The following is a 990,926-nucleotide window of genomic DNA, read 5'->3' on the forward strand; positions in this document are numbered from 1 at the left end:
ATACTGATGAGGACGCTGAAAAAGAAGACAGAAACCTACTAGATGGTAAGAGCCCAGCTGGTCTGAACCCAAAGCCTACACAAGGTAATAAACCATAAGACAGCATCGGTGGGGGTGTCAGAGCCTGCCTACTTTGAGTAATGCCTGAAAAAGAAAGACACCAAGATGCATTTGGTACAGGATAGGTAACAAGCTAAGAGGTCTATAACTTGACAGAAAAGGTCACGTTGTGATGGCTTGTAGTGGAAGAGGCGACTCCTTGAGACCATCTGCTCAGTACTGTAAGTATAAAAATGGTAAAGTAAGTTGGTAGGGATCAGAGCCTCCGTGGAGAACACTTCTTACAGATACGGAGGAAGAGAATGTTCGACAGTATGCTGTCACTCATTCTCTTCTGCCATACCGCCTTTCCTCCCAACCTTTACTCTTTAAAAAGTTTTATTAAAATATGTTATCATAATATGCATTAAGTATGCAAAAGGTACTGAGAAGAACAGAACATGCATGTACCCATCGTTCAATTCCTAAATTCTAACATTTTGCCCTACTGGGGCTACTGTTTGGGGTTTTTTAAAATTCTGTGATAGAGTTTAAATAATAGAACATACCTGTATGGCTTAAAGAATAATAAAACACAGACGGAGATACTCTCCAGCAAACTTGAAAAATAAAGCATTACTCCTACCGTAACAGCCTCTCTGTGTTTGCCTCTCTAACGCTGATAGTTTGACAGAATATAGAATTCGAAGTTGAAATAACTTGACGGCAGAATTTTGCAGGCACTGTTCCATTGCTGTCTGGCGTCCAGGATTGCTGTTCAGACACCTGAAGCCATTCTGCTTCTCTAGCCTTTGCGTGTTAACCTGCTTTTCACCCTCTATGGAAGCTCGTGCCCCTGGTGTTTCAAAATTTTACAATGATGTGTCTTGTTGTGGGTTTATTTTTATCCATGTGTTGAGCACTCTGTGAGCCTTTTCAATCTGGAAATTCCTGAACTTCTGCTCTATGAAACACCATTGTATTACTTTTTCACTGTTTGTCTACATTCCCTACTCTTACTTGAATTTGGGATATGATGGGCTGGTGTCTTACCTTTCTTTTGCTTTCTCTGATTCTTTATCTCTTTGCCTTTTTGCTCTACTTTCTGGAAGATTTTCTTAATTCTACCTTTAAGTCCTTCTAATTTCTATTATGTTTATACTTTTTAGTGGCTCCTGTGAGATTACGTATTAGTCCCTGCCCCTGGTTCCTGGCACAGCACTGTTTAGGAAACTGGTAAGAGCACCAGGAGCATCTTCTGTTCGAATGAGGTGACCCTACGGGGGCTGCTGGATGGGGGCTGCTGGATGGGGGCTGGTTGCCACAAAGACCAAACCATGATTAGCAGCTTGGAATTTTCAGCCCCACCCCCACTTTCCTAGAGATGGGAAGGAAGCTGGAAATGGAGTTAATAATTGATCATGTCTACATGAGGAAGTCTCCATAAAATCCCAATAATATGGGGGTTCAGAGCACTTCCAGGCTGGTGAATACACCCACACCAGGAGGGGGACATGCCCCAAAATTACACAGGGACAGAAGCTCTTGCCCTCAAAACCCTCCCAGAATTCCTCCTATGTATCTCTTCACCTATATCCTTTATCATATCCTTTAAAAAAACTGGTAAACGTGTTTCCCTGAGTTCCGGAAGCTGCTCTAGCAAATTAATCAAACTTGGGGGGAGGTAATGGGAACCTCTGATTTGTAGCCAAATCTGACTAAAATGTGGGTAACTTGCGGCCCCACTACTTGGGATTAGCATCTGAAGCGGGGGGTCAGTCTTGTGGGACTGAGCCTGTGACCTGTTGGATCTGATACTATCTCCAGGTAGACAGGGTCATAATGGAGTCAAATTGCAGAACACCCAACTGGTGTCACGGGGAATCGACCGGAAGTATGAGAAGTGACACAGAGAAGTGCTCTGGGTGAGCAGTAAAGGAGAAAGGCTCAGGAGGGAAAACCGGGTGGTCGTTCTTACACAGCTCCTTTTTCCTGTCCTTTTAATAAAGCATCTTATTCTTTCACGGCTGCACTATATTATTTATCTCTCTGAATATATAAAATAACCTAAAAATATTTTTTCTCTTGCTCATTTGGTCTGTCTTCTTAATGCTTTTTTCTGTTTGTTTTAGGTCTCTTTGTGAAATTCCTCAATACCTCACAGTGATCCCCGGCTGCTAGCTCTCATTTAAAAACAGGGCGTTACAGGGCGCCTGGGTGGAGCAGTCATTAAGCGTCTGCCTCTGGCTCGGGGCATGATCCTAGCGTTCTGGGATCGAGCCCCGCATCAGGCTCCTCCACTGGGAGCCTGCTTCTTCCTCTCCCACGCCCCCTGCTTGTGTTCCCTCTCTCGCTGTCTCTCTCTGTGTCAAATAAATAAATAAAATCTTTAAAAAAATAAAAATAAAAATAAAAACGGGGCGTTAAAAAGACGTTTGGAGTTCCACGTCCATGCATGGGGCTTACTGCCCACAAGCTTATGTCAAGGTGTTTTGATTAAACTATTTCATTGGGGAATAGCTGATATGTGTGCCTATAGGTGCTGGTGAGAAACTGGAAGATTCCCCAGGAGAGATTCTTCCTTTCTACTTCCTTGCCAGTAAAACCTGGTTGCTCAGGTTTCAGAGCCAGGAGGCTGGTGGAGGAATGGGGGTATCTCCATAGCCAGTATGTAAACATTTCATTTAATTGGTTCGGTTTTCATTGTGGCAGCCAGCGCTGCCCTCAGCGATGCCCTGACACCTCTAACCTTCTGTCCCCTCTGGCGATACACCTGCAGTCTCTGCTGAAGGAGAAAAATGGCAGTCTCCTGGCTATACAAGTTATAAGGCTTTGGGTATCTAATTCTTCAACGTTAAGTCAATCCTCCTTTTTTAGGCCCCACTTTATCCCCACTTCCAAAATTATCAGATACTGCCGCTGCTGAGCTGTTTGTGGGTTTTGAGGGACATACTGCGTTGCTTTTTCTACTTTCTCTGTCATTCTAGAGTAGGAAGCTTCTTGAGTTCTGCTAAGTCCACCTAGCTTCAGATTCCTAGTCAGAGTTCTCATTCTTTTTTATCTTGTTAGCAAACCGTTATTTTTGTTCTTGGTGTTCTGCAGTTGAACTATGACAAGTTTAGGGATGGATTTCACCTAGCGTGCTAGGAGTTCCTTATGTACCTGAATGTGAAGATTTGTATCTTTTACAGCACTAGCATACTTTCAGCTACACTTAAATATAAATACTTGTATCTTCTACTAACAGTTTTACTGTACATATCACTGTGTGGAATTCTGGAAAATTTCTTTAATCATCTAGCCTACTTATTCACTCTTCAGCTGTGTCTATAAACTGCTTTTAAGTTATATGTAGAGATTCTAATTTTAATTATTATATATCTTATTTCTAGAATTCCTATTTAGTTCTTTAAAAATAATTTCTTTAAGCATATTAAACATACTTATTATCATGTACTCCATAGCCTATAATTTCAATATCTATGGCCTTTCATTTTTTTTAAGATTTTATTTTATTTATTTATATGACAGAGATAGAGACAGCCAGTGAGAGATGGAACACAAGCAGGGGGAGTGGGAGAGGAAGAAGCAGGCTCCTAGCGGAGGAGCCTGATGTGGGGCTCGATCCCATAACGCCAGGATCAAGCCCTGAGCCGAAGGCAGACGCTTAACCGCTGTGCCACCGAGGCGCCCCGGCCTTTCATTTTTGTTGTGGGATGATACTCCATTTTCTTGTTTTGTTTCTCCTCCTCGTGGTGGCTTGTTTTGTACTTTTTCATTCTATACTCCTGTTTCTTGGAAATGTATTTGTGAGAACTCTTTAAGACCTGGATTTAAAGAGTCTGCATTTTTCTATCCATTCTATCCAGGAACACTGCCAACCCAGGACCACATTAAGGTAAATTTTTAATTTGGGCATTTTGAGCCACATACAGAGTATCAATTCTGACCCTAAACTCAGGCTGACAGCTACCCTGAGGTTAAATATCATCAAGACTTCCTACCCTAATCCAGAGTTAATGCAAAGGGAGCCACATTTCTTTACTATTTCCTTTTTTCTTAGTTATGCCATTGAGAGATTTTTGCTGTTGTTGAGGAAGGGTCTTATGCAAGAATTTCTATACCGAATGGGTCCTCAAATCTATCTTTTATCACTTATATTAAGCCATTAAATCTGAAACTACGGGCCCTCTAGAATTAGATCATAGTCTGCCATGCACCTCCCCCAAGAGTGGAGGAAATTAACCAACGCCTTGTTCTGCAACATCGCCCTCTTCCGTAGTTCACATTATCGTGAATCAGATCACATGAGTTGTAAGCAAACCAGAGATGACCTCTAACCTTAATAAGCTTCATCTCAAAAAGACATAAGACATCTAAATACCCACAAAAATACACAAAAAGTTACATTTAAATTTAAATGTATGAATAGCTATTAAGCATAAAGGAGCAAAAGATGGAGCTGACTGGTGGGAAAGGAAGCCTATGGCATGAGGTGAACCTACCCAGGCAACTCTGGCAGCGTACCAAGCCTGGCTGTCCTCATTCACCCCTCAGCTGCACGCTGACGAAACATTCACTCCCCATTTGGCAGCTGGAACATTTTTAGCAGCCGTGGAGTCCAGATATGCACACATTTAGCTCCTCAATACTGCTCCTGATTGACAGTCCCCAAAATGGAAATCTCTAGAAATGTGGTCATTTAGAGTCTAAAGCAAAGTGTATTGTTCCTTTTTCCAGTCAATGTTATTCAACTGCATTCCTCTTCCATACAGCCTTAAAACAGCCTGGTGCTAAGCATGGATTTTTCCACTAAATGAGGAAATCCTAACTCTAGTGTTAGTCTCTTTCTCAATGACCCCAAGTGGTAGGGAACAGGATCACCATCTTTGGAGACATAGTACTTTAGTTAGTTGCTACAGAAAACAACCTTACAGAGGCGTTGAACTTTGGGGGGGGGGGGGCATCAATTTTTTTTTGTTTCTCTTCCCTTTGCCTGATACAACTTAGCAGAAAAACACAAATTTGTAGGTGTGGATATCTTGGCCACTGCGCTTGACACATACCCCACAAAATCACCCAAACTCTTCCTATTTGCTTTCTCTAGCATGCTTTTCCACCTCCCATTCCAAGTCTATGTGTTTGTGTATACAGCTTGATAAGGTGAGTCTATCATTTACATGAAAATGCAAAGGGCCACTGTAAGACACAGATGGTGAGAAGGTAAGAGTTCTACTAGAAATCAAATATAATGTAAGAAGTGGGAACCTTCAAAACATCAACATTTATGAAGAAGATAAAAAGAGAAGAACATTCAATGAGCATTTCATATTATACCCTAAATTTGGGGGAAGGCTCTAGAAAATATATGCGGTTTTCCAGCAAGTGCCTACAAAATGCTTTGGATTTATAGTGTAAAAAAAAAACAAACAAACTGCATTTCAGTTCTAACTTCAGTTTCAAGCTTTCTTTCTTTCTTTTTTTTTTTTTTTTTAAGATTTTATTTATTTATTTGACAGAGATAGAGACAGCCAGCGAGAGAGGGAACACAAGCAGGGGGAGTGGGAGAGGAAGAAGCAGGCTCATAGCGGAGGAGCCTGATGTGGGGCCCGATCCCATAACGCCAGGATCACGCCCTGAGCCAAAGGCAGACGCTTTAACCGCTGTGCCACCCAGGCGCCCCTCAAGCTTTCTTTTTTTCCCTGTGTAAAATGGGGATAATTCTAATAATCTTAGAATCACTAGAGTAAACATCTTTAAAATGAAAAGTATTATTATTACTATTAAGCTCAGATCCTTTGAGATAAGACCAGTAAGACTTTTTTTTTTTTTTTAAGATTTTTATTTATTTATTTGACAGAGAGATAGCCAGCCAGCAAAAGAGGGAACGCAAGCAGGGGGAGTGGGAGAGGAAGAAGCAGGCCCCCAGTGGAGGAGCCTGATGTGGGGCTCGATCCCGTAACACCAGGATGACGCCCCGAGCCGAAGGCAGACACTTAATGACTGAGCCACCCAGGCGCCCCAAGACCAGTAAGACTTTTATTTTATTTTTTTTTTTTTTAAAGATTTTATTTATTTATTTGACAGAGATAGAGACAGCCAGCGAGAGAGGGAACACAAGCAGGGGGAGCGGGAGAGGAAGAAGCAGGCTCATAGCTGAAGAGCCTGATGTGGGGCTCGATCCCATAACGCCGGGATCACGCCCTGAGCCGAAGGCAGACGCTTAACCGCTGTGCCACCCAGGCGCCCCTCAAGCTTTCTTTTTTTCCCTGTGTAAAATGGGGATAATTCTAATAATCTTAGAATCACTAGAGTAAACATCTTTAAAATGAAAAGTATTATTATTACTATTAAGCTCAGATCCTTTGAGATAAGACCAGTAAGACTTTTTTTTTTTTTTTTAAGATTTTTATTTATTTATTTGACAGAGAGATAGCCAGCCAGCGAAAGAGGGAACGCAAGCAGGGGGAGTGGGAGAGGAAGAAGCAGGCCCCCAGTGGAGGAGCCTGATGTGGGGCTCGATCCCGTAACACCAGGATGACGCCCCGAGCCGAAGGCAGACACTTAATGACTGAGCCACCCAGGCGCCCCAAGACCAGTAAGACTTTTAAACTAGTGACTTTGATGAAAAATTCTGGCTCATCTGTGAGAAAAATCATCTAAAAATTTGGGGGGTGACAGCCAATATAATTAAAAGAAGAGCTTTTTTCCATTTTTCAGATAATTTTACAGATGTACAGATGAAAATAATTAAATATATTAGTGCCTGTCTAAAAATGTGATGGAACACTACAGATACTGGGTTTTGGTCTACCTCCGATTCATAATTCAAGTTATTAATAGTTGAAATGAAAACATCTTGTATATTTCTGATAAGTGTGATAATTGCTTAACAAATGTTTTCTGAATAGTTTCTTCACCGCCGGCTCGGCATATGCAACATTCCGTACGTGTTGCTGTTTGCATGCTGCTATCGGTGATGCTTACTCAAAGGCCACAGTCAAGCATTTCTTCTCTCCTAGGCACGTACAAGGGCTACAATCTGAAGGTCATGCATATCTGTGCAATGACAAAAAATTGTGTGATTTCATGTGTAACTTACAAGCATGAAATGGAACTTTAATATATTATGTAATATTTTGGAAGTTTAAAATGTTGCTATTTCTGTTAACACTTGTTACTGGGGATTTTGTTTTAAATTTCAAAATAGCTCAGTTTGAGTTATCTTCAAGACAAACACACTTTGTCCTTCAACAATGAAAACAACCCAATGTCATTATAATTAAATATTGCTATGTTTATAATACTTTTTAAGTTAATCATGTGCTGGCCAGCTGATAGTCAACTGGCTAGTGGATCCGTGCAGGGATGCCAAGAACAAAATTTCATAAAGCCTTTACCTCTCAATGAAAAATAATAGTTTTTTTTTTAATCAATCAAGAATGGATGGGAGACTAGAATTTAAACATCAGGAATTTGTAATTCAAATAAATCTTTAGTGCTTTCCTTTGAGGTGTAAAATTATCATTAATAATCATTACTCTTGATACTTAGGAAGACTGCATCTTGGCAGTTGTCTTGCTTATAAACTAGATTTCAGATTCACGTATCTTATGTCCAATATTCCCAACTACAACCCGAAAAGCTGCCTGAAACAGTTAAACAAGAGTTTTAACAGGTCAAATGCTATGTGTCTTCCAGTGGATACAGAGGTGTGTGTTGTCAGTGGATACCAGAGCTGGCACAACCTGATTCACGAGAACCAACCATGAGCGTGTCTTTGTAACTCCACTTTCAATGATGTCATAGTGATAGTTCAAAATCAGCCATGCTAGGAGTACTTACGCCACAGAAATGGGAATACACAGTAGTCAGGTCTTTTTACCCTGAAGACCCAGCCATTAAACTTTACCAGCATATCACTACTTAGGGCGGTGGGGGGTGAGGGGAGGAAAGGAAACACAGATTGTAGGAAGGCAATGGAATTTGGAAGTGGAGTTCCGGGTTTGCTAGTCAGATTTAGAACTGGAAAATATTATTCAAAATGTCATGTATTTGAAGAGTATTTTCATCTTTTGTGAGAAAAATTAGTTTTGGGAATTTAGGAAGCAGCCTACTAGGAATTTAAAGTTACGGGAAGTCATGAGGAATCTAGTGTATTTATAAAAGGGATATGTAATATAATCAAATGAGTATCTCATCAAGTACCTTGGTTCTAGTCTGCTCCAGGTTATCCTAATTTGAAACAAGATGACACTTCCCTAGAACCTCAGCCAAACTTGATACGAAGGGTCAAAAGACCTTCAAATGTAGGACGTGAGTTGGAAAGTCAATGCATATACACAGGCAAGGACCAGGTTATTATATTCTCTACTTTGTAGAGCCAATTTAAGCCAGTTTCCACTTCAGAGCAACGGAAACAAAGTTCTAAGAAGTCATAATTTGAACCAGTTGAGTTCCACAGTGGAACTTTACAAAGAAAAACTCATTATTATTATAGCTCATCTTCAATATGTAATTTGATTGATGATATACAAAATATAGAACCAGTTATTCTGAATATTATATGAACCTATAGGGCTTCCTACCCATTATAATTACTTGCAAGTAATAAACAGATGTATATTCTAATATGTGAAGTCATTATGATATCCAAATGATAAGGGGGCCTATTCTTACAACTACCATTTTGTTTTTAATCAGTATGCCATGTAGCACCTTCCTCGGCTGATTTTTACTCCATATGTCACACTACGTATTTTTCTCACTGCTCTGATACTATGCGTATCAATCCACAGCGATGTGCAGGCCTATGAAAGCAGAGGCCTTCTCTGTTCATGACTTTATCTCCACTGCTACGTCCTATCTCTGACTGGCACATGATAGGTAAGAATATCTGCTGAATAAATGAATGAACTGATTGGTAGAGAAAGTCCAATGACTGAAAGTTTTCAGGATTCTACTCAAGATTTCACAGCAATCACTAAAATCAGAAACAAGGACGATGTACATACAAACCTGGTATAAAAAAAAAGCTGCACCTCATTTAATAAGCATTAAAAGTGTGTTTCAGGTATGTTGTAACTTAGCATAAATAACTAAGAAGCTATCTTGCTAGCAGTTTAGCTAATAAGAAATGGTAACTTCCCTCAGAGTCAAATGAGGTTGCCATTAGTGAACCTGACTGTAAGGAGTAAACTCAGTCATCCCTAAAAGTCCCAGAGAAGACACTTCCCAACAGTGCAATGAACTATGATGGTTTTCCTTGCCTATTTTGGAAATCCACATTCTTATTGAGAATTTCTTTTAAAATATTTAGAAGTGGTCACAGGGAATTTATATTCCCATATAGGTGTACTTTTATTTTCAACAACTTTTCATGTTTGTTTATTTTTATGGTTACTGTATCATAAAAGGAATGTGAGAAATCATTTTATTTTTATTTATTTATTTTAAAGATTTATTTATTTATTTGAGAGGGAGAGCGCAAGCTGGGGGACAGGCAGAGGGGGAGAGAGACTTGCAAGCAGACTCCCTGCTGAGCACAAAGCCTGACGTTGGGCTTGATCCCAGGACCCTGAGATCATGACCTGAGCTAAAAATCAAGACTCTGCTACCCAACTGACTGAGCCACCCAGGTGCCCCAAGAAATCATTTTACATCCACTGAAGAAACAACTTAAGAGAAAATTGGTACCTGTTTAGCAGATATGGGCTGGACAGTAGGAAGACAGCCAACTCAGATGAATTCAATAATCCAGATTTACAGTATACGGTATTAAAAGCCATTAGAAAATAGCCTGGGTTTTCTCATTTGGCTTTGATTATATAAAGACAGTAGTAAATAAAGCTTTAATGATCTATTAAACGTTGAGTTACCTTGGGGGGCATGGTAGATTGCTGACTTATTAACAAAAAGTCTCTTTCTGATAGTCTGATAGTGAGTTCCTTGGAGGGCAATGGCTTTGTCATCCATAACATCAAGCATGAATCTGAGCTCATAATCAGTTCTCAATAAATATTTATGGAATGAACATTGCACAACTGATTTAATAATGAAACATCTTTGCAACTAAGGCTATAAGCTTTGAATTCAGAGCTAGACTAGATATTTTGGTCCCTAAAATTCATTTTCTTCATTGATCTCCCTTTATTCTTTGTTAGCTCTGAGAGAAATTCAGTATCTGGAGCCAACAAAGGAAAGAGAAATGTACAAAATAGTATTTTTAATACATGAGTCCACGTGACCTTTAAGAAGAGTCCAAGCTCAATTGGCTGAAAAGTTTTCTGTGGGCAAAGCATTTTCCCAAGGTCAGAAGAGTTCAAAGAACACAGCAAACTTTAAGGAACATGCCAGTGAATTTTGTGAAAGTTGTTTTTGTGTGTGTGCAAAGACACAAGGTTTGGCTGGTCATTCTGGTCTCCAGATGGTCACAGGATGCAGCCAGTAATGACCATGGAACACCCTGAAACAGATCGTTAGTTTAATCAAGCAACATAGTCTCATCTGTCCGCTAGTTAGAGAGAACTGGTCAAAAACGTTGTGTTCCCATCATTCCTACTACCATCCCAGGCTAAGTGACTATTGTTTTTCATCTGAATTACTGTAAAGACTTTCTAACTAGTTGCCTCTTTAATAATCTTGCTTCCCTAAAATCTATTTACGCTGCAGCCTTACGCATCACTTTAAAACCTAATTTGGATCTTGCCACTTCCAGCCTTAGAGAAATTCTTGGCTTCCCACAATAGTTAGGATACAATGCAAAAAATTTTACCCTAGCCCTCAAGGCCTTGCCTGATTAAGACTTTACCTTCTTCAATTGTTTTTTATGCCACTGTCCCTATGACTTAATGCTCCACTACACTGGGCCCTCATGGTCCCTCAAAGGCCCATGTTCCTTCTTATGTTAGGGTTTTCTTCCCCTGTGTTCCTCCCTCTCCCTACAACATGCTTCTTGACAATTCAGTAGTACACGTACTATTCTCGACACCTCTTTAAGTGTTAGGAGGCAGCTGTCAGTCATTATGTTTTCTAGGCCAGGCTGGTAATGCTTCATGACAGAGGCAATTCTCAAATTTGAAGATGGGTAAGTATCCCTAGGCAGACAAGTATGACAAAAGTGTAACCTCAGAAGAGGGAAGAGAATAGATACAAATATAGAGGCAAGAAACCATTTGGCATAGAAAGAGCAGTGGCATTTGTTAAAGTAAGGAAAAAGAGACTGGGGATGAAGTTTTGAGAGACGCGATCTCCGCTTAGGACATATTGAGCTCGACTGATCTGGGGCTGCAGAAGGAGACAAAGCGTGAAGACGGAACTGGCCGTGTGGCCACAGGGTACATACAGAAAAGGCAGGGAAGGATATACAGGTCTAGGGGTTATGCACACGTACTCTTTCCTAGAGAAATATTGTGGAGTAATAAAAAAAAAAGCAATGCCAGCATGTAAATAGCAGGCACCCATCAAGAAGAATAAAGGAGTGGTCAGAGAAATTTTCTGTCAACAAGGGAGGGAAGAGGGAAGAAGGAAGTGTCCACGGCAGAAGCACAACAGATAATTTAAGGTGAGAACTAAAAAGAGCAAAGGATTCGGAAATAGATAAGTCTTTGATAAGTTTTACCAGAGAAGTGTAAGAAACCAAGCTAAAAGGAAAGAAGTTAGAAACTGAAGAGAAAATGGGATATAAGGAAAAGCATAACCAGACTGAAGCCCATTTCTTCGTGGCGCTCAGCTATGAACAAGAGAGCAGGGGTAGAGAAACAGGGCAGCCAGGTAGGAAGGGAGTGTGGAATTGAGGGAAAGTACTTTATTTATATTTTTTCATAGTAGTGAGATAAAATGTGCTTTATAGGGGGAAGAAGGGTGATTCTGAAATATAGCTTTTTAAGGAAACAATCCATGACACAAAATATTACAAGAGAGAACAGGGGACCCACTTTTGAACCAAAGAAAACAACTTCCAGTGAAGGGGCAAACTCTTGAGATAAGAAAAATGAACCATGAGCTGGTTAAACACCTATTTACTGCGATTCTCTGTGAGGGAGGAGACACGGTCACTGCTAAGAGGCCAGAGGATGTGAAAAGTAGCAACTTAATCTCAGTCACTTTACTGATATGCCTGATGGCGCAAAACCATAGTGGTTTTCTATGTCAAGGGTTCCAAGTTAGGAGGACTTGCTCCACACATAAAATACTCAGGGCTGTGACATTTCTGCAGTTTAATGCACATGGCCTGGCCTAGTCTCTCCTGGACCAGAAATAGGGCTGCAAGACAAGAGGAGGAGGTTTGAAAGTCAAGGATCTGAAAGGAGCTGGGACAGCAGATGAGATCGTCTCTGAGGTGACAGGCCCTCATAGTGATGGGTTCTTTTCTGATGTAGGCCTTGACACTGCCTTCTTTTTGCCATTAGAGTGCATTTTAGGAATCACTAGAATTCTAGGCACTACCTGGGAATGCTTCACTGTACCTCACATTTGAACTTCTAAGCATTTTCCAATAATTGTTTAATTTCGAAAAGATGAGAACTTTTAGGGGAGGGGTGATATAGAATTTAATATCATTAAACAGCCATGCCATCCCTATAGTTCTCACTGAGAAATAACAGTTACAAGTTTTAAAAATATATTTACCCAGTGTATTCAGCATGCATTTGATAGACACATTTGGTTTAAATCAATAGATTATAGCTGTACACAATTCCTTACCTCGCATATCTCTACACCTACGCTTATCTCCTACTTTTAATGGTACGCAAACTTTCTTCAATGTAACAAAATTTCTTAAACCTCGCTTTTTGTTATTTTGCCCTTTTCCCCCCCTTGCCTCTAACTTTCTGCCTTTGCGTGTGTTATCCTGCTGAGTTAACAGTGTTCTGGACACAAAATCAGCACTAAATACGTGCTGATTGACTGACCCAAATCCCAAAGCAAGATGCTTCAGTCATGGGGTCAAATCAGGAAAATGACGCTGCCAATTTAAACCTGTCTTCCTGGTTGCCTGAAGCCACCCACTCTTGGCTGAACTGTGTGTGTGAGCAAAATGCCTCGCAGCTCACAGCAGCTGTGCTGTCGCTCGGAGGGCTGTAGGAGGGAGAATTTACCAAAATCCAGAAATCTCTAGCTGGGGTTTGCTTTGTCTCCAGCTGCTAATCTTAATGACACCGTCAACCTAAAGGCATCATAGGTGCACACCATTTCTTTTCTTTACAATTGCTTCAGTACAGAAACAAAAATCTCTGGGACAAGCCCAAAGGGTGAAAGCTCATGACAGGATCAGTTGGCCAAGGCAACTACATTTAAACATCTATTTTTTATAGTCCGTTAAGAAGAGTTTTTTAGGTGTTTCTATCATAAATAGTAAGCTGAGGGCTTCCCCTTTCTATGTATTTCTGGCAGTCATGCTACGTCATTACTCAGCGGTGTTGTATTTTTAGCAAACCGTCTGACTTTAAATGTTATCGATTTTTCCTAGAAAGTTATTATTTCATTTAGTATATAGTTTTTAAAACTCTGCCTGTTGTTTCAGGCGCAAAATTTTTTTTTTAACTATATATGGCTTTTTTAAAACAACGTTTGGGGGGGGGGGTACCTGGATGGTTCAGTCGGTTAAGCATCTGTCTTTGGCTTAGGTCATGATCCCAGGGTCCTGGGACCAAGTCCCACATGGAAGGGGGGGGGTCCCCTGCTCAGTGGGGAGCCTGCTTTTCCCTCTCCCTCTGCCCCTCCCCCCCGCTCCTGCTCTCTCTTGCTTACTCTCTCCCTGAAATAAAATCTGAAAGAAAAAAAAAAAGTTTGGAAGACTAGCATTTTCAATAAGAACGTGTCTGGAACACAATGGTACACAAGACAGACTATATTCTTGCCCACATGGAGTTCATCTATCAGTGGGGAAGGTTTTTTTTTTGGTTTTGGTTTTGGTTTTATTTATTTATTTATTTGCCACAGGCGGACAGAGAGAAGCGGAGAGAGCAAGCACAAGCAGGGGGAGCGGCAGAGGGAGAGGGAGAAGAGGCTCCCGCTGAGCAGGGAGCCCAATGCGGGGCTCAATCCCCACCCTGGAATGATGACTTGAGCCGAAGGCAGGCGCTTAACTGACTGACCCACTCAGGCGCTCTGGGGGAAGGTATTTTAGAAAAACAGTAAAATGACAAATAAGGAATTTTAGGTGGGGATCAGCATTATGAAGAAAGCTGTGTGAGGATAATGTGATGGGGCATGAGCGGGAGGTGCGGAGAGGGCGTTAGCGATCAGGATGAAGCAAGGGGCTGAGGCGTGAGGCCTAGGCAAGCGGACTCAAGCAGAGGGAAAGCAAGTGCACAGCCCTTGAAATGGGAAGAACTGTGACAGTGTTTACGGAACAGCAAGAGAGCCAGGGTACCTGGTGCCATGTGAATGCGGGAGAAGCTGGTGGCACGCACGGTAGGATAATGCTGGGCTTTTTAAGTAATGGTGAGAACTCTGGATTGGTTCCACATGTCTAAGTGGGGAGCTGTCTTAGTCAGCCCAGGCTCCCCTAACAAAATACTACAGACCGCGTGGCTTCAACAACAGAAATTTAGTTTCTCACAGTTCTGAAGGTTGGCAGCTCCAAGTCAGGGTGTCAGCGTGGCCATCTTCTGGGGAGGACTCCCTTCCTGGCTTGCAGACGGCCACCTTCTCACTATGTCATACAGAGCTTTTCATCAGTTTGCGCTCGCAAAGGGGAAAGAGCCAGAGAGCAAGCAAGGGACCTCATGCAAGTGCAAGCAAGTGCTGGTATTTTTTTTTTTTCCAGCTTTGAGAATATAACTGACGTATGATACTGTGAGTTTAAGGTATACAACATGATGATTTGATATACTTACATACTGCGAAATTATTACCAAAATAGGGTTAATTAACACCTCTGTTACTTCACATAATTACCACGTGTGTGTGTGTGTGTGTGTGTGTGTGTGTGTGTGTGTGTGTGGTGAGATCATTTAAGATCTACTCCTGTAGTAATGTTCAAATATATAATACCGTGTTGTCAGCTACAGTCTCTATGCTGTACATTAGATCCCCAGAACGTATTCATCTTCTAAGAAGTAGTTTGTACCCTTTGACTGACATCTTCCCATTTTTCACACGCCCCAGCTCCTGGCAACTACCATTCTACTCTGTTTCTATGCATTCAGCTTTTTTAGATTCCACATATAAATGAGATCACACAGTACACTTTCTCTGCCTGGCTTATCTCACTTAGCATAATGCCCACAAGATCCACCCATGTTGTCACAAACGCAGAATTTCCTTCCTTCCTGCGGCTGAATAATATTTCATAGTGCATGTGTCTGCGTCTGTGTCAGTGTGTGTGCACACACGTGTGCGTGCACATCCATACCACATCTTCGTCCAATCATCCATAGACAGACACTTAGGTTGTTCCTACATCCTGGCTAATGTCAATAATGCTGCAATGAACATGGGGATGCAGATAGCTCTTTGAGATCCTATTTTCATTTCCACTGGATATATATACCCAGAAGGGGAATTACTGGATCACATGATAGTTCTACTTTTAATCTTTTGAGGAACCTCCATACTGTTTTCCAGCAGCTGTAACAATTTACATTCCCACCAACAGTGTATAAGGGTTCCTTTTTCTCCACAACCTCACCAACACTTGTTATTTCTTGTCTTTTTAACAATAGCCATCCTAAAGGTGTGAGGCAATATCTCATTGTGGTTTTTATTTGCATTTCCCTGATTATCGGTGATGTTTAACACCTCTTCATACACCTCCTGGTCATTTATATGTCTTCTTTAGAAAAACATCTATTCAGATCCTCTATTCAATTTGGATTGTTTTTTTTGTTTTTTTGGTGGTTTTTTTTTTTTTTTTTGCTGTTGCATTATATGAGTTCCTTATACACTTTGGATATTGACCCCTTAACAAATTTATGATTTACAAATATTTTCTCTCATTCTATAGGTTACCTTTTCACTTCATGATTTCTTCTGCTGTGCAGATTTTTAGTTTGATGTAGTCCCACTTGTTGATTTTTGCTTCTGTTGCTTATGCTTTTGGTATCATATCCAAAAAATCATTGTCAAGACAAATGTAAAGAAGCCTTTTCCCAGGGCGCCTGGGTGGCTCAGTTGGTTCAGCGTCTGCCTTCAACTCAGGTCGTGATCCCAAGGTCCTGGGACCAAGCCCTGCAGCTGGCTCCCTGCTCAGTGGGGTGCTTCTCCTTCTCCCTCTGCCCGTCCCCCCTGCTTGTGCTCTCCCGCTCTCTCTCGCTTGCTCTCAAATAAATAAATGAAATCTTAAGAGAAAAAAAAAAAGAAGCAGCTTTTTCCCTGTTTTATTTTATGAGTTTTCAGCTTCAGGTCTTATAGTTAAGTCTTTAATGCATTTTAAGGTAATTTTTGTGACTGGTGTAACATGAGGTTGAATTTCATTCTTTCATGTCATTATCCAGTTTTCCAAACACCATTTATTGAAGAGACTAACTTCTCCCCATTGAGTATTCTTGGTTCCCTTGTAAAATACTTATTGACTACATATGCAAGGGTTTATTTCTGGGTTCCTGACCCTGTTACATTGGCCTATGTATCTATTTTTATGACAGTACCATATTGTTTTGATTACTATAGCTTCCTAATATTCTTTGGAATCAGGAAGTATGATGCCTCCAGCTTTGTTCTTTCACAGGATTGCTTTGGCTATTTGGGGTCTTTTGTGGTTCCATATGGATTTTAGTATTTTCTATTTCTGTGAAAAATGCCACTGGAATTTCTATAGGGACTGTTTTAAATCTATAGATGGCTTTAGGTAGTATGGACATTTTAACAATATTGTTTCAATCCATGAACACAGGACAGCTTTCCATTTGTTTATGTCCTCTTCAATTTCTTTCATTAAAATCTTATGAGTTTTAGTGTACAGATCTTTCACCCCCTAGGTTAAAATTTTTCCTAATTATTTTATTTTTGATGCTATTTTAAATGGAATTGTGTTATTTCTTTTTCAGGTTGTTGTTAATGGTATCTCTTTTTATAAAAATACTAATCACATCAGATCATGGCCCCATTCTTAGGACTTCATTTAAACTTAATTACTCCTCAGCACCCATCTTCAGATATAGCCATATGGGATTTTAGAACTTTAACATACGAATTTTGGGATGTGTGTGTGTGGTGGGGGGAGGACACAAACATTCAGTCCATAACAGGAATGATATGGTCTGACTTAAATTTTTTAAACATCACTTTGGCTGCTGTGTACTGAACAGACCATATGGGGAAAGAATGAAAAGAGAGAAACTAGTTGCAGGTCTAGGGCAATGGTCCAGGTAAGAGATGATGAAGGCTCTGATGAGGTAGAAATTGGGGTGATATGTGGATTCAGATCAAATTCTGAAAGCAAAGCTGAAGGACTTGCTAGATGTGGGTCTATAATGATGAGAGAAAGTAAGGTTTTGGGTCTGAGCAACGGGGAGCATGGTGGCATCATAAACAAAGATAGGACTTAGGGAGGAATAGCAGAAAAAGCATGAGTTATATTTTGGACATGTTAAGAGTCAGACGCCTATCAGACAGCTATTTGGTGCTTTGGAGTAAGCAATCAGATGAATGTTCAATTTGTGGAATGTTGATTCATAAACACCTTTCATAAAAGCATCTATTTCGAGGTTACTTATTACTTAGTTATAAGCACTTAAAATAATGCTAATTGAATTAGACAGGACAGTAGCATATAGAGTAGGTCACGGAATCACTGGGAGAGCTGAAGAATCAGCATTCAGCTTAAATGACCAAGGAAATCTTCCCAAAAGACCCAAACCAGAACTGGCTCTGAGAAACAAAACAGAACAGAACAGAACAAAACAAACACTAAATACCTTTTAGTATGATACTGCCTCCCCCCGCCCCCCACCCCCCAACCCCAGGCTTGAACCAGCAACATTTAAGTTTCCATACTGTCTGGAGACCAGCTAGCCTCCTGGTGGCTGTTGATTATATTGGACTCCTTCTATAATGGAGAGTGCAATTATTTGGGGATAATGATGATTAATAATTATCAGATGATTATTCTGTATTTGTGTCTGCCCACCATGTTTCTGCCAGAATTACCATTCAAAGATCAAATATATTCTCTATATGAAGTATGACACAATGTAACTTTTTTTGAAGATTTATTTACTTATTTGAGGGAAAGGGCAAGCAGGGTGGGGGAAGAAGGAGAGCGAGAGTCTCAAGCAGACTCTGTGCTGAGCGCAGAGCCTGAGGCAGGGCTCAATCTCACAATTCTGAGATCGTGACCTGAGCCAAAACCAGGGGTCAGACACTTAACTGACTACACCACCCAGGTGCCCCGACACAACACAACTTCTGTTCGAGAAACTTTTTTATGGTGAAGAAGAAAATGGATTAATGTTTATGGAATCACTGGCTTTACCATATATTCCCATTATCCAGAAGCAGTTGACCTTAGCAAAATTTTGGAATGTCAGTTTGAAGACAACACTCCATGAAGCTGGGGCACTACTCTAAGATACGGTGTGTGCTCTGAACCACCACAGTTCCGTAACCATTTCTGGGACTGACAATTCCACAGCCAGAATGTGTGAATCTGGTAAGCAAGGGGCAGAAATGGGAGGGATACCTCAAACAAATTCAACTGATGCCTCACAGAAATTCTGCATCCTACTCCAGTCATTTCAGGCTTCACTGGTGTGGGGGCTCTTACTGGGCAAGGGAGGGTTACTTCCACAGGGCATTGAGTAAAGACTGGTTTAATTGAAAGTTGAGATTGCTACTTCTTCATTTACGATTCTGAAGCCACAGATCAGCAGTGAAAAAGGATTATGGTACGACAAGAAGGACTGATGCTAGCTAGCTGTAAGGGGGAAAGAGTGTTGCTATTATACAATGAGAGTAAAAAAATGTTACTGGAAGTTTTCTGAGGTACTCTTACTACTGCCATTTCCAGTGATAAAAGTTAAAGGAAATCCACAACCACACAGTACAGGAAATATGGGCAAGGGGCCAGCTTTCTCAGGGATGAAGTTATAGGTAAACCTTGGGTGAGGGCAAAAGAAAGGTGAAACTGACGGAGGAAGCAAGTCAAAACACAAATAGAGCACAAAGATGAATTGCAAAAATACGAACTGTAGCATCTATCTGTATTTTCTTTCACATGTGTATTTGTATTTTCTATCACGTTTTCCTGTATTTTCCTCCATTACTCCACTGATTTATGTAGGGTATTTTAGTGGTGGTTAACTTTTAAATATTAGTGCATAGTTCATAGGATATTGAGACAAGACCATGGAACAGCTCCAGGAGAACTGGACATCTTCCAGAAAGCTTGGACTGCAATCTGGAAAAGACTTCAGCTCATTCCCTTTATATGGGGAAGAAAAGTTACTTTAGGTTAAGAGCAAGCATTGTTTTTCTGGAACTTTAAGTATGAAGAGAAGCTTGTAGCTGATGTTGATCTGCCAAAGGCTGGGCTTACAGTGGACATCGGTGATTTATTCTGGCTGCACAGCAACAAGCCCCTTTCTATATTTGGGAAACTCTCCACTTAGAAGTCTTGATGTGGGGCAGAGAGCCTATTGTTACAGAGACTGAGAACACTAGGTACTTAGCAGCTTCCCTTGAAGACAGAACAATTTCATCAGACTTAGGTTCAGAGCTAGACTTTTGACCAAGGAGTTAGTGATGCAAGAAACCAAGAACAGAAGGTGTGTGTGTGTGTGTGTGTGTGAGAGAGAGAGAGAGAGAGAGAGAGGAGACAGACCAACTGCCCATGACAGTGACAACAATTAGTTCCTTGTGAAAACCAAAGCTAAGAGTTCGGAGCTTTTCCTTTGGATTCTTAGCCTGAAACTGGGCTCTCCAGCCCTCCCAGTGTGTCTGTAACCTATCTAATATCCTTTTAATAAACTCCTTTTCTGTTTAACTCTAGCTAGCGCTGATGGAAATCAAGAATCCTACCTAATACAGCATCTCTCAAGCTAGCTCCTGATATTTTGCCAATGTTGTGAATTCTTTTTTTTAAAATACTTTTCAGGGGGCGCCTGGGTGGCGCAGTCGATAAGCGCCTGCCTTCAGCTCAGGGCGTGATCCCAGCGTTCTGGGATAGAGCCCCACATCAGGCTCCTCTGCTGGGAGCCTGCTTCTTCCTCTCCCACTCCCCCTGCTTGGGTTCCCTCTCTCGCTGGCTGTCTGTCAAATAAATAAATAAAATCTCTAAATAAATAAATAAATAAATAAATAAATAAATAAATAAATAAATAAAATACTTTTCAAACAATCCCTTCATTAAAAATCTATTTTTAAAAGCCGGTCATGGACCTCAGGTAAAGTTATACTATTCCTAAAATTTAAAACACTGAAAATAATATGTGCTTTTATCAATCCTTTCAGGAGCTCCAGGTTGAGGATCACCAAGTTGAGATAAACTACACACTATGGAACAAAACCTCCGAATTCATTAAAAGGTCCAACAAAGGGAATACGGTCAATGTTACTGTAATAGTGTTGCATGGTGACAGATGGTAGCCACGCTTGTGGTGAGCACAGGGTAAAGTACAGACTTGTCAAATCACTGTGTTGTACACCTGAAACGAATGTAACATTGTGTGTCAACTACACTTCAATTTAAAAAGCTTCAACAATTCAAATGAAATAGGAAAAACTGTCTAAATCAATGTAAAATATAATTTTTAAAGCAATGAGGTTTTATCATTTCCAAGAACGTATAGTACGTAACTATATCTAAACCAACAAACTACTACTAGAAATGCTAGGAACTACCAGAAATTAGTAGAAATTTGCCAAGCTACATTTATGGAGTACATGATCATGCACTCGAGTTTTGCTGGAACAGATCTACATCATTCAGGATTCTTTCTGTTTCAAATAATAGAAACTCAATTCAACTGGCTTAACTTTTAAAAAGGGAATGTACTGGCACACAGAATTGAAAAATCCAGTTAGTCTGGCTCTAGGTATTGCTAGATGTAGGGGCCCAAAAAGCACCTGGACCCAATCTTCCCTTCTCCATTCTTGGCTATACTTTCCCCAGCACTGGTTCCATTCTCAGGCAAGCCTTCCCCTTACTGCTAGCAAGATGGCTGCCACAAGTTCTGGGCCCACATCTTATCCTTCAGCAATCCTGTCAAGAAAAGAATTGTTCCCAACAGTTTCTAAAGAACTACTAGGACTGGGGGTGCCTAAATGGCTCAGTCAGTTAAGCATCCGACTCTTGATCTCAGTTCAGGTCTTGATCTCAGCTCAGGTCTTGATCTCAGGGTTGTAAGTTCAACCCCAGCGTTGGGCTCCAATGCTGGGTGTGGAGCCTACTTTAAAAAACAAACCCGAGGGGCGTCTGGGTGGCGCAGTCGTTAAGCGTCTGCCTTCGGCTCAGGGCATGATCCCAGCGTTATGGGATTGAGCCCCACATCAGGCTCCTCCGCTGGGAGACTGCTTCTTCCTCTCCCACTCCCCCTGCTTGTGTTCCCTCTCTCACTGGCTGTCTCTCTGTCAAATAAATAAATAAAATCTTAAAAAAAAAAACAAAACAAGCAAACAAACAAAAACGCTATTAGGACTGATTCAGATTTGCCTAGTATGACCCATGTGCCCTCCTTGGCTAAGAAACATGCAAGACACTGAATGTCTATATCAGAACTACATTCTCCTTGCCGGAGCCTGAGGACGACGTTGGCTCTATCCAACTTCAAACCTCAGAGAGGTGGAAAAGAAGCAGTTCCACAAAGAACACAGGCAGGCTGTTACCAAAATGAGGAATGGAAGCTGGCCAGGCAGAAATAACGGCCACTTCACCGGAGGACGTTGCATTCCCAGCACCATGAGAAGCATCAAGCATCAAGTCCCCTCCGACCCCACCCACCTGCTCAACTTGACGTGCACGCTGCTCGTGTCACTGTTTTCTTTCTCATTGGGCAATCTGTTCTCTGCCAGTAAGTGTTCAAATTCTTCCTCGTATTAAAATGTGCTTCCTTGGATTTTAAAAAACATGAATCTGTCTATGCTCTGCTCTCTGCAGTACGGCATTTGCCCCTTCCTGCTTAAAAATGATGCTCTTTCAAGTATTTGAGGTCGGATATCATGCAAATCATGCTTCCCATCCAGTGTTCTGGTTTCCTCAGCCATTTGTCAAACACATTATCCACGACCTTCACTGTCCTGGATGCTTCCTTAAGACATTTTCTCACTCATCTTTGTTTTTTGTTTTTCTTTTACTTAGCATGTCATAAAAATATGCTTCTATAAAAGAACGTTGGGGGGAGTAAATAAAACAAGGAAACACGATTATACCATGTAATACAGCCTATCACTTTGTCAACTATGACACATCTTTAAAAAAAAAAAAGATTTACTCATTTGAGAGAGAGAGAGACAGAGAGAGAGCACGCAAGTGGGGGTAGCGGCAGAGAGAGAGAGGGAGAGGAGATTCCCCACTGGGCAGGGGTCCCAACACAGGGTTTGATCCCACCACCCCTAGTTCACAACTCAAGCTGAAACCAAGAGTCAGACGCTTAAGTGACTGAGCCACCCAGGTGCCCCAATCATGGCCCTTCTTTCTATAAGCAGCCCAGTTTGATTAGAATACCAATCCTTGGATAGAGAGGTAATTGGATGCAATAGGCGACCTTATATTTTGTCCTGAATAGAGTGACCGCAGACTGCACTGCCTAGGATAGTCCCAAATTATATGCCTTTTATGCTAGTGTAATTATTAATGGTGCCCCTTTTCACTTCACAAATCTCATTTGGTCATCCTAGTCTTGAACCACTTACCTGTGGTACAGGCGTACTAACCTGTGAACTACTTGAGAGACTATGTTTTATTTGACTTTGTAGTCTGAGAACTTAACTCAGTTCCAGGTAAGCGGTGGATATTTAATACACACTTACTGAATAAGGGGATGAATAAATCCAATCACTGTTTTAAGCTTAAACACAAAACTCTGCATATGTCATTAGAAAGTACACCTATAACTGGCAGATGCATGCTTTCAAACAAGTGATGTGTTAAGTGCTTAAAATAGCTCTCTATGGGGCGCCTGGGCGGCTCAATCGGTTAAACGTCAGACTCTTGACTTATTTCAGGTCATGATCTCAGGGTCTCGATATCAAGCCCCCCGTCGGGATCTGTACTGGGCATGGAGCCTGCTTGAGATTCTCTCTCTCCCTCTCCCTCTCCCTCTTCTCCCCTCCCCCTCTCTTAATAAAAAATACATATATTAAAATAGCTCTCTATGTATTTTCTAAGATAGCCCTAATATTTCATAGACAATGCCACAAACAGTGAATAGCCAAATAAACAAAGTTTAACTGTAAAACTTCAACAGAGCATCCACATGGAAACACAGTTTTATAGATGGTAAATATTAAATAAATACTGGTAGAATGAAGACTGTCTTAAAAATATTTAATTATCAATATAGAGATTATGATGATAAAGCACATACTGAATAAATAAACTCTACAGATTTGGTCTTAGGTATTAATGAGCTTAGCTTAGCGCAGACAGTGCAATTATATAATCAGCAAACTGTTGGTTAAATAAAATGCTTAGAGAGAGTAACAAGCTAAAATCACAGACCTGCCCCTCAAAAGGATGACGGAGATGACTTAGCTCAATCCACTCCTTGTTTGCAAAGGAGAAAACTTGGATCAGGATAGACTTTGTTCAAGGCTGCACGGTTAGTTACTAGCAGAAAGAGCTACCAACACGGGTCTTAAAGCAGAAAGTGCAGTGACTTTTAACAGGATTTTCTGTGTTAATGGAGTTCATCAGAAAAACACGTTAGCAATCTTTGTTATTTTGCTTTTATAGAAGAAAGGCCGATCTGCTGATTTGGTATCTCAGTTGACTTTATTTTCCTAAACAGCTATAGGAGGGCTCTGAATATGAAGGGATCCCATTCCAACCATGAGTTTCCCTGTAGTCGTTTAGAGGGAGCTCTATGTAGGGTGGCCAGATGATTTCTCACCCAACCTGAAACATTTTTGAGAAAGAGGGTTCTATTAGTAATTATGCTGGAACAACAGGACAAAACCAGGATTGTCCCGGGCAAACCAGGATTTACTGTCACCCTAGACAACTGTGTACTTGTTCTGTAGATTAATTGTCTTCTATTAGGAAACTGCGGACGAGCATCCTGATAAGGAAGGTGAGGGCAGGGGCTTGGTTGTATTTGCTGTATTCAGGATGTACCTTAAATAATAAGTGAGCTACAGGATTTGGGTTTGGGCCAAACAAACTGCACGTTTAGAATTAACACATCCAAAGATTATACATCTGCTATATGATTCGGGGGCATCAGGGTTAGTAACTGCAACATGAATGAGGTCTCAAAATAGGCTGGGAAAAATACAAGTTGTTTTGAGACACCTCAAAACCTCTCCAATCCCATTACTAATCATGAAAGCAATGCAAATGTTTTTGTTTTCTTCTTGACTGGGGTCACATTCCATTGTAGGATGATGTAAGAGTTTTAATCAAGCATAGAATAGTAATGAGCAATTTGGGAGATCCAGTTCTAAAACCTTCCCTTTGGTCACACATAACTGGCACTCAGAATCTAAGGGCATAGAACCATTTGATTTGCAAAGTTAATTGTACACCTGTTTACTTTTGGCATATTTTCTAAGAGGTTAAACTGGAAAAGCAAAGAGTAGGTTATGGTCCACTTGTCCAAGAAAAAGTCTAGAGGCCAAGAGTCTTCTAGTATTTTTCCTATTACATTGCAATATGGAAGCTTGGCCACCACAGCTGTCCCCTGCAAACAGCTGGTGCCTCTTGACCTTTGCTTGTAGCCAGTATTGTTCAGCTGGGCAACACATCAGAATTACTTGGAAGGTCTTCTAGAAATCCTGATGCACAGGCCATACCTCAAATCAATTAAATTATCAATCTCTGGTGGTGGAACCCAGGCATCAGTATATTTAACACTTGAAAAGATAATTCCAACGTGTAGGCGACGTTGAGAACCACTAATATAGACTCGACTCTATCCCTGGCTCTAGAATCATCTATGGGCTGACAAGAAGAGTTCTAGTCCAATGCTCCAAGGAGTCAAAATCAAGTTACAAAGCTAGAATGACTTACTAGTTCAAGTAACTGAACTTCCAGACTTGAGGACCAAAGTAAGAAGAGGAAGAATTAGTTTTGGACTTAGGTAGGGTTTGTTTTGTTTTAAGTAGGCGCCATACTCAGTGTGGAGCCCCACACGGGGCTTGAACTCACAACTCCAAGATCAAGACCTGAGCTGAGATCAACAGTCTACTGCTTAAGTGACCGAGCCACCCAGGCAGCCCAGGTAGGGTTTATTTTTATACCAGGATCGGTACTTACATTAGCTGTATGACGTTGGGCATTTTCTTCTCACTAAGCCTCATCTTGCTCATCTGCAGGATGGACCAACAACACGGGTTGCTCAGCGGCTACTCCTGCTTGCTTTGTTAATGAAACCAAACCTTCTCTCCCACATACCCTAGCTTTGGAAGCTCCTATTTTTAGAAATATCTAAAGTCCTATCTTGATAACCTTATATTTTACAGCGTGGCCTCTGCCTTGTTCATGTGGATGCTTTCTCAATGATGACAATCTTTCCTTGACACCTGCCCAGCGTTGGTGTTCTGCTACCTGATGATAGACTGTCCTGGTCTGATTTGTCTCTGTACATACACTGTATGCTGCCCCTTCTACATTTCTTGCTTCTCAGCCTCTGCCACCAGACTGCTGGCACATTCCAGAACTTCTTCCTGCACATCAGTGACAGCTGTCACCTCTATGTACAGGTACTGGGCACCAAGTTCCATAGACCTGACTAGACTTCCTCTTAGTACCTCTAATTGGACTATTACCCCAAATTCCGTCTCAAGCCTAGGGAATGTACTGGGTTTGTTCATTAAACCAATACTTATGGGGCATTTACCAAATTCAAGCACTCTGACTCTGCACTCACAGGCTTTTTAAAGAATAGTGGGGGAAGAGTGAAAACAAAAGGTATTAGAAAAGGGACAATTTCAGGCCTTGACCATCCCTATATCCTCTTTTCTCATCAGAGCCTAACACTTATATATTTATTTTTATCACAAAACAGGGTCACTGTTAAAATTTTTTTATTTGGGGGAAGGGGATGGCAAGGAAAATGGTTATTGGCTCTTTAAGTTATGTTGGATCCTCATGTTTTGTTCTACATATTGGATTTGGATTATTGTTTTCCTAATTTTTCAAAGTTCATTTCCTACGCCTTGGCACAGTGCACGCACACACTCAGTTCTGGTTTGGGAGCACGTCTGTGAATCTAAAGCGAACTCCACTTAGAAACAATTGAGTATGCTGTATGGATAAGGTAGCCTCTGACTCCCTAAAAAGGAATCTGGCTTCATCTGTCATTTTCTAGGAAGACCTTGCACGTATGTAAGCAAACAAGTCTCAAAGAGAGAAGAAATTTGGTGGCCTTTCTAGCAACCCACATTATGGAGCCATCGGTGAGGATGTTCTCTAAAACTGCCCTGGTGACTGCTCACCAGTCCCGATTCCCCTCTGTGCCTTCCTAACGATCTGTATGTTTTCTGTGGCTGCCAGCAACTTCCTGTTACCTCCAAGAGGAATGAAAATGACTGATTCTACCGGAGGCAAGTGAGAAGTTACATACGGCCCATCGGAGTGGTGATAAGATGGTGGTGATGATGGTAGTGGTGATGATGATGGTGATGATGAAGAGGGCTGTTGCTGTTTTAGCACTTTATAGAATCCAGAAGTAATTTGCTGCCTCCTGACCAGTCTACTTATGAGCAGTTAACCTTGAAGTTGTCTGATCTGCTTTGTGGCGATCAGGGCTACTTTAGAAAAATTAGAAGGGAGAAAAAGGTTCGGTTTAGTAAATCTGTCTCCACTATTACGTATCCAGTCTCCTTGTGCTGGTTTCCTAGGGTGCCCTCTGCTGGGCTCCAACCAGGTCTGCTGATTCTGGGCAATAGCCCATGAAACCCATGCCTCAATTCTCATTAAAAATTTACCATTTTTTGCCGTATGTCAACAGAATCCCAGTACTTGTTTTCCAAGCTGACAATTAATCCAGGTAAATTAACCTCCATCAATGAGTAAATGCATATTATTGTATAAATGGGGGGGAAATGCCCCACCCAGATCACTTAAGTGTACATTTTCACAGTGACTTTACAGACGTAACTGTCCTACTTAGTGTCTAATTCATTGGTGACAAATGGTGGGAATGGAGGCCAGACACACAGGGAAGGCTATGTTCTGAGAAATCAAAGGGGAAAATATTTTCCAACAGTCAGAACCTTATGGCTTCCCTCAAATTAAACTGTGTGGGCAGCTGTCTCCTCTAGCTATCTATATGATCAACCCCACAGAGGTAATTTTCATTCTGCCAGCAGGAAAAGAATGAACAACATTGTTTACTTTTAAGTTTTTATGAAGAATGCCTTGTGCTCTCTGGAGGGTATTATCTAAATCCTGATAACAAGTACGTGGCATTGTTTAGTGAATTAGTCTCTTCATAAAGATGTGTATAGGGTATATATTCACTGGCATGACCTCTATTGCCCTATGCACTTTCTTGTCTACTGAAATCAGTTGGGCAATCCCCTGTCTGTAAGCGCATTTCCCAAGAACTGGTTCGAGCCAGTCTTTGTAAGAGGAACCTATTATGAAACCAGCTCCAGAGGATATTTACTTTGTTCAAGTTCTACTGATACACTTACTTGAAACTGAAAATGCTTTCTTTTGGCTCCCACCTACCCCCTTGAAATCCTGAGACCCTTAGGGCTCAGTAAGAATTAGACAGAGAAGGGAGATGACAGCTGGGACAGACCTGCATTTTTCTGTAAGCTTTCTCATTGTTTAAGCTGGTGTTGAATGTATGTGTTTCAAGACCAGCTAAATTAATAAAATACTATCAAGGTAAACATGTACCCCAAATTGGGAACTTGGGGACTACAGCACAAATTTTTTGAAGGCTCACCTTTGTTTTTAAAATGTAATGTGACATATCCATGTTCAAGATAAAAATAGCATTTTAGGTTGCTTTCCAGTCAAGTTATTAAATCTTCAGTTAAATAAATGTTTCAGTAAGAAACATTACCTTTATCTTATGGCTCCTGATCTAAAATGTTGTTATCTCCAGGGATGTATGTATACAAATTTGAAAAACACAAGCTCACAGGAACAGGGAGGGAGAGGATCTAGTCTAAGAAGAATGTGTATTAATGATCAGCCCGTAAGAGAGATTTGTCGTGGATGACTTTCCCGGGGAACAGTGGCATCTGATGATTAGACCTAGCGCGTAGCTGTAATGAGATAGGGATGTTGAGAAGAAAATAAACTCAAAATACAGAGTCATCAAGATGGATGTGGAAGAGGCAGAAATGTGATTGAGCTAATGCAGATTTGCTGGGTTCCTTAAAGACCTACTGTTATCGCAGATGCACTTAGTAAACAGTATGGCAAATAAAGAAGAAAATTCTGCATATTAATTTTTGCATGATAGTATCTTCTCCTTCCTTTTTGAAATTTTAAAGTGAATAACCTTTAAATGTTCAAAGTGGTATATATTCTTATCACTAGTGGTTTACATTTATTATTCGCAGTATATTTACCCCAGAAGTTAATGTGTCTACGTATTATTTGAAATACACAGCATGTTTTCTAAGAGAAAGCGTCTTATTAGCAGTGAATTTTTCCTGACCACTTCCAAAGTATATCTGACACACAAGATATCTGGAATGGGTAAGGGATAAGGGATAAGCATTTTTTTTGGTTAACACGCTTGATGCGAATGATCTAAACAACACTGTGAGAAATTCTATTGTAAGAAGCTGAAGACCCTTTTGATTAGAGCAAGAGACTGAGGACACCGGCTGAAAGCTCAGGACCAGGTTGCAAGGGGGTATATATGAAAGTTAAGCCAGCTGTCTAGCCCACAATTCTCCCTCTCTACCAACTGGTAGCTCATCACACAGCCAACAAGAGTAGTTACCTTGGCAATTACGCCCAAACTGATGGAACCATGGAAGGACACCTGACCTAAGCTAGGCCAACAAGATACTTTAACTTGGGAGTTTGCAAGTAGGGACAGAGGGGATTATTTGAAATGAAGAGATTTCCAGGGGCTCCGGAGAACCAGTCATGTCAAGAGAACGTGCAAAACAGAGGGCCCGCATGCACAGAAAAAGAATGAAGAACACATGGAGAAGAGATGAGGAACTATGTGCTGGGGGTAGGGAGGGAGAGCCAGGAAAAGTAAAAGAGGGAGGGAGAAGGAGCAAAACAAGAAAACCAGAGGAGAGAATTTTCCCTGGAGCTTGTCAATATGCTACTGTAGATGCTGGTCCTTCCTATGATCTCAACTGTTTTGTTATCAGGTATTTTTTGTGTCCTTCCAATAAATTCCTGTTTTCCACTTAAGCTAATTCGAATGTGTTTCTAAGTGAGAAGACAACCAAGATTTGGGGAAAAGACAAGACATACTGAGATGTATCTTATTCTCTCTGCCTCCTGACCCATTCCCCCCTTCCTCCTTCTCCAACTCCTTGATCCTTCAGATGCTTTTCCTTTCCTATTTTTAATATACTTTGTCTTCCCTTCTAAAGAGGAAAAGGAATGTTTCCTTTTCCCACCTCTGTTCCTGTCCAGGTCTTGATATCTGCCCTAAATAGAGATGGCCGGGCAGGACGCCGAGGCACAGAGCAAAGGGCATTCCTTGGGCACAGACAGAAAAGTAACTACTGATACTAAATACAATATGTGGAGTATATTTCCTTAAAATGGCCCATTTGTGAAGCACACTAAATTCCAAGCAGCAGCTTCAAGCTGGCTGGACAGTATTCACATGTAACATAAAAATGCTTATTACTCTTTGAAATTTAACCTTATGTAATGTTTGACTTGATGAAACATTTCCGTGGTTCGATCAGCTTCAGTTGTCCTATAACTTGACCTTGAAAAATTAGATGCTCTTCACTAGCTGAGAAAGCACTGCAGATGAAGAATAAAGGTCTAGATTTGTTATGAACTTACAACAGACCATACATAAGGGTTACAACTTTCTATCATCGAACTCCTCACTAGGCTATGAGGGCTGAGTGAAAAATGCTCCAACTTAGGTTGGGGTTATTTTTATGAAGCCATGGGCTGAGTCGCTGTAAGCTCACCTGACCAAGGCAGACAACGTATTTGCCTTGAAAGGAAGTTGGCCGGTTTCCCCTCCCTGCCACTGTAGAACAGGAGAGATGTAGCCTACTAGGAACTGACATAGAAAACAACTTCCATCTACCTGGGCTCTGCTGCTCGCCGGCTAGCTAGAGGAATCGAGCAGTCACCCTTTCCCCAGGTCTAAATGTTCTCCCATTTACAAAATGTGAAATCCTTTCTTCAATCAAAGCCGTAAAAAGGAGAAGACTTTTAAGTAGACTTGTGGCCTAAGTGCTTGAAAAACAAAAACCGCCAAAAAATGTAATAAATCTCCTTTAGAATCCACAGCCCACTTCACAGGAAAGTAAGAGAAATGTCCAGGATTCAGAAGGAACCTATGAGTCCATCCACTGTTTTCTACAGCCCCTGCGTGCCCGTGTCAAGCCTCCACCATCGTTCACTGCGGGTCAGTGTAAAAGGGCTTGTCTCCCCAGCAGCTTGCCCCTCCAACCCACTCTCTCAGATGCAGCGAGAGAGGGCAAAGATTTTAAAATACACCATCAATTAACTTTCCTGTTTAAATCCCTTCTCTGATCAGCCATTGCTATTAGGATAAAGTCCAAAATCTTATCATTCACCCTGCCTACCTCTCATAGCCTGTTTCCAGCTATAAACGGTTTTATCTGGGTCTCTGAACAAAGCAATTTCTCTGCTGGACACATACCTTACTCTGCTCCCCACCTGCCCAGCCCCAGCTTTCTCTTAGCTAATTCCAACTCATCCTTCAGAGCTCTCTGCTCAATGGCACTTCACTGAAAGATGTTCCCTGATGCCCCCCAACCGAGACAGTCTCCCTTGACTGCACTCTATCAGTTTTCGTACTTCTGCCTAGCATTTGTCACAATTCCAACGACACAAGGATTCCGTAGTTTCATATAGGTCTCTCCTGCTACAATTTAAGCTCCGTGAAGGGAGGGACTGTTATCTATCTAGTTCTCTATGATACGAACAACATTCTATAAATATCCTGTATTATAGACAATATAACATAATAAAATCCCCGTACCAAGCATAGTACCTTCCATAGGTGATTGAAAATATATTGAGTAATGATCTATGCATACATGAGGCGAGAATGGATATTAATTTCTCTCCACCCCACCCCTTACATTCTGTCCACTACTTTATTACAAGGTAAGAATGTCCTTAGAGTAAACATTTTAAGAGTAACATTAGCCTGTTAAAAGATTTCTTTTTAAGAACCTTTCTTATGATAACATATGTAAAGAAGTTTTACACCATACTCCCTGGCAAACTTTTATCACTCTTCCGCAATTTGAAGTAAATATCCACGGCACTATCCTTCCCATACTTCTAATTGTTGCAAAGGACCTACTATTTTAAACTCTTTTTGTAAAACATTATGACTATCAGTTGAAATATATGAGTAAATTTAATTATTTAGGTTTTTCTCTGGCCAGTAGTTGTGGTCGATAAAATTGACTTTCCCTTATACCTGAAGTATTTCGTTATAATTGAAATAATTTTTGCATTATTAGCAAATCACATGTGTGTGAACAGCTCCCCAATCTAACACAGCCTGATTTACTACGGATTTTCCTTGCCTATAATCCTCTTATTTTATCAATTCAGATATAAGATTTGAGATCTTTAAAATTGGGGACAATTAAAGAAACAACTGTATACTAACAGAAGAAATTTCTGAATGTGTGTAAAGTTAGCTTAGGACAAAATAAGCTATTCTCATGTTTAGCAATTCTAATTAATGCAAAATATATTATTCAACATATAAATAACCCATTGTTTCAATATAAGTTTTATCTTTTCTTTATGAAAGTCGAATCAAGTAACCGGTGTTGTGTCAAGTATGTATGCTATGCCATGTTCCTGAGTGTTCAAAAGTTCAGTATTCATGGGGATTATTTGTTCATTGATAAATTATTTGCCCACAAATCAGCATTGGCAACTAGATGAATACAGAATTTTTTTAATGCAAATATGATCATCTTAGGTGTATAAAACAGTCAACAAGGGCCAGGTCCTGGCTAAAAGCTTTGTTATCAATTATCTCATCTTATTCTCAAACTAACCATGTGCAACGCAACGGGTCATTTCATTGTATTATCCTCATTTCCGAAAGCTTAGAGAGATCAAGTAGCTTTCCCAAAACCACACATTCAGTATGTTAGCGTCACAAAACAAACTCAAGTTCATCTGACTCCACAGCCCCACTTTTAGTCACTCTGTTCTAGAGCTCAGTTTAAAATCCCTGAATGGCCTCGTCTTCGGGTACACAGGATTTATAACCGCGATACTTTCAGTATTGAGTTTTACATTGTTAGGATGACATTGCTTGTGCCGGGACTGGGAGGACCCAGGTGTCCTGATTCCCATCCCAATGTTCTTCCCAGTATCCATGCTATGCTACTTCCAATTACACGGCTGATTCACATACCTTTTACTTGTGACGCAAACTAAAGCCGTATTACTGGGCTCTATGTTTAAAGAAGGAAGTACATACCAGAAATTTCAAAACGTAATTTGAGTTAAAGCTCAAGGTCTTTCTCTTGCATATTTAATTGTCGTTAACATGGTTAACATGAGGCTGATTTTCTAACGTGCTTCTTTCTAAAACCCTGACCATCATCTTAAAAAGGACATTTTCTGGGACTAAAACCTCCTCCTCAGAATCTTAGACCAACCAAGATATCAAGCACTCTATTCATTTTTTGCCCTCCAACTCTAGCCTGGGAGAGAACTGTGAGCGAGAATCACATAGAAATTCTACCCTAGTCATTATGCCAAACTTCTCTTTTTTTTTTTTTTTCACACAGTAAAAGTAAAAAGTAATCATTATGTAGCATTATGAGGGTGTTTCTATTTCAGATTTTATTTTTCAATCTGAAAAGTTAACTTTTTTCCTACCATTAAAACAAAATAAAGATAAATATCTCCCCACCTGGCACTTCCAAAGATCCACAGATAAGGTGTTTCTTAATTTACATATCATGGGGCACCTGGGTGGCACAGCTGGCTAAGCATCCGACTCTTCGTTTCAGCTCAAGTCGCGATCTCAGGTTGTGAGATTGAGCCCCACATCGGGCTCCAGGCCCTGCACTCAGCGCAGTCTGCTTAGGACCCTCTCTCTCTCCCCCTCTCCCTCTGTCTCTGCCCCGCCTCAAATAAATAAAATCTTTTTAAAAAACAGATTTACATATCATGAATAAGTGATGTTACTTTAGCAATATCATTGGGCAAATGCCATACAACCCACAAATTTTTTAAAAAATCACTGTCGGTACTGTCTCTTGTTAGGAACTCTAGTTATACCCCCCAAAACCCTTTACCAACCAACCAACCAAGCTTGGTGGTGGAATAAGCATAATATCTGAAGTACTTTCACGAGACTCTGATAACTTATGGAAGTATGACGAATTTTTTTCTTAGGCTCTTTTGTTTCATGAAGAACAATCCCAAACTTTCCACTGTTCCACAGAGACCTCACTTCCAATTCCTTAAGAATCTCCTGTAGTCCTTCTCTGAATCTCTGCAGATTCGCTAGGGGCTGTTTTATGGATTATTGGAACAGTCTGCTCAGTGCTGAGAATTTTAAGATCTATTATCTTTCATTTACTCACTCAACAACTACAGGTCAGGACTATGATCGGCAAGGGGGATAGGTAAAAAGCAGTGTCCAGCTCTAGCAGAGACTAGATGACTGCTCACTATTTTCCCAGCCTCTCTACTTAGGTGTGGCATGTGTCTGAACCCAATGGCTTACGGGCATTAAGTCGTGTGTGACGGTAGCAGGCCAGGCCCACAATACTTCCTTCCCCTTTTTCAAAGTAAACATGTATTGAAACTGGCTGAGCCACCGGATAGAACTTGGGACCCCAACTCGTGCTCAGGGTAGAGTCACCTGACAAGTAGAAACATCTCTTTTGGACTTCTTTGGGGCCAGAAATAAACCCCCACTGCATTTAGCTACTTAGGTGGAGCCCTAATGAATACCTTGCAGTAAAAATCAAATAGAAACTATATTTAATATTTTTTTTGTGGGGGTGGGTGGTGTGAGTGGAAGCAGATCCAGAAAAGGGGTTCAGGGGAGGTAGGAGGAGGGGACTGGAAGGCCTCAGAGTCCTAAGGGTTCACAGATGTCTCTGAGGAACTCCGATGTCCCCCTAGAACAGCGTGACCCTGGCCTCCATCCAGCTGCCACCCAGTCTGTTCTTGTCCCTTCCGGCTGCCCTGGCTCCCCCTATCCCCCCAGACTGCACTCTGCAACTCCAAAATGCTCGCCTCTCCCACAGCCACGGAAACGCCTCCCGCCCTGGAGCCGCTGGGCCTGGCAAGAGGCATAGTGTGGCCACCCGGTCATGTTTGCAGGAGCCAGAAAGGGACTGAACTCCCTGTGCTGCCCTGGAGCCTCCCAAGTGTCTGTCCTGTTCCCCTTTGACCTACCCTTCCCTCACCCACGGCACCCCCTAAAACCTTGGGGGAGGTGGCCAAGGAGAGTGGCCGCTCACCATTTCCAAGGAAGATAAGGGACAGAGACATCCTGTCAAGGAGGGGAATGCTGGAGAAAAGGCTCTGGAAGACACTGGAATTTATATTCCAGATATGTCGAATTTCAAAAGGGTTACAAACACACACCCCCAGTCCTCTCTTCACATTCCTCTCCCTCAGTATTACCTTCTACCTTCCTTTCCCCAACTCCAGCCCCAGAGTCCAGTCTTTTGGGGTAGTTATTGCCACCACTCATTTGGAACTTAGAATGGGCCGCTTCTCAGTGCTTTGATAATGGTAAAACACGCTATCGCCCAAGCTCAGACACAGCTTGGCAGTCAGCCAGAGGAGGCGGCATAAGAACTGAATTCTGAGGACTAAGTGCCAGGCACACTAAGCAGGGAAAGGCAGAATTCCATGATCAGAAAAGTGGGGACAAACTACGGAGCATCATCAGTGTATAGGGGCCCCAGGAGAAGCCTGAATGAAACCAACAGAGAAGGGGGCGCCTGGGTGGCTCAGTCGGTTAAGCGTCTGCCTTCAGCTCAGGTCACGATCCCAGGGTCCTGGGATAGAGCCCCACATCGGGCTCCTTGCTCAGCAGGGAGCCTGCTTCTCCCTTTGCCTGCTGCTCCTCGATTGTGCTCTGACAAATAAATAAATAAAATCTTAAAAAAAAAAAAAGAATTACATGTACAAAAGCCAACAAGCAGGAAAGAGTAATTTCAAAGGATTAGAAGAAGTTTGGGAAGGGCTCACTTTAAAGAGAATGTTGAAGCCATAAGCTTTGACAGGTAGAGCGGAGTGAATTAACGAGGAGGAATAGACATCCGACAAGCAAACAGGTGGGCAGAAGGCATTCTGGGCTGGAAAACAGAATGGGCGAAGCACAGAGTTATTAAAGAGTATAGTGATCTCTGGAACTTAAACACAAATTAGCAGAAAAATAAGATAGGTGGGAAGATGAGAAAGAAGTAGAAGATAAGACCCTTGAGTATGAAGATAATATAGCACTAAGGAGTCTTAAGCAGGGAAGTAATGGAACATATTTTCTTTTTTTTTTTTTTAAGATTTTTTTTAAATTTATTTAGTTGACAAGAGATAGAGACAGCCAGCGAGAGAGGGAACACAAGCAGGGGGGTGGGAGAGGAAGAAGCAGGCTCCTAGCAGAGGAGCCTGATGTGGGGCTCGATCCCATAACACCGGGATCACTCCCTGAGCCAAAGGCAGACGCTTAACGACTGCGCCACCCAGGCACCCCTGGAACATATTTTCACTTTACAAATATTCCTCTGGCCAGAAATCATGTGGAAAACAGATTAGGTTTTATGTAGTTCTTTTAATTTTTACTTTTTTATTTAAATTCAATTAATTAACATACAATGTGTTAGCTTCAGAGGCAGAGGTCTGTGATTCATCAGTCTTATATAACCCAGTGCTCATTATATCACGTGCCCTCCTTATTGTCCATCACCCAGTTACCCCATCCTCCCACCCTCTGCTCAGTTTTATGTACTTTTTTTTTTTTAAGATTTTATTTATTTATTTGACAGAGAGAGCAAGAGAGCAAAAGCAGGGGGAAGAGCAGAGGGAGAGGGAGAAGCAGGCTCCCCGGTGAACAAGGAGCCCGACGCAGGGCTCGATCCCAGGACCCTGGGATCATGACCTGAGCCGAAGGCAGACCTTTAACCATCTGAGCCACCCAGGCACCCCTTACGTAGTCTTTTAACCTAACAGTACTGGGGGGGGGGGGGTTCCTACCAAAAATGTTATTGCGATGAGTTTTCCCATTGAATTCTACCTTAACATTTGATGAAAGATAATAGTTTTAATGCTTATGGATCATAAGGACTGGAAGCATGGGGACACGTTAGGAGGCCCTCAGTTGTCCAGGACACCGACGGTGAGAGTCTGAACTAGAGTGGAGTGAGAGGAGAGAAAGAAGAGGGCAAGAGTTTGAGAAACAGATTAAATAACTTAAAGAGGGCCTTAGGTAGGAACAAACATCAGACATGATCTGGGTTATCTTGGGTGAACAGGGAAATGGTAACGCTAGTCACCCAAGAGGGACAAAACATAGAAGAAAAATTGGGAGGAAGGGAAGATTTGGTTTTGGGAATGCTGAGCCTCAGTTAACCAGGGCACATCCAAATGGAAATGGTGAGCCTCCACGTGGAAAGAAACACAGGTTCTGGCTGGCCAAGATCAGAAAAGTGGGGACAAACTACGGAGCGTCATCAGTGTATAGGGGCCCCAGGAGAAGCCTGAATGAAACCAACAGAGAAGGGGGCACCAGGGTGGTGCAGTCAGTTAAGCGTCTGACTCTTGATTTCGGCTCCTGTCATGATCTCAGGGTCGTGGGATTGAGCCCCTCGTCTGGCTCTAAGATTGGCACAGAGTCTGCTTATCCCTCTCCCTCTGATTCCCCTTCCCTAGCTCGTGCATGTGCTCGCGCACGCTCTCTCTCTCTCTCTCTCTCTCTCTCGCAAATAAATAAATAGTTGTTTTAAAAAGGAAAGTAACAGGCTGTGCAGGGTGAACAGAGAGGAGGGCTAGGTATGGAAGCTTAGGGGCCACTTACATTTCAGCACCCAACCAACTAAAAAAAGAGACTGAAGGGGGTGCCTGGGTGGCGCAGTCGGTTGAGCATCCAACTCTTGGTTTCGGCTCAGGTCATGATCTCAAGGTCTCGAGATCGAGCCCCGCATCGGGCTCTGAGATCAGTACAGAGTCTACTTGAAGTCTCTCTCCCTCTTCCTCTGTCCCTCCTCACCATGCTCTCACTCTCTCTCTAAAATAAATAAAAACTTTTAAAATAAAAATAAAAATTTAAAAAAGGGACTTCAGAAGTAGGAGGAAAGCACTTATGAACAAGGCCCCAAGTCCAGAACGGTACAATCATAGCATGCAACCAAGCATGTTAAATGCTGCAGAAGTGAGGCCTAGAGGCTTCCGTATTTGCTGATATACAAGTCTTTGGAGACCTCTTGAGGAAAAGTTTAGTGGAATGGAGGCAAGAATGAAAGCCAGATTATGGTGAAGAGGAGGAAGGCATAGATGCGAAACCAATCAAATGTCATTTTCCTTTTTAGAATTTTTGCAAAATGGCTGGAGACTGAAAGAAATGTAGGAAAAAGCAAAGATTCTCTTAGGATGAAGATCTGAAAATGTCCATAAGGATTGGGGATGGTTCCAATGAAGGGAAAGGCACTAAAGATGAAAAAGCCTAGGGAGAATGATGGTAACTACGCTGGTGGTGAGCGCGGCGTGGCCCAGAGACTCCTCAAATCACTATGTTGTATGCCTGAAACTCACGGAACACCATGTATCAACTATACTTCAAAACTCAATCCTGGGCAGGAGGGTGCCTGGGGATAAGGGGCAAACTCTTACAGGAGCAATAAGGTACATGTAAGGCCTCTTTTTCCATCGTTCGGAATCACTGTGGCAGCTTCTAGCACTCTGGCTTTGAAAGGAAACCTTTTTTTTTTTTTTTGAAATGAAACCATTTCTAACTTAGGGTTCCACAAAGAAAAGTCCCTTCTGCACTAACTTCTGTGATCTTCGGAACCAACAGGATCACTAGTATAAAAAGAGGGGAAACACCAGAAAGAGAGACGTAAACACAACAGAGGTATTGAGCATTGATTTACTGGGTACGTATGACTCATCTGAAAACTAACACAATTTTAGACCATCTATGGATACACGTTGTTTTGGTCCTACTTCCCCATCAGTTCTCTTAAGAACTTCATTGTAATTCATTATTTAAATGAAATATTTTGTATTTCAATGCCACTAGCTTTGTGTCATTTCAGTCAGGTCAATAAAAAAATTTTTTTTCTATCTTGTCTCTACTTGTTTATGTTTAAAAGAGGTTTTCTGCTACTTATCTGCTTCACTCAAGCAGACCTTTAATAGGACTGCGTTGTTCTAGTTGTGAGCGTTTCCTAAACAAGAGGTGACAAGGGATTCAGAGTCAGAGAATACTAGCTAGAGTCCCAGCTTTATCTTACAGTAAACCTAGAGAGGTTCACTACTTGCATCACAGGAATAATCCTAACTGGACTACTGTGAGATATCTGTGGAAAAAGTTCTCTACAAATACAGACTTCCACAGTTCTAAAGAAAAGTAATGTGATAATACCCTTAATGAAAGAATCTCATTTCTAGCGATAATAAATACTTCATTCGGTAAACCACAAAAATCAACCAGCAAAGTTAAGTGAGTTTCAAAAAAACCTTCCTCGAAGTTCTCTAAGGGCATTACCGATTTCTAAGAACATATAAGGAAAGTATGATTCGGACAATTAGCTTCTATCTATCACAGTGAAATACTAACAATAAGGACTTAAAGCATAAAGATTAAAAAATGGATACATTAATCCAAAGAAATTAAGCATCTCTGTGGCTTGTTTTTTTTTTTTTACATAAAGAAAAATTTAATTTCCAGATTGCCTTTACTCCTCATTTTAGTACCCATATAAACCCGATACTTGACTCTATAACATCCTCTGCCCTAGAGCTCATTTAAGCTTTGATCTTTAAACAGTGTATATGCTTATAATCTCATTTATTGTCTCATTATCTGTTTCTTCTTTCACTGCCTGGAATCTGCTTTTATTTTCTCATACGGCAAGGCAACATCTGTGTCATAAGTAGTTTCATATGTATTATAGAGGCTTTACAAACACCTTTTGATCAATTTTATTTGCTCTGTTAGAAATGTTCACATTTATGACTCAAATAAATGATTCTGGTTATTATAATATAAAATTAGAAGAGTACATAGGGCATCTCTCCAGGTTCTCCAGGTTTCTATGTTTAGGGACAATCTTTTCTTAAAGATAAATGAGCTCATACTAGCACACACTTCCAAAATCAGGCTTTCCTAAACTTCTAGGATGTATTTCTTTTTTTCTTCTTTTTTTTTTAACATAGATCTTTACCTATTCCAAAAATTTGCTCAAGTTTCCCAGGAAAATATCTGATTTTTACTGAAGCAATAATTAGTGTACATAATCTTTTCTAATCCACATTACACATTACAGTCATATTCTTCATCTTGAATTGGCCTCTTATCTTTTCCAAAAGGGTTTCTCATATGGTGATTTTTTTTTCCAATTTACTGTTAATATTTTGCTCTTTTTGATTTGCCCTTGTTACATGCTATGTGCTGTTTGTATACCATTATCTTTGAGAAGTTGTGGCATATAGATTTTTTTAATTAAATTTATTTTTAGTACTCTTCATACCCAATGTGGGGCTCAAACTCACAACCCTGAGGTCAAGAATTCATACTCTTCCAACTAAACTAGCCAGGAGCCCCTAAAGTAAGGATTTTTGATGAGAGGGCAGGCTCTTGATTTTTAAAAGAATTATAATCCATTCTAAGGCCTGAGGCTATATAGAGAGAGTGAGCCCTATGTTTATCAGCCTTGAAGTGTTAGCACCCTACATGAGCAGATTCCAAGAGAAAAATCTTTAGAATCACTTAACCATTTACTGTGTTTGTTTTGTTCTTTTAGTCAGGGCGATGCCTTTGACTACACGTAAAGATTCTTCAGGGAAGTCCAACCCACACTAGTCTTCCTATATTGTGAATTTCTTTGTAAGAACCACTGTTATTTAACTGTTTCATCTATTAACCGTTTACCCTTGACTCTCATTTAATCCCCTTTAAATGTCACTTATATTTTTTTAATGTTTCCCACAATTTTCAGCCCACTGCTTTATTTGCATAGTCAATAAAACCTAATGCATTTAACGGCAAGCATTTAATTGAGTTTTCCTGCCCATTAGTCCCAGCTTGAACATTACTAGTACTGGAAAATACTCAGACTACTACTTGATCAGTCTGGCCCAACGCCAAGGTACAAAGCCTGAATACCAATTCAGGAGGCAGCAAGAAGGCGGTCTACAGTAGTCAGGATTACCAATGCTGCCAGGTACATCCCACAGACTCCAAAAATCTCAGTGGTTTAATGTAACAAAGACACATATTTCTCCCTTACATTCTGGTCTGATACTTGGTAGTGTCTACCATCTTGTCCTTAGACACTTGTATGGGCCTCCAACAAGGAAGGCAGGGGAGAGCTGGAAAGGTGGGGTATCTTAAGGAGCCAGGCCTGGAAGCGACCAAGCTCCTCTGCCCTCACCCTGTGTGCGGAGCTAATCACATGGCCCAGATTTGTCGGGGAGGCTGGGAAATATGCAAAGTATATAGTCATTTGTTAAGCACTATCATCTCTGGTCATCTAGTCTAAATCTCATCTTTTTTTTTTTAAACTATAATTAAGAAAACCTTTAGCGCCTTTCTCACTGTCATTCCCTTAAGGCCGAGCAGCACTCATAAGGTTCACTTGCCATCTCAGTGGGTTCCCTGAGCAAACAGTGTGGGAAGGAACAGAGACACAATAACACGGGGGTACAATCGTGAGTTCACGACAGTGTAGACTGCAACCGGGGCCCTGCAGCTTACGGCTCCTTCAGGTTTTGTGGAGATTTCACTAGGAAAGCAAAGGCTGGGGTAGAATCCTGTATTTGGGGCTGCTTGTTAGCTTCTCAGCTACCCCCAATCACGATCCCTAGGTACAGATACGATGAATGTATGCTGGAGGTTTGATAATCTCTCACTCTCCAGGTCAAAAGGGCTGCTCTGACTCAGCCCTGGGAAAGTAATTAGAAACTGGTTGTGATTCACTTAATATGGCTGGGATAGGGCACTTTTCTCCAGTGATCCAGGGTGAGAAATAAAACCAGACGGTTCAAACATCCAACAAAAAAAGAGGTTTTTTTGTTTGTTTGTTTTTGTTTTTGTTGTTGTTTTTTAGGCCTCTGCATTCCTTGGAAGGAAAAAGAGACACTGAGCACACTACTGTGAAACAGGTGTCCTCGGAATAGTCTGGAATAGTAACCTATCCATGCCTCATCATAGCCTCCCTGCAGCCTATTCCCCAAAGTATACGTGGTCAGAAAACTCAACAGGACAAATCAGGCTACTTGCAGTTTTGCTTTATTGGGACATTTAAATAATTTAAAGTTAACTGATTTGATTTTCAGTTTGATTTAGACCCACTGTGTTACACAGTCCAGCACAGGAACAGGCAGCCGGCACCTATCTGTGGGATCGATCCCTCTCCGGAAAGTAATAATTGTTACAGTGTTACCTTTCACTCACAGCAGGTATCTCCCAGGTGCTCCAGCACCAGAATTCTGATTGACGGGTAGAAACATGGCCCTTTAATGCGCTCAATGCAGTGAGAAACAATTGCAACATAACCCTGATGATGGGTGACCACTTCAGGACACTGCGCTATGGCTGCAATGGTGTATCGTTGGCTACCACTCATCAACAGATTTTTCTGGCTTGGAGTGTTTTGTTTTGGGTTTTTTTTTTTTTAAAGATTTTATTTATTTGCCAGAGAGATAAAGAGAGCACAGGCTCTCAAGCACACGCTGGTGGGGGGTGGGGGGGAACGGCAAGCAGAGGGAGAAGCGGCTCCCCACTCGGCCGATGCGGGGCTCCATCCCAGGATCCTGAGATCATGACCTGAGCTGAAGGCAGATGCTTAACCGACTGCGCCGCCCAGGCGCCCCTCGGAGCGATCTAATACATAGTGGCAGGTGGAGTTGGGAGTGTCCTTGGAGAACTGACCGATCCTACAACCTGAGGAAGTGCTCTCTTCACATGGATGGCTTGGCCTTTGCTGGAGACAGAAAATGAGTACGATAAGGAAAGCGGCAGAAGGGAAACAAGCTGCCAGAATTCAGAAGCTGTTCTCCTGTCTGCACTGCTCCAGAGCTGAATCTTAGTCAAAGCCGTAGGAATTCCTCGATCTTGCCAGGCAAACTCACTCCCTTTGTTCACACTGGAAATCACAACCCTGCCCAGACTGGCCAGCTCAGCAAGGGACCAGCCCTACCAGCCTCCGCAGATCCTTTTTTGCTTTCTGACTCTCTGAGACTGCTCAGGTTGCCACAACAAACACCACAGACTAGTCGGCGTAGAGAGCATGAATTTATTTTTCTCGAAGTTCTAGCGGCTGGAAGTCTGAGATCAGACTGCCACTGTGACAGCTTTTTGTCGAGGACCCTGCTCCTGGCTTGCAGATGGCTGTGTGCAGGCTGTGTCTTCACAGAGAGAGAGACAGAGCAAGCTCCCTGGTGTTGTTTCACGTAAGGGCACTCAATCCTCATTCTTTTACGTGCCCCACCCTCATGACCTCATCTGAGCCCAATCCACAAACTCCCATCTCCAAAGCGCCATCACACTGGGGGCTAGGGCTGGGGAATTTGGGGTAGGCCACAATTCAGCCCATAGCACTGAAATATTAATAGGAGGATTCTAGTAGTTTTTTGATTGATCTCTGTTCCTCACGAGATCCTATGACCTATTCTCAACAGAATCAGAAGACAGAAATCAGATAACGAACGTCCTTCCCAGTTCAAAATCCTCTGATGATGACCTCCCATCACACTTAGAGAAACTATCCCAGGGACTCTATGGTTCTATAGGATTCAGACCCTAGTTCCTTCTTTGACTTCACTCCTGCAATACCACGTTTCTCACTGTTCCTCAGGCATATCACACTCCCTTCTCCTTCAGGGACTTTGCAGTTGCCGTCTCCTTGGCTGGGAGCACACTCTTCCAGATCTTTGAATGGCTTGTTCTCAGTCTTCATTTTCACCTCCTTAACTGTCACCTTCTTGGGGCACTCCACTTCCTCCAACTCTCTCGAACTGTTTGTTCTGGTTAATGTAAGTACTGTACCTTCTTCAAAGGACTTCATGTATGAAACTTCACCTTGTTTTGCTTTATAGTCTCAGTGACTAGAGCAGTGCCTGGCATATTGGAGGCAGTAAATTAGCACTTATCAAAACGATAATTACGACACACGAGCCAACAACTTCCACATATATAGTCATCCTAATCAACCCTTTTGATTTCCAGCCCTGTACACCTAACCTGCCACCTTGACAATTTCATAGACATCTCCAATTAAAAGTTTTCAAAATTGATTACTCTATCCCTTGAAACCTACGGCGTCTACCATGTTCCTCTTCGCACAGTGATTCCAGCAAAAGTTGGGAGTCATCTTTAATTTGTCCCTCCTCTTCTCCTTATATCCAGTCAATAACCGATCCTATTATTCTATCTCTAAAACACATCACGACTCTTGTCCTCTTTGCTCCATCTCTACCACTGCCGCTCTTGTCCAAAACGCTACCGCCTCTTGCTGCGGGCACAGCATCTTCCAAAGGGTCTCCCCACTTTCATTCTTGGCAGCCCTCTCCCCCTGTCTGTTTTCTGAGCAGCAGCAAGAGTGATGCTGGGTATTTATTTTAATAGCACCAGTTAGCAGCGCCTGCGTAGCTCAGTCGGTTGAGCATCCAACTCGATTTTGGTTCAGGTCATGATCTCAGGGTTGTGGGATGGAGCCCCCCACGCTACACATGAAGCCTGCTTGGGATTCTCTGTCTCCCTCTGCCCACCAACCCCACTCAAGACTCTCTCTCTCAAGAAGAAAACAAAAACAAAAAACAAAAAAAAACAATAGCAACAGTTAACAGGCTACTCTCAAAAAAAAAAAAAAAAAAGAAAAAGAAAACAAAAAAAAAAACAATAGCAACAGTTAATATGCTACTCTCAAAAAAAAAAAAAATAATGAAAAACAAAAAACAAAAAAAAACAATAGCAACAGTTAATATGCTACTCTGTGCTCTTCTGTTGGTATTTGAAGACAAAACAAACCCAAACACCAGTTTTGGCCCCCCTAAAGATTAAAAAATGCAAATCTGTTCTCATAACTACTCTATATAAAAACCTTAAAAATCTGTTCTCATTAGCCTCAGAATAAAAGCCAGCGGCCTCGCCCGACCACGTGTACCCGTGTGATCTGGCCCCACCTACTTCTCTGCCCCGAGCTTGCGCAGCTTTTCTCCTACTTCTCTCAGTTCTGGCTGTAGGGGCCTCACTGCCCTCTGAAGCTGCCCCCTGCTTTTCCCCTTCACAGTTTTCACACACAATCCTCCCCGCTTGGGAAACTGTCTCCCCGACTCTTATCCTGAGTAACCTCTGCTTCTCCCAGGCCTCAACTGAAATGTCCCCCCTCGATGATGCCTCCAGTGAAACACTGAATCAAAATGGAGTCCCTCCTGTTAAACTCTCTCCACGGCAGTTACATTTGGTTGTAACATAGTTGGTAATTACAGACTGATCTGTAACTGCCCAACAGCTGCTTCTGCCACTAGACTGGGAACTCCAGGAGTTCAGAAGTCACGGTCTAATTTTTGAACTGTCACATCTTCAAAGCTTGAGCTTAGGACCAGGTACACAGTGAGCATTTGTCTTTATTGCTGTAGCCAAAATAAATGGAACACTCTCCCCCACCCAAGAAGTACCCAATGACCTTTTATCTCTGGCCCCTTGAGTGGCCTAAAATAAAGTGCACCAACAGGTTACTACACCGTCTGATATGCCAAGTAACTGAGAAAAGGAAGTTGTGTCTTAACCGTGGCTTTCATTGCAACTATTTAGTTTTCTGTTCAAGACCAAAGTTTTCTGTAAATAGTATGAAAGAATCATGTTTTCTGGTAACTTACTTACATTTGGTAATTATTTGTCTTCAATTGTTTATTTGTAAGGCATACCTTTAAATCTATTATTCATGATCAACTGCCAATTTACACATCAAAGTGTTGGGATTTCATTATCCAAGTGCAATTCTGCTACACAAAAAAGTGTGAAAACACGTGTTCTCTCCAGGGATTCAGTTATTCTTAGCTAAAATTACTTTGCCTTATTTAACATAGAACTTGACATGGACTTTTTTCCCCTCAAGTTTTATTTAAGTAAACTCTACACCTCACATGAGGTTCTAACCCACGGCCCCAAGATCAAGAATCACATGCTCTTGTGAGTGGCCCAGCCAGAGGCCTCACTGACCTAGATTTTTAAAGCCCCAAATACTACCTTGTTTTCACAACAACGATGATTATTATTATTATTAACAACCACAAAAGCACTCCTCTCTAAATCCAGGTGTTTTTAATGAAAATACAGAGGATGAAGTAGCCACTCATAACAGGAGACTATTTTGGGACCAAGACCAAAGCAATTGATTGTAACTGATGAAATCAGGTTGAGGGTCAAAACCAAGGTATCTCAGTCAAGGCTGGCAATCTATCAGCGCCCACGGACTAAGAATGATTTTATTTATTTATTTTTTTAAAGATTTTATTTATTTATTTGACAGAGATAGAGAAAGCCAGCGAGAGAGGGAACACAAGCAGGGAGAGTGGGAGAGGAAGAAGCAGGCTCACAGCGGAGGAGCCCGATGTGGGGCTTGATCCCATAACACCGGGATCGCGCCCTGAGCCGAAGGCAGACACTTAACCACTGTGCCACCCAGGCACCCCTGATTTTATGTATTTAAATGGTTCAAAAGTAACCAGCAGAAAACATTTCATGACGTCTAAAAATTGAATTAAACACAATGTTCACACAAGCAGGCTTACTCGCTTACACTGCGTCTGGCTAGGTCTACTTTCGCATCGTGATGGCAGAGTTCAGTGGTTGCAACAGAGACGTCTCAGGTTTTTTGACTGTCGTCTCAGTAATATATTTCACATCGAGAGCTGTGTATCTACACAGATACAGAGCCGAAAAGTTTCACAAAACAATATTCACACGATGACAATGTGCTCTACTGTGTTCTGCTCAATTCTATTTTATTTAAACCATATTTATAATCTTACTTCCGATTCTGACCCACTAATAATTGCTACTCACAGTTTGAAAAAATTAATTTGGATGGGTTTTCTCAATCCTCGTTACATAACAAATCACTTAGGAAGCTCTTGAAAAAACACTAGGCTCCACTCCAGACCAGTCCAATCAAAATCTCTGGGCACCTGGGTATTACTCTTCGAAAACAGCAAAGCAAACAAAGGGCCACTGCAGTTGATCCTACTGAGGAGCGTGGGCCGAGAACTAGTCCCCTTGCTGTTTAAAGCAGGGGTCTTCAGAGCAGCAGCAACACTTGGGCATTTGCTGGACATGTACAATATCAAGTGCCAACCCAGACCCATCGAATCGGATTCCGCTATTTCACAAGACTCCTGGGTAATCGACGTGCCTGTTAAAGCACAAGAAGCACGATCCAAACCAAGAAAACAGTTTGATTCAGCACCGCAGCCCTGGGTTATGCTCTCCTCTTTGGGAAAGGAAAATTAACATATTTGCCTCCAGTTAGCATTGAATTTGGACCTACAATTTGGGCAAAATGTGAAATGGCAAAAATAAAGCACATCCAAAGAGAAAAGCTATTTCCTGTGTGGTAGTTTCTACCTGTAGGAGGTATCCCACTCCAAAAAAGGGGAGTGGAGCTGGAATCCAAGACCATAACATGAGTGACTTTAATGTGCCAAACCCAACTAGACATGTGAGCAGGGTCCAAGCCGATTGCAACCCCACCCTCCCCTTCTCCGGTGGCTGCAGTCAGACCCACTACACAGCTTTCTCTCACCCAGTCTCTGCACCTAGGCCACCACCAGACTGGCTTCTAGGAATCGGAGCAGAGGTTCTGCTACTGTCCATTTGATCAGAAACATCCGTGTTTCAGAAACCAAAGCTCTCTGGTGCATTTCATCCCAGTGAGATCAAAGGCGGAGTTTCCGAGTTTCCCCAGGCTGCTGAATCCGAGGCTTCCCAGGGACACAGTGAGTCACAGAGAAGCCACGGAGGGGTGAGGTCTCCAGCAACCTACACAAACTCCTTGGCAACTGGAACCTTGGACGGAAAAGTTTTCCCTCTGTAATTTCCTCAGGCCTCTTCTACAGTTTAAACTATTTGTGTTCTCACAGCATTTCCAAATGCTGGTTTTACCCTTCACTGACCTGAGCAACTCTATTTGGCACTGTTAACTTTGTAAGTGCTGGTAAGAGACCGCAACGTTTAGTTTAGACTTTGCTCTGTTCTGGTTTTGGTGGAGAGGACGTAAAGCGGCGGTACTAGATTTAGAAGCGTGTATCGATAGAAATTTAATCAAGTAACACGAGTCTAAGACATGAGTATCAGAAGCCGTCTTTCTTCACAGCTCCCTTCCAAAGCAAATACAAACAGTATGAAAACAAACCAAAAACGGACCTCATTTAAGTTGACCACATGTTCACCTCTCTAGAGATGCTTTCCCAACTCCTCTTGGATGTTATTGCTCTGAGTCCCCCTGATGAGAGAGAATCTTCCTAGGGCAGTGGTTCTCAAAGTGTGGCACCAGGAGAATCCACTTCACCCGGGAACTGGACAGAAATGCATATTCTTGGGCCTCACCCCCAACCAAACCTAGTGAATCAGAAGCTCTGGGTCTGGGCTAGCGCCCAGCCCTCCATGTGGTTCTGAAGCATGCTAAAATTTGAGGACCTCTGTTCTAGGGAATAACTAAATTCACACCAGCTATAATTTACACTGGTCTCAAAGACATGTTGACCATGTTTCAGAAAACAGCTAGTTCTAACCCACACTTACTTTTTAAAAAAAGGTGAGTTTATGAAATAGGATTCTGAACCCAGACAGATTAAGATGGACTTTTTATGGCCACCATAGCACCAAAGCACTTTTCCAGTAGGTGCTTACAACGCTGTATAAACATTGCCAAGCCTCGTCAGTCCTGTTACCCTATGGGTGGGTCATCTTTTGTTGACGATGTACTCCGATGGACGTGAATCTGTCCGGAGGAACAGAACACACTGCTCTCATTTTGCCACTGAGTCAGAACATCCAGTCAATAAACTAGATAAATTAACGTCTACACGGGAAGAATTAAAATGCCTCCCGACAAGGCAAAGTTGAGTTATCGTGATTCTCTTAGCAAGAACAAACCTCTGTTCCCACAACTAGGTGCTTTAAAAGCTAAAAGGTAAGTTAACACGCATACAAATACAAAGACACACGCAGTGTCTAAGATGTTTGCCCAATGAACCATAAACTATGGTTTACCAGGGATTTCTGAACAAAGTGCAGACTGGAAGTCGCTGCCCAATCCTTTCGGACAGCTGTAGTTAGAAATGTACGTATCATGCACTTATTCATTTGTTTGTCTGTTACTTGGTCTTCCTTCTCTCCTCTTCACACTTGGAGCTCTCTTTGCATAAAGGATCGAAAATCATCATTGGTGAGGAGTATTCTGACTTATAATTACTGATCACCAAGGAAACACAGAAGTTTTGGTTATTTACAAACCATGTGATCTTGAGCAAATTATTTAAGTTCTCAAGAGCCTGTTATCATTTCTGCAACAAAATTATACTTTTTATACAGTTCTTGATAGGTCACCAATCTATATGCCTATACATTCTACTAATAGGATTTTCTCTTAATAAGGGGGAACGTAGTGGAGGAACACAGCAAACATTAATTTGGGTATTTTATTTTGCTTTGTGAACTAAGTATCAACATGCCAAATTTGTTTATCTTCGATGTCCTTCAAAATGTCCAAAGAGAAATTATTCCCCCAGCCAGCAAAGCCTCTCCTTTTTAAATCAGTGTTTACCAGCCGTACTATTACTATTAATCAAGCTAATCACATCTATTACCTTCTTCATAATCTAACAAATCCAAAGAACATCACAGAACTTCTGTTTCTTCCTTTGTAACATCTCCCTTACCTCCCTTCTCCCTTGCCTCATCCTCTTGTGTCTGGACTATTACAATGATCTGTTACATAGTTTTCCGGCTTTTAGTGTCTTTTTCTAGTCAGTCCTAAGAGTGTGGTGGGTGATTAGACACCGCTCAGTACGATACGGCATGGGTTTGACTCCAAGCTCCATCCTTTCGTAGTTACATGAATTCAGGCAACTTATTTCAACACAAATAGCTCCTGTTTTTTCACCTGGAGAATGGAGATCATAAAATTATCTTACTTTTTTTAAAATTAAGTGATACAATCAATATAAAATGCAGTACTCCGCTCAGGGTAAGCACTATATAAATGTTAGCTTATTCTTTTATTCCTTGACCAATTAATCTTACTAAATCAGACTTGATCATGTCCTTGCCCACTCAGAAAAAATCCACCTTCCCAATGCTAGTAGGTTAGATGTCTAGGAGCGCCTGCCAAGGTCAGTACAACACGTCTTGGGGTTCTAAGTTCAAGCTCCATGTCGGGTGTAGGGACTACTTAAAAATGAAATCTTAAAAAAAAAAAGATACTAGAGCAGGATACTCATAAATGACTGATAATTTTATTGGAGAACAAGTATTCTACAGACTCCTTCAAGTAATGCCCTTACCTCAAGGAACCATGTCAATTAAACAGGAAAGAAAGCTAATATTTGGAAGCTAATAAAGGGGAGGAAAATAGGTAAATCATACCTACTGATATACTTATTTCATCGGTAAAACCTCATAATCCAACTTGGAGGACCCACGTGCAAAGCAGGGGCCCCATTCTGGATAGCTGCTGCGTCACCTTTCCCCCAGTCCTCTACTGCTTCAACTTCTGCATGTCCCAATTCTAAACACCCTAGTTTCTTCCCCCATCACAACCTTATGGGTGGCTGGTTGTACTTCACCTAGTTCCAAAGAATCTGAGAACACTTAGAAAAATGTTTACAGGGAAAAAAAAAAAAAAGTGTTTACAGTAAGAGAAAAAATACGTAATACCCTGTTAAATAAAACTGAAATTTTAAAATGTAGTCAAATGACCTCTCTTAAGATCTGGAGTATTCAAACCAATTTTCCCCATAGTGTTTGAGTTAGGCCCCGTACAATGCATCTATCTACCTAACTATACAAACACACACACACACACACACACACACACACACACACACACACACACACGTCTCTTTATTTCTACATCTATTTATCTGTAAATTAGGCAGGCAACAGACGTTGGGTGGAGTTTAGTTTATGACATCTGATAACGAACAGTAAATTGATGATGTATTCAGGTACTCAAAGTTCTTCTAAACGGGGAGTCCACTGCACTACTAAAAATTGGAGAACTGGGTGGGAAAGCCGACACTTTACCTGCAAAATAAACTTTGAGGTTATTCAAAATAAAACTAAATATCTTTGAATAAATGGTGAAATAGTGGGAAAGACTGCAGCTATTTTAAAATAATCTCGGAGAGGGGGGGGGGACCTTCAGAGAAATGCCCGTATGTGGAAAAGCCACTTCTCAGTTTCACAGAAATAAAATACAACATGAGCCGCAAAATACATTAGCGAAGACTCAGAATGCAGGATTATTTTTCCAAAAAGTTGAACAAATTTACTTCTCAGTGTAGAAAAGAAAGTGAACAATATCCTTGCCACACTCTGATGTAATAAAAATATTATGAGGAAAAGAGAAAAGCTGGTTCCAATGTTCGCTTACAGGGCACTGACCACGTGTCCTGTTTTGCCCTAGGCAGTCAGGTTTATTATCTGTTGCCCTAGTGTGACTGTCGGTAGCACCCCCATTAGATCTTAAAAGTGTCTTGGTTTAGATAAGCTTTAGGTTCACCCTATATATGTAAAATCAGATGAACATTTTACATGTTGACTGATTAAAATGCTTATTTGCTTGATTTACAAAAGTAGAGCTCTAACTCCAACTACCTGCTTCAGAAGGAAACAAACCAATATAACTTTTTTTTTTTTAAGATTTTATTTATTTATTTGACAGAGATAGACACAGCCAGCGAGAGAGGGAACACAAGCAGGGGGAGTGGGAGAGGAAGAAGCAGGCTCATAGCGGAGGAGCCTGATGTGGGGCTCGATCCCATAACGCCGGGATCACGCCCTGAGCCGAAGGCAGACGCTTAACCGCTGTGCCACCCAGGAGCCCCCAATATAACTTTCTAAACAGGCGTTGCTTCTAGGATGTGAGGGCTTCCCAATTTCATTTTACATATTATGGCAATAATTCTTGTGTGGATATGTAAACTCCAGTGTCTGGGAGGAATTACCATCTAGTTCTTTCTATTTGATAAACCACCTGTTCAAGGCCACTGGGAAGGGCACGGACAGCTGTGAACATGAGGCTAGACAGAAGTCCCCTTGAGGTAGGGATCAAAGGGAGTGTATTAATCTCATACACTTTATACCTTTATAGTCTCATACCTTTATAAATCCTAGAAAGAGCAATATATTCATAGGTCGCATGACAAGTGTAAAGATTAATTAAACTCTCAGGTTAATTTTCCTGATCTAATTCCCCCAATTTTCCATAAAAATGTCTTTCTCAGTCTTTGTAACTTTAAGAATCTTTCCCATTCATGAAATGTCTAGAAAAGCAGAAGATACTTCCAGGTTACAGGGAGAGGTCTTACAGGGAGCCAGAAGAGTCTAATATTTCATTGGAATATTGCTGGCTTGCAAAAACTGAAGGAACCTACCCATGGCTCTTTAGACAGTTGTCTTCAGAGAGAGCTCTAGTTTGTGCCAAGTCCTTTCTGTTTCATGAAATCCCATTAGAAAACTATTAAAATGGACAATAAAGATAGGATTTTTTTTAAACCATGGTCTTAAGCTAATTTAGGGACACACCATCCTCACTTTCTCTCAAACTTCACATACTCTTTAATGAATAATGTACTTGATTACAGGAGATGACATGTGAGAACATTCCTTGTAAAGAGGTTGTACAAATGGAAGGCATTACAATGGTGAAAATTTCACATGTATGAATCCTCCAGATTTCTTAGGGTGCTTGGCCCCACAAGTGTACAGTGCTGAGTGCTGAATTGAAACTAAATCAGTAGATGTGATGTTTACCATCCTGTTCCCCTTGTAAGTGGGTAGGAGGTGTGGCAAATGCTGTTGCAAGGCTAGTGTGTTTACTTCTCCCTCTTCAAACTTGTTTTGGCAGTCGGGTGAGCTAGCCAACTTCTTCTGAAGAGGGTACGGTGGGGGAAGGGTTTGGTTAGGAGTAAATACTTGTCCGATTGACCTGGCTTTTTCCCCTCTTTGCACAGCAATTTCACACTGACTAGGGGTCTACTTGTCTTTTCTTATTGAGCTCAACATTTATGCTTCAAAGATTCTGAAATTCTTGCTTTGAAGTCCAGAGAGGCAAATGAAAGGGAAATCAAAAAGAGAAAAAACAGAGAAATGAAGGTGGAGCAGAAAGAAAGCTAGAAAAGAGAATAGAGAGGAAGAGATTGAGGTAAAGACCCTCTTTGTTCTAGGTTTATTTCTTCTTCTGTAACAAAAGGATAATCAAGTAAATAAATTTTAGGTAAGTTGGGAGCATTCTATAAGATAAAGTATATAAAGGACATGAAGCAGTGGCTGGCATACTGCTGCCAACCAAAAATTATTGTGTTAGGATAACAAGAGATTGGTAGTGTAAGGAGTAATTCGTAGAAGTCACATTTGCATCAATCCATCTTTAGCCAAAGACAATCACTTTTTTTTTCTTTCTTTCTTTTTTTTTTTTTTTGAGAAACCATAATTCCTACCCTTCCTGAAATGTAAGGTAGAGGTGATCTGATCCTTGCCTCTGGTCACCATTCTTGGTGCCCATGACCCAAGTACGCAGGGACTATGTACAGATCTGCTTCCTCCGGACCTTTATTATGAACCTTTGATTCTTGTGCGTGTGGCCATAAAAGAACTAACACCCTTGGTTTACGTTTCAATAAAAATGACATGATTCATCAAATAACTCAGGGCCTTTTGCAATGGAAATAATTAGAAAGTAGTCAGAGATGCCTCACGGGTTGCGCCTGACTGAAGAGTCATGCCCTGAGTCCCAAAGGTTATTTGTGCCAAGCCTCAACAGCAGCCACCTGGGTTCTGGAGTCAGCTGGTTTGACTTCAGATGGTGTAAGAGGCAATAGAAAGAGATAGATCATAAAAGGCCTTCAGAAACCCTTTTCAATTATAGGTGTGCTGTTTTCAAAATTACCCTGTTTTCAGTGAGCTCAGCTCCGCCCAGAGGAGAGAAGTCTGTATGTAGCCAGCCAAAGAGAAATGACTTTGTTAAAGCTCTGCATAGAAAAATACAGAAGGCAAGCGGGGAAGGAAGCTGAGGCCTCTACCTTCACTCTCCGGTGTAGTGTTTACACGAAGGAGGAAATCATCCTGTTATAAGCTCAGGCAGCGAACTCCAAGAAAGGTATCTAAGGATACCAGGTCCTGCCTTACAGCGAATCTCTGAGACATCTTCTGTGGTCTCTTGAATCCCTGCTCTGGCCCCGGCTGAGAGAAATTCTATGCCTCATTCAGTTCTAATCTTAGTCATAATCTGGCAACTGAAATAGATTCAAGTGGTATTCAGGGCATTCTGTCAAAGAAAAGGACTAGCAAATGAGAATATAATTTTCATACAACCAAATACCTAAAAACACACTATGCGCCAGGAGGTAGAGAAACACCTATTATCTTTTTTTGTACTGCCTTTTGGAAGTACTTGGGTACTCTACAGATCCGTTCTTGCCCAGGTCTTGCATGAGGGAACAGCTGTGATGCCACAAGACTATTAGAGAAGAGAATAAATCGTAGAAAGTTGGAACTAAAAAAGACATCCAGAATTATCTAGTTCACTGGCTCTTGCTGCTAGCTGTATATTAGAATCACCTGTGGAATTATTCGCCCTCCCGATACCAAGCCCTACTCGCCAAGAAATTCTGACTTCATTGTCCTGGACTGAGATCTAGGCTTAAACAATCTGGTTATCAAAGAAAAGGATAAATTTATGACTAAATGCATAATTAATTAAAACACTGAATGCACTAATAAGTAATAAACATAAATTAAACACTTTTCTAGAAAAGCTGGAAGCAAAAGCAAGTATTTGGAGATATGACCTGGATTTGCTCCTTTTGGCATTCCCAGCACCCAATTTCCAACGTGCTGGGGGGGGGGCGTTCTCCACACCACCAATTATCTGGGTACACCCAGCTGGGTGTCTCACAATTCAACTCGGTTCTGACACCGTACCCACAAGTAGGGTGAGGCTGCACAAATCAAGGATTCAGTTCCACAGGCCCAGGTCCCTCTCCCACCCCACTTCCAACAGCAGTAGGAAGCCCAGGTAGTTACCTGTGCTTCTGACGGACCAGCTATAAAGCAGAGGCTCCCACAACCCCCTCCTTCCTTGGGTTCAATTCATTGGTTAGAGCGGCTCACCGAACTCAGAGAAATGGTTTACTTACTGTAACAGATACATCTCAGGAACAGCCAGATAGAAGAGACGCAGAGCACGGCAGGAGGAAACAGCGGCGGCTCCCATGCCCCCTCCAGGGCTGCTACTCTCCCCGACTCTCCACCTGTTCACCGACCCAGAAAGCTCTCTGAACCCCGTCCTTTCTCTACAGGAACTTCACTACGCTGATAGGACGGACTAAAATACAGGCCTCCAGCCACTCCCTCAACCCCCAGACCCTCTCTCTTCCGGGGAGGTTCAGGGGTGGGACTGACAATTCCGACCCTCGGGTCACGTGATTCCTTCTCCTAGCAACCAGCCCCCATCTTTAGGTGTGGTCAAAAAGCCACCTTATTAACCTAACAAGAGATACCTTTGTTGCTTTTATCACTTAGGAAATTCCAAGGGTTTTAGGAGCTCAGTTCCAGAAACCCGAAGACCAAATGTAAATTTCTGATTAAAGATCACGAGCATCACATTTCTATACCTCACTTTGGTGAATTGTGCAGGCAACAAAAAAATAAGTAAAAATTGAGTACTGGCTCAAAGGTAAACTGAAGATGCCATTAAAAAAAATTAATGGTGGTTTTAGGGGCGCCTGGGTGGCACAGAGGTTAAGCGTCAGCCTTCGGGTCAGGGCGTGATCCCGGGGTTATGGGATCAAGCCCCATGTCAGGCTCCTCCACTATGAGCCTGCTTCTTCCTCTCCCACTCATTCTGCTTCTGTTCCCTCTCTAGCTGGCTGTCTCTATCTCTGTCCAATAAATAAATAAAAACTTTAAAAAAAAATTAATGGTGGTTTTAAATATATATCCCTAGAGGGGCCTGGCGGGCTCAGTCAGTAGAGCATGCAACTCTTGATGTCGGGGTTGTAAATTCATGCCCCATGTTGGGTAAAGAGATTACTTAAAAATAAAACTTTTAAAAAAATAAATAAAAATTAAAATATGTTCCCCAATTTTTTTTTTATATTCTTACCTTCAAGAAGTAGGGATTTCTGCAGCGGCAGGATCACAGCCAATGAGGTGTATGCAAGACACGATTATTGCTAAATGAGGTAGAGCCTAATTTCCCTCCCCTTGTGTGTGGGCTGGATTTGTGACTTGCTTCCAACCAATAAAACGAAGCAGAAGTTGTTGTGTGACTGCAGACACTCCGTCGTAAGAAGGCACTGTTGCCCTTTGTCTCTCGTCACTTGCTCTAGAGAAAACAGCTGACGTACCAGGACTGGGGCAGCCCGGGGAAGCCCACAGCGTGGTGAACTGAGGCCTCCCGCCGCCAGCCATCTCCGCGAACCTTCTAGGGAGCGGATCCTCTAGACCCGGTCAAACCATCTGATAACTTCTCGTGAGGTGGCAGCCCTGGAGGACAGCTTGACGGCAACCTCCTGAGACCCCCTAATCTAGAAGCTCGGAGCTGAATTCCCGAACCTCAGAAATTGTGTGAGGCGGTGTGTGTTGCTTTAAGACGGGAAGCTTTTGTACACTGCGGCGATAGAGCGCTCGCGAAGTAACGAAGTAACGCGCGGTCCTTGGCTGCCGCAAGTGTGCGTCCCGCCGCAGGAGCAGGTTACGGCTCTGAAAACAACGCCCGATGAAAGGCCTTCGAGGTTCTAGCGCATGAAGAGGATTGCTGTGTAGTGGAACTCCAAAGGATGAGGTCCACATCATGGTCTTTATGAATTGAGCGCACTGAAGCCAAGCAATTCGCAGCCTGTACGGCAGTATAGACAGGTAGACAGGAATGGAACTAGGGAGATAGACGGACAGACAGATAGGTCGAGTATTATGCTTTGGAAATCCTCCTCAGAGTGGTGAGATGGCTGCAGAAGACAGTGATGGGACTAGTTCATCAACGTGGACCTTCAAGTAGCTTACCGACACTGCATGTCACATGTCACTAAAGCAGACAGTGAATCAGTCAGATTAATAAGAAAATTCCAAGTAAGGTAGTTCACTAGTCACTGTACAAGCTTACTTTCCGGGGTGTTAATTCTAACACTGTTCTTGCCCTTGTTGGTGGCTGTATCCTGTGTTTTTCTTCAACTACCAGCGTTGTGCCTTTAATCTCCATATCTATGAAACGACTCAGCTCCTGCCCAAGTTGGATTAGAGGCTGACAACCTGATTCAAACTGGAACCTGATATATATTTGCAGGAATTAAGAACTGAGACTTGGTTGAGGTACTCTCCTATATATGCAGGATATGTTGGTGTCCGCTGTCAACCCAGGAAGCACAGAAACCTAGTCTGGAGAGAGGGAAAGAGAAAGAAACAAATAGAGAAGACAGTTCTCTTGCATAAGCTGTAATTTTATAATAAATTATCAAATTCTCCTTATCACTGAAACTGGTTACAGGTGGAGCTTTCCTGCAACCAAAAGATTCCAGGCTCTCACACTAATCATATTTTACAGTTTAGACTGTTAACATTAAAAATGATTTGAACTTTGTCTATTGCATATTGTCATAAGGTCCCAATGGCAAGGCATCTATTCTTTTGCACTTTAAATGATTTTCTTTTTTCTAAATTGAAAAACTTCCCAGAGAAATGGTACAAGTAAAAGAATTTATAAACAACATCTGTCTAGCTCATGTTATTGGTTATTTGTGTAAAAATTTGTCTTATTACTCACACAAGTGTTTTTTTTTCCCTCCCCCCCCCTTTGGAAAAGAATAATCTATGATTTCCTGTAAGTAGAAGAGCCAAGGATTTTTTTGTAAATTCGGATCTAAGTTGTTTCTTCACTTTTAATTATAATACCTACTATTGCCCCATTCAGCCAAGAAAAATCTGACCTGGTATGAAGCTTTAGAATAATTCTGATTTTTTTTTTTTAAGTTTCAATAGCAACAATAGGTCAATTTAAGTCAAAAGGACCGTCATGGTCCCGTAACTCATTGAAGAGATAAAAGAAGAAAAAGATGTTTGAAAAACCATAACACGCCCTTAAAAAAAAAAAGTATCATTATTATCATAATTAAGTCAATAGGAACATCTTTATTTTACTATATATGATAAGTAGATGGACAACAAAGACTATGAAATGCTGCAATACCTCCCTCTATTTCTTTTTCCAACAGTGTTTGGATGATTTTGAATTCAGAGGAGCAGTGAGGTCTTTTCATCCTGAGCTTTTTTTCTTTTGTTTCTGGGGAAGAAAAATATCTGGTTTAGTAGTGACGTCGAGTGTAAGATTGTTTTTCAAAATATTTCAACTCTTCTTTGGGGCCTTGACCTCAGGTCTGAAAATTGCAAGATGTTTCCTCATGCAGCTTGTTCTTTGGAAGACTCTTTCATAACTCTGGTATCTACCCCTAGGCTATCTGTTCTGGCACAGAGGATTTATCTTTTTATCTCAGGGAATTTTTAAGGATTGTAAACATGTATGAGAGTATCAAAATTTCTGTATTAGTTTTCTGAAAAGCTCTAAGTTCTTATTTCAGCTTCTATCTTTTCCAGAATTCTCATGGTAGCCATTTTTACTGGTTCTTACACTTGGTATTGATGCTTCCTTATGGTAGCTGGTGTTGACTCTGCTCCCTTATTTCTCCCTCATTCTTTATTCCTTATATATGTCGAAGGGACCAACAAAATCTGAAGCAAGTGTATTAGCTTTGAAAGTGTTTGATTCCTACCTGGAACCTGAAGTAGAGTGTGGTAAGAGCTGACACTGGGATTGTGGGAGGAAAAGCTGTGGGTGAGTTAAAATGGTAATGCCGAAAAGGTAAGATAGAAAGGGCAACAGGGTGGCTGGGATGGGAAGAGCAGTGTGTGCATGAAAACATGCCCTAGGTAAGGGTTGGTCATCTGAGGTGGTGTGACTGTGGAACCACTCTCCATGTGGTAGAGGCTGTGGTGTCCTCCTGTATCTGCTCCTTCATGGCTCGACACATTTCCTAGATAGGGCCATCTGACATGAGTTCTGGCCAATGAACTTCTAGTTCTTTTTTTTTTCTTTTAATATTTTTTTATTATATTATGTTAGTCACCATACAGTACATCCCTGGTTTTTGATGTAAAGTTCGATGATTCATTAGTTGCGTATAACACCCAGTGCACCATGCAATACGTGCCCTCCTTACTACCCATCACCAGTCTATCCCATTCCCCCACCCCCCTCCCCTCTGAAGCCCTCAGTTTGTTTCTCAGAGTCCATAGTCTCTCATGCTTCATTCCCCCTTCTGATTACCCCCCCTTCTTTATCCCTTTCTTCTCCTAGTTCTAATCACGACGTGGTCCACGAAAGCTTCCGCTCTCTCTCTCCCAGGCCACCTGCTAAGAATGAAGGCTTCTGAGGCTCTAAAAGATAACGCTACCACAAGACAGGAGCCAGGACTCCTGAGTCATTGCTTGGAGGAGAGTTACAGTGGACTTTGCATCACAAGAAATAAAATTATGTTAAGGCACTGAAAACTGGTGTTTGTTACAGTAGCTAGTACTAATTATCCTTGTATAATATCTCTTTGGTTCTAATGTTGGGTTTGATATTGTCACAGTAAGAGAATAAAGAAAAGAACAAATAAGCAGGAAAATATTACTCAGAGAAGGATGTTGGGTTGGGGGGTGGTGAAGGGCAAGAGAAAACAGATGACATTGGGCATAAAGGGCCTCCTGAGATAGAAAACACTTCGTAGATGTACTGATCTAATTTTAGAACTGAGCAGGTCACCTCTAAATGGGCCTTCATTTGTGTAAAAGCAAACGGACACATTTTGACGACTATGTTTAAAAGAGTATATATATTATGCAACCGTAAATGAAGCACAATAAAGTTTCAAGTTTACTTGAAAATACTAAGTAGGAAAAATCAGAGATCAAGTATCAAGTTCTTAAATATAAAAAAAAAAAAAAGATTTTCAAAATGAGGTATGCTACATGTATTTCAAAATGCCGGGGGGAGAAATAGAGAGGCTGAAAGCCCTGAGCTTGCTGAGTGGAGGGTGCTGTGCGGAAGGGCGCTGTGCGTGGAGAATGTTGGGACCGTCTGCAATTAAATATGGAGCATGCTGGGCCTGGGAGTCAGAGAAAGTGGCAAGAGAGAATGAGTTTTTCCCTTTGCTTTTTAGTTCTTAAATATAGTAGCTTAAAAGTCAGTTTCTATGCAACAAAAGAAATATTTAGTGATCAGATCTGGAACAGTTATTTGAAAATTCCAAACATCTGAAGGGTAAAAATTTAAAGCCAAAATTTCTTTTAAAATATAGCATACTTTGGGGGCTTTTTCTGAAACATGGAATAAGTCCAAAAGTCTGAAATCACACCCCTAATGTTCATTCTTCAGTGAATAATTCATTTGTGTCCATCAAATATGTGTTATTATCTTTAAAATATGCTAACATTGTGGCACCGGTAGATCGGGATAAAAGCACTCCTTTGTTCCTTCTATAAACTGCCAGCGACAGGCCTTTCCTGGGACTTGGGGCTTCCTTTCTTCCCCCTTCTTTTCCAAGCCCAAATTAGAGACTTCCTTAGGCTGGCAGGGAAGCCTAAGAGTTGATGACTAGAGATCCCGCAGGCGCTAGCACCCACAGCTCCAGCGGTCCTGAGGCTCACGCTGGCCACTGTGAGTCACATCATCGTTGTCACCTAGTATCACCTGTGAGGCAGATTATAAAAGCGCATCAAAGAGCATCAGTCACTTCCACCAGAAAGAGAGAGCCTGAAGTTCTCAGACTGAGCATCTCCCCAGCCAGGGTTGGGGAAAAGGTAATCAGGCAGAGCACAGAGGATTTTTAGGCAGTGAACACATTCTGTATGATTTTATAATGTTGGATTATGTCATTATAGATTTGTCCAAACCCAGAGAATTTTCAACACCGAGAAGGAACCCTAAGGTACTTTGAACGGTGGGTTATTAGGAGGTGTCAATGTGGGTTCATCAATTGTAAAAAATATATCATTCTGGTGAGTGATGTTGATAATAGTGATGTTAATAATAATGTCGATAATAATAAGGCTATGTGTGTGTGGGAAATCTCTACCTTGCTCTGTTTTGTTGTAAACCTAAAACTGCTCTAAAAAAGGTTTGTAGGGGCGCCTGGGTGGCACAGCGGTTAAGCATCTGCCTTCGGCTCAGGGCGTGATCCCGGCGTTATGGGATCGAGCCCCACGTCAGGCTCCTCCACTGTGAGCCTGCTTCTTCCTCTCCCACTCCCCCTGCTTGCGTTCCCTCTCTCGCTGGCTGTCTCTATCTCTGTCAAATAAATAAATAAAATCTTTTAAAAAAAATAAAAAATAAAATAAAAAAGGTTTGTAAAAAAAATTCTCAACAGCTATAATTGTTTTACTAGAAGTTGACTGAGGAAAAAAAAAATAGGTGTCTTAAACACCACCTGGGCTAAATTCAGGGCTTAAATAATTTCCACCGAAGTGTATATTTTTCCTGATTTCAAAGATAACACATGTTCTTTGCAGAAAACTGGAAAAATACAGAAAAGCCAAAGAAGAAATTGAGAACCTCTGAACACTATTAATGACTTGTTATGTACATGTACGTGTGTGTGATGCATATTTGTGTGAAGATGAGTGTATAAATATTTATATAATAAATATAATTATAATGTACATGCTATATATTTATATACATACAGTATGCAAGTATATGCTTTTTGAATTTATATTACATATGTACGTATATATAAATATGTAGAATTTTATTATACATATTTTTGTTAGCTATAAACTTTGGATTATATTATAAAAGTTGTTTCAGGGCACCTGGGTGGCTCAGTTGGTTAAGCGTCTGCCTTCAGCTCAGGTCCTGGTCTCCAGGTCCTGGGATCAATCTGTGTTGGGCTCCCTGCTTGGAGGGGGCGGTCTGCCTCTCCCTCTGCCCCTCCCCCCATGTGCTCGTGTGCTTTCTCTCTCTTTACTCATTAATATTTTTTTAAGTAGGTTCCACACTCATCATAGGGCTTGCACTCACGACCCTGAGATCAAAAGTCACATGTTCTACTGACTGAGCCAGTCAGGCGCCCCTATTCATTAATATTTTTAACACACTCTAAAAATATTCTCTCTCAAATGACTTCACAAGAACTTTCTTCCTATATTCATTTCATTCTCCAAAAAATGCGTACCGCAGAAGAGCATGTATACTGTGTAAACTTCTGATCTTACCACTGTCACCTGGTTTTTTTTGAGTAGGTTCCACATCCAAACTGGGACTTGAACTCATGACCCCAGGATCAAGAGTCCCATACTGTACAACTGAGCTAGGTTTTTCTTAAAAACCCCCATGTTTTTCTTAAAAACAAATGTACTCTCATCTTTGAAATGAAGCTTTGGAGTTATCAGGTGGATCTGGGAACTACAACTCAACAGCATCATCAAAAGGGGGCGTATTCAATCTTTTATCCTGTGTATTTTTGCAGGTCATGAGCACATGTACCGTCATGCGGGGGTCATTGCAGAAGCCACGTTTTTAAAAGCCTACCTATTTAGTAACGAATTTAAGAGTTTGGGCCATCATCTATGATTCCTTTACAGTCAGAAAGGCTTAGTTACCGTAGCCTTAGGGGAATCAGTGGTCTCTCTTTTTTTCCCCACAATGAAAATGATAAACCATTTTAATGGTTTCCTATTTCATTGGAAACCTTGGCGCCCTCAAAATCTATTTATAAAGAAGGCTCTCATAAGTCACTTGTAAGTATGTGATGACATGCTGAGCTTAATTTTTACTTTGCCTTGAAGCAGGCAGAGTGTAAGCAAGTCCTCTCTCTGCTCTATGTTACAGTTTAGTCCTAAAACAGAAAGCAACTCTTGTTTATTCCAAGAGCCATACAGAGCCTTGGGTTCTGCTGATTATTCCACACGACAACCGAAATCAAGTTGATGAAATGCATGAAATTTATTACATTTCCAATTGGCACTTTCTACTCTGAAGGCCTAAGTCTTCAGCAGCCACGCTTAGAAGGTGTAGATGTAAAGAGAAGCACAAATCACTGAAGTTAAAAGCCTTGTCATCTTCACAGAGTTTCTAATTTGTGGCTGCGGTGTTATTTATTACAATCCAAATCCTGTGAAGAATGATTGTTCTCCAAGAAGAACAAAACTTTGCAAATAGTTTTAAATCAGGAAAGGGAAGGAATCTTATAATTCCAAATGGACACCCTTGTATTCTAGAGAGAGTGTTTGAGCAAAACTCAAAATCCACTGAACTTTTCCTATAGATTTCTATTGATTAGATGAGATAGAAACATATAATCTCAAGCCCAGTACCAATAAACCAAGAAAAGTATGTAGTTGCATGTGTTAATAGAAAATAAGAGCTACCCACCTGTGGCAATGAAGCAGCATTTGAGTTTACTTATACGGAATCATAGGATGCTAAATCTAATGGAGTTTTAGAAAATGTTGGATTTTTGCCAAGGAAGTTTTCCAGAGTGATCATTTAATGAATAATTCTGTTTCTTAATAAGATCAGCTTTAAGTAAAACAGGCCCGGACCCTAGATTTTATTTTTCCATTTTTCCAATCTCTTAGTGAATCTTTTGTGTTCTGAATTTCTCAAGTATTTTAAAGTGCTTGTGTCCTTCACTCCTTGACTTAGATATCTGTATTACGAAAGAAATCCAATTCGTCTGGGTTTTTTTGGGGGGCGGGTAGAGGGAGAGAGAATCTTAGGCTCCATGCCCAGCAGGAAGCCTCACCCAGGGCTCCATCTCACAACCCTGAGATCATGACCTGAGCCAAAATCGAGTCAGACGGTTCACAGACTGAGCCACCCAGGCCCCCCAATTCATCTGTTTCTGAGGCATATTCAATTCCTACTTTACTTCAAAAGAATTCCATCTACTTGTGACTCTTCAAAAATAATTACTCCACTTGACTAGAATTCATTCCTTTTTCCTTTTTTTTTTTTTTTTTTTTTTAAAGAGAGAGAGAAGTGCCAGGGATGGGCAGAGGAAAAGGGAGAGAGAATTTTAAGCAGGCTCCACGACCAGCCTGGAGCCTGATGTGGGGCTCAATCTCACAACCCTGAGGTCATGACCTGAGCCGAAATCAAAAGTCAGACACTTAACTGACTCAGCCACCCAGTCACCCGTAGAATTCATTCATTTTATTTGCTCTTAATATTAAGTCTATTATGAAAATCTGGTATATGTTCTATACATTTTTCTTTAGTTGTGGAACCAAGAATTGGTCATATTTATTTGTGTATGTTCCTTTGTTTTCTATCCAGGAAAGTAGTTTCCTGGATAGGGGTTCCTAGCTATCAGCAGGCAGAGTCTACCAGTCTGAATGTCAAAGGGAACTGATCACAGTGCAAATAAAATAAATTATCCTGGAACCTACCAGGGATAATTGTTTGACCTTGTTAAGTTGTTAACCCCTAACAATTGTTTCAGGCTCCTGACAGTTTTAAGGTTTTGTTTATTCCAAAGAGGGAGAGGGAGAGAGAATGAAACACAAAATCCTCCTGAGTTGAGGAGAGAGGAAAAAGGTTCATTCCATCTTGCTTCGGGCCCCTATCTTATCTCGGAATAATTCACCCACATACAGAACAAACTTTTCCCTGCTTTTGGCACAAATACAAACTGCATTGAGAAACTTGAGCGATGAGTGCCTTTCTGCCTCCTCCATGTGGAAATGTATTTACATTGTTGGTGAAAATCCTAGAAGGCAGAAAATACAGCTGCTCTCTACTTCCTCTGAAGGCATGAACAGAGCTGGTATTTATTCATCGATTCTCTGAAAGTCAAGTATTGCATATATAACCCCTATTTCAACACTTGGTGGGAGGAGAGAGGTGGGAAAACTGTCTAGTATTTTCAGCTACAAAGTGTAAAGAATGTGTGTAAAAACCACCTCTGTGAGGTGAGAAGAATACGCCGGCCTTCTTGGTGCTTTATTGAAGTTCCGACCAGGATCGGCACCCAAAAGCGGGCCTCCCCTGCTCCGGAGTGTCCCCCGCGCTGGACGCACCCCGGCAGGTGCAGCTGGGCGCGGGGCTGAGGCTGCACCAGAGAGGTTCTCGCTCCGCGCGAGATCTTCCCACAACCCGTTGGCTGGGGACGAGGACCTTACTCTTCGGGAATAATTTAGTGTGACTGAATACTCCAGCAACAGTGCCCTCACTCTGGTGGCTGTTCCAATCTCCGTGTCAACACCTCTGGGTTAAGGAGTAACTAAAACATATTAGAGCCGCTATCAATCTTAAACAAACTCTGGTAATAAGATAAAAACACAAAAAGGAACACATTTTTCATCGCTCCACTTGCCCATCTGGCTCTGTGTAGCCTCTGATCCATGCCTTCGCACGTCAGTCTACGCTTCCATCTCCAGCGGCTAAGTCATTATCAGGTGTTGACTTAGGTCCTGAGCAGAACTGACACCTATCTTTATTTTTTTTATGGTGCTTTTTTTCCCTTTTGATGAGCAGATAGATGCACTTCCTCTTATAAGCTAATCTTTTATAAGCATTCCTTATTTGTAATCAGATTTTCTCACAGAGTAAAAAAAGGTGATCTGCTTTCTTTAAACATGATTTTTATAATAATTTCTTATTATATTATGTTAGTCACCATACAGTACATCCCTAGTTTTTGATGTCAAGTTCCATGATTCAGTACTTGTGTATGACACCCAGTGCACCATGCAATACGTGCCCTCCTTACTACCCATCACCGGTCTATCCCAATCCCCCACCCCCCTCCCCTCTGAAGCCCTCAGTTTGTTTCTCAGAGTCCATAGTCTCTCATGGTTCATTCCCCCTTCTGTTTACCCCCCTTTCTTCTTCCCTTTCTTCTCCTACCGATCTTCCTACTTCTTATGTTCCATAAATGAGTGAAACCATATGATAATTGTCTTTCTCTGCTTGACTTATTTCGCTTAGCATTATCTCCTCCAGTCCCGTCCATGTTGCTGCAAATGTTGTGAAAACGTTTTTTGATGGCTGAGTAATATTCCATTGTATATATGGACCACATCTTCTTAGTCCAGTTATCTGTTGAAGGGCACCTTGGCTCCTTCCACAATTAAGCTATTGTGGACAATGCTGCTATGAACATTGGGGTGCATATGGCCCTTCTCTTCACTACGTCTGTATCTTTGGGGTAAATACCCAGTAGTGCAATGGCTGGATCATAGGGAAGCTCAATTTTTAACTTTTTAAGGGACCTCCACACTGTTTTCCAAACTGGCTGTACCAACTTGCATTCCCACCAACAGTATAAGAGGGATCCCCTTTCTCCACATCCTCTCCAACATTTGTGGTTTCCTGCCTTGTCAATTTTTGTCATTCTAACTGGCGTAAGCTGGTATCTCAATGTGGTTTTGATTTGAATTTCCCTGATGGCTGATTTTGAACATTTTTTCATGTGTCTGTTAGCCATTTGTATGTCTTCATTGGAAAAGTGTCTGTTCGTATCTTCTGCCCATTTTTTGATTTGATTATTTGTTTCCCATGTATTGAGTTTGAGAAGTTCTTTGTAGATCTTGGATACTAGTCTTTTATCTGTAGTGTCATTTGCAAAGATCTTCTCCCACTCCGTGGGCTGCCTCTTAGTTTTTTTGACTGTTTCCTTGGCTGTGCAGAAGCTTTTTATCATATGATTTTAATGTGATTTTAAAAGAAATTCTTTCTTATATAAAATCAACATGCGTTGTATGAGGAAAAGGGGAAAGGGTAAATAAGACAAAGGGTAAAGATCCAAAACATTCTGTATTATGTGAGCAGTCTTACATAGTAAGACAAAAAGAGATTTTGTAGGATTAAGCAAATATGTTTTTTTCTTTCAAAATATACTGTTCTAGTTTATAGCATTTTAAAATACCTGGACCAAACATAAAGTCAAATAAAATCTGTTCATCTTTTTGTTCATCTTCCATTCTAGCAATTCTGTCGTATATGCTATAGTGTGTACATTGGCAAATCGTGATGTGGAACAATTTATCAAAATTCTTTTTTTTTTCCTGACTTTATAATGTTTATCCCTTAAGAAGTGTTACTTTTTCAGACATATTTTTTTGTCCTTTACCAGAAAGTACGTCTGCTTTCCACAGTTCAATCTTTATCTTAGAAATTGGCAAGAAGCAATGACTTTTTTTTTTTTTAAGATTGTATTTTTATTTATTCGACAGAGGTAGAGATAGCCAGCGAGAGAGGGAACACAAGCAGGAGGAGTGGGAGAGGAAGAAGCAGGCTCAAAGTGGAAGAGCCTGACGTGGGGCTCGATCCCATAACGCCGGGATCACGCCCTGAGCCGAAGGCAGACGTTTAACCACTGTGCCACCCAGGCGCCCCAGAAGCAATGACTTTTGATTCACAAAAGTCATTGGGCTGTCTTGAGAAATCACATTGTGGCTGGATATGAAGTCTTGACTCTTATCAATAATTAGTTCCTAACAGCATGGAATAGAGGCGTTGCTCTGTTACAAAGATGATAGTGTGTTCTTTGGAATCTTGGACACTTACGGTTAATCTGGGAGACACTGATTTCTTAGCTTCCGAGTACAATTAGTTGTATTCTCTTGGCTCACTAAGATTAGAAATTACATGTTATCTATGTTTGAGTATTACAATGCAGACTGTTATTTCAAATGTATTTAGTACAGGCATAATGAATCAACCATGAATGACACAATACACACTTCTTTGACTTTCTACTGCGGAACCAGAAAAGTATGAGAGAGATTGCAGATTATAACCCTCTGGTTACAAAATATTCATGCATATCTAATTTTCCACACAAAATCCTTATGACTAACAGGTCATGGGTAATAATGAGATATGAAGAGTAAATATTGCCTCTTGTCTGTTTACTCTGTTTGGCCTCCTCTCTGACCCACCAAGGAATCAAAAAACTATCCTACTTCGAAGCTTATTATATAGGATACTGCCAAATGAAATTAAGTTTTCCAGAAGACTTCAGTGTTTTTCAAGACTCCTTGGATAACTGGGCAGCAGAATGAACTAGTTACAATTCAACAAATTATAGCTTTGAAAACGAAAGCTGTTTGGTAACAGGAAGATGATACAGCATCTAATTTGTTCAATAACTGCTATCCATTTGGATTTTTAAAGACAAAACATCTGTAACTAAATATATAAGAGATCCAGAAAAATTATGCTCTCATTTAGTTATTAGGATAAAAATGAATTTTTTTTTTAGTTTAACATGTATTTATTGGGCATCGATTTTGTTCCAGGCGTTGTGCTAGGTGCTTAAGACACCAAAATAAATAAGGTGGAGTTCCCACTCTTTGTGAGTTTACAATCACTGTGGGTTTCTCAGCTGGGCTTCTGCGGATGTCATTAGGGATTCTGGGAGAGGCTACTAAGAGTTACAGAAGGGATTAACAAACTTCTTAAAAATTATTTGAACTTCCTTCTCTATGCAGTGCCAGCACAGTGATTAAGCAGCCCTGTTAGCAAATGAAAAACAAAACAAAACAAAACACCTTTTATTTTATTGTGGTAAGAACCCTTAACAGATCTACCCCTTTTTTTTTTCCTAAAGATTTTATTTATTTATCTGACAGAGAGACAGCTAGTGAGAGAGGGAACACAAGCAGGGGGAGTGGGGGAGGAAGAAGCAGGCTCATAGCGGAGCAGGGAGCCCGATGCAGGGCTCGATCCCAGGACCCTGGGATCATGCCCTGAGCCAAAGGCAGATGCTTAATGACTGAGCCACCCAGGCGCCCCCAGATCTACCCTCTTAACAAAATTTTAAGTGTACCATAAAGTATTGTTGACTATAGGTAAAATATTTTACAGCAGATCTCTTGAGCTTATTCACCTTGCTTAATTAAACCTTATGTCCGTTAGTAACTCCCCATTTCGCTCTTCCCTCAGCCCCAGGAAACCACCATTCTATTCTTTATTCTATGAATTTGACTATTTTAGATGGCTTATATAAGTTGAATCATGCAGTAATTGTCTTTCTGTCATTGGCTTATTTCACTTATCAAAAGAGTGAAAAGGCAACCTACAGAATCAAAGAAAATATTTATAAACCATGTATTTGAGAAGATGTTAATCTCCAAAATATAAGGAACTCCTACAACGCAATAGCAAAAAAACTAATGATGCAATTAAGAAATGGGCAGAAATAGGCATTTCTCCAAAGAAGACATACAAACGGCCAACAGACTTATGAAAAAATGCTCAACGTCACTAGTCTCCAGAAAAACTGCAAATCAAAATCACAAGATACCACCTCACACCTGTCGGGATGGCTATATAAAACAATAATGACAACGAAAGACCAGTGTTGGTGAAGATGGGAAGATATTGGAACCTTTGCACACTGTTGGTGGGAATAGAAAACAGCACAGCCACAATGGCAAACAGTATGGAGGTTCCTCAAAAAAATTAAAAATAGAACTCTCATATGATCCGGCAATCTCACTTCTTGGTATTTATCCAAAAGAACCAAAGTCAGTATCTGGAAGATATTCCATGTTCATTGCTGTATTATTCACAATAGCCAAGATATGGAAACAATCCAAATGTCCGTGAACAGCTAAACACGTGGCATATACATACAATGGAATACTAGCCAGGCTTTTAAAAAAGAAGGAAATTCTGCAATATGTGACCATATGGATGAACCTAGAAGATAAAGATCATCTTTTTTTTTTAGAAGATTTTTTTTTTTTAAAGATTTTATTTATTTATTCGACGGAGATAGAGACAGCCAGCGAGAGAGAGAACACAAGCAGGGGGAGTGGGAGAGGAAGAAGCAGGCTCATAGCGGAGGAGCCTGATGTGGGGCTCGATCCCAGAACGCCGGGATCATGCCCCGAGCCGAAGGCAAACGCTCAACCGCTGTGCCACCCAGGCGCCCCTAGAAGATTTTTTTTTTTTAAAGAAGACATTTTTTAAAGATTTTATTTATTTATTAGAGAGAGGGTGAGAGAGAGCATAAGTAGGGGGAGGGGCAGAGGGAGAAGCAGGCTCTCCGCTAAGGAGGGAGTCTGAGCATGGGGCCTGATGCTGGACTCAATCCCAAGACCCTGAGATCATAACCTCAGCCAAAGGCAGACACTTAACCAACTGAGCCACCCAGGTGTCCCAGATCATCTTTTAAAAGAAGGAACAAATAATTTACTACATAATACCTGTGCATTATTTGATGGAATATTCCAGAAAGGAACCATAATGCTCATGATAGCTCTTGAGCACCTTTCTAATCTGTTTTAGTGTTCTCATCTACTCTTTCCAGTATTTTATTAAATGATTACTACTTCCAGGGCATCTCAGGTCATGATCTCAGGGTGGCAAGATCAAGTCCTGACATTGGGCTCTGTGCTGAGTGTGGAGTCTGCTTAAGATTCTCCCTCTCTGGGGGCGCCTGGGTGGCTCAGTTGGTAAGCATCTGCCTTAAGCTCAGGGCGTGATCCCGGAGTTCTGGGATCGAGCCCCACGCCAGGCTCTTCTGCTGGGAGCCTGCTTCTTTCTCTCCCACTCCCCCTGCTTGTGTTCCCTCTCTCGCTGGCTGTCTCTCTCTCTGTCAAATAAATAAAATAAAATCTTAAAAAAAAAAAAAAGATTCTCTCTCTCTGCCCCTCTCCCCTCCCTCCACCCCACCTCCGTTCACACACTCTCTCTCTAAAATAATAAATAAATACATACATACATAAAAATAAAATAAATGATTACAACTTCCCCTCTGTAATGTGGCAAAAGTCTCCAAAATGATTTTGATAGATGTACAGAGTAAGGATATATGCAATGGGGCAGGATTATGGACAGTTTCATACACTTCATTAATCAGCTTTTCAAAATCTTTTAAATCATGCCTTGTAAACTGTAATGGAAATTGTTATTATCATGATTTCCTTGCTTTTCTTGCTCTGATTTCCCAGAATTCTTTCTTTCTCTCTCACATGCACATATACATATATATATACCTTTACCTTTAAAATAACTATAATCATATTCATAATCAAATCCAAAATAAGTGATGTGAAATGATTTGCATTGTCTCTTCATTAATGTTATGAAACAAATGTTAGCTCATTCCTGTATTTTTTAAAAAGTCAAATTTGTGATTTTGTTCATACACTCTTAAAGGCAAAAAGTATGGTTTTACCCTGCTTAAGTTGGAATCTTTTAATTTTATTTATTTATTTGAGAGAGAGAGAGAGCGTGAGAGCATAAGAGGAAGAGAGGGAGAAGCAGGCTGCCCATTGAGCAGGCAACTCGACGTGGGGTTCGATCCCAGGACCCCGGGATCATGACGTGAGCTGAAGGCAGCCCTTAACTGACTGAGCCACCCAGGCGCCCCATTGTTAAATTCTTTTCTCTCCAGTGTAGTAAATTCTTAATTAAGGGGGCTGTCATACTTTTCAAAGTGATTGAATAGTTACAGACAGAAGCGAAAATGAATGTTTACGTTTTCCCCCTCAGGAATATTGTGCGTATGTTCATTGTATGTGCCAGTGAGCATGAATTATAATTTAATATAAAGCATCTGGAGTTTCCTAGATTTTTGTAAAGGTGAGTTTGGTTTCCTACTATAGTGTCGAAACTATTTTTATGAGATAAAAATGTGGGTAGCTGAGGGGCACCTGGCTGGCTCAGTCGGAAGAGCATGCAACCCTTGATCTCGGGGTCGTGAGCCTGAGCTTCTCATTGGGCGTGGAGATAACTTCAATAATAAATAAATAAACCTAAAAAATTTTTTGGTAGGTGAGATGTATTGGATAAGAATAACATCAGTGTACCAACTACATTTTAGCAGTAAAACTATCACTCATCTGTCTTACTTATTTTATTAGTTAGTCAAAAGGACTAGAAGAGATTCAAGAGAAGAGAAGAAAGTGCTCCTAGATTTAGTCACTTGGTTCATTCTTTAAATGCCATGTATGGACAGTGTGGTTCTTTCACTTACATCCTACCAGAGAAGCACTGGGGAGACTAGGTCCCTGCCGTCAGCCATTAGAAGGCCGTATGAAACAGACGAATGCCCCGTTGTTGTCTCTGTTCCTGCCAAGATCAGGCTCTCTGAGGAAATCCACTCTGGCATCCAGCTGCTCCGAGGTCAACACCACTTAACTTATCTGATGGAGACCTACCCTCAAACAGATCTATCCAGAGGCCTGAAGGCTAAACTCAAGGAGCATCTTAAGTGCTGGTAAACACAAGGTGAAATTGCTTGGGAACTATGTTCCTGAATAGCATTTTCTTTTTCCAGTCATACCCCAAATACGTGTTTCAGCTTCTCTGATCAGATTTGGGAGACACTGAAAGATTGATTAAACCCTAAGACACCACAGGGGCACCTGGCTGGCTCAGTCAGCAGAGCACGTGACTCCTGATCTTGAGGCAGTGAGTCTGAGACCCACGGTGGGTGTAGAGATGACTTAAAAAAAATAAAACCTTAAAAAAACCCAACAACAACCACCCTAAGACACTTCAAGAAATTGAACACCAACTCAAAGCTAAAGTCCCAGAGTGAGGGCGCCTGTGTGGCTTAGTTAGGCGTCTGCCTCTGGCTCAGGTCATGATCCCAGGGTCCTGGGGTCAAGCCCAACGTCAGGCTCCCTGCTCAGCGGGGAGTCCGCTTCTCCCTCTACCCCTCCCCCTTGCTTGTGAACTCTCCTTTCTCTCTGTGTCAAATAAATACATAACATCTTAAAAAAAGAAAAGAAAAAAACCTAAAACAAAAAGAAAAACAAATTTAAAAATCACAAAAATACAGAAGCACAGATACTTCCTAAGGAAATGTTAGCTGTCTCTTGATAGAGGACAGAAAATATTATGGCGATGAGAAATATAGAGTTTCTGTCTGGGGTGGTGAAAAAGGTTTTGAAAATAGAGGGAATGGGGGCGCCTGGGTGGCTCAGTCGTTAAGCGTCTGCCTTCGGCTCAGGGTGTGGTTCCACGGTCCTGGGATCAAGCCCCACATCAGGCTCCTCCGCTATGAGCCTGCTTCTTCCTCTCCCACTCCCCCTGCTTGTGTTCCCTCTCTCGCTGGCTGTCTCTATCTCTGTCAAATAAATAAAATCTTAAAAAAAAAAAAAAAGAAAAGAAAGAAAGAAAGTAGAGAGGATGGTTGCATGGTATTGTAAATGTAATTAAGGCCACCGAATATAAAAATCACATTTAAAAATGGTTAAAATGGCAAATTTTGTGTTACATAGTTAACAATGAAAAAACCCCAATAATCTAATACACCAAATACTACTGAATTGCACACTTAAGGGGGTGAGTTGTATGGAATGTGAATCATATCTTGATAAAGCTCCTTTAAAAATGTCATTAAGAAAAAGAGGATCAAAGCCCCTGAAAGAAAAAGACACAATGTGTAACCGTGCTAGCCTTTTAGTTCTCACTTGTAGGGATTTGATCTCGCTTGCTTCCTCCTACATAGTACTATACTTCCCTGGCAAGTGTCCCATTTTAATCCACATTGGGAGGAAACACGATGGCAAAATATTGCTGCTGTTGGAATATGAAGCTTATTTATTTTAGCACTGTGGCTTCTAGAAACCTTGTTTTTTCCTTCCAATATTTAAAAGAATCATGCTGAACACTAGCAGGTGGTCTTTTTGATTCCTTATCAAGATGACATTTTGGACAGCAATAGAAATCCAGTCACCTGAAGGAAAAAGAATGTCCCTGATTTGTCGTGTTTGGGGCCAAATTTTCCCCAATTCTGACAACATGGAAGTAGCTATTGGCCATTGCCTTTGTTAGAGAATTCCTCATTGGTGAAGTTATAGTCTTTTTAGGAACTTTAAAAATGGTGGTCATAAGACTGAATTTACCTTAGGTGACAAATAAGAATCTAATTATCTGGAGAAAATGTTACAGTGATTATGACTCGTGGATTCTACACATTGACATCTCACATTTCTATGATCATTACCTAAGCCCCCAACTCATTAAAATCTATTAACAATTTTAATATGTTTACCAATTTAAAAATTTTCCTCTTAAATTTTATATATTATAACCAATTTCATCAATTGCTTCTACCCTCTCATGAAACAGACTACATAGGGAGCAATGCTGTCAGGTGAGACAACTAACTTATTTGTCACTTAAGGTAAATGCAGCCTTACTAACCACCATTTCTAAAGTTCCTGAAAAGGATTAAAACGGCACCAAGCATGGAGCTTTGTTTGTTATGCTGTTTGACTTTGTTCTCCAGCTTTTGTTTTCTGCCTACAATGACAATCCACCCATGAACACTCAATTTTATAGGGAGGAGGCAGGAGTGGGGGAGGACTAACAGGAAGAGAAGAGTCATTTAATAATTTATCAAGATAAATAATGCTGCTCAGGTTTTATAAAGAATAAAGCCAGGCTTAGCAGTGAGTACAGGGCACTTGGATGTTTTAATTATGGCTCTAAAGGAAATTATTAACAGAGCAAAATTTTCTCTTAGATACTTACTTTTTATTTTAATGTTTTTCTTGAGATGTTACTGATTTTCTCAAAAATACTGAAGAATTCAAAAACAGAAGGTCACAAAGTCTTCCCTAGGACAAATGTGTTCTGTTCCTAATGATTCTTCTGGAACCATAGTCAATGAAATCATCCCGAACACAATAGTGTTTGTTCTGGGATAGACTTTCTGATTTCTCATTCTGAGACAAAGACAGACTGAAAAATCGAAACCAAGAAATATTTCTCCTAAACAAACTGCACTGTTCGAATGCTCCTCTTCTTAGCTGTGCTGAAGTGCTTGATGTAGTGGTTATTTTTAACTGGGAACAGAACATTTATTTTGGAAAATGTTCAGATCCCTAATTTCATGATGAGCAGAAATACATACTTTCGATGAAAGACTATGAAACTGCAGTAACCCCATCAACACGTAGGTGCAGAATCTTCAACAGACAATAAATTGTGAAGTCTTAAATCTGGATGACCTGTATCAATACAGGAAGAAACAAGGTGCTTGACCTCAACAAGATATAGCGTGTTTATTGGCTCATACACAACATTTCCTCATAAATAATGAGCTTGTGTGATATCAGATGGATTCTATTGTTTTTATTGATTGTTATTACTTTTATTAAACAATGTTAGCCATGTCAGATGATTAGAAAAACTAATATTCTTGGAACACGTGCATCCTATAGAACTGATATAAACGGACCCAGTCTTTCATCATAGCAGTGAATTGTCAGGTTGCACACAGATAAGTAGTTCATATTCCAAACACTACAATCACTTCCGGGTTAATCATCCAGCACAATTCATAGGTTCCTGTTATATAGCTGTGTGTATAAAACTTACAGAGTTTAGCACAAAGTCAATACAAACAGAAAAGTATCATTCTAATTGTTACTGAAGTGCTAGAGGTGAGTGTCCGCGATGGGTATCCTCCTGAGTTCTACGATCTGGGAGTCAGTCAAGGTGCCTCCCTCCTGGCTGCCTTGACCAGACTCGTTATCACTGACACTGAGACCAGCACCTGAAATAGAAAAAGAATAAACACAAAACCATTAGTGCAATGAACTAAGGGTCAAGTTACACCAAGCTGACACATGTTTATTTGTATTACATTGGTAAATAGTGAGCATACATTTTGAAAAAAAATATCATCATCATTATTATTTTAAGTAGGCTCCACACCCAAAGTGGGGCTTGAACTCCCATCCTGAGATCAGTAGTTGCATGCTTTGCCGACTGAGCCAGCCAGATGCCCCTTGACTAATTATTATTAATACCTAACAATTATAAGCCTGTATTTAAATTCCCTTTGGTAGTTTTTGTAAGTGAAAAGTAATTTCTAAAAACACAAGTTTGGGTTCTCAACCTTTTGTTTCCACATTGTCGACAGGTGTAACACACTCCCAAGAATTGCATTTCTCAATTGGGAGCTCATTAAAGTAAAAAACATTAGGCAGGTTATGAGAATTTTGCAGCAGGAGGGTAGGGTGTGTTGTTAGAAAACTGAATCTTCAACCCCACGTGTACTGAACCTAGTAGGTCCTTCAGCTGAGACTCAGTGTGGGCAGTGATCTGAGAAGAAAGCCAGGCATTGACAACGCATGCTGTCGTATCAGCGCCAGAAGACACTGGCTCTGAACAACTCAGATCTGATCCCAAGATAAAAATAATTGCGTAACACAGTACCAAAACAGATCCATACACAAATCCCACAAGGCTAGCTGTTAATTACAGAGAGCGCCCAGAACCTCTGTTTTGAGGAAGCTCCACTATTCACTACCCTTCTTACAGCTCAGAATAATTCAGAGAATTTAACACTGTGCCAGCGTAATCCCTTGTTCTCTCCTTCTCTAATACGCAGAGGACCACAAACTCTCTCTCTCACACACACACACATACACGTGCGCACACACACACGCGCAGAATGGGGATGTGGTCAGAGGGTGTGCTGCTGGCTTGAATCACCAGAGATTACGGCTCCCACTCCTCCCCCTCTGCTGGGTACTAGACTCTGCAAACAAGAAGGAAAACGAAAAACCAGTTGCTCGGCAGCTGAGACCTCCCTTTCTGCTTGAGAAAGGCAGATGGCGAATTAGGCTCTTCTTAACCTATTTGGGGATGGAAGCAGAAGCCCTAGTGGGGGCCTTCTTCCAGCCAGGCCCTCCCTCTTCTGGGTCTGTCTTTCCCAACCTCTCTGTGAAAGGCGGCTGTTGAAACCCCATCTCCGCCCTTTGCTTCTGGGACACTGCCCTTGCCCATCTCATCCTCTGACCTGCTGTCTTCTTCCAGGGCGCTCTTGGGCTTCCTCCTCAATCTCTTCCTCGTGGGGCACCACTGGAGGCCTTGTCTCAGCCCTGCTTCCAGGCCCACACCATCCGCCTGACCCCCGCTTGCTCTCTAGCCTGCCGTCTCACTACTATTTCCACCTCTGCCTGACATATTCATCTTACCCCCGCCTCCTTAATCTGGCTGCCTCCATTCTTCCTGTCAGTAGCACCTCAGCTGTCAACTCGGCTACCCATAGAAACACGATGATTCTCTTCCGAAATGTCTGACTCCCTCCTTGCATTATGTCCCTCATATTTTTTATCATCTAGCTCACAGGACAGTGCTCAGCACACTGTGGGTGTTTAGTAAATGTCTGCTGAGTGTATTAATAAACTATGCCCTGCATTCCAGTTCTTACCAATGTCTCTTCCAAGCCTTACTGCTTGTTCTGTTCCTCAGATCCATTCCGCATGCCATGCCCTCTCCTTCCCAAGAACAAACAGTTCCTATCGCCAACTGCATCAAGTCTGGAACCCTCGGACACTGATTAGGACACTTCCTAATCTGGCTCTACCCTACCAAATAGACACACTTCAACCTCGGCCTGTTGGAAAGCTTCCTCCAAGTGATCAGGTCTCTTGTCTGGCCCTGCATGTGCCACATGAATTCCAGCCTGTCTTGCTGCCTATCCATCGAGGCCCATTTCACACCCTTCTGCAGATGGTTCTTTCACCTTCCTTCGAATCAGGGAGGTGGGGGAATGCAGTATTCGAAAAGAAAAGTCCTAGTTTATACCTGAAAAACTTGTGAATCACATCCCCTTTATTCTCTCTTTTTTTTTTTTTAAAGATTTTTATTTATTTATTCGACAGAGATAGAGACAGCCAGTGAGAGAGGGAACACAAGCAGGGGGAGTGGGAGAGGAAGAAGCAGGCTCATAGCAGCGGAGCCTGATGTGGGGCTCGATCCCATAACGCTGGGATCACGCCCTGAGCCAAAGGCAGACGCTTAACCGCTGTGCCACCCAGGCGCCCCTCCCCTTTATTCTCTTAAACTGCCCTGGTTTGGATGATAAATTATATGATATCTCCCCAGATAACGTGTATGTGTCACAGAGCAAAATGTGTGACAAACACCCATTGACTCTTTCCTTAGGTGAAGAATTAGAATACTACCAATGACAGTATTTTTAAAAATTTAGTTAGTTGCCAAAGTTAGTACACTTAACATAAGAAAATCAGATTTTTGGTTTCTCTTGAAAAAGCAGAGGGCAACACTAGGCCTGCATTTTCTGGATTGCCCCCCCGCCCCCCAAAAAAGCAAAAAACATGGATCTGGCACTACCGTTTGCCCCTGTTTTCACCCAGCCCTCTTGAATCACTCATGGTATTTGCTTGGCCCCTGAAGGTAACATTTGAGTCTGCCGCTCTGCCTTAGAAGGACAAAAAGCCCATGCTTCTCTACCCCAGGAACAGGGGAACTGTCCCACTTGGAAGAATCTCAGCGGATCGGGAAGACACTGGCCACTCTGTAAGGAGAAGGTACCTGGGGCCCTGAGGCCTACAGCAGCTTAATCCAGGTGAGGAGGAACAAAAGGGCTACATAAGAAAGTTGCCCAACGTGGGATCGACTACAGAGAAGCAGAGAGGACGCCACGATTACCATGAGGGCAGACTGGGGCTTAACGAGTGCACTAGTATCAGCTCCCACTGACTTTGTGTCCGCCCGCTCCAGATCTCACTAGGGAGACAGAGTGTTTGCCACCATCTTGACTAAAGCATGCTAGAAAGAAGCTCCGCACTGGAAGCCTGCTGAGCCGACATCGAGGGCAGACAGAACTGGGCTGAAAGGTTTAAGATGGGGTGCAGCTTTACAAGTAATGGGTTTCACCGGCTTGTTTAGTAGCCTAGAGCCCCGTGAAATATCAGGAAGTTCTAGATACAGCCTCCCCTTGAATTACCCCATCTACATAACCAGCTCATCTTCCTTCTCAGTTTCTGCCCAGCTGAAATAAATGCATATTACTCAAATCTTAATCCCTCACTGTGACTCAGAAAGGGCCCATCTTACACATAGTAGTAACACAGCAGACTGGGAACACAGCCCCAGGCTTCTTGCTCGTTGTTTTTTTGTTTGTTTTGTTTGGGGTTTTTCTTTTATTGTTTGTTTTTGTTTTAAATATTTTATTTATTTGAGAGAGAGAGAGAGAGCACATGCACAAGAGAGCGCAAGTGGTGGAGAGGCAGAAGCAGGCTGCCCACTGAGCAGGGAAGCCCACCGTGGGGCTCGGTAACAGGACCCCGTGATCATGACCTGAGCCCAAGGCAGACACTTAACTGACTGAGCCACCCAGGCATCCCTCTAGTCTCTTTGTAATGCAGAAATGGTCTAGGAGGGTGTTTTGCAGTATCATGATTTTTTTGAAAGGTATTTTTTTATGCTTTAATTTTAAGCCAAAAATTCAAGAAAAATCCAGTAACTGTGGTAATAATTACTTTTCCCTATAACAGACAGAAAGGTAATAGCAAAGGCACTAGAAGTAACATTTTACATTCTTCTGGTGCCTCTCCTTTCTTCAACATTTTAACACACTTGAGTTAGGAAAGGGTTGACTATTAGTCTTGTTTTACAGATGCAGGGAGTGCCTGCGGATCAGAGGTGTTCACTGAGTCGCTAGGTCACACAGCAGGGAAGTCACAGAATGCAGATATCCAATGGTCTTATGACCCCAAACGTAAGGTGTTTTCTTCTATACCATATTGCCTCTTGTGGTTCTAATTGTGTTACTTCCTTGTCCCCTAGGCTTTGAGTATTCAACTTTGTCTACAGAATACGTTGCAAACCTTCTTGGCCCATATTCCAGCCTCTACACCTTTACCCCCATTCTTACCTCACTTACTAGTCATGGTGCAATGAACACCGGGTGTTTCAGAATACATTATGAACATTTAAAATAGTTTTTAAGTTGGGGCACCTGAGTGGCTCAGCTGTTAAGCATCTGCCTTCGGCTCAAGTCATGATCCCAGGGTCCTGGGATGGAGCCCCGCATTGGGCTCCCTGCTCAGTGGAGAGTCTGCTTCTCCCTCTACGCTTCCCCACTTCTTGTGATCTCTCGCTCTCTCACTCTCTCTCAAATAAATAAATCTTTTTTTTTTTAAAGATTTTTTATTTATTTATTTGACAGAGATAGAGACAGCCAGCGAGAGAGGGAACACAAGCAGGGGGAGTGGGAGAGGAAGAAGCAGGCTCATAGTGGAGGAGCCTGACGTGGGGCTCGATCCCGTAACGCCGGGATCACGCCCTGAGCCGAAGGCAGACGCTTAACCGCTGTGCCACCCAGGCGCCCCTCAAATAAATAAATCTTTTAAAAAAATAGTTTTTATGCATAACAGTAAGCTGGACCCAACAAATAATACATACAATGAGCTACTGAACTTCAACTCTGCCAGATACTAATAGATTCTTTATATTAACAATCTCTAAACTCCATGAACACTTACAAGCTAATTATAACTTTTTTTAAAAAGATTGTATTTATTTATTTGAGAGAGAGAGTGAGCGAGAGAGAGAGAGCGCAAGCTGGGGGCAGAGGGAGAGGCAGAGGGAGAAGCAGACTCCGCACTGAGCAGGGAGCCCGATGTGGGACTCGATGCCAGGACCCTGGGATTATGACCCAAGCTGAAGACAGACGCTTAGCCTACTGAGCCACCCAGGTGCCCCTAATTATAATAACTCTTATATGCTAAATGAGGAAACTGAAACCTTGAGTCCCTTGCTGAAAATCACACAGATAGTAGACTACAGAACTAGGATGCCAACACAGGGCTCTCTGATCCCAAGGCCCATTACTATTTTCTACAGATTTTTCAAATGTGATAAGTGATACAAAGATCATTCTCCTTCAATCTTTTTTTTTCAGAAGGAAAAAAAATCTTTCCGAATTTTGTTCTTCCACTTGATGCCCATTTAACCTTGTTTAGCACACTGGTCTGTAGAAGTTTTTGAAGTTAAATAAGTCATTGTGGTTTTATGTGATCTATCTGAAAGAGATATTTATTAATGAGTTCTTAGAGGAGTTTGAGTATTTAGGCCTTGATTCTGAATGTTTTCATTTCGATTCAAGGACTTGTCATTTATTTTCTTCTGACTGAAAAAGAAATCATTTGAAGTTTCCAATGAAGAAATGTTTACCATGACATTTGTGTCGTTGGCCTGAGGTAAAACCGGGAAGCTGAGGGACCAGGGATGATAGGGAATCAGATTAGTCTTTCTGGGAGAAGCCCTCTGTGAAGAAAATCCTGTTTCTAAGCCCAATATGCTCCAAGCTTGATATATTCTAGAACCTTGCCAGCTTTTGATAAACATAAAAATCTAGCCATGGAGCTGGCCATCCCACCTCATACTCTAATACTATACAATGCTCCAGGTCAGTGTCTCTGAACTCCTTCATAAAACATCTGAAGCAATGGATTCCTTTAACTTGTGGCACATGAAGGTTTTTCAAAGAGTCGAGGGTGGTGTGAGGACAGCTTAAGAAAATGGATTCATAGATTTTTAACTTCTGTGTGCACTTTTTTCCCCAAAGTTTATTTATTCATTCAAGTCATCTCTACACCCAACGTGGGTGTTGAACTCATGACCTCAAGATCCAGAGTTGCATGCTCCTCTGGCTGAGCCAGAAAAGTGCCCGCATGGGCACTCTTCTGATGCGTTTTTGATACTATCAGTTATTTATTAAAACATTTAAAATTTTATTTTATTATTTTTTAAAAGATTTATTTATTTAAGAGAGAGAGCATGCAAGAGTGCCTCACAGTGGGTGGGAAGAGAGACAGAGGGAAAGGGAGACAGAGAGAGAGAAAGAAAATCTCAAGCAGATTCCCCACCGAGTGTGGAGCCCCATGTGGGGCTTGATCTCATATCCTGACTAGAACTCAAGAGTCGGGTGCTCAACTGACTGAGCCACCCAGGCGCTCCTCAAAACATTTAATATTTTAAAAATCAATGTTGATTTATTCAATCATAGACTAATAATAATTATAATGATAACAGTAAAAAAAGAAACTTTTAACACTAATACTTTCTTATGACCACAGGAAAACTTTAAGTTTCAGTTTGTATACATGTTTTGTTAGAAGTTGTTTTGAGTGAGTGAAGATTAAATGAACTTCAAGCATAAAATATATTAGGATAAACTTCTGTGGTGGAGTGGAATGGAAATATAAGCTCAAGGAGAAAATACAGTGATGTAAAATTTCCAGTTGTCAGAGAAAAGCCTGCCCCATATGTATTTTAAAAAAATGAAATGAATATGGGGTGCCTGGGTGGCTCGGTTGGGCGTCTGACTCTTGATTTCTGCTCAGGTCATGGTCTCAAGGTCATGGGATCCAGCCCCGAGTTGGGCTCTGTGCTGAGCTTGGAGTCTGCTTGAGATTCCCTGCTCTCTCTTTCTCTTTTTCTCAAATAAATAAAATAAAATAAAAAAATGAAACGAATAATGATGGGTATCAAATTGCTATGATATTTACACTCCTTTAGTTTAAGAGAATAATGTAAAATTTTCATCTTTAAACACTAAAATTTATAATACAGTGGAAATTACATTATTTGATACTATTTCAACTTATGATGAAAATCTTTAGATGTTTATTAAATATATGCAAAGGGTTACCTAGCTTTTCAAAGTTGTTTAAGGGTTTAAATGAAAAGACTTGGAAGACCCACTGTTCCCAGTACCAGACTTGTAGAGGCCAATGGTTAAAGTGGACCTGTGATAGATCAAAGTTTGCAAACTTAAATGTCACTGAGGCCAGGTCGGCTAGCACAGACCAGTGAAACAGGTCTGGTGAGCACTGGACAAATCAAAGAGCTCATGCTCTGTCCAGAAAGATGGCCATTACTCAACTCCAATCAAGGAGATTTTAAGATTGTGCTATATTTTAAGCACTCTGTTGCTAGATTTTTTTTTTTAAAGAAATTCTGGGTTTTTATGGGATATCTCCAAAATTTTTTTAAGATTTTTTTTTTTTTTAAGTAATCTGGGGGCACCCACGGTTAAGCGTCTGCCTTCGGCTCAGGGCGTGATCCCGGCATTATGGGATCGAGCCCCACATCAGGCTCCTCCGCTATGAGCCTGCTTCTTCCTCTCCCACTCCCCCTGCTTGTGTTCCCTCTCTCGCTGGCTGTCTCTATCTCTGTCGAATAAATAAATAAAAATCTTTAAAAAAAATAAAAAATAAAAAATAAAGTAATCTGTACACCCAATGTGGGGCTCTAACTCACAAGCCTGAGATCAAGTGTCACATGCTCTGCTGCTGAGACTGTGAGGTGCCCTAGGATATCTCTGAAATTTGGGCTTAAAAAATGTTAAAATGCTATGAGAATCAAACAAAACCCTCTATTGGGCCAAATCTGGGCCTATGTGTCAACTGTAAATTCAGCTGCAGACGGAATGGCATGTGAACTGCTTCTCTGATTTGACCATATTCTATGATGAAGTGTCTTGAGGGTGGTGCTTGATTATTATAGTACCTTTTCTAAAAATAGAGGGAACCAATATTAGAGACTGTTGTTTCGGTCTTTTTAAGTATTTATTTCCTAATGAATTTAGTGAGCTCCAAGGAACGCTAAACTCATCCATAAGCAAGCAAGTCATTCCATACATTCCTGAACTGAATGCATTTAATACTTGTTATATATATAGGACCCACATCTAATTTAATTATGCTGCAAGAATTCATTTTATGTTTCCAGTGTCCCAACATCAACAACTGACCACTTTGTAGTGCTGGGGACATAATCTTCCCTGAGAATCATTAGTATTCTGAAAGCCCCTTTTTAGTCCTAACACTAGTGAACGTTTTAGGCAGTTGTTATTTCCTTCTCCATGAAACTTCTTCTCTCTTTATTCTTTTTCACCATGCTGTAGTTTCCTCCGTGGGACCCTCTTCTATTCACTCTTCTAAAATATTTATTTATTTATTTATTTTCCAGAGAGAGAGAGAGAGAGGGGGAGAGCGAGCAAGCATGGGGGAGAGGAAGGGGGAAGAGGGAGAGGGAGAGAGAAAATCTCAAGTAGACACTGTGCTGAGCACAGAGCCCAACACTGGGCTCAATCTCACAACCCTGAGATCATGACCTGAGCCGAAATCAAGAGTTGGGCACTCAACCAACTGAGCCACCCAGGCGCCCCTATTCACTCTTTAAAGGAGATATTATCCAGGATGCTCTTCTTGTTGCCCTTCCTCCATCTCCCCTCCCTTCCTCACCTCTTTCCTTTTCTTCTTCTTCTCTCTCTCCTTCACTCTACCGAGCTCAAACTCGTCCATCCCGGCAGCTTCGAATAGAGTCTCTGCACTGGTACAGGTCAAACCAATACCTCCAACCCTGAATCCTCAGCTAAGACCCTTCAGCCCTGAATATTTAAGAGCCCCAGGCCTACCAACCAATACTTCCAAATCTGAACTCATCAGTTTCCCCCGAAACACATGAATGAACAAATGCTCTTTACACAATTCCTCAGCCACCGAAGTGAGAAGCAGGCGCCTTTGCTGACTGTCCTGACTGTGCTCCCTCAGCTTTCTTCTGGTGTTCATCTTCTCTTTCTTATTTCTGCTCCCCGAATCCGAGGCCCGAACCTCATTCTCTTGGACAATTGTAATAATCTCCTAGCCTTTCTGGTTTTGCTTCTAAATTTATTTCTCATACTTTCGTAAGAGTTCTTTTGCCTCAAAACCCAGTGGGAACATGCCATTCCTCTCCTCAAAAACCTCCATGGCTCACTAGGTTCTATAAAAATCCCACTTCTTAGCATGGCTTCTGAATAGCATTTTAATGTTATGTAAAACACCAGCAAGTGTTCTGCTCCCACAAAATGAATCTATTACTAAATGTGTTCCGGAAACACCAGGTTAAATTAAGTGAAGTGGGTTTCTTTACTCTAGGACTTTTTAGAGCTGCTAAATGCTAATGTGAATTGTGAATCTTTGCAGTTTCCCAAATATACTCAGTCAGAGGGTCCTCCCATTGAGGATGACTATAAATATCTCAAGGAGTTTGTTCACTGAAACCTAGTTGGGGAACTACAGTAAATTATTAACAATGCAGGTAAATTACCTTGCAGGCCTTTCTCCTGCTGCCTGGCTCGCACTCCCCACCCGCCCCAGCCACAATGCAGTGCACCTTCTCCCCGAGTACCTGCAAGCCTTGCACCTGTAAGCCCAGGGCTTCGGCCGATTCTACTCCCTCAGTCTGCAATGCCTTTCCTCCACTCTTTACCTATTTAAAACCACATAGTTTTCAAGAATCAAGGCCGAGAGGGTTCAAAAAACTTTCCTCAATCTCTTCAATAATTAATAACTCTTTTCACTACTTACTTATTCTTCCTTATGTCATGTTTGCGTGAATGTCTGTTCCTCCAAGCAAACTCTAAGTTTCATTTTTCATTCATTCATTCATTCATTTTCTAACAATATCTACAAAAGTTTTACCAAGTGCCAAGCACTATTCTTAATATAGGGATATTTAGTAAAATGCATTTTGAATAATTATCTTAATAGGTTCATCTGAGTATGGATATATCTTCTTGCTTACTTGTACATCTAGAAATGAAAAATCACTGAACATTTTGTAACACTGGCAGTTTGAGATTTTTCTGAGGAAAAAAATAAAAGAAAAAAAACTGTAGGGGCGCCTGGCTGGCTCAGTTGGCAGAGCATGTGTCTTTTGATCTCAGTGCTGTAAGTTTGAGCCCCACATTGGGAGGTAGCGTTTACTTAACAAAAAAAAAAAATTAAGAGAAAAGAAAAGAAAAAAACCCCAGCATATTTGATTTGAAAACAACCATCCACTGGGGTCACAGGTTGAGTGTAGGAGGAGCCAGTGAAATACGACATATGATGGTGCTTGGAAAACAGTAGAACTACATGTGGCCCATTACATTGCCTTTGACATTTTTTTGCTTCAGAGACAGTCCAGTCTCTTTGGCAGGTCAGAGGCAAAACTCTCTGAGTGCGATCCCTACCACTGTCTTACAATACTGAACTTGTCTCAATGGTATCTTGGTGTTATATCAAGATTCCATGACAGAGATATTTACATTTACTTTGAGTATGCCTTTTTCTTAAGAGCAAATTGTAAATTATTTTTAGGTTGTGTTATATTTGGTGCCAAGAACAAAATATCCTAAAGTTTGGCTGGGATTAGGAATGGGTCATGAGAATCAGGATGTGCTAAGGGGGACTGACTGTTCTTCTTTTGTAACCTCATGGGAAGAAGATATAAGTTGTAGCATAGCAAGAGTGCCTACTTCTAATGTGGTTTGCGGGTTCATACATACCAGTTTTTAATGCAAATATCAAATCATCAAACTCCTGGGACTCTTCATCGGCTATTAGTGACCCCTGACCATATCCTCCGGAGGAAGGGAACGTGGCGCCATTCTGCGGACTTGGCTTCAAGTCAGGGCTGGCTTGACTGGCTTGTTGGAAGGATGCTCTCTCCCAGTCAGGTGGCACCTTTTTGGGGTAGGGTTGGGAGAAACGGAAACCATAATATCAATACATACATATTTACTCTGATATCTACTTTATCTTCATATTCTCATTATGGAGACCATGTGAAGGGACTGTTGAACTGTTTAGAATTAAGACCTTTAATTTTACCTTTGGTCCTTAGAGACAGCCAGGTCTGGTGATTCTAAGCAATTGCTCTATAAGAATTACTTGTAGATTTCTATGCTGTCATGTGTAGGGAAAAATTTATTTTTTTAACTCAAACAACATGTTTTATTTTTTTGGTAGTATGTATGGAAAGAAAACTGTTAAGAATTTAAGAACTGGAGGGGATGGAATTGGGGTGGTGGACGCAATAGGGGAGGGGGAGTAAAACTTCCAGTTATAAAATAAAGATTCATATAATCATTGGATTCAATGATTAAAAAGATAGTTCTAACCTGAAATAATTAAATATATTCACATCCCTCTTGGCCACTGATAACCAGTCCTTTAACCCTTCCTTTCCTCATGCCTTCCCTTCTCTGCAGGGCTTCCTAGAATGTCTCTGACAGTCCCTCATCCACAGACAACTGGATCAAGGCCAATTCCAAGCCTCTGAGGAATGCAGAGCACACTTAAGGGTACACCATCGTGCAACACCCCACATGAACATTCAAGTAGTGGTTCAGGCCCAGGAATTAAACTGTCACAGCTGCTCCCCCCCAAGAGAGACTGCAGGGATGCCTTGTATTGAGAAAAGTGACCTGAGGACTGTAGAGATCATTTGAGAGAAGATTTAGCCTTAAAATATTTCATTAAGAAGTTGGACATCTAGACCAGCCCTGCTCAACAGAGCTTTCTGTGATGACACAAATATTTTACACCCGTGTTCTCCATTATGGCACTTGAATGTGGCCAGGGTGAGTGATGAACTGAATTTTTAATGTTATTTAATTTTACTTAGTTTGACTTTAAATAACCACACCTGGCTAATCTAGAGAAATGCTAGATCGGGTAAACAATCAAAGAGACAAACAAAAATTTTTAAGATTCACTCCTGAATTGCTAGCTCTAAAAATTACCATTTCTATTGGAATCAACTATGATGTGAAAATAATTCCGTTTTAAGAACTTTGGGGATATAGAAACGGTATTAAATTTCTACACATTTAGGGATACTAAAATTCTTAAAAAATATTGTACTTGACTTGTGATCACTGACTTACCTTAATTTTAACCTGACATGAATAAAATTCCTTTCTACATTAACATGGAGGACAAAAAAGACCACTGAGCAGGTAGATTCTCTCTCTACCTACCTATTTACCTACTTGACTATCTACAAACCATTACCTTTTTAGACAGATGCACTTTGATCTCCTGCATTGTTCAGGATGCAAACACAAATACTGTTCCCCTTGGCTCAATTTATTTTTTTGTTTCTTAATTTTTTGGAAGGGGTGGAGAAGGGGCAGAGGGAGAGAAAGAATCTTAAGCAGGCTCCATGCTCAGCGGGGAGCCCTATGCAGGGCAGGATCTCACAACCCTGAGATCATGACCTGAGTGGAAAGCAGAAGTCAGAAGCTTAACCGACTGAGCCACCCAGGCACCCCTCCCCTTGGCCCGTCACTACAGAGAGGGCAATATGAGCTACGTAAGGAACGGTAAGCAAGCACAAGTCAGGCACTACAGAACTGATCAGGGACCTGCATACCACCTCTGCCTGGACCAATGTCTGCAGGTAGTTTTAAAAATCTGAGCAGTGGTCCCCGTGCTAGAGGTAGCATTACTGACAGGTTGGTGGCACTGTGATCTAGACACAGGAAAGCAAGACGAGGTGGACAGAATGCAGAGGACAGTGGGAGGTGGGTCTCACAAAGGACGTCCTAGATAGATTTTCTAGTAGTGCCGCTGAAGCCCTCTTCGAAGCTTCTGTCCTAAAATATTTTCGGGTATTTAAATTAAAAAGAATTTTAGCCTATTTTCTTTTCACTGAGTGTTTGTTGGGATTGAAGGAATGAGCTGGGATGGGTGAAGAAAGAGAGCTGAGGAAGTATTTTTAGGAAGAACACAGTATTTAAAAAAACCATTTCCGAAGCAGATTCCGTCACTGCCATGTTAAATTCGGAAGATTCTGAAGAAAGCGGTGACAAATTATGCACTGACTTCCCAGTACAAACTGCGGGTTAGTACAGCTCACAGGATAGGGAAGAAAAAGAATGAGATACAGGCCTGATACCACAGTAAGCCAAGCAAATACCATGGATCAGAGGCTGTTCTAGGAAAGGGATTTAACAGTCACATAGTACCTTTTAACTTTCACTCTTCGAGAGGGAGGTGGGGAAGGGAGGGAGGGGTGGGGGAGGGGAGGGTGGGGGAGAGCATGAGCAAGTGCAAGAGCAAGGGCAAGGGCAGGCACCTCCTCCATAGCACTGATAAGATTCTGCGTGGACTTGCTGATTTCCCCTCCAGCAGGAGGCATGCCACTCCCTGGTGTGAAGAAGGCTGTGCTGGGTCCTGGGTGTCCATTCATTTCCACCGTGTAGCTGGCCTTCATAGGGCAACACGTCTGGTTGTGTAGAATGAAATAAACCACAAAAACATAAAGTCCCTGCAAAAGAAAATAACACTAGCTTGTTAAAGGAAGTCCGGCTACCGCAGCTGAAAAATAAACGTGGTTGTAAGCACAGCCGATTTTCTACAAGCGGTCCCCAAATTCTACCCGAAGCAGGGAATTACAGAACATGTTACAAGTCTAGCAAGAGGCCACTGTAAATTTCTGAATGTCACAAAAAAGTTATTCAAGGTTATTTGGGAAAACTGCCCTCTCACTAAAAAAATCATTTCTTTTCTTTTCTTTTTTTTTTTTTTTTAAAGATTTTATTTATTTATTTGACAGAGATAGAGACAGCCAGCGAAGAGAGGGAACACAAGCAGGGGGAGTGGGAGAGGAAGAAGCAGGCTCATGGCGGAGGAGCCTGATGTGGGGCTCGATCCCATAACGCCGGGATCACGCCCTGAGCCGAAGGCAGACGCTTAACCGCTGTGCCACCCAGGCGCCCCCTCAATCATTTTTTTTCTTGATTAAAACCCAAGTGACTCTGAAATCTAGCCCTACTGATACATGAAAACGGAACTTCAGAAGTATATCTGATTAGCTGTGTAGCTTTTGCTTTAGAAAGCAAACCTCTTGCCTTCCAAAAAAACTACTCTTTTCCCATGGATCTCACTTTCTCTCATTTTTTTTTTTTCGTAGCAAAATGGTTGCAGTAATGCTCCAACCACCTTGCAGACTCCCAGAAGGGCAACCCTAATCGAGTCTTCTGATTTTGTTTATCTATAGCTCACCGACTATTTCATTTGAAAATACAGTCACTGGGTAGGGACTCAGAGGAATTCTGTGGATTGCTTAATATTTAGCGTGCCTGGCTCCTCAGTGAATGTTATGGAGACAACAAAGCTATGTTGTGCGTTCTTAAAGATCTGCTGGCCCTTTAAATTCTTTCGCAACCCAGTCAAACTCTTGACAATTGCTCGGCTTCTGTCACCGAGAGAGCAACTCGAATTTTGTATTTGTGTTCCAGACGTTGCCTACACTGGCTGTCCTTCACGATTTTTACAAGGGATCTACTGTATACTTCTAATGGTGCTTCTATAATGCCTGGTAATTTTGACCTTTACACTCAGCCAATAAAATATGTTAAATTGTGGCTTCTGCGTCTGTTAATCCTGGTGTTTAAGTTTTAGAAGCAAGTAAAAATCTCCTTAGTTATTAAAATTCTTAAGTTAATCCACAAAAATGAAAGCAAGATATTCAGCTTATTAAAGAAGAAAAGGAGTTAATGTTAACATTTTTCATAAGACATAGTATCTTCATTTGGTGACGTTTGCATTCTCCCACGGTTCGTGACATTTCTAGGAGTATGGAAGCAACAAAGCAAATAACATGCTCGTGGGCTTGAAACTTTTATCTGCTGGTATAAATAGCAAAAAATCTAGAAAATATTCAAGGCATAAGAATTACAACTAATTTTTAATGTAAAATGAAAGAACAGTCTGCAAGATGGGCATGCTAGTATGTGAGCTCTGTTGCCATTTCTAGAATACCTCCATAAATTAGGTCTTGTCCCCTTTCTCCTAGAATGACCCCTTCCAGAGTTGGCATCCAATCTACATAACCAACAAATACGTTTTAAAATCAGTGGTTTATCTGCTAAAAATATTTTTAAATATAATTACTCTAACCACAATATACAGTAAGTAATAGAAACATTTGTTTCCTTTTGATTAAGGGTTTTTTTTTTTACCCAACATTAATATTTTAAATTATGTAAGGTAAGTGAATTAGTTTCACATGCAAAGGATGATGTGAACGTTAGCAGAAACAAATCTTCCTGAAAACACACATGCACATCCAAAATTTTTCTTGTACAAGTAATTTTTCACATGGGTATGACCTAATTACATTGGCCCCAGCAATAGACAAAACAGGAAAAAAATTAAACTGTCAGCCTTAAAGCTGTGAGAATGTCACTGATTTATTTCAGGATCTCTCTAAGTGTTACAAAGTGATAGGGTAAAAGCTAGATCAGGAAACAAAAACCGAGCTTTAAAATCCATCTCCAAGGACCCATTTGTTAAAACAGCACATTCTCTCTTGTTTGTTTTTATATCTAGCCTTTTGTGCTGCAGGAAAGGAGCTGCCTGCTGAAAATAACTTGCATGTGAAAACTACATGTGGTTGTTTTTTTTTTTTTCTTAAAAGAATATTTACATATACAGTAAATACTTGGAATCTTTCAGATGTACTCCAGGAAACATAAACACTGTTAAAATGGAAAGAAAAGAATGTTTAAATGCAGATTATGTGACATTTGCCTGTGTCCAGCCCAGGCTGGGCAAATATAGAAAAGGGACCTTCATTATCCAAAGTGCTCAGCTGTGGAGATTTCTGACCTCAGAGTAAAAACAAGTTCCTTTTCCAAACACTGCATGTTAAATCTCAGGCTCTCCCCTGTATGCTGGTCTGTAAAATAATTTAAGAGATAATCTAACTCTCAAGTGTTCAATCCAATATGCTAACCACCCACTCTGTGCACGGCCAGGCGCTGAGATGCAGAGGAAACAGCTGATTCCTGCTCCCCAGCTGCTCACGAAGACAACTATCTCTTGTAAAATAAAGGGTTAACTCTTTTAGAATGAGGACCTATATAATCCACCTGTTATTCCTGTTCTTTACTTAGGGAAGGCTGACTAAAGGAAATTCTTTCTGTGCATTGCTGTTTTGATTATTTTGTTGGATCTCCTACTACAAAGATGAAAAATGCTTTCTAAGTCTTTAGTTAGATTATATCTGGATTGAACCATACCCACTATGGCCAATTTTTAATTTTTTTTTTTTTTGATTCAGGAACTTAAACTTGTTAGCAAACTTTCAGTGAGACATAAATGAGATCATAATGTCTAAAGGAGTTAATAAATGCTCTTAACATCATCAAAGAGCAAAAGAAGTATAGAAGATTTTGGCGGCTTATCTTAATAAATTTTTTACAAGGTTTATTTATTTATTAGAGAGAGCAAGTGCACTTGTGTGTGACCAGGAGGAGCAGAGGAAAGGACTCTCAAGCAGACTCCTTGCTGAGCTCGAGCAGAGGCGGGGCTTGATCTCAGGATGCTGAGGTTCGGACCTGAGCAGAAGTCACTAGTTGGTCACTTGAGGGACTGAGCCACCCAGGCACCCCTCAATAATTTCTATCATTTTCATGTGAGGTGGGAAACACTGCCATTTGACAGATTTGACAGAGAAGTGGCGACAGAGGGGAACTGGTAAACCAGGAAGTTGATTAAGGTGCCTGCCCCTGAAGGAAATGAAGTCTCGGGGCTTCACACTGATTTGGAGAACTCATCTTCACTCTGAGACTGTCTCCCTCTGAGGACCATGATACAGCCCTCAAACAGGAGCATTTAACCTTTGCAGGGCTTGTAAAAAGATCTCAGAAGAGGGCAGAATCTGGGTATTCAAACTATAACTGCACGCAAGCTGTTACAGTCAGCGATCTTCCTTGTCTCTGCCTCTCCCATCCCATAATTCTTTCAGGTTCAAAAAAGTGGTAAAAATATCAAATGCATTCAATGAACCCATTTAACAGCTGCGTAGGCCCATTCCTTTAATTTTAAATTGTCTCTAATTAAAGTGAAACATTAGCCCACTCCATTTTTTCCATGCTCTGAATGCTATCCTGAGCTCACGGTGAACTGGAGCCTACGACAGACTTCACACTGCATCCCCCACCAGTGAGCACGAGCACACCCATCCAACAAGAGCCCTCAGCAATCCCGAGCTAAACGTGTTGAGCAATCTGACATCCTGACTCCGCATGACCTCTATTTCTAATATTTATTTCAGTTTCCGGCAAAGAGTTTTGGCCAATTATACCTGATAAACATATGCAGGTGCCTAGCCTGCCATTAAAACACAAAGAATTAAATCCGTCTAGATACTAAAATGTAAAGTGTATAGTGGGGCCAGCACTGAAACATTTGAGGAATACAAAGCTAGAGTTCTATCGGCAATGAGGAATTGGTCTCGCGGACACTACACATCCCACTGTGTGCCACAAACGCTGAACCACGGTGCTGTCAGTAGTTGGAACTAACTGTGGAGGAGGCATATCATGATTCAGAGAATTCGAAAATAAGAGATTTCGCTAATATACAATTCCAGTGAATTCAGACAAAAAAGACAGAGATTAAAGGAATTAAAGAAGCTGACAGGAAAAAAAAAATACTCAAGAATTGTTCATCGCTACCCTCAAAATAAGGAATCCAATGAATGTCACCGAAGATGAATAAAAAACCATAATGTTAATGTAAAAACAGTTTCCTGAAAGAGAAAAAAACACAACTGAATCTGTAGCTTGAAAGTATACCATGTACTGGGGAAATTTTGATATAGATTCCTTAATACCAAATTGTAGCCTTACTCAGTTTTAAACTTTAAGATACTCAAGTAGGAAAAAAAGAGCCAATCTCTTAATAAGTGGTAAATTTTAGTCTGGCTTCAGACTTCTTTACACTGACTACTAGTGTTAAAAGACAATGGAATAATATCTATTAAGTTCTGAGGGAAAAAGTGGTCCAAGAATATCATACCCAGCCAATATAGCATTTGACATTATCAAACATTAAAAAAAATGCAGGCAATGCAGCGTCCATGTATCTTCTTGGGTGGGGGAAACTCAAACTACATGACAATAAAATATGACCAATAAAGGGATAACCTGCCCATACCAAGGAAAAAACAGAATTCAATATAAAGATGGCAAAAGAATCATGTACAAAGACCTGTATCGATGCATTTAGACACAAAACCATTATTGAAAAAAATTATGAGAATCACAGAGGGCCAAATGAAATAGTTACGTTTAGACACTTAAAAGGCATAATATTAACTAAAAAATTCCTAAGTTTGGGAGAGAGGAGATGGGAGATCTGAGTACTGATGGTTCTATCATCTTTATAGCATATAATCAGTCAATACTATAAAAATGAAATACTTAGGTAATAAAAAAAGGTGATTCTAATCCTTTAATGTACTTATAATATATCTTTTTTTTTTTTTTAAGTATGCTCTATACCCAACGTGGGGCTTGAACTCACAAACCCTAGATTAAAAGTCACATGCTCTTCCAACTGAGCCAGGCAGGTGCCCCCAGAATACCTTTTGTGGTGTAGAATAATTTTTTGCAATTCAACAATTAGTCCTCTTCCATTTTAGTTTTTCTTGTGATTAATTCAAGTAAATTGAAATTGGGTTTTCTACATTATAGGAACTCTCTATGGTCACATATTCAAAATTTATAACTAGACATCCAATATTTAGTTTGCCTAGAAAGGTGTCTAGAATGATGTTCACTTAATGTTACTTTTATTTTTATTTATTTAATTTTTTTAAAAGATTTTATTTATTTATTTGACAGACAGAGAGACAGCCAGCGAGAGAGAGAACACAGGCAGGGGAAGTGGGAGTGGAAAAGGCAGGCTCCCAGCGGAGGAACCTGACATGGGGCTCGATCCCAGAATGCCAGGATCACGCCCTGAGCCGAAGGCAGACGCTTAACGACTGAGCCACCCAGGCACCCCAGCCACCCAGGCACCCCTACTTTTATTTTTAAACAGGTAATGGTATTTAAAGAGACTTAATGATATATAATAGGAATGATTTTAAAAATGATCCTTTGTATTTAATGCCTTATTTGCTCTTTTTGGTGCTCTTGATTCGTTTCTATAGAAGTGGATTTTTTGGGCGCCTGGGTGGCTCAGACGCTTAAGCAGCTGTCTTCAGCTCAGGTCATGATCCCAGAGTCCTGGGATCCAGTCCCACATCAGGCTCCCTGCTCAGTGGGGAGTCTGCTTCTCCCGCTCCCCCTGCTTGTGCTCTCTCTCTCTCTCTCTCTCTCTGTCAAATAAATGGATAAAATCTTAAAAAAAAAAAAAAAGAAGTGAATTTTTCTCATATCACTTCCCTTTCCCTTCAGCCTGCAGAACTTCTTTTTACCATTTCTTGTAGTTCAGATTTGTTAGAAATAAAGTCTTTCTACTTTCATCTGCCTGAAAATGTCTTTATTCCATCTTCATTTTAGAAAGATATTTTCACCAGATACAGAATTCTAGGTTAACAGGTTTTCTGTTTGTTTGTTTGTTTGTCTGGGGACTTTAAAGATATTACATTGTCTTTTTTTTTTTTAAAGAGATTTTACTTTTAAGTAATCTCTACACACACATGGGTTGAACTCACAACACCGAGATCAAGAGTCACATGCTCTTCTGACTGAGGCAGCCAGGCGCCCCAAGACATCATTACATTGTCTTCTGGTTTCCAGAATTTCTGATGAGAATGGTGTTCATTTTTATCATTATTTTCTTGTATGCAATGTTCCCTTCACTTCCCCAAGGTGCCCCCATGATTTCCTATTCCGATTTTCAAGAGTCTGACTATGATATACATAGGTATAATTTCTTTGACGAGGGTTCTCTAAGCTTTTTGGATCTGTGGTTTTTGCTATTGAACTTGGAAAATTCTTGACCATCATTGTTTCCATTATGGTCACCTAATGTTAATGAGAATTATTTATGGGTGTAGTTTGAAGTGATTTTAAAAGTTTTTAACCTTGGAGTGCCTGGCTAGCTCAGTCAGAACATGTGACTCTTGAACTTGGGGTCATGAGTTCAAGCCCCATGTTGTGTGTAGAGATTATTTGTTAAAAAGTTTTTAATCTTCACACTTTTATTCCTTGCTTCAATTCTTTGTAATAAATATTTATCTTTTTTTCCAAGTAGTGATTTTTTTTAAACTACAAGCAAATTCGTCAGTGTATTAAATAATGATCAATTCTATATAATGGGAACATGGACATGTGGACCATTTATTGTTTTTCTTTTCCATATTTTTAAAACTTTGAAACAAAAAGATATTAAAATAATAGGGATATTATTTTTGGAGCCATAGGGAAAATGTACAATTTCAAAATCTCCAGATAAATATTAATTCTGTTATAAAAAGCAGTTAAGAAATAGTGGAGGGGCGCCTGGGTGACACAGCGGTTGAGCGTCTGCCTTCGGCTCAGGGCGTGATCCCGGCATTATGGGATCGAGCCCCACATCCGGCTCCTCTGCTATGAGTCTGCTTCTTCCTCTCCTACTCCCCCTGCTTGTGTTCCCTCTCTCGATGGCTGTCTCTATCTCTGTCAAATAAATAAATAAAATCTTAAAAAAAAAAAAATAGTGGAATCACACAAACGACCCAAACAAAATCACCTATCTTTTAGATAGTCTAAGAAAGTGCACAAAACAATGCAGGATGAGGAAAACAGAGAAATGAAGTCTTCGTTAAAATTCATTTCTTTTTCAGCTCAAAAAAATTCACAAAGTTGGGATTAAAAAAGGGTATCTTCCATTAAGCTTTACCGTCCTAGAAAGCAAGAGACCATGTCCAGGTCACCATTGTATTTTTAAATTTGTAGCGTGGACCCTGGCACACAAGAGGAGCATAAGAAATATTTGTGAAATAAAAGATTAGGGTTTTTACGTTTCAGCAGTGGGAGAGTAGGATGGGGGTTGGGGACAGATGTGGGTCTGAGGCAAGTGTTGCTTTTGGCCCTCTAATTCTCTCACCAGTTAGGTAGTCCGGTAGTCGCTCAATAAAATTTGTTCTGGTTTGGTCTTTCCATTTCACATGTTCCACTGCCAAGACTCTCTCGTGGGAGAACCAAGCATCCCCTTCTGGCTGGTCTCTGCTCTAGGCTGGTGCGCCTCTAGTGCTAGGCTTGCTCGGCGCTGGGGCCCCAGGTGACTTCCCTGCTGTCTCAGGCTGCTCGGCCGGGGCTGGGTTTGTATACATTGCTGCTGTTGCTTCTCGTGGCTACTTCTCAAAGAGCTTCACAGCTTTCTGCTTTTACTCTTCCCTTGACAGACAACCCTGAGGAGTGTCCGTGATCTCTCGTTTCTGGCTTTGCACGCTCTTGGGCTGCTGACCCACTGCTGTTTTTTATCACTAGTGACTTAGCAGCAAAGACAATGGATTTCATGCCAATCACAAAACTAAAAAGATAAATCCAGTATTTGTGCATTGGTACATTTTTTTCAGGTGTGAGATAAGTAGGAATTTCATCGTTCTTTGCTTCTTATTTAACTCTTCTTAACTTTCAGTTTTAGTCGCTTTTGTTGATGTTCTTATTTATAGTAAGAATCCCCAATCGAATGTGTGCATTAAATATACCAGAGAGAGGAAATGAGAGTTTATCTTGATGGCTGTTGGTTAGTCAGCACAACTAAAATACTTAGAAATCTATGGGAACGATTATTACCTGAATGTTTTTACAAAGTATTTGGATAGGAAAGGCAATTACCTACTGTTCACGATGGGTATGTCAAGTTCTTCCAAAATTTTTTACTATTTTAAGGGACACTATCTATTCAGAACTACTAGAGTCAACAGAATTTCAGTTGGTATAGTGTGCTGACTTCACACATCTCTAGGACTAAAATAAAGGGTTAAAGGCTTTTGCTTTCAAGGTTTGGGCTTAGAAAGATGTTTTTTCTAAATTTTGTAATCCCTAGGTATAACAATTTTGTGTTTTTTATCATATATATCTAGAGTATAGACAAGATTTTTTTTTCATACAAAGTTTCTAACTGCAATTTAAGGGTATATTTCCCTGCATGTCACTTAGAGAAACAAGAAACACTTGGTCAATCTTCTTTGTGATAAATATTCATGAAACAAAAGACAATTATTAGGTCGTGCGTCAGCAATCTCATCTCCGGATATGATCCCTGTTCCTTCAGCCTTTTCTCTTGAACATTCTGTAGAGGTCTACAGAAGAAGGTTCATCTCTGAGACACTCACTGTTCATCATGCTTCTGTTAAGTTTCGAAGCATGGAACACTAATCAGTCATGATATTACTTATCAGGAGCCAGACTATTTCTGCCAAGACAGAAGGAACTGAAAATTACATTGTGTGTGTGGTTTTTTTTTTAATGTTATAAGAACATAAATCCCTGACCAACCCTCTGCTTTGAGAGTCCCTAGATTAGAAAAATTTCAGAAGTATAAATGGAATTGGGTGGTAGGATTGAGGGACAGAGAAGACTGGAGGTGGCCTTAGTAGTGAGATGGAACTAAATAAGTAGAAGAGGTTTGGAACCCGAGAATAACTTTTTCTGGTTTTAATAAGAAGTGGTGAAGAGCACGGAGTTGGAATAAGCTTCGAATGTGAAACATATTTTTTTAATTAAAATTATAACAATACCAAACTGTACCATGATTATTTACTTAAATCTTGTTATATCTCTAAGTATTTCTTAAAAATATAATTTGAAACCATTTTTGGTATATGCTGAGAAACCTCTGCTACAAGCATGGAAATACCCAAAGTTTGTACACTGAAATAATATTCATAATAGTAATAACAACAACAGTAACAAAATGGTTAAATTGCCATCATGTTCTCTGGTTGGTTTTTCCATGCAGAAAAGATTATTCAAAAGTTTGCTTTTAGTCTTGTTTAACAGTAAAAAGTTTACACGGTGTCCAGCAAACTATGGCCATGAGTCAAATTGGCCCACTGCTGACATGGATACATATATCAAATCACCACGATATACATTCGAAATATCTCATAATTTGATCTGTCAATAACACCTCAATAAAGCTGGAAAAAACTGCATAACAACAAAAAGAACGAACTACTGATTAACAACATCAGTGAATCCTAAAATCAATATGCTGGATAAAAACACCAGACACAAAAAAGCACTTACACTATGAATCTATTGACACAAAATTCTAGAACATACAGATTTCAACACAGAAACAGAAAACAGACCAGTGGTTGCCTGGCTCTGGGAGTGGAGGGAGAGATGTTCTACAGGGGAGCCTGGGAATCTTTGGGGTGATGGAAATTATTGTGATTTCATGGATGTATAACCATCTTCGTTTTTTTTTTTAAATTTTATTTATTTATTTGAGAGAGACAGAGAGAGAGAGCATGAGTGGAGAGAGGAAGAAGCAGACTCCCTGCTGAGCAGGGAGCCCAATGTGATGCGGGGCTTGATCCCAGGACCCTGAGATCACGACCTGAGCTGAAGGCACTTAACCGACTGAGCCACCCAGGCGCCCCGACCATCTTGTTTTTAAAAAGGCTGGGGACAAACTAAAGAGTTTTGAATTTGTTGTTTTAACACATTGGACACCAATCTTTTAAACCAAGGGTCGGCAAACTTTTTCTGAAGAGTCACATAGTAAACATTTTAGTCTTAGCAGAACAATGGTCTTTGTTGAACTACCCTGAAATTTTAATTTCATACAATTTTCACATGTCACAAAATATTACTCTATTTCCCCCCAACATTTCATTTATAAATGCAAAAACCATTCTTAACTCTACTAGACTTTTAAACATAGTTTCTGTCAACATCCTTTAAAATGCCTTTTTGAAAACCACACCTTAACAATTTAGAATTCAGAGGTCTGTTAACCACTGTACGGATGAAGCTCAATTGTTCGGACAGTGGTAAGCGACCAAAGAACAGTGTTGATGAAAAGGGGAAAACTGGATGACCAAGTGCCAATAAAAACAGGAGAAGGAATCGCTTTGCTGTGGAAACTAAAGATCCTACATGCAGAAGTGAAAACACGTCAGATTATTTTGAGTACTAGACGAGACCAGGCGAGAAGGCAAGGTTAGAGGCTTGTGTGGAAATGGCCGTGCAGTGGTGAAAACAGAAGCCACATGCTTATATGATTATTTTAAGGAAGACACGATGAAGAGAAAAAGGCGGAGTGCTCAGGATTAAAAACAGCTGGAGGACAGGAACAGGAAGAGCAACCAGTGCAGTACACAGGGGACAACTGACCGGTCGGGCAGGTCAGAGAGGGGCACAGCCACACAAACTGTACCAAGGGAAGCCCAAAGAAGATTCCGTTCTAGGAGAATGAGGTAGTGCGCGTTGTCAAAAGCACAATGACAAAAGAGACAGTAGTGAGGATAGACTGAAATATATAATATATGGTGCTGTCCAGAAAAAGGTACCCTGAGGTGAGGGAATCACTTGATTCGTGAAATGAGATCCTCTAGTTCGATAACTGCGTGTTAACTCTGGATGGGAGTGTCTTCTTCCTTCCACCCCACCTACCTCATTCGTTATTATTCTTATTCAGAGCAAAGGACTAGCTAGCACAGAGTTCAATTCCTTTAAACTGCAAACTGAATCAGGTGTTCCCTGTGAAGATACTGAATGAATGTGGAATACTTTACATTTTCCACAGTGATGGATCAATGTGGGTGTGCCTTCCTGTCAATTTTACATCTTCCTTGACGCCAAGATCCCTTCTGGAGAGGCCCAATCTTTGTGTTCCTGACTTATTCCCGTCCCACAAGTTGCTGAGCGCAGACAGCCAGACATGTAACTGCTGGGCTTTTAAATCTTTTATATTGCCCTTTTTTTTTTGGCTACAAAAACCCTGTTTCCATTTGGTCCACAGCTTGGGCAAGGGTTCTGGGGTGTTTAAAAGCTGCCACTGGCTGCAGGGAGAGGCTAAGGCTGAAGCCCGGGCCTCAGGGGGTCCAGTGGGGCCCCTCAAAGGTTGCTGGGCTTCAGAGGGTCCTAGTTGTTGTACTGCTTTTAAAAGGAAAACAAAAAACAAAAACACCCTAGTAAACTTTTAAGAAATGCTTCATCACAACGTGGTTAATCAAACATCAAAGAGGATCTAAATGGCCTTATTTTAGAAACATTCTCAGGTGAGACAATTTCAAAATAATGACATAGTTTGTGTAGACTTTTATAGAAATGTGGAACTCAGCATTTTTGCTTTACTGAAACACACAGGTATAAATCATGCCCTGAGGAGGCAGGAATAGGTTTCTCATTATAATTGGCAAAACTGGCAAATTCTGGGCTATCTCACTAGCAGATAAAAATTCTTTGAGGTGTCACACTTCTGGAAATCTTCGCATTCATAGATTTAAGATATTACAGCATCTAAACAGAAATCAATAATAATTCCAGATATTAAGAACCAGAATATATATTGTCAAATTTTCTCTTATTATTTTCAAATACTCTTTCCTGCTGATTAATGAGCTACTTAGCAGGCACAAATCATTTAATATCTTTTTGTTACTTTCTTTTTTTTTTTTTTTAAACTAGGGTCCATGCCTAGCAGTGGAGCCGATGCGGGGCTTGAACTCACGACCCTGAGACCAAGACCTGAGGTGAGATCAAGAGTCAAAAGCTTAACCAACGGAGCCACCCAGGTGCCCCTCTGTTGTAATTTTCTAATCAGAGAAGCAAGGACACTAAAATTTCTCCGGGAATGCTCCATGGAATACTTGATTCACTCACAAAACTCTGAAAAAAGAAATCTAAGGACATTTTAATTTTAAAAGGCAAAAATATAAAGCAGCCCTCGTTCATTGTTAATATTTACTGCAGAGAAGAGAAAAAGAAAGAAAAAAAAAAATGGAAGCCAAAAAAACCTCCAAAATTTATACCAAATCTTAGAATTACACCAAATCTCAGAAATAACCACTTTATCTTGGATATGAACTTTCTTAAAACTACAGTTTCTAGAGAGGGTTTATTTTCTCCAACCCGTTAATTATGTAAGGACACGTTTTCATATGTAAGCACTTTTTTGGAAAAAGAGCTGAAGATTGGATTTATCGTTAGGCAATTGCTAGGGTAACCTCAGATCCTGGTTTGCTGGGACAATCCTGGTTTGCTTGGGATGCTTGGTTTAGCCTGTTGTCTCAGCATTTTTATTAACATCACCCTCTTTCACTCAAGCGTCAGTGACAGTGCATTACGAGGCAGTTTAGTAGGGTTCGCTAGCACTCAGCAAGTCCCAGCATCGTGAAAGCTCTCCTGTTGGACCCAGCAGAGCTATTGGGTATACCCTAACAAAAACCCAGATTCCAACCAGCCTTCTTGACACGAGGATGGTCTGCAATTTAAATTCTCTCTGGAACATCTTTGGTTCATTCACTGAGTCAATACGGACGAGCTGAGTGTCCACCTAGCAGTGCCCTAGGTTCCTAGTCCACACTAGTGTCCACCTAGTGGGTTCCTGTGCAGGCCGTGAATACAGAGGCTCAGTCCTCTCTCACGAGTACTTCCTGTCCACTCACGAGGTTCAATGTTCAGAGCTCCCCGAAGCTCAGATCACGGCCTCGAGGGGAAATAAGTCAAGTGGAAGATGGGTCCAGGGACTGGCCTTACTGAGCTGGGGATGCTCTTCCAAGTGTTTTCTCTTTCTTCAACAAAATAAAGTTGTATAGCATGCTTTTTGACTGTCCAATGCGTGGCGAATTCTGTGATTCTTATAAATAATGTAAAAGATATAGTACCTGCTTCAAAAACCTTACACTAGAGTTAAAATTCTGAGGTGTGTCCATAAAATTAAGTCCTGTGGCCTAAAATGCCTGTCACGATGGAGGTCCACACTCTCCAATCTCTCTCTCAACAGAATTTTTCAACTTTGCGATACTGGGTAAGTTTCATATGTGGGCGTGTATTCACTCTTGTGAGGAAACTCAAAGGGAAAAAAAGATTTCATTTCATGTATTTATCCCATAGCCAATTCTTCAGAGCACAAATTTTAGACATATTATACTAGCAACGAAAGATAAATTTTCTAGTAGTGCCTCCTCTAATGACCATGACCTCAAATCAATGAATTATTTTCCTTTTATTTTTTAAAAAAGAACATTTTAAATAGAGTATTTCTTTTCCTTAGATAGAAACAAACACAAAAATTAGCAAACAGGTATTATATTGTTTGCTATTTGGAGTCCCAAGGACATTATAGGTTATCTTCTACTCTTTAAGGAAGTAGAGTGTTCAATTTTTGTGACTGATAATTTAACAACAAAAAAAAAATCTAAACAAGGTTTTGGTATATTCTTAAATTTAATTTTCTTTATTGCTTATGACCAGTTTCTTGTAGGGATTTAGGAGGGCCTGGGTGGCTCAGCTGATTAAGCTTCTGACTTTTGATTTCGGCTCAGGTCATAATCTCAGGGTTGTGGGATGAGGCTCCGTGCTCAGGGGGAGTCTGCTTGAGATTCTCTCTCTCCCTCTCTCTCTACCTCTCCCCCCACTCATGTGCCCACGTGAGTGTGAACATTCTCTCTCTCTCAAATAAATAAATAAATAAATAAATAAATAAATAAATAAAATCTAAAAAAAAAGGGATTTAAAGTCACATATCTTGGGGTTGAATCTCTAATAAGTAGTATTAATACAATAAGTATAACTATATACTAATTAGTATAATGAGTAGCTGTGCTACTTGCTAAATACTGTTACAGTGAGCTATATTTTATTTATATGAACCTTAGTTTTTCATCTGTAAAATGGGACTATCAACATCAGTTACCTCAATGGATTATTATGAAGCTCAAATAAAATAAATATCAAAATGTATTTTTAAGCTGTAAATCTGCTTTATAAAGATAAGGTGATATTATTTTTATTGCCAAAAGGATTTTCCCAAAGTTAGTCTCACCCTTAACCTGGTTGATTTATTCCTTTGTATAGTACATTCCTACCATTTGAGGTGGCCCACCACACGGTTGTGTTCAGAGAAATAATGTAACATTGTAAGACCAGGCAGGATCTTCGTGGTTGAATATTTTCCATGGCTAAGAACCACTTCTTTCCCAGAGCTGGTAAAGAATACAAACCAAGGTGTTGTTCTGCCTTAAGTGTGATTATAAATACGATTCTTGACTATCTTTCTGAAGGCATGGGTATCAGTTTCTTCACTGTTATGGCTTATTTTTTACTGAGTCATTTCACAAAATGGGGGGGGGGTGCTAATGCTTCAGTGGTTCCCAAAACCTTCAGAGTAGAGCATACAATTTCATAACTTGGCAAACAAAGCCTTCTGTGTTTTGAGCCTTGCCTGTCACCACTCCCTGCCTGAGACTCCACACTCCAGGCACACTGAACCAACAGGCACTTTCAGTTCCAACAAATGTGCTGTGCTTTCTCTCAGGTTTACCCTGTTTTTCCCTCTGCTACTCTTCCTTCCCTAGCCTGGCTAGCGCTCCTTGTTAGTTAAGTACCGGCTTCCTCCAGGACACTGAGCTTCTTCTTTGGTCATCCCACCCACCCACTGGGTAACCCAACACTGTCCCTGCACCCTGTGCAACTGCTTTAAGACACTTGTTACACTCCATCCTGCTGGTTTTCTAGCTGGTTTCCTACATCACACTGTAGCCTGCAAACTTTCAAAAGCAAGATGATGGGATTTCTTTACTGCCATGAGCCCAGTACAGCACCCTACAAAGAGCAAGATTTTCATAAATATTCATTGAGCAGGTGAATGACTATATGAAGTCCAAAAAAACCTGGGGCCTAAAAAATAAGGACAAGAAAAATCAGGATACCTTTATGAACAGCTTTTACACCTTAGGGGCTTATTCTTATCTAAGATAGGAGTAAAATTGTACCATCTATGCCATTTCCTCAACACATCTTCCCAGAGATTCTGGAAGACTTAAATTGGGGTGCTCTCTTTGGCAGTTGCTCCATGACTCATCCCGCATAAGTAAGTGTATGAGGGAATGTAATCACAAATTTTTATACACTAAATTGGAACAACCACCACCTACAGGGGGATAGGATGAAAGGCATGTTATGGGAAAGACAATAATAAAAGCTGAACTCTGTGTGTGTTTAAAGCTTTTGGGAGTATATGCAAAAGCATGACACATTTTACTATTTTATTGGTTTAAAAATAGTTTTAATTCAAGTATATTAGTCAATAGCTACATCTAAAAAGAAAATTTGCTAAAAGTAAGGAACCAAACCTCAAACCCTAAATTTTGGTTCCCTTTATGTAGTTTTGCACATAGTGGTTTGTACTTCCCTTTAAATTTTAGCACCCTTATAAGAGAACGCACACTTTACAACATTATTCTAACCAAGGTTGTAATTTTTGTAACAAATAAAAATGTAGGATTTATAATCTCTGAAAAAAAAACCTTAAAAATATAAGGAAATATTAGAGATTTGTATGAGGAAAGGTTTGTATGGTAATAAAAACAATCTAGTAATATTAATTTACATGTTAATGGTGAAAAACAGTACATCTGTATATTCTACCACATTGCACGAGGATGACTGTGATCCTTTATATGATTTGTCAATAACTACAAAGTCTGGACCCAGAAACAGTGGGTCATTCCTTTAAGAGATATTCTGTAGGGTACGACAGTTTCCGTATGCTTGCCTACTTCTTTCTCTGAAGAATTATGGACACTCATCTCTCTGGTTTATATACTGACTCCTCTTTCCTACGTATTTTATGTCTATGTGTGAAATTAACAGGCTTGAGATATTGGTAGTTGGGTCTTCATTTTATTAAATCTTTAATATACAAAGTTGAAGTCAGTGGCATAGTGAGCATAACTTTCTTTTTTAATAGTTGCTACATTTTAGGAAAGGAGCACCCTCTCTGTCCTACAAGCAGAGTGATTGCCTGTGATATAGCGATTTATAATTAAAAATATAGATTTGGTTTTCCATCTAGTTTCTGACACAAAACTCCTAAAATTTGGAATTTCCTTTAGTGAGGAGAGCAATAAAGTTGTCTTTTGTTATGTTAATGAGATGATTTTGGGAAAGTACCTAAGGATGGGGGACCAGTTGCCAGTGGATTGAACATGTGATTACACAGTTGAACTTTCCATTTTAGAACTTTCAGTCTAACCCCTGACCTCTGGGGACTTGGGAGGGGCCAGAAGTTGAAGTGATCTCCAATAGCCAATGATTTAATCAATCACGCGTATGTAATAAAGCCTTCATAAAAACGCAAAAGGATGGGGTTTAGAGAGTTTCTAAGTTGCTGAACACATAGAGATTCGGGGAGAGTGGAGCGCCTGGAGAGAGCATGGAAGCTCTGTGTCCTCTCCCCTGCCTTGCCCAGTGCATCTCCTCTGTCTGGCTGTTCCTGAGTTATATCTTTTCGTAATAAACCAGTCATCTAGTAAGTAAAACGTTTCTCTGGGTTCTGTGAGCTGCTCTAGCAAATTAACTGAATCCAAGGAAGGGGTCTTAGGAATCTCTGATTTATAGCCAGTCAGTCACAAGTACAGGTAACCACCTGGGCTTATGACTGATATCTGAACTGGGGTTGGGGGGGCAGTCTTGTAGGACTGAACCTTTAACTTGTGGAATCTGATTTTATCTCCATCAGATAGTGCTAGAATTGAGTTCAATGGCAGGGCTCCCAGCTGGTGTCTTGAGAATTGCTTGTTGGTGGTATGGGGAATCCCCCCTACACACTGGAATCTGGCCTCAGAATACCATTTACTGCCGAACTGACAATAAGTACGTATCTTTTTTTTTTTTTTTAAGATTTTAGTTATTTATTTGAGAGAGACAGAGAGTGAGAGAGAGAGCACGAGAGAGGGGAGGGTGAGAGGGAGAAGCAGGCTCCTCACTGAGCAGGGAGCCCAACGCAGGACTTGATCCTGGGACTCCAGGATCATGACCTGGCCGAAGGCAGTCACTCATCCGACTGAGCCTCTCAGGTGCCCAGCATGTATCTTTAATAAGTTGTATGATGGGGTTAACCTCTGCACAAAAAGCTGATAAAATAAGTACTATATTAAAAACACACTCATTTTGGGGTGCCTGGCTGCCTCTGTTGGAAAAGCATGCAACTCTTGATTTTGGGGTCATGAGTTCAGCCCCTCTTGGGCATAGAGCTTGCTTAAAAAAAATAATAAACATACTCATTTATTGCAGTAGCAAATCAGACAAAGTTAGTGGGATTCACAGAAATAGAAAATGCAAAAATCAGCACACAAAAAGGAAAGGTAAATTTTTTTTTTAAGATTTATTTATTTATTCGTCAGAGAGAGAGAGCACAAACAGTGGGAGCGGCAGGCAGAGGGAGAAGCAGGTCACCCAGGCATCCCAAGACTTTTATTTTTTTAACTAATCTCTACACCCAATGTGGGACTTGAACTTATAACCCTGAGACCACAAGTTGCATGCTCTACCAACTGAGCCAGTCAGGCACCCGTGGATCATCTTTAGTTTCAACTTCCAACTACTCATCCCACTCCAAAATCAGGGAGGCAGCAGGGGTTGTGAGAAGTACATAGATCTCTATCTGGGAGTCTTGGATTCTAGTCTCAGCTCTGTCATTAAATAGCTGTGAAAATCCAGGGTCCCAATTTATCTGCAAAATCAAGGTTGCAGACTGGATTATAGAAGTTTTTCTAGAATTAAAGTTTGATTTTTTAAATAGTTGCAGATATTTTGTCTCCTCCAGGGGCTTATCAAAAAGAAGATTAAATTTATGAATTTACTGCGGCACTGGGTGGCTCAGTCGGTTAAGCGTCTGCCTTTGGCTGAAGTCATGATCTCAGGGTTCTGGGATGGAGCTCCGCGTCAGGCTGCCTGCTCAGCAGGGAGTCTTCTTCTCCCTCTGCCCCTCCCCCTGCTCATGCTCTGTCTCTGTCTCAAATAAATAAAAATCTTTTTAAAAATTTATAAATTTATTTTCTATAGACAACTAGTCCATTTCCCCAGCCACACACAAATCTCATTGTAAATTAATACGTCAAGAATACTTGAGTAGTGAATCAACTTTTGGAGCCTTGTCAAATTCAAGTTTTTGAGCCTGCAAAGTTAAGGATGCAACTTTGATCTAAGGTGTCCCCAAAGATAAAGGAAGCCTCTAAAATATACTTGAGAGAAAACAAACAATACCACATCCTCTACAACATTAAAATACCGATGAATCCAATCATGAGAAGTGATTATAGAATTCATAGGAAGGGAAAGATTCTACTTTCTTTATAAAGTGCTTTCTAAGTTAGCCTGGATCATGGCCTGGATGACTGAGTGGTAGCAGAGAAATTCAAAAAATAGATCTTTAATGGTGATTTTTTGCTCTTCTTGCTACACAGATCACAATTATATGTGGTAGGGAAGAAAGAGCGCCTCTAGTAAATGGCAACCATATTTGTTTATAAAGACAGGAAATGAGTTTCGGAGCTAGTTCTAACCCATAAATATGATAGCAAAACATTCTACATATATCTGTCTAAATAATTTTGATCTTAAAACACCCACAACAGTCTGCATCAATTTCTTAGTTCAGAGAAAATTAAATATTGAAACCCAGGCTTTTCCCATTTTAGGCTGATTACTGCTTTTTCTCATCTATACTATAGCTTTTGGTTTTAATTACAGAAGTCTTGTTTTATTTTTCCAACATGAAAGAATCTTTGCCTCACTGTTTTTATAATAATTCTCTAGGAACTTAAGGGAACATTTATTTCCCAGCGAATCCTGTCCTTTCAGATTTGCCTAGGACTGAACAATGGTGATGATTCAAATGCTATGTACTGGGAACCAGAATTCTATTCTGGAATTAGTGTGGTCATGATCAGTTTACTGCAAATACAGTAGAATGGGCCTTCACATCTTTACTATTTTTGCCCCAGTATGTGTGTATGTGGAGGGGGACAGTGGTGGTAAAGAGTCATTTAAATTCAAGATACAATAATATAAGTAAACATATATTATATGTACAATAAACCTTTCATTAATCTTGGCATTCGTTCAACTATTTATTCATTCATGGGTTCATTCATTCATTCAACATTTCTGAGCACTTCGGCATATGAATGCTGTGATAAGCAAAAAAAAAAAAAAATCATTTTGCAGGAGATTTGAGGAAATGCACGGAAAAGTGGTTGGGACCAAGCAGAGAAGACCCCGTGCAAGACTTGACTTTGAAGTGAGTTTTACAAAGACATATGAAACCAGACAGCAGGCAAGAGGAAGCAGGAAAGGGTCGTACATACAAGAAAGCTTTCAAGAAGACCAGACATGTCCCTGCTAGAGTAACCAGTGAAGAAGAGCAGTGAAGCTTCTGATAACAGACTGAATAAAATCTTCATGTAGCACGTTATTTTCAGTGTACAACTAAAGGGAATCACAGATGTTTACTTAAATGGGCCATATGGTTCCCAATGAGTACATTACAAACCCAAAATGAATCCTGTTGATTGTTCAAAATTATAATACTGAGAAGTGTGATTAGATTTTAAAGTATATTGTAGAGTGTTGCTTGAGGGGGCATGAGGAACTCTGAAGAACTGTAAAGCTGGTATACTTGTAGTGAGTTCTAGCATCAGAGTGACTTTATTTTATTTTTTAAGATTTTATTTATTTGAGAGAAAGAGCGAGAACGTGCACAAGTGGAGGGAGGAAGCAGACTTCCTGTTGAGCAGGGAGCCCAATGTAGGACTCCATCCCAGGACCCCGGGATCATGACCTGAGCCGAAGGCAGACGCTTAAATGACTGAGCCACCCAGGCGCTCCAGAGTGACTTTATTTAAAAAAGGGTTGAGGTTGTGAATCAATAGCATGACAGTCTGTTGATTTCAAAAGCAACCCTGATTTGTATTATGAAAACAGAAAAGACTTAAAATGGTTTGGGCTAAGTACTGGTGTCACCTATGAAGTTCCCTTCCTAATTTCTTACCCAGGATTATAGCTGTCATTAAGATCTTACTTTTGCTTTGTCTACTGTGTGATTACAGGACTATTTATCCAGCTGGAGAGATATTTTTCTATGACATGAACTCTACTTTTTTTTTTTTAGATTTTATTTATTTATTTATGAGAAAGAAAGAAAGAAAGAGTGTCCATGAGGGGGGAGGGGCAGAGAGCCAGAGAGACAGAGAGAGAGAAGCCCAAGCCAAATCTGTGCTGAGCATGGAGCCCCCACTTGGGGCTTGATCCCATGACCCATGAGATCATGACTTGAGCCAAAACCAACAGTCTGATGCTCGACCGACAGAGCCACCCAGGTACCCCGACACGAACTCTTTAGTAGTTCCTTTGGTAATAACTCAAATCTCTAATAAGATTACTATTAGTTGGGGCGCTTGGGTGGCTTAATCAGTTAAGTGACCGACTCTGCTTGGGACTCTTTCTCCCTCTCCCTCTCCCCCTCCCCTCCTGCTCTCTCTAAAATAAATAAATTTTATATTTTATTTATTTATTTTTAAAGATTTTATTTATTTGTCAGAGAGAGAGAGAGAACAAGCAGGGAGAGCGGCAGGCAGAGGGAGAAGCAGGCTCCCCACTAAGCAAGGAGCCCCATGTGGGACTCAATCCCAGACCCTGGGATCATGACCTGAGCCGAAGGCAGACACCCAATCAACTGAGCCACCCAGGTGTTCCTAAATAATCTTAAAAAAAAAAAAAGATTACTATTAGTTAACAAGCATAAATTCTCAAATGCTTTATAGGATGCCAGCAGAGTAAATTCAAGGGTTAATAACAGATAGCCCCAACTGGTGATAGGCTTCCCTATTATTAATGGCTAATTCATCTCTGACCGGAGGGAGTTTATACAAAGAGGCAAACCACAGCACCTACGGGAAAGCACAAAGGTGTTCTTTGTGCAGGTTATGGGCAAGTCCACTGAGGTGATCCTACGTACTACCTGGTTACTATGATTCTGGAAACAAGTGTCTATGATCTACAAGACGACACCCCTTGTTCTGCAAGGTTGGATGCCTGCCTTCAGATGTTAGAAAATCAAAAACTTTATGAGTATGTTGCTTGTTGGCATTCAAATGCCAGGCATTTCTCCTGCTGCTTCCACACACTCTCCCTACAGAAGTGGCCCATAAACGACAGAGCCAAGTCACAGAACAAATCCTGTTTCTAGTTCAATGCTGCAAACATAGATTAAGTCATATCTTGGAATTCTTCCACCGAGAAAACTTACAAGAAGCAAAGCAACTTTTCAAAGCATAGCAAAATAAACATTTACTCCATGACTTACTGAACTTGGCACATGGAAAATATGCACTTCCAGTAAAGTTAGTGAGTTAACTAAGACACCGACTTCACCTTCCTGGTTGCCTAAGGCCACCAGACTGCTCGGGGAGGCTAACCTTACTTGTATTGCTAATCCCACCACCGAATCTGTTATTAGAGCAAAGCATGTAACCTTTAGTGCATCGGCAGGACCATGCTGCTGGCTATCACCACACTTCTTAGGATACATATTTGATAATTAAATATATCCTTTTAATATAAACACTGTTTTGATAGTACACACTGGAAAACTATGAAGCATGTAAATAATTTGAAAATGTCAGTTTGGGATGAGGTGTGAAAACTTGTGAGTCATTTCGAGAGATTTCCCTAAATTGAGGAGATTTGTGGGAGTGGACTGCGGGCATTGGAAATTTCAAGCAAGAGATTTAATTCAACAAGAATTTACTGAGGACCTGGTGCCAGCCCTGTAATTAAGCCTTCCCAGCAGTACAAAAGGAGACCGAGAGTGGGTCTTCAGGGAAATGGTTGGGGAACAGCCCCAGGTGGCGTAGGATGTGCCAAATAAGTGAAAATACAGAAGACAATGCGGGGGCTGGCATCAGAAGAGATTATACTGAACTAGTGAGGCACAGAAGGGTTCCAGGAAGTGGTACATTTAAAGCTGGATCTTTAAGAAAGGTAAGATCTGGAAAAATTGTAAAAAGAACAGAATTACACATGAACGTGAGACCATGGTTTAAGGCGAGAAGATGGGAATGAAATAAAATCCTTCTGTATCGTGTATGACCGTAATCACAGTATTTGGACGTTGCAGCCAATATGCCCTAACAAAGTACGTGCCATGCTCTGTTGATCTGGTTACCACGAAAAGCTCTAGCACAAAATGCATTCATTCAACATAAATTTGGAGAATTATTTAAGGTCATGCAACTTTTCTTTGCCTCTCTTTCCCCCCCCCCTTTTTTTTCAAATAGTAAAACTACCCTTTACTGAGTACTTGCTTATATGCCAAGCACCGGGGCTACGCACTTTACGTGTGCTATTTCATTTACTGAGACCTGGGCATAGCACTTTACCTAGAATTCAAACTTAAGCCTGTCTGATTTCAGTTCCTTCACTCTGTGCTGTCATTTACCAAGACCTAGTTGTCTGGACTCTCTCTGGGCAATCTCTTTGGGGTTTCCAAAGCATTCTTATAGGTCCAATTATTAACCCTAATGAGTCTGGGATGGGATGTTTCAAATGACAGCTTTCATCATATCTTCTAACTGCATTCCGGATCTGGTCAGAGAAGCATCATTTGGGCAAATTATATTACATGGCCACTCAAAGTGAACAATTTATTTTTTTTTATTTTTATTTTTTTAAAGATTTTATTTATTTATTTGACAGAGATAGAGACAGCCAGCGAGAGAGGGAACACAGCAGGGGGAGTGGGAGAGGAAGAAGCAGGCTCATAGCGGAGGAGCCTGATGAGGGGCTCGATCCCATAATGCTGGGATCATACCCTGAGCCGAAGGCAGATGCTTAACCGCTGTGCCACCCAGGCGCCCCCAAAGTGAACAATTTAAAGATCAGTGTTTACATATCATGTCAGCAGCATGTAGTTTATAGGATTATCTCGACAAGTCTAGGGAGCATCAGTGGTTGTGACTTTCCTCTACTTTTGTAAATTTAGGAGAGGTAAGACCTGAGGGCTGACAACACTTGACATGGGAGAGGTAGAGCAAAAAGTAGCATGTGACCTCCCCTCTGTCCACTCTGTTGCTTTTATTCTAGATAGTTCTGTTGACTGGGACTGAGCCCAGCCTCTGTGAGGTCAGCACTGGCCACTGACAAAGCTGCTGAGACCCCGTGTTGGAGGGGCTGCTTCTAGTTCTCCCTCTTCCTCTGTCTCTCCCAAACGTAGACCATGCAGTTTTAGAGATTTTTAAACCTCAGTTTTAATATTAAAAAGTTAACATCGATCTTTAGAAATTAATTATAAAAACTCACACAAATCAAATATAAGAGAGCATTATGGGAAACTTTGGGGTCACATATTTTCAGGCGATTTTCTGAACTAAACCAATCAATCTGAAGTTTTCTTCCTGACTCTAACATGAAAACACTGAAGTCTGTTGTGAACAGATTTTTTAAAGAAAATTACATTTTACCATGATTGCTTTGTCCCACTTGTCATCTTTTCAATCCTTCATTACGTTAACTTCAGGGGTTTGCGCTAAGGCTAAAGTTTTCCCCAAGCCACGTTAAAGTCACCACTGCAATCTTCAATCTCCAGATCAAGTATTTTCGTCCTAGTTTTGCTCCCGTTACACCTGCTTTGGTAGGTGATGTTAAGCAAGTAAGTTTTAACTTCCTTTTGATGCCCTGATACTAGATGACCCTAAGTGAAAATGGAACCTTACATAATGAACCTAATACTAACCACACTTAACTGTGAGAGAAAAACAAGACAAACGCTTTTAAAAAATAGTTTTGAGGTGCTTTTGGGTAGATGAGTTCAAAATATACCGGAAATTAAATGCAATAGGAAATTTAAGGATAAAAGCCAAGAAACAGGACAAAAAACCTAGTTAATAGACATTCACTTTGTGAAACTAGTAACGTAATGGAACTCACTGGTGGCTACTCAGAAATAATATAAACAAAAAAGTCTATTCAGGAAAAAATTTCAAAATAAATATGTGAATCAGAGAAGCAACTGAAAATAAGACTCTCGGACCTTCCCGTGTAGTCTTTTTTTTTTTTTTTTTTTAGAGAGAGAGAGAGAAAGAGCACTTGAGTTGGGGGGGGCACAGAGAGAGTCTCAAGCAGGTTCTGAGCTCAGTGTGGAGCCCAACACGGGGCTGGATCTCATGACCCTGAGGCCATGACTTGAGCCGAAATCAAGAGTCACACGCCTAACCAATGGAGCCATCCAGGTGCTGAGATATTGGCATTTTTATTATTATTATTATTTTATAAAGATTTTATTTCCTTATTTGAGAGAGAGAGCACAATGGAGGGAGGAGCAGAGGGACAAGCAGACTCCCCGTTGAACAGGGAGCCCAATGCAGGACTTGATCCCAGGACCCCGAGATCATGACCTGAGCTGAAGGCAGATGTTTAACCCATTGAGCCACTCAGGTGCCCCCGATATGGCATTTTTAAAAGGGACTTCCATCAGTAGGTGGCCTCTTCATTTTGTGAATGGTGTCCTTCGACTGCATATTGTATAGAATTGTTGAATCACTATGTTGTACCCCCGAAATCAATATAACATTGTATGTCAACTATACTTCAAAAATAAAAAAATCTTAAATTTAAAAAAAGGGGGGGGAGAACTCCCAGACTCTCTCTTGTTTCTCCCACTCCTCGAGAGAAAGTAAACGTGGTAAAGCCCATTTGCCTTAGTAATCCACTTTCCAGGGTCAGGCTCAGGTCATGATCTCAGGGTCATGAGATCTGGTCCCGAGTTGGGCTCCAGGCTGAGTGCAGAGCCTGTTTGAGAGTCTCTGTCCGCCCCACCCCCCTACTCACTCTCACTGTCTCTCACTCGCACACTCACTCACACACCTGCTTGAGTGTGCTCTCTCTCTAAAAATAAATAACTCTTTAAAAAAAAGCGCCAATTTCATGGCAAGAGGCACACCTGAAACTAACCCTGTGGGACTGCCGGCGGGGGATTAATAGACAGTAAGCCACGCTCAGCAAAAGAGCACAGATTAGGGGTTAGTGGGAAGGAGGCAAGAGAAGGAAAAAGACATGGGAAGCTGAGTGGGGAGCTACAAAAGACCCACTTTTATGTTAACTACACTGGAATTTTTTTAAAAAGGATGAACTTTTGCATATTTTGAACATGTCGCTAGCATGTGAACGTTCTGTCAGTGACAGCAAAAATTTCCTGACCTGCACTTTGCCAGACAACTCTCAGCCTTTGCAACAGGATTAGAAGAAGCAGTTCAAGGGGCGCCTGGTTGGCTCAGTCGGTTAAGCATCTGCCTTTGGCTCAGGTCATGATCCCAGGGTCCTGGGATCCAGTCCCACACTGGGCTCCCTGTTTAGCAGGGAGTCGACTTCACCCTCTCCGTCTGCCTGCTGCTTGTGTGCGCTCTCTCTCTCTCAAATAAATCTTTTTTAAAAAAAGATGCAATTCAATAGAAGTTTATGGTTTGCACTGTTAAATAGTGCTGTTTCATCTTTACTTTTTTTCCCCCCCCCAAAAAAGGAGTATGAGGTAGTAGTGCCTTGTGACCAGATCAAATGGTGGTAATAGGTAAAAATGGTTATTTGGAAATAACCTAGAACAAAGAGTGTTTTCTCCTTTTCTAGCCATGTGTGTGTGTTTGTATGTGTGGTCGTTCATCATCGCTTTTAAAAAGGAGACAACTTCTCTGAGTAGCAAGTCCCTGTTTACCATTAGTAAATGCCACTCTAAAACGTATTTACCAAAAGAATTTTATTTCCCCAGCTATATTCTGTTCAAGAACATCAAAGGGCAGAAAGCATAAGGAAAAAATTATGACACCCCATCCATGCAACAGAAGATATATTCCACATATATGTATACACAGAGTAATCATAAATAACTTCTGCCGTCTAACCCATTTTCTCCTTTTCGTTTTTCACTGAAAGGCGCAGAAAGAACAGGAAAGTAACACAAAGTCATTAACTTTATAAAGCAATCTAGCCTTTCTTGTTTCAGAGCCACCACAACATTTTTAGATTTAATTTTACTGGTAAATAAAACACTTCTAAAGTTCAAAAACAAGTTAATGGTCCAAGTTTGGTTTTTTCCCCCTTTCTCTTTAAGCCATATTGACCTTTATAGAAGCAAAAGAACAACATTTGACATTTCGCGGAAAATAAAGAAACATAATTTAGCAATTTTTAACCAATCGCCACACGTTACAGCTTGAGAGTTACTCAACTCTTTCCAGACGCAAATGTCTCACAAGTATGCTTCATATTCTTTTAAAATCACAAGTAAATAAACAAAATTTTAATTAGATGAGCCTGTATCGCATATTTGGCTGACGTCATCCTCTCCTCTCTGGGAAAAAAAAATCCATTAAAACAAAAGACAGAAACACGAGACACAGATGACACTGGGCCTGAAAGCCTTGCTTTTGTTTCAGATCCTGTGCTGCATTTCTGAACCGCAGCTCGAGAAAGCCCGAACGGCAGGTCCTGACTTGGTGAGACAGATTTCTGGCCCAAATCTCACACCATGAGGAAGAAACACACCCAGCTTGGGGGCTGACATTTCTTTTGACTTGCCCTATGTTTTCATCTGCTTACGTGGCCTATTCCTCCACTTGGAATAAAAATAGTCTGTTGCCTCCAACCCAGCCATTGGCACCGCTTCTATTTTTGGCCAAGATTTCCAATAGCCGGGTGGATGGATGGGCACGTTCAAGCAGCAAGCCAGGAAGGAGCACTGAGCATTCCCATGGTCTGCTCCTTCAGCTCTTCCATGTCTGCTTTTGATGGCTGGTTCTTACTTACAGTTGAGGAACAGGGATAAATAGCCCCACACACCCCTTTCTATGCTTCCTTCGCCTCTTCTGTCTCCCATAGCATCTCATTCCCTTCAGCACAGACATACCACTGCTTGCCAAGCACAGTGGAGGAGTCTCTGGCCGATCTGACGCCCATCCTGTGCCTTTTCCCCACTACCGAGAATAACTGGGTTTGTGTCTGCTCTGGGGCTACAGAGCTTAGCCCGGGGGACTGCAGGGCGTTGCACTCACCCAGAGCAGGGGCAGAATGGCCAGCGTCTCCCTTTCCCTTTTCAGACCAGCCACGGACTGGAGGTCACTTGAGGGGATGGATCACCCTGAGGCCTCCCTGGAAGTTGGGGTCTGTTCCAGATTATGTACAGAAAAGGGGTCCAAGAATTCTTAAAACAACTCTGATTTTTAAAATATTCGGTATAAAGAATTTGTGAAAGACAGAGCCGGAAAAGTTTCTTTTCCCTGATCCACATGGACAATGAGGGAGGGCTCTAGCTCACGATGAACCTTTCGGGGGGTGCCTATGAGGTAAGCCAGGGGTCCAACACTGGCAGCCCAAAGGCTCCTGCCAACAGGTTTTGATTGGCCCACACAGTATTTAAAGGTTGTCTTTAAATAGTTGCCAACATTAACAAATTAGGAGCTTTTACATAAAAATCTGGTTTCTGGCTTCTCTAGAAAAATCAGAAGATCTGGCTGACACTCAATCGGCTTCTTGTCTAGAGAATGCTTAAGTGGAGCCAAGTAGCTGCTGCCCCTTTAGACAAGGCATTCTGGCCCTTGACCACGGGGCCCAGCCTGCTCTGCGTTCAGCCCCCTGGCGACACGGGACTGGACACCCTCTGATGTAAGCATACTAAGTACCCAAGTGAGAACCTGGTATCAGTAGTATGTTCTTTGCAGCAGATATTTGGCAGGGTTCGGGCTCATGTTCTTCTCTCACCGTTTTCCAACCCCTTTCTACTTGCCTCTGAGCTGCCCTAATGCTGCAGAGACGCGGATGGGCCAAGCGAAGGCAAAATGCCATCGCTCTCTGATGTCCTTGCATCTGGGACTTCAGTTGCTGCTTTGGCTGGAAAAGGCTTGTTAGTGAGGAAGAGATATAACTCACATCATTGAGCCAACTCTACGTCAATAAAAAGATATAGTTATGCCCAGCGAGAGAGTTCTAAGGGCCAAAGGAGGAGTGTGCACGATTTTATTTTATTTCTTAATGCGGGCCCAATATTGGGCTGCAAAGTTGATAAACAGAAGGCATGATGTCTGAAGTCAAGATAAGGAGAGCGCTGGAACATTTCTTTGTTTCAACCTGAAACTACGGAGCTTACGTTTAGACTCCACAGGCAGGACGGTTGCCAGCTCTCTGCTTATAAAACAGCAGAGGCTAGCTTTTGGTGACCCGCAGCAGGAAAAGTGCTGCGGGGCTAGGTGCTAAGTTGGTAACACAGAGGCAAAAGACAACCAGGGGCGGTTTTCAAAGTGCTTCTGGGCCTCCAGCCGCGAGGCGCCCGTTGCCTGCACAGCGGTGGTGCGGCTCCGGTGCTGTCTCTCACGCGGCTCTGAAAACACACGCGGTCACTCTTGGCTGGCTTCAGGACCCCAGCTGCCCATCTAGGACTCCTCCCAGCACCTGCCATTATTCACCGCTACGAGGAAGGGAACCGGCGTTCTGAAACAGCACAGATCTGGACGTTGCATTATTTCTTTTCACTCTTTCTGATCTGGGAAATTCACCACGTCTTCAAACACAGAAAAACCCCCTGCCAAGCACTACTAGGTGGGTTTTTTGGTTTTGTTTGTTGTTTTCAGTGCAGAGCTGGGTCCTGGTGTGGGGAAGGCTTACTCTCTCAGGATTATGATAAGCCAGAGCCAGTCATCTTTAGGATTACTGACAGAGCCCCGAATCTGTGAGAATGATCAAGAAAGACAAACAAAGAGAAGAACAACGGGAGACAACAGAAAACAGATGTTGAACGGGAAAGGAGGACGATAAGCCATTAACGCTGATGAAAGAGAGATGGTGATGGGAAGGGAAAGAAGGGATTTCGGAGGGGTCCACTGTTACAGTGATGGGTTCAGGGCTCCCTCCTAGGTACCTCCTCCAGGCCCTAAGGATTAGAAAAGCTTCTTCTGCTACAGCGTTCTAAACCTTGAATGCCCGGAATTAAACTCAGTACGTCGTCCATGCTGAAAGAGAGGTCAGGATCCGGGGCGTGTGGGAAGGTCATGTCGGGCCCCTGGTCTCAAGAAGAGTACACTCTGGATTACATTTTCATCAGTGCATTTATGTATTACGTATTCATGGTCAGTTCCTCCCCAGCTGGGCTGCTCGGGGCTCACAGTGTCAGCCAGTGACAGCAGGAGGGGCAGGGGCACCCAAGATTAGGTTTTTGTTCCAGCAAAAGAAACTCCCTGGTGGTTGGCTGTCTTTGAACTTGTCTTTATGGATGGAACACAAGAGGTCAGGAGCCAAATTTGCGATGGTTATGGTATCTACAACAAAATGATTTTTTTGAAGAAGTCTTTTAAAAAGTTCTTTCAATTGTTTTAATAGATCCCATAATAATGTGGCACAAAGGCTTTGCTCCTGTCACCGCTCCCCAGCCCCACCCTTACCCCAGGGCCTTTTCAGCTCTGTTTCCTTTGATTCTCCCACATAAACCTCATGCTAGCTAGACAGATAACTATGCTTCTCCCATCTTGTGCCTCTGCCCATCCTTTTATCTGAAGAACCTCAAAAGACATCCCTTGCCTCCAAACTCATCCAAATTTGGTATATTTTGCAGCACAGCTCTAGGACCACATCTTTTGCAAGGCCATCTCTGGCTTTTTAGACCTTTCTATGCACTTCTTCAATTATTATTATTATTGCTAAGAATTATTGCAAATAATACTAGACAGTAGCCACCACTGTCACAATAAGAGCAGCGAATATTTTCTGAGCATTTTTTCAGCTCCATACACTTGGCCATGCTTCACATATCTTATGTTACTCATTTTACTCAATCCTCCCAACAGTGCTAAGGTAGGTATTACTTTTATCCACATTTTTCAGAAAGAGAGAAACTGAGGCGTTAGAGAAATTAAGTAACTTCCCTAATGATATCCAGTAAGTGATAGGGAATTCTTGATAGTATCGTCAATTTATTTATTTATTTTTAAATATTTTATTTATTTATTTGAGAGAGAGAGGGAGAGAACAAGTGGGGGGAGGGGCAGAGGAAAAGGAGGAGGAAGACTCCCCACCAAGCTGGGAGCCAGACATGGGACTAAATCCCAGGACCGTGAGATCATGACCCGAGCTGAAGGCAGACGGTTAACCGACTGAGCCCCCCAGCCCCCCAGTATCATCAACATGGCATATAATTATGAAGTAATCATTTACATTCTTTGCTATTTATTGCACAGTTATTCGAATATTTTAAATGTATTGATTAGGAAAAGGGTTTTAGTAAATAGCAAAATTGGGGTTACAATTATTAAAAAATGTGCTCTACAGTTAATCCTGTGATTGATATTTCAGGGTCTGACAAACTCCTGAGATATCAGAGATGGAACAGAGAGAGGCTTGGAGTGCACCTATGAATGAAGAGGGAAGGGTGATGTCCCAGAAGACCATGGGGATATCACCTGGGACCAGTGGTTGTTGGCTGGAAATCCAGGTTTCGTTCCCTTAATGGCCTATTACTCTAGAGCTCATCCCACTCTTTCAGGCCAGCCTTTTCAATTTGAAACAAAAGAATAGCAGAATAGGACATGTGTACTGTTAAGCTACAGAAAGAATGAATGGCAAAAGCACTGTCTCTTAAAACTTTCTGGTTTCTCACATAGAGCCTTATTCAGTTTTATAAAGTTTTGTAACAGAATCATAAAGTTCTAGGGTTAGGCAAGATGCTGTCTGATTCCACTCATTTATAGATGAAGAAATTCCATCCTCATGATTTGGTCAAAGGCACACAATTATTTAGTGACATTTCTGTGCTTCCTAATTCCTAGTTCAAAGCTTTGCTTGTGGGTCATCAGGACCTATAAAGACAACTCATTTCACAGGCAAATCCATACATGTCTGTTTATATCTGGGCTATAGAGTCACCAACTTCTAGTTTATTTATTTATTTTTTGTGATGGTGTTCTTCAAGGACAGTCTTACCCCAAATGAAAAGAAAAAGGGAAAGCAGAAAAATTAGTCACTCGGCCAATCAACTGCTCCACCCTAGCCTCCTTCTCCGATAAGATGAAGTCGTTGATTCAAGGTTGCTAAGTCCAGTGAGAATGTGGTAATATGATAAACATACTTTCAGTGCCCACGAATTACCCAAGTCGTTGTAGTGAGAGGGGCAAAAAAGGTGATACGTGTCACAGAAGAGCAGGAAACAAAGAAGGTTCGGCAGGGGCTGGTGACTGTTGTAAATGGAAGAAGGGAATTATAAGGAGTATAATTGGGTACCAGTAGAGAGAAGTGCAGGATCTCTCAGAATTCTGGATGTAGAGAATGAGAGACCCTTTCCCTAGGTCTTCAGAAGAAGATATGTGTAAAAGGAAGAACAGAGTTGGAATGAATCCTATGGATGGGAGAGGTAGTAGTAGCAGCTAGGGAAGATTCTTGGAAAATTCAGAGGGATGAGCTTAGTAGTAAGTATGGAGTGACAGAATGAGCCTCTTTCTCCCAGGTCTGCAAAGGGAGAGAGAAGATAGCAACAGTGTAAGATAAGGGATATATATACATGATTTTGCTAATTCACACTGATTAATGAACCCATTTGGTGATTCAAACAGAGCTAGATTTCAACTACATTTTATATTTGGTTTCTATTCATTTTTGCATTAAAAATGTGTGCTCCGTGCCGGAAGAGAAGAGCACAGATGAAGTTAAATATCAAAGACTAGAGAAATGTGGTTTTGTTTGGTAGAGATGACCTTTCTGTTTCTCTGACTCTACTTTTCCTAATAAAACATTTGATTTACATGGTTTAGAGGCATTAAAAAAAAAAAAAAAACAGTGTGGACTCTGTCCAAAAAATAAAGTACTAAATTATAGTGTACTAAGAGAAACCTACCAGTTGCAAAACACTGTGGCTTTTATCATTTATATATAAATAACAACATATTGAAGCACTGGAAAAAAAGATAAAATGAGGATTTTATAAGCACATCTTGTAAAACACATAAAAATTTGGTGATAAATATAGCAAGTCCAGAAAATTTGCAGCAAGGAGGCACCCATTCTTCAAGATATCTCTGTACTTACAGATCACACCTACATTATGCTCTTCTAAAATTTTTCTCATTATTTATTCATTTGATAATGTATTTTTGAAGTGGAGCTCATGGGTAAAGAAGAGAATGGAGAAGGGGTTCTAGTAGAGAATCCACAGTCAACTATTGTAGTTCACAGGAACTTGTCAATGTTCATTGACTTGTAGCATATTACGGAAGACTGCATACACACAAAATCGTATTGGCACTTACGACAGACATCCAAGCACTTTATCTTAGCTCAGTATGTATTTGGAAATAAAACATAATTCTCAAAAGTATCTCACAGGAACACAGTACGATACTGAAAAACTTAAATGACTACTTAAATTTGTTTCAAGCATAAACATTTCTAAAAGATGCTGAGAAATGTAAGTGTATTATTGTTAAGATTACATAGTTTATTATGAATTAACTTATTACTAATGTAGTAACTGTTACAATAGACTAACAAAGGAGCAGATTCCTCCTGGGCTCAGAAATGCTGGACTAAATTTTCATACTTGGGATGAGTGCTGAAAAGGGAGATATCCCTGTACAACCTCCCTTTTATTTTTACAGCGATTCTTCATGAAAGTAGATAACTTAAGAACACATCATCTGTAATTCTGTAACATTTACAACTCTTATAAAATTTATTTAGTAAGACTACAGTCCCTCCAACTCTTTGTAATAGCTCTGGTTACCCCTTGAACTGTTATTCTCCCAGGCTTTGAAGAGGAAAAGTATTTGAGGACTTTTTGATGAAAAATCATAGGTATATTTAATTTTAATCTGCTTATGAGTCTTCATTTAAAAAAGAAAAAAATTCCTTTGAAAAACTTCCTTTTAGCTAATGACCAGGTCACTAACACAGCTGGAGTAATCAGATTTTATACGGTTCTAGCAAGCTTTTTTTCTGCACTATTCCACTGAAGATTCTCTAACTCTTGCTAGTGCTGAAGATGGAGGTGGATATTCAATGATAAAATAAGAACTCTTCAGTACGAAATGCTGTAATCACATCATCCAACAAGAGGCTGCATATACACTTGAAAAGGACAGAAAGCAGAGAAGCAAAAGGGAGACAATGATTTCTCAAGCACCGATGTCTTTACTTCATTTGAGGAGACGCCGGCATATTTGGGACAATTCCGGGACTGCACGTAGCCAATGAATCCAAAGTTCCTGTTCTCTTTTTTTGCAATTCCATCATTTCAGATGGCCTATCTAGCCCCAGTTAGTGCTAAGTTTGCTATGTTTTTGTTTTCACACAGGAACAATCGGTTAAGTGGAGAAAAATAAAGCTAGAGACTTCGAGTGTTTTCCTAGAAAAATGTCAAGTGTACTGTGCGTTTATTGCCATGTTTACACTCAGTTGATATTCCCTGAAAGGCAGTGTGTGTTACAGACTTCAGAGAAGAGTGCAGTTCATGGGTGAGAGTATTACCAGAGGTTTGGGTAACTCCCTCTGACTGGCCTGTTCAGCTCAATGCTTATGGCTTCTGGGTCTCCTGGAACGGGCATCCTCCTAGACGCTTACAGCATGGCCCATGCCATCCAGGGCTTAATTTCTTCCAGCCCTGTCTTGGTCTCTAAGTGTGTCTCCTACATAAGTTTTCTTCTGTCCAAAGAGTCTATACAATATTCAGAAAGGCAGGCTAGGCAACTGATCAAGCCGGAAGGCAGGTCAGCTGCAGCAGCAGTTCAAAGCCTGGGCTTTATGGAGTGGTGGCGACAGTGAGCGACAGGAAGAGAAGGCAAGGAGATGGATAGAAGGGAGCCACAGACACAACACCAACTCCACCTTTTGTTAGAGCTTTTCCTGCCTTTGGGGGTAGGAGTCAAGTTTTGTTGTTGTTTCCATTTCTGTTGTCTCAGTGCTTACAAATGTCCTCAGTAAGTAACAGGAACTTAACTTGCCAACTTGACTTGATGCTCAAAGTCACTTCTATTAAAACTGGCCTAATTAGAGCACTGAGGAAATGAAGGCTATAAGAACCTGTGGGGAGAATATTCACTGTGGAATCCTTGGTCTCATCTGGAGCCTGCTGGGTGATGCTGCCGCCCTCCACTCCCTCAATAAACATCTTCAACTAAGCCAAAGAGGGACTGTTTTCTGGGAGAGTGCAACTTTATAATGGCCCTCAATGCTAAAGTAGATGAACATTTACTGAAATGCCTTAATTTTTATAAGTGAAAGATAACCAAATAAGAATTCATGTTAATTACACTTATTTATGCATTTTAATTTATTTTGGTTTTTGACGCATTTTAATTTAGCAAAATTTTTAATTCAATAAGCATTCACTGAATAGGTACTATAAGACAGCCTTCAGCTAAGGTACTCTGGAATAAGTAAAAAATAAGAGGTTCTACGGTCTTCCAGCATTGCAAATCCCAGTAGGGGAACTGATCATAATATACAGAATCCCAGCTCATGAGTTACTGGGTCTGTGATCTCGCCTAAATCACTTAATTTCTCTAAGCCTCCATTTCTCAATATGTAAAATGGCAAGAATAATAGTCCTACTTTGCAGGATTGTTGTAAAAATTCAATGATATAAGTACAATTCCATATAAGAAGCACTTAATAAATACCAGTTGTTATTATTGTGATTTTTATTATAATATTTATTGAGCATAGAGGCATGGCGATGTGTGGTTTAATATATACACACATGAATACATTTTAGATACATGAATGCTCTTCAATGAATGAAGACAAGATTTCCAGTGTTACGATACTGGCTCAAACAATAAGGCTATGAAGACCTAGAGCTCGGGGTTTCTGTTTGTGGGAAAATAATCTTCAACTAAATGCATATACAATTATGGTGTCACATTAGGGACAGGATAAAAACAGCTAACGTCATTAAACACCTATTACGTGCCAGAAACTTAAAATATTTTTGGTTGGTTTCCACAGATGCCTTATAAAGTAAGTTGTAGTATCCCCATTTCAGAGAAATTAAAGAACTTGCCTAAAATCACAAAACTAAAAATTCATATTCCAAAGTATTTTAAACTATTTCATGTAATTTCTCAAGCTGAAGAGAATGCTATTTAAAACATGTGCAGAGGAAAACAGTGACACAGAATTGATTTATTCTGAAGGATAAAGAGAGAACTTCCTGGATCCATCTCTCTAAAAAGATCTTTTTTAAAATGTCAGTTTATATTTGAATTCACGCTATTTAAAACTTTTTCATTAGGATTCTAGTTGGCCTTTCTTAAATCCACATTTTGAGAAGGTAGACCTATTTCCTAGAGCAGTAACCTTTTGGAACATGCAACCTTTACTTGCTCTTTGGTGTGGATTATCTGTTTTCCTCATTAGTTTATTTCAGTTTTGTGAAATAGGTATGAAGATCTTACTTGGGGTGTGTGTGTGTGTGTGTGTGTGTGTGTGTGATATACATAAGGTGCACTTTTGCAGTTGACTTAAGAAGTTCCAGGCACAGGGCTCAGTTGGAAGAGCATGCAACTCTTGAGCTCAGCGTCCTGAAAACTAGCTCCACATTGGATACAGAGATTACTTAAAAAAAAAAAAAAAAAAAAAAAAAAAGAGCAAACTTAAAAAAAAAAGTTGCAGGTGCAGCCTTACTCATCAGTGTTCTCAGGAGCCCCGGAACGGCACGCATGTCTTCAGAGGTTATCCACTCCACACCTGATGACTTGTGGAAGCTCTAAATAGCTTCATTTATCAACATGCATTCAGATTGTGTTAAACATTTATTAGATATTTGTTGAAATAAATTTACTGAGACTTTTGCTCCTGGCTCTGATGGAATTTATATCAGATTAACCCTCACTGAGTGCAATTCTACAGGCAGGAGACACACATAGTCAATAAGAAAACACAAGCAGTAAGAAAATAGCAGATGAAAGCCATCCAAACAGCAGTACTTGAGGGACCAAGAACCTGTATAGAAGCAAAATCCATCCAGCAGGGAGCCCTATATTTACTACCTTTTTTCTCCCCCCTTTAGGGGATTTTCCAATTCAAAGGGAGATGCTTCGAGGCAGAGCAGAAAGTTGCAGCCCGGGAGTTGTAGCAATCAGGATAGGGACACACAAAAAAATATGGCTCAAATCTACTAAGGCAACCAGGACTTGAAGGGCCAAGACTCCGAAGCAAAAGAGAACTATAAAGGCATCTGCCACTTCCAAAGCTGCCTAAGTGTGGGATGAAAGGATACAAAGCTACTGGAATACACTGTCCTGGAGTCTGAAAAGCTGAGCAGAGAATGCAGGAGTGTCACAGGGGCGGAGGATAAAGAAACAGTGCAAAGACTCAGACACAGACGAGGAGTTCCAGTTAACTTGGGAGATTTTCAGTTGAGTCACTTGGGTCCCCCAAACAAACTTCTGCTTTTGCCTCAAGAGAGGGGGCAAACCATAAACAGACTGACTATCACAAAGCCTGAAAGCCAGGTCCTACTGTACCTGGGGGAATTTCCCCTGGAAAAGCTTTTGTTTGGCTCACACATTTGCTTTTTTTCATTTGCATGCTTTTAGGAGGGTCTGCACTCTCCGGTTTTACCGTCCCCACCAAACCCTTAGTGTCTCACAGTAAGCCTACATCACCCACAAAGTTACCTGCTTGAACCTGAAGGCATTTGCTACACACGTAAAAGCAGATGAGTGACAACAGCAGATCCACGCTGTAACATACACGTTGTGACGGTAGACACGGGGGGGAGCCATGGCACCCGCATGAAGGCAATACTAGCAGCGAGTGGATGAGACCATTCACGGGGACAATCAGTGGCTTAAGAGAGGATGTAAAGGGGCGCCTGGGTGGCACAGCGGTTAAGCGTCTGCCTTTGGCTCAGGGCGTGATCCCGGTGTTCTGGAATCCCCTCATCGGGCTCCCTGATCCGCTATGAGCCTGCTTCTTCCTCTCCCACTCCCCCTGCTTGTGTTCCCTCTCTCACTGCCCCTCTCTCTGTCAAATAAATAAATAAAATCTTAAAAAAAAAGAGAGAGAGGATGTAAAGGCTAAACTTACAAATCTCCTCTCTTCGGCCTCTCATTTGTCTATATAAAGACAGGATAACCATTTCTTTTCGTCCATTTATTCTTTTATAGTATTTTGTATTTATAAAACATTATGTAGTTTACAAATTTTATATACATTTTTTTTTCTTTTTGAGAGAGAGCGAGAGCACAAGCAGGGAGGGTCAGAGGAAGAGAGAGAGCGAGAGAAAGAGAATCTCAAGCAGGCTTCACGCAGGGCTGCATCTCAGGGCCTGGATCTCAGGACCCTGAGAGATCTTGACCTGAGCTGAAGTCAAGAGTTATACACTTAACTGACTGAGCCACCTGGGTCCCCCACAAATTACATCTTTATACATTCACTTTTACATAATCCTTAGGACAATAGGGCATTTTTGGATTTTGCTTTCCTTTGGAAAGTAGGTAACTAAAACTCAGAAGTATCAAGTCATTTGGCAGAATAGAGGTTTTGTGACATTTAACTGCATGCTTATTCCACCGCCTCTGGAAGCTCAACATTGAATTTTACCATAAAATATACATACAAAATGTATTTACAAAAAAAAGTATTGTTCCCACCCCAATATTTGAGTAATATAAGAGATAAGACTAAAATTTTAGACCCTGGAATTAACACTAAGCCAAAGAATCCGGGGCGTCTGGCTGGCTCAGCCAGTTAAGCGTTTGCCTTTGGCTCAGGTCATGATCTCAGGGTCTGGGATGGAGCTCGCATTGGGCTCCTGCTCTGTGGGGAGGCTGCTTCTCCCTCTCTCTCTGCCTGTCGCTCCTCCTGCTGGTGCTCCCTCTGTGTCAAATAAATAAATAAAATCTTAAAAAAAAAAAAAAAAGAAGAAGAATCCGAAAGACAAGGTGAAAAATGGGTCCAAATGTTAACTGTTTGCTTTGTTCTCCCAAAAGTGTTTTAACCAAAGGAGGTATATGGTTTGTTTACTCTAATTCTTGTACAACTGCTATTTCAAGGACCACAGTGTGCTTGATCTTTTCACTGGTAAGGTAAGGGGGTCCAGAGTCCAGGAAGGCATGCTACATGTTTGAAATGCAAAAAATGTGGTCATGGAGGGCACAGAGAAACTCTGAAATGGAAGCATTAGGGCAGGAGAAATGGAGGCACCTGTTGCTTTGCAAGGATAAAGCCAGGTGTCAAAAGTTAGGCTATCCAATCCCTGCCTTACCAAAGCTGTATTCATGGGAGACATCCACTGGCGGATCAGACCCTGACACTTGTATTTACAGAATCTAGTACAAACAAAAGTAAAAATCCTGCAGTGTGTCCAAACTGCCTGGCCAATCAACAGGGTAATGAGGAGGCAATGTTAGACACTGTCACTCATTGTCAAATAGAGTCAAGAAGTTTACTACAGGAAAACACGAAGCTGTTTCACAAGCCCAGATGTTACTGAACATTAGACAGTGGCATGACCTAATCAAGACAATTTAAATACACCTCCTTGTCTTAGCTTCTGTATATTTATTTGTAAAGTTATAGAAATGTTCTGGGATGTTTTGAAGAGCACACCAGACATTCATTAGTGTCTGCATCGCACGCTACAAAATGAGTGTAGCCATTTTTTTTTTTTCTCACTGAACTTGACATGGCTCTGGGACAAATCAATGAGAGTCCCAACCTCCCCTGGCTTCAACATGTTTATTCCAGGGTTTTCTGGGAAGATTGCTTTTCCACTCTTCATGAATAGTTCATGTGGAACTCCAATGGAAACAAAGTGACATTTCTTATTACTGTTGGCTGTTGGGAAGCAATTGCAAAGGGAGTGCCTTGAAACAATTAGTCCTCTGTAACTGATTATTTAACAATGTGTATTTCCCAAGAGCTGTTTATCCTCAAAAGGAAGCAGCCAAGACTAAATATGTACTGTATCTAAGCAGACACCTGCACTGAACCCCTCTGGATGCTAAATAGGAATTCTCACAGAAGAAAATTAAAGGATCATTAATTTTCTATTCCAGTTGCAATGAACTTTGTATGTTTTGTGAGCAAAGAAACATATTCCATTTCTTATGATAACTCAAGGACTATTTTCATTTGGGAAAATTTCTGCATTAAAGAAAGCTTTAGTTTTGGGGCGCCTGGGTGGCTCAGTCCATTAAGCGTCTGACTTGGGCTCAGGGCATGGTCTTAGGGTCTTGGGATCGAGCCCACATGGAGCTCTGCATTGGGTTCTACGCTCAGCATGGAATCTGCATGTCCCTCTTGCTCTCTCTCTGCCCCTCCCTCCACTCGTACTCTCTCTCTCAGATAAATAAATCAAATCTTTTTTAAAAAAGGCTTTAATTTTAAAACTAAAATTCAACATATAAAATGAGATACATGGAAAGCAAGGAAGGAAGAAAGAAAAGAAGGAAGAAAGAAGGAAAGAGGGAGGGAAAGAAAGGGGAAAGAAAAGAAATACTATTTTTCTGTATTAAAAGATGTGTTTTGTGTTCAAAGCACTCTAGTGGTCACCAAAAAGCAATAAAAATGTAGAAGAAACTGTTTCCACCTTTGAGTTACTTATTTCCCAGCCACTTGGCTGTTTGAAGACATGGGGCTAGGAATAAAAATGATTTTAACCAGCTGATCTTAAATTTGAACACAGCTATATATTTTTAGCTACAGATTCCATGTTGTGACTCCCTTCTCTGAAATAGCGAGTGGTTCAAAAACTGCCAGGGAACATCTCGGGAACATCTCGAGACCAGATGCTTGTATAAACGAACATGTAAAAGCCAGTTACAGAGAGACAGTCAAACAGGACTCCGAACAATGTGGTCTCATAACTCACATACTGAGAAGTGTCATATCCCAATACTATGTAAAGTTCTGCTCCCTTGCCAGCTTATGCATTCCAAGAATGCATTTCAGTTTTTGGAAAGGCTCTTCTATGTATATGAATCTTCTCCAAAAACTTGTTTTCCAGCATCTTTAAGAAGCTCATGCCTGATATTGCTGGCTACCCTTATTATCCTACATGGGATTCCCTACACATGTGAAAAAATTGTTAGTGAGAAAGCCCTAGAAGAAAATCTGCAATAAATGCTGTATTTAAGTCTGAATCTGACTTGTTCAGGTTAAAAATAGAAAATACTTTAGAATGTAATTAGGCTAGGCTTGATATGCAAAATGTTTAATGAGTGTGGCACAGACACTGACCAATCAAAATGGCTGCAGGTCTAGAGCTGGAGTTAGGTTCCTGGAGGCTGCCTGTCTGGCCAAGCATTAGTTTTTCAGCTGCTGGAAGTCTGGGGATGCTCCTAGCTTAAGTGGCTAGAAGCCGGACACATGCACAGAGTTAAAACACTAGCTATTTCAACACTTTAACAAGTGATAGAGTTGGAGCAGTGCCTACCAGCTGAGTATCAAGCCTGGTGATTACTCCCATTATCGTTACACACTTTGGATATACCTTGGACTAAACAGTCGAAGAAAGCTGTGATGTATAAACATTTGCACAAATCTTAGAAATAACAAACTCAATTCACTTAAAAAAAAATAAGGTTCTTGGATTAATGGATCAGGGAATTAGAAAAATATTAAACATACTAAACGTGATCCCTTATGAATTTCTTGTGGAGTATACAGAGACATTGGTTAGATAATAGAAACCAAGGATATGCATAATAAACTGAGGCTATACAGATGAAGTATCCCAGTGGTTTGACAAGAGCTGTCTTTGGCCTTGCCCAAACTTACGTGAAAGAACAAGAAAATTTAGAAAATATATACAACAGACATCGATTACATTTGCCTACATACCACTACTGCACCTCTTTTATTGATAAAAGCATCCTTTCCTCTGCTGGGAATTCCACTCTATGTGGTTTTTGTAAGATCAATTGGACCAATTCAACTCCTTCTACCAATGGAGTCTGCTCATGACCCAGGCCTGGCCAGAGTACCTGTCACCATGTGACTGGTTTCTGCATTGTCTGTGATCCGAGGTGAGGGTAATTAAAGTCCTACATAGGATTTTCTTATTGGGGAATAAGCTCCTTCAGTGCTAGAGCCAGACAGTTGGTAGGAGGTGAGTCTTGCACTGGTGGTGGCCACCATGGTCAATAAGAGTATTAAGCAATAAAAATAATAGCAGACATATTTAGAATGATAATTTTTCTAACCTCACTTTGCATTTGTATCCATCAAGTGTTATAAAGTACTACATATACATTTTTTAAAATGCTCAAATATATTAGAAGCTCCACTTTGAATCTTCAGAGAGTGATAAGAAATTCCTGATAATATTTCAAGTGATTAGGATACCCTTTTTTGAAGTAAAAATAAACTACTAGGACTACACACACACACACACACACACACACACACACACACATAAAGCTTTTGCATAGTGAAAGAAACTATCAACAAAATTAAAAAAAAAAACAATCTACTGAATGGGAGAAGATATTTGCAAATGATATACTGAATAAGGGGTGGAGGGATGGGGTAACCGGGTGATGGGTATTAAGGAGGGCACGTGATGCGATGAGCATGGGGTGTTATACACAACAAATGAATCACTGAACACTACATCAAAAACTAATGATGTACTGTATGTTGGCTTATTGAACTTAATACAAAAAAATGGGCAGAGGACTTGACTAGATATTTCTTCAAAGAAGACATACAGATGACCAATAGACACATGAGAAGATATGTAACATCACTACTCATCAGGAAAATGCAAATCAAAACCGCAATAAAATATCACCTTATACCTGTCAGAATGGCTGCAATCAAAAAGGAAAGAAATAACAACTGTTGGAGAAGATGTGTAGAAAAAGGAACCGTCATATGCTGTTGGTGGGAATGTAAATTGGTACAAACACTGTGGAAAACACTAAGGAGGTTCCTCAAAAAATTAAAAATAGAAATAACATATGACCCAACAAATCCACTTCGGGTATTTACCCAAAGAAAACAAAAACACTAATTTGAAAGCTAAATGCACCCCTATGTTTATTGCAGCATTACATACAATAGTCATGGCATGGAAGACCTACGTGCCCATTGATGGACAAATGGATAAAACAATGAGATACTATGCTGCCTTAAAAAAGGATGAAATTATGCCATCTGTGACAACATGGATAGACCTAGACAGTACTATGCAAAGTGAAATAAGGCAGACTATGAAAGATAAATGCCATATGATTCGACTTAAATGTGGAATCTAAAGAAACAAACGAATAAACAAACAAAAAGGAGAATCAGACCTATGAATATAGAGAACAAACTGATGGCTGCCAGAGGGGAGGGCAGTGGGAGGATGGGCAAAATGGGTTAAAGGGAGTGGGAGATACAGGCTTCCAGTTACAGAATGAGTAAGTCACAGCAATGAAAGGCGCAGCATAGAGAACACAGTCAATGATACTTTAGTCATGTTGTATAGTGACAGTAGCTACATTTGTGAGCATAGCATAACGTATAGAGATGCTGAATCACAATGTTGGACACCTGAAACTAAGGTGAAGACACGAGGCGGTTTATAAACCAAATGCTAGTGAAATCAGATTTTTAGGTGTTTTTTTCCTTTTAGGAATGATTCATTGAGCACTGATACCAGGAATGTACTAATGAGCCAGAGTGATACAGAAACTCATTGCTTCAATAGTGCCACAGAGATGGAATGAAGCTCATTACATGTGGGTTTGACCTGTTTTTAGTTTTTATACTTAGCTTTAAGTTCCTCTAAGAAATAGACCATAATTTCTTTTATATCTCCCCACGAAATACCATTTAATGCCCTTTTTTTTTTTTTTAAGATTTTATTTGTCAGAGAGAGAGAGCACAAGCAGGGGGAGCAGCAGGCAGAGGGAGAAGGAGAGCCCAACGCAGAACTTGATTCCAGAACCCTGGGATCATGACCTGCACAGAAGGGAGACACTTAACTGACTGAGCCACCCAGGCGTCCTGCAACAATTCTCTTTTACTAATAAACCTCCATAAGAGCTAACAGACTTTTTCTGTGTACGTGGTTGGATAGGTTACAGTGGCTACCATTTTAACCTTAAGGTTTACGTATCTTTAATTGCTGCTGAGTGGTTCAGTCACTGATTTCAGGTGTCTGACCTCCACTGAATCCCACGTGATTCCTCTCTAAGCAGTCCGTTTCTTGACCATCTTCCAACCCACCAAGTTTGCTACTTACTTTCTGCCTAGAAACTGCTCCATACTTTTTACTATTTTTAGCTCAAGCTTTCAACCCATTTTTCTCAGCAAATGTCCTTGCTTCCTGACTTTTAGAGAAAAGAGAGGGCATTAGATACAAATTCCAACTTTCCACACTTCTAGCTTTAAAATGGTTTTTCCATGTTTACTTTTTCTTCCCTTCTTCCCTAGCCTCAGAGAGCGAAACATCTCTCCTCCACCCTCTATCACTTCTGTTTTTCCTGCCCTGTCTGTGATCTGGCCACAGAAAAGTCTCTCCTCCACTTGTCAATTTCTCCTTCTTTGTTGATTCTTTTCACAAGTAAAGAAAACAAAACAAAAATCTCCTTTGAACCAACCAGTCAAAAGTCCTTCCTAAGATATTCCTTTCTCTCTATTCTCCATTAAACTTCATGAATAAAAGTATTCCTTATGTGTAAAGTACTGTACAATTGCTTTATATTTGTTATGCCACTTAATTAAATCACACCATAATCTTAAATAGTATTTATTCCCATTCCGCAGATGAAGAAAGTAGAAAGTAGAAAAGAATTTGTATCCATTACTCAGCTGAAGTCAACCAGATAAGATCGGTTGGTGGAGTCAGGATCACCCTCTACTACTAGACCAGCAGTTCTCAAACTGTTGTCCCGAGACTGGCTGAATCAGCATCCTCTGGGAACCTGTTAGAAAAGCAAACTCTCGGGTCTGCCCAGATCCACTGTGTCAGAAAGTCTATGTTTCAGCCAGCCGTCCACGTGATTCTGATGCAAACCACAGACGGGGAGCACTGCACTAGACCACACCGCCCTCAGTTCTCATCCTATTTATCTTTGCTACACTTGACACAGTTAGCAGTTGTTTCCGTTTGAAGCTTTCTTTTCTACCAGCAACTCTAAACTGTCCTAACCTGGTACCCTTTCATTAATAATCTCTTTCACTAGCCCTCTGCCAGTACCTACCTACTAAAATATCGGTAGCCTTTTTTAAAAAAAATATCTTTTCTTTTTTTTTTAAGATTTTATTTATTTGACAGAGAGGGAAAGCACAAGCAGGGGTAGTGGCAGGCAGAGGGAGAGGGGGAAGCAGGCTCCCCGCTGAGCAGGGAGCCTGATAAGGGACTCTGATTCCAGGATTCTGGGATCATGACCCAAGCTGAAGGCAGATGCTTAACCAACTGAGCCACCCAGGCACCCCTAAAATATTGGTAGCTTTACTAATATCTCCCACATCTTACCAACATACCAACCTTACTACATATTTCCTAGAACCCTGTGCTGGATGTGATCATGTTGACTAAAGGTGTTGCTGCCCAGTCATTTGCCTGAGCCAGGAGCTGGTTTGTTTGTTTCTTTTCTTTCCTTCTGATTTTATTTATTTATTTATTTACTTATTTGAGAGAAAGAGGGGGTAGAGAGAGAGTGCGTGAGCAGGGGTGGAATAGAGAGGGAGGGAGTGTCAAGGGGAAAAGAATCTCAAGCAGACTCTGAGCTCCCACAGAGCCCGATCCCACGACCCTGAGATCCTGACCCGGGCCAAAACCGACTGAGCCACCCAGGCGCCCATTTCTAAATGATGTTGTTCTTTCATACTCTACATTCCTACATTTTACCGGCAAGCCAAATTTCATTCATAGTTACCTTTACATTCTCAAACCTGTCACTACTCTTTACTCTCAGGTATGCTGTCAGAGCATTATAGGCTGGGATAGGATAGTAGCCCACCTAACTGGAGCTGTTCCACATTTCAATACCTTCCTGTTTCCAGCTATCCCTCTAAAAAGTAGTACGAACATGTCATTCCTAATCAAAATTTTAAAAACTTAAAAACTCACAAAATATAAAAAACAAAACAAAAAACCCCCAAAACTCCAACTCTGATGGCTTCCCACTGCTTAAAAGCTGAAGTTTAACATCCCATCCCAAACATGGTAACATGGCATGGAGGGAACCCACCCTTGTCTGCTTCTGCTCCCTGCATTACCTTCCTAACTGCAAAGCTTTTGCTTTTCTTCTTCCCACCCCCACACCAGCTCTTTGCTAAATCTCGGCAAGATGGATCACTTTCTCTTTGCACTGCCCAGGCCAATGCTGTTTTTCTGCCTGAAATACCCATCGCTAACCATACACTCTTCACTTAGTTAATCAACATTAAAGGTGTCACAAACTCATAGGCAGGTGAAATGAATGAATAAAGTCTACCACGTGTAATAAGGTCACATGCCCCATCTAAAGGGGGCAGCATCTACTTAGGGCTGGAGAATTGCTGCCAAGCAAGTCCTGCCATTAAAGAAAAGCCAAATATTCAAGTTTTTATGTGAATTTTCTCAATTTTAGAAGTTTGCAGCACATATTAAACAATTTAAAACACTGTTCTGTGTACTGCTGTGTGTCCACCAAATAAAATACATCTGCAGGCTGTCAGTGTGGACCTTGCTGCTAGTTCCACTAGGCCCTAGGGATTCAAAGGTGATCGGACAGGGCCTCTGACAGGAGTGGCTCACCTCTGGGGCTCATCTCCAATGCCGGCACAGGCAGGAGTAAACAGGTCCTTCACTCCGCTCTTACAACATTTTGTTTGCACGGCACCTGCCACAGTGTACTCTCACCAGTGACTGTTTACTCTCTTGAATCATCACATTCTCGAGAAGCAGTGCTGTCACCTTCATCCTGGTACTGGTAGCACTAACACAATGTGCTAGCAGTAGGCACTTGATCCTCACTGTGGCTATAAAGAGATGTCTGTGCATCTACTTGTATCAACCTGATGCCAAACTTTCAAGTTACTTTGTGTTTTTGCCCTTCCGAAATCCATATTATGATTTGATTAGGCACCTTGCTGGAAAATAAGGTGTCACTAAATAAATCATCTCCTTAAAATTAAACCGAAATATGCTTTGAGTCTTATTTTAGTTGTATGCTATCATCCTAATAGGTTTTTCTACACATGTTCCTTGCAAGATGGTGGTCAAAATAAGGACTGTTTAGAGATATCTTTGGTAAATTCAAGAAATTATTTTGGTCCAGGACAGACCTTTTCACTTTGGAAAATAAGGAAAATGAGTTCATTTGTTCCATTTGTTAATTTCAGGGTGCAACTTTTTTCCATTTTAACAAAAGCACTAAAAAAGTCAGCTTTAATTTTTGCTACAGTTATATAATTTCTAGTTATGCTATCCAAGCACGCTCACAAAACTAATTTAAGCTGGTCATTGCCAGACTTAGAGGCTGTCAATCATTTTTCAGTGAGCCAAAACACTCTCATTTCACTAAACACCAGACTTAAGACTGGACTATTAAACACTGGTGTCTACTTCACTCCTCAATTGGCCTAACTTCTAGATACAGCCACTGTCCAAATACATGCATAGGTCCTCTATGGCTACTGTCTGAAAAGTTTATAAACATCAATCCTGCTGAAAGAGAAATATGTTTTCCTAGTTAGACTTCTCTAAATAAAAGAGGATAAACATTTTATATCTTCCCTATCTGTATAATCAGCAAGTTAGAAGCCCAACCATATTTCACTTACCAAAGAGTAAGCCCCCCATCATTTTATTCGACAACTCTGCATGATGTGGTGTTTAAGAATTCATCTATGTGTTGACACTTGATTCCTTGACATTGAAACTCCATGCCCTGTGTTCACTAGGATACATGTGTGCCATTAATAACCAAATTGTAAGCTTACCTGTAGACTGTTGAAAATGACAAAGAGGACCAACATCCAGAAGTGTCTGTAAGCCATGTGCAGGCCTCCCCAAAGCCATGTCACAGATATCAGGCCAAAGAGATATAAAACCAGTGGAATTTCTACAAATAAAAAAAAAATTTTTTTTTGAGCTTTGGTATACTGCATAGTCACACACACAGATGCATATTGGCTCTTTTCTTATGATACTCTGTATGCCGAAGTACCCATTTTGAAGGAACAACCTTGGAAATCCCATTCTTAGGCCAGAGAAGAGAAGGCACATTGCTGAGTCTACATTCTTTCTGTTTTGCTGGTAGGCTGGGGGTGGGGGGGGTGGGGGTGGGGGAGAATGAGAACTGTTCCTCTCCTAGACTACCACCTGCTGGACTATTTAGGAAGTGCCATGAACAACTACATAGATGCAATCACATTTCAATCCCAGGTAAATTCCCTTGAAGAGCTTGCCACCAGAAAATGGGAGGCAGTGGCGTGCTCCTGAAATTAGTGTAGTCTAACCCAACATTTTATTTATTTATTTACTTACTTATTTGTTTGTTTATTTATTTTAAAGATTTTATTTATTTACTTGACAGAAAGAGAGAGGGAGCACAAGCAGGCAGAGTGGCAGGCAGAGAGGGAGAGGGAGAAGCAGGCTCCCTGCTGAGCAGAGAGCCTGATGCGGGGCTCAATGCCAGGACCCCAGGATCATGACCAGAGCTGAAGGCAGACACAGACGCTTAACCAACTGAGCCACCCCGGTGCCCCTAACCTGACATTTTAAAACAGAAATGATATAGTTTATGTATCATGTAAAAGCATATACTCATCTCTTTTTTTCTAAACAGAAAAGACACCAAACTTTACAGCTAACGTTAGAGCAAAGATGAAGTGATGGGTTTCCTATTGTCAACGCTAAGTTTACTCTCTCCATTTTTTCTCATGCAATTTATTTCAGTAGTTTTCAGGACAGATTTCTTCAGGGCCAAGGACTTCATTACCCTTTTCATTGGTCTTTGACATGTGTACTACAGAATAATAACCTTAAAAAGGGGATTTTTAACATTGAAATAACAAGCTATATAAGGTTTGGAAAGTGAATCAGATCACAGCAGCCGCAAATAAGCACATTCCAAGCTGTTGAAAGACATCAGGATGGACTGCATCACTCACAACACTTAGAACAGATCTCAAGGTCCATATATGCCCACCATTACCAATTACTGCCTGGCATCTACGTGCATTCTGGAAATCAGAACAATTAAATAACCCAACTTTAGCAATTAAAAAATTTTATTTTGAAACATTCTCAAACTTACAGAAGAGCTGCCAGTATAGTATGGCAACAAAGGTTTTTTTTCTTACTGAACCACTTAAAAGTTGCCAACTGAATCCTGCATCACCCTCTGAATACTATATTTTTTAATATATTTTTTAAAGTAACATTTTAAAAAATTATTATTTCTTTTTTTAGTAATCTCTATACCCAAGATGGGGCTTGAACTCGGAACCCCCAGATCAAGAGTTGCACGCTTTTCTGATTGAGCCAGCCAGGTGCCCCCATACTTTACTTCTTTTTTGTTTGGTTTTTCCTGTCCGAATACTTAAAAAAAAAAAAAAATTATTTGAGAGAGGGAGGGAGCGGCAAAGGGAGAGGAAGAGAAACAGAAACTCAAGCAGACTCTGCACTGAGCCTGAAGCCCAATATGGGGCTCGATCTCACGACACTGAGATCATGACTGGGGTGGAAACCAAGAGTCAGGTGCTTAACTGCCTGAGCCACCCAAGCGTCCCTCCTGTCTGAATACATTAATGTATATTTTCTACAAAGATATTCTCCTACATAAGCACAATGGGACCATCAAATCAGGAAATTAAAGCTGATCTATTCCTGCCATCCTCAGATCCCATTCAAGATTGGTCCATTGTTTCCATTAGCTCCTCTGTAGCAGAAAGGTCCAGCTGACGTTCTTCTGCAGTTTCCTTTAATCCCAAACACCGAATCTGTGTGTGCTTGGCTTTCAAGACTGACAACTTTTGAAGATTACCAGCCAGTTTTTCCTGTAAAGTGTCCTTAAATTGGAGTTCATCTGATGTTTGCCTGTGATTCAGATTATAAAGTTTGGCAGAAATCACAGAAGGGAGGCTGGGCTCCTTTTACAGCATTCGGTCAGGTAGCGCACAAATTCAATTTGTCCCACTACTTAGGCTGCTCATTCAGGTGACTTCATTAAGGTAGTGACTGCAGATGTTCTCCACTGTGAAGTTAGTCTGGTTTCCTTTGTGGTTACTATTTGTGTGGGATTACTTTAAAACTGGATAAATACCCTTTCCCTTATCAGATGTTTGATTTACTCATTTATCTATTTTTAAAATATGGAGTCAGAGATTCTCGATGTATTTAATGGGTTATTGTCCATTATTTTCATGCGAATGCCCCAAATTATCCCAAGTTTGACTTATTAGAGCCCCTGTGACTTTTGTTATGTCCTCATCATTCTGTAAGCACTTCCTTGATTTCTGGCCCAATAAGATGTTTCAAACTCATCTTGTGCTTTCCCTGATCCAGTTCTGGCTTCTTTTTGGAGAGAATGGCATTTAGAAACCAAGACTGGGTGCTAGGTATGCTCGCGATTACTGGGGTGTTTCTGCCCCGAAGCGCTCTCAGTAGGTAGAGCTAGAGAATGTATGAAGGTACACATGTGAGCACACATGCATTTACATCTAGGTCACTGGATTGATTTCTATGTAATGAACATCCTTAGGTCACACCAATACTTCTAATTTCAATCCAGCACCACAGGGTTCATTCTAATTTTCTTCCTTTTATTTTTGTAAATCTCTTCTCTGTTGTTAAGAAATCAATTTCTCGGGACGCCTGGGTGGCACAGCGGTTAAGCGTCTGCCTTCGGCTCAGGGCGTGATCCTGGCGTTGTGGGATCGAGCCCCACATCAGGCTCCTCCGCTATGAGCCTGCTTCTTCCTCTCCCACTCCCCCTGCTTGTGTTCCCTCTCTCGCTGGCTGTCTCTATCTCTGTCAAATAAATAAAATCTTAAAAAAAAAAAAAAAAGAAATCTATTTCTCATTATTCTTAATGTATTTACCTATTTGATCAACTGCCCTATTTGATTGTAACCAGTCTCCCGGGGCCGTCCTCCCTTCCTTTGCACACATGGGTTCTGACACCTTATGCGGGGCTGTACCCCACCCCTCACACAGATGCCTCCCTTACAATGAACAGGGTTCCCACATTCCATACTTTAACACCTTTCTGTGGATTGTAGCTGTGAGAATGGCTTTAGGATGGGAATCTTTGGAAAGGGAAGGGAAAGGAAAAACACTGGAAGAGAAAGGAAAGAAAGGGAATGGGGGAGGGGAGGAAGAATAGGGAACCTGAGCATTCCTTTTTTTGAGGAGCAAAAAGCCTTTAAAAGGGCACTATGCTGGTATCTTTCCAAATAGACCCTTCATAAAAATTTAAAATTGTCTGAGTTACTATTATAACTTCACAGAGAAATAATAATATAAGACACAGTTTGGGGTACCTGGGTGGCTCAGTCAGTGAAAGGTCTGCTTTCAGCTCAGGCCATGATCCCAGGGTCCTGGGATCGAGCCCTACTTCAGGCTCCCTGATCCGTGGGGAACCCGCTTCTCCCTCTCCCTCTGCCTGTCCCTCCTCCTGCTTGTGCTCGCTCTCCCTCTCTCTCTGTCAAATAAATAAATAAAATCTTAAAAAAAAAAGACAGTTTATACAGATGAATAATTCCTTTGTCATTAATGCCTTACAGCTGGACAGGAGAGAATATATTAAAATTTATTTCAACTTTATAAAAATTAATTTTTGTTCAATGAAATCATACAATTTGATAAAGGGCGAGAGGCTCATTTTTACTTATGACAAGATACCCTAATATTTAGGAAACCTCCTATACTATGCTCATTAAATTTTTTAAAGATTAGATATCAAGTCTGGCAATTGCGTTCTTTGTTCCCACTGTGTAAGTACAAAATTCTATTTATGGCTCTGTGCAGAGTACAAAAGGACATGCGTATTTTGCATGAACAACTAGGAACCCAATTTTCAAAATTTGGCCTGCATGTTCCTCTAAAGTGCCTAGAGCCAAACAAGTACTGTGTGCTGACAAAGCTCAGTGGGAGAGCCAAGAGAGCAAACTGGGACTGACTACAAACACCCATGGCCTAGGTTTCTCTGGAACTGCACAGAAAAGTGTGGTAGCTTGGCACCCCAGACCAGAAACTCTGCAAGGAAGAAAGCCAGTCATAAATAACTCAGCGTACTGCACAACAGACCCCAGGCTGGTTTTCCAGCAATCCAACAAGGATGAGCACACAATTTCAGATGGAAGATACATATCCAGAGGCACATCCAGATTTTGTGGGCCTGAAGTTTATAAAACTTGCAGAGGCTTCTTGAAAAAATAAGAATTGCCAAAGCAAAATTAGGTACTGAATCTTGGAAGGAAGGGACCCGTGCAAGGGAGAGACCCTAAAACTTTCACTTCATCAGCTTTATGGCCAATCCACCTCTGAGGGGGTACCTTCATCCTCTCTGGGGTGTAGAGTAACTGACCACAGGAAAAGGGCTGTCGGGAGTGAGTGGTGGTGATGAAGGGGGAGGGGCGTGTTGTTTAACAGCTACTGCGAATTCCATTTGGCAAACTGAAAATTAATGCTGCACTTAATGAAAATCATTTCAGTTTCCTATTTCACGAGCTGACATTTCACCTTTGGTGAACTACTAGTAACTTTTCTGTTGTCTATATAAGTCAATGCTTCCAGAAGCAGGCATCTATAACTGGCAACATTAGAAACTCACATTGAGGGGTGAATTAGTTAGAAAACGGAATTTCAGTGGTTCTACGTACTTTCACCATAAACATCTTTGCTGCAAGCATTTTTGGGGCAAACATTTTAGCCATGTAACTCCCTGCCCATTAAGCAATTTTGCCATAAAAAAATAAAAGAGATAACTGGTTGACGGTTTGGTTCATTTCTCCACTGACACAGTACTCCCAGTTTATACAAATCTTAGCCCTCTATACACTGGCACTGAGTTTTGAACCCACATTTCCCACAGAACTTTGGAATGTCTGTCAACGAACATGTGACAATCTGCCAAGAACAACCAACAGTGTAGAAGGCTTTCACAATGCACTTCAAAGCTCAGTTACAAACATGCATCCTAGTATTTGGAAAAACCAGTAACTAAACTCTGTTAATGAAGGAAGAGATTTTAGTGAAATAAGAAAAAGGGTGATGCTGAACAAGGAGATGAATCAACAAACAAACCAACAAAAGCATAATACTATGAATGAAAGACTTGGAAGACAAATGCTTAGGTGCAATCCACAAAATAAAACTAGTTATCTGTGCAGGGAGTCTACACATGTTTAAATGTATTCAGGGGTGCCTGTCTGGCTCATCAGTAGAACATGGAGCTCCTGATGTTAGGGTCGTGAGTTCAAGCCCCATGTTGGGCATGGAGCCTACTAAAAATAAATGAATGAATGATTGAACGAATAAATAAATAAATAAATAAATAAATAAATAAATAAAATGTATCCAAATATTTTGTGTTTCACAATAAAGTCTCTTTAATTTTGTTATTCATTTTTCATATTCCATTATGTTCTTTTTAATGAATCTCCTCTTTTATTTTTCTTGACTTTCTCTCTTAAGACCAAATTGCCTTATGGCCTATTAGTTATGTGGTGAAAATGTTTGCAGTGAAAATGCTTGTTATTGTATATACATATGATGGAATATTACTCAGCCTCAAAAAGGAATGAAATTCTGACATATGCTGCAACATGGATGAATGCTGAAAACATTATGTTAAATAATATAAGCCAGACACAAAAGGACAAATATTGTATGATTCCACTTTTATGAGGTGCCTCAAGTAGGTAAATTCATCCAGACAGAAAGTAGAAGAGAAGTCACCAGGGGCTAGGAGAAATCGGGAATAGGAAGTTTTGTTTATTGGGCACGGAGTTTACACTTGAATTGATGAAAAACTTCTGGCAAGGGACAGTGGTGATGGGTGCACAATATTGTGAATGTACTTTTTGCCACTGGATTGTAAGCTTGAAAATGGTTAAAATGGTAAATTTTGTGTTATGTACATTTTACTACAATTTTTTTTTTTTTTTAAAGGCCATGCTAAAAAAGGCAGGCTTGTGTTAAGATGAAGTTCTATGACAGGGAGAAAAAAAAAAATCCTCAAAGTACTTAATTTAAATACTTAAATTAGCAAGGAGTCATTAATGTGAAAAACAAAGTAGTTTGAAAAGGTTTTAGTGAAAGAAATTACTTGTGGAAAGGAAAAAAAATCAGCAAGTGGATGTGTCATTTAGTACTGCTATCATTAAGAAAGTCTACTTATGGGATTTTGTAGATTCCATTGAGAATACATAAAATCTCTTTAGTTTTTAGTGGAAAATATTATTTCAATGAATTTAATTGCCACTTTTAAAGAAAGTATGGTGCTGTATTATTTCTTCTCTTTGTAACTGCAGCCCCGGCTTTATTGCTATGCGCCAGTGACAACAATAATGGCTTTATTATGGAAATCACACCTCATTTACATGAGGCTGAAATTTATTCTGTGTTTACAATCTTCTAAAGTACTTGTTTTAATTTTACCTCACTGACCTTCTGATTCTAACAATTTGGACGTGCTACTAAAACAAACTCATCAACGTAAAACAAGGAGCACAGCTGTGAAATAATGTGTAGGTTTAAGATATTTATGGGCTATTTCCAACAACGGGCATGCATTATTTTTAAATGAGAAAAAAAAAAGGTAATTGAAAAAAAGGTTTCAAAAGGCCTTATTTTTAAATTATGGGCCTCTATTCTAAAATTAACAGATACTTGGGTGCAAAGAAGTCAGAGAATCTGCCCCGTTTCTTGGTGAGACTATATTAATTGTGTCCTTAAGCTTTCTTAGCAAGGGTTAACACTAACCCCACAATGCATAGTCACCTGCTAGTGTTCTCAGCAAATAAACCTACAGTCATAGAAGAACACAACAGGACACAGATTTCACAGAACTGCCAAATCAGCGTTAGGATACTATGGGTGGAAGAGAGAACAAATCTACAAACATCTACAAATGCATCTGGAGACAGGAGCCACAGGACTCAGATAGGTTCCCCGTTCTCCAGATGGGTTTTCGGAGCTCTCGAATATTTGCTGTAGCAGGCTAGATTTTGTATCTCTGCTCTCCACTATGTACCAGGTTCTTTATTTCACCATCCTTACTAAATTTATAATCTCCATAGTGACTTTCTTTCAATAAGCACTTTAGGGACAACAACTTCCAAATGTGCACCTCCATCTCTCCTGAGCTCTAGAACTCCAGGCCTGGAGCCCCCCAAAGCATCTCAGGCTCAGTTCATCCGAAGCCGAATTCACTATCTTTCCTCTTAAACTTTCTCTTCCTTCAGAGCCCTACTCGTACCCCCATTCCCATAGATTGACCCCATGCCTCCTTGCCCCCCGTATGCTGTACCACGTGGGGAATGTGGGGAGAAACCACACACAGAAAGCAGTCGGCACAGAGCCTGGCACAAAGCACATGTTCAATAAGCTTCACTACTATCATTCTTCTTCTCATGACCATCATGACTTTAGTCAAGCTCAGGAAATAGCGCGTGGCTATACACAGCGCCTTCTTGTATATCTGAGGAGCCCAAAAATCACGCAATAAAAAACCACGTTGAACTTTTTTTGTTCCTGAATTTCCCAAACCCATTTGGCTATAGGACCCTTCCGTTTACCTGACGGAGTCTGAAGATCACTCTTGGAGGAGGGTTGCTTTCAGACTGCAGACTGTAAATTCCACCACACCCAAACCATCACTGAAAGCTTCCTGACCAGCGTATTTAAAGTGGACCTCTCAGTGTCTTCTATCCGCCTCCCTCCCACCCCCACCTCCCTCCCCCCTCCCTTTTCTATTCTATTCTAACCCATCCCATCCCACTTAAAAATGCTGGCACTGAGTCTCCCCAATGCATTGTGACTCACAGCTGTAAACTTCTACTCTGGAAAGTAATTTAAGTAGCCCATAGGACATCAGAGACATAGAGTGGGTACAGTAAACATCACCGATAGTGGAGGGCTACCCCTATCACCTTCTGGCAAGGATTTACCCTGACCCTTACCGGGATCTGAAGGAAGTAGCCTAATTTGCAAGGACATGCACAGGTGAAAACTCAGATCTCCTGGCAAGAGAAGAGAGTCAACCAATATTGGCCTGCAGTGTATTTTCCGGGGGTAAAGAGGAGGAATGTGAGCAAATTTTCAGAGGAGTCTTAAGGTCTGACGAGGACCTAAACAGCGGCACTCCATCAACAGCTGACTTAGGGCTTTCCTGGATACAAAAGGACAGTCCAGTGTCAGGCCTACTTTGAGTGTGATTTATTGGGAATGAAAAAAAAAAAAACAGTACAAGCCTAGAATTATGGTCTCGCCTTGCAAAAGCTATATATAATTTTCAATTTGCAGACTATAATTTTGAATCTAAGGAGAATAATCAAGTTAGAGGAGACATACCCACATGGACCTTGCACAAACTGTTATTAGAGTAATTCCATTTGAACCATGTACTTCAAAGTTGCTAGATAATATCCTACTGAGGGGAGTCAAATAGGTCTGTGATACTTAAGGAAAAGGTTAAATGGTCTGGTTTCTTCTTGTGAGGAAAATGTCTTGGAACTATGGGAAGAATTATCATTTGGGTTCACAGCCAACATAGTAATTTTTAACACACTTCATAAATATTTCACAAAGTGACATTATGACAAAAGTTTTTAGGAGATCTTAAACAAGCATGAGGCCAGCCAGCTAACAATTGAGGACTGGCTTAACCTAGTTTTCTAACTATATTACCGGTTACTCAGCCGTTAAAGAGTTCAAAACACTCATCTCCAGGCATGCTCAGGCACCTAACAGCGATTTCCAACACACTTAGCTTTTATAATACTATGAAAATATACAATGCGTCTTTCAACCTGCCTACATCTATATTTTGAGTCTTACTATATGGCCTCATAATGTTTGGAAATTAGGTTACTATGTATTTGGCCATGAATAGCCAGTTATGTTTTATAGATGGTTTGATAGGACACCACATGGCAGTCATTAAGATTTAACAGGCTCAAATTCAACGCTGAAGTCTTGAGTCAATTCTGACACAATGTCTCATAAAAATTAATACTAAAGATGTGTTCAAGAAAATATTTTTACAGTGTGTTAAATATGTCAGTTCTAGAACTGTTTTCTGGTAGACCCTGAATCTGGATAAATGCCAGCTGACCTCACACTTATTTCCTTTAATTTGGTTCTCTGGCTATCATATTGCAAAACTGGAATACAAATTGAAGATTTTATTTTATTTTTATTTCTTTTGCCATGTCACTATTCTAAAAAGTCTACTTGAGTTAAATCCTTTGGATCTTCTCATCAACATGATTAATTGCTTCTTTTCTCCCTATAGCTGTAAGATTATCAGGGCATTGTCTGGTCTTACAAATAATGTAATATATTTCGCAAAAGCTTTGGGGATATTACTTACTCTGTTGTTAAATAGCTATAACTGTAAAACCAGAAAACTAACACCAAACCCATATACAGAGCTGTTTTCAGGAATACACAATAATAACAGACCATAAAGTAATGTGATTATCAGTGTTATACACAGGCTTATCATTGTTCATTTAAGCAATGGCACAGTACCCACAGGTGTGGCTGGGAGTTTTATCCATATGTAAGTAAACTAATATCTTATTGCTCATTCTTACTTAACAACCTTGGACCAAGACCTTACAGAGAAAAAAAGAGGAACTATTGTGTTAAGAAAGAAAGAAAGGCAATTCCCAGATTAAATGCCATGTGTATCATTTACAAAGAAGGAGGCTGTCCAAAAAAACAGTAACATCTATACTGACAATATTTATACATTAGTGATCAAAGTACTTTGCTCAAAGTGATTTGTATCCAATGATATACCATTAAAATCTTTGTATATTTGTCTGTCAATGTCATATGTAGACCTTAAAATTTGTGAGATCTGAACTGCAGCTTTTTCCCTCCTCTTTCATCTGGAATTCAAATTGTTAATGGTTAGACTGGTTCACAGGTGTCTGATATTAGTAGCAACTGTAAGTTAGATGCTACCACTGAATTTTGTCCCAGACTTAAAACTATACGTTTCCACTTCTTTTTCTAAGAGGTCACTGGATAAAGAAGATATGTAGTGTGTATATATACATGCACACATACATACACACAATGGAATATTACATAGTGATAAAAAGGTGGAGATCTTGCCATTTGCAACAACACAGATGGACCTAGAGGGTAGTATGCTAAGTGAAATAAGTCAGGCTGAGAAAGACATTTGATTTAATTTATACGTGGAATCTAAAAAACAAATCAAATGAATAAGCATACAAACAAAAGCAGAATCAGACCTATAAATACTGAGAACTGATGGTTGCCAGTATCTGGGGAGGGGGGTGGGAGGATGGGCAAAATGGGTGAAGAGAAGTGGAAGGTACAGGCTTCTAGTTATGGGATGTGAGTAACTCATGGGAATAAAAGGTACAGTGTAGAGAATATAGTCAATGATATCGTATAGCATTGTGTGGTGACAGATGGCAGATATGCTTGTGGTGAGCACAGCAGAATGCATAGAGATGCTGAAACCCTATGCTGCGCACCTGAAACTAATGTAATATTGTGTGTCAATTTTACTCAAATAAAAATTTAAAAAAAAATTAAATTTATCTTCCTCAGGGCAGAAAAAAAATGAGAGCATTGGAATTTTATTTAACTATAGGTACCACAATTTTGGCATTAGTAGATCAGACTAATGGGCAGCCATATAGTTTTTAGGTCACTGTGCTTCCCAAGCCCCCCAAAGAGCCATTTTTACTATTTGATTCTATCTTTTTTTTTAAATTTTTTTATTCCATCTTTAATAGGCTAGACAGAGCCTGCTACATTTTTTTATTTGTTTCTATCCATTTTTTTTTTTAAACCAGGTGGACTTTATCCTGTTACACTGTTTGTGAAACATATTTGTAAGAAACAATTTTATTTTCCTGGTTGGTAAAGTAGCTTTACTATAACCACAGATTGAGTGTTTATTTGCAAATACTCTGACTTTAGGAAGGAAGCTGATGAAGAGAGAGAAACCAACACACTTCTTAGAAATTGTATAATTAATTGAGTGTAAGGATCAAAAATTGTTCCTTTCTATTACTTGTTAATTTATAACCACACAGACTTACACTATCTTTACAGAACTGTACAACAGGGCTTTAAACTGCTCTTCAACACCCTTAGTCTTTCCTACAATTCAATTTCAACTTCTTTCTGGAGGTTGATGCACCCTAATTATAAATTACATCATTTGCTTTCCTGAAGGTTATTGATAATAAATTTTATAATTTGCTTCTGTCAAATTCAATTAAAAGAAAAAGGTCTGTTTTGAATATGGGCCGTTGGCAAGTTACATTTTTTAAAAAAGCACGCACGGAGGTTGACTGAGTGGGATTTATTCATACAGAAAAGGCAGAGTTGCAGCTCTGAGCGTGGACTCTGGAGTCCAAGTACTTGAAGGCCATTTACTAGCTGTGTGACCTTGGTAAGTTACTTCACTGCTCTGAAACACAGGCTCCTCATCTGTAAAATGACAGTAATATTAGTGCCTCCCAAATAAGGTTCTGTGTCTCCACTGAGGATCTACTGGTTGAAACGCAGAACACTTAGAATAGTTTTATGTAAATTTTGGTTATTGTTTGTTATTCAAGAATTATGTTTTAGCAAGTATCAAAAATGTATGAGATAAAATGTGAACAGGTAAGAGGATGAATTAGATATGGACATTCTTTCAAATACTACACACACACACACACACACACACACACACACACCCTATAATAAAAGGTAGAAGGTAAGTATTAGAAGAGAAATACAAAGTTAACTAAAAACCCAGGGAAAGCAGCAGTTACCCACCTTTGATAGTATCACCAAAGCCTTTGAGAGGGAGAAGGAATTTCAGCTGAGACTTGAAGCTGAGATCTATTTGAGCATGTAAATATTGAGATTAAGGTAGTGGGTATAGCCAAAAGAGAATCAAAAAAGGCAAATGCATAAATTAGTGTAAATTAGTCCTTTTGATTGGAATTAAAGGTCAATGACGGTGCTTAATGAAAAGAATGTCTGTAGCATTAGGTCATGAAGGCATCGTGTGGTTTAGGTTCAGCAAAACAGAGTTATTGTACAGGAAATGAAAGCCATTTAAAACTTCTGAGAAAGAGGTGTGGCCTTATCAACACCAAGCTTTGTCTCCTAGGAAAATAAAAAGACTGGCACAGAGAATGCTGCCAGCAAGGGCACCGGTTAGGCAACTACTGCTGTGGTCGAAGTGGGAGATAATGAGGGCCTGAGGCAAGGGAAGGGCAGACAAGGGGCCCCCACAAGGGAAAGAATGGAATGGACACAAAATATTACAACGTAGAATCTATGGTCTTATCAATCAGAAAACAATGAGAAACTTAAAAATTATACCACTATTAGGACTTGATCACTGAAGACTCTAATTCAGTAAGTCTGCAGGGAGACTCATTAAACCATAGTTTTTTAAAAAAGATTTATTTATGTAAGGGAGAGAGAAAGTGCAGGGGAGGAGAGGGAGGGCAGATGGAGAGAATCTCCAGCAGATTTCCCACTAGGCATGGAGCCTGATGTGGGGTTTGATCTCATGACTCTGAGATCATGACTTGAGTGGAAATTAGGGGTCAGATGCTTAACTGACTGAGCCACCCAGGTACCCCTTATTAAACCATAATTTTTGAAAGTCTGATTTTTTTTTTTTTTAAGTAGGCCTATACCCAACCTGGGGCTCGAACTCACAACCCCAAGCTCGAGTCACATGCTCTACTGACTGAGTCAGCCAGGCACCCCTCTGAATGTCTGATTTTGATGATCAGTCAGATTTGACAACTATTGATGTAAAAGTCTATGACTGTGGAGTTAAAGAAATTACACTGGCTTCAGATTAGGAAAATCAGAAAAGGACTAGAAGGAACAAGAAAAAGAAGGAGGAGAAAATAACAGAGATCAGAGGAGTTGGGGCAGGCAGAGGAGCAAAGCTGATGAAAATGTACTTCTTGAGGACAAGATTTTATTCTCAGGGAGAGGACAGGCAGGGAAGAAACTGAGAAGAGAAGTTGGGCTCAAGCTGATAGATTTGAAAATTACCACTATGATAATGAAAAAGGCAAAGGCAATCCCTGAAAAACATATATGCTCCAGAGTTCTGAGTCACAAGAAGAATGAAGCATGGCCTGGGATTTATCAGGAAAAAGAAAAAAAGAAAGTATCATAAAGACCAAAGGAGATGGCATTATTCAGTGAAGGGTAGTTATCAGTACTGATCTATGCAGAAGAGTGTAAGGATAAGGACATTAGAAGAGAGGTCAGTAAATTTGGTGTCCAAGGTTATAGGTGATGAATGAAAGAGAATAAGAAGATACTGTCGAGGCTTAGCAGTGAACAGAAGGTGAAGAGTACAGTGTACCCTTAAAGAAGTTGGCCGGTGGGGGCGCCTCGATGGCTCAGTGAGGTAAGCGTCTGACTCTTGATTTCAGCTCAGGTCACAGTCTCAGGGTTGTAGGATGGAGCCCTGTGTCTGCTCCACACTGGGCATCCAGGAGCCTGCTCAAGATTCCCTGCCCCTCCCCACCTCTAAAAAAAAAAAGAAGAAGAAGAAGAAGAAGAAGAAGAAGAAGAAGAAGAAGAAGAAGGAGAAGAAGAGGAAGAAGAGGAAGAAGAGGAAGAAGAAGAAGAAGAAGAAGAAGAGGAAGAAGAGGAAGAAGAGGAAGAAGAGGAAGAAGAGGAGGAAGAGGAAGAGGAAGAGGAAGAGGAAGAGGAAGAAGAAGAAGAAGAAGAAGAAGAAGAAGAAGAAGAAGAAGAAGAAGAAGAAGTTGTTGTTTGGTAAAGGAGAGAGGCAGAGAAGTTACCCGATAAGGCATTATGAGTAAGCTCTTTAAAGACAGTGAAAAGTCATGCTTGTTTTTGGATGAAGAGGAAAGACCCAGAGGAGAGAGAGAGATTTAAGGTGTAAGGCAATTGCGGAAAACTTAATGAAGCAAGTTCCCAGAAAAGGGAAAACAGATGAAAGCACAATTGGGAGGGTTGGCTTTGGTGAAAACGGGTTATTTACTGCCTTACCTAAAATGGCGGGAAAGTGGCAAAGAAGGGAGACAACGAAGATAAATCATCTGATAAAAATAAGGACAGGTGAGTGAGACATCATGTTGTTTTCATACTTTGAAGAGAAAGTGAGACTAGAAAGTAATAAGTGCAAAACTTAAGGGCAGTGAAATCTGTTTCAAAGATTACTTAAGAATTAATGAAAGATAATCCAAAGGATTTTTGAAAAGCAGAGATGACTCAATTAAAGTTACTTAAAATGCACTAGTATCCATCACAGCGTAGCGCTAATTAGTTAATAAAAGGAAGAGAAGTGTGTGGTACAGACCGGACTGGTGATTGGCAAAGTCACTTAGGGAGGGAGCCAAATTGGTGAAGAAATCAAAAGAGCTAGTGAAAATAGTCTTGGACTGTCCCATCCCAGGGTCAAGGGAAAGGAGGTCAGAGTGAAGAACTGGGAGAGAGAGACAGAGAGAGGTTGTGTTCAGAGAGAGATGTGGAGAGGGAAACTGATCTAGGAGGGAGGGTAGCCTGAGAAATGGTAACCACAGGAACACGAATAGGGAAAGTGTGGTCTAAGCGAGAAGCATAGATTTAATAAATAGGAAAAATCGTTACCCAGGGACATGGTAACCTTACGGAAGGGAGCACAGATATTTTTGACATCCTATTAATTGGAAGGAGTGGCCTCTTGGAACTGGTTGTAAGGAAAGTGATCTTTTATGGGGCAGGCCATTTCACTTATGATAAGGTAACTGAAAGGGTACTTTTGTGAAAGGATCAGACCAAGTTTGTTACTGCCTTCCGGCCCAATGAAACTCAAACTTCACTTTTGATATGGTGGTGGTATACTTTTCTTCTGAAAGGAAATAACTTACAAAGATGTCACTTTCAACTTCCTGAGTTTTATAATATGTAAACTATTAAGTGGCATTATGATCACAGACACTGTGTCAATTATACATTTTTAAAGAAATTTATGATGCAATTGCTAATTCCCCAGATTACCCATCCCCACTTCCTATTTCCTTACCAACTCTATTTTCTTTTATTTCTGGATCTTCTCTTTAATATTGAAGCAGTTGATTACTGTGTGATCAAGCAATTATTTTGTAACTACATATATTTTAAAGAACTGGGTAGGCATTGAATCATAAATTGGAACTCTCTCTAAATAATGAGAATGGCAATAAAAAGTACATGGAAAAGTTGCAAATTGAGAATGGAATACATACCGAAGAATTTGGGATTTGGCTGACTAGAGAGAGTCACGGTGTATTACAGGATCACCACAATGACACCAAATGAGGTGACTCATAAAGCATAATGTTTTCGATGCCATAAATATTCCAAGATAAAACAGCCTTGAAAAACTGATTTTTATACACTCTAATAGAGTTTTATTTATTTATTTACTTATTTATTTATTTTTAAAAAGATTTTATTTATTTATTTGACAGAGATAGAGACAGCCAGTGAGAGAGGGAACACAAGCAGGGGGAGTGGGAGAGGAAGAAGCAGGCTCATAGCGGAGGAGCCTGATGTGGGGCTCGATCCCATAACGCCGGGATCACGGCCTGAGCCGAAGGCAGACGCTTAACCGCTGTGCCACCCAGGCGCCCCTCTAATAGAGTTTTATATACATTCTTTGGCAACAGTCTGAATACAAATTTGAGAGAGACACATTAAAAAAAATCAGAAATTTTATTTTCATCAGCCAACTGTTGAATGGAAGACTTCAGTCATCCATTGAAAAAAGAAATGAATGTGCTCTTAGATCAAAGCAATAAACATGAATAACTGTTTTATGTAGCTTTCAAAGGGGAAGGAAGAAATGCCTCATTGGTAATTTTCCCAGGATATTAAATAAGGAAGGATCTGGGGGGAGGGGGAGGGAAGCCCTTTAAAAGAACGGAGAATGCCAGGAAAATTAAAATTTAAACTTTTTATTAATTTGCAGAAAAACTGCCAAGGAAATATATGGGAAATTCAGCCTATGTACAAAAATTATAAACAACTGGGAAAGTTTCATTGATTCTCTGGGTTCAACTGAAGCATGGCAATGGTATGCATATGTCAGTAGAAGATGCCAAGCACACTGAAGGTCAAAGAGCATGCAACACACCTAAGCAACGATGCCGCTGTGATGCTTTTAGACACTGACCATATGTATACCACACTGAACGTATCTTCCACTAACATCCAACTGAAACCTATTCAAGATGTGTATCAAGATGGAAGTTAATTTTAATTCCATTCCCTCTCCTCCCGGACAACCATAACTGATGACCTCAGCAAGTGAGAGTGAATTCAGTTGTGTTGTTTAAGTCCAGATTTACAGAAATCACCACGCTTTTAGGCAACAACATGAGTTCATTATGGCTGCAGTACCTAGAGAGTTTATGTGGGTTAAGTCCCGGCATTTTCCTTTTATCCTATAGTCTAGAGATTACTACTGAATGATTTTAATGATGTGATCAGTTTCACTTTTTGTATGGCTCAGTGTGGAATGGAGACAGACAAGACTTGAGAGTATCAGTCTCAAGAGAGTTCCAATTGTCTAGGTATAAGATGGAGGGGGATATAACCCAGGCATTATGGACTAAATTGTGTCCCTCCAAAAGTCGCATGCCGAAGCCCTAACCCTCAATATAATGGTATTTGGAGATGAGGACTTACAGGGTAATTAAGTGATGAGGGTGGAATCCTTGTGATGGGATTACTGTGCTTATAAAAGGAAACATACAGGGTGAAGGAGATACATATCTGATTGTTTTCCATATCAATTACATACTGAAAAGTTGTTATGCTAATAAAAACACCAACACATACTGAGTGCTTAGTATGTTTCAGAGAGTGTACTAAAGACTTTATATGAATTAACACTGAATCCTTCTAACAGCTCTATAAAGTTATTTATTATTATGTCTGCACTACATGAGAATAGTGAGGACAACTAGGTATGTTTTAGTACCAGACAGAGAGGGAGCAGTCTTTCTTGGAAATTAGAAATTGAAGGAATCATTTACCAGACCAGATCACTTCAGATTCTTTCTGGGAAATGGAGTCTAATAATTTCTTTTATGGAATTAGTGTTTTCTAGGTTTAATTTAATGTTTACATATTATTTTTCTCAATTTAACTTTTTTAAAAAGTAATCTCTAGGCTCAACTTCTGGCTGAAACCCACGACCTCAAGATCAAGAGTCACATGCTCTACCAACTGAGCCAGCCAGGTGCCCCGCAATGGAACTTTTTTTTTAAAGATTTTCTTTTTAGGTAGTCCCTACACTAGGCTTGCGGCTTAAATTTACAACCCTGAGATCAAGAGTTGCATGCTCTACTGGGGTGCCTGGGTGGCTCAGTTGTTAAGCGTCTGCCTTCGGCTGAGGTCATGATCCCAGAGTCCTGGGATGGAGACCCACATCGGGCTCCCTGCTCAGCAGGAAGCCTGCTCTCCCTCTCCCACTCCCCCTGCTTGTGTTCCCTCTCTTGCTGTGTCTCTGTCAAATAAATAAAATCTTTTAAATAAATAAATAAATAAATAAATAAATAAATAAATAAATAAATAGAGTTGCATGCTCTCCTGACTGAGCCAGCCAGGCGCCCCTCAATGAAATTTCTGATAACAAAATGGGAAGGGGGGAATGCTTGGGTGGCTCAGTCAGTTAAGTGTCTCCCTTCGGCTCAGGTCATGATCCCAGGGTCCTGGGATCGAGTTCCGCATCAGGCTCCTTGCTTGGAGGGGATCCTGCTTCTCCCTCTGCTTGCCCCCCTCCCCCGCTTGCACTCTTTCTCTCTCTCTGACAAATAAATAAATAAAATTAGAAAAAACAAAACAAAAACAAAATGGGAAGGGGTGAAGTACTGGTATTAGCAGTAATGGCAGCTCTGGAGAGCTTGAGACTCACCTATGGCTCTAATCACAGCTGCTCAATTTAACAGCTTTAAAACATGGACACTTTTCTAAGCCTCTCATTTCCATGATTTTCTTGTCTGATTATAGGAATAATGATACCTGCCTCAGAGGATTCTTGTAAAAACTGAGATAATATATACAAAATGCTTAGCTCAGTGGCTAGAGTATGGTGAGCCTTAATCGTCAGTGGTGTTGAGGATAATGACTATGACCGCCAGGTCATAGTTCACACCTGCTACTTATGTGTAGGTCAGCCCCCTACTCTTTCTTCCAACCGTATCTTATCCATACTCATTGCCCTCTGCCCACCTGGAAAATGTAAATTGAATTTAACAGTTTCATACCGAAATAGCCTCAATAGAGAACTACCCTTGTCCATCAGTATCCAGCAAAGACTAGGTAAAAGGAGGTTCAATGAGGTAAAGTTACTCAGCACACTTGAGTTGTAGAAAAACCCAGCTCTGCTATAAATGATCAGTCCCTTTTCTTCTTTGGTTACATGTGTAAAGCAGGAGTTGAGAGAAAGCTTAAATTTTTGTTTCAACTCTATTATTTTATTTTTTACTTTTATTTGGATGTCCTAAGGCTTAGGAAACTGACTCCTGATGTTATTGTTCTAAGAGTTTTTAAGATGCATTATCAAATGCTGCAGAAAGCAAACATTCAGGCACTACACATCATCTTTCGGTTCAAAGATTTCTAATTCGAATGTCTGAAGACAGAGGCCCTAGATATAAGTCTAAGCTGAGGATGAGCATCTGTAAAATTTCTTTAAGTGTTCTGGATTTTCTTTACCACCACTGGCAAAATGTGGGAGGACTGAATTGTGCTCACAAAGCTTTTTCAAGCTCAAGTGGAAGAGACTGTTCATTGTTTAGTGAGAAGTTCTGGGGTTTTCCTTAAGTCCCTAGGCATTGTTTTTTTATTTTCTTTTCAGCAATGGAATTGGGAGTAGACTGCAAACAAGTAGCTTACTGCCAAGGACATGTGAAACCTGTTATATTGGTCATTCTGGATCCTGTTCAAGCACATACTGTTACTAGGTAAGATTACTTTTACTTCACTTTAGTGGAAGTGTCGACTTTGCTTTAGGAAACAAAAATCCTATTTTTTTTCATTTTTATTTATAAACCACGTCTGTTTCTGCAAGCAATAAAATCTGAAGTGACAATGACATTCTTAGAATTTTGATGTGAGAATAATAAGGATTCTAGAACGAGAATGTCTCAGCTATTGATTGCTACATAATAAACCACTAAAAAACCTAGTGGCTTAAGATAATTTATGATTTCTCACAGTCCTATAGTCTGGGCTGGGCAGTTTTTCAGGCTGGAACCTACAAGAAGGCTTCTTCACTCACATGTCTGGAATCAGAGCTGGGATGCCTGAAACAACTTGCCAAGCATGTCTATTCACATGGCTACTCCACACGACTAGCTTGGGGTTCCTAACACCATGGTGGTCTCAGGGTAATTGGACTTCTGGTGGCTGACTTCCAAGAGAAAGGAAGCTGAAAGTGCCAGTCCTCTTAAAGGCTAGGCCCATTATGGGACGGCCTCACTCCAATCACGTCATACGAGTCTGAGCAAGTCCAAAGCCAGTCCAGATTTCAAGGGAGGGGAAAAAAAGATTCCACCGCTTTCTCTGAGGAGAAGCACACATGCAAAGGGCGAGGAACAACGGATGGTGGCCATCTCTGGAGAACACAGCGCAGAGTGTACTGCATTTGTCAGGAGCTCTTTCCTTTTCTTCTCTTTCCTTTGGATTTCACCAAGTTTTCTGAAACCCTTTTTTAAATTTTCAAAATGTCCAGAGAGTAAAAAGTCACTCAAATTTAGGGTGTAAGGGATTACATTATATATTCATTATAACAAGTTTTTCCAATGATTTTCATAATTTTGATGCAATCTTTATTTATTTTACTATTGCTGTTCACTCTACATATGAGGAAATGGAGCCTCAGAAAAAATGGAAGCATTCATCCTAGAATATGCTCCCAAGTAGAGAAGTGGTCATTATAGTACCAGAGACTCGACACATCTCAGATTTATGCTATCCACAGGTAGCTGGATCAAGCCACCATTACCTTTTTATATAACATACTGAAACATATGTGTGGGATTTTATAAGAAAAGGATTTATAATCAGCCATTTCCTCTTTTTATTCAAATTAATTTTCCTTCCCTGATCCATGAATCATTCCTCACATAGGAATTGGATGATGATTCAGAAAGAACCAGTAAATTCTAATGAGCCCAAAAGGAGAGACAAGCTTATCATTGCCAGAGATCAAAACCAAACCCTAAAATTATAGGCTTTGTTTAAAATGCTGTTTCAGACATTGAAATCTAGTTCAGGGAACATACCTTTTTCCTGACTCATTCTCACTGCACACTCACCGCACTGAAGGGAGGGGGCCGCCAGTGAATCTCATTAGGAGCACTGACCTTCGAAAATGTGGTTCATAGCAGTCTGGCAGCTAAAGGGCCACGAATGCCAAGCTGTAATCACTGCCCCAGACCACACTCAGAAAAGGAAGGGATTGACAGTGGCCATCTTTGGGAGACTACAGCACGAGAGTGTATTTTATTTACTGGCAGCTTCTTTTCTGTCTCTTTTCCTTAGATTTCATCGAGTGTATCTGAACTCTGAAATTAAAGGCTAGCAGGACCAAAAAAGTCACTCAAAATACAGAGGGTAAAGAGACTGGTACTTAGCAGTCATAACTAAACACAGCAGTGTTGATATAAAATTTCTCCTCTTGTCAGACACATCTAATCTGCATAAGAGTGATTTGTTTGGAGAACAGTTCTATAGAAATATGGAAGATTCTAGGCCTAACGAAATGATGGATGCAAGCTCTTTAGTTACTCAAAGAGGTCTGATGCTGGAGTTAACTAATCACATCCCTTTACCAAACCTAAAACTCGAAGATAAGTAATTAGTCACAATCATCCCAGTTACCTAAACACAAAAACCAGCTTGGCTATAAGAAAACTAGGAATTGACCTTTCCTTCTCATAATGCACCTAACTCATTGTTAAAATGATTTTAAAAAAACCCTTAGCAACATATGACCCCAAATACTCCAAATTTACACATCATTTGTAAAACTAGGAAACTGTGCTTTTATGAGAAAAGGAGATTTACTTTCAGCTCTTGATTCACTACTTGAGAATCTATTTCTCACGATACTATCTATCTAAAAACGCTCATCCAGTTACAAAAATGCAGGGCAAAACATAACTAAATTACAAACCATTTAAACTGCCTTCGGAAAAACAGGCTGCTTTTGTGTACGCCTGGAAACCGCAGAACCAAGTGGAATATGCTTGAGACTAATTAGAACCGCTTCCTTCTCAGGTATTAAGTGCATGGGGTGGAAAAAGGGCAGGTTTCTCAGAGGAAAGCGGAGAAGAGCCTGGGCCCCAGTCTGCGTGTTGCCTTTGAGGCCGAGTTCTGCGGAGAGGTTGCATCGAGGCATCTGAACTCCGGAGTGGGGCTGGTGCCACTTACAACAATATAGAATATTAGAAGCCAAGAAAAGGTGCTCATTCTCCAGTTTTTCAAAAATACAGACATAGGAACTTTCAAAATGTACTTTACACTTTGCTAATATACTGGACTCCTCAGCATCCTCTTTACCCCCCTTTTACAATAGAGATATTTATTTTATGTGTAATTGTATTATTTTTTTTTCAATCCTGAAAAATTCTCAACCATTACCTCTTCGAATCTTCGTTTTCTCCATTCCCTACGTTCTTTTCTTTTGGTCATCTGTTATCATAACTCCTAGCGTAGTTTTCATATTTTCTCTTTTTGTATGTTACCTTGGTGAATTCCTCAATCCTAGTGTTAGATTCTAATTCATTCCTTGTCTCTGCTTCTCACCTAGGGTTTATCTCAAATATTAAGATATTTCAAAATTTCAAAGAGTATATTTTTCAGTGCCAAGATTTCTGAAATTATTTCATTTTCCTATTTGCCTGTTTTTATATTGTTTACACCTATTTTTGTTTTTTATGTTTCAATTTTTTTAGTGGATAAATATTTCTTTATATCGGGGTCAGCTGTTAAACCTTTTCTGAGTAAATGGCCAGATATTAAATATGTTAGGTTTTGCAGGCCACATGGTCCCAGTTGCAACAACATAGACTTAACTCTGGCATTATGAGAGCAACCACAGAATATATGTAAACAAACGGGTGTGGCTCAGTTCCAAGAAAAATTTACTTACAAAAACAGGTCACTGCAGTCACTTGGGAAAACAGTGTGGCAGTGCCTCAAAATATTAAACACAAAGCTGCCATATGACCCGGCCATTCCACTGCTAGGTATATACCCAAAAGAAAGGAAAACCTATGTTAACACAAAAACTTGTATACGAATGTCCATAGCAGCATTTTTCATAATATCCAAAAGGTGGAGATGACCCAACTGTCCATCAACTGATGAATAGATGAGCAAAATGTAGTGTGTGCGTACAGTTGGATATTATTTGTCAGTTAAAACACCACCAACAATGAAGTGTTGGTACCTGCTATAATACACACGAACTTTGAAAACATTACGCTAAGGGAAGGAAGCCAGACGCAAAAGACCACATATTCTGGGGCGCCTGGGTGGCACAGCGGTTAAGCGTCTGCCTTCGGCTCAGGGCGTGATCCCGGCGTTATGGGATCGAGCCCCACATCAGGCTCCTCCGCTATGAGCCTGATTCTTCCTCTCCCACTCCCCCTGCTTGTGTTCCCTCTCTCGCTGGCTGTCTCTCTCTCTGTCAAATAAATAAATAAAATCTTTAAAAAAAAAAAAAGACCACATATTCTATGATCCAATTATAGGAAATGTCCAGAACAGACATATAGAGAGAGATAGAAAGTTGATTAATGGTTACCTGGGGCCTAAGATGGGGAGTGCCTGCTAATGGGGATGGGCTTTCTTTCTGAGGTCATGAAAATGTTCTCAATTAGCTTATGGTGATAGTCACACGATTATATAAATATAAAAAAAGACTGTGGCCTACACAATTTAAACAGAGGACCTCTGCATGTGAATAATATCTCAACGAAGCTTTTACCAAAGAGACGAAATGGGCAAACAGGTGAGTGGCCAGGAGGCCCATAGTCTGAGGATTCCTGCTCTATATTTTCAAGGATCCTAATATACTTATCAAAGTTATTCATAGTTTATTCTCTATTCAAAATTTTTTTTGGCTTAAATTCATCTTTTTGATTGCTGATTTTAAGGGCTATCTGTTGGTTTTCCTCCAATGTTGGAAACTTTTAAATGGCAGCTAATCTTGAGTAGAAAGCATTTGTCGCTTTGGTTGTTCTCTCTGTCTGCCTGCCTTTTTCTGTTTTATGTTTTATGGGTATCTTCACTCAGCTCTCCTGCTCCAAGAGAAGTAGTTTGATGTCTTGGGCTTCCTGTCCCCATGGTGACATGTGATATGCTAGCTATTCAGTCTGCAAACTCTAGAGAACTGGGCCCAGGCACTTGATGAGATGCTTCGTCTCCCTTCTCCTTGGACTTCCAAATTCCTATAAGCCAAAGCACAGGCTACTGTGGCAGGGCTTTTTCAGGCTTTTTTCATGCAGGTGCTATTGCCCCAGTCTACCTGCCTTGGGGAAAATTAGGTCCTGATTCACTCCCACAGCAGCTGAGCTACTCCTGCATCCACTGGCTTGTGGACCCAGAAAACACTGGATCCATGCTTTTGGTCCAGTTCATTACTTTGTGTTCCTGCTCTGTTTCTGAGCCACAGAGATATTTACTTTAAAAAATATTTTCTCTTGTTATATCCTGTCTTTAACTCCTATGGAGCAGGGCAGAGGGCCATATATGAATTTACAGTGCCATCTGACTAGACACTTTTTAATGCAATGGAATGTTAGCAAAAAGATTCAAAAAGAGTATCAAATGCTCCTTGGTAGAGATTTTTTTTTTTCTTCTAGAAATCTTAAATTTGAAATAAGTGGAGCATATTCAAATGGGGTTGTGTTACAGTAGGTTGCAAATAAAATATAAAAGATTAGGCCAGCAGTCAGAGCTGAACACATATTTTTGGGAATCACACAGAAGTCAAGAAAAAAATTATAGCCCCAATGATAATAACGTTCAAAGTGATACCCAACAAACAGATCAATGAGATAAATCCTCTAATTTTTGCTTTTGATGATATAACAGATTCCTCTTCTTTTTAATGCTATATTTAGCTTAAGGATCCAAACCTATAAGATTTTATGGTGCATTTATGATTATGAACTTATTGATTTATTATATTAACTATTAACAATAATTAATATTAACAAATATCAACTATGCTCCTGCTATCCACTGAGCACTCTACAAGGCCATGGTGATACAGAGATCAATAATAAATGGTCCTTGCCCTCCAAAAATTCCTAATTTATTAATGAAATCAACCACACACACACACACACACACACACACACACACACTGAAAGAAGTCACCGTTTCATTCTAAGATAAGTGCTGTAATGGCTGTAGGGACAAAGTGCCTCAAAGCCATAGATGAGGAAATGAGCAATCCTTACTTGGTGTGGTTCTGTGAAGAGGCAATTGCAAAGGCTTCAGGGAAGAGGTAGCATGTTGGGAATTTCTAGAACTTCTATAAAGGACTGAGTAGTACCTTGTTGGAAAGGGCTCTAGGGGAATTAACTTGTGCTTATCCAGCAAACCGTTTTTACTTAGATTATGGGTTTATTTTGGACAGCTGCGGAGAGTGAATGAGGATTATGGGAGGGTAATAAACTCCTTCCACCTCTCTCTCATCCACATTTCCCCACATTACTTACGAAACACATGGGTTTTATCAACTAATGATGAAGAGTTCAAAGTAGAGGTCTCCTTACATGAGCAAAGATGACAGGATCAGGTAATTTTAGGAAAGAGTAAATACGTGGCATGGTCAGAATGGAGGATAAACAGGAACTGACTTGGGGATGAAAAGATAGCCCAGGGGTGGGTGGACTGTAGGGACTCCTGTATTGTAGGCCAAAGAGACTGGACTTTTCTCAGGCCATGAGAGAGAACCTGAATGACTGTAATGCTGGAGTTGACGGAATCCACTTTACATTTGTGAAATACAGACATCTAAGAAAATGAGATGGAGAAGGAAAAGATTAGAACTAGGGACCACTCAGGAAAATACTGTAAGAGTCCAAGTGTGAATTAATGACTATTAGACCAAATTGTCATGGGAATAGGGGAATTAAAAATATAATTTTTTTTATTTGAAAAGCTACAATGGAACAATGCTCCTATTAATATTTCATGGCAAGAGGTTTCCCTAGTTGAGAAACAAGTGCTGAAGCTTTTAGCATTATGTTTAATGCTTGAGGGCTATGTTTTTCAGATAATTGGAGTATTATTATCTACTATATCTATGATGGAGCATATCCAAAAGGTGATTTAGCCATGAAGAAGAATGAACTCATTAGGTTAGGCCCTTATGTTATCACTTTTGCAAACATGCAAACACTGGCACTTTTACATCATATGGAAAACAGAAGAAATTTTATCATTTGGGGAAAGAAACAAACCTTCTGCTCAAAAAAGAATACGTATTTTAATAAAAGAATCCCAAGTTGAATAAAAGCACAGGTTCTGAGTAAATTCTACGTCCCATGAAAAAGTAGGATTTCTACATTATGAATATTGCTTCTTTTACTGAGGAATTTAAGATTAATTATAACCTTAAATAATATTTCTGCTCACACAATGATTGCATGCTTAAATGGGAAAGAAGAGAGAAGAGCTGGCTAGATACAGCTATCCTACAAACTACCCCACAAACTAATATCAAAAAGTCCCTTCTCTTTACATCGTGAGGAAAATCTTTGCACGTGTTCCTGATCCATTTCAGGAACTAGAAGGCTCTTCATACATTAGACGGTCTCCTTTCCTTATTCTGTGACAGTATCTACTCAGCTGCTGCTGATGTATTAGACACTATTCAAGGGACTTCATATATGGTATCTTGCTTAAACTTCAAAAAGCTCTTAAAATGTGAGAATTCTTCTCACACATTTGGTTTTCGATCTATAAAAACTTAGAAAAGAGGAGACTTCTTCATTGGCCCAAGAGGGATCCCCCAGCCCCAGTTCACAAGATTCTTTCTCATGTCCCCGTCACTCACACCATTTTAGAGGGAATTTTCTCTATGTAGGTGTGTGGCTATTGTTCCTAGTTAAGAAAAGTCCTAAGAGACTCTAATCTAACAACAACAACAGAAAAGAATCAGATCATAAAAACCTGCGTTAAGTATGATTCAAAGGGAAAAAATGAGCTGCAGTGAAAGCCAACTTGAGCTGGAAAGACTTGCACTCTTAAGTAACCAGACATGTGTAGCCAGTTACGAAGCTGTCCGATCACATATGTTTTTAAACATCTGTCAGCACAATCAGAACTCCACATGCAAACTGCGGCACTCACGAGTGTCAGGGAGGGATGTCTGTGATGAAGTCTCAGAAGCTGAGAGAAAGGAATAGATTTCACAGGCTGAACACAGGCGGTTACTGCTTGACTTGAAGAAAGCTTGGGAAAGCAGCTCCCAAGGCTGTGGGGCATTTAACTGAACATTAATATCTTATGGGCAAAACTGGAAGCAGCAGTAAAACCTACGGAGCCCTGAAGAAAGAGACACGTCAGGAAGGGCCAAGAAGCGGGAGAAACTAGGGAGTCATAGCTTAACGTATGGTTTCAGAGCTGGAAACTGAGCCTAACTTCCCTCCCTCCTTCTTCACTCCCTCCCTCCCTCTCTCCCTTTCTTTTTTGGTAAAAATTATTCAGTGACATTTTCCCATCTCCAAAGTGCAAATAGGGTTGCTTCCAAACCTGCAGCATTTGTTCTTCCTCTGAAGACATCGTCATATGCTCTCCACTGCGGCTTCACCTGGTAGGCGTGCATAAACACCACGAACACCACCACAAGGCACATTAAAGGAACAAGGGCCGCAGTGAACAGAGCCGCATAGATGTTTGGGATGAAACACCTGTAAGAGAAAAGAGGGGACGAGATAGCTCAGACAACTTCACTATAAACGTTCCTACATTTGGAATGTGTTACGTCATCACTTTATACTAGCTCTTTGTATCGAAATGTTGGCAAAAGCAAAGTTTTGGTTTGCCAGATTGGAGCTTTGTTTGAGTAAAGGCTACACGATTAAATCTAACCCACTGCTTCACAAAGTCGGTTCCATGGAGCACACACACCCCTGAGGTGCTCAGAACACTTTAACAGAGGTTATGGCAAAATAAATTTGAGAAGTGCACGTTCACTTTTCTAGCTCTATCTTATTGGCCTAATAGACCAAGGTCTCAGTGAGCACTCCATAAAAGGCAAATTGAGGATTCCTAGGCTCATTCTGTTATTTCCACAATCTTGTTTTTTGAGTGAAAGACAGTTTTGTCATTTCTAAGTTATACATTTTTTTCTTCTTTTTAAAAAAGATTTTATCTATTTGAGAGAGAGAGAGAAGGACCAGGGCGAAGGGGCAGAGGGAGAGGAAGAAGCAGACTCCCCGCTGAGCAGAGAGCCAGACTCCCCCCACCCCGGGGGGGGGTGGGGAGGGCTCCGTCCCAGGACTCTGGGATCATGACCCAAGCTGAAGGCAGATGCTCAACCGACTGAGCCACCCAGGCACCCCTACGTCATACATTTTCCCAAGAACCATTAATTCTCTTGGGAATGATGGTAACTTCCCACTTGGAAGTTCTACTACACAACTGTATGATTACTGGAATTTATTTAGATCAATGAGGTCCAAGGTAAACTCACATTATTTGTTTTGGTAACACTGAAATTCCATGGAAAATGGTTTCAGGAATGTTCCTGGAAATTTTTACTCATTGGCCATAAAATCCTCTTGTTCTTTACATAAGAAATGTCAAAAATGTCTAAAAAATGTCAAAATGGAGGACTGTTAAATAGGCTTTGAGTATCTAAAACTGTGCTTCTGAGGTATTATAAAGAACACACCTCCTACAACTTATAATACTCTAGTACTTTTAATTACAAGAAATCTTAAGAGTAGGGAGTGACTCCTTTCAAATATCTTTTCCTAACTTTTCCATTTTTATTATCTATAAACCTAGATTATAACAGAGCCAAAAATAATGGATTCTAAAGAAAACTTAAGGAAAAAGTATAAACTATTTAGAAGGAAACCTCAAAATCCAAAATATAGGTAATCAGGAGAAACAGACATTCCAGCAACTGGGAAAACAGTGCCTCAATTTCAGATTTAAAAAGAGATACATTATTAAAGACCCTTATTCAGGTATTATTTCTAATGAACATGATCTGGCAAATGTATTCCTCAAGTAAACAAGACACATTTCAAGAGATATTTCAATACACATTCTGCATCTGCAAAGAGATGTCAGAATGATGAACATCCTGGCTTTTAGAATTTAATTTGGACAGCACAAAGCCTGAATCATTCCCTGCACACTCATCTGTGTGTCAGAAGACCTGTATCTTGTAGGTAAAAGGCATAGGATTAAATAAAACGGGCAAACGTTAATGGCTTTGATCTTGAATATATTTCTGCACTAAAAATAGTAGTCACGTTGCTTACCTATTTTCTGCACACTGGCTTTAAACAATTGTTTTCATCTGAATTATGGATTCACTGCCAGAGACTGGCCGAAAGGTGCTTAGACCAACACGGATACTGACAAAGAAACTCATACAGGCTTCAGTACTTTATTTCTACCTTGAAAAATGTCATGACAATTCAACTTCAGCCTGTAAAATGGGGTTACTGAATCTACTGTTACCTGCTCAGGGAGTAGTAAACATTTCATACCAAGTGCTATGGCATAGGTTTGACCCTTCAACACCTACATTTCCCAGGGGCTGACCACATTTGGCTCTCATGTCTCCATTTGAAATGCTTTCCGAAAAACTTTTTTACTTTAGAAGACAACCTTTGAAAGTAGAACCCCAACAAATGGCACGCTATCCTGGTTAAAAAAAAATAAAAGAGGCAAAGTGAACCCCTAGGAAGTTAAAAGTGACCAGTGGCTCTTGGGAAGAGAAGAGACTCCTCTAAGTGTCACAGCTCTTAAAAATCTCCTTTGCAACTCTCCCTGCTTGTATGATGACTTGGTCATGCTGGCCCATTCTTTCAGAGAAGGTAAGGAAAATTATCTCATTCTGAAGTGACCCACTTTCTCCCATTTCTTCAGAGCGGCACAAGTCATGGCCTCTCACAAGCACTGGGCTGTTGAGAGCGCCCGAAGTTCGTCCTCCACCTTGATGAGGAGGGCTTTGGCACCACAGCGTGCCTGCTCCTGGTGGCATGCACTTCCTGCCTTCTTGGGCACCTCAGCACTGCTGTCCCGCATGGCCCTGCCTGCACCCACTTCTGTGTAGCAGTGACTCCGTGCCAGTCTTCCGCCAACCAAAAATGATCTGCCTTAGGGATGACCGTACTACCTCTCTTAGGGACTAGGGAGCCGGACAACTCTCCTGCAACACTATCAAATGAGACAGCTGCAAATGAGACAGGGCTAAAAGGGTAACCCACCAGTGCAGATAGCAGTCAAGGCCCCCACACTCCCATGACACCGCCATGGAAAGTAGGTGGAGCAGGCTATGTCATTCCACATCCTCAAATTATATTTCATACAGGAACACCTTCTTTTAAATTCTCCTCATTTAACTTTTCCTTTAAAGCTAAAAGGTATTACTAGAATTTTCTGACCAATATAGTCTGAATGGGATTTCTACTGGCATATAATAAAACTTCTGACATAGGTTTAAAAGTGCCCAAGATAAATGAAGTATATTCCACCCTTAAAAGAAAAAACAAAGAACAACAACTACGACGACAACAACAACAACAAAAACAAAGCCTTGCCAACCAGAATTTCTTTCAGTCCAATTGAATAAGATATATAGTATACCCAGGTAGTTTGAGGATTAGATCATATGAATGTGATGCGTGGAGTTAGGAAACTGTGAATATCACGTTAGAAATCATTTCTGAAAAAAAGGTTGGGAACAAATTCTTGGAAAAACTGAATGTAATGTAAGAACCGAGGAGACTGTTTGCTCTGCACACATAAGAGCTGTGGAAGCAGGAGACGAACGCTCTGGCAGCTATCGCTTCAAGAAGAGTTCTGGCAGTCACCAGAGAAATGAGACAAAGGCCATGTGGATTTGCTTGCTTAAAAAGGGTGAGGAAAATGTGTTCCTTAAAATTACCAGCTCACCCAGCTTCAAAGTATTCTGGTGACCCTTCTCTCTTTTGGTGTTGAATGCTCTTCTGGATTCTTGCAATCACATGACTAACTTTTGCTGTTTCCTTTTCAACTTTCATGGGTAAATTTCCTTTCTTATTATAACCCACAGACAATCTAATTTATTTCAAAATCTTGTCAGGACTTCATCCTTTTCTCTATTTTTGGCCAGATGATACAAGAAGATGCTCTTTCATTATCTTCTGTGTACCCCCTTCCAGTCTACTCTTAGAGCATTCACAATGCTTTATGTCACTTTCTAATTTCGTAAGATTATTACCTCGCCTAGGTAGCACTTTATATTTACCGAAGTGTTTTCACTTGCATTACCTAACTTGGTATAAAAAAAATATGTGGGTGGCATGGGGTATCTCAGTTTCTTTTTTCCTGTATGAAATCAGCATAAGAAGGAACTCAGAAGCAGAGGCGTCCAGGAGAGATATAAGCTCCACTTAAAACTGCTGAAAATACTGGGCAGGATGCTGGGAACTCCTTGTATGTGAGACTGTGATTTGAGTCCATTTAAATTATATTTTAAAGAACACGCTGACCCTGGTAGACTGGAGGACTTGAAATCCAGAGTAACCTCTGGATTACATAGGTAATGAAAAAAGAACTAGCTAATGAAAAAATAATACAGGTGACCCTTGAACAATGGCAGGGGTTAGAGGCGCTGACCCTCTGTTCCAGTCAAAAATCCACGCCTTGGGGCACCTGGCTGGCTCAGTCAGTAGTGCCTGTGACTCTTGATGTCAGGGTCATGAGTTGGGCATGGAGTCTGGGCGTGGAGTCTACTTAATAAAAAAAAAAAATTTTTTTTAAATCCATGTATAAATTTTGGCTCCCCCCAAAAATTAACTACTGAAAGCCTGCTGGTGACTGGAAGCCTTACTGATAAACATAAATGGTTGATTAACACATATTTTGTATGTGATATGTATTCTACACTCTACAGTTAGAATAAAGTAAGCTAGAGGAAAAAAATTACTAAGAAAATCATAAGGAAGAAAAACACATTTACAGCATGTACTGTTATTTATTAAGAAAAAAAAAAGCCGTGTATAAGGGGACCCGCACATTTCAAACCGTGCTGTTCAAGGGTCAACTCTAAATGTTTGTTTCCAAGGTCTTCTTTGTAACTACTTCTCTTCAGTAAGACAGTGATAACAGTCATGACTCCCAGGCCCATGTGCCAACCTCCCGCAAGGCAAGTCTACCTAAGATTTCTTGAACGATGGCACCTACATCTATAACTACATTTGTTGTTTCAACCAACTTTTTCTTTCTGGAAACTCCTCGTGATATGCTACTTTATCTGGGGATAAAGGAGATGGTCTGTCAGTTTTATTCTAGAAATTTACTTAATGTATGATGAATAAAAAACTGTTCATTTATTGCAAATTGGTTTCTACTTTGTGTGGAAAGTACAGGGGTGCCTGGGTGGCGCAGTCAGTTAAGTGTCCCGACTCTTGGCTTCTGCTCAGGTCATGAGAACGAGCCGGTGTCGGTATCGGGCTCCAAGCTTGGCATAGAGTCTGCTTGAGATTCTCTCTCTCCCTCCCCCTCTTCCCCTTCCCCTGCTCGCGCTCTCTCTCTCAAATAAATAAATCTTAAAAAAAGTACAATATATGTTTATTGGCCCTAATTGAAGAATGCAGATGTTATTCATTGTGCAGATGCTTATCGTTTATAAATAAAATCTAAGCCAATACTTTTTTTTTTTTAAGATTATATTTATTTATTTGACAGAGAGAGAGACAGCCAGTGAGAGAGGGAACACAAGCAGGGGGAGTGGGAGAGGAAGAAGCAGGCTTCCAGCGGAGGAGCCCGACATGGGGCTCGATCCCAGAACTCTGGGATCACGCCCTGAGCCGAAGGCAGACGCTTAACGACTGCACCACCCAGGCGCCCCCTAAGCCAATACTTGTGATTTCAATATTCCTTTCTGTGCATGTCCAGTTAACTTTCTTTCTGAAGATGATATCATTATTTAACACATATTTCTTATTCACCTGTGAATTTGTGTGTGTGTATATATATGTATATGTATATATATATATATATATATATATATATATGAATGTATTTGTTTCCATTGTGCACATATAGGAATGTATGTGTTTCCTGTCTCATCCAACATGATTACAGAGGTTTAGAGAAACACTTCAAGCACATTAATTTTTCCTGCTGAATAAATTCATGATGATATCAGAGAGAAGAGAAAAATAAGTTTGGATTTAACTAGCTGCAATGTAGGAAAATATGTTTACTTTTCTTTCTGTCCTTGTATTGTAGTGCATAGAGCAGTTTTCATATCAAGGGAAATCAACTGAATTAATTAATTCATTTACTCATTCATTCATTTATTTATAAGCCCAGTGTGGAACCCAATGCAGGGTTTGAACTCACAACCCTGAGATCAAGACCTGAGCTGAGATCAAGAGTCCAATGCTTAACTGACTGAGCCACCCAGGTGCCCCTTGACTGAATGCTTAAATTGCATGTTCCTTGAAGTTTAAACTTTAAACAAAAACAATATTAAGATTAAATTGCAGATAAGCCCTACAAAGTAAAACTGCACATTAGGGTAATGTATGGACTTAGAAAGGAAGGGGAGGAACAAAGTATTTTCCTTGAGTGAATTAGCTGGATGATGAAAACTATCTTCAATATTAGTGCTACTAGTCCCAATTCTACCACAACTACTGATAATACTGGCAGTGATCATTTATCATGTGTCAGGCATTTATTATATGCATTATCACACATAAACATCCCAACAATGTCACTAGCCTCATTGTGTATATGGAAAAATGACATCTCAATAACAGAAAGTCAAACTGCTAGCAGCATAAACAGACTCACTTATCCTCACTGCTATCCCTACAATTCTAAATTTGTTTCCACAATTCCAGTAAAGACATATTAGTTAGTGGTAAACATGCCAGTGTCCTCCTTGAGGAAGGAACTGTAATATTTTCTTTATTTTCCTCCTTAAGAAATGTTTATTGCATAATCAGACCCTTAAGAAATGTTTACTGATGTAACTGATTTTTAGCACTTTTTAAAAATCACTCAAAAAAAAAGAAAAGGCACAGAAAATCCTGCACTTCATGTGCGCCTAGTTCAATAATAACCCAAGTAACGTCTGAATATCTATCACATACTAGGTACAGTGTCGGATGTGGAAGAGCATATAAAGACGCCTGGGGATGGTGCTTCCCATTCAGAAGATTACATTTAAAAGTGCACAGCACTTCAGAATCTAGTCTTCTACTCAAAGTATCGCTCTTTTATCAGCATCGGCAGCAGCACGACCCAGGAGCTTGTTAAAAATGCAGAATCTCAACTCCCATGACAGAGCTCCTGAAACTGCATTTTAACCAGATCCCCAGGTGTTTCATGTGCACATTGAAAGTTTGAGAAGGACTCCTCTAGTGAGCTCGTGGGACATAAAGTAGCTTAACGTAATAAACAAATTAATCTTTACACCTCTTTGGCAGTGAAGCCAAGGGACTATGTAATCCCCAGGAGACTCAGACCCAGAGATTTCATAGCACACGGTGGTCACAGTAGCCTGAAGAACCAGACAAAAAGAAAAGTGGCAGGAAGCAAAAAAGAGGCCTGGGATTAGCAACCTGAGCTTTCTGATCATAGGACAGGAGAGAGTTAGCTAGTCACGTGAAAATGGATGCAGCAGGTCTGCAGACTGGTAGAGTGAAAGAAGAAGGGGAGTGCTGCGGCTGTGGTGAGTTTGGATGGGAGGTAAACATTTAGTCATGCTGCATCTGAAAAACCCACGAAGGAATAAGTTTCTGTGAGTACAACAGACATGCTCTGAGACTGCCCACACTACTTCAGGTTTCCAGAAAAGGTGATCCCATGCGCCATGTACCCCTACCCCCACACCCTTGCCACAGATGACTACCTTTGAATTGGGTACCTGACCCAAAGACAGCCGTTCTTCTGGCTTGCCCCTGACTGATAACTTGGTGCTTCTGCTCTAAAAGTGGGGCTGAGGCAATCAACTTTCTGCTCTTAAGCATCTGACATGGATAGTTGCCAGTTACTGGTGGGCACTAGAGCCGATGTACATTCAAGGCAAACATCCATACTGCAGTAAATACACAATGAATATACAGAAGAAACAGACAACGGAAGGAGAGAAGGAAGGGTTGGAGGACCATTCAGGTACTCATAGCCCGAAGTGAGAGACTCTGCGGTCCCTGAAAGATGAAGAGCGTGGTCTTGGCTTTTGGCATTCTAATTCCAGATTCTCTGAGGCCCAACTATACCTCATTACCAGCTTTTGAAATTCCATGAGAATGTCTGAGACTGTCTATAACTCCACTCTCTTTAAGTAACTTTAGTGGGTTTTTACGTGCAACTAATGGCCACAAACAAAACACAGCCAGCAAGTGAGTGAGTGATAAAGAGGGGGTGAATACACACTATTGTTTAAAGCAATGTTGCTCTTTTTTTTTTTAAAAAAAAAGATTTAATTTATTTATTTGACAGAGAGAGAGAGAGAGAGACTAAGAGACACAAGCAGGGGGAGCAGCAGGCAGAGGAAGAAGGAGAAGCAGGCTGCCCACTGATCAGAGAGCCCGATGTGGGGCTTGATCCCTGGACCCTGGGACCTGAGCCGAAGGCTGATGCTTAACCAACTGAGCCACGGGGGCCCCAAAGCACTGTTGCTCCTGTAGTTATAGTAGGAGATCTCTGCCATGTCTACCAGTTTTAGAGCTCGTGCTACACCGCAGTTAGTGTTGCTCTCTAACTTGATACATTGACTACCTTCTTTGAAGAACCAAGGGACCAAAGAATAAGAATCAGTCTCACCTTTTAGTGCTTAAAATGTATCTCTCTGCTTATATTACCTGAAAAGATTGAGCAAAGAACAACATGCACATCTTGGGGCAATACTGTTTCATACACTTCAAAGAGAGCAGATATTTAAATTCATCAAGTATTAAACTGTCTAAAATTTCTAGTCAGATATATACACCAAAAACAACCTTATTGTATATAATTAGCTCTTGCTGAAAGAGAAAGCTGCCCACATCCCTAGCTCATTAAAAAGGTAAAATATATTTACACATAAATTCCAAAGGTGAATAGTGGACTCAAAGTATTAACAAAGGTTAGAGATGGTTGATGAAAAACATTCTGAAAATCATGATTCCGCAAATGACCTTGTCTTTTTCTCTTTTCTTTTTCCGAGAAACTCAAGTCCGAGCAGTCTGTTCCCTGAACAACGTGGTGATACTGCTGAAATCAGCCTACTGGCCAGTGTAGTTCCAGTGAATCAAGCCCTTTCAGAATTTAATCAGAATAAGGTCAGGCTGACTTGTTATTTTTTGCATGTACTAATGCTCTGTTCTCATAAAACAAAATCGTTTGGTACTGGAAAATGTCATTGTCCTAGTGCATTCAAAGGTGTCCTGCCCTTACCTATTACTCACCAAGCATCTGAATGGATGGTTAAAAAGTTTTTTTCTGACTAATCATATCACCTTCTTGTATCTGAAGATAGTAAAATTATAAGGTTTTCTACATTTATAAAAAATAGATCTATAGAGGTGACCATGGGAATACAAGATTAATGTCCAAAAAATATTTGTGTTTTTGTGCCCCCCCAACCTCCATTTTACTTCATGCTTGCACCCCTGGACAGAGATCTTTAGAGCGTAAGCTTTAGCAGGAAAGCAGCTTCAGGTTAGGCTAATCTCTCATCACAGGCAGAAGGCAGTACTTTCCATCTTAGGTTAATATTGTAAATGTAGTTTTCATTTTTTTTTTTTTTTGCACTTTAAATCTGAGATTTCAATAAACTCGAAACAGTAATAGCTTAGAAGAGATTAGGGGCCGTGTGTCATGTTATCATAAATATTACTTCCTTCTCCTGATGAAGACTTTGTAGGCTTTCATATGTTCCTTCCCCAAACACTCTTACAGAACACTTGTATATGTTTCATCAGAGCCCATGAAAAATATGAGAAAGGTAGAAATGCAGGTCTATGCTGGCAAGAGTGTCACTGTAGCTACTCCAGAGACGATACAGATATTTTAAGGGTTAACAAATTCTCACAGCAATGGTGATGGTTTCTCCAAAGGCAAAAATCACTTGGTAGAAGGCTAATCCAACTTTTACTTTATTTTTAAAGAAGATTTTATTTATTTATTTTAGAGAAAGAGAGAGAGGGGGAGAGAGTGTGTGCGGGTGCAAGAGTATTGAGTCAGGGGGAACAGAGGGAGAGAGACAGGCAGACTCCCCGTTGAGTGCAGACCCTGAGATCATGACCTGAGCCCAAATCAAGAGTCGGATGCCCAACCGACTGAGCCACCCAGGCTACCCAATAATCCAACTTTTAGTCGACCACATTTTACTAATCAGTAGCCACATTACATTGTCCTGGAGATTAGGTCCACAGATTTCTCTGACTTTTATGTGAAAGTCACAAATTCTCCAAGAGAAAGTTTCTAGAGCATTCCCTGCAGAAGTGAGTGCTCAATCCTACCTATACCTTGTATTACCTATAGTCACATCAACATTTATAGCACACTGCAACAAGTGATGTTCCTAAATACTGACGTCAGATCATTAAGACACTGTTAAGGGAATTCAGTCATACTGCCTAAAATAGACTATATGCTTCCTTGTGCTATTAGTAAAATTTTAATCTTAAAATCCTGAAAACAACAGGAGTAACTTTTAACTATTGAGAAAACAAGGGAAATGTGACTAGTTGAGGTGATATGCTAAGCATTTTAAGGTCATTATCTCGGGTTGTACATAACAGAGTTATGTCTTATCTTCCACATGCAGCTCTCTTGCAGATCCCATTTCAATTGTGATATCCTGAATTTTTTACTGAACAAATATTTATGGATGTTGACCTTCAAAGTAATGGGTTAGCACATCAAAGAGTGCTTTAGATATCTAACCCTTAATATGTTCATACCAGGTGATTGCTAGAGCTGTCTCTGACATTACTATTAATTAGTATTTGTTGAGTGTTTTTATATATCCTGCAATGTGACAGTTGCAGCTGGAAACAGAAGAAGTATAAAGGGTATAACTCATTTCCCGAAGGATCTTAGAGCAAAAAAAAAAAAAAGAAAATGTAACAATAATTATTATAAAATCCCATAATGCACTACCAACATGTGAGGGATACCTAATAAATGTTTAAAAGGGTAAGAAATATGGGCCACGATACCTGGGGAAAATGATACAGAGTTCAGGGATTAACTTCAGAAAAGGAAAGTAAAACTGGAATAAGGGATATGGAGGCCAAAATTCCATCCACTCTACGGGAAATCCCCAGTTTTGATGGGGAGATGACACATTTCACTTTCCTTGAAGCTTTGCTATCTGAAGGGTTAGATTACACGTTGTAGAAGCAACACTGAAAAGTCCCGAGTCGGAAAGCCCTAAACTTGACACCAGGTAGATATAAAGTGATCTCCTTTATGATTTATGTAAAGAAGTCTTTTTCTCAAAAGACAATAAATGATGTTGCTATTGAAGGTCTAAGTGTGGGAGAAAGAAGAGAGTTGGTAGAAGCCTCTTATTGGATTAGGGTAATACTGCCTATGTACTTTTTTGGGGGCTCTGGAAAGCCCAAAAATAAGGCTCTGGAATCAGACTATTTGAGCCAATCCTGGGTATACCTTTTATTGACTCTGAGACTTGGGCCAATACTGAGCTGCTCCTTATTTCGGTTTCCTAACAAATAAAATGGAGAGAACAATAGCATCTCCCTCATAGGAGAGGAGCGAGAACTCAGTGAGTTAATACATGAAAAGACCTTGGATCAAAGCCTGGCATGCTGTAAGGTGCATAATAAAATATATTTTTCATTATCATCATCATTTATTACTAAGCCCCAAATCCTCATACATGCACACACACACACACGTATATACACACACACACAAGACTTAACCTGCACTTGAAGAAAAAGACAATTCCAAATAGTAGAGAGATAAGTGTAACATCTGTCACCTTTATGTGTCGGGGAAAAGTGCTGAACACTGCGAGTTCAATGTTAGGAAAGTCTTTTACTGGGCTAGTCAGGGAAGACATCATGGAGGAGGTGAAATCTGATATCAGTTTTTTCCCTTTCCAATTCCTTACCAATCAGCAGATATTTCGTGATTCAGTTATGCAAATAAGATGTGCTTGTGTCCACAACAGCTCTGCAAGAGGGGAAGGAGGAAAACATACCCTTTGCAGCTTTTCCCCATGACTCACGTGTGTTGCTGCAAGACCAGTTGTTGAAACTTGGTTCCAACTTGAAAATTCAAGGTAATTAAGGGTCATTCAAAAAGAGGCAAGTAACAGAGCACGCAGTCCCGCATAATGAGACGGCACCAGCACAGGCCGACAAGCCGGCCTGGCCCACAAGTGGCAGCAGCAGCAGACAGAGCTGCTGATTCAGGGTCTTCTCCATGCACTGGAACTGCGGCTCTCTCACTGTTGTACTCCTGTCCCTCAAAGCCTTCAAGGAAGGAAAAGGATGCAGGAGGGGAAAAGCCAATTCGTTGATGGTTTTCTAGAGAGGGAGAATTTCTAGCCTCTTGGAAGCCTGCATTTTGGATGGGGTGGCTGCTGGAGGATTCGCAGTATTAACTATTAGGAAGCACGCATTGTGAATGTCCCCATCAACCTGCACGGCTCACCAGCTGGATAACTGTACTTCCTCCTTTCATTTAAGAAAATGTGTCTTCACAGAATCCTTGAACTAGAAGGGATAGTAAAGGCCACCCATCCTCCCTCCAGCTTTATGAATGAAGAAACCAAGGTGCAAGAACTTCTGAGGCTTGCCCAGCACCTGACTGAACTCCTAAGTGCCTTATTATTATTTTTTAAAGATTTATTTTATTTATTTGAGAGAGACAGAAAGAGAGCGAGCGCATGTGAGAGAGTGCGGGTACAGTGGGAGGGGCAGAGGGAGAGAATCTCCAGCAGACTCCCCAGGGAGCATGGGCCTACACGCTTGTGCCTGATTTCATGACCGATGAGTTCATGACCTGAGCTGAAACCAAGAGTCGGATGTATAACCCACTGAGCCACCCAGGTGCCCCCTAAGTCAGTGCTTTAAATGAAGCATAGGTGGGACTCAGGAGAAAAATAGCCTAAAATGTTTACAAGGGTCACATTTTGCTAAAAATCTAAAAATCCCTTTCTTGGGAAGTGTCTTCAGTGCTTTCTTTTACTTTGCATATGAATTCCTAGGAGCTAGGAACTACTGAATAAATCATAGAATAAAATTATAAGCATGCATATTTCTGAATATATTACTCAATAGTTATCAGCCAGGCAACTTGGACAATACTTACTGCTCCTGTGAAAGTTGTTTTTTTTTTCCTTCCATGAAAGTTTTTAATGACACCACATATTAACATTTTTGCAAAATGTAGAAATTCATACAAAAGAATAAATCCCACTTAGTTGGAGATATAACAAGGGAAGGGCAATGAATCTAAAATGGTATTCTGTCATTCATAAGCTCCTCTCCCACTGAGGTCCCTCCATCCCCTACAAAAGCAAAAAACAAAAACAAAAAAACAAAAACCAGAACCCAAAACAAAACAAAACAAAAAAACAAACAAAACAAAACTAAACAAAAAAAAAACAAAAACCAAAACCCTGGCTTCAGTTGAACCAGTATTTTATCATAAGGAATTTATTTTTGACAACAGGATGTTCCTGTTATTTTCATGTCTTGCGATTTCAACAACAGGATTTCAGGGCAGTGAAATGAAATGTGAACCAGAGTGATACTAATTTCTGAGCATAATCATGAATGTGTGAGAAAAATTCAAATAGCCTAAAACCTGCCTTAAAAAAATGTAAGACTATCTCCTTCATGAGCTTTCTGAATTTCTTTTAATTAAAAAAAAGTCATGATTTAAATGCATTAAAGATTTTTGGCTGATTCTTAACTTTTTAATGGCAGCAAAACTTCTTAGTTGTAGAGCTGGGCCATACAAACTTCCTTTTATGATGGTTTGTTTATTCTTTATTTCTTTTTCTCTCTTCAGATAAAAGTTCCATGTGCCATGAAATGGGGACAATTTCTTATAAAGATTTTATTTATTTATTTGAGAGAAAGAGTGAGATAGCGTGTATGTGTGTGCGAGAGAGAGCACAAGGTGGGGAGGGGAGGGGAGAGGGGCAAAGGGAGAGGAAGAAACAGGCTCCCCGCAAAGCAAGGAGCCCAATGGGGGGCTCGATCCCAGGACCCTGGGATCATGACCTGGCTGAAGGCAGACGCTTAACCGACTGAGCCACCCAGGCACCCCTGGAAATAATTTTTAAAATATGCTTAAAATTCAAGAGTGAGATACACACACACACACACACACACACACACACACACACACACACAACCCATCTGGAATGGTATCATGTTTTTAAATGATAAAATCTTATCAAATGTCACGTCTGTTCTTCATAACTCATTTGGAAGCCTATTTCTCAGGTGTGCGGAAGGGAGTTAGGAGATACCACCACCTCTAAATCACTCACTTGAAGACTCTGCTGCCTGCTGTTGCCAAAAACAGAGACTAACCTAACTGGGTTTGATTATGAGTGAAAATGCATCAAAACCTACTACTGTCTGGGACATTCTAAATTGAAACAGGGAGAATAGGATAATTTCACAAAACAGAGACTGAGAGAGCCAAGTGCTTATCCATGTGGACTCTGAACAGATAGGTCGGGCTTTGAAACTTGGCACTGCTATTTAATAGCTGTGTGACTATGGGTGAGTGGAATTACCTCTCTGAGCCTCGGAATCAATCTTCACTTGTAAAATATGAATAAAATCTATTGTTTTTAAATGAATGCGCTGTGAGAATTAAATGAGATTAATTTGATTAAGGTGCTTAGCACAGTACTAGCATGTGGTAAGAGCTCAGTAAAGGTTAGCCCTTATTATTTACTTTAGCATGTGAACTGGTTTCATTCTTTACTGGAAGACTCTTATGCTTACTCATGTATAGAAATTATATGTGGCATTTAACTATATAATCCATTTCTTACAATACCCAAATATTTAGTTAATGTCACTGATTTCTTTTGCAAAAGCAAGTTTATCCACAAAATCATCAACACCTCTAACATAGCATCTGACACCATTTCTCAGGAGAGCAAGTACTTCCTTGAACACCCATGGCAATGACTGAAACGTGAGAGCCCTGGGTCAATGTTCAGTCATTCAAAAGCAAGTAAGACACACAATCTTTAAAATATGTGTTTAGATCTCCATTTGGTTCTGCCAAGATAACCAAAATTATGCATGAAAAATCCTAGATTTAAAACCACAGAAAGGTGAGGTGGGATTAAATCTTTATGTTGGGATGGAGATTACTTAACTACCCAGGCGATCTCTACAGTTGCTGTTTTGAAGGGTAAGGGAGCACACACCATCACAGTGGCCTCCCCTCCTTAGACTAAGCTGTTATTTTCACAGTGATGTTATTATACTTGGAAGATATTTTCTTTGGCAGTTGAGGCAGCTTTGTTAAATGTTCCTATCATGTAATTTCAAAATCTGAGTAACAGCAAAGAGCATCCTCATGATGTTTTTTTCCCCCTACATTCCCTCTCAGCAAAGAGGTACCGGACCTTCCTTATGCTTCTTTATTATTTCTATAAAATATTCAATTTTAGCTAATGTTCCTAAAAGCGTTTTATTTTTTTAAGGATTTACTTATTGGGGTGCCTGGGTGGCTCAGTTGGTTAAGTGTCTGCCTTTGGCTCAGGTCATGATCCTGGAGTCCCAGGATCGAGCCCCACATCCGGCTCCTTGCTCAGCGGGGCATCTCCCTGTCCCTCTCCCTCTGCCGCTCCCCCTGCTCGTGCTGTCTCCCTCAAACAAATAAATAAAATCTTTTAAACAATATTTATTTATTTGAGAGAGATAGAGAGCGAGCGTGCACACATTCGAGTGGAGGGGAAGGGCAGAGGGAGACAATCTTCAAGCAGATTCCCTACTGAGCACAGAGCCTGTGGGGAGGCTCGATCTCACAACCCTGAGATCAAGACCTGAGCCAAAACCAAGTCAGACACTTAACTGACTGAGCCACCCCAGTGCCCCCCTAAAAGGGTTTTAAGTAGCTTATAAAATATACTCTATATAAGCTAAAATAAAAATGAGAGAAATGCGGCAAATAAAAAATAAGCTAAGATTAAATCAGGAATGGGGTATCAAAGTGCCATTTACTGGGGCGCCTGGGTGGCACAGCGGTTGAGCGTCTGCCTTCGGCTCAGGGCGTGATCCCGGCGTTACGGGATCTAGCCCCACATCAGGCTCCTCCGCTGTGAGCCTGCTTCTTCCTCTCCCACTCCCCCTGCTTGTGTTCCCTCTCTCGCCGGCTGTCTCTATCTCTGTCGAATAAATAAATAAAATCTTTTAAAAAAAAAAAAGTGCCATTTACTATCAATCGGCTATACGTTCCTTCCAGTGTGCTCTCAAGTAGGTGTTTCAGAGTGCATGCACACACATGTGCACACACACGCACTAGCTCAAAAGAAGACAACTGTTCCCAATACGGAGGAACATGATTACTGTGTCTTATAATGGACAATGTTGTTGATCTTAAATTCAAGGAAAATCCAGTATTGACTTTTACATGATGGTTATTCATTCATTATTAAGCAACAGCTATGTGCATACTATTTGCTATGTTCTCTCTGTATAGTGATGACTAATACATACCTCCTGACCTGGAGAAGATCAGAGTCTAGCACGGAGGACAGGCTCATGCCAAATCTTAATGCAATGTGTTAAGTGTGATAGCACAGCCACCTGGAGCAGGGCAGGAGCTCAAAGGAAGGAGTGAGCTCTTGTGTACAGGGGAGTTGGATGGTGAAATCATATTTGCCAAGAAAGAAATGAGAATTGAGAAGGACATTTGGTACTTAAATGACCTGAGACGAAAATCATTTGGACAGTCTTGGGAAAGCCATACTTTCTTTTTCAGACAATGGCAAACAAAAGACAATGCTCAAAGATTTCTCAGCTTTGCTTCCTGTTGGTTCAGGAATCATCTGGGCTCTTAAAAAGGGAAGCATGGCTTGAGATTTTCAGGAAGATAACGTAATTATGATTAATCTTTGTTCCTCTGGGGCTATAAAACTTTCAAGGCTAAGGATTTGTGTACATACTCCAATTCAGGGGGGCAGGGACCTGAATGAAGAACCACATAAAATTAAAACACAGGCTCGACTGGTCCAAAGATACACAGACTATGTATTTTACTAATTTTAGAAAGAAGGCCTGAAGTGAGAGGGAGACACATCATTTCACAAACCCTCTAATACAGTCTGTGTAAAGGATAATTATGGAGGAAAGCTCAAGAGACCTGCCATGAAAGAATTTCAAAAGTGCCTCGAACAATCCAGAAATCACAGCTGCGTCAGGAAGGAAGCAGTTACTGAACCAAATGCTCTCTTCTCAGGACCCTTCAACGCAGGGAAAATGTCAAGGGATGCCCTGAAAGCTGAGTGGAGGGGCTTTAGAAGCTGAGTAGAGGTAGAATTCACCACCCCTTGAAAAATTCCACTTTCCTTTAGTGGCCTGAAACTAATCAGATCTTAGCAGCTGCAGAGAGTATTCATACCGGATAAAAGTAGCAAACTGATGAACACCGAAGCAGCAATATTTCTGAAGGGAGAAGAGGGCCCCTGATACTAATACTGCTTTTCTTTTTATCTTTTCAATGTAAATTTGTCCTTTACTGATAAATAAAAATTCTTCCTAAACTGTAGCTGGAATCTGACATAGACATCTTTCACCAGACTCAAGTTATTTAAAACAGTAGGTCTAAAGCTAGACTCTCCTAAGAGCCCACTAGCAGGATGCCTGTCAGCACGCAGATATCTTGCAAAGAAACACGGCAGAGCTGAACTTCTCCTGTATTTCAATGGTATCAAGAAAACAGAGTACAAAACACTACAATCCATCCCATAAATGCCATACTATGCAATTTTGGAAAGTTAGACCCTCAAAGGCATCTTTTTGAGGGAAAGTTCAAGAAAATAGAGAGGCTATCAGGCTACCCCACATGCTAAAATTAGATGTCTTATTCTCTGTAACTCCCTTTCTTTAATCTTCATTAAAAACTCACTGCAAGGACCCTGATGCTGACATTTGCATTTGCTTGGAGTTCCAAGTGGAACACTGTCTCTGGTCTTTCTTGAGATTTATTTAAAAAAAGAAAAGGAAAACCAGAAAGTTCATTTTATAGTTTAAGTATAGTTATTACCAAATAAACAGTACCAAGATACTGATCAAATAAAGTCACTGGCAGTTCTCAGTCTATGGTTAAGCAAAATGGTTAGGGTACTCTTCCATCTTTTATATGAAAGGTTGTATAAGCCAAACATAAGGCCCACTGTCGATGAAATCACGATGAAGTTGCTCATCATTGTAAAAAAAAAACAAACTCATTATGAAAATAAGGATGCTGAATATAATTGTCAAAAGTCAAATATATTTAAAACATGCATTTAATCAGTATCTCCCAGTTTATGAGTTGAAGTTCATACATTTAAAAGTCAGGTTTGGCATTTCTGGGTGCCATACGGGCACTTTTAGGGTTTCTGGATTCCACAGGCCACACTAGGTGTTATGCGAGGTACTTTTACACACAATCTTTGGTTTAATTCTCGTGACAAATCCGTAAGACAAGCACTGTTATCTCCATTCTTTCATTTACTGAAAATTCACTGAGCACTTATTAGACGCGTGTGACGGTCAAGGCTCCAGGGTTAGAGCAGTGACTAATCACCACAATAAAGAGTCCTTGCCCTTCTGGAGCTTACACTCTAGCGGACACTGCTTCTCCTCCTTTTTTTCTTTTTTTAAAAAGATTTTATTTATTTATTTGGAGAGACAGAGAGAGAGAGAGAGAGAGAATCTCAGGCATACTCCACGCTTAACATGGAGCCCAACACGGGGCTTGATCTCACAACCCTGAGATCATGACCTGAACTGAAACCAAGAGTCAGATGCTTAACCGACTGAGCCACCCAGGTGCCCTGATACTGCTTCTTAGTTCTTTTAAATCCAACCTTGTCCTGAGCTAAGTTATTAGAAAGAAATTTAAAAGTAAAAACTTTCCCTTAGAACACAGCTGGAATCTGACATAGATAACTGAGAGACAGAAAAATATGAAAAAAACCCACACACAATAAATACACTACATCTGATGTGATAAAGCCATGACAGAAGATGAAACAGGATAAGGTCACTATAAAGTGGCCTTCATTGGGGTGCCTGGGTGGCTCAGGCAGTCGAGCGTCTTCCTTTGGCTCAGGTCATGATCCCGGGGTTCTGCGTCTGAGTCCTACATCAGGCTCCTTGCTCAGCGGGGAGCCTGCTTCTCCTTCTCCCTCTGTCTCTGCTCGTGCACTCTCTCTCTCTTTCTTTCTCTCAAATAAATAAATACTTAAAAAAATAAAGTCACCTTTATTGCTGATTGGTATTATCAGCATGTTATTGTCCCAAATAAATTAATGCTAGTCTTGAAATGGTAGGATATCATCCAGTGACCACTTCGCTACATTGGGAAAAAGTCCTATCACCTTATTTCTGAAATATAAAATCCTCATTGTCACCATATGTATCCAAATAGTAAGGTTATTTTTCTAATTCTTTAGCAGCAGAATTTGGAGGAGGGCGTTGAGAATTTTATTTTTTACCAAAAAGACTCCTAGCTAAATATGAGTAGAAATATACTGCGTTTTTTTTTAAGAGTTAAATACTGTACTCTCTAACTTACTAAAACCCATGCCTCGTATTCATTGAAAAACTTAAATGCACAGGTGTAGGAATCCAGCTGGAGAGGGTGATAGTTACATTTATAAGATATTAATAAACCAGTAAAATATGTTCCGGCCATTGGATGATCCTGGATTCAAACAGTTTGCTCTGGCCTTAAAGCCATGTTAATTTGCTCATTCTTATCTTTGCTCAGGCTAGCCTGAAATTCACTCATGGAATGTTCTCCCCTCCTTCCAAACTACCTGGTAAAATGCTTTTCATCCTTTAATGCCTGGCTACAACATCACCCTCTCCTCAAGTTTTCTTTGATCATATCTACCCACAATGATCTTTCCTTCACCTGAATTTCCATATTACTAATGATTTACTCATCTGTACCAATCTCTTATTGTTTTTGTGTCTTATTGCTCCAAACAGACAATAAGCTTTTCAAAAACAGAGCTATGGTTTGCTTTCTGTATCCCGCTCAATGCTGAACATAATGGCACATGATAAAGGTTCGAGAAACAAAAAATATTTATTCTTCTACATTTATGGTACTGCCAGTCTGTACTTAAATAAGATTTCAAAAAGCCAAGTCAATTTATTTTTTATTTGAAAATACTGAAATAACAATATCAAAGCAAATGCAATTCTGGTGTGGGTTAGGAGGTCTTTCATTTTTCTGACATCTCCATTTTCACTTAACCTCACAAAGAGCCTTTGGCTATTTTACTCCGAGGTATGTTCCAAAGCAAAGCAGCCTTAACAACAATTCTTTGTTGACTAGTTCAAAATCGAAAATGAGAAAGTACTTCCAATAGTAACACTGATAAAAATGCATACTAAGTGATTAATAATCAAAAAACTCTCTTTACAAGGGATAGAGAGCATTGCTATCTTTGTGTGTGAGGAGATGTCTTAGATCTTTACGTTTGTACCATTTTATTTTTTTGTTTCAAATGTATGTTAAACTTCATATATCATGAAAACAAAACTGACTTTGGAGAAGTCAAACTAAAAGGTCAGGCTTCTGTTGTAAATCACTACAGATGCTCTTCAGTGTTGGGTATGAGCACAGTGTTAACACATAATTGTCATTTACTAAGTGCCAGGCACTCTTCTAGGGTAGGTAGAATGAGGGGAATAACTCAATTAAACCTCACAATAATTTTAAGAGGGAATTACTAGTATTATGATCTCCATTTTACAAACAGAGGAATCGAAGCACAAAGAGGTTATATACGTTGCTCAAGGCTGACCTCAAGGAGGAAGCACAACAACCAGATTCTGAACCCAAGCAATCAGTCTGGCTCCAGATTCCCTTCTCTAACCACTGTACCACACTGCCTCTCTAAACAAGGAGGCTCTTAGGACGGGGCATTGAGCAATGTCTCCTTACAAAACACGTAGCAAAATGGCTCAGTTGGTACAGCATGTGACTTGATCTCACAGTCATGAGTTCAAGCCCCACACTGAATGTGGAGCCTACTGAAAAAAAAAAAAAAGCTAGAAAAACCCACAAAACTTGTGGCAGAAACTTCTAGAGCTTTAAAGAGTACCTCCATCAAGACATTAAAAAAAAAAAAGATCAGTTTGAACAAATATATATAATTACATATATATATATAATATAGCGCATATATAGTATAATTATATATAATATATATAAAATAATACAAATGATATATATACTATGTATATAAGCAATATAAGACTAATAGGACTATATCTGGAATAGACATTTCTCTGGAAGGAAAATAAACACAGATGGATTTGTGTCCAGGCTATAGACAACTCTACTGTTCTAGAGCCAAGAACATGCCATAGGTTTCTTTCTCTGATTACATCTGAAATAATGAAGTAGAGATGGAACTCTGGTGCTTCCTCTCAAAAAAAAAAAAATGACACGTGCTTTTCTCAGCCGCTGAACAGAAGACTGCTGGTACACACCGGACTGTGCATAAAGCAGCCACACAAGGCTCAGGCCGTTGCTGAGCACACATTAATAAAAAATGCTTGGTGTTACTATTGGCTCAAACTATAGTTTGTTTGTTCTCTTGGGAAGGGGGAAAAAAGCCAGAAATCAGGTTTTGAGGATTTCAATAAAGAGTTGGAGCAAACAGTGAACCCTTTCAGTACTTGGAATCACATGTGACACCATCATGGAGACTGCTTCCTAGGGTACCTCCCATTCATGGGTTTACAAGCACATGTTTGTTAAAGCTCTGACATACATAACTTTAGAACTGCATAAAGGAAACAGGACCGAGATTGTCTGCTAATGTGTAGAGTATTATTTTTTTAAAGACTGCTGTATTTTCTAATACTGAAATTTTATACAGATTAAATTATCCTGATTTAGTATTTAAAGATGGCTCTCTGTGATGTGATTGGCTGAAACCCAAAATGTATGTTGCCGAAGTGCTGCAACATTTATTTTAATATCCAAGGAGGTAGACATGTCTTGTGAAGTCCAAATGGGCAGGTCTGGCCCAAATGTGAATGAAATAGAACAGCTTACTTTGTGGCTGTAAGAAATGTGTCTGTGTGTCTGTGTGTACAACAACTGTACTGTGGTACTTGTTATAATTCATTATCATTTATGGTGACTCCCAACAGTATGACTACTGGATTTTCTAATTATTCAAAAAAAAAAAAAAACACCTAGCAAAGCACAATTTCTTCATAATGCATTAATAACTCAACTGATTCCAGAGAAGTTTAGGCAGAGCTTGGAGAGCATCTCTGAGCTGAGTGAGCATGTCTTCCTGGGCCAGGGGTGCACGGACTAGAGTAATTAGATCTTAGGTAAATCAGTAGAACCAAACTATGAGCCTCAAGCTTCAAACCTCTGGGAAGCAGTTAAATAACTTCCAGATTTCTTCATCCTGAAAACTATTTCCTGATGGAGAGCTCATTTTAAACATACCACCTAAGTTCTCCTCAAATCGAAGGCATTCCTTATATATATATAAGGGGAAGGAAAACAAACATAATAAGCATGTATTTAGCTGCACATGTTAAATGTGTTTTCAGAGCATCATGAAAAACACTGCAAGTCAGTGAAGTCTCCCGATGGTATGAAGGTATTAAGAGATTATACTAGCCAACTGAAATTAAAATTTATATTAAGTTATGCCTCTGAAAACTTTCCTCTGACTTCAGGAAATTTCCGCCTTTGAAGTGGTTCTAGCACAGGCTCTACCCTAAAGAGGTTATTTGACTTCCGGGCAAGTCACTCAACTTAGCTGGGCCTCAATCTCATCATCACTTAAATAATGAGATGTCAACAGAAGGAGAGGTGAGGTAGAACATGGGCCTTCAGTTTCTTTATTAAACTTAAATTCTATCACTCAAATCCATTTTGACCTGGATTCAATACTGAATCTATTCATCAAGGTTCAATGACCATGTGCTTTTTATTCAGTATAACCCATGATGTTAATAAACTCCATCCTTCATAATTAGTGCTAAAATAAACTCTCAGTTGATGATAATAATAGATGGAGACAATGGACCAGGTGATCCAAAACTGCAGATAATTGGAAATTATGTCAGTATGACATTGTCATTAATCTTTTACTTGGATTAATACCAAATCTCACTTCTATTCACTGAAAACACAGTAGCTAGAAGTTGCCAGTTTAGGAGTCTGCTATGCATAATGACAACACCAGCATAACTATAATATTTGTTTTGGTAGATGCACAAAAACAGATTCCATATGCAGATAATTAAGAATTGAGTGTATATACAAATTAGCACCAACACACACGGACTCAGCAAATATTTTAGAGTCTATTATGCTCTTGCTCCTAAGATGCACATTTGGATGACATGTGATTCCTGCCCTCTTGAAGCCAATACTCCTCAAACTCTTGCTCTGACTCTGAGCAGCACTGGGCCTCCACCAATCGAACAGGTGAGAAGGGACCCTATTTTAAAAGATTCCAGAGAAGGCTCCTAATTCATACAAACACTTAATGACTCTCAGTTCAAAATGTCCCTGTCTCTAATCCAAATATTTTACGCTTCTGTTGAAACTTCTTTTATTCTGTTTTATCTTGACTACAGATGCAGAGAGAAAAATGGCCATTTTTTAAATGAATTGGAACATATATACAAAAGTATTACATTTTTCTTTTACTATGACAATAATTTCACATCTTTTACCCTCCTCAAAAGGCCTTATTTTGCATAGACAAAGCACTACACATCTACTTACTAGTTTTTAAATATCAATTTCTACCTAGTACTCACCCGTGTAGAACGCTTCTGAATCCTTTCCAGTTTGTTTTCAGTCTTTTTTTTTTTTTTAAGTTGAAGGGCTCCAGCTTAGAGATAAGCATCTGATTAAAGGGTGGTAAAATCATAAAATGAATCATTCCCCTACTCTGTACATAGTTTTTCATGTATCTTTCTATTTCTTTGCTTTCCAAACTTTGGCACCTCCTGATTCACAAGCAACACACTCTAAGTCTTCCCATCTTCTATTTGCATTAGTGCACCATTGCCTCTTCTTCATTCGCCTCTAGGCACCTTGTTTTCATCTTTCAGGGCGATTCTACATCTGCCCTTATTGAAATCATTCCGTGATGATTCAGCCCTTTCCCAGTTGCCCTAACTGAAATGGACATCTACGGTTTGTTTGTTTGTTAGTTTCTGCACCCTTCCATCAGCCTTTCCCTTGATCTGGGATCATATCCCCCTCTTCTTACAGAGAACAGATTACATATAGTTCTGGTTAAACTAGCCAAAGCAAACAGGTGACCCTAGTTGGACAGTCAGTGCTTTATCCTCTGGCCATACTGACTGGTTAAGAGATGGGAAATGACTCCAACAGACATCCCAGTTTTCATGGTGGAAAAGCGTATTGCTTTTCCAGAAGGATCACGTAGGCTAGGAGCTGCCATTGGCCTCTCTTCCTGCCTCATGGAGTAAATCTGTCAATAGTGAAAGTAACAAAGGAACCCGCAGGTGAGTCACGGAGTGAGACAACTCTGATGACAACTTCTGTATTCGGAGCTGCCTGAATCCTTACCCTGCTCTGAAGGTTTTTCTATACATGAGCGATGTGTTTTCTTAGAATAGTATGAGTTAGATTTTTGTCATATGCATTTTTAAATATTCCAAGAAGATGCTTTCAGGACTTCCTAAATCCCCCCCCAAAATAACTTATACATTGCGAACATCAGGTTCAATACATATTTGATATGGTTACGTATCTCCTATACATTCAGAATGTCTATGGGCAATAAGACAATATGAGAAAATGAACACACTGGGAATTTAGGAGAGTTATTGATGGCATTATACACTAAATGGTGCTATTTGGAAGGGATCATCCTGGCAGGAAAATTTGAGGTGTAATTTTTAAAAAAAATTTTTAACCAACTGATAACATAAGGGTATTCTTTCTTCAATGAATTCAAGCAAAACAGGGTTCTATATTGAGGTTACGGGGTATATGTGACATTTCAATCCCCTACATCTCGTCTTTCATCTGTGCCAAAGTTTTTTCTTAGAGCTTTGGAGAGAATCAGGTTCCTATCTAAAATGCTCGCTGTCAGTGAAATAGAAGTGGATTTATGAGATGAATCCCCAAGAGGCTAGTTAATTCTCTCTAGGCACTCTGCCTGTGCAGTTGCCCATACCAGAAATCTGAGAATTGTCCACGACTCCTCCTCCCTCTAAATCAAATCGATCACCCAGGACTGACAACTATATTTTATAAATATTTTGTAATCCATTCATTTCTTTTCATCTACAATGCCACTATCTATACACAGGTCACTACTATCACCTCTTGTCGTATGTAAATAGGCTTTCAATTCCACTGTCTGTATTCATTGATTTCCCTACATCCTCTTCCTCATCAACAATAATGGTGGTGGTGGGGGAGGCTTTTACAATGCAAATATAATAAGGGTGTGTTCTCTCTCTTAACCTTGCAGTGACTGCACTGTTATCAGGATCAAGTCCAAAATCCAGTCTGGCCTCTGCTTATTTTACCCTGATCTAATAATCCTGGCCTTTGAGTAGTTCCTCCAGTAATCCAAGCTTCCTTCCTCCAGTAGGATCTTTCTTCTACTCTTAACCTAACGTACTACTCTGACAGGCCTTGTTTTCAAATGTTATTTCTCAGGGAACCTCCTTTGACATCATCAACTAGATCAAATCCCCCCAACACACAATTTCATAAATCCATTTAATTTCCTCTGGTGGAATTTATCTAAATGGCAAGAACTTTTTTTTAAATTCAATTAGCCAACATATAGTAAGTACACCATTAATTTTTTATGTAAATGGCAATAACTTTTAAGGCATATTTGTTTAAACCCTGTAAGCTTCCCAAAGGCAATCACTATGTATACCTTGTCCCTTTCATACTCCTATTACTGTGAAGAGATCATTGATTATCGATCCATTCAAGTAACTTTACTCCCCCTCCCCCAACTAAAACATGACTATATCTTTCCCCCGACACGTGGTAGGACCCATGTTGGACACACTTCTCCAAGGGTCTGTTTCTGCATGACTTGCAAGCAGACGCACTGACAGCTCTTGTTCAGGACTATCTTTTCAAGAATGTTGCGATAGCCTTGGAAGATAGAGATGGTACTTTCCTCTGGAGCAGAGGGCAGACTTACTTGCTGTCTAGTATAGTAAAGATGTGTCCTTCTAGGGTAAAGATCAGACAGATTTGCTTGCAGCCCATGATCAAAAACTGGGGTTTCCTAAGCTTGAGAATCGTTAGGTGCGACCAAGTGTACTACGTGCACGGCAGCAGCCCAGACTGCCTTGCACTGCCCCCGGGTCTTGAAGGGGCAATGGGAGCTGACGTGAACACGAACTGTCTGCTTGCAGGGTCATGAACTGCTTTACCTCTGACCCAGAATTCTCATTTCTGGCAGTATTCATGCACTGTGGCAGGCTAACTGGTTAGCTAGCAAGGAGGGTAAAATTTCAGATGCATCAGAGTTCCTAAGTCCAAGTGGGTCATCTATATCTTGTAATTCTTAACATTAAAAACAGTTAAAAACCTTTTTTTTTGCATCTGATCTCCTACTAGAGACTTAAAAAAAAAGATTTATTTATTTACTTACTTACTTGAGAGAGAGAGAATGAGCAGGGGGATGGGCAGAGGGACAGGGAGAAGCAGGCTCCTTGCTGAGCAGGGAGTCCCATGAGGGGCTCAATCCTAGGACCCTGGGATCATGATCTGAGCCTAACCAACTGAGCCTCCAGGTGCCCCCCTACCAGAGACTCTTAAGCCATGAATTCTTAACCTGGGGTACAGGCATGGGCTTCATGGGAATTATGAGTCTAATATGTAAGCACTATTGTTTTAACACAGTTCTTGAAACAAGCAATTGCTTTATCAGATTTTCTAAGGAGCCAGAAAAAAATATTAAAAAAAAAAAATGTAAGGGTGAATGCCTTACCTCCTTATGAATATTTTAGATTTATTTGGCATATATTAGAATTAAGTTGAAAGATAGTGATTTCTTCATTGAGTATATTTTAAATGTCAGATATCTGTGACACTTAATCTAAAATCTCTAATCTGTCAGCCTCCTTCTTTATGACATACTTTTGTTCTCAAGTCCTTGAGATAATATATGTGGTGTGAGCGTGTAAATCTTAGCTAACAAGGTGCAGGCATTGTACTAAGAGCTTTGCATATATTAACTCAATTATTACTTATAACATCCATATGAAATAGGCATTATTATTATTATTAAATGTTACAGATGAGAAAATTGAAGAGCAGAAAGGTTAAATCACTTGTTCAAGGTCACACAGATAGTAAGTGATGGAAGAAGATTTGAAACTAGACAGGTAGATGTATGAATTTATCTATGATCTTGACGCCCAAGCTATACTGGCTTTTCACTTTGATTAAAAATCCAAGATCTTTTTGTTTTCCTTTTGCTATTATATATTGGTGTACATGTACTACTTGATTTGACCTCACTAAACTGGGCTAGTTAATAACATAAATACAAAATAATAACAGTTGGCTGACCACATTCCTGAAAATTACATTCTTAAAATTTTTTGTATTTAAGGAAATCAGAGTTAGTCAAAGCATTTCAGAAAATTTGGATTAAGCAAAAGTTGTAAAATGGATCTGAAACATGTTGGGGAAGAAAAATATATTATTTCAAAATCTAATAAACAGAATTCTTCTTAGAAGGGATGTAATATGGTTAGCAAAACTCCTTAACAAGCATTTGGAGGTAAATGCATGGGCCTCAAGAGAAAGGAGGTGCAATCAAGGAGAAGTTGACTTGCTCTTTGAAAAAAAGTGAGAAAAAATGGTTCCTTTCCAGGAGCAGTCCAAGAGGGAAGCAGTGAGAGCTGAGGACATAAAAGGGGGTGGAGGACAGAGAAGGTAGGACAGACTGCATGATGGAAGGACAGGGCTGGAATAAGAAATAGTCACGAGGAAGGCTCTAAGTTGCAGATGACAGGAGAATCTTTAAAAATAAGGATGGCAAGCAAAATGCTTACTATTCTGTTTTGTCTTCTTTTTATCCTCACTTGCACTTGTAGAATTTGGCAAGACACAAAAAAGCAAAAAGAATCTATGTTTCATGTCTGTGTTGATTACAGACAGAGAAGAAAACAGTAGAAGAGGCTAGATGCAGAAATCCAAAACACAAGTGTTCGCGGAGAAATGGGTGAAGACACTATACTCCTCACCTTTCCTGTGACAGGGAATCAGGTCAGTCTCTCAAAAACATTATATGGAAGGGTGACCCTGGGAAGACAGAGTACTTGATAAGCAAAAGTTCTAAAAGGATCCTTTTTCTAAAACAAAATAACTGATGTTAATAATCTACCATATCACGCCACCCTTCTTCAATCTCCTTTCAAATGTTTAGAAACCCTCGTCACAATGCTGTCACGACTGAGGCAGATTCTTCCATAAGTTTTCTGTTATGCAGACTTTAACCCGCTCAAGAAGTTGACAAACCAGATCTCAATGGATTAAAATATAATGTGTTTTGTATTTAGACTGACTGTTTTTCACAAGCCTCAGAAAAATGTTTGGGTAACCTCCTGGCCCACCCTGGACTTGGCTTCCAGCTTCCTTTGGAAGACTCAGAGAAAGAAATCACTGTATTTTCGCAGGACTACTAAACCAAATGTTAAAAAAAAAGTTTAAAAATTTCTTAGTTTTGGTATTCATATATAAAATAAAGTTTTCACAAAACCGCAGTTGGTTAAGAATTTTTACACATTAAACTTTATGCCTCTTATATAAAGGAATTGAAATATCTGGTGATCCCAAACAAGAAAAACTGGAATTTTAAATAAACACTGTCTTTGAATAAGGCAGCATCAGAAATATAAAACAATATAACTAATCTTTCGAATATTAGTTTAAGGTAAAAATGTGGAAGGGCGCCTGGGTGGCTCCGTCAGTTAAGCGTCTGCCTTTGGCTCAGGTCATGATCCCAGAGTCCTGGAATCAAGCCCCATGTCGGGTTCCTTGCTCAGTGGGGAGCCTGCTTCTGCTTCTCCCTCTCCCTCTGGCCCTCCCCACCACTGCTCATACACTCTCTCAAATAAATAAAATCTTTAAAAAAGAAAATAAAGTAAAAATGTGGAAAGTGGACTTCAAGTCAATCTGGTTGACCGTACTGACATGCAAGAACCTCCCTCCACTTCAAACAAATAAATTGCTTAAAAAATAAATAAGAGGGGCACTGGGCTGGCTCAGTTGGCAGAGCATGTGACTTTCGCTCTCACTGGACACAGAGCTCACTTCAAACAAACAAACAAAAAAAACCCCGCAAGAATAATAAAATATTTAAATATTGCCTAATTCAACAAATAAAACCACAAATCCTCATATGCCTAAATAAAATCACACATTTATCAATGTGGGCTACAGCCCTGTGGCTTGCAGAGCAAATCAGAACCAGGGAGGCCTGGGTTTAATGCCTGTGTGGAGGTGGCAGGACCCTGACTGCAAGAGTTAATGCGGAATTCTAGAGGCCATGAATGGCTGCTAAGGTCATGAATGGGGAACCAGAAAAGTCTTTGCTGACTGCCATGAGGAGGTGGAAAATAGTTGTTAGCCAGAGAACTGAACTCCAATTCCCGGCCCCATGTAGATATTGCATCCAAATTTACATCGTGCATATAGATTACGAACATCAGGCTGAGAAATTAAGATAAAACTGGTCCGGAACTTGTGAATTGTGCAGGATCCCATTAAAGGGCACATATATTCCCATACAAAATTACCCTTGTCTAGCTGGACTTTCTTTCTTTTTTTTTTTCCTTCAGATTTTATTTATTTATTTTGACACAGAGAGAAAGAGCACAAGCTGGGGGAGCAAGAGAGGGAGAAGCAGGCTCCCTGCTGAGTGGAGAGCCCAATGAAGAGGGGGGAGGGGGCATCCCAGGACCTGGGATAATGACCTGAGCCAAAGGCAGATGCTTAACCAACTGAGCCACCCAGGTGCCCCTAGCTGGACTTTCGATTAAAAAACTATAAACCTCACAAGGAAATACATGTCCTGCACCATTCAAGAAAATGTTAAAGGCATTAACTTTAAAATTTCTGCTAAGTATATAGATTTTAGTTTAAAAACCATATAAACTCAGATTCAGTAATAGCTGAATCACTGGTTTTTTCAATAGCTGTTCAAAATCTTAATAAATGTTTTGTTGCATGGTAAAAAAGAAACATATAAACTTCAGGATACAAAATCAATGCGTTGCATTTCTGTACACTAATGATGAAGTAGCAGAATGAGAAATTAAAGAAACAATCCTAGGGGCGCCTGGATGGCTCATCTGGTTAAACATCTGACTCCTGATTTCGGCTCAGGTCATGATCTCAAGGTCCTGAGATTGAGCCCCGCATCATGCTCTGTGCTAGGTGAGGATTCTTTCTCTACCTCTCCCTCTGCCCCTCTGCACCTCCTCCCTGCTCCCTCTCTTTCTCCCTCTCTCAAAAAAACCCAAAAAACAAAAACCAAACAATCTCATTTAGAGTTGTACCAAAACCAATAAAATACCTAGGAATAAACTTAAGAGGTGAAAGCCTGTCCTCTGAAAAGTATAAAACACTGATGACAGAAATTGAAGATGACACAAACAAATGGAAAAATATTCCATGTTCATGGATTGGGAGAACAAATATTGTTAAAATGTCCATACTACTCAAAGCAATCTACAGACTTAATACAATCCCTCTTAAAATACCAACACCATTTTTTACCAAACTAGAACAAATAATCCTAAATTTGTATGGAACCACAAAAGACCCCTAATAGCCAAAGCAATCTTGAAGATTTCTTCAAAGCTCAAAGCAATCCCAGATTTCAAGATAAACTACAAAGCTGTAGTAATCAAAACAATATGTACTGGCACAAAAATAGACAAGGGAATAGAATACAGAGCCCAGAAATAAACGCACAATTATATGGTCAATTAATCTACAACAAAGGAGGCAAGAATATACAATGGGAAAAAGATAGTCTCTTCAATAAATAGTGTTGAGAAAACTGGACAGCTACATGCAAAAGAATGAAACTGAACTACTTTTTTATATCATACACAAAAATAAACTCAAAAGGGATTGAAGACCTAAATATGAGATCTGAAACCATAAAATATCTAGAAGAAAACACAGGCAGTAATCCTTTGACATCAGCCTAGAAATGTTTTTCTAGTTATGACTCCTTTGGCAAGGGAAACAAAAGCAAAATTAAACTATTGAGACTACACCAAAGTAAAAAGCTTTGCACAGCAAAAGAAAGTATCAACAAAACAAAAAGACAACCCACCAGATAGGAGAAGATGTTTGCAAATGATGCATCGAATAAGGAGTTAATATCCAAAAAATACGAAGAATTTATACAACTCAATACCAAAACACTCCCAAATAATACAGTTAGAAAAGAGGCAGAAGACATGAATACACATTTTTCCTAAAGAAGACATACATATGGCCAACAGACATACGAAAATGTGCTCAATAATTCCAATTAGCGGGGAAATTCAAATCAAAACCACAATGAAATATCACCTTACACCTGTTGGAATGGGGTGAATATAAGCAGGTGCAGCCACTACGGAAAACAGTATGGAGGTTCCTCAAAATAATTAAAAATAGAATTACCATATGACCCAGTAATTCCACTACTGGAATTATCCAAAGAAAATGAAAACACTAATTCAAAAAGATACATGCCCCCGATGTTTATTGCAGCATTATTAACAATAGCCAAGTTATGGAAGCAACCCAAGTGTCCATCCAGAGAAGAATGGATAAAGAAGGGGTGTGTGTGTGTGTGCATGTGTATTGTATCACGTACAGCGGAATATTAGCCATAAAAAAGAATGAAATTTGCCATTTGCAACAACATGGACGGATCTAGATGGTATGATGCTAAGTGAAATAAGTCAGAGAAAGACAAATACATATGATTTCACTCATATGTGGAATTTAAAAAACAAAACAAACAAGGGTCACCCAGGTGGCTCAGTCAGTTAAGCGTCTGACTCTTGATTTCAGCTCAGGTCATGAGCTCCGGGTCGTGAGATCAAGCCCTGTGGCAGGCTCTGTACTCAGTGGAGAGTCTGCTTAAGATTCACTCAGTTTTCCTCTACCTCTGCCCCTCCCCCTGCTCTCTCTCAAATAAATAAAACAAATATTAAACAAAATAAAACAAAACAAATGAACTAAGAAAAAAAGAGGATATCCAAAAAAAAAAAAAAAAAAAACCCAGAGTTTTAAATATAGAGAACAAACTGGTAGTTGCCAGAGAGGAGGTGGATGGGGACATGGGTGAAATAGGTAAAGGGGATTAAGAGTCCACTTATCGTGATGAGCACCGAGTAATGTATAGAATTGTTGAATCATAGTGTACACCTGAAATAGACATAACACTGTATGTTACTTATACTTGAATAATAATAAAAAAAACTACACAAACTTATAAACAAAAAGTGGGTGGTTTAAGCAAACCAATGAAAGGCCAGCAAAAGAAATCTACCAAAAAGCTTGATTTATAGAAAATACAAAATGAGTTAGTAGAGATAACTCAAAGCTTACCAACAATTGCAATAAATAAAAATGTTTAAGCCCACTGGGTAATAGGGCTGTAGATTTGACTTACACAAATCCAGATATATGCCATACAAGATTTGCCTAAAAATAATGACCCACGGAGTTTAAAGTCAAGGGTTAGGAAATGCCACAGCAAAACAGAAAACTGGGATAGTAGCACTGATACGAAACCGAGTAGAAGGCAAGGCTTATAAGCATTCATAGAGACAAAAATATATTTTACTTAGCGATAAAAGAACAATTTCCCCTGGAAGATGTAATAATGTGGAACCTACATGTACCTCAAAATACATTAATACAAACCCCAATATAAGATAAAATCAACACGTTCACAATCATACTGCAAGATTTCATTTCTTTCAGAAACTGATGATGAAATTGACAAAAACAAAAAATGAGGAAAACAACAAAAGAATAAACCATATAATTAAGAGATCTGGACAAATACCACATTTAATTATAATTAATTGAACAAAACAGGTAAGAAAAGATGGTTAATCATCTAACTAAATAAAGAAACTGATGTAATACTGTATGTCAATTATGTTTCAATTAAAAAAAAAAGTAGAAGGAAGACAATAATAAAGATAAAAGCCATCACTGGTGAAATAGAAACAAACAAAAACAGCACATACAGATGATACCAGCATCACCTCTGCATCTCCAGTGCTACCACCGTGGGCCATGTGACCAGTATCTCTTGCTTCTACTACTGCAGTAGCCTCCTAACTTCTCTACCTTGCCTCCAGTTACATTTGAAACTGTAACTCGGATCCTATCACTCCTCCCATAGCCCTCTCAGTGTAAGCCCAGAGTGATAACACTCACCTATTTCCCTAGATTCTCCTTTCCTCTGACTCTCACTCACTCTACTTGGGCCATACTGGCCTCTTTGCCATCCTTGGACATCTCAGGCATGCTTCTGCCTTAGGACCTTTGCACTGGCTACTTCCTCTGCCAGAAATATTCCTTCCCAGATACCCACATGACTAACTTCCTTGCCTCCTTTAAATCTTTGCTCAAATATCATCTTCTCAATGACACCTTAAAAACCTCCTCAAAATTGTCCTCTCATACCCTATAGCACGTCTGATCCTGTTCACTCTGCCCCACTTTCCCATAGCATTTCTTATAGTATTCCATATAATTGATTACATTGTATGTTTTTTTCCTCTGCCTTGTAAACTCCACAAGAGCAGGGACCTAGATCTATTTATTTTTCACTGTTTTCTCCCCTCACCTCCATCACTTAGAGCAGAGTATGGCATACAACAGTTACTCAATGAAGTTTATTGATCACCTGAATGAAGTAATAGTTTAAAAAGCTACTTCTTTGAAAAGATACTGTCACTGGCATAATTTATCATTAAAAAGAAATAAGGCACAAAAACAATGTTAAGGATAAAAAGAGGGATATAACTTTAGATATAAGAAAATAATATGAAGCATTTTATGCAAAAAATTTTGAAATTTAGATGAAATAAATGTTTTCTAGAAAAAAATTCAAAAGTGACTCAACATAAAGAGAAAACATGAATAGACCAAAAACTAAGAAAGAAATTAGAATCAAAACTCACCCCATATCTCTAGGTAATAAGGTTTTACAGGTGAGTGTTAAATCTTTACACAAAAGATAACTTCATCTTATACAAATTGTATCATAAAATAGAAAGTTCTCAACCTCATTTTTTGATGATAACATAATTTGGATACCAAAAGACCAGAAATATGTGAAAAGAATCATTATAACGTAATCTTGCTTATGCATATGCATGGAAAGAAAATGAAATTAAGTATTAGTAATTTGAATTCAAGAGTTCACTAAAACAAAGTATGGTTTATCCAAGTATTTCTAAAAATGGCTTTACATAAGGACATCTATCAATAGAATCTCATCGTTAACAGATTAAAGGAGAAATATAGCAATTAAATGAGTATGGTCTTATGGAAAAGAAGAAAAAGACTATCCACATGTGAATGGGAATTTTAGTATATGACACATGGGTAGGGGAAGGATAAATTACTTGAAAGATTGTATTGAGACAACTGGTTATCGTTAAAAAAAAATCCCTATTTGACAATACATTTCAGATGAATAAAATATCTAAATGGAAAAAGTAAAACTTCAAATATTTTAGAAGACCATGTAAGAGATGATGATGTTGGGACAGATTTTTTTCGTCTCAAGCAAGGTACAAAAATGTAAGTGTTAGAGGAAAATATTGGTTAACATGACTACAGCAACTCGAACACTTCATTTGATACACAGAATTCAAAAGATGGGACAGACTGGAAGCTTATATTTGCAACATTTTTAATTAACAAATTGCTACATAAAACTCCGACGGGGCGCCTGAGTGGCTCAGTCAGTTAAACATCTGCCTTTGGCTCAGGTCATGATCCCAGAGTCCTGGGACTGAGCCCCACGTCGGGCTCTCTGCTTGACGGGGAGCCTGCTTCTCCCTTTCCCTCTGCCTGCTGCTCCCCCTGCTTGTGCTCTCTCTCTCTCTCTGCAAATAAATAATTAAAAAATTGAAAAAAAAAAACCTCTTACAAACCAGTGAGAAAAAGACAATCTATTAGAAACATGGGCAATAATCTGCAAGGACAAGGGATATGCTCCTACACAGCCTGGGGAGTATACATTGTTGCAACCACTTTCAAGAGCAGTTTGTCAATATCTACTGTTTAAGATATGCCTACATGAAGTCCAGCAATTTCACTTCCAGTTATATGTTCCAGAGAAATTTTTGTACACATGTGTATGCAAATACATTCACTGAACCATTGTTTATAACGAGAAGAATTAGGGAAAATCTACATGTCTATCCATTGATAGCTAATAAATTGGAGAAATAAACGATATTATTTTCATACCTGTGCATATAGAAGAACTGTTTAAATAAGTGAACTAAAGGGATGTGTATCATGTTGGAATAACCTTAAAAACATGTTGATTAAACAAGAAAATTACAGAAGGAAAAGTACATTTACAGAAATTAATAATGTATGTAGTCCACAAAGGGTATAAAAACATGGGTGGAAAGGATATGCACTAACCTTCATAATACGGAGGAATAGAAACGGCAGTTGTCTATGGTATACTTCTTTTAAAATAAAACTAAGGGAAAAAACGTCCAATGTTTTCACTTGTTGGACTTTGGCTCAGTCATGTTCGGTGACATGGTTTAAGTCTGGAATAGGTTGTGGTTAAAGAGGCTGGTCCTTGATGACAGAGAGGTCTTAACACTGGGGCAAGGGAAGGCATCTTCAGGCAATTAGGATCCATCTGATGTGTTAGATAAGTCTGGTCATGTATACAGAGGCCTTATTACTAGGAGGATAAGCTTAGGGTCAGAATGTGGACTGGGGCAGATGAACAAAGTGAAAAATAAAAGAATACCAAAACCAACTTTAAGGATATCAAAGTCAGCTTAAAATCTTTTGGAAATATAGCCACAAGTCAATAAGCAATCAATCAAGAAGGAATGGTGAAGCAGATCTCAGCAAATATAATTTTCTTGCACAACCAGGACTGTACGACAGGCCAGCCTTGGCTCTGCTTACAGCTCTAGGTTCTATGGGGTAGGTCCTTTATCTAAATTTATGTAGATAACTAGGTATGAGGGAGAGGAGGAATAGCGGAGTCGTTCATAGTTTCAAGGATTTGGGTAGGAATCCTTTCCCACACCAAGATGCAGACAGCCTCAAAACAGATTCCGAAGCAGGGATGTACAATTCTGTTCTTTACTCATAAATCTGTCTTTTTACTTCTTTTTACAAGAAACAAAAGCAGAGAAAAGTTGAAATGCAGCCATCCACTGGTTTAGAGAATTCAAAACAAAATAAAATAAAACAGAACAAAACACTGGACCTGAGCAGCACGTGGGTCTCTCGTGTCTTCCAGCACACAAAGACTGTCATTTAAGAAATCCTGATTGGTGGGGCACCTGGGTTGCCCAGTCGGTTAAGCATCTGACTCTTGGTTTCAGCTCGGATCCTGATCTTAGGGTCATGAGATTGGCCCTGTGTCGGGATCTGCGCTAGACATGGAGCCTGCTTAAAATTCTCTCTCCCTCTCCCTCTGCCCCTCCCCACCCCTCTAAAAAAAAAATATCCTGCTTTAGAAAACAAATTCCATTAATGACAAAAGAAAGTCTGTGGCCCTGGTTGAGCTTAGAAACCAGCAGCCTCTTTAAAAAGTTCATTGTAAGATTCAGTATTTACCATAGCAACGATATTGTCAATAAATTAGACTTACTATTGTACAACAGAGGAAAAAGCAGTGTTCCTTGTTTATCTTTGGCTGCTGTTTACTTTTAGCTCTGCTGTGGGAAAAAGAGCCCAAACAATGCTAAGCTTTTCCTTAATGAGATCCTGATTAGAGGGTCTGGACCAATGCATAATGCACAGTACAGTAGAACAGGAGAGCAAAATTAAAATCTTTGCGGCCCCCTCCCCTGCAAGTCACTCCATCCGTCCTCAGCACAGAGCAGAGCCTTCTCACTTCAATGACCTCCCGCTTTCCACCGAGTGTCTGTTCCAACTAACCCACTAACTTTCCTGACCCCCTTTCTCACGCTGGTCCCATATCTTTCCGTATTCTGGGCTGGCCTTGCCTTGCTCCCAAACAAGGAAATACACCCACCGTATCTCAACTTCCCAGAATTACAAATTAACAGAATCACCAAACGAGACATTGTAAAGAATGTGAGATTTAATCTATGTTTTTAACCTAGGTTCTATGATGAGGCTTAGGGGCTCAAGAACTTCACTGAATTTATGCCTGCACAGTTCTCAAGAGCGTGAGCTCTGAGCTTTTATTAGATTATCAAAAAGGTTAGCAACCATTACTTAGTCCATTAATTATTTTATGGATTGGAAAATGAAGAACTGAGAGACTGTTCCTTTCCTCTAGTTAGCTCATTGATGGGAGAGAGAGGAATAGTTTCTAGTCTGTGGACTTTTGGTACCACCCTTATACTAGAAGAGTTGTGGTTAACTTGTGTTTGTGAAAACATGTATTCTTACCAATAGATGGGGACGTTAACTGAGGCCTTCGGCGTTGCCACCCCCACCTGCCAGGCGTTTCTGGCATGCCCCGAAAATCCACTCACCGCACAGATGGCTGTGCTGCTTCTGAGTTCAGGAATGTTCATGTTCAACGAGCTATTAAACCTCCCTAAGAGCTTCAACACTAAACACGTTCCCTCTATTAACTGAAATCCAAGGAGGCACCAATCCAAAGCGTATACGTTATACTAACAGTGCATCCTGATCTCCTTCTACTCCTCAGTATCAAGCACAGAGATTTAATCTTGAATTTTCCATTTTCCAGGACTTGTGTTGGATTACAGGGAAAGGGAGTTGTACCAAGAGAGAAATCAAAATTATTTAGTAATTAAATTACAGGATTTAAAAATAGTAGTCTGGTTAATATTTACAAGGCACCCAAGTAGTCAAATGATTACTGCCTGCTTTATTTTTTAAAGGGCATTGTTTCATGCCCTGCTCCAATAAAATACACTACATTTCACTTGCTGGTATCGTACAGTCTGCTGTAAATCGTTCGCAAACATTCGACCTCGTTTTAAGGCACTTAAGTTTCCTGAAGGTTAACAGAACTGTAGGCCGTGGCTTAACACACTGGCCTTGAAGCAGGTGCCCATCCCAGCTGGGCCATCTGCTTGCCGGATGACTCATACAAGTTTTATGTAAGTACTTTGTGCCTCTATTTTCTCATTTCTAAAATGGGGATGATAATAGTACTGTGTACTTCACAGCAGTGCAGGTGATAGTAGTAGGCGGGTGATAATTATTATTATCAGATGGCATTTCTTTAGTTACCATCTCAACACACCGTGCCCAGTTCTTCAAGTTCGTCACCTCTGCCTTGTTGAGAATTGAGGTGCATTTGTGTGGAAGCTAGCCTGCCAAGCTTTTTTATGTCCTATGCCTTATTTTTTAACAGTATATCCAGAGTTCCTGTACCAATCGCAGTGGAACCACCACTAAAACAGTTTTTTTCAAGTCCCCACCTGGGTGATCAGTGGAGATAACTGTAATACAAGACCCATCATGGAAATGAGAATTTGGGGTTTATGCGGTTGCTGACTGGTGGGGGCTCTGGTTTGCAGGCTGCCATTCGGAATGCGTAGCCGAAAGGTGGGGGAAAGAGTGCACTACTGGCTTTCTTCTGCCCATGGCAGTCCGTTGAGACATAGGCTAAAACAAACCATCTTATTTGAGAGCCTGCCTTTCCTTGATGTCTCTCTCTCTCTCTTTTTTAAGATTTTATTTATTTATTCATGAAAGAGAGGGAGGCAGAGGCAGAGGGAGAAGCAGGTTCCCTGCAGAGCAGGGAGCATGATGTGGGACTCGATCCTAGGACCCTGGGATCATGACCTGAGCCTAAGGCAGATACTTAATTGATGGAGCCACCCAGGCACCCTCCTCGATGTCTCTTGCAACAGAAGAAAAATTGTACATATTCAAAAGTAATCATATCTGCTGTTCCAATTATATGTCCATAAAGGTCATACACTAAATCAATTATACTACATTTTTAATTCTAACTCAATCCCAAGTTTTTTTTATTTTTATTTATTTATTTTTAAAGATTTTATTTATTTATTTGACAGAGATAGAGACGGCCAGCGAGAGAGGGAACACAAGCAGGGGGAGTGGGAGAGGAAGAAGCAGGCTCATAGCGGAGGAGCCTGATGTGGGGCTCAATCCCATAATGCCGGGATCACGCCCTGAGTCGAAGGCAGACGCTCAACCGCTGTGCCACCCAGGCGCCCCCCAAGTTCTTTTTAAAGGTATTTATGTACTCCTTTTGATAACTGGTATTAAAATGTTTAATTATCAACTTACATAAGACATGGCCTCAAAATCTTCCTTGTGCCCTAGGCAACTTTGTTTTTGCAATATGCTGGCTCCTGATTTTGTCCCTGACTAACTGTGTGATTTTTAAGCAAGTTAGTTAAGGTCTGCATGGGGGAGGAGGTGAGGAACTGTGCACAGGAGAAGGAGCAAATGGAAAAACGGGACAGCAAGGGAATGCTAGAGAGAAGAGAGGGAGAATGCAGCAGAATAAAAGGGATACTGTTATTGAATGCGTAACAGGTCTTCTACTCTGACGGATCAGGAATGGTCTCAAGTTTGCCAGGGATGGTCAGAGAAGCTTGCTAGAGACAATCACCTTTCCTAGTCTCATAAGAACTCAAAAAGCTGCAGTTTATAATTCAGAAGCAGCAATGGAAACTTTAAAGCCATTTATCTTGGCACAATTCCCAGGGAAGTCGATGTGGAGACCCACAGGCTATGCACACCATTCTGTGCGATTTGATGCTTTTCATTTGGTAGAATTTTGTTGCCAAGGCTACTGCATCAAGTTTCTGAAATTTTAGTGGATGTAAATGGTCTCATCTGTCACTTAGCCTGGCAAGAAATTTAAAGGGCAAGCTTTCTATTGAAAAGAAACACTCGACCTCTTTAGCCCATTATGCAATAAGCAGCAATCTAAACACCACGGAAATGCTCACGCGGTAGTTCGTGTCTTTGAGAAGAAACTGATTTTTTTTTTTTTAACCAACAAGGATAGGTTTTAGTGGAACCTAGTTCCTCTCATTATGAAATATGTACACATTCAGAGGCATTTTCTAGGGATTATGAATTTATTTTCTTTTAGTCATTTTGCATAGTTGTTCAGTTTTTTAAAAAATTTGTATATAACTGAGCATTGCGTTTTGTTAAATCTCAGGAGGGAAACAAATCACTGCCTATTTATAAAGGAGGAAGGCAAAATAATGTTCTCAAACTCTAAGTGTTGGCATAGTAAGGAGAGTAGTTAATAGGGCATTAGCTTAAGGCTTGATAATCTCACTAAAATAATTGAGGGAATACAGAGATTGCTTCCCTTTCTAAAATAGGATATTATTAACATGAACTTCCTTTCTTCAACTAGACTGAAAATGCTCAAACCTTCAGTTTAATCGCCATTCTTCTGTCTCAAAATCATCACACACTAGACAAGGCTAATAGCACAATGGAAGAAATGGCTAAGATCACCAAGAGACTAAACAGCTAAGAGAAAGTGCTGCTACAGGCTTGTGTCTAGAGAAGAGGAATTCTCTGGCTGGACATTAGAATCAGCTGGGGAGTTTTTAGAACCTGCTTGTGCCTGGGCCCTCGGTCCTCGGTGCGGACACTGCTCTAGGATTGGGCCTATGCATCCGTACAGGAATTCACCCTTATCCCTGGGCAATATGGTCCAAGACTCCAGGGGGTGCCTGAAACCATGGACAGTACTGAACCCTATGCAGACCGTTTGCTCCTATACACATTTACAAATGTGGCACAGTGCAAGATTAACAATAAGAACAAAATAGAACAATTATAACAATATACTATAATAAAAGCTATGTGAATGTAATCTCTCTCTTTCTCAAAATCTCTCATTGTACTCTGCTCACCCTTCTCGAGATGATGGGCGGTGATGAAACGCCTACGTGCTGACATGGAGTGAGGTCGATGACGGAGGCACTGTGATCTAGGGCTAGCCTACTACTGATCTGATGATCTGTCAATAGGAGGATCATGTGATTCTGGACTGGGGTGGACCATGGTGGACTGAAACCATGGAAAGGGAAACTGTGGGGTGGGGGAGGGCAACTGTACTAGTTTTCAAAGCTTTCCATTAGTCTGTGTGCTGCCTGAGGAGCCAGTGGGGTGAAGTTACCCTCTGCAGGATTATGACTGAACGCCTCTCATTCAGAATCCTTCCCAGTCGGCCGGATACAGCAGCATAGCAAAGCCCTTGCCTGACCTCATAGAGTGGGTCCCCGACCGACCCCACCGTTGGAACAAGGGTCTGGTGTGGAGACACCCTTACCCCAGGAAACAGGACAGAGCTGGAAAGGGGGCTGCCCCCTTGCCCACAATACAAAGCAGTTTGTGGAGAACCTGGTGCTAAACCATTTGATGACCTACTTCTGGGTCGGGAATTTGTACCTAAAAACTAGCTCCCTCACTGCAATCTACTGAAAGTCAGTGCTCAACATATAGGGTTAAACAAAATAAAGTGAATAATAGAAAAATAAATATAAAAAGCTTCCCAGGAGATTCTAATGTGTAGTCAAGGCTGAGAGCTACTGGCCTATAACATCAAGGTATAAACTTTAATTTGCAAAGTTCTATTATGGGTAGGTACTAGCTTCTATATATTATTACATTTAGGTTCCAAAAATAAACAAAAATACTATTTTTAAAGCATTTTAGAAACATTCTCTATTTTTTTAATCCCATCCTCATCAGTATAAAAAACTTGCATTTTCAAAAAAGGAAATGTAGCTCTAATATTAGTCTTTTTCAGGGCTACAGGGGGAATCACTATTAGGACTCTGGGTCCCCTGCCCCCCAAACAACCCTTGGTGCTTGGGGGTGGCTCGGCAACCTTTTGGGATTGTGAGATAGAAATCATGGGTAGGAATATGATTTGTATTTCTAAGTCCGATGCCAGAAAGCATGTCCAAGGATCATTCACTTACTATTCTGGCAACTAAAGCTGAACCAGTCCAGAAATTTAACCCTAACTCAGAAAGATAAGGAGAGGAAACACATTTAAACACTGGCTTATTAACTGCAGAACTTTAACAAGTAAGTTGGCTTATAAATAAGGGTTTCTGCTTAAGCATCAATCCAATCCCCCTCTAAAATCACTAGGTCTTAAGTTTATCTGCAGGATCTTCAATAGGGAAAAAGAAATCATTTCTATTTTAACTCACACAGAAAGGAAGTAAGACCTGAGACAACAGGGAGTTTAAAAATTATAGAAATATCCACAGGATCCCAAATTTCCTTTCAAAAGTCCTAGGATTCCACACCTAAATTTAGTAATTTTTAGGTCTTTTGTCTCCTTTAAATTTAACACCTTAAAATAGCAACACAGAAAGCTGCATGCTAAAACTATAGCTTGTGAACCTGCTGGAACAAGTTCACTCCTCACATTAAGGGAAACTAAATTACTGTATTCATCTACCCCCAAAATTCTCCCCACAAGTAATCAAGCTTATCTGTGACCCCATTCTAGTTACTCATAAGTGGGGTGGGGTTCCATAAACCCACACAGTGGAAACACTTGAAGGATTTATGAGCCTATAAATGGATGTTAGCCATTTCAAGAAAACACAGGCCAAGCCAAACTCTTAGCTATCTGTATTTAGCCGTGATTATAGGGGTTACACAAATAAAAACCCAAATGTATCCAGGACTTAGAAAATGTTAGAGGCTTTCCTTTCCCTAAATGTGAAAGTACAGGGGTACTCATTGCAGAGTCTTTCCTAAATCAAATCTTTGGTCAAATTTTTTTTTCCTTCTCCTATTTTCATGGAAAAAGAGAGAGAAAGAAGAGAAAGAAAGTTCTTTGGAGCCATAGAAATTTTTTGTAGCTCAACTATTCCACTCTCCCAGATGGTAATTTTAGAATTCTTCCCACCTGGGCTCACTGGACATTATACAATAGCAGCTGAAAATACCTAAGCCTAAGTCTAGTTTTATAGAAATATTATGCTTAACTTGGCTATAAGTTCTACTCATAAACATCTGTAATTGGAGAGCGTAGAATGCATGATATATACAGTAGATAGCATCTGCCTTGGTTGAATCAGGCAGATAAGGTTAGAAGAAAGACGATTATGCCATTTTAACTAGTTCAAAATGGAATTGTTCTGAGGGTTGTGGTTACTGTATGAACCATACCATTTTTTTTTTTTTTGGCCAATTTCAAAATATTTTGAATTGCAAGCTGTATCAACTGCTTGCATGATTTTAGAACCCTTATCACTGTATTCATACCTTCAGCTGCCATCTTTGCTGACTGACGAGTACACTAATCATGGTGCTGACCTGCCCTAGTCTCACGAGCAGGCAATCATTTGAAAAATAATCCTCACTGGCTTTTCCCTGGATATACGGTACCTTTGATCCCATGAAGCATCTAGATCTGAATTCTCAGTGTTTGAGCTGCCCCAGGTGCAGAAAATAGCATGCCTGCTACCAAACACTACCCTTCTTTTAAATGTATATTCAAAACTGCCTTGGTTTTTTCCAAAATGCCAGGACAAAGGTGACCATGAATCCGTGCCACACAGATGGAAAGATCTGGGGGTGCAACCACACTGTATTTACTTGCTGCCATTCTTTGAGGAGAGTCATGTCATTTATGCTTTCCCCCGTTTTGCACTTCCTGCGTAAAAATTCACATGAAAGCTGATGAGGTAAGACTATTTCATATAGGACATGTGGAGGATAAGCAGTCTCTGCCCTGGTTCTCTTGTGAGCCTGATTAGGTCTCTGAATCTTTCCCAGGGACAGAAATTGTTAATCTTAGCTTTGATTTCCCCACCTAATATAAATAAGGCTGAGTTCATTAAACCATCTGATCTACTTCTAGACACTCAAATTGGATTTTATGTGCTTAACTTTGTAAATACAACAAAGGAAACTGAGAGCAAAATAATACCACCAAGAGAAAGACAGTAGGCTTCAGTTAGAATTCAAGTCATAACTTACGTACTGATGAATGAAACTGACATTTTGCATTATAGTCCTTCAAAAATATCGGTTGTGACAGTTGTAACTGACATTCTTAAAACAAGACAAAAATCACATTAGATGAAGTATTTTCCTTTTGCAATTCAAAGTCCCAACAACAATTAATGGACTTAAAATAATTGCCCTTAGGGATTCAAATCATTGATTCCTGTCTCCTTCTGCAGGGAAATATATGCTTTAAATTTACATTACAACTTTGAAAATATATAAAAAGCACTTAAATGATAAAGCAAATTCTCGTTTACATGCTAGTAAACTGAAGACAAATAAACTTGGAAAAATTCGAAGTTAAGTATTATGTATTCCAAATCAAGTGACATTTAATGAAAAGATTTCTTTCATTTGAACTGTGATACAGGTAGTACAAGAACTAACTTGTCCCCAGAGTCAGTAGCTCTTAAAGAATATCTCAGAGATTTAGATGTCAAGGCAATAGCATTCAGTAGGTTTAAGCGTCCTTTAAAATATCTCCTACTGGTTCATTCTTCTTCCCTGGTATCTTCTCAGCGTCTCAATTTCTGTCAAGACCCTATGCCTTCCAACTGAAATGCCTGCACATTCCTCAGCCCTGCAGCCTTCCTGAGTGACATGCACAGTGGCAATGGGTCTTTCACACATGCCTAGCTCTGTCTCACAGTCTGCAAATGCCAGAATGGGTTCCAGGCAATGGCATGATGGAAAGAACACAGACTCAGTCCAGAGTCAAAGCCCTGACTCTGTCATTTTCTAATTATGTAACTTGGCCCAAGTCACTAAAGGTCTTTAAGCTCTAGTCTTTACCTGAAAACTTGGAATACTGATACCTCATCTATTCGAGAATCAAGTGGGATAATGTACCCAAAAGTAGTTACCAAAATGGAAAGTCCTACACAAATGGAAGCTATCGAGCAAGTTCTTTTCTCTATGGCCAGCTGATTAGGTAATGCAAGCCAGTAAATATGTCAGTACTAAGAAAGTCACATAGTTTAGAGGGCTGAGAATGGAACTGGACACATGCTGGATTCCTAGTCCCACTCCTTGGGATCAAGGCCAGCTTACAAAAGCACACACCCATGGCAGCCTGACAAGAATGATTACTGGAACCTGCCCAGAAATAACATAACCAGCTAACATTACACAGATAGTAGCATCATATGCAATCCAAGGGAAGAAGTCAGCAATCCTGCCATAACTATAAGCCATAAAATAATTATAGTTAGAAACGTTAGCATATTTTCTCTCAAGTTTTCTTAAACGTGACCTATTTTGATCACCAGAGGCTTAGCCAGGCCCAATTATCTGAAGAGAATTTTAAAGTTCTACCTGCTCAAATGGTAATTATACAAGGAGAAAGGATCAGAAACCAGGGAGTGGGAGAAGGACAGAGAATAGGAAATGCCCAGAAAAATGAATGAGAAAATTCTGACAGAGAAGAATTAGATTTCTTTCCATACATATTTAAATAGTTATGCAAATCTGGGGAGATAAATGTGAAGAACTAAAAACATTTACCTTTTAGAGGCCATGTGCTTGGATGACAGCATTTTCACCATTTTATTTGGGTGACATCTATCACTGAAAATCCCAGGAGTTTTATAATTAAAAAAATAAAGCAGTTTCCTAATCATCAGATTCCTATGCAACAAGTGGGAACCTAATGGCGTCACTTCTAATCTCCCTCCAGAGAAAGAGAGTAGATTAATGGCACACCAATGCTCAAGCCTCCACATCTATTACCATTAGCCATGGGTGCAAAAGAGCAATTTTAAAGTTGGTTTCATTTTGCACTGAACTGTGACATATTTATCAAAGAGTTTAAGACAAGAAGAGATGATGAGAAGTGTTCTAGCTAAGAATGGTCATCTATACCAAAGTAGACAGCAATCATAAGGGTGGATGTTGAAAAGATCCCTACTACTTCCCTTACATTTCCTAACCCTAGGACTTCCATTCATGTAGATTTTTACATACTACTGATTATGATGAACCTATGTTAATAAAATAGATGCCAGTTGCCTGTCAAGCATTTATTCCTTCTTCTTCTGGTAACAGCACTTCAGAATTTCTTTTGAGATCCATGTGATCTGGCCATAGCTGACCTCGCTTCACTGCCCTAAGGATAGGCCCATGATCTGGGCAATCAATGCTACCTGCTCCATCCATACGGACAAGCTCAAGGCTGTCCCACTGACTCCATGAGGCCAATGAGACTCTCATTTAAGACTTTTTGGGGAACTCTTGAAAAGAGAAAATTGCTTTCATCTGGATTTCTAGGCTGAAAGGATAACAGCCTGACACCACGAGCTGTCATGTTACTACCCTGTAGGAAGCACCTTGCAGTGGTGCAATGATTAAAGACAATTGTTGTGACACTGGCTCCATCCCTAGATGGTGAAAGTCAGTGTGCTGTGACATCTTGAACCCCTGGATCCAGCAATGCCTGAAGCCTCCCATTCACAGACAATTAATCTTTAAGGCTTATGTCATAATAATCTTTAAGGCTTATGTCATGCCAGTAAGCACTGGGGTTCTGTCATTTGTAGCAGTATGAATTCTGAGTAGTATAATTTTGCTTCATAAAATGTGGGGATTTTTTACTGAATTGGTACCAATGTGCTTTAGGACACAGTTTTTGAAAGGAATCTCACTGTGACTATTTCATAAAACGCTTTAAAACTCACTTCTTAATTTATTTGTACGAATGTACAGTGCATCTTTTCTTTTAGATGACTTAAAGCAAATACAAGAGTGTCTGCTACTTTTTAGAAGGGCAATTCACACCTACAAACCCAAAGCAAACACTAGTTGAGGTCAAGATATTAAGTAACATAAATCTCAGCTTTTCTTTCAACACCTCTCTTGAAGAGACTCTGCCAAAAATGTCATCCTACTATGCTGATATGTAAATCTCCCATATCCAGTTTACTGATGGCACCTCCCATGGAATCTCTGTCCAGGTCCTGGGACAGCGAACGGAACAGTTCGAGAAACCCTGCTGGCTATCTCAGCTGTCTGGAGCTTCAATTAGCAAGTATTTAAGGACAAGAAGAGCTGGCAGAGTATGAAATTGCATCCCAGGAAGCCCACCTGGGACTTCCTGCAGGACATCAGGCTCTTAAAACAGACAAGATCAGAAGGCAAAGGAGACGGAGTCCTGCAGAAAAGGTTTTCCTTTCCTTTCAGGACCAGGTTCTTTACAAGGTTTCTGTATGTTCTTTCTTTTTCTAAGTAAATATGGAAAACCCAGGATGTATTTGGTAAAAACTGGATAGGGCTGACTACGAATATTTGAATAAAATAAATCTGTTTTACACTGTCGCTCAGTGTATGATATATATTTTGTACTTCTGAACATGTAATCATTATACTTTTATTTCTATTAACAATTTAGTTATATTGACTAATAGGAAGAGTTTCTTTTCCTTCTAAGCTCATAGCTTTCACACTTCAATTTACGTTAGATCCTCCAAGGACTTGCTCACAGCGCGGACCTTCATGGTCCACCCCAGACCTGAGGAGTCAGAATCTCCGTAGGCAGAGCCTAGGAATCAGAATTTCCAGGGGAAGCAAATCATCTGAGAACCACACACTTGAGAGACATTATCCTGGGGGTAAAGTCACACCCAAGGGCACACACTGATTTGTACCTTGTAAATCTAATTGCCAGCAATTCACAGCCATGCTGCCATGTCCACAACTTGATGCTTTTGTCATAAAATCTTATTATCAAGAGCCACAGAGTTAAAAGAAGTATGTAATATTGCTCTGACTGGTTACTTTGTCTGCGATCACCCCCTGTAGCCTTGCCACAGGAGGATAAAGTGTTCCTGACTCATTACTGAAGTAGCAGCACAATATAAACAGCTTCATCTTTCCTACAGGTGACAAAGCAAAGCTCACAGACCCCCTGGATCCCCTGACACATTTTAACTTTTTAACAGAGTTTTGGTGCTTATTTTCTACTCTAATTTTTACCACAGAATCACAGGAAGTGCCTGATGTATTACACTTTCTTCACACCAGAACACATTCTGCCAATTGTAGTCTAAATTTAGTTCACATGGTTTGGTAGCTGGTCAACATCCCATGAGAGAACAACATCTCTTACGAAAAACATATATATAGTCAAAATTGGAAGTTTGGCAACAGCATGTAGAAAAAGGGTCCTCGTGAGTCATAGATACCCATTTTGAAAGCCATCCTTATCATAAGTCATGCTTGAAATACATATTAATTCTTACGGACTGCTGGGTGGCACTGAATGTAATGGGAAAACAGTTTCATAAATGATTTCTCCCATTGGAACTCCTCAAATTATATCCTAGACACTCCTAGGTTTTCTTCTTTAAAAAAACAAAAGAAGATAAAAATATATCACAGTCTTGATTAACATCAAAGTCCTCTTCTCTGTTCTTCCCTCTTTATCCTTCCCTTTCCAACTCTGTAACTTCTCTCTTTTCACTGTCACTGGGAATAATATCACGGACTATTTTTATTACCGTACTTCCAACAACTCTTAAAGTGGTTTGGCACATAAAAGGTGCTTAATAAATACTTACTGAATGAATGAACAAACGAATGAATAAATGAATCAAACAGCTTTCTCTGCTTTGGTCACACTATCTTTCATTCCACTAAGCTTCACTCAGTCTGTCTACTCAAGCTGGAGTGGGTGAGAGTAATCTCTCATTCTCACCATTGGCCACAGGATATCTAAAGTTCATCAACCCGGCCCTTTGGCATGCTTATGGGATTAATGTCTGCTTCCTCAACTGATGATCCTAGAGAATAGAGAATGGTTTTTATAAAATAACTGGTCAGCATTTCCCCTCCCCACAAAGTCCGGAGGTTCTCTCTTCTTTAATCGATAATAGGCTTAAAGAGGGGTGCCTGGGTGGCTCAGTGAGTTAAGCGTCTGACTCTTCATTTTGGCTCAGGTCATGATCTCAGGGTCCTGGGATGGAGCCCCCCCTGTCAGGCTCTCTGCTCAGTGGGGAGTCTGCTTGTCTCCCTCTCTCTCTCTGCCCCTCCCTCTGTTCAAGTTCTTTCTAAAAAATAAATAAATCTTTAAAAAAAATAATATTAGGCAGGGCACCTGTGTGGCTCAGTTGGTTAAGCATCTGCCTCTGGCTCATGGTCATGATCCCAGGGTCCTGGGATCAAGCCCTGAGTCAGGCTCCCTGCTTCTCCCTCTCCCTATGCCACGCCACCCCACCCCTGCCCCCAGCTTGTGTTCTCTCTCTCACTCTGCACGCTCTCCCTCCAATAAATAAATAAAATCTTAATAATAATAATAATAATCGGCTTAAAGAAATTCAGATAGAAAAAGAGGCCAAGAAAGAGCCCTGGGTCACAAGTCTGGATCCATGTATGGGGGAATTTGTCTCTGCATTTGTGTTCACATGTGTGTGTGTGAAGTGTGCAGGGATGGTTCCTAGACTGGAACAAAGTGTGCAGGTGGTGGTAAGAGCGAGTACCCTCCAGGGTCTGGTCATTTCTCTTCTTTTTCTTTTTTTTTTTTTAAGATTTTATTTTTAAGTAATCTTTACACCCAACGTGGGGCTCAAACTTACAACCTTGAGATCAAGAGTCGTATGCTCTACCGACTGAGCCGGCCAGGCACCCCCAGGATCTGTAATTTCTGAAGAACTTCCCACCACTCAGTGTCCAGAACCAAGCAGAGGAGTCTCTCTTGAATGAATAAAAGGTCTTCTGTTGTTGTAAAGGCAAATTATGGGTCGAATCAGTCAATTAAAGATGGACTAGAAATTACAAAGAGATGTATATTTGAGCCATCTCAGTTTTAAATATTTATGAATATACTTTATCACTGATCCTGTCTCAGGCCTGAAACAACTGCTTCTTGTTTTCCCTTATTCCTTCAGCATCTGCTCACTACGTGGCACACAGTAGGTGAGCAAAGTAATAGGGGGAGAGAAAGCTACATAAGTGATACAAGGAAGTCTGTAAGTGCTGCAAGAGTGTTCAAATAAATAGAAAGCTATTCACAGGAGAGTGCGTCTATCATGAAAATGAAGCAAGGCTTCCAGACGGTCATGGAATTAAACCCCAAGGTGTACGTAAGATTTTAACAGACAGAGAGGCAGGAAAGGAAGACTGAAGGTGATTTATTAAAACAAATGGCATAAGCAAATGGGTAGAGAAAGGAAGGAATAAGTTGTTGGAAGGGGAATAATAGCAAGCATTCCAACTAGACTGGAACAAATGAAAAGTCTCACAGTTACAGACCAAGCCGAAAAGGTGTCCAGGGACAGCGAAAGCTAGGCTAAGGGAAATCACATTTTATTTAGGAATAAGTAGGAACCTGGTCAGCAGGAGAATAGCAACAGGGGAAGGCAGACCAACCTGTCCCAATTAGAGAAGAGCTGGGGAGCCAGCAAGGTATTGGACTGGCTTTTATTTCAATATTTCAGGTCACAGATTTAAGTGCTGGTAGTGGGAATGGAAAGAGAAGGTCAAATGTGAGATATACTTGAAAGCGAGAACCAAAAAGAAAGGGGCATTTTATTAGATGTGAAGAGTGGAGGGTGGGGAATAGAGTCAAAGTAAGTTCAGATACCTGGGAGAACTCTCAGAATTGAAGGAGATTATGGCTCATTTCCCAGAGAGTAAAGTGTTTTCGTTTGAATGGTTAGATCAGTTCGTTGCTATTACTATCAACGGAATAAGACTTGCAGCTAATAACGTAGCTTTATTAAGTGTGAAACCGTGTTGGAAGCACCACGTTTCAGTCCTTGCCTTACCAAATTTTGACAGAAAAAGGCTTTGTGAAAGGAAAACATAAGCCATGGCATAAAGAAAAACTGATAATAATGAGGATAGTGAGAACATTCATCATCTTCTAGTTAGATGGGAAATGCTGGATACATACACAGGGCACTAATATACTAATACACGTAAAGAGTCCACAAAGGTAAATATTCTGACCATAACAGTGTTTTAAAGGAACTAGGAAAAATGTGGAGTGAACTCTCCTAGGATCTGGGCAGCTGTGTTTTTTTTTGCCACTCATTCTGGCGCTCATGACTAACCAAGGAAACTATGGTAGAAAGGGAAGTGGACACAGAACTATGAAGAGAAGTCTAATTCAAGAAATCAGAAAAGAACCAGAAATGACATGATGTTGATTACAAAAATGTTCGAGTTTTTCTTCCTTTGAAAAAGGGGTAAATGTAACAAAATTTAGTGAAGACTTCAACAGACATGTAAGAAGGAGTTAGATAGTTGCCAAGTTTTCCCATCTATAAAGCTTTCCGGTGCCACATGTTTTTGGCCTTAAACATTTTTATTATTAGAGTAGTGAAGCAAGTTTGTGATAAACACAAACAGAAGAATCCAAAGCAGAAAGTAAAGGGCTTCTGATACCCCCTCCCCATCCCATTCCCTAGAGAAAACCACTGTTAGTGGTTTGATGTATATTGTTAAGGATTTGTTCTGTGTATATCAACATTGGTAATATAAATTGAATTTAATAGAATATGTTGCTATCTCTAAGAAATCATTCATTTACCAAATACTGAGTAATTTGGGTACTATGCTGAAAATCCAAAGTCAAATAATGCCTGGATTTTGTTATCAGGGAATTTGCAATCTAGTGGGAAAGAGAGAGAAGTATGTCAACTGTTATGATACAGAACTTAGTACTATAAGAATCATTACTTTGTTTAATACTTATTAAATATTTCAAAAATTTCAGAAAATATTCAGAAATCAAGATTAATATGCTTCAGTTGAATAAAAGATGATTTTTAGGATGCAAGTATAGACTGCTAGAAGATTTTTAGGTTTTAATGCAAGTAGTACAAGAGTTAGCCAGGAATTTTCAGAGGTCAGACAAAGTCTCTTTATATTATGGAGTGACCATCACTTAAAGTGTTCATTTTCCAGTGGTTTTAATATCTGAAAATAACTTTGACTAAAACATTTCATTTTGTTTTTGACCCATCAAAAATCTACCGAACGGCTGGATCAGTCGGTAGAGCATGTGACTCCTGATCTTGGGGTCATGAGTTCAAGCCCCACACTGGGCATACAGCTCATTAAAACAAAACAAAACTATCTGAACAAATGTGGACACTGATTTTTCTACTTCCAAATACTTTGCGATTCAGAGAAAAACTAAACTTGACTTACAATCTTTAACTATTTCCGGACAGGGCAAACAAGAGTCAATGAAAAGTACATCAAAGATCATCTGATCCGAGAACAAGGCTGGTGTCTTAACATAGCCTTTGTGTTCACTCAAGCATTTCCCCTTCTTTCAGAAGATGGACAGATGTGTGCTCATATTTAGGTGGTTCTTTTGATCTGCCCTAGGGACTGTGTATAAAAAAACTACTGCTTCTCAGAAATGCCAAGTGAGATCATTTTTCAATACTCATCCACATTCATTTTTGTTCCTCTACTAACATCTATTTCTTAACCCAGTTAGTTTTTAGTAACTCACATTTAAAGATTATTTTGTTTGTGACCCACCACAGACACATTTTTATGAATGAGATGTCAAGATGATGACAGTATTACTAGGGTGACCCTGATGTATTCAATCCCTTTGTTTCTGTAATACCTTAATGGAACTCAGACTATTAGGCAACTTGCATTGTTTTAGAAACACAGGGAATATATCTTTATAATTCATATAACTGCCCTTAATTTATTGAAACATATTTAAGTGTATGTCCTTAATTTTCTGATGCTTTTATTCTCTCTCCTTGAGTTCAAATCCCTACCAGATTGTGTAGCGTGATTTGAAATCACTTGATACACATGGTATATAGCTTTCTTTCATGACATGACTGACTTGCTTCTCTTTTGCCATTATAAAGCAGAAAAAGAAAACTTACATTGGATTCTTTTGTTAAAATCATATTCAGAAGCTACAGCTTTACCAAAAGAAAATTTCTAATTATTTCCCAATTTCGGGCTCTAATGGGAGCCCATTACAGATAGATATTTATTATATGACCAAACAAGTATAAGAGGGCTGAACATTTGGAATAAAAAATAAAATTCACTCTGAAATCTACCAGGAATACCATATTTAGGGGCGCCTGGGTGGCACAGCGATTAAGCGTCTGCCTTCGGCTCAGGGCGTGATCCCGGCGTTATGGGATCGAGCCCCACATCAGGCTCCTCCGCTATGAGCCTGCTTCTTCCTCTCCCACTTCCCCTGCTGTGTTCCCTCTCTCGCTGGCTGTCTCTATCTCTGTCGAATAAATAAATAAAATCTTTAAAAAAAAAAAAAAAAAAAAAAAAAGGAATACCGTATTTCATGTCAGGGGAAGTTGGCAGTAAGTCATTCTTGGGATGTGCCAGAACTTTATGATTCACCTTGTCTCATTTCAGCTGTCTCCAACGGGACCAGTATGTACGATCTGAGGACCTGTGGCCTGATGGCAATGATGGACTAGCAAAAATATCAGAGGAAGTCCTGACAGTTCTGGATACCATATTTACTCTCTTCATCATCTCCTTGATGAAAGATCACTTTGCAGAGATCCTAAGAGTGGAGGGTATTCTGTTTTCTTTCACCCTGTATCTGCCTGAGAGAAAAAGTCACACTTGGAGGGACCTTGGGAAAAATGGTCAATAGTCTTTGTGGTACCATGTGATTTGCCCCTATGGGCAACACATTTTGAAGATTCTTACGAACTGAAGTCACCCACAACTGCAATCGATTATCTGAAGATAACATCAGTATCAGCTTGAGGGGAGTATTTGTGTTCCTATTCTACTACCAGCACAAAGTTTTTTTTTTCTAGAATCCTTTGAAAATGATCGTTAGGATTTGTTAACATTTACTTCTAAGGAGCCACAAACTGTGCTGTGCTGGGCCTGCCTCGTATAAGCTCATGAGAAATGACTGTTAAATTTTTAAGAATTTTATGAACCAGTTGTTAAATACAGTCATTATTAAAAATGAAATTATATATACTTGTAATTAAGTTAATTCTATTAAAAGCGAAGTTAATACTTAACACTCACCACTTTCTTATTACTTGACTACATTTTATTATTACCCATCCATCCTTCGTACCTATGTGGTGGAAATGTTATAAAATGGTGTGCTATTATGCATCTCTTTCCACCTCTGTGTTTGGCGATGTCTCGCTTGAAAGTAGCTTGAAACCAGCCCTGGCAACTAACTAAAGCTACAAATCAGTTGTCTCCTGCCCCCATAAGCCACTTGTTAAACATTTACCAGCAGAAGACTGGCATGGTAGGCTCCAGGATTACAAAGAAGAATAAGACTTTGCCTTCGTAGGAATTATGACCTAATTGGGAGGTACGTAAATACTTAACTGTAAGACACCTTATCATTGATAATAGGGGTTAAAGGTATTACAGGAAAAGAAAGATGTAATTTTGTTTAAGGTGTTCTGAGAAGGTCTCATAAAATAAACAACCTTTGACTAGACCTTAAAAGTTGAGTAAAAATTCACATAGCAGAGAAGATGGGAAATTGTCTTCCAAAAAAGAAGAGTGAAGTATGAAAGGCCTTGGCATGTTCTAGAAAGGGCTAATAATTGAATATGTCCAGAACAGTGTTCCTTAGACTTTTCCACTTAGAACTGTTAATGACAAAGAATGAACAAGTCATTCTGGTGATCTTAAGTTGTAGCTTGAAAAGGCCCACTGGTAAGAGGAATTTAACTTTTATCTATTTCACTTTAAAAATTCATTGAGATTTTCCATTATCCCTCTTACATATTTTCACTTTGATAGGGTTCCATCTTCACCTTCCTTTTTTCATCTTAACCCTTCTACCAGGAGGGGAAGATCTGTGAGCACATCGAAATATTTAAAGGTATGAGGGGAAAATCAGTATCATGAAGGAAAACAGCAGTATTCCTCACATATGCTTTGCTCTGAGGATGTTAGGACCCACCAATAAGCTCCCAGGGTGGAGAGGAATGAGCAGAGATGCAGGAGCAGGATGGAGCAGGACCAAGGGGGTAGAAAAGGAACAGAGATTATGGGAAGGAACTTCTTGGAATGACTCTAATCACTGAAAGCCACACCATGGGCATATGTTTTCTACTATTCCCTAGGCTCCAAATATATTTAATGATTAGGTATCACTAGAATATGGTTGGTCTTTCTTATATTGAACTCGAGGAGGATATGCCATGAAGCCAACGAGGCTTAGGCCTCAGGGCTACTCATTTGCGCAGGCCCAGGGAATGGCCTTGGCAGTATATTCTCCTGGTCACGAGTTTCTGCAAAATTTACAAAACTTTCAAGGCCCAGGGAGTGGCCTTAGTAGTATATTCTCCTGGTCATGAGTTGCTGCAAAATTTACAAAACTGAGATGTTTTAATTGCAATTAGTTAAGACCACTGTCTTTTCAATTCCACCTTCCATCTCTCAACACTGCCTCTTGTATTGGGCAGTACTGGAATGACTGCGAATTTGGGATGTGGCTAAGGGGATGAACAAGGGGGACAAATTTTGCTAAAGTCACATCCATTTATCACAAAGCTATTGTTAGCCATCAACCATTGTACCACCTCCCTCGGTATCAGTGAAACGGACGAACAGGGTCAGAGGCTACAAAGAAATGTGAAAATACCTGGCTGAGTCTAGCCACAGAAGAACATGGAGGACAAATAAGGTTTAGAATGCATATAGTCAGAAGCTGGTCTGTGGAAAATGTTTCCAATTATTATTAGACCCTTATTTTCCTTCTGTCAGAAATATATGCAATGTATAAAATTATAAATGCTCCATGTCTTTATTTTTTACTAAGACTTTATATTTTTAGAGAAGTTTTAGGTTTGCAGCAAAGTTGAGGGGATGGTATAGAAGTCTCCGATATACTCCCCGACCCCACACATGCATAGCCTCCTGCATTTTCAACATGTCTCCATCAGAAGGGTACGTTTGTTATAATTGATGAACCTACACGGACACATCATAATCACCCAAAGTCCATTGTTTCCATTGCAGTTCAGGCTTGGTGCCGTGCGTTCTATACATACCTCTCATATACATACACATACATCTGATTTCACCTCTATGCTCCGCCTGTTCGTCCCTCCCTTCCCCCAATCCCTGGTAACCAGTTATGTTTTACTCTCTCTATAGTTTGCATGGAATCCAGATCTACCCCTATAAGGCCCTGTTCATGCATTCCCATTCAAATTCCAAAGGACATAATATTATGAGTCTAGTACAAAAATAATATTTTAACATATTTACCAGCTAAACCACCTTTATTTAAATAAAATTAAACTTGCAGGAAGGTAAACCATGTCTATCCTGAGGCTTTATGACTCTGGGGTACTTAGTAAGTACCTTAGTTTGAAACTTGGTACTTATTCTTTAAGTACCTTAGGTCCAGGGCTGAGCAGACATGAGCTGCTATGAAGGGCTGGAAGAATAGAGGTTGGGGCCAAAGCAAGGACATTGCCTGCTGCATATAGAAGTTTGGATTTTTTTTTTTTTTTTCCCAGAGAGTTGCTGAAGGGTTTTAAGCGATCTTGTTTTAAAATAAGCTTCAGTGATGGTACAGGGAAAGGATTAAAATGGAGAGTAAATAATATGTTTACTGACTTTGAGGCTATTGCAAAAGACTTGGTTCACTATCCCAAGGACTTGAATTAGGCCTATGAAACAGAAAAGGACAGGAGGGAACAGGTTTTAAGTGTTATCAAAAGGATCAATAGCCCTGTGACTATCATGGAAAGTGGAAATGCCAAAAATGACTCCAAAATTAATAGCTTGAGCACCTAGCTGATGATAAAGTTGGAGAATGCACATAAGCAGATTTTTCACAACATAAATTATAACTATTAGCTTAAATTTTTATGATAGAGTTTTAAAATATATTTCAAAATTCTGTTAAATTTCTTCTTGTGTGAATATCTTGGGATGTCTTTTTCCCTTAGGAGAAGTCAATTTTTGGGTTATCAGTTATATTCTAGGTGATGTTATATAGCAACAACAAGAATCTTAGAGTAAATTGGTCAACCAAATTTATTTATTGAATATTTATTGAGCATTTACTCTAAAAAATAAGCTATAAAGTTTAAAATGAATTCTAAAAAATTATACAAAACATGCTTCTTTAGTGTAGGACTGAATGTAGTATGCTATTTTTAAAGGCAATTTAAAAAATACACATTTATATAAGAGAATCAAATTATAAAACACTGAGGGGAAAGGAACTTTAGAGGTCATTTAATTAACTTCTAATCAATGCCTGATTCTCCCAGTTGACTCTTCCAGTCTCTGTTTTTGTTATCAGTTCTTCACACATTTGAAGAAAGCTGTGTTCTGCTCTGTGTTCTAGAGACAAGGCCCTGCTTCTACCCATGAACCTATGGATAGGTTCCATGAACCATCATGTGACATCCTCCTAAGTAATCATCATGGTCATTCTCCTCCTGACATGCCATTGTTTCCCAGGAATTTCTCTTTTTAGAATTCAAAATGAATTAGTAAATCAATCGATATTCTTTGGGTATACTTATTTAAGCAAGCATAAAACAACTCAACTATATCCAGTCTATAGTTTACCATTGTGTCATTAAGGAAACTATGGGAAAATATGCCATAGATTACAATGTTTATAGCATTCTCCTGATTTTACTGGTATGCCCCTTATAAAGGAAAGAGGTCCAACGCTACTCTTTTATTTTTTAAAAAGATTTTATCTATTTATCTGAGAGACAGAGAGCATGAGAAGGGGAGAAGGGCAGACAGAGAGGGAGAAGCAGACTCCCCACTGAGCAGGAAGCCCGATGTGGGGCTCCATCCCAGGACCCTGAGATCACAACCCCAGCTGAAGGCAGATGCCCAACCAAATGAGCCACCCAGGTGTCCCTACATGTTATCTTTTAATTTATCACCACTTTCTTTTTTTCTAAGGGTTCTTAAGGAATCAGTTTAATAAGATATTGGGAGGGGCGCCTGGGTGGCTCAGTCATTAAGCGTCTGCCTTCAGCTGAGGGCCTGATCCCAGGGTTCTGGGATCGAGCCCCACATCGGGCTGCTCTGCTGGGAGCCTGCTTCTTCCTCTCCCACTCCCCCTGCTTGTGTTCCCTCTCTCGCTGGCTGTCTCTCTCTCTGTCAAATAAATAAATAAAATCTTTAAAAAAAAAAAAAAAGAATATTGGGAGGTTTTTTTTCAGGACCAGGCAGACTGAGAATCCAATTTATGAAACTGGGGACAATATCTGATTATTTTTACATTTGTTTTCTATTACCAAACTGTCCTGCATTCCACATTCGTCAATGCTGGTTCACCAAATTCTCTCCTATTTGAATATTATCATTCATGCAGGAAGACAAATGCGAAGTGATTTAGAACACTTAGGTGCTCTCATAATCAGCTCACTTCTTTGAGAGTTCAAGTCTTTTACTGGTAGTGCTTTCTTTCCCCCTCTAGAGATTCTTTCTACCTGAAGGAGAAAATGAAAGCAAAATCTAACTTAATCATCTTTTCTTTCCTAATATTAAAAGAAGTTTTCTCCACTGTTGAGTGTATTTTTCCACTGTTGAGTGTATTTTTAATCTGAACAAAAACTTTCAATGGCCTCTCCTTTCCTCCAGCCGTCATTTTATCACTTTTAGTAAGTCTCAACTTCATTTAAGTTTCCTTTTCCTACATTACCTGTTCTTTCCTCCATGCTACGTTCATACTTTCTTTCATTATGCCTGCCCTTGATCATCTGAGCCTCCCCCCAGAACGAGAACACAGACACCCATACTGATTCTGATGACCGTCTTCCCGTTTTCCCCCCTCTTTAAAATTATTTTTAACCATTTGAATTCAAGTTCATTCTTAAAACTTTCATTCTTTTGCTACTTCCAGAGTCTCCAGTCACGAAAAATTCTCCAATTTTTATCTGTTTCAAAACTGATCTTCCTAAATTTTAGCATGCACACATAACTAATTACGTTCAGGATTTCCCCTCCTGTTTATCAAGAGCTCCATTTGGCAAGGACTGTTTTCTGCTGGATCTTACCATTTATTTCTAGAATTAAACAGAATTATGTCAAGCTGTTTGCCTTATTGCTTCCTCTACCTTCTGAATAACTGTCAGATATTCAAATAAAATCTATCGCTTACTCTGTTTCAAGCAGAATAGGATTCCCAGTATGTGTGTGCGCGAGCAGCCCTGGATTTACAGAGAAGTCAGACACACTGGGTTTACCTCTGGCTGCGCTACGTAATTGTTCTGATTTGCACCTCTTTGCACCTGAATTTCCCATGAAGAGATAAGTCACCTAATGGTTTACATGGTATTCATTCAGCTACAAAGGGCTAGGATCTCTATCAACTAGGAAGTTGGGCAGCTCATGGGAATTTCTTGGTGACACAGCCAGAGTTCCTTTCCTTCTGCCAGCACTGCCCCCCTCCCATTGGTATGAATGGTCTTTATCCATTATTTCCAAGGTTGCAGTTCACCAAATCCACAGGAGTAGTAGGAGTAAAGGGGACTGTGCGAGGCCAGGGCACTTTGAGAGGTATGGGAAAGATTTATTACAGAGGCAAAGAGACAGGAAAAACCTGGCAGCAATGTCTTTCGGGGACTCATGTTTTTCATGTATTCCATTGGGTTAAAGTGTCAGACAACTAGGCTATGTGGGTAGATGAAAACAGCCCTTCCATCCTATAGACCTACAGCAGATGCATGCTATTATTTACTGTGAACTGTGCTGTGTACATAGACCTTACTATGTGTGTTACTATGCACATGAACCTTAAATCAAACTTGGTATTTGAAGAGATTCCACCTAAGAACAAAAGTGAGCCAAACCAAAAATCAAAGTTTCGCATATCAAACAACACAAGGCTCTGTGGAGATCTCATTCTAGAATGAGTAAATGATTTTAAAAAATAATCAACATGGGATACATGAAAAGAAAAAGTGAAACCCCCAAATTTCAGAAAAAAGAGATGATGATTTTGAAAATGATTATGGGGACCAGAAAAATTTTAGAAAATGGCTTAGAATTCTAAATATAATACAAAAAGACTAAGTCTAAGGAAAGAAGCAAAATAAGGTAAGGCCCAGATGAAAGTAATCTGAGGGAGGTATCAAGGGGGTAAAAGGGACAGGGAAATACACAGTAACAACAAAAATCTGTATCGGAAGCAATGATAAGCAGCATGACAAAGCAAAAACCCGACTGACTGGGCAGACAAACCTGAGCAGCCGTGGCTGGACACATGGGAAGAAGCCAAAGACTTGAAAAATGATCACACACACACAGAAGTGTGATTATTATAATCATAGAAGACAAGGGATAGTGATAAGTACTCAAAATACTCTGGTATCTCTGATTTTAGAACAATGGGAAAATAGCAAATAAAATGTCTAAGACTGGAAAACTCAATTGAGCAGAATATAACGTGACTGTGAACTTAAGTACCGGACAAATTTAAAGAAAAAATAGCTACAACTAAATGTTCCAACCAAACTTTTACATTACAAAAATAAAATTTTAAAGATCTATAAGCATCCAAGAAGGTGAAGAATAAATTTACCTAAATGGAAAAATAATTTCCAGCTACTCTCTGAAAACAAAATGCCAGACCATAATAATATAATATTCCATGAACTCTGATGTGAAAAATAACATTAAGCACAAATAATAAATTATTTAAGAGCATAAGGAATAAAATAAATACTGCTTGCAACTGAATTAGCACAATGTAGGAAATGTTGGAGAGACAAAAACACAGAGGAGAGAAATTAGGGAGAATATAATACACATGCAAAAGATACAAAGATCCAATAAGTTAATTGATATTCAGGAAACAAAGAACTGCACAAAATGGAAAGGAATAAAGAGGCCTTTATTTTTTTTAAAAGATTTTATTTATTTGAGAGAGAGAGAATGAGAGAGAGAGAGTGAGCACAAGCAGGGGGAGGGTCAGAGGGAGAAGCAGGCTCCCTGCTCAGCGGGGAGCCCGATGCAGGACTCAATCCTGGGACTCCAGGATCATGACCTGAGCTGAAGTTAGTCACTTAACCAACTGAGCCACCCAGGCGCCCCATAAAGAGGCCTTTAAAGATGTAAATTGAAGAAAAACTTTCTGAGATTAAAACCAAAATAAAATCTTTATAGTGAAAGAACACAAGACTTTTGTAAGTATACAAATAATATGTAAGAAAAATGTAGCAAAAGATGGATAGATTTTACTACAGTTAAAAAATGTAAATCACAAATTGTGACAAATATTTAATCAACTACTACAAAGGAAGATATCTTAAATAGAAACAAAGTTCTTGGGGCGCCTGGGTGGCTCAGTCATTAAACATCTGCCTTTGGCTCAGGGCGTGATCCCAGAGTCCTGGGATCAAGCCCCACATCAGGCTCCTCCACTGGAAGCCTGCTTCTTCCTCTCCCACTCCCCCTGCCTGTATTCCCTTTCTCGCTGGCTGGCTCTCTCTCCATCAAATAAATAAATAAAATCTAAAAAAATATATAAATAAACAGAATTCTCATAAACCAATAACAAAAATATAAAAACAAGAATACAAACTATTTATTTATTTAAAAGATTGTATTTCTTTATTTGAGAGAGAGAGAGAGCACACAAGGGGGGAGAAAGGCAGAGGGAGAGGGAGAAGCAGGCTCCCCACTGAGCAAGGGGCCCGATGTGGGACTCAATCCCAGGACCCTGAGATCATGACTTGAGCTGAAGGCAAATGCTTAACAGACTGAGCCATCCAGGTGCCCCAGAATATGAATAATTTATAAGAGAGATACAAACAGCCAATAAACATACAAAAGTGTATTCAAACTCCCTGGTCTCATTAAAGAAATAGCAACAAAAACATATATGTCAACTTGATTGGGCCATGGGTTGCCCAGATATTTAGTCGAACATTATTCTGGATGTGTCTGTGAAGGTGCTTTTGGATGATGCTAACACTTACATCAGTAGATAACCTGAGTGAGTAAAGCATATTGCTCTCCTCAATGTGGGTGGACCTCACCCAATCAGCTGAAGTCCTGAATAGAACAAAAAAACGTGATGCCTGATGCTCCCCCTGAATAAAAGGGAATTCTCCCTGCCTGATGGTCTTTGAACTAGACACTGGCTTTTTTCCTGCCTCAGACACCAACCGAAACACTGGCTGTTCCTGGGTATCAAGCCTGCGGGCCTTGACTAGAACTATACTGTGGTAATTGCTGGCTTCCATAGTCTCAAAAACCAATCCCTTATAATAAATTTATATCTATCTATCTGTCTATCTACCCATCTATCTCTCATCTATCTACACCTTATCGGTTCTATTTCTCTGAAAAACCCTAATATGTCACATTTACCTACCAAAATCATAAAGCTCACAATCAACACTATCATTGGTGTGGGGAGACTGATACTCTCAAGAAATATCATTAAGACTGTATTTTCAACCTTTCTGGATGATGGTTTTATAATTGAAATATTTCTAAAAACTTCTCATCTTTAGTAATTTCATTTCAAGGAATCTGTGATGTGGAAATGTGATATAACACATTTGATGCAGATTTTTAATTAAAAATGGTGAAAGGAAAGAACTTAAGTGTCCAGTGCTGAGGAATGGTAAACACATTGTGATAAATTCTATCATGAGAAAGATATTCTGACACCAGTTAAAAAAATGTTGAGGTCCACTTAATGCTATGGGAAATTCTAATTATATAACACTAAGTGAAAGGGGGACATAAAACTGTGTAATCCCAATTTTGTATTATAAAAACAAAAATATATAAATCAGGACATAAACAGAAACTATCAACAATTAGAAGGGCTAACATTGGAAAGGTGGATATATATCTCATTTTTATTTTTAAAAATTATATTCCTAAATTTTCCATAATTTCTAAAACATTAATTTTATAATAAGAAAAGAAATTTATATTAAGGAAAAGAAATAGAAGGCAGATACCCTTCCTCTGAGAAGTTATGAAGTAAAAAATATAAGCCAAAAATCAACTGTCAGAAAATCCTTTTAAGCCAGGAACAGCTTTCTTAAGTTGTACAAAGTATCCTGTTTGACACACTGTTTATGTTTGTGGGCATTTCCTTTTTCATTAGATTTATCTTCAACAGAACTTCCTCTATAAATAACTGATTTGTTTCCTGAACTAATACACACTTGACCGTTTGTGGTTGTATAAGCTTTTTCAGTTTTTCAAATGAGAGTTTTTGAGATATTGCAAAATACCCTGTAATAAAGAACATCTGAAAATGAGGCTAACCAACTTTTGCATTTGATCCCTAAAATTTTTAAAGGAAATAAGCAAGATAAAATGCAATTTCACAAGCATCTCTATCAGTATTACTCCACCCCCTACAGTTTTACAATTACCTCCTTACTAATGCTTTATTTGACTTGATATTTCAAATGTCTAAGTTCTTAGTACCATGCATTAAAAAGTAATCATTAGTCTCCTGATTCTGCCTCTTGTTAATAAATTAAGATGAATACAGACTGAGGTTCTCGTGGCAACACATTTTCACCAATTTGACCCTGAGTAAATCACTTTAAATGTTCTCAACGTGTTAACTGTAGTATTATTGTTCTTGGAAAATTGGATTAGCACACAAAATACTTAAAATAATTCTCTGAAATGATCTGATATCACACAAAAGCCCATCTCATACATTAAAATGTAAAATTTCTTTAAAAATGGATAGAAGAATGATGTGTTAATAGAGAAATAAAAATTCAAGGGAGACAAAAGTAATAGTCCTAATATAGCCAACCTCACTTTTAAAAAAAGAAAAAGAGAAACAAACACTCTTTAAATTATTAGAAAACATGAACAATGAGAAAAATTAATGCGGGAAGATGAACAAGCAACAGACAAAAGAAAAATGCTAAATAAAGCTATGCAAAGATATATAAATGAGACCATGTACTTAGTATAATGTCTGGTACAGAATAAATGAAGCTATTAAAACATACTAATTATTAAAGAAATGAAAATTTAAAAAAATATTTTTTATAAAATCTCACATTGGCAAACACTGAAAAAAACCTTATGATGCCCAGAATTGGCAAGAATGTGGGACAACAGGTTCCGTCATAATTTGGGATTTGAATGCAAAGAGGTACATCCATTTTAGAAAACACTTTGGTAATATATTTTAAAGTAAAAAATTATAAACGTATCATTTAAATGAGCCATTTCTTTGTTCAAAATTCATCCTATGGAAAATATTAACACAAATATAACAAACATACCTTTTACAGGGATATTCATTACAACAGTGTTATTAAAAAAAAAAAAAAAAAAAAACTAGACATAGCCCAGCAGTCTGCCAATAGAGGGTTGGTGAAATAAACGTAATAGAACGTTATAGGACAGAATGGGATAATTATTTAGATTAATACAGAAAACTGTCACATAAATAAAAAGTAAATTGCAAAATAGTATATACAGTATCCTGCTTTTGTTGTGAATACATGTGTATATGTGTATGAGTGTATGCATATGCATAGAAAAAGGCAAAAAAAATATACCAAATTATCTTTGGGATGAAGTTATAGATGAAGCTGTACATTAAAATACCACTGTTATTACAATAAGTATTAAGAGACTTGGAAAGATCTATTATTGATACTAATGAAGTCATCATAAATAAAAATATTTATATGACATGACTCTGTGAGAATAATTTTAGAATAAACCTGATTGTTTCTGGATATAGAAGAATATAGTTGCTTACCTTTCAACAAAAATGAGACTAAAGTTCTACTTTTTTCACAACTCGTAGCCTTACCAAAAATGACTCCTTGGAACTAAATGGAGACTTAATCATTTACTTCAGATTATATTCACATTTAGATAAACTATAAAAATACCTGCCATGGAATGAATGTTCCGTCAGCCATAAAATTCACATGCTAAAACCCTAACCCCCATTGTGATGTATTTGGAGGTACAGACTTTGAGAAGGAATTATTGTAGATTAGGTCATGAGGGTGGGGCCTCATGATAGGATTAATGCTCTGATAAAAATAGGAAATGCAGGATCTCTCTTTCTGTGCATGCCCCCAGGAAGGCAACGCGAGGACATAACCAGTGAGAGGGCCCTCACTAAGAACCTGACCATGCTGGCACCCTGATCTTGACTTCCAGCTTCCAGAACTACGAAAAATAAATGTCTATTGTTTCAAGTCGCCCAGAGTATGGTGTTCTGTTACATCAGTCAAAACTAAATGAGATAGCATCATAAAAGATGGAAAGCGTTAGAGGTATTTTTTCCCTTATTTATCACAAAAACAAAAAACTTCAAAGTTAGGCTGATAAAAGCTTCTGGGTTTCAGAAATATTAAAGAGTGTATTGTTTGCAACCTTAATGTCAAAGAAAAGGACAGAAATAATTTAAATAATAGTATCAGAATACCTGGAGGTAATAAAATGATAAGCAATTCTTTAAGAATTTATAGGGTCAATAATATTTAGGCAGGCTTATCTGATAGGTCACACGTAATTACTACTTTGTGTGAGCCATACATTCCCAGAGCGGTAAATGAGGCTTTCACGAACTGACTGCTCCGGTGTGCCAGACACTGCACACGCACATGCTGTTTTGCACATGCATCATCTCAGTGCACACCACAGTTCTATGACACAGGTTTTATTATCCCTACTCCACAGATGGGAGGCTTCAAACTTTCGGAGGGTAACTTGTGCAGGGGCACAGAGTTAAGAATATGGCAGAGCCAGTATTTGACTCCTTGTCTATCTACTTCCAAATTTCCTGTTCTTAACACTGCACTCCAACCGAAGAAAATCTTTCAGCCACATCTCCAGACACATTTAGTAGAGTGAGTTTGCTAAACTATACTTTTCTTAGGTCCCTACATTTCAATACCTGGCTGTTCTAGAATCAAGCATATCTGCTTAATAGTTGAATGCTTGTGAACTAGAATTAAGACTCAAAAGCTGATTCTTAGTAAGAACAGCAAGCTTCAAGGCAGTTTAACATGTTCTAGTTTCATACCCTAGTCTCTAGTTTCTTGTAGCCTTGAAAAACAACAGCTTACATGCCCAGCACAATCAGGTAGTCACTAGGGAAGAAACCTGAGTGAGAAGAATGCAGCTGTAGTTCTCTCAAAGCTTCATTTCTAATGAAAGCCCTAACTTGTAAGGATCTCTGTATTTGACCTGTCTGAGTCTAGTCAGTGCAGAAATTCTGCTCCTTGTTCAGGCGGTAAGAATTAGAAGGTGCAGGGAGGGGATTGTTTATTAAAAACAATGTAAGGTGAGTGATTTCACTTCATGGCTGCCTGAGTTAGTGGATAACAAAAACCGGGGCAAGCAGACAAACCAAAAAGCTTATAAGAAAAGCTGGGGTGGCACAGTCAGCTGGGTGTTCGACTCTTGATTTTGGCTCAGGTCATGATCTCAGCATCATGGGATGAGGTCCTGTGTTGGGCTCCACGCTCAGTTTGGAGTCTGCTTGGGACTGTCTCTTTCTCTCCTTCTGCTCCTCCCCCAACATTCTCTCCCTCTGACAAATAAATAAATAAATAAATCTTGGGGGGGGGGAGAAAAAATAAAGAGAACCTGGGGTATGAGATGCCCACAGCGGTTTTGTAAAGCTCTAATAATGCTCCTGAGAATTTAGAAATCCACATGCATACCTAAGGCTGTGCTTACGCTCAGGAAAGACCTAAGAAGGCCCTAGGCTCTCCCATCACTTGTTGACCTTGAATGTCTGCATGAGCGGAAGTGAAGGCTAAGGGGCAGTTGTCAACTGCCTGGTGGAATGTTGAAGTCATGTTCTAACATGCACACAGAGCCCCTTGGCAAAAAGTGGGAGATTTCTCTGTTGTGGGCATTTAAGGACATATCTGTCAATCATTAACTAACCACTAAGCTAACAGAACATATATCAGTGGCCATATATAAAAAATAATATTTATAGAATTTAGTTTTATATAGTTATAGAATTAGCTCATAAAACACAATAAATGCACAAGTACTACTGTAATGAGCAGAAACAACAAACTCTGAGGAAAAGGGAGAATATAATTTTCAGATTTTCCACATTATAATATTTAGAATATCCAGTTTTAAATAAAAATTACAAGACATGCAAAGAAACAAGAAAGTATGGCCCATATACAGGAAAACAAAAGCAAGCAGTAGTTAATATCACTAAGGAAAACCAGATGTTAAACTTCCTGGATAAAGACTTTAAATCAGCTATTTAAGATATGTTCAAAATAATAAAGGAAACCATGTCTAAAGAGCTAAATGAATGTATAAGAATGATGTCTCACCAAAGAGAATGCCAATAAAGAGAAAGAAATTGCTAACAAAACAAAAAACAAAACAAAACAAAAAACCAACAGAAATTCTAGAGTTAAAAAGTATAATAACTAAAATAAAATTTTCACCACAAGGATTCAACAACAGTTTTGAGCAGGTAGCAGAAAGAATCAGTAAATAGAAGATAGGTCAGTTGAAATTATCAAGTTTGAAGAGCAGAAAGAAAAACAATGAAGAAGAATCAACAAAACCTTGAGCTCTTGGGACACCATCAAACTTATCAACAAATGCAATATTAAGGGTTCCAAAAGAGGAGAGAAGGAGGCAGAAAGAATATCTGGAGAAATAATGGCCAAAACCTTCCCAAATCTGATGAAAAGCATCAATCTACACATCCAAGAAGCTCAATAAACTCTAATTAGGATAAACCAGAGAGAACCATATCTAGTCATGTCATCATTAAACTGCTGAAACACAAAGACAAAGAATCTTGAAAGCAACAAGTTAAATCATATGGCCCAACAATTCCACTCTTAGGTATACATCCAAGAGAACTGAAAACATGTTGACACAAAAAAAACTTGTACTTTTATACTGTGTGCCATGTTTGCAAAAAATGCGTAACTTCTGTCTAATCATGGGAAAAGATTAAATAAAACCAAATTTGGAGACATTCTGTAAAATAACTGACCAGTACTCATCAAAAGTAAAAAACAAGGGAAGACAGAGGAACTATTAGATTGGAGGAGACAATGAGGCACCATCACTGAATGACATGTGGAATCCTGCACTGGATTTTGGAACAGAAAAAGGACACTGCAGAGACAATGGTGCAAATCTGAGCAAGGTCTGTCATTTAGTTAATAGTTCTTTATCACAGTTACTATCCTGCTTTTGATCATTGCACTATGGCTATGTAAGTATGTATGTGTGCACGCAGGGTGAAGCGTATATGTGAATGCTGACAACTTCTGCAAATTTCTGTTTAAAATTCTTTAAAAAATAAAATGTAAGAAGAAAAAAAAAGATTAATATCAATAGGATAAGTTTAGAGGAGAACTACTAAGATAGAAAAAAGATGCAAAAGCTTGCCATATGAGGATATATTTGAACAAATCAGAAATGTTTAGCTTGGGAAAAAAAAGAACTGTGACAAACTGAAGGCTTATCGAGTTGAAAATATGGGGTTACTTTTTGTTTCTTGTTTGTTTTTTGGTATGAACCCAGCAACTAAACATGGAGCCAGACTCTACAACATTTCTAATGTATGTGAAAAAGCCCTGAGAGGAAATAAATTTTTTTCTCACAGATGAGTTGATCCATAAAGTAAAGGAACATTTGTGTGCGATGATGTAAAGATTACTCAAGGAGTGCATGGGGACTGGCTTCAGGGCTTTATAAAGTTCTCCTTTTGTCCTGGTTCCGCCTTGCTTGAAAAGAGAAGGATCTAGGGACTGAGAAGTCATGAAGGATGTAACTCTACGCACCAGATAGAATTTTTCTCAGAGGGATAAAGCAGTAGTCACAAAAGCTAAGGTTGTTGCTAGGACAGATAAAGCTAACACAAGACAAGAGAACAAGATAAGATAACTGGAACGAGTTGTTAATCAGTACCCACTAAAAAGTCAAATAAACTGAATATTTGGAATAAGAAGTTCAAGATACTTTTGAATAGGGTTTGAATCACAATGTTTTTGAGGACTTTATTAAAGCAAGCTAGATATTTTCCAACACTTCAATACTGTTATTCTAAGACCTTGAAGGAAAGCATACTTCCAATACCTCTTTATTTTGGAGCTCCGAATGAATGGAAAATGCTAGTCTAAAGCTGCTATCTCTCTCTCTCTCTCTCTCTCTCTTTATATATATATCATATAGTGTGTGTGTGTACAACCATGTGTAATAATACACCCCACACCTGCACAAATCTGTGAAGAGATCTTGACAATAGTCCTTCTCCATAGATTTATGGCAATTTTCTCTAGTCCTCAGACAATAAGTAAACAGTCTCCCTATATTTATAAACATTTTTTCATGATTCTCTTTTTAATTTAATAAAAATAAACTCTTATATGATATCATACCTTCCTAGAGCACTATTACTTCTACTTAGTTCTAATTTAGAAAACATAGATTTGTCCTTTATATTAACAACATTTCCCCTAATAGAGCAAGCAAAATTAGACTGTTTTCAGAGGATTGAGTAATTTATAAAATAGGTAATTCAGTTCAGGATCAGGATAATCAGAAGAGGTTATAATTAAGATTTGTTAAAACTATCAAGAGTAAAACATGATGCTAAAATACTAAAACTGAAATACTACAAAATTTAAAAACTGTAATCAATATTAAAATTCAGTTATTCATTTTTTCATTATGAGTTAACAAAATCTTCACTTAAATAGAAGAGAATTCACTTAGGCCTTTGCCCATAATAGTTATTCTATAAGTAAAAGCTGATTTTTTTAAAAGTTTGCATTCATATGAATTAGCAAGAAAGGGAAAAAAGCAAGTATTTTATTCTATTTATTTATTTTTTTGTTAACATACAATGTATTATTAGTTTCAGAGGTACAGGTCTGCGATTCATCAGTCTTATATAATACCCAGTGCTCATTACATCACATGCCCTCCTTAATGTCCATCACCCAGTTACCCCCCCTCCGCTCCAGCAATCAAAAGCAAGTATTTTAGAAGTGCAAACCAATCTATCATCATTATTATGTCAGTTTTACTGTTACTGACATTAATTAATGTGTCAGGGTTTTGCAGCTGAAAGGTAGGAATATTGAGAGAAGTAAAGTCTTCCCTGTCCTCTCCTCTGTATGGCATGACTGACACTCATTCTCAATCACTCTATCTTTCCATAACCACAGAATTGTGGGCCCAAATTAATGGTTTTTCATCTCTTTAGGGACAATTCTCAGGGCTACATTCCCTTTGCTACCACCCTGACTCTTCACTCAGTTCTATATGCTTGTTCCTCTGCACTTTGCATGAGCAGACTAGAAATTTCTCTTTAGCTTGTTTCTTTTTCCTAAAGTAGCCAAGAAGCAAATTCAAGAAAAATAGATGAATAATTCCAAAGACACTCTATAAACGACTCAATAGAGACTACCCCTGGGTATTCTCAATAGAATTATTTCTGGCAACCAATGGAAATCAATCAAGGCCAGATTTCCCTTTACTTTGACTTTGTTTTAGCTAAGCACTGTTCAATTATAAGATAAAAAGAAAGCTGGAAGAATTTCTAGAACTAATTTCAAAAAGTGATGAAAATGTTATTAAGAACATATTGAAGGTATAGGAAGCCTTTTTTGTTAACTGTGAGTATAGTATGATTCCTCATAGAGTCATAAGACCATCTGGCTCAGTGACAACGAAGCAATAACAAGTCTATACTGGATTTTCTACTTTGCAGACAAAAGCAAATTTTAAATTTTATAATCTCTGTAGGACCTTTCTCCAGATCATGTTGTGTGACTTAAATCTAGATTAAAAAATCCATTAGTCAAGGTAAATTATAATTTGATCTTTTATGTATATATAAGAAAAAAATTTTTTCTTATGAGATATGACAGTCCTCATGCAGTATTTAAAGTGTTGAGATATTCAGTATTATTTGGTGACTTCCAAGTATTTTAGATACATTTTGATAATCATATTATCATATAAAATTTTAATATAAATATGTTACTGCATAGAGAAAGCATGAAAGTTATTGCTAATCCCTTATTTGCATATACTTTCTTGGGCTGTTAAGGCTTTCCTTTTTCCAGTTCAGATATTTATATTAAAGAGTAAATTAAGCTTTGCATCCTTCGAAAATTTAGTAACTTTTACCATATGTTACCAAGTTACTAATCACTGATCTCCAGTCTGAATTTCAATGAATATAGCTGATATAACCATCAAATATTCACAATATTTGTGAATTCACAATTATAGTATGATTGGTACAATCATAGGATTTATGAAAGGTTCTGAGTCTAATGAGGCTATGTATGAGGTAGTATTTAATCTGAAACTAGATACTCCATAGAGTTGATATTTAAGCTGATGTTTAGAGGGAAAAATAGGTATTTTCTAGGCAGACAAAAGGAAAGAAAACTATTTGAGACATAAAAGATATATTCAAAGGTATAGGCACAAGAGACCATGGGAAATATCAAATATTTCAGTTACAATGGTTAACTGGGGAGGATGGGTGTGAGGGATGCTAAAGGAAGCTGGTTCAAGAGGTTACTGTCAACTATGGATGACCTAACAATCCAGGATCTTGAAGGTAATGAAAAGAAACTGTTGGGTTTTAAGCATCAGAGCAATACAATCATTTCCATGTTTCAGAATTTAGTAGATGGATTGCAAAAGGAAGAAATTAGAGAGAGGAACACAAGTTAGGAGGCAACCCAACAGACCAGACAAAAATGACAGAAATGAACTTAAGAGACAATGATGAAGTAAGAGATGAAGATGAAAACGAAAGTGAATTAGGGAAGACATTTAGGAGTTAGGCTAGAAAATAACTTGTGATTAATAGCATGTGAAGTGTAAGAAAAAAGAAGCAGAAGTACTCTTAAGCTTACAGCGTGGGTACCTGGGTGGATGGTGGATCTTTCCTAGGAAATACAGGTAAAAGCACACATTTAGAAGATCAATTTTAAACAGGCTTAATATAAGATAGCTGTGTGTCATTCTAGTAAAGATGATTATTGGACTTCTGCATATATAAGTCCCTAAACAAACTCAACTTTTCCAAAACACATTATAATAAAACTGTGAAAAATCAAAGGCAAAGAGAATCATAAAAGCAGAGACAGAAAAGAAGCTTGTAACCTACAAGGGAAACCCCCTAATGCTATCAGTGGATTTCTCAGCTTAAACCTTGCAGGCCAGGAAAGAGTGGGATGATATATTCAAAGTGCTGAAAGGAAAAAAAAATTGCTAATCAAGAATACCCTACCAGGCAAAATTATTCTTCAAAAATGAAGGAGAAATAAATACTTCCCCACAAAAATAAAAGCGGAAGGACTTCATCACCACTAGACCTGCCTTATGAGAAAAGATGAGAGAAGTTCTTCAGGCTGAAATGAAAGGATGCTAATTGGTTACCTGAAAATACGTGAAAATATACAGTATACTGGTAAACATAACTTATATGGTCAAATTCAGAATTCCCCATACTGTATTATCATGGTATGTTAATCACATAACTCTAGCATAAAGGTTGAAGAAAAAAAGGATTGAAAATAACTACAGCCTCACAAATTTTTAAATGAATACTCAATGTAAAAAGAGGTAAGTTGTAAAAGGAGGGGTAAAGGGAAAGGGCAGAGTTTGTGAATGTGATTAAAGTTAAGTTGTTAGCATAAAATAGTTACATCTAGATGTTTTATGTAAGCCTCATGGTAACCACAAAACAAAAACCTGCAGTAGACACGCAAAAGACAAAAAGGAGGGAATCAAAGTATACCACTAAGGAAAACCATCAATTAATAAAAGAAGACAGCAAGGAAAGAAGAAAAGACTATGGGAACTATAAAACAGTCAGAGGACAATTAATAAGATGGCATTAGTAAGTTTTTACATGTCAGTATATACCCTAAATGTAAATGAACTCAGTTCTCCACTTAAAAGGCAGAATGGCTGAATGGATAAAACAACAACAACAACAATATCTACTTATATGCTGCCCACAAGAGAGTTACTTCAGCTTCCAGGGACATACATGGGCTCAAAGTAAAAAGATGACAAAGATATTCCATCAAGTGGAAACCAAAAGTTAGCGGGGGGGGGGGGGAGACTATATTTATATCAGACAAAATAAACTTCAACTCAAAAGGTGTAACAAGTGATAAAGAAAGCCATGATATAATAATGATAAAGGGTCAATTCATCAAGCAAGTATGTAACAATCATAAATACATCTGTCCCCAATGTCAGAGCACCCAAATATATTAAGGGACTACTAACAGATGTGAAGGGAGAAATAAACAATAATAGTAGGGAAATTCAATATTCCATTTTTAACAATGGATTCATCACCCAGTAAGAAAATCGATAAGGAAATGTTGGACTTGAACTATAGTTAGACTAAATGGACCTACAGATATATCCAGAACATTCAATCCAATAGTAGCAGCATATACATTCTACTAATGTGTGCACAGAACATTCTCCAGCATAGATCATATATTAGGCTACAAAACAAGTCTTAATAAATTTAAGAAGACTGAAATCATACCAAATGTCTTTTCCAACCACATGGTATGAAACTAGTAATCAGTAACAAGAAGAAAATTAAAAAAACTCACAAATACGTGGAAATTAAACAATATACTCCTGAACAACTAATGGGTAAAAGAAGAAATCAAAAGGGAAATAAAAAAGTATCTTGAAACAAATAAAAACGGAGACACAACATACCCAAACATGGGATGCAGAAAAAACAGTTCTAAGATGACATTTATAGCGATGAACGCTTACATCAGAAAAAACAAAGATGTCAAATTAACAACCTAACGACCTAACAAATTAACAGCATCTCAAGGAACTAGAAAAAAAGAACAAACTCAGCCCACAGTTAGCAGAAGAAAGGAAATAATAAAGATCACAGAATGTTGGCTAGAATGTAAACTGGCACAACCACTAGAAAAAACAGTATGGAGGTTCCTCAGAAAATTAAAAACAGAACTATCATATGATCCAGTGATCTCACCTCTGCATATATATCCAAAGGAAATGAAATCAGGATCTTTTGTTTTTTAAGATTTATTTAATTATTTGAGAAAGAAGGAGAGAGAGAGTGCGCGCGCTCATGCAAGCACACGAGAGCCCCACTCCAGAGAGTCAGACACGTAACCAACTGAGCCACCCAGACACCCCGAGCATGCAACTCTTAATCTTGGGGTCATGCGTTCAAGCCCCATGTTGGGCATACAGCTTACTTAAAAAAAAAAAAAAATACTAAGGAAGAAATAACACCAAACTTGAAAACCTTTGCAGCTAATACGAGAAGAAAGATCTCTTCCTATCTGTTTTCATGAAATTATCATAATCCTGGTTTCAAAATTCGACAAAAACATCTTTAAAAGAGCAACTTGTACATATTGATGCATTAGAGATCTATTTAGAGAAAATTCTAACTCAAAAGAAATTGTTTATTACTATGAAGTAACCACTGCACAACAAATGAGAGGCTATTTCACACAACCACAAATCCTATTACTATGAGAAAAAAGGTATGTTTTTAAACGATTTAGGTATACAAGATTTTACATAAATAATATAGTATCTGTATCCTTATATTGAGATTAAAGTGATAATAAAAATACAGAATTAAAAAATTTTTTAAAAATTTTTAAAAAACTATAGTAAATTTACATAGGGATGATTTAAGAATTCTCTGTGAATGGAAGACAAGTAACCTATAATACTTACAAAACACAGTCACTTTTGGTCTAATAATCCCTATCATATTAAAACTAGGTCGAAGTTAATGTATTTTGCATTTCACTTATTATAACTGAGCTGATAATAAAAAACTTTTTGCAAAAGCCTCAGAAGGCAAATATTTTAACAGTCGATTTGGACATTCTTGTATAAGAATGTCCCTCTTTAAAAATCCCCTTACAACCACCAAAAGAGTTCCTTTTAATTAATATCACTTTCATCGGGTCCCATTTATCAAGGCTGGGTGGGTACACATGAAATGCCAAAACTGCTGCCAAATAAGTCCTGTCTTGCCAGGAAGCTCATGAAAGGGATGGGCAGCTGGCCACCAGGGTTTGTCTCATGGTTACTTTGTATTTCACAAAGGATGATGTCAAACTTTCTGAAATTAATTCTGGCTGCCCAAGATTTAAATTAATGCCAGGGGTAACAAAATGTCATAACATAATTTTGAAAAGACACAATAATTCCCTTCTAGAAGATTAGGCTTTTAGAATTTTATATACCCAAAATACATTATAATGCAATAAAGTAATCAGTATGAGGGAATCTTAATGAATCTCAATAAAAAATTACTATATATGGCATCTCAGTGGGTGTGTGCATATTACATAGCTAGCTTCCTTGGTTGAACATAGTGTGGGATATGTGTGTGTGATTGTCCATTTGTGAAATACATTTGCATACAGCAGTAACATTTATTAAGTAATGACGGACAATTATAACTGATCAGAGGCAATAATGATATTGAAATGACTTCTGCTTATATAACACTTTCACTTTCAAAGATTTTTCACATAAATTAACTAATTTTTATCTTCACAATAACCTGTGAGATAATTAGGTGACATTGTTATCATAAGATTGTGAACAGGTTATTCTTTCTTACTTAGAAATGTTACTCCCCCCCCCCAATCCTCATTACACCAAGAGAGCTGATTAAACTTTATTATTATAAAGGTGTTTTTTTTCCTCCTGCACGTGGAGTCAATAAAAGGGGCTGAGTAGTGTTCAAAGCTGTAAGATACCAGATTCAGGATTACGGCATGTATATACGTGTATGTATAAAGATCTGTTACATTTTAAGATGATTAGTGTATTTTCGTAAGAACGTATAAGAAGGTTCCAGTTGACCCTGTCTCCTTGCTGTGTCCTTTTGCAGACACTCTTCATTCACTCTGATACAGTCCTTTGGTATTCAAGGATGTTATGGATGACAGTGACTGCCATCCTCCCCTTCCCATCCTCCCCCAAATCAGACTCCTTAGATAATATGCCACACTCCATATTTTTCACTGATTCTGTTCTTTATCAAAACTTTCATAGTTTCCAGATTTTACTGGGTATTTTTGTTTTAATCTAATAAACTAAATAAGCTAAGGTACAAATTACTGTGACTTGTCTAAATACATCAACTCACCTGAGAAAATTGAATCCATCAGAGGAACTAGAAAGGCAAAACTTTCTTACTTAAAGGGATAATTAGAGGAAGTAGAGATCCAGTCAGTCTGGTGGGAAAGCAGATTTCTGCCTGGTATTTCTTGTTCGGTCATACTGCTTAGTCAACTGCCTCATCATCTACTGATAAAGCTATCTGGGTACACGAAGGCTAAGAAAGCAATCAGTTCTGCCTGGATGTACTTACAGGTCACCATGGATGAGTCCGTAGATCTGTGGCATGCTCTGATGATAGATTCCTCTCAAAATAACTATGAGGAGAATCACCACAAAAGCTGGAAGTCCCCAACTCAGAAGGAAAAACAGCAAATATCGCCTCTCTGTGTGTTCATCGTTCATCACCAGCACATACCAGAAATTCACAGACTAAGGAAGGAAACAGAACATAAAATGAACAAGTTCTGGTCTAATGGCATAGGACACAAACTCACCTGGCTTGGGCATAAAGAGTTACAGACCAACAAAGGGTTAGCATTACTTAATAATTATTTATCTATCTATTTATTTTTTACTTATTTTTTAGTTAGTTCACATACTCATTCTTTCATACACTCAAGAAAGTCAGGATACCTCAAAAATCTTGAAACACTGAATAATATTTACTGTACTTTTTATTTTCCTTAGTTTGCTTTGATTTATTCTCAGCCATAGTCATCTGTGATTGTTCTGTGCACGTGTCTGAAGAAACATACATGGATATTCAAACTTACTTCCCACGTGAACAGCTTCATGATGATAATGAAGTGAACAGCCCTTTGTTCGACTTTTTGACAATTTTTAAAGCAATTTTTATTTATATATTTTAAAGAGCGAGAGCACATGGTGGGGAAGGGGCAGAGGGAGAGGGAGAGAGAGAATTCCAAGCAGACTCCCCAGTGAGCATGGAGCCTGACGTGAGGCTCAATGTCATGACTGAGATCATGACCTGAGCTGAAATCAAGAGTTGGTCGCTTAACTGACTGAGCCAGCCAGGCGCCCCTGACAATTTTTCTTAATGCCTTATCATATGACAGGGCTAGACAATTTTCCAGGGAATGGGTATATAATTGTGAAGATAGCCCCATGTCAGTTCCCAGCAGGAGACACAATGAGTAAACAGAAAATGACCTTGAAGAGACAAAAGTACTGTGATGGGGTAGGTTTTGTACCTGTTTTTCTTTCTCAGTTTATAAGCTCTTTTTTTTTCATTCATTTACCTGACAAATATGGAGTGCTTACTAAATTTCAAGGACCAGTCCAAGCAGGAGGGATATAGAAGTGAAAGAGACTGAGGAGGTATTTACTTTCCTTTATGTTAGCTTCCAAACAAGTGGGAAAGAAATCATTAAGGAATATATTTATTTTATATTTATAGCATATTTTATATCTGTTATTTCTTATTAAGATAAAAAATATAAAAAGGAGGGGCACCTGGGTGGCTCTGTCAGTTAAACATCTGCCTTAGGCTCAGGTCATGATCCCAGTGTCTTGGGATCGAGCCTCACGTTGGGCTCCCTGCTTGGAGGGGAGTCTGCTTCTCCCTCTCCCTCTGCCTGCCACTCTACCAACTTGTGCTCTCTCTCTCTCTCTCTCAAATAAATAAATAAAAATCTTTAAAAAATATAAAAAGGATAAGTATATAGAGAGGGAGATGAGTGGACACATTAGATAAGCAGAATAGGAAAATGAAATGTTCTTATTGGCCCCAAATCCCACACTTAGCTCCCACACCTAAGCCAAACCTAGAACTTATATATTCTGCCTTCTAGTGTTCTTTTTCCATTAGAGCACTTAATGCTTAGTTATCATTTAGTAATTAACAACGAATGTCATGTGTATTTCACACAATGTTATTTCTTCACTAGATTAATCCTCCTCAGTTTTTATGGTGGAAAAAGTGTGAGTACAGATAAATTACATACATACATATAAATGTATTCATATATACATCAGAGGGATAATCAGTAGCCAGCAACAACAATCCCATAGCTTCAGTTTCCTCATGTATACAATGAGGTTACTATAAAGATGAAATGAGGTATTATGTATCAAGTGCTGAGCACATAGTCACCTTTGGGAAATGTTGCCACCTCCCTTAAAGCTCCTATTAGGATGTCAGACAGTATGAAAGACAAAAGATAAATAGTTTAAGAGCAAAAGTAAGCTATGATACAACGGAAGCTCTTTCTATGTGATAAACATGCTTTATGTTCATGGGAAGGCTTTCAGGTACTGTTTATGGAGGCTTCTAAGTAAGACTCTCTCTGGACCAAATCAACCTTGAGGGATTAGTATTGATTGGGCTAAACAAGGAAAAAATAAAAATGTTTGGTTACTTAGAGATTTTTGTCTCTGAATTTTATTTCCTGTCAGTACTCCATATCTTTATGTACATCTGCATATATCTGTAATTATGAAGCATGTTTTGAGTTGTTGCTTATGTAAATTTGTTCTAACTTCTTTTTTAAATCATTAGATCGAACAGGGTTTTTCCCCTTCTTTCCATAATTAGTACAAGGATATGCACCCAAGTAAGTGGGATTGTATGAAGTGTCTGACCCTGAGGTGATCAAATGGCCTGTTAGAGAATGAAAATTCAGTCAAAGGAAGGATGATGAGTCCATCTCCAAAATAAAAATGCTAAGTATTTATTTTAAATAGATGTTTGTGTGTATCCATATAAGATGGTAACTCATGGGTGTCGTTGGTGGAAGAATCAGAAAGAAGAGCATGGTAAATGACTTCTAAATTGATTCATCATGATAGAGATTGGCATATTTCCAAAATGTCTGCTATTATGAAAATGGACATTAGTTCCATCAGTTAGAATCACCCAGCCTTTCAGAGAAGACTGAGACAAGTATACCTGTTTGTTAGATTTGTACAAGCATGGCTTCTGCTCCAAAGAGCTCAAGGCGTGGTATTGCTGAACAGTCAATTAAGCAAAACAAGTTCCTACAGTCACAAGCTTTTGTTGACTTAAAACAAAATCCCCTTTCTTCCCAAAAGAATCCAACCATTGAAGTGTGCCCTAAGGACAATACTTCCCATTGTGGTTTTTTTCTTCTTTTCCTTTTTGCTATAGAATTGAAATACTATGTAATTAAATGATGTTTAATTATTTTAGAAATACTATATGGCCCAAACTAAGATTTGTTTTGACTAGCTAACTTCAAGTTTTACTTGAATTTTAAGATATTTTAATATAGTATGGTAGGTACCTTTCGGGATATACCTAGGTCATGAGCTCTATTTCTTGTAACCCTATCTCATCCTACCCCAGCATATGCATAGCGGGTTCATGACCCTGCTCCTCTATCCATAGCTAATTTGATCTGGGCGAGAAGTTTGTCTCAGGCTGGGCCAATCACGAATCACTGAATTCCTTCAAATTCAGTGATAGTCTAAGCTGGTCAGCTGGAAAAAGAAGCCAAACGAACTTCAGTGGTGGGGACAGACAAAAGCACAGTGGAGAGAAAGTGTGTTTTTAGAGAAGAACAGACAAAGTTCTTATGGTTCTTGGATAAGTTATCCTATATGCTTATTATTCCTTTTATGATTTAAATGTTTGCTTAAATTAGCTCAATTTAGTTTTTCTTTGTTGTTAAAAGAAAAGAAGAAATTGAGGTATATATTGCTATTCAAAAGCGGTGGAATTAAAACCCCCAGTTACTACGATTCTCTAAACAGAGAAAACAGTGGAGTACTGACTATGTTCTTTTCCTTCTAATCATGGTTCCTCTTTTGTAATCTAAGTGTATTTAAAGACGATTATGTTTGTGTAGTAATTTTATGTTGACAAACACATAGCATATGTGATCTGTGTGCCTTGGTGTCTGTGTGATTATTCAGTGTTGAAACTAATGAAATTTTGAAAACTCAATACAAGTTAAAGGGTGTCACTCTCACCCAGACATGATTCAAGTGGACTGGGCATGGCTTACTATTCATTGCCCATATGATGTTTTTCCTGCTAAACGCTAACTGTGAAAAGAAAATTTTAATAGTTAGGTTTCTATTTACATTTCTATCTCTAAGCTTTCAAAATTTTGTTAGAACCGTCCTATGGGCCATCTCAAGACATCATCAATATGTAGTTATGTTACATTTTTAGCCAAAATATTATCCCTGGGTTGCCTGGGTGGCTCAGTCAGTTAAGCATCTGACTCTTGATTTCAGCTCAGGATGTGATCTCAGGGTTGTGGGATCCAGCCCTGTGCTGGGTTCCATGCTGGGCGTGGAGCCTGCTTAAGGTTCTCTCTGCCCCTCCCCACCCCATTCCTCCCTCCCTTTCTAAAATAAAACAACCCCCCCCCAAAAAAAAAGCTATCTCCCAAATTAACCAACTACATTAATCTGACTTGACTATACTTCATACACACAGCATACACATTCTTAGCATTAATGTCATGTAGGCTGAAGGCAAGCCCTAAAAGATTCAAAACTATTTTCAGGTTTAGTAACCAAATTAGACACTTCAAAAGAGACAACTGAATAAAATGCTTTGCAGTGTCTAAAACTTGGTGATATTACCACAGTCACATCTCTAATGTCACTTCTAAACGCTGGTCCATTTGAATTACCACCTTCTTATTTCTGTCAATGCTCACCAGTGAAGGATGATGTATTTGAATTTGCATACTTATCACAATTACCAGCATTTCAAGATTACCTAGGTGAAAAGAGGCAAAGGATCTGTACTCAGGAAAACTCTAGAACACTCATGAAAGAAATTGAGGAAGACACAAAGAAATGGAAAAACATTCCATGCTCATGGATTAGAATAAATATTGTAAAAACATCTACGCTACCTAGAGCAATCTATACATTCAATGCAATCCTATCAAAATACCATCAACTTTCTTACAGAGCTGGAACAAATAATCCTAAAATTTGTATGGAACCAGAAAAGACCCTGATTAGCCAAAGGAATGTTGAAAAAGAAAACCAAAGCTGGCGGCATCACAATCCCAGATTTCAAGCTCTATTACAAAGCTATAATCACCAAGACAGTATGGTACTGGCACAAAAACAGACACATGGATCAAGGGAACAGAATTGAGAACAAAGAAATGGATCCTCAACTCTATGGTCAACTAATCTTTGACAAAGCAGGAAAGAATATCCAATGGAAAAAAAGACAGTCTCTTCAACAAATGGTGTTTGGGAAATTGGACAGTCACATGCAGAAGAATGAAACTGGACCATTTCCTTACACCATAAATAAAAATAGATTCACAATGGATGAAAGACCTAAATGTGAGACAGGAATCCATCAAAATCCTAGAGGAGAACACAGGCAGCAACCTCTTTGACCTCAGCAGCAGCAACTTCTTGGTAGACATGTCTCCAAAGGCAAGAAAAACAAAGGCAAAAATGAACTATTGGGGCTTCATCAAGAGTAAAAGCTTTTGCACAGCAAAGGAAACAATCGACAAAACCAAAAGACAACCGACAGAATGGGAGAAGATATTGGCAAATGTCTTATCAGATAAAGGGCCAGTGTCCAAAATCTATAAAGATTCAACTCCCAAAGAACAAAAACACCCAAAAAACTCAACATCCAAAGAATAATCCAATCAAGACATGAACAGACATTTCTCCAAAGAAGGCATACAAAAGGCCAACAGACACATGAAAAAACGCTCAACACCACTTGGCATCAGGGAAATCAAAATCAAAATCACAATGAGATACCACTTCATGTTGGTCAGAATGGCTAAAATTAACAAGTCAGGAAATGACAGATATTGGAGAAGATGTGGAGAAAGGGGAACCCTCTTACACTATGGTGGGAATGCAAGCTGGTGCAGCCACTCTGGAAAACAGTATGGAGGTTCCTCAAAATGTTGAAAATAGAGTTACCCTACGACCCAGCAATTGCATAACTGGTGTTTACCCCAAAGATACATGTAGTGATCTGATTAACATTGCACCCCAATGTTAATAGCAGCAATGTCCACAATAGCCAAACTATGGAAAGAGCCCAGATGTCCATTGACAGATGAATGGATAAAGAAGACGTGGTATAGGGGCACCTGGGTGGCTCAGTTGCTTAAGCACCTGCCTTCAGCTCAGGTCATGATCCTAGGGTCTTGGGATCGAGCTCCACATCTGGTTCCCTATTCAGCAGAGAGTCTGTTTCTCCCTCTCCCTCTGCCCCCCCCCATGCTCTCTCACTCTCTCTCTCTCTCAAATAAATAAAACCTTAAAAGAAAAGATGTGGTATATATATATAATAGAATATATTAAAAAATGAAATCTTGCCATTTGCAATGATATGGATGGAACTAGAGGGTATTAATGCTAAGTGAAACAAGTCAATCAGAGAAAGACAATTATATGATCTCACTTATACATGGAGTTTAAGAAACAAAACAGAGGATCATAGGGGAAGAGAGGAAAAAATAAAATGACAAAATCAGAAAGGGAGACAAACCATAAAAGAGTCTTAATCATAGGAAACAAACTGAGGGTTGCAGGAGGGAAACAGGGTGGGGGAATGGGAAAACTGGGTGATGAACGTTAAGGAGCGCATGTGCTGTAAACGACACTGGGTATTAGATAAGACTGATGAATCACCGACCTCTACTTCTGAAACTAACAATTAATTGAATTTAAATTAAGAAAATGATGAAAAAGATTACCTAGGTGACTGTAACTTGAGAGAACCTAAAAGCCCATTTAAACAAATTTATTTATTTTATTTTTTACAGATTGATTTATTTATTTAAGAGAGAAAGAGAGAGTGAGAGAGCACATGCACGAGTAGGGGGAGGGGCAGAGGCAGAGGGAGAGAGGCTGAGCATGGAGCCCCAAGTGGGGCTTGATCCCAGGACCCAGAGATCATGACCTGAGCCAAAACCAACAGTTGGATGCTTAACCTATGGAGCCACCCTAGAGCTCTCCATTTTAACAAATTTAAAGAAAACTACTTAATGATATTTGTGAAAATTTCCTGGAATAAATGCAATCTGTAGAAATACAGGAAAGGAGACCTTGCACACGTACACACACTCTCAAAAGATAAGCTTCCAGGTAAATAACGAGTACTACAAATAATGATTTAAAAAAATTTTGAAAAGACATGGTGATTAGTGGCTTGATTTAGGTTTTGACATAGTTCTAAATGGATAAGCTGTATGTTTTTGGCCAATATTATTTGGTTCCTCTGGGTTTCAGTTTCTTCCTCTGGTAAAGGGACAGGTTAAACTATAAGTTATTAACAATTTCCTGACTCATAGTTTGTGACTGAATCATTGTAGAAATTACAATTCCTCAAATAAAAGCACTAATGTGTATGGATGCCCAGACCATGTAATACAGACCTTACAGATCATCTGACCACGTGTATACTCTCATTTAGAGATGAAGAAACAGATGCAGTCAGAGAAAAGCATAGTTTTTTTTTTTTTCATATTTTGCTTGGTTATAGAACTTGGGACAAAACACAAGTCCAAGACTGATTAAGATTTATTTTCACAGAGACTCATACAAATATTGAGAATATTATTCACACGAGACCTTTTCTTCCCTCTCGCATTCCCCCCCCCACACTTTATATGTCAGTGGAGATGCATTTTTTTTTATAAAAGTATGGAGATTATTCTTTCTCTTTTCCTCTCCATTTTTTTTGCTAACACTAAATGAGAATTCATAAAGGTTTATCAGAATATAAATCACTCAAACATGACTATGGCTTGTGGTAGATTAATTTTTGTAAACTTCATAGTACCCAGTAAAATGCTTTGCATAAACTATTTATTGAGAAATACCAAACAAATGAAGATTTATACAATTTGAGTTAATAATTTTTGTTGCATTTAACAACAATTTCATAATTTGGTTTAGTTAGTGAGTTTACTCAGTTATATACTCTCTTGCTAGAAAAGATTTTTGGGAGGCTCAACCATTTTAATTGATTTGATTGAACTCCTAGTGAAGAGGGTCAAAGTTAATTGGTGAAAATTTAATTTATTTTTATTTTTTTAAAGATTTTATTTATTTATTTGCCAGGGATAGAGCAAGCAAGCAAGAGCGAGACAGCACAAGCAGGGGAAGCAGCAGGCAGAGGTAGAAGCAGGCTCCCTGCTGGGCAAGGAGCCCCATGCAGGACTGGATCCCAGGACCCTGGGATCATGACCTGAACCGAAGGTGGACCTTTAACTGACTGAGCCCCCATGTGTCCCATTTGATGCATATTTTAAAATGTTAAATGGAATAGTTTATGAGAGGTAGAATGGAACCAATATTTACTAATTGGGTAATAAATGTAGACCCCATATTAAACTATATCTCATTTAATCAAGACCACTGTTCTCCTAACTTTCATCATAGATTTTTTATTTTTATTTATTTTTTTTTCCTTTACACACAGGAGAAAGCTGAGGATGGAAGAAGTGTATTTCCCAAAACTAGTAGCTTCAGTAACTGAAGCTGTTAGAATTTAAACTGATTCTGATTAAGATGCAAACCAACCAAAATACCCAGATACAATTTAGGTCAAATGCAGATTGGAATAAACTAAAAGACTGTGTGTTTGTAAACATGTTTACTTACATTCTTTTTTTTTTTTTTTATTTTATTTATTTCAGAGAGAGTGTGCACCAGCACAAGTCGGGGGAGGGGTAAAGGGAGAAGCAGACCCCACTGAGCTGGATCCCAGGACTGACCCAGATCATGACCGGAGCTGAAGACAAACGCTTAACCAACTGAGTCACCCGGGTGCCCCTACTTACATTCTTACATAGACATGTCTATTTATTTTTACCGTAACATTTTCAGTGACTACTGCTATTATTTTCCAATGTCCACATAGGAAAAATGAAGACTTACCTTGTTAATTAATTATCATAGGTCATAATTATGCTTTCATATGCTCCATAAACACAAATTCATTAGTTTACTCATATAATATATACTAATATAATGTATATTAGTATATTTGTAAAATATAAAGATGAAACACTTTTCTTTTTCTTTTTTTTTTTAAGTTAAAAAATAGGCTGCTTGAACCCCATACATTTTTATGCTGTGTGGGATAAGATTGGTATCTAGCCTGTTATTTAATATTTGGTTATTAATCGTGTCATCAGAAACCTTGGATTGATTTATAGTATCAAGTTTAGTCAGAGATCATGGATGCTATTAATTCTGTTATTATCATACGTTCTTAGTCATTCATTTCAGAGAAGAGTCTAAGAAATGTTACCACATGTCCTTGCTCCAGTTATCCTCTCTCTTTCTTAGCAATTTTTGCATGAAATAAATTGCAAGGCTTTTTGAGGACTGGAGAATTCTGTATTTCCTGGGTATGTCATTTTTATCTTGGTAATTACCAGTCTGTTGTCCTTAATGCCTTTGATGTCCTATCCTGCACCCTCCCCCACGCCTGCCCAATTAAATCAGTGATGAAGGAAAAACATGGCTAGTTTTAGCATTTCCCTTCTTGTTGCTATGCCCTGGCACTAAGTAGCCTTTCTGCCAAGCAATAAAATGTATATTTGCCTCTTCATAGCCTGATCTTACAGAAAAATTAAGGCACAAGATATTAATGGTCAAGTAGAATTGTAGAATAATTTCTAACTTTGTTCCACCATTTAAAAAATATGTCCTTCAAGTAAGCTTTCGTTACAAAATAAAACATTATACTGTTTCCCTAAGCATGAAATCAACAAACTGCAAGAGCAATCTAAGGTTTGGAGATTGTTCATAATTGAAGCAATTGCTATACAATTTAGTGACAGGAAATGATCATAAACTGGGCCAGATGAATATACAGAAAAATTAAGTTTGTATTTACCTATATTATATACTGATACCTCAAATAATTTACTTGTGATTTATTCCTTCATGGATTAACTCATGGTCCGGCAGTCCATCTCATAGTGTATTTCATGTAAATGTTAATAGTAAAGACATAAATTCTAGGAATTTATTCTAAGAATATTCCATAAGTAAATAAATATTCAGAATGCAAGGATGTTCAAGGCAACATTGTTTATAATAGCAAAAATAACTGGAAATAACTAGCATGTCATTAATAAGAGACTAGAAAAATAAACTATGGAATAACCATATTATAGAATGGAAAAAAAGTATATCTGTACTTGGGAAATGTATATATATACAAAAACTTATATGCACTATATATAAATAAGTAAATATATACACACACAGTATAGACACACACATAAGAACATATACATATGTGCTTTTTATATACTTATAAACATTTGTATATTTGTGGAATATTTCTGGAAAGAGACACAGGAAACCATTAACAGTGTTTACCTTTGGGAGTAGGGTTGAGGGTAAAGCAGAGAGTGGGGACTGTGTGAAATAGGGAGAAACAGATGTACTTTTCATTTTATATTTCTCTTCAGTGTTTGATTATGTTTTGTACCATTAGTATATGCTATTTCTAAGTTGAAAGCAAATCAAAACAGAAAAAGGAAATGAAAATAGAACAATAAAAACTAGGAAAATAGAGTAAACATATTACAAGAGTTTAAATTCTCACTGTCAATCTTTCTCAAAGTAGACAAGACCTGCTGTTTTAAGGAAGTGGGAAATTGTTTCAGTAATTTCACAGAATGATTTTACATGATGAGCAAACAGAAGGATAAGTCAAGTTCTATGCCCTCAAAGGGAATTTGAGAGCTATTTGCTTAAAAAAAAAATAAGCAAAATAATTTGTTACTATATTCCCATCATGCATGGTATAACTTCCCTGTCAAAAAAAAGGGGGAGGCCTCAAGAAACAGAGTGAAGGCCACTAGTTACAGATCCTGCAATGGGCCATGCATATACTTTAGTAAGAGGTTGGAGGCTATTTATATAGCTTGCTGAAGCTTCACAGCTAGTTGGGGTCTGCCTCACTCTAAGTCTCTCCCCACTATTATCAAGTAAATTCTCTTTTGGAAAAAAAGTATAAATTAAATTGGAAAAGCAGAGTTTTCAACATGTTTCAAAATCTATGAAATATTGGCCACACATATTTGTTTAGCCAATAATATTGGGTAAATATGTATGGAGTGTACAGTCTGTGCCAGGCATAATTCCAAGCTCTTTTCATGTACGAATTCATTTCATCTTTCCACAATCCTCAAAGACAGGTACTGTTATTATAAATCTGACTACTCAGATAAAAATCTAGGCTCAGAAAAGTTATGTAACTTGTTTCCCAATAAAATCTTTCTTTAGCTACTCTAAAATATAATCTAATTTTACTATAATGTATTAAAAATATACTATAGAGAAGTAAAAGTTCAAGATAAAGTTATTTAAGTGCATTTTTTCCTAAGATTGAAGATATGATGCAGATAAAAATAAACAGTAATTCTGTTTAATGCTAAACCCAATGATTAAAAGTTAATGGTTAACTTTTTGTCATAAGCTATATACACACATACATCTATCAAATTCTCTCCTATACTATTAAAAATATGAAGTAGAGGGGCACCCGGGTGACTCAGGTTGTGATCCTGGGGTCCTGGGATCAAGCCTCACATCTGGCTCTCTGCTCAGTGGGGAGTCCGCTTCTTCCTCTCCTCTGCAACCCCCTACCCCCCAGCTCGTGATCTCTTTCACCTCTCTGTCGAATACATAAATAAAATCTTTTAAAAAATATGAAGTAGAATCACTAAAATGTTAATTTTTTTCAAAAATGTTTAACCTTAATTGACTAGCAGGATTGGATTAACAGGAGTCTAATCTTTTACATAATGTTTTAAAAATGGATTCTAGTTTAAAAAAAAAAAGATTTAGTAGACAGTATTTTATAAATAGGAAAACACAGGTTGGTAAAAGGGACAACCTCTTCCCACAAAATAACTCATTAGAAGTAACCTACCTAGAATCAGAAGTTATTGAATTTTTCCCTTGCGGTCACACCACAAACCATGAAAAATGTGTGGTGTACCATCTGAAATACATTAAACTTCGCTGGTACTTTAAATAGTTTTCCTAACCATCAGCCATACAGAAATTTAATTAGGTTACTAAATGTTCATCAGCCACAATTTTATTTACTTAAGACTGGAAAAAAGAGATATAGAAAACATCAGTCTCTGTTAAGTTGGGTGAAATCTTATATGAGATACCATCTAATGCTCTCCCAAAGCAGAAAAACATTTTGAAAGTTGGTCATTTCCCCGTTTGAATACACTTCACTGACTGGATGCTTTCTGCTTGTAGGAACAGCCTCTTCAATTTTGACAGTTTTACTGGCTATCAAATATCTTTATTGATTCAAAATTTACTTCTCTAATTTTTGACCCATTTGTTCCATTCTTCCAAATAGACCTGCAGTCTGTTCGCTCTTTCCTGCAGCAGACTTTCCAGTGTTTGTGGACAGCCATCAACAACACTCTAAGTTCTTTGCAGGTTAGCTATCTCCAGCTGCCTCAAAGTTTCTTACAGGACTATTTCCAACTTCTCATTGGCTGGTTAATGCCCCTGGTAAAACATGATCCATGAAAGTGGTTACAGGGTCCCAAGCTTGTCTTGAACATTTGTAGATTACAATGTAACCATACGCCCTCACCTGCCTCTATGCTGTTATTAATGTAACCTAGGTCTGTGTTGTTTTTGTAGTTACTGTTTAAAGCAATCTGGTCACACATTTGATTGCTACTAAGTTTGTGTTAAATTAAATATTTCAAGTTGTTTACCTTAACCCCCAGCTGATTATGTCTCTTTCACTCTAGTTTTCAATTTGTTACAGCACTTTCTCTATATTGATTCTACCTGCATCCCTAACCCAGGCAGCTTGCTGTTTTAGCTGTCTTTTCAGCTCCATATCATCTGCATACCCAATAAGACAGTTTCCTGTGTCTTCATCCAAGTCATTCATCAAAAACTCAGTAGGTCAGGGACATGGACAAAGACCTTCCACACAACACTGGGGACATCAGTCCAAGCAGATAAATAACAACATACACATGGTGCACACAGAAAGTTCAGCTTTGATAAACTCCTAAAAAATTTTGCAATCGGAGAACCTAGCAAATATTATTTTAGTTTCAGCAAATATTAAGTTTTATGTTATATGCTTTAGATTTAGCTTTACTTTTTTATTTTGGGAAGGATTTTGAGAACACCATAAACTTTCCATAATTAGAACTGCTTAAGACCTATGGAGTAACAATTCTATGAGGAAGGAATTATTATCCTCATACGCAGACTTAGAAACAAAACTTGGGAAGAGTCAATAACTTGATTAAGGCTAAAAAGATAGTGGCAAAACCAGAATTCAAACCCAGATTCAGGGCTATTGCAACTAGTTCTTTTAACTAAATAATTCAGTTCAGTTCTCCGTATAACTTAATATTGTACCTGGGAAAATATCCCTTCCATGAGACTGTATGATATTCTCACATGCTTTCATTATTGCTCTACAGTGGAAGCCCCACACCCTTTCATTCAAGAAAAAAGAATACGCAAATGACTGAATGCATCTGTTTACACATAATAGTTCACAAGCATACTAAAAAAAAAAACAACATATGAAACTATTTCTATCAGACAAAAGATTTAACAATATTATTATGTAGAAAGCATTACCAAAGCCATTTAATTGATGACATTAGTACTACTGAATTGGATCCAACTTTCATATTTGCCTCTTTATCAAGCAAATCAGTGTAGGACAATAAAGGGAATTTGGGATTTTAGTCAGAAAAGGAAGAGTTCAAGTCTCTCCCCAACATTTACTAGTTCCTCAGAAGAGTACACAATAGGACTCTTCGGGTCTCACCCTGTACTTTCTCCCAAAGCAATCTCTTCCAAAGCAACAGATTCATTTTCTAACTATAAGTCAACAATTTTCTAAAGTATTTATATAGCATGGGCCTCTGTTCTGAGATTTATTTCGTCCTGTGTATCGCACTTCTCTCAAAGTCCCCACTGGAGAAACTCCACGTTCTGTATGTCTTAAAATTCTCATCAACCTTCCTGCAATTTCCAGGGATCATTATTTCAGTTCAAGACACCAACATCCATCCAGCCACTCACACCAGAAGCTTGGGAAACATCTTTCCATCCACCTTTTGCATTCTTTTTAACCAATAGCTACATTCTATTGTTTGGAAAGGAAAGGAAAGGAAAGGAAAGGAAAGGAAAGGAAAGGAAAGGAAAGGGAGGAAGGAAGGAAGGAAGGAAGGAAGGAAGGAAGGAAGGAAAAGAAAAGAAAGAAAGAAAGGGAGGGAAGAAGGGGAAAGAAAGTAAGAAAGGAAGGAAGGGGAAGGAAGGAAGGAAGGAAGGAAGGAAGGAAGGAAGGAAGGAAGGAAGGAAGGAGGAAAGAAAGGGAAAGAGGGAAAAAAAGGAAGGAAGGAAAGAAAAAAATCTCAAAAGTTGTCCTATTCCCCTGGCTTCTTCCATCACTCCCAGGTTCACACTGCCTTGTTCTCTCACCTGGATCAAGCTAACAGTACATAATTAGCGCCCATCTCAACTCTTCTGTCACCAATTCACTACAAACAGGGAGATATTTCTAAAATACAAATGTTACCGTGTCAGTTGTTTAATTCTATGACCTCCCCTAGAAAAAAGTTCAAATTTCTTACTGTGCTTTACAGGTCCCACATGACAAGCCTCATCTACCACACCCTAATTTCTCCCCTACTATGTTTCTTCTCATTTCCCCAAATTCACTATACCTTCTAATGTTGTACAGCTTATAAAGGTTTCTTTCCGTTGACCTCCTGGGAATGTGGTAATGGATATATGGAATCATTTCTATTTCAGCATAAAGAAAAGCAGATAGGAAGAACATACCACGCAGGTTTACTGGAGAGTAGAAGTGGGTGGGAGGAGGGAATGAGGTACCAACCTGAATGAGCATCCAGCTAAACTGGCAAAGATACAGATAATGTGTGACAGCAGCCACGGCTGAACAGCTCTCATCTGTGAGTTGGGGACTTGCATATGCAGACACCAGAAACACAACCTGTAAGAAACAATACCTGTATTTTTAAATCATGTTAAAATTCATTAAGAATATTAAGAAAACAAACTGTCTTCTCATTAGGATCTAGGATTCAATGACTCAAAGGGAAAACAAGTTGATCTGTTGCTCAAACTGAGATGACAGTCATTCTAAAAATGGCAATAGATTTTTATATTTATTCCATTTATTTATTTGAAGATAGTTGACACAAAGTTACATTAGTTTCAGGTGTACAACTTAGTGATTTGACAAGTTTATACACCAGGCTGTGCTCACTGAAGTGTAGCAACCATACGTCCCGTTACATCACTACCACAACAGCACCGGCTGTACTCCTTATGCTGTGCCTTTTCTGAATTTTTACATTTCTAGGAAACAATGAATAACATGAAATTATGCTACATATTGCTCTGGGCTGTCAAGAGGTGATTTTCAAAGTAAACCCTGTTCTTATCGTGAATGGACAAGAATCCCATGAAATACATTTATTTTGGCTAAGTAGAAAAGAGAAAATAGACATTCATTTAAGTCAAAGACAGTAAGAGGGAAAAGAAAGAAAAGCAAAAACTCTGATTTTACCATCATCTGCATCTTCTTATTGTGAAGTAACATATGTAACAAAACAGACTTCAATTTAAAATTTCAAATCCTGGGATTACCTTACTCATTCGATTTTTATTTCAACTGCCCCCAAGGCTTTGGTCAAGAGAGAGCTTCACAATGAGGCCTTTCCTGACCACACTGTTTAAAATTATACCTTCTTTTCTTTTCTCCTTCCCACATACGTGATATCCCTACCCTTATCTCTTTATTTATTTTTTAAACACTTATCACCTTCTAACATGCTCTGTAATTTGTTTATTTACTATGTTTCTTTATTATTTTTCATCTCATTTCCTAGAATGTCATCCTTATGAAGTCAGGATCATTGAATGTTTTAGTCACTGATGTATCCCACTCACACAGCCCAGTGTCTGGCACACAGTAGATATTCAATAAATACTTGTTGAATAAGTGAACAAATAAATGAAGTGAAACACTCTCGTGGGTTCTATCATTTTGTATTTTCTACAAAATATGATTACTGTGTTAAATTTTGTAATGACAAGTGCAGATGGCAAGGGAAAATTTGGAGCAATGATAGTATACCATAACTTCTCAAGGAATAACCTCCCTTTTTAGGACAGTGACCAAGTCTTTTTGATTTTACATTTTAATAAGTTACCACTATGTCTGGAATATACAAATGTTCAATAAATGGTTGTTTAAAGAAGGAATGATTGATTCCAACAAGACAGATGGGTGTTACAAGGAGAAAACTAGCTGACTCAAAACCCAACTTCTAAGAAGGAAACATAAATACTTTTAAATCTGTTTGAATTTTTAAAAATAAATAATGTGTTCAAAACCATATTAGAACAATGGGACAAAGTACTGCTTTTATTTTCAAATGAAATACGTGCCTCCCCAATCCTTTTGTCCTAAAAGTTATGTCCATTAAATCTCCTTGAAAATTTCTGCCCACTGGTGGTCCTATGGTGGCATCATGGGGGTGAATTTGTCAGGTCCTGGAGTGAGGCCTTACATGGTCCCAACATCTCCACTTTGCAGAGCAAGACTCACTGTAACCAGCCTACTTTGTCAATTAAAGGACTACCGAAATGCTAATTAACAAATTTACAGTAATATGTAAATCTCATGCCGTGCTGAAGTGACTCTTCCCTCTTGGAAATTATTTATTGAGTACTTCCTGTACCAAGTATAGAAGGAAAAAAAAGCCCCTTTTTCTTAAGCTATAGACACTAAACTCAGTTTACCCTTCTGGGACTAATTTCTTCATCAGTAGTAGGAAGAAGATGGAAAAGATAAATTCTAACGTCCCTTTCTACCCCACGATTCCAGGATTATTTTTTAAATGAGAAGAATTCCTGACTCAAATTTTTGTTTATTTAGTCCTGGATTTGGAGCATTTGTAACACACACTATTAAAAAAAAAAAAAAAGAGCAGATGCTAGAAATTTATGTCTCATTATTTCCTAACAGTCTGGTACAAAAGAGTTCCCCGAAAAAAAGAAGTCAACAAATTTGCCTTTCCAGAACATATCACAAATAGCTTTCCAATTATTAGAGCTTATTTTGAAAACATGTTTAGATTTTCGTAGATTTTATCTTCTAACTTCTGAATTGTAAAATATTATAGATCATAAGTTTAATCTTTCCAGATTTCACAAATATATTCATTGAACACTTTCACCAAAACACTAACAGTGAACATCAAGCACCAAAACTGCCTTAAAAGCTGCTGGACACGAAGACTGAGATTCAGCGAAAGAAAGAAAAGAAAGGAAAGGAGCGAAAAGGAGAGGAAAGAAAAGAAAGAGGAAAAGAGAGAGAGAGGGAAGGAAGGAAGGAAGGAAGGAAGGAAAGAAGGAAGGAAGGAAGGAAGGAAGGAGGGAGGGAGGGAGGGAGGGAGGGAGGGAGGGAGGAAGGAAGGGAGGGAGGAAGGAAGGAGGGAGAGAGGGAGGGAGGGAGGGGGAGGGAGGGGGCAGGAGGAAAAAGGGGAGGGAGGAAGGAAGAATTTTAACATTTTATATTCCTTCTTTTTACAAAGTGGCATCTATTTCCATAAAGATTTTATAAGCGTTACTAAAATAAATTTGAGCCTCTGTAATTCATATTCTATAATATGGATTGTGTTGAAGTTTATTTGGTAGTTTTGTTCTAATCAACTTGAACAGTTTGCTATGTAAAACAATGGTGTAATCCAAATTGTAATTGAATATGCTTTGTTTTAAGCATTCTATGAGATTATTTATAAATGGTATGCTAATTTGAGTAATTCTTATTCTCTTAAAAATTTCTTTTCTTTGAAACAAATTAGTACAGGTTATTGTTTAAACTGCACTTACTTTCAGAATACAGTTTTAACACCCAAAAGTCTCTTCTTAAGGTAGGACTTCTTCATATTTTCCTACGTTTTACTCTCCTGTTCTGTCATAAAAATACTAGTTACAAATCTACTTTTGCTTTAAATTACGAGAGATACTTTCATCTGTATGGGAGGAGATTAGTCAACAAGAGAAGGCTGACCTGTCACAATGCACACTGCTAAACAGGGAGGAACTAAGATACTTGGGAGAACTGGCTATTACATGTAACCAGGCTTATATAAAATTAAATTAAATTGAATTAAAATACAAATTAAATGGTAAAGTAAAATAAAATGCCATCTCCTAGCATATTCAGCACACATATCTTTAAGGCACATAATGTAAGAAGAAATGAACTTTTACCATTGTTCTTTTACTCAAACATACAGAGATGACCAGGAAAAAGATTATTTTCACAGTCAGTTCTCTGGATGCATTAAATACCATAACAGAAAAAAAAATGTTTTTCAAAGGTTCTCAGTCACTCATGTATTGCTTCATTCAGTGTATAAGTGAGTACTTACTACCTCCGAAGCATTATGCTGCCTATGTGGAATGGACAACATGGTGGCAAGGCAGCAAGGTGCGCCATGTCTTCCCTTGTTTTCCTGAGCAACTCACATATTGATGATCTGAAGTCATTACTGTTTTTATACCAACTTAATAAATGATGAAAGAGGATCTGATATGGGAATTAACTTTTTAGAGGTCATTTAACATGGGCTAAAGGTAAAGTGGGATTCAAATCTTGGCGTTCTGATTTTACAGTGTTCGTTGGAGAACCATGCTACAGCCTACGGAGCTAAATCCAGCACGAGTCCCACCTCAAAGTGCTGAAATTCTAGTTCACTCTTTCTCAACCCTTTTGTTTTTAAAGACTTTGTTTATATATTTATTTATTTTAGAAGGGGGGGAGGGAGAGAGATTGAGAGAGAGAATCTCAAGCAGCCTCCGTGTTGGGCACAGAGCCTGACACGGGGCTCCATTTTATGACCCTGAGATCATGACCTGAGCCAAAATCAAGAGTTGGACACTTAACTGACTGAGCCACTCAGGTCACCCCTCTCAATCCTTTTTAACCAATGGTTCATAACCCACCACGGGTTCATAATGACAATAGAATACAATGCCAATAGCGAATTTAATACTATTCTTAATTCTATATTTATGTAACATATATATCTTAACTAAAGAGAAAAGAAAAATAAATATATTTCTCCAAAGACAGTATCTGAGATATTCTGTTAGTAACTTCTAAAATTCTTTGCTTCTTCTGGTTGATGAGAGCTCTACTGTATCCATGTATTGTTTCCACGTGAAATATAGAGCATGTGTCTTTGTTTGCTTAGGCTAAATAATAACTAATAATAAAAACTGGTTTTCCTGTAAGCATCAATTCTCAGTATTACTTATATACCCCTCCCCATTTACTATGGACATTTTCACTCCGCTTTATGAGATGCCCTTCTCTCTACTCTCCATATCATCCAAAACCTACTCGGTTTTTCCAAGACCAGTTCAAATTCCACCTGCCTACTGAGATCATGATATGCTCCTAGACTTTTCCATTTTTTAAAGTGGGAGAGCACTTGTTATTGAGCATTTATAATGAGCCAAATGTCCTTTCTAATAGGAGAGTGTCTGCGGTAAAGCCACACACAAGATGCAATACAATGTGATGGGTGTCATCGTGGGGTATGGAGTCAAATACCAGGGAAACACAGTCACGATTGATTAGTTCCGCCTGTGGGAGTCAAAGAAATATTTAAAGAGGAAACAGAAATGTCTTGGTTTGGACTATAAGTCCCATCTGCCCCACTTCTCTTCCTAAACTTATCTTCCACAAGACCTTTCCAAACATTCTACTCTAACTGTATTGATAGCTATTCGCAAAATATGTTCCATCATCTCTCAACTCTTTGCCTTTGTTCTTCCTCTCCCTCCTACTTAGAACTTCTATTTCTCATCTTCATCTGCTGAAATCATGTCTATTTTTCAAGGCATGGTTGAAATGTCAACTCTATCATGAATATGTGGCTATTTCTTTCAACCACAAACAAACTTTTCCTCCTCTGAATTTTTAAAATAGGATTCTATTAACATAAGGGTTGGTTTTCCTATAAAGCTGAATTCTCTCAATTCTTAGATAAAATCAGCCTTAATCTCTCAGAAAACTGTCAACTCCTTAAAGGCAACAATTTGATCTTATTCTCTATTATAATTATCTTGAAATACATTTTTTAAAAAAGAAAACATAGCAAGTATTCATTATCCTGTACAGATCCTATCATGGATTTGAGCATATCATTTTTTAAAAACAGCTTTATTGAAGTATGATTGACAGACAACAAATGATACATGTTTAAAGTGTGTATGATTTAACAAGTTTTGACATATATACATCCGTGAAACCATTATCACAATCAAGGTAATTAACATATACATCCTTCCCAAACGTTTCCTCATTAACTTCATAGTACCTCTCTAGTAGTATTTTAATTATGTATACTTTCACCTATTGATGGATATTTGGGTTGTTTCCAGTTTTTGATTTTTACAAATAAAGCAGCTATGAATGTACAAGTCTTTGTATGGACATATGCTTTCTATTTATCTTGGATAAATATCTACAAAGAAAATAGCTGGATCATATGACAAGTGTGCATTTCATATTCTTAAAATTTGATACATAATTTTCCAAAGTGCTTGTAACATTTCCCACTCTCACCAGTAATGTATTAGTGCCCAGCTGCTTCACATTCTCACTAAACTTGTTCTGGTTAGTCAAAAAAAATTTTTTTGCTTTTCTTACATAATAGGTTACGTGTAGTTCGTCATTGTGGTTTAAATTTGCTTTTTCCCAATCAGTAATGACCTTGGTAATTTTTTAATGTGCCTAACTGCAATCCATATCTCTTCTTTGAAGAAATGCCTGTTTAGCTCTTTTGCCTACTTTTAAAATTGGGTTGTTTTCTTACTATTGAGTTTTATGAGTTCTTTTTATATTCGTGATACAAGTCTTCATCAGATATTTGATTTGCAAATATTTCCTTCTACTCTGCGGCTTATTTTCAAAAATTCTCTTAACAGTGTCATTGGAAGAACAAAGCTTTTAACATTGGAGATGTCCAATTATGGACTGAATCATACTTTTTTGGACCTTTTATAGATTATACTTCTGATGTCATATAAGAAAACTTTGCCTAGAGCAAATTCATGTAGGTTTTCCCATATATTTTTCTAGAAGTTTTATAGTTCTAGGTTTTAAAATTAGGTCTTTGATCAATTTTGAATTATTTTGAATATGATGGTCCAAAGCTTTTTGTTTTGCATGTGGATATCCAATTTTCCAGTCTAATTTTTTTTTTTCTTTGAAAGACTGTCCTTTCTTTACTGAATTACCTTTGCATTTTTGCCCATATATGTGAGAGTTCTGCTTCAGGAGTCTCCAATCTGTTCCACCAATTTGTCTATGTTTACACCAATACCACATCATCTTGATGGCTGTAGCTATAATTCTTGAAAACAGGCAGCGTTAGGCTCTAATTTGTTCATCTTTGTCAAAGTAATTTTGATTATTTCAAGTCATCTGCATTTCCATATGAGTTTTAGAACCAGAGAGTAGATTTTTACAGAAAATAAAAGCCTGCTGAGGTTTCGATTGGAAGTGTGTTGAATCGGAGGAGAACTGACGTATTAACAGTATCGGCTCTTCTGTCTCGTGAACACACGGGACCTTTCTCCATATTTAGGTCTTCTCTAATGTCTCTCAGGAGCGTTTTGTAATTGTCCATGTACAGGTCCACACATTTTTTAAAACTCATCTCTAAGTATTTTGTGTTTCTGCCGTTATCAGAATTGATATTCCATAAAATTTTAATTTCTGATATTCATTGCTAGGGTATAGAAATACAATTGATTTTTGTATATTGATCTTCCATCCTGCAAACTTACAGAACATATTTATCAGTTTGAATAGCTCTTTTGTAGAAAACACTGTATTTTCTACATAGAGGATTATGTCATCTCCGCATAAATGGAATTTTACCTACTTTCTAATCAGAATGGCCTTAATTTCTTTTTCTTGCCTAATTGTACTTGTTGGCAATAGACAAAAATATAGATATAAGTATGCACACACACACAATACTGAAAAGAGGTGGCAAAAATAAACACCCTTGTTCTGTTTCTGATGTTAGGATAAAAACATTGGGTTTTTCACCATTAAGTATTTCTATGCGCCGAATTGTGTTCCCCCAAATTCATACATTGACGGCCTAACCTCCAGTTACTCAGAACATAACTGTATATGAAAATAAGGTCACTAAAGAGGTAATTAAATTAAAATGGTGGGCCATTATCCAATACGACTGGTTTCCTTATAAGAAGAGGAAATTTTGGATACACACTAGCACATGTACAGAAGAAAAACCAGGTGTATATAAAGGGAGAAGACCGACATCTGTACAGAAAGGAGAGAGGACTCAGTACAAAATCCACCCTCTCACCACCTAGATCTCAGACTTCTAGCTTTTAGAACTCTGAGAAAATAAATGTCTTATTTAAGCCATCCAGCCTGTGGTATTTTGTTATGGCCACTCTGGCAATTTAATACAAGTATGAGGCTAGTTATATAATTATTTTTTGTAGAGGCCTTTATCAAGTTGAGAAATTTCCCCTCTATTCCTACTTAGTTGGGAGTTTTTACCAGGAATGGATATTGAATTTTGGCAAATGCTATTTCTTTATTGAGGTTACAAAAAAATTTTATTTCCGTTTTGTTTGCTAATATGATGCATTAATTTGATTGATATTTGAATATTAAACCGACTCTGCATTACTGGGATAGTTATCACTTTGTTGTGATGTATTGTCCTTCCCATTTGCTAAAACTATTTATTAAGAATATATGCATCAACGCTCATGAGGAACACTGGTTGGTAGTTTTTTTGTAATGTCTTTGTCTCATTTTGGTATCAGTGAGTTAGGAAATATTTCCTCTTTTTCAATTTTCTGGAAGAATTTGTATAGAATTCACATTTTTTCTTCCTTAAATGTTTGATAAAATTCATCAATAAAACCCATGTTAGGACTACAGTTTTCTTAGTGGCAAAATATTTAAATTAAATTCAATTTCTTTAATATATATAGAACTATTCAGATAACCTAATTCTCCCTGAATGAGTTTTGCTATTTTGTGTCTTTTTAAGGAATTTGTCTATTTAACCAAAATTGGAAAATCTGTTGGTATAAAGTTATATCTAATATTCCCTTATTCTCCTTTTAAGATCTTTAGAGTCTGTAGTGATGCCATTTCTCTTCCTTCTTTAATTTCTATTGGTGATTCAGATCTCCGCTTTTTTTTTTTTTTCTTGATCATCTGGCTCTTGGATTCACTGATTTTCTCTATTGTTTTACTGTTTTCTATTTCAGTGATTTCTGCTCTGTTCTTTGTTATTTATTTCTTCTATGTATTTTTAATTTAAAGAACTGTTTTTATGTGGTCATGCTTCTGAAACCTTACTTCTTTTTCTAATATAGGCATTTAGTTCTATAAACTTTCTCCTAATATTGCTTTATCAGGATCCCTCAAATTCTGATATATTGTTTAATTTTCATTCAGTTCAAAATACTTTGAAATTTCCCTACTGATTTCTTTTCTGACCTAGGGATTATTTATAAGTGTGCTAGTTAGTTTCCAAATATTTGAGGATATTCCAGTGATCCTTCCACTGATTTCTAAATTAATTCCACTGTGGTCAGAGGACATACTCTTTATGACTTTAATCATTTTGAATTTACCTGTCTATGTTCTGTGTGTACTTGATAAAAACATGTATTCTACTATTGTTAGTTTGAGTGTTTTATAAATGTCAATAGGTCTGGTTGGATGATAATTATTTTAAAATATTCTATATTCTAAAAAAAAAACACCCCCCCCCAAATATATGTTGTTATAGCTTTTCTGTTCTTTTTAAAATTTTCTATCAATTATTGAAAGAGAGGTCTTTAAATTTCTAATTAATAAATCCACAGCCTTTTTAAGGGAATGTTTAAATATTAGAAATATTCTGTCACTACCAAGTCTGAATTTTCACTATTACTAAAAACATTATACTTAACATTATAACTATTTTCACTGATTTCACACAGCTATTCCTTTTTTTCCACATTGACTAGAACACTAAATATTTTGGATGCCCTTCCTGTGGGCTTCATGTCACAGGACATAAAATCTATTATGCTCACATTCACAGCTAGCTTTCTCTCTTTTTTCTCCCTCACTCCCTCCCTTCTCACACAAATCCCAACTTTCTACATTTTATACTTAGTTATATAAAACATATGGAATCAAAGACCCTTGAATACAAAATTAAATATGCCTCTGAATGTCTTAGGTGTGTCAGGGAGGTGTTCTATGCAATGCAATAGTTTCTGGCAACTCCTGAATGTCAGAAACCAGTCTGAACAGGTTTTTATAATTATTACTTTTTTATAGTTGCCATAGTGAAAATACAGCACCAAAATCAATCAACATTTACAGTTTTCTAATGGCACGTTGTGTGTATGCCCTGTCTTTAGTATATCCTTGTGACTGCTGCTGTAAATAACAGGACTGGCAGAACATGAAGCATGGTGTTTTCTTATCACATCTAATAATTAAAATATACAAACACATAGCTTTGAGTAAGTCAGTAGCTATTACTCAGAGTCGGAAGCAGATGGAGATTGGGAGTGCCCACTTAGTCTGTATACGCACGTAGTCAGTAAGTTATTTGTTTTACTATATGACTTAAGTCAGTCAATCAAATGTTGGCAATTATCACGAAAAAAAGCCAAGCCTTATACCCATCACAATTTTCATCATAGCTCATTTTTGCTAAAGTAGACTGCTTGGGATATCTTCCCTCACAGATAAAGACATTTTTAAAAGGCCATTCTGCAAGAAACAATGGTAGAATTTGCCAAAAAACAAGCAAAACAAAACAAAACAAACACCCAAACCAGCCTCCATTTTAGAATTTTTTAGAGGTATTTTATTGTTTTTATTTCTTCTCTTTTCTTTAAAAAATAATTTTCTTTCTGAGAAAGAGATCTTTATGAGTCATGCATTACCACCAAGACTAGTCTTTTTCATCTGGGATAGATCCAAAAAAGCACTAACTTATTTATATCAGTAATAATAACAACAATAATTACCATTTAATGAATGGTTGTTATGTGCCAGGTACTATACTAAATACCCTACAAGACATTATTTCATCTTATCCCTAAATAACCCAAGCAATTTAGAGATCACTGCCTCCATTTTATAGAGGAGGAAACTGAAGCTTAATAAAAGTCAAAAAAAAAAAAAAAGAGAGAAAAGAAGTCCTATATTTTCCTTAAGGTTTTACACAATACATGGATATCTAAAATATTCCATTATCGTTAAAAATCAACTTCACCTTAACATTTAGTTACTTCAATATTTGTTTAAATATAAGAAGTACTTTTAATTATTATTGATAATTATTTGATCAGGGCACTGACATAGCTAAAATTAAATGAGCACAGCAGAAACTTGATTCACAATTAGACATACCAAACACATTTCTAGAGGCTTATAAACCATTTTATTTTTTAGATTTTATTTATTTATTTGTCTGTGTGAGAGAGTGAACAAGTAGGGAGAGAGAGCACATGCAGCAGGCAGAGGGAGAAGCAGGCTCCCCAGTGAGCAAGGAGCCCAATGCGGGACTTGATCCCAGGACACTGGGATCATGACCTGAGCTGAAGGCAGATGCTTAGCCAACTGAGACACCCAGGCGTCCCTCTAAAGGCCTTTAAAGAAAAAAGCTTTAATCTGTCATTTAGGTTTTTACGGAATAAAAAATGAAAATTTCCCAGAGCCATTACCACACTCGTTCTCTGTTACGTAATTCTTTGTACAATTTCTCCTTTTAGAATTATGCCACAAAATTACAATAATGACAAAAAAGGCACACATTATTTTCACGGTCAATTAGTTTTGATTCATATTTTTACTTCAAATTAAGTCAAATGGCTAAATTTTTGGTTTATGTTTTTAAAGACATTAATTAATTAATTAATTAATTAATTAATTATATGAGGCAGAGAGAGCACACAAGCAGGAGGAGCGGCAGACAGAAGGAGAGGGAGAAGCAGACTCCCCACTGAGCAGGGAGCCCAATGCAAGGCTCGATGCCAGGACTCTGGGTTCATGACTGGAGCCAAAGGTATATATTAGGTGCACAATATAATGATTCAACAATTTTATACAATACTCAGTGCTCACCACGATAAATGTACTCCTTAATCCCCATCACCTATTTCACCCATTCCCCCACCCATTTCCCCTCTGGCAACCAGCAGTTGTCCTTTTTGTGTCTTTTTTTTTTTCTTTTGTTCGTTTATTTTGTTTCTTATATTCCACAAAAAAGTGAAATCATATGGTGTTTGTCTTTCTCTGAGTCACTCAGATCCATCCATGTTGTTGCAAAGGGCAGGGCTCATGTCTTTTGTACTGAGGTATGCCTAACAGTACATCGGCTAAGATCTAGTGAGAGTCTAATAAATATTTGTTGAATATTAATTACTGAATTTAAAGAAATACCACTTATTATTTAAATTAATAATTTACTACTTATGAACAATATATTTATAAATATTATTTATTACTTAGTTTAAATAAATATTTTGAATTTATTACTTGCAGGATAACAACTCATCTGGAAAAGTTTACAGATCTGTGATTTAGAAACTAAATTTGAATTGTAGACTACTTCATTTTACTGCTTGTACCATTAAAAGTTATTTTTTTATAGTTACGTGTCAATTACAACCGTGGTTTCTAATAAAACAAATTACATTAACTTAAGCAAAATGCTCATTTTTATGAGTAAATAGTAGCAACAATAAAATTTGTTACTAGGCTCTATTTGAGATAAGTAATGATCAGATGGTATTAAATTTCAAACTTAAACAAGATTGATCACGATTATGTGAATTAATCAGAGATACATACTCAGGTAAAACCATTTCCTACAAGACTCTACATGGAAATTTGCTCCTCTCCACTGAAAGTACTTCCAGTGTTCTGTGTTCAGTAACCTATCCAGTTACTCAAGCCCTTGACTTCTTTTCTTTTTCATCGTGTGCAATTAGTTCTCAAATTCTATCAGCTATGCTTTTAAATACTTCTTGAATATGTCAATCCCTCCTCCCTTTCCACGATGATCTCTCACCTGGACTACTCCTCCACAGAGAACAGTATGGTGTAATTACCTCAGTACTCAGCAATACGCTACATTTTCCACTGAAGTGACTACCACCCTTCTATGAATATATTCTTCAACATTCATGTAGAAACATTCGATTGTTAAGATGCTGATAGGAATCGTGGACCAACCATTGTAGAAAGTTTGTGTTAACAATGTATTATTCTTTAAATGATTAATCAAACAGGAATAAAAGCATCTCTTCTTAGTCCACGAAACTTCACATCAGAGCACCATGTACTCTGTGGAGTCACTTCCAAATAGTCAATGGAGCACAATCCATTTTAAAATCAGAGGGTAGGGCTGGGTGAAAGCTAATGCACCTTACTATACTGCTCTAAAATACAATGATTTTTCAGCTTCCTTCTGACTTATCATTCAAAGTCATCTCAAAATACATGGGTGAGACTCTAAACCAAGTCCACCCTTATGTGCAAGGGTACCCTACTATGCAGAGAGCCTCTACAGTTTCCCAGTGACAGGGAAAGCCACGTCCCCTCTCTTTCCTACACCTGTGCTCATGACCTAAGTGCAGAGAGACTCTACAGATTCCCAGGGACAGGGAAAGCCACGTTCCCTCTCTTTTCTACACCCGTGCTCTTGACCAAAGCCCTCTTCTTGGTTGGGAAGATGGGAATTAAAAGGCACGGCTGACACTTGGCTCCTCTCCTGCCATCTTCTCGCTCATTGGGGGTTCAATTTTCCTCTCTTCCTACTACAGTGATTAGTTTAGAATACTAAAGAAAAAAAAAGAAAAAAGAAAAATTTGTCTTTGGAATAGGAGAAAATTCAGTTCATTGGCAGAAGTGCCTTGTACTATTTTGCTTTTTATCTTCAGCATATATACAAGGCTTGGATTAAAATGTATCTATTGAATTGAACTGAAGTCATCTGATTAATTTTTATTTTTGTAAGGTCTTATTTATTTATTTGAGAGAGAGAGAGAGAGAGAACGTGAGAGAGAGAACATGAGCAGGGCAGGAGAGAGACAGAGGGAGAGGGAGAAGCAGGCTCCCTGCTGAGCAGGGAGTCCAACTCAGAGCTCAATCCCAGGACCCTGGGATCATGAAGTCATCTGATTTTAAAAACAAGTTTTGACTTAAGTATAGTTGACATATGATTTTTAACCGACAGCAAAACTACGACTATTTTGATGACATTTCTAGCAAAATAAAAAATGCTTATGAATAGCTTTTATATTCACTAATAGCAACAGCCTAAAAATATTAATATAGTCCCAGTTATTTACCATTTTTATCACAGTGCTATGCTCCTTTTTAATTATAAGTGCCTAGGAATTTTAGAACAGCATTTTTTTTAGAATTGTATCTTTAGGGGCGCCTGGGTGGCTTAATCGTTAAGTGTCTGCCTTTGGCTCAGGGCGTGATCTCAGAGTCCTGGGATTGAGCCCCGCATCAGGCTCCTCCGCTGGGAGCCTGCTTCTTCCTCTCCCACTCCCCCTGCCTGTGTTCCCTCTCTCACTGGCTGTCTCTCTGTCTGTCAAATAAATAAGATCTTTAAAAACAAAACAAAACAAAAAAAGAATTGCATCTTTAAAAATAAACATTCTAAAATTTAATGCAAACAAAACTGTGCTTTAATTTTTTAAAAAGGCCCATTTTCTCAGTATTAGAATTGAATGGACTTTTTTCTTGATGGAATTTGAAGGTCCCAAAGAGTATGTTTCAGCAACACTGTAGTGTTATAAGTGTTAAGACTGATAACTAATTTCCAACTGTTTTCCAGTTAAATAATTTAAACTGATAAATTAACTTCCATGAGAAATAATCATCCCCTATCTTTTTAAATTAAAAAAGAAATGAGTTACATTATATTCCTATGAAAATAAAATTGTTTGTTTGAAGTTTAAAAAGGTCTTTTGTGGCATCGATCACTCTCAAGGTAAAAGTGAACACTGCTTGAAGTACATTTAGATTTTGGGTCTAGGTTTTATAATATCCAGTGTATTTAAAATATAACCCAGAATGAATGTTCCCTACACTTAAAACACAGAGTATCGAATTTGGTTATCCCTTTTATAATTATTTTTTTTTAAGATTTTATTTATTTATTTAACAGAGAGAGAGAGCGAGAGAGGGAACACAAGCAGGGGGAGTGAGAGAGGGAGAAAGCAGGCTTCCCGCTAAACAGGGAGCCCCACATGGGGCTCGATCCCAGCACCCTGAGATCATGACCTGAGCAAAAGGCAGATGCTTAACAAGTGAGCCACCCAGGCGCCCCTCCCTTTTATAATTCTTTAATATCAAGCAAACAATTTGTTATTTCAGCGTCATGTGTTTATTTTTTTTCCTTTCCCTTCAAGTAGAACCCTAAATAAAAGACATACTGCAATCATAATTTTTAAAAAAATCTTGTGTAAGCAAATGCCTGCTGCACTAATCTGCAGACCAAACTGGCATCACCCAGCATCTAGAGAAAGGCCAGAATCACATATCTGCACTGTGAAATACCTCAAGGACCAGCAGCTCCAACCCCATCTTTTTACCAATGAATAAAATTTGCCCCGAGGGGAAAAGGTTATTTAAGTCACTGAATAAATATTTATGATTCGCTTTTAGACATCAGTAACGGCCCAGGAACAAACAGTAGGTAGAAACAAATAAAACAGACTTGAAGCCTGCCCTTACAGCACTTCCATGTCAGGAAGATAAACCAACAAATGAACACGTAACTACAAATACAGTCAGTACAATGGAGGAGAGAGTCAAACAGGGGTCTTGTAATGGTTTGAATAGTGCCACCCCAAAATTCATGTCCACCTGGAACCTCAGAAGTTGACTTTATTTGGAAACAGGGTCTTTGCAGGTGTCATCAGTTTAGATGAGGTCACACCAGCTTAGGGTGGGCCCTGAATCCCATGATTGGTGTTCTTACTAGAACTGCACAAAGACTCAAACACACACACAAGTGAGGCGGCCATGGTGATGACAGAGGCAGAGACTGGAGTAATGGAGCTGACATCCAAGGAATGCCAAGGACTGCTGGCACCCACCAAAAACTATGAAGGAGCAAGAGAGGACTCTTCCCAAGAGCCTTTAGAGGGAGCACGGCTCCACCGACACCTTGATTTCAGACATCTAGTTTCTAGAACTGTGAGAATAAATTCCTGTTGTTTTAAGGGGTCCAGTTTGTGGCACTTTGTTATAGCAGTCATAGCTTCATTTAGAGGTCACGATCAGAGGAGGCCTCTCTGAAAAAGTGACATTTTAGGTATCATCTTAAGGACAAGGAAGTGACAGTAAGTAAACATGAGAAAAAAAAAGTTTTGCAGGCCAAAGGAACATAGCATGTGCCATGGCCCTAGAATGGCAAAAAGTTGCCAGGTTCAAGAAGCTGTATGAGTTGTCCAAGGTCCTAACGCCAGAAAGTAGCAGAACCTAGTAGATGGTTCTAGGTCTTCTAACTAGAAAACCTTTTTCAAGGCTTTCATACGACATCTAGATCTTGGGAGATCCTCACAACAACCAACCAACCAACTCACTCACCCTCCCTCCCTCACTGTTCTTGGTGATTAAAAGTGAAGCGTGGCTAGAGGCAGGCAGTGAAGATACTGCTGATAAAGGACATTTTTATGGGTGACAGGAGAAGGCCAGTTTTGAAGAGTTACTCTGTAATTTTCCCTCCTACCCAAAGTGCCCTAAAGAAGTACGTGAAGACCAGCTCAGTCAGTTTCCAAGTCTTGGGGACTATTATAGCTTTGGAGAAGGCGCAGAAAAGGCCTACTTGACGCTGTAGCTATTGCCCATTCAAAATCACCTATGGGCAACAACTGTGACAACCTTCCTAAAATATTCATCATAACTGTGGCCTGACGAAGAGGCTGCAAGGCTCTCTATTTTCCTATACAAATTGTGGCTATAGTGTCGCAGCCTCCAGATAGGTTTTGTTACGTCTGCTTACTGCCTTAAAAATCCAGATATGTCACACAATACTCCACATATTTGATTTTTCTTAAAAAGATGTCCTTGCCATAGGGAATGACTAGACAGAATTGGATAGTGGCTTCTACTTAGAAAGGATACACATCTAAGTTACCTGCCAGTCCCTCGAACCTCCCTTAAATAGCCTCTGTGGGCATTTGGGTTTGTGTGACTTGATCTATAAGGAATAACTTTACAATCTCTAACGCGACCCCACTTTATCTGTACACTTAAACCCTTCACTAGTCTCAAACTCAGAACCTACCATTAACTCTGAAAAATGCCTCAATCTTCTGTAAATATATCACGTTCATTTCCCCTCACCTCTTTTACTCAGTTCTACACTCCTCCAGCAAGCAACCCAAGCTACGGCCCTTTCTCCAAATATACCCGGCCCACTATTTTTCCAGACCTAACTCCTTATTGTGTTTGCTACTTAGACTTTTAACTGAATGCTGCCTCACCTTGTTAGTTAATTGTTGAGTACATATGTTTAGCCAAAGATTATAGTACTGTCAGGAACTTCTCTGCGACCATCTTACCACTTAGAGGTACAATACACAAGGTTGGCTTTCATAACTTGTTTCATAACATGGTAAGTGAACGGTGTCAATGAGTCATCACCAAAGAAAGGGTGGCTAGTTCATAATTCTAATTATTTTCTTTTGGATCAGCTTAGCTAACCTTTTTGCTGCACCCTGTTATTTCTAGACAGTTCCTTAGTCAATATCTACCAAAGAGGAGGAGAATAAAGAAGGGTATGGTTTTCTTGTAAGTTGCTCTGATATAAGGCTTTGTGAGAAGAAAGATTGAAATCAATGGCTAAAATAAGATTATTAGATTACCCAGGCTTTCTGTGATCACAATCACCATGGAAAATTTAAAATCAACCACATCATCATATTTTGACTTCCAAAATCATTAAATAATATTTAAGAGTTAAACCTAGATGGTTTCTATAAATGAAATGTCAAAATACAATATTAAGTTAGCTATGGGTTTTATTTCATATGCATTTGAATTTAGACTGTCTCTATTCTGTATGAGTCTGCTCTGAAGTTGAATTTTTAAATTCCTAAGGATACCTGTATGGTTGAGACTCTGGATGGGAGCGTTCTCCCAGTTCTGTCTCCAACCCTTGTATTTTCAGTTGGGGGACAGGGTTGGTAGTGACTCTTAGAGTGGAAACCATCTAGCAAGTTTTAAATGATTTTGGATTTCTGCTTAGTAGTAGTAAAACCCAAAATTAATGAGAGAGAACTGATTTGAGAATCAAGAGTTTGAAACATACCAGAAGCCCCACATCCACCCTCCTGTCCATTCAATTTAACTCATTCCTGAAAGTCATTCTTATTTTTTAATCACTATTGGCATTATGAATTTTCACAAGACTGATCATTTAATATTAACCAATTTCATTTCCTTTTACCTAAGAAAATCTTTAGTGACTTTAATCCTCACAAGGGTTATAAGTGATTTCCAGGCTCTGTTGATTTAGAGCAAATGTACGTCCCTAATGCATATTCTACAATATTGTAATTAGACATCACTTTGAAGTATAGTTTTATTTGCTTTTGATGGTGATATCTGCTTACAACATTTAAAAGAAGTGCTTTTATTTGGCATGAATTTATTAGGAATTTTCTAGAAACAGGTTTTGCTTATACTTTCATTTTTTTCTTAAAAGTTCAAAACGAAGAATGCTATTTTACCAGTATTCACATTCTTCTCTGAAAAGGAAGAAAAAAAGGCAAATCCCTGGAGAAAAATATGTAGAAAGCTCTGTTGTAGTATAAACAGCTATTTCTGTGTTTCTTTCACAGAAGAATAAGAAGTTTGTGAGAACATTATGCCCATAACCACGCATTCAAATGAGAGCCTCTAAACAGCCTTACAGTGAACCTCTGAAAGGAGGAATGGCTGAACGTAATTCCCCTTCTCAGCGCTCCTCCTCTCTGCTGGTCCCACCTCTCCTCTCCCTGTCAGTTCTAACAAGCGCCGGTTCAAACTGGCTGGCTCCAGTGTTTGCAGCATCCTTCCTCTCTTTCTCTAGGCTTTTGTTCCAGTTACAACAGAGCAAGGCTTTTTGCTTCCACGTAGCTTGTCCAATTAACCCACAGACTGAAAAACATCACGGCATATCATTCAATATCCTATTAATGATGTAATTGTCTGAAGAGATCCTATTAACCTGAAGCAAATACAATTGCATGTGTACTATTTATCATCATGTATATTTGTATTTTGCCTATTCTCCTGGTTCTGCTAGTTCAATAGCTTTTATCCATTGGCTAATCATAAGTCATTCTGTACAATTGTTCTGTTTGCTCTTTATGAAGTCCTACAGAAATATTTAAATAAAGAATTTGAAAAGAATCCAAGGTAAATTCATTCAAATATCCTAACTTTTTCTGTTTTCCCACTGGACAGACAGGAAGAGTAAACAGAAAGTCCTGAGTCACCCAACAAAGGGAAAACCGGAAAATGTCCCTGATGCAGTGGCATTATTTTAAGCAATGCACTGCTTCTAGAATCAATTATTTTAAGTACTAAATATGTCCCTTCTGTAACAGTACCTTTGGGAAGGAAAACTATTCCAAAGCAACTTTTGTTTTCGGAATAAGTATACGTCATTACTAAAATTCAAAGGAAATAAAAGCAACTGAAAGCATAGAAAATATTATATATTCTGATGAAATAAAAATTAACATTATTTAGTTACACCAAACAGCTACCATAGTCCACATTACATACTGTTTCCCTGCTTGGGTTGAGGACTAATATGCCAACCTGTGTTGAGTGGAGTGTTGGCCTGAGGCTCCCATATTTCCAGGCCTGTGCATGACCAAGTATGTGTGCGTGCAGGCATGTATGTGTGCTGTGGGGGGAATAAGAGGAACAGAGAAAAGATGAGGCCAATGGGATAGGATCAGTGACGCTTTGACTCTTTCACTCAAGGCTTTAGAACCCCCTTAGATGCTAACATACGCCTGACAAATCTAATGTGATCCAGCAGACTAGACCAGCCAAGAGAACTGAACTTGGCCTAACAGCAGGCGTCACACACTGGAAAGTGAACTTTTGTCTGCACATGTGTTTTCTTTGGCCAGTTCAGTGCTTTTAATAATTTGAATAAGAAAGCCCCCAGGCAGGGCATGTACTCCTTATGTCCCATCTGTCACCATTCCACATTGCTTTCTACTTGTTTTCATTCATACATTTATGGTGTGACTGGCCCCTGAAGGCCTTTGAGTTTGTGATGTAACCTCAGACGCCGAGTCCTAACACTTGACATCTCCACTGGCCACTTTCTAAAGCTTGCCTCCAAGCTCTTGTCACAGGTTTCCCTCTCTATCTTAGGAATTCTGACTCAGAAGCACATTCACTGTGGCAACAGAGTATACATATCCCAGTCCATCTGTCCCCAGAGTATATGTTTACAATTAAACAGAGCGCAGTACTAAAATTCAGCCAACTCACCTGTGTATCATCCCTTTGCCAGTAACGGACAAACTTGGAATAAGAAGGAACGTCATCAAAATCATGCATGACTCGTAAATTCAGAGTAAATGTCAAATACACTGTGCCTTTTGCATTTATTTTGGATTCTTAGAGAAAACTATAAAACAACACAGATGATGCATCTTCCTTTTGTGATGTATCAGGTACAGATACACAGACACACTGAGTGTGCTCCTAAAGCAACTCATATTTTGGAGAAGACAGAACCAAATTTACACCCAAGTCCTTAAAAGACAGTCAGTGGAGAGTGGAAGATTCTGATCCTATTCACAATGCTTCTGTGAAATAAATGCAGTTCTTTTGCTTCCCTGCTAGTCTGCAATAAATGCTAGGAGCTAGTTACAGGAGCAGTTCTTAAGGAGAAAAGAAGTCAACAATGTCATTTTGAGGCCTAAGGTAAATAAAAATACCCAGCTGTATGTTTGGGAAATACGTTATTTCCGACCTGCATGAAGAGGTGAAGTAAGGTAAGAATGAGAGCATCTCTTATCTGTCCGAGGAACTCTGCAACGGCATCAGTGTCAAACGGTAAGATAAGTATGCCCAATCTCTCTTAAGCTCTCTGAGAAAACAGGATTTTCTACTTTCCATGAAGCCACCCAGAAATGGTCTAACTTACTGGGCTTTTGGTAAAGAACACATGAGATTCCAACGAGAAAGTGCTTTAAAAACCTGGAAATCACTATTCGAATATTAGATATGATATTTTAAAACCAAGTGAAAGGAAATATTATTCTTCCACATGCAGAGCACAGGATCTAAATTTCCAACGAAAAGTTGCTCATCAATTCTAAGTATTATTACCAGGTGAACTAGAGATATTATTTTCCTCTAAATTATTATCATTTTTCTCCACATGTACTTTCACAGTACGTTATATCCTTGTCCTTTAGAGCATTTCATTCACAATAATATTAATCCACAATATCTCCACAAGGCAGGAAGAAATTCAAATTGCATGGAAAGTAAGCAGTGAGCCTAGAATGGAATTCACATTTCCTGACCTTCTATTTAGTGTTCCATTTATTAGGCCCTGGTATGCGAATAATGAACTCAAACTAACCTAATCATCATTGCTCAAAAATTCATTAATCAGAGCAGCAAATCAGAACAGAATGAGTAAGTCAATGAAAACTAATACCCTAAAACTGCTTTTAAGTGCCATTCCTCACACAGTCAGTAATTAATGAAACTCTGATCCACATCTTGTACATTAAAAATGGGCCTGTTATTTGACTACTGTGTTTTAAAACATAATTCCGAGGCTTACCTTCACAATATGTTTCTTATGTTGTCTTGATTTAATTTTGTATTCCAAGCTGGAAGATTTGAATTTGATTTTCTAAAAATGGCACATATGATTTGTAGACAAATAGAACAGAATATCAATCTTCTAGATTTATTTTAAATCCATAGCTATAGCATTAGAGTTACCCATAGTCTTCTACTAGTATAGATTTACTCACAAAAAATATAAAGACACACACAGAGAGAGATGGGGAGTGTTTCTTGTATCAGTGTCCCAGGTATGTGCCACGAAGAATAAAGGTGAGTTCCTTTAGATACAGTTTCTGAGTAGAAAGATATATTTTGAAAGAGAACCTTAGGATCATGAACTATACTTCTTCTACCAGAGGCACATAACTAATCTCAGAATTGTAACTTCACCCAGTGTTTAGTGATTAGTAAAAACCTTGCTTAATATAGCTATTATTAACAATAACTGGAATGTAGGCTCAAGGAAGGTAAGAAGTGTTAGATGACTTGTCTGCTGTTGTATACCCACATTTTGTGCACAGAACAGTGCCCGGCATATAACAGATGCTCAGTAAGGTATTTGTTGTGTGAAAGGGAATGGAGAATTAAGCAGAGGCTCTGCATGATGGAGTCCTATGATTCAGAGTAGACTGCAGAAAGCCCTAACAGAAACATTCAGTGGGGGAGCTTCTCATAAAATGATATCTCCTTTACACTCAAACATTATCAGCTTCACTGTTATCCTTTGTCTCCAAAAAGAATATTCCTCCATACTTATGGTACTGTGTCAAATCAGGCAACAAAAAGGCAAGTCACAACCAAGCAGTTCTAAGACTGAGGAAATATAGATAAGAGTAGCTTCAAGTTAATCAAAATGGATTTTTCAGAGCAATAAGTCCTACAACTGGAATAAAAACCAGTAAATAAAAAGTTGCTTTTGTCCTAACTGACATTAAAAATTACTGAATGACAACTCCCAAAAAAATATTTTTTATTTCTCCCTCTTTCTCAAACACGCTGTTTGGAACTTCCAGTTCAAGACACACAATGGCTTCATAAAAGGAAAGTCCATTTCAAATACAGACCAATGATGGAGTTAAAACAAAAGAAAGTGGAAGGAGTAAAATTTATAGTACAGACAGGGCTAAATACAACAAATATTTTTGTGATCCAGAAATGGAACAAAAGTAGTGACTTCGTTGGGCTCTGAGTTTGGAAGTATGCTGAGACAGCAGATATTTTGGCTCCTGCGGGGTAAAAAAAAAAAAAAAAAAAAAAAGAATGTTTCACAGGAAATGGGAAATTGCAGGTGGCATGTCATGTTTTGGTGCTCCCTTACCTAAACGTCCTGAAAAAAGACCAGTTCTTTCCCACATTAGTGTCTTATGGAGCTGTAGGACTGGGTAAAACACCAATATAGTCTCCTGATGAGAAAATGAATCATGCCATCATTTGGCTCCAAGACTAGGTTAACAATATATCCAGTATTACTTTGCTGTTGTAAGTCTGAATTCCAGAATGGGGGGCTCTAAGTTTTAGGTGGAAGCTACTGAAATACTACTAGACATGAAGAGGTGATGAAGAAAGGAAAGGAGAGGAGAAGAAGGGAGAAAGCAAAACAAAGTAAAACAAAAAATCTGCCACTAAAAAGTGAGTCTGCCAAGCAATGTTTCAGAACATATGAATAAATCCAATGCAAATAAAAGGTAATCAGTAAAATCAACAATTTGAACATAAATGCACTCCAGAGGAAATTCAATTCATAAAACAATATGACAAAGATCTTAAGAGTATGTTAAAATGACCAGAAATTAATGAAGACGAAGTTATCAATAAAAATAGCAAGAGGCTATAAAATATACACAGTAAGAAATGAAAGAAGAATAGGTAAATTCTTATACAAACCTTGAAATTTAAAAGAATAGCTATTGAAATTAAAATATGCAATAAATGTGATAACTTTAGAATGGAAACAAGAATGAGTTAAGGAAAGGGTAGTGAATACTGAAGAACCCACCCAGAATACAGCACAGAAAGACACGGCTAAACATTATGAAAGAAAAATTAAGGTATAGGAAAGTATCCCAACATATCCTCCAGAAGAAGAGAATAGAGGAAATGGTAAAGAAATATATGAGGCAACTGATTAAAAATTTTTCAGAATCAGGGCACCTGGGCAGCTCAGTCAGTTAAATGTCTGACTTTGGCTCAGGTCATCACCTCAGGGTCCTGGGATGGAGCCCGTTACTGGGCTCTGGGTTCAGCAGGGTGTCTGCTTCTTCCTCTCTATCTCCCTCTGCCCCACCCCCCTGTCCTGCTCTCTCTGTCTCTCTCTCAAATAAGTAAATAAAATCTTTAAAAAAATTTTTCAGAATTAAGAAAAACATTAGTTGAAGTGCACCCCAAGTAGTCTATTAAAGTATAAATCTAGACTTAAGTATATTATAATAAAACTGCAGAGCTTCAAAAACTACCAGAGGGGAGGAAATACAAATTATCTACATTAGAATGACAGGCTGACAATAAACTTCTTACTGGCTACAACAGATGACAAGAAAGAATGAAGTGATATTTTCAAGATGCCAAAGAAATACAGCTCTTAGCCTAGAGTTTTATGCTCAGCTAAACTATTATTCAAGACTGAGCGCAAAATAAAGATATTTAGACATGAAAAGACTAAGAAAATCGGTACCAATATACTTGCCAATAGACTCATTAAAGTCTTCTGGAAAAAGAAAATTAAATTCACCAGGAAAGTGTAATATACAAGAAATAACAGTACACACAGCAAGTAACTATTATATGCATCAAAACTTTTATCTATTTACTAAAAGAATGATAAAAGATAATAATTTTTGTTAAAAAATCTACAAACAACAAAAATTGACAAGATTCAGTTAAATATATATGTTAAAATTTATGAGTAAACAATACAATCCACAAATTCGAAATTATTAGAGAAACATAAAAGGCTAAAGAAAACATTATTGATTAAACAGATAATAGGGAAGGAGAAAAATGAAAGAAAGAAATGATAAACAGAAAACAAGAAATAATGTAGAATTCCATCCAATATATCAGTAATCACAATAAGCAGACATGGATTAAACTCACTTATTAAGAAAGACAGAATACCTGATTTAATTTTAAAAAAAAGATATTAAACTGCTTATAAGAAATTACATCTAAAATAAAAACACAGAAGAGGTTGAAAATAAAGTATGAAAAAAGATATACCATACAAATATACTAAAAACAAAAAGAAGATATCTTAGCACTAAGAAAATCAGACAAAATATGATTTAAAAGAAAAACACATTAAAGGATATAAAAGGATATCTATAATAGAAAATAAAACTGTCAAAAATATATGAAAACTATAATGTAACCCTAAAACATATCTGGCAAAATCTGACAGAATTAAAAGGAGATAGTGAGAAATATCCAATCAAAATAGAAGATTTATGGGGCACCTGGCTTGCTCAGTCAGAAGAGCATGCAACTTCTAATCTCAGGGTCTTGAGATTGAGCTGCTGGGTATAAAGATTGCTTAAATAAACACAGTTTTTTAAAAATAAAAGATTTAAAACACTTCTATCAGATACTGATAGATCACACAGATAAAAAATAGTACGGATAAACAAAAGTTTAAACAAACAAAAGGTAAGAGAAAATATTTACAGAAATTGACTAGGTACTAGATTCCCCCAGAATCTCAACAAAATTTAAAAAATGGTGTCATATATACTACATTTTGACCCAATATTATTAAATTAGAAATGAACAATAAAAAAACAATAGAAAAAATTTAAAAATAGTTTAAATGTGCTCCCAGATTAATTCAATAAATTAAAATAGAGATCACAAAACGTTTTGAAATGACAACAAATGTACCAAACTTTATTGGAAAGCAGCTACAGTAATACTTAAAGGTAATTTATAGATTTAATTTTATTTACTTACCAAACAAAACTAAAAAGTCATCTAATTCAAAAGCTAAGTAAAGAAAAAAAGTAACTTAGGTAGAAGAAAATAAATAATAAAGAAAGGGTAAACTGCTGGAAAAAATAGAGACTAAGCAAAACCATAAGCTTATTCTTTGAAATGTCAATAAAATAGATAAACCTTGAGAATTCAGGAAAGAGGCACAAGTAAACAACACTGGGTATGAAAAAAGGAAGATTTTTACAGGTACATCTGATGTTACTTTTAAAAAAGTCACAGAGGTACAAAATATTCATATTAATTAATTTGAAAGTTACAGAAGGAGGTATAGGTTTACATACAAATAGAATGGGTGCGTGCATGTGAGGAAGAACACCATGACTACTGCTAGAAATAAACAGAAAATAAAAAAATAATAATCCAGTAATAATTAACTAAATTTGATCCATAACCTAGACTATCTAAGCCCAGAAGAAATTGAAAAGGTTGTTTGGGAGAACATTGCAGAACGTGGTTGTTATCTTTTTCCACCACTTAGAGTGATGATTCACAAAGTCTAGGGTATAAAAGAATCATCTTGGAAATTATTAGAAATGCCAACTATCAAGCTTTATCATAGGAGATTCTAATGCAAAAATTTTAGAATAACTTATTATTTTTTAAAGATTTTATTTATTTGACAGAGAGATAGAGAGAGCCAGAGAGTACAAGCAGAGGGAATGCAGAGGCAGAGGGAGAAGTAGGTTCCCCACTGAGCAGGGAGCCTGATGTGGGGCTTGATCCCAGGACCCTGGGATCATGACCTGAGCCGAAAGCAGACGCTTAACCATCTGAGCCACCCAGGAGCCCCTAGAACAACTTATTTTTAACAAGCATTCCAGATAACTCTGATAGAGTTGGTTCTCAAGCCACATTCTCAGAAATACTGCTTCAAGACATAAGACATTTGAATATCTACTATAAAAGCTCAGTACATCTTCCTAACTGTGGTGAACACATACCCTGTGTGTGTGCAGGGGTAAAGGTACAGATTCTGTGGTACCCGCAGAGTTAATAGCTAAAGCCAACAATAAAAGAACTATTAGAAAATCACATGCCTTTTTTTCAGACTTTTTTTTTTCTATCGAACATATGGACTATGAATTTCCATAAGTTTCAAGAGCATAATCAATCTCTCCTCTCTATATTAGAAAGCAAAACTTGCCCAAATACGTTAGAGCTATTCTGTTCACTCTGTACCAGTCAGATCCCAAGGAGTACACACATTGGAGTGAGTATTGTAGGGAGGCACAAAGCCCTAGAACCCTGAGTAAAACTACTCACTCTCGGAGCAGACGTGAAGACCTTAGTCCCTACTCTGGAGCAGCGGATGGCAGACATCCCGGGGATGCCAGCCAGAGTGGAACTGCCAATGAATGATCACAGAGGACTAGACTGAGGATGCCCTTGTCTTTTTCTCTCAGATGGCTTACTATTATAAAAGTCTCCAAGAACCTAAGTACAGCCACAGGAAAAGGCCAAGGGAGCCCAGAATTACAGATTAAGTTTCCACCACCCAGCAGAATGAGGTCCAATTCAGCTAGGATCAAAAAGAGTTATATTCCTCAGGTATCTGTGTGGGTGGACTGAGATTCATACCCTTGACATCCCAGGCAGGAAACCTAAAAAAAGTGAAAGAGGATTGGAGAGCCGGGCATTTACAGGAAATGGCGAGCAGTCTGAAGTGGCATACAGCAGGTGAATGAAGCTCAATACTGAAGGCTTTCAAACACTAAATCTGGAAGTTCTGACTTTAAGCTAAGGTCACAGGGAACCATCACAGATTTGTGAATTGGGGTAGGGGTATATAGTCAAAGAAACATACTTGTGTTGAGAAATACAATTAATGTGAAAAATGTATTTGACGAAGAAGACAAAAGACTGGGAGAACACTAAGTAGACTGACTCTTGAAATAATCAGAGGTACGATTTTAATTGTGTGTGTGTGTGTGTGTGTAAAACTCTAAAGATGATCTTCTGAATGAATCAATTCCACAACCCTTGGCTAAATGGACCCAGGAGGTTCTATTATTTAATCCTCCAAACAAGTTGATACATAGGTCTCATTATCCCCTCATTAACATGAGGAAACAGCTTAAACAAAGTTAAGGAACGTCCTCAAGTTCATTGCAGACCCATCATTTCTTGCTTAGACAACTGCAAAATGACTTAGTGTTCCTCCTTTCATCCCAGCCCACCTCAAAAGTTAGTGACCCTCTGCAAAGTTAGTCAGGTGAGCCTACCCTTCTGCACAAATCCCGCCAGTGGCTTCCCGTGCCCTTTGGAAGAAGACTCTGGTAGGCTCTCTTGTATCTCCCTGACTTCTGTGACCACTCCCCCCCCATTCCAGACTCATGCTCTTAATTATTCCTTGTATAAACCTCAGCACAGCCCTGCTTTTTGCTTTTCCTTTCATCTGGAATGCTTTTCCCCAGTTACGTGCATGGCTTTCATCTTCATTTCCGTCAGATCTCTGCTCAGATGATACCTTCTCAGAGAGCCCCCTTCCTTGACCTCTGGATATAAACTGGCTCAGCTTCTATTACTCTCAGTCCTTTTGCAACCGCTTTACTTTTCATTTCACTTCATCCCAACCTGGCATGCACCCTTGCCCCCTGCCACCACTACCAACAAATATAAACACCACAAGTAAAGGAATTTTGTCATATGTTTATGGTTCTAAACAAAGTCAGGAACACGACCTGACAGAGTGTGCATTCAACAAATGAATGAACCAATGGAGCCAGGTCTCTAGTTCTGATATAACAAATTTGAAAAATCATGCTTTTTAAGTAAACCAACGATTTCAATAGGAAGTACATTTTAAATATTCACTTAGAATCCCTGGTAACAGAAATTTGAAACTACCTAAATACCTAAAAGCTGTATTAGTTACTACCTCTAAAATGCAAGGTGTGATTCTTTCTTTTTTTTTTTTTTAATGATTTTCTATTATATTATGTTAGTCACCATACAGTACATCCCAGGTTTCCGATGTAAAGCTCGATGATTCATTAGTTGTATATAACACCCAGTGCACCATGCAATACGTGCCCTCCTTACTACCCATCACCGGTCTATCCCATTCCCCCACCTCCCTCCCCTCTGAGGCCCTCAGTTTGTTTCTCAGAGTCCATAGTCTCTCATGTTTCATTCCCCCTTCTGATTACCCCCCCTTTCTTTATCCCTTTCTTCCCCTACCGATCATCCTAGTTCTTATGTTCCATAGATGAGAGAAATCATATGATAGTTGTCTTTCTCTGCTTGGCTTATTTCACTTAGCATTATCTCCTCCAGTGCCATCCATGTTGCAGCAAATGTTGAGAACTCGTTCTTTCTGATAGCTGAGTAAGGTGTGATTATTTCTGATATGACTAAAAACTCCCGTTTAATTTTATGTAGTCATTATCCCAACTGTATCAGTTGTGTAACCAGCTATGATGAGACTGACTTTCATGCGCCACTATGAAAATGTTCTCTATGGTCTCATCATTCTCATCTGTATGTATGTATATGTATATACACCACACACCAATCTTACAGTCTCTGATGATTTTTTTTTAATCTGAAAGCTCTTCCCGACACAAATCACTGTTTACTTTTTGTAACATTGCATTCCGTTGTGACTTAATATCCTCAACTCTTCATTACTAAGAGCAGTTAGGAATCTCTGTTTCTACCTAAAAGAAAAAACTATTGATGAGAGAATCACTATTTTAAAAGTATCATTAAAAGTTTTAAGAAATATTTGATATCTTAGAGATTGTGTTTTTCTAACAAATTGAATAGCTCTCTCTACAAAACAGTACCTAGAAAAATAGGTACCAATCAAAACATTTGGAAGCGCTCTTCTTTCTTTCTTTCTTTTTTTTAACAACCAAGAAAGCCCATCTCCACTAGCAAAAAGAGACTGAGTGCAAAAACCTTTAGCTTAGAAACAAAACCAGAAAAGATGAATAAATACCCAGAGTTTATTGGGGAAAAGTCTTCTGGGTGCTCTGAGAACGAGAGTTTGGAAAGAGTGCCTCCTAGTGGGTCGACATACTCATTGTAGGAGTGATGAGACGGAAAAGTACCTTTTACGTAAAAATGAAATGGGATATTTGGGAAATCATACCGCTAACGACAAAAAATTCACAGCCTTGCAAACTCATTTCCTAGCAAGTCACCACTTCCTTGAATTCTCTCACCTGCTAAAATGATTACATACAGATTTGTTCACGAGGAAAATAAACTAAACTGGCCGGCAATGCTTGAGAAATCCTTTCAAGCAAGTGGAAAATTTATATTAATTTACATGGGGAAGGAAAAGAAAACAAAGTGAGTAAAGTAAAAACATAAAGCCGAAGTTCATGGTTCGCCTTGCTGTTCCAAATTTGTCCCTTTATTCCTATGGATCACTTATTTTATGACCACTAAATATTCAATTAAATTTTAAGAAAGCAGGTGTCCAAATTTAGATTAGCAACAAATTGCCAATGATTTTCTCTGAGTCAATATATAATAGAGGATTTTCAAGCATAAACCTGTCCAAAAATAGTTATTTCATATCTGTCCATTAACTACAAAACATACCTAATTGTGAACTATCAAAGAAGTAGGAATGGACAATTAATATATTTCTCTTTAGAAATTGTGTTGTCAATGTAATTGCGTATCTGTTGAATCATCCTCTAATTTCTATACTTGAATTTAATCATTTATATAAAATTTAGCACAAAAGCATTTATAACAGCAAAAAGTCATTTTTTCTTACACTATGGGATTTTGAAAGACTTAGAAACTAGAATTGTATTACTCTTAAGAAAGCAAACATTTTGGGTCTAGTGAAATTTATCCATTGGGGCAGCAATAAAAGACTTGAACCAAGAAAAGAAATTTGTTTTATGGAAGCTACTTAAGTGAGCTGCATGCATTCTTGAATGAAGAACTAATCAATCCCTTTCATATCATTCTCTACTCTAAATCTTCACTATCTTCTCATCAAAGGTAAAATTACAAGCTTCTCTGATACCTGGCCTTTGATGATTAGCTCTTGCTCACCAGTCCAGCCTCATCTTGCTCTTCTGCCCTAGTTTGCGTTACAATTCAGTCACCCGAAACTGCTGCTTGATCCTTTCTCCATCAACACATGACACTCTGGCAGCATTACCTGTTTTTACCAACGCCACTCGCTCTCCCTGGACACATTCCAGGAAGTCTCCCTTCTACCCCTCCTCCTTTGCTTCATCTATCAGAAGTCTACTAATCTTTCAGTACTCACCTGGGATGTCAGCTACGAAGTAACCCTGCAATGAGCAAAGTGGCCTCTTCTTGGAACTCTCATAGTGCATGTTCATAAGTCTTACCTTAGCACTGACACCCTGTACTAAAATGATCTGTTTAAGTTTTTCCTTCTCTGGGCACCTGGGAGGCTCGGTCGGTTAAATGTCTGACTTCAGCTCAGGTCATGATCCCGGGGTCCCGGGATTGAGCCCCGTGTTGGGCTCCCTGCTCAGCAGAGAGTCTGCTTCTCCCTCTTCTCTCAGCTTCTCTCTCTCCTCCCAGCTTCTACTCTCCCTCTGTCTCTCAAATAAATAAAATCCTTAAAAAAAAAAGTTTCCCCTTCTCAAAGTCAAGCACTGTTCATCCCTAGTTCCCAGCTCCAAGCACCACCCACAATGGATACTCTGCAAGTGTTTACTGAGTTGAAGAGTCTACATTATATAGGTTCTTACATTGTGAGAGATATTTTCTTTGACACCTGGGTAAAATGAGTAGACCTGAAATCCCAGTATTTCCTCATTTTCATTAAATGGAGTAATTTATAAAACTGGAAGACCAAGTTGATTAGGGCAATAAAAAACTTATCATATAAGCAAAGAAGAATTATAGTTTCCACCCAGAAATGTGGATTCATTTAAATCTAGAAATAATTCTCTAATATTTAAAAAGTAAGAGTTTGGTTAACACCAACTTTTGGCCACTTTTCATTTGGTTAAAAAAACATAAACACTCAACAAAACAATATTATAACATTTACACAAACTCATACACTAAATACTGAGTTATAACAATGTATGCACAAAACCATCAGAACAATGAAAGGATATTACCATTTGGTCATTATAAATTTGGAAGATTGTGTAAAAATGTTCCTGGACAATGAAGTCCAAAATAAAAACATTTTTTTTATAAAGTTGGCCTTCTCATTCACTATATCTGTTTTTTATTCATAGTTTGCCAAAGGACCCATCACCTGCCTCTAGCAACATATTCATTTTGTTAGACCAACACTGAGAGTAAATATTGGCATCAATGTTTCTAATGAGAAAGTTGTACATCTGACCCTGTAGCTCAGGAAGCTGTTGCATCAAGAATCACACCATGATCTCTCCTTAAAATAGCACTGATAAGAAACATGTTTCTTTGCCAAAGATTTTTAGACAAACCATATTAAAGAGAAAAGCAAACAACAAAACATATATATACATACATATATATATATATGTATGTATATATATACATATGAGATTCTAAAGCCTGTGCACCAGCAGTATCCGATCGCATGGGAGCAAGTTACAAATGCAGATGCTGGTTCAGTAGGTCAGGCTGGGCCAGATACTCTGCATTTCTAACAAGTTCCTAAATGATACCAGTGCTATTGGTCTGAAGATCGTATTCTGAGTAGTGAAGGTTTAAATACTTGGCAACACAGGTAAAGGAGCAATGAACTCTGCTTCAGAAGAAGGTTATCTAGGAAAGCCACTGATAGGAGGTGACAATTGTGCAGAATAAAGGGACAAAGAGCTCTAGTCACAGGAAATTTCAAAAATAAAGATAATACAGCTATGAAAATACATAACACGATTAAGTTACAGTAAGCCAGCACAAGTGTTAAAAGTATGGAATATGTGGAAAGAGTGCCAAGAGACAAGGTCAGAGAAGTAACCTGAGGCCAGTTGTGACCGTTACATACATCTGTCAAGCATCATGAAGTTCATTCCACATGCACTGAAAAGACCCTGTAGGGATACTGGACTTTAAAAAAAAATTGTTTTAATTGAATATATTTGAATATTTTCAATATACATATGTATTTTGATATATAACACCATATAAATTTAAGGTGTACAGCATATTAATATGATACATTTATATATTATGATTACTATTGTAGAGATACTTAGCACTTTCACCATATCATATAATTATCCTTTCTTTTTAGTGATAGGGATAATTAAGTTTTAGTCTCTTAGCAAGTTTGATGATAGTGTTGTCTATACTCATAATATTATGCATTAGCTTTTGTTTTATTTTCCTGAAGAAAAACAATAGAATGCCAAAATTTTAAAAAAAGAATTTGACATTAGCATGGGGAATGGATTGGAAGAAATAAACAGGACCAGGCAAAAGGTTATTTGAAAAAGTTTAAGCAAAAGATGTTGAAGCTCTGGACTACAGCACTGGCATTTAAATGAAGTGAGAAAGGAAAGCCCCTGAAAGACATGTTATGAATCTATGTGTGACACAGATATGAGACGGTCCACCTCAATCCATTCTCCTATTTTCATGGTGTAGACTTATGGCCAGGGCGTGGCTGCCCACTTAAGAGAACAAGAGAACTCTTGTAGCCAGCAGAATGTGAATGGAAGTGATGTGAACTTAGGGCTTGCCTAAGAGTCATTGTTGACCCTAGTCTTCCTCTATCCCCTCTCCTACTAGCTACAGCGATAACCTTGGAGGTCATATGTTGATGACAGAAGAGCTGCTGTAGTCTCTGAAGGGTGACGTGGATGTGACCTGCCCATTGACTTGGGCACTCATCTCAGATTGTTGTATACGAAAAAACAAAATAAGGCAAGGTTCACTGGCTGAAGTCTTAGTTGTAATGTATATGTATTGTTACTCTGTGTCTTGTTCCAGCAGCTTAGTGTTTGCTTTTCACCTCTAGAAGATTTAGTGGTTTAAGTAGTGTGACGAGTAAAGAATACTAGGGGTTTCAGAATAGATAAATGTAACAGTACAAATCACAGAGTTGATGTGTCCTTATTCAAATTAAAGAAAAGCAGAAGAAATTGCAGGTCTAGGGAAAAAATAACGAACTCACTTTTTGAAAGATGAAAGTTACTGTACTTGCAGGATATCCTGCTGCAGATATCCAGCAGGTTTTTAGACAAACAGGCCTGGATCTCAGCAGAATACAAGAGCTTTGAAGAAGCCAAGTAAGGCGGGGAATGCACAGGTACAGCCTGTGCGGTAGAAGAGGAGGCTGTCGGTTGCAGGACCCTGGGAACAAAACTGATAAAGGAGTAGGGACCAACCAAAGCAGATGAGTAGTAGAGCAAATATGGGTGAGAGCCAATAGAAACTACTGTCACAGAATTTTCTTTTTAAGGACAAATCTCAAAAAACAATGTCAAGTGAAAAAATACAAAAACAAGTGCTAAAGAACACGCACAAACTACGATATCATTTTTATAAAGGTTAAAAACATAAAAATACAACGAGACACTGCCTAAGAGTACACACATGTATAGTAAAAGTATAAAAAACACAGGAGAATGTTCTATATCAAATTATGGATAATGTTACACTTCTGTTTGGGCAGGGAGGAAATTACAAGCAGGGAGGAACACAGGGAGGTTGAATTGTTGATAATGTTTTATTTATTACACTGGGAGGAAGCATATGAATGCTCACATTTTTAATAGTTTATATATGTTTCATAATAAAATTCTGAAACTAATTAAAATGTTAAAAAGAGTTGTACAGAGTAGGATGTGGTAAATAATATCAAAAGAAGATGAGCAATGGAAAACAACAATTGGATTTGCCAGGTGGCAGTTTGGTAATGACGTTTATTACAAGAGGGATTTTTGTAAGTACGGAGAAACTTGGGTTAGATTTTTTAAAACTTAAAGATGTAAAATTTCATGTTTACATTTTAAATATTAAGTACACCATTTCTGTTGAGTTATTCACTTTATAAGAAACTTATAACTGCTTCTAATTGTTTTATAATGAGAAAAAATAAATCGTTTTCACAATAATTAGAGGAAAAGATACTAATGAGATTATAACTTCCCTAATTCATCTAACAAAACATAAATTTCTTGATTAGCTTAGCTCAATATAGAAATAAACTATAAAATGTTAATCATTCTCCATTAGCATATTTAAATAAGCCATATCTGACAAAATTATGTAAATTCTAGGGGGCAGCTGAATTAAGAATAATGGAAAGTAAAAACGGATTTAAAAAAAAAGATTTATTTACTTATTTTAGAGAGAGAGGGAGAGAAGCAGACTCCCTGCTGAGTACAGAGCTCGACATGGGGCTTGATCTCACCAGCCTGAGATCATGACCTGAGCCGATATAAAAAATCCGAGGTTTACCCAACTGAGCCACCCAGGTGCCCTAAAAAGGATATATATTTTTTTAAGATTTTATTCATTTATTTGAGAGAAGGAGAGGGTGAGAGAGAGAGAGCACAAGCAGGGGGAAGGAGTAGAAGGGAAGCAGGATCCCCGTTGAGCAGAGAGCCCAATGCAGGACTCAATCCCAGGACCCTGGGATTGTGACTTGAGCGAAGTCAGACGCTTAACCAACTGAGCCACCGAGGTGCCCCTAAAAAGTATCTTTTTTATTCGAGAAGCCAATAAACTATTTCCAAAAGATATTGCAAAGTAATATTCTTTCAAAATATTTTTGCTATTTATTCTATCAATCTACAGTCTCTATTTCCTTTAAGGGGGCTATACTCAAAGCTTAAACTAAACCTCACCTGAATCACAGATAAATAGATTAAATATTTATAGTACATTTTAGCAAGGAAGAAGATTACTTTGAGGAAGAACTTTCACTTTTCAAACTCCAGTTGTTCCTAATTTAATCTTCATAACAATACTGCAAACTTGTTACTGTTATATACATTTTAAGGACCAAAACATCTAGGCACAAAGACATTAAGTAACTTAGCTGCCCAAAGTTAGAAAAATTGTAAGTAGGGGGGCTGGATTTCAAACTCAGATATAGCTACATTCAAAACAGACAGGCTTTCCACTAATCTTTGTACCTCCCTTTCAAATGAATTTAGTGACTCATGGACACATAAGATGCAAAAGATAGAATCACGGAAAGTAGCCCGAAGATGAAAACCTAGGGATGCAGATGTCAATAGCAGAGAATCTGCCTCTGGAAAAGAGATGTTTAGATTATTCTCTCTGGATCTTCATTCAGTCTAGTAGATGCCTCCCATGGTAAAATCACTACAGGCACCCTAAAAGTCAAGAAAGCCTTCTGGAGGATCATCAGAACCAGAGTTGATTCAAAACAAAAATTAGCACCTTCCAACGACCATGGGACTGGGCTAATCCAGTACCCAAACCAAGCATCTGTGAGAGCCAAATAATCTCGGAAAGTCCACTTAGATGTTTGATTGCAAAGGCTGGAAGGATAGACACTGGGATTTGCTCCACCTCAGTCAAATTTCAGCTTCTGCTATCCCTGGTTGCACCACCTTGAATTGACTGTTTTCTCCTCCCAGTTCAGCTTCCTCATCTGAAAAATGGAGCAGTAAAATACATCTCTCTAAGAGCTATGATAAAGATTAAATAGGCTATGATAAAGATTAAATAAGAAAAGAAAAAGATTAAATAAGAAAAGTTACTCAGCATAGTAACTACTTTACAAATGCTCCTTTTACAAAACGATGATGATGATAAAAATGATAGAGCATGAGGAAAAGGAAGACAAGGAGGAGTACAACTCAAAACTTGAGAGATATTCTTTGATTATCTGCGTTTCTAAGTAATTGTTAGCCAACAGCCTACTTTCAGTTTGAAAGCAAGCTTCCTATAGCCAAGGGGGTAATAAACAACATAACATGAGACTCTCTGGCTGATTTATTCTTCTAATGAAAGAAGTTTGTTCTCTTAATTACGGAGATTATCAGGTTTGAAATCTATTTCCTCAGCAGTGTGTCAGATTCGGTGCACGGTATGAACCTTAACTATGCGAAGCAGGTTACACCTGTTCATTCTGTTTGGATTCACCACAGTCTTGTTTACTTATTTTGAATATTCCAACTGCTAACACATGGTTGGCATAAGTCATGGTAGTTAATTTTTATTCATTCTTGGCAATTGTAGGCAACTGACATTTTACAAATTTTTGTCAATAATGATTTAGAAAGTCACTTTTAAACGTAAATAACCTACTGGTATCTATTTGATTACGGACACAGCACTATTTATAGCCCCCTACTTCCGGGGAATTACCCATGGCTTTATTTATAAATGTAGCTCTTCATGGTATTTCCCCTTCCCATTTCTGGAGCCCTGAAAATGATGGGGATTTAATAAAATGTGTTCAGTAAATGATAATTCCCAATTCCAGGAAAGTTGTGGTGAAACAAGCAGTCACTGCTGATAGTATTGTGATTGCCACATCCCTTATGAAAGCAATGTGGCAACAATGAACGGCAAAGTTTGTTCATTCTCTTTGATTTGGTCAGGAAACAATCCAGTAAAAACTAAATGATAATGCACCATTGTCTTCTCCTGACTTACAAATACAATGTTATAAGAATGATTCAAAAAATTATGATACACAAATATAAATTCTAATAAAAAATTTAAAGATTATGAAGGAGCACTGAAAGTATCTGATATAACATTAAGTAAAACAGACTGTATAAACAGAATATAAAATAACATATACACTGTGGTTGAAACTATATCAAACACTGGTTCTTCACCTGGGGTTCACACAAGGTTGTCTGCAGAGCTTCCCAAAAATTCAAATGCCCAGGCTCCACCACAAAGAGACCTAATCAATTTATCTTTTGGTGGTGGGATGGTGGAAAATTTATATTTCCTCTAGATTTTATTTAGTATAATGATGTTATCAATTTCAAAATACCTTCATTTTTTAAAAAGATTTATTTATTTGAGAGAGAGAGAGAGAGCTTGTAAGCGGGGGGAGGGGCAGTGGAAGAGGGAGAGAGAATCTCAAGCAGACTCCCCTCGGAGTGCAGAGCCCCAGGTGGGGCTCAATCCCATGACCCTGAGATCATGACCCAAGCCGAAACCGAGAGTGAGATGCTCAACCAACTAAGCCACCCAGGTGCCCTGAAAACACCTTCATATTTTTAATGTTATTAAATGATATAGTGACTGAAGTACCACTGCAAATGAAATGAAAAATTATTATATTAAGTTCATGTTTTTAAAAATTGTCATTGCCTTGTTAAATCACTACTTTCAATTAACTCACTGGAATGGGATTCTAGAAGAAATCCCATAAAAATGCAATAAAGTGGTTACACTGAATACTCATTGGGAGGCCAAAGGCGCAAACTACATCCAAACACCCCCTGCATATCTCCAACCCTCCAAGCCCTGGTGCTGGTCCATACCCTAAGAAAAAATCTTGGAAATGCTATGAAGAGGTCAAAAGTCTCTGCCCATACCCATCTAAACCACAACCTGTCATCCCTAATATAAGAGGATCAAAAATGTTTAAGGGCTTGAAAATATCAACAAATAATGCTAAGTAAAAGCCTTATCATTATAGTCTAAATGTTTACACATATGAATTTTGAAATCCTGAACTATTAGTTATGTGTATAATTATAAGTAAAATAAATGATCTGCTCTTTTTTGAAAGTTAATTTTGGTAATTTTTCTACAGATGAAGCACAACAATGTAGTACATTATATAAGGGCAAAGCCTGTGACCAGGAGGCTGGGATCCTCCTTCTCGGAGCATCCCAGTGGAGGCGGGGGAGAGCCAGGACAGCCAGCAGCCCCCCGTGGGCAGCGCATTGATAGCAGTGGCTAATTTTAGAACTCCATGTGTATTTTTTTACTTTGTTTCCACCCCCTTCTCTACCAATCTCACAGTCAATGTTAATTTTTGCAGAGTGCTTTTGCGTTCCTAATAGAGTTTAGCCTTCAGACACAATGGAAAAACAAACAAACAAGGTCATGGACCTCATCATGCTCAGTTCATGTGGTTCTTCCCCAGATTTCAGAGCAAAGGCCACAGAGATTAATATGTAATACTAAAGTCAGGGGAACTAAACAACCTCTGAATTCTTAAGCCAAACTCCATAGTCATTCAATACAACAAACTTCAAAGTAATTATTTTAACATCAAGGTGCTTTTAAATCAGAATACTGATTATTTTTAATTTTTATTTGTTTTAAAATGATAAATAATACCCTATAACAAATAATTAAAAATAAGTTACCTTAAATCTGAATATATGACCTTTTCTAAGATTAAGAGTGCTGTCTTGATAAGTTAGTATTTTCTAGGTAATAATCCACACAACTTATTAATAATGAGTATTAAAAAGAAAGTTTAATTATGTTTAAATTTCTCAAAGTTAAAGAAAAGAACAAAAATTACAAACATTACAACTTATCCAGTTTTGAGGAAAGCACACAGGCAGAGACCATAAAATCTCTTTGTTCACAAATATTCCAATAGTCACTTAGAGAATTCATCTCTTATGAGATCTTAAAGGTAATTAAAACATCGTAATCACGTGACTACTGTTAATTAGAAAATGTTTCTTGAAAAACAGGCTGTTTTTGTTTTTGTTATTGTTAATAAATAAACTTAGATGGTAGATTTAAAGGTCTTTTTAAAGATTATTAACCACTTGACCTATAAACTTAATGAAAAGGATCTGGTAGCTGCTGGTAAGTGAAAATCAATGAGAAAGAGGAGAAATACCTCTTTTATTAAAGGTTAATTATTAGATAAAGTAATCATATTTACAAAATTTTTACTTACATAATATTTAGTAATATACTTGTAATAGTTATGCTTCACTGAGCATAATATCCACATTCTTTAGTCCAGAATTAAGGTCAAGCAATTTATCACCACTTAATATGTGGTGACATTAGATAAGCTAAATAAACTCTCTGAGCCTCGGGTTTATCATTTTTAAAGCAGGGACAGTAAGAGGAGCTCACTCACAGATCTGTTGTGAGGATTAAATGAGACAGTCTTCATGAAGGGTTTAGCACAGTGGCTGGCACAAAGGAGAGCCTCATTCAAGGTAGTATTATCCAGCTAAATGTGGATCCATTAAAATAGTCCTGTCCTCTACTGCACATACTGAACAAGGGATTAGATTTTCACTGTTAAAGTAATCATGCTAAGAGGGTCTTATTAAAACTTCAAAATTCATGCCATAGTGACAAAACACTAGACCATGACATTCACCTGTAAAGATTTATGATGTTGAGGCATGACAAAAATATCATGTATCAATGAACCACTGATTTTAAGTATTTTCAGACAAAATAAACACATGTATCTGCAAGTGCCTTTTGGTTGGCTTGGTTTTTCCTGTGGACACTTACATGGAACTCATTTCAGAATGAGGTCTATGGAAAGGAAGCTCTCTCTTTGTGATTATATTTAGAAAACTCCTCTGCCATGGGAAGAGCTTCATGAATTGCAATAAATGCGGCTTAGAAGGCACAGAGGTCAACAACTCCGAGTGGAGGCTATCTAGGTTTCCTCATCAAATTTCAATTTCCTGCAATCGAGGAAAAATAAAATTTGAAGACACTTCTTAAAATTTTATTATATTCTTAATACTACTGAGGGCATTTTACAATTTCATATGTATACTAATCACTATCTCTAAAATTATTTTTATGCTACCACTTTCCAAAGTCAAACTTCTATTAGACGTAAGTACCTAGATAACTTCCACCAAATCATAAAAATAGGAATTCTAAGAAAACGGTAAATATTGCTATGACAGGATAATGTAGTAAAAAAGTCTACAAATTTAGGTTTATGATTTTGGGCTAGGAGTGAAATTCATAACAGCACTGATTCTCTGATTACTGGTGTAATTGCTGCTTCTGTGAGAGGGGACACTTCCATTCCAAAATTGAGTCTGAATAAATCCAGAGGTCACTTCCACCTTGCTTCAGTAATAACTGATTACTGAGAAGGCACTGGTCCCTGATTTCTGCAGCCTGTAATGCACATACCTTGTCTGGGGCCCAATAGCCTACATGAAAACACAAACTCCCGGTTAAGTGTGGCACGGCATTTTTACATTGAGCCTTTTAATCATCAGAAATACATGTGGAACACTGAATTAACATAGAATGGGGTTAAAAGAGTTGACAGGACACAAGTTTAGGCATGAGCTCTGGAGCAGAACTAGCTACTAACTGGTTTAATAGATGTTTGACCTCAGGAAAGTTACATTCTCGGTGCCTCAATGTCTTCCTCTGCAAAATGGCAATAACTACTTACTCAGAGGGTCATTGTGAGGATTAAACAAGTTAATGTATATATAATACTGAACAGTGCCTAATAAACTCTTAATATGTGCTTCTAACAATATATTTATGAATATTCCAACTCTCTTCACCAAATATAGGAATGGCCTTCTTTCAATGTTTTCTCATTTCATTCAATATAGAAAATAGTTTCTTCAAGGCTTACTGTATTTGTCTAGTCTTGTTTTTCATATAGTATAAACTTGAACAGTTATGGGGAATGAAAATATGTTTCAAATGGAAACATCAAAGTCCCAAATTTCTACTATACAAAAAAAAAAAAAAATGTGGACAATATAGGTCTGAGAACCGGACTCAATTAGTCTCGAGCAAAAGATAATGTTGGCAGAGCATCAAGAGAAATGCTGGGTACGGTTACTTAAAATCATAAAGGCCACTCAGGCCTCAAGTTGACTCAGATCCTCCTATTCAGCTGTTTCCCTTCTTCCTTTCCCCTCCCCCTTCCTTCAGTATAAGAGGACCTGGCATCAGCACTACATACAGCAGGCTTGCTGCTTTTTACCAGTAGTCTTGACAGGGTAATTCTCTCTTTAAAACATGGCTGTTACACAAGGTTCTCTCTTCTCCATAATCATAATGACAAAAAAACAGTTTTTATTTATGAAGTACTTGCCATGTTTCAGGCACCTCGGTAAGGCATTTATATACTTTTTTGCGTTTTATGCTCACAACAACTCCCTGAGATTGGCTCAGTACGTCCACTGCCGCCATCACACAGCTCAGAATTGGCAGAGCCAAGATCTGAAGCCAGGCAGATGTGAAGCACTGCAGACTGGGCACTCCGACCATGATGGGGTCGATCAACAGTACACTTTGAACTGTCCTCTTATGCGTAGGGGTTCTCAACCTAAGCTACTGGAAGACACTTTTTGGGGTGATTTGAAAAAGTTTCCATTTTAATTAACTTCCTGATGAGACAAGGGGAAAAAAGGTCTATAACACTGTTTCTGATTCCAAAAAATTTATACTCTTCTGGAGCCTCAGAAAGCTAAGAAGATGAAGGCCAAAATAAATACATAAATAAAGGGGGTAGGCATTATATATTTAGTGTGTAATATCAAAGTCACTAATAACACAAGACAAGTTTCAAAGTCAGCTTTTGAGTGATTCATTTTATATTGTTTATATTAATAAAAATTACCATAAGCTAAAGTAAACTTTATTCCCCTAGGTAAACCGTATGCAAAATGATATTGCTGACCATTTTTTTTAGTTTCTATGGAAATATTAAGAAAATGAATCCAAATCACACCTTTTAATAGATTTTGAGCAAACAAAAGTAGCTGATCATGGATTCAGCACATGAGTCCTGGATGGGAATGTTTGGATCAAGAGACAAACTGGTGCTTCCTAATGTTTACAGAATACGAAAGAGTTCAAAAGTTAAATGCCTAGCTGTCACTAAAAGAGTCACACCATTGTCAATATATGAAAGAACTGATGTAGGTTAAAAATAGAATTCTCATTATGCTACCTATCCCCTCTTTCTGAAGAACTTCACTTAAAAATAGAGCCACTCCAATTTTATAGAATTTTACTTTCCTTGGTAAACCCCCTGACTGTGTTTAAGATGTTACAGTTCTCTATCACAAATCCTTTACCAGTTTTATTTGTAGAATGGACAGAAAACACATTCGTTGGAACTTTATTTTTCAATATTAAATAATATAGGCCAGTACTCAGCAACCTCTCTGACCTTGGCCACAGCAACTTCTTGCTAGACATGTCTCTAAAGGCAAGGGAAACAAAAGCAAAAATGAACTATTGGGACTTCCTCAGGATAAAAAGCCTTTGCACAGCAAAGGAAACAATCAACAAAACTAAAAGACAACCTATGGAATGGGAGAAGATGTTAGCAAATGACATATCAGATAAAGGGCTGGTACCCAAAATCTATAAAGAACTTATCAAACTTAACGCCCAAAAACAAAAAATCTAGTCAAGAAATGGCAGAAAGACATGACCAGACATTTGTCCAAAGAAGATATACAAATGGCCAACAGACACATGAAAAAATGCTCAGTATCACTTGGCATCAGGGAAATCCAAATCAAAACCACAGTGAGATACAAGCTCACACTAGTCAGAATGGCAAAAATTAACAACTCAGGAAACAACAGATGTTGGTAAGGATGAAGAGAAAGGGGAACCTTCTTACATTGTTGGTGGGAAGGCAGGCTGGTACAGTCACTCTGGAAAACAGTATGGAGCCTCCTCAAAAAGTTAAAAATAGAACTACCCTATGATCCAGCAGTTGCACTAGTAGGTATTTATCCAAAGTATACAAAAATAGTGATTTGAAGTGGCACATGCACCCCAGTGTTTAAAGCAGCACTGTCTACAATAGCCAAACTATGGAAAGAGCCCAAATGTCCATTGACAAATGAATGGATAAAGATGTGGTGTATATATATATACACACAATGGAATATTACTCAGCCATCACAAAGAATGAAATTTTGCCACCTGTAATGACGTGAATGGAACGAGAGGGTATTATGCTAAGCGAAATAAGTCAGTCAGAGAAAGACAAATACCATGTGATTTCACTCACATGTGGAATTTAAGAAACAAAACAGGTGAACATCGGGGAAGAAAAGGAAAAATAAAATAAGATAAAAACAGAGACGGACGCAAACCATAAGAGACTCTTAACCACAGGAAACAAACTGAGGGTTATCGGAAGGGAGGTGGCTGGGGATGGAGTAACTGGGTGATGGGTATTAAGGAGAGCACTTGTTGTAATCAGCACTGGGTCTTATATACAACTGATGAATCACTAAATTCTACCCCAGAAACTAATAATACACTATATGTTAACAAAATTGAACTTAAATAAAATAATTTTTAAAGGTACTAGTACAAAGATAATCAATAGAATAAAGAGAGAACTCTCCCTCAATGCCCAAAGAAACAATAGTAAAGGCAATAGACCACATAGTGAAAAACGTGAACTGAATGTAGCATCAGATACACAGTAAATATATTAAGAACAAGCATAGAGTCAAATTAATAAAGGACTCAACTCATTTATTAAAAAAAAGTTCAAAAATGAGCAAAGGGAAAAAAAGAGAAGAAACCAAGAAAAGACTCTTTTTTTTTTTTTTTTAAAGTAGGCTCCACACCCAGTATGGAGCCCAACATGAGGCTTGAACTCATGACCCTGAGATCAGGACCTAAACTGAGATCAAGAATCAGACGCTTAACCAACTGAGCGACCTAGGTGTCCCAAGAAACAGACTCTTAACTACAGAGAACGAACCGATGGTTACCAGAGGGGAGGTGGGTAGGGCAATGGGTGAAGAAAGGTGATGGGGATTAAGGAGTGCACTTGTGATGAGCACAGGGTGTTGTATGGAAGTGCTGAATCACTATATTGTACACCTGAAATGAATATTAGACTGTATGTTAACCAACTGGAATTTAAATAAAAACTTTAAAGAAAGAAATGGCTAGTACTTAGTTAATATGAGGACCATCTCATACTAGGTTAATGTTATTCTATTTCTTACAAGTTGCAAAGTTCAAATACCTGACAAGAATTATAATAGGAATAGAAAGGAACACTGACAAAAGAACTTGACATCACTTTGCTATCAAAAGATATTTTCCCAGGGCACTTGGGTGGCTCAGTCCGTTAAGCATCTGACTCTTGATTTTGGCTCAGGTCATGATCACAGGGTTGTGAGGTGGAGCCCTGCACTGGGCTCTGTGGTGGGCATGGAGCCTGCTTGGGATTCTCAATCTCCCTCTCCCTCTGCCCCTCTCCTGCTCTCTCCCTCTCTCTAAAAAAAAAAAAAAAAAAAAAAAATATATATATATATATATATACACACACACACACACACACACACACACACACACACACACACGAGTTTCTCCTGCTATCCAAAAGTAGAGGATTTCTATTAAACCTTCCATAAGCTAAAATGGTGTAAAGCAAAGAGGCAGTTACCATTTTGGAAAAGCAAAATCCTTTTCAGATTTCTTTCAGTTAGTGCAAACAGCTACTAATGTAGGTCTTTTGTAAAAGCAAAGTGCCATAGAGTAAATTTTCAGATAGCAAGGAAAACATGCATACATACATCTTTAAAAAGATTCTTGCCAAGAACTTACAGATTGAAAGTACTCCTCATGATGCAATCACATGTCAAAGGTAATACTTATACTCTGAATACGAACTTTTTCTTAACTACATTTAGAGCAAAATTCAATGGTATATATATATGTGTGTGTGTGTGTCTGTGTGTCTGTGTGTATATACATATATATATCCTCTTCCTCAAAAATTAATTAGTTTATATACACCGATGTTGACTATTCAGGGAAATGGTACACAACTTAATTTCCCAACGGAAGTGAATTCTTTCCTAAAAATTTCTTTTGGGTTATGATTTCAAATGAGAACCTAATGATTTAATAAATTAAGTTAATAATAATAAAAAATTAGTATTCCACATTCAACCTCTTTAGAATAAACTCCAGAAAAGTCTACATTCATCTAGTCACTCCCAGATTGAAACCACCCCCCACTGGAAGTACCTGTGATCTCCAAACATTTTCAATCAGATGAGCACTGAGTTGACAACCCCAATCACCAAAAATTTTCCATCATGTACTCAAAATACGAACATTATTTATGTGTAAAATATATACATCTCAGAATTAAATATATATAACTAAACATTATGAGCAAAAGTAGAAATTTTAAAGGTTAAATATAAAAGTGAAATAAACACTATTTTTAAATGATAATACCATGCTCACTATGCTTATTATCTCAAAGTAGAATATACACATAGGGCAAGGTTCTTCATCAAAGATATTTGTAGGTATCCACCTGTGAAATAGTCTTTTTGGAAACTACCAATATTTGTTGGTGGAATTTCTGTTGTAACTGATCAAAATACCCTTCATTTTTGCTCTAAGCGTAGTTAAGGAAGAGCCTGTGTGAGGAGTATAGGCCTTGTGTTCCCAGCTCTCAGATGCATACGATCTGTACATGTGGTTGTATCATGTGCCATACCTTCAATCTGTAGGCTCTTGGCCAGAATCTTTTTTAAGGCACTTGATCATTTTTTGAGCACTATTCTGGTTAAAGCTAAAAACACATAAAAATGCAATTCCTCATATATGCTGAAAGTGAATAAACAGGTAAGGTCCCCACTGTCAACTCTTACAAGGTGTGGAGTTCAGACACCTCTTTCCAGAAACCTATTGCCACACTTGATAAGTGAGCATCCGGCATACAGAGTAACTTGGGTCAATCTATAATTTATTCGACAGAGATAGAGACAGCCAGCGAGAGAGGGAACACAAGCAGGAGGAGTGAGAGAGGAAGAAGCAGGCTCATAGCTGAGGAGCCTGACGTGGGGCTCGATCCCATAACGCCGGGATCACGCCCTGAGCCGAAGGCAGACGCTTAACCGCTGTGCCACCCAGGCGCCCCGGGTCAATCTATAATTTAAGTATTTGTGTCATTTATTTATTTTTATTTTAAATATTTATATTTTTCATTTCTTTTGTATTTTTAATAACTGTATTTCTTTTTAAAATTTAAGATAAAAACTAGTCATTATAATAATTTCTTTTCACACCCCAGTGGATCATCCTGTGTATTTTTGAAGTGCAAACCCCCCACTTCAAAAAATGCTAACACAGAGTGTGAAATAAAAACTTCAACCTATCTAGGAAATTCCTGCACAGATTTATCCTACTTTTTCAGCATTCCCATAAATGAATCACTCATGGCAAGTGAGCTGTTGTTACAACAGAACAAGATGCAGGGCAGGAAACTGAGACTACCATATTTTCTGGTTGGAAATGTAGTCTGTGCAAATAGAGAGTAAGCCAACTATACTAAAAACTAGAGGTCAGCAACTAGATGGTAAGCCAGCTACACCAGCAAGCAAAGGATCTGAGCGAGAAGAGCAAGTCAGGAACCTCAGCTAGGCAGAAATTAGAACATGGAGCTCACAGGAGCTCAGAGACCAAAAGTTAAAAAAAAAAAAAAAAAATCAAGCAAGCAGATGAGAACCCCAAGGCACAATGGCAAGGCTTCTGGAATGGTAACAAGGTCAAGAAGGCAGGAATCAGGAGATCCACTTTAACTAGCACAGGGGTTGGTGAAAGGACACGGAAACAGATGTGAGGCCCAAGCAACAAAGCAATCTAATACTGAAGCAATTTTCTGTTATGGCCAGGAAGTTTCTTGCATGTTTCCTACTGGATCCTTTCCCAGAACTTGGCTAGTGTGATCTTGTGCATAGCAGCAGGCAAACTGGAGTGTCTGGAGAAAAGGTAAAGTAGGGAAGGGGGATCAAGGAAATATTCTCCAGAGCCTGTACCTCTGTTTATGAAGTCCCTAACTTCCTGCAGCATTCTGCCCCCCATTTTCCCTTAAAATCACACTCATATGCTACCTCCTTCCTTAACCCTTCTTTATTCATCTCAACACATCACTCTGAATTTCTATAGCAGTTATTTTGTCCTCTGAGCATTTTAACGCAACTGTGTACTGCTCTGCATTTTTTCCCCTCATTTCATTTGTCAGCTTCCCCAAAGAGATTCCAAATACCCAAAGAGCTATGGATTCATGTTATACTTTGATTTTTAGTAGGATACTTCTTAAATGTTTCTGAGAACTCCTTGGATACTGTGATATCACTCTCTATCCAAACAAATGCACAGAAGGGCAAATGCAAATAATATTTAGTATTTAATTGTGTGAGATCAGGTAGCTTACCTAAGATAATCATAATAAAATTCTGCCACTAAATTTAAAGTAAAGGTAACCAAAGAAAAAAAAATGGTTTCTGTACCAAAATACAATAGGTCTAGATTTATTCATTTGTGTGAAATGTGAAGAACCAGAATAGAAAACACTGGATACCAGACATTAAAGCATTGATTAGTATCTACCCATGGATGGATTACTACAGCGTTCATTCATTAATTTACTGAAAAACTCCATAAACACTCTCAATATCCCTGTTATCAAATACTTAGCAGACAGTGGGGCAGGTACTAGATGAAGAGAGGGATACAGAAATGAAAAAGCATCATCTCAGCCTTAGAAAAACCCAGAGAATATAAAATATTTCAAAGCCACCTAGTCAAGCCCAGAAAGACTGTCCAGCCATTTGATGTTGGGCACGGACAATGACTAGGAATTCACCAGGCAAAGAAAGAGAAGAAGTTGCAGGTGGCAGCAGAATCCACCGTGGTAATGACCTGAGACCACTGGGTTATGGGTGAGGGGCTGGAGGGAGATTTAAGAAAGAGAAGAGACAGAAGGGGAGACGGAGCATGGATTGGTGTTGAAGCATACGCTGTGCTACGGAGTTTGGACATCATTTTGGAAGCACTGAGGAACCATGGCCAATTTTTCAGTAGTAAATTAGATTTTATCTGGTTTGGTGGAAAAAAGTTATATTTATTAATTTAGATGATTATTTAATTGCAGACTGATACTAAGATAATATGCAAATCCAACTTAACTGATCCATAACATTCAGGCTTATTCTTTTGTTTCTCAACTTAGCTAGTTTGGTTTTTTTTAAGCCAGCTGATTTTCAAACTATCTCTGAGAATAATTCCAAACACACAGACCATTAGGTTGAAAGAGAAATGTCCACAGTAGCCCCATTTAACATATTAAATAATGACATACCTAATAACTAATGTGCTGATTAACTGAATTGACACTATTTCCTTGTACATTTTCTAGATGGATCTTACTTAACTTTGAACAAATGAAGTCCTGGCTGGACACTGTGTGGGAATCACGGGCCCCCCAGCAGTAGTCACTTGGCTGAGGTTTGGCAGCTCCCCATGCACATCTCTATCCTCTCTGAGAATATGGACTGCCACTTTACTGAGTTATCCATGTCCCGATGGATCATTAGTCTACCAGTTCCATCTTTTTTATATTAAAAAACAGAAAGCCAAAAAAGAAAACAAACGCTGATCTGCTTCCCTCTCTGTTTAGAGTACATTCTAATTTCTTTGTAAAGTGTATCTGACAAATGACACATAGTCCACACTGTGTTCCAAACAAAATAGCACTATTCCAAAATTATAGTGCAAGTTACTCAAGTACAAGAAAATACTGCTATTATTTAAACTTGTAGAGAGCTAGTATGATTGTCTCATTTGAAAGAGATAAATATTGCTCAATATTTAAAAAAATAAACTTTGGTGTGTATTGTAAAATAAACATAAGAAATTTATCTTTATCTGAAATCACGCACGATATAATTTCATGGAAATATTCTGGGGGTAATGACTTTCAAATGGATACAGGAAGAATGTTATTAAAAAGAACAAAGATTAGGAAATATACTGTAGCACATAATCCTGCAGTGGGGAAGGGAACAGTCTCTTATGATCTAATAGGATTTTTCCATTCTTAACTTGGTTAATCTTAGACACAAAGCAAATAAATCATTCTTGGTTTCTAAAAGTCCATGGTGATACTCAAAGGAAATTAATTGCCGTTGCTAAACATGGTTCATAAAAACATATTATTAAAGTCAGCTCAATGAAAATTCTAGATTTATTACTGGTAAATGGGATGCCACTTTTCCCCTAAAATAAAGGATTTTCCCATCCCTTTCCAAAGAGTTTCTAACATAAAAGTAGCTTTCCAATATTGGGAAATAGATGTCACATGTGGTAGAATGGCAAAGGTATGATGTTGGCATATGGAGAGCTTGGTAAACTCAGTGTGGTTTACTGAGTTTTCAAAGGCCAGTCCTTGAAAACTGAAAGCAGAGTGCCGCCTTCAGAAAAATCCAGGTAACGCCACTACCTTAAAATGTGACCAAAAAAGAGCCTGATTACCAGGCAAAGTGTGATTAAAATTCTCACCAAATAAGCCACTAGCCACTACACTGGAACTGAAATGTTCTCATCACTTTAAAAATATTTATTTAGAACCGAACTGTATCCCTCTAAATGTTCAAAATCAAAGACAAGCACTTACATGGGTGCAAATATATTAAAACATGGAATTAAACATGCAGGGCAAATACATAAATGGAAAATGAGGCATTAGTATTTCTCAGTTAAAAGGCAGAATGCTGTAGCCAGGAGGCAACAAAAGTACCTGGGTTGAGGACAGAATAGCTATGGAAACTCTTCCTCCCAACTGAATAAACTATGTGGAAAGAGTGTGGTCTTTGGTCAATCAGAAGAGTTTGATGAAAGATCAAGGATTTCAAAATCTGTTAGAAAGTTCACAAAACAGGTATAGTCTGTAAGTTTCCAGAGATGGGTGGTGAGAGAATAGATGAGAAGCAACCGATGAATGGAGTAGGGCTCAAAGTTGATTTCTGAAAGGATGGAATGACTTGGATAACTGGTGTGTTGAAGGGAAGGAATCAACAAACACTGAGTGACTCAAACCAGAGGTCTTTCTAGACTCCTCTTTTTCTCTCACAGGCTACATCCAATCCAGCAGCAAATCCTACTGGCTTTACTTTCAAGATACAGTGCAAACCTGAATCCTCTTCTCCGCACTACTAATCCCCTAGCTTAAGCCATGACTATCTTTCCCCTGGCCTCTTGCAAAGGCGTCTTCACTGCTCTCTTTGTTTTCACTGTTCCCCACCATCTACTATTCACCACAGTCCCTCCTCCACCCAGCAGTCAAAACTTTATAATGATTTCTTATCACATTTAGAATGAAACAAAAACTGTTTATCATAAGCAACTGCACATTACATTATCTGGTCCCTACTTCTCCCTCGGTCCCCCTCCGTTTCCCAGTCTAGCTGTACTGAACTTCCTGCTGGTTTTCAAAGCAAAATCCCAGTGACCTGCTAATTCATGGGGCACTGAAATTGGGCCATGTACAGACACTGTTTAATCTTGTGTCTTCTCTTAGGGGAATTTGTTCTTAGAATTGAATCATAGAGATGTATATTTGGGAATAACAACGACAGTGATTTACCTGATTACAGACAAAGAAAAGAGTCTAACACAGGCATTTTCAAATTCATCTTTAAGATAAGAATAATAAGCATTTGCTACAGAAAGACAACCAGAAATGGCCTGTTGCTGTAAGTGAATACACTCCTTCTGAAGGAGAAGATATGTTCACCCATATCGCACTCGTGGTAACGAACAGAAGAGAAATGCAAAAAAAAGAGAGAAATAGGGAAAGAGATGGGTTGCAGGTACCAAAATGTTCCAACTATAGCTCATGGATCTGGGAAAAGTGGAGGAGACAGGGCTCTAGCCTGGGGTGCCAGATGTGGGCAACAAGAACACCAGAGTCTGCAGGAATCTATCAGCACAAACGACTGTCACATTCACCACACTCAGGGATTGTGGCTGAGTAAGAAAGTCGGAGTCCCAGCATCCTCGCATTCTTTCCCGATATGTGTATCACAGAGTGTATTTTCCCACAGAAACCATGCTACGACATGGTGAGGCTTCCCAAATAGACCACAGAATTCTATCTAATCCATGCTATTGCTGGGATAATGCATATTTTTAATAAGGAAGATACTGATATCAAAATTAAACATAATTACCAAAGTGTTGAGCTCTATACTTCATCTCATTGAAAATATATTTTATATCCTTATTATACATTTATTTGTATGTCACAGCCATACTATGGATTAAAGTATCTCTTGGGAGAAAGCAAAAGAGTCTAAATCCTAATTTAAAAAATGATTTGCATCTTAAATCCCCAAGTAGGGTCGAACAGCTAAAATGCACAGCAACCACAAATCGGAAGTTGATAATTATGTAAGTAGTCTGAGCAAAAGTCAAATGGATTCACACTCATTCCCAAGGGGAGAGCTCTTTGGTGCAAAGGTTTGAAGGCAGAGGAGGTGTGGCCAGAGATATCACACCACATGAGAAAGGCAGCTGGATTTCTCAACTTTAGTCTGGATGAATACTTGACTGTATTATTTACTTCTACTGGCCTAAAGCAGGCCAGAATCTGAAAAATATACCTTTCCCAACAGGTAAGGTCAGAACTAAGATGAATCTAACTGCCTTGAAATGTTCCACATTTATGAATACTCACAAATTAAAAGTACTTACAACTGTCAAGTGATTGACAACAATCACTTAAAAAGTACTTGCACAACTGTGAATTTGTCCTATTTAAACCACTATGAAATCAAATGACAACCGTGTTTTCTCCTTGGGCCTAGTGGCCAAAAAGAATCCTTAACCAGGAACCAGTAAAGTCTCCGATTTGAAGAAAGCCTAATGCCCTAGTCACAAAGTGACTAGACTTTGCAAACCTGAAATTATTACATCTTGTGAGGAAAAAGGCAGCAAAATCTTTAAGAATGGGGGAAGCTTGCTGAGGGAGAAATTAACTGCTTCACATCCTAATAAAATTCTACAGTGGGAAATCCCTGAAAGCAAATTTCCCAAAACTTAACAATGACTTATTCTGGGTGGTGGTAATACAAGACCGTTATTTTATTCTTCGTAATTGTTTGTATGTTGTAATTCTTCAAAAGAAAATGCTATGTGAAAATCTATGCCTTATTGTCTTTGGTTCGAACCAGTCTCTGCCTTTTAAGACAAGGATCACAAATGCAAATGACTGTAAGGCTCAACCGCTAATATAAGTGAGGGAGGCCGGCAGGACAGGAATTGTGTCAAGCCAACAAGCACATACCCGTGTCAAGAGGCAGCTGTTCCTTGGAACCGGCTCATAGCTGCTGCAAGTAGTGGTGCTGTCAGATTTAAAATTTTTTTGAACTAAAAATCTGGATTTCTGTTGAAATTTCCTGATTTTTAAATCTCTGCAAATGATTTAAATTCAAAAAAATTTTTTTTTCAGTTGAAGGGCCAAACAAAAGGGATTTATTTTCAAAGGTGATTTTGCCCATAAAGTTCAAGGTATGTTATTTGTCTGTTTGTTTTGTATGCAAACCCATATTAATGTTAATATCTGAGAAGCATGGTTTTAGATCAAAGAAAAGAATGGCAGTAGTCTGTATGCAGTAGTCTGGGCATCCAAGCAAAGCCTTTCAGAGAACTATTAAATCCTCATCTAAATGGACACATCCCTATTTAAGAGCAGATATTTCTAAAACATTACTTTCTGCTAGCAAAATTTATTCCATTTTATTTATCATTAAGTCTCTACCCCATGTTAATAGATTAAACAAGATTAGTGGAGTGACATCTAAAACGGGCTAGGTGATACAACCTTACTCAAATTGTAAGTAAAAGAAGTATTTGTGTTTTTCTCATATTGCCTATCTGACGTGAAATTTGTGGTGAGAAAAAGTGCAAGGAATAGTCAAAGGGAAAACAGAGGGATCAATCGGCACAGAGCCATACTCTCTTCCTTTTTTTTTTTTTTTAAGTAGGCTCCACACCCAATGTGGAGCCCAATGTGGGGCTCGAACTCATAACCCTGAGATCAAGATCTGAGCTGAGTTCAAGACCTGAGCTAAGATCAAGAGTTGGATGCTTAACCAATGGAGCCACCCAGGTACCCCAGCCATACTGTCTTTTAAAGAACTGAGGGCATCACCAACGGACTGACAGGTTGGTGAAGTCCATCAGATGATGGGGAAGGTTAGTGGCCAAAAGTCCAATAGGCTAAGATGCAAGAAGCTCACTCCTGAGACCAGACTGCTCAGTGAGGTACATAGGATTGGGGAAGTAGCAGGGGGAGTGGGAGGAATGGAGAACGAATGTCTGGAAGGCACAGGAGATAGGAACACCATGCCTGGAGAAACCTAAAAGTCCATTCAAAGAAAGGAGAAAAACCAAAAGTATCTGCAGTGTAAAGATTAGTAGTAGGGTGCAAAGAAAGAGGATGAAATGAGGCAGAGAGAGGAAAGTCCAAATTCTTATATTAGAGAGGTGCTGAGGTCAGTCAGCAGAGAACAGGGCCCGAAGTCAGACCTTGGGAAACAAGCAAGATCGTAGCTCTTGGTATGGGAAGAGGCAGACTAATCACAGGTTTCTAGATTCAGCCAAGTTTTCTCAACTTTGTTGTTTTTGGCCACGTAGGGGATGTTTACCTATTGAGGGCCAGATAGAGTAGAGGACATTAAATCAGATGGGTATGGAGAGTGATCTGTTCCCTAAGTAGACTCAAGGCCAGAAACAGTATCTCAAAGGTCTGGGGAATGACCTGGGACAGAGCAGTGTTATCTTCAACTGCAGGTGAAAAATACTGTGATTCACCTACGAGGTAAGTTTGCTACCTGATACACTTCTGCTAAAACCCATCATCCAGGAAGTTCAATTGTTTCATTTACTTTGCAAACAGGGTACGATCAGGAAACTACTTAAAGAGTTAAAAAACGTTTTGCAGAAGCTAAATACTTATTTTTTCTATGTCATGTGTGACCCTTGAACTTTATGTTTACATAAAAAAGACAGGCAGCCGCAGAGTCCACTCTAATCTTTAACCATAACTGATTTCCAAGAATCTGTGATACCAATCCCAGTTCCTTTGGTTTGGTTACTTTCAGCCAGTTACCAGCATTTAAACTTAGTCAAGCATGCTAAAAATCAGACACAATGAAAATGCTAACCTACATGAAGTTGTGAAACTTTTTATTCAGAGGAAACTATTTCAGCAAATCCCAAATCCCAATGATGACATCTGCTGTGAAGGTGAGAATACAGTAATGACTCAACACTGACTAAGGGAATTAAACTGTGGGACTTGCCTGTTTATTGGGCTTTAAAAACAAATTTCTAAGACCAACTTGAAAAGCAGGAAGTAAATTAAAATATGTTAAGTACATAAGGCAATGAAATGACCACTGAGGACCCAACAAAGGTGAATTGCTGAGATCCTCCAGTTCCTGGCCTAGGCACAGTGAGTAAAGTCATTGGAGACTCTTGAGCTCTGGTTCTAGACAGAACATGTTATCCATTCTCTCTGTCTGCAAAGGATCCTCAGCATCAAATAGTCACACATGGCAGAAGGAAATCAACTTGAAATTCACATGAACACTTTGAAGTGTTTTCAGGGATGAAGGCATATAAATGTACCTAGGTGACAATGGAACTGGAAGCACTTGCAAAAGTAATGCTGCACCCACTTACACAAGAGCGTTTCTTAGGGGACTTGCCAAGCAATTGTGTTCACCTGAAATTCTCTGTCTTATTTTTAAGATCCTGATGGGCCTGGAAGGAACTGAATAAAGGCAAAGGCAATCAACTCCAAGGAAGTCAGATTCAGATCAGCAGGGCCTGGATGGACAGGGCACGCCACCCTCTGACCTCATCCATACTACTGTTCTGGGCCTTAGTAAGTCACAGCAAGTCCCTGAAACTGCTGCCCTCTCCTGCGGCGTTAAGCTACGTGAGCACACCATCCCATCTGTACGTTCTCTAAAGGAAAGGAAAGGTGGAAAAATGTTTCTTACCCTCTTACTAAGCAAACACAAGCCAAGAAAGCCTCAGAGACAAAATAATAGCCCTCAAAGAAGGAATATCTGTATGTTCAGATGAATAATGCCAGTAAATGGAGAGGCGTATAAGTTCTTGTCATCTGGGATCCCCTAAAAAAGGAAAATAAATTTATTTCTCTCCTCGCCCCATTTCTTTTTCTTTTCCTGATTGCTAACTGCATATAGGTAAAAAGTTATTTTCGAGGTAACTCGGTCCTGATATAATATTAAGAGAGTAGAATGCAAAATGTCCAAGTACCTTTTGGGGGTACAACAAAGGGAAAACCTGGCTGTTAAGGAGAGATAATAATATACTGAGTGCTGATGTTCTTCGAGGCACTGTGTTAAGCCTGTAGTACTTCATGGACACATCATATAATGAACTTAATTCTAAATATGGTGAATTATATACACATATATGTACATCCACACTTTACTATTCCAAACACTTTACAGTATATTATTCAAATTTCATAGCTGGTGAAACAGGCACAAAATTAACAAATAACAAGTCAGGGTATAAAATCCAGATCTCTTGAATTCCACATCAACGTTGACAGTGAATCATATTTATATGCTGTCTTTCCTTCCATACGTTAATTTTCACTTGTCTGAACTAAATTAATTTACAAATTTAAATTTATATTATCAATGTTTATATTTATACAAAATCTATATTAAACGTGCTAAACTTCGTGCTAGCTCAGTGGCATTTAATACTATATCTCTAAGGGAAGACATTTTCCTCTATAAAACAAATGTACAAACAACAAAATGGGAGGGAGTCTTAATGAGAAGTAGCTATTTTGGAAGCAAATACATGTAAAAGAAACCATTCTGTAAAGCCGAGATGCAAATTTCATAATCTGCCCAAACTTTAGGTCTGTGCTTCCTGGGCCTTCGTAGTCTACACCCTGTGTTGGTCAGGTTGCTAACAAGATTGTACCGTAAGGGGCACTTCATCTAGCCCTGGCGGTCCCCTCCTTGCATAATCAACACTGTTTTGTGCTGGTGCAGTAACAAGAAGCCCATGACAAGGTTTGTATTTTAGTTTTTTTCTTGAGAAATCACAGTGCTTATTTTTTCACTCACATGGGATATTTATTTTACTATGTTAGTTTCACTTCTAATACATATATATTGAAACCATAAAGATAAAAACACATCAGTCAAGGACCAAATACATTGAGTGGTTGTCAGCTGTCTCAATTCTGAAGAATGAGCCCCCAATGCTTAGACATTGAGTAGCAAGTAATTCACTGTAACATCAGATTTATTTGTTTTTAAATTTGATCACTTTGGGCAAAAGTTGTAAGTCCTAGAAACACAAAGAGATAAATTTCTCTTTCCTTAGACTTTGAAATATCTCAGAAAGAAATGTCAGATCTACTGCATTTAAACTCATTTATGATAGTTTTAAAAAGTATATAGTCCTTGGGGTGCCTGGGTGGCTCAGTTGGTTGTGTCTGCCTTCGGCTCAGGTCATGATCCCAGGGGTCCTGGGATCCCGGTGAACCTGCTTCTCACTCTCCCTCTGCTCCTCCCCTCACTCATGCATGCCCTCTCTCTCTTACTCTCTCTCTCTCAAACACAAATAAAATCTTTAAAAAAAAAGTATACAGTCCAACAATTTACATTTTCAACCACAATAAATCTATCTGATAGTCAACCATATTAGAAGCTGGGGTTCAAGGACTTACCTGCACCCCTATTGGCATATCTCATTCTAGTGAGGGGCACAAATCTATAGACAAAACAACTTCCAATTCAACTATTTGCACAAAATTAATAGATGGATGCAGTATTCCATTAAGGCAAAGGGTGGATACGATCCTTCCTCTTGATATGCTAGTCCTGACTGCTTGCTTACAAATGTCGTATATGATTTTGGCTGTAAGCTCCATGTTACTTACACTACATCTCCCCAATTGGAGACATCATCAGCAAATTAAGTCGTTTCGGACATAAGTAGCCAAAAGAATGACATTCTCACCAGCTAGTCCTTTAACTTGAAATTTACTGTTACGAAGAGGTAGATGGTCTATGTATTTTACTAAACTGAGAAAAAAGAAAATAAAATTTAATTTTAAAGACATGCTATGTCGAGGCCCTGCCCACCTCTTGGCCCCATTTTCTAAGACTTTTTGTCTGTTCACTAAGTGATGGCTATCCTGTCCTTTCTGCTGCTCAAGGCTGTCCAGCTTGTTCTAGCCTCTGGGCCTTCCTTCATACTTGCCATCTTCTCTGCCTTGAACGTTCCTGCCTCAGTTTTTGCATTTCCTCTCAGTTCCCATGTCATCTCCACAGTGATGCCTTCTCCGACAGCATCTCCCTCCAACTGATTTTGACCATAACACTCAGCACTACCTGATGTGTGTCTATTTACGCCTTTATGTCAGTCTCAAATGCTAAGGTATTTATGCCCAGAGTAGAAACCTTGCCCTTTTTTATTCACCACTGTGAACATGGTTGCTTGGCCTTTATTAGAAACTCAATAAATACTGATTAATGTAATGAATGATTAAAATTAATCTAATGAAAGCATTCTGATTTAAGGACCAAATTTAGGAAACAAGACCTTAATACTGACATTCCTAATTTAATTAAAATTTATCTTGAAGAAATTCATAACATAATAAAAAGTTATTATTTAACGATAATAATAATAATAATGACAAATTAGGTTCCACATTCATTCTTGGGAGTAGAGATACCCAGAGCCCTGCGCCCTGTCATGTGCTGTGCCCGTGCATGTGTGCTATGCCAGTTACACTCAGGGAGCCCGATGGAGTCTGAGAAGCCAATGTGCCTTGCACCGTCAGTGACTGATGCACTCTTAACAAAGTCATGGAGTATCAGGAAAATAAAGAGTTATTTTGGAAATGGAACAGTCAAAGCTTATTAGTCTACTCAGTTTTGTCAGCCAGCTGACATACAGTGCCCCCCACTACCCTTCGTAAGTCTTCAACTCACTAAGCAAAGGCAAGCTAGTTCACCTACTCGCTTTATATCCTGCTGTTTTGGGATGCAGTTAAAATTACATCAAATTGTGCAGATATTCCTGAGGTTTTATAAAGCGATCAGCAAGAGGAGACAGGGCAGGCAGGGGTATGAAAAGAATAATGAAATTGAATACAGATTTGGGAGTTTGAAGGAGGTCTGAGAATGATGAGAACCTTTGCCAAACCTTAAGCCTTAGAACGTACTGCTTCTTCCTTGGGAACAGCATGTGCTATAGGGTGGGGCAAAGTGATTTCACTGCCAGATTTTTGATGCTGTGCTCAATTTAGTTTTCATTGTTTGCACTGGGGGCTTATTTTGAGTCACATACTCTATTACTGGTAATATAGGAGAACATCTATTAATATTTTGAGTCTTTATTAGAGTTTAAGTATAAGCTATCATTTAGCTTTAGATGATCTTTTAAAAGTATGCTGAATTTCTAAGTGGGATTTATTTTTACATTCGAATCATCCTCTTTATGTCTCCCCACACCAGTTTTCAAAGCAACACTGTAAAGAATTTTTAAAATGTAACTACACCTAAAATATTGGAAATGCATTGAAAAGTGTGAATAATCACAATCTTCATATGAACAACTTTTTGCTACAGTAGAACTTGTGAAAAATAAATATTGAATTAGTGAATCTTTCTTAATTTAATGCTTATTCTTTCCTTTTTTAGAGAGAACACACACATGTGCATGAACAATGGGGAGGGGCAGAGGGAGAGAGAGAATCTAAAGCAGGCTCCATGCCCAGCACAGAGCCCAAGTGGGATTCGGTCCCTGAGATCATGACCTGAGTTGAAATCAAGGGTCAGATGCCTAACCAACTGAGCCATCCAGGCACCCCTTATTATTAATTCTTGAGAATAATACTATATATAATGGATTCAGATTCTTTTATAACATGTTGAAGGTTTAACTGATACAGATGGTTCTCTTTTGTTCTGAAACTCTCATAAATACTTAAATATATATTAAAAATAACCAAAGAGGAATGAAATCTACCAGATTTAACAAAAAGTTTTTAAAATATAAAGGATATTTATTTATTTATTAAAGATCTTATTTTTAAGTAATCTTTACCCCCAACATGGAGCTCGAACCCACCACCCCAAGATTAAGAGTCACGTGCCTTACCGACTGAGTCAGCCAGGCACCCCAACACAGGACATTTAAAGGAAATGCAGTATTGTTACTTTCAAATGTTGGTAATAAATTGTTAAGTAAATATGTGCTTATAAAATTATTATTCAATAAATTGTAAGACTGTTATGTAATCAGCCCATAAATTACAGGCAAACAGATATGGCCAATGTGGGTTTATGGGCTGATTACATGAGTCTTAAAACTTGTTTAACAGTTTGATTTTAAATAGCCTAAACATATTGTGGCAGCTAGCCTTCAAGATGGCCTCAGTGACATCCAGCTCCTACAGTGATTCAGCTGTGTAGTCCCCTCCCATAGTGAACCACGGTTGTTCTGATGGTCAGGAGAATATGGGAGAAGAGACGGTATATGACTTCCAACATAATTCAACTTTCATTCTGGTCATGCTCATTCTCTATTTTGTAACATTCTTTCTGTAGGAAGCCCAACACTATGTTGAACAATCCTATAAAAGACCAAAATATGAGGGTCTGATGCCTTCTAACAGCAGGAGTAGGCCAGTGAGGAATTTGGCCTTTGGCCAATGGGCAGATGAGTAAGCCATCTTGGGAAGATAATTTCTAGTGAAGTCAAGCATTTGGATAACTGCAGCCCTCACCAACAGTGTGACTGCAACATCATGAAACAGCCTGGGCCAAAATCACCCAACAAAGCTACTCTTGGATTTCTGACCTTCAGAATTACATATCTGCCATTTGAACTGCTAAGTTTTGGTATAATTTGTTATGCAGCAATAGGTAACTAATACACACATCCTCTTGCAACCTATCTGCCCTCTTATCCCACCTTGGCCAAAAGCCAAAGTCAACTGGATAAGTTTTGATTGAAGATTATAGTTAGAAATAAGCTGTATTTTAGACCCTTCTTAAGGAATGAATGAGTACGTAAAAATTATTTAGACTTAGTATCTAATACTTTTATATCCTGGTTTGGAATTTACCTGAGCAGTATTTTTTCTTCAAAGATTTTATTTATTTATTTATTTATTTGAGAGAGAGAGAGAGAGAGTGAGAGCACAGGCAGGGGGAGTGGCAGAGGGAGAGGGAGAAGCAGACTCCCTGCTGAGCAGGGAGAACGATGCAGGGCTCAATCCCAGGACCCTGAGATCATGACCTGAGCTGAAGACAGACACTTAACCGACTGAGCCACCCAGGTGCCCCTTACCTGTGCAGTGTTAATGAATAGCGTTAATATGCAAAAAAATATATGTAATAGTCTAGAATATACAAACTCATCTTTTGTGACAGGAAATAGATCAGTGGTTGGTTGGAAATGAGGGAATGGGGTGAAGGATTACCAAGAGGTCAGAAGAAATTTTGGGGGGTGATGGGTATGTCATAATCTTGACTGTATTGATAATTTTATAGATATATATATAGATATATAGATATATATATAAAACTTACCAAATAGTATACTTTAAATGTGTATACTTTGTTTTTTAAAAATGTTTCAATATAGCTGTTTTTTTTTAATTTTTAAAATTTTTTAAAGATTTATTTATTAATGTAAGACAGAGATAGGGGAAGGGCAGAGGGAGAGAATCTTCAAGCAAACTCCCCAATGAGTGAGGATCCTGACATGGGGCTTGATCTCATGACCCATGAGATCATGACCTGAGCCGAAACCAACAGTCAGACAGTTAACCGATTGAGCCACCCAGGCGCCCTAATACAGCTGTTTTTAAATACCTGACTACTAAATCCACAATTTACCTAATTTTCAAATTGCCATGATTTTCAGATTGCCAGGTCTGAATGTTATTAGACTTTGTTACTTTGGGATCTAGAAAATTAAGAGACCAATAGTTTTATTATATATTATTCTATCCTTATACCACTGAAGCGTTGCATAAGCTATGATAGTCTGTGTTGGAAAATCTGATTCAGAGTACTAGTATAATCAAATCAAAAATCTTCCTAAAATAATAAAAATTTATTATGGGAAACACATTGAGAAATATGAAGGATAGGTGATTTCATGTTCCCATGTAGTCTCAAAGCACAGGAATTGAACAAATTTATAATGATTTTTTAAATCCACAAAAGATTACCTGGTACTTTCCTCAAAGACTCATTTAGAGTTCTAGTCATCACTGTCCAGGAAAATGGACCCTTTAGCCTTCAAATCCTAATGGGTAAAATTTAAGTTGCATTTTTTGCTCTGAACTCATAACTTTTCAACATAGGTAAGAAAACTATCTAGATGATGTTAATCAAATTAAGTAATTATTACAAAGAGCATTGCATGCCAAATTAAATATTACATATATTCATAGATAAACAATGATAGCAGACGCGTTTATGTCATTTGCCTCCTTACATTGGCAATAACAGCACATTTAACCCATTTTAATGATATCTAAAATAGAAATCATTCTGGGGCGCCTGGGTGGCTCAGTCGGTTGAGCGTTTGCTTTCGGCTTAGGTCATGATCCCGGGGTCCTGGAATAGGCCCCAAGTCGGACTCTCTGCTCAGCAGGGAGACTGCTTCTCCCTCTGCTTGCCCCTCTGCCTGCTTGTGCGCTCTCTCTGTGTCAAATAAATAAAATCTTAAAAAAAATAGAAATCATTCTAAGATTAAGAAAAATGGTACTTTTATACAATATCTAAGTAAAATTTAATGGACATAATTAATATTGGTAACATATTCAGTAAAACATTTAAAATACAATATTCTACAGGATACTTTATTATTTTATCATACTATAATCATCCTCTATTGTCAGGAAGTTGGAGAATTTTCTCTCCAAATATATTTTCCATATTTGTTTTAAATTTTTTTTATTAAAGATTTTTATTTATTTGAGAAAGAAAGAGAGAGAGAGAGCAAGCACAAGCAGGAGGAGGGGCAGAGGGAGAGGAAGAAGCAGACTCCTGCTGAGCAGGGAACCAGACACGGGGCTTGACCCCAGCACCCTGAGATCAAGACCTGAGCCTAAGGCAGATGCTTAACCAACTGATCCACCCAGGCGCCCCTATTTTCTATATTTTTAAAATAAATGGAATGCTATCATTATTTTAATTCTACTATTTACACTTTTAAGATTAAAATGTTACTGCCAGTAGTTGGTTTTCTTATAGTAACATGTATATTTAAAATTTCGCTATCACTTTTTAATTGCTGAATCCCAAACGTGATTCCCTGGCTTGATAACGAAACCTAAATTGATTTTTTTTAATTATGAAATATTGAAAACATTATGAAAATGACAATATAAAATACGACCAGGTCCTCATCACCCAGATAAAACAAATAAACATTTTCCAAATGTTCTGCAAATTTTGGTGTTTAAAGAAATAAAATGTTACAGGTCAGGGTATCTCCTGTGCCACCCAGGCGAGCGAGCTCTGAGCATCTCGCACTGCAGCCACTGCTCAGGGCCTGGAGTGGGGAAGTCAAGGAAGAGAAACTCTTAGACCTGAGGGCAGCCTCTTCCTGGCACCTGAACCACTATGACCCTCTTCAACAACGCCCTTATATACAGGCTCTCGGCAGAGGTCAAGAACAAGATCTCTTCCAAGCACGATCATCAAGCAGAAGAAGATCTTTGAAATTAGATAGAAGAGGTGACAGGCATGCACACCGGCACCAACTTTCTGCTGGGCTTAAAAGATGACGTCATCCTCTCCGGGCTCATAAACACGCTACAGTCAGGCTCAGTGAAGGTTAATGAGTCCTCGTTAAACTGGCCTGAGTTGGCGAATATTGGCAACTTTATTAAAGCCACATGACATATTTGAAGCAAATGATCTTTTTGAGAATGGAAACATGACCCAGGTTGAGACTATGCTGGTGGCTTCTGGCAGGTCTGGCTAAAACAAAAGGATTCCATACAACAACTGACATTGGCATTAAGTATGCTGAAAAACAAGACATTTTGATGAAGAAAAATTAAAAGCTGGCCAAAGTGTAATTGGTTTGCAGACGGGAACCAAAAAATGCACCAGCCAGGCAGGTATGACAGTATGGGTCTAGGAGGCATCTTTATGATCCCCAAATGCAAACTGACAAACCTTTTGACCAGACCACAATTAGTCTGCAGATGGGAACCAACAAAGGAGCCAGCCAGGTGGAGATGTTAGCACCAGGGACCAGAAGCTAACATTACAACCAGCAGACAACTCGACAATCTCTCTACAGATGGGAACCAACAAAGCTGCTTCCCAGGAAGGAATCAGTGTGTGTGGGCTTGGGCGGCAAGTATATGATCCCAAATACTGAGCCACTCCCACAGAACCTGTCATTCACAACGAAAGCCAAGGAACAGGAACAAATGGGTCTGAAATTAGTGAAAGCGATTGTCAGGCAGAATACTCAGATGAGTATCATGGACAGTACCAAGATGCCTTACTCCAGGGATTACCAATATGGCAACCAAGGCATTGATTAGTAGACTGATGCAGAGGAGCTCAGTATTTACCCCACTGTTTTTATTCAGTGAGAACCAAGCTAGCCTTGAGTAATTTTTATCTTGTCTTCCTATAATACTACGTTATTGTACCTAAAAGAAATACTGCCTTACATACATTCCCTTTTTCTGCCTCTTCCCTAAATAATTGCTTTTTAGTGCTATAGCAGTTCAATCCTACAGCAGAAGCAATAACTCCCATATGAAGTAAAAAGGAATACTGTGAAAGGGAAGTATTCTTGTACAGCCAATTCTCTTGTTAAAGATCTATGCATTTTTACAATCTACTTGATAAATCGGGATTTTCAAACAGTAGGAAGCTTTTTTTTTTACAGTCTAGTATCTCATTTCTATGCGGAGGACTAAACTCATGCTTATAGATAAACGTGGTCTTCACCAACTAAATTTAAGATGCAGCATTTTAGAAATTTACATATCAATATCTCTACAGTATTGTTCACTAGCGTTTAAATAAAATCCTGATCAGTGTGAAAAAAATAAAGAAATAAAATGTTACTGATCAGCTAAGTCCTATTCTTCTGCCCCTTCCTCCTGGAGGTAAAAAATGAGTTTCCTTATATTTTAACTTCATATGCTTGTATAAAGTATTGTATATTTTGTTTTAAGCAAAGAATATTAATGGCAATTCCCAGAAAGGCCAATTAGAAAAAATTTCCAACTTTACTCTTTATCAGGGAATGCAAATTAAAATAACAGAGCTAATCTGTAACCCGTCAGACTGAAAAAAAATTAGAAGTCTGACAATAGACTTGAAGTGGAGGATAAAAAAGGAACTTATGCACAACAGGGATAAGTTGGTACAATGTCTCTAGAGAACAATTTAACAATTTTTTAGTAAAAGTAAAGATATTCCATTGCTAGGGCCCAGAAATTACCCTTCTGGGTATCTACCCAAGAGAAAATGTCACACTTAAACACTTCAGGAGGTATGTAGAAGGACTGTGTTAATAGATGTAACAGCTAACACTTGTACCATACTTTCTATGTGTCAGGCACCGTTCCAAGTCCTTTCTGTGCTTTTGCTCTGTTATGCTCCTAACATACCTATCCCATAGAAAACGTACTGCATTTTACAGATGAGTAAACTGAGGCACAGCAGTTTATAACTTGCCACAGTTGCACAATGTGGTGGAACCACAAACACAAGCAATCTAGTTCTGAGTCTGTTAACCACTACGCCGTATGGGTCACAGAAGTACTGTATGGAAGAACAAAAGAGTGGAAATCATCCAAGAGACCACCAAGAAAGGAAGGAACAAACAGGCAACAATACATTCACGCAGAGCAAAACAGCACAGCCAGTAAGATGCATAAGCCAGACCTCACACAGGGGCTTCCATACATTTCAAAAACCTAGCATAGGGAGAACAGGCAAGGTGCAAGATGATTTGTACTGTATGACACCTAAAGCTATCTTTATGATTTATTTCCAATAGCTAAAATAGCTAAAGCAATCTTAGGGTATATTAATGAAATTAAAGAATCAAGAGCAAAAAATGGGCACTTTTTTCCCCTTGGGTTTAAGAATCTTGAATAATGCGCCAGTTCCAGGAATTGCAAGATTGATTGACTAGACTGAATTTTGAAGTAAGCAGCAAGAATGATGAAGGATTTTGGAGCAGTTTAGAGTATGCATGCAAAGTCTCTCAAATGAGGGAATATGTCTGCTTATGTGCAAGAAAGGACAATGTTCTCCATCTTCCCACTCTTTCCCCATAGGCTTCCCATCATATGTGTGGGTACACACTTATGATAGGGCTTATCTTTTTGACTTAGGACAATTATCTTCATACAAAAACATTAATAAATACTACAACAACTCCACTTAACTTTATATACGTTAGATAGGGTTTTCTCAAATACACAGAAGGATTTTAAATCCCAAGTTGTGCACAAAAAAAAGTCACAGAAAACTATATAATAGTAAAAAAATATGGCTACTTTTACACGAACAGAAAAGGTTAACAAATGATTTTAAAAAATACCTTTTAACTGTTTTTATATTGTAAAGTCTTAGAAGATAGGTCTACCAAGGAATTCCCCCTCCTACTGAAATGGACTATCAACAAAAAAGCACTCTCTTTAAGAATATACTTATTTAGTAGGAGAGTTCAGCACTGAAAGCTGTACAAGGTCAGAGCATTCAGCTCTTTTTCCTCACTACTCAAATGAGCCTTCTCTGCATAATGAACAATGGAGGCCTGTAAAGAGGCCACAATTTTGACATCAGTTCATCTAGACCATTGGCCTTCACAGAGCAGGATTACTCTTTATAGAAAAGCACTCAATCTAAAACAAAGATCTCTGCGGAGAAAAGACCATTCTAATAAAGACAAATCTTTGAAAGATAAAGAAGTTAAAATGAGTGCTGACACACATGGCTAAAATGTTAATTTTCATGGAAACTTAATGGACGTATAAGTGGGGGCATATTAAATGTTAATTACTCTTAATCTTAGCTGTTGAAAAAACTGCTTTAGGTTTGGGTGTGGCAACTCCTTTTGAAAAACTTGTTGGCACTCCAGTGTAGACCTTGCTATGATTTCTTTCCAACATTGGACACACCTTGTTCAAAAGACAAATGACTCATAAGAGGCCACAATCCAAAATGTGATATTCAGCATTTAACTTGCTAATGATACCCCAGAAGTAGCCACAGCTCCTGCTGTGAGAAAAACAGCAGACAGGGGATTAAAAATGAAGGCTTTTCTACTTCACTAGAATCAGTTGTGCAAGAATAGTAAAAATACAGTTTAAAGAGTGTCAGATAAGGTAATGAGGAGAAAGGCCACAGGCGGGTTGTGAAAGTGTGCCAACGTCAATACACGTTACTCAATATTTGCACCACTTAACAAAAATAAGCCACGCATAGAAGGTGAAAATGGCTAGATGAAAAAGGAGAAAACACCTGAAACGAGTGTAACATTGTATGTCAAATACACTTCAACTGAAAGAAAGAAAAGAAAAGAAAAGAAAAGAAAAGAAAAGAAAAGAAAAGAAAAAGAAAGAAAGAAAGAAAGAAAGAAAGAAAGAAAGAAAGAAAGAAAGAAAGAAAAAGAAAGAAAAGGAAAGAACGAACGGAGGGAGGGGAGGGGAGGGGAGGAAGGGAGGAAGGAAGGAAGGAAGGAAGGAGAAAACAAAGGACCGAATATAAGAGCTGACAAAGCAAATTTGTACTACAATGGCTAAAAACACCAAGTGTGACACCTGGTATCCAGTATCAAACACTTTATGCATTATCAATGAAAAAAGGCCACTTAGGTCTTATTTCTTCCTCCAAAGTCCATAAGCATAATTATGCATGTTTTAACATCATTTCATTGTTGTACAGAATTTTTTATTTTAAATACTGGCACCAGCCACAAAAAGTTGCTATTATATATTTGATTTACTTATTCATTCTTTCAATACAATTTTGTGAATTCTATGATGTGATGTCCTAATGATGGACTCCTTATTTGCTCTTATGAGCTCACAGCATAGTAATGGGCAGAAACCTACATAAATATTTGTTTAACAATAAAATTATGCTATCATAGAGTTATATGGGGATCAGTTTTCTCTTAAAGATCACTCTTACTCCTAGAAGAAGAAAATTATTTTATTGCTATACAGTTCTACTAGGATAAAAGTGACGCAATAGATCTCATGTACATTGAACTTTGATAATGACCTTTCATGTACCTATAATTTTAACAGAACCCCAAGGAGAAGACAAAATTCAAAATGGTGACATTTCAGGAACAACAATCAAGAGTTAATGAGTACCTGTTAGTTGTTTTTGCTTTTATAACCTCCCTCAAGTCAGAGTGTGTAGGCAAATGGCCATTTTACACCTGTATTTAAGGTCAACCTTGTGTTTGTTCTTATTCCATATAAATAAAAAAAATTACTACTTCTGGAATGCTGAATGTTTAAAAATTGTGGTACAAAATCTTACTGTGAATTACACAAGTAAAAGAAGTGTTGGCTAGTTAATGTCGTTAAATGTTTATGTTAAACTATATAAAAGGATGACAGATGAAATATGGGGTAGATTTGAATTATTACAACTCCATGTTAGGTTTTATTTTTTATTTTATTTTTTTATTTTTTATTTGTTTTAATGATTTTATTTATTTGACAGAGAGAGAACACAAGTAGGGGGAGCAGCAGGCAGGGGAGAGGGAGAAGCAGGCTTCCCGCTGAGCAGGGAGCCTGATGTGGGGCTCGATCCCAGGACTCTGGGATCATGACCTGAGCCAAAGGTAGACGCTTAATGACTGAGCCACCCAGGCGCCCCCATGTTAGGCTTTAGTTTGTAGGTTTCCACTTTCAATATGAAATCAGTTATTATTAAAAGTCTCACCCAAATCTATTCCCCATCTAACATTTATTGGCCCTATATTAAGGACAAACAAACAAAATCTAAACCTTAATTAACTCATTTAATAAATATGCATTGAGTGGTTTTTATTGGCTCAGCATGGTTCTAGGTGATGAGTGTACAGTAGTGATGAAAGCAGACATGGTTCTCACCCTCTCGTAGCATACAGTCTCACAAGGAAAACACCAGTGAATGAATAAATAACCACAACATGCCAAGTACTATAGAGGAAAGGAAAAATGAACTGGGAGAATACTGTGTGCTGAGGATGAGGAAGGCCTGAATAAACTGAATGATGAGGACGGTCTCCCTAAGAACATGACACTTAACCTAATCCCTGACCTGAGTGAAGGGATCTGCAATCTGAGGAGCCAAGGACCAGGGAAAAAAGCATTCCAGGAAGAGGCCACTGTACCCACAAATGTTTCAAGACAGGGGACCCTCAGGGAACCAAGGCAAAGTCATTGTGGCTGGAACACAGTGGGTGAGGGGCAGAGTGCTGGGGGCGGGGGCAGACTGGTGAGGTCCACCATACTGGCCAGGCACTGTTATAGAAGCCACACTAAGATGTATGAACTGAGGGGCGCCTGGGTAGCTCAATCGTTAAGTGTCTGCCTTTGGCTCAGGGCGTGATCCCAGAGTGCTGGGATCGAGCCCCATGTCAGGCTCCTCCGCTGGGAGCCTGCTTCTTCCTCTCCCACTCCCCCTGCCTGTGTTCCCTCTCTCGCTGGCTGTCTCTCTCTGTCAAATAAATAAAATCTTAAAAAAAAAAAAAAAGATGTATGAACTGAATTTAAAGAGGAGTGGGAAGCCATTTAAGGGTTTCAACAGAGGACGTACATGGCATGTTTAAAAGATGGCACTGGCTCCTAAACACAGAGAATAAGTTGGAAGCAAGCTAAAGGTGAAGCAGAGAGACCAATTAGAAGCCAATTTCAGTAGTCACATAAGGCACACGGTGGGCTAGAAAAAAGGTAGGGGATGAATGTGGAAAAAAAAAAAAAACATACGAAGCCATGGCATAATCTGGAGGTAGGATCAACAGAATTTGCTCAGAGGTTGGATACTGTGGGTAATATGCAGGAAGGAATGAATAATGCTGAAGAAACTTTGGGAAAGATGGCCCCAATTATTGAGATATGGAAAAATGTTGGAGGAACAGGTTCTGAGGGAATATTAAACATTTTGTTTGGACATGTTAAGTTGGAGATACCTATGAAACACCCAAGTGGAGAAATTAGGGGCAACAAAATATATGAGACTAGAGCTTCAAAGAGTGGTTTGTAGTGGAGATATAAATTTGCAAGTAATGAAGCAAACAAATGGTACTTAAAGCTATGGCTAATGATGAGATCACTGATGGGGACTGCGAAGTAGTGTATCAACAATTTCAGCATGTAGAAAAATTTCCTGGGGCAATTTTGATTCAGTAGGTTAGGGGTGGGTACTTCAAATCTGCATTTTTATTAAACTCTCTAGGTGGGTCTCATCCTAGTACCAGCCTATTAAATACTGCTATAGAAACAGAAAGTAAGTGAGCCCAGCAGCAAGCTAAGACACTCCAGCAATTGGTATCTGGCCAGAAGAGGAGCTTGAGGAACTGAAGCCATAGACCAACTAGGAGAGAGTGGTCCATGTCATCTATACCACCTTCAAAGGGAAACGGAAACGTATCTATCAGGTACTACTAGCAAGACTCTGGGCAGAGTTCCCTTGAGCAAGTTCCTATAAAACAGTGCCCAGAACAGTCCTCCACAACAACTGGTTGGCTCAGTGCTCAGGGAATTTGTGCTTTGTCATTGTACTAAGAAAACAGAGACAATATCAGCAACCGGATTGCTGATGCCTTCTAAGTATGACCACCGCTACCCTAAAATCAGAAGAGGGCCTCATGGGATTGGTACTGGCCATGCTGGAGTTAATGAGCCCTTGGTCAACCCACTTCAATATCACCAAGGGTAGGAAAGAAGTAACACCACTATCTTTTCTTCTTTTCTTCTCTGTAGCATGCAAATACCCTAAAGACCCTCGTATTTATTAACTCCTTAAAACAACAGGTTAAGACAAGTAGGCCCAGATAAATTATGAGGCAGATTCATTTCTTTTTCTCAATTGTATTCTGTTAGCCAATCCCTTCCTAGCATTCCACATCTCCATACTGCTCTGTTTGGAACTGTCACAACTGAGTCCTTACGTGTGTCACACAAACCAACTTCATAACTTTCCCTTTGGTCCCTTCTCAAAGCTCATCGCGTTTCATGTAGGCTTGTGTAATAATGAGTTGATCGCACAATTTTTATATGCTGATGAGTTTGCTATCACCCACAAACTTGCATTTTAACAGGAGATTTGTGGATACAAACTTTAATTTGAAGGAATTGAGCTAGTGTTGGAATATTCCTATATCATTATGGAGGAGATATACTAAGTATGGAAGAGATAATTTTAATAATCCTTAATCAACATCACACAGATTGCTATTTCACCTGTAAAATCTCCACAGTTTAAGAAGTCTTTGAGTTAATCGCCTGGGAGCAAGCAACCATCTAAAAGCAATGCCAAGAGATTGTAAATTACTTCATAAAGCTGATTTCATGTTATGGGATAGCTGGCAAAAATCTTTTCTTTTTTTTAAATAAGATTTTATTTATTTATTTATTTATTTATTTATTTATTTATTTATTTATTTATTTATACAGTGGCATGCAAGTGGTGGGGAGGTGCAGAGAGAGAGAGAGAATCTCCAGCAGACTCCACACTGAGCAGAGCCCGAGATCATGACCTGAGTTGAAATCAAGAGTCACACGCTCAACTGACTGAGCCATCCCGGTGCCCCTTGAAGGAGAACTTGAACAACAAATATATCTATGAGTTTGCCTTGTGAAAAATCTACATGAAACCAAAAAGAAAAAGAAAAACACAAAAAGTAAAAGATTTTCTTTACCAAATAATAAAGTGGGAAGCAGTTCTTAAATGAAGGGTTGCAAATCAAAGACCATCAGGTACAAGGCAACCAACACAAATGTGTAGAGGAACCAGATATAAAACAACACAGGGCCAGGAGGTCCATGGCAAACATTCAAACTCAGTTTTTGGAAAACACTGTGAGACCACGCATACCACACCTATGGGCCCACCTCATTCCCAGGACTTCAGTGTCCCTGCAATAAATTCCCCACTCCACTGTACAACAGAAATTAAAGTAGGGCTAAAATGCTCTGATTGCAAGGGAAGTAAAAGGAATAACAAGTAGGATTTTGAACCATCCTGGATTTCCCATAACTGAAGGGTTTACAAATATGCAGAACTTTCGGTGCTAATATCAGGACAGTCAAAAGGCTTGCTCTGTGCTTTGGAGCTATGAGAACAAAACAATGATAATGTAGGGTCTACTTTCCACAAGAAGTTGAAACTGGTTGCTTGGTTTGAAAAAAACTGTCAGGTAGCACATCGGAAGGAAGAGTAATCATCAAGATATTCTCCAAGAGTAGCTAGACTGATAAGGCAATCAGCTATCATAGGCATCCAGTATATGTGTCACGGACATTATCTTTTCACTACCTCACACAGAAATAACACTGTGAACGTGTATTAGCAGCTCTCAAAGAGACCATGATATGAAACAAAAAGAATCAGAGGCAACGAAATACCCAGTAGTGTCGAAATCAACATCCTGAAGTCCAATGAGATCATTGTTCTGTAATTTAAAAACAACAGGATAACTTCATAAAACATGTAGAAAGAAATGATGAAAGGAATTAGATGAGTTGCCTAGGGTAGTGGCCCTCCAATGGGGGTGATTCTGGCCCCCAGGAAGCATCTGATTACATCTGAAGACATTTTTCAATGTAACAGGTGGGGAAGTGGGTGCTACTGGCATTTAGTGAGTAGGGGCCAGGGATGGTGCTAAACATCCCACAATGCACAGAACAGTCTCTCACAACAAATTTTCTGCCCCAAAGTGTCAACTGTGTTAAGGTTGAGAAATCCTAGTTTAGGGCTGTAAAACTTTTAAAAAACAAACAACACTTGGTTAATGTCAATAAGGTTAAAGTGCATGAGAAGTACTTTTATTTTATGAGTTGACTCAGTTGATGAGGAACAAAAACCAGAAAGAAGGAGAAAAGCAATGAGGAATAAGTAATGCTAAGGGTGATGAATAAAATAGGAGCCACACAAGGAGAAGAAAGGGTCTCATGTACCACACCACAGCCATTCTGTTCATTGTGACACCCCCCCCCCCCGCAAATCAACACCAACAGAGCCTATCACTCGTTCCCCTCAAGAGTGTGCAGTGCTAGTTACTACAACTCACCTCTTCGTGTCACAGTTCTGTTAATAAAAGGATGAAGGGCATGTGGGCACACCTGACAGTCACCAAGTGCAGGGTAAGAATGATGGCCTTAAGGTGGGGAGTTAGGAAAAGGGGGTGTGAGAAGCTGAAATGCCAAAGAAGTAAAAAAAACTGGAGAAGTGGCAGTTAGAAAGAGGCATATTCTGCACATATGCAAATAAATTTCTGGCGGAGGGAGCAAGCTAGCATTGTAACAACACTGCTTCCAGTTAAATACGAAAGCTGTGACCGGGAACCATGTATCCCAAGAGTGACCAGTTCATAAGAAGATCATGATTTAAAATAAAAAGGTTCCAAGTACGAAGTAGGGATCTGAAGATCAGAACTTCAACATCAGATTCTATATCTATTGAAATAATAGCAAAAGAGAAAAAAACAGATAACTGTTTAGGAATGAATATATACTTGCCGCCTCTCCAGTAGAGCAACCTCTTCAAGGCCTGAAATGCCATGTAGCTATTCCAGAAGACAGAAGCGAGATATGGCCTTCCCTCTGGTTCCCAAAGATGAATGTGTAATTTTTAGTATAATATCTCTATCCCTGAAGATCTGTTTAAGGTTTATCTGAAAATATTTTAGAAAGAATGCCAATTCTTCACAATCGTATCTCTGGACAAACAAAATCATTTCAGAGATAACTGACGCTAGCAGTTTTAGACATAGACCCACTAAGATTATGTTCAAAGCCTGAGCTTTCAAGGTAGAGACAGAACTTTTTTTCTCTACTACACCGCCATTTTGTTGAAAATATCACTATCAAAAACATCTACCTTAATATAAAGATCCTGAGTTATTAATAGCATAATATATAATATGGTCACAATTTTTTAAAGTGAGGATTTTTAATTTAACATGATTTTGAGGACATTTATTGATATAATTTTTTAGAATTTTGAAAACACAATTTGATTCATGTTAAAAATCATTTATAAATATTTGATTATGTACTTACTCATTGATTAAAAACACCTCTGTATTTTTGGATACTATTGCTCATCTTCCATGAGAGATATGATTAGTATATATTATTGATCACCATATGACCCAGTAATTCCACTACTGGGTATTTACCCAAAGAAAACAAAAACACTAATTCAAAATGATACATGTACCTCTATGTTGACAGCAGCATTATTTACAATAGGCAAGATATGGAAGCAACCGAAGTATTCCTAGATAGATGAATGGATCAAGATGTGGCACGCACACACACACACACACACACACACACACACACACACACAGAGGAATATTACTCAGCCATAAACAAGAATGAGATCTTGCCATCTGCAGCAACATGAATAGACCTAGAGGGTATAATGCTCAGTGAAGCAAGTCAGACAGAGAAAGACAAATATCATGGGATTTCACTCAAGTGGAATTTCAGGAACAAAACAAACAAACAAAGAAAAAAGGAGACAAACAAACAAAAAGACTCTTAAATCCAGAGAACACATTTGGTGATTGCCAGAGGGGAGGTAGGGGCTGGATGAAACAGATAAAAAGGATTGAGAGCACACTTATCGTGATGAGCCCCGAGTGATGTAAAGAATTTTTGAAATCTTATATTGTAGACCTGAAGCTAATATAACACTGTATGTCAATTACACTTCAATAAGAGATTTTTTTTTAAGGCGTTCATTTTCTATACGTAAAATGCCAACACAGAGAGCAATTTATCATGTCTAAGCAGGTAACCAGTGAGTGCATCCAAAGGCCTGTCTGGGCACAGGTGGAGCTCCCATCCAGAACAAAGCTTTCTTGAAAATTTTAAATGGAAAGTATCACAGAGAGGAGTTTTTAAAAGCTTATCACGAAAAATATATATAGGTATATGTGTAGTTAAAAAAACCCTGCAATATAAGTTTTAAGGTGTAAGTTTTATTTACAACTTCATCAGTTACTAGGCAAGAGACCAGGGGTAAGTTTATTTGTCTCCATATCTGTAAAACAGAGATTTAAAAAAGGTACAATATGTGATTCTCAACAAAGTATTTGATAATATTATTTCCTATCCGCCCCTCTAAAATGAGTGAGAAAGACACACAAAGAATCACTGAATAGCTTTGTAAAACTGGTTTCAGAGATGAGAAAAATCTTTGTTTTAAAATAATTATACTTAAAATATCAAATTAAAATTTAAAAAAATTCAATTCAAATTTAAAATCTAGAAATAGCTTTCTATGTGGAGGCAAACATATTAATGGAAAAGGTCACCGCTTAAAACTTTGAGGAAATCTGTAATTTTCTCACATACATGAATTTTAAGAAGTTCTTCCAATGGCTTAACCCTTAGTAAAAATTAGCTTACATTCAAAAGTTAAATATGTTTGCCCCATATTTTATTCTTCATGCCTCTTTTTTTCCAATGTCTACAATTTTCCAGATTTGTTTTCCACAATTTGCAGCAATACCATAAGAACAGCAGAGAAATATTACAAATTCTGAGCATCACTCACACACTCAATCTTCATTCTTTATTGTGAACCACTGGCCAAAATCCACCTCTCTTCAATTACCCAATGAGATGAATTTTATGGAAAAATACAAGATTTAAAAAAAAAAAAAAAACCTTTCTAAGACTTTTAATGAAGGTTTGTGATCAGACAAGTCTATTAAATGGTAGCACATTTAATGAGTACTTAAATTATATTGTTAACAGCCCAATAATTAGACCCTTGGCCACACACACACACACACACACACACACACACACACACACACACGTACGTCAAAGTAACAGGCGATAACTTCCAGCAGCACTGGTTACAAGTGTTCTGGTCTTAGCTGTTTTTTGTTCTTTCCCATTAACTTGATTAAGCCAGAAATAATAAGCAAATGTGAACCTTTCCTGGAGTGCATCATTTAATTTCTTTTCAAAAATTGCACAGGTGGAATCCAGCAGTTTCTTGGCAATGTACTAAGTAGACTCCAAGAAATACAAAATATTCCATCAATTAGCAACTAAGGATGGGTGTATATTGAAGTACGTACATGTGATGTACATATGCATATGCACATTTATACATGTTTGTGGGTAGTTTTGTGGGTAAAAGATTGAGACACACACATGGGTTCCAATCTTAGTCCTGCTTCATAATTATGGTTTCTTGGGCAGATTTAATTATATTCTGTGAGTCTCAGATTACAGAGCTATAAAGTAAAGACAAATAATGGCCACTGATAGCACTACCGTGAAAATAAAACGAAGGAGCATATTTAAAGTCTCTGGATCACACCAGAAGCTCAAAGAGATTATTAATTAATTAACTAATTAATTAATTTTTTAGAGAGAAGTAGTGGGGGAGGGGAAGAGAGCATCTTAAGCAGAATCTAGACCCAGGGTAGAGCCCAATGTGGGGCTCGATCTCAAGACCCTGAGATCATGACCTGAGCTGAAGCCAAAGGATGCTCAACTGACTGAGCCACACCCAGGTGCTCCTAAAAGAGAGTACTGTTAACAGTACTACTACTCCTCTAAGAATTATATAAATAAAATGAAAAAAAAACCCCACCTGAAAATGGCTTCTTAAAATAATTTAGTTTAATTGAATTAAAACTTAAATATATGCCAGTTCCATTTGGGAAAATGAAGGGAAATTCAAATGAAAGAAGCACAATTAAAAAAAAAAACCTAAATTTCAAGAAACAAGGCTAAATCTTGTTTAGGAGTGGGAGAAAGACCATTCTTCCTTTGATGAGGGAAATCAGTGCTTCTATAATCAAAATAGCTATATGTCACCCATTTTTAAAGTAAAAAAAATTTTTTTTAACTCTAACAAAATATCTTAACTGTATTACTCTCATGTCATATCTCACTTTTTTTTCTAAATGAAATTGCTTTTTCTTTTCTTTTCAAATCTCCTTTTAGATTTATAGGTGATTTTGTTTACTGATACTTCTTTTGTTTTCAAAATGTGCACACAGGTTGCTCTTCAAATGCATATGTTAAGTGGGCTTACTTATGAATATAGGGGTCTATTTTTTCTGTGGATCTCAAAACAACTTTTAGAAAGACCAGTGGCGGTGGGACTCTTAGGTTCTACTCCTAGAAGTGAGGTTGGAGTCCTCACCCTGCTTTTGCTGGTGAATGCTCCCTTCCCTTCCTTCTACAAATCTGCTTGCAGACAGGGAGAACAGGAATAAAAGCCTTGTTTCAAACACGTCTGAGTCTGTGACCTTTGTTCTACAACACCTTCCCCAAGCCATCCTCCACTTAGAAGCTAAAGTGGACTTATCCTGGGGAAAGAATTACTCACATGCAGCTGGTCAATGGTTTCTTTCCCATTTGTTCCAGTTTGTCCACAGGAGATCTAACAAACAAATGTGGTTAGAGTCCTTACCCTCAAATAAATTATAATCTGTAAGTGGGAAAAAGTATAAATGTGCAACAAAAAATGGGTGAGAACTCTACCACATTTATGTAGCCAATTTCAAACTCTTGTTTTCTCTTGTTTCATATACCTATAAATATACCCAGCACTCCTTAGATTATAATCTTCTGGAGGACACAACTGTGACGACTTTGGGGTTTGTTGGTCAGATTATCTGTCTCATCTCACACAGAATTCATACATGACTGTAAACATAAGAGGTATTTACTAAAAGTAGGTCTTTGGCTTTTCATAATTACCCCCCAAAGAAGCAGTAAGAAGGAGCCCTTCAGAATGAGATCCTAATTAACATTTAGAACTAGATGTCCAGTAACGCTCGGAATCACTGTCTTTTAAATGTGTACAAAACAGCATTCCGATGGTGTTCTAAACCACTTACTTCAGTCTTCTAATTCCATGTTAAACTCAAGTGGTAAACAATCTTTTCCTCAAGTTGCTTCCTCTCTCATGGCCACCACTGACGCAGACATCAGCTGGAAGAGAGGCCTCCAAGGATTAGGCAGCCTGCCTTATACGTAACTTGGCAGCCACTTGTAAACTCCAAAGAGAGTAAACCAAATATCAGTGACCGACTGTGAAGCTGAATTACTTCCTCTTTTCTAGTTTCTCACAAAACTGTTTGAATTCAGCTTCCCCTCTCCCTAACAGCAGCCACTTCTGACGGAAGTCTATTCTCTCAGACTCGCTTCTATTTAGGAGAAATCGCTTATATTGTTGTTCTCAGGCCTATTAATAACTTAGAAAAGAGGTACGCATACTGAATTTTCAACAATGACACAAATATTTTCCTGTGGTATTTTCACTGTATTTCTCTATGTTCTGAATTTTATCTTTACCTTAAAAACATGAATTCAATAGTAGATTCATAAAAGGTAATATTATGGAAAATACACACAGGATATATTTCCTACAGCTAAACATTGGAGTTATCACAACTTCACTGTCGTGTTTTTCCGAAATTTGTCCTTGGGGCTGATGTAAAAGACACATAAAATATAGTGCTGTGTTAATATTTTTATACAAGTTTAAATCCTGTATAACTACATTAATTTATACTTGTATGGGCCTTTAACATGACCGCAGATTACATTTGAAGTAACGTTGAAAAACACACTTTACACCTGATTAGCTTTTTCCTGTTTCTTCACTTGAACTAATAACAAAGAGTCCAATGGAGGTGTTTTGAGGAATTATTCTTTAAAATATGAAATAGCTTTTTATCTTAATGTGTAATGAATGCTTCACTTTTAAAGAGGTATTACACCTTGTGCATTATTAAAAGATTTAAAAAAATCTGAAACCCTACAGAACCTGACACCTTATAGAACAGAGACTTCTGATTTTTTTAAAAAATCTGGATATAGTGGCCTTGTCAGATTAGACTATTTAACGCATTTCTAAGAAAAATGCTCATGAGACATGAAAATGCATCTGTGGTACCCAAATTCTTATCCTTGAAAAACCTATAAGAAATTCTCATTTCTAGGGTGCCTGGGTGGCTCAGGTAAGCATCTGCCTTCGGCTCAGGTCATGATCCCAGGGTCCCGGGATCGAGCCCCGAGTTGGGCTCCCCACTCAGTGGCAGCCTGCTTCTCCCTCTCCCTCTGCCTGCCACTCCCCCCTGCTTGTGCTCACTCTCTGTCTCTCGCTCTCTGTCAAATAAATACATAAAATCTTAAAAAAGAAAAAAAAAAAGAAATTCTCATTTCCTCAAATATCAGTCCTGCTCAGGTTGGAAATGACGCCCCATCTCTTCCAAATCTGCAATGGAAGTAATTCTCCCGTCCTCCCCAGCAGCCCTTAACCAGTTGAACCATCCCTGAAGCCTTGCAAAATAAACAGAATATAATCCAATATAGAGCAATCTCTTTTGCATCACTAATCCCGCCAGACACAGCCCATTCCTCTGCCCTTACTAATGCCTGTATTTTAATTATATGTAGATTTTACCTGGTAAAGATTTCTTATCTTTCAAGACAGCTTAAGCATTCTCATCTCTATAAAAGATTTTTTTTGACCCCACCCCTCACCCTGGATAGAATTAATAACTCCCCTTTTTCTTCTTTTTTTGTTCCCACTGTATGCTGTACAGGCTGCTGTCATAGGCCTATAACACTCTATTGCATTCATTTATTTATATCATTTATTCCCTTCCTAGTAGACTACACATTGCTTGAGGATATATCTTATTTATCTTTATGTCTGTAGTTGCTAGCAAAAAGCCTGAGATATTACATAGAACACTAAATATCTGAGGAATGGGAACAATGAATAGCTGTTATATACAAAGAGACAAATTTAAATTGGGCTTCTACAAAAATTCCAGAAAAGAGTCTCTTGTTTTTGTTACCTAGAGAATAAAAAGATTTTTCTGCTGCTCTGAGTAAGACTCAAACAGGAGGAGAGAGACAGACCTGCTTGCCCTCATCTGACTTTTCTATAGTCACACAAGAGTCTTTAATAATCAACCATAACAAACACTTTCAAAAGAACAGTCCCAAACTTAGAGTGAAAGATTGTTCAAGTGTGGACTGTTTGTATAATACAGGTCATTTTTTTTAATGTGGTCTCTCAAGAATGTAATGATTAAACAGCAATGATGACTATAACCTGAGTTAAAACAGTGGCAGTTCAGCTCTTCTGACTTCCTGAGGTTAATCTCTCAGATTCCTCTGGCCTTTGTACCTCTGTGGAGTGAAGAAACGGTGTAAGCAATACCTATATGCCTCTATTTATATAATTTAAAATGCTTATATTGCCCTACTAAAACAAATATTTATTGAACACTTCTCTACCGATTCAAGAGAGCAAAGAAAATTAGCTAACACTTTCACTTTTTATCTGACGTTTTCCAAGGTATAAAACCATATTCCTTAGTGCAAAACTTCCGTTTTTTAAAATATTTTTGGGGGAGGGAACAAGGTTTTATGATTATGATGTCTCATCAACTCATTTGTTTTCAAAATACCAAGGATTACAACAAATGCCTTCAGCTACTCATAGGTTAAAAGGCTTTGAGAGTGTGGTATCCGATAGAATAAACTCAGAAACGATCAGTAGTTTCGTCATAATTATAAACATGACGTAAACACGGCAGGATTGTTCATTATGTCTAGACATATTACAGTATGCCCGGATATTTCATCTCAGCCCTAATTCCAACATACTAACTATATGACAACCTTGTTACTTAGATCCTTATTTTAATAGCCCACATTATGTACTTTGGCACTACAGATAATTTATGAGCTAATTATTTATTAAAATTAGCTATTATAGTTAGTTATTATCTATCCTGAGTGTCTATACTCAATCTAACACAAAATATTATTCTTATGAAATACAGAGAGATCTTATTTAAGAAAACTCTTCCGTATACTCCAATGGTTGTTCTCTCAACTTTAACTCTGTTTCTCAATAAGAAGTTAAAAAAAAAGCTGCTTTAAGAGCTAAATCCCTGTCCTAGTACTATTGTCCACAAGATTCAGAAACCTTCACATATGCCATCCAAGTCACTTGCAGAAACCTCTCCCTGAACTCAGGAAGCAAGTTTCCAGAAGTCTGCCTCTCGCTTCTCGCTCCCTATCACCTGCCCTCATTCCCTCCCAACGCTGGGCCTCTGTGGTCTGTTTCAGTGGGCTTCTGAAGAAAGGACAGGCTGTCGCAGTAGCAAGGGTTTTCTTGAAGTTCCCAATCAGACATCAGAATGTGTTTTAACATGAAGAAAAATTGCGAAGTACAATTAGGATCCATAATAGCTGGATTAAGAGTTGAATAGGCTTGGGGGCGCCTGGGTGGCACAGTGGTTAAGCGTCTGCCTTCGGCTCAGGGCGTGATCCCAGCGTTCTGGGATCGAGCCCCACATCAGGCTCCTCCACTATGAGCCTGCTTCTTCCTCTCCCACTCCCCCTGCTGTGTTCCCTCTCTCGCTGGCTGTCTCTATCTCTGTTGAATAAATAAGTAAAATCTTAAAAAAAAAAAAGAGTTGAATAGGCTTGGGTGGCTGGCTTGGGATCTTAACTTCTCATTATAACTATTTTTCTGGAAAAACTAATTCTGAATTGAGTGAACTTAAATTATAAGCCAAGATTTATAATGTACTGTGTCTGTAAGTTGTAGACCCTACAAGATTACAATTCTTTAGTGATATGAATAATCTTTTTAATTCTGATTTTAAGGAATCGAGCTTATTTTCATGAGAAAATGGTGATGACTTAGTTTTAAATTGCTGAAGAATTTTTTTTTTTTTAAGGAGCAAGCCTACATTTCCTTGCACCTGATTGTTTTTCTCATTATTTTAACTACTTCTTACTGAAAATCTAGTATGCACCCAAAAGCTTTGTACGGGTGCTGGAAACATAGCAATGAAAAGGTAGGCAATTCCTGACTGAACGGAATTTCTATTCTATGAGGTGAGAAGTAGGAAGTGAGGAAAGGAACAGAAGATAATAAAATAAACAAGAGAATCCAGATACTGATTTCTGATATAAAGTAAACATAACAGAGATGTGATATTGTGGGGCAGGGTAGCTACTCAGGGAGGCTGTTCTAAGGTGACAAAAGTATGAGCTGAGTGTGAAGGATGGACAGACGAATACATTTATGAATAAGTAAACACTGGTGCAGAACTTTCCAGGCTTGGGGATTAACTGGAACTCAGAACCCAGGACAAGAAGGAGGTGGCATGTTTAAGGAACTGAAAAGTGTCCACTGTGGCTGGTGCTGGGTGAAGGGGTGGAGACGGTAGGAGGTGAGATCAGAGGAGGCAGGAACGATCCTCAGGGGTCTGCTGGACAAAAGTCAAAAGTTCCTCTTTTTATAGGAAGTGACTGAGGGATTTTAGGTGTGAGAATGACTTGGGTTAAGTGTTTGAAAGGACTACTCTGGCTCCCGAAAAGAGAACAGATGATAAAGACCAGGGCCAGAGTAAAACCACGGGGGAATAGTTTCAAGGCTGCTATAGAAGACAGATGGTTTACAGGAACATGACAACAATTGGAATAAACTCTGGAAGCACCAAGATAAAATATACTTAATTCCCAAATACAGTTAACTCTATGCATATTTTTTAAAAGGGAAATCCATACTGAAAAATTTTTTAAATATAAAAAAAAATTAAGGATATGAACTCAGAGTTTCAAACTTTCATTTAACTTTGATTTCTGCATTCCTAAAGGGGTGAAGGAATAAAATGAATTGGAGTGGGGCTTAGAGGTGATCTCTGGGGTTGCTATGACATATCCCCATTCCCACACCTAGCCCCATAAGATCACTTACACATGCCATCTTCTGCAGATGAAATTTGGCCCTGAAATGCACTTGGCTGTTGATATGTAACATGTAAATGTTTCAATTTGGCAATAGCATACACCCTTACAACAAAAACATAGTGCCTGAAACCAAGTTCCTCCCATCCCTGGCAGAACACAGAGTATGCGTACTTAGGAGATGGGACACAAAAAGGGGATTTGCTAGAAAGGTAGTTCTAGACTCCATACAACTAACAAGCCTACAGGAAAGGCTGCTTTACTTTTATAACTGTTGTCATTTTGGCCCTTTTGTTTATCAATTGGTATAGCCTATGATATTAAAAAAAAGAATAGTCTTTTTGCTCAGGACCTCGAAGCTTACCTAGGCAGATGGGCAACCAAATGTAAGACACTCTGTTGGTAGAGCACGCAGCCAAAGCTCCAAGACAGGACTTCCTTGGACTTAACAGATGTATTTGTACATTTAAGAACCAATTTGGTAAGGGCCATTCATTGAAAAGATTTACAAAAGGAAGCAAGATGTCAGAGAGCTAAAAACAAGACTTAAGAGAGCCCCACTAACATGATCAGCATAGTAGTAAATGTTAGCTATACCTCAATAAAGCTAGAAAAAATAAATAAAATTGATGGCGGTGATGGGTGCCTAACTCTGCGTGTATACTAAAAGTCGATGAATTGTACACTTTAAATGGGTGAACTGTACGGCCTATGAATTGTATTTCAACAAAGCTGTTTTAAAAAACGTCACCAAAAGACCATGCTGTTCCGTTCCATGGAAGGGGAGGAAAACCGCCACCGAATTCTCTGGTGTCATTTGCAGAGGGGTGGAGTGGGAGAGCAGGGCTTTGATGCTCACAGACCTAGGTGATGTGAGATGGCAGAGGGAGGCAAATAACATAACCTTTTGGGGTCTCCTATTTCTCATGTGCAATACAGAGGTAATAAAAATAATACTACCTCATAGTGTTGTAAGGATTACATGGAATTTATGCATATCAGTGTTTAAAGTAGGTAGTATTTAGCAGTACCAAGTGTTTCATCACATAGTATTTCTGTGTTTTTGAAATATAAGCCTATTTCAATATCCAAATGTATACACACACATGCATGTTGTGTTACACAACACACACACTGTATACATAAATATATATATGTATTTTGTTTTTCATATATAAAGACATACGTATTTTTAAAAGACATATATGCCTATTTAAATATATATAAAAAGACATACATATATATAAGAAAAACATGTGGAGATATATATATACATATATATATATATATCTGTCTCCAGTTCTTAAGGTTATATATATATATATATAAAATATATATAAATATATATATAAACATATATTAAAAAATATAAAATATATATAAAAAGACATAAATATATACAAGAAAAACATGTGGAGATATATATATATATGTATATATATCTGTCTCCAGTTCTTAAGGTTTCAACAACTCAACACAAGCAATAAAGACACAAGCACTTAGAAAACCGCTCAAGATTGGCGAGGGGAATCTCATTTTAAAAATATAAACAAAGCAAGGGTGCCTGGATGGCTCAGTCGGTTAAGCATTTGACTCTTGATTTCAACTCAGGTCATGATCTCAGGGTCATGGGATCAAGCCCCGCATGGAGCCCCAATTCCAGCTCTGTGCTCAGCAGGGAGTCTGCTTGAGATTCTCTCTCTCCCTCTTCTTCTGCCCCTCCCCCCCACTCACTTGCTTGCCCTCTCTCTAAAATAAACAAGTAAATCTTTAAAAAATATATATAAATAAAGCAAAATTAATACAGTGTCTACAGATAATGCAGACCAATAGAAAAGCCTTTCCAGGATAGTAGGACGAGAACGGTGGCAACAGGCAAGATAGAGTTGAGTGTTTTAAAAGGGTGGGGCTGAGCAGAACTGTCACCTCCCTTGCAGTTGATTTAAGAAAACCTCAAGAACACAAAACCAGGCTCGGTGCTCCAGAAGGCAGTAGGGAGTGTTCGACTCAGCAGAACCCAAAGGGCCCCTTCAATGCTATGTGGCAGCAGGAATCAACCTCGCTTTCCTCCTTTGCTCCCTTGTTCTCCAGGCCACGTGTTTCAAGATTGAACACCATCTATTACTCTTTAAACAACTCTGCAAGGCAGGCATTCTTATTTTCCAAAGACTTTTCTGATACGGCTCAGGGATATTACTCCGTTTGTCCTTTTAATTCCCAAACTGGGTCTCTTCCCCCTACACTCCATATTTGTTACTTAAAGTTCTTTAGAGCTATCATTAAATATTCGTAAAAATAATTTTTCTCAGATGCTGATTTTCCCTAGTTAGAGACATCAAAAGTAGTCTTTTAAAAGTCAAGGATAGTTTATGATTCTGAGGCTGTAATAGAAGATTCCAAACTGGTATTTTCTGGTAAAGCCTGGATTTGCCTCACAAATTTTCCTAGTAACAAAAGCCATGTTGCAAACATGATAATGTCACTGTAGCCTCATTCAGAATATTACTCACTCTTTCTGTTGCTTTGCTACTTCAGCACTTGGGAAAGTTTGAATTTCCCAGTAGTGTGACCATGATACTATTTTTGTATCTTCAGCGTCCACTTATTTTCAATTTAGTGAGAACAGTTTATGGTTGAGCTGAATTCTGAAAGCCTGTTGAAAAAAAGCTAGATTTCTTTATTGAAATATTTAAGAATGAAAAATTTGATATATAAGTAAAATGTGTACTCAAGAAGAAAGCTAAAATAAAATACATTATTTCTCCTGAAATTCAATACTTGGATTAATATTCAAGTTTCAGTCTATCTGAATACCAATATCATTTTAATCCCTCAAAGCACATACTTGTGAATAACATATTAATATTTTTGGTTGCAGAAAATACTATAAAATTATTAGATAATCACTAATTACAAATTTACTTCATAACTGCAGATTCACGTATAAAGTCATCCAAGAAATCTGGATTCAAGAAATGGGGGGAGGGGAGCTCAAACTATAGCTCTAATCTTCTACATGTAACATGATTAGACCAGGCACACTAGCAGGGTGTCACTTGCCTTTAGGCATAAAACATTTCCATGCAATCAAAAAGTATAAATAAAAACAGGGACCAAGGAGAAATGCACTAAATCTTATTACCCTTTCATCAATTTTCTATAAAAAGCTCTCTTTCAAAAGAGGAAAATACCAATGAGGGGGGGGGGGGAGGGGGAAACCTGCCCTTTTGGCTGCTGGTGGCTGGTAGTCCCAGCGTCCGCCTTCCCTTCAGCAAGCTTTTTATGATCAGAGGCACCTGAGTTGCTCCCCTTCCTGGGCCGACTCTCCGCTTCCTTTATTGCCAAACTTCTCTCAGGTGTGGCCTGATTCAGCCTTTCCCACGTCTTCCCTACCCCTTTCCTCCCTGACCTTTTATGTCTCATTTTCATCATTTCTCTCCAAGTTTCCAGTGACCTTGTTCTTGCCAAGTTTGGGACTAACCTCCCACTGATGCTCAGTCCTTCCATTTGAAACCTTTTTCCCTTCCTTGGCTTCAGAAACTTTAACTGTGCTTTAGTTATCTGCATCTAATGATCCTTCTCATTCCACATGGCACAGTGTTTTAAACACATGCGTTTTGGACCAGACTGCCTTGAGTTTGAATCTTTCTTCCAGCTGCCACATTCTACCAGTGAAGGTTAAGACAGGTAACAAAACTTAGTTCCATTTTTCCATCTGTCAAATAGGAAAGATGGCAGGTCCCGGCTCATCTGGTTGTTATAACAATAAGGCAATACATGTAAATCACTGAGTTCAGTGCCACAAAGGACATTAACTATGCGCATTCTATAATCACAGGTCCCCTACACAACCTGTTTCAAAAGAACCTATTTCACAGTGTCAAGACCTCCATGTTTATGTAGGTAACATCTAAACCACTAGCTTACATGTGCTATGGAAACTTTAAACCCCTAAGGCTGCAAACTGCACGTATCCTATCTATTAAAACTTTCTGCCTTTTCTATTTGAGTCAAATGAAACCACCGGTTTCACAGGCACCTTAAAATCATCTACCTCCTTTGGTGATAGAGTAAATCTCATGAATTCCTGATTTATGCGGCAGTATGCATAGTGGTTAAAGGCAAGGAATGGAGCCCGGCTGCTTGTGCACAATGATTGGTTCTGTCCCTACAACTGTGTGACCTCGGGCAAGGAACTTACATTCTTTGTGCCCTGACTGCCTCATCCGTAAAATATCAGTACCTATACCATACCTATATCATATCAGTACCTGTATCATAATCCTTACCTCAAACAATACTTAATAAGTATTACATTAGCATTTACTAAATAAAATGTGCAATGTGGTCTTTTTATTGGTTTGAAGAGAGAAGTGAAATTCCAAAGTTTTCATAAAGTAAAACAGGCGGTTTTTTATTAGTTCTTATTTATTCCTTTGGATTCTCATTACCCCTACCATTGTCCAAGCTCACAACCCAACCTAACCAGATAAGGGTAAAAGCTACCCTACCCAGCTTCTCTAAACCCATCTCCCTAAATTCCAGCCTCTCATCTACTTTAATCCATCTTTCATTTAATCCCTAATTGCCAGGTTAATCCTTAAAAACACCCATTTCATACTGCACCTTTTTGGACTGACTCCATCGGTGTCTCCCCACAGTTCTCAGGCAATATGGAACTGGCTCACCTGTGGTCGGCAGATCTATTTCTTCACGCACAGGGGCAGGCCTCACAGAAGTGGAATTCCCCAGATCCATTATAACCTCCGTGCCTTGATTCTTGCTGTTTTCCCTTCCTAGAATGTGCCACGTTCTAAGTCCTCACATCTTATACATCCTTCAACAACCAGGTCAATTCCATTTGCTCTGACTTTCCAGCAGAGTCTCGCCTCCCCCAAATTCACAGCTTATGGAGTACTATACAGTATATGAGAGAAGAAGAGATCTACGAACGTACTTGGTTCTTACAGTGATGTTACTGTTTTAGACTGTTATTTACATACTTCCTGTGTGCATATCTTGCCTGGAATTTCCCATTGCACAATCTCTAAACTGTGCATATGGTAGATGACTTCAAAGTGGTTGAGTTTATAGATGAATGAAAATCCTCACCTGGGATAAGCAGGGTTTGCTCAGATTTTTGTTATAATTTCACTACTGGAAAACTGAATGGGCACCCAGTCATGAATATGATATTACTTTGGCCATTAAGACTCAAATAGATTAATCAATTCAACTTAAATGTATATTCATATCTGTGTGCAGAATTGCTCGTCATTCATGTTCACCAAATTAATCTCTACGTGAAAAGGCACAATCAAATACAGAATTTTTTCTGTATGAGAAATAAAAATAGAAGCCTTACATACTTAATACCATTTGAGTGGGGGCATTTTCAAGCTCTTCAGAGGAAAGAAGGAATTGGGGAGGGGCTGGCTACACTTTCTTTCTAGTGGTTTATTTTATGTCCAAAAACAACACCGAGCTGTATGCCAAGTATGAAATGCTATGAGAAGGACCAAAATAAAAGCCTAGTCTCTACTCTGAGTCGTACATTAGTTTGCTTGTCTAAGTACCTTTCCTTTTCTTAGTAACCCAGGCAGGAGGGAGGATAAAACAAGAAAAAAGCAGCAGCAAATATAAGTAGTTTCAAAGGCAGTGACACTTTAAATGAAAGAAAAAATTTAATTAATGGCATTTCTTAAATAATTTTTCATAGTAAGGAAAATAGGTTGACGATGTGGGTTTAGTAATAATAACAGCAACAGCAGGAGTGGCAGCAACAGCAACAACCAGATGTCCTTGGGTCATAACACGGTTAACCTAACCTTCTAACAAGCCCCGTCCAGAAACCCGCCCCAGACTGACTGGTTCAGTACCCGAATTTTACTACGATGCCGACACAAAGTGTAAGAAACACTTTTCTAGCCTATTTACGTATACACTGACAAATAATCATAGATGTTCTACTGAATAATGACGCTTTGTGTGTCTCAAGTACCCAATAATCAAAGCAAGATCCAATTTTGATCCTTGTACTTAAATTCTTAAATACTGTCCTTTAGTAACGAAAGCAGAAACAACATAGGCTACCCTGGTTACCAAGTGACGATCCAAAACTTCCAACCAATGTTCTGATTAGCTGACACTTTACAATTTCTGTCTCACTCTGCTTCACTTGATAAAAATATACTTGTTAGATACATGTTTTCAGACTCTACACACACAATGACTTCCCCGAGCTGGTGGTCTCAACAAAACAGTGCCAAGCTGCAGGGAGAGAACCCGGGCCCTGCAGTAGCCAGAAGGAGCCTGTATTTGAGAGGTTACACATGGCTTCTGGCTTCATTCACATGTAGTCAATGATTCTCAGAGTCTCAAAGATGCTAGATATTCAAAGCTAAAATGACACAGCCTGTAGATTAAAGCAGGGCCTGCTGGCAGGAATATCTGAGCAGCATTCTACCTGGGAAACAAAATGACCCTGCAAAATGACATCCCAAATGTTGCAGAATGAGACTACCAGACAAACAATGATAGCCCAACTTCAGCTAAGTACCAGAGAACAATCCTGTGAATTTAAAGGCAATTCCCTTGCCCTTTATTGAGGAGAAAGTCTATGTAGTTAAAACTCCTGCACATCCAATGGCCACCAAAAACGTCAATTTAAGTATTTAAAATCCTCAGACATTTAGTGTCATCTGAATTCAGATAATGTATAGACTGGCTGGCAAATTGAATCATTTTCACATATATTTTTTTCTAGACAAACTTACTCGTCAGTTTCAAAATATGTGCTTAAGCCATATAAACAAACAAAAAACAGAGGGGAAAAGCCCCAAACATTTCCCTCTGTTAAGTTTACCAACCAGAGTAAATGCAGTTCTATCTTATCATCATGTTTTCTATGAGAAAACTTCTGTTCTTTTTTTAGATTTGGAGAATTGCTTTTCCTGACAGAACCCCCAGAACTAAGAACCCTGAACTGCAAACTTGTCCTTTGTCCCAGTTGTTTACCAGTCTTATCAGGGCACACATGGGTTGGCAATGTGATTCTAAGATAAAAATTCCAAAGATATATTTAGATGTTTCTCCGAGAAATATCACCCAATACCATGAAAATTTGTTTGCTGTTTTTCACTTCGTACTTGAAGTGAGTGGTCTCACAATTTCTTGCCACTTAGTAATTTTCTTTTAGGTAAATGAGAAATATTAACTTGGCACTGAAGAAAAATACATACTTTTTAAAATAAACAATACTGAAAATACAGATCTTATCTCAAAAACTTCTACCTGTGACATTTCAATGAACACATATTTCAGTATAAATAACACACTTATTAAAAGCTATCCACAGCAAAAATACAATGATGAAAACAATCTTATGCCCCTGAATTTAAATATAAGTGATAAAGGACAGGAAGTTATATTCTAAGTTAATGATGTACAAGATTTCTTATAACACCCTACACGTTTATTTAGTATAATTCTGAACAAAACAGATTTTAAAAAATGGTAAGAAGCCACAAATGTACATTTACTATGTTGCAGAGGAATACTCTCTAGCCCAGTCAAAGAAGTGCTGTAAAAACATTCTCAAGTCTCAAGTTTTCTACGGAACTCCATATTTGCGAGACTGAAAAAAACCATTGGGGGAAAAAAAATCTTCTACTGCCACCTGCTGGTCATTTATAGTCAATGATTCTCAAAGATGCTGGAATGACAAACTACAGATTAAAGCAGAATTTTTGACTTTTCAAACAGGAATAATCTTTGGATTCCTGTTTACCTCCTCCATTTATAGGTTATGTATAATACATATTATAATAAATTATGAATATATAACATAAGTATACATTTTTACATATGTTTCTAGTAGAGAAGGAGAGCCAGAGGCACATTTTCTTGACTCCTGACTGCCTTGCTCATTGATGGACCCCCAGTGCTCTGAAAGGAAGTCAGAGATTATCACATTTCCTTTCTTCCCTTTCCCACAAAGGCCATTCAACCTACTTAAGGTAAGCAATAAAGATTTAAAACTTAATGCTTCTGGCTGACCTGTGAGTATTTGCAACTCAAACGCTCCAGGCCAGCTAGAGAAGTTTCATTCTTGGAGCCAAAGAAGGACAAGCCAAAAGTCTATTTCTGAAGACTTCTCAAGAGGAAACTCACACTCTAAGGATGTCAACATAACGTTGATGGAGGATTTTAAATGAGAGATCCGAGGTTGGAACTGGAATACCCCCACTGGCAAGATTCCCTAATGAGATATAAACACGATTTTAAAATTCAGAAAGGGTGGGCCCAAGTTCCTGTAGTCAGCTTCATTTCTTTTTTTGGAGAGTCTGAGAATTTAAAAAAGCCTTTGCTACAAGATTTTCAGGGAAACAACTATTCTCTTTCATTTAGAGGGTATTTTAAAAAATCAAAGTAGATAGGTAAACCATTTTGAGGAAACAGTACTTTCTCTATCAACAGTATATCAATTCTTCATACCAAAATGAACTATGGAAATGATTTTTTTAGTGATTTCATGTTACAAGCCACACATTATAGAATACTTCACGCCACATGGCTTCATCTCTTCTAAAAATAAACCGAAAAACATGGATTTCACTAACCTTCTTCTCTAAAATTAATGTTAAGTACAACATGAATCAGAAGGCAATGTCCAAACATATAAATCCTGGGTCCTTCTTTCACATCCCTAGACATGAGCAAATTTGTCTGCGAGGACACTGAAGAGTTGTCTGTAATTCTACGGTGCTATAATTAAGACTTGTACAAATTCTGCTGCCAAAAAATCACCAGAGTGGGTGGTGAATGCAGCCAAGTAAACTCTAATTATGGAAGGCGGGTTTTCTAAGATCTTACATACAAGAAGCAAAGGCAAGATCAGACAGCTAAGATAGGTTACCAAGGCAATATAAATAGCTTTGTCAAATTCAATGCAAGCCCCCTTTTGGTAACAGCTGTCACCTCCCATAGCTCATAGGTACTTTAAAAATCTGGAATTCTTTGCTTGGAATCCGGCACTTAATTGTTCCCCCAAAAATAAAGCTATGAAATTTACACATGCCATCTTCACTCCTGGGACAAAAGAAGTCAACAGGAGTCCAGTATCTCAGATAATTTTCCATTTTATATTTCAGCTCCTCCACTAGTATTATTTTAAAAACTTCTGTTCAGAGTTCAATGAAATGCTTTTAGCACTCTGAAAGACAGTATGCAAATCCTAAGTGTACAGCACAATAAATTTACATAAATTGAACATATGCATATAACAAGAAACACCCAATCAAGAAATAGTATTTTTTTGAATTCCAGAAGGGCCCCAACTACCTAGAAAAGGGAAAATTTTACTTCATAAAACAAATGCAAAGTTCTCTCAATAATGTCATACAATGTTTTCTTACAGTTTGGACCTGTAATTACAGCCTTCAAGTAGAAGTGATTTTGCTTTTTCCCCTTTGCTTATACAAACATCTGTGCCCAACCTTCCCCTTATCAACAAACTGCATGAATTTCTCATTCAAGTCCCAGCTCAGACATCACCTCCTCTATGAAGATTCCTGGACCTTCACAGAAAAATAAAGTCATCATCTACATTCACAGAGCAGTTTGCAAATAGTCTATGTTCACAGTCATCATATCTGTCTATCTATTTATCTACTGTTTTAGACTGTGAGTACCTCATAGACAGAAAAGGCATCTAATTTCATCTTTTGATCTGTCCTCTGTGTTTACACTGTGCTTTAAACTTCATGCTAATGAATGACTACATGTTTCTCATGTTATTATCTTATGCAATTGACACCTGAGTAATTTTTCAGAAGAAAATGTTCTACCAAACTATATTCTTTAATAGTAAACAAAACAAAATACGGGTGACTTTGAACAACATGGGTTTGAATTGTGGAGGTCTACTTATATATGGATTTTTTTTTTCGATAACTACAGTATAATAATGTAAATGTCTTTTCCTTATGATTTTTAAAAAATGATTATGATTATTTAAAATAATACTTTTCTTTTCTCTAGCTTGCTTTACTGTAAGAATGCAGCATTTAAAACACATAACATACAAAATATATGCTAATCAACTCTTTATCTGACCTGTAAGGCTCAATAGTAGACTATTAGCAGTTAAGTTTTGAGGGAGTCAAAAGTTATATGCAGATTTTTTACTGTATGGGGAGTCAGTGCCCCAACTCCCATGTTCAAGGGTCAACTGCATATTATCCAGATATTTTAAATACATATCATCTTAATGCTCTCCATACAAAAGGATTTGTAACAGATCATATTTTATTCAGATTAAAAACTATGCTAATTTTAATACATATACACATTAGTCATATATTTAGCATATATAAGTTGAGAATATACTGCTTCGTGATAAGAAGCAGCTCTTTTCTTGTAAGGGATGATATGACGGTACTACTCTGAAGAAAAAATTCACAAAACACACTTTTTTAGGCCCTGAAACTCTCATTTCCTCTTACCGTGCTACAAAACTAAACAAGCTTACTTCAACTAAGTTGAAATCAAACTCTACTTATACATTCAGTTGAAGGATCATAGAAGAAGAAAATGAACATGTCATGAAAGGTAGAAATTCCCGAGCTCTCCTACCTGTGTACCTAAGCTGGCCACCATCATGTGAGTCAGAAGCTTAGCAGCAAACATGGAGTACCTGGCACAGAAGACATGGGAAAGAACAGCCAGGCAAAGACCTGTAGGAACAAAAAAGTCCACGTGTGGTTTTACAATCCATGAACAACAGTTGCATAGCAAAAATCTTCAGAAGGCCTGTCTGCCGATGCTGCATAGCACGGTATCTCTGGCAACGACGGTATTGCAATTATAATCTACTCCACTTTACATGACTTACAAAATCTGCACACTCCTCAACTAGGGCCAAAGGACAACTTTAATTTTCGAATAGCCACATGTTCACTGCCTTACTCAAGAGACTGCACAAATTAAGCAGATTAATAATTTTATTAAGCTTCTGGTTTTCTATGTTTCCATTAGACAAGTTCTACCGTTTGAGAAGGGAATCAAATTCCAATCTCATTTTCTAAGAACAGGTGGCTTGGCTAAATAAAGATATTTAGGGAGGTGAACAAGTTTTTTTTAGGCATAAAACTGTGAATGGTACGACCAAAACTCAGGCTCAGTAATTACCCCTTTTTATCTAGGAGGAATAGTTATGTAATTATGACAGTGGTAATTATGAATTTTAAGAGTTACCTTACGCTACTGGGTGCCAAAACCAGGAACAAAATGTGTTTTTCCTCCTGAGATTACTTTAACCTAAACATCCACATTTTTAAGTGGAGTAAAGAAAACTATTCTTATTTTCTTTAAATCTGCTTAAATTCATCTCTTTATAGTACTTCAAGGCGATGAATAGAAACTCAACACTAAGACACAAATCTTTTATCTTGCAATTTGTATGGATTTCTTTTAAGACCAAGTTTTAAGTACGGAGTGCATACATACATATTTTTTAAGATTTATTTATTTATTTGAGAGAGAGAGAAAGTACAAGAGGGAGAGAGAATCTCAAGTAGACTGCAGGGAGCACAGAGCCCAATGCGGGGATCGATCCCACCACCCCGAGATCATGACCTGAGCCAAAACCAAGAGTGGGCCGCTTAACTGACTGTGCCACCCAAGCACCCTGAGTATATACATATTTTTAAAGTATTTCCTGTTCTAAAATTTAAATGTGCTGCATATGGGAACCCATTTTTTCACGTAAGCCTTTTAATCCCTCTTGTCCTTAATAGAGTTATTTTGTCTAAGAATTATCAAAACAGCAATGGCAGCTATATGCTGCTTTGCCATGTATTTTGCATGTAGTACCCCATTTACCAATGCCTCCTTGACAAATAGGACAGACTGCATTTATTCAACATTTGCTTTCTCATTATCTTCCCTGAAGCTATGTACCCAACTGCATGTTGGCATACGTGGACTGGGCATCTGCAAAGTGCCCACATGGGGTCTATCACTAACTAATATTCCATACACCAATGCCTCCCATAACTCCCTTTGGGAAAGGCTTTCAGTGTGTTTAGCTTTTAATAAGTTAGACAAAGTTCCACAGTGGAAGTGAGTCTTTGCATTAGTCAAGGCTCTTAGCCTAGGAATATGGCCAAGAAATCTAAAGTAATCCATTTTAGGAAGGCTGCTCTAGGGTGATCTGGGACAGGTGTGCAGGTCTTGGGGCGGCCTCCAAAATCCACCCACACAGGTACACAGTATATCCAGAAACTGCAGAGTCATGCCTGACTTTGCACCTTTACTTAGGTAGTCTATAAACTTACTGAAGCTGATGCCTGAACTCAGCAAGGTACACTTTGAATTTCCTGTGATGATCAAAGCTAGTTTAAACTCAAGGTTTAGGGTGTGTGTGTGTGTAATATACTGATTCAAAAGCAAGGCCTTGCCAATTTTCATCAAATAGGCCACATGATCACAAATACGTGCTTTACTCTACATTTATTGTGGTAGATGGTAACAATGTGAGGCAAGGGGATTAGTGCTGGACAAAGGAGAAATATACATGAGTCAACCGGTTTTTTTTTTCCTAGTTCACAAGAAGAGCTTATTCACAGCCTTTTCCCTTAATGTGATAATTCTCCATTATACTCACATTTTATGAGATAAATGTAGTACAGCTAAACTTGACCAGCTCAGTAATATTTAATTAAGTATATAGGCTTCAATTAAAATGCTAGCATGACACCTGGTGGTGGTCCTGGATTCAAAGCCAGCGGCGGGAAAATGGGCTAGATTCTATTAGCCTTTAACTATAATGCATGATAGTGATCTGGATGCATTTTTTATTTATGGGAGAAGGTGCTGAAAAACCTCAAGCAGGCTGTTCCCTAGCCTCAGCTGGCCTTGGGAAAGATACTGAGTACCTTAGATTTAATAACTAAATACTTCGGTTTCCAAGTTCCTAAAGCATTATATACTAAGTACTTCCCTTTATTTTCTTACCTGATAACGAATAGCAGCACTTAGCATACATGATTTAAATCTACAAGTCCGTTTTCCCTAAGTTGTGATAATTTTTTGGTTTAAATTCCTTTAATATAAATATGTAAATCAAAGAGTATAAAATGTTATAACTATAAATAGCATGTTTTTTAAAAAAAAATAAAGTATAATAATTCTAAGTATTACTTAAAGGTGTACTCTAAAGTTTTTTAAAAATTGACTCCTTGACGATTATGTAGAAACAAAAAACAGCTGGGTGCCTGGGTAGCTCAGTCAGTTAAGCGTCTGCCTTTGGGTCAGGTCATGATCCCAGGATCCTCAGCAGGGAGCCTGCTTCGCCTCACCTGCTGCTCCCACTGCTTGTGCTCTCTCTCTCAAATAAGTAAAATCAAGAAAGAAAGAAAGAAAGAAAGAAAGAAAGAAAGAAAGAAAGAAAGAAAGAAAGAAAGAAAGAAAGAAAGAAAGAAAGGAAGGAAGGAAGGAAGGAAGGAAGGAAGGAAGGAAGGAAGGAAGGAAGGAAGGAAGGAAGGAAGGAAGGAAGGAAGGAAGGAAGAAAGAAAGAAAGAAAGAAAGAAAGAAAGAAAGAGAGAGAGAGAGAGGAAGGAAAAGGAAGAAAGAAAGAATGAACGAACAAGCAGCTAACTGAATAATTTTCCTCTCCTGTTTTTCTTTTTTTTTTAAAGTAGGTTCCACATCCAGCATGGAGCCCAATGCGAGGCCTAAACTCATCACCCTGAGATCAAGACCTGAGCCAAGATCAAGAGTCAGACGCTGACCTGACTGAGTCACTCAGGTGCCCCCCTTTATTTTTGTTCCTAGCACAATGTAGGTTACAGACTCAGTTGGAAAAGAACAATTAATAAGTTCACTAACACAAATGACTTTTCTCTATCATTAGAAAGTGAGGGTGAAGATAAACTACCCTTAACCAAACAACATTGATAATCTTTGATTTAGATAAGAAAAACTCTAAAGAACTGCTAGATTCTTTTGTTATCATCAAATTGGACCAAAGATCTTATCTATCCACACAATATTTAAATGTTTGTATGCATATAAACATAGGTAATGTTTGAATATGCATACCCAGCAAAACTATCTATCAGTATCCCTTAAAAATAGGATACACTTTCCAAACTACTGAGTTATCACTCCACTAGCCAAATGTTGATACTTTTTGCCATGAAATCTCTGAAAAATGTTCATAACTTTTGTATCTATCCATGTATCTGTCACTGTCTTCTCTACAGATAAATCTCAACAAAACCAAATGTTCACTACACATTATTAAATGTTATTATGTTGTCGGCTTCCTTTTTTTCTATTTTCCCACCTAATGCTAACTGCAACTGCTACTTTTTTTTTTTTATTTTTGTTGCTCATCTCTACTGCTTACCACATTTCTGTACCTCTCCTCTCAGTATGGTGCCTGCTGGTTACTGCTACTAAGAAGCTAAAGGCAGGAAAACAAAATTGTCAAGCCCAAAAAGTTTTCAATTTTCAACTGAACAAAAGTCAGTATGAATCACCTCACAGAACACAAGGTCTGTTTTGGGGGGAAAGGACTTCTTCCAGAAGGATGAGGTTGCCAGGAGACCAACCTCCAGAAAATCAGAGTGTTAACCCTGAGAGGTTCAAAAGCCACACGTGGCTATCTACATTTTGATTAATTAAAATTAAACAGAATGAAAAATTCAGTTCCTCACTTGTTCTAGTCCTATTGCTACCATACTGGACAGGGCAGAACATTCGATCATTGCAGCAAGATCTACTGGAGAGTGCTGTGTTAACCTATCTGAGTGAAAGCAAAAAAACAGTGTGCTGTATTTCAGGATAATTTTTATTAAAAAATTCTAAAACGAGAGTGTTTGGGAGCTCAAAGTTTGATGTTAACTTACATAGTCACAAGAACACCTAATTATTGGAGTATGTCAGATCAACAATGTATATTCATTTATTTATTAATTTAACTAGTTGCTGAGAAGCTACCATACATCAGTGGCTGTGCTGAACAATGGAGACACTAAGTTAAAAAAGGTAGTTACTTGCTGCTCTCCCTCTGCTGTGTCTATATTTCTAGCTGTATATTCCCCAGATGCAGACTGGTTTATGTGAGGTCAGAGGACATAATTCTGGGCAAAGAGATGTGCGGGAAAACATTCTGGGTGGTTTTCAGGAAAGTTTTCATTGTTCTTAAAACATGATCCAAATAAGTGCCTTTCCTTTGGCAAGCCTACATGTTGTGTGATGCTGAGAGCTGTGGCCAGCTCAAGACCATGTAGGGGCAAGACTGAGAAAACAAAACTTTGAGGAGAGCAAGACAGAAAAATGAGAAGGGGGTGGGCTCCTGAGGACACCAGTGAGGTACTGAATTAATCAACCTTGAGCTAAATTTGTTTATTTAAGAAATGTGAGCTGTCTTCTGTTACTTGCAGCCAACTTCATCCTAAATAATACACCCATATATGCAGAGAAACCCAACATCTTTATGCCATGTCAGAATTAAAACTAAGCTGACTTACTACCCGCAGTTCTCTCTTCAAAATGGTTTTTTAAAAAAATTCTTACACATTTTTTTCTGTTCATGTTAATAACTACTCTCCCATTTGATAGTTAGAATGAAGCTGTTTTGATATAGCTTCCCCCACAATCATTACGGCTATTTTAGGACAATGATTACAGTGAATATGGGGCGCCTGGGTGTCACAGTCGTTAAGCGTCTGCCTTCGGCTCAGGGCATGATCCCGGCGTTATGGGATCGAGCCCCACATCAGGCTCCTCCACTATGAGCCTGCTTCTTCCTCTCCCACTCCCCCTGCTTGTGTTCCCTCTCTCGCTGGCTTTCTCTATCTCTGTCAAATAAATAAATAAAATCTTTAAAAAAAATGATTACAGTGAATATGAACTTGATATTTTTGGAAGAATGTGACACAAAATTTTAGAAGAATCTCTTACTTTAAAAAAAAATTTGAAATGAATGGTGGCATCTGGTAAAAGTATTTTTTTTTCCTGAAAAAACTATCAGAATCTCAGCTTGTAAAACATAAAAGCCATAACTAGAATAGTCTTGCAGTTTAATAAACCTTGGACAAAAGAATAAGCACGCCTCAGAGAACTTTGGATTGTATTGGGTTTTTTTTATCCTGTAAGTCTTATTATTTCGTAATTTATGGACAATTAGTTTCTGTTACTTAACTGTAAAACTGATATTGTGTTGACATATACACTTAGTAATCTGTCACGTAAATAAAGCCATTAGCCATCTAAAAGGGAAAGCTTTAGTTTGACTAATGTGTTAAATGATTTTTCTACCTTAAGAGAACAAAAAAAGAACAAATGACATAAATGTGAGGTCTCTGGTCCATCTCTAATCTCAGCTTAAAAGCCCTCCAAACATAGGAGACTCAGCCACAAGCACATCACATAAGACCTAGCTCACGTATTGATATTCAAACTGAAATGGATTATGGAATGCCACATGGTCTTGTCAGATCACAAGGCGAAAGGAACTGTATTTAGAGTCAAAATCACAATGATTCCACACAACAGTCTGTCCTGGTACAACATCAACAGTTACAGGAAGCAAGGTCGGCTTCTTTGACATCATCCTCCAGATAGTCCCGTGCTCAGGTACTCAAACCATGCGCAGGTTCCTTAATAATTACATTATAAAATTATAACATTATGGCATTATGATGTAAAGTTATTTTAAGTTGTATTTCTTCCAAGTCACCTCTGAAAGTGAGTTTCATGTTGTTACACCAAGTGCACGGTTATGGTTCACTTATCCTCCCTTTCTATCTTTTTAGCTTCAAAACATAACCTTAGCTTAATGTCTTGGAATTTGGTAAACCAGTTTATAATTTTAAAAGCCAGAGGTATATACCCTCATCTTTCATCTTTCTAAGCTGAGAATTACTAAACTCTGTGGCCTGTGCGCCCATTTCCCACACTTTGATCATTTCAGCTGTTCTGCTCTAGTACACTAAGCAGACCTGCAAACTAGAACTGGAACAGACGTACACTGTGATCTGTCCTGATTGAAATAAAAAGGTTTATTTCCTGTCTAAGTATGTTGCCACGTTTCATGAAAAGAGCTGGTCAGATTGCTTCCAAGTTCAGATGGATATTTGGTATGGTCTGACATAAATTATGAAACGTGTATGTAAGGGGCGCCCGGCTGGCTCGGTCAGTAGAGCGTGCAGCTCTTGATCTCAGGGTTGTGAGCTCAAGCCCCACACTGAAATAAATAAATATATAAATAAATAAATAAAATGAAATGTGTACATAAGTTACATAAACTTCTCATCTCTAGGTCCTGGGGCCCATCGGAGGGATGGACAATCATCCTCCCATGACCGCAGAAACTGAGATAATAATAGAGGACTTTATGTCTCCTACTAAATCTATAGAACACACAATATACACTCCAGTGGGTCATGGACAGGGAGGAATAAGTCCAATAATTTCACATATGATTCTAAGTTAAAAAAATAAAAGCAGACACTGATATTTAGGTGTTGGTTTTGCAAGAAAAGCTATATTACTTAACAGTTCTTCCAGGAAATACGTTATAGTCCTCTAGTTTTCTATAGAATCAAGATAGCATTCTTTCCTTAGTTTTCCAAACTCTGTTTTGATGTTCAGTATTGAGAACAAGCCAGGAACTTTTGTGGGTCACAGCAGCACTTGGTTTTATGTCTCGATGGAAATATATAAAATTACATCTAGATTTTACTGCAGCATTTTACCTTTTGGCTTTATTTTATATCTATGAAATTTCCGTAAATATATGAGCATTGAAATAAAATAGGATGTCTCCATCTGATTTGGGAACTACGTGGGCCTAGAAGAATCGATCAAGCAAGAAATGTTATCCTTATAAAACATGTTATTAAGAATAAGATATTATTAACTTTTGCTATTGAATCTGTTAGGTTTAAAATTAAGATAAATTAAGGGAAATGTATAATCTTATAAAACGAAATTAGAAAGGAAAGATTTTAAGTAACCAGGACAAAGAATAATAATTAATTACCTGTGTCTACCTCCACAAAAGTTTCATAATAAAGACTATTAGAGGGATTGTTTGCACATCAAATAAAAAAGACACAAATGCAGTGATAATCACATTTACAGACAAAAATTATTAAACTAGGATATCGAAATGTCTGAGTTAGTACAATTTGAAATCATTTATTATGGGTGGAGAAACTGAGGTATAGAGAAACTAAGTAATTTGCCCCAGCCACTGGCAGAACGAGGATTTGCACCCAGGTAATCCGGCTCCAGAATTACCATATACACAGTTTTCTGGGTAGCGCATTGTTCACAGAAGCAGCATTGGGCTGTAACGGAGGACTTAGAGCATGGAATGAGTGAGCACAGGAAACACAAATAGAGTTGAAGGAATTCTCAGACTCTCACCTACATAATCAATACAGCAAATGAGAACACCCTATAGTTCTCAAAAATTAAGGTGTAGGTAAATAAGTTCACAGACGTTAATACAATTGAGGTTCCTATTCTTGCCAGAAATGGGGCCTAGATGTAGAAGATGAAAGACACTTTCTTAACACAGTGGTTGAGCGTATTTAAAGCTCCGAGGTTGTATATTTGGTTTTAAAATGAAAATACAAAATGCTTTGCATATATGATCTCAGACAATCCTGACATTCTGTTGGAGAACCTGCCTTCTACCCCACCACGCTAAAAACTCAATCCTTCCCTGTTATCTAGCTTCTGTCTCACACTATATTTTATATTCCTTATGAGTTAGATCGGTCTTGTTCTTTATTATACCTTATTATGGGATTATATTGCATCCTTGATTGTATCCTCGTGATTCGTTATATCAGTACACAGTTGGCCTTCTACAAACATCCGTTGTATGAAGTAATGAATAAGACAATGGTAAAATTTATTTTCTCCTAGTACGGATAAATTAGTATGTTTGCATCTTGCAAACATGGCAAGACGGACTTTCATTCTTATAAATATTCAAAATTATTGAGTCAAAAATACCACAACTAACCTGAGACACATATAAATCCAGAAGAGACAAAAGCTTCATTGTATGAAGACAAGCTGTCGGTCTGGGCGTAGACCGCATACGCGGACATGTACGAACAGGCACATTCCACGTAGTCTGCAGTGTCCTCGACCACTTTGCAGAACTGACTGTCAGACAACCAGCTAGGGCAAAAACACAATGGTCACCACCGTTCTTTTATCAACACTTACGGTATTTGAGATGGCTTTTCAAGTAAAAATAACTCAGTGAACTTAAGTGTTCTTTACTCAAGCATTAAGCAGACCAATTTTCGAGAAAAAACACTGGAGGGCACATCTTGTCCTAGACATGATACAACAGGTCCCACAGGACGCCTTAAGAAGAAACCTCAATACTCGCTAAGCCTGCAAAGGCATTCCTGATACCAGAGAAGCTGGTCCTCTCAGCAGAGCAGGACTCGTGCCTAACCTGAAGCACACACACACCCAGGCTTTCATCAGAAGGCATGCCTCGCTCGCACTGGAAAACACCAGAAGGTGGACAGAGCCAACTACAGGTGCACTCTTCACCCTTCCTCATTTCACAATTCCTTGTATTTCAAACCACAGAAGTTCCTTAAACGATTATCCACATTTCTTTCTTCATCTCTTTGGTTTTTTTTTTCTCCTTTCAAGGCAGTTATATTACCTAAATGCCTTCCAGGGTTTTTTCAAATGTTTCTACTATAAGATCTGACTTTTAACACAAAACTTTGTTGTGATTACAGCAAATGTAGTGTCCTGTGCCAAGCCTTGTGAGGGCTCCTCGGGGACCACTCACTTGGGCCTTCTCCCTTTAGTGCCTCTTGAATCCTTTACTTTTCTAAGGACATAAAACTTAACCCCAACTGCAGATTCAAGTTTGAAACATTCATTAGGAGTTATATATTAAGGATGGCACAGTACCTATGTATTAAGTTTAAGATCTGTCACCAGGCATTCAAAATTTCAACTGAAAATTACTTTTTTCACGAAGAAAAAGGCTAACCAGAATTTTGCTGTTTGCAAGACAGTTGGTTACCCAACAAAGCTGTTAAATGTATTTAGAATTTTAGTCTGTGCGCTGGAAGTCAGGAATAAACAGAACCAAGCGACCGATTTGGACCCTAAACCCTCTGGGCAGCAAAGCCTTACCCTCCGGCATTGATTGAGCTCCGGGTAATAGCACGGCTCAGAAACTTGAAGCTGGGTTAGGCCAAGGAGACTCTACAGAAGAATCATTCCCTTCTTCCCATTCCCGTGTATGGTTTAATTCCAAAATAAACTCCAAGTCATATGTAGACTAGAATTATAAATCCCTGCTAATCCCTTTAAACACAGAGCACCAGATCAAGAACCACAAGCCAGATGGAAGGGGCAAAGATAATTTCCCTTCCTGCCCAGTAAATGAAGCTAACCACAGAAAGGTCATGTGAAATGAGCAGAAGTCACAGTAGGTCCAATGGAAGCAGTAATAATAAAGAAGTGCTGAACATGTACTGAGGTTGCTAGGCTGCACTTGCTGCCTGCCCAATACTAGACCATTTCCTACGCTGCTTTCTCGTTTTTATGGCAGAGATTTTTCTCTACTCCAAAGTCTCACCTGAGGCCACTCTCCACATTCAGTACAGAAATTGGGCTCAACGGTAATAGAACGGGAAAGGACTGAATTTTAATTTTGAAGAATTAGTAAGTACCTTGCAGCAGCCTGATTCCAAAGGAGACACAGAGATGTCTGGGGAATAATCCTAGGTTCGGCAGCATAAATCCTGTAGAGAACCTCATTGTTGTCTGTCAGGGGTTGTGAACGCTGACCTTTCACACTCAAAGACAGTACCTGCAGCACCACAAAGAACAGAGAAATGGATGGTATTTTAAAATCAGTGTCATGAGTAAATTCTGAACTTTGATTCATTTTCCTAGTTACTCTAGTCACTTGCTTAATGCCCCTATTTAAATAATTAGCTGGCTTACGGATGCAGGGAATCTGACTGGCTTTTCACTGCCAACATTCTACCTCCATCTCAGTTCCCGAGCAGCCTCCGGCCGACACTGCTCACTTTAACCGTCTGACTGCATCATGAGTGGGGAATGTAACATGATATGATATTAGTGAAGGCTACATTTTTCACTTTCCCCCTGTATATATCTTACTCAATAAAACATGAAGGGAAATATTTCCAACTCTACTTGAGACTACACATTCTACAAATAGTTCATAAAGATGGGATGTGTTTCATAATTAGCTCACCACGTGTAGTCCTCACCACAAATTTGATCAAGCGCATGCATTCTGAGGCGTGTGTCTGCTCAGGAAAAATCTGATCCCAACCACACAATTCTTTAAATGATAGATTACCTTATTTTTCAGGGCATGAAGATTGTTTCCAGTTATAAACCACTGCTGGCTACTATACTCTGTAAACTGGACTAATTTACAGGTACTTTTTCCAGCCATTATTTCTGCCTCTGGAACTTCCAATAACCTCTCTGGAACTCGAATATAATCACCTTCTTTTCCTTCAAACTTGTGCCCATTGATTTGCTGAGGATACCAGTGAAGAGCCAGTATGGACAAATATGGGCAACTGTCAAGGATGGTTTTGCTTCTGTAACAGAAAAGCAAAGGCTCTGCTAAAATGGCATGCATTTATATACACATATCCACTTACACTTGCTAAAATGCGCTCCACGGGGGCTCTGTTCTGTATGCGTAACTATGACATTACCAGCCCAGAGGCTGTAAAGACAATACGCTTTCGGTTCTTTTGCGGTTAACCGTCATATTTTACACAGCACTTTCTGCATCCTTTTGCCTGATTCCCCCTTGTAATCTAAAACATGGGTTTTGGAAAGCTGTTTCGTGGATATCAGATACAATCTGTGGCTATAAAATGTACTTTTTTGTGTTAGTCACATCAGCGTTGGTGGAATAGGCTGAGGAAAGGATGCACCAGGAAACTGAAACCTCTGCTTTATTTAAGAATACCCTCTTATATACCGAGAGCATATTTTCATTAAGAGTTTTCCTCATCTCTTTCTACTCCATCAGAGCATTTCGAATCTAACCATGTGTTGGTAAGAGAAACAGCCTAGAGCTGGGATCGTCACCCTTTCGACAGCTCTGTTTTAAACACTGTAAGATCCTGTGCTCAGTGAGAGTTCTTCTAAGCCTCGGTGTGTGTTGAAATTACTTGGAAGTGTGTTTAAAAATACAGATTTCTAGGTCACACCCAGACTTACTAAATCAGAATCCTTGCCTGGAGAGGAGGCTAGGGGTTCTACAAGTCTTATTTTTTAACCAGTCCCCCAAAGAACCTGAAAAATCTTGTCTTGGACCCATCATGTTTAGGAACAATGAAGAGATACAAAGATAAATCAGATCTGAAACCTGCCTGAAAAAGTTTGGAGAATATTAATATGTTAGGATAAAAATTGTGCATTAAATGTTGAAAGTTATATGGGCCACAACATACAGAGAGTATCACAATTACATCATGAGTCTAAATGATACTTTGTCAAAATCCCTAACCTGGGAAATAGAACAGAGAATTTTAAATGGAAAATTTGAGGGAAAAAATGAAAGGGGAAGGGCTCTTTCTTCTAGTTAAATCCTCTTTTAAAAAAAAAATCTTGACTGGGTCCCCTGGGTGGCTCAGTTGGTTGAACTTCTGACTCTTGGTTTGGGCTCAGGTCATGATCTCAGGGTCCTGAGATGGAGCTCTGGGTCAGGCTCCTGCTTAGCATGGAGTCGACTTGAGATTCCTTCCCCACCCCCCCGTTCCTTCCCCCATTCACTCTCTCTCTCTCTCTCTAACAAATATATAAAATATTTTTTTAAAAAATCTTCCATAACTTTAACTACCACATTTGAATCGGTGCCTTCAAATATCTAACTTTAATCCAGTCATTCACCCAGGCTCTAGACCCCTGTTGTCCAAGACTCCTCCTAAAATACCTCAATCCATAGAAGCTACCCCTTCACAACAGCTCACCAAACTTATCTCTTAATCTCCCCATCCAGCCTCCCATATCTTCTCTGCTGACTCTAAGCTCAAAGCTGTCACTGCAGCACCCCCTGACCAGGTACACTTTGACTGAGACCAGTGAAGCTCAGCCACATGGCTGCGTACCCTTTCCACACTCTCCCTGGAATCTACTAAGACTTAGCCCATCAGTGCCACCCTGGATTCAGTACCTTGGCTTACTGAGACCGATCTAACAGGCAGTGACTCTACCCAGCCTTGACACCAGTGGGCCAAATCCTGGCCCCTGTCACTGGCAGGCAAATGACAACACTTTCCCTGATACTGTAACGTCCTATATCCATGCCCTTCTACCACACTCACTTTGATCAATCCCACAACGTGCTTTACATCCTGGCTGAAGAGAAGGAGAGACCCCCACATGAATATGTAGACTGGTACCACCACAGATCCGGTGACCAACCACGGCTGTGCCCTCAGCGCCACTCGACACTGGTTTCACTTGGCTTCCAAGTAATCGTTCCAGATGTCATCATCCTCCTCAACAACCCTGCTCAAGTCCCAAATCTTTCACTCTCAGCAACTGCCCCTGAATACTGCTTAAGATAATAAATAAATAACACATATCAGAATGGCCACCAACTCTAGAGTTTTCCAAGTTAAAAGAAAAAAAACTACTGTTGATCACTCTCTTATTTTCTGTTTGTCACCTATATGATAATTCTACTACTCAGCTGTTTTCAAGCTACCATCCTCCCCAAGTTCCTGCTTCAGTTTCAGCCCTCATGTCACCTGAACAATTATTCCCTGTATAGTCTCCCTATTTCTTGATTTATGCTATTCTTTAATCTGTAACACTGTTCTCAACACGATGTCTCCAGAACCCTGAGTCTGATTCTCTCACACACATACGAATCCTACCTGGCTTATTCTATGTTCAATCTTTAAAGGCTAATGATCTCCCCAAACACACCACACTATTCTTGTGACTCCCATTGCACATGCTGTTTCCTTTCCCTGGACAACTCAGAAGGAAAGGTAATTCAATGGAGAGGAAACACATGGCAGAAACATATTGATCCACTTATTTATTCTATTCAGTCATTATACTGTAACCACTGAGAATCTACCACTGAGAATCTGTACCAGATACCATTCCAGGCCTGGGAATACATTAGGCAACAAGGCAGAAAAGGTCTCACTATGGCTTTGAGGGCACAAATATGGAAACCAGCATTCACAGCAGGATAGCTGGTTCACATCTAAAACAATCTCAATATTCTAGTGACCTTGTACAAATATGGAAAAACAAAAGGAAAGGATTGGGACAATGGGGAATTACAAAGCTATGAATTATTTGACTTCATTGAACAACATAACCGAACACAGTTCAAGAGAGAAAAACAATAAAAGATATTTTTTAAACACACACACACACACACACACACACACACACACACACACACACACAGTGGTCTCATTGCAAACGTACTTGAAGTAAAGAAATGATCCATTTCAGAGGTTTCTGAAGACACTGGAGACAGCTATAAAAGGCACTGAGTAGCCCAACTGCTGGTCACTGGTCTCAGACAGACATTTAGGACCAGTGATGAGGGCTGGAGAAAGGGGCCTCCTAAAAGGGCATGTAGAGCTTTGCTGATGTACCCAATTGAGAAAACTTCAATCCTCAGGACTCATTAATCAGAGTTAAAAGAAGAATACAGTGTAAAAGGATGCTGGTTTTGTACCTTAACCTCAGCTCATGCCCGGGCACTAACCTGGGATGAAAGGCTAGGGGCACTTTATAACCACAGCGCTGGAACTGGAGATTTTGTTACAAAACAAGTGGTTACAGTCTCTTCTGACCACAAGGCATGGTGGTCAGCAGGGGATGTGGAGTCAGGCAGGTCTGGGACTGAAGTCTCACCACAACTAATCCTGTGACCCTTGACAAGTTATATCTTTATCTGCAAATGGGAATAATAAAAGCTCTAGCTCTACCTTTGAGCAGCTGCTTAAAATGATCTTTTATAAGAATTAAATACATATAATTTTTAGTAAGGGTTATGTTGAACCATATGAAATTTCCAGTATATTACATACTATTTTAGCTACAAAATAAGGCAACTTCATGTTGTTCAATCTAATACAATGTCAGGACTAGAGCAGAGGTACAGTTAATATCAGCTCTTATTTTGTTCCTTAATCTCTCTTATAAGTCTTTTATATCTAGAATGACTACATCTTTGAACTTTATGTATTTTGTGATCTAAGGACTAAAGTTAAAAGTTTTATATAGTCAACAGATATTTTAATTAACCTGTCAAAGTTCATAAAGGGCCCTAAATAAGTGACTTAAATTATTATACCAGATTTTTATTTTTTTATTTTTTTTTTACTTTTTTCCCTTATACCAGATTTTTATTTATTTTTTTTAAAGATTTTTATTTATTTATTTGACAGAAATAGAGACAGTCAGCGAGAGAGGGAACACAAGCAGGGGGAGTGGGAGAGGAAGAAGCAGGCTCCCAGCGGAGGAGCCCGATGTGGGGCTCTATCCCAGAACGCCGGGATCACACCCTGAGCCAAAGGCAGATGCTTAACGACTGAGCCACCAGATTTTTAAAACATAGTCTTCAAAATATCTCCGAATTTCAATTTGACTTAATAAATGCTGATGACAGCCTTCATCAGCAAATAAATAATAAATGCTATAAAGATTTATAAAACCACTTTTAATCAGACATGCCCCATTAAATAATAGTCATTATTTTTTTTAAAGACTTATTTACTTATTTGAGAGAGAGTGAGCATGTACACGTGGGGGTGGGAGGGGCAAAGGGAGAGAATCTCAAGCAGACACCCTGCTGAGCAAGGAGCCCTCCGTGGGGCTGAGGCAGGGCTCAGTGTTAGGACCCATGAGATCATGACCTGAGTCCAAACCAAGTCAGGTGCTTAAATGACTTTTTAAATAACCTATATTACTCTGTGAGAATTGGAAGGAAATCTCAATTTTTTTTTTTAAGATTTTATTTATTTATTTGACAGAGATAGAGACAGCCAGCGAGAGAGGGAACACAAGCAGGGGGAGTGGGAGAGGAAGAAGCAGGCTCATGGCGGAGGAGCCTGATGTGGGGCTTGATCCCAGAACGCCGGGATCACGCCCTGAGCCAAAGGCAGACGCTTAACGACTGCACCACCCAGGCGCCCCAGGAAATCTCAATTTCTAACCAATATCTATTATCAGCCATTTTTATGTTAACTGAAATAGAAATTAAAAATTTTTAGGTCTTTGTACTACAGTGATTTAATTTACCTTCTGAATGCAGTTTAAAACACCATGACTTCTAAAGAATATTAACATAGTTACAAAATTATTTATAGAGTTGATAATGAACATGAACCACATTTTATTTTTTCCTTTTCCTCTTGCTTGCTTTCTGCCACGAAACTCCAACCGTGAAACAACTACTCTGAAGTTCAACAACATCGGGAGGGCTGCTTCCAAATGGATGAAACTGAACCGTAACTCCACTGCAACAGCACGTCCAAACATATCTAAAAGTTGGAATCATCTTCCTTTTTTTCTATTCAGAATATATCTTCTAGTGTCAGAAGAGTAAGCAAAAACCTATTTTTTTTAATTCCTAAAAAACCCTTCAAAATAAGAGGAATGTATTGTTGACAGAATAATTTCATTTTTCTTGACATAGTTACTGTGTTTTCTTCAAATAACTTCATTTGCCCATTAGATACAATGCATTGGGGTGCGTAGGTGGCTCAGTCGGTTGGGCATCTCACTCTTGCTTTGGCTCAGGTCCTGATCTCAGGGTCTGCATGTGGACCAGAGTCTGCTCCTTCCCTCCTGCTCTGTCCCTCCCCACCCACATGAATGAATAAAATCTTTAGAAGAAAAAACACAATGCATTGACTATATAATCCTTAGTCACAACATCTAAATGTCAATTTGCATTGCATATTACTTTGTAAACTGTGAAGGAATACACATAAAGTATTATTATTATTAAAAAATACTTACTTTTCACCAGGAGAGCCACAAGTAACACCAGTCAGCAGAGAAAAGGCAAAATTCTCAGTCACTTCAGTAAAGTGACTGAATCCCCTAGTGTCTTTGCGCTTCGGGTTAGTAAGAGCACAGAGAATCTCATAAAAAAGACTTCGATTTTCAATACTGAATGCTCGGCTTTTTCCTTCAACCGTTATCTAGAAAAAAAATTCCAGTATGAGAAAATATCTTCAAAAATAAAAACGCTTTAATGATACATATGGTACAGTACATGTTCTTTATTAACAGTTATTAAAATTAGCAAAATAAGGAAGAGTCTATGAAGAATTTAAGAAAAATTGGTATCAAAAGTATATTTCAAATGCATTCGCACTTCAAAAAACCATAATCATTTATAAAGAAGAGTCACGATCGGCAAAAATATTTTTTATTTATAACTAGATAAAGCCCCAAATGGTTTCATGGATCACTTATTTTTAACTACAATAATTAACATCATGAATTAAAAGTAATCTCACTTTTCTGTCTACCCCAAGAATTCTTTTTCTTTTGTTCAACAACTGAGGAAATAAATATAAGCATATTTGCCAACATTAGAAGCAAGATTATTCTTGATTACCTGGCTTTTCATGAACAGAAGCCACAATCTACCACTAAATTTCTAAAACATCAAATGAAAAAATCCTTTTCTAACCAAGAGTAGTCAGCAGCTCCTGGCACTCTTGTCTTTATCTGAAAGTATGAGCCTTCCTACCTTAAAGAACTAGGTTATTTGTTGTTTGAGGGACACGGAAAGTAAGAGGAAAATCGTCTTCATGATTTATTTTGTTTTTCCTTGCTAGAATGACAGGGACCACATCTTTATTGTCTGACTAAGCACGGGTGCAAAGCCATTGATTTGTTATTCCACTATTCTTCTACACCTGAGAAGTCCCTATAAATCCTTCAAAATCCAAATTAGTCATCACTTTCTCTGTGATTTATACATTATGCCCCACTTGCCAATATACATAATCACTCTCTTTGTAACTTGCACATATCTTTATTAATGAATTTTTGACAACACTGAAATGATTTGTCTTTTGCTCCTACCAGTTGAGCTCATTGAGGAAGTTGCCTATGTTCCCCATATTATTTTTGAAGCTTTGCAATTTACACAGTGCCAAGCTGATAGCTGAACTCAAGACCTAAGTTTATAAGAATATCCATCTCAAAGATAGTAAGGAAGAATGGAGAATACTCCATAAAGAAAAGATGACAAAAGATACAAAGTAAACTTATTCACTTATCTGGCAATGAAACAAAGTAAAAATTTAGCAAAGTAAAAATTTAGCAAAAAAAAAAAAAATTACAATGAAGAAAGCAAACAGCCCACACTGACTCTTGAAACAATCGAACTGAATATGTTAAATGGAAAAAAAAGCTCAGGAAATGCTCCCAGAACTCACAGAAAATATAACAGATAAATAAAACAAACCTATAAGATACAACAAGTATATAAAAGGGCTGGTAGAAGCAAAGAGAGAGAGAGAGAGAAAGAGAGAAAGCCACAGTTCCTTGATAAGCTAAAGAAACAGTCATGTCTAAAAATGCAGAGCTTGCTTTATATCCGAAAAAAGAAACACCACCAGATGCATCTGGGTGATTTTTAAATATTATTTCAAGTGTTAAAAAAAATCCTACCAGAAACCAGATAGGAAAGAAAAATTACTAACGGAGAAACAAAAATTCAGTTTGACATCAGACTTTTTTGTAAATGAAATGCCAGAAGCCAACAGAGCGACACGTGTAGTTTTAAGAATTAAAGGTTGTCATCTAAGAATTCTAGAGCCACCCAACCTTCCATTCATATTCAAGGGAAACAGAAAGTTTCCTTTAGTAAAGCGCACAAAAAATAAAACAAAAAGGCCATTTATATAACCCCTGGTTTGTATGGGTGCTATTCTCAGCACGTTATCCTAACTTCTCTGGTGTTCACAACGATCCTATCAGAGAGGTGCTAGTGTGCCTTTGTTTTGTTTCCAGAAAAGGAAACTGAGGCAGAAAGAGGATGCCTAACTTGTCTGAGGGCATGAACATGATGAATGGTCAAGCCCAGGAGGCATGTGTGACAGCTGCCCTGCTCTGACTCAAAACACTCCCTCACTTGCTCGTCCTTAACTAAAAACACAGACTGATACAATTAGCGGTCAAGCCAGTAAAAATTATTGCAAGTATAAAATACAAAACCAGGGAAAAAAATTTGGAGCTAAGTGTCAATCACTGTTAGTATGATTATAAAATATAGCAAATGTAAAAAATTATTCTTGAAAAAAATGTACAATATTAAAAAATTCTGACTGTAAAGTCCATTTCACATAAATGACAATAAAAAAAACCCAAATTATCAAAGTTGATTTATAAAAAAAGTAGAAAACCTGAATGAACCATGGGGAAAGATTTTAAAACTGTCAGGAGAGAAAACAAAAAAAGGAAAACTTTGTTGGGGGAGGGAGGCTATCAAACTTTCACAGAACAAATTATTCCTGCGTTCTTTCAATTGTTCCAGAACACAAAATTAGAGACAACGCCCCCTGACTCATGTTTTACAAGTTTCAATAACCTGGAAGCCAAAACCCAAATAAATTTAAAATTTGCATATCAAACCAGCACTCTTAAAAGACTGATAATATTGTTAAAGCAACCAACAGAATTTTAAATGATTTTCATTGCACCATGCATAGAAAAATGAAGGGATAGAATATTAGGTAATAGCAAAAATTTGCCCAAAGTCACAGCTGGATTTTATCCAGAAAATCTTTATAGTGAATCATTTAAAGCTGTTGCTCTTTTTGGCACAGTATTTGTTTCTTCTGAACATAACAAGAGAATAATAACCATATCTAAGATTTGTTGATTCTTCATATAAAAAATGCATAGTAGAGAGCAGATTCTATTTTTAAGAAGTTAGAATCTGGGGGAAAATAAAATTTACAAATATGAAACAATTTCACGCAAAATACAAGACCTTATAGAATGAAGTGCAACCCAGGACTTGGAAGTCCTATTCTATACTCTTGAATTTGAGGATACCTCAGAGGTATCTATACATTAAGTACATATGGGATATATGAAGACTTGCCAGGTAAAGCACAGGTGACTCTATCTGAATATCAGATAAATGACCAATAATTGTTTGATACAAGTATATATCCCAATTATTTCGTGCAAATATTTATTTTGTCATTTGTGATATTGAAAAATGTATTGTTTACCTGAAATTCAAAGTTTAACATAACAGGGCATCCTGTGTTTTACATTGAAATTTCAACCTCAGTATATGTGATTATTTACATTTTCAGGGCTTGTTTCATTACTGTCTTATTTGCATTATCATAAATGTCTAAAACATAATTTCTCTCTTTCTTTCTTCTTTTTTTTTTGTATGTTAGGAATACACCAGGCCCCTCTTAATGACCATTATTTTTTTCCCCAACTTTTGTTACCATAAGTAATGTTGAAATAAACATTCTATTACACATGTATTTGCACAAATGTTTCCCACATCCATTAGTTATCTTTTTCTTACTCCCCCTCACCACTCAAGTTCTATTGAGATATAATTGACTAAAAACATTAGTTGTCTTTTGACTTTCCTTGTGGTATATGCAGAGAGAAATTTTGTTTAAACTTTATATAGTCAAGTTTGATAAATTCATTCCTTTATGGCTTCTGGGTTTTGTTTTATGCTTTAGAATGAACTTCCCCACATGAAACTTACATATTAAAAACAATTCATCTATGTTTTCTGCTAATACTTTTATGGTTTCATTTTACAATTTCTGATTTGTCTGAGATTTATTTTGGAATAGGGCTTAGGATACAGTTCCAGTTCTGTTTTCCTTTCAAATGATTAAATCAGTAACATTTACCAAATAAGAATTTTTGACCCATTAATCTGAAATATCACTTTTAACAGATATGAAATTTTCATATGTGCTGGCATTTATTTCTGCACTTTCTGTTTTATTTCATTCATGTCAATGTCTATGCCCATAGCAGCATCACCCTGTTTTAATCACTGTAAATTCATAATATATTTTTCATATTTGGTGAGGTCCCTACCATTTTTCTTCGTTTTCATAAAATGTCTGCCCATTTTATGTATATTCTTCCAGGTCAATAATGGCATCATTTTGTCCAGGTTAAAAAAAAAAATAACTTACTGCTACTTTGATAGGGATTATGTTGCATTTATAGGTTAATTTACAGAAAACTGTTGTCTTCATGACATTGAGTCTTCCTGTTGTGGGACAATGCATAGATTTCTATTTATTCAAGTGTTTCATGTTACTCAGCAGAATTTTTCAGTTTTTTTTAATATATTATTACATAGAACATTATCTAAAATATATTATAAAATGTATTAAATTACTGAATAAGTCAGTTACTCAAATCATCAGAATTCAGTAATGACACACATATAAAAATTGAATTTGAGAAGACAATATGCCACAACCTTAAAAAAGTTTTAGTAACAATAACGTGATTTGAAAATAATCATGTTTGCTAATGGTTACTCAAAAAAATTAATTACATTTTTCCATAGGAGTTTCTCTTATAAGTCAGTTTCATTATTCATGACAGATCCAACAAAAACCAATCAATATATACTACTTGACAACACTAGTTAAAGAAATGTTGATTCTAGACCAATAATATGCAGCTCTCTTATATAACTCATTGGGGGAGGGGGGGAAGGAGCGGAATGTCCTTATCTTCTCTAAATCATATGAAAAAAATTTTCTCCTTTCCAAAATGTAGCCACTGTGCATTCTTTCCCTCTTCTTGGCCACAACCAACTTGTTACTGTCCTATGCCATTTCATCATTAGAAAGTTAAAGTAACAATATTTCCCATAGTGAATTCTTGTCTCTAGAGCTTTCTCTGCATGAAATAGCAGTCGTTTCTCTTTGTTTTACTAGCTATTTGGCAGGGCTTCCTCTTCTTGCCTGTGTACTTTGTAATTTTCTTTTCTACCCTTCAGGCGTCACATTTTAAGAGACAGCATGAGAAGTAAAATAGGCATGATAATCTAAAACTCGATTGCTAGCATTTTAAGTATTTAAAGGGTCACCATGTAAAAATACAGTATTTATAAATTCACATGTATGTATTCAAGGTTTTTCATGTTTGTATAGAAATATATTGATAAGAAATATCTTGATTAAGAAAGCTCCAAATAAATCTCCATAAGAGTCTTTTTCCTTGAATAATAATTCTTTTCAGATCTCTTACTTACATTTTTAGGATTTTACATCTCCATTTAATTTCAGCATTGGCAGAAGTGTAAATAAATAAATGGGTTAAAAATACAACCAGGTTGATCTAAGTCCACACCATTTGGTTGCCTGAAATCATGTGGTCATTTCTTATTTCTCCTTCTCTGAAGGAGTGCTCAGGGCCCAGGAGAAGCGGAACAAGCAGAGGGTAGGAGCTCCTGTTCCATGAAGAACTATGTAATCTAGACCAAATCTCTCTTTTTATGGACTCAAAAAAACCGAGATGCAATCTCAAAAGAGATTCATCCAGTTTCTGGAGAATCAGAAAGAGCTTTTAGCTTCTGACATCTGATGTCCCTTTTCAGATGCTGGGCTGTCCTTACTGCTGCAGTAGATTACTGATAATTCTCCAAGTTTAAGACTGAGGTTTCCAGACAGACATCAGTCACATCCAAGCAAAAGTACAGTGTGAGCTATGATGAATTTCACTCTTATGTTCAGAATCTTAACCCTATCATAATTTTATGACGACTGACATGATCACTGTTTTATTTTTTTAATTTATGAAATGTTACTAACCCAACTGCTACTGCTTACAAGGGCTTCTTACCTTATCTATTAAATGCATCACAGCGCTGAGCTGCTCATCTGTGCTCTCTGTGGCCACTTTCATGCTGATGCTGTGTAGTACTCTGTTGAGAATGTCACCATCCAGGGGCTGCTGTAACTGATCCGCGAGTCCCCAGAAGGACTGTGAATCCGCATCAGAGACGAGAGTGATGTTAGCAGTCCCATACATTTGATCAATTCTGGCCCCACCTTTTGGGTCGAAAAGCACAATCTGGAAGCGTTTAGGAAATGGATTTAAAGACCCTGTCTCTGGCGTTAGGATGACATCCAATATGGTGTTTCTCTGGCCCGGTTCGAAGACCAGAGTGCCTTCAGTTCTCACAAAATCCTTCCCGGAAAGAGCTGGAGAGATGAGAGTACGGCCAACTGTTTCAGCACTCCTCAACTCCTAGAAATTAAACACCACCATAGCAGTGAAACTGTAATATCTCTGATTTTGTCCTGAACAAATTCTTACTTCTTAAACAAATCCTATTTCTCTTAAACAAACTGATGGGCCGTAACACCGTGAATACTAAAACATGGGGCTTTATACTTCTTCTAATCTCCTAGATAAATTAGAGAGATAAATACACATCACAGTGATGATGTTAGGAAAGACAGATGTCTTAGGACAGACTCAGGAAGAGGATTAGAAAAGAAATGGAATTACTGCGTCTTGGAAGTTCTGCAACTGTGAACACGCTGTGCTCTAAACACCACGGGCTGCCTTAACAGCAGGGAATATGGAGGGAAAGAAGGAGTATTTACGTTTTCTTTCTCACCTACAAAGTTTGGGAAGATGGCATTTGGAAGAGTAAAAAGAAGGAAGAGGAGAGGCAGGAGGAAGCAGGAGAAACTGGTCTCCTGTTGGTTATACTTTAGTTGTGAAAATACCCTAAAGAATAAGGTCCTGGCCATATAGACTTCTGAATTTCTTCAAATCATGGTTATTAAAAGTTTTTTTTAAGTGAAGCATGGAAACTTAGTCAAGAAAGAACAAAAGAGGGGCACCTGGGTGGCCCAGTCAGTGGAGTGTCTGACTTTTGGTTTCAGCCCAGGTTGTGATCTTGGGGTGGTGGGATCGAGCCCTGTGAAAGGCTCTATGCTCAGCGCAGAGTCTGCTTGGGACTCTCTCTCCCTCTCCCTTTGCCCCTCCCACTGAGTACATGTGCGCACTCTCTCTCTCTAAAATAAATAAATAAATCTTTTTTAAAAAAGAACAAAAGTAATGTACATTTATTTACTACTGAGCCGACAGATATTGAACTCCTAGTATGTGCCAGGTGGACTACTGTGGCTGTAGATGTGAACGCCAGAATACCTGCATTCATAGGACCTATTCTAGCAGAAGATACAGGTAGTGCAAAAGCTATAGAATTAACAATGTCATTTTACATGAAGATGAATTTTTGAAGAAAAATAAGACTACATAAGGCAATACAGGGTGATGGTAAGGGTACTATTTTAATACCGCCGATCATAGAAGCTCCTGATGTGATATTTGAGCAGAGACCTTAGTGATGGAAACAGACCATATAGGAGCTGGAGGGAAATATTCTAGGCAGAAGGAATAGCAATTACAGAAGCCCTGAGATGGGAACCATCTCAGAATGTTAGAGGAAGAACCAGATGGCCAGTGCGATTGGAAGAAGAATGAAAGTATCAGCTGACATCAGAGAGGTAGGCAGGGTTAGACCATATACATCTATTACATAAAGAGTGGCAGGAAGACACTGGAGGATTCCAGCAGGAGAATGACACATTTTATTTCAGATCTTCATGAGTACTCTGGCTAGAACAGGGGCTGCATAGGCTAGAGCAGGGGATGAGCATGGAGGCAGAGAGGAGATAGGACATTTCTGCATTACTTCATGCAAAACACCATGGTAGCTTGGAATAAGGCTGTATGAGTGGAAGAGTGACAGGTGCTCTGAGCGGAAATATATTATGAATGTAGAGTCAGTAGGACTTTTTGGTTAACTCAATGCTGGGTGGAAGGGAAGAGGAAAACAGGGATAGCTATTTGCCTAAATGAATGATGGGAAACGGGTAAACACTGTTATGGGAGAAATCAAGAGTTCTTTATCATACACAGTAAACCTGGGATTTTAGACATTCAAATGAAGTTGGCAAGTGTGAGCAATCAGATATAAGTCCCGATCAGGGGTGGTGAAGAGGCTAGAAATAAAAACTGCGGGAGTTCTCATTTTATAGACGATATGTAAAGAAAACAGTTTCGGGCAGCCTAGCCTGCAGAATGAGTCTTGGTGGCCCCCAGTATTTACTGGTCAGGAAGACTAACACAGGCTGCAGGAAGGAGAAGGAGGGAAGGGTTAAGAGTAGGAAAAAGTGGTGCTCCAGAAGCCCAAAGAAGAGCATGCTTCTGGAAGGGACTATTTTTGTCAAAACATGGAAACTGGATGAAGATAAGGGTTTTCAAGAGCATCTGCAGCACCGTGGTAGGAAAACAAAACAAAACAAAAAACTTCCCTGAAGGAAACAACACAAAAGCTGATTGACTTCAGAATGGATACAGCATCCACTGGAAAACCATATAACAGAAAAAGTGAAACAGCTACACACATCAACATGGGTATTGTTCAAAAACCTGGTGAGCAAAAGCAGCACACCAGAAAACAACACAACTGGAATAGTTTCTTAAAGAGGGAAACATAAAGAGCACACGGTAGGTGATAAAACTATAAATAAATGCAACGAAATAATTCAATATGAAATTCAGGGTGGAGGCTAACTGCAAGAAGAGGAGAGGCTATCTTACAAGAGAAAAGCAGAACGGTCTCAGAGAAGGGTTCACTGTGGCTAGTTCAAAGATTCCGGTGAAGCTGGATTTCTTAAACAGGATGGTGGTGATTTTATGACTATAAACTGCATATATACATTCTGTCCACTGTGTTCTGCTATAATTTATTTCACCGTTCAGACTTACAAAGGAAATGGAACAATCAAAATGTTCTTGTGTTCATAAAATACATATAACAAACACAAACTAGTTGGGGCGCCTGGGTGGCACAGCGGTTAAGCGTCTGCCTTCGGCTCAGGGCGTGATCCCGGCGTTATGGGATCGAGCCCCACATCAGGCTCCTCCGCTGTGAGCCTGCTTCTTCCTCTCCCACTCCCCCTGCTTGTGTTCCCTCTCTCGCTGGCTGTCTCTATCTCTGTTGAATAAATAAATAAAATCTTAAAAAAAAAAAAAACACACAAACTAGAAGCATTATGCGATTTAAAAGCAATGATGAAAATCAAGATAGCAATACCCTTTGAATAGCATAGGCAATGGGAGAAGAATAAAAGTCATGCTCTTTCTTGAATTTGTGTGCTTTGGGCTATAGTACATGCATATATAAATAAAAGTATCTGGAATTGGCTTTCAAATGTGGCTTAGCAATAGGCCTATTTAAAGATAACTGGAATCAGTGATATTTTTACTATTCCAAATCTTTATATCCCTTAAGTTTATGTCACAAATACGTAGATATACAGGAACTTATGTAAAGACTATAGTATTTATGTACTGGGAACACTGACCTGCCAAAGGGTATGTATGCTACAGCTCCTGTTTTAACTATATTATTATAAGCTATTTAAAGCAAAATGAAAATTGATATCTTTGTAGCAGAATAGTAACTTAGTCCATAATTATTTTCTCATTCCCACCAGCTACTAGAAAAGAGAATTATATGTCTTTGTCTTCTAGTAATAAACCCAGCATTCAGAGAGAGAAAATGCACTGGCAATGAAGGAACAAGAAAATAAAATAATACCAGAGAGGTGAGACTTTCTATTTTTTAATTAATTTTTTTAAAGTTTTGAGATAATTATAGATTCACATGCAGTTATAAGACATAATAGTGATCTCCTGCACCCTTAACTCAGTATCAGTCCCTGGTAACAACTTATAGAACTATAATACATCATAACTGTGATATTGACATTGATAGAGTCAACATATGAAACACTTTCATCACCACAGGGATTCTTCATGTTGATTTTCATAGTGTTATAAAAATGCTACAAGTTACATGCTAGTGACAGCATGTGTTTTTTCAAGGAATCATTTATGACGAATCTAGAAAGAATATAAGTGAATCTGATAGAGATACTAACATTCAGATTCTTACTTTGGGAACTTCAATCTCACTCTCATTTGAGTGCATGAACTAGTTTATAATGTGCCTCAAATCTCTTTATCATCTGTTCTTCATCTCCAGTCCCCCTTCTTCCACTCTACAAAGTAGTGAGCATATGATGATATATATTTCATGGGAGAAGAAGAAGAATGAAGCACATATTTTATCCCATTTCTCTGCCTATCTTCAATGCTCAAAAGAAAAAATACTAAAGTCTCCCCCCTATGAATCAAAATACCTCTTTCTGTTCGTACCACTCACTTCAAGGCTATTTAGAATGGAGTTTATTTCTAGAGTCTCATATGATAGAGAGTTTTGTCTTCTTGTTTGCCAAGCTGTGGACTGTCGCAAAGGCCACCTTTTCTGCCTGACAAGCTTCCAGACAGCTCAGGAGAGACAGCGCTGGTTCGAATTTCTCATCCCTGACTCACTGCAGTTGCTACAGAAACTGGCTGCACATAAGTTGTACTTTAATGCACAGAATGTTCCACATGTTTGAGCCACCCAACAAGTACATACTATGTAGCACTTTGGAAACAATACAACAGCCACCACCTTTGAAACCTTGAAGCCTAAAGAGTCACCAGCTTTGGAATCTTGAAAGAGGGGAAATGGCAGCACTGACCAGAATGGTGGTTTTCCAACCTGTGGATTTCTTTGAGTTAGATGATGAGTCAAGGAAAAAAAAAAAGGTGGGTGGGGGGGGAGTTAAGGTGGGCAAGCTCTAATCCCCACAAATGTGCTTCCAGCACAGTAGACACATACTTTGGTGTTAATATATTAGAGTTTGGCTGCTAAAACAAAGTTTAAAGAATAATGCTGGAAAGGTCTATGGTGCTATCTGGACCAATTCCAGGGTCCGGTCACTTAGTGTTACACAGCATTGCTTTTCTGAGTCCCTGGTTACCCACCTACTCCCTCCCTTCCCCCTGAGATCACCTAACAGGAGGGATGTGAAAAGTGGCAGGGAGACCTCGTGAACTCAGGGATTTCAAGAAACCTCAAGATCAATTAGTATGTGATATTTTGGAGAAGGAGATTCTCAACTAGTTCAGATACAGAACGTAACAAAGACTCTTATTTTTTGTTTCTGGTCTTTCACAGTTACATCCTGGAAAAATTTTAGCTCCCTAGAGAATTTATAGAACAGATTTATGCAAAACGTCTTGCATTATATTATCACCTTTTTCAAAAAAAAAATACAAGACTGTCACTTTAAAACATAACCTAAGTGAAACTGAACTGCTTCAAGGATAAAGCTTAATGTAATCAACATAGGGTGAATTATGATGGTATCATGAGAAAATAATGTTATCAACTATTTTTTTTTCATTACCTAAGCTACAGGTAAAGAAGAAAACCCTAATGTGGGTTAATCTGTGTATTCCGTGCTCACCTGGGTACTGAAGTTAACAGACATCATTAGTCCTGTTCCGGAATCTCTGGCCACCTGCAGACTGATTAAAGTGGCCTTCTTATGAGCCACTGGCAGCCGTGAACCCACAGAAAAATACACGAGGCTTTGAGGTCCGGCAGTCTGTAAGAACTGAATCGGCGCAAATCTGGCACTATGGTTTATCGCTGCTCCGGCACTCACTTCGTACAGTTCCACAAAAAAAGGCATTTCAGTGGGAGGTACCTGACAATTAGAAAATGAAAAAAGAAGGATGATTACCAATATGTTTCTATTTTTAGCTAATTCTGGCATGAAGAAATCATTCTATTAATATACATTATAAAAATAAATATATATCTGGAGATACATCCCGTATAATCACAGGATTAAGTTCTTATGTTAGATTACCACAGGGCTTATTTTTTTGGATTTTCTTTAACAAACACCTTTACTCTCTCTGGGTGAGCTTCTTACTAGAAAATCGGTGTCAGGAGACAACCTTTGTGTACTTCGATACATAAAAGGATAAATAAAACATATTCATACAATGAAATGCTATTTAGTAGTTTAAAGGTATGAACCATCTCAGTGTTCTTCACCATGGATGGATCTGAAAACATGTTAATGAGTAAAAAGAATCAAGTTGCATAATGATGTATATAGCACAATACAATAAATGTGAAGTTTACAATTAGATTAAGCTTACTACATCATGTTAATAGATACACATTTATGTAAAGATTTAGAAACAAAATAGGCTCCCAGTTATGGAATGAATAACTCATGGGAATAAAAGGCACGGCACAGGGAGTACAGTCAATGGTACTGTGATGGTGTTGTATGGTGACAGATGGTAGCCACACTTGTGAGCACGGCATGATGTACAGAAACATTGAATCACTATGTTGTACACCTGAAATTAATGTAACATTGTGTGTCAACTATACTCAAATAAAAAATTAAAATACATAAAATAACAATGGACAAAAATACTTATATATCAAATTAAAAAAACCCAAATATCACTGTGACAGCAGTTGGCGTGGGTAGAAAGGTTGGCTTGGGGATGGGGCAGGGTGTGGAGTTGGAGAATGACAGTGGGAACAGGGGAAAAAGAGAGCTTCAACTTTGTAAGGTTTTATTTTTAAAGGATTATATGGAAATATGAACAAATACTCATAATAGTCAATTCTGTAATTTTATGTATTTTTCAATATTTCCCCAAATTCAGTATCAAATAAGTCTAAATTTAGTCTGCTGGTTATAGTTTGTCATGTTTCATCCCAGTTCTTTCTTAACAATCTCAAAAAATTTATTCTCTAAAGCCTGAATTCAATTTGTAACATAATATGACTCACCTGTTTTTACTTACTCACTCTTACACAATAATCTAAAAATCTTAGCAGTACTATTAGCTTTCTGGCATAACTCAAAGAAGCTAAGCTGATACATTTTTCAACTGCACGTGTCATTGTCTAATTTGATATAGCGCATTATTTTTACCTATTAGGGGCCTTATTCATCATTTGTTTTGTGATCATTTTAAAAAGAATCATTATGTCATGAAACAATACAATAAACTTTAATAAGATCCAAGAGTAAATCAAATCTTAGTCATACAGTAAACGAACTTAATCTCATTTTATTATCTGAAGAAATATATTTAGCTTCCCCATGGCACATATCATTCTTTACTTTTCCTGGTCAGCTGTCAGTAATATTGAAGTGTGGAGATAACAGTGCTCTTCCCACTTTTGAGAAACCAAATTTGGCAAATACAATAAAATAAAACACTAGGAAAGTATGGGTAACTCATTCAAGAATTGTTATTCCCTAATGGCCAAGTAAGCTTGAATTCACAATAATTTCTTGTAACTAAGGATGTCAGCATAGTACATTCCAACACAGACTCTTGCCTTTTTTTCCAGTGAAATATTTCTTTGCTTTGTGATGATGATTAGAACGTTACTTGTAACAACTTAGAGTCAAAAGAATATGTTATAATCTAAGTAAAGAACCATCTAAAACTGAATAGCATACAGACGGGTGCCAACACATAATTAGACTAGAGACAAATGAATCTTCCAGTCTTATAACAAAATAGTCTATTCAAACAAGATGCCTGAATTATATTGGGAAACCAAAACTCACAGATCCTATCTGCACCTCCCTAAACTTAAACACGACTTGGAGAACCTCACAAGAACTCATTTCATGTGTGACTGCCCTAAGTTCCTTTCCTGGTTAGGTCAGAAGCATTCCAGGGTGAGCTTTTACTCGACTAGAATAAAATTATTTTTCATGGGCCCAGATCAGCTCAGAAGCAGACAAACAAAGAAATAATAAAATAATATCTTACTTACTTAAATATTTTTTAAAATATTTGCAACAAATGGGTTAAGAGCTGCCTCCTAAGTTAATTCTCTATCACCTTTACACATTTTGCTAATATAGAACCAATCAATAAAGCAGCAGGGAAAGGGGAAACGGTCTGGAATTCAAAAGACAAGTTCGAATCTTGGCCAAATAATTTACTCGGGAAAGTTACCTAAATTCTTTGTAACTTCAAAATGAAAACAATTAATAACTGCAGAAATGATGATTAGAGATATGACAGTAGAAAAACTTCATGTTGAGGGTTGGGAGACTGGACTGAAATTAGAAGAAACAACCATTAATCAGTGATGTCATTCTATGGATGAATGTGTTGTGTTTGCTGTGTTGAGTCGCTGTGTTGTAATAACTCCCTAATCATTAGTGTTAATGTAGCTACTACTCAAGCCACTGAATTGTCTTGGGCTTCATTCCCATCCATTCTAAATAACAGTAATACAACCCTGTCTTATGAAGGGACAGCTCCCTCTAAGGACTGCGCAAGGAACTTCTCTCATTCATTATCTCATTTACTCTAACAATGCTATCATTAACCCGGTCAGACACGGCAGGCTCAGGAGGGCTAAGCAACTTGTCTCATGTCACTCAGCTAATTTTTTTTTTTTAAGATTTTATTTATTCATTTGACAGAGAGAGAGACAGCCAGTGAGAGAGGGAACACAAAGCAGGGGGAGTGGGAGAGGAAGAAGCAGGCTCCCAGGGGAGGAGACTGATGTGGGGCTCGATCCCAGAACGCTGGGATCATGCCCTGAGCCGATGTGGGGCTTGATCCCAGAACGCTGGGATCACGCCTTGAGCCGAAGGCAGATGCTTAACGACTGACACTCAGCTAATTAGCAGAAGAGCTAAGATTTGAACCAAGACTTCTATCATCAGAGTCCAAGCTCTTACCACCTCTTTCCTGAATAAGTTCAGTATTCTTGAAGCCCTTCCTTTATGTAAACATGTAGAGATGGTTCTTAGGTCTGTTGGGACCTCCAAATAATCTCTCAAAGCCTACTGTGGAAGAACATGGCCACTGAACCAGTCTCATTTACTTCTCTAAGTATCAGTTTATCAGACATAAAAAGAAGAATTTGAACTAGATAAAGTCATGTTTCCTTCTGGTCACGAAATGTGAGGTGTTAAAATGCATATTAGAAGCTCACAGTACATTTTTGAAAAATATTTTTTCATTCTTCTAAAACTGTAACTTTCTTCCTTCTTTTTAAATTTCCTCTTATTGCAACTAGAATGTGTATTACTCTTACCTACACTTTGCCTTTCAACAGCTAGGAAGATAATGAGAGCAAAATGCTTTGAAAATTAGCTGGTTTTTAGGATGCAGAAGAAAACTCAACTCCATGATTTGAGCATTATATTAGGAAGAGAAATAAGAGAAGAAACCGAATTCTTTCTCTTACGTAACTGAAAGTACTTAGATATAGGTTTAGTAGCATTTCCCTAGTTGGGAAAAAGTATATACACAGTTGGCATCCTATGTACTGCCCATGACATTCTCTTAATCCATAATTATAATGTCTTTAGTATCTAGGGCTTCCCTTGGTGTCTCCTCCCAGTAGGGCAAGCTCAGAGGAAACAATCTCTTCTCCCACGTACAACTCTACCCAGCCTATTTCCCTTCCTTTCAGCTTCTCCAAGACCACCTCTGTTTAGCTCTTTTCTTTTCCCCTTCTCTCCTGCAGGTAGAGACCCCCCCTTCAAATAAGACACAACTTGTCTATCTTTCAGGATCTTTACCTACTATACCTGCCTGCTGTTACCAATAACGTATTTCTACTCCATGAAAATCATTTTTATCTCTAAATACAAATTAGTCTTACTTTACAAGAACCCAGTCAGCAAAAGACTGATAAAGACTTATCTAAACAGCATTATAGGGGTGCCTGGGTGGCACAGTTGTTAAGCGTCTGCCTTCGGCTCAGGGCGTGATCCCAGCATTCTGGGATCGAGCCCCACATCAGGCTCCTCCGCTGTGAGCCTGCTTCTTCCTCTCCCACTCCCCCTGCTTGTGTTCCCTCTCTCGCTGGTTGTCTCTCTCTGTCAAAACAAATAAATAAAATCTTTAAAAAATAAAAAAATAAACAGCATTATAGGATTGAACTGACTTTGATCTCAAAAGTTTTTTTTTTTTACAAGGTTGACATCTGTGTATGAAATAGATGTATTCTGAATTTAGTGAGATCCGTCCAAGATTCTAATTCACCAAAAATCCTACTTGAGATAAAATGCAAAACAAAATTATCAATAACTCCTGTATACAATTCATATTTATGGAGGATGATGGGAGGAATGTAAAGATGAGTAAAACCATGTTCTAATTTTCAAGCAGGTGAGAGTCCCATAGTCAAGATAAAATATGCATGATAAGTTTAGCCCTACATATTACCGGTAACTTTCATTTAAAAAAGGTACAAAGTCTTTGTAAATTTAGAAAAATAAGAATTCTAAATGGAGGGGAGCCTGGGTGGCTCCATCATTTAAGCGTCTGATTCTTGATTTTGGCTCAGGTCATGATCTCAGATTCCTGAGATCAAGCCCCAAATCAGGCTCTAAGCTGACATCGGATCCTGCTTGAGATTTGCTCTCTCCCTCTGCCCCTCCCCCTGCTCATACTCTGTCTCTCTGTCTCTCTCAAAAAAAACAAAAACAACAACAACAAAAAAAAGAATTCTAACCGGAGATATCAGGGTAGGCATCATGAAGGAAGTGGTATTTTGATTAGTCCCTAAGGGAGAGTTAGGAAACATGAGGTTGTGGGGGTTGAAGTCACAAAATTACTTGAAAAATGCCTAGAAAATGGCTTCAGTGTTTTCAAGTAGAATAAGATCATCAAATGTTTTGAATACTGAAATTTCAGCACAATAGAAAGTATTAGCAGCTAATGAAACTCCTCATGAAAAGTAAAAAATGATAAAAAGGTAGGTTAAATTAGAAAAATCAGTGGGAATTTAATATTTTAAAATTTTTTTTCCTAACTCTATCACAACCAAGGTGACCCACGGCAGCAGCACCTTTGCCAAACATCAATTCCCATGCATATCTAGAACATATATTTAGATTTCTAAAACTCTTTCTAGTGAAAGAAGTCATTCCTTGGACAGTAATTGATTAGATGTCTTCAATTGGAAAAATCAGGATGGCTACAGAACATATGTCATTGCTATAAAGCAAAAATATTTCCAGAGAGTTTTAAAGGAATATGAAAAGACAAAAGATCACCTTAATAGGACTTTTAGTGGCCATGCCGTGGCTATTTGAGTAGCAAAAAGAAGGCCATTCAGTTAGTAATTAAAATTAATTGATAGACCTAGAGGGTATTATGCTAAGAGAAATAAGTCAGACAGAAAAAGACAAATACCATATGATTTCATCACTTGTATGTGGAATGTAAAAAACAAAACAAATGAACAAACAAAAAAGCAGAAACAGACCCATAAATACAGAGAACAACCTGGTTGCTGCCAGAGAGGAAGGGGTGGGGGATGGGCAAAATGGGAGAAGGGGAGTGGGAGATACAGGCTTCTGGTTATGGAATGAATAAGTCACAAGGATAAATGATACAGCATAAGGAACATAGTCAATGATACTGTAATAGCATTATATGATGACTAGTGGTAGCTATACTCACGGTGAGCATAGTATAACTTATAGACTTGTTGAATCACTATGTTATATTTGAAACTAATGTAGCATTGTGTGTCAATAAAAAATAAAAATTTTTTAATTAAAAAAAACAGTTGAATTTGAGTCTCTAAGGGTACTTAAGGGAGAAAATTTACTGTACTGTATAAAAAAGTGGTTATAATGGAAAAGTGTGAATATAATAGTGTGTACTTAATATTTTATTAATTTTAATTTGAAGAAGAGTATTAACATACTTGGACATTTATGTCTTTGATTAAGTATGTATTCATTTACTAAAGAATGATAAACATTCTTTCTATATGTAAGTAGGAAGGAGCTACCAAAAAAATTGTGAATAAAATAATCCTTCCTAGAAAGAGTAAGAATTGTACCAAGAATAGCAGTAAAGTATTAGGACCTATGAAACACATATAAATGAAGATGAAAACAAGTCAGAAGTGAAAGAATGCTGGTAGTTGCGTGCAAGTTGAAAGACGGCACAACTGTGTGTTCCATTGTCACAGAAGAGATGAGCTAAAAGGGATGTACTAAGAACACAGGTTTGTTATCTCATCTTTTATTAGATGAAGCCTCTACGTTGCCCTCCTAAATACAACAAGATACTAAAAAGGCAGGTGCATATTTCTAATACCTCAAATAGACCAGCTCCATATTCAAGAGTAATAGGGCAGGGTGCATGGGTGACTCAGTCAGTTAAGTGTCTACCTTTGGCTCAGGTCATGATCCCAGGGTCCTGGGATCAAGCCTTGTATCAGGCTCCCTGCTCAGCGGGGAGTCTGCTTCTCTTTACCCCTCCCCCTGCTCATGCTCTCCCCCTCTCAAATAAATATATATATATATATATATATATATATATATATATATATATATATATTTTTTTTTTTTTTAAAGAGAGAGTAATAGGGCAATTGTTAATGTAAAGCTGGCCCTGCGAAGTTCAAAGAACAAATCATTCTGGAGAAAACACATGGTGTTAAGAAAAATCAACCTGTACGGCATGAACTTAAAAAAATATATAATGATCTAAAAAGTGAAGTCCTAAGATAGATCCCAACCAGATGACCAGCAATTCTCATTTGTAACAACTTTAGACAAGAACCAGGACCCATAATCCCAACAAAGAACAAAGCGGTGATAACCAAGAATATGTAACCTTCTGAAATAAATATTATTTCTCTTTTGGAACCAGTAAAAGTATTACAGTTCCAGGAAGGTCTGAAAATAAGTACTACTGTAACCTTAGAGAAAATCAATATACCTGGTACAGTAATCCTCAGAAAGTGAAAAAACAAGTAGAGAAAAAAAATGAAAAAAAAAATAAATCTACAATATTGTTATTTAGAATGGATTTAAGCATAGTTACATGTTTTGAAATGATTGCACTTGTGCATGCTTTTCTGTGGTTTAAAGTGTCTGGCATGGACAAAAAAACGATGAAACAGTATTATTTCTAGTTTTTGTATTAAGTATTTGAGTTTAATAAACTAAGTAGTAGACCAAAAAAAAAAAAAAAAAAAAAAAACCACTATCGAGTGCTCCTTAGGCATTCAATTATCACATAAAAAAAAAAAAAGGTCACGGGGCGCCTGGGTGGCACAGCGGTTAAGCGTCTGCCTTCGGCTCAGGGCGTGATCCCGGCGTTACGGGATCGAGCCCCACGTCAGGCTCCTCCACTATGAGCCTGCTTCTTCCTCTCCCGCTCCCCCTGCTTGTGTTCCCTCTCTCGCTGGCTGTCTCTATCTCTGTCGAATAAATAAATAAAATCTTTTAAAAAAAAATAAAAAATAAAAAAATAAAAAGGTCACACACATTTACTAAATGACTTCAGCTCTGGTAAGTTGGCAGTGACTAATACCATATGAATAATGCAGATTCCTATGGAAAGACAGGGGCATGCTTGTCTCCTAAGTGCCATGTGCAACATGAATGCATAGAAATTTATCCAAATGCTCAGCAAGCATGGCCTCAGTACTTCTTTAGTAGATCAAAGCTGAACTCTCTAACTAAATATGAATAAAGAATGAGAAAACTTTCATTCTATGGGTGAAATCTATGGATATAATATGATTTGGCCAAAACTACAAGTATGATAAGAGCATTAACATTAAACATTCAGAGTAATCACCGATTTTTTTTTTTCAGAGATATTAAACTGGCTGAAAAGGACTCAAGGGATCATTCACACAAGGAGCACATGGTCCAGAAGAATCTTGGAAATGACAAAAAACAGAAATGGAGAAACCTGATGAGCTTTTCATATTACTATTGAGCTATTATTGGCATATAACACTGTATTAGTTCTAGGTGCACAACTGATGAGCTTACTAAAAAATTCATAATTCAATAATGTGTAAATCTTAAGTCTATTATCCAGAAAAGAGATTTAGATATTATGGCTAGGCGAGACACAAAGGATCTCTACATAACCAATGTGTAAGTTTCAACAAAGTGACTTTAAATTGACTAATTCTAAAGAAATGTAATTAGAAGTTGAAAATACAGTTCCTCCCCACTTCTTACCTTCCCCGGTTTGAGCTCAATGGTGATCATACACTTTGTTTGACCCACTGTACAGGTCGTGGTCCCGGACACAGATAGAAGTTCATCCATCAGGTTCACACCATCTTTCTCGAGCATGGCTGCTGTTTTGTTAAATGTGACTCGCCAAAAAACCTTGACATCTTCAAAGGCCCTAGGAACAAAGCAACACCTATGCAAATGAGTCTAACGTGTCAACACCGTGCTAAGTGTACTTCTTCCACCCAAAGCACAGCACTTCCTTGACCACGGATAATGCTGAAAATAACCAGTTCTCCTCATTACAGTTAAGAAATTAAGGCCAGAATTTAGGTGGCATTCTTCCACTACACTCTATTCAATACTAAGTTTTTCTTAAACTACTATGTATCAAGAATGTGGAAACAAATAATACTTTTCTGCCTATTATGCCTATTGTGTACCAGAAATATGAGAATAAAAATTATAGGGTACCCCTGCCTTCAAGTAAATGTTCTTCATATGTCAAGAATTCTTCTAAAGGAAACACACTACTGCTAAAAATGGTTGTTATTATAAAAATAAAGGGCAAGGGATGACCTACATTTCCAGAGAATTTACACCCAAAATGGAAAAGGTCATTTATATCCACGTATGTGGGTGTATACCACACGCACGTCTGTGATGAGCATCTGGAAGATGGGTACTGGAGAGTATTAAGATGAAAGCAAAATTTTGGTACTCCAAGTCCCCCTAACATTAAACAGTTACATACGCAGAGCAATCAAATAGCAGATATGCTGAAGTGATGACTTTCGTAAGCCGACATCTGTATGGTACTTGATGAAATACAAAATATTCAAGGTGGCCCTAAGTTAGACTCCTTAACCAAGTGTGTTAAACCACAGATTACGAACGAGAGCAAAAAAAAAACCCCAAAAAACAAAAAAACAGAACCCAAAAAAAAAGACGAGAGCATCTGAACACTGACATACCAAATTCCACACTATCTTGTATTAGCATTTCATCCTGTCTTTACCATTTTATGAATCCAGACCAGATACTGTATTGACACATAGGATGTTACATCTTCTACGTATATATCAACATACCTGTTTGGCTGCCTTGTGACAGTGAGATGCAGTCTGCTCTTATCAGCCCCTTCACCCAGCTCCAGTCCACTCTGGGACTCCTCACTGAATCCTATGATGCCATTGTGAAGATCACTCCCTGAGAAGAAAAATGGAGGGTTATAATATACTTAAGACTCTAAAAGAGTTCCTCCATGGGGCGCCTGGGTGGCACAGCGGTTAAGCATCTGCCTTCGGCTCAGGGCGTGATTCTGGCATTGTGGGATCGAGCCCCACATCAGGCTCCTCCGCTGGGAGCCTGCTTCTTCCTCTCCTACTCCCCCTGCTTATGTTCCCTCTCTCGCTGGCTGTCTCTATCTCTGTCAAGTAAATAAATAGAATCTTTAAAAAATAAATAAATAAATAAATAAATAAATAAATAAATAAATAAATAAATAAATAAAAGAGCTCCTCCAGTGCTTCACTCATCTTTCCAGCACAGATGGAATAAAAGTGAGAAATTACAAGTGAGTAGGGGGATTAAAATGTTTAAAGATCTTTACTAAAAATAGAGTAGAATCAAAATTAAAATATCAAGGTAGCTAACACCGGGAGAACATTAGGTTAGAAGAAAGAAAACATCAAATCCTATTCCCCACCCTGACATACATGCTCATCTCTCTCTGACATTTGATAGCCCTTTATATTTTACATATGTTGACTATTTAAAGTTATTATACCCTACTGGAGTAGTAGCAATGTTCTTATTTACTGCTGTATCCTCAGTATCAAGAGCAGTGTCCAGCGTATTACAAGTGTTTAATGAATATTTACTGAATAATGAATTCCATTTAACTGATTTACCTTCCAATAAAAGCATTTATGTTATGCAATCAGTTGTTTGCCCCAAAGAAAAACAGAACTATTAATGAGCTCCTAAGTATCTCCGAGTAAAGGAAACACCTCTGAGCAACATTTGAGGTTACACGCGCTATCATACTACAAATCGTGTTTAAGATGGAAGCAGCCTAGGGCCCACACCACACTGAAATGGTCACTCCAAATCTTTGCCAGCGCATAAGCTAGCTTCTCAGACTAGAGAAATGCCAGTAAACAGTTCCTGCTGCTTTCGATTACCCAGTGGCCCAGTTTTGCAAAGTGATCCTAAAAGAATGACCCCCAAAGCAGTAAGTTTCAAAAACCACTTGTACCCATCACTGTGAAACCTGACTGCTAATTCCAAGGAGACAGAACCTCTGAAGTTAGGGGTCAGGATAAGGAAAGAGAAAACCACCTAATGGTCCCGTTGGGGCAGAGCCAGTAGGCACCAGCCCCTATTCTGCAGGTCTAAAGTTTGAGAAAATGTGGAGCCTATTAATTAGGGACCATTTTGTCCTGGTGTCTCATGTGTGCCTTGTTTCCACTAGACTGCCAATCGTCATCCTTACCCATTAATCACTACGATCACTCCTTAGCCCTGCATCAGAACCTGACATCAACTTTCTTCTTCAGCAGCAATTGTTTCCTTGTCATTTTGGTGGGAATTTGGTCTCTTCAAACAGATTATAAACTTCTCACAAGCACAAGCATTTTCTTTTCCAGTCCGATAGCATTTAGCATGGTTCTATTGAATATAATACTTCCCTTACCACACCTACAATAATAAATTTGATGTCAAGTTTCTAGTAAGATGAATCAAGACTTCTAATGTGCTAATGATCAAACCCAAAACTAAACTATTTTCTCCTGATATTATTTTGAAAGTTTGTTCTAAAATCTAAATGTGAAAAGACTATGAAGATTAGCTGAAGATAAGAGGAATGGGAAAAATTAATGATGTGGTTAAGAGGGAAATACTATGTTAAAAAGCCAGGAGAGGAGAATACAAATAAGGAAATGTGGAGTATATGATCATGCAAATGTACTGTAGATGTTGTCAGGTAAATTATATCACGTGACATTAAGAAGTAGGTAAGGAGTTGATCATTTGCCATCTGTGTGTCATCAATGTACCTTATGTAGGGAAGATAAATGTTAGAGTACCTACCTCATCCAGGCTCAACTGAGTGACTGCCCAGAGAGTTAGCCTGGGATATCCCTGGGATAGCAAGGAGCCTCCAGCAACTATTTTGACTGGCCTGTGCCTCTGCCAAACTAGTTGCTAAAAATTTTGACTGTCATCCCTGGTCGCATTCAAATAATTATAATTAAATATCTATGTCATGGAATGGGGGAGGAGGTTGCTGAGTCAAAATAATTTTAATAGAAAAATATAAGCTAATTCACAGTAAGCTAATGTGAATCAAAATCAGTAAATAACTTGGTGAATAGAATTAGAATTTATAATTCTCAATAAACTGGAGGAACAGAAATAAATAACAATTCTGACTGGTGTAAATTTGTTGGGTCACATAAATGGGATGATACTGGGTATAAGAGGAAGTTACACCATTGCAAAATTATGACTGAAGTATTACTGAATGGCTAAAATACAATAAAAATTCTGGAAGGAGGCATCAAATCCTAACAGTGGACCATAAAGATGTTTATTCTAAAATTTTCCTTTTACAAAAGAGAAACAAGAAGAGTAGACACTAAATGATTTCATTGAGTCTCCCAATTGATGGTTGATCTGGGCTACAAATATATGCTTCATGACATTTAGTTTTTTTTCCACTATGTTATTTTATCATGGTGTCATCTGAAACTGTAAAGCACTATATAAAATTCTTAAATGCTTATAAAAAAGAGCAGAGCAGGTAAGAATCACAAGATGGTCTTGTCAATACTCTAAATAGTGTAAGGTACTGACAAGCTGAGCTAAACCACGTTAAGAAATACAGTACAATTTCACACGAAAACTACAAACTATCAACTGAAACCTTTTAGAAGATGGAACAAGGAACTCTTTAAAAAAAGCACTGAATTTTTAAGCTATTGTAATATATACACCCACTGGTAAAAAAAAAAAAAGTTACATAAACTGCACTGGTTTAGAAGGAGAACAAAAGAAAATAGTTTTAATCTATTTCCCAACATAAAGGAAGAATTTCCTAATAATGAGACTTAGATTTTGGGGATGGATTATATTGAAAGCAGTTTGGAAATTCAGAATGAGGTTTCACAACAGGACAGGCAATCATGTGTTTGGGTAATTAAATTAAATATTTTCCCAAGGAAGAACATGGACTTACGCATTTTTAAGGTTTTCCCTATATTGTGAAGGTATAAGTTTTATAGATTGTTTAACTGGCTCGGAGCTAAGTGACATTTACAGTCCATTAAATTCTAGCTTGGCGCCTCAGAACAACATCATGAGTTCATATTATGGGTCCATGCCACAAGAAAACAATGTTTTAATGAATAACTATGAGTGAGTCAAGTAATTCACCCTCTCAAATCAAATTTAAGACAGAATAATATTATTACAAATTCTGTAGCACAAGCACATTTTTACGTCCATTACCCCAGAGATATACCTGTAATAATGATCCTGGCAAAAGCTGCAAATCCACTGTCATCCTTCCCCTTCACAATCTGTGCTCCCCCTTGAGGGTCTGTAAGAAACACGTAGAACAATTCTTGCCCCTCAGGCTCCTCATCATCCAAAATCTGAACCAATACTTGACGTTCTCTTTCCCCATCTATAAACGTAAGGATAAGAGTGTGTTCTTCAAAATCTTCTTCTTCAGTGGCCCACGTTAGGTTGGAAATTCCACTGATATCATGAAAGGGCAATGCATTTGGTTCCTTCTGAGCAGATCTTTCACCAAAAGTTTTAACTGTTATAGTGACATTGCCAGTAGACCCACCAGTTCTTCGAATAAGAATTTCTGCAGCATTAAATGTACCATTTTTCACCTCTTCTTCAACATAAACAATAGGTGGCCCAAGACTAAATACTCCATGGACGGAAACATTTGCAGTCACAGTGGCCAGATCAGGCTTCTCAGACAAGGCAGATGTATCAGGAACGGTGACAAGTTTCTCAGGGATGGCAGATACACCAGTCGCCTCAGTAATAATGGCAACCATTTCAGTGGGCTGTGGAACAGCTGTCATCTTGGTTGTGTCAGGGTATATGGTTGAGAAGTCAGTTTCTACAGGAATGAGAGCTGTGTCAACTGCCACAGCCACAGTTGTCTTAGGGAAAGAAACATCCATTCCTGCTGGGTCGTCATTATCCAATATTGTGATCAATGCCACGCTAAAATCTTGATTCAAGCGTGGTCTCCAATCGGCATCAAACTTTTGTAATCCTTTCATTTCTACTGAAGTTAGATTAACGTAAAAAATTTCTTCTTCCTCGGGAAGCTGATCGTTTATAATGATTATTTCAAAATCCACCTCAGGTTGGAATTTTTGAAAAAGCAGTTCCCCATTCTGAACAGGCTCAAAGTCCTCCATGGGCTTTGCACTTCCTGCCGCTGTCTGGTAGGAAACTTTAACAAGATCACCATGGAACCCAAACAGTCTTTGGACATATAATCTGATCATCTGTGTATCCTCTGACACCATGACATTTCTAGAACTAGGGGAAAACTGAAAGACTCCCATTGGTTCAATTTCAGCAAAGGTGAAACCTGATCTAGAAAAAAAAAGTGAAAGAACTGATAAGAAATAGGAATACCATTGCAGAGATTCATTTTTCAAATATTTAAGGTGCTTCTCACGAGGGCATCTTAAGGATGGCATGCCCTTTCAAATTCCCTGAAACCCTACTTACTTATTGATGAATATACCAGAACACACAAAATATAAGAACAGAAGCTGCAATTGTGGGTGACAAGCCCTGACAAGCTGTAGGACAGTGAAAAGCTTATAGGTTTCTCTCTGTTTCTCCAGTTTATCCCAGAGAAGCTTTCTGAAGAATCTGAAATATCAGGCTCTCTCCTATGATCAGTACACAGGGAGCCAAGAACTCAAGATTCTTGGATGTCAGCCAGATTTCTTATCTACCAAACAGAAATAGTTGTCTCTATTAGATGCGAAATCCTTGCTTCTTCCAGGTGGCCAGTAGTGGAACTATTCTCTCACACAATTGTTGCTACAATTTTACACACGACTTTGAAGAAACATCCATGATTGAGTGATTTAGATTCATCCTTAGCTTTTCCCTACGCAGTTTTGTTGGGAGTTAAAAGCTTCGTCAGAGCTAACACAGGTGGCCCATCAAGGGAGTTCAGGCCACAGACATAAATTTTCTTTCGCTGCAGGGTTTTGTTTTTTATGTTTTTAATCAGTTTTTTAATCCCTTAGGGAGGACACCCCAGAGCTCATGACTCTCTAGTGTCAAGCACCCATCACTCAACACATAGCATTGTGGTTAAGAGCTCAGACAGTAGAAGACAACCTGGATTTAAATCATGGTCCCAACCTTAATAGGTGTGTGATACTGGGTCTGTTACATATCTGTGAGTCCTTTCTTCATCTAATGGGACTAATAATAATATCCATGTCATATGGCTATTGTGAAGAGTAATAGTAAAGACACACACACATATATATATACACATACACACACATAAAATATATATAAGACATATATAACACATATATACATATAAACCAAATATGTACGTATGAATTATATATATATATAAAATATCTTAAAGCAATGTCTGGTCTAGCTGTTAACTATTGCTATTGTTAAAGGCATTTAAATTTGTTACCCAGCAAGACATTCTGTGGCCAAACATTTTTTAAATTGCATATGTATAATCTAAAACCATATTTGATTTTGCCACTATCTCCTACACCTAAACACGTATACGAACATATGTGAACACACACTGATGTTGCTTGCACTTTTCTGCCATTTTCCAAGTAAGTAAACGAAGAACAGAAAGATCAGGTAACTTTCCCAAAGTCACACAGCAAGTAAGAGGCAGAGCCAGGACTAAATTCATGAATCTACCTCTAAGGTCTGCCTTCTACTCTTTTGATCAAGCCCATCCCAGGTATGAGAAAAGTAAACTGCTTTTGGCTGGGACATATTTATCTGCAAATATACTGATTTAAATTAAACTCAAAAGAGCCACTGATACAAGTCACATTATAACCCTGCTATAATGCTGATTCTTCTTCTTAATCCCTTGGGAAAATTAGGTATGTTTCAGCAGATACTCAGAAGACAGACTCCTTTAATAATAGGTGACTTTGCCATCACAGTTCTTATTGGAGATGTTACTCCAGACCAACACTACTGAGTGAGAGGTCAGGGAGAATGCTCTTCAAAGCAAGCAATGGGCGGTGGGCCTACGAAAGTCAGCTTCCCTCCGTGGCATCTTTGGCATGCAGGCCCTGTGTGGCTCTACACTCAAAGTGTTTTCGCATCTGCTTCAAGGAAAGTGAACCTTGTGTCTTCTTCTGTTTCAACTGATAAATTCCAGATTATTCCTCAGAGACGGTGTTGGTTGAGAATCAAGCCCGTCTTACCGAAGTTGAGCCCCACCAGGGGCACTGCTCTGTACTCCTGAGAGGTGAAGAACAAAGGCCTCCGGCCGACCAGGACTGGGAAATGTCCACAGCAAGACGCCTTTCCTTTGTTCTCCATGGGAAAATGAAAGGCTCCCTGAATGGGAATAGGAGAAGAGAAGCAGGGTATTATTTCTGAGTTCTTACACTGGGATTCAACTCTTGAAAATGTAGCAAAAGAGTCTTTTCCAGAATTTTATGACAGTCTACAAAAGGTAACACATTTAAAAAGTTGGAGAGAGGGGTACGTGAACTGAAAGAAAGGTCCCTACACCAAAATTTTGCCTCCCCCCGTCTATTCTGCAGAGTAGAGGTCAAGTCATCTAACAGGTACATCTCACTGACCCTCACAGAGCTAACGGGATAATAAAAACACAAAGAAGATGAAGCCACAGCTGCTCTATTGTCAGCAATATTCCAGTGAACACGTAAATGAATACAAAGGCGTGCCTTTTTTGATTATTGTACAGGTCACATTATATTTTTAGAACTACTTTTAACAAACTCCTAATATATCAACAGAGTAGTCAGCTTAGTGACCACGGTTTCCAGGTGCCATACGAAGTTTTTAATTTGACTGAATAAAGTTTCTCGTTTTTACCAAGTAGACTGTGCAACTCTGATCACTAAAATATGGGAGCACTGTATGAGAAAACAAACAGTTCATTATCCAGAGTACGGATGAGCCAAGAAAATTAGTGGCCAACCACACATCTCTACATTCTACAGGGAAGATCTCAGCAAAGCGATGACTCACCTAGTTTTGGGGTCATGTTGCCAACAACAAGGAATTCGGGGACTTCTAACCCAGGAGCATATCCAGCCACCCAGGCAACCATGAGAGAGCCGTACGTGCCTCTCCTAGAAATCACAACTTGGCTTGTTCCCGCAGTGATGTCCGTGAGTGCAAAAGCCGTAGATTCAAATCCAACCTGAGGAAAAACATGTTAAGAATATTTTATTTCCCCCTAAAGGTCCCCGTTTTCTGAAGAGCGAGTTAAAAGTCAACTTTCTCTTTGTTTACACAACATATTTTCTTGTTTTAAAATATATTCAATGAAAAATATATTCTATTAAAGAGTAACGCTTGAGAAATGACATCTGAGACTTGGAAACTTATTCTATTTTATAATTCTGATTATGGTTTATACTTTTTTTTATCAAAATGAAATCCTTTGAATTTATAATACCCAAAAAAGATAAGTGTAATTATGGTCATATGAAAGCAAAAGATCAAAAACGGAATTTTAATATGACTTGTCTGTGGGTTTTTGTGGAACCTGGTTTATCTAGAACTGAGATCTGACATCTTTCTAAGATATAATAATAAATTCTTCATTTATAAAATGAGCATCATGAACTAGATTTTCTGTTAAGGTTCTTTCCAGCTCTTTGATTCAATTTAATTGTTTTTTGGAAGATCAGGAATGTCCAAAGATTTTTTTTAAATAATCATCTTTTTCATCCATATCAAGTAAGATCTTCTTTTAAGGGCAATCTTCTCAAGGAACCCTGGATTTAAAAATGACTTACAGATGAAATAAGGTCTAGCCAATAAGTAAAAATAAAACTAGATTCTTGGCTTCACATCGTGATTTGGATAACTTAATTTACCTCTTTTGGTCCTAATGTCTATAAATTGGCATACCATATGATTGACAGTTCTATATTAAGACTCATTCTCCCCATTTTTTTTAAGAGGGGGGGAGAGGCAGAGAATCTTAAGCAGGCTCCACGCCCAGCACAGAGCCCGATGCGGGGTCAGATCCCATGACCCTGGGATCATGACCTGGGTGGAAATAAAGAGTTGGATGCTTAACCGACTGAGTCACCCAGACATCCCATATCCTCCCCATTTTAAATTGGAAAGGAAAGTAGCAGAAAAGTCAGAGAAGGTACCCCAGGAAAGCTTCTGGAGCTACAGAAAAGAAAAAGAAAATAAAAACAAAAACGAAACTTCAATGTGACACCAGCCTAGATTCCCTACTACAGTGAGGCTTTTGCTTAGTAATTTTCAAAACCTTTGGTATATCTAAGATAATGCTTGCAACATGGCTAGAGGCTGTTTGAAAGTGTCCTAGCCACCTATCTCTTTCCCTCTCTCTCTCTCTCTCTCTCTCTCACACACACACACACACAAGTACTGGTAAGAAGTACAGAGGATACACCAAGGACAGGAATACATCCTGACTGGCCTCAATCTTGCCCTTCGAGGTGATACGTGTTGTAACCATGTGCATGAACAATGAGTAGGGAATATTTTGCTATGCCAAATGAATGGTTCGTGTGGAAAGGAATCCTTTTTTTATAACCTGTGTGCAAAAAGAAGACAACAAAACTTCAAAGTATTAAGTTCTAGTCCTCCATTCCCTCTTGAACAGATGAGGTGCAGGAGGAAAAAAACGCACTCTTCTTCTCAGTTATTTTTAATGCTGATGAATTCCATTTAGGGGACAAAGCAAATTCATTCCTTGTGGAGAAGCAGTCCAGGAGGGGGTTTCTGAAAAGCACATCCTTAATGGTCAGAGACCCTGTTACACAAGCTTCTGGCTAGACCTGGCTATCATTTGTGTAGACTACACATCCATATACTGGACTAGGCCTGCCTTAACCAAGCTGAAGGAGCCCCCATCTGAAGGAACAGGATGCAATGCTATCCCATCATGGTCTCAAAAATACACACATTACCATGAGCCAAAGACAATAGCCCTGTCTTGCTCCTACATTGACAGAACCGGCCTACACAGAAAGAAAAGCCCTTAAGTTATTTTTTGTTCTCCTGTGAACTTCTGAAATTATCAGGAAACAATCTTTCCCACACTGAACTCTGGTGGAAGATTCAAATATTTAGGGGCAACCATGTCGCAGGATCTCATCACTAGAATTTATCTCCATCAGCACGAACTTGTAAAAGACAAATAATCACAATGTTGGTAAATGAAAAAGTCTGAAATATTAACTGATGCTTTGTTCTAATTTTAATTTTGTAGCATAAAATACCTTAATATTAAATACTCAATAAAAACAACCTAAAAAACCGGGAAATTTTGATTCTAAATGACCATAATTGAAAAAATTCTTATATTCAAATTCTACAGGACACAAACTTTCTAAATCTCCAAAAAGGAAAATTTCAAAACTTGGCAAATTATTTTCATATAATGTATCCATAATGTCTACTTTGATATTGATTTAAGAAAATAGCAATTTTGAGAAAATTTATGTCTAAGAATCTTTTTAGGCCTTCTTATGAATGCTGCCCTCTAGTGGTTCCTGGATGGTTCCACATTCAGGACCAATTACCTGAGAATTAGCGGCTTTCTCAGGGACAGGAAGGACAGCAGATTTAGCTTCTTGGAGAATTTTTGGCATGTCATAGAAACGTCCACTGACAAGCATCGCAGTTACCAGTTGCAAGGTGAAATTAGAGCCCAGGGATAGGAAGACCTACAAACAAACAAGATCAATGACTTTTTTAGTAGGAAAAAATAATTTTCAGAGGAAAATACTGACATTTGACATGAGTCATTAGCACACTGCCTCAGAGTCCTTTTGTACAGTTTCATCAATATATGCCTTTCCCCCCAGGTTATGAAACAAATCACCAGCATGAAGACTGTGGGGTGATGAGTGACACACTGCAAAAAACACAAATTTACAAATTCTCCATGTGTGCCCAAATGGCCTCAAGAATGATGAGAATCACAGAAGTAGTGTTAGTAATAGAATGAATCATGTACCGCAGGAATGAAAGAGCTCACTGGAGAACAGAGTCAGCTCCTAAAAGCAGCAAACTCACTTTCTACCTCTTCATTAAGGAATAACTAATACTCCAATGACATTTACTCAAAACAGATAATGATTTAGATGTACTGATTACTTGAACATTTTAGATAAATAAAAATTACTAACGAAATGTATTAGATTACCAATTTTTAAAGTTTTCAAATCTAATAAATAAGGGAAACTCTGAATTTAAAATTAATGTTACTCTAAATTTTTTTTAAATATATAAAACATTTTCCCAATAGAAACATTGCTATTGATAATGGATAAGCCCCCAAGTTATCCCATAATCTAAAATATTACTAAAAACTCTATACAACTTTATTGAATGTAAAAATAACCTTTTGTGGAGTCTGTTCTCCTTTTAAATATAATGTACTTAAGCATACACCACAGCCCTCCAAATGTACACAATATGTACCCTAGTAGTTTCAAATGTTATGTAACATGAGGATAACAGATGTTTCATTCATTCAATCAATCCTCATTTTTTCAAAGTGACATTCACTGAACATGACTCACAGATCAAGTGCTCAGGAAACAGAAATAAATCAGTGTCCTCACTTCAAGCCTGTGCCTCCCACCTCTCATCTAGGGGTATACCCTTCCCCCATGCAGTTCACTGGCTGGGCTGCTAAGGTGTGACATGGGCATAAATCAAGGTTAGGAGTTTTTCAGTGATTCCCTTTTCCCCTCATGCTCTGGATATAATGCATTGCTCTTTGAAGATTGGGATACTAGTTAGAAGGAGAAAATACACATATAACTTCTGAGTCCCCCAAAACTTAACTACTAATAGCTTACTGTTGACCAGAAGCCTTACTGATAACATGAACAGTTGATTAATACGTATTTTATACGTTTTTATATATTATTACTGTATTCTTACAATAAAGTAAGCCAGAGAAAAGAGTTATTAAGAAAATCATAAGGAAGGGAAAATACTTTTACAGTGCCATACTGCATTTGCTGAAACAAATCCACGTATAAGTGAATCTGCACATTTCAACCCTTGTTGCTCAAAGGTCAACTGTATACCATTCAGCTTTTACAGGGAAATGGAAAGAGGACTAACATCCCTCAAAAGGTACCAGGTACCACCTACTAGAAGGCACAATCTAAGAGTTAGGCAGATCAAGTGTTTTAGTCCATGTAATATATACCATATATTTTGGTTTTCTACATGTAGTGTAAGAATAGTTTTATACTATCCCCATTGCTTAGTAAAATAACAGAATAATCAGATCTTCACTGTAGCTTGTCTTAGTGTCAAATGAAATCTCACTAATAGAATAATACAAAGCTATTCCTAGAAAAGCTAAGGAATGTCTTCTGGTGTTCATTAACAGAAATTAAGACTTGAATGCATTCAGAAGGTAATGTTATATAGATATGGATGGGAAAATGTTTCAAGGTACATAATTCAAGCACACTGTATTTTCTAAAAAAACTCTTCTAATTTGTAAATGAGACTTAATACAGTCGTATTCTGGTTAAGTTGATCTATGTTTCATTTCCCCAGTTTTGCGGTCTTTATTCCAGTCTTGAAAATTTTCAGAAATAGGAAATGGAGGTTAGAAAATAATCAACAGGGTCAGGGCGTTGAGTCAATTTCCCAAAGAATACAAGGATGTAGGAGTAAGTCCTACGTAAGTGCCTGCTACCGATCAGACAAAAATATGTTACCTCCAAATGGGAATATACTTAATTCATTTACAATCTGCAAATGTATCATCCAATAATTATTATGCATTTCTATGATTACATTTAAATATCTCAATAAGATGGTAAGCTGCTCATGAGATAAGCAAGTGCTCTCCGGAAGGAGTTATACTGGAATGAAGAGATGCTACAAACCTGGCTCCTCACCGGCACCACGTCCACTTTATATCTGGCACCATCTTTGACCACCAGTTGCCTCTCTACATTTTCAGTAACAACTGGCGGCTCCTTTTGGTCAGATGAGATTCGAAATCCAACAGCAACATCTCCAAATGTTCCAGCAAGCCGGGTTACATTAATCTGGATGAATCTACTAAGGTTTTGCCCAATAAAGACTGACTGGTAATCTGAATACAGAGCAAATACTCCATGTGGGTCATCATTTGCAGAAACAGAGAACCGTGTGATGCATTTTTCTGGATCCAGTTCTGCTCCTCCCTCTACAGAAACAAGCTGGATCACAAAATCTTCTTCTATCTCAGGTATGTCATCTGGTAGCAAATGCACATCAAAGCTCACTTCACTCTCTCCATCAGCAATAGTGAAAAATCCTTTTGTAGAAAGAAAGTCTCCTGTAATATCAAACTCACTACTTATTTCCCAGTAAACCTAAAATGAAAGGAAAAAATCCAACAAAGTTACATAATTCAGCATATTGAATCAAAATCCTTTATGTTTTCTTATATAATATACAAAAAATAAATTTTAATTATGCATCATTATATTCAAAGCCAGACGCCCCAAATAGTCAGTTTAGAAAGTATGGAGGAATGACACTAGCACCGTGAAAGTATAAGAACTCTTTTGGGCTAATGCGTGCAATTTGCAGGAGAAAATTACAAAATCTCATTTCACCTACTTCTAAAATAATAACATGCTTTGAAGAGATAAAGCAAAGCAAAGTTAACTTTAGAATGGCAATTCCACAAACACATCCAAAAGGCCTGAATATGTATTTGATAGGTATTTGAACCACAGACAGTACTTGAAGGTAACAAGTGAGTAGACAGTCTGTTGTTTTATATCGGAATTTGTTTTTGTTTGCTTTTAACAACAAGATTTCAAGAATTAAAAATTATTTTCCAAGAATGTTTGGATTCCTAACCATAAAGTTTCCACTGAAGCAGTACCAGGTTAATCTCCAATACAGGAGAAGAGTTAAATCCATAAAGAAATTTTGCCAAGTACGTTTTGCTAGCAAACAAAAACCTTGGTCTGTTAGACAGATATCCCAATGATTTTACAAGAGTATCCCCAAACATTCTATGTCAACATACATGCAAATGTAACCTCTTAAAAATCAGTCGGTAAGTGAAAAAATGATAGAAATAAAGCCCTGAAGAATATATTAAGCAATTTACAAAAATCATTGAGGGACTTAAGTAGGATAAGTTAATCGTTATAGCAAACAAGAAAATGCAAAATAGTTCAGTCATAGTCTTCATGATTAAGTGTGAGGAAGATCATTTCACTCTAAGTGTAGCTGGATTTAGAAAGACAGCTAGAGAGGTTCATGTTGGCTAGAGAACCCAAAGGTGCTGAAATGAACCTTCTCAGCTTCTCTGAAACTCATGTCACTTCCAAAACTTATACCAGAAGGCAGAGTTTCTCTGTTCTTCACAACCACATTTGTCAGGCAAATTGTTACAATACTTAAAAATCAAATGAAAAATGATACCGTAATTTCTCCAAAAATGCCCTTGACTCTTTTGACAAAGAAAGTAATAACCAGGGGCCCTTCCAGAGCCAATGGCTCTGAATAGGTCTTCTCAGATAAAGACTCAGGAGCAAAATGAACAACCCCATTTGGATCACCAAACTTCTGTATCTAAAAATAGAAAGAGACAACCGAGTGAATGCCATATATAACAACTAAAGATGAAATTACAGTATCAAATATATCAATATACAGATAAGCTGAAGAAATGAAAGAAACACAGGAATAATGCTTGAATATAATCTGTCTAGCCACCTGATTTTTCAAAAGCTGCTTTAAGTACACGGGCTGTCATCTAAAACAAGTAGGTTCTTATTCTCCAAGGATAATGGGAGTGTCTGGAAAACTTTGATTTGTAGGGTCTCAAAAGGATATTACTTCAATGCCTGAATTTGACTTGATTTGCCTCATATTTGCTTCACTTAACCAGGTCCAGTTGTTTAGTCAGACACTGGTCTACATGTTGTTGTGAAGATATTTTGTAGATGTAATTACTATTTACAATCAGTTGACTTTAAGTAAAAGAGATTATCCCTAATATTGGGAGTGGGCCTCATCCAATCAGTTGAAGGCCTTAAGAGCAAACACTAAGGTTTCCCAGAGACAAAGGAATTCTGCCTCCAGACTGCAATTTAGGAATCCTACTTGAGTTTTCAGTGTGCCAGCCTATCCCACAAAATTCAAACTCATGATCACAACCCCAAGTCATTCCTGAGCTTCCTGCCTACTAGCCTGCTCTATGGATTTGGGACTTGTCAACCTTCACAAACGTTGAGTCAATTTTTTTAAAATCAAACTTTCTCTCTCTCTCTTTCTGGAGAAATCTGATAGAGACCCCAGACTATTTTCAAAACTTAAAAAAAAGAGCACCTTTCTGCATTGTTTTCATAGCCCTGGTCCTCAGCACTTTTTACCCCTGACAGACCGAATGGTTCTTTCACATCAAATATGCTCAATTCAGATTTGATCCAACACATCATCGTGCTAACTAAACAAATACCATTCTTCCTTCCAACAATCTGACTGGTGAGTGAGTTAATAACTTTTATTATGTATTTTCATGGCAAAGATATCCAACATTTAGGATGATATAACAAATAGCTTGTCTGAAAGTGCGAAAATATTCCCATAATACCAAATTTTCTCAAAGTGGAAAATAAGTATTTATCACTATATGAGAGCCCTTTAAAAAGTAATTACCAATAATCAAGCTATATAATAAACTAATATAGTAACCAGAATGTCTGGTCCATAGGAATCATTATGACTTTGTTTGGTTTTATAACTTTCAATTCATCATAAGCCCATGGAGTTTCAACAAATATAAATTGTATTTATATGTTGTGGGAAATGTTGTGGGAAAAATGTTGTGGGAAAAATAAAGTGAGACTTACTGTTAATGTAATATCTTTAGCTCTGGAGTCTAATTTAGCTTCTCCTTTCCCAAGTTCAAGTTTAATAATGAAAATCTCTTCAACTTCAATGTCTTCATGAGGATAGACTATCAGAGTGATGGCTCTCACACCACCTTCTCCCTCTCCAAAATAGAAGGATCCACTCACTGGGTCCGCAATGTCTGTGTTCTGTGGTGGTAAGGCTTCCTGAGAATTGGGTCCTAATATCACCCAGTTCACCTGCAGGGTGTTTGCATTTTAATACAGATGATCAATTTTATTTTATTTTTATCTAAGACTTTTTAAAAGTAATTTTTGTACCCATCATGGGGCTCAAACTCACAACTTCAAGATTTATTTAAGACTTTTTAAAAGTAATCTTTGTACCCATCATGGGGCTCAAACTCACAACTTCAAGATCAAGAGTTGCATGCCCTGCTGACTGAGCCAGCCAGGTGCCCCAGAGATAATCAATTTTAAACAAAGAATTACTTTGCAGGATATGTAGTATAAGAAAAAAAAATATCCTAGAATAATTTTCATATATATATATATATATATATATATATATATATATATATATATATATCTCCAGGGAATTCCTCCTGTCTTTTTAAAAACACTATTTGCAAATATAAACCACAAACTTACAGACTATCAGTTTTCATGGATAATAAGTCAAGAAAAATATGAATACCTGGTCATTTGTCATCATCACAGGAAAATAAAAATATAAAAGCACACATTTTAAATATACATATATTAGAGAAATATAAACTTAAAGAAATGAGTACAACACTGTCTTGCTGTATGCACAGGCTCTGTCAATCAAAACCTATTTGAATAAGACAATAAAACCACATGAAAATCCGCTGGGTGTGCAATTTCCTCTAACTATACTTAAATAAATTCCTAGCGTAAAATGAACATACATTTTCATAAACTGTTGCAAGAAACAAAATTGTATAATAAATGCATTTTAAACATTTCTATAATATAAAATTATACACTTTTCATATCTACAAGGAAAGAAAATTGGGAATTTCTCTTTGTTTCTTTTTCGTCAGCACTGGGCAAAGCTGATCACTTCCTCGTTCTTGAAACACAGCATCCTGGCTTTCATGGCCTCCATGATACATACCTTCCCCTTTGCCTTTACATCTCAATTTTTTTTTTTTTTTTAGATTTTTATTCATTTATTTGACAGAGAGAGAGACAAGCAGGGGCAGAAGAAGAGGGAGAAGCAGGCTTCCTGCTGAGCAGGGAGCCCGATGCAGGGCTCGATCTCAGGATCCTGGGATCATGACTTGAGCCGAAGGCAGACACTTAACAACTGAGACACCCAGGTGCCCTACATCTCAATTTTCTATGCTGGCTCCCCTTCCTCAGATAGTTCAATGCTGGCAGCCCGGGACTTCCGGCTGTATCCTTCACATCCCCATCCACACTCCTTAGGCCACATGGTTTCAAATGCCTTCACATGTGTCAGCAGCCTCTGACCTCCCCACAGCCAGTACTCACATATCCCCCTGCCCGCCCGACTCCCCACTAGGATGTCCACTGGGATGTCCAATCTCAAATGAACAAGACCAAAAGAGAACTCTCGATTTTCCGCCAAGCTTTTGGATATCTCAGTAAACACAACGGAAATTTAACCAGTTGCTCAACTAAAATTTTAACAGTTATTCTTGATTCCTCTTTGCCTCGACCTCCACTGCCCAGAGAATTTTTCCTCCAGAAGATTCTCAATGTCTATTCACTTCTCACCATCCCATCTGTACCCATCAGAACCACTGTCAACTCTGCCCTGGATGACAGAGGGCAAGAGCCTCCTAACTGCCCTCCCTGCTTCTAGTCTGGCTTCTTGATATTCCATTTCCACCCCCCAGCAGTCCTAAGTGAGCTACTTAAAATGGCAACCAGGTGACATCGACCCCATTCCCCTGCTTCAGACTCTCTAATGGCATCCTATTCGCACTTAGAGTGCCCTTTAATCTGGCTTAGGAGGGTCTCTGTCTCAAACACCTACTGATCTCTCTGATGGATCTTGTGCTGACACCCACTCCCCTCCAAGTCCTCTACTGCATGGAACCCTCCAGACTTCAAACATGCCAGGCTTGTAGATACACACTGACTATTCCTTCTGCCAAAGGGCTCAGCACTCTAACAATTACATGACCATCTCTCAGTATCTAGCTTTCAGCTTAAATATCACAACGTCACCATCTAGAGTAGTCAATGGGTCACTCATGATTGTGTTTCTCAATTTGACATCCCTGCAGAGCACTTAAGTGTTATCACATATTTTTTCTTTTTATCTGCTTATTGTTCTGAAAACTCTAAGAGAACAGAGACGACGTCTGTCTCATTCACTGATGTATTCTCAGTGCCCAGAAGAGGGTCTGGCACATGGAAAGCACTCAACAAATACTTGAACTAATGCATTTTATCAGAATTCTTCATCTCATTTCTAACTTGCTCTCAAGAGTTCCGATGACAGCTATATCTCATATATTTTTATGTAATTCATAGGACTTGGAAGCCACTTTATACCCAGTGAGTAATTAATAAATATTTTTGATTGTGTATAAATGAATATATTTGAAGAATAAGAAAATCCAACTCCTTACTCAATCTATCAAAATTATTTTTTTTAAAGATTTTATTTATTTATTCGACAGAGATAGAGACAGCCAGCGAGAGAGGGAACACAAGCAGGAGGAGTGGGAGAGGAAGAAGCAGGCTCATAGCAGAAGAGCCTGATGTGGGGCTCGATCCCATAACGCCGGGATCACACCCTGAGCCAAAGGCAGACGCTTAACCGCTGTGCCACCCAGGCGCCCCTATCAAAATTATTTTGAAAACCATGGGAAGAATAACTCTACCTGAATCTCTCCTAAGAGTCCTCCAGTCCGCTCCAGCAGCAAGGATAAAATCATTGTGGAATTGGGATTAGGAAAAGAAATTCTGCTTTGATTAAGAAACCTTACAACGCCAAAGGGAGAGTCACTCTTGGCAACTGTGATTCTGCTCACTAGGTGGCGCCCAAGGACCGCTCCGCCAGTAGCTCCAACAAGCAAAATTTCAATGGGCTCTGCAAATTCACTGCATAGTAAGAAGGAGCAATTCTGTGAGTCTAAACATATTAAAATGCTTCTAAGATCCAAATAACTAGTCATTTTCCAAATTGGTCATACATATTCAAGGCACAGCATTCATACACCAAATGGTAAGAAGAGGGTGCTCAACTAAAAGCATGAATGATCAACTTCAATACTATATAACCTGCAATAGTTATTAGAATTTATTCCTTTCTTTTGAATTGCTTAATGCATTAAGGAAGTGAATGGTAGGATGTTTCTACGCTCTGATTAGACCTCTCAAATATAAAAGAGCAAAAATTATTATTTCCCTCTATATGAAAAAGTGACACAAAATCCCAATGGTCTCCCAATCCCTTCTTTCCTACCCCAGAATCCCCAAAAGTCTCTCACTTGTTTCTTAATGGGCATATGTGTAATCTAAAATTCTATTATCAGTGCAAAACATAAGTAAGGACTGGGACATAGTAATCATGCTTTACATATGCCTATATTATGTCCGACATTACTAAATAGTATTACCTTTCACTGTCATCAACGATGGAGATATTTATAAAACTTAAGTTCTGCCCATGCTGAAAGGTCACTGAGCTGCCATGCAGTATATAATCGACACCACCAGCAACTGCAGAGGAGCTCTGAGAGATGAAATCAGCAGTCACACGGCCGTAAGCTCCATGCAGCCTCACCACCGGAATCATGATCATGCCAGCATCTTCCTCCACTGCAGCAGGGATGTGCAGTTAATTGGTATGCCACACAAACAACTAGCTTTTATAAGATTCAGTCAAATTAAACCTAGCAATTAAATATAACAGTACAATGCAAGCTCTCATTTTTTCCATAGTTCATTTATCACTTTAAAAAATATTAGGGGGAGCCTAGGTGGTTCAGTCAGTTAAGTGTCTGACTGTCAATTTTGACTCAGGTCATAATCTCAGGATGGTAAGACTGATCCCTGTGTCAGGCGCCCTGCTCAGTGGGGAGTCTGCTTGAGATTCCCTCTCTGTCTCTCTCTGCCCCTCTTCCCCCAGGGTGCGTGCGCACACACACACACACTCTCTCTCTCAAATAAATAAGTAAATCTTTTAAAAAATTAGTGACATTTTCAAGACTTGCTTTTTATGAGAAATACAGTCTGTCATAAGTTGAAAATTATAGTGAACAGTATAAATTAGAACTGAAATAACCTATTTAAGCATTAGCATAAGTATTCTTCCTCTGTGTGCTACATAGAAATAAATGATCCTTGCTTTCCAAAGCAATACTAGATGAACATGAAAAATACTTAAAACATATATACTCAAAGGAAAGTATTCTGGATTGCTTCTACATTTAGTGGAAACATAAGTAGTATAAATAATTGAAGTTCATGTTAATTGTATCATATGAATGTTTTTTAAAAGTCCAGATAAAAATCCAGTTTAACTTCCTATGAAATCTATTTGAGAATCTGAAAATGTATCCTCAATGTTTAATTTCAACTTAAAAATTCTTCTCAAGAATTTATTTTGCTCTTAAGCTATGTTAACCTCTAAATTAAAATATCATTTAATAGATTTACATTGGCTATGCTTATATTAGCCAATAGTTCATATTAGCTATGGCTAATAGTACTGGATTTACATTATAATTATAAATATGCATTGCTCCAAATCCCCCCAAAGAAAATGAATCAAACAGAAATGAGTGAACAGAAAAAAAAATTCTAAGTCCTTTATTTATTACTTGGTATAAAAAATGCAGCATGTCTTTTACCAGACTGAGGTTCACAAAATGGTGGTGTCTTCCAAGACTTTACCCATAAAGTCAATAATAATCAATTCCAATGTGATTTCTTTTTTTTTTTTAAGATTTTATTATTTATTTGAGAGAGAGAGAGAGTGGGTGAGATAGAGCACACAAGCAAGGGCAGAGGGACAGGGAAAAGCAGACTCCCCTGCTGTGCAGGGAGCCTGCTGCGAGGGTCAAGCCCAGGACCCTGGGATCGTGACCTGAATGAAGGCAGACACTTAACTGACTGAGCCACCCGGGTGCCCCTCCAAAGTGATTTCTGATGAACTTTAAAAATGGTCAGATAACCAACGAATTTGATAGAGACAATGAGGTCAATAAATTAATTGCAGTAAGAGGATAACATGTTTGTTTTGAAAGGCATATGTCTTTGAATAAAAACCCAAAAGCAGCCACCTCTTTTTCCCCCGGAGGGAATACAGCCCTCAATTCTGCATTCTGCTTCTACAGGAGGAGAGAACAAAGAACAGTGGACAGCTGCTATTAGGGACTCTCACAGAAAGTCTGAGTAGCTGACCAGACACCGCCTGCATCTGCAGTCCAGTAAAAGACTAACTTCAAAGTCATTATTCATTAGAAAGTGAATATTCACTGATTTCTAGTCACAGAGGAAATTATTTCATAAATTAGAAAGAGATTCATGAAGATGTTTGAAATATAAACATTTCAATAACTCTAAGGTTAAACAGCTTTTCTAAAGCCTTATTCCTTACCATTCAGCTTTGCCATACACAAGTGGGATTCAATACTGCCCAAACATAACTCAAAATAGATTTAAAAAATAAATAAATATATAAAAGCAAATGTAACTACATATAAAGGTGTACGTGTATGTGCATACACGTGCATACATGCACACACATGCGTGTACACACACAGAGCAAACGGAGAACACTTACACGTGGGAATTCAAACGGACAGTGTCATGCTCAGGTACTCTGTAACTCAGAGAGTAGTGGTAAATTTGTAAGATTGCTGAACTTACCTTCAAAGGCAGTATGCCTTGGGTCAAATTCAATGACGCCCTCTGCATTATCATTTTTCATTATTATGATTCGGACAATGGAGATATTTCCTATTTCAGGTGGCTGGTCTAACTGAAGGCCATTTTCTCGGATGGTAAAATCATACCCTCTTGCAAAGTCATGAAAAAATAACAATAAAAGAAAACGAGTACATAATTGCTGAGCATGAACTGAAGGGTCCTCTTAGTTCCTATAACTTAGCCCTATTAAGCATTTTAATACTTTTAAAGATCCCCAACACTAAAATACTCTTTTTTTCTCTGAAATGATGTCTGAAATAGACTTCTATGTTGCTCCCAATTATCACTGCCTGCATGAAACCAAAACCAATATAAAGTTATTAAACTTGGGCAATGGGAAGATAATACGACTATCAGGAAATTGGGGGAAAGTTGTAAAATGAACCTCTGGGCTAGGAATGCACTGAAAAACTCATCTCACAGAGATGGGCCAAGGCAGGGGATGCACGCTGAACTGCGGTGCAATCAGGGACAGAATGAAAGGGTTACTTTAAAGAAAAAAAATGGGTGTCGTGGCACTACAGAAATCTCAAGCTACAAGAAAATATTTCTGTGGACACCGATTACAATCAATGCCTCTATTCTTGAATACAGATGGTGGTTTACTCGGCTAATGACATATTTCTGCTAAGGAAATCACTTTTTTTTTTAATTGATATGATTCCCACTGAAGAAACATTTTGACTTCCAGAGTTTCATATCACTTCAATTCCTGAAGCTAAAAAATGGCAGTAAACCATTTTAGTCTTTTCTTCAATATTCAAATTCTATTTACCTGGTATTTTTATGCTACATAGTTTCAAAAGGTTGAAATCAGGTTATATATAAGGCAAAATTAGAAAACTGGGGATTAAAATATTAAATGGTAAAAGTAAATGTGAACAGTTGTCTGAGATGGACTGTAGATTAGCTGATTACATTAATACCAAAGCAGTGAATTTTCTAGCAACTAGGCAAAATGAGATTATACTACTTTCCTTTGTCAAATCAAAGGAAACCTATAAATTTACCTAGAAGGAAAAATTTGTTTTCTCAGAATTAGACTTATTTGGAATTGCTTTTTTTTTTTAAGGTAGCACAGAGGGGAAAATCTCCAAGTCCTAGTTAGTCAATAACACAGATGTTATCTCACACTTAATGGGATAATGACTAAATTTCACTTACTTCATTAAAATGGAGTTTTAAAATTGGAGCTCAAATTTTAACACATTTAATATAAGTTCAAATTCATTCTCACTGCCAGTTTTCCTTTTCTCAGGTGGCTGGAGGATGGCAGACATTCAGACTGACTGTGCCTACCACAGACTGGCTGTGACCAGCCAATCATCTTTCGAAATAAGAAGAGGTTCCTGCTTGGAGAAGCTGGCAAGGAGACACCCCCGTGATACTACAAAAACATCAGTTTGGGCTTCAAGATGCCCAGGAAGGCCACTGAGGGCACCTATATTGACAAGAAATGCCCCTTTACTGGTAATGTCTCCATCTGAGGGTGGATTCCGTCTGGTGTGGTAACCAAGATGAAGACGCAGAGGACGACCGTCATCCACTGAGACTACTTCCGCTACATCTGAAGTACAACTACTTTGAGAAAGGCCACAAGAACATGTCTGTGCACCTGTCCCCCTGCTTCAGGGATGTCCAGATTGGTGACACTGTCACAGTGGGCAAGTGCTGGCCCCTAAGCAAACTGTAAGCTTCAACGTGCTCAAAGCCATGAAGGCCACTGGCCCCAAGAAGCAATTCCAGAAGTTCTGAGATCAGTTAAGCATCTGCCCACACTCCCGAAGAAAACAGTTATTTTCCCAGTTAAAAAAAAAAATTTCGGGGCGCCTGGGTGGCACAGCGGTTAAGCGCCTGCCTTCGGCTCAGGGCGTGATCCCGGCGTTATGGGATCGAGCCCCACATCAGGCTCTTCAGCTATGAGCCTGTTTCTTCCTCTCCCGCTCCCCCTGCTTGTGTTCCCTCTCTCGCTGGCTGTCTCTATCTCTGTCAAATAAATAAATAAAATCTTTAAAAAAAAAATTTCATTCCAATTGCCAGAAATGGAATCATTTCTGAAAAATTTAAGATTTGAAGTGTACACAAACCTACAGTATTTTTTCCATGTGGAATGATAGATATTCTACCTATGTAAGTCACTCAGTGAAATATTTTAGTTAGAAAAAGCTTTTAAAGGATGGCATTCATATAACAGATGTAAAACTATTTTCATGAACAAGAAAAATTCCTTTAAGACTTATATAAATGCAAAATTATTCTAGTTGAGGGTTTTGTGTCATCTGTCAGAGCGGAGGTGCTCCTTGGACCACTCAACTTGTGGGTATTTCAGCATGCTTCAGGTGTTCCCACCCTTATGAATCAAGTCTACTCCCACTAAATCAGGGAATGACACAGCCTCAATATGGTTAATCCTTGATCTTCAATAAAAACATGGTGCACGATTACAACTGATTATCTTTGACTCATTTTTTCCCCCACTTGAAACACCACCTCATTTCCCCACAGAAGACGAAATGGCCTTCAGACAAAGTTCTCACTCAGCCCTCAGGTGTAGACATAAAGGGAAGGGAAAGTAAATTCCATCACGCCAGCTGACTTTGACTTCCATTTTCTTACCTGATTATTATAAGCCATGTTCAATTCTCTGACTACCAAGAGAGAATTGTCAAATGAAAACAACATATTTTCAACTTTCAGGGAAAACTGATATTTTAAGAAGTTTGCATAATTAACAGTTAGTCTTTGTCATAATTTCCCTACTACGCCCAGTCCCACTCTCACATAAATCTGAAAAAGAGCAAGTTCAGTATTAATCCCTGTACAACACATTCTCTTTCTCTTTATTTTCTTTTTCCTAAAATTCTTTTTTAACTTTACCTTCCCCGGAGTTCCACCTTTGTAATTACTAGAGAAAATTCCTCTGGGCCTTCAGGAAGACCATCATCAAGTATTTCAATGTGCACACTTTTCGCCATCTCCCTTGCTTCAAAGAGGATCTCCCCCGCTGCAGGGATAAAATCCAAGCCTGCCTCTGCTGTCCCACTCACGGTCTCATACCAGAGTCTCACGGGGCCAAATGATCCACCTGAACGGAGGACTGTGATGTTCACCTGTGCAAGAAGGGGAACATCAGAAATTTTATCTGATTTGGATGTTTAATCTACCAGTTCATACTTAATTTTTATGGTTTCTAACTAAAGATTCTATGTTTACCAGGGTTATGTTTATGTAGAAATCTATAAAAGTTTATAAAGTATATGTTAAAATAATGATGTTAGTAGCAAATTAATTTGTGAAAACTCTGGAATATGAACAAGGAAACACTTTTTAAAGATCACTCATAATATATCTTGCTACATGAAGTCTTAATATTTAAATTAAAACTTAATCCAGCTTTGTAAAAAAGATCACTCACAAAATGAAAACCAAAAATGATACTTAAGATTTTAAACATTTTACACTCTACCCTTTGGGCTTCTTCTGACACTCGAAGATGCTCCTGTGAAAAGGAGAATCGGCCGTAGGGAAAGTCACTGGCCACCATGGTGATATTGGCAGTGCTGCTGGACCCACTCAGTAGTCCCCCCTCACTGATTCCAGTAAGCTGAAACTCATAGAAGCTCTTCTCCTCAGGAATATCATCATTCAAAGCCTAGAGAAGGACAAGAAGAACCACTATCCTATCCACAACAACAAGAAACTCAGGGACACCAACCACTCCGACCACTCCCCCCACACACAAAAGGGTCATAACAGAAACCAGTCATATTGATACCTGTATTATTACAACTGCTGCAGACTGTCCATCCCGCATTGTCAGTTTTCCTGATATTTCAACAAATTCTCCCACAGAAGGAGGGACTATGCTCCAGTACACTGTGATCTCCCCCCAGATCGCTGGGCCACGAACGAGGCTATAATACACAAATGTATGATCAGTACATTTTTGTTGAAGTAATCTTTCCTAAATATTTTCTGTGTCTTTCAGCAACAATTTTCATTTATTTCAAGAACATTATGCATTATATAGCCTTATCTATCAACTATGAACCAAAAGAAAGTTTTATGATTCCAGGATAGTAACACTCCAAGTATTAGCGTATATGAGCGTATAAATCTGCTCAACAACACAGGCAAAACCTACGTGTTAAAAGCGGAAGGTTTAAAGGGATTTAAAAGGAAGTATTCACAGACCTTTCACTTAATATACAAGGTGTAAAATACGAATAACCTCACACAGTTCTCTAAAAAACAGCACTTCGTACATGCAACACTAAAGGAAAACTACCCAAAAGATACAATATTAACTCAAATTCAGTTACTTCACTGACAGTTGTACCACTCTTCATGAGAAAATCTGTATTAAACAAAATTGCCTGTGATCATACTACTTCATTATACAGTAGGCCCTAATTTTAGAACACTTAGAATCATAAAATGGTGGATCCAGAGGATTTTCAAAGGGATGCTTCTGTAGCTAAGACACAAGCTTACAGAGATGAAGCAACTCTCTCATTTTACATGGTTAGTGACAGAACAGGGCCAAAAGCATCAGCTCTCCTGGCGTTAACTCTAGGTGTTTTTCTTGGCATGGGTTGTGCAAATCACCCAAAAAGCAGTCATGATCTAATGTCAAGAGAGGTCAATATACAACTGTATGATCAATACATTTTTGTTGAAGGAACTTTTCCTCAGTATTCTTCATGATCTAACTTCAAGACAGGTCAGGAGATGTCTCAACTGGTGTCCAAAATGTTTTCTACTTTTCACAGGATGTTACTAATATATAAAATGACAATGCTTGAAAATATGTATGTAATAAGAACTGTGCACTTATGGCATAAAATGCTAGTGATTTAAATAAAACTTCAAAATCTCCACCTAAGCAAAAAAAAAATTATGAAGCCCTTACCTGATGATAGCAGTTCCATTATACTTTCCCGAGGGTTCTCCAATGAGGACATGCCTAGATGATGGGGCTATCCCAACTTCTCCTGATGTTCCCTTCTCTCCCCGAATGATTATGGATGCGCTACCTAAGTTGAAGTTGATATATAACATGGATGTAGCAAACACATGTATTCACTTAGTAGATGTGTGACAAAATTCTCAGCACTTCACGTATACAAATCTTGAGTTAATTGCCATTACAATCATATAAATTAGGTACTAACATTATCTTCATTTTACCAATGAAATTATTTAAGCATACTGAGGCACTCAAGACATTGAGACAAATAACTTGCCCTAGATCATATTTTAACAAAAGGGGACAAGAGAAAGTGGGCAATAATTCCACTACCACGCCTGTGATAAGCGAGTACTCTTCTACCATTTGCATTAATTCACTTCTGCAGGAACCGTTCTGCAGTTCACTGCAACTGGCTATGTGGCAAAAGCAAGAATTTCTGGGTACTTTTTAATTTTCTGACTCCACAATTGCTTATAATCATTTATAAAAATGTGTCAAATATAAATGGAAAGAAAAATCATCCCAAGTAATGTGAGTATTCATATTATAACTCAGCAGTAACGTGAAGAAAATTGTTTCCAGAAGTTCATATTAGGGTTTCATGAAACAAGGGACTGAATTATCACAATCTCACTTTCTTTAGCAATGGATTAATAAAACCAAGAGTGGTTTGTCATGTCCAAGTATGTCACAGTTCGAAATATATTACAAATTTTTTATATTAATATATGATTCAACCTGAACCATTGGTATATTCTTATTCCTATGTCTAGTTAGTCTGCATGTCATCAATCCTGACATTTAATGAGGTGTTGACAACTGAGCTAACTTAAAATGTATGGAAGAATATGGTACAATCATATGATTCCCTCACAGGTTTGTTGGAAAGTACTCTAAATAAAAATGTAAAAAACAAAAAACAAAACAAAAAAAATACATTAGGTATGTACAGTGATATTCACTACAATTTTGACAATCTTTTTGGCCATGGAATTCTGTTTTGGCCACAGACTCTCACATAGGATGGAGTCCTTGATGGCAAAGAAGGCATGTAACAGTCAGTAAGCTTTCATATCCAAGTTGCTGGGCCATTTTTTTATGGTTATTTTTACGTGTGACACAATGCAACTGCTTTAGAAACATTAATCCTTTCTCTCCAGATCTAAGAAAAAATTTTTCGTATGGGCCATAGGCCAGTGGGAATTACAATGCTTATTTCTGAAATGTCAAAACACTGAAGTAATGACTTTCAGATGAAAACAGACATAGTAGGCTGTAACAGACGTAATATGCTAGGTTTTAAAATAATATTTTATTGGGCCCCTGGGTGGCTCAGTCGGTTAAGCAGCTGCCTTTGGCTCGAGTCATGATCCCAGGGTCGTGGGACCAAGCCCCACATCAGGCTCCTTGCTCAAAAGGGGGAGTCTGCTTCTCCCTCTCCCTCTGCCTGACAATCTGCTACTCGTGCACTCTCTCTCTTTGTCAAAAGAAAAGGAAAAAAAAAAACCCTTAAAAAAATAAAAAATAAAAAAATAATAAAATCATATTTTATTTTAAAAGTCATATGTCATCATTATAAATATGTGTAGAAAATATAGGTAATTAAAATCCACTATCAACATTCCAAGTAAATAATTCCAAACACATTTATAACATGCACATGACAAAAATGGGGTAACTTTGAACATGTTATGAAATTTCCTGTAATACAACAGTTACCCATATAATTGTTTTTAAGTCTTAATGTAATTAATTACATTACAGATTAATGTAATTAATCTTAAATTAATTTGAATACTCACATGGTATTCTGTCGTATTTAACCGGTCTCCTATTGATGGACCATTTAGTAAGGCTCCACATTTTATTTTATAAACATCACTACAATAAACATCTTTTTAAAAAATCACACAGCTAAGTATTATGAAATCTTTGACATATGACTTTACCAATATCAGGCATTAGAATTTTAGTTTAAAAATTCTTTGGCTGTAGTACAGGGGCAAAATGACATCTTTATGTTTTAGCAAACATTTTAGGAATTATAAAACTTAATTTTGTAACTATTGATTATTTGGTTATATTTTTCTGAGTATCTACTTTTTAAGTTATAAAAATGTGAATTTCTCTTACCTTTCATTGGAGATATTTCTACCTCATCAAGTGATATTAACTGAATGGTGAAATGCCTGTCCTCCTCCAACACGGTATCATGAAGTGCATGCAATACGATGGTCTTCTGAGACTCTGTCTACATCAAATGAGAGGAATAATAAATTTTCCAGATTGAGCCAAATTTTGGGTGTTCTCATTAGTGGAATAATGTTTATGTCCATAAGCATTTTTAAAGTGTGTCCTTTTTGTACCTTAGAATTACGTGCTGCTTCTAGAGCAAATTACTATAAAAAAATTAGCTCTGACCATAAATCCCATTTAAGTTTTTCATAGGAAAAAAGGGGGGAAATTAACATAATCTCTAAATTGTCTGAAATTTGACTAGACCCAGTGATCAAATACATGCAAGAGTTACAGAGTGGGTGGAAATGGGGATGACACCCAGATGTCCAGCTTGGTTGACTGGTTTTGTCCTCAATCAGGAGAGGAAATGTTGAGAGAAGAGTAGTTCTCATGATGGAATGGAGGCATTGTCTGAATTGAATTAAATTTAATTTCAGACATCTAGGGTGTTGTGTGTGTGTGTGTGTGTGTGTGTGTGTGTGTGTGTGATTGTGCATATGATTTAAAAAATATTCCAGATACATAGTAAATACCATCATATGAATTCACAAGCAATACTATGGGAAAAAAAAAAACACACACACACAAATTCGAGTAAAACTACAGGAGTCCAGATGCTGACTATACCTCATCAAAAAGAAGTGTCCCATTCAAAGGCCTGAGATCATCTTTCGCTGTCTCATCTATGGTCCACTGAAGTCGAACAGCTCCTTTTCCTCCTGGGGACCGGACAACTGTCAATGTCACATATGAATCAGGGTCATCAGACAAAAGAGATTCATCAACCATTACCTAAAAGAAAGACAATCCAGTTAGGTGAAAAAAAGGAGCAGGAAAAACCATCTTATTTCTATTTACAATGAATAACTTTTCAATTTGGAATTCTGTTCATGGCATGGTACAATCATGTGGCAGAAAAAAATCTTCACCAAACCCTACTTTCTTTTTGTCCTAGACACTCTGCTGCTTGGCCTTTCCTGGGCTCTCTTGCCGTTAGGTGGAGCATGTGACTGAATTCTGGCCAACAGAGCATATGGGAAATGAAGTATGCTCCTCCTAGTCTGGCCATCCACTTCCCACAAAACATTCCACATTCCTTTTTTCCCATTTGCTAGGTGACTACTGAGGACTCCAGGATGTAGAGGAGGACAGAACCGCAAAAGGAAAAAATCTGATGCCTGAAATGCCAGTTGCAGAAGAGGTGTCCCTAAGACTCCACCAGGAACACAGATGTAAGACTCTTGTATGAAGAAGATATAAGCTCTTATTATGTTAAGGAAGTAGGATTTAGGGCATATTTGTTAATGGTAGTCAGGCTCCCCACATAATACAGACCAAAAGTGCCCTCCTAATTATCTGCAGTTGGTCAATTTTAGTAAGTCCAAATTTAAAAGAGGTTTTATTAACCTGACATGAAGAGAGAAGGAAATTCAATACATTGATTTACCTGTACCGTTTATTTTTACACAAGATCCTGATTAAGAGACTTGGTTCAACTGAATTACATATACTAACTCTGTGAAGCAAAGTCCAAACTGAGCCTATAATATCCACCTGTTGTGTAAATATAAAAATATAATGCAATGCTTTCCATTTTTAAGACAGACACTTAAATGTCTAATACAAAGCTGTTGGTTTTTTTCATGAGATTTTGTACTGGTGCCAAGAGAAGAGATTTAGAGCCAACTAATTAAAAAAAAAAAAAACAACTATTGAGCTTCTATTATATGTCAGTTCTGGCATATATTCTATCTCATTTAAGCCTCACAGAAACTCTGAGAAATCTGGGGGCTAGATCTATGCACATATTTGGAGAAGGGGAGCCTCCTCTGCTTCCGGTGTTCTGACTCCACATCTACTGCTGTTCGCACCAGTCCTCAGAGAAGAGAAATAGTAAAGGAGAAGCAAACAAAGGGAGAAAGGAGAGATCCGCTATAAACTTATAAGCCACAGAGAAGTCCTTTTTGCTTCCATAGATAATAACATTTGAGTTGAGGTTTCACAAGCAGATATCTTGAGCCTTTGCCATGGCCAGTGCTTTGGCGTACTTCCCACATTGCCCTTGGGAGCAGCTTATTCATTTCACAGATTTACATGAACAATCTTCCCTCAATATCCTTCCGTTCTAAATCTAATGTTTTATCAGATAATTCTAACAAAATGTTCGCTGTCTGCACAATACTGCGTATCTTACATACATGTTAGAAGATGAATTCTGTGTTATCAAGAGCCTTTGGCAGTAAGAAACAGAATATAAAAGAAGGAGCTACACAGGGCTGCTCCTGATACTACAACGATAAAAATAGCAACGGACACCTACTGAGTGTACAGCCCAGTTAAAAGTGCTTTACAACTCGTGTCCCCGTCACAAGGCTTGTGAGAAATAACACAGGGAATGGATGACCTCACTCTTACTTTGAGATCACAAGAAAAATTGGAAATCGAAGTTATTACAATAAGGTAGCAGTTCCCACACCAAGAATGCACTAAAGTTGATGACAGCAGTTCCCATAAAATGAATAAACAGAAATTACTTACGAATACCAATATAACTCTTCATTTACCCTGATGACAGTGAGGGAAGCTTGTAAACATACAGTCTAATGCCTGAGCCCAGAAGCATGACCAAGTTAAAAGCAACAACATTATTTTAAGGTTTTCCCATTGAAGATTTGACTGAAACGCTAAACATTTTATCAAACCTCAGAAGCTAGTAGAGACAAGTTATAATAATTTACATATTTATATGTATTAAAATATTTCTTTTCACATATGCAAAGAAAAAAGCATTGTTGGAAACATAAAATATTAGTGATGTCCATATCTCAGGTTAATAATATTATGGATAATTTTTAACACTCTAAAATAATAGTTAAGTTTCCCAGACTTTCCATTTTGCTGAGCAAACATTCACAGCCACTCTCTTTCGATCTACCACTGCTTACAAACACTTATCCTTATTCCTTCCACAAGAGAGTCTCACTAGGCTATAGCAGAAGTGTGTCCTGTCCCTTTTATGGTTCCCATTCTCTTATGAAATTGAAATTTCAATAATCAAATCATTAGGCAATTATTAGTGTTTATTTAAATACTGAAGCATCTGGGAAGCCCAGCCCTAATGGGCAAGCTGTAGGTCTAGCCTTGTATCCAAGGAACAATAAAGACAATGAGCATTACAGCAAACTGTTTGATTATTTAAAATGATCTATGACGAGTTACTGATTACCTGTAAGTGATCAAATAAAGAGAATGGTGACCTATAGAGCCAGAAAAATTGTGTATATCAGAATTATCTACATATATTTATGATTATTTCATCTTGGAATTTCCTTTGAAAGATAGTCTTCAGAATTATGACATAAAATCATCATGTATAATTATGATACAGTCTTGACAATTCATTTTATATTTAAGATGTAGAAGTCATTTAGTACTAGCCACCAAATCTGGCTGCATAAATGATTGGTTTAGCTTTTTTTCTTCCTCTGCAGTTGAAGTGATAATAATAACTGGCTTCCCTCTTGTAAATCTTGGAAGGAGACAGCCAGGGGGAAGTAAGAGGGAAGAAAGAAGAAATACGACCACTTGAGCTGGGGTGACTGTGGTGTTTTATTCAATATAAGTCGAGAGAGAATACCAGAAGGGTGGGCAAAATAAATTCCTCCTCCCCCGCTCCCAGCTAAATGTATCCTAGGGTGTAACACTTCGATCCATGACAGAATCTTGCCTTGTGACCAGGATAGGGGTCTGGCAGCAAGGCAGGCTGAGAACAGAACGTATGGACAAAAAGCAGATATTGGTCTATGCTACCCAATAAAGAAGACTTTATTCCCCCTTGTAATTACCTGATGTAAGAGTACTCGTGACTATCAAAACTAGATGAGAGGACCGGCCCTCAATTCAATAGCCAGCTCTAAGGACTCTTGAGCAGAGAATCGTAAGTGAGGGGTAATAGTTTTTTTAAAAATGAAAGACATCTTCTAAAAACTGCAAAAAAAAAAAAAAAAAAAAAGCCTAGGGGAGGGTACCCTCCCCCCCATATATATAACTTACAGTCTTTTCTTCAAATCCAAATACTCCAAATGGAGAATCATTTTGTGGGATAACCACAGTTAGCACAACATCATCACCCAGCCTGCCACCTCCAGCCACCCTGATTAAGGAAATACTGAATGTCTCCATGAGTTCAAGTTCAGCATCATCAATTATGGTCATTTCTATCATTGCAGCAACCTACAAAAGAAAGAAGGAAGAAAGAAGGAAAAGAGGGAGGGAGGGAAAGGAGAAGGGAGGGAAGAAGGGAGGGCAAGAGGCAAGGAGGATATAATGTAATAGCAATTTTTGATCATATATAAATAAACTTTTAGTTGACAGAAACATAGTACAAAAAAAGTACTTTTTGTCCTGTTATGTTTATAATACTATTTTAAAGTTATATATATTATAAGGTATTTCAAAGTCAGAAATTTACAGTCTATTATTTTCAAGATAAAGGAAATTACATATGTAATAAAATATAGTTTTATGTATGCAAAAACCAACAAAGCCCGATTCTTGAACAAAGATATTTAAAATGCCATACTGGCTGTAATAACAATTGCACAAACATATACCATAGAAATTACCATTGTCTTCTGCAGTTAGAATAAATCCCTTTGGTTTCAAATACCACTCTTATAATGTAAAAGAAAGGTAGGAAGAAAACCCAAATCTGCTGTTCTTACATGTTTATGATCAGAATGCCATTCATTTGTCTAGGTCCATGTTAAACATTTCTAGAACTTATAAATAAGTAAAACTTGGCCCAGCTTGTGATTTCATATTGGTCATAAAAATATGTCAGTTGCGGGGCGCCTGGGTGGCTCAGTCGGTTGAGCACCCAGCTCTGGTCTCGGCTCAGGTCATGATCTCAGTGTCCAGGGATCGAGCCCCACATCAGGCTCCTTGCTCAGTGTGGAGCCAGCTTGTCTCCCTCTCCCTCTGCCCCTCTCCTGCTCATGCTCACTTAAGCACGTGCTCTCCCTCTCAATTAAATAAACCTTTAAAAAAATATTCCAGTTGTATTTCCACATTTAAAATCTTGTATCTCAGAGGGAAATTCCAGTATTTTGACAAAGATGTTTACCAGAAAATGAAGTTTTTCTCTCTAAATCTACCTAAAACCTTTAATGAAAGAGGAAAGTGAGAAATGTGGATTTATCTTCACAGGCAGAAACCTGAACAAAATCAAGTCTTGAAATGGAAGCTTATTAAAACTGTCTGCACCTCAACTCTATGTTGTAAAATACAGAATACCTCCCCTAGAGAATGTTAACTTTAAGAATAATGATGATCTTGACTCTGTTAAATAATAGGACTCCAACCTCATACACAAAATAAAATGTTGGTAATATAAGTAGAGGTGGAAGGCTATTTCAATGAAAAATCAATGTATTTGTTTCTTTTAGTGTAAAAATCTGTATTTCTTTGAGTAGGAAATGTTTTAAAGTTCTAAATTTGTTAAAAACTCATGATTTCAAATATTAACAACATAGACCGTTATGTGTAGGAAAGTCTAGATCTGTATGTTTCTTTTTCAGCAGCAACTAGTAAGTTGATGCATACTGTACAAATTTGTCTCAGCAAAATCAGACTTCATGTGGGTGGATACTGCCATTTGAGGCTATTAACATTTTCATGGTTGTTCACATGCTTTTTCCATTTATTGATTTAAAATTTTATGAAAACATTTATACTTGCATATCACAAAATGCCCAGTTTGCAAAACTTGTAACTCTTAGAGAATACTTTGGCACAAATCTAAAATACTGTTTTTCAATTTTTCTAGTTTTAATTATTTTGTCTCTTTTCTATCATTTTAATCATTTAATCATTTAATCTTGTTTTTATTATAACAAAAAATTTTGGATATTAACAGTAATAAATATGCACACCTTTAGTGCAAACCCTAAGTAAATAAATATCTGAACTGATAAGCATTAAGAAATAAATAGATACGGGTGGCTCAGTCGGTTAAGCATCAGCCTTTGGCTCAGGTCATGATTCCAGGGTCCTGGTATCAAGTCCTGCATCCGGCTCCTTGCTCAGTGGGGAGCTTGCTTCTCCCTCTGCCTGTCACTCCCCCTACTTGTGCTCTCTCTCTCTCACACTCTCTCTCACACTCTCTCACAAACTAATAAAATCTTCAAAAAAAAAAAAAAAAGAAATAAAAAGAATAGATTAACCTAAAATTCATAGGAATAGTCAAGTTCACCAGGAACTTTTTAAAATACATTCTTAGGCATTTCCAAGTCATTTATTATCCTCCTTTAATTCTGCTTAAAATAGAATCAGGTGGGGGAGTTCAGAAAAGGGTGAGATTCTTGCCTCTTTATGTTCTCTTGCTATGTCTGTTAATAAATTATAACATGTTAACTAATAATAATTCTATTTGGCTTGATGTACCAAGTATACTACATTTAGCAGTCACTAATGCAAATTCATTTGGTGGATATCTATAAAATGTTTGAAGTACAACCAAAAATTGCTAATATGTTCGTGATTAGCATACTTGTTTATCTGCAAATTCAAGAATCCCATGAGATGGCTTAAAGTCTTCCAAGCCAGCAGTGTCCACCGTTGCTTTCCAATAAACACTGACTGTCCCAAAGCTTCCAGCCAGCCGGACTACAGGAACTTGAAGAACATTCAGGGGTGAAGGCACTTCATAGGCAGTAATAACTCCACCAATATCCTTTAAGTAAAGAATATAAGTTAAAATACCAGACAAAATTAACTTCTTATATGTCATCACTTTCTAAATTTATTATTTCTTCTTCTATTTCACCCTTCGAAGTAGAAATCAATAATCGGACATAAATATGCATAATAGGTGTTCAGAATTCTTACATTTTTTAAAAGTTTTTAAATTAATTTATTCATTTAAGTAATCTCCACACCCAACATGGGGCTTGAACTCACGACCTTGAGATCAAGAGTCGCACGCTCTTCTGACTGAACCAGACAGGCGCCTCTAGAATGCTTAGGTTTAAATTTAATGAAAATAAACTTGCTTAATCCTTTGGTCTAACAAAGAGAACTAATAATTAGTCTATAAGACAAATTTTAAGACAGGTATTTATAAATATCTAGAAGCAAAGCCAATTATTTTGCAGAAACTATATGACATTGGCCAAATTAGCAGGTAGAAGCTTCTGTATTACTATAAATATATTAAAGTTTATCTCACTCTGGTAACATGAAACTCAAAAATTCCTCTGGGATCATCATTTTCTTCAATCATTATCTCAACTATTTCTATCCCAGGCCTCCGCACACTTGGCTGTTCTGTAGAGAAGTCAGAATTCACCAGGTATACATCAGTGATGTTGACAATAAATCCTTCCTCCAACTCGGGAGCATTATCCTGGGGTGGGGGGTGGGTGGAGAACAGGGGAGAGATTATGTTCTATTTTTAAAAATACACTGAATTTGCCTTGGAAACCTGATATTTTTCAGTGAGAAATAAATGACGGCCCACAGGAATGGGTAGCTCTTTCACACATACAAAAAAGATTCCTTTTTATATTTTAATACATTCCCACAGACAACTTCAGAATCGTAGGGGATATTCAAGCTTATCGGTGAGTTTTTAATTGAAGCCTAATACTCATTAGCAAGTAAAATAATTTTTAAAAATCCATCATACAATTTTGACCATATCTTATCCAATATGTTTTATGTATATAATATGCCCCGAAATTTAGGAGAAACGGTAAATGCTACATACATCTTAACAGCGAAAGCTCCAGACTTGTAAATCTTGACATTATCCTATACTTTCATTAACTTTTTAAAAACTGTTTTTACAGGGCGCCTGGGTAGCGCAGCCGTTAAGCGTCTGCCTTCGGCTCAGGGCGTGATCCCAGCATTCTGGGATCAAGCCCCACATCAGGCTCCTCCTCTGGGAGCCTGCTTCTTCCTCTCTCACTCCCCCGCTTGTGTTCCCTCTCTCACTGGCTATCTCTCTCTGTCAAATAGATAAACAAAATCTTTAAAAAAAAAAAAACTGTTTTTACTTCTGGATAGGTAATAAAAATTTTCAAAAGATACAAAGAATACACAGCAAACAGGAAAAGAAGCTTCTATTTTGTCCCATCCCTCATGTCTTTCCCAAAATGCCCTTTCTACAAGTCACTACTATCTATCACTAATAACGCTATTACTAACACTAATGTTACTATTCAACATTATCTTTATCTAATAATACATATTTATTTTTAATCTTGTTATATAGACTATTGTAATATATACAATATTTAGTTATTACATAATGTTATAAATAACACTATTAACTACTCTGCTTCCTTTTCTTTTTTTAAAGATTTTATTTATTTGTCAGAGAGAGAGAGGGAGGGAGCAGAAGCAGGGGGAGCAGCAGGCATAGGGAGAAGCAGGCTCCCTGCTAAGCGGGGAGCCCAATGTAGGATTCAATCCCAGGACCCTGGGATCATGACCTGAGCCGAAGGAGACGCTTAACGGACTGAGCCACCCAGGCATCCCTACTCTCAGCTTCTTCTGAATCATTACAGATATACACTTTTCTCCTTATATATGTGAGAGACCAGTAAAACCAGATCTAAACTCTACAAAGAATAATCTTGATTTGAATAATTGTATCATGACATGAAAATACTGCCCTATCAAACCAACAATAAAAATAACCAGATTAATTTGGGCATTTTATTCATTCGCTCATTAGTTTAAAACTAACCAACCAACAAAATAGCGGATCCAATCAGACATATAATTAAATCCCAATTCAATTCTTCAAAGGTCCAACAATACTCCAGTTAGAGTACTCACAATTTTACATTGAAAAGCAACCTTTTCAAAGATTTTTATCATTAAGAGCATCACTTTTTTTTAAATCAATTTTTATCTTTAAGAGCATTTCCTTTATTTTACATCCTATTCATTGCAGCCTAAACTTACCGGCAAAATGGCAACTTTGATGTGAGTTTCTTTTATGTTTTCTTTCATTATTATTATTGTTTCTTGTAGTACATAATCTTCATTCTCAGTAGCTTGATTATCAATGTGCAATAAGAAATTGGGTTTAGCTATCAAATGAATGGCAATGGCCCCAAACAGTCCTCTATCTCGAACAATCGGTAACTGAAGAATGGTGGTGTTGTCTGTGAGAAAGACAGGCCTCAGGTAAACAAGATTTTCCATTTGTAGTTGATACCGATCCAAGGATTCAGGTGGAATATTCTGCACTATCCTAATGTACTCCCCCCCCCAGGAGTATTTTGTGCTTTTGTCCCCCTTGTCCCCAAAGGTGTGCTGACAATCACTATACCTTATATCCCAGTTTTAAATCCTCACTTCAGGTTCTCTAATGCACCCTCCCACATTGCACATAACATGAGCTTTAACAAAAATGGCTGAAAATCTTAGGAAGGTACATAGGTGCAGATTGACAGCTAATTACAAATGCTAAGAAGATTTTGAAAATGAAAAATTGTGGGGCTCCAGGGTGGCTCAGTGAGTTAAGCGTCTGACTCTGGGTTTCAGCTCAGGTCATGATCTCAGAGTCGTGGGATCGAGCCCTGCATCTGGCTCTGTGCTCAGCACCGGAGTCGGCTTGTCCCTCTGCCCCCCGCCCTCAAATAAATAAATACATAAAATCTCAAAAAAAATGAAAAACATGCAAAGTCATCGTTTGATAACTTAATCATTAGAAGAAAAGTAATTTAGTTCTTATAGTGAAGTGTCTGTCACAAGGATCAAAGTATTTTGTAGCATCAATTTTTTTATTTCATTTTTTAGATTTTTAAAATTAAATTTGCTATATAAATGGACCAAAAAATGCTTGCCAATCTTCGCCACTGGTCTGTGAGGTCTTAAAAACCTAAGACTGTGTCTTTGTTTCCAGAACACACAGCACAATTTGTGGCACTTACTAGGTGCATCAAAATGTTTGCTGAATGAACAAATGAACATATTTTAAGTCTACCACTTCTGTTCCCATATATACAGACATAAAAGCCCAGGTGCATAATTACATGTCATTTTTTCCATCAAGTATTTAAATAAAAGGTCTTTGAAAGATGTCCATGTTCCTGTCTGAAACTTTTAGAGGCTTCACACATTGCATATTCTAAATAAATACATATATGTTCAAATATATTTGTTCAAATAAATCAAATGGCTTTTATCTACAAAAATCTATTTATCCTACAACTGATACGAATAGTTATTTAGGCAAAGATCTCAGCACTGAGCTTAAAGGAAATAGGGACTGATTACTTACACTTCACAGAAAAATTATTCTAATTACAGCTTTGGGTTTAACAGTTAATACCCTGAGCACCAAATGTATCTCACTGTGTTGCTTATTGTTCCCTATAACTGTTGAAAATCTATATAGAGGAATCTGAGACGGGAAAGAGAACAGATAAATAAACGATGAAGAAGAGAAAGTAAAATAAAAACCCTTCACCTTTATTGCAATGACTAAAATATTAATATTTCTATTATGACAGTAACGTCTCAAAAGAGTACACCCATTTCTTATAGCACTATTGCTGAGTGATTACATGATCATAAAATTTAATAAAAAGTAAAAAGGATTGTGATCTGTCAAACTAAAATATGTGTGTGTGTGTGTATATATACATATTATATATAGGGGATTTATATTCCTATTAAACATTATAATTAAATTACTCAATAAAACTTACTAGAACCTGAAAAATATTTAACAACATTTACCTTTAGGTTCTGCTACTCTAACGAAGAGAAACTCAGAGTGCCAACCCACCAAGCCATAAGGTGAGTCATTGGACAGAGTCGTTATCACAGATTTGTTTCTTTTCTGATCAATGGTGGCACCTTTTGATGGGTCCTCAACCCCTTCTGTGGTAATCCGAATGAGTGTTATGCTCACAATCTCTGATAACTCTGGTACATCATCAGCAAGAACAGTCAGAGTGATCGTAGACAGTGCCTGGCCTTCAGAAAATGAAATCTAAAATTTTAAAGAAAGAAGATTTTATTTATTTTGTAATTATCACTGTGCAATAAGAATTTTGAAAGATTAAATTTTCTTTCAGTATCGACCACAACTTAAATAATGAGACGAATTTCAGCAACACAATATAATCCATTAACTGTTTCTCATATTAAAAACAGAAGATTGTTAGGAAAAAAAAGAAAAAAAATAAATCATTACGGAAACTTAACCTGATAAAACATATACCCAAATTATCACTTCCTGAAGCCTACATTCTATTCAAATATAGAATACATAGTCTCTCAGGGAGTCTAAGTCCTGGATAACATATTTTTTTTAAATCTATAAAGATAAAAGAAGGTGACATACTAGTTTAAACATTTTTCTCTACAAAAATTGTCCAGGATTGCTATTTCCTTTGGTTAAACGCTGAATAGATGTATAATTTAAGAATGAATCAACCAAAATAGAGGTAAAGAGAGAAAGATAAAAAGAGATACAAATCAAAGCATCTCTCTCCTCCTGTTGTGCCTCTATTGTCGAGTCAAATCCACAGTTGCTAAAAGGCATCTGAAATCCTTTCTTTTTTTCTTTTTTTTAATTTTTATTTTTTATTTTTTTTATGTAAAGTTCGATGATTCATTAGTTGTGTATAACACCCAGTGCACCATGCAATACGTGCCCTCCTTACTACCCATCACCAGCCTATCCCATTCCCCCACCCCCCTCCCCTCTGAAGCCCTCAGTTTGTTTCTCAGAGTCCATAGTCTCTCATGCTTCATTCCCCCTTCTGATTATCCCCCCTTTCTTTATCTCTTTCTTCTCCTACCGATCTTCCTAGTTCTTATGTTCCATAGATGAGAGAAACCATATAATTGTCTTTCTCTGCTTGACTTATTTCACTTAGCATTATCTCCTCCAGTGCCGTCCATGTTGCAGCAAATGTTGAAAAATCGTTCTTTTTGAAAGCTGAGTAACATTCCATTGTATATATGGGCCACAACTTCTTAATCCAGTCATCTGTTGAAGGGCATCTCGGCTCCTTCCACGATTTAGCTATTGTGGACAATGCTGCTATGAACATTGGGGTGCATGTGGTCCTTCTCTTCACTACGTCTGTCTCTTTGGGGTAAATATCCAGTAGTGCAATGGCTGGATCATAGGGTAGCTCAATTTTTAACTTTTTAAGGGACCTCCACACTGTTTTCCAGAGTGGCTGTACCAACTTGCATTCCCACCAACAATGTAGCAGGGATCCCCTTTCTCCACATCCTCTCCAACAATTGTTGTTTCTTGCCTTGTCAATTTTTGCCATTCTAACTGGCATAAGGTGGTATCTTAGTGTGGTTTTGATTTGAATTTCCCTGATGGCTAATGATTTTGAACATTTTTTCATGTGTCTGTTAGCCATTTGTATGTCTTCATTGGAAAAGTGTCTGTTCATATCTTCTGCCCATTTTATGATTTGTTTATTTGTTTCTTGTGTATTGAGTTTGAGAAGTTCTTTGTAGATCTTGGATACCAGTCTTTTATCTGTAGTATCATTTGCAAATATCTTCTCCCATTCCGTGGGCTGCCTCTTAGTTTTTTTGACTTTTTCCTTGGCTGTGCAGAAGCTTTTTATCTTGATGAAGTCCCACAAGTTCATTCTATCTTTTGTTTCTCTTGCCTTTGGAGATGTGTCATGAAAAAGGTTGCTGTGGCTGATGTTGTAGAGGTTGCTGCCTATGCTCTCCTCTAGGATTTTGATGGATTCCTGTCTCACATAGAGGTCTTTCATCCATTTAGAGTTTAATTTTGTGTATGGTGTGAGAGAGTGGTCAAGTTTCATTCTTTTGCATGTAGCTGACCAATTTTCCCAGCACCATTTATTGAAGAGACTGTCTTTTTTCCACTGGATGTTTTTTACCGCTTTATCAAAGATTAGTTGCCCAAAGAGACGAGGGTCCATTTCTGGGTTCTCTATTCTGTTACATTGGTCTATGTGTCTGTTTTTGTGCCAGTACCATGCTGTCTTTGTGATCACAGCTTTGTAGTACAGCTTGAAATCCAGCATTGTGATGTCCCCAGCTTTGTTTTTCCTTTTCAACAATTCCTTGGCGATTCGGGGCCTTTTCTGGTTCCGCACAAATTTAAGGGCTGCTTGTTCCAGTTCTTTGAAAAATGTCATTGGTATTTTGATTGGGATAACATTGAAAGTGTAGATTGCTTTGGGTAGCATGGGCATTTTAACTATGTTAATTCTTCCGATCCATGAGCATGGAATATTTTTCCATCTTTCTGTGTCTTCTTCAATGTCTTTCAAGAGTGATTTGTAGTTTCTAGAATATAGATCCTTTATGTCTCTGGTTAATTTTGGTGCTATTGTAAATTGGATGGATTCCCTAATTTCTCTTTCTTCAGTCTCATTATTCGTGTATAGAAATACAACTGATTTCTGAGCATTGATTTTTCTGATAGGGCTTCCGTCTGCTCTTGAATGTCATTTCCAATTGCTCTCCACCTTATACCCTATTCTCTAGCAACATGACTACAAACTACAATCATTCAAACTAATATTCTAGGACCATTTTGTTGACACTTATCTCTCCACCTAAAGAAGGCACTTGAGGATATAAACTCAAGAGCTTTATTAATAAAATCAGTGGTCAGAAAACTACCACTCTTTGGCAAAATCCTTTTCATCAAGTTTTACTGGAATACAGCCAAGTTCATTCAATTACATACTGTCCAGCACTTTACTAAGATACAAAGGCAAAGCTGGGTATCTAGGAAAGAGCTATAATAGTGTACAAGTCTAAAATATTCACTGTCTGGCCCTTTACAGAAAAAGTTTACTGAGTCTTGAGTAAAATAATTAATTCTTCCAAATATAGTCTACACTTAAGATATTATTATGCATTTAAATAGAAATCATTTTAATCATGTTTATATAAGAAATATTAATTGGGAAAATATAATTCAGAACATACAGAGACTAGATAGATACAACTTACATAGTTGAATATATAGTTTTGGTAACTTGTGTAAAGTAAATATTCAATGCAATAAAATTTGCCCTAACATTTTTAAGACACTGGAGCCCTAATCTCCTTTCAAACGATACAGAAACCTACAAATGTTGGACCATAACATTCATCTTTTTTTGAGATCATTTCATGAGAGGCCTTTTAAAGGAACTCTCAGAGAAGCATTTGGGGAAAAAACAAGGATAAATCTATGAAACCCCAAATGAGTCTAGACCACCCATCTTCCAATTAGGAACTAAAGGTTCTTTAAACTCTCTCCTTGTGAATCATTTACTTCTCTGATCCAGTCTGATTCCATTCTTCAACCTGTGTCCCAATTTTATACTATCTTCCAATAGTAGATAAAGTGATCCTCTGCCCAGATCCCTTCTTGGGACTGATGTACCCATCCCCCAGCTGGTGGGAATAACAGCTTTTATGTTTCTCACTGGGAACTGCCTTCAGCTGCAGTAAACTTTCACTCAAGGTTATGTCCCACTAAGAAGGTGGTGTGAGGTCCCAGATGGCTAAAATAGGGATGCAAAATCTCAGCCTCCTTGCTCCAACTGGAAACAACTCCAAAGGACCAGCTCAGCTCCAGAACTTCCTCACAGACTCAACCCCGGTGCAACTATCCAGGGATCAACGTCCCCCTCTGCCCATTCCTACCTTCCTTGTTTCCTCATAGGTGCGTCTCCCCAGGAATCCACCCGCAACTCTCAATCTCAGAAACAGTCTACAAGAAACTCAACCTACATACGCAACAATTCTCATCTGCTTTTTCGTACATATGACTATCCTACATAAATTTGTTTCCTATTTACTGCTTCCATTTTACCCAAATCTTGAAACCACGTTTCCATCTCCAGTTTGATTGATTTGATCTTTCTGACAATGTAATACATCCATAATTTGGTCAAAACTTTTTACTGAACCTAAAAAGGGATTTTTTTTTTTACAGATAATTTTGGAATTATAGGAAAAAAGAACAATAATCACAATATTAAAACTAACTTTAAATTGATTCCCTCTCTATGGTGATTAGTAGGAATCCAGTGTTGACATGGTTAAACTCAAACCTTTCATCCATAAGGGAGGTCCCATGCATCAATAGTAACTATAATTTAAAAGTGACTCTCCTATAATTTTAAAAATTACATACCACTCCTGAGGTAGGAAATATATCACTAATACTTCCATCAGCTTCCCACATTACGGTTATACGACCATATGTTCCTTTTAAGCGTTCAACGTTCAAGGTTAAAAGGCTATCTTGCTCCATTTCTTCTACTTGTTTATATAATGAATTCTGAAAAACACACAGGAAGTCACAAGGGATTAGCAGAAAGTACCTAAGTAGGCTTTTATTTCATTCTGTTGTGCCTGTGCAAACTTCACAGTACTAAGCAACATGATACAACATGAAAACAACACAGTAAGAGTGAAAAAAACAAAGTTTAAAAAACAGCAGTATACAATGACCACGATTTTAATTTGAAAATACACGTATGAATAACTAAAAGACTAAGTTAAAGTAAATTAAAATGTTAATCATTACAGGATTATTTTTATTTTGTCTTCTTGTTTCTATAATTTTCAAATTTCTTCAACGAACATCTTGTTTTCACATTCAAAAAACATACACTTTTTGGAAAGCATTATATATAATACGTAAAGTTTGTAGAAATGAAAGGACACAGAGTCAGGAGATGAGGGAAGTCTTCTTCCCGTGTACAACTTCTGGCAACCCCTCTAGGTCTTTTTACTTCCCTGTAAAATAAGTTTTGGTCTACATGGCCTCTAGGATCCCACTCAAATGTAAAGACATCGTGAGAACCAGGGCACTCTTTCTGACCACTTGCAATTGTCTCTTATCCTTAAATTCATATCCTCTGAAATGTTCCACAGGCCGTGCCGTCTCCACTGATGGTGTTTCATCCTTAGCTCCTAGTCTTTATGACTAATTTTCCTGCCAGAAATATGCCCTGCCCCTCTTCTCACCTAGACTCTGTGGCCTCTTTGCTCTGGTCCAGACTGATTTCTACCTCCACGTGACTGGAACTCCTCCTCTAACACTTGCAGCATCTCTTGAGAGCCGCTGAATGAACTTTTGCTCAAAATTAATGCTCCAAAGAATCCCTTCTTACAAGACCCCTAGTTTATTCATAAGCAATAAAGACAGAATATGGAGTATAAAGATTTTTTTTAAATCTTCCCAGGAATAGTTTTCTTTTTCTTGTCTTTTTACTATGGTAATCTGAAAAGAAATTCCTCCATGAATTTCTTACAGCTTCTAAAAGCTTCTACTTAGAAAGTGAATTTGAGAAGATAACCTATCCTATGGCAGTGTTTTACATTGCATTTTAACATACTGTTACAAATGTTACATAGTAATAAAATCTTGCTCAAAGCATTCAGACATTCCTACAGAAAATATCTTGATTTAAAAATATGCATACGGGGCACCTGGCTGGGGCTCAGTCAGTATAGCATGTGACTCAATCTTGGGGGTTGTAAATTTGAGCCCCACGTTGGGTGTAGAGACTACCTAAAAATAAAAACTTTAAAGAAATAAAATATTCATATAATTTGTTCACAAACAACGCCTTCTCAAAGAGAAGGCTCTCTGGCTCTATGCCCTTTATTGATAAGGGATACTAAAATAAGAATTTAATACAGCCAGAAAATTATCAAGAAACTCTCTTTATCTACTAAAGCTTATCTTACAACAAGGTTGTCCAGACACAAGAGGCCTGTATTGAGGAATTCTACTGAATGGATTGAAAGAACCCAGGACACTATCTATTGGGAAATATTAAACCAGAGTACTTTAATGTCTCTAGAGTAATCTTAGACCAAGTTTCACAAGGAGAAATCTCTCATAGAATGTGCTCCACATCTGTTCTTGTCCCAGGCACCCCAGCTCTGCCCTTTGTATTTGTATAACCCCGAGAAAGCCCTGTGAGTGTTCTGTCCCCCCCACCCCATGCATAATGATGGGGTCACACTAAGCACCTCCTGTATGCCAGGCACGTTTCTGGAATAAAGCTATGAACAAAGCAGTATCTCAGCTCTCACAGCCTTGCATTCTAGTAAGAGAAACTGACAACAGGCAAATAAGGCCATTATAAGTTTCATAAGGAAGAAAAAGGCAGGATAAAAAGGTACAGAATGATGGTGGGAAGGCACAATTTTCAGTCAGAGGAGGCCTTTCTGGTAAGGAGTCACTTCAGCAGAGACTGGAAGAGAGTGAGGAAACAAGTCGTGTCAGTACGTGGTGGGGACAGAGATGGTCCTCCTTCTTCCTCACCTTCCCCACTGCAGCTCATGCCGTAGAGCTGCACTGTCCTACACAGCAGCCATTGGCCACACATGGCTACTGAGCACCTGAAATGTGCCTGGTCTCTACGTATCAAACGCACACTGGAGTCTGAAGACAACGTGTGGGAAAAAAGGATATGAAAAAGGATATAGAATATTTCATCAATCATTTTATGTTGGCTCATAACTGGGTTAAACAAAATAAAATATTAAAAATAATTTCACCTGTTTCTATTTTTTTAATGTGGCTAAAAAATCTAAAATATATATATATATATATATACGTATATATATATATACGTATATATATCTCACATTGTAATAAAATATATATATATATACACGTATATATATATATATACGTGTATATATCTCACATTGTAATTCTACTATACGTATATATACGTATATATATATATATACGTATATATATCTCACATTGTAATTCTACTATACGTATATATACGTATATATATATATACGTATATATATCTCACATTGTAATAAAATATATATATACGTATATATATATACGTATATATATATACGTATATATATCTCACATTGTAATAAAATATATATATATACACGTATATATATATATATATATACGTGTATATATCTCACATTGTAATTCTACTATACGTATATATACATATATATATATACGTATATATATCTCACATTGTAATTCTACTATACGTATATATACATATATATATATATACGTATATATATCTCACATTGTAATAAAATATATATATACGTATATATATATACGTATATATATATACGTATATATATCTCACATTGTAATAAAAAATATATATATATACGTATATATACATATACGTATATATATCTCACATTGTAATAAAATATATATATATATATTTTAGGTTTTTTAGCCACATTAAAAAAATAGAAACAGTATATATATATATGTATATATATCTCACATTGTATATATATACGTATATATATATACGTATATATATCTCACATTGTAATTCTACTGAGCAGAGCTGCTTCAGGGGAAGCTGACCTGCCTTCATCTCCAGAGATGGGCCAGACTGGGTAACAGGGTGATCCTACAACCCTTGTAAGCAATTGACTCAGGGCATTAGCACGTCCAAAACTCCTCATCTCATCCCACAACCCTGCTCCTTCTACGGTGATCCATATCTCGGGAAAGGCAAATGCCTGCTTCCTGTAGCTCTGTGGTTTATTGTTGAATTACTGCACTAGTTTCCTGTCTATTTCTGTCCTCGCCCACTTACATACAATCTAGTCTCAATCCTATGGCCAGCGTGGTTCTTTTAAAATGTGCATCAGATCAAGTTGCTCTTCCACTCCAACCCTTTCCCTCGGGGACGGACTTCATTATGGTACTCAGGGGCTCGTGCAGCCGTGAGTTCACATAGTAAAATCCCTGCCATCCTTCAAAGGCCTGCTCTAAAGTTGGCCCTTGCCCGGTGTCTGGGAAGTTGGGTTTCAGGAGGATTCCAAGTTCCTGGAACTCATACTGGCTCCCTGTGCCTGAATTGTACTCACAATGTGGTTTATACTGAACACCTCTTTTCACTCTGGGAGTCTGGAATTTTGGCATGTGTCAGGCTGAGAGTGCCTGCATGATCAGTCCCCAGTTAAGACCCCAGACACTGAGTCTCTAAGGAGCTTCCCTGGTTGGTAACACCTCTCACATGTTGTCACAGTTCAACTCAGTGCTGGGGGAATTGAGTGTGTCCTTTGTGGCTAACCTGGGAGAGAGCTCTTGGAAACTTGTCCCTGGTTTCCTCTACACCTCCATCCCATATGCTTTTTCCCCTGATGATTTTGCTTTGTATCCCCTTCCCTGAGTATGACTAAACCCTGAGTCCTTTGAGTCCTCCTACCAAGGCATAAACCTGTGGGTGTTGCTGGGGAAGCCTGAAACAGGGGGCTGGCCCTTCACCTCTTGGGCCTCATCTCTCCCTTGTACACTGACTTCAGTCACAGTGGCCTCCTTCTGCAGCAGATGGGTGAGGCCTCTTCCTCTTATTGATGGCTCCGCCTGCCTTGAATGCTCTTCCCTGTCTCCTCCAGGTTCTCGTCCTCAGGTCACTTCCTCGGGGCCACCCTCCCTGATAGCCTATGTTTTATTTCTGGGCACATAACCTCCACCCCCATTATCATAATCTCCATCAGTTCGTCCTGCCTAACGTTCCTCCAGGGCACTTAACACCATCACAGAGAGTACGGATGTCTCCCACATCTTTGTCTACTGTCTGTCTCCCTTTGCCTTCTCCATAATTTAGGACAATGAGGATAGAGATTTTTACTATTTTATTTTTTGATATATCTCTAGCATCTGAAACAGTATCTGGTACATAGTAGGTGTTTGTTAAATAACTGCTACATGAATGAATAAATTAATGAACAGATGAATGAGTGGCCTTGTTGGTTCTGGCCAATGAGACATAAGAAGAGTTTTCTAGAGGCTTTTGAGAAATCTTTTCCTTACCCCAAGTGCCACATTTCTTTCTCCTCACCTGGACATAAACAAGAAAGCAGTGGCCCTGCAATAACATCAGCTTTCAAACAACCAAATGAAGAATCAACTTTATGTTGGCAAAGTGGAGAAATTGAAAGAATCTGAGCCATGGTGACACAGTAAAGTATACATCCAACCCCAAAGCCAGTCTTCTCTGTGAACATGTTTTTGGTGTTTAAGCCACTTCTGTTGGGTTTTCCTTACTTGCAGAATATTTCAGAGAACGATGCATGATAGCTGCAGCTATAACTCCAGTTAAGAAATCAAGATAGAGTTGGCAAACAGGTCTAAATGATGCAAAATAAATGGGTGTCCTTTTGTTTATGGGTAAAGGAATATGAAGTCTGAGCATGGAAGTCGACCTGCTAAGATCTGCAAAGTTCTCTTTCGTCGGGAGAAAGCACCTCCATGTGTATAGTGTATATACGGTTACAAACATAACCCCCCCCCCACTCTCTCTCTCTCTCCCTCAATACACAAAGGACAGTAATATACTTCTGGGTGATGCATGTGACAAAACACAGTCTGTAGTCCATTTGGAACCTGCTTCATCATTACCCACCCCCTAGAGATAAGGCTAAAATGGAGCCAAACTCCAGGACTAAGGCAAACGGGTAACACTTCGCATTCAATCTTGTAAGATAATCAGTACAATAAAAAAGTTTAGGACAAGCTGATTCAGAGGTTTCAGTGTGTAGGAATTATAAGACATCAGTAAAGTTCACCATAAAATGCAGAGTAGGGGCATGAAATGGGGAAAGAGAAAGAAGAGAGGCTGAAGATACTCAAAGCAGGATTGAGTGCTGACAACATCTAATATATTAATCCAATAAATAGGGGCATCTGGGTGGCTCAGTTGGTTAAGTGTCTGACTCTTGATTTCAGCTCAGGTCATGATCTCAGGGTCAAGAGATTAAACCCCGCATCGGGCTCCATGCTTGGCACGGAGTCTGCTTGAGTTTCTCTCTCTTTCTCCCTTTTTCTCTGCTCTTCCCCCCACTCCCATGCTTTCCTGCTCTAAATAAATAAATAAATAAATAAATAAATAAATAAATAAATAAAATCTTTAAAATAAATAAATACAATGAACAAATCATTTTGATTTCTAAGTGTGGGATCTTTACCTGAGCAAATCCAACGACTCCATAGGCATCATCATTAGACAGAATAGTTATTTTTACATAACCATTAATACCAATCTCTGCTCCTCCTTTGGGATTTTTAAGCTGAACTCTAAAAGATTCTTCTTCCTCTGGAACTGTATCATCAAGGATGTTTACCGCTATTACAGCTTCTCTGTCACCAGGTTCAAATATCAGTTCACCTGAACTAGCATAAGAAGTATATCAAATAAGTCAGCGGCAACAAGTCTCAAGCATATACATATGCAAACCCATAAAACTCTCAGAACACTGATTAATAGTAAACATTTGGAAAAATCATATTTCATAAATAAAATTATAATACAAAATGTTTGTAATACTGATTACCTTCATAAAATAGATATTAAGAACTATGGAGTAAAACCAAATTTCTAGATTACAAATTACTCTTATATTTTGTATATTTCCAGTCACTAAATAAACACTTCGAAATTAGGTGCCATATAAAACTATGGTGAGCATAAAGAGATTTTGTATAAAATGTTGAACCTACCTAGGAATAAAGTCAGACTGGCTAGAGATGTAGGCCAGCTCATATACGTGTGAGTGCACAGCTCCTACTAGAGCAATTAAACTCTTGCTTGAATTAAAGGACTTTACTGTAACAGAAGCTGCATCATGAGCAGAAGGGGCTTCCAGAATAGAGGAGAATTGATTCAGCTCTGAATTCCAGCAGTAAAGAGCAGACATAGCTTGGCCAATAAGAAGGATGTGGACTGTGGAAAAAAAAGAAAAGGCAACTACAGTGAAACGTGAATGTCACCGCACACACTTCCCTTCGTGGTACAAAACTAAAACTTTCTACACTCAAAGTTCCATTTTGATTTCTGGATAATTAAGTATGACCTGATTTCTGAAAATCAAAATATTACTTGAAATAACTAAATTTTTAAATGCTGTGGAGTGACCAAACCAGCCTAACAATAAACCCACAATCCACTTAATAAGAAACCACTGGATAGTAAAGCCCAAATGGATTGTGGACTCTCTGTATTCATCTCAGTATTTATTTGTTGGATAGCATGGTAGGACATTTTTAGAAGTGAAAAATATGCATAGTACCACAACGAAAAGTTTTATTTTTATATTTTCCATTCCTGTAACCATCCATAAATTCATGATGAACATAATTATAAATAGATTAAATACAAAAAATTCTTAATTAAAAAGCTTAATCCTATATTTATATGGCACTTCTTAGATGTTGCTACAAAGCATTCAAATTTATGATATATTTTTTAAAGATTTTATTTATTTATTTATTTATTTGACAGAGAGAAAGACAGCCAGCGAGAGAGGGAACACAAGCAGGGGGAGTGGGAGAGGAAGAAGCAGGCTCCCAGCAGAGGAGCCCTATGAGGGGCTCGATCCCAGGACTCTGGGATCATGCCCTGAGCCGAAGACAGACGCTTAACATCTGAACCACCCAGGCATCCCTATGATTTTAATGCATAGATAATCTATAGAGTTGATCTTTAAAATACACTTAAGATTCTCTACATTGAATATTATTTTTTATTTTTTAATATTAATTAGAGACAATTAATAATTCTTTTCACTTGATGAATTCTTTTTTTTTTTTTTTAAGTAGGCTCCACACCCAGTATGGAGCCCAGCGTGGGGCTTGAACTCACAACCCTGAGATCAAGACCTAAACTGAGATCAAGAGTCAGATGCTTAACCGACTGAGCCACATAGGTGCCGCTTCACTTTATAAATTCTTAAAGGTGGTAATTAGGCCAAAGGATATGAACAAATTTATGATCTCAGAGTATAGGCTGCCAAAGCTTTTTGAAATGTTGGTAGGAGAACGTGTTCTTAATGAGTCAATGCAATGGCAAATATTAGCAAATATGCAGGGGATAGGGGCTTAGTACATGGTAAAGGAGGGGAAATTCGCAGTCAGGGAGCTTACTACATTGTACATGCCACTGAGCAATCTTCAGACTGAAAACTAGGGAGAAGCGTCAGAAACCACCAGAAACATGCACAAATTCCAATACCTAAAGAAACACATCGGAACATAAAGATACCAACTAAGATGGGTTTGGTTATTAAAACAGCACATAGAACTAGAAACCATGAAAATTTCAGCCTATAAGGTTACAATGGAAGATCCATATCGCTACTCTTAAATATCAAGAATTAATCATTATGTTTATTTATGGTAATTATTTAAGTACTATTGCAGGTTAGTAAATGTTGCATAAGAGGTAAAAATCAAGAAAAATGTTATTAATAAAGTTGCTTTTTAAAAAATGACTATATATTTTTCATATAGCTCTGTGAAACTGAAGATACTCAGTAAAGAGCAAATTCCTCAGACGGATCTCAACATCTCCCAAGTTTAAATGATTCTACAGTCTCAATCCATCAATCAATCAATCTACAGGCTCAACCAAAATCATAAAGTGTTCTGAGCATCACTGATTATCTTAATCCTTGCAGATATACCCTGTTTACTTCCTCCCAATCTGAAAAGTATGAGAAAGCAGCAAATAATCAGACATTCAGAGTAGGAAAAGTACAGGGCTCAAATCTGCACTTTTGTATGCAGAGTGTTTTCTCAGAAAATAGCCATTTGTACTATTTAAGATCATAGAACTGGGCCAGGAGTTTATAAGGAAAAAAAAAAAAAAACCTAAGTCTCTACTCTGGGGAACAGAATTTTAACTGGAACTAATTACAGAATTCCCTTCCAGTTAGCAAAACTATAAATAAACAAACAAAAGTATCCCAAAGGAAGGCAACTGGCTGAGATTATTTAAGGAGTGAGCATACAGAGAGCAGTCCCAGGACCGAGTGCTAGAGTGAGCATTCCTAGCACTTAAGAGATCTGGGAGAAGAAGAAACGGGTAACACATAGGACAGCCAGAGAGGGCTGCATGGGAAGCAGTGTCCTCAGGACAGGGCGGGATTCCAATGCGAGGAGATGAGGGACATTCTGAGAGAAGTTCCAGAGTTTCTGTTCTAGGGGTGCTGTGGAAGGGTCTGGGGAGTTGGGCGAGGGCGAGATTTGAGCCTCTAGTCTCGAAATTATGGCTCATGTGGTCCAGAGCACGCACAGACCAGATGGGATGAGTCGCTTTCTCCCAAGGCGGCCTAGGCTGCATATGTTGACTACACAGGGATGAAGAGAGTGATAAATTCATCCAAGTAATTTCCACAGATGATGATTTTCAGAGGGGATAGTTTTGGCGAAGCGGAGAGTGTTGGGGAATGAAGGAGAGGGGTAGGGGTAAGTGTCTCTCCAGCAGAATTAATTACATGGCTCTTCCTTATAGAAACTTTCTGGGCATCCCTTAGACCTGGTCAAATTTTCTCCATTTTGTGGTAGGAGAGCACTCTATTCTCTCACAGCAGTTAGGTTTGTAGTTAGAAGCTTATTTGCGTTATTATGCATCATGTCTCTCTTCCCTATTGCACGTTAAAACTTCTTCAGAGCAGGGGGTATAAAAGATTTTGTTTACTCTTGTCTCCTCAGGGCCTACCACTATGCCTGGTACGTAAGTGGCATTTTAAAAATCTATTAAATAATGAAGGAGAGAAGGAAGAAGGGAAAGATAAGTTTATATGTCCTAGCAGCCTTTGTCATATTCATTCTTCCTTTTCCATTTAAAGAATGTAGTTTCTACCTAATAATCTCTGTCAAGTCATTAAGCAGAATAAATATGTAATCCTCACAGTCATGGCTCCAATCTAATATTTGACATATTCAAAATAAGAAAGTCCTTGAATATTATTTAATGCATAATTTCAGCTTTCAGGGGATCTATAATAAGCCATTCTAAATAATTACTTATAATCTTTTCATACTTCTACAACCTCAAGTCACAGAAACAAAAGAAATAAAAAGACCTCACAATGGGTCCCTTAACAAGCCTCTGGCAGAATTTTTCATAAATTCTTTTAGAAAGTGTGCCTATTCTATTTCTTTAAAAATCTTTAAAGGGAATTCTATAACTTCAATTAACAGCCCATTCAGGCAGCACTTGTCATCCTAAAAAACATTCATTAGGAAACTATTTTGAATTATAATAAGTGACTCAAGTAGATACAGTTAGTCCACTTGAAAACTTGAGGTACAAGAAAAGCAAAAATAATAAAGCCACAAAATTAAAGGACAAGTAGACACAAACCAAACAAACACATGATGAAAGATACATAATTTATGTATAAATCAACTGTTGAGTGAATGATGAGAAAGTCACAGAGCTGTATTTCACAGGATAACATCACAGCTTCATGGCCTGTCAGAAGCTGACAAATAAAGAGAATTTATTTATGGAGAGGAAGTTCAGAACAGAGACAGACACAGGACTCTGACAGCAGAGTGAACCTGGAGTGGAGGCCAGGGTCTGGGAGAACGTGGTATGGGGACACAGGGCCGAGGAGGGGTAGGGCACAGGGAGACAAAGCACAATGAGATAGATAATCCATAAAAAATGAGAGATAAGTAAGATCTGATTCCTGGACCGCGGGGGAAATGACTGCAGGAGACAGTGTCTAAGGATTACAGTGCCTGATACAGAAAATGGCAGCCAGGCACCTAGGAGAAAAAAGACAAGAATAGACTCCTGGGTTGGTGCTAAATCCTCTACTCCTCTCAATATCATTTATTTTGTAGATTTTGGCTCTTGTGAGTTCAACGATCTGAATGCATCGAAGTCTCCAAAATCTAAACCTCTAATTGATTTCTTCAGTGCCACGTCTCTAACCATCACAGAGGCTTCTGTATCGACTCCTGCCTGGGTAGTTGCAAACTATTGCATCCAGCATATTCTATACGCCAAAGCTAGGTGGAGTTATAAAACATGCCTTTGATCATCACTTGCCTTTGAAATGCCTTCAAGGATTTCTCTACCCCAATAATGCTCAGAGTGTCGTCCCCAAACCCTTAGCGGTCACTGAAGCACTTCGGGAGGGTCTGTGAAGTCAAAGCTATTTTTGTAGTAATACTAAGATGTTATTTGTCTACGTCATTCTCATTCTTTCATGAGCGTATGTGGGATTTTCTAGAGGCCATATGACCAGTAATATTACAGTAAGTAGAACACAGACACAGACACGAGAATACAGATGTTGTCTATTAAGGCAGACATGAGAGAAATTTGCAAAAAGTAATACCACCCTTCTTACAAAAATGTTGTTTTGGAAAATATGTTTTTTATAAATAAAAAATGCTATTTTCATTCACATGTAATGAGTTCACTACTATCATTCTCAATTGAATTAGTAAGTATCTTTAAAATTTTTCCTCTTTAATTTCTAATACAATAAATATCAGTGGATAGAATACACATGAAATCCTTAAATTTTTAAGAGGGTGAAAAGTTCCTAAGGGAAAACTATTCAGGAACCACTGAACCATCCAAACACAGATCAAATCTTAAGCCTGGCATTTTAGACCTTCTTGTATAGACGCTAGTGTATGTTTCCAACCTTACCACCACTACATTCTGAGTCAAACCCACTGTCCCCACCACCTAGTCTGCTCCTTGTGCCCACAAGGTCATATATACTTCTACCTTTCTCTTTTGCTGACACCTTTCCCTCTACCCACAACATTTCCTACCAGCCTTCCCAGGCCTAGGTCAAGGTCTGCGCTGAGACCTCTTACCCACTTCAATTCTACTAATCACAGGACAAATGCGCCTGGACTTCAATCTTGAATTACTGTCTTAATATTTTTCTGGCTTCTCCAACCACACATTAAACCTTTGAAGGCAAAGAACTCTTCATAACTTTAAACAATGACTTCCATATAATATCTAATCAATAAATGGGTGCTGTTTAATTCATACAAAATTGTTGTCTCAATATAAAAGCAGAACTTTGATTTATCCGGACTCACAGGCTGAGTCACTTGGTTTGGCTGCCAAGTTTCCCTGGGCACCTCAACAGGAGACATGCTGACTCACTGAGCGTGCCCCCTGCATTGTTCACCCCTGCTCTGGGAGGCAGCCCCACAGGCTCCTCAGGCCAAATGCTGCTGCCTTCTGAGCCTTATTACCACGGGCCCACCCAAGTGATTCTTCACCAACTCTGAATTGGTCCTATGGCCTCCAGACAACATTCACCCCTTGGTTTCTCACTAACAGACTTTGTTTTGGAAACCACTAAAAATAAAATTATTGCTTATGTTTCTGATATGTGGATTAAAGTACAGAAAACCAAGAAAGGATCAGACTGGAAGAAGGATGGGAGAGTGTTCACTCTCTCTCTCTAAGGGAAAAGGACCACAGAGTTCTTAATAATCTGTTTATGACTTAAAAATACTTTAATGCAGATACCTGTTATCCTCATGTATTTTCATATTTAAAACATATGTAATGTCTCTCACCATTTTTTCTCTAGACAAAATAAATATATCACACCTTACTATATCCTTCACTAATATTTTCTGCCATATTTCAGTATTTCTGATTCTTCTCAAGTGCAATGCCCATTTTAAAAGTATTAGTCCTTTTGAATTTCTAGGATTTCCAGAAATATTTCCGTTAAGATCCTGATTTTACATCCTTATTAAAACGCTCAGTGTCTGGCAATGTGAAACTCTTTCTAATTCAAAATGATTAAAATTATTCTAGCTGTCCACACTGCATTTCAGATTAGTTAGCAGTTTAAAAACCTTACCTATTCCTGAAGCTGGAGTAAAGGAGTAGATCCTATTAACAGCAGCAAAATCCAGAGATTGAAAATATCTGAAAGAGGACTGTCCTGTCTCCCAGATGAAAATATCAATTGAATTCTGATTTCCTAAAATAATGGAATAAAAGTCAAATCTGAAGGCAAAAGTTACAGGGGAAAAAAAATGACAAAATTACACAGTAAAAAAATTTAAAAAATATCAAATTTATTTTTAAAAACAAATTTAGTATGATGTTCCTCCAAATTCATTTAGTTAAGCAAAAATACAACCTAGTAGGAAGCACTTCAAATGTCTTTTCACATTTACCATATCAAGTACATACATGGCTGGCCACTGATTAATCATGACCTGATATTAAAGAAAGAACAGTGACACATGTTTTGTTTTTTAGGAATGTTGAAATTTTACCTATGAAAGTTCCATTAGGCAGAAGAAAGCATATTTATATTCAGAGAATATTTTCAGATAGTCTTATCAAAAGTCGCTGAGTACTATCTATTACTACTATAATTTACCCATGGCTCCCCAGGTATAGTCATATAAAATGTCACTGTTTGCACTTTGGATATAAGATCTTCAGAAATCTTCTCATAGATCTTTTCACTTTACATGCCCATCCTCAATTTTATTTTAATATAACTTTAAGGCAGTACTTCATAATCAAAAGATTACACACATTTCACTTAAAATGTGGATTTTTTTTCCCAAAATCCACTTGCAGTTGACAGTCCATCAAGAAATGGACTAGCAAAAAATTATTCCAAGAACTAAATGTTTTCATATAGAACATATGACATGAATGCCGGATAATTTTGACAACTATGAATGCATTACAAACACCATTGTCTTCTCACCTAGAAAGACAGTTTTGGCAAAAATTAAATAAATATCATCGCCTGAAGTCAAGGCCTCAACTTGTGTTGTCCCATTGATTGGCACTTCTTGAAAGTTAATAAACTCACTGCCAGACCATCTCAGTAGAAGGGAATTTGGCCGGGCATTAATCTGGGAAATGGCTAAGAACACAGAGCTTCCTCTGGTGAACAAGGCTATGCTCAGCACACCACGGACTGGGAGTGTCTGATGTGACGTGAAGCTTCCTCCGCTCCATCTGAAGACCTGTAGGAAATGTTCAAATACAAACCCCGTTATAACTAGGAATTTAGCACTTGTGTGAATTTAAGCAATATCATATATTCACTCTCCTAATCCCCTTTATTTAGTTAGGAGGATACTTTCATAATGAGAAAATATCACAACTGATGCTCTCTCACTGCTCTTTTTGTGTGTGTGTGTGTGTGTAAGCACACACAGAGAAATAAGAGAAAAAGAAGTTATGTGAAAATAAATCAATTTCACATATAAATCTGGGTAGGGGTTGGTCACAGCAAGAAAAAGGGAAAACCAAAAACAGGAGAGAAGTCATATAAATCTGAAAAATTCAGATCAGGATATGAAACTTTCTGATGTTATAATATCATTCCTTACCCACTGTTTAAGCAATAGGATATAAAAAGAAAAACCAAAATTCTTTAGTCCTGAAGGTGGCAATGTACACAAGGTTTTAAGGTGAGTGTTCATATATTTAAAATTAAAAGAAAATCCTGAATCCACCTGGTTTCTTATACAATCTGGTTAACTGCACAAAGAATTGTATTTATTCAGTCAACAGCTGGGAACCTATGCGAGTCTGGCATTATGCTAGGGGTTATGGAGAGTGGCCTCTCCCCTATGGACCTTACTAACTGATAGGAAAAGGCAAATGATAGAAACATCGATAATTAAATAAATGTATGATTACTCAATTGAGACAAATGCTGAAGATAACATTTGGGATATCATAGAGAATTATGGGTATTACTAGGGAAATAAATTTACAAAGAATGACACTGACAAAGTTTCTAAGGCAGAAAATGTTTGTCATAAGCTGAATGAAGACTGGTCCAACTAAAAGGAAGTTGACAGTCCTGAGGGAATGAGGACAGTAAGACTGGACAGGTAAGTTCATGAGGTATCTTTTGGTAGGATGACCATGTAATGTATCATGGGGATCCTTTACAGAGCAAAAGGGACAAAACTTACAATTACAGCAGGACAACAGACATAATCCAATCCTGTGCCGGGTAGATAAAGAACTAAGGTTATGCTTTATAGTCCATATTAAATAACTTAGAATTTATTCTATGCATAATTGGAAATCATTGAGTAGTTTTAAAATGAGAAATAACGTGAAATAACTAATATTTTTGAAAGACTACCCCAACTTCTTGATGGAGAATGGATGTAAGGAGACAGGGAAGTTCAGAGACCAGCTAGATAGCAACTCCAACAATGTGGGAGGGAAATGATGGGAGCTGGACTAGGGAGAGAGAAGCAGAGGTGGAAAGAAATATCTGTATTCAAAACATTACTGGGACATATAAAAAACAGGAATAAATTAGATGTGAATGAAGAAAAATGAATAATCAAGAAAGATGTATGCCAGCATTTTGTCTTGTGCAATTGCATTTATGAAGTTGCCATTTCCTGAGATGAAAGCAAGCACTGCAACAAGTTTCACAGAAAAAAAAATCAAAGTTCAGTTCGGGATCTGTTCAATTTTAGATACTTAAAATATATGTATGTAGCAGCAATGTCCACAATAGCTAAATCGTGGAAGGAGCCGAGATGCCCTTCAACAGATGACTGGATTAAGAAGCTGTGGTCCATATATACAATGGAATATTACTCAGCTATCAGAAAGAACGAGTTCTCAACATTTGCTACAACATGGACGGCACTGGAGGAGATAATGCTAAGTGAAATAAGTCAAGCAGAGAAAGACAACTATCATATGATTTCTCTCATCTATGGAACTAAGAACTAGGATGATCGGTAGGGGAAGAAAGGGATAAAGAAAGGGGGGGTAATCAGAAGGGGGAATGAAACATGAGAGACTATGGACTATAAGAAACAAACTGAGGCCTTCAGAGGGGAGGGGGGTGGGGGAATGGGATAGACCGGTGATGGGTAGTAAGGAGGGCACGTATTGCATGGTGCACTGGGTGTTATACACAACTAATGAATCATCGAGCCTTACGTCGGAAACCGGGGATGTACTGTATGGTGACTAACATAATATAATAAAAAATCATTAAAAAAAAAAAAAAGACTGGATATTTACCAAAAAATAAAATAAAATAAAATAAAATAAAATAAAATAAAATAAAATAAAATAAAAGTATGTGGAAATGCCAATAGGAAGTTAGATGTGTAAGTCTAGAAATTAGAGAAAAGGCTACCAAGAAAAGTGGAAGACAGCCTATAGCTGATACCTAAAGACAGAGGATTGATAGAAGAACCCAGAGTGAGTGAAAAGAAATTTGAACTAAAACTAAACCTGGAAAACTGCAAGACATCGGAGTTCAGAAAAGGGAAGAGGAAGTGGCAGTGGGGACTGGGAAGGGCTGCACACAGAGACAGGAGGAGAACCTGCAGTACCATAGACATGAGGAGGAGAGGTGGTTGAAATTGGAGGATGAAGTGCCTGTCACATGCTAACAGGAAGCAGCCTAAGACAAAGACAGAAAAACATGCAGTGAATTCTCGACACAGTTGTCATCAGTGACCATGAGGTAAGACAAAACAGGCAGACAATTCCTTCAAGATGTCATACCACAGAGGGGAGAAAAAGAAGAAAACAGAAAGTAGAAGGGGGTGAGACGAGGAGAGAAATTCCTTTTGAAGCTTGGAGATACTGCATTTACACAGACTTTAAGAATCCGATGAGACACTAGTGATACCAGACACAGAGGGAGTAACTAAACCTTTTGATGCCCTGAGGCACCTGGCTTTTATAGAAGGAAGGTTTCCTCCATAACAGGACGGAGGAATAAAACTACGTTACAAGAAGGTTTCTGAATTTGGTCTTGGCAAGATGACTAAGCTTCCTTTCTGGAGCTTAGTCAACAAAGTCATTAGCGAAAATGGGATGAGAAGCAGGTACGGGAGTCCGAGGAGTGAGAAATTTATCAAATAAGCATTATTAGGATTATGAGATGTAGTTTACTTGAGAAATGTGGAATTACTGGGGTGATGTTAAGTGCCCATTTGGCAATGTTAATCATGAATTTTTAGTTATACCATCTGCCAGTTATGTGATTTTTCTCCATAATGTTTTCCAACACATTAAATTCTAATTAAATATTCATGTTTATTACTACCCTTGCTCTGACTCCTGAAGACAATATTTATAATTCTATTGTTTAAAAATTAACTGTGACTAATTAACATCTATATTCTACTTTACTATTTTGCCACAATCAAATTATGGGGTTTTTTAAATACTAAAACTTACAGACTACATTTTGATGAGTTTCAAATATAGTATTTATTTATTTATTTATTTATTTATTTATTTATTTATCTTAAAGATTTTATTTATTTATTCGACAAAGATAGAGACAGCCAGCGAGAGAGGGAACACAAGCAGGGGGAGTGCGAGACAAAGAAGCAGGCTCACAGCAGAAGAGCCTGATGTGGGGCTCTATCCCATAACGCCGGGATCACGCCCTGAGCCGAAGGCAGACACCTAACCACTGTGCCACCCAGGCGCCCCCAAATATAGTATTTTTTTAAAATTCACTTTAAAACAATCAAACCTGAGTTAATTCAGAATCCTCTCTTTGACTTGCGACAATTAAATAATCTTGATTGTCTGAACTAAAATATTTTACTTGAGAACTTTCCGAAATAATGATTGTTTGTACCTGCAAGGAAGACAAAACCATGGGACTAAATATTTAAAGGAGACTTTTACTAGGAAAGGCTCTGAATACAGTAATAGTATGAGTTAGTACTTGAAGTTCAAAACTTGAAAAATCGTTCTGAGCATTAGGTATGCATACCTAGGTATCTTTTCAAGACATATCCCTGGATTAAGACACTCTGCTAAAATGTGTATCAACTTGCAAAAAAATCTTTTTCACATTAATGTAGAACATATATTATCTTCCATTGAGATCAACCTTACAAATCTGATTTTTCCTTTAAATAAAGCAATCTACAAAAAAAATGAAGGTATTTTTTACCAAAAATAATTTGAATCCAGATGTGAATGTATACACACTGTTTACAGAAGGCTTTTCATCACTTCTTTCTTCATGAGTAATCACAAAGTAAGGGGAATGACCAATATTAAAGGCCTCACAAGTTTTAGGATTTTCTATATTTAAATCCTACGAAATAAGAAATAACAGTAATTCATAAGACATCGAAAATTCACATGTACATTTTATGTACTATAAAATGACTGATGTTTACCTCAAGTGGAATAAAAATCCCTTGCCATCGATAAACAGTAGAAGACAATTTTCTTAACATGACACCATATATTGAATCTTCCAAAGTAAAGAAACACCAACCAGAAGCCGATGCATGCAAAAAACTCTGAACTGTGGAAAACACAGCATCCATTCCCCCTGAAATACGTGAATCATGATTTGTTAATGTATAATCCCTTCAAAACTTTATCTATGCCAAGTTTATTGTTTAAACAGAGAGATCAGTGAGTTTGTTACCAGAAATAAAGATCCTTCTATAATGTGTGTGTGTGTCAAAGAAAATATAAGCTAAATAACTTAAAAATAAGTAAGAATAACAATTTTTTAAAAAAATTGTTAAAACTCTACTCTAAACCCATGTAGATTTTTCCAAAGTGTATTTAAAATACTAAGTACGGTATGCCTCGGTGGCTCAGTCGGTTAAGCCTCTGCCTTAGCTCAGGTCATGATCCCAGAGTCCAGGGATTGAGTCCCACATTCAGCTCCTTGCTCGGCAGGGAGTCTGCTTCTCCCTCTCCCTCCCCTTGCTCGATCTCTCTCTCTCTCTTTCTGATAAATAAATAAATAAATAAACAATTTAAAAAAAAATAATAAATAAAATACTTAATGTATATTTTAAAGGAAAATACGCTCAAAATGATTTTTATTAACTTTCACAAAGATGATGAAAATATAATTGAGAAGTGTTTAAAATAATATATAGTTTTATAGAAACATGCCGAATGTTGGGTTTTAAAAACTTACACTATTAATTTGAAACTATGCCCATCCAATGATTCCTCACTTTATACATTATATATTTAAGAATGCCAAAGCAGACTCACCTGCTTTAAATGGCTGTCAAGTTTTTAATCAACATGCTATCACAGGTACGTGTCCTAAAATTCTGTACTACATTTTAACAAAGAAAAACAAAAAATCCCTATCTCATGAAGAAGAATTTTTTAAAAGCTCTATGTTTTATTATACCAGTTTCTCAAAGAATGTTCTTTTAAGACTTTACCTAATGGTGTGAACAGCAAGAACAAATGTCAAGGTTGAAATCTAGGCCCCTTATAAACTATTGATGATTTTCAGATTACCAGTTCAAGCAATCATGTCAATGCCTCATATATACTATCCATTAGTAATTTCCTTTCCTAGAAAACCAGTATTTTTCAATCCTATTTTGTCATCTTTTAAAGGTACATCGCAGCTTTTGCATTGAGTCTGAATGTTTGACATTAAGGGCCTGACCATCTGGCCAAATGCTTCCCCAGCATAATTCAGGAAGATGGTGAACGAAAAGTAAACAATGCTGACATTTAAGAATCTCCAACATACACTCTCACAAGTACTTCCAAAAATGCATGCAGATCCCAAACAATAATGAGATAACTCTGAAGTAGAAATCATAATCTTTCTTTTTTGGATCCTACCTCCTCCTGCCTTTTAGACAATCATACTGTTACTAACTATCCCTTCATGTTCTGAATATTCAATCTCTCTCTACTTAATAGGCCTTTTCCATCAACATGTAAATATGCTTAGGTCTCTCCAAACTAAACAAATGAACAAACCCCCTTGACTCCTACACCACATCACCACCTTTGCTCGGTCCTACCTTCTCAGTCAAATCTCTTGAAACAGTTACATACATTGGAGGGCTCCATTCCCTTACCTCCTTTCAAAATGCTATTAATTTCCAATCCTTCTATACAAACAGCTCTTGCTATTTTATTCCTTCTCTATTGCTAACTACAACAGATATGTTTTTTGGTTCTCATCTTACTGGGCTTCTACACCAGCACCTGACACAGTTACCATTCCTTCCTTTTTCAAACACTCTTGTGCTGCCAGCTGCAATCCCACATTCCCCCGGGTTTCTCACCAGGTCTTCTCTATCTCCTTTGCTACATCCTCCTCCTCTCTTTAGTAACTCAATGTGAGCCTATTCAGCTCAGTCTGGGTCCTCTTCCCTTCTCTACCTACAGTCCCTCTTTCCAGGTTTTCACATCAATTTCCATGACTTTAAATACAATATACATGCTGAAGATTTCCAAATTTATCTCTGCAACAGAAACTTTCCTTTGAGTCTGGAGAAACTTTTTCTCAAAAGTAACTCAAATTCAAAATGTGTTAAATCACACATACTTTACTCCCCCTCACCAAAGTAACACTTAGTCCTCATTCAGTATCCTTTTCTTACTGAAAAACATGACTCTCCATCTAACCACAGAAGTTCGGAATCTAGGAATCATCTCTGGTGTCTCCTTCATACCCAATCGATAAATGCTAGTCCTAGCTAGCTTATGGGCTGACCTTTTGTTTGCCTCCCTTCATCCTCTCTTTTCCTCAGTGTCAACTCATTCTTCGCATAGTACCAAGCATGATATCTTTGAAATACAAATGTGATCATACCACAACCCTTGGCAACCCTCTTGTCAGCCTAATCCACTACAGACTTTCCATTAACCCTAGAATAAAGACTAATGTGCATAATATATTCTTCAAGCTCTCAAACTATCAGGTCTTACCTAGCTCTCCAAACTCAACACTCCCCCTATTTCTAACCCCAATGTCCACTCTACAGTTCTTCACTTATATGTTCTTTCACGCCTCTAGACTTGTGCACCTGAATAACTTCTCACTTTCCCTCCATGTCCCTCCAACTCAGATCTTTGCAGAATCAATCCCTACTCATCATTCAGTCCTAGTTCAGACACTGATAACCCTGGGAAGCATCCCCTTATGTTCTCACAACACTTAGAATTATTCCTTTAAAACATTTATTCTAATTTTAAACTACACACTGGTTTTAACTTATTTGGTTATTTCTGTCTCCTCCTATATTCTAAGCACCATGAGTTCAATATCATGCCTGGCTCATGATAGGCTCTCAATAAATACTTGTGGCTGCGATAAAAGAATTAGATATCTGTTCTCCACTCTCAACAGATCCATAAGATACAATTCATGGGGGTGGGGGGAATGCACATCTGATACATGCAATCTTTCTTGGTTACAGAATTTTGTTCTTACAAGAAACCAAACGTACTCATGCCAAAGGCTGTTTCAGATATCGTCTCCCATTCCACACTCACAGCTAAATCAATGCCATTAGTGCGTGACACATTTAAATATACAGTCCTGTTGGCTTCCTCAATGTCTATAGAGGTGGCTCTAAAAAAAAAAAATGGATTGCAGAAAGCAGAAAAAGAATATAATTTCTACATATTAAATATAAATATCACATTGCTAGCATATATTTAATACACTTTTAAATTCACATAAGCATGGTGAGATCCACCCACAAACTTCACACGACAGGAAAATTAGATTCTACACCTCAAAATAATTCATTTCTGAGGATTAAAAAGCACTATGATCTGATACTATGATCTTAAGAAAATACTCAGAGTCAGTAACTTCATACTATATATTCTAAAAAATAAATAAAGCTTTGTCAATCCTAAGTTTCTTCTCATATAAACTAAAAACATATCACAAAGAAAGAAAATAAACCCAGAAATTCTTAGCTTATCTAAAACTCGATCTACTGGAGTAGTTCTAAGAAATAAAAAACCAAATATGTGGTCACTTCTAGAGGAATTTTCGAAATACAATCATGTTAATATATGCTTAAAGAGTCATTCATTTCGTTTGAACAGCTAAATATTTTTATATTATTTCTTGCTTTTTACTATTATTGAAAACACAAAATTGTGCAAGCCTTTACCTGAAAGTGTGAATTCTGAAGAAACAAGAATTCTAATAATACCATTATATAGGACATGATTAGGTTTTTGATGCTCCATGTTACAAGAGGGCATAATGCCTCTCAGATCTATCTGCCAGAGCTCATTTTAAAAGTCCTCTTTAAAATAGTCAGAGATCAATTTCCCTCTCCATTTTCTTTATGTCAAAAGATATTTCCTACCTAGCTTCAGAAGTGACAATTTCCTTAGGAATATACTGTACCTGTTTGCAACTGCGGAGATACTGAATAACCCCAGAGGGGCCTGATTTTGCAAAACTGTTATCAGGGTTTGAACGTGTGCCCCCAGTCTAGCACCTCCAGTTGGATTAAACAAGGTGCAAACAAAATGTTCATCCATCTCTGGTTCGGTGTCCAATATGGCAGAAATGCGTAGCGCCTGAAAACAAAATCAAAAGATAAAGTTATTAGACTACAGTATTTCTGCAACATACATACAAAGAGATCTGCTAAACACTTTTTTTCAAGATTTTATTTATTTATTTGACAGATATAGAGACAGCCAGCGAGAGAGGGAACAAAAGCAGGGGGAATGGGAGAGGAAGAAGCAGGCTCATAGCGGAGGAGCCTGATGCAGGGCTTGATCCCATAACGCCGGGATCACGCCCTGAGCCGAAGGCAGACGCTTAACGACTATGCCACCCAGGTGCCCCTGTTAAACATTTTTGATAACAAAATAACATGTTTTGGAAAACATCACTTCTTTTTTATTTTAATACAGATCCCCATAATATGTAATAGTTACAACTGTTCCAAGTTACCACTTTCAAGATTTTCAACACTGTGATATATTGCACTGTCTAAAAATAAATTTTATGACATTTAAAAATAACATTAAGATTTAAAAAACGAATTTAGGTCTTTATTTTTGCTAACTCTTAATCCTGCCCCAACTACATAACTCTATTAATCTCATTCTAGTGTAGGATTCACTGTAAAAGAGCAGTTATAGCCATAGTAAGCACAAATTAGAAACAATTCACATGTTAATTGACAGAAAAATGGATAAACAAATAGTGGTCTATTCAATGCAGTGCTACTCAGCAATAAAGAAGAACAAACTACTGATGTCTGCAGCCAAACAGAAATTACGTTGATCAAAAAATTACGTTGATCAAAAAAAGCCAGACACAAAAGAGTACATACTGTATGATTTTATTTATATGAAGCTCAAAAATCAGCAAAATGAGTCTTCAATGACAGAAACCAGAAAGTAGTTTCCTCTGGGGAAGGCAAGAGACAAGAAGGAAACTTCTGGAAGAGGTAATGTTCAATATATTAATCTGAGTGGTGGTCACATCGGCGTATATTTATTTTTAAGGTCACTGACCCATGCATTTGAGATTTTTGGACTTTACTGTTTATACCTCAAAATAAAAACGTGGGGAAAAAGACCATTTTGTAGATGAAAGAAAAATCTATTTAATCCAATTTGCTGTAAAATTTAATTTGTGTAATGAACAGAAAGATCTTTAAACACATTGGGAAAAAAGCCTTTTAAGAAAAAAAGCATAATTATAATAAAAATTAAAATATACAAAAAATTAAATAAATAAAATTAAAAGCATTTTTAAAAAGAAGAAAAAACCTGAGAATGCAAAGCAGTGGAAAATTCATCAAATACTTTAAATTTGAATTCCTTTAGATCTGTATCAATATGTAAATATTCTTAAATCAAAGGTTCAAATTTCCTAGAACATGAAAAAATTGGACATGCAAATAAATATGAATTCAAAAATGTGTTGATGTGTACACAAACTGATCCCAAAGAAAGTTAATTACTGGGTAGACTGTTTTTAGATGAAATAGTTTTAAATATATTACTTTGCAATTATTATAGCTAATATGTCAGACTTGAAAAATATCTTAAGCTAATGCAATTAGCTACTTTAAACTTAAACTGTGTTTTAAAAAATAAAACTTAGTTGCAGGAACGGAAAATTATCAATATACAAAAAAAGGAGTTTCAGAAGGTAAACTTCCATAAATATAAATCACATTTATAATTAACCCTAAATCCTGCATTTTTTCTCCAATATGCTATTGCTATTCACCTAGGATACTTGCTCTCACATAAGCAGGCTAAAGTAAACAATTATATTTTGTTAACTGAAAATATGGCCAAAAGAATGACTGGCTAGGGTTTAGTGACTACAGTAAATGGCCTGGAGTTTCCCTTAGTTTATGTTTTAAGAATAATATAAAGTGAAGTATGCTACCTAAATAGTTAACATTTATGACAGCACTATGTACATTTTCCTTATTATTTGCAGATTCCACTACCCTATTAACAGAGCAAATTTCTCTAGCAGCACTCTATGCAGACTAGAGAGCATTGTTAACACTTTCACACAGTAATCTAATCATCTTTACCTGTCATCTAAGCTGGGGGTACATTTTTTTTTTTCTTTCTAGGACCTAGGGTGCTCCTTTAAGAGAAAATCATTCATAAACATTATTCATTCTCATTAAAGCCTCATACTATACCTTGAAGCGAACACCTTCCTCTAAAACAACATAGCCTTTGGAAGGGGTCAGATCTTTAGACTCCATCGAGGAATTTATTTCTGTCACAATGAACTGAACTGTCACGGTTCCGAACAGTCCCTGTGCAGGTTCCCGAACAATGTATAATACTGCAACACTCTCCTGTACATAGAGAGCTGTTGGTTCTCTTAGGAAAAAGTGCTCACTGTTGTTAAATGATAGGACTCCAGGGCCATCATCATTAGCAAGGATACTAATTAAGGCTGTTGAAATAAAAACAGTAAAGCAATACATGAAAATAGAGTGGGTTATAAGTTAGAAGTAGATGTATCATTATAAACTAGGCCAACTCTTCTCTAGATCACCTTAAAAACAAGGGAAATTTTAAAAGGCATTTAATAAAATTCCGTATTTACTCATGATATAAAAATAGCCAGTCATCTTGGAATAAAAGGCAGCTTCCTCCTCAACCTGGGAAGCCAGTAACAAATACATAACTCAATGCTGAAACATCAGAAGGGTCACCACTAATAACAGAAACAAGACAACAATGCCTGCCATTACTGCTACTATTCAGCATTGTCCTGAAGCTATGAGCCAAGTAACAGGTACAAAAGCAATGGAAAGAAAGAGTTGGAATTAACACTGTTTTCTAGACAACATGACTGTCTTCTTAGAAAACCAAGAGAAAAAAGTTATTAAACTATTGTAAGAGTTCAAAATATAAGCTCTGTACTCAAGAGATGATCTTGATACCTAACATATACAAAGATTTACATATAAGAATATTTATTGAAACTTTATGAAAGTTTGGAAATAGTCTGAAGGCTGATTAATGGGGTATAGTTTAAGAAATTAACCACTGTCAAAGCACTTATTGTTCTGAAGATTTTTTTTATATTTATAAATAGAAAATTACAAGCATAAAGTAAACTTAACAGAATCAAAAGAAATGATTTCCTCCTACTCATGGCGGTGGGCATGAGTTCTGAACAGAACTATATTAGGACTTCTTTAGGAATGCTTGAGTTTGAGTGCTCCTCTTTCCTATTATGTGGAATGTGAATAGAATGATGCGGACAATCATCTTGTGACAAGTAACATTAGCCTTGCAGTGAAGCCAATACTCCAAAAGGCAAGGAGAAGAGGCAGAAAACAACAACGTTTTTGGTGGCGTGTTAAGTCTTGATCCCACCTCATCTAAAGCTGTATGTCTCTGGACCTCACATTAAATGAGCCAATAAATTACCTTCAATAAATTACCTTTAAATCCATTTGAATTGGGTTTTCTATTGTTTATACATAAAAGATTCTTAACCAACACATCGTGTCCGTTCCTACAACCCTTTACATACAACCCACTAAATTTTTACAACAACAAAAAAAGTATATTTTCAACATATTCTTTGAATTTGAAACAATGGCCACAGACTCAAGAAAGGTTCTAAAGACTTAGAAATATCAATTTGTTTCATTAATATGGCAATAAAAGTGAAAACCAGTTCTTGGGTTATTCAAGATTTTTTCCATTTTTTTTTTTTTTTACTACAAATCAGATTTTTTTCACGTAAAGGCCAATAATTTAGGAATACAAAGGTTAATTAGATTAAGGGAATCCCAAAGAACTATCAGCCACTAGCTACAATAAAAGGTTGAAGAGTAAGTCAACACTTGGTGTTCTAAATCCACCTGATTTATGTATCACCACAGGAACTAAATCAAGTGACTTTTAAAGAGCCCTTCCAGTCCTATGGTTCTAGATTTTCATGAAGTCTCCTCTCTTTTTTACCTTCTCTAATCAGTCAGTATGATAAGTAACAAGCAGTAAACTAGGATGAGTTTTCATAACAACGTCAAACTGTTCCAACCAAAGAATTATGGCTCCCATAATGTCTTAAGTATCAATATACTTCAATTCTATGTGGAAATACTACAGCAATGAGATGACATTAAAACCTTGTCATTCTCTCTATTGTTAAACAGGAAACCAGAGCAGAAATCAAATTCCAAACGAAAGACATTTACAAATTAAATAAAACCTGTAATAGCTGCAGAAATGATTTAATATTATCCTTTCTACTTTTTTGCTTTAAACACACACACATAAACACACACATAAACATACACACCAAAAACAGGCTGAAAGCACTCTTATTCTGACATAGGAATTCCAAAATATCTAGCTTAAAATATTTTTAATTCTAAGCACAGAAAACCGTCAAGACTCTCTAATCCCTTTACATCTGCCTCCATATTAGGAAAACAGCATGAGTAAGAGTGAACTGTATAAGAAATTATCGAATACCTGTTGTTTTTTCTCCCAGCTCTAGTCCAGGTGAAGGATTTGTTAAAATCAGCTGAAATGTTTCATCTCCTTCTGGAATGTCATCATCAAGAATCATGATGTCAATATTTTTAGATCTTTCTCCATCAACAAAATGAAGAATCTGGTCAAGAAAGTAAAAGTAGACAGTATTATACTTAAATACACTGTTGAGTTTTTATAGAATATTTGGCAAGGAACACAATCTGGCTGGCAATGTGAAATAAGCTATTTTCATAAAAATAAGGGACTTTCCCCTTATTTTTTTATCTCTTTTTATTTAAATTGACGACGTTAAGTTTAAAAAGTAATATTTGTGGAAAAGAGAAAAAAGTAAACATTTGACTAAGGAATAAAAGGCATCAAGAGACAAAAAGCATTTTAAAACCCTAATGGTTTTTCAGTAAATTAAAACAAAGAAATAAAAGACGTAAAATTTTCAAGAAGCACAAGAAACTCTCTGGAACACTCTGATATAAATATAATGACAGAAATACTTTGATATAATAACTTGTGTTCTCCATTATCAAGTATTGCAATAAGATAGGGAATAAAATGGTATCAAATATTAAAACAAAATAATGAATGAATAAAATAAAATACAGAATAATCTTTAGAACTAAAAATTCAATTTACATATTTTACTAAAATAGTGAAGGAAGCTATTCCACAATGCAGAAGTCTTCTGCCCTAATTTATGGAATATAAAATAGTTTATTACTCTAAGATTAATTTATTTATACAAGACCCAAATCACTATAATTCTCAAGGATTTCACCATTGGGGTGAAAATGTAATCCAGCCCCAGCTGTGCCTCCAAATTCTGGGCATATACAAACAAGGAAACATGGCCAAGAGCCCCTTTGCTCCTCTGGGCTACCAATGTTAAACTTCCTTTGGTTTCATTGACTTCGAACCTAAAATAAACAGAATGCATCATAAGCTTTTATTCAGTAGATAAAGAATCTGAAACTCAGAAAAGGACTCTCATACAGCCCTGGTCTTACTTGCTATGTTGCCATTCAATCATGCCTCGAGCACCATCATTGGCATCAATAATAATTTGTGCAGTCAAGCCCTCCGAATCTTAAAAAGACACAGAAATATATTTTTAAATAAAAACGATTAAGAAGAGAATTATTTTACACAGAGATCACACAATTTCTAATATAGAGATATTGTCAACATTACTCAAAAGATGTTTAAGAAAGTAAAGATATAAATGTTTATGATACTTGATTAACAAAACTTTTTGCTAACAAGAGCACTAACTTATAGAAATCTAATGAACTGAGAACAATATAAAATAAGCACCTGAGATTATGGTTTTATTTCTACTATTTCAATTGAAAGAGGAAAGGAAAATACAGGACACTGGAAGGAGTAGAAAGAGAAAGAAATGGGAAGAGATGGCAGGAAGTGCTGCAGAGAAAAATACAGGTGTAAGAAGGAGATGCAAGGAGATACAAGTTGAGACAGGAGGGAAGGATGGGGTAAAAGGGGAGACAGAGACTGAGACTGACGTAGATTTCTCTTATCCCTTTTTATCTTGTACCATGCCTACCAAGTTGAGTATGTTACCAACATTCATTATTCAGGCTTGAAATATGAACCAACCCTGTTCCTGTTTAGTTTTTTAATATTTTGTTCTTTCCCTTTTAAAATTCAGAGGCTCTACCTTACTCTTAGGATACTTATGGCAGCTGCCTAGGTGGGGAAGAGATAGAGAGAGTGTAATTCTCTCTGAGTGAAGAGAACATTGTCAAAAAAAAAAAATATATATATATATATAAAATCAAAATTTGTGCCCATCAGACTAGAGGCTACAAAGCACAAGCCCAGCTCCAGCATCTCCTAGCTGTGTGACCCTGGGCATGTTACTAAGCTTCTCGAAGCCTCAGCTCCTTCATCTGTAAAATGTGAAAGTAGAAGGAATAATGGTACTAACATATAAAGCACTTGAAACAGGGGCATTAGAAAGCACTAAACAAAGATAAACTATTTAAATTACCTTTAATGTGAGTATAAAGAAATATGACTCCATATTTCTTTATCTGTTAGTTTTCTTAGCATGAATAATTATCTTGTAATAAACGCCTGATATCAATAGTCTAGTCCCTGGAGTCATATATTTCTTTTGCAAAAGAATTGTAACTTTTCAAATAATAATAGTAATAATAATATGTTAAAAACCGATTATTCCCTTCCTTTATTTTCAAAGTTGTCATATTGAGCCTCAAAAGTGAATGAGGGGCCCCTATTCCTTAGTTCACTCCTCTTGGCCATGTTTCTCCTCCTTTAACCCAGACTAATTTCCCACCCTGTCCAGAGCACCTTCAAACCAAGCGATGGGAACAGGCTACCACTGTGCTATTCATCACAACCACCTCCTGGGCTGTCAAACCCACAAGTTTCACATAAAATCTCCAATATTAAATGTCTAAACTGCAAACAAAAGTTTGTGTTTTAAAATAAGAATACATCTTTTTAATCTGTATAAATGTAAACTGAGGTTCAAGTTTTACCTTTCAGTCTGTAATGAATTAACTGAGTCTTTTCTAAAGCATGAAAAGAAAGAGGTAAAAGGTCAAAAAAGAAGCAGAGAACAGAAAAAACACACAAAAGTTCTGCTTAACCTAAAGGAAAATAAAATCATCTGATGGGGTTTGGAGATCTAATGAAAACAGCAAATGAAATTTTAAAAGGAAAAATGCCTTCCTAAGAACTAATTCTATTTTGAGGATTACAAATTTGGTTATAAATAGTTATAAAATTTAAAAAGCATCACACAATAAATAATTCTTAAATGTGTTTATGATCTTCAATATACAAAACTACAATAGTCTCTAAATTAAAATAAATCTAAAAGCTCACCATATTTTCTTCTATAGCTGAGATTAACAAGTATTACAGTGATCACTTTTGATTAAAAAATGAATAACTTTTTTTTGTTGAAGTGAATAAAGAAAAACAAACAAACAAATATCATACCTAGTCTAGGAGGAAATGAAGTTAAAGGAGCCATGATAAGGTCAACATAAGTTAAATTCACAAGGAAATATTCTTCTAGCTCTGGTATGTCATCCTGTAAAAATTATATCCATTAAATCCCCTACAGTTATGCTCTCAAAGTAATGACCTCTCACAAGCAGTTTTTAAAATTATCTGATAAATATATATGCTTAAATAGTATACAAGTATAAAAAATGCAAACCTAGAATAAAAAGATTTAAAATTTTAAAAATATACATGTCTTGGCTATGATTTTTTTATTATTATGTTCAATTATTGGCTACTTTTTTTTTCAGATTTGACACCAAAAGCAAAAGCAACAAAAGCAAAAATAAATAAGTGGGATTACATCAAACTAAAAAGCTTCTGCACAGCAAAGGAAAACATCGACAAAATGAAAAAGCGACCAATGGAATGGAATAAAGTATTTGCAAATGACCTATCTGATAAGGGTTAATGTCCAAAATATATAAAGAACTCATACAACTCTGCAGAAAAAAAAAAAAATCTGATTTAAAAATGTACAAAGAAGTGAACAGTTTTCCAAGGAAGATGTATGCAAACGGCCAATACATACATGAAAATGTGTTCAACATCACTGATTATGGAAATGCAAATCAAACCCAGAATGAGACATCACCTCACACATCTCAGAATGACTATTATCAAAAAGACAAGAGATAAGTATCGGCGAGGATGTGGAGAAAAGGGAACCATTGTGCACTACTGGTGGGAATGTAAACTGGAGCAGCCACTATGCAAAATAATATGGAGGTTCCTCAAAAAATTAAAAATAGAACTACCACATAATCCGCAATCCCACCCCAGCATATATACCCAAAGGTAATACAAGCAGGCTATCAAAGAGGTATCTGTACTCCCATATTTGCAGAATTATTCACAATAGCCAAGATATGGAAACAACTTAAGTGTCCATCAATGAGTGAGTGGATAAAGCAGATATGCTGTATATAAACACAATGGAATATTATTCAGCCGCAAGGAAGATGGAAATCCTGTCATTTGTAACAACATGGATCAACCTAGAGAGCATTATGCTAAGTGAAGTAAGTCAGACAAAGAAAGAGAAATACTGCATGATATCATGCAATATCGGTGGAGTCCAAGAAAGAAAGAAAAGAAAAGAGAAAAGAAAAAAGAGAAGAGAAGAGAAGAGAAAAAAAAAAAAAAGAAAAGAGAAGAGAAGTAAAAAAGACTCACAGAAACAGAGAGTAGAAAACTGGCTGCCAGGGCCAGGGGCTGAGGGGAGGGGGAAAAGGAGAGAGTAAAAGAGTACAAACTCAGCTATAAGATAAATAAGGTCTGAGGCTCTCATGGAAAACATAGTGACTATATAGTTGACAACACTGTATTATGTAATTGAAATTTGCTAGGAGAATAGAACTTAGATATTTTCACACAAAAATAGATACACATGTGAGGTGATGAATGTGTCAATTAAACAGATGGGAATCCCTTTCACGATGTATACATAAATCAAATCACCACAATATACATCTCAAATATCTTACAGTTTTATGTATTTTTTAGATTCTACAGATAAGTGATACCATGCAGTATTTGTTAATTATACTTCAATGATGCTGACATTAAAAAAATAATAAAAGTATAAATTTATACCTGGTTGTATGATAAGTTACTAGGTTGAACCACATAAAACTGCTAATATATCATTTTTTCCTAGACTAACATAATATGTAAACCAATTACATAAATATACAAATCTATTTTAAATATAATGGGAACAAAAGATTTTAAATTACCTTAATATCCAATGATTGGAATGCGGAACAGAATACCATGAAAAAAATACAGGCTTCTCAGTCAAGGAGACCTAACACCAAATTCTGTAATTTTAAGTGAGTTACTTCAGCTTAAAGGCCTCACTTCCACCATCTTTCTAATGGGGAAAATAAGAGCTACTTTGGGAATTATAATAATGATTAAAAATAATAAGTATGCAGTGTCTGGCCTAGAAAGAGTCCTTAAAAAGTGATGGCTAGCGGCTTCTGGGTGGCTCAGTTGGCTGAGTGTCTGCCTTCAGCTCAGTCATGATCCCAGGGTCCTGGCGATGGAGCCCTGTGGTGGGCTCCCCGCTCAGCAGGGGAATCTGCTTATCCCTCTTTCTCTGTCCTTCCCCCTGATTGTGGATTCACTCACTCTCTCCCTCACATTCTCGCTCTCAAATAAATAAAATCTTTAAAAAAAAAAAAAAGTGACAGCTATTTGTGATGGTTAATTTTAATACACTATTACAATTAATCACTAGTGCCCATAACAGCACTGAAAACAAGACAGGTGTTCAAACTTTTAAGGACTACCAAACCCATGTCAATCGTGACTAGACAGCCAATAATATTTACATAAAAACCCAAAGTGTGTGTGTGTGTGTGTGTGTGTGTGTGTGTGTGTGTGTATAAAGTCACTACATACATTTTATTTTATTTTTTTTTTTAAGATTTTATTTATTTATTTAACAGAGATAGAGACAGCCAGTGAGAGAGGGAACACAAGCAGGGGGAGTGGGAGAGGAAGAAGCAGGCTCATAGCGGAGGAGCCTGATGTGGGGCTCGATCCCGTAACGCCAGGATCACGCCCTGAGCCGAAGGCAGACGCTTAACTGCTATGCCACCCAGGCGCCCCACATTTTATTTTATTAATTTTATTTAATGGAGATGTATTTCCATGAGAAAAAATAGGAAACAATCTCTAAACTATCTTCTATAATATATACACCAAAGGGAGTTACAGAATCAAGGATGTAAAAGGGACAGTCCCCACCCACCCCTGCTGTTCCTCATTCTCATGCAACAACCCCCCTGTCACTGACCACCCCCCCCCCCCAACCCAGGCCTGGTTGATTTCTGTATATACAGGGCTGCAATTTCTTGATTTCATGCTACTCAAGGAACAGAAAGGGCTACAAAGACCTAAAGAGAAAAAAAGGGAAAGTGGAAACTCTGTGTTCATAAAACTAGACTCTGCAAAGAAAAGAATGGTTGGCTACATATTTTCTGTTTTAAAAACTATCACATCTAAGGAATAATCCATTTACTTATATTCAGTTATATTAATAGATTATATATTTGAAATACATATTTGGTTTACAGTTTTATCAAATTGCGTCTTCTACGTCATATGCTGAATATCACCTTTTATCTTATCGCTCTAGAGTTCTCATCCTATCGTATCAGGTCACCGTGCAATGGTAATCAACAAAATAAGAGTTACTAACTTCAGATAGTGGATGGCTTGCACTACTTATAATTTTGTTAAAGTAAAAAGCCTCTGAGAAAATAAAACCTTTTAAAAAATAGAACCCCCCAAATACATAGTAATTGAAAAATTTTCTAAAGCAATACTTATTCTCTTCCCTCCCACCCACCACACACACCATCTCCTACCCTCTCCATACATACTATTTTCATAAACCTCTTGGAAACATATTCAGGCAGTTGAAACACTGAGTCCTGAAATAGCATGAGGTTTCACAATATGAAAAATCATTTACAATCCAATGTCAGCCACAGTGATAACTTTAAGTTTGACCGTAATCACATTTTATGCTAACAGCCTCTGGTGAGTTTCTCACTATCTCTAATTTAACCAGTCCTAACAACTAAAATGCTGACCTACATGGATTTGCTGGTCCAATGAATTCTTCGGAATAATGAAAATGCTCCCCTGGAATCTCTTAGGCCAATGTCTATCTTAAAGGGGACGGCCCTAAGGAAATTCTCTTTATCACGAGATGTTTCTATAATAAAATACACAACAGCAGACCAGCCTATTCAGACAAGAACAGAAGCCCCTGTGTGGTTTCAAAACTTCACAAAAAGAAATAAGCTGATTTAAAGGTACCAGAATATTCCATCAATTTCTACTTTCTTTGTGGTTATTCAGATTTAATATAATAACAGCAAAAATAAAGAGCTTTACCTCAAGTATAGTAATGTTGATGGCTGCTGCTGTTTCCCCTTCTTCTAAAATCAGAAAGCCAACTACCGAGACAAAGTCAACATCTGGCTCAGCTAGGTTTCCTTCTGTTTGGTTCTTTAGACTCAACATTCCAGGAACTGTGCTATATGTGACATTAATGGTTCCTAATTAAATTGGACAATAAAAGATTTTATTATTAAACTTTTAAAATAATAATATAGTGTTAGCCTTGTTACTTTCCTAACACCTGCAGTAGCTTATACTGTTGGCCCCAATTCCTTACTTCTTCCTATATCCTTGGCCTTTACCATGTAATGACTCAGTGATGTCCCACTGTGGACAAGGTATATTGCACTGCCTCTAGACTTGGAGTGTGGCTGTGACTTGTTTTGGCTGTTAGTACAAAGTAAAAGTGATTATGCATTAGTTCTGAGCCTAGACCGCAAGAGGCCTGGCATGTGTTTGCTTGTTTTCTTTGACCTCCAATGATCCCAGGAGAAAAATGAGAGACATCTGGAGTTGGGCCACCCTTGGCCAAACCCAACATATGGTAGTGGACCCAGAACCAGCCTATTATTATACACCACTGAGATTTTTATGATTGTTACACAGCATTTCTGTGGTGATAGAAAATTACTTTAATCTTTCAAAAATGAAGAATTTAGGGCTGGCTCTGTCAGAAGAGCATGTGACTTTTGATCTCGGGGTTTTGGGTTTGAGCACCACACTGGGTGTAGAGATTACTAAAAGAAATAAATAAATAAACTTCAAAAATAAAGAAGTTATAAAGTCCTGTTCTGAATTAACAAATCCTAAACTTTTTTTCCCTGTCTCTGATTTATGTTAGCAATGGCTTTCATCCACACAAGTAGAATATTAAAAAAGAACCTGCCTAGAAACCCCATTCACTCTAGAGTAACACAAACCTAGAGATCCGAATTCTCTGTTGATGAAAAGCTGAATCGTTATGTTAGCCTCTTGCAGCAAAACAAATCTTGATGAAAGAGCAAAATTTAAAACTCCATGTGGTTCATCACTCGCTTCTACAGTAAGGACAGCTGCATATCCTTGAGCATCAAGCAGAGCAATTCCTGCTGGTGGAACTCCTAAAAACATCAGGAATCACAAGAAACCTAATAGTGATTTGGCATTAACTTCTAATTACTTAAAATATAGCCCCACTCTCTGAAACATACTGAAGTACCAATAAAGTGTTCTATTTCATTCACTCCTTTAAAAGAAATCTTCTGGTGGACAAACAGAATCTACATTCCAGTTTTCTTTTTCTAGAAAATAAATCATAAAATTTTTTTCACTTGACATATTATCTTTATTATTTGCTATAATGGTCTTCTGAATTACAGACATTGAGTAGACACGGAAGAAAGTACCCAGATAATTTGCTCAAAGTGATTACATTTGAATTATCTATATAAATGGTCCAAATCCAAATTGGTCTGCTAATATAAATTAATTACAGAAAAATTCTTCCTTTGGAAATGTATTTTATTCCATTAGAAAATATTCAGCAAAATTTTTAGAGGTTTTTCCTGAGTCCACAAAGAGAAGTGTTCCCCTTCGGGGCTGATTTTTTTTTAGATCTAACATTTTTATGGGACAGACGATATTTAAAGTTATACTTAAAAAAAAATAAAGTAGTACTTCTTAATTAGTACACATCTAGTTGTTAAATATAGAGATGGCAAGTACTATTTTTTTCTAAAAAGAAAAAAAATTTAAATTGAATTTTGAATTACCTTGTGTCCTGACATCATACAGAATGACTTGGTATACTTCTTTTTCCTCAGGAATGTTGTCATCCAACAAATGCACAAGTACTGTTTTATTCAATATCCCCTAAGAGAAACAGAAAGAAATTCATCCCTCTATTGTCACTGAACACAAATACCTCCTGCTTTTATTGGACTTATAAATTGTGCATCCAGATACATTTTCATTTAAACAAGCATCCTATGGCTTAAAAAATAAAAGAAATAAAAACCACTGACTCATGGGAAACTAGGCATAAAGTAGATAGGGGCTAACTGTGGAGGATCTTGAATGCTGAGCTAGTGAATGTAGATCTTATCCAACATTCAATGTAGCACCATTGAAAATTTAAGACAAAGCAATACGTTGGGGGATTTCTACAGCAGTGGTGAACAGGGAAAATGGGAGCATGAAAAAGAAGGCCGTGTTGCAGGAAAAGCAAGTATAGGAGTCCAGTGCAGTTACTCAAGGCAGAACGTTATGGAGCTTGGCTTAATATTAAGGGAGTGGAAATGAGGAGGAAAAAGAATATAGAACGCATTATCAAACAAGAATTCATACTGAGTGAGTATGGAAAGGAGATGATGATGATTAAACGGTGCTGATCTCCTACCCAAAAAAAGCTTTTATAAAGTTATTTCCCACCAATTGCCTTCTTTCAAACTATCAGAAAGTTTCTAAATGAAACCTCAAAAATATGGTGTGAACAGGACATAAAAAGATATTTGTTTTTAGAGCTGTATTTGCTATCCTCTTGCACGTAAAGTTTTGAGACAGTGAGGAGTAAGACAGAAGGACAAGCACTACCCATCATGTTTGGAACGACACAGTGGACACCAGAAGTGGGAGGCCAGGAGAGCAGGAAGAGAGCTTGGCTCAAATACAAAGTTGACTTTTCCTGTTTCCTTCGAGGAGCTCTGCCATGTATATAGGAAAAAACAAACTCACTTTTTAAGTCTTAGAACTTCTTTGGGTAATGTTCTTCCTCTAGGTTTCTAAGCAAACTCTCCCATTAATCTCTGTTAAACTTTGTTTTACATCATCAGAGTTTTCTCATTTTCTTCAAAATACACTGTCTTCTCTACATATTTGTGTTAAATCTTTTCTTTGTGGTATTACCTCAGGGAAAAACAGTTGTCCAGTAGAGTTAGCAAAATTGAGTTCTAGATTTTGCCCAACAATTTTCCAGTTAACAGAAACATTTCCTCGACCAGGGGGTGTTCTTACCACATGGAATTGCAAAATTTCTCCTGCAAATGAAATGTACAGATTGATAAATGTTTAATGGAAAATAAACAACATTGGAACTCAACAAAACTCAAATCCCCAACATGCAAATATTATAGCACCTTTTCCAAGAACATTACAAGGCTGTTCTGTTTTGGACTTTTCAGAAGCTTTATACATGCTTATTGTTTATTAACACAGGGATCCCACTTTTAAATACTTTCATTTAGTAGAACTTCAGGAAGTTCAATATGTAAAAGTTACCAAAAGCACATGCTAAAATGGGAAACACAAACTGTTATACACTCCAAAACATGCACCAGAACATAAATGTTCTGTAAATTAAAGAAAATAATAAAGGCCTTATGGTCAAAACTAGTAATAACACAAGTAAATTCTTCTTTCACTTCTCAAAAGGACACAAATTCCTTACACTGATATGCAATGTGATTTTACACAATGCATGCATAAAAAAATGCTTGCAAATACCTGAAAATCACATTTCTTTAAATTGTAACTTACATATACCATCAATGATTTTGTTTTATAAAAAGAAATACAAAGGAAAGGTGTCAAATTTGTACATGAGCCTCTGTAACTTCACCAAAGTTACAGTTTTCCTTCCTGGATAATTGAGGTATTTTAGACACTTTGTACTTTTCATTCCTGGTTTTTATCCTCACATAATACTTTTAAATTTGAAGAAAATCGTGACAATCGTTTCTTTTAAACCGCTGAAAGCGGAAAGTAAGTTCTTAGGGAGTATTGTTGATGACCACATGGCTTGCTGAAAATACACTCAATTCAAAAGTCTTACGCGTTGCCAAATAGTGCCGACACACTAAAATTTTCATACTAAATTTTAGCACAAATAACTTTAGTGCAATGAATTATTTTGGGAGAGTGGAAAACATAAGAAGGCAAAGCATCAGAAAGAGGTTTAAATAACATTTTCTCAGACACTTCAATGTATACATTTTTAAGTGTTTCAATACAAAAAAAATTTAATCACCATTACATTAGTAGACTATGTTTTAGGTTTTGTTTTGTTTTGTTTTTTTAACCATATAGGGACTGATAGTTAGGAATCAGATTGTCTCAGGGTTACTGAAGGCCTGTACAATCAGCCATAATTGCCAGTATATCATTCAAAATTTGTGTTACTTGTGTAATTCATATGAACAAAACAGGCACGACTATGAGAAATCCTAGAGTTCCTCTATTGTACACCTTGCAGAATTTCTCATAGGGCAGTTTTGTATTAAACGAAGAGTTTATTACTGAGAGACACAAAGAGAGCCTTGGAGTAATCAAGCACTTTCACCTACAATGTGGTCAGGTGACACAAATAAAAAGGTTTAAAGAGTCATGGTTTTTCAAATTTTTTAAGTCACAAAAGTTAGTAAAACTTCAAGAAGAAAATTATAGAAGTTTGATCAAGTGCTAAAAATGCATTATGAACGCAAGTGGCAAGAAAACAAAACAAAGGTCGACAAAGATCCATGTTGAAGGGGAACCTATAATCATAATAATAAAAAATGTTTGCAAGATTGTACATGGAGATTTGGGAATAATATACCATTAAAAGGTGAAAATAAAAATGAAATGCTAAGGAGAGAAACAAAGTAAAATCCTCCTACAAACTTACTACATGTAAAACCCTCAAAGTCTAATACCACTCAGTCCATATCACCTTTAAAAATTAAACAAGTTACCATGCAAGTAACCTGCAAGAAAATATAGCAAGAAACACAATTTGAAGCAGGACACACACACACACACACACACACACATGCACACATAAATAAAAGGTAAAGAAAGTATTTCTTAAATACAATCTTGTAAGCCAAGCCTATTGCAAATCATGTGAAAAAAGCATGAGAAGTGTGAAAATTTTTCCCAACAAATAATCAAAATGGAGGTAGTGATTTTCCTCATTAAAGCAGACTCCCAGGAACCAAGTCCATTTAAAATGTCTCCTGGGAAAAATTACCAGAAAGTTATCCTCTACCTGGATGAGGGGTCAAAGAACAGTTGTAGAAAAACAAGACTGAGAAACAAGTGCTTTGTTTTTTAAATACAAAGGAAAGGAAAAAGGAATGTCCTAGAGAGGGTAGGTTGTAATTTTCATGTTAACATTTTTCTAGGAGCTATACTGTCTTCTAGCGTTTGACCAGGATGAAGGCCTAAATAGGGCCCTTATCCACGGAAGAGTCTGACAACATACCCGGAAGCTCATCTTGATATAAAATCCAGAGTCCACCAAAAGTTGGACTTTTAACTCTAAAACGGACGATCTATCATATAGCGTCTAGGCTTAGCCTAATGCAGATTAAGAAATATAAACATAAAATGTATTTTAATAACCCTATTTTGTCTACTTGTTCCCAAAACAAACCAAGAGTTTTTCTAAAAGATAAACATCAACTACACTGTGTGTAATAATGGAAAATTAACACACAGGAAATATACTTTAATAGATGCATGTATACACGCTATACATGGGCCATCCAAATTAACTGCCCTCTACAATAGCCAGAAAATGATTTAAACTAATTATAGGGATATGAACACTGTGCAACACAAACTATCAGTATAAACAATCAAGAAACAAGTTGAGTGTTTCTAATACAGCAGCTCTGTATTTTTAAAAAGAATTGCATTTCTTGTTCAAGTCTTTGCCTTTTTAAAGAAGATTCAAACTGTCTCTTAAAAAGGCAAATTTTTAAATCCAATGAATATGACATGATGATTATGATGCTGCTGAGTTGGATGACTGAGTGAAGTATCTAACATGGATTTATAAAGGGCACATGTATGCATAGTCTTCAACCACAGTAAAAATCTATTGTCCCATATTTTTAAATTTGCCCATTCCATTTGAAAGAAAGTAATATTCACCACTGGGCATCTGTCCAATTGTTTTAGCACAAAAAAAGAGAAATAGATTCTACAGGATTCAATACATTGTTAAACACTAAGGCAATTCCTCCCCACGTACTGGAAATGTATTCTAGAGCCAGGAGTTCAGCATGGTCCACATTTTACATCTAACCACATAAATGAAACTCCAACACTAGGCCAAAAGCAGTGTTAACATTGTTTAAGACCACACGGCATGATTTTTTTTTTTTTTTACCCTGTTTGTTTAGCACTTCTCTTGAAGAATCACCATGAAGTTTTCATTAATTCAATTTGACAAACATATATGCTTGGTACATTTCTCTGTGCAAGCTTGGGGTAACATAAAAAATACACGCAAAAATCTGAATCGTTCAGGTTCAATATAATGTTTTTGAAAAAAGAAAATGAATTAAGACTTGAGGAAAAAAACTTGGGAATAAAGGTATAGGAAAGTAAAAGGAATAAAAATTCACTCCAATTTTTATTTAGAAAATATGAAAAATCTAGGGAGCACACATGCAAGCAATAAAAGCAATTCAGTGTTTTATTTCCGGTACCAAACCTATGCTCCTAGAGTAATGTGATAATGCACTTTTTTTTTTTTAAAAGATGCTCTCTTCTTTTTTTCTTTTTTTAAGATTTTATTTATTTATTTGACAGAGAGAGACAGCCAGCGAGAGAGGGAACACAAGCAGAGGGAGTGGGAGAGGAAGAAGCAGGCTCTTAGCAGAGGAGCCTGATGTGGGGCTCGATCCCATAATGCTGGGATCACGCCCTGAGCCGAAGGCAGACACTTAACGACTGCGCCACCCAGGTGCCCCGATAATGCACATTTTTAAACCAATAACACATTTAGGCCATTTACTTTAATTACTAATCCTTTTTCCTCTTTGCAAAAAAAAAAAAAAAAAAACCCATAGAGACATACAAATCATAAGCCCATAGTCAATGCTTTTGAACTTCAGCAAAATGAAAATGTTATAAAAGTTTCTAGAAAGGCTTATTTGAACTTCTAAGCTTATCTTGCCACAAATCAGCAGCAAACACTCTGTGGATGGGCGTTGACTTGAAGCCCCTTCGTTGAGGAGCACTGCCCAAAGACCTCTACGTCCTTAGATACTTGCTTCCCATCCCAAGTTTTCCTTTCAAATCCTCTACACTTACCACTGCCTCCTCCAGCCCATTTGGGAATCTAATCTCACAGGATGCCCATGTTAGCATAAGACATAGTGATTACTTTCTTTCTGATAATTAATGAAAACACAGTCTTATCTTGGTCTCTTCCCACCTCTGGCAGAGACTTCTCTCTCTCCAGAAAGGTCTTTTTCCTTTCCTAGCACCTTAGCCTTGTGTTCCACACAGCTCCATCTCTGACACCTTGTTTTTTTCCTCTATCCACAAAGATACTATTAATTTTCCTGAGTTCAACTATTATCTCTAAAAATCTAATTTCCACCTCTAACATGAGAGAGTCAAGTTTTCTCATCAATTGGCTTCTCTCACACAAATATTGTTACTCAAAGTCATTATTCTTCCAACTCAAATCACTTGAAATATTTGCCGAAAGTTCCTGCGATGTCGAGTTCTGCAGCAGATTTAAGTTCAAGCAAAACATAATTTCTTTCCACAAATTTTGTTATATTATATGGGCTTTGGATTCAGGCAGCACTGGGGTTAAGCACCACTATGAATAACTGTGTGCTACTTAATTTCTCAGAAATTAACTCTCCTTATGAGAATACGAGATGTATACCATTATACCCACTTTATAAGGCTGTTATTCAAATTATCTTAATAATGGATGTGAAATGTCTGGCACACAGAAAACCCTCAATAAATGTATTGTTGTTGTCATTATTATTAACATTAACTTCTACAGTGACTTTTTACTTATATTACAAATAATTTTTTGAGAGTTGCTGATCTGTCTTTGGGTTCGACTTAGAGCAACCTGTTCGTCGTTTTTACTCACTATTGCTGTGACAACATGAGATTCTGAACCACTGATAAAAGGAAAGACTGATGGAAAATAGCTCAGACATTTGCATTGGTAAGTTAAATCAACTCACAAGTTGGGAGTATAGTGAAGTATATAAGGTAATACACATTAAAACATATTTAGTTTCAAGCACAGCAACTAAGGAGCTGGACGACCTTGTCAAGACACCTAATCTCGCTGTGTCCCAGTTTTCTCATCTGTGAAAGAGCCAAATACATGATCTGTATCCTTGCTGTTTCTTCTCTTTCTGAGGTACACTTATTTAATATTTTTAAGCACAGACTATAGTGAAACACAGGCTACTAAACACCCAGTTTTATCTCAAACAGACTTATTCAAAGAAAAAAAAAACACTGCTAAAATATTTGAAGCGAAAATTGGCCTGTAGATGCAAAATCCTACATATGATGTAAAATATTAAGATTCAAGAAAACTCTTACTTTTTAAGAAAAAAATAGGCATTTTCTAATTTTTTTCTAGTTTGGCACTTCGTTCGTAAAATATATCAACACAATATAAAATCCAGGGTAAAATACTCTCAAATTACAAACTGTTACTTTTGAACAAGGAGCCAATGTTTGACTGTTTAATATCAACAACTACCACTAAGTACATATACGCTTGCTATGAACTGTGATAAGCACTTTACATTCTTTAACTCATTTAATCCTCACTAAGAAACCTATGAAGTAAGTAATATTTCTTGTCATTTAACAAATGAGAAAGCTAAGCATCCCAAGTTTGACGAACTTCCTAAAACCACACCAGTGGGGGGAAGCAAGCTAGAATCTGCAAGGCTCCTAAGTAGTTAAACAGTTCACAACAGACCCCTTTTCCAGCTAAGTTCCAGGCATACTAACATACACAGCTCACAGCTCTACAAAATAATGAAAGGATTAAAAAAAAAAACTGGAAACTTTAAAAGAATAAGCAGAAAATGACCTCTATAGAAAAGAGAATGAATATGCTGAACAAAAAAAGGAACCCACCTTCGTGACCTATGACAGATCTGGAAGCTGTCTGAAAGCTAACTATTCCCGCCACGTTGTCATTGGCCAAAATGTTCACTCTAACAGTGTCGGAGCTGGGCAAAATTCGACTTCCTCCTTCAGTGTACACCAAACTAACTATGATGCTTTCATCATCCTCTGGCTCGGAATCATCCACAATGGCTAAGATGGCTGTCTTCTTTGTTTCACCTACAAAAAAATTAATGGAATAAAAACCAAAGTAACAAAATCACCAACACAGAGAATCTACAAAGGCCCAAAATTACTTCCACTTTAAAAAGTTAATTAAAAATATGTAAATATTAGTGTATGAGCAATATTAGTGTAACTACAAGCAATGCTCTATGTTAATCTGTATATCCTTTCACATATAAAACACTAAAATTGTATTTAATATGGACAGATTGTGGAGAAGGACATTTTGAATTATGGAAAAATTTAAGGAGTAGAATTATTTCAAAGAATCATGGTTTTATTCCTGGTCTTTAGCCTAGAACAACGACATGGCTACAGAAAGGACTTCTAAAGTACGTTCTGTTGAGAAACACCTCTCTCTCGAGGTGAATGGAGTCTCATTCTCATTCTGGCATTTCTGTGAATAATTTTCTTCAGGTAATCAAGCCAATACCTCTCTGAAAGACCAGGAACACTTAGGGAATGGTGGTCAAAATGGCAAACAGGAAAGGGATGGCAAATTCTAAGTGAAAGAAGCAGCCTGAATGACATGAGTCTTTGGATAACTAGATGACAGCATCAAATACCAGTTTCCAGAATGTGAGCAAATGAAGGAAGGAGGCAGAAGAGGAATTCAAAGGGATAAGTGACAGTGACAAGGCTCAAGCCGTCTACTTTTCAATTTGGTCTAGGACCCCACTAGTACATAAAGCAGCAATGAACATCCCTAAACCCAACAGGGCATCTGCAGTTCAGCCTATTGTCCTCCACCTAATTCCTTCCCACTTTCTGGAAAGAGGATGAAAGGGTGAGATGAGAAAAGGCAGGAAAAAGGAGGAAGGGGATATGAATGCATGTTCTCTCATGACCCTGCTGCATTTCATCAATTCACAGTATCAAAACTGCCTCAAGAGACTATAGGTTATCTAAGAATCTAGATTAGCTATTAAATATAGTCCATTTTGTGATGCTAAAGTTACAAGTCAAGGTAATACTAGTTCGTATAATGGTATTACTTTACATGAAAACTTTCTTTGTAGTTACTAAAGCTGCTGGAAAAACTAACTTCAAATTTTCATCTCCAGTTATCCTCATTAAATTTTCATTATTTCCTTTGAAATAAGGAGAAGTGTTACCAAATACTAACCCGTACCCCCCACTCCACCAAACATATCATATTCCATCATTACCGAAATCCTTTACTAGGAAATAACTTTTATAGAAATGTGATATACTATTTTTAAAATTTACTCTAAAACATAATGCTTATTAGATATTTCAAAAAGTATACTACATATGAATCATGATCATGACCCCCAATTACTATTTCCAAAAACAGTATATGCAAAAAAGTTGAACAAAAAAAAAGATGCAACAGGGGCGCCTGGGTGGCACAGCGGTTGAGCGTCTGCCTTCGGCTCGGGGCGTGATCCCGGCGTTGTGGGATCGAGCCCCATATCAGGCTCCTCCGCTATGAGCCTGCTTCTTCCTCTCCCACTCCCCCTGCTTGTGTTCCCTCTCTCGCTGGCTGTCTCTCTCTCTGTCAAATAAATAAATAAAACCTTAAAAAAAAAATGCAACTAATTGCTCTAAGACATGGAATTGTGAATAACACTTATTTCCTTCATTTTTTTGGATATCGTGAGGTTCCTATAAGTATACATTTTTTTAATCAGAAAAATACTATGCTAAAAACTATATGGAATCCATAACTGCCCAAATCAGGATTTAAACAATGATCTTAATAAAGACACCTTCCCCCTGCCCAAAGCAATTATTTTAAACAAATGAAATTTCCAAACTTCCAAACATTAGATGATTCAACTAGTCCTGAAAAAGAATCAGTGATTCTGACTCTAATTCTAATCTGTGAGCCAAGTTATCTATAACTATATTATTCAGGAAAATTTATAGTAGCTATCCCATTCAAGCCTAAGAACATTATTATAAATTGATCTATCCCTAGGCTTAATTTAGTATGAATGAAATCATCAAAGTTCATACTGTTTATACTTAGAAATTATTTTCATTGAAGATTCTCGTGGGTAAGAAATATCAGTAGCTAGGAAAATGAATGTTAACTGGGAAGCTTTTTTACATGTACTAGACAAATCAGGATAAATCTTGAATGAAAATAATTTCTAAGTATAAATAGTATGAACTTTGGTAATTTCCCTTACAAAATCAGAATTTGCCTTAGAGTTGCCTCTGTTTCCTTATAGGCACTGCCAGCACTATAAAGGAATAAAATCCACACACTCCCTGAAAACATTCTCTTTTTAATAAACTAAAAAAGATACACATTAGCCTACGTATCTCATGCGTCAACCATTAACAAGCTAACTAACTTCTTTTTTAAACCAAACTGCACTTGTATACATTAGCAAGAATCTACACAGTAAGAACTCTTATGAACATTATCTTAAAAATTAACCACGATGACTTTGCCCGGGGAAACTAAAAGCCATTTAGAACCATCACTTACCTTCAGCAAAAGTCAGAATATCTCCAGCGCCTATAAAATCTAAACCTTCAGTAGCAGTTCCACCAACAACACGCCATTCAACTGTCACCTGACCTAAGCTGCCCCCCGTCCTGTAGATCACCAGCTCCACTGTGGTTTGGGGCTGCTCCTGAACTTCGACATATAAGCCATCTTCTGAGGTATTGGGACTAATACTGTAGACCACAAACACTCCAAAGGCATCACCATTTAATGCAATGACAACTGTAGAAGTATTTGGCTGTCCTATGGTTGGTTGGTTTTTAAAACTGGCTGTGATGTTCATGAGGTGAACTTCAAGTAGAGAAATGAGAAAACTCTCATCCATCTCTGGGAAATCATCAGGAAGAATAGAAACTGTGAGATTTGCAAATTCATCACCCTCCAGCATTATGGCCCATTGCCTTGTCACAGGCTCATAGTCACTGCCAGCCACAGCCTGACCGCTAAACAGAGATGCTACCCTGGTCATGTTTTTCCTGTAGGTCCAGAAGTCCAAGTTGTTAACCACTGGACTGATCCATGATGTCATCCAAAAACACTGAGGGCCCTCAGTAGCACTGAGAAAAGAGAACGCTGAGCACGCGTGTTCTTTGAGACACAAAGTGGCACAGGTATACTGGGGTTCCTCCATGGCAGAGACATTCACCCAAGTTCTCCACGGTGGGTCAGGCACCCCTTGAATTGGCGATTCATAGTAGGACAGTAAATCTTGACCTTCCTCGACTGCAAGAGCCACTACATCAATATCAGAAGTACTGTAGAACAACAACAGCTGACCAAAGTGCCCTCCGCTAAAATGTGGAGTGACAATTAAAAGACAGGTTAAGCACTCAAAGCAATCTGTGGATTACATAGAAAAGGAAAATACTGACTGCAGTTCTCACTTTTTTTTAAAGTACAGAAAGGAACGGTACAAACACAGCTATGTTTCTTAATTATCTTTGTCTTTCAACATTTTATTTTCTCATGCAAGGAATCTTGCTAGTTTCCAATTAAGCAATAGTTATTCTTAACCAAGCTATAAAGATATCCTGCAAGATATGCAAATCATATCCATTTCAAAATTATCAAACAGAATTAGAAAATGAATTTTCATTACCAGATTTCACTGAAACAAGGTAATAATGATAATAGCATGAGTGCATTTTAAGAAAATGTAATTACTTGCCACAAATCCCCAAGACCCCTAATTTTCTATTTCTGAAGGAGTTCGGTGAACTTTACACTGCCTCACACACACACACACACACACACACACACACACACGGAGAAAACAACAACCTGAAAACCACCTACTTCATACAGCATCTGAATATGTTTTAATTTGGAAGCTAGTTGTATTTAAGTTCTAATTCAAACAAATAATAGATTAAAGCAATAACTTTCTATGGATAGAAATCCTGATGATGTATAATTTATTATCTACTTCACTAATAATAGGTATGATAAATATATTGGGCTCTTCATATTCATAGGCATAATTCAATTAGTAAATTACCAGACCTATAAAAGAATTTACATTATATAATAACCACCAAACTTAAATTATTTAATTGCACAAGAGCTCATCTCCCGCCACCCACAATCCCCATCCCCCCACAGATGCAAGCCATTTTTTCATATACCTTCGCCTAACAGTTATGTTAGCACAGGAACTTCGCTCCAGAGGCTCTTGAACACGATAAACCGACTGAACAAAGGCTACTGTACCATAAGGATTATCATTGGCAGGAATAATAATACTTGCCACTCGATCTAACCCAAGAGTACCTCCACCAGAGGCATCAGTTAGTTGCACTTGGATAACCTAAAAATACAGTGAAAATTTCCTTAACAGAATCCCAGTTCTGAAGTTAAAATAACGATGATGCAGGTGGGTGATAAACATCTAATCCAAGGAACTCCCCCCATTACATTTACAAACCCAACATGTAACAGAATAATACATTAGCAACTTTTCATAGTAAAGCACAATTATACATAACAAACAGGCCATTTAAATTCCTTAATATTCAGGTATGTAATCTTGTGAATCAATTTTAAGATCCTGTTTATAGTTAATATTTCAATAATACATTTGTATGTCCATTCTATATATTTTTTATTTAGGGAAAATATTGTGTATATGTTTCATAAGTAGTTAATCTACTATGCTTTATTTCACACATTATCTTAAACGGAAATTCTCTGACAAAATTTAAAACAGAAGACATCATATCATAATGCCACCTAAATTTAGAAAGAAGGAAGGAGAAATGTTTTATATGTATTAACTAATATATAATATTTTAGACCTGAAAAATACAATTAGCATTCAAATGAAATGTTATGAACTTCCCTTCTATGAAAATTTGATATTATTAAAGAATAAATGCTATTAAAAGTAACTTAATGACACCTAGGCTTTCATAATACTTGAATTTCAAAATATAAAATCATCTTCAGTTAATATATGTTAGTAATGAATCAACTTTCCTATCGAGACTCTATTTTTATTTGCCACCTAGCTTCTTCACCATGAAAAATAAGTATCAGGCAGATATGTCTAGAATGGTATTTGTCATATAGCAAATTTTCAAAACTATTGAAGAACAAATAAGTGAATAAGTAGAAAATCAAAATCTAAATTTAATTAAGATCGATTGGCCCACACTCAAGCTAAGAGGGAGTCTCGATACAAACAAATGAAGAGTTTATATGGAAAAATGTATAAATATACATGTTAAATATATTTAATCATTTAATGAAAATGTGGGAAAATACAATGTAATTGTACAAAGAATTTACACTAGTGAACTGCGATATGTACCAGATCTTTTTCCAGAATATTCTTGTTTCTGTTTATCTGTAAAAATCACTTTTACACTACCATATTTTGAAAATTCTTGCAGAAATAATTAACTTAACATTGTCTATAAATGCCATAACAACAGCCATCTGTTCTAGTCACTATAAGACAAGGTATGATTTACAGTGTCATTCTATACTAGCCATTCCTCTCACCTCTTCAATCTCCGGAACGTCGTCAGCCAGGACCTCTAACAACAAGGTTTGAATGGTTTCCCCAGGGGCAAAGGTCACATTACCTGAGACAACTCGCAGGTCACCAGTAGCAAGCTGTCCATTAATGGTGGCGACCCACTGAACAGTAACATTGCCGAGTGTCCCAGAATTTCGAATTATTGGCAGGTTTACCTTCACTGAGTTAAACTCAGGTTCCTCTACAATAAGTTTAGTAATCTGAAAACCTGAAGGGCAGAACAAAGTTAATTTCAAATACAAAGTGAAACTGAGGCAACAAAGAGCTAACTATTATCATCCGATAGCTGTTTTTTTCCCCCTACGCAGTCTAAATATAAATAGCTAAACCCCCCAAAATCAGAGTAACATGCTGTGATACTAATTGGTCAGGCCTGCCAAAATTTCCATTATTACTCATTATGACAGAAGCACAAATCACAAATTGAGAATCACATAGGGGTCAGGCATGTACCACTCATGAGGGAAGTAGGTCTAGTGAGTTCTTTGGCTAATTGCATAGTGCAAGCCTGGTCCAAAGAGATGGCTGCTATTTTGCTCCCATGATTGATGCTATGCAGGAAGGGAGGCTCAATGTTGCCAGATTTCCTGCTACTCAAGAAAGAATCCAGATTTTTGTGTAAAATTATGTAAATTAATTTTTGAAAGAATTGTCTAAGGCCCACAAAACACATCTAGAAGCCAGATGTGACTTACAAGCCTAAAAGTTTGTCCCTTCTGTATTTATGCTAAGATGTTGATTTCTTTTTTTAATAACCACTAACTACTGTTAGGGAGGGTGCATAGATATACTATATATTGGTAACAGCAGATTAAAAAGGGAAACATGATCAAATTAATTCTAAGTCCCTAAAAATAAAGAAATGTATGATCTATATCAACAAGTTAAAAGAAAGACACAAACTAGTTTGGTTACCAAATAATCCATAGGGGTCATCAGAGGCCTCAATAATGATGATCGCCTCTGTTAATGCCCCTAGTTTGGCTCCTCCCGTTGTTTCATTCAGCAACTGCACCAGAAAAGATTCTTCTAGTTCAGGGTAGATGTCATTAATGATATATATTGGCACAGCTTTACTGGTTTCCCCTTCTAGTAAGACCACATCCGATGAAGCTATGCTATAATCTTCACCTATAAAGATAAAAAGCAAAATGCTAAGATTTATTCCCAAATATGATAATAAAATGCCCATACACTAGTAAAATACTATGACATATCAAACTCCATAGATATACTTGTAAAGCTTTTTTGAGGATACTGACTACATATATTTTAAACAAAAAGATTTTACCTCTCTTCCCAGAAAAAATAGGTTTGAGATCATAAAAAAATGGAAAAGACCTCCAAAGGGTGTTCAAGTTTATCCTCTCATTTTTAAAAGATGTATACATAATTTCTTCTATTTGTCATATACAGACACAGATAATGATAATGGATACGGACAGAGACAAAAATATATAGTCATCCATTACTAAAAGATAACCCCTTATCTACAAAAGAGAAAGAAAATGTGCACAATCCTTTTAAAACAAAGAACAGAACTAAAATTCTGACCTCACACTAGAAAGATATGTTATACTGTTGTACAGATATAGGCATGTCTTCATCATCAATGTTCTTGCTGGAAACGATGGGCTTTCCTTAAAAACTGGATTAAAAGCTGCTACTGCATACTGCTCAGGTTGTCAGCAGCTTTGGTTCTGGTCAAACAGTGGGAAGGGATAGGAGTCTTCTTATGTAGCCTAAGGGCTAATTTCTGAGAACACTAATTCATCCCCACTGTTGGGCAATGTGTAGGGCCCCCTAGACAGTCAGGCATTCCTCTAGGCTACCCACCCTGCATGCATGCACACACACACGTACACCCCCCTTAGGGTCTAGGTGAGCCTGACTTATTATCTTTTCAAGCAAATATCATTTATTTCAAAATATCAAGTGTGTTATCCTATCCGTTCACACTCATGTTCCTTCGAGTGCATGGCAGAAAGATTCTAATGGGATAGCTCTCGGGCAGTTCTCCCTCTAGATGCTGAAACTGCACCAATAAAAAAGGCAGTCTCCTAATGTTTGCATTTGGCAGTGAAATCATTTTGCTTACATAGAATACTCAATGCTAGCCATTGCCTCTTCCACATTCTCCATAAATAAATAAACAAGCAAGATAAATGGGCTGAGAGGCAAGACTGTTGCCAAGCACTGCAACCATGCGGCTGCACATTTTATCCTGCATTCCTCAGGATCATTTACACATGAATCCCTTTCACATAACGAAAAAGTACACACAGAGAAAGCCTAGTACTTTCCCTGATTTACTTTTCATTGGTTTGTGCATATTTTGGTCATTTAAACTTTAAAAATTCACATACTGTTTTGCTAACATTTTTCAAAAACTCTGCAAAATCTGTGTCATAAATACACAATAAAAGCTCTAGTTTATGCCTTTTAAAAGTAATGCAAGAGAATTACTGCTTTCTGGTTGGTTTTTCTAACTACATCTGTAAGTGGCTTTTGATCATTAAGAATATAATTTCCCTCCAACACACATCACTGCCCCTTGATTGTCCTTTCTCACCCGCAACTGCAGTTATTGGCACAGCTTTAAACTTCACAGAAACATCTGCAAATGCCCCTCCTGCTCTAGTCACATTGATAATGGGTCCAACATGATTTTCTGCCACTCGAACAACTGGAGCTGAGAGCTGAAGAGTTCCAAATGCATCGTCATTGGCAGTGATGATTAGATGAGCAATAGTTTCTACCTTAGGCCCAAGGCGTGGAGAATTTGGAACTGAAAGACAAGAAAAGCTAATCTATCAAAATTCTATCAACTGGCCAAAAGTCATCAGGAAACCTCAGCAAGATTCCATCAGCCAAATGGGATCCTCATTTGGTGTTTCTCTCTACTATTTCTATCAAAAAACACTACTGAGTACTATGGACCAGCACTAATCTAGACACTGAGGAAACAAAAGCAAATTAAACAGGAAGTCCCTACTGTCTTGTAGCTTTACATTCTAGGGAGATTTTTATTATAGAATCTTTAGCAAAGGAATAGCTTTCCTGCAGGAATATTTTAATAAGCATTAGAAATTTGTCAAAAGGCAAAAAATCATGACATTGTAACTAATCATCACTTTACATAATATTACAACAGATAATGATGACACCTACAGGATTATGCTCTTCTAATTAATTACCAGCATGACAAAAAATTTTTTAAAAACAGCATTTCAGTTACAAAATCGAGTAGGAAAGTCATTAAGCTTTGTGTCCTCAAAGATTGGCTGCAAATCATCATACTGTAATTAAATGACTGCCTGTTTCTCTGTCCTTGCTCACAAACCCACTCCTGTGTCCCATCTTAGCTAACAGTCACTGAACTGCCTAGTCCAGAATGTAAAGTCAGCCTCAGCGCTACCCCAATGCTGATACACTTACCTGGCTGAGCCACCCAGGCACCCCATTCCCTAATGCTGATACAATAAAGTGTGCTCCATACTTGCAAGGCTCTCTTCTCACTTTCCACTAATTTTAGAGACAGCAAAGCTTGTATTGAAGGCATTCAGGACTTTCTACAAACTCTCTCTAAATTATTTTCTAGGTTCAATTCTAACCAGCACCCTTGCAAAAACAACATAAAAAGTGACCTTTTAACACAAATGAAGCTTCAACAAACTTTTATTAGCAGTAACCAATTTTGAGTTGATATTTAGACTATCTCTAACAGTTGTTGTATTTGGAAATATGTGATAATAAAATTTAACATGTTCTGACAATTTAATCTAAAAACAATAACACCATTTAATTTCAATGATAAAGACCCACAGACTATGCTAAATTAAATCATAGTAAAAATTTTAAAAAACTATAAATCAATTTAACATAATTAAATTCAACTAGATTAGAAAAGAATTTGCCAGGCATTATTCCAAGCACTTTTCTTGTATCAAGTCATTTAATCCCTATACCATCTCTGTGGGGCAGGTAACATGGTCCACATTTTATCAATGAGTAATCAGAGGCACAAAGATGGTGAGGAAGTCACATACGGTATCATGCCAGTACCTGGTAGACATATCAAGAGGCATCCTGTGAGGGTTTGTCTGATCTCTTGCTCCCTACATACAATTCCTCATCAAACCAGATATAAAATCTTCAATTATCCAAACCGTTCATTCTGTGCTATGCTCTTACCCAGATGCTGATCACCAGTCTTCTCATACTGCTCTCCTCAAAGTTAATGATTATACTCGGAGTATAGTAACGGAGACCTTATCAGGTCCTGCACTGCTTTTGCCTATTAAAATTTAGTCAAGGGCCTGGGTGGCTCAGTTGTTAAGCATCTGCCTTCGGCTCAGGTCATGATCCCAGGACCCTGGGATTGAGCCCTGGGATCAAGTCCTGGGATCAAGTCCCACATCAGGCTCCCTGCTCAGCCGGGGGCCTGTTTCTCCCTCTCCCACTCCACCTGCTTGTGTTCCCTCTCTCGCTGTATCTCTTTCTGTCAAATAAATAAATAAAAGTCTTTTTAAAAAAATTTAGTCAATATCACACAGATTTGCATTTAATAGTTCTTAATTATTTCACATTATATCTTATGCCTATTGTGAAATGCCCCAAGAATGCTGCATGGTTCCAGGAACACAACAAGCATAAAATACATGTCAATTTTTTCTCCTGACCCATAGCACGTTGATATTCTGCATATACCAAGTTATTAACAATAATTGTCCGTATTTACTGAATGATTACCATGTGCCAGATATTGCATTAACTTTAAGCCCCATTATATTTCTGTATAATAGGTAAGGAACCTGGGGCCAAAAAAAGATTATGTCCAATACTTTGTTACTATATATTGGAACATAAGTTATCTTACACCAACACTCACACCTCCTCGCCACTGCTGTATGTGACACTCCCTTCTGGTTTTATTTCCATCTCACTCAATAAACTGCGAGTTCCTTGAAAACTAGACTTTATTTTATAATTCTTACTCAATAAGACTAATCACTGGATTTTATTACAATTCATTTGCTATTAAAATTGTTCCTCAATCTTAAGAAAAAAAAAGATGGGTATTGTGTGAGAATTTTAACCTTGAATGTAATCTGAATTTAATATTAGCAGTTGTCCTTTAAAGTAAATTTCCTTCTATAATCCTGAGCTACAATTACTTAGCTGTGGACAAGAATGTTGCTCACTATATAGTATATCCATCCAAGTATCATGGTAAGGTGAAGAAATTTATTTATGAGAAACTGTAGTCTATACGTCAAAACACAGTGAACATGTAGCTCTTGAAATCTTATTTTTGTAATATGTAATTCCAGTTTCCTTAAGAAGGTTTTATTTGTTTTCTTATAAATATTACCCTAAAACTGATGTTACATTGGTATCAAATTCATATCACTAATCTTTCTCCATTTATTTGTTCTCTTATTCCAGGAAATCGAGATTCTTCCCTTTATTTAAAAACACCTTTCTAAAGTTCTGTGTCCTCTTAGAGAGATGTGACTAATGGACAAGCTGTAACACAGTAACTGCTTTCAGCTCCGCAAGCTCAAGGAGAGCTCTCTAACAGGAGCCACCCAGCTCTCTCTATAAAACCCCTGAGCCACAACCCCAGGGAGAGTAGCTGCTACTTTTCACAAGAAGTTGCTGCACCAGATTGGCTGCCCAATGTGGGTCACTCCTCATTCTTATCCCCAACCAGTGCCTTCTTCTCAACTCTCAGTGATGCACAAATTTATAGAATTTCTTACTGCTACGCATTTCTGTCCCCCTTCCCTCATGCAGTTGCTGGACCCACATGTTCATCGCCAAAGAGGCTCTATGGGTCAGGGAATCTTCCACAGTGGATCAAGGTGAGAGAGGCTCAGGATCTTCCTACCAGGGCTGTCCATGGAATCCCCAGATTGACTTTAGAATGATTTGGAAGCTACAATATATAATACAATAGTACTAGAGGTCAGTTGTACTGGATTATACAGAAGCTTTTAACAATTTAGTTTGGGAACATAAGAGACTTTTAAAACATAATTTTGTGTTTTCAAGTGTCCCACTTCCATTTGTCTTATAGGTAAACTTTTGTAAGGTGATGCTTTCAAAGTTAGAGTTTACTATTTTTATAGAATTTTCTACTATACCCAATTCTTAATTTATTTGTTTAGGATTCTTACCTCCCATAGTAATTATAACAACAACACACTGATGGTTACTTACTTGGACGATTCTGTACTTTCTCTATTAAAGTAGAGTTGAGTAGCTCAATAAACAGAGACTCCGATCTTTCTGGTTCATCATCATCCAAAACTGAAATAGTTATGGTTGCCTCACTCTGATTGGCTCTGAAAAGAGCAAATCCAGAAGCTGGTATATAGTCTCTTCCTTGAGTTGCTCTGGCTATACTGGGTGGAAAATAAGGCGGTTTTTCCATATCATCCAGGGTTGCATATGTGACTAGGACTTTTCCCATGAGGCCTTTTAACCTTATCACTGACAGGGTGATATTCTGGGCTGCTTCCTCAACTTTGATAGGTCTGTTTTTCTCAGAAAAGATGAAGACCCCACACGGATCATCACTAGCCAAAACTGTTAATGTGGCATTAGTATGAACTCCCAAGGAGCCACTGGAGACACTGAGGATTGACAGAGAGAAGGCCTTATCCAGTTCTGGATCTTCATCTGGAAGTACTTCCACTGTGATGTTGGCACTCTTCTGCCCAATCTCAAATGTGACATTGCCAGAGGTGAAGGCAAGATCGCCATCAGGGTCAGAGCCTATGCTCCAAAGCAAAGTCACTTGAGACAGAGCTCCGTGGCTTCTCATAATCTATAAAATATTTAATAGCAAAATGTATTAAAAGAGGGATTAAAATCATTGATCTAGAGGTTTGTAAATACAGAATGATAGCAGGATATTAAATTTTTATTTTACTTTCTACAAGTTTTTCTCAAGAATATAAGATTCTTGATGGCAGGGGAAAAGTACTGCCTGTGTTTGAAGACCCTACAGTACTTAAAAAGTGATTGTTGCATGAAGCTACACATTGATTGAACATTTTAGCTTCTAACTAAACTACAGCTCTATCTTTTCTCCAATCATATATTAGTAATGAAGCAAAGGTAATTAATAATTTCTTTTATTTAAGCACACTCATGAAAATTTTTACTTTTATTACAAAGATGGTAGTAAGGAAGACATCAGTGATATTTTCTGAAAAGCTAGTCATAAAACTCATTTTTGAAAACCAATTACATTTCCTTTTATCTTCAATGTAATATGAAAATTCACCAAAAAACACATTTCTCCCAAAGTTGGATAAAATATACTTAAGAAGTAAGAAGTACTTTTGCCAATAATACATTAAGAAGAATAAATACCTTTAAATATGAATGTTAACTCAAAATTACACTCAAGACAGGAATTTTATAAAACTTGATCTTTTCCCTTAATTCTTTTTTTCTTTTTTTAAATAACTGGTTATCCTTTCTAAAGTTGCTCAAGTCACTCCATAACAATTTATTGAAGATCTGCCATTGAGTGATCTTTCTTCATTATTTATATAAAATCTGAGGAAGCTGAGCAAGCTTCTAGCTCCTCCCAGTTGTTTAACAATAGAATCCAACTTAATTCCCAACTGGAACAAAACAGAGGAGGAAGTACACACACGTACATGCACACACACACACACACACACACACACACACACACACACATCATATAGAGTTGTCACTATTATTGCTATTCACAAATGTTTTGGATTTTCTTTCCTTTTGGGAGAGACGTGGGATAGGATTACATTTTTCTACCCATTAACATTATGCATGGCCATGTGACTTGCTTTGACCAAAAACGTCTAAGTGGAAATGTTAAGAATTACTTGGAGAAAGAAACTGTAAGAGCCAGCATGCAGTTCTCCACATCCACACTTTTCCCCTCCGTGACAACAGAAGCACCTGCTGAGATGTGGTCTCTGTGACCCTTGACCCCTCAGTAACTGGTGACTGCCAAGTTAAGCTGGAGATATACCATGAGTGGAAAAACAAATCTTTGTTACATTAAGCCACTGAGCTTTAGGAGACATCTGTTCCCACAGCCTAAGTGAATTAATACAAAATCTATATAAAATAATACTTATATGGCTCCACTATATTCCTTAAAGAGTCAGGATTCCTTAAAATCGTAAGACAAACTTTTATGCAAAACTACATACAAAGACAAAAGTCAAATCACTATTCAATTACAAATTTGTATTGTGTGTACCACTAGGTTCATTCCCTTCTATGTAAAAAAGGGGGAAAAACCCTTAAAGGATACCTTCATAACACAAAAAACAGTTTTAAAAGAACAGAAAGTGTCTAAGAGTGCAGGGAAAACTGTACTTACATTTAATGTGACAGTGCTGTACCCATCTTTCGGTTCAGTTCCACTGACAAAGAGTGACTCAGGGCTAAATTCAAATATACCATGAGCATGGTCAGAGGCTGCAATTGTCACTAGAATTTGCGAAGCCACTCCTAGACTGGCTGCATGAATAAGTTCCAACAAATAGCAAGAAAATGTTAATAAGTAATTTACAAACCAAAGGAAAAGCCAAGGAACAACTTTTTGAAAAGAGTTGTACCATTCACTGAGTACATTCTAATTTGTTTTAGAAAGAAAGGCAGACACAAACGGTTGCCACACATATTCATGCTTTTATGACCTTTCTCTATGTTGGCACCAATGTGATATACAAGTGCTGTATAAGCACTTGGGAGATGAATAAGGAAAACTTGTTCTTCTTTTTCTGCCCTATGAAAGAGAACATTCTTCCACACAGAGTATATGAGGAAAGTCTCCCACGACCTTTGCTGACCTCAGAAGAACATGAGCCAAAATGACTCTTACCTTTATGAAACAGTTTCCCTATGATTTTCATCAATCTGACTGAATAGATTCCTGGTTTTTAATGTGTATTAGTTCTAGGCCTATTTTTTCATCACATTACGGCATTATAAATCTACCTCTCCTGGCCCCAAACACTCCAATCTTGTAACTAAAGAGGTGCCAATATCTACAGAAGTACTGAATTTTTTCCTAAGAAGTATGTTCAGGGTTTATGTTGTATTAACATATGCAGACAAGAAAATGAACAATTCCAAAACTAACAGAGTAATTAAATACAGTGGTTACATGAGGCATTGATGGAAGTTAGGAATGAGAGGGGTGCGAACATGAGTGCTAACCTTAAAATATAAAACCTGAAATTGTGATAAAGGAACATTTGAGGATTAGAAAAAGTTCTCCCTTGAGAAATAAGTATTCTATGCATTTTCTCCCAATACAAAAAAAAATATTTGAGGTAAAAAGCTGAATCATGCTTGCATAAGAATCTACTTCAAATGTATTCTCTTTTCAGTATTCCCTCCCACTGATTGGCAACTTATTCTCCCCATTTAATGCCTTTTTAATTTCTTTTTTCCCATCTGTTTTGATTAAATGCTACATATAAAGACTGCTGGTTCTTTTTGTAAATAAAATAAGCATGATGGATTTAACAGGAAAATACAAATGTTCTATTTCTCTCCTTTTAGGTATTCAAAGCTGTGCAAAATATTTTTCAAAAATCATTTTATGAATGATATTCAAGCAAAATTTCTATTACAGTTAGAATCAGGAAACTGTATTTGGTTCATACAGAGGAAAATCTGGGCTTTGGAGGCAGGCAAGGACTTAATTCTGACTCAATCTTTCCTAACTGGGTAACTGTAACATGGAGAAAATAATACTTTAAAATTGTTGCTATGGTCACTGAGTTAAAATACGTGAAGAACCTGCACATAGTAGGTGTAAATAATTGGTTAGTATTGTTGTCTCTAAAAAGAAAAGTTAAAATAAAATATAGACTAGTAAAGGGCCTTGGAACAGCTGCTTACCATGCTTGTGAATAGTTGGAAGGAAGAATTCCATGTCCCCGTCACCACTACCACTGCCATCAACCCTAAAGAATTCAGTCACTTCACAAGGAGACACAGAGACACACCCACACAATACACATTGACACAATGAGAAAATGGAGAGCTCTTAAAACATATCCAGAGAAGAGAAAAATGTAGTAATATTCACCTAATGACACCCATTCTTCCACAGAAAATAAATTATTTGAAGTGGTTAAAAGTATGACATTGGGTTTTTTGGGAAAAGTATAACATTCATCAAGCTACCAATTTATTAAAAATTCATCCACAGCTTTAGGAAATACTCCACGTAAGTTGTAACGGGTATTTCCTATTTCTGTCAACTTAACCAGTTGTCTTTTTAAATCACTTACTTAAAGCAATGTAAATTGTTTCTAACATTTTAAATATTTTTAAAATATTTGTGGTTGTGCACAATCACAGAGTTAGGCCTATATGACTATGACAGAGTCACATTACTGCTCACCACGATCAACTCAAAATTAGGGAAATGCACATAACACTTCCCTCCAGCCATACTCAAATTCCCACTTTATTTACCATTCTCAGTCTTGATCACCCTTTTGCCAATGACATGGTAGAAAGAAACCCAGACAAGCAGTCTACAACAATCTGTTTCAGGCCTGGCTGTGAAAGATACCTGCGGTAAAACCTTCGGCAAGTCATTAAAACACTAGGTAACTCAGTTTTCTCACCTAAAAAATTGTTGCGTTTTACAGAACTGCTCTAAAGACCAAATAAATAATGTAAAAAATAAAGTACTTGGCAACGCATAAGGACTATGATAAAGAGAAAGTGATTTCACCTTCATTTCCAATATATCTTATACCCTGCCCATTAATTTACCAAAAGTTTGCAAAGACAGGAAGCGTAGTGATTGCAGCAATGGAAAAGAAGAGGAGAAAGAGAAGCAAGTCCACATCCAGACCTATGTGCTTCTACCAGTGTCCTTGATTGACATGCTAGTTTAAGATCTGCTCTGCTCTTCTTTTCTTCCCCTCAACATGACTAGGATACACCGTACATGAGAATTTATGGCACCCAAATCTAAAATCACCTTAGAGACTTAAGAGGAAAAATGAATTTTAAGGAATATCCAGTACATCCCTCATATTATCTACAAGTCATGAGAGAGGGTGAAGTTCAACACCAATGCACTCTGGCTAACATAAAACATCTATGCAGGTGGCTATCTTATGCAGAGTTGGTTTTATAGACAAAACAATATGGAATAACGGTTGCTCCCTTGACCCTCAAAAGAATTTAGCTCCTCACAATACTGCACTTTTTAGACACTCGCTACTATGACTTGGGGAATAGAGCCAGTGTCTAGATTCCTTTACCTCCAATCCCAACTCACGAGGGGAAAATGAGATTCTCTGCCACTATTGCTTACTCAGAGTCTGCAAGATGGGTTTTCAACTGACTACTCATACAATGCATATTCTACAGATATGGGAAGAAGTTTCTACGTAAAATACCAAGTACCACTATGATCAGAAATATTATTTCTGAAGAATACTTAATGTTCCTTATTAATCAATAACGATCACTAACATTTTCTCTGTTACATAAGTATTGCTAACTACAAGTGATACAAAGAACAACTTTTCAAATGTTTTGTAGTGGCCCCTGATTAATGAAGTCATGTCATGAAAATATGATCTGGAGATACGAGGACTTGTCTCTGGAAGACAGACAAAGCTGGTATTTTTACATGCCATCCTCCAAACAGCCATCCAGCATATTTTTACTGCTTTAGACAGTCAACCAAGCTGTTTAATCATTTCCCTGGTTTGACCTCCTTTGCTTTCACCTGGGCTTTGGGAACACAGGGAAGGAAAATTTGGGGAAATTTTCCACACTTACTCCAAAGTCTCATTACATAGTAAAAGACAATTTTAATATTTCTGTTTTACTCAACCTCTCCCTTTGGATGGCTTATACAGTATTATAACTTTCTTCATTAAAACATGAAGATGATAATAACACAATAATACCAGATTTTGCAATGAAGAGACGGTCCTGCTGATACCTTACCAATTCTCAATTTCTTACACTTCTATAGGGACTATAGTACATATCACATGCATTCTATAACACCCCCAGCAGCATCTGAAAATCAAACACATTAATACTTCTGCAAAGAAACCTATATAAATAGTTCATCCAAATGGGATAAAGACTGTAAGTAGTGCCTCTTCAGTGCAGATGAGTTTTGCCATGAAATGAATTCTGACCCCAAAAATCTTTGAAAATTGGAGCTCTCAAATATCAAAATTGAGGATAAAGTACTATTGACTGTTTTATTGATAATCACCTCATAATAAATTATCTAAAATGGCTAGTTTTCACCTGGGCTACACCTGGAGATAGCTTTAAAGAAGCTACCATAAAAACTGAACGAGGAAGAAAGGAGAGATGTGATTTTAGGGGCGCCTACTATGAATGACAACTGTAATTTGGTGATTCAGGGGCTGCTTGGATGGCTCAGTCAGTCGGGTGTCCAGCTTTTGATTAAGGCTCAGGTAGTTATCTCAGGGTCATGAGATGGCGCCCACATGGGGTTCTGTGTTCAGCAAGTAGTCTGCTTGGGATTCTTTCCTTCTCCCTCTCCCTCTGTCCCTCCCCTTGCTCACACAATCACTCTCTCTCTCTCAAATAAATAAATAAATCTGAAAGTTTATAAAAATAATAATTTGGTGATTCAGAACAATTATATTATTTCATTCTAAAAGCACATCTATTTCTGGGGTTCTTTTATATATATATATATATATATATAAAGCAATATTTTGTGCTACATAGAAACACATAATAGTAAATATATTTCTAAATTTAAAAAATAAAAAATAAAAGCACTCTACTTGGAAAAGACCAATGGGTAATAAAAGGGGGAAAAACAGCACAACAGGTGGTGTCCTTATAATAAACATTAGAAATATTAACTCAGAACAAACCAAGCCTCACAGCAAATTCTATGAAAATAAAACTACGAGCTGAAAATTAATTTCTAAAACTAATTTTCTAAATTTACGTAGAGAGATGGAAATATTTTTTTCACCAAGAAAAGAAAGCAACTATCCAACAAAAACTGTCTATTATATATATCTCAAGTAATTATTAACCTCCAGGGTACTTTTTCCAAAGACTAGTAATTTACTCATTAAAAAAAAAAAGTAACATTGATTCAAAGGATCATATTTCCTTAATAGAATCAACTATCCTCACAATGGATGAACAAGCAAATATTTGATATTTTGAGTCTCCAGCTTACCTCCTCCCTCCAAGTTCAATAACTCAACTTTAAACGATTTTTCCAATTCAGGGACAGCATTATCAGTGATGTTAACAGAAATGTACTTATATCTTTCTCCTGGTTGAAATTCTAAGGTACCAGCAACACTCTGAAATACAAATAAAAGATTTATCCATTAGATTATAATTATTTTATGTATTAATGTTCAAGATGAGAGTGTCTTCTATGTCCCAAATTATTACAAATACTGAAACAGAAGAACATAAGTAAAATATAAACCTTAAGTTTAAGTGAAAACACTTAAGTGGATATGAACAGTGTTTGATATAAATTCTAAATAAATATTCTCCGACTAAGTAAAGCAGATGGATTTTTATTTCTTGCTTGCCTATTCATCAAAAAAAGTAGTCAAGGCAAATGAGAAATCTGAATAGGAGACATCCACAAATTCCTAAATTAATTCAAATTAACAAAACTCTTGGCCAAGTATATTTAAAACTGGTCAAATCATATCACTGAGTAATGTAAATACTCAGTGCATAACAACAGCATTTTCACATTTTCATTCTGAGAATTTCTCCAAACAATAATAAATATCAGTCTACTGAGCATTAACGTTTTCTTGTTTATACTTGTAACTGCAATTCATAATATAGACCTCTCATCAGAAAAGTTCACATACTAGCGGAAAAACAAAAAGTTATTTAAGTTCGAAGTCTTAAGGCCCTTTTTTTCTCCCAACCTCATTACTCTTACATAAACATTATCCCCTCAAGTCATGAGAACATACTTAAAAGTTGTTTAAATTTTTCTAGTGTTAGCTTGTGTGGACAAACTGTATTTCATTCTCAGGAGCTATTAATGATCTTAAAGCTAAACTGAGATACCCAAGTACCGATTTACCTAATCGCTCATTTATTTACTTTCTTCAATATTTATCAAATGCACATCATGTACATGGTACCATTTTAGATGTTTGGGATTCAAAAACAGCCAAGACAAATCTCTAGCAAGATGGAGACCACACTGTAAAGAGTGTTAACCATGGTAATATAATAATTTGAATAGAATAAAAACTGCTATACAAGGCACATAGTAAGCTCAAGAAGGAAGGAAGGAATTTTGAATAGAGACCAATCATCAATGGACTAATTCTACGAGTCTTAACAACAGAAATGATATTTGACTGTCTTAGGAAACCATCTTAACTTGACCTTAGTAATATCCTACACATCAAGCCATTTCCTCTTCCAGAAATATGTTCTTCTCTGGTATTCCATGATATCACACTCTCCATTTTTCCTTACCTTTCTAGCCCATCCTTTTTAGCGTTCTCTGTTTATTTTAACAGTTTCCTTACAACCTCTAAAAACTGCTGTTCATCAGGCTCTGTTTAGGCTCTCTAGACAAGGCTACCATGCACTTAGGCTTCAGATATTATTTATACATTCCCAACTTCCAAATTCCTATCTCTGACCTCTGATTCCAGATTTAAATCTTAAAGCCTATTTCTAAGTTTTCTTATAATTTCTGTCAGAATTTTTAATTCATGATTTTCCCTTAAAAAATCTATGCCTTATTCAATCCTCTCCACAGTACTAAATGATATGGCAGCAAGTTGTTTATGTCAGGAACTAGGGAGTCACTTCTGACATGCTCTTCTGCCTTATCCTTTAAACTAAACAACCTTCAAATCCTGCATTTTCACTTGGGCACATTTCTTGAGCCCATCTACTTCTTCACATCTACACCATTACCTACCTAGTCCAAGATTCTAACACCTTTTGCCTTGTTCTACAAAATGGACTCCTTACTGATCTTTTCGCATCCAGTGCCTCTATCTTCCAATCCATTCTCCCCAATTCAGACTACTGATCTTTTATAAATACATAATACCTTTCAATTACTTCACCTTGTTTTTAAAATACAAGGCACAAATGTAGCGTGATCTCTAAGGCCTAGAAAGATCCAGTCCCCACATACCTTATCTTTCATCACAACACCTAGCTCTCCACACTCCAGAAACTCTGGTCTTCTTTTTGCTCCTCATTAGGACCATTTAACCATATTACCCATGCCATTTTACCAGTCTCAAGTAGTTCTTTCCCCCTTCATTTAGTTTACTAGTTTTCTTCTCCTTAAACTTCAGAGCTCAGCATAGGTATCACTCCCCTAAGAAAGACCTCCTCAACTACCCTATGTCAACACCCACCTCTCTCCCAGAGCACCAACCTTGAACATTTCTATAACTGTAATTATCTCCTCTTAATGATAAGGAAACTGAGGTTAGGAAGATTTGAGCTCCCAAGGACACCCATTTAGAAGACCACTTTAAATCCAGTGTGGTCCAGTTCAAAATCCCAAGTTTCTGTTTGCTGGTACCACACTGCTTCTCACTTGGAGAAAAATATAATTAAAATTGAAAAGACATGGATATATAATTTCTTTACAAATTTGGTCCTGCTTGATGGATTCAGACATGAGGATTTAAAATGTGTAAGAAACATAAATATATCTGATCAAAACCTGTAACATTAAAATAAATAATACAAATGAAAACTATGGCAAATATAGGGTATAAGAGGAATCATCAGTACGGTAGCTACTTAGGTGTCAGGCCTGAAGTACTTTAATTTCTAGAAATGAAAAAGCCTAGAGAGCCATCATGCTTATTTTCCCTATTGAGCATGTCCTGGGACTAGTGCAAGTCCCTTCCAGTCACTAGTCCTCCAAGAGAAGGACTGAGACTCTCTGACAAGCGCACATACCATTTCCAAAGGATTAAGAAATTTACCTGGTAGTCCTCAGGACTGAATGCTGTCAGTGGCACTGTTCGAAATTCCGCCAGAACCCTCCCTAGCAGTCCTTGTGCCCGGACAACCAATAGCCTCACTTCTCCATCTTCCTCCTGCACAATGACGTGTGGAATACTGCTTGCAGGCAGGGTCATCGTGTCCTCGGGCTCGGGGGGCAGGCCTGTGGAGAACTGAAGCAAGCCTGCAGGACACAAAGAGAGGGAGGACCTTCTAGCCCCAGTTATCCATGGAAGAACTCCTTATTCATTCAAAACAATCTTGCACAATTATTTTGATCACCAGAATAAAATTCCAAGGGTTTTCATTTAGAAAGACTTCAGTGAAGATTTGATTAACATACTTTTGACACAGACTATGTCAATAAGTTTTCAAAATGTTAAAAGTTAAAATGATAATCTTTCTTGTCTCTACTCAAAAAATCTCATATTTGAATCTCTAGAATTCATTCTTGGACTTAGAGCAGAACATTATCAATGCCACACTAAAGGATGTGCAACACATTTAAGAAAAATTTAACTAAGAAAATCAGAGTTGAAGAGCCTCTTAGGTTTCCTACACAGATCTTTCAATAGTTGTTCTTGTTTTTTTCCTACAAAAGAACTATTAATTTTCAATGTAGAAAAACAGTCTCAATTTATTAGGACAGACATCTGTAATAATTCCTTAATTAAGAAAATTATCACTTCGCAGCACAAAAAGAAATTTATATAAACAGACAGTGATAACTCCACTTCCTGAAGCTTGACAAAATATAAATTAGAAAGTACTTCAGTTAGTTAGGGGTAACATATCACAAAAGGATAATTTTTTAAATAAAAAAAATTTTGAAAGCCATGAAGAGAAATACTTTTCTTCATTTTAAATAATCCTGTATGTACTTTTCAAAATATATTTTTTAAACTTCAGAAATTGATCTTTATATTTTCTTTTATAAACAATGTCCCTCATAGTGGCAGCTTAGAATTTCAAGAGCCTAGAAGTTAGAGTGCCCGAAGAAGTTCTATTTCAATCACTTGCAAAAAGTCCCTTAAGAAGTTCTTAACTAGAGCAAGTACACCCAGAGAAGAGAGGATTATTTTTGAAAAAGGACTTGGTTACCATATGGATGATCACTAGCTTTGATGGTGATATCTGTTGTTTCCTTTTCGGGATCTATGCTTGCACCACTGGTGGGGGTTGAACCTAGCTTCCCATCTCCAGGAACTGCAGAAACCAGCGTCACACGGAAATACTCATTAAGCTCAGGAATATCATCATCAAGAACATATATATTCAGGACCTATAAACGTAAAAATCCAGAGGCATGAAGCAATGAGCCATACAGAAATTACTTACCACTTACCAGAAGAAAATAAAATAGCCAATTAAGTTATATTTAATTGAAGTTACTATTTAATATGATCCATTTCTTAAACATTAAAACACAGACAGAGAGAGAGAGAGAGAGAGAAAGAGAAAGACCAAAGAAATTAATTATTTAAACAATAATGGGTGCTGAGCAGTAACATTCTCAGTCTCAAAATATCATATTCATTTGATGTATTGAGGTATCAGTGTAATGACATACTGATGTATCAATGTAGTATCATATATTGCTTGTACCAAAGACAGTGGTATTACCAACCTCAGGGTACAGAGTTCTTAAATAAGGAACTGCATGTTATCTGATGGGATGTGGTGGGGCAGTGGGAAAGGGCAACATATACATGTCTAGTTCCTGCCTAAGGAATGCCTGACATACTCAGTAGCAACATTTTAGAAAAGAGATTCACAATGGACCTTGAAGGTCTGGTACAGCAATCCTTCCAAAAATTAGCAATAACTCAGCCATGCCCCACAAAATTTAAGTCAAAATTTGAAGTGAAAAGCAATTGCCCCTTCCTTTATTAACAGAATAAGCATATTTTGACACCTACAATGTGGTTAGAAATGGCTCCAATTGCTAAGAGGCTCACAGTCTATTGTAGGAGAGAGAGATCTATGAAGAAAACATTTAAAATGCAATGTAAAATGCTACTTAGTTGGTATGTTGTCTAGTTCTGAATCACAAAATACAGTTATTACAGTGTTCAAATAATATATTGCACATATTTAAAATGTTATAAGATTTAAAATAAAGAAAGATAAAAGAAAGAAAGAAGAAATGTCATGAGAGTTATGTATAAAGTAAACAGACAAAAAAAAAGAACCAATTCTACCCACTAAAATTTTTACAACAGACCGGTTCTAAGCAAGTCTTAATGTATTAGTTGTGATTGTAAATAAAAATGGGAAGGGCATTCCAAGTAAAAGAAACAACACTTGTAAAGGCACACAGTGCTTGAAAGAATAAGGCACACAAGGAACTGCGATTAGACTGCCACGTCTGGAGCAGGAGGTAAGGCTAGATAAATAATCAGGAGTTGTATCACAGGGACCTTTCATGCTACCATTAAAAAAAAAAAAAAATTGACTCTTTAGCTCAGGCCCATGACACCACCAAGATGGGCAAGTGTTGCAGTCTTCATACAGCCAAGAAGCTCCACAGCCATTTACGAGATCAGAAGTGCCATAATAAACAGTACAAGAAAGTCCATTTGGGCATAGTCTTGAAGGCCAACACTTTTAGAGGTGCTTCCCATGCAAAGGGAATTATGTTGGAAAAAAGGGTGGAAGCCAAACAGCCAAACTGTGCCATCAGGAATTATGTCAGGGTCCAGCTGATCAAGAATGGAAAAAATCACAGCCTTTGTACCCAATGATGGTTGTTTGAATTTTATTGATATAAGTGCTTTAGTCTATTGTAGTTTCTGTTCCTGAAAGAGTTTCTCCCAGTTTTTTATATGATGAACAGGTATTTTTAGTGATTGCCGCTGACACCAGAAGTAAACTGCTGACTTTGTTCCAGGAAAATGATGGAGTTCTGATTGCTGGATTTGGTTGCAAAGGTCATGCTCTGGTGACATTCCTGGAGTTTGCTTTAAGATTGCCAAAGTAGCCAATGTCTCTCTTTTGGTCTTATATGAAGGCAAGAAGGAAAGACGAGGATCATAAATTTGATGGTGAAAACATGATGGTAATAAATTTTCTTATGCCAAAAAAAAAAAATGGACTTTATTCCATAGACAGTGGAGCGAAACTGAAGAATCATAAGCAGGAAATTGACAAAATGAGAATTTTGTCTTAGAATAAGTACCACGGCAGAATATAAACAGAGTGGACAGGGCAAGAAAGGATGCTAGGAGTTGAGCTAGGAGGTGACTGACCAGAAATAATGAGATTCTGAACTAATGCAGTAACAGTGGAGATAAAGAAAAATAGATGGATTTGAGATTTGTTCTGGAGAGAGAAGACCCAGACCCCGATGATTCACTTAGTATAGCAAGTGAGAGACAGAAAGGAATGAAGGGTGACTTCCTGGTTTCTCCCAGAAAGGAGCATGACAAAAGTTTGACAACAAACTAACTCCAAATGCAATCTCCAAAGTACTAGTCATTGCGCCTAAAAGCATTTGGAGAACTTTTTTTTTAAATGTCGTTTTTCTAGAGTTTGATGTAGTAGGTCTGAGGTGGAATCTGAATTTAGTTTTAATGTTCATTTTTATCAAAATTTTAAATAAGAAAGTAATGTATGGCACAGCCAATATACTCAGAGGGGAAGTGCAAAAATGACACCTACTACCTAAATCATGTCAGTGTTCTTGAACAAAAGGGAACAATATTTATTCTGAAGATTTAAAATGTCTTGCGCCTAGAAAGCAAGCTAACAAATGTTGCTCTGAAAAGTAACACCAAAACATCAAGACGTACATTAAAAATAAAGCAGCAAATATTTTTAAAGGGTTGAAGCATACCAAAGTACTCATTCATTTTAGTGAAATGAAGACCCTATCAAGGTATAAATAAATGTATTTTACATGGTAACTCAATAAACAAACAAAAAAATTTACCTTTACTTTATGTTACTATTTGTTATATGCTCTATTTTCTATTCTTTCTATTCTAAATAAATAAATATTTAATAAATACAAAAACATTTTAAACTATGGTATTTACCTAAATCATAACTTGATTTCATAACTAATGGGCCATTTAAAAAAAAACTTGAAAAACACATTTCCAACATACTTTCCTGTACTTTAGAAAAACACATACACACATACACCCCACAAACACTTTCCAGACTCCCTTGCAGCTAGGTTTTCAGATACGATTTAAATATATTCAGTTAGTTGCACTCCCCAGATATCTGGAAGGCAGCAGCGAAGTGGAGTCTACCTTACCACTGTCTGTGCTAGAAAGCACAATTGTGGAACCCTAGTGACATCTCAGCACCCTGCCACTGGCTTGGTAAGATGGAGAGGTTGGTGTAGACCTAGCAGGCATGGTATTATAAACCAACCCCACTGTTCAATGTTATTATTTTGCTTTCAAGGTCAATTATTTTTTAAAGAAATTTAAAATCAAATGATAGAAGGAAATATTTTAAATAAATCTTGACAAGAGTATATATAACAATTTTCCTGACCAAAATGTAATTTTTATCTCTTCCAAAATGGGTATGAATCCACTTTATAAAACAATGGTTTCAGGTTATATTTTCATTTCATAGTTGGTAAATTTCCCAAGGGAAAATTTGTGGGATCAGCCCTATTTTCCAAATAGAAACATTAAAAGAGGACCACATACTATCATCATAACTTAATTAAAAAAAAAAAAAGAACACTTTCAATCCAGAGAAGTGGTGAAAAAGGCAGCATCAGATTAAAATAGTCCTTTATACTGAATAATTTTAGCCTTATGAAAACTTGCTAGTTTTCCTAATTTTCCTCATTTTACCAAAGACCAGTAAAATATTTATCATGCATCTATCTGCAGAGAAATTTTGTTATAAACTATTTAGTCTCCTTCCTGCAAATTATAGAGATTTGATCATTCTTCTTTAGTATTAACTCTTTAAATTTGTCTTCTCTCAATTTTATCTTTTTCATCCAATTAATTCCTAAATCCCTTAGAAATTTTCTTAAAGATTATATTTGCAAGCATTAAGCTATTTTCTACTTATTACTGATGACATATAAGCTATTTACATTTTTAATGAAAAATTATACTGATGTGAATACGCTAACATGATAGACTAAAAGAATGTTTTAAAACAATTCTGATAGAGGACACAGTCTCATCCTGATTTCACTTGCAAGAAGTGCCACTTATTTCTGGACACTTATTCAGAAATGGGATGATGGTTCACAGAAAGTTTTGATAAAATTGGAGATCACTTGTACTTTCAAAACAAAGAGAAATTACTTCACTTTTCCACATTTAGAAATAAAGTTGAGATTATAGTTACAAGAATTTCTCAGTGGCTGATTAGAAAGCAAAGTACCATTAAGAACTGCAGCTTCCCATTGTATCAATAATAACAAAAAACCTACAACAGCAAACCTTCAAGCCATGCCATTTTTATTGTATTGGGATTAAAGATAGATAAAACTGTAATACACATTGTTCAGAAATCCTGTTTTTCTTTTACATAAATAAATACAAAACAGGCTCCGTTAGTTAAGCATCTACCTTTGGCTCAGGTCATGATCTTGGGGTCCTTGGATCAAGACGCGCATCGAGCTCCCTGCTCAGTGGGGAGTCTGTTTCCCCTTCTCCCTGTGCCCCTACCCCCCACCCCCAGCATGCTCACTCTCTCTCTAAAATAAATAAATAAAATCTTTAATAAATACAAAAACATTTTAAACCATGGTTATTTACCTAATGATCTAAATACTTTAAACTGCTTAAATAGATGCTGCAAACAAATTACAGAACCCAGAGATAAAGAAAAGCCTTCCCGGAGCCTTTCAAGGAAACAAAGAGGGTAGCATTTACCTCAGATCTCTGCCAAGGAAGGAATGTGATAGTTCCACTGGCATTAGCAAAATCATCAACAAGGTAATTAATGCCCTCAGATTCGATCTGTGAGATGGTGTAAAACACATGCACATAATCCAGAGCTCCCCTGGTTCGCTCCACCACACATGAAATAGTGGATCCCTCCTCTGCAATCTGAAATTGAACATAAATTATTTTAAGTATATACTGATTCAAACCAGTGATAAAATTATAATGCTTTCATGGAATCCTTTTACCATAAACTTAGTTCTGTAACTTTCTAACACTCTAAGGAGACCTCTACATTCTTGTCTCTTTAATAGATCTTACAAAAATACAAAATACAGAAATTACTAAAGTAATTGCTATAATCAGTTCACTGTACATGTAATTCATTCATTGATACTGTGTGTGTACCAGCCACTGTGCTGGACACTACGGTACAAAAGATTACCAAAAAAGCAGTCTGTTTTCTGGGTAACTCTAAAGAGGAAGATAAACTCGAAGTTTTATGATAAGTTGAGCACAGACAAACCAAATAGGGGGCAGAAGTGAGGGGTAGAGGGTAGAACATGACATCAGGAAGAACATTCTAGGCATGGATAAAAAGTAATAGAGTGTATTTCATGAAATAATTTTGAAGATAGCATAAAGTGACAAATGGCAAGAGTCTTGAGAAATGCCTGGTGGGGAGACAAGAGTCAGGTCAATGAGGGCTTTTATGTTATGCTTAATATCTTTTGATAGTTTTGTCATATATACCTATACATATGTATATACATGCCTATAGGTATTTTTCACATGGGAATATTTTTATCTGAACACTTAAGATAATACTTAAAAATTATATAAAGCACGAAGTTGGAAGAGCTTTTTTTTTAAAAAAAATTTTTTTAGAGAGAGAGCGAGAGCACATGAGCAGGGGAGAGAGAATTCCGAGTAGGCTCCACCCCCAGTGCACAGCCCAATGTGGGATTCAATCAATCAGACCCTGAGATCATGACCTGAACCGAAATCAAGAGTCAGACACCTAAATGACTGAGCCACCCAGGCGCCCTGGAAGATCTTTTAGAATAAAGTCTTCATACTCTTAAATTCTCAGTCTTTTAATTCAATTTTATTTTTATTTTAGTAAGCATATATGTAATTCATAGAAAAAAGAACTGAAACTGAATGAATAGAGCTCAAAATACGAATCCTAATTTAGATAATGCCATTCTATTTTTCATATCACTCATAAGCACCTCTGCCAGCATTAGATAGAGCCATTTTGGTGCAACATTGCGGCTAGAAAGAACAGACTTGAAATTTATCCACAAATAGGCAATAGTCAAAACAGTTATCAACGAGCATGGAAGCCACCAGGAGATGTTCCAGGGAATACTGAGTCTCACCAACTATCAACACCCCTACTTCAAAGAGTGATAGCAACCTTAGGTGCCCCATAGTGAACAAGACCACGCACTCCTGGGACAATACTATAACTCTTTTATTTGCCTGCAGGTGCTGGCATGAGAAGCCCAAAATGATAGGTGGTTGTTCAGGAGAGCCCCCACTATGTCTCCTGGTAGATGGAAGGAGTATGGCTTTAAGGTCAAACAGTCCTGAGCTTCTTCACTCTACCACTTATCACCTGATTTCATCTTAAAATGAAGATCGTAATGTCTCAGGGATTTGGGTAGAGATTAAACAAGTATCTTTTATGGTACCTATAGTAATATAATAAGTACTGAAAATTGTTTATATTTATTCTCCCTAACAAACATACAGACACCTACACAATTGCAAAACATAATCCTACATTCCCTCATTTTATCAAGAAATATATATGCTTACATATTGAAAAAAACAAATTCCCACCTATTTTGATTCCTATCACAATGGGAACACATTTGCCCCATTATCCCACCTCAAATTTTAACCAGAATGAACATTTTTAGTGAGTTGTATTAATAAGCCATTAATCTCAATATGTGAATATTCAACCTTTCCCTTTTTAGCAAGAGGCATGGATGAAACAGATCCAAAGATATTTTCAGGCATCTTTATGTCTCCTTCCAACTTCCTACCAAGTCAATGAGCATTACTATGCAGCACCCAAGACGAAAAAAGGAGCACCCAAGACGAAGAAAGTAAAAAACTTGCAGGAATCACATGTGAAAAAGCTACTTAACCACACTTTAATTTAGTAAAGCCCTAATCAATATGTATCAGCTATTTTCAACTTAAAAAAAAAAAGAAAAACAAAGGTTATCCATATCCAATACAACTGTGTACAAATAGTGCCATACATTAAAGTTTCACAGAAAATTTAATGAATTAATAATTCATTCAACAAAGGAAATTACAAATCACCAATCAGGAAGAAGCTTCAGATGTCAAAGGTCCATAAAAATCTACTTTTCATACATAAGAATTTACAGAGAAATGACATAGTGTCTGAGATTTGCTTTAAAAATGACTTCAGCAAAAAAAAAAAAAAGAGAGAGAGAGAGAGAGAAAAAATTGGCAGAAGCCTGATAAATGTTGAAGCTTAGGTTGTGGGTCACTGGGGTTCATTATTCTATTTTTTCTAGTTTTATATATACATAGAAGAAATTTTCCGCTTAAAAAAGAGCTTTAAAATTCAGCTTTTTGATTCCCATCTCATCTCCCTGACAGAAATTCTGACTCAGAAATGGAGTCCTCAATCAGGAATGGTGTTCTGGAATATACATGAGCTATTTCTGATTTAGGTCATCAAGCATAACACTTTGGGAAATACTGAACCAGATGATGGAATTATTAATACCAGAAGATAATTAAGACAGAAAATAAAGAGTTAAAATATTTTTTCTGTTAAAATATACACCTAATTGCCTTTGGAATCATGATACAAGCAAATGTTTAGGCCAGTATATAAGAAGCATAACACCAAGAAATCATCATCAAAACCACCATCATTCAGTTTTTCACAAGAAACAATAGTAGCCACTACTGCTTTCTTTTGAGTCAGAAATTTCCTCAATCTTCAGATCTGCAGGAGAGTGATTATAAAACTTAACCATCAGAAAGTTTCTGAAACTTATTTTCACAGAAAAAATTATGCACCGAGCCATAAATTGGCTATCTGTATTGGAATAGAAGATTACAGCTAATGCCTAATAATTACACATCCAATTAATTTTTTATTTTGTTTCACACTTGGGTAAAGACCTGTGATATTGGATTATATCAATATCACTTATATCTAAAGGAATCTATTCACATAACATACGGCAGGCACTTAAAAACAAACACGGTCCAAGTTAAGTAATATTCTCATTTTTATAAAGATCCTCTCAAAATGTCTCTAAACTTATTCTTAAGCTGTGAGTTTATAAATATAAAAATGCAATCCAAGTATTAGTTATAAAAAAAACAAAGAGACTAGGAAGTTCTATGAATCATTATGAAAAGCAATCTCATTACTTTATAATTATTTGGTACACAAGACTATAGGTCATACAAAAGTAGTGCTAAAATAAGGTAGATAGAAAGTAACATTAAAGATCACACAGAAAAACAAAATATGGGAGGAAAACATGAGAATGTGGTTGCTATGCTACATACCCAACAAAACTCAGTCATCTGCTCAATATAGATACCACCTGGAATCCAGAGGCCTACTTGGCACGGCCCCATCAGGGCTCTCAACTACATACAGGTTTATTCATTCTTTCAATTATAATTTATTAAGCACCTGCTACTGAGAAGAATATGGTGTACCTGGTTAAGATGGAACAAATCACAAAATAATTATCAACTCTTTCAATATGGGAAGTGTAGACTATGTCATATCCTGCATAGTCTCATTATTTAAGATGTGATTATGCTTTCATTTTATCCTTCATATTAGATTATTTCATGAATCTATGAAAATGTAAAAGCATAACATGACTCAGAAAGAAGTCTTTAAATATCTCTATTGCCTTCATCATTTTTGAAGGGATAAGAAAAAAAATTTTTTCACTGTCACTGCAACAACACAATGAAGAATCTATGGAAGCGATAGTGGTTTTTATTTCTAAAAAGCAAATAACGATAAAATTTAAAACAATTCCAAGCATAATGTAAACCAGCAATTCTCATATATTTTAGTTTCAGGATCCCTAAACACTCATAAAAATTATTAAGTACCCCAAGGAGGTTTTTGCTTATGTTGGTGAAATCTGATGATATTTACCATTTTACTAATGAAAATTGAAAAAAATTTAAATATTGATATATTAACTCATTTTAAAATAGCAATAATAAAGTCAGTACATACTAACATAAGCAACATGTTTTATGTGAATAACTATTTTCTTAAAAAAATTAGTGACAAAGGGGCATTGTTTTACACTTCTGTAAATCTCTTTTAATGTCTAGCTTAATAGAAGACAGCTAGATTCTCGTATCTCCTTTCACAATCAATTTCTCTGTTGCTACTTGTTATTTTGGTTAAAATACATTAAAAATATCCAGCCTCACAGAGATATGTAAGTGGAAAAGGAGGATTTAAATAGTCTTGGCAGATAGTTATGGATATTCCTCCTCCACATTATACCCATTTGACAAGTGGTAACTTCTTATAATTTAGTTGCAATGTGAAATCAGATTCTAATACATTAAAACCTATTGGTCTACCTTGCATTTCAAATCATGACTTCAGTAAGCAACCAATAAATATTATTGATGGTGATGATAACAGAAATGTTTCATATTAGTAATACTGCTGTCTTCATATCACACCAAGATGAAAGTAAGAGTTCTATACTTATACTCTTAATATTTTCAGGAATGAAAATTCTATAATTTTCCTGACAAATTCCAATGTTGGATCTTTAGACTCAAAAACACTTTCTTATATTAACTGTCTAAACTTTACTCTTTCCAATATAGATATATTCTATTTCCCTCTCATTTGGGCTTGGAGAATAATCAATCATGTTTTCTCTTCCTTTCCAGTAGTTCTAATAGTATAGGTGTTGTGGCTTCCATAGCAAAGTTCTCTCTTCTACCATTAAAGACTTGACTGGTCCTGTTCAAATTCCAAGATTTTTGGAAACAGGCAAACCTACATGAAAATCTACATGGAAGTAAACCAACACCAACACAATCTATCAGTGAAACTTGTGCGACAAGCCAGCATTGAACACTCACTATAATGGCCCACAAAGCCAGAGAAACACTCAAGAACTATTCCTCATTTTGGGCAGGGTTTTAACATTTACGTGTTGGGTTTTTTTTTTTTTTTCAGTTTGTTTATGCAGCTAACTGAATCTAAATGTGTTTGTGGTTTGAACTATGAGCCTTCTCATGTCTTACTATTAAAATACATTCATAAGTTCAACTAAGATTTATTGAGTACCTATTATGTTACATTCTAGGTGTTTGAGATACAATAATGAATAATAAGACCTTATTACACTCAGAGTTCTTTTATCTCTGTGGTAGAAAGGCCACACAAAATACCCAGTAAATTAGTAGACTTATAAATAACAAAGGGAATTTAAGAGTATAATCAATGCTACAGAAAAAAAATAAAACTAGGAGAAGGGATGGAGAAAAACCAGTTGGGAAAAGAAAGTGGGGGATTACTTTAAGCAAGTCTTCACTGAGGAGATGTCTTTAGAGCTGAGACTTGAATGACTGATTCTGAAGATCTGGATTGACAGTGCTCCAAATAGAGACGTACGAGGCCCTGATGCCCTGAGACTGGAACTGAAACACGCAAGTCTGACTAAAACATGCTGACCAAGAGGAAGCCAGAGCCACTGGCAGATGCCAGGTCATAAAGAAAATTAAAGGGAAGCTGCTTTTACATGGCACCTTAATGGTTCTCACAACTTGATGGAAGCCGCCTGTCTTTTTAAAAATGGAGATGATTGGGGCGCCTGGGTGGCTCAGTCATTAAGAGTTTGCCTTCGGCTCAGGGCGTGATCCCAGTGTTCTGGGATCGAGCCCCACATCAGGCTCATCTGCTGGGAGCCTGCTTCTTCCTCTCCCACTCCCTCTGCTTGTGTTCCCTCTCTCACTGCCTGTGTCTCTCTCTGTCAAATAAATAAATAAAATCTTTTTAAAAAAATAAAAATAAATAAAAATGGAGATGATGATACAAAAATATAGGGGGAAAGACAAAATTAGAAGTCATAAGACACAGGTTCAAATTCCAGTTCCTCCCACTGTATCTTAGGAGAAAAAAAAAAGTAATATTTATTTAGTGCTGGTAACTGCCAAGCTTTGAATCAGGCATTTGATCCTGTCTTATTTAATTCAACTTGGGTTATTTTTTCAGGTCTCTAAGCTTCAGTTTCTAACCTTATTAAGTGGAGAGAATCATAAGTAATATCTGTTGCAGCTGTATTATGGATTGTCAGGTACATAAAAAATTTAATATATAAAATTCTTTAATAACCGAATATTTAGAAATATTATCATTCTAGATAAACATATTTCTTCTTTAAGTTATCGATTTGTACGACATTTGCCCTCCCTAGTGTAGGATATTCTAGTATTTCTGATATAGAAAAAGCCCACTATTTGAAGATCTCTTATGATTATCACCAAACCAAAGAGCTAAGAAGGGCAATAAGACATTCCAGAGAGCTAGCTCCCCAATTTGAGCTAAATCAGGTCTATGACCAAGATACTCTTTTTCACCCTCTACTAATTCATGGTTTTCTTAATTGTTTCAATTTACAAAATGCCCTTCTTAATCTACAAGAATCGACTTGCAAACGGAAGGACTCTTGTTCCTTGGCATCCTTTCATGGGCATGGAGCTGTTGTCACACTCAACACCTGTGAAGTGGTGTCATGAGATCTCACATTACTGAACAGGAAACCAAGATGATTACTAATCTTCGAAAACCTTGGAAAGAACTGATAAGGACAGTACAACAGCCTAATGAATGAAGCCGGCCGAGAAAGGTGATAAGGAAGGCATTACACCCAACATAGAAGAAAGTTGTAGCTACTTAAGTACATTTCACAAAAAAAAAACCTGAAAAAAAAATCACATTTTAATAAAATTTCAATTACTATTATTCGGAAGCTTTCAATATATATTATTTCATTTACTTATGCAGTATCCAAAGAGTAGCCAAAGGAAATGACACGTGGAATATTCTGTGCATTCTGTGAAGCACATTAACCTTAAAAATAACGGCCAAAGTTTCATTTGCTAACTCATTTTTACTTCTATCAGCTGATTGAGACTCTAATTCAAACTGTGAACTTGCAAGAGCAAAGACCTTATAATTCAATTTTGCAACCTCCAGCTCCAGCGTACTTCTGGGCTTTGAGCAGAAACTTAAGCACACTTACCAAATGAAAGAAAGCCCACTCCCAACTTCCAAACAAATCCACCTACAGTGAATTTTTTAACTCCAAAATTCCCCAAGCTCACTACTTACCTCTGGTATACAAGCTCCTGTGAAACCAAACAAGCCATTGGCATTGTCACTTTTTTGTATTATTAATCTTGCTGTAGTGTTCTCTTCAGAAATGCAAGCTCCTCCATATACAGAGACTAGTTTAAGAATGAATAATTCTTCTCCCTCCTCTTCATTATCATCTCTTGCAGAAATAATGAATGATTTGTTAGTTTCTCCCTGTCTGAACTCCAGATATCCAGAAACAGGGTGTAAATCACTCTTTGCTGGCATAGCATGAAGTTCATAAATTTCTTCCAGGGTCAGTTTCCGCTCATAGGCCCTCACATCCTGCATCAAACCTGTAAATCTGTCATTGCCATTCATTCCTGCCCCAATTCTCAGTGTTCCAGGACCTGAAATTAGAAATGGGTTTAATTGCTACAGTATCTACAAGTATCCTGTCCCACATTACAAGTGTGATTCAGAAAGTGAAGCAATTTTGTTGAGAGGTTTTGTTAGATAAGTAAAACATATAACAAGAATACAATCAAATAAAGGCTATTTTCTGTTACGATGAAAAATGAACCTGTAATTGCTCGGATTTAAGATATTTTGTACTAAAGGATATTTTGTACACCTGTATATATGTCTGTATATGTATACATGTATGTACCAGAGTATATTTAGATAGACATTTCTCCCAGGAAACTTTAAAATTTCCTTGTGCATCTAAGAATGGAATGATTCAATTCAGTCACAATTTTTGAAACTTTTGTATTACTATTCTTCGAGAACGTCAAGGCTTAATAGTCAGAAACACATCTTGAGTTAAATAAAGCTGTGAGAATTCAATGAAAGTTTTCATGGACCAAATATAACTCTTTACCCAAACAATTAATGCAATGGATGTAGAAAAAGCAATATTCCTCCCCAGGGACAGGATCATAGGCAAGTCTTACAGACTTTTTCATGGTAATCACAACATGCAGCCCAGTTATATTACTCTATATCAATGACAACCCTTTTCAAAAATTCACCAGTTCTTATTTCTTTACTTATTCCCTCTCCAATAACTCGAGTAAGACATTTATATAAGTTGAGACCTTGGCAGTACTTTGGGAAAGAAGTACAAGCCACATTTCTTATCAAAATCATCCACCAAGGCAGCTCTTACAAGTCACTACCCAAGTGGTTCTTTCAGGGTAGTCAGAAGTATCCTGCACATTATTATCACAGTGACCCCTGTGCGTTCTCCAGTGGTTCCGGGCTGACTACTTAGTAACAAGAGGAATATATCTACAACAGGCAAAAATACAGATAAATATTATCAACAATACTGGGCAAAAGAGGCCAGGCACTCAAGTATACACACTGCTCAATTCTATTTACACAAAGTAAAAACCAGGAGAAGCTTATTTTATGCTCTTAGAAATGGCAAAAGTAGGTGGGCAGGGTGGTGAGTCAGTAACTAGACAAGAGCCAGGGGGCTTCAGGAATGCTGTTTCGTGATCTGGGGGCCAGCTACATGGGTGCTGAAACTGATGAGTTTAAAGTTTTAAAAACTGATCTACCTGTATACTTGTGATACGTATACTTTTACACATTTTATACTATATAACATATATTTCATCAATAAATTTTAAATATACACTTTAAATTTTTTCTTCAGAAATTACAAATTACAAAAGCAATCTAAGTTCCTTGCAGTAAGCTACACAGAGAAAAGAAACACCCAGCTCTCACTTTCTCCAATCTTTCCCACTCTCATCCTACCAACATGCCATCACCAAATGAATCAAGAGAGTCACACAATCGAAAGGTGATTAATTTAATGCTACAAAGTGCTATAAACATCATCTCTGCAATTGAAATCAGTAGTATGTGCATGGATTTTCCTTTGCCCGTCTTTTTTTCTACTAGGAACAACAAATACAATCAGATATCCAGTGCAGGAGGTTCAGAAGAAAAATATTCTATTAAGCTATAACCATATAAGCTGTGCTCTACTCTCTTACCCAGCAAAAAATAATCACATCCTAGGATGGAGGGGCTGGGAAGGAACTGGTGATTATAATGGAGATAACCAATATCTGTGTTTAAATATGCACAAAGATGTATTTATTTCTCAAAGAAACAGCATGTAATTCACTTTAAAGACAACAAAGATTATTTCTTTAAAGCTCTCCATAGAATTCACCAATTTATACCCCTGTAATCTCTGGGCTTTTAAAAGTAATTTTTCTTTTTTGATTTCTCTTTAACCTTACGCCCACCACCTTTCACCTCCAACAAGACCTCCCAAGCAGCAGTTTCCCAAGCACAATATGCTCTTTCACATTTCTACATCTCTGCTTTTTTTTTCTACATGGCATTATCATGCCCCATCCCTCCTACTCCCAATGGAAGGACAAATATTCCTTCTTCATAATTTTTTTCTTTTTCTTTTTTTATTTGAGAAAGAGAGAATGAGGGAGAGAGCGAGAACAAGAGGGGGGAGGGTCAGAGGGAGAAGCAGGCTCCCCACTGAGCAGGGTGCCCCGAAAGACGCAAGGCTGATCCTGGGACTCCAGGATCATAATCTGAGCCAAAGGCAGTTGGTCAACCAAGTGAGCCACTCAGGTGCCCCATAATCTTTTTCTTTCTTCCTACAACACATTGAAGTGATCTCTTTGCATATCTCTCTCCCAGAACCTATTTTAAGTACCTCAAGAGCAGAGACTCCCTGATTCATTTCTGTAACACTCAGTACAGAACTTATGGTCTTGGTAGGCATAAGTTCTATTTAAAGAAATTAAACCGATACACAAGCAGATTTTTAAGAAATCAAAGGTTCTGAAAATTCAAAATTCAGTATTCTATTTATAGAGATGACACTCACCATCAGTAATGGCTTCTCCTTTCAGACTCTTGATTCCTCTGGGCATTGCATTTCCATCAAGGTAGAATTCAATTATACCATCATCCAGGATAATTAGAAGATGAAGCCAGACGTTTTCTTCTAAATACTTCGTGACTGTTGTCTTGGCAATATATGTAGCATTGGAACCCAAAGTTTTGTAATGAAGAGAAAGTGACACATGGGATTCATTTGTTTGAATTTTTATCCCATAGTAGATGCTTCCATTACCATCATCCTTTGCTATAACAAATCCATTTGTATTGGCATTGGGCATTACCCAAGCTGAAAATGTAAAGTTGGCAATTGAATTGTTTCTGGAAGGATGGTATTTTGGATTAACAGTTCCAAATGCACCCTCTAGTCCACTGAAGTACAAAGCAGCTGTTCCACTGTGGTGACGCCGCATGTGCGGTTGTAAATGCACAGTGCTGGGGAAAACTCCAACCAGCAAAAAATCTATCATTGGAGGCAAACCATCAGTGAAGTCACTGGACAGTATTTCCCAGCCTACCCGTACATCATCAAACACACCCTGCTGCCTCAAAATAGTAAAGTTGGTAATATAAGACATATCATCTTCTGAGAGGACATCTTCTGCAACTTCTCTCTCTAAGCACTCTGGATCCAGGATGAACACTCCAAAGGGATCATCATTTAATGGAATCATTACTGTCACCTGCAGGTTAGTTCCTGCTAGTTGGCCCCCAGGACCTGGAGATCCACCTGTAATATGATGATTTATAACGAAGAAGAAATCAGAATTTGAAGTACTTTATAGTATAAGGCGAAGACAAAAGGAATTTGACTAGCAAACTTCTGGTTAAATAATATATTCATAGATCAATGGAACCACTGTCTCGCCATATGGTTTTCACCATATTTGCAGGGGTATTTTGGTTCAGAATAATTTCATTAATAATCAATCAACCCTGAAAGAGGATATTAACTAGAGAGTTTTAGTTCCTGTGCTTAAAACCAAAAGTGATAGGGAAATTGATTGTTTAAATTGTTTAAATGGCACAAAGACCAAGCTTTAAGCTATCATGAATCTGTACTTTCTAACTTCTGTTAATATTTTGTTGGAGATACTCTACTTGGTGTGGAAAAAATCTATTTACAAGTGTGAGGATGAATGTAAGTTTCCATCCATAAAACTTAACCAAGCTAAGACCACAAAATGAATGTTAAAAATAACACTTCTACCAAAAAGGGTGTTTTGACATTTAATAAAGTTGGATAATCAAGATACACTTACTTCTTCATTAACTGTATTTTCTATAGAGCTAATTATTTACCTGCGAAACATTAAATTTCAGTTGTGAAATAAAAAAGATGGAAAAACACAGCACCTGATATGTTTACAAGCTTTAAAATATAAAATTCATTGAATTCAGGAATTTTATCTGGAAAAGCATGGAGAATTATTGGTTTGGCTTCTTCTCCATCCATAAAGTTAACAATCCCTGAAGTTTCATAGAACTCTTGTCCAGGCTGCAAAGCAGAATCATTCTGAAACAGCTGCCAAGCCACAGAAACATTGCCAAAGTGTCCTCGATGCCTCAAAATCCTACATAACAAATTAAAGAAAATTAATTTTTATAAAAAATGTATAAATTGTGAATTTTACCCTAATGATAGCTTTCAGTGTTATATCAGAAATATTCTTTTTCTATTTATCGTCTTTAATATAAACCAGCCAGCCAGTCCTTACTGAGCAACCGTGATGAATCTCATGGTAAGAGAATGAGGCAGAACTTTAAATAACAAAGGCAAGCAGTCTTAAAAGTCATAGTCTTCAAAGTTCAAACTGAAGGGTAAATTCCAAACCCAATAGAAAAATATTTAGATGAGAACTGGCAGAAGTTTTTCAAAAGCAAAGGAGAAGACCTCAGTAAAGCTCAAATCTCTCCGTCCTGACAGATGACAGAATTTGGGATGAGGAGAGCAGGAACGATAATTTCTGTTTACCAGCTAACGTGTTGTTGTTTTTTTTAAGATTTTATTTATTTATTTGAGAGAGAGAAGGAGAGGGAGCGTGCAAGAGGAGTGAAGGGCAGAGGAAGAAGCACACTCCCCGCTGAGCAGAGAGCCCGATGCGGGACTCGATCCCAGGACCCTGGGATCATGATCCGAGCGGAAGGCAAATGCCCAATCCTGAGCCACCCAAAAGCCCCTAAAGTTGTTTTTCTTTTTTTTAAACAAGTGGCAACAGCATAAACGAAGTTTACCATTCATTTGGACTACCAACTTTGAAATTGCTCAATTCTGAACGAATTTTAAATTTTTGAAATATTAGCAATATTTAAAATTTGTGCATACTAAAGGTTTTATTTTATCCAATTTTGAATTTGCCTTATCCAAATACACTTACCAAAATGCATTAGTCTTTCCTTCTTCTACTGCTTTGTCTATGGGTTCCAAAGAAAAAATGCCATTTGGGTCATCATTAGCTTCAATTATCACTGTAGCTATTCCATATTGATATACTACTGTGTCACCTAAATTAAAAAGTCAAAATAACAATGAAGTAGTTAAGCTGCTGTCAAATTCATATTTTAAATTAAGAAAAAGTTTATAATGAAGTTCAAATTTCAGCAAGCATTTCCTCACTGAAGGTCACAAATAAAAGAAAGAGATGCCTAAATAAGTTTAATGTGACTTGTCTTTGTGGAAATGTTTAATTACAGAAGATGTACTTCATTGAAAAACATACATGATACTTTTCTTCGCAATAGGAATATTGCTTCGACGGTTTAATTAGAAATCAAAAACATAGTTTTATCTCATTCCAAAGTTTTGAGGTAGATTTCATTTCATAAAAATAATGAAAGGATTATCCCATAACATAATAACACTCCTGTTCACATTAATTGGAATGACTGGTTTGAGCATTTCCCTTTAAATCTCTGTCTTCAGGCAGCAGTTTGATCTGGTCATACACGGAACAAAGCAATCCTTATGGTGCTGAAATTGATTCCTCTACTCGAATTCCATCCAGTGTGTCAGTCCTGTTACTACCAAGACATCAGGTCTCTTCTCATCACTTCCCTGAGGTTCAAAGCTCTTCCTCTTTGCTCCTCCTGTTCCCTATGCAAGCAAAATTCCTCCTCATCTTTACTCAACGCTTGTTAGTCCTCAGGACCAGCTCAAGCAACACATCTTCCAGGAATTCTTCCTTAAATTCCAAAGTTAAGGTAAGAACATTCCCACTGTGTTCCTACAGAAACACTTCCCAGTTTGTCAGTTTATCATAATTATCACATTAATTTAGTACACACACACACACACACACACACACACAAATTTTACTGTAAGGTCCTTGAACAAACCCTTCTTAATCAATTCTTTGCCCTAGCAGAGTAGAGCTCCATAACTGGTATACACAAGTTATTTATGAATGTTAGCTGAACTGAAAGAAATAAAACTTTCAAAATTAGATGCGGGCAACACTTAAAACTAAAATTACAGAATCAGAAATTATATGTAGCAAACCAACACATTAAAAATAAGTTATATAAATATACAACTGTACTCAAACTTACTTGATAATTAGCTAATGGAAAGAGGGAAAAAAAACTATTAAAATAGACAGTAAATCGTTGTATAGAAAATGCTGACAATATAGAGTAATAAAAAAATTAAAAATATATCATAAAATCTAAGAAAAACAAAAATAACAAAATCTAATTTTTTTTAAAGATTTTATTTATTATTTGACAGAGAGAGAGACAGCCAGTGAGAGACAGAACACAAGTAGGAGGAGTGGGAGAGGAAGAAGCAGGCTCCCAGCGGAGCATGGAGCCCGATGCGGGGCTCAATCCCAGAACTCTGGGATCACGCCCTGAGCCAAAGGCAGATGCTTAAATGACTGAGCCCCCAGGTGCCCCAACAAAATCTAATTTTGTCAGGGTTCTGCTATCATGTGCATTTTCATGCAACATATCACAGGTGGTAATAAAAACTCATTCTGTCTCTCCACAGGGAGAACTGACAATATTTAACAAGGGTTCTGAGGATGGCGACATCCTTCAATCCAATAATTCAATCTCAGGACATAAACCATGAACAGTAAGTATCAGGCACAGATATCCACTGCCAGCACGAGGTCATGTTGGAGATGCTGCCCATCCAGCCCTCCCACCATTGATCCCCTCAGGCCCTCGATGTTTTGACAGCATGAAAGAGGAGAGAAAAGTGGAAGAGAAAGAACAAAGAAGGGATATAAAAGCACAAATTATGTCATGCAAGTCTTCATAGCTAACGTCATTAGATCCTCAGATGCTACCACATCTGGAAAAATACTGAAGACAAATGCGGGTGGCGGTATACCTCAGGCCAGTCATCCAGTGACACCTCTCTCTCCATCCCTCCCTCTTCCAATATCAAACATATATTTCCCCAATGATATATTTTACAAAATAAATACCAGCCCTCTCCTTGCACAGTGATTTTCCACTCTCTTTATAAGAGGTTTGGATCTGATCCACTATTTTAATCATAGTGACATTTTGTTCCTGATAAGGGTTTAAGCCCAGTGACATTTTGACCTCAGAGATGTTTGGGACACAATAATTTTCCCCAGAATGACACCAAAGTCATAAATGAAATCAAGAACTTATTCCTACAGTAAACTGTATTAACACAATGACATTTCTTCATCCACTTTCTATACATGACAGCAAAACTTTCTGTTTTTCACTTTTACATCACCAAAATTATTTTTACCTGTAGCAATTTCTTTCATTTAAATTTTAGGACAATGATTGAATTCATCAAAATGTTTTTCGTCTACCTAAGGCCTAATTGTGGGTTTTCCTGCAACTGCAAAATTTCTTTTGTGGACATTATTCTACAAAGTTAAGTTGTTCCTCATAAGATGATAAGGTGATATTTTTTTCATTTTCTTAACTAAGTCGTGTGAAAAATGAGAAAGAGAAAGGAAATAGAAAGAGAGAGATACAACCAAAGAGAGAGAAAGATAGGGAAAATGGTGGAGAAACACAGCACAAACAAAAATTAAGTGATCTCTTTCTTTTCCTTTTCCTCTTTCTGAATATTTCAGTCTAAAAGGTACAAGGTAAGGCACAAGGCAGGCATTCATAGTGAGGGTGGACTGTTGTGGCACAAAAGTGACCCAGCACAAGGTGGGGTAAGGAGGGCATCTCCATGGGAGAAAAACCTTAGTGTTGGATGTTGGAGTGTGAGTGGAGTGGGAAGGCATCCACATGGGGGTGGGGAGATCCTAGAGTGGGAAGCCAGAACCCTAGTGGGGTAAGAAAGGCAATCTCATTGTGGAAGGAGAGTAAAAGAAGCAATGGGAAAGTGGGTACAGAGGGAATCAATCAAGGAAATAAATATACTAAAAATAATCAGAGCTGAATTTCACACTCTCGGAGAAGGGAGGGACAAATATGGAAAGAAAGAAAACTAGAAAAAACCCTGTGATAATAGGCAGAAATGGAAATACTGTTGTGAACTAATGGTTTTCAGTACATATAGTTGGATACAGAATTGCAGATGTAAAAGTCCACATGTGTGTATATAGAAATACATACCTACATAAAAATATCCCCAATCTCTGTATACTAAAAGGGCTAAAAGGGCCTAGAAGGCACATAAGCTCAGTAACAAGAAGCCCACCTAGTGCCCAGATTCTGGTTTCTAAATAACATTCTTCACTAAAAGGAACCAGGGCTTCTTGGAAAAATGACTAATTTCAGGGTTGTGACAGGAAAAGTATGAATTTGGAACAGCTTGCTGAGCCAGGAAGTTAAGAAAATGCTCACAGAATAATAGGGACATGTCAAAAAAAGACAAAAAAGTCATCTCAAACAGGCTACCCCTAGCCAAATCTGGGAAAATTTGACCACCAAAACAAATAATGATGGTGAAATATAACCCACTGCATTAAATAGAAATCATGAGTCCATACTGATAGCGGGTGAAAGTTTGATGAGTTACAGGATATTTACATGAAGTATCTCCCCCACAAAATATTTATTAGTTTCAAAGAAAAAAAGTACAGTATAGAAGCCTGGCAATCACCACCTAAATTGTGGTCAAAGTAAACACTGCAGTAAAGGGACAAAACAAAATCACGTGTCAAATGAAGAGACGGTAAGAACAGACAATCACTTCTATGAAAGTCCCATCAATACAAAACCTGAAACTAATAATAATGGGGAAATATCAAAGAGACCCAAAATGAGGGATGTTCTACAAAATAACTAGCCTGTAATTTCTGTATTATAAAGGTCATAAGGAAAGACTGAGGAACTACTCCAAACTGAAGAGATTAAAGAGACATTACAACTAAATTCAATACATGATTTTACATTGGACATTATTGGGACAACTGGAGAAATCTAAAGGGGGTCTCAAGCAATGACAATATTAATGTTAACTTCCTGATATTAATGATTACACCATGGTTATGTAAGACAATGTCTTTGTTTGTAGGAAAAATGCACTAATGTATTCAGAGGTGATACGGTATTCTGTCCTCAACTTATTCTCCAAAGGTTCAGAAAAAAATAGCTCTTTGTACACTTAAAAGAACAAATATAAAAACAAGCTAAAGCCCCTCCAGTTTACTAAAAGTTGGGTCAAAATATTCTCAGGACCCAAATACTGGGGTCCAAACATCCTGCTTCATTTATAGTATGGAGAAGACGAACGAGCCTATCTTTTCCCCCTTGCAAATTATCATTCATCATGGCTATGGCTCCAGAGAATTATCAAACAGCCAGTTGCGTTCACCCATCTACAGAATGCAGCTTCCCAGCCAGTATGCCCAGTACCATGCTAGAAGGGCAAGGCTTACAGAATACTGATACCCTAAGCCCTTGGATTACTAAACAAGGCTCAGAATAGGGGCGCCTGGGTGGCACAGCGGTTAGGTGTCTGCCTTCGGCTCAGGGCGTGATCCCAGCGTTGTGGGATCGAGCCCCACATCAGGCTCCTCCGCTATGAGCCTGCTTCTTCCTCTCCCACTCCCCCTGCTTGTGTTCCCTCTCTCGCTGGCTGTCTCTATCTGTGTTAAATAAATAAATAAAATCTTAAAAAAAAAAAAAAGAATAGCTTTAGCTAGATTTCTATTTCTTATATGATATCATACTTTTCTCCATGTGCTACATTGTGAAAAAAAGATTAAAAATAATGCCACAGAGTAAACCAGGTACATGAAGATTCAACACTTTTTATTCTTCACTCTTTCCCTCAAGAAAGCAATAAAACAAGGAATTCTGCTCTTGAACAGTCATCAATGACAGTTAAACACTTACTGTCATCTTGATAAAAGCACTGAAACTACAGGTCTGCCATAAAAATATAATTTATTTACCTGTTGAATTAAAGAGGATTATATAAAAGGGCTCATCTGTTTCTGGGATATCATCTTCATTAATGAATACAGATATCCTCTGCTTTCTACTTCCAACTGCAAAAACAAGTGCTTCTCCTTTTTCAACAGGAACAAAGTCTCCATCTCTCGCGGTAGCCTTCCCGTCCAGGGTAGCATATTGGACGGTGCAGGCAACATCAACAGATCCATTTCTGAGAACTGTGACATTAGCAGTCTCACCTTCCTGAACTCTCACCACACGAGGTTCTGAAATATTGATGAAGAAAAGAAGGAATATGTGAGCTTTTCTGATTCCATCAACATATTTTCACATCACTTTATGTTTCTCCCTGCCCACGCAAGAAATACCCTCCATTGTGTCTCTGCTTAAAGATTCAGCTCTGGTACCAACTCCTACATGAAGCCTCCTCTGATGACTTCTCGTCAATAACCTTCCCTTTGCCTTAATTCCTACAGAATCCATTGTCTTGAACTCCAAATTTATCAGTAAATTTTGTGTTATCTGAAATCCTTGGTCTACTGTTTCATATACCTCATTTCCAAATTTAGATTGTAACTTCCTTGAGAAGAAGCCCAGATACCTTATATTTTACTTTGCCACAGCAGTTAGAAGGCTGAACACAGGACTAATTCATTCCATACATGTTAACTGAAGGTTAAGAATATGAATCAATAAAATTCAAGAGCTTTAAAAGATTTCTGCAATTGTAAATTGAACAGCTTGCAAAAAGGGCTTCATAAAGAATTAGACACCAGGGCACCTGGGTGGCTCAGTCAGTTAAGCGTCTGCCTTCGGCTCAGGTCATGATCCCAGAGTCCTGGGATCGAGCCCCTCATTGGGCTCCCTGCTTCGCTCTCTCTCTCTATGCCAAATAAATAAATAAATAAAATCTTTTTTTTAAAAAAAGAAAGAATTAGATACCAATTAAGCTCACAAATTAAAAAATGTCACCTAGAGAGTACAAGCTGATGGTTAACAGAGGCGAAGTGAGGGGAGGGTGATGGGTGAAATACGTGAGGATATTTAGGAGTGCACCGGCTGATGTATGGAAGTGTTGAATCACTAAATTATACCCCTGAAACTAATATAACACTGTATGCTAACTATACTGGAATTAAAATAAAAACTAAGAAATGTCTCAGGTGCAAAAGAGAGGTCTAAAGAAAGAATTAAAATGCAGAAATGGGGACGCCTTAATTTACATGTCCAATAAAGATGAGTTGTTAAGTTAAGGAGCATCCGTTAGGTACTAAACTCAGACCCTGAACTGGCTACGTCATGTACTGAAAGAAATTTCAGGGAGAGTATCCTTTCTTGCACAAACGCAAAAGAAATACCTTGGAATTTGAAGTCTGAGGGAGAACAAAGCTAACGAAATAGTACTGTTTTATTTTCTTTTTCCTTCACAAGACCTTTAAAAACATTTCTTAAAACATCAAACAGATTGAATAATGATCCTCCAAACAAATCATGAAATCATATTCAACAAGCTTCAATTGTGCTTTACTGAAAATGTTCAGTTATAAAGGTTACTGAAAACATATCTACCTACTGTTTAAAAAGATATGAACTCACTCAAAAAAGATAGCAATACCACCTGCAAAATAAATGGGGTCATCATTTCTTCTAATCCTCAGAGTTGCAGTAGTTTTATTTCCTATTTTAGCTCCTCCAGTGGCATTAAATAGAGTAATGGTAAATTCCTCCATTTCTTCTGGAATCTTTTGGAAAATGTGACACATGTTTTAAGTTAGGCGATTTGTACAAATAATTTCTAAATTATTTTTTATCTTTTTAAAAAATAGCTCTATTAATGACAGGACTAATGTTCATCACCATTTCTGATTCAAGTAGGACTCAGACCCAAAAAAGCCACTCTACTGTGCATGTCATCCAAAAACCCACTTCATTCTGACTCATAAAACTTAATGAAAATAAAGATATTTTGCTTTATACAAGCTAAAATATAAATACTACATAGGTCACATTATTTCTGTAAAAAGATGGGATATATGTTGTTTACAAGAAAAAAACACAGAAAAATAAGTTTTCGATCCATTTAGAACAGAGATCATAATGGTAACAAAAGCTCAGCTAGCTCTCAAAGGCCTCTTACAAATCTTACTGAAGCTTCGCCCGTAAAGACTTCATTCCCATCTCCTACCAAGATGAGATTCTCCACCATCTCCGAGCCTATATAAATCTCTAGGTGGACCCTGTTTCTCTTTCATTCCACCATGTAAGCTGGTATCCTCCGTATCCTACAATGGAAGAGTATTGGAATTCTGTGTCTCAGGCAACAAGCCCAAGGGAAAGGAGAGTGGCTTCCGTGACCATTTAAACACAGCTCTGCTCAGAAAGGTCCACTCCCACTGTTCCTAAGTTCTTTCTCTTCATTACCAATAAGATGAGCACCACCCTGGATCCATGATCCATCTGGTGATTGTCCTGATTCTGAGAATGCACCAATTGGGTATTTGGTAGATGGTACCTTTGGCTTCAAAGGGCCAAAGTACAAGCTGGGGACTTAATCTCAACTTGAATCCCTGATATTTAACATCTATGCAGTGTCACTGGCAACTGTGAGTTCTAAGAGTTAAAGATGACTTCAGGGAAACCAAAAATATTTCTCTCTTAGCTTCTATTTAGACATTATCATATCTGCATTCTTTATCGCATATTTTCATGACAAAATATATTGCCAGAAGTTTAATTATTAAATAAAAAAATCATTATTAAGCAATGACAACAAATAAAGAGAGTTACATATGCAACATTTACCTCATCTGGAAGGGAGTAAATGCTGATATTTTTTGAAAATTCCTGATATCCAAAGAAAATAGCCCCTTGGACAGGAAACACATCTTGTGTAAAGTCTGGACTAACCACCCATGACACACTAACATCACCAAAGGTGCCTCGATTTCTTATTACATCATAAACAGCTGTGAAATACAAATGTGTATAATATACATGAATATATATTTAACAATTTTAAAACGATGAGTAAAGAAACTGCTCAAAAAACAAAAGTAAAAATAAGAACTCTTTTTAATAAGTCAATCATTTGCTTAGATAGCCTCAAGGTATATATCTAAATGTAGTAATCTAGTCTTCTTTCTGTAGGTATAAAATTTACCAAATAAATGGACTTGATCTTTTCTATCACAGTTTGGGGATTTAAAAACCATTCCACACAGGGAACAGAATGCTGTTTAATTAGGTACGCCTATGACAAAGTTCTACAGGGATATTTGCTAAAAGCAGCTAAAGGAAGTTGAACACTCAAAAGTAATTTTCTTACCTAGACAGACACTGCCCTAAAAATAAGCTCCTTCTCATTTCAGGCCACTGCAATAGCTCCCTAGCAGTGAGTCTCAGTTTTAAAGTCTTTTCTATTTGACTCGCCTCATTCTTCAGTGTTTGAATTCTACCACATATGGTTAATTGAAATGAAAATATAACTGAAATCATCAGTTATCATCACAATACTGATGTAAGAAATAAAAATAGCAACCTTAAATATGATTTCTAAAATATTACTATCTGTGTTATATGTAATTTTTAAGGCAGATGGACAACTAAAAATAACTATTTACTAAAGAAATAGACTAAAAAAATGATTAATTTCCTCCTCAGTAAACAGTACTAGAATATAAGAAGCAGAATAAATTACCACTATAGGTATCGTCTCCTTTACTTTCATTTATCATAACAATTAGATCATCAGAGACAAATTCTATAATCCCATGAGGATCATCATTTTTTAGAATCGTTATGTTGACAACCGTAGCACTTCCCAACTTGCTTTCCCGTTCACCATGGCTGCTGAGGACCACCCAATAGTGTTCATCCAACTAAAATGAACATGTCAAATTAGGAAAAATTTAAAGTTGAAATTTCAAAGCAAATAAAAATATATCTATTCAAGAATATTAATACTATCTATTTTCCAGAAACATCCCACTTACTGGAAAAAAAAAAAAAAAGAGCTGATATTGTTCCTAAAAAAATTGTTTAACATTCTCCTATCAATTAAGGGAGACATCAGATATGAAAGTATACATTATCCAAAAAGGGAAAAGATAAACCATGATACTATACTAACACAGTGAGAAAACTGGACCTTATCAATAATGATCTAGCCGTTTACACTGATTAAGAGTAAATAAAATAAAATTAATTGAAAAGCTCCCTATGTATTGGTGTGCAAACACAATGGAACAATATGTGGTTCCACTAATACAAAACTTAAATTTATTTCTTTTTAAAAAGTGATTCTACAGAAAAACTTCAGTTCAAACCCCTATCATTAAAAGTTCAAACAGGTGATGTAAAATAAAGTTAAAGAAAGCTTAAAGATGATGAAAACTGATCACACACATTTCAGATCGTTTGGTATTTCTTTATGTAGGATAAACATATGTAATTCAAAGTTGAATGAATCTTACTTTGTTTTTTAAGCTTGTCTTTTTTTTCTTTTGCAAACATAAGTACCTCTCAACCCTTTCCTGCTCACTTCTGCTCCTGCATCTCCTTGTCAATGTTCAAAATATCTATATTCTTAATATACTAGATACTATCATCTTTCCACAAAAGCACAAGAAAAAAATAAAATCCTGTACCTCTGGTATCCCATCCAATCTTGTTAGCAACGTGATTACAATCTCCCGTTCCCCAGGTTTAAATTCCAGCACCCCTGTGTTTCCATAGAACTCATTGCTATCTCTCGGCTCTACTTGGTAGCGTAGAAACTGCTTCACCAGTGCTCCCCTGGATCGGGTGATGTGGAGCTCTACAGATTCCCCTTCCTTAAAAAAAAAAAAAAAAATCCATGAAAGTTCAAATCCTTCAAGATTGTTCTTCTGAAGTTGTGAGTACAGAATAAACTGAAGTTTCTTTCATACTTACTTTTATAACATACGGTCCTCTGGATGTAGGAGAAAATTCAAAAATTCCCCCAGGATCATCATTTTCCAAAATAATTAGGTCACGGCTAGTATATCCAGATTTTAGCACCTGATTTTCTACGTTGATCCTGGAGAAGTCAGAAGGAAGAAAAAGGACCTTCCAAATATAATCTTAATACTGAATTTTGCAGCCTTATTTACAATATTTACAACACTTCCAGATAATGAATATGGAGGTTATTAGGAGTTAAAACTTAAACTGAATTTAAGCGTATTAAAATTACTAAAGATCAAAACACTTTCACTCATAAATTTTATGGAAGAACTTCTGTTACTGAATTCATTATATCTTTCATATTTGACTGAAATCAAACATTGCCTAAGGACACCAAAATACACCAAAAATATTGTCTAAGTACACCATAAAATAAGTAAACAAAGGCTGTACAAAATCTACATATTTGTTAGGAGAATTTAATTTGTAACATATACTTAGAAAATACATTTAAATAAAATTGTTTTAATTTTACATGCACTTGAATTTTTAAAAAAATCTCATGACGTAAGATTATACTAACTAAATAAAAGTTGGATAACTGCACAGACTAAAACAAGCCACACTGATCAAAAATAAATGAAATTATGATTAGATTTTAGAAATATTTTTGTGACCTTTCATATGATTCTATTCACCTCAATTTTAACCTCATTATTTTTTGTTATTATAAAAGAAAATACAGAACATACACAAAAAAAAAAAAACGTGGAATAGAATGGATCTGAGATGCATGACTTGTTAAGCAATGTCCATACATCTCTCAAAAGAACATATTTAAAACAAGATTTTTTTTTTTATATTTCTGGTTTTTATGCTCAGTGTATAATTAGAATGATCAAAGGGACTGGGATGCAGGGCTCCGGGGGTTTAAAAGCCAGTCTAAGCCTACTCTTTGAGAATTCTCAGTCCTGCAATCTGTTCTAAACCTTCCCAAATGTCACTTTCTGTTGAACCAAAAAGTACTCATGATCAGACCTCAAAATTACAATGAAGCCACAATTAATACGTAGAAAAGACGGCTCACTTCCTATGTAATAGAAAATCAGAATTACCATCCTTCTCTAGCTTTCGGAAACCTGACAACCAACACCTAGCATACTCGTGTCCGCAGAAGAGATACCCCAAATAACGGGACAGTTATTTGTTATGTTGTTAATGCAGTCATGTGATTTTCATAGTAAATATACCCCTATTTCACACCCGCTCCCCTTACCTTTAGAAATTGAAACTACACACAAAGCATGCACAAGCATCAAGCAAAATTTCTCAAGACCCGTTGTCATGCAGAACCACAGCCTTGTCCAAAACAACGGCTTGAAAAGCAAAAGGTTGAATAACCAGAAACAAGGCATCATTTTGTACACTTACCCAAAATACACGACAAACCTTTCGGTTTCTACCCTGTCAACACAGAAGCGTGGGAGGGGGAAAAGGAGACAGAGACACCATTTGCCAAAATCGCACTAATACTGCTAGAAATTTGAACGACAGAGTAAAAATAAAGCTAAAGAAAGCTTTTCATTTTTTCCCCCACAAGCTAGTAATGTTCACTTTATGGGAATTCCGCACACTGGATTCTTTGCTATTGACAAATGCCAGCAAGAGGTTCAGCGAGTTCCCACTTAGGGAAGATGACCCCATGGGCAGCCAGCATGTCAACACCCATTGAAGACATTCTTTTCCAGGCCTGCTCCAAGGCGCTGGGGCCTGCCAAGCACTGTGCAGGCTCGCAAGCCACAGCAGCTGAGCAAATCTCATTCAGCTTGACTTATAATTACTTAGTAGCTTTAATAAGGTTTTTAAAAAAACAAAAATCTTCATCCTCAGATCTAAAGCCAGTTGTTCTTTGAAAAAATTAAAAAAACTAAAAGTAAAGAAATACATACCTTTCATCATTTGCATAGAAATATTAAGAAGCCATAAGATAGCATTTTATCTTTAACTTTGACAAATATTACTTAAACAGAACTTCATCTCAGGAAATCTAAATACTTTTCCAAATCCCCAATCTAATGCATTTTCAAACAGCCTTGAAAAACACATGTCAACATGCACAACCCTAGGGCTTCATTTTTAAGGTCAAATGACACTATTTATAAATACGGGGTTATACACCACATATATGAAAATTTTTCTGAAATAAACTGGCAGAGTGAAATTTTTTCTGATTTGGGGAAAACTAAACATTAAAATATTTTTAACTGGTATAATACTGAAAGCATCAACTTTTTAACTACAGAGCAACTTTTATCTGTATTAAACATAGAGAATTTGCATTTGAATTTGACTTTAGAGAAAGAGTATAATGTACCACAAGAAAGTGTTAATTATTTTTGTTGCATTATTATATCATAACATTATAATAACATTTGTTATCATTCAAAATTTGCAAAATCGAGATGAGGTTTAGAAAAAATATGTCATTTTAAATCATAGATATTATTCTGACATTTATTTAATTAAATATGTCTTAGAACACTCACATGTTATTTGCTCATTCTTACTCATGCACAATTGAGATAATATAAGTAAACACTATTGCTAATTGAATTAAAATTAATATAAATTGAATGAATTTCCTATATTTGAAAAGAGAGTAACCAATAATTTCTGAAATACTCTAGCCCAGGATTTATACTTCCTTGTATACTGTTTTTGCCCATAGGAGAGAGAGAAATAAACACTTAAAAATTATATTTAATTAACTTAAAGGTTTATATGACCAAGTTAAAAAATGACTGTTTTGAAAGGACATAAAAAATATTCACTATAAACTTTTGAAGGTGAAATTTGAAGGTGAAATCATTCTTTAAACACTTAGCCAAAGCAGAAACTCCGCTAAGAGTTTCTATGAATTGCTATATCTTTGGTTTATAAATACTGTTTGTTTTCTTTCTTTCTTTTCTTTTTTTGAAGACTGCCCATTGATTTAATAAGTACTCAAACCTAACTAAAAGAAAAAAGTACATAAGTGAAAAAATGATAATTTTCAGTTTTCATTTACATTACATTTCACTGATTTTTAGAAACAATTTGAAATACCTTTCCTTAAGATTTAATGTGAAATACCTATTAAAAGCGTAAGTCATTTAGACAGTGTGTGTCTGTTACATTTGTCATTGCTTTTTTATTTTTTTTTGTTTGTGTGCTTTGTTGTTGCTTTGTTTTACTTTTTATGTAAAAAAGGGAGTAAACAGAATGCAGCTATGAAAACAAACAAAATACACAGCAGACACTTAGTAGACTTGTTCCCTACATTCTGTACTTTTCTTTGACATAAAAATAAAGAACAGCTACTCATCAGGTTTATAGGTGTTTACACAAAATACCTACAAAGAAAAACCTGATGGTAAAATATAGAGGGGATCAGGGGTTCCATAAAATAATTATTACTATTTCAGTCCTAATTAATATAGTATAATATAATGCCAATTGAATTTATCTGTGATTTTTATTGTTTATAAAATATGAATTTTGCAAAGCCCTCCAGTCACACTAACCTTCTCTAATATGTATCAACTTTAACATAGGAAATTGTAGCAGATAAGCTTGGTTTTGATTTTTTTTTAATTAACTGACATCAGTTAAACAGAACTTTTTTTCATTTTTGGAGGTTTTCTGAATTACTGAAAAAAAATCTCTCTTTGAAAGACTCTAATATTTTCCTAATATAAATTATCCACTGAGAAATGTTAAGTAAATCATTATTATTACTGAAAAACACCTCTTAAATTTCTATTTTTGATTCTCTGAAAAATATGTATTATTTAGTGTTCAAATTCTATGTTAAAAAGAGAATTTCATTATATGAAGATTAACTCTTTCTTTTTACTCACTCAAAAAAGCTCTAATCCTCTCCCCTACTGAAAATGAAGCAGGCAGAGCTGTTTGCTTAATCTAACATTTTAGATTTGTTGCTGCCTACTTGTTTAATATAGCAACTTATTAGCTATGCTTATGTTATATCTGATACTTTCCACAAATTCTCTCTGTAATGTTTCCTCATAATGAATAGCAGGGTAAAAGTTCACTATGTCATAATATTCACAGTCTAACCAGAGCCATCAACAAAAAACAGAAAAGTCAGAAGCTTAGCAAAATGTTATCTATTCAGTTTTTTCTCTTTATACGGAGGAAAGAGCTAAAACAAGAAACAATATTATTTCAGAGAACTCAGACATATAACATATACATGCTACTAAATAAACATAACCTAAACGGGTTATTACCTGTCTAGAGAAAGTGCTACCGTCTCATTCATTTCCGGTGTGTCATCAGCTTTGACCGTAATGTTGATTGTTGTGTCACTTTGCCCAGATAAAAACACAACAGAGCCATTAAAGGGACCTATATCGTCCAGGGTCACTGCTTCTGAATTAAAGCCAGAGGGCTTCAAACTCCAATAGACAGTAGCCTGACCATCAGTTCCATCCCGATGTAAGGGAATGTATACCTTATAAAAAGAAAAAATGGAACAATTTCTTCTGAAATACATGCTAACAAATTACGTAAGATTTTCAGTTAGTGCATGCACATGTTATTATATATGTATTCTGCATAGAGAAACCAACTATTAAATGACCTTAAAATACAACTGAACGTACCTTCTCTTTAAGCATAAAAATAATTTTAGATATAACTATTTTTATTAGTTTTTGCTAATCAAATTTATCTGCAAAACTGCTCCTACCCAAAAATATCCCTAACCTGTAATTTGTCTTAATAAAAGGCAAACAATCATGAAAAATGTAGAACATGTTGGCTAAATACTAAATTTCCATCAGAGCTTCTCCAAAAAAAAAAAAAAGAATTAATGTTATATCACAATATAAACTTTTGTAATTGAAACTAGAAAATTACGAAAAATTCATCTTAAAATGATGGAGGCAAAAATAAGAAAATAATAATATAAATAAGAACAAGAAATGTTTCTAACCACAATAAATGCAGTAGAAATAAAATGACATACTCAAATCATAGTTCTGGGTGACCTTGGGCAAGTTACTTAACCTCTCTGACCTCAATTTCCTCAAGTGAAATGAAGCTAGGGCTTCCCTATTTTGCAAGTTTGTGGAGAGGATTAGAGTGCCTCTCCATTGTATAAGCTAAGTAAATGGCAGCTATTATAATAATTCTGAAACAAATTATATTTGATAGTTTTAAGTGCAGTGAATTTCAAATATATAAAATAAAAGGATCATTGTAGATAATGATAAAGTTTTTTCAAATAAAGAATATAAACAAATACTTAATGGTAGATACGCTACTCTTTTTAAGCCCCTAAAAATGTATCTTCTTTGTTCTTTGCTTTTTAACACACCCCATGCTGAAAAATGGAAGATATTTTCCTCACTAACCATTCTGCTACTTTGACTAGGATGGTCAGGGCTGGAGACCAGTGAGCAAAATAAGATACTTAAGGAAGACAAAAAAATTAACAGAGGGGTGAGCCCTTAAGTCACCCTGAGGGAGTGGCTGTGGCCTGGGCTATGGATGGGACAAAGAGAAAGAGAAATGAGGGAAATTTCCACCCTTTCTGCTTCCCAGAGGGAAAGAATGCAGGTTCACAGAGCCCAAAACTTTCCCTCAAAACTAATTTTCCTCAAGGGAAAAATATGAAATGGTAAATTGACAGCAGATAATGAATAAAAGCAATCCACTCTCTAAATGTTTTTAGTTTTTTAGTTTTTAGAGGGAAACAGTGTATAAATAAAAAATACAAAAAATGAGAACCATCTTGAAAAATGAGCTGCTCTGCCAATTTATAGAATCAAATATACAAACAAAGGAAGTTGCAGATACCATATTTTGACATGAGACTTTGATAACAAAAACAATTCTCCTCTTTTCTGATCTGAACCCCAACCCATTTTAAATCAAATCTAAGTTATGAGAGTCTTCGAGAAGGTTTCAGGGATAGACCGTGACTCAGGTAATGGTAAAGCTGAAAGTCAGAGCTATCCCTCGATAGATGGCAGGAAAATTCAGTCAGGGTAGGGGGCAGGTAGGGGTGCTATATATGTGAGTGTGCTTGTGTGTGTGTGTGTGTGTGTGTGTGTGTGTGTGTGTGTGTGTGTGAGTGTGTGTGTGTGTGTGCCTATAAAAATTTACCCATATATGTAATATAAAATTCCTCAGATTTGGCATTCCACCACTTTACCACTGCCAACTGGAATGGCGATCCAAGTGGATCACTTCCACTGCCAAGCACAGAACCCAAGGTAGCCACCCTTGTCTTGCCTGAGGCAAGCATGAGGAACACTAATAAATGGAATAGGTCAAGGATACCTGCAATTCATGTGACTTGGCCAATAAAAAAAAAGAAAAATTATGTTTGGCTATCACTCTCGCAAATGTCATACACTATCTAAAAGCATCCACATCAAAATACCCAATTCTGGCCATGAGCAATTAATTCTAACTTTATTCTAACATATATGGCAAAAGATGATGGAAAAACCACATATGCATCAGTTACTTATATCAAATGACATATTGAATACTTGCTGTAAATGGTGAAGCTTTTCAAGATCTGTTAATTCTGTTATGTTAACTCTAAAAAAAGGAAACTGTCTATGCCTTATCTCAGACTCACTAGGTCCCATCAATAAAAAAAGCCTACTTACCACTTCAGCAGCAGAATCTTCTGGTTCATGTAAAACAACTGGAAGATTGCTAATGAAGCCAATTTCTCCATTTGCGATGTCTGGAGTAACCACTAAAGAAATATTTTGGATTTCCCCAAATCTAGGACTTATAGATGGGATTGGGGGAATTATGTTCACCAATTCCACAGTTTCCAACTATAATAAACAAACGCAATAAAAAATTTAAAAGAACAGAAATTTTTAAATTAAAAAAAAAAGTTTTAATAGCATGGGGCAACAAAGTAAATATGTAAAGGTCACAAACTTGGCAACTTCGTCTCCTTTCAGTCACCATCCTATTTCAACCTCCTGCACTGGCTTCTTGAGTTTGTTTTTGTTTGTTTTCTCTCTCTCTTCAGTTATTATTCCCCAGGGTTCTTTCCAAGCCCTTTATCTTATAATGTCATGCCCTCTCCCTAATAATCTCTGGATCTCTCCTTTGAATTCCAAATCTTTGTAACCAACTGCCTTTGGACATCATATAAATGTCAGACAGACACCTTACAGTTAGAATGTCCAAAATAGAAATCACTATCTCTGTTCCATGTCCCCTCACTACTAACATCAGTACCATCCACTTTTTCTCCTTATCACCTGTACCCAACTACCTTGACCTTAAAGCCAAACTGAGAGTTGCCCACGTCTCATTCCTACACTTCCACCGACCCACACCTCCAATCACTCACCCACTCCCTTTCTATGCCAGAGAAAATTCACTATCAGAGGATCGTTCAGAGCTCCAAATGTAACCTGTCTCTCTGTTTAAAGAAAACAGCATATGTATATAACACGCAACATCCCTGTGCTTGATGAACACGACCACTGGAGTAACTTCCACAGCGTTCTCATCTAGAACGGCCTCCCTTCATCATCTCACAAGTCCAAAACATACCCACTCTTAAAGGCCAGTTAAATCTCCCTCTTTCATGAAGATTTCCTGTTATCTCCAGCCCTTTTTACTTGATCTTTCTGAACTTCTACAACTACCCTTCCTAAACTTAGGACTTTATCATAAATTTCACATGTTGCTTGCTTATCATCATTTTGTGTGTTTCAGACTTTTACCTCCCAACAAAGCCCCTGTGAGTCTGTGTTCTTCTCAGCGTTTTCCCAGGCCACGACACGGACCCAAAACTGCAGCTGACACAGGAAATGCCTGTCGACTCATCCCTCCAATACAAAATGAGCTCCATAGGAATCCTGGTATATCACAAACCTTCAACATCTTAATATTCTAACTTTCCCAAATTCAACTGATCAACCCATACAGTGTTCACTTGAGCAGTATAGGAATAGATAATCATTACAGAACTGCAAAAACAAAGATTTTAAGCTGAAAAGCAATTCTGAACCTAATAAGATATTATGGATCTCCCACTCTTTAGAGCCCTCTGTTAGGCTTTGTGATGTGAAAACAATGCTTATAAGTAACCATCAGAAAAGACTTGTGATTTAAACTGATTTTCCACAAATGTACAGGAGTATTTTCTTTTTTAAAGATTTTATTTATTTATTCGACAGAGATAGAGACAGCCAGCGAGAGAGGGAACACAAGCAGGGGAAGTGGGAGAGGAAGAAGCAGGCTCACAGCAGAGGAGCCTGATGTGGGGCTCGATCCCACAACGCCGGGATCACGCCCTGAGCCGAAGGCAGACGCCTAACCACTGTGCCACCCAGGCGCCCCGTACAGGAGTATTTCTGATTCCACACACAATGTCACATTTTATGATAAATGATATATATTTTAAAGGCAAAAGTAAATGCCCTTTTAAAATGTCACACATTTTGGGCACCTGGGGGGCTCAGTTAGTTAAGCGACTGCCTTTGGCTCAGGGCATGATCCTGAAGTCCCTGGATCGAGTCCCGCATTGGGCTCCCTGCTCAGCAAGGAGTCTGCTTCTCCCTCTCGCCCTCCCCCCTCTCACTCTCTCTGTCAAATAAATAAAATCATAAATAAATAAATAAATAAATAAATAAATAAATAAATAAATAAATAAATAAAATGTCATGCATTCTGCTTTAGAAATCACATATGGGAGGGGCACCTGGGTGGCTCAGTTGGTTAAGAGTCTGACTCCTGATTTCAGCTCAAGTTACGAACTCAGGGTTGTGAGATAGGGACCTGCGTTGGGCTCCATGCTGAGTATGGAACCTGTTTAAGATTCTCTCTGTTTCCCTCTCTCTACCCCTTCCCACCCCAGTCTTCCCCCATCTCTAAAAAATAAATAAAATAAATATTTTTAAAAACAATTTTAAATCTAAAAATCACATACAGGAGAAAAATAGGAAAAACTCCATATTTGGTAAAGAGTCATTTGAGTAAAAGAAAAAAAAAAGAAATTAGACTGACACATTTTGCCAAATATAGTATGTAGACCAAGTCAAGTAAAATAAAACATGAAATTCTTTAGTATTCTGCATTTACTTTATAAAATAAATACAATGTAAAGATAAAGAGTAAAAACCACATATCTGTCATTTTTTCTAGAGAAAATATATATATACATGTAAATTTCTACTTATCTTAAAAATATTACAAAGAATAAACAAATAAAATATATATTTTAATGTATATATAATGTATATATTTAATTTATATATATATTTAAATGTATATACAAAATGTGTATAAATATAAGGTGTACATTGTTTGGAGGCAAAGATGTTTCTAAAATATTTGGTCATGTGTGAGAAAGCATATGTTTGTGAATGAACACTCTCATTCCCAAACATTCACAAAGAGGTAAACTGATAATACTATTTATCAAAACTTTCTAAAGAGAAAGGAGGAAAATATATAAGTTATATCTTACATTTATCAAAAAAAGCTATAGAATTAATTCTAAATATAGGATTTTTGAAAAATACAAAGAAGGAAGATATAGAGGCTATGAAATGAACTGATCAAAAGGAAAATGCTAATTTTCCATGGCTTATTTCCTAGTCTCTAAGCCTTTTTGTCTGGGTTCCTTAAGCATCTGCTAAATCAAACTGCCCCATTCATAAAGAGTCGTTCTTTGCTTTCAGATGGTTTGCAACTGGGACAGCACATTAGCAAACCCTAAGCCTGCCAAAAGTTGTATCTCAGACTAATGTATTTAGCTGAGAGGGTTCGTGAAGAATGAGGAGCTCATGTCTCAGATTCTCCTTTCTTCAGTTTCATTCAACTTTCCATGCAGATTCTGATGCCTCCTATTCTTGAGTTGCTCATCCATTATGTACTACACAAACTACACAATCTTCTAATTTCAACCAGCCTTCCAGAACCTACGGCTGTTTTGAACCACAAGGAATTGTGTCAGTGACTAATAATGTCTTTTCCCCCCCTAAACTGCTAAATTAACTGTCTGCACTGTAAGACCTTTTGTTTTTTAACTGAATACAGACAGATAAAGAATTGAGTCTGGAATTAGTGGTACAAACACATTTTTAAACTGGCATCACCAAAATTCAGACAAATTACACACTTCTTCGAGTTTTTCCTTACTTTTCAAGTAGCATCAAGAATAAATTCTGTCATGTTCATATACAATGCTGAAAATAGCTTGGGTAATATTTGACCCATCGATGGTTTTTAATAAGGTTTTGTTTACAAAGAGATTCTCTGCAGCTACTTGGATAGAGATACTAGATATTTTCAAAAGACTTAAAGCTCAATAGAAAGGTTACTAATACTGGCACAGATACAGGCAGGTCTGTATCCACAGTAAAAAGTGGTCTTGAGGCAGCGTAAGAAAAGAGATCAGAAAGCTAAAGTGGGAACAGGAAAGTTCTCCAAAACTCAAAATCAACATTACTGCATCATCAGTCCTTAAACTCACCTCACATCACTACAATGACTACAAGAACGCCAGGATGCCCAGGCCTCCATGAAAGCAAAAGCAACTGTGTAAAATCTTTGCTTTACTTCACTTGGGTTAATAATTTGGTTCTCATACCACTTGTGCCCTATGCAAGACTGGAGAAGGGAGAAATGAATACTGACAAACCTTAAACATGTTATGAATTTAAATGTCTGTGCTCCCCCAGAATTCATGTATTGAAAATTTAATCCCCAGCATGATGTCATGTGGAGATGGGACATTTGGGAGATAATTGGGTCATGAGGGTAGACCCCCATGATGCGATTAATGCCCTTATATGAAGAGACGCCAAAGAGCTTACTTCCTGTCTCTCTGCACTAGGTGAGGACACGGCAATAAGTCATCAGTCTGCAAACCAGGAAGAGGGTTCTCATCAGACACTCTCCATGCTGGCACCTGATCTCAGGCTTCCCAGCCTCCAGCACTGTGAGAAATATACGTCTGTTGTTTAAGCCACCAATCTGTGGTATTCTTTATAGCAGCCTGAACTAAGACAATGTATATTAATGAGAGGGCTCTGAATCCAGAGGACACTGACAGCAGAAAAGGCAAAGGACAGAGCTGACACCAAAAATAAAAACAAAAACTCCATGAAATTCTGAAACTCGTCTTGACAAGTTATTATCTCCCAGGGACTCTTGAAAACTGCTAAGTTTGGGAAATGCTACCCTAAATGCAAACTGGTGAAATTAGTTATGCACTTCCATGTATTATTGGGACCAATCTTAAAACATTGTGACTTATTTTTTATAAGGCCAAATGTATAGTTTTTGTTTTGTTTTGTTTTTAAAGATTTTATTTATTTATGTGACAGAGAGACAGCCAGCGAGAGAGGGAACACAGCAGGGGAGTGGGAGAGGAAGAAGCAGGCTCCCAGTGGAGGAGCCCGATGTGGGACTCGATCCCGGAACGCCAGGATCACGCCCTGAGCCGAAGGCAGACACTTAACGACTGCGCTACCCAGGCGCCCCAAATGTATAGTTTTTTAAAAAATTTCTAAATATATCTCCAAACGTGTTCTGGTAGCAGCATTCTAGTCCCTTTAACTTCTTGTTAGCATGGCCAGGGCCATGGGCTCCCCCACATGCTCAATTCCACTTCTCAGATGCAGATGCCCCATCTGGCCACTCATGTCACAAAAGCATCCCACAAGCCACAGGAGAAGCAGACACACTGTGTACAAGGCCATGTTCTCTTTACCCATCACTCCAAGAGAAATTCAGGGGTCCCCCAAGAATGGGTTATCCTCATAGACAGAAGTATGCATCACATAAGTTCTCCATTTGGAGGGAACACAAAATACCAATAACAATAATAACAAAAGATGAAGAGCAGAATCTTTCACCACCAGTGGCAAAACCTTTGAAAACAATGGCAAAAGGTCTCCCTCTGGGTACACGTATTACAAAAAGGCATTCTCCATATACTGATAAATCCTATATCTCCACAATAGGTCACCTACTAGACCCCTGGATCGGAAGTCCTCAAGAAAGACACAAATGGTACAAGCATGAACAGTGGCCCAGCTGAAAACAAACAGAAAAAGACAAGGGTCTTCAGAATAAAAGGGCCTACCCCCCATCAAGTGCTAAGCAAAGTGGGGCACAGTCCTGTGGAATTCAGGACACCAAGAAGATTTTTTAAAAAGCTTTCACGGTTAACAAGCAAGTTATCTAAAAACATAAATAATGTCTTTCCCTCAAATTTCTCATCAGCAACTGTGCTATAAGACAATACCCTCCAAATTCTGAAGAAAAAATTTATTTTTATTTTTATTTTGGGGGGTGGAGAGAGAGAGAGGAGGAGGGAGGGGGAGAGGAAAAGGGAGAGAAAGAATCTCAAGCAGGGTTCACCCAGTGTGGAGCCCAACACAGGGCTTGATCTCATGATCCTGAGATCATGACCTCAGCTGAAATCAAGAGCTCGACGCTTAGCCAACTGAGCCATCCAGGTACCACGAAAAAATCATTTTAATCTAAAAATTTCTACCAAGCCGAACTATCAATGTAAGTGTGAAGTTTTGTTTTTAGCTTCTCAAAAGACTCAAGAAGTTTACTTTGCATATTCCTTTTCTGCACATGTATTCAACTGAGGAAGATTTACTACAACAAAACCCAAACACAATCCAAGAAAGAAAAAGCAAGAGATCAGGAAAATTCAGGAGCTCAGTAAAAACTATCTCACGTAGCAGGTGTGAAGCAAGCACAGAAAGCAGTTAGTACGGCTAAACTCACCATCCAACATATATAAGACAACTGGAAGCTGTTGTGGTGAGAATGACATATAGAAAGGGAGCAGTTAGAAATACTAGAGAAAGCAGCAATAAACCATAAAACAAAGTCTAGGCAAAAATATGAGACCAATTTAAATGTGTATGATTAAAAAAATTAATGGATTATGAAATTTCATTTGATATATATTTCGGTTAGCAAAGTACGTGGCGATACAGGATTATAAAATCTTTATCAACCCATTCATACTATTTGAATCTGTACTAAATTTTTTTACATCACCAAAATTTGATAAGCATCCTTTATTGCTTTCTAATTTTCAGAATCAACCAATACCAAATGCATGGAAAACATAACCATACTATCACAAGTGAGTGCAGATTTTTTTTTAATTTTGGCAATAAAAATAACGTTTTGGTTAATAAAAGTTAAGAAAGAAAAAAGACAAAGTGGAAGAATACATTATGGGGACCTAACTTCTTTTTATTAAGTAGATGAGAATCCAAAGATTCTATCTATAGTTAATAGACAAAGAAACAGATTTTTTTAAGTATGTTATTTAAAAATATCTGCACCATTTTTCTCATATTGCTTTTTTATTTCTGAAATGTCTCCCTTGCTGTAGCCATCATGAAAAACAGTATTTACCCTACAAATCCCATTCCTATGTCATGTTTTCCCAAATCAGCTCAAAAGAATGTTGGATCTCTTTCTCCTTCTCTCTCTCAATCTTCCCCCTCCCTGCCCTCCTCCATTAACAATTTGTGTTACTCCATTACGTCCTCCATTAGTTTCTGACCTGCATTTCAAGTTGGTGTACTTTTATTATCACCTGATTAAACTATTAACTTTAGTAGGACCCTTGTTTTATTCATTCTTATACAGCTTAGGAGCCGACACAGTCTCTTCTTGGACTCCCTCAACAAGTTTTAGTAACCAATGGTAGCATCCAAGCCGTCAATGTGGGCAAGATAATGGTTAGTTAACTCTCTCACAGACAAATACATGTACAGTCAAACCAAAGTTGAAATTGTTCTAATCATTACAGTACCTTTACTAGAAAGTGGGCCCCATTTTGAAGGAATGCATCATTTCTTATTGGTAATTTTGTGGTGACTTGGATTTTTTGTTCTGGAAAAATGAGGTTATTTCTCCTGGACATATTTAAGATGCCATCTTTTGCTCGTAAAGGGTCCACAGCTCCAGGAGGAATATAAAGGGCAGAATAAAACATCTTCACATCTCCTTTAGTTCCTCCTTGTCTTGTAAAACTCAGGAATAAATATCGTTTACCCGGGCTGCTTTCAATCTTCTGGTTTTCCATAGGAAAAAATGTTATTAGGCCATAAACATCATCACTATCCTGAATGTAGAACAAAAGCTGCAGATAAAGAAATAAAATATTAAAGTGTAGAATTCTCATATCTGAGAACACCGAACTGCTAATTTTCTAGGCTAGTCTGATTTTTAATATTTATTTATATATCATGTCTAAAGATGATCACTTTTTATATGTGACAGAGTAAAAGATGAATCAAAAATACATTTGGCAACTTTCCTAATTTATTGTTTGTGGAATTTTTTTGAAGAGTAAATTTTTTATTTACAGAACAGACAATCTTGAGCAACGGAAACATACATCATTTCTAAAAGCAGTGCTCTTCCTGTTGCATCCAACAAGACATAAAAGTGATTTGTGTGATCAAATTCTTTGGCTCTTTTGTAACACGGAAATATTCACACAAGTAAAGCATAACAACTGAACTACCTCTGCTGGTTCGCTCACTTCTGCACCTCCTCGTACTGTATGAGGCAGAATCCGAAGTAGATAAGCTTCTGCCTCTTCTGGAAGATCATCATTAACAATAGTAAGAGGAATTGATGCCAACATCTGCCCTTGTGCAAAATAGAGAACTCCAGAACTTGGTCTGATATCTGCTGTTACTGGTGTGGGATCACTGCTATTCCGTGTCAATTCCCAGTTCACAGAAATATTCCCGTGGGTGCCACCATTTCTAACCACTGTAATTTCTTCAAATCTAGAATTTTAAAAGAAATATATATGGTCACATATTATACTGTGTTTCCCTTAGCTGGATTTTTTCAATGTCAAACCGGCTATCAGATTTTGGTAAAAGCAGAATCCATATCACAGAGAATGAATGCCTGTTTATAATATGAAGGGGTATATATGTAGATGTGTCCTGGGAACCTATCATAATGTGAATTCCCTTACATATTTAAATCACTCTAAAAATAAGAAAGAAAACAGTGAAACCATGGTGGAAGACATGACACAGTTCGACACTATGTCCAATAGCACAAATACTAAAACACAGAATAATATACTGAAATAATTGTAGTAACAGGTTTAAGATAAACCATACCTTGATGTTGTATCTTCATCAATTACAACTATCCTTTCAAACAAGATACTGTTGAATGACAGGACTCCATAAGGTTTGTCATTTGGCTTAATGGTGATTTGCACAATAGAAGGGCCTAATAGCACAGCATCTCCCTGCAAGGTATCTTTTAGTAATACAACATGAAATGATTCCGCAATCTCTGGAATGGTGTCATCAACTATCTGAAATTTTAGATGTGATTCATGAATAAAAGGTGGAAAAACAATAGTTGGGGTTGCCTGAAGATCGATGAAGTCTAAATTTTGCTGGGCATGTGCTGTTGAATTCCCAGTTATAATAACATAACTGATTGAAACTTCATATTCATCAGATCCAATCAGATGCCCATTGTCATCTTTTCCACGAACCACTGGAATTAGGAGTATGTGGTCTTCCTCTGGGACCAAATAAACATTCTGAATGAATCTCACGGGACTATCATTTTTCTTAATGATTATCTCAACTGAGCTCCTAGAGGTGTTGATCTCAGCTCCTCCTTCTACACTTTTCAGTTGAATCAAAAATATTTCATCATTCTCTGGTACCTGTCAAATAAATATAAACAGTAGCAAAAATATCAATAGCCAAAACATCTGCAAAGAAACCAAAGTATACAAAGTTGCCATGTTTCAGTACAAAGAAACAAAAAAAATTTTAACTGAAGGGAGTAGAGAGGCTTGTTTAATAATAAATATTTTAATATTAAAATATTTTCCGAAGTACATAATATATTTTAAATAGGGAAGTAAAAGTTCACAAAGCAATGGTATGGACAGGTATTAAAGTATAGGTATAATGTCTTTCAACCTTGATCAATCTTTAGATAACACTAATGATTTGACAGTAAAACTGGGCATAAAATTTTACTAATTTTATCAAATTGGTAGAGTCAGAAGTAGCATGATAGTAATCTAATAATATATAAGAATATCTAAAAATAATATTTTATAGATATATAAACAGATAAGATATATAATATCTAAGAATCTGGAAAACTACATTAAACATCACATGCAAATTGTTAGTTTCCAACATGTGAATTATTCTTGCTTTTCTCTAAATGATTTCTAATTCGAGAGGTAAACATATACCAATCATATGATTTCCAAAATACGCATCATGCCTCTGGAGAACAAGCTATAAGAGTCACTATCAGACAAATGCTGACATTGTTAAAGTGAAAAAAAAAATTTTTTTATTTTGCAACTGCACAGAAATCCTAGGGATAATCTTCACTATGCTGTTTAAATAAATTCTGTTTTATGAATGAAAGGGAAAAAATAAATCTTTTTACCTCTATCAACAGCAATATAAAAGGTAAGGCTATGTATCTAAAAAATGCTGTGATTTGATTGATGATCTTTTTATTGCCCAATTTTACTTAGGAATAATTGACAAATATAATTGTAATATATTTTAAATGTACACGTGATGGTTTGATGTACATATACATTTTGGAATAACTGCTGAGATCCAGAGAATTAACAAAATCATCCCCTCACACAGTTGATTCTTTTTGTGTGAGTGACCAAACACTTATGTTCTACTCTCAGCAACTTTCAAGTATACAATACTGTATTATTAACTGCAGGCACAATGCTGTACATTAGACCCTCAGATGATGATCTTTTAAGTTTCTAGTTAAAATGTATAATTAATCATTGTCCCAAATTATAGCCTTTTCAAGGATATAAAAACAAAAGGCTTTTATTAGCTTAGAGAACCAGATGAACTAGAGTTATCGACGCTACCTAATATTTTATTTTTTCAAGAGAAACAATTTCTAATAATGTTTTCTAAATCATTTGTTTTTCTTCTCTTGGGATTTGTTGTGATTTGATTTCATGATATTTTTGTAGCAAGGTCAAGGGATGGTTAAAAATTCCCAGGTATTTTTTTTCTCTCTTTTTTTCTGACAATATTAAGATTATTTCATTAAAAGTTATGTTTTCTCTCACTTAGATCACAAGAAATACCCTTGCACATTTTTGTTCAAATCCATCCCCTTCTTAGTTAAGTCAGCTGTGTCCTATATCTCAATCCTTGTTAACTTCAACGTGACACATAGAAATAACTAAAGCCTTCCTATGAATGTGAACATGTAAAACATCCAAACAAAAGAATATCAATTACAGTAGAATTTTCTTTGCTTTCATAGTAAAATACTTATGCTGGGTAGGTAGTACTATACCTGCTCAAAACAGAAATCACTAACAAAAATCAATCATCAGGTTTACAAAATGCTTAAGTTTTTGTACTATGTGTAGTTGCCGGTTATATTTGGGCTCATCAGCTTTTTTTTTTTTTTAAGATTTTATTTATTTATTTGACAGAGACAGAGACAGCCAGCGAGAGAGGGAACACAAGCAGGGGGAGTGGGAGAGGAAGAAGCAGGCTCACAGCGGAGGAGCCTGATGTGGGGCTCGATCCCATAACGCCGGGATCACGCCCTGAGCCGAAGGCAGACGCTTAACCGCTGTGCCACCCAGGCGCCCCTCATCAGCTTTTAGATACACCATTTTATGTGAAATAAATTAGATAAATATTAATCAGATATATTCCAAAATGGCTCTTTACAGCTAAAGTATATGCTAACTAGTTAGTACAATACACTAACCTTACATAGGACTATGTTCTTGAATAATTTCAAGTACTGAACACAATTGAATGCTTGACATAATGATCTCCAACATGTCTGTACGACAGGCAGAGTCCCTGTCCATTGAAGCATTTAACGTTCTCTCACCTCATCATCAAGTACTGTCAAGTTATAAACTACTGTTGCTCTGCCAGGGGGGAAGGTGATATTTCCTTTAACTGGGCTCAAATCTTCCTCAGGTGGATTTGGGCCACCCTCTACCTGCAAAGAAACACAGAGAGCCATGAACACACACAAAATATTTCACAAGAGTAAGAAAGTTATTACTGTGATTTTAACTGAGAAAAGTCTGCAATTCACTTAAAAAATGTTGTGAGAGAAGAATTACAAAAAACTGTACGTAAGTCTGTCCTCCTACTCAATAGTCAAGGCCTATAAGATAGTTATAGATCTTGACTATAATCACATTAAACTACATGGTTTCTAAGAGCTTTCTCTTTTTTTCTCAGCCATTATATTAAACCTGAGGAAAAAACATATATCTTCTTGAGAGGAAGGTATTCAAAATTGGTAAATTCTCTTAAGTAACAGAATCAAACGGCAGTACCACCACTGACTGTATAACGTTGGGCAAGATGTTAAACAAATCCAAGGGACGCCTGGGGTTCCGTATGCCTTTGGCTCAGGTCATGATCCCAGGGTCCTGGAATCGAGTCCTGCATTGGGATCCTTGCTCAGTGGGGAGCCTGCTTCTCCCTCTGCCTCTGCCTGCCACTCCCCATGCTTGTGCTCTCTCTCTGACATATAAATATATAAAATCTGTTTAAAAATTTAATAAACAAACAACCCTGAGAAGCACTTTCCTCATCTTTAAAATAGGCATAATAATATCCACTTCACAGGCTAGATGTGAAGACATAATAAGATCACTCCTTTTGAAAAGTACTTATTAAGTACTCTGTGCCTGATCTCTTTTACATGCTAAGGGTATAGCAGTGAACAAGCAAACTCCCTACCCATAAGGACCTTACATTTAATGAAAGGTAAAAATGATAAATAAATGTGTATTTTTCAGATGATCATAAGTATTATGGAGAAGAAATTAAGAAGGGCACAAGGGAGACCAAGTTCTGGGAGGAGACGCTGGTTTTTATATGCAGTGAGAATCGGTGTAAAGCACTTATAACAGTAAAAGGCAACATTAAGTGATCAGCAAATGTTAGCTATAATTATTTCAACAAAACAAAGTCTCAAGACAAGAAAGTAACTTCAGACATCCAGAAAGTAACATTCAAAATTTGCAATTTTGCCTTATCCTTTCCACAGCCAATTTTTTTCCCAATTTTTTCCACATTTGTTATTAGATACATTTTCAAAAATATACTACCTAAACACATATAAGTCCATGAAACAAATCCCTAAGGCTTCTTGTGTAGAACTTGCAAGACCACTGCATATTTAATTAGTGTTACCATGTTTTTCATGCATTATTCTCTTATGCCATTTTATTTTTTTATGCAATTAACATAACCATCATACAATGTAGGTCTCCATGAGCACAAGAAGAACTCTCCTATGCTTCAGAATTATGTTATATAAATCCAATTATCCATTTTATTGATATTGCTATTAATAATTAAGATAGAAACTGGTAAGATAGAAATTAATGCTCTAATATTTGAAAACAGCATATGAACATGTTCTAGATATTATAAAACAAAAATTAGTTGAAGATTTGAATATGTATCTCATAAAATAGCAATATGGTGACACACTGGTGTGCATACAGTCGGTAAGTAATCAAATGGAAGGGTGACAACTAGCACCCTAAGAAATGTGCCTCGCCCACAACCTATCTTATTCATGTCAGATGCTGAGACACCTATGGACCTCCATGGTGGAGCGCGACTGCTCTTAATGCATCCATTTTTTTAAATGGGGAATGTAAATGGGGGAAGACCGGATACCAAATAATGTTACATAAGCCTAAGTAACCCACGGGCATGTTTAAAATTTATTCATAAAGCTTTGATTTATTTTATAGAATTAACATTATTATTATTTTATTTTATGGTTTATTATTACCACCCCTGTATATAAAAAGATACATTGTGTTTCATGGTACCATAGTACATGCAAGCAGCAAGAAAAACATTTTTTATTAACTATGAAATTCTCAGATAATAAAATATTTACTTCTATTTCATTTTTATTAAGGGTCATGCTTATTATACAAAGGACCTTGATTTTTTAAGTTATAGCCACCTGATATGAACTCTGAAGCGTTACCATTTAAAGTAATTTCAGAGTAAACTTACCTCAAAAGTCACAGTAACCATTCCATAAGTTCCTTTTTCTCTGATGAGAGTAAGAGGTACAGATTCATTTCTGCCCCTGGGCTCCCTCACTGTGATTGAAAAAGGCTATTGGGAACAGCAAAGACAATCAGGCACTCATCAACCAGAAGTAGAGGTGGTGCAAACTGTTACCTTAGAAATACTAAACTACAGAGAAAAATTAATCCACATGGTATCCTAAGAATGTGGTACATCCTAGCATTAATTAGCTGTAGCTAATAAAAATGCTTGAAAGGTTAAAAATAATAGTGTAAAGGGAACATAAAACTAGTCAGGCCAAAGATGCAAGTTCTTGTCCTGATTCTACCATCAACCAGCTATTCTGCTGAGGGGTCTTAAAAGGTTATCTAGTTGAAAGATGAGAAACTCAAATGTTCACAGGGACCCAGGATGTCACAAAACCAAGTTGTGTCTCCACCCCAGAGCAGCTCATTGGGACCACCCACTGGGAGCACCACCAACAGGCCTTGCTCCCACCCACTATGTCCTCCTCATTGACCAGCCTGCCAATGAAAAGCAGAGAATCGCTAATGATTTTCAGGACATGATCACTGAGGGAAAGAAGCCAGGGCTTCAAATGCTGAAACATGCTGGCTTGGCTGCCTGAAACCAGGCCTAGAAGAGGAGGAAGAGGGAAGCAGCCAGGTGCATGCTAGCTAGGGCTGCAGTGCCCATCTCTCCTGGTGACCCCAAGCCTCAATGTCCCTATCCATAAACGGGGATCAGAATGCCTGTCCCAAGGACATCAAACATCATCATTGTTATCTTTATCATCAACATAATCATTATCCAGGCCAGGAACCGAAGCCAGCCTATTTAGCAACTACTGTGAGCTCAACAGTTAACTGTTTTATTTTAACCACATGGGGCAGGTGTCCAGTCAGGGGCTGCCTGGAAGCACTGCAACCACAACAGTCAGGGACCTGGGACCAATGCTAGAGACCAGAATTCATTCCCAGAGGCTAAGAGGTAGCACGGGAAGGAAGGAAGGAAGGAAGGAAGGAAGGAAGGAAGGAAGGAAGGAAGGAAGGAAGGAAGGAAGGAAGGAGAGGAAGGAAGATTTAAACAAGTCAGTATGAGGTCAGGAATGATAAATTGGGCATGAATATAGAAGAAAGACAGTAAGGAGAAAAATTAAGCAATTAAGAGAGCCTGCTTCATAATTAACTAGTAATTCCCTATCATTTAAATAGAAATGACTGATTAATTAATTTAATTAATTTTATAAATGACAATATAATGGAGGTCACAAAGTGTCTACTATATTGACATTATCCACATCTTTTTTAATAAAGATACTGCAATTAAAAGATCATATTTATCTATAGCCTGCCTTGTTTCAGAGATAATTTAGGGTAAGAAAATGACATACAGTGCACCAATTGTAGCAGCGATCTAAATTGGAAAATAAATAAAAAGTTGGGGAGTATCACATCATCTTTTAGCAATGATAATTAGTAACATGATTCAAAAAGACTCAGTATCAGGAAGGTTATTGTAGTCTAAAACTTAGTGGCAAAATCCAATTGTATCCAAGATAAATTTTGTTTTAAGAGCTGAAAACAATTTCTTTCAAGGGGGGGGAACCTGTCTTGTGTATTTGTTTCTAAAAATAAAACTCTCTGAACATAGGACTGGCCAGGGACACAGGAATTCGGTGATCTGGGAGAAAAAAAAAAATGAACTCCTGAGCAAAACTGATGGGGATGATGAAGAGTTTTAATCTTTAAGAAATATTAATAAGTAGGAAAATTTCAGGGTAGGGATTGACTACAGAATTTTTAAGAACTATAATGTCTTCATTCTAGTCAATTTTGAGTTTACTATAATAAGTTTTTCTCATCTCCCAACTTTCAGAGAAGGCTGACAAACAATATTCTCTTTAAGTGGCAACTGAGGAAATCAAGCAAAAGGAACTGGACTACAACATCTGCTACAGACTGAATGTTTGTGCCGCTCCCCCCTCAACCCAAAGTCATGTTCAAATCCTTAGAGGTGGGGCCTTTCAGAGGTGATTAGGTCAGAAGGCAAAAGCTCTCGTGAATGGGATTAGTGCCCTTATCAGAGAGACCCCAGACAGCTCCTTTGCCGCTCCTGCCCTATGAAAGCACAAGAACACATCCAGGAAGCCGGCCTTGCCGGACACGGGATCTGTCAGCACCTTGATCTTTGACTTCTCAGCCTCCAGAACTGTGAGAAATACATTTCTGTTGTTTTTAAGACACCAGTCTACAGAATTCTGTTACAGCAGACGGAACCAGACTAAGACAACATCCAAGCTAGAGACCATCAAAGGAGGTAATGAATGAGTCAGGTGGAATGATCAGCAGGAGATTAGGACAAGAGATGGCCATGATCACGAACAGGCCTCCTCAAGCTGAAGAAATCTTAGGTAGAACAAATGAACAGTCTACAAAATGTGGGACATGGATGCAGCTCGAGTGAATTTTATTTAAATATCAAATGGCAGGATGATACCAGGTAACATCATGAAAAATAACAAAAAAAAATTTAATAACCATTATCTAGCAACTACAAGATTAATCAAATTGCAACCATACCATATTAAATGAAATTATTCCAAAGGCGTTGTCATTTGATAATATTGTCACAGTCACAGTCCTTGGCCATCCAAGTTTCACATTTGCTGAAGGTTTCTAAAATAAAAGCCAAAGAATAAGTTAATAAAATTAAAAATAAGAGGAACAGAGAATCATTTTAATAGAGTTTCTGTCTTTATATAATTGTTCAGAATATGAATAAAAATACAAGTACGGTTTTAATGCAGATTAAGAAAATATATTTAAACTAAGTCAACATGGTAAAGAAGTCCCAAATAAAAACTGCTTAAAAAGTTTAAAAAACCATTAATCACTGGCTATTAAAACATAAATCATTATATTAAGTAATCACTGGCTAGTAGTGCTATATTATAATTATGCTAATGTCATTACTAATATAAAAGGGAATTAAGTAAGCAGTATGAAATTCTATTCAAATATGATTTTTTTCTTACACTATAGAAGGTGCTGAAGCTTAAGAATTATTTATTCTATAAATCATAGAACCAAACTAAAGATAAAATATTAAAACATCTTTTTACTCAATAAGGGAAGAGTTTTCTACATTTCTACTGATATTCAACAGCAGCATAAAGGAATATGCAAAAAAGTAATATTCAAAAGCAAAACAGGACTATTTCAAGTATCATTTTCATAAAGATTTTACTCATACTGACCTAATCATTCTAAAAAAAATTCTCAATGCCCCTCAGAAAAATTAACCAGAACAGTGTTAGCAGTCATTACCTCAACCTAACAGATCAAGCCATAAAGGACAATTAAACCTTAGGCTATTCAAGCATTTTTCCCAGGGGCAGTCCAAAAATTATTCTAAAGCACAGGGACCTCCCACTTCCATGCCTGCTTTTTGTATCCCTCTCCTTTGAACTCAGGAGTCTCGGTCATTCTTTGTGCATCTGGTAGCAGGGGAGGGATAAAAGAGAAAAGGGCCAAATGGAAGACAGGTTTTCTTGAGCATCTGTCATGGCAATTCCTAAATAAGCTAAATGGGTCCAAAAACTATGTAGAATCTTCTAAACAAGATTGTCTGAGGAATAATAACCAGACCGTGAAATTGCCAAAAAGGTTGTCAGTTCTGAGTTCTATGAAAACCATTTTCAGTCTCTAGATGGGCTTGTGTCTAGAGAAACAGATTTTTAAGCACTGTAAGGTTTCTCTGAATTAAGGTGGGTGGCAGGGGCAAGAAGGACTTACCTGCAACGTTAAGTGAAAAATAAAAGTTTCATCAGGCTCTGGTAAGTCATCATCACATACTGCTATGTACACTGTCCGATTTGTTTCTCCAACAGGTATAAATGCTGCAGCATATGTGTCAAAAAAGTCACCGGTGTCATCTCCATACAGCTATCAAATGCAAAATATAGATAGTTCTTATAACAGTGTTAGGACAAGCAAAACTGACACTAACGGGAGCAATCAACAGAAAAAACAGGAATCATCAACTCATACTGATGTTTATAGACAGGACGTACAAAAACAAAACAATATTTAACAACCAAGAAAAATCACCTTCAAAAACATTATTAAAAATGATTCTAAACAAAAAACATTTATTTATGCTTTGGAAAGCAAAGGAATCATTACACAGAAAAGTAATAATTATATAGGAAATTAAGGATGTGAATATTTTTTCTCTGCCTCTTGATTAATCTGAAGTGGTTAACAGCTAACCTGACAAGAAAACAAATTGTAGCTAAAACTCTCCCAAAGAAGAGGTGGAAATAGCCTGCCAAAATGTATCAGGAAAATCGATTATTTACCCTATGGGTTTCAAAGAAATGCTTTTTCCAAAACTTTCAACTGAAGTTTTATTTATATTCTCCCCCACAACTCCAATAAAGACCCAATTCCCTTAGCATTCCATATTATTAGTCATCGTAAACTTTTCCTTAACTTTTTAAGACTTCATTCTGTAACATCAGCATTGCTAATAAGATTTTCAAGGGAGGAGTAATTATGAAATTATAAAGGAGCAACTTTTTGTGCAAAGCTAAATGAGATTTCTTTTGCCAAAAAACTCAAAATGAACAACTTAGCTACTGGAAAAAACTATGATTTAGTACAAATAAAAAATGAAGAATATCTATAGGAAAATTAGAGTCAATTTTTAGTTTTCTTTTATAAAAATAAAGTTTAAATACTTGAGATATCCAATTAAGTTGTTAAGGGTATTGAAAAACTTGTACTCCTAAACATAAAAAGTGGCACAGTCTTTTAGAAAGCATTAACTATCAAGAGCCACTGAAACAAATAGAAAAACACAGTAATCCCACCCAAAAAACCACTTAACCCAAAATATGTAACAATTGGTACATATGTAAACATTTTCATCAAAACAGCATTTACAGCAGCAAAAATTGGAAGCAACTTCAATGAAAAATAGGAGGAAAATGATTGAGAAATTATGATGCCACCATCGAGAGAAGCCGTGAAAATGACAGGGCAATCCCAAAACATCCCTATGATACAATCGGAATTATGCACAAAAGATCACCAAGTATAATGTATATTCAAGTTCAAATGAATTCAGTAAATATATTCACACATAATAAATTAAAAACTCAAAGCAATGCACAAAATTACAAAACCGGGTTTATTTCGTAGGTTGTCCTTCTTTATCTCTTTTTATAATGTTTCACAATGTGGTATTTTAACCTCCTGCTTCAAACTTGTTTTTGAAAAAAAATTTCAAGTACTTTGGGTCTCAAATAGAGCGGTATCTTTAGTGGTCATACGACCTTACTTTCTGGTTAAACACAGACACAAATATATGCACACATAATCCACCCAATAACTAAACTGTGTGCAAGAGAGCTTGATAGTTTCACAAATCCTGCCTAACTTCTACTTAAGTTAATGTCCTTCATTTCTCCCAAGCTCTCTGACAAAATTCATTTTTAATTTGCCATTTTTCTGCTTTTAAATATCTTATGTATTTTCCCTAAGCCACCTAAAATAAATATCTGAGCAGAGATAACTTGAATCTAAATTACTCAAAGTAAAATTTTCATTTAGCTAGAAATATTTATTGATGTCTTTGGTTCTTATTTGTTTTTAAATACATATATGAACATTTTAGGGGCGCCTGGGTGGCACAGCAGTTAAGTGTCTGCCTTCGGCTCAGGGCGTGATCCCAGCGTTATGGGATCGAGCCCCACATCAGGCTCCTCCGCTAGGAGCCTGCTTCTTCCTCTCCCACTCCCCCTGCTTGTGTTCCCTCGCTCGCTGGCTGTCTCTCTCTCTGTCAAATAAATAAATAAAATCTTTAAAAAATTAAAATAAAATAAAAAATAAAATACATATATGAACATTTTAAAATAATCAGTCTATACCTTTACAATACTATTATTGTCAAGTGCATATGCTACCTTGAGCACTGTATAAACTCTATAGGAAATATGAATGGAATAGTCTAACGGCAAGTCATTTATCATAATGAAACTACTCAGAATTTCAAACAGTTAAAAAAAATTCTTGTCACTGAAACTAAGAAATTTCATATCAGCTATTTCAGTAAGAATACAGTTACATCATTTCTTACCGATACAATTGCAGTGACATTTGCCGGCTCTCCTATTCTTTCGATGACAAGACGAATAACTGTTGTACTTGTTTCATTAACTACAAATTTTGTTTGTCCGGCAAACCTTATTTCTGTTTCTCCAAACACAAAAGGGATGAATAAAGCTGTGAGGAGATTTACTAGTAAAGACGCAGAGGGCATCCCTATAAGAAAAAAAAAAAAAAACTTTGTTCACAAAACATATCTAATATATTTTCATCAGACTGTGTTGCCTACAGATATGAACACAGAGTGAAGAGCTAGACAGTAAGCAACTGAGACATAAATATATCAAATATTAAGCATCCAACTTAAACACATGATTAAAGAAACAAGTTAAAAGTCATAATCTCTTCCGTGGTTCTGTTTTACAATTCATAACTACTCTTTGTTCTTTAACTTATATATTAAGATAAGAGTTATTAGTAGCGTTAAACTTATTTATTAAATTAGGGTTTTAAAATTTTTTGACCCTAAAATTTATTCTAAGAAAAACATAAACAGTACCTTGGAAATGGAATTAAAGCCTATATCCCCCCCCAATTAAACTGTAAAATGGAAGCTTAAACTAAAAAATTATCAAATGGATCAATAATCTTAATGGGGCACCTTTGTCTTTTTATTTGTTGATCACACAAATATGAGCGAACTCTTAGAAGTGGTAAATAAAAGCAGTTGAAGCTAAAACTTTATTATATATTGATTTCTTGGTTGTGTCTACCTTTTCCTAAAATTTCTTATTTAAGAATGTTTTTTTAAAAAATGTTTTAGTTATTGCAAGGAAATGCTAATGCTTTTTAATTTTTTAGTTGTTGCAAGAAATGCTAATGCTTTCAACATAAATTTCCAAGACTTAAATTTCTATTTTACTAGCTAAAATAGTAATATTTCTTAGAAAATGTCTATGTTGCTATAAAAATAAGCAACTAGACAAACATGTGACAAAGTGTGTACTTCCTTCTTTTCCATAAGTTCTATTGTTTTTTTCTTACTAGAATGTGTGTGTTTATGAATCATCAACAGTGTTCCTGCTTTCAGCACTGTGTGATTCAACTGTTTTCAAAAGCACAACAGTGCAGTGGCCTCTTGAAAGCACTGTTGTTTTGTAATGTAGATGTACCTCTAAAAATGTGAACAATTGATCTCACGGATCATTAAGATTCCAATGGATTATGTGATCAGTCCCACGAACATAACAAGTTCATGTGTTTTAAAGGAGAGTTGCATTATGCACTCTATGAGCCAAAATGCCTCCTATTAATCTTTACCTTGGTCAAGAAGTAATAAAACTTTCACGTATGTGGTACTTTCACATGGCTACACATGCCTTTGTATATAGAAACCACCAAACACACAAGTTCTTGATATATTTTAGTTTAAATGTAACTTTCTCAGTCAAGTATATGCAAACAATGCAATCTGAGATTGCTTAACGATGTCTCACATATTTATGGCTGCAAAATCCACAGACAGGGATGCAGAGGTCAGACGGAGTCCAGGAAGGAGACACAGGCCAACAGGGACAGAGATTCTGGAGGACTAAGGCATTCTGTACACCTGTGCCTTCTCTCTAAGAATTTTCACCTGCCATGGGGGTAAGGCACTTGGGAGAAGAAATAAAACAGCTCACTCTTCCCTAACTTCTAAGGCAGAATCTTTAACCAAAAGAAAGTTAATTTTTAAAAATGAGAGAAAGGGAAGGAAAAAGGCAAAGCCTGGGTGAGGCAGGAGATTAGGAGCAGCTCTGGGGCCACCAAAGACAACTGAAGATCTTCTGTGGAATTCTAAAGCCAGAATGATTTCACACCTCACTTATGACAAATAGTGGGAAAGAAATGAACTAGGAATGAGAAAGAGAATACAGAATGGAGGGGTGAGGAGGCAGTGAGCTTGGCTGTGGATGTGTAAGAAAAAGATCAACTTTGGTCTATTGTGATTTTGAAAGAAAAGATTCCTTGATCAGGAGATATGACTGAACTTTGAGCTGAGAGAAATAAGAAGACACCTGAAGTTCTAAGTGAGAAAGAGTGAAAGTGATTTATAGCATGACAAGGGGGAATCATGAATGGCTGGGGAAATAAGTTCTCAAAATTCGTTCTGCATTAGAATCAACTCAAATGCTTGTTAAAAATGCTAACTCACACACTCAAAATTTCTGATCCAGGGAATTTAGGTTGAGGCCCAGGAATCTGCATTCAACAGGCAGCCCTGTTGATTCTAATGTAACTGATCCTTGAGATACACTTTGACATAGGCTGTCCTAGAGGGTGAGGAAGAGTGTGAGGAGAGTGTTCTGGAGTGGGCGTGCAATAGGCCACATCTGCAGCTTTGAGTTAATTACTGAATTTTTCAATGCAATATGCTTGAACTTACTGCAGACTTCCTTATATATTTTTTCTATATGTTACTATATTATATTCTAAGATTCCATATATCCTGAAGAAAAACTGCAAAGACCTATACAAAGTAATCAGAACAACTAATGCTTATGTACTGTTGTTGTAGACACTTTATATAATAATAACACATTTAATCTTCACAACATGCCTGTGAAGAAGGTACTAGTAGCGTTAATCCCATTTATAGCTGAGGAAACTGAGGCACAGAGTAGTTAACACATGCAGTGCTACTTAGCTAAGCAAATGACCAGGCAGGATTGAACCCAGCAGTTCACTTGCAAACTCTATCCCATAACCACACTATATTGCCTCTTACATTCTATTCCTACAAATCACATGTCTCCATCTTGAAAAATTTGATAGATTGTTTATGCTACCTGTTTCCAAACATTCAAATATTTTAAACTCATGCACGATAACCAAAACTACCATAAAGCTGTATAATTACATGTCTCCTAAAAGTCTGCATGTTATTATTCTAATAAACATTACATTTATTTAACAGAAACTACAGTTCTCTCTCTACTTTAAATATTTAATAGCATCTTTTAATGTCAGGACCAATGAGCTCAAATGGTGCATTCTTGCAGTTTCCCAGGCAATTAGAGCTCCAAGATCTTGTGGCTAAGTCAGTAAATTCATTTTAAATTGGTGCACATCAGTGAATTTTGAGATTATGTGAAATGAACAAACAAGCATGATTGGAAATGCCTCAAATTCTGTGACATCATTGATAATTGAATCTCCCCTGCTTTCATCTTTTCAACTTGCAAGAAAAGTTGTTGAGGCAAAGTTGGCATTCAATAGAAACTAAAAGATGAAGAAAAAGCTTTGAAAGAGAAGTTCCCATTAGAAGACAGGCATAATTACACAAATGCTGAAGTTACTTTTTTAGAGTAACTAGGTACATTTTCCTACCTCATACTAAAAATCTAGTCTTTGGAACTCCCTTTATTAAACTCAGAAGACTAGGTATTAGCAACTGACACAACATGTAAGTCTTATATCTATTTCAGGTCACTTTTCTCTTACTAGATTTAAGAAAAGTTTTACATGACCCATCAGACCACCTATTTTAAACTTCTCTGTAAAGTGAATTCCAAACAACATGTATTTACAGATGTCTAATTCATATTCTGTCACAACTCTAGAAGAATAACTTTAGCATTATTAAGACACTCCTCTGCTCTGCAGTGTCATGTGTTCCAATATTCAAATCTTCTCCTTTTCAACTATCATCCATGTTCTCCTCACACCTTGCTCAGGATGACTCACAGGAAATGAAAGCTGTTCCTGCCAATAGATCTCTTATCTCTGAATAGATTTCTTATCATGTTAAGACAATATGAGATTTCTGTTACTTTCTTGCTTATTTCCTAAATTTTACTGTGAAGTTTTGACAGAGTCCTGATAACATACAGGCATGAAGTGTTTGGTTTTTAGATTCCGGTAATCACATTCGGCCTAGACAAGTCATCTAATTCTACAAAAAAATATTTCAAAATTAAAATCAGGAACGTATCAGAACAGTTCCTACAATGCAAATTGGTTGTTTTCAGAAGAGCAGATTAAAACGTGGTATGACATTTCTATAGCGAGCACCTGCTCCTATACACTGTGCAGCACCCTGGGCTCATCACTGAGGATATAAACATCCATAAGATATGGTTCTTGGCTCCATGATACTTATGGCAACGGGCAAATGATTCAGATCAGCCCAACCCAAGCCAAAAGGACAATTCTGAGATTCCTGCTTCAGCATAAAGATGCAGATTCCCTCTACTGCTGAATTCGGGATCATTTTGATTGCGGACAGTTTCCTCCAAAGCCTGGAAATGAAGCCAAAACAGCCAGAGACAGAGCCAAGAGGTGGAGAGGAGCCAAGTCTTCATAATCAAGCTCAGCTTCCTGAATCTAGCTTTACCATGGCCTTTTAAGTTACTGAGGCAATAAATTATATTTTTTTCGACAGCCAGCTTAGGCTGATTTTCTGTCACTTTCAACATCAATATTTATCCGTTAATCTCCAATCTGTGACACTATGAACCCATGTCAGTATATACCATGTGGAAGATTCCTCCTCCTCCACTCCAACATTCAACAGTCTTCGTCTTTCTAAACTTTTGTGAAAGAATATCACACTAGCTATCTGTCCTGTTCCCATGCAATTATTACCAGCATCTATAATATTTTCCCCTTCCACCTCAAAACTGACAATGACTAAATTTAGGACATGCAGACAAACCAAAGATGTCTTCACAATAAAACAAAGTGGGACAAAAGTAAACCACATTGACTCCGTGTTCTAGGAAAGTTGATGCATTCTGATTGTCACAAGGAACCCCAATATTATCCTTCTTTAAATGGCATTAATTCCTTTCTCTTGCTTTTTTCCTGAATGCCTAGCTCTTCTTTCTCTTTGGAAAACCTACTGGTATTCACTAACTTTATTTTCCACTTGGGTTACTTAGCACACAACATATTAAACATCATTTATAAAATAATACTCTCCAACACAATATGTCATACTAACCACAAAATTCTAAATCCTGCTTATCTTCCTTCTATCTCACCTCTCATTACTAGGTACCTTAGGAAAGATAGCAAGTATAGTATATCCTGAGTAAATGGAAATAGCCTTCTATTTTAAGTTTCAATAATTCTGTAGGTACAGAATACAATAAGGAATAGAATAAATTTAAGGAGAATCAGCACCCAACAGATGACATTATAAAGAAAAACATATATAAAAAATTGATTTTGCTGATTTTGCAGTAATTAGCTTTCACACAAAACCTTTGGTCACTTTGAAAGTTAACTCTGTTGGGGCACCTGGGTGACTTGGTGGGTTAAGCCTCTGACTCTTGATTTTTGGCTCAGGCCGAGATCTCGGGGTTGTGAGATGGAGCCCCACCTTGGCCTCTGAGCTTGGGGTGGAGCTTGCTTAAGATTCTCTCTCTCTGGGGCGCCTGGGTGGCACAGCAGTTAAGCGTCTGCCTCCAGCTCAGGGCGTGAACCCGACGTTGTGGGATCGAGCCCCACATCGGGCTCCTCTGCTATGGGCCTGCTTCTTCCTCTCCCACTCCCCCTGCTTGTGTTCCCTCTCTCGCTGGCTGACTCTGTCTCTGTCAAATAAATAAATAAATAATCTTTAAAAAAAAAAAAAAGATTCTCTCTCTCTCCCTCTGCTCCTCCCTCCCCCCCAAAAAATAAATAAATAAATAAATAAATAAATAAATAAATAAATAAATAAATAAAAGATAAAAGTTAACTGTCTTTTTAAGTTTCAGAATAAACAACTACAACCCCTATGAGTGACTGGACATGGTGAAATGACAAACATTATTAGTGCAGAATTGAAGGGATACATTGACCTTTGTTTCAGTTGTTGCCTTGTCAAGCAAGCATCTTCCCACGGTGTGACCACCAGGTAACTGATACTGAAAATATGATCCTAATGGAGAAAGGTTTTCTAGTTTAGAATTACTTCAGTTCTATTACATTTACTAATGGCCATTCTAAAGCTATAGAGTTACTCCTACAGAACAAGAGAAGTTTCATCACTCATATCATAAATTATTCAGCCTCTAAGAATTTTTAACCTGTGTTATTTATATTTGGGTGAGTACTACAAAAAATTGATGTTTTCCTTCTTCCATACCAAAACAGAATTTAAATTTGCAACTTTCAATAAAAAGTAAGCTGGTGATACAAATAGAGGAAAAGCTAGATATTTTTAGATTAAAAAGGGGGTAGTCTCTTATAGTTATTTGACTTTACATAAAGTTTACTACCTCTGTTGCTTAATTTATTTTAAATTTTTAAGGAATATGTTTTATTTTATTCATCTTTAACTAAAATATATATGCTGGCACAATATTAAAAAGTAAGTCTCCCTCACACTAGCCCCCACCAGCCATATGCTTCTCCCACCCAGAGTCAATTACAATTATCAACTTCATCTGTCTCTCACAAGAGAGAATCTATGCATATATTAAGCTGTACATCTCTAGGACAAAATTCCTGACAAATTTTGTTTTCTTCTGCATACAGACTGTAGGAATAAGCACATTTTCTCAAGATGGTGGTTGATAGAGAAATAGATACAACGGTTTGATGTTGACATTCATGATGGAAACACATATAATTATCTCAACTACAATCCATCACCGTTGTAGATCTCATCAATGAAATGACTGTGTTCACGGACTTTCACTACACCCGTCAAATCACCCTCTAGGGAAAGAGACACAAATCTGGCAACTTGCACTTTCCTAGACCACACGGTGTCAAGCCTACATTCATCAGGACTTCTTGACCTCTACACATAGAACACAAGAATCATCCTGGGGTTCCTTTTGATTCTTTCCCTTTGATCTGTTTGCTGATTCCACATTTTCTTCTTTCTTGGTTTACTTGGTTTATTCCCTTGTTTTGATGGAGAACATCCTCCAGTAACTTCCTAAGAAAGGGTGTGTAGACATAAACATTTTAAACCTTATATGTTAGGAATTACTGTGTATTAATCTTCCACTTAACAACACTTTCATTGGGTATAGAATTTTAGGTGAAAATAATTTTCATTATTTTGAAAGCCCTGTTCCATTATTTTCAAACTTCCAGTGCTGCTGCTAAGAAATCCAAAATCATTTTGATTATGAAATATTGTATGTGTTTATTTGCACCGTCCTCCCTCTGGAAGGTTCTTCTCTTTGTCCACAGTGTTATAAAATTTCACAGGACTTTTCCTTGGAATGGGCTTATTTTTGTTCATTTGTCTGAGCACTCAGTCAGCCCCCTTCAGTCTGACACCCAATTTTCAGATCTGGAAATTTTTATTTTACAATGATTTCTCCCCCTTCCATTTTCACTGTTTTGTTTTGTTTTGTTTTTCATCCTACAACTCCTAAAACACTTATTATTTGATCTTGGTATTCTGGGATTGACCCTCTCATTTTCTTATCCTTTATTCTCTCTAATTTCCAAATCTTTGATCTTTGCCCTGAGAATTTAGTTCATCATTCAATTTCAATTCTCCTACTGATTTTTTTTAATGTATGCTATTGTGCTTTCAATTTCCAAGAATTTATAGTACCCTGTTCTTTTTCCATTTATCAAATCCCTTCTTTTATCTCTCAGAAAGTACTATTTTTTTTAAGTTTTCTCTTTATAGTCTCTGTTACCTCTAAGTTGCTTTGTTATTTAATCTGGGATCTATCTTCTATATAAGATTTCTTCAAACATCTGTAATTCTTGATTATCTGCATATGCTTAAAAGTAAGAGACTAAAAAAGGATGACTGAATGTGCTGAATATATGGATCTGTTTATCTGAATATGATTAAGAACCAGAGAACAAAATGAAAATTTTAAGTTTTGAGCATACGTGAGAGAATGTAGCTTGTCAACATTGGGGAAAATGAGTAAACCTTTAATAGAAAGTCTCTATTTTAGTACCTTTAGAAAAGATTTTATTCTCAGGTTGATCAGGTTCCCCAAAGAAGAATTTTCCATTCTACTATCTACAAGATACAGATAGAGCTATGAAGACTTCAGGGACCAAGGGCAGGAAAGTGACTGGAGCTTCAGCAATCAGTAATCACATGGTCATCTAATCTCCTGTTTTCTTTAGGGTTCTTCGCCCTTCAAATATGCTTCAGATCCCCAATCAAGAAACCATGTTTAACAGTTTCCAGAGAACAGACAGTAGAGCTGCAGGGAGGAGGGGTCAGCAACAGTATAGAACAGATGCTAATTCCAGGAATCCAGCTATTCCTGGGACAGCTTTTATCCCATCTAGTTGTTTATCCACCCCACCCCCATAGTTACCGAGGTACTTGGTACTACCACTCCGTATAATTTTTTGAGAATTCTGTGCAAATTTAGCTATTCCTCGGCCTGCTAGCTTATATTGTAAAGCTGCTGTCAGTCTGCTAAGCCAATTATTACTCATCTGTCTGCCTTCTGGCTCAAAAACCACATTGCTATTGTCTCCTCTCCTCTTCTATCCTTGTGGGTTTGTGCAACTTTTTAAAAAAAGCACTTCACTATAAAGTTTTAGATGGTTTAGGAAGACCCAATATTAAAAGTGTACATCTAAAGTTCCTGTATTCTCCAATTTTCTTAAATATTCAAGTATCATTTTAAATCCTGTCATGGCTCTAACATAATATTTTGGCATCTCCCATTAACTGCTTCCAACAGATTATTTTCATCACCTTCATATTTTCAACTAGTTAATTTTTTTTTTCTCTTTCACCTACTTTTGTATTAATCATGCACTGGAAGCCAAAATATCTAGGATCTAGTTCCAAACTGGGTGATGGGTTCATAGAGATTCACTATATTATTTCTTCTACTTTTGTGTATTTTTAAAATTTTCCATAATAAACTTTTATAAGAAAAATCTTTAAAGGCTCCTAACTGCACTTAAAGTGCAGATTCCTTACCATGGACTACAAGACCCAGTATAAACAGACCCTATCTATTCTATCAAGTACTGCTCTCCCCCTCACTCACAGCCACACTGGTGGTGTTCCAGATCCTTGGACGAGTCAAGCCCTTTCTCACTTCTCAGCCATAGCTGGTTGCTCCTCAGGTCTAGGACTCTCTTCCCTCCCACCTTTCCCATGACCCTTTCTCATCTCTTATGTTTTTGCTTAAATGTCATCTTTTCAGAGTGACCTTTCTATCCTCTGTGTGTAAAGACATTTGTCCTCTGATACCCTCCTCTCAGCTTTTTGTTTCTTTCATTGCACTTAATCACAATTTGCACTTATTCTGTCTCTCCCTTTAGAAGAAAGGCAACTTCAGGACAATGACCTCGCCCGTCTTGGATACCTTTTGCATTTTCAACACCTAGCATGGGTACAGAGGTGAGGCTCAACAATATTGATAATTTTTAAGAAAAAGTATCCAAAACTTGGATATAAAAACAAAAAAGCATGTGGCATGTAATTTCAACATCAGACAGGGCACAGACCTATTCAAGATTTAAAGAAATGCACTTTGTTCAACTCGACAATTCTTTACTATAGATAAAAGATTTCAGACTTAGTGAAGTTACATGTAAATTTGGAAATTTTCATGCAGTAAAGATGCAAATAATTTTTGTCCACTGAAACGGATAATCCAGAGATCACAGTTTTTTTCTTGGAGGACAATAGCCAGTTTTAAAACTAACCTAGGAATCTTATCTCAACATTCCTTTATTAATTTTCTTATACGTACTTAGTTCCTCAAAGCTCTTTGAAGCAGTATTAACACTCTCTTGGTTTCCTCAATAATGGGTTGAATAATATCTTTGACATGTGCTCATCCTATATTTTTATGAGAGTCATGTTTACCAACTTTGGCAAAGTGTGCTTTAACACGATCTCTCTTTTTTCTTTTTTCTTTCTTTTTCTTTTCTTTTTTTTTCAGAAGACTAACCATGATAGAACAAATCACTCTGGTACATGCATACAACTCTAGTTCCACAAACTAGATTTGAACCAAAACTTCCAAGAAAAGCAACATGTTAATAAACATAATGAGGTAAGTAAATGCTTGAGACATAAAATCTTTTAAATAATGTATGTGCACTTCTGATTTCTATCATATTTCCAAATGTTCAAGCTTGACGTTTCCCATGAGATCATACAGTCCCATTTGCTTGAGTCACCAACCAGATCACAAAAGCCATTCAAGCTGCTCATATTTGAATTACAAATGCTCACCAAGAAAACAGGAAGAACAATGTGCAGAAGCTTCAACTCTGGAGTATTTGGGGCTCTAGAAGATTACGGATTTCAGCTCTGCTCTCTGTATCCCACTTTGGCAAAGCACAAAATGAAGGACTCACGATGCTAAATCCTTTGAGGTGAATTCAGAAGCAATAAAGTCAGTCAAGATGTGTGCACAGAAATTCCAAATTTGAGTGTGTTAAAGATATCTCTTGTCAAGGAGAAGTAAGACACATTGCCATTTTGCTCCTTTTAAATATAAGGATCCTGTGTCTAAACAAAGATTTCTTGAACCACCATTAGATGGCACCCCTCCATCTTCAAAAACAAACATTTTCTCAAATCATAAAAAAGGTCATAAGAACTTAAAGATAGATTTTTGCCATCTATAGCTCTTTGTAAGAATATAATTTGCAATTCCTCATAAAACCCAAAGACAAAAGTCACAAAAGCAATTTTATTGAAATTAAGATCTGACTGAACACCACTATAATTAGTTCTAGTCTTTCATTCCTCTGAGATTCAGTATTACCTTAAAAAAAAAAAGTTCTCTTAGCCACTTTTTCTGAGTTTCTTTCTATTCTGTACCTATTTATAGAGTATCATTTGTTTTCAATGAAGAACCTAGGCGCTGACATTTCTAAAGGAATTATATGCACTCATGGCAAGTAAGGGAAAGAACAAAGCAAAGAGTTTCATGTTTCATGCTGAAACCAGAGGTTTCACCACGGGAGGTTTAGAGATGTTTTTTAGGCCAAACTGTGTCTACAAAACAATACTAAAAGAATTTTTTTCCAAGATTTAAAACTTGAGGATATCACATTTTTAAAAAATGGATTTCTAGATTATTTTGAAAAAACTGAGTGCACGTTTCTACATGACATCAGTTGGCCCCAGCTGAATAGCAATTGTTAATTATAAAGAGAACTTGAACTCCAGTACCATGCCAACATCTCCTCTAACTAGGATCAAAGAGGAAAGCAAAATATTTCTTATATTCATCCCATTCAAAGCTAGAAAAACACGTACAAGTGTGTGTCCACACATACACCTGCGCACACACACACCTTGTAGGCTGCCCCCCTGTACGGTCTCAGGAATTTGATGTTACAGGGCAAAGCGAAAGCATTCCTAGCAGTTACCTACTTGGAATTCCTGCCATAGAAGCTATGAAGGCTCTAGCTGGACATTGCCAATATCCCTGGGGATGCTGAGTCCCCAGTCACATCTAGCCTCTGCCATCTTCTCATCTTTGCAATAGATGGAGAAGTTAATCAACTTCTCTGGGCCCCAAGATCCCTCAACTGTTAAAGGGAGGAAAAAAGAACAGCTACAGCACTGGGGTATTTGTGACACACTTAGAAATTCATTCCAGTACACCAGGAAGTACCAGATTCCAGGCTCTGGACCTTAAATGTCCAGTGGCCAAGAGACCAAAGGAAATAAGACTGGGCATCCTAGGCTGTCCTATGTGAGGCTCTCCTCCCACCCACCCCCCATCTAATGTAGCAACATTAGAATTAAAGGAGGATGTCTGAGGTAAGAAGGAAACATCCAGAACCTAGGAAAATTTGCAAAGCACTATTAAAAGCCAAGATGGCACAAGGTCTGAGGGGAATGGATTCCAACATTATATTGGAAGAACAAAATGTTGAGACTCCTGATGTTCCTGGAATGCCTGCAAAACTCCAACCAGAGAATCATCTACCCCTATACGTTGTAGCTGGCATGGAAAGTACAGGTAGAAGAGAAATCTGGGAATTTTAGAAATGCCTACCTACCAGGTCACACCTATCACTCCAGAGACAGAGAACAGTACTTCTCAGAGTTAGAAAAATAAGTCTGTATTCTATCTATAATAACTTGAGGTTCCTCCTGAGGAACAAAAGAGTACAAAAAACAAAAGATAGACCAAGACGGCCTGAAGGTGTTTTGAGGTCAAAACTACTGTCACAACCATGCTGTAGCCGAGGATCATCTTCAGGCTTTAACGCCGCACACAAAACTTTTATTTATTTTTTCCACTTAAGTATACTTGACATAGAATATTAGTTTCAGGCATGCAACATAGGGATTCAACAATTACATACATTACGAAACGCTCAACACGATAAGTATAGTCACTATCTGTCACCACAAAAAGTTATCACAATATTATTGATTATATTCCTTATGCTGTACTTTCACATCCGTGTAACTTATTTATTTTATAACTGAAGTTTGTACCTCTTTATCCCCCTCACTTAGTTTGCCTGCCTTGCCACCCTCTTCTCTCTGACAACCACTAGTTTGTCCTATATGTATGAGTCTGCTTCTCTTTGCTATTTGTTCATTTGTTTTGTTCCTGCTAAGTAAAGTCATATGGTATTTATCTTTCTCTGTCCGACTTATCTAACTTAGCATAATATCCTCTAGGTCCATCCATGTTGTTAAGAGCAAAACTTCATTCTTTTTCATAGCTAAGTAATATTCCATTGTAGATCCACTTCTTCATTATCCATTCATCTAATGATGGATCCTTAGGTTGCTTCCATACCTTGGTTATTGTAAATAATGCTGCAATAAACGTAAGGGTGTATACATCTTTTCGAGTATTTTTGTTTTCCTTGGGTAAATACCCATTAATTGAATTACTGGATCAAATGATACTTCTTTTTTTTTTTTAAAGCTTTTTGAAGACCCTCTTATACTGTTTTCCATAGTGGCTATACCTCCATTCCCACCAACACTGCATGTGTTTTCTCCACATCCTCACCAACACATTACTTCCTCTCTTTTTGATATTAGCCATTCTGACTGGTATGAGGTAATATCTCATGGTGGTTTTGATATACATTTCCCTGATGAATAGTGATGTTGAGCTCCTTTTCATATGTCTCTTGGCCATCTGTGTGTCCTCCTTGGAAAAATGTCTATTCATTTTTTAATCAGATAATTTGTTTTTTTTTTTTTTTTAAAGCTTTTATTTATCTGAGAGAGAGAGAGCACAAGCTGTGTGGGAGGGGCAGAGGGAGAAGCAGACTTCCCACTGAGCAGGGAGACTGATGCCAGGCCCAATCCCAGGACCCCAGGACCATGACCTGAGCTGAAGGCACATGCTTAACTGACTGAGCCACCCAGACACCCCAAATTTGTTATTGTTTTTGTCTTTTAGTATTGAGTTGTAAGAGTTCTTTATGTATTTTAGATATTAACCCCTTATCAGATATATCATTTCCAAATATCTTCTCCCATTCAGTATATTGCCTTTCTGTTTTGTTGATGGTTTCCTTCATTGTACAAAAGCTTTTTAGCCTGATGTAGTCCCAAATATTTATTTTTGCTTTTGCTGTCCTTGCCTAGAGAGACAGATCCAGAAAAACAGTGCTAAGACTGATGTCCAAGAGATTACTACCTATATTTTCCTTTAGGGGTTTTATGGTTCCAGGTCTTACATTTAGGTCTTAATCTATTTTGAATTTATTTTTGTGTATGGTGTGAGCAAGTGATCTATGTTCATTCTTTTGCATGTAGCTATCCAATTTTCCCAACACGATTTATTGAAGATACTGTCTTTTCCCCCATCGTACATTCTTGCCTTCTTTTCTCACAGATTAATTGACCACATAAGCATGGATTTATTCCTGGGCTCTCTATTCCATTCAATGATCCATGGGTCTATTTCTGTGCCAGTACCATACTGTTTTGATTATTACAGTTTTGCATTATGTCTTGAAATCTGAGATTTGAAGTTTTGTTTCTCCAGCTTTGTTCTTTCTCAAGATTGCTTTGGCTATTCAGGGTCTTTTGTGGTTCTATACAAATTTCAAGATTTTCTGTTCTAGTTATGTGAAAAATACTATTGGTATTTTTTTTTAAAGATTTTATTTATTCATTTGACAGAGATAGAGACAGCCAGCGAGAGAGGGAACACAAGCAGGGGGAGTGGGAGAGGAAGAAGCAGGCTCCCAGCAGAGGGGCCTGATGTGGGGCTCGATCCCATAACGCCAGGATCATGCCCTGAGCCGAAGGCAGACGCCTAATGACTGAGCCACCCAGGCGCCCCTACTATTGGTATTTTGATAGGGATTACAATAAATATGTAGATTGCTTTGGGTAGTATGGACATTATTTATTCTTCTGTTCCATGAGCATGGTATATCTTTCCATTTATTTGTGCCATCTTTGATTTATTTCATGAATGTCTTACAGTTTTCAGAGTTTAGGTCATTCACCTCTTTGGTTAAATTTATTCCTAAGGATTTTTATTCTTTTTGATGCAATTATAAATGAAGGTTTTTTTTCTTAATTTCTCTTTCTGGTATTTCATTAGTAGCATATAGAAACACAACATTTCTGTATATTGATTTTGTATCCTGCAATTGTATTAAATTCATTTATTCTAATAGATTTTTTGGTGGAGTCTTTAGGGTTTTCTATCTATAGTATCATGTCAATGGCAAATAGTGAGTTTTACGTCTTCCTTGCCAATATGGAGGACTTTTACATCTTTTTCTTATCTGATTGCTACGGCTAGAATTTCCAGTACTATGTTGAATAAAAATAGTGAGAGTGGGCATCCTTGTCTTGTTCCTGATCTTAACAGAAAAGTTTTCAGCTTTCTACCATTGAATACAATGTTATGTGTGGGTTTATCATATACAGACTTTAGTATGTTGAGGTATGTTCTCTCTATACCCACTTTGTTGAGAGTTTTTAATCATGAATAAATGTTGAATTTCATCAAATGCTTTTTCTATGTCTTTTGAGATGATCATATGATTTTTACCTTTCATTCTGTTAATGTGGTGTATCACATTGATTAATTTGTGGATATTAAACTATCCTTGCATCCCTAGAAAAAATTCTCAGTTGATTGTGGTGAATGATCCTTCTAATGTATTGTTGAATTCAGTTTGCAAATATTTTGTTGAGGGCTTTCAGATCTGTGTTCATCAGGAATACTGGTCTGTAATGTTCTTGGTTTTTTGTGTGTGTGTGTTTTGTTTTTGTTTTTGTTTTTGTTTTTGTTTTTTTGGTAGTGTCTTTTCAGGCCTTGGTGTCATGGTAATGCTATTCTCATAGAATGAATTTGGAAACATTCCTTTCTCTAAGATTTTTTGGAATAGTTTGAAAAGGATAGGTATTAACTGTTCTTTAAATGTTTGGCAGAATTCACCCATGAAGCCATCTGGTCCTGTATTTTTGTTTCTTGGGAGTCTTTTGATTACCAATTCAATTTTGTTACTAGTTATTAGTCTGTTCAGATATTCTATTTCTTCCTGATTCAGTATGGGAAGATCATGTCTTTTTTTTTTTTTTTTTTTGTCTTTTTTTTAAGACTCATTTCTTTGAGAGAGAGAGAGGTAGAGCATGAGTGAGAGGGGCAAAGGGAGATGGAAAGAGAACCTCAAACAGACTCTGCCAAGCACAGAGCCCAACACAGGGCTCAGTTTCACGACCCTGAGATCACAACCTGAGCCGAAACCAAGAGTCTGACGCTCAACCTACTGCACCACCCAGGTACCCCTGGGAAGATCATATGTTTATTCATTTCTTCTAGGATGTCCAATTTGTTGGCATATAATTTTTTGTAATAATCTCATAATTTTTTGTATTTCTGTAGTGTCACTTGTAACTTCTCCTCTTCATTTCTGATTTTGAATCCTCTTTCTTTTATTCTTGATTAGTCTGGCTAAAGGTTCACCAATTTTGTTTCTCTTTTCAAAGAACCAGCTCTTAGTCTCATTGATCTTTTCTATTTTTTTTTTTAACAATTTATTTATTTGAGAGAGAGAGAGTGAGAAAGAGCACGAGCAGAGTGAGGGGCAGATGGAGAAAGAGACTCCCCACTGACCAGGAGGCCCAACATGGGGCTCGATCCCAGAACTCCGGGATCATGACCTGAGCTAAGGTTGATGCTTAACTGACTAAGGCACCCAGGAGCCCCGTTTCTATTGTTTTTTTAGTCTCTATTTTATTTCCACTCTGATCTTTACCATTCCCTTCTCTATACTAACCTTGGGCTTTGTTCTTTTTCTAGATCTTTTAGGTGTACACAAACCTTTTAACATCCAGCTTCTACTGAGCCACCACTATGATCTTATATCATGATTTTTTAAAATAAATGATTATTTTCACAATGAAATGAGAAAACCACATAACACAGTTTGACTAATTAAAGTCAATACATTATCCAGACTTTCTTACTTTTTACCTAATGTCCTTTTTCTGTTCCAGGACTTCATCCGGGATACCAGATTCCATTTAGCTGTTGTGTTTTCTTAGGCTCCTATTGGCTGTGATAATTTCTCAGATTTTTCTTATTCTTGATAACCTTATCAGTTTTGAAGAGTACTAGCCAAGTTTTTGCAGAATGTTACTCAACTGAGATTTGTCTGATGATTTGTCTCATAATTAGACTGGGGTTAATGGGTTTTGCAGGAAGACCACATAGGTAGAGTGACATTCTCATTACATCACATAAAGGTACATGCTATCAACATGATTTACTACACCTGGCTAAGACTTTCTTCTCCCCACCCCTTTCCATACCATACTCTTTAGAAGAAAGACACTATGTACAGCCCACCCCATTTTTTTAAAAATAATCATATTGATTTCCTTTAAACCAAATAAGCTCAACTTCTTCCCATCCATCTGTCCACTTATTAAAAACTGTACCAACTACCAAAGCATTATGTACATTTTGTATTATAAATCATTATAACATAGCAGTGGAACCTCATCAAAAGATGCAGTGGATACTTATGGCAGTCTAATAGAATTAATAGAACATAGAGTCATTATAGCATGAGTTTATGAAGAAGTGTTGCCAAACAGTTATCAATTTCAGATTCTGGTCCTCAATTTCTCTGACGTCATATGTACATAGCATTATTCCTTCTGTTAATAAAACTCTTGATTTTATTGTCCCAGGTCATAGTAACGCTTATGTGCCCTTCTTATTGCTCAAAGCTCCAGCAACCTCTAAGTGACAGCCGATTTCACCATATTTCTTCAACTAGTTACTTGAAACAATTTTAACATGTCCAGCAATATCACTTGCAAGCCATTTTCTAGCCACTTAAGGTCTACACTGTTCACCAGAATTCAGACTAATGGACCTGTTGGCCAAAGCTAATATTCATACTAAAGTAAATACACCGGGGACTACCAGCTGTGTCTTTACAGTGCTCTGTCACTTGTTAGCTGGGGACCTGTAGGCAGTCATTTAACCTTGTGAGTTTACTTCCTCATCTGTAAAATGAAATTATAAGACTACTGATTTTCGCTATTTTGACCTTGGATTTATTTACCAAGTCCACAAATTTTCCGTTTTCTAATTCACCTATTTCTTCTTTAATCTTTCTCAATTTCTCTATGCTGACTGGTTTATTATAGTATTTTTTTTAAGATTTATAAACTGAAAATTAGTTTTCATTATTCCTGCCCTAAAGCTATAGTTTTGCTCCACGTGTAGCTTTGGCTGTATCTTATAGGGTTTGATAAGCTGAGTTCTTGCTGTTATATTCTAAAAAGTTTGTTACTGCAGATATTAGTTACTGCAGGTATTAGTAACACAAAGATTACTTAGTAGAGTTGGGGTTTCTCTTGTTTCCAAATAGAAAGGAGAATGTTTTATTGTTTGAAGAAGAAATAAGCTTCCATTTAATTTTGTTCATAACATTCTGTTTTCTGGTGAACACTTTCACTTAACTTTGACCCAAAATAGAATTATGTGAGGTTAACAATGATACATGAAAAAAAAATTTTTTTTGTTCTTTGGTCTTACCTGAATTTTATTAAGGTAAAGTATTTCTTAAAGTGACCACACTGGTAGGGCACCTGGGTGGCTCAGTAGGTTAAGTGTCCGACTCTTGATCTTGGCTCAGGTCATGATCTCAGGGTCATGAGATCAAGCCCTGCATCAGGCTCCACACTGGGCATGGAGCCTGCTTAAGATTCTCTCTCTCCCTGTCCTTAAGCCCCTAACTGCCCCCCACTCATGCTCTCTCCCTCAAAAAAAAAAAAAAAAAAAAAAAAAGTGACCACACTGTCTAAATAGATGATATTCACATGAATTAGGTAAAGTGCTAAACAATCATTTCTGGTCCAGCTAAGTATTTCCCCTTCCATATTTGTAAGGTACTTATATATCATATAATCTATTTTCACTGCAAGGAGCCATTTTCCTAATTGAAACAAAATACTTGTTATTTTTTTATTTATTTAAATATTTATTTAAGTAACCTCTACCCTCCCCCCATGTGGGGTTTGAACTGACAATCTCAAGATCAAGAGTCACATGCTCTTTCAACTAAGCCAGCCAGGCACCACTAAACAAAATACTTTTTAGATACTCAATCCCTTCATTGAACAATTTTCAAATTTTCTACATGACCTCAAAAACTGTACAGCATTCTAAACATAAAATAAAAGGGGATGCCTGAGTGGCTCAGGTGGTTGAGCGTCTGCCTAAAGCTCAGGTCATGGTCCTAGGGTCCTGGGACTGAGTCCTACGTCGCTCTCCTTGCTCAGTGGGAAGCCTGCTTCTCCCTCTCCCTGCAGTTCCCCCTGCTTGTGCTCACTCTTACTCTGTCTCTCCCTGATAAATAAATTTTAAAAATGTTTTTTTAATAAAGGCCTTAATTTGAAGCCAAAATATCTGAACACCCCCTACTTTTCCCCCCAACTTCTATAATATTCAACAACTTTGAAACCTATAAAACCTAAGCATGGATTACAAACATTTCCATCCCAGGAAGCTGGAAGCCAATGACTCTACAATATTAATTTATTTCTCTACTTGTCTCATACACACTGAACTTGTGAGAAATACATTTAATGTCATTTCAGTATATTACAATTTTTTGTCAATATACTTGTATCCCTAAGGAAAATCACTGAGATTGAGCTTCTCTTTATGTCCAGTTACATAAATAGTTTATCAAGATAAAGCCTAAAATTCATTTTTTGATAAATCTCTACAGAGCTTGGTAAGATTACACAAGTACTGGGGCGCCTGGGTGGCACAGCAGTTGAGCGTCTGCCTTCGGCTCAGGGTGTGATCCTGGTGTTATGGGATCGAGCCCCACATCAGGCTCCTCCGCTAGGAGCCTGCTTCTTCCTCTCCCACTCCCCCTGCTTGTGTTCCCTCTCTCGCTGGCTGTCTCTATCTCTGTCGAATAGATGAATAAAATCTTAAAAAAAAAAAAAAAAAAAGATTACACAAGTACCTCTACCATGCAGATCAAAATTTCCAAACACTAAAACACTCTTCACTGAATCCATTAAATACTGTTAAGTGCCCTCTGAAAATGCCACTAACTCCAGAGTAAATTCATTTCAGATTTTTTTTTTTACTGATAAAAATGTTAACCTCTATTAGAACATTCAAAAATTCTATGTCAAAGTTTGAAATCTTTCCAGTTCAGGAAAAACCTACGAGTTTATCAGTAATAAATCATTGGAATGGGTCTAAGCTGTATAAAACATTTTGCAAGATCTTCTGATTGTTCATTTTTTTCTTCTGATTTTTCATTTCAAATAAGGTATTTGTTAAATATAAATTTACCTTTACAAAGAAGCAAATGCCTAATAATATATTGAGTGTACTCTTTCTTACCTTCTTGAATATGTTTTGTAACTTCATCTGTGCTTTTCTCAAGACATTCATTCTATGGGTGCCTAGGTGGTTCAGTTTAAGCTTTCGACTCTTGGTTTCAGCTCAGGTCATGCTCTCAGGTTGTGATATCAAGCCCCACGTCAGTCTTCAATGCTCAGCACCAAGTCTGCTTGAAATGCGTTCCCTCTCCTTTCCCCTTAGCCCCTCCGTCTGCTAGACCGCTCTTTCTCCCTCTCTAAAATAAATAGATAAAATCTTAAAGAAAAAAGAATTCACTCTAAATCTTTTTTTTTAATTTCTTACCTTAAATTTCCATTCTTTTGGGTCTTTCATGGTCATATCTACTACCTACACATATTACAAAGTTAAAGGTTTTTCTTCTTCTTCTTAAAAGATACACTGCTTATTTCTGTTTTTTAAATGTAGCTCAAACTCTGTTTCACTACTATGCTAGGGGATGACAAGATTAAATTTGATTAAAATTTTCTTACAGCTGTGATGTAATTAAAAATATTAATTCCTTGTAATCATTAATATGTAACAAGTATGAACTAGTCCACAACACTCATGGTACAAATATGCCACCATGACATTATTTCTCCAAATTAAATTAAATCCTACTCCAAACACCATGAGTCATGCTGGAAGGAAATCCAGCTTTACCTCTTGGAGGTCCCCTACTTGCATGCTCCAAGAATTCCAGTGGCATATGCATTCCTAAAGGATGTAAGGTGTCTCCCTGTCTACAGAGATATAGCTGCCACTGAGCCTCAGGACCCACTGCCCTGTCTGAACCTGGTACTCCTCCATTCGCCTAGGCTTGCTGTTTTAGTCTGTGGCCGTCATGCCACACCGGCCCCAGCTCCGGGCACAGGTCAGCACTATCTTTCAGAGGAGGGCCACGCAACTGCTTTTACCACTTTTTTAGTGCTATCTTCCACCCACAGTATTCCTAACCAGTTCCCTCCAGCTATAGTTTAGTGTGAAGTCCTTCAATAGCTTAGTCTTTTTGTTCATGCACACAACTTTTGAAGAGCTTAAAGGAGGAGCACCTGGGCAGCTCAGTTGGTTAAGCGGCTGCCTTCAGCTTGGGTCATGATCCCAGGGCCCTGGGATTGAGCCCCTTATGGGGCTTCCTGCTCAGCGAGGAGCCTACTTCTGAACCTCTCCCTCTGCTGCTCCCCACACCGCTAGCTCTCACTCTCTCTCAAATAAATTAAAAAAAAAAAAAAAAGAGCTTAAAGGAATGCGGACCCTACTGATGGTCTTAGCTGTGGCTGTATCTAACTTTCATTCATCATTTGGCAACATCCAAAAAATACCCAGAGTCTCTGCAATGTGCCAGGGATTTTCTAAGGCCTAGGTATGCAGCAGTAAATATGAGCAAAATCAAGACATTAAAATAGAATTGCATCCTGAATAAGCTTTTTCCTAGGTAAAAAAAAAGAAAAAAGAAAAAAAAGGCAAATCCTCTCTAGATCAGTTTTTATCTCCCAACTGGACCCTCCACACTGATAAGTGAACAGTTACTGGGAAATGAATTGTACACATTTACACATTAGAAATTAGAGTAATATTTATTCTTCTTTGCTTTCGTTGCTGTATCAGAATTCCCATCAATATTAACTGCCTACCTCTGAACATTTGTATTTCAGAATTTCCCTTCCCTCAGAATTCTCTCTTCCTCCACCTCCATAGACTATCTCCAAAAATGCAACACCCATACTGCCCTAAGAATAATCCACCATCCATACTTCTGACCCCATTCTTTGTTTCTTTAAGACTTTATTCCTGTTAGTCTCGCTACCTTTTCTCTTTCTCTTTTCTTCTCCCTCCCTTCCTCTCGAGTCCTCCCTCTCTCCCAAATGCAGTCTTCCTACCTACAAACAATCCCCCAACCTTAGCCTTGCTTCCTCTTCAAGCTTCCATCTCAACTCTATCCATCCCTTCAATAACAAATTTAAACTTCCCCTCTGAGACATCTCAGCTTTTCCTAATCCCTATAAAAGACTTTAAATTCCAACTTTTAAACTTTCACATAAGTTCTCAGAAGTGTGTTCCCCAAAGTGTGTTCTATGCAATGCTATGCCCACATTTTGGCCAATCTAAAGAACTCTGTTGTGAACTATATTTAGGAAATAAATTTGTATGTATACATACCTTCTTAAATGTTCAAAATACTTAAAGCATAAAACAAACACCAAAAAGGCCTAAACACAGACTTAACCTTATTTAATCCATCATTTTTCAAATCTATAATGACAACAGAACAATTCTCCCCTATTGATACCTATGTACATCCTACAGAACTAGACTCATATTGTCAATTACCTAGACACTTCCATGTAGCTACCCCACAGTATCTAGCAAACTATTTTGACTCTAGTAGGCAATTGTTCTTGTTAAATAAAGCCGCAATCCTACATGTTGATCTGAAGACATGTTCACCTAACTGCTGGGTATGTCCATACAGATCTCCTACCAGTCCCTCAAACATGTCTCAAACCAAAAACAAAATGCTACAGACCTCCCAACCCACCCTCTTTCTCTATTCCCTAACTCTACATCCCTAATTAAGATGAGTTGAGTACCTCTCTCTTATATATGACTTATAATATTATTTTTTGACTTAAAACTACATCCATTATCCAGTATACTTTGGTCTCCTTAAGAAGGGATGTTATGCTTTATCTATCTTTGCATCCTCCTCTGCACCAAGCCTAGTCTTATTCCAATCATTAAAACTCTATTTTTTTTTTATTTTAAAAAAAGAGTCTGTATTATAGGAAATTATAAACACTTGTTTTGGGGTCACACTGCTAGGTCAAATCTACACCCTATCCCTACCATCTGTGTTAGGTCGGCAAGTGGCTTAGTGTCCCTAAAACTCAGCTATATCTCTAAACCTCAGATTTCTCATGAAAATGTGGGTTTAAATCATCTACTTCAAAGGGTAATCACGCGGATTAGAAGAAGTGAGATATGTGGCACTCTTAGCACACTGCCTGACATATAGCAACCACTCATAACTCACCCAATTCATATTAAAAAACCGAAGTTCCCACAAGCATGTATCAATAAGTAAGATTCCAGGTTAAAATTATTTTTAGCAACTTGCTCCAGCAATGTTGCCCCAGAAGAAGCCAACCACAATGTAGGACATCTGACTACTTTGAGACCACCATCCTTTGAGGAAGTCCAAGGTAGCCACATGGAGAACCTACATGGAAAGAGAGATACGTTGTCCATACATGTCATGTCCAGACATGACATCACAACCCAGGCATGGGAGTGATTACGAGTTAGAAGATTTCATCCTCAGTAACTCTCTAGCTGCAATTCTATGGTGGACACCAAGCAAGAAGAGTCCAGAGAAGCCCTTTAAACCCCAGAGCTATGAGAGATCATCATAAATTAATTTCAGCCACTAAATGCTGGGGTGGTTTATTGAAACACCAAAGAGATAACCTGAACATTTCTATTCACTATTCTGCCATTTTAATATACATTAATTTCCCAAATCAAATATAATGTGTCACTTTAATTATTATTTATAATTATTTAAAATGAAGAACACATGAATTATGGATATAAGCCCTCAGAGCTTAATTAAACCCTAACTATTACAATCTTAGAATTATATGAATATATTCTCAATCCATTATAAAAACAGGGAACTTCTAGATATGTTTGGTACCCAAGTTTTTATAAATGAAAAAGGCAGAAATATTAATAAAAACAAGAATATAGGCAAATCTCTCATTATCTTTTACTTTTCCTAAGCTGTTTTCTCCTTATCTTCCATTCCTCAATTTCTTCTTTCAGCTGCAGTGCATTCCTTGAAGAGAGAACACAGTCCTCCCTCACCCACCCACACATGTATTCACATCCTTCTAAGAAATTCTCTATACCTAAAACTTACTTTGAAGAAAATTCACAAGTGAAAAGGAAGTCGTTAATAGAATTCATTGTGTGCATCACTACAACATCTTTCATCTCTTGAGTTTGCCTTAGGTGATCTGGTGTCACAAATTGAAATAAGGGAGTCTTCTTCTAATAATGCAATGACTCCCCCAGACTTCCCTCTTTCATTATTTTGCTTTTGAGGAATATGTCCAGGGCACAAAATACTTTGAAGTTATACTGCCCACTGTGTCCTCACCTTCTGTCATAGTAATCATCCCTTCATTCAATCATAAAATTTAGGCTAATCAACTGGCTTTAAAAAAAAGATGTCTGTATCATTTTTCTCTGTATTTTTTTACAATTCATGAAAGACAATTTTTTGTTTATTCTTATTCCTCCAACTTTAAATTTTAACTTGATCCTATTTTAAATCCAGAATTCCACTTAAGTTCAGCAAAGTCAACTGAGAGAATTGAAGGTATCAGAAGGTAGGTAGACTAAGAGTGAAAATTTTACAAGAACTGGCTTACTTGAATGTCTCCTCTAAGTTGGACGTGCTTTCCCATTATCAGAGCACATTCTCTCCCACCCTAAATATCACCCATTTCCCTAACTCCAGCTGTGTCCTATAACTTTAAATATTCATTTGGGGTTTAGGATATAGTAGAAGGACGGTAACAGGAAAAATGACTGAAAGGGCAGATGGTCACTTCCTTCTTAGGTCACTTTCTCATGAAGCTACCTGATGCCATATTCATCTGGTTTTCCTTCTCAATCCTTCAGCCTCCTTTGCTGGATCCTTTTCTTCTTCCTGACCTCTGCATGATAAACTATTCTAGTTCTCAGACCGGAACCTCTTCTCCAACCACACTCACTCTCACTTTGATCTCATTCACCTCACTACTATAAACATAATTTTCCAAATTTACATCTCCAGCCAAACTTCTTCCTCAAATTCCAGATTCACACATCCAATAGACTGTTTGACATCTCCTGCTGTTGATAATTTTTTAATCTAATTTTTATCTTGGAATATATAACACATTTACATGAATCCAAGCTTAAGCCTATATAACAAGATATAGTCAGAGAATTCTCACTTCCATCCACCTATTACTTTCCTCCCCTGGTTTAAATGGTTTAAATGGTTTAAAAACCATTTTTTTAAAAAGATTTTATTTACTTATTCATAAGAGACAGAGAGGCAGAGGAGGGAGAAGCAGACTCCCTGCAGAGCAGGGAGCCCGATGTGGGACTGAATCCCAGGACCCTGGGATCATGACCTGAGCCAAAGGCAGATACTTAACCGACTGAGCCACCCAGGCGCCCAACAGATAACCACTTTTACCAGCCCTTGAATTATGTTGTCAACGTTTCTTTGCAAAAATAAGTATATACAGACAAACTGAAATAAATAAAGCAACTGTATAGCAAGTGATGATATAATCACACAAAAAAAATAATTATTTCTAGTGACTTTAGAAAATAGTATTTTGACTGACCACAGTAGAATAAATCCTAATGACAAATACAGCTGCAAAGAAAGCTTATATAGTTCATTCAGTATTCTTATTGTCAGTAGTAATATCAGTATTATTGTATCTAAATTATATTTTTATATTTTAGAATATACATTTGGGAACCACGTTTTATATGTTGTAGAATATATATTTTGAAACTATACATGTTTATAAAATAGGAATAATAAGCCATCACATAAGAGAAAGTAGAAATGACAATAAAACCAAAAAAAATTATATAAAGTATCTGGAAGGTTAAATTTAATTTGGAAATACCAGTATCACCTCATGATATATTGTAAAACATATATTTCTGACTTCATCTATTAAAAAGGCTTAGAAGTAATGACAATTAAGTAACAATAAGCATCACTACTGCTCAGATTTTTGTCTCTAAACACCATTTCCCAGAAACAAGGGTTTCTTATAGGAATAACTGATGTCTAGGGAGGGAAATATGCAAAATGAACCTGAGTATCTTGTACCACCAAGGATGCTATTAAGGATTAATGAGGGTACATTAATGGGGCAGAGGAATATGAAAGGGCTCCCATTAGCCAAAGGCTAAAATTTTTGTGCATCTAAAAGGTAATGATTGCAATTCTTTGAAACACATTGAATATATAAATCTTTCTGTTCATAAGTATACTAAAATAAACAAATAAATCTCACTGGTCACCACTGAAAGTAACTGGAGCATCAGTGGCTTACTCTGAAATTAACATTTAAAAGGGAAGAATTAAATATTTACCCTGTCTGTTCTAGGTAAACTCCTTTTTAGAATAACCAAATAGCCTAGCCATTAAGGAAAAGTTCTTCCTTCAAGAATTCCAGCTAATGTGGCAAGAATGACAGAGTTAACAAAGAGCATGTTTGCAACTCCTAATAAAATAATTGTAAAATGATCATTTGTGGATGAAACAGATAAAAATCAATTCAAATTGAATTAAAGACTTGAACAGAAGACTTGAAACCATAAAACTCCTAGAAGAAATTTTAGGGGGTAGGGTCCTTGACATTAGTCTTGGGAATTTTTTTTTTTAATTTGACAACAAAAGCAAAGGGAACAAAAGTAAAAACAAGCAAGAGAAACTACACCAAACTAAAAAACTTCTGCAACACAAAGGAAACCATCAACAAAATGAAAAGGTAGCTTGCAGAATGAGAGAAACTACTTGCAAATCCTATATTATAAGGAGTTAATATCCAAAATATATAAAGAACTCATACAACTCAATACCAAAAAACAAACAATCTGATTAAAAAATGGGTAGAGGAACTGAATAGACATTTCCATAAGAAGGCATACGAATGGCTAACAGGTACATGGAAAGATACTCAACATGATTAATCAGTCATCAGAAGAATGCAAATCAAAACCACAATAAAATAACACCTTATTCCTATTGGAATAGTTATAATCAAAAAGATTGAGGTAACTGTGCTCACAAAACCCTTGCAAGTTGTAGATTTATGAGCAAAGTAAGTAGTTATTTTAAGTTATTAAGTTTTAGAATGTTTAGTTATGACTGAAGCATATATAAATTTGGGGCTCTCTTCAAGTAAGAGTGTACAAAATTAAATACAAAATTGTTAAGAGGCTGTTATCTCTCTTTGCATTCTTTGGCTTTCAACGTTTCTAAGTCCTTTTGTCTAATATATGTCCCTTGTAAACGACATGTAATTGATTTCTATAATGTTTGGTCTTCTCTGATAATCTCTGTGCTCTTACTGAAGAGTTTCATTTATAGTCACTTCTTATAGTCTTACATTTAGACCTTTTTTTGCCTTTCGTGCTTTTTGCCCTGCTCTTATACAGTTTTATTTTTTCTTCTCTTGCCTCCTTTCACTGTGCTTGTGGATTGATATGTTTGCTCCTCGAGCGATATCATTTTCGCCCTGTAAATTTTCAAAAGTTTAAAGTTAAATATCTTCACCCTACTACTGAACAATAAAAGGATCTTGGAATATTCAAAACCAATCCTCTGTCACACAAACCCCACTAACATGCTAATTTTATGATATAAGCTCTATCTTATTTTACTTAACTCTCAATGCGTAACAACAGAATTACAGAATTTAATCGTTAATATTCTTTGTTTATCCAAATGTTTATTCTTGACTTCAGTCAACATTCCTTACATCTTAGAGCTTTCTGGGATCATTTCCTTCTTTCTGAAGTTCATGAGATAATAGGCAAATCCTACTGAAATGTTATTGGTGTCTGTAACAGACAAAATAGACTTCAAGGCAAAAACCATATAAAGACAGTCACTTAATAACAAAAATGTCAACTTACCAGGAGGTAAGCTAAAACAGAGCTTCCAAATATAGATAAAAAAAACCCTGCTAGAACACCAGAGAGAAGTGAGAGATTTTAATATTCTCTCTCTCTCTCTTTTTCTGTATTTAATATATCAAGTACATAAAAATTAGGACAGATATGGAAGGTATGAACCACACAGTTACTAAGCTTGATCTGATGGGCATACAGAATACACCCCCAACAATCAGAGAATACAATGTTATTTTGAGCACAGAAGAAAGGTTTATAAAAATTGACATTAAATTCTAAAAATTGGATAGCATCTAGTGCTTGTGTTCTGAATACAATAAAATTCATTTATAAATTAACAATACCAAAAAACAAAAATAAAGCAGCATCACTTGGAAATTTTTTTAAAAGGCCCTAGAAAGAGGGGTGCCTGGGTGGCTCAGTTGGTTTCGGCTCCCATCATGACCTCAGGATTCTGAGATCAAGCCCCAAGTCAGGCTCCACACTCTGTATAAAGCCTGCTTGTCTCTCTCCCTTCCCCCGCTTGTTCTGTCTCTCTCTCTCAAAAAAATAAAGTCTTTTTTAAAAAAAATAATAAAAGGCCCTAGAAAGACTCATGAGTCAAAGCAGCAAATATTATAGAAATAAGAACCTGAATGATGTAAAACCTAATTGGAGGGTTTAGGGAGACTTTCCTAAGGAAGTGCCTATATTAGAAAATAAAAAGGCTACAAGATTAATGTGCTAAGGATCCAAAAGAAGTCTATAAAAGTAAGAAAGGAAAAGAAATGTTAGGGGCTGATGCTCGAGCTCATAGCTTCAATGTTAATTTAAATCCTCTTCAGGAATCTAGAGGAGCCAAAGGAGCAAAGGAAGAGGGTATCTTTCATGCATCCTAATCATCAAAAACCTGGGTTTCATGTGTGACAATATTAGCTAATAGCAGCTAAAAGCTAGGCTATTCTAATTCCTTTATATATATTAACTTCTTTGATCCTCATAGCAACCATTTAAAATATAAGTACTATTATTGTGCTCATTTTCTGATGAGGAACCTGACATATAGATTAAATATATTTGTCAAGATTAGACCTCAGAAATCCAAAGCCAAGATACAAACCTAAGCTCTCAAGGTCCGGATCCCATGTTTTTAACTAAATACTAGATTAATATTCTCTATTAACAAAGGAATCTTGCTAGGAAAGACCTTGTAGGAAAGGTAATTTTAAAAAGCCACTATATCTATACATCTTATCATATAAAAACTCCATTAAATGAAAAACGCACATCTTTATTTTCTTCTCTCTATAATCAAACCTAGCCTCTTACTGGCAGCATAGCCTACTTACTAGCACAGTCCTATACCTAATGCTTAATGATGTAACAAGAATGGTCATATTACGTAGAATTTCACACTCACAGTGATCTTCCATTTGCAAGGTGACTAGTTGTTGGAGTAGATTTTATTTGCGGATGACATGGTAATTTAATAAGAGCAGAAGCAATGAAAGAAGGCAAATAGCAGCCCTAATTCTCTCCATGCTTATATTCATCTCCGAGGAGAGAGGGAAAAGGAGTTAGCTACCTAGAAGAGTAGGGTTAAGATTTCTAAACACAGTGCCAATGAAATCGTTGGGATTTTAAATGTTAAAAATCACTATAAAATCTGAATTTTGAGGTCAGTAGCTACAATAAAATGTAAAAGGAGAAATCACCCACTCAGCATGTTTTTCAAGACCCTGACAGAGTACTTCAGTAAACACTGAATGATTGAATGAATGAATGGCCAACCCCCAATGTAACAGCACTCATGTATATAAGTGAGAAATAAAAAGTAGATGAAATAAAATCCCCTAAGCTAAAACAGCTTCTGGAAGTTCTATTAATTATATTATTTCAAGTTCTCAAGTAGTAGGTAGAGCACTGTCTTATAAAAGCTAGGGCATTCTAATCACCTGAAAACAAGAACAATTTCCTGAGTTTGCTGACTTTCTCCAAGAAAGGTACTTAAATATTATGTAAAACTGCCACTCAGGATCAAATTGCTTTGTAATGGGATTCAAAGATTATCCCTAATTATTTATAATTTTGGTAACAAATGTTCAAAAGAAGTGAAGTCCTGATTGAGGCTTGGAAATATTTTTATTATAGTGAGATTTTCAATGTAAAGCTACCTGATGAAACAGATCTATTTATTAGGAAATTCAAGATAAGAAGTCAATTCATTTTAAAATTAATAGAAATGCTTTTGTGAGACACCAAAAAAATAATAGATTATGATCATTACTGTGATCATTAATGAGTAAACAACTTTTGGACACTAAACTGAAGACCTGAGTTTGTTGCTGTTTTTAATTTTGTTGACTTACAAATCTTCATTTCATCTATAAAGTAAAACAGTAACTTACAACCATGCGGTTAAGGTTACATGAATTAATTCATGTGAATCTATGTTACAAATCATAAATATATTTTTTAGGTTTTTTCAAAAACCTTAAAATATTTTGCTTCCACCAAAATAAGACACATTTGTCTAAATTTATTTGTTTAAATTTGTTCATTTTATAAAGTATATCAGACCCTTTCAGGAAAATAGTTAAGGTTTCCAATAAACAAATGCATAAATGCACACACACAAACACACACACCAGAATTCCTGATATCTGATAAAACTATACATTAGTGAACTGGACTTGTCTTTTACCTAAGGTCCAATTCTCAATCACATGATTTACTGAATTGCTCTCCTTAATGAAACATTTGAAATCTTCTGTAATTTGTCTTAGAAGCAAAAATAATTTTTTCCTCATTTTCATAGTTCAACCAGTATCATTTAGGTGAGTCCCTACTGAAAACACAGAAGTCATCAGAGAATTGAATTCAATATGCATCAAATAATGTCCAATCACATTTCTGACATTAGCATATCCTAGATAGGTCAATTATTATGCCAGCCTGGACCATACTTCCTTCTTAGGAAAACCTAAAGCCAGTGGTGAGGGAGAAGTCATTGGCTGCAAGTACTTCCTTTATGTTATTTTCTCACAATCTGGTCCTGTCTTAAATGTTAATTGGCAGAGGTCTACACAAGGAAAGTTCCAAGTGACGAACTTTCAAGCCATGCCTGATACATCTGCCCTATAATGCGACCCTGAGCTTAAAAGAAGGCATAAAAGAAAAGGGTAAGTTTCTCCTGAATGCATCCCGGCTATTTTATCCGCCCTCCCAAGTGACCCAGCAATTCCATTCCTAGATATATAACCAACAGAACTGAAAACATATGTTCACACAAAAACTCATAGACAAATGTCTATAATGTAATAGTCAAAAAGTAGAAACAACCCAAATGTCCATCAACTGATGAATGGATAAAGGCAGTATATTCATATGTTCATACAAAGAAATACTGTTCAGCCATAAAAAAGAATGAAGTAGTGATACATGCTACAGCATGATAACTTTGGAAAGTGAGTGAAAGAAGGCAGACACAAAAGGCCACATACTATACGATTCCAGTCACATGAAATGTCCAGAACAGGCACATCTGTAGAGACACAGATTGGTTGCCAGGGACTTGGGGGTAGGAGAGGATGGGGAGGGAAAGCTAATGGATACTGAATTTCTTTTTGAGGTGACAAAAATGTTCCGGAATAGACGGTGGTGACAGTTGTCCAACTCTATAAATATATTAAATACCACTGAATTACTTCAAAAGGTGGGAGTTTTTTTGATGAGTGAATTATATCTCACCTTTTTAAAAACTCCAACTGACCCTGCACTTCCAACCAGCTCTCTCTGTTCTTTCAACATTTGCAGGCAAGTTGATCTAATGTGTATCTGGGACAAGACACCTGGATCACTCCTCCCTCTGCACCCCTGATCCAAGCTAGTCCCTGGGCTCTTCTCTCTACCTCTCTCCACTCCCTCTTCTTCTCCACCATTCTTCAAAGTCCATATCAAGTCCCACTTTTTCCACACTTTCCATCCCTAGCTGACTAGTCTGCCAAAGGACAGGTAAGGCTTCTTTATTTCATGCCTGCTCAGCAACAATGCTGAATTTAGTTGAATAATATACAAATGACTCTAATTATAGGTGCAGACAGGGCTTTCTCTTTATATCAGAGGTTGGAAACATAAAAGATAGTACAATTCTTTCACATATGTTCTCAAATTATATTGATCACTTGCCAGGCTTATATCTAAAACATTTCTCTTACGCCTTTTCAGTGAAACATTATTTGAAAAATGAGAAACGTATTATTTTATTTCCAAATAATTACGTAAGTACAACTTTGCAAAAATAGTGTTGCATAAAAAGATGAGCTAAATTGAATTACCGCCCCATGACATGGATTAAAAGATAATATCATTTCAATTATCTTAACAAAAGGATTATCAAAACACACAGTGATACTTTAAGAAGAATATGATATGTGCATGAAGTATATTAATATTACCTAATTATCAGAATTCATGACTAAAGAAGCTAACAAAATCTTAACTTCAATTAGCACACATATACAAACCTTTGAATTATTTCCACAGTATGCTGCAGAGCTCTTGCTCACTTGTTATAACACTTAAAAAATTTATTTTCTCTTTTATACTCATTACCTATAGAATTCTTTCTTGTAGAAAGAGTGCAAAGTCAATATAAATAATTAAGAATTGCTTCTTCTTTGTTAATTTTGAATCATCTCACTTAATTCCCTCTATATAACATATATACCTTCAGTTCACTGTGCCCACTGCATGCAGAAATAAACTATTAAGAGCACCACACAATGCCTTTTTTGAAGTTGTATTTTGAAGCTATTCTATTTGAAGCTATTCTGTATCTTTCAACCTGTGCCGCATTTCAATAATGACTATTTAATAATTACAATCATCCCCTTATTAGCTTGGCATTTCATTTTCCTTGCCTTATGGCACCCCACAGTTGAAGGCAAGGAAAACTCTCTGTTGATTAGTTATTTAAGACCAGCAACAATAACTATGCAGGAGAGAAGGCTACTTGGAGAGGATTACATATGAGCTGGAGCTCAACTGCCTCAGACAGAGAGCAGCAAATTATAAACCCAAGTACTTCATTGCATGTAACCAAATTGGCTAGTTGAAATGCTAATTGCCTTTCAGCAAAACTAAAGACAGACAGGGGACCTTGTGCTTCAGAGAATGAAATGCATTTTTTCTCCACTTCTGCACTATTGTCTTGCTGAGAATCATTTGAAATCTATTCATAAAGGTAGCTCTTTCCCTAACCTTTAAAATGTGGGAAATTTATTTAGCCCCTACCAGCTCCTCCAATGCACTGATGTGCCAAGATGCGAACAGATGGTTGGATTTAAGCCACGTTAAGCCCCTAATAAAGTAAGGCATGAAAGAATTCTATGTCCAAATATATAGCACAAATCAAGAAAGCGTGCCTAGGAAAAGGGAATTTTGAATAACAAATTTATGAATTAAAGTAATCAAATAATGTAATCTTTAAAACATTAATATTTTCAATGTAATTACATTCAAATGCATATGGAAAGAGCTATCATTGCCTATCTCAAAGAGACTTCCAGCCTCCCTTTATACCTAATAATTTTGTATTAGTTCAAAACTCATTTATGGAGAATTATTCCAACAGCCAGTTTTCCCCCTTTATATGAAAAAGAATCCATTCGGGGTTTTCAGAATCCTGAATAAATGAATGAGAAATGCCCTATCAGCATCCTGCCCTCATTCTGAGGTATAGCCAGCCTTACGCCTGACTGCATCAGAAAGCGCCCCATGACCACCTGCCCAGCAGCTGGGGGAGGGACTTGGTCTGGTACATTTTAAAGTGTATAGTGTGTCACAGTGGAATCAGAAAACACAGCCTTTGTATTACCACAGCCTCCTGTGTCCCAGCTCCACCCTTCTCCTCCTCTACCACACCTCCATCAGGGCAACAGAGCTCGGGTGCTGTGGCCTCTTGTGTGGCCTGACATCCTGACACATTGGGGAACCCTCCATACATGCAAAGATGCCCTCTGTCCCCACCCCTGGCTCCCTTCCTGCCTTGTGAAGGGAGAAAAACGGGCATGCATGCATGGAGAAATCAACTTTCTATACTACTTCATTCTGTGTGAGACAGTCTTTTTATCTTCATTTCTCAACAAGTACCATTATTTGCATAAAGTTTGAGCTGCCTGAGAGTGATAGAATACTAAGACTAAGTAGATCTTTAAATCGTAAACAGTTCCAATAAATAATTCAGCTCTCACCCTGATCCAGCAGGAGTTATAGGGAAAAAAGGGAAATAACTTTTTATTTCCAAGTCAAAGAAAGAGAAAGAGATGTACACTCAACTGCATGTAATACTAAGCTGTTTGACTTTCCCCACAAAATCAGGGAAATGCCCATCCAAATCTCACCGTGGTCACACTACATTTTATAATCAAATTAAGCAATCATCATCTAAAGAACTCAATATGCTTTAAAAGCATCCGTAAATTATCTGGTTGCCCTCTATGTGAAGTGAAAGTAATGACAGCACCGTGCTTGCACGGTGCAAACTTTTGGACCCCGTGCATAAAATAATGACTTATCAGAGGTAAATCAGTAACAAAGCCTATAACAAATTCAATATATTAACCATTGTGCTCAACTCTGGAGATACTAGAGAAACATAAAATATAGTCCCCGGCCTCAAAGATTTAGTATCCTAATTGGGCAACCTTGAAATTTTCAGTAACAGTAGGACAGAAATATTAAAAAGGAGCATGAGGCAGTGTTTGGTTGAGTGTCAAAAAATCAAACATGTAATGACCAAGTTAATCAATTATCATGCTTCTCACTTAATAGTTTATGGGAATATCCAGGTGACTCAAGTCATAAATGCAAAAAGAGAGTATGTGACTTTAAGTCTCTCGACTTCTCTATGTTTCGGTTTCCCAAATAGGAAATAAAGGGGTTGATCTAGTTTGGCTCCAAATTTCCCCCCAGTGCTTAAGGAATGCAACAGTGTATTCACACCTTATGACTTTCTGAACATTAAAGGATCAAACACGCAATCAAGGCAAAATGTATTTTCTTTGTGGGACCTCCCAGGTCACAGATCTTTCTGCCTCAGTTTTTTCATCTGCAAATCAGGATAATAGTATTTGATGATTAAATACAAAGTTACTCTTTTTAAGGACCTAGAATTCCTAACATACAGTGGGCATTCAGTAAATGTGGTATTCACCGTGGGAGCATGAACAAAAGGGTTTAGTCACAGCTAAGTCTGTTGTGAACAATCTTTTTCTTTGGGTAGAACATGGGCAAGGGCACCTGCAAGTAGAAAGATAAATACTTTGCCTCACACTAGCGTCTGCCTTACCATATTATTTCTAATCATTATTTTTATTATCATCAAAGTATTTGTGTTCCAAATACACCTCACATTATCCTTTTCTGACAATGAATACAATTGGCATTCAATATTTGATATATATACAGCATAAAACTATAACTGCTGTTAGTAAAATGTAATAAACTTTGATACATGATTTCTATTTCTGATATCAAGACTCAATGCTGTTCTGTTCCATAATTTGCCTGCACCTCATTACGTACTTACAGTTTGGTTTAAGATTATTTTTAATGGATGTTTACAGGTGGTTTCAGCTTTTAATCATCACATTCAGTTTAGGGTAGATGCTTAGAGCCCTCAGGAAAGATCCTTGATCAGCTCTTACTAACTGGGGAACTTTTGCAAAGAACTTAAACTTTCCATGCCTCAATATCATTATCTGTAAATTGGAAAAATACTAATCTATGGTCTTGTGGTAAATGTTAAATAATCTATATAAAGGGCTTCTCAGAATTCATTACATAACAGGCATTCAGTATGGGGTGGCTGCTATTGTGACTCATCACGGAAAAAACATGGAGATAGGATTTGGTCATACTTATTTTTAGTGTATACATGTTGGCTACTTCTTTTAAAAAGTTATAAGGAGACTTACCATTTCTACCTGAAATAAGTCTTTTCATTCACCTGGTTCCATCCCTTTATTTCGTAAATGAGGAAAAATCAGGTGCAGAAGGATGGATAAAGGTCTTAAGTAACAGTAATTTAACTGCAAGCCAAGACATATCTAATTGCATATATTTAAAAGAGTTTATTATATCACAGTTCAGAGTGTATTTGGCACTCCCTGCAGTAAATCACCCAAAAAAGAATTGTCGGTGTTCCTTTGTATCTCGACTAGAACATCTTTTTTTCATGACTTTTTTTGTTTGGTTCTATCTATTAGCTGCTTTTATAAATAACACACAAAGGGGAGGAAGAAACACTTCAGTGATGTAAGGTAATAACTTAAGAAAGAATTTTTAAATAATGCTGTATTAGCAAGGTATATTCTTTGAGCTTTATCCTAATGGTTGGTAATTATACACGCCTAAGATTTGATATGAGTAATTTCTAAAAGAGCCCACAGCTTACATATAAACACATTACAAACATTTTTAAATGTTGTGGATTTCGTGAAATGTTAAACGTCGGTTTAAAATAAAAGTTACAACGAGTAAGTTAATATTGCACCTTAAAATGACTTTCTTCCCCCCATGAACACTAGCATAGTTTCTTAGTTTTAATTTCAAGGGAAAAAATCAATTTTAAAATAGCTGAAGACGTTAAAAATGTCTAAGCTTTTTAAAAATACATATTATTCTACGGCTCCAGGCTAATTCCAAACTCCCTGAGATCAACATATTTCACTGAAAATTCTTCGACACAGCGGTTATTTTTTAACATAAAGCTTCTTTAGTGTATTTCAACGTTCCCATTATCAATTATTACCTGTGGCGCGCCGTTCTCGGTTGGTTATTTCCCAAGCAGACTTTTTAAAATTGAAGCTAGGGTTCGGGTTTCAAACAGGAAAAAAGAGAGGAAAGGAAAGTTTTCCCTCTGCTCTTTCCCACTTCTCACCTTCCTTGAGATGAAGCTGCTTCTGAAGGGGCGGCTGGCAGGAACCGAGCGCTCCCCGCCCCGCCGCAGCCCCGGGCAGAGTGGACGCGGACAGCTCTGCGGGATTAGCCGCAACGCGCGGCGCGCAGCGCACGCCCTGCCTCCCGCGCCCACGCCTCCACCTCCAGCAACAGGTGCGGGAGCAGCCCCCCTGCGCGCCGCGCGTGCTGCGCCGCTCCCCTGTAGCACCGGATGCTCGCAGCACCACCCCCAGCCGTGGCCTACCTAGTCCTGGGGACGCCGACATCCGCGCGCGCCCTGCGGCCCCGCGGGTCCCTTTCGCACACCGTCGTTCTGCCTCTCGCTCGCGCCCCTGGGCTTCGCCGGGGCCGCTGGTCCTCTCTCCCGCTATCGGGTCAGGACAGCGGCTCCATTCTCCTCCCCCCTCTCTCCTCCCCCTCCATCCTCCGTCTGCTCCAATAGGACTCGCGGCTCCCCGGGCTGCGCTCACCTGACCAGCGGAGTGGGGGTGGCTGCCCAAGGCAGCGCGCCCCCGTCGGCGCAGCGGGCAGCCAGGTCTGCGCTCCAGCGTCGAGAACACCCTGCAGTGGCCATCCCTAATGGACTGTTCCGGCAGCCAGGCGCCTAAGCTGACCGGCGTGCGCGCCGGAACCTCAGAGCCTGGACTTGGCCGGCGCGGGTTGGGCGAGTTACGCGGTTCGCGCTTTCTAGTGTTTTACTCTTCGACTGAACTTTCTAGTCTGTCCCCTTAGGCACAAAGACACCACCCACCCCCCTCCGCCCCCCGACTGGCGGGCACTCCGCCCTGGGTACTCTGTAAGCAATTCCCGGTGTTCTTTCTGAGGAGAAAAGCCATTTACTGATTCTTGTTCTTTCCGAAGGACATTTATTTTAAACTTTGACTGAAGCACTCCTTGAGATGTTCATAGAATTTGCGCACAAACTGACGAAATATTAGAAATGAGGACCCTACCCCTACATGTACTTAAAAATGGAGACTACGGTCAACGTATAGGTAAGTAATCTGTCTCCTTTATAAACGAGGATTAATTCCTACCTCATACGGTTGTTAGAAGAATTAGATTAATGAGATCGTGTGTGAATTGCAACGCTACATCTGAAACGTGGTAAAATCCCAATAGATGTGGGCAATTATTCCCAGGGCTTAAAAAAGTAAAGCCCCCAAGATCAGATCAGATCATCCGCAACGCGCAAGTGCCCATCTGTGCCAGAGAAAACCACATGCAGCATTCTTAGAAGTTTCAAACCGGGGAGGAGGTTAAAGGTTAGCAACTGGCAGCCCAACACCACCTCACTACTGATCTTACGGACGAAAAAAATAAAATAAATGCTGATTGAATGGCTTAAAGTCAGAAACAAGAGTAGATCTTCTGTCTCCTAATTCCAAATACAGGGCATAGGGTACCCTTTTGTAATGAATCTCGACTGGAATAACTAGATAGTTACTTTGAGTTGCAAACGGCTCTCAATCAGTACTAATTTAGCATTATTATGGGCTGTTGCTGAACATCTCATCTCACAGCTGCAACAGTCAACCAACAGCTGGGCACTAAAGCAAAGATGACTCAGACAAAAGGGTTCTGGTAGAGAAACTGTGTAGGAATGCAAATGCTGCACTTCAAAGCATAAGAACAGGTAGTGAGAAGAGCAACCTAAATGATCAAGGACATTGAATAGCTTTCCTGTGATGCTCAACTACAAAGGCGGACCTGGGTCTAGAAACTGAAAATCCACAGGCACAGTGAAAGAGTAGACACAGATGTGCTTACTATAACCTACACTAAGGAAACTGAAACATGGAGACAATTTATAGTCAAGACAGTGAATCAATTATTCATGCAGTGATAACGTGAAACAGAAAAATATAGTATTAGAAAAATGTTTTCTTCACATAGTTTTAAACATGTGTTCACTGTTAATATACTCCATAGATGTACAGCTTGTAGATTATTCAATGTTCTATATTCAACCCACAGTTTTATTATATTATTCATAAAAAGGCTTTATTTGCTGCTAAATGTTACTTTAGTTTATTAAGACCCTGACAAGGTCAGCATCTATCAAACTGTTCTGGCTTAATCATTGTTTCACCAAGTCCTGTGATTAAAAACATTCTCCACAACTGGACTTCCTCAGCATGCATTTTCACTCTGGTTAGGATACCACCTTAGGCACTGTGATGAACTGAAACGAAACCCTAAACCCATTTTCCTTCTTAAAACTACCTCAGGGAACTAAGTTATTCATTAAAATTTCTACTGAGTTTTTAGAAAGAAGACGACACTGGAAGGCACTGTGGGAAAAACAGTGATCCCTAAAACAGAACCCTAAGTGCACTGAGCTTGCACTCTCTAGGGTGAAAGTTTAATGAGCTGAAAAAGCAGAAGATGCCAAGCAAAAAATGTGCATCCTAGAAAGTGCTAGAGATGTCCCAAGAGGAAGAGATTATGTGGGATGGTGAAAGCTTCTCCAGAAAGCTGATGATCTTTGCCTTGAAAAATAAAACACCAGGAAACAGAAAAGCTGGTACTTTTAGCACTTATGTGACAGGATGGTGTAGATGCTATCAAATGCTGAAAGTATTCACTGGATGCCCAACACACTTAAATCTGAACTCCTCACATGGACTAAAAGGACCACATGATTCTGCCCCCACTTTCCTCTCTAGCCTCATCTTATACCATTCCCCCTCTTTTCACTGTATTCCTATCACACTGACCTCCTTTCTGTGGCTCAAACACATCAAAACCATTCCTGCCTCAGAACCTATGCCCAAACTTTCCCCTCTGTGTGGCACACTGTTGAAGATCTTCACGTGGCTGGCTTCTCTACCATCTCCTTCATTTAAGGGGTAGCTCGACTATCCCTTCCTCCTAGGATAACTTCCACAGGCATTCTTAACCATTACCTTGTTGTATTTTCTTGATATCATTTATCCTAATAAACACCTAGGTGTTTTCATCTACCCGTAAGAAAGAAAAGCTCCATGAGGGGTAGGTCTTACATCTCTCTCATTCTCTACTTCATACCTAGTAGCTAGAATAGGCTCTAGGATATAGTAGTAGAAATTCAACACATCTGGAGGAGAAGGAGGGAGGGCAGGCAAGCATATATAATAGAATAGGGTTCTGTGAAGAACCTGGAAAGCTATCACATAAAAATGATTCCCAAAGCCTATGTCCTGGTGCTTCACAATTCAGCATTAGAAAACATGACTTGATCCCATAATAAAATACAAATACACCTGAAGCAGATATTCTAAACTTCTCCCATCATTTACAGCACTGAGAGATTTTGTTCTTCAAGTCATGCTTTGATAAGAAAAACAGAAAGGAAGTGCATTCCTGGGCATGTGGATGTGGGAGGTGGCAGGTGCTGCTGAGAGAGAGGTGTTGAAAGGAAAGTTGAAATATGAGAAGACAAAGGTGGCCAAACTCCTAATTCTACCTCAGTGCAGCACTGATGGAGTCTAAGTCTTTTCCCCCATAGTAATCTCCATCAGATCACATTTCGGTAACTCTAAATTTCACACAGCCAAAGTAATTTGTTTGCTTAAACCCTATAAGAAAAGTACTGATGTCGTACAATTTTTCTTCCTTCTTCAATTTAGTTAGCCTTTCGTACTAAGTAACACTTATAAATCTTCTCCGAAGATTTTTGTAGTTCTTTGAACGTTAACTTCTCATACTTGACACTCAGTTCTGATATCTGAGTGTAGGCACACATAAGGGAATTTTATCCAAGAACAAACCCAAGCTTAGGCAGTCTCCACTTTGCCTAACCTCCAAAGAAGTAGAAGCAGGATGTTACTTCAAGAGTGTCTAAATCTGCCTGCCAGAGGCTTCTTCTGTTTAAGCCCTAGGTCCCAGACAGGAAACAAATTAAGACTTGTGAGGAGCTTGCCAGACTTGGACTCCTCTTCCTCACCACACTCCCATCAGACCCACCAAGGCTACTTGTCCCCCATCTCTCCTCCCTTGCACACCATTATGTAGTAAAGTTCTCGGTAACATGTAGTGTTTATCATCTTAGCACTCCACAATGAAAAAACAGCTTCAATCCACGTTCTCAAAGAGCTTGGGTACATAGTAGTAGCTCATTAAATATTTGTTGGATGAATGATGTGACTAGACAGATAAGTGAGGAGGAAGCCCCACTGTCAGACCCAGAATTAGAATTTGTGAGCCAAAGGGAATAATTCCTATCACAAAGAGATCAGAGAATCCATTTAATAACTGAGCATACCTGAAACTGAGATTCTGTTCCCAGATCAGAAAAAATAAGTATTCTTGGACCTTTTGGAAATAAAAAGCCTCAAAAAATCTGAGTGATTCCTTGAACCATCTCTCACCCAGAGCTAATCCTTAGTGTTACCACTTACTTGAAACTGCTCCAAACTGATTTTAATTTAACTGATCTCTTGCTTGCTAATACATAAAAGCCGACAGCCTCTGAACTGCCAGACCTTGCTTTTCCTCTTTTTCAGATGCGACCATAATCCTGCTAACTGCAGTGCATATTTTAAATGAGTACTTATTTAACTAGAAGTATGGCTAGACACTCGGAATATGAACATGGACAAAATGCAGTCTCTGCCCTCCTGTAGCCTGCTTTGAGTAGGGGAAAGAAGATACAAAATTGTGATCAAAGTACAATGTGACCAGTGCTGTTGGAGAGATACAAAGATGGTTCACAGAAGGGAGAGATGAAATTACTGGATTGAGTCAAGATTCCTTTGCTCTCTGATAGATCTGTCACTCCCTCCCTGCTTTGGTTCCCCGGACTTTACTGTTTTCTTGCCTCACAGCACAGACAGGTGCTCCCAGTTACCTCTGGATCTGAGTGAGCCATGCTGTGATTAAGTCACACCGAACAGGAAACATATACAAAAATAGTTTTAAACCTCTACGGCAGGGGTCAGAAAACTTTTTCAATAAAGGGCCAGACAGTAAATATTTTAGACTTGCGAGTCCTACAGTCTCTGTCACAGCTATTCAAGTCTGCCGCTGTAGTGCCAAAGTACCCAAGGCCACTATGTAAACAGATGGGCATGGTTGTGTTCAAATAAAACTGACTTACAAAAGCAGGCAATGGCCAGAAATGGCCGAAGGGCCGTAGTAGTTTGCTGACCTCTGCTCTATGCAGAAGTGAAAGTTACTTCTGTTGATTATCAGCTCAGGCCAATAGATTTGTTGATCTTCCCTGCCACTAAAAGGAGACAGAACTGAGAAAGAAAGATGGTAGGAGAGAGAGAGTGCCAGTCAGCAGACTCAGTCTCATCTTTGTAGAAGGACGTGTAGATCTCCTATGGATTGTGATGGCACAGAAGCTCCGATGGGGCATAATCTTGCCAACACCTGACCCTAGAGGATGGACAACCTATGCAGTGAGAAGATCCCTGGAACAAGAAGCTGTGTACTTCTGGGGACTAGCTGAAGAAGATAGTTAAGGAAGAACCCACTCCGAGGAACCATGCAAAGGGGAGGGCTCGCAGAATGCACAGAACTTATCCATGTGTCTTGCGAAAGTCGGCATGCCAGTCGCACAGGGGTTAGCTCCTCGGTGTTTTCCAGAGAACAGCCAGAGCCATAAAAAGGAGCGCTATGCCCATAAGCAGTCAAAGAGATAGTTGTCCTCCCAGTCTCCCTCTCAACTCTCAATATTAGAAGAGTTAAACCTTGAGAGACTGCCAAATCCTAACCACTAGACAATCAAGGAGTCTCAGATGAGTTAAGCCTTGAAATGGAATAGGTATAAAATAGAGATAATTCTAAAATCAGAGTCACCGCACGGGCACGTGCACATGCACACACACACACACACACACACACACACACACACACAAATATGCTCTACACACCTCAACAACTAACCACGCCTCCACCCCATTTCAGGTAACGAGCAGGAGGAAGCTATGGGTATGATCTGAGATTGCCGTAGATGAAGTTGTGGAATCTCCCCCAAGTGAGTAGAAAAGAATTACTTGACATGGAACAGATAGGGAAGAGACTGGAGACAGTAATACTTTTATGTTCATGTTTGAAGTTCGTGTTTGAACCCCACTGAATTAAAACCCCCCAGTAAACTAGTTAGGTAGGCATATTTGAAAGTGTGTACTGTGGATTTCAGTTCCCCAAGCTTGCAAAGGGCAAAGGCCTCAGTAATTAAACCGTAAATGTAGGAAACATCCTTAGAAAATCATGAAGCATGATAAAATCATACAAGATCTAAGTATTATCATAAATAAACCAATTTAAATTTGTTTAACTCACTGTTTTATTTGATCACAGGACTTTTTTTCCCATGTGATTTCCACTAATATTCCTCAAAATTCATTTTTGGCGATTCTGTTCTAAAGAAGAATAAAAGCCTGGCTATGGATCTAAAATCAAAGTCAGATAAATGCCAACTGGGCAGTTAGTGGAAAGAAACTTGTTTCTTTGGGGTTTGGGATCCTTATGGTTTGGGGCCATGCCTATCTGTGTCATTCCCTCCAGTGTTGCAGGAGTTGTGCCATTCTTGGGATGCCCCCAGGAGTTGTTCCCACCAATGAGGATCCCATGAAAAAACACGTACCTTATAAAGGGCTTGACAAGCAGAAGGTCTTGGAAAATTGAGAGGAGTAAGTCCTTCTAGCAGGTATAAGTCTTATATCAGAAAAGAACTTAAAATTGGAAGCCTGGAAGAGCTGAAAGGTTTCAATCCCATGGCTCCTGACAGGCACTTTTTCACATCTTTCCTATCCTATGCAAGACTTGCAGGATCAAACTTCTGTAGACTACAAACAAAACAAAACTGATACCAAAGCCCCAGAAAAGGTAACATATGTACAGTTGTATGAGGGGGGAGCCAGGACAAAGGAGAATGGCAGAAAAGGTTCACACACGGCTCCAGCGGGTGGGGCTCCACATCTTCCCAAGGAAAGAGGAGCTTTGCAAGCCCTGGTTGGTTCTGGTTTGGCAAGGGGGGTCCGCTGACCACTGCTGTCCAGAAGACTCTACAACAAGCCAACTGGAAGAGGCTGAACAGCTCACAGAAGTCATGGTCTCCATATTTTACTGTCTTGCCAAAGCCTTTGATTACCCTGGATCTTTTCTAGACTACTTATGGGTTACATAGAGGTGACCAATTTGTTATGATGTATCATGATTGTTTTGAAATCTCTAATATTCTATGTCAGAGGCTTCTCTGTAAATTATTTGGTCTTTACATAGATGGAGTGTAAAAAGAGTAGTTTCTCCTCAAGACTGAGGTTTTGACAAGGTAGTCGTCAACCCAGACCATCACAGACAACAGAAGTTGAGGTGGCATTTTAGAATTTTAAACCAGATATATGATGACAAAAAACCAAAACAAAACAATAACAACATAAAAACATTTTTATATCTTGCTTTTTGTGTGTGAAATTCATATAAAATATTAATTTTTTGTGCTTATTTATGTCTCCCTTTTTAAAATTTCTATACTCTCAATATTTAATTTTTCCAAAATTAATAAGTAAAAAGTAAAGGATAAATTAAGTATGGTTTTTATGTTCTATTGCAAGGTTTTTAACTCTTCATCTTCCTAGATTAAAAACGTTTTTCCCCAAGAAGTCTATTTACAGAACATATCTGAGATTTTGTAAAATCAGGAGCACAGTTTCTATTCCTAAAGGCATAGAAGAGCAAAAATGAAAGCATTTTCTTATGGTTGGGCCCAGATGATGCAAAGAGATAATACAGTGTAGATAAATTGAGTGAACTTAGATAAATTTATTATTCTTTCACACTTTAGTTTCCTTATCTGCAAAATGAAAATTCTTATGATACCTACTACACAGAATTGTGTATAGATTGAATGAGATAGTGAAGTCTGGTATATAGTAAGATTTCAATAACTGGCTGAAAAACATTGAAATAAAATAAAAACAATTATTTCCTTCTAGCTGTATTATAGATGCAGTTGAGAAAGTTTCTCTTCTGAGTTAACCAATCCAATACACCACAGTGGTAATTATATATAAATAATTTTAAAAATTCATAATCACGTATTTTAAAGCATTTTCCCAATTAAAATTTTTAAACAATTTCTTTTCATTGCTATAATGTGGCTATATCTGTCTTTAATATAACTGTATATCTTTTTTTTAAAGATTTTATTTATTTTTTTGACAGAGAGAGAGACAGCCAGAGAGAGAGTGAACACAAGCAGGAGGAGCGGGAGAGGAAGAAGCAGGCTCCCAGCAGAGCAGGGAGCCCAATGAGGGGCTCAATCCCAGGACCCTGGGATCACGCCCTGAGCCGAAGGCAGACACTTAACAATTGAGCCACCCAGGCGCCCCTAATATAACTGTTATCTTTTATACTAATAAGGAAGCAAATATAATGCTTTTATTATTAGCTACATCAAATGAATATTAAGATCAGGTTATTAGCCAAGTGTACATATTGCTTTGTAATAATCTCATCTCTTTACAAATTTTAAACATATACAGTAGTATTTGATTACAGATATGTATTTTATTTTTATTATGGCCATATGCCATACATTTCATTCATTACATTATTTAGCAAAGAATAAGTATGATCTTATGTCCTGTGGGAAATATTTTAATTCTTTATCTTCCCAACTTAAAAAATTTTTTCCTCAAGAAATTTATTTATAAAGCATTCACCGAAAATGCTGAGACTTTTTTAGATTAATAATGGTTACTATTCCTGAACAAGAAACATGTCTCAGAACAGCTTTTCTCATATTTTAAAAGGAATTTCCCCATAAATCAGATATGAATGAATATGGAATCTTTAATCCTTTAAGAACAGCTAATTAAATCTTTTTTTCCCTAGTTGCCTTTGGTATAGGCCCGCTGTGTGTGGTACTTCCCATGGTTTGTCATTTTGTTTTAATGGTAGGGGGAGGAAACCAGCAAAGCTCAGTAACCACACTGCATATCAAAATGTCACCATGGCAGCATTTGTCCACTTGTCAGAGTCCTTCTGAAATGACTCAGCCATTCATTTTGTTGAATCAATATTGAAGCTTTTGAGATTTATTACTTGAGGTTTGAGAGCAGGCAAAGCAAACAAATCCTTCATTCCTAACATTGAGTTCTAGTTGGGCTGAGATTATGATTTCTGTCCACACTTTATTTATGAGGACAGATTATAAAGTTTCCACTTCTTGCATAATTATCTTGTAATAAGCTTGCATTTACATGCCTGATAGTACAGTGGAAAAGAATTTAAAGTTTCCAAAAACATTCTGTGGGCTGTGGTAAACTTACCAAATGCTGAATTCAAATAGCTAATTCCCTGGGAGGTGTTAGGGAGGAGAGCAGGGAGGAGAGATATAATGCCTTTGATATAAAATCTTTGAATCTTCGACTTAAGATTCTTTAAATTTCATTTATATGTATTCCTTTTCTTTTCTTTTCTTTTCTTTTCTTTTCTTCTTCTTCTTCTTCTTCTTCTTCTTCTTCTTCTTCTTCTTCTTCTTCTTCTTCTTTTTTTTTGAAAGAGAGAGAGCATGAGCCAGGGGGAGAAGCAGGAGGCCAACTTGGGGCTCGATCCCAGGACCCCAGGATCATGACCTGAGCTGAAGACAGACGCTTAACCAAGTGAGCCACCCAGGCGCCCCTATGTATCCCATCTTGAAGCATAAATAACAAGAACCAAGATAAGTATGTTATCTATTAAATCTTTTTATTTAATAATGTCCATTTACTGTTACTTTCCCCATTCAACAAATATAAAATTCTAAAACTATTTTAAAATACTAAGATTTCTTCAAAGATGGTTTTATAATCACATATGTTCCTAGTGGATTGAGTCACAAAATGAATCTGATTTGTCAATTCAAGCACTCACTGTGTATATTTTCAGTTAACACTGAACTAAATTCAATATAGAGGTCAGTGTCCAAAGATGAAATTATGGGAACTTTTCAGAAGTATAGATCTGTCTGACAAGATCCTGTAGGGTCATTAAAGCTTCATTGACATATCAGGCCAAGCGAAAATGACACCGGACAAGCTTCTTGTCAGAACCCTCCTTCAGCTCTCTTCCCAGAGGTGAGGATTCTCTCTTTTAACATCCCGTGACCTAGACTGGTCCTGTTGGGATCAGCACAGGATGCTGCAATGCAATTATCCTCAAGGGGGTGAGTAAAACCAGGTAACATGATGGGGTCATCTGTGTTGAGTTTTAGGATCTGCTCTCCCAGGAGCCCCAAATTCTACCAAGGACTTGTGCAATCTGAGGTAATGTTTATTTTACCAATGGCTACAAGCAAACAAAGCCACTGCAAACAGAGCTCCCACTGTCTATTTCCCACATGGGTGAGAAAATCAAGCCCAGTGGGAAGACAGGTTTGACTGATGGTTTGTTTGGGCATCATGCGGGGCCTTGCAAACTTTATATAGGTAGGGGTGCCTGGTCCACTCAATGCAGACATCTCTGCCTGCAGCATAAGACTTAAATTTGGAATGCTCTACCTTTCAAATATCCGGTAAGCTTGACTTAACTTAAACAATCCCATGCAACCATAGGAATTTCAAATCATATTGAAAGACATATAAGAATACCTTCTGTAGTTTCTGTTTACGGAGATGAAAAAGGTTTGGAAGTAGTTCACGGTTGTACAACACTGTGAATGTAAAAAGGGCTACTGAATTGTACAATTAAAATGGTTAAAATGGCAAATTTTATGTTATGTTTATTTTACCACAATGTATTAAAAAATTCATTTTGTTATATATTTAAAAAACCAAATGGCACATTTCAAATGAGTGAATCGTATGCTATGAGGATTAAGTCTCAAAAGAAAAAAAAGAAAATAAAGAGTATTCTGCAGAAAGCTTTAATGCTTTTCCTGTAGCTTGTAGGTAAGTCAGTTCGTATGAGAAAACTTACATTGGAATTGTCTCACCTTTCAGAAAGTCAAAATTCTTTTTGAGTTGTCGTCTTTGTAGGGTTCAGAGAAAGTAAAAAGGTTTTTAAGACTGTGCTTGAAAGAGTACTATGCTGACAAATCCAGCTTTAGCATTCCATTAGAGCAATCCTACACAGAATACTCCCAAACAAAATGGAATTCTCTAATACTTTTTAGTTTTTCTTTTCTGTATTCTTCTCTCTTTCTCTCTTTTTTTTTCTTCATAAAGCAAGGGAGTGAATTGTGAATATTTCTACAAGAAATGCTGAGCTGGTTAATTTCCGATAATTATAAAATCACGGGTGGTCAGTAGTTCAAAGAAAATCTTTCCCCAACAAAACCAATTATGAGCAGAGACTTAAACTGTGTGCCTTTATCCACTGCCAAAATGCAGTATCAATAGAACAGAATGTGAAAGCCGCAGCTTTGATATGAAAGGTACTGGAAGTATTCATCTTTTGGTAGTTGTTCTGCCACCATATGGAATGGAATAGAAGGAAAAAGAATTATGCAGCATCAACTTGAATTATGCAATCGGAGAAAAGGAAAAGCAAATCATAACCAGATGCATCTATGCATACATTTTATTATAAAAATTTTCTTTGATATCACCAGGCACCCAATGCACTCTACTGGTGGTGTGAAGTAATTGAAAATAATATTAAAAAAAGGACTTGGACTAATATATATTATCATTCAAATAGAAAAGCATTTACAGCAGAGAACTAGTGTCAAAGATGTCTTTAAAACATCATTATTATAAGGCTGAAACACATGAAACTGATATTTGCTTATATTAAAATGGTCAAACAAAGGCAAAATGGGTGAATAACAGCAATTTCATGTGATTCAACCTAATATGTAATTTTCCTCCTAGTTTCAAATAGCGTGTTCTCTTCATCATCATCACTCGATGGAATAAAAGATATTTATTTGATTTTTATTCAGTTTTGGGTGATTTATTTAATTTTAAGTTGTTTAGTGTTTTTAGCCACTTCATATGGAACAAAGCTGTAAACACGTGAGTCAATTAATGTTCCTTTTCTCCCCTTAATTAAGAAATTTTTTTTAAGTTGAATATACCAAAATTTCTCACTCATCAGTCTTTTGGGGCCTACTCTCAGCATCAGGAGGCACCGCAAGGGATGCCCTTCCTTATTTGAGATGATGATAGGAGGAGGACGCTCTTCCCCAGACCAACTCTGCTTCTATATCCTTTGTACAAGCCAAATGCCAGGCCTCCCCGCCCCCTTCTCCCTGCCTGTGCTCTCAAACACGTGCTCTCTCGCTCTCAAATGAATAAATAAAAATAAGTAAATAAATAAATAATCTTTATATATAGATCGATCTATCTATCTATCTATCTATCTATCTATCTATCTATCTGTCTATCTATCGCCCTGGAAGTGGGATGAGGAAATGGACAGGCACTGTCTGTATGCCAGAGCTCAGCAGCCAGAATAGAAATCAATATCCAAACAAATGCTTAGCCAAGGCTCAGACAATTGCAGTTGACTCCCATGGCAGAGGCAAAATTCGGGTGGCATTACTGAACATTTTTCATGTCATCAGTGATAATCTACTCCACCCAACAATCAGAAGGGTTCTGCCTGCAGTTCACACAAAGGCAACATAACACACAATTCTGGACAATTTCACAGGAGAAATAACTATGAAACAATGTGTCCTAAATCAGAGTCAAAGGTCAGAGGCACTCTGGCAGTGACTGAGAAAGTGGTTCTTTTCCAGGGTTCCATATGTGACTACCCTGAGGCGGAAATACTGGAAAGGGGCTCAATACCTAAGTAGCCAGTTTACTGAATTAACACAGTTCTGTTCTTTCTCACCACTGACTCCCTAAATGTGCATTGTTCAAGGGGTGCCTGGGTGGCTCAGTTGGTTAAGTGCCTAACTCTTGATTTCGACTCAGGTCGTGATCTCAGGGTGGTGAGATCAAGCCCCATGTCAAGCCCTTGAAGAGTCCCACATAGGGCTCCTCGCTCAGTGGGGAGTCAGGTTGGGATTCTCTCTCTCCTTCTGCCCCTGCCTTGTGCACACGCACATGCTCTGTTTCTCTCTCTGTCTCTCTCTCTCTCTTCCTCTCTCTCAAATAAATAATCTTTAAAAAAAACAAACAAAAAACCTGCACTGTTCAAAATTCTTTTCTGTCTCCAGGATGAGACCTTGGGTGGGCCCCATGTTTCACATTCATTTTCAATTATTAACAAATAGTCTCATTCTCAGATAGCACAAAGCAAAGCTTAATGTCCCATTTAAGTTTTGCAAGCTCTTCTCTTGCTTGGGCCTAATCCAGGTTACAAAGCCTGCAGTGAGGAAGGAGGACATGATCACTTATTTTCTCTATCCCTCCCAACTCCTCTACTTTTCATGATGCTCTTTAATGGCCCATTCAGGGTTAAGAAGCAGAGAAGGAGATATAGAGAGGTGTAAAAAAAAAAAAAAAAAAAAAAAAAAAGTTCTTTCCTGAATGAGTTCTTTGGAGACTCTCATCTATGGGGATACCTGACATGGGTTTTGTTTCCCTGGGCAGGCCACTTGAAATTAAACTTCCAGTCTCTACCTTCTGGTAGTCAGTTGGGGTCACTTCATCCCTCCAGATAGGTCTCTTGGGCGTGGTCTCTATAGACAATTTAGACCCTTCTGTTGTGTCCACAAGTGACCCTCAGAACACCACATCTTTCCCTGGCCACTACTCTGCCTGCAGGGCAGTGTCAAACTCACCTTTTGACTTTTTCAGGATGAGTCAGGTACCAGTTCCTCTGTCCCTCAAACTCCAGATCAAGCTCTCCAAGTGATTCTCTGCTTCTCCACCACTTTTGCCTAGAGACGGTGGACGTAGAAGGCACAGCACAATGACAGATCTCTTCAAAAAAATTCTCGCTACAAGCCTCAAGACCAATCTTCTAGCCTCCACTTATCTACCCTGAAGGTGGGTGATGAATTAAGAGCCTCAAAGTTGGTTATCAGTCTCTTTACAATGTAGTAAGTGATGTGGTTAATCTTGCAGATTCTGAAACAACTATCTGAGTTCAGAACGCTGATCCACTATTGACAGCGATGTGACCTTAGACAAGAAAATGTCTCAGCGTCCTTATGCACAGAGTATTGAAATCTGTGAGAAATAAAAGCAATAGCTACAGCCTACGTTGTTTTAAAATTAAATACTTTAAGTACTTAGGTGCCTGGTCACCAGTAATAAAGCAAAGTGACAAGTGTGCCTTTTGATCTGAAGCACTGAGAAGCACCCAACATCACCAATGTAGGATTCTTGCCAAAAAAATGTTTAACCTGAATATAATCATGAGGAAATAATAAAACAAATCCAAATTGAGGTACACTATACACAGCAATGCAGTCTAGATGTTTCAAAAATATCAGTCATGTAAGACTAAAAAAGTGGAATTGGGGGAGGGGAGCTTCGGAACTTTCTGGAATAAAAGAAACTAAAGAGGCATGACAACTAAATGCAATCCACAAGCTTTAATTAAATTCTGGATCTCATTTTAAAATAAGTAAGTAAACACAAAAAGAAAACCAGATAAAGAACACAATCAAGGCAATCTTGGATATTTAAACATAGACTGAATACAGAGAATAAGATTTTATCAGTATTATACTTGAGTGATGGTTATGTTGTGGTTTTGTAGAAGAATGTCTTTGTACTTAGAAACATATGCTGAGGTATTTAGGGGTGAAGTGTCACAATATCTGTATCTTATTCTCAAATTATTCCTCAAAATATTGTCTTCCAAATAAAAATAATAGTGTCATACATATAATAAATCTCTTAGAACAATACCCGGCACATAATAAACAATTCTTTAAGTGTAAAATATGGATTATTAGCACTATAGATACCTAGACAAAAGGGAAAAAATCTCATTTAAAATTATTGTACATTTGTCAAATTGAGTTAATGTACCGAATCATGAATTTCCTAATACCCTCTTCACCTACCGCTCACCTTTCCCAACCCCCAATACCTGTCTTTCTTTAACTTCTCCATTCTTTCCTTCAAACCATGTCTCCTACTAATAAGACAGTTTACAACCTTCTACTTTACACTGTGGTAACTAATATGATCAGAAGGATATTTTTTCAAGTTATGCTTTAATCTGTAACACTTCAATTCACAATTGACTTATATTAGAAAATCTTTGCACCTTAAAACGCACACGGTAAATTGGCTTAAATAACTTTGAGGCTTTACCTTATAGCATAGCTTGGTGGTTTTTGAATTTTGTAAAGTAAGGACTCCTTTAATCTCTTAAAAATTGAGGACTCAAACTTTTAATTATGGTAGTAATAGCCACCAGTATTTACAATATTAACAATTAAAACTAAGGATGATTCAAAATATGTATTTATTAATTCAATTAAAAGTAAACCCATTTTAGGTTAACATCAATAATATATTTTTATGAAAATTGTTTTTCCCAAAATAAAAATATTTAGTGAGATCAGTGACATCATTTACCATTTTACGAATTTACAAATCCATTTTTTTTGTAGAAGATTTTATGTATTGATTTGAGAGAGAGAAAGAGGGAAGAGAGAGAGAGGGAGAAAGCACAAACAGAGGGGAGGGGCAGTGGGAGAGGGAGAAGTAGACTACCTGCTGAGCAGGGAGCCCAAGGTGGGGCTCGATCCCAGGACCCTGAGATCATGACCTGAGCGGAAGGCAGACACTTAACTGACTGAGCCACCCAGGCACCCCCATTTTACAAATTTCTTTAATGACTTATGATAGGTACATTTTTTAAAAAAGATTGTATTTATTTATTTGTCAGAGAGAGAGAGAGCGTGCACAAGCAGGGGGAACAGCAGGCAGAGGGAGAAGTAGACTCCCTGCTAAGCAGGGAGCCCTACGCAGGACTTAATCCCAGGACCGCAGCATTATGACCTGAGCCGAAGGCAGATGCTTAACCAACTGAGCCACCCAGACATCCCAGGTGTATTTTTTTTTTTTTTATTGTGGTAACATACCTAACATAGAATTTACCATTTTTACCATTATAGAGTATACAATTCAGTGGCATTTAGCATGCTCACAGTGTTATGCAACCCTCACCACTACCAGAACATTTTCAGCACTCCAATTGGAAAACCTGGAGCCATTAAGCAGTCACTTCCTATTCCTCCCTTCCCCCAGCCCCTGGTAACAACTAATCTGTTTTCTGTCTCTTTGGATTTGCCGATTCTGGATATTACATATAAATGGAATCATATGGTATGTGGCCTTTCATGTCTGGTTTCTTTCACTTAGCATAATGTTTTCAAGGTTCATTCATGTTGTAGCATATAGCAGTAGTTCATTTCTTTTTGTGGATGAGTAATATTAAATTTTATGTATATACCACATCCTGTTTGAAGTGTAGTGTACACCACATTTTGTTGGGTATGAAGTGGCATTTCATTGTGGTTTTGATTTGCATTTCCCTGATGACTAATCCTGTTGAACATCTTTTCTTATATTTGTTGACCATTTGTACATCTTCTTTGGAGGAATATCTATTCAAGTACTTGGCCACTTTTTCAATGAAAGTTTGTCTTTTTGTTATTGAGTTATGAGTTCTTCATATATTCTGTATACTAGACAAGACATATGATTTATAAGTATTTTCTTCTATTCTATGGGGCTATCTTTTCATTCTCTTGATAGTGTCCTTGATGCCCCCCAATTTTTGGTTTAGTGAAGTCCAATAAATCTATTTTTCTTTAGTTGAGTGTGCTTTTGTGTAATATCTTTAGAAACCATTGCCAAGTCGCAGATCATGAAGGTTTATAATGCCTATGCCTTTTTCTAAGGTTTTTATAGTTTTAGCTTTTAAGAAAATATATTTATTTATTTGACAGATAGAGAGAGCGTTCAGAAGCAGGGAGAGCAGGTGAGGGAGAAGCAGATTCCCCACTGAGGCTGGAGCCCAATGTGGGGCTCAGTATCAGAACCCTGAGATCATGACCTGAACCGAAGGCAGATGCTTAACCACTGAGCTGCCCTGGCACCCCAGTTTTAGCTCTTATATTAGGTCTTTGATCCATATTGAGGTGTGTTTTTTTGTATGTGGTGTAAGGTAGGGGTACAACTTCATTCTTTTGTGTATGGATAGCCAGTTGTCCTATCACCATTTGTTGAAGACATTCTTTCTCTATAGAATGGTGTTGGAACCTTTGTCAAAAATCAACAGATGTATAGATTTATTTCTAAGCTCTCATTTCTATTCAATTGACATAGGTCTTTCCTCATGCCAGTACCACACTATTTTGATTAGTGAAGTTTTAGAGTCAGTTTTGAAATAGGGAAGTGTGAACTCTCCAACTTTGCCTCTCTTTTTCAAGATTGTTTTGACTACTTGGAAACCTTTGCCCTTTGTTACATATTTTAGGATCAGCTTTTCCATTTCTACAGAAAAGTCTGTTAGGATTTTCACAGGGATTGCACTGAAACTATAAATTGCTTTGGGGAGTACTGGCATCTTAACAGTATTAAGTTACAAATTTAAATTATATAAATTAAATTAAATATAAATTAAGTTATAATTTTTTTTGTGTTGAACTTGTATCCTACAACTTTGTATCCTGCATTGATTAACTATAACGACAGGTGGATTCTTATATTTGCTTTGCATTCAATGTGTTTCTATATATCGTTTTGGTTGAAGTATTTAAAAAACTCCAGACCCTCAAAAAAATTTTGTTAAGATAGGGAGAAGGATTTTCAGTGGTTTTTCAGATAACTGTGGATATTCACCCTTGATACTACATCAAGGCTTAATAAGTGATAGTTTCTTAAAGGTTCATTGCAATGTGGCATCTGAATCATATCCAACATTTTTTACTTAGTCACGTTAAAATCCTTTGGCCTTATACTTCGAATGGATCTTTTATCTGTGCATGATTTTATAACACTGTAAATGTGGAAAATATTTGGTTCTCTGAGTAATGCAGATTTTCCAAGTGTTGACACTTTTCATTTGATGATATTTGAAAAACCACTTTTTCACCATCAATTTTATCACACAATTCTTTCAGTTTTAGGGAGCCTATAGAGGGAATAAAGTTTTCTAGAATCGAATTTTTGCTTGAGATAAAACTTGAGTTTTATCAATGATACCAAATTCTGTCTTGTTTTCCTTGAAGTAACTGACTTACTCTGTTCATTTTCAAGAAAATGGTTACCATATATCTAAGTTTTATTGACCATAGCTTTTCTGCCAGTCATTCTTTCTATTAAAAAGTATGCCCTATGATAAAAATGGATTGTTCAGGTCCCAAATCAAACAAGGGCACAAGAGTTTTCCTCCAGACAACCACCGTATTTTAATATGCAATAAGACAACTTTATGCATATTTTCCATTTCATCAGAAAGAATAATTAAAAAAATGTAGTCAAGGGTTGAGATTTTATAATCAACAAACATTCTCAAGAAAACTTATTTTTTATTGAGAATGTAGCATTGGGCAATACAATGACTACTGATACAGTTTGGTGCTTCTGCCTTGATTTATGCTACCAATCCAGTATGAATGCAAATGATAAAACAGTGAGCAAATAACTTCTTAGAATTAGTGTAAAAATACTTTTAACCTTGAGGACCCTATGAAGGACTCTCAGGAATTGGCAACCATGTGTGGCCGGCCACATTTTGACAACAGCTGGTAAAGCTATTGATATCAGTTTTACAGACTGCCTCAAATTCAGAAATGTTGAAAGAAGTATATGTTACTATTCTTATCATAATCTCCTTGATGAAATTTTCCAGTCCCTTAGCAATGCTTTTTGATGCTTTCATTATACACACCCAACAGGAACACCAGTCCTGATGTTCAGATCTTATGAAACTAGAATTTTAATGGCTAAAGGGCAGATACTTAGAGAAAGTTGAATATAGTTAATGGAAGGTAGGACAAGGCAGGAAGGAAAAAGAATTTCCTGTAAACCTTTTTGTGTATTCACATCACATTCACCTCTAAACTCTGTCCCATCCAGTTGCTAAGACCAAATAAAGTAGAAAGGGCTAGCATATGTATTTTACGATTTTTCGATGAAACGGTCAAACAGTAAGATTGAGAAATCTCTACAAGCCAAGTATTCATTTACATTATGTTATGCTATAGGTAACCAAATCTCTCATACGACTTTAAGGACAAGGTAACGAAAGGGAAGTTAATCGCGTTTCTGTTAATACAGGTTGATTCTCCTACAAAATAACAGATTAGATTTAGAACTGAAAAGTACTCTAAAGGAAGATAAGTCCTTTTCCCAAAACAACACATAAAAAAATGTGTCAAAGTGTTTCTTCTTAACAGAGGGCTCACTGATCAGCATATATCATTGCCAAACACACTATTCTGCATAGAAAGGAAGAAAGGTTTCACTACTCTTGCTCTATACCCCACCAAGTAAATCCAAGTGTGAAATACTCTTTGAAGTCAGCAGGCATTTTTTTGCTTCAAATAATTCAGGAGGGATTTAGAAGCCAGATAGGATTAAAGCTTGGGGGAAAAAAGGGAGGGGGGACAATCTTAACTGTAAATAAAAGAAAACAGTGAGGAGAGAGAAGGAAAATTTTACTTAGATCCAACAATTGCTGAGGTGGTAAATCTGGCTTATTCAGAATTAGGGGGGGAAAAGACACCCGAGGACAGACTCACTAATCAAAGTATACAAGAAGAAACCAGTGAAAAATATCTTTAAAGACAAAATTGTGCAACCTCATAAATTTAGGTCCTTTGAAAAAAATATTTTTAAACCAAGTATTTTTAATCCAAATCAGTTGGACGAATTTGCCATTCTGATTCAAGGCAACCTCCCTCCTGCCCGAGTTACTGCAGTAACTTACTCATCTCCCTGCCTCCACCCTCGCCGTCCTAAGAGATCCTTTTCAAAGGTGGATAATGCTCTCCTCTGCTCAAAACCCTCTCATGCGTGGTTTCCCGTCTTGCTCGGAGTAAAACTCTGAGTCCTGGTAATGGCCTACACAGTCTCATCCAATTTAGCTGCTTCCAACTTCATCTCCTGCTGCTCTCCCACATTGTGTAATCCGCGTGAGCCCTGCTAGTCTTCTTGCTATTTCTCCAATACACTAAGGCGCACTTCTCAGGGACCTGGCACTTGGTTGTTCCTTCTGCCTAGCAAGTTCTCCTCCCAGGTACCAAGATGGCTCATATATTTTCTTCAGGCCTGTGTCAGTCTATCACCTTGTCAACCAGGCCTTTTCTTTATTATTTATTTTTTTAAAAGATTTTTATTTATTTGGGGAGAGAGAGAGAGAGAGCAAGCACAAGCAGGCAGAGGGTCAGAGAAGAGGGAGAAATAGACTCACTTCTGAGCAGGGAGCCCAAAGTGGGGCTCAATCCCAGGACCCTGGAATCATGACCAGAGCCCAAGGCAGATACTTAACCAACTGAGCCACCCAGAGGCCCCCAACCAGGCCTCTTCTTACCCACCCTATCACAAATGCAAATTCCCCCCACCCCAAACACTCCAACCTCCTTCCCTACTTCATTTTTCTCCATTCATTTATCACCATCTAACATACTAATGTTTCATTTATTCATTTTATTTTTCTCTCTCCTCCACCATAAGAATGGAAGCTCCATGAGAGCAATGATATGGGCTTGTTGGTTTGGGCACATATCCCCAGTGCTTAAAACAGGGCCTTAAATACAGTTGCTACTTAGCTAATATTTGTCAATAGAAGAGATGTAATTTCTGTCTACAGTTTGTCAGAAAAGCACTACTTCAGTTTAGGCATATACAGCTCACTGTTCTTTACATGGGCATGAAAGTTTCACTTTTAAACTTCTAGCATGGTTTTTCAGATCCTGTTGGTCAGGCTGAGGGTTGTCACAGAAGTGGTCTCTAACCATTGGGAGAGATGCAGACTAGAACGAAAAGACATTGTTACCTCTTCCATTCTCCCTTTATGCGTCCCCACCCCCTAATCTTCCTGACTCCCTGAGCACACTATTGAACACCTAAAAAATCTGGATGTCCACTATCTGGACTGTATTTTGACTTCCTCTCCACTTTCAGATAATCACCTTCTGCCCTCAACCAAATCTATAGACTGGGTCACCCTTTTAACATTGTCCTTTGGTGAAGTGGACTTAAGTGAATCCTGTCTGACCTCAGGTGTTAGGAGGATTAGGCACAATAACAGCAAGCAGGTTACAGATTCTTGGGCATTCACCTGCACCACTTTACTTATGTGACCATAGTGATGGGAAAGATTATGGGAAACAAAGCATTGAAGCTACAGTCTACTTAATCCTGAACATATAACTATTCATTTTTATAGGTACCAACTACCTAGCTAACGAATTTAAGAATAGTATTTGTGAGACTAGTTTTCATCTAGTAATGTCTGTATGGACGGAGGCATTGGAATGCTGGTTTTCAAGTCATATTTAATATCCCTGAATTACTTACTAGCATTTATAAGCAATTCTGGTCTCTTGAAGTACCCATGGTTCTTCTTTCATCCGCATTATGGCAGAGCTGTGATTATGATAATCACTGTGTTTTAAAATCACAGGGTGAATGGCAACTAGGGAGGTCATCCGGTTCCTCTCTAGGAGAACATAGCTAAATCATGCAGTCTTTTTTTTTTTTCCTCCAAGACTTTTAGAGAAAGAGACACAATAATTTTCTCTATATATAGATTCTCTCTCTATAGACTCAAATACATATATATACACACATACATAAATATATGTGAAGATGACAGAAGAGGGGAGTTTTTTTAGGTTTCACCCCATAATACAATTTTAAATTCATTTGAGTTGAAGTATTTCCTTTGTGTACAACAGTCTTTCCCAGTTTTGCTTCTAGAAAGTAGAATTAGAAAGCAAGGTCGATAAAAGGATATAGGAAGGAGCAGAGAGTAAAAGAGCAGGGATGAAAGAAATCTGGCAGAGGGAAATCAAGAAAAAATGTAAAAAGATCTCAGTGTTCTGTTACCCTTTCATTTTTTGATTTCCAAGGGACTTGATCTGGTTCTTTTCTCCAGGCACTCACTACTTGAATATAAAAGTACAAACAGACTAAAGAGTGATTAAGAAGAGACGGATGGTTGACCATTGGTTAAATGTGGATAAAACAAGTCCAGTTATTTAATAATGAAATGTGTTCAGTCTTAATATTGTTTAATAAAATAAAATCATGTGGTAATAAAAATTCAATCTATATAGAGAGTCTAAGAAGAAAAGGCAGAGTCTTCTGCTTTGTCCCCTGATACATCTCATACTTTTCACCCACTGTTCAAAATTCCTTTAGTAATATTCCAGAAAGAAAAATTAAATGTGTCTCCCTGCATAGATACATGAATGTGTAGGGGTGGGGATGGGGGATATACATTTAAAATTTTATTCCAAAGGAATAACATCATACCTCTTACATGTATCTTACTTTTTTTCTTTAAAATACACTTTGGAGATCTTTCCATGTGCCTAGTCATGGAACCTCTAGGAGGAAGGAAACTGTCTATAAGCACTGTATCCCCAATGCTTTGAATAAAGGTCTTGCATATACTTTTCCTCTAATGAAAATGTGTTAGGTAAATGAATAAATAAATCAGAAAATATAGATTAACTTCATTCTTTTGAAGTTACACATTAAAAACATTACATTATTTAAATGTACAAGACGAATCTAGTTGGTTACTGCTGAACATTTAGAATATTTTCTGATTTTTGGCTATTACTGTAGGAATGCTTACATTCCTGAACATATCAAATTTTTTTTTAAAGATTTTATTTATTTATTCAACAGAGAGAGACAGCCAGTGAGAGAGGGAACACAAGCAGGGGGAGTGGGAGAGGAAGAAGCAGGCTTATAGCAGAGGAGCCTGATGTGGGGCTCGATCCCGTAACGCTGGGATCACGCCCTGAGCCGAAGGCAGATGCTTAACCGCTGTGCCACCCAGGCGCCCCAGAACATATCAAATTTTATACATATGTAGCTGTAAGTGAATCCAAGGTAATTACTTGACCATTTAATAGTTCAATTTCATTCTTAACTTTGATAGATATTGCCAAGTAATACTCCTAGCCAGTTGCATCAACTTATACTCTCATTACAATACTGTTTTTATTCTGGAGCAAATCACAAAACCTGAAAGTCAGTGACAGAAACACACATTCCTAGAAACTACATATTCTTTCATCTACAGCCTTTTAATGAAAACTGTGTCAGATGAGATCTCAAAGAACTGAAAATCCTTTTGGCTTTGCTGAGGTCTGGGGACATCCTTTTTCTCAAAGACAAAGTACTTGTTCCTACTGGCCTGCTTTTTGGAACTTGGCCAAAATTCATGGCTAACTGATTCCTTTGTATATTTTAATAATAAAATATAGTTATTGTCTTTTTATAAAAAGTTCAATAACTGCACCTTTGTTAAACATATAATAATTCAAGAACATGTAGATATCATTAAAAAATTTTTTTATAAAAAGAAACCAGGTAGCAATCTTGTAGAAGTGCTTGAAATTCAATCACTCAGGCTCTCACATGGATTCCACTGCCTATTGACATTAAAATAAGAAAAGTAACCTACATGCAGAAAGAAGGTTGTATTCACATTAACATTCATGAAGGCTGAGCAGCTGAAGCCCTACATATCAAGTAGGGAATATATCTTTTGTCTACTGATGAGAAAATGTCTCAGTGATAAATGGTTACAGACGGGTGTCACAAGGGCAACAGCACACAGAACAGCAACAACAAACTTAAAAAAAAAAAGTCTTCTCCTGCAGTTTTTTTGTGGCATTGCAGACCGCAGTGCCCATCTCCTTAAATAAAAGAAAAAAACTGCGGTGCAGAATTCCTAACCTTTACTGAAGGCACTTCCCAGCAAACAAAAACACACTCTTTGGAAGTAATTTAAAACAGAGCTTCAAGGTCTTCATGATGCATAAATATTCAGACGTTCTGAAAAGAAGTGCTCTGCACCCTGCATTCCCGGCTGTTTGGGTCTAACATGTACATCGTCATAAGACAGCACAGTCATCAAAGTGCAAAGTCTGTAACGTCAACATCAGGAAACATTAGGCACATCATTAAAACGCTTTACATCATTTACATAAATTCAAACACATTTATCATACTCATTTAGTAAATTTAAGAAAAATAATATATGAAGTCATGAGTTTGTTATCTAACAAACTTCTCTCATAGACCCTAACCGTGACTACCAGTGACTTTCAGTTAATTTTCAAAACCAAGCGACTTAATTTGTAGACAGCCTTGTCTCCTGGAGAATAGGACGCCGGAGAACCAAAGCCCGAGCGCAAACATTTCCCAGGGCCCGACTCTAGGTGGCTCACTTTCCTCACCTATAAACACAAAGACAAGCAACCGTACCCCGCCAGCCAAGGACTTCTTTCCAGTATTTTGCCTCTTCTGCAAGTCTAGAAGCTTCAAGCAGGAAAACTAATAAGCATAGTACAATTTGCTAAAACATGGATGTCAATAGCTGAACTTCTGGACATCCTTCTCCACCCTACAGAAACCTCCAGATGCAGACCAAGAAGAAATGTACAACAGCCCCCGTCAAATCCTTAAGAACGTGCCTCCTCTCGATCCCCCCACTGCCGCGTGTTTTCTAGACAGTCTGCCAGCACTGTGTGTACGAAGGACAAAGGCGCAGCCCGCAAGACGGGGTTAGCACGCGGACTTCGCCATCGGAGATACTCCTCCGGGGATGAAGGGGCGGGTCAGAGGGGGAGGAGACAGGGGCGGGGCTGGAACTCGGACCCCCGCCACCGGGCCCTGACGGCATCCCTGCGACTGCGCGCCCGACGTGGGCCAGTGGTTGGGAAGCTCCCGGGTCTGGTCTCCACCTCGCGTCCCCGCCCTCTGCCTCCTTCCCCGCCCCTTCCCACCTCCGCCCTCCTCCTCCTCCTCCTCCCCCCACTCCTTCCCACCTCCGCCCACTTGACGCGATGACGCACGGCAGGTTTGCGGACGTGGCGGCGGCGCACGGCCCGGAAGGCGGAGACGTTGGCGGCGGTGGCGGCAGAGTACGGGGGCAGCCAAAAACGGAGGGTTGGTCATGAATTTGCCCGGGACAGGAGCCGCGGCAGCGGGCCTGGCACTCGGCTCCTTGTTGCGTCCCCGCTGCTAACAGAACAGGTAAAGATGGCGGCGAGAAGTTGGGTGGGGGGTGTCTCGGTCCCGGCCGGCGGGATCGGGCCCCAGTTGCGCTCTCGCTGGAGATGATGGGGAACCCTCGGCCTGAGGTGTAGCCGGGGCGGCCGGGCAGGGTTCGCATCCCTCCTTTGCATGGAGGAGACCCCGAGGCAGGGGAGACCTTCGCGACCAACCCCACTGAAGCCCCTCGTTACACTTCGAGGAAACTGAGGCTCAGAGGAAGTACTCCTACCTGCCGTATTCCCGGATCAACGCACTTACAACCTAAGCACTATATTTTCCCCACAACTTATTGTGTTGAATAAATGTCTCTTCCGCACCGTCCAAGTGTGATGGTGTAGCATAAAAATCCGAGATCACTGCAGGGAATAAACAGGGAAATAAAAAACTAGGTGTGTGGAATGGAGAGGGAGGGAACTTAAAGTTTTTAAAAACTGAATTGGTCGTGGCGGATACAGTCCTTGAGATACTATCGCAGTGCTGAACTAGGTTGTGCCCTATGGCCCTTTTATTGCTTTCTGCTTAAGGAAAGGCAAAGCGAAACACCCAACAACAGTTACTACAAATTATGAAGGTGTTTGGGAAACCATTTTCAGTTAGAGTGAGCTGATGAATGCCTTAACAACGTATCCATTGGTAATTATTGCGACTGTTTGTAATCTAGATAGCGTGCAGCCTTTTTTCAGTTTTCTTAAGAGCGGTTTCGTGCTTTTTTCCTACTCTAAGAATTAAGACTGGTTGAAGAAAATTGAGCCAGATGACTTGAATACAGTGTACTTTCTAATCTCTGTATGGTTGGTTTAGATAATTATCTGCTTGGGCCAGAGTCTAGCTTTCCATTTGGACTGGAGGCACAACCAATTCTTGATTATTCAAAAACAATATCCAGTTTGTGGTATTCTGCTGCGTGCATTTCATTACACGGAGAGTGAAGAGATAGGGAGATGAAGTTCTAGTCTTTACATATTATTTAGCAATGTACCATGGAAAAGGTTTGACATAAATACATGAAATGGCTTTGGGCATTGCTCAGTGAATTTCAGCTGTTCTAAGCCAGTTTGGGGTTCTAAGAACAAATTATTAGGGGGAAAGAATCTAAATGGGTCAGTATAGCCACATGTAAATTGCTGTATATTAAGTGGTTCTTAAATTTTTAAAACGTGGACCCCATCTCAACAGGAAAACAAATATTCCCCACAGAAAAATGTACATAGTATAAAATTTTGCCCACGAATCCACAGACATTTCCTGCACTAAAAACACAAGATAGAAAAAGCTTGGTTAAACAAGTGGAAATAAAACTATTATCTATTTTAGGTGAAAGTGAGATACTTTTTTAACTTTTTGAGATTTAAAAATAAAGCGTCTTTAGTTTATTATGGTATTAAAACAAGATTAACCTTTAAATTTTAACTTAGAGTTGTCACTTGGTTAGAACTCCATGAAGAAATAGGTGTGACCAGGACTTTAAAACTGATTTAGAGATGAAAGATGTGGATAGCTTTCTTTAGTTTGGTGGCTGTGAATTTAGGAATCACAGTTCATGGTAATAAATAGTAGCACCTGAGAGGGTAGGGATGGGTGAAATAGTCTACTTAATATATAGTTATTAGTTGTCCATGTTATCCTAATAGAAAAACCCTTGAGTTTTTAAAGCATTGCAGTGTTGTAGAGCAGGGTCAGAAAGTGGTTTTCAGGGGTTGGATTCAATGATATGAAATAGTTCATAAGTTATATACGTATGTGCCTACATACAGAATGTAATCTGTTGTCATCCGTATTACAAATTCAGACTTTTGGAGGGTTTTTGTTTCTCTTTTTTACTTGGTATTTGTCTGTAGAATTTACAACCGAACTAAGTACTTCTTTAAGACATCATTTGAGGGATGCCTGGGTGGCTCAACTGGTTAAGCGTCTGCCTTCATAAGCTCAGGTCATGATCGCAGGGTCCTGGGATCGAGTTCAGCATCGGGCTCCTTGTTCAGTGGGGAGCCTGCTTCTCCCTCTGCCTGTTGCTCCCCCTGCTTGTGTGCTCTTTCTCTCTCTCTCTCTGACAAATAAATAAATATCTTAAAAAAAAAAAAAGACACCATTTGGGCTTGCCTTCCACGACGCAGTGTTTGTTTGTTTTTTTTTTTTAAAGATTTTATTTATTTATTTATTTGACAGAGATAGAGACAGCCAGCGAGAGAGGGAACACAAGCAGGGGGAGTGGGAGAGGAAGAAGCAGGCTCATAGCAGAAGAGCCCGATGTGGGGCTCGATCCCACAACGCCGAGATCACGCCCTGAGCGGAAGGCAGACGCTTAACCGCTGTGCCACCCAGGCGCCCCCATGACACAGTGTTTTGATGGTTTCTTCCTCTTCTGAATATCCCTTTTAGCTTCTTTGCAGGCTGATTTTCCTTCACTCGGATACCAAATGTAGCAATTCTTCAAGGCTCAGGCTTGGCCCCTTATTCTGTACTTTCTTTAGGTAATCTCATCTACACCCACGTAGTTTCGGTTTCTCCCTATGCACATGAGCCATGAAATTATATTTCTGACCCTTTCTGAATTTGACTGTATAGCCCACTTGGTTATTTGACATTCTTTGGGGCCGTCTTAGAGGAATTTGTAATCATAGTCCAGCGCCCCTGCCCCCGGCTTTTCTTCTAGTGTTCCGTATTCTGGAGAATGGCATAACCATTTACTCAGTGATGCAAATCAGAGATCTTGACATGATCCTTAACTTCCTACCTCTCTTCATACCTAAGTCACAGTATGAAGTCTTAAATATTTTATCTCCAAAATGCTTTTTACTACTTGTCTACTTCTTTCCATCTTTGACAATAACTGAAAGCAATCTACTATCCTTTCTTATGTAAACAATGTGAAGCTAGCACTGGGAATGTGGGATTAGTTTTTATGTGTTTCTGTTTTGTTTGTTTTTAATGAGAACAGGTCAACCTGATGAGTGGAGAGTGCATATGCAAGTAAACAAGAAGTATTTATTGATGTATGCTTTTAGCTTAAGTCAGTGTTCAGTCTTCGAGTGTCTTTTCTGAAGTAGAAATGAATGTAGTGACCTAAATCTCTTTAAATCTTTACGGTCCATAAATTGAGTTGGATGAGGACTTTGATAAAGGTTGGTGAAAAGCTTCTAAGGAATAAGAATCCCTGGTTGTGGGGCGCCTGCGTGGCGCAGTAGTTAAGCGTCTGCCTTCGGCTCAGGGCGTGATCCCAGGGTTCTGGGATCGAGCCCCACATCAGGCTCCCCCGCCGGGAGCCTGCTTCTTCCTCTCACACTCCCCCTGCTGTGCTCCCTCTCTAACTGGCTGTCTCTCTGTCAAATAAATAAATAAAATCTAAAAAAAAAAAAAAAAAAAAAGAATCCCTGGTTGAGGGCAAAATTATGACCTATATAGAAGGCACTAGATATAAAATACTGAAGTAAAAAAAAAAATACTGAAGTCAGTGTGATACAGGGAGGTAGGGAGGTAGTACAAAAGATATTTCAATTCCACATGCACTTAAAATGCAGAACAAGCCAGAATATTTGGGTTCATTAAAGTGTTGTGTTTGTATATATAAAACATACTTTGATTCCATCAGAATTATAAATTGTACATATACAATCACAGGTTTTTAATACATAATACAAAAATATTTCCTAATTTTATTCACATACTCGGAATAAGTGGAGCTTAGTTTTTTGACCTTAAAAAAATAGCAATTTACTTTTGCGAAAAGGTTTATCACGCCCACGTTTTGTGATATATGGTCTATAAGAATGGATTACCTCTTCCCCCTGCCCCCTTGTCTCTACTGCCAGATACATTAATTGCACTTTAACATCTGTAAAACTTCAACCTAAATTTTTAAATAACCAAAGTCATTAAAAAAAAAGTGTCCTGAATGTAAGATTTATGTAACTCAAGTAAACGGTCAGGTACATGCCAAAGTTTTCTCTGCCTTCTTTCCCCTTCAGATTTGGACATGGCAGGGAGACATCAGAATCGTAGTTTTCCTCTTCCAGGAGTTCATTCAAGTGGTCAAGTACATGCGTTTGGAAATTGTACAGACAGTGATGTGTTGGAGGAGGATGCTGAAGTGTATGAGCTTCGCTCCAGAGGAAAAGAGAAAATCCGAAGAAGTACATCAAGAGATAGACTTGATGACATTATAGTATTAACAAAAGATATACAGGAAGGAGATACTTTAAATGCAATAGCCCTTCAGTACTGTTGTACGGTAAGTTTTCATTTGATTTTGCATAATGCTGTCCAAAATAATTTGTTCATTAGCACAAACTGAAATAAGTTCTGTGCTCTTTTATCTTCCTTTTCCCTTTCTTTCCATAGAAATCTGTATTATGTTGGTAGCTGTTAACTTTTTACACTTTTAAGTGAATCCTTGAATTTCTGTTTATTTCTAAATCCATGATTCTGTTGTCAGTAATGAAAAACACCCAGATGTGTTATCTTTTCTCCATACTCAAGTTGTAAGAGAATATAGAAATACATAAGGAAAAGTTTTTCTCTGCATCAGCTTCCTGAAATAACACACTTTGGTGTGTTTTTTTCCATACCTTTTTTGTGCTTATAAAAACACTATACATATGGGGCACCTGGGTGGCTCAGTCAATTAAGCATCTGCCCTCTGCTTGGGTCATGATCCCAGAGTCCTGGGATTGAGCCCTGCATCAGGCTCCCTGCTCAGTCGGGAGCTTGGTTCTCCTTCTCGCTCTGCCTCTCCCGCTGCCTGTGCCCTCTCACTTTCTCTATCAAGTAAATAAATAAAATCTTAAAAAAAAAAAACCCAATATACATATATGTAACACATAAATATGAATATTTATATATGTTATATATAAAATACTTGGGTTGTTGATTTTGTTTTTATTTTTTAAAAGATTTTATTTATTTATTAGAGCATGAACATGAGCAGGGGGCAAATGGTGGTACCTTTATTTCTGTGGAATAGAGTCCCAAAAGTAGGATTGATAGGTAGAATGAAAGGTATATTTTTTATTTTAATAATATTAAACTCTGTTTAAACCTATTATATATCTTTATTATTATGTCCATCTTGCATCTTTAATATGGAATCTTTTCATGTAAACATATTGATCCAGAAACTGTTAGAACATTTTTCAAACTTTTTGTTCTCATACTCCCAGTAGAATTTTGAAATGTATATATTGTGTATTTCCTTGCACATTTTAAAGTGAGCTTAATACTTCCTAATGACTTAAAGGATATAATTTCCAGAATGTTGCCAGTATTAATATTTAAAAATACGACTGTTAGACTACTCTTTATATGCACTTCAAAAAAAAAAAAAAAGATTTGTTTATTTTAGCGTGCACAAGTGGGGGGAGAGGGAGAGGGGGAGAGAAAACCTTCACTTGCTGCTGAGCACGGATGCCAACATTGGTCTCTATCTCATGACCCCTGAGATCATGACCTGAGCTAAAACCAAGAGTCAGAGATGTTAACCGACTGAGCCACCCAGGCGCCCCATATGCGCTTTTTTTATAACGTGAAATTTTTATCATTCCTTTTTCTCCTTATATTTTCATCCTCCCCCCACAATCTTTCATAATGTATTATATTTTTGTACTTGAAAGCTTTTTATTGGTTACCTGTTACAGTTCTCTGCAATAGAAACATACATATTTATAAATTTATTTATACAAGTATATGTAAATTTAAATTGAATTTTAAAAAATTTCCTGTGACCATGAAGTTCTGTGTATTATTTTTCTCTGAATAATTACTGCACTTCAGTAGATCAAAACAGATATGACAAATTTTTATTTAAAAATTTAATAAAGTATTTTATTGAAACGCATTTCTTGATGTAAGAAGAACTGGATTTTTTTTTTTTTTTTTTTTTTGCAACACCATTTATTATTAGGTCATAGTAGATCTGATTTCATTTTTTAGTGTAAATAACCATGTGAATACATGTCTGTAGAGAAGTTACAGCATGTGCTTTAGAAAGTAGAGAAATAAGTTACAGAATTTGCTTTAGAAAGTAATCAAGATTTAAAATTAGGGGCAAGGCTATAATTATCAAGCTGGAGGTCCCAAGAGAGAGTGTGGTCCAGTAGCTTTATTAGAGAAAGACATGGGTTTCCCCTTAACGAACCTGATAAATTGTCTTAGAAGAAGAGAATTTTGAAATGCCATCTGAATGATTAAAAATAGGTCATATTTCCAATGAGCTGAAAAGGAAAAAGTATATGACTATATGAGTATACGAGGAGAAAGGTATACGACAGTGATGTGGAAGGAGAAAATAAGGGGAACAACAGATGAAATTTAATAGGTGTTCCAGAAATGAGTGGCATAGACTGATGGGTAGAAGCACTTTGAGATAACTGAGGAAAAGTTTGGTCTGTGTAGTAAGAACATCATTATAAGGTTTAAAGGAGTGCTGCAAAATGGTAGGGAAACCTGCTGGTGAGTTGGAGGGGACCCAATAAAGAGATTAGTGGAATAATTCAAGTGAAGATGATTAGGGCTTGGACTAAAATATGTGTAGTAAGGCTAGAGAGGTTTACAGAAAATCATTTGGGGGTATTCACAAGATGTATCAGCTGATTCCTCATTTAAAATGAAGAATGATGAAAGGGCGGTTAGCTTAACATTAGGGGAAAGAAGGCATTGTCTACAGTAGGGAAAATGGATATAATAGAGTTAGGGAGTTAAGCAGTGCTCCCTTTGCCAGGAGCTCAACCAGCAAAAAGGATAAACCTTACAAAAGGATTTATCACCTTAAAAATAGAGTACTTAGTGCTGTATTCCTCTTATAAATACTTAGTTTTAGAAATTATTAAAAACATGCCTGTCATACAAACAGTGACAAGAGGACAGAAAGTCCAAGTTTGGAATCCTAAATGCAACCAAGGAAAGTTAGTATAAAAGAAGACATAGGGATATTCAGAGTGAGAATCTAGGTATACTACTAAAACTTGGAAACCTGGTTCAGAAAGAGCATGGAATAGTTGTTAGTCAGAATAGACAGTACCAAACAAATGAACATTTAAAGAGAATAGGGTTTGTTAATGAGTCTTCATTTGCCTTAAGGAAAAAAACAGTCTTGAGGTTGTAAAATTTGAAAGCACCCTTTTTCTTTAATGTCTCATCTAGTTACTCCTTAGTCCTCTCTCCATCTTCCTCTCACATGTACACTTCCAGGGAATTGATTTTTCCAGGAATCTTCATTCTTCAGTGGACTTGATCAGGAATATGCAGTTGATCAGTTCATCACTCCCTCCTAAAAACCCTCTTTGTTTGACCTCCTTTAATTTTGCATCTTTCTGATTTTTCTGCTAGTAATATTTAATTATACTAAATATATTAAATATAAATATTAAATGTTATAGCTATTATAACACACTATATATCACTCTTCTAAATGTTCATATGTTTTAATTTATTAATCTTTGCAAAACCCTATATGGTAGGTAGTGTTACTACTGACATTTTACATATGTGGACACTGAATTGCAGAGAGGTTAAACAACTTGCCCCAAATCATACAGCTAGAAAGTTTTCAGAGCTGTCTTTCAAACCCAGATAGTCCATACTTTTAACCACCATCATATATTGCTCTCTTGGCCACTCTTTTATCTTTTTTCTTTTTAAATTTTATTTTGAAGTAATTTCTGTACCCAACATGGGGCTCGAACTCAAAACCCTGAGATGAAGTGTTGCATGCTCTCCTGATTAAACCAGCCAGGCACCCCTTAGCCACTCTTTCTAATCTCTTTTGTAGATTTCTCTTATTCAGTATACCCCTCAAATGTTGGCATTTCTCAGAGATCTTTCATATGTCACCTTTTTCTCCCAGTCTTTTTAGTGAATCTGTCTACTCTTGTGACTTCAGTTACCATTTTTGCTGGTAATCCACAAACCTGTATTTCTTCCTGAGATTATTCTTCCAAATTTCAGACATAACTGTCTGTTGGATAGCTTCCACTTAGATATTTCAGCCATCTCAAAGTCAACAGGTATAAAATCTGTATTTTCTTTTCTCCCTCCAGAGTGTTCATATCTTAGTAAGTGGCATCATTATCCATTGAGTTGACCAAGCCAGAAGAGTTTTATCCTAGACTCACTTTGCCTCTCTGACATCAATCATGTGATAAATCAGGGCTTAGGTTAAAGCATTGATGGAAATCATGAACAGGACTAATCACTTAAAGATGGTGGGAGAGCTTATCATTATAATTGGTAATCTGAGAAATACTCCCATGCTTTCCCTCTTGACAGTGGCAGTTGGATAGGATATACAGACAAGCCGAAGACCATATAATATATAGGGAAAGCTTATAAATAATGACTGATCTTGGCGGTAATTGAACAATGCATGAACACTGAGAAGTTCAGGAAAAATGTCATCAGAAGACAAGTGAGGGAGATAATTTATGTTATCAGTTCTCAGGTGCATGTTTTTTCGCACATTTTAACATCTTTGAAATTGGAATGGTGATATCCTCAATATTTGGTGTGTTTTTTTTTTCCCCTTAATGATATGTAAATAATGGCACATCTTAGAGTTGATGGCATCTGAGTTTTGATAAAATACGGTAGTTTTAGTTGGGTAAGTTGACATATGCCTACACTTTAATTGCCAGACTGGAAGAAAGAACATAAATATTTGTAATCCTTCCTTCCCAAATTGTTTACAAACAACAGAAAGTGTGATATTTGTGCATGATGTACAAAGAGAAATATCAAAGGATCCCAGAATCTACTTAAATACCTAGTATTAGTGTTAATAGTACATGGGTGATAATAAAAAGTAATTAGTGATTTCCCAAGACTGGTAGATTAAAAGTGGTGTAGAACTGTTACCCACAAAATAAAGTCTCTCTAGGTATGATAACTTAATACTGCTAATAATTAAGCTCCACTTTTTATTTTTTCCCTTCCAAAAGTAACTGGGATGAATGACTATTGTTATCTCTATTTTGTTGGAGAATTCAGTTAAATTTTTTTTTTTTTTTAAACAGGTAGCAGATATCAAGAGGGTTAACAATCTCATCAGCGACCAAGACTTTTTTGCCCTTAGGTCTATCAAAATTCCAGTTAAAAAGTTTAGTTCGTTGACTGAAACACTTTATCCTCCAAAAGGAAGACAGACTTCACGTCCTTCATCTGTGCAGTATGTTCCAGAACAACAGGAAATTTTGCCAGCTAATGATTCTCTTTCTTCCAGTGAGTCAGCTGATAACTTTTTAAAAGAAGTAGATCGAGACATAGAACAAATAGTAAAATGTACAGACACCAAAAGAGAGAACCTTAATGAGGTGGTATCTGCTTTAACAGCACAACAAATACATTTTGAACCTGATAACAGAAACATTCAACGTAAGGATCCTTATTATGGAGCGGACTGGGGAATAGGGTGGTGGACAGCTGTAGTGATAATGTTGATAGTAGGTATAATAACGCCAGTATTTTATTTGCTGTATTATGAAATTTTAGCTAAAGTGGATGTTAGTCACCATTCAACAATGGATTCTTCACATTTGCATTCAGGAGTGACACCCCCATCACAACAGAGAGAAGTGGAAAATGGAATTGGTCCAACTAAAGGAATACCCTTTGGCCAACATGATCATAAACTGTATCGTCAAGATTCTCAGCCACCTGCTGCTCAACACAAAACATAGCAAATAGCTCATAATTACAGTGTTAATGATCATGTGTATCTGGAGTGTGGTGAATCAGTTATATTGAATAACCACTTTAAAGGCAGGAGTTAGGGAGATGAAGATGCTTTTATTTTCCACCCTTTTTTTGGGAGCCAGTTACAAATAGATTGAGTATAAATTCTTACAGTTGCTATCGAGATATTGTTGATACTGAGAGTTGTAAATCTGTATCTGTTGTATCAATGCTTAAAGGAAAAATGAATTTAAATACTGGTCTAGGAAGTTCCTAACTTGGAAAATGCATCATTTTTTTAATTCAAGCCTGGTTATGTTTAAATTTTATTTTTCAAGTAATTATTTTTTGGTTTAAGGTTATTAATGTTTATTAGGCAAAATAAAATTTATAAGCCCCCAAAATAATGTGTTATGGTTAGGAAGTTGCCATTTGGTCACTAGAACACTGGATTAAGTCAAGACCTAAAAGTAATCTTTGTCTCTTAAAGCTTGCTGCCTCTGCTTCTGTTTTTTAAGTGATTATATTTGCCTCTGTTATTTGAAAGCACTTTTGTAACTCTTTAATGAAAAGTGTTATACAAATTAGCATTATTACATACTGTGATAAGTTGTTGCTGTGTTACATGCAGTAACATGCCTTAATTGCATTTAATGCCTTATAATATTACTTTAAGTAAGCTAATACAATTTTTAGAATTAAAATTAAGGATTATTTCAGATGGTCCAATGGGATTCATAGGCCATATAAATCCGTCTCCACCTTCACCATCAAGCAAAACTTCATAGGGTTAAAACAGATTTTCATTGGCTGCCTAAGGTCTGTTGGAGAAAGTGGTTCATTAAGCAAAAGGAAAGGTGCAGGAGACCTTTTGCATTAACAATAACAGACAAATTATTGATCCGTTAGCCTATATTTTTCAAAGAGAAAATGTCCAACTTAGACCTTTTTTTCCCTCTGAACTCTAGCATCAAATTGGGAGGGAACAGAGGCCAAGGTGTGTGGATCAGTTGAACGGGCTTGATAGTGCTGCTTAAGATTTGCTGGGGATCAGACACAGTCTGGCTAAATAGGCATCATTTACATACTGATTTCCGTCATTTAATTTCTTAAAGTATGTGTTTTAAAAATGTAACCAAAATGATTCATTAGAAGAAAGATTTGGTGGAGTCTGGATTGTCTGTTTTGTGTATAATAAAGTATGTACCTTAAGTTATATAATACCACCTCATTTTCTGGGCATTATTTCCTAATTTTTAATGTTTCAAGTTTTGATCAGTCGTTTTATATTTCCAACTCCAATATTGATTTTAAAAAGGGGGGTGAATAAATACATATAGTAAATGAGGTTTCATGTACTTTCAGGAGAAAGTATAAAAAGACAGGACAGAGAAGTCAAACGTTAAAGCTCTTGCATGTATCAGAGGACCTTAGACAATGAAAAGTGTTAATATGGAAGTTGTAGCAAAATCATTTTTTGAGTAACTCTTTTAGTTTGGAATTTTAAAAATTGTTTTAATGTGCCTTGGCATCTTGAAAAAAATGTATGATCTTTCTAATTTATGTTCAGTGTTAACTTGGTCAGTTTACATTGTATTTATTACGCCTGCTGAAAAATCAAGTTTTAGGGAAGAAAAATGGATTAGATTATTTTAGGGTAGAAGGAAGAACTTTGTTTACATCAAATTGATGAAATTACAGAGCAGTGATTCCTTTTTGCTAGTGCTACTTTGAAATTGTGATAGGTCTGATTTCCAAAATAAGTAACTTAAAGTAGTTAAGTGTACTATGTACTTGATTAAAAACCATTTTTGTCTTGCAGTGTGTCCTGTTTCACGAAGGAAATATAACATATCCTTATGACACAATCAGGCAGTTTCCTTTTTCTATATATTTGAATTCTGTATAATTCTATATATATCATATATATAGAATTTTATATTCTAATCTTTAATGGTCATTCTTAAAAAAATTTCTTAAGCATTTAATAAATCTAGAATAATGTTACCTTTTAAAAAGTACTAATATACATCAAAATTTGTAGCAAATAATTACTTTGTAAAACTTAATAAGAGTTATTTGATATTGTGGATTTTAATTGTGCTGAAACCCTTATTTGAATTTACCTGGATGCTTTACATTGGAAGGTATATATGTTATATATATGCTAACAGTTGTGAATCATTGCATTTGGTTCACTTAACAACTTGGAGTTGTTAAGTGAAGAAAAATCTGCTATTTTTAGGGCAGATTATTTTTTTTTAAGGCTGGGTGCAAATGGTTAAAGTTGTTTTGAACCATCGAATGCCACTGAAAGTTTTTGCCATCCTACTCCTAGAAAATGATGGGAGTCATCTCTTCAAAAGATAGGGTAAAATGGATTATACAGTCTGCTGACCACATTAGAATTAGAAAGAAGACTAATGTTAAATGAACTTTTCCAAAGGACTTTGTGATTTTTAAAGCTTTTCTTTTTTCTGGACTCTACTTGCTTGTTCAGCAAGAAGAATTCTTTAAATGAACCACTACTTACTAATTAGTACTTTTTAAGGTATCTATTTCTAAAATTACCTACTTGGGAATATGAAGGATGTTTCAGAAATATCATGAAGCAAGGATCCAGTCAAAGCGTTACAGGGTAAAGGTAGAATTTTTAGAAGTCTATTTAAATGGTGCATTATGATGGGTGTCATTCTTACTTTGAATTACAACAGCGTTGCTCAGGAAATCAGTTTTTTCTTCCAAGTATGTGCATATTGCACTGTTAGATCACAGAAATATCTGAATGCTTTATTTAATTCTTTTTATGTATGCAGATACTATAAATCTTTTGTATAATGTATTTTATACAAAGGCAAAATGGAATTGCAGAACATTGTTAGCATGTACACCTGTAAAACTGGTTTTTAAAACTTTCTGCCCTTATTTTTCATATTTTAAAAGATACACAAATGTAATAAAGTTTCTATTTTATTATTCAGTCTAAAATGGAAGCTGGTGAATTTAATTGAATAAAAGCAAACCGTTTCTCCTCTTCTTTCAAACTATTTGATGTAGAGATACTGTGTAAGGTGGATAGAATTGCCAAAGGTTTACCAGTTCATATTTCCCCCTTGTTATACAGAAATAAAATCCACTGGATTATTTATAGGACATAAACGAAAACAAATTTCAGATGGATGTTCTTTGGATATTCTTCGATACCAGGGAAGAAGACTTTAAAAGGCACGGTCCATGGCTGCTTAGCAAGCTGCGGGTCACATATTTAGCTAAATGCTCTATATGTAAATTTTATCATGAGACCATCTTTCCACTTAAGGATATATTTCAAAATTACTGGTAGCAAAAAGAATTGAAAAAAATTGGAAGTTTTTATTTATTTAATGGAGGAATTTGTGATGTAATTCTTTTTTTCCCCTTAGAATTGTATTTAAACTCATTTTTTAATAAAAAGTTTTTACTAACTGCAGAGCCTTTAGGCATATTAAGGCAAAACCATTGACACTGTACATCTGGATGTGGTGGGGATGGAAAGGTTAACAAGATCTTCCAAATATCTTAGCATTCTCCTCCATCCACTGTAAGTCAGTTCATGATACCAGTGATCATACTAATATTACACTGTCTGCCAAATCTCTTAATTTGTTAACATGACTTTAATCACCTAGAGTTTTCTTTCTAGGTGGATTATTCTGAGTGGTTTCTTTCTTTCTGAGTGGTTTATTCAAGAATATTTGGTAACTGTCATGCTTGCTCAATAAAAAGTTTTTTACTACATAAAGTATTAAATCAGTTTTCTCAAACATAAGTAGGTTCAAAATAAGCCATGTTCCTATAAAACAAAAGGACACAACTTTGTTTTATAAGAATTTAATGTGTAAACAGGAAAATAAGCATTATGGCAACAAAACAGTTTGGCCTGTTTATACAGCAATTTTAAAGACACTTCACCAACATGTACTTTTTTATATACAGGAGGCTATCTCTGCATTAAAGTTTACCTTCTCATGGAATAACTAACTTCACAGTCTCTTGAGATTTTAACCAGAAAGAGAAGATTCATTTGCAACCTGCAAATACTCCCTGTCCTCAGTCTAATCTTACAAAAAGATCTTCCGAAGGGGAAAGACTGCGCACTTAAGGCAGGTGGCTGGGGCCTCCTGAAGCGAATCCCTGCCCAAAAGGGCTGTCTCACCATCTGCTGGACTAAAACAGGAGGCAAAACTGAGAGCTAGGAAAATAAATACCTGTATCTTCAGTGCATCCGACCAATTCACAGGGTTATCTGCAGATTTATATTGAAGCAAGTAAACAGAACCATTGAGATCAGATTCCTATAAATTGTATTTGGCTAAGGTACTAAGGAGGTGAGAGAAGAAAAAAACCAATGTTTTGATTAACAATCCTAAGTGACTTTATTTACCCATTACAACTAGAAACTTCACGTGAGTTTCTACTTTTAAGTCCAGAGATTGCTGTTTTAATGTGGACTTCTTTTATGTTTTACATTTAGAATGTCTAAAATTTCCCAGAAATTATTTCAACAAATAATTCACATATGATCGACACACTGAACGAACAATTGGTCTTCACACCCACCTTGAATAATCTGAGGAGGTATTAAAATTGAAAGTGATGTTTTTCCTGAGAAAGTCATGTTACAAAATGGCACAAGACATAAATTTTCTCCAATCCTTCCCTCCAGAATACAAGATGGGAAAATCAGGTCATAATGGAGTTTGTGAGGAAACCTTGCTTGTTTTTTAAAACTTTGTTTTCAATCGCTTACAAAGCTACATTTTTAGAGGGTGAGAACCAAATTTAAGAAGTGATCAATCATTTCTATAAGGTACGAATGAATACACCTGGCAAATTTTGGTTGGTGTGTAAGCAATCTTGATAGGAAATAGTTTACAGGTGGAGAAACTAAGGCACAGAAAACTTAACCAAGCTCATTTTCAAGGTTGAGTCTATAGTAAAGGTAGAAACAGAATCCAGGGCTTTGATTCTCAAGGTTAGAAGGTAAGGGGTAATATCTTCCCAAAAGGGAAAAATTATCTTCTTTATTCTTTTTGGTAGGGAATATTAAGAAATCATTTAAAAATCTACAATACGAATTCCCTTGAAAATCTTTGGCATTTGTGTGTCTTTGGAGGCTGGGGTTTTTAGGTATTTTCCCTGCCAAAATATAAAAAGGCAGGGGAGCCAGTTTTTAATCAAAACAAAAAAGATTAATCTTAATTTTAAAATGACCTGAGTTTTATTCTGCATTGTTACATAAATCAATCAGATAACTATGAGTTCTGTGAAATTTAACAACGGCCACTGCACCTCACAGATTTCGTACACATGTATTCTGCAGTGAAATTTCTATGACTAGAACTTTCTCAACACTTTTGTAAAGTACAAAATTAGGTATCTAATTTTTCATAAGCCCAACTATTCAAAGATAACAAACTTAACTACAGAGAGATGATTATATGTTAAGTGGTATTGAGTTGGCTTCAAATTCAAGTATTTTTTAATATTCATCTCAGGTTTTTGTACGGGCTGAGATGTGAGCTGGGAAATTCATACAGTTCAGAATGGCATTTTTCCCTGTATGTTTTTGATCACAAGATTTCCAGTCTCATAAAATATGCACTTGTAAGAGCTCAGGTAGGTTTTCATAGTCATAATGCAGCACAGAACATACCATGCAAAAGTAAAAGATAAAATTATTTTCAAGTTTCTTTGTTTTTAAAGTGCTCTTTGTGCAGTATTATTGTATCAACTTTCAGATTACAGAAATCCACTATAATGACTAGTAATAGTTTGACAACAGATCGAGTTCAACAAGAGTAGTTTGTTCAAGTAGGAATACATAGGTTAAAAAATGCGAAAACTCTAGGCACATTGAAATCCAAACGATACAAGAAAAATCCACTTGAATACAGAAGACGGATGACAGGGGTGTTGAAAAGGAATGTCAGAGTATCAGAGACTGATTGGTAAGGTATACAGTATGTAAACTCAAAGTGGTTCTGAATATTTTGACAGCAAGTATTTGTCCAACAAAAGAGGAACAAAAATACAATATTCCTGATCAGAAATAGAAAACAAGTCTGTCCAAATGTTCAGAAGTGATACCATAAAGACATTTTTGGAGAAATTTCATAGCTAATAGGTTGCTTCATCCATGTTGTCATCACTGTCTGCACCAAAATCATCTCCATCTTCAAAGTATGAATTAATGTAGTCATTTTCCTAAGTGAAATGATATATTCCTCAGTAAACATTAAAATGAATGAGTAGTAAGATCATTATTAAAAATATAATGTAGGCTGTCCCTTTAAATTTATGAATATCAAGTCTGGGTACTAAGAAAACATAGCAGGCTTTTAAAAAGTTTCTGCTATTCCATCTGCTTAGAAAACACATTGGTTTTCATTCCCATCTACTGATGCAGCTTTCCCCAAGACCATCACCTTCTACTATTTTCAGGCACCAACTAGTTAAGAGAAAATGAAGGAATGTCCATGACACCTTAGTAGAGTGATACATCGAATTCATTACAGTTTAGTAGGATGATACATGGTTTAGTTAACTAAACCACTAAACACTTACTCCAAACAAATGTACAGACACTCAAGAAACAAAGTCAATTTACATTAACATTCATTAAACTACCCCAGAACTGAGGTTTTCAGTCACGATGTGTAACTGAGCATAAGTAAAGGGATTTTTGCTTCCTGTCAAAAAACAGGCCTCAAGATTCCATATCAAACTTAGAAAATGTCATTTTCCATCTAGGGCCCCTCAGTTTCCTTGAGGTTAAGAGGAATGAAGCTTCTGGGAACATTTCAATTATTAAGACTGGGGAAGACTCTTATCCATGTAAATGATTCCTGATATTTCTGTGCTTTCTATCACAAATTCAAAAATCCATTTTGGATATGGATTAAAAGAAATTTAAGAATTATTAACTAATTACAGTGTATGGGCTGTATTTGGATTTTGATTGGAATGAACAATAAAATTTTTTGAGACAATCAAAAATATTTGAATATTAGCTTAATATTTGACAATATGAAGGAATTATATTTCATTATGTTAGGTGTAATAATGATATTGTGATGTTGTTAAAGAGCCCTTATTTTTTAGTACACGTGAAAATATTTATGGATCACATGATACAATGCCTGGGGTTAGCTTTATAACAATCCAAGGTGGATGGGGAATGGAAGTGGGGGTATAGGAGTGGATTGGGTAAATGAATGAGTGGTTAAAAGACTGGCAATAAATTGATGATTGTTAAAGCTGGGTGATAAATCCATGGGTGTTTATTTTATTTGTCACTAGATTCTTGTACTTCATCGAAATCCGCCATAAAAAAATTAATCTCTACATCTCCACTCTCTATACCAGGAGTTATTATAGAGTAAGAAGAGACTATTCTCAAAAAAAGGCCATCTGGATATCAGCTTTTTTAGTATCTGCATCGTGGGATTTTTTTACATATAAATTTATATAAATAATGCAAGATAATTTGTATTATTCAGACATAGATTTCATTACTGTGTCTTCCCTAAACACTGTAAGTTTCTGTATCCAGTAAGTTTCCATAGCATCTCCAGGAAGATTGCCTGGTTTCTCTGGGGCCAAGAAATCCAATAATGTCTGGAAGCCTGGCGGAAGCCTGGGGCTAGTGTACGGAGGAGGGGTGCATGACTGAGAGTTCAGATGAGACCACTTTGTAAATGAGATTGGAAGGGATACTTCACTATTCCAAATCAAATGTATGCAACTTATGCTTTAGACTCAAACACTTCCAAGTACACCCAGTGATTCACCTTAGGTAATTTTGTGATGGTAATAATCTTGATACAAGTACAAAGTGAGAACTTGTTGAAACTGATGGCTTAAATGGTTCTTGGCTTTCATTTGAACCCTTGCTTTTTTCTTTGATTATAATATTCAGAAGATCGAAGAAAGAAAATACTACGTTTCTTTAATTTTACATAGAGGTGTTACCTAGATAATATCTTCCATTTACTCTTCAAAAACAATGCTTATCAAATCCTCAATATGTCAAGTAAGTTAATTAACATGAGTTTTTTCATTAATTGATTGCTAAAAAGAGCCGAGTATGACTTTAAATCTAGAAAGTCTTTAACTGAGCTCCCCTCTTCATCCCTCACCCAACTCATACTCAAAACATGTATCCTTTCTCTATTAAAGTGGAAAGGATTTTTTTCTTTTCAATGAAATGTATTATATAAACTGTGTTTAGTACTCTGCTAAGGCCTAACACAGAATTCTGAAATTATTAGAGTCCTGATGTTTGTTATTCTTATTAGGGATGATCTTAATTTCAACAGAGCTCACCTCGAGCAGACTTTATAAAGACAGCATTCCAAAAGCCAGTCTTGTCTAGAAAACAGGCCACTACCCATTCAAAGATAATAGTACACCATGATCCCCAAAACCAGTTGTGACAAACAAAAATGTCTCCAGATGTTACCAAATATGCCTTGGAGAGCAAAATCACCACTGGGTGAGAACCACCGGTTCAAAGCAACAAGCTTTCAAACATGATTTAACCATGGTTCCTTCCAATCCAAGCAACTGAGCTTTCTAAAATATAAATATGATAGAACTACTCCACTGCTTAAACCCTTCAAAGGCTTCCTGCAGCACTCAGGATAAAGTCATATTGCTCAGCCTGGTATTTAAGACCTTATATTTGTCTCTTCAGCCTCTTCTCTCCACTACCCCCACTTACACTCTCTAGTGCAGCCATATTGACTTACCTGGTCAATTACCCTATTAGGCTACACTCTCATCACCTGCAAGCCTTCTCCACCCTCCTTCCTCTATCTGCACATCTCCTCCAGTCCATTTCTTACCTTGATCTGATTAAGTCTTCACACTGTCTTCTTTGAGATATCTCCTTTCACATCACTAAAATGAAGTTTGGTGCCCCTCTTACGTACTCCTATGGCATCCTGTACTATACTACACCATAGCATTATTCATTGTATTGTAACTGTCTCCTCTCGTGTGTGTCTCCCCACTACACCAATACCTCGATGAGAGAATTGTATCTTATCTTGATATTCCCCTTGCCTAGTACAATTCAAAACATACGTTTAGTGTACAATTACCATACAGGGAATGAAAAAAAAAAAGAGTAATAGGTATCATAGGGCAGCTAACATTTTGGGTAGGGATGCAGTCAGGGAGATTAGAGAGAGAAAAGGAAATCCAAGGGAAGAAGTCTGAAGAATACTGATATTTAAAGATTAGAAAGAAGAGAAGAATTCAAAAGAGATCATGAAAAGGTACCAGAAATAGGAGAAAAACAAGAAGTGTTGTGTCACAAAAACCAGGAAAAACAACGTTTGCCTATGTCTTGGAATGCAACACAATGCCTGGCATATAGTTGATGCCATAATTGCCTTAAATTGTTGAATTTAAATAAAGGAAATAATATTTTAATAATGAAGTTGTGAGCAGTGTTAAATGTTGCAGAAAAGTGAAATAAGGACTAAAATTTATCTATTGGTGAACTTGGTGGCAATAATTTCAATAGCGTATAGGTGGAAATCAGATGAAAAGAACTAAATGGAGGAGGGTAGGGGGCAGTGAGCAAGTGAAGCTAGCTAAACAGCTTTCCAGGAGATAGCAGGCACTTGGAAGGGAATGTGGGCAACATACTTCATAATGAGAGATGAACATGTTTTAATGCATGAATGGAAGAGATGAGTAGGAAAAGAGATTGAAAATATGAAAAGGGAAAAGACATAAGGATTATGGACCCCCAAAAGGTAGGACAATTAGCCCCCAAAACAATGAAGGTTATTTCTTCCACTGAAAAAAAGGAGGGGGAGGAAAGACATTTAGTTTGAAGGCAGAGTACATGAAATTAAGGGAGTTTCTTCTTGATGGCTTCATTTTCTGTATGAAGGGGTTATTATCTGCTAAGAGTGAAAGGAAAGGGAGTCAAGGAAAGGGATTAAGGGATGACCCAAAATAACTGCTGTAGAAAGATGACTTGATAAGAGAAGCACAGAAACCATGCTAGTCAGCAACAAGGGTCTAGTGAGTGTTGCCTTAGTGACAATCAGTTTCTGTGATTGCTCAGAAAAGCTCAACAGGTGGTTTGGAGGGAAAAGGGGAGACAGTGGAACAGATCAAAGGTTATCTTGATCTCAAATGTGTTCTTGGAGGACAAGGGACAAGAGTAATGGCAAGAAAGCAGTTAAAGGGTGAGCACGGGTCTAAGCCTCTTAGGGAAGGAAATTAAGACAGGGAACCAGTGAAGGGGAAGCAGAGTATCAGAGGTCTGGCAGTCTCAATCACATCAGAATGCAGGAATAAAAAAGTGAATGACCTGGAAAGAAAGCTGGACACAATGTGATATTTTAAAATTTAAGATGTTTAAAATTTATCTGGAAGGATAAAGAATGCTCAGGAAAATCCTTCCCCAGAAATAACAAATAATCAGAAGCTTCTATTAATTGGAACAGCAGACTGTTGGTTTAAAAACAGGTCCCAGAAAAACATCTAAGTAGAAGTGGGAATCTAATAGTTGATACAGGGGAATTTCAAATCAATGAAGAAAGCAAATTATTTAATAAATGAGGTTAGCAGCTGGCTAGCCATTTGGAAATAGATAAAAATGGATCCATACCTCTCTCTTTACACCAATATAAACTCCAAAACAATCCAAAATTTTATGTAAACAAATTAAAGCATGTAATAAGGACTTCATAGTTATAGCAGTTTTGGGTAAAGGAAAGATTCAGCATCATGTGGGAAGCTGAAAGGGAGTGAAGACAAAGTTTACTGCCATGGAGAAGAAACTCTCAGCCCAGGGTTACTGAATGAGGTGTCTACTAAGTCCCAAAGCTTCTGTGACCAACAAAGTTACCCTGCTCAAAAATATCCTGATTGGCTCTAGCTTATTTTGAGATGCAGCATGTTTCTAGAAGTTAGAAATCCCGAATCCAAACCACTAAGTCCTAACTCAGCCAGATCCTGGAGGTTAGATTAGAACTGTTCTCTGGCAGTGTCCACATGCACTTTGGGGTTTGAAACATGATGGTATGGCAGGGATTTCTTCTTCAGACCGTAAATGACTGAGTCCTTAATAACAGTAATGGTGGGTTTAAAATTCTATGTAGATAAATCTTAAACTAATCTGATCAATTTGCTTCACTTGCAGACTTCCACTTACAAAGTTGCCTCTCAAGTTACTTGTACCTCCTAGATTCAGTTTGGCATCATTATTTCAATGCTCTAATTGTCTTGACACTAAGGAACTGACACCAGTGACAATTACATATCCCTCGTTCCCAGCAGCTTGGTTTGGGTTTGTTATTTTAATTATGTAGCATATATCTGATTCCTTGTTAGATAATCCTTAACCTTACTAACTTTATTACCTCTTCTTGCTCTTCTTCATCATACTCCTCTTGTTCCGCAGCATCATCGTCCTCCTCCTCATCGCCTTCTTTACTTTTCTCTTTGCTTCCTTCTTTCTCTTCATTTTCTTCATCTGATTTTTCGCCATCACCTCTCTTTTCCAATTCCTGGTATAAATGAACTTCATTAATTTAAATGGAAACCACTAGACTTTGACCTCTCTGCTTAGCCTCAAGAAAACACAGTCATCCATCACCTTATCCTAATCCTCCAGACCACTACCTAGGAAACTGAGTTCACTCAATAAAGGAGGAACTCTCTGACCTGTCATTCTACTAGTGTTTCATTGATTTTGTTACTTCATAACTGGGTTTCAGGGGTTTCTCGGTATCAGTTCTAAGCACAATGTTTTATTTTTATGGTTTCTATCCTACCTCCTTCCAAAATACTGAGTTGATTCAGTTCATAGAGAGAAACTTCCAGAATGCTATTTTGTTATCTTTCCAACATGAAAGGAGAAAAGAGAATGTAATCGTAACATTTCAAAAATGTCTACGTTGTTCAATGTCCCAACCTGGGACTTGAACTCATGACCCTGACATCAAGAGTCGCATGCTCTACCAAATGAGCCAGCCAGGTGCCCCTTTGTTAATACTCATAATTAAAGCACAGGATCACTTTAGCTAAGATATGATTATTCTTAAACAATAATCAGAACATTAATTCATATAGTTGTAAATGCTCCATCCTATTATGTTTGCTTTGTAGATTACATATAGAGAGAAAACACATTTGTATTTGGAGTGACTACAATTTAGCTATTCCTTTACTGGCTCTTAAATATTTATTTTTAAAATCCCTTTAATTATATTCAAGTTTGAATTTAAGGAAATCAAAGGCAATAAAAACACTAATTCAGATAGATTCAATTTCTAATCAAAATTCAAATTCTGGGGCACCTGAGTGGCTTAGTTGGCTAAGTGTCTGCCTTTGGCTCAGGTCATGATCCCAGGGTCCTAGGATCAAGCCCCGCATTGGGCTCCCTGCTCAGCAGGAAGCGTGCTTCTCCCTCTGCCTCTGCCTGCTTCTCCCCCTGCTTGTGCTCACTCAGGCTCTCTCTCTTTCTCTGTCAAATAAGTAAATAAAACCTTTAAAAAAATTCAAATTCCACCTTTTCCAGCTCATTCCACTGAGAACAAATAAAAGCAAGGTAATAGACATAAGATGATTTATCTTCACACTGACCCATGTTGCCTTATATGAGTTATTGCAATATAAGGTGTGCAATTTTTCCAATTGACAAGCCCTTTGGAAAATTGCAAGTAAAATAGTGTTTATAGATCTTCTGAAGTGTCTATAAACACACACACACACATACCCACATATAATGATGCTATGTCGACGTTAACATATGGAGTTTTTTCTTTTCTATTTTAATCAAATTGCAGTAAAGAAGCCTACAACCCATCAATTTTGTTTAGTTTAAAGGAAACTGTAGTGCTGTACTTATGAAACTCTGTGCAAGATATATGCTATATCTGAAAAATCCTGCTGTTAGCTATTATTTCACAATTAGCAATAAACATATTTAAAAGAATTATGGAGCATGTTTTTAAAATATAAAAATCATTCGCTGCTCTGTAGGACTAGGAAGTCTTTATTTCCATTACTGTCACCTCAAATATTTTTTAAAAAGAAACAACTTTATTTGTATCACATAGACCTAAATCAAACCCATAAAAAAATCGGTTAACAATAGCAGATTTATGCAATTTAAAAAAATGATCTCAGAGCCATACACATTGTCTCATTACTTTTTTCTTTTTGTGCTAAGCTACTAGTTTGGTTTGTCTACTTACTAGTCTCCATTTTCTCCTCTGTGAGATTTAACTATTTACCTTGCAGATTTGTTTTAAGAATAATGTGATTAACACAATGTGAAAACATTGTTAACTTAGTTAACTGTTCTTTCAGTTTAAATAATATGCAGCCAACCTATAGAGAGAGCTTCCTGTAAATCAAGCATAGGCTCAAATATTAGTTTAGTGCTGTCTGATTATTCACACATTAATCATGAGATTTGACTGTTACTTCCTCCCCATCCACAGAAGTTTTATTATAATAAAACTTGCAACTACTTTTGCTGAAGAAATGAACAATAACAGAGTCATCCAGAAGCCAATTTTGCTCTTTAATTGAGAGATACTAAAGCTAACTCATTTAGATTTCCAGATTTAAAACTTCAGTTTTAACAATGTGCAAAATGAAAAAGGTGTTCAAATGTAGAAAATCAGGAAACAACAATTTGTTCTAATGAGAAATCACATTCAGATCAATCTTCCTTATAGCAGGTAGCATCTTAGCAACTTCTTTCCAGGAAGCTTTAAGAAGCGTTAGAATCTGTGTTCAATCAATACAAGTTGGCTAGTTCTACAACCCCATCCATCATTCCACCACAGTTAAACCTGACAGTTATCACCATTCCTTCAATATCCTCCTGGCATTATTTTCAGATATGTTATCTCCAGCTCAAGTACAGGCCAAAAAATAAAATAACAAAAATATGAGTTTCTGTTATCCCATAGCTGTGCCAACTTGACCAGGCAAGTAAAAATTTTAAAGCCTTGACCTCCTTATCTGTAGGTAAGGAAAAATAATACCCATCTCTCTTTGTTGTTATGAAGACTTCAGGACATAATGTACGTAGATAGCTTTCATCAAAGAGCCTGGTACCTAGTAAGTTCTCAGTAAGTGCTAGCTACTATCGTTATCATCATCATCATCACCATCAATGCAACGTAACATATGCATGGACAGTGGGAATAAATTGGCATAACCTCCATGGAGAGTGATCTGTCAATATCTATCCGTATTATCTAATACGCATAACAACTGACCCAAGAAGTCCACTTCAAGAAATCTACTCTACAGATGTAAAATGACATACTTAATATGAATTCACTCCAGCACTGTTTATAATAGCAAAACTCTAGATGAAACATTATATCCATCAATAGGGTACCGGTTAAATAAATTATGGTTCATTCTTATAGTGCAGCCAAAAAAGAGGGGAAAAAAAAAAGAATAAGGCAAACTCTACACAGACTGACATAGAACCATCTCCATTGATTATAAGTGATGAAATGAAAATGCAGAAGAGTATAATATGCTAGCTTTTGTCATTAAAAAGAAAAAAAATTATTTGTTATGCATAAAATATTTCTGAAAGATCTATCTATAAGAAACTAGTTGTCTACAAAGGGGGTACTGGATGGTTAGGGGAAGGGATGGGAGGGCAATTTTTCAGTTTATTAACATTTTGGATTTTTTATCTTTCTATTTTTGAAATATTAAAAACAATGAAGGTATAAAAGTAGTTCCGTAAGATGTGCTTTTTTCTCAATAGAATCTTCTACACTTACCATGAGATGAAAAAAAGCACTAAAAAAGTACATATATAATAAGGGGGGAAAATGAGAGGTTTTTAAAAAGAAATACATTTTAGGTATGTAACTCTTTTGTGTTTCTTTCCCATACATAATTCCAACTTAAGGGGAAAGTAGTGATACATAGAAAAAGAAGTAGGTGACAGAAGGTAAGTTGACAGGTAAGTGGTGAAGAAGGGTAGGATGGAGCTTCTTTATCTCCCAACCAACAATGTTCAAATCTCTCCAGTTACCCTGTGTGCTGGGCTTGGTTCTGCCAAAGCCACATACTATTAAAAGGGAGGGAAGGTGGAAAGACTGAAGAAGGTGAAAGGAGGCATGACACTTTTTCAGCTTGCTTGGAGAGCAAGAAGAAAACCTTACCTCAATTTTTTTCAACACATCTGCAGTATTAGCGAGTGAAGCACCTTTGCCGGTATCTTTCGCCTTTTCGGATTTGGGGCCTGCTGAAGTAAACCCACTGTTAACACGTATTTCTGTAACAGCAACTGCATAGTATATTTCTTTGCCTTTTCACATGCTGTCTAGCATAGTGATATGTCATAGCGGGCAGTCACATAATTTGCAGACCAAATTGATTTTCTTAAAGAATAACAAGTCAGCATGCCTCACCAATTTTCCATGATGAGGAATAAATGATCATCACTTCATAGGATGTTTTCTAACACTGTAACCAGATAGCTTTTTACCGATACTGAAAATCTGTACAGGCAAGTAATGTTATTAAGGCCTGAACTACTAAAATGTTACTTTAGGTAGAAACATCAGAGGACCAGTGAAAGACTCACAAATATATCATCTGCACTGGCTTCCTGTTCACTGATCAGTGTACTTTATTTTGACTAGGGCAATTTGACCAGGTTTGGAAAATAAAAAACAAGTGCAGAATAAATATGCATTTGTCAATGGTTAAAGAAATGAGAAAGGAGTTACACTCATGCAACATAACCCTCATCTTTGGAATGAAGATTAAAATGGTTAAAGTGAACAGACCCATTATGTGAATCTGAAAATTCAAAGCAATATAAATAAAATGTTTTAATGGCTTTGGGATATTTTTTAAGCCATATAAAAAATAATGCATTTGAGACTATTCTACAACTGCAGGGAATGGAGAATTATTTCACATATAGATCCAGCCAGTCAGTTACCAAGGCATTATGATATGCTACAAAATTGTCCCATTGTGATCAAAAAGTATTACAGTCCTTTCCCAAAATCAAACTAAATACCTAGAAATTACTTGGTAACAGAGAAATATGACTCAGAAAGATGTAATTCTGTTAAAGATTAACATTTAACCTATAGACGAAGAAATTTCTAGATTGTGGTGGATGACCCACAACTGATGGAATTACAGTTTACTGTGTTATACCAAATTGCCCCTCAGGGAGTCACTGAGCTCAGAACCCCAACATATATATTTGTGAAGTTTTGCTCAGAAAAAAGGTAACAGTTAGATTTAATAATAGGTAACTTTCTCTGTTCCCCTTGAGGGTAAAGGCTGTTTAATTTGAACTGTAGCACATAAAATGTAGTATCACATATGAACTAGATCTCAATATATATTATAATATCGATGCAGAAAACATTAGCTAAGAATGTAATTTACTCACATCATGAAGTCTTTTTCTCTAAAAATCTTTTGTTGAATTATGTAAATTTCCTAACACATAAGTCTGTTAAATGGGTATTATAGAACATGGTCAAGTAAATAAACTTATTAAAAACTACTGGTCTCTTGGGGCGCCTGGGTGGCTCAGTCGGTTGATCAGGTGACTCTTGATTTCGCCTCAGGTCATGATCTCAGAGTCCCAGGATTGAGGCCCATGTTGGGCTCCACACTCAGCAGAAAGTCTGCTTCAGGATTCTCTCTCTTACTTGACCCCTCCCCCCAGCTTGCTCTCTCTCTCTCAAATAAATCAATCTTAAAAATAATAAAAAAAAAAATAAAAATAAAAAACTACTGATCTCTTAACTAAGAAAGTCAGTTGCCGAAAGGCCACTGAGCATCTTTGCTACTTATCAATCTGGTTTTATATAATCACAAATTCTTTTATGTATAACTGGGAGAGAAGTGTCAAATTACCAAAATTTGTTGGGATGTCTGGGATCCAAATTCATCTATGGATTCAATGCAATCTCAATCAAAATCTTAGTAAGTTATTTTTCAGTATCAACAAACTGTTTCTAATGTTTGTACAGAGAGGCAAAAGATCCAGAATAGCCAACACAATACTGAAGGAAAGAACAAAGTTGGAGGACTGACAATACTGGACTTTAAAACACACTCTAAAGCTATAGTAATTAAGACTGTGTGATAAAGGTGAAAGAATAAACATAGGGTCAATGGAACACAACTGAGAGCCCAGAAATAGACCCACATAAATATAGAAAAAGAAGCCAAGGCAGTACAATGGAGAAGAGATAGTCTTTTCAACAAATGGTGTTGGAACAACTAAACCTCCACATGCATAAAATGAATCTAGACAGACCTTACACCCTTCACCAAAATAAACTCAAAATGGATCACATTTTGAGTTACGCAAAACACAAAACTAAAAACTATAAAACTCTTAAAAGATAACATAGGAGAAAATCTAGATGACCTTGAGTTTGGTGATGACTTCTTAGATACAACACCAAAGTGCTACGATCTATGAAAGTCGGACTTGCCTACTGATAAATCAGACTTCATTAAAATTAAAAAATTCTGCTTTGCAAAAGATAATGTCAAGAGACTGAGAAAACAAACCATAGACCGGGAGAAAATAATTACGAAAGACATATCTGGTAACAGACCATGTGAAATAATGGAAAAAATATATATTGGTCTCTGTTTCTGGTTCCTGGCACAGAACTCCTAAAACTCTTATAATTTCCTAGGTAATAAGAACATTAGGAGCATGTTTTGTTCTAATCTTTAGTCTTTGAAACTGGTTCCTGCAGAGTTCCTAATCCCTTGGAATTTACTGGGTGATAGAAGTGTCTTTTGTTCTAAGGAGGCAACTCTTGGTGGGCTCCTGGATAGTTTCAAGATGGAGACTAGTCACAAGACAGAACAAACCATGATTAAAAGACTGGAATTTTCAGCTCCATCCCCCATTCCCTGGGAAAGCGGAGACGGACTGGAGATTGAGTTAATGAGTGATCATACCTACATGATGAAGTCTCTAAAAAAACACCAAAGTATGGGTATTTGAGGAGTTTCCAGGTTAGTAAACACATCCACATACTGGGAAGATGGTGCACCCCAGCTCCAAAAGAGACAGAAGTTCCTGTGCTGGGAACCCTTCTAGACTTTGCCCTACCTATCTCTTCATCTGACTGTTCATCTATAGCCTTTATCATATCCTTCATTAAATAATAAACTGGTGGGGCGCCTGGGTGGCACAGCGGTTAAGCGTCTGCCTTCAGCTCAGGGCATGATCCCGGCTTTCTGGGATCGAGCCCCACATCAGGCTCCTCTGCTGTGAGCCTGCTTCTTCCTCTCCCACTCCCCCTGCTTGTGTTCCCTCTCTCGCTGGCTGTCTCTATCTCTGTCAAATAAATAAATAAAATCTTTAAAATATAATAATAATAATAATAATAATAAACTGGTAAACCAAAGTGTTTCCCTGAGTTCTGCACGCTGTTCTAGCAAATGAAATCCAAGTGGGAGGAAGGTCATGGGAACCTCTGATCCATAGCCAAGTCAGACAGAAGTTGTGGGTAACGCGGGGAACCTACTACTTGCAATTAGCATCTGAAGTGGGGAGTAGTCTTGTGGGGCTGAGTCCTTAACTTGTGGGATCTGTGCTAATTCCAGTTGCTGTTGGAATTGAATTAAATTATAAGACACTCAGCTGCTGTTGCAGAGAACTGCTTGGTGTGGGGAAAGAAATTCCACACATCTGGTGTCAGAAATGTTGTGAATATGGTAGTAGTACAAGAGTAAAGGAGAAATTCACAGCATAGACTATGAGTTTTTCCTATAGACTGTGATCCAAAATATATAAAGAACTCCTAAAACTCAACAATAAGAACACACACATACACAAAAAACATTAAAAAGTGGGCCAAAGACCTAAACGGACATCTACCTAAAGCTGAACAAGATACACAAAAGGCAAGTAAGCATATACAAAGATGCTCCACATCATATGTCACCAGGGAAATGCAAATTAAAACAGTACTGAGATATTACCACACACCTATTAGAATGGCCAAAATCCAGAACACTGACAGTACTAAATACTAGCCAGGATGTGTAAAAATAGCAATTCTCACTGGTTGCTAGTTGGAATGCAAAATGGCAGAGGAACTTTGGAAGACAGTTTGGTGGTGTCTTACAAAACTAAACATATTCTCCCTATACAGTCCAGCAATCATCCTCCTTGGTATTTACTCAAAGGAGTTGAACGCTCATGTCCGCACAACAATGGATATTTATAGCAACTTTATTCATAACTGCCAAATCTTGGAAGCAATCAAGATGACCTCCAGTAGGTAAACGGATAAATAAACTGTGGAACATCCAGACTATGGAATATTATTTAGCACTAACAAAAAATGAGCTGTCAAGCCATGAAAAGTCATGGAGGAAACTGAAATGCATATAACTAAGTAAAAGCAGCCAATCTGAAAAGGCTATATACTGTATGCTTCCGACAATATGACATTCTGGAAAAGGCAAAGCTATGGAGACAGTAAAAAGATCAGTGGTTGCCAGGGGTCAGGAGGAGGAAGGGATGGAAAGGCAGAGCACAGAGAATTTTTAAAGCAGTAAAAGTATGTATGATAATACAATGGTAGACACGTCATTACGCACAGAATGTACAATAACAAGAGTAAATCCTAAAGTAAACTATGGACTCTGTGTAATAGTGATATGTCAAAGTAGGATCATTGATTGTAACAAATGTACCACTCTGGTGGGGGATGTTAATAATGGGGGAGACTATGCATGTGTGGCAGCAGGGAGCATATGGGAAATCTGTACTTATCTGCTCAATTTTCCTGTGAATATAAAACTGCTCTAAAAAATGAAGTCTATTAAAAAGCAAAATGCAAAATACCAGGTCCGATGAAAAGAGAGTGGCAAGGGCTGGGGGAATTTCTTCTCTTCTCCTAGTTTCTAACCCCATTGTTATTAACCTCTCTGGCTACTTCCGTTTATTCATTCATTCATTCGATAGAGAGTACAAGCAGGGGGAGCGGCAGAGGGAGAGGGACAAGCCGCTGAGCAGGGAGCCCAAGCCCAACTCAGGGCTCCACCCCAGGGCCCTGGGATCATGACCTGAGTTGACGGCAGATGCCCAGCTGGCTAAGTCACCCAGGCACCCCTGGCTACTTCCCTTTCTCTCTCTTTATTCTTTATATCCAAATTCCCCAAACACTCATTTATGCTAGCTGTCCCCTTTTCCTAAATTCTCATTTACTGTTTAACCCATTCCAACCTGAATTCCACCCTTACAAATGTCTTAAAAAGCTCTCGCTGAGGGGTGCCTGGGTGGTTCAGTTGGTTAAGTGTCTGACTTCTGATTTTGGCTCAGGTCATGATCTCAGGATTGTGAGACTGAGCCCCACATCAGCTCGGAGTCTGCTTGAGATTCACTCTCTCCCTCTGCCCCTCCGCCCTCACATGCTCTCTCTAAATAAATAAAGAAATGAAATCTTTAAAAAAAGAAAAAAGCTTTCCCTGAGGTCAACAATGATCAACATGTCAAAAATTAGTTTACATTTTCCAATCTTTATCTTACTTGACCTCACAGCAACTATGTTTAAACTCCTTTAACACTGTTGATCACCTTTTGAAATAGTCTCTACTTCTTTTTTCTTTTTTTTTTTTTAAGATTTTATTTATTTATTTGACAGAGAGAGAGAGCACAAGCATGGGAAGCAGTAGGAGGAGAGGGAAGCAGACTTCCCACTGAGCAGGGAGCCCGACACTGGGCTAGATCCCAAGACCCCGGGATCATGACCTGAGCCCAAGGCAGACACTTAACCAACTAAGCCACCAGGGCGCACGGAAATAGTCTCTACTTCTTGCATACTCTTGCTTCTGTAACTGTACTCTCTTGGGTTCTCTGCTCTCCCACCCCTCTCTCTTTCTATCTCCTTTCTTTGCTGATTCAATCTCTATTACGAGCCTATTAAATTTTGGCATTCCTCTAAGCTTAGGCTTAGGCCTTCATTGCTTCTAATTCTCTAATTTAACCCTAGACCATCTCACCCTTCCTTCTTCATGTTTCAATTAACTCTACGCTGATCACTATCATCTCCATTTTGAGGTCCACCCCCCTGTATACAACAACATGCTTAACGTTTCTATTGATATATTTCAGAGGAACCTTAAAGACCACCTTTAAACTGAACTCATGACTTTCCCCTCACAAACCTGGTCTTTCTCCAATGTTCTTCCCCCAATCATATCTTAGTAAACTCCTACTCATTTTTTAATCTGGACTTCCAATTCCATTTCCTCAAAGAAACTCCCCTGACCTCCCAATGAGGACATTGTGTTTTTGTTTTATGTTTTTACTTCATTTGACTGTAAGCCCCATTAGGGCAAGGATTATTCCCACTTTGCTTACTGTTTTATTCCTTTAGCACAGTGTCTGGCAATAGTAGATGCTCAACAACTTTTTACTCAGTGGAATTATGAAAGAACAACACATCAGAAACTTTCACTTTGGTATTTTATGTACAACATATAGCTCTAATTTAACAGTTCCCAAATTTTACCAGTTCCAAATGTTTTAGTTAAAAACTTAAAATATATGCACAGCAACAGCAACAGTCAACAAAGCCAAAAGCCAACCAACAGAATAGGAGAAGATATTTGCAGATGTCTTATCAGATAAAGGGATAGTATCCAAAATTTATAAAGAACTTATCAAACTCAACACCCAAACAACAAATAATCCAATCAAAGAAATGGGCAGAAGTCATGAACAGACATTTCTCCAAAGAAGACATCCAAATGGCCAACAGACACATGAAAAAATGCTCAACATCACTCATCATCACGGAAATACAAATCAAAACCACAATGCCATACCACCTCACACCATTCAGAATGGCTAAAATTAACAAGTCAGGAAATGACAGATGTTGGTGAAGATGCACAGAAAGGGGAACCCTCTTACACTGTTGGTGGGAATGCAACCTGGTGTATCTACTCTGGAAAACAGTATGGAGGTTCCTCAAAAAGTTGAAAATAGAGCTACCCTATGACCCAGCAATTGCACTACTGGGTATTTACTTCAAAGATACAAATGTAGGGGCGCCTGGGTGGCACAGCGGTTAGGCGTCTGCCTTCGGCTCAGGGCGTGATCCCGGCGTTATGGGATCGAGCCCCACATCAGGCTCCTCCGCTATGAGTCTGCTTCTTCCTCTCCCACTCCCCCTGCTTGTGTTCCCTCTCTCGCTGGCTGTCTCTATCTGTGTTAAATAAATAAATAAAATCTTTAAAAAAAAAAAAAAAAGATACAAATGTAGTGATCCAAAGGGGCACCTGCACCCCAGTGTTTATAACGGCAATGTCCACAATAGCCAAACTATGAAAAGAGCCCAGATGTCCATCAACAGATGAATGGATAAAGAAGATGTGGTGTGTGTGTGTATGTGTGTGTGTGTGTGTGTGTGTACATATACACACACACAATGGAATATTACGCAGCCATCAAAAAATGAAACCTTGCCATTTGCAACAACGTGGATGGAACTAGAGAGTATAAGGCTAAGCGAAATAAGTCAATTAGAGAAAGACAATTATCATATGATCTCACAGATATGTGGAATTTAAGAAACAAAACAGAGGATCATAGGGGAAGAGAGGAAAAAATAAAACAAGACAAAACCAGAGAGGGAGACAAACCATTAGAGACCTAATCATAGGAAACAAACTGAGAGTTGTTGGAGGGAAGGGGGGTAGAGGGATGGGGTGACTGGGTGATAGACATTAAGGAGGGCACATGATGTAATGAGCACTGGGTATTATGTAAGACTGATGAATCACTGACCTCTACCTCTGAAACTAATAATACATTATGTTAATTAATTTAAAAAAAACTTAAAATATAGACATTAAAAACATTTAAAAAGTTTCAAATATGCTAAATTTCAAATTTTAAAAAATGTCTATATACTAGAAAAGTCTTTCTTGGCACATCAAAATTCCATAATTAAAGAAAGGAAAACCAACTAAACAAAAACAAACAAAAATCAACAACAAAAAGTTTTAAAGAAATAACCAAATGCCAAACATATTTTAAGAAAAAGCATTCAGAACACCGAGTACAACTTCAGATTGATAATTTCATAATTAGAATTTGAGCAATAACCTTTTTTAACCTGGATTATTACATTAGTCAACGTACCTTTTTTGCACTTCTTCCTTGGCATCATTTCTCTTGGGAGTCTTCTCCAATCTGCATATACAAAAGAAAAAAAAAAATTGAAATTCCCTCTAGGGATTAGTGGCACTCAACATGACTATTTAAAGGGCATGACAGGGGGTGCCTGGGTAGCTCAGTCAGTGAAGCATCTGACTCAGGTCATGATGTCAGGGTTCTGGGATACAGCCGTGAGTTGGGCTCCCCACTCAGTGGGCAGTTTGCTTGTCCCCCTCCCTCTGCTCCTCCCCTTGCTCGTATTCTCTCTCTCTCTTTCTCTCTCTCTCTCAAATAAATAAATAAAATCTTTAAAAAAAAAAAAGGACATGACAGGGACACCTGGGTGGCACCGTAGCTTAAACATCCAACTCTTGGTTTCAGCTAAGGTCATGTATGAGGGTCGTGAGACTGAGCCCCAGATCAGGGCATAAGATTCTCTCCCCAAATAAAAAAAATAGATCTTTAAAAACAATAAATAAAGGACCTCACAGTTGCTTCTGCAATGAAAATAAAATTTCTTAATATCTGACTGTACAGATTTAGCCAGGGAATCAAAATATAATAGTAATATATTTTCTCCTATGAAGAAGAAAAGATTTATTAAAAAAACTTTGGGGGGTGGAGTGCCTGGGTGGCTCAGTCAATTAAGCATCTGACTTTGGCTCAGGTCATGATCCCAGGGTCCTGGGATCAAGCCCCACATCGGGATCCCTGCTCAGTGGGAAGCCTGCTTCTCCCTCTCCCTCTATAGCTTCCCCTGCTTGTGTTCCCTCTCTCGCTGTGTCTCTCTCTGTTAAATAAATTTTAAAAACTTAAAGAAAAACAAAACAAAACAAAAACCAACTTTGAGGGCATTTGGCTGGCTCAGTCAGTAGAGCATGTGGCTTTGATCTTGTGGTTGTGAGTTCAAGCCCCATGCTGAATGCAGAGAGTATGAAAACATTAAATAAACTTAAAAAAAAACCCTTCAAAATAGTGCTATAAAATTTCTACAACATTCTTTCAACAGCAACACAGTATTTATCTTATCAATTTTAAATAGAGAAATTTTCATAACAAGAAAAATAATGCAAGAAAATTTTTATGAAGAGTTACTCATGATATATTGTTTGAAAAAAAGTTTCTAAGATAGTATGTACAGAATCTCATTAAAAAATAAACCTAACATATAAATATTTTTATACATTTAATATTTGTGCAGAGAAACCTCTATGTTGGGAACAAAATATTACAATAATTCTTTGTGGGTGTTAGGATTACAGCTCCTTTTCTTATGTATTATTTATTCTTTGACTATGCTGTATTTTGTAAATTGTCTATAGTTGATATTTTTCAAAAGTTAAAATATGTGACCACAATCCCAACACATGCAAAATTAAATAAACAATTCTAATAATTATCCAAACACTTTATAATTAAAAATATAAATACCTAAGGAAAAGTAAATTTTCTTCAATAAATAATTTTGCCTGGGGCACCTGGGAGGCTCAGTCACTTCAGCCTTAGACTCTTGATTTCGGCTCAGGTCATGATCCCAGGGTTGTGAGATCGAGCCCTGTGGGTAATCTGCTTGAGATTCTCTCTCTTCCTCCCCTCTGCACCACCCCCTGCACTCTCTCTCTAATAAATAAGTAAATCTTTAAAAAATGTTTTTGCCTGAATTAGCTTAACAATTCCTCTAAATTGTCACTTTCTTTTAATTTTTTAAAATAATTATTTATTCATTTTAGAGAGAGAGAACACATGAGTGGGAGGGATTCCTCGCTGAGCATGCAGCCCTATGTGGGGCTCAATCCCACCCCTGAGATCATTACCTAGGTCAAAACCAAGCGTTGGATGCTCAACTCTCTGAGCCACCCAGGGACCCCACTTTCTTTTCATGGTTAAGCACAGAATTAATCAGAAAAATGAAGCAACATGAGAATGGATTAAAAAATACTGCCTGCTAATAAAAACTCAATATATTTTGTAGAAAGTATTTGTAATTCAAGCTATTTTACCTGAACTAATAAATCTGGCTTTGAATATATTTCTGCTTTTATAAGTGACTCATTGATGTTCATGAAAATGTATGCAAAGAGAATCATTCAGGAGATGAATATTTATGATGTGGCAGATATGAAAGATCTGAGATAGGAGAGAGGAGAGTGTTCAAGGGGAATCTAACCTTATCAATGATCCACACTGAAAAGACCACTATAACCCATGCAAGCAATAATGCTATAAATGCCATTTATGCTCTTACATAAAGGAAGTTTCCACAAAACACCAAGGACAGAGAAGTCAAAGGGAAGTGAGTTAAAAAAAGACCTCGGTTCTAGTAGCACTGTCCCAGTCACCCTGATAAATCACTCCATTTCTATGGCAACGTTTCTTTATCTGCAAATGAATGAGATGGACGAAAACTCTCTAGCCTCTTCCATCTTGCCTGTGTCTAAGGAAAATTTGTGAACGTTGAAAAAAACTCTCTTAGATATGGTTCTACTGAAAAGCCATCTTAACAAATAAAAATATCTATGTCTGCTTAAAAGAAAGGAATATCCACGAATTTGGCTTAAAATATCCTTTAACTAAACTTGTTTGCTCCTCAAAAGCTGTAAAATCACTCACAATCACATAAGTATTATTGGGACTGTAGATTAAAATTGTGATTGTGGCAAACGGAAAAGGAAAGCCCAAATGGGTTTGGCAAGTCCAAATGGGTTTGGCAAGTCCTATTTTATAAAAAAGTATTTTAAGAACTCCCAAAACACTAACTCCTCCTTGTTACAGTATAAAAATCTTTTCATCCTGGTTTTCAAAGGATATACATTACTAATTAATTATAGGAAAGGAGCAAGACTATTTTCCTATAGTGAAAATTCCCATGGTGAAAATAGAAAATTTTCCCTAAAAATATGGGGTAGGGAGATAAACTTTAAAAATTATTTTAATATTTTCAGTTTTATAATTACCTGGTATCCACTCCTCTTTGTACACCTTCATGTATCTTTTACTGTATCTTTCAATATCTAGAAAAAAAGAAGAAAATGTTCATTAGAGAAGTCAAGAATAAGCCTGAATTTAAGTCATTCCTTAAGCCATAACTGAAAACAGCAGATAACATCTTTTATTTCAGGGCGCCTGGGTGGCTCAGTTGGTTAAGTGTCTGCCTTCGGCTCAGGTTATGATCCCAGGGTCTGACCCCACGTCGGGCTCCCTGCTCAATGCTCCCCCTGCTTGTGCTCACTCTCTCTATGTCAAATAAATTAAATCAAAAACAAACAAACCCCCCCCAAAAAACTTATTTTATTTCACACACAGGGAATTTCCTATATTTGTACATAATGTGTTCCTGAACACCTATTAAAAAGTTCAATAAATATTACATGTTTAAGGAAGTAGCAAGAAGCAACTGGATATGAATGGCTGGGGGTGAGCAGAGACCTAAACCCTAATCATGGTTTTTAGAATCAGACAACCTGACTCATCTCTGAGAATATTCACAAAAGCTCAAAGCCAGGTCGGGAAGCCACTTACACATACAGGCAAGAAAGTTTTCTTGTGACACTAACCTCCGGCTCCCATTCTTTAAATCTTGTGTAACTGGGATGTATTAACTACCTAAGTGGAGATGGACAGCTGTATGCTCACCTCCAGTGCTTGATACACACATTAATACACAGTTAGGCTTCTCAATGAGCTACTCTTCACAACCCACTGAGGAGAAGAATGGAGAAAAGGGTAGGAGTAGCTAAGGCTGGACTTGATGGGGTATGAATAAGCAAGCTACAAGCCTTCCATGCCAACTGCTGACAACTTGCAGGGACCTTCTGCGCTTGCCCAAAATGGGAGCAGCTCTTATTTCTGCTTCGCCCACTTTGCCACAAGAGACTCCCTCAATGAGGGCCCAAACCCTTTCCTACTAACGTAAGTTGGCAATCAACACCATCAAGCCATCGCCTGAAACCATGGTTCATCATAACATGTGTGTTAGGAGTATAGCCATGAAATAGAGAAGTTAAAAGAAAAGATGAAAACATAAAAAGCAAGACCCAAATATGTACTGACTTCTCTTCCATGTTAAGAACATGATTCCGAATAATACTAAGACTGTAGTGTTACACAAAAATAACTAAAATAAACAGTACATCAGCAAGACCAAGAAATCAAGCTTTTCTAGGTATTTAACTGTTTTGACTTCAATCTTGCTCTCAAGCTTTTCATCTGTAAAGAGAATTCAGCACAGATGGCAGATTTGCATTTAAAATTTTTTTTCCACAACAGGTTGCATATTTTGGAAAAATTTAACCTTTAGTAGTAAAGTTTGGAAGAATAAGCAATATTGAAAACCAACTACTGAGATCCAGTTAAAAAGAGGCAAAGGATTTGAATAGACATGTCTCCAAAGAAGATATGCGTGGAAAAAAGCACATAAGATGTTCAACATCATAGTTATTTTGGAAATTCAAATCAAAACCACAACTAGACACCACTTTATACCCAGTTGGATGGCTATAACCAAAAGGACAAGGGTGTGGAGAAACTATAACCAACAAGTGTTGGGAAGGGTGTGGAGAAACTAGAACCCTCATACAGTGTTGGCAATGTAAAATGGTGCAAGCGCTTTGGAAAACAGTTTGGCAGTTCCTCAAAATGTTAAATACAGAGTATTTAACTGGTAATATGGTAATATGGTAATATGATCCTAGATAAATACCCAATAGAAATACCATATGTCCACTCAAAAACATGTACATAAATGTTCAAAGCAGCATTACTCATGATACCTCCAAAGTGGAACTGACCCAAATGTCCATCAACTGGTGAATGGATAAACAAAATGTGGTGTATCCAAACAATGGAATATTATTCAGTCACAAAAAGGAACGCATCATGTTGTACCATCAGGGAACCCTGAAAACATTATACTAAATTAAAGAAGCCAGTCACAAAAGGACACATTTTATGATTCCCTTTTTTCAAAGATTTTATTTTTAAGTAATCTCTACACCCAATGTTGGGCCTGAATTTACAATCCCAAGATCAACAGTTGCGTGCTTCACTGACTGAGCCAGCAGGCATCCCTATGATTCCATTTATACAAAATGTCCAGAACAGACAATCACTACAGACACGGCAGATTAGTGACTGCCACGGCTAAAGACAGGGGAGAACGAGGGGTGATACTAATAGGCATAGGGTTTCTTTTCAGGACAACGAAAAGGTTCCAAAAATTGGAGAGTAGTGTGGGTTGCACAATTCTGTAACTACACTAAAAGCCACTGAATTGTATACTTTAAAAAGTGTATTTTATATACGTGAATTTTATCTCAATAAAGCTGTTATTTAAAAAGAAAGTTATTAGAAATTTTAATAAGAACTTAAGTACACTAAACTCCAATTTATGTTCCATTATTTTCCTGGTTTTGAAGGTCTGTTTACCCAAAATGGGCAATGCCTTTTGAATGTAGTTAACTGTGCATCAACTATGCATTCTAGGAATGCATGTACAGCCGTCATGCACAAACTGAATATATGCATTTCATATGTCCTGATTCCAGATTTCAAATATATCTTTATCAATAAGTTCTAACTTGTTACTTCTGGTTCTTCTCACACTTGCACCATTGAAATGATTCTGGATTAGTAATACATTTCTAATAGGTTCCAGCTTATCATTATTTCTAATTCTTTTTTTTTAAATAATTTTTATTTTGTTATATTAGTGACCATACAGTACATCCCCAGTTTTTGATGCAATGTTCCATGATTCATTATTTGCATGTAACACCCAGTGCACCATGCAATATGTGCCCTCCTTAATACCCATCACCGGCCTATCCCAATCCCCCATCCCCCTCCCCTCTGAAGCCCTCAGTTTGTTTCCCAGAGTCCATAGTCTCTCATGGTTCATTCCCCCTTCTGTTTACCCCCCCTTCATTTTTCCCTTCCTTCTCCTACCGATCTTCCCATTTCTTATGTTCCATAAATGAGTGAAACCATATAATTGTCTTTCTCTGCTTGATTATTTCACTTAGCATAATCTCCTCCAGTCCCGTAGCACAATCTCCTCCAGTCCCATCAATTCTTTTACTTATACTTGCATTGTCAAAATGTAATACTTTAAAAAACTTTGATGGGATGCCTGGGTGGCTCAGTCAGTTAAACATCTGCTTTTGGCTCAGGTCATGATCCCAGGGTCTTGGGATGGAGTCCCACACTGGGCTCCTTGCTCAGCGAGGAGCCTGCTTCTCCTCTGTCTGCCGCTTCCCCTGCTTGTGCTCTCTCTCTCTCTCTCTCTGACAAATAAATGAACAAATAAATAAATAAATAAAATCTTAAAAAAAAAAGCTTTGATGGTTCACATTTGTATTGAAGTGAAGATGGCCCAGCCATCTTCTTTGGTCTATAATTATAAAATATTTTCATTATTAAATTGATAATTACCAATTAACATGATAAATCCAACAAATTGTTTCATTTATACATAACCTATTTCTTTTTGATCATCTTTGTCCTTGCTTGAGCATTTGCCCAGTTACAAACTACATCAAATAACTTTTGGTAAACACCATAAAAAAGAAAAAAGAAAAATATGGTCATATGTCATTTCAACAAACAGGATGTTCCAGGTTCTTATCACAAAATATTATGTGACGAGGTGCTTTTCAAGGACTAATTGTATGAGAATACCATATTTCCTTTTTATTCTTAGAGATGTATTGTTTACCCACTGACTCTTGAGTTTGAGAAAATTCATTTAGAATACTCTTATCTGAAGACTCAAGAGATTTCACTTATACAATCAATTTCATAATCATTGTTAGTGCCCAAAGAGCTGCTGCCTCTACATTCATCTTCTGATTTGTCTAGTATAACACCTTCCTCTGTCAATTTTGTTCTCTTTGCCATTATGGGCAGAAAATGAATAATTCTGAATTCTCAATTGTATTCTATGAAAACAAAAACAAAAACAAAACAGAACGACTATAAAGACAAGAGTCTCTCTAGACTTCTTCTATAGCTTCCTAAAAATTAATGTAATACTTTGGGCAACACAATAGAAACACTAAAGGATAATGTAATGGTGCTGATTTATTTCAATACTGCACCATCCTTCAATGTAACTTCATCATTCTTCCTTAATATATAATGTATAAAAATATACATATGTATTTCAGTCTTTTATTTTCCAGTATGAGGAGGATAATTTACAAGTAATGATGAAATAGTTTCTATGCTGATGAAATAGCAAGATAGCTGAAGGAAAAATAAGATCACTACGATTCCAGAATGGATTTAGATTTATGAAAGGGTACAAAGGGCCAATATGGTAATGCTAAGATAAAATGAGATTTGTTTATTTTTTCATTTAAAGAAAATTCTTTAAAGGATTTCATTTATTTATTGAACAGCGGTAGGGGTAGAAGGAGAGGGAGAGAGAGAACCTCAAGCAGACTCCTGGCTGAGTGCAGAGACCGGCGTGGGGTTGGATCTCACAGCCCTGAGATCATGACCTGAGCTGAAATCAGGAGTCAGACGCTTAACGGACTGAGCCACCCACTGAGTCCCTCTTTCTTTTTTTAAAATAAATTGTCTTTGGGGCTCCTGGGTGGAACAGCGGTTGGGCGTCTGCCTTCGGCTCAGGGCGTGATCCCGGCGTTACGGGATCGAGCCCCACATTGGGCTCCTCCGCTATGAGCCTGCTTCTTCCTCTCCCACTCCCCCTGCCTGTGTTCCCTCTCTCGCTGGCTGTCTCTATCTCTGTCAAATAAATAAATAAAATCTTTAAAAAAAAAATAATTTGTCTTTGTTCTTTGGAAGATCTCTATTAAAAAATAAAAGTTATGAATATCAATCATTGTTCAAAAAGAAACTCAAAAATCAAAATCGGGTCCCATGGACCCTGATGGCACGTTGATAGTTAATTAATAAAAATCAAACTCCATTTATTCAATAACAGATCTTGTAGCCATAGCACAGGTAAATGTATAATTTCTATTGAGCTTTTGAAATTCTAAAAATGGCTTACAGAACCATCACAACTGCCATTCCTGTTTCTACCTCAGAGGACCCTAGTGGTTTAGGAACCTGAACTGGGAACCCTTGCATCAGATGCTCTCCATACACCCTTGCAGCTATAATTCAGTAAAGTAATAATATTCATGGATGTTCTTCTTTTATTACAAAGATAATACATTTCATCATAAAGAAAATACCAATCATTTCTATAATTCTACCCGAAAACATTATAAACAAATTCTGAAGATATCACAACAAGAAATATTTTCATTCTATGTCCTCAGTTCTTTGTGATCTCAATACCCTGAGCCACTAGCCACTTGATTATCAGGAAGCCTTGAGACCTCTTACCCTTATTTATTTACATGAGTCTTTTCCTAAACCATATGGGTGGTGAACGATAGGAGAAGGCTGGTGAAGGTACAGTGATAGAACACTACCCAGAGTACAGCTCCCTCTGATAGTTGCATACTTCTGTTCAGTGTGGCCAATTCTTTCTCATTTGTGGTATGCATAGTATATAAACACTTTATATATATGTATATATACACACACAAAGATAAGCATATATATATATAGTATATATTATACTAACTTATAAACATGCATACGTATGTGTATTTTTTTAAAAAAAACTTCATTTTCAACCATAGTTTTCTAAAAACACATTACATCAGAAAAGAAAAGAAAACATGAAGATTTTGAAGGAGAATGCACTTGTATCAGTTTGGAAAATTCTATACAAGCATTTTCTCAAGAAAAAGAAACAAAGATTCCTTGTATTTTTAAATACTTTGTGCAATTATCAAAGATAAAGAGCCTCTTAATCCAGGTACAAGCCAACCACTCCCAGAAACCAGCCACAAAATTATGTTCCTAATGTCCCTGTTTAAAAGACTCACAGATATGTTTTAATAATATGATATACTTTTAAATTAGACCTGTGCTTTAATAATGACCACATTTAGTTAAGTAAATCTGTTCCATGGTCTAGAGAAAACACTAATTTTAAAAAGATTAAAGTATACCCTACACTATTATTTTTTCTACTAAGAATGAATGTTTATTAGTTCATTTAATCTAACTAAAATCTTTAAAATGAGAGCTTTAATTTCATTTTTGAATCAGATAAAAGCATGCAACATAACATGAAAATTAAAAAAATTCACTTTTTTTGAGATAAAAATATCCTATGAAACCATTATATCAACTTCAAGCAGCTATGTTTGAAAAATCAAATGAACTTGTCTAAAATGCTTCTTGTAATTATAAGCACATATAATATTACTGTATAAGACTTTCTTTTTGACTCTTAGCCAGTTCTAAGTCTTTTACAGAGAGTGAAAATGGAATGCATTTTTAATACTAATGGCATGAGATGATACTGTATGAATTTCTCATGCTTTAATGATGTTGTTTTGGGAACTCAAGGATATCGATTTCTCTAATTTCAACATTCAAGGGCAGAAACTGAAAATCAATATAGATCTACTGTGCTAAATAACTACTCAGGAATGGGTTCTCTTCCTCTAAAACCACTTCCCACTCCCTGTCTGAGAGTGTCAAGCCTTCTCCAACTGTAATTTCTCCTCTCTGTCCTTGGCATAATCAATGAGTACATGCTTTATACTTCCTATTATGTCTGATATACAAAATAATAAGCCAAAATATAGTCAAGCCTTTTAAAAGTTTTAACCAATATATTAAATAGAGACTGACATAAAGACTTAAGCATAAGGACAGTAATCATTGCATTATATACATATATGAGCAAAAAACCACTTTAAATCTAACAGGAGGGAACTACTCACAATAATGTTATATATACACAATGAAATACCACATAGTCATTAAAAATTATATTTTCCAAGAATACTAAGGGTATGTGAAAATGCTAATAACATGCTATTAAGTAGAAAAGGAAGATACAAAGACTATGAGTCCAATTTTATAAAAAGAATATACATACAAAAGAAAAAAATCCGGAACATATAATAAAATATTAATAGATCTCCAGACATAAGCATTATAGGTGATTTTTACTTTTTAATATTTTTGTTTTTCATAATTTTCACCAAACACATAAAGCTTCTCTTGAAAGGTAATTTTTTTTTTTTTAAGATTTTATTTATTTCACAGAGAGACACAGCGAGAGATGGAACACAAGCAGGGGGAGTGGGAGAGAGAGAAGCAGGCTTCCCGCTGAGCAGGGAGCCTAATGTGGGGCTCGATCCCAGGATCCCGGGATCATGACCTGAGCCAAAGGCAAACGCTTAACGCTGAGCCACCCAGGCGCCCCTTGAAAGGTAATTTTAAAAATAAAATATAAAAAAGTTTAAAATACATTTTCTTGGGGGCGCCTGGGTGGCACAGCGGTTAAGCGTCTGCCTTCAGCTCAGGGCGTGATCCCGGCGTTATGGGATCGAGCCCCACATCAGACTCCTCCCCTGGGAGCCTGCTTCTTCCTCTCCCACTCCCCCTGCTTGTGTTCCCTCTCTCGCTGGCTGTCTCTATCTCTGTCGAATAAATAAATAAAATCTTTAAAAAAAAATTTAAAAAAATAAAATACATTTTCTTTTAAATCAACATTAAGTATGCTTTTTCAAGGTAGTGGATAATTTCTGATTGAACTAAATCAATCAATCAGCATTAAATGACCATATATCTTGTATAGAAACATTGTTTCATCTGTATACATTCACCACATAATCAAAGAGTCCAATACCCACCTTGTTTTTCTTCAGGTGTTTCCATATAATAAGGCATTCTTTTCATAGTTTCTCTCAACTCCTGTTTCAAGGCCAGCATGTAATCTTCACCCTCTCCTGCTTTCAGTGGCACTGGTTTATAATCTGTATCCTTTTAAAGAGACAATTTTTTAAATAAGCTAAGTATTTAAATATCCCTTTCGTCTATAATCTGGAAAATGTCAGTTTTATTGAAAAACTACATTTTATAGGTACTAAGCTTGAAAATCAACTGAGAAGATGCTGAGCTTTTGTAATCTATTTAACCTTTCAGGCCATTTCCTACTTCGCTCTTATCTTAGAGGTAGGAAAGATGCTTAATTTTCCTACTGACCACACCAACAATTATTTTGTCACATAGTCTATTGACTGTGATTACATAGTTTAGAAGTCAAGGCACCCAAATAAGAGCCACTGCTTTAGTTTCCTACTAACTTCAATTAGTAGTGGTGGTATTAGTGGGAGGAGTAACTTAAAAAAAAAAAAGAATAAAAGTAGCATCTATTATTTAGCAAATGGTTACTCTTACCAAGATGTCCTCAATATTCAACATCTATGATCCCATTGAAAGTATCATCACTATTTTCCCTTTAACAGTAAATAAACTGAGAAGTGAACATTTATAAGCTCATATGATATGTAAATGACAAAGCAGGAGTTTCAATCTACATCTTCAACTTTTTTTTTTTTTTAGACAGAGAGAGAGAGCGTGTGCACATGTACAGGGCTGGGGTGGGGGCTGACAGAGGGAGAAAGAGAGAGAATCCCAAGCAGGTTCCACACTCAGCGCCAAGCCCGACCTAGTGATTGATCCCAAGACCCTGAGATCATGACCTGAGGTGAAATCAAGAGCCAGACGCCCACCCGACTGAGTCACTCAGGTGCCTCTCTACGTCTTCAATTTTTAAAGAATTACACACATGCATATATATAGATAGATAGATATAGATATATATGTACATATATTCATAAAATACATATATTTATTAAAAAGTGGGGCCTCAGGGTAGGTAGTAAAGACATTTCTTTAAAAAAAAAGTATCAGAGCTAAGTATAGGGTGCATTTTCAAAATTTCACTCTGATTTTATTCACTCATTCTACAACTATTTATTGAGTGTGTACTATAAGCCAGACACGGTTAGACAACAAGAGACACCATGATGAAATAATCAAACTTCCTGCCCTTATGAAACTTATATTCTAGGGGAGAAAAACACAAGACGTAAGTAAACAATGAGGAAATACACAATTTCAGGTAGTGATAAGTGGCATGAAAACAACAAAACTGGGTCGAGGAAAGAGTGATGGACAGAGTACATGAAGATTGGAGGTAGTTGGTCTAGACAGGGTAAGCACACATGACCTCTCAGGAAGTCATGTTGGAGCAGAGTGCTGAATAAAATTAGGAAGCCATCACGGAAAGACTTGAGAACAGACTGCTCCAGCCAGGGAAACCAGCAAGAGGAAAACATCTGAGAGAATAAGGAAGCCATGATGGCTAGGGAAAGAGAAGGTCAGTGACAGGAAAAGTTAGAGAGACATCGGCAAGGCCATATCAAACAGAGCCAGTTTGCCAGCAGTAAGGAATTTCAATGTTATTCCAAGTATAAAACATGTCCTAATATTCCCAGTGTTTAGAAGTATCCTCACACATGGAGAAGAGTTTGTTTTAAAAGAAATCAATGTTAATCACCATATAGTACTTCATTAGTTTTTGATGTAGTGTTTCATGATTCATTGTTTGCATGTAACGCCCAGCGCTCCTTTCAATACGTGCCCTCCTTAATACCCATCATAACATTATAAATAAATAAATAAATAATAAAAATAAATTAAAGAAATAAAAAATAAATCTGTTAAATGTATTTTAAAAAAAAGAAAAAAAGCAATGTATAAAGTGACATTATGCCTATATATGAGATGTTTATTGTTGTTTCAGGATATTTACTAAATATCAAAAAGGCAAAATACCAAGAGCAAAAAGTAGACTCCCTGTGTAAGACATCTATATCCCTAGATACATTTGTTCAGGGTCCTCTACTTACATATCTTTTGACAAGGGACTTTTCCCTTTTGAAATAAGGGAAAGATTCCTGGATTGAGGGGTATGTGGTTATTTATGATTTTTTCATTTTTTTATACTGCAGCACATACACACCTGGAAATGTAAGCTTAGGTTTTAAACTAAATGTAAAGTGAAAGCATTAAGTATTATGCCAATTAAGTTTACAGCATACTCATTAAATTTAAAAGCAACACTAAATGTAGTTCTTTGATGTTGAGAAACAGCAACAAAATTCAAATCGACTTTTAAAAAATAGAGAAGTAAACAAAACAAAACAAAAAAAGTTGAGTAGGGAAAAGACCAAATGGTATACTAACTAGGGAGCAAAATCAAATTCTATAGATACAAAATGAGAAGAAAATCATTAAGTAAAAGTCTGGTAGAGTGAGGACCATTGGGGACCACTGTAAAATCTAACCCGACTTTCAAAAATATTATTTTGACATTGGAATACATCAAACACAGCAATAGAAGATGCAGGAGTTGAAAAAAATCCTTTCTTAGTTCACATAGTACTGAGTATATTCAAGGAAAGGTGTATACACTTTTTTCCGTGTCTTAAGAAAGCAGTGTTAAAAATTAGAAGAGGTTCAGGAAGGAATAACAGCAGTGAAGCATACTCTCCTTTACTTTCTCACATTTAAGATATTATAATGATATCCTCTATTCAGTCCTATATAGAATTTTAATTTTCTTCGAAACATGAAAAAACAAACTGAGAAATCTGCTTTTAATGTACTTACGGGAAATAGTGGAGGTGGTTTCAATACTACATCAGGTAACTTTTCACCTCTGCCAAATCCAACTGCCTCAATATTGAAAGTGTAAGCTGCACGTCCACGTCCTTTATTCCCAGCCATCAGAATTAGTTATACCAGAAAAGTGGGCAAATTCTGAAAGACATCATGTAAAAAAGGAAACCAACATTTTAAAGCAAAATATAAAACTTCGCCTGTTAAGTAACATGGCCAATCTTACGGAAAATAAAACTTGTAAAGAAAGAAACACATGATAGACTAATTTCTGGACCCCTCACATCTAGTCATGCCTCGCAGGTGACACCTGGATGGACTCAACTACCTCATCTAGGCCCTGGGTGAACGGCTGACGCTTGGTCTCCTTTGGGATGCCGTCCAGGCCACTGTACAGCCAGCTGACACAGTTCTCTCCACCCCTCTGTGATTTGGCATCGAGATCTCGCACATTTGTGAAAAGTGTGGACAAGGAAAGGTCTGGCTGATGAAGACAGGCTGCCTTGCTTTTTCATTCAACTTGAAGACTGTCATTAGTCACATGCACTATCATTAGTCATATACACTTGAGATTTTTAAATGATTTATTTATCCTCGAATTTGAGTGTTGGAAAGAATCCTTGAGATGTAATCCAATGTCCTTTTAGAAATGGGAACAGGCTCAGTAAGACGCTGAAGTATGTCCAACCAAAAACAAAATTTTTAAAGTCCAGAGAAAAACATGTGAAATAGTTAAATTAAAGGTATGATAAACCTGCACTCTTTTGAACTTTGGGGACAGGAGAGATGTCACATACGCAAGTTCTGCACTGAATTTCTGAATTGTCTGAAACATGATTGTACTATAGTGTGAGACGTGAGCTGGCAGCATATTAACAGCGATCCCTTCACCAAGGCTCTTTCATTACAAGTCTGCATTTCACTGTAGTAATGATTCTAACACGCATCCTCTAAATCTCTTTTCCCATTGATAATACGTGTATCATTCAATCCTGCAAGCCCAACAAAGCAGTAATATATCCTCCCATACCACTCAACAGTTCCCCTCTCTTTCTTTCCTTACCATTATTTGTTGAAAACATGAGGTCATTTCCTGGACAACGCTTCTCCAAATTTAAGGCACATGAGAATTACCTAGGAATCTTGTTAAAATGCAGAGGCTTTCATTTGGTCGAGAATCTGCATTTCTAACAAGCTCTCTGGGGATATCAACGCCGCTGGTGTGCAATCCACACTTTGAAAGTAGCAAGGCTGTACATTCTCCCATTTCTGAATCTGAGGAACTGAATCCAGGAGATGTGGTTTAATACCCTCCTCTAGTCCCTGTATTTTCTAAATAGCTGGACTAGAGGCTTACTTAAATTTGAGTTAAATCTTTTGCAAGAGCACTTAAAAGAGATGCTCTGCTCTTCCTACTGCATTACATCAGGATGCACATGAAGTTTCTCCCTCCCTTTCTCCCTCAGTGATGTTCTCTGGTCAGTGGGTTCGAGTGCTATCAGTCTGTTTCATCTAGTATAAACTTCCCCATCAATTTGCACCTAATGGTTTTAGCAGCCATTGATGATCATAGTCTAGATTCATTATTCCATTATGGATTGTAATTCCATTCTTTCTGTATCTACTAATTGGAATTCTATCAGTAATCAATTCACCTCATTCACTATTTAGTAACAATGAAGCACAAGTTATATAGGAAAGGTACTTATTTTGATAGTCAAGCTCATTCCATCTGTCCACACTAAAAGAGAGGGAGAATATCCAAATGGCTGTGTTTCATTTGCTGAGTCACTCAAGCATATGCTGAGCCCACACAAAGCAGGTTTCCCAAGTATGAAAACTGCTGAGCAGAGAGACACACCTTCACTCTAAGAAATGAATTGTGGGAGCCTGGTAGGCATGGTTGAGATCACTGGGCTTAATTCTAATCTGGGATTTGATACTAAGCAAAGATTAAGAACAATTCCAGGTAACATTTCCCAAAATGCCTGATCATGAAAATTACCTGGAGAACTTGTTAAATATACCGAACCTCAAGTGATCCTCAAGTATTCAAACCTACACCAGAATCTCTGGAAGTGAGCTCTAAGAAACTGTTGGGAAAACTCACCCTAAAAAGAGGGTATATCACCTACCTTTGCTTGATGGACTATCCCTTAAGAAATACCAAATTCTGCTGCCTCTAAACATCCATATTTATCAAGTACCTTTGGGTGTATAAATTGATATCATTAGTGAATACACTGCCCTTGGCAGAAAAATCAATCCTAGCTCTTGAGTCACCCTTAATGATTACATGGCCTTCTGGCCTACAGATGTATTTCTTTTTAGTTCAGCTATTATGAGTCAGTTTTCTTGTACCTAGAGAAGCTGACAAATTCATTTTCTTCTCTTGCAGAGCTAAGAAGTATTTCTTAGACTCCAGTAACTATCTCATAGGGAAAATGGCTCACAAGTGAGGCCAGAGCCTCAATCTTTGGAATCCTTTGAGTCAACCACTGCCTTGTTCTTTTTTCACCCTCCCAAACTTCTTGAATGAAGGGCTTTTTTAAATTTAAATTTTAATTAATTTATTTATTTTTAAATATTTTTATTTATTTATTTGACAGAGAAAGACAGCCAGTGAGAAAGGGAACACAAGCAGGGGGAGTGGGAGAGGAAGAAGCAGGCTACCAGCCGAGGAGCCTGATGTGGTGCTCGATCCCAGAACACCGGGATCACGCCCTGAGCGGAAGGCAGACCTTTAACGACTACGCCACCCAGGCGCCCCTGAAGGGATTTTTTTTAAACAACTTTCCCCATTTCCTCATTATCTAAATCTTCCTCTACTTCATATAGACCAATTTCACTGAGTCATTCACCAACCAATACTGAGCATTCCAGGCACTGTGGCAGGACCCAGAAAGCCTTGAATAAAACTGCATCCCGGGGCGCCTGGGTAGGCAGTCGTTAAAGCGTCTGCCTTCGGCTCAGGGCGTGAACCCAGCGTTCTGGGATCGAGCCCCGCATCAGGCTCCTCCGCTATGAGCCTGCTTCTTCCTCTCCCACTCCCCCTGCTGTGTTCCCTCTCTCGCTGGCTGTCTCTCTGTCACATAAATAAATAAATAAAATCTTTAAAAAAAAAAAAAAAAAAACAACTGCATCCCTGTCCTAAGGGCTTATATTTCAGCAGCTGAAAGAATACAATTATGTAAACAAATAAGTGTGTAACATAATAGTATGTATTCTTGTTGTGGGTTGAATAGTGTCCCCCCCAAATATGCTGGACCTCCTAACCCCCTGTGAATGTGACCTTCCTTATTTGGAAATAAAGTCTTTGCAGATGTAATCACATTAAGATGAGGTCATCGTGGATCAGGGTGGGCCCTCTTCCAATGACAGGTGTCCTTCTAAAAGGGAAATTTGGGCAGAGAGACACGCACAGAGGGGAAACACCGTGTGAAGACGAAGGCAGAGATTGGAGTGCTGCAGTTGCAAGCCGGGAACGCCAGACAGTGCCAGGATGCACTACAAGCTAGGAGAGGCAGAGAACAAATTTTTCCTCAGAGCCTCCGGAAAGAACGAACCCTGCCCACACCTTGATTTCACCTTGATTTCAGACTTCGGGCCTCCAGAACTGTGAGAGAATAAATTTCTGTTGTTGTAAGCCACCCAGTTTGTGATAAAATGTGACAGCAGCCCTAGAAAATCATCAATAGAGCTCTGAAGGAAAAGAAATCATGGTAAGGGGACAGAGAATAATGAAGGGGTATGGTAGTGGCTTTTCACACAAGGAAGGGCTTTCTGGGGAGGATAAATCTGAGCAGCATGCTGGAGAAGGCCTGTGAGCCACAGGAGGGAGGGACGAGGCAGAGGTGGCTACAGAGAAAAGGAGAGCAAGTGCAGAGGAAGAAGTCACATGCTGGGAGAGTCCGAGGAACAAGAAAGCCATGTCGTTGGTGAGGAGTGAGGAGCAAGGAGAGGCAGATCAAGGCCAGGTTTTGTGGAACCCTGCGTGAGCTGTGGTAAGGGGTTCACTTTTACCTCACTCGTGATGGGAACTACACTCGGAAAGATGCTGAAATGCAAAGGCCCCAGTGGTCCCCACTGGCCTTTTGTCAGACTCTTGGCCTTCCAAAGCACACGGCTCACTGTTATCTCCTCCCTTTTGGAACTCTCTCTTTCCTAGGCTTTATTAAAACTCCGGGTTTTGGGGCGCCTGGGTGGCTCAGTTGGTTAAGCGTCTGACTCTTGATCTCAGCCCAGTTCTTGACCTCAGGGTCCTGAGTTGAAGCCATGATGGGCTCCATGCTAGGTGTGGAGCCTACTTAACAAAACAAACAAACAAACAAAAACAAACAAAAACCTCAAACAACAACAACAACAAACCCTCTAGGTTTTTCTACCCCACTGACTTTTCTTTTCTTTGGTCTACTTTTCTTCTTAAATGTCCTAAGTATGGAATTCCTTAAGGCCTTAAGGTCCAATCTTTGGCCTTCTGCTTTTTGATCTTGGTCTTCAGAAAACACATCCACACTCAGGGTGTAATGACCTGTCCCATACTATTATCTCCAGCAATGACCTTTGTCTTGAGTTTCAGCCCATGTTCTCACTATCAAAAGAATATTTGGAAAGCACTTTAAACTTAAGATACTGAGATCATCTTTCCCCTCCACCAACTAGCTTGCCCTTTCAGGTATTACATCCCTATTTCTATCCATGGTATATTATCTTCCCAGTCACCAACATCTGATGATGTGGAGCGCATCAGTATTGATTCCTCACTCTGTTCCATCCCTCCCATCAAATCAATCAGCTAATTCTTCCTTCAAAATGTCCCTTCTTTTTCATTTCCTCTACCATAATCCCATGTAGCCCCTTTCTACCTCACTTCTGACTGACAGCAGGTTTTGTGGTATCCCTTGTTCTTCCTACTTATTTTAATTTATTCTTCTACATTATTCATCCTAAGGCATAGTTCTGATTATGCTACTCTTCTCATTTCCCTCTTGGCTACAGAATTAAATCCAAACTCCATACCCAAGTATGCAGGGCCCTTTTAAGATGGCTGCACCTATTCTCTTGGCCCTATTATCATGTCTTGTTTACCATTCTCTCCACTGCAATCTACTCCCCGACTGGAACCCCTTTCACATGAAGACCCAGCATAAGTCCCTCAAAATCCACAACAGTCATTTCACCCCACCTTGCTCTTATAGAGATCCTGTTAAAATAAATGGATTTTTAAAAATTGAAGTGTTACATATTGCTGCTCTTTAATTCCGGAAGAAATAGAAACAATGCCCTTTTTAGGAAATGGGCCTTTTCCAAAGGGAAGGAGTTTCCCTTATGTTTTCTGTTTATTTCTTCGGCTGTAGTAACAGTAGACATTTTATAACCCTCACTGTCTAGCACGGTGCTCTCTGTACAGCAACAGTTCCACAATTAATGTTAAGCTCCTTCTTTCTTTCTCTCTTTCTGTCATATGATTTCATGAGCAAATCTACCCAAATCAGTCAGCCTACTAGTATATTGTTGTTGTTTTTAAACTTCCAGAACTTTAAAGTCGGAGACCTGGACGTCCACTGGAATCATTAGAATTTAAAAACAAGACGAAACAAAACAAAACTCAGGCTTCACCCCAGAACAATGAAATCACGATTTCTGGAGATGCGATTTAGGCATTAGGACTTTTAAAAGCCTTCCCAGACATTACAACGTGTAGACCAAATAAGAACCACTGCTTCAGATTAAACTTCACATTTTGTAAAAGAGGAAGTAAAGCCCTGAGAGGTTAGCTGACTGCCTAAAGACACACAGTTAATTCCTAATAAAGACAGAACTGGGTTAAAGCCTCAGGTACCTTTCCATTGTCTATTCATCTACATTATGCTACCCGAAACACACTTCCAGGCTAGTTGAAGACTTTTGTAATCCCACAGATGTCTTTAATCTTTATAAAGAAGTGAATTAGTAATGGTAAAATTGACTGAAATTCAAAGTGTAAAATCAGAAGCATCATCTTCCATTTTGGAAGGACTCCTGAAAATTCCTATCCAGAACTGTTCTGAGATAGTTTGATGGGTATAGTTCAAGTATCCAAGAGTTGAAATGCAAAGCCCATTCTAATAAACTATAAAGACAACCTTGCGGCAGAGGCTGAGCTAATCTCTAAAATTCCATGTAGCACTAACATTTTATGAGCTATGTTGCGGCCTAAATGTATTGTCTTCCACATCTCACACTGTCCCTTGCACATATTAGCTAGGTGAATAAATGTACAAACAGATGTAAGCAGGTATGGAAGCTGGGGGAAGGCACTGAAAGCCAGGTCGCAGTAACTTTTCTGATGAATGACACCTAAATTGCCCCAATCAGAATCCGATAGTCATACTGACCTCCTCTCCATCTCCCTCAATCTCCTCATCAATAGAATGTTAAGCTGTATCCTCTCTTATATGTTGACCTTCCTTCACCTCTGATTTTATTCAGGCCTTTACCATCTCTCATTCGGATCTCTAATACAGAAAAATAAATTCCCATAGCCAGACTCCCCCTTTCAATCCATTCTCCAGTCAGCTTTCTAAAACATAAACCTTGATGTGTCACTCTCCTTAACTAACAAAGCTTTGTGTCTAACATTTGGCCTCTTGCTCCCTGCATGCCATACTCTAGCCACTCAACTCTGCAACACCAGCTCTTGCATGTAGCCTTCCTTCTGCCTAGAATCCCTCCTCCCACAGCCACCTGTGCAAGCCCCAGCATCATTTAAAATGATGGGCAAATGATACTTCTCTGTGAGCATTTTCTCCACCCAACATGGAGGTAGGCTCTCCCTTCTCTGTTTCCCAAGTACTATACTGCTTTTATTACCCTTTTAAAAATCATGCTGTAATTGTCAGTTCTTGTCTGTCTTTCCAGTAAGCTCTTCAATTATCCATTCATCAAGTATTTATTAAGCACCCTCTGTGTCAGACCATCTTCTCCAAACTGGGAATATAGTAGTGAACAAAACAAAGCTTCTGCTCTCATGTAACTTATAGTCTAGCACAGGAAATGGAAAGGCCATGTTGAGAACTAAGAAAGAACAGACACCAACCGCCTAGTAAGGATATCCCTCCATTTCTCCTACAGTGGTTCCCCTCTGCCTAGAGGAAAAATAGCCAAACTACAGAAAGCTCTGTACTTCCCAGCTGAGAGCTTCCTAACAAACAGTGGTCTTTTAAGTCCTGTTCAAATACCACTCTTCAACAGTCCTTTCCATTTGTATCCTTATAGCACCTACTTTTTACTTCCTCTGTGGTATATATCCCATATTGCTTTACACTGGAAATATCTGTGCATGGATATTATCTTCCCTCAAATTCTTGAGAACCCAGATCACAACTTTTTTTTTCCTATCCAGTTCTATTCTCACACATTATCTAGCTCAAGAGCTTGCATGTAAGTATAGCCCTGAAGAGAGTGACTGGATAGATTCTAATTAGATGAGGACAATATTGAGAAAAGCTGCATCCTAACCAAAGGCTTTAGGAGTGTAGGGGAAGACAGTATATCTCTCCTATGAAGGCTTATTAGTAGCTGCCACCGTAAGGATTTTCATAATTATTTTTTATAATGCTATCTCATGGGTATCTTTATAATTCTTCCCGGCTAAGTAGGGAGGTTAGTCAAGTTCTCTAGGGAATTTTTGAAGCCTAACTTGATGTTTCAGTAGCTGGGAGGTGCTAGGTGGGATCAGGGACCTGGGATTAATAGTAGGGATGATTTATGTGCCTGACTGGGCCACACCCAGGCACCATCCACGTTTCCTATTCTCACAAGGTGCGACTGCCTCCACCTTTACTTAGTTGAGCCTTTCTATCAACTTCCTTTGCTCTCTTCCAAAAGCTGACAAACTAACCCAAAAAATGGAGAGTGGGGGAAGGAATAAAAAATTTCATTTTTTAGAAGATCAGAAAAACGTTAACAAATCGTCCCGCCACGATACAGGATAAAGCGCCAAGAGTTAGGAAAACATACTGAATAGTCGGTCCTTAAGCAGCAAGTCTGCGGCAATGACTCGTGCCTGAACCAATCATATAGTCACCAGATTTGAAAATCTACCATCAGTTAGAGAGCATAAATCCCCTTCTAACTCACTGCAAACAGTCCTAGGAAGTGGAGACTAGGTAAAATCTGGAAAGAACGGGTTTCAAAGATTTTGAAGGGATTAGAAGGAAAGGTAAAGGCTATCTTCCAACGCCCCTTAGTGAATCGCCACCCCTGACTTCCCCCACCTTCTCCATGTGCCCCTTTAACTTCTCTCTACCCTCTGCATCTCCTCCCAACCCCTCAATTGCTCCCTCTGTTACCTGCTCACTAAGTCTCGAGGCTTGGGTAAAACTGTGCAGCCGAGGTGCCGGCCGGCAAGGAAGGGGTGCAGATAGAAGGCGCGGGCGCTGGGACACCCTTTCCACCTCTGGAGAAGCGCGCTCCGCCCTCCACGCGGCCTCAGAGCCCAGTTCGGATCCCAACCAGTTAGCCCCACCCACTCCCTAGCTAGGCCCCGCCCGCTGGGCAAAGAGCTTTTTAGCCCTTGGCAGGCGCCGTACTCCTGCATCCGGTTTGGCCTGACTCTTTCGGCGCCGGCTGGAAGTGCGCTTCGCAGCGCGCAGCGGGTGGGAGGACCTGGCACCTCCCCCGACTTGCTTCTCCCCTCTGCAGTCAGACCCCCGGGGTGAAGAAAGTATCTCCTGGGTTTCCAGTCTGCTGCAGTGCCCCTGCATTAACGCTCCCTCGTGCTGCAGCTACTGAAGCCGAGATTACTCCAGCGCCTAGGTGCGGGCAGAGCAAGCTTTGCTTTCTGCGGACCTGGCTGGAGGGTGCGGGCAGAGTCTCCAGGCCGCGTCTCGGCGCGTCCTTCCTCCTAGTTCTCCCCCCGCCCTCGCACCTCCGGATCCCCCGCCCTCTCCTCGCTCTACGCCTCCTTCCTGGCTGCAGGCTGACCGCTCCACACCCTCGCAGCGCCTAGCGTCTGGACAGCCTGCCGGAGGCACACACGCCTACACCCACACCGCCCGACCGCACCCCTGCCCAGTATGTCCGCGCTCGAGTGGTACGCCCACAAGTCCCTGGGCGACGGCATCTTCTGGATTCAGGAACGCTTCTACGAGTCCGGCAACCGCGCCAACATCTGGCTGGTGCGCGGTTCCGAGCAAGATGTGGTGATCGATACCGGCCTGGGGCTGCGCAGCCTCCCAGAGTACCTGTACTCCTCCGGCCTCTTGCAGGATCACGGGGCCAAAGAGGACGCGGCGTGCCGGCCACTGCTGGCCGTGGCCACCCACGTGCACTTCGACCACTCCGGAGGCCTTTACCAGTTCGACCGGGTGGCCGTGCATCACGCCGAGGCGGAGGCTCTGGCTCGCGGGGACAACTTTGAGACCGTGACCTGGCTGTCTGACAGCGAGGTGGTACGGGCGCCCAGCCCCGGCTGGAGGGCCAGGCAGTTCCGAGTGCAGGCGGTGCAGCCCACCCTCATCCTGCAGGATGGTAATGGGCCCTCGCGGGCGCGCGCTCTGTCATTAAGGGAGGGGATTGGGAAAAACTGTTCGAGGGATGCATGTTGCAGACGTGCGTGGCTGTAAGCTGGCCTGTTTTGTCACATCGCAGAAACACCACTACTGTTTCTCCCTTCCCTGAATAGAAGCCCACTCGATCGGAGCCAAGGCCATCGTAGCCTTCTCTACCAGAGACCAGTTCTGGCACCGTGTGGCAACGCCAAGTACTGGAATTAAAGCCGGGCCCACTCCCTAGTCAGTTTCCTGTGTAAGGTACAGTAGTAACACCACAGAGGCTTGTGACTAGGGATTTCCCATTCTATTCCCGAACACCTGTGTGATTTCCAGATGCTTTTCTAGCGAAAAGATTTCTAAGGAATGACTCTTCACAGAGAGCTCATGACATGCTTGTTCTTTTGAGGCCGGCTGACTTCATCCGCTATGTCAGTGGTCATTGCTGGGTATGAGCAATTCCCACCTGTAGGTTTAGAAAGCCACTAGAGAGCAGTGGTTCCAATCCGCTTGTGCATCCTTATCTTCCAGGTAGGTTTCTGTTCTTGATATAGCCTCATTAGAGAAAAGCTTGATAGCGAACATAAAAAGTAGAGTATGTGAGTCCTACATTATGACAATATATGGTCTGGTTTAAAGCAAGGCCTGAAAAAATTAATAAGGAGGTTATTTCCGGTGATGGTGAAGTATGTGGACTAATGTATGGATAGCCTTGGGCCTCTGGCTCTGTAAAAGACAGGATGGGGTCAGAGAGAAGCTAATGGAATAAAATACAGTAGAATAGGGCCCCAGCCCTCTCAACCCCAGCAGGCACTTAAATAATTGAACTAATTAGCTACAATAGCGATATTTGTATGTTAATTTCCTTTTTTCTTTTTAGAATACTTTTGTTGATTTCATTGTATCTTTACAACACATTTGAATGAGGTGGCTGACCCCTAATTAAATGGCTTGCCTGGAGTCCACGGAGCAAGATAGTGACAAAAGCTAGGATTTGAACCAAGGCAAAATAGATCAAAGCATGCAGATCATAAATCCTACCCCATAAATATATTATGGTAATTCTGAGTAGGATATGAAATCTCCTTCTCACATTTTCATCTTGAAAGCATTTTAATTACCAATTTTATTTATTAAAACGTTCCTCCAAAAGGAAGAAAAGTCCTGTTGCACAATAAGGCTACTTTATGACTGACCAATATGACAAATAATGACATATTTTACAATAATCAGTTTTTTGTGCAGATGAGAGCTTCATCACTTGAAATATAAAAAAAATAGAAAGCCAGATTCTGTACCTCACACCACACTGAAAAAGTCATTTCATTAAAATTTAAATCTAAAGATTTAAAAAAAGACTGGTTAGGTGGGAATCATTATCTGACAATTTGAGATGAAAGGAAAGTACATTTACAGTATTTCTTGTATTTCTTGATAAAATTTATACTTCTTAGAGGTAGGATTTCCATGCAGTTGATGGGTATTCAGAGTAAATTAATTGTAGCACTGAGACCAAAAAATGTTTACATTAGTATTTAAAATATATTAACTTCTCTGAATGAATACATTACTTCTGATTTATTTACTTTTGCTCCTGTTCCAGCAATAGGAAATCAATGGTGAAAGAATGATAAGAATTACTGTTTTATAGATGAAGAGTCCAAGCAGGCCTGAATATCATGCCTAAGGTCACATATCCAGTTTGGAAAAGAGCTGGGACTAAAATCCAGGTTTCCTAAATCCCAGTTGATGGTAGTAACATTACACCATTTTGGAACTGCAGGAGGCCTGTAAGTCTTTGAAAATGTGAAAAAAAAGCTTAATATTTACCAAACACTTAAAGCTGAGGATAGTGTGTTAAATCAAAAGGTGTTTTTCATTAAGAGCAGAATGCCTCACCTCTCAAGTAGTATCTAATTTCCTCTTTTCTCAGGAATATTAATTTCCTTTCTCTTCTGAATGGTGTGGCCTGCTAACTTGCTGTTATCATAATCCAGATGCCTAGAAGGAGATATAAAATATTTATATGAAAAATTCATACACAGTTACACACACACACATGACCAGCACATATCCAAACAGCATAAAGTCGTTGCTTTAGTTAGAGCATAAGGAGACTGAAGTCTAGTTTATTACATTTCATTTAGTGAACTGATGATCACCTAAATCTGGGCACCATATAACTAGACCAAAAGATGACTTGTAAATGAGGGACAAAGAGGGATCATTATCCAGTTTATCATCTTAGATGGAAAAACAACTCCTTCTACTAATAGTGAAATAGTATCTTCCTACAAGAAGATAGATAAAACTGAGGTTAATATAGTACCTTCTTCTTGACTGGGCATACATCTTTTTGTCTGTTATTTACAATATTCAAATGATACGAAGTGCAGGCATTTGTCCCCTGTTATATATGTTTAAACAATTTGCCCAGAGTCACCAAAATAATCACAGTTAATGACAGGTGGACTTAAATCATTTGGGGAGTTTAAAAACAAAAAACAGATTCCAGAAAGGTAGCAGGTTGAAAAACTCATCTAATTGACTCCATCCCAAGCCTGACTAAGACTACTATAAAGGGACCATGATTTGTCTGTTTAACTATAAATCCATATTGAACTATTTCGGACACTGCAGAGTAAATGTGATAACTGAGTCAGCAGTTTTATCTTCTGGCAGCAATGGGAAATGAAGAGCCAATCCAGTTTGTACTGCAGGAACCTTAAAAGACTATTATTGAGCTCAGGATTCAGTATGGAAAATAGAAGAAATTTGTGTGTGTGTGTGTGTGTGTGTGTGTGTGTGTGTGTGTGTGTTCCCTACTAGTTTTCAAGAAGGATTTACCCCCCAAGTAGCAAATTGGAAGAATCTTATCTGGGAAATGTATCCAGCCCTGGAGGAAAGATAAAGATGCTGATCTCTAATCAATCTTTGGCTTGATCTCTCTACAGTGAAGCCTTGGTCACTAGTTCCCCATGCATGTGCTTCAGGCAGCCTTTTCACCCCCCATTCTTAAACAGGCAACCAAGCATTATGAAAAATCTGAGAAAATCGTCTAACTTGAGATCAAATACTAAAACAAATAGCATAAAGCAATTTGAGAGCTGAAGACTATCATTAATAGCATCGGGATGACAGAAGCTATTGCATTCAAGACATCCAAAGGACAAGAGGATGCTTTAAAAATAAGCAACAAGAGGAAAAAAATAATAGAAAAAAATAAAAAGCAACAGAACAGTATATGCACACACACAGACACACACACATACAAGAGTCTTGGAATTTAAAACGGCAGGAGTTGTTTTTTTTTAAAGATTGATTTCAGGCACATGTGCAATAGGGGGAGGGGCAGAGGGTGAGGGAAAGAGAGAGGCAGACATGTGCCTGCCCCATATGGGGGTTGACATGGGGCTCAACGTGGGTCTTGATCCCGTGACCCTTAGAAGATGACCTGAGCCAAAATCAATAGTCACTTAACTGACCGAGCCACCGGGGCGCCCCTAATAATGGTAGAAGTTTCTTAGTAGAACTGGAAGCTAAAGTTGAAAAACTTAAAGAGCAGATATGCAAAATGAAAACCAGGAGAGAACCAGTAGAGGACCAGTTTGGAAAATTCATCATTGGAGTAAAAGAGACACAGGTAGAATAGAGAAAGTGGAGGAAAAGAAAGTATAATAAAGATAACTTCTGTAAATATCCCATAATTAAGGGACGTAAAATTTTAGATTGAGAGAGCCCACAGAGTTCCCAGCATGAATAAAAACATACCCAATCAAAGGTACATTATTGTAAAATTTCAGAATACTGGAATCAAGCTTCCAGAAATTTAAATTAAAAAATCCTGGGTGGCTCAGATGGGTGTCTGCCTTCAGCTCAGGTCATAATCTCAGGGTCATGGGATCAGCTCTAGGTAGGGCTCTGTGCACAGCAGGGAGTCTGCTTGTGGATTCTCTCTCCCTCTGTCTCTGCCATCACCCCTCCCCCCGCCCCCAACTCTCTCTCTCTGTCTCAAATAAGCAAATAAATCTTTTTTAAAAAGTCTTTGGACAGATCATAATAGCTCTGGAGCTAGAAAAGAACTATGCCTTATTTGAATACAATTTATTTCCAATTTAGAATTCTACATCCATTTCACTAACAGTGAAGTTCTCAAAAAGATTATTGCCCACATGCTGTTACTTAGAAAGTTACTAAGATATAATTTTATCCTATTTACTCCCTTCAAAATAAGGAAATAAAGCAAGAGGAAGACATGGAATACAGGAAACAGGAGATTAAATACCAGAGAAAGTTGAAAGGGAGCATCAGGATGATGGCAAAGATAACACTCCCAACAATGATACTATGCCAGGCATAAATAGCTCCACACTAGAGCAATTAAATCATTACTCTTTGGAGGATGAGAGGATGAGAAATATATACATGTGTAGTGCCAGTAGAAGAGTGAAGAGTAAAGAGAGCTAAAAATTCTTATATTTCATAGTAGAAGTCAACCACTATCATCTAAAATTTTAAAACCAAGAAATGGCAATACATGAATGAAATCAGTACAGTATATCTCATTGGTAAATCAAGAAATGAAATATAAAAATTACTTAGAGATGGGTATATCTAGTAGAGGCAGCTACCAGAAGAAAAATTGTTGAAAAGTGGTTGATTCTTGGGAGCAGGATTAGAGATAGAGTCCAAATGGGGCAAATAACTTTTTCTTACATTTTAAGCCCTTTTGGAATATTTTATTTGAAATATGTACATATATTTTTTTGATTAAAAATGGCATAGCTCTCCTTTTGTTTTAAGTCTTTAATTTCTCTTGACGGTGTTTTTATATTTTTCAGTGTATAGATAGAACAAAACATCTTTTATTAAATTTTTCTTTGTAAGTATTTTCTTTTTAATGCTATTGTGAATGAAATGGCTTTTTATATTCATTTTTTTGATGGCTCATTGATAATTTATAGAAATACAATTGATTTTTTTTTTAAGATTTTATTTATTTATTTGACAGAGATAGAGGCAGCCAGCAAGAGAAGGAACACAAGCAGGGGGAGTGGGAGAGGAAGAATCAGGCTTCCAGCAGAGGAGCCTGATGTGGGGCTCGGTCCCAGAATGCCGGGATCATGCCCTGAGCCGAAGGCAGATGCTTAACGACTGAGCCACCCAGGTGCCTCAATACAATTGATTTTTTAAAAGATTTTATTTATTTATTTATTTATTTGACAGAGCGAGAGAGAGAGCTCAAGCAGGGGGAGCAGGAGAGGGAGAAGCAGGGTCCCTGCTGAGCAGGGAGCCCTGTGCAGGCTCAATCCCAGGAAGGACCCTGGGATTGTGACCTGAGTTGAAGGCGGACGCTTAACTGACTGAGACACACAGGCACCCCTACAATTGATTTTTGTATCTGATCTGGTACGCTGTGACATTGCTATACTTGCTTTTTAAATTCTCTAGCTTTTTTGTACATTTCTTAGGATTTTCTACAAAAAGATCTTGTTATCAGTGAATAAAGACAGATTTACTTCTTTTCTAACTCTGTGTGACATCACTCTCTTTTTCTTGGCTTATTGCACTGGCTAGAATTTTCAGTGTAATGTTTAATAGAATTGGTAAAAGTAAACATCCTTGCCTTGTTCTTATCTAGGAGGAAAGCATTTAGTGTTTCTATTTCAGTGTTATGTTAGCTGTAGGTTTTTCATAGGTGCTGTTTATCAAGTTGAGGACCTTCCCTTCTCTTTCTAGTTTGCTGAAAGTTTTTACCACCAGTAAGGGTTGGATTTTGTCGTATGCTTTTTGTGCATCTATTGAGATATTCATATGGCTTTTCTCCTTTATTTTACTAATATAGTATATTACAGTACTTGATTTTCAGAGGTCAAACCAAATTTACATTCTGGGATAAACCCCATTTGGTCATTATTCTATTTATAAATTGCTGTATTTAATTCACCAATATTTTGATAAGGATTTTGGGACTACTTTCATTAGGAATATTGGTTTGTAGTTTTGTTTTTTTACATTGTCTTTGTCTAAAATTGAATTTGAAAGCTTTCCCTCCTCATCTATAGTCTGAAAGTCTAAATTCTTTTGCTGTAATGAGCAACTGACAGAATTGACCAATGGGGCCATCTTTGAGCCTGGACTTTTCTTTGTGGGGAGATTTAAATTATTAATCAATTTCTTTGCTTGATATAGGTCTACTTAGATTTTCTGTTTCTTCTTCAATCACTTTAGGTAATTTGTCTCTTCCTAAGAACTTGTCTATTTCAACTAAGTTGTTAAATTTGTTGACTTAAAGTTATTCATAAAATTCCCTTATACTCCTTTTAATTTCTTTAGGGTCTGTAGTGATACCCCTTCTTTCATTCCTGATTTTTGCAGTTTGTGTTTTCTCTAACTTGTTTCTTCATCTAGTCAGTGGTATATCAATTTTGTTGCTCTTTTCAATGAACCAACTATTGGTTTCTTTGATTTTTTTCTATTGATATTTGTTTCTTATTTTATTTATTCCTGCTCCAGCCTTCATTATTTATTCCTTAACACTTAGTTTATATTTGATTTGCTCCTTTTCCTAACTTCTTAAGATCAAAACTTTGGTTAGAAACTTTGAATTTAAACAGTTAACCCTTTATAAATAAGCATTTAAAGCAATAAACTTTTTTCTAAGCACTATGTTAGCTGCATCCCATAAATTCTGATATATTTTATTTTTATTTTCATTCAGTTCAAGAGATTTTCTAATCTCCTTTGTGATTTCAGCTTTGATCCATAAGTTATATAGAATTGTGATGCTTACTTTGTGTGTATTTGGATATTTCCCATATTTATTTTTGTTATTAATTTCTGATTTAATTATGTTGTAGTCAAAGAACATATTTTTATGATTTTATTCCTTTCATATTTACTGAAACTTGCTTTATTGCCTCACTGTATAGCCTGATGAATATTCCATGTGCAATTAAAAAGAATATATGCTGTTTTAAGAGAAAGTGTTTCATATAGGTCACTTAGGTCAAGTTGGTTGATAGTGTTGTTCACATCTTCTGTATTCTTACTGATTTTCTATCTACTTGTTTTACGAATATTCAGAGAGGAATATTTAAATCTCTAAGCATAATTGAACTATTTATTCTTTTTTAAAAAATATTTATTAGAGAGAGAGAGAGAGAGAGCATGAATGAGCATGGGGGGGCAGAGGGAGAGGGAGAAAGAGTCTTAAGTAGAATCCATGCTGAGCATGGCGCCTGTCATGGGGCTCAATCTCACGACCCTGAGATCATGATCTGAGCTGAAATCAAGAGTCCAATGCTTATCCAACTGTGCCACCCAGGTGCCCCTGAACTGTTTATTCTTATTTCAGTTCTGTCAGTTTTTATTTCATGAATTTTTAGTCTCTATTCTAGGTACAAGCACACTTATAATTTTTTAGTGTGTCCACTTAATGTATATCCTAATAAAATGTACCTCTTTTCTTCACTAATAGTCCTTATTTTGTCTAATATTAATATAGCCACTCTAGTTCTCTTATTAATCTTTATATGGTATAACTTCTTCAGCCTCTTTTTGTCTTTGACCTTAAGTTCCTCTTTTATAGACTGCATATGTATCTTGCTTTTTATTATTATTATTATTTATTTTTATTTTTTAAGATGTTATTTGAGAGACAGAGCACATATGCACAACTGGGGGGAGGAGAGGTGGAGGGAGAGGGAGAAGCAGACTCCCTACTGAGCAAGGAGCCTGACACAGGACTCGATCCCAGGATCCTGAGATCATGACCTGAGCCTAATTCAGACACTTAACCAACTGAGGCAGCCCCTGTACCTTGCTTTTTAAATCTATTTTGACAATCTCTGCCTTTGATTAGAATGTTTATCCCTTTAACATTTAATGTAATTATTGATATAGTTGAATTTAGGTCTGCCATTTTGTTGTTTTCTATGTCTATTTCTTATTTATTCCTTTTTTCCTCTTTCATTGTCTTTTAGGTTTAACAAGTTCCAATTATTACAGTTTTAATTCTATTAACTTTTTAACTATATGTCTTTAATTTTTTTCTGTGTGTACCTTTGCACTAAAGATAACAATATGGAACTTTTAAATTATGATGATTTACTTAAGATAGTACTGATTTAAATCCAGTGAAATAGCAATTTTGCACTCAGACCTCGAAGAGCAGCATTTATGAATTGTGTCATCAGGATACTTGTACCATGGATGTACTGAAAAATAAAAGTTTTGCAGTCAGATAAGTTTGAGAAATGGTACAATCATATCTCCCTTGTGTATATCTACAATGTAGATTAGCATATTAAAAAGTTCTCAGAAGCCTTGTAGAAAAAAAGCTGCTTCATTTTTCTCAAAGGAAAGACTTCTAAAACTATTTGACTACAGAATCTTCCTTTTCTTTTATGTAACACAACAACCTACAGAAATAGTGTTCCACATAACTCACTTCGACAAACACTGGTCAAGCAAACAATAGAAATGAAATATGGGCAACTTATTTTTATTTTTAAATCATCATTAAGAAATATTGTATTTTTGAAATAAAATTAAAGTAAATGTCATCCTTCCAGACCTCTTTGAAACCACCTAATGTTCTTTTATTCTTTAAGTGATTGAAGTCAAGTATACAACATGTTTATCTGTAAACTCTGTTTCCATTTGTAGGGGATGTGATCAACCTTGGTGACAGACAGCTCACTGTTATGCACATGCCTGGTCACTCCAGGGGCAGTATTTGCTTACATGACAAAGACCGAAAGATTCTCTTCAGTGGAGACGTGGTGTATGATGGATCACTGATTGACTGGCTCCCATACAGCAGGATAAGTGACTATGTTGGAACCTGTGAACGTCTGATAGAATTAGTGGACAGAGGTCTGGTAGAGAAGGTGCTTCCTGGGCACTTCAATACCTTTGGTGCTGAAAGGCTTTTTCGATTGGCTTCTAACTATATTTCAAAAGCTGGGATATGTCACAAAGTTTCTACTTTTGCTATGCGATCTCTTGCAAGTTTAGCCTTACGTGTAACAAATTCTAGGACCTCACCCTAGTATCTATACCGATAACCTATTGTGATTAGTTCTATAAATTAATCCAATTCATTTTGTGCTGTTTAAAATGATAATAGTGAGCATTTCAAGAAGTACTTTACTAGAGAAAAAAAGATTGAGAATGAGTAAGCCAAAAAAGGAGGTTCTTTGTTTAATTTTTTTTCTTTCTTCCAAATAAGAAATCGCTTAAATAAGCTTATACTTTGCCAAGCTGTCATCTTGTAATATTTGTCACCTTGTAATATCCAGAAATGACATAGAAATATATGTGAAAGCAAGGAGGCATTTTGCAGTAACAGAAAGAACTGTCCTTTGCCTCACATTTGTCTTATTTTATGTCTTAGATGACATAGAAAAAGAGGCATAAAGTTTTATGTTTATACTCCAAACTTGATATTTTTAGTATATTATTTAAAGATAAAGGTTCTTGAGTTTAAAATACATTAGTACTCAATACAAACATATAAATTAACATTTAAAATGACAGCTGAAACAATCCATTGTTATGGCATAGAATTTTTAAGCTTCGTTTATTTATTCTTAATGTAATTATAGTGTACATTATATGTTGTGAAATTTTACTTACAAAGAGTACAATGAATTTTGTTTTATTGCAAAGCTTTAAATATAACTTGCAGAGCGCTTCAGTAAAAAGCTACTAATAGCGTTGTTTGTTATGTGCGTGTAATATTTTCAATCGTAAAAGTGAAATTCAAATGTCTGTAGTTTAATTACAAATTGTCAGATTTCTCAAAAGGACACTGTCAGGCAAATTTGAAAATATACACATTGAAAATAATTTTTTATTATATCCTATTTTAATATTAACAGCTATTATAAACAAAATTTTTCTTATTAAATAGCAGCTTCAGTATATGTGTCATATTTTATAGTATCACAACAATTATAGAGATCTACGGCATCCTGATAGAAATCATTCTTTTACTTACCATCACATACATATGTATCACAGAAGGCTTTTCAGATTAATTGCAAAATATGCATTAGATATTGACTTAGAGTGAATTGCCTTTTTTATCCTGATTCACAACACCTATTCCTGTTCAGTATTCTTTGTCTTGAATGAAAAGAAGTCTACATTTATAAAGTTATAGGAAAGGTTTGCCCACTATTTAGTAAAACATTTTGGTTTGGTGCTCTCTATAATTTATTAAAAAGCCTTTTGGAATATTTCATAAAGGTTTTTTAAACAGGTTTTTCACTGCCTTTTTTATTATTGACATGTCCAAAACCAAACTGAGATAGCTTTGGGAACCAGATTTTTTAGTATTAGGAAGGTTTAGCAACTTTGATTTCTGAAAAATTGTGAAATGTTCCCAATTCCACCCACCCAGGTTCTTTGGTCTTATATTCATTCAACACATGCACATCCACACATATCACATGCATACACACAGTCACATACATATATACATGCACAGTATTGTGCGAAACACTGTGGAAGCTTAAGAAGTCAAAGAGACTACATTTTAGCTGGAAGTAGAAGGCAAATAAAACACGAATAATAATATATGCAGGTTGAAGCTAATAGAAACTACACAATAGTATCAGGGACATAAGTGGAGGGATGTGGAGTTTGGTTAGGAAAAGATTCCTGAAGGAGGGGTTTTTCAGTCAGATTTGGAAAGACAATTTGTTAGGTGGTCAGAGTAGGGGACAAAAGATCCAAGAATAGGGATGGAAGCATTGCTGTGTAAAGTAGGCTATTCCTTGTGACAATTTAAACTTAATGTTCAGGAATCTTAGATCTTCCAAACACCAAGTATTTAGCATGAGAAAGGTGGGTTTGTGATTGTGTATATAAGAATCATCCTCAATGACAGACAAGCTACACTGCCACATGCCACCAAATGAATCTTCTTATTCAAGGCAGTAGGTCTGTTTCAATTGATAGTACAACATCAAGAATATAGATTTGGTTCAGGGCAACTACAATCACTTAATGAGCCTTAAATATAGCCATTATTTTTGTATCAGTAGCACAAAAAAACAAACAAACCAAAAGTCCTTAACCATTGACCATTTTATCATACTTTAGGACTTTAAAAAAAATCAGGGTATAGTAGGCACTAAGTTTTATTGAGAAATATTTAAACCTGATGAAGGCTTTCTTTATTTCTTAAAAGCATAATTTTTCAAAACATGTTAATTTTATTTTTAAATTTCCAAATTTTTTTTCAGTTTTTCAAGTTGTACAAAAACATAAGACTGTGATATTTTGCTTTTGTTTCAGTGTGAATAAATTGGGGAAAGGATCTATCATTCATTTAGTGCCCATGCTATGCATTTTAAAATATGCATTATTTAGTTTAATCCTGGCCCCAGTGCCAAGAAATAATTGACCAGCCTCACACAACATAACTTTGAACAAAGCTGGTAATTGAACACAGGTCTGTCTGCATCCCAAACTGTGCTCTTTCTCTTGTACCTGCACAATAACATAAAATTGGCAAAATGTATTTTTACTTTCCCAGATGCCACATGTGCCAAGAATAAATCAAGTGATGTTAAGCATAATAATAGCATATTTTAAAAGAAGCTTTAAAAAATATATATTTTCACCCTGACAGTGACCCATGTTATTATTTATGGTTTTTGGAACTAAGAGTATGTAAGTATAATTCAAAATTGCAAAAATGTAAGACATTTAGGAATAATCTTTATTTGTATTGTTAATAACTTAATCTTTGGAAATTCATTTTCCTTATTTGGTGTTTCCTTTTAACTAAGAAGTCTAAAACAAACAAAAACCTTGTGTGTTATCCTGATATAGTTGAATAAATGATTATGTGTAGTTCTTATATGACTAGTAAGATGATTGTGACATGCACAAATTGTCTTATAATTTTCAGATAAGTGTAAGTAAATATTTGTGTGATAAATATTAAAGTGGACATTTTATTTCAATCTCTAGCTGGTATTTTTTTCTAATATTAGCATATTCCCATTTAATTTCTTACAAGGATATTTCTTATGTGAAATGCAGTTTTTTAAATGTGTAATAAGTAAGATATCAAATCTGTGGGCAAGAATAGGGAATCCAGAAACTGAAAATGCCCATATAAACTTTTAGTAGTTAATAAATATGGCATTTTAAATCAATGGATAAAAGATGAGCTATTCAGTATGTATCCCAATTGTTGATGTGGGAAAAAAGGCCCTTGACAACATAAAAATAAATTCCAAATGGATTAAAGATCTAAGTTTGAAAAATGGAACCATATGTGTATTAAAAGAAAATTTAAATCATGTTTAAGATATTAGGATAGGGAAGATCTTTATATAGAAATAAAAAGCAAGATTATCAAAATTTAAAATGTCCTAGAACTCAGATGCCAGAAAGTGAAAAAGATAAATTAAAAGAAAATATTCACAAATTGCATAACAGCAATTTTTGTTTTAATAACTGTAAAGAATGCCTACAAATCAATAAGAAAAATGTCAACTACTTTAGTAAGGGAGGGAAGACCTTTCCTGTACCCTCAGTTTCTGTGGCTGGCCTGAGGATTAAACTTTAAAAACACAAATTAACAGCAGCAAAGCATACAACTTTTATTTCATGTTAATAATTTTACATGTATGTGGAGGCTTTTATATATAAGAAATGAAAAGCCAAAGAAGTGGATAGTATTGAGAGTTTATATACCATTTTAACAAAGAACAATAAATTCTGGAGACTGATGAGACAGAAAAAGAGGGTTTGGACTAGTGTTGGTAAACTGTGGGAAAATGACTAGGAAATAGATGAGGGAAACTAATGAAGGACAAGGAGTTTTCTAAAATGTTTGTTGATACAGATTAAGCTTGGTGTCAACTCCCTGTCTCCAGTGATACAAATGTTCTCTTCTTCCTGATACCAGCAAGGGCACCTTCTTTATGGGAAACTGTATGCCCTGTTTTAGGTAGAAAGGGAAAGGTCAAAGAACCCTTCCTGTGTCTGCTTTTTCTCACCCATCTTCAGGTCAATCAGTATGCCAGAGTGGCCTATTTTGGGATGGTATGTTCTTTTCCCCTTTACTACCTAATACAAAAATGGGTAAATTATATGAACAGGTCATTCACAGAAGAGGTAACACAATGGCCAATAAACATACAGAATTATGCTGAACCTCAGCAGTAATCAGGGAAATGTAAATTTAAATAATAAGACAGTTTACTCTAACCGGATTGGGAAATTTTGAGAATATGGAGTATTGGCAAGTGTAAGGGTAAGTGGATATTTTCATGCTGTGCTGCTAAAAGTGTAAAACACTTCCAGCCATTTGGGGAGGGGGCAATTTTGGAGTGTGATTTGGCACATTCTGATTTTAGGTTAAGAATTGTAGACTGAGCATGTATCTTTACCTCTGCTCTTTTCTGAAACTTAGTAAAATGACAGGAAAATCATTTTTTTACTGACCGAAACTCAAGAACATCAAGAGTGGTAAAGGAGACAAGCACATTAACATTCTGACCCTGAAAATCTGACAGATGAATGAAAACTAATTTGGTAAACCCAAGAAAGCAGAAAACAAGAATAAGGAAAGCCAAGAAGCGATCTTATTACAACACAAGTCCCCCTGCTTGCCCCTGCAAAAGGCTTAGAAATTGATAGTACCAGGTACTTCTAGGAGTTGTGGTAAAGGTCTTTTTTATTTAAATTCTGTTTGCAATTTAGACCACCAAATCCCTCCCTAACTAGACTACTAAGCAATTTCCTCTCCCCCACCTCAGGGAAAATTGGAGGTTATTTTAGATTTACCATGAAGTTAAATAATCTGTAGCTTTACGACCTAGCACTTGCATGGGCCCCCGTCATGGGTCTGAGAGGGGCCCAAGAAGTGTGTTCAGATGGTCATTTATTTGTTTTAATTTGAAAAGCTAAATTATTTTTTATTGTTTTTCTCAAAGCCCCCAAATTGCATGTTTCAGATCCCACAAACTGTAATTTGCTTCTGACTCTAGGATTATTATGTGGAGAAGGTAAAGCAGGATCTCTATTGAGAGGGAAGTGAGCCTTGTTGAACTGGGGTTCTATATTGAAAACAGAGGGATTTACCAAAGGTTTATGTACAGTGAAAATTTGTATACTTAAAATTCACAGTCCCAGAAACTCTTCCAACCTGAATGTTGGCAGCTATTTGTAACAATTCTATCCTCCAGGCAAGAGACTGAAAGATACTTTTCTTAGAAATTTGACACCTAAAAGATGTAATGATACTGAATCTAGGGTCCCCAAAGAAAGGGCCCAGTGAAATCACCTTACAATGTACACCACAGCAGGGCCTCCCTTCCTTGCCTCTCCTACACATGGATCTCTATAAAGTGTTCTTTCTTTCTTTCTTTCTTTTTCTTTCTTTCTTTCTTTCTTTCTTTCTTTCTTTCTTTCTTTCTTTCTTTCTTTCTTTCTTTCTTTCTCTTTCTTTCTTTCTCTTTCTTTCTTTCTTTCTTTCTCTCTCTCTTTCTTTCTTTTTTTTTTAAAGATTTATTTATTTATTTGAGATAGAGAGTGCACACAAGCGGGGTGGTGGGGGAGGGAGAAGCAGACTCCCCACTGAGCAGGGTGCCTGATGTGGGCTCGTTCCAGGACCCTGAGATCACGACTTGAGCCAAAGGCAGATGCTTAACCGACTGAGCCACCCAGGCACCCCTAAAGTGTTATATTCTTAAGTTTAAATATATACACCAGGGGCGCCTGGGTGGCACAGTGGTTAGGCGTCTGCCTTCGGCTCAGGGCGTGATCCCGGCGTTATGGGATCGAGCCCCACATCGGGCTCTTCCGCTATGAGCCTGCTTCTTCCTCTCCCACTCCCCCTGCTTGTGTTCCCTCTCTCGCTGGCTGTCTCTATCTCTGTCGAATAAATAAATAAAATCTTTAAAAAAAAAAAAAATAAATAAATAAATAAATAAATAAATATATACACCAAAGCCAGCATCTTGTGGAAAAACCAAAAGAATAAATGGAAATGAATGGAAAAAACACTTAAAGCAGTAGGAAAATTTAACAAAATAGCAGTATATGAAATTAACACTAAAAACCTATAGTCTTCACCAAAGAAGACATACAGATGGCAATTAAACAACTAAGTTGTCCTTCAATAGGTGAATGGATAATTGTGGTACATCTAGACGCTGGAATGAGCTATCAAGTCATGAAAAGATATGGAGGAAACATAAATGCCTATTACTAAGTTAAAGATGCCAATCTGTAAAGACTACATACTGTATGATTCTGGAAAAGGCAAAATTAGAGATAGTAAAAAGACCTGTGGGTAGCTCAGTCGGTTGAGCTTCCGACTCTTGATTTCGGCTCAGATCACCACGTCAGGGTCTTGAGATTGAGCCCTGAGTCAGCCTCCATGCTCAGCAGGGAGTCTACCTGGGATTCTCTTTCTCTCCCTCTCCCTCTGGCCCTCCTCACTGCACTTGCTAGGGGCTGGGGCTGGGGGAAGGGATGAATAGGTAGAATACATAATGATGGTTACAAGTCATTATATATTTGTGGAATCTATAGAATGTATATCAAGAGTAAACCCTAAGGTAGACTGTGAACTTTGGATGAGTATGATGTGTCAATGAAGACATATCATTGTAACATATGTTCTATTCTGATGGGGGATGTTAATGACGAAGGAGGCTATGCATGTGGGGGTAGGTGGCCTATGGGAAATCCCTACCTTCTCCTCAATTTTGCTATGAAAACTGCTCTAAAAAAAATAAAGTCTTCAAAAAATCTATAGTCTTGGGGCACCTGTGTGGCTCAGTTGGTTAATAAGCGTCTGCCTTTGGCTCAGGTCATGATCTCAGGGTCTTGGGATCAAGCCCTACATTGGGCTCCCTGCTCAGCCAGGGATTCTGCTTCTCCCTCTCTCCACTCATGAATCTTTCTCTCCCTGTCTCTCTCAAATAAATAAATAAAATCTTTTAAAAAAATCTATTGTCTTTATTTATACAAACAAAAATGAGTTCAAAGATATAATTTATAATAATATAATAATAATATGTACTTAGAATAATTTTAAATACCTAGGCATACACCTAAAATATGTAAGGAAACATATTAAACATAAATAAGAAATATATACAAATATATATATTTGTATGTAAGTTAAAACATATAGAAGGAAAGCTATGTTTTAAAAAACACTGTGTACTTGGATAGAAACAGTGGGAGACAATTCTCTATGGGTCTCTCATGCTTCTGCACAGCTGACAGAGGCACTGACTGCCTTTGCTCCACACTATCTTTTTAAAAAAATGTTTATTATTAAGATAAAATTTACATACCATAAAATTCACCCTGTTACAGTATACAATTCAGTGGTTTTAAGTATATTCACTAAAATGTGCAACCAACACCACAATCTAATTCCAGGACATTTTTATTACCACGTAAAGAAACTTTGTACCTATTGGCAATATGTCTGCATTTTTCTCTCCCTGCCAGGCCCAGGTAACCACTAATCTACTTTTTGTCTTTAGGGATTTGCCTATTCCAGACATTTCAGATAAATGGAATGACACAGCATGTGTCTTTGAGTCTGACTTCCTTCATTCAGCATAATGTTTTCAGAGCTCACCCATGTTTGTAGCACGTATCTCTGTTTCATTTCTTTTTATTGCCAAATATATACAACATTTTGATTATTCATTTATCCCTTGATAGACATTTGGGTTGCTTCTACTTTTTGACTATTGTGAAAAATGCTGCTACAAACTCAAGAAATATTTGTATGTGGTTGGGGACATGAGAGACTAAATGGAACAGAGGACAGCCAAGGCAGCAGAGCCAAGCTCAGGCTCATTTGATATGTTACTTGTGATGAGTTGCATGAGAAGAATTGTCCAATCAGAAAAGACACTTTGCTTTCCCGAAGTTAAATTTTTATATCCTTCATGGGTTGTTCCTGAGATTTGCCAATGCCTCATTTCCCATTATGAGTTTTAACTTTCGACACTGATCAAAATGGCTAAAATAGAATTCTATTGACTTTTTCTGTATTTGTGAGGGGCCTGGCAGTATGCTGTCTAGTGAAAGAAGGCAACACTATATTAGTAGTCATAATTTCAGTTATGTTTTTAAATTCTTCCTGCCAAAATCTTACTCTATAATTTGAATCTAGTATCATATGGGCCAGTCGTTTCAACCTGATATGCATATAAGACTTATCCCATGGAGTTTTATATAAATAAATATAGATGTCCAGAACCTATCCAGACATACCGAATCCTGTCACTTAATATTCTTAGTATATTTTTGGTATTCTATGTATATTATTCCTCAGGATTAAATGTTAGAGTTCAATATTTTTTTTTTCCTTTTCAAAATTATGATCATCTATTTTTTATGGATCAGGTGAAACATTCACTGACCTCTTTTTTTTAAAGATGTTATTTATTTATTACAGAGAGAAAGAGAGAGAGTGCACAACAGAGACAGCACAAGCGGGTTGGAGGGGCAGAGGGAGAGGGAGAAGCAGGCTCCCCGCTGTGCAAGGCTGGATCCCAGGACCCCAGGATCATGACCTGAGCCAAAGGCAGATGCTTAACCAACTGAGACACCCAGGTGCTCCTCACTCAACTCTTTGAAAATAGGCTTAGTCATTGCCCCTTACAGACATTTTGTCAATTTTTTTGGAAATGGCTTTATTTGGTTTACATGCCATAGAAACAGCCGATTTCTTTGTCAGTTACATTCATCTTATTATGAACTCTAATTAGACCTTCCAAATTTGAAAATTATTAGTAATAAATTAGTCACAGCCATTTTAAGTCTCTCTCATCTATGGACAGTTTTTTTTTTTTTTTATTCTTATGCTTGCCTGAAGCAATCTACAATCAGCTACAGGTCTGAGTGTGTGTACTTAACAAAGAAGAATCAGTTCAGAGCCCAGGGGAAAAGGAATGTGCCAGCTACTTCAAACTATTGACACTTCAAAGAACAAGCTCTTGGGTACAGGCTTTTCATGATAACACTTAGCCAACTTTCAGAGCATACTGGGGGCTGGAGTCAGGATTCTAGAACACTTTAATTGAGAAGCAGATGGCTTCACAAGACTGCCATCTTAAGATCTAGCGAAAAAGAATTTCTTAGATAGTACTGAATAAACTGATAAAGGAAATTTTTATTGTGGTTATTTTTTCAAAACATTGTTGATACTGTCTTTTTTTAAAGTACTTTTTTGGGGCAGTACATACAGATCCTCCTTTTATTTACTAAAAAATATTTTATTCATTTATTTGTCAGACAGAGAGACAGCATGAGCAGGGGGAGGGGGAGCAGCAGGCAGAAGGAGAAGCAGGCTCCCCACTGAGCAAGAAGCCTGATGTGGAACTCAATTCCAGGACCCTGGGATCATGACCTGAGCCAAAGGCAGACACTTACCCAACCGAGCCACCCAGGCATCCCATTGATATTGTCTTAATGTTCTATTTTCTAGATATCTAAAGAAGCCCTTATCTTTCCTTCTTAAGCTAACTGTAGTCCACAGCAATTAAATAAACTTTTTGTAATCTGAAAACATTTAAAAAAAAGATATCAGCTTCTCACTGACTAGCCCCAGCCCCAACAGACACTCTTAATGATAGACTTACTTTGCAAGGTACTATAGTTATTTGCATGGTTTCAGTGAGAATCTGTCCCTCTTTTTGCTAGGATATAATTGGAAAAATCATTAATAGAAGCAAGGTTGTTCCTACAATGTCATATTTAAGAATGGTACTCATTTAATCAGATATTATAGGCTGCTTTTCAGGAATTAAAACTGACCTTACTTATGCACCCACTGCCTACTGAGTCCTTTCTGGAAAGCTGTCCTTTGCCTGCCTTACAGAGTCTCTGCTATAGACTGAAGTTTGTGTCCCTCGAAATTTATATGTTGAAACCTAATCCCTAACATGCTGGTATTTGGAGTTGGAGACTTGGGGAGGTGATTAGGTCATGAGGACAGAATCTATATGAATGGGATTAATGCCCATATAAAAGAGGTCCCAGAAAGTTCCCTCATCCCTTCTGCCATGCAAGTATGCAATGAAAAGGCAATTGTCTATGAAGCAGGCCTTCACCAGACATGGAATCTGCCTTGATCTTGGACTTCACAGCCTCCAGAATTGTAATACATTATTGCTGTTTATAAACCACCTAGTCTATGGTATTTTTGTACAGTAGCCTAGAGGGACCAAGACAGTTCCAGACTTACAAGTGGTAAGAAATCTTGTTCCTGGTAGACCAGAAGCATTAGGATATTTTGCATACTTCAAGAATGAGGGATTTTCCCAAATTAATAAATACTATTTATTGAAATGCTGTTCAGAGAGTCTCTTGGGTTTGGTTTCCTTGTCTTGGAAGAGTAAATAGCAATGCATGAAATTCTTGTCTATCGATATGCAAATAAATTCTTTCTGGTAGAAGGAGAATAGGGACCATTCCATGCCAAAAAGCAAGTTTTTTGTCCCTCTATAAATTCATTTCAATATTTTTGGTCTACAGATATTTCTGTTCTTTGACTTTTCCTTTTAACCAGTTGTGACATTTTCCTGGTTCTCTCATTAAGAGTAAGTTAAATAGGGGTGCTTGGCTGGCTCAGTTGGAAGAGCGTGCAACTCTTGATCTCATGGTCATGAGTTTGAGCCCCTCGTTGGATGTAGAGATTATTTAAATAAATGAACTAAAAACAAAATAAGTTAAATAGAATTTTTGACACATGTTCATTTTATATCTATGTCAGAGCCATGATTTTAACCATCTCTGAAAATCATCCTTTAATATGACTTATTCTCATATTAGCCTGCTTTACAACACTTTTCACATGCCTAGCACTGTTTTGTTTCAGTTACATTATTTGCTTCTTACAACAATGTACTATAAAGCAGGTACTATTAATAGCTTGTCTCTCTCCACACCTTTGTTAGCAGATATCTATAAACAGAATTTATAGATAAATGAACTAGGATTAAAATCTAGGCTGTTTGGTTCCAACATCCACACTCTTTTTTTTTTTAAAGATTTTTTATTTTTATTTATTTATTTGACAGAGACAGCCAGCGAGAGAGGGAACACAAGCAGGGGGAGTGGGAGAGGAAGCAGCAGGCTCCCAGCAGAGAAGCCTGATGTGGGGCTCGATCCCAGAACGCTGGGATCACGCCCTGAGCCAAAGGCAGACACTTAATGACCGCGCCACCCAGGCGCCCCCAGCATCCACACTCTTAACCATTACTGCATACTCCGCATAAACAGAGAACACTTTCATGACTAATTTTGAGTCTCAGTTACAAAGATTTTTCAAGATAAATCTATAAATATGTTTCTAATTTTCATTTGGCTTCCCTTGGAGCTTGAAAATTAGGAAAAAAGTGCTAGTGTTCATAACACCAATATTTCCAGTGATATTGAAAAATGTGGGAGAGTCATAATTACAAATTTGGAATTCTTGCACCATCCCTCCTCACCAGTAAACATCTTATAAGTTTAATTTTGTGTGATCACAGCTCTGGACCATGTTAAAAACAAGACAACAGTTTGAAAATGGAGTCATGTATGCTAAGCCCCATGTCACCAAACTGAGACTTAACCTAATTACAGTTTTGGTTTTCCCAGAAATGTTATCTTAAACCAGTCAATCAGGAATCGCCTGATCAGTGCTAGTTAGGTAATTTCCCTGAGAGACCACTGCCATCCACTAAAGAAAAGTAATTTTGGAATAACGAATCTGTTTTTTTGCCTAGTATAACTTCCATGTTCCCACAGTCTTCTGGTTATAAAAGTCTTTCATTTTGTACAGCTCCTCAAACCTCCTTTCTATCTGCTAGATTGGAAGCTGCTTTACTGGAATTGATTTTTGCTCACATAAACTCTAAAAAATTTTAATATGCCTCACTTTATCTTTTAATAGCCACAATTAGAATAAGTCTGGGTCCTCAAGTTAGAAAGTCAAGTTCTATTGACTTTGGATAACTCTACCTCACTTCACCATTTCCAGCTTCCACTACAATTTCTTGACTGATTACTCTATAATAGTTGATAATGATAAAGATTCTATATTATCAAGGAAAGATTAAATTATATTCAAGAAACTTCTTAGAAAAACGGCAAGTATATAATACAATTTAAAACTATTTACATCCCAAATGGTCGAAGTAGGTTTTGAAGCTTAAAGGAAAGATCATCCAGTTATCCAGAAAACTGCCACCCAGAATGCTTTTATTTCCCAAGGTGTCCAGTTAGCTGAACTTTTATTGCATCTGTTAGCAGCTTTCCCTGCACTGCATGAAAGTCCATTCACCATTATTTAATAAAGTCCTGCTGGTATTCACCCTGGAGCATGCTATGCTGCATAAAGCTTCTTTAAAATCATGTGACTCAGGGGTGCCTGCATGGCTCAGTCAGTTAAGTGGCTGCCTTTGGCTCGGGCCCTGATCTCAGGGTCCTGGGATCCAGCCCCACATGGGGCTCCCTCCTCGGCGGGAAGTCTGCTTCTCCCTCTGCCCCTCACCCCTGCTTATGTTCTCTCTCTCTCTCTCAAATAAATAAATAAAATCTTTAAAAAGAAAAAGAAAACCATATGAATCAGCTCAACCTATATTCATTTCTGCAGTTGTTCTGCATGTGACTGCCTATCTCTCTTAGGTAATCCCAGGACTCACCAAAAGTGAATTACAAGTCTGCCATTAACTCTAAAGTTAAAGTCAGACGATCCCAGACCTAACCTTCAATTTAAACCAAAATAAAACAAAACAATAAACAACAAAAAACAATCCACATGTATTTGGGTGGTAGGAAAAAAAAGTAGATTGATATTTTAATTTCTTTATATAGAAGAGAGAGAAATAACAATTCTCAGCCTTGACTGAACATCTGAATCACGTAGGAGTTTTTAAAAATATGAATGCCTGGGATGCACATAAACCAATTAAGCAGTATATTTGGGGATCTGTAATTTTAAAAGCCTGGTTATCTCAGTGCTTAAAAGTTTCATTGGTTAATGTGATGCTTGGAGGATGGGTTAAGAACTGCTGGTAGAAACATTATTATATTTATATTTTGAATGTTGACTAAGGTAACTTTAAGTAATACATTTGTTAACCCATATTATTTCCCCCATCCTTTCCAAGATAATCAAGGTCTTTTGGACTGGAGTAATCAACATAATTTAAATAAAAAAAATCCAATTGTAACAAATGACAAGTTGGTGAATCGCTCTTCTTCTTTTTTTCTTTCCCCCTTAAAGATTGATTGATTGATTGATTGATTTTAAAGAGAGAGAGAAGAGGAAAACTGCACAAACGGGGCAGGTGGTGTGGGCCAGAGGGAGAGGGAGGAGAGAAGCAGACTCCCCACTGAGCGCAGAGCCTGATCTCACCTCCCAGAGATCCTGACCTGAGCCAAAATCAAGAGTCAGATGCTTAACCCACTGAGCCACCCAGGTGCCCCACTCCTCTTCTGTATTTAGACTGTAGTTCAAACCAGTTCTCCAACTGTGCTTCGTAACTGTTAGTGGCAGTCACTTTGGCTGGTTTAGAGGATGAAGAGCCGCCTATGTTTGATGGAAGGGCAGCTGATGAATTCAACTAGAACAGCCAGCCCCCTCCTGGTGATACAATCTCTCAAAATCCTTTTTTTTTTTTTTAATTCTTATCTGCCACCAGCCTCTTTGTCTTACTACCAAAGTTCTTTTTAAACTTTATTTCTTGCTGTCATCCAACCATCACAGACAGAATAGTCTCAAAACTTGGAATTTCACTTGAGAGCCTTTTCTGACAAGCAAGGAAGTTGGATTTCTTGGTTTTTAATTACAGTATATACAGTGAATACAGTTAAGCAGTATTATTCTAGATTGCATCAAGTCACAATATGTGGCTATTTAGGTACCTGTATAGCTTATGTTGAATAATTCTATATGTTATGTTAAATGTATGTTATTTGATGGGAACTAAGACTTTTTGTGGGAGCTAAAACCTGCAACTTCTCCAACTCACTCCTAATATTCCAGGACCTTTTGCTCAATTTTATCATGGCTTCGTTTTCTCCAGCAGACAAAGTACAATGTGAAGACTGATCTAAGGTTCCAAATCACCAAAATAAAAAGCCTGTTCACAGAACCACCTACGTAATTTGTGGGGTCAGGTTCAGAAATTCTGAAGAATTGCAGATGGAAATGGCAGAGCATTAAACCAAGCATAGAGCTCTTCTAAATGTGGGCCTTCTACATGCATGTGTGTGGTGCATGTGAATGTAGACACACACATACACACACGATTTTAAGTATCAAATTGGGTTTTCAAGAAAAAATCTCAAATATATACGCTTTTATACACACACACACACACACACACACACACACACACAAAGCTATTCTCTTAAAAATCTTGCCCCCTCTTAAAACTTGTGCTGTTACTTCTAGGAAGATGATTGCACTTGTATCTCTATTGTATTCACTCAACAAATATTTATTGCTTGCAAGGATTCTGCTGTAACCATTTAAAATGAATACAATGACTGCAGGCCCCAAAGCCATCTTGTACCACAGACGGAACTTGGGAACTGAAAAACACATGGTGGAGCAACAAGACAGAAGGATCCTGGGTTACTGACACTGTGGGGCCATCAGGCCATCTCTGGATTGTCTTGTCAGGCGTTTATGTGTTTATGTTATTTAAGCCCCTGGTGGTTTGGATTTTTCTATTACTTTTACTGAATCTAATCCTAACTAATAACACAGACATCTCAAATTCAACATATCCAAAAATGAACTGTGGATTTTTTTCTCTCAAACCTCAATAATTGCATCTATGTCCTTCCAGTTGCACAGGCTGAAATTTTTTGAAAAGTGGTCCTTATCTTTGGATTAATGAAGGTTCAAGGGATCAAGGAGTCTATAAACTTGAATGGGAAAAATTACATCTATCATACCACTAATGTATAACTGAAATAATCAGTGTTATTACAGGCAATAAACCACAACAGTGTTAGTAGTATCTGTGACTTTGTCACCAACAAAAATCATAGATATTTTTATATTACATTATAGTTGTTGCAGAGATCTCAAAGTATCTTTAATATATACCATTGCTTTGAATTATAGGAAGAATTTTGAAGAAGCACATATATTTATCACCAATATTTTATTATTTTGATAATGATAATTCAATATAATTGATTTCCTTTGTAATCTTATGTATTTTACTTCAGATACTTTTTTTTTTTTTAAAGATTTTATTTGTTTATTTGACAGAGAGAGAGACAGCCAGAGAGAGAGGGAACACAAGCAGGGAGAATGGAAGAGGAAGAAGCAGGCTCCCAGCAGAGAGCCTGATGTGGGGCTCGATCCCAGGACTCTGGGATCACACCCTGAGCTGAAGGTAGATGTTTAACGACTGAGCCACCCAGGCACCCCTACTTCAGATACTTAAAACAGTGTTCTGAGGGGGCAGGTCATAAGCTTCATTGGAGAGCTAAAGGCGCCCTGGCATAGAAAGGATAAAAGTCTTTTCCTTCTGGTCAACCTTGACTTCTCAATTTATCTCATATCCACGTGGCAGAGGGTGCTAGTCAGCACCAGTATCCATTCTTCCTATTTTTCTTAGTAACAGAACAGCAGCATTTTGGGGGGGCAGTAATAATGTTCTCACCTGAAAGACTACATTTCCCATACATTCCTTGTAGGGAAGTGTGGCCTTGTGACTAAATTCTAGCTAAAAAGTTGTAAGTCAAAATGTTGTGTAGGACTTCTGGAAAGGTTACTTTAAAGGTTTAGCTTAGCTGAGTAAAAGACACTTTTGGCTTCTCCTCCTTCCTCTTTTTTCTGGTTATGAAAAAGGACCTGATGAATGGACTTCTCAGTCATCTATGCCCTTGAAAAAGAAAACTATAGTGTAACAATGGTAAGCAGAAAATGAGAAGGAACTTGAGTTTCTGATAACTGTAGAGAGCTACCATATCATCGTTGGATGCCTTACTTCTGGAATGATTTTACATTAAAAAATAAACACTTTAGGTATATTTCTGTTCTTAATCACTGAACACAATTCCTAACTGATAACATCCCACTTATGACATGTCCTATTAGTTCTGCCTTCAAAACTCTAATTCAAATTCACAATTTGAGTATTTCTCACTATCTCTACCACTATTACCCTGGACCCAGCTCCTATCAAATGTCACCTGAATTATCGCAATAACCAAATTCTAACTGGTCTCTCATCTCCTCCTTTGGCTCCCCACAGTGTATTCTCAACAAGGATCCCAAGTGACCTTTTAAAATTCATAAGGTGGATCATACCACTCCTCTGCCCAAAACCTTCAACAGTTTTTTCCCCTCATCCCAAATAAAAGTTAAATCCTAATGATGGCCTACACAGTTTTATAAGATTTTACCAATCTACCCACTTACCTCTCTAATCTCTTTTACCACTCTACCCCAGTTCACTCAGTTCCTGTCTCTTTACTCCCTTGTTGTTCTTTGGATATGACAAACATGTTGAAGGTTGGTGCTCAGTAATACATCAAATGAATAACTGAGGAAGCCAACAGAAGGGTATTTCAGGCCAATCTTTGTGTAGGCTAGAATTATTCAGTGTGGTAAGCCTAATTATTCCAAATTATTGGATTCTTATGTGTATTGTTGATATTAATAACTAATCCTGAGCACTACCATTAGAATAATTTCCCTAAAACACTGGTTTCGATAGTACTTTCCAGCTCATCATCATTTTATGGATAGTTAAAACTAATATCCAGTGAAGCTTGCTACTAGAGGTAGAGAAGCTGAAGAGGTTTTTTGTTCTTATTGCTGTACTGTAAGTTCATAGCAAAATAATATAATGAAATTTGATTACGTATAACATAATCGTCCACATAGTTGGTATAGTTAGATATAATTATAAAGCTACTTGCTAGTACAAGACTTGAAAAAATGTTTATAAAGAAACTTTTTAGGGGTACCCAGGTGGCTCAGTTGTAAGAGTATGTGACTCTGGATCTTGGGGTCATGAGTTCTAGCCCCAGATGAAGTATAGAGATTACTTAAATAAATAAAACTTAGAAAAAAAAACTATTTTGTGCTTATATATGCATCCTTCATCATTTATTTTAATCCTTACTTATTTAATACTTACACGATACCTCATACTAAACTAAATACTGTGAGAATAAACAAATGAATACAGAAATAAAAAATATCAGAAATGTGTCATATATTATTAAATCAGATAGTTATTATGGTAAGCTATTGTAAAAAAATGAGATACAATGAGGAAAAGAAAAAAAAGTAACTGAATCATTGATCAAGGAATCAAGGAGAACACATTTATATTGAGGTGATTTGTTTCCATTGAGCTACATAGGCTATTTAAAGCTTTTAAGAATGTCTGACTATTAAGTAGACAATAAAATGGACTAATTTTTAAATAATGAAGTGTTGTTTCTTGTGGCTAAAACTGTAAAAATCACAATCTTGAAATGTAGGGCTAGCAGTTACCAAAAGTTTGATATTTTTAATAGAAATGCATGTACGTTGAGAGAATTACATAGCACATGCCCAGGAAAACTCATTTTGAGGTTCTATTTCATTTCTTTTTAGCAACATTTTAATTTAACCTTCAGAGCTGTAGATAAAAAGCACTGGGGAATCTGCTGTAAGAATCACCATGGAGACCATATTGTATTCTCAGGTCACATTAACAAGGTCTCTAATCTGCCAAGGATGCGTTTCCTGCATCTGGTGGTGCCACAACTAGTAGACAGAGATCATGAACTGTGTGCTTGTGAGTAACAAATACACACTCAAATTAACACCAGTAAAGAGAGGTTTATCTAAAGGAGAAAACCGGCCATTTCAAAAATCCAACTTTTTCTTTCATCTGGCCTCTTGTTTCTGTGCTTCTGGGTTTACTTGTGGCATTTTTGCTCCCCCATAAATTACCTTGTGCTTAGCTTTGATTTGCTGTCCTTTGTAGGTCTTGCCCTGACCTTTCAGTTAAGTATTTAGCACCTTCTCACTCATTGGCTCAGTATCTGTCTTCAAAAGTCCCAAGAAAAAGAATCTGATTGCTTCAGTTTAGGTCCGGTGTCTCCAGGTGGACCAATAGGTTGTGGTGGTGGTGGAGACCTAGCCTAGGTCCTCACAGAGGCCATGGCCAGTTAAAATACACATTATTCACAGTTTTGTGACACCCTTAGGGGATAAAGGAGTAAAGCAGGCTATGGTGATAATATATCCCCAGTTCCATTCTGGAATCTGTTAAAAATTCATTCACACCTTCCCTTCCCCACTGATTTTAAGGAATTAAGACAGTGTATACACACACACACACACACACACACACACACACACACACACACACACAATGTCTGAGTTACCAAAAATGTTGACAAAAAATTAGTGTTGTTATATTGATCCTTCCACTTGACTCGTTATCTGAATAATAACTCAATCAGCAAATATTTGTAGATTCTGTTCAGCGAACTCAGCACTGCAGCACTGGGGCCAGAAGAAGTGATATAACTGATCTTTGATGCTCAAGTTTTTCCTAAGTTATGAAAAGTCCAAACCCCCAAAAGGAACCCATTTTCATCGTCTCCCAGTTGGCTCACAAGTATGCAGTTTACACATATTTATTGTTTACCAGCTCATCACTGCATTTCAATTCTTGGCCACTAGTTCGCCAATCACACTCTTACTTCTTAGAACTTGCCTCTTCAACAGACTTCAAATGGGAGAGAGATTCTAGAAAATTCTCCCAAGGAAAGTTTTGGGGGGAGGAAGAAAAAACACATCATGTTTATTCATGTATTTATGTATGTATTTACTTACATATTTGTTGGTTAAGTGGTCAGCATCTAAAAAAAAATCAGAAGAATCCATATAACAATTACTGAACTCAAATAGTGGTCTATCTCTTTAGATGGTGCACGAGCTTCCCAACCTGCCGTAGTTCCCTTACTGTTGGCTGTTACATCCCCCCTGCTTTACTCATTTTTATCTGCCTTGCCCTTATAGACACTTGTGTTTACAAACCTTGATCTTTTTTACTTAGTTCATGAGACGTACTGTATTCTTTTACTTTTTTCCGAATCTAATCTCTGGAGGAATTGGGACACATTTCCACATTTGAGAATATTTTGTGGTACCACATCACACTTAAAATAGTAAACCAAGTCAGAGATAAGTCCCTTCTATTCTCCTTTAATTTAGGAACAATTCTTTGCTATCTTCCTCTGACATCTACTTCGAGAATTAAGGAAACCCATTGTCTGCTAATGGGTTTATTCCAAATCTTAATGACAGTGTTCCTGATTTAATCATTGGTCCTTATAACCATTTGTGCAGGAGATCTAGTGGGGGAAAAAAAAGCCTCCTTGTGGTTTGCCCTAATATTGCAGCACATAGAATATTATGGCTCTTTCTTTAATTGTATTGCTCATCCCACAACATAACTATTTTTAAAAACGGTAATTTTAGGAAAAATTGCTGATTACTTGGAAAGGAACAGAAGAGATTACTGAGTTTTGCAGATCTTCTGAAGATTATCTGATTATATAAAGTTCACCTTCTACCAAGGAGGCTATTTTACATTGCAATATAGTAGAAATTCACTTATACAAAACTAATAGTAGTGCAAATAATTCTTCTAAATAGCAATGCAAATAAATTTATTTTGTCTTGTAGATATAAAATTTATTTCTTCTTGTAGAAAAGATTACCACAGGTGTTAAAGTTTATTGCCCCATAGCTTATTAGCCACTTTCTTTCTCCCTATCTTTCTAAAATAAATAAATAAATCTTTAAACAAATCTTTCGCATATGTTGATTTTATATTTACATGGAGTAAAAAGTATTTGTTTCTCTTTGAACATTATACCTTAGCAGTTAAATATCTGACATTTTGAATATATTTCAATAGTTCCAAATAAAAAAGAAACTCAGACAGGTTACTAAATATGTAAACTTAAATTACACAAAAATTAGTGGTAATAATCTTGAGGTAAAAGGATATTTTGAATATAGTGGCTATAGTTTTTGCATGCAGTATGTAAAATCATGTGATAAAGGAATCTCCCCCAGAAGGTTTATCTGCCCTCACACCCTTCCTTTCACCCTTGGCTGTGTTTTTTAATCCACAAAGAGGAAAAGGATTTTAGAGATGGTGAAAGTAGGTGAGAAATGGAAAAAAAAAAAAAAAGTGGAAAGTAATGAAGACAGATTCGAGAGTGCTGTTTCAGCAGTGTCTTTCTGTACCTGGTCTTCTTACAAGCCTAGAATCTTGAAAGTTCTTACGCTCCAAAGTGAAGCCGATCCTTTTCCACCTGTGACTCAGGGACTTCTCTGGATATTAGGGAAGGATGTTTATTTACTACACCCGAAACACAATAAAGTACTCTTTAACTGGACTGGGGTTTTCTCCTCTGTAGTTCTTTTTCTTTAAAATTTAGGAACAGCAGTTTGGTAGCTGAGGTCAGAGCTTTAAAACATAGGATAGTGTTTTCTTCGAGAAGCATTTGTCTAAGGGAATCACAAAGGAACAAAGATATTGCCATCTAGTGGTTTAATTGAAGAAATTCAGTAAAACAATTTTTCTCCTAAAGCTTCCATTAAACTTTCTTTATGTGGCGCTAAATAAAAAAGCATTCGTTTTTAGAAAGCAACTATTAATACGTTTTTTCAAATTAAGGTTTCAGACTTGGCCACTCTTTTTTTCTTTTCAGGTTATTTTCCCTATTTATTAAGCTCAGTAGGATATGAATTAGAACAGACAAAGAAAATATATATAAAAGACAATGTTTCACTGAAGAAATTGTTAAACAGCCTAGACCAAATCATAAAATTAAGTGATCAAATTAATAGTTCCTATCAAATTTTTAAAAAGTACGATATAAAATAAATGGGTATATATTACACATGGTTTAAAGCAAGGGTCTTATACCGAAATGTCTTTGCTTTTATTAAATAGTTTCATTACAGTAAAAATAGCTTTGAAAAAATATCCCATTAAATAAAATATTTTATCATTGACTTTGATTATAAAATAAGAAATGTATTTCTATAAAACTCTCCAATCCAAAAAACATTGACATTTAAATTGTACTTATTGTACTTATCAATCCATCAGAACTTTATTTACAGTACAGATAAATTGAAAATCCACAGATATTATCATCTATTTTCTGTATTGGTATATTTTTACAGTCCGTAAAACAGAATTGCTCTTCTGTATTATAAAACTATTTCATTTCGAATAACAGCATGAGAGACTATAGTTCACAAAAACATTCTGACTCCATCCGGCTGTCACAGGGATTCTCCCAGGTTCCCCTTAGATTTTTCAGTTCATCATGTACCCAGGTATCATCAAAAACAAACTTTAAAAGATTCCACTTTTAAAGCATTTTTACACTCTGGGGACCATAATGGCTTATGCTGAATTTAGCAGAGTAGAGCTCCTTTCTCATCGTTGGTCAAGAGAGGGACATGAGGGAATCCATCCCAGCCTGGGACAAATAAAATAAAGGATGTGTTTTCATGGCAACTTCTGGAGTAGATATAAACATCCAGAGGGGAGACAGTAAACTAGACTGAGGGACAGATAGACTCAGTTTGTAATTCTCGTATAATAAATCTTCTATTCTGAAAATGGTTCCATGGCTATGATCTCCATGCCACCCCTGGGCAGTGTACAAGAGGCGAGGAGAAGGAAGGCGTATTACTGTGCATACTCATCCTCATCCTAAAGCACCCTCTCCCCCAGTTGTCAAGGGTTCATATTACTACAGATCCTGCTCTGGTTGTTATGGAAAATAAGAATAGATTCAAAGTTTAGAGTAAGCTTTGATTTTGTCATCTAGTAAGAAGGCTATCCTCAGGCAGAGTGTCATGTGGGCACACATGAGCCAAACTGTATGATCACACTCTGAACTCCTTGGCTGACTTTGATAAATATGACATCTGTCTTTACATCTACCAAGAGCGAAAGAAGAAAAGTAGACACTGGATTTCCTTTTAGGTACATAAACTTCAAGAGCTATTTGTAAAGTGTGCTGGTAAATTCTTCCAAAACAGACCACAGTATTTCTTTAGAGGAAATAACACGTAAGTGTCTACCGGTTTGTAGAAATGTCAACCTTTCCTCTATAGAATACGTAGATCTATTTTTTATAGGGGATAATTTTTTTCTCCAAGATCTTATTAAAAATAGAGACCCCTGCCTTTCCTCTCTCAAATACTGAATTAGAATCTATACAATTGGGGTTCAGTCGTCTCTATTTTTAACAAGCTCTCCAGGTCTTTCTGGTATATTTAAGTTTGAGAACTATTCTTCCAGACTTCATTAACAAAACCAATAAGACTAAATACTTTTCATGGAAAAGGTTTAATGGCCATGAAGGGTGAAAAAGTGGAACAACAGGTCAGATTTAATAGTCACTTAGCTGAAGGACTGGCAGATCACCAAGGAGATTTCCAATTTCCAATACAATTGGCACAAGGAAAAAATTTTAAAGCAGTCTTATTAAGATAGGTGGCAACCTAAAATCTCTGTGAAAGGGTAGTAATACTCAAAACTTCAACACTTGTATTAATTAATTCAAGAGTTACTTATTGAGGGATGCCTGGGTGGCTCGGTTGGTTAAGTGTCTGGTTCAGCTCAGGTCATGATCCCAGGGTCCTGGAATTGGGTCCCGTGTTCGGCTCCTTGCTCAGCAGGGAGCCTGCTTCTCCCTCTGCCTGCCTCTCTCTCTCTCTCTCTCTCTCTCTGACAGATAAATAAAATCTTAAAAAAATAAGAGTTACTTATTGAATACCAACTACATGCTAGGTGCTATGTTAGGCACTAGAATTACAGAGAAAAAAGTTTCCCCTTAGGAAGCTCTTAATATAATACAATGATTTTTAGACTTCAGTGGGAACATTAATTATCTACGGTACTTGTTAAGAATGCAGATGGTCAGCATCTGATTATGAAGAACACTAGTCTAATTTGTAAGACAGAAAGTAAACTGACATTTATAATGCGAGTGGTATGTTTTTTGTTTTTAGAGAGAAAGAAAGTGTGTGTGTGTTTGGCGGGGAGGGGCAGAGGGAGAGAGAGAATCTTAAGCAAGCTCCACACCCAGCTCAGACTCCAGGGCTCGATGCAGGGCTCCATCTCATGACCCTGAGATAATGACCTGAGCAGAAATCAAGAGTTGGACGCTTAACTGACTGAGCCACCCAAGCACTATGCAAGTGGTAAGTTTTTTTTTTTTTTTTTTTAAGATTTTATTTATTTATTCGACAGAGATAGAGACAGCCAGCGAGAGAGGGAACACAAGCAGGGGGAGTGGGAGAGGAAGAAGCAGGCTCATAGCGGAAGAGCCTGATGTGGGGCTCGATCCCATAACGCCAGGATCACGCCCTGAGCCGAAGGCAGGTGCTTAACCGCTGTGCCACCCAGTCGCCCCTAAGTTTTAAGAGATATATAGATACGTTATTTGATCACTGATGTAAACCAACAGTGAAAGGTAAATATCCTTGAATTACTGAATGAAAACTAGCAGCTTTCTAGATAATGAAAGGTAGGGAAGAGCATGGAAAATGGCATTGAACAGTGAGAAAGTGTGGTATATATGAGGCACTGAAGAAGGTTTCTTTTATCTGGAATTTAGAAGTTGAAAGTGAGGCACAAGGGATATGGGAATGGAAAAGTAAACAGGGCTAGACCATGAAGAATCTTTAATTTTAATTTTACCCAGAAATAAATGGTGAATCACTGAAGTATTTGAAGTAGTGAAGTAAGGGATGATTCCATCAGAGTTGGGTTTTAGAAAAAGCATTTTCAGAGTACTTAATGAAAGGGGTGAGTGGGAGTCAGGGTGAAACAAGAAAGTAAGACTGGCAGGAAGGCCAGTTAGGAGACCACTATGATAATTCAAGCAAGAAATGTGAAATGCCTGCTTTCAGGTAGTGTTGCTGGGATGGAGAAGAGAGAAGGAAAAGATTATTAAAGTAATTAAATTGATGAGATAGGAAGAAAAGGTGGGGGATGGGAGGAAGAGGGTAATGTGAAAGATGAATCCAGGTTTCTGGTATGATTCTACCCATCTCATCTCCCTGATAATACTGTTTCCTCTTTTTAATTGGGAAGACTTTTCTTTTGCTACTATGACAAACACATTATCTCACTATAGAAGATGCTGCTAATGGTATGCTCATAACTGGTATGATAGATCTTTTTTTTTTTAAAGATTTTATTTTGGGGGCACCTGGGGGGCTCAGTCGGTTGAGCGTCCAACTTTTGATTTCAGCTCAGGTCATGATCTCAGGGTCATGGGATTGAGCCCTAAATCGGGCTCCATGTTCAGCAGGGAACCTGCTTGAAATTCTCTCCCTTTGCCCCTCCCCCTGCTAACACACACACTCTCTCTCTCAAACAAATACATCTGAAAGAAAGAAAGAAAGAAAGAAAGAAAGAAAGAAAGAAAGAAAGAAAGAAAGAAAGAAAGAAGGAAAGAAAAAAGAAAACAAAAAAGAAAAAGATTTGGGGTGCCTGGGTGGTTTGGTCTGCTAAGGGTCTCCCCTGTCCCACTCTTTCGGCCCCTCGCCCCACCTGCACTCTCTTTCTCTTTCTCTAAAATAAAAAAGTGAATCTTAAAAAAAAAGATTTTATTTTTAAGTAATCTCTATACCCAATGTGGGGTTCAAACTTACAATGCAAGACCAAAAGTCATCAACTCTACCCATTGAGCCAGCTGGGTGCTCCTAGATCAACTACTCTTAACCCTTTGCTCTACTTGTCAGGTTCCCTGAGCACTTTAATGGGTTTAATTCCTGGCTGAGAATATGAAGTGTGAGTGAGTGATGAAAGGAAAAGGTCAACTGCCATTTGAGGTTATTAAAAATAATATATCCAGAGCTCAGCTGCAGCTCATATTTTCCTCTCCTTCCCTATAATGTAAATAACCCACATTGAAGGGAAACATGAAGGAAGAACATTGGAAATCAGAAGATCTAGTCTGAATTCCTTCACCAATTAGCTATGTGCCATTAAGCAAATCCCCCAACTTCTGAAAGCCTTGGTTGTTGTGTATGAGAAGAAGGGTTTAAGTAATTTGATCTGCAAGTTCCTTTCTAGTTTTAGCTTTCCTGTGATTCTATCTAACTCTGAGTTAGAGTTTCTTAGATGAAGGAGTGTAAGCTTTACATATACTAGTCTGCTTTCCCACTCCTTGCACATATTTTGTACTTTCCTCAGTTCATGCCCTTTTCCTTTGATGTTTTTCCCATCTGGAATGATTTTTCTTCTCTTATAAAATTTTGACCCAACTTTTAAAAAATTCCTTGTCTTAGTGACTGCAGAAATAATTGTGCCTTCCTCTGAATTCCTGAGCATTTATTATCACACCACTCATTCATATGGCACTTAGCACTTACAGCACAAGAAAACTCTGCACAAGACATTACAATAGGCAAAGAATATAGTATTAATTGCCACAGAAGTGGTTTGGACCGTAGTTCTCAATATGTGGTGGACAAATTACATTGAGTTCTATGAATCTATGCTTTTCTCTCTCACTGATCAGACCCACACTAGTGTGTCATAACACACCAGGTTGGATGTAATTAGTGTATAAATGAACTCAAATACTTACATGGGCCATAATTCACAAAATGAAGCAGTGCATTAGCAATAATATAACGAGTGAAGAGGACTCTGGCAAAAAGGAGAGCTCAAGTCCTACAGAAAGGGGGCAGCAATGCCTTGGTTGTGAAGGGGTGCAGCAACTGTGATGCTAACTGTCGGCTTCTTTAAGGAAACCAGAAATCAAAAGTTTTTGTTCTTTGTTTATGGTTTTTAAATCTTAGTAACAAAATTAAACATTTAAGTATACCTCCTATAGGTCTTATTTTTAGCTGGTAGGAAGTCTCTGGTCTCTAGTCATCTCTTTCTCAGCCCACCGCAGACTGGCTTTTTCAGTGAGATTACTCTTCCAAAAGGTTCCCATTACCAGCTTAGTGACCCAAGACGAGTAACTTAACTTGTTCCGGAACGAGTTTTTTGCCTTTGATACTCACCTCATAGAATGTATGAACAGTAAGTGAGAAAGAACCTATAAGACATAGCACACAGAAATAGGCACAAAGCATTCCATGCTTGTTTGTTCCTACTCTGCTCGAACCACGCTGCAATCCAGCTTCCTCCACTGACGTGGTACAGCTTTAAACACCTGTGTGCCGTCTTGCCCTCTGCCAACACACACTCTTCTCTCCTCACTCTCTAACTCTTTAAATAGAGTGCCCTCTCAAGTTGTGTCTAAGTTTCTTGATGGTAAGAACCATCCTAGTTTTTTCCCCACATTAAAAAAAATATTTTTATTCTAGAAAATTTCAATCATATACAAATAAAGAATACTGGGTACTCATCCATCCTCAACAATTTTCAACATATAGCCAATTTTGTTTCATCCAGACCTTCAACAAATCCCTACCCTCCCACCACTGCATAAACAGTGGATTATTTTAAGCCAACTATCGATATATATAACATCATCTCCTTTGTAAATACTTCAATGTTTATACAGTTTTGTAAGGAATGTGTAGGTAACAGAATGGTCTTGTGGAAAGATTCTTAAGGGTGATGGGGGAAGGAAAGGGTAAGCAGGATGGGACAGACAAGAAATACGTATCCCTAAAAAATAGAAATTCTTTTCTTTTCAAGTAGAAAACCTGTGTGAGCCAACACTAAGCAGCTGAACTAAATACAACTATGAGCAAAAATCTGGTAATAAGGCCATAACTTTGCAAACTTTGCTACAAATATTAACTGTGGAGAAAGGCAAGCAGGAAGGGTTGAACTCAAAATAGAGTCAGGTTAAAGGAAGAAATTATTTCTCCAATTACCAGGTAAAACTGTGAATTTAAGTTTTCTACCCTATAGTTCTCATAATTAGAAGAAAATTTCAAAATGCATTTTGTATAAATCTTGATTGGCAATAGAAATGCTAGGACTATTTAGATTAATCCAGTCTGGCTCTTGACATCAACATCCCCTTAAATGTGCTCTTGTTGAAGTTATCAGTTTTGCAAAGTCCTACTCAGTTGACCCCTTCCTCTTACTTGGCTTCCAGCACAGCATTTTCTCCTAGTTTCCCTTCTACCACATTGGCAATACCATTTCAAATGCCCAGGATTTGGTCTTGAACTTCATTTTTGTTTACATGCACAAACTTTTTCTAGGTGATTTTATCTGGTTGTGGCTTTAACTGCCATTTAAATACTGATGACTTTTTTTTTTAAAGATTTTATTTATTTATTTGACAGAGAGAGACAGTGAGAGAGGGAACACAAGCAAGGGGAGTGTGAGAGGGAGAAGCATGTTTCCCACCGAGCAGGGAGCCAGATGTGGGGCTTGATCCCAGGACTCTGGGATCATGACCTGAGCCAAAGGCAGACACTTAACGGCTGAGCCACCCAGGTGCCCCAATACTGATGACTCTTAAACTTATTCCTAGACTTCACTTTTCTTTGACCCATAAATACATTTATACTATACATACATTTTAAAATAAATTTTAATAATATAAAGGATATGTTGCACAAACTTGTAAATAATAATAATATAGACAATATTCCTTATCGTAAATTCCACATAGCCTATCAGTTCTTGCAGAATTCTTTCATTGATTTTTGCCAAACTTTTGAATCTGTATTCAATCTATGGTTTCAACCGATGAGTAAGCATACTTACATTATGAATGTTGGCTAATTCTTTTCATTATGACAATAAGTAAGATGATATAGCTAAAGCACTCCACCGATTCTAGAATTCCCTCTGCTCCTGGATTATGTCAAGCTTGTTCCTATTTCAGGTCTTTTGCATTTACTCTTCCTCTTTTCTCATTCAGTTCTTCACAAGACTGGCTTCTGATTCCAGCTCAAGTGTCAGAGGTTTTTCCTGACCACCTGAACCAAGTAGCTTTACTTACTTCAGCTACCCTCTATCCCTTCGTTCTCCTTTATTTTCTTCATAGGGATTTTGCAATTATCAGTTCTGAAAAGGTCAAGTATGTATCTCTGTATGTATTGTTTGAATGGATGATTCCCGCTTAAGGCAAAAAAACTGAAACAGTGCAAAAATATATCCAGGGGATTTCCACTTTCAGCAAGATGGGGTAGATAGATGTACTTTTCCAATTTATAGCTAAGGATTTCAGGATCCAATAAACAACATGGTGATGAGTTCCTTGGGTTTTCTTTTTGCCGAACATATACCAGAATGGGTGCTGGAGAAGCCAGCAGGCCTGGAAATACCAATGGGCACCTATAGAAAAAGGCCAAGCAAAAGCTGCTTCCTTGAGCCAAAGCACCAGGAAAAGGGAAGCCTAGTAAAACAGAAAACTTTTAGAAAAGAACCAATTTACTTTAGAAGAAACTATGGCCCCACCTTCATCCATGCCAGCAAAGACCAGGTGGGGAGACCAGACTTCATGTAATTATGGCTTTATCTTCTCATAGGCTGCCCTCCCTATAGACAAAATTTGTTAAGATTTCCAATCACATAGTTGCCCCCCCCCACTTCCTTGGAACCCTCAAAATCACAACCAAAGCAAAGTCCTTTCTCACACTCTCTAAGAGAGTTCCCCCATGATGTTTGAAGGGGGGAAAAAACCACAAAAATAAAATAACTCAACTTGTTCAACTACAGGTATTTCTGGTAGTTTTTGGCTGAAGAGGATCAACATTGTGAAGTGGCTGCAATCTCTTACTATTATTATTACTTTAAACTGGTAGTATGTTATCTATACTGGTCTGAATTTTCTTTGATCTCACTTAATGATATATTCCAAAAATATTACATATAAATATCTACAGATCTGTCTTATTCTTTTTAACAGGTTTATAATGATTCCATGCTATGGATGTAAATTAATATATTTAACCTGTCTTCTGTTCATGGACAGTTAGTATTTTTCCCAATCTTTTTCTTTTCTTTTTATTTTTTGAAAGAGAACTTATTACTTTTATGTACATAAAATTCAACAGCATACACTTAGATCTGTTTGGTGGCCTGTTCTTTGGCCTTTGCCTTCTCCAACTTGGTAATGCAAACCACCTACTTTGGACCCAGGATGTTGCCTCCCCAGTGACAATGGATTGCATCATATTTGTCATTGTAATTGCTAGCTTCCACCACCTTAGCCAGAGCTCTTTTGTCTTCTGAGTTAACCTGTGTGAAGGTGATAGTGGTGCAGGTCTTGTTGTGGACCAGACGCCACAGCCTGGCCTTCCCCTTGATAATGAAGTAGGGAACCCCCATCTTACAACACAGGGCAGTCAGGAAGACAACCAACTCAATGGGATCCACACCATGTGCAATTACTACCAGCTGAACCTTCTTGTTGTCCACTAAGGAGGTGACAGCATTAATCCTAGAACACACAACCAGCTTGCATGAGCACTCTGTGGGGACTGCTCGGTTCACAAAAGCAGCTCTACCATGGGCCAGCTGCGATTGAGGGTTAAAAAGCTCAAATTTTACTCTTCACAGTGATTCCATGTGAACCAATCTTTTTTTTCATAAGCTGTAATGAACAGCTTTGCACATACTTTATGTACAAGTATATTTACAGAACAATTTCCAGGAAGTATAAGTGCTGGCTCAAAGTGTATTTGTTTTTTATTTGTTTTTTTAAAGATTTTATTTATTTATTTGACTGAGAGAGACAGCCAGCGAGAGAGGGAACACAGGCAGGGGGAGTGGGAGAGGAAGAAGCAGGCTCCCAGCGGAGGAGCCTGATGTGGGGCTCGATCCCAGGACTCTGAGATCATGCCCTGAGCCGAAGGCAGATGCTTAACGACTGAGCCACCCGGGCGCCCCCAAAGTGTATTTTAAATTTTGATATATATGATCTCCAAGGCTCTCCAAAAAGGTTCCCTAAATGACCTAACTAGAAACTATGTTTAAAGAAGACTTTTCCTGCTAATTCTCCATAGTAAGTTTGTAATTCCAAACTTAGATCTTTGCAAATCCAGGAAGTGAAGACTGGTATCTTACTACAGTTTATTTTAGCATTTTCCTTATTTTTTAAAGAAGCTGAATAAGTCATATCTTTACAAACTATTTGTAGATCTTTTTATGTGAGCTGTCTTCTCATGTATAGTTGATGCCTGAACAACAATGGAGTTAGGGGCACTGCCATCCCTCCCACTGCTGTGCTGCTGAAAATCAACACAGAATTTTTGACTCTCACAAAACTTAACTCCTAATTGTTAAGTTGACCTTCTGTTGATCAGAAGCCTTACTAACATAAACAATCTATTAACACATATTTTATATGTTATATGTATTATATACTGTATTCTTATAATAAAGTAAGCTGGAGAAAAGAAAATGTTATTAAAAAACCATAAGGAAGAGAAAATACATTTATGGTATTTATTTTTTAAAAACCCACATATAAGTGGACCCCCACAGTTCAAACCTGTGCTATTTAATGGTCAACTGTATTTTAGGTCTGTTATAATACAGAAACATATTATGCATTAGATATTATAATATATATCATATAATACATTAATATTACATTATATAACATAACATACAACACATGTAATCTTTAACTTTCTTATGGTACACAGTATTTTATAGTCTATCAAATTTTCACTTGCAGTTTATTATTTAATTTAGAAATAAACATGTATTTCCTCACCCATCCTATGAAAGCTACTGTTGTGATTCTTAGTTTCTTTTATCTACATTCACAAAGTTTACCTTTACTTTAACGTTCAGATATTGACTGGTTTGAGCCCTAAATATAACTTTTTCAGTGTTTCCTTTCTCTTCTAGTCAGAGTTCCCACATTTTGCTCTTTAGTCAAAATACTTTTTTCTTTTTGTTTAATAGCCTAATTTATTCTCCCTCCCTCCGGATCTCCTTCTTCCCCCTACCCACCCCCCCCTTTTCCCTCTCTTTTTCTTCATATCTAAACTGTTGCCACAGTAATCACTTCATATAATTAGATGCCCCAATTTGGGGAGGAAGGAGTATTTTTCAGGAACATTATGATTTATTAAACTAAAAGAACAATTATTTCCCTCTTGCTCTTGATGTTGCCTGCCTATAGTATGTAGGTGGTAGCTAAATATAACCCTATTAATTTTCACCTCTATATTGTATTCAGGAGGATATTTAGTGCCTCATTACTAATGAGAATTCATCAAAAAAATACAAAATCCTTTGTTTTTGACTGTTGTGATAAGAACACCATTCGGATTCAAAGACATCCTATGAATCTATAAACATGAATATCTAAATATAACTTGTTTGGTTTTAAGAAATGTAAAGCCAGACAAAGAGGTTATGAAATTTCATCTCTAACCAAAGCGCACAAAAGCTGGTTACCAGACCATGGCTGGTTACTAAATATTTTGATTTGAAGAATAGATCTGAGATTAATAAATCATTTACAGTTTTATGCAATGCTTCATAAGAAAGCTTTCAACCCATCAAAATAATTCAAATGCTAGATTGCTTACTTTTTAAGTGGAAAGCAGCCTCTTAATAAGGACTTATAGATTCTACTTCATTTTCATTATATTTTTCAGCATATTTCTGTCTTGAGTATTTTGCTCTTTCTAGTCAACAGTACTGCAGTCTACCTGTATTCATTGCTCAAAGCAGTTAGAGTGCGTAATCTTAGACCTAAATGTGACTCACTATAAGGTCCTTAGCTCTGGGCACAAGAGGCCTCTGCTGAGAGCCCCATGCTTTGGAACACATTCTGGCCCTTTTATGCTACATTCCACATGAGGTGAAGAGTCCCAGGCACCTTAGGAGATACATCCATCTGAAGGGTAGCAAAATGGTCTACCTCAGAATATGCCTCTTTGACATAAAAAATATTTTGAGCTGAATGCAAGGACAATGCCATTGGAAAGCACAGCCCAAGCATAATGGTGGCCAAATGGCTGCTATTTGCCAAAGGTGAGAATGGAGCTTGGATTTTCAGGCTGGAGTATCCACCCATGTACACTGGAGGCCCCTCCTAGTGTGGGACAGAATTGCAAGAAGAAAGAAAAGGCCGACTTGGTCTGGCTCTTCCCATGTTACCAGAATTTAGTGTGGAACACCAAGGAATCAGAATTCTAATTTCAAACCTAGACTTCAGGTCATTATGAAGCCGTATTTGTCAAAGTAGGAGGACAGAACATATTTTATTTAATAGCTTATTAGCTTGGTGTATGAATTTAAAATATTTATACATAAGCTATATGAGGCCTCATTTGCACTAGCCCCCACAGATGTTAAGGAAGTGCCTAGGTTCCTTAACCTCCACTGGGTCTTTTATTCTGACTCCAGATTATTCTATTTTTCAAGCTATTTGTGAAGGGTAATTTTCAGCAACTCTAGTTCTTTTTAAAGGGGAACTAGCATTCATCAATTGTCTTATGTGAGTACTTTATTTACATTAGCTTATTTAATCTTCATAGCAACTCTGTAAGGTGCGTGGAATCCCTATCACAGGGATGAGGAAACTCAAGAAGTAAAGTAAGTTACCCAGATGTCAAAGTAAATGAAACAGTTAATTGGCTTCATCAAGCCTTTACTCTACCTCTTGTTATCCCTTCCCCACAGCTCCTGACTTCTAGTGGATATCCTTACTTTATATTTTTCTAAGGAGACGGAGATAAGGTCTGTGAAAATCCCTAAATTATCTTCTATTTTACAGTCCTTTAGTTTCTTCACCCTACTTCTTTCTCTTTGCTTTATCTTCCTTCTTTTTATTTAGATAATTCTCCATTTTTTACTCCAAGACGTCTTTATCAACTTTCTCTTCTCTTCCCTCACTCCCCTCTTCAACCTGTACCTCTCCACTGGCTTCTTTTCCCCTAATAAAGCTTTCCCTATTCTTTTTTTTTTTTTTTAAAGATTTTTTTATTTATTTGACAGAGATAGAGACAGCCAGTGAGAGAGGGAACACAAGCAGGGGGAGTGGGAGAGGAAGAAGCAGGCTCATAGTGGAGGAGCCTGACGTGGGGCTCGATCCCGTAACGCCGGGATCACGCCCTGAGCGGAAGGCAGATGCTTAACCGCTGTGCCACCCAGGCGCCCCAAAGCTTTCCCTATTCTAAAAGAATTTTAAAAACAAACTTCTTTTACTTGTTGATATCTTTATTAATTCCTCAATTTTATGCTTGTCCTCACAAATTTCTTCAAAGTGAAGTTAATTCTCACTGCTTCATCATTCATATACCTTTTACAATCTAGACTATTTTCCTTAACTGTGCAAAAATTGCAAAGACCTTGTGAGAAACTAATATTTTTGATGGATAACCTACCTGGTAAAATGCAGAAAGTGCAATCATTTTAAGTACAGTTAGATGATTTTTATGTGTGCATAAACCCTTGAAACCATCTCGCAGATCAAGATATAGAGCATTTCTAACACCTTCTAAAGTTCTTTTATGTTCTTTTTCAGTGTAAACCACCACTACTACCCCATTCCTGCCTACCCAGAGGTAACCACGATTCTGAAAACTAAACATTGATTAGATATGCCAGTTGTTGAACTTTATATAGACGGAATCATGTACAACATACTCATTTGTATGTACTCTTTTGTATCTGACTTATTTCACTGAAAACAATATCCATGAGTATCAATCTTATCGTTGATGTTACCCTTAGTTATGTGTGTTTTTTTTTCTTTATCACTGGTAGTATTCCTTTATATGAGTATACCTCTGTTTGTCCTTTTACATGTTAATGGAAATTTGGGGTGTTTCCAGTATGGGGTTATTATGAATAAAGCTGAAACCAACATTCTTGTGAAAGTTTTCTGGGGGAACATATACCACTACTCTTGGATATATATCTAGGAGTGAAATTGCCGTGTCATAAGGTAAGTGAATGTTTTAACATTAGTAGAGACAATCTTACAAAGTGGATCTATTATTTTACATTCCTATCAGCAGTCTTTGACTGTTGGTCCACATCCTTTGCCACAATTTGATATTATTAGTCTTTTTAAAATGCTTTATTTATTTTAATATTAGCCATTCTGGTGTATTTGCAATAATATTCATTGTGGTTTTAACTTGTATTTTCCTGATAACTAATGATGTTGAGCATCTTTTCATATGCTTATTGGCCATTTAGATATCCACTTTTGCAAATTCCTTATTTGAATCTTTTATCCAATGTTCTTATTGGGCTTTCAGTTTTTTATAATTGATTTGTAATGTTTTATCAGATATACATATTGTAAATGTTTTCTTCCCCTCCATGGCTTGACTTTTTTTTACTGTTCGAATGGTGTCTTTGATGAGCAGAAATTTTTAATTTTGAGGAAGTCAATTTATTGGTTTTTATTTTTATGATTAGCGCGTTTTAAGTCCTGCTTAAGAAATCTTATCGGCCTCAAACTCATGGAGATATACTACATTTTCTTTTAGAAACTTTATAAGTTTTTCTTTCACAAAGAAATCTATTATCCATCTCAAGTTAATTTTTGTTGGTGAGAGATAGGGATCATGTCCATTTCTTTTTTGTGTGATGTCTGGTTGTTACAGCACCATTTATCGCAAGGTCTTTTTTCATTGACTTGTATTGGTGTCTTTATAATGAATCAGCTTACTGTAGGGGTAGGTCTATTCTACTGATATATTTTTCTATCCTTTCTCCAACGTCATACTCTCTTAATTATTGTGATTTACTAAGTTTGAAAAACAGAAGCCTTTTCTCAAACCTTACTCCTGCTCATTTTCTGTGCACTACTTGAATTTGCCTACCATTCACATTTTTCATAGGGAAAAACAAGCATAGGAATCAGGCAAATTTGTCTTTAAAATATAGCTCCATCACCACATGATGGTGATGTGGGATCATATAAAAGTTTAAGAAAACCTATCCAAAACTTGGAAATAATGCCAAAGGATGGCTGTATGTTATTCTGGAATATTGCTTAATAGTTCTACCCAGTGAGAATTTAGTTCTCTAGGAAGTTTACCTTTGCTAGTTGCTGCTGATTAGAGCTAAGACTGTGTAATATGTTAACTTGTAGATTTTTGCTCTCTAGAAATATAAAACCTTTCTGTTTGGTAGACAATGCAACTCCAAAGGCTACAGTTTATTTTGACTTGTAGGGCATTAACTTGTATGACATTGTAATTTAGCCAACTTTTTTCAGCATGCTTTTTGTGACTGCCTGGGTATACTGAGTTTTTCTATTTTTTCTGTGAACCAGCTTTATCACCTCCTAGTTTCGTCAGTAAAAGGTTAAATAGATCTTAGGGGTGCCTGGGTGGCTGAGTTGGTTAAGTGCCCAACTCTTGATTTCGGCTCAGGTTACAATCTCAGGATGTTAGATTGAGGCCCACGTTGGGCTATGTACTCGGCATGAAGCCTGCTTAAGATTCTCTTGCTCCCTCTGCCCCTCCCTCCACCTCTCTTCTTCTGAAAAAAAAGTTAAATAGATCTTAAAAACATATTCATTCTATATTTGTATAAAATTCATATATTTAAATTTTGAAAATTATGCTTTGACAATAATGAGGAGTTAAATATTATTCCAAGGAGTTATACAAACTGGGTGACTGGTGATGCCATTATCCAGGATGGAGAATACATAAGTATTTTAGAAGAAGATAATTATTTTTGTTTTGGTATATTCTTTTCCATTATGATGGAAATGCATGACACAAGTGGAAATTTGGGTTTGAAGACTGCGAGTAGAGGGTAAGTGGAAAAAATTTTGAGCAATTTTGGAGTCATCATTATGTAGGTGATTGCTGAAATTTAGGAGGTGAGAGTGCTTAGGAATAGTATGAAACTATTAAGAACATCATTCTGAAAACAAACAAACAACTGGGGAGGAGATAAAGAAAAGCCATCAAAGGAAACTATGAAGGAGTAGTAAAAAGCAGCCATGAGAGCAATTTTAAGAAGTGGCCAACACGCGGATGCAACCCAAGGGACGACAGGATGAGAACTGAAGAGAAGCAATTGAACTGAGCAATTAAGAAGTCTTTGGTGACCTAGTAAAAGCACTTCCAGTAGAGAGGTGAATGTAAGTCAGATTTGCTGTGGGTTGAGAGAAAATGAGATATGAGGAAATGGATGCTGTGAATATAGATTAATGTTTCAGGAAGTTTGGCTCTAAAACTGAAATAAGATCACAATAATTCATTGCTTAAAACCTGCTGATGGATTTCCATTACACTTGAAATAAAATTTAACCCTCATCATGAACTACTAGATTCTATATAATTAGGACAGTACTTATCAGTCCGACTTCTTGGACCATTCTGCCACTCTCATTATACTTCAAACTTACTGACTTCTTTCCTTTCCTTGATTATGCCAACCTTGTTCCTAACTCAGGGCCTTTGCTTTGCCATTTCCTTTTTCTGGCATACTCTCCCTTCAGACTTTTGCAAGGCTTGTGCAACAATAAGGAAGTTATACTGGTCAGTTCTCCCTCCGTGAGGAGTATAGTTAATGCCTTTCAGCTGCCATATTTTTAGATCTACTCACACCCTTACCCTGGGCTGAATCTAGGTGACGACTGAGTACAGAACAGATACTAGAGTTCAGTTATTCCTGCCTAACACAGGACTCCTCACAAGAGGGACATTTTTGTTCTGGGTCTCCTCGTTGGCCTAAGATTTTCTTGCAGCTACATTGTACTCTGAAGCTCTTCCTACCCAGTCCTCCTTCCTTCCTGCTTTCCTCTCCCAGGTCGTCAGGACAGTATTGCAGTTTGAAGACTCGCCTGTCTTCTGCTTACCACACCTTTATTCTTCACAGATGTTTCCTAGTCTCTTTCATGACTGATCCTATCTTGTCATCTCCAATTCAGAGGATCTAAACTGACACAGTGGCAGTCATTTAATATCATAGCTCAAAAGTCACTTTATCATAGACCTTCTCAATGCTATAATACTCAACCCATGATCAGCTGCTATCTCATTGCCCTCTCTTCTTTTCTACATAGAATTTATCATTGTACCTTTTAAGTTTTTAAACTGATTTTTATATGCTGACTAAAGTAAATTACAGACATTTTGAATGACTAAAGTAAATTATAGGCATTTACAGAAATTTTGAATATTTCACCTCAAACACTTTAGTTTGCATCTCTAAAAACGAGAATATTTTCATAAACGGATAAAATATTATTAAAATGCCTTATGAAATTAATAGTAATTTCTTCATAACATCTAATTCCCTGTCCATATTCAAATTCTTCAATTTGAATGGAGACTTTCAAATTGTTAATGTCTCCATAATGCCTTTTACAGCTATTTTGTCCAAACCATGACTTAATCCAGGACAAGACATTCTATCTGGGTGTAATGTATTTTAAGTCCCTTTTAATCCAGATCAATCCCTTTTTTCATGCACTGACATATTGAAGAGAATGGCCAGTTGTCCTATAGAATGCGTTATTTTCTGGATTTGTCTGATTGTTTCCCCATAGTGTTTTTTTAAAAAATTTTTTGGAAGTGGTTTCCCTATCTCCTACATTTCCTATACATGAGAAATTAGATAGTAAGATTTAATTAAATTCAAGTTAAATATTTTTGGCTAAAAGATCTAAGGTCAGATTGAGTACTTCATATTGAATTATATAAGCAGACATATACTATCTGGTAATACTCCAATTGGTGATGATAACTTAGACCATTAGATTAGACTGGTGACACCCTGTGACAAAATTACATTTTCTCCCTTGGGACCAGAAAATGTGTGCTGTGTGGTGTTACTTCAGAAATGTATGATTGTCCATCTCCAGAACTCTTTTTATCTTGTGTAGGTAAAACCCTGTCCCCATGAAACATAACTCCCCACTGTCCCTCCCCCAGCCCTTGGCGACCACCAGCCTACTTTCCGTCTCTGAATCTGACGACTCCAGGGACCTCATATACGTGGAATCATTCAGTATTTGTCCTTTTGTGACTGGCTCATTTCACTGAGCACCTTGTCCTCAAGGTTCGTCCAAGTTGTAGCCTGTGTCACAGTTTCCTTCTGACCCTCAAAGTCCCCTTCCCCTGTTTCCTCTGACCAGAACGATGTGATTTCTATTATTACTTCATGAGAGAAAAGAAATGGGGAACTCACCCTCTAGCAGGATGCATCTCCCAAGTTCTGGCTCGCTCCATAATTGGCCTGCTTTTGTTCACTTTTCACAGTCCTCGGAGAGTTGTCTGTTTTTCCCAAAGATTTTAGCTATAATTAGCAAGAGCAACAGGTTTCACCAGAGCAGAACCAGAACTTTTCCACCAAATTTCAATTTAAAATGTTTTCACTTTATTTTTGTAATTTTCATATGAATCTCATGGTAATGGAAGTTTTCCTTCATAGTAGTTTTCCTTCATAGTAGTTTGGACTTCGAATTTTACAAATGTGTGTGAAACAAATAATAATAAATAATAAATAAATAATAAATCATTCATAAAATAGTTCCAAGAGTAAGATCAGCCATATATGAGTGAAAAAATCTAAATTTTCAGAACATTCATAAACTTGATTTCTGTTGAAATTGAGATCCTGATGTTGTAATAACCAACAGTGCAGATATTATAATGACCACATATGTCATATAAACATGAAAACATTAAACACATGAATATAAGACTTACACCATGAGCAAAGATGAAAAATACTTGGTGGGTAAACAACAGGATACATATGCATGGGGGTGAGTTTCCCATTTCTTGGCTCTCATGGATTTTTTTCTCCTGAGTTGGCCTGGCAGTAGTAATAGAAAACATATACCTCTGGCCAGTGGATACAGGAAACGAGTGTGGGAGGGAATTCCAGAGGAGAGAACCGGAAAAGGGGTTCTAATTCTATGTGGGTCTCTGCAGGTGTCCCAGCCTAATCCTTGAGCATATACGGCACACATATAAAACAACAGAGCTACTTGATCTCATACACAGAATCTCAACTAGACATATAGGCTGACCGACTCAAACCCGGTCGATTGCCTTCTACAGCAAAGCAACATCTCAAGACGCATATACCAGGACTGAGAACACAACATAACATTCACAATATCTAAATATAATTCCAAATGACTCAATATACAAAGTATCAGGAAAATGTGACCAATTCTAAGGGATGAACACAATCAATGGATGCCAAACATATTCTACAGATGTTGAAAATGTATTGCTAAGTAGTCACTTGGTTTGTGGTCATTTGTTACGGCAACCCTAGAAATCTACTAGGGTTTTCTTCTGATGTGTAATAAAGTGTGACTCACTGAAAAAAAAAAAAAAAGAAAAGAAATGTATGAAGATACAGCTCTCCATCACAATTAATTATTATACCATTTTAATACCGTTATCTTAACTCAAACTCCATGCTTTTGTTTGTATGTTTACTTTACTTAATGTAGTCTTCTGCTATAGAGAAATGTTCCACTGTCATACGGTAGAATCTGTCAGTCTTTATTTATTGTATTAGTCTTCTAGGTCTGCCATAACAAAATACCACAGACTTGGTAGGTAAACAACAGGAATTTGTTTTCTCACAGTTTGGGAGGCTGGAAGTTCAAAAACAAGGTGCCACCTGGGTTTTTCTGGAGGCCTCTCCTTGGCTTGCAGATAGCTGCCTTCTTCCTCTGCTCTCATACAGCCTTTATTTTGTGGGTGCATATCCTTTGGTGTTTCTACTTCTTATAAAGATACCACTCCTGTTGGATTAGAGCCCCCCTCTTAAGATTTCATTTAACCTTAATTACTTCTTTTTTTTTTTTTTAAGATTTTATTAATTTATTTGAGAGAGAGAGAGAAAGAGAGACAGAGAGACAGATCATGAGTGTGGGGAGGAGCAGAGGGAGAGGGAGAAGCAGACTCCCTACTCACTTGGCAGGGAGCCAGATTTGGGGCTCTATCCCAGGATCCTGAGATCATGACCTGAGCCAAAGTCGCAGTGCTCCAAGCAACTGAGCCATCCACGTGCTCCAAGATTGGACATTTTAATACCAGAAAGAAAACCATAATTATAAAAATGGGACTTAGTCCTATAATCAACATGAAAAGAAATCATGAAAATGACTGAAAAGAAAGCTGTAAGATATGTCCCAAACATAAAGCAACAGGAAAGAGAAATTTGATAAAATACACTTGAAAGCAGTGACTGGAGAAAAAGAGAATGAGCTTTTTTCCATTTGGAACAGGTCAAGGTCTGACTGTGCAATAAACAGGTTTGTTATATTATGAAAAATAATAATCCCTTATCCTCCAAGTATTTTGCAAATATTTTTCCTACTTCATTATTTGCCTTCATTTATTTTTTTAAAGATGTATTTATTTATTTATTTATTTATTTATTTATTTATTTATTTATTTATTTATTTGGGGGGGCAGGCAGAGGGAAAGAATCTCAAGCCAGAGGCCAGAGCCTGATGCAGGGCTCAATCCCACAACCCGAAGATCATGACCTGAGCTGAAATCAAGAGTCGGATGCTCAACTGACTGAGCCACCCAGGTGCCCCTGTCTTTAATTTTTTTTTTAACCTTGACATTTCTGTTCTTCATTGGTTTTATTATCATATTTGTTTTCATTGCGAGGGTTTTTCTTTTTAATTGTGGTAAATATATGTATACATTGTACTCTTAAAATTATATATATAATTATATATTATGCTCTATATAATCTTATACATTTATATTATACTTATTTATATAAAAATAAGAGTGAAATACAATATTGAAATACCCCTAGATTACACAATCTGGAGGACAACTCTCGAAGTATATACAATGACTGAACTTTCTGAAATCCTTATTACATTCTCACGCTTGGTTTTTGTCTTGAAAAGGAATGGAATTCTAAGTTCAAAATAATGTCCCCTTACAATTTTGAAGTTATTATCTTCCGGAGTCTAATATTTCTGATGAGAAATCTGATGCTAGTTCAATTATTTTCTTTCATAGGAGAGCAGATTTGCCCCTGGAAGATAACGTTTTTATTTTTAATGTTCTGAAATGTCTTATTGATATGTGGTTCCTTTTACCATTTTAGTTTGCTTAATACTATGTGTGTCCTATCAATCTAAGAACTGGTACTGACCTTTAGTTCCCTGAAATTTTTCTTCAATTATATATTTGATATTTTTCTGTCTTTCCTCCATTGTTGCTGTTTCTGGAATTCCTATTAGTCATATCATGGATCTACTGGATAAATCCTTCATGTTTTTTCAATGTTTCCATGTTTTTGTCTGAATGCTCTAAGTTCTGGAGTATTTCAATTAAATCACATCATCATTCTATTAAATTTTTTATTTTGTCGATCATGTTTATTTTCAACAGTCTTTCATTATTCTCGGAATGTTTCTCTTTCAGAGTATGCTGTTCTCCTAAACAGTATTTTCTTGACTACCTCTTAGGAAGCTTAATATTATTAATATACTATGAGTTTATTTTGCTTCCTAAGCTGACTCTGAGTCTTCCTAGATAGTTGTTTTCCTTAGTTTATCATTCATGCTGTTGACTTCCTTCTTATCTCTGACAGTTTTTGATTCTTCATTCATTTTTAAGAATGGGATTCTAGATAGATGTGAAGAGAGACAATACTGGGGAGGGGAATCTGGAAGAATTCAAGTGCAGTGGTTTCCTAAAGAGCTTTTACATTTCGTATTCAGCCGTTTTCTCATTTCCACCCTCTACTGTGCCAGACAACTCTAAGCCTAGGGTCTCTCTGGGACTCTGTCAGGCAGATCAACTCTCTCTGAAGCTTTAATCACCTGCAAATTCTAAGGAGTTGACACTTTTTTTTTTAAGATTATGTATTTATTTCAGAGAGAGAGAGAGTGTGTGAGCATGAGCAGGGGGAAGGGAAAGATTGAGAAGCAGACTCTCCACTGAGCAGGGAGCTTGATGTGGGACTCAGTCCTAGGACTCTGGGTTCATGACCTGAGCCAAAGGCAGACACTTAACTGACTGAGCCACCCAGGCACCTCAAGGAGTTGACACTTTGATGATCTGTCTCATTTGTCAAGAGGCTTCCATGTCTCTTTTGATCTTTCAGATATTTTTTGAAATACCTTCTCTGTTTGTGGGAGCTCTCCAGATCACTTTAGTATTAGAAATTATTTCTCAACTATTGTTTTATTAAGGATTCAGGAGGAAGACTAAACAAATACTAATGCTACTATCTTCTTAAACCACAAATTCTATCTACTTTTGGCTCTGGCTCTGGCTTTACTATTTTGATTACAATAGTAGCAAATACATTTTAATATCCTATAGAGCAATTTTTGTATTACTATTCTTCTTCGCCATTTTGTAACTTATTTTTAAGCAATTATTTTTGAGATGATCATTAGAACAATTTTTATTATGTTCAAGAAAAAAATGAGGGCACCAAGGTGCTCAGTCTGTTAAGGGTCTGCCTTTGGCTCAGGTCATTATCTCAGGATCCTGGGATCAAGCCCCATGTTGGGCTCCCTGCTCAGAGGGGAGTCTGCTTTTCCCTTTCCCTCTGCTGCCACCCTCACGGCTCATATATGCACGCTTGCTCTCTCTCTCAAATAAATAAAATCTTTAAAAATTTTTTTTAAATGGAGAATTTTCATTTTGATTAAATTTACAGATGAATCTAGGGTATAATCAACATTTTTACAATACTGAATCTTCCCATCTAGAACAGCTTGTCAATTTATTCAAATCTCACATCCTTTAGTAAAATGTTGTGATTTTCTACCTACTGATTCTACAGATTTCCTTTTAAGTTTACTTGTAGGAATTTCATATTGCTGTTATTATTTTAGCTTATAATTGCTTGTTGATTTTGCAAATTTTTCTGAAAATCAGCTACTTTACTGAATTCTTTTTTCAATTCTAATAGTCTGATACTCTTGGATTTTGCCAGGTAATCATATTAGTCATGTTAATTTTATATATCACCTCTTTTTCTTGTTTTCTTACATCATTGATTAGAATTTCAGAGACAGTGTTGATAACAATTTTAATGTTTGTGGTAGAGCTGCAAATCTCCTATCTTTAGTAATAGATGACCTGACCCCAAGTTTTAGCAGGGCACACAGTTTTTCAGCTAGAGATTTCTTTTTCCAGCCTCTCTTGTAGCAAGGAGTAGACCAGTCACTAATTTTCACTACCATGCAGAAATGATATATAAACTTTCCTGTCATTCCCTTAGCAGGATATCCTGCTGGAAACATTAAACATTTAAAAATCTATTTCCCCAAATTATTTGCCAACAAAACACATTCTTCATGAAATGACCATAAACATCCCACAAAATTCTAGTGTTGCAGGTACCAGGTTTAAGAAACACTAGCATTTTTTTTTTTTTTTTTTTTTTTGACAGAGAGAGACAGACACAGAGAGAGAACAAGCAGTGGGAGCAGCAGCGGGAGAGGGAGAAGCAGGCTCTCTGCCAAGCAGGGAGCCCAACGTGGGGCTCAATCCCAGGACCCTGGTATATGACCTGAGCCGAAGACAGACTCTTAACCAACTGAGCCACCCAGGTGCCCCAACACTAGCATTTTTCAAATATGCTGTTCAACTTAAAAACGCGCCTTCTACATCTGGTTTATTAATATATTTTATTAGAAATGGACTTTGAATATTCTCCAGCACCTTTTCAGATACTGAGTTTATCTCCTTAACCCAGAATTATGATTAATTAATACAGATTTGTATTTTGAACTATCTTTGCATTTTAAAAATAAACTCTATTTGGTTATAGTGAAATGTTCCTGTAAGACAATACCAAATTGATTTTTCCAACATCCAAAATGTTTGCACGTATGTTCACTGATGACCATCAAATATGAGCCAGGCACATAGAACGGGGAACAACATGCACACTCTCCTCATGGAGCATACAGTGATTTTAAATGCTTTTTAGGATTTTAAATACTTTTAATGTTTTCTGTGCTAGCTTCACATCAGGTAGAACATTTAAGAAGTTCTCCATCATGCTTTGAGTTTAAAGCACAAGAATCAGTTCCTCAGAAATTTTTATGAATTCAAAGTTTTTTTTTTTCCAGTAATCTCTACAGCCAACGTGGGGCTTGAACCCACGACCCCAAGATCAAAAGTTGCCTGCTCCTCATGAATTTTTAACTCACCCATAATTCTGAGTGGGCTGGATGCCTTTTTATTTTATGGCATGGAATTCTGGCATCATCATATCATTCAGCCCTATTTATAGTTATCGACCTAATTCAGTTTTCTTTTTTCAGTCATCTGTTTCCTTTGGAAAGTGACTATTTCATTTTGATATTAATATTGTCAGGATTAAGTTGTATGAAGTATTTTAATAGTTTGTAAAGGTCCCTCTTATTATTTTTTAAAAGTAAGTTCTACGCCCAATGTGGGGTTTGAACTCACAACCCAGAGATCAAGAGTTGCATGCTCTGGAGACTGAGCCAGCCAGGTGCCCCAACCTTCCTTTTAAACTACAAAAACCTTATTAGTGGCAATATTCCCTTTCTTTTTTGACTCAAAGGTGATTTATAGAAGTACTTTAAAAGGTAAGTTTTCTAATTTTGTTTTTTGGGGGGCTATCCTTGAACTTGTAATTTTTATATTTACACCTAGTTACATACTAGTTTTACTTGTCCAAATTTAGCTCATCCTTCTAGGCCTAAGATATAGGCCAAATCCTTCAAGAAGACTTTCTTCTGTCGTATTGTGTTCTTTCCCTTCTTTAAACCTATATATGTGTGTGTGAGTGTGTGTGTGTATACATCTCCTTTATACATAAACCATAGTGTTTATCTTCCCCCTTCCCCTGACCGACCCCCACATTCGGGCTATTTTATTCCTTTATAAGGTTTACAGCTTAGTTCAGGGCTTTGTGGGTTTTCACAGCAAGATTCCATTCAATATAACAAATATTTATTGAGCACCTATGCATCAGGCATTGTATTAGACACTAGGAACAGCTCTAAATGAAAGGTATAATCCTGCACCCCAAGAAAGTCTAGTAGGAGTGATGAACAAGTAAAGAAATTACCCAAATGAGCTTCAAGAACTTAGTTTGCAACTTCAGATAACATAATGTGTATTAGCAGCTTATAACACTGGAAAATAAAGGACATAAGAGAACAAATCCATTCAAGGAGGAAGAGGGGAGCTAAGGGACGGTTAAGCATCGCTTCACCGTAAATAGCATAATAATCCAACCCATTAATTATACAAATATAATCCACAGACCCGCCTTAGAATCACTTGGACAGTTTGTAAGGAAGAAAAGAACGCAGATTCATACCTACTAGAATCAGAATGGGAGAAAGATACATTTAAATCTGCGTTTTAAACAAACTCCCCATGTACTCAGGCCATGCAAGGTTTTAGAATATAGCGAAGCCAAATTTGGCAGGCCTCATTCTCGAGCTACTCCCTCCTTCTAGCTGAGAGGGCTAACCCCGCGGCCGTGCCTCTTTTCCCTTCCTTCCTTTCCCTCGGAGCTGTCCGTCTTGTCTCCGGTCACTAGCCACAGGTTACAGGTCTCCTTGCGTGAGGCGAGATCCACCCACCTTCCGCCCGATCTACCACACAAATACCCAAACCCTAGCTCCGCAAAGGATTCGGGGAAACCGCTACAGGCCAATCTAAAGGGCGGGAGGAGGGGCAGAAAAAGAAGAGGGAGGGCGGTTTGTTTGATTGACGCGAAATGTGCCCAATGAGAGCAGAAGACTAGTGACGCTTCCGCCTCAATGGGCAGGACTTTAGCAATGTCAACCAATCCGGCTCAGAAGTGTCTACCTTGTGGGAGGTCCTTGAAGCCGCTGAGGTCGTGGGTGTCTGTTGAACGGCTTGTGGAAGTCGTGCTGCCTTGGGTAGGGCGTTAAAATCGTTCTTGAGAGGAACGTCTCTGTCCGAAGAGAAAATGAGTTTAGCTCTGAGGTCGGTAATGAGGAGGCCGCAATGCTCTCCACACCCCGCAGCGGGCCCCAGGGCGGGTGTGTGTGGAAGGGAGGTAGTTGGGGCCGAGGCGAGGAAGGGGACGCAGTTTGGGACGAGGAAGAGGAGCCTTCCCGGGCCCGGACCCCTCACCCTGGGGGCCCTGGTGTCTCGCAGGTGACGAGTCCTGTATATTTCTGCTGCGGTAGTTAACGTCTATCAGCGCGTTGGGCTTTGCACCACCAAAAAGGCGGGTGGTTTTAGTTGCGAGGAGGGAGTGAAATATCGCGATGTTTCTTCTCGCGGTGTTTCTGCGAGAAATCAGGCCAAGGAGCATCCATCCCTTCATTCAGTTCCGCCTTCCAGGTCTAAGGCTTCATCTCAGCGGCAGTGATGCTGTCATGCTTATCTATAAATTTTGGAAATAACATAAAAGCCCTCCTTGCTCTTATCCTTTGGCCCTGTTTTAAGGTATAACCGGGGACCCACTTAAATGACTTTAACTGGCAATCTCTCTCTTGGGTTTTTCAAAAATTTTTGAGTTTCTTTACCTTTCATTCGCTTCCATACTCAGATCCCCTGTGTGTTGCCCCCAGCGCCCTGTAGATGTTTTACCTTAAAAATACTTAGTTACGCCTCTCTAAAACAAGTGCCTCGTCCAAGAGGTTATTGTAGCCTGCCTGGAATCAGTTGTAGGTCTGTGGTGGACTTGGCCGTCCAGAGAAAATGACCCCGGCAATGTCCAAGCTTGTGTAAAGTCAGGTCTCTTGTGAAAGAAAGATTTTCCTCAGCTTTATTTATTATACCTCTTCTGATCAATTTTTAATCATCTCTTGCCTTTGTTGTAGATTTTTAGAGAGCAAAACAAGCAAATAGGTAACGTTTTATTAAAATCAAGTTTTACATTTTAAAGTTTTATGAAATTGTTTGGTATCAAAACTTGTTTCTTATACAGATGTTGCAGCCCCACTTGAAACTTTGGAACACTAAGATTAGTATCTCTTCAGACATTTCTGGCTTTTTAAAAAAAGATTCCTTTAAAAAAATTTCCAGGGTTTATGAGAAACTAAGTAAAAATTTACACGTGAGATTTACAAAATCTTTGACTTTTCACTTTATATTATAGAAAATTAGCACAAATATACTTTTTTGGCATTTAATTTTCATGCTGTATTTAGACTTCAGTATTTTGGTTGATTTGTTAATATCAGTGGAAGAAATTATAAATAAAGCGCCAAACGTAGAAATATGTAATCTAAATAACTTTTAACCTACAATGCCAAAAACTTTGTAAGTTGTTAAATTACATGCTTTTTTTGTAGTAATTTTGATAACTTTTAAATGCTGTCAGAAGTAAACCAAATATAGAGTGATCATCAATAATGAATTTTCCTTTGATTTTTTTTAACACTATGTTGTAGAATAATGTGAATAGTATGAATGCTTTGTTTTTTTGTTGAGATTTCTGTCATGAAAGTAATTTTTTTATTCACAGTTCTTATTTCTTCCACATTAATATCATTGAGAATAAGTACAAAGCCAGAAGGAAAGAAAGTTAGGCCCTAATTTCTTTTAATAACCTGTAACACTCTTCAGTTTTGGAAAGTGCAAATTTATAGCAGCTTAGACTATGGAGTGAACAAGGCTTTGACTCATGTAAGGAAGATTTTTTCATTTTTCTTCCAAATACTTCCCTTATAGAAATTTAAAAATTATTCGTTGGTTAATTTTTTTGTTGCATTTTGGAATCTTATTTTAATCATCTAGATGCATAGGAGAATAGGATTAAAGTAGACTGAATAGACTTTTTTCTTTCCATAGAAATGAGCTTGTAGTAGACAAAACAAAGAGGAAAAAAAGAAGAGAACTCTCTGAAGAACAGAAACAAGAAATTAAAGATGCTTTTGAACTGTTTGACACAGACAAAGATGAAGCAATAGATTATCATGAATTAAAGGTAATAGTGTTCTTCAAAATGTATATTTTTCTGTTAAAATGATTTGCATTTTTGATAGTTGGTTAAAATACATTTCTGAAGTATTTTAACTAAACTGGTTGTGGAGATATGAAACCATTTTAGATGTTCACAGTTAAATGCTATAATAAAATTGAATAATACTCCTAACATTTTTTTTAGACTTCCCTTTTCATTGTTAAGTGAATAGTATTTTAAATATAAAAATACATTACTATGGAAGGCCTTATTTTTCATTCACATAATAAAAGTAATTCATACTATAGGATTTAAACAGTTCTTACTGTATTCTTCTTCCCACTGTTGTTTTGTTGTTGTTTTTTTTGGTGACATTCTTTTTTCACATTGTGAGAGTGTTATTTGTCTTTTAATTTGAACATGTTAGTAATACATCCTTTACATACTTTCTCTGGTGCAAACAGTGTAAGTGATGTTTGATGTTGACACATGCTAATGGGGGAAAATGTCAACCTTAGGGCGTAGAATTATTTATAAAGATGCAAGAGTTTGTTTCGGGTAGTACAGATCTCACACTCAACACAATGAGCAAGGCAACATTTTGGTAGCTCTTTAGCTCTCTTTTTCCACTGTTTTTTTTTTTTTCTTTCCAGTTACCCAGATTTTTGATCCATTCTTCCTTTATAATGTCTCTTCCATTTGTTAACAATTGTTATTATGTTGGTTTGGGATCCTATTTCATACCTGGTTCTTCCTAAATGGTTTCTCCATTTCTAGTTTACTCTGTAGACTACCGTTAGATTCATCTTTCTAGATTCTTTCCTCATATTATTCATTGTTCGTAAACCTTCAGTGGCTCCTCATTGTACACTACATAAAGTTCAGATTCCTTTGGTTGTTACTGACTGCTCCACACACTTTTACTACTACCTTCTTTTCTCATTTGCTAATCGCTTATTTCCACCTGAGCTCTTCCTGTTCAGGAAGAACAGAGTATAATACCTGCAGCTGCTCTGTTCACTGTCCTCAAGCGTATATTATGGTATCTGTTTTAAGACCAGTCATCCTTTTCTCAGTGTTCTTCTACTTTATTTTGCCCATACATCAGAGAAAAATGGAATCTTTCCAAGTAAGACTTCTTTAGTCACTATCGTGTCTCTCCTTTCTTGTTAATAGTAACAAGATCTTTTCTTTCTTTAAACTCAGGGGCCTGGACTATTTATACTTAATAACTAATCATGTAGAGTCTCAGGATAACTCTTATTTTAATTCTTTTATCTCTTCTGTTGTATAAATTTTTAATATTTATGCTATGCCTTTTTTTTCATTTTGGTTGTTAATCATTTGAGAACAAATAACTTGTTAAAATGATCTGTATAATAAGTCAGTCCATTGTATAGTGTGTTTTGTAAACACTTGGTTTGTCCTATAAAAAAAGGTATATAAATGAAAAAATTGCTGTTTAATTTCCATAGTGGAGAAAAACTATCACTTTGATTTTTTAGAGACATAAAACATGCAGAAGAATTAAATGTTTTATTAATGTGCTGACATCCCTAAGTTGTAAAAACTTATTTAAGAATTGGAAGTCACTTCTTTTGAAAGAGTGCTTTATAATTTGCTTTTCCCTTTTAATCCAAAAGGTGGCAATGAGAGCCTTGGGGTTTGATGTAAAAAAGGCTGATGTACTGAAGATTCTTAAAGATTATGACAGAGAAGCCACAGGGAAAATCACCTTTGAAGATTTTAATGAAGTTGGTGTGTATTTTAATAGTCTTTGTAATTAGCACTTGTTAGGAAATTATCCGTTAATATTAGTATTTTTTTAATTTTCTGGGTTATGGAATTTTGTTATTGAACATTGCTGTGTAATGTAGATATTATATGGGGGTTTGGGAGCATTCTTCTTATTTTAAAGAAAAAAAATAAGATTTACAGCTTCATTATGGGATTTATCATTTTGTATTTTGTCCTGAAGATTCTAATCAAGGAACTATTGTGTAGCTTTTTGTGGAAGGATGTCTTCCTAAGTAATGTGTGTTTATATTATGTGATAAAACTAAACGGGTGATCAAAAAATTATTTTCTTAGCCTAAAACAGAAAATTCGGTATCCTTTGTTTGGAAAATATTTCCTAAGACCATTCTGGTGTGTGATTTTTTGTTGGCAGAGTGGGAAAAGAGAAAACCTGTAGCATTTGGTATCTTTGGCTGTAGATGAAGTGCATGCCTTCAGGTTGACAAAGCTTACGAGGGGCTACATATTCCGTATGACTTGATCTCAGTGAATAAAGTCATCTGTTTAAAGTTGAGGGTGGGGAGAGGATTGTAGTAAAGGAGGCAGTTGGCAAACTCACGCAGGAGAAAACATTTTAGAACAACCAACTAAGCATACTGTGTCATGAGCTTAATATCATTGAATTTTTATATAGTTGATTTTAGTGAATTAGTTATAGCATATATCAGGCTTTTTTAGAATAGAAGATTCTGGAAGGCAAGGACTTTGCTATTATGATTTAAATATACTGCATAGAATATTATACATAGAATATACATATATTCAGGGTTTTTTAAATTAAATTTTCCAAAGCAGTAATACCACTTTATATAGGTCATGATATAAGCATATCATAGAGTTATTTTTAGATATTTAAAAAAATTTAGGAACAAATCCAGTTACACACATAAAACCTTTGTGTAAATATTCAGAAAGAAGCCGTATGGAAAGCAAAAAGAAATGGCAGTTTGGAAAAGATAGATTCATATCATTAGGTCATTGGTTTTGTTTTTTTTAATCTGAAAACTCAAAGTCAAGGTGAGGAGAGGGAAGTTAAAGGATAAACCTAAAAGAGAAAGAAAACACGACACAGAAGGTCCCCACTGTAAACTAGAAAATAACTGTTAAAGGGGCGCCTGGGTGGCACAGCGGTTAAGCGTCTGCCTTCGGCTCAGGGCGTGATCCCGGCGTTAAGGGATCGAGCCCCACGTCAGGCTCCTCCGCTATGAGCCTGCTTCTTCCTCTCCCACTCCCCCTGCTTGTGTTCCCTCTCTCGCTGGCTGTCTCTATCTCTGTCGAATAAATAAATAAAAAATCTTAAAAAAAAAAAAAAAAAGAAAATAACTGTTAAGAAAAGCAGCTCATCCCTTTGGGGAGCATATTGTGTTGTTTTCTTCTAATCTGTAGATTTATTTACTTGAGAAGAGGGGGGAGCCATCTTTATTCTTTTAGTCTTTCAGTATTGAAGCTGTTCTGTGGTTTATGATCTTAGTCCAAGTTCTAACTTAGATTGTTGTTTTATAGAAATGGGTGTTAGGATGTAGTGGCAATGTATTGTTAGGAAAGGGCTACAATTAAGGCACATTTGGTACAATGTAGTGGTTTAGCATGGACATGTTGGAACCAGATTCCCTGGGTTCCTATCTTGGTTTTGCGATTTACTAGCTCTTTAACTTGATCATTTTACTTGTCTGTGTCTCATTTGCAGCTATAAAATGGGGATAGTTGTACTATCTTGTGGGTTCTTGGGAGGAATAAATAAGTTTAATATGTAAGTGCTTATTAGAAAGGGGCCTAGCTATAGAAAGTACTGTTAGGTATTTGTTATTATTACTTTAAAAATTGTCTTTGTTTCACTTAGTTTTAGTGCCTAGTAATGATTGCGTATGCATCACTGGAACATAAAAAGTGTGGTATTCGTGTATTTATGTTTGTTTGATTACTTTTTTTCATAGTTGCAGGCTGTTTTAGGCATTATATCATCATAATTTTATGCAACACATTATTTCATCTTAAGTAAATGCAGTTTTAAAATTGTGATTTTAGGGGCACCTGGGTGGCTCAGTCATTAAGCGTTTGCCTTCAGCCCAGGGCATGATCCCAGGGTCCTGGGATCAAGCCCCGCATCGGGCTTCCTGCTCCGCTGCTTGTGTTCCTCTCTCATTGGCTGTCTCTCTCTGTCAAATAAATAAATAAATAATCTTAAAAAAAATAAAATAAAATTGTGATTTTTATTAGCAGTTGAAACCAGAGTCCCATGCCATCTTCCCCTTTTCCTGATCCTCCATCTTTTCTGTGTTACTAACGGAGCACTGATACTGGGTTCTTTCCAGAATAAATGGCCATGACTAAACTTCTGCTCTGACTTTCAAAGATCAAACTTTTGACCATCTTAGCACACATACTTACTTTAGCTATCCTCAGGCTACCTGTTGAAAATACCAGTAGTCAAGTAAAAATTTATTAGTGTTTAGAAATCAAACAGTCAAGAACTACGTATTTCCATTTGTTGATTATTTTTCAATAATAACTGAGCACAGATGAACGTATATTTATACTTCGAAACAAATAACTCCAAACCAGAATATTCGAGTCTTAGTTTTATGTATTATCTGTTACTATTGAAGGATATTGTTCCACAGATATTTCTGGATGAAGTCTAACACTGAACCAGAATATTCCCAATGTTAGAAAAAAAATTAAAATATATTTAATGTAAGTTTAGAATCTAGACAGCTTGAGGTCAGTGAGTAGTAACAAAGGTGTTTTAGGAAATGCTCCTTTAAAGTAAGACCAAGATAAATCAGATGTTTGTACTCCCTCTTTTTTTGGCACAAACTAATTATTCCATTGCCTGTTTAGAATAGAATATTGTATTACTGTTTTTGCTTTGCTTATTTAACAAATGTTTGCTGAATTTTGACATTAGATACTTTGCTGGGTTGAGGGAGGGGAATTAAAAGTTATTAAAAGTTTCTTTCAAGGAGCTTACCATTTAAATGTAGGTAAGAACAAGCTATAGTGTTCTGTGGTAAATTATAATTTTGTTTAGAGCAGGAGTTGTCAAACTACAGCCCTTGGGCCGAATTTGGCTGTTGCTTCCACACTACCTCATCTTCTACGCTGCTTTTGTGCTGTCATGGCAGAATAAGTAGTTTAGTAAGAGACCTTATACCCTCCACAAAGCTAAAACTGTTTACTATCTAGTCTTTAACAAAGACAAAGAAAATTGTCAATTCCTGGTCTAGAGCAATTGAAGATGACTTTGCAGAGGGGATTTTTAATTTAGACCTTTGGGGATGTGAATAGGATTTCATCCTAAGGAGAATATCGTGAGAACGAGTAGAGAAAGATATTGCAGGCAGAGAAAACAGCAACAACAAAGAGTGGTATAGTAGAAGTATAGTATATTTGGGAAACTTCAGGTAGTCTCCTGTTGTCGAGGTTAGGGAAACGGAAAGATAGGATTGGGCCAAATAGGTAAAGTTTTGCATCACGTGTAGTGCTTGGACTTTAGTCAGCAGATGGTCATTTTCAGTTTCTGAGGAAGAGAAGATGATATATTTTAGAAAGGTAACTCAAGAGTATTAAAATGGGCTGGAGGGAAGAAAGATTGCAGACAGAAAATAATAGACTTATGCTGAGGGTGGTGAGAATGAAAAGAGATACATTTAAGAGTAAAAAAGATAGTATCCTCAGTACTCTGGGAATTAATCATTGGTTAGGTTTATGGGATTCAAAATGTTCAAACTTCAAAAATGGAGACTATCTGTTAATGGTGCTGTTATCTTTTTTGAGGCTATCTTTTTTGAGGCAACAACGATCTTGGTGATAGTGGGAGGAGTTTGGGTTCCAAAATGTTGAGTTTAAAGTAACTTGTATTTTTGGATAGAAACCCTCAAAAGATAATGAGAAATGTAATTGAAGCTATATTTCTAGCAGTCCTTTTAATGATTTTTGATAAACTTTTAATGTGATGTTTTTTAATGTGATGTGCTCCTAACCAATTTTTATAATGTGTAAGGTGTAACTATTTTGAGGAAGTATTTTTCTGGTAGTATAATTTTTTGAAAATAGAGTTACGTGGACAGAAATTAGTGAATATTAGATTGAACCCATCTTAACTGTCTGTATGTTAGTTGACTTATTTTCTTTGGAAAAAAAGTATATTTCTTATAATTAAATTCTACTTTGTGGAATAGGAATAGAGCCTGAAAGCAGGGAGGAGAGTCACCATAAAGTTACAATGTTTTAGTTGTCCAGAATGATGGGTATTTATAATTCCCAAGAAAAGTTGTATTCTAAGGCAAAGTATTGATAAAAGATTATATATACACATAAGTCTGAAGTAACTAACACAATTAAAGCACTAGTGGGATAAGAATTTATACATCTTGGAGCCCCATCTGTTCCCCACATCACCCTGTTGCTTCTTTAAGTACATTAATACTTTCAGCAAGCTGCTTTTTTGGTTCACCTGTCATGTAAATTATTTAATTGGTGAAGAAAATTTCTTAACACTTTTTTTTTTCCTTGTCCTGCTTTTTTGTTGGGACTAAATTCAAAATAAGTTGAGTATGAGCCATAGAGTTAAGCATGGTATTTTATTTTGGTGTTATGGCTGTATATATGCCAACTCCTTTTTGATTGAATATTTATGAGCTTTGGTGATTTGCATACTTATAGTAATATACTTCAATTAGTTACTTGAAAGACTTTTTGGGTACAATTAATGGATAATGGAAAACTACTAAATATGTATATAGATGATTTAACATTAGCTTAAATAGGTGCTTATTCTAAAGCTTACTCAAACCAAACATGATGACATTGCAGCAAAACAATAATAATTTTTTGTGGGCTTGAATTGTATTTTTCTTTTTGGGTGCATTAAACATTCCAGTACTTTCCATCTACAAACATTTGCGCAAGTTTTTAATGATTTTGTAAACCTCACCAGGACTGAGTTATTTTTAATGGCACAGTGAAAGTCATAAATAATTTTTGTTGTAGTGGTAGACTAGCATGTGGAATTACTTCAGAGATGTTTACTTAGATATTTTCAGAATTCGATCTAGTAACTTAAAAAATTAAAAAAATTTATACCACAGATTTTTACTTTAATTTGTATTATTCTGGCTATTTATCAAAGACTGCAAATATTGAAAATATTGTTTACTATATTATTATACTATTACATTTAGCCTATTAAAATATATTATTACTATTGAGGTTTGGTATTTCTCACTTTTTAATTTTAGTTGTCTGAGAATTTATTATGTTGCTGAACAAAATGGGCATGACTTTAGAGAGATCTTTCCATCTTTTTCTTTTTTTGCGGGGGTGGGTGGGGGTGGTTTGGAAGCTTTCTTACTATAATCATGTTCAATCCCTTTGGTGACTGCTTCTCATTTTGGAAAACCAAGGGGTTCCTCAAATCATGAAGATATCAGCAGAATTTTCATCTGTCAGACATTGTGTCTATATCAATGATGGCAGTGCATTTTATTAATTTGTCACGATTTTTTTGTCTTTAAATTGTATTTAATTTGAGGAACAGTAATGTTACTATTAGGTTTAGACGTCAGACATCTTTTATCTAATTAGTCTTAATTATTTTGTTGGTATATCATCTCTACAACTAAGTTACAAACTCCTAGACTTTTGTGCTTGCTGTCAGTGGAGCCTAGTACAATTCTTGATAATAGTAGACCTTAAATAAATACGGTTTATAATCCTTTTTATTTTAACTCTGTGTGAGATAGTTTTGCTTACTCTTATAATAAGATAAATTGTTGATAATATAAAGATTAAATTTTAAAATATGGATTTGATTTTTGTAATTTCAGGTTTATCTTTTTGGGTTTTGGGGCTCTGATTTGGCAGTTTATCATGAAACTAAATGTTGAATGATTCACAGCTTTAATCCTCATCTAACACTTGGTTGAGTTCACCGATGAATGCATTTGTGATTATAAAGTGTTTTTAAAATTTTTTAAATTTCTTTTAACTGTAGTGACAGACTGGATATTGGAAAGAGATCCACATGAAGAAATATTAAAGGCATTTAAACTATTTGATGATGATGATTCAGGTAAAATAAGCTTGAGGAATTTGCGACGTGTTGCCAGAGAATTGGGTGAAAACATGAGTGATGAAGAACTTCGGGCTATGATAGAAGAATTTGATAAAGATGGTGATGGAGAAAGTAAGTTTTGAGTAAAACACATATTCCAGGTATTATTCCTAATGTATGCATATAGTAAATTTTTCTAAAATCAAATGATTTTCAAGACCCACTGCATACTATCTCTGTTCGGTATAATTGTTCATTCTGTAATGGGGTTTTTGCATAAACATTTCACATAATTTAATTCAGAGTAATGCAGACCTTTAAAAACCAACTATACTGTTTGTAATATGAGGTACCACACTTCCAAACAGGTACTTTACTTTTCTTTGAGGATGAAGCATCACCAAAATTTCAGCTACTCAGTAAAATATCAGCTTTTAATGCTTTCTTCCTTGACCTACATGCACTTCTAAACTGTAACTAAGTTTGGTTGGTTCTACCCTTTAAATGTTGTGATTCTTTTTTTTATATATCTTTATTTACTGCTACTTCCCTAGTTCAGGCGCTAATTTCTTTGTAGGAATGTTACCATAGCCGCATTCATTATTTCCTTGAATGCCTGCTGGATACCGTGCCTTGTGTGCTAACTGGTGCTACACAATGAAGAAGGGAGATTTGGTCTCTTTAGCTTCCTAATTGCCCTCTATGCCCATGAGCCTCTATCCTCTAATTTAGTCTATTGATAACATTCTTTTCCTAAAGTACAGGTTTGATGATGTCATTCCCCTCTTCAAATGCTGAATAATTCTTCAGTGCCTACAGAGTAAATTTCAAAGCTTTCTAAGATATGTTCTGCCCTATCTAGTTTTATTTCCTACTGTGATCTTCCACGTTTCTGCTTTAATCTTCACCACCCGTACATACATACCTTGTCCAAATACACTATCCTGAAAACACTTTTTTATGCTGTGCCTTTCTCATCATGCCATTCTTTAATCCTAGAATGTTCTGATTGCCAGTTTTTGTCTGCTAATATGTTAGTCTTTCTCTCTGGTACAGTTTTGTTTTGTTTTTTAAAGATTTTATTTATTTGTGAGAGACAGAATGAGAGCAGGAGCAGGGAGAGGGGCAAGCGGAGAGGGAAATGGAGAAGCACACTCCCCTGCTGAGCAGGGAGCCTGATGTGGGGCTCAATCCCAGGACCACAGGATCATGACCTGAGCTGAAGGCAGATGCTTAACGATTGAGCCACCCAGGTGCCCCTCTGTGGTACATTTTAAACTCTGTCTTTTTCTCAAAAGCCTTCCCTAGTGGTCTCTGTATGAATTATGAGACTTCCATTTAGAGGAGCAAAGTATTTTGACACTTTTGTACAATGCCTTCTGTTGGTTACATATTTGTGTATCTCTCCAGTTATTATAAGTCCCTTAAGAGCAGTATGGAATCATAGTGTGAAAGGCCTAAGGCTTTGGAATCATACAGATCCTGATTTGAATTGAATCCCTACCACTTATGTAGTTGCTATGTAATGTGCAGGTTTTCAATGGTTCCTGAGTCTTGATTTCCCATTTACTAAAATGGGAAGGGTGATACCTTCCAGGATGGTTGTAAGTATGAAAGGAAGATATTTGATTGTATCTTTACTCATCTTTATATTCCCCTGCATTTTCTTGAACATAGTGAGTGCTCTGATGTTTATTGACTTTAAGCCCTAAGCAGGAGTGTGTTATAGTAGATATATGTTGATACAGTATCAACTATACATATATACATAAATATATACATAATACATATGTTACCTTGGAAATACAGGCATGCTTTAATATGGCGGTAAGACAGTAGCAACTAGTTATTAGTTCAGGTTTGTAGATTGTCCTTTAGAATTGTGCATTATTATACTTTCTCATATTTATGTAAATATTATTTGAGCATTATGAAACTTTTTAATACTAGTTCTTTGAAGGGTAGAGCTAGATTTATTTATATTTTAAAACAAAGATGATTAAAACTTGAGGAAATTTAAATGATTTCTTGAGCTGTCACTCTGATATTTGGATTTAGTAGCCACTGCCTTCATATTTTAAAAATTGTGTGTGTCTTCCCCAGCTGTTGGCTGTTACCCTAAACTAGCTTTAAAGCAACTCTGTTCTGTAAGGGTACTATCTTCAATGGCATAGAGAATCTTGGTATGTCTATTTCATAAATCTTTAGTAATGGCTACTACGTATGTTGAAAGATAAGAGAGTTATTTTCTTTTCCTGTACTAGGCACGTGCAAATTAGATTTTGGTTCTTAGCTTCATTTGGCACTGGAAGAAAATATCAATTAGGAAACTGCCTCTTAAATTCAAACTTGATGTGAAACTTTGCCTAGAAAATGGGTCCATTTCTTGCATCCCTTGTTAGTCTGCTCTGTTTGCTGCTTTTGAATCTCAGAGTTCACACCTGTGCTTCATTCCTTGAAAATTTTCGTGCATCCTTAAAACCTTTCTTTGGTTCTCAATGCTTGCTTTACTTTAAGTCACCATACAACTGTTGCTTCAGCATCCTACTGTCATTTATTCAAATGACTAATAGGCAAATAACATTTTTTCTCTTTTTTCCATGTGATTGATTACAAATAAAATACAGTGATGCATAGTCTTTTATTGTTAAGATTTGTCTTTTTTTGTGGGGCAGGGGTGTGTTCTTATGTTAAATTCATCTAATCTAGTAGTTTCCAATCTGGGATCTGAGTTTCTGGGGGTGGGGGCATTCTGAAGTATTGCATGCATTCTGGGTGTATGCATCAAATATTGTCTGTAGACCATATGAATGATAGTATTGCATGTGCGCTATTTATTTATTTCTGTAAATGCTCTTGCAATTGATAAAAATACTTACTATTCAGAATTCATAGTAGCTATTCGATATTATCTATTTCTCAAACTAGGCATACTAAATATGACTCTAATGGTAAGTCTAGGAAATTATTATTGAAAGGCATTTTTGTATTCAGAAACAATGAGAACTATAATCCATTTAGTTTGGCTTTAGGTACTGCCTTAACTTATATGGGTCTCTGCAGTTGTATGAAAAACTGCCCATTTTTGATAAAGTACAAGTTACGTTTTATAATAACTTGTTAATTTGGATTCTTTTGGCTGCAGTTTTATTTAGATATAACCTGTTTTCTTTGTATATGTTAAGCTAGTAAAGATCATAATACTTGCTGTCTTTTTTTGTGGACTTTAGTAATTCTGCTGTCTTTATGAATTTTTCACACTTTGGTATTTAGGAACAATAAAAATTTTTTTTAATTGTGTATATAGAAAAATAAATATGATGAAGAAGGAGTTAAAGAAAAAGCAGATATAATGCAAAATATAACTAGAGCTGTGGTAATGATATAGAAAGAATCCCTTCCCCATTATTGCTCCCAAGATATATAAAACACAGTAAAGCTTTTTAGAAAAATAAAAGCAACACTTAAAAACCCTAAGTGTAAATAAAATCTTTAAAAAAGGGTGTGGGGGGGTGCCTGGGTGGCTCAGTCAGTTAAGCGTCTGCCTTTTAGCTCAGGTCATGATCCCAGGGTCCTGGGACTGAACCCTGTGTCAGGCTCCCTGGGTCTGCTTCTCTCTCTCTCCCTCTGCCTCCCCCCCAATCCGTGTGTGCCCACGTGTGCTTGCTCTTTTTCAAACAAATAAAGCTTTTAAAAAAAATAAAAACCCAAAGGGGACCATCTTTTAAATAATGATGAGTATTAACACTTATTTAGTTAGATTCTGTTAGCATGTTACATTGTGTATTATGTTATTTAATTTTCATAATAGCTTTTGTGAAGTAAATGCACAGGATAGGTGCATCTGTAAGTGAGGAAACTAAAGCTCAGAGATTAATAACCTGTCCCTGCTTTTATCCATACCACTGTATTGCCTTTTAGGCTAAAAAATAAAATATTAATTAGGTTTCTATGTTTATGGAGTTTTAAAAATTGCATGTGATTATAATATAAAATATTCAATCCTCAGTATTTAATAGAATATTCAACTGTCACTTCACATGCTAAAATTTGTTTTTTCCCCCTCCAAAGCCAGATGGTCTCTAAGGTACTTAATCTACCTGATTTCTCTAAAGTCTTATTTTTTTCCTTAATTTTATTTATTTATTTGAGAGAGAGCGAGTGCAGATATGTGCATGAGTGTGGGAAGGAGAGAGGGAGAGGAAGAAACATACTACCCCCTGAGCAGGGAGCCTGACTCGGGGCTCGATTCCAGGACCCTGAGATATGACCTGAGCCGAAGGCAGAAGCTTAACCAACTCAGCCACCCAGGCGCCTCAGTTTCTCTAAATTCTTTATTTAAAAGACATGTAATAAGATTTACCCTGTGAAATAATTGATTTATGAAAATTTCGCTTAAAGAGGCAGTGTAGAGGAGAATGAAGTGTTGTATTTGTTTGATTCAATAAATATTTTATCAGATGCCTGTTTAAAGGTAGCCATTGTGCTAGATTTATTAGGTATAGGAACTTGATATAAGATGATATTGCTAGAGAAGGAAACGCACAAAGGCATCACAGATTTTCTTAATTTTCTGAAAGGCTCACTGGTACTAGAGGAGCTAATTTGCTTTCCTTAGCCACTTTCTTCCCTTCAGCTTTCCACTTTTTTGGATTTAAGTTTTCTGTTTTTAGGCTATGGAAATTATGGAATAGTTTAAAATATATTTAAATGCTATAATACTTTAAAGTGTTCATACATAAATATAACAAAAATTAACTTTTGTGGTTTTAAAACTATATGTGAAACTTAATTTTGAAATTTGAGTGTTGAAATTTTACAGATTGAGAGAAAAAAGTTCTGGGTCTTTAAGGAACAGATCATACAAATCTCATTTTCCAGATTTCGAGTAATGTAGTCCTAGCTCTGTTATGCTATTAAAATAATATATAATCAAATTATTCTAAGGTTCCTTTTATTATGTTGTTTTTCTTAAAAACATACTCTCATTTCTTGTTTTGGTCTAGATACCTCAGTCTAGACTGACTGAGTCAGAGGTTCTTAAATGAAAGTGTATAATGATGAAATTGTTTAAACTTTTTATATATGTGTGTATTTTTTCTTCTTTAAACTGGGAGAGAAGGGTCATAGCTTTCGTAACATGTCGAAACATGTTTTTAAGTGCAAAAATTAAAGATCACTACTACAATCTGTGAGATCATTTCAAGTATTACAGGTTATATATTCTGTTCTACTTTGTCATGGTGTCTTGTAGATGTTTAATACTGAAATGCATGGATTCATGATTCATTATCACCTCTGGACATCTCATTCTTCTTAACTCCTTAGAGCTTATTTTCACACTATTTTCTTTCTTTCTTTTTTTTTCAACTATATTGCTGATGATCTCCTACCTTAGCTTTGTTTCCACCTCTTGTTAAACCAAATCCTATGTTTTTATTTTAAAGCCCAAGTTTGGATTTATTCTTAATTAAATTTTTCTCAGAAGTAAGGATTTTTCCCATTCTTAGATGGAATGTTTTTCAACACAGGTGGTTTTTATTTTAATAATTTTTGTGTTATAAAGCAATTGTTCTCTGTTTCCTTTATGAAACATGACTTACATAATTTTTTGAAACTGGTTTTCTGTGTGGTTTCTGAAACCAGTATACGTTTTTCATTCCTGATGTACATATTTTACCTCCTCAACGTTTTTTAATTGGTTAATTTTTGTCTAACTTTTCATTATGAATCTTGTCAAACATAGAGGAAAAATGTTTGTTTAGTACGATGAACACCTTTATACTTTCTATCTAGATTCAGTAATTAACATTTTACTATATTTGCTTTGTCTATCGTGTATGTTTTTATTCTGGATCATTTGAAAAATGTATCATGAACTTGACCTCCCTAACATTTTAGCATGTATCTGCTAAGAATAAGGATCTTATCTTTCATAATTGTGATACTATTGTTATTGCTAAGAAAACTAAAAATAATTTTATAATACCACCATATAATATCTTCACTTTCAAGATACTATAGAATAGGAACCCTCATGTCTGTTTATTACTAGGTGGAAACAATCTAAAAGATCATATTGTAGTTCAGTTTTTTCAGATGAAGAAAATGAGACACAGAACTGTTCTGTACCAGAGCTATGACTGGAATCCAGGTCTCTTTTTTCCTCATTACAGTGTTCTTGTTTTCATTATCAAAATAATCATTCATAACTTGTGCTTTGTTAAGGTATATGTTAAGTTTTGGAGCCCATGAAGTCACCTGTTTTACAAACTAGAAGCATTTTTTTCTGAATACTTCTGTTGATAATTTGTGTGTATGTGTGTATATTGATTTTAAAAATTATATTTAATAAGATTATTACCTATTTATTTCTAGGTTGCTTTCTTAAAAATTGTATTTTATAAACTGGAAGTTCTTACTGGATTTTATTTATGGTTTTGGTGAACTAACAGTTTGTCTTTATGAGTAATTCTTTCTACATTTACGTCTATATATTATAATTGCTGTATTACCTTGCTAATTAAGATTAAATTTGTATCTTTTAAAATTACTATTTCTCTAGATATTTTTGAGGTCTGGTGACCTGGTTTCAACTTTTATTTGTTTTTGTTTTTTTCTTTAGTAGGCTTTTAAATATACAAAAGTTCAAAGAACAACAATTTGACTTTTTAAAAATTCTAACATACTTTCCATTAGAATTCTAATATTACATGCATAATAGATTTAATAAGCTTATATATAAAGGAAGGTTTACTAAATGAATTAGTAGAATAAAGATTATAAAGAGGATTTAACCATTTAAGAAATTAAAAATGTCAAGCTTTAAAACTATTTTTACAAGTATATATAAATATTATGATTATGATGGGCTTTTTTGTAACTTAAATGTCTTTTCAGTAATTAATATTATAGAATACTAACTTATATTGTTTGTCACATGTTATATATTTTTGTATTCATGAGGTTCTACTTAATAAACATGATCAATTTCCTATCAAAAACGTAAAAGCAAAACAGTATGTCTTGGTTTATTAAGAATTTTGTATAATATAAAATTTAAAGATACTTAGTATAAAATACTAGTATTGTTCTGTGAAAAACTGTATATTTCTGACTTACATTTTCTTTCTTACCACAGTAAATCAAGAGGAGTTCATTGCTATTATGACTGGTGACATTTAAAGAATTACAAGGATAAACACTAAGAATGTTGCAGTTATCATCTTATATTCTATTTTTGTGCCTGGAGCCATATTAAAAAAAAAACACAAAAATTTAGTTCTTTTTTTCCAAAAGGACCAAAAATAAGTGTCTTATGTATTCATATTTTACTACTGTTAAGTTTCTTTGTATGAACAGCATTGTTAGCACTCTAATAGTTTAGCTTTGTATTTATAATATAGCTTTTATATATATATATACATATATATATATATATAAAGTTTAAAAAATTAAATCATGTGGTACACATTCTCTGAAAGTTTTTTATTCGGCATCAGTAGTCACTTTCGTTTTGATGCACATGTTATAGACTTTTCATTAATAAAATGTTTATTTTAGTAGTGTTTTAAAGTATGGTAAACTTTCTGTTTTATAATTCCAAATATCTGTAAACACTTAATGGTATCTTTCTTAAATCTTTTTATACTACTATTTTCAGAAACAAAAATTGAAATACAAATAGCAATAGAATAGCACATTTTTGTCTTACAAGTTTGACATTTTATGTTTCAGTACAAGATGATGACTCAATACAGGCATAATTCCTTTTTTAAGAGTCATGTCTTTCAGTTTGGAAGGAAAAAGTGTTGTACATATAGACCCATTTATCCTCATGTATTATGTTCTATAGCATTTCTGGTGTCTTAACTTAAGTTATGACAGTTAAATCTGGATATTTCCCTCTTAAACTGATTGATTACAGTTTGAATCATCTGATTTCTTGACAAAGTTAAAGATTTAAATTTTGGAATTTTGATCTGTTATGATAATTATCACTCAATTAAATGTCACAATGATGAAAATAGAAAACTAAGCCACAGAAATCATTTAAGATTGTTTTACCTGTATAAAGGAACATTCTGTGATTCACCAGGAGACAGTAGAGACCGATATTCCAGGTATTGCTGGGCTCTTCTGCCTTATAGAAATGTATGTTAGTGGGGAGACAAGTGGTTTTATGAGATATATTATAGAGAATTGGTATTTAATACTGATCCTTCACCAATAATCTGGTTCCTGGTGGTATGGGCTCTCTGGAAGAAAGTTGTCTATTTCAGTGACCTTTCTTTAGATTTCTTGTTTTATTTTATTTTATTTTATTTTATTTTATTTTATTTTATTTTATTTTATTTTATTTTATTTTATGACAGAGATAAAGACAGCCAGCGACAGAGGGAACACAAGCAGGGGGAGTGGGAGAGGAAGAAGCAGGCTCATAGCGGAGGAGCCTGATGTGGGGCTCGATCCCACAACACTGGGATCACGCCCTGAGCCGAAGGCAGATGCTTAACCACTGTGCCACCCAGGCGCCCCTAGATTTCTTGTTTTAAATTTAAAGTACACTAATAATTTGAGGCACTTGAAATGTGAGTTTCTAGAGCATTACATAAAGTTACTAGAAATTTAACAAACAAATCAGTAGGGAATAATCTAACAGTGGTGACATTTCAAAAAGTTAACTAGAAAGTAAGTTAATTGTTCATACTAAAATTTAATTTTGAATATGAAATCAATGCTCACAGTAGGAACAAAATCCAGAGCAACTAATATTCTTTGAAATTAAAAAATTTTTATCACCCTTACTGATGAATTGCCTTCTATGTCTTGATCACAAAATATGTTGATTTCCAGGAAATTAAAGAATAAAGAAAGTGAAGAATAAAACATAAAAATAAATCTAGGCTTGCTCGTCTTCTGCCACTTTATTATAATAAATAATCCAAGCTACTTTTTGTCACTTACAGTGATAACTTCTTTTTATTCTTCATATAAATACTTACTCTTTGGGATACGAGCAATTTTGTTTCTTCTCTTCTTACTGTGGGCTGAGGGAAGAGTGCTCACCTCATTTCTCCATATTTGTGGAAGCTTTTGCCTGCAGAAGGGTAGGAATAATTTTTTTCAGTGTTGATAATCAGTATCTGTAGAATTGAAAAGCCAATAAAATAGCTAGTAGAGGTGACTTTAAGAAAAGAGTGAATTTGCTTTAACAGAGGAAAGTGGAGATGGGTATTAGTCTTATCGTTACAGTCACATTTCATGCAATGGCATTTCATGATGTAAGAAAGTATTTGTTTTTTGCTAAACTTGCCTAGTTTATTGCTGTTTTGGTGTCCTGGTAAGCTTTGATAGTTTGGGATTTGTCAGCTAAGATCTTTTCCTTTGTTACAAGCCAACAAAGCCTACTATCTAAAGAACCTATGTGCCTGTTATGGAAGACTTTCAAATTTAGTTGATGTGCCCATGTTAATGGCCTTACATTAGCAAACACCATAAGTAGATTATCCAGTTGAGTGGCAAATGGCCTCAACCTCATAAGCCATCTTTCTGATGCTAGTCCTTGGAAGTAAATTTTCTTGGGGATTTACTAGTGATGTGTTCTTGAAAAAGAGTATTTACAGTGTTCTGAACACCATGGTGAATAAGGCAAAATAACTTTTTAAATCACTTTTAAATAAATAAATTTACATAAGTAATACATAAAGATCTTATATAAAGTAAAGGCCCACATTTTTTTTTAAACCCCTATCCTCTTGCCACCCCTCTCTGAATAATATCAATGTCAGATTTCAGACAGAAGGAATACAATTAGATGTTTTAATAGTATAGTATGAGGAATAGGCTAATCTGATAATGGAGAACAAAAAATTTAGAAAGGGAACACTGAGATAGTTAACTATAGGAAGTAAGTACCACACCTAGAGCTGAGGGAACAGAACAGGGACTTGGGGACATTTGAGGAGAGGGTACTGCTAGCTAGTATTGGTGGGGAATGATAAGAAGCTGGAGACTGGAACCAAGTGCTGCAGGTGGAATGAAGAACTTTTGCACTGGGGAAGTTGACAGTAACGATAAGCAAACAGGAAATAGCTGGATTCCTCTTCTGCCTTTCTGTTTCACTCTTGTATTCCTCCCATTAGTGGAGCCTAACAAAAATTCAGCTAGCAAAGGAGAAATGTAGTTTACACAGTTCTAACCCCCATATTATGCAGCTGAGTATAGACTAGTGGTTAGGAGCTATGGGAAAAAAGATAGCTTAATAACCAGCACGGTTGGCCATATATTATATCATTGGAACAGGTTATTAGAAAGTGTAGGAGGTTGGAGGAGAATATTTTTGATGTTGGGACAACACGTGTTCAGAACTGTCCTAGGCAAAGTAGGAGATATGATTACCTGGTCTCAGAATAGTTAACCGTTGTTATTTTAGAGATTATTTCTACCTGTTTTCCTTTGCACTTAGATGAAAGTATAGAAATAAAGATTTTTTTTCACATGAATATTGTATGTATTCTGTGTAGGTAAGTTTTATAAAGGAAATGTCTTTTTAAAAATTTAGTAACATTAAGTGCTGCTGTGTTCCAGGCGCACACATAGGTATATACATAATATTATAAATTTTAATCTTAATAACCTTCTGGGGTGGATACTGTTGGATTGACTTTTTTCTGCACACAAGAAAACCAAAAGCTTAGAGGGTTTAGGTTACTTGTTGCAGGTAACAGGTATTGGAATTGGAATTTGATCCTGAGCTTTCTGACTCCAGAGCCTACTCACAACCACTAGATTACACTGTTTCCTTTACGGTGATTTTTATAGACTATCTCAAGGTGTAAAGGATCAGACCTTTAAAAGTTAGGATCTGGAATTCAGAAGCTCAGCAGCAAAAGCACTGATTAAATATTTATGCTTAATCTCGTGTGGGATTCATGTGTTATTCCATGTGAGTGAGTTTTGGTGCCAGACCTCTGGAAGCTAATATCTTAGATAGTCTATAGTTAACAGGGGGCAACACATTGAAAAACAAGATGTTCGGGGAAGAAATATATTAAATGAAAATACAACATCAAGCAAATACTTACTGAGAAAGTACATGTTGAGTAGTGAGTACTCAAAAGCTTGTTATTTTGAGAGTAAAATTTAGGAAAACAGTTTTTTCCAATTTATCCTTGTGGAGAAGTTTGGTTTTTTTTGTTTTTTTTGTTTTTGTTTTTTTTTTGTAGGGGGGGTTGCTTGAAGAGGAGAAAACTCTTAAATTAGTAGGAAATGGAAGCAAGCTTGGGTTTAGGAGTATGGTTGGTAAGAGGATGTGTGGGAGGGACTTTGAGGCATTAAGCTGGAGAGGAGGAGGGTTTATTGCCGGACCTGATACTATAAAGCAAAGCTCTTCTAGGTCTTTGTGGAAGTGCATTGGTCAGAGAAGGGGTCAGTAAATGTTATTTTAATAGTAGAATGATGAAATGGTCAGGATTTGGGTTGCAATCAGGAATTCTTGGAATGAAATATGGCAGTCATCTGGATCACAGCTTAGTTAAGTCTTGGAGATCTTGGTTAATTAAGCAGCCTAGGTTCACCTATATCCAGTTGAAATAGGTAATTTGTTTACATTTGATAGTCATCTGTTGTCCTGTAGTTAAAGCATTCATTGAAAGCTTCATCCAAGACTGAAATATGGAGCTAGTTAAGTTTATATATATGAAGTTTATAAAACTAGTGAAACCAAATCTTTGGTTTATCTGAGATAATATATTTATGTTAGACTTAACCTCTGTGAGGTGTACTCTAAATATTAAGTGAATTATTAATAATATGTAATTGCCTACAAAAATCCAAATTATCCTTTTCTTCAGAACTCTGGAAACCTGGATGTCTTGTGCTAATCTGAGAATATGTAAGATATTTTTTCATTATATGATAATTTTAGGAAGATTACTGACATTTTATAAAATCAAAGATCAGCAGGGTTACTTCCATTTTATACTTAATTAAAAATATTTTAAAGTGGGTTTTTATTCTGTAATAAAAGAAATAAGGATACTTAATGGAATCCCTGGAGTCCGACATTTCTACTTTTAATATGCTTGTAACATTTGTCCAACACACCACTGTGTTCTCTGAAAAGAGCGATCATTTTCACTGTATGGCATTACGATAGATTGTATATCCCCAAGGTCTTCCAAAAGGTCCATGTAAGCCTGACAGCTAGGAAACGTGTACTATTGTAGAACATAAATTTTGGCGACTTACTGATGCAGGCCTACCCCTGATGGATGGCTCTTTAGAGTAGAAATCACTCAACATACTCAGCTAAATGCTATGTGATAAAAATATTTCCAAATCATATTCCCTATCATTGAGGGCCTCCTTAAATTTAACAGCAGGTTAAAGATTTGGGGTTGGCCTACTGAGGAGCAAGCTTTCATTAGAAAATATTCATTTGCTTGTCTTGAAAGTTCATGCATTTAAAGTCCCTGCCAAGCAGGTAGACTTAACCATACTTTAAGCAAGATCTACATTTTCCTTTTTCCTTTTCCATTATAATTAAATCTGAAATTGCTGGCTCCAAACTAAACTTTCCAGGGGACCTTTTCTATACCAGTCTTGCTGAGAGATAATTCTTGTTAATCTAAGTCCTAAGGGATGGTGGGACATTATTCAACATTGGCAATAAAAACAAAATAACTCCCTCAAAGGAAAAAAAGCAAGATTTGGGTTCTAAAATTTTTCTTTATGAAAAAAAACTTCAAATCTAATTGGTTGGTTTCACTGCTATCACAAAGATTAAAAGATAAAAACTAGGAAAGACTTAAAGAAAGAAAATTTAATATCCTATTTATTTTATTTACTTCATTTGGTTTTGGGAAAAAATAGATTATACTTGTGAAAATGTTTTTTGAATTGCAAAATTAAAATATAAATTGTTATAATCAGGCTTGTCCTATAGTTGGAATTATTGGTCTGTGGTCCCAAGTGATCTATAGTTCTTCAATCTTATCCTGGAAATTCTGGGATCTGCAAGTCCTCTCAGGGACTCTGGGGTATACCCAGACCCAAGTAGCTAGGATATGCTTGGGAGTAAATTCTTAACCCACATGAGTTTCTGAAGTATTCATAAGCAGATAAGCAAGCCAAGTGTTAAGTCTATTTGAAGGAAATATATGCTTAGAGAACCTGGGTTATTTCAAAGTAGAGAATTAGATAAATCATATACTGTTAACATTTGCTCAAAATAATACTTAACCATTTCCATTTAGTCAAAATAAGCTTAAAAATCATAATTTATATTTCTACTAAGTTATTACGGTCAAAAGATTTTTTAAAAATTATCTTAAAACTAATCTTGACTTTTATCAGCTATTAGGTTCTTCACTTCTAAAAAGTTAATTCATGTGAAAAAGAGACAGAAAAGGCAAGTCTTTTTGAAAGGAATTCTTTGTTTCTATTTTATTTAAAATTTGTATCCTGTATTCTTCCAAAGAAATATCTATAGCAAACTTCTTTAGACAGATATAATAAGATGATTAAGTTAGAATCTGTAGATCATAAACCAGATGGAAGGAAGAAGAGACAAATTAGAGTTAACTTCAGTTATTTGGGGTTGATTTGAACCCTGAAATTAACTGTGGCTAACAGCAGAGAACTTGGACAAGACTTAGTTTCCATTACAAATTGCTGCCTTTTTACCACTTTTGCTCTCCCCTTCTTCCCTTGTCTCCCTGGGATTAGAGAAGTGCTGAGTTAACTGAGAAGTATCTCTCATTGAATTGGGGGTCAAAACCTATGGCAACCCATCCTCATTCTTCAGCCCCCCTGCCCCAACTCCCAGCACCATAGGGAAGGGGAAATGCTAGTCCCTTGCTATGCCTTAGTGTTGTTAATCTAGTTAAACTATTCCTACATAATCAAGAAACTTGTCCTAGGAATCCAGCCTAAGGTTAAAGATCAGTGAGGGCTGAAAGATAAAAGAGATTGACTTAGAATACGATTTATGGCATTGATGTAGAAGTTTCTAAAGTGCCAATTCACACACTCATTATTTGCCTAATGACATACTCCATATTCTGTTTTCTAAAGAAAACTTAGAAACATGAAATTAAAAGAAACTAGAATTGCTATATTGTGTGACCTTGTATCTTAAAACGTGGCTTAGGATTCTAGTGAATTAAGCATCGGATACACTACATCAATAGCTGCTTAGTGGTTCCTAGCCTCAAGGAAGCCAGAAATATAGGGGGGCTGTGGGAGAACTGGGAAGGAGTCGGAATGTTGAGTGGCAGGGAGACACTGATGGCAAAGGACTGCTGAGTAGTTATTGGTTTGTGTATTCAAGTGATTTATAGATTTACAATCTGAACTTGGATGTTCTGGGATATCCAGGACCTCTAGAATGTGGGAAACCTCTAGAACTAAAGAAAGACAGTATCCTCTAGATTTCAGTTTTTGCCCTGGTACTGACTCTGCTTGACCTCAGTTTTCAAAAGGGCACAGAAAGAAAGCTGAGTTCCATACTGTTCTAAGATGATTGTGGGTGGCATCTACTAATGGAATTGAATAGAAACACTTGGTTCTAGTTTCATTTCAAGACCTGTTTCATTCCTGTGCCTGATTGTGCTTTTGAGCCTAAGGTCCCATTTGCCTTGTATGCATAAATAGATACAGACCAATAAGAGGAATCATTAACTAGATTTGTATAATCTATGAGTCTAATTTTTTTAAAAAGATTTATTTATTGGGGCGCCTGGGTGGCACAGCGGTTAAGCGTCTGCCTTCGGCTCAGGGCGTGATCCCGGCGTTACGGGATCGAGCCCCACATCAGGCTCCTCTGCTGTGAGCCTGCTTCTTCCTCTCCCACTCCCCCTGCTTGTGTTCCCTCTCTCACTGGCTGTCTCTATCTCTGTCAAATAAATAAATAAAATCTTTAAAAAAAAAGATTTATTTATTCATTTTAGAGAGAGAGTACAAGTGGTGGGGAGAGGGAGAGAATCCCAAGCGGACTCCCCACTGAGGGCGAGCCCCCACACTGGCTCAGTTTCATGACCCTGAGATCAAGACCTGAGCGGAAACGGACTCAGATGCTTAACTAGCTGAGCCACCCAGGCACTCCTCCATGAATCTAATTTTTTAAAGCATTATTGTGTTGCATGTTCAGTTTTGTTAATCTATTAACTAAATCTTTGTTTTGAGGGTGTTATCTTTTGGGGGAAGGATTTTGATTCTGGTAATTATGAATGTATTAAGAACAGATTTACATGGAGAACAGATAACAGTCAAACCGGAGGCCCTCTAACCTCCATCTTTAATCAGCCAATTCTTCTCTTAAATCTTTCCCTATGCATTTTTTTCAAGGAGGAATGTACTTAATCTGTTCGAATTAAGAATTTGGAGAGAAAAATAGGACAAGATATATGTTCAACCTCCACCAGGGGGACCTATTGCTGCAACTAAAAAATTAAATCTGAGGAAGAACATGCATTTCACATGCCAGTTACATGACAGTAATTTCAATTTTTTTAAAGTATATAAACAGTTGAAAAAATGCTATTATAGTCCACAAAATGGTATTTCACGTTATAATTTTATTTTTACATTACATATTAAAATTAAAATATAAAAATAGAGATATAAGGCATGTTTTTTTGTTAACCTTTTTTAGTAGACTGACTATAAAAAAACCCTCCATCTTAGTATTTCCAAATGAGCTAAGAGATTAAGAAATGATGTAAGATACGAATGAACAGCATAAATCAGAATGAGAAAAATTCAGAAATGAGGTACTAGAATTCAAGAAAGAATTAGAAAAAAAAGTAGCCTGAGTATAAAATGAAAATATAAACTCAGTCATTATCTGAGATACATTTATTTAAAATATCTATACGATAACCTACATAAAGGCAGAACAAATCTTTTTTACAAAACACATTTCTGAATTTTACCAATTCAGTTTATTTTATTCCCTGTTCTGGCTTTTGTCTGGGACTTAAAGGCTTACAATTTTTATGAAATATTTTCATTCATATAATGTATGAATACCATAAGATTCATAATCACAAAATGGGTAAGTTTTATAGTCACAAAATTGGGAAATCCATATTTTTGCTTCACTTCTAGGAGTGAGGACATATTTTGTGCTTTCAGATTATACATGTTTTCTTAGCGTCCGTTACTATCCTATTTATTCATACCAGTATTTCTTAATACCCCTTAATATTTTTTGTGGTTTAAGTAATTCCATTTCTATATTTTGGCTCTTTTTACCTGACTCATATTACTACCTTCTTTTTTATTTTACTGATTAGAAGTAATCTACAGTAATGGTTTTCAGTGATGAGTAGAGTTTACAAATTCTGTGGGGCAGATAATACTATACCCATTTTTCAGATCAGGAAATTGAGGCTGAGAGTGATTACATTACTTGAGTAATGTCTCATACTCTGCCTTCTGATTCTCAGCCCCAGTATTCTTTCCACAATACCATAGCTGATTTTAATAATCCCAGATATGGACTAACCATTGTTCCAAGCATATTTCTTCAACCTAGACTAGTGAGCTCATAATTTGAGTTAGTGTGCCTTCTAATCAGACATGTTTTTCTTAAGAGAAATACCTTGCTCTAGATAGCCCTTTGGATAATTTCCATTGTCCTTAGTAAATATCAACACAAGGTATTTTAGATATAGTAAGAGAATTTTTTAAATAGATACTGTAATACTACACTTTGCTCCACAATGTAGTTATGATGCCTTTGAATTTCTGCTTATACACACACACACACACACACACACACACACACACACACACATTTTTCTTCCCAAAGAAAAGTTTTAACTCTACATTAATAAGAATGGAATGCAGTTTAAGCTTATGAACTGGAAGTGTGTCCTAGACATATGAAAAGTTTTACTTGTACTGAGAAATACATGATAAAGTGCACTGAATAGAATTTCATCTATCAGTTATTTTTGTAATAAACTGTTACATGCTGGGATTTGGGGTTAAACCAGACATTTCTCTACTGTTGGGATTAAATATTGGTACAACCACCACAGAGGGCAATTGATAACATCTGTCAACACTATAAAAGCTAGACAGCACTTGGCTCAACAACATGTTCTTTGAACTTTAGCCTATGGATATACTTGTACACATACAAAATTATGTTTAAGATTATTCATAGGTTTATTATACCAAAAATTGGAAGCAAATGTCCCTTGATAGGAGGTTGATTAAATAGAATACTATACAGCTGTCAAAAAGAATGAGAAGGCTCTATACTGATATGCAAAGAGCTTCAAGCAACATTAAATGAAAACTGCAAGCTACAGAATAGTCAAGTTACCTTGTGTAAAAAGGGAAGAATAAGAATATATTCATTATTCCTTGTACATACATAAACTCTTGAAAGGTACACAAGGGATTAATAAAAGTGATTACCTGCTTGGGATTGAAGGCAAAAGAGGCAACTGGATAGCTGAGGAACAGGTAGAAGAGACACATTTTCTTTAGAATGATGAGAATATTTTACCTATTCTTAAAATGTATGTGAGAAAGAGAATATATAAGCCAAAGATTAAGTAGACAAACTTTTGCTCCCTAAAATGACAATAAAGGGATATATATATATATATTTTTTAAAAGACATAACACTTGCAAGGACAAACAATGGAAGAGGAGGAAACAACAAATTTTGGCAAGCTGAAAAGCAGGTGAATGAATGGTACTGATTCAGCAGACCTACAAAGCCAAATTCTTTGCTGACAGTGGGAAAAGCTGAGAAGCTTTCGCATTGCAGATTCTCCAAAATGTTCAGGAATTGACTTTACCAGGTATCTCTGGAAATGAGATTGAAGGTGGGGCTAAAAATAGGAGGATTGGTTGGCAGCCTCTTTAAGAAGCAGTTAAATCCCCAATTGCACAGCCAGACAAATTCTCTTCCCCAGTCTTCAGGTTTAGCCTCTGGAGTAGGGGGAACAACACAACAAAAAACTAAGCAAAACACCCCACAAAACTCTCTGGATTGAGAGAAGGGGAGGAAGGGGGCAGTAACTTGCTGAAAAGAAAGTGATTAATTGAGCATTTGCCTACCGAATACCAAGACCCTCTCCCTTGCCTCTTTTCCCACTTCGTGCCCAGATTAACAGTCCAGTCTAGGCTGAAGATGCTTCATTATGAAATCTGACCAGTCAAGAGAAAAGACGTCTGGGGAACCCAATGAAATGACCAGCCAAAACACCCTATAGTAAATCTCACAGTTGACAAGTGCTAGCATTAACTAAGAGCTTTTAAACAACTTTTTAGTACCTCCAATTTTAAATATGAAAAACCAAGTTTACTAAGGAATTGAGGAGAGTTTTAACAGTGGAAGGTGAATTCACTATAGTGAATGCTGTGTTGCGTTGCTCAACTCTGCCCTTCAAGAACTGAGGCAGTCTTTCCTCCAGCTCCTGTTGATGTTGACTTGAGGGCTGTATAGTGTCACTTTACTCCAGGCTTACATCTCTTCCCCAGAGCAGACCATATCCAGTCTGGTTGAGATATGGGATTTGCATCGTGGGCACAAAGATATGTTTCCTTTGCCTCATTTAGGAGTACCTCTGAAGGCCCATCCCATCTCCAGAGCTCTCTATGGGATTGGCTGTTGAAAGTGCATCACAATTCAGTTTTTAATTGCTTAAATGTATTGCTCTTGAAGGCACTCCCCAATTAACCCATCTGCCCGTAAATCTCAGTCTCAGGAAACCCTGCTCACAACAGAATCCAAAACAAATAAATAGAAAAAGGTGGGAAGAAAAGGAGTAATAACTTCAGGTAGATAAGAGAAGATACTAAATCCATGAGATAAAAAATGCAAGACACCCTAGAAGAAACCTTGAAAGAACATAAAAGAGCCACTGGGAATTAAAGAAAATATATGATGGCAGACGTGAAAAAAATTGAATACATAACTTGGAAGATAAAGTTGAGAAAATCTCAGAAAGTAGAAGACAAAGACAAAGGGGGAAAAAGATATTTTGAAGGTCGTTCTAATTATCTGGCATATGAATAAAAGAAGTTTCAGAACAGAGAAATGGGTGTCATGGGGAGGATAAAGGGAAAGCAGTCATCAGTAAAATAATCCAATAATATTTCTCAGAATTTAAGAATTCATTTCCAGGTTGAGTGCTTGGCCCAATCATGTATATTAGGGCACCTCAGCAAAATTTCAAAATACTGAGGGACAAAAAGAAGATTCTGTAAGCTTCTAGAGAGAATAGATAAGACACATAAAAAGTATTGTAGGTCAGAATGACTCCTTAAACACTGGAAGCTTGAAGACTATAGATCAGTAGGATCAAAATGGTGAAGAAAAATGACTTTCTAGCTAATACTTTATACCTAGCTAAACTATTAATGAAGTGTGAGGTAGAATAAAAACATTTGCAGACCTACAAGTCCTCAAAATATTTACCCCTCTGCTTGTCTTTTCTGGAAACTCCTGGCAAATATACTTCCCTAAAAGGAGGGAGTATAATAAGAAACTAAAAGATACGATATCCATGAAATAGCCACACAGAAGCAAAGCAGAATCTCTATGATGTGGGCTAAGAGCAATACCAAGATCCTGTGCTCTTAGGCATAGAGAGTGACCAGTTCAGACTGGAGCAAGTCAGAAGGGTTCTGGCAGAAATTATTCAAGAAGATGAAATTACTAGAATACCTAATATGACTAAAAAATTGAGAAGAGATTTAACAATTTTCAGAGAATTTGGGGTTAAATAAGCAAAAGTAAATGCAAGACCATTATTAACTCCAGTGAAATGAAAATCGATGCAAGAAAAAAGTAATAATAATGTTCTTTATTGCTTGACTCCAAAACACATATCATAAAAGGTGGACATTGAATATTGATCTAACAAAAATTTATGAAATAATATTAGGAGGATGGAGGAAGTGTGTGTTGTATACATGTGTGTATATGCTCATGCATGCGTATTTGTTGGAGTTAGAGAAACGTTCATCTTCTATAGATAGAACTGGTAATGTAAGCATGGAGCATACTTTAGTATTAAGAGCATGAACAGAGTCCAGACTACCTAGGTTTGAATTGTAGCTCTGCTACTTTCCAGTAGTATGATCTTGGGCAAATTACTTCTCTGTGAATCGGTGCTTATATGTAAGAGGGAGATAATAATAATAATACATATCACACAAGATTACTGTGAGGATAATATAAATGTGAGCTTAGAAAATCACCATACTGTTATATAGTAACTACATATAAATATTTTCAATTTATGTTATCTATTGTAGACTGAACTGTGTCCCCCACAAATTCGTATGTTGAAGCCCTAACCCTCCAGTACCTTACAGTGTGACAGTATGTGAAGATTCATGCACATGCCTTGAAAGAGGTAATTATGTTAAAAGGAGACACTTAGGGTGGGCCCCAATCTAATCTGACTGGTGTCTTTATGAGAAGAAGAGATTAAGACATACAACGAGAGACACAAGGTATGCATAGGCGCAGGAAAAAGACCATGCATGGACACAGTATTTCCTTCTCACAGGTGGCACACAGAGAAGATGGACATCTGCAAGCCAAGAAGAAATGTTTTAGGAGAAACCAGACCTGCTGACACTTTGATTTTGGGTCTTCTAGCCTCTAGAATGGTGAGAAAATAAATGTATTACTCGAGCCACCCAGGCTATGATTCTTTGTTAGAGCAGTCTTAGCAAACAAATACATTATCATATCATTGAAAGATTGGATTGAATACCATAAGATTCAATTTGAAGAGCTGAGAGTGCCTTTGGGAAGCAGGATATGACAGTGGGGAAGAGAGATTGCTTTGTTGTTTTTTTTTAAGTGAAAACTTTGTAGAACTCATCAACTCCTTAAACTATGTATATTTATAACTTTGATAAAAGTACAAACAAAAAAATGGAGGGCAGTGTCTGAAAAAATCAGAGTTACCTCTTGCCTTTTTTCATCTGAGTGATTAAGAACTCTGGAGTTCTCTTTCAAGCACTGTGGCCATCTGGGGTTCTATCAAAGATGCCATCAAATGGGGATTAATGGCACTTTGGGCACTCTTTATTAATGCCGGCTAAATTTAGTCTAGCCTCAGTACTGTCCAACTAGCTAATTAGGACTCATTGCTCCTGGGTAGGAACCTGACTTCACCAATAACTCTTTTGTAGCTGAGCCCCCTCAGAGACACTGTGAAGTTCTCACAGCACTTGATAAGAGATGTTATATATCAGTTATGGGGATAATTTTTTTAATATTGTATTTCCATATAGTTTCCTTTATCTGGCCTCTGTTTTCTCTCCCTGTGGCCCTTCTGACAGGGAAGATATAATCAGCTAGTAATAGAAAGCCAACTAGAAATGTTTGATCATAAGGAAATATTTTCACATATAAAAAGAAATCTTGAGATGCTTGGTTAATACGTGGGAAGTCCAGTTAATGGCTTGGTGACATTTTTAAGGACCCGGGTTTCCTATCCTTATTCTGGGCTGCAAGTTGTAGCATGCTGGCTACTCTCTTCGTAGGTGCAAGATAACTGACTGCACCAGTTCCAGACCTCATGTCCTCAGAAAAATTATCCAACGGCTGCACAGGAAATGACATCCGTACTCATATCCCTCTCTAAGAAAGGAACCTTTTGCCAGAAGCTCCAGCACAGCTGGACATCTCGATGACCCTAATTGCATAGCATGTCATTCTTAAACTAAGTAGCCAGAGTAATGGAATTACCAGGGTTCCCTTAGTCCAAATAATACTCTGAAGATGGAGAGATGCTCAGGCTCCCCTGAAACACACCTCTGACCCATACTTGAATAAAGTCAGGATCATTTTAGCAAGGAATAAGAGAGGAAAAGGGCAAGCGTCATGAAATAGGGAAGAAGATATATATATATATGTTTTAGCAACAGTTCTGGTATGATAGGAAGGGGAAGTAGAAAATTCTCTCACTGGGAAGAGGAGAGAGAGAAAGGAAGGTGGTAGATCAGAGATGACTGTTCTGCCCTCCCTACCTGGAGGTTTAAATTTAGGGAGGGATATTGTGGACAGAAATTAAGGGTGATAGAAACACCTGAGTCCTGGTGAAGGGACCCTTAGTCCTGGCTTCTCAAGACAGCCTGGAAACTTCTAAGTTTTTTAGGGAATCCTGAAACTGGGATGAAGCCATAGCCAATGGGTGACTGTGTAAGAGATTAGATGGCTGAAAAATGGGGCTAGGTAAAGGGTCTGATATTGTGTACAAATTCCATATAATCTGAAGTTTTTGCAGAAGGTGGATTTTATGCCTGGAGACTTTGGTCGAGGCCAGGGTCTTTCTGGACTGCATCCAAAAGAATGGACAAAACCTGAAGCACAACAGGGGCACTCCCCTCAGCTACAGCATGAAAATATGAAAGCTTCACTCTGCCCTTACTCTTCCCAGGAAGGTGAAAGGGGAAGGAGGGGAATGAAAGAAGGTGAAAAACAATCCTGACAGGGACTTTGAACTTTTCATTGACTGAATATTCACAGCTCATGATGCAGATAGATGGAATTACATTTAAGTGGCAAGTTGCTCTTGGCCAAAGGAATATGGCTCCAGAATAAGAGATCAGTTATGGTGAAGAATTATCATTTTTCCTCACCTCAAAATATATGAATTTTGGCTTTGTTATATTTTACATTTTCCAGGATTATCTTCCTTTTTTCACCTTTTGGGGAAACATTGTGAGAAAGGGGAAAATAAAACAAAAAATATGAAGATGGAGATGTATAAGATCCTCTTGAGAAAGGGCTAATGCTACATTTACATGAACATTAATTAGGATTATACAAAAATGATGTAAAATTATTTAGCTGAACACTTTAAGAAGTTAATATGGTTAATCAAATATTTTTAGTGTAAGTAAACCAAATATGATTTGGGCTTTTTAAAAAAATGCATGCATTAAAATGTTTTTTTATTATGTAAAGATAAACATGATTCAGTACAGAAACAAGCAACCAGGTCACTTATATTTATTTTGTTTGCATTATGTTTTCTTTTTACTACATATGTTTAACCAGGTGGAAAACAACAGAAAATTTTCGTTTTTAAAAACAAATATAACCTGGTCAGGAACCAAATTTACATTCTAATTACATTATAATAAATCAGGAATGTTTATGGTCCCATCTAGCACCCAGTTAAAACTCAACACATGTATAACAATAACAAGAAAATTTGTTGGCCAAAATGTTGTAATAGCTACTCAAAATACATGAATAAATTTTAATACTCAGAAAAGAAATAACAGACATACAGAATGTATTTGAGGCACATGTATCATTTGAACAAGTGCCAGAGTTATGTAGCTGAAGATTAAAGTGTGATTTAGAGATATATTCCACGCCGTATGCACGTGCATCGCCTCCATTAGCATTAATAGAATTTACATGCACACAGAGGAGAGAACTGGAATTTGTTGAAAGGCAAAGGAGGAATGATTTTTAGCTCTGCCTGTAATTCTAGAGGCATGGGACTATATTATTAAAAGCTCTGTGAAAGGCCTTAATTTAGGAACTGAGATATAGAAGCTCGATATCAACCTACTACATGTATACTTCGTTTGTATTATTAGAGAAAAGTGAGCCAGGCAGGCTAAAGAATTTGTCAAAGACTGTTCTGGGATCACAGTACTGTGTGGGAAACAATATATGCATTTTGGATGTGGAATAATTTGAGGAATATGAACAATTTCTAATCTGAGACAGAATGTAATTGATGTTATTGTAGCCATTAGCAGGTGTGCGTGTGTGCATGCACACACACACACACAACACACACACACCAGTTACTTATATTACTTATATTCACCTATATGCACCTGTTCCCTACCCAGACTTTAGGAAGATTTAAATACTTTCAACCTATTGAGTATATATATTGTTTCTTGCTGCAAGAGTATCAGAAAATTGTTGAATCCTAAGGTTCCAGGGAAATTTGGAGGGGAATTGGAGGGAAAAGTAAATTTGTATCCTCCCGTGTACTACTTACCTGGAAATGACTCTCATTAAATATACCCATTCCTTTACTAAGTATTAGGAAGAAATAAATTAGCTAAATAATTAATCAGACCAAGATGCTGACAAGTGATAGACTTAACTTTCTGTGGGAATAATTGTATGTGAAAGTGCAGTTTATTTTGGAAAGCCCCTTGGCAATATATTCATTCATTCATTTGGCACATTCTTGGTGAATGTCTACTATGTACCAGTCACTTTTCTGGCTCTGCTGACCCAGAGGCAAGTAAGATAAAATTCCTGAGCTCATGGACTTTACAAGTGAGCGATATGCATTAAGGACTCTAAAAAAAATGTCTGCACTTTTTGGTTGTTAATATATCTGTATTAATCCAATCTGATAAATACTTAGAAATTTGCACAAAGATTGATGCATATGTATTCCCATTGCCTCATTATTAAATGCTTAGATACTTTTGCATATGTTTTGAAATTCTCTACAATAAGAAAAGAATATATCTAGTAAAAAAGAGTACTTTCAATTGTCTTGATTTTTTTCTGCCCTTTTTGAAATTTCTGAGCATACATTACTTTTTTAATTATAAATGTCTTTTAAGGCCCTTTTAGTGTAAACATACAAAATTGATGAACTTTGGGGGCAGAAGATATTTGTAAAAAGCAACTCCTCACTATTCCCTTGCTTACACACATTGTCTTCCCCTGACTTTTGAAAGATTGCTACTGCCCGTGCCAGAATCCTGTAGTGGATTTTTCTGTATCATAAGAAACTAGCTCAGAACTGTTTGAGATGCCGGGTATGAGTAGAAATATTTGGGCCAAAATTGAGCTTTAAATGAGAAGAAACATTGGAAGGAGCCTGGGTGTTTTCCTACTTCTTACTAAGAAATGTGAATTGTCAGGTGCTCAAATACAAAATATGTCATGAAGTATTCACAAGTATTCCATTCTTCTTCCAGGCAATGGAAGGATTGAAAGTCTCACCTCCTGTGAAGTTAGGTGGACTATGTCACGTGTTTTGGCTAATGAAATGTGAGCAGAAGTGCTATGTGTCAACCAGAGTTGGGAATGGTAAGAGCCTGTCTGCACTCTCTGGGGTTCCCTTGCTATGATGGTCATGAAGCTCTGTGTCAAGATGGAGCACCCACAGCTTGGGTTTCCTAGTGACTTAGCGATAGGATTGAAACGTCCTGTGCCCCTCTTTTAATATTTAGTATGGACAGAGTTAAAGGGTTGTGTTAAGTTACCACATTGTAGAAGTTGTTTATTATTAGTCCAGTCCCATTGAACTAATAAAAAGGTAAACAAAAATTATGATATTTTGGTATCTTAACAACACAGATTTCCATCCACAGATCACTCATTAAATAGTTTGTCTTTCAAATGAATCATTTATTTGTTTTTTTTTTTAACCCAAACGGTTATCATACGCTAATGAGTCAGGAAGAGTTGAAATCTCAGACATCAAGTCATTTATACTTTCAGTATCTACCCCTTCTGGGGGAGAGAATGTCTCTAGGTTTTAACTTTAGCTTTCTCAGTGGGTCATGTCAGTCACAGGCAGTTCATAAGATGGTGGGAGTTGTTTTTGCATGGCTGTAAAATAATAATAATAATAATAATAATATATAGATAGATAGATATAGATATAGATATAGATATATCTATCTATCTATATCTATATCTATATCTATATCTATATCTATATCTATATCTATCTATATCTATATATATCTATATCTATATCTATCTATATCTATATATAGATATAGATATATATATATCTCCACCCCTCACCTCCATTCCTGACATAGAGCTCTTGAAACCCTTGTAAATAGGGGTGCTGGGAGACTCTTTTGTCCGAATATTTATCTTTGACTGCAGTTTCTGACACAGAGCTCTTAAGACCTTTGTAATCTCCAGAGCAATAGGAATGTCCAACACAGAGCTCCTAAATTCCTTGGAATTTCCTGGGCGATAGGAATGTCTTGTTCTAACGAGTTGACTCTAGGTAGGCCCCTGGGTGGGACTGGTCACCAAAAAGATCAAGTCATGATTAAAAGTTTGAGACTTTTAGTATCACCCTTCATTCTCTGGAGAGAGGAGAGAGGCTGGAAACAGTTACTATTCCGTCATACCTATGTAACGAAACCTCTATAAAAACCCCCATAGGACAGGGTTCAAGGTGGTATGTCTTCATGGAGACTGAATTTCCTGTGCTCGGGACCTTCCCAGATCTTATCCTATGTATCTCTTTATCTGACTGTTCATCTGTATCCTTTTATCATATCCTTTGTTATATTATAAACTGGTAGACCTCTCTGTTTCTCTGAGTTCTGTGAGCTATTCTAACAAATGATTGAATCTGAGGAGGGGGTCACGGGAACCTTTACTTTGTAGCTAAGTTAGAAGTTGTGGGCAGCCTGGAAACCTACTACTTACAGTTGGCATCTAAAATTGGGGGCGGTATTGTAGGATTGACCCCTTAACCTGCGGGGTCTGCACTAATTCTAGTTAGTGTCAGAATTGAATTGAATTGTAGGACACGCAGCTGGTGTCACAGAAAACTGCTTAGTGTGAGAAAAAAAAAAGACGCTCCCCACATCTGGTGTCAGAAGTATTGTGAGTGTGGTAGCAGTGTCAGAGTAAAGGAGAAACACAGAGAAGAGAGTTTTTCCTTACAAAAGGCCCATTACCTATAATCAAATCTTCCCATAGAGGGTCAGAGAGCAGTGTGTGGGTTCTTTTGTGGCTCAGCCACAAAAGCCATCTACAAAAATAAGACCATTGCTTTAGATGTGGGTAAAGGATCTTTGAAACCTTGACCTTGGAGAATGGAGAATGCTTAGTATTTTTGTTTACTTATTTTTATTTATGTTAAACTAGAAGTTTCTAAGTATGATTCTGTGACTCATAGTTTACCTACTACTTTGTAACCATACTTATATGTCAAGTAAATTGTGACAAACTGAAGGGACTTTTGTTTGTTAACTCTGCAAAGTATCTATTATAAACAAATGGGATGCTTTTATGCAATAGATAGTTATGAAGCACCTAAGATCATACACACTTTCCTTGGTGTGTATATTTTATTGGTTTTCTCTGCAAATTGATTTTGATTTTTTTTTCATTCAAATAGTCACCCCAAATTTCCCAAATTTATATGGACTCAGTTTTTATCACCAGCAGAGACAGATTAGAATGGTTTAATCCTAAATACAACTTCCTGGAAAGAGAATCTGATTGGATAAGCTTTAGTGTAGTATCCAAATCTGGCCCAATTAATTGTGGCCTACGGCAACTGGTTACTGAGTAACACATTGATTTCATGATTCATCTCTGGATGGGGTAGAATATTTGCTCTCAGAGACAGAGGCTGACAACCCAGAATGTGTAGGCTGCAAATATAAGTTGAAACACAGTACAGTTGGAAATCATTGCTCTAGTGTATTACTAGTACAATTAAATTAGTTGTATACCCTCAAAGGATTTAACTATCACAACCATTTTATAAAATTGTTCCTTTAAGCTATTATAGCTGTTAAAATATTTCTATATGGTTTTTATTTAAATTAATAATATAATTTGGGGCATGTCATTTTAACAACCAAGTTGTACTTTATAATAAAAAAATTACTGTATACAATCATAATATCAGTGAATATATAATAACATATGGAGATGAGAATGAGTTTTGAGTAAAGTTTATAGAAAGTATATGAAATAGTGATTTGAATGATATAATTATACTAGAAGAGATATTTTATAAATCGAACAATATGTTTCAAATTCCAAACTCAAGGAAGTAAAGAAATTGTTAAAGATTTACATTAGGGCAGTGTTTTCTAAAGTATTAGCTTTATAAGCTGCTCCTCCAGAAGGTTCTATGCTGTATAAGAGAACTGCTACTACATTCCCCTCTTGAAAACTAACATTTCATATTAGTGTATCAGAAGCTCTGATATGTCCTGTCAGAGTGAAAGTTGCTTAACTTTGTAACCCAAAATTATTTGAGTTTTTTTTTCTTTTAGCTGAATAAAAATGCTTCAGAATTAGTGTTATGAACTCAGCAAGTTGTCTTACTTCGAGGGTTTCATATCACTCACTACCTATTAGTTTTTATATACTCCTAAAGTCAATTGAAGTTACTATATTCTAATAATACATGTTTTAGAAAAGACTGGTAAGAACAAATGTCAGGCAAATGTTGGCATTTGGTAGGTTCCTCAAATCCTCTTTTGATATTCAAACAGCCCCTAATAGGGACCATATCACTAGGGGGGCATGTTGTTGATGATTGATAATTGATGGATTATCAGTTTGTGTTAGACAACTCCACAAACCACCTAAATGAGCATATGTTGTGAAGTTAGGCTTAGTCATTTTAATCTATACTTTTATACTGCAAGCATCTCATCTCCATGGATACCATAACAAACAGATGTTCTTAGCTGAAGTCACTTCGAAAGAGTTCAAGTGATGATAAATGGAAAAGAAAAAAAGACAAGACTTCACTTTACTCTTTACCAAGCAAGGTACATATTTAGTCATTCATATATTTATCCAAATAATATTTATTGAACATTTACAATGTGCTGGGCACAATGTAGAGATAGGCAGTCCTGCCCTTTCAGAATGGACTTTTCTTTTTTTTCCAGATTTTATTTATTCATTTGACAGAGAGAGAGAAAGAGAGCACGTGAGAGCACAAGCAGGGGGAGCAGCAGAGGGAGAGGGAGAAGCAGCCTCTCCGCTGAGCATGGAGCCAGATGCGGGGCTTGACCCCAGGACCCTGGGATCATGATCCGAGCCAAAGATAGACGCTTAACTGACTGAGCCACTGAGACACCCCAAAATTGTCATTTTGTCATGAGAAAGAGGCTTGTCTACAATCTGATGCTAAATATTACACTATATTCCAAGAATAAATACAGATTTCGTGGGAGGTAGGCATTGGAGTTGGTATTAAGGAGGTTTGGGGTTAACTCTTAGCCAATTACTGAAGGCTTAGCATAATGGTTCTCAAACTTCAGTGTGAGTGTGCATTAGAGAGGGCTTGTTAAAATACAAACTGCTGTCCTTCAACCCCAGAGTTCCTAATTCAATAAGTCTAGTGTGGAACCTGAGAATTTGCATTTCTAACAAGTATGCAGGAAATGCTGATGCTGCTGGTCTTGGGACCACACTTTGATAATCACTAACATAGGGAGTGTATTAGTTAACTATTGCTACTATAACAAATTATCCCAAACTTAGATGATTTAAACCAATAAGTATTTACTATCTTACCTAGTTTCTGTGGGCCCAGGAAATTGGGAGTGCCTTAGCTGGATGGTTTTGTCTTGAAGTCTCTCATGGGGTTTTAGTTAAGACATTGGTTAGAGCTGCAGTCATCTGAAGGCTTGGCTGGGACTGGAAGATCCACTTCCTAGGTGGCTCACACACATAACTATTGGCAGGAGGCCCCAATTCCTCACTGACTGTTGGCAGAAGGATTCAATTCCTTATCACAGCTAAGCCTTCCTTACCTCTTCATAGGGCTGCTTGACTATCCTCATGTCATGACAGCAGGCTAAACCCCTACCCCCCCCCACCCCGAGCAAGTGATCCAAGATCAAGAACAGGAGGAAGCTGCAAAGACTTTTATGAAAGTCATACATGGTTACTTCAACCACATTAAAAGTGAGTCACTAACTCCAGGCCCACTTAAGGGGAGGGGAATTAGCAACTACCTTTTGGAAGATGGAGTATCAAGAAATTTGTGGATGTATTTTAAAACCAGTAAGAGATTATACTCTAGTACTTCACTAATAATTAATTGTTACTTAATTATTAGTAAATTAATCAGTTACTCACTCTTCCAGGATGATAATATGATAGAAGTAGAAATGCTGAGTGGTGGGAATTCAATAACCAGAACTGAGATTACCATACTTCTACTTTCTGTGATTTCAAAATATTTTGAAAATGATAGTTTAACAATATTACCCATATTTTGAATATTACTCATATTTTGAATATTCCTATTTTGTTAAAATAAAATGAGTAGGATTGTGTATCTAAGGATGGATGAACCTATGTAGCTCTAAGTGTAAGTTTGAACCAGTAAAGGTTAAGAACATGAGGTCTGGCGTTTGAGGCCTGGCTCAATCCCTTATTAGCTGTGTCATCTTAGGAAAGTTATTTAGCCTCTCTAGAATTCAGTCAGCTTCCTCGTCTGTAAAATGGATTTAATAATAGTACCTACTTTATAGAATTGTTTTGAAGATTAAAATGAGACACTAAATGTTAAAGAGCTAAGAAAGTACTTGGATATTTTTGTTTCATTATTTATGGATATATACATATACATTAAAAATAGAACAATTCAGAAGGGATTAAAATGAAAAATATAAGTTTAATTTAGAGCATAGCAGACTTCACTGACTATTTGGAGAGGTTAAAAATTTATATCTCAGTCAGACAGCTTTAAATTGTATTAAGCTCTGCTCTGTTTAAAGGAAAAAAAAAAAAAACCAATTCGGCGATTTCTTGTAACTTGCACTCTAGCCCTTGCTATATGGTTTCCCTTTCTCCTTCTCCATTCTTCCTCCCCGCTTAAGGAACACCCTGTTCCCCAAATTTGTTGCATTTTAATGCAGAGAAATGTACTCCTCCCTTTCTTTTTTTTTCCTTCCGACCTGAATTTCTCCATTCAAAAGGGTCTGCATGATATTTTCCTATACAAGTATCATTCTTTCTCCCTCTAAGAAGAATTCTAGTGCCAGTTATTTGATATATATTTTTAATTCTGCCATTATAGATTAATTCTTAAAATATCTATTAGCAACCATGGCTACTGATTATGCACTTTATTGTAACCATGAATAAGCTGAGCCTGTGATCTACTCAAATAGAAAGGTGGGAAGTAGTAGGTCTGGTGCATACCGTGTGTAATGCTTGCATATATTCTTGATAGGTTCTGAGGAATGATATATCATGAACATTGTTTTTAATAATCCCAATTGTCACTTTGTATTCCATGTCACATAATTCTGACTAATAAAAATTTTAAAACCTCAATTTACCAGAAGGCAAATAACCTCAATTTGAAGTTTTAAAATATACTTTCTTTAGAGGACAAAGGTAAAAGCCGGGGTTATTGGCTCTTAGATTCTGGCCCAGGATTCTGTGTCTTTAACTTCAGAGGTGTAGAAAAAAATGATTAGTGGTCAGGATGATGGCTGAAGTGTTGTCAAGTCTTGTCATCAAAACAGGCTTTTTTATGGTGTATCCTTTACTTAATGCTTCTCAATTTCCTCTGAAGATCGGATTCAGAATCACTCCAGAGTTACATTCATAAATACCAAATTCAAGTGGAGTCTCTTAAGGAAGAGCCCCAGAATCTGCATGGTAGCAAGTTCTCCAATAATTCTTCTGCGCTATAAAATTTGCTGTGCTTAATAAAACAGTTTTAGAAAGATGTCCAATAACAAACTTGAATCTACAAAAAGGATTTTCTCCTTCATGATTAGTTAGCCAAAGATTATATTAAACAATCTAATTGTTCTTGCTAATTGAAATTTTATTATAATGTGGTGGGTTGATCAATTTTGTTTTAAAAATTCTATTTGTACCCTTTAATTAGACAGTCAGTGTAGCAATGAATATTTAATGGGTGGTTTTAATGAGACAGGTATTAGAAGAGTGGAGAGGTATAGCATGAGAAAAAGTTAAGAACCCAGGTCTCCTTATTTCTAGTCCAGTGCTATTTGTGTGGGTTTTATCTTTCTAGGGTTGTTTTTTGCCTCTCATGCTCTGTTTTTAGTTTTAACAAAATTAAAATTTCACTCAATTATTTTATCTTTTTCAGGTTTCATTAGGGGTGTGTGTGTGTGTGTGTGTGTGTGTGTGTGTGTGTGGTACAGTTAGAAAGATCATAGGCTTTGAAATCAAACTGAATTGTGAATTCCAGTTTTGCCACTTACTATCTGAGTGATTATAAACAAATTTAATAAGTTCTGTGAGCCTCAGTCTGTTAATGGGATAATTCCTACGTTATAAGATTATTGTCAGGATGAAACAAATAGATGCTTACATTTGTCTCTTTTACTTTTTCCTTAGAAAAATTCTGGCCAATATAAAAAAGTATTTAGATTAATTTAACTCGACCAATGGTATTTAACATTTTGAAATTATCAAATTATTTGTGTGTACTTTTTTCCATTAGGCAGTTTGAAGATGAGTAAGGGTGTTTTTCTGATTAATTGGTTGTTCTTTCAATTCACAGTATGTAATATTGATCTATCTTCTCTGTAAGGAAAGTATGTATCGAAGTTGCAAGGTACTGAGGAGTCTCTTACTCAAACTGTATCTCCTTTAAGCAAGTACCAGAATCCAAGCTTTAGGAGGTGCAAAGGAGAGAATTTTAAGTTACATGTGCCCTCAGGTTGGATTCACTAATAGACAGACACAATAAACAGATGGAAAGGTAAATAAAAATGGAAGACTTAAATAACATTTCAAGCAACTTTAAAAGAGCTGACTGACCCGGGCAGTGACTAATTGTCATAATGCCCACCATTAGCATGAATATGTGCTAATGCAATTCTCTGAAGAATAGTCAACTTTTACATAAAATAAAAGCATCCACCTGAAGCTGATATTAGCAATCAGAATTACGTTTTTCTCCCTCCTATCTCCAGGACAACCCAGGGAGGGCAGAAAGGAATGATGTCCATTGTTATTTACCAATCTCTATCTTAAGTTGATGAGACATAAAACTGGACCTTACTTTTTAGTGTTAGAAATTATTCATGAGAATAGCAGTGAAGTATGTAGTATTTAATCTTTCTTTGTAATGATTATAATAGGCAAAGAGAAGAAGGACTATAATGATCAAGCAGTTGGAATGTTTCCTTCGTCCTGCTTATGGTGTTAGAGCACATGTTAAAATAATGGCTTATGCTTTGATTCTAAACACCCTTTAATAAATGAGTGGGGAAGCTGGATCTGTATACCTAGACAAATTAAAATTAAAAAAATCAAATGAAGTTTAAATTAATTAATTTTAGGTGCCTAATTTGAATATTTCAGGTATTTATTTTTCTCCACTCTTTCCCTTGCATCAGTGATTTCTTTTTTTTAGGATTTATTTTATTTTTAAGTAATCTGTACACCCAGCGTGGGGCTTGAACTCACAACCCCAAGGCCAAGAGTCGTGCGCTCCAATGACTGAGCCAGTCAGGTGCCCCTCACCAGTGATTTTTATAATTTCATATATTTTCCTCCTTTATTTCATTTAGGCTTTGTAGGATTTGTATACGTGTGTGGGTGTTATCTATATGAACACTTCCATATTTTCTGGTTCCATTAGTTGGTCCATGCCCATGCTGAATTTTTTCTGCTCTAGCCCTGGAATCAGCCATTTCTCCAAAGAGTCCTGGTTCCTTTTATTTATGTCTTTAAAAATCAAGATCTGGGGGCTAGGTGTGTTCATTACTACTCAGCTGTCATTGCTTCTAGACCCTATTAGTGGTCATAACAAGGAAACACATTCTCTTTCACTCCACCTCTCTGTATATAAAAACTGTGATTCATACCAGTATCTCCCAATTGCAATCTAACACCACTGGATCCATTTTAGCCTTCCCCTTTTCATTATTTGTAAAATAGATATTTGGCTTTCATTGTCAACAGTATATTTATTTGCTCAATCCTAGAATATAATTTCAAAATAATTTATTAATTAGGGTATAGTACTTCTGTACAGTTTCTTTTGTCTTTAGACTTAAAAATATATTAAAAATATTTTTATCTGAAGTCACTTAGGTTAGTCCTTTTTTCCTTTGTCCCCTTAAATAGGGTTATGTTATTCATGTCTAATATAGTTAGGCTCATTTGTGGCTGTTTATATTCCATTTTGGGTTTTCTCCAAGGCCTGGTTGATTTTAAACATTTATTTGTATTTTGTGTATGTGAAACAATGTCATTATTCTAAAAATCAGAATCATATAAAAAGATATACTTAGAGATAATCCCACTTATGCATTCTTCCTGCTCCTTTTCCTCCATTCCTTTCATTCTGTTCCTACCCCTCGTAGCTACCCAATTTCATTCATTTCTGGTTTATCCTTTCTATGTCTTTTTGCTAAAACTAGCAGATAACATGTGTATTTCCTAATATTTCCCTTTACTTTCTCTTACATGAATGGCAGAATACCATAGATACTCTTTTGCCTTTTGCTGCTTTCTTTTAACCATGTATCATGGAAATCACACCATATCGGCTCATAAAGATCTTCCTTATTCTTTTTTTATAGCTGTGTAATTCTCTCTGTGGATGTAGCTTGGTTTATTCCTCACCATTCTATTTAGGGGCATTTAGGTTGTTTCTAATATTTCAGAATTATAAATAATGCTGCAATGAATAACCCTGTACATACGTATTTTTCTGTTGTTTTAAGTGTATCTTCAGGATAAATTCCTAGAAGTGAAATAGATGGGTCAAAAGTTAAATGCATATATAGTTTCATTAGATATTGTCAAATTCCCGTCCGAAAGGGTTTACCAGTAATGTATGAAAGTGCATGCCTTTCCACAGCCTCACAACAGAATGCATTCTCATGCTTTTAAATTTTTATTAATCCGGTTTGTGCAAACTTTAATTTTAATTCTCTTAAATTTTACTGTTGATTTGGAACTAACACTTTGAGAATTACTCTTCATTTTTTAGGATCTATCAGATGATTATTTTGAGATCCTGTCACTTTATGATTTTTTTTCCTTTGGTCACAATCAAAAAGGTTTGGTCTATCCATTCACTGACTACCTATTGAAAAAATATCTTGAGTGGCTTCTGTTTCCCAGACAGTATGCTAAGACGCAATACTTGCCCTTGAGTTGCTTACTGACAGAGAGGAACAGGTTAGCAACTAAATGGACAGTATAGATAGACACAGCTCTGCATGGACAAGACCTTTCAGTGAGGGAAGAGAGAGCCAGATATATTCTGAAATTGCAAGTAATTTAATGCAATTGCCATATAGAATTCATGTATGTACTCTTAGATGTGGTGAAATGAGAGAGAAATACAGTTCAAGAGGCATGTTGAGAAGTTTAGATGTCATCAGGAGGACAAAGAAGACTTACTAAAAAGATTTAAGCAGAATAAAGATTTGATCAGGATTTTCATTATGACTATGACAATGAGGGGTTTCCAAAGAGGTTTATCCTCAAAGTGTTAAACTATATTGTATACATAGAGGTAGGTATGTTAGGTCATGTAAAAGAAAGCAAGAACCCCTAAGGCAAGAATTGACTGTGACCTTTTAGAAGGCAATAACTTCTTTAAGAAAAAAATGGGTCAATCTGAATGGGGTCAGTAATGAAACAAGCAAAGTAAAGAGAGATGTTATCTGAGAGGAAGCGTTTGCCTGCTTTGGTGGCTTAAAGTGGGTCCTTTATTCGAAAAAGGAGCTGCTCTTCGTGTCTGGGGTTTTCCAGTAGAATTTGAATGACACAAGTCATTATAGGTATTGAAAACCAAGACCATGTATACTTGGAACAGGTTATGGCTTACATTAACATGACTTTACTATTCAGGTGCTTCATTAAGGTGACTTTATTATTCCAGTTTTTTCATCAACCTGATTTTACTGTTTCAGAAAGTTATTGCCTGGGAAGATCAAGTTGCTAATAACTTTATTGTTCATTTCAGAAAGTTCCTGAAAATCCTTTAAAAAAAAAGAGTTATTTATTTTTAGAGAGAGAGAGAATGCGCACACCAGCAGGGGAGGTACAGAGGGAAAGGGAGGGAGAGAATCTCTAGCAGACCTTGCTCACTGAGCTCAGAGCCCAAAGTGAGGCTCAATATCTTGACCCTGAGATCACGACCTGAGCCGAAACCAAGAGTCGGACGCCCAACCGGCTGAACCACGCAGGCACCCCTGAAAATCCTTTTAAACTGATATTAAACTACTCAAACTAAAGCAACATCAAACAGCTGTTTACTTTTCAAGAATTGCTTTGAAACCTTTATTTTTGAAAATCTTCCCCCTTCCGTGTCTACCAATCCTAAACTATTAGGTCACAGATTTGCCTAATCATAATCAAGCCCCTTTTCTCACACCAAAAGATCCGTCTTGAACCAAACTCCCCAAATCTTAAACATATCTGATTTTTGCTTTTTCTTCTTCCAAAACACCACCGAGATCCTTGTCAAAGTAGTGGCCTAACGTACTGTGGCAAGCAATAACCTCAAGTTTGCCTTATGGACAGGTTATTTTGGTGGTGTTTTCAGGGACTCAAGTACATGCAGGATTCATTTCTTATTCCATCTACAAATGATGATTTTGCATGAATGGTGACCAGTAGTTTGGAGCCCTAGGCCTAAATTAACAGTCCAAGAATATCTGAGGTAACTTTGTAATTTTTTGTCTTTCTTTCAACCTGGCACATGACATTTACAGCCAGAGCAACATCAAGGAATGTCATCGTGCCTCACTCGTAATTACTGTTTTTCAAATTAGTGAATTTGGAAACCTATAATAGGTTCAGGAAAAAGTGAGTGACCTATGTATCCTAGCCGATCAGCCTACATCAACCAAGAAAGACTTTTGAAAAAAGAGCTGTATAGATTTTATGTAAATTTGGTATTTATGAGCACCAAACTTTTAGCACTGACATCTGCCTGAGAAGAAACTTCATTTACAGCAGCGGCAGAAATGAAGTTCACTGTGAACTAGTTTTGGATACCATATGCCTTAACTTGCAGAAGAGGAGGGGAGAAGAGGCCTTTTAAAAACAGATTTTTCTTGCTCTCACTGTGTATGATGTTGCATGACAACATTGTGACATCATAACTTAGGCTATTTTCTTTGCTGTTGCAACACTCTGGCACCGAGGCGCGCAACAGCACCTCGGATGTGTATGGTGCTTTCCCTTCATGGAACTTCAGGCACTTCACAGGCATTTTCTTTCTAAACCTCACAACATCTCTCAAAGGTATTGCCAAACTGGAGACAAATTTCACAGTTTAATCATGTGGAACACATTGGTAAATATAGATGTGCCTTTTAGAAAGTTGCTTCAAAGTGTATTTTGCAGCTCACGCGACGTTTCTCAGGGTGTAAACCAGTGGTGTAATGTAAAGCTTTTGGCCCTCCCCCATGCGAGCTGGGAGGAGAAATGTGTTTGGCAGCCTGCAGTGGTGCAGGAGGAAAGGGGGTCGTGCGGAAAAGGCAGGCTGACTGTTTTGTTACACGTCCTGCCCTTTTCTTCCTATCTTCCCCGCACAGGGGTGCCTCCTTTTTCTCCATCTCGTTCTTTTCTTTGCAGCACCAAAAAAGAAAACTGAGTTCTAAAATTTAACTTGCAATTAAGAGTTTGGTTAGATTTCCAGGGCACAACACAAAAGTCCATTCATTTCACAAGGCCTGTTGATTATAATCCTGGCAATCTTTTTTTCTTTTTCTTTTCTTTTCTTTTCTTTTTTCTTTTCTTTTCTTTTCTTTTCTTTTCTTTTCTTTTCTTTTCTTTTCTTTTCCTTTCCTTTCCTTTCCTTTCCTTTCCTTTCCTTTCCTTTCCTTTCCTTTCCTTTCCTTTCCTTTCCCTCCTCTTCTCCTCCCCTCGCCTCCCTTCCTCTCCTCTCCTCTCCTCTCCTCTCCTCTCCTCTCCTCTCCTCTCCGCTCCTCTCCTCTTCTTATATGTGCTGCCAAAGGGAACACTATGATCCTGGCAATCTAACCAGTACTTATAATGTAGTTTTATGGGAAAAGGAGTTTTTATGAAATGGGAATGTGGCAACATTGCAGACATGTCTGTGTCTTGCTCTAATCTCTTCAAATCCAATATGAAGAGGAATGGGCTTTTTCTCAGAATATTTCTGCCTTCCAAACCACACCCTTTCCTTCCCTCATCACCACACCTCCCGATCCCCTAGAAAAGATCCCCTCGTGTGAAGCAGAGACCTGGACGTGAATCCTAGTTGTGTCCCATAATAACTGTATAAACTCTGAGTCGTTAAACCTCTCTGAGACTGTTTCCCCACTTGTAATTTTTACATACTACTCACAGGGATATTGTGAAGATTAAATAAAATAATATATATGGAAAAATGTGACCAGTGAGAAACATCTTTGACCGTCTGGTTTTCTGGGGATGATTTGCTCCACCCTTTTGGGTATCGTCCAAGCCAGGACATTTTCAAGAGTGGAAGAGGGAGCTTCAGGACAACACGCATTAACTGGGACTGTCCCAAGCAGACCAGGATGTGTGATTAATCTCTATAGAGAGAATTTTAAGATGCAAGTGCCTCTGTCTAATTGCACATGTTATTGTGGATGGGGATGCCTGCATTGTATGAATAAGAATATCATTTATTGCCCACATATAAGCCAAACTTCTACCACTTCTCTCTTATTTTTACAACTCTTCGTAGGGCTTATATTTCCCCAAATGTGCTACATGGACAACAGGTGGCACGTGAGACTATTTCAAGTGGTATACAGCAAACATTATTATTTTTTTAAACTGGTAAGTCAGATCTATAATTTTGGAAGTAAAATTTTTAAAATAAGTTTTTTTAGACTAACATTTGAATTGATTTAAAGAAAACAATTAACTAAATCTAACTAAAATGTGATTACGGTTATAGGAAGGTTGACCTAGAATGACTGACAGGTGGGAAGGGCTGCTTGATTGGATGCAGCCACTAGAATGAAAGAACAAGCCCCTCAGTATTTGGATAAACAGCATTATAACATATCACCTTTCATTCTAGGACAAGTGCTTTGTAAGTGTTGGAGTTAAGATAAATACCCAGTTGTGGCCCAGATGAGGAGAATAGAAATGGAGTAATTGCAGTTGAAGATTAGCCTTGGACACATTTTCTGGTAAGTTTTCAGTTTCACCACCATTTTTATACATTATTAATGTAAACTATGTATGAATTATTGACAACACTTGGGAAAATTTAATACATACACTGATTTAAACTTTGTGGGGACATTTTACTCATATTTACTTTTTGAGAGACATGATTTAGGATGGAAACTTAGTTATCTTGTTTTGAGAATTCCAGGAATAAAGACTCCTGGAACTGTTTGAATAGCTCATTTAATTCCCTGGTAATCAAAAAGTCTTTCTGATTTCTGGTGCCAATCCTTTCTACTTTAAGTGCAGTCTCCCAAGAAACAGAAATATTGGAAAGGTGTTGCCATTCTGCCTCTCTATATTTGTTACAAAGACCCCTAACAGCAGTGGACTTCCTAATCCTCACCTTTGTTTCTTTTCTTTCTTTTTGTTTCTGATTTCTCTCATCAGAAATGAATGCTTCTTATTCTTTCTGTTTGTTTGCTTAAAATAGAGACAATTTAGATAATGTATCAAGACACTTGAGTATGAATGATTAGAGGTCAGCCCTTAGCAATTATACTTTTGCTGAAACACATCAACATATTTGATAGATGGTCATTCACAGATATCTGTGTGCACTTGAACTTAGGGTGTATAAAGGTTTACAAGTATTTATGTATGATTTTATGTGTATTTTCAGTGTTGTTTTTTTTTTTTTTCTTGTGGAACTTTGAAAAATGAAGAGAATTAAGTTGTTTCTAAAAAGCCAAAGCAGCCTGCCATCTCTTTTTCTTTTCTGGGCTACGGTCCAATTTGCACAGCAGTTGCAAAGAAAAAGCAAACGCATCACTAGATTCAGCGAGAAATATTGTAACAGTATGTAATCTCTGTCAAGATAAAATTGCTTTGTGATTTACATTACAATAAATCCTGACCTTTAAGTGCTGCAGACTAAGCTAATCTGCGAAGTACTTTATTCCAACACTGAATCAGCGAGTGAAGCTCAACCAAACTGACTGTATTAGTCCCACCGTGGTGTGGTTAAAGAGCCTATATATATCGAAGCAGATTACAGAGCATTGTTCTATGTGTACCATAATAAGTAGAATAATTGAAATATTCAATCTGTTTCATCATTGTGAAATAATAGAATTATTTTAACCTCCCTTCTGTTTGCCTATTATGGGAATTACAAGTAGCTTCATTTAAATATCATTAAGGCCTGATTTAGATCGATGAGAACAAGGAAATTCAGAATTAAGGCTAAAATACCACATGACATTTCAACCTTAATTCACTTCTTATGGCTGTTAATTATTTTCTTTTTCTTTCTCTTTTTTTGGTAAAATAGTTAAGACATTGTGTCGAATTTCTTAGTACTAGCTTTGAATTTTTCGCTTTTTGACTCCCCAAGTCAAGTGCTAGGTTTATCAATCATTGGAGAATAGAATTTTCTCAAAAATATCATGAATTTTAAAAATAAGTAGAATTTACCAACTTTGGGAGATTTTTAGCCATTATTTCTTCAAGTATTTTTCTCTCCTCTGTACTCTTGGCTTTCCTCTAGATTTTGATCACACACATATTAGACAACTTTATATTATCCCGGAGGTCCGTGGTACCTTCCCCCTGCCCCTCACCCCCGTTTTTCCTTTTCTCTCTATGCTTCATTTTGGACAGTTGCTATTGCATATCTTCAAATGCACTTTCCCCCTTTACAGTTCCTAATTTGCTGTTACTCATTATGTATGTGTGTGTGTGTGTGTGTGTGTGTGTGTGTGTGTGTGTGTGTGTATTTTATTTCAGGTACTTAATTTTTCATCTCTGGAATTCCATTAAAAAAATCTCATTTCTCTCCTCATCACACTCGTGTTTAGCTAATTCTTTTCTCTCTCATGTATGCCTTTTTTCATGTGTGGTGTCTATTCCTTGCATACTGGGTATTGTGCTTTTGTTTTTGAGTGCTAAATTTTTTGGTGTTTCCATAAATAGGGTATTTTGTATTTTATCCTGGCTGAGTTTTAAGCTTGATTATGCAGATCCAGAACAGCCTTTAATCTAGGGCTAATTTGGCCCTGCAACAAAGGCAGTATTATCTGAAGATACCTCCTCATGCTTCCCGTGCTATGAGGTCTTCCCACTCTGGTTGGTAGAGACAGGCACAATTTCAGGTCCCGTAGGAGTGGGAATTGGCCCACTGTTTTCTGCTGCTCCTCTTTTGGTCAAAGGTACTATCTTCTCTCTCATGCATCAGCTGAAGATCTGTGAGAAATCCTCACGAAGTTCTTGAAATGTCTTGTCTGTGTAGCTCCCTCCTCGTTGGTACTTTGCTCTGGAAATTCTACCTGTCTTGGCTTCCTTGAATTTCAACTTCTGTCCCTTCAACTGAGCAAGACCACAAGGCTCAGTTTAGGTTTCCCTCTTTTCTCCAAGAACAGGAAACTGCCTTCAAGGAGTTAAGTTGGAACAATAGTAGAGCTCACACTGTTTGCCTTTTCTTAGGGACCACACTCCAGTGCTGCCTATTCTTCAAAGTCTGAAAACAATTCTTTCCTGTATTTTTGTCATATTTTCTCATCGTGTAAGGTGGGAGACTCCCTGTTACTCTGTCATGGCCAGAAGCAGATGTCTTACATAACTAGAGTTTAGAAGGTAGTTTAAGATTTTTATCTGACTGTTAATCAGGTCTTGCCAACATAACATTTCTGGAGACCTCAAAGTAAGTGGTAAGAAGGTTATTAAAACAAATTCTGGACACAGTAAACTGTAACATTGTTAATACTCCTGTCTAACCACAACGCAGTATAGTGATTGCAAAGGACATAGAGCACTATAATCACTTTAGCAACCTAAAATCAGATTTTTTTTTTACTTCTTTCTGAGTTATATACAAGAAACCAGTGCTAGAGTGCTTCTTTCTAACAAAAGTCATCTTCCTAATAAAATGGAATTTCCTAATAAAACAGTGCTAGAGGCCTCTTCCATTGTTTCTTATGGAAACTGTTGCTACGCTCTATTTTAAAGTTACACTGAGTTAAGGGGAATAGTCTTCATTTTAGTAAGACAAACTTTTTTTGTTATTTTGTGTTTTTTTATTTTAGATTTTTATAATAAATTTATAGGGTGCCTTGAGGGCAGCCCAATTTGCATCATAGGGGGCTACCTAAGAAACTCACCTGGGACAGACCACTCTGTTCTGCCTTGGAGCACTATTGCCTAGAACCGGAATTGTTCATGAGATACCCCACATTATAAATAGAGACATCCTCGGGGCACCATATCAATGTACACTGGTTGGTCTTCTCATGCATTTTTGAGAGGAAAATAGCAGTTTTGATACCCGCAAGATGAGAGCAAGTATTCCTGATGCTAAAAGGATACCTGAGCACTTACCTGAAACATTTGTGTTTTTAAAGGTCAAGTTCATATTTCCAAACAATTTTAAAATTAAAATATAGTGATTTTCTAGAATCATTTGCTTTAGTGGCAAAAGAGTACAAAACTAATAGTTTGAAGGAAAGATTATATAAAAGTATTGATACATTGATATAGATAACATCACACACACACAGTCTTTCAGGCTGCTATTTATTTTCTTAGCAATTTTTAAAAATGGCTAACTAATGGATAGGTATCACCTGACGATTTACCCAATATTCAGATTTCCTGTGACCTAATCTACAGACTAGAGTATATGAATCTTCTGTGAAATCCATTAAATCAACATCTACCTCTAAAACAACAATTTTATTTTTGTTAGGAAAAAGCCTTAATCTTGGCCTGCAACACTTTCCAGTGATTTAGGGGTTTTGCTGTCCTCAGGTCTGTCGAGACACCCCTCTGCCTTCTCACACAGAAATGCCAACTCCACACTGTGTAGCTGTTGTTTTGTCACCAACGATTTGATTTGAGGGTTCAGTAGAGTAGCTTATCACCTATTTTGTTTTAGATGTTGGTCTGTGGGTTTTTGGTTTTGTTGTCATAACTGTTTTTCTGTTTTTATAACAGAATTTGGGGTGATTTAAAACTACCCCACTGTCAACAACTACTACCATCTTCTCAGAATTTCCCTCTACCTAGACTTCTTAAAGCTTTTTTCTTCACCTGTTAAAGAGAATGAAATGATCTCCTAATATCCCTTCCAACTTTGAGATCTGTGACTGTATAAAATAACCATTTTTTGGACCAGAAATTGTGGAGGAAGGAGTACATGAGGTATTGCCTCACTCTCGTGTTTTCAGACCCTGCATGTCTAAGATTAAGTTGCTGTGTGTTGTATTTTGTCCCCTGAGTCAATACTTGTCCCGACATCCATCCACGTATCTACCCATCCATCCTAACACAATCACTGAACTTCTGCTATGTACTAGCTTTGTTTCTCCAGGTACTTATCAGGTTTGCTTGTGCTATTTGAAGCTATAAATAGCCACACTATAAATGTAATTTCTCACATATATGATCGCCTAAGCAGACTGGATTGTTACTTGGAGGTGAAATGTGAGTGTTAATGGGTTTTATTGTTGTTGTTTGGTCAGGTTAAGGGGAGAGAAAAACTATTCCAGCTTTTTAACATAGAGGATTTCTTGCCTGCCACCACAATCTGGACCACTTAGCATGATCAAATTGGGGCTTAAAGTTTCTCTAGGATTTAATAATCAGAAGAAAGCCAATTGACCTCACCATTTGGTTAGTAGTCAGCCTCTATGAGCTTGGATGAATTGAAAAATCTAGGCCTATGGCAGTTCATATTATTAGTTTATAGGCATGTGATAATTTAGTGCTATCAATAGCCTTATGTAGGCAGCTGCTTGCTCTGCTCTTGCTCTGCTCAGGCCAGTCCTGCTCAATGGTTATCAGGAGAGATTCTAGCAAATGGGGGCAGAAGATGCACTCAGGGAATATACAAGGGCATAATTTCAGGCAATGCTTTATTCCTCTGGAAGAATCCTGAGCTCAACAAATGTAGATTACTTACCTTTTACCACATTCCCTGAGGTACTTTCTTTATCTTTTTATCTTAATGTAATTTTTATCATAGTCTTTTTCTTTTTTTAATTTTTAAAAAGATTTTATTTATTTATTTTAAAGGGAGATAGAGAGAGAGAGTGCGAGCAGGGGGAAGGGCAGAGGGAGAGGGAGAAAGAATCACAAGCAGACTTATGCTGAGTATGGAGCCCAACATGGGGCTCGATCTCATGACCCTGAGATCATGACCTGAGTAGAAATCAAGAGTCAGACACTCATCTGACTGAGCCACCCAGGCACCCCAACTTTTAAGTCATACTTGCATACTGGGTGGCTCAGTCAGTCTGCCTTTGGCTCAGGTCATGATCTCCCGGGATTGAGCCTCCCATCGGGCTTCCTGCTCAGTAGGGAGTCTGCTTCTTCCTCTCCCTCTGCCGCTTCCCCTACTTGTGCTCTTTCTGTCTCTGTCAGATAAGTAAATAATATCTTTAAAAAAACCTATACATTTTATTTAAGTCAACATTTATTTACATTGTTATGATCATATAAGATATGCACAGTGAACCATAAATATAAGTTATATCAGAACATAAAACAGAAGTTATATCACAAAGAAAATGAAATATAGTATTTTCTTTCTGATATAACTGATGTTTTCTCCGAAATAAAAAATTTCCTTTTCTTTTCTTTAAATTTTCTATGTAAGTATCACTAATTCATCACCAATTCTCTGACAGAACTGAAATTCTAATGCTTTGGGTGAACATTGTATTCACTATGTGTTAGAGATATCTCTTCTAGAGATCTCTGTTCTGCTCTAATACGTACTGGTTGCTTTATAGACCTGTCCCATAACTGTCATCCTGCGATTTCCACTTTTATGCCTGTTACACCCTTTTACTGTGCCCCACTCAACTCTAATGCTTTTTCTGACTTTTCTGCTCTTTTATTCTCTTCATGCTTCAGTTTGGATTGTTGTTGTTGTTTTTGTTTTTCTAATGAACTGTCTCCTAATTCATTAATCCTTTCTTTTGTTTGTCTAATCTGTTGTTATATCCATCTACCGATTTCTTTTTTTTTTCATCTACCGATTTCTTAATCTGAGTTATTTTATTTTTTAGTTCTAAATTTTCATTGAATTCTTTTTAATATAGTCAGTTCTGATGACATTCTTCATCTTGCCATTTATTTTCTTGAGTGTTATTATAGCTATTTTGAAGTCCATATAGATAACTATAATACCTAGACTACCTGTGGGTCTGTTTTTGTTTTCTTTTTTTTCCCTTTGTTTTTAGTAATTTTTGTCTTCCTTGTGTGCCTGGTGATTTTTGACTTAATGCTGTACATTGTAAATTAAAACTTATAGAGGTTCTGGATGATTTTCATCTTTTTCCAGAGGGAATTTTCTCTTCTTTAGTAGGCAGCTAGAGGAGGGATAGATCACCTTGGTGCATTTGCAGATAGTCTATTTCCAGTCTGTTCTTGCTTCTAGAGTATTTCCTTTTGGGGATCTTGGCTGAAAGTCTGGAAGTGTTTATTAAGACCTCTTGTCCTTTGGGCTTTGAACTCTAATTTTGTCTTCTTGACACTGTGGTCAAAGATTTTTCTTCATTTTTAGTTTTTAACTACAGATTTCTACTTGGTTTCTTAGCTTCTGATCCTGCAAAATGTAAGAATCTGCAAATAGCTTGAGGAAAAAAGTTCCAAGGAATGTCAAGTTTACTTCCTCCTGTGGTCCTCTTTTCTTTAGAATATAGGGCCCTCAAATTTTGGAAGCCTGGGTATCCCTGAACTTGAATTTGGGTCTCCCCAAACCATGGAAACTGACAAAAAATTCTAGACCAACCGCTCTATACAGCTTCAAAACCCCACAATGCAAATCAACAAATGCTTTAAGGACCATCAGTGAATATAAGACTCACTTCAGTGCATTTCCCTTTCTCTGTGATCTTGGCTCTTCAAATCCTGGCTGCCTTAGTTGTTTTCAGTGCCTTAAAAGAACTGTTTTGGGGCATCTGGGTGGCTCAGTTTGTTAAGTGTCCAACTCTTTATCTTGGCTTGGGTCATGATATCAGGGTTGTGGGATTGAGCCCTGCATGGGGCTCCGCACTCAGGGGAAGTCTGCTTGAGATTCTTTCTCTCCCTCTCCCTCTGCTCCCCTGCTCTGCCCTGTTTCTCCCTTTCTCTTAAGTAAGTAAGTAAGTAAGTAAGTAAGTAAATAAATAAATAAATAAATAAAATCTTTATTTAAAAAAAAAAAAAAAAAAAGAACTGTTTCACCCAGATTTTAATTTGGAAATCCTGACTTTCAGGATTTGAAAATTTTTTGCATTAATTCTATAATAATTTATCTCCTTCCATTTTAGTTTTTTCTTTCAGCAATTCCTGATATTTTGATATTGAATCTGTTAGATGGATCCCTTAATGTTTAACTTCTTTCTCTCAGATTTCTATTTCTATATCTTTTCCTTGGGCCAATTCAGAGAAGAATCTTTAATCTTATGTCTTGGGTTATGGAGTAGGTATAGTTGCTGGTGTTTTGAGAGGCAAGTAGAGGATGGGGTTGAAGAAAAAGGTTGTTGCTAATGTAAACTTCAACTCAATGCTCCTCTTTTCAACTTGATATCTTTCCCATCCCTTCAGCTGTAACCTGTCCCTGGATACAGAACTTCCCTGGTTTATGCTCTCCATAGAGTAAACTTCAGTCTTCAGAACAAATGGATGAGAGAGCTTTGTCTATAATTTTGTTTGCAGTCCCACTGTATACCAAGCTTCAGAAATACTTGGTGCTGCTAATTCTTGAGGCTTTCCAAGCTCTGTGGCACAATTAGATTGTACACTTAGTTTTCAGCTTTCTCTGATGTTTGAGACACTTACCTTTCATCCGTTTGTTTTTCAGCTTCTAAAATTATCTTGTCATCTTTTGTCTCCTACATTCTTCCCTCCCATTTTGTTGTCCTTACAGATTAAGACTTAAAAGTTTTTTTTTTTTTCTTGTGCAGAGAACAGATGTGTTTAATCCACCATACTTAACAGGAAGTTTTAGGTGCTTTGTATATATCACAACAAATTTCCGTAGCAGGTATTAATATATACAACACAAATACTGGGGTGCCTGGATGGCTCAGTCAGTTGACTCTTGGTTTTGCCTTAGGTCATGATCTCAGAGTCCTGGGATTGTGCCCTGCATTGGGCTCCATTCTTAGCAGGGAGTCTGCTTGAGATGCTCTCTTTCTCTATCCCTCTTCCCCTTTTCTCTCTCTAAAAATAAATAAATCATTAAAAAAGAGAGAAAATAGGGAAGGAACACAGTAAGTGATAAAGTTAGAATTAAAACTCTGTCATGAAAGCCCTCAGTTTGGAATGAGGTGGTGTATTTTTTGTTTTGTTTTTTGTTTTTTTTACTTGAACTTTTAGGTTTTACACACAAGCATGAAGAAACCCAATTCTTTTCAAAACTAAGTGATTTGTCAAATAGGAATTTTTGCAACACACCTTTACCTTCTCTATTTAGCAGTAAATTCTTATATTCTTATCACCCTCTAATGAATTACAAATTTTCAAAATCTAATGTAATTTTACTAATATATTTTTCATTATGCTTGAAATTATTAATATGACATTCTAGATAAATTATTTCCTTTCTTTTTTGTTTTTTAAGATTTTATTTGTTTATTTTTGTCAGGGAGAGAGAGAGAGAGAGAGAGCACAAGCAGAGGGAGTGGCAGGCAGAGGGAGAAATAGGCTCCCCGCTGAGCAAGGAAATTTTGTAGGACTTGACCCCAGGACCTTGGGTTCATGACCTGAGCCAAAGGCAGATGCTTAACTGACTGAGCCACCCAGGTGTCCCTGGAGAAATTATTTTCTAATTGAGACTTCTCTAAGTCAAGATTATTCTACATAATAGACTATCTCAATTTTCTTTCATAGAGAATAAAGTTTCTTATTTAACCCTCATGTTATGTTTTTACCTAAAACCTGAAAATTTCTAGGAAGTTTCTTATTTTGTTTTCTTTTGGGCTGTTACAGAATTCCCTTTTGCTTCCTCTCAATATATCTTTGACCCTGGTGAAACTTAGTAAAAATTTACCTATGTATTCACCACACAATTAATTAATGATTTACTTTTTTTTTTAAATTGGAAACAAGATCTTTTTCAGAAGACAATTTAACATTTTGTAACAAATGTAACATATAATCCTTGGAGAGTTTCTATAAGAAACTCCATCTAAAAATCATGCCAGCTTCACTTTCATATTTCTACTAAAGAATGGAGAAGGCCCTGCCTATGGTGCAATTTCACATGAGGAAATGGAGTTATGATGGGCTGCTATCACTTCTAGACATTTTTGTTCCAAGAGAGTTATAAAGTAACATAGTTCCCTTTTGAAGTTGTCACCTACTTTCAGGCAAAACCTCTTTGTCTGTTCTTCCTTCCCTATTTTCAAGAGGTAGGACAGTTATATCTGCTAAACATTTGCAGGAAAAATATCCAGATATTCAGAGAACTGAAACCAATGGGAAAGCATCTGATGTTATATAATAGTATTTGAATTGAGAATAAAATGGATCTCAAATGATTTCATTGGTCTCTGGTATCTCTTGGCACTCTGAAACCTCCACTTTATTGCCTGTTTCGAAAGAATCAAAGTTTCTTTTGTTAAATGCCTAACAGATTTTTTAACTTATTTAAAACAATCTCTACTCCCTGTGAACTCTCTTTCCCCTAATAAATCAGAAACGGTCACCTGTTCTGTATCCCCTTTGAGTGATTCGTATATTCAGTTTATCTACTTTTCTTTCAAATTTGTACTTCATTTTTTTTTTTTTTGAGATGATCCCTGAACTGATATCCATGGTGTTTTTTTCTCTCCCAACTGGATTACAAGCTCTTATAGTTAACAAAGGAGTGCCATGCTGACACATAAAAATACGCTCAGTAAATGTGGTTTGGCTAAATACAGAAAATATATGCATGTGTTTTGATTCAGGAGTGTATATTCTTTAGTGAAGGAACTGATGAGAGCTCTCCATTTCCACATGGGATCCTGGGTGGTCTGCTTGGGGCAAAGAGACAACAGGTGACTGACATGGGAGTCTTTTTAAACGAGGATAGTAATATTTAGGATATTCTCATTGATATCCTACAGGCATATACAGACCAGAGGAAGATAAAAATTAGGTAAATAAAAGGAAACAGTTTTAAAGTAAAGTAGTGAAATTCTAGCTGAGTAAGTGATCAATTAGCAGTTAGAGGCAGATTGTAGAATTTTCCAAAACAAGTCAGAAAAGGGAAATCTAGAAACCACAAAAATATATATCTAGATCTATTATAAGTCATGGTGACCTCTCCTATAACAAGGGCAGTTTCCAACAGGCAACTCTGGGTAAGAATTTAAAAACTAGTGTTAGAACCAAGTAGAGAAAAGTAAAAGCATAAGCAAGAACAGCTTCAAAATGACTTTGTTTCAAAGGCTTTTCATGATAACAAAATAATAGCAAAGAGGAATAAGTCCCTGGAGGAAGAAAGGTACAAGTAGGTATTAAAATTACAAGTGTTAGAAAAAAAGAATCACAAATTAATGATGCAGTTTCCCCCCAAGAGTAGCAGAAAAAGATATTTAAATCATTTTGAGGAACTGGCTCTCTCTGATGTTGAAATTACTTTTCTCTCTCTCTTTTTTTAAAGATTTTATTTATTTATTTATTTATTTATTTGAGAGAGAGAAAGAGAGCAATAGAGATAGTGAGAGAGAGCATGAGCAGGGAGGAGAGGAAGAAGCAGGCTCCTTGCTGAGCAGGAAGCCTCATGCACCTTGATCCCAGGACCCTGGGATCATGACCTAAGCTGAAGGGAGACACTTAACCAACTGAGCCACCCAGGTGCTCCTAGTTTTCTCTTTTAATACATAACCCACACAGAAATATAAGTTCTTGGTTCAAACTTGGGTTCTCTCTACCTTGAATTAATGTCTGTCTTCCGTATATACTTTTATTTGGTCTTTTAGGAAGAAAGTTTGTATGACTCTGTGCTGACATGCGTGTGAGGTCTTGCTGATATTTTAGTCCAGACTGGAGGGTGAAACATTAAAGACTAGAGGGAACATAGAAAATGAGGAGTAGCAGCTAGTGACTCAGATGATTAGAATAAGGGATGAGAGATATGGTAGAAGCAGATGGTTACCAGTATCTCCCACATAGCAGGGTTCAATACGTATTTGAAGTAAGAATGACAAAAATAAATACTGTTATTGACATTGAACAAGATTGTCCCACACCAAAACAGATAATAAAAATAGCTACAATTTATCAAATGCTTTACACATGCCACGCACTGTTCTAAATATTTTTGTATTTTACTTAATTTGTAAAACACCTTTAGAAGCTAAATATTATCCTCAGTGTACCACTGAGGAAACCAAGGCTCAGAGATGTCAAGTGTCTAGCCTGAGATCTCTTACCCAGTAGCCATTGGAGCCAAGATTGGCTTCAAGTCCATTGAAATGTAGAGCTTGAACTCCCAGATATTGTGATGATTCCTCTTCTTGAGCAAAATGAGTAAGGTCAGGATGTCCCCAGTGTTCTTTGTAGGATGAACTACGTTCCAATGTAGCATTGTACAGAGTTTTTGTTTTTGGTTGAGTGCTAAAATTGCCTGGTAGACATCTTCATCTGGATGTCCTATAGGCCAGAGTCAACTACTAAAGGGCCTTAAATAGAACTCATTGTCTTCTGTGCAAGTTTCTTCTTCCTTCTTCTTCTTCTTTTTCCTTATTACTGTTAATGGCACTATGCTACCCAGGAACATGTGAAGAGTTCTGCTTTTGCAGCCTCCACAGCCAATTTAGTCATTAAGTCCTAGGCTTTCAACTTTACACTATCTGTACAATCTGAACCCTCTTTCTGTTCCACTGCTGATGCCTTTGTCAGGCCCTCATTTCTTTCTCTTGGATTATATCAAGAAGATTTTGATTTGTTTTACTGTCTCCCATCATGGTCATTTCCAACTCAAACTCAGAAATGTAGCTGGAGTCATGGCCCGTGGTTAAAAACTGCTGCCCTAGAAAAAGAAATCTCTTTGCTCCCATGACTTCATTCATGATCTATATGCTGATAAATCACAAATTTATATCTCTAGGCCAGATTTTACTTTAGAGCATCCATACTAATGTTTCCATTTCAATAAACAATCCACCCAATGCCTTTGACTTTCTTACTCTAATACTCAGCAGTTACAAGTTCTCATAGCTCTACTTCCTGAATAGCTTTCCTTCTTTCATTTTTCTCCAACTTAGCTGGCACTGTTATGGTACAGTCTTACACTTCTGCAATAGCCTGAGTCACTGAGGCAGCTATGATAATACCCTTCTAACTAGTTTGCTCTGTACCCATGGTTTCCCACTTTTAATCTATTTTTCACTAGCTGTAATACACACTTTTTTTTTTTTTTTACATTTGGACTTCTTTGAAATCAGGATAAGTCTTACAATTGATTTTGTATCTGTAGTTTAATTAGTAGCATTTTTTGGAAAAATAAGTCATATAAAATGATATATTGTATATTCAGTGACATCTTAGAGTTGATGAAATATGATAATATTTCTGGATATGCTACTTTCTGGATATCCATCTTTCTGGATATGCTACTACCCTGTACAGGACCTTCCATGATTTCCCATTTTAGGATAAAATTAAACATTCTTCTTCTTCTTTGTTTTTAAGTAGGCTCCATACCCAATGTGGAGATGAATGTGGGGCTTGAACCCAGGACTCCAAGATCTAGACCCAAGCCAAAATCAAGAGTCAGATGCCTAACTGACTAAGCCACCCAAGCGCCCCCTAATTAAACATTCTTAATATTTCTATGAGGTCCTGCATGTTTGGCCCTTATTTACCTCTGTAGAATCATTTTGTGCTGATCTTCTCTAGTTCTCTATCGTTCAACCAAATATTACTTAGCAAATATTAATTGACTGACTACTATGTGCTAGGCATTAGGATGAAATATCAATGAACCAAAACAACCAACATGGCTACTGCCCGTATGGTGCTGACTGTGCATTTGAAGACTCCTGGCTTATCCTGATTTGTCATGCTATTTCTTGCCTCAGAATCCTTAGTCCCTCTCTCAGGAAGGGTCCTTCCTCCTCCTTTTCCTCTTGTCCTTCTACCTTGCTAAGCCCTACCTCTTACTCATCCTTCAGGGCTTATGTTACACAGCTCTGCCCCACAGCCATCCTGTTCAATACTCTCATGGCTCCTACACTTCTTTTCACAGCTCTCACAGCACTTGCTTTCTTGGGATCTGTCTTCCTTTCTGGACTGTTAGGTCCATGAAGGCAGCAACTTCATCTATTTAACTCATGGCTTTCTCCCCAGCCCTTAGTCCAGTGCTGGGTCATAATAAGGCCTCTTTAAATATTTATTGAATGAATAAGCAATGGAATTGGAAACATGAATTCAATTTCAAACCATCCTGAGATACTCTGAATTTCTACCACTTGAATATGTTATTAAAACAAAACAAAACAACAACAACAAAAATAGAACCATCTCCATGTGGGCTTGCATGAGAAGTTTTAGGCTGACAGGCAAGACAAGAAGAAAATATACTATCAGTTTCAATCTGGGATGCACAGAAGTTGATATTAAATATTATAAATATTTTCTTCCATAAAGTGCTTTAATACTCTAGCTTCATTATTTTTATTACACACGAATGTACTTACAACATTTATACAGTAGTTTTTGTGTTTTGACAGATCATATTCTTCCTCTGCTAGCCTTAAAAGCTTCCATCTCTTTGGTCTACTCCTTGTATTAAAGATGAGCTGCCTTTTTGCATCATGGATTTGCTCAGTGGATAATGCTTATGAGCTAGCTGTACATTTAATTCCAAGCGGGGAATTAGCCTAACACTGTAGACATATTCAGCCGTTTTGCAAACATGGGTCCAGTTATATTCCCAAAAAAGCAATTAAAAAAGAAACCCACTAGTGTCATCTTACTTTTAAATATAGCATGTTTTCATTAGCGTTCAAAGCAATTTTTAACTGCTTATCTTTTCTTTGCTTAGATATAAATTTTTTTCAATTATATATATTCTAGTTCATTATATATGTTTCTTATAATTCTCTACATTTATATTAGCATAATCTTCCTCGGTGTTACCAAAGGAAAATTTGAAAAATAGTAAAAAAAAAAAATCTTACTTTTTTGTGGGAAAAAATGTTCCACATTAAATAGAGAAAGAACCACAACTTTAGGTTTTCTAGTTATTGGATTTTAGCTCTCCTATTTTTAGCAACATCTCCCAAATCCTTGGAATGAAAAGGCTATAAAATGTGGAGTGTTATTACCATAACCTATAGCAACAAACTACCTCTACATAGGTATAATCAAAAGGAAAATTCTTATAACCACATTCATATTCAAAGATCTTGTGATATAAGCCAACCCCTGTGGGGGTATTATTTTCAAACATAACAGGTTGACATTATATAATTACACACTGCTGGATATTGAAATATCAAAAAGGAAAAAGTGCTTATAGTAGTACTCCTAGCACACTATTATGAGTATTCACATTTATCCACACATCTTTAGAAAATTATTTCTAGTTACATATTATAGACTTTAGCAAAGATTTAGTGATTTATTTAATATCAATATTAGGTTTTGACATTAATGTCTTAGCAAGCATCGGGAGGTATGGTCCTAAGACTGACTTCCACTCAATAAAGGGGCCCCAACGTGAACCTCTTCTCTATTGTTCTGCATTCAGTTTGTTAAATAGACATTTCATATATGTACCTGTAAGTAAATATTCAAAATCCCATTCAATTATTTTTATAAATTGTACTCCCACTTAATTTTTCCCATTATTAACTTTTTCACTTTTGATGATAACATTGTTCTTTTCTAAGATGAACTATTTTTTTGGTCCCACTTTCCTACTTACTTTTCCTTTATGCATACTATAGATGTGGTGGGGATTTGTCAGCAGCATTTCTGATTTCTCAGATTTCTTTCTCACTCTTCTCAGCGCCACCTTCCTCCCATTTAATCTCTGGATTGTAACCAACTTGTACCTTTCTCCCTTTCATATGTCAGGTTCCTAATATTTCCAATTCTCTTCACTTAGCATGAGCTTTTTGGTATGTGTGGTGTACCATGAAATGTAGTTTCACAAATATTTAGGCTCTAAACACCGTCATTCTTGGAACTTTACCTAGTCTCTCTCTCAAGTTGGTCAGCTTGATAGTCTTATCTCTTCTTTCTGTTCTGGTAGATATAAAGGTAGGTACAATCTATTGGTTGCTTTTGGATTTCTCTCCTATCCAGTTGCCTTTTCTAAAACAGGTGCATATAATTGTAGGGTGTGTAATTTCATATTTAATATTTTTAGCTATTTTTTTTCAAAAGTGACTTACCAATAGGAGAGTAGGATTGGAGAAGAGAAGTGAGACAGAGAGCTAAAGCAGGAGACTGAGACACAAATAGAGTATATTTGGGGGTAGTATTAATGTGACATACAAGCACAATCACTACCTAAGAGTAAATACTAGTAAAGCAACAAACGTGTAATACAAATAGCAGAGTAGGGAATAGTATACTTCCTTCCTCAGCAACAAAAATTAACCAGTCAACTAACCATGTAATAATAGAATAGCCTGTCCCAATTAACAAACTTGGATTTAAGTAGCTACATGCTCAATAAAAGTGAACCAAGACCCCTCCTGTAGTTATAAGAGGCCCAACGGGGCCTTGGCCTTTACTATGCTAGCTTCCATCACTGACTCTGTCCTCTGTCCTTACATACCTTGCACTTTCTTTCTATTGGTGCAAGGCAAGGGTCTAGATGCTAGGATACAAGATGAAAGTCTTTTAAATACCACTTCTTCAACTCCCTACCCGTCACCCATGCAGGAGCTGTCATAACTACAATAGGTTTTCAGGAAACATTTATGAATAGAAATGACAACTTACAAAAGAAATTCAGTTAATCTAGTTTGTTTGTTTGTTTGCTTTTAATAAATTATACCTGCAGGATCCATATTAGGGGCATCTTAAAACTTCTGTAGTGTCATCTTGAGGTGTGCAAGTAAAATCAGTATCTTTCAACAGAAATAAAATTGGAAAATCTTGTTATCACTATAAAATTAGAAATAAGTAAAAATAGGCATCAAATGAAAACCAAATGCAAATACTCTGGAGATATGGTATTACTATTCTGCTTTATCTCCCATAAAATCTGCTCTTCACACCCTTTATGGCCTCTTTGGGGTGTTGCTGTTTATGAATAAAAATATTACTTTAAAAACAAAACAAATTTCTTTGCTCTAATTAGACAAAATGAAAGCCTTCTGTTACAATTTATATTATTAAAATTTTGACATTTTCTAATGGCATAAAACAACTTTTATTTTTAACAAAGTCTTATATTGGAAAAGTGCTTTGAGGAGATTTCCAAGTTCTAGTGAAGCTTGAGTTTTTGTAATTATTTGATCCCAAAAATTATGGTATAATAAAATACTTTTAGTAGTCCTTCTATCCATTTTAAATAGTAATTGACCTCTAGAATTATATGCAGCTGGTGTAATGTTATAGTGATTAAAATTTAAAAAGATAATAATTATTAAAAGCTTCATACATAATAAAAATCATCATTTCTGGGCAACGAAGTCTTTAGGGTAGTAAAACACTCAAGTAGGATTTGCCTATATCAAAACTATCTGAAAGGATTCTTTAATCTGGCCCTTTATGAACCCTACAAAATTGTTGAAAATGACTGAACTGTACAACTGTATTTAAGAACAACAAACTATAAAGGATATAGAATGAGTTCTAATCTCAATATCTAGTTCCTCTCATTAAGGAATTGGTGATAGCTCTACAAAATGTGGATAAAGGCATTTTCTCTGCTGTAAACCCAGATTTCTCGTTCTTCCATATTTTATAGTTTTAAAAAAATAGATAAATATATATCTTATAGCATAAGATAGATCTTTTTCTTGCAATAGGACCTTTATTAAAATTTTTGAAATATGCAATTACAAATGCTCAAAATTTACCTTAAAGTCTTTTTTGGGAATTTTACTTTTTCCAAAATACTTCCTGTTTAATTTTCTTTCTTTCTTTCTTTCTTTCTTTCTTTCTTTCTTTCTTTCTTTCTTTCTTTCTTTCTTTCCTTTTTTTTTAAGATTTTATTTTTGGGGCACATGGGTGGCTCAAGTCAGTTAAGCAACTGACTTCTTGGTTTTGATGCAGGTTATGATCTCTGGGTCATTAAATCAAGCCCTGCAACGACAGCTCCCTGTTGAACAGGAAGTTTGCTTGAGATTCTCTCTCCTCTCCCTCTCCCTCTGCCCCTCCCCACCTCAAATAAATAAATAAATCTTTTTGAAAAAAGATTTTATTTTTAAGTAATCTCCACACCAAACACAAGGCTTGAACTCACAACCCTGAGATCAGAAGTCACATGCTCTACTGACTGAGCCAGTCAGGTGCCCTGTCCTATTTAATTCTAAAAGGAGTAGCTATTTTATGCTGCAACTCTCTGTCTTGTTCTATTCAAAGCATTCTGGGCCTGTGTTCATTCTGCAAATATTTCTTAAACACCTGGGATGAGTAAGCATTGAGCTAGATACTATGGACATAATGGTCAATTAGATACCATCCCAATCCTAGGGGTTCTTACATGCTAGTAGAGAGTACAAATAAACAAATAGGTAATTGCCATATAATAGAGAGTTGGGATTGGGATAAATTGAGAATGTTATGGGAACATATAAGAAGGGCGTTTAGTTTAGTCTTCATGGGTCCAGAAGGGTTTCCCAGGAGAAGAGGCAGTGAAATTCAAACCTGAAGAGTGAGTAGGACTCAGCTAGATCAGGTGGAGAGGAAGAATGAAAAGACTTCCCTGATGAAATAGCATGTACACTCTTAAACTGATTAGGTTTTCTTTACATAAATACTTTTTGCACACTGGTGATGGGAATGTTGTTTTAAATTACTCCTAGCAGGGAAGAGTCACTATTTGCTTTATGCAAGTGCTAAAATGGATACCTTCATATGGAGACCATGAAGCCTTTTCACTTTTGACTACACCCCTAGTAACAGCAACTAGCTGGACTACTTACTTGCATACAATACAATGAAATCAAATTTACATGTTTGACCTTGCTTGTACCTACCTAACAGGTGTACTCATTAAGAAGCTGCGTGAAATGAAAGAATATTTAAAAGGAATAGCTACAATGTGTTTGGCTGCAAGTAACAACAACAACAAAATCCAACCATTGGTTAAACAGTTAATGAAATTTATTTTATATAATTGACAAGTCAGGAGTAAGGCAGGCTTTTGTCATACAATTGCTGGTGTCAAGTCATTGACAATCTGGGTTCTTTCTGCCTGTATGTTCTGGCGTACATGGCATGAGCTTCATCTTATTCCTATTTCTCCCTTGTGGTTACTGTCAGGGCCGTCAGAACTATATGATTCCTTGTTCACATTGAACAGGAGAGAGTGAGATCTGCCTCAAGTATGGAACTAAACCATTCCCTTTAGTCTGGTGTAATTGAGGACATGTCCCACCCTGGACCCAAAGCGGTTTTGAGAGTTACATAATTTTTCATTTGCTCAGTGGAGAGGTACCCTTAAAATGGGTGAGGAATCAGGATATCCTCCCCTGAGTCATGGAGAGAAGGCATGGATACCTAAGAAAAATCATCTTTTGGTTAGGATGGAGGAAGGGAGAATGGATGTGGGATAGACAAACAACAGTGTGTTCAACCACGTTGTTTGCTGCGCCTTCATATTTGTTTAATTCAAATTCAGTGTCCTGACCAGAGAAAAAAATACTTCCATATCTTTGGGAAAAAAGGTCATAATTCTAATGGATTCTAACTCTTTGAACCATGTGTAGTTTGGTAATTAGGGGGAGATGAAGTAAACGTTGAGTTGTGGAGACCACTGTTTTATCTTTCCTTTCCTTTGCTTCCTGAATTGTACTTTTGAATTTCTATATTGGTTTTTGTGGTCCACGTTTACCATAGAGTAGAAAGAAATTGCAGGCATTTATTTTGCTGTAAAAGTATTTTTAGATGTTTTGTGGGCTCTGTATCAATTACTGTATAACATAGAGTTAGGAAGGAATGTGCAAAATATATTTAGCAACCTTTGATAATATTTTAAGAGCATTTGATTCTGACACATGCTATATAATTTATAGAGATGCAGGTTACATCATTATAAGGTTACATATTGGGAAATCTACAAAAAAAAAAAAAAATCCTTAACAAAAATACCTTCTTGAAACACAGACTGAGGAATGTTTCCTCAAAGGAAAAATATGCAATGATTGCTCAGGTTTTTCTTTTTCTTTTTTCTTAATTTTCTTTGTGAACTTCCTATGCAAGTGTGGTTTTGTTGCTTCTCATCATGACAAATAGGTGCCTGAACCAGAAGAAATGGATGTCAATTGAATGATTGACCTTTATTTTTTATTCAGGACTATTCTTTCCCTCTGGCTACACAGGGTGGAGTGATGTGCCTGCCAGAGGCTGCACACACATAAACATATTCTATGGAAGGGGCAGAGGACAACTACATATGCAAACACAAAAGGTTTCTTTTTTGCAAGTTTGTTCAGGGCAACCTTTGATGGACAGAAGGGAGCATAAAATGAAGAGTTTGACTACAAGAAAAATAATGATTTCCACCTAATATTTGCTTACTGACATTTTTCAGAGTGCTTTTGTATATATTTTCTCACATGATGAAGTAACTCTGTAATAAGAGAAGGATGGTCATATTATAACCATTTTACAGATTAGGAAATCAATATATATATGAAGGTTAAATGAATTGCTCCTGACTGCAAGTGCAAGAACGAGGTTCAGCAGCGTCCTGGGATCGAGCCCTGCATTGGGCTCCCTGCTCAGCGTGGAGCCTGCTTCTCCCTCTCCCTCTGCCTGCTGCTCTTTCCTACTTGTGCTCTCTCTCTATCTCTCTGTCAAATAAATAAATAAAATCTTAAAAAAAAAAAAAAAGAATGAGGTTCAGAAAGTCAAACTTTTTGGTTTTTCTTTCTCAGAGCATGTGTGTGTGTGCTCTAGTAAAACACTTTACTTCCCTCTCTTTTTTTTTTTTTCCAAAGAAAGGCAACAGAACAAAATACAAAGAAAACAAAAGAATAGAGTGGAACAACACAAAACCTGCTATGTTAAACATTCATAATGATCAATTTTTAGAGAGTACACATTTGCTACCCTTGCAAGGTAGCAATTGTGAATTTGTAGAACTTGAATGACTTAAGATACTTTGGAATACAGTATTTTCATTTTTGCTTTTCATTTTCCTGTCAGGCAGCGTTCTTACATACGCAGTTCAGTGTCCCTCACGTGCATGTCTTATACTTTTGCTTTTATCCTCTTATTCTCCGTCCTCCAAATCTAAAGTCATCCCTCTTATGAGGGTGTTTGGGCCTCACATTATCTGTGAAACTTCCAGTGAAGGCCTGGAGACCATTAGTGGGCCCTCTCACATTGTATAGAGTGTAATTGTTTAGGAAAATACATTAAGGGGAAGGATTATTGTTGAGTGTCTTTGAAATCATATATATCATATGCTGGTTACCCATTCCTGGGAATGCCCCCAGATACGATCTTAAGAAGTTGGTGACTGACACATAGTTGGCCCTTAATAAACATCTATAGATAACGATCGAATTTGCTGCTGCAGGGACTGTGTTGTGTGATTTCATGCTTTCTGAATACAAAATAGATTTTTGAGTAAGGTATGCTTTTTGACAGCTGCTGATAACATCTGAGAGACAGTTTAATTCCTCTGCAACTAGAGCGGCAGCAACAGCAGCAAAAAAAAAAAAAAAAAAAAAAAAAAAAGCCAATTGGCTACATCACTACTCCTTCTTATTTGATGAATATCAATAAATATGGATGAAACACCTGAAGGAGCACACAGATTCATAGTTAGCAAATTTGCCAAGTATGCAGACAATGGGTGTACTGCATGATTATGTTTGTTGAAAATAAAAAAGAGAGACACATAAATAGGGCTAGTGAGAATGAAGACTCGTGGACAGCATTGCATAATGCTCCTGAAGTATCTTTCATCTTTGGGTAGTTTAAAGCATTTAGAAATGTCCTCATGACACCCTCTGGTTCTAGTAGATGGTAAAGAAATATCAACTCCATTTAAATGAAAAACGGTGCTGAAATGGGAGTTGAAAAGTTAAGCGAACTGCTTAGTGTCTTGGTCTCAGAGACGGTGGCTGTATCTATCTGTGGCAAGTATATTGTGTCATTTGCCCCTAAGCAATCTTTTTCTAGCTCTGTATAAATTATCTACCTGGCAAAAAGAAGACTGAAGCTGGGAGCAAAAATATACTTCTGTGGGTGTAATTGTATTCGTGGCCAAATAGAATTTGGATTTCTTCCATTAGCAGGAATGCCTGGTGGTAGTACTAACTTTAAAACTCTGAATTGTCAACAAACAGAAGGAGCCTAGTTGAACAGGATTAGAGAGGAAGAAATGAAGAGATGGGATAAATACACAGGCACATCCAAGGATTTAACCTGAAACTTCCTTGAGGAAGATGAATCTGTGGGAGGAATCTTTACCCTGGGGCTGGGATCATTTTTTTCTCTCCACTTCCCCAACTATTCTTCTTGTCCTTTTCTGCTCCTTGGTTTCCCCAGAAGTCCCACAAGTCAGCATTGTAGCAGCCAGGATCCAGGGCAGGCTTCTTCCTGGTAAGGCGTAGCAGTACTGAAAATATTCCCTCATCCTGCTGAGGAAACTGATCATTTCCCTGAAGCACCTTGCTGGGTCATAGTTTCAGCTCCTCTTTTTCTCCTCTCACATCTTGCTTCCACCACCTTCCACCACACTGGTCCTTACTCTTGCTCAGATAAGCCAGGCCTGTGCCTGCCTCAGCCTTTGCACTTCCCATTTCCTCCATCTGGAATGTTCTTTTTGGTCGAATAGTATCTTCATATATGCTTCCTCTGGCCACTCACTGCAGGCTTATTTATTTATTTATTTTAAAGATTTATTTATTTGAGAGAGAGACAGTGCACACGTGTGTAGGAAGAGAGAGAATCCCAAGCAGACTTCCCGCTGAGCGGGAAGCCCCTATGTGGCGGCTCTATCCCATGATCCCAAGATCATGACCTGAGCCGAAATCAAGAGTTGGAAGCTTAACCGACTGAGCCACCCAAGCGCCCCCACTCAGTGTAGATTTAGAGTGACAAAGTGTACTGTTTTGCCTGAGACTGAAGATTCTTAGGACATGGGGCTTTTAGTTTTAAAACTCAGTTGCATGCAAACTAGCATGCATTGGTCACCCTGTTTAAGTTGCAGCTTCTTCTACGTGGTTTTCCTTTTTTACTGTTTTTCTTAGCATTTATCACCATCTAATACACTGTAAGTTTTACCTACTTAGCTTGTTTATTATCATTTGGCTTGCTTCCTTCCCCAGTGCTATCTCCAAGAGGGCAAGGATTTTTTTTTTTTTTTTAATTTGTTTTTTTGTCTCTGTTGTATTCCCTGTGTTGAGCATAGTTCAGAACAGGTACTCCGTGACTGTTTTTGAATGAATAAATAAATGAATGAGTGAGAACTTTAGAAAGTGTTTGTCATATACAAAGAAACTATGTTGGGGATGCATTTCCTGAAGTGAATTATTTGAATCCATAAAGTCTTGGTCAAATAGATTGATTCTCAAAATAAATGCATTATTTCCTAACGAGTGATACATTTCTTGGGAAATTTAAAGAATGTTTTTGTTCATAATATAGAATAAAAGAATTATTTAATTCATTTTTAAAACAAGTTTTGTAAAAATAGACTATTAGTAGAATGTAGTATTATACCTAAATATCATATTGGTGGATCATTTGTGTTGATTTAGGACAACTGATTTTAATCCATTGGGATGTACTTGTCATTTTAAACCATATAAGTCTCCTGTTTGCCCCCCAAAAAACTTAGGCATATGTTTGGTTAACAAACTTGGCATTTCTCTTAATATCCAGTTATTATTGACTGGATGAATGGATGGATGACTTCAAAAGGCAAATACACAGAAAACCAAGTGAATAATAATCTCTATTTGCTGGACAAGAAATCAGAAGTGATGAGCTGCCATATATGTAGGGTGGCACTCTTAGGTGTCTGACTCTTTATGATCTTAGGAACTAACCTGGAAAGCTTGGCCAAGTTGTCCCATTGTTCTATTATTTGCAAGCATTTAGGTTATCACTCACATGTCCATTTGAGTGATGTGCTGTGGCAAAAACATTCCATCTGGGGTCAGAAGCCCTGTGTCTTCACCCCTTCTCACTTCTTCACTTTTTATGTGGCCTTGCACCATCACTTAACCTCTGGGAACCTGTATCCCATGATCTGGAAATGTGGATGAAAAGGCCCACCAACTTTAGTGGTTTGGGATAAGCTCAAAATAGGAGTAGAAAGGCTTTGAAAATCATTAGGTGCTGTGAAACGATGTAAGGTAAGGTAAGGTGAGGAGAGGTGAGGTGTCTCCTGGGTGCATGTGCTGCAGGTGATTGAAGAGCAACTGCCAGAGAGGTGTGACTTTGGTTCTTGCTCATGCCCATCTCCCACCTCACAGGTGAAGGTTCTCTCTCTTATCGGTGATGTCCAGAGAGTATCAGGAATGGAGCCTGTGTTGTTTTTTTTCCCCTTCAGATCTAGAGTCACTTAGATTTTATTCTCTAATAAAGAACTGTTCTAGTGGCTTCTTACCAGTTTTAATCAAGTCACCTTTATGGAAGCAGACTACTCACAGAGAGTAGGGTTTTGTTCTCTTCTTTAAAATAGGCATCAGGAGTGCCTGGCTGGCTTAGTCAGTGCATCATGCGACTCTTGGTCTCTGGGTCATGAGTGCAAGCCCACTTTGGGTGTAGAGTTTACTAAAAAAAAAAAAACAAAAAACAAAAAACAAAACAAAACAAAAACCCCAAAACGAAACAAAACAAAATAGGCTCTCTATTTTCAAACTAGAGTCTATCTTGGTAAATTGGTGCATAGCTACAAAGATGCCAAATAATGTAGTGGTTAAAACAGACTCTGGAGCTGGGCTGCTTATAATCAAATCCCACCTCTGCCATTTACTGGGTATTTGGCATTGAACAAGTGACTTATTCCACATGTCTCTCCCTTACCTCATAGAGTGTATGAGAATCAAAAGAGTAAAGTGGGAAGTGCTTAGAACAGCTCCTAATGTGTAGGAAGTGCCATGTAATTGTTATTGTGTTACTATTATTATGTTAATCTAACTGACCCCACTCTAAGGCGGTGACTTGACTCTTACTCCACACCCAGTTTCCGGTATTGTTTTTTAAAGAATCTACCTGGAGCACACTGATTATGCTTCATTTCACTTCCGTGAGCTTTAGGGCACTTAATGCAAATTACATATTATCTCTAGAGAATAGTACCCACCTGCCAGTCTCTTCTGTCCCCTGCAAAAATCCACCATGGACTTTAGGTATAATGTTTGGATTATTACAACGCAGGACAGGGCAATCACTGTTCTTACCAATTATTGCACCATTTGAGGGAGATTGCTCTGCTTGTAGGAAGCCCTCTGTTGAGGGAAAAGCTATATATAGTTTCTAACCTGTATCTTGCTATGATGGTATTGCCTATCTTATTTTTATGTCAAGCTGGTTGACCCAAGGGAGGACAACTGGCTCAGTGCGGCTAGTCTATAGGCTGTCCAGTGAGTGGCCTATGAGGTGACTGCATGAAAGTTCTGTTGAAACATGGATGATCATTTAGGCCAACTCAGATGTTTTATTTGAGTACATCCTACTGAAGATATATGGAGAAAGCAGGAGTTATTTTATTAGTAGCGGTAGGGCTGAGTGCGCTGAAGTAAGCAGTTGTCACTTAGAGAGTAGGCTATGAGCAAGCATGATAATGCATCATAAGCAGGAGGCAAAAGACATACTATAGCACAGAGCGAGATAGCTGGCTTCGTAGTAGCTAGAGCAGCAGAAGAAGACGTTGTCAACATACTTCTGTACCCATACAAGTGAGTAACAGAAAGAGATCGACAAAATCCTTCTGTTGAAAGGGTGATAGGCTAACTATCTCCCATACTTGGTTTGAGTCCTTCAGTTTTTGAACTGTTCCAAATTCCAGGGGTCCATTCCATGGTTGTGTCTGGATTTTCTGGATTATGAGTATGCATGCTCACAGTATATATTCTTATTATCTCAAGTAATCTGAATGAGGATCTGTTCCTTACCAGCCAAAAAACTTAAGGATCACTCCAGATACTAGTCTTTCATTTTTTTTTTTAATAGAAGGAAGTAATAAATAACTTTAAGATCCTCGATGGCAGGAATTCTATTGCATTTATCATTATAAGCTTAAATTCTAGAATCATATGTAATTATGCTACCTTTACTCAAGAAATATCTTTGAATAGATAAATGAAAAATAACCATTGTTAATTTTCCTTTTTTTTTTTGAGGTGTATTTCTCATCCAAAAAATGTAGAATAAAAAGAAAAATAAAATTTAATGTAAATAATATGTAAAGTAAAATGTTAGGTGTTCAGTTTGATGAGTTTGATAATTGGATTCACCATATATAAATATCAGCACAATCAGGATTAAAAAACATCCCCAAACAATCCCTCTGCCCCCTTCTAGTCATTCCTAATCCTCAAGAGGTGATCACTTTCTGATATCACCACAGACCACCTACTCTTGGACTTCAGATAAAAGGAATCACACAATAGATATTCTTATGTATTCTGTTTCATTTGCTCAACAGAAAGTTTTTGAGATTCATCCATGTTGTGTGTGTTTCAGAAGTCACTTTATTTATTACTGAATAGTATTCCTTTGTATGAACATAACATAGTTTTTTTTATTCTTTCTCCTGTTGATGGATATGTGGATTGTTTCCCAGTTTTTGGCTATAAATATTCCTGTGTAGGTCTTTTTGTGGACATTTGTTTTAATTTCTTGAGTACCTCGGAGTGAAATCCCTGTATGACTGTATAGATGTATGTTTGCTTTCATAAGTAACTGTTGACTAATTTTTCAAGGTTGTTGTAGCATTTATATTCCTATGAGCAAAGTATAAGAGTTCTAGTTGCTCCATATCCCTCCCAACATTTTGCATTGTCATTTAAAAAAATTTTTGGCTATTTTAGTGTGTTTGGAATGATATCTTACTGTGTTTTTCATTTTCATTTCTCTAAAATTTAATAATGTTAAGCACTTAAAAAAAACTTGTTGACCATTTGCAAATCTTCTATGTAGTATTTGCATCTTTTGGCCATTTTTATTAGGTTATTCATCTTTTTACTGTTTACTTACAAGAGTTTTTGTATATATCCATAGTCATTTTTCAGATACATGTATTGTAAATATTTTTTTCCTAGCCATTTCCTTACCATTTTCTTAATGGTGTTTCCGTGATGAGTAGAAGTTTTTGATTCTAAGACTGTGAGCTTCCACAAAAAAATTTTAGGGCATTTTATTATATGAACCAGAGTAACCATTTTTAGGTATTTATGATAAAATATTTCAGGATATTGAAGGGAAATCAGCTTTCCTGAAAATATATATATATTTTTTCTGAAAGATCAGTAGTTTGGGATCAAGAACATGAATTGTCCATGAGATATCTATACTTTCTGATGATTGTGAGACTAATAAGTCATTGGTGGTCGTTCTATACTGGTTGTTGTTAGAAAATCAATTGTGGGTTTTTTTTTTTTTTTTTTTAAAGATTTTATTTATTTATTTATTTGACAGAGAGAGACAGCCAGTGAGAGAGGGAACACAAGCAGGGGGAGTGGGAGAGGAAGAAGCAGGCTCATAGCAGAGGAGCCCGATGCGGGGCTCGATCCCATAACGCCGAGATCACGCCCTGAGCCGAAGGCAGACGCTTAACCGCTGTGCCACCCAGGCTCCCCTGTTTTTTTTTTTGTTTTTTTTTTTTTTTTAAGATTTATTTATTTGAGAGAGAGAGAGCATGCGAAGGGGGAAGGGGTAGATTGAGAGGGAGAGAGAGAGGGAGAGAAGCAGACTCCTCACTGAATGTGGAGCCCATGAACAGGGTAGGAGGTGGGCGGGGGGGGGGCTCGATCTCATAACCCTGAGATCATGACCTCAGCTGAAATCAAGAGTCAGATGCTTAAACAACTGAGCCACCTGAGTGACCCTCCAAATTAATTGGGTTTTCTGTTTAAATGTGGAGCACATCAAGTCATTGCCATCTTGAAGTAAACCATTTACTTTCTCAATTAAATGACTATCTTCCAGATTTGAAATTTTGCCTATTGGGTTGTAAAGTACCAGAGTAGTATTTGTTCTTAATATATATGCGCAAAGTGAACTTTCTCTGACCTATTGGCTTGTGACTCATTTACAGTCACAATAACATTGTTGCTTAGAAGTGGCTTTGGATACGCATCCCAAGAAACTGAAGAAGTATAGTTCTCCATTTTGGACACTTTAAAAATCAGCTTTCCTAAAGATCCCTTATTTTGTTCAAAAAGATTGACAGATACAGATCATACACTGGTTAAGAGCATGGAATTTGGAGCAGATTGGATTTGAATCCCGGTTCTACCGTTTACTCGCTGTGTGATCTTTTGTAAATTACTCATACTTTCTGTGCCTCAGTTTTCTTATCTTTAAATTGGGATAGGAGTACTAACTATCTCATAGTGCTGTGAGAGATAAATGAATTAATATACATAAAGCACTTAGTACAGAACTTGGCACGTGGCCGGTACTTTGTATTAGCTGTTATTGCTATAATTATTATTATTCTCCTCCACAAGAACTTGCAGGGGTGCCTGAGTTTGCCTACTAGTTTCATAAATAGTATACGAGTAATAATAACACATCGTGTATTATTTTGGCTGTTTTCACATTGCAAATATACTCTCTGACTCTAGCCTTCTTCTACTCAGAATGCATTGTATAGTCTCAAATGGCTGCCCATCCTGCATCCATTTACTTGATACCATACATGAGCACAGATGCTTCTCTTAGTATTCTACAATCTGTCAGAGACCTGGTTATTAGTTTTATCAAAATTAACTGTTGGTTCCTGGATAACACAAGCTAAGAACAGAGACAATAACTTGACATTTATACCAGAGGAATTCTGAGTTCCGGTAAAAACAACAAAAGGCCAGAACAAAATATAACCCCACACCTTACTCCTCCAGTAAAACTAAGAGATTTAGGAAGGTCTATAAACTCCACACAAAATATAAGTTGGGGGAAGAGCATATGAAACCAGAACAGCATGGGATACCAAATGGTGTTGTAGGGTAGCAGGTGCTGTGGGAAAGAACTGGGAATGAGATTTTTATAGCAGAAATAGAACATAAAAAATAATGGCAAATAGTCATCTCCCAAAGGAGGTAGCCCTACCTGAGTGAGAACTCTTATGGGTGTTAGGGCTTGAAGAAGCAGGGAGAACAAGTGTGGAAAATTGCCCTGGAAGACATTAAAGAAAATACCAGTCACAGCAACAACACAGGGCAGGTCCCTTGAGCCAAGAAACTGGGTAAGCAAACTTTACCTGTCTTCTTCCATCCACTAGGTTCCTCTGATAACAGGGAAGCCAGGATAAAGAAACTCATTCAGTTATGAGTAAAAAAGTAAAAACGCTACATCCACACAAATATGTCATAAGGAAATAAAGAAAAGTCAGAGCTTAGGAATGGAAGAAAAACACCACTACAATTAGACAAAAATTGCAAACAATGTTCTTCTGAAGAAAAGCTGTATGTATATAAAGCAATCGCAGATATTTTTAAAAAACCCACAAAATAGGGGCGCCTGGGTGGCTCAGTCATTAAGCGTCTGCCTTCAGCTCAGGGCGTGATCCTGGGGTCCTGGCATGGAGCCCCTCATCGGGCTCCTCCGCTGGGAGCCTGCTTCTTCCTCTCCCATTCCCCCTGCTTGTGTTCTCTCTCTGGCTGGCTGTCTCTGTGTCAAATAAATAAATAAAATCTTAAAAAAAAAAAAACCCACAGAATAGAAATAAAGGAACTTAGAGAAAAGATGACCAGACAATAGGAAGATAAAAATGGGAATTGACAGGAAAGAAACTGGAGAAAAAGATACAATTATTTCAGAAATACAAATTAAATTACAAAAAGCACAAAAAACACTAAATATCTTGAAAACATAAGGGTATGGGGAAGAAAATAAGAAAAAAGAAAAAAAGACAAAAATAAAAGGCCAGGAAGAAAAATGACAGAGAGAACAAGAAAGCTCTACAAACATATAACACATTTTTGAGGAAGAAAAACAAAAACTGTAACATAGGAAGTATTTAAAATTATAATTCGTAGGAACATCCCTAATATCATACAAAATTTGAGTCTACATGTTGAAAGGACATATCATATACCTAAAAAAATTAATCCTGAATGGTTAATATTAAGACTTAAGGAAATAATCTAATAAAATTATTGGACTTTAAAGAATAAAAAATAATCCTCTGGGGGCGCCTGGCTGGCTCAGTTGGTGCAGTGTATGACTCTTCATCTTGGGGTTGTGAGTTCCAACACTGTGTTGGGTGAGAGATTACTTAAAAATAAAAAAGTAAAATAATAATAATAATAATAATAATAATAAATCCTCTGGATAATTAGACAAAAAGTCCAAGTCAAATCAAGTTATATCAGAGTTTTCAATAGCAATATTCAATGTATATTCAATGTTGAGAGAATATTGTAGAGCTTGGTACTCAAGAAAGAAAGTGGGAGCCAAGGAATATACATCTAGCCAAACTCTCCTTCACATGTAGAAGTTTCAGATAAAAAATGGAAAACATATAAGAACTCGCAGATGCATTTTTCCAACCAGGCAACAATGGCAGAAGGACTGATAGTAAGCAATACACAGGTAGAAATACAGTGCCAGGAATAGAACAAACATATAGAAGGATGGGGATGATACAATAGTATACAAATGTTGCATGCCTTAATGTGTAAGATCTGAACACCTGAGGAACTATGGGAGAAGGGGTACAGATAGTAGAAAGTAGAATAAGCTCAATAGTGCTCTGTAAGTCATAACTGGGGAAGTAAAGTCATATCATTTTAAGGTGACAAATCAAGTAGTAGAATTGTAAGCATATATAAGATTCTGAAAATAAGCATTATGAAAAATAATTATTGACTTAAATTGGATGATGGAAGAAAGGAAGGTGGGGGAAGAAGAGTTTAGGAGAAATAGAAAAATTAGTCAATCTGTTATCCCTTAAAATATTACTATGGCTAGATGTTTTCTGTGCTATTTAAGCTGTTCTAGTTTAATAAAGAAGACATAGGAATGTGTCCAAATTCATTTATGAAGCGAGTATAGATGCATACCCAAACTACTAAAGTTGCACAAGATAAAAAAACCCACAGAACAATATTACCTCTAAAGATTGATGCAACTATATTCAATAAAATATAAGCAAACAGTATTCAAAAATACATTAAAAAGAACACTTCATAGGCAAATGGGGGTTTACTTTGGAAAAGTGAGGATGGCTTGATATTGGTAGAAGAATTAAGGGAAAAAATTATATGATTATGTCTATAAATGCTGAAAAAAGCATTTGACAAAATTCAGTCTCCATTTATGCTTTATAAAAAAATGGAGATCAATAGATTAACTATATGTAGAAATGTATATATGTATAGATATATACACACATACACACATATTTGCATATTTGTGTGTCATCCCCAACACATCTTACATGATAAGGACGCATTGGAGGTATTGTCGGTAGTCAGGAGCAAGACAATGACACTAGTTTTCAGTACAACTATTTAAAATTTTACTGGCAATGTTAACTAGCACAGTTAGATAAGAGAAGAAAATTGAAACAAGGATAGGAAAGGAAAAAGTAATCTATGAATGAATAACTGGAAAATTGCAAGATAATCTGTTAAAAAAGAATTACAAACAAAGCTCAGAAAGGTACCAAGATATGAAATTAACATATACAAATAAATAGCCTTAACAGACACAAAAAATGAGTCAAAAGATATTATCAAAGACAAGACCCCATTTACAACAGCAAGAAAAAAAAATACAATACCTAGATAAAACTTAACAAGAAATATGCAAATTTTATAAGTTGTTTTATGTATATAGAAACCCAAGTTGTTTCTCAAGCTTATAGAGAAAAATAAACAAGCAAGATGTACCCAAAAAACCCAGCACTTCTTGTCTATTTCAGAAAAAAAGACAAATCGTATTGGCATTTTTATTGGACTTGTATTAAATTCATAAGCTAATTTAGGGAGTGTTTAAATTCTGAGAAATTGAGAAGCAAAAGACCACCAATAGAAAAATAAGCAAAGAGCATGAACAGAGGCAACACAGAAGTAAAATTCCCTGTGATCCTTAGACGTATGAGAAGATACTCAATCTTAGTCATAATAAGTGAAAGATAAGTTAAAATGACACCAGGATACATGTGTCACCCATCAGATTATCAACACATAAAAGTTTTGTGATACACTCTGTTGGTAAGCCTGTAAGAATCAGCACTTTCTTACACTGCTGGGGGAAGTGGGTGTAAAATGCTACAACTTCTTTGGAAGGAATTTGGCAGTATCTAACAAAATAATAGGTGACTTTTTCCTTTTTACCCAGCAATGGGAATCTTATGGATAAATCTGTGCAAATTGTTACAGTCCACCTATAGCCATGGGAAAATTCACCATATTGGCACATTTAGTCATGAGAACCATCAGTCAAAAAAAGAAGGGTCCAAATTACTTTGTGCATTTTATGGCACAAAAATCATTAAATATTGTGGATCCTGCACATGTTGCATTGCAGCAAGTTGGTTTTCAGTATACACATGCAGATACTATGGTGATACACTTCTTGTTTACATGAAATGTAGCCTCATCGCTGAATCTGAGGCTACCTGCAAAGCCATCTCCATTGCCCATGTGAATCTGAACATTGTAGCAGCGACTGCTGGTTCCTACACATTTGCTTCTGTCAGGGCCTGGAGCACATGCAAGCCCTTGGGTTTCATCTTGAGCTGTTGATGGAGAAGGCATCAAATGCAAAGAGATGCCAGATAAAACTTTTCTGCTCTGTTTGTTTGTACCGACCGTAAAAGATATTTTGAACTTGAGGATTTGTAGTATCTTGAATGATCTTTGTACTAAGGCAGAATAAAATATAGCAAACTCCAACACACACACACAAATGAGATATAGAAGGGTAACTGGACAATATTGTGTAAACTCCACACACATATGACCTCGTACCTGAATGGAGGTGAAGCTGTCAGTGCCCTGTCCATTCCCATGTGCTTTCTAGCCCAGCTCCTGGTCTGCATTCATGAATGAAGTTCAGCGTATCCCATAGCCAAGAGCACCTTCTACTCTTAATGCTCCAAGGTCCTGTACTCTGAACTGTAAGGCCCAACACGAGCAGGAACATTTTCACCATCCCAGTCTCCCACTTGTCTCAGGTGGCCTCTCCTGTTCCTGGATCTTCCCACTTCCCTTTCTTTCTAGGAAAACCCTGATCTTAGAATATTTCTGGCATGTCTTTGCCCCAAACAATCACATCAAAACATAATAGCCCAGCTTTGAATATTTTCAAAGTCTGGGTTAATCTTAATTTAAACTGTGAGGGAGTTACCTACAATCCAGTGTAGCAGAAAGCTTTTCAAACCTGGCTGTGCTTCAGAAGCATGCTTGGAACTTTCTATAAATGTAGTTGTGCAAGCTCTATCCCCAGAGGTTCTGACTCCAGTCCACTCTTATATCCTTGAAACCTGTATACCATCAGGTATCTTTCCAATTGTTCTAAATCTTAGTTCCTGCTCTTCTGTGAGCAATATTGTGCTTCCTCATCCACAAGGAAAGCGAGAGTTTGCAGGTTGGCTGCAGTGAAAGTGGAGATTTAAAGGGATTTTTCTTTAAAGAAAAGAATCTGCAGAGGTCCAACTGAGCCTTTTCCATGAGCTCAGTGAATAATTCAGCTCTTTGGAGTCACAGCTTCCCAAACATTGATGCTTAATATTTGTATAATGAAGAGACTCATTGTTGGTATTTTTTTCAAGGATAAAGGAAAAAGTGGTATATGATTTTCACATCTTAGAGAACATAAAGTTGCTCACAGTTTTCAAATGGCAGGTTTTCTAGCTTCGAGTTTCCAAAGAGCTTAGAGTCAGTGTTCCTCAACGTATCCATGCACCTCTCCTCATCCTAGTCATCCCTGGACCAACAAAATATCACACTGAGATGATGTCAGGAGCAAAGCTAAGCCAGGAAGAAACACTTTTCTCTGTTACACAATTAACATCTCACAACTTTGCCCAAAGTGACACAAATAGGAATAAGAATTTTTAATGCTAATGATCTTTAAGGAGAGGGAGGAGGAGAAAATAATTTTGCCATTCAATTTTGTAGTTGGCAAAACAGCACAAATTTTTAAAAAAAATCAAATGACTTTCTTAATGCCAAGGGAAAAGATCAAGAAAAGAACGCAGGTTAATGAGAAATGTAATAGAATAAACCTACTAAAAAATTGAGAGTATTCTTTAAAACTTTTGGATTGCCTTGGGGCACCTGGATGGCTCAGTCAGTGGAGCATGCAACTCTTGATTTTGGGATTGTGAGTTCAAGTCCCACATTGGGTGCAGAGATTCCTAAAAATAATCTTTAAAATAAATAAATATATTTAAAAAAAACCCATTTGGATTGCCTTATAACCTGTAGTAGAAATTTTAATGAAGACCAGAGTTACTTTGTGATACCAAGTTCTCTTTACCTACACAACATGTGACATTTTAGACCAGTAGTGTACTTGTACCATAATTAGTGCTTTCTTACATGGTTACATGAACTCAATTATTTTTTTCTAGAGACCTACTTAGTTCAAGGTTATTTTTTTTCTCTTGGGAAAAGAAGTGTCTTATGTTAGAATCATTTTTATGAAAAGAATATTTTTAAAAATAATTGAAGAAATAATTTATATCATTTTTACAATTTTAATTAAGACTTCCAAAATGTTGCATGCAGATAGACCACTGTCTCTTAACTGACTTATGATGTTTCTATATTAGTCCACAGACTGGGTTTCAAGGGGTTTATGTCTCATCATTAAAAATTAAAAATTCTTTTGGAATAAGTTAGCCAATTCTGTCCAAGAAGTTGTGTGAAAGATTTGGGTGGTATTGTCTCAAGTCATTAGTGTACCTCTTTCTCACTGCCTCTGTGCCCCTGTGCCCCTCTCCTCACCATAAGCCACTTAAGGAAACCATTTATACCCTAATAAAGAGAGCTACAAGACCAATTTGTTAGTAAACAAAATTCTCACTCCCCTCCCCCACCTTTCTCTTATTTTTTAGTTCATTCATTTGCTCACCATAGATACCATCATAACTAAGTAAGAGTACTTTGTGGCTAGGCTCTTCCTCTATTTGCCAAGAAGACAAAAAGTGTTGATAGAAGTGTAGTCATTTAAAAACAAACACACATGCAACTTTGGATAACACTAATAAGATTCATGTTTAGAAGAAGCCTATGGGGCGCCTGGGTGGCTCAGTCGTTAAGCATCTGCCTTTGCTCAGGGTGTAATCCCAGGGTCCTGGGATTGAGCCCTGCATAGGCTCCCTGCTCCGCTGGGAGACTGCTTCTTCCTCTCCCACTTCCCCTGCTTGTGTTCCCTCTCTCACTGTCTGTCACTCTTTCTGTCAAATAAATAAATAAAATCTTTTTTAAAAAAAATAAAAGAAGCCTATCTTCTCCAGAACATCTTATATTATTACTACACTAGAGATAGAACTGGATAGAAGACATCCAGACATAACTGGAACTGAGTAATCAATCATACTAGAATTCTGTTTCTTCCTTTGGCCACTCCTAGTAATTTCATTAGTGTTTAGGTTTTTAAAAACTTCACACTTTGAAACGGCTGAATTCCAAATTGTAAGGTCATATGTGTAGATACGTTATTATTATTATTATTATATATATATATTTTTGGTGAGAAATAAGTTTGTACATGATACATAGAAATGTGAAATATAATCTCTGGGTGGCAGCATGTATTCACTGGCAAAAAGTCTTTCCTAAGTAATGCCATTTCGTTTCTCTGAGGGATTGCTAAATTGATGGGTCAATGATATTCCATGGTAGGGAGTGGCTTGGTCACTTGACAATCCTTCATTATATACTTTTTGAGCAGGTGATAGAATACAGAATTAGTGATAATGCAAGTAATTGGAATTTTATATAATTGTGCAACTAAATGCAAAGAAATTTAATTAATGCACCAGTATCACTTTTTAAGGCTCTCTCTAGTGCAGTTTCATAATGCTCTAGTTTCCCTATTAAGCATTTTTTTACTCTCTTGGAAACAGTACCCAAGCTTCTAAAAATTACAATTAATATAAACTTTGAGGTACAGTGGATATATTGGATAACAAGATTAATACTCATTGGAAAGATGGAATAAAACCAATCAGATAAAATTTTGCAGATATTAATGTTAAGTCCTATGATTATTAAAATAATATAAATAGTCAGAATGTATAAAATTGCCAAGACCTTGTTAGCATTGTGGTTAATCTTAAATGCAATGTGAGATAAAGAAAATATGTTTTGACTGTTAAGGCATATAATTACAGGCTGCATTAGCTGAGACATGGCATGATCCCCATCAAGAGAGAGACTTTTACTGAGGCAGTGTTTGCTAGTTAGACCAAACTTGTGTTATATTCAGTTCTAGGTGTCACACTCTAAGAGGGACATTGACATACTAGAATATCAAAGAGAAAGGGGAAAAGAGAAAGGTGGAAAGTCTGGAAAGTGTAAGAAAACACTTGAATGATGTGAAGGTGTTTGGTTTGGAACCAAAAACAACCTGGGTACATGGCAGCAATGTTTGAATATTTGAAAGCCTGCCATGTTGGGGAAAGAGAATTTTTTGTTGTTTACTTTGGAATAATTGGTGTAAGGTATGGGAGCTAGTTATTGGAACCAGGAAAGCCTTTCTAGTAAGAATTAGAACTATTCAGCAAGGAACCATTGGCTGTTAATTTCCCATCATTGAGAGCACTCACCCAATTATCCCGTGTGAAAGATCATCTGTCAAGGATTGTATTACCAAAACCTCTAAGAGCCTTCCAGTCCTCAAGAGTTTTTACTTCTGCTTTCAGATATTTAGTGACATACAGGCAAAATACCAAGATGAGTGATTGCACTTGTACTTTTGCATTTGGATTTTGTTTGTTTTTTGTTCACAGTATGGCATACCCAAATTTTTAAAGAGAGTCTTTTATAATTTTTTAAGTTGCAACTACTGATAGCCACTTGAGTATAAATTTTAATGATATTAGACAAATGAAATAATGTCATCTATCATATACTGTGGTCTGGATCTTAGGAAAGATTATTGATTTAAAACAAACCTCAAAATCACATATAGAAATAAAATATCTTATAATAATAATTTGTTGAGACATGTTTTCCCCTTGTTTTTCCCCATAGTTTTCAATACATCCGATACCTCACAAACATCGACTTGAAATGACGCTTAGATTATTAACTCGTGTTTATGCTTCTAGGGGTCATTTGGAGAGGCTTTAATCTTCCCAAGTATATTTTCCCTGATTTGAAAAAGTGATTTCATTTTTAAATGAAAGATTTTTTTTATGTGAATCACAATGTGGAATTGTTTATCACTTTAAGAAAACATTATGCCTACATTATCCTGATTTACATTTATAATTAATATCTTATAAATTAAATAGCAAATATAATAATGTTAGTTTATCATTTGTGTTCATTGCATTTTGAACTGTAATATTAGCTTATTTCTCATTTACTCAACATTAAAAAGCATTAGTGATTTTCTTAAACTTTTTTTTTTAAGATTTTTATTTATTTATTCGACAGAGAGAGAGACAGCCAGCGAGAGAGGGAACACAAGCAGGGGGAGTGGGAGAGGAAGAAGCAGGCTCATAGCGGAGGAGCCTGATGTGGGGCTCGATCCCATAAGACCGGGATCACGCCCTGAGCCGAAGGCAGACGCTTAACCGCTGTGCCACCCAGGCGCCCCTTAAACATTTTTTAAATAACAAAAGAGTGAAATGAAGGCAACAGTAGTACTTGAATTTTTTGTTTTGTTTTTTTGTTACTATTGAGGGAGAAAGATCATATTGCCTTGACAGAGAACCTAATACAGCTTTTATTTCCCCTACTACTATAGGTACTTATTTTCAAAACAATTGAGAAATAACAGAAAATAAAGATACAACAAAAGGTTTCAGGAATTAAGTCAAAACTTTTAACAGAGGCCTTTAGGCATTTATTCTTTTTTTTTTTTTTTTAATATTTTATTTATTTGACAGAGAGAGACAGCCAGCAAGAGAGGGAACACAAGCAGGGGGAGTGGGAGAGGAAGAAGCAGGCTCCGAGGGGAGAAGCCTGATGTGGGGCTCGATCCCAGAACTCCAGGATCAGGCCCTGAGCCAAAGGCAGCCGCTTAATGACTGCGCCACCCAGGCCCCCCCTAGGCATTTATTCTTTGACTAGGTTGTATCTTCAACAATTTATTTTCACCAGGGACAAGGGGCAGAGCTGCCCTTTATCCCACACTTTTATTTTCTATGGTAATAGGGCCTTTGGGTGAGGCCATCTATATATTCCATAAATATAACTGTTATTGACATAAATGGAGTGGAGCATATAAACTAGCATTCATTGTTGAAGATCTTATAATGTTTGTCACTCACCTAGACTTCTTGTTTACAGTCTCTGTGGACACAATTGAGGTTTTAGCATTAGTCTGACTATATGTATTTTTCTTCCTGTAAATTGTAGTCATTCCCTTGTGAATTCAGTTCTACCCCTGAGGTTACATCTTTCATTTTACATTAGCAACTCACCATTTCAAATATTTATATATTCAGGTTATCAGCTGTCTAGGGAAAAATAGTGTATTGTACACTTAAATCCTTTTACCTGCTCCAATTTTTTATTTATTTATTTATTTTTTTAGGCAGTCAGGAGAGGCAGCATGGCCTTCCTTTTGTGGTACTTAGAAGAATACATTTTTTAAAAAAAACCATCCTCAAGAAGAAATTTGGCCTGTAATTGATTTTACATTTTAATAAAGTTTTAAAAGAAACTTCATTAAGAATATTTTTAAGAGCTATCTGATTCGAAATGAGAAACTATGGAAAATTACAGGATGAAAAGCAGCCCTCCAATTCTTACCTTTCACATGCTCAGTTCCTACTCTCTGCCAGGTAGTTACTGTGATGTTTCTAAATGTGCCCTTACAGAGTTTTGTTTATGCATATATTTGCTACATATACAGATATTTATCATTTTAATCATTAAACTGGCATTATATTACACACAGTATTCTGTATTTTTCTTAAAACTTAGCAATGTAGCACTCAGATCTTTTCATAACTGCATAGAGTACTTTTTCATTCTTTTTTATAGCTACATAGTATTTCACTGTATTGTTGTGCCATATAAATGACTCAGCTGGTCCTGTATTGGTGGATGTTTATATTGTTTCCAATATTTCACTATTACAGTGTGTAATGACTTACCTTATTTTTATATCTGTTTCACACTTGAGCAATAGTATCTGTAGGGTAAATCCAAATGAGATTTTAATTTTTTAAATCTTCTTTTTTAAGAAACAGGTTACTAATACTTCTTAAAGATTCTACAAAGAGTGATGCCAACCCATTCTCCCTTTTGAAACATGGGCGTGTGAGATCAAAAGTTTTCTGTCCCTTTTATAAATGCCTGGCCAAAGCTTGCAAACTTTTTTTCTGTATCTGCTCTAGAGTGTGGGCCTCTCAAAGCAGAACCCCTGGCTGGGCCCAACTGAGCTTCTATATTCCACAACTATGTTTCTTGTTCAGAGAAATACTTTTACAAACTGGCTCTCTGCTGCTACATGTCTCCTTGAATTACCATTTCATTGTTTAAGAACAGGTCTCTTCTAAGCATGAGAGGAGGAGTTCTTTATTCTTTTACTAAATTGGTCAGCCAAAGAACAGCTTTTGGTGAATAAAAGATATTCTCATTTTAGCAAATGAAGGGGAAGTTCTATTCCCTCCAGTCCAATGCAAAATGTTGTTATTCCTTAAAAATGTTCTAAGTGCTCAGAGTGCTGGAAACCGTTCAGAACATACCACAGAACCCAGTTCCTCCCTACATTCAAAATGTTTACATTCTAAAAATGACAAGAGAGGGAAGGTTGGGAAGGTAGCTAGATCCGGAACAGATGGGCACATATGCCCTCTCTCCTTACCAAATGCAGTCCTATGGATGGCTCAACAGTTAATGTAGATTTCTCTTTACTAAGTTTTATAAGTAACTCTGCTGTGCACAGCCAAATGACTTGAAATGTGAAGATGTAATGCCTCTTTGCTGTGCCCTGCTGTTCAAATGTTCTCAGCTTTGACAATTTATCTTGCTGGAAAATGTCTTCAGAATGTCAGTCACTTTAGTTTCCATGCTTGCCATTTGCATGTTGCACACCTGCTGGTATCTTTGGTTGTGTCCTATTGTTATTTTTCTGTGGGGTTGGGGAAGGTACAATATTGCATTTTCAGACTTGGAGTTCAGTTTGTGTGCAGTTTGGAAATAATTCTTATAAGCGCAGCTATTCTTCTTAACATCAGTATCACTTATAAACAACTGTTTACTGAGTGCCTGGTGAAATTTTAGTGCTCCATTAGCCATGAGGGGAGATAATTATAGGTGAATGACAAGATAAGTTCTTTGTGCCACAAGGATTAGGTCCCACATGAGGGGTATACATAGGTACATAGGCACAGGGACTCACAAAGGAGTATTCGCAAACAGAATTATCTAGGCAAACATAGGTGCAGATATTCCAATAACATTTAAATCAAAATGTGTTAGTAGTGGTTATATCTGCTAAGGACTGAGAGACTGGGCGGTTGCGGGGGGGGAGTCATGAAGAGGAATAATAACTCTGTGCCCTGTATTCTTTTCTATTGTTTGTTTTCCTTTTCAGAGAGTGTGTAGTAACTTGTTTCAGTGAACATGTAATTACTTGTTTAATTAAAAAGAAATAATTTTCAAAACAGCGATACAATAATTCTATGTAACATTTAGGATAACATAGGATATTTCTGGCTGCAAGTAATAGAAAACTCATCTTACAAATCTGAAATAATAGAGCATTTGTTACTTGACAGTCAAATCACAGAGTAGAATAGTTTCAGGGCCGGTTAATCCATGGCTCAGTGATGTCATCAATGAATGAATTCCTTTCCCTTTCTCTGTTCTGCCGTAGAGTTGTCCTGTCTGAGTCATAGTAATGTTCAGAAGCTGGAAACAAGAAAAGGGTGCATCCCTTCCTCTGTCAGATTTTTCCTGTATCTCTAAAATTTTCCAATTTTAGAAAATTTCAAGTATACCCCCTTTACCCAGCTTTAATAGTTATTGACATTTTGCCAATCTGTCTCATTTATTTCTTTCCTCTCCTTTTTTTGTTTGAGTATATTAAAGCAAGCATCACATATTTTGCCCATAAACATTTCAGCATGCATTTAGCAAGTATGGACATTTTTATTTATTTATTTATTTTTAAATTTTATTTATTTATTTATTTATTTTTTTAAAGATTATTTATTTATTTATTTGTTTATTTGACAGAGAGAGAGACAGCCAGCGAGAGAGGGAACACAAGCAGGGGAAGTGGGAGAGGAAGAAGCAGGCTCATAGCAGAGGAGCCTGATGTGGGGCTCGATCCCATAACACCGGGATCACGCCCTGAGCCAAAGGCAGACGCTTAACCGCTGTGCCACCCAGGCGCCCTGGACATTTTTATTTAAACATAATATCATTATCACATATAAAAGTCATAGTAATTCCTTAAAATCATTTACTCACTAATCTATGTTCAATTTTCCCCAACTATCTAGAGAAAAAAATAATTCAAATAAGGCCTATATACAGCATTTGGTTGTTATATCTCTCTAAATCTATTTAGTCTTTAACTGTCTCTATCCATTAATTTTATTGAAGAAACTGTGTCATTTATCCTGTAGACTACCCACGTTCTGGATTTGGTGGATTGCTTCCTTGCAATGCACTTAACTTGACCTTGTTCCTTATATTTCCAAACTAGAGATTTAAATATAGAGACTTGAATAGATTCAGATTTGCTTTTCTTTTGTTTTGCAAGAACAGTTCATAAGTGGGGCACCTGGGTGGCTCAGTCAGTTAAGCATCTGCCTTCGGCTCAGGTCCTGATTCCAGAGTCCTGGAATCAAGTCCTGTATCAGGCTCCCTGCTCTGCGGGGAGCCTGCTTCTCCCACTGCTTCTGTCTCCCTCTCTCTCTGTCTCTCATGAGTAAATAAATAAAATCTTAAAAAAGAAAGAACAGTTCATGATACTGCATACTTCCTAAAAGTTCAAATCAGAGCACAGAGAATGTCTGGTTGTTCTACTTTTAGTGATATTATGATTCATCAGTGAATTCAGAAGCTGTCAATAAACTCCATTCTTTATAAAATCCCACGTCAACTTTTGCATAATATTTTGGCATCTACTGATACTTGTTGCCTAGCTTCATTATCTCTTAATGGTTGTATTTATTAATTGGAATTCTTGAAAAAGAAGTATTTTTCCTCATCAACTATTTGGTTACTCAAAATTCAGGAGAGAGAGAATAAATGCTTTATACTTTCTTTTCTTTATTTTTTTGCTTTTTCCTGTTCTTTTTTTAAGAGTGATGAAATTTGTCCATCCAACCATCTTCAAAAGTTTCTCCCAAGAATTTGCCCCTTGTGCAACACTTGCCCATTTTCAAAGTAATCATTTGCAAGGAAATGGAATTGCCATAGTTGACTTGAACCAAACAATCCCAGTCTTTTGAGAAGAACATGGCTGGCTTCATAGTTAAATGAATTGGGTGGTTTAAGTTAAAAAAAAAAGGCAGAAAAATTGCTGGTAGGTAGGTGATAACAATGCATGGTGGAACACTACTGTCTGTGTACGATTATTACCTCCTTGTTGTTTGATCGCTAGCAAGTTAACTGATTTTACTAAAATAAACCTTTTCTTTTACCTGTGTACTCTGCGTAAGTACTCTTTAGTTTCTTTGAATCTTCATTTTCTTAAGTCCCAGGACCCTGAGCTGAAGGCAGGCCCTTAACTGACTGAGCCACCCAGGAGCCCCTCCACTGCAACTTGTAATGGTAATTTTACGTCATAGTGTTGCTTCCTAACTCCTTCAATGGCCTGCCATTGTTTTAGGATTCCATGGCCTGAAACCTTCCCTGGGGCTGACCTCAATACCATTGAGTTCTTGCTATCCAAGTCACCTGGTGAATTTGAAACCTCCGTGTGAGATTGAAGCAAGCATAGGGGAACACTGGGAAGATAATTTTTAGCAGAAATGAGCCAAATTTCCATAATACAGGATTTTATCCCAAGTTAGCTATATTCTAGCCCCAAAGAGCTGGTGGTTTCACTACCCACATTGATACCTCCTAATTACTATGATCTTTTCTATACAACATGAGGGTGACGTCTGGAATACCTGGGGTCAGATTCCTCATTAGTTTTTTCACATATGTGAAGTCATAAGAGATCAGATTAAGAGATTGATTATGGGGTAATATGTGAGCAGGAAGAAAATTAGGTCTAACCGAAAGGAGTGTTCTACGTTGGTTTTCTGAGAGATGAGGCAAATAAATAAATAAAAAAAATAAAATAAAATAAAATAAAATAAAATAAAATAAAATAAAATAAATAAAAATGGTTCAGAGGAAGGCCAAGATCATAGTCCGGTGAGACTGGTATAAATAAAAGTTGCAAGGGTGAGGGGTGACTGTAATGGTAGAATTAATAACAGGAGATTTGGAAGAATATTATCCCGCTAATTTTTGTTGAGCATATGAAGCTCTAAGCCATGTTCTAAGCACTTTACATGTATTAACTTTTGTAAGCGTGCACAACCTGTGAGGTAGAAAAATTATTCCTTTTTCTTTCTTTTTTTTTTTTTTCAGATAAGTTCTAGGAAAAATACTGTAGATTCCAACCTTATGGCGTTCTGGAAAAGGCAAAACTATGGAGATAGTAAAAAGATCAGTGGTTGCTAGGGGCTCGGGGAGGGAGGGATAAATAGGTGGAAAACAGGATTTGCTAGGATAATGAAACTACTTTGTATGATACTAGAATGGTGGATACATGTCATTGCATAACTGTCAAAACTCCTAGAATGTACAACCCCAAGAGTGAACCCTCATGTATACTGCACTCTGGGTGAAAAAAATGTATCGATTGAAACAAATGTACCATTCTGGTAGAGGACATTCGTAATGGGGGAAGCTATGCGTAGGAAGGGACAGGGGGTATATGGGAAATCTCTGTACCTTCTGCTCAATTTTGCCATGAACTTAAAACTTCCCTAGAAAAAGAAAACTTCCCATAGTCTATCAGGGCACCTAGGTGTCACAGTTGGTTAAATGTCTGACTTTTGGTTTCAGCTCAGGTCGTGATCTCAGGGTTGTGATCTCAGGGTAGTGATATCGAGCCCTGTGTGGGTCTCCAAGCTCAGTGAAGAGTCTGTTTAAGACTTTCTCTCCCACCTCTGGAAAACAGTATGGAGGTTCCTCAAAAAGTTAAAAACAGAACTACCCTATGACCCAGCAGTTACACTATTAAGTATTTATCCAGAGGATAGAAAAATAGTGATTCCAAGGGGCACATGGACACCAGTGTTTATAGCAGCAATGTCCACAATAGCCAAACTATGGAAAGAGCCTAGATGTCTATGGATGAATGGATAAAGATATGGTGTGTATGTGTATACACATACATGTGCACATACGCACACACAAACACACACACAGGAATATTACTCAGCCATCAAAAAGAATGATAGCTCATCATTTGCAGCAACATGGACGGATCTAAAGTGTGTTATGCAAAGAGAAGTCAGTCAGACAAAGACAAATACCACATGATTACACTTATATGCAGAATTTAAGAAACAAAACTCATGAACATAGGAGAAGGGAAGGAAAAATAAAATAGGTTAGAAACAGAAAGAGAGACAAACCATAAGAGACTCTTAAAAAATAGAGAACAACCTGAGGGTTGTTTGGAAGAAAAGTGGGTGGGGGGATGGGGTAACTGGGTAATGGGCATTAAGGAGGGCACTTGGGGCACTTGATGTAATGAGCCCTGAGTGTTGCATGCAACTGATGAGTCACTAAATTCTGCCTGAAAATTGATAATACATTATATGTTAACTAACTTGAATGTAAATAAACCAAAAAACACAAAAAACAAAAAAATCCCACTGATTTCAGATTTAAATACATCTAAACATTTCATTAAAATCACAAGCCTAAAATTTAAGATTCTATTAAATGTTTTAAATACCTTAAGAAATAGGTAAGATGTACTCAGAATATTAATTATACCAAAACCATAAAAATATTTTAAAAAGTTTCTCTTTCCCTCTGCCCCTCCCACTACACACTCATGTATGTGAGTGTGTGCACTCGCTCTCCCTCAAATAAATCTTTTTTTTTTTTTTAAAGATTTTATTTATTTATCTGACACAGAGAGAGAATGAGCATGAGCAGGGGTAGGGGCAGAGGGAGAGGGAGAAGCAGGCTTTAGGCTGAGCAGGGAGCCCGATGTAGGGCTTGATCTCAAAACCCTGGGATCATGACCTGAGCCACCTAGGCACCCCTCAAATAAATAAATTTTCAAAAAAAGAGTCTATTATTATTATTATTTTTTAATGAAGCTTTGTCATTGTTTGGGAACTTCCTAAGGATTCTAAACATGAATTTCTGTTCCTAAGATCCCAGGTTGGCCTTTCTTTTTTACCAAGAACTGATTGTTCAGATTTTTAAAAATTCTATGAACTATCCTTTACCTTTCATTAAATTACTTTTTATGTGTAAATTAGCCAGAGGTGCCTTCTATTGCTTAAAAGCAAAGAACCCTAACTGTATATCCACACACACTCATCCATGTTTTATGGCTCATTATTTAAAAAAGCATTTGGCTTACAAATTGTAGTTACATCTTGACCAAATGCAAGGAAGCTTTAAGGTTATTCAAAACCAATTGAAATTTCAACACACTTTGAACATGACTTTGCAATGTTACCAAAGTGAAGTTACCTTCATTTTTCACAAACCCAAAATAGTAAGATATTTGTTGTATTAGTAGGTAGATATATTATTATAAACATACTGTACATTTTTTGATATTTTACCTACAAAATGACAATTTCATATGGTTCAATTTATTACATGCATGAAAGAGAAATAATACTTTTCTTTTTCTTTTTTCATTTCTGTGTTCTCAGGAGCAATATGTGTAGGCAATAGAGTGGATGAAAAGGAAGTTACAAAAATATAGGGAAAGAGAAAAGGGTGAGGGTAGGACTTAAGTAGGAAGAAATCAACAATGCTTGGCGAAATAGTGAAAAGAAAGGGAAGGGTGAACTGCAAAATAGAAAAGAGATGTGTGGAAGGTTTACTGGCTTCTCTCTGTACTGCCAGCACAACGGATGAGTCTCTGGTCTAGTTAACTCCTCTGATTGTGCCCAGTTCTTATAACGTGCCTATGGATATACTAATTTCTAAGATGAAACTATTTTCAAGTAGGAATAAATTACACTTTGCTTCTTTTAGATAATTATCCGTCAAAATTTCAAAGCCTGTTATTGATAATAGCATGGTTACATTTACTCCATTTACTGAGAATCAATGATAAGCTAAGCACTCACTTAATCCTCCCAGCACCCCAGTGTGCTAGGTTTTATTGCTCTGATTTTACAGACATGAAATCTGCAATTTAAAGAGTTTAAATTCCCAAATCTTTCTGCTTGGTAGTAGCTGAGTAGAACTGGAACGCTGGTCTTTTTTTTTTTTTTTTTTTTTTTTTTTTGGCTTCTACCTCTCTCACGGGTGGATTCCCCAATAGCTTTTTTCTTGATTCTCTCTTTTTAAAAAATATTTATTTATTTATTTTAGAGACAGAGGGTGGGGGGAGGGGCAGAGGGAGAGGGAGAGAATCTCAAGCAGTCAAGCAGACTCCCTGTAGAGCATGGAGCCCCACATGGGGCAGGATCTCACAGACCCTGAGATCATGACCTGAGCCGAAACCAAGAGTTGGCTGCTTCACCAACTGAGCCACCCAGGTGCCCCACTCTTGATCCTCTCTTTAATTCTTTCCCTGAATGACTCCTTAATGTCTCAGGTGTAGATTCTTTGCTTCTGCCTCTGTGTCCCGTAGTCTCATGATCTCTACTAATCTACTGAATAAATCTTAACTTTTCCAATGTAAGAGAAGGGGATGCCCAGGAAGCAATGGTAGAATTTTTGGAGTAAGGCAAAGAGGCTATGAATTCTCATACATTAATATTTATTCCTGTTATATTTATTTGTGAATTTTTTTATAAATCTAATCTTTACTGGTTTAAACTGCTGACCTAATTAAACACTTAGCACTATATTATTTGCACCTCAATGTCTGAGTTTTCTATATATATTGATAAATGTTTTCACTTTTTATGTCAAAGTGATGAATAAATACATGTTTCCATTCTGTAATTCTCAACTTTTTTGTAACCTCATGAAGCCTTTTGGTAACAGGCCATCCTAGAACAAATCAAATTTTCAGACATTTATTAAGTGCATGTAATAATGTGTTCACCCTTCTAATAAGTATTGTGGGGAGGCAGAAGTTATAGTTGCAAGGTAGTTAGGATTATAAAATTAACCAAGGGGAAACAATAGTAAGCAGTATAGGACAACATTTGCTGAGTATAAGGTGGAGCTTGGGAAAAGTATTAAGAATTCACAGAAACAAGGGGTTGCTGGGGTTTGGAGTTGCCACATGGGGGAAGTGGGATTTCAGCTGGCTCTTTAAGGAGAACATCCCTCGGATGGATGAAGAGGAGAGAAAACATTCCAGACCAAGGGAGCATGAGTAAAGGCAAAGAAACAGAAATGCATGGATGCCAGGAGATAAAACTGAAGTGATAGATAGAAACCTTTCTGCTTTCATGGTTGTTGGTTGAATATTTGAACTGTGCCAACAGTTGTCTTTCTATGTCATGCACATTTTAGTAACTGTCAGCCACAGTTCTGTTGCTTTTCAATATTTCTAACTTACTTTGTTGTTGTATGGGCTACACTCTTTGAGTTTATTATTTTAGTTCATGGTAATCAAATAGTAATATTTTTTGGTTCATAAATCGTTTCATGTGTATATCCCAGCATTTAGCATAATACCAGGCATATGATTGGTGCCCAGTTAATGTTATTAGTGGGATGATTATATATGGTATATAAGGCTTAATTAGGTTTAAAAAAATTATTCTCTGAAGTCACCTCTTTTATATAATCAGAGTGATGTAAGAAGGGACAGACTCAGGTACATGTTACCATTTCAGAGATTTATAAGAGTGGATTGAAACGCTTTCTTTTCTTCTGTGTCTGTGAAGAAGAGGGAAGGTAAGGGCAAGGAAAACATTGTAACTTCAGAGAAAAACACCAGTAAGTCTCTAAATGTGAGAAGCTTTCCAAGTGAAAGGAGGATTGCTCGGGTTTGCTTCCCGTTTGCTAACACTGCATTGTTGTGACAAGATCCTAGATACCATGGCAGACCTGTGGGTGGCCTCACTTACAAGCACCTCAGAAATGTGCTCTCCTTGTAACCAAGCCATGAAATCAGATTTTGTTTGGACACTGACTGGCTTATACTTCTCTTTGAAAGTAAGCATGTCACAGGTATTATTTCCAGCACAACAGCTTCATTGCCATAACTAATAAATTCTTTACACTGAGGCCATCTTTACTAAGCACTGGCATGGGTAGGAAGTGCTCCTGGAGTGAAGACATTTCAAAGACATTTTAATACAGTGGCACCATGTGGAGGACATTAATCTTTCTTGTGATTTCCTCTTATTGTAACAATGGAAAAGGCTTCTAATGTGCAAACCTCGTTAAATCAATCATCTTGGGAATTTAGATGCACAGTGTGATAAAGGCAACAACTTTCTCTACCTTAAGGCAATTTCCCATATGTTTTGGAAGTTGGGATTTAGGGAAAATAAGCTCTTTGATGGATTTATGATTCAGCTTCAAATGTAATATTTGAATTATTCACTTTATTAGCCCAAAGAAATAGAAAGTCCTAAAGAACTAATAAAGTGAGTTTCATTTTTAGATAATATTTACTGTTTACACTGCTGCTTTGGACAATCGTTTTATATCTTTTAAGCTGTAACTACACTGACAGAATATAATAGGAAATGTATTAATTTGGAGCAAGGAACTATTTAACTGTTCTTTATTTATTTACAATCCTCGGCTATTTTTGTTAAGAATTTAACAGCTCTTATTTGACAAAGCAATTTTATGAAGAAGATTAAGAAGTGTGAGGAAAATGCTTAAGACAAAATGTCCTATGTTAATTATACTTCAAAAAACAAAAAAAGACAAATGTCTTAAGAGATGCAGATTTTTGTCTAGGCTTCACTTCTTCCTGTTTGTATATAGAAATATACATTGAAAGGGAACACTAACTTCCATAATATTTTAAATTTGGACCTAAATGCACATGGGTTATGCCTATATAACTACAACATTAGTACTGGCAGGTGGGAGTGACAAAGTTGTAGGAGGCACTGTTTTAATGTTAGAATGAGATCGGCCAGAGGAAATGCACAATTAAAGCATTTGCTTTAAATTTCTGTTGCTATATTAGGGAAAGAAATGAATTCAAAATGTTAAGCTTGATTTGCTTTTATTAAATGCCATCTATTATTTACCTTGCTGCTGGGGTATATCTGGACATTTCACAGCAAGACTGTTAGTGTGGGACGGGGATGTACTGTATGGTGACTAACATAATATAATAAAAAATCATTAAAAAAAAATAAAGCCCTCTTAAAAAAAAAAAAGACTGTTAGTGTGGGAAGGTCTAAGGATTTACAGGAGCACATTGGCACCATTGTTTGTGCATCTGTATCTAAACCATCCTGCAATTAATTTAGGTCCAAGTTTAGAGATTGCTGGATCTCTAGTGAGCTCTGTCTGAACTATGGATATTGGTTCCAGGAATACCTAGATCTATAGACCAAGTGGGAAACTCTTGCTCTGAACTCAAGAATTCCACAAATCAATATCATATTGAACCACTTTTCTCACTGCTTTCCTATAGTCCCTGGTTTGGTATTTTTGGAAGTTACATTAACTCTTTCAGAGACATTGATGCTATGTCTGTAAGGGACAAGTGTTTTCTAATTATATCATACTGTGTTATCTATTTCAGTTTAAATTGCACCTAATTATGCGGCACTAAGGTGTTAAAAACAGAGACCAAAGAATTGGCTGAAACAAAAGAACTCTATTATTTGAAATTAATTCATGCTTAGTATTAGGAGCTTTTCAATATCAAACAATTACGTTTCAAAAGTTACATGTATATATACATATCTAAACATATATATACATACATATACTATAAACATTTTGCAGAACTGAGGTTATATTCTGTAGTCTCAGCAAGAATAGTGTAGCACCATTTAAAAAATCCTAATTGTATTACTTTGCATCCTGAAGGATCACTGACTCTATAATCTTTAAACATTTGTTAAACTCTGGTTTTCCTCAGAAAACCAAGGTTTGATTAAGCACTATAGCCTTGGAAGAGAAGTAGAACATTGCAAGTATTTACACATGGTGAAAAGCTTATGTGACATGCAGGTGAACTTACACTGTCTTCTAATTGGTGACCTATATCTCTATGGCTCGCTCAGAGCAAAGTGACAACTGTGGAAATGAAATAAGCCATCAGGATAAGTGGTAATCTAGGTTCAATTGAGCAGTGGTCATTTTCCAAATATACTTCGTTTCATAAAGTTGATTTACATATGGGAGGCATCATATGTATTTTCAAATAAGAACACCATTATTTTCTTCCTCTTCCTCCTCTTCGCCCCTTCCTGTCCATTACCGCCTCCTCTATCTTCATACTTATCTGCCTTCCACAGGGTTTGAACCTAGAGATACCCCCAGTAGGCTATTCAGTGGCCTTTGCTTGCTATCAGCCTTTAACAAAGTTTTCCTTTGTGATGATCTATCTGCCTGCACAGTTAAATAAAGTTGCCTACAATGCAGCCTGTCTTTCTTTGCTGTAGTTCTCTGGGCAAGCTGGAATGAGCAGGTCCTTATTCTCTATTTACCTGGCCTTCATATAATTTTTGAGATTTGAAAGTGTGAACTGGTGTTTACCTGGTCACCTTCAGGAGATTGTGCAAGAGAAGTTTTGGTTCTATTAGGAAAGCTTTGAGAGTGGATGAGATAAATAAGCAGAATATGTCCCTGAACGCTGATGCTTGGATAATAATGGGGCTAGAGAAGCAAAAGGCAGCAATACCCTCAGTGGCTAAAGGGCTGGCTTCTTTAGCAGTGCAAAGAGTGACCACAAAGCAAGGTCTTCGCTGCATAGAAGGTAAAGTACTCTTACAATCCAATCACACACAAGGAAGTGTGTGAGGAACTTAGGAGCTAGCCAGAAGTGAAGGGAAGATGGTAGGTCTTTTATTGGAATACTTGGAAACAAATATCATTTTATAGTATTGGTTATTACACTATATATAGAGAGAGTATATGTATGTATGCAGTATAGTCTTTGTTATTATACTATATAAAAATAAAATACTATACATTATATACTATTCATTACTAAAAAATTAACTATTTTGTCCAAAAGTATGTGATAAAATACTATATAGTTACAATGGTGGTGTTATTATTGTACTCTTATGCCTTCTACCTGCTGCCACATATGCCCAGGACACTTTCATATATAATATAGAACATTGTTGCTCCATGCATGTAATTCTGATTTAGAATAATTGTGTAAGAGTATGTGTCAATCTATAACAATGGAATTCCTGATTTATTCTGAGAGGAGCACAATTTGTTAATAATGTGGTCTTATTTCTTCTCTTCCCCTCTGCTGTGAGAGCAGAGGCCTTGGCTCTTGGTTCTTGGCATAGTCAATCCTATTCATTCTACCCTTGTCATCACCCTGCATTGCTGTCATCTACAGCTCAGCGCCACCCAAGGAGAGGCATGCCTTTACTCCCACCCTCCTCCATTTGCGTGGTCATCCCGGATACCCAGTTCTGCTCGCTGCTGCTTGTTTACTCTGATACTTTCCTAGAGACTGATTGATGCTGGCTTTCACACCTTGTTTGATGAGTATTTAAAATGTTTTCCAAGATCCTCATGAGCTCAATTTGATCTCAGTAACCTTTTTTCCTCCTTTGTGCCCTTGATATTTTATACCCTTTCCTTGATTAAGCTTTTCTATTTATTTCAAACAAAACCAATTTATCCAGCAGAACTCCAGATGGGGGGCTTTGGTTTGGAGACCACCTTGTTTTTGCCATACTTGCAAGGATGCTGCAAGTGGTACCAAGTGTTAGGGCTATAGATAGACATTCTAACCTCAGGGCATTTCTTTTTTTTTTTTTTTTTAAGATTTTATTTATTTATTTGACAGAGAGACAGCCAGCGAGAGAGGGAACACAAGCAGGGGGAGTGGGAGAGGAAGAAGCAGGCTCCTAGCAGAGAAGCCTGATGTGGGGCTCGATTCCACAATGCTGGGATCACGCCCTGAGCCAAAAGCAGCTGCTTAATGACTGCGCCACCCAGGTGCCCCTCAGGGCATTTCTACACTTAGCTCTTGAGAAAGTGATTCTTGCCCCTAGAATGTTAAGAAGGTGAGAGCCTTAATATTGTTGAATGACTTTGGACTGATTAATAGAGTAGGATGTCTATTGCAAAGAAGGGGTAGAGTGTTTGGCAGCTTTCTGGAGAATGGTAGAAGCTGGGAAGAACACAGAAGGAAACATGATAAAATTAGACCACAAATGGGAAAAGGATTATCAAATAGTGTTGAGGCCTGAATAAGGTTAAAAAATGTTTGGAGTGGATCCCCATCTGGAAGGAGCCAAGAAGAAGCAGCACCAGGTTAGGTAGGAACTTTTGGGTGGGGGATGGGGACAGGATACCATTCAGTGGCTGCAATGGTATCTTTGTGTGTGGGAAACAAAGGTGACTAAGACCTATCCTCAAAGAGTAAGTAGTGTATTTTTCACTGAATGAGACTTGTCAAAAAGCAAAGCCAAGTATAAATAACTACAGTTCAAAACCCAGTTTACAGGCTACTACTACAGGGTAGTGGAGTGGATTAAGTGTCCAACTCTTGGTTTCAGCTCAGTTCATGATCTCAGGTTGTGGAATTGAGACCCACCTCAGGCTCCATGCTCAGCATGAGTCTGCTTAGGACTCTCTCTCCCTCTCCTCTGTCCCTCCTCCCTCCCCTGTGCTCTCTCCTTCTTCCTAAAAATAAAAATAAATAAATCTTAAAAAAAAAAAAGAAAGAAAGAAATTCCCCCCCCCCCCAAACAAAACCCGGTTTAAATCCAAGTGGCCAGTCAAGAGAGGAATCTACATAGGAGTCAAGGTTATTAACAAATAAAATCATCTTGAAGAAGGCTGGGATGGGGTTAGAAAAAAGATGGGCCAGGAATGACTCCAGAGCTAACATGTGGACAGCTGCTGCTGCTTATTCAGTGGTGGCAATCTTGGAAGTTAAAAGCAATTGAGGAAAAAAGACATGGTAGAAGTTTGTAGAAGCCAGTCTGTATTGCTCTCTGACCTCTTTTAGAAATGGTTTACAGTCTCAGAGCCGAAGAGAACAGTTAGGAATTTTAGGCTTTGGAATTGGCCAGGCAGATAATTGGAAGGGTTTGAGGTGGAGTGATTAAAAGGATTAGTGGACTAGATAAAATGAGGTTCTGACTTCCTAGGAGAGACTAATTGCTAGGAAATAATTGTCATGATGGGGTTAAGTAATGTAGACTGTCATGGTATAAATTCTTAAATAAGTTCTAACAAGATACTACCTTTCTCTCAAGTGTGATCAATCTCCAAAAATCACATTCAAAATAATTTGGCCCTTCTCTCTGTTTATATTTCAAATTTTCATTTCTTCCTTTACACTGAAAAGGAAGTTTGCAATATTAACTTTTTATTTACCTTTACAATGTAATGTCTGTGAGAGGTTTAAAGATGTGGTACCTGTGAGAAATATAGCCTCTACATTATCCATGTATTAGTCATGAGCTAGAAGAAATCTTACATTCTTGATACACAGAGCTGAATAACTATAGCAAAAATGACTGGTCAGTCCAGTTTGGTGCCTGCTAAGTGACATTCTTGGGGCAGTGCGTGAGTGAGAACCTGGAGCCTTAAATTTATCACCACTGTAGTATTAAGGTGAATCATAGCAAATCATATCTTATGGTTTCATGTTCAATTCAACCACAGCATATAGACATGGTTATTTTAAATATAAATAAGGAAAGTATGTGGAAAATATCTAATCTGTGTACTCATTGTATCTAGCCCGTCTATATAATTTAGAAACAAGATTTTGGGCTGAGCTTGCCAGAATATGGTTCATATAAACTGAGTAATTCCCTGATCCCTTCTCTTCTTATTCCTCACAATCTAAACCACCAGTCTACACAAGGAGCATGATTATATTTGGATCATGAGCATGGTAGTCTTTGTTTATCAGGAAGTTTTACAGTGAAATTGGGACCATGATGCTATCTCCTCACTGCTGTCAAAACAAGTGTGAGTCATAGATAGATGGAAAAATTGCATGTTTACATGTCTGCAAACTATACCTGAAGGACATATATTGCTTGTGAAAATAAATATTGATCTTTAGAGGTCATTTTTGTCTCTACACACAGTGAAAATTAGTAAAGATGTCAACAATTTAGGATGATCATAAGTGGCAAAGGACAAAATGGGACTAACGTCTATTTGTGGCTACTGAGAAACTCATGAATTTTCTCTATCACCTACACAGGTACACAATTAGTGCCACCCAATTAAGAATGACTCCTCTTGTATAACCAGCTAAATTCCCCTGGCTACTAGGACTATATTTTTTGCTTGATGCAGATATCTGCTAGTTCCTTCCCAGGTGCCTGTTCTTTATGTTTTCTATAGACTTTTCATCCTCAGTGGCCACCTGGTTTATATTCCTTTTGTTTGATTCTAGCTCCCATCTTCTTCAGTTCTGAATAGTTTTGCAGACATCAGCATATTCTATTTCTTGCTGAATGCCTTCCTTTCGGTGAGTTACATTTTGTTGTTTTTGTACTCTCATTTAATCTTTTTCTTGCCTCTTTTCTAATTAACTCCATCGTTGCCTCCTTCATTATGCTTGTAATGAGGTCACAAAGGTGTTCTGAAATTTCTGCTTTTCCCATCTGCTTCAGTGTTCCAATTAGTTTTCTTTGGAATTCTAAAGTTTTTTTTGCTTAGTAGAAGCTTCCAATAAGGCTAACTCTAGGATGGCCTCTTTTCCTTCATCAGTTCATTTGAAAACTTTCAAGATTATTCAGGCTCTCAATGGTGTAAAAGGCATCATTTTCTTTAGCATAGAAATGGAGTTAGAGACAACAACAGTTGAGCTACACAGAAAATTTAAATATCTTTTGAAAGAGTGTGAAGTCTGTTCTTCCAGATTGCAAGTAGATGCAGGTGAGAAATTTCAGAAAGACACTTTTATCCACACTTGGACGTGAAGGGTATGTAGCTAACACAACAAAATGAATTTTAAAGGAAATTTGCAAATAATATATTTTAAGGAAAAAGTTTCTTAACTTTAGTATCTTGCTCCTGGAGTATTATTTTCATATAGAATTTTTCAGTAGACTATTGTTTAGCCATTGCTATAGACTGAATTTTGTCCCCCTGAAATTCATATGTTGATACCCTAACCCCCAATCTGACTTTATTTGGAGATAGGGCCTATAAGGAGGTAATAAAAGTTAAATAAGGTCATAATGGTGGGGTCCCTAATCTGATAAGATTGGTGTACTTATAAGAAGAGGGGGAGAGACCAGATGTCTCTCTTTTCTCCCATGTGCTCTGGGGAAAGGCCATTTAAGGATAAAGCAGAAAGGTGGCCCTTTGCAAGCCAGGAAAAGAGTTCTTACTAGAAACCAAACCTTCCCAGAACCTCGATCTTAGACTTTTTAGCCTCTAGAACTATGAGAAAATAAATTTCTGGTGTTTAAGCTACCTAGTCTATGGCCATTAAAAGAAATTCTTTTAGGGGGTGCCTGGGAGGCTCAGTTGGTTAAGCATCTATGTGACTCTTGATTTTGGCTCAGGTCATGATCTCAGGGTCATGAGATTGAGCCGTCCATCAGGCTCAGCGTGGGGTCTACTTGAGATTCTGTCTCCCTCTCCCTGCCCCCTGCCCAGTGCTCATGTGCTCTCTCTCTCAATGAATAAATAAATAAATAAAATCTTTAGAAAAAAGATATTCTTTTAGAGAAGCAGTTATGTAGTTTTTAAAAGCAGGACACAAAACTATATGTGTAACCCAACTAATGTGACTTTGCTCCTTGGTGAGTTACAGATAGAGACTACACCAGGTGGAGTTGTCACACAAAGAAAACTATTTGCAGTGAATAAAGAGATCATGGGGAGTAACTCCTTAAGCCCTGACTCCCTGAGCGGGGGTAAGGGGGTTTCTGTTTGTTAGGGTTAGGATGAATATTCAGAAAAGAGTTCTGTCGTCACATGTAGAAGCGGGTATGAGGTTGTGCGTGTCTACTTAGGAAACATGCCTATACATGCATCCATGTTATGTTGATGAAGCTCGTGCTTCAACTTGGGTAGAGAGTTTAACATTATAATGAGGTGGAGGTAACTGTCGGGCACTTCATGGTCCATCTGTGTGAGTGTGAGTCAGTGGTTGAGTTCAAACTGGTCTAGGCCAGCAGGAGCTCTTCCAGTTGTTTGCCTCTAAAAGATAAAGTTAACGTTCCTGTGAAGAAGAATGGGGTCAGTGGAGGTCTTGCTGGTGACAGTTTTAGCTCATTAACTCTGCAGGGCACAATTTCATATGCACGAAAATCTTAACTTAAAAAGTGTAGAAGAAGCTGAAACCCTTGTATGGTGCTGGTGGGAATGTAAAATGGTGTAGCCACTTTGAAAACAGCTCAGCAGTTACTCCAAATGTTAACTGTAGAGTTAGTGTTTAGCTCCGCAATTCTGCTCCTCAGTATATATCTAAAAGGAATGGAAACATACATCCACACAAGGCTTGTACATAAATGTTCACAGCAGCATTATTTCTAATAGCCAATAGAAAACCCCCAAAAGTCCATTAATCGGTGGATAAATAAAATATGGTATAACCATACAGTGAAGTACTTTTCAACTATAAAAAAGAAGGAAATAGTAATATATGATACACCAGTGATGAACTTTGAAAACATTATGCTAAAAGAGAAGCAAGTCATACAAGCTACATACTGTGTGATTCAATTTATATGAAATGCCCAGAATAGGCAAATCCATAGATCCAGAAAGTAGCCTAGTGGTTGCCTGGGGTTGGGTGTGGGCCATTGGAGGGAATAGGGAGTGTTTGATGGTATTGGGGTTTCCGTGGAGGAGGAACTAAATGTTCTAAAATTGTGGTGATGGTTGCACAACCCTGTGAACTTATTAAAAAACATGCATTGTACATTCTAAAAGGGCAAAGTGAGCAGTATATGAATTACATTCAATAAAGCTATTAAAAGTATACGTACCCATACACAAATACATACACAGAATCATACTATAAGGAAATACATCAAAATATTAATAAAGTCTTCACGTGTGTTTTAGCTGTTCTTCTACTTGCTTCTTCATGCTTTATAATATACGTATTTTTCAGATTCTCTATACTGAATATCCTTTTCAATACCAGAAAATAAATAAATATTGCAAACAAAGTAAATGTTCTCAATGCTCATTTCCCAGGCAATGTTGTTCTCAGAGATTTCCCAACAATAGCATCAATGGGAACTACTGCTATCCACCCAAACTCTCCTCTCTGCCAATTATTGAGTGTTTACCATATACTCGTTTCTCTGCTACATGTTAGAAAGACAAACTAAATGCAGTATATAAGCTTCTTGAGGACAGGGACTTTATTCACTGCTATAAACAAAGCCCTCAATTTGGTGTATGAATGGAAGAAGAGATGAATGAGGACATCATTTTCTCTCTTCATGGAGGTGACAGTCTAGGTGGGGCATAAATTAAATGGGCAGTGGGTACAGCATGATAAGCATAGAAAAAAGGTGCTGTTTTTTGTGTGTTTTTTGTTTTTTGTTTTTTTAGTTGGGGCATTTAGGCGGGACACAAAACCCAGGATAAGGTGTCTAGGACAGGCTTCTTATAGAAGGTGGTTGCTAATCTGAATCCTAAAGAAGGAGTTGTGGGGAGGAGAGAACAAATTCTAGGCAGAGAGAGCAGCACATCTGTACCAAGACTAAAGGTGAGCTGGAGTGTTGTCCATTGAAGAAACCCTAAAAGCTATGGTTAAGATTGTTTGGAGTACGGTGAGTGGGGTTGTAATGAGAGGTGAAGTTGGAAGCACCAGAGGGCACTTATCATAAGAGGCCCTACATGGAGTGCTGAGAAGTTTGGATTTTATCTTGAGGCAATGGCTAATCATTAGAAGGGTTTAGATCAGGAGAGTACTCAATTACATTAGTTCTTCTCTTGGTTTTGAAGAGTCCTTTGTGATAGTTGGTGTTTACCTGGAGTTTAGCAAGGAGTAATTTGAAAGTAAAGGAGGAAAAGGCTTGAGGGTCTTCAAGTGATCATTTTATTGCTTTTCTGTCTCCTCCCACACTCACCTCTAACCCCGTTGAACAGGAAGTTAAAATCCTGGGTCAGAACTAGAGGGAGACACTTGGGTTGGGGTTTTGGGTTGGTTGGCAGGAGCAGAGAGCTGTGACTCTCTTGAAGCTTCACTATGGAGGGATATTACTAAAGGCTGGCCTTCCTCTGAAGTGGCCAGAGACTCCAGCTAGGGTTTCCAGCCCTCTCTAGATCTTCCAGCCAGTGTGTGTGGTCTTGTCTTCCCCACCCTATCAATCTACCTAGCTACCCTATTTGAGCTTTTGATACTTACAGCTTGTACCTGATAGATGACTCTTAGTTACAATTATAATTACTCAGAATAATATTTTAATTCCACCTTATATTTTAAATTTATAATATTTAAACCCTCTGTACCACTCTTAGGTAATAATGACATTGTATTTTCTTTTATTTATTTATTTATTTATTTATTTATTTATTTTTTTATTTATTTATGTGACAGAGAGACAGCCAGTGAGAGAGGGAACACAGCAGGGGGAGTGGGAGAGGAAGAAGCAGGCTCCCAGCGGAGGAGCCTGATGTGGGACTCGATCCCGGAACGCCGGGATCACGCCCCGAGCCGAAGGCAGACGCTTTAACGACTGCGCTACTCAGGCGCCCCGACATTGTATTTTCTATATATTTTGGCCATTATAAATAACTTCCGGCTTTTAATCTTTTTTTTTTTTTTTAAAGATTTTATTTATTTATTTGACAGAGATAGAGACAGCCAGCGAGAGAGGGAACACAAGCAGGGGGAGTGGGAGAGAAAGAAGCAGGCTCATAGCAGAAGAGCCTGATGTGGGGCTCGATCCCATAACGCCGGGATCACGCCCTGAGCCGAAGGCAGACGCTTTAACCGCTGTGCCACCCAGGCGCCCCTCCGGCTTTTAATCTTATAATCTTTACATGCAACATACCATATCCTAAACCAACATTATATACAGCTAACAGGAGTTGGAGTCCTTAAATGTTTTCATGTGGGAAGGGGAGGATTCAGTGTAGAGAATGATTTGAAGGAAGCTATTGCAGGGATCCTTGTGAGGGACAATGGCAGCCTGAGCTGACCTGATATAGTGGCAGAAATGAGAAAAATAGTTAATGTATAAGTGGTAGACATGGTAATGCCAAATGATAATAAGAATAATGGAGAACACTCACAAGACCCTTTATTTTGTGCCAAGCGCTATACTATGTACATTACCAGGATGTTCTCATTTAATTTATTTAATCCCTGCAACAGACTTTGTGAGTTAGAACCCCATCACTGATTCACATACATCTAACCTTGACTGGCAATGTGCTTCAACTGACTTTCTGAACAGCTTTGGTCATAATAATATTGATTTCCTATCGGTTCCATTAACATGCCTTGTTCCTCCTTACTCAGGGCCTTTGTAGTATGCTGTGCTCTATCTGGAATGTTCTGCGCACTCATTCCCACCCACTCCCAACTCAAGAGCAATTATCTAGTTAACATCTACTTTCAGATCTAGCTCAAATGTTCCCTATTCAGAGAGGCCTTCCTTATCCCCAAATCTAGGTGAGATCCAGTTATTTCATGATCTTATAACACTATGTATCTTTCTTTCCAGTAGTAATCTCAGTTATAAATTTATGTAATTTAGTATATTTATTTGGCTCATTGTTGTTTCATACACTAGGTTCTAAACTTATGGGGATAGGAACCATACTTAGGTTTCAGTTTTATGTATTTATTTATTTTTGATCATCATAATCTCCCCAGCACTTAACACATTGCATGGCACATGGTAGCCATTTGATTAATATTGTTTAGACAGATTGTGAATTTGAAGACTTTCACTTTCCCCTGTTTACTTTTGAGAATTCATCAGTTTACAATGATTCTTTCACTACACCTGTGGCATCCTTTCCCAGTACTTAGAGTGACCACGGGTACTCCTAACACTATGACACTCAGGATTTCTCTTGAACAGTAATAGTCATCACACTACTGTGACTTCCAGCTTCCATCTGCCTCCAGGATTCATTCCTCACCCTGTGACTAACACTTCTCCAATGAGAACAAAGCCTTTTAATTTTGTAGAGTCATGATCAAACACAGAGATGTGTGCCTATGAGTTGACCACTATTCTAGTCAAAACCTGGAGCAGTTATTTTTGAGACAAAAGGAAGGGAAATGATCAAAGGCTGGGAACTTTTAGTGCAAATAAAGGTTGGCTCATACATTTTAAAGACATGACATTCATAATATCAGAGTGCAAGACGAAATCGCTAATGTAGAGATTGCAGTTCAAGAAAGTAGTAAAACTTTTGGCTTCAAAGGCAGGGAAGACCAGCGCTTGATCGCTTCTGTCTGCCTGCTTGAGGGAAATTTAAAAATGAGACAGAAAAGGAGATATCTCTGAATTGAGTTTTCAAGGAGTCGAGAAATTACAGAATTGAATCTACTTTGGGATTTTTATTATGTAAAAATATTCTATGTATATAAAAGGGAAATGACAAGATGAAATTGTTTGTTTGAGGTAACAAGATTATAGGTGAATTTCTTCCTGTATTTCATTTTGATTAGCATTTGTATCATATGTAATATATAACATATTTTTCAAGGAACTCCAAATCGTCTATAAAGTTCAAAGTTATAATTACTGTATATTTTCCACGTGTTAAGTTTCCTATTATATTATTTTAGTTATTCTCAATGACAACCCTGAGATGATGATGTTGAAAAGGTAAAAAAAAAAAAAAAAAAAAAAAAAAAAACCAGAAATTTTCTTCAGGTCCTGTACCTTGCGAGAAGTGGAGTTGAGATCTGAACCCTGCTGATCTGACTCCAAGCTTAGTTTTCATCAATTGTCCTATTTTGTTTCCTTTTAGAGGCACTTGACACAATCTCCTCAAAGACTTTCCAAATTCCCTGATACTGTTGAAAGTATTTCTTCCTCTGCTGCTTTGTTACAATTAATTATTTCAATAGATATTTATTAAACATTTGCTATATGCCCGTGATTGTTATGGTTTCTGGATGAGCAAAGGTGAACATAATGGACAAGGTCCTTACTCTAAGGCTACTCTAGTAGAAGAAAGATAATAAACTTTAAAAATAGCAAACAAGAAATCTATGAGATCATAGTAAGTGATATGTAGAGAATGAATGTTGATTATCTGTTAGTGACTAATTATTGGACCCCAGAAGCTTGAACTAGTGTGAAGACCTCCGAGGAGGAAACATTATAGCTGAGACCTGAACAACTAGGATGATAACCAGCAAAGGAGCAAGTTTTTACAAAGGCCCCGCATGGTACGTTTAAGTTATGGAAAGAGGAGACCAGTGTTGCTAGAGCATAAGAGATGGAGAGGCATGTGGTTGGAGGAGAAGCATGTAGCTGGGTCATGGAGGGATTTGTAAGCCAGAGTAAGGGAAATGGATTTTAGTTTAATGGACACAGGAAGTCATTGGAAGATTTCAAGTAAAAAATATTCCTGTTGCTGTGAGGATAAATGGATGGTAGAGGAACAATCAGAGAAGCAGAGAGATGACTTTGAAGGCTGTTACGATATTCCTGTACACTGACACTGGAAGCTGACAGTGGTTTTGTTGGAAACAGTGGTTTGCAGGCCAGAGTGTTCATCAGAATTACCTGGAGATTGATGCTCCTTCCTCTCCTTCCCTCCACCAGGTGTCTGAGCCAATATTTCTGGGATGGGGCCTAAGAACTGTCCAACAAGCTCCCAGATGATACTGATGCTAACTCTCCAGTGGACAAAGATGTTAACAATACAGATAAAAGGGGAACGATTAAGATTGTATCTTACAGTTGCAGTGGTAGAACTTGCCAATGAATTGAATTTAGGGAGTGGAAAAAGAGAGGAATCGACCCCTAGAATTTTGGGGAACTTGGGGAGGGCTTTTCACTGAAATGAGGTTCTCAGGAAGGAACAGTTTTTGATGGTATGGAAGTAAGGGAAGATTCAGGATTCAATTAAATTAGAGAAAAATATGAGGACATAATATTTTATACAATTATACTGGATTATTTAAATATAACTTTATATGATTAATTACAGCAATCTAAATCCTTTCACTGAGCTGGGAAGGTTGGTGCAGGTGGCATAGCTAGCTTGAGGAGCTCCCAACTAAGTGCTGGGGGTCAAAATAGGGGCTACAGCAAAAGAGGGTACAGTGAGGCTGTTGGAAGCCAGTTATGATTTAAGCCAGGTGAAGTGACTGAAAAACAATTGTCAGGAAAAAAAAAAAAAGAGTGTCAGAAATAAGTATGGCAGACTCTATATGATAGGGCTGGCTGGTGTTTTTGTCTAGGGCATATGGGCTGCAAAGTGTTTTGATCAACCAGACCAATTTAGAGGATGAGTGGCAAGACAGGAATGTGTTTCTTAATAAGTACACATGAGAATAAAAACAACTAAACTTTATAGAGTGCATAGTGTTTGTTAGGCATTGCTAAGTGCTTTGCATAGATTATTTAACTCTTATAATACCCTTGTTAAAAAACAAAAATTTAACTGACTAAATTTGAAAAGTCTAATTGGCTTTATTCAACAATTAGGTTGTATCCCATCCAGCAAGTAGAAAGGAGCTCTGAGGACCTGTAGAAAATAGAAGGCTTTTGTAAGCAGAAGCAGGTAGGAACAAGGAAGTCATAAACAGAAGATAGGATTATTTCAAGCAAGATCACTTACCTTTGGGAAAAGGGAGTGGGCAGTGGTCTATCAGGGTCTATCAGGCCGGGTTACCTCTCTAATATTGATCAGGAAATTCCAGACTATAGGTTTAAAATTCCAGTCTTGGGAGAGTTTGAAACTGTAGTTAGGTTAGGTTTCAAGTCCTGGTTGCTGATGTAGGGCTTAGCACAAGTGACTCCATTTTGCACCTGTTGTTTCCTTGTTTTTTTTTTTTTTTTTTTAATACTGTATGGAGGGAAAACTCTTCTATTCTCACAACACTTCTGACACCAAATGTGTGGATTTTTATAAACCAAGCAATTCTCCATTTCTTGGAGGACACCAACTGGGTACCCTACAAGTCTGACACTGACTGGTATTAGGGCAGACCCTGCAGGTTAAGGGATCAGTCCCAGAAGAGTGCTTCTGACTTGTGATACCAATTGCATGTCCCAGGTTGTCACCTGTAGTTCTGACTGCCCTGCTGTAAATCAGGGGGTCCCACAACTCCTTCTTCGGGTTTGATAATTTGCTAGAATGGCTCACAGAACTGCAGAAAGTGCTTCACTTACTATTACCAGTTTATTATAAACGATGCAACTCAGGAACAGCCAAATGGCATAAGCCAATATACGTGGCAAGTGGTGTGGAGCTTCTGTAACTTCTCCGGGTGGGTCACCCTCCCAGCACCCTGATGGGTTCACCAACCTGGAAGTTCTCTGAACCCATGTAGTCAGGGATTTTATAGAGTCTTTGTTAGATAAATATAACTGATTAAATCATAGGCAATTAGTGATTGATTTAACGTCCATCCCCCACTCCCCAATCACTGGGATTATGGGGGGATGGGGCTGAAAGTTCTAACCTCTAATCACATCCTTTGGTTCCCCTGGCAACAAGCCTTCCCATTCTTAAGGGCTTTCCAAAAGTCACCTCATTAACATAAACTCAGGTGTGGTTGAAAACGTTTTGTTATAAATAACAAAAGATACTCCTTTCACCTCTGTCACTCTTGAGCTATATCAGGAGCCAGGGACAAAAACCAAATATTACAACAAAAGATTCTCCTTTCTCCTTTTTCAATTGAGAAACCGTAAGGGTTTAGGAGCTCTGGCCAGGAGCCAGGGAATGAAGACCAAAATATATATTGCCTATTTTATCACAAATTCATACCCTATGAGATAGGTATCATTATAATCCAATTTTATAGATGAGAACACTGAGTCTGAGAGGACTGATACAGGCAGGCCTTGTCTGGGGACGCAGAGGGGGTCCCACAGGAGCAGCCAAGAGGGTCCTTGGCTTTGTGCAGGATAGAAATCAAACTCCAGCCAAAAGGAAGTGAGAGCAGAGTTTACTGAAGATACAGAGAGAGTGTAGGTATGAACAGAGCAACTGGGAAACTCTGAAAGCAAAGCTGAGTGAGTCTTGTCTTTGCTGGGGGTCTGGGATTTTTTTTTTTTTTTAAGGTTTTATTTATTTATTTATTTGACAGAGAGAGAGGAACACAAGCAGGGGGAGTGTGAGAGGGAGAAGCAGACTTTCCGCTGAGCAGGGAGCCCGATGGGGGGCTCGATGCGGGGGCTCGATGCGGGGGCTCGATGCGGGGGCTCGATGTGGGGGCTCGATGCGGGGGCTCGATGTGGGGGCTCGATGCGGGGGCTCGATGTGGGGGCTCGATCCTAGAACGCTGGGATCATGACCTGAGCCAAAGGCAGACGCTTAACTACTGAGCCACCCAGGCGCCCCTGGGGGTCTGGGATTTTTATTGAGGATTGTGGTCTGGTGTACATTTCCTCTGAGGCATCTAGGAACTGGTCAAAACAAGGACGAGTCCTCAAGAGTCCTCCATAAGGGGGCGCCTGGGTGGCACAGTGGTTAAGCGTCTGCCTTCGGCTCAGGGCGTGATCCCTTCGTTATGGGATCGAGCCCCACATCAGGCTCCTCCGCTAGGAGCCTGTTTTTTCCTCTCCCACTCCCCCTGCTTGTGTTCCCTCTCTCGCTGGCTGTCTCTATCTCTGTCGAATAAATAAATAAAATCTTTAAAAAAAAAAAAAAGAGTCCTCCATAAGTCACTTATGCTCTGGAGCCAGGGGTCATGGTGAGTCAGTCTTGGAAAACTCATGACAACCCTCCCCAGTCACTCGTTAAATATTATCTATTGTGCTGGAAGACTCCAAAAAAAATCATTAACTCCTTGACCTTTACAAGGAAGACATACATTATCAGTTTAAAAGGCATGTGTGTAAGGTGGAGGTGGAGGTCCTAGCAAAAATAGAACCAGGAAAAGGAGCAAAAAAAGCAGTTTTTCATGGGGTTTCCCTATCTCAGTATAACTTACCTGAAGTGATATAGTTCAATAATGATAGAGCTGGGATTCAAAACTGGGTGCTCTTCAATTTCAGTATAGTTTAGAAGGTTTTAATCTGTACAATTTTAAAACAAACATTTTACTGGGAGAGATTAATTAGCTTTTTGCTGCCTAGTCTATAAAATGTTTAATGTCAGGCTTTAGCCCGGGACATAACTCCCTCCACCCACTTATGTCATTACTTCTATTGAAAAATCTAATCTAGTGGCACCATGTTATTGATAGCTCCTCTTCCAGGAATGTATTTCATTGTAAGCTTGAGGACTGTTTGCATGATTTGTGCCTGAATAGAGTATCATCAGCACAGAATTAGCTAGAGTTTATATCGCTATGTTTTTTTAAGTGTTAATACATTAATCATAGTATGAAAGTGTTAAATTTCCTTGAGAAGACTTTTTTTCTTTTTTAAAACTTCCTAGAGATGGGAAATCCTCACATACTGAAATGCCAGGCTCTTTATCTACTTACCCTCCCTTTTCTTTGTCTGCTAAAGATGCCTCCTCTTTGTTGGTCATGCCCTTCCAAAATGCAGTTTCCTAGGAAAATAAAAAGAACAAAGGATAGCCCAAAGACATAGCCCCTTAAAGATCTTTTGCGCCTATTCTGGATGCCTTCCTCTGCTCGGTATGCTTCACCATCTGAACCTTGACTACTGGTCAGTCCGTGATAGTCTCCTGCCCAGACAAGAAGGAAAATTCCATAGGCTTGTTTGGGGGACCAGAGAGAAGAGAAAAATATTTTCTGAACACATTAAATTTCTTTCTTTCTTTTTTTTTTTTCCTGCCCAGAGACGCTTTCTAGGCTGTCCTCTTGCTATTTTCCCAGGTCTCTGAATGAGGTATTCATTTAGACAACTCGAGAAACTGAGTAAGGCTGGAAATGCCGAGGAACCCATGCACTGAATATAGGCTCTTCAAAGGCAGGGAGATAACTTTTATAGAAGAAATAGATTACTTTGCACTACTATATTATGCTAGGTAGTCATTTAGTAAATATTTTTTAATTTTTAAATAATTCATAGAAACTGCTTTATAGCTCTGCAACAAACAGCACAGATACATAGTATGTTTAATCTGTTGCTGGCTGGCCTTCATTTCTGCATAAAGGACTTTCAAATGCACCTTGTATTTATAATTGAAGAACACTTTCAAAAATAAGACTTTCTTTATTGTATGAATTTTTGTGCTTTGAAACAATTATGGAATGATAAACATAAAGCAAAACATGTCTTGACTGGGTATTGATTTGAATTAAATGGAAAAGCGAGAAAATCCTGAGTTGGTCTAGTACATAGAAATATGATATGATTGGGGGCTGGGAAAGTGGTTGGCAAAAGTTCTTGTTTCTAATTATTTCTGTAATAGTACAGATAGGTTCTCAATATGTTGCCATTAGCTGTGAGGAGTTGCTAGTTTAAAAGTAATCTCCCGAGGGCAGCGTCAAGTTGTCATTAACAATTAATATTGGAAATATTTGATATCTAATTACGAGTTAGAGTTAATGAGAATGGGGTCCAGGGTAGGGTGATCAGGAATGAAGTTAAAGCATTTTCCCAGAGCTAGCTTTTCATGGAGATGGTCTGGAAGGAGTGAGAAGAAAACGCAAGAGAAAAGCTGCCCCAGCTGGGTGTATGGAATCTCCCACGCTGAAGGAGACCGCCTTGCCTAGAACCCTTGCTGACAGGAAGGTGATGAGGATTTTAACTGTACTACATGACTCAGCCTTTCTTCTCTGGCCAAAACAGTTATTCTTGCTTTGGGAGGGATAGTAAGAAGGTAACGAATCTGAAATAGGGGCAGCTGTTTATTTATAGAGGAGCCAAAGACCTATGCCATGGTCCAATTCAACAAGGTGAGTTGGACCGATTAGATTCTCCCTTTCAGTTATTTGAACTACATTAGTGGAAAGAAGTAAGAGCTAGAGCTGGAAGGATGCTATGGTGTGAAGTTGGCACCATAGTGGACCATAATGAAACCAAAGTTTTTAGGGAACTTACATTTTGAATAAGCAAAGGAAGGCAGTACCTAGCCCAGGGGAGGCAGACACAGAGAGTAACTGGTTCTTCAAGCCTGTGGGTAATCTCATAATAAACTTGCCTGCTTCTATGATGGCCTATGCCAACCTCTTTTGTAGTCAAAGGAATCCAACTAAAATACTGCCTAATTAATTTTTGTTTAGGATGATCTTGACAGAAAATCCTGAAGTGTGTGATCACTGTGCCACTAAATTTCTAGAAGAAATTTGTAGATATAAGAAGCAGACAGTGTTATTTAAGAGGAAGGCATTAAATTTGATATGCTCACTGGTAATCCAATTTCAAAATCAGTCTTCTCAGCCCACCTACTTCTCTGATCTAATCCCCACCTACTTCTCTGATCTAATCTTATATGAACATGGTTTCTGAGACTCTGCATAGGTTTAAAAAAAAAAGAAGGATGACTACTTTTTGCGTAAAGGAAGGTAAGCATAGGGAGACAACTATGAAATTATCTATAGCACTTGATCCTATCAAATAGATGTAAGTGAAATTTCATCCAGATTTAACTCACCCTTGCCATACAGTAACACCAGGGTCTATCCAAATTGAGTTTATTAAGACTTTTTTTTTCTTTTTCTTTTTTGCTTAATCCACTTTAAAAAGTATATCCTAAGGGGAAGTTTGCTGTGGCATCATTCCTAACATTTTGGTTCCCACAAATGATTAGTTTTGCCATAGGATATGAAGAAAAAAGAAGAGCAAAAGATCATGAAATGAGACCATATTGTCCAAACACACTATGTATGCCTTGGCAAACAGAATGCATATATTAAGACAAATCACATTTAACTTGCCAGAGAACTGGATCAAAGCTGGCACAGAAAAAGACTCCTGTTGGGCAGATCAGTCAGGGAAGCTTAACAGTGGTCCCTGTGAAGTAGGGAGACCATTTAATGTATCATCCAGACTGGGACATTTTGAGAGTGGTAGGGATGCTACTATTACTATGTCAATAGATGTAAACTAGAAGTCTTCCAGGAAATTGGAGGTATGGTTGTCCTGTAAGGAAGCCAATTCATCATTTCCTCTGAAAAATTGCATTTATCTAATGGCCGAAGAACTGAAAGGTAGAAAGTCCCGAATTCGGGAGGGAAAAAATCCAAAATCCAGGTCTCTTGAAACGGCATACTGTTAAAATGACTAATAAAAGTCAATGTATCAGGGTTTTTGCCTTTAGGGCACATTTTAAGAAAGTTTATTTAGGCTTTGAGTGGGAACTTTACCCATCTTAAAAGCGGCATCTCTGCTACTGCTGTGAGGAGTGTTGGCTCCCGGGGCTCCAGCTCACTTGTGCCGGGCACGCCAACTCTGAAGACTTTCTGGGACAGGTCATATGCACTGGAATTTAGTTTAGTGTTTTGTTTTTTTTTTTAATTGAGGTAAAATTCACATAACATAAAACTTACCATTTTAACCATTTACAATTGAGTGTCTTCTAGCATACAGTGTTGTGCAACCATCACCATGATCTAGTTACAAGACCTTTTTATGACCCTAAGAGGAAGCCTCATACATATTAAGGAATCAGTCTGCATTCCCCACTCTCCTTGGCCCCTGGAAAACAGTAAATTGTGTTCTGTCTGTATGCATTTGTCTTTTCTGGATACTTCATATAAATGAAATAACACAATACAGGGCCCTCTGTGTCTGACTTCTTTCTCTTAACATCATATTTTCAAGGTTCATCCATGTAGTAGCATGTATTGATACTTCATTACCTTCCATGGCTAGGTAATATTCCATTGTATAGATGTACTGTATTTTGTTTATCCGTCATTTAGTGATGGACATTTGGGTGTTTCCACCTTTTGGCTATTTTGAATAGTGCTGTTATGAACATTCTTACCCAAGTCTTTGAACACCTGTTTTCAGTTTTTGGGCATATACATACCTAGGAGTAGAACTACTGGATTATATGATAATTCTATTTTAAACTTTTTGAGAAACCATGGAATTAGTTTGATAGGCAGGACAGTCATAAGTGTGTTCTCAGAGAAGGGATTCAGGAGTGGCCATCTATGTAGAGGACCATTTCCTCAAGAGATTGAGACCCAAAGATGTATATCACTTTTTTTAAAAAAGATTTTATTTATTTATTTGAGAGAGAGAGTGAATATGAGGAGGAAGGACAGAGGGAGGGAGAGAGAGAGAGAAAGAGAAGCAGACCCCCCGCTGAGCAGGGAGCCCCAGATGGGCAGGGCTCACGCCCAGGACCCTGCGATCATGACCTGAGGTGAAAGCAGCTGCTTAATGGACTGAGCCACCCAGGTACTCATGTTCTAACACATAATGGGAGTATATTTGGTTATTTCTAAGCTAGGCAGACTCAGGAAGGAAGCCTTAACACCCAACCCCTTACTCCACCAGTTGATTTATTTATTCATAAAATGAGGTAGGAAATTCGGCAGGAGTTTTTGGTTAGGAGTTTTCTCTGAGTCCAACACTTCTCTTGGTGCTACTGAGTCCCTCATATTTCTTAGATTTATTTTGAATTTACCAACGTTTGCAAATTATAAAAGGAGACATCGCTATGTTTTTTACTTTGTATTTGTCAAGCACCGCTATCCTTCAGAGGCTGATCTTTTAATATCTTCAGAACAAGTGATTTCCTTGTTTTGATAAGAAACTGCTAATATAAAAAGAAATGAACATACAATGTAAGCACACTGGGGTTTTTTTCCCCTTACTCTTTTTTAAAGTATTATTCTTATCTTTATGAAGTAATTTTTTCCCTATGAAATAGTTTATTTACTAGAAATAAACCCTTTCTTTATATAAGAACAGAAGGAACACATGTCTTTGGAAAGCTAACAGATAGGAGTCTGTGTTTTTGACTATTTCACCAATATTATTTAAGAAGTTTAAACAGAGGGTTGACTAGCTTCCAAAAGTAAGTTGGGAATACTGTAATATACTTTGATTTCTTTTGGATGGAGGGTCCGAGAAATAAATTTTATCCTGGGTTTTCTTCTTGTCAACTAATGAACAGGCAAGGGATATCTAGGGGAGTTAGACATGTAATCACTACCTATTACGATTGGACAGTGGTTTCAAATTGTTTCCTAGCTTCACAAAAGCTCTAACTCTCTGCCTTTCGGAATGTTTACTCAACACATTACATATGTGCAAAGGATTTATCCTATAGTGAATACTTTTCAGCTCATATGTGATAATTTCTTTGCTTTTAAGTAACTTTTTGGGGGAGGTAGACATATATACATATTTATAGTTGTATAATTGTATGATTATACAAGGTCAATTGATTATATTTTCAATCTCCTTTGTTCCAAGATAGCAGATGAAAATATTCTCCATTCTGTCCTTTATTAAGAGAATTTTGAATATTTTTGTCTTTCCATTATTGTGGCATTTATTTTGCAAAACAAATTAACTTCCCATTTATGCTCCCGAGCAATACACCTTTATTGATTAAATAAGACAATTATAATTTTGCTTTATTAAATTTCAGATGTTTTCTCTGTTATAAAACTAGCACAGACTATAAATAATAATAAAAATTCAAGATCATAATTAATAAAATGATCAGAGGCAACGACAATGAGAGGAATGAACTAATGAGCAAGACTAGCAAAGGTAATGCTTCACATAGACAGAAAATGTGTACCACACACTGGAAACCTGGCGAAGATGTTGGAGGTCAGCATTTTGGTCAGAAAATTAATTTTTATCTCTTCAGCGATCCAGGCTAGTCACATCGTATGTGTGTGTATTCGTGTGTGTGTGTGTGTGTGTGTGTGTGTTTCTACAGAATCAACAGTGGAATGCAGATTGTAATTTGTTAGGGCTTTTCCCCCTGTATCGTTCAAACACTATGACTGTAAACCTTGAGGTCTGAACATAATACTTTGATGTTCAGTGTTGGAAAGGATGGTTAGCAAAGGAAAATCACCCTGAAATACCAGACTCTTTTGACTGGCAAAGAAATAAAAATAACCAGGAAGAGAGAACAGCAGCAGAGGGGCAGCATCTGTTTCACTTTTTTAGGAACCGCATCTCACGGACCCATTCATTAAAATTCCAATGTGCCTATGCTTTCTTTCTGTGAAGCTGCATTTTAACCCTATTAGATTTGGAGTAGAGATAAGGAGAGAAAGAAAGAGAGGAAGAGCAAGAGGGGGAGACTGAGGGAGAGCGTCTTCGTTATAAGTGTTTCACATCTACTACATTGGATAATATCTACTATGGGGATTGTAAACTTTCAGGCACAGTGATATATTTTTGAACATCTGAGATACTACACACTGAAAACACCATGAAATAAAAATAATCTCTTCACACTTCCCAACTGGCTGTTTATCAACTTTTTCCTTTCCCACATTTATGCATGAAGTGTCCCTTTGCAGCCAGAAACCCTGTGGTGTTTTTGGCTCTGATTTGGACAGTAACTTGCTTATTTTCAGAGTTAATGGCAAAAAGCAAAGAAAAATGTAGTCCATTAGTGTGTTACGTTATGTAAAGAAAACAAGATTGCTAAATACTGCCATCCGGTATACTTTCCAAGCATTTATTTAAACCTTTAAATTTCAAATCAAACATCAAACTGAACAGCCCCAAATAATAGAGTTGGAAAAAAGTTAAGTCTCTGTGTGTCTTACAGCGATTGACCCACTTATTTGAAGTTTCTGTAAACCCATCCTCTATCAAGCAACCTCCAAGGGGAAACACACAAATGTATATATACTTACATAACCACAGCAAATATGGAATATTGACTTTCCTGTTTTTCTATCCTTCCCTTCCCCCCAAGGGAGGAACAGTGTAAGGTTTAATTCTCTCCATGGCTGCGTGCTTGTGTGTGTCCGCACTGGAAATTTAACAAGCCATGACGATCAAAGATGAGTAAAGTGGGTTGTTGGACCAGGAGGGTATGTGATCCAGAAATTTGCTTTGAGGTTCATCAGGTGCAAGTTTTTATAATGGATACTGAGTACGAATAACGTTGCTAGTTGTAGATGAGCCTGAAGCTAAATATAGGCTGTCTGTCAGAAGGCTGCAAAGGACATGATAGGGCTACTAAAGCAGATTTGTCTTTTTTTAGGCAGGGGATTCTCCCACGAATAGGCTATTTTGGTAGCAAAATGCAATTATACCTCCCAGGCCAATAGTTCTAGGGAAATGTTTTATTTTGCTCAGAACAATTAATGAAATTACGCAATCCTAGCATTAAAGGGTATCTTCTCTCTGTTCATGTAAAAGCAAAAAAAAAAAAAAAAGTATATCCCAATGCACTAATTATATGTATAAAGGCAGTTACACACTCATTCTTTATATCTTTATAAGTACGTAAGAAATAGTTCAGAGGAATACACTTATAACTGGTAACATTGCTTACCTCGTGGGAGCTGATTTGGATTGGGGTGATGATTGAGTGCGACTTCAGAGTTCTTTGTAACGTTTGTAGTTTAGTGCACCAGCATAAACGTGTCACTTGAGACATTAAAAATTAAAATAATTGAAAGAGTTATCTTTTCTAGGTGCTTGTCCTTAAACAGAACATCTCAGCTGTTCAAGATAGTCTGTTATTTTTCTGCTTAAAAGTTTTTATCTATGGAAAGCTGTCTTCCTAGCCATTCTAGAATTTTTTAGACTCCACTGTTAAAATTTTTTTCCTTTATCTCTAAGTTAAATTAAGAGAACATAAACATCTCTAAGCATTTCTTTGGGTTCTGTTTTCTTCTTAAAAGGTGAATGTAAGTGAAGAATACTGAGTAACATTTCATGAAACAACAGGGCATTGCTGAAAATTTCCAAGTAATGGCAGCATTCAGGACAATTTGACTATCAGCATCCCTAATAACATGGAATTATTTCTAGAACAAAGTATAAGAGCAAGAGTAGGAACAACACTACATTTTAAGCATAAAGTCTTAATGTGTAAATATCATAATCCAAAGCACTAAGTTTGCAGGTGAAAAATGCAAAACCCATTGAGTCGTTTAGTGGAGTTTTCAGTTTCATCTGCATATGTAGCGGTTACCTTCAGTGGTGGTATTTTTAAAATAGAAGAGAACGCAGCACAGTATAGTACTTATTTAATTTGGTTAAACCAATCCCCAGGCTCTTGATGCATAGCTTTTCCCTTGTTAGGTTCAATTAGGACTGCCTCAAGCCTCCATGTGCCAGATTGGCTAGAAATATAGAGCTGCATTTGTTGGGGCCAACCAGTTTACAAGTTTGTCTAAGAATTTCATGGGTTATACAAACAAAAAGGAAGCCCTTCCCCAACAGGCATCCAAATAGGCTCTGCATCAGCTTTGTGTCCATGATTGCCATTAGTTTGCTTTTCACTGACATGTTCTGCCGCTGCTGAGCCCCAGACTTTCTCCATCTGCTAGTGCATGCAGCAGCAAACTTGGCTGGTGCTCACCCATGTGGTCTTTCAAAGGAAGATGACTCTGCGTGTTCTCAGTGTCTAGTCTTTTTAATCACAAACACGACTCTTCTCTTTTGAGGCCCCACTGCTGGGCACAGAGTTGCTTCAGTGTCTGCCCGTTGAGAATCCCGCAGTCCCCCGGCCATCCTTCCCTCCTATCAGACAAAGGTATTCTCTTTTGCCCCAGAAGTTTACTCTCTAGGCCAGGCTTTTCTTTAATACTTTTTAGGGCCCTTTCATTTATTAGGCTTTATCTGTTTCTGTTCTTTCTTTTTCTTTCTTTCTTTCTTTCTTTCTTTCTTTCTTTCTTTCTTTCTTTCTAAGATTTATTTGTTTATTCGACAGAGAGAGAGCAAGATTGAGAGAGTACAAGCAGGGGCAACAGCAGAGGGAGAGGGAGAGGGAGAGGGAGAAGCAAGCTCCCTGCTGAGCAGAGAGCCTGACGTGGGGCTCTATCTCAGGACCCTGGGATCACGACCTAAGCCGAAGGCAGACGCTTAACTGACTGAGCCACCTGGTATCCCACTGTTCTCTTAATTTCTTACCTGACTTTTCTTCTTGTTTACTGACAACTCTTATTGCACCCCTGATCACCTGTTTACCTAATTGCCTCCTTTACAAACTGTCCAGGGTTCCTGACCACTGCTGCACTTTGTCCAGCATGACATGAAAAGATCGTTCTACTGTATTAGCAAACTATTTAACAAGACAAACATCTTGAGTTTCTAGTAATTGAGAATTCCAGGGATTGTGTCCTATGAAAGAAATAATTACTAAGAATAATGAGATAATGTATCATTTAAGTTGCATGACCAAACTTATGAAGGGTTGGTTTATATTGAAAAGCGTTTAAATATAAAAGCACAATGTAGCCACCTTCAACTTTTTGGGTTTAAAATTTTTGTCACTGTTAGTGGGGAAAAAAATCCCATTTATTGCAAGTCTGGTTTATACCATGATCATAACTAGTTGTGATATTAGTGTGGTCACATCATAGTCTGAGCAGACCACTAATTACCTCTTTAGAAAAAACTACAATTAAAAATATGTTGGAAAGCCAAAAGCTGTAATTTTGGTTCACATATTTTAACAATTTAACATTGAAATGTTCATATCATCTTAGAAACTGTAATGTGACAACTTTACAATAATTGAACATATCAAGGAGCAACAGCTTTATATATTTTTTGTAAATGATTTTTTCCAAGATACCCCAATATAGTTTTATTGAGAGGATATTAGCATCAATTTAGATTGATAGTATTGTTACCTCTGCTTTTAGCTCTGCTTAGCTGGCTGGGGTTTGCTTGCAAAGCAATTAAGCCTGTCAGTTCAGAAAGCCTGATAGGATTGCCATCATCCTTCATAGCTATGTTGTTTGGGCCATTGTTTTTACCTACAGATAGAATCCTCTTGTAAAGTTTAAGCTTTAATCTAGCCTTCCTTTCATTTAGCCTCTAGGTCATCTTAGCTGGAACCTATACTTACAATACTTTAGTCATGTTATAATATGCTGTGACCCTAATCTTTCTTGGAAAAACTGCTAAAACCAAGAAATAGGGGGAAATGGCTGTTATTAGTTGATCATGGGATGTATTTTCCTTTTCAGATCTTTGGAATACGCTTTTTAAAGTAGATCTGCAATAACTCAGGTCAGTGAGGCTTGCACAGTTTGATTTAACCTCAAGTACTTTTGTTAAATTTTATTTCTTTATGAAATGTATTTCAATTCTGACATTAGGAAGATTGCAGCTTTGAAGAATTCACGAGGACCTTCTGCAAGCATTTTATTTTGCTAATGAACTAGAATTGATCTCTGTAATTGAAAGATAATGATACTATTTGACTATAATGACTAAATACCAAATGCAATTCTGCACAAGTAAAATTCTACACAATCCTGGATATAATGTGATTGCTTTACCTTAATTGTGAAATCACATTGTATATCTTTTGAAATTGTTTAATTATTAAAGAAAAAATGAGATGAAATGAGCAGTGAAAAAGATGCTGAACTGGGTGTCTGTAGACTTGAGTTTTAAACTGGATTCTTTGCAAAACCTTGGGCAGTCACTTAATTTTCTTGGGACTCAGTTTTTCATCTATAGACCTGGTAGAATAAGGTCATTTAAGGTCTCTTCCAGCTCTTCCATCTCTAGAATCTGAATCCCACCAAATTGATTTTTCATAGTCAGTAAAAAATCTGAACAAAGCTGAACTGTGAAATATTTGACAAGCATTAACAGGATTGAACATGTTTTAGACATTCAGTGTTCTGTAGGAGAAAAGAACAGTTAAGATCTACTCCCTCCTCCCCCCATAACTTGTATTTTTAAAAATTTGAAACACTGTACAATTGACAGTCACTCTAAACTGGTTTTATACTTCTTGTGGTAAGGATGGAGAGAGAATGCTTAAACATGTAATTTCACAGGGCATGTTGTGCTTTATAAACGCAGTGACAAACAGTGGTTTGGGTTGGAGAGCTGGGTCAGCTTGGGTGGTATATAGTTCAGACTATACTTTACTAGATTTATCCTTGATAAACAGGGTCATGAATCTTACTGAGATCTTTTTTCCCCCATGAGGGTAGGAAAAAAAGAGAGAGAGACAGAAAAGCAAAAGTGCCTGCAATACCAGAGCACCTGCTTTATTAAATCTTCCCCAGGGAGGTTCATTATTAAGCTCTGAAATATAAGATCTTACTATAAATGGCAGATAGGAACCTGTACTCTCTTCATTTGTAATATGCATATTTTACTGATTTCTTATTAAAATCAAATTTACCAATCAGCTTATGCACAAAAATATACTTCTTTGTAGAATTTCATGGGTGGATACAGCATATTAAATTGTACACAGAATGTTCACGTAGTCATTAATAAAGATTCCTGCATGAGACAAAACGATTCATTTTTATTGCCTTTGCATTTCTAGAGTCTGTGTAAGATAACTGTCTTAAAAATATCAGAGAGAAGATTTTAGAAACAGGTAAAACAGACTTGCTTAATATACCAGAAAATATCTAGCTTTATTTTTACTGAGGGATAAAAATAGTATATGCGCATATATTTTGAAATGAAAGGGTATAAATAAAAATGCAGTTGTAGAGCAGATAACCTGAATTAATAGACTATTTATCTGCCTTAGTATTCACAGGAGGCTAGGTTTTAGCCTTTTACATTAATAAACTTTTTGCCAAATAACCTCTGAGTTAAAATACTTGATCTCACTTTATAAATCTTTTTAAAAGACAGAATTTTTTTGAAGGAATAAGTATTTTACTGTCTTATAAAGAAGAATCATATTCTCATAGTCTTTTGTCCTGAATAAACAAAGTCTGTGTTTGCCATTCATGATTTTTTTTACAGTGATAATTGAAACGCTAATTCAGTTTAATTTAGACGGAAGAAATTAAAAGTTTTGTTACAATTCAGAAATCGCATAGCATTCAAGAATTGTGGTAGACAGAAGGTCTATTTTATCTAAACCTAAAGAACAAATGTGAAAGGAAGCACCTAGAGTGGGGAAGAATTTGGGATTAGGAGTATATCACTGGAAGGTCTGGGTGAAATGATGGTGAACATAAAATGTTGTTTTAGGCATGTAGTAAGCCCAGCAGCACCGTGGGGGAACCTGTAATCACGACAAGCTTATGTTAATTTTTCTGTGATTGGTTGGCTTATCTGAAAAAAGGGGACGATAGTAGAAAACATAAGGCAAAAACATAGCAATATTTGCTTAGAAACTATATTTGAAAATTATTTTGAAATGAAAAGTTTATTTTCTGTAGAAGTTTAATAAATTAAAGCAGATGTTAATGTCATAACTTACTAAAGAACTCCAGAAATAGGAATGCTATATTTTGGGGGAGGACCCTTAATGTTCAGAAAAATGCAGTATTTATAGTATGAATTGGAATAAAATTTATTCCATGAATTCAAAATTTTCTAGAAACTGATAAAAGGTAATTTTAAACGTATGAAAAAAAGTGGTAATTATACCCCAATAAAAAAGGCAGAGAGAACACAAAAACATCAAGGCTTATATATGTATAATTAGAATCGTTCCCTATCATCAGTCACTTTCATTTTCCAAACTGACACTATTTTAAAAACACTATTTTATCTATCTATCTATCTATCTATCTATCTATCTATCTATCTATCTATCTAAATCTGTTGTTGATGATTAACTTCATTGTAGTCATTCTCCAAACCAGGAAAAAAGGCAATGATATTACAACTGTGAGACCAGAGTGCTGAGCAGGTTTCTTGAATTCTGTGCAGTAGGTCAAGGAACTGGCATATGTCCGGGCGAAATTCTTCTTGAATATACTCCTGTTCTGAGCTGGTTCTTCAAGCACGGGCAATATCAAGTCTATTTACCCGAGCTCTTTCTTTCTGGTTGTTGTGACCTAAATTTTTCTAATACTATATAGGCAATGATAAGTTGCACTTTGATTCATTAGTTCTGTAAATGCTATTTTATTTTAGAGACTGAAAAGAAGTGAAACTTCTGTGTTTGCCTAGATATTGATAGCTAGTGGGGGAAGGCAACGGAGATAAGCCCATCTTGCCTCTGTTTGGCTTCTAAGTAGACTCTTATGATTTAAGGAAACTGCAGCTCAGATATCATTTTACATTCACAAAATAGACAAGTGGTGAGACATAATGAAAAAGGGTAGCTTAGAAATCGAGAAGTGGAGCTGCCTTTAGAATAACCTGATAGATACACTAGGAAATGCTAAGGTATAAGTGACACAGAGGCCTTTGAGGCTGGGGGTTGGGAGGGGGAGAGGGAAAGAGGGAGAAGGAGAGAACCTTAAGGCTTTAAGGCTCTTTTTGACTTGTTCATACTGTGTATGGTTTAATACTGCTTTTACCTTGAGATTTAGATGGGTCGGATAGGGATAACGATTCACCTCAGTGGCCATAATATTTTCAGTCTTTAGTGTCCCTAAATGCCTTAATCTGGGTCTGGGTAGCTTGCTATTTTTTCCCCCCTGTGTCCTTCCAGACTTTTTACACTGTAGGTATTAGCCCTGTCCTCTATTAGAGAGATAAAAGGAAAGTAATGTGGTATTATTACCTTGAGTGTGCTTTGCTTATCATGATTAGAAAAGTTAGTAGGAATAAGATAACAGCAGTTTACAAAAAACTGGTTTAGAGAGCAGTAGTTCTCAAGATCTCAAGATGTGGTCACTGGGCCAGCAAGAGCAGTATTACCTGAAACTTGCTAGAAATGAGAATCCCCCCTTTTCCCCAACACTGAATCAGAAACCCTGGGAGAGGGCCCAGGAACCTGTTTTAACAGTGCCTGCAGGTGGTTCTTTTGTGTGCTAAAGTCTGAGAAGGGAGTCTAGAGACCAGAGCTCTTTTCTCAGTTCTACCACTTTCTAGCCGTTAGATCTTGGTAAGTTTGCTAAACTTTTCTGAGTCTGCTTCTTGTATCTGTGAAATGACAGATGATCAACAATGGCCCTTCTAGCTCTACCAGTCTGTAAGCCTGGGTTTCTAATTACTTGGTGAAAAGGAATGTAGTAGGGAAAACAATGCCTGGACATCCTGCTACAGAGATGTTTGGTATTGCTGAGTTACATTCTCCTTCCACATGTTTAATGTACAGCGATCCTTCTCAATCCTCATTAGCTCTGTATCTTTCATGTAGCAGTTACTGTAAAATAAAATGAGCCTGCTAAATAACTCAAGACCAATTCAATTTCAAGTAAGTAGAATAGATTGCAATGATCTTACTTTTAATTGTGGAAGATGACATGCAGCATCAATGATATTATCAAATGTAATTTAAAAGTACACAGCTTTTAGTGGAATGGCTTTCCCCAAATTCACCATAAATCGAGTGCTCAGGGAGTACATAATTAAGTCTAGAAACAATAATAGGGTGACATAGCCCCCTTTTTACATGATTTAATGTATTCAAAGTTTAGAAAGCGATAAACATAAATTTTCATAAGGATCTGCAGACGTACACTTTTTGTAGCCTAGTGGAGATTAGTTAGTTCTAATGGCCAAAGGGCAGATCTCTTACTTGTAGATTTTCTATTCTCCTCAAAGCAGTTTTCAAATGGTAACCTGCTTTTCAATTTATGTAGAGCAATGCCACATGATTTGGAAAGTTATAGCTTCTACTGAAAAAATGCTAAATGTATGTCTTTGTAAGTATTAGCTATGAATGTATTTGTGTAATATAAATAGGGATTCAGGGCTGCTGTAAGACACTGGGAATTCTGGATACTGAGCAGTGCAGCTGTTGACATTTCATATATTTGGGTTATATCAATACTGCAGACAAAGTTAACCTCCTTCATACCATTATCGTACTAATCTGAGTCATTATTTATGTATATACGGGATGCCAGTTTTTAAAAGGCACAACAGTAATAAATTGCTTTGACTAACTTGAAATAATTGAGCAGAAGATTTGTTATGTTAAAAAGAAAAATTAGACCACCAGACTCAAGTGGCAGAGGTATGATCTGGGTTTCCTTGTCTGTGTCTGTTCATAATCTCATTCAATCGAGTTGAGTACAATATACACTTGGTAGCTTTGTTTAACAGGCTTTGTCTATGTATATGCATGGTTTTCTCTTTATACAATCGAATGCTTAGTAATTGTAAGCTTGTTTATGGCATCATGGAAGCAATATGAATATAATTATTTTTAGTTTTTTTGCTTATATTCTTGATATACATAAATCAGGCAATTATTTTAGAAAAGATGCTTTTAAATGAGGTCTTGGAGTAGCTTCATATAAAATTATGTAAGACCAGCTTCAATTGAGGGTGACTCTTCTGCATTTTGTAGAAAGTTATCATATCCTGTCCTTTACAATAAATGATACCAAATTATTTTCTTTGGGCTTTAGGGAGTCACTGAAATTCTTTGCATCAAAACCTGTTGTAAAAGATAAGAAAAGAAGACAATAAATGGTCGCGTATTCTTTTAGAGTGGCAATGTCATTTGTCCAGAAGGGGGAGCTCTCAGTCCGCATGCAGCAGAGCAAAGCAGACAGTCTAGTATCTTATCTGCTGCTTGGAAATTGTCTGACAGGAAAATATCAACACAAACCATGCGATTTGCCGCTGGAGCACGCTGGACCTCATCTGCTTAAAAAGATGCACGGATATAGTCATCACAGTTCATAATTTAATAAACTGCTAAAAAAACCACACATTTTCATTTTAGCGACTTTGGTCTCACAACTAAATTCACATTGCTACAAAGACATTTGAATTTTGCACTAATATGTCATGAGCACTGCACCCATTGCAAATTAATGAGTCTCTGAATAGCACTGTGCATTTGTCATTTGAATTTATGCTAATGCAATGAGGTCTCCTGGTGATGCTGATAGTCCATAGCAGCTGCTCGAACCACAGAATGTACCGGCACTTTTCTTCTACTTTATATTGCTACCTCTTTTCTTGGCTTTTCTGGCCTGTCACTTAGGCGGCAATTCTGTAGCTGGTTATTGATAGGGCTGCTAATTATCTTTGACTTTACACTATTGGCCTGACCCCCAACACTGAGCAGAAGTAATGGATCAGTGTTGAGAGAATTATGTACATCATATGGTGACAGCCTCAGACCAGGAGGTCAGAAGGAGTTCATTGAGAACCAATGGTATTTACTAAGCATGTTGGTATGGAAATTCGTAATATTTTTCAGTGATATCGTGTAATTTATATCAATAGGTCAATCTAAAAAAGTGACTGTGACCTTTGTAATCATAATGAACAGTATATGTACGTGTGTGCAAAAGGAGAGGGTGGTCCTTTTCAATCTGTTCAATTGCAATCTAAGAAAATGGTCATGGCAATTCTTCTGGGTAATCAGGGCATTTGAGTCCTCGTTATGGTTGTACAAATTGTTTACTGGTCAAAGAGATGTGGTGACACATTTGGATCTAGCGGAGGAATTGCTGGCATATTGTGTGGGGGAGGGAGATGCACAAATAACCATTTTCATGGGACACAAATCAATGACAAAAGGTTCCACTGTTATCTTCTTTCGCCAAGTCTTAATTATGAAATTAAAATTTTTCCTTAGACGAGTGTTTCCATTTGACCTGCTTCTAGAACGAAAAATGAAAGTATGTAGAATTTATTCTAATAGATTCAGGAAATTAGATTTGGTGTTTAGTAATGTCATGGAAAAATTAGGCAGAAAATTAAAAGCTAAAAACAAAAGTATCCATTAGATTGTGTACCTTTTGAAAATGGTTATTGAATTTAAGAAATGTTCTTTTTTTCTTCCCTCGTCCAAAGAAAAGCATGACAACTTTTTCTTTCAAATAAAAAACCATTTTTTTCAAAGGGACAAACAAACAAATGTACCCCCTGGTTACAATGTAGCATCGTTAGCATTCATTTCCTCAATTGTAAAAGAGGCTGGGATAAGTAAGAGTCAATTACTGAATTTATCTCAGGGTGTGTGTGTGGGGGGGAGAACATTCCCAAGCAGATATGTATAATTGTTTGTTAAGTGACGTCAGGAAATATGGAGTATAGAAGTTAAAGTGACCTATTAATCTCAAATAGTGCCCAAGAGCAATTAATTAGGCTTTTTTCTTATGAAACTCATAAAAGGAGGAGGATTTTTATCCCGATTCCACAGGCTAGTACGCTGCTCAGAGCACAAGCCCTAGGAGATGCAAACCCCTCTATTTCTCTCTACCTGGAGGTACCAACCTAAGGTTTAAAAGGCCACTCCCGAGAAAGAAACCTGACTGAGAAGGCAGCACAGAGATTCTTTACTACAGCGCCTCTGTTTCCCATCAAGGCAGGGAGACGTTTTTCACTCTTCTTGGAAAAAACTTTGAAATGTAAACTGTTTCGATTGATGGCTCCTTCTGGCCTTGGCAACTCTTTTTGGTAGCTGGTGCTCTTTCTGTAATACTTGTTAAAAACGTCTCCGAAGCAAAGATGTTGTTTTTTATGTGATTTTTTTTTTTTTTTTTTTAAGTCAGCACATGTGTGAGTACAGACAGGCTCTCATCTTGCACGGCGGAGACTGGCAGGTGAACACCTACTCCTGTTGCCCTTCTTCATTTGCAATACTTCATAAGATTAGTCTCTTTGAAAGCTGTTTTCAGTCTAAACTGTCAATCCTCTTCGAATGTGGTCCCTCTCCCTGGGAATGACTTCTTAGAACTCGTGAGAATGTTGTGGCCTGAAAGCCCCTTTCTTAGCCCAGAGCTGCTTCAGGGAGTCTCTGCTACCCTGCCCCTTACCCTTCTACAGCGAGGCTGCCTCGGGGCAATGCTGCAAAACTGGATGCACATCGAAGGGATCATATGTTTTCGAGCCTTAAACTACAGACACAATTCCCCCCGCCACCCACATCATTGTAACTGTTTTATCTAGTGTTGGAAATTTCATTTCTGGTCAATCATCTATGAAATGACTATGCATATGTGCTTTCTTAGATTCTTGTCACATTCTTAAACTATATCCATGTGGAAAGAATTTAGGTGGTGACATAGATCAATCTGCTTAAACCAATTGATTTAGAAAGTGAAATTGTCAAATTGCATAAACCAGTGTGAAAAGTGCCCATTTTAGTCTAAACATTGACTGCTTATATTGATCTGTTGGACTGAGAATGGTTAAATGATTTCTTTATCCTGTGCTATATCATGTCAAGTTCATGAGTTACACATTCTTATTTGTTGGGGAGAGATTTTTCTTTGTCTCATCATACCGGATGCATTATATTACTCCGTTTTGCAGCTGTTGGTTTCCTTTTGCATGCATCATGAGGAGGAAAGCCCTGTGGCCTGTTTCTTAGTGGAGCAACCCCCTCCCCCAGTGTCTTGCACCCTGGGTTCTCTCTCTTGCCAGACACTCTCTCCACCAATAGCACATTCTGAGGCAGGAAGGCTGCAAATCGATAGCTTTTTGATTTGCAAGTGTTAAGGCAGGCACTGATTAAGTATATAATCGTAAGGGCAAGAAGCCAGGCTGGCTGTAGTCCTCGTCAGCCAAGGGGCCGCTCAGGTGCTCAGAGATGCTTCCTTTCCTTCCACTGTCTCGTATATTTGTACACACATTATACATACACACACACACAAATAAATGTACACATTACCTCATAGGTAGTCACGCACACAAGGTTAGGCTGGGATTATCATACTCTGCTATTTTCAGTTTTTAAAATGACAGATAAACAGGAAACATTTGTGTGAAGTTATCAAAAATATTTCTTAAACACATTTTGAATTATTTACCAAAATACAGGTAAAGTTAATATCCCCTAAATCAATATGAAATGTTCCTTTTCCTTCTTATGAACTCCCTTTGAACTGACATTTTAAGTCATGATTGATTCTGTTTCCTTTAACATTGAGGTGCATATGTATTTGGTGCATTCTGATTCCTAAGCAGTGTGTACGAGCCCCGTGTCACGTTCCTTGCCTTCGAGATGCTTATAATCTAGTATGAAAACAGTATGACAGGCAATATAATATGAATAAATGGAAAAGATATAAGCAATATAACATTGTTCTTTTGTATTAAAGCGAAAAGTGTTAGGTTAATACTTTTCAGAATAATGTTCTTGATTTCTTACATATCATTCTTATATTCTTTGTTTTTCAGAATATGTGAAAAAAATGCAAATCAGTAACTAAATGACAGAATGGTTTGCAAAGTCCGTGCTTACCTTCTTTTTCTTTCCCCCATATCCTCTTTTTCTTCTCCTTGGTCCTATTAGGGACCTCAGAGCTACACTGAGACCCTATTCCCCCTGCCATGAGGGGGGATATGTAAGCCAAGTAGAAATCAAACAAAGGATGAGACCTCTCTCTAGACCCAGGTAGAAGTCCTGGGACCATTGGCCTTTTTGAAAAAGGATAAATTCCTGCCCTTACAAAGCTTTCTTTCTTTATTATAATGGCTTAAATTTACTAAAGAGAATTATGGAGATTCACTCCGATGGAGGCCTTAATATTATCATTTGTAAAGTAAAATAAATTTGTAAAAATTTATAAACAATTAGGTGATATCTAACAAATCTAAAGAAAAAAAAAATCTCTTTTCTATGCTTCCAAATGATAGCATCATGGAATTCCAATTTTGATTACTTTGGGTCCTGGAGACTAATGCATTGTAAAAACCGAAACCAAAACCAAAACAAAACACAAAAAGCAAAAAACAAACCCTAAAAATATTTAAACCAAAGTATGTTTTGAGATTGATTAAAAAGTAGCAGAAAGAAAAAAAATCAATTCATCCTGGTAAGATTTCTATCTTAAGAATTGAAGATAGTAGTAAGAAGAAAACAATTATATATATATATATATACACATAATATATATATATACATATATATACATATATATATATAATGTATATATATTATGTATATATATATACATAATATATATATACATTATATATATATACATATATATTATGATATAAGGGAGAGAGAGAGAAAGTGAGAAATTAAAAAAATTATTATTATTGTGGTCAGAACACTTAACCTGATCTCTGCCCACTTAACAAATTTTTAATTGTACAATACAGTATTATTAACCACAGGCACTATGTTGTGTAGCAGATCTCTAGAACTTATTCATCCTGGCTAAGTGAAACTACATATCAGTTGAACAACTTCCCATTTCCCTGTCCCCCAAGTCCCCGGTAATCACCATTCCACTCTCTGCTTTTATTACTCAGCTTTAATGAAGAAGAAAATCCCGCATATGTGACAATGTGGATGAAACTGGAGGCCTTTATGCTCAGTGGAATAAGCCAGTCGCAGAAAGACAACTACTACATGCTTCCACTCACATGAGGTATGTAAAATAGACTCATAGAAGCAAAGGGTGAGAGATGTTTTAGGGAGTGGAGGAGAGTGGAAGAAGAAAGGGAAGTTGTGTATAAATCACTTTGCTCAAGTGTCTCAATGAATCTCTGGTATCATCTTCCAATTTCTTCAGCCAGGTTTTCTTTTACTAAATAATTTACCTTTCTGCTTCTTTCTGCTACAGACACTGGGATATAAAATGATAAAGACTCTTGAACTCCCAAGGTACAGAACGAGTATGCACTATCCCAGTCATGTACACTACGTGGGGGGGAGGGCAAGGATATTTAAAAACAAGCGCATGGATAAGAGAAAAATTATTAAAGTGAGGAAATTTGAGACTATCATCTAGCATTTAAGGTCACTTGAGAGAGCTTTTAAAATCATAAACGAGCAAGGGAAATGAAAATGCTGATAATATCATTTGAACAGTGTGCATAATATCATGATGGGGCATTTGTGGGGCCTGGTCCAACTGATGTTGTGAAATTAGAGTAAGTTTTCACCCTCTTTTTTAAAACCTAGGAAGAGAGTGGCGCATCAGGGGATGCCTCTGATCCTGAAAATATGATCCACAGCCCTTAATTTTTGGTTAGATGACTAACAAATCTGAAATTCTCAAGCCTGTAAAGCCCATGTCACAGCCCTTGGCCTCTTTGTGTTTCCTGGAGGGCCCAATTTAAAGGGATGGTCTCTGCAGGGCAGGCATGTAGGAAGTGCTTGCCAAGTGATATATTTTGCTAAAATATGATAATCGGCTTAGTAGGACTTGGTAGCTTAAAAAAATCATCAACGGTATGGAAAAGATGTCTACATTTCTAAATCTTTCAAAAAAAAGCCTTCAGAAATTGTATCTGGCACTATGAAAATAGACTCCACAGAAAATTCTTCCCCTTCCTCCTCCCACTCCCCAATTTAAATCAACTAATTAAGAAAGACTGTAACTAGAAGGGAATGATTAACTCATTAACTTAATCATTGTCATACTTGTGAATATGGACTTGTACCAGAGTTAAGAGGTTAATGAATTCAAATATATTGTCAAAACTGCCTATGGTTTTCAAAGAGGAGGATTTTATGTTCTGTAGTTTACATGCTTAGAAGTTAGAACTCGGCTGTGATAAAGTTTGACATCAAAATAGGTTACTAAAATTGTGCAGAAAATGGTAAGTAGGAAAAATAAGAATTTCTCTTTATCACCATTGCCAACATCACTGCTACCTTCAATGCCACCGCCACAAAAACCACCATCATGTCGACATAGACTTTTCTTTTTTCATCTGGGTATCTGGGAGTTGACCTCCTTGGGCATAAGTTTTGCCCATATGTAGAATTCAGTCTTTGGCCATATATCCTTACTGTGAATGTTTTGTAGCAATGTATTGATGGGTTAGTGGCTAATGAGTCCATTACCTACCCTGTTACCCATCAAATACAGCAGGCACTGATCTAGGTACAGTGAGTGGATCCAGTGTTCAGCAGAGCAGACACTGCTCTTGTCCCGGCAGCACTTACCCCTCGGTAAGCACTTACACCCTGGGGAGTTGCGTTAAACACAGGATACAAATAAATATCTAATTATAAATTGCACAAGAGACGATAAGAGATTACTGCCTTGTGGTGGGACTTGATTTAGGTTAGGAAGCTTCTCTAAGGAAGTGGCACTTCCATTGAAACCTGAAAGGTGAGCAGGAGTGACCTGGTGGAAGTTGGAAAGAAGAGAACTCCAGGCAAAGGTAACAGCATGTGCAGGAGGAGACCATGCAGACACTTTGCTGACACCGGATTGAGGATTTTGTTTTAAGAGAAACAGAACCACTGAAACATTTTAACAACATTTTAAGAAGGGTTGACATGACCAGATTTTTATTGAAAGAAAATCACTATGGTTATTTGCAGAAACTATACTGGAGGAGGGAAAATAGTAGAAATATAAGAACAGTGGTCTAACTGAGACAGGATGGTGCCTCAGTAAGAAGGCAGAGATGGAGGGAAGGACAAGGATTCAAGATAGAATTTGAATTGATTGTTAGATTATGAATATTTAATAGATATTGAATTGGTAGGTAGAATTGATAGATCAGATACCTGGTGAACAATGTGTACAAAGGAAGGGTTTGCAAGAAAGTCTCATTTGTCAGAGATTTCCTACCCCAATAACCACCTACACAATTATATGGTAATTCCACCCTTAAAAGAGAACTACTGTGCAGTGCAGCCATGTGACATGAGTCCAGGGAGACCCTCACGACTTTTCCATGTGCTTGGTGTCCCCTGGAGTTGTGCAGTGCAATGGCCCTAAGGCTGTGGAATATTGATTGTGCTTTACTGCCTGTAAAGATTATAACATGGGATGTTATTTACATTGAAGATCTCTGTGTATGGTTATGTTCTCCTGAGGGGCTGGCTGGGGACTGGAAAATACACCCTATCATGGGATTGTGTCTGTCCCCAGGAAGGGGGCACCGTTTTCTAGTTGGGCTATCCCAACTAGGGAACATTTAATAATTCACTGTCCAAAGTGTTGCTCTTGTATAATTTGTGTATCCTAAAGAGTGATCTTCTCCTAATTATGTACTAGTTGTAGCCCTGTTTCCATTAGTCAGATATATGTGTACCACAAATTCACCTCTTCAAAGCATAGAAGGTGATAGTAGACAGGGTATTAGCAAAAACGTTTATAAGTTGGAGATGAAATAGACATCAGAAGAAAATTATCTATAGTAGTAAGAAGGAGCCATCAGTCAAGGTAGGAGATTTGGAATCCAAAGCTTCTGGCTGTCGTTTTCATATCTGAGTTACATTCACTTGAGTAGGTAAAATCTTTAAGCAAGCCACCCCTGTATCATCACAGCCTGTTTTCACCTTGGAATTCCAGGTCTAGTTTCTAGTGTTCACTCACATGTTCACAACTGCAGATCATTTCTACCACTTAAAAGAGATTCCTTCTTTGCTGATAGGAAATAAGCCAGTAGAGAGAAACTCAGTATTTGACCCTATCCCTCCCCTTTCCCTATGTTCTCCAAGTCTAAAGGGGTGAAAGGGGGCGCCTGGGTGGCTCAGTCGTTAGGCGTCTGCCTTTGGCTCAGGGCGTGATCCCGGGGTTCTGGGATCGAGCCCCCCGTCAGGCTCCTCCACTAGAAGCCTGCTTCTTCCTCTCCCACTCCCCCTGCTGGTGTTCCCTCTCTCACTGGCTGTCTCTATCTCTGTCAAATAAATAAATAAAATCTTCTAAAAATAAATAAATAAATAAATAAATAAATAAATAAATAAATAGGTGCAAGTTTAGACATCCAAAGCTGCTGTTTCTACTCTTTTGATTTCTGAATTTGATAGGCCTCTGAATGAAAAGCTGAGGGATCTTGATTCAATCTTTATTTAAATTTAAAATAATTAATCTTCAACTTTAGGTCTCAACAATCTAAAGCAGAATAGAACATCTGTTTTACCCCATAGTTTTTCTATCACTTTCTTCATTATTGCAACAAATGCACCACCATCAACCCGTTTGACTAAATCAGAACCTGGACATTTTTATAGTTCCTCTGTTCTCCTTTCTCTTCTCACCCTCATCTAGTCCCTGAACTTATATCTTGAATCCATCTTCTTTCCTCCATATCCATTGACCAATTAAAGCAGGTAGAATGGGGGCACCTGGGTGGCTCAGTTGGTTAAGTGTCTAACTCTTGATCTCACTTCAGGTCTTGATCTCAGGGTGGTGAGTTCAAGCCCCATGTTGGGCTCCATGCTGGGCATGGAGCCTACTTTAAAACAAACAAACAAAAAAAAGCAGGGACACCTGGGTGGCTCAGTTGATTGAACATCTGCCTTTGGCTTGGGTCGTAATCCCAGGGTTCTGGGATCGAGTCCTACATCAGGCTCCTTGCTCCGCAGGGAGACTGCTTCTCCCTCTGCCCACTGCTCCCCCTGCTTGTGCTCTCTCCCTCTCTGACAAATAAATAAATAGAGTTAAAAAAAAAAGTAGTTAGAATGATTTTTTAAAAATGCATATTTGATCACTTCCTTTGCTTAAAATTCTTCAGTGACTTTTTTATTATCTTCAAATAAAATTAAAATTTATTGGCAAGTCAAAGTCTTTAATAAACAACTGATGTCTCCCAGCTACCTGTTTGTCTGTTTTCATTTCCTGCCATTCCCACTTAAGTTACACTGAAATGTAGATTCTGACATACACCTGGTCTTTCATAACTCTGTGACTTTTCAAATTCTCTTCCTTCTTCCTGGCTCTCCCCTTTATCCTCAATCTTCTGGCTAACTCCAAATCATTCCTTAAGGCTCAGATAAAAAATAACCTCTGATAAGCACTAACACAGCCTTTGCACCTGGCTCAGGAACCCCTTCCTGGGTGGAATTAGGGTCTCTTTCTTGCGTTCTTTACTTGACTCTACCATATGATTTTATTGTATTATCTCTGTTGGTTCATCCTTTTTGTAGCTCCAGTATATATGTAGAATAGTGACTAGGAATGTGGCCTTTGGAGTTATGCAGACCTCCTAATCAAATGTATGACCAGGCAAACCTTGGTTTCTAAATCTATTATGATGGATTATTGATTAAAAAAGATAATGCAAGTAAAATGCATAGTTGTGCCTGGTGCATACTACGAGTGTAACAAATGTTTGTTGCTATTGTTGGTATCACTAGGAGTAGTGTCTTTTAGCCTTAGTTTCTAACATAGTGTATATCATTAATAGATACTCAGTAATTTTGACTGACAGAATAAATAAGTCTATACCAAGGGAAATTGGGTTATAAAAACTTGAGGATAATCTGAATTTCTTATAGGAAAACTATCTGAAGTTCAAAGCAGTTTGGATACCCGACCGTTTTCACATTGTATTGTCAAGGGCATGAATATGGAATACTCTAGATTTCATAACTGCCACTTGATTTGCAGGGTTAAGAAACAAAAACTGTGAGTGTTCATTTAATTAAAATTGTTGGTGTCACCTAGCAGAATTTAATACACCATATAATTATGAGTGATATAAAGAAGCCTTCTGGGAAACGTTTTATGAGGTGCATGGCATAAAGATGTTTCCACTAGATTATAGATTCCATATCCTGAATTCCCAAATATCTAGTTTCTATACAGAGTTTGTTATTTATTTTCCCGTGTGAATCAGCTGATATGTAGATATTTGAAGGCTGTCCTTTTTTCCTTAACTCTGTACATGTAATTAGTGATCATTAGCATACCAAATTAGATAAGATTATATTTAGAAAAATTTTTTTATCTGTAAGTATTATTCATAATAACCAATATAACTAAATCTTGTTTATATATACTGGTGAAGCAGATTAGTTGCATGAACAACCTTCTAAATTTTTTTAATTGAGATTTATTATATGCTTTGTTATTATTTGAATATTAAGTATGAATATTTGGACATGGAAAAGAATTTGAACCAAGTAACAAAGATACACTGCAAACCACAGGCAGGACTGCAGGTGTACAGAAACTCGTGCCCTCATTGGCACTGAAATTAGGCATCTAGACTTTGAGGGTTGAGGGACTGTGGAGAGGCCGTGGAGACTGTGGAGTCCAACTTTCTACATAACGGATGTTTCTCACCGCGCCCCGTCCCAGAAGTCTTTATCTAGTATCCTTCTGACCCTTTCCGGTTTCGTAAGCCTTTCAGTTGTGAGACTTCAAATAACTGTAGGGAGTGTTTTAACTTCTTTTGAGTGAAACCCTATTTTCCTGTAACTTCCATCTATTTGTCTTAATTGTTCTCTGTGAATATATTCCGAGTATTGATTTTACTTGATGAAAAGCCACTTAAAACAATACTTTATATCAAAAATGTTTATTTTATAGAGTAGATTAGAATATTTCTACTAGAAATTCTGGAGTTTCTAAGATAAGAATCAAGACTTCCCTGATGGGAGAAAAATTAGGTTATTCCAAAAGTTTTAATCACACTTGGCCTTTAGGAGAGATTTTTGCTTTTGTTTTTGTGTTTTGGACTCTTAGGAAAGCAAGTAACTGGGCCATTTCAGTGTGAAAAGATAAGTCCCAGGTTATGGCCTGGAAGGTGAGGGCTCATTAGCTCTGCTTGAAAAAATGCTTTTCATGGGCTTCCAACGAGGGAGAGGGTCAAGGGCACGTGATAGGGGAGAAACCAGTAGCTGTAAAGCAAGAGGGGATAGGGTACCATGAGATGGCCAGAGGCCAGGGCCTGAAGAGAAAATATTGCCTGTGGAAAAAAATTGGTGTGATGGGATTGGCACAAGCACTTAAGAGGTAGGGATGACTAGAATACATTTTTAACTTTTTGGTTTGCACACTGCTTCCATGTATTGCCTTCCATCTTCAGACACATTCCACTTAACCTGTCATTAAAAATCTATACTTCACACACTGCCTTTTATTCACTAATGCCTTTTATTATTGGTACTCAGGGGAGAATTGGTGGGAAAATGGACCTTATTTCACAATTGGGTGAGCAGAAGAATAATAATATAGCAGAGAACCTGGAGATGTTTGGGGGGGGGGCTGGGCTTGAGACTGGATTTTCTATTCATCATATTGTGAGATAAGATTAATTTCTTAAAAAATGTTAAATGTAGGGGAGATTGAATACAGTTGGAAGAGGTGAAGACAATCAGGCAATTAATGTAGGGTCTCACTTAAAAAATTTGAAATTTCATGATTGCAGCAGGCTACTCTGGATGTGTCTGGTTATGTTGGGGTGTGAACTGGTGGGATTATTTGAACCCCCTTTGCTGTTAATATTTTCTATATTATCTGAGTAGAAACACTGCTTATATTCTGTCAATGTAACTTTTGAAAAGTGGATGGTCGTCTCCCCTATTTAGACTTCCATATATTTAAATGACATGAAAGCATATTATTTCAAGAGAAGATCTAAGTATTGTACTTTCTCTTTACTCATGGCCTCATCTCTTACATAGTTGTAAATCATTTGCTCAAATTGTCATCTCCCTTGGTTGGTGGTTCTAAATAAAGAAGTCCTGTGGTGTAGGGGAAGTACACAAGACTTAAGTGTTGGAAGATCCTGCCTTGAATATTAGCTCCACAAAACACAACAATATGAATGCTTGGAATGTCACAAATTCAGAGTCTGAATTTCTTTATCTATAGAATTCAAATAAAAAATGACTTTCCTATCTCCCTTATAGAATTGTGGTGATTGTCAAATGCCATGGTATGAAAACATCTTATAAACCAAATACCCCATACACAAATAAGAAGTGATATCATTTAAAATGTTTGATAAATATCCTTTAAAGAAATGGCATGAGACATAAGGGGTTATAAAAGCACACTAGGATGCTTTTGAAATCTCTTTGTTAAAAAAATAACCAACTGGAAGAAATGGAGATAATATTTTTGACTTGTCAATGAAATCATTATTTTGCTTCTATAACTTTGAAACTCTCTATGATTGAGTGAACCATCCAAATGATGAGTTTTCTGTACGTTAATTCACATCTTCAATCAACTAAATTCTTTAAATTGCACGTCCTTAAAAAATTGGTAACTATGCTATACGATTTACTGCTTTAGCAAAGTAGCTACTCAAAGTAGTTTTTTCCTATGGAGGGCAAGTGATCATTAGGCAAAAAAGGAAAGAAAAGCCCCAAACCTCCAATCTCAAGTAGTTTAATCTATTTTCTAGTGAGACGCATAAACGTACATTTCACAAGTCATACAAAAATACAGTGTTATATTATGGCCAGTTAAGGAATGAGAGACACTAAGGGAAAGAGAAAAGGGAAGAATATGAAGACAGAATCTTTTATTCATTGTGTTTTGAACTCTTCTATTTCTTTTATTCCACTGCCTGAGCCCTGATTTTTCTTTCCAAGGGCTTAGAAAAGCATCTTTATCCTACCCAATGGCTATTAAAATCCATGACTGTTGCCTGGCACCCAGTATGTCTTTCTTGGCTACTCTACTGTTGTTGCAACCCATGCCTTTGTCTCTCCCCACAGCCCACCTTGATCTGAAGGCCAGTATCAGTGCCCCTGGTGGGAACATGGGAACCAGCACCTCCTTAAACCATCACTCTTGGTGATTTAAGTCTTGTTGCTTTTGCAGTGTTCATATTTCCTTCTCACATCCAATCTTAACTTCTGAAAATAACTGCTTGGGACATACCTGGCTCTTCTCTAAGAATCTCAGAATGAACTGTTACACATGATGTAGGGACCTCAACCATACAATTAGAATACTATTTTGGACCTTTGCACACTGGATGAACTTATCAGTCAAGAAAGGGATGTTGGGTAGGCAATTAATAAGGAAGCTTGCCGGGGGCTTAATGAAATGAGGTTCATGACTGGTTTCAGCTTATTGTCTGGTTCTTGCTCACCAGTCTAATTAAAGCACAGATTTGAAAGCTAAGGGGAAGAATTGAACATTATCCTGATTAATTTTCATACTGGTAAGACCTTAAGCTGATTTCTTACCTTCTCTGGGCTTTAAAGTTCGTAGTAATTTGGCATGCACAGAACAACTGCTTAAATGGTGAGTCATTTTCCCCAAGAGACTGAAGCTTCTAGAAAGCCCTGTGGATGACTTTTCATATCCTATAACCTGGGGCAAGCATGTGCTGCTGCCAAATTGGAGGGCTTATCCTGCCTTAGTTGGACCAAAACCCCAGTGAATGCCAAAGCCCAGCACAGCGCCTACTTAGTGACTGTTGCTGACTGCCTCACCCATGCTGCTGGTGTTGAAGCAAATTCCATTTGGAAACAGGCCAGATTCTTCTGTGTCTCCTGGGGGACTCTAGAATTTTATAGTGCGTGTTTATATTTGTGTAATCAGCACATTTTGTAATTAAGTGGAAATTAGTGTGTTTTACTACATATAGTTAAAATTATTGCCTTTAAACACCAAACTAGACTGTAAAATATAGCTTACAAAATTGTGTGTAATAATAATAATATATAGTGCTTATTATGTGTAAACACGGTTTTAATTGCTTAACCTGTATTAGTTCATTTAATCCTCACAACTCTGCTAGATTAATTTTCTCTTATTAACCTCAGTTTATATATCAGGATTTTAAGGCCAAAAGAGGTTAAGTGATTTGCCTAAATCACACAAAAACTCAAGGTTATACAAAACATCCCACCTTTATTCTTGAATGACAAAAACATTTAATAGCACTCATTGTGGATGGATGTTTATAGGTGTTTGTGTGGGAAGAGGAAAAATCAGAAGATGGGTACCTGATTTAGAGATTCATTGAGTTAAGATTTAGTGACCAGGAGAGAAGATTTGAAGACTCAGATGGCAGTGTAGATAGTGGTATAAAAAGTGTAAGGGCGATGGAAAATTCAAGATACAGGAAATACGTCTTTTGGAATTTTATGGGGATGATGTATAAATAAAGCAGTGAGTAAAAATGGAAAATGAAATAACTTGAGGAAAAGCAAGAAAGGTTAACTCAGGGAACTCGTGTGGACAGAGTACAGTTCTTCTGCTGATTCATGTTTCAGTTGTTCAAAGAAGGCAATTTTGATATTCAGTAGAAGAATTGATTGAAACCCTGACTGAAAAAGATTGGGCTGCCCTAATGACCAAAGAGAGCCTGTCCTTGGGTTTGGAGGAAAATAGGGACAAACTGTTGAGAAGTTCACCCAAGCTGTGAGACACATGGATGGCAGTCAGTAACTGTATGCATTAAGACTGGCTGTAAACATTGAACATTTAACTCATATCTCAATCCAAAGGAATTGTCTAAGAATGGGACAATGATCAACTGGATACAAAGATAATGTCTTCTTTTAAAGTGCCAACATTTAAAAATGCTTACAAGAATTTGACGGACGACGGTGGATACATTTTTCCTTCAGAGCTTAGTCCTCTGTGTTTTTTTAAGATTTACTTATTTATTTATTTGAGAGAGAGAGAGTGAGAGAAAGAGCAGGGGGAGAGACAAAGGGAGAGCGAGAGAATCTCAAGCAGACTCCCCACAAAGCCTGGAGCCCAATGCGGGGCTCGATTTTATGGACCCTGAGATCATGGCCTGAGCTGAAATCAAGAGTCAGATGCTTAACTGACTGAGCCACCCAGGCGCCCCAGAGCTTAGTACTCTTTGAGCCAAAGTTCTCTTTTTACAATATCTGTTTGGTAATGTCACCTATACTTTCCTGAAATAAAATCCACAGGTAATATAAAATCAATAATACAACTATTTGTATGTAGAGGAGAAATAAATGAAAGGATTAATATTAAAATAGTATGTATTTCTATATGTAAATGTTCGGCAAAGTGACCCTAAAAGACATAATGAAGTAGTCAGATGTGTGCTCTTGTTTGAAGAACTGCTGTGGATTTAATGATATAAATGCAAACTGACACAGTTGTATTATACTAGCAGCCCAGATACCATGAGTGGTGTTGCTCTCAGTGATGTGATTTTCCAGAACGATGAACAACTATAGTTATGCTTTCAAACAAAATAAAATGCAGTCTTCTCTCACTTTCCATAGTAGTTACATTCTTCCAATTTTGTGGACCTAAAACCTGTGTAAAGCATACTTTGCATTTATTTGTAAAAAGAACTTAATTTGTAGGCTCAAGTTTTTCACCTAATTGAATATTTGGCATGATAGTCTCAAGTCAAAAGAGATGCTGAATAATTTCTTGTGGTGCAAGGTGTCCGGCACTCCTGGGCACTATCCACTAAATGCTGATAGCACCCTCCATCACTGTGGCAACAAAGTACTTAAACGCCTAATCCAATCTTGGGCACTCATAGTTTTTAGTCTGCAAAAGCATAAGAAATCAGACTCTGCTGTCAGTAGTGTCTCCGGATCATCAGAAGACCATTTTTACTTCCTCAGCACTTTGCCTAGGCCATGTGAAGGCAAAACAACAAAATACCCTCAAACTGAATGGTTTAAAGCAACAATGATATGTTATTTCTCATAAGTTGGTTGGTTGGGCAGTTAATTCCTATGAATGCCAATTGAGCCTCTTCAGTGATAGAGACAGTCCAAAATGCCCCCATACATTTTTAAATTTTCACCTGGCAAACATATACTTAGTCTCCAAATCTCAGTTAGATATCACTTTGTCTGGGAGACATTTTCTGATTCCATATACTAGATTGAATTCTCCGTGTGGTACTCCCCTAGCATTCATTTCCTAACACTCATCACATTTTTAATTGCTTGGGTATTTTCGCTGTCACACTATGAACTCTAGGAAGGTGAATCCTATGTTTGGTTCATCATTGTATCCTGGTTATCTTGTCCCAGATAGCTAAAGGAAACATATTTTTGCATTATATTGTATTTGAAGTTGATTTGAAATTCAATTTATGGATTAATTGCCAAAAAAATGTGACCTAATAGTTTTAGAAAATGGTGGTGGATTATTTAAAATGTCATTGTATTTACTTAATTAAAAACATTTCCCTTGGAGATGAAGGAAAATGATGGTTTTGATCTATAGAAAAATGTCCATACAAATAGTGTGCATTTACCTGTCAATGAGGCATTGAATCATTACATACTCCACTATTTTGCTAGTGGGTGCTTGGAATCTACTTTGGACGTACATCCTTACCCCTCTGGGTTTCTAACTACTTCCTATCCCATATATCTTGGGTCCACACTCTGAAGGTTGAACTTGGTTTGAATTTTTAGTTATTTGTATGAAAACCGTGGAGATCTTTTCTTTCTAGGGTTTTATCCACAGTTTTGAGTCACACTTCAGTCTCATTACAGCGTGCTCATCCATTATGCTTGATGGTTGGCTGTACTCTCATGTTGTCACTCACAGGATATACCTGATCTGCACAAATGTGAGTCTCAGACTTCCCCTATGTATCTAACCCCCTATTTTGTCTTGACCCTGGGAGAACCCACGGCACCCACAAAATTGATAGAGAAATGAATCTAGAACATGATTCTTCATGTTTCCACTTTCCCTTTGTGAGCTCTCCAGGCAAATGATATTGGTTTATTCTCGATGATCCTTTAAAATACATTCTTATCACCAATCTCTGAGTCCTGTCATGGTTCTAGGCTTACAACTTTGGGAAAAAAAAATCTGACTCTAGTTAATATAAAGTCCATTTCTCAATTTTCTAGGATTTACATCATAGAGGCCTTATTGTGAACTATTATGTTAGCTTAACCAGTGCAATCTACTTTAACTAAAATCTAAGTTCTCCCTCTGAAAAACAGGCACCAGTTTAGATTATTTCTAGAGCCCCTAGCAAATGCAATATCAGAAATTCTGGAATTCCTCTCATATTGCTTCTTTGTGTATACCCCATTGAAAATTCCCTGGATTACTGGTTTCTCTCTGCCTCTACTTGGAGCAGTATCCATGCTTAGATGAGAAACTGGAACCTGGAGAGTAAGGTGGGATGTGAGTAGGTAATTTTTTTATTTGCATGCTGCCTTACACATATGCTTAATCAGCCTTGTAGTTTGAATAAGTAGTAGAAGCAATGCTATGTATTTGAGCTATTTTGAGACATTGAAAACATTGTGTCTCTTTCAAAATTGGCCATGTCTTTTTGATTTTCTTCCCACTCTGAACATAAAACAGGTGCACCAGAAATAGTTGGCACAAAGTGAAAAAGTTTTTGCATTGAAGACTGATCATTTCTTGTAGCTCACTTTATCTTAGTCATCACTGTTGATTCAGAGATATTAAGTATGGTAATAACTTGAAGCCAAATTAGTCAAGATTTGGCCAGCGCTAACCAGGGTTTGCTTTTACTGTGGGAGGAACTTGCAAAAGGCAATATTGATTATGTCTGGGATATGCCAATTATAATTTGACATTCTGATTTCTGCTTTTTGTTTAACTTAGAAGCAGATTCTGCTTTGCTCTATTTGTGAAAGACAACTGGATGAGTGAAGATTACTACTTGCAATAAGACTAGCAATTTATCTGAAATCAGAGGCAGAGAAAATGATATCTACTTTTTCCTTTTTTGTGTGGAGATGAGGAATATTATTGAACAACATTATCTAGGTAAAAGAAAAAGATGAAAAGAGTACGAAAGCCATGAGTGATAGTTGAGATGAAAATTAAAACAAAATATAATTAAGTACTTAGAAGATTTAAGTATGATATATAGAGTGGTGAAAAAAGAAAAAAAATGTTGCCATGAAAAAAAATAGTTGAGGACTGAAAGGGTGCAGAAGTGAATTGATACGTAGGAAATGGGTATTTTAGAGAAATAAGTTGCCACTTTGTGATCAATACACTATATAACCCACAACAGAGATTGTGTTCTGGCTGAGGTAATTGCACTTTGATATGTGGAACAGGATGTTAAAATGAGATTCTTCTCTTAGTTTTGGCTGAGGAATGAAGACATTGGAGGCTACATTCAAGAATGAATTATGAGAGTGATCCCTTAGCTAAGAATCAGTGAGATGACTCTGAAACTTATGTTGGGGACCAAGAAAGAGGGGAGAGAGCAGGATTTTGAGAGGGGAGTTTTTGGAGAGAACTCTGAGTGCTGTGGATGTCACCCCTTCTCTACATAGGAGTGATTGGAGTCTTGTGAGAGAAGTTCAGCTCAGAGAACTAGATATATGTTTTTTACAGTTAGGAACAGAGTAGACTGATGTCTGATTCATGCCTGAGTAAGCTGAAGTGGACTCTAAGGAAAAAGGAATATGTCTGGAAAATTTCTGTATATGCCTCTGTTAAGGGGCCAAAGGTGCATGAAATGTAGCCATGGAGAAAATTCAGTAAAAACATAAGCCTGAAATTTTAACATGGGACTCTGGAAAAGAAGATGGTGTACCAGGGTGAGAAGATCCCAGAGTAAGAGGCTAAGGGCTATGTCACTGAGGTCAGAAGCCACAGAAGAATTAGGGGCAGCCAGTCATGGGTGAGGCACTGCCTTGGACAAGGGAATCACATCTACAGATGTCCAGCATAAAAGTCTCCAAAGAATCTGCAAAAACACCTAATGAGAGAATGCTTCTGTGAGGTCTGAAGAACATGGTGCCTTTCCATTACAGCAAAGTCAACAAGAAGTTTTGTATGTCTTTTACCTCTCCTACCTCCCACCACGTATTTGAACCTGTAAGGTCAAGAAACAGCAGCTATTGATTAAGGGAGAAAGATAAGAGGACTAAGGGAAAGAACGAAGAAATGGACCACATCTCATTTCTGAAGACAAGTGGCCCATCTGCTGCCAGACTTAGATGGAGAGCAGTGCAAGAGTCTTAGCTGTGAATGAAGGTTGAGGGGTTCATTAATATATTGAATTAAATATTGTGATGTCTGGGTCAAGGGTTAAAGTGACCATAGGAATTTCTATCACCAAGAAGAGACTAGAAAATCATAGAGCCTGCTTGACTTTTAATCCAATGACAGGATGAATTTCCTCGTGTGATCATGTTTAAAAGTACAGAGGAAGACAGAAATCATAGAGATGAGTTTTGATTATATGTCATGAGCACTTTTCAAAGTTTTGGCTCAGGAGGAAAAACCATAGGCCCTTTCTTGAAGGAGATGTGCCTTTGAGTTAAAAGATCACGAGCTTTAGAATTTGTTTTAAAATCTCTGATCTACCATGTCTTAGCTATAACCTAGAACAATTTACATAAATTCTCTGAACCTCGTCTATAAAATGTAACTAATAATAATTCATGAAGTTCTAGAGTTATGCTCAAGAATTATCGTTTTTCTCCACCTTTTCACTCCCTTTTCTAGATAAAATCTGAATCTATTATTTAAAAAAAAATACTTCATGAAACTTATGGTAGATAGTGAGGTCATTTAAACATGGGACTCTGCAAAAGAAGATAGTTTATCAGGGTGAGAGGATCCCAGAGTAAGAAGCTAAGGGGTATGCCATTGAGGTCAGAAGCCACAGAAGACTAGGGGCAACCCCCCCCCACAGGACTTGGTTATTGTTAATAGAGATATAATTCTCTCTAGAAAACAGATTATAAATTTCTTGAATGGGAGAGAGACAGCAACAATAATAACATAGTGAAATATGATAGTCAGTGGAGACAGTTACAGGGGAGAGATCACCAACATGGGTTATTAGAGATTGTTATGATGTGAGGTGGTCAAGTCCAGCTGTACAGATGAAATCAGACAAACTGGATTTGATAGGACAATGGCATAACATGCAAGTATGAAGGATGGAATCTACAGGTATCTCCAGATAGAAAAAGATAGCTTGAGCAAAAGTGGAAATTGGCAAACCTAACTAGGGTACAATGAACTGATATTTGTGATAGAGCAGAGGACTTGTGTAGGTTTGGGAATCCCTTTATAGGAGAAGCAAATAAGCGATTTGATAGAAGATTCTTATGAACTGAACACTTTTGCTTGGCACGTATATCAAAATTAAGGTGAAGTCCCTGAAAGTTTTGGATAGGGAAAAACACACTGGTTGAGAAAAATTAATCAACTTTGGTTTATAGGATGGATGAGTAGGGGAAGAGACTAGAAACAGTGAGACCATTCACAGATTATTGCAATAGCTAACTCTTGAGGATCCTGAACTCAGAAAGTAATAGCTGTGAGAATAGAAAGAAAGGGATGAAATATAAGGAATGAAGAATTGACAGGCTTCAGAAAATATTGACATTTTCAAACATTACACAAGGAGAAGTCTCTAGGCCAGCTCTATCCAACTGAATTTTCTGATTTTTGAAATTTTCTTTATACTGTGTAATATGGTAGCCACATGTGGCTATTGATCACTTGAAATACAGCTAGTGAGAAATTGAATTTAAAGTTTTGTTTGATGTTAATTATTTTACATTTAAATTTTAATAGCCTCATGGAGCTAATGGCTACTATGTAAGTGCAGTATCTCTTCCACAGCAAATTGCAACATCCACACCTGAGTTGATGAAAGGGTATTTTGAGTATTGTATTGGCATCGTTGCCTCCTACCCAGTGATTCAAGTTTGGCACTATTGCTGTCGTTGGCAATTAGCAATGAATTGAATATTTTATTATATTTTTCTCTGACTGCCTTATGGAAATAGAAAAATGAAAATGCTATTACTATTCTTAATAAATGTGTGTCTCATCAATTAAGTACAATTAAGGCATGGGCAGAAATTAAGTGTCCAGAAAGTGGTAAAACTTCAGTCTCAACCTAACCTGGGGAGAAAATCAAGATAAAATCATATATTAAAATGGTAGAAATATACTGCCAAGCATAATTTGGGACTTATGTAATTTTGTTATTATTATCCTCATCATTATTTAGCAACAACTCTTATAGATGCAGTGACATGGAACATTATCATTTACTTTTTCACATTCCATTCCTGGTTATAATTTCAACAATGTATTGTATACCAATGCAGGCATTTCTCCTATATACCATTTCTCATAACACTGAAATTTATTACTATCTTTATTTTTAATGAAGAAAATGTGACTAATTTTTCTATAGCTACACATCTAGTAAATGACAGATTTTGAACAGATCTAGCTGATTTCCAAATTTCCATTTTTGAAGTAGATAAACATGGGACAGAAAGTCCTCAAGCTATCACGTGCAACAGTCCATGTTTTAACACTTTTAACTTTGGTTATTCAGATCAGGCTTATTCTGTCAACATTAAAGCTAGACTTAATCACATATTTGAGTCATTAGAGATTTGATGATTAATTACAAAAATACAATGAATTATTATATTAGTAAATAATATTTAGTGTTTATTAATGAGGTAAAAATTAATTTCTTAAGACAATGTATTTTCTTAATAAAATGTAATAAGAAAGTGTTATCTTCCAGAAATTCTACACTGGACCATAACAATCACCGTTCTGATTGAGTTTGAAGTGTTCTTTTTTTTTTTTACTATTATAATAATTTTTTATTATGTTATGTTAGTCACCATACAGTACACAAGTAATGAATCATGGAACATTACATCAAAAACTAGGGATGTACTGTATGGAGATCGAAGTGTTCTTATTCTTCAAGGTCATGAAAGGAAGTACAAGGAGGATAGTTCTCTGCTTCTAGTCTCAAATTGTCAGCAAGGAACCATAAAACTGTCGTAGACCCTTCCTAAACAATCAGCAGTCTTGCTCAGGTATCCATGTTTCTGAAAGCCAGTCAGTCACTAAATACACTGAAAGTTAGCCAGTACCTATATACTCCCATTTTTAAAATTCAGCCAATCCCTGGACTCTTTGCTTCCCCCAAACGCAATACAAGATCAGGTTTTTGCTTTGTTCAATAGACTGTGTTTTGCTTTGTCTTAGCCTGCAACAAATATATCTCTGTTCCGGATATAGTTGAACGGTGGTCTCCTGCCTCAATATTTCTTTCCTATTTTACTAAGTGAGTGATGCTCTCCTAGTATTTATGACTAGATGTGTTTGGCAGGTGACAAATGACAAAAGACATTATCTAAAAACCTGGGGAAAATATCTCTCTCTCCTAGGTTCTCATGCTCCTCCCAAGGAGACTCAAAGAATATATTAAAAGATAAATAGAGTGACCAGTTACAACTAGATCTCATAAACTAACAAATATTAAACATCCATTCTCAATCTCTTTTTTCTCTTAGAGTTTCTCCAGTACTTACTCAGAATAGGCTGAACTTACATAAAATCCAAGGGAATGAGAGTTCTTCTCTGACTTCAAAAAAGATTTTGTTAAAAATAGGATTTCTTTTAGGGTGCCTGGGCAGGTCAGTCGGTTAAGCCTCCAACTCTTGATTTCAGCTCAGGACATGATCTCAAGGTTGTGAAATCAAACCTACTGTGGGGCTCTGTGCTGGGCCTGCTTAAGATTCTCTTTCTCCCTTTCCCTCTACCCCCTCCCCTCACCCCTTTCCCTGCCCCCGCTCGTGCACATTCTCTGTCTGTCTAAAATAAATAATAAATCTTTAAAAAATATGATTCTTTTATTCTATAAAACACTAAATTTATCTAAACAAAGATTTGATTATTGATTGAATGTCAGATTTTATAGCGTTATATAATTGATCTCTATTGTAATTTATGTTACAAAATATCCTTCTGCCATTTGTAACTCCTAATGAGAGATTCTGAAATGTCATTCCTGCACTTTCCACTGTAAGAGCAGCATTGCCCCTGCTTGATGGAGAGTACCTCCTTCATTAATAGTAGTCTATAAATGATTACAGGGCTATTATGGTTTTTCCCGCAGGGCTACAAAATTCTTGGACCTGCAGAGCTAGGACTAGAAATCTGACATTTGGCACAATATAATACCACAATACTATGTCCAAATTAAAATGACCAAGTTAAAATTTATCTAATGAATGAGATTGCAGGTGGGCAAAGGGGTGGCTCAGTCAGTTAAATGTCTGCCTTCAGCTCAGGTCATGATCCCAGGGTCCTGGGAGCGAGCCCCACATGGGGCTCCCTGCTCAGTAGGGAATCTGCTTCTCCCTCTCCTTCTGCCTGCTGCTCCCCCTGCTTGTGCTCTCTCTCTCTGTCAAATAATTAAATTAAAAAAAAAAAAAAAGGATGAGATTGCAAATGTGATTCCTATGAGGGACTAGAAATGGGGTAAATGGCATAAAATAAAGGGTATGAATCTTGACTGGGGAGTTTCTCCTTCAAGTCATGTCTTCCCATAGAATATAATCTTAATATATTTTAGCATTTGTGAGTAGATGAAGGATTACTTCTATGGTATCCAGCTTTTAGCATGTATACAATAAGGAATTAGGTAAAATAAACTGGAAACTAATACACAGTGATGTGCTGAAATCCCCATGTATTGGCTCACCAGAGCCAATTGTTACATTTTTAGGAATTTTTCTAGTTGGTTGACATTGGAAAGCTTGACCTCTACCATAATGGAAGTTTTTATACCATGGAAACTGACAAATACTGTAAATCAAAATTTCTTCTCATCCCCACCCCCACCCCTTCTGCCCTTCTGTTTGTAGTTGTCTTTGTCTGAAGATAGATTTTGACACCAGTTTATCTTTATGAGCCACATGGGCCCCATCATGAAAATACAATATTCTTATTTCTTGGTGGAAAAGGGATAACAAAAGACAAATGTGTTTTCTGACTAAATCGAAGTGAAATTATTTACCAATTCTAACATGAGGTTTAAAGGATGGAGTTCTGATTCAGTCTGCTTCTCTTTTTCTTTTCTTTTTGTGACTACGTTGAGAAATTGTAGGCTTATTGGTATCAGGTGTAGGTCTATTTTCATTGTGGCTACACCATTTTACAGTCCCACTCACAGCATACAAGGACTCCAATTTCTCTACAACCTCTACAGCACTTGTTCACTTGCTACCTTCTCTGTGTGTGTGTGATAATACTCATCCTACAGGTGTACTGTTACTTTATTGTGATTTTGATTTGCATTTCCCTGATGATTACTGATGTTGAGCACCTTTTCATATGCCTGTTGGCCATTTGTACATCTTCCTTTGAAAATATCTATTCAGGTCTTTTGCCCATTTTTGATCAGGTTATTTTTAAATTTGTTCACTTATTTTTTTGCCACTGAGTTGACTTTTTTTGCTATTATTTTGGATATTTACCCTTTATCAGATATGTGGTTTGCAAATATTTTCTCCCATTTTATAGATTGCCTTTTTTCCTCAGTTAATTGTTTCTTTCACTGTGCAGAAGGTTTTTAGCTTGATGTAGTCCCCCAAATTAAATTACCATAAGATTCTGGAATCACACTTATGGTGTATATTCAAGATATGAAATCTGACAGAGATATCTGCACTTCCAAGTTCATTGCAGCATTATTCACAATAGTCCAAATAAGGAAATAATTCAAATACACATTAAAGAATTAATGATTAAAGAAAATGTGGAATATACATACAATGGAGTAATACTCAGCCTTAAAAAAAGAAGGAAATTCTATCATTTGTAACAACATGAATAGATCTGGGAGACATTATGTGGTCAAAGAAGGACAAATACTACATGATTCCACTTATAGAAGGAATCTAAAATAGTCAAGTTCATAGGACCAAAGAGTAGAATGATGATTTCCAGGGGAGGTGGAAATGGAGAATTCTTGTTCAAGGGGTATAAAGTTACAGTTATGCAAGATGAATGAGTTCTAGAGATCTGCTCTTCAACATAGTGCCTATAGTTAAACATACGGTATTGTGCACTTAAAAATTTGTTAAGAGGATAGATCTCATGTTAAGTTTACTCACCATAAAACAAACACCCTTCCCAAACAACAACAACAACAACAACAAAGGGACACAAGGAAACTTTTGGAAGCAATGGATAGGTTTATTACCTTGATTGCGTGATGGTATCATAGGTGTATCCACACATGTCCAAACTCATCAAATTGTATGCATCAAATATGTAGTTTTTACATTAATTATATCTCAATAAACCTGTGGAAAAAAAGAAATAGAAGTCTAATGGCTACACCTTGATTACTTCATTCTTTCCTGCCTACCTTCGAAGCTTGGTGACTGTTAAAAAAAAAAAAAAAAAAGAGAGAGATTCTGGGTCTTTGAGAAAACATAAAAGAGTCCATTACCTTAAGTAATTGTGAAAAAAATGTAACAAATTTTCAGCAGAGACAACCTCTTTCTTTTGTAGCCTAATCTCCTAGGAAGGGCTTCTAAGGCTGTACCAGCATCATCATCATAAATAAGTGTGGAATGATAATCTCCTTTGTATCTTGTGTGATCTCTGGCAATTTTGAAACCAGATTTAGTCCAGACAGAACAGCAACGAATGAGAGAAAAACATTCCTTAGTACTCTGTTGGAGGGGGTTCATGGGATTGTAGTGGGGCGGGAGGGTATAGTGATTGGCTACACTTTAGAAGATTCACCTCTACTGGAATCTGATTAGTTGGTGATCAGTGTTAAACAGTTAAATGATGATTTGGATGAACAGGGTTAGACTTTTAAGGCTCTTTTTATTTTCCTTTTTGCTTTATTGCTCTATTCTGAGAAAAAATCTGGAGTTAGATCCCATTTCCTATTTTAGTTTTTCTTGTTAATATGGTATACTGATTCCCATCTGTCTGCACATTAAAATCACCTATGGGGTTGGAAAAAAAAAGTCCTGATATCTGCCCTTATCCCAGAACAATGAAATTTGAGAGCAATTGAGAATCACTGCTCTGTAATGTCAACTTTTAATAGGTTCAGGATAATTTTAATTTAATTTTGTTTTATCATTTAAGAGTTAATTTCCAAATTGGTTGTTTTTCTGGCTATCACATTTTCATATGATTCTCTTAACTTTCTTTTTTTGTATATATGAAATATTTTTGATCAGATGACACCTACTGAATAGGCTGCTGTTTTGTCCAGGACATCAGTTCTACAGGCTGTTAATTTGATAAGCATTTTGTGTGCTTTGTTTTCCTTGATATAAAAAAGAACCTACTGAGACATCAGCACATCTGGGGGACAACATGCTTTTAATATTTAGGTTGTTATTATTCACTTTGAATAAAAAGCTATCAAACTTGACATGTATCTTTAAAAAATAGAAATGAATCCTTATGGGTAATAATGAATCTGATTTTGAGAAGAAAGCCAACTGGGCAGAGAGCCTTAAGCAGTTTTCCGCATTGTTATTTTATCATAGGACAGGGCCTTTGAGGATATTAAAATATGACTCTTGTCTATTGACTTTGTAAGAGATACAGCTCCTGTTAAACATGGTTGCTTTGTTTTTTGCTTTTGTTCTCCTGGCTTAGACAACGGTTTGTTGATTAATACAAAAATCCTCCAGACATGAGGTAAAATGAATGCCGTGTTCTGGTGACTGGTATATACCAAACTAGAAGCAAATTCACATGAGAAAAGTGCTCGACAAAAATATTTCATCTAAGATATTTTCCAGCTGAGTTGCCTTCGAATTCTGTTCCCACCACATTCTCTGAATTGCACGGTGGAAAAGCTGAGACTTTTAACTTATGCTCTGCAGAGTACTGGGAACTTGGGCACAGAAACCAGGTCATTTTTTTTTTTTATTGCTGTCTTTCTACAAGGATTTAATTATTTTTTATATTGTTTATGTAAGGGAAGAACAAATTTGGGAAGAATTTACTTTCTTTAAGAACTGTCATCTATCCCAGTTATATATTCCCATGCATTTTGTTATTATTTTTAAGTGTATTTTGTTATTTTTGACAAATTATATGGATCAAATGATAATAGCCTTTGTAGCCCCAATTTGGGTTTATATGTGTTGTAAGTGTAGCAATATAGGAAGCCTAATATTGTTTGTAAGAAAATGTTTATTAATAGCATAAATGGCAATCAACAGAGATCAATGTGTTTTATTGATGGCATATTACCTAAATTTGGGCTGTTATCAGTATTGATTATTTCATACCAAAGATATGTTCAGGTTTCTACAGTAAGCGTAAAGTTTCTTCCTTAGGTGTTTACTGTCAAAATTGCATATTATTCAGCAGGACTATCCAGGAATGAAATGAACATGTTACTGGATTCCTCTGTGTTTATATTCTGTCTTCGTTTCTAATTTAAATCATGAACCAGTTGGCAAGAACCATGCTTAAACCTATCAGCACTTATAGAATAGTGAGTGAAGTAGATGCCTACCAGTTTATTGAAGAATTCCAGTAGGAGAGACAAAATAACTTTGCCAAATTGTGTATGATTTGAGGAAATCTGGGGGATTTTGAAAAATGGCTGACTTAGAAGAATATTTGTTCATTTGTGAAATATTAATTGACCACCAGTTGTATGAAAGGCACCCTACTAAACCATACATACATACATATGTGTATGTATACATATAGACACGTTTTTTTTCTTTATTCCTAGGAAACTCAGTCTAGTTGAGGAAATTAGATCAATACAAATAACTACAAGGCAGGAGAAACTGTGAAAAGTGTCAGGCTAAGATTTACACTTACTCCTGTTTCTACTATTAACTAGTTATGTGACAGTAGGCAGACCATAGAGCCTTTCTGGGACTTAGTTTCCACATCTGTAATATGAGAATATGAACTGCTTTGTTTCCAAGATCCTTTCCAGCCCTTAAATAATTATTAAAAAGAGGGTACATTTATGTGATATACATTTTAATGCACTGAAAAGTCATTCTTTTGTAAGAAATTATCATCAAAAAGCTGATAAAAATTGAGTGCATCAGTAAGAGCTAGAGAAGGCTGGCATGTGTATCAGGTGTGAGTAATCAGGAGAGAATCACTACCTTGGTTTTCTTCTCTCCCCTTCCTGGAATGATCTTCCACTAGATTCCCCCCTGGCACTCTGCCCCATCCCCCAGGTCCTTGCAGACAGATCACTTCTTCTGAGAAGCCTTCCCTGACCAACCTCTCACAAAAGTCTCTCTGTCCACATCTCTGTATCACACCCCTTGCTTGTTTTTTCTCATAGCTCTTATTACTCCCTACCATTGCATTTTATATTGGTTCATATAGTTAATTAGTTGCCTCTCCCACTAGGATACATGCTCTATTATGAGAGAAATTTTATTTATGTGGTTCATTGCTGTTTCACCAGCTTCTAGAACAGTGTCTGGCACATTGAAGCCACTTTATAAATATTTATTGACAAAGAAAGTAAACCTCCTTATAAAGACTCCAATTTTTGAACAATAGCCCTTCCTCTTTTTCTACAATATCTATTTACTCTCACAAGTATTACACTACCTAAATAGCTTACTAATTTGTGCTAGCTTTTGTAGATGAGATTTCAGTTTCGCTTCCTTCTTTCCTTCCTTCCTTCCTTTTGAAATGTGGATTTTCAGTTAAGTAGTACAGAATGTGGAGCCTTTACTTACTTCTTGTGTAAAGGTTAAACTAGAAATCTTATGAAATTGAACTTTCTCCTGAGTTTAGTGTTATTTACAAGTTTTATCAAAATGGATAGAAGAAATAATTCTTGCAGATTGTTTTCCATCTTATTTTTAGGACCACCTGAATGTACACGAAGACTATATATAGGTGTATATATATTTATTTTTAATATTAAAATTAGCTTTTTGAATTTATAAATTATTTGTGTCTGCTCAGGTCAGAAAAACAGATTGTACTTTTATTTTTGATTCAAAATAAAGTGTCAGAACAGCGAAAAGCTGAACTGTAGCTAAATTTGGTTCCCATCATGAATCATTAGAATACTTAGATAGTCACATTGTCACTGGCTACAAAGTCGATGGGAAGTGCAGTGGATGAGTTAACTCTATAAGGAGAATCCTCTTGGAATTCTGTAGGTGAAAAATGGTTTCCTTATTTTGGGAAAAGATGAAATTAAATTGCTTACATCGAACTTGCTTTCCCTTTAAACAGAGACTTTAGAAGTCCAAACAAAATAAATTAATTGGTTACTTATATGAAGCTCAATTATAAATTTATATAGCAAAAGGTTAAATTATTTGAATGAAATAAGGAAAAAGAGATACAATCATAGTTTTTTTCATAAAGCCTATATTCTAGCATAACTGATACTGATTTGTAGCTTATATATTGTTTTTCCAATTTTTTATCATTTTTTAAAGCATTTAAAATTTATTTTGCGAGAGAGAGGGAGAGCAAGCACAAGCAGGAAGGACAGAGGGAGAGGGAGAGAGAGAGAGAGACTCCTAAGCCAACTCCTTGCTGAGCGAGGAGCCCGACATGAGGCTTGATCCTGTGACCCTGATACCATGACCTGAGCTGAAACCAAGAGTTGGACACTTAACTGACTGTGCCACCCAGGTGCCCCTATAGCTTATATTTTTATTATATACGATCATATTTATGAGTTCTTGCTCTTTATTAATTATTACTAGTATACTAATAAATTTGGGTGTTTGCATTTTGATTTCATGAATTAATATAATTATAAAAATACCTTAAACAGATTAGAATATCAGTTTTCATTTTGGGATGTAGGCTTATCCTAACCTCTGATACCCTATGTAACGTGTTGCTGGTCTCTGCTCAAGAAAGAAGCCATGGTCAAAAACAGCTTGTGTAATTTGGTTCTGTTTGCTCTTGACCCACTATTGCTTTGAATGTGGCTCCTGGAGACAGAAAGCTTTGATGACTACAGCTCTGTGCTATTAACATGAGAGAAAATGAAGGACTCTACTTTTAAATAATATGGGCTCCTTGATATTCACAAGCACAGAAGAGTCAATCAAAATATCATACTTTTTCACCATTAGTATTAAGCTTGGATTTCTGTCCTTTCCAAAGCTGAGCAAAATGGGTATAAATTTAAGTACTTAGGTTTATACAATCAAAGCAATTGTGTTTGTGTTGGTCAGTGACTGCATTTGTAGCTCTGTTCATTTTAAAACTGACTCATGGCTGAATTATGAATGGGGCATTGGCCTATAATTTACAAATGGAAAATTCTGGACCAGTGCCTCCTGGTTTTAGCAAAGGCAGATTTTATCAGTTTTGAACTATTGGTAAGTGCAGTATAGCAAGAATATTACATAAATCATTCATTTTACTAGTTAACAACATTGAGAATTTGTACTTGACGTGACTGAGACCAGTACAGCTCGACTTTGCTGGGTATGGGCTGAGGCTAGGTTACCATCTGGCATAGCTACAAATTCCTCTCTACCCACCTGGGCTAGATTCATTAAAATTCCTTCTCAAGACATGTTGGTAACCACTGTTACACCTACTCTTTCAAGTTCCAAAACATCCATCATACTTTTCAAAAGTAGAATACACAGTAGTAATTTCATACAAATCCAGATCATGTAAATTCATGTTTGGGGTTTATAAAAATGTATCTGGTTTATTGAAGAGTTTTAACCAAGTGGATTATTAACATTTTAATATCTGCCTTCAAGTGTACTGTTAAGACTCTGTCTGGGTTGTGGAGCCCATAGACACATTCTAGGCAAATTGGCTAACTTTCTGGGCTAGCTCAGCTAAAATGTTCAGTTCATTGACTGATTTGAATTGGATCACCATCCCTACTTCCAGAGCAGAGCTGGCCAGAAGCGAGGAGGGGAATGAAGTCTGCTCTTTCATTGTTCTCACTCTAGCATGCTGTAAGAGAGGGTCTCACACTAAGTGTCCTGAATGTCTTGTCTTCTTCCCTATGCTGGGTCTAGCTCTTTTGGCATTGTAGGAGGAGATGGGATGAGGGGAAACGGGACGTGTCCCTTAACCAGTTTTCACTTAGTTATTATTGCTTACCTGGCTTACATGTAGGGACCCCAGCGTGGCAGGTATCTGCAGGTTGGCTCCTCAGAGAGCATGTGTACAAGTTCTTCAAAGACCTCTGGGGGTTGGGGGAGCTACCTCACTTTGTCTTCCCTGCTGTGTGGGTTCAGGTTTGAATGGTGGTCTCCCTCTTGGGTGGAATTCAGGTTAGATAGCTCAGGCCAACTACTCTCTTTGCTATTCATGTGAATCATGGAAAACTGGTATGAACTTGCCAGCTGTTCCCTCCTTACTATCCACATCCCCAGTTCTCTTTCTCTCTCTTGAAACAGGTGCAGAGGCAGATGAGCAAGTCTGCTTCCTCAAAAGCTATCACATTGAGAGCAATAGACCAGTCTTCTTCTCTGTGCAGCTTCTTCTGAATGCCACAAGTGATTCTCTTGGATTCCTCCTCATTTGTCTGGTCAGGAGAAGGCTACCCTTTCCTTTCGCCAAGAGGAGGCAAGAGAACCTTTTCTAACCCATAAGGCTGATGATGCCAATGACTCTTTCTTCCTCCTTTTTCCTGGCCACGGCTAATATCTATGGTAAAGGCGGTGGTAGGATGGCAGTAGTTAAGTGGGTAGAGTTCTCTCAGCCGACTTTTATTAAGCCTTGGGGAAGGTGTCTGTCTCAAATCATTATTAAATCTCTTTAAAATTTTGAGGTATTAAGCTTCTTTTTTATTTTTTATTTTTGTTTTTTGCTTTCAGCCCTATTTGCTCATTTTGAGATTATTTGTTTAAAATATCAATAAGGTCTCACTTTATGTTCAAAATTGGAAACAACTCTTCTTGGTTAAAGAAAGTTCTAATAATTCCACAATTCAAACCTGGTGGGCCACGTAGACAAAGTACTAAACCTGTATTTTCTTTATTTCTGCCTGGAGTTGATCCTTAGGCTGTAAATTGTAATACTCCCATCTTTTGTAACATGTGAATTATGTGAGTACTGAATTGGGCAAAGTTTTCATCCATTCTGTACATATAATGTGAACAATGTATATTTCTCAAACATCATAAACATTAGGGTACAATGTTACAATGTTGTTTTAGAAACAAGTTCCCTGCAATATTTTGTATAACCAGATTCTAATGAAAAAATATTTCAAATTGAGTAATTCCCAATTTGTATGATCCTGAGGATTCTCTGGGTCTAGCTTCAAAATCAATACTGTTACTGGTATGAATGGCAATTATTACCCACATACTTATTCAGACATTAATTTAGAAGAGAATTTATTAGTTATATTGCTTACATTTAGTCTTTGCCCATGTCATTTCAGGGCTCTGAATAAAAACAGAGAAGTAATTTCAAATTTCAAAGAAAATTTGATGTACTTGAATGATATTACGGGGGCAAAATTATGTGGGTATTATTTCTTATCCATGAGTAGACTATTTAAAGTGGTAAAATATTGGTGTGTGAAGAGGCAAGGAAGCCGGTTTAAGAAAGATAGAGGTGGATCAGTGATACATTGACCGGTGATAGAAAGAAGAGGGTAGGAGATGGAACATACAAAACAATCAAGACCTGTAATCTGGGTGTGGGGGAGGTGCAGGTGGGAAGCGAATAGAAGTCAGGTAAGTCATGAGTCCTGCGAGGGAATATATAGAGAAGTATATATGTTGTTAAGAGGTGGAGAACATGAGAATGTCTTCACTGATAAGAGAGGTTCCAGTCCGTGATAGATCTAATGCATCACCATTATGTATACGTATGATCACATCATATACATACATGTATATGACCATATATCACACATGTACAGACATGCACATATGTACATATAGACATATGTGAATATTCCTATATTTTATATGCTTAATCATATTATGATTACATTAAAATGGAATAGCAAATGTGTACAGTTTAAAAAACAGTGTGTAGATTGTATTATCTTGCTTTATCAGTGTGAGAATGTGGCTCCTTTTCTTACACTCTATATGTAAGAGAGAGGGGATTTGTTACCTATAAACTAGGCCCTTACCCATTCCTGTCTGACAAGCAGTTTTCCTTCCCCCATCCTAACTCTCTGTGATGCCGCAATGGAGATGATTTGGTGGTCAGCAAAATATCACCAGCCATTGCATCATAATTTCCCCTCTGTTATGAAAAGTTAATTCTGGTTACAACTTCATTTTTCCTCCCCTCCACCCCCCTGCTCCCAACTTCACAGTCTTTGAACCTCAGAGATTCCTAGGGACTTTTGTTCCTTTATACCACCTCCCCCCCCAGAATGGAAAATGGACATTTCTGACTTTTGCACCACTTGAACCCCTGAGACTTACTCAGAGTCATGTGGGCTCTCTGGAGGGCAATGGTGGGGGTGGCTGTTGGGTAGGACCAGGGTTTCATTTGCCTAGTGCTTGGCTGTAGGGCCAACCTAAAGTAAGGTTTGCAGAGTTCAGTCAGTGTCCTCAGGACTCTGCCTGCTGGGCCTGATCTGGGTTGGCAACAGTGTTTCAAAGTGCTCACAATAATTTTTATCACGAAGTTGGGGCACTCTGCTTCCAAGGAGGTCTGGCCAGATTCAAGCAGTCTGGCCGGTACTCAGGAAGGGAGACTGATGAGAGCTACACTGCAGTCAGGGTCCTAATCCAACAGGACTGAAATAGCCCCAGGAAACCAAGCCTGGTTATCAGGAAGGGAGGGAAATATGGTCAGTGCTGGGGGACTGTAGTTCGAGGGGAACACAGGTGTTTGGGACCTCTCCCAGGAGCCCCTCACACCAAATTTAGGTCAGAAAAACTAGTGTTGTCAGTACCTCCTGGCTGAGGAAGTCACACTCAAAACACTGCCAAGCTTTGCTGCAAAAGTCATATGACCTGGTGGGGGGTTGAAGGTCATCAGTACATCTCTGGACAAGGCTAGGGAAAGCAGGAACCAACTCTGCTCTTTGTTTTTGTTCTCCTTCTGACCAGAGACATCTTTAGAGGACATAGTCTAATTGTGTGTGTGTGTGTGTGTGTGTGTGTGTGTGTGTGTGTGTGTGTGTGTTCTTATTCTTTACATTTAACTGAAAAGCTAAGTTTTTAAATTTTGCATGTGGGTTTTCTAACAACACATACAGTGTTTCCAAGAAGGAGGTTGAGATATGTGAGGAAGGTCTATGACACAGAATTTAGCAAGGATGAGATTTCACTCCTTTAAGATTAGAACTAGTGTCTTTAAACAAAAAGTGGGAGTGGATTCAGAAGCTTCCTCCTGTGGTTTCTTTTTTCTTTTTAAAGAATAGTTTATTCTTGCCTGAGAAATTAAAAAAAAAGTTCTAGAGGTTTGGATCTGTATTTTATTTATAGTTAATATCTACACTTTTACTCTGAGATACTCTGGTTTAGAGCTTGGAAGGAGGAGGATTTGCAATAAAAAATGTACAGAAGTGAAGGCTATAAAGAATACTCATGACCAAGGCACAAGCATTTGCATTTCATGTTTGTAAATGACTCATAAAGTAATGAAACCCTTTATGGTATTTCCCCACATGAAACTGAAGTCAAAGCTTTTAATCAGGTCTGTCCTTAAATGTATCCTCCAATAATTTCATAAGGAATTTTTGGTTTTCCCTAAAAGAGAGATGGAAGTATCTATTTGGATTAATTGTAATGGGAGGGAAAAATTAGTTAATTCTCTCTATAGTGGGTGAAAATTGGAGGTTGCTGTAAGGACAAATGCACACGAATGACATGCCAGGACTGCTTGCACGGAAACTCATGTGCTTGGGTTCAGTGTTTGGCCTCAGGCCAAAGGCTGCAACTAACAGGAAAGTGTCAGCATCTCAATATAATTGCATGTCCTGGAGCCTATTATTGCACTAATAAAAATGCTTTTCAATAAATCTGAGAAAGGAAGTGGGAGAAAAAAAACACCAGAAAGAAAGGAATTGCCTGAAATATTTTATTATATTTAATAAAATTCTCATTAATGGAAAGAGTAGCTTTCTGCTAAATAAATGTACTTTAATTTTATTTTCTGATTAATTTGATTTGGAGGAAAATGCAAATCCTTTTTTTTTTCAATGTACTTTCTTAAGAGAAGAGTAAAAGGCAAGTAGGCATCCCTGTAGGCGAATGTTTTCTCAAGGAGAGGGAAGAGGAAGGGGGACCAGGACACCAGAAGCTTAGGGTTCAGCTAGTAATTATGTCACTGATGTACTGAGTGACCTTGGGCAAATGATTTAACCTCTCCTTCCCCATACGTAAAATGTAAATGTTTCATGCTTATAAAATAATAAGAATGTCAAAGGTTTTTGATGTGTGTATTATTATTTATAAGTAATAGAGAGTGTATCTGATCACTAATAATGATCTTAATTACACATAGCAGTTACCTGAGTATCCTTATAGGCACTAGCCCTAGTAATGTTAATATAGGAATGTAATCTATAAAGATTTTTCTATTCTGCTTCCTATAAAACAAAGAAACGCAAAGAAGAGGAAAAATGATAACTAAATTGTGTAGCTCACTTAGTATGGCCAATGTTCACAGGAATAAAAGGAAGGAAAAGGAAAAGAAATTCTTTTGCATTGAATTTCTACCAAGAGCCAGATGTTTACATATGTTACCTTTTCTCTTCATGCTTAGCAAAATTTCTGGCACATAGTAGATATTCGACAAGTATTTGGTGGGTAAATGGATGCTTCTTGTTTCTCTTTTTCAGTTTTCAAAATAACCTTATAAAGCAAATCTTATCTCTATGTTACAGAAGAGAATGAGGTTAAAACTAAAAATTTGATTAAGAGCGCATGACAACAAATGGTAGAGCCAGAATTTGAATGCTGATTTGTCTGAATCCCAGAAGAATGTTCTTAGTAACAAGACTTTGGTGGTTTTTTGATTCATAGAGGTTAACAGTCCGAAGTTTGATGGTTATTATGATGGCTTTATTGAGTGTGAAAGAAGTTGACGTGATGAGATCACCTACTCACTTTGGACCTAACGGGATTTGGTTAGCACCTTACATGTGAGACCTATATCTGAATGGAAGTGTGAGGGAAAGGGAGGTGCTGACCACCTCTCCGTGGCAGAGAAGTTCATTAGCTGGCATGGCCTGTGTGGGATCTTGTGGTCAAAATGAGCTGCAAGAACACTTCTCACACACAGTCATGGATATGAGGAGCTGAAGAGTGGAAGATGTAAGTCATGAAAACAAGGAAGGCTCAGGTGCTGTTGTGAGCTAGGAAAAAGGGAGGGTCAAAGGAAAGAACGGCGGGTGAGTGGGACATGGTTTGGGTGGGTCCTGGCATGAAACTGGTGCTCATGGCTGAGTTCTCCTGTCCCAACTACTTTGGTAAATGGCCAGGGAAAGAACATGTTTTGCCCATTGTTGGTAGAAAGCTGTCTTTGCCTTGTGTGCTAGTTGTGACTTACTGCCTCTGTGTTCCCAATCCACCCTTCTTTGCCCTTGCTTTGTGCTGCTGGAGCTAGAACCTGTAAACATTTTTCCTTAGCTAACTGGTACAATGTTAGCTTTGCTGGTAGACAGAGCTGGAAGGACACTGCAGAAAGGGGTTCTCTTCATCTTTTCAGTGTATTTGTTTATTCTTGCTCCCAGTAGTGAATACTCTCCTATTAGTTTTACCAATGCCCAGGGGTCATTTCTCAGCGAGTTTCACCAGTACTCCAAAGGGTGGCTCTGGCCACAGCAGTGGTGACTTCCTGAAGGATCTCACCAGAGCCTTGGGGGGCAGCTTCCCAGAGAGCCTTCCTGGTGTTCCAGGAGATGGCTTTCTCTTTGGCACCCCACCAGGTAGTTTGCTGCTGGCCATCCCTGACCAGTGGCAGTCAAGCTAACTCCTCAGCTATCCAAGGGCCACAGCCACTCCTTCCCTAATGAGGTTCAACTCTCAGCCTTGGGGAGAGCCCTTTTCCAGATTTATTCTTTCTCTGAATACTTCATCTTAGCCCTGGAAGTAGTGGCTGCTTCCTTTATCTGTTCTTCTTATGTTCTTTGCTATTCTCTTACCTCTTTGTAGTTAATCCTCTGGTATAAGTTAATATTTTTTTATATTACATTTACTCTGTTCAAATTTTTTTAAAGAAGATTTTATTTATTTGACAGGGAGAGATACAGCGAGAGAGGGAACACAAGCAGGGGGAGTGGGACAGGGAGAAGCAGGCTTCCCACTGAGCAGGGAGTCTGACTCGGGGCTCAATCCCAGGACCCTGGGACCATGACCTGAGCTGAAGGCAGACGCTTAATGACTGAGCCACCCAGGCTAGGCTCCCCTCTGTTCAAATTTCTGGTATGGTTTCTGATTCCCTGCTGGATCCTGATCAACACACCGACTTGCCCTCAAAAGCAGAGCTTGGGGCAGAGGCCTATGTGAGAATGTAGCCTTAGGGTGCTGGCAACAAGGACAGGGGAGTGAAACAGGAAGAAGGAAGAGCCAATACAACAATGTAGTATCAAGTTGGTCATGCCAATGGGCAACTGGTTTTTCAATCCCATGGAACTTTTTGAGAAACCATGTGAACTATATCTCAGAACTGATGGTGGAAAGAATGGAGAAAGTATTTATCCTTTGGTTCCCCTGTCCCATTGTTCAGAGTGAAGACCTGCTGGATTGCATCAGTTTGAAAGTGGTTGAAGCCTACAGGGAACTGGTTGCCACAGCAGTGGCTGGAATACTAGGTAAAGCCAACAGAATATGTAAACTGGTACATAAGGGATGTTTGGTATAATTACCAAAATAAGAAATGGGTATTTAAAAATCTTTCCTCGATGTCTTATAAAAACTTAGCTAAACTTTCAGGGTGAGAAAATTAGGTTAGTAATTGAAAAATGTATGAGCTGCAACTTGGTTCCTTTATTTAAGGTGTCTGGATCCAGTTAGGTCAAGAGTGGGTGGAAGATCAGCCCTGTATAAAATAAGCACTGAGCAGGGCAGTATGCGGTTGATGTTAAATTATGTTACTATAGGAATTTATTAGGAGACATTGCATCTTTTGGAGCAAGAGGCCAACTAGTCCAAGAAATGACATTATCTCTGCCAAAGCTAAGAGGTCATAGATAACTATGGCAAGGAAGGGGAGACATTGTCAGAAATTCAGGAAATAGCAAGAGATAGGTCAACTTGCTAACAGTTAAGGGAGCAACTCAAAGCAAAGGCTGGAAACCAAGCGTCTCAGGATTTTGTTATTCCTGGGGCTGTGGATGTGATTAGAGAGAGAAAACTGTGAATCCAGGAAAATTCTGATATCAAATGGAGAAAGTCTTGCAGAAATAGTGATACCCTCCATTCTGCTGCCCTCTCCGATAGACATCTCCTGATCTCCCATCCACTTTCCATCTCGACTCAGTGGGAGACGGAAGCAGTCTACTCTTCCTTCAGGCCACTTTCTGACCTCAGGCCGGAACTCTGTCCTGTCCTCATTATCTGAGGCCCATAGTACTTTTTTTTCTGGCTAGTTTCAACTTGCTGTTTACATTTTCGATTCTGTGAGCAAAAATTATAGGGCTTGTCACTTATTTTGCAAATATTTATACTTTTTGATTTGGAAATCTTCAAACATATTTTTGAAATTTTATTTCAGAAAAATGTTTTTTAAAGATTTAGCATTTTTGAATTCCAGGAAGCTAACAATTTATGTGAATTATGCAGAAAGGACATACAGTTTTCTGCAAAATGATCAATTCTCCGAATAGTATAAAGGTTAGGGGCAGAAGGAAATCGGGAGAACAAATTTTGAAGGCGGCAGTAAGAACCAACATTGACCGAGAAGTCAAGCTTTGTGTAAAAGCTTTCATTTATCTGGTTAGAAATACTACCAGAAAGGTACTATCTTAGATTTGTAGCTGAAGAAACTGACTGTGGAGGGGCATGACTAATGTGCTCGAGGTCAGACGGACTAGCCTTTCCTGGACTCCTATGTCCACAGTCATTTCTTCCCTTTCTGAAATCCTGTTGCACATTTTATATATAGTGCGACTTTGGCCCTTCTGGTATCCAAACCTATACTGTCAAAATATTTTTAAGCTCGGCCTCTTCAGTTAGATTACAGACAAGGAATATTTCCTTGATGTTACTAGTGCCTAGTGATGCTAAAAGGATAATGAGCTCTGTGTAGTATGGGGAGAAGACAATAGAGTTGGTGGATTCATGCCAATTCTGTCACTTACCAGCTGGTGACCATAGAAAAGTCACTTCAACTTTCTGTGTCTCGGCTTCATTATTTTATAAAATGGGCATAATACAACCTATCTGCCAGGATTGTTAGGATGATTAAACTTGGTACTGTAGCTAAGCAGTTCCCAAAGTGTGTTCTTTGGAATACTGGTTGCAAAAGGTACTCCTCTGTGGGAAGACTCCTTGCTTACAGATGTAGTGTACCTACATAACGTTTTTGAGTCACTAAGCAAACTAGCACATTCAGGAATCTGGGAAGTTCAGCAAGAAAGAAGGCTGTTTACCTTTTTTAAGTGTTAGCTTTTCAAGTGTTTCTTATGTATGCCTGACCAACCATTCTTTCACTTAGCATATATTGGACAGATAGAAGTTACGCTGAGAAACATAAATAACAGTTGGTTCTTGTGCCATGGTATTCAGATTTTAGGATTTGATTATTAGATTGAAAGATTATAGGATCACTTGGGAGTTTATCCAAAAATGTTATTATGTAAAAAAGAAAAAAAAGCAAATTGCAGAAGATGTTCCCATTTGGGTTTAAAAAAGGATATGTATTGCTATATTGTATTAAAATTTTGGGAAGGATGCAATAGTATTAGTTTCCTCTGTGATGGTGTCTGTGGTATAAGGGAGTCACATATATAGATATATTTACCTTTTTGTACTGTTTCCACTTTTTACTATAAGCAAGTATTACTTGACTAAAAAAATAGAGGACAAACCAAGAATGCCCCTTAATTTTTAATGAGTTTTAATAGATTAAAACTTTAAGAAAGCTTTCATAGCATTAAATCCTATCTGAATCATTATTTTTGTAAGAAGGAATTTTATGATCAGTGGGCCAGTTTCTACATTTGTTATGGGAGCTTACCAGTACGGTAATGTAAGTGTATAACAGTTTTTTACCTTGTTATGTGCAAGCTTCAGCAAAGATGCTGTCTTCCAGCTAGAAAGCCTACTTCCAGATCTCTTACACCATGGAAACCAATGCCAGAGATTTTTAGTAATATCAGTCTGTAATATTAAGTTTCCAGTTGATTCTTTAGTCCAGAATCAACTTACTATGTAGTGCTATCACTGAGAATTCCAAATAATTTGTGAAAAATTTAGTAGTCGTATAAGATCTTGTATTTGCTGGCTTAAGAAGTTGAAACTACATTTAGGATAATAAACTCATTCAGAAAGGTCATACTGTGTGACATCTTACAGTTTCAAATCTAAAAAGTACAAATTGTTATAAAGTACACCCTAGACATCAATTTCTTACAGGGCAGAAGAGGTGGATTTGAATATGCAGTGATCGATAATATAAACAGGAAAGAAAGAAAAAGCTTCTTTTCCTATTCACAACGTAAGGAAGGTAATTTGCAGTATATTTCCAGTACATGAGGTACTTAAAGCACATTTGGCAACACTTAGCAGTAAGTGGCAAATCATTGTGATGTCTCTCGGTACCCTACACACCCTCACCCATCCGGTGTTGGGGCATTAGAACAGTTCTGTGGCTACAGCTGCTCTGTAGGTCTTGCCAGTCTTTCGATTTTTGAATTTTGCCTTAAATCAACTGGTCTGTTTTTAAAAACTTGTCCTTTAGGCATAGATGGAAGCTACGGGTTGCATCCCTAGTGGGAGATAAAAGAAACAGAGATGGCCTCTTGTTTTACCAGAATCTATCCATTCTTCCTCCGTCCAAACCTCTGGTCTGTTCTCCATTACTGATTTCCCAATGGGCCCCACCCTTCACTCTCCGGCTAGAAAATTCACCATTTCCTAGTGGACTGGAATTTCCTGTTTGATATCCATCTAAAAATAAAGTCAGAGGGAAAGAAAGGAGAAGAAGTTAAGAAAGGTCAAAAGGAATGCTCTGGGGGAAATTTCTTGTTTTCAGAAGTGGCAGATTAGCATTTAAGCCAATAAAGGAGAAAGCAGAATAGCAACTTCTTCAGGTACCTTTTTAGTCTTCTTTCTTCGTCCTTTCCCAATGCCCATAATTTGAGAACCAATAGGCAACAAAGTATGTTTTACCAACGCCAAACCATCACTACTCCAGAACAATGTACTAAAAGCATGAGTGAGGATATCAGTGATCAGCTAGGGAAAGTTTGTAGTGTTGGGTACCATCTACTCTTTATTCCCCATAGTTGTGAGCGTCTGTTGAACAATTACATATCTCTACCAACATTAGGATGAATCTTGATTGGTCTTTTAACATTTTAGAAAATTATAAAGCAGAGATGTGATAAAGATAACCTTTGTTGATTTGTTTTGCCATGTGTTAGGCACAAATCCGGAGTACTTTATATGTAACAACTCATTTAATCATCATGTCAATCCAATGAGATAGGTGCTGTGAATATTATTTCCAACTTAGATAAGGAAAATGAGGCATAGACTGGCCGAATAAACTGGCTGCTAAGTCTCACAGCTAGCGAATGATCAGGATTGGGTTTCAGGCATTCTAGTTCTAGAACTAGTCCCCTTAATCACTGTATAGTACAATACAATCTCCTGATAGATACAGAACATTATAGATGTAAGGAAATATGATTTTACATAACATAGTATTTGTGTATTCCACTTGCTAGTTTTATGTATTGTATCACAGAATCTTAGAGAAGAGAGAATTTAGCAGGACAGTGGTAGTTGAGAACGAATACTAATTGAATTTGCTAAGTGCCAAGCCATTTGCATGCATGAAGAGGTGGTGTAGGTATCTGTTTGGATGCTTCAATTGGTTTAGGGGTCAGGAAACTTCTACTGCATAGGTCTGGAGAGTGAATATTTTAGGTTTTGTGGGCCACATATGTCAGTTTCTTTCTCTTCCTTCTCCTCCTGTTCTTCTTCCTCCTCCTCCTCTTCTTCTTCTTTTTCTTCTTCCTTTTTCTCTTCCTCCTCCTCCTCTTCTCCTCCTCCTTCTCTTCTTCTTCTTCTTCTTCTTCTTCTTCTTCTTCTTCTTCTTCTTCTTCTTCTTTCCCCCTCCTATACCTTTTTACTTTTTATTTATTTATTTTTTTCTCAGCATTTATTAGGTATTTGTAATTCACTTCTTTTAAATTTTTTAAAATTTTATTTAAATTAAATTAATTAACATAGTGTATTATTAGTTTCAGAGGTCCTTCCTACACATTTTTAAAATGCAAAAGTCATTCTGAGTTTAAAGCAATACAACCAGATTTGGCTCTAGGTCATGGTTTCCCACCCAGACTTAAAAATTAAGGTGAATTTGCTTAATTATGTGTTGAAAGGTAGGGTGAGCTTTGGAGGGAAGTTCATCAGAGTTCTGGTTCCATTCCACTCAGACTCACTGAGACTCTCTTTGTATTGGATCAGTCCTCTGGCTTCTTCCTTCATCATTACAAGCTGGTAGCAAGATGGTAGCACAGAACAGTTGGCTTTCTATGCTTCCTTATTCATGTTTGAGGGATGATGTAGTAGGTAGATAAAGCCTCTGCTGATAAATACAAAGCAGAAATCCTGAGCATCACTCTAATTGGACAGTCTTAGCATTATCCACAATCTAGACTGATTTTTGAAACCAGGAATTTATGGCACTTATTGGCTTAGACATGAGTTGCATGAACTCTCAAGGATCATTTGGCAAGAGAGATGGGGTTATCTGTGGGTCCAACTCATTAGTCCTGAATGGGTCTTGAGATTTTGCATTTTGAATGAGCTCCCAGGTGATGTTGACAGTATCTGGTCCATGGACCACACTTTGAGTAGCAAGATTTATCTAAATCTAACCAGTATAACTATTAAATATTGAGAGACTGATGGAATAAATGTTGTGGAGATAATCACAATGCCTAGAATTGTTTACAAGTATATTTTTGGTAACTGTTGAAAATAGCGCATGTACAATGTAGGGACTAGAATCAGGATATAAATAAGAGCTATTGCCAAAGTTTTATAGTAAGAGAAGATTTTTTTTCAAAATAGAGAGAGAAAAATTTAGAGCTCCCAGGCCACTCCTGGAGGGAGGCATGAGAAGGTAGAGATAGATGTGACAGAGAAAGCCAGAAAGAGAGAGAAATATATGAACCACCTTATGTGATCATGCTTTTTATTTTGAATGCTTGTGAAAACTGAAATGAGGAGACTGATTTCCTGTGGAACGAGGCAGAGGTAAAATTTAAGGAAGCCAAAGCCTCAGAAACAGAGGATGCCAGTGTGTATAATTGCCTCACAGATTATCAGAAGTCTTGGAGGTGCCAGCTTGAAAGACTGGGGAGTTCTCACAGCCCAGTGAAAGCCACCAATTTTTAACATCCCAATTACGTGCAGTATTTTATTAATCACTCCGGCAACATTGTGAATTGGGTATTATTATACTTGGTTTTAAAATGAGGAAACTGAAGCTCTAGATACTTAACAACCTGCCCAGGGTTTCACAAAAAGTAGAACAGGACTATGTGTCCCACCTGGACTAGCTGTAAAACCCATGATTATTTGATTACACTAGTCATTAAAAAAAAAAAAAAAAGAAAGAAAAGAAAAGAACAAGCCCTCCCAAAAACCCTTTTAAAAATGAAATAGTAAGTGGGTCCAGTGGTGGCTTAAGAATTTCTGTATGGAAGGATTTGGGGGCAACCATCTGTTTGCGGGTATGTTATGGCTGGGGTCTTGTCTTGAAGCTATGTTTACAAAGCTAGGATGCTATTTTTACTTACGTAGTATGTTTATTTGAGATGGTTCCTTGGGAGTCAGTTAAATATCCTACAACCCATTTTTCATGGTGTCCCCATGTGGGACCTGAGTACGTGATAGAGACAAAATAGAGCTTCTCTCTTACTGTCTCTCAAGCATCTCTAAGGAACCTTAGAATGAAAACCACTGAGGTATATACTTCCTATTACTCTTAATTCTGTAAGTGGAACTGAAATCCAGAGATTTAAAGTAAATTGTCCAGGGTAACACAGCAAGTCAGCAGCTGAATGACTCTGAGGATTATTAAACCCAAGTGCTTAGAGATCAAATTCTTCACATTGTGTTTAAAGTACAAATAAAAATTAAAATGATTGCCTAAAGTGTTGGAATATTTTGAGGCTTGTGGAAAGTAGAATATTTTAGATTTAGGATTTGCTTCCTCTATAAAAGCAGTATCAGATGAGGCATAATGAGATGTACTTTCAGAGTTTCTCTTAGTGTAGTATAATAGAGTTTTATTATTTATTTTTGTTTTATAGTATTTTTGCTTGTTATATTATAATTTTGAAGGTTTGGTTAATGTTCTACCAGAACAATGTCACTTTTCTTTTAAATATTCAATTTTGTGTAAGTAACCACATTCTTAGTTTACAAGTACTATCACATACGGAGGACAAATTTTTGCCAGCAGATTGTGTATCTGAAATTAAATTAAAATCAATGACAGGTTAAAAGGAATTCACTTTACATAAGAATGTTTTTGTTTTTTCTTTTAAAGCATTACTTAAATTAAGTGACACACGTGTCTATGTTATTTTGATTTTATAACTGTCAATTATATTGCTGTTAATTGCCAGTAGGGCCTTGTTATAAAAGTGTCTTTTAAAAAATATTGAAGAATAAATTCATCTGAATTCAGTATTGACTCTGCCTTCTATTAGGCTTTTGGCCAAAATGTGACTCAGTAGGGTGAATACAGTAGCTGAAGCAATATAATAGCTCACCCTTGGAAATCCTTTGGAGTAAAATGGTAACCACAAGGGCAAAGGGGCATGCCTTGACAACAGTGCCTTTCATTGGTGCAGACGGTCAACTAAAGGACAACACACAATATTTCAGGCTAGATCTATAATTCTAATGGCTCAGCTGTTTGGCAGGAAGCATCATATGCATAAAAACTTGTGAGACTAAAATAAAAAAATATTCATGTTACCCCAAATCTTAGTTTCCTGGGTAGGAAAAAAAAAAAAAAAGACTAAAGGCTGATTACAAGGAGAGGGAGAGGGAGGGAGAGAAAGAGAGAGAAGAAGAAGAGTGGAGGGGAGGAGAGGAGGCTGGAGGCTGTTATAGTTGGTTTGGACTTCTGTGAAGTCATCTTTGAGTTTTGTTGCTCCTCATTTCTTCCCTACACTCATCACCAGAATAAGCACAGTCCTGGCTTTCTACTGGTATTTAAGTGAAAAATCACATAAGTTCTCCTCTAATACTTGCTCTGAAAAACATCCTCCTTTTTCATTCTTGAATTAGGGATTCTTATTTTTGTAATTAGGAAAAAGCTTCTTATTCATTTTTTTAGGTATATTAGCAGCTATAAAAAATGAGAGGACCACCTTGTCAGTAAGAGAGTATTTACATATAGAGCATAAGCATTTTTTTACCTGAAGTTTTTAGGTCCCAGTCATACATATATTTGTGTAACTCCCTAGTGAGGAAGATAAATAGAGTAAATTGTCCAGATATGCTATGGATAGACAATTTATTTATTTATTTATTTATTTATTTATTTATTTATTTATTAAAGATTTCATTTATTTATTTGACAAAGAGAGACAGCCAGCGAGAGAGGGAACACAAGCAGGGGGAGTGGGAGAGGAAGAAGCAGGCTCCCAGTGGAGAAGCCTGATGTGGGGCTTGATCCCAGAACGCTGGGATCACGCCCTGAGCCAAAGGCAGACGCTTAACTGCTGTGCCACCCAGGCGCCCCTATGGATAGACAATTTAGAGATTATTCATACTTTTAATTTCTTGATTTATAATTTCAAGTCTTCTATTTCCTGCAGAATCAAATATGGTTCATATGATATGAATCAAATATCAGTTCACACAAAGTGAAATAAAGAGCCATCATGTTAAAATAATTATTTCTAGGTCAAATTCTGGTTGTGTTTTATCTCTACAGTTTTGAATGCATATAGCCTTTCTTATCATTCCATTTTATGCTGAAGGGAATCAGAATATGCCACTTCAAAATATGCCACTTTAGCATAAGGATTATTTTGAGCTGAAGACAATTAAGAAACTGCCAACACAGAAGGAACTCTCTTCCCTTCCTCTTTCTATCTAAAAATGGGGCATACATTTCCCTTTGTGAAGGTATGCTTCCCTCCCCTCTCTTGTACCAGGAGGAGAACAACCCTTATCATAGGAGGCAGAAAGTTAGCACTGAGGTGAGTGTTTACAAATAAATCTTACCCATATAACTCTTATCTTCTATTATTTTCCCCTCATATGTTTACCTTCCCCAAATTTACCATCCCTAGAAGCCCAAATCCTTTTTTCTTTGTCTTACCATTTCTCCATAATTTATTGCCCTTTGTTAAGATGGTATATAAGCCCCAGTTTTAACCACTCCTTTGAATTACTCATCACTGTGTTTACCTATGTGTATGCTTATTATATGTGTATATAAACTCTTTTTTTCTCTTGTTACTCCGTCTTTTCTCAGTTTAATTCACAGACCTTGGCACTAAAGCTAAGAGGGTAGAGGACAAGTTTTTTTTTTTTCCTTTCCTACAATGCCTATCTGGAAAACTTAGATTTCCATTACACAAGAAATTTTATTGCTTATACTAGATAATTCTATGAGATCATCCTAGCCAGTGTAAACTCAAGTTGTGATAAATTGGTGGCTTATTATATAGTTTTCAATTAAAAACTAAAATAAAAGCTTAGTACTGTCTTTGGTTAATTCAAAGACCACATATAGGGAAATAATATTTTTTGCTATGTTAAACCCCTATTCCCCTGCTCCAACTGGAAACCTGCCATCTTGACTATCCTTTTGAATAAAATAAATGAGAGCATTTACTGAAGAGACAATGAGTCTGAATTTAACATGAAGAATGAAGTGTGGATTAGTAGTTTGAAGATCTGGATTCTGCTTGATTCCTTCAGTCAGATCTGGGGAACTGATGGATCCAGGGTAGTGTGTGGATCTGGAAGTCAGGGACAGGATTTGTACCCAAAAGTAGAGCGCTGGTGGTAGTAGCTGAAGTGTGAAGGAGAGAAGCAGTGCACAACCAAGGCATCTATTCAGGAAAGAGAGATGGGAAGGGGAAGAGGGAGTAGATTGAGAAATCAGGAGTTCTGAGAGTGCAGAAGAGTGGAGTGGATGAGTGGGAGGCACTGGGACAATGATGGAGAGAAAAAGTAGGTCTGCGGCTTGGACAACTGTGTTGAGTTAATATAACGGATTGTAGGCAGGGACATACGCTAGTCCTGGTTTTTATGTCCTGTGTGATTTTGGCCACATTACCCTTTTCGTGGCCATTTATCATTTCAGTTCAGGTTTCATCTCTTTAAAAAAACATATTACTAAACCTCTTTATAATTTTATTCAGCAATTCAAGTTGATTTTTGATAGAAGAAGGGCTCCTTTTTCTTTTTAAATTTAACGTGAATCATTAAGATATACTAGAAAGATAAAGGAAACTCTAAGCAGACAGAAATCTAGTATGCAAATACCAGGTCTAATATTGCTTAAAAGAAGATTCATATCATTTTTTATTGCTCAGGGCAGTATTTCCCAAAGTGTGTCCAGAGGAATACTTGTATACAATGAAAAATACTCAGTGATAATATATAGAGTTCTTTAACTCAGGACTACCCAGAACCATTATTATGCTAAGTAAGATCATGCTCAGTATCGAAACAATTTATTTCTGGAGGTCATTCCCATCTTGAAGTTTAACAGAGCCATTAGAATCATGTTAATTCAATCTGGGATCAAGAGAAGATAAGAAATTATTTTCCAGGTAATTTTTGTTCCCCCTTTTCCCAAATTATTATTTCAGCAGAAAGCATCACAAGGATAATTCCAAGCATTTGGTGGTAAATCACCTTAGCTTCTACTGAGGTAGAAGTGATCTCAGATCACTATGTGGAAAAGAGATTAGTCCATTCTGATCGGACATGTATAGAACTTCAAAGGCTGTTGCAGCCAGAAAGCTCTTGGGAATTCTGACTCCTAGGGTTCCTAAGGTCCCACCACCTTGGACCAACTTATTTTCTTTCATTTTAGTTCAGTCACTGGAGCTATTGGAAATTAGCCCCTTACTGTGGTTGCAGATTTCCTTTTCTATTTACTTCAGAAGTGGTCTTTGATTTTCATCCTGATGGGTTTCATCCTGCTGGTTTTCTAACCCAGTAAGAGGCTGATACTAAAGCAGGAATGAAAAAGGAATCACTGTCTGTTCAAACTTGCACTGCTAGTTGACTGATAAATTGTCCTCTACTTGGGGATTTCCTCCAGAAGAGCCAAGCCACTGTGAATTCCAAATTCATTTTGCTCTGTGAAGTAACACTGTTAACAAGAACCTCATGAAAGGTTTGGTTTTTCTTCTTTGCCCCTGAGAATAACAAAGTAACACTGACTGAATAAACTGGACACTTTTGTATTTAAAATATGATAAAATAAATTGTCTTATGCCTAATTTAGTGGAAGTCTAAATATCATTTGTTGGTAAAAATTTAATCTACAAATTATAAATATGTGTTTATTGACATGTCTAAGAAAATATAATCACATACTTCTTTTAAAAATTGCATTTATTAGTGGGAAAAAAGGGAGCCTTCCACTTTCCCTTATTCCTTTAAGAAGTAAAGAATACCTTTAAAACCCTCTAACAGCTTTTCTTTTATTAGTAGCTAAAAGAAATCTCAAGGAGAGGTGGATACTTTAAAAATAAAAGAAGCAACATGAAAAGGTGCTCATCTTTCTGAAACCTCTATTGTTCAGTAATGCCTAATGTTAGACATTAAAGGTTTACGTGTTCATCATCATATTTTATTGAAGTTGGTAATAATTTACTTATTATCTGCAATGGCTTTCTGAAAAATATTTCTCTTTCCATTAAGGATTTCATTTTCAGCATTTACTTGTCAGTTAAATCCTCACATCATTAATGTAACTTCTCATCATAGGCAAAATTGAATATTCATGCCTAGCTCAAATCACTGTTATTTTGGCCTCTTACATTTTTTTCCCCCCTGAAAGTGTAGATTGTTAACCCATCACTTTACAGCTAAGATTGTTAAATTTCCTGAGACTGCTTTGATTTGTCAATGTAACTTGAAGTTTACATTTGGCCATTTTTCCATGGATGGTAATTTCTGCTTTTAACCTTGACCATGTCCAAGCATGTCATTTAGCCCTTTGCTCTTTGCTAGCTACTTTATTAACTTTTTGGTAATATTCTACTTCCCAGAACCATGCTATTTCAACCCTTCATACAACACCTTGACTGACTGTGTGCATGGCAAATACAACCCTTTAGTGATGATCATTCTCTCAAACGCTTGACCTTCGCCCAAGGAATTAATTTCCTGTCTGAAAGACACTTGAAGGATATTTTTAGATGGTGAAACTTTGACAAGGTGATCTCTCAAGCCCCTTACAACCATAAGATTCTAGGATTCAATTTGTTCACTTATCTCCCTTTTGGTGAATCAACATTAATGAGGCTAGCTTTCAAATACATTTTTTTGAGGTCGAGGACCACATTTCCCTTAATCTGCATTATAGCAGGATAGAGTTTATTCTGCCTGCCCCCCACCCCCATACTGGTTCCTTTCACACAACCATCTGCCTTCTAAGGCCAGGTTCTAATCCAGCTAGGGTAACAGCAAGAGGCCTTCTGTAATGCACCACAGGGGAAAAGAAGAGACAAAGACTCTTTTCACATAAAAACTCACAGGAATTGTGATATTCTGAGAGGACGTAACCCTTGGCATTCTAAAATTCTGATTGTCTTGTAGCTGCTTGATTGTAAATCGTAATCATTGAAAGAAGCTTTCCCTCATGTCCTTCAGAAGGAAAAGAAAACAAAAACAAAAGCACCTAACCCTAAAGAACAAACAGATAAACAAAACCTTCTTAAATGGAATGAAACATTGGCAACTAGTCCAAAGTTGAATAGGAGATATGAAGGTAGGCTGAGGGGTAGGGTGGCTGTTGGTGGGAAGCAAATGGATTTTAAGGAGCTATACGACCTGTCATGAAGGCGAGAGGGGAGGAAGAGGTTCTGGGGATATAAGAAAGTGGAGAGGGTGCAAGGTTGTTGTACCTGTTTAGGAGGGAGTGTGGCCAGAACGAGCTGACTATAATGTAGAAGCATCTAGAATGGATACTGTATGGAATATAGTATATGACTTAAGCCTGAATATGCTTAGGGATTTTATGCTTGTTATTGCTTAGTTAACCATAAGATATTATTTTGATAATGAATTGTACAGTTCTGACTTTCTCTGAAGGCATTATAAGGGGGTTATGTTGTTAATATGAGACTAACACTCATTTGGGAAGTGTTTATGCTAAAATATGTATGATGTCAGTGATGAATGTCAGACTTCAGAATGTAAGCTCCTAGGAAGTGAGTATATTTCTGTGGAATATGCTGTTTTGAGACTCAGTTAATCCAACTCTCCTTTTGCATTACTCCCTTGGTGGCACACATACTGTTTCGGGTCATGCTTAGCCATTTAATGGTTGACTTACTATCAGAGAGTTATTTGGGAAAGCCACAGGGCAAGAGAGCCTAATTAATATTAAACATCAACAATAATTTGGGCTTGTTTTCATAAGTTGCCTGGTAAAGGAACATGCCAGCCCTTGGTTATCAGTATGAATTAATGGTGTCTTCTTGTGCTGCCGGCCAGAATCATTATACACTGTTTAGCATACAAATTATTATGGATAATATTTTTGATATAGTAGAACTTGACTCATTCATTTCACTAATCTGCAGATCCAATAATTCTCAAACCAACCTCAGCCATCTCTCTTTACTCTCAGTGAAGTTTATTAATGGCAAGAGCTGTCATGAAATCTCATATTACAAAGAATTCATTACTTCCACAAAAGATGCTAGAGTACATTTATTGGTCTATTACCAAATAATCTAATAAAAATTAAATTGCAAGTCTATTTGTCAGGTAGAAAGAGAAGTACACTTTTTTTGTGAGATGACATCATAGCAGTTCATCCTGTCCACATGCATGAAAGTACTTATATTGGTTAATTTGCCCTGATCTTTAATAAGTTTCTTCATTAGTATGACAATAAAAGTTTGGAAGAACACGTCAGTGGTGGAAGAATGCTGTTACATGCAGGAATATTCAACAAAAGTAGGAAGAATGGTAAGTGTCTCGGTAGGTGGAACAAATATAAGATAAATACTTATGTGTCTAATTTTTATGATCCCCACCCTCCATAATAATCCAATACAATTTCTTAACAAATTTACAGTTCATATAACAGAACAGACTGAAAGAGAGTCTATAAATGGCAAACTGTAATAAATTTTCCATACAAATGATGGGTTAACTGTCTGGGGAAAAAAAAAAAGCAACAGGCCAGAGTAACAGTGATTTGAGCTAGGCATGAATATTCAATTCTGCCTGTGATGAGAAGTTACATTAGTGATGTGAGGATTTAACTGACAAGCAAATGCTGAAAATGAAATCCTTAATGGAAAGAGAAATATTTTTCAGAAACCCATTGCAGATAATAAGTAAATTATCACCAAATTCAATAACACATGATTACTGCATGCCAGCTAATTCATTATATGCTACTTGACCTTTGGTTGAACAACAGTATTTCTGTGTAACTCAATTCAGCAATTTACAATTTGAGTGCCTACTATGTGTATCCTATGTATAGATATCTTAGTTAAGATTGAGAAGAAATTCAGTTCCTTTCTAAGAGCCCTTCATTTTATTTTAATCAATTGAGGGAAGTGCCAAATAAATGCAGTGATATCACATTCATTCACCAAATATTTATGAAATGCCTGCTGAATTTGCCCTCATTGTAACTGTGTAACAAGATGTTAAATGGGAAAATTGACTCAGATACCAAGTATGAAAATATCATAAGCCAGGGAGAGGTACCACATGATAATGCATATTTTCATTGCAAATGATAGAGGACTGGTTTAGGATTCATGAACTTTTGCTTTTTTTGAGCATATAAAAAGGTGGAGGGCTGAAAATTCAAGATGATTTGATGAATGGGATTTCTTTGGAAAAAGCTGAAGTATGATTCCTTCTCTCTCTTTTACCCCTAACCCCTACCAGGAAGGGTGGGGGAAGTGCTTTATCAGTGTTTCCTAATTAAAGGGACATAGTAGACTAGCCTTACTTACATTTGAGAACAAATTTAAAAGCCTTTGGCAGCTATACAGACGCCATGTCTAGGAATCCTGACACAGTACTTCTCTTCCCTCCATTATAGACAAAAGAACTTAAATTTTAAGAAACAGATGTGGAACTCTCAGTAGAAATGTTTCCTGGGGACTTTGTTTTGGTGGTGGTTTTTGGGGGCTTTTAAATAGAAATCTTGCCAAAGGAGAGTGTTTGAAGCAAGTGGCTGTGTTGAGTACTACCTGGAACTTGCATTTGAGGTGTGATTGGTAGCACCTGGCCAAAGAGGAGTTACTTCCTATGACAAGGGACTGGCATTTAGCAGGGCTTGGATAGAAAGATTCTTGAGAACCTGTGAAAGTATCCGTAAGAGAAAGAGTCACCTTTAAATAGTCACCTGTTTTAAAGAGTATGATGCCACTTTACCTTTCTTTCTTTAAATACCTTCAACCACTGAGGGGCTAGAAGCTGTGCTTATCCAGTTGGTGGAAGTCTAGAAAGTCCAAGATGGAGAAAAAAAGAAAGAGAGAGAGAAACAAAGGAAAGAAGGAAGGAATGTAGGAAGGAAGGAAGGCAGGCAAATGCAAAGGCAAGGGCAAGGGCAAAGGCAAAGGCATGGAGGGAGGGTGGAGGGGAAGGAAGGATGGAAAGAAAAGAAGTCAGCCACTCTTCTTTTCGTAAAGTACAGGTCTCAGCTGGGAAAATGAAAAATTAAATAATTTAATCGAGACAAAGTGTTTGTGATTTGGAGGACTTATTTTTCCAAAGGTATGGAGTAGATATTTTTTCCCATATTCCTGTCACTAAGTAGAGCTAAAATCCCTGGACATTATATATAAAACAGACATTGACTGTGAACATTGGAGAGAAGACAGACCACCTAGGGAATTTGGGACCCAAGGGACAACATGGTGGAGAGTTTCCTGGGTTTTCTTTTTGCTTCCTGGATCTCAGACTGGGTACTAGAGAAGTCAGTAATCCAGAAATGCCAATGGGTACAGAAACAAAAACAAAGCAAAAACATACACACAACAAATTCTTGCTCTTTCTCATCAAAGGACCAGTCTAGCAGAAAATTTTAAGACAATAACTTTTCTATCTAGGCAAACATGGCTGAAAAAACTGTTGCCCCTCCACCACTTGAAAAGATGGAGTAGAAAATCCCAAAGAATCTAAAAAAAAAAAAAAAAACAAAAAAAAACACAAAAACTTCCTAGAACTAGTAAATGTGTTCAGCAAGGTCACAGGATACAAAATCACAAAATCAATATACAAAATAAATTATATTTCCATATAGTAGGAATGAACATATGAAAACTTAAATTAAAAATACAATATCATTTAAAATCATTTTAAAAAAGAGATAAATACTTAGTTGTAAATTTAACAAAATATGTTCAGGACTTTTATAAACTGTAAAATACTGATGAAAGAAATCAAAGAAATATAAATAAAGAAATGGATATGCTGTGTTCCTGGACTAGAAACCTAAACATAGCAAAAGTGTCAATTCTTTTCAAATTTATACAGGTTGAATGCAGTTCCTGTGAAAACTCCAGCAAAATTTTTTGTAGATATAGACAAGTTTTTTTTTTCTAAAATTTATATGAAAAAGCAAAGGTACTATTACAGTTAAAACTATTTTGAAAAAGAAGAGTACAGTAGGAGGAATCATTTTACTCAATATCAAAAATTAATATTTAGCTACAATATTCAAGACTATATGCTATAGGTGGGGGGATAAACTTCTGGACCAATAGAACAGAACAGAAAGCTCCAAAATAGCCCCACAAAAATCCTAAGACTCAGTGATATTTGACAAAGATGCAAAATGGAGGAAGGATAGTCTTTTTCTTCTTTTCTTCTTTTCTTTTCTTTTCTTTTTTTCTTTTCTTTCTTTTTTCTTTTTTAAAGATTTTATTTATTTATTTGACAGAGAGAGAGCACAAGTAGGGGGGAGCAGCAGGCAGAGGGAGAGGGAAAAGCAGGCTCCACACTGAGTGGGGAGTCCAATTCGGGGCTCAATCCCAGGACCCTGGGATCATGACCCGAGCAGAAGGCAGATGCTTAATGACTGAGCCACCCAAGCGCCCAAGGATAGTTCAACAAATGACGCTATCCATAGACCAATTGGCTATCCACGTAAAAATATGAACATTGACCTAAACCTTACTTGTACAAAAATTAAGTCAAAATGGATCATAGAGTTAAGTGTAACATACAAAACTATAAAACTCTTAGATGATAAAATAGAAGAAAAATGTCAAGACCTAGGGCTTGGTTAAGAGTTCCTGAATATTGGGGCACCTGGGTGGCTCTGTCAGTTAAGCGTCTGCCTTCAGCTCAGGTCATGATCCCAAGGTCCTGGGATCGAGTCCCACATCGGGTTTCCCGCTCTGCAGGGATGCTGCTTCTCCCTCTCCTGCTCATTCTCTCAATCTCTCTCTCTGTGTCTCTCAAATAAATTAATTTAAAAAAGAGTTCCTAGATATGACACTAAGAGTATGAAGCATAAAAGAAAAGAATAATAAATTGTACTTCATCAAATTTAAAAACTTTTGTTTTGTGAAGTTCTCTGTTAAGAGGAAAATTTTTGCAAACTATCTGACATTCGTATCTGGAATGTGTAAACAACTTTCAAATCTTAATAGTAAAAAACAAAACAAAAACAAAAAACCCCAAACCCCCCCAAAAAGAGTTCAACCAGAAAATGGATAAAAGACATGAACAGACATTTAATTGAAGTGATAAATGGATTAAAAATAAGTATGTGAAAAGGTATTGAACATAACTGGACATTCAGGAAATGTAAATTAAAACCGTGTTGAGATATCACCACTACCTATCAAAACAGTAAAAAGAAAACATAATGACAACATGAAAAGCTGTCTATGATCTCTCATACATTCCTGTTGGGATTCTAAAACGGTAAAGCCATTCTAAAAAAGTTTGACAGTTTAAAAAAAATAGACATGCATTTAGTATACAACCCAGCAATCCCAGAGAAATGAAAACTTACATCTACGCAAAAACTGGTGCATGACCATTCATAGCACCCTTATTAGTTATAGTAAAAAACTGGAAACAACCAAAAGGGTTCTCAGTTGGTGAATGATTAAACAAACTGGTACATCCATACTACGGAATACTGCTCAGAAATAAAAAGGAATAAAGTATCGATACAACTCTTCAGTGGATCTCAAGGATATTATGCTGAGTGAAAGAAGCCAATCTCAAAGGTTACATTAAACATAATTCTTGCATTTACAAAATTATGGAGTTAGAAAGCAGATCAGTGGTTGCCAGGGGTTTTGGGTGATGATTGAAAGGTATAGGGGTGATGTTTAAGAGGCAGTTTGGGATCCTTGTGATAATAGAATAGTTTGATGTTGTGATTGCAGGGGTGACTACAGAAATCCACATACGTGATAAAATGATGTAGAACTACACACACATTGTACCATGTCAATTTCCTGGCTATGCTACCATACTATAGTTATCTAAAATGTAACCACTGGGGAGAACTAGGTGAAGGATCCATGGGGCCTCTCTGCAGATTCCTGTGCATATATAATTTAAAATAAATTTCAAAAATGCATTTGTGACTTAAAGTTTTGTGACTTAAGTGATTGTTATGGTTTCTATTACCTGAAAAGAGAGAGAAAAGTCATAGAACTTCTGAATTTTTTTCTAGAGGGGAAGAATTGCTATGATCACTGAACAAACTTAAAGGGACAGTTAGAGACAAAATCAAGTTATTTGTATGGTTGCACTCCATGATGACTCCTTCCTAAATATACCCATTCCCTGTAATACTCTCTTTTTCTTAAAATACTTCATTCCCTTGTTTTGCTTGACATGACACTCTCCTCATTTTACCCATGTTTCTTCTCACAAAATCTGGTTTTTTGCTTGTTTTTGTTTTTAGTGTTTTCTTTTTCATTTGGTGGAGACACTAACCAGCTAGTCACCCAGGTCATAAACCTTTGACTCATTAATCTTTGCTTCTTTGCCATCTTCCCCACTCCAATTCCCTTTCTTCCCCAGATAATTACTCACCAAGTCCTTTGACTTCACTTTCCAACACTGTCTTTACTACCACTTCTCTTGTTTTCACCTTCATTTACTCTCACCTGAATTCTTGTGACATCTTCAACCTTCACTTTAATACTTGAAGGTTTGTTCTCCTTAACTGTATCTTCCAGCAACCAACCAAATGCATTTGACCCTGTCATGTCTAGGGCGAAGTGTTTTAGTGGTTGCCCATTGCTGATGGGAAAATTTGAAGCCCCTTAACTTACCAGCCAAGGTTCCTGATGGTCTAGTCTCTGCCAAGCTCTCTGCAGCCTGACTCATATTTGTTACACAGAATCATATCTCCATGCCGGTGTTAATGCTTCTGCCTCTGGCTTGAATGTCGTCTTTGCTTGAAGTACTTACACACACATACACACCTGCTCTTATGATTTTCAAGATTCAGAGCTTCCAGGAACCCCTCTATTGCCTTCTTAGGCTAGGTCAGTTTTCTATCTCTGTGCTCCCTAAATTGCTCTATTACGTAGACTGTGCCTATGGTATAAGTATAGTCTTACTCTATAAGCAGAGAAGTGGATTAAATTTTCTCTAGGTCTTTCGAAGTTTGTTTTTTATGAACCCATAAGGTAGCTTGTCTCATCTGGCATCTCTCATTCATCATACATTCAAATTCAGGAGACATTAGTTAATTGCTTCTGTATAGGAATAAAGTTAGGGACAGAGATGCAAAACTAAGTGAGGCATGGCTGTTGCCCTTGCTTACCTCAAAATATATGACATGCATTTTATGTTTGTGGTCAGATGGGAAGAGGGCAAGACTCTTGAATAAATTAGCAACCTGAGGGTGCTGTGTTGGCACCCAGATGAGCCCTGAGGCGAGGGGAGGGAGTGCTTCGTTGCTGAGGCTTGCTGTGGGGGGACTAGCACTGGTGTGGAGGCTTCCTGTGGTCAACATCTCCACACCACTTGCCTCTTTCAGATTGTATAGAGCCACAGACTGTTCGAGTCAGTTTGTAGCTGTTAATTCACTCTGAGCATGTTAGCAGTAAGATTGGCTACATGGTGAGGCATTTGGAAATCTGATCTTTCTCAACAGCATTATCCAATAAAAGAGCTTTCTGAAGAGTGAGAAGGATTTATGGCAGTGGTCAGTTGGTAAAGTCAGAACTTAAAATGTTTCTATCATCCAAGCATCACACTATTAGTTTTCTACCATCTTTTCCTCCTTCTCCCATCTTGATTCTAAACATTACTCTGTTTTTATTGCTATTTTGGTTGTAAAAGATTAGAGAATGCTATAATAAAATGTCATATGAATTACAGAAGACTGAAAGTGCTTGGTGTAATGCCTGGTCCTTTGTAATATTAAACAATCAGTGTAGAGAAACAAAAAAGGGTGTCTTTGCAATTTTGTTAGATATCAAAAGAACCCTTAGAAGACAAATTGGAGAAGAAATGCTGCCTCTCTTTTTATAATATGACAAAGAGCTAATTCAGATTCTTTAACAGAAACTCAAATAAGCCCAACCCTTTCAAAAAGCCTTTATATTCAATGTAAAGGAAAATGTGTCTTCAAATCCTCAGAGTTCAGCTTCCACTGGTTTCAATGGGAGCTGTACATTCAGAGCCAAGGGCTAATTTTGGTCTATGTGTTTCCCCAATAAGTTCTCTTGGGTGATCATTTTAGCTTCAGCAAAGTGTTTCCTCTAGCTATAAGAGCCAGTGTTTAAAAGTTGAAAGTAATGCGAATAGGCCAAAATCTAAATCAATATTCTGTAGAACAAATAAAGAGAACAGAGATTTAGGCAGCAGGCACGTGGTAGGCACTCCAATTCCCTGGTAGGCAGATCAAGGAGGTTTCAACAAGAACTTAAACATAAAGAAGCCTAAAAAACAGATGTTAACAAAACTAATCTCTGCCCCTCGCTGAGAAATGACTGGTTATGTTTTCAGATCAAGACACTGGGGTCCCAAAGGGAAATACCATTGTGTTGTGTCAAGTGAGATCTAAAGAGCAAAGAGGATGCAGATCGATAGTAGCTTATTTATCTTCCTCTATGCCAGTGATTTGAACAGAGTTTGTGCGGACTTTGTTTAGCTTTTAGGCATGTTACTTTGGTTCACGTAGTAGTTTATACGGAAATTATGTGGTATGAATGCCACATTTTCTTCTCTTCTCCACCGTCCATTCCTGCTTCCAGTTCCCCCTGAGAAGCCCCCTGACTTAATAGCATTTGTGGGAAGGACAGGCTTGCCTGCTGATCTCTGGGGCGCTGAAGATTATTTATTATCTTCTACCCTTTGAGAACCTTGAGTGATGCTAGCTCAAAACTGTTGACTGGAGAGAAATACTGCAGTGAAAGAACATCCAAAAGCAAGTTCATCACAAACCGTTGATCATAACATTTGACTTCCCTATAAGAGCAATTTGAGATGTCATGGTAGGAAAAACGGACCACTGGAATGCATAGGACCTTCAGTGTGCTTTAAAAGAGGGTTCAGTATAAGACAGTTTAATTGGTGATATGCCAAATGCATTTTATTATGAGGAAAATATAGCCCATAATATCTGTAACAATAATAAAAATAAATGGAACTTGTAGAGTGACTTATGTTCCACAGCGTATTTTTACATTTATGATCTCATGAACCTCTTAAGCAGTTTTTATTTTTTATTTTTATTTTTTATTTTTTTTTTAAAGATTTTATTTATTTATTTGACAGAGATAGAGACAGCCAGCGAGAGAGGGAACACAAGCAGGGGGAGTGGGAGAGGAAGAAGCAGGCTCATAGCAGAGGAGCCTGATGTGGGGCTCGATCCCACAATGCCGGGATCACGCCCTGAGCCGAAGGCAGACGCCCAACCGCTATGCCACCCAGGCGCCCCTCTTAAGCAGTTTTTAAAAGGAATCCCCAGTTTTTTTTCCAAGATATGTTCCTAATAAGTACAAAAGTCCAAAAAAAATAACTGTTTTAAAAAGTGAAAAAGGAGGGCGTCTTAGTGGCTTAGTCGGTTAAGTGTCTGCCTTCGGCTCAGGTCAAGATCTCAGGGGTCCTGGGATCAAGCCCCGGATGGGGCTGCCTGCTCAGCAGGGAGTCTGCTTCTCCCTCTCCCTCTGCCCCGCCCCCCGCTTGTGCTCTCTCTCTAGCTTGCTCTCCCTCTCTCTCAAGTAAATAAATAGTAAAAGTCTTTTTTTTAAAAAAGTGAAAAATGAATATTCGGTGGGGAAATACTAGGGAGATCTGAATTATAGCCACTCTTAAAATATGCAGCAATTATAAATCTATTTTGCCACAATAAAAGAAATGAAAGAAAAGTACAGTAATAAGACTGTAAGCTACAGAAACTATACCATAGCAATATTTCAGGAGCTGGATCCTCCTTAAGTACAGGTTACTGAGTCACTGGGAAGGTGTTACAGATGCCCCACATTCTGATTCCACGGCCTTTCCTATTTTCTTCTTCTGTGGAAACTATGAGAGTTACCTGAATTTCTTGGCTCTATTTTTAAAGATACTAATACTTTAGTCAGTGAGCAAATGCTTGTGAGAGTGCTTAAACATGAGTTATTTTTTATTCTAGATGTTATGTCGTATTATTCTCAGAGTGTAATTCTAGCAATTTTGAAGCTTTTTACTTTTTTCTCCTTTTCACCTCTTGATTTGTTTTTGGAGTTACAGAGGCTATGTATACAAAAGTGTAAAGTTCTATCTCTATTCTGGAGGAGTTTGTTAAGACATTAAGAAGAAGGAGCATTTAAAGAGGAAAAATTAAGTTACAAGGCAGTATATATCTGGAACAGTAGAAACTTGGTAAGGAAACCAGAGGAGTTCTTCATGTGTGGCTGGAATAACTGTTTTAAGGTCTATACAGAGGTTTCTAACCTAGAGGGAATGGCGAAAGCACTGATGCAGGGGTGGGTGAGGGGGTAGAAGCGCTAATAACAGAACAAGGAGGAGACAAACAGCACCACTTAGGACCTGGAGGCAATATTAATGAACGTGTGCACGAGAGAGAGGCTGAGTAACTTGCTGGTTGGCTTGACAGGGGAGGAAGGTTCGTGTTAGGGGGCTAGTGAAAAAAACCATGACTGAAAAGAAGACTGGAAAACAGCACACAGTAAGCTATGGAGTTTGAAGAATCTTCAGCCAGATGAGCAAGTAAGGTTTCTGGGAAAGGGGGCGCCTGGATGGCTCAGTCATTAAGCATCTGCCTTCGGCTCAGGGCGTGATCCCGGAGTTCTGGGATCGAGCCCCGCATCGGGCTCCTCCACTGGGAGCCTGCTTCTTCCTCTCCCACTCCCCCTGCTTGTGTTCCCTCTCTCACTGACTGTCTCTCTGTCAAATAAATAAATAAAATCTTAAAAAAAAAAAAGTTTCTGGGAAGGAACATGACTTGGTAAAAGCGGGATTTTAGACAAATCTGGCAAGAATGTTCAGAAAGGGGTAAGCCTAGTATTAATGAGAGCAGTTAGGAGGTGGCCCTATGAAGCCAGGCATCAGGTGATAAAGGTCAAGACTTTTTCCAGCTCTGTTCAAAACCCACATATTTCTGTGCTTCGGGAGCACAGATTTCCCTGATGTTCCCTAAGAGGCCATCAATCTCAGCAGCTCTAAGCCAAATGGGATACTTAAAAATTTGCTGTAGGGATTATGACTGTGTCCACATTGGTAATTAAAGAAATGAAACTGTTTTGGAGTCCAACTTAACTGAAGTGTAGAATTGCAGACTAGGAATAGCAGACACTCAGTTTATATAACCCTTGAAGACTGTAAGGAAGAATCACTACCTTATCTAGGAGGGAAAGGGTTTTTATTTCAGGGTTTTGGAGACTCACCAGACTTGCCTCGGTTGGATCTTCTTTATTTTCCCTTAAGCCTTGCCTTTTTATGGTTTAGTACAGAGCTCGTATTGCCTACGTCCTAAATCCTTTCAGTGGACCACTTGACAGTGAATGAACACTTGATGTCACCTTTCCCGAGAAAACAGAGGGGCAGCCAATCAGTGTCCCAGCTTACAACTTGGTTAACTAGCAGCATGTGGCTTCTTGTTTACTTTTTGGGGGCTGGTTTTTTCAAGAAATTATTGCAAAACAGACGAATTTAACAGGAGCTATGGCTTTTCTAAATATCGCTGAGGTCAAATTCTACTGAACTTCGGGATTAGTAGTGATCTGGGTGTATTTTCCTTTTGGTGCTTGTTATACGCGCTGCAGCTCTATGTGGTCCTTATTGTTCCGGAATGTCTCTTTACGTTAAGATGTTGTTTAGGAGTTGGTAGAGCTGGCAGACTATGACATTACATGCTGTATTATTCATTGTTTGGTGACTAGACTTCATATCTGTGGTAAAAATAAACATGATGCCTCTCAGCTTACTTCAATCCATTCAGTACTCTCTTGAATGGCTTCCTGTAACTGTGTAGACTCCCTTTAAAGAATGTATGAAGAAGAGAGAGACGGAGGAGGAGGAGAGGGAGGGGAAGCAGGGGGAGAGGAGGAGGACAGGGAGATGGAGGGGGAGGGGACGGAGATCAGTCTCAAACAAGAACTATATGACGTCATTTTCAGAAGCAGGCTGAATGGCAACTGTAGTTTACAGAGAAACGCAACAATCACCTTAGTGTTACTCTAAACCTAGAGTTATTTTTCTTCAACAAATACAGTTTTCCTTTCCATTCTTTAATTTGGAAGTAGTCGTTTTTATGTGTCAATATCACAGACAAAAAGCAGGTTGTAATTTTTTGTATTAAGATGGAGGAACCGATTTCTGGCCATGTTGGTTTCAACTTTACTTCATAAACGTACCAGTAGGTGTTGCTATGCTAGCACTAATGCGGACTCTAAAAATTAACTGGTCACTTTGTGGTGAGTGGGTCCCCAAATAATTCTAATTTGTGGATTCTTTCTCAAAGATCAAAACACTGCCACCAAACACCGCCACCAAATACTGAAGGCTTGATGGGATTATTTTGACTGCAAAATAAGTTTTTAAATGAAGAAGATCTTCTGTTCTGCTGTGTCAATTCATAAGACTGGAAATAATTTCATTGGCTTCCCAATAGTTAGAGTATTTTGGCCTTCGGAAGAGCAAGCGATAACCCAATTTGCGTTAACAGGAAAAAAGATCATTTTTCTCCTTTGCTCTTCTTAATTTCTGCACTTCATTCATAATACATATTACCATCACTGCTGTGTCCCAAATGCACATAAAAAAGGGGTGGGGGGAGTCTCTCTGCCTGGTATAGCTTCCAGGCATAGATAGCCTTTGAAACATGCTCTGGCTTGTCAGACAAGGGAATTTACACAAGACCCACAGTTTAACTCTTCACAATATACCACAGCATCTCAAGTATGTTTACATTGAAAAGTGTTTTCCTATTCCTACGTGTAGGCAGAAACAAATGATTTCCTCGTGTTAACCTCTGTAACCCTGCTGCCCGTACTAATTATTAGGCAGAAACAACAGACGCTACTACTTCTGTTTTTGACTTAAATTTGTTAACCAAAAACTAAAAACTTAAAAGAGAATTTTTTTTTTTGTAATTTATGTTCAAAGATGAGGTTCTTAAAATTTTTTAAAAATTCTTTTAATTGACTCTTAGGCAATAAGCCAACTATTTCAGTGTGTGCTTTGAGGGAAAAAAAATATACAGTTCGTGTGTATTATACTGCTTCTATATTTGAAGTGTCCTCAGTTGTACCAAGTATGTGAAATTGAACAGTAAAAATCTGAACCTGTCAAGCTGCTTTTTTTCCTTTTTAATTGCTAAACACATACACTTCAGATGAAAACTTGTGCTTTGATCTGAAAACACTGTTTTTAAAGAATGTGAATGTGTGTACACAGTGAAAGTAAAGACATTGGTGAAGGAAGGAAAGAATAAAGCTTTAGAAGGAGACGGATGTGAAGAATGAATGGGGATGTGAAGCTGTTATATTTCTGTTTTCATAGTTGCAACTATTCAATAATATGAAGCAATAACAGTTTATTGAGCCTTTAACAGGTAGGGTTGAATCACATGAGCCAAAGAGAACATGGATTTTTCTATAAATTGCTCAGTGCTCATTTTAAAATAATCTCTAATAAAACAGTGAAGTGCTTCTGTTGTAGAAATCTCTTAACACTTTATAAATAGCAAAACAATAAAACATTTTGAAGAGTAGGGTTCAAAGCAAAGTAAATAAATCCGAACATTTTTTCCCTGTATTTTTTATAATGAATTTCCATTGATTTTTATAGTCCTGTGCTTTGTGATCTGTGATCTTTCCCCCTCCCTCCTTCCTGCTCTCATTCCTTCCCTTCCTGCTCCCTTTTTTCCATCTTTCTCAGTGGTGTCATTTGGGGGCAATGCTACTATGTTAGATAGCTGAGTGAGATTACACAAGGTGAAGAAAAAACACTCAAAGTTTTTCTCCCTGTAGAGTTTCATTATTGAAATGTTCTGAAGTCATGGGTGGTGAGTGTGAAAATGTAGAGATGCAGATTGGTTGGTAATCGACTCAATGTTTGTAGTAACTGGAGATGTAGCATTCTAATCATTCTCTGTACCATCCCATGGAAGCTGGGTTTAATTCAGCTAAATGGCCCATGATACGGACTTCACTCCCCTTCAATTTGGTTTCTCCCCTCTGGCGAATTCTTAATCAGAATTTCCTACTATTTAGTAACTAAATTAAAATCTGTAAATTGTAGGCAACTGCATATAATGCAATGATACATCCATAAGCATTGAAATTGCTTAGAACATTACATGTAATGAACATTCTAACATAATAATAACACAGTTAAGCTTTGGTATGGGGAAATAATCTGGTTAGATATAGCAATAAAGCATTAAGAATCACTTGTCTTGGGGCGCCTGGGTGGCACAGCGGTTAAGCGTCTGCCTTTGGCTCAGGGCGTGATCCTGGGGTTATGGGATCGAGCCCCATATCAGGCTCTTCTGCTATGAGCCTGCTTCTTCCTCTCCGACTCCCCCTGCTTGTGTTCCCTCTCTCACTGGCTGTCTCTATCTCTGTCCAATAAATAAATAAAATCTTAAAAAAAAAAAATCACTTGTCTTTATTTCTGAAGAAAATACTTAAAAAGTAGTTCCTTCTTCTCAAGAAAGTGTAGATTTAAAAGGAGTTAGGTATGAAATTTTCACCAAAATAATAATTATATTTATGAACTGATTGTTTAATATGTGCCAGATGTTTTGCTAAGCATTTTACTCACCTCATTTCATTTAATCTTCACAATAATTTAATGAAGTATTACAAACTTCTTACATATCAGAAAACAGACTCAGAACTGTTAACTTACCCAAGTTCACACAACTAGCCAGTGCTGGAGCTTGGATTCAAATCCGGGTTCACCGGAATCTCGAGTTTGGGCTCTTAACAGTATGTTACAGAAATATAGCCAGAATATATTTATACGTTTAGTTTTATTATTTTTATTTATTTCGTATGGAGTGTTTATCCTAAAATGTGTTCAAATCAAAGAGATAATTGAAAGTGTGACAAATTTATCAAATTCAAGTCAGATTTCCTGCCCTGCAGACATTTGCAATGGAAAGTCAAGCACTAATCCGTGAAACTGTGAAATAGTAAGTCAATAAATGTGAAACTCTAGAAGATTAGAGTAGATAGGGTTAGTGGGGGAGAAGGCTTCCCAAAGGAGGTGAGATTACTTACTGAATCCTATTCAAATATAGAGGTGTCTAAAAGTTACCAAAATAGGTAGAGGAACATGAAAACATTACTAAAAGTGAATGAATTGCTATCAGGAACAAGTGAGGCAAATACACTAACTCATTTCTTAACTCTGGTTGTACATTAGAATACTCTAGAGTGCTATTTAAAATTCAAAGACCTGGGGCACCTGGGTGGCTCAGTCTGTTAAGTGACTGACTCTTGATTTCAGCTCAGGTCATGATCCCGGGGTCCTGGGATTGAGCCCTACCGGGAGCCCTGCATCGGACTCTGTGCTCAGGGGGGTGTCTGCTTAAGGATTCTCTCCTTCTCCCTCTACCCCTCCTCTCTCTTTCTCTCTCAAATAAATAAATCTTTAAAAATAAAATAACATCCAGACACCTAGGAGCTACCCTTGACCAATTTAAAAAATCTTTGGTAGAGAGACTTGGGGACTTGGGCAATGGAACTTTTAAAAGCTGTCTGGGGGATCCTAATGTGCAGACTGTGCTGAGAGTCACTGATAAAGCTGTGTTGGTATATCTGTGTTGGGGTCAAGTAGGAAATAAAATTGAGTGGGCACTATGTAGCCATAAAGATGGCAAGATTCTGTTGTTGGACTTGATGACATAGACACATGGGTATAACTGAAGATTTCTGGGCAAGAGGTCAATTCCGTACAATTCAACTAACAGGAACTGAAAACGTATGTATACAGAACTGTAGAGGACCATAATAGGATGAACAAAATGTGATCTCTGCTCTATGAGGTTTCATAAATACAGCATACTGGTAGCTGTATCAAGCATGCACGTGTTAAGGACTATAATATAAATGCAGAAATGCTCTGAGATTACTTAGGAATACCCTATTTCTGGTTGGGAATATCTGAAAATTAGAAAAAGAAGATAACATTTAAATATTAACCCAAAAGTAAAATGTGATTTTTGAAAGACACGAGGAGAAGGGCATTCTTGGTATAGAGGGAGCTCAGAGGCCTAGAGTTGATGTGGGTGAGGGCAGGATGGGAGAAATAGAAAGGAGCTGGATGAGAAGGGGAGAGGACACAAAGAGTAGAAAGGCTGTGGGGCCAGAGGTCTGGAATTCTCAGCTGAAGGTCTAGGCATGCCCCTGACGCGCCACGTAATGGACTCCATGTTTGTCCTCAAAAGACTGCCTGTCCTGCTCATGATAGAGGTGAGATGTAGCTTAAGATCAGTGGGAGGAGGAAATAGTAGGAGAAAGAGGGGTCTGCCAGTGCAGGACACTAAATGTGCTGGAAGGAATTATCTTCAACTGGCCACACATTCTTGTGACTGTTAGCATGACTCTTGTCGTCCCCTTTTCTAGCTGCTGATACCCTACCAGTCTTTCAGTTTCACCTTCTCCCTTAAGCTGTTCTCTGAGGCATTTTAAGGAAGACTTAATTTGAAATTTTTTTTTATTCTAATCACATTTTGTTTAAATGAGAGTTTCAGCATTTATTAAGTTTTATTAGTGTGTGAATATGTGTGTTTCTCCATTACATTGTGAGTTTCTTGAGGGAAAAACCACTTTACTGACATTTAATACAATGTGGACACAGGTGTACGAAATGGTAAGTAGACTGGCTTGTCTGGACCATAGGGAATATAAAATTATATAGTTTATAGTTCATATAGTATGTAGTCTAAAAGTATATAGTTTATATAGTATATAGTTTTAAAAAAAAACCCTCATATTTTAGAATAATTTATTGAGCTCTTATACACTGAACTTATTATTCAAATTAATCCTTTCCATAACCCTGTTAGGTAGACATTATTATCTTCATGTTTTTCTTTTGTATGAGGAAATCAAGGTTTAAAGTGTCCAAGCAACTTGCTCAGCGTCATATAATTTGTTGCCTGACTCCAAAGCCTCAACCAGAACCAGTATACCATACACCAGTGTTTCTTAGTTAGCAAGTATCAGAATCACCTGGAGGACCCAGCTTGACTCAAAATTAAGGGGTGGGACCCAGCAGGTGACATTGATGCTGTTAGTCTGGGGACCTTATTTTGAACTTGAGAGCTTTGTTTGGAGGTTCTAGCAGGGGAGCACAGCTACTCATATACCCTTGACCAAAGAACGGTCCTCCTCTATGGGGGAAGGTCGTCCTCTTCGACCGAGCGCGCAGCTTCGGGAGGCACGCACATGGAGCGGTGAGGGAGGAAGGGGACACCCGCCTAGCCAGCCAGATCAGCCGAATCAACCCTGGCGATCAATGGGGTGACAGATGTCGCAGCCAGATCGCCCTCACATCCTGGAGACCTTATTTTGAAAACCATTACCCAGAAAGTCTGATTTGAGATGTTGCCCAGAAGTGATGTATTTTTTTTTTTTTTTAAAGTATTCCTAGATGATACTAGTGAGAAGCTGGTAGTGAAGAGCACTGATCCTGATCATGAAAAGCCCTGAATCCTAATTGGATTTTATCATGGCATTGTTGACAAATGAAAGGCGTGCATGATGGTTATGCTTTCTGATTATGAGGGGAAAATGAATTGGCAGACATACTAGACCAGACCTATGAGACTAGGGGGGACACTGAAAGTGGAATTCCCCCCCCCCCCCCCCCCCCCCGTCATCTTGCACAGTAGAGCCAATCAGATGTTCCTAAAACATTGCTTTCATCCAGGTGTTATTCAGACAGGTATGTCTGAAGGCTCCCAACAAGCTACTGGCCTCACCTTTCCTTTCAAGCTGTGTTTTATGCCACAGTAACACTTCAATTCTGTTCAATAAAGCTTTTCACTGAGCCTGAGAATTAACACTGTACTTTTATGTCTTCAGTTTTCCTTGATGATTTTGTTGTGCCTTCCCTCCTCCTTCTGCCAAATCCTATTCACCCCCCTAAGCTCTCTACTTAAAAAACAAAACAAAGCAAACAAAGAACAAAACAAAAGCACATTTAAATTTAACACGTGGTAAAAAGCAAATAGCATGGACAGGCTCAAAAGAAGACCTAACTCTCCCTTGCTCCCTCACCTCCTTGACTACACCCCAGAGGAAAGAATCTTTAACCCTTTACGCTATTTAACTCTATGCTGGTATTTTGTGATGAACAGTTTTAGAAACTATTTACTTCCTGCCCTGAACGTAAGATAAAGGCCTCTTAAATTCCTTGTTTCTCCTTTCTATACTCTTTATACAGTAATATGATATTTAGTCAAGTCAGTTTTCATTATTATGACTGTGTGAATCTTGTTCTCTCCAGATCGAAGTAAATCACTATTCTCATTTTATTTTCTAAGTGTTTGCTTTTTCTGAAGTTTTGATTGTTCCCTTTTTTCCTTGTTTTCCTTGTTTTGATTTCCTTGTTTTTGAAGTTTTGATTGTTCCCTTATTTCTTTCTAATAATTTTTCACTTACTTTTCGAAAACCCTTTAACATATCAGATACTTTTTTCAAGTTTTTAAAATGTTTTTCTTCGTGTCCTCATGACTATTTTTTTTTTTTTTTTTTTTTTTTGCCATGAGGGATGGTTATCACCAAACCTGCTATAAAGCAGTAATCTTAGACTTCTCTCAATACCTTCCTGGTTTGAATCAACTGATTTTTTTGGATTTACTTTTTCAGCTATATCTTTTGTTTTTCTCCTTCCTTCTGCTATAGTGCATTCCCAAATAACTTCCCAAGAAAGGATGTGTGAGAGGAAAATTGTATGAGTTCTTGCATGTCTGATAGTGTCTTTATATGTACATACTTTGTTTGTAGTTTGGTTAAATTCTTCAGAAATCAATGTGGAAAATTATATCCCCTCAGAAATTTGAAGGCATCGCTCCATTTTCTCCCCCTAATGTTCAGTGTTGTTGAGAAGTGGCATTCTAAATTCCTCCATAAGAGAATTGGATATTTCTTCTTATAGGAAAATTTTACCATCCCCTCTTTTTTTTTTTTTTTTTAAGATTTATTTATTTATTTTAGAAGGAGAGAGAGAGAGTGCAAACTAGGGGAGGGGCAGAAGGAGAAGAGAGAGAGAGACTTTCAAGCAGATTCCCCACTGAGCATGGAGCCCAACATGGGGCTCCATCCCACAACCATGAGATCATGACCTGAGCCAGTTAAGAGTTGAATGCTTAGCCAACTGAACCAGCTAAGCACCCTGGAGAATCTCCTCTTTTAAATAGTGTTCTGAAATATTGTTAGGACATCTGGTATGACTATTTCCATTTACTTATTAATATTTTGTTCTTTGAGTAGAGTATTTGAAGGTAGAAACCAATCTCATAAGCTTTGGAAATTTTATTTTATACTTTTCTTTGATAATTTCCTTCTCTCCATATGTCCTGTTCTCTTTTTGTCACTTGTTCAATCTCCTAGATCACAATGTTTTATTTTACATAGATTCTGTCAGACTTTCCATCTTTTTTTCTCTTTTGCTTTATCTTTTCAATCTATATTTTATCTTTTAACCCATCATTTACATTTTTATTTCATTAGCATTTTTAATTTTAAGTGTTCTTTCTTGTTCTCTGACTTTTTTTTTTTCTAGCACCTTATTTATGAGTTATAAGCACAACATAATGATCAGGGGTTTAAGAAATGTTTTCAGTATTTGTTTTCTCTGTGGTCATATATCTGGGCTGATTTTTTGCTTCTTTCTTACACCTTGAACATTTGTTTCAAATCTGATGATCTTGTTTATATTTAAAAGAAAGACAAAACAGAAACAAAAACAAAAACAAAACAACTGAGTGGGAATTCTGTGTTTTTGAATGCAGCTCATGGACTACAAGGGATTATTATGAAGTTATTGTGTGGGGAGCTGATGCTTATGGCTGGAGAAGTGCTGTGTGTCAGAATGTGGTGGTCTTTCTCTGGGCTCATTCAGTTCTTCCAGAGGTGAAATATTCATTGTCCTTCCCAGAGTGTAGAGACCAGTCACTAGTGTTTTCTATAGTACATGGCAAATGAGTCTAGAGTTTGTGGGGGCTAATTGACCTCTTTATTAACTGCAACCTTCTGTGAAAGCTTTCTAATCTGTGGTTTTGTCCACATCAGTTATTATTTCTCTATCTGCTTAACATCTTCCATAATTTTGTCAAAACCTATTGTCTGCTAGTGGATCCTTCCAGATTCTATATTGAAAGCCTGGGCAGCACTGGAGGATCTTTCCTGGACATTCCCTCATCATGGTTTGGTCATGATTCCTGAATAAGTAACACTTGTTATAGGTTCATAATTTTCTATCGTATTGCTACTATTTAGTGAAGTCCTAGGAAGAACACAAGTGAGTTTGTATGTACAGTCCTGATCTTTAGTCCAAACTTAAGGCCCAATAGAGTATCAAATTCTTCTGTAAAAATCTTCCTTTCTTGACTTCTTTATCTACTCTGATAGATCTCTCCTCAAAATTGTTATAGTAAATCAATTTATTTATTTTACCACTTATAATACTTTATTTTTTCAATATGTTAATTCCTGGTTTTAGAATTTATGGCTATACTTCTTTTGAATCCCCCCAGCACCAAAACATATATGCTGGACATGTAGTGAATGACTTGAAAATAATTATTCATTGGCAGGATCGACGAAGTGAAGGAGAAAAAAGATACACCCATGACTGATAGTAGAAACCTTGGTTATTTGGTAAAATACAACAATATTGGCGAAGAGAGAAGTTGGGCAGGGAAGCCAATGAATGTAGTAGACATTTGTCAGACCTTTTTATTTGCATAGAATCTTTGAATACCCTTTCTAGTTTGATGCTATAACTTACCTTATTAGTCCCTCTCTAAAGTGAGGGCAGTAATTCACTTTCACAACTTCCCTTACAGATATTATGTAGTCATGTAATTGAGGTATCTCCAATCAGACAGTCATCCGTGAGGCTTCAATTTAGAAGATGAGCAGTGGGAAAAAGTAGGCACAAGGAGTAAGTCATTTCAGGTGAAGATGGTAGCAGAGACATCCGGCCTTCCAGAGCAGCAGTAGAATGATTTCTGGTGTCCTTTTCTGGTGCCCTAGGCTGTAGGTGGTGTCTTTTCCCAGTAGTCCTTCAGTTTGGTTTGGGCATTGCTCCTGAGTAAGTAATCTCTGAGCCTGACCCTTAGGTGATCTTAGACACTCTATAAACATTCTTTAAGAATCCTTCTGTGTCCGTTTGCATCTAAGAATTCTAAATGTTAAAGCAAACAAGAAATATGTGTGTGTGAAATGAAGTATAAAAGAAGACAGAAGTCGTAAGTCTCATCCTTTTTTTTTTTTTTGAAATATGTAAACATGTAACACATAATCCAAGAAAAACAGGCAAAAAGTGAAACCAAAAGTAAGAGGACAATAGACAGGTAAGTTTTACATTAGCCATGGTCAAAGAAAGGAAAGGAAACATGTTGTTTCCCATTATATAATAATACAAAAATGGAAGGAACAAGGAATACTTATCTAATTGGTTCTGCAGTGAAATGCTTTTATAAATATATTCATCGAAGCCTGAGTATTTGAGAACTCTTTGGGGATTGAGCATATTACTTCTCCAACTAATTCTTGTCAGGTTAATGTTGGTAGTAAATTATGTAATTGCTTATTGACATTCCTTCATTTGTTCTCCCAACTACTTGGCCCTGCATGGAAGAAACCATGCTCTGAGAAAAGGCAAATGCTTGCTTTCCACTTACCATGAGTGAGTTGCTTGAATTAAGGCAGCCAAGGAAATAAGTTGCTTCAAATAAACTTCTGTTTCTACTGTTGTATAGGAAGGCTTGGCTAACCTATGTAGAGAGAGGGAAAGATAAGGAAATTGGTATGCATGTCACTAGGGGAATATATTAGATAGAGTGTGGGGATGAGAGTATGTGTAAGAAAACTGAATTTAGGTTAGTTTTGGACATGTTGGAATTTCAAGGGCAGTATGGTAATGAGGTATAATTGGGAATTTGTACCTGAACTTGGGTGAAAATTTATACCTAGAGACAGATGAGAATCATTCATAAGAGATGGTAATTGAAGCTGGAGAGCTGATGTGATTTCCAAAGGAAGAGAGTAGAGAGACACAATGGAGGACCTGCTACTGAGAGTGGGAGGAAACCCCTATTAAGGGCTATTGGAAGAGGAAGAACAGCCAAGAAAGATAATGGAATGGTCAGAGCTGAAGTATGAGAAGCAGAATAGCATTTCTATGCTAATCGAGGCAAACCCAAGGAGATTCTTTAAAACAGCCCAGTGCTACAAAATGGTGAGATCCTCAAGAATTTTACTTTGTATCCCAATCCCTTTATTTCATGATACAGAGGAGAGGCTCAACAAATGTTTTTTGCATGTATAAATTTGGACAGAGAAAAGAATATATAAAATAAAATTATCTGAGGGGCAGAAGAATCCAATAAAAAGATTTTATAAATTGAAATAGATCTTTGTGTGACTAAAGGTACAGAGAAGGAACCAGTAGAAAGAGAGGAATTTAAAATATTGCAAAAAAAGTTTAAATGAAGGAAATGCATGAATCAAAAGTCTTTTTATCTGGGAAATTATAAAAACAGAATTTATAGATATATCTCTTTTGATATAATGCATGAAAAAGAATTGAGGTCTGATCTACTTCAAGTCACAGTGCAGTATAGAACCTTAGACCATAGAATTTTGAAACTCCAACAACACTCATCCCCTCATTTTACAGAAAAGATTCCATGAACTATATTTGATCTTAAAGACTGATTTAGGTTTAAGCATTAGCAAGGATTAGCCTAAAATCACTTTCTCTTTGATTTACTGATGAACTAAACAATTAAGACACACAAAGTCAAAGGCACAATGAGAAGGTGCAACTTCTTGATGGGTCCATTTTATCAGCTGAGGTGCAAGCTAATCTGCTATGACAAAGTGTACCAGATACATGAATCCAGTTAATTTGTAGGATACATAATTGACATACAGAAATCTGTTGCATTTCTATATACCAACAATAAAGCAGCAGAAAGAGAAATCAAGGAATTGATGTCATTTACAATTGAACCCAAAATCGTAAGTTACCTAGGAATAAACCTAACAAAAGAGGTAAAAGATCTGTACTCTGAAAACTATAGAACACTTGTGAAAGAAATTGAAGATGGCACAAAGAAATGGAAAACATTCCCTCCTCAAGGATTGGCAAAATAAATATTGCTAAAATGTCTATACTACCCAAAGCAATCTACACACTGAATGCAATCCCTATCAAAATACCACCAGCATTTTTCACAGAGCTAGAGCAAACACTTCTAAAATTTGTATGGAACCACAAAAGACCCCTAAAAGCTAAAGCAACCTTGAAAAAGCAAAGCAAAGCTGGAGACATCACAATTCCAGACTTCCAGTTATATTACAAAGCTGTAGTAATCAAGACTGTGGTACTGGGACAAAAACAGACACATAGGTCAATGGAACAGAATAGAAAACCCAGAAATGGATCCACAACTATATGGTCAACGAACATTTGATAAAGCAGGAAAGAATATCCAATGGAAAAAAGAGAGTCTCTTCAACAAGTGCTGTTGGGAAAACTGGACAATGTTCAGAAGAATGAAATTGGACCACCTTCTTATACCATACACAAAAATAAATTCAAAATGGATGAAAGATCTAAATGTGAGACAGGAAACCATCAAAATCCTAGGGGAGAACACAGGAAGCAACCTCTTTTACAGCAGCCATAGCAACTTCCTGCTAGACACGTCTCTGGAGGCAAGGGAAACAAAAGCAAACATAACTATTGGGACTTCATCAAGATAAAAAGCTTCTGCACAGTGAAGGAAACAATCAACAAAACTAAAAGACAACCTTCAGAATGGGAGAAGATATTAGCAAATGACATATTGGAATAAGGGTTAGTATCCAGGGGCACCTGGGTGGCACAGTCGTTAAGCGTCTGCCTTCGGCTCAGGGCGTGATCCCGGCGTTCTGGGATCAAGCCCCATATCAGGCTCCTCTGCTGGCAGCCTGCTTCTTCCTCTCCCACTCCCCCTGCTTGTGTTCCCTCTCTCGCTGGCTGTCTCTCTCTGTCAAATAAATAAAAAAATCTTTAAAAAAAAAAAAAAGGGTTAGTATCCAAAATCTATAAAGAACTTATCAAACTCAGCACCCAAAAAACAAATAATCCAGTTAAAAAAGGGGCAGAAGACATGAATAAACATATTTCCAAAGAAGACATACAGATGGCCAACAGACACATGAAAAGATGCTCAACATCACTCATCATAAGGGAAATGCAAATCAAAACTACAATGAGATACCACCTCACACCTGTCAGAATGGCTAAAATTAACAACACAGGAACCAACAGATGGTGAGGATACAGAGAAAGGGGAAATTTCTCACACTGTTGGTGGGAATGCAAACTGGTCCAGCCACTCTGGAAAACAGTCAAAAAGTTAAAAATAGACCTACCCTATGATCCAGCAATTGCACTACTAGGTATTTACCCAAAGGATACAAAAATAGTGCCCTGAAGGGATACATGCACCCTGACATTTATAGCAGCATTATCAATAATAGCCAAATTATGGAAAGAGCCCAAATGTCCATCAACTAATGAATGGATAAAGAAGAATATTACTCAGTCATCAAAAAGAATGAAATTTGCCATTTGCAACCATGTGGATGGAGCTAGAGTGTATTATGCTAAGCGAAATAAGTCAGAGAAAGACAAATACCATATGATTTCACTTATATGTGGAATTTAAGAAATGAAACAGGTGGGGACACCTGGGTGGCTCAGTCCGTTGCGTGTCTGACTCTTGATTTCTGCTCAGGTCATGATTTCCGGGTGCTGGGATCAAGCCCTGAGTTGGGCTCCCTGCTCAGCGGGGAGTCTGATTGTCTCCCTCTCCCTTGGCCCCTCCCCCTGCTCGCACGCTCTCTCTCTCTCTTCAAATAAATAAACAAATCTTTTAAAAAAGATGAAACAGATGAACATAGAGGGGGGAAAAAGAGATAGGGTTCCTGGAGAGGAGGTGGAAGGGGGTTGGGCTAAATGTGTGATGGGTATTGTTACAATGAGCACTGGGTGTTATATATAAGTGATGAATCACTAAATTCTACTCCTGAAACTAATATTACACTATATGTTAACTAACTGGAATTTAAATAAAAACTTGAAAGTACAAAAAAAATAAAAGATGTGTGTGGGTTCCAAAAAAAAAAAACCAAACCCAAAATATACCTGCTCCATAGAGTCTTAAGGATGATAGCAGGGGCGCCTGGGTGGCTCAGTTGTTAAGTGTCTGCCTTCAGCTCAGGGCGTGATCCCAGGGTCCTGGGATCGAGCCCCGCATCAGGCTCCTCTGCTGGGAGCCTCCTTCTTCCTCTCCCACTCCCCCTGTTTGTGCTTCCTTTCTCTCTGGATGTCTCTCTGTCTCTGTCAAATAAATAAATAAATAAAATCTTAAAAAAAAAAAGGATGATAGCGGTTCATTTTTCTCTCATGGAGCAGTGTATAGGTGATAGTGCAGTGCTGTCAGAGTAGCTCTGTCACCCAGGGTGGCTCTAGTCATCGCCATTCCACAGCCAGTGACAGGGGGACAGAGAATTCAAGGCAGTCTATACGAACGAAGGTGACTCAGAAGTTGTACTCATCCCTTCCATTCGTGTCCTGTAGGCCAAAATTTAATCCACACACTTAGCTACAAGAGAGGTTGGGAAAAATAGTTCATAGCTGGGCACCCATTACTGTTACAGCATTGTAAATTCTTTAGCGTCTAGGATAAATGTTCTTCCTCATAGCATTAGGTAGGTGTTTCAGTTGGGAGAACTGAGGCAATGAAACAGACAAGCAAAATGAATACTTAATGAAACATCACAACATATTGAATAAATATGAGAGAGATTAAATACAAATTTACAGAGGCATCTATTTAAAACGACAATTCTATTTGGGTGCCTGTGTGAGTTTCTACCATGCGGCATTTTGAGCCAGTGTGTGTCTATTGTCTCTGGGCAATTAAAATTATTCAGCATCAAAATCTTAGCTCTGGGACCAGAAAAAAGAATCTAAGAAGCATTCACTGATAGTCTGATTCAGAACAACTGCTTTTCCCTTTGCTCTATTCATGCATATTTCAGTCGGCATTAATGTAAAGTACCTCGTGGGCTCTCTTCTACATGAAATCCTTGTTCTCAAGTTGGCAGCAGTCCTGGCACTAGGTTCTAAATGGTCATTCTGGGATGGTAAATCAGCAGCCCTCAGCTGATGGGTCTAACAATGAGGAGATTGCTGGAGGCAGGTGGTGTTGTGAGGCGTAATTCTGTTGCCATTAAGTGACAATTCATATTTGCTACAGGAGCAGTAAATTGCACTGTTTTAAAACAGGAAGTCTGAGTTAAAAGCTGTGTAAAACCATTATACTGTAGCCAGCACTCCAGGCTTTTCTAATTAGGTCATTTGGAAAAAGATGACCTTTTAGTTTCTGTGCCTCTTTGCTGGGGACACATGTTTCTAATTATCATTTGTATTTTACTCCGCCAAAGCTGTTGACAAGCTGAGCTTTTTTTGAGTGCGTGCATGAGTGTGTGTGTGTGTGTGTGTGTGTGTGTGTGTGTGCGCTTGTGTGTGTGTGTATGCGTGTTGGCACGGGTGCTCACTCTATGAATTAATAACATTTCTGTGTTCTAGCACTAGGCAAACAGAAGAGGATGGAAACAATATGTACAGTAATTTTAATGTCAGAGCAACCAAAAATCGTATGGATTTGTGTGAAGAACACACTAAAGGACGTTTCTGATGTTCCCAGTGTTTGAGGCCAACTTGACTATAACTTTGTCTAGAATCACAGTATCAATATTTCTTCTGTTTGGGCTGGCAGATATGAACACACTGTGTAAGACCCAAGGAAGAAATGAACTTAGGTCCACAGTTGTTACCTGAAACATAACTGCTAGTCATGCTTGAAGTTCTGTCCAGCTCTGAAACTAAATATCTCATGATGGTCTTTTAAGGCTCACTTGTCCTTCTGCATGCTGTTTTTGGAATGTTTACAAATGCAAACAAATACTATCTTCGACTATCCCCCTTTTTGACAAGAAGTTCTGAATAAAGGGCCAACATGATTATCTGTGGTTCAAAAATACATTTCATGTTTTAGGAGATAGCTGAAGAAGCCAGGCATTCTCTAATGCTGGCTTTTCCACTGACTTCCTTTTCCGTTGTGGGGAAGGTTTCTCAGTGTTGTATTGGGTTCTTCATCTGAAATCATAAAGTCATAAAATCGCAGGGCTGGCAAACCTTTGAGAAGTCTTCCAGCTCACGGTCTGCCTTGAGGCTTTTCTGAACTTACACTCTACTGGAAATATAATGGTCTCCTATTTGCTTAGCAATCTCTCACAAGGGAGACTTGACAAGGAAGGATGGTACTATCTAAATGTTTAATATACAAATTACTCTGGCAGTTTGAGGAAAATGTATGGAAGATGATTTGAAGTTTATTATGAAATTGCTAATAATTTATTCAACTCAATTTTCTCTTAGAAGTTCTATAGTGGATAATGATGGGTCTCTAATGGAGTGATTCCAAGTCTGGAAAGGGAACTGGCAATCATTGTATGACAGAGGTTGGTGTCCTGCTGAGGTACTGAGCTGGAGTTCTGAGCAGCACAGGCTGGGTCAGTCCCAGGTGAAAGCATCATATAGGTGAAGGGTTTCTTGATTTAGGCACTCTAAAGTCTGCTAGTTTTCTCCTACTGCTTTGGTGATTCTAGAGGATTTGGCTTTTCTTTCTTTTAACTCTCATTTGGGTAGAAACTACTACTGAGTTGTTTATCAAAAATTACAGCATCAATGCAAGTGATTGAAAGGAGGGCATTTGAACAGATGATGGGGCTGAAAGTTGGTGTCCAGAGGACCCCGTCAAATAGCTGGAGAAGGTCATATTTGTGAGATGGCCATGATAATGTACCTAGCAGACCTCCCAGTGCAGTGACTTTAATATATGGTTCCCCAGCTGGTGCACTCTGAAATCTATTGCTGTGTTCACACCAAGGCCACACTTCCTAGCCAGTAACTGAGCAAGGCGGGCATACTAGGGGAGACTCATTCCTGGGAGACACATGACGCCTCTGACTGCCAACTTAGGCTCATAGACTTACCCACGGCCTTGTAGAACTTCCGTTAGGCTGTTGGGTGAGTGCACCAAACCTTCTTTCCCTCTTTGGCCCCTCAGGGAATGGCTTACATGTGAATATCACCACTTTTCCATTTTCCCCTGGCTCTCTCCTTACTTTTACCTGTCCTTGCCCGAATGAAATGCTTTGCTTGGTAATCTTTATGCCCTAACCACAACAAACACTAGGTTGTGGTGCTTTACAAAACTTCTTTTGAAGTCTTGAGGGTAGTATAAGAGAACAATAATATGAAAAAGGAAAACTTACCACTGGTTCAAACCTCATCAATTCTAGATGCCATCTGGCAGGTTCATCACAGGAAGCATCCTTTTGACTGACTCTGGTTAGCCCTTTGCCTATGATGACATTGCTCAGGGTCCTTTTATCTCCCTTAAAGGGAGTCCTCTCAAATCAGTTCTTTCTAGAAATCTGGGACATTTGTTCTTGCCTCCTTTTTCATTTCTCATCCTAGCCAAGGAATTTAAAATGAAGTTAACAACATACTGGTTTCCACAGAGATGCTGTTCATAAAAGCCATCATTCAACCTTAGTCTGAAATTCCCTGTTTCAGAATAAGACTTTGGTTTTTCTTTTGCATAAAACAAAGGCAATTAAGGTAATTTCCTAAAATGATATATTGCTTCTACCCCTAGATCAAGGTTTCTCAAACTCAACACTATTGACATCATGGACGTAATAATTCCTTTCTGTGAGAGACTGTTCTGTGCATTGTAAGATGTTTAGCAGCAGGCCAGTAGCATCACTGGCCCAGTCATGACAACCCAAGATGTCCCCAGGCATTGCCAAATGTGTCCTGGGGACGGAATCACCCCTGGTTGAGAACTGGGGCTCTAGAACAACAGGAACAAACTGAAAGCAACTTTTAAAATAGCATTTTTGCTTCCGTATGGGTGACTACCTGTGCTGCACATTGACTACAATGTTAACCAAAAAAAGTAAAGTACAAGGAAGATAGTGTGTGTGTATGTGTGTGTGCATATGTGTGTGCATGTATGCAGTAGTTTACCTCTATGATGCTGGGAAAAGTGAACTGATTACAATGTTATTGACTAATGCAGAAAAGATCACCAAAAATTCTCCACTCTCTACTAAACCTGCCACACAGCCAAAACATTGAAACATGAATAGAACTACGTATTATTTTTCAAAAGTAATCAAAATCTACTTCTACCTTTACATTTATTTACAGTGAGAAACTTGCTTATAAGACATAGGTACACGCTTTTTGAGGTCATATCTCCTGATGTGTCAAGGATGCTCTGTTGCCATCTTTGCAACACATACTATTTCTGGAAATAGATTATACCTGGAGGAATGAGGGCAGAGTCCACAGTTGACAGTGGCTGGGCATTGATTTTTCTTTGGTTATGACACATCACCACTGTCTGCTGCTTTGTAGAATCCCCACCACCTGGCCTTGGCTGATGTTTCAGCTTCATTGGTGAAATAGTCCACTTGCTAGAGTGGCTTACTTGGGTCATCTGAGTTTTGGCCTTTATTTTAGTCTGACTCCAAAGGGCAAACCATTGGGGTGACTATTGTGGTGGACGGGTAGAGGTGAAGCTCTGTCTATACTTCCTTGGGTCACTGGAGATGAGATATGAAATATTTGTGAAAGTGGATGAACTAAGAATTGGACAAGACATGAAGATCTTATTTGCCATGTAGACTTTTCCTGATGTATTTCATTCTTTGGTTTACACATATTTCTTCCTCTCCATGACCTTTCGATCAAATCAAAGAACCAAGACATGTGCAATGAAGCAGTTACATAATAATGCTATATTTTAATAGCTTATTATATTTGATGACCCCAAAGTGTAGATAATTGATTAGATTATAAAGATCAGAAGCCAAAAGCTGGGCGGCGCCTGTGTGGCTCAGTTAGTTGAACATCCAGCTCTTGGTTTTGGCTCAGGTCATGATCTCAGGGTCCTGGGATCTAGCCCCTTCTCTGGCTCTATGCTCAGCGGGCAGTCTGCTTAAGATTGTCCCTCTCCCTTTGCCCCTCCTCCATTCATGTGCACATATTTTCTCTCTCTCTCTCTCTCTCTCAGTCCCACCCCCTCAAATAAATAAATAAATCTTTTAAAAAATAAAGACCAAAAGCTGGAAAATTTTGGAGCCATATGCTGGGGGAAGGCAACTCTAATTTTTAAATCTTTCCACCTAGGTAAAGTGAGGAATTGGGGAAGAAAGGAAAACATTGTATTAGATCTCTCTATGAACAAGTGTCAGTTTAATAGTGGGTCGCCTTGTTGCCATCTTGTAGACACCTGATTGCCACCAACCCAAGGAATCACCTGCAGTGAACTGTAAAGACAAGATGCCTGGTTTTTGCATAAGAATCTCTTTCTTCCCTTGTGTTGCTGAGAACACTGGGAGGATTATCTTACACACTCAAGATGTGGCAGAAGAGTGCTGGATTGGTAGCAGCCTACGGGGACTGTTGTAAGTGGCTGGGGACTTTGGATGTCATGTAGCTTCTCTGCATCTCAGTTTCCTCTTGTGTTCACTGAAGCTGCTCCTCTCAAAGATCTCTTTTCTGCTCTAATTCCTTGCTTCACCCTCCAAACCTATGCTTCCAAAATTCTTTAATGTTTTCTATTTTATCTTAAAAATTTGAGACTTTTGCACTTGTCTGTGTATGTTTGTCTTAATATAAAAATAACATTTTATTTCTTTTTCCACAAGAGACCTGCTTTATTTTTTTCCAGCTTTATATACTTGACATATAACATTGTATAAATTTTAGGTCTACAGTGTGTTGATTTGATACACTTTTATATTGCAAAATGGTTACTACCCTAGCATTAGTTAACACCTCCATCACGTCACATAATTACTATTTTTTTTTTATAGTGAGAACATTTAAGATCTTACTCTCTTAGGAGCTTTCAAGTATAAAAATAACATTTAAAATTAACGAGTCCAGTGGATGCTATGACAAGATGAGCCTTTCTTATTTGGAGGCTTCTACAGTCTCCTGGTATGTAATAGTGTAACTGCCAACATTACTTCAGTTTGGGGAAGCAGGGGATTAACCACTTTAAACTCATTCCTGATTTTATCAGAATAGGGTAGGTTATAATCTTAAGATTTCAGTGGCTTAAAATAAAAAGGTTTATTTTTTTTCCTCATGGCAAATAGTCCCCACTCGTCAGCCGGGAAGTTCTGCTCATTCTCACTCAGGGCCCAGGCAGACGGAGGCTCCTTCTCTGTGCTCTATGGTCCATATTAGGCAAGGCAGGGCAACGGAGATGTGGTGAATTGTTCACTGGTTCTTATATCACGCACATTTCATTGACTAAAAACAAGTTACAAGACCATGCCTAGCTGTGAAGAAGGAGGGAATGCCATTCTATAAAGTTCCAGAAGGCAGAGAGCCAGAAGGATTTGGCAAACAGGACTAATGCTTACCACATCAGCTAAAATCAAGAATGGGGCAGAAAGAGCTGCCTAAGAGAGCCAAGGGGAGTTTTGGACATGTCACCAGAAGATTACCAGATGCCCTGGAGTCTCTTTACAAATGAACTCACACAATGGACTCATGACTAATTTGTATTTCCCTTTACTATTCACACGCTTGCTTCACACTATCTTTCTTCAAAGAATATATGAGATTTTGAGCACTACAATCACATTCTAGTCCTGCCTCCCTGAGATGACTTCTAGAAACTAAGGTGACTGGAGTTCTGGAATTTTTAGATCCCTTTGTTCATGCATGACAGTTTCCTGTTTGACTGTCTCTCACAGCTGGTTAAGTAACCATAGCCATTGTCTCTGGATTCTGCTGGTTTAAATGTCAAAGGGCCACCTTATCTCCAAGTTTTTAGAGGGTAACTTCATTAGCAAAAGAAGAGGGCATCCCTCCCTCTTTTGAATCATGTTTTGCTCCCCACAGAAGGAGGGAGGACCCTGCAGACAAAATCACTTTGGAGATGGACTCTAGCCAGTCTACCTAGGGTCCTTTTCAGTTGCCCTGGGTCTCTGACTTCTGGTTGGGGCATAAGAAAGTGTTGTGCCAGGTTTGTACTTTCTCCTTCCAGCCACAGATTGTCTGTTGACCATTGGGGAATGTTTTCTTTTTTTTTTGTTGTTTTTTTTTGTTTATTTTAATGTTTTGTTTTTTTTTTTTAATTATTATATTATGTTAGTCACCATACAGTACATCCCCGGTTTCCGATTGGGGAATGTTTTCTGAGCATATTCTTTGTAACATGGTGCCAGGAAATACAGAAAATCTGAGGCGAACTGAACCACCTCTCTCTCGTTCTCTCCCCCTCTCCCTCTCTCTCTCTCTCTCTCTGATGTTCCTGGGATATTAAAAAATAAAGTAATGCCAAAAAAGGATCATAGAAACTGTGATGAATTTAAAGTTGTTGGATGGAGTGCTTCTTTTTAAAACTCTTGCCAGTATGTCTATGAAAGTCTAGGTATAATCTCATTTGGAGATATCAAAAATCTAAATTTGAGTCTTGTTTTTGAATATGAGGCTTATGCCAAATGGTTCTCTTGGATTCTCCCATCCCTGCTATCTCCATGATAGGTCCTGGTAGTAAGTGTAAGATATTTTCTCTGCCCTTGAGACACTCAAAATCAATTTAAGGAGTCAGTATTAAAAATATCATATAGATACTAATACCGGTGAGTATATAATAAAGTGCTTAGTTGGCAGCAGATACCATATTTATTTTTAAGAGTTTAGAGAACAGAGGGATCATCATGGGCTAGAGTAGTCAGGAGTGTTTTCATGTAAGTGTTGGGAGAAAAGGACAAAAGGATTTTAGGAACAACAATGGCAAGATAATTGACTTCCTTCTATAAATCTACATTCAATTAAAACTGTCCCTGCTTTATCAATTTCATTTGTTGGTCCATCCTCAGTCAAAAAACCCCCCGGATCTGAGCTCTTCTGAAATCCTGTATAATTTAAGCCCTGTGTTGCTGTCTCTTTTAAGTAAGCTAATATGTGAACGAACAGCCACTGGGGATGCACATTTGAGGGCAAACAATGGACTTTGCTCACACTTCCCTTTGAGTCCAGGAGGGAGCTAATAACTTTCCTCCCTGGTTGTGCAAAACCTAGCAGGAGATGAGCAGTATGGATGGCAGAGTCGATGCAGGAAGGCCTTCTGGAGGGGCTTTTAAAGCTCTCTGCTCTTTAAAGCAAGTCAGGATACCGCATATGGAACTCTCCTGAGTGTAGTGAGAACAGATCCACAAAACTTTCTCACTGTAGTGGAGCTGTGAGCATCCCCTATGGCCTCCCTTTTGGACAGCAGGAGCCCAGGGGGCACACCCCATGGAGTCACCAAGTCTGCAAGAGGTGGGAGAACCATTTCCACTCATTGAATCCTGCTCCCCTCCGCGATGCTGACTGGAGGGGGGAGGCTCATCAGACTGAACTGTCTTCCGTTCGAAGACGATACTCCCCCCCCCCCCTCTTAAAACCAAAGTTAGAATTTTTGTTTGAAAATGAATTCTTAGACTCTGGTTTTAGTTAGAAATTTCCATAGGGAACAATAGAACTATAGTACATTTCTAATTTAAAACTTTGCATTGTTGATGAAGTCTTGAAAATAACAAGACCAGGCAACCCAAACATCTGTTACTTTCAATCTTTTCTCTCTCCACTTGCAGCAAGCTTGTGGCGCTAGTCTTGGAATGTGGGAACTGTCTCTGATCAGTATTTTGGGGGGTTTTGGAATGCACAAGAAAATATAGATAAGAGTCTGTGCTCAAAATTTATAATGCATTGCAGATTGCACTGTGGGTTTCTGAAACAACAAAAAATCATGGTGGGTTTTAAAGCAGTTTGGAGAAATAGCACAGCCCTTTGATGTAGGGTATTTAAATTAATGTTAGTCACAACATAAAGCTCAAATTTAAAATGTGTCTCCTTTCGATTACCACACATCAAACTTCTTGTAATAGAGACAAAATTGCATTTCTCTAGGGGGAAATGCAATGCTATTTTGATGATCAAATGTACTGGGAACAAAGGTTCTTGTTAGCCATACTGGATATGGTATAGGCAAGTTTCAGCCAACTTGGCTGTGGACCAGTTGTGATGGGTGAGCAGGGTGGTTTTTGTTATTAGCAGCCGCTGGTCAGGAAAGTGGGGCTGGGGTCTGGTGGAGGTAAAGGCCAAACTCTCAGCACTCCATGCGTTGAGGCATAGAATGCTCTAGCTGCCTGAGCCCTGTCTTTTGAGTCAAGGACAACTGGCAGCTCACTGTGCATAGGCTCAGGAGAGCCTTAGAGACACAGCTTACCTTTGGTAAAGGATTGCCATCCTTTGGTAATGGAACAAATCCCTATATGCCACTATTATTATGATAATCATGATAATGATCACAATGATTTTTTGGCAAAGGATTCTTAAAATGACTGTGGCGTTGAGATGCTTACTATTGAACAAAGTGCTATTATAGTGCAACCTACCAAGAAGTTACCATCTTGCTCAAAATATTAAAGGCCATTTTCTTCCTCTTTTAAAATTTCTTTCTGAAGTGCCTGTGTTGGGCAGCCTGTGGCCTGGCAGAGATAAGGTGGTGCTGAAAGGAGATTATGTTTACGGGAACAAAGTTTTTCCCTCTAACCTCTGAGGCTTGCTAGCAGGGTCTATGAAATAAATGAACAGTAGGCAGATTAATGAGAAAAGCTTTGCTGTATTTATTAATTTTTAACATTACATACATGGGGGTATCACAGGGAAAAATAAATATCTTCCCCAAAATGGTGAGATTGGAGAGTTTGTATACTGTCTTAAGAGGGGAAGGGGAGTGGGAATGTAGGCTACTTAACAAAGATGAATGGGTCCTTAGAATAGATAGGAGGTATGACAGTGACAAAGCTTGTCAGGGGGTAGTGTCAACTTCTAGTCTCTTCTGTGACCAGAATCAATCTTCCTTAGTCGTTTAAACTCCCAGAGAGGGGGTTTATAACAACTGAGTTCCTTTTGGAGGATCTGTCTTTAGGCAGATAGGGGAAGTTCAGAGAAAGCCTCTCTGTGTTTGCTGTTTTCCAGTGTCTTCAATTCAAAATAATCAGTACACCAAAGTGGCATATTTCACGGGTGGTGTGTCCTGAACTCCTTCCTTCAGTGCCCAGAAAGTAGCCTTACCTGCCATTTGCAGTGAGGTCCTGAGCTGATCTAGGTACGAATAAAGGATGACCATGCGAGCAGGCGTGCTCTGGTGCTATCTCTGAAGGACAGGATAAAGAGATCTCGGTGTTTGAAGTCAGATATTCCAAGGAAGCTTGGAGCTAAGGGTGGTAAAGCAATTGCTTCCAAGCCCGTGTGCTCCTATTTGATGCTTTTCTGGACTCACAGGTTCCCTTCTTTTTAGTGCTCTGTCTTTTGGGGAGACTTTTGGGTGTTAAGTAGTCAGGTCTGCTTGGTTCTTGAGCTTCATGGTATGCCCTGTTTTTTCACAATGGGCCATTTCCTCTTATTAAGGGGAGTGTTGGTCTCCCTGGGAGCAGCAATAGAGGGAATGTTCTGTTTTTCCCCCTCCCCCCCCCCGCCGCATTCTATAACATATCATTCTTGACACTTACAAAACTAAACTGTTTCTTCTTGACTCCTACGGCCCAGAGGTTTGTTTTGTTTTGTTTTTTTTCCTTCCAGCTTGCTTTTCTTACGAAATAATGGCTTATGAAATGTGTGCATTATAGTTCTAAATTAAGACTGGATCTCTATTAGTTTGGAAATCTTGGGTCTGACTTTTATAATTGCTAAATTGTTTTCATCTCAGCAGAAGTTCCTGCTTAGAATTCTACCATGTTGGATTTTTCCTAGTTGTATTCTTAGGATGGCTGTATCCACCTGCTAAGTCAAATATACATGGTGGCCTGTTAGGCTAGAGGATTGCTGGGACGCTCCAATAAAAGCAGTCCTTGTCTCTAGTGTCAGTGTGAATTGCTTCCCACATGAGCAGGATCTCACCCCTAGTACCTTAACTTGGTACCATTTTTCATGAGTATGAAAGGCTGTTGAAGTAGAAGTTTGCCAGAGTTTAAGGAGAAAAGAGAATGGCCAGCCCTCTTTCTCTTACTTTGCAAATGAAAACAGTGGTGTGGTTGCCCTGTAAATTGCAACCTGCAAATCCACAAATTTAAGCAGTCTTCCATGCAACTTCAGAAATATTTTAAGATAATTTCACGTTGAAATGTTGAATTGAGGGGCGCCTGGGTGGCTCAGTCGGTTAAGCATCTGACTAATGATTTCGGCTTGGGTCATGATCTCATTGGTCATGGGGCTCTGTGCTCAGCGGGGAGTCTGCTTGAGGTTCTCTCCTTCTGCCCCTCTCCCCACTCATGCTATATCTCTCTCTTTCTTTCAAATAAATAAGTCTTAAAAAAATGTTGAATTGAAAGGTGTAGAGAAGAACGGTGTATGTATAACCTGCTTCAGAGGATAATTTCTGGTGCCCTCCCGTGCCTGGGTGTCATCTTACCTGCATATGTCCTCTTTGCCCTTAGGCCTTTCTCTTGACTTTGCTTTCACAGATTATTCTCACGTAAGATTATATTCACATAACATACACATGTTCATACGTGTACATCATATACAAATTAATGTACTTGGCACTCATAAAATTGTGTTGAATCAGTTAATAAACATATGCTGAAGAGTGTGTGTGTGCTCACGGATGTGTGTGTGTGTGTGTGTGTGTGCATGTGTGTGTGCATGCATACACAGGGGATGGTTTGTTTTGCCTGGGCTCTGTAGATGCAGGCACCAGGAAGAGTTTTCTTCTGTCTCTGAAGTTTTTATTGTGTAGCTTCAGAGATTTTCCTTTCTGGATAATTCCTTTTCAAGAAGTTTGAAGAAAATTTGCACAGCAATTTTGACTTACCTGTAGGTGGAAAAAAGGATAATTTTTGCACTTTACAGCAATTTTGGATTTTTCACATGTGGATAATTCTGAGTTTTCAAAGCAAACACTTCAAAATTTCCTATCCTTTAAATTGAAATGTTTGAAAGTAATATTATGTTTGTATTTTGCTTTTCATAATTATTACTATATATACACACTTATATATTTATGTAATTAACATTACTATGAATTTGTAGTTGATTAGTTGCTCACCTAAAAAATGCATTTTTTAATCTTTCTGAAATCTACATACATCTTAGGCACAAAGGAAATACTCTTTTTCTTCTTGAAACTCTGGAAAATCCACTTATTTGCTTTTAGCACTGGAAAAATTTTTATGTATTTTTTTTGTTGTTGTTGTTGAAGTAGACATTTACTTTAAGCTGAAAAATAAAGCATACTTTTTTTTTTTTCTCTAAAAGTCTACTTTTATTATCACCTTCAGCTAAGTGTGATGGAGACAGGGTTACTGTCTTCCTCACCTTATCCAGTTTATTCCAGAGTGGTTTGCAGGTAGGTGGCATTGGTCCTTTTTATATAGGTGACAACATGTCCAGGAAATTTATGACGGTGTAAAGTCCTATGGAAATAGAAATTCTCTCTCTTTGAAAGTGGAATGTCCTCTACTACCGGTAAAAATGAGCCTTCTTTTTTTTTTTTTTTTTTTTTTTTTTTTTTTTTTGTATTGAGAGAACTTCAGAGGTTCTGCAATTTAGGAGGAAAATTCTCACACAGTCTGAGAATACTGCGTTCAGGAATGTTTGACTACTGACATCTAGAATGGTCTCCTTTTATTTCTTGGAGAAATAAATCTGTAAAAACTAAGACTTTCAAGCTGTAATAATAAAGACTGAAATTTAACTTACAATGTCTTTCAGTAATACTAACTCAACTCTAATTCAGTAGTATGCCCAGACTGGATTAAGTATTATTTTAAAGTATAGGGAACAAAACATGTAGTACACAGGCAAAATATTGTTATTCCATGCACATCACGCTTGACATTCCCCTACTTCTCTGGGTAGAATTTGTAACTACAATCTTACTATAAGCAGCAGCATTGCATTCCTGCCCATTTATATGTTCCCAAATTATCTGGGGTGGGTTGGCACACTAGGACTGCAGGCTCGCTCCAGTCCACCATTTGTTTCTGCAAATAAAATCTTTCTGGACACAGTCATGCCCATTTATTTGAGCCTTGTCTATGGCTGCTTTTGTATTAAAAAGCAGAGTAGAGTATTTGTGACACACACTGTATGGTTTGCAAAGCAAAAAATATTCTGACCATTAGAGAAAAAGTTTGCTGACCCCTAATCCAAGATACCAGATTGTGCCTCTTTTCCTCACTGATGGTATCACAGGAAACCTTAAATAATATATACTTATCCACTTGTGAATAACACTTCTCTTTGAAAGCAAAACTAAAACAAAAAGTACGAAAACAACAGTCTCCCCCCCAAAAAAAACAAAAAGAAAAAGCTCTTAGAAAATATAAGAAGTACTGATATAAATTAAACTCATAGGATCATAAAATCAGCTCATTAAAACATGCTGATGTTGATGAAAAATTTTATTCTTGTCAGGCAGCATATGAGGGAAAGAATATTGGTCTATGAATCAGAGGACTTATGTTCCCATTTCAGTGTTGCCATTCCCTAACTCAGGCATTGGCATCTTCTGTGGTGAAGGGAAAGTCAGTAAATACTCTAAGCATTGTGGGCCATATTTATTTTATTTCATACAAAAGAGGAGGTGGGCTAGACTTGGTATGCAGTCCCGTGATTTGACCACCCTGCTCTCAGGGTGGTAAGCCTGATAAGCGATGATCTTCATGGACTCCATTTTTAGGAGACCTGAAATCAGCATTTTCCAGTTTTAATATTTTTCTATCTTGTTAATGTGAATCAAAGTCAATGTTTACACATGGCTAAATTTTACATGAATCATTTTCTTACACATGGCAAGTAGAGTCAGAATAATACAGGTGAAAATAGTATGTGACAAGAAACTCAATTTTGACATTTCCTCGTATAAGATTCTCTATTACCTTGTAATACATTGATTCCAAACTTAAAAGTGTAACACAACAACTATTTGATCTTACTCTCAGTTTTGTGGATAAGAAATTTTGGAAGGGCTTGTTTGAATAGTTTTCCCTTGGGATTTCTTTTTCTTTTCTTTTTTTTTTTTTAAAGATTTTATTTATTTATTCGACAGAGATAGAGACAGCCAGCGAGAGAGGGAACACAGCAGGGGGAGCAGGAGAGGAAGAAGCAGGCTCATAGTGGAAGAGCCTGATGTGGGGCTCGATCCCATAACGCCAGGATCACGCCCTGAGCTGAAGGCAGACGCTTAACCGCTGTGCCACCCAGGCGCCCCTCCCTTGGGATTTCTTATGCAGTTTTTCTTAGATGTCAGCCAGGGCTGTGGTCATCTGCAGGTTTGACTGGGCTGGAGATCCAAGATACCTGATGGTTAATGCTGGTCATCAGCTGCAAACTTAGCTGTTGATGAGAGTACCTACATGTCTTCTTCACCATGGAGATCTTGGAGTGGTCAAACTTTTTACATGGTGCTTAGCTTACTCCATAGTGAATTTTCCTAGAGAATGAGGTAGAAGCTGCATCACCCATTCTGATCTAGCTCCATACGCAAAAGACACAGGTTTGCCCAGATTCAAGTGGAGAGGTAGACCTACCCAATGTGAGAAATGTCAAAGAATTTGGGGCCACATTTTAAAATAACCACACCTAGCTTTTGTGATTTTTAAATTTATAACTCAACACCAAATTAGAACTTCTGTATCCGCTATTATGTAATTAACCACATTTATTAAGGGTAAGATATTATGACTAGGATCTTCTTAGATTTCAAATGAAACTGATAATATATATACTATATATAACTGATTATATATATATATATATATAGCCATTTCTTATCCGTTTTTCATCCATCAACGGACATTTAGGAGATAGACAACACACACGTACACACACACACTGGAATATTATCCACCCTTAATAAAAAAGGAAATCGTGTCATTAGTGACAATATGGATGAAACTGGAGAACATTAATCTAAGTGAATTAGATTCAGGGCAGAAACTCAGGGCAGAAACTAGGGGCTGTGGGGTAGGGGAAATAGGGAGATGTTGGTCAAAAGGTATAAACTTTCAGATATAAGATGAGTAAGTTCTGGAGACCTAATGTATAGCATAGTGACTGTAGTTAATAGTAAAGTGTTGTATGCTTGAAATTTGCTAAACAAGTAGACGTTAAGTGTTCATCACACACATACACACAAGAAGAAAAGAGGTAACTATGTGAGGTGATGGATTTTTAAATTAGCTTCATTAATTATTTCAAAATTTAATCACCTCAAAATGCATATCTATATGAAAACATCACACTGTACATCTTAATATATGCAATTTTTGTCAGTCATAACTTTCTAAGCAAGTCATACTCTCTAATCAAGATGATTAGAGAAGTAGTGTGGGTGGGGAGTTCAGGAAGGCCTTGTCAGCCATGGGAAGGAGTTTGGCTTTCACTGAGTCAAGTGAGAAGTCAATTATAGAATTTAAGCAAAGGGGTAATATTCTCTGACTTAGATTTTTGATATCACTATGGCCCCTGTGTATATAATAGCCTATATTTTTAAGGGGGTTAAGGTGAGCAAGAATGGAGGCAGAAGGCTCTAATTGGAGACTTTTGTATGATTTTGTACACGAGATGTTCATGGATTGCAATAGAGTGTTAACAGTTTGGGTGATTAGAAAAAGTAAAAACAGAGAAGAGACTATTCCCATTTTCCAGATAAGTAAGTAGAGAGAGTTTAACCAATTTTTGTAGAAATGGTAAACTGGTATTCGAATCTACATCTAATTTCACAGATCAACTTCAGCCAAATGTCGTGTAGATTTGTCACATTTAAAATTAATGAAGTCCAATTAAATGAGGTTTTATTATAATTTAGGTGGATTAGGCTAAATTCAGTCATTAACCATGGTCCTATTTTTAGACAATTTCTATGATCATGCCTCTTCATTATCTCCATGTTCAAAATATTTAAAATATAATAAATTGGATGAAATGTAAATTATATCACCATTTTGTTACATGATTTTTATGGCAAGTGAGGAAATCTCACTTGATATAAAACCTAGAGCCTCATAAACACATTCTGCGTAGTCCTGAGGAACAAGGCCTAATAGTCAACTTAAGAAATCTTGTTATTATCAGTTCTGGGAATTGATAAATGATCAGTAATGTATCTGAAATTTGTTTTTCTTCAGGTTCAATAAGAGTGGAAGAGAGTATTGATCGTAATTTGGAAGCAAATCTAAGGAGTGCATACTTTTCCTTAGAAGGTAGATGTTACCAACTATTTCTCGTGGTACCTTAAAGAGCCTGGAGAGGGGCGCCTGGGTGGCACAGCGGTTAAGCGTCTGCCTTCGGCTCAGGGCGTGATCCTGGCGTTATGGGATCGAGCCCCACATCAGGCTCCTCCGCTATGAGCCTGCTTCTTCCTCTCCCACTCCCCCTGCTTGTGTTCCCTCTCTCGCTGGCTGTCTCTATCTCTGTCGAATAAATAAATAAAATCTTTAAAAAATAAATAAATAAAAATAAAGAGCCTGGAGAGATTCCCTTAACTGGATCTTTCTTCCTTTCCGCAAGGGCTAAGGAGACTCTTCAGTTCTATTCTTGCTGCGGTGCTTTAAAAAAATATTTATTGGAGAAGAAATTGACTCCTTTATCATCAAGTTCACGGAATCTTTTTGTATTTTCTTCACTACGTTTACCTCCTCTGTGATCTCTCCGAGTTACTGGCAAGGTGATTTACTTGTAGCTCTAAAACGTCTCTGTTCTTGATTTATAGGTTATATCGTGCTTCCTCTCTTCCACATGATCAAGATCTTCAAAGTAAGCATCTTTCAAAGGAGCGACAAGCAAAATACAGCTGCAGGATCAGTAACTCCCTGTTAAGCAGCTTTGCCTGCTGTCACTGTTGACTGCTGGAGGTGGTGATCCATGTCAGTCACTGAAACGACACCTTGGCAAGACTGCAATCTGCTCCCAGAGTTTCTGTGTATGGGAACACTTTAAATAATGAGATTTTCATATATTTCCAGCATCTCACACAGTGCCTGGAACATAGCAGGTACCTGGTATATATTTATTAATATTAAATATAAAATCATATTTTGAAGGCTTTGCTAACATGTTTTAGGTAGATTTGTTGCAGAATGGAGCAATGCAAGAATTTCCTCTTCCATTTTGAATAAATTTTATTAATACTAGAATAAATAACTCTCCAAGCAGGCAGAGACTTTTAGCGAGACTCAATGGATTGATATAAACTTATATTTTTAAGCCATCAAACTAAGAAGAGGTTAAGACTAACGTTTACTTATTAAGATAATTTCCTAATCATTCTTATAAGAACTTAATGAGTGACAAACTGACGCTGGATATAAATTTATGATTTCCCAAAATAACATTTGATTGGTTTGAGTGATGTCTTACATCAAGTAATCATAGTTAATTTTTGCTTCTGGAGAGATTTGACTTTACCAGTCTATCATGTCATCAGATGTATTTCAAGAATGATTTCTTTGTCTGTTGATACAGAGTTAAAGAATTCCTATGGAGATTCTTGAATCTATAACTTGTATTTTTATCAGGGCAGATGGGAGAAGTTCAGAATAGTGGCAAAAAAACTACATCTTTATCTGAAATATACTGCAAACACATAGAGAATGATTTCACATCGAAAAATATTTTTAGGCATATAAATCAAGGGTAAATTCAGGATTTTTCTCATATGCGAGTTATGGTGCAAAAAACAATGGATCACTTAAGTTTAAAGAAAGGTCAGTATATATAATATATAATTAAGGCTGAGACCTTAATTATATTGTAAATGTCAGCAGTTACAACAATGAGAGGATAGGCGTTATAAATTAAACATGCTATAAAACAAATGTTTTCTTTTTTGTGTACTTTTCTTGTTATATTTTTTCTTGTTATATTTATTTCCCTAATATTTAATACCTATAATTAAGACTGATGTTTGATTTTACCTCACAAAAATCATCCAGGTCTGAAAGAAATTTCAGAGAGTAAAAAAAGGAGATATGTGTGTGTATGTGTGTGTGTATATATATATATATATATATATATGTATGTGTGTGTGTATATATAATGGGATAAAAATGTTAGGTTTTACATTTCTGGATTCTTTTCTAAAGAGTGAATTTTGAATTTTTTTTTAATGACTAATCACCCTAAAAAAAAAACAAAACCCTAACATTAACATCACAGTCATAGAAGGCACAATGAAAATTGCGACTAGGGTAATCTTTCTGTGTAGAAAGAACTCAGGCAATATATTGGAATGGAGACTTACCCTGGGTGAGGTAAAAATGTTCTGTGTTATTCTAGCACTTGCTGCCAGGGCTGATATGTTGAGTCTGGATCTGGCTGTCTTTTGACCCAGATTCCAGTTCTTCCATGGACCAGGCACAGCAGTTCTTTCATGGTCTTTACCCTTCTCCCTACCAGTGGTGAGGGCTTATCCCAAGAGCCACTGCTGTTTCCCGCTGTACCCTTGCCCTGGAGATGTAGAAGTTAGCCTGCTGCACTGGTTCTCAAACCCTAGCTGCTTATTGGAGGCACCTGTAAGCTTTTCTAAACTATTCATATCCTGGTCTCTCCTCCAGAGATTCTGATTTAATTGGCCTGGATGGGGCTCAGGCTTTGGAAATTTTGGAAGGCTCCTCAGATATTGCTAAGGTACAACTGGAGTTGAGAACCTGTGGTCGAGAAGGAAGAAGGAAGAGATCACAATCTGAGGTTCTGCCTTAGTTCTCAACCTCAATTTAATGTTTTCCCACAGGTTGCCAAGAGCCTCACAAAACCCAGTGCAGCCTGTCTCAGGAGAACTCAGTGATGGTGATCCGTGGTTCCTGACTCTTTCCTATGCTGCTTTCTGGGTTCTCATTGTCCACAGTCTTTCTCAGGTGAGAAACTCAAAAGAGAGGTCAGAAAAGGATAAGGAGGGGCGCCTGGGTGGCACAGCGGTTAAGCGCCTGCCTTCGGCTCAGGGCGTGATCCCGGCGTTGTGGGATCGAGCCCCACATCAGGCTCCTCCTCTATGAGCCTGCTTCTTCCTCTCCCACTCCCCCTGCTTGTGTTCCCTCTCTCGCTGGCTGTCTCTCTCTCTGTCGAATAAATAAATAAAATCTTTAAAAAAAAAAAAAAAAAAAAAGGATAAGGAATCCTGATGATACTTGGCATCCTATTGGAACACATGGTGGAATGGATTCTTTTTACATGTGTAGTAAGTGAATTGGGAAGAATTGGAGGGTAGCGAATTGGCATACCAAAATACAAATATAGCAAAATTAAAGCAAACACTTAATTTTAACCAACAGTATCACAGTAAACAGGCATTGGTATAGGATTTGGAAAATCTCAGATTCAAGTGTTGGCTTCACCATTGCCAGCTGGGTGACTAGTACAAATTACTTACCCCTCTCTGAGCTTTAGTTTCTTTATCTATAACATAGGCACAATACCTGTGTGCTTTCCTTACATGGTTGTCGTGAGGATTAAATTAAATTACAGAAGTGAAATAACATTTTATATTATTAGGTGGTATATAAATGTTATTACTATGGGTTGAGCTACTTTAATATGTTTTTATATGAACACATTTCGTGGTTCACTTTTTCAGCAAGGGAATAATTCTGGGGAACAATGGTTATAAAACTGTAATGAAATCAATGTGTCACAGTCTTCAACTAATCTGCTTGGGTGGCAAGTTTATATAAAATAAAAAATGCATCTTTTATAAACCTGATGTTTTAATGTTACATAGGATATAATTGGTTATTGGTTTTGAAAAACAAAGTTCCATATAATTTTCTCATAATTTAAGAGATTTTATTTCAATAGCTATTGAGTACATAGTAAACATTAAAAGGGGGGAGCCCAATGGGAGTAGAAACATTTGTGATTCCGATAGGTTGCGGAAGAAGTCTTAGTTTTGTTTGAAACTGTAGTGTCTCGGTCAATTTGGGCTGCAATAACAAAGTACCATAGGCTGCGTGGTTTAAATGACATTTATTTCTCGCAGTTCTGGAGACTGGGAAGTTTGAGATGGGTTGTCAGCCTGGTTAGGTTCTAGCAAGAGCCCTCTTCTAGGTTGCAGACTGCCAATTTGTGTCCTCATGTAGTGGAAAGAGGGCAAGCTAGTTCTCTGGCCTCTTCTTATAAGGGGATTAATCCCATTCATGAGGGTTGCATCTTCATGACCTAATTATTTCCCAAAGGCCCCACCTCCAAATACCATCACACTGGGAGTTAGATTTCAGAATTAAAAAAAGTTTTTTTTAGAGAGAGAGAGATTGAGAGTGAGCCCCCGTGGGGAGAGGAGGGACAGAGGGAGAGGGAGAGAGAATCTTAAGCAGGCTCCAGGCCCAGCGTGAAGCCTGATGCAGGGCTCGATCTCATGACCCTGAGATCATGATCTGAGCCGAAATCAAGAGTCAGCTGCCTAACCAACTGAGTCACCTAGATTTCAAAATTTTAATTCTGGGGGGATGCAACCATTCAGTCCATAATATGTGACTACCAGAAATGGAATAATAGGTAATGTCCATTTCCACCATTTACTGAGCCAGTGCTATGTACAGGGTACCATGCTTAAGTCTTTGGATACTTCATCTCATTTAGCCCCCCCCCCCGATTTTTGTGTTAATTAGATTCCACTATTTTTATCAATTTTATTGCTGAAAAAGAAAATAAAAAAAACTCTGAGGCACAGAGGGGCTGTCATTTCCCTCATTAGCCTGAGTAGTCTGACTCCCTTTCCTTACTTTTAACAACTGACCTATACTGGCTTCCAGTAATCACTGTTATAAAGGTTTATTGGCAAATTAATTTGTGGGAAATTGGTTAAAGGAACTTGGAATGCAAATGAGGATGAAGGATAGTTTAGTGTTTCTTTCAGAAATAGTTACCTTGGTTCAGTGCATAGACCTACAATTGAACTCTGTGGAGGGTGGGGCTGCACATACTAGTTGAGAGAATTGTTCTCACAAGAAACTGTGGGTGACTGGTACTCAATTACCCTTCTCCAGGTGATGGAGTGTGACATCTTTGGGTCTTCAGTGAACTGGGGTTTTGAGAATATCAGAAGGCAACATTGTAGGTTTGGACATGAGCCTTCTTACCAGGTGCAGTTATAGTGGTCTCAAGTCATGGACCTTTGGCATTACTCAGGGCACCAAGCAGGAGAGGAAGAACATGATGAAGACCACACTGTAGTAGATTACACTTGGTCATGAGTAAGGCAACATTCCCTTAGGAGTTCCCAGTGGAAATCTGTGGGGCACTTTGTATAATCAAGGGGAAACACATCCCCGTAAAACACAGGTGATTTCCTGTGGATGTGACTTCACAGTACCTGTAGGCTGGGGTGGCCTCAGTAACAATAGGAACAAGAAAGATAACAATTAACTTATCATGTGCTCTTCTGAATGCTTTACATACAATTATCTCAGTCTCTAAAACAGTTCAATGAGCTAGACAGCTACATAATATTAATACCATCATTTTACAGATAAGCATCTTAGAGATAAATAAGTTGCCCAAGTTCACGCAAGTTAATCAATGTAAGGCAAGATTAAATCAGATTTTTCTGATTCCAGAGCCCATGCCATATATTTCACTTTGTTTTCTTCTTTAAAAAACTTAGCTGAAGAGGGTGTTGTACACCTTTTGATTAGAACTACCATGCATATTGGAAGTGGTTGAATGTCAACCAGACTGTTACACCAAGGGCATGAATAACAGGACACAGCTGGGGCTTTTTGTTCAGTATTGGTCATAGTATCTTCAACTGATCCTATGACCTGCAGAAACTATGCTAATCATTTAGGAACAGCAAGTGAAATTAATTACCCTCTAAATGCAGCTTAAGTCAGAAAAAATGCTTTGAATAAAAGGATTTTGATTGTTTGTTTTGCACTAGAAAGGCCAACATTGATCAGTGATTCCAAATTACAATCACAAACTTGTGTTGATCTCAATATCAAAAAAGTGGGTCTCTAATCCTGTTGGAGGACACTTCAATTTGAGATTTAGTTCCAGTTAGGAATATGAACAGATTCTATTTAATTATAAAGGACAGGAATGTTGAAATATTGAGAACCATCTACAAGCACTGAGAATGATAATGGGCAAAAGGGTTTCAGTGACTTTTTCAGAATATTAAGTTATAACATCAGCTGGCACAGCACACCATATTATTGTTCCCAGGATATATGGGCCTGCCTCATTTATCAGCCTCAGAAACTGTCTTCTTTCATCATCAGAGTCTGGTTGGCTCCTGGATGCAGAACTGGCCCAACATTCTAGCCCTCAGTACGAGATCGCCCATGCTGTCATTTTATCTCTGATCTTAAGGTTTAGTTATTTAAACTTTTTCCTTATTCCTGTGACTTTGTCCTACATTGTCTTCTAGCTCTGGTCCCCAGATCCTGGCATTTTCCTCTGTGCTGGAGTTCTGGCTTGGTAATTTGTTCAAGACCACAGTCTTTTTTTTTTTTTTTCTTTTCATAATTCGAATCTGTTCTATAGAAAACTCCAACCTGGTGGCTGGGAACCCACTCAAGATTCTCTCTTGCTGACCAGCTTCTTGTACAGACTTGTGACCATTTTCAGCCACTGGACGTTGGCAGCCACATGCGTGAAGAGGCTACTTGGTATTGCAGTGGTTCTTAAACTTCAACTTTCATTAAATCACTTAATGAACTTTTATAATTCAGAAATCTGGGCCACACCCCCAAGAGATTCTGATTCAGTCAGGCTGCAGAGGAGCCTAGAAATCAGCATATGTAGCAGCTTCCCTGGGTAGGACTTTGCAGGTGGGTAGAGAGAAACACTGCCCCATTGTCTGTTGCTACACCAGTGCTGGCCAACATTGGACTTCTTGTTCTACCAGATGGATCCCTCTTCCAGAAGTTCTTGTCACTTTATCCTACTCCAGTTGACCTTCAGATCTCAGATGTTGCCTCCTCTCATCTCCAAACACTGTTAGATGCCTCTTGTATTACTACTGTACATTCTGTCCTTATCCCATCCTACCACATACATCATGGTGTATATTTCTCTATTCACTTCTTCATATGAACTGCTAGACTATGAACTTTGAGGGGAAGATTAAGTAATGTTCACCTCTGAATCTTCACTGCCTAATGTAGTACCAGGTGCAGAGGAGGAAGACAAAAGCTAGTTATTGAATGGTCAGGCCGAAATGGGTATAAATAGTGGCTGGGCCTAGTCAGTCTTACTTAGCTGAGTTAGCTGGGCTACTTGAAGATCTCGGTTTGGATTGCTTTAGGGATGCTGGTCTAGACATGTTCCTGGGTGGGACAGAACTGAGGTTAAGGACACAATCCAGCCCAGTTTATCCTGTTGATTGCTAGATTCTGATACGGGTTTCAACACTGGTTCTCACATAAGGATCCACCTCAAGTACAAACATGGAACCAAGCCCATGTGGTTTCTTAAAATTCAAAATACTCGAATTTTCAGTGTGAAATAAAACATTTTGGACATAAAGCACTTAAGTGTTAGAAAAACTAGGAAGCCTTTATGTTGATTTGGGGCTGGATCTTGTGTTTGGAGGTAGTTGATACATTTCAGAAAGCAGCAATTTCCTCTAATTTTTTTTATCCTCTTCTCATTGGAGTTAGTGTCTGATTTCTTGCCAGTGAAACGTAAAATGTTAGAATCACTAAGTTCTGGTTTTGGAAAGGAGGACTTTTGAGATGATCATGTTTACAGATGAGGAAAGTTGGGTCAAATATTTCTTCAGTGTCTGCAGTGTACAACAAACAAAACAAAACTCAAACTGGAGGCTATCACTTGCTCAGGCCCACAGAGCAGGGTAGTTTTACATTTTGGCCAGATCCCAGATCTCCTGATCTCCATGACAATCCTTGCTCTGTCCAGAAGTTGCCATGCTGAAGTGGAATCATGAAGACCATGGTACATGCTTATCTGATTTGGTCCTGCCCTGCAGCCAGCTTTTTTCACTCTCCACTGAGTCTTCATGATTTCCTTTTATAATGCATTATTTTTTCCCAAGATCTTCTATTCTTTTTGTTGTTAGCCTGTTGAGTGTGTGTATTTCAGGGCTAATTATCTTATTACTTATTTAAGACACATATCTGAAATTGGCAATAAGGGAACATTTAAGTGGCGCTTAAGAAGGAAATGGAGGGCAGTTGAGAATGGCCATACTTAGGCCGTTAGATGTTTTTTGGCTCATGTTTTATAAGCTCAGATTTTCTGACTTTGTATATCTTTTCAAGTATAATTAAACTATTGCCAATTCTGATGATTTCCTCTAATGGAAGAAAGGCGAGGTTTGGGTAATATAAAATGGAGGATAGTTCAAAAATGATTAATATTTGACATTTGAGTGTTTTTTGACTCATTTTTTCTCTAGCAAAACTTTGCTGAGCATCTTTAAATGCCAGACACTCTGCTGGGCACTGGACATACATGTGTTCATCTGAATATAAACATGGAAGCCAATTTAGAATTCCATCTTAGAAAAGAATGTTAGAGGTACAATTTTAAACAGTAGAGAAGCTATTGAGAAGCTGTTTTTTGTCCTATATTTCATTTCTCCCAGAAGTCTGCTCTTGGTGGGGACTTGACTTTTTTTCTTAGGTTAATGTAAAATTTGCTTTCTCTCAAGCTGTCCCTGGAGGAATCCTCCTGGATTAGCTGGTATCTTTGTATGCAAATTGCATAGACAGACTTGGGATGTCAACAGAACTGTCATTATATAGATTAAATGTTAGCTTCTAATGTAATTTCTGAGGTATAATCTAAGTAAAGATACAACAAATGTTCTCAATACACTAGGAGGCAAATTCTGCCTTTGACAAGCCATATTGTCTGGTCGGGTGATTAAAACCGGATTGTACCATTAAGGAGAAATTTCAGTAAGTATGGAGAAGATTTAATGAAGCTGAACTAGTGTTCTTTTAGGATGGGAAGGGAGTCACACACAAACCACTAAATAGTATTAGATAACTCTTTTGCCTCTCAAAGCTAATATTTCTAAATGGTTACAGTAAGGATGTAAAAACATTTCTGATGCCTTTAATCATTCCAGAACTGCTGTGGATAGACAGTTTTCTTAAAGGTGAAAGCACAGAACACCAGGTATCCCTCCACTAAATAATAAATGGAATATCTAAAATGCAAACTAGTATCTAAAATCTAAAAGTAAAAGAAGACACAGAGGACCTATATATTGATGAAGGTTAGAGTGCAGAAGTAGAGATGTAGAAGTATTAGTCTTACAGACACACACACACACACACACACACACACACACACACACACAATTTGTTAGATGATAAAGAAGAATGAAAAATGGGTAAGTTTCATTCCAATCGATCCACTTTACCTTTTTACTGGACAGATTTAACTATTAGGTAAGCCCTACAAGGTCTAATGTCATGTAAGAGACATTCACCAGCTCCTCCTGCTTAAAGTATTATTCCTTTCATGACATTTGTATTACGACGTCTTCTTCATAAGGTCTCTGTCAAAATGTAAATAGAAGGGTGACATGTAGGGCATACTGACTATGTAACGCAAAAACGTTTTTTGGATTAACTAAGTGTTGCTCAGAATAAGGCAAAGTTATGGGAATTCTAGAAAGATGGGCAAGTTTGGATGGGAGCTTAGGGGTGAGGAATAATGGGAAGCTCCTATAGATGGGATACAGCCCTACAACAGATAGGTAAGCATTCTGGAGAGATGGGAATGGATGGGAAGACTTGGGCAGATGAAGTTCCCAGAGAGGTTCCCGCTCTCTGGAGGGTGGCCTGTAGCGCTGTGAGTCTACCTTGGTAGTGCTGTCACTGCGCACTTTCCTACTCATATTAAGTGGGACATTTTAAATTGCAGAGCAAATAGTACTACCTGCTTATGTAGCTGCTTTGAAGATTAAAGAGGTAATGCTTAAAAAGGGCTGGGGATGAAGGTTCACTATAAATGTTTGTGTACTGTGCCAAGAAGAGCTCTCTTTTAGAGCTGGTGTTTTTAAAATAAATGTAAACATCTAGTGTTCCTGGTGCCTCTAACCTATTATTAGGGAGCTACTACATTGGCAGCTGGACAAAACATTGGTATTTGATCCTCTCTGATGTTTTTCTCACAGTTTCCCTGGGATATTCTCCACAGGCATGAGCCGTGTCAGGTTGGGTCAGTCATTTCATACAAATGTAAAGTAAGAAGACAAGCACCCAATCCAGGAACCTCAAGCACGGCTACATTATACCATCATGCTCTGCACGCCAGCCCTTATGAACCCAGCAAAGCAAACACAGATACATAGTGCGCACATTAGTAGATGTAAGCAGAACCTAGTTTCATGTTTGCATACGTATGAGTGTAATTTTGAAAACTATAAAACAAGCATTCATGGTTTGGTATGGGTTTTATTTCTAATTATGCATTGGGGTCAGGGGTAGGGAACTGGAGAGTGCCTAGGACATCCAAGCTTCATATCCTGCCCTGGCCAGGAGAAATACAGTAGCTTTTCTTGTGGCTGCAGGAAGAAGTCAGGGATTCTAAGTGGGAAGATTTCCTGAGTGTCATCTGTAATTTTGTTCTTGCCTTTTTTTTTCTCCATGGCAGAGACATATGCTTGATCTATAATTGGGCGCTCAAAGAGTGAAACCTGGATCAAGTCACCAACTTGAATCTTATTTTCTAGCATGGCCTAATGGAACAGCAATGGTATAACTGGGGACCTGCAAAAGGAGTAGCAATTTGCCAAAGAGAATATGACAGAGGAGAAAAACCATCTTCTTATTTTACTGGGCTACAGTGAGCAGAAAAGAGGAAACTGAAGTGAAGAATAGGGTCTCCATTTCTATAAAACCAGGAAACAAAGGTGTAAATATTGTCTCGTAAGTGGAAAGAAACAGGGCTCTAGATAGAAGAGTTAAAAAGTTAGCAAATCTCTCCCTTCTTTTCTTCTTAGGATAAGATCTATTTTCTTTACCTCTTGCATTTCTCCTCCCAAATATTGGACTTTGCATTTTAAAATAGAATACCTAGAAATAATATAGCAGAACATTCTCCAGAAGGAAATTTCTATACCTGTCTTGCCTGTGCAGGATCCTAGATAATAAATCTGTTTAAATATATGACTAATGATATACCATAATTCTAAGCACTTGGGTTTCAGAGTGGGATAATGATTTTTCAGAGAATGAAGGAAGATAAAGAGGGAGGTTCAACATGGTAAAGGTCTTCTAATCCTGGGGTTGTTTGGAAGAGGGAAAGTGGATCTCTCAGTCTTCCAGGAAACAAAACCAGAAGGCCAGAAACACCTTTCCTTTTGTTCTTGCCAGTCTGCAAGAATCTCTGCTTGCCCACAGAAAGAAACTTGACAACACTTTGGCCTATAAACACCGGCATACCAACTGCACTAAATCTTTGCCTAGCTATTCTGGGTAAGCTAGAGGAAAAATAGCAGACTGCATAGGAGGATGCTTGGGGGCCCGCCAAGGCCATGACGTACAGGTTTCCAAACAAAGCTATGGCTGAATCAGAAAAAGCATGTCTGAGTCAGGCTCGAATACAAGGCCTCCTCTTCTCAAATTTCTCGGCTTCTTTCACAGGAAGAAGAGGTAGGGATTCACAGTAACTGTCCAACTCTCAGAGGTTATCCGAGAGGCCATCAAACTGTATTTTGTTGAAGTTTCATGAAACCTAGCAGGGGATGTTGGTGGAGGTATTCTTTGGAGCGTTTGCTTTTTACTTTGCCATTTGGCCATTAAACAACTCGTATACCCTCTTCAGTGAAGCTAAAGATTTCTAGTGGAGGAATAATTAAAACTACTGGTATTTTCTTAATACTGTTTAATGTTTCAACAGCTCTAATGACTGCCTACATAGCAATAGCTTTCACACTGCTGTTAGCATGGAAGATAAAGAGACTTTGAAAAAGTATTTTCCTTGTGTTAGGTTGTTTCCAGTATCTGATAGCTGAATGAATGGTTTATTTTTCTTATATCAGATGTGGATAGAATTGGTAGCAGGGTCATCTATTGGATATTGAATAAAATAACAAGAAAACATTTTACACTCGCATGTATAGAAATCTGGGGCCCTCTCTGTCCTTTCTTCTTTTTTCATTTTTTAAAATTAAAAAAAAAATTTTATAGGAAGGATCCAGGTTACATCTATCAGAATCTCTTGGCTTTTCAGAGAAATGGTGTTCTGTCCTAAGTGGCCAGGTAAATCTTGGGTGTGATTTAAACAACAGATGTTTTATATATAAGCATCTTAGGAGTATATTTCTTCTTTGTCCAGTGTATTTCTTCTTAACCAAAGCTCAGTAAGTTCAAAACTATTTAGTAATGATGTGAATGCCCATCTGAAAACATAGTGTTAACAATTTAGGCAATGAAATTTTGGCATAAAGAAAAACCATATTTTTAAGGCCAATTGTATTAGCTTGGGCTGCCATAACAAATGCCATAGACTGGGTGACTTAAACAACAAAAAATGATTTCTCACAGTTCTGGATCCTGGGAAGCCCAAGACCAAGGTGCCAGCTGATTTGGTTCCTGACGAGAGCTCTCTTCCTGGCTTGCAGACAGCCACCTTCTCCCTGTGCCTTCACATGGTAGAATGATAGAGCTCTGTGGTATCTCTTCTTTTTACAAAGACACCAGTTCTACAGGATCAGGGCTGTACTCTTATGACTTCCTTTAACCTTAATCACTCCTAAAAGGCCCTATTTCCAGTTGCATGGGGTCTAGTGCTTCAACATACATATTTTGGGAAGGACATAATTCAGTCCACAGCACCAGTTGTAGGTAGTGTGAAACCTTTTGATGTAAGTAAGTCTCAACTCAAGAAAACAGATCATTCAAGGGCCACAAAGAAGTAGAAAGCTACTTATTTTTAATATTCTCCTTTGTGGGGGAAGAAACCTAGATATAGAAAAGGGTACCTCCTTTTCCTGTACTGCCAATATGCATTTTGAATTAAAAATACAGGATATAAAATAGTCATCATTATAAGAACTTACTTGAACTCCATAATTAGAGAGAGACAAGGAGAGAGGAGGAGAGGGAGAAAGAAAAAGAAGAGGGAGAGAAAAGAGAAATATTAAAACGGAGAAATTAATGGACAAAAGTGGTCTCAGAGAAGGAAGGACACTCAGGAGAGAAAAATGAGAGACCCATGTAGAAGAGTAGATGATGGAAGTTCATAGAAGGATTTGTCAATGAGGGGCAAGATTGGAGGATGAGCCTTTGGATGTCTAGCATGGGGGTCACTAGAAGCTGTGGTATCACGTACCCGGGTTCGAAATCTACCCAGTTATTTACTGTGTGTCCTGGAGCAAATTAATCTCTCTGAGCTCAGTTTCCTCATTATAATGCTTATCTCACTCTGTGGTAGTAAGGATTAAGTGAGGTAACACTTAGTGTCCGACAAATGGTAAGGGCTCAATAAATGTGAGCTATTATTATTACTACTTGTTCTCTTTTGGCATGTGCTCCGTACCTGTTGCTGACAGCTCCTTACCTGGGGATCACACTCAGGTTAATTTGCTCTGTGACCTGGCATCTATTCTCCATGCTGATTATGGACTCGGAATTATCTTGTATATGATGTTATAGCAGGTATCTTGGTTTAATGTGGACCCCCCCACACAACCTACTCCCACCCCCAGATTACAGTTATTAAAGATAGTATTCTTGATGACAAGACTCTGGCTTATTGAGGCTCATTATAGCTGAGGCTCAATGAAGATCTCTTAATGGATAAGTAACATTTGATATATACATTCATGTCTTTAAGAGAATGATTTGGCTATTGGATTGGAAGTGCTTTGAATTTATTTGTGTTAAACCTGACTTGGGTAAATCATAAATTTCCTCGATCATAATTTTTCCTTTATTATAGGGGATACTCAAGACGTTTGTGAAATCTGATTCACCAAGTGAGTAAAAGCTCTAAGTGTGTTTTTGTTTATCTTCCTTTCTTGGCTTTTTTAAATCTCAAGTTCCTGTGTTTGGAGAGAGGCAGTTCCTTTTAAGACTTCATCTTTTGACCAGAAGCAGAAAGGCTCAGTGACCTGCTTTTGAGAAATTTGCAGTTCAGTTTAACAGATGACGTTTCTGGGAAGAGGGTCATCTAAGACAGACTTGAGAGATGCCTGTTACCCAGTCTGGTGTTCCTGAGACTGCAGTCCTGATGATGTGGCCCCGCATATGTTTTAGAATTTGTGAAATGTGTGTAGGTGACTGGAGTCATGACAACGAAACCCTGGTTTTTTTAAATTCACTGTCAGTCCTTCTTACTTTCTGTTCTCCCTTTTATTTCCTCATATTTCCTTTTTCTCTTGTCCTTCTTCTCCCACTTACTATCACAAAGAAAGTGGCCTGTTTGGATTGTCATGTTAGTTCTGAAAAGAGACTCATAACACAGGCAGGTGAGGGGAGGTATGCGGACTAACAATAAAAAGAAGGCAATTGGAGTACATATGAAACTGAAGCTATGCTTCTAGTTACTTTCTGCCTCTATTAGGGACTCTTATAGCAGACACTTTGTAATTGTATTTTACATGGCGATCTTCTTCCTCTTTGACTTTTAAATTCTCTCCCTCTTTCTGCTATTGGCCATACTCAAGATTACATATTCATACACTATTACCACGTCTAAGTGAATGAACGTACTCCAAGCTTCTGTTGTCTGATATATTACACCAGGGACCTCATAACCTGAATCTTATCTGGAAGGGCGGCAGGATGGGGGACTTAGGGGATAAACTTTGCAAATTATGGGAGGGCAGGGAAGAGAGTTTGGATTACAGAGCACTAGAGTTCCCTTGAGAACTGTTTATCCTCATTATGACTATTTGCATTTCCTGCAAAGCTTCCGTTTCTCCCTTTCTGCCTTTCTCAGTTTCTCAGCCACTCTGCTGCTAGGATTGGCCTGGCTATGGATTTCTGGGTTGTAGTTCTGTGCCTGTGTGCTTTTTGCAAGGAGTGCCTCCCTAGACTCGACTTGGTGGGCTCCGCATTCGGGGATGTGGCTGGCACACTTTCTCTCCTATTAGTATCCTGTTCAATTAGTGTTGCATGACAGGCCCTGGGAGTGTCTACAGTCTCGCTGGGGAGTGACAGCAGAAACCTGCTTTTTGTTGGTGACCCTACAGGGACTTCTCCATCAGGATTTGAATCTCTGGTGTACAACTCACTGCATCTCATTCTCTGCTAATTTGCATCTTAAGCGAAGCATCTTACTTTCTAGTCATCCATATTTATGATCTATCATAATACATGGGTGACTCCTTTCAGTGCAATTTTCCAATGCCATTAGTCTCTGTATTTCAAATTAGGGCCACCCTGATAAATAGGCAAATAGTTTAGCAGATTTCAAACAGGGATTAGATAAACAGGGGTAAATAAGAATAAAATAACACTTGTAGTGAAGCCAACTTAGAAAAAAAATGCACAATTTATGTCAACAATTGATCACCTTAAATGATAAATTAATAGTAATAATAAAAAGTGCCTTAATATTTGTATAGTATAGAAAAATATACCAAGCACTTTCATGTGCATTTTTTCATGCATGCCTCTCTAAAACCTGTGAAGTATGGCAGAATGGGAATACAGATGAGAGAACTATCGGAGAGATAAAAGACTTATCAAAAAGTTCCAGGGGCACCTGGGTGGCTCAGTTGGTTAAGTGCCTAACTCTTGATTTCAGCTCAGGTTATGATCTCAGGGTCGCAAGGTGGAGCCCCGAGTGGGGGCTCTGCACTTAGCTCGGGGTCTGCTTGTCCTTCTGCCCCATCCCCTCTGTCCCCCTCCCCTCCCACTTGCATGCTCTCTCTCTCTAAAATAAATAAATCTAAAAAAAAAAGTTCCAGAGCACACCTAAAACCCTAACCTTCTGTGTCCTAGTCTTATGCTCTTGTCACATAACAAGTTGTTTGGTAGAGTAATTTTAGACTGGATACGTATTTAGAAAATGCTGTTCAATCTAACAAACAGTAGTGGAAGCTCCATGCTAGGTATTGTGTTAGGTTCCAGGTACATAATGATAAATAAGAACTGAACTTTCACGCTTCTCCTGCTTACTCATTTCTGCTAACTAGTTTCTACTTAGGCAATATTCATACTCAGATTGGCCTGGGGCTGTACCATCTGAATACATGATTTAACATCGTATTTCTTTAACAATATTCCAAGATGGAACTGGCCCCCATGTTAGAGCTGGGGTTTGTATTTTCCACCAAACCGAGAAGAACTTGCATCCTAGCACACACTTTCTGTTCTTAGATGAACAGGGACAACTTTTCCATATATTCATGAAGACGAACCGTAAGGAAGGCTGGATGGTCTCGGCCATTTTGATGCACTGAGACAGATGTGACATACACTTAACATGTCAAACTTTGGCATGCCTCCACCAGAGAAGTGTGGCTCTGGTGGTGAGAGTGTGAGTGAGGGAGAGATTGGAAGGAGGGGGAGGGGTTTGAAGAAATTATGCTTTAGACTGCTCTTGAGAGATATTGTGTGATTTGTGATCATCTGTTTTTGGAAAGTTTTCCCCTACCTTGAAAAATGCATTTCTTAACTTGTTGTAGTGACCGTCTGATCTCTTTCGTTTCTTGTTTGATTGGTCTATAGTTCTAATACCATTTTTTAACCCTTAATTCCATCTTGTTAGCCTAAAATATGGCTTTCTCCCCTGCTCCTTTCTTATCTTCTCCAAGGTACAAAGGACCTAATTATTAAAATGAATGTCAGTATATTTTCTGTTCTCATCTTCTTTGACCTCAACATAGTAGACAGAAATTACTGAGCCCACTCTTCTTGAAACTATCATTTTTCTTTGGATTCACCAGTTTCTATTCCAAGCGTTTTTCTTTACTCCATCTCACCATTTTTATTCCTGCTGTAAGCTCCTAAATATTGGCACCACTAGATTCAGTTCTCTATACTATTTATACTCTCACTGGGTATTTCATTTATATCCATTGATTGAATAATTATCTATATGACAGTAACTTATAGATCAGTAGATCCTGCTATATCACTCTAGATAGATGATCTGCAACTTCCTCCAAAATACTCATATCTAAGAAGTCCCCCCAAATCCCCATTTAAAAAAAAACAAAGCCTGAAACAACAAAGTTAAAAAAAAAAGTGTTCTCTTTCCCTACCTAAACCTTTTCTTGTTCCTGTATTCTCTATCTTAGTTAATGTTATCACCATCTACCCCAAGTTAGAATTGAGACCACTTTAACTCCTCTCTCACACTCCAACTGGAGTTACTTACTAAGACCAATCTAGTTCTCAGGTGACTCTAAAGGCTCCCTTCATCATTCCTAGTTTACTGTCCTGCTCTGGGCCATCATCACTTTTTCTTCAGACTATTGCAACAGACTTCCAGCTATCCTACAGTTTACTTGTAACTTTTCATGTGGATATAATTCTGTTTCCAAGTGGATAGTTAGAATTCTTGTAAAAATATCTTACATTTCCTGTGGTAACCAGGACAGCTCCTTATATGTAGTAGGGACACAGTAAATATTTGTGAATTTTTTTAAACCACATTTGGGTTTCATCTGTGTTAAGAATGATCAAGGAGAAAGATGGATCTTTTCAGGAACAATTCTGATTGAATTCTCCTCTGCCTTCAGTCCTGGAGAACCTCCTGGCATAGAATCATACTCACATTAGACCTATGCAGGCTTCTTCAGTGTTGTGGGGAAAGGCTTGTTTACTAGGCATCTCCAACTGATAGCACTAACTTTTTGATTGTGCTATAATATTAGGCAAATATCAAGTTACATTATGGATATGCTCTATTTCTATGTGAAATCTTCTTTGAGGTTTAAATATTCATGTTTGTCAGTATTTACATATTTAAATCAAGTTGCATTATGAGTATGCAGTGCATTATGGGTATGTGATGCTTCCATGTCAGTTATAAATATGCAGATATAATCTACTTTGCACTGAGGTTAAGTGTTTCTTGGCACTACTGCTCTCAGTACTGCTCTCATACTCCTTGGGTATGAACATGTGCTAATAGAGGAGTGCAGTGAGTTTTAGGTACAGTGGATTCTTCTTTTATATGTAGATCAGGTTCTTAAATGAACAAGAGGGGCAAAAATTGCATAGAATAAAAACAACACTGTAATTCCCTTAAGAAGTTGTTACATGGGGGGCGCCTGGGTGGCACAGCGGTTAAGCGTCTGCCTTCGGCTCAGGGAGTGATCCCAGCGTTGTGGGATCGAGCCCCACATCAGGCTCCTCCGCTATGAGCCTGCTTCTTCTTCTCCCACTCCCCCTGCTTGTGTTCCCTCTGTCGCTGGCTGTCTCTATCTCTGTCGAATAAATAAAATCTTTAAAAAAAAAAAAAGAAGTTGTTACATGGGAGAGGCACATGAGCTATTGTCTCATGGGGTCCAAAATATCCACATTTTCCTCCTAATGTTTAAAAAATTGCTTTTTAAACATAAAACAATTTCTGGGGCACCTGGGTTGCTCAGTCAGTTAAGCATCTGCCTTTGGCTCAGGTCATGATCTCAGGGTCCTGGGATAGAGCTGAACATCAGACTCTCTGCTCAGTGGGGAGTCTGCTTCTTCCTCTGCCTCTGCCCCCCCTTCCCCCCGCACTTGTGTTCGTTCTCTCTCTGTCTCAAATAAATATATAAAATCTTTTTAAAAAATTGCTCTTCCCTTAGTTGAGAAACAGATGAATAGCTAACTCGTTTAGAGGACACACTAACCTCAAAATGCATACTATTAAACCTCAGAATCACACTCAGCATGATAGGATGCTCAGATTATGAAAGGCATAAATGAACTGTGATGACTGAAGGGACATGGAGCCACATCTTCCATTTCTAACATCCCAGTCTGTGTGCTTTTTGAGTGGAAGAGTGAGGAGAATCCCCTGATCCCTTTATTTTTTTAATTGCTAAATGTGTGTAATTAATTTTGCATAAGTTAAATGAGTTTAGGCCATGACTCCATTGAACATACATTCATATATGTATAGAATAGATTTTGGACATCGTGGTAATTTTTAAATGAAGTAATTTAATGCTATTTACTGTTTGTGTTCAGAACACTTCTAAAATCTGAAACAAAATTTAACTTTTCTTTATTAGCAGTGAATTTTGAACATAAAACGTAAAATCTAGATTCTCCCAGAAATTTAAAGATCGCATGGTCTTTATTTTATTATTATTTTTTTAATGAAGAGGGATGTGTTGCCTCGCCCCATCAGGACCTTGGTCACATTAACACAGACACATGATACTGCACTAAAATACTTAAGCTTCATCAGTTTTGAAAAGGTAGAATAACTATTGAAGTTACTTTCATAATACTGCCCGGTTTCTTCTGGAATATTGTAATGTACTGTTAAGTAATAGGTGTATTTTCCTTCACATCTCTGAATATGTTTGAATAAGTTTGTGGGACTCCTAAGGATGCAACATTCTATACTAAGGAATTGCAAATACACGATGAGTTGTAATTATCTAAGTAACGTTTTAACCTGGTCAAATTTTCTTAAAATAATTGGGTGTGAGTTTCAGCGGGATCAAAGGTAATTAATGTTTTCCAGCAGTAAGTGTGATAAATACTTGCTTGTTAAGTCAATAACATCAAGACAAAACTTGAATGTGAAGTAAGGGTGTACTATAAGTAAATTGCAAATAACATTCATGTGACAGATACACTAATTTGCCACTTATTATTCCAGCAAGATTTGAAAAATTAGATAGTTGAAGTTGCTGTAAGGAACACAATTTACTGCAGAGATGCCCCAAGAGAAAACTTTAGGCCTCGGCTTTGCCTATTGACTTTTGCCAAGTAGTCACGCGGGGTCTGTTTTGAAACAATCTGTGATCATTCACACCTAGGCAATAATTGTGCAGAAAAATTAGAAACAATTAAACACTCTGCTTCCTGGTAATATAATGCTATTTGCTTAGGGTCTGCCAGTTTTTGCTGTAGAGTATGATGGTATTGGCCTAAAATAAGAGTATAATAGGAAAAACTGTAGAAGAAATGACAGCATTCCCCATTGAAATGAAATTTAATGAGGACGGTGGCGAAATGTAATTGTGTGTTCTACCTGACTCAACTTTTAATTTAACTGGGATCTGTAATATGTGTTCTAAAGTTACTGGTACTTAGTAAAATACCAAGTTACAATTCTTGTTTCTACCCATTTACTTAGAGTTTAAAAAAAAATTCAACCAAAGGTGGAGAAATAAAAGCACGGTCCATACTTTCAGATTCACATTGTCAGAAGTTTTTAAGATGAGAAATTCAAATTATTTAAAAGTTAGTTATGGTTGGTGCTGGTGCAGGCGTCCCTTAGGGTTGGCTCGGCCGCGGCGTGCCCCACAGACCCCACCTCTGGGCCACTTGCTGGCCCTGGGAGCACCCTCCGGCGCCAACAGCCTCCGGATCTTTGGCTGCACACTCAGAGCTCCCGGGACCTCTTACTGGCTGTGCTTCCGAGGGGAGCAGGGCGGCGATTCTGAGGCCGCGGACGGTATCCTGGAGGCGTCGGCGAGGTTAGCGGACGCGGCCCAGGAGCCCTGAGCAGACGCGGCCCAGGAGCCCTGAGCAGACGCAGCCAGGCCGGGCCAGCCTGCCTGCCTCCCCCAGGCCTGCCCCTGCTCGCTTCCGCCCTCCAGGTGGCGCCGGTCCTGCCCTCCCGCGCTCTTTGCGCGCCCGCTGCGGCTGCGTGTGTTGAACCAGAGCATTTGAAGGACGGACCTTGAAAGAGGAAGATGGCGGAGCCAGAGCCGGAGGCTGAGGCTGTGTCACTTCGGCGGGAGCAGGTAGGATGGATTTTTTGGGGAAGATGAGGCTAGAAGGATACATGAGCGAGGCCCTGAGGACAAGAGCCCGGGTGCACTGGTAGTTTCGCGGGCCATGGGGAGCTGGGCCCGTTCTCCGACCGGACAGAGCTTCAGCGTCCCTGACGGGCCTGTTCAGAACACTTGCGTGCGCCACTCCCAGCGTTTCTGATGCATTAGATCTGGGGTGGAACGCAAGAATTTACATTTCTAGTAAGTTCCCAGGTGATGCTGCTGCTGCTGATCCAGGCATCACAATTTGAGTCATATATAAAAAGATGTTTACAAGGATATGCCTTATCCCGATAATCTTACTCTGAAGGGGGACCGAAGTGTGTGTGCTGGGGGACTTTTGCTATATGTGTCATGTTCAATTTTTTGGTAACAATGAGGATATAGTCATTTATTACTTGTGTAAAGACAAAAAAGTTAGTTATGGTTGGTATAATAATACCCAAAGTAAATATCACATGATTTATTGTTTCATCAATGGTAGGTCCTCTTGACAGTGTAATATACTCTTGTTTAATATTCAAATACCATGGTTTTCCCAGATATGGGTGTTTTCAACCTTTGGCATTTATTGATGAAGATATCGACAATGTTCGTGGAACAAAGTATCTCATGGTTATAAGTAGCTTTTTTAAAAAGTTTGATTTCCTATCCCAAATGCTTAATTTATTCATATGTATATGTATTTCCTTGGTATCTTATTCACATATGTACTTGCTTTTGATGACTAGGCTTAATTTTTAAAAATTAAGCTAAGGTTCCTTTTCTCCTGGGAATTGTTTAGACTAAGTTCTATGAAATAGTCTAGTAGATTCCCAGCATGAGTGGAATAATTTTCAAGACTGAAATTCTTACAAAAACATTCTAAAACGTACATAGTGTCACTGATAAAAACTAAACACATTTCTAGAGGAATGGGTCTCTCTCTAACAGGAGAATGCTTGAACAGTTCTGGCTATTAAGTTAAAAACACTGTCTCACAGATGCTTTTCCCTTCTGTTTCCTCCCCTTTCTCTCAAGCTCCTGCTTCAGAGTTCCCAATGTCACAATGTAGATAAGAAACTGAACTAGGACCAGGTAGGCCTAGGTTCAGATCCTGACTCCATCCTCTGCTAGTCACGAGACTGATAAGACACTTCCCCTCTCTAGCTAAAATGTACGTAGATCATACAGGGGTTGTGACAATAGCTCCTGGTTTACAGGGTGACAGCGGGGATCTCAAGAGCTAATGTTTGCAAAATACTTACCACAATGCTTGGCACACATAGTAAAAGCATACTAATAATTCCTTCTAGAATCAAGAGCAAGCCTCCTGCTTGTCTCAGTTTCATCAATTACCCAGCCTCGTCTGTATCGCAGTATGAATCAGTTCCACATCCTCCAGTTGGGAATGTAGGTAGAGAAAAATATGTCCTCTACACATTCCTTTCATTTCTCTTCTCAGTAACATATCCTTTATCTGAGTCCCAATTTTTCCTTGCCTAATTGATAATGATAATGATAATTGATAATGACTATCTTCAAAGAATTTTGATCTAAACTATTAACATATTTATTTTATTAATGAATAGCATATTTAAAGGGGTGAGTAAGCAATCTTTTTCTACTTTTTATAAATAATCAATATTAGGTACTACATGATAACAAGATTGGAAGTAGGATTGGAATTTGCATTTTTCCAAGACTGATACAGGATATCCATTTCTAAATAACAATAAAACAACACCAACAATTAACTTTACTCAGTGTTTGTGTCAGGCATCATATTAAAAACTTCATATGTGTTATCTCTAAATTGTTATGTCGACCCCATGAAGTAGGTACCGCTATTATTCTAGTTTTACTTAGGAAGAAACTGAGAGTAAGTGCCTTGCCAAAGGTTATGAAGCTGATGTGTGGGAGAGCCACATTTTGTCTCCAGATAATATCATTCCACTCTTAACCATTATGCTCCCCTGTCCCCCAGTATGTGTGATGATATGGATATATAATGATTGTGTATGGGTTGTATATTTTCTTAGCACTAAGCAAAATTTCAACAGCTGTCAGAAAAATCTTTTTTCTGTTCCTCCTCTCTATACTTTTGCAGTCACTGTCTGCTATGACCAGAATAATTTCATACTCCTCTCTGCCAGACCCCATCTCTTTCACTCTTCTGGTACACTTGAAAACATGACTCCAGATAGTCTTTCTGTACAGACCAGAAAAAAAAGGATATGGCCTGTAACTCTTGTTACCAGTTGCCCTTTGCCCAAAGCCATGAACTTAAGCCTGCATGCTTGTGATTTTCGCTTGTTTTCTGTGTAATGTCAGTTGCATTGTTGCATCTTTGTCTGCACTAAAATTTTTTCAAATCCTGAGTTTGATAAGGGGTAGGAAACAGGTTACTTCTTGGTGTCACTCTGAAGTGGGTTGCATGCAATAGGAGCGCAGTCAATAGTTTCTGACGATTTTATAAGCCTAAGAGGAGCCTAAACAGAAGTGGAAACTGCCTTAAGGATTTAAACCTGTGTGGGCCATCTGCATATTGTCTGTGTACAATTCCGCATACTAAGTGTTAATTTTGAGATTCCCTCTTACTCTGGAGGCATAGAAATGATTAGGTTGAGAATCACAACCCTGATAATTAGCTTAGAGATTCTGAATCTGGATGTGTGCTGCAAAAAAAGTGATTTTTTTGGAGCATTTGGCCCTAAGGGGTTGGATAACCAGCTGTCTCAGATTTTATACCTGCCAACATCTGGTTCGGTCAATAGGTACTAGGAAATGTAACAGAGCAGGAGGGAGTTCTAACTCTTTCTTGACCTCCAGAGAGTAGGACAAAGCCCTGATTCTCTTTGGGGAACATTTGGAAAAATATAGAATTATTTATATTGTATAACATTTACAAAGTGCTTCACAAGGATTTTTTTAAAGCTCTTGCTCTCGACTTTATTTGAAGTGAATGTGTATGTATCCCCCTTTTATTGAGGTGCAGAAAGATGTAATTTCTGTGCTTTGGTACCCAAATGAGTAAACAGCAGACCAGAACAAATACACATAAACTTCAAGGACAATTCTGTTTTTTCAGTTTTTTTTGTTGTCTTATTTCAAAGGCACATAAAACCAAGAGGGGAGGAGAATGGAAAAGACATATAGTAGAGTGACCAAGGAGGAAAGGTTAAAAAAAGATTATTTATGTACTTCTCATCTTTTAAAATCTCAAATGTGTGTTGATTCTATGGTGGTTTAAAGATATATTCATGGTCTATGAGATGGCCTAAGAAAAGATTACTTCTTTATTCTACAGCTCCTGTAATCTTGCTTACTGATATCTCCCCATCTGACCCCCACTGTGCTATGTAGTGGAGGAAAAAAAGAAACCCACTTAACCTATAATTTTAAACTTGTAGTGTTGTGGTACTTCAGACTCTTCCAGTTTAACTGAGCCTCTGATTAGTTAGTCCATAGACCTCTTTCTTTTCTCCCTTTTCTTTGTCCCAAGGTAGCACTTGGGTTCAGGAGAAATACCAATGATCTCAGGGCACGGGGGTACGAGAGGAGGGTCTTTGATCTTGTGCTGATCTTGTCTGCAGGGTAGCTGTGTGGCCATTGGTTGAGGATTGGCTGTTCTCTGCTGAGGTGCGGTTAGTTGGTAGTGTACTTAGCTGGTCTCTTGATGCTCTCATTCATACCTGGTGTGTACCTCCTATTCTACTAAGACCGTAATTATATTTGTGTCTGTATATAATTTATATGTATTCATAACATACATACATTCACATACATGTAAAATATGTACAGTAAACATAAACACTCATATATATGTGTGTGTATACACACATACACACACAGTTTAGAAAATCTGATACAATATGAAAATTCAAGCTCATAAGTGCCCAAAGTTGTGGGTTTGCTTTCTTAAAGAAACAAAGTAGATGAGATTGTGTGTGCGTATGTGTGTGTGTGTATTTCTTTCCGGTAAGACCTTTTTGTTTTTTTTTCCTGTGTTATTAGGGGGTCTTCATATTCACTAAGTCAGTTCTGATTTGGAGGTTTGCCAAAATAAAGTCCCCCTGACTACAAAGAAACATTGTACTTAGCTGATCTCTGTAATACTAGCTTTTTGAGACTCTTAATTTCCAATCCAAAAGATTTTGCCTAACCTTTTACAGATAGAAACACCTAGTTGGTGTAATGAAGAAGGAGAAATCAAAGAGAAAGGCAGTTACAGCTAGATTGCTATGATGATCTATATGACATGATGGATAAATATTATTCTTTTTGAATATTAATATCTCTTTCTACAAATCCCTGATGATTATACTTTGGTCAAAAGTAATGGTCTAGGAGAAATATTTTATTTAAATGTCTGTCAGATAAATAAAAACCTGAAAAAAAGAAAATAAAAGAAATAAAAAAATTAAATGTCTGTTAGAAAATCCACAGTATACTTCTGAGTCAACTTATTTGCAGTGAATGAAGATTCTCTAAGATACATATGTGCCCATTGGTATGTCTTTGAAGTGAAGCTTTTAATCTGTGCATTAATTTTAGAATTGTATCTAATGATGTTATGAGAGCTAAGAGAAAAACCAAAAAATAATTAAGATGCATTTTGCAAATTATCCATATATTCTTTTGTTTAAAAAAATGAAAAAAGTCAGCCATGAACACAAACTCAGGATTCCTGACATATCCTTTTGAATTTATAGTAATTTGACATTATATTGTAATATAGGGAACTTGGTTTCAAATGGCCCGAAAACCTCTTTTACACTAGTCTTTCAAAGATGGATATTTATGAGCCGGAAAAAAACTTCACTTAATTTTGGAAGCATCATGGAAGATCCAAAGACAGAATAATACCTAAAATGGTTGCCGGGCTTCAAACTCAGTTTCTTTTTGAAATTGAATCCAAAAGGAAGTTATGTATTGGCTGCATAATTTTTACCTGGAGGTTTCCTTTAAGATTTGTTGTATCCCTGAACAAACATAATTCCAAGATCTATTGAGATTAATAGTAAAAATAAATATTTACTGAGTGACAGCAATAAGGGAGATGTTGAAATCTAGTATGTCTTAATATTTAAAGGGAATTCTTTTTCATCATGGCAAGTTAGGCCTATCCCTTATTACTGAGTGAGAAATATAGCAGCCTCATGGGTTGAACTGGGAAAAATGCCAGTTACACACATATGTACAACTACCTTCAGGGCATCTTACACATTTTGCAATCCTTCTTGGGTTTTTTTGGCAATTTCTTTCTCTTTCCTTGATGTTTTCTAACCTAAAAGATAAGGATTTCTTACACTTGTTATTCTCAAACAATGGCCTAATTTTAAAGCTATGTGAAGTACTCAGCTTTATAACAGGATAGTTCCTTTGGCAAATATATATTTTTTTCTTTTTCTCCCTCCCTCCCTTTGTCCCTTATTTTTCTCTTTTTCTTCATTTATTGTTCTTTTCTTCCCATCTGGAATCCTCCCCCCACCACCATTAAAGGTAGTAAAATCTGCATTTTATTATTTAAACATTTGTGAGTTCTGCAATTCAAACCTTGCCCAAATATTTGAGAACTTTTTTCTATTAATAAATGGAAAATAACATATTAAAAGCATATTGTTTATCTATAGAAAGTAAAATACATTAAAAATAACTTTCTGCAATCTTTTGAATACCTTCTAGAGCACCGTCAAATCATGTCCAAATACTGTTCTGCTCTGGGGGACCATAACAATGGTAACATTTGTTGGTGTGTTTGAATGTGGACGATGGTAGTGTCAGGGAGTAGAATCAGTGAAGGAGAAAGTGAAGGCTGTATTGACAGAAGCAGCAAAATAACTTTGGAGGAGGCTGAGTTCAAGAATGCTTATCTATGGTGTTTGCTATAGAGTAATGTTTGTGTCCCCTCGAAAATCATTATGGTGAAACCTAATCCCTGATGTGCTGACAGCCAGAGATGGAGCTTTGGGAGGTGATTAGGTCATGAGAGGAGCCCTCAAGAATGGGATTAATGCCCTCATAAAAGAGACCCCAGAGAGCTTTCTCACCCCTTTTGCCGTGTGAGGATAGAGGGAGGAGACCACAGTCAATGAACCAGGAAATGGGTTCTCAGGAGACCGTCAATCTGCTGGCATCTTGATCTTGGACTTCCAGGCTTCCAGAACTGTGAGGAATAAGTTTCTGTTATTTACAAGCCACCCAGTCAATGGTGTTTTGTTATAGCAGACTGAACAGAGTAAGGCAGTATTGGAAGCAGCAGCTGAAATGGTGAGTCAACAAGGGTGTGGTAGGCAGTTGGAGTGCCTTCAACTGGTACATTATGGTGTTGTCCTCATTGAGCAGTTGCAGGCAGTCGAGTATTAAAAGAGACGATGACAGCATGAAATGGAGGTTACCACATGAATTAGTGTATTAGCTTTAATTGCTCCAAGATTCTTTTTTCTACCACAATTCGTGCTACACCTTTAAATTTAAATGTAAACACTGGGGCAGTACTCATTGTTATGGTTTTGTTAGATTTATGAAATGTCCACAAAGTGCTTACATCTAAGCTGGCTTTACTTTATGTGCAGAGTAGTAGGTAGAAGTCGGCTTTAAGCAAATCACTGAAAATTGCAGAAAATATTGCAATATGTCAAGTGATTTAAGTTGTCAGGAAGGATCAGAGATTAGTTCAGTTACTGAATTTCATGCTTCGTTTTTTTTTTTTTTTTTGCCAAATAATACTGGAAAACAGAGGTTAGCTATTACTCTTACTTTAATACTTCTCTTCTTGATTGCAATTGACATTTTAATGTGGACCACAAAGCATTCAAAATATAGGCATATTCTTTTTTTCTCTAAAAAAAAGGTTACATCAAATGAAATTCAGGCCATACACCTGTTTCTATTTCTTTTACATTACGATGCAGGCAGCAGAGCATCTGTACTGATTTCTTATAGAAGATAGTTTTAGTAATACCTCTTCATCCTGCTGGAATACATTTATTTAATAATTATTTTTGAAATGTCTACCGCATGTCAGGCATGCCAGTACATGGTGGTTGGGATACATTATTGAATAAAGAAGACAAGGATCTCTGCCCTCAAATTTACATTTTTAGCAGGGAAGGCAGATAAAAACCCAATAATAAGTAAGTAAATTATAGAATGTTAGAAAGTGATGAGTGCTATGGATAAAAGAAAAAGTAAAGCAGGGTCAGGAGGATTGGGTTATTATGTTAAGTCCAGCCCATCTCCTCACTGAGATGACATTGGGAAAAAAGCTTGAAGAAGGTAAGGAATATGGCCATGAAGATCATTTGGGGAAGAATGGGGCACCTGGCTCAGTCGATAGAGCCTGTGACTTTTGATCTCAGGGCCGTGAGTTCAAGCCTCACATGGGGCGTGGGGACTCCAAGATGAATGAATGAATGAACGAATGAATGAATGAATGAAAGAAAGAACGAACATCCCAAAAAGAATGCCCACGTGGAAATGTGTATTGCAGGAAGAGCAGGGATCCAAGTGTTTCACCACGTCCAGCATGCCTTGTCATCTGACAAGGTCCTTCATTCAGTAAATGCGTAACAAGTGCCTGCTGGGCTTTGGGGAAGATTAACATGTATCTTGACTTCTTAGAGTTTATAATTTATGGAGAAAGATATACATTAAACACCTAAAAACCTTCATTATACCTGCGAGAAGTTTTCCAAAGTATGAGGATGCCACAGAGGAATATAATAGGAGATTTAACTTAACCTTACACTCAGTATTGATTTTCTCAAGGAAATGACTTTCTGGTGAGATGTGAAGAATGAAGAGAAGTGAGCAGGACTTCTGAAAATTACTCATTCTGAAGATGAGTATCATTTCTATGCTAGAGGAATTAGCCTGTACCAGAGGGACTGAAGTGGGAAAGAGGCCAGCAAGTTTATGAAATCAGGAAAAGGCCAGTGTGACTTGAGCATGGAGAGTAGGCGAAATGGCTTGAGTCGAGGCTATGGCCAGATGATGCACGTCCTTAGACCATATTAGAGAGTTTGGACACTATCCACAGGGCCAGATGAAGCCACTCGGTGGGTTGTCAGGGGTGCTGGCATTATAGAAAGAGCAGCTAACTGGGAATCCATGGACCTGGATTCTAGTGCTGGCTGTGGTACTAACTTGCTGTATGACTTGAAGAAGTGAAAAAAACCTCTGGGCCTCAATTATTTCATGTGTCTATATTTATATCTATATCCTTTTTAATATTTCTATCCATGTCTATATCGATTTGCTAGATTATTTTGTCTTTACTATATTGTCATAGGTTGAATTGTGTCCCCCAAAAAGATATGTTGAAAGTCATAACCCCCCAGTACTTCAGAATGTGACCTTATTTGGAAATAAGGTCATGCAAATGTAATTGGTTCAGTTAAGTTTAGGTCATACTAGAGAAGAATGGGCCCTTAATCCAGTATGATTGATGTCCTTAAATGGAGGGTGAGATTTGGAGGCATGCAGAGGGAAGACAGCCATGAAAAGACAGAGGCAGAGACTGGAGTGATGCAGCCAAGGAGTGCTGAGGATTGCCTGATTAACTAATTACATCTCCAAAGACCCTGTTTCCAAATAAGGGTCATATTCACAGGTACTAGAAACTGAGACTTGAGTATCTTTTTAGAGAAAACACTTCAACCCATTGTCCCACCTATTGTTCCTGTTCGCTGAAGAATTGTCTATATTCATCATTTTGAATTTCTTATGATCTTATTTAATCCTACCAACTAGTTGCCATGAAAAAAGTCACCAATAATCCCCTAATTGCCTAATCCTTCAGGTAATTTTTAATTCCTATCATACTTGACCTCTAAAGGGACATTTGAATCTGTTGGCCACTTCTTTTTTCTTAAAGCTTCCTCATCCCTTAGTTTCAAATTTACATTCATAATTTTCATGTACTTCTCTAAATTTTTCATTTTTTGTGTACAGTATTCTTCTGCCTGCCTTTTATTGACTGGTTTCCCTTGAGTCTTATGCACTTCTTCTGGTTCATTCATCCATTCCTATGTCTTCACTCATTGAGTGTAAGTTGATGACCCTCACATTTCCATCTTTAGGCAAGACCCTTTTGAATTCCAGATTACAATGTTGAAATCCTACTGGATATTTCTGCTTAACATATCCAAAACTGAGCTCATTATCTTTATCTACTAACTATTCCACCAACTCTATTCTAGCGAACAGTATTACCTTCTACTCATTCATCTGAATCAGATACCTGGAAGTCGAATTAGATCCCTCTGCTACTGCCATTCCTCACCAATCCTTTTTGTTCTTTTTTCATCTTCATTGCACTGGTATTAGTTCTTGGAACATAGCTGCTTCCCCCATTCCCAGTTTGCACTTTCTCAGTCTGCTCTCCATCATCAGAGAGATCTTTCTCAACAAGAACCTTAAGATGTAAATCTTTGCTTAACCCCTTGAATTTTTTTTTATTATTATTTTTTTTATTGCTTAGAGAATAACATTCCAACTCAGCATGGTATCCACAGTAAGCCTTCTGCCTATAGCCTAGCCTGTTTTTTACCTGCCAGCCTCTAAATGATGCTTCACTCACACCCTGATGACTGTCCTTCTCCAAACAGGCCAGGTAGCTTTCACAGCATTGCTTTTACTCATCCTCATCCCTTATAATAAAAACCCCTTCCCCAGTCTTCCTGAATGTACATCCTTCATGTTTTTTTCAAGTCTAACCTCTAGTGTTATATTTCCTATGAACTTTCTCTGATTGTCCCCACTCAGATAGATTGCCCCCTATCTTTGAGGCGTATCATCTATGACATTTTATGGTTTAATGTGCATGCATCTGTTTCCTCTTCTACACTGCAAATACCTTGAGAGTAGGGACTACCTTTATTGATCTTTTTATTTCCAAGGCCTAGAACAGTGCCTTCCCATAACTAGTGCTTAATGAATGCTTTTTGAAGGTACAGCATATGCAGTTTCCAAGTACTTTATTTTTAAAAGGAGCACGGTGATTTTAGGATTTTGATTTCTTTATGTACCAAATTATTTCTCCAAGTTATTAAAAAAAGCCAAATCTTAAAGAACTTCCAGGAAAGAAAAAAAAATCCAGCTAAATATGAAGTCACTTCATGGAGCAATAATGCAATACTGTACATTGAAATTTTGCCATGGTCTACATTCCAGTATGTTTTCAATATGTTTTGTGGTTAATCACTTTTGCTTTAAAAATTCTAAAGTTGATCAAAAGGTAAAATAGGAGGGAAACTTTTTTTTTTTTTTTTTTTAGCGGGAGAGAGAGCACACGCTGGAGCACGTGCACAGGGTGGGGGGAGGGGCAGAGGGAGAGGGAGAGAGAGCATCTCAGGCAGGCTCCTCACCTAGCGCAGAGCCCCACCTGGGGTTTGACACAGGGCTGGACACAAGGCTTGATCCCATGACCCAGAGATCATGATCTGAACTGAAACCAGGAGTCAGAAGCTTAACCAACTGAGCCACCAGGAGCCCTGAGAGAGACTATTTCTTTAAGCCATTAGTGGTTGGTGAACTGGTATGTATTGTCTCCAGTGGAAAAGAGTTAGTCAACTTTTCCTTGTTTCATCCCGTAGGACAGAGGGAGGTAGTGACTGTAAGCAGTAAGCAATAAATTCTGTTTAAAGAGGGCATGTCAATAAAGGTTTCCCTACAGTGAGGAAGCTGCTACTAGCTCATTTTGAATGCTTAGTGCTTTATTATGTTGTTTCTGGATGGCTTTCCGTCTTTCTTTTCCCACTCCTTGGGCCCCCTCCTCTAGGGCTCAGTAACATGGTAGAGATGCTTTTTGACAGACAAGAGATAATCTTACACTTGACTTCCAATATCAAGGCATTTTAACTGGCACACTTTATATTGAATAATTCATGGGTATTCAAGCTTTAGTTCATTCCACAAAGAAAGTGCTTTCTCTTAGCAGCCACACTAGATATGAGCAGCTAATTCATTATTTAAAGAGATTAAGTATTAGCAACTGGTACTGGCTCTTCAGTGCTCTCTTTATTCCCTTTGCTCGTGTTATCCCCAGCCTCTCAGCTGCCTAGAACAGTTTTTAGATTGATTTTACCATATTTAAGTCTTTTTAAAAACAGATCTACCCCAAAACCTCACTATTTTCAGACTGCTTTGTCCTATTTTAAAAACGTAAAGCAATGTCTGTTAGAACTCTGTGAATCTCTGCAGGCTCACGGGAATACATACAATTGCAACACTTTTTGCTTTCAGTTAAGAAAATGTGGCAGGTGGGAGGAATGTAAGAAATCTGAGTTTGTTCAAATTTACAGACCACTTGCTGCAATAGGCCAAGGAAGGCTTGGACATTTTAAACAGGTGGTGAAAGTGGATGAATTCTCAACTTTCAAGTATTGTTCCTCTGAAAGGAAAAGTCCCCATGGAGAACTGTCCTCTTTATATTTTCAGAGAAAAAGAGAGGAAGAAGGGTTTGAAATGTCTGTTTCTCTTTTGTAGACAGATCCTCAGGTTGGATCTCATTCACCATAAATTTTCACTCTTTCATTACCAGTTAAGAAGAGAGAGGAAAATTTGTCAAGAGGTTATGAGGTTTTTCACTTTTTGTAAACCTTGCCAAAGGGTAACATAACAATTAATCAGGTCTGGAATGACAAAATAGTGAGAAATGTATACACACAGGCACCCACACACTTATATGAGAAACTTTTTTTAAAAAGTGACTGATTCTAAGGAAATATATTTTCAGAATATGAAATGAAAGAAAACATTGAATATCATGTTGCTTAAAGCAGTAATACATGCTTTTCTCAATTTTATATTTTAGATTAGTAAGTTAGCCTTTTCTAGGAGTGTTTTGAAGTAGATATTCCATTAGAGTGATAAAAATAAGTTGATGGTTTTATTTCTCCCTTACACGGCCTGAAAAAAACTGGATGCCTTTAAAACTAAGGAACTTTTAAATTTGTATAGCTCTCTTTTTACATTTAAATTATTGAACAGTATAGATTGTAAATGAACTCCCTATACCTCTAGAATGCTCTTGAATTTTGGGTAACTTCTACTTACTCTGTAGGGAATATATTATGTGCATATTTCATTCAAAAATTTCATGAATTGGAAAATGGGAAAGAAAATGGGAAAAGCATATAATAGATGATCAATAAAAAATGTGTTTCTTGAATGACTAAACCCTAAATAAGCCCAGATTGGGCCCATCCTGTGAAAAGCCTTGCTTTGAAAGGGAGAAAAATGTGTCTGCCTCAAAGAGTGATTGCCCTTTAATTGTGTTAAAGGCAAGGTCCTGTGCGTTGACAAATATTCAGATATCCTTACCTCATAACAGTCCATGTCTACACTAGCCTTAGAGCCATCAGAGAATAGAGAGGTAAGACCTAGGAGGCAAGAGGATCACCAAAGTTGTTTCTACAGCTGAGATTCTGCAAGCTCTTTCATCCAGTATGCAAAAAGGAGGCCAAATTGAAGATTTTTCACACAGAAGAGTACACAATAGTAAGTAGCTTGGGTTTTGAAGTTAAAATGACCTATGTCTAAAATATAGTTCTACCATGTAATAGCTGTTGCAACCTTGAGGAAATGGTGAAATCTCCCCAAGCTTCTTTTTCTCACCTGTAAAATGAGGATTTTAATACTATGTACCTCATAGGTGTGAGAATTAATGAGATAATGCCTGAAAATTGCTTAGCATAGTGCTGAGCGCATAAGAAACATTCAGTAAACCTCTTTTCAAAAAGTGTTTTTGGAAAATTAACCTGCCACTGACATAGAAATTTAATTTGCAGTTGAGATTGTGGAAGTTTGGGAAATTGCTGCATTGTGAAAAATTGGGAGTTTTATGAAATGCTAATGTATTTTGTCCTAATTTAAATAGGCATTCCAGATCAGTTGTGGCAAAAAGGAGAAAAAACATTCTCATACTAATCTTGGACATAATTACCCATAGATAACAAGAGAGATCTGCTCAATATGATCTGGTAGCTACCGCTTTCATTGGGGTGCTTTTACATGTCTTCATTGAGGTAAAACATGTTTTAAAAGAAAAATAAATGTAGCTTTGTCCTTTGCGAAGTTTTGTAAACATTTTGAAGTTTTCATAAAAGTTTGATAGCATGTGTTATGTATTGATTATTTTAAGCATTCAACTGGGAATGAGATTGGAATTGGAAAATTTTGTTTCTTGAATGGGAAAAAGGATTGGAGAATGAAGGCCCATCTATTATTATAACCTAGCTTTAAAAACTTACTTAGGAATCTGAATTGTGAGAGATTGAGACGAGTAGAGCATAGTTGGACACAAAATGTCTTCTCCAAGAATCAGAATTTAGATTGTGAATCCCAGATTTTAAGATTTATTTATCATGTCATCTGTCGTATAGAATCAACATCTTTCTTCTCCTGGATTTCTTCCAGAGACCTTTTTAAACAATACCACTTTTTTCTAACACACATATACATACATACACATTTATAAACACAAAACTTTCAAATGTAGATAGCCACCTCCACTTCCTCTGCACTGATGAAATCTCAATAAAGAGAAAAAATAAGACTAAAATGTCATGTATGTATAAAAAATTTATCATTCTAAAACTTTATAAAAGTAAGCTATTTTTTTTCCTTTGTAAGCATGCTTACTTTAATATGGATTAAAAGTGCTGACAGCCAGTCTGGAGGACCAAATTGTGTTTGGCAGTTCTCATTTGCAATTAGCGAAGGGAGACCATTCCTCAATGGTAGGGTCACCTAACCGATGCCAAGTTGAATTCCACCCACAATTATTGAATGCTGACAGTGTGCCCTCCTTGTGCCATATGCTGGGAACTTAAATAGGAACTAATGCTGGAAACTCAAAGAGCTAACAGTCCCATCAACATGTTTTCAATTGAGGGCAGATACTAGAATATTTGTATTATTTTGGGGTGTGTAGCAAGTACTCTGTTGCTAATCATACTCAAAGATCTAAAGTTTGTGAATGATATGAATTTTTCATCTGTCTAAGAGGAGTCAAGATTATTCCTCTAATGCTATCACTTGCACTCATGCACTCATATGTATTTAGATATGATTTTGAGAAGGGTGAGAGAAATCACGAGTAGAGCCAGAACTACACAGCACCCTCTAGTGACCAGCCATTAGTGCTCTATGACTAATAGTGTGCTTGGAGTGTTTTTGTAGAATTTGTGAAATATGACATTACAGTTGCTTTGGTTGCCTTTATAATTTTACCCATGAACACATTTTTATTGAAAAGGTGAGACCAGATAAAACACCGGTGCTTAGAGTTTTATACAATTAATTGTCTTATTGTGAATGATGTTCTTTATGTAAAAATATGTTGCAGCCTATACATTATATGTAGTAATAAAAAATGAATTATATTTATTTATGAATATCCCTTAGTGTTACATAGTTGCTCAACTTATTAATACTATTTGTTAAGTAAAATTCTAAGAAGTTCAAAATTCATATTTAAAAAATGTGGTTTAATATTAAAGAAAATATTAGTCATTTGTTTTTCCCTATGAAAACCATTTTTGACATCTTTAAAATATGATTTAATTTTCATGTTTTATAAGTGCTTTTTTGAATGCTGTGCTAATGAAAATAAGATATTAGTACTATTTGGTTTATTTTCAGATTTTTTTCACTTTTTTCTTTTCCTTTTTTTTTTTTTTTTTTTGGTTTAAACAAATCTAGTTTTGCCACTGAATTGTATGGCTCTTCTAAGCATTATCTGACATATAGAATACAACGGGAAAAAAAGAAAGTTGGGACACAGTGGCCTAGTGGATTTCAATTATAACTTTTCTCCAAGTGTGTGATGGTCCTATAAACACTATTGCAACGATGCTTGAGATTCATTCAACTTTCAATACTTGGCCAGCTACAAATCTTGCCTTTGATACTTTTAACCTGTCCATGTTCCAAACCTCAAATTTCCTGGTTTTTATTATATTCCTTTTTGGGTTAAGATTGCCCACTTCTTTGGGATGCTAATATTAGGGTTGAGAAACTCTTTCCAATTATTGACCAGCCCTGTCCAGACAGGGTAAATGAGAACCCTTTCCAAATGCTCTTTGGAAATAGTTATGTTTAATGCCTCAGTTTTGATTTATCAATCTCATTTCAATTGACTGCCTTAACCGTCTAAATTCCATATTTATGAGAAACAGAATTAGCATATATGGGGTGATTCAAGAGCAGTAAGATATTTCAAAATTTCTGCAAAGAACAGGTGTGTTTTAAAATAATATAAGCCTAACAGGGCTGAGAAAGCTGCAAGTGTCTAGAACTATACAGACCCATAAGGAAATAAAGGTATGTTGGTGGCCAACCTTGGTGCCAAGATTGTGAGTTTTAAAAGGTAAGTATCAAGATAAAACCTCAGAAATTATGTTATAAAAGAGGAAAGTAAGAGAACTAAATCATCTAAATTCTTTTGGTAATTTTTAAAGTACTACACTAATTTCCTCTCTAAAGACACAAATAACAAGCAAATTTGACAAATAACAATTGATTATAGGAAGGAGTGTCTTTATTTTTATTTATTTATTTTTTTATTTTTTAAAAGATTTTATTTATTTATTTATTTGACAGAGATAGAGACAGCCAGCGAGAGAGGGAACACAAGCAGGGGGAGTGGGGGAGGAAGAAGCAGGCTCATAGCAGAAGAGTCTGATGTGGGGCTCGATCCCATAACGCCGGGATCACGCTCTGAGCCGAAGGCAGATGCTTAACCGCTGTGCCACCCAGGCGCCCCAAGGAGTGTCTTTAAGATGACGTTTTTTTCGATTATTGATATTCTGTCTTCACCCATTAATATTTAGCTGATTTGGGTTTGAAAAATATCTCTTTCCCTTTTTACAACTTATAAATTTTTGCCACCTCAACTGTAGACAATTAAGAACAAATGAAAACCATTTTTATTTACTGTCCCACAGGTATCATCTTTTAAGTAGAAATTCAAACCATGGATTATAAAAGCTTGAATCAAAATGGGGCAGCATGTAGTATACTCAGCTTTTGTCTCTAGAATCTATGCTATTACCCACTAATTCAAGTTAATGTAGCTAAGTTTTGGGTATCTTATCACTGATAAGCATTGTTTAATACAGTTAAAAGGTCTAAGGAAGCTGAGTTAGAATTACTTCAGAATTTCATAATTTTGATGGCTGTATTTGGATCAGCTGTGTTTTTTTTTTTGAAGTTAAATTAACTCTCTATTATCCATCTTGTCAGTGACAAATAACATAGATATTGTGGAATACATAGTGCAAATTACAGTTATACTATGCTTTAGGAAGTATTACATGGATTTCTGTTGCTGGTTATTATCTATTTAGAAGATTTCCTTTATGTATGATTACCAGATAAAAAGCAATAACAGCCAAAATTAAAATTTGGCCATGTATAAGCCACAAGATAAATTATTCTGAACATGGGAAATCCAAAGTGATTTCTTCTGTGAATTTGAGATACAACATGTAGAAAGAATTTTGTCAGACCCTAGGCAGCCATGCTACTAGAGTCCCAGGACTCAGATTATAAGAGAAGAAACACTTTGCCTTCCAGAAACATTTGTGTATGGGGAATATGGCAAATGAAGGCAGATGTAAGATAAAAAACCTGAAGGATTTAACCCTTGAATTCTTTTCTTTAGTTTGTTCCAGTTCCTGAGAATGACTGAATAAACCTTGAAATGTCTATCATCTATCCTCTATCTGTATATCTACCACAGAAAATTTCAATGTATACAAATATAAATTAATTGATATTGTCAGGACGTACAGGATTTCATGTAAATTCATATGACTTATCCACATAACTGAAGCATAACTCTATGAGAATTACATTTAAAAAATAAACAATCTGAAGAAAAATATCTTCAAATTGATGATAATTTGAAGAAAAATTTCTTCAAAGTAGAAAATGTTTCTCTAGCTTCCTAAAAAGAATACCCAGGACATAATTATTTCCACAAATTCAGAATTAAAAAATGCTTTGGGTCCTAATACACTGAAGCTTGAGAGAGCCCCACAAATGTTTTGACTCCTCCCTGAGCAGTTCATAGGGCTCTGGTATGTCTACTCTTATACTTTTTTTCAATCACACTTTCAATCTTTATTGCTGTCTATGAGCCTACGTTTCAAACAGCCCTTCTATTGATATTCTCTTTTCTCTACCATAATTTGTATATTCTGTACAACCTGAGGCTGAGAGTCTTTGCTTAATAGAATTTTCTCTAAATATTGGTTTACCTAGACTTCAAGGAATCTTTTTGGGAGCTATTCGATGACTATAAAAATCAAAACTATTTTCACGTGTAATGTTATGACTGAACATTTATTGAAACTGTTTTGATCAGGGCTCCTAGAAACAAATACATGTAAGTAAGATTTGGGCCCTTCTCTGATCAAATATACAAATAGATCACACTTTGTTTTGTTAATGTTCTTGAGAAAACATTGCTTGTAGGCCGTAAGGGCAAATAGGGCACGATTAGAGTTGCTAAAACTCTAGAGATCTTTCCACTTAGCTTAACATATCATTATGAGAGACACAGAAATTCTGTTTTGAATTACTAACGTATTACTTTTAAATTTTGTGTAGTCAGATTTCTCAGGGTTTCCATTTAGTATTTACTAAACTACTTATAAGATTTCCTTCTGAAACTAGCAGAACTCAGCTCTGGCAGGGACCTGATAAAGTTCTAGCCGTGGATGAGAGTAGGAAATAAAATCTCTTTGCATTCCTGTCTTCCAGAGAGGGTAGATAAACAAGTGCCATAAAAAATGTATGTTCATTGTATTATTCTCTTTAAGAGGTTGGTTGGTTGCCCCTCCCCCACTGCAGTGCATTTTGAGAACCTAATACCAACTACTAAAAGTTATGCTGTACTAAAAATAGAAGACCTTAAAAAAAAAAAACCAACTCAGGTGTAGCTAGCATTCAAAATGCTAGGTTAATTTGAAATTAATTTCAGTTGCATAAATATCTAAACAGCTCTTGATCAACTGGGTTATATTAGTTACTTTAGACTATGCTCAAGGTATAGGAAGGCAAACATACAGTGATGTTCATTTATCTCTATAAAATACCTTTGGCTTGAAATTATTAACCTATACGTCCAATTCAAATAGATGGCTGGAGAACTGAAGATGTCAAGACATCCCTTCTATTGTACATTTATTTTGGTTTAGCTTCACAGAATATAATTATTAATAATAGCAATACTCAGAGCTGATGACTTACATAAAAGATTTGCATTATATATATATTTTTAATAAACATACCAGAATTACAGGATTATAGATTTCCAAAGAATTTAAAAATTTGCCTATTGAAGTTCTCTCTTATAAGAATTTAAAATCAATTTAATTAACATATAGTGTATTATTAGTTTCTGAGGTAGAATTTAGTGATTATCAGTTGCATATAACACCCAGTGCTCATTACATCAACTGCCCTCCTTAATACCCATCACCCAATTACCCCATTTCCCCACCTACCTCCCCTCCAGCAACCCTCAGTTTGTTTCCTATAGTTAAGAGTCTCTTATGCTTTTAGGATTTGTCTCCCTCTCTGATTTTGTCTTACTTATTTTTCCTTCCCTTTCCCTATGTTCATCTGTTTTGTTTCTTAAATTCCTCATATGAATAAAATCGTATCATATTTGTCTTTTTCTGACTGACTTATTTCACTTAGCATAATACCCTCTAGTTCCATCCATGTTGTTGCAAATGGCAAGATGTCATTCTTTTGATGGCCAAGTAATATTTCATTGTATATATATATACCACATCTTCTTTATCCATTCATCTGTCGATGGACATCTGGGTTCTTTCCATAGTTTGACTCTTGTGGACATTGCTGCTATAATCATTGAGGTGCATGTGCCCCTTTGAATCAGTATTTTTTTTATCCTTTGGGTAAATACCTAGTAGTGTGATTGCTGGATCATAGGGTAGTTCTATTTTTTACTTTCTGAGGAACCTCCATACTGTGTTCCAGAGTGGCTGCACCAGTTTGCATTCCCACCAGCAGTGTAAGAGTGTTCCCCTTTCTCCTCATCCTTGCCAACATCTCTTATTTCCTGAGTTTTTAAATTTAGCCATTCTGACCAGTGTGAGATGGTAATCTTATTGTGCTTTTGATTTGTATTTCCCTGATGCTGAGTGATACTGAGCATTTTTTCATGTGTGTGTTGGCCATTTGTATATCCTCTTTGGGGAAATGTCTGTTCATGTCTTCTGCCCATTTTTAAACTGGATTATTTGTTTCTTGGGTGTTGAGTTTGAAAAGTTCTTTATAAACTTTAGATACTAGCCCATTTGTCTGATAAGACATTTGTAAATATCTTCTCCCATTCTGTAGGTTGTCTTTTAGTTTTGTCGACTGTTTTCTTTGCTGTGCAAAGCCTTTTATCTTGATGAAGTCCCAAAAATTCATTTTTGCTTTTGTTTTCCTTGCCTTTGAAGACATGTCTAGCAAGAAGTCACTGCGGCTGGGGTCACAGAGGTTGCTGCCTGTGTTCTTCTCTAGGATTTTGATGGATTCCTGTCTCACATTTAGGCCTTTCATCCATTTTGAGTTTATTTTTGTAGATGGTGTAAGAAAGTGGTCCAGTTTCCTTCTTCTGCATGTAGCTGTCCAATTTCCACAACACCATTTGTTGAAGAGACTGTCTTTGTTCTATTGGATATTCTTTCCCTCTTTGTTGATGATTAGTTGACCATAGAGTTGAGGTCCATTTCTGGTGATCTCTGTGTCTGTTTTTGAGCCAGTGCCATACTGTCTTGATGATTACAGCTTTGTAATAGAGCTTGAAGCCTGGCATTGTGATACTACCAGCTTTGGTTTTCTTTTTCAACATTCCTCTGGCTATTCGGGGTCTTTTCTGATTCCATACAAATTTTAAGATTGTTCCAGCTTTGTGAAAAATATTGATGGTATTTTGATAGGGATTACATTTAAAGCGTAGATTGCTTTGGGTAGTATAGACATTTTTAACAGTTATTTATTCTGCCAATCCGTAAATATGGGATGTTTTCCATTTCTTTGTGTCTTCCTTGATTTTTTTCATAAGTGTTCTATAGTTTTCAGGGTACAGATCCTTTACCTCTTTGGTTAGGTTTATTCCCTGGTATCTTATGGTTCTCTCTCTGCTTTTAAATAAAATAGCATTTCAATCATTTGGGAAAACTGTGTTCTTAAGAAAATTCTCTTGAGAAATAGTTTTTGTCTCAGTAGTTTCCAACTAACATATCAAACTGTACTTGTAGGTTTCACACATGTAATGGATTGTTGCCATTACAATTCCTTAAGTTGTAGGCAGAGGTTTGGGAGGGGCTCTGGAGCTGTGTTTGGGAGGAGTGATCTTTATCTTGCTGTCAGCCTATTGGTTTTTTGGCAGTTTCTTCCCCAGCTCCACCTGATAAAAATTTAGGAAAATGAGTAGTTTTCCTTTCCTTTTCTTTTTCTTTTTCAAAAAATGAAAGTATAAGTTACAGCATTATATTAGTTTTAGGTGTACAACATAATGATTTCACATTTGTATACATTACAAAAAGTCTAGTTACTGTTTCTCATCATACAAAGTTACAGAGAATTTTTTTTCTTGTAAACTTGTAAGATTTACTTTCATAGCAACTTTCATATTTACAATACAATGTCATTGACCAAAGCTAGCCACCATGCCATGCATTACATCCCCATGACTTAGTTATTTTGTAACTGGAAGTTTGTACTCAGACATTTCACCCCCCCCCCCCCCCCCGGCAAACACCAATCTAGTTTCTGTACCTGTGAGTTCTGTTTTGTTTTAGGTCTGTTTGTTCTATTTTTCTGAAAAATGCCACTGGAATTTTAATAGAGATTGCCCCGAATCTCTAGTGCTTTGGGTAGTATGGACATTTTTTATAATATTAATTTTTCTTATCCATGAACATTGGATATCTTTCCATTTATTTGTATTGTCTTCCCATTTTTTCATCAGTGTCTTATAGTTTTCAGTGTATAGGTATTTCATTTCCATGTTTAAATTTATTCCTAGGTATTTTATTTATTTATTTTTTTGATGCAATTGTAAATAGAATTGTTTTCTTAATTTCTGTTTCTGATAGCTGTTAATTCGTAAAAACACAGATTTTTTTTTTTTTTTTGTATATTAATTGTGTACCCTGCAACTTTACTGAATTTGTTCATTAATTCTAACAGTTTTTTTGGTGGGGTCTTTAGGATTTTTTGTATGTAATATCATACCATCTGCAAATATGGTAGTTTTACTTCTTACTTACCAATTTGGATACCCTTTATTTCTTTTCCTGATTAATTGTTCTCCCTGGGACTTTCAATACTATAATGACAAGAGTGGGTATTCTTGTCTTATTCATGATCTTATAGGAAAATCTTTCAGCTTTTTGTTGTAGAGTATGATATTAGCTTTCAGCTGGTCATATGTGGCCTGTATTATATGAGGTATGTTTCATCTGTACCCACTTTGTTAAGAATTTTTATCATATGTCTGAAACTAATGAGGTACTATATGTTGGCTAATTGAATTTAAATTAAAAAAAGAATTTTTATCATAAATAGATGTTGAATTTCATCAAATGCTTCTTATGCATCTCTTGAGAAGATTGTATCCTTAATTTGTTAATGTGTTACAGCGTGTTGGTTGACTTGCAAATGTTGAACCATCCTTGCTTCCTGGAGTTAAATCCCAGGATCATGTTGTATGATCCCCTTAATGCATTGTTGAATTTAGTTTGCTAATATTATGTTGAGGATTTTTGCATGTAGGTTCATTGGGGATATTGGCCTATAATTTTCTTTTTTCATGTGTAGGTTTATTGGGGATTTGGCCTGTAATTTTCTTTTTTCGTGGTGTCCTTGGGTTTTGATATCAAGGTACACTGGCCCTGAGTTTGGGAGCATCTCCTCCTCTTCAGTTTTTTTGAAAGAGTTTGAAAAGGATAGGTATTAACTCTTCTTTGAATGTTTGGTAGAATTCACCAGTGAAGCTGTCTGGTCCTGGACTTTTGTTTGTTGGGAGTTTTTTGATTACTTTTTCAATCTCCTTACTAGTAATCAGTCTATTCAGGTTTTCTGTTTCTTCCTGATTCAGTCTTGGAAGATTGTATGTTTTGAGGAATTTATCCAGTTCTCCTAGGTTGTCCAGTTTGTTGGTGTGGTCTCTTATGATCCATTGTATTTCTTTGGTATTAGTTATAATTTCTCTCCTTTCATATCTGATTTCATTTTTGTACCCTTTATTTTTTTTCTTAATGAGTCTAGCTAAAGTTTTGTCAATTTTATCTTTTCGAAGAACCAGCTCTTAGTTTCATTGAGGTTTTCTGTTTTCGTTTTTGTCTCTAGGCATTTATTTCGCCTCTTATTTCCTTCCTTCTACTAACTTTTTTTTAAAGATTTTATTTATTTATTCGACAGAGATACAGACAGCCAGCGAGAGAGGGAACACAAGCAGGGGGAGTGGGAGAGGAAGAAACAGGCTCATAGCGGAAGAGTCTGATATGGGGCTCGATCCCATAATGTCAGGATCACACCCTGAGCTGAAGGCAGACGCTTAACCGCTGTGCCACCCAGGCACCCCTCTTCTACTAACTTTTGGTTTTGTTATTCTTTTTCTAGTTCCTTTGAGTGTAAACTTAGATTGTTTATTTGAGATTTTTCTTGTTTCTTGAGGTAGGCCTGTGTCGTCATAAATGTTCCTCTTAGAACTGCTTTTGCTGCATCCCAAGCATTTTGGACCATTGTGTTTCCATTTTCATTTGTCTCAAGCTATTTTTTAAATTTCTTCTTTGTTTATTGACCCGTCGGTTGTACAGGATCTTGTTGTTTAATCTCCACATATTTGTGATTTTTCAGTTTTCATGTTGTAATTGGTTTCTAGTTTCATACCATTTTGGTCAGAAAAAGATGCTTGATATGATTTCAGTCTTCTTAAGTTTATTGATACTTGTTTTGTGGTCTAGCATATGATCTATCCTGGAGAATGTTCCATGTATACTTGAGAAGAATGTGTATTTTGCTGTTTTTGGATAGAACATTATGTATATATCTATTAAGTTCATCTAGTCTAATGTGTCATTTAAGGCTGATGTTTCCTTTTTTTTTCCATCTGGATGATCTATCCATTGATGTAAGTAGGGTATAAAAGTCCCCTACTATTATTATTGTTGATATCTCTCTTTAGGTCTGTTAACATTTGCCATATATATATATATATATATATATATATATATATATATATATATATATATAGTAGTATATATATATATACTCTCTCTCTCTCTCCTATGTTGGGAGCATAGATATTCTCATTTGTTATATCCTCTTGTTGGGTTGACCCCTTTATCATGTAATGCCAATCTTTGTCTCTTATTACAAATTTTTTCTTTTAAAGTCTGTTGGTCTGATATTAAGTACTCTTACCCCAGCTATTCTTTTTTTTTTCCTCCACTTGTTTGAAACATCTTTTTCTACCCTTTACTTTCAGTCTCTGTGTGTCCTTACATCAGAGGTAAGTCTGTTATAGGCAACATATAGTTTTTTTTTTTAATCCACTGAGCTACTTTATGTCTTTTGATTAGAGAATTTAGTCCACTTATATTTAAAGTAATTATTGATAGATATATACTTATTGCCATTTTGTTGTTTTCTGGCTGTTTTGTAGCTCCTCTGTTCCTTTCTTCTCTTGTGGTTTGGTGACTTTCTGTAATAGTATGCTTAGATTCCTGTCTCATTATCTTTTGGTATGTATCATAGGTTTTTGTTTTGTGGTTACCATGAGGCTTACATATAATTGTCTATTTTAAGCTGATAACAAATTAAGTTTAAACACATTTATATCTGTATTTAAAAAAATAAAATAAACACATTTTAAATCTGTATTTTTACCCCCCACCCGCATGTTGTGTTTTTGAGGTTACATTTTACATCTTCTCATTTTGTGTATCCTTTAACTAATTATTGAGGTTAATAGTTATTTTTACTGCTTTTGTCTTTTAACCTTTATACTAGTTGTGTAAGTGAGTAATTTACTTCCTTTATTACATGTTTAACTTTACTAGTGAGATTTTTACTTTCATATGTTTTATTACTAATTAGTGCCTTTTCTTTTCAATTTAAAGAAGTCCCTTTAAATTTTCTTACTGGGCTGGTTTAGTAGAGACAAACCCGTTTAGCATTTGCTTGTCTGAAAAATCAATCCTGAATGATAACCTTGCTGGGTATGCTTTCTTAGTTGGAAGTTTTTTTCTTTCAGCACTTTAAATATATATTGCCACATTCTTCTGACCTACAAAATTTCTGCTCAGAAATCTGCTGATAGTCTTATGGGGGTTCTCTTTTATGTAACAAGTTGTTTTCCTCTTGTTGCTTTTAAGATTCTCTCTTTAATTTTTGGCATTTTAATTATAATGTGTCTTGGTGTGAGTTTTTTGAGTTAATCTTGGAACTCTCTGGGATACCTGGACCTGCATATCTATTCCTTCCCTGGGTTAGGGAAATTTTTAACCATTTTTCTTCAAATAAATTTTATACCCCTTTCTTTCTTTCTTCTCCTTCTGGGACCCTATAATGTGAATGGTATTCTACTTAATATTGTCCCATAGTCCCTTTAATCTGTCTTCATTTTTAAAATTCTTTTTTTTTTTTCTCTTTCCTGCTCTGTTTGGGTGAGTTCTACTGCCCTGTCTTCCACATCACGGATTTTTCTCTTTCCTCTGGTCTTCTATTAAACCCTTCTAGCATATTTTGCTCTTCAGTTATTATTTTCTTCAGCTTTGTGAATTCTTTTTGATACTTTCTTATATTTTCTGTCCTTTCCTCTCTGTGTTCATCCCTCTTTCTTCCAAGTTCAATGATAATCTTTATGACCATTATTACTTTGAACTCTTTATCAGATAAATTATTTATCTCCATTTTAGTGAAGTTTTTTTCTGGAGTTTTATCTTGTTCTTTCATTTGGAACATATTTCTCTGTTTCCTCATTTTGCTAAACTGTGTGTTTCTATGTGTTAGGAGAAATAGCTATTTCTCCAAATCTTGAAAGGACGGCCATGTGTAGCGAGATGAACCTTATTGCTTAACCTTCCCTAGTTCTTGGTTGTCTCTTGAACTGTTACTTAGATTGTTTTAGACCCATGGGTCTCGGAAATTCAATCCCTCCTGGCCACCAAAGTCCAGTGTTCAAGGGGACTGTCTCCTGTATGGTCTCTGCATGTGTACCCTGGCTTAGAAGGTCCAGGGTGGGGGGCAAGGCACTTACCCATTGCCTTGACAGGAGTGGGGCATGGCAGCAGCACATTGGAGAGCACTAGCAGGTTAGAGCAAGTGTGCAAAAATGGTTCCCACCAGTGTCAGCACTAACAAGGTAGAGGGAAAATGTGAAAATGGTGCCTGCTAGGACCTCCATCTCTATAGAGAGTCTCAACAGACTTTTGCCCCTCTGGCAGATGCTTTAAGATTAGCAAATGAATCTTCTTCACATATGGTCTCAGCTTTTTTCCAACTGCTGCTTTTGCACTGGGTCTGGGGGTTATTGGGTTTGCACAGGAGCCCTTTAAGAGCATAATCTCCATTCTCTACAGCCCTGTGGTTCTTCTGGATGTTAGCCCCATTGGTTTTCAAAGCCAAACAGTTTGGAGGCTCATCTCTCTGGTACATATCCCAAGTGTTGGGGTGCCTGATGTGGAGTGTAAAACCTCACTCCTCAGGGTGGAGTTTCATGTTTGTGAGACCCTTCCTGATGGGGGGGGGGTCACTGTGCTAGGAGTGAGCTTTTGGCAAAACCATCTCTCACTGTCCTACCATCTTGATCTGACCCTTATTCTTTGTTTTGGTGTAGCTGTTTAGCTCGTTCTCAGATTCTTTTCATAGGTAATTGTTCCACATGTAGCTATAAATTTGTTGTGTCCATGGATAAAAGTGAGTTCAGAATTTTTCTATTCCACCACCTTAAACTGCCTCATCCTTTAATTAAAAAAAGGGGGGGCGAGGACCCCTGCTTTATGTTGTCACTGGGAAATTTCACTTTCTTACCACTTTTACACGCTGTGTTCTTATCCAAATCCATTCTAAATTCTTTGTGCTTTAACTGAGTCCTTTCTGGTCCTCCAAAGAAACAGGGGAAAGCTGCTCTGAATCACTGATAGCACAGCTCTCCATGCAGTTGATGACTTTTGGCTCATGGCTGATTTGCTGTGACAGAAGCAATGTGTGACTCATCAGGGGCTGCTCTTGAGTCAGTGAGTGATAAGACAACTGACTGTATCTCTAAAATACTCCTCAAGTCTGACTCTCACACTCACTGGCTTAAGAGCACAAGAATTAACAACACAGGATAGGATTCTTGTCCTCATTTGAGTCTTCAGATGACTTCATTTTTAATTCAACACCCCAAACTCAAATTTCTTAAAGGTCAAACCACTTGCATCCTGATACATAAAAGTGACTTCTAAATAGTACTGCATTTACTATGGAGGGAGAGGCAGTACCACATGATGAGTGATATGAGGAATTCCAGGAAAATCCTTCCATCAATATCAAGTCATCAGAACCAGAAATTCCTTGGGAAGGAGCAGAGATTAGTGAAAAGAGTGTTGGAGACAGACAGCCCTGGACTTGAATTTCTGCTCTTCCACTTAATAGCTGATGGGAATGTGGGAAGAAAAAGGTTGGAGATAACAGAGCTAAGGTACTTAGGACTGGGGGGAGGAGGGTACCATGTGCCAGCCTGGACGACCTTGGATATATATATGTGTATATTGGGGAAAGTTGGATAACATGAGATCATAGAAAAGATAAGGTGAGATTACCCCAAACACAAATACTAAATACTTTCATAATGATAACAATAAAATATAAGATGAGAGAAAAATTTCAAAATTTACCTAGTTAAATTTGTTGATACTCAAATACAGTTAATTAGATTTATTCATTCTCTCTCGCTCTCTCTCCATATATATATGTAAATTTATCATATATATTATATTACATATAAAAATCTATCTATCTATCTGTCATCTTTCTATCTCCTCTGAGCCTGCAGCACAGCAGATACTGTGTTAGCTATTGGGAATACAAAGGAAATAAGTCATGGTCTTAGTACCTTACATTTGCATACCACTTTGTATCTTTTACCGTATTCTTGCATATATTAGCTCATTCTGTGTCCTCAGACAGAGAGATAATTAGTGTTGCTAGGTCATAAGAGTCTGCAGGGGAATGTTGTAAAGAGTCATGTCCTATATCTTGGTCTGGCACCTTTCCATGTGACTTTGGAAAAAATATGGAACTATAAAGTCTAGAGAAACCATGACTACCACAGGTAAGAATTATTGGGTCCTAGAAATAAATTATGCAACCTCATGAGTGTTGAAGGAGAAGGTGTCTTCATTCATCCCTTTTCTGAAATGTCCTGTGCCCTGGGAAAAGAATCCTGTTCCCTTGAGGAAATGCTAAGGTATCTGTGAGCCCATCTGCAGAATCATGGTAGTTGCATGGGCTCCCAGTGGGGGTGGTTAGATAACTCTCCTGAACAATTATGAGGCCTACTGTCCTTCCAGGTGGTAAAATCAGGATCTTATAAAGCACTTCTTTAGGCAGGTTATAATGTAGGAGTCACAGGGTGAATGAACATTTACATTCTTAAAACAAGCTAGGTAGACAGATACTCAGGAAGGCATTTTTCCAAATGAAGGGAAATGGAGAAACAAATTTTGAAAAAATGTCATCAGAGATCTTATCCATTATCATTAAATATAGATAGACAATATAGAATGCAGTTAATGTTATTTTTGATTCCTGGCAGAACTTGAGACGGTGGTTTGTCTGACTGCTATAGGACATCAGTGAGTGGGACTGGGCCTCATTAGGGAGGTGAAAGGAAGAACAAAAACTGCCAACGCAACAAATGGAACCCCTTGGTGCAGACAGTTAATGCACTTTGTCATATTATAGTGGGAACTGTAGATCTCCGTGGTCATGATGAGGATAGGAAAAACAGAGCTCCCAGCTAGGATGTGTAAGGATCTAAGTGGTTGTGAGTTTATGAGAGTTCAGTAAGGAGTGATCTTTGGAAGACAGCCATTAAAATTAGTATCACTTTAACACAAACAGGTTCAAACAATAAAGGTTGGTGAAACCTTTATTTTAAGTGCACTATGGAAAATTTCAGAGCAAATAAAATTTAAGTTAGCAGTATTTATTTAATTTTGTTTAAGAACAAAGAAAAATATATCATCTATAACTAGGGCAGATAAATCCCCTCTTTAACCCCCTTCAATGGCTTCTCAATGTTCTGAGGGAAAAACCTTACTCTGTATCATGGCCTCTGTATTAGGTCTTGGCCAGCCCAGTCTTGTTTCAATTCCTTAATATGACAGTACCCTTCCAGCTTTAGAGGATCACCTTCTCAATCTCTTTTCAATCTATGTGATGCATCATTTTTCAAATTTTAGCTTAAATGTCACCTCTTCGGGAAAACTTTATTGACTAAATCAGATCCTCCCCCTCACCTCTCCTGCTGCTTCTGTTATTCTTATTTTTAATCCCGTATTTTTCCTCTAGTACTTCTGACAGTTTTCCTTATTTTGTTAATTTTGTTGCATATTTTACCTGTTTTTTCATACAAGAGTATAAGATCCATGAGAGAAAATGCTGTTTATTTCCCCCACCATGATATTTCTGGTGTCTAGAGAGTAACTGGTAAGAGTAGATACTCAATACATGTTTGATAAAGAAATGAATGAAAAATTTCAGTTATTCATATTAAACTTAAAACGTTATGAGAATACAGGGAACCTAGTTTCTGAAATTTCTTCATTGGCTATAGTTAAAGCAGACATAGAGTTTGAGGAGGTGGGCTAGGCCAAAAATGGTGCTTTGTGTACATTGCAATTAATATGATGCTACTGGTGTGCTTATTGAAATGTTTAATAAAACTATCATTACAAAAACTCTGAGGAAGTTTTGGGAGCTGATTTAAAAACAACATATAATGCTACTTTAGATACGCAGAGTCTGTTACAATAAATTACTTTAAGTCCAGAAGGAAACTGTGTTTACTTGCTGCAGGTGTCATTTCTCCTTAGTTCACTGCAACACTTGAGAAAATGAAGAGTAATAGTGTGTAGAAAGCACCCCATCTGGATCCTAATTTTGCTATAAAGTCTTTGCTCTATATGATAAGCACTGGCAGTACAGTGATGAAGAGAGACAGGTTTCTTTGCCTCATGGAGCTTATAGTCTCAATTTTTATTGGGATTTTCCTCTTAAGCCTTTATCAGTTGCCAAATTGGGCATCTTCTGAGACATAAATTGCTCTGTGAATGCCTGTGGTCATTTCTCAGTGAATGTCTTTAAGCATTTCTAGTCTAGTTTCTCTCCATACTTCTTCAGTGTTTGCCTTTGTCCTCTTGCACTATTGCTACATGTTTAGTAACATTTTAATGGAAAAATGGACCCTGAAAGAATGGAATTCTTATTTCCAGCATTTTGTTTTAGATTGAAGAACTAGAATAACTAGTTGTGTAACATTATATCTTGGGGAAAAAATGATTCTGGTGCAATTTCTTTTCATCAATATGTCTCCCTTCCCCCACATTAGTGTAAAGCACTCACATTTCAGACAACCACAAAAATAAAACAAAAGCCACTCTACTTTTACATCTGAATGCAGTATATATCCTATAACTTAAACCTGTTGATACTGCCACATAGAAATCACTCAGTGTGATTTTATTTTCATGCCCTGTTTTAAAAATAGAATATGCTGAACATATCATTATAAGAATCACTTATTAAAACGTTTTTTAATTTATTATAGCCTCCAGGAATTTTGAGATATGAAAGATATTTTTATTCTTTAACAATTCTTTAACAATACACTCATTTTTTTGCTTTGCATGGTTTTCCTTTCCATGTATAATTTTGTATTTTCAGTATATTACCAATATTGCCTATAAGCGTTCCTTTTTTTTACTTCATATTTATTATTTTTAGTCTGTGATTTTTAGATACCAGATAGCCAAATATGTTATGTTGTCCTTAAAGGAAGAGTAAGCTCTTTTTTAAAAAAGATGTATTTTTTGAGAGAGAGAAAGCTTGAGTGTTGGGGGGGGGGGCAGTATGGGAGGGGCAGAAGGAGAGGGAGAGAATCTCAAGCAGGCTCCCTGCTGAGTGTGGAGCCCCTGTAGAAGCTTGATCTCCTGACCTTGAGATCATGACCTGAGCCTAAATCAAGAGTACAAAGCTTACCCAACTGAGCCATCCAGGTGCCCCAAATAAGAGTAAAGTCTTGAATGAAGGCATGAAGTTCTTTTGCGCCTGAAGTATACAAAACTAAAAACATGGATTTTGTTACACCACTCTTTTTTCCTTGGAGACCTTTATATACTTACTCTTTCTGGTAAAGTTGTATTCTGGACAGTTGAGTTCATTAGAAGACGAGTTCTATACAGGAGGCACATAACTGTATTTTAGCTCTCTACTTCTCTTCTCTTGGTTTTTGTTCCTAATCATTTGAGATCAAAATCAGCTCTAATCCTTTTATTCATCTCTCACGTGAATGATTCCAAATACTATCTGAAAAAGTGGTACATGAAACCAGGAATACACTCTCCTTAGTAGTCCTCCAAAATTAAGCAAATCATCTTTGCTTTGCATCTTTTTTGGTTGTATAAATAAAAGTAAAAAGAAAAAAAGACAATTTTAGAACTTTTCAACAATGTGAATACACTTAATGCTGCCGAAGTTACACTTAAAAATGGTTAAGATGATAAATTTTATCTTATTTATATTTTACTACAATTAAATAAAGAAAAAAGGAATGAGAAAATAAAAATAAAGGAAAAAAGAAAAGAAAAAAATCACTTGAAAGCTGTCATGTCATTCCACTCGAGGAACCACTCAAAAAAATTAAAAAAAAAAAAAAATTAAATAAAAGCCAGCACATTCCAGAGAGATGTCAGCATTGATTCAGGAAGACAAAAATAAGGAAAAACAGAAGTAGTAATGAAAATAGCATGCAAGCAAGACAACCCTAATTATTTAATTATGGAATTTAGAATAATGCTTTAACTACATTATTCTGAGTAACTATCAAGACAGTAGCAATTATTTAACCATAGTGTCCAGAATCACATTATTATAGTATTTCAGTGATGTTGGAAGTTTATAAAAAGCTGTACAATACGTACAATTTTAGAAAAATAAATAAGGTTTATTTCTCCTACAGGTTTAATGGGAGAAGAACACAACTCAAATTTAGAAGGAGAAAAGAAAGTTATTGGAAGAAGAAAGGGTGAAATGTTACTGCAGAATATTTAATTCTTGATTCTTCTTGCTGCCAGTAGGGACATTAATGTTACAATAAGGAAAGTCTTTAAAAAAGATAAAATGACAATTAAATACAGAATTAGGAACAACTTTTGAATGAGAGTTTTAGTCATATCAAAATTAAAAAAATTCCCTTTCCTACATTAAATCCCTCTTTTAAAACTTCTAATTTTCAAATATCTCCAGACTTTAAAAACTCTTACAAAAATGTATAAAGAGTTCCTTCACCCATCTTCACCATACAATAACATCTCACAAAACTGTAATACAAAGGTCAAAGCCTGAGAATTAACCCTGATCATGGCACCTTAGTCTTTTCTAATTGGGCCATTTTCTCAGTCATACTTTTTCATTTGTGATCTTAACATCTTGAAAGAGTACTAGCCAGTATTTGGTAGAATAAATCTACTTCAAATTGAATTTGTCTGATGGTATCTCCTGTTAAAGTTGATATAATGCATTTTTGCCAAAAATAGTGGAGAAGTGATTTTGTGTCCTTCTCAGT

General features: G+C 37.5%; 5 protein-coding genes and 4 pseudogenes across 13 annotated transcripts; 6 read left to right on the forward strand and 3 right to left on the reverse strand.

Annotated features, from left to right (window-relative positions):
- Positions 1 to 74,817: 74,817 nt before the first annotated feature.
- Positions 74,818 to 582,694, reverse strand: ADGRV1 (adhesion G protein-coupled receptor V1). 3 transcript variants are annotated; one of them, XM_045796286.2, is made up of 90 exons: positions 582,531 to 582,694; positions 545,872 to 546,056; positions 543,525 to 543,674; positions 542,310 to 542,405; positions 539,710 to 539,814; positions 537,539 to 537,652; positions 534,772 to 535,337; positions 534,153 to 534,423; positions 533,436 to 533,765; positions 526,270 to 526,446; positions 523,873 to 524,096; positions 519,587 to 519,713; positions 519,301 to 519,486; positions 518,352 to 518,532; positions 517,457 to 517,620; positions 516,273 to 516,396; positions 514,654 to 514,920; positions 509,683 to 509,809; positions 508,661 to 508,878; positions 507,291 to 508,034; positions 504,452 to 504,825; positions 497,032 to 497,208; positions 492,272 to 492,452; positions 491,152 to 491,354; positions 488,376 to 488,505; positions 485,057 to 485,137; positions 483,525 to 483,664; positions 481,358 to 481,967; positions 477,705 to 477,920; positions 476,048 to 476,263; positions 475,096 to 475,340; positions 473,718 to 473,899; positions 472,072 to 472,883; positions 469,392 to 469,601; positions 463,392 to 463,522; positions 462,260 to 462,359; positions 461,429 to 461,608; positions 460,503 to 460,666; positions 456,522 to 456,615; positions 454,538 to 454,616; positions 454,309 to 454,447; positions 453,513 to 453,654; positions 451,208 to 451,470; positions 448,924 to 449,099; positions 448,001 to 448,125; positions 444,944 to 445,101; positions 444,712 to 444,858; positions 444,283 to 444,390; positions 440,497 to 440,761; positions 439,627 to 439,749; positions 433,484 to 433,706; positions 432,952 to 433,156; positions 427,136 to 427,282; positions 422,725 to 422,980; positions 420,940 to 421,142; positions 419,195 to 419,371; positions 418,517 to 418,699; positions 416,020 to 416,199; positions 412,594 to 412,758; positions 411,862 to 411,979; positions 409,669 to 409,792; positions 408,532 to 408,670; positions 408,223 to 408,408; positions 407,634 to 407,866; positions 404,697 to 404,845; positions 402,440 to 402,641; positions 401,702 to 401,921; positions 398,817 to 399,056; positions 397,384 to 397,533; positions 395,841 to 396,314; positions 393,501 to 393,644; positions 390,955 to 391,129; positions 390,159 to 390,294; positions 387,200 to 388,308; positions 383,763 to 383,880; positions 382,675 to 382,846; positions 374,113 to 374,355; positions 368,567 to 368,974; positions 362,708 to 362,892; positions 357,042 to 357,291; positions 356,380 to 356,519; positions 354,687 to 354,847; positions 346,271 to 346,371; positions 253,882 to 253,998; positions 239,257 to 239,435; positions 163,008 to 163,165; positions 135,980 to 136,101; positions 88,417 to 88,608; positions 85,841 to 86,018; positions 74,818 to 75,256 (listed from the first exon to the last, which is right to left on the reverse strand). In XM_045796286.2, the coding sequence occupies exons 1-90, from the start codon at positions 582,550 to 582,552 to the stop codon at positions 75,138 to 75,140; spliced, it is 18,930 nt and encodes a 6,309-aa protein (XP_045652242.2). In that variant the 5' UTR covers positions 582,553 to 582,694; the 3' UTR covers positions 74,818 to 75,137. The 3 variants fall into 3 exon arrangements, with proteins under 3 accessions (XP_045652242.2, XP_045652243.2, XP_045652244.2); XM_045796287.2 differs by lacking the exon at positions 582,531 to 582,694 and adding an exon at positions 582,138 to 582,260 and having other exon boundaries at positions 382,675 to 382,864; XM_045796288.2 differs by lacking the exon at positions 582,531 to 582,694 and adding an exon at positions 556,009 to 556,494 and having other exon boundaries at positions 382,675 to 382,864.
- On the forward strand, positions 316,386 to 317,215 carry LOC123791485 (calponin-3 pseudogene; annotated as a pseudogene).
- LOC123791484 (small ribosomal subunit protein uS17 pseudogene) lies at positions 406,026 to 406,511 on the forward strand (annotated as a pseudogene).
- On the forward strand, positions 493,657 to 494,206 carry LOC123791486 (small ribosomal subunit protein uS12-like; annotated as a pseudogene).
- Positions 582,695 to 607,159: 24,465 nt separating the features above from the next.
- LYSMD3 (LysM domain containing 3) lies at positions 607,160 to 620,017 on the forward strand. The gene is made up of 3 exons (XM_045796290.2): positions 607,160 to 607,356; positions 611,343 to 611,605; positions 616,380 to 620,017. The coding sequence occupies exons 2-3, from the start codon at positions 611,351 to 611,353 to the stop codon at positions 617,040 to 617,042; spliced, it is 918 nt and encodes a 305-aa protein (XP_045652246.1). The 5' UTR covers positions 607,160 to 607,356; positions 611,343 to 611,350; the 3' UTR covers positions 617,043 to 620,017.
- An 883-nt stretch (positions 620,018 to 620,900) lies between these two features.
- POLR3G (RNA polymerase III subunit G) lies at positions 620,901 to 718,263 on the reverse strand. Of its 4 annotated transcripts, none has more exons than XM_087861986.1 (11): positions 718,145 to 718,263; positions 710,517 to 710,624; positions 691,238 to 691,263; positions 665,272 to 665,373; positions 653,831 to 653,980; positions 651,004 to 651,133; positions 643,225 to 643,281; positions 640,256 to 640,306; positions 632,256 to 632,335; positions 628,467 to 628,613; positions 620,901 to 623,283 (listed from the first exon to the last, which is right to left on the reverse strand). In XM_087861986.1, the coding sequence occupies exons 5-11, from the start codon at positions 653,945 to 653,947 to the stop codon at positions 623,197 to 623,199; spliced, it is 669 nt and encodes a 222-aa protein (XP_087718112.1). In that variant the 5' UTR covers positions 653,948 to 653,980; positions 665,272 to 665,373; positions 691,238 to 691,263; positions 710,517 to 710,624; positions 718,145 to 718,263; the 3' UTR covers positions 620,901 to 623,196. The 4 variants fall into 4 exon arrangements, with proteins under 4 accessions (XP_087718112.1, XP_087718111.1, XP_045652248.1 ...); XM_087861985.1 differs by having other exon boundaries at positions 632,256 to 632,338; XM_045796292.2 differs by lacking the exons at positions 691,238 to 691,263; positions 710,517 to 710,624 and having other exon boundaries at positions 632,256 to 632,338; positions 718,145 to 718,249.
- MBLAC2 (metallo-beta-lactamase domain containing 2) lies at positions 662,436 to 675,356 on the forward strand. The gene is made up of 2 exons (XM_045796291.2): positions 662,436 to 663,352; positions 672,043 to 675,356. The coding sequence occupies exons 1-2, from the start codon at positions 662,899 to 662,901 to the stop codon at positions 672,426 to 672,428; spliced, it is 840 nt and encodes a 279-aa protein (XP_045652247.1). The 5' UTR covers positions 662,436 to 662,898; the 3' UTR covers positions 672,429 to 675,356.
- LOC148110047 (small nucleolar RNA SNORD36) lies at positions 701,902 to 701,979 on the reverse strand (annotated as a pseudogene).
- Positions 718,147 to 927,644, forward strand: CETN3 (centrin 3). Of its 4 annotated transcripts, XR_015724402.1 has the most exons (9): positions 718,147 to 718,285; positions 720,104 to 720,239; positions 721,859 to 721,973; positions 728,008 to 728,199; positions 748,617 to 748,719; positions 753,037 to 753,148; positions 766,839 to 766,950; positions 851,922 to 852,040; positions 927,466 to 927,644. XR_015724402.1 is itself a non-coding variant. In XM_045796296.2 (5 exons), exons 1-5 carry the CDS (start codon positions 718,269 to 718,271, stop codon positions 735,250 to 735,252), a joined length of 504 nt encoding a protein of 167 aa, XP_045652252.1. In that variant the 5' UTR covers positions 718,147 to 718,268; the 3' UTR covers positions 735,253 to 735,540. The 4 variants fall into 4 exon arrangements, 3 of the variants coding, with proteins under 3 accessions (XP_045652252.1, XP_087718113.1, XP_045652251.1); XM_045796296.2 differs by lacking the exons at positions 748,617 to 748,719; positions 753,037 to 753,148; positions 766,839 to 766,950; positions 851,922 to 852,040; positions 927,466 to 927,644 and adding an exon at positions 735,209 to 735,540; XM_087861987.1 differs by lacking the exons at positions 748,617 to 748,719; positions 753,037 to 753,148; positions 766,839 to 766,950; positions 851,922 to 852,040; positions 927,466 to 927,644 and adding an exon at positions 730,171 to 735,200.
- The last annotated feature ends 63,282 nt before the right edge of the window (positions 927,645 to 990,926 follow it).

This window comes from Ursus americanus, chromosome 5 (genome assembly GCF_024610735.1).
Source record: "Ursus americanus isolate L20-20 chromosome 5, mUrsAme1.1.p, whole genome shotgun sequence".
In the NCBI taxonomy this organism is placed as follows: domain Eukaryota; kingdom Metazoa; phylum Chordata; class Mammalia; order Carnivora; family Ursidae; genus Ursus; species Ursus americanus.

Bases quoted from the DNA above. Each gene is read 5' to 3' on its own strand.
- ADGRV1 (XM_045796286.2), bottom strand. From the start codon at position 582,552: ATGTCGGCGTCCCCAGGACTAG. The intron at 477,921-481,357 runs GTAAGTAACCAT...CTTGTCTTTCAG, and splicing joins GAAAGTACAGAATCGTCCAA to TTCCAAATTCTCCACGCCTT. The intron at 472,884-473,717 runs GTATATGAAAAA...TCCACATTTTAG, and splicing joins AACATAACTGTTAGGCGAAG to CGGAGGGCACTTTGGTCAGC.
- LYSMD3 (XM_045796290.2), top strand. From the start codon at position 611,351: ATGGCAGGGAGACATCAGAATCGTAGTTTTCCTCTTCCAGGAGTTCAT. The intron at 611,606-616,379 runs GTAAGTTTTCAT...TTTTTTAAACAG, and splicing joins CCCTTCAGTACTGTTGTACG to GTAGCAGATATCAAGAGGGT.
- POLR3G (XM_087861985.1), bottom strand. From the start codon at position 653,947: ATGGCTGGGAATAAAGGACGTGGACGTGCAGCTTACACTTTCAATATT. The intron at 643,282-651,003 runs GTGGGTATTGGA...CTTTTTTTCTAG, and splicing joins AACACCTGAAGAAAAACAAG to ATATTGAAAGATACAGTAAA. The intron at 632,339-640,255 runs GTACGTTGACTA...GGTTTACTTCAG, and splicing joins AAGGAAGAAGTGCAAAAAAG to CAGGCCCCAAATCCGAAAAG.
- MBLAC2 (XM_045796291.2), top strand. From the start codon at position 662,899: ATGTCCGCGCTCGAGTGGTACGCCCACAAGTCCCTGGGCGACGGCATC. The intron at 663,353-672,042 runs GTAATGGGCCCT...TTCCATTTGTAG, and splicing joins CACCCTCATCCTGCAGGATG to GGGATGTGATCAACCTTGGT.
- CETN3 (XM_045796295.2), top strand. From the start codon at position 718,293: ATGAGGAGGCCGCAATGCTCTCCACACCCCGCAGCGGGCCCCAGGGCG. The intron at 718,460-720,103 runs GTGACGAGTCCT...TTCTTTCCATAG, and splicing joins GGGGCCCTGGTGTCTCGCAG to AAATGAGCTTGTAGTAGACA. The intron at 728,200-735,208 runs GTAAGTTTTGAG...TTCTTACCACAG, and splicing joins TAAAGATGGTGATGGAGAAA to TAAATCAAGAGGAGTTCATT.